The 1,153,433-nt window shown below is 43.4% G+C and overlaps 1 protein-coding gene, 1 non-coding gene and 1 pseudogene across 2 annotated transcripts; 1 reads left to right on the top strand and 2 right to left on the bottom strand.

Moving 5' to 3' along the window:
* Positions 1-278,995: 278,995 nt before the first annotated feature.
* On the bottom strand, positions 278,996-279,070 carry Trnas-cga. Its single transcript has one exon. It is a non-coding gene; the product is annotated as a tRNA-Ser (tRNA).
* A 246,215-nt stretch (positions 279,071-525,285) lies between these two features.
* Positions 525,286-1,065,495, bottom strand: LOC124788491. The gene is made up of 9 exons (XM_047255760.1): positions 1,065,396-1,065,495; positions 1,018,083-1,018,228; positions 971,701-971,825; positions 726,566-726,600; positions 641,576-641,784; positions 621,727-621,862; positions 581,549-581,685; positions 525,399-525,591; positions 525,286-525,305 (listed from the first exon to the last, which is right to left on the bottom strand). The coding sequence occupies exons 1-9, from the start codon at positions 1,065,493-1,065,495 to the stop codon at positions 525,286-525,288; spliced, it is 1,101 nt and encodes a 366-aa protein (XP_047111716.1).
* Positions 772,151-772,268, top strand: LOC124791018 (annotated as a pseudogene).
* Positions 1,065,496-1,153,433: the final 87,938 nt, after the last annotated feature.

Below are 1,153,433 nucleotides of genomic sequence, written 5' to 3'. Positions count from 1 at the left end.
TTGCTTTTGTTGATGTTCATCTTATATCCTCCTTTAAATACACTGTCCATTCTGACAGAATTACAATGTCGTCGGCGAACCTCAAAGTTTTTATTTCTTCTCCATGGATTTTAATACCTACTCCGAATTTTTCTTTTGTTTCCTTTACTGCTTGCTCAATACACAGATTGAATAATATCGGGGAGAGGCTACAACGCTATCTCACTCCCTTCCCAACCATTGCTTCCCTTTCATGCCCCTCGACTCTTATAACTGTCATCTGGCTTCTGTACAAATTGTAAATAGCCTTTCGCTCCCTGTGTTTTACCCCTGCCACCTTTAGAATTTGAAAGAGAGTATTCCAGTCAACATTGTCAAAAGCTTTTTCTAAGTCTACAAATGCTAGGTTTGCCTTTCCTAAATCTTTCTGCTAAGATAAGTCGTAAGGTTAGTATTGCCTCACGTGTTCCAACATTTCTACGGAATCGAACCTGATCTTCCCCGAGGTCGGCTTCTACTAGTTTTTCCATTCGTCTGTAAGGAATTCGCGTTAGTATTTTGGATCCGTGACTTATTAAACTGATTGTTCGGTAATTTTCACATCTGTGAGGACCTGCTTTCTTTGGGAGATATGTGTTGGTAGAAATTAGTGGGATGCGTCGAACTTAGAACCTGTTCCGCACTTGCAACTGGTGTTTTTGTTTAAGTAAAGGGAATGGAAGCACCATTCAGAAACTTAGTTTCCAGCTACTTTGTCGTCGGAGAGCTAGCTCAGAATATTGGAATTAACTGTATGAAAAATTGGGAGCATTTGTACTTTCAGGGAGGAGGGGGTGACGCCGTCACCCCAGAGACTCTCTCTCCTTTAGGTTCGCGCCTGGAAACGTAGGACTCGGGATGACGTGGCAACAGCACGGGACGGAGGGCGTCAAAACGGCGCTGTGGGGCCAACTGGAAGTCGTTCGAGTGAGCGTGAAGGTGGCGCGCCAGCCGCCGCCTCCGCCGCCGTCCCTGCCCCCGGCACTGCCCCTCATCAGGGCAGCCGGTGCAGCCGACGCCGCTAATAACCCCGGCCCGCCACGCCGCGCCGGCTCGTTGCGCCAAATTATCTGCTCTCAGAGGGCCGCTCTATTAGCCGCCTTCCGCCTTTTACGCCATTCCGATAAGCTGGGCCCCGCGCCCTCGGCCCGCCGGCTGCGTGTGGCCGCCGGCTCTTTTAATACACACGCCGCGCGGGCCGCTGCCGCCACCTCCTCCACCCACACTCCACGCATCCCGTTGTCCGCCCCCACTCCTCACCACTCCGTCTCTCTCTCTCTCTCTCTCTCTCTCTCTCTCTCTCTCCCTCCCAACCCTACCCTCCACAACCCCACCCCCTGACTCTCTCTATCTGACTCTAGCTGCCCCTTTTCCCTTTCAGAGCCCTTTTCTTTCACCCACTCGGAACAAAAAAACAGCTAAACAGAAGACAACAAAAAAAAATGCGAAATCTCAGAGGCAGGCTGGCGGTGGCGGCCCCCCGGCAGCGTCCAGGGCTCGCAGGGGGAAACAGCAGCATTTGCATAAAGCTGACGTCATTTCCCTTTTCCCGTTTATAGTTCCTTTCTGGTGCCGGATGCGACCGAACCTCTCCTCCCGTCTCTCTCTCACTCTCTCGTTTTCCCTCCTTCTCTATAATCTGGTGTGGTCCTCCCTCCCGAGGGCTTTCACCACCATCCCTCTGCCCTGTCCCATCTCACCCCCGCAAACACACACGCAAATGCGTTCGAGAGGCAGACGGAGAAGTAAGTAGAAAGATGAGAGGTCTTTCACACCACTCCCGCGTTCTGCTCGCACTTCGTTTGTTTTCTCGTTCGACCTGCTTCGGTGGGAATCGAACATCTCGCCACATGGGCTGAGTTGCAGTTCTCACCCTCTGTTCCTATCTGGAATCCAAAGGCAAAGAAATTACGAAGTTAAAACCCCTCTCAGATTAGTTCCTTTATTCTTAATTCTATTTATTTTCTTCGATTTGATATATTTTACACCAGATCACGTAACTCTTCATCTCCGACCAAGAAGAATACATTGGTAAAGGAAATTCTTCGATGATGTACATATGTGGACTCATTGTCTGCTGCCGGGATAACAGGTTCGCAATTTCTAATTCGCGACATCGTAAATATTAATTATTACAGGCGCGGCAAATTATATTCGTGCCTGCATATCGGACTTCGTTATGAGATAACAGGCTCTCAAAGTGTTTGCTACCGTCAGTAGCGATGTGCTAGAGATTGTCCGTCTGGAAGCCGTTATTCCAGGAAGCGTCACAAGCACTTACAGAAACTGGAAGCTTTGTTTGGTCAGCTGTGAAATGGTAATTATTCCTTTTAAACCAAACGAACGTACACCATTTCCAATGAATGAAATTATTTTTAGCTAAGAATTACAAATTCTTTCGTAGGCAATGTTCAAGACACAAGAGAGTAAAGTAACTGAAGCGGAAGAGAGAGAGAGAAAAAAAAGAATTTCTCAAGCGGTGAACAACGTTCAAATATTCAGAGACAATATTTTGTTGATTTTCATCGGTATTACTGACATAGATTAAATTTGCATTGCCTGCCCGTCCGTAGAAAAGGTAATTTAATTACAAAAATGGTGAAAATGGCTCTGAGCACTATGAGACTTAACTTCTGAGGTCATCAGTCGCCTAGAACGTAGAACTACTTAAACCTAACTAACCTAAGGACATCACACACATCCATGCCCGAGGCAGGATTCGAACCTGCGACCGTAGCGGTCGCACAGTTCCAGACTGAAGCGCCTACAACCGCTTGGCCAAACCGGCCGGCATTAAATTACTGATTCCTAATATAATTCATATTAAAAAATATACACAGCTTGATATATCGCTTCGGATAGCTTTTTCTCCTTCCCAGTAATTCAGAATTTTTTTAATAGTTACTACTAAATGCAAACATTGTCAGCTTTTACAGGAGGGAGTCCTACTTTGAAAATCTACTTTGTGAGGTTGTTTTTCTACAAAGTACCACGCATTCATTTTTTATGATTTATGACACGTTTTCTAGTATACAGTTGATTTTTTCCACCGTGAACAAATTCGAGGGACTGATCTATGAGAGGATATGGAACAAGAAAGGTCTAATGAATGTATGTCCGGCAATGCATGGTTTCCATGATAGAGACTATTTATTCAGTCATACTTTGTTACACAGGCTACGGTCTAATAAGCGCTGTACCATGCAGTCACAGTTACAGTATTTGTTGAAAGCAGTTTTCATGTCATGTAGCCCTCTGACTTTGCTCTCGGAAGTACAAAACTAGAGAAATTAGAGGGTGCTAAGACCTTCCCAGGTTCGAAAAATTAAGTTTGCGATCTCGATGCCTTATAAGCCCCATGACTATACAGATTATTTCAGCATTAGCCGTGGTATGTTCCGTCTCACACATTCACATCGGTCACGTTGCATCCGAACAGTGTCAAAGGCGGCATGAATACCCTGCTCCACTGTCTCCGCTGTAATGGGCTTTGCATACACGATACTTTTGAGATGGCCCAATAACCAGAAATCGCAGGGATTGAGATAACTTAAACGTGGAGTCCGTGCAACTGGACCCCCTCGTCCGATTCATCGACCAAGAATGAAGCGGTTGAGGTGCGGCAGGACGTTAACGGCGAAGTGGGCTGAGCACCGTCATATAGCAGCCACATAACCCTTCCGATCGTTAATGTCACCGATAGTTTCGGCCTTTTAGGCGACGTGGAAGGAAGACTGGTCCCAAAACACGGTTGTCAATTATTTCGGCACACACATTCCGGCTGCACAGCTGCTGATCATTCGCTATCACCATACGATGGGGGTTCTGCATACTGCCCCAAAGATAACTCCACGCCGGCAGCAGTGGCCGAGCAGTTCTAGGCCCTTCAGTCCGGAACCGCGCTGCTGCTGCTGTCGCAGGTTGAAAATCCTGCCTCGGGCTTGGATTAGTTAGGTTAGTTAGGTTTAAGTAGTTCTAAGTCTAGCGGACTGATGCCCTCAGATGTTAAATCCCATACTGCTTACAGCTATTTGAGCCATTTGATGACTCCGCGTAAAGGTGGGCCCGTCCGTGAATGGGATGGATGACACAAATCCCGGAATCGTGGATGTGGTGAAGAAACCGGAGACGAAAGTGCTCCCGGTGAGGAAAGTCTGTCATTAGTAAACCGTGCGCACGCTGTAAATGTTAAGAGTAGTATCAGTTGTCACGGGGACTGTTCCACACGGTCGTCTGCCTTACCCTGTACTGGCGGGCCAAACGCCTGGTACTGACATGCGGTCGACTTCCCCAGCGTTAATCACATTTCCGTCCAAGTCTGGTGTACGAACATGTCGGGTACCTCCTTCATGATTTTCTGCTTCCTGAAACGACACTGTCTCAGACAAACGGCGAAACACTGTTGCAGACATTGAATGCCGTATTTGTTGACGGCGGGGCTAGGTATACAGAGCCCATTCCAGATGTAGAGACACTGGAGTAGCGTATTCATGCTGCCTTTGACAGTGTTCGAATCCAGTCTGGCCGATGTGAACGTGTGAGACCTATCTGACCGCCGCCCAATGCAATTTGCCTTTCCATAAGTAAACACAATGTTGGCAAGCTCTCGATTCGAATACTGAACCACTGCGTATAAGGCTGTATCACATCCACTACAAGGCGAGTCAGGAAGAGAGTTGAATCGGACACAACATTACCAATTACTATGGCATGAGAAGTGCTAGGACAAGACATATGAGGAACAGTACCACCCTCTAGCAGCAGACCATGCATGCTGTAACTGTGGCTGGGTGGTACAGCGCGTATTAGACCGGAGTCTCTGTATCAAAGCATGATTGAGTAAATGGTCTCTAGCATGGAAACCATGCATTTCCTTACGTAAGTTCATTAGACCGTTTTTGTTCCGTATCCTCTCATCGATCAATCTCTAGAGTTTGTACACAGTGGAAAACATCATCCCGTATAAACAATGGTCAGTAAAACTTAGGACGAAAGTAATCCTCGCATGATGTGTCATTGCCAAGCAACATAGCTCGATGAAACGTGGACCATATACAGGGAGTATCTCCGAAGACTCGTCAGGAGCGTTTTCTCTGGCGTTTTAACAGATATTTGCAATTTAATTTTTGCACTGTGTAGCTGCAGCCAGCCCAAAGGAACAGCGCTCAAACGTCTTCCATGCGACACCCAGTGTCGGTGGAAGGCGTCATTCGTTTCCCGTTAGAACAAAATGACTTTTAAAGCGGACTTTCACGTGCCCATTTGAAAGAGCGGTCCCAGATTAGTCTATCGCGATATTTGTTTTATCGTTGTGCGTTAACGGGAACCGAAGAGAAAGCAGTACTTCCACAGAGAACAGCACTGCCCTGGACCGCAGTGACTGCTGACGCCAAGCATCCAGTGCTGCTGAGCCGCTGCTCGCGTACTGGTTACTCTTCGCGTTTTACTGTTCCTGTTTATACATACTGATAAAACAAATGTCGCACTAGACTAACCTGGGACCGCTCTATCACGCAGGAAAGCAAAACTCTGCTTTAAAAATCATTTTGTTTGTAACGGGAAACAAACCAACGCTGTCTGTCAATGCTGGGCACCACATGAAACTCGTCATGAGCACTATTTGTTTGGACAAACTCTAGCTACATGATGCGAAAACGTAATTGCACATCTATGCTGAAATGCCAGAGAAAATGCGCCTGACGACTTCTGGGAGAGATGTACTGTATAGAAAGAACTGTTACGGTACAAATGGCTCTGGCCCTGAGCGCTATGCGACTTAACTTCTGAGGTCATCAGTCGCCTATAACTTAGAACTAATTAAACCTAGCCAACCTAAGGACGTCACACACATCCACGCCCGAGGCAGGATTCGAACATGCGACCGTAGCGGTCGCTCGGTTCCATACTGTAGCGCCTAGAACCCCAAGGCCACTCCGGCCGGCTGTTACGTTACATGACAGAAGATAATTGAAAGAAATACACACTGAGACAGTTAGAAACAACGCTTTTATTCAGAGAATAATGACATTGGTCGCTGCGATTTGTGACGGTCCGTTGGACATTACAAAAGGTGGGACATTGCCCTTAATAACGTGTGTGATTACTAGGAATGGGAATACATTTTCTACAACATGTACTCATGCTTCCCACAAGGTTGATCAGTACGTCTCGTCGTAGGGCGTTCTGTTGCGCAACCAGCAAAGATGGCAACTGCTCGATGGTCGTTGATGCGTGGTGTAATGTAATTTAATAAAATTTTTAAATTTATTATATCTGCTTTGATACCTTTTAATAAAGTGATGTCAAAACAATACCATGAACAGTGTTATGTGTTTCTAATTTAGCCCGACGCGGATCAGGAATCACCAAACTAGCTCACTACTCAGGGTGCTTACGGGATTATAAATAATTAATTGTCTCTGTCCTGAATCATCCCAGATATTCCCCAATGTACCTGTATCCAAGTACAGTTAAAACTCATGTGCTCGTAGCACCCGATAATATTTGGTATGTCAGTTCACTGTGAAGTAATGCAACCCGTAACTGAAGTTCGTGGTTTCGTATCGAATACCAGTATAAGAGAACAAGCCTAAACTTTTGCAGATGTTATGCTAGAACTAGAATCGTGTGACCAGGCCTTTCTGCCTGCGATATTGTCTCGCCACCTTGAGAAAATCTGAAAGTAAAATATATTAAATTATTGATAGCGCCTGTACAGCTCGTGGAATCTGAAAGAAAGTTTAGTCTCCTAACCAGCGGTACGTCTCGAAGATGAGCTGAAAGAAAATTACTGATTATTTTCTAGTATGGCGCGTAAAAATAGTCAATATTCCGTTAAGGCCACGTCTACTCAGGACAAGCAAGGTCGAAGAATACACATTATTGAATCCTGTACAAAAAATGGCTCTGACCACTATGGGACTTAACATCTTAGGTCATCAGTCCCCTAGAACTTAGAACTACTTAAACCTAACTAACCGAAGGACATCACACACATCCACGCCCGAGGCAGGATTCGAACCTGCGACCGTAGTGGTCGCGCGGTTCCAGACTGAAGCGCCTAGAACCGCTCGGTTACAACGTCCGGCAATCTTGTACAAAAATCTTAAGTTATAAACAACTATTTTTTTTCTTGGTTTTAAACCTACATAGACAATTACAACAAGATGAACTTCAGACAATCGTTAATTTCTCTTCAAGTCCAACAACAGAAGAAGACGACCAAAGAATAGAGAGTTCAGACACAGAATCTCTAATGTCCATGGAATACATTGCAACAAAGTTCATTTGATTACTCTTTGGCGCACTGCGCCAGCAATTCATACAATAACTATCACCACATGGCACTTATAAACTTCAGATTCATGACCACCCCAGTAAATACAGTACAGTGTGAACGTGGTACAGTACGATTCTCCAACACATACCACAGGTTTTCAACGGGATCTAAATCGAAGGAACGGTGAAGCCAGTCCATTCACCGAATGTCCTCTCGTTACTAGAGCTCTTCCATCTGCGCTATCGATGCTGTCGCGCATCGTGCTCCATAAAAATCAAGTCAGGGCTCAATACACCCCTGAAAAGATGCACCTGAGGAATAAGTACAGTGTCACTATAACGTTAACCGGTGAATGAACCGTAGCTCCTCCTTTCAAATAGATGTATTAGATTTGTGACTTAAATAATTGTGTGCTTTATGGGGCTTCTTAATTACACTACCAAAAAAACTGAGGTCTACGCACTAATATCCGTCTGTGTTTAACCCATGCACAAAATATGTGCCTTAGCTACTCACAAAATTGTAATATGTCTCAGACTCCACAATACGTTGATTAGAAATGAAGCAGGAATATCATGAAGCAACAATTCAGTGTGAAGAACCTGAACGTCATTGTGCGGGACTGCAGGTACTTATGAGCTGAAAACTCACTGCCCTAGCTTTACACGACAATCTGACGTCACAAACTTATCCGCAGGGGGCTAGTAGCAGTCTGACGCACAGCCATTAATTAACCACCTAATGAACCACTTAATAACGGGATCTGTGTTATATCCTGCCTACTCGTCGAATATAGGCCACCTAGGAAACCTGCTTTCTCGGATCGCTAGACAATTCCAGCAAATCGTATTAATGAATTTTTATTACAGCAAAATAAATGACAATAGTTAACTTTGGGAGTTTACAATCGTGTGTCGCAAGCAACGGGCGACGGACAAAATAATAAAATCTCTTCAGTATACACAACTCCTAATACAAATGAAACAATTCAGTTCCTGGAGACGACACCTCAATGACCTCGATGCAATAAGCTGACAAGGGGAGGCCGCCAATTGTGAAATTCAGATTCGATTCATACTGCGCATAATAAAAGCTCATGGCCAGAGGTGTAATGTGGCAAAGCACCAAGATGCACTTCTCAGCCGTTGTCGAGAAAATCGACAGTTAAAAGAAACCGTTGCGGTGAAATACTCTCGACGATTAGTGATTTTCTACAGCGTCGTGGCGCAGCGGTAAGCGCTCTGGTTCGTAATACGAAGGTCACCGGATCGAATCTCACGCCATGCAATTTTTTTTATTATTTTTTGTAATTCAAATATATATATATATATATATATATATATATATATATATATATATATAAAGTGTTAATGAATTGCTTATGCATGTTGGTGAAGGCGGATCGATCTCCAATTGTACCGCCTCCATTTTTCGGTTTTTTTTAACAGGGTGTACCAAAGCTCTTCCGTCCGCACTGATTTTCGACAATGTTATAAGTAGCGCTAAGGACCGCATCTACCTTCTTTCGAAGTTAGCAGGCAACTACGCTGTTATGCGGCGGCTCGTTTCGGCCCATTCAACATCTGTCATTCAAGTGTAACGAGCGAGTAACGGAGTTTATATTTCATACCTGCCACAGCAAATTTGTATTCGTGGGGTCTCTATTCTAATTCGAACTTTTGACTTACGCTATACGTATTCGTTTCGGAATATTGTTTCTACGTCTTCCGTTAACTATGCGTGGTTAACATTATGAAGACAATCAATAACATTTGTGAAATACAACTTTGTTTGCGGAAAACATAATGATGTTCGAAGTCGCCAGTTTTTCCACGACAAACGACTTTCAACAACTTATTATATGCATAATTGTTGCAACTGATTGCCGTGAATTATATATATATATATATATATATATATATATATATATATATATATATAAAGTACTAAAAAAAAAAAAAAAAAAAAAAAGGCTGCCTAGCGTGAGATTCGATCCGGCGACCTTCGGATCACGAACCAGAGCGCTTACCGCTGCGCCACGACGCTGTGGAGAATTATTAATCGTAGAGAGTATTTCACTGCAACGGTTTCTTTTAACTGTCGATTTTCTCGACAACGGCTGAGAAGTGCATCTTGGTGCTTTGCCACATTACACCTCTGGCCATGAGCTTTTATTATGCGCAGTATGAATCGAATCTGAATTTCACAATTGGCGGCCTCCCCTTGTGAGTACATATCTCCGAAGCACTTTCGGTATCACCACACGCAGATGTCCTGACTGTGTGAAGCAAAATGTCACCATGAACAACAGGAACAATATGTCGCCGTGAAAAATATCGACGAACAGTGGATCTAGCGATGTGCTTGATAGAAGACGGCCAACCGCTACGAATGTATCGGAGAAAAATTTGTAATTCGGGATGGGAAGAAGTAGCTTGCGCTACTTTGCCGTAATGCAGTGGAAACTGCTCGACAATGTTAGTTTCTTGTGTATCAATTTGAAAACATGCTGCTTCGGAAGTGTCGAAGTCAGCATCAGGTCCCATAGGGAGATGTGAGAGAGCGTCTGCATTCGCACGCTTAGAAGTGGGTTGACAAATGATCTCGTACTGGGGAGAGAAGAAGTGCTCCACGTTGCAATTTCTGAGCACTCCGAATAGGAATCGATTGGACTGGATTGAAGAGCGACTGCAAAGGCTTGTGGTCCGTGACCAAATAGAATTTTCGACCATATAACTACTGGTGAACTTCAGTCACTCCTAAAATGATGGCAAGACCTTCCTTTTCTATTTAGCAACAGTTCTGCTGAGCTTTGTTCAGAAGCTAGGAAGTGAAGGCAAAAGGTCTTTCAGACGAACCAACCCGGTGTGACAAAGCAACAGCAATTCCATAGGACGATGCGTCTGTGGCCAAAATGACAGATTAGTTTGGATCGAAATGAACAAGCATCGATCACTGAGAGCAACGCCGCTTTCAAGTTCTGAACGGTTATGTCACAATCTTGGGGAAAAAAAAGGATTATTTTTTGCGGCGAAGGCGACGCAAGGGAGCCACTATATGAGCTGCGTTAGGGATGAAGCGAATGTAATAACAGAGCTTCCCTAAGACACATTGCAGTTCTTTGGCATTCTGAGGTGATTGGAGATCACGAGTTGCTTGCAAAATGTGCCTGTTCCGGACGAACACCTCGAGAGTTGATAACATGCCCTAAGTATTCTATTTCCCACAGGGAAAAAACACTTTTCTTTATTACACTTGAGTCTGGCCTCAGACGAAACTTGAAGTAAAGTGCACAAGTAGGCCGGCCGGAGTGGCCGAGCGGTTCTAGGAGCTACAGTCTGGAACCGTGCGACCGCTACGGTCGCAGGTTCGAATCCTGCCTCGGGCATGGATGTGTGTGATGTCCTTAGGTAAGTTAGGTTTAACTAGTTCTAAGTTCTAGGGGACAGATGATCTCAGATGTTAAGTCCCATAGTGCTCAGAGCCATTTGAACCATTTTTGTTCTTCGGCCGTGCGGCCAGCAACTACAATATTGTCCAGGTAATTTGTAGACGAAGGTACAGAAGTAATCAGCACCTCTATGTAGTGTTGGACTATGGCAGATGCTGACGCGCTACCGAAAGGTAAACAAAGGAACTCGAAAAGTCCTAAATGTGTATTGATGACAAACACATTTTGCGAAGATTCATCAAGAGGAATCTGAAGATAGGCATCGCGAAGGTCAATTTTTAAAAAATAGCGACCTGCGCGTAAGCCGTTCATGACTTCGTCAAGGCGAGACAATACATAAGTATCCACAACTGTCTGAGGACTGACAGTGGCTTTGAAATCAGCACAAATCCTAATTTTTCCTGATGGTTTGCGAGCATAAACGGATGGGGAAGACCTTTGACTTGCAGAGACTGGTGCGATTATATAATTTTCTTGCCAATTAGCCAGTTCTTTTGCAACCTGTTCACGAAGTGCACTAGGCACCGCAAGTGCTCTTAAAGAGCGCGGTTGCGCGTTATCTTTAAGCATAACGTGAGCTACAAAGTTATTAGGTTTACCTACGCCAGGAGCGAAAAATTGTTGAAATTCGTGACAGAGCTTAGCAAGACTGTTACTGGAATTGGAATGAGACACAGCTAGTACATTGGCCACAATATTTAGCCCGAACAAGTCGAGACAAAAAATATTGACTGATTGTTTACTTCGTGGCACTTGAAGGGAAACTGTATTCTGCAGATTGTGATACGTGGCCGCAATCTTCTATCACTGGAATGTTACTGCCATTGTACGCTGTAAGCGTATTTGTAGTTAGGCACAGTGTTGGTTTGCCTGACAGTTCGTAAGTCTCATAGTTCAACAAGGACACTGATGCACCTGTATCTAATTGAAGTGGGTCCCTTTTATCTTTTTGAGGCTTTCTTTGATCTTTCTTGTGGGATATAGTGTGTACTGAAAACCGACACACACGGGCCGATACCTGCACAAACTATCAAACCACCACCCGAGGCAGAAAAGAGGCAGAATTCATATGCTCGTAACTCGAGCAGGACGAATATGTGAGCCGCAGCACCTCAAACGCGAAATGCAACACCTGGAAAGTGTTCTGAGGAGAAATGAATACTCCACAAATTATATTAGAAGTGTAACAGAGCCAAACACTCGACGAAGTTAGATATCAGGAAAAGAAATTTCGGGTACGGCCTTTCTGCCATACATTCCCAGAGTGACGGACAGAATCGGCCGTATATTGCAAAAACACGGCGTAAAGACAATTTTCAAATCGACAAGGAAAATCAAAGAATGCGTTAGACCGGCAAAGGATAAAAGGGACCCACTTGCAATGTCGGGAACATACCGCTTACACTGCACATGCGGAAAAGGTTATGTTGGAATCACTGGACGATCAATCAACATAGTATAGTATAGTATAGTCTGCAGTCACTAACGGTATATACAATTTATTAGAGAGACGTTGCACAGGGGAACTTGTTTCCTGAATAACTGAACACGATTGTTCCGTGGGGGCAACCTGTTCTGAATTTACAACACGCACTTGCACAGCAGGACGCAATTGTTTCACATTGTGACCCGGGGACTTTGGTCTTTTTAGGCAAACACTTTGGACATGTCCAGTCCGATGGCAGGAGTAGAAAGTGGCTTGGCGTGACAGGTAAAGTTCATGTTTATGTGCTGTATAGCATGTACCACGCTGTTGGTGAGCGAAGCGCGATCATCGCGTAAGCGGTGGACGTGTTACGGCGCCCTGTCCGCGAGGCGGTTTGTGTGCCGTTAAGTGCGGCTGTTTACGGGACCGCGTAGCGCTAGAGCTATTTCCGCCCTTCTGTTCTACAGCACAAATGTTACCAGACTCCTGGAAACTGTGTGCAGCAAAATCACAAGAGTCTAGGTAATCGATGGCCTCCAATGCCTGGATCGGAATATTTCAAAATCTGTTCTCTGATCCTAGTGTCTGACACATTCTGTGTGATTGCGTCCCTGATCGTAAAGTCACTGTAATATTGTCCACATTCATAACGGAAATTCCATTTCCGCGAGAAGCCTTGTAATTCAGTCACCCACTGACGGTATATTTGTCGTGGCTGATTCTTTAAATGAAAAAAAAAAAAAAAACTCCAGGGTAGCCGAGAGCGCTAACGCGCTGCTTCCTGGACTCGGGTCGGCGCGCCGGCCCCGGCCGAATCCGCCCGGCGGATTAACGACGAGGGCCGATGTGCCGGCCAGCATGGATGTGGTTCTCAGGCGGTTTTCCACATCCCGCTAGGTGAATACCGGGCTGGTCCCCATGTTCCGCCTCCATTACACGGCTCGCAGACATCTGAACACTTTCGCACTCTTCCATGGATTACACTTGACACAGACAGTTGGGGTACACTAATGCTGTCCCGGGGTGTACGGGGTGGCGGCAGGAAGGACATCCGGCCACCCCTTAAACATTAACATGCCAAATCCGATTAACGATGGCTGACCCTGCGTAACTGCAGGACAAGGCTCAAGCGATAGCAATTCTTTAAATGAAAAAACTTAAACCCGGCAGCCGCAATATTGCTGAGGTCTTCGTAGTATTTATTTATTGCATTGACTAATGTCTCAAAGCGGACGTCTTCAGGCTGTCATGTAGGGAAGAGGTTTATAATAGTCCTATACACTAATACAACTACGACGGAAAGGAAGAAAGCCTGCGCTAAGTACCTGGTAGGGTGCGAGGCGGGCCCTGAATTGTGCAATATACCCCGTCCAGTCTTCTGTGTTTTCATCGAAAGCGTGATACGGCGGCAGGAATTGTGGCACGGAAGCTGCAGGCGTTGCTGACGACACGCTGCTTACTGTCTGAGCTGCCGCTTCATGTGCGACTGCATCTGAAATCGAAGGAACCTATTAAGATCATGCGGCGATTGTACATCCACATTAGGCAATGATTCGGTATGAACAGATACCATTGGCGGATTCTGTGGATTTGGAGCCGCTCAGGCATGGGTGACGGTTGCATCACGTGATAATGAATTAGAAATTGTGCTTGGGTAGTGGGTGGGGTTTGACATCGTAACTAGTTAGACATTAGTAATGACACAAAAGCGCCGCCCGGGGTGGCCGAGGGGTTGTAGGCGCTACAGTCTGGAACCGCGCGACCACAACGGTCGCAGGTTCGAAACCTGCCTAGGGCATGGATGTGTGTGATGTCCTTAGGTTGGTTAGGTTTAAGTAATTCTAAGTTCTAGGGGACTGATGACCTCAGAAGTTAAGACCCATAGTGCTCAGAGCCATTTGAACCATTTGACACAAAAGCAAAAGGTGTGACGTACACGACGTGCTCCTACAACTAGATCAAAAAATGTCACAAATGTGCAATGTTGAATTAGGAGCAGCAGGGCAAATAAGAGCACCTTTAACTCAAAGCGGAAGCCACGCCTGTCGTTGTCGCCACATCTGGCTTGGAAAGCCGCTACCTCGTCGCCAGTTTTTGTAAAGGCATCGTCGCTACTTCTGGGGAGGCCGAGTTGCCACTGTTGTAATGGTAGGCCGAGTTTGTTAGTTCGTGGAACAGCATCTGGTGCAGTACACCGCTAAGACAATGTCTCCCTGCCACTATTACACAGCTGTCCCCCTGGGTTAGGTAACAGGATAGGAGAACGAAGGTTCTGCAACACTGCAACAAATTAGTAACGAAGTCACACAAATGAGTTAAAAAAGGGCTTTGTGACGTGTGGAATAATGAGGTCTGCAACATTGCATGTAGTCTAACACAAAAAAGACACTCAATGGCTAAGTGCAAATAATCGTAGGTAAACTTCACAGTATGTAATTTACAACAACTGTGTTGACTTCTAAGAGTACACTAAACGACGTTCCCTGTCTACGTCAGCCCTGGGCGGCGATCTATAACCAAGTGAACGAGTGCTGCTCTTCTCTCTTCCGAGTAGGTTTCTGTCCGTTGTCGTTCCTGCTTAGCTGGGTGGCAACGTGCTCGCCTCCTATGCAATAACTTAGAATGAATTAATCTCACTTATGTACATTACAAAAATATGACTGAGGCATATAAAAAGGAAGTTATATATAAGATAAAGCAGCTCAACCGCAGATTTTAAACAAACTTTTAAATATTTTTTAATTCAATCATTTTAGCACTTCTTAACTGTCCGACCCTAATCTGAAATCTGACTATCCATGTTCTAAGCCAGTTCCGGGTAAGTTTTTTGCTAAATCCTTCTTGTACTTTACATACATTTATGGTGATTTTCTAATGATTTGTATTTTCTTAAATTGGTGTACACTTCCAAAACCGACAGAATAATCTATCGAACTGGTTAAGTGCAATAAAACATTTCAATAGTGCAGCTGCCAACTTCTCAAAATCGTTCAAATGGCTCTGAGCACTATGGGACTTAACTTCTGAGGTCATCAGTCCCCTAGAGCTTAGAACTACTTAAACCTAACTAACCTATGGACGTCACACACATCCATGCCCGAGGCAGGATTCGAACCTGCGACCGCAGCAGTCGCGTGGTTGCAGACTGCAGCGCCTATAACCCCTCGGCCATCCCGGCCGGCATCCTCTAGTCTGCTAGCACAGGAATGTAAGTAAGAATCTAAGATGTAATCTATAAAGTCCTTTCCAGTCATACGTTTACTATGGGATTCGTGGAGCAAAATGAAGCATTAGAAAGGAGTGGGTGTCAACTCCCCGCCCTATCGCTTTTATTTAGCCTTCTTGAGACTCTCTGAATCACTTCAGCCTTATGCTGGGAGAGATCTTTACAAAGGGCTACGATCTAGTTCCTCCACCATTTTTGTTTCGAGAAGCTTTGCCGTGATTATAACGACCACACCGTCGTTGAGACGAAAAGTCGTATCTGTCCCATCGCACACAGACAATGTATCATTCTTTTTTACTGTATCCTAAACGCATCCGCGATGAAGGTGCAGAGAAAGACGTTTGTTTGATCTACTGCCAGGTCAGGATATCAATATGGCCAACACGAGGCATATCTTTGGGCGGCAAGTCTGTCAGAGGCCACGCACAGCGCTAGAGACAGCTGCAGACGCCGATTGTGTGGAGCAAACCTTCTGACGTCTAGGGCCATGAAGTCCACTGTAATTAATGTCAGAGCAACAGCGGCCGACTTCGAGTCGTCGAGTGGTGCGGTCCCAGCTTCGATCGATGACCTCTGGGTTCGGTCCGTTGGTAAACGCAGTCGGCTGCTCCATCACGACGACTGTGACTACAGAAGAGCACAAAAAAAAAAAAATACTGTCCGAGCAGGTCTTCAAAGCCAATTGTACCGACGGGCCGCAGTGTCGTCCTCAGCCCTTGGATGTCACCAGGCGCGGATGCAGAAGGCCATGCTGTTGTGTTGGCAGAAGAGCCAACACCGTGTTACGAATGGAGGCCGAAATGCACGCGTTTTAGCTCACGCAGGTTGGCGTGAGGAGGGAAGAACTATACTGATGTGAGGTCTGGAACATGAAAAGGAATTAGAATTCAGAAAGCGGACGTAATTAGTTTGATAACTTTAATCCATTAATGATGAACGTCGCTCTTGACGGTACATGAGTCACAATATTATCTGTTCAGAAGACATAGTAACTGAATATGGCGCCTTGCTAGGTCGTAGCAAATGACGTAGGTGAAGGCTATACTAAACTCGTCTCTGCAAATGAGAGCGTCTTTAGTCAGTGAACCATCGCTAGCAAAGTCGGCTGTAAAACTGGGGCGAGTGCTAGGGAGTCTCTCTAGACCTGCCGTGTGGCGGCGCTCGGTCTGCGATCACTGATATTGGCGACACGCGAGTCCGACGTATACTAACGGACCGCGGCCGATTTAAAGGCTACCACCTAGCAAGTGTGGTGTCTGGCGGTGACACCACACATCTGGTCAGTACACCACTCTCCCGGCCGTTGCCAATTTGTGCCGCTACTTCTCAATCAAACAGCTCCTCAATTGGCCTCACAAAGGCTGAGTGGACCCCGCTTGCTAATACGAGGGATATCCACAAAGTACATTACGTTTTGGAATTAAAAATAAATAAAGTATTGGAATTTTTTTTATTATTTGCACATGAAAGCTACACTTAAATACTACTTTTCTACATAATTGCCATTTCAATTAAGGCACTTATCGTAGCGATGGACGAGCTTGGAAATTCCTTCGTCGTAAAATTCGGCCGCCTGCGCCTTCAACCACGTGGTTACCTCTTCTTGAAGCTGTGCGTCGTCATCAAAACGCTGCATAGCCAACCACTTCTTCATTGCTGGGAATAAGTGGAAGTCGCTCGGTGCCAGGTCGGGACTGTACGGCGGATGAGGAAACAACTCCCATTTAAAAGATTCGAGAAATTCACGAGTGGCATTTGCCGTGTGGCTCGGGCGTTGTCGTGTATCATCAAGATCTTTGAGCACAACTTTCCCCTGCGCTTGTTTTGTATTGCTCTTCTGAGGTTGTGCAGAGTTTGGTAATACCTCTGAGAGTTTATTGTAGTGCCTCTTTCCAGGAAATCCACAAAAATCACACCTTTTCGGTCCCAAAAGACAGCCACCATCACCTTCCTTGCCGACACTGTCTGCATGCATTACTTGGGTTTTGGGGGGGAATTTGTGTGCCCCCACTGCATTGACTGCAATTTTGTCTCGCAGTTCACATGCTTAACCCATGTTTCGTCACCAGTAACGATGCGATAGAGTAATGAGTCGTCATCTTTCTCGTAAGCGTCCAAAACCGTTAACGCTACAGCCATTCGCTAATTCTTGTGAATCTCTGTCAAGATTTTTGGCATCCATCTTGCACAAAACTTGTGGTAACCAAGCTTTTCGGTAATGATTTTGCGCAACAAACTTCGTGTAATTTGTGGAATTACAGTTTTCACGGACCGCGGCATCGACTTTTTCGACAAGTTCGGCAGTCACTATGCTGGGTCTTCCACCTCGCTCTTCGTCGTGAACGTTAGTTCGGCCATTTTTAAATTTTATGACCCATTGACGCACTTCACCTTCGGTGATTATGTTGTCCCCATACACTTCACAAAGCTGCCGATTGATTTCTATCGGTGTACAGTTTTTTGCAGTCAGAAACCTTATTACAGCACGCACCTCACACTTCGCGGCATTTTCAATTAACGCTGACATTTGAAACTGTCACAGTAACTCAACGGAGCACAGCACGAACCTCTCACTAGCGCGGCAGGATGCCGACTGAGCGGCGGAATACCATGACACCAGGATGGCCGCGCTATCCCCGCCCCTAACGGACACAAACGAACACGTAATGTACTTTGTGGATAGCCCTCGTAGCACTCGGCAGACCCGGACAGTGACTCATCCAAGTGCTAGCCAAGCACGATAGCGTACAGAAGATCACGTCCAGCGGAAAATGTACCAGGCGACAGACACAGTTAACGAAATGGGCTCTATATGGAATTTGCGTTGCAGAATTTCCTTTCAATTTAGTGATGGTAAACAAGGCCACAACCGAGACATTCAGCACTGTAGACATGGCCTCGCACAAGCAACCAACATCTAGCACTGACACCTAAGCCGACGGACTAGGCCTTCAGATACATAAACGCACCGTTAAGCCTCGTCGCCAGCAGGAAATACAGCCGCTGCAGACGTCCGATTTCTTCGCAGCTTCAACTGCAGAAGACGCCTCAGAGAATCGGACGGTGCTAACAGAAGGTTGATGGCGTCGATAACTCGGAAACACACTCCTTTGGTTCGACGGCAAGAACCTCGAGCTATTGCGCAAAGTCAAGAACGTCATCTAAAATCACAAATCGGGGTTAAAACGGCAGGAAAAGATATGTACCGACTAGATATAATTAAAGTACAGCTGCTCACAGAAGCCCAATATTGGCTGTAATTAGTGTAAGGGAGCGAAAATCTGTAGATATTCTAATGCGTTAATGCGGAACCTATTTACACTAGAAAAAGTTAGTTCGAATTGTGGCCACCAGGTGCAAATCTGACTCTGTAGAAAGACTTGTAGGAAGGTTTCCATATGTAATGGGTTAGGAAGGGACACGGTGAAAGAAGAGGAATAGTGTTGATTTTATTATTAACCTCCGCTTCGTTCTGTATGAGCACCGGATACGCCTGCGAGATGCTGCCACAGGATAATTGCAGCCTACATTAGACCTCCGTGAGTACCTGCACTTTAATTATTACCACCTAGTACCAGATCAATCTGCAAACAACAGACAATCAGCGCAGGTTTTCTGGCTAAGGATAATGAGAACAATATGTTCATGTCTCGCTCCATATCCTGTTGTTACGTGGGAAGAATGATTATTTGCTGTTTGAGTGCAAGATGCTGTTAGTCTAATTTTAGTCTCCATTGTCACCGAGACCGCGATGTAGAAAGTAAGTAAGAATATTCGTAGCTTCCACTCTGAAAACCGCTTCTTATATTTTCAAAGCAGATTTTTACTTGGTATGCAATGTCTTTTACATCGTCAAATATAAATGACCAGTCTTTGCTCTGAATTGTTAACTGTTTAACATAGTCATAAACGGGCCAGAGTTATATTTACAGAAGAACTAGCATCTTACCCATGTGCACCAGTTCCTGAGAAGACACTGTAGATACTCATTCGCTTGTTTCCACTCAAATTCTCTCCACGGGACGTCCAGAGCATAATGGTGGAATTCACTGCCAGGGCTGTTACCTGAATGGAGTCGCCGAAGACCAGCTCAGAAGCACCTTTGTTCCCTCTAGCGACCCCAGGCACGCCACAAGAAATCGACACACTGTCACCTCCATCGCCGTACGCAAGGTGACGGTGAAATACCTGTGCACCAAACTGGACTCCCCCAGTGCTTCAGGTGCCAGGGGATCGGCCATGACACCCGATACTGCCGAACGATAGCTTGTAAAATGCGCTGGCCAACATCTCGGTGCAGACTGCATTCCCTAGAAAGGAAGCGACACTCAAAAGTGCGTCAATTGCGGTGGCGCACACGTTGTCAGCTATAGAGAATGTGTAGCTTCCAATTACGTCATATCAGGACAGCAAGGCTTCACCACAACACCTCCAAATAACTCAGGTTCTCCCTGCAGTGTCATTCGCAGCAGTGGCGGCGAGCAAGAAGACGATTTTGTCGTAGAATCAGCTGATAACATCAACAGCCACGCCACCACTACAGCCCACTGTCTACTGCTGGCAATTACGCACCAGGACGCAGCTTAACAGCACACCTGTTCTTAATCAGCACATGGCTTGACGCGTTGACGAATATCTTAAACCGCTAACAATTCGGATCAAAGACTGTTCATTTAGATTTGGCGGCATAAAAGGCATTTCATACCGAGTGAAATTCTTTCACTTCATTTATTCAGTTCATGGGATCACATGCAATTGTGGCACTTGTATCGCTTTAGGATGACACTATGACCGATATGAAGTTTATTAAAGAGGGTTGAAAATGGCTGTGTGCTGAGTTCATTGGTAACTAACTGCAGGGAGTAATTATGGCTAGGCGCAAATTGAGACGCAGCGCAGCGCGTGTTTTTGTAACATCACAGGTTCACATGGGACCGCGCAAATTGCGACGCGACGCGACTGGGACGCGACACGCGCCTGCGCCAGGTCGCGCGGCGTTGTGGTTGAGGCACAGTTTCTCGCGCCGCGCGTCGCGCTTGCCTCGCTAGCATCGTGGGAAATTTGAGTAGGGGAGCGGAAAAGTAGCCCGGCCATATGCTCACATCGGAACGGCGCATGTCAATAGTGGTAGTATTGCCAATACGATAAATTTTGTCTTACTGTGTACTGAATTTTATTGCCTTTGTGTAGTGTTTCGTTTTTCGCCATTTAAACGCTCCAGCTTTCTTCGTTAGCACGTTATACTTTTCTGTTATTTATATCTGCATAGTTTTGTTTTGTTTTTCTTCTGTCAAGAAAAATGTATACTTCAGTAACTGATGAGCCATTGGCCGCTGGAATTGCACCATATGCCTCCGCGATGTTTTCAGATCGCAAGAAGGGACAGAGGGTAGTGAATAAGGAAGCAAGGAATATTATAAAATCATGTGATTAAGAATAAAGGCAGGAAAGTAAAGCAAGGTTATATTCTCGCTGCCTAGTAAGCTAGCGTATCTGTACGATCTGTTACAAAAATTTAGAAAGGGATAATCTCCACTGGTGTGATCCCTTTGTTCTTGTGGTAAAAAGCGTCCAAGATCTGAAGTATAGAAGTTTCACTGTGATTACTCTGATATGTATGTAATAATGTAATACGACACACTGTACTACATGCATGTGAACAACATATTTCCACTGCAAGCTAGAAACAGTCGAAAAGTAGTCACAAATAACAATGTTTTAATTCGTTCGCCGTGATGAGAAAAAGCATTTCAATTGTTGCATGGACATTATCAGCATTAATAAACTAATTATACAACAACAGGCTACACAAATGAAGAAAATGATCGTTATTATTACGATAGTAATAATATCCTAAAAGAGTGTTATGATTAGATATATTTAATTTGTTGAAATGTGCTGCTGACAAAGGCAGATCTACTTTCATGACAATGTTTTTCGAACTCCATCTCACAAGGCACACATGGCTAACTTGTGCATTCCTGTCGCGCGCATTATCCTTCGCTGCTGACAATCCACTCACCATTGTGTTGTGCGACAGATCAATTGTTTATTTTTCTCAATAACAACTATTTTATTCGCGATCACGCATTGTCAGTTTGGCAAGCCCTAGGTGAGTAAACAGTATCTGGCATGTGCCTATCATTCCGCCTGAAGGAACGGTCGTCATTATTTTAATACTGCTCAGATCAAGAGAAGGAATAAAATCCTTTGGTAAGTTTCCATTCCCGTCACTCAGTGTTAAAAATGCGATCGATTACGGGGATTCGACCAAATTGCCAATCTGTTTTTGTGTGAGTTGTTAACCTTTTCTCATTCGAAGAAGCATCACCATTTATGAGTAAAGGCCACATTTCTCTTGGTGACTGGTTTAATTGTACTTCCTTTGTCACAATGTAATTTGCCAAACTCATCTCACAGCAGCTATTGAGACAGAATTCCGAAACGTAGGGCCTCATTAAACAAGTAATTGGCAATTACTGAGCTCAAGAGCTTACGAGAAACCTCATAGTATCAATTTGCACTAACATAAAAGAAGAAATTTCATGTTTATTTTCATACTAGGAAGCTCTTGTTTCGCTAGCTGTCGATAACTCTTAAGAAATTACAGTCACTGAAGTAAATAAAAAAAGAAGTATAAGTATAGTGATATATCGCCATAGATAAGAAAGTTCCGTGTGTTTAATAATTGGCAAAACACTCTCCTCCTTGTATGCTATCATTCGCCAAACTTTCGTTTCGATGTCTTGAGTGGTTTAGGAGATACGAGAGATGTTGCGAGTATTTCATTCTCGCGGGCGTGAGATCGGAAGTGAGCGCGTTACATGGGATCCATTTTCTAGAGATCGGAGGCAGATAGAGACCTCCTCCCAAGTCTAAACAAAAATTCAGCATGTTAGCTAAATTTCATACGCAGCAACATATGGTGTAATACGCACCAAACGCAAAATCATAGCGACCCCTAATTTTCGATGCAAACTTTTTGAGTTTTGCGTAGTGTCTTACCAAAATGTGTACATCACAATAAGAATGGTCATTAGCGAGGTGATGGGCACGAAGCTGACATATAACGCTACAAGTAAGGCAAAAATCATTTATTTTCAGAGAATAGTTTCTGTAAAATCGTTTGAGAAAGATAAGAGGTTGCGCGCGCTTCGGTTCAGTCAGCGCAGAGCGTCGCCAGTCGGGGCGTGCGAAGTATGCTGTACGCGTCGCAATATGCGCTGGACCCGCGTGACCCGTGCAGCACGTGCGTGTCGCGCTGTAGTGTCGTGTTACGTCACACGTGCTATACGCTTCTCAATTTGCGCCTAGCCTAAGAGATGACGAGACTCATGTTTTGTTGGGAATCTACGGTTGCAAATGGGCAGTATGTATATCTCAAATGTCTCAGGCTTGTTTGGGAGGAGAGGCCTGACTGGTCTTCACGGTAACAATACACGACCAGCGGCGTCCGTTTAGGTGACTTATTTTTTGAAAGTACTGTTACATTATAATCTGGTCCATTTGCAGTGATTTATGACTTCGTATTACAATTTGCAGTACGACTTTTCAGTAGTCATATGCAAAACCGTAATGCATGCTGTCAGGAGGCTATTAAGATGTTGAAGTCGGTTATACAAATCATAAGTGATTATGATTAACAATAAGGTATTCATATAAGTTTCCATATGTTTTTGTGTTCTCGACATCAACGCTGTTGTCTGAAAAACATGGCAGAAACACCCGTTCCCACCAGAGCAAAATCCTTCGTCTCATTACATCGTCCAGTCACTTTCTCTTAAGTCCTTCTCAATAGCAGGAACCCGATTCTGGAATACCGCCTCACACCCCGCTCCCGGATGACAACCACTGTTCCTCTACGCACTCCTCACCCTTGTACATCCTTCTTTCCTGTCACATCTTTCTCATTTCCCAGCATTCTTAGCTGTTGCAGTCTCCTTAAATTTCATTACCCCAGAATTCGCTATATCAGAAAGCATGTATATTGTATACCTATAAATTCCTTTGATATCTGCCACTATCATTGTTGTTATTATTACAGTAGTTACTATTATTATTACTATTATCACTATTTGTGGCATCAGTAGTACAAGTACTGCTATTATTGACCTTATTAGACTTAGTCAGTATTATTTACTCACATTGTCATTATAGACACTCAGATCTTTTAATTGTCATAGGAAATTGTCATTTCTTAGGCAACTATGAGACAAGAAAGGTTAGATGTGAAAACCTCGTCCGGTGCAAGTAAGGGCCTGGTGGCCCCAATCAGTTAAGGTTAAACCATTACATATAAAATTCCGGTGTGCCTGTGTTCGTAATTCTTCTCCTCCTAAACGGCTTGACTGATTATTTATTTTTTGTACTTGTGAGGTCACCTGGATGGTTCTTAGCTACAGTTGGCCCTGGTAGGTCGTGCTGTTGTCGAAATCCAGAATATTTTTGTTATTTTCCGACCAATCTTTTAAATATTCTTTTGGATTCCTCACATAAAAAGACACATAATATCAAATTATTAGCTTCGCAACACCTCTCAAAACTGACATAAGCATCAATGTCGTCGTAACATCGATTTCGGGTTGATGAGCTCTGATAAATATTCGGTGCATTGTAAGGTTTTCTGTTAAAACCGACTGTGAGCAAGAAAATACTGTGCTGAGAAAATGTACGGTTTAGTTTTCTTTTTCGCAGTCAGTTTTAACAACTATATATCGTAGCTAACACTTGGTTTAAGAATCATGAAAAAAAGTTGTATCCGTGGAAGAGGAATGGAGACACTGGAAGATTTCAGATTGATTATATAATGGTAAAACAGAGATTTAGGAATCAGGTTTTAAATTGTAAGACATTTCCAGGGGCAGATGTGGACTCTGACCAGAATCTAATGGTTATGAGCTGTAGATCGAAACTGAAGAAACTGCAAAAAGGTAGGAATTTAAGAAGATGGAACTTGGATAAACTGAAAGAAGCATAAGTTGTAGAGAATTTCAGAGAGAGCATTAGGGAACGATTGAGAAGAATGAGGGAGAGAAATACAGTAGAAGAACAATGGGTAGCTTTGAGAGATGAAATAATGAAGGCAGCAGAGGATCAAGCAGGTAAAAAGATGAAGACTAGTTGAAATCTTTGGGTAACAGAAGAGATATTGAATTTAATTGATGAAAGGAGAAAATATAAAAATGCAGTAAATGAAGCAGGCAAAAAGGAATACAAACGTCTCAAAAATGAGATCGACAGGAAGTGCTAAATGACTAAGCAGGGATGGCTAGAGGACAAATGTAAGGATGTGGAGGCATATATCACTAGGGGTCGGATAGATACTGCCTACAGGAAAATTAGAGAGACCTTTGGAGAAAAGAGATCCATGTGTATGAATATCAAGAGTTCAGATGGAAAACCAGTCCTAAGCAAAGAAGGGAAAGTAGAAAGGTGGATGGAGTATATAGAGGTTCTATACAAGGGCGATGTACTTGAGGGCAATATTATGGAAATGGAAGAACACATAGGTGTAGATAAAATGGGAGATATGATACTGTGTGAAGAACTTGACAGAGCACAGGAAGATCTAAGTCGAAACAAGGTCCGTTAGAACTACTGATAGCCTTGGGAGAGGCAGCCCTGACAAAACTCTACCATGTGTTGAGACAGGCGAAATACCCACAGACTTCAAGAAGAATATGATAATTCCAATCCCAAAGAAAGCAGGATCTCACAGGTATGCAATGTTACCGAACTATCACCTTAATAAGTCACGGCTGCAAAATACTGACACGAATTCTTTCAGATAAATGGAAAAATTGGTAGAAGCCGACCTTAGGGAAGATCAGTTCGGACTCCGTAGAAACGTTGGAACACGTGAGGCAGTGCTGACCCTACGACTTATCTTAGACGATAGGTTAAGGATAGACAAAGCTGCGTTTCTAGCATTTGTAGACTTAGAGAAAGCTTTTGACAATGTTGACTGGAATACTCTCTTTCAAATTCTAAAGGTGTCAGATCTAAAATACAGGGGACGAAAGGCTATTTACAATTTGTACAGAAACCAGATGGCAGTTCTAAGAGTCGTGGGTCAAGAAAGGGAAGCAGTGATTGTAAAGGGAGTGAGACAAAGATGTAGCCTCTCCCCGATGCTAATCAATCTGTATATTGAGCAAGCAGTAAAGGAAACAAAAGAAAAATTTGGAGTAGGAATTAAGGTCCATGGTGAAGAAATAAAAACTTTGAGGTTTGTTGATGACATTGTAATTCTGTCAGAGACAGCAAATAACTTGGAAGAGCAGTTGAACGGAATGAACAGTGTCTTGAGGATATAAGATGAACATAAACAAAAGCAAAACGAGGAATGTAGTCTAATTAAATCAGGTGATACTGAGAGAATTACATTAGGAAATGAGACACTTAAAGTAGTAGATGAGTTTTGCTATTTGGGGAGTAAAATAACCGATGATGTTGGAAGTAAGGAGGATATAAAATGTAGACTGGCAATGGCAAGAAAGGCGTTTCTGAAAAAGAGAAATTTGTTAACATCGAGTATAGATTTAAGTGTCAGGAAGTCTTTTCTAAAAATACCTGTATGGAGTGTAGCCATGTATAGAAGTAAAACATGGATGTTAAATAGTTTATACAGACGAATGCTGAAGATTAGAATGGTAGATCACGTAACTAATGAGGATTTACTGGATATAATTGGGGGGAAGAGGAATATGTGGCTCAACTTCACTAGAAGAAAGGACATGTTGCGAGGCATCAATAGGTCACAAATTTTGGAGGGCAGCGTGGAGGGTAAAAATCGTAGAGGGAGACCAAGAGATGAATACACTAAGCACATAAGGATGTAGGGCGCAGTGGTTACTTAAGAGATGAGGAAGCTTTCACAGGATACAGTAGCATGGAGAGCTGCATCAGACCAGTCTCTGGACCACAACAACAACAACGTCAAGAATATAAACCGGTCATTAATTCTACTGACACCACAGATGCAGCAGCTAGAGAGAATAAACAAGCCTCCCAGTCAGAGAGATGGGAGGAGGAGGTAGACAGTGAGGAAGGGGCGAACACTTTCATACCCCGTACGCGAACATTACCAACAGATTTCTCTCATTTATTAAGGCTTCCTTTGAAACAGCAATAAACAAGCCTCAAAGTCAGAGAGAGGGGCAGTTGCGAAACATTGCTAGGTTTGCTAGTAAATAATTAAACAAAATAAAAATTCTCAATACAGTGAGGGAGCCATTCATTAACAGATACTGTCTTTAAAACTCTCTTATTCCCATAGTTTCAGGCTTGCAATCTCAAATGTTATGGTAATTACTTTAGACGAAGTATCTCAAGAACCTAAGACCTTCATAGGCAGAGATATCCCCAGCAATATTTTGGTATCTGAGCATGATTCATAAAGTCATCCTTATACAGATAAGTTTATGACAATGAACTGCAACGTACACACTGGATTTAATGTATTATATATCAAAGTGAACACACAGCTGCAGTAGAACAATACCAAAAGTTTACCTGCTTTTTGAGCAGAAAGGCATATAAAAGGCGACATATTCTTACGTCTTTCAAGCAGAGCAATATGTCGACACACGCCGAGAAACAGCAACCGATGGTCACCAGTAGGCGACTTGTAGCTACCTGTTCTCGCACTCAACAAAGATGTGGATGGCATCCTCTTCTTCATCATATTCGCACAATGTGGATGCGAAGACGCCAATGCGATATAGATGCTGGCTGTAACAGTCACGGTTTAATGTGAGGCGCGTTATAATGTTCGTGAGTCTTCTGGAGCATCGATGTTTCTCGTGCCACAGGTTACTAATCAGTACCGGCTTCACTTTGGCGTAATCTTTGCCTTTGTACTCGGAGATCTCTTGTCACTCTGTGCTCCACTGCTCTCTGATTAGTAATTTGATAACAATATCTGTAGCTGGTAATTCCAAATGTCCTGCCCCTCCGTCATAGACAGACGTATTGTCTAGCCTGTCTACTGTTTCATGGCCAGGAATTCCACAGTGTGCTTTGACACAGCTCGACGTAACTTCCTGATTCTTAGTTGTGATCTGTAAAATCAACAGTTGGATGGTTGGAATGTCCGCTGTACACATGTCCTAATACTCTGAGCGCTGATTTGGAATCAGAAAGGATAATGAATGTTTGGATAGGTACACCGTCAAACCGCAGTTATCTGAATAACTACGCCAAACTCCACATCAAATGAAACTTGTGGTTCCAACACACTGGTACGGTAATCTCCTTTAAAGCAGAGTAATCTTTCCACAGACACTCGCCTTTTGATAAACTGTGTAGTACCCATGTATGTGGCAATAAGAGGGGGGAAAACTTTTATTGAGCCATTATCTGGACGTCTTGCGACATCTGGATGTTTGAGAAAAAATTTTGCACTCAGGTATTCGCGACGTAGATATAGGAGAAACTCATTTGCTTCGACGATAGGACCGTTATTCGGTGTACACTGTATTGCCACAATGCACATTACCAGTGCTTTGTACTGGAACTTGTCTAGTGATCTTAGACACATGTACGGAGCTAACCCAAAAACAACGATAAGCATACTCCATGTGTGGATGTACCAATGCACAATATTTTCTTAGCCTAATGTTTGTATCCGCTCCACACCTCATACAAATAATAGTACGCAGTATGTTAGTGAACTTCTATCAGTTCGCCACTGCTTCTATATATGTGTCTTCCACAGAAGTGTAATCTAGACATAGCTTGATCCGAGGGCCAGCAGGAAGGGTGACATACGCTGAATACACACTCTAAGACAAAAGAAACGACGCACCATGAAGGAATTATCCCAATGGTACGGAAATTAGTGGACGTGACGTGCATGTACAGACAAACAAATGGTTACAATTTCAGTAAAAACTGTATGATTTATTCAAGATCGAAAGCTTCACAAATTGAGCAAGTCAGTAACGCATTGATCCACCTTGTACGAGCTGTTATTCAGCTTGGCATTGACTGACAGAGTTACTGGATGTCCTTATCAGGAACAACGTGCCAAATTTTGTCCGACTGGCGCGATAGATCGCCAAAATTGCCAGCTGGTTAGGGGGCCCTTCCCACAATGCTCCATACCTCCTCGACTGGGGAGGTATGCGACGACCTTGCTGGCGAAGGTAGGGCATGGCAAGCAACAAGACAAGCAGTAAGAACTCTCGTCGTGTGCGAGCAGGAATTATCTTAGTGAAATGGAAGCCCAGGAATACTTGCATGAAGGGCAACAAAACGGAACGTAGAATATCGTCGACGTACCGCTGTGCGATAAGGGTGCTGCGAATGACAACCAAAAGTGTCCTGCTTTGAAAGGAAATGGCACCCCCCAGACCATCATTGCTTCTTGTCAGGTCGTATGGAGGACAGCCGTCAGTATCCTACCCCACCATTGTCTGGGTCTGATCACTGAGGCTGAGTTCGAAACGGGACTCACCACTGAAGACAGTCCAACTCCAGTAGATTACAACAGAAATATACTTGTTCCATAGATCGTCAAAACGAAACTTCAGTGTAACAAGAGATTTCTTTACATGCCACAATTCAAGTTTTTTATTTTTTTTAGTTGTAAAATTACTAATTTCTATCCTAATTTTATCTGTGTGGTAGAAGGAGTGGTAATTCAGAAATTCTTTCAATATGTTTCGAAATATTGGTTGTTTGTTGGCTATCTATCAGACTTTTGATGCTGTTTGATATGTGGAACAACGAATTTTGTGGCAGCATAATTAATTCCTTTCTGTGCCAAAGCTTAATTTAACCGAAAGCAGTGAAGATCAGCCTTTATCCTCTTGTTGCAGTTATGCACTGATATGGGATATTCTCCGTTCAGCATTCACATTAACGGAAGCACCACATTTTCCAATATATGTGGGTGTAGTGCTTGCTGTCTAGAGTTCGTTCTATCCTGTGAATAATTCCTGCTCCTCTCTCAGAAATACATACGCAGCAGGAAATAGATAGCTGCCCACTCCTTGTCGCCATGATTATATATTCGCTTCGATGGTGATTCTCTTGCAGCCTGTAAACGACTCTTGGATCATCTTTACTGGTGGAAAACACCTTCCTATCAGTGAAAATGACTTTTCCCACGACCCATTCAGATGAAGCTCCCCAAATGTCAGCCAATATAAAACATTGTCTTCACTGAGCTCTTCTTTCACGGCGGATCGTTGTGCGTGCAGTCCAGCGTTCCTCAGGGTTCGGCAAAACGCCCCACTGAAGCTGGGGAAGTTGGTCTCCCGCCGCAACTGCTTCGTTTCCAGGAAGGGATTTTCTCTGCTCTTATGACACTAGATTCCTGTCCTCCGGCTATGAGCTCACTCTCTTCCAGCCCGAGCCAGGACCTCTGTTGGTAGTGCCTCTTTCAAGACAGTTCCTCCACCATCTCGTTCTAGTGGAATGTGGCTCACCATATTTCCTGCCAGTTTCTCTGATGGAACTTCCACCTCCTTCAGTAAGAGCGACGACTGTATCTCGAGTTGATCTCTCCCATTGAGCCACTGGAACAAACGGCCTGATGTGCATTTCTGCTTGATGCAGTCATACTGATGCCAGGAGAATAAGTAAACACTTTTATATCAAAAGGAGCGGCAGAGGTGGAGCTATGCACAGTGGCTGTGTTACCCCTTGCCGGGAGGGGAGGCTGCTGGCCCGCCATTGTCGGCTCGCTCGCCTCGGTAGAAGGCTGTAGCTGGCCAACGAGACCGCCAGCCGTCCATCCTGGCTGGCCCGTAGCTCGCGAGCCGTGGTTAGTACGGGCCGAGGCCATAAAACCAACCTCTCTTCGTAGGGTAAAACTTTTCTTGTCTGCAGTATAAACTAACACTGCTAGTGCCATTTTGCTATAGTACGTGCAGGCACATCTACTTTTGACGTTTTAATCAAGTATTTAAAGAAAAATAAGTTAAAGAATACACTCATGATACACGCAGCTACCACATAATATTCCAAGTAGGTAGCAGTGGCATGGCGCGGGAAACTGCCCTTTCTTCTAAGCGTTCTGCATTAGATCTCACCTTAAGAAAACATGTATTCTGCCAAGATAACTAAGCGGACTGTAACAGTAAACAGTTTTGGTGGCAGTCTTGCGAAATAATTGTGTATACAGAGTATATAAGTCACGTTTTCAACACTTATAAAGTGTGCTCTGTCTCTGAAACACTTAGTTCTGCGTGACGTAAATTATGTTCTGCTGAAGCACTTCATTTACATCGCAATGATACATAATTACTCTGTAATTCACAGTTAAGTGTTTTGTAAAGCGTTCACAGATCGCTTCAATTTACAAAATCAATGAGGGGAGGTAAGAGGGTCTCTAATTTTCGGCAGATATTACTACCACCACCTCTGCAATCTTTTAGGACGACGATTTCCCCCAGTACATGCGTTGCATTATAACTCGTTCATTACGAGTGCTGGTTCTTTTCACGACGATTTCGATGTGTAATTAGAACAGTGATGCATTTTCCGCCAGGTGTGGTAGTGTGTATTGGCCTCGATTACCTGGGCTGCAGGCTGATTGTCGAGCAGGCGTCTGCAGCGAACTCTGACGTCAAACAGCTATAGATACAGAACTCCCTGACCCACACCAGCATCTCGTCAGTTGAATATATTCCCGCCAAAAAAATATAGTACCTTACACCTCCGCCTTTTCCCCGCCAGCTTGTAGGTGATGGGTAGAGTTTGAGTGGTACTGTAAGGCTTTTCCCCAGCTGGGTAACACCAGTTGGAAGGCATCGTCAATTTTGAGCTGTATTGCGATTTTAGGCAGTCCTTGTGTAGTGCTATGTGTATAGTTGCGTAATTAGTGATTGTCGACTGTTCCACTCATGTACAAAGCTCGAGAAAACGACCACCAAAATCTTTATGTCCCAGTTCTAATTTCTCTTACGTTATTACAGTTGTAATATCCTTTGTACGATGCTGGCAACAAAGGCTGTTTGCATTCGGAGCAGAAAGAAATTGGTTGAAATGTCGGGAAATAATGTGCCACTGTGAAAAAGCGTTTGTTTTAGTACTGCGTCCCCAACTCGCCCCCTCATTCCTCCCTCCTCCAACCTGAAAGAAAGGAAAAAAGAAAAACATCTGTGACACTCTCTCCCCTAATTCGATGTGCTACATAAGCGGCTGCCTTCTTTGAATGTTTTCGATTTCCTTCGTCAGTCCTATAAGGTAATGATTGCTCAGTGCTCAGCAGTCAATTCTGTTATGCAATGACTGCACAATGCTCAACAATATTCCAGAAGAGGTCGTACAACCATAGTGCCGGCAGCCTCCTTAGTAGGCTTCTTCGGTCTTCTAAGAGTTCAGTCAATAACCCAATATTTGTTTCATATTCGTCTAAATATGTGATGTTTCCCAGTTATGTTGTTCATATCTGAAACCTCTAGAACTTTCGTTAGCTCTGTTACCCTGAAATTTGTTTTCCAATGGATTTATCGAAGCTTAACGAAACCTTCTCAGTAATCATGTGCAGAACCTCGCACATTTTATTGTTTAGGGTCCATTGTCACGTTTTGCAGCACGAAGATATTTCTTCAACATCAGTCTGTAGATCGTTTTGCTCTTCTGATGAGCATACTAGACGGCAGCATTACCTGCCGCAGATATATTAGAAATGTTCTCATAGTCTGCTAAACAGTTTTTATACATTCACGTTAAAAAATATAGGACGCCTTGGACGACTAGAGTTAGGACGTTCAAATTCAGAGGACATATATATTAGTATGTTCTACAGAAATGATTAGCCTTTCAACCATATCGGCCTGCGAGTTCAAGGTCAACATCGATATCGCAGAGCAACACCTCTACTGGTAAAATGTGCCAGCGGCTCTCGTTGTAGCTACAAACCGAAGGTAATGGATCAGTGTCGCTTGAGCAGATGTGTAGGATGCCTCGCAGATGTATGTGCGAAACATACCATCAAATCAGTGAGCTAGAAAGAAGGCACATTATTGGCATGAGAGAATGTGATGCATCCATCCGGGAAATTGTTGCTCGTGTGGGACGAAGCGTTTCGAGCAGTGGAGGAGGTATGTGCCGAATGGTTCACGGAAGACTGTAGAACATTACGAGATGGGCCAGACTGCACCATTCAGGCCACCCCCAAAGAAGTTCGACAGTTCATCCGAAAGGCATCGTAGAGCAGATCTGCAGCCTCCTCGGCTCTGGTGCAATAGTACGAGGGCAGTTCAATAAGTAATGCAACACATTTTTTTTCTGAAACAGGGGTTGTTTTATTCAGCATTGAAATACACCAGGTTATTCCCCAATCTTTTAGCTACACGACACTATTTTTCAACGTAATCTCCATTCAATGCTACGGCCTGACGCCACCTTGTAATGAGGGCCCGTATGCCTGCACGGTACCATTCCACTGGTCGATGTCGGAGCCAACGTCGTACTGCATCAATAACTTCTTCATCATCCGCGTAGTGCCTCCCACGGATTGCGTCCTTCATTGGGCCAAACATATGGAAATCCGACGGAGCGAGATCGGGGCTGTAGGGTGCATGAGGAAGAACAGTCCACTGAAGTTTTGTGAGCTCCTCTCGGGTGCGAAGACTTGTGTGAGGTCTTGCTTTGTCATGAAGAAGGAGAAGTTCGTTCAGATTTTTGTGCCTACGAACACGCTGAAGTCGTTTCTTCAATTTCTGAAGAGTAGCACAATACACTTCAGAGTTGATCGTTTGACCATGGGGAAGGACATCCAACAGAATAACCCCTTCAGCGTCCCAGAAGACTGTAACCATGACTTTACCGGCTGAGGGTATGGCTTTAAACTTTTTCTTGGTAGGGGAGTGGGTGTGGCGCCACTGCATTGATTGCCGTTTTGTTTCAGGTTCGAAGTGATGAACCCATGTTTCATCGCCTGTAACAATCTTTGACAAGAAATTGTCACCCTCAGCCACATGACGAGCAAGCAATTTCGCACAGATGGTTCTCCTTTGCTCTTTATGGCGTTCGGTTAGACAACGAGGGACCCAGCGGGAACAAACCTTTGAATATCCCAACTGGTGAACAATTGTGACAGCACTACCAACAGAGATGTCAAGTTGAGCACTGAGTTGTTTGATGGTGATCCGTCGATCATCTCGAACGAGTGTGTTCGCACGCTCCGCCATTGCAGGAGTCACAGCTGTGCACGGCCGGCCCGCACGCGGGAGATCAGACAGTCTTGCTTGACCTTGCGGCGATGATGACACACGCTTTGCCCAACGACTCACCGTGCTTTTGTCCACTGCCAGATCACCGTAGACATTCTGCAAGCGCCTATGAATATCTGAGATGCCCTGGTTTTCCGCCAAAAGAAACTCGATCACTGCCCGTTGTTTGCAACGCACATCCGTTACAGACGCCATTTTGACAGCTCCGTACAGCGCTGCCACCTGTCGGAAGTCAATGACGAAGCGGGAATGTTTGAAAATATTCCACAAGAAATTTCCGGTATTTTCAACCAAAATTGGCCGAGAAAAAAAATGTGTTGCATTACTTATTGAACTGCCCTCGTAGAACAGTGCATCACCTGGTACACTGCTAGTGGCGACAGTCCGTCGCCATTTATTCCGGCATGGGTTGCGTGCACGTCATCCACTTCTCCGCCTACCTTTGACGAATGTGCAGGAACATGCTAGAGGGCAGTTGTGTTTGGAACGACGTCATTGTGGGCAGGAATGGCACCAGATAGTGTTTTAGGACGAGTCCACATTCTGTTTGTTTGTAAACGATGGTCGAATTTTTGTTCGCCGCAGACAGGGGCAGCGGCAACACAGTGATAGCATTCACACAAGACATACAGCGCCAACTTATGGTATGGGGTGCTATTGGGTACAACCATAAATCACAGTTGGTGTGTGTCTAGAGTACTGTCATCAGTGCGACCTAAGTGAATGACATCGAGTGACCCGTAGCAGTACCCCTTCTCCATAACGCCACAGACGCTTCAGTAAGACAATGCTCGTCCACGTCTTACTGCTCGAACATGCGAACATGTACCTTGTTGGTGTCACAGGATTTTGTTTTGTCCTGACCCGCCAGATGAGCAGACTTGTCGCCAACTGAAAATGTGTCGATATGTGAAACGATGTAACCCGATGCCAACCACCACTGATGAACTTTGGAACAAGCTGAATCCAGCATGGACGGCTACACCGCACAATGCCATTCGCAACCTTATACGCGTCGATACCATCATGCATGGAACAAGTTATCAGGGCCCATGATGTACCCTGTGCTCACTAGGCAACAGGACACATACTAAACCGAGATGACTGAAACGCTAATCATTTCTGCAGAACTTTCTAACGTACATGTCTTGAAAATATGAACGTGCAATCTCTATTCGTTCAAGGTGTCCGGTTTTTTCCTGAACATGAGTGTATATTAGAAACAGCAAAACGTCTCCATCACTTTACTTGTGGAATCACACTGATCACGTCGTGATGTCCGTGATGTTCCGTCGCTTACGGCGCACTATAAACTTACAGACAGGATATCACGAATCCAAACGCACGACTGAGACGATAGTCCATAGGAAAGCAATGTGGTTGCAAGCTGCTTATGAGGAATGACATTAAAAGCCTTTTTGGAACTCTATAAACACGGGATCGAATTGAGAGCCCCTGTAGGCAGTACATCTTGCGAATAAAGCGCCAGCCGTTTCTCACAGGAGTGATTCTTTCGAAATCCATGCTGGTTTCATGTTAATATGTGATATATCACGGGGTATTTCATAATGTTGGAAAGAAGTATTTCTTCACACGTCCTGCTCCATGTCGATGTCAATGAAATGGATCTGTCACTCAGTGGATTACGTTCATTTTTTTTCGTATGTATTGTGGCAGTCTGTGCAACTTTCCAATCCTCGCTCTCAACATAAATACTAGAATACTCCCCATAACATTGTAGGAAGAGTAAATAAGCCGCTTCATCGTTGATGTACAAGATGAACGCCTAAATTGTTAGCCAACTCATGAAAGACACTGCCTGAAGAAAAATAATCGTCCTGCTACGACTATGACAGGGTGATGACAACATAGTGGAATATGACTGGTGACGCTGTGAAAGTTTATTGCTTCGTGGGATGACTGAGAATTATCTCGCAAGATTCACTTGATATGTTGGTGGTATACCAATCAAAGTTTATGAATGAATTCCACTCTGGCGTGTCGTCGACTAATCAAATATATGTGTACAAACAGGGGAGATTACTTTCACACAGCAACTACTACTAATCTCGTTGTCTACACTGCGAATTATCTGTATCGGACGTCACAAGGGCAACGAGGAGGCGATGAATGCTACAATTGGGCGCTTCCTCCATGGAAATGTCGACGCACTGTAAAAATTAAGTGGCAATACTTCTCAGTCCCAAACTGGCACGAGGTGAACATTTTACTTGCTCTGTGACAGAGCTACAAACATCCACATCGAACTCAGAACAAAACAAATGGTTCATATGGCTCTAAGCACTATGGGACTTAACATCTGAGGTCATCAGTCCCCTAGACTTAGAACTACTTAAACCTAACGACATCACACACATCCATGCCGAGGCAGGATTCGAACCTCCGACCGTAGCAGCAGCGCGGTTCCCGACTAAAGCGCCTAGAACCAAAAAATGGTTAAAATCGCTCTGAGCACTAAGGGACTTAACATCTGAGGTCATCAGTCCCCTAGCCGTAGAACTACTTAAACCTAACTAACCCAAGGACATCACACACATCCATGCCGAGGCAGGATTCGAACCTGCGACCGTAGCAGTCGCGCGGTTCCGGACTGAAGCGCCTAGAACCGCTCGACCACCGCGCGCCTAGAACCGCTCGCCCACAACGGCTGGCTCAGAACGAAACCTTTAGAAATTTTGTCATCATAAGATGTCTCTCTATGTTCAGTAACCAGTAGATCTAGAGCTAAGAGACATAAAAATACTGATTAGTTTCGGCTGTCAGTGGCACCGCATGCAGCAAATCTGTTAATGAAGTCGTATCACCGGATAATCTGTTAACTGCGTTTCATTCAGTAACTTCTCTCACTGCCGCATTGTCGTATTAACATTGTAGTCCGTCAAAGCTACTTGACTATGAAAAAAGACTTGATATTTATTTAAGGTAGCCATTAGTTGCATGACATTATGATGAGACACCAGTTGTATTATTGAAGTGCCTATTAATAGCTTTTCCCGTTCGTTATCGAACAAAACAGACACAAATATCAGAGAAACTGTCAACAATACATTCCACCTTGTCATCGAAGACCGTCTGATGATGCGCAGGCAATTTTTTAATCCCACGAATGCAGCGACTTGCTCATTCTGAGTTAAGCAACATTTAAAGCGTAGTTCCCAAAACAAAACAAAAACAAACAAATGAAAACAAAAACAAACTTGCTTGGTGCCTGATCGATAAGGGGCGCGAAAGGTAAACGCATGCCGATGCCAGATTAGAAGATATGCGGTAGGCGTGTTTGTCAACCAAGCTGTCTTCTGGCTCGCATTTGGCACTCTGCGACTGAAAGGCATCGTATTTGTTTGCAATAAATGTCAACTGCGAGGGACACATACCGGTGAAGCACTTCGTAACGCAAAACACCTTTTTGTGCCACCAGATCTATACATTTTGTGGAAGTATATCGGCCATCGTTTGAGATAATGTTTGTTATGGCTTACTCTGTCTCCTGATGAAATTACCAATCGGTACTTCAAATGGCCACATTGATTTAGGTTTTCGGCAACCCCATTAAATCTTTTACAGCAAATGCCAGCACCAATCCTTTGGAAGAGCACAGGCAGATTCCTTCCCTATCCTTCCCTGTTCGAGATTCTGCTTTGCACCTAATCTCGTTTTCGATTAAACGTGGCATTTTGACGTCCTGTATTTGGTTATTAATTTACCTCAAAACAATCGTATTTGAAACAATACAACTTGAACTTCTCGATTGCACTCACTCCATACAGGGCACAGGTGTTTCGAACTGCCTCTATTGCTGTCACCATTTTATTAAACCCAAACAGAATACAATGTCACAAATGTTACACTTTACTCCGTTGTAGACTTTGTTTTCTAACACATAAACGACGCTCCTCCTAATGCCAAAAATGAGAAATAACTAAGTTTTCATGGCACGAGCTACACTACAAATACTAACAAAATTAGACCATAGATAAATATGATTATAGCAATATGCCATACAAAACTGCCATGAAGCATAATGGTATTGCATCATAAGCAATGTTACATGATGTTATACTTGCTAAATCGAGCACAGAAAAGTCCACTGGAAATAATAGGTTCTGTACCAGACGCACTGCGATCACTGTGGCTGGCACTGGTCTGTATGAAGTGGCCGCTGGCTGATCGTGCTGAAATTTATCTTACAATGGCAGAAACCCACGCTCCTTTCACAAAAACGTTTCCCCAAGATTTTTCTACAACCGTCTGGTTGGAAAGTGAACTAAAGTATCTCTGACCTTCTGTCAGACTGTGCTACTAGCAGGCAGACGGAATATGGCCTATAAAAGAAAGAATAAGAATGAATTTGATACCGTGGCGCCGGCCGGTGTGGCCGTGCGGTTCTAGGCGCGTCAGTCTGGAACCGCGTGACCGCTACGGTTGCAGGTTCTAATCCTGCCTCGGGCATGGATGTGTGTGATGTCCTTAGGTTAGTTAGGTTTAAGTAGTTCTAAGTTCTAGGGGACTGATGACCACAGATGTTAAGTCCCATAGTGATCAGAGCCATTTGATACCGTGGCTTCGCATTCGCACTTCACAACGTCCACTACTAGACTACGAACAGGTTATGCACAACAATAGCTCAAGTGAGTGTCAACACTTCTTCTTCTGTGTGCTACATTCCCCACTAAGACAAAAACGTGATGCTAACTAACATGTGAAATTTGGTGGCTGTTTGTACTGAGGCTAGCTTGTAATAGCTAACGCGTGGGTTCTATTCTCCTGTTGGGGGTACCAGTTTTTAACAGCCACACACAGAATCTCTTCACCTGCACTTTCACAAAATAAAGTACGTATGACTGTGCCGTGATTCCAAATCAACAGTAAACATGTCATTCGCTAGTGATCGGAACAGAGCAGGATTAGTTTCGACAGTAAGTGGCACCACTTGCAACAAATCTGTCTCTAGTAACCTAACAGTACACTAGTAATGTTATTTTAGGTAGCAAACCAATCGATATGGGAGGTCATAGGACCTTCATTTCTTATTTTAAATGACCTTGAGGTTTTAAAAGTATTGGCACTGGACTGGTACTCGAGCTTCGATTCCAGTTTTTCTCAGGATTTAACCATTCATGATGATACTGACCCATCATTTCATTGTTTCCTCACGATGCCAAACTCGTCCAGGTCTCTACAAACAGCGGGATCGTAACTCCTAGTAAAAGATAATTTGATAGTTGACATCTCTTTGCGTGAGGTCAACAACGACGAAATGTGCTGTGTTGGAATCCCAGGCGGTACAGAATCATTCCCTGTGTTACCTGTAGCTGAACAAGGGAATATTTCGCTACTGGTTAAGAAACAATAAATATTTCATGTCTGTTCGTAGCTGTAAGGCAATAGCGAAATGTGTCGTGTTCGAATCCCTGCAAGGAAAAAAATCTTTTGTAACGCCTTTTCAGGTTGTAATATCACGCTGTTGGTGAACATATTTAATATCTGACATTTGATTGTGCTCCCCGTCCATCACCACAACTTTACTTCATGGCGTTCGACACCTGTGCATTGCAGTTTATAAGAGACCTTTCAAAATTACTTCTACGGAACAATATAAGCTTTATATGGTTCCTGGAGCAGTACTAAACTTGTTGTCATTTATTTCCAGGTTCGGACAATCGGCCTTCTATACTGATACTGGTGAACACTTAGATATTTTACGTCTCTTCATGCCTAGTCGATTCTCGACTAGACACACAACCTTTGTTTGGTTAGCAGTGGGCTTACATTCGGATCACGAACAACATCTTGTCACATCATTAAATGACCATGGTAACAATTCGGCAGTGTCACTTATTGTAATGAAATTTAATTTACAAGCGTTAGGGACTGTCTCATCTCTAATAATGTGGTTTTTAATGTTTGTTGTATGGCGGTATTAGTTTAAATCTGGACTGACTGCCATAAAGAGCAGTGTTCGCTGATAGTCTCTTGTGATACCCGTTGTGTGTTGTGAAAAGACTGTACTGATGAGTGTTTAGAGGACCTGCGACACAGCTATGCTATGTTGGTTGCATACATTCAGGTACGGCCTACACAGTGGAATTCAGGAGTGGACTCCTATGCTATGTTGGTTGCATACATTCAGGTACGGCCTACACAGTGTAATACAGGAGTGGTCTCCTTTTTTTGCTGTTGAGTGTACGTTGGCGACAGTAGAATCGTTCGAGTCAGCCTCAAATGCCAGTTCTCCAAATTTTCCCAGTAGTTCCTCACGAAAAGAACAGTGTCTTCCTATAGGGATTTGCATTTGATTGCAAGACGCATCTCCTTTAATACCTGCGTGCTGATGGACCATACTGGTAACAAAACTAGCATGCCGCCTCTGTATTGCTTCGATGTCTTCCTTCATTCTGATCTAGTTGTGATCATCCCAAACACTAGAGCAATATTCAATAAGGGGTCGTGCTAGTGTCCTACACGCAGTCTCCTTTGTAGATGAGCTATACTTTCCTAAAATTCTCCCAATAAACCAAAGTCGACCTTTACTCTTCCCTGCTATCATTCTCAGGTGGTCGTTCCATTGTATATCGCTTTTCAACGTTGCGCCGAGATATTTACAAGGGCACCACGGATTTTGATGAGTCTAACTTATATTGTATTGGGGCCTGTCGTGAGTACATGCAAGCGATTTTTCATGCGACGACCCTTACTTTCCGAGAAAATCGATGTTGAAATTTTATGCGTACCTTATATACCTGTAACGTAATCTCGTTTTGAGTGAACGAGTTAGAACATTCACGGTTGCTATGCTGGAGGTACTGGTACAATTCCTGAGCAAGTCTTTGTTTTCACTTTCATCCTACAGAACAAAATTAAATTGCATGTCATGGTAAATTATTCAGAGTAGTCATTTTCGCTGTAGTAATTTCATTACTAAATAAGTCATTCAAAGTTTTTCAAATGTATATTCTATTTGTTATAGAATACATTACAGAAATGTCATACTCGCTGTCTCTTGCATCGCTTTCTATGCTAGAACAGAGTTCTAGATGGTATTTGCCGTTCAAACAACCGAAACACAAATTCGCAGAGCGCTATGCACATTTAATGGAAGCTGTTGCCTTAGTGGTACCGGAAAACACTGTTCGTGCGAATTCGAAAAGATTGTTCTCTCTTGAGTCAGCTCCTATGCGAACCACTAGTATTTCACTATTCCTGTGGAAAAAGGCGCACTACATTGATGCAAAATGAAAGAATATAGTTTTATGGGATATTCCCTCGATACGATTTCTCTATTAGTCTTCAGCAAATCAAGAGCATGTTGAATTATTTTCGTGAATATTTTAAGATTCAGCTATATTTTTGCAAAGTACACCGGTGGGATTCGAAGCCGTTCTGATAGCGAGTTAGCCGTGAACCTTAGTCGCTGCACTACGCTCGCTTCGTCGAAGTAACAAAGTTATGCATGTGTGCTACGAACAAAATATTAACATCGATTTTCTCTGAAATAGGGGCCGTCGCATGGAAAGCAGCTATCCAGGTCCCCCTACAACATATGTAAGAGTCGTCCAAATGCGTGATTAAGAGATATGTTGGTCCTTCCCTCCCACCCCCACTCCACACCCGCACAACCCTCTCTCGCACGATCCAACGTCTCTGTCGGCTCGAATGGCTTTAGAAAGAGCAAACATAAATGGTTCATTTGCCAGCAAACATATTTCAGATATCGCTCATACTCAGTGGCGGCTAATGGTATACATTGTGCGTGTTCACAAATTCCGATAAATATGAGAGTGCGAAACTAATAACATCTGCTGTGTAACAGTTACGCTTATCAACGTATTTATAGAACTTCAGCCGTTGTCAGTAATAATAATAATAATATGCATAACTTCTCTGAAAATAGGAAGAACAGTTTTACGGAATTTTGTTGTTTTTTACATAATGAAGAACAGTTAGCGGCTAGAACGAAATAATGTATACGCTTTCACTACTCTCCTTTTCGCATTTTTTTGTGAGTGGGAGTTATAGTGTTTTTTTTGTATTTTTCGGACAAATGTACCAGATTCCTAACATATGTGTTAGTTAACGAATTAACTTCGGGGTTGAAAATCAGGGATTTTTACTTCGCACCCTCACAACAACTTATGCTTATTATATACTTCTTTCCCTATCGTTCATGCTTAGTTGATTTCGTCACTTTCTCAGGCAACGGATCTTGACGGAGATCCCACTGACTTGGCAGCTAACTTTTTCTTGTAATTTTTTTTCCTATTGGCGCTTAATGCATGTTCAAAACAGTTCTTCTTGATACTGCGCAGGATAGCCGATTCCTGCGGAGTGAAGAGCCAATTCCAAACACAAACTGCCGTTTAGATAAGTTATTAAATTCAAATAGTACTATCTACCAACAATATCACTTGACTAGAATACTAATGAGATTCCGAGAGCCACAAAGGCCTAAAGCGCACCCTCTTTGGCCTGCCATCTTTAAGTGAATATCAAAGAAACCAGTGGGACAGTTTTCATGAATGTTCAGATATATGTACAATGTGGACCTACACTACAGATAAACCTGACATACTATAAGATCAACAGATGAATGAATAAATGCTACAATCTCACTATTGACGATAACATGCTTTCTGGTTTCCAGCGCCTCAAGTGGATTACTGTACGATAAAATCCAAAACTTAATACACTGTATCTCATTCAGAATACCAAAAAATAGGTTTTTCTATAACTGTAGTTTATATTGTTGTCCGATCTAATTTTAATACATAGTGAATGAATTGGCATATCTGTGGAGTGTGCTACCCAGGGGCGCCGACTTATAAAAAATATTGGGGGGCCCATACTGAGGATCTTGCCCTGGGAGATTTTCTAAATTTTAGAAGAAACCTTTTTAAGTATGTTAGAGTCATGTGGTCAACATTACAACCCCGAAAACTGGACTCTCAATACTCGACACTCCGGGAAACTCGACAAGCCTGACACATTTTTTGGCTTTGAAAAAAGAAACAAAACATAAACACACATTGCACTTTTGTAAAATGCTAATTTAATTTACAGTAATAATCATCCTTATAGACTATTACAGAGCAGTGAATATATAGCTTTGAAAAGACTGCAATTATATTTAAATAGATTCTAAACTATCATTAAAAGAATAAAACATAAAATATTGCTGTCGCATAGTAATAGGACTTTGATTACTAAGTGAAATAGCTAATTTAAGCTTACTTAGAATAAGGCTCAGGGTTCATTAAATAAAAACAATATCTCAAAGTTAATGCTTTAATACAGTCAATAAAGTTAATACAGTATGCCTAATACTTTCAGTCAAACACAATCTAAATAGCGGGTTTTAATTGGGTCTTACACCCTAAAGATATTTAAGTATTTGAAAATAACTAATACAGTACTACAGTAATATTACTACAACTGCCAAGTCTAAACTGTGAGGAATGCTGTGCACATAACGTACTTTTGGTTGTGCATCCAAATCTAACTTTTTTAGTCCTTTGAACTTACCTCTCATATTCGAGGCACCATCATTGCACACTGCCTTCTTAGGTTATCCATTGACAAATCAAGACGAGCAAGCTCCTTTACCTCAGTCGGTAAAAACGGAACCCTTGCAGGATCAGTTTGTTGTCCGTCCGTCTGTCAGCCTGTTCGACAGCTAAAAACCATTTTCTCAGGAACAGGTTGATGTATCAAGTTGAAATTTATGTTATTTTTATGTTGCATAGTGAGGTTTTTAGTCCTTTCGTGGTGTAAAAATTTTAAGCTTTTAAGTCAATGTAATCAAAAGATACGACCGCTTATGTCAGGTGTTTTGATGATCACAAACTCACTTATCAAAACCTATAGAGCTAAGGATTCACAGTGTAAGTACAGAAAAAATACGAAAACTGTTAATTCGTAATTATCTCACACAAAAAATATTTATTTTCTAATTTTTTGTCAGACATCAAACTTGAAATTAAAACAGTCAGCTGTTTTACACTTAGCCTTACTGGGTCGAACTGAAAAACTCAAACGTGAGGCAAGACTTTGTTGCTCATATGACGCGTTTCTGAATTTAACGACAGTCGTATATCCGCGTGGATATGGGTTTTCAAGTTGTATGTGAAACAAACATTCGCAGACTGGTCTGTCCAATCTGCTGACACCAGACGATCTTTGATATACGACTATCTATAAATTACGAAAAGCGTCATATGAGCACTAAAGTCATTCCTTGCTTGAAGTTTGGCTCTACCATTGCGACCCAATCACCCTGAATGCAGAGCTGCTGATTATTATAACAATGCTCACCTGCTCCCTGCAAGACTTTGTGTCACATTTGTATTATTGAAAGTGAAACATTCTCGAAAATCTTGGACTCCATGGGGCCTATATCTTGCCAGCATCAGTTTCGATAAGAGGCTAAAATGGTCGCGGTTCTCGATTCCTGACTACATACATACTTAAGTTTCTACGTAACCCTCAATGCCCAAGTCCTACTCACACCTGCTAAATTTAATTTTTTTCATCTCCGCATCTGTAAGACGTTCTGGGAGTTTCTTATTCATCTAAGAGAAGTATGTTCTGTAATATTCGGTGTTCTCTGTATATAAGAGCGTGATCTCTCAGTAATAAGTTCTTTTCATTTTGTGATTTCATTCTGATTAAGAAACGAAAGATAAAATTGCTGCAAGTGAAACAACAAGCAATAACATTTATATTCCTTCTTGCCACAAATATTTGACCGCTTCTTCCCAATATATCGCGATTTCCGTGGAATTGTTTAGGCTGGAATCTAAGAGTACAGTTTAAATGTTTGCAAGTATAACAAGCAGTAGTGATAAATATTCTCGCCCATCATAAATATTGGGCTGTTTATTTTATGGTGTGTTTCGATTTCCAATGGTGTGTTTAGACGCAAGTCTAAGAATACAGCTTAAATTTCTGAGCGCAAAACAAAGAACAATCATGCTTATAGTCTTTCTTGTCACCAATACTTTGCTGTTTATTCGAAATATGTAGCATTTTACAAGTACATTCTTAGGTAAGAAACTAAGAGCACAGTATAAATTGCTGCGAATGAAACAGGCAGCAATCGTATATACAGTTTCGCTCGTCACAAATATTTAATCAAATTAAAAATATAGTTCCAGAGACCTTTTCAAGTTTCGAACTCCTACGACATATACATGCAGTCTGGAGCAACGAGTGAAAATGTGTACGAGGGCTGGAATTCGAATCCGGGTCTTCTGCTCTCTATGGATTTGCTGACCACTGTACCACTCTGTCTCAGCGACTTTACACAACTGCATTGACTACCCTACCACACCTCACTTCTCAACCCAAATTCCCGTTCACGCCTCAGCCCACTTTGCATTCCCCTCGAACAGCATTGTAGAGCCTCTCCAATTGTGTTGGAAACGCACCTCAGCATCGAACGAAACGGGGGAGCCTGCCGAAACCCAGGCGTTACGCCTTAATCAAATGAAACTATATGATATCAGAGACGTTTTGAAGTCTCAAATATCTGTGATGTTTAAATGCGGACTCAAGCAATGAACGAAAATATGTGCAAGTTCGGGATTCGAACGCAAGTCTCCTGCTCGCTAGGCCACGCTGGCACAGTGGCTTTGCACAATTGCAAGGTCTACACTAGCACGCCTCCCACCTCAGTCCTCCTCTGTCATATATGGGTAGTGAGCAGGAGACCTGGGTTCGAATCCTGCCTTTGGTACACATTTTCATTTGTTGCTTCAGTATATATATATACACAAATATTTAGCTGTGCTCGAAAGAAATGAAGTAAGGTGGTGTTTAATGATCCGCCGACATTGAGGTCATTAGAGACTGAGCACAAGCCTGGATTGTGTCAAGGATAGGGAAAGAAATCGACCGTGTCCTTACAAAGGAACCATCCCGACATTTGCTCGGAGCGATTTAGGGAAATCACGGAAATCCTAAATCAGGATGGCCGGACGCGGCTTTGAATTGTCGTCCTCCAGATATGAGTCCAGTGTGCTAACTAGGGCTGTTGACAGAATAAGTATATATCGATATATCATTTCCCATCCGAAAAATATCGATACATGTCGGCGGTATAATTTTCACCGATATATTTATAAATCGATATCAAAATGGCAAATCGAGGCTGATGTTTTTATTTTGTATTATATTTTTTTGCAGTGGTTCATGGTGTGGGTTCCTGTAGTCATGTCCTAGTTCATGAACCACGGGCAACGTATGAGTGGCCAAGTAAGTGGTCCCGACAGTCGGGATACCAGTTACTTTGGAATAAGGCTGGGCATCTCGGACATATTCTGAGTCGTGGTCACCTTTGTGCTCATACGGCAAAGACTACCAAATCCACCGGTTAGTCCCTCAGCCGTTAGGGGTAAAACCCAATGGGACTCGGGGCAAGTAAGGCTAGCAACCTGCTTCCCTGGTACTTTAAACATGATGCTGGCAACAATCAGAGCATTTTTTTGCAATTTTTGGTAAACATTTGAAGTTGTTCTTTCGAAATTGTAGTAGTTCATAATTTTGCTTTCAATGTGTGAAGCAGTCTTACTACTTTCCGAGCTTTGTGTGAAGCAAGGATAGGTGGCAGAAAATAAAAGCCCAATTGCAGTGGAAGTTGGCGGCGTGAACGAAATACCAAGAATTCCGATATGAAGAAATAGCAGACCAGCTGTGTTAAAAAAACAATTTATAACGCAACTAGTGTGCTATTTCTTCACATCGGAATTCTTCAAAAATTGTTGCTGAAAATGATGAACAAAAATCTAAATGACAAGATTGGTCTTTGCGGTGGACAGAGACGTGTGAGGCGAATTACTGACGTGATCAGCGCTCGGCGTTACCAACATCAACTGCAGCGTTTAGCTTCGCAGGCAGTTTTGACACTAGAACTGCTAGGTCGCTGGTGTTGGCAAAAATGAAAAAAAAAAAAGAAACAGGGAAGTCGACGTGAAGTGTTCCGAACAAATCAGATATGTGACGGAACCGAGCGACGGACCCATAGAACACCTTTTATTGTGCCAGTTACCGTTGTCAGCAAAGTGGTTATTGCCTAGCGTGAACGTGCATCGTTTTACTTTCAATTCTTGCTCTAAGGGGTATACGCAGGCTGCTAGTTTGTTGATGTATAGAATACCTAATAATAAAGCAACAGCCGCATCGAGTGGCCGCGCGGCTAGAAGCGCCATGTGACGGTTTGCGCCGCCGCTCCCGCCGGATGTTCGATTCCTCCCTCGGGCATGGGTGTGTATGTGCTGTTCTTAGCATAAGTCAGTTTAAGTCGTGTGTACGTCTAGGGACCTATGACCTCCGCAGTATGGTCCCTTAGGAATTCACACGCATTTGAACAATAAAGCAATAATTAAGTATACAACTCTAGAAACGGCAAAATATTTCGGATGTGCAGCTGATGTTTTTATAGGCCTGTACTTCGATATTTCCTCCGTCGACATGTCGATATATACACTACTGGCCTTTAAAATTGCTACACCAAGAAGAAATATAGGTGATAAACGGGTATTCATTGGACAAATATATTATACTAGAACTGACATGGCCGGCCGCGGTGGTCTCGCTGTTCTAGGCGCGCAGTCCGGAACCGTGCGACTGCTACGGTCGCAGGTTCGAATCCTGCCTCGGGCATGGATGTGTGTGATGTCCTTAAGTTAGTTAGGTTTAAGTAGTTCTAAGTTCTAGGGGACTGATAACCACAGCAGTTGAGTCCCATAGTGCTCAGAGCCATTTTTTAGAACTGACATGCGATTACATTTACACGCAATTTGGGTGCATAGATCCTGAGAAATCAACACCCAAAACAACCAGCTCTGGCCGTAATAACGGCCTTGATACGCCTGGGCATTGAGTCAAACAGAGCTTGGATGGCGTGTACAGGTACAGCTGCCCATGCAGCTTCAACACGATACCACAGTTCATAAAGAGTAGTGACTGGCATATTGTGACAAGCCAGTTGCTCGGCCACCATTGACCAGACGTTTTCAGTTGCTGAGGGATGTGGAGAATGTGCTGGCCAGGGCAGCAGTCGAACATTTTCTGTATCCAGAAAGGCCCGTACAGGAGCTGCAACATGCGGTCGTGCATTATCCTGCTGAAATGTAGGGTTTCGCAGGGATCGAATGAAGCGTAGAGCCACGGGTCGTAACACATCTGAAATGTAACGTCCACTGTTCAAAGTGCCCTCAATGCGAACAAGAGGTGACCGAGACGTGTAACGAATGGCACCCCATACCATCACGCCGGGTGATACGCTTCCAATGTGCGTTCACCGTGATGTCGCCAAACACGGATGCGACCATCATGATACTGTAAACAGAACCTGGATTCATCCGAAAAAATGACGTTTTGCCATTCGTGCACCCAGGTTCGTTGTTGAGTACACCATCGCAGGCGCTCCTGTCTGTGATGCAGTGTCAAGGGTAATCGCAGCCATGGTCTCCGAGATGATAGTCCATGCCTCTGCAAACGTCGTCGAACTGTTCGTACAGATGGTTGTTGTCTTGCAAACGTCCCCATCTGTCGACTCAGGAATCGAGACGTGGCTACACGATCCGTTACAGCCAAGCGGATAAGATGCCTATCATCTCGACTCCTAGTGATACGCGGCCGTTGGGATGCATCAAGGCGTTCCGTATTACCCTCCTGAACCTACCGATCCCATATTCTGCTAACAGCCATTGGATCTCGACCAACGCGAGCAGCAATGTCGCTATACGATGATCCGCAATCGCGATAGGCTACAATCAGAGCTTTATCAAAGTCGGAAACGTGATGGTACGCATTTCTCCTCCTTATACGAGGCACCACAACAACGGTTCAACAGGCCACCTCGGTCAACTGCTGTTTGTGTATGAGAAACCGGTTGGAAACTTCCCTCATGTCAGCGCGATGTAGGTGTCGCTACCGGCGCCAACCTTGTGTGAATGCCCTGAAAAGCTTATCATTTGCATATCGCAGCATCTTCTTCCTGTCGGTTAAATTTCTCGTCTGTAGCAGGTCATCTTCGTGGTGTAGCAATTTTAATGGCCAGTAGTGTATATCGAGTTACGATAATGATATATTTTTATATGTCGCTATATCGGATTCCCGATATTTTTAAAAATATCAAAAGTCCTAGCACTAACCAATGGGCCACCTCGCTCGGCGCTGCGATCCAATCCTGAACAACACTTTCGTAAATTTGTCGGTCAAGACAAAGATCACACCACACGAGCGAGGGACGTCACGTGACCTCTTTCCCATTTCGAGCGAGTGCCAGACGTATTTCCAATTTTTAGTCACTCATTCCGCCTGGGTGGGGCAGTGGTGGTTGGAAAGGCAAAAGCGGCTTCGGCGGCGGTGCTCGTCGACGCGCCCTCGGCTGCGGCCAGAGAAGCACCCAGGGCAGGCGGCCGCGCGGCGGGCGCACACCCCACGGATCCCCGCCGGCTGCGGCCCACTAACTTTATTAAACGGGGGAAGAAGGCGCGGGATTCCGGGGCCCGGCTGGGGATGAATTCCGGCAAATAAATCTCTTAGCGGCAGAACAGAACGGAACGGAAAGAAGAAAATAACTTGCCGCTTTAAAAAGGCGTGGGGACAGCGAAAGAAAGGAGAGGCAATCTGCCGGCCTCCGCGCCGCGCCGCGTTCCGTTTCGCTCTTTCCGAGTCGCGCGGCCAACCAGCCAGCCAGCGCCGCCGAATCTGGTTTGAGGCCCGTAACGCAATTATCTGTCATTTCAAAAATACATTACCGCGGAATATTTTGTTACGCGACTAAACAGATTAAACTGCCTAACTCCGCGGCCGGACCGGCGGAGGTGGGTTCAGCCGAATGCGTAATCCACTTTGTGCATCCCGTAACCGGCTACTCCACGCCGTCGCTCCCCCCACTCCCACCTACGCCAGCTCAGTGGGCGCGTCTTCTCACACGCGTCAACACGCCGCAGCGGTCGTCAGGTTTCTGTTGCACGTTTCTCGCTCCCTCGCATAGACACTTGTGCTTCGCGAGAGGTACTAGTAAAATTTTGTCACCTCGAAAAAAGTAACGTTTGCGTCCTTATGGAATATCGTCTCAGTTATGCGACTGGATTCGTGATTTCCTACCAGAGAGGTAGTAACTGGCGGAAAGTCGTGGAGTAAAACAGAAGTCATTTCTGACGTTCCCCAAGGTAGTGTTATAAGCCTTCCGCTGTTCCTTATCTATATAAACGATGTAGGAGACAATCTGAGCAGCCGTCTTATGTTGTTTGGAGACGATGCTTTCGTCTATCGTCTAGTAAAGTCACCTGAAGATTAAAACAAATTACAAAACGATTTATAAAAGATATCTGTATGGTGCGAAAATTGGAAATTGAGCCTAAATAATGAAAAGTGTGAGATCATTCGTTTGAGTGCTAAAAGGTATCCGTTAAACTTCGGTTACATGATAAGTCAGTCAAACCTAAAGGCCGTGGCTATAAGCACTATGCGAATTAACAAATGGCTCTGAGCACTATGGGACTTAACATATGAGTTCATAAGTCCCCTAGACATAGAACTACTTGAGCCTAACTAACCTAAGGACATCACACACATCCATGCCCGAGGCAGGATTCGAACTTGCGACCGTAGCAGCAGCGCGGTTCCAGACTCAAGCGCCTACAACAGCTCGGCCACCACGGCCGGCCTAAAGGCCGTAAATTCAACTAAATTCCTAGGAATTACAATTACGAGTAACTTAAATATTAAAAAAACAAACACACACACACACAGAAAATGTTGTGGGGAAGGCGAACCCAAGACTGCGTTTTATTGGCAGTACACTCAGAAAATGTAACATATCTACTAAAGAGACTGCCTACACTACGCTTGTCCGTCCTCTTTTGGAGTACTGCTGGGCCGTCTGGGATCCTTAGCAGATAGTATTTACGCAGTACGTTGAGAAAATTCAAAGGAGATCAGCAAATTTTGTATTATCGCGAATAAGGGAGGGAATGCCACTGACATGATACAGGTTTTGGCGTGGACATCATTAAAACCGAGGCGTTTTTCGCTGCGGCGGGATTTTGTCACGCAATTTCAATCATCCACTTTCTCCTAATAATGCGAAAATATTTTGTTGACGGCGATCTACATAAGGAGAAACGATCATGATAATAAAATAAGGGAAATCAGAGCTCGCACGGGAAGATGTAGGAGTTCGTTTTTTCGGCGCGCTGTTCCTGATTGGAATAATAGAGAAATGTGAAGGTGGTTCGAAGAAACCTCTGCATGGCAAGTGTGATTTGCAGAGTATACGTGTAGATGTAGAGTATGACAATTATTGAACTATATGTAATAAAATCATCATTACTTCTGAAGGTTGGCGTTAGGACGTTCAAACTGCACTCTTGGCCGGAGGGCATGGTAGGAATTAGTTTGCGCATACACGGTTTGGTTTAGCAACGAAGCCCATTTTCAATAGGATGCACAACTGGTGCATTTGCAGACTGAGAATCCGCATTTCGCGACCGAGAAGTCTTTTCATCTTCAACGGGTGGCTCTGTGGTGTGTTATCTCCAGCCACGGAATAGTCGGTGCGATATTCCTTGGTGGTACGGTGACTACCGAACGGTACGTGAAGGTTTTAGAAGATGATTTCATCCTCATTACCCAAATGACCCCAATTTCGATAACATATGGTTCATGCAAGACGGAGCTCGATCCCATTGAAGCAGGAGACGTCCTCCAGGAGGACTTTGGGGACTGCATTCTGTCTATCAGGTACCCAGAGGTCGCTGGAATGGGCTTCAATTGTTCTTTTTGGGCTATGTTGAAGACAAGGTGTACAGCAATAACACCAAAATCATTACTGAGCTGAAAACAGCCATTCAGGAGGTCATCCACAGCGTCGATGTTCCGATACTTCAGCGGGTCGTGAGGAATTTGAATTTCGGTATTCGTCTGCGCCACATCATCGCCAATGATGGCAAGCATATAGAACATGCCATAATCTAAGTCAGTATGTCTGTAGTGACGTTTACATGTTGAACAAAGTGTGTGCTCGCCGTAGTTTGTAACTAATTTACGTTTTTTTTTTCATATGGTTCAAGAATTGTCGCCTTGTAGATGTATATGTTTGCAGGCACTTATCTGTAAGCCTGGTACATACAGTAGTTTTCATTCTTCCTATTACAGGCATCGATGGGTTGTAGAGGGCGCTCAATTGATAGAGTTTTGGTAAGGAACCCACGCCCGCAATTGTGCGATTTATACAGGGCTATTACAAATGATTGAAGCGATTTCATAAATTCACTGTAGCTCCATTCATTGACATACGGTCACGACACACTACAGATACGTAGAAAAACTCAAAGTTCTTTTCGGCTGAAGCCGCACTTCAGGTTTCTGCCGTCAGAGCGATCGAGAGCGCAGTGAGACAAAATGGCGACAGGAGCCGAGAAAGCGTATGTCGTGCTTGAAATGCACTCACATCAGTCAGTCATAACAGTGCAATGACACTTCACGACGAAGTTCAACAAAGATCCACTAACTGCTAACTCCATTCGGCGATGGTATGCGCAGTTTAAAGCTTCTGGATGCCTCTGTAAGGGGAAATCAACGGGTCGGCCTGCAGTGAGCGAAGAAACGGTTGAACGCGTGCGGGCAAGTTTCACGCGTAGCCTGCGAAAAATTGGCTCATGCCACAACTGGAGACCGACGGCGCCGACTTCATCTTTCAACAGGATGGTGCTCCACCGCACTTCCATCATGATGTTCGGCATTTCTTAAATAGGAGATTTGAAAACCGACGGATCGGTCGTGGTGGAGATCATGATCAGCAATTCATGTCATGGCCTCCACGCTCTCCCGACTTAACCCCATGCGATTTCTTTCTGTGGGGTTATGTGAAAGATTCAGTGTTTATACCTCCTCTACCAAGAAATGTGCCAGAACTGCGAGCTCGCATCAACGATGCTTTCGAACTCATTGATGGGGACATGCTGCGCCGAGTGTGGGAGGAACTTGATTATCAGCTTGATGTCTGCCGAATCACTAAAGGGGCTCATATCGAACATTTGTTAATGCCTAAAAAAACTTTTTGAGTTTTTGTATGTGTGTGCAAAGCATTTTGAAAACATCTCAAATAATAAAGTTATTGTAGAGCTGTGAAATCGCTTCAATCATTTGTAATAACCCTGTACGTAAAATAGATTTAAAGATCGGATCACTTTCAAATCTCTTCCTTCACGGTATGGAAAGCCGTACAGCAGAGAGAATGAGCTCTGAGCTGTGTGCTCTGAGCTGTGTGATCCACATGTCAGCCCTGCTGTGCTTTCGTAGACACGTTCCACAAACTCTTGTGGGCGTCCGAGGAGCACCAGTCAACCGTCCCAGCTGCGACCGAGCGAGGTGGTGCAGTGGCAAGCAAACGGGAGCCACGTTCGGGAGGACGGCAGTTCAGATTCTCATTTGGCCACCCAGGCGAATGGTTCTTTTGAAAGTGCACGGCCGACTGTCTCCCCAATCCGTAATCTGAGTCTGTGCTTCGTCTGTAATGAGCGCGCTGTCGACGGGACGTTAAACTTTAAACTTCGTTCCTTCCTTCGTTGCTAGCCGTAAACGCAACAGTTTCTCGCAGCCGCTGTAGTAGTCGTCGGGAGCAGAGGTATTTAATGTACTAAGGCGAAAGGGAAAACAATATCTAGGCCCATGTTGTGCGTCTAGAATTACGTAGTGTATCATTAACCCTTTTTTTTTTTTGAAGCACGAATCCATCCGCGCTCTTGCAAGACAAGAGACATCTAGTGGTACACTGAGGTACTCCTACGAAACTAGTGCATCGTAACAGCCACTAAGTGGCTCAAATAACAGTCGGTGCGGTGATTCTGCTACTGAGGAGACCATTTCAATTTGTACTGTTGCTTTTACGAGAGTTTCGAAATGAAACCACTGGGGCAGGTTATATTTTCGATACAAAATGTATTAAATTTTAGGTCTATTTTTGCTTGTTATTTAGCACGATAATTTGCTCTAGACAACATGAATCCATGGAGGTTTCGAGATGTGGGATCGTATCCAGGAAAAATGTAAAACTGATGTTAAGTATATACCATGAATGGTGGGTGGTAAAGAACAGTATGTCCTAGTAGAACTGATTGTTTCTTTTTGCCGACTTCAATTTGTGAAAAAAAATTAAAATTATATTCCAAAGGAAACCACCTCCTTAAAGCAATTAATTTTTCACCTTTTGCTCAAATGGCTCTAAGCACTATGGGACTTAACATCTGAGGTTAGCAGTCCCCTAGACTTAGAACTACTTAAACCTAACTAACCTAAGGACATCACACACATCCATGCTCGAGACAGGATTAGAACCTGCGACCGTAGCACCAGCGCGGTTCCAGACTGAAGTGCCTAGAACCACTCGGCCACAGCGGCCGGCTTACTTTTTGCCCATTTCATCTTATGTTCGTTACTTACTATGATAATAAAGATTGATTACCAGAATAATTTTAAAATTATGTGTTTTTTCGTGTTGGTGGTAACTCACAGGAAAGAAATGTTTGATTGTGATCCGATTTTCAACCTTATGTCTGGACATGTGTTCGCTATCAAAACTTCGTCTACTAAATCTCCTCTAAAACCCCTAGAAGTGTTAAAAGCAATTGTGTAACCCCATTTATTGACATTCCCGTACCAGAGTACTGTAGCACTTTGAAATAAAATGCCACAGCTCACAAATAAAGCGGGTATCGTGCTGTAATTTGTTTTCTGCATTTGAGCAGGAATCACTCTGCAACGAAATTGCATCATATGAGACAGCAGCTAGGTAGCGCTGACATTTCAAGTGTGGTTAAACAATCTCGTATGGCGAACAACAAAGTGGCTGACCATCTCTCTGTGGAGAACCGGGAGTCAAATGAGATGTCCCTGGTGCTCAGAGACAGACGTATCACACTCGTGGCGATAGTACAATAATTGAGAACCAATTATGGGTCAGTTTTCAACAATTTGCACGATAGTTTTAACATGACAAAGATCGCCAAGCTCTGGGTTCCCGGCTCCCCACATTCATTGCACATCCTGACACAAAAAACCCGACGCACAGAGAAGGAATTGTTGTTGTCGTCTTCAGTCCTGAGATTGGTTTGATGCAGCTCTCCATGCTACTCTATCCTGTGCAAACGACTTCATCTCCCAGTACCTACTGCAAACCTACGTCCTTCTGAATCTGCTTAGTGTATTCATCTCTTGGTCTCCCTCTACGATTTTTACCCTCCGTGCTGCCCTCCAATACTAAATTAGTGATCCCTTGATGCCTTAGAACATGTGCTACCAACCGATCCCTTCTTCTAGTCCTCTTCTCCCCGATTCTATTCAATACCACCTCATTAGTTATGTGATCTATCCATCTAATCTTCAGCATTCTTCTGTAGCACCACATTTCGAAAACTTCTACTCTCTTCTTATCCAAACTATTTATCGTCCATGTTTCACTTCCATACATGGCTACACTCCATACAAATACTTTCAGAAACAACTTCCTAACACTTAAATCTATACTCGATGTTAACAAATTTCTCTTCTTCAGAAACGCTTTCCTTTCCATTGACAGTCTACATTATATATCATCTCTACTTCGACCATCATCAGTTATTTTGCTCCCTAAATAGTAAAACTCCTTTACTACTTTAAGTGTCTCATTTCCTAATATAATTCCCTCAGCATCACCCGAGTTAACTCGACTACATTCCTTTATCCTCGTTTTGCTTTTGTTCATGTTCATCTTATATCCTCCTTTCAAGACACTGTCCATTCCGTTCAACTGCTTTTCCGTCCTTCGCTGTCTCTGATACAATTGCAATGTCATCGGCGAACCTTTAAGTTCCTATTTCTTCTCCGTGGATTTTAATACCTGCTCCGAATTTTTCTTTTGTTTCATTTACTGCTTGCTCAATATACAGATTGAATAACATCAGGGAGAGGCTACAACACTGTCTCACTCCCTTCCCAACCACTGCTTCCCTTTCATGCCCCTCGACTCTTATAACTGCCATCTGGTTTCTGTACAAATTGTAAATAGCCTTTCGCTCCCTGTATTTTGCCTCTGCTACCTTCAGAATTTGAAAGAGAGTATTCTAGTCAACACTGTCAAAAGCTTTCTCTAAGTCTACAAATGCTAGAAACGTAGGTTTGCCTTTCGTTAATCTATTTCTTTAGATAAGTCGTAGGGTCAGTATTGCCTCACGTGTTCCAACATTTCGGAATCCGAACTGATCTTACCCGAGGTTGGCTTCTACCAGTATTTCCATTCGTCTGTAAAGAATTCGTGTTAGTATCTTGCAGCATCTGTCAACACCTGCTTTCTTTGTGATTGGAATTATTATATTTTTCTTGAAGCCTGAGGGTATTTCGCCTGTCTCATACATCTTGCTCACCAGATGATAGAGTTTTGTCAGGGCTGGCTCTCCCAAGGCTATCAGTAGTTCTAATGGAATGTTGTCTACTCCAAGGGCCTTGTTTCGGCTTAGGTCTTTCAGAGCTCTGTCAGACTCTTCACGCAGTATCATATATCCTATTTCATCTTCATTTACATCTTTTTCCATTTCCATAATATTGTCTACGTCCTTTTCCATTTCCATAATATTGTCTTGAAGTACATCACCCTTGTACAGACCCTCTATATACTCCTTCCACCTTTCTGCTTTCCCTTCTTTGCTTAGAACTGGGTTTCCATCAGAGATCTTGATATACATACAAGTGATTCTGTTTTCTCCAAAGGTCTCATCAATTTTCCCTTTAGGCAGTATCTATCTTACCCCTAGTGAGATAAGCCTCTACATCCTTTTATTTGTCCTCTAGCCATCCTTTGATCCTCTGCTGCCTTTACTACTAATTTCTCAAAGCTACCATTCTTCTTCTATTGATTTTTTTCCTTCATTTCTGTCAATTGTTCCCTTATGCTCTTCCTGAAACTCTATACAACCTCTGGTTTAGTCATTTTTTCCTGTTCCTATCACCTTAAATTCCCACTTTTTTGCAATTTTTTCAGATTTAATCCACAGTTCATGTCCAATAGATTGTGGTTAGAGTCCACATCTGCACCTGGAAATGTCTTACAATTTAAAACCTGGTTCCTAAATCTCTGTCTTACCATTATATAATCTATCTGATACCTTCTAGTATCTCCAGGTGTCTTCCATGAATACAACCTTCTTTCATGATTCTTGAACCAAATGTTAGCTATGATTAAGTTAAGCTCTGTGCAAAATTCTACCAGGCGGCTTCCTCTTTCATTTCTTACCCCCAATCCATATTCACCTACTACGTTTCCTTCTCTCCCTTTTCCTACTATCGAATTCCAGTCACCCGTGACTATTAAATTTTTGTCTCCCTTCACTATCTGAATAATTTCTTTTATCTCATCATACATTTCATCAATTTCTTCGTTATCTGCAGAGCTAGTTGGCATAAAAACTTGTAGTACTGTAGTAGACGTGGACTTCGTCTCTATCATGGCCACAATAATACGTTCCCTATGCTGTTTGTAGCAGCTTTCGCGCACTCTTAATTTTTAATCATTATTAAACCTACTCCTGCATTACCCTTATTTGATATTGTATTTATAACCCTGTATTCACCTGATCAAAAGCCTTGTTCCTCCTGCGACCGAACTTCAGAAATTCTCACTATATCTAACTTTGACCTATCTATTTCCATTTTTAAATTTTCTAACCTACCTGCACGATTAATGGATCTGACATTCCACACTCCGATCCGTAGAAGGCCAGTTTTGTTTCTCTTGACAACGACGTCCTCTTGAGTAGTCACCGCCCGGAGATGCGAATGGGGGACTATTTTACCTCCGGAATATTTTACCCAAGAGGATACCATCATCATTTAACCATACAGTTAAGCTGCCTGCCCTCGGGAAAAATTACGGCTGTAGTTTCCCCTTGCTTTCAGCCGTTCGCAGTACCAGCACAGCAAGGCCGTTGTGGTTAATGTTACAAGGCCAGATCAGTCAATCATCCAGACTGTTGCCCTGCAACTACTGAAAAGGCTGCTACCCCTCTTCGGCAATCACACGTTTGTCTTGGCCTCTCAACAGAAACCCCTCCATTGTGGTTGCACCTACGGTACGGCTATTTGTATCGCTGAGGCACGCAATTCTCCTCACCAACAGCAAGTTCCTTGGTTCATGGGTGGTGAGAAGGAATTACCCGAATGGAATATAAATCAGCGAACCTGACGTACATTTAAAGACAAGCAAACTGTTACAATTTCAGAAACACTGGTCGACTTATTCAAGAGAAAAAAATTCATAAATTGAGCAAGTCAATAATGCGTATGTCCACCTTTGGCCCTTACGCAAGTAGCTATTTCGCTTGGCATTGATTGATATAATAGTTGGAAGTACTTCTGAGAAATGTTGGCCGGCCGCGGTGGTCTAGCGGTTCTAGGCGCTCAGTCCGGAACCGCGCGACTGCTACGGTCGCAGGTTCGAATCCTGCCTTGGGCATGGATGTGTGTGATGTCCTTAGGTTAGTTAGGTTTAAGTAGTTCTAAGTTCTAGGGGACTGATGACCACAGATGTTAAGTCCCATAGTGCTCAGAGCCATTTGAACCAACCATTTTTCTGAGAAATGTTCTGCCGATCTATGTCCATCTGATGCGTTAGATCGTCTAAATCTGGAAATGCTTGTAGGGCCCTGCGCAGAATGCTCCAAACGTTCTCATTTCGGGAGAGATCCGGCGACCATGCTGGCCGACATAGATTTCCAAGTAAAAAGAAAAGCAGTAGAAACTCCCATAGTGCGCGGGTGGGCATTACCTTGCTGAAGTGTAAGCCCACGATGGCATCTCATTGAGGGGAACAAAACAGGGAGTAGAGATTCGTCTACGCACCGTAGTTCGGTAAGGGTGCAGCAGATAGCAACCAAAGGGGTTCTGCTAGGAAAAGAAAAGGCACCCCAGACCATCAATCCCTGTTGTCGGGGCGTACGTAGGACGACAGTCAGACTGATATCCCACCACTGACTAGAGCGACTCCAGATACGTCTTCCCTGATCATCAGAATCAACTGGAAGAGAGAATCATCACTGAAGATAATTCTACTCGAGTCAATGAAATTCCAGGCCGAAGTCGTGCCTGGAGACGCCCTGGACGGCAGTGGGATACCGTTCTGACAGGCACCACATGGCCTGACAACCAGAAATGATAGTCTGCCATTTCATTTCACAGCACCACCTTTTCGTTTGTCATTCGCTGCACCCTTACATCACAGCGGTACGTCTACGATATTCTACGCCCCGTTTTGCCGCCCTTCACAAGCCAAGCCATCCTGAACTTACATTTCAGCAAGATACTACCAGCTCCCACACGGCGAGAGTTTCTACTGCTTTCTTAATGCTTGTTAAACCCTGTCTTCACCAGAAAGATCGTCAGATCACTTCTGAATTGAGAACGTTTCGGCCATTACGGACAGAGTCATCTGCCACGATATCGCTCAGGAGCATAGCCAAAAACTCTGCCAATCAATGCCAAGCCGAATAGCTGCTTGCATAAGGACCAGAAGTAGGGCAACGCGTTATTAACTCGTTCAATTTGTGACGCTCTTTCTATTGAATAAATCGTCCGATTTTTCTGAAATTGTAATAATTTGTTTTTCTGTATATGTACATCACATCTTCCACTTTCCGCCCCATTTGGATCATTTCTTCGTGGTGCATCGTTATTTTTGTCTCAGAGCAATTGCTTGTCGAATCGAGCCAGTAGAGGAAACGTCGTAGCTGCGCCAGACCAGTTCAGGTTACTACTGTAGCCGCGTAATCACAATGGACTAGCACTGCATATACCACTGTGACACCCCAGACAGTGGAGTAAAGGATACAATGGAACCTTTAGTTTCACCACTGCCAAAGAAGGCGAAGGCGCAATCGTCGTCGGGCATGTTAAATATTTATTTATTATAATCATTATTTTTCTTTTGGAGTAGCATAAAGTCGCGATAACATATTATAGTCGTAAGGGGCAAACTAGCTGAGGAGCATACTACCGAAATCTACATCTATATCTACATGGATACACTGAAAATCACATTTAAGTGCCTGGCAGAGGGTTCATCGAACCACCTTTGTAATTTTCTATTATTCCAATCTCGTATAGCGCGGGGAAAAAAAAAAGCACCTATATCTTTCCGTGCGAGATCTGATTTGCGTTATTTCATTGTGGTGATTGTTCCTCTCTATGTCCGTAGCCATCAACAAAATATTTTCGCATTCGGAGGAGAAAGTTGGTGATTGAAAGTTCGTGAGAAGATTTCGACGCAACGGGAAAGGGCATTGTTTTAATGATTTCTATTGTTTTATATCAGAATAACACAATAACATCCAAAATACTTTTTTTTATTCACAACAATACAGGTTCACAATAGCACTTCACAATCCGTAACAATTACACAAACCAAGGAACTCCAGTTCACATCCAAGATAGTTAAGACAGTATCCTAAGTTCCACAGGCTTCCTAGTACATGCGGTCACTAGTAACAAGTACGAGCGAGGCCAGGCGTATGTCTGGCTCTACGATTTTTTTTAATTGGAGGAGGGGGGTGGCTGACAGCAGCGTAATATGCCGCTCTTCAGCCTACAGAACAGTAAAAATCATAATGAGGAGATAACAAAACAATAAAAACAGGCGATAAAACGGTGACTGTTTAAAACTGTAACGTGGCGAAAAGTTGCGAAGTGAAAGTGTAAGAAGAAAGGACTGGTAATGCTGATGAAAACACGTAGTAACTAGACAGGCACAATTAAAAAACACGGCGACAGTCCGGTTTCTGTTCGCAAGAGTTAAAAGAAAACCACCGGGCGACAGTATATTCGCAACATTTAGAAAGGGGGTGCACAACACTGATCAGAGAAAGGGCATCATCCAGGAGGGGGAGTTTACGGAAGCTACATTGGGAAAGGAGATGAAGGGCGTAAAGGGCGTAGAGGTGGAGAGTAAGGGGGACACAACGGTGAAGGCGTGGCAGCGGGCGAGGTTGGAGGGGAGAGGAGCCACCAGGGGATGGGGAGATCAACTAGGCGGGAGGTGGATATGTTCGAGGAAAGGGAGCACTTGGGGGAAAGGAATCAGGTCATAGAGGATCGTGGTCGACCAGAGGCGTATACAGAAGGCGAGGTGGAGTGCATGGCGCTTGAGGATCTTGAGCGACTTATAGAATTTGGGAGGGGGGGGGGGGAGGGTGAGACGGAGGTGGTTGTGGGCTTAGGATTGGATAGAGCAGAGATGAGGGATCCAGGTGAGGTGACAGTCAATGGTGAATCGAAGGTAGGTGAGGGAGGCGGATAGGCGGACAGGATGGGCGTAGATGGTAAGGGAAAAATCTAGGAACCGGAAGGAGTGAGTTGTACGACCTATAAGGTTTGCCTGGATCTTGGAAGGATTGATTTTGAGGAGCCAATGGTTACAACATGTGACAAAAAGTTCAAGGTGATTCTGGAGAAGGCCTTGGGACCATTGAAGGGTAGGAGCGATGGCAAGGAAGGTGGTGTCATCGGCATATTGCAAGGGGTGGACTGGTCGGAGGGGGGGGGGGGCATGCACAGGGGGTACAGGAGAGGGGAGAGGAAAGATCCCTGGGGCACACCTACGGAGGGTAGAAGGTGTGGGAATTGGCATTATCGGTGGTAAGAGGGGCGGCGGGAAAGAAAGGAACTATAGAGCGCTGTTGTAGCGGCCTACATTCCGCCCAGTACGGGAATACGGCGTGTGGTGGCGTCAAAGGCCGAGTTAAGACTCGCTTTCATCTCGCGACTTGGGCCCTCTAGCGGTCATCTCAAAATGGATTACGCGACCGGTCGGAGAATCCGCGCTTTGCGCGTGTTGACGCCCATTGCTGTCGGCCTGTTTCTGAGTGATGGCGGATACCACAAAGTTCACCCCAAATCCTGTATCATTTCAGTGACACTCTCTCCCCTATTTCGCGCATGCTGCCCTCTTATGAACTTTTTCGGTGTACTCCGTCAATCCTATCTGGTAAGGAACCCACACTGCCCAACAGTATCTCTCTAGTAAATCTTACGTTTTCTAAGTGTACTGCTAATACAGCCACTCCCACAACATTTTATGTGTGTTCTTTCCAATTTAAGTTGTTCGTAATTGTAATTCCTAGATATGCAGTTGAACTTAAGGCCTTTAGATTTGACTGATTTATCGTGTAACAGAAGTTCAACGGATTCCTTTCAGCACTCATGTCAATGAGTTCACACTTTTAGTTGTATGACTGTTGCCAATTTTCGCACCATGCAAATACCTTTTCTAAATCGTTTGGCAAATTGTTTTGATCTTCTGGTGACTTTACTAGTCGAGAAACAACACGGTCGTCGGCTAACAACCGAAGACGGCTGCTCAGATTGTCTCCCAAATCGTTTATATAGATAAGGAACAGCAAAGGGCCAATAACACTCCCTTGGAGAACGCCAGAAATCACTTCTGTTTTACCCGATGACTTTCTTTCAAGTACTACGAACTGTGACCTCCGACAGGAAATCACGAATCCAGTTACATAACCGAGACGATATTCCATAGGCACGCAATTTCACTACAAGTCACTCGTTTGGTACAGTGACAAAAATCGTCCGGAAATCTAGAAATACGGAATCAGTTTGAAATCCCTTGTCAACAGCACTCAATACTTCGTACGAGTAAAGAGCTAGTTGTGTTTAACATCAACGATGTTTTCCAAATCCATGTTGATTGTGTGTCGATAGTCCGTATCTTCGAGGTAATTCATAATGTTCGAACACAATATATGTTCCAAAATCATGCTGCATACCGACTTTAATGATATGGGGCTGTAATTCAGTAGATTACTGCTACTACCAGTTTGAATATTGGTGTGACTTCTGCAACTTTCCAGTGTTAACTACGAGTCTTTCGTCGAGCGAACGGTTATGCTTTGTTGTTAAGTATGGAGCTATTGTATCAGCATACTCTGAAAGAAACCTAACTGGTATACAATCTGGACGGGAAGACTTACCATTGTTAAGTGATTTAAGTTGCTTCACTACTCTACGTTACTTACGTTGGCAGCTATTCTTGATTGGAATTCTGGAATATTTATTTCGCCTTCATTTGTGAAGGAATTGCGGAAGGCTGTGCATTGACACTACTGTCTTCGATAGTGTCTCGATTGTTATAGCGCAGTTGAGGCACTGATTGTGTCTAGCCACTAGCATACTTCACGTACGACCAGAATCTCCTTGGATTTTCTGACAGGTTTCGAGAGAAAGTTTCGTCGTGAAAACTGTTATAAGCATCTCGCATTATAGTCCGCACTAAATTTCGAGCTTCTGTAAAAGATCGCTAATCTTGGAGATTTTGCTTCGGTTGAAATTTGGCATGTTTTTCACGTTGCTTCTGCAACAGTCTTCTGAACTGTTTTGTGTACCAGGGAGGATCAGCTCCGTCATTTGTTAATTTATTTTGCATAAACCTCTCAATTGCTGCTGATACTATTTCTTTAAATTCAAGCCATATCTAGTCTACACTTGCATTGTTAATTTGGAAAGAGTGGAGATGGTCTCTCAGAAAGGTGTCAATTGAATTTTTTTCTGCTATTTGAATAGGCACATTTTTCTTTTATTTTTGGAGGATTTGGAGGTTACAATGTTCAGCCCCGCTACGACAACCCTGCGTTCACCAGTCCCTGTAACCGTTTTGAACCTCATTATTACCTCAGTATTATTTGTCGTTAAGAGGTCAAGGGTGGTAACATTAAGAGTGCAACGGAAATTTCGTTGCCAAATGCAGAGGAGAGAGCGGATAGATGGAAAGGGTACATGAAAGGCCTCTATGAGGGGGAAGATTTGTGTGATGTGATAGAAGAAGAAGCAGAAGATCGATTTAGAAGAGATAGGGGATCCAGTATTAGAGTCAGTCTGTAAGAGAGCTTTGGAGGACTTAAGATCAAATGAGGTAGAAGGGATCGACAGCATTCCATCAGAATTCTAAAATCATTAGGGGAAGTGGCAACAAAACGGATATTCACATTGGTGTGTAGAACGTATGAGTCTGGCAATATACCGTCTGACTTTGGGGATATTATCATCCACACAATTCCGAAGACTGCAAGAGCTGACAACTGCGAGAATTATTAAAATGGTTCAAACGGCTCTAAGCACTATGGGACTTAACATCTGAGGTCATCAGTCCCCTAGACTTAGAACTACTTAAACCTAACGCACCTAAGGACCTCACACACACCCATGCCCGAGGCAGGATTCGAACCAGCCGCGTGGTTCCGGACTGAAGCGCCTAGAACCGCTTGACCACAGCGACCGGCCTGAGGATTATCGCACAATCAGCTTAACAGCTCATACATCCAACTTGGTGACAACAATAATTTACAGATTGATGGAAAAGAAAATTGAGGATGTGTTAGACGATGATCAGTTTGGCTTTAGGAAAGGCAAAGGCACCAGAGAGGCAATTCTGACGTAGCGCTTGATAATGGAAGCAAGAGTAAAAAGAAATTAAGACACGTTCATCGGATTTGGCAAACTGGAAGAAGCGTCCGATAATGTAAGATGTTCGAAATTCTGAGAAAAATAGGGGTAAGCTATAGGGAGAGATGGATAATATACAATATGTACAAGAATAAAGAGGGATTAATAAGAGTGGACGACCAACAACGAAACATTCAGATTAAAAAGGTTGTAAAATAGGGGAAAAGAATTATATGATCTATTGAATGGATGAAACGTCTAATGAGTTCAAAATATGGACTGAGAGTAAATCGACGAAAGGCGAAAGTAATGAGATGTAGCAGAAATAAGGATAACAAGAAACTTATTATGATTGATGGTCACAAAGTATATGAGGTTAACGAATTCTGCTAACTAGGTGTTTCAATGTTGAAAACATTTTACCAAGATGATGCTATGGGAAAAACTCAAGTGTACGAGTGGTTAGCTCGATCTTTTATTTATTTATTCACACATCAAGTTCCGTAGGACCAAATTGAAAAGCCAGTCTCCAAGGTCATGGAACGTGTCAGTACACGAAATTGCAATATAAAAGTAATAACAGATAAAACTAAACGTTTATGAACTAGAAAAATTTCAGTCCATAAGTAAACGCAATTAACAATACAACAAGGATCGGCTTAAATTTTCCAGGAACTCCTCAACAGAATAGAAAGAGTGACCCATGATGAAACTCTTCAGTTCAGATTTGAAAGCGTGTGGATTACTCCTAAGATTTTTGAATTCCAGAGGAAGCTTATTGAAAATGGATGCAGTAGTATACTGCACACCTTTCTGCACAAGAGCTAAGGAACTCCGATCCAAATGCAGGTTTGATTTTTGCTAAGAATTAACCGAGTGAAAGCTGCTTATTCTTGGGAATAAGCTAATATTGTTAACAAAAATGACAGCAAGGAATATATGTATTGAGAGGCCAATGTCAAAATACACAGACTCGTGGACAGCGGTCGACAAGAGGTTGGTGAACTTGCACAACTTATTGCCCGAACCGCCCGTTTCTGAGCCAAAAATATCCTTTTACAATGGGAAGAGTTTCCCCAAAATATAATACCTTACGACATAAGAGAATGAAAATAAGCAGATTAATTTTCGTGTCAGACTATCACTCGCTTCAGATACCCTTCAAATAGTAAAAATTGCAGCATTAAGTTTTTGAACAAGATCATGAATAAGGGCTCTCCACGACAGCTTACTATCTATCTGAACACCTAGAAATTTGATCTGTTAAGTTTCACTAATCAGATGCCCGTTCTGTGAAATTAAAACGTCGGGTTTTGTTGAATTGTGTACTGAAGCTGTAAAAACTTAGTCTTACTTTGATTTAGCGTTAGTTTATTTACTACAAGCCACGAACTTAGGTCATGAACTGCATTATATGAAACCGAGCTAATGTTTCCCACAACATCCTTTACTACCAAGCTAGTGTCATCAACAAACAGAAATACTTTAGGGTTACCCATAATACTAAAGGGCATATCATTTATATATATAAGGAACAGGAGTGGCCCCAACACTTATCCCTGGGGCACCGCCCCCCCCCCCCCCCCCACTTGACTGTACCCCACTCAGACCCCAGATCACAGCCATTCTCAATGTTGTGAATAATGACCTTTTGCTGTCTGTTGCTAAAGTAAGAGGTGAAACAATTGTGAACTACAGCCCGTATTCTGTAATAGTCCAACTTCTGGAGCAATATTTTGTGATCAACACAGTCAAATGCCTTAGTTAAATCAAAAAATATGCCAAGCGTACGAAACCTTTTGTTTAACTCATCCAGTGCCTCACAGAGAAAAGAGAATATAGCATCTTTAGTTTTAAACGACTTCTAAAACCGAACTGTACATTTAATAGCAATTCGTGTTACACGAAATGATACACAGCCTCTCCAATAACTTTTGCAACCACTGATGGCATAGGAATAGGTCTAAAATTATCTACATTATCCCTTTCTCCCTTTTTATAAAGCGGCTTTACTACTGAGTACTTTAATCGTTCAGGAAACTGACCATTCCTAAAGGAAAAATTAAAATGGCTCTGAACACTATGGGACTTAACTTCTGAGGTCATCAGTCCCCTAGAACTTAGAACTACTTAAACCTAACTAACCTAAGGACATCACACACGTACATGCCCGAGGCAGGATTCGAACCTGCGACCGGAGCGGTCGCGCGGTTACAGACTGCAGCGCCTAAAACCGCTCGGCCACACCGGCCGGCATATCACATACTCTTTGCCTTCCTAACGACATTTTTAAACACAATACCGTTTGTAATGGGTTACTGTAGCTTGATTGTGACTACTTCTAACATTTTAATATAATTCCCGCTTTGTTCCACATGATATCCTCATCCCAATAGTCAGCCACCTGGGCCGCCTATTACTGCTAGTAGCCGTTTAGAAGGTTCTAATGGAAAGCAACCCTCATAGAGCATGAGAAATGTGTTAAAGATGGTGACATGGCGATTGATGAAAAACCTCGTTCTCGACGTCCATCTGCTGCTCGAACCGGCGAATATATTGAAAAAGTTCGAGAGCTTGTGCTCATAGACCGTCGACAAAAGTTTTAAGAAGACTGCGCAACATTGGTCGTCGAAAAAGACCCGATTTGTGGCAGACAGGAGACTGGTTCTTTCACCACAAAAACGCACACAGCCATCTCTGTTAGTGTTCGCATAAAAATTTCTTGGTTCCGATGACCCACGCACCTTACCCGCCTGATCTGACTCCGTGCAACTTTTTCTTATTTCTACGCATGTAAAGGGGCGTGAAGGGACACCGATTTGACAACACTGAAGAGTCAAGAAAAAGACGAGGGAAGAGCTATCAGCCATTTCTAAAGATGACTACAAAAAATTTTTCGAATAGTGAATTTGAAAATACATAGCTTTTAAAAATAAGCACGCCCTCGCAATATGTCTTCTATTACTTCGTGCTTACTGTAAATAAATTTACTTGCGTTTTTTCCATTTAATAAATGTTTGGAGTTTCCCTCATTGACTACGCCATCTCTAACCACCTACGGAGACAACAGAAAGATGAATATATGGAGAAGGTCTATACGGTCAGTAATTTTAACGGTCATACATTGGTTTTTCCTTGAGGAGATTGTTAAAAATGGTACGCTAACATTGCCTAATGACTGCAGTCATAGTGAAATCATTACCATTATATTCCTCTGTCGATAAAAATACAAGGACGGGGAAGGAGGCATGTGTGTGTGTGTGTGTGTGTGTGTGTGTGTGTGTGTGTGTGTGAGTGTGTGTGTGTATGTGTCTGTGTGCCAGCTATGATTAATGAACATTGGTAGAGGTGTAGTGTAACGACGTAAGTTTTGTATGAATCATTTTCTTTTTGACATATGACCATGTGCAGACTTCATCACCTACGTCAGTTACAAAAAAATGGTTCAAATGGCTCTGAGCACTATGGGACTCAACTGCTGTGGTCATAAGTCCCCTAGAACTTAGAACTACTTAAACCTAACTAACCTAAGGACATCACACACATCCATGCCCGAGGCAGGATTCGAACCTGCGACCGTAGCGGTCGTGCGGTTCCAGACTGTAGCGCCTTTAACCGCTCGGCCACTCCGGCCGGCACGTCAGTTACAACACACTTCAAAATTATTTAAATTCTTTTTAAAATTTGTCTCTGAATGGTTCTTGAACGAAACTGTAAAACATCGTCATTTGAGTCGTATGCGCAGAATTACGTCACTCAGTCCAGTTGGTTTGCGCAAACTTTTTCAATTTAGATGTCATTTGTTTCTCCTGAGAAATTATATTAATGTAAGTTATCTGCTTTAATAGATATTAGAACCACATTGAATAAACCTTCGAGGCTCAAACTCGCGATGAACGTTGTCAAAATTAATAATCTTGTCAAATAAATTAGTTCATTAACATAATTCTTCATAAATAAATTCTCGAAACACGTATTTGAACTTCAGTAGTTTATTGTCTTCCTACATATAGACGTGAACCTGAGCCTTGACAAGATAGGACTGAACATTTACAACATGATTAAACTTTCTATGACGTCATTGTTGTACAAACATTACAAATTCTAATTTTTTCAGTTTTTAGAAGCACGACGCAACAACTCGGTTTCAGGATCTTCTGTTGCTCTCTGGCTGTCGACCCGCGACGTATAGTGGCCAGCAATTTTCTCTCTGGCCCCGGCAGTGAAGGTGCTGTCTCCGTTCGTTGCACCGCCCTCTCCGTACATGAAACATAAAAAATAAATACAAAACTTTAGATAATTCACAACAATTACAAAGATTACAAAAATACATAAACAAACACTAAATTAAATTTATATTCACCTGCAAACTGGGCTGACACTGGTGGATGGATGACGCTTCAATTTCGCGTCCCACTACAGAGGGTAAGCAACAAGTGACAGACGACCCATTAGATCGAGTTACCCTCGGTACGGAGTGACCAATAATTTTCTTACTACAATCAAACTTCTGAGATTCAAAAGCCTGACTAGTATTCGTGTAATATTATCAGAATACCTCGTCCTCTTTATCTAACAGAACAGATTATTGTGAGATTAGTTTACATGATATTGTTATTTCGTTTACGTACGCATTAAAGTGGCGCTTTACATTTCCTTCAGGACCCAGATGACGTAAATCACTGATGATTCTCCATATATTGAGACACTTTTCCTATTCACAGGGGAGAGAGTCGCTTTACATGTTGTCTGCTTTTTACCACTATTCAGATAAATTTGCTGGCGGTATGAATGTGAATTATTTACTTCAGGTTTCCAGTCACACAGTAGATGCTGATTTATTCAGAATGGTAAAACTGATAGTTTCTAAGCCAGATCTTCTGGATTACTGCTAAGCACGACAGCTCCATGCCATACTACAGTATCGTTGGAGGCATCCGTAACTTGTTCCTTAATCTTTAACTTTGTGTTGATGCTGTGACTGACAGTAATGTGACTTGTGGTTCAACACACGGATCGGTTCGGAGATTTCTTCAAAACAGTACAACGTTGTAACCTGATGTCGGAACTCCCCATTACCAGCGGATGAAGAATGTTAGAAACTGCCACCAAATGTAAATTTATTACATTATTACAATTTCTTAGCAAATAAAAAAGAAATGAATGGCTGTACTTGTTGTCCTTTCATTGGAAATAAATACGTAAAAGTTATTCACTGATGTAACAGAAGTTTCGGCAAAGTAGTTATAAGTTATAAGTGCTTTCAGACGTCTAGAATCATGTTCTAGGCCATTTCAGTGTTTTTGTTCTGACGACGTAAATTTTCTGCTCTTGGATGGTGTTCATGTTTATTGACATCTAGGAGTAGAAAATCATCAGTATTTCTTCAATAGCTACAGATACGGAAGGATTGTGTGATAAGTAGCATACAGGTGTAGCTATATGTGTTAACGATTAATGTTTTGTCTAATCCTTCTCTGAGAGGTGTGAAGTGGATTAGTTCAATTACCTTCCGCAACACTGTCTTCTGAAAATCGCCTATGAAAGTGCACTATAAGTAAATTATGTCCTTCATAGAAATTATTTTTTAATTGTTTTCTTGTGGGACTTACGCTGAAAAAGATGCATACCGTTCCAAATCTACTTCAAACTGCAACTCTCAATCTGCAACTGTCAATACTAGAATCATACTTCACTAGACATTTTCGAATATTTATATTGTTTCATCAGAGGATGTGACAGATGAAGCTAATATTGTCTCACGATACGCCCTTCTTTTTCGCAGTCCCAGCGTGAACAGTCCCCCAATAGCATTTCGTATCCTCACCACGTCCATGTGAATAGAAAAACCATGTTGTACAGACACATATCCCTCTTAAATTTTTGTGTTCACTACTTACAAGTTTTTTTGTTGGTTCCTGTGAAATCATCATTTCATATCACGCTTCTTAACTACTCGCCTAGAACTCAGAATTCAGCAATTACAGGTCACTACCCCGTTCCTAGAATTACATATTCTGTTTGATGCATCTGAACGATCCGTCTAGAGTTCTGTACGCAGTATTTCTCCTGGGCCCTATTTTATTCCGAGAATTCCCCGACGCAACAAGTGAATTATTGCCAGCGTATCCGACCATTCCTATGCTTTCTCTCAGTCAGCGCAGAACTGCTGTACTGCTTCAATAGTCACGTCCCAGAAGATAGGTCCGGAAACAGAGGCCGTTACGCTATTTGCCGTTGAATTTACGTAATGCGCGGTGTGGCCTGTCAGGCACGATTAAGTGTCTGCAAATACTAGTCACTTGTACAGAGCTTAAAAATCGTCACGTTGCTTTAATCCATCGAAGATAGAGGGCCAAGAAGGATTACCAAGTGAACAACCATTATCTTACTACCACTTATTTCAAAGTGTTGTAATTGGCATTAAACAGATGACGGTATTTATAGGAACCACTAACTATTGATCGATGACGACATGTGATTTTCTGTGCGTTTTAGTCTTCAAATGCGCTATGCAGTAACTTTTCTAATGAATGAGTAAGTAAATGCATTACACATATTGACTAATAAATACGAGCCGCATTTTTAAGTTTTTAGAAAAATTGATACTTGAATTTTGTTAGTGAAGGTATTCTGATCTTTGGAAGCAACCTCGAAAGACTTCAAAATCTTAAGAACTGCACTATCTAGGATTGGATATGGTTAATGATTTTTCCATGACTTTCTTGTCGGGGACTAACATTTCTGTCGGGGGCTACACGTAAAAACACTCTAACAGTTCAGTTCCGATATACAGGATGGTCCATTGATCGTGAGCGGGCCAAATATCTCGCGAAATAAGCTTCAAACGAAAAAACTACAAAGAACGAAACTTGTCTAGCTTGAAGGGGAAAACCAGATGGCGCTATGGTTGGCCCGCTAGATGGCGCTGCCATAGGTCAAATGGATATCAACTGCGTTTTTTTAAAAAGTAACCCCCATTTTTTATTACATATTCGTATAGTATGTAAAGAAATATGAACGTTTTAGTTGGACTACTTTTTTAGATTTATGATAGATGGCACTGTAATAGTCATAAACATATGGCTCACAATTTTAGACGAACAGTTGATAACAGGTAGGTTTTTTAAATTAAAATACAGAACGTAGGTACGTTTGAACATTTTATTTCCGTTGTTCCAATGCGATACATGTTCGTTTGTGAACTTATCATTTCTGAGAACGCATGCTGTTACAGCGTGATTACCTGTAAATACCACATTAATTCAATAAATGCGCAAAATGATGTCCGTCTACCTCAATGCATTTGGTAATTCTTGTAACGACATTCCTCTCAACAGCGAGTAATTCGCCTTCCGTAATGTTCGTACATCCATTGACAATGCGTTGACGCATGTTGTCAGGCGTTGTCGGTGGGTCACAATAGCAAATATCCTTCAACTCTCCCCCCAGAAAGAAATCTGGGGACGTCAGATATGATGAACGTGCGGGCCAAGGTATGGTGCTTCGACGACCAATCCACCTGTCATGAAATATGCTATCCAATACGGCTTCAACCACACGCGAGCAATGTGCCGGACATCCAGCATGTTGGAAGTACATCGCCATTTTGTCATGCAGTGAAACATCTTGTGGTAACACCGGTAGAACATTACGTAGGAAATCAGCGTACATTGCACCATTTAGATTGCCATGGATAAAATGGGGGCCAGTTATCCTTCCTCCCATAATGCCGCACCATACATTAACCCGCCAAGGTCGCTGATGTTGTACTTGTCGCAGCCGTCGTGGATTTTCCGTTGCCCAATAGTGCATATTATGCCGGTTTATGCTACCGCTGTTGGTGAATCACGCTTCGTCGCTAAATAGAACGCCTGCAAAAAATCTGTCATCGTCCAGTAATTTCTCTTGTGCCCAGTGGCAAAACTGTACACGACGTTCAAAGTCGTCGCCATGTAATTCCTGGTGCATAGAAATCCATATTCCTATTACGGGAGAAATCGATGTTGATGTAACATTCTCAACACCGACGTTTTTGAGATTCCCGATTCTCGCGCAATTTGTCTGCTAATGATGTGCGGATTAGCCGCGACAGTAGCTAAAACACCTACTTGGGCATCATCATTTGTTGCAGGTCGTGGTTGACGTTTCACATGTGGCTGAACATTTCCTGTTTCCTTAAATAACATAACTATCCGGGGAACGGTCCGGACACTTTGGATGATGTCGTCCAGGATACCAAGCAGCATACATCAACACGATTCGACCTTTTCTGCAATTGCTAAACGGTCCATTTTAGCACAGGTAATGTATTACGAAACAAATACCGTCCGCACTGGCGGAATGTTACGTGATACCACGTACTTCTACGTTTGTGAGTATTACAGCGGCATCTATCACAAAGTGAAAAAAGTGGTCCATCTAAAACATTCATATTTCTTTACGTACTACACGAATATGTAATAAAAAATGGGGGTCCCTATTTTAAAAAAACGCAGTTGATATCCGTTTGACCTATGGCAGCGCCATCTAGCGGGCCAACCTTAGCGTCATCTGGTTTCTCCCTTCGTTCTTTGTAGTTTTTTCGTTTGATGCTTATTTCGTGAGATATTTGGCCCGGTCACTATCAATGGACCAACCTGTATAACGTTGCACTGTCGTGCATGACCCTACAAGTCGGAAGCCCATGCTGTATAGGACCGGCCCTGTCGTTTATGACACTGATTAAACTTTAGCCTAGAGGCCAGACGGTGCATCTGCAGGCCGCAGTGTCCAGGTAAGAGAGCAAGGAAATCATTTAAGGATACATCACTGATTTTTTCGTGTGATGGCATTTTCTGTGCAACTTCGTACAAACGACTGCTAGAACTTAGGTGTAAAGCACTTTGCTGTCTATCGGAAATGCTGTAAGACAGCACAGATCAAAACGACAGGGGTATACCTGCAGCCTCTTTGAACCCTCGTCGAAGCAGGTGACACGTTGTGGGGGAGTAGTAGTTACCTGTGAATGGGGTTGTCGCTGCTGACGCAATAACTGCAACGTGGCAGCTGCTGAGGTCACAGTTCAAGAGACTTCGTATGCTTTCTACTGTCACTAAATGCACGATAGGATCAGTTCCTGTCACTACATTTATGCTCACTCCAAAATGATAAGTGCAGAGTAGAGAGTGTAGAGAGTAGCGAATTCTGGTGAAGTGTCACGGAAACTTGCAAAAATTACTACTGAAACATATCTTCTAGCAAAAGAAGTGACTGGCTAAGACTGTTTACCAAGTACGCAAGTTTTATATTGGTTGAAGCGTTTCCAAGATAGCCGAGAAAACACTGAAGATGATTCACTCCTGAGATGCCCTTCAACATCAGAAAAGGGATGAAAATACCGAAAAAGTAGGTAATCTGATTCGATCTGTCCGCCAGTTGAATATTCGATCGAATGCTGAAATTACAGGAATTGACGAAGAATGCATAAGAAAAATTTTATGTAACCGGTTTAACATGAGAAAAGAGTGAGCGAAACTGGCGCCGCCGGCCGGAGTGGCCGAGCGGTTCTAGGTGCTACAGTGTAGAACCGCGCGGCCGCTACGGTCGCAGGTTCGAATCCTGCCTCGGGCATGGATTGTGTGATATCCTTAGGTTTCTTAGGTGTAAGTAGTTCTATGTTCTAGGGGACTGATGACCTCAGCAGTTAAGTCCCATAGTACTCAGAGCCATTTGAAAATGGCGCCGAAAATTCTCACGATCGAACAAAAAGAAGCTCGTGGAAACGTTTGAGTGGCACTTTGAATACCAATGTAAATTATCAAAAATAGTTCAATTGGTTTTGAGCACTATGGGACTGAACTGCTGTGGTCATAAGTCCCCTAGAACGTAGAACTACTTAAACCTAACTAACCTAAGGACATCACACACATCCATGTCCGAGGCAGGATTCGAACCTGCGACCGTAGCGGTCGTGCGGTTCCAGACTGTAGCGCCTAGAACCGCTCGGCCACTCCGGCCGGCTGTAAATTATCCTCATTTCTTGGAAAGAATGATAATATGTGACAAATATTGGATTTTTCACGAGTGATCCAGAAGCTAAGCGTCTGTCCATGCGCTGGTAGGGCCCCAACTTCACAGAGAACGATAAAGATCGAATTAACAAATCAAGATTCAAAGCGATGACGACTGATTTCTTTTTCGATATTCATTCAGTTTTGTATCTTAACCTTGTTCCTGAAGGTCAAAGTATTAACCAGCACTATTACCTAGAGATCCTCGCTTAATTCCGTGAAAAGATAAGAGGAAATGATACGAATTTTGAAAGAATAAGTAATGGGTTCTGCATCAAGACAATGCACAGGCTGATACGTCATTGCCTTTTGAGATGTTTCTAGCGAAGTATATCATTCCAGTGTTAGACCACCCACTTATTCGCCTGTCATAGAACCAAGTAACTTTCATCTTTTCCTCAGGGTCAAATCTGCCTTTAAAGGATCAAGATCACAGTACGTTAAAGCAGTGAAAGTAATATCGGCATGCACCATCAAGGAGCGCACGGAGGATGACTTCCAGTACTGTTTCCGTCAATAGAAAACTCGCATGGAGCGTTGTATGGATAGAGCAGGGGCGTATATTGAGGTGACAGTAACTAAATAAGTATGTTTTTGAAATAAAATGTTTTACAGCAATAGCCTTGTGGTTTAATAGCTACAACGCGTAAGCCGTAAACGAGCAAGAATCACCTTTAGCTGCGCGTTGTACATGTACCAACAGCGAAAACCACACAGTCTAAAAACGAAAACTGAGTCATTGTAAGCGCAGCGATAATGCAGTACACTGAGCGCTTCATACGGAATGAACCAACTACCGGGGCTGTCCCTGTTAACGGCGTTGCCCAAGTGATTCGCCGTGCCCGCGTGTTCCAGCAAGGCGCGGCTCCTTCCCTGCAACCAGCTTGGAGCCTCTCTACGTCACCGTTATAATCGATACCTGCCATAGGCGGGCATATTAATCCGGGAGACCTGAAAAGAAAGAGAATCGTAATGCGTGGGATGTGCTGTTACAGAAGGATGTTGAAAATTATGTTGACTTACATGAGGAGGTCCATGAGTCGGCAAGGAAAGGAGTACTGACTATACGATGATAGGGCATGTCTTTAGACATCACAGAATAGCTTTCATGGCGTGCAAGGGACCTTAAAAAGCAAAAAATGTAATGGAAACTAGAGGTTGAGACACATCCGCCAATGAATCGAGGACGCTGGGTGTGGGTGCTACTTCGAGCTCAAGTAGTTAGTACAGGAGAGGAAATCGTGACGTACCTCATCAAACCACTCATACGACAGATGACACAAAAGAAAAAAATCTACTACAGGTATTTACCTTTGTGATCAGTGGCTTCTGGCTAGGAGCATGAACGTGGAAACCTGCAAGTCACCCGCCAACTGTTGGGAAACATTTTTTTTTTTTTTTTTTTTTTTTTGTGACATATGGATATGTGTGCTCGCAATATGGAACAGCGTCACGAATGTATTTAATAGTAATGACATATAAATGTGTCAGCTCATTTTAAGTTGACATGGCGTAAAGCCACAAAAATCTGCACTTGATAATGGCCTCAGGCCGAAATTGTAATCGTGAAGTAAAGAAAGTGCTACAGTCACTGGCGTAAATATGATGTCTTTTATAATGTTGGGAAACAGCTGTCAGCCATATATCACACAGCAAGTGTAACTGACTGTCGGCTTTCTCAGTTAGACTCTTAGGTGTAACACAGCAGTGAATGCATTTACGGTTTCTCTCGCGTTTCCATTTCACTCGTAACAGGTCTGAAATCCCTATGACCAATATCCAGATTTTTGGATCGACGTACCCCAATTTTCTTCTTTGCACTCACGTACTCTCAGTCTAACAGTCTGGCGCATTCAGTCGATTCTCGCAGATGTATAATTGCGAAGTGTACGTTTTGAGATCTCCACTCACGGCAGTATCACAGTATTCTTAGCTGTATGTCTGTCTTGTCGTTTCTTTTCCACGCATCTACTGATTCAAGTTCAGTGTTGTATAGCTAACACAGCGGCAAGTCTCTTTCCTGAGGTTGCTCGCAGCTTCCTATGTAGGGCATTGGTGACGCCGCCGTTTACGTTTGAAGTGGCAGAGGCTTCTAGCAGCATTTTTTAAGGGGAAAATTTACGGTGGTTGGTAATATTTCGGTAGCGTAACAGAAAAATTTCAAGTGGCACGCTACAGTAATACACCGAGGTGACAAAATGATGATGTTCGGTTTGTGGGGCGCTCAACTGTGCGGTATCAGCGCCCGTACAAGTTCCCAATCTTTGCTCAGTCCAATTTGGCCACTTTCCTGGATGATGATGAAATGATGTGGACAACACAAACACCCAGTCATCTCGAGGCAGGTGAAAATCGCTGACCCCGCCGGGAATCGAACGCGGGACCCCGTGCTAGGGAAGCGAGAACACAACCGCGACACCATGAAGTGACGAAAGTCATGGGATACCACCTACTATCGTGTCGGACCTTCTTTTGCCCGGCTTAGCGCAGCAACTCGACATGGCACGGGCGCAACAATTCGTTGGAATTTTCCTGCAGGAATATTGAGCCAAGTTGCCTCTATAGCCGTACGTAATTGCGAAAGGAATTTGTGTACGAACTCACTTCTCGATTATGTCCCATAAATGTTCGATAGGGTTCATGCCGGGCGACCTTGGGTGGCCGGCCAAATCATTCGCTCGAACTGTCCAGAATGTTCTGCAAACGAATCATGATCAGTTGTAGTTTGGTGACATGGTGCATTGTCCCCCATAAAAATTCCTTCGTTGTCTGGAAACATGAACTCCATGAACAGTTGAAAATCGTCTCCAAGTAGCCGAACGTAACCAGTCCATTCCATGTAAACACAGCCCTCACCATTATGGAGCCACCACCACCTTCCACAGTGCCTTGACCAGCTGGGTCCGCGACTTCGTGCGGTCTGCGTCACACTCGAATCATACCATCAGCTCTTACCAGCAGAAATCGCGACTCATATGTCCAGACCATTGTTTTCCAATCGTCTATTGTCCATCCGATATGGTCACGAGCCCAGGAGAGGCGCTGCCGGCGATGTTGTGCACTTAGCGAAGGCGTCGGCAATCTGCTGCCACAGCCAATTAACGCCAAATTTCGCAGCACTATCCTAACTGATACGTTCGCCTTAAATCTCATATCGATTCCTGAGGTCATTTCACGCAGTGTTGCTTGTCTGTTAGCACTAACAGCACTGCGCAAACAGCGCTGCTCTCCGTCGTTAAGTGAAGGCCGTTGACCACTGCGTTGTCTGTAGTGAGAGGTAATGCCCGTAATTTGGTATTCTAGGAGCACTCTTGACACTGTGGGTCTCGGAATACTGAATATCCTAACGATTTCCGAAATGGAATGTCCAATGCTTCTAGCTCGAACCACCAGTCGCGTTTAATGTCAGTTAATGCCCGTCGTGCGTTCATAATGACGCGTAATCACGTCGGAAACCTGTTCACGTGAACCCACTGAGTACAAATGACAGTTCCGCAAATGCTCTACCTTGTACGCGATACTACCGCCACCTGTGTAAGAGCGTATCGATATCCTATGGCTTTGGTCACCCCAGTGTAAGTAATAACTTACAGAGGCGACAGTCGTATAGCTTAACGCGCAGCACATATCTTGCGGGGCGGATTAACGAGCGGTGGCCTCGTAGATCGTCCAGCTAGAGAGTGGTTTACAGGTGATTTTCCACGGTATTTAGTCAAATACTTGGCTGGTTCCCAATCCCCACCTCCACTACTACGATACACAAATAGTTCAAATACAATAAAGCAGACAGCATTGCTTACACAATGCGCTGACAAATGACGCAGCACGCTATTTTCCTTCCTTAGGTTATCGTGACGTCTGCGGCGACTGCAAGGGAAAAACAAAAATAAAAATAAAGTTGTCAAATAATGAAAACTGTGGACCTTGTACAACGCAATAAACGCCAGGAAAAGAGGAGAATGACTTAGGAACGTTACGAAACACTTTGACGGCTGTGGATGGTAGAGAAGGGAGGTTGTGAAGGGGAGAGGGGTGTTGAACTTCGCCCCTGTCATACACTTGTTCGATGTATTACCACTACATCCTTTCTCAGTTTTTTTTTTATTTGTGGCTCAGTGCCTAAGACCCTGTTGTCATACAGGTGGAGGACTGAATCTTCTTGTTCGGAAATCTAATGTTCTGTTAACAGTGACTTATAAGTCATTTACAATAAACGTCCCAACTGATTCCATCCGCAATTCTCATGCCACTTAAATTCGACTCTATTATCCTTGACATCCACGAATCATAAACCTTTATCTCTGAAGTCTTCCTGAACAGGCCCATTTTCCACGTGTGTACCAACATAGTAGTCAGTAAACTCACGTTTTATACACAACACTGTTAAATATTTAAAAATATGGGGCGCAACGATACATAAAAGCATTGCACGTGCAACACAACCGCTAGTATAAGTTACGCTATTCATGCTTGTTTTGCAAACCAATGCAACTTTTCAGCAAGTTATTGTCAATATCTGACAGAATCTTCTCGTACCTGTTCCCGCTACGTTGTACGACTAGAGCATCTAGTAAAACAGACAGGGTGATGAATGACTTACGAAAAGTCTGCTTAGTGAGCCATTAACTGGCGTTTCACACTGCCCTTCACTCCAGGCGGACTATTTTTTTTAATATCGTGAGTGAAGGTCTGCAGAATTTTAGCCTCTATATGTAATCAAAAGTGGTAATTTTGCCCAACAAGCGAACTCTGTTAACTCATAGAGTTAAAATGTTAAGTGCAAACCGGCCAGTTACTGGTCCAGTTTTATTTTCTCATAAACGTTTGACGAACCAGCGTTTCCATCCAAGCGTCTCCGTCGAGTCTATTACGCTAAACGGTAATTAATTTATATTATTTATTAACTACTGTTTACTGCAAAGTGCGTCCTCTAGCATTCAGAAGGGGATCGTAATAATTCACAGTAGAATTACGCTTAAAGTCAATTTATTTATTTAAATCAATTATTAACGACTATTAATTACAAAATCCTATCCTGTAATATTCTCAAGTGGTTCATAATAACATTTAATTATTTTTTTACTGCATCTACAAAAATTTCTCTAACGTAATACTAAATTTACTACCAGTTTTACCTATAACTGTCCAACTATTCAGCGCTACTGCTATTTGAATTTCCTGTGTTTGACTGACACAGTACTTGAACACAACACAGGTGACAACAACATTCATTTGAAGCAAATCAGGCCATACAGATATACATAAGCTCTATTCGAATGGTCCACGAAATAACATAGTCTAAACGTTTTCCATCAATATGAAATGTTTTACTTGCTAATTATTATTCCCCACTTTTCAGCTGACAAATTTACAGCTCATCTTTACGACCAGGTCTTTGCTACTGCAAGGTTCCCGTACCAGTGTCCCCCGCGAACTCCGTCCAGGCGACTTCGTTAGTCTTCCTAACCTCACGTACGAAGTCTAGTGCTAGACAAGATATGAGAAGATTTCTTGTTTTGCTCAGGAGAACACTTTCAGATCCGGTCCTCGGTATGCTCTGCTATGAAAGCTGTGTTACAAGAATTATATTACACAATAATGTTATGTGGGGACACTGTCTTTCGTTAACATCTTCTTACTACTAACCTCAAGGAATGATTTCAGTTCTTTTAGAAGCCTTGATGCAAGGTGTTGTGGCGTAACAAGCTAGTTACGCCACACTGAGAAGGGAGCCGAAAGGCACGCGTACACACACGCCGACTGGCGTCAAGTCTGGAACAGGATACGTTATGACTGCTATCAAGAAAATACGTAGCTTTGGAATATACTTAACTTTATTCTTTGTTGGATTACAACGTTCTTCTTGAGACATTTATACGATAACTCTCAAACTAGGTAAGGCTAATGGCGCCTTGCTAGGTCGTAGCCATGGACTCAGCAGGAGGCTATTCTAACTGTCTCTCGGCAAATGAGAGGAAGGCTTCGTCCGTATTGTCGCTAGCAATGTCGTCCGTACAACTGGGGCGAGTGCTATATCGTATCTCGAGACCTGCCTTGTGGTGGCGCTAGGTCTGCGATCACACAGTGGCGACACGCGGGTCCGACATGTACTAAATGGACCGCGGCCGATTTAAGCTACCACCTAGCAAGTGTGGTGTCTGGCGGTGACACCACATTCCTCCCCCGAAAATCGGCGAACGGTCGTGAGATAAGGCTTCCGCCCGCCGTGGGGAGGACCCCATGTTGACGTATGCGATGAGGTGGGGAGCCTAACAACAGGCGAGGCTGTGCCACCCGCACCCGGCCATTCGGTCCGAGGGGAGCTAGGAAACGCCTGAAAACCTAGTCCAGGGTGCACGTCAACATGCGGTGTATGCGCCCGTAAAGAAACAGGAGGGGCCGAAGGGTCGACCTCCATTGCGTCGGGGTACCCGACGCGCGATGACGTCCTGTGGTCCGGAGCAAGAGTTCCATGGCGGAGGACGGCGGGTCACGGGAAGCGATCGGCGGCGCGTGACCCAGGGAGGCGCTTGGCGGCTGCAGCGAAGCGTCCACTGCGGGCGGCGCCGGCGGGAGAACAGGTGGTGGCGGCGGCGGCGGCGGCTGCGGCGGCGCGTCGCCATGGGGCAAAATGGAAGGCAGCGTCGGTAACACCTGGGGATGAGGCGAGCCAGTGCGGGCCGGTTAATGTTACACACGGCTGGCGAAGTTTCAAAAGATTCCTGAGCACAGTCAAGTGTGTCTTGTCTATCCAATATGTCTATCACTTGTTGAAGGGAGGGATTAACTAGTTTCAAAATTTGCTCCCGTATACGAACATCAGAAACGTTCTGTGCAATTGCATCACGTACCATTGTATCTGAATAAGAAAGGCCACAGTCACATTCAAAGGCACAGTCCCTAGTAAGTCCTTGCAATGTTGCTACCCACTCCCTATTAGTTTGACCGGCCGTACGTTTTGTACGAAAAAACGTATACCGTTTTGCAACGACATTGACCGTTTCCTTGAAATAGGCATCTAAAGCAGACAAAATTTCTTCGTAGGACAGAGTTGCTACGTCGCGTCGGGGAAACAATTTCACTATCACACGGTAGGTGGACACACCGACACAAGAAAGCAAAAACGGCGGCCGCTCATTACCTTGAATTCTGTAGGCGGCTAGATGAAATCCGAACTGTCGGGACCATTCAATCCAAGATTCTTGCGCTGGATCGTAGTGCCTAAAAGGCGGTGCAACTGCGAGTTATGGCTGCGGTAGCGGTGAAGCGGCGGCTGCCGCATCGGTTTGAATGGCACGTTGACCCTGGACGAGCTGTCCAAGGGCATCCAATAACGCCTGCGTCTGCTGATTCTGCAAGCGATAAAATTCGGACAGTACATCTGGCGAAGCCATGACACAAGTAAATGTAAGCAATCAGAAAGAACACTTCTCTCGTCGCCAATCTGTTGTGGCGTAACAAGCTAGTTACGCTACACTGAGAAGGGAGCCGAAAGGCACGCGTACACACACACCGACTGGCGTCAAGTCTGGAACAGGATACGTTATGACTGCTATCAAGAAAATACGTAGCTTTGGAATATACTTAACTTTATTCTTTGTTGGTTTACAACGTTCTTCTTGAGACATTTACACGATAACTCTCAAACTAGGTAAGGCTAATGGCGCCCTTGCTAGGTGGTAGCCATGGACTCAGCAGAAGGCTATTCTAACAGTCTCTCGGCAAATGAGAGAAAGGCTTCGTCAGTGTAGTCGCTAGCAAAGTCGTCGTACAACTGGGGCGAGTGCTCTTCCGTATCTCGAGACCTGCCTTGTGGTGGCGCTCGGTCTGCGATCACACAGTGGCGACACGCGGGTCCGACATGTTTTAAATGGACCGCGGCCGATTTAAGCTACCACCTAGCAAGTGTGACGTCTGGCGGTGACACCATACAAGGTAAGGTGCGTAGTGGCGTACTAGAATGCTCTGGCAATAGTTCTTTCCCTTGAGAAGGATATTTTCTAAGGAGACAGAAAGCAAATGAAACATTACATCTCCACATATTGAGGAAAGCTGCAGCTTCTTGTTCCTCAATTCTGTCCTGCTCTTTTAGCTTGCGGTGTTGTGGTTCCGATGTTGTGGTCCCTCAGGATGCAGGCCCGCTATCTTCTACATCTGCTCTGGAAACCACCGTGAGATGCATGGCAGAGGCTATGTCCCTTTGTACCAGTTATTAGGATTTCTTTCTGTTCCTTTCACGTATGGGGCGCCGGAGGAGTGATTGTCTGCATGCCTCTGTACGTGCCGTAATTACTGTAATCTTATCCTAACGATCCCTGTGTGGTTGTAATATATTTGTATAGCAATTATTTAAAGCTGGTTCTTGAAACTTTGTTAATAGACTTTCTAGAGAGCGTCTTTAATACTCTTCCAGTATATCTGTGACACTCTCCCATGGATCAAACAAACCTGTTCAGCCGTGGCGTTTTGTTGGCGCGCCAGCGTATTTGCAAGTACCTCGTCTTCGCGCTCTTATCTTTGCTTGCGGCGGGTACTGAGTTTTGGTTGCCTTATACTTGCCGGACGGGAACAGTTTGCGTTCGATGTTACCCGAGGCCGGAGTGTACTTAGAGTGGAGCGGGAGCCGACCACGTGTGTGGGGCAGCTTGGTGGAGAACTTCCCTGTCGTCTGTGAGGAGGCTTGCTGCTGCCTTGGATTGCGTGCTGTCAGTTCCGGACACGGCTGTCTACCGTAGTCCGCTGCCTTATTGCCGCCTGCTGTACCCGACGCAAGCCATATAGGACGTCCAGCGAAGAGCTGAGTGAGACTGTACTTACAAGGGAACCTCCCCATCGCACCCCCCTCAGATTTAGTTATAAGTTGGCACAGTGGATAGGCCCTGAAAAATTGAACACAGATCAATCGAGAAAACAGGAGGAAGTTGTGTGGAACTATGAAAAATCTAAGCAAAATACACAAACTGAGTAGTCCATGTGCAAGATAGGCAACATCTAGGAGCGTCCGCGTTCAGGAGCGCCGTGGTCCCGTGGTTAGCATGAGCAGCTGCGGAACGAGAGGTTCTTGGTTCAAATCTCCCCTAGAGTGAAAAGTTTACTTTCTTTATTTTTGCGAAGTTATGATCTGTCCGTTCGTTCATTGACGTCTCTGTTCAGTGTAATAAGTTTAGTGTCTGTCTTTTGCGACCGCACCGCAAAACCGTGCGATTAGTAGCCGAAAGGACGTGCCTGTCCAATGGAAACCGAAAACATTTGATTGCAAAGTCGTAGGTCAACCGATTCCTCCACAGGGAAACACGTCTGATATATTCTATACGACACTGGTGATGGCATGTGCGTCACATGACAGGAATATGTTGTCGACCCACCTAACTTGTACACTTGGTGAATGGGTAAAAAGATTCTTCTACCTTGCCCAAATTAGGTTTTCTTGTGGATGTGATAATCATCCCAAAAAAGTGTGAAAACATAAGAGTTTGTCACATAAACTGCAACAAATGAATGCAACAGTTTCACAGTCGCACAGTTTTGTCTGTGCTCTGTCAAAACAAATGTTTTCAACGTTTTCAAATTTTTCCGTGTGTAGACCGTCAAATCCTGCATATGTCCAAACAAATCTGAACATGTCCTGGAATTTTGGAGAGCGAAGTTGATTGTATGTGAGTGCCTGAACTTTGATAAATGTCTGAAAAAAATAAAATTAAAATTTTCTCCCGAGGGAAGACTTGAACCAAGGACCTACTGTTCCACAGCTGCACACGCTAACCACGGGACCACGGCGCTCATCGGTTTACACCCACCTGGATGTTGCCTGTCTGACACATGGACTACTCAGTTTGTATATTTTGCTTATTTTTTCATAGTTCCACACAACTCCTTCCTGTTTTCTCGATTGATCTGTGATCAGTTTTTCAAGGCCTATCCACTGTACCAACTTATAACTAATTCTGAGGGGGGTGCGATGGGGAGGTTCCCTTGTTAGAGCATGTGTGTGAAGGTGTTGAGAGCTGCTGCCTCACTTCTGGTAACTGTAAGCACACGGATGTTACCATGGAAGTAAAGCTGTGCCTGAGAAGAGTTCATGGTGTTTAAGACAGGTGTCAAATATTAATATAACGCACGAGCGTGCCTCTTCCAAGCTGGTGGGAAATTGTTGTTTGATGTAATACGTAATCAGCTGAAAGGCCGTAACCTGTTTATCAAATATACGGCATTCGCCTTAGCGCAGCCAGCCGCAGTAAGACTTATAATGAAATTTTCAGAATTGTGCTCGTTACGGTTTTCACTGAACAGTGGGGCATAACAGTACACATAATTTAATTGTGACTAAGAATGGAGTGCCCGCTGGCCTTGCTAGTAATTGTAAGTATTTTTTAATATCTTAATAGCAGGCAATTCTCCTTAAGGTTATTGATAAGATTTGCGCTGTTGGTTGTACCTTACTTGTGTAGTTCATTCGTAGTGGGGCAAAGGCAGTGTGCCGTTTTATTAAAAAATGGCTCTGAGCGGTACGAGACTTAACATCTGAGGTCATCAGTTCCCTAGAACCTAGACCTACTTTAACCTAACTAACCTAACACATACATGGCCGGCCGCGGTGGTCTAGCAGTTCTAGGCGCTCAGTCCGGAACCGCGCGACTGCTACGGTCGCAGGTTCGAATCCTGCCTCGGGCATGGATGTGTGTGATGTCCTTAGGTTAGTTAGGTTTAAGTAGTTCTAAGTTCTAGGGGACTGATGACCACAGATATTAAGTCCCATAGTGCTCAAAGACATTTGAACCATTTTTTTGAACAAATCCATGCCCGAGGCAGGATTCGACCCTGCGACCGTAGCGGTCGCGCGGTTCCAGACTGAAGCCCCTACAACCGCTCGGCCACTCCATCCGGTCGCCGTTTTGTTAGTGAATAATTTAACCTGTTTTTTAACAGCTTTTGGTGGTTGTTTGCGTTATCCCAGCGGACATGTTCTGTGCGCCTGTTAGATGTTACATCTGGCTGGCTGGCTACCTTTCCACCTGTGGATACCGGGACTGTGAAATCCTGGGTAGCGGGAGGTGACTCCGGGTCGAAGCTGGAGAAGTAGGTCTTCTACGAACTGCCGCCTTCCGCCTTTCGCCTTGGTTTCTCCAAGTTAAGTTTTCGTTCTGCCTTCAAACGACCTGGCGTCACTCCTCGCTATTTAATTCAGCTTCTAATCATATTTACTTGGGTATTTATTATTTTTATTTAAACTGGTCTCAAGAGCAACATGCAATTGTGAAAGGTTGTTGCTGTGCTACTCTTAGTAAGACATTGCCCTGACTAATTGTGTTATTGGGCCTTGGAACCGAAGTTCGAAATCATAGTAAGCGTTAGTGATTGACTGTTGAGTGTGAAACAAGTGCCTTTGTATTAAATTCATCCTGCTATTTATTGGGTGCATCTCTGGCAGGTTGTTATTTAGGTAAATGTTTTTGAGGACATCAGTTCTCAGTGCCCGAAGACTAGTCAGAAATATTGTGTGGCTTGATTTAAGCCGTCAGGTGCATAATTGTCAGTAGTTTTAAAATTTTCTTATATATGAGATAGATTTTGTTTCATAAAAAGATATTGGTAGCCGATTCACTAAATTCTTGTGACTTACTATACTTATTACCTAAATTAATCAGGATTAAGATATTGTTGTTTTAAAGGAATTTGTTGATATGATTGTTAAATAAAACGAGTCATAACAAAAGGGGTCCAGTTCTTCCTATTGTTTCCCTATTCTCTAGTAGAAGAGCGTTTCACCAGTGATCATTCGTGCTGCACTTCTATGTATACGTCCAATCTTCTCTGTTAGCCCTTTTGTTACGGGTCCCACACACTTGAGCAATATTTTATGTGCGGTCGCACGCATAATTTGTAAGCAATCTCCTTTATAGATTGATTACACTTCCCCAGAATTCTACCTACAAACCGAAGTTTACCATGTGCTTTACTTGAGGTCGCTACGGTCGCAGGTTCGAATCCTGCCTCGGGCATGGATGTGTGTGATGTCCTTAGGTTAGTTAGGTTTAAGTAGTTCTAAGTTCTAGGGGACTGATGACCACAGATGTTAAGTCCCATAGTGCTCAGAGCCATTTGAACCAATTTTTTACTTGAGCTCTATGTGAAGGGAATCCAGTCGATTTCACAATAGGTCGTTTACTATCGACTTTCAACGGCAACCTGCACTTTCCTTTTGCACGAGGGGACTTCAGAAACTAAGTTACACATTTTGTATAACAGGCCACGTATCTTTTATTGAATGCTGCACTACACTTCAGAGGGGCAGATATACATGACACACTGTTTTTCAACGTAGCCTGTCAACAACGATCGGAATGTTGTAACAGTCGCTTGGTTCCTTCAGGACAGAAATTTACTTCTTATACGTCTACGTACAGACTCCTGCAGCCACCATCGTGTGCTCGGCGGAGGGTACCTACACTACTTGTGGTGTCACCGCCAGACACCACACTTGCTAGGTGGTAGCCTTTAAATCGGCCGCGGTCCATTAGTATACGCCGGACCCGCGTGTCGCCACTGTCAGTGATAGCAGACCGAGCGCCACCACACGGCAGATCTAGAGAGACGTACTAGCACTCGCCCCAGTTGTACAGCCGACGTTCACTGACAAATACGCTCTCATTTGCCGAGACGATAGTTAGCATAGCCTTCAGCTACATTTGCTACGACCTAGCAAGGCGCCGTATTCAATTGATATTGAGATTCTATTAATGTATCATCAAGAGCGATGTTCTACAATTATCAATTAAAGTTAAGTATTCCATAAGCTACGTACTTTTCTTTATAGCATTCATTACGTATCCTGTTTCAGGCCTCACGCCAGCCTGCGTGAGTTTAAGCGCGTGCCTTTCGGCTTCCTCTCATTGTGTCTAGGCTGTCTTGTCTAGACACAACACTACTTCTTCCTTTCTTGTTCCACTCTTAAACAGAGCGAAGGAAAAACGACCGTCTGTATGCCTCCATATGAACCCTACTTTCTCGTATCTTATCTTCGTGGTCATTGTGTGAAATGTATGTTGGTGGCAGTACAATTTATCTGCAGTCAGCTTCAGATGCCGGTTCTATAAATCTACTCAATAGTGTTGTTCGAAGAGAATTTCGCCTTCCTTCCGGGATTTCCATTTGAGTTTCCAAAGCATCTCCATAACACTTGCATATTGTTCGAACCTAGCCGTAACAAATCTAGCAGCCCTCCTCTGAATTGGTTCTATGTTTCCCTTTAATCTGACCTGGTACAGATCCCAAACACTCGAGGAGTAATCAAGGCTAGTTCGCACCGGCGTCGTATATGCGGTCTCTTTTTAAAGATGAGTACTGTTTCCCAAAATTCTCCCAGTAACTCGTAGTTCCCTACCACAATCCTCTCATGCTGTTTCCATTTTATATCGCTTTGCAGCGCTATGCCTAGATATTTAAACGACGTGACTGTGTCAAGCAGGACAGTACTAATGCTTTATCTGAACATCACAGTTTGGTTTTCCTTACTCATCTGCATTATCTTACATTTTTCGACATTTAGAGCTAGTTGTTATTCATCGAACCAACTACAAAATTTGCCTATGTCAATATGCATTCTCTAACAGTCACTCAACTTGGACACCTTACCATGCCTCGTGTTTCACATCTTAAGATGAAGCAGCTGCGGTGTGAATCAAAGATTCTTGGCCTGCCTATAGAAGGTGGCTACCCAAAATTGGTAGCCTCGTTGCGCGCGGCGGTGGACAGTCCATTTTGCCTTTCTTTGGACATCATTGGGGAGACAGGTGCCTCTCTTCCTATTACGAGGGTTGTCTAGAAAGTAAGTTCCGAACGGTCACGAAATGGAAACCATAGTGAAAACCGGAAACGTTTTATTTGCAACAGTTAGGTACACCTTCCAACTACTTCTCTACATAGTCGCCGCTCCAACTTCGAGTTCTGTCGTAGAGTTGTATCAACTATCCAATATCCTCGTCATAGAAAGAAGCCACCTGTGCTTTAGGCCAGTTATCTGCACTGGTCTGCAGATCGTTGTCTGTGGAAAATTTTTGTCTTCATAGCCAGCGGTTCTTGTGAGCAGAGATGAGACTCAGGGGGAGCCAATTACGGACTGTATTGTGGGTGATCAAACACTTCTCATCGGAAACGATGCAGGAGCGTCTTCATTGCCCCTGCAGTGTGCGGCCGAGAATCGGCATGAAGAAGGAACTGTTCGACAGTTGTGTTATGTGGGCTGCATGACACAGGTCAAATCTCTCACCACGCCCTCATACTGGGCGGGAGACGCTATTCCCTACGCATCTTAACGTGGTCACTGTTTACTCAAAACTCAAACGAGCGACGCGACACGATCGACGGGCGCACTAGAGACACTGCCCAATACATCTGTGCAAAGCTTTACCGGATTTTCCCTGTGGTTTCCATTTCGTGACCGATCGGAACTTACTTTCGGGACAACCCTCGTATTTCAGCCGCGTTAGATGATGTGCAACGTGGTGTATCTTCCCTAGAGGGCAGCCAACCCACCTATAAGCAGTTTTGTGAGATCCAGGCGCACCTAGCTCATAGGGGGAATCGCTTTTCAGCCATACTGAAATTAAGGATCCCGAGAAGCAAAGGGTTAAACAGTTACTTAATCACGTAGGGGCCTTACAAGTTAGAGCAGCATCTCTGAGTGCAGAGAGCGAGAATGAGGGGCCAGAACAGGAAGTTTTAAGTCGTAATCAGCTCCTTGATGATAAGCGGACCGTTGCACGAGGTCTTGGTAACATCGTCAGCAAACAACCGCAGAATGCTGCCGCCATGTCCGCCAGTTCCTTTATGTATACAGAGAATAATATTGGCCGGCCGGTGTGGCCGAGAGGTTCTAGGCGCTTCAGTCTGGAACCGCGCGACCGCTACGGTCGCAGGTTCGAATCCTGCCTTGGGCATGGATGTGTGTGATGTCTTTAGGTTAGTTAGATTTAAGTAGTTCTAAGTTATAGGGGACTGATGACCTCAGCAGTTAAGTCCCATAGTGCTCAGAGCCATTTTTGAATAATATTGGTCCAATCACATTTCCCTGGGGTACTCCTGACTATTCTCTCGTCTCTGATGAACACTCATTGTCGACCTTAACATAGGCCTACTGAATAAGGCGTGGTGGTTTACTTGATGGCGGGCGCTCGTGATCCTATTAGCGCCACGTTCCATCGGCTCTGGCCCTCGTCGAATCATCTTTGTTCGGTTTTGTGTTCCCTCTGGTGTTGTGTGGTGGCGAGTGGTGAATCGGATCTGCCTGAGTATTCAGCGTCCTAGCGATTGGGGCGAGTTAACACCGCTGACCGTTGGGCTGCGTGGGCATGCGTGTTCCTGCATAGCTGACCATTGCTGTCGGCCACTTTCTTGGGCGAAGAGCGGCTCTCGCAGCGTGCGACCTGGCTGCGACGTGCATCAGTCAGTCAAGGTGTGCTAAATACGCCGACATGTACTCAACAACGTGTTAGCAGCAGGGCACTATTATCCGGTGCCTACCTGGAGTCCTGAAGCTACTGTCTTCCTTGGCATTTGTTTGAAGGTATCTATGAAGACTGTTAATACTGCCCGGTGTGATCTGGCCAGGAATTAGGACCGTTGATACTTTTAAAAGTATCAGGAATCCGATAAATCGGTATTTAGAGAAACCCCATTATCTGCCCTCGAAATACCGAAACGATATGACTACATATGAGTATATCGACATATGATTGAAGAAATATCGGCGTACTGCCTGTAAAAGTATTGGGTGCACATTGTAAACATACTGCCAGTTTTTGAGCTATATATTTAAGTACTGATTTATTACTAGATATCCTGTACACCAACAAGCTACGAGGATGCCTACCACCCTTAGAGAACGAATTGAAAGGAAAACGATGCACGTTCACGCTGGGCAACAACCACTTTGCCAACAATTGTAACTGTATGTAAGTGCCTCAGTAAGGGGTTCCGATGGGTCCGTCGTTGGTTTCGTCACATATTGGATTTCCCCGGAACATTCATGTCGCCTTCCTCATTTTTCATACCTGACAACGGCATTGACCTAGCAGGTGTACTGTCAAAATTGCATGGTGAAGGTAAACGTTCCAGTTTCTGCTGGTAGCACCGAGCGCCTATTACGTCACCATTTCCTCTCACCCTCTCCGCCCACCAGAAAGACCAGTAATGTCATTTAGATTTTTCTTGCTCATTTTCAGCAACTGTTTTTAAAGAATGCCGACGTGACGAAGTGTGACACTAGTTGCTCTAATAACCGTTTCCTTTAATGCAACAGTTGTGTTATTTCTTCACATTTGATATCTTGTTATCCATTCTCACTGCCAGCCCTCTCCCCCCCCCCCCCCCCTTCCTCCGCCATCACCCTCCCCAGTGCGTTCGGACTTGATCTTCTTTTGTGGCCACATACACATGCTTCACACAGTCAAAGTGAAAGATCGAACGTGATGAAAGCTCAAAACGTAGTAAGACTCCTACAAACAGTGAAAGTAAAATTACATTCTACCATTATTTCAAAGGATCATGATAAGTGATTCCTTAATCGTACCACACTATATCTTAATTACCATAAAAGAGGAAACGGGATGGAATCATGTTTGGTGGTCACAATTTGTAATTAAGACAGTTTATTGACAATACCCCTTTAAAAAAATAGACAATTACAAATTGTGGACTAGCCACTGGATAAAACTTTGCAAATACAGTTTGAACCCATCGTACTCAGTCGCTAACAAAGAATTCCAAATTAAGAGGATATGGTTTCTGACAAACTTGAGAACTTCAAACTCCCATATCGGACTTCCCTCAAAATAGATATAATGAGAACAATTACAGGTAAAGGGTGACTTAATAACACTTGAACACTAGTGCCAAGCTAAGATTCCATTACATGATAGAACCACTTAAATAAAAAAAAACTACAACAGAAACACTGATCTTTAAAAATATAAATGTTCACGTGCTCAGACGTGTTAATAAAAAAATTGCCAAAAAAAAAGGTGCACAAGGAATTCTGCAGGTGCTATGCAGTTTAAGGTTTAGCCGGATGCCGGTCCCTAATATTTAAGAAAACAAGATCATATACAAACAGCTTACATACAATATATACATCTACCAGCTTAACCTGCCTTGACGGAAGGAAGAAAAATACTAGACTTTGGAAGGCGATATGTGAACAACTCCGGTAGAGGTCAGGTTCTTAAACACTGTCAGGCCTAGACCTCGGATGACATTTCACTCCCCGCCAAGGCGCTGGCACAATCAAGAGTTTCTGCGCGAATCACAAACACATTCCAACAACTCTGAAACGTAGAAACACCCGGCAAAACCTTTGACTCACTTACATATGGACAACGGTATTAATAGAGTGCAGGCTTTAAAACCGGCAACAAAAATTCAATTGCTGAGACATAAAGCACTAGTATAACATCAGAGAAAATTTTCAAATAACTGACACCATTTAAATAGGCCAACTGGACTCTTCCACACCGTCTTAAGGTTCGACTGTGAAAGTCTCACCATAATAATAAAATTTAAAATCTCTGAGTACGTCGGTGAACAAACACAATCACGACGACTTACTCCATACCAGGTACACAATACGAGGAATCAGGTTCCACAGCTTCACCGCTTCCTTGCAAATTTTGTTCTCACCGAAGTCACAGACCTAGTATCTCCAAGCTGCCCATGTCGGCAAAACGCCCCACCGATTTCACACCACAACGGGCAACGGTCATCACGCTCGTTCGGCAGCCGTTGACACTCGCCTACCCGCGAATGTCACGAGATCTCCAGGGTTACCCATCGAAGACTGCACCTTCCAGTGTGATACCAATGTGGATTATCCTTCCTGACCTTAAACTGCACCCAAAAACGAAGTGCAGCCCCGTGGCCTGGCTACTGGGACACACTGCCTGCGCCATGTTTGAGTTACAACTCATTGACGCCGTGCAGTACATGGCCTACCTGTGGGAATGTCATCAACGATTGCAAAGTTCACCGTAGTACCGCGAACATTTTGCCAACACTTTATCGGTTGCGTTACTGTACGGATATCAGAGGAACGCTTCACTTACAGTGAATACTTTCGCTAGAAGTATCCCTTTTGTTTCTATTTTCTCATTAGAGTTTTCCATTTTCTCTTAGTTTCTTACCTGATACACTCATTTCAAATTTTATTTATATTTCAGAACTCATACTGATTATTTTTAGAATTGTTACTAAAAGCTCTCTGTGAATGACTTGTCATACATTTCAGTTGTATTTATTTCTGTTCTTAAAGGATTTCGACTATGTGAAATATTGACTAACTATTCACAATTACATTTTTCTGTTCATGTGTTGTTGTAACGATGTTATGTTCATAAATAAATTTTAAAAAAAATGCGCGTCCCTCCGGCGCATAATTTTTGGTAGTCGGGATTGTGTTTGCGCTGTCCTGACTAAATCTAGAATTTAAAAAAAAGAAAAAAAAGGCTAACAACTAACCCTGAAGATAAGACACGGGAAAGCGAAGATAGTTAGCTCAACTATAATCGATCTCTACCGTACATGAACAAAATAACACTGGCGCCAGCTCGCCACGACACAGAACAACTTCAAATATTTACCGAAAAATAGAAATAGAAATATAATATAAAATAAGAAATTTCGACACTCGGTATTATGAATTTGATATTGATGCATCGAGGAGATAGATAGCTGATACATATCGATATATTTTGGAAAAGATATCGATATATCCCATATCGTCATTTTATCAATAGCCTCACCAGGAATACAGTTTCTTCATGTCTTTCGGTTACCCCTTTGGGGCTGTGTGTCTCAATCTGGAGACTTCTGTATGCGCCGAATTAGTATTCTGTAATGTTAATGTTGTACCTGAAATCATGATTTGTTATTATTGGGTCTTTGATACTAACGATTGTAATTTCTGTTTGTTGCAGACCTCATAGCCGTTCCTGGGGCGAGTTATTGGATTTGGCCTGTAACTAAAGCCGTGTGCAGTCAGCCTAGCGGCACACATGTGTGGGTCATGTGAGTGTGCGTGCTTGTAAACATTTGCACACTCTCTTACTCCGTATTGAGGAGCCCTTCGGGGTATACTTGTAGAGTTTAACCAGTTGCAGAGTTTAAGCAGCCATTTACAGTGTCTATTAGCCCCTAAGAGGCCCCAGTAAAAGTATTCCTTAATTTTTTAATTCTTGTTGGGATTATTATGTAATAATTTTTTTAATGATCTTGTACATTGCTTCTTGTTACTGCTGCGAAGGTTAACTTGGAATGTTATGAGCGAGCCACTCCCGTACTGAAGTCTTAATAGTGGAATTTTCTGTTGGAAGTTTAAATATTACCGTGTATCTTGATTTTTATCAAAGTTGTTTCGCTGCCTGTTGTTTGGTATATGTTGACAGTCTTGCATCGGCAGTGACTGACGCGTTGCTGTTCTGGTGGTCGGGGACAGGGACGAGTTTTCCTTCTGCTTCTGCTGCCTTCCCGTCATCGCACTATGCCCACGTGTTGGCAGGTCACACGCGATTCTGCGGGTCTTCCGAGCCAGCCTGAAGTTGAATAGTTTGTTGTTATGCTTTTGGTATCGTGCTACGGCGGGGTGTCGCCGGCTTAGGAAGAAATTGACTCAGTATTTCTGCTATTGTTGTGAGGCTTTTGTGGGAGCGTGATGAAAGTCTCTTGGGAAACTGAGCACTGAGTTTCTTGATTTCTTTAAAAAATTAAGGGCTGAATTGTTATTATCACTTTAATTGTGTTTTGGGTCCCGGTAGCTTATTCAAGTACTTTACGAGATTTATGTGGAACAGACTTGCGACCAATCAGTGAAATACTGTACTACTGTTGCTTCGGTCTTACATGTGGGTGGCGTTTGAGCAGAATAACTAGTCCAGATATATGAATTTTAAGGTTTTTTATTTAATGTTTGTTGAACTTATATTCAAATCTAGTTGTGGGATGAGCCCATAGTTTATTTCATTAATTACCTGTCTGCAGTCGGGCCACAGTACGCATTACTTGAGTACTTTTTGTAATTTTATGCATATGCAAATGTCCTTACATATAGCGAATTTAATTTAAAAATCTTAACTACACTCCTGGAAATTGAAATAAGAACACCGTGAATTCATTGTCCCAGGAAGGGGAAACTTTATTGACACATTCCTGGGGTCAGATACATCACATGATCACACTGGCAGAACCACAGGCACATAGACACAGGCAACAGAGCATGCACAATGTCGGCACTAGTACAGTGTATATCCACCTTTCGCAGCAATGCAGGCTGCTATTCTACCATGGAGACGATCGTAGAGATGCTGGATGTAGTCCTGTGGAACGGCTTGCCATGCCATTTCCACCTGGCGCCTCAGTTGGACCAGCGTTCGTGCTGGACGTACAGACCGCGTGAGACGACGCTTCATCCAGTCCCAAACATGCTCAATGGGGGACAGATCCGGAGATCTTGCTGGCCAGGGTAGTTGGCTTACACCTTCTAGAGCACATTGGGTGGCACGGGATACATGCGGACGTGCATTGTCCTGTTGGAACAGCAAGTTCCCTTGCCGGTCTAGGAATGGTAGAACGATGGGTTCGATGACGGTTTGGATGTACCGTGCACTATTCAGTGTCCCCTCGACGATCACCAGTGGTGTACGGCCAGTGTAGGAGATCGCTCCACACACCATGATGCCGGGTGTTGGCCCTGTGTGCCTCGGTCGTATGCAGTCCTGATTGTGGCGCTCACCTGCACGGCGCCAAACACGCATACGACCATCATTGGCACCAAGGCAGAAGCGACTCTCATCGCTGAAGACGACACGTCTCCATTCGTCCCTCCATTCACGCCTGTCGCGACACCACTGGAGGCGGGCTGCACGATGTTGGGGCATGAGCAGAAGACGGCCTAACGGTGTGCGGGACCGTAGCCCAGCTTCATGGAGACGGTTGCGAATGGTCCTCGCCGATACCCCAGGAGCAGCAGTGTCCCTAATTTGCTGGGAAGTGGCGGTGCGGTCCCCTACGGCACTGCGTAGGATCCTACGGTCTTGGCGTGCATCCGTGCGTCGCTGCGGTCCGGTCCCAGGTCGACGGGCACGTGCACCTTCCGCCGACCACTGGCGACTACATCGACGTACTGTGGAGACCTCACGCCCCACGTGTTGAGCAATTCGGCGGTACGTCCACCCGGCCTCCCGCATGCCCACTATACGCCCTCGCTCAAAGTCCGTCAACTGCACATACGGTTCACGTCCACGCTGTCGCGGCATGCTGCCAGTGTTAAAGACTGCGATGGAGCTCCGTACGCCACGGCAAACTGGCTGACACTGACGGCGGCGGTGCACAAATGCTGCGCAGCTAGCGCCATTCGACGGCGAACACCGCGGTTCCTGGTGTGTCCGCTGTGCCGTGCGTGTGATCATTGCTTGTACAGCCCTCTCGCAGTGTCCGGAGCAAGTATGGTGGGTCTGACACACCGGTGTCAATGTGTTCTTTTTTCCATTTCCAGGAGTGTATTTGTATGTGTTTCGCAAGAATATTGATAACTGTCTGTTGACTCATGACTGCATTGTTATTAAATATAAATATTTGTTTGAGAATGATAAATGGCGCACCACGTTGAGCCACCCTTCGACGTATTCTCCTTATATTAATTCCGATCCTTATTCTTGGTCTCAACTAGTAGCCTCAGACGTGGCTACGTTCTGTTTGGCAGTGGGTGCTTGAGTTATCTACTCTTTGCGTCATTTGTCGTTTCTTTGAGTTATTGTGCTAATACTTTTGTCGTTTATGGACTTATTATATCAGCACTTTTGGTTGTTTTTCAGAAGGTCACCTGTCACGGATTCCAGGGGATTTCGCATCTTAAGAGGGTGCAGCTGCGGTGTGAAAGATTCTTGGCCGGCCTATAGAAGGTAACGTCCCAAAATTGGTAGCCACGTTGCGCGCGGCGGTGGACAGTTCATTCTGCCTTTCTTTGAACATCATTGGGAAGACAGCGCGCCTCTCTTCCTATTATTTCGAGGGCCACTGTGGCCGAGTGGTTCTAGGCGCTTCATTCCGGAACCGCGCAGCTGCTACGGTCGCAGGTTCGAATCCTGCCTCGGGCTTGGATGTGCGTGATGTCCATGGGTTGGTTAGGTTTAAGTATTTCTAAGTTCTAGGGGACTCATGACGTCAGATGTTAAGTCCCATAGTGCTTAGAACCATTTGAACCATTTGAACCTATTATTTCAGCCACGTTAGGTGCTGTGCAACGTAGTGAGTCTTTCCTAGAGGGCAGCCAACCCACCTATAAGCAGTTTTGTGAGATCCAGGCGCACCTAACTCATTGGGGGAATCGCTTAAAGTATTTTAGTCACGAATGAGATTTTCACTCTGCAGCGGAGTGTGCGCTGGTATGAAACTTCCTGGCAGATTAAAACTGTGTGCCGGACCGAGACTCGAACTCGGGACCTTTGCCTATCGCAAACTGCTCTAGCAACTGAGCTACCCAAGCATGACTCACAACCCGTCCTCACAGCTTTAATTCTGCCAGTACCTCGTCTCCTACCTTCCAAACTTCACAGAAGCTCTTCTGCTAAACTTGCAGAACGAGCACTCCTGGAAGAAAGGATATTGCGGAAACAAGGCTTAGCTACAGCCTTGGGGATGTTTCCAGAATGAGATTTTCACTGTGCAGCGGAGTGTGCGATGGTATTAAACTTCCTGGCACACTATTTTAGTCATACTGAAATTGAGTATTGTGAGAAGCAAGAGATAAAACAGTTACTTAATCGGGTAGGGGCCTTAAGAGCAGCATCCCTGAGTGCAGAGAGCGAGGATGAGGGGCCAGAACAGGAAGTTTTAAGTGGTAATCAGCTCCTTGATGATAAGCGCTGCGGTGCACGTGGTCTTGGTAGTTTTGCCTCTGATCACTTCGCCAAATTGCGCAATCCTATTATGTGCTTCGTTACCGGTATATTTCCGTTGCCTATTGATGGACTGCATCAGGTACCACAAGTGCTGTCGCCGATTCTCCGCTTTGAGTCTTCTGCTAATGCCTTGCACATACCGAACCATGTGATCCTTTTGTTGCTTTATCTATTAACTAAATGGACACTGAGTATCTTGGTCTCTGAAACCATAGGACAGCTCAGGGCTTCAATTATTCACACAAAGTTATTGACGCGTATACGCAATGGGTCTGAGCGGAAGTATTATTGGTTCAAAATGGGTCTGAGCACTATGGGACTTAACATCTTAGGTCATCAGTCCCCTTGAACTTAGAACTACTTAAACCTAACTAGCCTAAGGTCATCACACACATCCATGCTCGAGGCAGGATTCGAACCTGCCACCGTAGCAGCCCCGCGGTTCCGGACTGCAGCGCCTAGAACCGCACGGCCACCGCGGCCGGCAAGTACTATTGGCGGGTGCAAGCCTCTTCTGAGACACTGAGCCAATATGTTGAACGAGTGCGTATGGCTGTATCAGATCTCGATATGGGGGTAATCGAGTCTGACGGAATCTCCAATATTTTAGAAGGCATGCGCCCAGAGGATGGGTCTCGCTTGGTGTTTTAGCGGCGCCCGACTAATTTCGATGACTGCTAGAGTCAGTTGAAGCACTGACTTTTTCTGACGAGCATCGTGGCGAAGATGGAAGTGTACCTTCGATGCCTTTTATTCCGCGGGGCTACAAACCACGATTCGAATCTGACTAGTCCGGTCGCTAGCGTTTTATCGTTGCGGTGCCAGTGACCACCTTATGCACGAGCGCCTCGTTGTGAGAAGCCCCAGGCCTAGTAGCTGACGCCATTGAGGAAGTCTAACGTGTCACAAGAGGTGCCGGTTTCATTGTACGCGTATTTGTGCTATGGAAAGATCTTCCCTTCCTTACTTTTGTGCCTGGGTTGTGCAGGAACCAGTTTGCGCGTTATTGATCTCTGGTAGTTCGGTCTCCTTATTTGATTACTGACGGTATCAGGTGTCTGGCCACTTGTGTAAACAGTCCCCCGTGCGCTCGTCTTCTCAGAGATGACGCACGGCCAACGAACAAGAGTCGCCCCTGGTTGGCGAGGTACGCCGTGGTTTATCCGTTTGTAACTTCTCATGGCCGGTCAGACTTCTAGTAGTTAAAGTCTTGGGCCTCACCTTATTGTTCGACTGCTATTTTATTCGGTGGACTGGGCTGGTCCTTGACTTTGGGAATGGTAGCTTGTCCTTTAAATTTTCTTCTTAGGAGAGCGCAGCCCTCAGCTCTTCTTGTGGCCCGAACCTCATTAATTCTGAAAATTGCGAAACCGGGAAGTTTGCGGTCGGCCATCTTTTTCTGGAACAGTCGAGACCGTTTTAGGACCCATTTCGGGAGTTTCTGGATCTATTGTCTGACAAATATGATGTTATTAATTTTATGTAATATAATATTCGTCTTGCTGATGATGTTCCTAGTTGGTCAGGCTTCCTGTCGTCTTTTCCCACCTAAAACGAAAATTTTGAGGCAGAAGAACATTGCTGTGTAGCGAGATGGGGTAATCACGCCTTCCACTTCTCACTAAGCTTCAGCAGTAATCCTTGTCGCTTAAGTTCAGAGACAGGACTATAGGCCGGAAGTTGATTACAGGTTCCTAAACGATAAAGTCATTTTGGAATCAGTCCCCATGTCTGATCTTCACAACTGTTTTACGAGGTTTCCTGGTTCTAGTTGCTTGACTGTGCTCGATTTGAATCAAGCCTATTGCCCGATTCTCTTGACCGAAGTATCTGGACGTGTCACGGACTTTCGCACGAACTGGAATCTATAAGAGTTTAGTAGAGTGCCGTTCGGATTGCCAACTGGAGACACTGTTCTTTCTCGTTTACCGAATGATGGTTTGGCGGATATGAAATTTGTTTGTGTTTACAACTACCTTGATGATGCGGTTGTCTTTAGTCGTTTGTTCGAGAAACACCTTTCTCCCCTTGGTCGTCCAGACTTCATTTTGCTGGATTAACAGTGAAGCCATTCAAGATTACCCTGGCCAGGTACCAGATCTGGTTTTTGGGTCACCTCGTTTCAGGTGACGACATTACGATAGATAAACGGACCTGAAGAAATTTCTTCCATCTAGGAGGAAAACGGAGGTGGCTAGGTTCATAGAAAATGCACTAATCCTCCGCTACCGGCTGTGCCTAGTTTCGAAAAGAGATTTATTGTCCAGACTGACGCTTCGAACGCTGGCGTTGCCGCGGTTCTGGGATGTGGGTGGAAGACGTTCTTCAGCTTTTGCCTCAAGGAGACTGATGGGTCCGGAACTTATGTACTTGGTGTATGAGTGTGAAGCCCTAGCCGTTCTATGCGCCCTTGAAAAGTTCAAATTTTATTTTGAACACAGAGAATTTGATTTAGAAACCGACTATCAGGCGCTGAGTTGGGTTCTGGCTAGGACTAGGAAAACTGGCAGGATTGCGAGATGGAGTGTCCTCATATCGTTTTAAGGTACGCCATATTAAAGGCTCCGACAACCAGATAGCAGACGCGCTAAGTCGCATGTTTGAACAGGAGGATCCGGGAGCTGAAGAGGAGGCTAGGGAGCCTCATAATATTGAATGCGGTGTGTCAGCCCAAGTATCGCAATTGTTTGGCAGCCTTGAGGCCAAAAAGAATGAGGATCCATCGTGGGGACCTATTAGGAGGAAATTGTCTGGAGGCTGTGTCCCGAAGTATTTGTTAAAGGATGGGATTTTTTGTAAACAAACAGGTGAACTCGGCGAGCCAAGGATTTGTCTCTCTGTTCAGTTAGTTCTCCCCAACTTTCATTATTTCCATAACTCCCTGGTGGGTGGTTATTTAGGTCTTTACAAAATGTTGATGAAGGTACGCGCTCATCTCACGCGATCTTCGTTGTACAGTGGTATTCAAGGTTTGGTTAATGAGTGTAAGTCTTGTAAGAGGGATAAATCGAACATTAACTCACATATAGGACTGCTACAGTCTGAGCGAGAGCTGGATAAACTCTTTATCCATTTCGTAGGACACCTTTCCCATACTACGAGAGGCAACCTTTACATCTAGGTTGTTGTCGATGCGCTCTCTATGCTTGTTTGGCTGCTCCCTAGCCAAGGGGTTACAGCCGCCATTACCATTCATCACCTAAATAACATCGTTTTGTGGTTTGGCCCTTCCAAGGCCCTTGTGAGCGATAACGCTCTCGCCTTTGTCTCTAGGTAGTTTAGATAAAACTGTTTCCACAAAGCCCTTAAGCATTTACCACCACGCCATATGATCTTCAGGCGTCCTTTGCGGAGAGGATCAATCATAATCTCAAAGCGGCCTTAATCATAACTGTGGCTGGACGACCATTTGTGGAGTCGAATAAACATTTTAACACCGTTGGCCGTTGGGCTATACGGGTCAGCGTTTTCCTGCAGGGTTAACGGTTGCTATCGGCGTGTGTAATGGGCAAGTAGCGGCTGTCGTTGCGTGCGACCTGGTTACGACGTGCATCAGTCATTGTAGTGTGCTAATACGCCAAGATATATTGAACAGCCTGTTAGCAGCCACGAGCAGCGGGGCAATATTATCCGCTGCCTACTTGGAGTCTTCAAGCTACTGGCCTTCTTGGTATTTGTTTGAAATTATCTATCAAGGCTGTTTAGTAAGTACCGTACTTGAAGACTGTTAATTCTGCCCGGTTTGAGCTGCTCAGGAATCCAGCTTCTTTATGCTTTTCTCTGATTCTTTGGGGCTGTGTGTCTCATTCTGGAGGTTTCTGTATGCACCAAGTTAGTATTTTGTAATATTAATCTTGTACTTGAAACTTGGTTTGTTATTATTGAGCGTTTGATAGTACTGATTGTAATTTATGTTTATTGTGGACCTCATAGCCCTTCCTGGGAAGAGTTATTGGATTTGGCCTGTAACTAAAGTTGTTGCGCTCGGCTTAAGGGTATGCACGTGTGGGTCATGTGCGTGTGCATGCTTGTAAGTATTTGCACACTCTCTTAATCCGTATTGAGGAGCCCTTCGGGTTATGGTTGTACAGTTTAACCGGATATTTGCCATTTGGCGCATATACCAATTACAGTGTCTATTAGCCCCTAAGAGGCCGCGGTATAAGTATAGCGTGATTTTTAAAATATTGTTGGAATTATTATGTAATTATTCCTTTAAATGACCTTGTACATTGCTTCTTATTACTGCTGGGAAGATTAACTTGCAGTGAGCGGGCGGCTTCCACACTGAAATTTTAATAGTTGAACTTTCAGTTGCCCGTTTAAATATTAGTGGTACGTAAATTTTTATCAAACTTGTTTTGATATTTTGTGACCTGTGCTGCGGCTCGCGTTGGTGCTGTTTGTAGGTTTCCTTCCTCTGTTGGAGGCCAGACGGTATCGTTTAGTTGGCTTGGTTGTGGTTGTTTGTCTTCCTTTATGTACATTAGAAATGGATAACTCCAATATACATACACACATAATACATATGTACGTTTTATGAGAAAAGGACAAGTGGTCAGCTGTGGCCATACTGAAGTCTGAAATTATTTAGGAAAACCAAGGAAAACTTGAAGAAGGCTATCATGAATTTCAGTACCTGACCTGTGTGCATATCAAAATGGGTTCAGGATATAGGGTTATGCTCAACTCACCCAAAAGCCAAGTGGTACTGGTTGGCCATTCTAGGCTCATTAGCCCAAAATATCGGTAGTCCCTACCATCTTTAACCCTGAATGGGATAGAAATCAACTTCTCTCCCTCAACAAAGAGTCTAGGAGTAATAATAACAATTGAAAATCTAAATTGGACTCAGCACAAATCTGCAATGTGCTAGAAGGCATCAATATCTTTCCACGCTGTACAAAAATATAAAAAGCTGTACCCTCTTGATCTGAAAAAGAAACTTGTACAAACACTCATACTTCTAATACGCCGGCCGGAGTGGCCGAGCGGTTCTAGGCGCTACAGCCAGGAACCGCACGACCGCTCTGGTCGCAGGTTCGAATCCTGCCTCGGGCATGGATGTGTGTGATGTCCTTAGGTTAGTTATGTTTAAGTATTTCTAAGTTCTAGGGGACTGATGACCTCAGAAGTTAAGTCCCATAGTGCTCAGAGCCGTTTGAACTTCTAATTCGGCACCAGGAAGTGGTCTCAAATGCCTTTGTTCACTATATCTCTGATGTTCATATGTCACCATGATATGCACAGCTGTCCCAGCCATGTGCAGGCAAGGTGTGCAGAGATTTCCAGACCCTTTGCCTTCTATACTATATAAGCAACATACACTTGTCTGTCATATCTCTCCTTGACCTTAAAGCTCTTTTCTGAACAACATGGCAGAAACACCCATTCCCATCAGAGCAAAACCTTCTGTCCTCCTCCATCATTCAGTCACATTCTCGAATCTCTTCTCAGTAAGAGGGACCTTACTCTGTAATAACCTCCTGCATTATATTAGAGAACTATTTAATGTCTCTAGCTTCGGAAGACAGATATAACATATATTATCATCATCTTCATCATCATCATCATCAGCAGCAGTAGTAGTAGTAGTACTGTCAATGTTATCTTCAGTAGTTCTTGGCATTATTTACTTGCATTGTCACTACAGACACTCAAGTTAGTTTAATATTATTTGTCATGTTATAATTGTTATTTTTTAGGTAACTGCAATGTAAAAAAAGGTGCTGTATGTGTGAAACTCTGGTCCGATGCAAGAGAGGGCCTGATGGCCCTAATCAGATCGGGTTAAATAATATATAAATAAAAATGAACAATAATAAATACTAATAACAAAATAAATGAATAAATAAAAAATCAGGATACCAGACAGCTCAAACTCCATTCTCCTGAGTTGTCATCATAGTAACTGCATTGCCACATTTGGTTGGCCGTTAGTGGCAGCAGCGTCGGTTATCGGTATGGGGTAGTAACTGTTGCCCTATCTTTGGGGCGACGTCGTTGTTTTGCCGGATCGTGTGAGTGGCGAGTTCGGTTGGGGACTGAGGAAAAGCCAGGTAGTTGCAGTGAGCGAACACACCGGGACCACTGGCGGCACGCATGGACTGTCGCATAGAAGGGCTGTGGTCACGAGGGTGCACGACTTCGTTGTAAACCGGATCCAGCAAGCTTTAAGTTGAGTGCATTTCCATCCAAGTAGAGAAACGTTCACCATTGTGATATCCCACGATTCTCCAGTGACTTGGGATCGTGTTGCTGCTCGTAGTGTCGCCGAGGCGAAGAGCAGCGAGTGAAGTGCTTGGCGACGGCGGATCTAATTAGCTTTCCTCTACTTCTTACTATTTACTGCGTTGAACTTGTTACAATTTGTTAAGTTCAACCAGCAGTAATATTTCTTGCCTACTGCCCCAGTTACCTGCACTTGTGGTTAGTGTATGTAAGGGCAATGTACACTTCCTCACCTTGCCGCTGCTGTCCCGTAAGGGTTGTAGTTTTGACAGCTTTCTTGATTGTAGGTCAGTTGGTGATTACTCTGGTGGTAATGATTCCTTACTCGTTGCGGGGGTTCTGAACACAGTATTCTGAACGTAGTGCAGACTGCCGGTTCCGTCTTTGGCGTACTGTTCCATCGTTGGATTTTGTTTGTCGGATGTCAGGTAGCTTCAACAAGTTTATCATTAGTCATTCGTTAGACCGCCACTAGTCTGAGGTACCATCTTGAGAAATGAATGCAAATCTTGGGCCTATCTCATCGCTTGCGAAAGTGTTTGTTGCCAGACCTACTCAGATGTCGATTCCTGGAGCACCGTCTAGATCAGTTGCTTGTTTTCTTAATTAACTTTCCTATTGTATTTGTTGTTTTACAGCAGGTTTCAAAATATTTTATATTATTGTCGTTCCTGGCCTTCAGCCGTGATTGTGGTCATTTGCCTTAAAATTTTAATTTGGTATTTGTATTTTAGCAGTAAGCCTTAAAACCTTATTTACTGCCATTCCTGGCGTCTGATGCTGTCTGGTGTGCTTGTGACGACTTGCCTTTAATATTTAGATACCTGTAATTTGTAAGTTGCACTTTTAAACAATTCTTAATTTATTACCATTCCTGATGTGTAAGGCCTTCTGCCCAGATCACATTGGCTTGTTTTTAAAACATTATCTGTTGTATCTGTATTTAATGGTGATTTGCTAAATTGTAGCTCACTGAAAACACTATTATTTACACTGTTGTTTATTCCTTCATTAATAACGTGTGATATTTTTTTATTTATTGTTGATTCTGGAAGTACTGGTTTAAAATAAATTGTGTGTAATTGTAAAAGGCAACCAATATTAACTGATTAAAGCCCCGTGCACAATCGTAACCGAATCCAGCCTTCCCTTGACTACCACCAGGTTTCATTTTGTGTATGTTGACAGCCTTACATCGGCAGCAGTTGACGCGTTGCTTTGTGCTGGTCCGGGCAGGGACGCGTTTTCCTTCTACTTAGGCAGCCTTCATCGCACGAGGCCTAGATGTTGGTAGGCCACATGCGATTCTGCAGACCTCCAGTTCCAACCTCAAGCTGACTAGTTTGTTGTTATTCTTTTGGTTTCGTGCCACGGCAGGGGTGTCACCGTCTTCGGAAGTTATTGACTCAATATTTCTGTTGTTATTGTAAGGTCTTTGTTCGAAGTGATGAAAAGTCTTTGAAATAATTGTTGTCGAGCCACCATTGTGTTGCACGGTGGTAATTTCTTGTATAGTGCAAATTTTCTTATTCATTTAATTTATTTAAAGAATCTCAACTATTTGTATGTATTTCGCAAAAATCCTTGCAACTGTCAGTTGGCCCATGATTGAATTGTAATTAAATATGACTGAATTGATATTAAATAAAAATACTTGTTTGTGAATGATGAATGACGCCTCAAGTTGGGCCACTCTTCCACGTGTTCTCTTTAATCTCGATCCTTGTTCTTGGCCTCACTGGGTTATATTACTTAAGAAGTCTTCGAGCCCCTTCAATATCTGAGAACCTGCTTCATGTGGTCGTACGTTCGTTAGCGGTCTGCAGTGGGGCAACGTGTCAAATACTTTCCGTACATCTAGAAATACCGAATCTGCTTGTTGCCCTTCATCCATAGTTCGCAGTATACCATGCGATATAAGGGGCAAGCTGAGTTTCGCACGAGCGATGATTTCTAAAATAGTGCTGGATCGTGGTCGTACACTTCCTTAGTCACGGAACCATCCGAGGGCCGCTGTACAAACATCCTCATCATTTTAAAATCAGCGATAACTGGAAATGATTTCCTCGACTGTCTGCAGTTGACGTCGACAGTCTTTATTCTACACTCATGCTTATAAATTAAGGATAATGCTGATACATTGTGAAACAACGCTCTGGTGGGCGGTTTGCGGGTTTAAATCACCTCGGGGTATGACAATGCGGTGCATTTGACCTATTTGACTTGTGGTCGTCGCATGGTGGCGCTGGCAGCAGACCACATACGCAGAGGTGTGTTGGTGCATCTCAGAGTACGGTGCAGCGAGTAAGTGTGCAGACGTTTTGATACGTGTTAATGGTGACTGTGAGTTGAAAATGGCTCAAAGAACACATATTGATGACGCTATGGGGGGTAGAATACTAGGACGACTGGAGGCTGGTCAAACATAGCAGGCCGTAGCACGGGCCCTAAGTGTGCCACAAAGTGTGACCTCAAGATTATGGCAACGGTTCCCAGAGACAGGAAAAGTGTCCAGGCGCTACAGTACGGGACGTCCACAGTGTACAACACCACAAGAAGACCGATATCTCACCATCAGTGCCCGCAGACGGCCATGGAGTACTGCAGGTAGCCTTGCCACTGGAACAGTTGTCTCCAGACACACAGTCTGCAGAACACTGAACAGACATGGGTTATTTGCCCAAAGACCTACAAGGTCATTCCACTGACTCCTGGTCACAGGAGAGGCCGTAAAGCCTGGTGTCAAGAACACAGTACATGGTCATTGGAACAGTGGTCTCAGGTTATGTTCACGGACGAGTCCAGGTATAGTCTGAACAGTGATTCTCGCCGGGTTTTCATCTGGCGTGAACCAGGAACCAGATAACAACCCCTTGATGTCCTTGAAAGGGACCTGTATGGAGGTCATGGTTTGATGGTGTGGGGTGAGATTATGATTGGTGCACATACACCCCTGCATGTCTTGGACAGAGGAACGGTAACAGGTCAGGTGTATCGGGACGTCATTTTGCACCAGTACGTCCGCCTTTTCAGGGATGCAGTGGGTCCCACCTTCCTCCTGATGAATGATAACGCACGGCTCCACCGAGCTGCCATCGGGGAGGAGTACCTTGAAACAGAAGATATCAGGCGAATGGAATGGCCTGACTGTTCTCCAGACCTAAGCCCCATCGAGCACGTCTGGGATGCTCTCGGTCGACGTATCGCTACACGTCTTCAAGCCCCTACGACACTGCTGGAGTTCCGACAGGCACTGGTGCAAGAATTGGAGGCTATACCCCAGCAGCTGCTCGACCACCTGTTCCAGAGCATGCCAACCCGTTATGCGGCCTTTGTACAGGGCTATTACAAATGATTGAAGCGATTTCATAAATTCACTGTAGCTCCATTCATTGACGTATGGTCACGACACACTACAGATACGTAGAAAAACTCATAAAGTTTTGTTCGGCTGAAGCCGCACTTCAGGTTTCTGCCGCCAGACAAAATGGCGACAGGAGCCGAGAAAGCGTATGTCGTGCTTGAAATGCACTCACATCAGTCAGTCATAACAGTGCAACGACACTTCAGGACGAAGTTCTAAAAAGATCCACCAACTGCTAACTCCATTCGGCGATGGTATGCGCAGTTTAAAGCTTCTGGATGCCTCTGTAAGGGGAAATCAACGGGTCGGCCTGCAGTGAGCGAAGAAACGGTTGAACGCGTGCGGGCAAGTTTCACGCGTAGCCCGCGGAAGTCGACGAATAAAGCAAGCAGGGAGCTAAACGTACCACAGCCGACGGTTTGGAAAATCTTACGGAAAAGGCTAAAGCAGAAGCCTTACCGTTTACAATTGCTACAAGCCCTGACACCCGATGACAATGTCAAACGCTTTGAATTTTCGGCGCGGTTGCAACAGCTCATGGAAGAGGATACGTTCAGTGCGAAACTTGTTTTCAGTGATGAAGCAACATTTTTTCTTAATGGTGAAGTGAACAGACACAATGTGCGAATCTGGGCGGTAGAGAATCCTCACGCATTCGTGCAGCAAATTTGCAATTCACCAAAAGTTAACGTGTTTTGTGCAATCTCACGATTTAAAGTTTACGGCTCCTTTTTCTTCTGCGAAAAAACCGTTACAGGACACGTGTATCTGGACATGCTGGAAAATTGGCTCATGCCACAACTGGAGACCGACAGCGCCGACTTTATCTTTCAACAGGATGGTGCTCCACCGCACTTCCATCATGATGTTCGGCATTTCTTAAACAGGAGATTGGAAAACCGATGGATCGGTCGTGGTGGAGATCATGATCAGCAATTCATGTCGTGGCCTCCACGCTCTCCCGAATTAACCCCATGCGATTTCTTTCTGTGGGGTTATGTGAAAGATTCAGTGTTTAAACCTCCTCTACCAAGAAACGTGCCAGAACTGCGAGCTCGCATCAACAATGCTTTCGAACTCATTGATGGGGACATGCTGCGCCGAGTGTGGGAGGAACTTGATTATCGGCTTGATGTCTGTCGAATCACTAAAGGGGCACATATCGAACATTTGTGAATGCCTAAAAAACTTTTTGAGTTTTTGTATGTGTGTGCAAAGCATTGTGAAAATATCTCAAATAATAAAGTTATTGTAGAGATGTGAAATCGCTTCAATCATTTGTAATAACCCTGTACGTGTGCATGGTGATCATATCCCATATCAATGTCGGCTTTTTGTAGCACATGTTCTTCGGAACGGTTTTCTAAACTTTTACCAATACCGTGGTCTTACAGACCTGTTTCATGTCTGTTCCCTATGAACCTATGCTATTAGTGCCAGTTTTGTGTAGTGCCACGTTGTGTAGCACCACATTCTGCAATTATCCTTAATTTAAGAGCATGAGTGTAGATCAGCATCACATGCGGCTATGTGGCCTCTGTCATATAGCTGGCACCATTTCACTAGGTGTGGACGCGACATTGCATTTGGTCCGCATACCGCCAGAATTTCACTTTGAATATGTGTGGAATTTAGACGTTTTGCCCACAAGAATCGTACTGCTCCCCGCGTACTTGAACTTTGGATTAAGCTTCCAGTTGCTGCGGCGTTTCATTCGCAAACTGTCACGCATCTGTTAATCTTGCCACAGCAGAACTGTCTCTTCATTGAATCCAAGTTGCGCAATGGTCTTACCTCGCGGTGACAAATGTAACATACTTTTCGGAGTCTGCTCGTAGTCCCAGGTGGTTGCAATTATAGTGGAGCTACTCACGAAGATCCGCTGTCGCCAGTAATTATCGTACAGTAGGCAAATTTGGTGAACATGATGATGGATCAATGAGGAGCTGATTAATGCTGGAAAACAAATTAGAACTTTTTTGACCACCATGTATAAATCTGGTGCTGTAAGCTGTTTGCGCGACGCTATGGCATCCACGCTGTCATTTGACAAATCATAAGGTGGGTGATGACGATCAGTTTGGCTTTAGGAAAGGTAAAGGAACGACAGAGGCAATTCTGACGTTGCGGTTAATAATGGAAGCAAGACTAAAGAAAAATCAAGACACTTTCATATGATTTGTAGACCTGGAAAAAGCGTTCGACAATGTAAAATGGTGCAAGGTGTTCGAAATTCTGAGAAAATTTGGGGTAAGCTATAGGGAGAGACGGATCATATATACAATATGTACAACAGCCGAGAGGAAATAATAAAAGTGGACGACCAAGAACGAAGTGCTCGCATTAAGAAGGGCGTAAGACAAGGATGTAGCCTTTCGCCCCTACTATTCAATCTGTACATCGAGGAAGCAATGATGGAAATAAAAGAAGGGTTCTGGAGTTGAATTAAAATTCAACATGAAAGGATATCAGTGGTACGATTCGCTGATGACATTACTATCCTGAGTAAAAGTGAAGAAGAATCACATGATCAGATGAACGGAATAAGCAGTCTAATGAGTACACAATATGGGCTGAGAATTAATCGAAGAAAGACGAAGGTAATGAGAAGTAGTAGAAATGAGAACAGCGAGAAACTTAACATCAGAATTGATGGTCACGAAGTAGATGAAGTTCAGAAATTCTGCTACCTAGGCAGCAAAATAACCACTGACGAACGGATCAAGGACATCAAAAGCAGATTAATACTGGCAAAAAGATCATTCCTGGCCAAGAGAAGTCTACTAATATCAAATGTCGGCCTTAATTTGAAGAAGAAATATCTGAGAGCCGGCCAGTGTGGCCGAGCGGTTCTAGGCGCTTCAGTCTGGAACCGCGCGACCGCTACGGTCGCAGGTTCGAATCCTGCCTCGGGCATGGATGTGTGTTATGTCCTTAGGTTAGTTAGGTTTAAGTAGTTCTACGTTCTAGGGGACTAATGACCTCAGATGTTAAGTCCCATAGTGCTCAGAGCCATTTGAACCATTTGAAATTTCTGAGAATGTACGTGTGGAGTGTAACACCGTATGGTAGTGAAACATGGACTGTGGGAAAACAGAAACAGAAGAGAATCGAAGCATTTGTGATGTGGTGCTACAGACGAATGTTGAAAATTAGGTGGAGTGATGTGGTAAGGGATGAGAATGTTCTGCGCAGAAGCGGAGAGGAAAGGAATATGTGGAAAATACTGATAACGAGAAGGGACAGGATGATAGGACATCTGCTAAGACGTGAGGGAATGACATCCATGGTACTAGAGGGAGCTGTAGAGGGTAAAAACTGTAGAGGAAGACAGAGATTGGAATACATGCAGCAAATAATTGAAGACGTATGTTGCAAGTGCTACTCTCAGATGAAGAGGTTAGGAGAGGAATTCGTGGCGGGCCGCATCAAACCAGTCAGAAGACTGATGAGAAGAAAAATAAGAAGAAAAGCATGCGTAAATAGAATGGTAAGCGAGAAGAGAGAGCATGCGCTGTTAGTGAAAATGTCTTACGTGAACGGCAGCAATTACATTGACAAACTGGCGGTTGGCTACTGTGTCGGGTTTTTCGGCCGACGTTTGTCTGATGATTTTTCTGACGCTTCGCCAGCACGAGTGGCTGGAATTGTCAAAGGCTCACCCTCCACGGGTAGTCGTGGACTGGAGCCGAGCTCGCCGCCGCAGACTATATGTACCTGGCGCACAAACGTCCAAGGGCTTTTCCACAGTCGTTGGACGTTGCAGGTAGCAAGAGAAGAGCCGCACCAGAAATGACGGCGGAAAAGCCTTTGGACGTTGGCGCGTCCAGGTACATACAGTCCACCACCAGCAACCAAAGGTGATGTTTTGACAGTGCCAGCTACTCGTGCTGTTGAAACGTCAGAAAAATCATCAGACAAACGTCGCCCGAAGAACTGGGACAGAAACCAACAGGCAGTTTGTCAACAAGTGGTCTCGAAGGTCTTAACATTTAGCAACTACAGTGCTGCATTGACAGAGTACCGCAGACTGAGAGGTCCGAGGGGAAGGCCGATGTCATTAAATGGTGAAAAGAAGACGGTAATGAAATTCAGAAACACCTGTGAGCTTGGCGTGGCACCTGGAACAGTTTCAAATGGCTCTGAGCACTATGGGACTTAACATCTGAGGTCATCAGTCCCCTAGAACTTAGAACTATTTAAACCTAACTAACCTAAGGACATCACACACATCCATGCCCGAGGCAGGATTCGAACCTGCGACCGTAGCGGTCGCGCGGTTCCAGACTGAAGCGCCTAGAGCCGCTCGGCCACTTCGGCCGGCTCCAGGATGAGGAAGGTGTCCTATCCCGGTTGAAAATTACAGATGTAACTGACCAAGCAACACTTGTCCCGGGTAGTGCAAGTGCTAGTGCAGTTTCATGAGAGTAGTCCTTCCCGTGGTCAACAGTACATGAAGTTTTGCGGTCTATTTTACACTGGTAGCTGCACAAGATCCAGACAGTGCACCAACTGAAACCTCATGATCTGCAGCAAGGCTCTGAATATGCTCTCCGGTCTCTCGCACGTATCGTAGTTGACGACATGTGGGTAGGAAATATTCTAGGGAGTGACGAGGCAGGTTTTACACTACAGGCTGCAGTGAGTACACATGCACGTAGACCGTTTAGGTTTTTATGCTGGTAACGCCACGTAGCGCTCTGTATGAAAATCACTGTGCTGTGTGCAGTTTGTGGCTGGTTGGAGTCATTCTTGGAATATTCTTTATTGCAGTGTTGGGCAGTTGGATGTGAACAGCGCGTAGCGTTGGGCAGTTGGAGGTGAGACGCCAGCAGTGGTGGATGTGGAGAGAGAGATGTCAGAGTTTTGAGAGGTTACTACAAGCGGACGATCTGGACGTGTGTCCGCCAGAAAAAGGAAATTTGTAAAGATGGATGTCATGAATTGATAGCTATATATATACACGATGACTTTTGAACATTATTAAGGTAAATACATTGTTTGTTCTCTATCAAAGTCTTTCATTTTGCTAACTATGCCTATCAGTAGCTAGTGCCTTCAGTAGTTAGAACCTTTTCTTTAGCTGGCAGTATTGGCGCTCGCTGTATTGCAGTAGTTCGAATAACGAAGATTTTTGTGAGGTAAGTGATGCATGAAAGGTATAGGTTATTTTTTGTCAGGTCCATTCTTTTGTAGGGATTATTGAAAATCAGATAGCGTTGTGCTAAAAAATATTTTTTGCCAGTTTAGCGATGATCAGAATAAGTAAACAGAGAACTGTCTGAGTACGTTCAGTTTTACTCAGCTGTCTTTGTATCAAATAACGTAGAAGTTTACTAGGACAGTCATTCATAATGTTTCAAAGGGGTAGTTAGAACCTTTTCTTTAGCTGGCAGTATTGGCGCTCGCTGTATTGCAGTAGTTCGAATAACGAAGATTTTTGTGAGGTAAGTGATGCATGAAAGGTATAGGTTATTTTTTGTCAGGTCCATTCTTTTGTAGGGATTATTGAAAATCAGATAGCGTTGTGCTAAAAAATATTTTTTGCCAGTTTAGTGATGATCAGAATAAGTAAACAGAGAACTGTCTGAGTACGTTCAGTTTTACTCAGCTGTCTTTGTATCAAATAACGTAGAAGTTTACTAGGACAGTCATTCATAATGTTTCAAAGGGGACGTTTCACAAAGAATTACTGAATTTGTGGTACTGTTGTGCACGAAGAGCCTCTGAACTCGCCGTATGTGGCTGTGTGGCGCGGATTCATAATCACCTTTATTCTCGGCCGATTCTTCCATAAAGAACTACTCCCACAGGCCTGTCACGTGTACCGTAACGTCTGCACATTGCTTAAACCTCCTAGTACGACATGTGATTCCTGCTTCGGAAGAGCGTAGCTGTGTCAAAACCGCTGCTTTCACGCAAGATGACACGACATGCCGCTCGTTCAGTGAAAAATCTGCTTCATGACCTTCCCAGTATGTATTTTCTGCAGAGGTTTTCCAGATGCATAGCCTGAGAGGACACCTGATCTGAATCGATGGGACTTTTGGAAATTGGAAATCTGTGGCAAGGACTATGGGACCAAACTGCTGAGGTCATCGGTCCCTAGGCTTACGCACTACTTCATCAAACTTAAACTAATTTACGTTAAGGACAACACATACACCCATGCCCGAGGGAGGACTCGAACCTTCGATAGGAGCCGTCCGAACCGTGACAAGATGCCCCAGACCGCACGGCTACCCCGCGCGGCCGTGACTTTTGGCTCTGGTATATCGAAAAGAATGCATTAACCAAGGACATTATCTAAAGGCCACTACACGGGAAAATTTGCTCACATTCCACGGGAACTGCTGTGAGCAACTGTTGTCTTATGTATGCAGCGTCTCGTCGTTGTCTGCGGTGTTCACAATGAACAAATTGTGTAAGTGGCAGTCAACAATAAAATCAATCTTACATATTTCTCACTTTTATACCCACGTCCCATTTCCTAATGCATTACATATGGAAACATTTCTATACGTCTTCCTTGCATTCATAACGCCGCTTCTGCACCTGGTTGCCAAAACTGGAACTTTTCTTTCAGCATTAATCGGTTCCGCATTGACACATCAGAATATCTTCAAAGTTTCTCTACCATACGATAGTTACCGCTCACATTCTGACTGGACCTCAGTGAGCAGCGCCCTTAAAATACAGTGAAGCGCAAAAAAAAAAAAAAAAAAAAAAAAAAACTGATATAGGCATGTGTATTCAAATACAGAGATTTCTAAACAGCCAGAATACTGCGCTGCGGTCGGTAACGCCTTTATAAGATAACAAGTGTCTGGTATAGTTGGTAGATCGGCTACTGCTGCTACAATGGCAGGTTATCAAGATTTATGTGAGTTTGAACGTGGTGTTATAGTCGGACCACGAGCGATGGGACACAACATTACCGAGTTAGTGATCAGTCGGAGATTTTCCTGTATGATCATTTTAAGAGGGTACCGTGAATATCAGGAATCCGGTAAATCTCCGACATTTCTGCGGCCGGAAAAAGATACTGCAAGAAAGGGTCCAACGACGGTTGAAGAGAATCGTTCAACGTGAGAGAAGCGCAAAACTTCCGGAAATGCTGGGGCATCAACGTCAGCGTGCGAACCGTTCAAAGTAACATCATAGATATGGGCCTTCTGAGCAGAGAGAGCGCTCGTGTACCCTTGATGACTACACGATACAAAGCCTTACGTCTCACCTGGACCCGTCAACATCTACATTGGACTGTTGATGAATGGAAACATACTGCCTGGTCGGACGAGTCTCGTTTCAAATTGTATCGAGAGTATGGACATGTATGGGTAAGGAGAAGACCTCATGAATCCGTGGACCCTACATGTCATCAAGGGACTGTTCAACCTGCTGGAGGATCTGTAATGGTGTGGGGCTTGTGCAGTTGAAGTGATATGCGACCTCTGATAAGTCTAGATACGACTCTGACAGGTGACACGTCAGATCATCTGCATCCATTCATGTCCATTATGCGTTCCGATGGACTTGGGCAATTACAGTAGGACACTACGACATCGCAAACGCCCAGAATTGCTACAGAGTGGCTCCAGAAACACTGTTCTGAGTTTATACACTTCCGCTGGCCACCAAACTGGCAGACACGAATATTGTTGAGCATATCTGGGTTGCCTTGCAACGTGCTGTTCAGAAGAGATCTCCACCCCCTCGTATTCTTGTGTGATTTATGGACAGCCGCACAGGATTCATGGCGTCAATTTCCTTCAGCACTACTTCAAACATTAGTCGTGTCCAAGCCACGTCGTGTTGCTCGCGGTGACCCTACACCATATTAGGCATGTGTACCAGTTTCTTTGGCTATTCAGTGTATAATCACCTGGTACGAGAGTAGTAGACTTTACCTCATCTCCTCAAGAAAATGTGCCACTTCGTACTGGCTGGCTACTTCATCATCAGTCACTTGATCACTAAGGGCGAAGAGAGCTGAAATGTTTCCAATATGATGTTCCGTCTGTTTAGAAAACCTTTTAGGGCACTGAGCCGTGTTCGGCTCGCGTTCTTGCCGTTCGTAACTCGACTTCTTTTAATAGCGGTAGTGGCGTCTCGTTTCCTTCTTCTGTTATTGGCGCCATTGAGTTTGCTAGTATTGTTTGTCCGTGAGTGGCAGCAGCAGCGATTATCGATAGCCAGTAGTGTGGTACTATCTTTGGTGCTATGGCTATTATTCCGGGTCGTCGTGTGTGTCAGGCAGTTCGGCTTCGAACAGAGCAGCGAGAAATTCTGCAGTGTCGGGCAGGAGGTACCGCTGGCGGTGTGCAGACACTGTCGGACTGAGGGGCTGCAGCCGACAACCGAACCCAGGATGTTTGAAGTTGAGTGAACCTCATCCAGTAGTGAAACCTCCACTGCTTGGGATCTCGCTGTTGTTTGCGTGTTTCTGCTGCCAGGGTCGGCGAGACCAATCGCAACAAGTGGAGTCTGTCAGGTTGGCGGAAGCTATTAGCCGCCTTCGATTGCTTGATATTAGTTTGAATTTGGTGTCGTTTTTGGTGAAGTGCAACCAGCGGTATCTAACTGCCTAGTGGCTGCTAACGCCCCAGTTATCTGCCCTGTAGGTTAGCATAAAAATGGTTCAAATGGCTCTGAGCATTATGGGACTTAACATCTGTCATCAGTCCCCTAGAACTTAGAACTACTCAAACCTATCTAACCTAAGGACATCACACACATCCATGCCCGAGGCAGGATTCGAACCTGCGACCGTAGCGGTCGCGCGGTTCCGGACTGAAGCGCCTAGAACCGCACAGCCACATCGGCCGGCTTAGCGTAATTTGCGGCAGTATACTTTTCCTCGTTTTGCCGATGCTGTCTGGCATGGCGTGTAATTTGACAGCTTCCTTGATTGGGGCATGGATACTTGTTTTCCTTGTCTTTCTTGGTTACAGTGGTTCCTTCAGCCTTTTGGTGTTTTAAACACCGGATTCTGGAGACGCAGTGCTATCTATCACTTCCCCCTCGCCTGAATTATTCCATCGTTGTACCGGTTATCTGGCTGGCGTTAGGTGGATTTGGTAAGAGGGTTGATCGACGTTTAAACCTTCTCTAGTTTGAGTTGCCCTCTTTAGGTGAACATTACTCTTGGCCGCCAATCTCACCGCTTGCACAGATGTAGTGACCCTCCTCAGGTTCATCCAGGGAGCAGTGTCTGTGGATCACTCTGTCTTACTTGGTCAAGTTGTTATAATTGCTTAAAATTTACTTTAATGTTTTAACATGTAATTGCCTTCCTCACTTGTAATTCAGGCCTTCAGCCGTTAATTGTTTTTAACATTGCTTGTGGCCTTCACCCGACAAATAATTTTGAATTCTTTCTTAATCAGGCCTTCAGCCGTTAATTGTTTGTAACATTGCTTGTGGCTTTCAGATGACAGTTTTCAGTTCTGTCTTGATAAGGCCTTCTGCCGTCACTATAGCTTGTTACAGTTTGTTAAAATTGTTTACAAGGTTTTAGTATTTTTAACGTGTAATTGCCGTCCTCACTAATTCAGGCCTTCAGCCGTTGAGTATTCTGAAATTGCTTGTGGCCTTCAGACGACGAATAATTTTGAATATTTTCTTAATCTGGCCTTCAGCCGTTGATTGTGTGTAACATTGCCAAATAATTGGCAATTCTTTCTTAATAAGGCCTTCAGCCATTACTATATTTTGTTACACTTTTTTGATTGTTTAAGAAGAAAATATTTTAGCATTTGTTTACGTGTAACTGTTTTCCTCACTTGTAATTCAGGCCTTCAGCTGCTGAGTATTCTGAAGTTGCTTGTACCCTTCAGACGACAAATAATTTTCAATTCTTTCTTAGTAAGGCTTTCAGCCATCAGTGTAGTAAATTCCTTTAAAATGATTGTTGAAAATTATTTTCTCAAATAAAGTGTGTGTGTTTACCGTAGCCAACGGTAGCTGAATACGGCCCCATCCACAATCGTTGCCTTATCCTGCCTCTCCCTGACTACCAGGTCACAGCCACCACCGTACGATATTAGATTTGTCGGCAGGACCCAACCGGCAAATTAATGTCAGTCTGCCGCGTCAACGTAGCTGCCCCCACCTCTCACCGCACGTCAGAGGTAAGTCAGAGCGCGTATTTTGCAGCTAAACCAGTTGCAGCGTGGGGCAGTTTTTCTGCGTTGCATTACACGCTCCGTAAATTTTATTATGAGTTTAACTGCTCGTCCGTTTAATTCCTCTCACATTTTATTTTTTATTTTGGGGGCGCGTGTGGCCAGTCTTGTTTGCAGTGGGCGTCGACGCGTGTAATCTCCGGTGACTTCTGCAGAGCGAGCCACCTCTGCACGGAGCTTTCGCTCTCCCTTTTTTTTCCTTTTTTTTTTTTTTTTTTTTTTTTTGACGATGACACACGCCGTCATTTTAAAAGCGTGCCGCTGCCGCAGCCGATGGATCGAAGCGAAATGTTTGCCAGTGCGATGTTTAATAGTCGGCGTAACATTGTGTGGCCACGTGCATAATGCATAGTGCATTTTCGCTTGTAAAAGAGACAAGAGATAACAGCCCGAGACCGGAGATAATCTGTGTTCCTTTTTTTGTGTGTGTTTCGCCCCTTTTTTTGTTAACCGTCGTCAGTGTCGGAATGAATTATGAGGAGCGGGCGCTTCAAAAAGCCGGCGCTCTTTGCCGCAGCCGGCAATTATTACGCTTAATGGCGCTGCCCGCCGGCAGCTCTTCTCGCAATTTATGTGCTGGGGCGGCCGCACGCACGCAGCACGCACCCAGCACGCAGCCCCGCTCTGTGTAGCCACACGCACTGCGGCGCGCGCCAGAAGCGTGGACCGCGGGCTGGGGGTGCGAGAGCCACTGCAGGGGCGCACCGACTAATAAGGGTCTGCTTAGCTCTGTCGTTCAACGATAAAATGTTTTATCATGTCTACGGTTCTGTCTCAGCGTCGCCCCTAATAACACTCTTATACTACACTGAAGCTCCAAAGAAACTGGTATAGGCATTTTGTTGTTGTGGTCTTCAGTCCTGAGACTGGTTTGATGCAGCTTCCATGCTACTCTATCCTGTGCAAGCTTCTTCATCTCCCAGTACTTACTGCAACCTACGTCCTACTGAATCTGCTTAGTGTATTCACCTCTTGGTCTCCCTCTATGATTTTTACTCTCCGCACTGCCCTCCAATGCTAAATTTGTTATCCCTTGATGCCTCAGAAGATGTTCTACCAACCGGTCCCTTCTTCTTGTCAAGTTGTACCACAAACTTGTCTTCTCCCCAATTCTATTCAATACCTCCTCATTAGTTATGTGATCTACCCATCTAATCTTCAGCATTCTTCTGTAGCACCACATTTCGAAAGCTTCTATTCTATTCTTGTCCAAACTATTTATCGTCCATGTTTCACTTCCATACATGGCTACACTCCATACAAATTCTATCAGAAACGACTTCGTGACACTTAAATCTATACTCGATGCTAACAAATTTCTCTTCTTCAGAAATGCTTTCTTTGCCATTGCCAGTCTACATTTTATATCCTCGTTACTTCGACCATCATCAGTTATTTTGCTCACCATATAGCAAAAATCCTTTACCACTTTAAGTGTCTCATTTCCTAATCTAATTCCCTCAGCATCATCCGACTTAATTCGACTACATTCCATTATCCTCGTTTTGCTTTTGTTGATGTTCATCTTATATCCTCGTTTCAAGACACTGTCCATTCCATTCAACTGCTCTTCCAAGTTCTTTGCTGTCTCTGACAGAATTACAATGTCATCGGCGAACCTCAAAGTTATTATTTCTTCTCCATGGATTTTAATACCTGCTCCGAATTTTTCTTTTGTTTCCTTTACTGCTTGCTCAATATACAGACTGAATAACATCAGGGAGAGGCTACAACCCTGTCTCACTCCCTTCCCAACCGCTACTTCCCTTTCATGTCCCTCGACTCTTATAACTGCCATCTGGTAGGCGTGCGTAGTCAAATACAGAGATATGTAAACAGGCAGAATACTGCGCTGCGGTCGGCAACGCCTATATAAGACAACAAGTGTCTGGCCCAGTTGTTAGATCGCTTACTGTTGCTAAACTGGTAGGTTATCAAGATTTAAGTGAGTTTGAACGTGGTGTTATAGTCAGCGCACGAGCGATGGGACACAGCATTTTCGAGGTAGCGATGAAGTGGGGATTCTCCTGTACAATCATTGCACGAGTGTACCATGAATATCAGGCCAATTATTGAAAATGTCAGTCACAATCGCATTATTTATTTTGCCGCCAACCCGTTTCAACCTGCGATGGGGTCATCTTCAGGGCAATTTACAGCATTTGGTCGCTCGCTGGAGTCGTCACCCTGCCTATTCTCAATTGGTAACTGCACAGGCAGGGTGACGACTCCAGCGAGTGACGAAATGGTGTAAATTGCCCTGAAGATGACCGCATCGCGGGTTGAAACCGGCTGGCGCCAAAATAAATAATGCGATTGTGACTGTCATTTTGAATAATTGATTATAAGTAAATTAATCGCTGTTATCTCCTCACAACTATGTCGTCTAAAAATTTATGAATATCAGGATCCGGTAAAACATCACATCTCCAGCATCGCTGCGGCTGGAAAAAGATCCTGCAAGTACGGGACCAAGGACGACAGAGAGAATCGTTCAGCGTGACAAGAGTGCAAGTCTTCCGTAAATTGCAGTAGATTTCAATGCTGGGCCGTCAACAAGTGTCAGCGTGTGAACCGTTCAACGTAACATCATCGATATGGGCTTTCGGAGACGAGAGTCCACTAGCGTACCCTTGATGACTGCACGACACAGCTTTACGCCGCGCCTGGGTCCATCAACAACGACTTTCGACTATTGATGAATGGAAACTTGTTGTCTGATCAGACGAGTCTCGTTTCAAATGTTATCAAACGGGTGGTTGTGTACGGTATGGAGACAACCTCATGAATCGATTAACCCTGCATGTCAGCAGGGGACTTTAAATCTGGTGGAGGCTCTCTAATGGCTTGGGGCGTGTGGAGTTGGAGTTATTGGGACCCCTGATACGTCCAGATAAGACTCTGACAGGTGACACGTACGCAAGCATCCTGTCTGATGACCTGCATCCATTCATATCCATTGTGCATTCCAACGGACTTGCAACACCCCACACGTACAGAATTGCTACAGAGTGGCTCCAGGAACACTCTTCTGAGTTTAAATATTTCGGCTAGCCTACAGACTCCCTAGACATGAGCATCGTTGAGCATATATGAGGTGCCTTGCAACGTGCTGTTCAGAAGAGATCTCCACTTGCTCGTACTCTTACGGATTTATGGACAGCCCTGCAGGATTCATGGTATTAATTCCCTCCAACATTACTTCAGATATTAGTCGAGTCTGTGACACGTCGTGTTGCGACATTTCTACATGCTCGCGGGGACGCTACGTGATATTAAGCAGGTGTACCAGTTTCTTTGGCTTTTCTTTGTGTTGAGAGACAATGATATTTTAAGCTGCGCTTGATTTCATTTTGCATTGGTGAATTCGGCTGTGAGTTAAGTGAAATTACCGCTTACGCCAGGGGCGGAGTGATACGTAGTAACGTTATTACAAGCGAGAGGGGGAATATTTTCCCCTTTGTCTTCCAAAACTGACAGCTCATGAGCGTGTGCAACTAGCACCGATCAGGTCCATGGTATAAATGTCAAACGGAAGTATCGTGATTTCGTGAATGCCCGATATAGAGGTCGTCATCTCCATATGTGATTCATCTTTGTAGCATGTCATAGATAATCAAATTAAGTTTGTTGAAATACAACGCAATAAGTGAATGGAAAATGACGTTCAAAACATTTATTTAATATTTCTGATAGTGTCTCATATTGAAATTACTGTTATTAATTAATATACCTGAGACCTGATACCAAGGAAGGCAGGACTGGGTTATGATTGTGGTCAGGGACGCAGTCAATTGCTGTTGGTTTGTTTATTTTTCAATCACGTACACTTTATTTGGAAACAACAACAAATAAAAGGTGATAATAAATTAACAAGTTTTCCACGGCTGAAGACTTTAATGACTACAAATTCAACCATTTCTCGGCTGAAGGCCCCCGTAATAATAATTTAAAACTGTTTCACGGCTGAAAGCCTGAATAGCAATCCTTTAAGAACCAGTTAAACATCTTCAAACTTCAAATTATAGTTATTAAAATTAAAAAAAAAAACAATCATCAAATCTGACCAAACGAAGGAGATGGGGGGAAGCGGGAGGGGGAGGGCGCAGACGTTGCTCCGAGGATCGACGTGGGAAAGTCCCTCAAAACTTCGGAAGCGATGAATCAGGCAGCCAAGAGTTGCATTCACTTCAAGAGACGGTAACTCAGACTAGTGGCAGTTTCAACACATGACCAATAATCATTTGCCGAATCTACCTAACGTCCGATGACCAATGCAACAATCTGATAACACACCCAAGCTGGAACCGGCAGTCACCACTACGTCTTCAGACTCTGGTGTTTTGAGCATCTGGAAGCAGAAAGGAACCACTACAACCAGAGTAGGAAAAAAAGAAAAACCACACCACCCGTACCACAGATCAAGGAAGCTGTCGAACTACATGCATTACCAGACAGCAGCGGCAAGGCGAGGAAAAGCACACTGCCGTAACACACACTAAGCTCCAGCGCAGCTAACTGGGGCATTAGTGGCCACTAGGCAGGAAAAATACCACTGGTTGAACTTCACAAATAATAACATATAGACTGCAACAATTAATAATAAGAAATGGAGGAAGGCTAATTAGGTTCGCCTTCCCCAAACGCTCCACTCGTTGCTCTTCGTCTGGGGGACAATGTGAGCAGCCACACACAAGCAAATGGCGAGATCTCACAATGGTGGAGGTTTCACTACTTGAATTAAGGTCCACCCAACTTAAACTTCCTGGTTCCGGTTGACAACGAGGTAGTACCACTCGCGACTACAGCCCTTCCATCTGGCAGTGCATGTGTGCCGCCAGTTGTCCCGGCATGTTCCCGCGCTGCGCCGACCTGGCTGCTTGCCGTCCCCAACCGAACTGCCGACTCACAACGTCGCCCCAAAGATAGTACCAGCGTTACTAGAAATCGATAACCGCCACTGCTGCCGCTAGCGGACAGACAACGCTTGCAAACGGAGTGGCGCCAATGAGCACAGGAAGAAGACGATAACCGTAACTATACCAACTAAATGATGTCAACCTAGCAACGGCACCAACGCGAGCCGCAGCACGACTGAATACCATACTAATCTATGAAGGTTACCTGTTAATGGTAAGATTAGTAGAGGATAATGTGGTACAGTGACTGGGAAGGAAAAGTGGTCATTGCATAGTTCTTGCCCTGTACAGCGCTACTGCCTGCAAAGAAGTGGTCAGACTATAATAGTCCTAGTATACATCGTCATTGTTGTCAGAGACATAGTCATAAGAAGCTTGTTCCATTCTTTTCCAGCAACAACTTTTTTGTTTTTGAGTCGTCTGGTATAAGTAATTGATATTATTCTTGTAACTTCACATCTAGGGAAAGCTACAACTTATTTTAAAAATCTGAGTGTTCAAAAAAACGTCTTTTGTCATACTAATGTAGTTCGTTGTCATCTGTTTCAGTTTTGATAGGTTTTTCTGTGGATCGAAAAAAGTGGCAACCCTGCTCGTCTTGAAATGTGGCCAAGGTGTTTACGCCAATAAGAGTTACTTACTTCCAAAAAACACGCACAATACAACAGATAAAAGTGACTTACAAACCCTTTTGTATGCAAAGATATATTCCACAATTCTGCCGCTTTGTGACAATGCTGAATTAATTTATATCATTTAAAATCTTCTCTGTTCTGTTATATTTGCCCTAATACAAAAGTTCGATTGAAAATGATTTGCTGCAGCCACTTGGTGTTCTTTTTTTTATGTGTGTGAAATCTGTGAAATCTTATGGGACGAAACCGCTAAGGTCATCAGTCCCTAAGCTTTCACACTACTTCAGCTAAATTATCCTAAGGACAAACACACACGCCCATGTTCGAGGGAGGACTCGAACCTCCGCCGGGACCAGCCGCACAGTCCGTGACTGCAGCGCCTAAGACCGCTCGGCTAATCCCGCGCGGCTGGTTGGTGTTCTTTCAGATACTGGTGCCTGCAGATGCCTAGAAAATGTGCCTGGATACAACAAAAACAAACATGGGATGCTGTTGCGATGGTACTCTCACAGTACCCGCTTTGGTAAGGAGAGTTGGTCACTATGTAAATCTTCAGAAAAATGCATATGGTTCCTGTATATTAATCTCTTTTTCACTTCAAACTGAATGTGTGTTTCATTGGCCACTGTCCCCAGACTTGTCGCCCTACAATGCCAATATGTGCTCTTAAGCAAGAAACGTTTGACGACTACTAGTTTCTAAGCATCGACGGAACGGTGATTCGTGACGCCATCAGGCTACTGCTGAAGTTCGCGGAGTTGAGACAACGTGTGTATTGGAGTATGTAGAGGAGAACTGTTGGCACTGTTCGCTTTATTTAGCACTAAAGCCTACAAACTGTCTAATCTTAATCCTTGTGCTTTTCTGTTAAGGTTGCTTCAGTAATTTTTATTTCTATGACCTGTCTGTACATCCAGGCAATGTAATGATTGGATCTTGATAAAAGTGACAGTATCGGAGGAACCGAATTTTGTGGTTCCCTGGTTCCAGTGAACAAACTGCTACAGTCAATTTATTGATGTTTCCTAGGCAACAATTGCTCTTGTTCTCCTCAAGCTAGGTGTAAACACTTCTTTTTGGAGTTCATTGATCGTAAGTGCAACGTCAAGTGTCTCTCACGGGTGCACAGGGATAAGAGTGATCAAGTTTTAAGAGGTTAATTGTCAACGAAACTCATCTGCTTCGATGGTAAGGACGAAAGGCACAAGATACAGCGTCTCACTATGAACTGGTACAGAGACATTAGACAGCTGATATCGCCCGACTGTTTCTGGTTTACAGTAACGCCAATAGGAACTTTGTAAGAAAATATACCTGCAGGGAAGTAATTCAAGTCCTGAGAATGCTGTCCTGATTCAGTCCAACACAGGCACAAAACGTTAATCTTTAATACATTCAAAGTCCACAGCGGAAGCAAAGATGAAAGCTCAGAACAACGGCGTTGGTCCCTGCTATAGGCCTGAAGAGTGTCCTGAGATGATGAGGTGAGTAGGACCTCTTGAGACCGGAAGAACTGTCTGGTGTAGTCCATGCGCAGACCTTTATAGCTGCCAGTGGCGGAATATACGTGATACTACTCTCTTGTCACGTGTACTGCCACCTGATGTCCGGTCATGACTGTGAAATGAAGAGCTCACGATGCTGAAGCAGCAAGGACCATGTAGACTGCAAGAGTGATCCAGGTTTCCGAGCGGATGCCACTCCCTTATGTGTAGATCTCAGCTATGGCAAACCGCCCTCATCAGAAAGGGATGCAAGACTGCAGCCTATCTCGACGTCCTATCAAGCAGGTGGTGCAACATCCACATCCATGGGAATGAGTTCTGGTGGCACTGTTATGGAGGTTCGGATCTTGCCCTGGGTCTCGATTCCATGTCTTGTATAGTGGTCTCGCTGTCGGTCAGCTGGCCAAGTGACAGCAGTGTGTTTGGAACAGAAGCTACAGTCGGCCTATCAGGGCTGTGGCGTTTTTAGAACTGGTTTATGTGCCTCTAGCACGTTACACCTCCAGCCAAAGTAACCTCTGCCATAACCTGGCGAAGGAGTTGGGAGATTGTGGAAGGCAGACATTGTCGTGGGCCGCAAGAAAATGTGAGGACACACACAGGGTCTCAAATGGAAAAGTTATGGCGGTGAGGTCGCCGAGCATCTTTGGTGGTGGAGTGAGGATGATGTAACATAGAAGGCTGGGACTGGTGAGGACATTCATACAGCTTGTATGCAGCGGAGGAGTCCCTCAGGGGTGTGAATCTATATTGTTCCAGGAATAACAGTGGGTCTTCCAAAAAGCGTTCAGCACCCATCACATCAATATACTTCAACGGTCGCATCGATGTACGTGATTCAGAAAAGGCAGCGAGACCAAAAATAAGTTCCAGTGACGAACGTTTATACCAACGTGTTGTGCTGTTTTATTCAGGCCCTGTACCGGTGCGTGTAATGGAAATAATTCTTAATTCCTTGCCTCCTTCTTTCTATCGAGTTGTAATAAACGCTGTGGATGGCTCATACATAAATAGTTAATTAAGCTCATCAATTTTATATCTACCAATTACTACGTTATTGTATCGCCTGTAAAAACGTTTCTCAGTGATTTTACATCCAGGACTGCCAACAATAATGCAAGACTTACGAGCAATAAATTGTTTTATTGCAACATCGGACGAAATGAACTCTTTTCCACATTCCATTTCCTCTGTTTTACAGTAAGTGCTATGTTATTGCAGCACCTCGTGCGCATTGTAAAGACAGCGTTTACGGCGATCGATTACAGTCCTTTACGCATCTAGTACTTTATTCAGAGTGAATGTTTTAGTCACCGTGGTGTTATGGCTCAAACCAAACGGTCAGGAAATTATAGTCCTGAAAATGGCTAATAAAAAATAAAAAAGAATTGAATTAGAAGTTAACCCAAAAATCTGAAATGTGGTATCTTTCATCTTTATCCGAATGCGGAATGCATACGTTGAGGCACATTAATGTGATTAATTTTACTTATTCGGTTCAGCACGAAAAGATGGTTACACTGACATGGCAAAAGTAGTAGGCAAATATTTGCTAACAAATAAAGATAATATCTGTGTCCACGTAATGGCGGAGGATAGTTAGTACAGCTGTTTGTCACCCGCCTTTTCCTTTACAGTCGAGAATGGAGCGCGGGGGAAAGAAAACGGCTTCCTGTATTCTTGCGTGAGCAGTCTGATCTCTCTTATGGTCTTTACGCGAGATATACGACGGAGACAGTAGAAAATCGTTCTGAGGTCTGGCTCGGCTGTTCATTCTCCAAACTTTAACAATGGCTTTTCGCGTAAAGAAAGCCGTCTTTCCTCCAAAGATGTAGGTGTCTCACTCTTGCATTTCTTCTCATTTTCTCGAAACGAGAAAAACCGTAGAAAAAATATCGCTACAAAGAATAAAGGTCCAATGATTATTAAGCTAGAAATGTAGGTAAGCCGTAGAAATAATTCAACAAAAATCGAGAAGGACTGAAATTAGATAAATTATTGGCCTTAGTGCTGTGCAAAGGGTAAAGAGAAAACTCCACTTCATTGCATTGTTGTGGCGATAATGTTGAGCAAATGTGTTCTTTCACGACTGCTGTACGCTTCCCATGTATTTTCTATCTTTTCCAAGCGACAAAAAGTTACAAAAGTGTATTTTGCATAATATCACTACAGCAACTTATCATTCGATATTATTTTTTTAATGGCATTGCACCAAACACAGTAACATAACTCTCTCGATTTTCAGACTGTCGAAACTGTTCACTGGAATATAAGAGGAGCCTACAATTATTTTTTTCCCATAGAGAGTGGCTAAGAACAATCGTCTTGTAAAGGGGGATGTTACAATGATATTACCTCTTCATACTAACACTGAATTAAATTTTAGGCTTCATGGCAGCAGAAGTATCCACACACCCCAGTGTAATGCGGAATTAGCTATTAGAGGCTGACTGGCCAACATAAAAGGAGGTGTGTGGTATTGCGTTGTTGGTACAGAAAGAGCAGCAGCAGAATGAGTCCGTCAGCAGAGTTCAATGACTTCGACAGTGGTCTAGTCATTGGATGTCACCTGACATTACGGACATTTTAAGCCCTTTTGTACTGAAGAACAGGTAACGTTCAGAAATGCGTAGAGTGGTTATAACAACGGTATAAAATCAGTGGAAGGAATAACTCCTGAGTTCCCAAGTGCTACCAGCAATGAAACTTACGAAATGACTGAGCGCAGGGAATTAAAAGTAATGGCTCCAATGATCGAGAACGCTCATAAGTCACACGTTTTTGTAGTCAACTCTAAGGAACAATTGTGGCGGCGTTAATAGCGACGCCGTCGTACAGTGGATGGCTGGAAACAAGTGGCCTGGACCGAAGAATGAGGCTACATCCTGAGGCAACCCGATCGAAGAGTTTGGCCTTGAAGCATATCTAGAGAACGGTACCTGCCATGATAATGCCATCAGTACATCAAGTGCTGTTACGGAATGAGGGACTTTTTAAGTGGTTACCCTGTGGTCACCTTGTAGAGCTTATAAACACTTAATGCCGAAGGACATTAATACATTTTACAGCATTGTACACTCCTGGCCATTAGAACTGCTACATCAGGAAGAAATGCAGATGGTAAACGGGTATTAATTGGACAAATATATTGTACTAGACCTGACATGTGACTACATTTTCACGCAATTTGAGTGCATAGATCCTGAGAAATCAGTACCCAGAACAACCACCTTTGGCCGTAATAACGGCCTTGACACGCCTGGGCATTGAGTCAAACAGAGCTTGGATGGCATGTATAGGTACAGCTGCCCATGCAGCTTGAACACGATACCACAGTTCATCAAGAGTAGTGACTGGCGTATTGTGACGAGCCAGTCGCTCGGCCACCATTGACCAGACGTTTTCAATTGGTGAGAGATGTGGAGAATGTGCTGGCCGGGGCAGCAGTCGAACATTTTCTGTATCCAGAAAGGCCCGTACAGGACCTGCAACATGCGCTCGTACATTATCCTGCTGAATTGTAGGGTTTCGCACGGATCGAATGAAGGGTAGAGCCACGGGTCGTAACACATCTGAAATGTAACGTCCACTGTTCAAACTGCTGTCAATGCGAACAAGAGGTGACCGAGACGTGTAACCAATGGCACCCCATACCATCACGCCAGCTGATACGCCAGTATGGCGATGACGAATACACCCTTCCAATGTGCGTTCACCACAATGTCGCCAAACACGGATGCGAATATCATGATGCTGTAAACGGAACCTGTATTCATCCGAAAAAATGAGGTTTTGCCATTGGAGCACCCAGGTTCCTCGTTGAGTACACCATCGCAGGCGCTCCTGTCTGTGATGCAGCGTCAATGGTAACCTCAGCCACGGTCTCCGAGCTGATAGTCCATGCTGCTGCAAACGTCGTCGAACTGCTCGTGCAGATGGTTGTTGTCTTGCAAACGTCCCCATCTGTTGACTCAGGGATCGAGACGTGGCTGCACGATCCGTTACAGCCATGCGGATAAGATGCCTGTCATCTCGACTGCTAGTGATACGAGGCCGTTGGGATCCAGGACGGCGTTACGTATTACCCTCCTGAACCCACTGATTCCATATTCTGCTAACAGTCATTGGATCTCGACCAACACGATTAGCAATGTCGCGATACGGTAAACCGCAATCGTGTTGGGCTACAGTCCGACCTTCATCAATGTCGGAAACGTGACGGTACGCATTTCTCCTTCTTACACGAGGCATCAGAACAACGTTTCACCAGGCAACGGCGGTCAACTGCTGTTTTTGTATCAGAAATCGGTTGGAAACTTTCCTCATGTCAGCAGGTTGTAGGTGTCGCCACCGGCGCCAACATCGTGTGAATGCTCTGAAAAGCTAATCATTTACATATCACAGCATCTTCTTCCTGTCGGTTAAATTTCGCGTCTGTAGCACGTCATCTTCGTGGTGTAGCAATTTTAATGGCCAGTAGTGTACATTCACGATAGAGGAACAGTTTGGAGACTATAACTGGATGACAATGCGTATTGCCATACCGTAAGACAACACACTGAAGCACCGTTGAGATGAGTTAAAACGTCGACTTCATTCCAGACCACAGCGTCGAACATCACAACCTCTGGGTTCGGCTCTGACCTAGAATGGGCTTCCATTCCTCCAGACACATTCTGACATCTCATCGAAAGTGTCCTCAGCAGATTTCAAGCCATCGTAAGGGCAAAGGTTGCACACATCCCATATTAATGCCCATAATAGGCGTCCACGTACCTTTGATCAGATAGTATGAAATCCTTTCTGCCATATCAGAGATCTATGCAAAAGGGAGCAGCAACCGTTCGGGCACCTCGGCCACATTTGCAGTCTGCAAGGCCCCTGCAGGCCTCACCATAGGAAGCTCTCCACGTCGCTATCATGACTGGACACCAGGTGGTGGTACGAGCGCTGGCAGACGCCGCCACTTCCAATGGATCTACACGTGAGAACACGTGACAGCAACATGTGACACGTGGCAACAAAATAGTATCTCATTCAGTCCGGCGCGGGCAGCTACAATGGCCAGCGCATGGACTATACCTACCAATTCTTCCAGCTTCGAGAGCATCTCCTGACCACCGCGTAGATGCTCATCGTCTCAGGACGATCTCGAAGCTCAAGGAGGGACTGACGCCGCCGTTCTCAGCTTTCGGCTTTGCTCCCTCTGTGGTCTTAGCCAGTATTAAGGATACACTTTTTGGGCCTGTGTTGGACTTAATCGGGACGATATTCTTGGGACTTGTGTCCATTTCCCTGCAAATGTTGTGGCTGAGCACCTGAAGGATAATTTGGAAACTATTACGAGTAATTTCCCCACCATGTTATAGTTCTGATGGAGATTTGAATTTGCCGGATATAGACTGGGAGACTCAAACGTTCATAACGGGTGGCAGGGACAAAGAATCCAGTGAAATTGTTTTAAGTGCTTTATCTGAAAACTACCTTGAGCAGTTAAACAGAGAACCGACTCGTGTCGTGGCGATAACATATTAGGTCTTCTGGTGACAAACAGACCCGAACTATTTGAAACAGTTAACGCAGAACAGGGAATCAGCGATCATAAAGCGGTTACTGCATCAATGATTTCAGCCGTAAATAGAAATATTAAAAAAGGTAGGAAGATTTTTCTGTTTAGCAAAAGTGACAAAAAGCAGATTTCAGAGTACCTGACGGCTCAACATAAAAGATTGGTCTCAAGTACAGATAGTGTTGAGGATCAGTGGACAAAGTTCAAAACCATAGTACAATATGCATTAGATGAGTATATGCCTAGCAAGATCGTAAGAGATGGAAAAGAGCCACCTTGGTACAACAACCGAGTTAGAAAACTGCTGCGGAAGCAAAGGGAACTTCACAGCAAACATAGACATAGCTAAAGCCTTGCAGACAAACAAAAACAACGCGAAGCGAAATGTAGTGTGCGGAGGGCTATGCGAGAGGCGTTCAATGAATTCGAAAGTAAGGTTCTATGTACTGACTTGGCAGAAAATCCTAAGAAATTTTGGTCTTATGTCACTAGCGGTAGGTGGATAAAATGTCCAGACACTCTGTGACCAAAATGGTACTGAAACAGAGGATGACAGACTAATGGCCGAAATACTAAATCCCTTTTTCCAAAGCTGTTTCACAGAGGAAGACTGCACTGTAGTTCCTTCTCTAGATTGTCGCACAGATGACAGAATGGTAGATATCGAAATAGACGACAGAGGGATAGAGAAACAATTAAAATCGGTCAAAAGAGGAAAGGCCGCTGGACCTGATGGGATACCAGTTCGATTTTACACAGAGCACGCGAAGGAACTTGCCCCCCTTCTTGCAGCGGTGTACCATAGGTCTCTAGAAGAGCGTAGCATTCCAGAGGATTGGAAAAGGGCACAGGTCATTCCCGTTTTCAAGAAGGGACGTCGAACAGATGTGCAGAGCTATAGACCTATATCTCTAACGTCTATCAGTTGTTGAATTTTGGAACACGTATTATGTTCGAGTATAATGACTTTTCTGGAGACTAGAAATCTACTCTGTAGGAATCAGCATGGATTTCGAAAAAGACGATCGTGTGAAACCCAGATCGCCATATTCGTCCACGAGACTCAGAGGGCCATAGACAAGCGTTCCCAGTTATATTCCGTGTTTCTTGACTTCCGCAAGGCGTTTGATACAGTCCCCACAATCGTTTAATGAACAAAGTAAGAGCATATGCACTATCAGACCAATTGTGTGATTGGATTGAAGAGTTCCTAGATAACAGAACGAAGCATGTCATTCCCAATGGAGAGAAGTCTTCCGAAGTAAGAGTGATTTCAGGTGTGCCGCAGGGGAGTGTCGTAGGACCGCTGCTATTCACAATATACATAAATGACCTTGTGGATGACATCGGAATTTCACTGAGGCTTTTTGCGGATGATGCTGTGGTATATAGAGAGGTAGTAACAATGGAAAATTGTACTGAAATGCAGGAGGATCTGCAACGAATTGACGCATGGTGCAGGGAATGGCAATTGAATCTCAAAGTACACAAGCGTAATGTGCTGCGAATACACAGAAAGAAAGATCCCTTATCATTTAGCTACAATATAGCAGGTCAGCAACTGGAAGCAGTTAATTCCATAAATTATCTGGGAGTACGCATTAGGAGTGATTTAAAATGGAATGATCAGATAAAGTTGATCGTTGGTAAAGCAGATGCCAGACTGAGATTCATTGGAAGAATCCTAAGGAAATGCAATCCGAAAACAAAGGAAGTAGGTTACAGTACGCTTGTTCGCCCACTGCTTGAATACTGCTCAGCAGTGTGGGATCCGTACCAGATAGGGTTGATAGAAGAGAGAGAGAAGATCCAAAGGAGAGCAGCGCGCTTCGTTACAGGATCATTTAGTAATCGCGAAAGCGTTACGAAGATGATAGATAAACTCCAGTGGAAGACTCTGGAGGAAAGACGCTCAGTAGCTCAGTACGGGCTTTTGTTGAACTTTCGAGAACATACCTTCACCGAGGAGGCAAGCAGTATATTGCTCCCTCCTACGTATATCTCGCGAAGAGACCATGAGGATAAAATCGGAGAGATTAGAGCCGACACAGAGGCGTACCGACAATCCTTCTTTCCACGAACAATACGAGACTGGAATAGAGGGGAGAACCGATAGAGGTACTCAAAGTACCCTCCGCCACACACCGTCAGGTGGCTTGCGGAGTATGGGTGTAGATGTAGATGTAGAATGTATTTTCCTACGATGCTCCTAGTGGTGTTACTGAATACTAGTAACAGTCAGAAGACAGCAGTTCTCTAAAGCCTCTCTGCCAGTAGCTGGTGAGACGCTCTGTTTCGTGAATTTTGTCCTTACCGTCGAAGCAGGCTTATATCGTTGTCAATAAACGTGTAGAAACTTGATCGCTGTTTCCCCTGTATTTTCGTGAGGGACTCTTCAGCTGGCGACAAGGTGAAGTATGGGATATATAGTGACGCGTGTTTCTTCCAGTCCAGTGCTCACACGCTTCACTGGAGTTGCTATTGCACCTCCATTATGGCAGGACAGCTAGATCTCTCACATAATCAGCCAGTTGTCCTCCAAGAGATACAATGAAATGTGAAACTATTATATGAACGTCTAACTGTGGATACCCTCATACAGAAATATTTCTCCAATCACTTGGCAGCTGTTTTGTCCACAGCCTACTGCTTTACAGCCATCTGATAATAAGGTGGAACCATAGCCAAACTACATTGTCCAGCTGGAACCGTGTTTCATAGCCTACGAGATACTGGGGACGAACAACAGAGCGCTTATTTTCTCGCCTTTGTCAGACGAGACATTTTCCAGTACTTCGACGCGCAAATGGGAAGTTGCGGTCCATTTATCACAAGTTATTCGTAACTTCACAAAAGTTCAACAATACTTTATTACTCGGACAAATATTATAGTTCAACTGCCTGAAAAAACACATTCTCACTGAATCTTACCTCAATAAATTTAGAGCATGGTTCAAACATACATTAAAAGGGGAAATATTCAACTCAGTTTTAAAGGTAAACAGAAGAATAGATTTAATATAAATAAATAAAAACTTATTTGTAACAGTGGCCAAAGGTAACTCGCAATTAAGAAAACATTTGGTCTATCAGAGAAGGCTACACGGCAAAACACATTTCTTCTGAATGCTTTTACTCCATCTTACCACCACAAATATAGAGCATTTCTCGAACATACATTAAAAATGGAAACTAACACTCCGTCTACAGGCCTCAAGTGGCCCATCGGGACCATCCGAATATTGAGAACGTTCAATGAATCAAGGAAGGCTTCTTGGCATATTCAAGATACTGACGTGGAATAATAATAAAATATCATTTAACAGCTGAGCGTTACAGCAACATTAAAATTATTACGATCATGGAGGGTGAAATGCGGCAGTCCAGGTCTGAAAAAAAAAGAAAGGGAACAACTGGGTAAATTAATGGCCGATAGCTATAGAAACCAACTCATAAAAGATGACGTAGCAGACCAGGAGGCCGTAACGTGTCAGAGGCTACGGTGAGACGGGAAGCGGCGCGCCGCCCTCGCGTGCGTACACAGCCGATACGGACAGGCAACGCCCGGTGGACCGGCGTGTAACAAATAACACCCCAGAGCAGCGAATCCAAACGCTACGAAGAGATCGGAAGGCCGAGAGAAAACGAGCAAACACGTAAATCATATACAACACTCATGTGAAACGTCCCCTTTGAATAATTGTACATGACTGTGTTTAAACTGACACACAATATTTTCAGTGCAACGCAATCTGACTTTCAAAAATCCCCACAAAAGAATGGCCCTGACTAACATTAACCTATACCTTTCACAAATCACTTACCTCACCAAAAATCTTCGTTATTCGAACTACGGCAATACAGCGAGCGCCACTACTGCCAGCTAAATAAAAGATTCAAACTACTGAAGGCACTAACTACTAATAGGCACAGTTAGCAAATGAAAGATTTTGATAGAGAACAAACAATGTATTTACCTCAATAGTGTTCAAAAGTCATAATGTATATAGCAGTTCATGACATCCAGTCTTACAAATTTCAAAACTCCGCCATCTCTCTCCCCACATCCACCACTGCTGGCGGCTCACCTCCAACTGCCGAACGCTATGCGCTGTTAACATCCAGCTGCCCAACACTACAATGGCAGACAACAATGCAAACTAGCCACAGACTGCACACAGCACAGCCAGTGATTTTCATACAGAGCGCTACGTAACGTTGCCAATAAGAAAACATAAACAGCCTACTTACACATGGAACATATGAAAATGTTCAGACCAAGACCAAAGCTCAACATGAGCGTGGCCCCAAGCCCCGATCAAACTTTACATGTAACAACCAGAATTTTACAAAGAATTATTAATGATTGACCCGTTAATCTTACAATAATGAGGCGTGCACAGCTCGCGTTTATCCCCATTTATTGTTTGTCATCTTCTATTACGCTACTGTCGCCTCGTTTGCTTATTCCATTTACTGGCATCACTAACTTCCTGCCTTACTTACCTGTGAGCGGTAGCAGCAGTGTTTATCGATAAGCGCACTGTCGTACCATCTCTGGAGCGACCGATACTATTTCCGAGTCGTCGTGTGTCTGACAGTCAGTTGGAGACGGACCAGCAGTGCAGTCTGGACGCAGCAGCAGTGAAGTCGGGGACGGAGCGCCGGTGAGGCGCCGACAGCAAGTGCTCGCCGACCGCTGGCGACACACATGAACTGTCCGACGGAGGGAGATTTGACCGGGACGACCGGTGGTTGGTCGTCTCTTAGGCCGACGTATATTTGGTCCTTTCACCGTTTCTGGGCCTGGGCAGTCGGTCGGTTGGAGTGGTGCAGCAAGGAATCCTCCGCGGGACGTAGTTTGGCTAGGGCTGCTGGCGGTCTCTAAGCTGTGTCGGAGTGTGTGCGGCTGTTCCTATTGCTACGAGGTCCGTGGCTCACCGACCCTGGACACGAAAGTTGAGTTTTGATTTAATCTACCAGCAAGTCAAGACTGTTCACATTGTGTCGTTTGGAGTTCGTTGTCGGCTGTTGGGATATTCCTGCGAGAAACAACGTGGTTTTCAAGTTGGAAAATTCTAGCCACCATCCAATGGAGTTTCACTGTATTTGGTTATTTGAATTGAAGTGCACCAGCGGAATCTTCTGCCTTGTGGCCGTTAACGTTCCGGTTACCGGCCCTGGGCGTTGACGTAAATTCCAGGCAGTTTAGTTTCCTCATCGTGTTGTTGCTGTCCGGTACGGTGTGTAGTTTGACAGCTCAATGTATGATTGATTGTGGGCGCCAATATTTTCTACGTTGTTCCGTTGAATTCCCTGGTGCGCCCTGTTCGGGTGAAATGGAAGTTATCTTGTTGGTGGGTCCGTTGACTGTCGGTCGGTTGGGTTGCCATCGGATCGTGAATGGTTGGGCCGACTGCCTGTCTCACCTAAGCGAGTGTTAATGTTTGAACTCCAGGCCGACCCTCGAACATCTGAGCGCCCTTGGGTGTACTGCCCTTTGTTGTTGTTGTTTGTACTTGTATGGCTTCTAGCCGATTTTTTTAAAAACTAAGGTTGTTTTCCACTTAAGGCGTAAGATTCTTTAAGCCTTCAGCCTAATTTAAAGAACTGTTTCACGTAAGGCCTTTGGTATTTAAAAAAATTAATGTTATGTATTTTTAAGTGTTAGGCCTTCAGTCAATTTGAATTTAACTTGTTTGCTCTTGAAGTGTCTGATTCTTTGGGCCTTCAGCCTAACTAAAGAACTGTTGTAAGACAAGGCTTGCCTTTTAAATGTCTAATTATGCTTGCATTATAAGTTATTGGCCTTCAGCCATTTTTAAATTAAAGTGGCTTTCAGCCGGTAATTAAGTCCCAAAGATTAAAGCTGTGTGTTTAAAAAAAATTTTTTGGCCTCTTGTAATGTTTGATCAAATAATATAGTTGTATGTTCGATTGTAACTGACAGCCCCTTATTTTGGCCCCTTTCCACAATTTAAACTGCTCCACTCCAACCTGTCTTGTCCTGCAGGTTAAGCTGGGTGTATCAAATAAAATATAACAATTTAATGTAATAATTACACACATCACTCAGTAAAATTAACTGGCTAATCTTGAGTGCTAGCACTCAAACAACTACAATCGTAGTCATATTCGAAACAAATATTAATTTTTGTAAAGGTAAATCTCACCAGAGTAAAGGAACCCAATTACGCAAGGAGTGTTTGCTTACCACAGCTGTAGACAGTTCTATAGTCGCTACATCAGTCGGGGAAGTAACAACTTCCAACACAAATCAGACTCAATTTCGACCTACTAACACACGTGGCGGCCTAGAACATATGGCAGTTTCAGATGGAGCTGAAAAATAAGCAGACATTGAATAAATTGTAATTAAAGGAAATTTTAAAATGTAAATGTGGCACTCAAATAATGTCAGAAGAGGCACTGAGAGGTAAATTCAGTTGTCGAAACAGAGTGATGGAGCGACACAGGCAATCCAGAGTAACAGGAGGAACTTCAGCACAGGAGCACCTGCGGCAGTCAAGTAATAAATACCTAACCCGCAAGGACAGAACAGACGGCATTATAAAATTAACAGCTCTCCAACGCCCATATCAGCAACTACGCCTCCTTAATGCAGCGTAGATCGGCTGCGTCGACCTTATACCCAAGTATTGCCGACCAACACGACTTTAATGACGACCGACCGCTTAGACGATTGAGCGCCCGTAATCTCCGTGCACAACTGGCCGTAAGTCACATGTGCCACTACGCTCTCTCCCCTAACTACAACCAAATGACTGCCAATGTCCAAGGAACTACAACCAAAGACTCTACAAAGGGACCATCAAGGCGCCACCTGGCGACTAGCCAGTGGCGGACCGAGCCATCAGGCAAGGATGCAAGTCGTAGAACGAGCCAACATAGCTCAAGCAGCAATACAAGATTGTCTTCCAAAGGTCTGCGCCTCAACCGAGCCGGTGGAATAACGCCTCGCCACCAGCAGAAGGCTGGTGTAAGCTCGTCTCGTAGCATCGCCGGCACAGCGAAGCGTCATGCGGCGGCTGTTTCGTCACGGGGGGCTGTCGACCCTCGAACTCCGGCAGCCTGCAGCTCTACGAATCGTTCTCCAAAGTGCACTCGTTGACGTCGAAGATTTTCACTCAGGACTTAAGCCCCACGTCCACCTAAAGTACTCGCTGGCACGCAGGTGTCGCCTAAGCCCCCGTTTAGGTTAAAAAATGGTTCAAATGGCTCTGAGCACTATGGGACTCAACTGCTGAGGTCATTAGTCCCCTAGAACTTAGAACTAGTTAAACCTAAGTAACCTAAGGACATCACAAACATCCATGCCCGAGGCAGGATTCGAACCTGCGAGCGTAGCGGTCTTGCGGTTCCAGACTGCAGCGCCTTTAACCGCACGGCCACTTCGGCCGGCCCCGTTTAGGGAAGAGCAGCCAGCAGCATAGGTGTCTGCCTCAGGAACGGGATGAGCAACTGCGGCGCTCTACCACTCGAGACGAGATGACGGACAGCGTCCAGGTCACGCAGGTGAAGCCTCCAGCAGGCCTTCAGTGTGACTGCGGCCTCTGCGCCCTATCGGTGTCGCCTCGAAGTTGGCAGTGAAGCAGGCAGCAGTGGTGTCCATTCAGCCACACTCGTGGTTCCATAGACGATTGAAGACAGCTAGGAGTGCCGAGTTTCGACTTACTTAGCCTCCCCTCTCACTGGGACTACGCACCAGGCAGTTGGCAATCAGGAATCAGCAATGACATTTGTTAAAAAGGGTGGGGTATTTGTGTTGGCGGTGTGGATGGTTATGAGATCACGTCTCCTGGTTTTTCTTTCGCTGTCAGATATCCCTGTGTCTTCAGTCGTTCATAACTTCACCTTTTAGCGTTTTTTTTCTGCTGGATCAATTCCTAAATACTTAAAGCTGTAGTGTACTTAGCCTTTCTTACGAAACTCTTCTACTCTTTCACTCTTCCACCCACTTCAGTCAGTGGAAAGGCTAGGATGAAGTGGCTGTGACAGTCATTTAAGACAACATCCATTTATTACAATATTAAAAACCAACAAACATTTCGTTAAGATAATTTTAAAAATACCAGCTCTTAATTTCTGTGTTAGAATTCTAAACTCTCAACATTCCCAGCAGTTTATTTTAATGACCTTTCACGAAATAATAGTAATAATTACAATGAATTTAAAATTCTTAAGATAATTTCTCACACAACAATATCAATAATAAGGCAGATTTTCAGAATGCTTAAGTACAAATAATTTCTCACACAATTATAACGAGGCATAACCCTCCCCCCCCCCCCAAAAAAAAAAAAAGAAGCTGATAGAAATTTATGCCCTAGGTTTGCAAGCTAGCACACAACATCGATGATTTTGAGAATGCAACCCTTTTACAACATAAATTTTAACTGAACAGTACACAGCCATATACTCCATTTATGGACTACGTGCCTGGATAACGATTGTGTGAGGCACACACATAACAATACCTGTCTAATTTACCAAACGAGAAAACATTACATCTCATTACGGTTAGTAGTTACCAAAATATGTTTTTACGTGGTATCTTCTAGCATCTAGTACTCAGTCAACATTACCTGCTTCATGATAACATCAGCCTCTCTTTATGTTCCATAGCGAGTACAGTGGCCGCACATACACTTCACATGACATTTGGTATATTTATACTCAAGCACACTTGGTATAGTCTTATGTTCCCATCCTTAGTTATGTTGTACAATTATTGCAGGTATAAAAAGTAGAATAGTCAAACATACTTTAACTGAACTAAATACACAAATTAAGTAGTTCATAAAAGGATTAAACTTGCTTTATACAGATCAAGAAAAAGTACAAAACATTCTATCTCATATAATTTTTTTTTGTCATCAGTCTACTGACTGGTTTGATGCGGCCCTCTACAGTTTTTGCCCTCTACAGCTCCCTCTAGTACCATGGAAGTCATTCCCTCATGTCTTAGCAGATGTCCTATCATCCTGTCCCTTCTCCTTATCAGTGTTTTCCACATATACCTTTCCTCTCCGATTCTGCGTAGAACCTCCTCATTCCTTACCTTATCAGTCCACCTAATTTTCAACATTCGTCTATAGCACCACATCTCAAATGCTTCGATTCTCTTCTGTTCCGGTTTTCCCACAGTCCATGTTTCACTACCATACAATGCTGTACTCCAGACGTACATCCTCAGAAATTTCTTCCTCAAATTAAGGCCGGTATTTGATATTAGTAGACTTCTCTTGGCCAGAAATGCCTTTTTTGCGATAACGAGTCTGCTTTTGATGTCCTCCTTGCTCCGTCCGTCATTGGTTATTTTACTGCCTAGGTAACAGAATTCCTTAACTTCATTGACTTCGTGACTATCAATCCTGATGTTAAGTTTCTCGCTGTTCTCATTTCTACTGCTTCTCACTACCTGCGTCTTTCTCCGATTTACTCTCAAACCATACTGTGTACTCATTAGACTGTTCATTCTGTTCAGCAGATCATTTAATTCTTCTTCACTTTCACTCAGGATAGCAATGTCATCAGCGAATCGTATCATTGATATCCTTTCACCTTGTATTTTAATTCCACTCCTGAGCCTTTCTTTTATTTCCATCATTGTTTCCTCGATGTACAGATTAAAGAGTAGGGGCGAAAGGCTACAGCCTTGTCTTACACCCTTCTTTACACGAGTACTTTGTTCTTGATCGTCCACTCTTATTATTCCCTCTTGGTTGTTGTACATATTGTGTATGACCCGTCTCTCCCTATAGCTTACCCCTACTTTTTTCAGAATCTCGAACAGCTTGCACCATTTTATATTGTCGAAAGCTTTTTCCAGGTCGACAAATCCTATGAAAGTCTCTTGATTTTTCTTTAGCCTTGCTTCCATTATTAGCCGTAACGTCAGAATTGCCTCTCTCGTCCCTTTACTTTCCCTAAAGCCAAACTGATCGTCACCTAGCGCATTCTCAATTTTCTTTTCCATTCTTCTGTATATTATTATTGTAAGCAGCTTCGATGCATGAGCTGTTAAGCTGATTGTGCGATAATTCTCGCACTTGTCAGCTCTTACCGTCTTCGGAATTGTGTGGATGATGCTTTTCCGAAAGTCAGATGGTATGTCGCCAGATTCATATATTCTACACACCAACGTGGATAGTCGTTTTGTTGGCACTTCCCCCAATGATTTTAGAAATTCTGATGGAATGTTATCTATCCCTTCTGCCTTATTTGACCGTAAGTCCTCCAAAGCTCTTTTAAATTCCGATTCTAATACTGGATCCCCTATCTCTTCTAAATCGACTCCTGTTTCTTCTTCTATGACATCAGACAAATCTTCACCCTCATAGAGGCTTTCAATGTATTCTTTCCACCTATCTGCTCTCTCCTCTGCATTTAACAGTGGAATTCCCGTTGCACTCTTAATGTTACCATCGTTGCTTTTAATGTTACCAAAGGTTGTTTTGACTTTCCTGTATGCTGAGTCTGTCCTTCCGACAATCATATCTTTTTCGATGTCTTCACATTTTTCCTGCAGCCATTTCGTCTTAGCTTCCCTGCACTTCCTGTTTATTTTATTCCTCAGCGACTTGTATTTCTGTATTCCTGATTTTCCCGGAACATGTTTGTACTTCCTCTTTTCATCAATCAACTGAAGTATTTCTTCTATTACCCATCGTTTCTTCGCAGCTACTTTCTTTGTACCTACGTTTTCCTTCCAAACTTCTGTGATGGCCCTTTTTAGAGATGTCCATTCCTCTTCAACTGTACTGCCTACTGCGCTATTCCTTATTGCTGAATCTATAGCCTTACAGAACTTCAAACGTATCTCGTCATTCCTTAGTACTTTGCCCGCATCTCGTGGTCGTGCGGTAGCGTTCTCGCTTCCCACGCCCGGGTTCCCGGGTTCGATTCCCGGCGGGGTCAGGGATTTTCTCTGCCTCGTGATGGCTGGGTGTTGTGTGCTGTCCTTAGGTTAGTTAGGTTTAAGTAGTTCTAAGTTCTAGGTGACTTATGACCACAGCAGTTGAGTCCCATAGTGCTCAGAGCCATTTGAACCATTTTGAACCTTAGTACTTCCGTATCCCACTTCTTTGCGTATTGATTCTTCCTGACTAATGTCTTGAACTTCAGCCTACTCTTCATCATTACTGTATTGTGATCTGCGTCTATATCTGCTCCTGGGTACGCCTTACAATTCAGTATCTGATTTCGGAATCTTTGTCTGACCATGATGTAATCTAATTGAAATCTTCCCGTATCTCCCGGCCTTTTCCAAGTATACCTCCTCCTCTTGTGATTCTTGAACAGGGTATTCGCTATTACTAGCTGAAACTTGTTACAGAACTCAATTAGTCATTCTCCTCTTTCATTCCTTGTCCCAAGCCCATCTTCTCCTGTAACCTTTTCTTCTACTCCTTCCATTACAACTGCATTCCAGTCGCCCATGACTATTAGATTTTCGTCCCCCTTTACATACTGCATTACCCTTTCAATATCCTCATACACTTTCTCTACCTGTTCATCTTCAGCTTGCGACGTCGGCATGTATACCTGAACTATCGTTGTCGGTGTTGGTCTGCTGTCGATTCTGATTAGAACAACCCGGTCACTGAACTGTTCACAGTAACACACCCTCTGCCCTACTTTCCTATTCATAACGAATCCTACACCTGTTATACCATTTTCTGATGCTGTTGATGTTACCCGATACTCATCTGACCAGAAATCCTTGTCTTCCTTCCACTTCACTTCACTGACCCCTACTATATCTAGATTGAGCCTTTGCATTTCCTTTTTCAGATTTTCTAGTTTCCCTACCACGTTCAAGCTTCTGACATTCCACGCCCCGACTCGTAGAATGTTATACTTTCGTTGATTATTCAATCTTTTTCTCATGGTAACCTCCCCCTTGGCAGTCCCCTCCCTGAGATCCGAATGGGGGACTATTCCGGAATCTTTTGCCAATGGAGAGATCATCATGATACTTCTTCAATTACAGGCCACATGTCCTGTGGATACACGTTACGTGTCTGTAATGCAGTGGTTTCCATTGCCTTCTGCATCCTCATGTCGTTGATCATTGCTAATTCTTCCGCCTTTAGGGGCAATTTCCCACCCCTAGGACAAGAGAGTGCCCTGAACCTCTATCCGCTCCTCCGCCCTCTTTGACAAGGCCGTTGGCAGAATGAGGCTGATTTCTTATGCAGGAAGTCTTCGGCCGCCAAAGCTGATTATTTATCAAAATTTAGGTAGTGGCGGGGATCGAGCCCAGGACCAAAGACGTTTTGATTATGAATCAAAGACGCTACCCCTAGACCACGGGTACCCCTTTCTCATATAATATGAATGTTAAAGTCATGTATGTGCATAGAAGGGGAGGGACAGGGGAGGGGTGAGGGGAGGGAACGGCAAGTAAAGGGTAGTATTATAGGGAAACATCATAGAATATGGAATGTGTGGTCAGGCATAAATTATCCACAATAATGACAGCAGTATAGCCAGGGAGAAACATGGTGAAAATAATAATTTAATACCAGGAAGAATAAAATTACATAGTTCATGTAACAACATCATAAATGCTATAGTATGGAAGCTTATCTCAAACATGGAAATATATACCGGTTCATAAGTATTACAATTTACCATGTTATGAACAGCATAACTTATGCATTTAGTTCAAATACAGTAGTTTAACTGCTGCTTTACTTATTTTATGCCTTAAATAATTGGATGGGTCACTGTCTGGGCCACCTGAGTGCTGTTGGCAAGTGGGATGCATTCAGCACTAGTGCGGCCAATTGAGAAACTACTTGATTGAGAATAGCGGCACGGGTCACGAAAACCGTCAACTGATGGGAGACCGGTGTGCTGACCACTTGTCCTTCGTATCTGCAGTTGATGATGCCTAAGGGTGACACGGCGGTCGGTCAGTATCGTTGGGCCTTCAAGGCCTTTTCAGACAGTGTTTGTTTTCTTTAATTGTACAATATAACCGAATGGATTGAAGTATGCATAATGCCCTCTGTCACATGGCATTTAGTATATATTTGTTTATATATAAGCACAGTTGATATAGCCTTGTGTTCCCTCCTTAACTGTCCTACCCGCTTCCATAGGCCATTGCTAATTTTACATCCGGTGCTTATCCAATAGTTCCAACTCCTGTAATTACTGCTCCCCTTTTATAATCATGTCGTTGCATTTTTGCCCCTCCTTCATCTTCCCCTCCCCCCTCACCTCACCCAGTCGTTAGGTTTCCTTTCTTTGACATCTTTTCCACCACTTATCTGACATCATTCACACCCATATCATGTCTGATTCTGTTTCATTCCTCCCCCACCCCCCCTATCGAACTCGCAGTTTTCCATTTAATAGTTCTACTTTTATGTAATTTACAACTTTCCCACCGCCTCCCTAGTACCATTCCTACACGTTTTATTCCCGATTCCATTGCACCCCAGCCAGCACCTCCTCCCCTCTACCACCCTCCGTATTTATAAACACCCGATCACTATGTAAGTCTTGCACTTAATATTTTATATTTTATGCATTTTGTATACAACACATAATATATTGACCCCAAACTTTAGTAATTTTGTTTACCATGTTCATATATGGCACATAGACCCATTTTATAGTATGATTCGACAGATGGTTGTTTTATCATGGTTATACACTGCAGTTATGTATGGCTGTTTCTCATTTAAACTAGTATATGATGTAGGGTTTCCGGAATGATGTCATATTTTCGTGCTATGAGCGTATTGCTTTCGCCTTGTATTCAGCCCCGCGCGCTAGCCGCGCGTTCTGAGGCGCCTTGTCACGGTTCGCGCGGCTCCGCCTGTCGGACGTTCGAATCCTCCCTCGGGCACGGGTGAGTGTGTGTCGTCCTTAGCGTAAGTTACTTTAAGTTAGATTAAGTAGTGAGCTGACTTCAGCAGTTTGGTCCCATAGAAGCTTACCACAAAGTTTTACCTCATATTCACACGTAAATCTAGTCTCCAAATATCTATTCACAGATAATATTGTTCTTTCATAAATGTATCAATGAATTTAACTTTATGTACCTATGATCTTCGTGTAATCACATAATATGCAACACAGACTTACAACCTACGCTATTCATATTTGACCACATGTCAATCAGAGACTTCGATAGTACATATTCAGACCATACTCACATCAGATGTAACGACTGTATTGATGTTTATTTTGTGGCTCAGTTGTGCCATGGTTGGAAAACATCTTCGCTACCTGTTTGCCACATGTTTTTACGAGTTTGTGCTTATCTACCCCCAGGGACATTCAGGTCAATAGATCTTGTCGAAGACTTCACAAAGTCTAGTTCTACCCAATATGTAAACAGTATCACACTGATAATTTTGAACCTGACACTGGAATTGCATAATGATATTAAGTTTTCGTTCTTCTCACTTACTACTCATTTCCACAAATATATTTTCAGTGTTGTACTTTATAATAGTTTAAGGCCGAAATCGTGATAATAATATAAAATAGAGAAATTTGCACAATCAAATGGAAATGTCATTCAGACAATATGTTTTTTTATAATGACTCTCTCTTACCAGACACGATTTTCTTTTATTTGTGTTTTACACGACGCGTTTCGGGAAATGACACTCATTTTCGAGTGTGTATTTCTTTGTATTATACCATACGCACTTGAAAATGGGTATTATTTCCCGAAACGCGTCGTGTAAAACATAAGTAAAAGAAATTTGGCATATGAACTTGTACTAGTGTGGTAGGCTCGGGTCTCGTGTCTACTTTTGCTACAACAATGCGTTCGCTATGCTCTTCGCAGTAGCTTACCCGCGCTCCTATTTTTCTATTCATTATTAAACCTACACCTGCATTACCCCTATTTGATTTTGTGTTTATAACCCTGTATTCACCTGACCAGAAGTCTTGTTCCTCCTGTCACCGAACTTCAGTAATATCCACTATATCTAGCTTTAACCTGTCAATTTCCATTTTTAAATTTTCTAACCTACGTAACCGATTAAGGGATCTGACATTCTAAGCTCCGATCCGTAGAACGCCAGTTTTCTTTCTCCTCATAATAAGGAAACCATAAGCCATGTATGTAGAGAAATGAATATACAAGCCGTGTATACAGGGATGTGAATATACATACAAGTTTAAAGAGATCGCAACAGGTGACCGTCCATGGTTGTGCTAAAGGAACCACCTCGACACCTGCCTGAAGTGATTTAGGAAAACCACATCAAACCTAAATCAGGTCAGCCAGACAGAGCGTCAACCTCCACCCTCAAGAATATGAGGCCAGTCTATTTACAAATGTACTACCTCAGTTTGTTGTATGTAACGTACAATGCTCTTACGTTTGTACATAACTGCAACAAGTTATCTTGACAACGCAGAAAATAATTATGCATTGTGCATTTAACCTAATAACATTATAAATAATAATGCAGTCTTCATTTAGACTTTCCACCGTCCACAACGCCACACACATGTAACTCACTTTAGAACCGCGACCATCCTACTACGTCTCTTTTACCTGTCTCAACGTCTTCATTTCTACCAGCCTGGAAAACTGATTCAATATCATTTTTATGTCCAGCCAGTATTAAAGTAAAATTTGATCTATCTGATCGATGGTTTCCGAACATTGGACATTGGACATTATTACGGGATCTGAATGTCTGTGGAGGAATAGAAGCCCATTCTTTCTGAAGAGCCGAAAGAGGAGAAGGTGGTGATGTTAGACACTGGGTCTGGAACGAAGTCGACGTTCTAGCTCATCCCAAAGTTGTTCCATTGGGTTCAGGTCAGGACTCTGGGAAGGCCGGTTCGTTATTGTCCACAAACCGTTGCCTCAGCATGCTGCTACGTGCCAGGGTGCATCTCCTGTGACAATTTCATCTCATAGTATCACTTGAAACCTACGTCCTCAATTATTTGCTGTATGTATTCCAATCTCTGTCTTCCTTTACAGTTTTTGTCCTTTACAGCTCCCTTCAGTACCATGAAAGTCATTCCCCGATTTCTTAACAGATGTCCTATCATCCTATCCCTTCTCCTTGTCAGTGTTATATTCCTTTCCTCTCCGATTCCGTACAAGACCTCCTCATTCCTTACCATATCATTCTAACTGATTTTCAACATTCGTCTGTAGCACCACATCTCGAATGCTTCGAACCTATTCTTTTCCGGTTTTCCCACAGTCCATTTTCGCTACCATACAATGCTGTGCTCCAAACGCACATTCTCAGAAAATTCTTCCTTAAATTAAGTTCCATGTTTGTACTAGTAGACTTCTCTTGGACAGGAATGCTCTTTATGTCAGTGATAGTCTGCTTTCGATGTCCTCCTTGCACCATCCATCATTGGTTATTTTGCTCTCTCTCGCTGTTCTCATTTCTGCTACTTTTCTTTCTTCGATTTACTTTCAATCCTTATACTGTACTCATTAGACTGCTCGTTCCATTCTTCTTGACTTTCGCTCAGTATAGTAATGTCAACAGCGAATCGTATGACTCATGTCCTTTCACCTTCAATTTTAATTTGACCCCCGACCGTTTCTTTTATTTCCACCACTGTTTCTGCGTTGTACATATTGAACAGTAGGGACGAAAGACTACATCCCTGTCTTACATTCTTTTAACCTGAGCACTTTTATTTGGTCATCCACTATTATTATTCCGTGTTGGCTCTTGTACATATTGAACAAAAATCAAAAAAAAGTTTTGCATCACTTCGTTTCCGAGATTTCCGGAACCTGTACAGAAAATTGGAATAGAGATCAACATAAACATCATTTCCATCGTTTTTATTGCTCATGAAAACCACACATTGCATGTTGTACCACCATACACCGAGACCATCAGAGTTGGTGGTCCAGACTGCTGTACAGACCGGCACCTGTAATACCCAGTAGCAAGTCCTCTTGCATTGATGCATGCCTGTATTCGTCGTGGCATACTAGCCACAAGTTCATCAAGGCACTGTTGGTCCAGACTGTCCCACTCCTCAACGGCGGGGCGTAGGCCCCTCAGAGTGGTTGGTGGGTCACGTCGTCCGTAAAGAGCCCTTTTCAATCCATCCCACGCATGTTCGATAGGGTTCATGTATGGAGAACATGCTGGCCTCTCTAGTCGAGCGATGTCGCTATCATGAAGGAAATCATTCACAAGATGTGGATGATGGGGGCGCGAACTGCGTCCATGAAGACGAATGCCTCGCGAATATGCTGCCGATATGGTTGCACTATCGGTCGGAGTATGGCATTCACGTGTATTACAGCCGTTACGGCGCCTTCCATGACCACCAGCTGTGTACGTCGGCCCCACATAATGCCACCCTTAAACAGCTGGGAACGACCACCTTGCTGCCGATATGGTTGCACGAAAAGCATTATTCAACGTAGTGGCGTTGCTGTCAGGTTTCCTCGGAGCCATAATCCGTAGGCAGCGGTCATCAACCGCAGTAGTAGCCCTTCGACGGCCTGAGCGAGGTATATCATCGACAGTTCCTGTCCCTCTGTATCTCTTCTATGTCCGAACAACATCACTTTGGTTCACTCCGAGACGCCTGGACACTTCCCTTGTTGAGATCCCTTCCTGGCACAAAGTAACAATGTGGACGCGATCGAACCGCGGTATTGACCGTCTAGGCATGGTTGAACTACAGACAACACGAGTCGTGTACCTGGTGGAATGGCTGGAACTGATCGTCTAATAGGCGCTGCTCATGCATGATTGTTTACATCTTTGGCCTTGTTTAGTGGCATCTCTGAACAGTCAAAGTGACTGTGTCTGTGTCTGTGATAAAATATGCAAAGTCAACGTCTATCTTCAGGAGTTCTGGGAACCGGGGTGTTGCAAAATTTTTTTTGATGTGTGTATATTAGCCGTCGCTTCCTATAGCTTACAGCTATTTTTCTCAGAATTTCGAACATTTTGCACCATTTAACAATGTCGAACGCTTTTTACTGGTGTACAAATCCTATGAATGTCTCTTGATTTTTCTTAAGTCTTGCTTCTACTATCAACAGCAGGGTTATCTTAAGCGCAATAACAGGGCTCAAACCATAGAAACACCGCCTCGCTCTGTGGCCGAAACGGTTCTAGGCGCTTCAGTCCGCAACCGCGCTGCTGCTACGGTCGCAGGACCGAATCCTGCCTCGAGCATGGATGTGTGTGTGATGTCCGTAGGTTAGTTAGGTTTAAGTAGTTCTAAGTTCTAGGGGACTGATGACGTCAGATGTTATGTCCCATAGTGCTTAGAGCCATTTGAACAGAAACACCCCCATACTGTAACTCCACCTCATGTGCACTTCTCTGTTGACAATCATCATGATGGCTACAAGCCCCAGGGCTTATCTCTTTACACCACCTCAAGCGTCGCTCAGAACTACAGAAAGGTGTGTCTCATGAGGAGCTGCTCGACAGTTGTGCCCCATTCTTCTTAATTCCTACGTCCAGTCATTGTGCTAGCTGGACTACTGGTAGCACGTTGGAACAGAAGAGTGATTCCTTTCGTTGATTTAATGCGATTTTTTGCAACCAACCTCCGCAATGCTCGAGGGCCCCTGTCCGTCAGCACACGAGTTTTGCCGGGTCGTGGTTTAGTTCAAAAAATGGTTCAAATGGCTCTGAGTACTATGGGACTCAACTGCTAAGGTCATTAGTCCCCTAGAACTTAGAACTAGTTAAACCTAACTAACCTAAGGACATCACAAACATCCATGCCCGAGGCAGGATTCGAACCTGCGACCGTAGCGGTCTTGCGGTTACAGACTGCAGCGCCTTTAACCGCACGGCCACTTCGGCCGGCCGTGGTTTAGTTGTGAGAGTTCCTTTGCGTTACCATTTCGGGGTCAATTCACGAACAGTCGACTTGGGCAGTTTAGAAGGGTTTAAATACCCCTGATAAATTTATTACTCAGGTAACATCCAATGACTAGTCTAATTTCGAAGTCAGCGAGCTCTCCTCACCGAGACATTCTCCTGTGTATAGGAAAGCCACAGAAATCCTGGAAAACTGTAATGGAAATTAAACACGTCTGAAATTGGATAAGTAGTTGGTATTACTGCCATATAAAATATGCAGAGCCAAATTCTTTGCCGTACGAGCTTGCAAAATTTCCTCTTGGTTGTATTAATGTAGCGATTATATTGAACTAAGGTATGCTGTCACGACTACCATACTTATACCATGTCATTTCTAGATTCGACAAGTAATGAAATGCTACAAAACTTCTTTTTTCCATAATAACACTACAATAGTTTGTCAATCTGTCTCCCTTTAGCTATGGCATACCACCAAATACAATAACATAACCCTCTCTTGTTGCAGATTAAAAGGTTATTGAACAAATCAAGGCACGTTTTCTTCTATAATCTGCCAGTGAAGTTAAATTCCTTTACGCCAATGTCTGTCTATCTGGATTTCCTGAACTGCATTCCGAGGAACGCTAGTGGTTCGTGGGAAGTGAATAAGTGCGCCGCAGAAAGCTATTAATAATATGGCTTTCATTTTTCGAGTTTTTGACGATACTAAACATTATAATGACTTTTTTTATTATTAGTTGTGATTTAGAATTGATGTAATCAGTGATTAAAACATGGCCGGCCGGTGTGGCCAAGCGGTTCTAGGCGCTTCAGTCTGGCACCGCGCGATCGCAGCGATCGCTACGGTCGCAGGTTCGAATCCTGCCTCGGGCATGGACGTGTGTGATGTCCTTAGGTTTAAGTAGTTCTAAGTTCTAGGTGACTGATGACCTCAGATGTATTAAAACTAGCTTTCCTCATTTTTAAAAATTTTGTTAACCTTAAAAATAAACAAAGAGTCCCATGAAAGTTCCGTAAGAGGAAATGTTGGGAGCCCTGGCACCTGTCATATATCGGTAGCACACAGAAAATTGCCCCGTAATGGCGATAAGCACACAGAAAACGTCCCTGACTCCTTTTAAATGTTGTGAGATGAGTGATGGAAGGTCTTCAATGATAACCGCACAAACCCTTGCGGTTAACAGTGTAGAAGAAGAAAGGACTCGTCTAGGGAATATTGAAACACGTATTCCAGCGCACAAGAGGTATCAGACTGTCGGATTTAGTGGCCACCCCCAGGTAGCTGTTTATAAAGAGCTTCGTCGGGTCTTGGGATTTAAATTAACTTCTCCTCAGTGCCAACTCCTAAAGGCACCAGCTTTGTGCCTACTAGCAAGCGGACCCTGATTAATTAGGAGAATGAGGGAGGAAGGTAGGGGTTACAATTCTAATTTAAAGGCAGGTTAAAAATTAACAATGAGATGTATTTTAATAACAGAAAGTCGCAAACAGGAACCGCTAGCAGCCTCGTCTGACGTTTTCACAATACAGAGTCTAACGTTGTACAGTGCATCTCAATCAGATATCAAAAACATCTACATGAAAGACGCAAAGTCGTTTAAACCGAACCAACACTAGTATCTGCTGTGCTTGGAACAGAATGCGTGAGTGAATCCTGTGCTGCTAGAGAGAGACAGAGCGAGAGATAGTACAGAATAATGCGATATCGACCGAGGTGACAAAGGGGACGGTCGCTGTGATTTCTTGCCACATGGCTGGCGCTGTCGGTGCCCGGCAGAGGTGTGAGAAAGTAGCGCACACGGAATTTGTATGTGGGCAGCATTACGATATTCTGTTCAGTGCAATAAACAGGCAAAATGTGACTGGGTCGAGGCGGCGCGTGCCAAGAGCTAAGCGCTTCCACGTCGCAGCGACTCGCGGCCGTCTTCGAGCCGGATGCAACCAGAGTGAACTGTGTTTGTGGCCTTGGAGTCACTTCAGCTCGGAAGCTTCCGACCCCAAAAAATTGGACCGCTACCAACTACGCAGTGGAGCAGTGGTAAAGGAATACCTGCTGTCACACAGGGAACTGATCACGTCATTTGCGGACAGAAATTTCACATTCTGCGTGAGTTCCAGTTCCAACCGCCGAAAAACGGTCGTCGCTTTTTCCCTGTTTCTCCACGAGGAAAAAGAAGAAACCATTTGAAAGTATGCACATTTTTAACAGTTGCCATCACTTTGAAAAAGTTATCAACTTTTGCCAGAATGACTGCAACCGAAATGTAAATCCGGAATGCAGTTTCTAAGTACCTCTGGGATCAGTTTATTTTGCAGTTTGTATTGCGGGATTGATGTGTAATTGATATTTAAGGAAGCTCTAAATAAAAATATCATTTCAGAAACGGATTCACCTGTGGCTTGGTCACTAGGAAAAATACCGAAATCTGTAATTAGATGGATGGGTTATTAAGTGTCTCTCTCTTAATTTGAGACCTTCATGCTGGAGCACACAAGCATCCTGAAAAGTCTCGAGGTTTGGGAGTTTATTTTGGGCACCGACTTCGACACACTAGACAACAGCGCTGAAAGACAAATCTTAGCTTCTCAAGCAAAGTTTAGCTCTGTAAATATTAGCACAAGAAACATAAAGTTTTTTTTTGGATTGTTTGGGGGAAGAGACCAAACAGCGAGGTCATCGGTCTCACCGGATTAGGGAGGGACGGGGAAGGAAGTCGGCCGTGCCCTTTCAAATGAACCATGCCGGCATTTGACTGGAGCGATTTAGGGAAATCACGGAAAACCTAAATCAGGATGGCCGGACGCGGGATTGAACCGTCGTCCACCCGAATGCGAGGTCAGTGTCATAAAGTATTATTCGTTGTTCTACTCAAGAGTAAAACAGAAGAACATAATCGACTCAGCAGTAAGTTAGAAAGTTAATGTGATTGTTAGGATTTGCTCGAATTACTGACGCTATTAGTACCTATGTGCGAGGTCGGCTGGTGGCTGTTGTTATTTGATAAGCTGACAATAGGCAGTCGTATGCATTACTTACTTTCAGCCGTGGTAGCTTAGTTCATATGAGAGTGGCTTGAATGAATGGAGAACAGAAAATAAGCGAGCATCAGGACAACGGGTTCAACAGACTAACAAAATAAGAAACCGGACGTGTGGGAAACAAACAGGATGGTTTATTGTTTAATAAACGATGAAATAAACGGAGAGGATATCGTTAAAAAGCTGCTGCATCATAATGGTTCACGGTAATCATCAACAGACAGTGTAATGAATAGTTTGAAGTAGATTCTGTCACTAGCAAAATCAAGGTATCGCGCACAACAATCGTACATTTCGCCCCTAGCCCACTACCGACTTGAACACACACTTTAACACACTGTAAGACTAATACCAGAAGGCAAAGTATTGGTGGATGGTTGGAAAGAGCAAGAAGGCGCAGCAGGGATGAGAACTCTTTTGGAGAACTGAACTTCCAGTATAGTTTCATTATATGGATTGGCTGAAAATTTTAGAGAGGAAGCGGCAGATACGCAGGCGGTTAGTTGCTAATAACATCGCGATACGATTAGCGAAATTAATATTCTATAACACATGACTTAATGCACAGAGGAGTACTTGCCTTCCTCGGCTCGCCAATACTTGCTAATCATTTCTGCATTGGGAAACAGACCAAGATGGACGCACTAAGCTAACGGCTGTTGTCCTAACGGTCCATAATCTTTCCCTATACACGACGACTAGCTTCCACCAAGATGTGATAACGACGAAACGTAGGCACAGAGTAAAGCTGTGGCGCGGCGCACTCGCAGATTTATTAACTCGAATTCTAATAAACAAGAGACTGCCTAAATCCACATGTTACTGTTTAGCGAAGATGGTTCCTGCGCCCATACACATCCCCTGAACGCGCCCAATGACATTCAGTTCGCATTTTCGATTAGTAATAATAACGTTCGGGGTCCCGGGTTGCAATCCACCATCATTTTTTTAATTTTGAATTAAAATTTTCAGTCTCAGAAGACTTCGGGTGTAAAATGTACCCTCGTTCCGCCAACGACCTTGTCAAATAGACTGGAAGAATTAACGTTGCCGAAACTATGGGATGGCCGCTTCTCACTAGCCACAATATTGTGGATTTTATTCAAACAATCAGTTACTGAAGCTATCAAGCTGAAACTTTGGGTACAGTGACTCTTGCACGTGGGGTTTTTATTGACAGGTCTGTTTCCTCGGACAAACGTAATGAAACACATAAAATTCGACCATAGAATTTTAATAACTCTAAACTAGTGATAATACTAAAAAAATAAATTATATACAGTAACTTCCTTACTGAAATTATTACTGAGTTAAATGATATGATTATTTAAGGGAAGTTCTCAATATTTGAGATGCTACATTACTCTCCAAACACAGTAGATTAGTTCTCTCTCACACTTTTCTAGCTGCTGTTCTGTGATGATATTAAATGTTACTAACTTGACGATATCTTCCCAGTGCAGTGTTTGGCGAGTTGACCCCACAAGATGACGCCCTCAAGATGTTGAAGTCTTTGATTTACATGGGTAGTGTTAAATCTCTTCATGACGGTATAGCACTTGCAACCTACATCCTCACTTATTTGCTGGAGGTACTGAAATCTCTGTCTTCCTCTACAGTTTTTACCCTCTACAGCCCCCTCTAAAACCATGGAAGTTATTCTCTGATGTCTTAAAGCATGTCCTATCATCCCGTCTCTTATTCTTGTCAGTGTTTTTCATATATTCCTTTCCTTGCCGATTCTCTGAAGACTCTCCTCATTCCTTACCAGTACACCTAATTTTCTTTAGCACCACGTCTCAAATACTTCGATTATATTATCTTCCGGATTTCCCACAGTCCACGTTTCACTACCAAACAATGATGCGCTTCAAACATACATTCTCAGAAATTTCTTCTTCAAACTAAGACCTATGTTTAATTCTAGTATTGAAACACGTATGTTGTGTGGCGGCGATGGCGAGGCATTGCAGAGTCTCTGACCAGAGAGCCATTTATCGTGGCTAGTCTGCGCTTGACCGCGCGAGAGTTGCGAGCGGTACTCTGTCAGTAGTAGTCGTGCAGTACAGTTGCGAGCAGTAGTTAGTGGGCAGTCTGTCAGTAGCAGTAGGGCAGAGCAGTATGTCGGTAGTAGCAGTCGAGTGCAGTTGTGTGTGAGGAGTCAGCGGGCGTCGACATGGCACTCTGGTCAAGATTCAGGATGAGGTATATTATTTTTAAATGCGCTCAGCTAATAATGTAAATTAACTGTAACTAATTTGTGCAATAATCGCCCCAATAATAATTTTGATTTCAAAGCAATTTTCAACAAAAGAACCAGTTAATTGAACCAACGATTTCCTTCCATTTCCTTTCAAGAAAAGTTTCAGTTAAATTTCAAAAAAAAAAAAAAAAATATTACTTGCAATGCAGTACCTCCAAGCCGTGGCCAACAATAAGAGCAGAACTTTGACATGCAGTTTCAATGAGGTAAGAAATTAATTATGATTTTTTGCACAGGGCCAAAGACCGATATTTCAGTTTAATTGAGTTATCATTATCACTGAGATTTTCTTATCAATGAATTGACTTTCATTTTTGTGAGGAACTTATACTTGGGTCAGATTGCTAATTTTTGTCTAATTGTCATTGTCATTGAATTTATTTGCTGGGAGGTTACGTTAGGTTGTATTCTTGTTAACATTCAACTATTGTGTTTCAAAATTTCTCTGGGGAGCTTACACTTAGCACAATGTCCATTAGCATTCAAAATTTCGGTGGGGAGGTTACACTTGGCGACCCTGCCAGGATCGAATTGTGTTGAGAGTCTTTTGAAAAACAGTCAGATATCTGCTCTTATTTGCTTAGATATAATTAGGATTTGGCGCAACGCTTTTACTAATATTGTGACTTTCTTTCTACAGGTCAACGGCAATTCGTTGCTCTGTTGTATTTGTTTGTTATCCTTTTGCATTTGTGCTTATTTGTTTTGTGAATAATTGTGACTATTGCAAAAATGCCGTGAAAGACTGTGAATAGTGTATCGCGAGGTATTATGAATGAAATTACCGACTCAAACAACTTTACCGATAGGACTTGTGACACGCAGTGTCATGATGACAATCCTGCGTCCACTGACAATCAGTGCATTCCAACCAATAATGATGACTTTTACCTTGATAATGAACAAACGAACTCAATTGTCTCTTCTGTTAATTTGACGACAATTGATGACGCGGGACGCTCTATTGTAATGAGCGCTGCCCAGCTTAACACACCCGGTTCGGAAAATTCACGTGACGAACAGACAAATTTGTCTAATGAAAATGGACAGTGTTCTGAAAATACGACGGATCCATTTAATTCAGAAATAATGACCGACAGTGTACATTCGACTGACAAACCTTTTTGTAAATCTCAAAATAACCAAATGGTTATAGAAAGCGAAACAATTCCAGATCCACCATTAAACAGCACAGAGAATAGAAATGCTGACTTTGAGTCGAATCCAATTATGGCATTGTTGCTACAAATGACTAAACAACTTAATGAAAATAATGAAAAACAAGACAAACTTAGTGAACAGGTCAAACAATATAACGAAAAACTCAAACAACACTTAAATGAAAAAATTAGACGACAATTCCAGACACTTAAATGAAAAATTAGACGACAATTCCAGACAGTTAAATGAAAAATTAGACGACAATTCCAGACAGTTAAATGAAAAATTAGATGACAATTCCAGACAGCTTAGTGAACAAATTAGAGCCGTTGCCGCGCAGTGCCATGTCACTAAGGAACAGTTGCGCGAGGAAATTGAGGCTTATTCAAGAAAAAGTAGCGAAGAAATTAAGTGTGTTGCTCAGGAATTAAGGGAATTGCAAACAGCTGCAACAGAAACACTCAGAGACGAAATTAGCGGAGTCGCTAAACAATGCTCTGAAAAAGCTACACAATTACGGGACGAGTTTAAAGCAATGACGGTAGAACTTACGCGCAATGGACGCAAAGATAGACGCGAAATTCGACCAACAGAACACTCAGATTGACGAGCGATTTAGTCACCACATACAAAACAGTGATATGCGTTTCCGCAAATTTATTCAGGATCAAAATAAAGTAAAACGTCAAGTCATGGAAACAATCACTGCTCAGAGACAAGAAGACAAACGTAAAATGTTCGCGAAAGCGAAGACATATGTAGACAACAATATTGCTACAGTGTCCGACGAAATTAATTCCATCAAACGGTCGAACACAGAATTACGTGACGAAATTTCTGACCTTAAATCGATAACAGACACATACACAACCGATTATCAAACAGTGACCGACAGACTCGAACAATTAGAACTAACACAGGATTCCGATGTCGTCAAAGTTGACGTTAAAAAACTGAACGAAGCTACACGTAAATTGCAAAAACAGATTAATGCCTCTGATACTAAGTCTGATGAGCAGGTAAAAATACTGACTGAAAAATATGATAAATTGGCCAGTCGTATTGATGTTATCGAAAATACTAATGACAATAAGTCAGACGATACTTCACCGGTTTCATTTAATCGAACACCTGAATTTCAAAATTTACAACAGACAATTAAAGAGATCGATTCAGCTAATAACTCATTACGGAGAAATTTGTCAATTTTACAGCAAGAGGTAACAGAGATAAAAAATATTTCAGTTAATAACACATCACAGCAGACGCCACTTTACGAACATTTGTCAGATTTACACAGTGCGTATAATTTGAGCAATTTACAGCAACTACGCGACTTAAAATCTGAAAAGCTACGCAACTTGAAATCCGAAATGACACAGACGAACAGATTCACACACAAACCTGAACGTGTTATCAAATTCAGTGACGAGAACGTTGATTATAAGCAATTTGCATTTGTAAGAAAATGTAAGGAATTTAATAATGGCAGAACACAGATACACGATTTGCACTGTATACGACAATTTATTTTTGTACTTTCACCGCTATTACCTGTAATGGAGAAACTAGCTTTGAACCTGAGGCGACAATTTGCTATTGTATTTTCATCAGCATTACCTATTATGCAGAAACTGGAATTAGCAAGAATACAGCGATTTACTTTTGGAATTATACCGCTATTGCTTGCAACGCAAAAGCTAAAATTTATTTGCAGTGCGTAAAAGACCTCAGGGGATTCATTACGCTTTAATGAATATGTGCCGTAGCGTGCATAGGGCCCCGAGCTGTAGTAGTGCTGTTTCATCTTTAGTTTTCTGCACTGCTGCCTTCTCTTCTACTATCCTTTATATCTATCAAAACTGCTCTTTAACTATTGCTCTATCTAGAACTAAGAATATGTAATGAAAACCCGATATGACAAATCTTTTACCGAATGTGACAATTTTCATTAGGCACTCAAGAAATGACAACTACGAAAACTTTAATAACAGATAAAATCGTAATCATCAGTATGTACAAAATTTTCGGCAGTCGCAGCCACATTTTAGTAACAATAGATGTTTTTCACTACAATAGCATGAAAGTCAGCCGCTTAGCATACCTAACCAACAATGCAGTCTACAAGGTCAACCAAACTTTAATGTTTCGCCGCGTGCACGTATAGTCCCAGATCCAACAAATAGTAATGCACGGCAGCAAAGGAAACAACTACGTATAGAAAACACAGTATTTCAATTCCTATCGCAATGCACCGTATAGGAATGACTTTCACGACAGACGTAAAACCGATGAGCACAATTATCAGCGTACATATAATAACAGTCTATCTTATCAGCAACAAGAACATTAGCAACAACATACTCTGGTGAATGAACCAGGCAATAGGTGTCATCTATAGCGTAACACGTCAGTAACAAATAACAGAGCAGTTCAAATAGTCGAAATTCCACAGCATCCTCCCGTAAATAATAGCACGTACGACAGAATTTGACCAGACACAGTACAGGTTGCATATTCCAGTAACGTAAGCAATAATTTAGACACGCAGAATCTTGTTCACGAAAATGTTATTAATTTTGACGCCATCCGACACACGTTTGCATTAAAGACAGAATCACGACGTACGTAGACGATATTCTTATTGCAGAAGCTAACTGGTCTGAACACAATGTGATTTTAGAACGTCTGTTACAAACTTTCCATGCACAAGGACTCACAGTTAATCTTAGTAAATCGCACTTTGGCAAAACTTCTATAAAATTTCTTGGACACGTAATTTCAGCAGAAGGCATTGCGCCTGATCCGGAAAAACTTCAAGCTCTACGTGACATTACTATTCCTACAACGAAAAAACAATTACGCAGTTTTTTGGGCTTAATTAACTTTTTTCGTAAATTTATTCATCACTCTGCTTTAGACACACCCAGATTGTGCCAATTAACAGGTAAAAACAGTATTTGGTCTTGGGATAAGCAAGCACATTCTGAATTCATGAACCTGAAACATGCTTTGTTGAATGCTCCACTTTTGTCGCACCCAGATCTTACTAGAAATTTATCCATTGCCACTGACAGTTCCAACACCGTTTTAGGCGTACATATTTTCCAGGAAATTGAAGAAGATGGTTCAATAGTAATTAAAAACATCGCATTTGCAAGTCGCATTTTGTCACCTGCTGAACGAAATTATTCCGTTACAGAACTGGAAACATTATGTGTTGTATGGGCTTTCACGAGATTTAGGCACTTTCTTTATGGCAGACATACCACCATCTACACAGACCACAGAGCGATACAATTTTTACTTTCGGCTAAATTCACACACGATAGATTAAGTAGATGGAAACTTTATTTACAAGAATTTAATTTTACAATAGTTCACATTCCCGGCACACAAAATGTTACAGCAGACGCACTATCGCGTTCTCTGAGCAACAATCAGCAAGACGTAGCAACCAACTTCTGCAAAGCAAATTTCAGTGTCATGTACATTCAACAAGTAGCATTTGAAAATTTTATTTCGTCGTCATTACAGGAGGACATAGCACAAGAACAAAATAAAGACAACGTGTGGAAAGAAATTAAACATCTTTGGCAAGATAGGACTAATGTTACGATTAGAAACCATTACACTGTAAGCAATGACATTCTGTTTCGCCGCTCTCATCCTGACAGCAACAACTGGTTATTATGCATTCCTGACGAACTGGTTAACAAATTAATCTGGTACACTCATTTAAGTTACGCACATTACGGACCCAGAAAATGTTTTCTTATACTGAGACAGAACTGTTATTTTACCAACATGGAGAAACGTATACGACGAGTTTTAGCATCTTGTAAAATTTGCCAGAAAGCTAAGTCAGACACCACTTCACATATTCCTCCATTATATCCCATTGTACCTATTAAATTAAGACACATGGCCGCAGTAGACATTTTTGGTCCGATTCCGAGAACTAACAGAGGTTTTTGCTACATATTTGTCGCTGTTGAGCTCACTTCAAAATTTGTTACTTTCACTCCGTTACGCAAAACTACTGCTAAAACTGTTTCGAAAGCATTTGTAAAACATTTTCTATTTCATGTAGGGCATGTGATGAAAGTAATTTCTGACAATGGATCACAATTTCGTTCTGTTACATGGACACGTATGTTACGAGCTAGAAACATTTCTCCGATTTATATATCCAAGTACCATGCTTCTTCGAACCCCTGTGAAAGATTAATGAAAGAAATTGGTAAACTGTGTAGAATATACTGCCACAAAAGACATATTGATTGGGACACAAACATATTCTCATTCCAAGATGTAATTAATTCCATTCCAAATGAATCCACTATGCTATCTCCGTCTGTTATACTGAAAAACGTTGAACCACCAAACAAAATTAAAGAATTAGTAAACTTCCCTACCTGTCGTCGACTAAGACACCACGAAATAATTGACATTGCGCTGAACAACATCAAACGTGCCGCAGAGCGCCGGAGAAGGCAGCAAAAACAGGTTTGTACACGCCGCGACTTTCACGTTGGACAGAAAATATTAGTACGTACACACTATTTATCCAGCAGAGTAAAAGGTAAGTTCAGTAAATTTGAACTTCTATACGCAGGTCCATATCGGATTCGCAGCATCCCTCACCCCAATGTTGTACACGTCGAAACTTTGAGAACCAGAAAATCGAAAGGCAACCACCATTGGTCAAATATTAAACCCTTTATTGAATGAAGACACTGTATGATTCAACACACTATGATGCCATTTACTAGTGCAATTATATTCACATGACTAATTATTGATGATTATCGTATTTTTCTTAGCAAGTGCCCGGCAAGGTAAGGTTAGCAGGTCGCTTTTCTTGTCGTTACACATCAGACCGTGCATATTTTTTCCAGATGAACTTACGTATTTTATGAATAATTATGCAATTCTATGTAATGACGTATTAATTTTATCAAATTCTCTCTCCATTAAAGTCTTTAATTCTTGCTTCTATTAACTACAGTACATACAAGCTGAACACAACGAACGTCACATTTTGTCTTTTTATGTACGATTGTTTTCATGTTTTGTTTATATGCACTGTGAAATAGTTAAGGTATAACACACCAATTGATTTTGATATTCTTTTTGCCCTATGACATCTCAAGATCGTGACTGTTTTACGTTTTTTGCTGCTGCATTGTATTATTCTGTGTACATTTTTGCATCTGAACACTGTCAATGTCTTTGACATATTACGTTTTCTGTCATGTTATGCTGTATGGTTAATTATGTCACCATAAACCAGTCATTATTTAGTGGGTATATGATTTAAATGGGAGACATTAATCTTTGTTCATCAATTTCAGAAAGAAATGATGCGTGTAAGAAATAAATTCAACAGAAATGGGAATTTCACCTACGGAATAAACGAAAGAAGATGCAATAACTTTATGAGGAAGAGTAAATGGATCAGGATTAACAAGCATTAACAAGAATATACTATACTCATCGTAGAATAGCAGTCTTAACTAATTTTTTCTTTCAGAATACAAGCTGATTGATGCAGGCTGTCAGACAGAACTACACATCTTAGTTTTAGTGATGAAATATGCTAGAGATAAGGAATAGTTGTGTAATGAGTAATGAAGTGATTTTTTGCAGATGATAATGAATGCTGATGAATAATGATGAAGAATATGCTACTATGAATAATGAAGTTTTTCTTTACAGGTGATGATGATAATGGAGTTTTTGATGATATGGATAATGAAGCTTTCTTTGCAGATGAGGATAATGTTGAAGTTATATTTAGGCTATGTAGTTATTTAAGTATTTGTTGCAGTTCGTTTTGACAGCAAGTGTTATATTGCACAGTACAATGACTGAAGGTTTTGGAAAGGACAGCTATGGAACACATTTTTATACACATTTCACTACCTGTTAATTCGAAGTTCACTACTTTTCAGCATAAAATGCATTTCTCTTTTCAGCTTAATAATCCATTTTTATATATTTTTTGCAGGAGAAATTATTTATGAGATTAATGTGCTATAAGCAGTTGTTCATTAAATCTATGAATGTGGTTACATATACTCTACTTGTTTCATAATCTTGCCACAGCTGACTTATGACGAATGACGTTACACATTTTTCATTATATACCAATAACCCAGAAGCAAATTCTTCTCTCTTGCTTTCCCATATAATTACCCTAAGCAATGCATTGCTAACAAAAGAATGTATTACCAGTCCCAAATAATGTTACTAGTTTAAGAGAATTCTGAATAATACTGATCAGGTCTGAATAGTATGTCACTTCAGTAATGACTTCTTAATGATATAAAAAAAGTATATAAAATAATGCTTTGTAATGGACAAGTAACTGCCACTGTTTATTGTAATGAGACTACTTATAATGCCCATGATTATTAATGCTATGACTGTAATTAACTGATTTTTAATCATGACTTCTTAATGGTGTGTATCACCAGTTTCAAATAATGCTACTTCTTTAAGAAAGTTCTGAATAATACTGAATGATGAACAATGTTTTATACTATTCAATACTTACTGGCCACTGAGTGCCAATAATTAATCTAATTAAATGGATTATGACCATTCATGTTTTGGTAACTGGCCAATGAGTGCCAATAATTAATGTCACTAAATGAATTATGTTATTAATTATGCCATTAATTAGCTCTTGTTTTCAATGTTGACTTTTCATGTTTTGGTAAATGGCCAATGAGTGCCAATAATTTGTATAACTCAATGTATTATGTTAATGCTAGGCCAATAATTGACTCTCCTTTTCAATTAAGACTTCTGATGAACATTATTCTGTCATACTAAATATGCTTTGTAACTGGCCAAGGACTGCCACTGTTTATTGTAATACGATTACCCATGATGCCAATAATTTAATTTTATGAACATTATTCTGTAATACTACATACTTGGTACAGAAATGTCCAATAACTGGGCTATGAATGCCGCAAACTACTACTGTAATTCTCAATGAAGCCTATTATGTGACTTAATGTCCTTCACCTTATGAGCTAACTACCCTGAATTACTGCAATATCCATTTATCCTGTCCATCCTCATGATCATGGAGCACTATATTTGGTTTTTGCACTAATTCTACGTTGGTGTGCCTTGTAAGAGCGTGGTGTTGACACGACATGCTGTCCACCACCGTGAGCGATGAAGACGTTATTATGGTCCCACTGTTTGGTGTACCTGATGTACTGCTAAAATGTAAACATGGAATATTACTACGACAGTTCAGTGTCTTGGCTACGCTGATAGATTCTGATGGGAAAAGAACTTCAAATTGTGTAACTTGGTGTTGTACTTCTGTGGAAAGATATGGACTTTCAGAACAGCTGTATGCAATCTAAAGTGCTACAACCATGATGCAATCCTTCCCTTTCCTATCCTAACAGTGAAAATCATTTTTTTGCTAACATCATTTATGTTCATGGGCTATACATTTTTTTCGATTTGCTGAACTCCAGTGCGAGTACACTTATGTCACTTGTCGACATGATTTTTTTTTGCCATTATGTTTATTTGTTGTGAAAACGCTAAAGACATTTTTTCGATTTGTTCTGAAGTACAGTATATGTGCACTCTTGTCTTTTATATTGTATATACATTTTTATTTTGATGATATGTTCTGAACTACAGTGCATGTGCACTTATGTTATGCGTTAATATGTTTTCTACTCAACTTCAGTGCCTGTGCACTTTTCTCATTTTTCAATATGATTTGTACTCATTCTGTATGTTCAATACTTCAGTGCGTATGCACTTATGTCATTTGTTACTCACTGTATATACATTTCGTCATTTGCTGATATGTTCTCAACTGCAGTGCATGTGCACTCATGTCACTTGTCAACATGACTTTTTGCCATTCTGTTTATTTGTTCTGAAACTGCTACAGAATTTTTTCAGTGCGTGTGCACTTTGTTATCTGTCAAATAATTTGTATATACAGTTTTCTGATTTGCTACTATGTTTTGTACTCACATTTTGTCTTTGTTTGAAATGTTTTGTACTCGGTGCATGTGCACAACATTTAATTCATGTATCTAAATATTCTGTAAATTGTAGAAGTTGATTAATTAAAGAAAAAATTTTGCCGCGCTTGGCAAGTCCAAATGACTCACCATCGCTGCCAAATTTTTGCCCCCCCAGTGGAGGGTTATGAAACACGTATGTTGTGTGGCGGCGATGGCGAGGCATTGCAGAGTCTCTGACCAGAGAGCCATTTATCGTGGCTAGTCTGCGCTTGACCGCGCGAGATTACAGTATTCTTCTCTTGGATATGAATGCCTCTTATGCCAGTGCTAGTCTGCTTTTGATGTTCTTCTGCTGCGTCCGTGATCGGTTATTTTGGTGTCTAGGTAGCAGAATTCTTAACTCCATATACTTAGTGACCATCAATCCTGATGTTAAGTTTCTAGCAGTCCTCATTTCTGCTACTTCTCATTTCTTTCGTCTTTCTTCGAATTTCTCTCAGACCATATTCTGTTCTTAACTAGACTGTTCATTTCATTCAACTTAAACTGTAATTGTTTTTCACTTTCAAAAATGTCTCTGAGCACTATGGGACTCAACTTCTAAGGTCATCAGTCCCCTAGATTTTGAACTACTTAAACCTAACTAACCTAAGGACAGCACACACATCCATGCCCGAGGCAGGATTCGAACCTGCGACCATAGCGTTCACGCGATTCCAGACTGTAGCGCCTAGAACCGCTCGTTTTCACTTTCACTGAGGATAGAAATGCCATCAGCTAATCTTATCATTGACATCCTATCATCTTGAATTTTAATTCCACTATCAAAACTTTGTTTTATTGTTCTCTCTAGGTTCGTTTTCATACTGAATATTACCCGTATGTCCTTGTAGCTTACCCCTACTTCTCTCAGAACTTCGAACATCTTGGACCATTTGACACTGTCGAACGCTTTTTCCAGGTCGACAGACCCTACAGATCGCACGATTTTTCTTTAGTTTTGGTTCCATTTTTATCCGCAACTTCAGAACTGCCTGTGTGGCGCCTTTACCTTTCCTGACGCCAAAGTGAGCGTCATGTAACACATAGTGAATTTCCTTTGCATTCATTTGTATATTATTCTTGGCCGCAACTTGGATGCACGAGCTGTTAAGTTGATTGTGCGATAATTCTCGAGCATACCGGCTCTTCCAGTCTTTGGAATTGTTTAGACGATATTTTTCTGAAAATCACACTGTAGGTCGCCAGACTCGCACATTGTAAGCACCAACTTGGAAAACCGTTTTGTTGCCACCTCCCCCAAAGACTTTAGAAATTCTGATGGAATGTTATCTATCTTTTTTGCCTTATTTGCTTTCAAGTCTTCCAAAGATCTTTCGAAGTTTGATTCTAATAATGGATTCCCTATCTCTTCCCTATCGACTCCTGTTTCTTCTTATATCACGTCATCGGACAAGTCCCTCTCCGTCATAGAGGCCTTCAATGTACTCTTTCCACCTATTAGCTCTCTCCTCTACATTTAACAGTGGAATTTCCATTGCATTTTTAATGTTCCCACCCTTGCTTTTGGTTTCACCGAAGGCTTTATCATCTTTTCTATATGCTTAGTCAGTCCTTTCGAAAATCATTTCTTTTTCGACTTCTTCAAATTTTTCATGCCTTGGTTTCTCTACACTTCCTATTTATTTCATTCCTAAGTGACTTGTATTTCTGTATTCGTGAATTTTCGTAAACATTTTCGAACTTTCTTCTTTCATCGATCAGCTGTAGTATTTCTTCTGTTACCCATGGTTTCCTCGCCGTTACCTTTGTTGTACCTACGGTCCAGGTGATATAACCCATGAGCATTAGTGAATGCAGCTGGAGTCTTGGAAAGGATCACCTTGCGTGACTGACTGCTGTTGGCACTATCAGCGGATGATGCGAACTGCAGTACTGTCCCGCTACCTCGTGCTTCGTACCCCTCTCAATGAAGACATTCTGCCTTTTGATACATATAGTTTCTGCGGCGTTAGTACCACCACTGTCCCACTGAGAAGCGTTCTGATTGGTTACTTTTCGAACTGATCTTTTCCTGTAATGAATTAATGTACGTTGTAATCCATGTCCTTAAAGTCTTGTATGTTACTTCTTTCATAACTAAATCATTATATTATGGGATTTCAGGTACGTCTATTATGCAAACAGGTTTTCTGTTTAATCCCCAAACTGCTTCAACAACTTTGTGCTCGTCAGTGGGTACTTTTATTTAGCTGTTATATTCTAGATGTCAGGTTCACGAGGATCTTCCTTAAATTGTTGTATAGCTTTCGTCGGTAAAGTTATTTTATTAGTATCTGTTCTCATCTGCATGCTCACCTGTTGTGGAAATACACGCAGATACACGGTAATTGTTTTTGGAGAGTTACACTCGCAACTAACACTGTTGAGTTTCATATATAATAAAAAACACAATATTTATGTTCCAGGCACTGATTCTTATAGAATTCCTCATGAAATCTTTGAAACTGATGGAGCGTGTCGTTATGGGGAAAACTCTGTTCTCTATGCACATCATCATCATCATCATCATTTAAGACTGATTATGCCTTTCAGCGTTCAGTCTGGAGCATAGCCCCCCTTATAAAATTCCTCCATGATCCCCTATTCAGTGCTAACATTGGTGCCTCTTATGATGTTAAACCTATTACTTCAAAATCATTCTTAACCGAATCCAGGTACCTTCTCCTCGGTCTGCCCCGACTCCTCCTACCCTCTACTGCTGAATCCATGAGTCTCTTGGGTAACCTTGCTTCTCCCATGCGTGTAACATGACCCCACCATCTAAGCCTGTTCGCCCTGACTGCTACATCTATAGAGTTCATTCCCAGTTTTTCTTTGATTTCCTCATTGTGGACACCCTCCTGCTATTGTTCCCATCTACTAGTACCTGCAATCATCCTAGCTACTTTCATATCCGTAACCTCAACCTTGTTGATAAGGTAACCTCAATCCACCCAGCCATCGCTCCCGTACAACAAAGTTGGTCGAAAGATTGAACGGTGCACAGATAACTTAGTCTTGGTACTGACTTCCTTCTTGTAGAAGAGAGTAGATCGTAGCTGAGCGCTCACTGCATTAGCTTTGCTACACCTCGCTTCCAGTTCTTTCACTATGTTGCCATCCTGTGAGAATATGCATCCTAAGTACTTGAAACCGTCCACCTGTTCTAACTTTGTTCCTCCTATTTGGCACTCAATCCGTTTATATTTCTTTCCCACTGACATTACTTTCGTTTTGGAGATGCTAATCTTCATACCATAGTCCTTACATTTCTGATCTAGCTCTGAAATATTACTTTGCAAACTTTCAATCGAATCTTCCATCACAACTAAGTCATCCGCATATGCAAGACTGCTTATTTTGTGTTCACATATCTTAATCTCACCCAGCCAGTCTATTGTTTTCAACATATGATCCATAAATAATATGAACAACAGTGGAGACAGGTTGCAGCCTTGTCTTACCCCTGAAACTACTCTGAACCGTGAACTCAATTTACCATCAACTCTAACTGCTGCCTGACTATCCATGTAAAGACCTTTAATTGCTTGCAAAAGTTTGCCTCCTATTCCATAATCTTGTAGAACAGACAATAACTTCCTCCTAGGAACCCGGTCATATGCCTTTTCTAGATCTATAAAGCATAGATACAATTCCCTGTTCCACTCATAACACTTCTCCATTATTTTCCGTAAGCTAAAGATCTGGTCCTGAAAACCTCTAAGAGGCCTAAACCCACACTGATTTTCATCCAATTGGTCCTCAACTAATATTCGCACTTTCCTTTCAACAATTCCTGAGAAGATTTTACCCACAACGCTGATTAAAGAGATACCTCTATAGTTGTTACAATCTTTTCTGTTTCCATGTTTAAAGATTGGTGTGATTACTGCTTTTGTCCAGTCTGATGGAACCTGTCCCGACTCCCAGGCCATTTCAATTATCCTGTGTAGCCATTTAAGACCTGACATTCCACTGTATTTGATGAGTTCCGACTTAATTTCATCCACCCCAGCCGCTTTATTGCACTGCAATCTATTGACCATTTTTTCCACTTCCTCAAATGTGATCCTATTTCCATCATCATTCCTATCCCATTCTACCTCGAAATCTGAAAGATTACTGATCGCATTTTCACCTACATTGGGCAACTCTTCAAAATATTCCCTCCATCTGCCCAAGGCATCCACAGGATTCACCAGCAGTTTTCCTGACCTGTCCAAAATACTTGTCATTTCCTTCTTACCTCCCTTTCGAAGACTGCTAATTACACTCCAGAATGGTTTTCCAGCAGCTTGACCCATGCACAGGGCAAATAAAATTATTCTTGTTGTTTCTGGTTGTTTTCTCCCTTCACTCATCTTCACGAACAGTACCACACGACCTGAAATAGAAATTCTCAAGCAGCTCATAACATCCATATAATGTAATTTCGGATAGATGAGAAGTGTGAAATGAACAGGGACTCAAACAGACTCTAGCAATACTAAGAAAATTCTCTTCGAGGTACTCAGATTTTTCGTCATTGTACATTTTGTAAACACTGCGAAACGGTAGAGCCTTCAGACTGCTGCTCTAAGTTTGCCACCTTGTTGCCTCTGGGAAAGAATGCTCATGACATACCGCTGTCGAACACCTCATCTGTGGAACTGGAAGACGACCAACAGCAACTCCTAATTGAGCTTGCTTTGTAGAATTCTGCCTCGTATGTCGGAAGCAGTGACCATGCTAGATGGGGAAACAGAGAAACATGACATCAGTTTCGGCTGTGAGGCTGCTACGCCGTCTGCTGTGACAGAAGTCGCTGAATGCTCTGCAGAAGGACTCAGATACGTGGTCAGTTATACTGCACGTCGTTCTGCGAAGTATGGTGACACACTCGGGGCATCGTCGGCTGAATTTCTTCGCCCTCCTCCAACGACCCTCTCAGAATACGAATGGACAGAATTTCCATCACGAGAAGGTTTGTTAGTGCCGTCTAACAAATGGGTGCGAATCTGAGCTCCTGTTCAGCGAGGCTAAAGGAAAAGTATTTCTTAGAGATAACCTGGTGTGATTTCTCAGAACTATCATCACGTGGCGTCAGAGGCAATTAAAATATTCTTACCGACTGGATTTTTTATTAGAGCACGGTACCTCAATATGAAATTCAATAGAGAGAAATCAGCAGCACAACAGAGGTGGAAATCTCATCAATGGTACTCCTCAGCAGTCGGAGGGATCTAACGAAGTATAAGCAGCTGCCAATAAACAATGGATAAATAGTAAATCTTATGTGTCGAGTAGCCCTGTTTGTGACGGAGCAGTACAGCATCGCGCCCCTCGCTCGCAGTTTGCTTCGATGATGACGTCATTCCACCAGCCAATAGCTGGTCGTTTCGCTTCGGGCGCGACCGTTAAGAGAATAACCTTGGCTGCAGCGACCTCGCGGCACCAGTGGCCAAAGCTGCGATACCTTTGGTGTTGTTAGAATCGCATAGGAATCCCACTGTGGTTGAGACTTCCGATGCACAACATCTAACCAGTTTGTCCTTACTAGAGGGTGAGTGGCGGATAGTTGTGGGTCTGCGTATCTCAGAGCAGTAGGCGAATGTGTAATTCGCCGCGAGGCTGCCCCCTTACGCCTTAGCAACAGGTACGAGCACTGCCCAGTGTTGATAACACAGCTGAGCCAGCACGGTATGTCCTATGTATAGGACCAGTGCTTGATTTTCTTCTCAAGCACGGACAACTGCAAAGGGTGTGCATGCTTGTCCTGGCAGCTCCAAAGTTATCCGGGTAATGGTGCCCCGCAGATATAGCAGTCAGAAAAGATAGCCAGTGTTCACTCGGTATGCTTGCTTGGAGGTCACATTCGAGATGTGGAGGAGGTTCTGTTGTCTGTACTGGGTGCCATAGGCTGCAAATCCTAGCTCATTTCGACATGACTGGTGGGTTCCGCTTGGCGTTTGAGACCATCCACGTTTCCATTATGTGGTTGGCTAAAATAGTGAAGGTAACCATCACTGCACGCGGAATGCAAGCTCCGCTCACTGTTTCCAGCATCGTACCCAGAGTCCATTGCTTTTGCAGCGGGGTGGAAGGTCTAAACCAGATGCTTAGATGATTCTGCGACAATCTCGGATGCAAATTTTTCGAGATCCGCCGTCGGCTGGAAAACTGTAGGCCTGCGATACGCAAAGGAGAGGAGCAGAGTACATATAGTGGAAATACGTGTTTTTGTAGGTTAGAGGAACTTCTCCTTGGTATCACTGATGAACTATCTGCCGAACTCGAAGACAAGTCAGCCACATCAGCGTATGAACCTCCTTGCAGCCTGAAAAGAGAAAAGGTAAATGTAACATTAGAAACGCGCAGGAGCATCCGTTGTTAGGTCACAGAATTAACAATGTTTATTAAAGATAATAATGCCCAATAGTGTTAGGAACAGAACGTTAGAGAGAACCGGAAGTAAATAGGAACAAAACCTTAAATTCAGATTAGAATATATATTGCAATAATAGGTTAGACACCAATGGTGAGGGCATATTTATCGCCGTGAGGTATTCGGTAATGCCTAGTGATTTTAAAGACGGACACCTAATGTGAAATAATCTGGGTGAAGTTATCAAGGGCGGATCATACAAGGTAAAAGGAATGCTTTGTAGACCACATGCCTCAAGACTTGTTGTAGCATAGTGCTCCAGAGACAACTTGCAGAATATCGGAAGTTTCCTGTTCATGCTATTGTTATTGGAGAACAATTTGAAGGCTTTACAATGAGAGGGTCATGTGATTAAACCTGCTGTCAGAGACAGGAATTCTGCCAGAGACAGAATTTGAAGAAGATCGTTCAGATTGTCGGAAAACTGCTTAGAGCAAGTAGTAAGAGAATCAACTCGTGGGAGCAATGTCGTGGACATCCCAGTAACTAGTAGACACGAATTTTTCGAATCATTTAGTCTAGAGTAGGGCTGTGATAGGAACAATGACTACAGGTATTACAAGGAATGTTTGAAAAAAATACGACATCATTTTTGCTTAGCAAAGAGTGACAAATGACGGAATACAATCTGCGGAGTGTCTGAGTCGTCTACGTCAAATATTTAACTCTGAGAAAGAAGAATGGACCACAAATGGATAAAAATAAAAAGCGTAGTTCAATACACCTTATACCGTTTTGTACTGAGCAAGGTTTTAAGGGGTAGGTATGGCCCACCATGGTTCAATAGCTGTTTTAGTTAAATTACTATAAAAGCAAAGAGAGAATCATTACAGATTTAAACGAAGCCAAAGATTAACCGACAAACAAAAGGAGAACGAAGAGAAAATTAGCGTGAGGATGGAAATGGGAGAAACATTCAAAGTATATGAAAGTAAGATTATGTCAACGATTTGATTAAAAACCATGATATGTTTAAATTTCACGTAAAGTCAGTCGCTCAGTGACTATACAGGCGCCAAAACAGAATATGGCTGAAGCCGAAACTGTTCTACCATGAGAGAACGCAATATTGTTCCCCCTTCCATTCACTGTACGATTGACAAAACAGAAAATTAAATAAAACAGTCAACAGCAGAAAGGCAGATGGACCGGAAGACAAACTTGTAAGGATCCTGAGCCGTGGCGGCTAATATCGATAGTGCCACTCTGGTGGTTTATCTTTCCTGCCACGGTCAGGGCGGTAAGCAGCTTCCTCTGGGGCCTACGCGAGGAGGAACGAGGCGAGGTCCTGTGGGGGGCTGTGCTCCGGGACGTGGTGGAAGACGGTTGTCGGGTTGACGCAGCGAGTGTGGGACCGGACCTATCGCATGGAGATATAGAAGTTGGCTCTGAACGGAAGGCGCCGTAGCAAGCAGCGGGAAGCGGGCGTCCTGTAATTTGTGTGAAGGAGTAACGATTTTTGCATTGGATGTCCCAGTGGTTCCCGAGAGTTGCGGTGGCTGCTTTCGGAGAAGAGAATTGTTAAAAGCTTGTGTCTACGCTCTTTTCCGTACGATGTTGCTGCCTGCCGTTATAAACGGGTGAAAATCAGGCGCTTGTATTGACTATATGGGAACTGGTGACGTAAAATTACATTTGTGATTGAGTCTCACTTGTACTGTGACAATTTAGAGGCGAAAACTGTTGTGGATTCATTAGGTCTGGTTCTTTGCTGTGCAACTAAGGGCCGGCCGAAGTGGCCGTGCGGTTAAAGGCGCTGCAGTCTGGAACCGCAAGACCGCTACGGTCGCAGGTTCGAATCCTGACTCGGGCATGGATGATTGTGATGTCCTTAGGTTAGTTAGGTTTAACTAGTTCTAAGTTCTAGGGGACTAATGACCTCAGCAGTTGAGTCCCATAGTGCTCAGAGCCATTTTTTGCAACTAAGGGAGTCAGTTATTTGGGGTAACTGAGGGAGCACCATTATGTTGGTCTAAGTGATACGTTCTCCACGTTTTGTCTATGGCTTTGCGAATCGAAATCGTGGGGGAGTACACGTGTGAGTAATTTGCTATTGTATTTATGGTTATGTTGTAAAGACTGTTCTCTGGTGCGTTAAATCACGTGCTGATTTGTAGCCAATCTAAGCAGAAGTTACCATTGCTACTTGCTTACGTGCTACTTTCCTTATGATTGGCGTTGTTTATCTTTTGATTGTGGGTGTGCTCACGTTTAAAAAACAAATTACGGCTACTATTCATAAGGGTTGTCTAGTAAGGAAATTGCTTAACCTATTATCATATGATGGTCTGTTTGCCTATCACATTGGCTTTCAATACAGTAACTGAAGGAATGTGTATGGTGGTTCAAGATTGTAGGCTGACTAGTATTTGAACTGGTGTTGAGGTTAATGACGAGATCAGCATCCCGCAAACACGCACGCTGCGCGTGGTTAAATGTTCCGCTATTGGGGAGCCGGCTCTCTGTTCTTGGATTTTGTAACGATACGTGATGAGTGCATCGCTGTAGTTGTTCGCGTGCTAAATTGCTCGGTGTCGGTGCCGTCCTAGCGCTAGACTTGTGATGTATGTTATGTTGAAATGGAATTAACTGTACCAAACTTAAGAGAGCTTTTAGTTTGTTTTAGGTCTGTTCATGGAATGATGTTGATATTTTGTCCATTGCGACAATAACTTCCTGTGTGGGGAGATCCTCTGAGGGACTTGTATTGTACTGTTGCAGTGCAGTCCATCTGAAACGTGCTGCTTAAAATTTGGGACTGCAGCTCTCTGATGTTATATATTACTGTTTAATCTTAGAAGCCTTGTATGTAATATGGTTGTTGAGGATTATGTAATTGTATTTGATCGCTGGTTCCTCAAAGGAAGTATTTCGTTTTAAAATATGTGCTCGGTCAGAGCCTATTTAAATATAATTTTAACTTATCATTCAAAATTTCTAGTCTTGCTTTCTTAAAAGGCTTTCAGTTAAATGATTGCTATTTGCCTGTTTAAATGTTTGAATGACTTAAAGGAAAAGAATATTTTTTTTGTAATTTGTACTGATTGTTCCTTTTGGGTAATGCCTGACTTATGTGTTCAATAAATGAGTGTCTAGTCAATGGTGATGCACTGTTCTATTGCTAGCCTACCCCTTCTACTCCACAGTCTATTGAGCTGCTTTGTGTCGAAATTGTGTTCAGAACACCCCTCTGACCTGACACCTCAGATCCGTAGAAATTTTACGAGATAAACTGCTCCTCATATAGTAACTGTTTATCGTCGGTCACTGGAGCAACGAAGATTAGCAAGTGACTGGAAACAAGTGCAGGCCATTCCCGATTTCAAGAAGGGTCGTCGCACAGATGCACAAAACTGTAGGCCTGTATACCTAAATGTCGGAGATATGTGGACAACAGGGTTTGACGGAGATCTTCAGAAAGCACCTGTGCCAGGTAGTTTGGGCACCATCACGTGGCAGGGAAAGCCTTCCTCCAGCTGGACGTTTCTACAAATCTCCGGTTTCAAGTTCTCTTGTCTGCATAAGGGGCCTCCTCGCATTCAGTACTTAGTAAAAATGCTATATTGTCAGTCCTACAGTACATTGAAGCCGATATCACACGATCAATATTTTCATTTGGCAACGCCATTTCAAGATTTAAGTTGTAGATTCTTTGCTATTTTAGACGTTATAACGAAGACTGTCAAAAAACGATAACGAAAGAAAAAGTGGGTACACGAATGGTTGAGAATTAAGAACCAAATAGTCTATGTTAATTTGCTCGCTGAAATCCTATGCCTCATGCGGCTTATGAAAAATTATTAGTGATGTCACGGAACACAATACAGGTAGAAAACAAGGTACTTTGATAAGAAATTGCAGTTGAAGAAAGGTGATTGAAATTGCTGCCGACAGCAAGGTTATTTGACTGGTAGGTCAGTAAACATGAGGAGTACAGTCTGTCACAGAATTCGTAAGACTCCTCACCATATCTTTATGCTCAAATGCACAGCATTATTGTGTCTTAAACACTGTAACATGCAAGGAGCCGAAGTGCTACCGACATACTGTCAGTGTGAAACTACTCGATGATTATCAGACTGTTTTAAATAATGTGGGAGACGATATTGCTCCTGATTAGTTTATCTCTTACGTTTGTCTGTTGTGTTCAGTAAACAACAATGCACATAAGCAGAAAATGAAGGCATCAACAAGTGTGCAAAGTTTTCGCTTTTAGATATACAGGTTGCAGCATCAAGGTATGGGTCATGTTGCATTAGTGTTTGTCGATCTGCCTGCCAGCGGCTCCTTCGTAGAAGAGGTAAACATCTTGTCTCAGAGAGATTAGAGTCGGAAACTAACACAGTTTTTTCCTTGATGGGCGAACACTTTACCGCTAAGCTAGCATGCAACTTAGCAACCGCCGCTCCCTAGTTACCCCACTGACGGCTGCGACGGAGAATTCGCAACGTATGTGGCGAAGTTAGCTGTAGTTTCCGTTGGAAGGACCTTCCTGGACTGAAAATAAAATAAATAAATTTGCTACCTCGATGCCATTCCTTAAGTTACAATGATTCAGTATATTTGAAGACTTCTCTCAGTTGGGGATGACATGCTGTGTTCTGTTTGCTAGAAACTTTTCAACCCAATCACACAACTGGTCTGATACTCCGTACTCTCGTATTTTGTCTATCAGGCTGAGGGCGAACTGCATCTAACGCCATCTGAAAAGGGAATATGACATCTACCTGGGTCCCTGCTTTATGGCTCTCATGGACGAACATAGCGAGCTAAGTTTCACACGATCGTTCTTTCTGAACCCATGATTCGTGGATTGGAGATGTTTGGTCTCCACAAATTTTATAATACGCGAGCATAAAACATGTTCCAACAGAGCGACGTCAGAGATACAGGCCTATAGGTTTTTGCGTCTGCTCAGCGACCCTTTCTGAAAAGAGCAATGGCCTGTGCTTTTTTTACAATAATTAGGAACGCTTCGTCGCTCCAGAGACCTACGGTACGAGGTTTGTTCAAAAAATTCCGGAACTTTGCCCACAGAATTTTTCTACTCTAACTTCTTACTTATTGTGCATTGTCTCCTTCGAAATACCCTACTCGATATACCGCTCCCAACGCCATTTTTACTTCCGGAAGCAGTCTTGGTACACCACTTCCTGGGTCGCGCGAAGTGCCGTCTGCGAATTTTCTTTCATCCCGTCTGTCGTTGCAAATCTTCATCCTTTCAACGCGGTTTCCAACTTTGGAAATGCAAATAAATTTGCAAAGGCCAGGTCTGGAGAGCACGGATGATGAGGCAACACAGTGATTTCGTTTTTTGTGCAATAGTCACGCACCAACAGGGATGAATGTGCGGCTGCGCTATCGTGATGCAAGAGCCATGCATTGTCTCGCCACATTTCAGGCCGTTTCCTTCTCACATTTTCTCGCAGGGGTCGCAACACGCCCCGCTAGTACCATCTATTAACAGTTTGTCCCTGTGAAACGAATTCGTGATAAACTAATTGTTTGTGACCTTTTAGAACCTTTCCCGACCCACTGTGAAGACTGAATCTTGGTATGAAAAATGGTTCAAATGGCTCTAAGCACTATGGGGCTTAACATCTGAGGTCATCAGTCCCCTAGAACTACTTCAACCTAACTAACCTAAGGACATCACACACGTCCATGCCCGAGGCAGGATACGAACCTGCGACCGTAGCAGCAGCGCGGTTCTGGACTGATACACCTAGAACCGCTCTTCCACAGCGGCTGGCCCTTGGTCTGAACATCATAGCCATAGACACACATCTCGTCACCAGTTATGAATCTCTTAAGTAACATGTCGTTCTCATTTGCGCGATCTAAAAGCTCTCCGCAGGTTTCGTGCCGAAGTCTTTTTGGTCTTTACTCATGAGCCGTGTGAACTTGGTGGCAACACGATGCATTTCAAGATACTATGTCAGGATTTCAAGACATGATCCAACTGAAATGTTACATTCTTCTGCACTCTATCGGACAGTGCCTTCGATTGGAACGCACAATTTCTTGACGTTCCTGACATGAGCGTCGTTGGTAGACGTCGAAGGGCGTCCTGAACGAGGGTCATCTTTAACTTACGTCGGGCCATTTTTAAACCGTGTGAACCATTCATAACACTGAGTACGACTTAAGAACCCATCACAGTAGGCTTCCTCCGCCATTTTGTGTATCTCTGTAAAGGTTTTCTTGAATTTCACAAAAAATTTAATGCAGACGCGTTGCTTCTCTATCTTTGTCATTTCGAAATTCGTAGACTGTGTAACAAAAGGTTGTACTCACTACAGCACCCAACTATAGATAACAGACATACGAGAATGTAACTTCCGACAGCTACTCATTGAACACTGGCGTGTGCAGGGATGCCAACTGCATTTCGCTTCAGCACACCATTGACGCAAAATTACGAATGTTTTGGAATTTTTGAACACGCCTCGTATTTTGCTGCTAGAAGCGTTCTGCGTTCTGCGTAGAATCGAACTGATATCCCATCAGGTCGAGTGTCGATCCCTCTGTTGAGCGATTTAAGTAGTTTTCAACCGTCAGTCCCTCATTTCGACGCCAATCATTTTGTCGTTCGATCGTTCGTACGACGATTTGAAAGAGGAATTACGGTGCGATCTTCCTGTGTCAAAGAGTTCTGGAAAGAGTCGTGTGGTGTTTCGGACTTTTCTGGGTCATCCTCCGCTTCAAAGCCATTATGTTCGCAGAGTGTCTGGATGTATAGTTTCGACCTGTTTACTGATTTAACGTGAGACAAAAATACCCTAGGATTGTCTGTCAAGTCGGTAGAGAGAATTTTGCTTTCGCATTCGTTCAACGCTTCGCGCGTGAACTTCCATACGGTAACTTTAGTTTTAGATTGTCGGTGACGCTGCGGCTACGTTTAAAGTTGCAGTGAAGCTCTCTTTGGTTTCGTAGCAGCATTCCGACACGGACGTTTCGAGTCGTTTACGGCTTTGCTCTGCAGACGATCAACAGACTTCGACCGGTTACCACTTCTGAAGACGAGGATGTATGCGGGAGGTACTAAAATGACGAGGAAAATACGGAAAATTTCTCAAGAATTGCCCTTGCAAGATGGAGCAACGAACAAGCCTGATAAAATTTCTTTCAGTTTCTTCTCATTACTGTGCAACTGTACTTCTGTAAACGAAGTAATTTCTAGTACAAAAATTGATGAAACATTTTTTTGGGGTAGAGAATGACTGTGTAGGGACTGACGACTGTAAAAAAGCTATGTACAGTAATAAACCACAGAGCCTCAACAACTGCGCCTTGTTCCCTTTTATCAGCAAATATTCCTAAGTACTCTTGCAGGTTTTCGGATCCCTACAAAGCTGAATAGAATAGATATGTATTGCTGTTGTTAAGACTCATCAGTAAGGAAGTTTTCGACAGAAGCTAAAAAATGAGTAAATAAAACAAAAAATAAATAAATAAACAAATAATAAAAAAATTAAAAAATTAAAATTTTCAAATATCCGCAACCAGTCACTTGACTACGAGATGTTCCACAGAGGTGTAGCTTCACCATAAGGTGGATTTATTGAAAAAAATAGCACAACAGATGATATGAATCTGGAAGTCTGAGTTATTTGTGAGTTGTAAGTGGTCACCGGCTTCTGTTCTATGGTGTACCCTCACTAAATTTTTCACTTCCTGTGAACTAGCCTATGCACCTCTCTGTTTTCTGTAAAAGCCAGTTAATGAGAAGCGAAGCGCGTAATACGGACACGATCTGCAAACGCAGCCGGTGACCGCTGCTGACTCACAGCGCCGCTGGTTGCCCCGAAGACCTCATTGCTTTTTTAATCTCGTGGACGTTTTTCTGGACAACACTTCTAAGGGACATATTTTCGGTTTACAGTCATCGAAGTTTTATAAATCGATACTATTTTCCATCACTTTAGCGAAGATATTGTAAATCAGAACAAGCGAACATGTTAGTATCATCTAACACCAGAACATTTATTCAGTCATAACTATTAAGGTAAACCGTTGAAGAAAGCTAATGTAATGTTGTGCTCGGTCCACTTCAATAATTTAATATCTCTGTCTTAGTAGCCTGCAGTTTTGTCAACATGAAAATGTGAAGCAATGGATAAAATGCGGCATTTTTTGCGACCTGCAACAGAGTGCGTCTTAAAAATTATATAGCTATTTTTGTTTTGATCAAATTATCATTCATTAATTTCATTCTAACAAATGTTACCGCTTTTCTTTGCCTAAGATCATAATGGAAATTAGAAAAGCGGTTTTCTGCCAAGAGTGCTTGCACGATGAATCACGTAAGTATCTCTGCATGGATTCAGAATATCACGTAAATGAAAAGGAATGTCATATGCAATTTTTTTATTTAAATTTGTTTGTCGCGCGGGATTAGCCTAGCGGTCTAAGGCGCTGCAGCCATGGACTGTGCGGCTGGTCCTGGCGGAGGTTCGAGTCCTCCCTCGGGCATGGGTGTGTGTGTTTGTCCTTAGGATAATTTAGGTTAAGTAGTGTGTAAGCTTAGCTACTGATGACCTTAGTAGGTAAGTCCCATAAGATTTCACACACATTTGTTTTGACGGTTACCAAGTATATAACAATTAGACAGTTACAACATGCATTGGTATTCTCGAAGCCAACTACTCCTAAAAACACTACAGAAGGATTTTTTCCTTGCCGTATCATGTATGTAATGTTATACTGGAGCCAAGGTAGCCCTTGAGGGCCAGCAAACCATATTACACCACAGAGGACGATGTTGCCTATGCCCAAGTCGTACAAAAAGCGCCATGGTAAACACCGGCTATTTACATACAAGATAATGGAAAGAGAAATTCCGAGCACTACTTCCTGCAGGGGGAGCTCGAGCCACGGCCTGCAGGAATTATCACTACCCCAAAATCGGATTGGCTGGAGACAGCTATATAGGGGCTAGAACCAGCCCCGAAGTTCAGTTCAGGCCTGATGCCGACCTCGTGTACTGCGACCGTTGAGGATTACGTCTTCGTCTCGGAATGGGACTTTTAGTAGTGTGTGAATGTGTTACCACTAACCTTTGTGGAAAATTAGAAGTGAACTTTTGTTTGCCTCGATTAGGAGACCTTTACTGGCATCGTTATTGTTACCTTATGTTTGTATGTTCAATCATCAACCTTGTGAACTTAACATCAATAAAAGTAGTGTTTGCGAAAAATTGCGAATTGTCAGTCACAACATGAGTGATGACTTTTTTCAGTATGTCGGTACTACCATACTACTTGAACTCAAACAACTGCTACAGACTCGGCACACGGGCTGAATGCCCAAGCAAATTGCACTGTGTACAACGCACATGTAGTAACTACACATCTGTGATGTCAACCTGTTTCTCTGGTTTTACAAAAGTGACCCTACTCTTATCAAGCCCATTAATCCTTGACCCCATGATTGTCATTCCAAAGGAACAGAAGTCTCATTCACCCTACTTGATTATGCTGTAGGCTGTGGTTTGGAGTCACGCTGCGTGGATTGCACACACACTACTGTTCACTGTGATGACGTCAGCACATCTTATACCATTCTGAAGAGTCAGAGGGGTGAGTGGTGGGGTGGACGATGTAGTGGAAACACTGTTCACAGTGAAGAATGACTTTGGTTAACTCCAGTACATGAAGGGTGAAAAAGGAATAAATAATCTCATCATAGTCTTTGATAAGCATGTCAGCTGGGAAAAGCAAGCTGTCACAGTATACCGGGAAACCTCGCCTACATGTAACCTCTAGACGAGTCGAGAGAGCCGCAAATACTAACGTTCGAAAAGTGTGTAACAGAGGGTTGTCTGATTATGTCTGCCCTTCTTGTGCTCACTTGCGGTGGTTACGACCGATGGGCGACGTTATTTTTACGCGATGTTTTATTCATTGCTTCCTTAGTGATCGATGTCGACAGTATTGTATAAAAAATGCCAGTCATCATTCGAGAGCTGGAATACAGGAGCTGATACGTCCATTATCTTGCTCGCACTTATGCGTAGTAGTTAAATCTTGCTGTAGATCCTTCTCTATTTCAGTTATAAGACTCTGGAATAAACTGCCCAGTAACCTTCGTTTGATCCAAAACCGCGCTACATTCAAGAGGAGATTAAAATGTTCTATATTATTACCGGTGTAACTTTCATCTTGGTGCACCTCAGACATTTTTCTTACATCGAACAGTAATCACTAATCTTCTTTAATTTTTAACTCTGGCCGAGCTGTTCTCATCCCTATTGTATTCTGTTTGGTTGCTTCCATGTTATCTGCTAACTTCAGTTCTATCTCCTTCTTTTTGAAATAATCAGCTTCTCTAGATTTGATTCTTTACTAATGCTGCCATGCGTTTGTGTTAAAATTGCATTACACTACTTCTGTTTGACAGGAAAGTTGTAACATGAGTAAATTACTTAACACAGTTCTCATAAATCAGACATTACTATAATAACATGTATTCACTGTATACCTATTTTTATTGTATTACTGGTAGTTACTGGCACACCTTGCTGTGGCTCAGTCTGGCTAAATGGAATAGAAAGAAAAGAGGAAGTACACGAGTCTACCGTGTTCGACAATTGGATATACGTCCTAATCTCCTGTTCTCCAATGTCTCTGTCCATCTCCGCCTCCCCCTCTCTTTATCCATCTTCTCTTCCTACGTCTTCTCCCTGTCCTCCCCCTCCACCTTCTTTTTTCCGTCGCCTTCTACCCCTCTCGCTCCCCCTTTTTGTCCATCACCTCGTCCCCCTTTTCTTTGTCCATCTTCTTCTCCCTCCTGCTCCTGTTTCCCCCACTCTCACTCTGTCCATCTCTTCCGGTCTTTCTACGCCCATCTCTCCTCACCCTCTCTCTCCATCTTCTCCTGCTCCCTCTCTGTGTCCATCTCCTCCTTTCCGCTTCCTATCTCTATTTTCTCCCTCCACTCTATCTCCTCCCTGCCCCCCTCCCCCACTCTCTTTTGCCTTGAACCTTGTTTATTGCTAATGCATTGTCAGATTCTATTGTGATATTCTAATCAAAAGCCGACCTTCTGTTTGATAATCACATTTCTCTATTATAGTTATACTGAACAATTACTTCAGCGTTATCAGTCAGAAGGACAACAGTTTCTAAAACGGACTGTTGCACACTTGATGAAACTTTTGTATGAGATTTTAAGCCCGAATTGAAGTCTCGGTCGTCACAATGGATATATATATATATATATATATATATATACAGGGTGTTTCAAAAATAGCCAGTATATTTGAAACGGCAATAAAAACTAAACGAGCAGCGATAGAAATACACCGTTTGTTGCAATATGCTTGGGACAACAGTACATTTTCAAGCAGACAAACTTTCGAAATTACAGTAGTTACAATTTTCAACAACAGATGGCGCTGCGGTCTGGGAAACTCTATAGTACGATATTTTCCACATATCCACCATGCGTAGCAATAATATGGCGTAGTCTCTGAATGAAATTACCCGAAACCTTTGTCTGGCGGAATGGCTTCACATGCAGATGAGATGTACTGCTTCAGCTGTTCAATTGTTTCTGGATTCTGGCGGTACACCTGGTCTTTCAAGTGTCCCCACAGAATGAAGTCACAGGGGTTCATGTCTGGCGAATAGGGAGGTCAACCCACGCCGCCTCCTGTATGTTTCGGATAGCCCAAAGCAATCACACGATCATCGAAATATTCATTCAGGAAATTAAAGACGTCGGCCGTGCGATGTGGCCGGGCACCATCTTGCATAAACCACGAGGTGTTCGCAGTGTCGTCTAAGGCAGTTTGTACCGCCACAAATTCACGAAGAATGTCCAGATAGCGTGATGCAGTAATCGTTTCGGATCTGAAAAATGGGCCAATGATTCCTTTGGAAGAAATGGCGGCCCAGACCAGTACTTTTTGAGGATGCAGGGACGATGGGACTGCAACATGAGGCTTTTCGGTTCCCCATATGCGCCAGTTCTGTTTATTGACGAAGCCGTCCAGGTAAAAATAAGCTTCGTCAGTAAACCAAATGCTGCCCACATGCATATCGCCGTCATCAATCCTGTGCACTATATCGTTAGCGAATGTCTCTCGTGCAGCAATGGTAGCGGCGCTGAGGGGTTGCCGCGTTTGAATTTTGTATGGATAGAGGTGTAAACTCTGGCGCATGAGACGATACGTGGACGTTGGCGTCATTTGGACCGCAGCTGCAACACGGCGAACGGAAACCCGAGGCCGCTGTTGGATCACCTGCTGCACCAGCTGCGCGTTGCCCTCTGTGGTTGCCGTACGCCGTCGCCCTACCTTTCCAGCACGTTCATCCGAAACGTTCCCAGTCCGTTGAAATTTTTCAAACAGATCCTTTATTGTATCGCTTTTCGGTCCTTTGGTTACATTAAACCTCCGTTGAAAACTTCGTCTTGTTGCAACAACACGGTGTTCTAGGCGGTGGAATTCCAACACCAGAAAAATCCTCTGTTCTAAGGAATGAACCATGTTGTCTACAGCACACTTGCACATTGTGAACAGCACACGCTTACAGCAGAAAGACGACGTACAGAATGGCGCACCCACAGACTGCGTTGTCTTCTATATCGTTCACATCACTTGCAGCGCCATCTGTTGTTGAAAATTGTAACTACTGTAATTTCGAAAGTTTGTCCGCCTGAAAATGTACTGTTGTCCCAAGCATATTGCAACAAACGGTGTATTTCTATCGCTGCTCGTTTAGTTTTTATTGCCGTTTCAAATATACCGGTCATTTTTGAAACACCATATATATATATATATATATATATATATATATATATATATATATATATATATATATATATATATTAAAAATATGCGGCCTATATCTGTCCGAATGTTGATTAGAAAAATGGTTCAAATGGCTCTGAGCATTATGGGACTTAACATCTGAGGCCATCAGTCCCCTAGAACTTAGAACTACTTAAACCTAACTAACCTAAGGACATCACACACATCCATGCCCGAGGCAGCATTCGAACCTGCGACCGTAGCGGACGCGCGGTTCCAGACTGAAAATGTTCATTAGAGTATTATGTAAAAATCTGAAGTATATCGATCAAGAACGTTCCGAACGTTTTTGGCAAAAACGTTTCCCATTTATATATTGTAGATTTAGTTATATGTTATATAGATCAAAAATATATATACAAAAACACACGCGTATTCGGTTGCAACGTTTTGTTAAAATTTCAAAGCAATCGGTGGAGATCTTTTGGAGATTTAACATTTCCAGCGAACGAACATGAGGGTTTTGCTAACAACATTTATATACCATATGGCGCTCCAGTAGGTATATAAAAGTACGACATAATCGAATGCAAAGTTGTAACAAAAATTTTAAAGCAATCGGTGAAGAACTTCCGGTGGTGTATGATTCTGAACAAACGAGCATTTCAATTTATATTTACGTGTACAGAATCTGTACTGCTTGTACCAAGTATACGAATCAGTATTAGCACACTTGATATGTACCGATGGATGTGACAGAAGGCTTAGCAGAAGAAATTAATATATAAATATCGTATTATATGGCATTTTTAAATATTTGTTCTACATGAAGTTTATCGCTGGCATATTTACCACAGTATTCCATGCCGCATTAGTTTATAATTTTTCTCCTAGTATCGTCATTTTATAACAGGAATATACCTCTTTGAAACACTATATGAGGCTGCATCTCCTGCGGCGTTTCCTGTTGTAATACCGGTGATTTTCGGAATCGGAAGAATTCTGCGAATCAATTATCGCGCTGTTTCGGTAAACTTTTTGCGCTGTGGCTGCAAACGTTTTTTGGTTGCTAAAGCAAGGCTGCACAGATCAAATTTGACTCGTTATACACTTCGTTGATTACATTGCCGTGTGGCGAAAGAAAAAAAAAGTGTTTGTGCTGTGAAGCATCGCGCAAACTTGTCCGAGCGTTTTAACAAAGTAGACACAACAGAGTGATCATCTGGCCGTTACCGGGTCGCCCTAATGAACTCGCCGACACAGTGAGACTACGACGAAAGCAGACACACCGAAAGTTCGAGCAACAGTGTGCGCCCCACTTCATGTCATGCAACTAACGTTAGAAGTTCGACGCCATATCGGATAGGACGTTGCACGCATGACATCGCGACTGACTAGAGCATGTAGTACTGCAAATACGCTCCACAGTGCCTCACATATAAATTGCCACAAATTTTCGGAAACGAAAATTATTAGTATTAGCATTATTATGATGGAAGTGACGGACGTTACTGCAATATGATATACGAGCACCGTAATATCATCGTATCACAAGACAACGCGGTGATATAGTGTTTCTGATCAGCGGACTGTGCACAAACGTTATCAGTTACACAGCAAAGCTTCTTGCAAAGAGTTGTGGGGTTGGAGAGTAAATTATCAGAATGTCTGATGAGATGCAAGTTCTCGAGTGATAATACACTACTGGCCATTAAAATTGCTACACCAAGAAGAAATGCAGATGATAAACGGGTATTCATTGGACAAATATATTGTCCTAGAACTCACTTGTGATTACATTTTCACGCAATTTGGGGGCGTAGATCCTGAGAAATCAGTGCCCAGAACAACCATCTCCGGCCGTAAAAACGGGCTTGATACGCCTGGGCATTGAGTCAAACAGAGCTTGGATAGCGTGTACAGGTATAGATCCCCATGCAGCTTCAACACGATACCACACTTCATCATGAGTAGTGACTGGCGTACTCTGACGACCAGTTGCTCGGCCACCATTGACCAGACGTTTTCAATTGGTGAGAGATCTGGAGAATGTGCTCGCCAGGGCAGCAGTCGAACATTTTCTGTATCCAGAAAGGCCCGTACAGGACCTGCAACAAGCGGGCGTGCATTATCCTGCTGAAATGTAGGGTTTCGCAGGGATGAATGAAGGGTAGAGCCACGGGTCGTAACACATTTGAAATGTAACGTCCACTGTTCAAACTGCCGTCAATGCGAACAAGAAGTGACCGAGACGTGTAACCAATGGCACCCCATACCATCACGCCGGGTGATACGCCACTATGGCGATGACGAATACACGCTTCCAATCTGCGTTCACCGCGATGTCGCCAAACAGGGATGCGACCATCATGATGCAGTAAACAGAACCTGGATTCATCCGAAAAAATGACGTTTTCCCATTCGTGCACCCAGGTTCGTAGTTGAGTACACCATCGCAGGTGCTCCTGTCTGTGATGCAGCGTCAAGGGTAACCGCAGCCATGGTCTCCGAGCTGATAGTCCATGCTGCTGCAAACGACGTCGAACTGTTCGTGCAGATGGTTGTTGTCTTGCAAACGCCCCCATCTGTTGACTCAGGGATCGAGACGTGGGTGCACGATCCGTTACAGCCATGCGGATAAGATGCCTGTCATCTCGACTGCTAGTGATACGAGGCCGTTGGGATCCGGCACGGCATTCCTTATTACCCTCCTGAACCCACCGATTCCATATTCTGCTAATAGTCATTGGATCTCGGCCAAAGCGAGCAGCAATGTCGCGATACGATAAACCGCAATCGCGATAGCTACAATCCGACGTTTATCTAAGTCGAAAACGTAATGGTACGCATTTCTCCTCCTTACATGAGGCATCGCAACAACGTTTCACCAGGCAACGCCGGTTAACTGCTGTTTGTGTATGAGAAATCGGTTATAAACTTTCCTTATTTCAGCACGTTGTAGGTGTCGCCACCGGCCCCATCCTTGTGTGAATGCTCTGAAAAGCTAATCATTTGCATATCACAGCATCTTCTTCCTGTAGGTCAAATTTCGCGTCTGTAGCGTGTGATCTTCGTGGTGTAGCAATTTTAATGGCCAGTAGTGTAGTAACATTGTGTCACGTTCGGTCTAGAATTAAAGCTGCCTGTGACAGACTCATGTGGACATGTACTTCATCAGACAAATTAATAGATGCTGTTTACGAGGAATTTCTCTTTTCAACAACATCCGCTCCCTACCCGCCAACAAGAACCTCTTCCTGCACACCCTTGCCACCCACCGAGTGGATGCCTTCCTCCTTAATGAAACCTTCCTCCAACCCCACCACACCATCCACACATCGCCCTATCTCCTCCACCGCTCCGATAATCCCCTCCCAATTGCGCGTGGCGGAGTTGCCATTGGTCACCACCGCCAGATCCCCGTTCGGCTCCAACCTCTCCTTCCCGACCCCACCGAACACCCGATCCTTAGTCTCTTCTTCCCCGGGCTTACCGTTACCTGCGCCACCATCTATGTCCGCCCTAACGCCCCTATTCCCTTCGACTTCCTCTCCCACATTGACCGTACCTTCTCCTCCTACTTGATCGCCGCCGACCTCAACATCCATAGTCGTTCCGCCGCCCAGTTACGGCGGGGGCATCGGTTCCTCTCCTCCCGTCAAGGCCACCTCGTCCCCATCCCCCAGCACACCCGTCCCGAATCCAATTCCACTCCTGATGTTATCCTCTCCTCCCCCAACCTCCTTGGTCGCATAACGGTGGATGTCCTGGAGCCTATTGGTAGCGACCATCACCCTGTCCTCCTCACCGTTTCCGACGGTCGTCGCCCCCGCCCCGACCCTCGTCATGACCCTCCCCCCAAGTATGTCCATGACTATTCCCATGCCGACTGGAATGCGTACCCTTTCCACCCAGGTCGATAGCCACCCCTTCACCTACCAGTGGTGCAGGTGGTTCGCAGCTGACACCGTGTCTTCGATTATTACCATAGGTCCCACGCAAGCTCGGGAGACTGTGTCTCAAAGCATAATACTGTCCCACAAGCCAGCGTCCGTGGTGGGTTGCATGTATCGAATGGGTCAAATGACTCTGAGCACTGTGGGACTTAACATCTGAGGTCATGAGTCCCCTAGAACTTAGAACTACTTAAACCTAACTAAGCTAAGGACATCACACACATCCATGCCCGAGGCAGGATTCGAACCTGCGACCGTAGCGGTCGCGCGGTTCAGGACTGCGCGCCTAGAACCGCGAGAACACCGTGGCCGGCTCCTTTTCTGTGTTTGGTTTCCCGCGGTTATTGCGATTATGCTGTTGTTCGCTCCCTCCGTGAGAGGCAGCAGTAGCGTGTATCGATATTCCCACCTTGTACTAGCTTTGGTCTGGTGCTTATTCTGGCTGTGCTGTGTGCGAGCAGTCGGTCGGTTGGCGTGGAGCAGTTTGGCCGGGCCCACTGGCGGTCTCTATGCAGTGTTGGGGTGTGTGGGGCTGTTCCCATGGCTACGAGGTTCGTGGCTCACTCACCTTGGAGACTAAAGTTGAGTTTGGATTTAATTTACCAGCAAGTCAAGACTGTTCACATTGTGCCGTTTGGTTCTCGTTGTTGGTTGTTGGGACATTCCCGTGAGCAGCAATGTGTGTGTTCGAGTTGGTGAAGGTTTATCCACCGTCCACTGGAGTCTATCTGTATTTGGTTATTTACAATTGAAGTGCACAGCGGAATTTTCTGCCTTGTGGCCGTTAACGCTCCGGTTAACAGCCCTAGCCGTTGACGTAAATTTAGGCAGTGTCATTTCCTCACCGTGTTGTCTCTTTCCAGCACAGTGTGTAGTTTGACAGCTTAATGTATGCTTGGTTGTGGGCGTCAATGCCTTTTACGTTTGCATTGAACTTCCAGTTGCGTGCTAGTCGAGTGGAGCGCAGGTTACATTGTGGGTGGGTCCATTGACTGTCTATTGGTTGGGTTGTCGTCGGATCGAGAATGGTTGGGCCGACTGCCTGTCTCACTTAAGTGAACGTTAGTATTTCAAGTGATGGCCGGCCCCCCAAAACTTCTGAGCGCCGTTAGCTGCACTGACTTTTCTTATTTTCTGTTGTGTGTATTTGTTTGGCTCATAGCGATGGTTTTGAATTAAAGTTGAATGGTGTTTTAAATCATGGGCCTTCCGTCGCTTTAAAATTACAGTTCCTTGCTTTTCAAGTGTTAGATTGTTTGGGGCCTTCAGCCTAAATTAAGATAAGGCTTTGTTGTTTAAATTTATTTTACATTGAGTTTTAAGTCAAGAGGCCTTCAGTCGTTTTTAAATTAAGGACCTTTGTTTTTCGAGCATCAGACTGTTTGGGGCATTCAGCCTAATTGAAGATAAGGCCTTCTGCCTTGTGTTTTTTATTTAATTTTACCTTGAGTCTTAAATCATCGACCTTCAGTCGTCTTTAAATTAAGGTTGTTGACTTTCAAGTGTTAGATTTTTGCTTTCAGCCAAATTATAGAAATTACTTAACGTGATGCCGTCTGCCTTCTAAATATTCTTTTTGGCGTCTGAATTTTAAGTTAATGGCTTTAAGCCGTTTTTTTAAAATTAAAGTGGTTGTGTCCTTAAGGCATAAGACAGTGTGGCGTATTCAGCCGATAATTAAGTTCAACAGTTTGTAGTGTAATATTTGCTCAAATAAATGAAGTTGTGTGTGTTTGAGTGTAACTGACAGCAGCTCATTTTGGCCCTTTTCCACAATTCCAACTACCTGTCCTGTCCTGCAGGTTCAGCAGGGCGTTTCACACACAGTATAACTCAAGATAGTGTGAGTCGTCACACGCTGACAACGAAAAAGAAAATCAGTTATAATCAGAATAAAAGGGGGAGGAGCTGTGATAAAGTGTCTCATTCACAGTGGGAAAAAAATTTCAACGACGGTCAAACATATATTATCGACATTGTGAGCGCGCTCGAACTTGAACCTGTTACAACTTCTGCACAAAAGCGGACGGAAAACGTATCTCTCGAGCAGAGCAGCGGATGATAGAAGCTGCCAAAGAGGACCACCATGGCCACGAAGAAAATTTTAGGAGGGCGTTATTTTAGATCTGGTAGGATTTTAACTACAAAGGAACTACTGCAAGCTAAAACATCAAAAGTGTTTTGTAGAAACTGAATTTTTCAAATTTTGATCTGAACTGGATGCCACAACCTAAACTGGGGTCTGTATCAGCGTACGCAACCGTTTCACGATATTTTCAAAAGTCTGTTTTCGGTGCACGCTTTTGTCTCGATTTTCTGGTCGTAGAAAATGAAATTTGTTTCAACACGTCCCCATTGTGTTAGAATTTAATATTGTTTTCAATTATCCTCTCTCTGCTGATAGAAAAATATTGAAAATGACTTATACAAAGTTGTTTTGTCACAGGTGTAACATGACGGCTTCGGAAATTCCTGCCGATGAGCTATGTTCTGGCTGCAAGGATCCTTCCACCCGGTGCGGGGATTGTCTGATGTGGACCAAGACGAATAAAACTATATCATCAAATTTAGCATTACTTTTGATTTAACTCGAAGAAAAAAAATTCACTGAAATCAACTATTTTTCTTGCGTTTGAAGAGGGCTACCCCCTTAAGAGGAAAAAAAAATGCGAATCATACCTGGAGAAACAGCGGGGAACCTAATCTCTGGTGGATTTGCCACTGCTCCGCTGCATATGACAGCATCAGCCACATTATTCTGTCTTCAGTCTGTGTTTAAATTTAAAAGCTGTTACATGATAGTGGATGTCGGCTACCTTCGAGTTCCGAAATAAAATTCTCTTTCACTGTAGCCATTCTCATTCTACTACAATGAATTTTCTAAAAGCATCTTGTGGTGTGGGATTCCATCACTATTGTTAAAAGATGGTAAACTTAAAACTGGTTGTACCTCATACAGAGAGGCTACAGGGGTCAGTGGGCGCAAGTGGTCATATTCTCGATGAGTGTGGTCAAGACTAGCAAGGATACATGGGAAGTACAGTTATTCTTAGACGAGACGGAAAACGATGGATACACATGGGACATCCTGGAGCCACAGCATTTTCTTCAGTGAGCAAGGGTGCATTGGATTCACTCCAAGTACGATGTAGTAGTAGTAGTAGTAATAGTGAAATGCTGTGAGTGAGGGAGATTTGGCCGATGTGATTGGAACTGCACGGCAGCGGGTTGCTGATCAAAGGGACTACTTTTGACATAGTGAGACCAACATTCCACCTCCCAGACGTTATTGCAGGAATCAAAACTCAGCCATTGTCGTACTGGCCAGAAGACCGTTTGGAATACTCCCAGCACGAAACCTGACCTGTGCCAACAGCACTTTAGAAGTCGGCCACATCTTCTCCTTCAAAAAAATTCATAGCAACCAAGGAGAGGTATATTTCTGTGTATCGGAAACTTGGATAACCGACGTCGTAATACCGGTAGGCTACCGTCAAGTGCAGAGTACAAGTAAGTGAGAAACGAGATGTTGCGAGCATTTGTTCAGAGAGACAGGATTTTCCAGCGATAAATTCGTTTGAAACTTCCCCGCGAAAGGCAAAGGTCCCGAGTTCGAGTCTCGGTCGGGCACACAGTTTTAATCTGCCAGGAAGTTTCATATCAGCGCACACTCCGCTGCAGAGTGAAAATCTCATTCTGGAAACGTCCCCCAGGCTGTGGCTAAGCCATGTCTCCGCAATATCCTTTCTTTCAGGAGTGCTGGTTCTGCAAGGTTGCAGGAGAGCTTCTGTAAAGTTTGGAAGGTAGGAGACGAGGTACTGGCAGAAGTAAAGCTGTGAGTACCGGGCGTGAGTCGTGCTTCGGTAGCTCAGTTGGTAGAGCACTTGCCCGCGAAAGGCAAAGGTCCCGAGTTCGAGTCTCGGTCGGGCACACAGTTTTAATCTGCCAGGAAGTTTCATATCAGCGCACACTCCGCTGCAGAGTGAAAATCTCATTCTGGAAACGTCCCCCAGGCTGTGGCTAAGCCATGTCTCCGCAATATCCTTTCTTTCAGGAGTGCTGGTTCTGCAAGGTTTGCAGGAGAGCTTCTGTAAAGTTTGGAAGGTAGGAGACGAGGTACTGGCAGAAGTAAAGCTGTGAGTACCGGGCGTGAGTCGTGCTTCGGTAGCTCAGTTGGTAGAGCACTTGCCCGCGAAAGGCAAAGGTCCCGAGTTCGAGTTTCGGTCGGGCACACAGTTTTAATCTGCCAGGAAGTTTCATATCAGCGCACACTCCGCTGCAGAGTGAAAATCTCATTCTGATAAATTCGTTTGTTAGGTATTATCTGCGGTTGATAGCAGAAATACACTCCTGGAAATTGAAATAAGAACACCGTGAATTCAATATCCCAGGAAGGGGAAACTTTATTGACACATTCCTGGGGTCAGATACATCACATGATCACACTGACAGAACCACAGGCACATAGACACAGGCAACAGAGCATGCACAATGTCGGCACTAGTACAGTGTATATCCACCTTTCGCAGCAATGCAGGCTGCTATTCTCCCATGGAGACGATCGTAGAGATGCTGGATGTAGTCCTGTGGAACGGCTTGCCATGCCATTTCCACCTGGCGCCTCAGTTGGACCAGCGTTCGTGCTGGACGTGCAGACCGCGTGAGACGACGCTTCATCCAGTCCCAAACATGCTCAATGGGGGACAGATCCGGAGATCTGGCTGGCCAGGGTAGTTGACTTACACCTTCTAGAGCACGTTGGGTGGCACGGGATACATGCGGACGTGCATTGTCCTGTTGAAACAGCAAGTTCCCTTGCCGGTCTAGGAATGGTAGAACGATGGGTTCGATGACGGTTTGGATGTACCGTGCACTATTCAGTGTCCCCTCGACGATCACCAGTGGTGTACGGCCAGTGTAGGAGATCGCTCCCCACACCATGATGCCGGGTGTTGGCCCTGTGTGCCTCGGTCGTATGCAGTCCTGATTGTGGCGCTCACCTGCTCGGCGCCAAACACGCATACGACCATCATTGGCACCAAGGCAGAAGCGACTCTCATCGCTGAAGACGACACGTCTCCATTCGTCCCTCCATTCACGCCTGTCGCGACACCACTGGAGGCGGGCTGCACGATGTTGGGGCGTGATCGGAAGACGGCCTAACGGTGTGCGGGACCGTAGCCCAGCTTCATGGAGACGGTTGCGAATGGTCCTCGCCGATACCCCAGGAGCAACTGTGTCCCTAATTTGCTGGGAAGTGGCGGTGCGGTCCCCTACGGCACTGCGTAGGATCCTACGGTCTTGGCGTGCATCCGTGCGTCGCTGCGGTCCGGTCCCAGGTCGACGGGCACGTGCACCTTCCGCCGACCACTGGCGACAACATCGATGTACTGTGGAGACCTCACGCCCCACGTGTTGAGCAATTCGGCGGTACGTCCACCCGGCCTCCCGCATGCCTACTATACGCCCTCGCTCAAAGTCCATCAACTGCACATACGGTTCACGTCCACACTGTCGTGGCATGCTACCAGTGTTAAAGACTGCGATGGAGCTCCGTATGCCACGGCAAACTGGCTGACACTGACGGCGGCGGTGCACAAATGCTGCGCAGCTAGCGCCATACGACGGCCAACACCGCGGTTCCTGGTGTGTCCGCTGTGCCGTGCGTGTGATCATTGCTTGTACAGCCCTCTCGCAGTGTTCGGAGCAAGTATGGTGGGTCTGACACACCGGTGTCAATGTGTTCTTTTTTCCATTTCCAGGAGTGTATGTATATCTACGATTAAGGATAGTTTGCGGATGACTCTGCAGATTCTTTGGATATTTTCAGTGATTGGACATTGAGCTGTAATACATTGAGCAGTTTAATGGTTTAAGCGACTTTTTGTGCGATGCTTGGTAAGGGATGTATGCAATTCAAGGCACTTCGAGTAGTTGCCAGTGGTATTTGCATGAGTGGGTGTCAGTGTAGCAGTTGCAGCTCATTTTGTTTAATTTTTATAGGGAACGTTAAATGCCAGTTGCCAGTCTACTGTTAAGAAGATATTAAGGGATATTGAATTGGGAAGAAGAGTTTGATAACATTTCGCTGTTAGTCGACAAGGAGTCACTTAAGAAAACTGCTGGTCGTGTTAGAAGGTTTCTAATTTGTTTTCGTAAGCTGCGAGAGTGATGTGAATTTTCTTTTTATTCAACGAGTCATACTTCATACTTGTACACTGGACACTATTTCAGACAGAAGTCTTTAATAGTAGATGCGTTACGGCAGAGAGGTTCTGAGAAGCAATGTGATCTTTGGTTGTTAGTATTTTGTCGCTGCCTGTGTATTCAGTGAGAGAGCCGGTGTTGATCATGATCCTGGGAATAACTTCCACGACACAAAGGTGCAAACGAAGTGGATGTTGATTTCTGAAAGCACGAATTTTTAAATACTGATTTGAAGATTTTCAGATAATGTTGTCGCCGCATTGGTTGCTGTGAGTAATTTATGATCAGTTTGAGGAAGATAAATTTTCGAGTTGATTTATCTTTATTGATTCGGGTCAGTTAGTTCCATTCTCGAGACGACATTAAGCAAAATTATGTGCTTGCATGGCTTGAACTCAGAGTTATAGGTTCACCAATCTCTATCATTCCATTAACGAATTAGATAGCAAAGTAATATTTTTTATAAGAAGTGAATTTTGAAAAGATTGATAAATTTCTGTATCATAATACAGTTCTTAAGTGCCAGTCTTTTCTATTCATTCAGCAAGTTTTTTGCATCATCCCCTTACTAAAGTTTTATTTTGTAGTCCTGTGTCACCTCGTTGCACTTAGCGGTACACGGTTGATCAAGCTTAAAGTATTATGTGTTTAGCACATTTGCTTTTCCTTAGCATTACTTTTCTACAGTGAATAAAATTGCCAACGTCTGAAACAGAACAACTATTTTCAACGCTATCAAAACAATAACTTACTTGTCGATTCATGAAGCGTTTGAAGTTCTAATTTTTATTTTCTCTTTTATTTATTGAGTGTTTTATTAATGTGATTGCGTATTATTCTTAACTGATTTTTATTCATGGTTTGGTTTAGCAATTCCTTTTTACTGTTTGCTCCTTTTATTTAAGATGAGCCCTTTTAATTATGTTTGCGGTAGTTATGAAGCCTATATTGCTTACTGTTCTCCGTAAGTTAAGGAATACGGTAACACCATAAGCGTTTCGCAGCAGCAGGCCTCGTTGAGTCTCCTTACTGCAATTTCTCCACCTGAAATCGCTAATGATAATTTATCGCTCTACGGAAATCGATCGCTACAGCCAAGTGCTATGCTGTGTCATGTGTATAGAACGTGGCGTCCAATTTCATTTCGTGAAATTATTTAGGTGTTCGGAGAAACATTCTCGACGAATCCCAAAACCGTGTATAACTGCAGGTTCGGACCATCAAACCACTCAACACCTCCGAAAAACTTGCGTCTTTATATTCACTGAGTATTTCTTTTGAAATGATTAAGGGTTATGAACTCTACACACCTGATACTCCTTTTGTGCTTTTACATGTAATTATTTTCTTCAATACCATAAAACGTAGATTCCTGCCTTAATGGCGGATCCAACAATCTCCTCTCAATCCGACATAGAACATCTCTCTTCCAATGTCCAACACGGAATAATCATGTCTTTGCCGTATCTTCACACAGTGTGTATATCTTTGTTATCGAGTTCGCAAGGGGATGCTTAAATTCCACAGAGTATATTTTACATTTATCGTCGTATTAATAGTCAAATGGTTCAAATAGCTCCAAGTACTATAGGACTCACCGAGTTAAAACTACATAAACCCATGTGAGACCTGAGTTTCTCCTCGCGTATACAACTTTCAAATAACTTCCGGGAATTCAGCCAGGTAACACTTTCAGCGACCGCCGATATTTCGGCGGGAGAACACCCCGCCATTTTCAAGGCAAACTGCAACGGATAGGCGGCGTACATGCAAATTTAATACCTCGGTCCTCGGACCCAAGCAGGAAAGATAACACACACACACTGAACACTAGTGCCACCAAAGATGGCCAAAGTCAGAGCTATCGATAGTGAGACTATGAATTCGCCGGTGAGGTAGCATTGAGTCTGTCCCTCTGTTTCTTGACAAGGGAGAGAGCCGGATTCCAAACAGAGTTTAAACAGAAACCTCCATCCCTATTAACAAGGTTGCTCGCTAATTTAATCTCAACTGCCTCCCGAATCACACTGTCCCAATAGCTGGACGTGCATGCCAATATCTCGGTCTTATTATATAACATGGGGTGACCAGTATCCAAGCAATGTTCGGCAATAGCAGATCTATTAGGCTGCTGTAATCGTGTGTGCCGTTTATGCTCAGCACATCTGTCCTCCACGGTCCTGATAGTTTGACCAATATATGCCATGCCGCAGCTACAAGGGACACGATATACACCCGCCTTACGCAGTCCAAGATCATCCTTAACGGAACCCAAAAGTGCTCTAATTTTAGATGGAGGTCGGAAAATGCATTTCACATCGTATTTCCGTAAAATACGACCGATCGTATTGGACGTGTTTCCTACGTAAGGCAAGAAGGCAGTAGACTTAGGTGTTGACTCAGAATTATTATCAATCACCTGATGTACAGTTGGTCGATAGCGCAACGCACGTTCAATCTGTCTATCACTGTAACCATTTTGACGAAATGTAACTTCAAGATGGGACAGCTCAGCTGGCAAAGTCTCAGCGTCAGAAACGATATGTGCCCTGTGTACCAAGGTACGAAGTACCCCTTCACGCTGAGCCGAATGGTGACAACTATTAGCTTGTAAGTACAAGTCGGTGTGAGTACGTTTCCTGTAGACTGCATGTCCCAATGATCCATCATCCTTCCTCCTAACCAACACGTCGAGAAAGGGAAGGCAACCATCCTTTTCAACCTCCATCGTGAAACGAATGTTCGGGTGGATCGAGTTCAGATGTTCTAGAAAGACATTCAAATTCTCCCTACCGTGAGGCCAAACAACGAAGGTATCGTCAACGTATCTATAGAAACAGGCGGGTTTTAAAGGCGCCGACTCCAATGCACGTTCCTCGAAGTCTTCCATAAACAAATTTGCGATCACAGGAGACAACGGACTACCCATCGCAACTCCATCTGTCTGCTCGTAATACTGGTCATTAAATAAGAAATAAGTGGATGTCAACACATGCCTAAAGAGATTAGTTAAATCAGCACCAAACCTGGCTTCAATTAACCGCAACGAATCAGACAGAGGAACACGAGTGAAGAGAGAGACCACATCGAAACTCACTAAAATATCAGAGTCATTCAGCCTCAGTCCCTCCAAACGACGTAGAAAATCAGCTGAGTTCCTGATATGATGTTCACACCGTCCTACTTGTGGACTCAACAGAGAAGCAAGATGCTTGGATACACAATATGTCGGGGCGCCGATGTTACTCACTATAGGACGGAAAGGAACCCCTTCCTTATGAACCTTTGGAAGGCCATATAACCTAGGGGGAACCGCACTATAGGTGTTAAGCCTCTTGATTGTGTCCTGCGACAAACCATTCGGGAGGCTGTTGGTCTTTCTCTCAACACTTTTCGTGGGGTCAGCATCGATTCTGCGATACGTTGAATCAGATAGTAAACGTTGCATCTTTTGTACATAATCATGTTTATTTAAAACAACGGTGGCATTGCCCTTGTCAGCAGGTAAAATAACAATACTGGGATCAACTTTGAGTGAGCGTAAAGCAGCCCTCTCTGCTGCTGTCACATTACTCTTGGGTGGACGAGCCCTAGTCAAAACACGGCATGCCTCCCTCCTAACTTCCTCTGCAGCGTCAGGAGGTAGTTTGCAAACTGCCTGTTCAATTGAACTAATAAAATCAACTACCGGCAAATTCTTCGGAGTGGGTGCAAAATTTAATCCCTTCCCTAGCACGGATAAGGTTGCGTCGTCAAAAGATTTCTCTGTGAGATTTATCACAGAACGTCGAGATATAACATCCGACTCCGCGCGATGAAAACGTTCAAACTTTGCCAAATGCCGGGCAGTAACGGAGTTGTACTCCCAGTGAGCTTGGGTCCATGAGGCACCGTCCAACCAATCCCAAGTGAAATCAGACACTTCAGATGCAACCATTAAATGAAAACGATACAATTCTTTGGAAACAGAATCCAAACGTCGATGAGTAAAACGAATCCTTTCGCGAACAAGAGCCAAGCCAGCACGTTGCTTAATTCGATTGGCGGCAGGAGAATTAATATGGTGCACAATCTTAGCAAATGTTGGGACATGATTTTCATCACGACACCTCAATAAAAACGACAAAGCACATTGCAGTCTAACTCGACAGCTACGAAGTTTATCCAACTTACGTAAACACCGATACATTTCCTCCCCGTAGAGGTAAACAATGTGAGACCTGAGTTTCTCCTCGCGTATACAACTTTCAAATAACTTCCGGGAATTCAGCCAGGTAACACTTTCAGCGACCGCCGATATTTCGGCGGGAGAACACCCCGCCATTTTCAAGGCAAACTGCAACGGACAGGCGGCGTACATGCAAATTTAATACCTCGGTCCTCGGACCCAAGCAGGAAAGATAACACACACACACTGAACACTAGTGCCACCAAAGATGGCCAAAGTCAGAGCTATCGATAGTGAGACTATGAATTCGCCGGTGAGGTAGCATTGAGTCTGTCCCTCTGTTTCATGACAAGGGAGAGAGCCGGATTCCAAACAGAGTTTAAACAGAAACCTCCATCCCTATTAACAAGGTTGCTCGCTAATTTAATCTCAACTGCCTCCCGAATCACACTGTCCCAATAGCTGGACGTGCATGCCAATATCTCGGTCTTATTATATAACATGGGGTGACCAGTATCCAAGCAATGTTCGGCAATAGCAGATCTATTAGGCTGCTGTAATCGTGTGTGCCGTTTATGCTCAGCACATCTGTCCTCCACGGTCCTGATAGTTTGACCAATATATGCCGTGCCGCAGCTACAAGGGACACGATATACACCCGCCTTACGCAGTCCAAGATCATCCTTAACGGAACCCAAAAGTGCTCTAATTTTAGATGGAGGTCGGAAAATGCATTTCACATCGTATTTCCGTAAAATACGACCGATCTTATTGGACGTGTTTCCTACGTAAGGCAAGAAGGCAGTAGACTTAGGTGTTGACTCAGAATTATCATCAATCACCTGATGTACAGTTGGTCGATAGCGCAACGCACGTTCAATCTGTCTATCACTGTAACCATTTTGACGAAATGTAACTTCAAGATGGGACAGCTCAGCTGGCAAAGTCTCAGCGTCAGAAACGATATGTGCCCTGTGTACCAAGGTACGAAGTACCCCTTCACGCTGAGCCGAATGGTGACAACTATTAGCTTGTAAGTACAAGTCGGTGTGAGTACGTTTCCTGTAGACTGCATGTCCCAATGATCCATCATCCTTCCTCCTAACCAACACGTCGAGAAAGGGAAGGCAACCATCCTTTTCCACCTCCATCGTGAAACGAATGTTCGGGTGGATCGAGTTCAGATGTTCTAGAAAGACATTCAAATTCTCCCTACCGTGAGGCCAAACAACGAAGGTATCGTCAACGTATCTATAGAAACAGGCGGGTTTTAAATGCGCCGACTCCAATGCACGTTCCTCGAAGTCTTCCATAAACAAATTTGCGATCACAGGAGACAACGGACTACCCATCGCAACTCCATCTGTCTGCTCGTAATACTGGTCATTAAATAAGAAATAAGTGGATGTCAACACATGCCTAAAGAGATTAGTTAAATCAGCACCAAACCTGGCTTCAATTAACCGCAACGAATCAGACAGAGGAACACGAGTGAAGAGAGAGACCACATCGAAACTCACTAAAATATCAGAGTCATTCAGCCTCAGTCCCTCCAAACGACGTAAAAAATCAGCTGAGTTCCTGATATGATGTTCACACCGTCCTACTTGTGGACTCAACAGAGAAGCAAGATGCTTGGATACACAATATGTCGGGGCGCCGATGTTACTCACTATAGGACGGAAAGGAACCCCTTCCTTATGAACCTTTGGAAGGCCATATAACCTAGGGGGAACCGCACTATAGGTGTTAAGCCTCTTGATTGTGTCCTGCGACAAACCATTCGGGAGGCTGTTGGTCTTTCTCTCAACACTTTTCGTGGGGTCAGCATCGATTCTGCGATACGTTGAATCAGATAGTAAACGTTGCATCTTTTGTACATAATCATGTTTATTTAAAACAACGGTGGCATTGCCCTTGTCAGCAGGTAAAATAACAATACTGGGATCAACTTTGAGTGAGCGTAAAGCAGCCCTCTCTGCTGCTGTTACATTACTCTTGGGTGGACGAACCCTAGTCAAAACACGGCATGCCTCCCTCCTAACTTCCTCTGCAGCGTCAGGAGGTAGTTTGCAAACTGCCTGTTCAATTGAACTAATAAAATCAACTACCGGCAAATTCTTCGGAGTGGGTGCAAAATTTAATCCCTTCCCTAGCACGGATAAGGTTGCGTCGTCAAAAGATTTCTCTGTGAGATTTATCACAGAACGTCGAGATATAACATCCGACTCCGCGCGATGAAAACGTTCAAACTTTGCCAAATGCCGGGCAGTAACGGAGTTTTACTCCCAGTCAGCTTGGGTCCATGAGGCACCGTCCAACCAATCCCAAGTGAAATCAGACACTTCAGATGCAACCCAGTTCACTTAAGGACATCCATGCCCAAGGACAGCATTCGATCCTGCGACTGCAGCAGCATCGCGGATCCCGACTGAAGGGTCTAGAACGGCCGGCATTAATAATCCGTCGCACTTTATAAACGCTACAAGCGTTAGGGTCTAACTGAGATATTCAGAGACAGGGGTTTGATGTCAAAGGTTCAGCCTCTGTTGAATTCGTTTTGTTGTAAGAAGCGGAGCGATAAAATCGTGTGAACAATTGGTAGACTGTAAAGCAGAGCCTTTTTCTCCTTAAAAGCCACGACCCAGACTACTAGCATTTCGGAAAACGTGAATCGATATCGATAGTTCCAAAAAAGTAAACTCTAATTGTTTAACTCCCTATCGGAAATTTTCGACATGTGCCCTGACAATTTAAATTCTGCAATGCATTGCTGAAAAATATGCGCTCGAAGACAAGAAAAAGACGCATGGGACATAAATCGGTATATGTGATGTGCAACGTACAGACAAGGAAATGATTACAATTTAAGAAAAAGTGGATGTTATTGAAGAGAAAGTGCATCAAAAATTGAGCAAGACATTAACTCGTTGCTCCACTTCTGACAGTTACGCAAGCAGTTCATCGGCTTGCTATTGAGTGTTACAGTTGTTGGATGTGCTCATGAGGTATATCGTGCCAAATGGCGCGTTAGATCGGCAATATCCTCAGCAGGTTTGAGGGCCTTGTCCAAACATTTCCAATTGAGGAGAGAGCCGGCGTCCATGTTGGCAAATACAAGGTTTGGCAAGCATGAAGAAAAGCAGCAAAAAATCTCGACGTGAGTGTGAGAGCATTATCTTGCTGAAATGTAAGCGCGGGATGGTTTGCCGTGAACGGTCACAAAATAGGATGTAGAATATTGTCAACGTGCTGCTGTATTGGAAAAGTGCCGCGGATGACAACCAGAAAAGTCCTGCTATGAGAAGAGATGCCACACCAGACAACTGCTCCGGTTGTGGGGGTGTATGGTGGGCTACAGTCTGATTCGTGTCCCAATGCAGTGCAAAGCTTCTCCAGATACTTCTGAATGGGGGGCTCCATATGGTTCACAAGTTGTGCAGCGACTGTAAACCATAAAATTACCAAATGAGCAGCAGCCAGTCGTAAGATCATGTTTTCTTTATTTACTTTTGCAACTCTATTTCAACTGAGTAACAGCCATCATCGGTGCTTTCAACGTGTATGTTCCCTAAGTTATAACACTGTCTTAAACAGATGTCAAACATAAAGTCAGGGTATAACAGAGATATGCAGAGACAGGGATTTGATGTCAAAGGTTCAGCCTCTGTTGACGTCTGTTTGACGTCTGTTATAACTCAGGAAACGTACACGTCGAAAGCACCGATGATGGCTGTTAATCAGTTGAAATCTATTTGCAAAAGTAAATAAAGAAAATATGATCTTGCGACTGGTTGCTGCTCATTTGTTAATTCTCCAGATACGTCTTCGGCCTGGCATTTCATTCACTAGAATTATCTTTAGTGATGCGTCCCGTTTAATCTGAGCCCCGATGACCAGCGAAGACGTGTCTGTAGACGTCTCAGTTAGTGGTGTGACACCAATCTGACTATCGTCCGCCATGCCGTCCGATAGCTGGAAGTAATGGCCTGGGAGGCCATTACATTTCCCAGCAGGCGGCCTTTGGTTGTAGTCTGTGGCACTCTCAAAGCAAAGCGGTGTCGACGATATTCTGCGTCTCATTTTGTTGAGCATCATGGAAAGCAATTGTGAGCTTACATTGCAGCAAGGTAACGGCGGCCCACAAACGGTGATAGTTTCTGCTGCTTGTCTTCGTGGCTGCCAAAACCAAGCTAATCCAACAAGGTCGCCATACTTTTCCGAAGTGAGAACTTTCGGAGCATTATGGGCAGGGCCCTTAAACCATCTCGGGATCTTGATTTGACAGAATTTGGCACGATGGCCCTCAGGAGCGCGTCCAGCAACTCTATCAGTCAATTCCAACCCGAATAACTGCTTGCATTAGGGCCAAAGGTGGACCACGCTTTATTGGTTAGCTCAGTTTCTGAAGCTCTTTCTCTTGATTAAATCATCGATTTTTTCTGAAATTGCAATCAATTGCTTTTCTTCACATGAAGATCACATCTACCGATTTCCAATGCATTACCGTGCAAGCAGTAAAGGAAACAAAAAGAAATAATCGGAGTAGGTATTAAAAGTCATGGAGAAGGAATAAAAACTTTGAGGTTCGCCGATGACATTGCAATTCTGTCAGAGACAGCAAAGGACTTGGAAGAGCAGATGAACGGATTGGATAGTGTCTTGAAAGGAGGATGTAAGATGAACATCAACAAAAGCAAAACGACGATCATGGAATGTAGTCGAATTAAGTCGGGTGACGCTGAGGGAATCAGATTAGGAAATGAGACACTTAAAGTAGTAAAGGAGTTATGCTATTTGGGGAGTAAAATAACTGATGATGGTCGAAGTAGAGTGGATATAAAATGTAGACTGGCAATGGCAAGGGAAGCGTTTCTGAAGAAGAGAAATTTGTTAACATCAAGTCCAGATTTCAGTGTCAGGAAGTCGTTTCTGCAAATATTTGTGTGAAAGTGAAACATGGACGGTAAATAGTTTAGGCAAGAACAGAACAGAAGTTTCTGAAATGTGGTGCTACAGAAGATGGGTAGATCACATTAGTACTGAGGAGGTACTGAATAGAATTGGGGAGAAGAGAAATTTGTGGCACAACTTGACGAGAAGAAGGGATCGGTTAGTGGGACATGTACTAAGGCATCAAGGGATCACCAATATAGTATTGGAGGGCAGAGTGGAGGGTAAAAATCTTACAGAGAGACCAAGAGATGAATACACTAAGCAGATTCAGAAGGATGTAGGTTGCAGTAAGTACTGGGAGATGAAGAGGTTTGCACAGGATAGAGTAGCATGGAAGCTGCATCAAACCAGTCTCAGCACTGAGGACCACATCAACAACAACAACAACAACAGCAACAACAACACCGAGGGAGGTGGCGCAGTGGTTAGCACACTGCACTCGCATTCTGGAGGACGACGGTTCAATCCCGCGTCTGGCCATCCTGATTTAGGTTTTCCGTGATTTCCCTAAATCGCTCCAGGCAAATGTAGGGATGGTTCCTTTGAAAGGGCACGGCCGACTTCCTTCCCTAATCCGATGACACCGATGACCTCGCTATTTGGTCTGTTCCCCCAAACAACCCAACCAAACCCTCCAACGCATCCAGATGATTCCTTCGTGGTGCGTCGTGTTTTTGTCGTAGAGCGTACTTTAATGCGTTTTTTGGGCAGTTGCACCTCATCGCGTCTAACTGCAAGCCGCGACTCGCTACGTTACAGGTTTCCCTCACTGTCGACCCGGGCTCTCGCTGCTTTGTGTCATCTGCTGGCCAGTCCACGGCTCTTTCGAGCCCGCCCCCCTGCTTCTGCTGGGACGTACGGCGAGTGCTAACGGGCCGCGCCGCCCGCCTGGGACCGGCCGTCGGTCATAACTCAGCTGTTCACGGCCTGCCGCCAGGGCTGGGTAGCTTACGGCCCGAAAAGGAAGACACACCGCCGACTTCAGCCACTGGCTGCCATAGTGCTTCTTCCTGGCCCGCCGCAGCAGACGAGAAACAGGGCCATGCGCTCTCGAATCATCCAAATTTGTGTTTTCTGAAAACCACCTGTTAAATTAAATATGGGTGCTCATAATGTTTTCGTTATCATCCTGAAAAAGTAAAGTTACAGACACAATCTTTTGTTCCCAGAATGAAATTTTCAGTCTGCAGTGGAGTGTGCGCTAATATGAAACTTCCTGGCGGATTAAATCTGTGCGCCGGACCGAGACTCGAACTCGGGACCTTTGCCTTTCGCAGGAAAGTGCTCTACCAACTGAGCTACCCAATCACGGCCCACGACCCGTCCTCACAGCTTTAATTCCGCCAGTATCTCGTCTCCCGCCTTCCAAACTTCACAGAAGCACTCTTGCGAACCTTGCAGAACTAGCGCTCCTAGAAGAAAGTATATTTCGGAGACATGGCTTTGCCACAGCTTGGGGAAGGTAGGAGACGTGGTACTGGCGGAATTATAGCTATGAGGACGGGTCGTGAGTCGTGCTTGGGTAGCTCAGTTGGTAGAGCACTTGCCTGTGAAAGGTGAAGGTCCCGAGTTCGAGTTTCGGTACGACTCATACTATCAATCTGTCAAGAAGTTTCATATAAGCGCACACTCCCCTGCTGAGTGAAAATCGCTATCGCTTTCTGAGCCCCCCCCCCCCCCCCCCTAGCTGTGGCAAAGCCATGTCTCCGCAATATCCATTCTTTCAGGAGTGCTAGTTTTGCAAGGTTCGCAGAAGAGAGTATGTGAATTCTATAGTGTAGGAGGCGATCAGTGAATTTCTTCAGATGTTTCGATAAATAGTAAATAGTAAAACATAGAAATAAGCACATTGTAAAATCAATATAAGTAATCCATGAGCCAAATTGTTAAGATAAATAACCTCTGTTCAAAAGCATATCATAATCTGTGGAAGACCTATAATGTTATCTCTGTGGACTACCTGTAAGAAGATCTTTGTAACTGTTTCGTTTATATAAGATATTTTCGTTGTGTAAAGTGTACAACAAGATGTGTGTGATGTTAAGTGTGTGTGAGACTCTACACAAATGGACCATTAGAGAACTGTAAGTACAAATTCTTCTAAATTTTAGCCACTAACGTCACAAAAAGATTTGATACCCAACCAAAAATCGCGTGTTTCTTATGTTTTACAGTAAAAGTCAACAAAATGAAGCAGACTCACACACACTGACATCAAAAGAAATGGCTTAATACACACCAAAAAAAAACGCACTACAAAATGGGAATTATTTCTCGAAACACGTCGTGTGAATAGTAAAATTAAGAAAAAAATCGTGACTGGTAGCAGAAGATTTATTTATTTAAACAAACCTATTTTAAATCTTCTGTACGTTTACAGGTATATCTGTTCAGTCCTGGCACTCGCCGAAATCCCCACGCCACAATATCGGGGCGTACCAAAACTAAGGTTGGCGACACCAACCAAGAGTAAGTGACACTAAAGTAATAAGTTACTAAGATAGAAGTGAAACGATTAATTCCAATCGAGAGTATTGAACTAAAGGAGTATGTAACTACACCAGTAAATTTTTCATTTATTCTACAAGTAAATTTATTCACTTAGTAACTGTTGGAGACCACCGGCAAAGAGTAAGCTAGTACGTTAGTAACGCAATGAGGAAATTAGGCCAAAATTTACTCCTAAGCAGTAGCAGGAGTCAAGTTAGAGAGTAAGGTGTGTTCTTTTGTTTCTGCATGTTAGATATAGAATTCTGTAGATTACCTGGACCTCAAAGAATTTATGGAGCCGTTATTGCAAAAAAATTGTGACAGGAACCATGCTTTGTCTAATCGGCTGCAATTCCTTGCGGACCGCGAACATTTTGCATTGACGCTTTTCAAATCATAGCATCGGATCTCATTAAAATCCACCGTATTATTACTGGAAGAGCTCTTAAAAGTGTGATGAACGGTTTAACTGCCTTAAAGACACTGTATGTGTCTACGTCAGAGTAACAAGATAATATATCAAAGAAGAAAAGGAAATTCTATCGAACTGGTGCATTTCGGAGTGTCATAGGTACCATGGATTGTGTGCATATAGCCGTACTTGTCCTTCTGGATCACAAGTAGAACCATAAAAAAGTAACAGTAATTTCATTTCTGTGAAGCCACAACGTTTGCCGGGCTACATGCATCATGCAGGTGTTTGTGACAATAGAAGGGTTGCAGCAGAATTTGAATGTGGGCAGCATGATGGGTTGCTTGTTGAACATGGTGGATATGCTCCCTCCAAACTTATTATGACTCGAATATTTCGACCCCACACAGAAGCCGAAGGGTCTTACAATAGAGCTCATATTGCTATCAGATTTATAATAGAGCTTACATTTGGTGTTGGAAAGAACCGTTTCCAAATTCTCACTAAACAATGCGATATAAACCAAAAATTTGGAAGTGTTACTGTGGCTGCAGCAGATCTGCGCAACTTTTGAATAGGAGATGTGTTTCACCCTGATGCCGTGGAGGTGAATGACATCGACCAAAATGAATTTCAGTGAAACACAGATGCTGCAGGCCAAGCATTCAGAAGTGCTATTATACCTAACGATTTTAATTACAATTGAACCTAATTTACTACTAAAATAACAAGCTTGCGTAGTAATTTTCCTTCTTAAATGAATAAATAACGCACAGTGTCGTCACTAATGCAGTGAAATGTCATCCATTTTATTTGAGGGTAATTTTATAGGTAATGTTCCCCTCTCTCTCTCTCTCTCTCTCTCTTTCTCTTCTCTCTCTCTCTCTCTCTCTCTCTCTCTCTCTCTCTCTCTCTCCTCTCTATGGTTCAATTAGAATATTAACATTTTCATTTTATTTCTTATTTCAGTACACAAGTTATACAGTGAAGTTGTTTTGATGATTTCTAAGAAAAGCAGGATGTCTAATTTTATAATTTTTCTAGCAAAAACAATTTTACGATGTGATAATTAGAAAAATTAAATGTAGCGGTGCTGAAGCAACAAAGAAAATTTAAATGTGCCGTTGCTGAAATAACAAACACAAATATTGTGCCATGCAAAAAACAGGGATATGGAACCAGTGGAAAAAAAGTATCAAGAAAATAAAATATGTTTTATACGCACAAAACATATTATATTCCTTTACAAAAACTTAAATTTCGCGAGCAATTTGCATAAGAATCGGAGCCTGACATTTGCCTTATTTCGTTCTTGAACTTTTTCGTAACTCCCATTTTGAGGTTATGCTATTCTTCCACGATTTCCCTCTACCTTTCAATTAACAACATTTTTGCGTTATATTCCTCTCGTATTAAACTTATTTGTAATGGATGAAGCTCGTCTGTTTTCCAACAGCTCCTTGTTCTTCAGTACAGCCGCATGTTCTCTGCCTTCTTTCATGGGTGCGTCTTCTGATAAGCTCCCACTAGAGAATGCAAGCCAAAGTTCATGACTATGGGATAAAGTTTCACCTTCAGCACTGTAATTGCCATCTTCATAGAAGATATCATCATAGGTGTTGCTTGAAAGTACCATATTATCTTCATCTGTGTCATTCTCGCCAATTCCAGTTATCCCTTGGAAAACTTTCGGGATAATTGTTCCGGCGTATCGATAAGCACCAGCACGAAGACAAAGATCGCTAGGGCAAAGAAGGCGGTGAGACGGCGTCAGCCAATAGCCTGCTGACAAGGCTCGCACCACAACAGGAGCGCCCTCCAGCCGAAGAGAATATAAGGACTGCTCCTGCCAGCCTCGGCTGGACAGCATTAGCACAGTACTATGATAGCAGTGACGTGTGATCCATACCAATTGCTTACATGGACCTTGTATACAGCAACGGACTTTGATTGTTTGCTTGTCGCCCATCGCTTGCGACACCATTGTAAATTCAAAGTATTGTCTATTTTATTTATTGTAATAAACTATTTATCTTTACTATTAAAAACAGTCTTGATCACAACTTCAGACCTACAAGTCGTATACAAAGCTTTAATTAGAGGGCTACATACATTAAAGAAAATAAATAAAGTTATAAAGCTGTAAAACGATGAATTAGCGATGAGTAAGAACCTCCTTCTGCTGGAGAATCACTACTGGAGAAACCAGTGCACGTCTTACTATATATAATGGAGGCTCCGCCCACTTCTGACTACCAACCAACTACTAACCAATGAGTTATAAGTCGAATAACAATGTAAAATGTCGTAGTTAAAAGAAAATTGTCAAGAAATAAAAATAAACACACACTAAACTTAGCTTGTTTAACAGCTATTGTCAATTAAGAAGCGTTAAAAATATTTGAACATGTAGGATAAATGAACTTCGTTTTGACAGTACATGGGTTGCCCTCTCAAGGCCTGTTAGTGAACCATTTGGAACCACTGGTTGCCATGGTGAAATTGGACGCCGTTCCAAAGATGAGGCAGCAGGCTTCTTTCCACTGAAGTTGTTGTAAAGTCGATAGGCAAACTAGTGGTTGCCTTGGTGAGAATAAACGCCAGTGCAAAGATGTGGCAGCAGGTTTCTTTCTAACGAAGTTGTTGCGAAAGTGGAATGGCAAAGATTGTCACGTCAGACGATGTATTACTGAGCGGCAACATGTCTTTATTGAAACGATTTTCAATGAGTGGGCTCCAACATTCCTTAGCTGACATGTATAGTACATGCTGCACAGATACGATACGAAGTAGTTGCCGATATTTATGAAATATTGTCTATGAAGTTCGTATGTAAATTTCAATTTATTTTAAAGTACATATGACAATTTTTTAAAAAGGCATTGCTATTACTTAAGTTGCATGCCAGTCTTATAAACAAATAAAAATAATGAAAATGGTAGGAATTTAAAATTATAATACTATTGGCCGTAGTGTCAAAAAAAAAAATAATAGAAGGATGTGAATTAGCACGATTCAGTCTAAAAGCATATGAGCAAACATTCTAAAAGAGATATTCAGTCATAAAATAATGTTTGGTGAAATAAAATTAAAGATAAAATATCTCCTAAAAGTGTTAATAATTTTAAAACGAAGGACAGAAGAGCGAACATTCTAAAGCAGATCATCGAAAAGCTCAAAGAAATGTTTGTCTTTGAATTATAGTTGTTCGTTTAAAACAGTGGGGCTGTGGCCGATATTAAACATGAATCTCTCTCTCTAATCCACCTAATAAGACTAATTAACCATTATATGGGTTTCTTTACTTCAAAAAAGCAGAATAATCTGCGAAATGAAAGCTACCTTTCAACAGACAACGGATTACTTTTGTAAAGTGAAAAGATTTCATTTTTTTCTGAAGTATTTAGCAGTAGTCGTTTTGGCACAGTATGTAATATTTTCAAATTGTTAGAAATGCAACCCTGAGAATGACTGTATCAAAAAATGGCTCTGAGCAGTATGGGACTTAACTTCTGAGGTCATCAGTCCCCTAGAACTTAGAACTACTTAAACCTAACTAACCATGTCCATGCCCGAGACAGGATTCGAACCTGCGACCGTAGCGGTCGCGCGGTTCTAGACTGTAGCGCCTAGAAACACTCGGCCACCCCGGCCAGCAATTGTATCCATCAAAATATTGGCCAAATACTGATTGGTACGTGCAGTACCAGTAGTATGTTCTTTAAAACGTGTTAGAAAGTTACGGCCAGTTTGGCCAATATACTGTTTCTCACAGTCATTACATAGTATTTTGTTAACGCCTGACTTTTGGTATATATTTGATTCTCCAATTGTGTCGTAATCGAAAGTAATAATCTATTTATGTGATTTGCTTGAATTGTTGTACAGCATTCCGAGAACGCAGCATCCTTTAGACAGCCTATACGAGACAAGTGGACAGGACCCCACATTGCCGAGGAGTATCAGCCGAACCCAGTGCCTGGCGGCCACGGAATTTCTTTTATTTCTTTTTTTATGGTGCCTTAATTCTCTTTTGTCTTTACTTTGCAGGGTCTTATTTGCTTTAACAGTTTCTTGTCGTTTTTGCTAATCGGTGTTCTCAGGAGGGTAGGAAATTTCTTTGCTTGCTTGCCTTGTCTGTTTGTTGCGTCAGTGTCTTCCAAAATGCCAACCCTGCTTCTCCCGCCACCAGCTCAGGCGCCACTGCCGCAAGCATTAGATGCAACACCGCTAATGAAGGTGTTGCAGTTCCAGACTCAACGGATTTCCACGTCACTGAACACAGTGCAGCAGCTACTGGCCAACGCTGAGCGCCCGACGGAATAAGCACCACCTACTGCGATACCACCTTTTCGACAGTTTTGTGACAAGAAGAGGAATGGCTCGAGTTGTTGGCCCAGTTTGAAGCGCACCTCCTTGCTCACAGTGTATGAGGTACTGCGAAACGCCCATATCTATTATCCACGTTAGGAAGTGCAGTGTTCTGCCTCATCAACGAACTCTTCCCTAAGGCCACTCCGAGTGAACTTAGACCTACGAACGGGTGGTCCAGGCACTCACCAAAAAAAGGTCAGAACAAACATATCACGAGTGGGTAACAGATTTGCAGGGTACGACAAGGAAACGAAAATTCAAATATGTTTGTGGTGCTTGATATTCAGATTTTATGTTGCGTGATGTGATCGTGTACAAAGTACCTGATGTCAAAATCAGAGAACAGATTTCGAAACAGTCCGATTCGTCATTTCAGCAGGTAGTGCAAATACTATATCAGTATGATTCCAGTGCCTTGTCGTCTCATGCATTTGATCAGCCAACTATTTGTTGCTTTGAGGGCCTTGTTTCCGATCGGCTCATTCGGAGGCGGCAGAAGCTCTCCATGCCGAGTAAACAACCTTCCACGCCACGTAAGCAGTTCGCTAAACACGAGGTTACACAGGCGAACGGAATTAAGTGTTGCCCACGGTGTTATGCATGGCATAAATGCCAAGACTGCCCCTCCAGACAAGCTCAGTGTTACACTTGCGGTAGGAAGGACATGTACAATCCGTATGTTTGGAACCGAGCAAACATAAGAATTCGGTCCACTCACAAAACTCTAGTCACAAGGCCCATGTCATTAATGCAGTATATTCAAAGTCTGCAACAGGAAATCGTAAAACTGGTACGTGATCAGTTAATTCAGTGATACGTCACTCGAACAAACTTTTTTCAATTACTTCTTTGTGGGAAACGTGAAATTTCAGCTGGTCACGGATGCCTCTGTCACAATGCTCAATCGCCACACATATGAACTATTAGGCTCCCGTACGCCTGTCTAAAACTAGCGCGAACTGACAGCTTATAATGCACAAGACATTCTCATTCTGGGAACATGTACTTTGCCTGCTATGTGTCGCTCGCTTTTTTTTCATTATTGTTATTTTGAAACCTGTTTACAGGCAGGCCTGCAGCAGCATACTACGCCGCTCTTTGGCCTCAGAGAAACACAAAGATACAAATGAAGACAATTGGAGTAAAAAAGATGGTGGACATATAAACGGAGACAAACACTTTTTAAAATACATGGTGCCGTTCAGGGGCGTAGAGTCCAAGATAAAATTGTTCAGACACTTGGACACATACAGAGACGAAAATTGTCACACATGAACGTAGGGGCACAGAATGAATAACACTGATCCACTTAAGCACAAAACGACGGCACACACAGAAACACGAGGCGTTGATATCCGGCGCCAGAATGTTCACTAACCGTGTACGAGTCCGGGGACCTGCCAAGAGAGGAGGAGGGGGGGTGGGAGAGGGAGAGGGGAGAGCAGATGCCATGCGCAGGGGAGATAGGAGGAAGGGAGGAAGGGGGAGGGGAAAGCCCGGGGGAAGAGGGGGTGGAGGAAGGGGGCGGGAAAAAGGAAAGAGGAGGGAGGGAGGGTGCCTAAAGGAAAGGACACAGGAAGTGGGGGGGAGGATCAAAGTTGATAGGAGGGGTAGATGGAGGGGAGGAGGACATCATCAGGGAGGGGGAGCTGGCGGAAGCCACCTTGGGAGAGGGTAAGGAGGGTGGAGAGATGGAGACCGGGTGGGACGTGGGAATACAGGTGCGGCAGTGGGTGGGGGTGGGAGAGGATGGCGAGACAAGCGGGTGAGGAGGATTGAGTTTGTGGGATGTGCACAGGATCCGTATCCTTTCAAGGAAAAGGAGGAGGTGGGGGATCGGAATGAGATCATACAGGATCAGCGTGGTGGAGGGGAGACGGATGCGATAGGCGAGGCGGAGAGTATGGTGTTCAAGGATTTGAAGGGATTTATAAAAGGTAGTGGGGGCAGAGATCCAGGCCGGATGGGCGTAACAAAGGATAGGGCGGATGAGGGATTTATAGGTGTGGAGGATGGTGGAGGGGTCCAGACCCCACGTACGGCCGGAAAGGAGCTTGAGGAGACGGAGTCGGGAGCATTCCTTGGCTTGGATTGCCCAGAGATGGGGGGTCCAGGAGAGGCGACAGTCGAGGGTGACGCCAAGGTACTTGAGGGTGGGGGTGAGGGCGATAGGACGGCCATAGACAGTGAGATAGAAATCAAGGAGGCGGAAGGAAGGGGTGGTTTTGCCTACAATGATCGCCTGGGTTTTGAAGGGATTGACCTTGAGCAACCACTGGTTGCACCAAGCGGTGAACCGGTCAAGATGGGATTGGAGAAGATGTTGGGAGCGCTGCAGGGTGGGGGCAAGGGCAAGGAAGGCGGTGTCATCGGCAAACTGGAGAAGGTGGACAGGGGGTGACGGCGGCGGCATGTCCGCCGTATACAAAAGGTACAGAAGAGGGGAGAGGACGGAGCCTTGGGGCACACCGGTGGAGGGAAAAAAGGTGTAGGAATCCGTGTTATGGATGGTAACGTAGGAAGGACGGTGGGAGAGAAATGAGCCGATCAGACGGACGTAGTTAATGGGAAGGGCGAAGGTTTGCAATTTGAAGAGGAGACCGGAATGCCATACGCAGTCATAAGCAAGTTCGAGGTCCAGGGAGAGGAAGATTGTGGAGCGACGGGAATTAAGCTGGTCGGAAAGGAGATGAGTGAGGTGAAGGAGAAGGTCGTCAGAAGAGAAGGATGGACGAAAGCCACACTGGGTAACGGGAAGGAGGCAGTGCTGGCGGAGATGCTGGTGGATGCGGCGGGTGAGGATAGATTCCAGGACCTTGCTGAAGACCAAGGTAAGGCTGATGGGATGGTAGGAGGAGATGGCGGATGGCTGTTTGCCAGGTTTAAGGAACATCAGAATATGAGAGGTTTTCCACAGGTCGGGGTAGTAGCCGGTGGACAGGAGTACATTGTATAGCCTGGCCAGGGTGGAGAGGAAAGAGACAGGAGCTTCACAAAGGTGACGGTAGGTGACACGATCATGATCAGGAGTGGTGCTGCATTTTGTGGGGAGTGTAGCAATGAGATCCTGTGTAGTGATAGGGGCATTGAGTTCCGTGTGTGCAGTGTTGTCCAAGTACTGGAAACCAGGTGCGAGGGGAGGGACAGAGGTGACAGTTCGATCGTGGACATCAGGGAAGAGGGAGTAATCGAAGTGGGGATCATCGGGAATGGAAAACACATTGGAGAGGTAGGAGGCAAAGTGATTGGCCTTACTAAGGGTGTCAGGGAAGGGGTGATCATCATGGAGAAGAGGATAGTAGGAGGAGGGTTTAGTTCCGGTAAGGCGATGGAAGGCTGACCAGAACTTGGATGAGTTGATAGGTAGGGTAGCATTTAAACAGGTGCATGTCTGTCGCCAGTCCTGGCGTTTATTAGCCGCGAGCAAATTTCGAATGTGTCGCTCGAGTTGCCGGTCGCGTCGTAGTGTGTCCGGGTGACGTGTGCGGAGGAAGGCACGGTAGAGACGGTGGGATTCACGGAAGAGGAGGATGGCCTGTAGGGGTAAGGAAGGACGGTAGAGGTGGATGGCGACAGTAGGGACATGGCCCTCCATGGCCTCAGACAAGGTCTGCTGGAGATAGGAGGCAGCATGGGATACATCGTCAGGGTGGAGGTAGGTGAAGGGGTGGCTATCGACCTGGGTGGAGAGGGTATCCCGGTAGGCATTCCAGTTGGCAGAGGAATAGTCATGGACGTACTTAGGGGGAGGGTCATTACGAGGGTCGGGGTAGTGGCGACGACCGTCGGAAACGGTGAGGAGGACAGGGAGATGGTCGCTACCAATAGGCTCCAGGACATCCACTGTTATGTGGCCAAGGAGGTTGGGGGAGGAAAGGACAGCATCGGGAGTGGAGTTGTATTTGGGATGGGTGTGCTGGGGGATGGGGATGAGGTCACCTTGAAGGGAGGAGAGGAACCGATGCCACCGCCGTAACTGGGCGGCGGAACGACTATAGATGTTGAGGTCGGCGGCGATCACGTAGGAGGAGAAGGTACGGTCAATGTGGGAGAGGAAGTCGAAGGGAATAGGGGCGTTAGGGCGGACATAGATGGTGGCGCAGGTGATGGTAAGGCCGGGGAAGAAGAGACTAGGGATCAGGTGTTCGGTGGGGTCGGGAAGGAGAGGTTGGAGCCGAACAGGGATCTGGCGGTGGTGACCAATGGCAACTCCGCCACGCGCAATCGAGAGGGGATTATCAGAGCAGAGAAGGAGGTAGGGTGAAGTGCGGACAGTGTGGTGGGGTTGAAGGAAGGTTTTATTGAGGAGGAAGGCATCCACGTGGTGGGTGGCAAGGGTGTGCAGGAAGACGTTCTTGTTGGCGGGAAGGGAGCGGATGTTGCTGAAAAGGGTATGGTGCTGTCGCGCCATAACAGGGAGTTAGACGAGGGTGTCAAGATGGGAGAAGGTGAAATGGGTCTGGTTGTTGGAGTAGGTGGCGTACATTTTTAGTTGGAAAACGGAACAGGTGGCGAGGGATATCTGTTGGAGAGTGTTGGGGCAGGATGAACATTCTGAAGGACGATGGTGAGGAATCTGATGATGTCCTCGGCGGTAGGGGGTGGGCAAAGGGAATTGCTGGGAGGGGTGGGGGCGTCGAGAGTGCAGACAGGAACGGTGAGTTCAGGAGTGGCAGCAGGGGGTCGGGCCTTACATTTCTGGGAGCAAGTAGGATGAGCGAGGTTACAGGTATTACAGGAGGGGGTGAACTGGAGATTGGGGCACTGCTGTAAAAAGTGGGCTTGCCTACAGTGCGGGCAGGTGGGGGCCTCGCGGCCCTCAGATGTCGGGTGTGCATTATACCGCAAGCACCTTTGGCAGCAGAGGGACTGAGGAGGGGAACAGGAAGGGTCAACTTGGTAGCATTGGTGAAAGAGAAGGTCGATGGAGGGGGCGTGTTCAGAAAAGACCCGCATAATGCGGGTGGGGCGGGCTGAGTTATGGATGTGGCGAACCGCATGCACCTCCAGATGGGGAAGCACCTTGAGCTCCGCCAAAACCTCCTCCTCTGTGATCGCCGGACTAAGCTGAGTGATCACGGTGGTGAGGGTTGGCGAGCGACGCGGCGATTGGGGTTGGCGGGAGGGAGGTGGGGAAGGAGCAGGGGTGAGGGAGGCATTAGGGCCAAAGCAGGTGACAGGGATGCAGGAAAGGAGATCTGTGTGGAGGGTAGGGCTGGGGGAGGTGATGAGCACCGAATTACAGTGACGAATGAGATGGGGGCACCTGGAAAATTCTGGCGAAGGAAGCGGGTGAGATTCCAGGCCTCAAGAAGGGAGGGATCAGGACGGGAGAGGATGTAGCGGTAGGAGGAGGGGGAGGAGGAGGAGGAGGAGGAGGAGGAGGGGGGGGACAGGCGGGGAGACATCCATGGCATCATGGGCTGAGGAAGGGGGACGAGGCAGAGCCTTTTTGGGAGTAGAGGAGGCAGGGGTGCCACTGGGGCGCTTGACGGCGGCGGAGGAGGTGTGGGGATGGGAGCGACTGGAATGTGGCGGGGAGTGGCAGGTCCCGGTGCTGGAGTCGGCGCCAGAGACGGTGAGGGCGATGGCGAAGGCGACGGTGAAGACAATGATGATGATGGCAAAGGGGAGCGTTGAGCATGGGCCGCAGCCCGCCGGGTGACCACCCTAGCAGGGGCCGCAGAAACGGAAGGAGCAGAGGGAGAAAGTGGAGGGAAGGGATCAGAGGAGGCGCGGGAGGGAGGTGCCGGGGATGGGGCGACAAATAGTGAGGGAGATGGGAGAGTGAGGAGTGGGGGCACGGACTGAGGGGGAGTAATGTGGCACACTACGTGATAGTGGTGGCGGCGGCGGAGGGGGATGTGTATATGATGGCAGTGGTGGTGGCAGTAGTGGTGGTGGTGGGGGTCGACATTACGAGAAGGGGAAAAGCACGGGACAGGACAAAGAAGCAAATGAGGGATGGACAAGGGGACGAGAAACACAGAGTAGAAGGGACTGAGAAACTATGAAGGGGGCTGGCGGGGGAGGCGACCTGGCTGGTCGGCCGGTGGGGACGCTATTGCTGCTGCTGCTGGACACTGCTGGCTGCTGGACGCTGCTGGCTACTGGACGCTGCTGGCTGCTGGACGTTGCTGGCTGCTGGACGCTGGCAGGAACCGCTGCTGGCTGCTGGCTGGGACCAGTGCTGGACGCTGGCTGCTGGCAGGAACCGCTGCTGGATGCTGGCAGGAACCACTGCTGGCTGCTGGCTGCTGGCAGGAACCGCTGCTGGCGGCTGGCTGCTGGCAGGAACCGCTGCTGGCTGCTGGACGCTGGCTGGGACCGCTGCTGGACGCTGGCTGCAGGCTGCTGGCTGCTCACTGGGACCGCTGCTGGCTGCTGGCTGGACCGCTGCAGGGTGACTGGCACCTGCAATATACCTAACACTTCGATTAGAACCGAAAGGCCAATCGAAGGGCGCTATCCTTCCGGATTACCGCCGGAGATGTCGCTCGCAAAACGCGAACAGTGACTTTTACAGGCATATTTGGTTTTGATTCTTTTGATTTGCTTGCTTTCAAAATTCAGGTCATATGTTGTCAGTGTCTGCATTCAATGCAAAATAGAGTGTAACTAGATTGCTAAAAGAATTCCCAGAGCTCTTTTCTGAAGGTTTGGGTGAGGCTAACAATTTTGTTGCACATATTACGCTGAAAGACAATGCTCAGCTGAAATTTTGCCGCGCCAGAACTGTTCCCATTGCATTACGGGACGAAGTCGCTGTTGAACTTAAAGAATTATTGCGCTGATATCAGCTAGTCAGTGGTCAAGTCCACTGATTATGCTCCCTAAACCTTCAGATCCCATTCGCCTCTGTGTTGACCATAAGTCTACAATCAACCCACAAACTGTGATTGATACTTATCCATTGCCACGCTCAGAGGATCTCATGGACAGATTAGGCGCTGGACGCTACTTTTAAAAAATTGAGTTGCGTGACGCATATCTTCAAAAACCGCTCGATGAAGAATCTCAAACAGTGTTTGTAGTAATTACTCATTTATGCTTGTTTAAATATTTGCATTTGCCTTTCGGCAGTGCTTCCTCACCCGCCATTTTCCAACGGTATTTGGAACAGCTGACTGCGCAAGTACCAAATATTTCGATCTATTTGGACGATATTGTCGTAGCAGGTCGTACACCTGAAGATCATATTGCAAATTTGCGTTCTTCTTTCGTGTGTTAACTGATGCAGGACTAAGTGTAGAATGAACAAGTGTGATTTTTTTTACCTGAGTTGCAGGATCATCGTCATGTCATAAACAGTCAAGGTGGGCATCGTCTTCAGTCGCATTTATTAGCCATACGAGACTTGCCAGTTCCTCGCAGTATCACAGAATTGCAGTCAGTTTTAGAGAAAATGAACTATTATATTCGGTTCATACCGAATGCTGCTCAAATCGCAGCTCCATTGCATTGTTTGCATCGCAAGAATGTCCCCTTTGTCTGGACGGATGAGTGTCAAGTAGCTTTTAAAATACTTAAAGATGCATTGGTCAGATCGATGCTTAGTTCACTTTGATCCTGGCAAATCAGTTGTATTGGAAGTTGACGCTACCTCTTACGGAATCGATGCAGTGCTTTCGCACAGAATTGATGATAAAGACAGGACTATCGCATTCAGAGAAAAAAGTGTTGTCCAAACCTCAGTATAATTCACAAATTGAGAAAGAGGCATTGACTATTGTGTATTGTGTCACCATATTCCATCACTATTTGTATGGCCGGAAATTCTACTTAGTAACGGATCACAAGCCATTGCAGTCTTTGCGTCATCCGACGAAACCGGTTCCTGTACGAACTGCCCAAAATTGCAGATATGGGCTTCGCTGTTCTCTCAGTACCAGTACGAGATTGTCTATCGTCCGACAGATCAACATGGTAATGCTGACGCACTTTTACGTATTCCGATTAGCCATGATACAAACTTTGACGCTTCTGGTGCATCTTGTTGTCACATCGATCTTCAGGATTCTGAATCGCTTGAGTCTTTTCCGCTGAGCCATAAGAAAATTGCACAGGACACAAAAGCTGATTCAGGTATTTTGCTAAAATACATTCGCACATCTTGGCCTCGCTCACTGCGTAGCATAAAGAACTCTGTAGTGCGCCGATACCTCGTACGTTGGCATCGCCTCGCTGTACAGAAAGGTGTGACTCTTATTCAAATTGACAGTGGACAGTCATGTGTGTTGACCCCTAAAGCTTTGTAGAAGCAAGTGTTGCAGTTACTTCACTAAGGAGACTGGGGGATTGTTCGTGCGAAACAGTTAGAGCGGCGACACAGTACTTGGCAGTGTATGGACTCCCAAATGGAACAGATGACGTCACAGTGTCACGCATGTGCTGAAAATCGGTCCGCTCCACCACAAAAATTTTCTGCCTGGCCTAAGTCGCAATCTCCATGGCAACGTGTGCACATAGGCTTTGCGGGACCTTTTTGGAACACTCGTAGTTAATTGTGGTTGACTCATACGGCAAGTTTCCTTTCGCTGTGCCAATAATCTCGACAACATCACATGTTCTGGCGTATCGACAAGCGCTGGAATAAAGACGAAGATTGCAAGAGCAAAGATGGCGGTGAGACGACGTCAGCCAATAGCCCGCTGGCAAGGACCGCACCACAACTGGAGCGCCCTCCAGCCGAAGAGAATATAAGCGCAGCTCCTGCCAGCCTCGGCCGGACAGAGTTAGCACAGTACTAAGAGAGCACTACGATAGCAGTGACGTATGATCCATACCAATTGCTTACTTGGACCTTGTATACAGCAAAAGACTTTGATTGTTTGCATGTCGCCCATCGCTTGCGACACCACTGTAAATTCAAAGTTAAGTATTGTCTATCGTCTTTTTTGTAATAAACTATTAATGTGATTTGCTTGAATTGTTGTATAGCATTCCGAGAATGCTGCATGCTTTAGGAAACCTATACGAGACGAGTGGGCAGGACGCCACAAACATATCAACAACGATTTGGCTTATATCGGCTGGTATCGTTTCAGCTATCCCCACATCACTTTGGAATAATTCTCTACTGCGTTTAGCTTTCATTTTCTTTGCTTTCGCTTTCATGATCTTCCAGATTACTTTTAAAAGGATTACAAATGTATTGACTCATAGTTACATTTCACGAACTAGAAATCTGATTTGATGGTAGTATGTGCAAAATTAGAAATCTAAAGCTTTGAGGCTACTCAGTTGTACCACAGTATAGATCAGGGCTCGCCAGGGCATGCCAAATGGCTGACGAACCTGGTGTGTCGGCCATGTGCGGGCTGAGCAGGTCAGCAACTGGAAGCAGTTAATACCATAAATTATCTGGGAGTACGCATTAGGAGTGATTTAAAATGGAATGATCATATAATGTTGATCCTCGGTAAAGCAGATGCCAGACTGAGATTCATTGGAAGAATCCTAAGGAAATGCAATCCGAAAACAAAGGAAGTAGGTTACAGTACGCTTGTTCGCCCACTGCTTGAATACTGCTCAGCAGTGTGGGATCCGTACCAGTTGGGTTGGTGGAAGAGAGAGAGAAGATCCAACGGAGAGCAGCGCGCTTCGTTACAGGATCATTTAGTAATCGCGAAAGCGTTACGGAGATGATAGATAAACTCCAGTGGAAGACTCTGCAGGAGAGACGCTCAGTAGCTCGGTACGGGCTTTTGTCAAAGTTTCGAGAACATACCTTCACCGAAGAGTCAAGCAGTATATTGCTCCCTCGTACGTATATCTCGCGAAGAGACCATGAGCATAAAATCTGAGAGATTAGAGTCCACACAGAGGCATACCGACAATCCTTCTTTCCACGAACAATACGAGACTGGAATAGAAGGGAGAACCGATAGAGGTACTCAAGGTACCCTCCGCCACACACCGTCAGGTGGCTTGCGGAATATGGATGTAGATGTAGATGTAGATGTAGAGGTTCGGCCTGTCTCGGCTTTCTCGGTCCTCTTCGGAAGTATCTGGTACTGCACAATATTTCGTTTAGTATTGCAGTGCGGCACCGCGATAGGTAGCCGCCTGGCGTCTTGTCACGGTCCGCGCGGCTCTCCCCGTCGGAGGTTCGCGTCCTCTCTGGGGCATCGGTGTGTGTCTGTTGTCCTTAGCGTAAGTTAGATGAAGTGGTGCGTAAGCTTAGGGACCGATGACCTCAGCGTTTTAGTCCCATAAGACCTTACCACAAATTTGCAACTTCGCAGTGCGGCATTTTTCGGTCGGCACAATCTTCTTTAGTTCGACAGAATCGTGGTGTTAGCGCTGTTTACCCTTCGCTGATTGATTGTGGTATGAAGAACGTTCACACGTCAAGTGGCTGTTTGCACAAAATGAGAAAGTGTATCAATGTATCGTCAGAAGCGTTTAAAACTGAATGGCAATGACAGGAAAGGGATATAAGAATGTCTATTACGCAGTTGCGACTTTGCTATGAAATGACAGTACAGTATTGTGCAGAAAGAATTTAAAGATTTAGTTGACAAACAAAGAGCAAAAAATTGCAACAGGATTCTTTTCTCCGTACATCAAGAAACACTTCATGCTAAATTTGCAGGCATGGAGAATGTACTAACAGTATAATTTCTGAAATTGTACGCATTATTCCACCGTCAGTTGCAACAGTTTTCTATGGAGCTGAACGAAGAGTTTGCAGACTCGGAATATACATACTTGCGTACTGCTTTGTACTCGGTGGTAAGGAGAGGTGAGCTACAAAATGGTGTAGCAGCTGTCATAGTAGGGAAAGTGGACCGGAGTAGAAATGATCAGCAGACACGTAAATACAGTAAACAGAAGTTTTACTGTTTAAAACTGTGCTTTACTTTTGTAAAGAAACTTCAAGAAAAGAACAAAAGGCAATAAAGGCCAGGTATTAGAAGACTGTCATGCACTGTGAGGTTTCCACTAGTATTGCATAAAGAAACTGTTGAAGGCTGACTAACTGTGAAGACTGTCGGAAACTATGACTGGGTTACCTAGCTACTGTCGGCCATCCTCCATTGTGGCAGCAGAGGGTGCTCGTAGTGGGAGCCACTGAAGCGTGAATCAGCGGGTGTGCGTCATTGGATCTGTGAGGTCCCCACGCAACCACTGCTGACGTCTGTTGGAACCTTGCATTTCCATTGCCAACTGTGATACGCTGTCTGAGGCTGTCTCGATCTATGATACCACATCCGTCCCATGCATCCCCTCTCCAACTACCCACCAAACCTCTTCACCATCGCTACGTAATGTGGGGAGGGAAGCTGGATGCAGGTGAAAATGGGGAAACATGAGACAAAACGAAGGCTGACGCTGAGCTCTCGCCAACGCCTCTGCATAGGCCCTGAGTCTTCCCGGGAACACAGCCGAAAAACGGGGTATAGGGTGTGCGCATCCACATCTAGAGATGGAGCAGCAAATGAAGATGACTGCAGAGGGATCCGAGGCAGAATGTGGGAGAGCCACCAGGAAGAGGGACTCATCCCCCAGCGATGGTGGCTGTCGAGACGCCGACAACTGAGGTACAGTGTCGACTTCCATCGACCCCAGGTACAGCACCAATGGTCTGTGACGCATGCGAGCCAGATGCATTGAGGGTTACTGTGTCCAGTCAGGCACAGAATCTGAAAGCATAAAGCCTATGACAGGATTGTGCCATTTATATGAGCTAATTGGATTGTGGTGCCAATTCAGCAAATCCCTCGATCCCTGCAGTAAAAACATAGAAGATCCAAAATTTCGTGCAATGGTGCCTCACTTCCAGCGCCTCTATCCACAATACAATCTATAAAAGACCGGATTGGTATTGTGATACTTTGCTTGACTGGGTGGGGACACCATCAGCCATGGTGGGAGCAGCGGTGGGCCTGGAGTGGTAGGAAGACAAGAAGAACAACAGAACATGATCCCATGTGTGAGAGGCACAAAGTTTATCCATCTATTGCCCCAATGTTTGTACAATGTGCTCAGCTTGGCTGTTGTATTGTGGATGGAACAGTGCCCTCATGATGTCTTTGATGCTGGATGCAGTGCAAAACCATTCAAAGTCGGCGACAACAAACTGAGGTCTGCCGTCTGTCACATTCACTTCCGGCACTCCCATAAGGCAGAAGATCGACAATGACAAGGCGCGGATTGCATATCCCAGTAAAGATCGATGAAAGGAAGAGCAGATTTTGGCCAGGTGCTTGAGGTTTTGGCCATTCAAAATGAACATCACTAAGCAAAGCATCTTTCAACTTCTAGAAAGCATACTGACATTCTTGCGACCAAACAAGAGGAACATTCTAGGTTAAAGAAGCGTAGTAGGTGGCTGAATTGTAACACTTGACTAATGCAATATGAGGCATTGTTGATAAATTATATCTTTATGAAATCGTAGAAAAGTTATGCAAGAAAACTGTCGAGTGAAGTTTCCATTTTTTCACAACGCTGTTTCATTAAACGCGAACTGTAATCAAACTACTCGTCTGTTTGTGGACTATCATTACTTCGGCAATAGCAAGTGATGAATTTTAAAACCATAGTAATATCATATCTCAATATCGACATCCTGGGGTTCTCGTTACAGCGTCGCCACTGCGATGCCGTTGTAAGCTGCTTTTTTGTGTTGCCTGGAATTAATTTGGTTGCTGGATAATAACACCTTGCGGCGATAGCAATTTACGTATCCATCATCCTGCAATAACATTGGAAATAATTAGTAATTCGATACAGGAAATTGCTAGGCGATACTTAATTATACTAAACTACCTGTAACACATTATAGGCAACACTATGCAGAAACCTTCTACAGAGTTCTAATTAAGGGCACCAGGACTTTGAGGACTTGTTCATCTGAACACTCCATTTAAAATTTGCACCACGAAAGTATTTGGAGCGTGCGAGAAGCAAAGCCACCGTGTTTTCTGCAAGTCGAAACTGGCTAGCTTGATTCTCTTGAAACATTGAACAAGACTAGCTTTCTATTAATAAATTATCGCGCCAACTGTAGGTTGCATCTTGTAGTGTTGTAGTGGTAAGAAAGCTGAACCCTGTAGCTCTTGCTCAATATTGCCTTTCTTCCCAATACAAAGTTGCTACTAACTCGACCACACGAACACGCAGCCTTATGCGCAACAACACCTGACGTATTTATCTGAATACACTCCCCGTTAATCCTAGTAAAAGACTGCATTGGCGTTATCTCTAAAGTGTAATTTATGATAAAAATAGGTATATAGGCAGAACACCTAAGGCCTGTCTGAAGATGATAAATCGGTACCACCAATAAATAATACGCTACATCTACATGCATACTCCGCAACCTACCTCAAAAACCTCAAAATGCATGGCGGAGAGTACCCTGTACCACTTCTAGACATTTACTATCCTTATATGAAGATGGTATCTGTTCTTTCGAACATGTCCGAAACTTTCGAACATGTCCGAGAGAACAGATACCATTGGTGATCTTGCTGCTCTCGAAGAATGAAATGACAATGAATCCAAGCCATTAGCAGCTTACAGGCGTTGATGAGTATCAACGAGGACAGCTGAAAACATGTGCTCTGACCGGGACTCGAATCCGGGATCTCCTGCGTACAGGGCAGACGCTCTATCCGACTGAGCCATCGAGGACACACAGGATAGTGCGACTTCAGGGACTTACCTCTGGCACGCTCCCCTTGAGACACACATTTCCAGCTTGCCGTCCACAAACTACATTTGAAGTGCCCCTGCCCACCACACTCCTTACTTGCGGCAGTCAATCTACCGATTCCCGTAAGACTTCGAGCAATGTGAGTGCATCCACACTGAAGAAGATCATTGGCGGGTAAGCCTTATCTATATGTAGATGGTATCTGTTCTTTCGCGCTGGATGGTGTCGTAGTTGCAAAGATGGACCTCGCCATGGACGTCAGGGGTGCCGTTGCGCATCATGCAACCTATTGCGCACAGTTTTTAGTCGTAACACGACGTCCTGTGGCAGCACGAAAAGCATTATTCAACACGGTGGCGTTGCTGTCGCGGTTCCTCCGTGCCATAATTCGTAGATAGCCGTCATCTACTGCAATAGCAGCCCTTGGGCAGTCTGAGGGAGGCATGTCATCGGCAGTTCCTGTCTCTCTGTATCTCCCCCACGTCTGAACAACAGCGGTCTAGGGCGCTGCAGTCATGGACAGTGCAACTGATCCCGATGTAGGTTCGAGTCCTCCCTCGGGCATGGGTGTGTGTGTTTGTCCTTAGGATAATTTAGGTTAAGTAGTGTGTACGCTTAGGCACTGATGACCTTAGCAGTTAAGTCCCATAGGATTTCACACACGTATGAACATTTTTCCGAACACCATCGCTTTGGTTCACTGCGAGACGCCTGGACTCTTCCCTCGTTGATAGCACTTTATGGTGCAAAATAACAATGCGGACGCGATCGAACCGCGGTACTGACCGTCTAGGCTTGGTTCAACTAGAGGCAACACGAGCTGTGTTCCACCTTCCTGGTGGAATGACTGGAACTGATGAGCTGTCGGACCCTCTCGGTGTAACAGGCGCTGCTCATGCATGGTTGTTTACATCTTTGGGCGGGTTTAGTGACATCTCTGAACAGTCAAATTGACTGTGTCTGCGATACAATATCCACAGCTAACGTCTATCTTCAGGAGTTCTGGGAACCGGGATGATGCAAAACTTTTTTTGATGTGTGTAGATAAGGCTCACCGGCCAACGGTCTTCCTCAGTGCGGATGCACTCACATTGCTCAAAATCTTAGGGGAATCGGTAGAGTGGCTGCCGCGCGTAGTGTGTGTAGTGGGCAGGGGCACTACAAATGTAGCGCGTGGACAGCAAGTTTGAAGTGTGGGTCTCACGGGGAGCGTGCCAGAGGTAAGTCCCTGCAATCGCACTATCATCTGTGTCCTCGATGGCTCAGTTCCGATTCGAGCTCGAAGCGGGAGGGTTCTTGTTTATTTCACTTGCCGCAGCGTAGCTTGTGTGAAGTTTTCCTCGTTAGTGTTGTTCTGTCTGCCGAGTGAGTCGTAGCGCCTCCGCTCCGCCTTAATGTCTGTGTTCGTCTACTTGCAGAGGCGTCGGTCGCTCCGTTATGGCTACCGTGGTTTACCCGTGTATTCCACGAAACGGTACTGTGAGCTTCACTTTCGATAAAACAACGTGACATGTGCAGCCCGGGTCTCTGGAAATCCACGATTGGCTTCTCGATACAATTCATGTGAACTCTGATCGTGTGCACACCGTTTATTTTGCGCAGACGACGCCCGGGTTCCCGGGTTCGATTCCCGGCGGGGTCAGGGATTTTCTCTGCCTCGGGCATGGATGTGTGTGATGTCCTTAGGTTAGTTAGGTTTAAGTAGTTCTAAGTTCTAGGGGACTGATGACCATAGATGTTAAGTCCCATAGTGCTCAGAGCCATTTTTGACGCAGACGAGTACGCGTTTTATGTGAAATTTATGGATCCCCTTCACTTTGAAAGATTATTGTCACGACATGGTTCTCAAGTCCCTTTCAAGCATCCCGATAATTCCGTTAGTATGGTGTCACTCGCAGGTTCTAAAGGGTAACTTTCTAAAGGAACCTTATGGTAACGTGAAAAACGTCCTTCGTGAACGTTGGTCTACTCAAAACAGATTACAGTGTTATGGTGGAATTCGTTCCTTGGAAATGCGTATCAAACGCAACATTCCATCCAATTTACTGGTGTGTGGTTATCGCGTTGTTGTCATGTATACTGGTCAAGAGGGAACCTGCTTTCTACGTAATGAAAGTAGACACGTTCGGTCTAATTGTGCGCGGAGGGTTTTTGCATTAAAACCGTCATTAATGTAGCGCCGCAAATCGACGGTTGTTGGTCTTGTTTCTCACACTCCCGACGTCGGACCTGCTTCTGCTTCAGATCATAATGAATAAAAATTCAGTTCTGAAAATAGTTTAATTGAATTTCCGCCTTTACCTCAGCGACAGGTTCAGAATCCTATTTCCCCCAGGACAGAACCCGTAACAGTGACAAACAAGCGACGTCGCACTCAAGATGGTGAGGATGAGGAATGGCTTGGCTGTGCCTTCTGCCCCAACCTCCTCCACATAGATTGTGTCACCTGCTCCTCTCAATGCTACGATACCTCCCATCCGTGGTACGGTGAGTGGCGAAGAAGTTATCTCCAGCATCCGTACTGCTCGCGAAGTGGTTCCTCCTGAGCTGCCTGTGTGCTTAGAGGGAGCGAAATCCCCGCCCGCGCCTTGTTTCCTCCGTTACAGTCTGAGACAACGCAATGTCCTCCTGCTCCTTCGTTTTCAGACGCCGACGTTTTCCCGAATTTGCCGCCTACAACAACTCCTGAGGAAACTACAATTAGCGACAATGTATCACCTGTTGTATTGGTAGATCCACAGGATGCTTCCGTCTTAGTGAATGGCCCTGCAGTACATGACCCTTGTTCTGAGGGGCAGGAGGCTGTGCCTACAACCCCTCCCACACTTCCGTCTGCAGAGACCACCATGCCACGTAGCCGACAGAAACGGGGTATACAACCTGACCGTGCGGTGGCAAGCAAGAAATCTAAAAAAAGGTTGTGATGACGGGAGCTCTGGTCGCCAGATATCTGATTCATCTGTGGACTTCGCAATGGACCTTGACGCCCAGTTGTCTACCTAATTCTGCTCAGTACGTTCCGTACATCCTTGTAGAGCTGTGATCAATGACCCAAACCTACACGTTTCTTTTCTTAAATGTTAATCGTGAGCACTCTGAACTGCGACTGGTTTCGCTGCGTCAGTTCATTTATGATTCATGTGCGGACATAGTCTTCTTACAGGAGGTGTTATTTAGTAATTTCGCCTTACCTGGGTTTCACCTCATCTGTAATGTACACCCGAATATTCTACGAGGGCCACCTAATTCTTTCGCGAAGGCTTTCCTATTGCTGAGGTGGAAATGTTGGATTCTGGTAGGGGCAGAGTTTGTCCACCTTTTAATCTTACCTAGGTTCTTTTATATGCCCATTCTGGCAGTGGTCGCGCAATGGACTTTTCGCATTTTTATAAAGAAAATATTGTTTATCTGTTGCGTAAGAGTCCTCCGGGTATTCTGGTTAGGTGGTGATTTTAACTGTGAATTGCGCCCTGCAGATCAATCGCCAAATTTTAATTTCTCTCGTGAATTACGTGAATTGGCCCGCTCCTTACGCCTAAAAGACGTTTGGCTATGTAAATGCTCGACGTTAGTTAAATTTACCCACTTTACTTCGACTTTGTGATGTTACAAAATAGAAGTGATGTTGCTATTCAATGGAAAATTGGAAATTGAGATTTAACTAACTGTTTTATCAATCACAATTGGCGTAAGAATCATGGATTGACCATTGTCATAAAATATTGCATTATGAGATGTGAATAGTTTTTACTTGCGGTTTCGCGTGGCTTGAGGCAGTCACAACTAGCGTGCTATTGATTAAGAAGTTGCGTTATCGTCTTTCTAATTACTTCATGATCGTAGATACGATCATACCCGGTTGTGAAGTTATTGTTATGACAAAAAAATTTCCTAAGGGACCAGAAAGTTCTTAAGGGCGCAAAAACAACTGTAACATCACACAAAAGAGAAATTCAATATTAAAGCTGATGCAAGAAGACGATAAAACAGTTTTCTTTTTATCAATGTAACACGCACATTGGACTGCTGATCTTGGAGTCTGTAATATTAGCAAAATGCATAATTAAAATGAAAATAATACTGAGGAGATAATCGAAATGAGCACTGCTAAATGATTCAGTATTCCCAGAACAAATATTTATTATAACTAAAACATATATCGTACCTTAAGCTTAATACAACAATGACGGTAGATTTTTATGTCCATATCATGTCCATTGAGCGCTCTTTTATATAGCCATTGTCCTCTTGAGTCGCTCGTGCTTCGTCACGGTAAGTTACAACAGTTCTTCTTCCTACACTTCACTCAAAACTTAGACGGAACACGTTTTTATTTATTTAGTAAAAATAATTAGATCAGACCGCCACAAATCTGCGTCCGTCTTACTCGAGAAAAACAGTAAAAGTCTTTTTAGCGCTCAAGGCTTCATTTGTTCTCCAGCGAACAAAATAGTGAAGGATCGTATATTTTTCTGTCTTTATTGCCGCCCAAAGACGACAAATTACATCATTAGAAAATTCCACCGTCGCTATACGACGCCTCATTATACATTAATCATTATTTACAAACAAGTATTTGCCTTCTGGCTGAAAGTATTAACTACTCGTATTTGCTGTTTTAATGAAGTCAAAAATAGCGAATATCTCATTGCCTCCCATGAGGAGAGAGGGAATGCCGAAGGATTACCTCGATCCTCATGTCCTCATGAGATATTCGTGATTTTTGGTGTGACATTTACATAACGTTACTGGCGTACTATGTACTTAAATTGAAATTACATTTATAAACATATATCAGATATTTATCATTTTTCAAAATAAAGTTTTTCATTCTTTGTTCATCAGTCACTTCATTCCATAATACCAAGACTAACATTTATGTGCATATTTAAGTTTGGTCCATATTTGCTTATAACAATAAGTGAACGTTCATTTCGCACTTCAGGGGATAGAATTCAGGAATTACTTTCTCTTGAGCTTAACAACTAATACATGAGTACAGTGAGTGCTTATTTTCACTAAACTAGAGTGGACAATGTTCGAGCATCTGTTGACTCCTTGTGGTTCAATTACAGTTTAATAACGTAGCACTACACTTCGTGATGCTTTCACTTTCTGTGTTAGCTGTCTACGGCGTTCATCATGCAGTACATCTGTCCTTTCCACTGTGGTGCCAGGAATTCAAGTGGCTTCCCGGGTTTTTATTTACAATATGAAACAGAAGAAGTGGAAAATTATTAGTATGACTTACAAGCTACTGGATACATTTATTAAGGATCGGGACTGGTCTGGAGTTTAGGGTCTTCCTATAGTGCACATTCAATTTCTTTGTCCATCAAGAGACAGGATTATAATTCATTTTAGCAGTGTTCAGGAGTGCCGGTATTAATGGCTTTAAGGTCTGAGTAATCTAACAATCTACTTCTCACTCATCTTAACTTTAACTCAAGAAAATTGCATAATTTACATATGAAAATGTAGTCACACAAGTGTACAAATGTCTTTCCTCCAGTATGTACGATGGAAGTCATGGCGGTTAGCAGTTTAAAGTTTGGATTGTTTCGTCACCCACACGTCAGCCACTCACAGCGGCTGCACAGTGTTGCGTGAGCTCCAACACTCAGTATCCGTTCGCGCTCAGGCTGTAACAGAGCTGGTGGTCGTCGAGTGCTCCTTTTTTTTGTGAACTTCGTATCACACGAGTGCATCGATACAAACACCTCGCGCGCGTTTTCCATCGGAGGAGCCAGACACTGAAGCTGCCTCCATACTTCTCTGTCAACTGCCTCCCATGAGGCTCACAGGTAAGTGACGACGAATGTTTTAGCTGTCGCTGCACTTAGAACAACACTGAACTTTGCGTTGCACCTGTTGTCGTAGCCTTGACTTCTTTTTTACACTTGCAGTACAACACTACCACTAGTATACAGTGAACAGTTGTTTTTATTATGCACGTCGCACTTTAGTGTGCATCTTCACACAGCATTCGTGCTTAGTTCCTTCGCCGATGGAGTTCATTTACAAAACAATCAATTTTGCACGTTTCCTCCACTGGTATAGAAAGACTTATATTCTACTATTTACAAAATATCACTTACGAGCTAATATTTACAATTAATGGTCACTCCTTTTGTTAAGTCCAGTGAACAACTGCTTTATGAATGGACTCTTTATATCTCAAGATTTGCTTTCACTAGTGAACCTAAAAATATTCTTTCAAACTTTCTTTTAAGTGCTCATCTCCTCATTATGAAAACTACAGGTTTCGCAACACTCGTTGCATTTATTCTTTAGTGCACCCAAGATCAATTTCTACTGCCACGCAGCATATCTACTACTTAACGAGTACACATTTAACGCTGAATCTTTTTTTTTTTCTTTTTGTGCTTTCCTTTGTGCTTGCCAAATTTTTTTTATATTTGAGGGCAGACTGGATAACAATAGTTCTCCCTCTTCGCTTCATGTACTCAGCAATCGTTCTCTGTTAAAAAAAAATAGGGTAACGCGTGTCTACAATTTTTTTGCATGAATGGAATTACCGACAGTTCACTGGGTTTACGCAACCGGTCCATAACAAACATTACCAAAGCTAGCGAAGTTCATCACGCTACGTGTCTCATTTCTCATAAGCACTGCTTTGCTTCGAAGCACACGTGCCTTTTACAAGTCGACCCTTGGTCTGGGTTAATGAACCAGGATCAAAAGGAACGGGCACAAGGAAAATGGATTTCATAAGAGGAGTGTCTTAGGAGACATTTTTGCAATAAAATCTGCATGTAAATAAAATTATCTTAATAAACATAGGCACATATATAAACTTCAACCTCCTTCCTTACAGCATGCTTTGCTACTTCTACGTCTTACTCAGGTTATAGTCAATATTAAGTTTAAATATCACTGCATTGCTTGTTCTTTAGATTAGCCTTCAATTAAGGTATTGAATGGTCGCTAGATTACACTACAAATCTTCTGAAGATCTTTACTTGGACTTATTTATGATACAGGGGGCTTGCTGTGTGGTTATTTAGTAACTTGATTCTACTGAAATCAATTCGTCAGCTAACATTCCTCATATACTCTTTACATTGGGCTCAGATCACAGGGAAATAGTTTACTTTCATAGCAATTAATGGCCTCGTGGAGTACTTACGCTACATTATTGATGCTTCATGGTTTGCCTCCATTTGTACTGTATTTCACCTTACTTAGTTTACTACAGCTTTTTGTCTCCTTGCGTGAACACATGCGGGTTACCACTTGTTTTTTCCATTTAACAGCACGCTTTAACTGAACTTTAAGCTATTTCTTCTACTCCTGTCCACTGTCTGGACTGTTTGACCATGTACCTTTTTTTTTTTTTAAGCAGGTAATTTGGGCTTTTACTACAGAACTTCAAGTACTTACATTACTAAAAATAAATCTATAAATATTCTTGTACCTTGAGAGAAGTGCTTATTTACGCATCCTTCTCCATTTCTCACCTTTACATATTTATATAGCTCCGGGCAATCGCCTCGCAAGCATTTTTTTTTTTTTTTTTTTTTTTAATACTAACTTAAAATTAAATTGAAATTCTTGGTGCAACCCCAGTTTCCTGCTTCAGCTTGTTGAAGAAATATCGGTTCATGTCCATCACTATAAACAATTTTTTCATACATAGCATTTAATACTTAAAGTTTACATGTAATAGCCGTTACCATGTAGTCAGTGCGCTGTTCAACACAATACTTATCATTAACAGTTCACACAAGGGAATTTCCAGTACGTAGGAGGTAAGAAACCGAAACAGATTCTATCTGCAGTTGAGGCTGTGTCTGTAAACTAACTCTCTGTTTCAATGGACCAGTCGCTCCCGATATGGAGCAGCCCTGAATCGGCAATGATAAAACTTGTGAAACAGAAGACACCTGTCTGAAGAAACATGGTGACATGACATTGATGTTTGCTCCTGTATCAACAACGGCTGTGAAAGGAATGTTGGCAATAGAAATCTTAATCGAAGCCTGGACCTGTTCATCATAAATGTTGTTAATGTCTTGAGCTTCTTTGTCACGTGCAAGGTAATCTCGTAAGTCGGTCTCATGGTCGTTCCGTATCGCATTAACATACTCAGAATCAGAGTATTCGTTAGTACCCCCACTGGAACCAGCAGCGACCTCTAGGAGGCTGAAAGGTGCTGCCTCTAATTTTCCGCAGGATGTTTAACCTGTTTGTCATTCATGGCCTTAAGTGTTTGTTCCGTTTCATATTGATGCTGGTTATGTGGTACAAATGCCGGTGTAGAGGGGTAAAATCCACTGGGTGCATTCACTTGTGAATAAAATACTTGAGACGGCCGCTGTCGCCCGATCTTTTGGTTGCCGGCAAAACCATTTCCTTGTGAAGGAAAGTTCGCATTTGGTGCCATTTGAAAATTGTTCCGCGGTCCTCTATCCTGTGAATAGTTGTTCTTATGTTGTGCTGGGTGGCCTCCGCCTTGCCCATGCCACTTGCTATATTTCGACCTATAACTTTGACTGTACACTGGTCCATTTGAAAAATTACCACTAGTTTGTGGAGAATTTCCATGCTGCTCAGGCGCAGAATTAAAGGGTGGGTTTCCGTACTGATGTTGTACCTGGTGGTTGTAAATTGGGTGGTATCTCTGCTGATTACTGTAATTGGTTTTCTGCTTCCGTTTAAAGTTATTGCCGTTTGCGTTTTGATAACCGCTGGCAGGTTGGCAACAGCGGTCGCAGTAGCTCGCTCTCTCCTTGGGCGCATTGTTGTCCGCGTGCGATGCATTCTGCTGGCTGCCAGGGAAGAATTTGCCGCTGCCAACCTTGGAGCGCACATCCTCGCTAATTAAATCTAAGGAATCCAGCACAGAAAGGAATACATCCGTGTCTTCTTCGGACACATTTACTAATTTCTCTCTAATAGACACAGGGAGTTTGCTTTTGAGAATCATAATTACGTCCTTGGAAGAAATCGGAGAATCCCAGAATTTAATTTTTGCTAGATACTTCTCAAAGTATCGCCGGAGACTTCCATGCTTCTCATTGAAAATTTCCGCACCATACACCTCCTTCCTTAATCTTTGCTGTACCCCATTACTCCAAAATTTTGCCAAGAACATTTTCTCAAACTCTTCATAATTCCTACACGTGTCTACCATTTCCGTTCCCCATAATGCTGCATCACCAGAAATAAAGCCAGTGACGAACTGAATACGCTGTCTGTCTGTCCAGCTCCTGGGAAATATGCCCGAAAAATTCTTTAGGAACACGATGGGGTGTATTTCTCGCTTCTGCGGATGAAAAACAGGAAAAGTGCGATGCTTAATCACACTTTCCTCTTGCATTAAACTCACGATTGTGGGCGGATCATTTATTTTCCCTACTCGGGACTCAACAGGACTGTTGTTTTGCATGTAATCAGGCGGTGAACAATAAGGAGTTGACTGACATTCGTCACCGTCTAAAGAGTTGTTCCCTATAGTTTGCGTATGTGTGTGCGGATTTTCTACCCAGTTTCTCAGCATTCTGACTTCGTCCACTACTTGCTGCTTCCACTCGGGAAGATCCCGTGTAAGTGTCCTCCGAATCTGTCCCAATTCAGAAACTACTGTGTCTCCCGACTTACCAGGAGCAGCTAAGATTTCGTAAGTTACATCCTTGACAGTCTCCCTAAGCTCCTCCCTGACCTTCTTTTCGATAAAAATATCTTTACCCTTTATCCATTCACTGTAGTGTTCCGACAATGCCTCCGCGTGTGCTTTCACGGTGCTCTTAACCTGTTCTTCAATATTGATTGAGTCTATCTGCCTCGACAGATCCTCCACTACACCTTCAATGTCAGATACTGCATTTCTAACTGAGTTTATTTCTTTGGTAGCTGCCTGAATTTTTGTGTTTAATGTTCCAGATACTTCAGCTATTTCACTTTTCACCTGTTTCTGCATTTTCTGAATTTGATCACTGATCTTAGTTTGCACCTCACCCAAATGGGTATTTAATTCAGCCGTAATTTCTTTATGCAGATCTGTTTTGATTGTGCCTAGCTGTGTTTTTAATGATTCGCTTACAGCATCTAATCGGGCGTTAACAGTCTCATTTTGTGTTTTTATAGTCTCATTTTGTGTTTTTACTGATTCGCTTACAGCATCTAATCGGGCGTTAACAGTCTCATTTTGTGTTTTTACTGATTCGCTTACAGCATCTAATCGGGCGTTAACAGTCTCATTTTGTGTTTTTATAGTCTCATTTACTGCGTCAAACTGTTGTTTCAGCATTTCCATTAACGCACCGAGGTCATTTGTAGCTGCAGCGGGAAGAATTTGGACTTTAGGGTCACTTTCCCCTGTTACAGACATGGTTAGTTCGGTTTCCACACGGGAACCTACCGTTCGCGATCGTAAAGGGTATGGAATACTATTAACGTCTTCACTCCTGTCTCCTGTTGTCACCTGTCTCTGTTTACTATCTGCCATTTTCGTCAGTAAACCACGTGCTACGCAAGGCTTTCGTCGTTTGTCAGTGACGTGGTGAGTCCGCTAAGAGCACCACTCTCGCGTGAGCAACAAATGAAATTCTATCTGGCAAGAAGACAAGATGGAACCTAACCGTTTCAGACAAATGAATGAAGATGCTCTTCACTGCAAATTGCGCACACTATCCACCATGTTGAAAATGCAATACAGGTATACTAACAATGGGGAGAAATAATTTCTATTATCAGACTACGAAGAATTTTACTTTGAAAGATAAAATAAAGCAGATTTTCTATAGCGGGAAGGAGATAGAAAGGATGTGGATCGACTTGGAAAAGCAACGTTGCTACTGAAGCACTACACTGCGTATGCAAAATTCTGACTTACTTTTTGATGGCTTGAATACCGCTATGTTGTCTCAGCAAATTCACGTCTCTTTTCTTTTCTTTTCTCTCGGTAATTAAACTGCATTACTGACCGTTATTCTCACAGAGATACGATGTGTACATGAAACGACAGAACATTTATTAACACAAGCACATAGAAAATTTTCCAAGAATTTGAACTAATTTTTGGTCAAGTCCCTGTTCGGGCGCCAAGTGTGATGTTACAAAATAGAAGTGATGTTGCTATTCAATGGAAAATTGGAAATTGAGATTTAACTAACTGTTTTATCAATCACAATTGGCGTAAGAATCATGGATTGACCATTGTCATAAAATATTGCATTATGAGATGTGAATAGTTTTTACTTGCGGTTTCGCGTGGCTTGAGGCAGTCACAACTAGCGTGCTATTGATTAAGAAGTTGCGTTATCGTCTTTCTAATTACTTCATGATCGTAGATACGATCATACCCGGTTGTGAAGTTATTGTTATGACAAAAAAATTTCCTAAGGGACCAGAAAGTTCTTAAGGGCGCAAAAACAACTGTAACATCACACAAAAGAGAAATTCAATATTAAAGCTGATGCAAGAAGACGATAAAACAGTTTTCTTTTTATCAATGTAACACGCACATTGGACTGCTGATCTTGGAGTCTGTAATATTAGCAAAATGCATAATTAAAATGAAAATAATACTGAGGAGATAATCGAAATGAGCACTGCTAAATGATTCAGTATTCCCAGAACAAATATTTATTATAACTAAAACATATATCGTACCTTAAGCTTAATACAACAATGACGGTAGATTTTTATGTCCATATCATGTCCATTGAGCGCTCTTTTATATAGCCATTGTCCTCTTGAGTCGCTCGTGCTTCGTCACGGTAAGTTACAACAGTTCTTCTTCCTACACTTCACTCAAAACTTAGACGGAACACGTTTTTATTTATTTAGTAAAAATAATTAGATCAGACCGCCACAAATCTGCGTCCGTCTTACTCGAGAAAAACAGTAAAAGTCTTTTTAGCGCTCAAGGCTTCATTTGTTCTCCAGCGAACAAAATAGTGAAGGATCGTATATTTTTCTGTCTTTATTGCCGCCCAAAGACGACAAATTACATCATTAGAAAATTCCACCGTCGCTATACGACGCCTCATTATACATTAATCATTATTTACAAACAAGTATTTGCCTTCTGGCTGAAAGTATTAACTACTCGTATTTGCTGTTTTAATGAAGTCAAAAATAGCGAATATCTCAACTTCTAGTGGCAGGGTAGATAGGTTTTACTTATCAGATTGCCTGAGCGATAGTATTCTTAATGTTGAAGCCGTCCCAACTTCTTTCATGGATCACTGTGCTGTGGCCTTAACTCTCAATCTTGCACGGCAACCAGTCAAATTGTTTCGCCCTCCGTGGATATTAAACGTCGCTCACCTAGCTGACACCTCTCTCGATGACATGATGCGAGTCGTGTGGGAGTGTACTCTACGGTCCACTGGGAAATACGCTTCCACACATGCCTGGTGGACATAGCTAGCAAACCCGAGGCTCAGGCAAACTTTCATACTTTTCTGTGCTGCCAAATCGTCTGACTTTCGAAGAACTTATGAATATTACTATTCCATTTTGCGTGAACTTTATGCTGCTTCGGATCACGCCCCTCTGCGAATTTCGGATGTTAGGCGTGTAAAGGCAAAATTATTGACCTTGAGGAGAATACAAATGGAAGGTTTGAAAGTCCGATCGAAGCCGCGTTGATTGGTGACGGAAGAAGTGACTTCCTTATATTACACTCCTGGAAATTGAAATAAGAACACCGTGAATTCATTGTCCCAGGAAGGGGAAACTTTATTGACACATTCCTGGGGTCAGATACATCACATGATCACACTGACAGAACCACAGGCACACAGACACAGGCAACAGAGCATGCACACTGTCGGCACTAGTACAGTGTATATCCACCTTTCGCAGCAATGCAGGCTGCTATTCTCCCATGGAGACGATCGTAGAGATGCTGGATGTAGTCCTGTGGAACGGCTTGCCATGCCATTTCCACCTGGCGCCTCAGTTGGACCAGCGTTCGTGCTGGACGTGCAGACCGCGTGAGACGACGCTTCATCCAGTCCCAAACATGCTCAATGGGGGACAGATCCGGAGATCTTGCTGGCCAGGGTAGTTGACTTACACCTTCTAGAGCACGTTGGGTGGCACGGGATACATGCGGACGTGCATTGTCCTGTTGGAACAGCAAGTTCCCTTGCCGGTCTAGGAATGGTAGAACGATGGGTTCGATGACGGTTTGGATGTACCGTGCACTATTCAGTGTCCCCTCGATGATCGCCAGTGGTGTACGGCCAGTGTAGGAGATCGCTCCCCACACCATGATGCCGGGTGTTGGCCCTGTGTGCCTCGGTCGTATGCAGTCCTGATTGTGGCGCTCACCTGCACGGCGCCAAACACGCATACGACCATCATTGGCACCAAGGCAGAAGCGACTCTCATCGCTGAAGACGACACGTCTCCATTCGTCCCTCCATTCACGCCTGTCGCGACACCACTGGAGGCGGGCTGCACGATGTTGGGGCGTGAGCGGAAGACGGCCTAACGGTGTGCGGGACCGTAGCCCAGCTTCATGGAGACGGTTGCGAATGGTCCTCGCCGATACCCCAGAAGCAACGGTGTCCCTAATTTGCTGGGAAGTGGCGGTGCGGTCCCCTACGGCACTGCGTAGGATCCTACGGTCTTGGCGTGCATCCGTGCGTCGCTGCGGTCCGGTCCCAGGTCGACGGGCACGTGCACCTTCCGCCGACCACTGGCGACAACATCGATGTACTGTGGAGACCTCACGCCCCACGTGTTGAGCAATTCGGCGGTACGTCCACCCGGCCTCCCGCATGCCCACTATACGCCCTCGCTCAAAGTCCGTCAAGTGCACATATGGTTCACGTCCACGCTGTCGCGGCATGCTACCAATGTTAAAGACTGCGATGGAGCTCCGTATGCCACGGCAAACTGGCTGACACTGACGGCGGCGGTGCACAAATGCTGCGCAGCTAGCGCCATTCGACGGCCAACACCGCGGTTCCTGGTGTGTCCGCTGTGCCGCGTGTGATCATTGCTTGTACAGCCCTCTCGCAGTATCCGGAGCAAGTATGGTGGGTCTGACACACCGGTGTCAATGTGTTCTTTTTTCCATTTCCAGGAGTGTATTTGCTTCGGCACCAGACCGTCGCCATCGCGTTTGTATTCATTCTCCCACGACAAATGATGGACGTATCGTAATGACGCAAGCTGATACAGTGCGTATCTTACGCCAGTACTACGGCATCGATGAGTCCACTGAAACCTTTTATGACCCGCGTTTCAGCGTCTTGGATACGATGATTACATTTGAACATAGTGCAACGCTCTTAGCTGCCTTTCAGCCTGAGGAAGTTTACAAACTTATTATGGGATCGCCTTCTCAAAAGTCCCCGGGTCTGGATGGACTTCCCAAGGAATTTTACGTGCAATTTTGGCCGTTGTTGGGTGCTACCTTTATCTCCCTTTTGAATGAAGTGTTACAGGATAGAGTAGTGCCGATCTCGTTCAAAATGGGAAAAATTGTTTTAATCCCGAAACGCAATGGACCGGCTGTCCCTGATAGCTTTCGCCCATTGACTTTGTTAAACATTGATTATAAGACTGAGGCGAGGGCAGTTTATAGTAGGATGTCGGCTCTGATGGAGACGATTGTTGCAAAACATCAAAGCTGCGTACCTGGTCGTGCTATTCTACTTCTACAGTCGAGTGTCATGACCTGGTTTCGGTTGCTGCTTTAACGTCCCTTACTTTTCTAGACTTCGATAAGGCATTTGATCGTGTTAATCACGAATTTCTGCTTCGGATTCTGGAGGCAGTTGGTTTTACTTTTGACACACGGCGAGTGTTCTCAAATCTTTTTATGGGTATTTCGGCTTCGGTGGTCGTTAATAGTCAACTGACGCTACCAATAAATATCCGTAGGGGAGTGCCTCAAGGAAGCCCGCTGTCAATGACTTTGTTTGTATTGTCTCTGGAGCCCCTACTTCGGATGTTAGCATACCAGCTGGCAGATTGGACGCTTTCCGGTGGGACTGTAGCTGTTCGTGCATACGCGGTTGACGTGATGGTTCTACTTCGCAATTCTGCTGAGATACCTCGACAGAAGGCTGTAATCGATGATTTTTGTCTGAGTTCAGGTGTAAAAATTATTGAAGGTAAATGCAGTCTTCTTCCCGTGCGAGGTTTTGATGACGCGATTGTTCCATAGACTACTGCGGTGGATCAGCATACGTCTCTCGGTATCATCATTGATCGTTGTCCACTCAAAATGGCAGCGCTCAACTGGAAATCTGTTACGGGAAAAATTCAGGGAGCATGAAAGGCCATCTCTTACTCTGCTCCAGAAAGTCCGGATACTGAAGAGATATGTCTTATGCAAAGCTTATTACGTGGCCCAAGTTTATCCCCTTCCCTCGATGATGGCGAAGAAACTACAATTGTGTGGGGCTGGGCCTGACTCATATATGAAGTAGGACGCAGATGCTGTATGTGCGTCGTACTGTTTTGACGATGACTCAATCAACTCGCACATTCACGCTCATTTATTTTTCTGTGTCCGTCCTGCTAGTCTTAAACACCCTATTGATGCTGGTCTCATAAATTATAAGTTAAAACACATTAGTGACTTCTGTCTTGCGCTGAGCTATTCAGGGGCTGACATCTTATGGAGATCTGCCCTCTCCATGAAATTCCTAAAGACTCGTTGGCAGCCGTCTCCTGCCCGAACCTCCTTGAAAGAGAATCAAATGTTCAAACGTGTGTGAGTTCTTAAGGGACCAAACTGCCGAGGTCATTGGTCCCTAGAGTTACACACTACTTTAACTAACTTATGTTAAGAACAGCCGGCTGCGGTGGCCGTGCGGTTCTAGGCGCTCCAGTCCGGAGCCGCGCTGCTGCTACGGTCGCAGGTTCGAATCCTGCCTCGGGCATGGGTGTGTGTGATGTCCTTAGGTTAGTTAGGTTTAAGTAGTTCTAAGTTCTAGGGGACTGATGACCACAGCAGTTGAGTCCCATAGTGCTCAGAGCCATTTGAACCATTTTTTGCTAAGAACAACACACACACCCATGCCCGAGGCAGGATTCGAACCTCCGGCGGGAGGAGCCTCGTAGTCAGTGACATGGCGCCTCTAACCACGCGGCCACTCCATGTGGCGAAAGAGAATCCCCCCAAACAACCTGGATGACAGTTTGGTTCAATATCAGTCTTCCGATTTTGCCGATGCGCGAAGCGTCCTTGTGGTATAAGGCAGTAAATTCCAACGAACGAGCGACTTTTCCGTATTGCACTTAGGGACACGGATTTTTGTGGTCGTTATACGTCTCCAGGTACGATACAACTTCGCTTTACTTGTGAAGGTCATATGGCAAACTGGCGTTAGATCGGGACACAATTGACCTTCTTTACTTGATCTTCTGAGACTGCATACACTACGGACATCATATTGCGCTCAGATTTTCCTTCTTTCCACGGTCGAAAACCCATACCGTTACGTGGTTGCTGGGACACTTCGTTCATTGTGTTGTAGAAGGCGAGAGGGAAGATCACATGAACTTCATGCAGTACATGATCACTGCCTATTGGACATGCTTACGAATGCCTCGATATCGAGACCTCTTCGCCAACATGTTGAATCTTGTTTTCCGTCGGCAAGGTGTTGGTTAATTTAATTTTTCTGTGGTAAGTGTTTTTCTTTGTTATGTATGTTTCCATCTGTTTGCTTCGGCTTGTCCTCTCCTGGTTTTGACTCACCACCATTCCAGTTCTATTGTAAAATGTTTATAGGTGAAGTATAGCTATACATGAGCGTATACAATTCCTGCAATAAAATTGTTTTCCTTAGTTTGCTACTTCGAGTGTAATCTGGTTTCGTTTTCATTCTGCTTTTAGAATCTATTACAAACTGTAAAACATATAAAAATTAAAGTAATAAAGAAATTAAAAAATTACAAAAAAAGATATAAAAATAGTTGTTCATATATGTCGTGTGAGCTTGGCAGTGGTTTGTCGGATACGTTGATGATTTTTTTCCCTTCCTCTTCTTATTTATTATTCTGTTATCTTAATTTTTTCACCCATTTGCAGCCTGCATTACATGATGACTTGACTATTGTCTACTGAAGTGTCATGATAGTATCATGTCACTCTGGTAATAAAAAAAAGAAAAGAAGCAGGTAAGGCAACGAACTGCCGTGAGAATGGTCGTAGGTTCTCATATTAGTGGATATAAAAATGTTTTTTTCCTCTTCGTGTTTGTAACACATTCTGAGACTTCGTTAATCGTGAAAGTTCAGTATTTTTCTGAAATATTCGTTGTCATTTGCACCTAAGAGCGCGCTTTCCCAGTATTTAGTATCTTCGATTTCATGACTTCCATACGTCTAAGAAATGAAAGATGAAATTTAAAAAAAGGCTCAGCCGGATAGAGCGTCTGCCATGTGAGCAGGCAATCCCGTGTTCGAGTCCCGGTCGGGGCACACATTTTCTACCGTCCCCGTTGATATTTATCAACGTCTGTAAGCAGCTAATTGTCTGGAATCATTGTAATTTCGTTTCATATCCTGTTCCTCTCGCAAATAAAGCGAGGGGAAAACGACTATCTATGTGCCCCATATGAGCCCTAATTTTTTTGTATCTTATTTTCGTGGTCCTTACGCGATATGTATGTTGCCGGCAGAAAAGTGGTTCTTCAGTCAGCTTCAAATGCCGATTTACATCCGTGCAATCGTAACACACGTATATCAATTGATTACGTCTTCAGTCGAGTGCAGCAACTAACATTTTCTAAAAAAGAAATTGTTGTCCCATTCTGTAGACATTATTTATGGTTTTCAATAAAGAATTAATAATTGTATCTGTAAATCCATATAAACGTACCTCTTTCACTACTAGTATCTCTGACTCTATAAATCAATATTACTCATATTCTTCTCTGCAATAGAAGTACTCGAATTTACCTCATTTTATATGTACATTAGAAATATCAGACGATAGTGAAATATAGCAGTTTACTCACGTTAATTATTTACACTTTTACATAAAAATAAATGATTCAAAAGCCAAGATCGCTTAAATACAGCCTACTGGATGACCTTGTAAGGTGGTGTGGTCTACTAACCTTCATTTCTTACATATTCCGTCCTCACAATCGTACTCGGCACATCAATACGCTTCATTCAAATCCAAACTCGATAAGGTAGAGTGAGTTTTGTATGAATTCATGTAAGTGATATGCAAATCTAATATGTAAATCGCAAGTGCGCACCGAGGTTGAAAAAAGTCGAGGTATGATGGCCACAGGAATTTTCGTTCTAAAGAGGAAACTAGCCCACTGGGAAGACTATCCCTTCAGAGGGCTGGGTCAACAACATACCTACTTTGGCCGAAGCGAGCGCACATAGAGAAGACAACTTTTGCCAGAGCAAAGGGATAACGACCCCCATGTTCGACTTAAAAGCAAATTCCACTACATTGTGTGGGAGCGCCAAGAAAACGCATTTTTTCACCGACCAACTGCGTAGTTACGGAGTTCTCACAGGAGGACAGTATACACCTAACAGAGATGCTACAGATTTCCGCATTGGTCGACTCAAACGAAACGTCATTCTCCCGTTTAGAAGAGCAACGCTGATTGGTGGAATATTTCTGACGCAAAGAGTCAGAGGAGTGAGGGAAGACAGTGAATGATATACCCTTGCAACTTTTCCAGAAAAAAGGCCTGTTGTGTTGTCGCTCTTGGAGCGGGAACACATACCGAGAGCGAGTGCGGTCGTACGTGTACGCAAAGAGCGAAGAACAAAGTCTCTCCTCAGTACTTCACTGGGAGAGCACCTCTGTCATTAGCGAATCAGAATATTGAGTCACTCGCGATTAAGCGTTGTTTACTGTGTTGGCCGCCACACTTATTGTGCAGTGTGAATGGACAGAGTTATAGTTAAATGCCTGCGAGCGAATTTTTGAGTGGTATTGTGGTAGACTGGTTATCTGATCAGTGTACCACGCCAATAGTTAGACTAGGGGCAGATAGGAGTCCTTGAATTCATCAAGGCATAGGGAGAGTTTGATTGGCAAAGAGCAATCCAGATAGAAAGAGATAGTTGTGTTATTTGTCAGCAGCGAGTGACGTAGGCAGCAGTCGTCGCAGCTCACGGTACTGTGTGCTACAGCGTATGTGAGTCCCATCTTTCCTCCCTAACAGTACACTCCACTACATTTCTCACGTGACAGCCTTGACCATGCCTAGAAAAGTTATTCAAGTTGTGTAGGCACGGCTCGCTGCCACTCTGTCGAGTAAATAACATTCTTAAAGAAAAGGGAGAAAAGAACCTTTCCATACTTTGTAAAATACAACATTCCTGTCCATAAGAGGCAATCTGCTGTTCTGAAAAGAACCCGGAAATTTATTAATTTTTTTATATAAGAAAAAGTTTCACTTGATTTCTCAGAATTTTCCACTAGTTATGTAAGAATACATAGAATATTTTTGCGTCTTTTCCTTACAGAGGATGGCTCCAGAAGATATTTGTTGCTGAATGTTTTTCAAGCAGTTCTTGTTGGTACATTAGGAGGGTCTGTCTGACTTCTGTAGTAGTGTGAGTTGGAAATTGTTTCTTGCAGCAGCCAATGGGTACTTGTTGGATCAATACATTGTGCGACTTGACAAAATATAACCCACACACTCACAACCTGTTTCAACACACTAAACGTGCCATCATCAGATCTGTGAAGATATAACATGATAGGTTTGGGGGAGGCCTTACATGAGTTACACTATATACATTACTATTAGTACAGCAACACATACCTGAATGTAGCTTAACATGTACAAATCATTTGGATATAAAGATACATGAGACTGATAATTTGATATAAAATCATTGTCGTAGAAATAAAATTAAAAACTAAAAAAGTTGATTTTTAGTTTTTTTAATTTAATTTCTACAACAATGATTTTATGTATCAGCTGGTCTGTCTCATGTATCTTTATATCCAAATGATTTATACATGTTAAGCTACATTCAGGTATGTGGTGCTGTACTAATAGTAATGTACATAGGGTAACTCATGTAAGCCCTCCCTCAAACCTGTCATGTTATATCTTCACAGATCCGATGATGGCACCTTTAGTGTGTTGAAACAGGTCATCCAGTGAAAGCATTTAAGCGATCTTAGCTTTTGATTTATTTCTAAAACATAGTGATCGCCCCAGGACACACTATGTGTTCATTGCAAAACTTTTATGGAAGTTATGCTCATTTCCTATGACATAGCAAAGGTCTGATGATCCGCAAAGTCAGAGATGTGGTATACGTTCGTCTACAATTTTCTCATTTACGCTTGTTATCCTTGTTACCTTGTTATCAAAAATATTTGTTGTACTTTTTTGTGTCATGAAGAACAAGAGGGTAAGTAGTAAAAAATTTTCCTTGAATACTTTGAACCTTTCGGTAAATAAATCTTACTCTTTTGTGTGTCATCACTCTTTTGACTGGCTTTATGCAGCCCACCATGAAGTACTCTTCCGTGCCCACCTCTTCGTCTCATAGTAGCACGTGCAACGTATGTCCTCAATTATCTGATTATTGTATTCCAAACCTCTGCCCCCTACAGTTTTTACTCACTTCAGCTCCCTCTAGCATGGAAGATAGTCTATGATGTCTTAAAACATGTCATATCATCCTGTACCTTCTTCCATACCTTCTTTTCTTTACCGGTTCTTCGGAGAACTTTCTTGTGCTGTACCTATTCGTCCAACTAATTTTCAACATTCCTCACATCTCAAATGTTTCGATTCTCTTCTCACTACCATACAATACTGTGCTCCAAACGCACGTTCTCAGAAATTTCTAATTCAAATTATGTTTATGTTTAATACTAATAGACTTCTTTACATCAGGGACATCGTTTTTGCCTATGCCACTCTGATTTTTATGTCCTTGTTGCGTCCGCTACGGGTCATTTTGCTTCAGATGTAGCGGAATACCTTAACTTCGTCTACTTCGTAGTCACCAGTTTCGATGGTAAGCTTCTCACCATTCTCATTCCTGCTATTTCTTGTTAGTTTCGTCTTTCTTTGGTTTACTCCCAATCCACATTCTGCACTCCTTAGATTGTTCGTTCCACTCAGAAGATTCTGTCATTCTTCTTCATCTTCGCTGAGAATAGCAACGTCATCAGCGAAGCTTATCATTGATATCCCTTCACCCTGAATTTTAATCGTACTTCTTTCCTTGGTATTCCAATCTTACTGTTCCACTTTGTTTTTGTATGAGGGTTATACCAAAAGTAAGGTCTCCTATTTTTTTATAAGTACAGAACTCTGTTTGTGTGGCAGTTGGTCACACTGATATGAACTTCACGCGCTTTGTGTAAACATGCGTACGCCGTGCTGAGGAGCTCAGTCTTGGCTTGGCAGCCGTTGAGAATGGAGCTCCCGTTGGATGTTACCGCCAAGTGCGCACTGCGCGCAGTTTTTCGGTTTTTGAATGCAAAGCGCACTGCGCCGATTGAAATCCATCGCCAACTGACGGAAGTGTACGGTGAGTCGTGCATGGATGTCGAAAATGTTCGTAAGTGGTGTAGAGAGTTTGCAGCTGGTCGGAAGACCTTCAATTTCTAAGGAGACAGTGTTGAAGGTTGAGCCACTGGGACCACAATTAACGCTGACAGGTACGGTGAGACTCTGAAAAAACTCAAACGGTCAATTCAGAACCCGAGAAGAGGAATGTTGAGCAAGGGCGTGCACATTCTCCATGACAATGCCCGCCCACACATCGCTCGGCAAACCGTTGCTCTCCTGCAACAGTTTCAGTGGAACGTAATCACCGACCTACCCTATAGTCCTGACTTGGCGCCCAGTGACTATAACCTGTTCCCTAGGTTAAAACAACATTTGGCCGGATGCGACTCAGCTCTGACGACGAGGTGACAGAAGAGGTTCATAACTTTCGGAAGAGCATGGTGGCGACCTGATATGACATGGGCATACAGCGTCTACAAAACTGCATCGACAGAAACGGTGATTATGTCGAAAAATAGCTAAATGTTCAAGCTGTAAACTGATGTAAACCATTGTAGAAATAAACAGGTCTGTGTACTTATAAAAAAGTAGGAGATCTTACTTTTTGGATTACCCTCGTGTATACTGTATGTTACCCGTTGTTCCTCGTAACTTACTGCTATTTTTCTCAGAATTTCGAACGTCATGCACCATTTTCCACCGTAGTACGCTTTATCCAGTCGACAAATCCTGTGAACGTATCTTCATTTTCCTTCAATCTTGCTTCCATTACCAAATGCAACGTCACCAGTGCCTCTCTAGTGCTCTTAGCTTCCTTAAAGCCTAAAAGATTGTCCTCTACCACATGCTCAATTTTCTTTTCCGTTCTTCTGTATATTACTCTTGTCAGGAACTGGTTGGTTCAAATGGCTCTGAGCACTATAGGACTTAACATCTGAGGTCATCAGTCCCCTAGAACTTAGAACTACTTAAACCCAACTAACCTAAGGACATCACACACATCCATGCCCCAGGTAGGATTCGAACCTACGACCGTAGCGGTCACGCTGTTCCAGACTGAAGCGCCTAGAACCGCACGGCCACAGCGGCCGGCTCAGGAACTGGGATGCAACATCTGTTAAACTGATTCTCGCACTTGTCATCTCTTGCAATCTTCAGAAGCGTGTGGATGATATTTTTCTACAGTCAGATGGGATATCGCCAGATTTATAGGTCTTACACATCAACTCGAATGGCAGCTTCTTGCCAATTAGCGCAAAGATTTTCGAAATTATAATGGAATGTTATCCATCCCCTCTATCTTCTTCGATCTCAAATCTTTTCGTATCTCTTTCAAATTCTGACTTCATTGCTGGATCTCCTGTCTCTTCATAGCAACTGCAATTTCTTCTTGTATCACGTCATCAGACAATTCCTGTCCCTCATATAGGCCTTCAATGTACTATTTCCATCCATCCACTTTCCCCCTGCTTTTAACAGAGGGATTCCCATTGTATTCTTAACGTTGGGAATCGAACCCTCCCGGCGTCTATGCACAGATACATTAGCCACATAATACATGCGTAAAAGTTCTCTTGCGATTTTCTCGGAATTGCCAGAATCGTGCACCTTACGACTTGCACATTATGTTGTTTTATTGGTCTGCAAAAGGTGTACAAAGTTTGAAATAAACCTATTACCCCACCGTCATGGCCTCCCCTTGTTAGATTACATCATGGTCAGACAGATATTCTGAAATAAGATGGTGGATGGTAAGGCTTACCCAGTAGCGGATACAGACTCAGATCACAATTCAGTAGTGATGAAAAGTAGGCTGAAGTTCAAGAGATATGTGAGAAAGAATCAATGCTCAAGGAATGAAGAGATGCTCTTGAGTTCTCTGAGGTTTCGGATACAGCGATAAGCAATACTTCAGTAGGCAGTAAGAGGAATACACATCCTTAAAAAGGGCAATTACAGAAAATGGAAAGCAAGCCACAGGTACAAAGAAGGTAACTGCGAAGAAACCATGGCAAACAGGAAAAATACTTCATACGAGCGATGAAAGAGGGAAGTGCAGAACTGTTCAGGGGAATTCAGGTTTACAGATAAGTAAATAATAAGTGCAGGGAAGTTAAGGGAAAATGGCTGGAAGGAAAATGCGAAGAAATCGGGAAAGAAATGATTGCGGGAAAAACTGATTCAACATGTAGAAATATTCGGTGAAATCAAAGAGCAAGGGTGGTAACATTAATAGTGCAGTGGGTAACTGTTAGACGGTGAGGAGAGAGCGGATAGGTGGAAAGACTACGTTGAAGGCCTTCATGAAGTGGAAGATATATCTGAAGACGTGGTAGAAGAAGAAATAGGAATCGATATAGGAGATATAGGGGGACCCACTACTAGAATCAGAATGTGAAAAGTCTTTGGAGGACTTACGATCGAATACGAAAGAAGGGGTAGATAACATCCCATCATAAAGTCTAAAATCACTAAAAGCACTTGGGGTTGTGTGTCAACAAAACGACTGTTCATGTTGGTCTTAGAATGCATGAGTCAGGCCATAAATCCTCTGACTTTCGGGAAACATCATCCACACATTTCCGAGGATTGCAAGAGCCAACAAGTGCGAGAATTATCGCACAATCAGCTAACAGCTCATGCATCGCAATTGCTGACAAGAATACCATACAGAAGTATGAAAAGAAAATTGCGGATGTGCTAGATGACGGCTAGTTTTCCTTTTGGAAAGTACCAGAGAAGTAAACCTGACGTTGCGGTTGTTAATGGAAGTAAGACTGAAGAAAAATCATGACGCGTTCATAGGACTTGCCGACCTGGAAAAAGTGTTCGGCAATGTCAAACTGTGCAAGATGTTTGTAATTCTGGGTAAAATAAGTGTACGCTTTTGAGGAAAGACGGTTACTATACAATATGTACAAGAACCAAAGGGAACAACACGAGTGGAAGACTAAGAACCAAGTGCTCAGTTCAAATGGCTCTGAGCACTATGGGACTGCTGAGGTCAACAGTCCCCTAGAACTCAGAACTACTTAAACCTAACTAATCTAAGGACATCACACACATCCATGCCCGAGGCAGGATTCGAACCTGCGACCGTAGCGGTTGCGCGGTTCCTGACTGTAGCGCCGAGAACCGCTCGGCTCAGGTTTCTTTTTTTCTTTTTTTTTTAAAAAAAAGGTGTATGACAGGGGTGTGTGTACTGTGTGTGTGGTTATTGAACTGGTGACCAAGAGACGACGAAGAGGATTCATGAGGTTGTCTGCATACCCGTGTACGTTCAACCGTTCCATTCAATTTGAAGAAAGACTTATCTGACCAGGCAACATGTTTCCAGTCGTCAACAGTCCAACGTCGGTGTTGACGGGCCCAGGTGAGGCGTAAAGCTTTGTGTTGTTCAGTCAACAAGAGTACGCGAGTGGACCTTCGGCTCCGAAAGCCCGTATCGATGTTGCTTCTTTGAATGGTGTGCACGCTGACACTTGTTGAGGGCCCAGCATTGATATCTGCAGCTATTTGCGCAAGAGTTGCACTTCTTTCACGTTGAACGAGTCTCTTCAGTCGTTTTTGGTACCGTTCTTCCAGTATCTTTTCCTCCGACAGGGATGTCGGAGATCTGATGTTTTACCGGATTCCTGATAGTCATGGTATACTCGTCAAATAGTGGTACGGGAAAATTCCCATTTCATCGCTACTTCGGAGATGCTGTGTCCCATCGCTCCTGCGCTGACTGTAACACCACGTTCAAACTCACTTACATCTTGATAACCTGCCATTGAAGCAGTAGTATCCGATCTAACAACTGCGCCAGACACTTGTTGTCTTATATAGGTGTTGCCGACCGCAGCGCCGTATGTTGCCTGTTTCCATATCTGTGTATTGCCTATGCGAGTTTCTTTGGCGCTTCAGTGTATTACTCTCGTGTTCGTCCCTTCTCTGTGTAGAAACTATGTTTCATTAACTATATAATCGTGTTAACTGACTGGTACGGTGTTTTATCATTCTTTTCTTGTGCAGTGTGCGAGGGGTCTTTTGGTGGTTAAGTTCACTTCTCACCTATGCGGCATTCTGGCAGTCATGCCAACATAGAGTGCTGATTACCTGCTACAGTCTGTTTTCATTCATTCAGGTTCGTTCCCTAATTATTTGTCATTTTAAGGTTATTCTGAGCACTCTGTAAACTCATTCTTATGTATGATATTATATTTTGATTTAAGATTTGCAACAAGAGCGTATCCTTTTGAACAATTTTATTACTATAATGACTTACACATCTATTAAGACGGCTACATATTTTACCAACTGTTGTTCTTTTTATTCTATATCGCATAATTACATGACTGAAAAATTTGTGTACGTCTACAGTAGTGACATCTAACGAATTTACGGTACAAACATTTTCCGGCTACTGCAGAGCAGTTTGTTATGAACAGTAGCGTTGTTAACAAAAGGACCGTAGTAGGTACCGTATTTTAATATATATATATATATATATATATATATATATATATATATATATGCTGATTTTGTGTTTATCTTTTAACGGTGTCAGTATGGCTCTATCATATTAGGACATGTTTTTAAAACATGTAGCCTCCCCATATTTCGAGCACATAATTTTCACATGTATGTCAGTACTACTTTTTATTACGCCCTACTTTATTGTTTTAAACTGTAGGTAAACCACTAGTTGTATGTGTGTTATTCCTATGTTTGCTGCAGATGAGAAGATGGTCATTGCTGACCGAAACCGGTAGTATGGAGACCAAACAAATTTGCGATCATAGACGGTTATAAAGAAAGTCATGCTAGAAATGAGATCAGCCAGAAACGTAACATCAAAAGTGGTGATCACAAAGTAGATGAATGCAAGGAATTCTGCTACCTATGCAGAAGAATAACCCATGGCGCAAGGAGCAAGGACATTAAAAGCAGTCTAGCACAGGCAAAAAGGCACTCCTGGCTAAGAGAAGTCTACTAGCATCAAACATAGACATTAATTTGAGGAAGAAATTTCTGAGAATGTACGAGGGTCGTTCAATAAGTAATTCCCCATATTTTGAAAAAGCCATTAATATACATAGACAAACGTCCTTGTTGGTGCTTCACATTTGGTGTTTGTTCTGTGCGCCGGTGAAGTTTCGAACTGTTCTGTCAGATGGCAAAGCCGTAGTACACCGTCAAAATGTCGTGTACGTACGACTCACGTTACAAGCAGCGTGCTGCAACTGAATTATTGTGTGCAGAAAAAGAAACCGTTGTGAACATCCATAAAGGTTTGTGTGCAGTGTATGGCGATGGTGGAGTTGATAGGAGTACAGTTGGCCAATGGGTAAAGAAAGTTACAGCTTCAGGAAAGAAGAAATTCAAGACAGCCTCCTCTGACGGGAAAGTCATGGTGACAGTCTTCTGGGATTCTGATGGCGTCATTCTCGTGGATGTGATGCCAAGTGGGTTAACCATCAATTCAGAGGCATAGGTGAAGACCCTGAATAAACGCAAGAACCGTTTCCGACGTGTTCGACTGAACAAGAATCCAGCGAAAATCTTGCTCCAACATGATAATGCACGCCCACACACGAGTCTGAGAACCCAGGAACACATCGCAAAATTGGGTTGGACATCACCCACCCTACAGTCCAGACCTGTCATCTTCGGACATCATCTCTCTGAGCCGCTTGAAGATTCTCTGTGGGGAACACACTTTGAAGATGACGAAAATGTCAGTCATGCAGTGAAAACATGGCTACGCCTGCAGGACAAGAGCTTTTACCGGCCGGGAACACATGCTCTTCCAGTACGTTGGCGTCCGGCCATAGAACGTGATGGAAACTACGTTGAAAAATAGGTCTTGGACAAGACTTGTTGATGTATATTGTCACCAAATTCTGGCTCTTAACAATAAATATGTAGTGAGAAAAAAATGTGGGACATTACTTATTGAACGACCCTCGTACATTTGGAGTGCAGCATTGTATGGCAGTGATACGTGGACTGTGGGAAAATCGGAACAGAAGAGAATAGAAGCATTGGAGACGTCGTGCTACAAAATGCTCAAATGTGTGTGAATGTTTAAGGGACCAAACTGCTTAGTTCATCGTTCCCTAGACTTACACACTACTTAAACTGACTTAAACTAACTTATGGTAACAACAACACACACACACACCCATGCCCGAGGTAGGACTAGAACCTCCGGCGGGAGGGGCCTCGCAGTTAGTGACAGGGCGCCTCTAACCGCGCGACCACTCCATACGGTTCGTGCTTCAAAAGATTGTTGAAAATTAGTTGGACTGATAAAGGAATGAGCAGGTTCTCCAGGGAATTGGCGAGGTAACGAATATGTGGAAAATACTGGCAAGAAGAAGGGGCAGGATGGTCGGACAGCACGGAATAACCTCCACGGTACTAAAGTGAGCTGTAGAGTATATAAACTGTAGATGAAGACAGAGATTGAGATACATCCATCAAATAACTCAGTATAAAGGTTCCAAGTGCTACTCTGAGATTAAAAGGTTGGCACAGGAGAGTGTGGCTGATCTCATCAAACCAGTCACAACACTGATGAATGGAGGGAAAAAAAACCGTTTTATTGAATCAGTTCTTTCGAAGATCATTTCTTTTTCACTTTCTTAACCTCTTCCCTACAGTCATATGCCTTGGTTCCTCTGTACTACCTATTTATTTCGCCGGCCGCTGTATCCGAGTGGTTCTAGGCGTTTCAGTCCGGAACCGCGCTTCTGCTACGGTTGCAGGTTCGAATCCTGCCTCGGGCATGGATGTGTGTGATGTCCTTAGGTTGGTTAGGCTTAAGTAGTTCTAAGTCTAGGGGACTGGTGACCTTAGATGTTAAGTCCCATTGTGCTTAGAGCCTATTTATTTCATTCATAAGTGACATATATTTCTGTATTCCTGTCCTTCCCTGAGCATTTTTGTGCTTCCTTCTTTCGTCGAGCAATTAATTTTCCAAGGTTTGATAGGCGTTTTCGTCCCTGTGTTTATGTTTGTCGGTCCAAAATCTGTGGCTGGTCTTTTTAGGAATTTCCACGTCTCTTCAACCGAACTGCCTAGTGTGGTTTTCTGATCGCAGTCTGCACGTATGTAGCGAAGTTCAAACGCATCTCAGCATTCTTCACTACCCTAGTGCTTCCACACTGGTTCTTCTGGATGATTCTCTTAAGCTTCAATTTAGTTTCCAACATTACTAAATTCTGATATGAGGATGTATCGTCTCCTGGGTACGCTTTTCAGTCCAATATCTGATTCCGGTATCTTTGTCCGACTATGATGTAATACAGCTCGAATGTTGCAGTATTTTCGGGGCTTTTCCAAGTACACCTCTCCTCTTGTGATTCTTGAACAGATAATTCGTTATGACTAGCTGAAATCTATAGCACAACTCAGTGTTTCTCCTCACTCATTTCTGTTTACAAGCCCATATTCTCCTGTAACTGCTTCTTCTACTCCTTCCCCTACAACTGCATTCCAGATCATAATTAGATTATCATCTCCTTTCGCATACTAAATTACATGTTCAGTATCTTAATATACTTTCTCTATCTCTTCGTGTCCTACTCGCGATGTTAATTTGCATACCTGAACTATAGTGTCGGTTTGCTATCGCTTCTGATGACAACAATCCCATCACTGACGTGTTCACATGCTCTCAATGAGTTTCACTTTCTTATACCGTTTTGTGCTGCTGTAGATATTACCCTCTGTTCTTTCAGTTTCACTTCGCCGATCCCTACTATCTTTAGACTGAACATTTGCGTTTCCCTTTTCAGATTTGCTACCTTCCCTACCACGTTCAAACATCTGACAGTCCACGCTCCGACATGTAGCCGTTGGCTACTCCATCTCTTTTCCTCATTGTCATCTCCCCTTTGGCAGTCTCCTCCTGGAGATCCGAATAGGGGACTAATCCGGAATCTTCTGTCAATGGGGAGATCGTCGTAACACTTTTTCAATTACAGGCCATATGTCCTTTCGCTACAGCTTATGCCTCTTTAAGCAGTCATTTCCGTTGCCTCTGCATCCTCATGCCGTTGATCGTTGTTGATTCTCCCGCCTTTTAGGGGCAATTTTCTTCCCCAGGGGCAAGAGAGTGTCTGTCCACTCCACCGGCCTCTTTGACAAGGCCTTTGGAAAAACGAGGTTAACTTTCTATGTAGGAGGTCTTCGGCCGCCATTGCTGGCTAGGTTCGAACCCGTGACCCAGCAGGTTTCTCTTTGTAGTCAAAGAGGCTACCCATTTTATTGTGTGGTCAAATTATTATCTTTGAACCTACTCGTTATGGGAGTTACTAATATCTTCCTTTGCCTTAATGTTTTTTCGTTTAAATACTATTAGTAACAAAATTTTAAGATAAAATTAATCTTTGTGTATACTTCTCTTCCAGCTATGATTTGGACTTTGCTTATAGACCGCAATGAAGTGGATATACTTCAACAGGTAGGTGACGACAAGTCGGAATTTATTTTATATTTTTTTGTAAGATGTATGGATTTTATTCATCAGTAAAGTCGATTACACGTTGCCTGTAAATAGAGGTACTAAAGCCTTGCCTACAACAAAAAAAAGCGATTATCACCGCCACATATTTCCTGGCATTTAATTTTTCAAGTAAATCTTTTCCACTTCAGACGCTGGCACCTAATTTTCTACATCTATGGCAAATAATGAAAATCTAGAATTCTAGTTAGTCAGAGCAAACAGTAATTGCTGAAAATACTCTGGTTCCGGTAAAATTTGCAAAGTGCCTACTAACATAATACTGAGCCCCTGTGTCGTAGCCATGAACTCAGTGCAGTTCAAAGTAGCATACACAACACTCACTTTTCTTCAGGAGGGTTCTGGAACTTATGCTATTTCCAAATAATCTTCAAACGCATCCAGTTATCTAGTTAATGTCTCGTACGGAAACGTCAACATGTCATCCCATAAACATCTGTGGACTAACCTAGAACTCGAATCCAGTCATACACTAAGTAGTTAACTATATCTTCAATCGTATATAGGAACTCCTATTAATTCCTTTAGAAATCAACTAAAGCAACTCGTTAAACTACTGGTGGTGAAGCTTCCACGCTAACTTACCCGTCTTCATCGTAACGTTAACCAGATTGTGCCCAGATCAAACGAACACTCACTGTCTGACAACACTGCGATTCCGTGACCAAAACTGCCATTACGATAATATTATATTTGCAGGAATCATTATATTTGAACCAACGAGTAGCGCTACCACCATTTTTTAACATCAAATATTGTGTAGTACTGCCGTTTGTGAATTTCTCACTGCCGGTCACGTTGTTGCACGGCTGGAAACAAACGACACAGACATCTTGTAGTATCTTTCCACTTTCTTCTATTTATAACAATTTTTCACAACAGCTCGTTTAAAGACACTACAGATATACATAACCATAACTATCCTTTATCTTAGAGAACATTTGCTGCGTAAATATGCTGGGGCGACGCACTGTGACACAAACCAGTTTTGCTCGTCACTGCGTCTCATTATGCAGTGTACAGTGGTTAAGAAGACTAGCTTCTTTCAAATTTCTTGCTGAATGTAAACCTATTCAGGCTATTAGCTACGTCAAAAATTTTTGTGGAGCCACTCGTGAGAAACAGCATCGAAAAATGTATTTATCCGTTAAAACTGTTGAAGTTCGTAGAAAATGCATAGCAACGGAGTCAGATACAAAACTAGTAGAGAAATTGAAAGTACCATGAGGCTCACTGGAGATAAAAGAAAAGTCTTAAACACGGAAATGACTGAGCGCTTTTTGAAACTTCATCATAAGTATCATAAACCTGTATCATAAAGTATGATACAGAAAAATATTTTTCACTCCCTTAACAGCATAAACTAAGTCACCGGAAAAAATTATGTCTTATGCAGTTGACACAAGGGTTATGAGCTACCGTTATCGAATCACTGACAGTCGAAATAAAGGTACCATTGTTACTCTGAACCAAATGTGTCGTCTTTAAAAATGGGGAAAAACTTGCTGCAGCAGTAACAGTCGTACTTCTTCAACTGCGTTCACAGCACATTCGAGAAATCGCAAGATGTGTGGAAAAATAGAATCTGTGTCTATTTGCTGTAGCTGGGGTGAATGAAGAAGTTTACATATCAAACCTGAACAGAAGAGTAAAAGTCGTCTTCTTCTTCTTCGTCCTGCTCTTTCCTTCCTAGACTGAAGCCTGTTTCCTTCAGTACCCCTCAGACTACCCTGAGCTTACCGCACCATCTTTTTCTTAGACGGCCAATATTTCTTTTCCCAGCTGGTAATTTATTTCTTACGACTTTCGCGACCTTAAGTTCATGCATACTGTCTATGTGTTCTTTCCATTCACGCTTTCGGTTACGTACCCACTCAATAATAGACACCACTTTAAATCCTTTTGTAATGTTTTAACCTCCCTCTGTATCTCGCAGTGTCTTCCTGTAATCCTTCGCAGAATTTTCGTTTCCGTGCTTTCTAAATTCCTTTTGTTTTTGATGTTTCTGGTTTTGTCGCAGCTGTCTATGTGATAATTGGTTCACTATTGTTTTTCCTAATAGTATCATTTAAGCACCCTGCTACTTTATTTACTTTTGCTGTTAGTTCTCTAACTTCTAGTTCAATACCAAGATATTTAAATGTCATTACCTGTTGAATAATTTTTCCATTCAATTCCAGTGTGTATTTAATTGGTTCCACGAAAGTGGTCATACATTTGGTTTTTCTAGTGGATATGATCGTATTTAGGTTTTTGGCTGCCAAGTTAAACATAAGTAAAGGTTTCTGCAGGAAATCTGCACTGTATGCCGGCAGAACTGTATCTTCAACGTAACAAATGACTTTTATTCCTTCATCCCCCATTCTATAACCACTACCAGCCAATATCTTCTTTATCACCTCTCCATGAATATATTAAAAAGTAGCGGGCTCTGAGGGTCACCTTGTCTCATACTACTATTAACTGCTACGCAGCTAGTTAATCTGGAATCAGTTTTCGCCTAAGTTTAAAGGAATCCCCCGTTTCTATAGCAGGTTAACGGCATCTGTTAACTGAACGCTATCCAAAGCTCGTCTGTTGTATAGAATTAACTTATACACAACCTGTCTAAGAATGGATACTGCATCTTTGCATGACCTACCGGATGTAAAACTATACTGCTCGTCTGCAAGAATTGTAACGCTTTTTATTTTATTTCCTCTTATTTTTGTTATGAGTTTAAGAGCTGAACTCAGTAGATTTATCCCACTGTGGTTGGATGGGTGTATCTCCTTTTTGTAGATGAGTATTACAACATTAGTTCTCCATTCAAATGGAATTTTATTACCAATTATATCCTCCAACTTCAGTATTTCGTAGGAGATCTTATCTTCCCGTTGAAACTTCCTATTTTTTAACAAACTTACAGCTTCTTTTACCTCTGCATATGACACACTTAAATCGTCATTAACGTGTATGCTGATCTCTGATCTTTCTTCGTTTTCTGGTAATTTTTTACCTCTATACAAATCTCTTTAATACTTAATGCACGATCCTCATTTATGTTATAAACTTTCACAATATCCTCCACTGTTATATAATTTTTCAAATTTGGTTCTGCAACGCAGAGAAGCCATGTTTTAAATACATAGGGGAGAAGTAAATTAAAAATATAAGTAAATATAGAAGTGCAGAAAGTATAAATAATTGAGAAATTTGATTCGATTGGAAAAATTGCATATGGTCGAAACCTTCATTCTCTAACTGCCACAAACATAATTTGGAAACATGTATTCTCTGTAGATTACGATATAGAATGATGCTACATTAATAATCATAAATTGTAGCAAAACTTTTATGTAAATGAGATATCTAAACTGTTGTATCTGTAGACTGTACGAGATAGCTGGGCAACCCCATGAATAAAACGCCAATACACTTATTTATTTAGTAGGCGAGAATCAAAAATGGTTCAAATGGTTCTGAGTACTATGGGACTTAACATCTGAGTTCATCAGTCCCCTAGAACGTAGAACTACTTAAACCCAACTAACCTAAGGACATCACACACATTCATGCCCGAGGCAACCGTTGCGGTTGCGCGGTTCCAGACTGAAGCGCCTAGAACCGCTCGGCCACACCGGCCTGCCCAAAGGTGAGAATCCAGTGTTGCCTGGGGATGTATGTATTTCGACTCCGAAAGGCAATCTACTCCTTCCTCCTCTCTCTGGCTACTTCCTCTCCCCCCACCCTGTCCGTCTTCTTCTCTCCCTCCTCTCTTTCCATGCCCTTCACCAATCAATCACTGTCCATCTCCTCCTCTTTCGTTTCTATGTCCATATCCTCTTTCTACCCCCCCCCCCCTCCCCTCTGTCGCTGTCCATCTCCTAATCTTCTCTTTCTCTGTCCACGTCCTCCTCACCCTCTCTCTGTGCTGTACAATGACGAAATTGTGTAAGTACGTTCAGCGGTTTGCAGGTTCGAATCCTGCCTCGGGCATGGATGTGTGTGATGTCCTTAGGTTAGTTAGGTTTAAGTAGTTCTAAGTTCTAGGGGACTGATGACCACAGTAGTTAAGTCCCATAGTGCTCAGAGCCATTTGAACCATTTGAACGTTCAGCGGCATTTGTCTGCTAAATGCATTGCTAATAGGGTTTGTATCAGACGAGTAGTAAATTCAAACGCCATGGACGATGCGACAGTGTTCCAGGCATCTCAGTGTTTATGACGTGATGTACCGTGAACGATGTGTCGCACAATAATATAATTTTGCAAACTGGAGATTAACGTGTTTAACAGAAGAGAAATTTTTAGGAAAATTTTAAATCACGATTTTTTTTCGTGATCCGGTTTTGATGCACTAAAGTCTATACGGTACCTCAAGCTATGCTCCTGTTCGTTGCGAAAACCTCATGAAAATTAGTTTTTTTGCAGGTTAATTATTAGTATAGATAATATGTACACTATAGTAAAATTGTACATATCTTTTGATTCGCTGTGCCTCTGTACTCCACAATATATCAAAAATATTTCTGTGTGGTCGTTGAATGTTACTAACCTCGTACAATTTTTGTAGCTGTTTCTCCGGGGGTCTACCGAGACATCATTTTGACGCCACACGCCGTATCGAAGACGAAGAGAGACGCCTATCTGCTTCCATGATCGTACCGTTCACAACGCGTGAGGTGAACATGACGTTCAAAACAATAAAGTTCACCTTAGTCAGACAGAACTGTAAGTTACGCTTTTTCTTTGCTGCAGTTGATTATAAGTATGTAAAGCTCTGCATTTATGTGGACTGTGGGTAAGGGAGAGATTGAGGCACTTCCGAGAATTAATTCCGACAAAGTTGTACTACCTGTTTTTCCTAGTTAGCTTAAATCAACTCCCAATCTGAGACGGCTTGCTGATTTACAAGCAAAAAAGCCGAAACTAGCCACCACTGAATACATTTAACTTATATGTTCCACATTGTTCATTAAGGTACGTCTCAACAAGCTAAGTTTCTTTTTAGAATCTATGGAACCTACTTTCAGGAGTTGTTCTGTAATTAAAAAGGGTGGATAGCCAATCTAGCAGACGAATTTAAGCGGAAGCTCATTTAAATTACGTTCTATGAATAAATTCTGTTTCATAGCACCAGCACCTCGGAAACGCATCGGTACTGGTACAATTTGTTACAATAACCGACGGAAAACGTCATATTGGTGACTAAAGATGCACTTTATTTGAAGATATTCTTGTTTGGCAAACAAGTGTCCTAAAAGAACGATCTCATAAATTTTCTTTTATGCTCTACAGATGTCTCCGATTAAGCTAGCTTTCAACCCTTTTGCAATTGTCTCAGTCTTTTCTACATTTTTTATTCCGAGTTGTGGTTTTACCAGATAAGCGCGTGTTTTAAATATTTACTCTCATTTTTGTACTTGGTGTGGTGTCACCGCCAGACACCACACTTGCTAGGTGGTAGCTTTAAATCGGCCGCGGTCCATTAGTACATGTCGGACCCACGTGTCGCCACTGTGTGATCGCAGACCGAGCGCCACCACAAGGCAGGTCTCGAGAGACGAACTAGCACTCGCCCCAGTTGTACGGACGACGTAGCTAGCGATGCACACTGACGAAGCCTCGCTCATTTGCAGAGCAGATAGTTAGAATAGCCTTCAGCTAAGTCAATGGCTACGACCTAGCAAGGCGCCATTAGTAACATTGCATGTATCTAAAAAGTCTCACTTGTATCGCCACAATCTCCAGATGTACCACAAGGATGGATTAAAGTTAAGTATTCCGGAAGCTACGTACTTTTCTTTATGGCATTCATTACGTATCCTGTTTCAGACCTCACGCCATCCTGCTTTAACTTAGCGCGTGCCTTTCGGCTTCCTCTCATTGTGTCTAGGCTGTCTTGTCTAGACACAACACTTGGGGCTTAAGGCTTAATTTGTAAATTATTGACTATGACGATTCACGTCTAACAGAACACCCTGATGTGTATCTAACATCGAATATTGCATAACAGACTTCGATTAAATCGATAATGAAGGCACGGAATCATTTCGAAAGAGTTAAAAAAATGAAGATGGAAAGAGGCAAATCAGCATTCTCCTACTTCACAATTTCAAACGTTAACTATTACACCACGATGACGTCGCAGAATTCTGCAATCAGTATTGTAAAACTTTTGAAAGCTTTATCCGCCGATAGGTCATCATGTGACGTTTGATTATAATACACTGAAGAGCCAAAGAAACTGACACCTGCCTAATATCATGTAGTGCTCTCGCGAGCACGAAGAAGCGCCGCAAAAGGACGTGACATGGACACGACTAATGTCTGAAGTAGTGCTGGAGGGGACTGACACCATGAATTCTGCAGGGCTGTCAATAAATCACTAACAGCACAAGGGGAGGAGATCTCCTTTGAACAACGCGTTGCAAGGCTTCCCACATATGCTCAATAATGTTCATGTGTGAGCAGTTTGGTGACCAGCGGAAGTGTTTATACTGAGAAGAGTGTTCGTGCAGTCACTGTGTAGCAATTCGTGACGGGTGGGGTGCAGTATTGTCCTGCTGGAATTGCACAAGTCCGTCGGAATGCACGGTGGACATAAATGGATGCAGGTGATCAGACAGGGTGGTTAGTAGTGTCACCTGGCTTAGTCGTATCTGGAGGTATCAAGGGTCCCGTATCATTCCAACTGCACACAAGCCACACCATTAAAGAGGCTCCACCAGCTCGAACAGTCCCCTGCTGACATGCAGGTCCATGGTTTCATGAGGTTGTCTCCATACCCGTGCACGTCCATCCCCTCGATATAATTTGAAACGAGACTCATGCGATCAAGCAACATGTTTTCTATTATCAACAGTCCTCTGTCGGTGTTCACTGGCCCAGGCGAGCCGTAAGTTTTGTGTCGTGCAGTCATCAAAGGTGGGCCTTCGGCTCTGAAAGCCCATATCGATGATGTTTCGTTGAATAGTTCACACGCTGACACTTGTTGATGGCCCAGCGTTGAAATCTACAGCAATTTGCGAAAAAGTTGCGCTTCCGTTACGTTGAACGATTCGCTTCAGTCGTCGTTGGTCCCGTCCTTGTAGAATCTTTTTCCGGCCGCAACGATGTCAGAGACTTGATGTTTTACCGGATTCCTGATATCACGGTACACTCGTGAAATCATCATACGGGAAAATCCCCACTTCATCGCTACCTCAAAAATGGCGTGTCCTATCGCTTGCGACCCGACTGTAGCACCACGTTAAAACTCAGTTAAATCTTTATAACCTGCCATTGCAGCAGCAGTAACCGATCAAACAACTGCGACAGACACTTGCTGTCATATAAAGGCGTTGCCGAACGCATTGTCGTATTCTGCCTGTTTTCATATCTCTGTATTTGAATATGCATGGCTATACCAGTATCTTTGGCGCTTCAGTGTAATAATTATAATTAACAGTACGAAGGAAGAGATATTTTTGTAAATGTTTCAGACTGCGTGTGGCATCAAAATGACCTCATGTCCTGTGTGTTGTTACCCGTGCCAGGAACGCATCGAACGCAGACGAAAAACGTTAGCAGCTCCTGCGGATATCGATATAACGTGTGACGTCAAACTGGCGACACGTTTGCAGGAACGGGGTCCAAGAGAAATACGAGCCCTGCAACGAACATGTGACGTCACCCTAGTCGCCTTGTCCTCCACACTCCGCAATTGCTCGGGTCCGTGCACAGACCACTGAGAATCAGTCTTCTTCATCTTCATCTTGGACAGTTTCCAGCCACTGGCTGGGTCTGTCGGGAACACAAGTCTCTCCATCGTGTTCTGTCTTTCCACCATTCCCCCTCTTCCACCTTCGTCCAGTTCTCTCCTCTTCTCGTCACACATTCCTTCACTCCCTTCGCCCATCTATCTCTTGGTCTTCCTCTGGGCCTCTTCGCCTCCAGTTGCAGATCAAACATCCTCTTTGGAATTCTTCCCTCATCCATTCTCTTCATGTGTCCATACCACTGCAGTCTTGATTTTTCTATCCTGTCCTGTACTGGTTCCTCCTTTAGTCTTTCCCTCACATACACATTTCGCAATCTGTCTCGTCTTGCGACACTCAACCTGCTCCTCTGGAACTTCATTTCACTAGCCTGTATTCTACTTTTGTCGCTTTTGTGCATTACCCATGTCTCACTTCCGTATGCCAATATGGGGACAAAGTAGGTTCGGTATATAATTCCCTTGGATTTCTGTGGCACCTCCTTGCTCCAAATAAGCCCCCCTAATGCATTTGTAGAACTGCCCTGCTTTTCTGCACCTTTCATTTATTTCCATTGCGTTTCCCCCCTTACTTTCAATCATGCTTCCCAGGTACTTGAAGTTCTCTACCACTTGTAGTTTTTCCCCTCCACAAGTTATGTCCACATTTGGCCTATTCTTCTTCCTCTAACGAGGCTCTGGTGAAGCTGCGATAGGCCTAGCAAGCCAGTAGAGGATAAATCAACTGCTTTTAAAAAGGGAACATGCACTGAGAATCAATGTGTCAGTGAAAAGGTATACGTTAAAAGTCTTAACTTTCTGTGTGCTGTCGAGATCTTGCATGCTTTTAAACCTGTAGATGAGAATGATTAAACTCTTCTTAAATATTTAAACGCTCCCCGCCGGAGACGACTACTGCCACTCGGATGACATGCAGTGTCAGGTGCTGTGACGTACGCGCCGCTATCTGTCTTTTTCATGAACCCCGTGCAGGAAGTGTTGTGAAATGTTACCCGTGGTCTGACGGGTCCGTAGCGCTACCGGTAAGAATACGGCAAGCCCAGAGAACAGCACGCTCGCGTACCACCTGCTGGCGACCAGCTTCAATGACGCGCCCTCTGCGCAGATGCGGGCGGCTAGCGGCGCGCCGTGGGCTCCACACATACACATCGTCGACACAGCGTAAACAGTTTATTCAGTCCGTTAAGGGTAGTCGTACCAGCCAAAAGGACTGAACGTGACATTTTACTTTCATGTACATTCTGAAAATATGGATATTTATGCTTAATTTTGTGTTTGTTTTATTGAAGTCTTCGGATATTTACAATTTTAAATAAATAATTGGAAACAATCTTGCCCTGAAATTTCTGAGAATGTTGTTTTGCGTCTTTGGTGGAGACTAGATCTTACGGCAACTTGACAGCTGCAAAACTAGAGTGCATTAATCACGTGCAGGTGCGGATGGGCACTAGACTACGTACACTAAAGCACTAATTTGGAAACAGTAAGTTATCAGATAGTCTAAGTATAAGGCGTCGATCGACCGATAAACAAACTGATCAAATTAAACAATGTTATCGTATGGCTATTACACGAAAGCACCAAAGAAACTGGTATAGGCATGCGTATTCAAATACAGACATTTGCAAACAAGCACAATACGGCGCTGCGGTCGGCAACGCCTATTCTAGACATCAAGTGTCTGGAGCAGTTCTTAGATCGGTTACTGCTGCTGCAATGGCACGTTGTCAAGATCTATAGAGTTTGAACGTCTTGTTATAGTCGGCGGACGAGTGATGGGACACAGCATCTCCGGGGTAGCGATGAAGTGTATTTTCCCGTACGACCATTTCACCAACATACCCTGAATATCAGGAATCCGGTAAACCATCAAATCTCCGACATCACTGCAGCCGGAAAAAGATCCTGCAAGAACGGGACCGACGACGGCTGAAGTGAAACTGTTCATCGTGACAGGAGTGCAAGTCTTCCGTAAATTGTTGTAGATTTGAATGCTGGGCAGTCAAAAAGTGTCAGCGTGCGAACCGTTGGACGTAACAATCATAGATATGGGCTTCAGAAGCCGAAGGCCCACTCGTGTACCCTTGATGACTGCACGACATGAAGCTTTACGCCTCGCCTGGGCCCGTCAACACCGACATTGGACTGTTGATGACTGGACACATGTTCCCTGGTCGGACGAGTCTCGTTTCAAATTGTATCGAGCGGATGGACGTATACGATAGGGAGACAATCTCATGAATCCATGGACCCTGCTTGTCAGTAGGGGACTGGTCAAGCTGGTGGAGGCTCTGTAATGGTGTGGAACGTGTGCAGTGGGAGTGACATGGGGCCCGTGATACGTTTAGATGCGTCTCTGACATGTACACGTACGTAAGCATCCTGTCGGATCATCTGCATCCATTCATGTGCGTTCCAACGGAGTTGGGCAATTCTAGCATGACAATGCGACACCTCGCTTGACCAGAATTACTACAGAGTGGCCTCCAGGACCACTGTTCTGCGTTTAAACACTTTCGCTGGCCACCAAACTCTCCAGACATGAACATTATTGAGCATATCTGCAATGCCTTGCAACGTGATGTCGATAAGACATCTCCACCCCCTCGTACTCTTACGGATTTATGAACATCCCTGCAGGATTCATGGAGTCAATTCGCAACGGCACTATTCCGGACATTAATCGGGTCCATACCAAGTCGTGCTGCGGTACTTCTGCGTGCTTGCTGGGGCCCTACACGACTTGAGGAAGGTGAACCAGTTTCTTTGGCTCTTCATTGTACAAGAAATAGGAATAATTAAGATGTTACGAAGACAGCTGTTTGGGCAATTTATTTACGATAGCTGTCTACAGATGATGAACCAATCCACAATCTGTGTTCCACTGAGCTGTGTAAATACCTGATTTGAAATTAGGAATATAAATTAGACATTTTGTCACACAAATGCTGTTGTTCTTGCCACGAACCTGTGTTTCAGAGTCTTGCCCATCCACAGCTGTTGAAGAAATGTCTGATATGCAAAACACAAAATCCCAACGAATCTTTTAACAATGTTGTATTGTCAAGCATATCAAAAAATGTTTTGGTGGAAGATCGTCTTCAAATTTGGTGTATTTGGCGCTACTCTTACTTTTAATGATGGTTGCTCCGGGAGACTACAGATTTTGGAGCATCTTGGAATTCATAAACGGTAAAATACCACTAAAAGTGCGCTAGACGTGGACCAAATGCGAATCACGAAGGTAGAGATTGCAGCAAACAATATACGGAAAATAGCCAGATCCAAGGAAAGAAGGGTAGCAGTAAGTGCGGAAGAAGAAGAAGAACATGAAGAGTACCAGCCAGGAGGATTCCAACATATATTGTATTAATTAGCTGCGTATTATTTTTTTCTTTAAAAAACAATTTTTTCAAAATGAAATTTTTCAGGAAAGAGCCATTTTCTCAGAAACGTCTAAATCTATACCTATGAATTATTTAATACATAACATAGACATTAAACAGATGTTGTAGGTCTACTTCAGTAATACGTACTCTAATAGTTAAAAGTCAACAAATTAAAATTGTGAAAATTTACATAAAAATTATATGTTTAGAAAAATATTCACAACTTTTTTCCTAACGGTCATTTTAAAGTGATTGTAGGGTAGTGAGCTGGTGCGCCGATGGCGCCAGTTTCCATCGATTCTTATCATGACCGTCTGAGTCGATTTTCGATGCCTTCTTGGCTTTGTCTCTTTGGCTGATGACTATTTAACTGCGACGCGCGCGCTCTCTGGGTCTTCAGTTCGGGTATCAACTGTGTCAGTGACCGAGTCGGTTCCAAGAAGGAGCGTGGGCCGCTGCTTCTGCGTGTTTAGCCCTTGTAATGCAGATCCGCTGGCGACGGTGATTGGGGTTGCTTGGATAGCTGAAGGACAGATTTCCTTCGTGTCTCTTGCATGTGATTCAAAGTCAATGAACTGCAGTCGTCGAAGTGTTCATCGGTGGGTTCTGTTCATGATAATTGAATGCTCATGTGAACTGAAAACTACCTTGGCTGTTTCAGTTACCTTTGATCTTGCTGCCTGATATGTTGACAGCATTTAAGGGAGTGCTAGTGTCGCACAACTAACAGACATCAAGCCGTGTTTAATGCATATCAAGTAGTGTGTAAGTTGTGCCTGGTGTTCAGAAGCGGGCCGAAATATTTTCTCTTATTCCTTTTCTATTTTATTTGTTGTTTTAGAGGTTGTCTAATCAAATCTTAAGACCCACTGCCACGTATGTTAAATCTGCTTAAGGTTCATTTATGCCACGTAGAATTAAAATGTTTATTGATAACTGGTTGAAACAATATCCTTGTCTATCTGTTGCGTCAGAATGTTGCCTGCCGTGGATGTGTTTACGTTTCAGATAACTGGTGGTGGTCGGCGCGAGCAAGCTCCGATCTGGGTATCACGGTGGAAGAGTGAAAATTAAGGACCTGGATCGGTGTCCATGGTTACGCTGTTAACGTGCGGTAGTTCCATCGTGCCGGTGGAGCGCTGCAGTTTTCCGCAAGCTTACTTGTAGATCAGAGTTGAGTATATTTTTTTTTTCACCTTCTGGTCCGTACATCTCCTGTATCTGCTGGAACCTTTCGGTTTGCTTGCGTCCATCACCAATTTATCGTAAAGTTGAGGAGGTCCCATGTTAAGATCATTTCATATGTTATTATTATATTGAATGTATTACAATCCTGTTAATTTGTCAGAAATTTTATGACCAGTTGTGGAAAGATCTGAGCTTATCGGACTTAAGTAGACTAATGTTCTTAGCTGGGTCCTGAGTTAGATGAAAACCAGTTTCTATGTTAGTTGAAGCATGTTTTGGATTTAATTAATTGTGGCTTTATCAATTTTGTTTTAACTAACGAAAGTTGGATAAGCAAATTTTGAAAGATTTGCATTTTTTGGACTTAATGCACCCCCTTAGTTGTTGAAGTAGTTTTAGAGTTTTGATGTGAATTATATGAAAAACAGTTTCATCTAAGCCATGAAGTTTGTGTTATTTGGTTCACTCTGTCATATTTGATTAATGATGTTTTTATGAACATTGTTTTAATTAATGAAATTTGGGTGAGACAATTTTGAAAAATGTGTGGTTATATAAGGCAACCCCTTTCTATAATCGTTGCTACTGTTAATTCGATAACAGCAATATGTTTGTAATAAAGAAGTGTGTGGCAACTATAAACTGGTTATGTGTTTAATTTTGATGAGTCGAAAGAGTCCCACACGTCAGGTAGTACATTCACAAAATATGAGAGAACATCTGGTAAATATCTCATATTTATATACCCAACTGTTCCTGAGAAAATGCCGCGTATATAAAGCCAATTTAACATTATAGAGATAAGATGGAACGATTTCCCTTAAGAAGTCACTTCGAATACTCAGAGTAAACCAGAGAGAAGGCACAGTATCTGAGATAGCGACTCACAACTATCAGGGCTCGGCAGCAAGGATAAAGTCCCTCTCCTATTACTTTCAAATGGATGCACATAAAATAATAGAAAGTTTAGACACTTGAAAGTGTTCCGTTTTCACTTTTCAGTGCCATCTCGTTCCTGATCTTTCTATACGTCCCACCTTCCTCTTGGCTTGTACAGCATGGACTCATGCGGGATATCCTCCACGCTAATTCCTTGTAGGTGATGTTTCCGCGATGTTTTATTTTCTTCAGTTTTCCAGTAAGATTATAAATCTATAGCTGGGTCATGATATCTTCATTTATTATGTGGTCTTCCCTGGTAAAACCTCTAACTTTCCTGCGGATCTCATATCTGCTGCTTGTTATTTACTGTTATTATGTTTTTCAGCCATCCGTGACTTACATTGATATAACGATACAGGTGTACCCATGGTTTTATAAAATCTCAATTTTGTTCCCTTCCCTATTTTGTTCTGGAATGTTTTGTTTATCATTGAGTATATTGATTGATGTTTGTTAATCCTATTTTCTATGTCCTTCTCCTTATCACACGAGTAGCTTACGTCGCATCCTAAAGAATTTATGCTCTCGAGAACTCCTGCTCAAGTGATGTATTATCTGTTATTGTTTTTGAGGGGTTGGGGTATTTCCCGTGAGAAGACATAATGTTAATTTTCCTTTTTCTTTGTTGCTATTTGAAGGTTATATTCTCTTTTCACTAATTGATGTAATTTATACGCTGTTTTTTAGCTCGTCTTCATTTTGATCCAAAATTATATCATCAGCGTGCATAGGGATATAAACATATTTGTTTTTATTGATCTGTGTACCCACATATACTTCCTGACTCCAGTTATTAATCAAATCTCTATAGTGTATATAAAACACAATGTCTCGACTGACTGACTCACTGGCTCATCATCGCCCAACCCAGATCGTCGAGGACAGAAAGTTGAAATTTGAAGAGGGTATTGATCTTATACTGTAGGCGTTATTTAAGAAGAAACTTATCGAGATTCGGCCCCTAACAGGGTGAAATAGGGAATGAAATGTTTTTTTGAAAATACATCGCTATTAAGACAATTTTGAAGCTAGACCTACGAAAACTGATATTTGATTTTTCGGTCAGAATAAACAGAAATATGTCTTTCAATAGTTTTGGAAACGTATTCCCTACAGGGGTGAATAGTGGGTGCAAATTTTTTGAAAATAAATCATTACGAACCAACTACTCAGGTGTTTTTAAAGCTACATCTACGAAAATTGGAATTTGACTTTTCGGTACAAATTAAAAAGTACGTGCTTCAGTGCTCTTGGAGTTTCAACCCTACGGGGCTGAAATAGGAGAAAAAATGTTTTGTGAAATATTTCATTATGAAAACATTTTCAAAGCTAAATCAATGAAAAGTTGCATTTAACTTCCCAGGTAGAAATAAAAAAATACTTGTTGCTGTTTTTGTAAATTCAATCCGTAAGGGGAAGTTTTATTAAATATTTAACTGCATGAAAGCGTTTGTAAAGCTAAATAATGAATATTTGAATTTGTCTTCTTGGTCAGAAACAAAAAAATACGTTTCACTGATGCTGGAGGTTCAACCCCTATGTGGGTGAAATAGGGAATGCATGTCTTTTTGGAAATATCTGATTATGCATGCATTTTTGAAGATACATCTACGTCGATTTGGATTTGGCTTCTCTGTTAGAAATAAAAAAGTACGCATCACACTGTTCTTGGACACTCAATCCGTCAGGAAGTGAAATAGGGGGTGAAATATTTTATGAAAGTATTTCATTGTGAAAGCATTTTTAAAGCTATATCTATGACAGCTGGTATGTGGCTTAGAGATAGAAATGAAAATATGTTTCACCGTTTTTGGAAATTCAACCTCTAAGGGAGCGGAATATGCCCAGACTGACTCATCATCGCCCAGTCCAAGCCACTAAGGATAAAAACTTTAAATCTGGAGAGAGCGTATAGCTTATTCCGTAGACACCGTTACAGAAGTGATTCTTCGAAATTATATTCATAATGGTGTGATGTAAGGGATGAAAAGCTTTTCGAAAATATGTTGCTACTAAGGCAATTTTGAAACTGGAACTGCTAGAACTGATATTTGGTTTTCCAGTCAGAAATTAAAAAAATACGTGTTTCAGCGTTTCTGGAGGTTCCCACTAAGGGTATGAAATATGCATTGAAAATATTTAAGAAAATATTTCCTTATATTAAAATATTTTAAAAGTAAATTCATGAAAATATTATTTCACTACTCGGATAAATATAAAAAATACTTGTTACGGGAAGAAATTTCTGTGCAAACACCACCACAAGAATGCAGAAGGCATGATAAACAAAAACCTTGGACAGCAGCTACCAGAGTCGCTGTTTGGCTACAAGTACATTCGCCAAAAACCATGTTTCTATGGCCTTAATTAGCGTGAATAGTTTAGGTGTTGCAATCTGTGAACAGCAAAAAAATTCGATGAAAGTATAAAAAAGAAAAATTGTGTCCAGATCATACAGTCTACGCTGGTAAAGCAGTGGGCGCAGAGATAGTTTTTTTTTCTTTTTTTTTTTGACTCATCAGTATTCCCATTTGTTTGAAGCGTCTTCAGTTATTTGCTGGATGTATTCCAGTCTCTGTCTTCCTCTACTCTTTTTACCCCTTACAGCACCCTCTAGTACCAGGCAAGTTAATATTCTTCTAGTCAGTGTTTTCCATATATTACTTCCCTCGCCAATTCTGTGGAGAACCTCCTCATTCCTTACCTTAAGAGTCCACCTAGTTTTCAACATTAGTCTGTAGCACCACATCTCAGGTGGTTCGAATCTCTTCTTTTCCGGTTTTTCCACAGTCCATACTTCACTACTGTACAACGCTGTGATTGAAACGTACTTTCTCAGAAATTTATTCCTCAAATTAAGGTCTATGTCATACTAGTAGACTTCTCTAGGCCAAGAATGCCCTTTTGCCACATCCATCATGAGTTATTTTCCTGCGTGGGTAACAGAATTCCTTAACTTCATCTACTTCATTATCACCAGTTCTGATGTGTAGTCTCATTGTTGTCATTTCTGCTACTTCTTATTACTTTCATCTTTCTTCGATGTGCTCTCAATCCATACTTTGTACGCATCAGATTGTTCACTCTATTTAGCAGATCCTGTAATTATTCACATTCACTCAAGGTAGCAATGTGATCAGCGAATCTTATCATTGGTATCCTTTCACATTAAATTTTAGTTCCACTCTTCAACCTTCCTCTTATTTCCGTCATACCTTCTTCAATTGAACAGTAGGGGTGAAAGACTACAACCCTGCCTCACACCCTTTTTAATTCGAGCACTTCGTTCGTCGTCTCCTACTTATTGGTTTGTTTCCTCTTGGTTCTTGTACGTATTATGTATCACCCGTCTTTTCCTCCATTTTACCCCTATTTTTTCGGCTTTCGAATATCTAGCACCATTTTACGTTGTCGAACGCCTTTTCTACGTCGATAAATCCCATAAGCCTGTCTTGATTTTTCTGTAGTTTTGCTTCCATTATCAACAGCAACATTAGAATTGCACACCTTTACTTCTCTTTCCCATTATCTGTATGTTGTTGTTGTCAGCAGCCCGGATACATGAGCTGTTAACCTGATTGTGCGATAATTCTCACACTTGTAGCCGTGAACTTGCTACTGAAAAAACAGTGCTCATCATTCTCTAACATCCACTGAATGCCGAGTCGTCTCAAGTCACAAATACGTTAATTGAATTTGGTCCATTGTTCAATCACAAAGAAACAGCACAACGGAAAATTAACTGCCATACTTAAGATCGACAAATCATGGGATGAACTTTATTGAATGCCTCCTAGTATCACTCCGTTACATGGTAAATGAGGCTAATGACTACAGGAGATGTGATGGCGTGCTGTTATCCACAACAGGAAAAAGTTTAACGAACTAACTTGGTTCCCGATTGACAATTATTCACAAACTGGAGCGTCCTCATCAACTTCAGAAAATTTTTAAAAACGTACAAAGTCCAAAGACTATGGTTCCGTAAGGCGAACTGATCTTCATTATATTAATCATCAGTATTCAGAGAGAAACTGTTACAGGATCTTCATTGTGCATTTTATTATTTGCGTAAAATTTCCTTCTTCTTCTTCTAGTACTTCGGCTTCGTATGGTTCAGGAGTCTTCAGAGTGAGCCGAATGGCTGACGCTCCAGCACTCTCACCCACCTTTTAAACTTGCGTACCGAGCCTCGGTATGCGGTCACAGATACACAAGGCGCCAGAGACTTTGATCAGCGGCAAAGAGGCACGACAATGCACGAGTTAGATCTGTAGCTGCATGGTCGATTCACGGTGGAAGGTCGATGTATCACAGCGAGCTATACTGTGGCGACGTCTTTGTAAGTTTATTTCTATTGTGGGAAAATGTGCTCATCACATATTGTAAGTAGTGTGTTTAGGTTTTTATGTTGGTGACGCCACGTAGCGCTCTGTATTAAAATCGCTGACTGCGTTGTGTGCAGTCTGTGGCTGGTTGGACTCATTGTTGGATTATTCTCTAGTGTAGCGTGGGGCTGCTAGAGGTGAGCCGCCAGCAGCGGTGGATGTGGGGAGAGAGATGCCAGAGTTTTGAAATGTTAATTTGAGCGGCCGATCTGGGCGTGTGTCCGTTAGAAAAAGGAAATTTGTCAAAATAGATGTCAAGAATATATATAATGACTTTTGAACACTATTAAGGTAAATCCATTGTTTGTTCTCCATCAAAATCTTTCATTTGCTAACTATATGCCTGTCATTAGTTAGTACCTTCAGTAGCTAGAATCGTTTATTTAGCTGGCAGTATTGGTGCTAATTGTATTGCAGTAGTTCGAGTAACGAAGATTTTTGTGAGGTAAGTGATTCGTAAGGGTATAGGTTATTGTTAGTTAGGGCTATTTTTTTGTAGGGATTATTAAAAGATTGTGTTGCGCTAAAATATTGTGTGTCAGTTTACAAATGATCAGAATAAGTAAATAGGAAATTGTCAGAGTGCGTTCACTTTTACTCAGCTGTTTCTGTATCAAATAACGTAGAAGTTTACCAGAACAGTCTTTCTTTACATTCAAAGGGGAAGTTTCATATGGGGATCCTTAGCCGAGGATATCTCACTGAAATCTTCTGAATTTTTTTCTTGTAGTTTGAGTAATTAGTGTAGTTATCGTTCATTGCTAGCGCGTAACTGTAGAGAGAATTTCCTTTGTAGTTGTAGTTTTTCATTGTTGTACAGTAAAACAATTGTGACATACATGTAGATTTGCACCAGGTATTTCGCATCCACCCTTGGAATTAATTAGATATTATTTTCAGTGCTATTTTAATGTGTTTTCTTATCTTGTTCTTCAAATTGTGCTTTTCAGTGTTATCGTGTGAAATACGTGACAATTATGTTGTGTGAAAAAACGTAACACTATGCTATAGTGTAAATTGAGGAAATCATAGTGACGACGAGCGTAGTTTATCAGTACCACCGAGTAATGAATTAACAGATATTCAAAATAGTAATTTGGTAATTGTGCATAGGGAAGTGGACCAGGCAATAAGTAACGGCGTAGACAGTGAAACAGCTAGTGAACAGGGTAGTATTGTCGATAGATAGGTCGGCAATAGCTCGCCTCAGGAGTCCGAAATGACAGGACAAAATCTTACAAATACTGTAGATTCAGGTTTTGCGTCATTACCCTTTTCTTATTCAAGTCAAGACACATTTTCTGCTTTACAAAATGCGAATGTGGCCGGTGCAAATGCACTGCCGAAAAGCATAAAGGAACATGTTCCATACACTAATGCATTGTTATTGCAATTCATGCAGCGGCTGGAACAAAGTCAGCAACAATCACAGCAACAAATGGAACAAAAGTTTCTAAACTTAGACACAATGGAACGAAATCTTTAAAATCTACAGAAGTTACTCACAATAGAACAAAAGCTTGAACAAACATGTGAAGAGTTAACTACTGGGTTACATAACATCGAAGCTAAATGTCAAAAAGTTTGTAAAGACGTAAAAACACAAATTTGTGAGCATTTTCAACCTATTTTTTCGCGTCATGAAAATGCATTACAGAATAACGGAGCAGTCATATGCAAACTATTGTTCATGAAAACCACGACACCTTGCAGGCTAAAATTGACTCAGTTGCATCTACCGATTCGGTTACGCAACGTAAAAAAACTCAGAAAAGCTTAAAGAACACAGTAGATACGCTTTAGACACTAATGGACACGCCGAAACTTGGTTCAGAAAAACACACGGAGGATATCAGTTCATTATCGGAGAAAGTAGCCGAACTTTCGGATCAGTTCACTAACTTATCTACAAAGGTAGATGGTGATCTGAATGACACAAGACAGGTAGCCTTTACTGGCACAGAAGAGTATGAACAATTTAAGAAATTTAAACAAAATCAGAATCAAATCAGTACACAGTACAAAAGAGAAATCTGGGAATTACAAGATCAGTTGACACACGTAATGCAAGAATTACATATTTCAGAGGACACTCGCGCTGCGACACGGGAACAGGGATTCAGACATAAGGAAAAGTCACAAAGTAACAACACAGAGTATTTTGGAAGTTTTGAAAGAAATTGACAAGGTGCACCAAATTTTAAGATTGGAACCGCCGACACGACGTAACAATGACCGATATGCGACTCGCCGTCATGATGACTTTGACTATAAATTGTTCATTAGTACACGTAAATTCAAAACATTTAAGAATTTCGACAACGAAATTCGTCCACAAGCATGGCTTCATCAATTCTCTCATTGTTTTCCTCCCAACTGGTCATTAGAGCACAGATTAGAATTCATGTGTGGCTACTTAGAGAATGAACCAGCTGTAAGAATGCGATCGGTCTTTCGCGATTGTCACAGTGAAGGAGAATATATATATTCTTCACGGAGTGCTGCAGTGAGGAGACGTATCGATGTCAATCGTTAAAGTCTGGAACGAAGTCGGCGTTCCAAAACGTCCGAAAGGTGTTTTGTAGGACTCTGTGCAGGCCAGATCATTGCAGGGATGTTATTGTTGTGTAACCACTAAGCCACAGGCTGTGCATTATGAACAGGTGCTCCATCATGTTGAAGGATGCAATCGCCATTCCCGAATTGCTCTTCAACAGTGGGAAGCGTGAAGGTGCTTAAAACAGCAATGTAGGTCTGTGCTGTGATAGTGCCACGCAAAACAACAAGGGGTGCAAGCCCCCTCCATGAAAAACACGACCACATCATAGCACCACCACCTCCGAATTTTACTCTTAGCACTACACACGCTGGCAGATGACGCTCACCGGGCATTCGCCATACCCATACCTTGCCATCGGATCGCCACATTGTGTACCGTAATCCGTCACTCAACACAACGTTTTCCCACTGTTCAATCGTCCAATGTTTACGCTCCTTATACCAAGCGAGGCGTCGTTTGGCATTTACCGGCGGGATGTGTGGCTTATGAGCAGCCGTTCGACCATGAATTCCGTTTTCTCACCTCCCGCCTAACTGTCATAATACTTGCAGAGGATCCTAATGCAGTTTGGAATTCCTGTTTGATGGTCTGGGTAGATGTCTGCGTATTACACATTACGACCCTCTTCAACTGTCGGCAGTCTCTGTCAGTTTGTGCTGTACGTGTCCCTTCACGTTTCCACTTCGCTATCACATCGGAAACAGTGGACATAGGGATGTTTAGGAGTGTGGAAACCTCGCGAACAAACGGGTGACACAAGTGACATCGAATCACCTGACCACGTTCGAAGTCCGGAGTTCAACGTATTGCCCCATTCTGCTCTCTCACGATGTCTAATGTCTACTGAAGTCGCTGATATGGAGAACCTGGTAGTAGGTGGCCTCACAATGCACCTATTACGAACAACGTATGTCTCTGGGGGTGCCCGGATACTTTTGATCACGTAGTGCATGGCGTTGTAAGTGTCTTAACCTAAATGGGGTAGACTAAAGATGACAGATGAATCACAATACAAGTGCTATGGTTGCTATGGTCTGAGTTGCACATTTAGTGATCCACGCTGTTCGATGTGCATGACTGCACGAGTTCGGCAGTCAACAGCTGTGGCATCACTACGGCAATGTCGTACCACATCTAATGGGAAACATCTGTTGAGGGCAAAAAATACATAAAACATAAAATTACGTCAGTTTTTAATTCTTCTGAGCCCGAAAGCGGCATAAAAAGCACGATGACATGGGTTTGTAATTGTCTTCAAATTGGTGCAAGACATGTTCAATATACTCTCAACCGTTTTCTGCCACAAGTTGAAATCGAGAAACAGCATGTTCCACAGCAGATCGGAGTGTCTGGGGGGTCATGTTCAGAAAGCGTTGCGCACTGCGTGTCTCATTTCAGCTGCCTTCGTGATTGGACCACTGAACCCAACATCTTCCACATAACTGCACAGCCAGAAGTCACACGGTTTAAGACCAGGTGATGTGGACGATAAGACTGTAGGGAAATGACGGCTGATAATTCTCACACTTCCTAAATGCCTCTGTAGCAGCCGCTTCAATGGCTGTACAACGTGCGGAGGAGCGTAAAAGTTGTCCTACCGGCACATACACGCTGTTGAAGAGTTGGAATGACGTTGGTGCCCAAGAGACTCTAACGGAGTTTACAGTGACAGTACGGGTAACAGGACCCGCACGAATCATCTCGAAAAAATGCGGCCTTACGTTAAATGATAATGACAATTCGCAACGTACACTCACCTTTGCAGAACGATGTGGTACCGGTTGGTGAGCGTACGGATTTTCCGTTGCTCATACTCTGTGGATCTGCGTATTGACATGTCCTTGGAGACTGAAATGGGCTTCGTCTGTCCACAGAATGTTTCATGGTCATGCATGGTCCCGGTCCATGTGACCAGGAAATTCCAGAGTGAATGTTTCTCTTTCTGGCGGGGCAACAGAAAGCAACTCCTGAACATGATTGATTTTGAACGAATAGCAGTGCAGGATGTTCCGTAGGATTTTACGCACCTTGCTCGCAGTCATGTCCTACACTCGGGTAATTCCCCGTGCACTGCATATTTGCAAACTGCTGCTCTATTCCTCCCGCAATTCTGTGGCCACATCTTCTTTCCTCACTCTACTACATTGCACTTAAAAAGCACCTGTCGAATCGAATTTTGTTATCAATTTCTCCAGACCCGTAGCAGACTTCGGACCAATGCCTTTTTCCTACTCTTGCGTGTTCGAAGAGTCTGCTAGACTACTGACGCATAGTCATCGTTCTTGTAAAAGAGCTTGACCAGAAGGGCACGACCCTGCCTCGGACACAAACTGAAGAACAGCCGTGTGTCACGCGTCTGTTGTGATGCGTATTCTAACGCTTACAGCGCCATCTAGTGATCAAATTTTCGTTAATCTTTTTTGTTCCACGACCTTTCCATGCATGCCATAAATGCTATTCAAATTCGACGTCTAGTGGTCTTCTTTCTACAACATTTTGAAACTGGAACTTTAATTATAGGTACCTGTGTATAGAGAGAGAGACGGAGGTAGCCGACCAACCTGCAGGACTAATAATGACAAGCGGAGATGTACACAGTGTGTGTGTGACACTATACCCTCCTGAGGAATTATTAGCTTCCTCGCCATATTATACCACACTGAAAAGTTCAGTTTGGTTTTAACACAGACGTGCTTCAGAATCAGGGTAAGATACGAAGCGATCTCCATATGATTTGGAAGAGGATTGAGTACATGTCGAGCCCACTTCAGTGTAAATGGTAGCCCATACTTTAACCTGAGTATTCAGAAAAGCATCAGAAACTGTTGCTGACACTGACTTGACACTGACGTGGCCAAGTGTCAAGAAACGAACTTCAAACAAATTAGTCTACCAGCGTCACACAACAGCACCATATGGGACAAATATGGCGTCTGGACGAGAAAATAGTGACGATCAATTTTACTAAACACTACTAGAAGGAGAACATAATCACTTACTCACACAGCCAGACATACTGGAATATAATACTGGCTATTGCTATACCAAGAAGAAATGTAGATGATAAACGGGTATTCATTGGACAAATATATTACACTAGAACTGACATGTGATTACATTTTCACGCAATTTGGGTGCATAGATCCTGAGAAATCAGTACCCAGAACAACCACCTCTGGCCGTAATAACGGCCTTGATACGCCTGGGCATTGAGTCAAACAGAGCTTGGATGGCGAGTACAGCTACAGCTGCCCATGTAGCTTTAACACGATACCACAGTTCATCAAGAGTAGTGACTGGCGTATTGTGACGAGCCAGTTGCTCGGCTACCAATGACCAGACGTTTCCAATTGATGATAGATCTGGAGACTGTGCTGGCCAGGGCAGCAGTCGAACATTTTCTGAGTCCGGAAAGGCCCGTACAGGACCTTCAACATGTGGTCGTGCATAGTCCTGCTGAAATGTAGGGTTTTGCAGGGATCGAATGAAGGGTAGAGCCACGGTCGGCTGAAATGTAACGTCCACTGTTCAAAGTGCCGTCAATGCGAAGAAGAGGTGACCGACACGTGTAACCAATAGCACCCCATACCATCACGCCGGGTGATACGCCAGTATGGCAATGACGAATACACGCTTCCAATCTGCGTTCACCGCGTTGTCGCCAAACACGGATGCGACCATCATGATGCTCTACACAGAACCTGGATTCATCCGAAAAAATGACGTTTTGCCATTCGTGCACCCAGGTTCGTCGTTGAGTACACTATCGCAGGCGCTCCTGTCTGTGATGTAGCGGCCCGGGTTCCCGGGTTCGATTCCCGGCGGGGTCAGCGATTTTCTCTGCCTCGTGATGGCTGGGTGTTGTGTGCTGTCCTTAGGTTAGTTAGGTTTAAGTAGTTCTAAGTTCTAGGGGACTGATGACCATCGATGTTAAGTCCCATAGTGCTCAGAGCCATTTGAACCATTTTTTGTGATGTAGCGTCAAGGGTAACCGCAGCCATGGTCTCCGAGCTGAAAGTCCCTGCTGCTGCAAACGTCGTCGAACTGATCGTGCAGATGGTTGTTGTCTTGAAAACGTCCCCATCTGTTGACTCAGGGATCGAGACGTGGCTGCACGATCCGTTACAGCCATGCGGATAAGATGTCTGTCACCTCAACTGCTAGTGATACGAGGCCGTTTGGATCGAGCACAGCGTCCCTCTTGAACCCACCGATTCCATATTCTGCTAACAGTCATTGGATCTCGACCAACGCGAACAGCAGTGTCGCGATACGATAAACCGCAATCGCGAGAGGCTACAATCCGACCTTTATCAAAGTTGGAAACGCGTTGGTACGCATTTTCCTCCTTACACGAGGCATCACAACAACGTTTCACCAGGCAACGCCGGTCAACTGCTGTTTGTGTATGAGAAATCGGTTGGAAACTTTCCTCATGTCAGCACGTTGTAGGTGTCGCCACCGGCGCCAACCTTGCGTCAATGTTCTGAAAAGCTAATCATTTGCATATCACAGCATCTTCTTCCTGTCGGTTAAATTTCGCTTCCGTAGCACGTTATATTCGTGGTGTAGCAATTTTAATGGCCAGTAGTGTATATACGTGAACCGAGTAGTGGGAACTGTCAACCTAAACTGTTATTCCCAGCCACAGGCTATATACGTCACTATGAGAAGGACCATAACAACAGCTCAACTGAACGCTTACGCAAAATTCACATAATCCTACTGAATCGACGGGACGTGACCTCAACCGATACGTACCTAGCCTAGTTCCTTCACTATCAAGACCTGGAAACTGTTCTACGAAGACAGAAGTTCGCATCGAGCTGACATTGCCCTCACTAGCAGTATACTGCTTTGTTGGAGTATTTTCGCTGATACGACTTGTGGCGTTATTTATTTCCTGTTTTTTTTTTTTTTTTTTGAGTTGATCTATTCAGAGTTCAGGACAGCAAAAAAGTTTCCTCTAATAGCATTATTAGACTGTGGTGTTTCAGTCAGTGACATATGTATTGATAATATCCATTTAATTGTAAATAAATAATGTAAATGAAATTGGTTTTTCATCATAAACTCCAACTTCTCTTTGTCCTCTAATTGAATTCGGCAGAGTGTTCTAGTTACAGGTATCTTAACGATATACGTGGTACGTGGAATAAAATGACTTTTTCATCACGTTGTAAGATCTTCGGCACATTGGCATTTCAAAATTTACGTAGTGTCTTTTCTTCTTCTCCTTTTTTCTCTTCTGCCTTTGAAAACTTCTGAAGATCACGTTGTAATATTAATAATAATAATAATAATAATAATAATTATTATTATTATTATTATTATTATTATTATCATTCTGTTGTGGTTTCCTCCAGTATTCCTTCATGAGATAATTTTTTATTCTTTTTATTATTGTTTTTCACTTTGATTTTAGTTTTTCTGTCTTGCTGTCTTATTGTCTTTCCGTCTGCGACTCTGCTATTGTAAAACTATTCTTCTGATCTTACTTGGCTTGTAAATATTTTTCTAAGCGCCCAGTACCCAGATTGTTGTTATTTCTTTTGCCCTAAATCATTTGAAGTTCTGTTTGATTCATTTCTTGTCTTATATTCTATACAAATGACAAAAGAGCAAACCCTTCTGTTCATTATTGCTTCCGCCATACTTTTTATGATCGACGTACAAATCTACACTCCGACAGTTACTTTGTATATCATTGCCACTTCCCACCTTTACCGTTCTGATATGTTTCAAGATTATTTCTCCGGTTCCAGTCATTTTTACTTATATTATCCTTATAATTATTCTCTCCAGAATAACTCTTCACCTAACCTATAATTCAATAGTAAACGTTCTTGCACTTAAGCGTAATGATTTCACCACAATATTATTTACATAATTTTAAGGCTCTCAGAAAAGTACGATATTGCAGTGCCTGTGTTATTCCAAACTACGATGCAACGTCCAAAGGTAGAACACTGCGGTTACTACACCCATTATGAAGTAAACGAAGTGTATTCGTAGTTGCAAATATCGACAACCACCAACTGTAGAGTGGAATGACGACAATGAAAATTTGTGCCGGACCAGGACTCGAACCCGGATTTCCCGCTTATCGCCAGCGGTCCCCTTACCATTTTTTTTATCTCATTTTTTGTTCGTGATTGTTCATTCTATTTGTTTGGGGCGGACGTCCCATGACGCTTAAGTTCGTCGTTCCATTACCTCAGGTTTTTTTTTATTACAGAGGGTGGCTAACCCTCTGATCGAACACGCTGAGCTTCCGTGCCGGCAACCATTCGGCTACCCGAGCACGACTTGGTGTAAAGGTGGCCTCATCTGTGGATGACACAGATCCCGGAATCGTGGTTGCCTGGTGAAGACACCAGTGATAAATTGCTCCAGACGTGGAAAGCCTGACGCTAGTAGGCCCTGCATACGCTGTGAGTGATAAGGGTAGTAGCAGTTTTCATGGAGAATGTTCCACACTGTCAAACTTCTTGGCAGATTAAAACTGTTTGCCGGACCGAGACTCGAACTCGGGACCTTTGCCTTTCGCGGGCAAGTGCTCTACCAACTGAGCTACCCAAGCACGACTCACGCCCCGTCCTCAAGGCTTTACTTCTGCCAGCACCTCGTCTCCTACCTTCCAAACTTTACAGTAGCTGTCCTGCGAACCTTGCAGGTACTGGCAGAAGAAAAGCCGTGAGGACGGGGCGTGAGTCGTGCTTGGGTAGCTCAGATGGTGGAACACTTTCCCGCGAAATGCAAAGGTCCCGAGTTCGAGTCTCGGTCCGGCACACAGTTTTAATCTGCCAGGAAGTTTCATATCAGCGCACACTCCGCTGCAGAGTGAAAATCTCATTCCACACTGTCGTCTGGCTTACCCTGTACTGGCGGACCAGCTGCCTGGTTGTGACACGGGTACGTCCTTCATCATTTCCTGCTACCTGAAAAGACCCTGTCTCAGACAAACGGCGAAACAGTGTTGCAAACTTTGAATGCTGTGGTTGCTGTCGTCGGTGATAGGTCTCTTGATACAACCTTGCTGCCCGCTGCCCATTGCCATTTGCCTTTGCGTAAGTAAACACCATGTCGGCTAGCTTTTGATTCAAATACGAACCATTGTGTACAATGCAGTATTACATCCCCTACAATATGAATCAGCAAGGAAAGTGAATCGGACGCAATATTACCAATTACTATGGCCGAGAGTACACTAGGGCATGATGTATGAGGAACAGTACCACCCTCTAGAAGGAAACCATGCACACTGTAACTGCGGCTGCAATATTAGACCGCAGACTCTGTAACAAAGTATGAGTAAATAAATGGGCTCTAGCATGAAAACCATCCATTCCCTGACGTAAGTTCAGTAGACCTTCTTTTCCCGTATCCTTTTATTGATCGACCCCTGGAGTTTGTACAGGGTGGAAAAAAATCACCCTTTTGCGTGTGTGTGTGTGTGTGTGTGTGTGTGTGTGTGTGTGTGTGTGTGTGTGTGCGTGCCCGCGAGCGTCCATGATTGCCTTGATAACGTCCGTATAGATATACAGCAGGTTTGGAGCCTCTTGTCAGAATACAGAATTTGCTGCGTTAAGTACGTGAATGGACAGCGGATGATACTAGCATGTGACATATTAAGAATGTGCGTCAGATAAGAAGCACTTCTGCATTACTGAGGTGGATAGGGCAACCGTTCATGTGAGCAGTCTGTAGGAGATGGTCTGTTAGGAGGCTGCGATACTTGCGCACATTCAGTGTTCCGTCTATAGAACACTGGCCTATCATCTGAAGGTTCACTATCCAACACCACATGTTTATACTTCATGGACGCTGACATTCCATCTGGCGATCCAATGGGGATTGTCAAGAGACCAGTAGTGTAGTTTAGGCGATTTACCTGACCATATTTGGTAAATGTAACTTCACACTAAACAAGATACATGATAAATCTGGAGTATCCTGTCTTAATGATCATGTACAGAAGTTAAGATGATTCTCACAATCGTTTCCATGCTGCCCTTCATGAATAAGAGAAATGTGATAGAGATGGAACCTACGTCGATGAAGAATCTGTAGTACACTTAACTGAGTCATGTCACCTCCCAGTGCGACTGCACGACTCTTCTGCTTTCAATTATTCCCTTCTGTTACGTTGTCTCTGTTACACTACCACTTTCACGTAAGGTTGACGTTTGTTGGGATATCTCACTCCATACATCGTACAAAAACGAACTGCATTCTTCCTGCTCTCTCCATACTCCATGAGCATGTCGGCTTTTTCTGTATTGGTAAATCCCATTGTCCGCTCACGCCCTACTGCTTGGAAAAACTGGAAATTTGTGTTAAGTTCCTATGGGACGAAACTGCTGCGGTCGTCGGTCCCTAGGCTTGTACACTACCTCGTTCGGAAAACTCTACAATACGGAGTAATAACAGGCAACATCAGAGTTCCACCGCCCCAAGGTGTTCTGGTACTGATGTATTTTGCATCCCTCCTAGATAGGCGGCGCGTGGGTCTGCTCCTGTGAACTGCTTCTGTAATATAGGCCGAGAGTGAAGGAAGCGAGTAGGAGCAGGAGGCGTGAAGCACTTCGGTACTGCATGTAACTCTAACACTTTTAATAGAGTCAAGAACACAAGCAATTATCAAATACATGCATAACTTTGGTTAGGATGAGCACGTAGGAGTGAAGCCGCAGTCAATGTCTAATCCTGTGAAGTTAGGATGACTGTTCTGTATAATCTCAAAGCTAACAAATACTGTTTCTGTCCAACTTTAACTGAACGTAACTAATACAAAGTCTCAAGAGCAAGCTAGCCCACTCGGTAGTCGAAGCGATGTTTCCAGGCCGTCTACTCTTGATGAAATGGGCTGAAATCAAGACGTCACTCGGTGAACTCCACAGCGTCGGCCAGAGGGCGCTGTGATCGGCGTAGTTAAGTCTCCTCTCGTATTGCCAACTTACGAGAGCGTGCACCTACGTTGTGGCATCCTAACTATCGTCGCTAAAGATGATAAATGCAGAGCCAGGGAAAACCGTCCGTACTTGAGACACCACCATCTGGACAGTACTACTGACATCTCTGGTAGAACGATGGCAGATGGCCATCTAACCTGCTGCAGTTCCCTGATGTCCCCCCGCATCGAGAAAGCCTTTGCTTTAATGATGTCCACGCCAAATCCTGTATCACATCCATGAAACTTCTCACCTATTTCTCGGTAATACGGAATATGCTGCCCTCCTTTGAAATTTCTCGGCGTAGTCCGTTAATTCTATCTGTTGAATCCCACACCGCGCTGCAGTAGTGCAAAAGATTAGGAACAAGCGTAATGTAGGCAGTCTCTTTAGTAGATCTGTTCCAACTTGTAAGTGCTCTGCCAATTAAATGCAGTCTTCGGTTCGCCTTCCCCAAAACATTTTCTATGTGTTCCTTCCAAATTGAATTGTTCGTAATTGTAATTCTTAGGTATTTACTTGCATTTACGGCCTTGATATTTCATTGATTTATCGTGTAACGGAATTTTAACAGATTCGACTTACCACTCGTGTGGATGGCCTCACACGTTTCATTATTTAGTGTCACTTGCCAGTTTTCGCATCATGCACACATCTTTTTTAAATCGTTTTGCATTTTTTTTTGTCGTCTGATTACTTTACTGGACAATAAACGACAGCATCATCTGGAAACAACCTAAGACAGCTACTCAGATAGTCCCCTTTAGCGTTGATACAGGGTGGTTCGTTTATAGTGACTGAGCCAAATATCTCGCCAAATAAGCATCAAACGAAAAAACTACAAAGAAAGAAACTCGTCTAGCTTGAAGGGGGAAACCAGATGCCACTATGGTTGGCCCGCTAGATGGCGCTGCCATAGGTCAAACGGATATCAACTGCGTTTTTTCAAATAGGAACCCCCATTTTTATTACATATTCGTGTAGTACGCAAAGAAATATGAATGTTTTAGTTGGACCACTTTTTTCGCTATGTGATAGATGGCGCTGTAATAGTCACAAACGTATAAGTACGTGGTATCACGTAACATTCCGCCAGTCCAGACAGTATTTGCTTCGTGATACATAACCCGTGTTAAAATGGACCGTTTACCAATTGCGGAAAAGGTCGATATCGTGTTGATGTATGGCTACTGTTATCATAATGCCCAACGGGCGTGTGCTACGTATGCTGCTCGGTATCCTGGACGACATCATCCAAGTGTCTGGACCGTTCGCCGTATAGTCACGTTATTTAAGGAAACAGGAAGTGTTCAGCCACATGTGAAACGTCAAACACGACCTGCAACAAATGAAAATGCCCAAGTAGGTGTTTTAGTTGCTGTCGCGACTAATCCGCACATCAGTAGCAGACAAATTGCACAAGAACCGGGAATCTCAAAGACGCCGGTGTCGAGAATGCTACAGCAACATCGATTGCACCCGTACCATATTTCTATGCACCAGGAATTGCATGGCGACGACTTTGAACGTCGTGTACAGTTCTGCCACTGGGAACAAGAGAAATTACGGGACGATGACAGATTTTTTTCACGCGTTCTATTTAGCGACGAAGCGTCATTAACCAACAGCGGTAACGTAAACCGTCATAATATGCACTTGGGCAATGGAAAATCGACGATGGCTGCTACAAGTGGAACATGAGTGACCTTGGCGGGTTAATGTATGGTGCGGCATTATGGGTGGAAGAATAATTGGCCCCCATTTTATCAACGGAAATCTAAATGGTGCAATGTATGGTGATTTCCTACGTAATGTTCTACCGCTGCTGCTACAAGATGTTTCACTGCATGACAGAATGGCGATGTACTTCCAACATGATGGATGTCTGGCACATAGCTCGCATGCGGTTGAAGCTGTATTTAATATCATATTTCATGACAGGTGGATTGGTCGTCGAAACACCATACCATGGCCCGCACATTGACCAGATCTGACCTCCCCGGATTTCTTTCTGTGGGGAAAGTTGAAGGATATTTGCTATCGTGATCCACCGACAACGCGTCAGCGCATTGTCAATGCATGTGCGAACGTTACGGAAGGAGAACTACTCGCTGTTGAGAGGAATGTCGTTACACGTATTGCCAAATGCATTGAGGTTGACGGACATCATTTTGAGGTTTTATTGCATTAATGTGGTATTTCCAGGTAATCACGCTGTAACAGCATGCATTCTCAGAAATGATAAGTTCACAATGGTACATGTATCACATTGGAACAACCGAAATAAAATGTTGAAACGTACCTATGTTCTGTATTTTAATTTAAAAAACCTACCTGTTACCAACTGTTCGTCTAAAATTGTGAGCCATATGTTTGTGACTAGTACAGCGCCATCTATCACAAAGCGGAAAATGTGGTCGAACTAAAACATTCATATTTCTGTACGTACTACACGAATATGTAATAAAAAATGGGGGTTCCTATATAAAAAAACGCAGTTGATATCCGTTTGACCTATGGCAGTGCCATCTAGCGGGCCAACCATAGCGCAATCTGGTTTCCTCCTTCAAGCTAGACAAGTTTCGTTCCTTGCAGTTTCTTCGTTTGACGTTTAATTCGTGAGATATCTGACCCGGTCATGATCAATGGCACACCCTTTATAGATAAGGAACAGCAAGAGGACCTATGACACTATTTTTGGGAACGCCAGAAACCACTTTTGTTTTATTAGACGACTTTGTTTCAATTACTACAAACTGTGACTTCTCTAACAGGAATCATGAACTCAGTCGCAAAACTGAGAGGATATTCCATAAACAGACAATTTGATTGGAAGCCGCTTGTGAGGTACAGTGTCAAGGCCTTCTGGAAATCCATGAATACGAAATTAATTTAAAATCCCTTGTTAGTAACACTCAACACTTTGTGTGAGTAAAGGGATTATTTTGTTTCACAAGAACCATATTTTCTAAATACATGTTGACTGTGTGTCAATAGATCGTTCTCTTCCAAGTAATTCATAATGTTCGATCACAATACATGTTCCAAGATCCTGCTGCATATCGACGTTAATGATATCTCTCTTGAGTACTGGTGTGACTTGTACAATATTCCAGTCTTCGGGTATGGATCATCCGTCGAGCGGGCGGTTGCGTTTTATTCTTAAGTATAGAGCTATTACACCAACACTGTCTGAAAGGAACCTAACTGAACTGGAAGACTTGTTTTTGTTAAGTGATTTAAGTTGCTGTACTGCTCCGAGGATATCTACTTCTATCGACGTGCAAGTCTCCAAAGTAGCGTCATATCGAAAGACTTCCACCCAGCGAACGGTCTACCCGACGGGAGGCTCTAGTCACACGACATTCATCGATCTACTTCTTAATTATTCATGTTGGCAGCTGTTCTTGGTTCTAATTCTGAGGTATTTACTTCGTCTTCTTTGGGAAAGGAATTTCGGAAGGCTGTGTTTAGCAACTCTGCTTTAGCGGCACTGTCATCTATAGTCTTTCCATTGCTATCGCGTAGGGAAGGCATTCATTGTGTTTGGCGCTAGAAAGACGCTTCAACCATCAGACTGCAGCCCTCCAAGCTGCCGCTATTGGTGTGTCACAGCCGTGGCTGATAGAAGATGCAGACCTATGTGCTTTTTCTCTGCTGAAGGAGCTGTCACCTTCCACTTGCTGGGCTGTGCGTGCTCTGCACTTGTGACGGTAGCCGTGTGTACTGAGTGAGCGTGGGCTTCCGCCTTCACGACAGCCGTCATCCGGAGGATGCTGTGGGTTCAGGTCTGAGCACGTCTCCATCTTCGAGAGCACTGAGGCCATCGTGTCCACAGAGACGCGTCCTCAGATTCTCACTGCCGCAATACACACCGCCTCCCTTCAGGCAGCATGCCTGACCTGCCACAAAGCTGCATGGCCCGCTCGAGTGCCGTGTCTGCCATTCCTCGCCGACGACTGAACGGGCAGCTGAGTCCTTTTCCCGCGCGCCGGAGAGGACAATATTCACGTGGCACTCACATTAATAAAATGTTGTTACAGATAGCGCTGTTTCACTGGCGCCATCGAGCGTAAGACCAGAACACAGGAGAATCATGCAAACATACTGTCGTTGGACAAACGAACGAACTCCCTACAAAGTAACTAGCATCCCTGGCGTACAAAAACACCTTGTAAGTAGGCTATTTAGGTTTTAATGTTGGTAACGCCACGTAGCGCTCTGTATGAAAATCACTGACTGTGCTGTGTGTAGTCTGTGGCACGTTTGCATTGTTGGAATTTGCTATTGTAGTGTTGGGCAGCTGGATGTGAACAGCGCGTAGCGTTGCGCAGTTGGAGGCAGCGTTGCCAATTTAGCGACTTTGTCGCTAGAAATGGCGACTTTTGCCTTCGTCTTAGCGACAAAAAAAACTTTTTAGCGACAAAAATTATTTAGCGACTTATCTGGCGACTTTTGGAGTACTGACGACTTTTGAAGTACAAATCAAAACTATTTTGGGCGAGTATTTTCATTAACAAAACAAAGATTTTAACTATAGATTGGGTACTACACTTAGTTCTAGATTTACTAAGTTAAATTAAGTTCTTAGCAGATCACGTAGCATTGTTCAGCATTTAGTAAACCTGAATGTGGGAATTGCCTACAGAGTAAGAAAACCTTGACTATAGAACAATTCATTATTCATTACCCACTAGCCTGTTATCGTCGTTAGCGTATCGATCTATAATTCAACTTTTGAACTCCCTTTATTTTTCGAATTGACAAACAACACGTAATATTAAGTATAATAAAATACATTTCTGTCCAGCAACCTCTAATTTTTTGAAATGTTAACTCGCAGTCAAATTACTACCACATGCACAGTGGTAACGCAAGAACAATTCGGTGGGGGTCTCTCAGACATTATTACGCTTTAAACAATGAACAATAGGACTGATATCGAGTTACCGAGTGAGTAGATTGCTTCATGACCTCTAGTTCGCCTGAGTTTTAATGTATTTTCAGTGATTATAAATTGGTGAAACTTATGTTGTGGTGGCTTACATAATGGATTTACCGCAGAGGAAGAAGCATTATGCTCAAAAATATCGGGATGCGTGGGAAGCAGAACCTGAATTCAATGGGTGGCTGAAACCAGTCATTGAAGACTTATCCAAGGCAAGATGTCAAGTATGTGCAACAGACTTTTATGCTACATTGTGTGATATTAGAAAGCATTCGAAAACTATTACGCATAAACAAAAATTGATTTAAAAAAACACAAACCACCTTACCTGTGAAAATTGTTCCGAAAACTACAGTTAGAATAGCAAGCAGAGCGGAAGGCGCCCTTTCTTTATTTATTGCTGAACATTGTTCTATTTTAGCTGTAGATCATTTAGGAATACTGTGCAAGAAGGTGTTTTCCGGTGATGAGGGCGCTAAAAACATGCAATTACATAGTACAAAGTGCACTAACATTATAACTGAAGTTTTGGCTCCATATTTTACACAATCGTCGGTTGAAGATATAGGTAACCAAAAATACAGTGTACTTTGATGAATCCACAGACGTGTCAATATCTAAAATGCTAGGTATCGTTATACGGTACTATAGTGTAAACAACCAAACCATTAGATCAGCATTTCTCAAACTCGCTGTAGTAGAAACTGCAGATGCAAGAAATCTGGCTGCTGTTCTTGTGAATTCTTTGAAAAATCTCAAACTTCCAATCGCTAATATGGTAGGAATTGGCACAGATAATGCTTCTGCAATGGTTGGAATAAGCAATGGGCTTTTCGAACAACTCAAGAGAGTATGGTTTGAAGCATTTGGTATTGATCCGTTGCATTTGTCACTCTCTTCAGCTTGCAGTTTCGCACGCCTCAGTGAATACCATACCTAGAAACAGAGTTTCTTGTACGGGAAACCTACAATTCGTTCTCCATTTCATCCAAAAGACAAGAGGAATATAAAAAGGTTTATGAGACGGAAAACAGCCACTAAAAATTTTGAAGGTCTGTGCAACACGTTGGCTTTCAATTGAACCAGCAATATGAAGAATTCTGGAGCAGTGGGAAGAACTAATGCTACATTTTTCACTTGGTCAGGTTCAAGACAATTGTTACACTGCCGATCTTTTGTACAAGACGTATTGTGACGACTCAAATCATCATGTTTTACCTTAAACATGCTTTAAAAGACGTACAAATAGCAATAAAAGCTTTTGAAGGAGAAGACAATGACCCCACTAAATTACTAGATACACTTATATTTCTCATGCAGTCACTCGGACTAAACATAATTTTTCCAACTGTTGATTTGTTGACAACACCAGTTCCAAGCGAATGTATATACGCAAATCCAAACCTTGGCTTTATGTTTGACCAGAAATTGCATGAGTCAAGTTTGTCTGAAGAAAATAAAGTTTATTTGAAGAAGAGATGCATTCAGTTTAGTCTGAAACTCATAAAAGAAATCCAACAAAGACTGCCGAGTAACGTTATGATCCTGAAAAAAGTGTCAATGCTGAATGTTGAAGAAACACTACAAGTGAATAAAAATAATGCTGTAGCGGATGTAGCCAAAGAATTGGGTTTTAGTGGCGATTTCATAGACGGTATGCTGCAAGAATGGCATAATATCAACTTCATTAGGTGGAATAACACTACTACGATTTTGGAGTGAGGTTTTGCAGTATAAAAATGCCGCAGGGGAGAATCCTTTTTCTTTGATTTCACAGCTAGCAATGACTGTTCTATGTCTACCGCATTCAAATGCAGAAGTGGAAAGAATATTCAGTTCTATGAACATTATAAAAACTAAACAAAGTAACAGATATCGCTAAAGACAATTAATGCTTTGATCGTATTGAGAGACCAGCTGAAGAAACAAAATAAAGACTGCGCATCTTTTGTCATACCGTCAGACGTATTGGAGCTTATTGGAACGAACAAAAGTTGCTCTTTTGCGATAAAACCAGTCGAACTGCAACATCATCTTTTGGGCGACGTTCAACCCTCTACAACTACAGTTGTCAGAGCATGAAACAGAAGAGTTATTCGATCTTCTGAGTGACGACGATGAATAGCTCACATACCGGTATGTATATATTTTGTAACCTAATTTGAGTTCTTGCTTTCTTTTGTTACAAATATAGTTGTAAATTTGTAGTATATTTGACTACTGTGATTGAAACAACAATTTATGTCTTTGCGTCAATTATGATAACATGTTTAATTAAACGTTAGCGTATTTTATATGTATGTTGTTGCAAGCGATGCGTCATTTAATTAAGACAATATAGCAATTACGTATGAGACAATTTTTATTAATATTTTATTACGCCCCGCCCCCTCCACTGGCCTATTGCACCATTTCACAGCACGAAATTTTCAGTACACCCCTAGTAAAATCAGTTTTAGCGACTTTCTAGCGACTTTTGATATTGAATCTAGCGATTCGGGTTTTTTAGAGTTGGCAACACTGGTTGGAGGTGAGCCGCCAGCTGTGGTGGATGTGGGGAGAGAGATGACAGAATTTTAAGAGCGGACGATCTGGACGTGTGTCCTTTAAGTTTTCCTGAGTTTTTGCAAGTTGCGTAACCGAATCGGTAGATGCAACTGAGTCAGTTTTAGCTTGCAAGGTGTCGTGATTTTCATGAACAATAGTTTTCAGTTCCTTTATGGCTGCTTCGTGATTTTGTAATGCATTTTCATGACGCGAACAAATAGGTTGGAAATGCTCACAAATTTGTGTTTTATGTTTGTTCAAGTGTGGTGTCTAACTTTTTAAGCTGTTGCTCTGTTTGTCTCTGTTGTTGTTCCATTGTGTCTAACTTTCGAAGATTTTGTTCCATTGTGTCTACCTGTTGCTGTGTTTGTCTCTGATTTTGTTTCATTTGTTGCATTAATTGCAATAATTATGTATTAGTGTCTGGAATCTGTTCCTCTATGCTTTTCGGCAGTGCATTTGCACCGGCAACATTCACATTTTGACAAGCAGAAAATGTGTGTTGACTTATTTGAGAAAACGGTGAGGGCCTAAAACCCCAGATCACGTAAGAAACAGATTGACCGTCCTTACGGCGGAGGAGGCAACCGTAAAAATAGTTTTCCCGTCAGTCAACAGATGTCGCAGGCGACGCTACAATGCTAACTGACCTGTCCACGTCGCGGAATTGGCAACGCTGTATCTTCGGTGACGTGAATGACGCTGATTTGCTTTTGGCTAGTGCGCTGCGCGCGAAATGCATTCGTCACACTGCTGACTGTAGCTCATGATCGGCTGTGGTTTTTCCCGAGCTCTCAATCTAAGAATGTAGATTAGCTCCTGTAATTCTACAAACCAAGTTTATTTCTCACAATCATATGCGAAATCAAATAAATGAACAGTAACACACAAACATTTCTCGCGAGTTACTGGTTAAATGCCGACTGTATTGCAGTCGCACAGGTTTTACACTCGCCTTCCATGCCGTCTATTTCCTCTTTGCTATACAGCTCTTCTGATACGGATTATGGTAGTAAAAAAGATCTCCATATGCAGGTTAACAATATAAAGTTTTCAAAAGACACACTCGGTTATGATGCGAATTAAGGCTGGACATATTTCAGTGACAGTCATTTCAAATTTAAATTCTTTTACTTTGCATGTTTATCGTAAATCATATAAGAGTGGCACAAAACGATGAATTTTGGATTGTTGTTGAAAGGGGGCTGCAAACGCTATAATATGCAAGTGAAAGCGTGTTTTTCGAGCATATTTTGGCGGTGTCAACTTTGAAGAGCCACAGATGGCAAACCATAATTATGTTAAAAATTTACTTTGTACAGTTTAAAGATAACTCGCAAATATTCGCAACAGACGTACGCTTTTATCTGCAACACTGTTATTGCTGGGGATATCCGCACTCGCGCAGACCTGTTACTATAAGTAGTGTTGTTTTCGAGTGAAAGCTGTGTGAGGATTATTAGCGCACAGATAAAAAAAAAATTAAAATAGGCAGCGTCTATAGTTTGCATGTTATGCTCGTTCTCTTCTATTCTCCTCCCATCATTCCAGTATAAACGCTTGTTCACAAGTATAAACGAATGGCAGTGAACATCGGCGAATTATCTATGAATACTCGTTTGCAGCAGTGTAAACGAGGTTTTACACTCGTTCACTTCGTTCGCTCTAGTATGTGCCAGGATTTAGAGGGACCGATGACGTAGCAGTTAGATGATGGCTATTATTCATTTATTTCGCTGTTGCGATTTCAGCTCTAGAGCCATTTTCAAGTACCAAGGGAAAGGTCTTGTAAGGTAATGTTTCTTAAATTGTTTACCAAATGTTAGCACACTATGCTTTGCATTTTGTTATCCATATCTTATATTGGTTTCAGTTTCCACATTGCACACAAAAATGCCTCAACAGCCAAAATTACGATAGTGAAGTCAGTAAACAGTTTAAAAAAGTCCAAATCGCAGCAAAGATTTCTTTAAAAATTGTATGATATGATTCTTGTACAGGAAGGGCTGCCACGTTATATCGGAATATAACGTCGACAAAATTTAGATAGGATCGAATGCTTAGGGCTCTCTTTAATTCTTACTCGTAACTAATTTATTTATTTACCTGAATTTAAAATCCACTCCCGTAACCTTTCTTTAACTTTGACGGGAAATCTGAACATTTCCAGTTTAGGATTTGTCCGTCTACTCCTTCTACAGTTGATATACCCGCAGGCCCTCGGCATGACGACTCGATCCACTACCACCGGTATGTCAGAAACAGCTGTACTTCACAGACGTCAAATGGTGGAAAGCTGCACGCGTTCGGACGAGGTTGCCACATATTTGACAGAACGGAGTGCCATCTAATGGTTGGTGCCACAAGTAAGGGTGTGACGCTGTTGCCGCCTGGTGGCCGTTCCCTGACAAGGGTTGCCTGCTAGACCAAGCGTTACGTGATCTGGGCTAAAACCTGAACCTACAGTATTTGCGAGATTGTGTCCTGTCATTTCGGATTCCTGAGGCGAGCTGTTGCCGACCGATCGATCGATAATGCTTCCCTGTTCACTAACTGTTTCACTGTCTGTACCATTATTTGTGCCCGCTCCATTTCCCTATGCACAATTAACAAATTACAACGTTGAATGTCTGTTAATTCATTACACGGTGGTGCTGATAAGCTACAATCGTCGTCACTATCATTTCTCAGTTTACTTCGGAGCCTAGTGTTACGTTTTTCACACGCCATAATTATCACGTATTTCACACGATAGCAAGAAAAGCACAGTTTGAAGAGCAAACACAAGAAAACACAATAGCATAGCACTGAAAATAATATCTCATTAATTGCAAGCGCAGCTGCGAAATACTTGATGCAAATCTACATGCATGCCACAACTGTTTTACTGTACAAAAATGAAAAACTACAACTACAAAGGAAATTCTCTTTATAATTACGCACTAGCAACAAACAATATCTACACTTATTACACAAACTACAAGAAAAAATCAGAAGATTCCTGTGAGGTATCCTGGCAGTGTCGCCATATGTAACGTCCCCTCAGAAAAATTATAAATGACTGTGCTTAAACTGACACACAATATTTTTAGCGAAACGCAGTCTGACTTTCAAAAATCCCTACAAAAGAATGGCCCTGACTAACAATAACCTATACTTTTCATGAATCACTTACCTCACAAAAATCTTCGTTACTGCAATACAGCGACTGCCAATGCTGACAGCTACATAAAATATTCTAACTACTGAAGGCACTAACTACTGATAGGCATACTAAGCAAATGAAAGATTTTGATAGAGAACAAACAATGCATTTACCTTAATAGTGTTCAAAAGTCATAAAACATATATATCAGTTCATAATATCCAGTATTACAAATTTACTCTTTCTGGCGGACACGCGTCCAGATCGCCCGCTCTTAAAATTCTATCATCTCTCTCCCCACATCCACCACTGCTGCTGGCTCACCTCCAACTGCGCAACGCTACGTGCTGTTCACATCCAACTGCCCTACACTGCAATACCCAATTCCAACAATGCAATGCAGCCACAGACTGCATCGGGCATGGAAGAGTGTGATGTCCTTAGGTTAGTTAGGTTTAAGTAGTTCTAAGCCTAGAGAAATAATGACCTCAGATAGTAAGTCTCATAGTGCGCTACGTGGCGTTATCAACATAAAAACCTAAACAGCCTATTTACAACCTGAAACAACTGAAAACAAGTGGACAAGTCCGGATGGAATCCCAAATTCGGTTTTACAAAGAGTACTCTACGACATTGGTCCCTTGCTTTGCTTGCATTTATTGCGAATCTCTCGACCAACGTCCCAAACGAAAGGGAAAAGTGACAGATGACTCCTGTTTATAAGAAGAGTACAAGAACGGATCCGTAACATTACAGACCAATATTCTTAACGCCGGTTTGCTGCAGAACTCTAGAAATACATTCTTAGCTCGATTATAATTAATTCCGTAGATATCGAGAAGCTTACGGCCACGAATCAGCACGTTTTTAGAAGGCACTGCTCGTGAGAGATTCAGCTTGCCCTTTTTTCACATGTTATACCTCCAAAAATGGATGAAGGGAGGCAGGCAGATTCTATATTTCTAGGTTTCCGAAAAGCATTTGACACGGTACCCCACTGCAGACTATAACGAAGGTACGGGATACGCCCCCAGATACGTGAGTTGCTGAAGACTTCTTAGGTAATAGAACCCAGTGTGTTGTCCTCGATGGCGATTGTTCATCTGGTGACAATGGTATCCTCAGTACTGTCCCAGTGAAGTGTGATAGGAACGCTCTTATTTTCTATTTACGTAAATGACCTGGAGCGCAAGGGCGGGCAGCAATCTGCGGTTGTTCGCTGATGGTGCTGTGATGTACGGGAAAGTGTCGAAGACCAGTGACTGTGAGATGATGCAAGATGACGTATACAAAATTTCTAGTTAGTCTGATGAATGCGGCCGCGCTGCTGCTACGGTCGCAGGTTCGAATTCTGCCTCGGGCATGGAAGAGTGTGATGTCCTTAGGTTAGTTACGTTTAAGGAGTTCTAAGCCTAGGGGACTGACGACCTCAGATAGTAAGTCCCATAGTGCTTAAAGCCATTTTTCTGTGATGAATGCCAGCCCGCTCTAAATCTGGAAAAATGCAAGTTAATGCGGATGAGTAGGTAAACCAAACCCGCTGTTCGAATACAGCATTAGTTGTGTCATCCTTGACACAGTCACATCGCTTAAATATCTTGGCGTGACGTTCCTAAGCGATATGAGGTGGAACGAGCATGTGGATTGTGGTAGGGAAGGCAAATGGTCGATTCCCTTCTTTTTTATAGGGAAGTGTGGTTCATCTGTGAAGAAGACTGCATATGGGACGCCGGTGCGATCTGTTCTTGAATATTGCGGGGGATCCGTACCATGTTGGATTACGGGAAGACATCAAAGCGATTCAGAGACGGGGTGCTACACTGTTTACTAGTGGGTTCGAACAAAGTGCTAGTCTTACGGATATGCATCTAGAACTCAAATGGGGATCCCTGGCGGGAAGGCAACATTCTTTTCGAGAAACACTGTTGAAAAAATATTCTGAACTGGCAGCTGACGCTGACTGCAGAACGATCCTACTGCCACCAACATTCATTTCGCGTAAGGACCACGAAGATAAGATACGAAAAATGAAGGCTCATACAGAGACACATATAGATTTTTTCCCCTTGTTCTCTCTGCGAGTGGAACAGAAAAGGAAACGACCAGTAGTGTTATACGTTACCCTCCACCACCAACCGTTCGGTGGCTTGCTGAGTATATATCCAGATGTAGATGTACATGAACACTCAAAAGCTCAGAACCTGAAATCTGTAACGTCACCACCTCACCTATCTGACCTCGACGCCCACTGACTTCCTCACCCGAGGGGTGAGGTTACAGAATGACATGCTGTGTCTGCTTTGTAGAAACTTTTCAGTCGAATCACAAAACTGGTCACATATCCGCACCATCGTATTTTGTTCATCAGGTGACATTGCGGAACTGTACACAACCCCTTCGAAAGTCAAGAAACAGTATAAATGGCATCAACTTGAGAATCGCTATCTACTGGCTTCTGGGTCTCACAGACGAAAAGAGCAACTATCGTTGCTTGCAGAAACCAAATTCATATCTACAGACTAGATATTCGGTCTCCAAAAGTTTCGTAATACGCAAGGATAAAAGGTGATCTGAAACTAATGGAAACGACATAGAGAGGTTGTGTGCATCAGTTTGAGTACTCATCCCGAAAGCGTCAATGCCTTGCTCGTGTATCCCATCTCATGGAGGTTTCTTTCCTCCAGAACCCTCTGGTACACTGTCACTGGAAGACTAGTATTGTCCTCCGCGTTCCATATGTATGTTCGCAAAGATGTCACCTCAGGTCTAGTTGTTTTTCCTCTGTTGATCGATTCTGGTTGATTTTCTAACCCGCGGTAGCTTATTTCAATATCTGCAATTAAGGACTCATTTAAGAGACTCCTTTAAGATCAGATTATGCAACAATAAGTTTCACGTAGACATAGACCATTACCTCAGCTATCAGAGTTGTTCACTTTTCAACCAAGTCCTGACGCCATAAGTACATCACTCGCAGACATCGGCATAATCTCAAGTTGCTTATGAAATTCCCGCGGCGTCTGGATTATGTGACGATAACAGAGATGTGCCAATCATAGAGCCACTACTGGCTATAAATGGATGCTATATTACCGTCCTTGACAGTTTACCGCATGTTATGATGAGGATGGAGTTTCAAAGCGTAGAAAGTTTAGCTTGAGGCATTTTTCCAGAGTATGCCGAAAAACGAACTTGGTACCCTATCATCTCTCGTCCGTACCATCGCAGTACCTGTGATTAAATAATCATCTTGATGAATTCTGAAGATCTAGTTATAATTTTACACATTTTTGTTCTGTAACACACCAGCTTTTTTCATTTCCTTAAATATTGTACAAGTTTGACACGGGTCACAGATTACTGTTTTAGGTCTACGTTCCACGTAATGTCTGACATTAAGATGTAGAATCTAAGATAAGATTACATCGGCGTGTTGTTGAATATTTAATCTAAATATTTATCAATATAACAACAAGAGGAATTCCGCAGTTGTGGGTCACGACCACGGAGATAGCTAAGCACGGAAAGTCTGAGTCACCACGAGAAATGTTTGTAATGAAACATAACGAACGAGGTGGTATAATGATAAGACAATGGATTCGCATTCGGGAGGATAGCATTCAATGGCACGTCCAGTAAGCAAGAGTTTTCCGTGATTTCCCAAAATCTCTTGAAACAAATTCCAGGATGATTCATTTCGAGATTTTCCTCGCGTCTCCAATGACATCGCTATCGCTGTGACGTAAAATCCTAATGTTCCTTTTCTTTCTAGTAACAACAAAACGTATTTTTCTGAGATACATGAAGTGTATTCGCAGCTGCAAATATGAACAACTATCAGATACATAACGGAATGACTACAATGAAAATTTGTGCCGGACCGGGGCCCGAACGTGGATTTTCCACTTAATTAGATAGGTCACGGCCACACCCAAACTTCCATATATCGTCAACCTTGTTTCTTGCCGTGGGTCGTGCACGGATAGCCGAAGCGCTTAAGGCGACCACTCACGTAAAGCGGGAAATCCGGGTTCTAGTCCCGCTCCGGCACGTGTTTTCATTGCCGTCATTCCATTATAAGGCTGGAGGTGGTTCATATTCGCAACTGCGAATACATTTCGTATCTATTGGTTGTTAGCTGTAAGAGATTCTGAATGTGTCAACTCGAAGTGTGGCATGGTAGAGTGGGAAAGAGAACAAATATGATGTTGTAGCACTAGAGCGCTGGACAATCGTTATCGGTATCTAGAGAGTAGATCACGTCACGACAAAATAGTCTGCAATATCATTAGTAACCAACGAAAAAAAATGTCAGTTGTGGAGATTAATGTTTCCTGATTCATTCTGAGGCTGGTCGATGGTTTTCTGGAACTAAAGAAAATTCCCTGTCTCAAACTGATACATTTGTCCTTCCCCACCATTTAACGTGTGCACAGTGTAAGAACCGAGACAAGACACCCTGACTGCACCAGAAGCTGTCACAATTGCCCCCTGACCAGTGTGTACTTGCGGCGTCGTCACAGACAATTCATCTCCCTACGTAGCCTACGTTGTTAACACACGCCCGACCGAGCGGTGGCACTCGCTTCGAATCCAGATCGTATGTGAGATTTTCAGTGTCAGTATTTGGCCGGCAAAGGGATTAAATTCCCAACTCTCTGCACTCTCTCATGAAGTGATGGCATGTGGGGCTGTTGATGGTCATCCATCCGTCGGAAGGGGATATTAAGGTCTTCGCCCACTTTGTTGATATTCGTGATTAGCAGGCTGTGTGCCGACACCGGACTCTCTTACAACAACGCAAACCTAACAGAACACAATTCATCTACACTCCAGAAACGCATATGCAACACAGCTCTCAACTATCCGCAAGGAAAGGGCCAATGTGTGCGGAGAAAGAACACACTTCCCAACGGGCTGCTTAAACCACCCCCTGCGATATCCCAGCCGGCAAAGTCATACGACACATACATTTCACTTTCGCAATTTTAGTTTTGTGTGCTTTCTGCTCTCATAACGTCATGTCAGTCCTATTCGTTCAATATATTATAAACGTAAATCGTATATGTACAGAACCGGAATTCTGTGAGAGATTCCAATTGCTATTATGAGGCGCTGAATCGTGCAGGATCAAAAAATTGTTCAAATGGCTCTCAGTACTATGGGACTTAACATCTGAGGTCATCAGTCCCTTAGAACTTAGAAGTACTTAAACCTAACTAACATAAGGACACCACGCACATCCATGCCCTAGGCAGGATTCGAACCTGCGACCGTAGCGGCCGCGTGGTTCCGGACTGAAGCGCCTAGAACCGCTGGGCCACCGCGGCCGGCCGTGCAGGATCCAGTAAATTAATAACAAAGAATAATTATGCTATGATGCTACAGCCACTTCTTGTACGAAACACAAATATAGACCGAAACTATAGATTTGAAATAAACTGAGGGCAGTTCTTCAACTTCCAGAAATAATCAAGAGTGTACATTGACGCCGATATACATATTACTTAGGCCAGTGCATTAAATCAAGTTAGAGATGCGAGCTTAGAGCAGACGCAGTGCAATGGTGGCGCCAGCGAACGGATGCGACAGATCAATATTTAGCACTGACAACAGCTAGTGGCCAGCCGCCCGCATAACATGCAACGGCGGCCAACGTGACCCAAGACCAGTCAGGACATGTGAGACTACCAAGGAAATCTCCATGAAGCCAAATATGAGAGTCGTGACGCACGAGCCGCATGATATACCGCTCCCTGTACTTCTTCATCGAATTCTCCAGAAGGTACAGAGGGCAAAAGAGACACAATAAATACGACAAAAAGGCCAGCCCCCATGCTGTAGAGACGGTAGTACCAGCAGCGAACTACAGATGCCATCTCCATGTCACTTGACCATCGGGTACGGACTTAGGAATATCTGCACTAGCTGCAGCAGATGTAGGACTTAAGCCATCATAGAGAGGAGCCACCAGTATGTTCTTAATCGGGAACTTGTAGTCATTGCAGATAGGTTGGAAGTGTCACTGGTATATTCTTGAATTGTATTCAATGTTAGTACCGGGTTCAGCACTCTGCACCTCCTAAAGCTTGCCTTTTCAGCAGTAAACAGAGAAACAGCAAGTAACCCACAGTCACTTCATCCTCATGGAGTTCTTTGACGAACCAAGACCCCTCATCGCGCTTTTAGAAGTCCTTCTACTCCCCCTGAAGACACAACAACAACAATTTGTACGTAGAGCATGATGCAACAAATAAGTGAAACCAGCCAAATGGTTAATTTGCAACTAAGACGTAACTCTGGTATCCCGGTCCGGCAATTAGGATGGCCCGCCAGAAGGCATGCATATAGACGACAGCCGCTAGGCAGCGCCCCTATAACCTGCGACCACTGCTGTCACCACCACAGTGCTATGCACGGGCCACACCCGCCACGCCAGCCTATCGGCACTCACAGGGGCCCTATAAAGTCAGCGGCACAGGGGCTCAGAAGTAGCCTAGCCTTGTCCCCGTCCCCCCCCCCCCCCCCCCGTCTCCCAGGACCGCTTTTTCATCTCCCCTCCTTCTCCCAGAGTGAATTACCCTCCTTCCTCCAAGTCCCTACATCCTAAAATGTATGTGTGTGAATTCCTAAGGGACCAAACTGCATAGTTCATCAGTCCCTAGACTTTTTTTTTCTTGGTCATCAGTCTACTGACTGGTTTGATGCGGCCCGCCACGAATTCCTTTCCTGTGCTAACCTCTTCATCTCAGAGTAGCGCTTGCAACCTACGTCCTCAATTATTTGCTTGACGTATTCCAATCTCTGTCTTCCTCTACAGTTTTTGCCCTCTACAGCTCCCTCTAGTACCATGGAAGTCATTCCCTCATGTCTTAGCAGATGTCCTATCATCCTGTCCCTTCTCCTTATCAGTGTTTTCCACATATTCCTTTTCTCTCCGATTCTGCATAGAACCTCCTCATTCCTTACCTTATCAGTCTCACCACATCTCAAATGCTTCGATTCTCTTCTGTTCCGGTTTTCCCACAGTCCATGTTTCACTACCATACAATGCTGTACTCCAGACGTACATCCTCAGAAATTTCTTCCTCAAATTAAGGCCGGTATTTGATATTAGTAGACTTTTCGTGGCCAGAAATGCCTTTTTTGCCATAGCGAGTCTGCTTTTGATGTCCTCCTTGCTCCGTCCGTTACTGGTTATTTTACTGCCTAGGTAGCAGAATTCCTTAACTTCATTGACTTCGTGACCATCAATCCTGATGTTAAGTTTCTCGCTGTTCTCATTACTACTACTTCTCATTACCTAGACTTACAAAATACTTAAACTAACCCATGCCAGAGGGAGGACTCGAACCTCCGGCAGTCCATGACATGATGTAGCCTCAAACTGTGCAGTCACTCCATGTGGCCTCTGCACCCCATCCTCGGCTGTTTACCTCTCCCGTCCCTTAACTCCCCAGCCCCCCACTCGTCCCCCTTTCTCTCCCTCCTTCTCACCTTTTCCTTTCTCCCTGCCCCCCCCCCCCCTCCTGGTAAATCCTCCCAAGTTTTTATTCATTATCAAGTGTGCTGCATTAGTGTTGTGTTCACTGCCATTATACAGTGTCATCTAACGATGCGGTTTTAATTTATGTTCAACCTGTATATTGTCCATGATAGTTTATGTACTTTTTACACTGTGGCCGACATTTAACTTGTTTTTGTCTCCAGTGAATTTTAAGTGCGCTTCAAATTGCCAGCTGTGTTCTTTTAACTTTATGTCGACTTTTTAACTGTCCCCCCAGTACACGCCCCGTGTTAGTGTGCAGTTTAACTCCCATCATCTCCATTTACAGTTTTCTTTATGTCCTCCTTTTTTTTTGTGCCGGTCGGTGTGGCCGTGCGGTTAAAGGCGCTTCAGTCTGGAACCGCGTGACCACACGGTCGCAGGTTCGAATCCTGCCTCGGGCATGGATGTGTGTAATGTCCTTAGGTTAGTTAGGTTTAATTAGTTCTAAGTTCTAGGCGACTGATGACCTCAGAAGTTAAGTCGCATAGTGCTCAGAGCCATTTTTTTTCCTCCTTTTTATACCCCTATTATGTAAGAGTTCGCCTCTCTGTATTTTTTGTTGTAAAGCCCTTTGGCTGAAGATCGGTGGACTGTGCCACTGCCAGCCCTCCCCTACTCAAAGGGTCAGGGGAATGAACCTACAATAAAGGAAATAAAAGGCTCAGAAGTCAGTCATGTTCCATCTGTGCTATTATGTTGTTCATAGTATGCTTCATTGTCAGTTCCTGGTCTTGCTACGTCAAGGCTCACGATTTGGTTAACTCTTTAGACTTGCACACTGGTGTATCACTCAGTAGATGTTTTCATCGTCGTTGTTGTCCATAGCTGTTGTTGTCGTGTGGTTTTGGAAACTCACTGTCTACACCCTCAGTTCAAATAATTCAAAGCACTATGGGACTTAACATCTGACGTCATCAGTCCTCTAGACTTAGAACTACTTAAACCTAACTAACCTAAGGACATCACATACATCCATGCCTGAGGCAGGATTCGAAACTGTGACCGTAGCAGCCGCATGGTTCTGGATTGAAGCACCTAGAACCTCGCACACACAGGAGCCAGCCTACGCCCTCGGTCTGTCGGCCTGTGTCTCCCTGTTGTGTCGGATTCCAGTTACTAGAATTGGCGACAAGGTGAAAGGTTAACAGTGCATTATGGACGAAAACTTGTACAGTTTGTGGTACAGCAACAGCTGTCCTGTAGCAGCAATTACGACAGCAGTTCTACACGAAAAGAGCCTACAACGTGCTGACACGAGGAAAGTTTCCAACCGATTTCTCATACACAAACAGCAGTTGACTTGCGTTTGCCTGGTGAAACGTCGTTGTGATGCCTCGTGAAAAGAGGAGAAATGCGTAACATCACACTATCAAGGTCGGATTGTAGCCTATCGTGATTGCGCTTTATCGTATCGTACATTGCTGCTCGCGTTGGTCGAGACCCAATGACTGTTAGTAGAATATGGAATCGGTGGGTTCAGGAGGGTAATAACGGAACGCCATGCTAGATCCCAACGCCCTCGTATCACTAGCAATCGAGATGACAGGCATCTCAGTCTGGAACCGCGCGACCGCTACGGTCGCAGGTTCGAATCCTGCTTCGGGCATGGATGTGAGTGATGTCTTTAGGTTAGTTAGGTTTAAGTAGTTCTAAGTTCTAGGGAACTGATGACCTGAGATGTTAAGTTCCATAGTGCTCAGAGCCATTTGAACCATTTGACAGGCATCTTATCCGCATGGATGTAACGGATCGTGCAGCCACGTCACGATCCCTGAGTCAACAGGTGGGGACGTTTGCGAGACAACAACCATCTGCACGAACATTTCGACGACGTTTGCAGCAGCATGGACTATCAGCTCGGAGACCATGGCTGCCGTTACCCTGGACGCTGCATCACAGACAGGAGCGACTGCGATGGTGTACTCAAAGACGAACCTGGGTGCACGAATAGCAAAACGTCATTTTCTCGGATGAATCAAGCTTCTGTTTACATCATCATGATGGTCGTATCCGTGTTTGGCGACATCGCGGTGAACGCACATTGGAAGCGTGTATTCGTCATCGCCGGCGTTATAGTATGGGGTGCCATCGGTTACACGTCTCGGTCACCTCTTGTTTGCATTGACGGCACTTTGAACAGTGGACGTTACATTTCAGATGTGTTACGACCCGTGGCTCTACCCTTCATTCGATCCCTGCGAAACCCTACATTTCAGCAGGATAATGCACGACCGCATGTTGCAGGTCCTGTACGGGCCTTTCTGGATACAGAAAATGTTCGACTGCTGCCCTGGCCAGCACATTCTCCAGATCTCTCAGCAACTGAAAACGTCTGGTCAATGGTGGCCGCGCAACTGGTTCGCCACTACTCTTGATGAACTGTGGTATCGTGTTGAAGCTGCATGGGCAGGTGTACCTGTACGTGCCATGCAAGCTCTGTTTGACTCAATGCCCAGGCGTATCAAGGCCGTTATTATGGCCAGAGGTTCTGGGTACTGATTTATCAGGATATATTCACCCAAATTGCGTGAGTATGTAATCACATGTCAGCTCTAGTATAATATATTTGTTCAATGAATTCTCTTTTATCATCTACATTTCTTCTTGGTGTAGCAATTTTAATTGCCAGTAGTGTATTACGGGTACTACGCTGCAAGACCACCTGCTTAACCTACGTAGCCTCTTTACAGCGTTGCATGCTGCAGGCTCTCGATTTGGTTCACTCTTCAGACCTGCATACTGGCGTATCGGTGTGTAGCTGTCGTTGTTGTCCGTACCTGTTGCCTTTCTGTGGTTTTGGCGACTCACCGTCGACACCCTTGGCCAATCGGCCTGCGTCTCCTGATCTGTCAAATTCCATTTACTGGAGTAAGAGTGTTTATTTTTATATTCCAGACTCTCTATTGTGCTTGGAGAAGAAACTAGAACTGAAATAAGGTGCTTGGGAGACGAGAGGTGTAGTCTACACAAATTCAGAAGAAATAACCACACTCTACGCTAGCGTGACGCATATCAACACTGACGGCAGTTCGTTCAGGTCAAAATCGCTAATAAACAGAACATAATCAGCACGCATATCCTGCTGGCACTCTAACCCGGAAAATATATGCCTTTCTGCTTTGGTCTCTTCTAAACAGCAATGAACAAACGGCATCCTGATGAAGACGTACTAGAAATAAAGAGACAGTAATAGAATTCTAAAAGTAGTGGAAATGCAATTTCGGAAAAAAAGTTTTACAACTCCTCTACAGAAATAACAGTTTTTCCACTTGTTTTAGCATGTGTACTATAACTGCAGAAATAACAATTGTTACCACCCCCACCGTACTGTACTGTCTGTTAGTTTCTGTACGTGCTTTTATCTTGCGTCATTTGTTCTCTACATTCACTTTAACAAATTACATTAACAGAAGCATCATTCTCCCGTTTGCCAAAGAACAACTGTAAAAGCGAAGAAAACAGCTGGAATCCTACTTCTACTTTTTAGAATTCCAGTGAATTGCGTTGTGTTACTAGCATTGCGACTAGGATCACTTCGTCACACACTGTCAACAGACAAACTTCAACAGTCAACGTCTTTGTTGATTACCACTGCCATTAAGGTTTAGATTCTCGTTAACCAAATCAGCTGCCTTTGCGTGGTTTATGGAATATGTATGCAGATGCGAATGTGCGTGAGATAGAGAACAACGTAAGAGTCACGATTTTGGCTCGGCATCTGTGTCAAGCCAAACATCCGTAGAACACGAGTTTTCTAGGGCAGCCATTCAGTCTTTGTGACATCGGTTACTCTCGTAGTCTCCAACGAGGCTTTGTATATCTGCAGTGGAAGCACGTAGCTCTATCATGGCAGCACGCTCGCTCTCCCAGGTCTCATATTACACTCGACTGTGCAACACGTTGCCGTTGTTTCTGTCTTATACGTCTTCACGTATATCTATCAGCTTACAAGATTTCAAGTTGTATTACTATTGCAGAAAACAGTTACATCTCATCCAGATAGATCGATTCGGTCAAAACACAGTCGAACAGTAACTTCTTTTGTGGTTTGCATATTTTTTTACCAGTAACATAATAGAAATTTTGTCGTAGAATCAGTAAACAGCCAATCTGTTACAAATTGGAAGATTTACTGAAACTACTCTACCAAGTTTCCAACGTCTTCTTCAGGATTAAATATTGACAACATGGTGTGTCAGAAATACGTTAAAATACCGCCGAAAGGGGTCAATCAAATATGAAATGTCAGGTGCAACATGCACAACATGGTTGTTACCGTATGGCATTAACTCACCAGTGTGCACTAGCTGTTCATTGATGAGTTAGTACCATATGGCAACAACCACGTTGTGCATGTTTTAATTAAATATGGGGCTGAAATTAAATACTTGACTGATGGGATGTATTTTAACGTACTTCATCCACAATATGTAATCCAACTGTCTACATTTCCTTCTGAACAAGACGTTTTTATAAACACTGAAACCTTGGTTCAGCCGGCCAGAGTGGCCGAGCGGTTCCAGGCGCTACAGTCTGCCTCGGGCATGGATGTGTGTGATGTCCTTAGGTTAGTCAGGTTTAAGTAGTTCTAAGTTCTAGGGGACTGATGACCTCAGAAGTTAAGTACCATAGTGCTCAGAGCCATTTGAACCATTTTTTAATCTTGGTTCAAAAATGGCTTTGAGCACTATGGGACTTAACTTCTGAGTCATCAGTCCCCTAGAACGTAAAACTACTTAAACCTAACTAACCTAAGGACATCACACACATCTATGCCCGAGGCAGGATTCGAACCTGCGACCGTAGCGGTCGCGCGGTTCCAGACTGTAGCGCCTAGAACCGCTTGGCCACTCTGGCCGGCTGAAACTTTGGTAAGGGGTTTTTAATAAACATTCCAGCTTGTAACTGATTGGCTATTTACTATTTCAATAACATTTCATTCTGATGTTGCTGTTCCAGCCATGTACAAAATTTCAGATAATAGGAATTATAGCCTTCTTTAGATCTAAAAGTAAGGAACTTAAACAGGAAAATGAATACAATACATTCATAGAAACACCATGCCCACGTTTCTGAACGAATTTATACCAAACAGTATACATATCCTTCAAAGCGAATGATGCATTTAGTATTAATATATGTATTTACTAACGTAATCAGTACCATCCTTGGTACAGTTTGAAAGAATCAATTATGCTACGCTCAAATACTCTCTAGGAAATACAGGGCCGTCTTGAAAAGCGAGTGATCATCGGACAATGAAACTTTGGGGAAACATTTGCAAGGACATGCGCAAGAGAAGTTTCACAATTGTTCGCCGCACTTTTCGAATGGACCATGGAATATTCAGCTGTCGTGACACAGTTCGTGCTCTGCTTGAAGATCGGACATGCACATTGCGTCCAGCGTTGTCAGTCATAGCCACAGCAACTTAAACAATGAAAGGCGTAATTGCCCGTCAGCCTCTCCCAGAAGCAATTCCGAAACCGCTAGTTAGTTAGAACTTCCGAATCATGTTCTTCAACCCCGGTACGAAAAGGGGACCTCTCTGAGTTCCTTCTATGCATCGATACCGGCAGCAGCAGAACTACTGCTACTGTTTTGGTAAAACAGCTTTGCGTGTAAATCTATGCTTACCTTGTCCAGACCCATGTTGGCTGTTGACGACTGTAATGCACACTGATGTTACATTTCAGACCTAGTCGTCTTACCAGTACGGGCGCCAAACGGGAAGACAAACACTAACATTATTATCAATGCACATCTTGCATTGCACAGTTTGAATGTTATCCCTGTAAAATTGTGTATCCATCCGACGAATAGTTTCCCGCCTACACTGGCCCAAGTAGCGAAAGTTTTATTATAACAACTCTGTACACGCGACTCCAGAAACATCAACTTCGTTCCTTTCAGGGATCATTGCCACAGACCTATAAACTGAAATTGTCATCTGATGATGGAGCAAAACCGCCGAAACATGTTGCAATTGAGGAACTGAATTTGAGTGACTGGCTGTGCCGTATTTCTTTATTTATAGAGTAACTGTGGGTTCTTCAGATAATTCAAGTATCCTGCAAAGCAAGAATGTATTGTGACTGCAAGATTAGAGAGGAAACCACGAAAATATGTTACCCGACAGTTCTCTGTGGGAACTTAATAGATAAAGTTGTACATGGGAACCTATGTCCAGAAAAATCATCCAACGACGCCATAGAGCACCGAAGTAATAGGCGGTCACGCCTGTAAACGCATATACAGAGTGATTCCATGATGAGAAGTTACAAACTTTTAGAGATGATTGAGACGGTTACCTGTATCAATTTGATGTGAGTGTCTCTCGTTCGGAGACGGACGAGTCGAAAGTTACAAGTAAAAATCATTGATACCTCTGACAGTAGAATGCATGTACTGGTACTATTGTTGCTAAACTATTGCTAAGAATGTAGGGTACGCAACTTTCAGATGTGGTAGTGTGAGTCAAGACAAGAACGAGTCTAGTAAACAAGAGCTCTAAAATGTATACTTGAGGAGCTACGATTACTTGTTCATCTTTGTTAGCACGAAACACATATCTTCTATTGAACAACTGCTCATAGCTGTCAAGGTATAGAGACCATGCTTACTACACCTTTTTCCTTGTTTTGGTCCGTACTACAACCTCTGAAAGCTGCCTACCCTACAATCTTAGCGAAAATAGTACCAGTACATGTGTTTCACTGTCAGAGATTTCAGAACGGTTTTCGCTTATAAGTTTCGATTCGTTCGTTTCCGTTACAGGAAACTCAGATTGCTAAATTTAACATTCTCCATCATCCTCGAAAGTTTGTATCACCATCACATAATCACCCAGTACATATACAGGGTGTTACAGAAAGGTACTGCCAAACTTTCAGGAAACATTCCTCACACACAAAGAAAGAAAATATGTTATGTGGACATGGTCCGGAAGCGCTTACTTTCCATGTTAGAACGCATTTTATTACTTCTCTTCAAATCACATAAATCATGGAATGGAAACACACAGCAACAGAACGTACCAGCGTGACTTCAAACACTTTGTTACAGGAAATGTTCAAAATGTCCTCCGTTAGCGAGGATACATGCATCCACCCTCCGTCGCATGGAATCCCTGATGCGCTGATGCAGCCCTGGAGAATGGCGTACTGCATCACAGCCGTCCACAATACGAGCACGAAGAGCCTCTACATTTGGTACCGGGGTTGCGTAGACAAGAGCTTTCAAATGCCCCCATAAATGAAAGTCAAGAGGGTTGAGGTCAGGAGAGCGTGGAGGCCATGGAATTGGTCCGCCTCTACCAGTCCATCGGTCACCGAATCTGTTGTTGATAAGCGTACGAACACTTCGACTGAAATGTGCAGGTGCTCCATCGTGCATGAACCACATGTTGTGTCGTACTTGTAAAGGGACATGCTCTATCAGCACAGGTAGAGTGTCCCGTATGAAATCATGATAACGTGCTCCAATGGGCGTAGGTGGAAGAACATGGGGCCCAATCAAAACATCACCAACAATGCCTGCCCAAACGTTCACAGAAAATCTGTGTTGATGACGTGATTGCACAATTGCGTGCGGATTCTCGTCAGCCCACACATGTTGATTGTGAAAATTTACAATTTGATCACGTTGGAATGAAGCCTCATCCGAAAGAGAACATTTGCACTGAAATGAGGATTGATACATTGTTGGATGAACCATTCGCAGAAGTGTACCCGTGGAGGCCAATCAGCTGCTGATAGTGCCTGCACACGCTGTACATGGTACGGAAACAACTGGTTCTCCCGTAGCACTCTCCATACAGTGACGTGGTCAACGTTACCTTGTACAGCAGCAACTTCTCTGACGCTGACATTAGGGTTATCGCCAACTGCACAAATAATTGCCTCGTCCATTGTAGGTGTCCTCGTCGTTCTAGGTCTTCCCAAGTCGCGAGTCATAGGCTGGAATGTTCCGTGCTCCCTAAGACGCCGATCAATTGCTTCGAACGTCTTCCTGTCGGGACACCTTCGTTCTGGAAATCTGCTTCGATACAAACGTACCGCGCCGCGGCTATTGCCCCGTTCTAATCCGTACATCAAATGGGCATTGCCGACTCCGGATTTGTAAATATTGCACTGACTGCAAAACCACGTTCGTGATGAACACTAACCTGTTGATGCTACGTAATGATGTGCTTGATGCTAGTACTGTAGAGCAACGAGTCGCATGTCAACACAAGCACCGAAGCCAACATTACCTTCCATCAATTGGGCCAACTGGCAGTGAATCGAGGAAGTACAGTACATACTGACGAAACTAAAATGAGCTCTAACATGGAAAGTAAGCGTTTCCGGACACATGTCCACATAACATCTTTTCTTTATTTGTGTGTGAGGAATGTTTCCTGAAAGTTTGGCCGTACCTTTTTGTAACACCCTGTATACGATTAGAGACATTGGCGATCATGATTTTGACGCTCTGCAGCGTTGCTGGATGAGGTTGCCCGACATTGGTTCCTATGTAAAACTCAATCTACTAAGTCCCCTCTGTAACTTGGAGAACCGTATAACATGAATTGTGAAAAACTCTGTGTACTTAGATGTACAAAACCAAGTTAAAAAATTTCGAATGTAGAGCGTCACCACGTGAATATCACTTCTCATTCGCACATCCATTATATCGTATTGAAGAAAACGAGATGTTTACAGTTGGAACGATAGCGCATACGAAATACGTTTAATGAATCTTACAGAGGTATCATGAAACTAATGATGTATGTGTTGCGTTGTAGGTGTCAGTGATAAGAGTCTGTTCATAAAGAAAGGATCAAGTGAGTGTCAGCTACTTCCGAATGAAGTACATCCGAAATAAGCATCCACACAAACACAGTTAGGGTATAGAGGGTGAGTTTTTTCCAGCGTGTACAAACTTGAGGGACTGAAAGATGAGAGGATACGGAACAAGAGAGGTCTAATGAACTTATGTCCAAGTTCTATGCTAGACCATTTATTCAAAGATACATTGCCGTAAACACTGCGGTTTAATACACGCTGTACGATGCAGCCACAGATATAATAGGTATTGACAGTTGTTTCCATGCGTCTCGACGCATGCTTATAAACGCCGTAGCAGGTTCTGTCTCACACATTCACATCGGCCAGGCTGCATCCGAACAGCATGAATATACTGCCCCAGTGTCTCCATATCTGAAACGGGCTTTGCATGCACGATACGTTTGAGATAGCCTCATAACCATAAATCGCACAGGTCGACATTCAGTGAACGGGCAGTTCATACAACTAGATCCCATCGTGTGATCCATCGACCAGGGAAGACACGACTGAAATGCGTCCGGACATTATCGGTGAAGTGAGCTGGAGCACCATCCCTTAGCAGCCACATAACCCTTCTTCCAGCAGGAGAGGCATAGTTACCCACAAGAAACGTCGATAGTTCCAGACTGTTACGCGACGTGGAAGGAAGACTGGTCCCAAAATACGACAGCCAATTGCCCCGGCCCACACATCCCGGCTGCATCGGTGCTGATGATTCGCTCTCACCATACCGTGGGCGTCCTGGATACTATCCCACAGATGACTGTTACGAAAGGGGCTAGAACCCGAATTTCCCGCTTTACGCTAGTGGCCGCCTTAATCGCTTCGGCTATTCCTGCACGATCCACTGCCATAAACAAACTCCCATATGTCATCGTCCATGTGCCATACCTGTACTCGTCCATTCTATTAATGTTATTCCAGTACAGTAGAGACATTTTTATTTTCGAGTCGGTTGCCCGGTATGGCCGACAAATACGAAACTGCAGCGCCTGTGTTGTGAATAAGTACGGTGCATGCATGTTCGAAGTAAAATTGCATCGACTTTCTTTAGGACACAGGCACCAAAATTTCGTACAAACAAAGAGTACGTCACAAAAGATGTGGAACTTCATATAATTGACTGGATTTTAGAAAAGCTGAGTAGTTGCAAACAAACCAGTACTAGTTGCTTTCTGGTGCACTTGTTTCGGGCTCTGCCCGTCATCTTATTTCCTTGTGTAAACAATATGACAAATAATTAGTTACACATTTTTTTAAAACGCCAAATGTTAACAAGAAAGCGCAAAATCGAACTAAGTGTCAGAACCAACACATACCATTTCATAACAAAATAACTTTAACAGTTTGTTCCTTACTCACATATTCACGAACCAAAAGGTGTGACATATAATTTAAACTTGCAAAATGGGGCCGGCCGGTGTGGTCGAGCGGTTCTAGGCGCTTCAGTCTGGAACGGCGCGACCGCTACGGTCGCAGGTTCGAATCCTGCCTCGGGCATGGATGTGTGTGATGTCCTTAGATTAGTTAGGTTTAAGTAGTTCTAAATTCTAGGAGACTAATGACCTCAGATGTTAAGTCCCATAGCGCTCAGAGCCATTTGAACCATTTTTTTGCAAAATGGGAATGTTAGCCGTGAGAAGGACTACAAAACTGCTTCTTCAGTGCACTCGCACTTGCCAAGTAAAGCACGCGGTGCAGGAGGGCGCCACCTTACGGCATTGAGGCTGTGCAAACGTCGATATGTTTAATGAAAATAAAACACTAACCGCCGGCCGAAGTGGCCGTGCGGTTAAAGGCGCTGTTGTCTGGAACCGCAAGTCCGCTACGGTCACAGGTTCGAATCCTGCCTCGGGCATGGATGTTTGTGATATCCTTAGGTTAGTTAGGTTTAACTAGTTCTATGTTCTAGGGAACTAATGACCTCAGCAGTTGAGTCCCATAGTGCTCAGAGCCATTTGACCCACTTTTGAAAACACTAACCAATAACAACTAAAAGTACATGCTGTGCGCCTGCACACAGGCACACCAAAACACACGTCGCAGTATTACAAAGTACAAGAAAGTACATTACAGGATTGTAGAAAAAATATTTTGTCTTGGAATGACGTGACTTGTCGGAGGCTCCAAAAGCAAATTATTTCGATTTTCTATTACAATTCTTTACTATTCGTCACACATAAAATCTTAAGACATTTGTCCCATCCTGTGGTTTATTACTGCGGCTATCCATATGCCAAAATGTTTACTGCCCCTTAAGACAGAATACAACAAAAATACATGTAGTGCACCTGCCCATAAGCACAATAAAAGAAGCATCACTGTAGTACATGGGCAAGAGATTGTACCTTTCAACATATCAAAATATTTATTAATCTTGAACGGAAAGCGTATAAAAGTTACACAACAATTAGTCTCGATTCACTGATCAGAGCAGTACATAGGGGAGCGACTATACGTTTCAACGCTAAATTTTTTTGTATTAAGAAGATAAAACTTCATAATTACAGAAGGACTTGTTTTGATTTGCCAGTGCACTTCCTGATTAAACGTCAAACGTGCAAACCGAAGACGCTTTCCTCCTCAACCACTGATGAACGTAAGTAACGTAGGGCACACAAAATAGCAAAAAACAGCTCGTACCTGTTTCTTTACGACTACTCAGCTTTTCTAAAATCCAGCCAGTTATGTTAATAATGATGCTCGCATACCTCTACCGTCAGTTTCAGGCCGACATATGTGAGAGTTCACTTTTACCGTTTGGAACACATCAGAGTGAGCCCAAAAGTCACTGTATTACAAAGACAGCTCTGAACGTCTGGAGAACTCAGTTACCCTTGCCTGTGTACAATTTGACAAATATAGCTACAGTGAACTAATACTTTCCTTCCACTGTTCGGAAAGAATGTAAAACAAATTAAAAGTTACTATCCACCTGTAACACTCCCGCCCTATCGGACGTAGGTTAGCTATATAAAGCCTGTACTGTAATAAGTTCACGGGCTTCACCTTATAAACAAGGATTTTAGTACATTAGTTGACCGCGTGTACCTAATAGAAGCAAGATCGGACTTGTACTCAGTCAATAACTACAGTGATGCATCAAGCAAATGTACAGTATAATAATTCTTTCGCATGGACAAAAAGTACACACAGTAGATGCTACCTATAACTAACAATTCGGTCGCCAGCCTACTTAGGCAATTAGTGAGTCTTTTCCTTGTACAAGTGGGTACATGTACAAGCATAGTAACACGTAGTAATGATGCGTTATATGGCAAAGTTTGGAACCCGAAAAATCCACTGAACTAAAGTTTTCTCTTTTTTTTGGTACTAATTTGGACGAGCTACATTTACACAACACCACACAGTAATGATTACTACGAACTGCATTTTGTATGTTGAGCAGACTGAAATCGGGCATAGATTGCCCTAGCGTCGACAATCTTAAAAGCACACACACAATATCACTATGAATAATGGAAAAACTCTAATACATTTAGGATTAATATAGAATTTAGCTTTACTGGTCAAATTTGATCAGTACACATCAAGGTTTGAACGAATGAACAAGAGCAAAAGGGGGAGGCCCTGAAACTGTTATAGTCGTTATTCTGAAACTATCTAGTACTGAAGGCAAATTAACACACAAAATTATCAATCTCTGGATAACTACTCTTTTGTCTTACTTCTGAATAATTTAACTGTCATTATTTCTGTCTCAAATTAATTAAATAACATCGCTAACTCAATCCAACAAAAACTCTTTTGTTCTTTACCAATATTTGCAACAGCACACAGAACTATAGATTCCTTTACGGCATAGATTAATCTGCTGATAATTTTCATTAACACAAACATTAAACTTTCAGTTTAGGATACTCGGATTGCACAATACGAGGTAAGGATCCTGTCTAGGTCAGTGATTAGGATAAGTCATGGCTAAAGCAATTCTGGTGAAAGTCACGTTATTATTGAACCATTAGAAACAGTTTCGACACTGGTCCACACAGATACACTTCTAAAGATGAAATAAATGTTTGACCTGTGCAAGTCGGTGCGGCGGTTGGCGGGCAGCGAGATAGCGGGCAGCACGGCACACATACAAGCACGGCTAAGGCTCACACAACATCGGCACTTTCCATCTTCTTAGCGTCGTAATCTTTCCAATTTTGTGCCTCAGAATATAGCCATGCCAAGTAGTCGTCGGAATCGGTTCATCCGAGGCTCAATAGAATCCACTTTTCCTGGGTAGCCTCCTCGGTACAGTACGTGTACTTCCGACTGTTGCTCGCCTCCGACTGTTTTACTGAGCCCGTTGTGCCGAACCGCGCCCAGTGTGCCTTTTCCCGCCTCGCCTGCCTCCACCCTTTCCCGCTCCCCTACAGGTAGGGTATTCACCACAGGTTTTCTACTACACATATCCTAATACATTACCTACGTATGGACCAAGTGTATAAATTACAATTTTCACATCTTACAATAATTTTAACATTAAATACACTTTCCTTTGATTACCACATTATTTGAAATCTAACATAAATAATATTCGTTTCAAAAGTTACTCACAGTTTCTTTAACATGACGCGAAAAGAATCGAAAAAGAAATTCAACACATTGCTATTATTAATTTATCTAAATTCATAAAGAAAAAAAATTCTTATACGTATAATTCTCGTTACACATGCCCCTGTTTCCAGAAAATTTTCTTAAGTCCAAATTTTATGGGAACACTAAATCTTACAATTATACAGTGGTTCTGAATTTTTACTTAACTGTCCAAAAAGATTTACACTACATACTTCCTTTTGCTCAATGTATATAGGTTTACACTTTTTTAATACTTCAAGAATACTGACTTGTCATTTACTCAAGTGCCTTTCGCACAGTCCAACTTCCCATCACAATCTCACTAAAATAGCAATTTACTTATTTTTTCTAAATTTCTCAAAGAAATAATTTAAAATTCTGAAATACAAACATATAACTACAAAAACAATTTCATATTTTGTATACAATATAAGATAATTTGTCGCTGCTTGCTTTGAATAGCAGTCCATTTTCTTACTTACTAAACAAAACACACACACATATATTCAGAAAATTAACTACATATATTTGCTGCCTATTATGTGGATTTGGGCAGTCCTTTTTACTTCATATTGTCACATCTCCTGGATCACATTTACAATTTTCCATCGATTATTTATCTGCCCTCATTGGTATTTGGCAGTCCTTCATATTATAGTTCATACACTGCCCATTTTCATTTTGACAGTCCCATCATTTATCTGGCTGATAGCATTTATCCTTTCTTTTCAGTCCTTTTCTCCATACATTTTTACAGTTACAGTACAATTGGTAACCTGAAACTCACATAACTACATTAGCACACTTTCAAGGGTATACATACATTTACAAAGATTAGATACATTTAGGATAACTTGGGTTCAGCATAAGATACAGCACATTTACTCGTTCCTAGGTACATACAGTTTCAGGTTCACAATATTTCTTACGCCTAAAGGTCTTTTGGATTTTGGGTAGATCAGGTAGTAAGCATTGTCGTGTGGAATATTCTGTATTATATATGGTCCATTATAAATATATTTAAATTTTGAAATTTCATGGTTTAGTTCACTAGACTTTTCGTGGGTTTTTAAAAGAACATAATCTCCAATTTTAAATTTTAAAACTTTTAAATTTTTATTGTGTCTTTTAGATCTAGATTCAGCATTTGCTTTGCCCTTTTTATCACCAATTCTTTCTTTTGATCCAATCCCAAACTTGTACAAGGTGGAAACTCTAGTTTTTCTTCAAGTAAACTTTTACTACTTCTGCCTAACAAAATTTCTTCCGGTGGAAATCCTGTAGTTTCATGATGTAATGTGTTCATGACATTCTCAAAATCCGATATAAATCTGCCCCAGGCTCTATGATTGTGACTGCAGTATGTTCTACACAATCTCCCGATTTCTCGCATGTACCTTTCAACCGGGTTGCTAGCAGGATGATAAGATGAGATATATTTAACCTCCACACCATTTCTCTCCATTCCTTCTTTCCAAATTTTGGATATGAACTGGGGTCCATTGTCAGATAGTACTGCTTTGGGTTTCCCGATGGTCCTAAAGTATTCGACCATCCTATTAAATACAGCTTTTGCTGTTGCTTTTTTCAAGGGGTATAATTTCACAAATTTTGAAAATACTTCCAATATCACCAAAATATACGCACAATTTACCGAAGTCTTCGGGAGGGGACCATATAAATCTACCGATAATAAGTCTAGGGTGTCTTCAGGCAACGTACTTTGCATTGGTCCCTTACTAGTTTTGTTCGGCACTTTGGCTTTTTGACAGACATCACATGACTTAATTCTTTCCTTTACCTTCTTACTTATACTACCAGTAATCACTACTACATTATTCAATTTATCCAAACATTTCTTTGGCCCACTATGCCCCAATGCTAAATGGAAATAATCTATGACCTCGGTATCAAACTGGTGTGGCCAACACCCTCTCCATTCCTCAGTGGCTAAATCTTTCCTCCTATATAAAATGCCTTTAAATATTTTGTAATATTTCTTAATTTGAGGATGCTGTACACTGTCAAAATTTACCTTCACTGATTTCCAGGTTGAATCCTCATTCTGATGGTATCTCATATTTTTACATATCTGCTCCATTTTCCTCTTTCCTGAAACCTCTTTCATATACCTTATCTGAAAAGTACCCTCTTCACCATTTTCATTTGGCACTTCACTCATACCATTAGGCAATCGAGATAAAGCATCTGCCACATAATTCTCAGTACCTTTAACATAGTAAATATCGTAATCAAATTGTTGTAGGTACAAAGCCCAACGAGTCAGCCTACCATTAAGTAAACGGCAATCTTTAAGAAAAGTTAAAGCTTTGTGGTCAGTATGTATAATGAGCTTATGGCCCCACAGATAATTTCTAAATTTCTTTAGCCCCCATATAATGGCTAAAGCTTCCTTTTCCGAAATAGTGTAGTTCCTCTCGTATTTTGTTAGAGTTCTACTTGCAAATGCGATAGTCCTGTGTTCGATTTCTTTGTCATTACAGATTTCTTGGAAAACTTCTATACCAATTCCATAAGCACTGCTGTCAGTACTCATATGGAAAGGTTCTGATAGTATGGGGTGATGCAAAACATTGTCATTCAAAAGTTCGTTCTTCAATTTTTCAAAATCTCTCATGCACCCTTCAGTCCACACAAAAGCACTATTTTTCTTAAGTAAATTATTCAGATGAGGACTATTAAAAACTTGCCCCATGACGAACTTTCTATAGAACCCACATAAACCTAAAAAGGCTTTCAACTGTTTTCTATTTCTAGGAACCGGACATCCTGATATTGCACTTAACTTTTCCGGATCCTTGCCAATGCCGTTTGTAGTAATAATGTGCCCCAGAAACTTTATTTCCGATTTCACAAATTCACATTTCTTCCACTTAAGTGTCATGCCCCCTGCTTGTAGAGCAACAAAAACTTTCCGCAACAACTCGCAATGCTCTTGCCATGCTTCTGTAGCAATCAGTAAATCGTCTACATAAATGGTTAGCCGGGAACTCAGTTCTCTCCCTAACACAAAGTCCAGTGCCCTAATAAATACTGCCACAGAAGTGCTAAGCCCAAACGGCACTACTTTATACTGATAGCATTTCCCGGCGAATAGAAAAGCGGTATATTTACGGGATTCTTTACTTAATGGGATTTGCCAGTATCCGGCTGTCGTATCCAGACTGGTTAAATACTTCACGTTATAAAATTTTTGGAGCATTTCGTCCAGATTTTCAGGTCTGTCTATTTCCTTCTTTACAATTTTGTTCAAAGTTCTGGCGTCGATAACTACTCTCACTCCCCCATCCCTTTTGTTCACTATGATAAGGGGACTATTATACTCGCTGCTACTTCGTTCGATTACCCCCCACTCTATCATTTTATCTATTTCCACTTGAACAGCCTGCCTCTTTGATATGGGTATCGAAAACGGTGTTACGAAGAAAGGTTTATGCTCTATGATCTCAATCTGATATTCAAAATTCTTAACTAGGCCAGGTTTGTCCGAAAATACGGGGCGGTTACTATCTAAAATTTCAAGTAATTCTGCTTTCTGTACGGGAGATAGTCCCTCTAAATTTTCCACCATTCCCTTAAATTCCTGCCCCTGCTCGTCACTCTCATTTAATATTCTCTGGACATGGTACACCTCGTACTTGTTTGTCAACCCATCATTCCCTTGGTCGATCTCCAACAACAAAGAATCGATTTCTGAATCAAACACTTTCCCACTTTCCTCAAAATTTAATTCCAAATTCCTAAATGTACTATTTATTTTGATCACTCCCTGGCTACAGTCAATAATAACCTTTTCTTTATCCAACCAATCTATCCCCAAAATCATTTCAGTACTCAAGTCTGGCACAACCAAAAAATCGTGTTCAAAGTTTTGTCCTTTTATACTAAATTCAACCAAAATCTGGTTCTTTACCGGCTTGCTAGCCTTACCAGTTGCACCAACAATTTTTACACCTGTCACTGACATAATTACTAGCCCAGGCTTATCACAAATATGTTCGAAAAATGACTGAGAAATTGCACTTATCTGAGACCCAGTATCAAGAAGTACTTGCAGTTCCACGTTATAAATTTCAATTGGTATTATAGTTTGTTTAACCGTCGAATGTTTTTCATTACCGTGGTTTTCCTTGAGCAAATCCGGGTCGACAATAACATCGTCCCAAGATATGCTTTTAACATTCACTTCATATATATCTGGCGGTTTCTTGGGTTCCGGAAGTTCAAAGTCATTAATTACCTGAACTCTTCGCGAAATAAACCCTGAGTCGGCCGGTGGTTCTTTCTTTCTTTGTTCTGTTTCAACGTCTGGATTTTGTTTTGATACGTCGTCTTCGTTAGGTACAATATCGCAATTAACTGCATCCCCTTTATTTTCACTGATTTTCTCATATCCTCTTTCAGTAAAAGTATATTCATTTTCCTTTACCCCTGAAAATTCATCTTCACTAGAGTCATCACTACTCTCTTCCTCAACATCAGATTCACTTAAGTACGCTGCTTTTGCACAATAGGGAGCGTTAGTACATTCATTTTCGTCTGTATTTGCGTATCTTTCTTCATCTGAACTATCGTCGGAATCCGACCATTCCGGATCGCTTTCAGGTTCTAACATAAAAGCTTTTCTGAGACAGGCACTAAGTTCTTCCTCTGTATTGTCGTCAGGTTTAGATTTTAATTCAATCTCCTCTTTTGGCAAAACGGCCTCATCCTCAGCTTTATTCACATTCACTATGACTTCATATTCGGTGTAATCCTCGTGGACTTTAATTACTTTCAGGTAATCATCTACCCCTTCTACACGGTGCCTCTCGGTAGCGGCTTGTACTATTGGCGGACTGTTAGCAGAAGTTATTTCTTCGTCAATGCTGAGGATTTCATCCTCCAAATCCTTCCTATCATTAACCTTCATCCTATTGGCGGCACGCGTACTTTGCGCGGCGCTATTTATTCTCCCCTCTTCAATTTTGGGCCACGTCACTTTATGGACGTCCCTACTATCTCTCTTTCCACCAACTAATCTCTTCGCCTCATACTCCCTTTTAAAATCCTCCCACTCACATTGCTTTAGGCCCTTGTACAGATCGTCGACCTGCACACGCCAATCAGTAACTTCTGCTAATTCATCCTCGCCTTTTATCTCATTGCAAACACTGCTAACCGCACCTCTCTGTGTATTCACAGTTTCAATTATTGTTTCCTTTGCCACGGAATTATCACTCGTAAAATTTTCTTTAGCTCTGACGGCTATGTTCGTATCTACTGCTGCCGTATTGCTAGCGGCTTCTTTCCGAACAGATGTTCGGCTAGGCTGGGCCGTTGCCCTCTGATGCTCCACTCGCCTGTTAACATGTAGCGCTCTGTGCGGCAGCGATGATTCATTCTGGCTCGCACCTGACGCTTGTTTCGCCACAACACGTCGCGGCGTTCCATGCTCGTCCCTAGCCTGTCTCATTACCTTACGGTCGGTCCGGTATCTTTTCTTGAATCGGGGCCGGTATGTATTGTCCGCTTCCGTTTGGCCCGCAACGTTCGCGGAAATTAGTTTCCCGCGTCGTTATTGTTTTGCGCGGTATACCCTCTACCGCGACCTGGATTATTTCCTCTGCCTCTTCGTCTGCCTCTTCCTCTCTGTATTACATTGACGCGAAACCCATCGCCGTCGTTTCGTTCGTCATTGTGTCGGTTATTACGGTTACCAAAATTTTGATAATTGGCACGACTTTCGCGCCAATGGTCTTCATCTTCGACCCTTTCTAGAAATGCTTGGAAGCTACGATGATTGCTTCCTACGTACCTCTTGGAATCCTCTGGAAGCTTTTTATATAGCTCCCAGATAATTTCTGAATCTGATCTTCGACCTCTTAAATGCGTTAATTTCCGGTACCAATGCTCGCAGAAATCTTTCAAAGAATTCCTGCCCCGGTTATCATGCTGTTTGGCCATGATAAACTCGCGCCATAAATGGTCCTGCTTTTGTTCAGACCAATATTCTTCCGTAAATCTCTGCCTAAATTCCTCGAACGTCATTCGTTCGGTATTTAAATTTATTCCCCAGCGCTTAGCGTCACCCGCTAAGGCGCTAATTACAACGTTTATCTTTTCCTGATCAGATAAGTGCTCAGGAAATACTCTCTCGCAATTTTTGATAAAATCTAACGGATGCCACCCGTTATGTTTCTTGGCTGGATCGAAGCGTTCCTCGCCTTCTAGCAGCTTCGTAATTGGTGTGCCATTACAGACAACACCAGACCTATCTTTAATTTTGCTTTCCAGATCGAAAATTTTGCCCTGAATTTTCGCAGTATTTTGTTCACAATTTTGAACACATCCGGTTACTTTTTTACTTAAATCCCTTTCAGTGTCTGAAACTACCTTTTTCAATTGCGATATCCCGTGTTGACATTCGTTTACGACCTCAGTTTTAAGACCGAAAACTTTTTCGTCTACCTTAGTTTCAACCAGAGGTTCTACTTTCTCTTGGATGTTGAGAATTTCAACATCAAATCTACTATTAATGTTACCAATTTCCTCCTGCGTAGTATCCATATTTTTGTTAATGGTATCAATTTCAAATTTCAGAGTATTTACCACAGAACTTAAATTACCCACTTTTTGTTCTACCTGTTCTATCTGTTTACTAATTTTAATTCCCTGTCCTTCGACCTGTGCTTTAATTTGATCCACATGTGTTTTGAGCTGTTCATTTTGCGTTTTGAGCTGGTGTCCCTGTGTTTTGAGCTGCTGATCAACGTGTGTTTTGATCTGCTCACTCTGTCCTGAAATTTGTTTGGTTAATTGTTCAAATAAATCGTTTATGCTTAAAATTTTCACACTGTTTTGTTCTACGGAATCGGTGTGTTCCGATTCTACTTCAAAAGTTTCTTTCGGTTCTTTCTTTATCTGTGGTGAATCAAACATGTCAGAGGATTCATTCACATACCCACTATCATCTACAAAGTCACCTTCTACTTCCTGTTTTATTCCTTGCTGTGTCCGAGGCGATCTCAACCTTTCAATCTGTTCATTGACATGTTCGTGGTATTGTATGTACGCCAACTGTCTTTCGCTAACGCCATCTGTTATCTGGCCGCGTAAACTCCGGCTACCGCCAGCCGCATTCTCCATTTCGCTCGGCGCATCTACCCCCTCTACGTTTCTGTCCATACTAAATGCCAACTATACCACACTATTATGCTTGACTCACACTGCAGTTTCTTTTACTGAATTTTATTGCTATTCGTGCCACTGAACATCCACTGTTCAATCTTTCCGTTAATTTGTAACTGACAACAGCTGGATGTCCTGTCACCGGGAAGCCACCTGTAACACTCCCGCCCTATCGGACGTAGGTTAGCTATATAAAGCCTGTACTGTAATAAGTTCACGGGCTTCACCTTATAAACAAGGATTTTAGTACATTAGTTGACCGCGTGTACCTAATAGAAGCAAGATCGGACTTGTACTCAGTCAATAACTACAGTGATGCATCAAGCAAATGTACAGTATAATAATTCTTTCGCATGGACAAAAAGTACACACAGTAGATGCTACCTATAACTAACAATTCGGTCGCCAGCCTACTTAGGCAATTAGTGAGTCTTTTCCTTGTACAAGTGGGTACATGTACAAGCATAGTAACACGTAGTAATGATGCGTTATATGGCAAAGTTTGGAACCCGAAAAATCCACTGAACTAAAGTTTTCTCTTTTTTTTGGTACTAATTTGGACGAGCTACATTTACACAACACCACACAGTAATGATTACTACGAACTGCATTTTGTATGTTGAGCAGACTGAAATCGGGCATAGATTGCCCTAGCGTCGACAATCTTAAAAGCACACACACAATATCACTATGAATAATGGAAAAACTCTAATACATTTAGGATTAATATAGAATTTAGCTTTACTGGTCAAATTTGATCAGTACACATCAAGGTTTGAACGAATGAACAAGAGCAAAAGGGGGAGGCCCTGAAACTGTTATAGTCGTTATTCTGAAACTATCTAGTACTGAAGGCAAATTAACACACAAAATTATCAATCTCTGGATAACTACTCTTTTGTCTTACTTCTGAATAATTTAACTGTCATTATTTCTGTCTCAAATTAATTAAATAACATCGCTAACTCAATCCAACAAAAACTCTTTTGTTCTTTACCAATATTTGCAACAGCACACAGAACTATAGATTCCTTTACGGCATAGATTAATCTGCTGATAATTTTCATTAACACAAACATTAAACTTTCAGTTTAGGATACTCGGATTGCACAATACGAGGTAAGGATCCTGTCTAGGTCAGTGATTAGGATAAGTCATGGCTAAAGCAATTCTGGTGAAAGTCACGTTATTATTGAACCATTAGAAACAGTTTCGACACTGGTCCACACAGATACACTTCTAAAGATGAAATAAATGTTTGACCTGTGCAGTCGGTGCGGCGGTTGGCGGGCAGCGAGATAGCGGGCAGCACGGCACACATACAAGCACGGCTAAGGCTCACACAACATCGGCACTTTCCATCTTCTTAGCGTCGTAATCTTTCCAATTTTGTGCCTCAGAATATAGCCATGCCAAGTAGTCGTCGGAATCGGTTCATCCGAGGCTCAATGGAATCCACTTTTCCTGGGTAGCCTCCTCGGTACAGTACGTGTACTTCCGACTGTTGCTCGCCTCCGACTGTTTTACTGAGCCCGTTGTGCCGAACCGCGCCCAGTGTGCCTTTTCCCGCCTCGCCTGCCTCCACCCTTTCCCGCTCCCCTACAGGTAGGGTATTCACCACAGGTTTTCTACTACACATATCCTAATACATTACCTACGTATGGACCAAGTGTATAAATTACAATTTTCACATCTTACAATAATTTTAACATTAAATACACTTTCCTTTGATTACCACATTATTTGAAATCTAACATAAATAATATTCGTTTCAAAAGTTACTCACAGTTTCTTTAACATGACACGAAAAGAATCGAAAAAGAAATTCAACACATTGCTATTATTAATTTATCTAAATTCATAAAGAAAAAAAATTCTTATACGTATAATTCTCGTTACACACCCTCACCGGCTTCCATGCATATCATTAAGTATCTTTTATATTTAGATTAAAGTTCAGTCTTGATCACGTTATGTCTGTTTTAATGAGTAACCGGTTTCGGTTTTTTCTATAAAACCATCATCAGACCCATTGGTCCCTTGGGTTGGTAGGTGGAGCTCTCCTTGCTGCTGTGCAGTCCACCTACCAACCCAAGGGACCAATGGGTCTGATGATGGTTTTATAGAAAAAACCGAAACCGGTTACTCATTAAAACAGACATAACGTGATCAAGACTGAACTTTAATCTAAATATAACAATTTATTGATCACTGCATTCCAAAAATGTTTACCAAAATTAAGTATCTTTTGCCATACGGTTTCTATAGATTATATCATATTTAATTTCACAGCAGAGGTTTCACCATATCACTTAGATATAACTTAAATGGCTTAACCAGTGCACGTTAGCAAAGTTCTCCCGAGGCACGACTTCACAGACAAATATTCAAAAAAATTATGTGTAGAAACATTCTTGGTGAATCAGTCTATTTTTAATTGAAACCGTATCGTAATCCATGCGGCACTTCCTGATGTTAGCCTTCACGAGTGCATCGTAGATGTGTCAAGGAAGTTCTTTGCGAGAAAATGCGACAGCAATATTCATGAGTATGACTGAACTCCGTAATGAACGGGGAAGTTTGTGGATGTCACATGAGTGGTTACAATGAACTGATATCGTTAAACAGTCCATTTTTCTCAGTTATGGTTCAATGGCACTTTAAAAATGGAACCTTTGTTCATTAAAAATACCTGTAAAATATAGGGTTTACTTGCAAGAAATGTAAATAATCGCCTTCCTTACGTCTGGAATCTGTCTGTCTTAACATGTATCACTCGCAAACCATCGGATGGACGTATTAAGGGAGTACAAAAAGGTAAAAATCACTGCAGTTTAATGCCGCATTGGTGTTGTTTTTCCTCCCTTGTCTTACCCCTGCAGACAACAGACGGTGATGTCCATATTTTCAACATATTACCGAATTACACAGGTACGAAGTTTGTTCTAAATATGTATCTGTTCTCTACGCCGAAACGGACTTTCTTTAGTTTTTAAAGACAATTAAATGTGTTAACAGTAATTATTTTCAAAACGCTCGCTTACGTATCAGAATCCCAGATTTCTATTAACATGTGACTTATACAGAAATTTTGACAAATTTTTTTGTATAGATTTAGGTTTCAAGAGATCTGATTCGAAGTTTTGATATTTGTTGTTTAGAGGTTTTAGCGTTTAACGTAATTCGGAATTACTTGAATGGTAAATAGGAGCAGCCAAGTTTCATGGATAAATAATGATTTTACTTCAAAACTGCCGCTACTCGTCACGCATTTTAAAATTTAATCTAAAGACATCTTATACATTGTTCCGTTAAGAACTTATGATTCTTTCTTTCACAGTTGTATTTCTTTTTGAAGATATAATAATCAAGAGTTTTAATCGTACGAAAATGATGTAACATCGAGATTGCTTTAGTGTAATTACATCTGATGGAATGCCTGACTTCCCATCTCCTGTCTTCTTCTTCGTGTTTTCGTGTTCCGTCGGAAGTCTCGTTTATAAGAGAAAAGCAACTTTACGCAGTGCGTGAGGAACAACGGACTTTTCGTCCTATTGACGGGCTTCGATTCAGCCCCAATTTTAAATTAATTAGATCACGGATCGAGCAACAAAGTTTATGGAGTATCGTACACAATGAAAAGAGGATAGAGACCGAAGTTTGACTCAATAAACAAACATATTTTGTCACGAGTAATTTCTGTTCGCCGTATTCCTGTGTCGCTGAAAGGACGACAGACGTGTGCAGAAACGAAATGAATGCAGTGACTGCAATCGGAGCTAATAATGGGGAACATGAACACCGAAACTTCCTAAAAGTGTACCACATTGGCGGTCAGCGTGAGCTAGGTGTGGCTGGGGTTGTTAAACACCCCGCAACAACAGTCCGTAGAGTATAATAGATGGAAGAGGGCAACAAACTGGATTTTAAGATTTTACAACGAAAGAAATTATCAGTTATTCAAAATTTTACGTAACACGCAATACTCATTTCGTCTAATGTCAATGCATTTCACTTATTACTTCCTAACTAAAAAGTGTTGTCGTTATTTCATCATACGGTACAACTGCAGGAGGTATATATGAAAGTTTGATTTAACACCATTATCTTCACCAGTTTTGAACTCTTATATCAATTCATTTGTGGAAAAGCATACCTTCGGGTTTAATGAAAAAAATCGCGTTAGTAACATGGAAATGAAATTTATCATAATTCGAAACCTGGAATTGCAATTTGAAATAAAACGGTTTACCCCCTCAATCGTGGCTTGTTGCCGCTTTCCCTTAAAAGTATCTGCTTTACGCTACGATCAAGGTACTCACAAAATATCATTATTTGACATAACAGTATTAACGTTACTAACTGACTTACAGATGAAGATTCGAAAATTTTTGTTTTAGCGGCTTGAATTTGTTCGTCGATTGTAGGTAATATGCAAATAAGTTTTTAGAACGAGACATCAAGAGGGGTTGGTCCAGTCACATGAATGGTATTATGTTCTTTCTACACACGTATTGTCTGTTTCCTGCACTAAGCGTGTGTGTGGTTACTTCACGTTGCCTCCGCAAGGAAATTCTCACGCTTAGAAATGATTAAGACTACCTTGCCATTGACAGCATACACCTGCGGGCTTCCATAAAACGAAGCGGTGGCTAAGCACTATGACTCATTAGGATGTATGGTCCTCGTCTCTGTTGATGTTATTAATTGCAATTTTAAATTCAATGGATCCTTTAATGAATTTTTTCAACAGAATTAAAATTTCACTGGCTCTAACGACGTTATTCTAGAACACAGTTTCTACTTTATAGGATACCGCATTTGTATACTGCGCAACGTCTTTTCGGCATTCCGCTCCCACGCGATATTGTTTTAAACATCAGGCTTCCTGAATCTTACATCCTCTTTTCCGATCCTCAAAGGACATGTCACACTAGACTGACTTTCTGGAAGCAACGAAGTCTCTATGAAACAAACGTGGTGAATATTTCACACCCATACAATTTTATTATCTAATGCTAATCATACTATTCTCCATCAGTTGAAGAGGAAACCTCATTCTAACTTTCAGAGAGAAGAAAAGTCGAGAGGACATTGATGTTAAGGTTATCATGCATGTAATGCTACTTTAAGCAATATCAGATTATAGTCAGTTTGAAGAAGGGGTATGGTGTTTGCCAAATTTTGGAGAAAGTACCTTGTGAGGGAAACTGTTTCCAAATAAAAAGCGTACTCCTTTCGAAGTTGTATGGTGCAATAATAGGTGCCGCTTAATGCACGCTTGCTACCGCCTGTAACGTTTCTATCTCTGGCATACTAGCTGTCATCCATGTAGGTCGTTCACATTAGACTGTTTGGGGTGCGCGAAAGATAGGTTAAGTAGAGGACAATGTAAGTCTTTTTCCGGTATTGTAATCACGTATGCCACTGTTGTTTTTATACTGGTCCATGTTGTTGTGAATAAATTTCATTATCGAGTAAATGTTGAGTGAGGCTGTTGCAAGAATTCCTAATATTTTAAGCAGGTGCCTACAAGATGTGTGACTATGAGCCCCAAACGTTTTTCTAACCACTTTCTTTTGAGCAGTGAATACTTTTTCCTAATTGTTGAGTTACCCCAAAATATTATTCCGTACGACATCAGAGAGTGAAAGTATGCGAAGTATGTTGGCTTACTAATTTCTGTATCCTCAAAATTGTCAATTATTCTGATTGCAACAGTTGCTGAACCTAGTCGCTTCACGAGATCCAAAACATGAATTTTCCAATTAAGAGTCTCATCTACATGAACACCCCGAAACTCAGTACGCTCTACCATGGCTACTGCAGGAATTGCACTACATGCAGCAGAAAATTGGATGTACTGTGTTTTTTTCAAAGTTCAGAGGAGGCCCATTCGCAGAAAACCCATTAATAACTTCACCAAAGACATTATTTGAATAATTTTCTATTGGAGTTTCTTCTACTGGATTAATAATGATTCTTGTATCACAAGTGTCAGTTTAGCTTCACGTTTCAGATAAGAAGGGAGGTCATTCACATATATCAAGAATGAAAGGCGACGCTTAATCAAACCCTTTGGAACACCTAACGTAATTTCACCCCAATTAGATGAAGTGGAAAACTTCTTTAACTTCCTTAAATCATATAAAGAAACTTTTTGCTTCCTGTTATGTAGATATGACTAAAACGTTCATATGCTGTTCCATTTATACCACAGAATTGTAATTTCTCTAACATAATGTCATGGGTCACACAATAAAATGCTTCGGATAAGTCACAGAAAATTCCTATAGGCGACATTTTACTATTTAAAGACTCTATTATGTATATTGCTATCTCACTGGAAAAGCATATTTGAAATCCGAACTGTGAAATGCTAAGTATCTTATTACTGTTGAGATGGTTAACCACACTTAAGTACATTACTTCCCCGACGATTTTTGAAAATACTGTAAGCAAGGGTACTGACCGCTTATTATTGACGTCTGTGGTGTCTCCTTTCTTGCAGAGAGGCTTGACAATGGCATATTTTAACCTGTCTGTGTTACCTTGAGTTAGAGATGCGTTACATATGTGATTCAGAACATCACCTGTAAATGCTCCACATTGTTTTAATATCTTGCTAGAGATGTCACCTATTCCAACGAAATATTTATTTTTCAAAAATGTTATGATTTTCCTTATTTCACAAGAGACTCTTAGGTGAAAATTAATCTGACTAAGATTTCTCAAAACGGGATCAAAACGTTTGTGTTGCTCAAATGGTTCAAATGGCTCTGAGCACTATGCGACTTAACTTCTGAGGTCATCAGTCGCCTAGAACTTAGAACTAATTAAACCTAACTAACCTAAGGACATCACACCCATCCATGCCCGAGGCAGGATTCGAACCTGCGACCGTAGTGGTCGCTCGGCTCCAGACTGTAGCGCCTAGAACCGCACGGCCACTCCGGTCGGCGTCTGCGTTGTATTATGTGAATTGTATGTAGTATATTCCGTACAGATGAGACTCTCTTTACAGTGGGAAAAAGTCAAATAATTTCGTTTCATGTAATTACGTGCCAAAATAAAGAAATTTTACTATATAAGTACTTCTATAAGACAAATTATAACAAAAAACATTGAACTTAGAAGTCAATGAAGGTGCCCATTAATGTGGTAGAATCTGCTGAGTAAGAGAAAGATTTTGCTGAATGTTTACTGATGTCAGTCACGATTTGTATTTATTTATTTCAATTATGTACTGAACGGCGAACGTGGGGAACAACTTTAGTTACGATGTATTTTCTTAATGTATTATTGGATGTTAAATATTTTGTAGGCTGTCTATGAGCTGTGTGCCGCTGTAGAACTTCACTACCATTCAAACACAAATAGACTAATTGTTATTGATGTTTTTAATTCTGCAAGTACTACTGGGAACAGTGAACGTAATAGCTTATCCTTAAGATTAAGATGTAGTGTCGTAAAACTACATTCATCAATGTGTATTGTTTACCAAAACATGACATCCTTTAAAGATGCAGTATTTTGCAGGTGTATAGTAATGAATACAATAAATGTAAGTTTTGGGATTCATCCTCCAATTATCCTCTACATACAGAGCATTGAATGTGCTGTAGCAAGTTGTTGCCCATATTTATGTCTCTTTTATTTACTCATATTGAATCCCCGAAGTCTTTTCATTTAGTTCTAATATTACTCTACTGCTTTCTACTTCTTTTGAGAAAAAAGAAAATGACGTGAAACAGCTATATGTTCTGAAATACTGCTCGAAATATCGCTTGTTTAAAAAGGTTTGCTGCACATTACGGGATCAACAAGAGATATTATTTTTGTAATAAATCTCTGTGTTCAGAAAATGTGACCTCTACAGATCCTGCCTACCAATAAATGATTCTCTCACTCATTAATGATAGGAAACATGCAGAATAAACGAGTCTCCTCAGTTTTAGATTAACTATAGCTGATATTATATGTGACGCAACCCATCCGATGTGCTTAAGTTAATAGACTAGGTTTGCAAATTCAGATTGATATATATATATATATATATATATATATATATATATATATGTATATATGGTGAATTTGTATTGTGTGTGACATGCATTGTGTGTGGCATTCAAACTGAGTCGCGTCGTGTACGATAATAGGAGACCCGAAGGGAACTGGTAACCTCACGATATGTATGCATGTATTCCAATATGTGGCAACAAACTGTTCGTTTGTTATGAAGCTATGATAAACATGTATACAATTCTAGGACCTCCATTAATTTTCAAGCCATTAAGAACACTCTTTCTACATGCGTAAGGGATTTTTTTTACAGGAAGTGTTGATATTTGTATTTGCCTAACGTGCTAATGAATTAAACGAATACGTATTACACGATTGGCTACCGCAGATAAATGTACATCACAAAATAAACTTTAAATAACGCGTCTGTGCACAGAGTAACACAAACATGTCTAATGGCCGCGGCAGCGTCTAAAGCACACGCCATTTAGTTTAACAATGGCACAAGCAAAGTGGGAAAACAGATGATAACAATGACAGAAACAAAAGCAAAGAGACAGAAAGTTGGGGCGCTGTTAGTCAGATTGTTGATATTTATGTTATTACACTCCAAAGAACTTACCGAACGTTTCTTGCTGTGAATTTACCGTCTATCATCGTTATATATACAGGGCGAGTCAAAAAGAAAGAACGGATTTCAATTGTTTATTAGAGACAAAATATGAAAGATAGAAACACATTGCGCATGTCACTGGGCAGAGGAAAGCTCTACGCGATTTTAAAGTAATTTGCATATCAGAAGTGATCGGTAAGATATCAGTAACAAAACTCGCTTGATGACATTGCTATCCTCGGTGAAAGTGATGAAGTCTCATAAGACATACGGAAACGAATCAACTGTCAACTGAGCACAGAATTTGGATTGAGAGAAAAGAGAAGAAAAACGAATAGAAGAAATGTCATTAGTGAGAAACTCACAGTCAAAATTAGGGACCGCGAAGAAGACAAAGTGAAGAACTTCTGCTATCTTGGAAGCAAAAGAACACATGATGTACGAAGCGAGGACGAAAGCAGAGTAGCACAGTCAAAGAAGACAGTCCTGTCCAAAAGAAGTCTACTGACACAAACATCACCCTTTGTTTGAGGAAACAGTTTCTGAGGAAGTGCATTTAGAGTACAGCATTGCACGAAAGTAAATCATAGGTTATGATGAAAGCGTAAAAGGAGAGAATCGAAGCCTTTAAAATGTGGTACTATAAAAGAATATGCAAAATACTGCTAACACAAGAAATACGGAGGTTCTCGCAGAAATGTCGGGGATATAAATATGTGGTGAACATTGACAAAAAGAGACAGGATAAGAGGACATGTGTTAAAACATCAAGAAAGCATTGTCACGCACTAGGAGTTGTAGTGGCTATAAGCTGCGGGAAGACAGAAGTTGGAATATATCTAACAAATAAATGCGGAGGTTGCTACCAAACGCTACTCTCAGATGAAGAGGTTGGCACGGGAGAGGAATTCAAAAGCCGGATGATAAAAAAAAAGGTCATGGCAAAAATTTGAACATTTGTATCGCACATCGAAAGTTTTCAAATATTTGATCAGCTCGACTGAACTAGTAATATAGAACCAAGGTACTATTTATAGGCCGGCCTCTGTGGCCGAGCGGTTCTGGGTGCTTCAGTCCGGAACAGCGCGACTGCTAGGGTTTCAGGTTCGAATCCTGCCTCGGGCTTGGATGTGTGTGATGTCCTTAGGTTAGTAACGTTTAAGTAGTTCTAAGTTCTAGGGGACTGATAACCCTCGATGTTAAGTCGGAAAGAGTCTAGGAGATTTCAGATAAATTGACAAGTCTTAGTTTAAATGGGGACAGAGATTCAGATGATACAACTCCACTGCCATTTGCAGAAACCGAAGAGTACCGGAACATAAACAAACATGTTGAAAATCAGGGAAAATTTAATGAACGCGTTAAAAGGGAATGTCAGGCGTTACGAAAGCAAGTTAAATAAATTGAAAGCGAAATCGTAGGAAAAGACAGTAGAAGAAATTTGGAATCACCGATAGCAGCAGGTTTTGAAGAAAATAATTTATTTCATTTACGAGATGCAACAAGAGAGCGCCAGGCGCGCGAACTTGACAATAATCGACATTTGGACTGGGACTGACGCGGTAGGTCTTTGTCGCCACGAGGCGAAAACTTTGACTATAAACACGTTTTAACTGTTAGGAAATTTAAGATCTTTCAATTCTAAGAATTACATACATCCATGTTCATGGTACGCACTTCCACCAAATTGGCCACTAAGTCACAAACTGGAATTTATGTCTGGATATTTAGAAAACGGGCCGGCGACGCGCATGCGCGCACTTATTAGAGATTTTAATAATTTAAATGATTTTTATCATGCATTTCTATCGGCATATTGGTCCGAAAACACGCAAAACAGAGTAAAACATAGTCTTATTATGCAGCGTAATTTTAAACAGTCTGAGTTCCGCACGCCAGCAGAATACTTTGAAGACATGATTCGAAAGAATCAATTCCTTTCTAACCCTTATAGCCCGACTGAACTAATTCGCATTTGTTTAACTAAGCTGCCACAATCGATAAGACACATTGCTTTAGCCGGAAGATGTAAAGACGACATTGAAACTTTTAAGACTTTGCTACAAGAACTTGAGTATGACAACGACGATGGGACTTCTTGTAACTTTTTCAGTAACGGTATTCACAATAGATTTTCAGAGGAAAGGGATAATGATCGGAACGGACGTTATAGCGGTAATTTTGAGAATGACAGACGAAGCAGACAGGACAATAGATACCAGCCTTATGACAAAGGAAAGCGTAGCGATTAGACAGTATTATTTAGTTCGCAATGATATTCTTTTTAAACGAAAAACGGTTGACAACTCTGTTTGGTTAGTTTGCATTCCTGATGAGTGGGTTAATAAATTGATTTGGTGTACACATTTCAGTTATGCACACTTTGTTCTCAGAAAATGCTTTCATAAATGACGAGAAAATTGCTACTTCAGTAATATGGAAAAACGTATTCGATCTGTTCTTGCCAAATGCAAATTATGTCAAAAAGCTAAGCCGCCAACTATTTCTCACAGAGCACCGTTGTTTCCTATCATTCCATGGAAACAGCTGCAGTCGATTTGTTCGGTCCAGTGGTTCGTTCGACTAATGGTTTTGCTACATTTTGTTAGCAGTGGAATTGACATCGAAATATGTGTTTTTACACCTTTACGTAAAGCAACAGCTCGTTCAGTATCTAATGCTTTCATCAAACATTTTCTTAAAGAACTGGGTCATGTTGATATGGTTATATCAGATAATGGATCACAGTTTCGCTCTAAAATTTGGCTTCGTACTCTACGGCGTCGTAAGATTAAACCAATTTTCATTTCTCTTTTTCACCCTCAATCTAACGCCACAGAGAGATGGATGAAGGAAATCAATAAATTGTGTCGTCTTTATTGTCATCAGAATCACAGAACGTGGGATCAGTATCTTCATATTTTTCAAAACATTCTGAATGAACTCCCTAATGATTCAACTTCTTTACCGCCTATATTGATATTAAAAAATAAAGCACCGACAAATTGCATTTCTGACATCGTTCCTTTTCCACCTACACGGAAACTGCGGCATTCTGAAGTTGTCAACCTGGCTCTACAAAATATAGCACCTGCGGCTGCTAGAAGAGAGAATCAGCTAAACGTTCTGGTCGTTTAAAAACCTTATCAGTTGGTCAAAAGGTGGTAATTAAGTCTCGTCGTTTGTCTCACGAAGTAAAAGGCTTGTGTCGCAAATTTTTTTCTGCTTTATAACGGTCCATATAGAGTTCGCAAAATTATTAGTGATAACACTGTCGAAGTAGAAACTCTTAAATCACGGGGCTCTAAGGGAATACATCATATATCGAACATTGAAATTTTTGTGGAATGACATACTTTTGAGAAACTAACAGTTACATGTAAACACGCAGAGAATACAAGGATACCGCGCCGTGTTCTGGCGGCGGCACATAGTCAAAGCAACACTGAAGTCTGCGCGCCGCACAAGGCAGTCGTTGACCGCAAACAATTACTTCCTACGTCACGCGTACCTACAGCTGATGGAGCGCTCAGTGCGAATGCAGTGACAGCCGTAAACAAATACACAGTCTAATTTCTCCGATTAAATTCAGTATAAAGCTATAGTGACTTGATAAATTATGTTATTAACGTTCAGTTTTTTTCAGGATACAGTTGTATAAAATACTTAAGAACTTCAGGTAAATTCTGTGTGTGTCCGACGTTAAGAGGATTTGCTATCGAGAAAATTTCAGGAAGAATGTAATTTCGAAGAAGAAAGTAATAAACCAAAAAGGTAACCATTAATTGAGTTTATTTTTCAGGTAACATACTCGTATTTCCACTTAGGTACGTACTTTAGACGTAATTTGCTGCTCGCGATTACATGATTTATACTTTGTGTTGACTGATTTTGACAATGATTGATTAATGAACAGGGTTGTTACTTATGTATATTATGCATCGCTTGGCTGCTCTGCTTTTTCACTGATGTCATATTTTTTTATTATGTGCCTGCTGTGCTTATTCATTTAAATTATAATTGTCACCTGATTAGTCGTGCTGATATGGTTATGTATGTAAGTCATACTTTGTGATTTATCTGCTTGCGCCTTCATGTTTACTTATAAAGATTACATACAAACATTTTGTGGTGTCACCGCCAGACACCACACTTGCTAGGTGGTAGCCTTTAAATCGGCCGCGGTCCGTTAGTATACGTCGGACCCGCATGTTGCTACTATCAGTGATTACAGACCGAGCGCCGCCACACGGCAGGTCTAGAGAGACTTCCTAGCACTCGCCCCAGTTGTACAACCGACTTTGCTAGCGATGGTTCACTGACAAAATACGCTCTCATTTGCCGAGACGATAGTTAGCATAGCCTTCAGCTACGTCATTTGCTACGACCTAGCAAGGCGCCATTACCAGTTACTATTGATACTGAATCATGTACAGTCAAGAGCGTCGCTCATCATTAATGGATTAAAGTTAAGTATTCCACCAGCTACGTCCGTTTTTCTAAATTCTAATTTCCTTGTCCTGTTCCAGACCTCACGCCAGCCTGCGTGAGCTAAAACGCGTGCCTTTCGGCTTCCTCTAATAACACGGTTGGCTCTCCTGCCAACCCACAACACATATATTTGCTTATGCTGATATGGTGCTAATGACCTGTTTGTTATGTAAGATATATGTTTGCTGCTTTGCGTATGGATTGCATATTTACACATTTTTGTTTTGTTGTCATAACTGCTCTTTAATTTGGTATATAGAAATGTTGATATACGGTGTACGAACATGGAGTTTAGGTCACACTATGGAATTAATTATTGATTGTTCCACGCCGGGTTCCCGGGTTCGATTACCGGCACGGTCAGGGATTTTCCCTGCCTCGTGATGACTGGGTGTTGTGTGATGTCCTTAGGTTAGTTAGGTTTAAGTAGTTTTAAGTTCTAGGGGACTGATGACCATAGCTGTTAGGTCCCATAGTGCTCAGAGACATTTGAACCATTTTGAACCATTGATTGTTCGCTTGGAAGAGCCTCGTTGTAGGGATTGTGCCACATCCATTTGTTGACATTATGTTCTCTACTGGTATATTTACTCGCTATTGCATGTTTTGCTTACGCTCAGTGCTTTATATTTTAGGATAAGAAAATGAACTATAATTCTACGAACCATTTTAGTACAAAAAAAAACTTCATTCAAGTCACATGAGCTGCAGGTTTCATGGAAGCTGTATAAATTTATGCTAATAGAAAGGAAGCTAACGACATGAAATACCAACACTAGGTTTAGACCATTGACATTTATGACACTGCATTCTTCGTGAGCAATTGAAATAGCAAGTGACACTTGACACAAGAAATACTCCACAAGTTTGCTTCTGTTTTGCCATGGTTCTTGAAGTGGTATACACACTGTGAAATATTACGATCATTCACACTCCGTACTCGAACTTACTTACTGAAAGTTATTCAAACTAAAGGCTGTTAGAGGTCATGTATGCATTTCTTTTATTTAATGATGTACAAGGTAACCAAAATGTATTTTATAATGCATAATGAATAGAAGATTTGGGTCAGGTGGATTACACAGAGGTTGTGTGTGGACATTGTGTCCTTGGATTGTATGGGATGATAAACTAAAGTTTGCACTAGGATTTTATCTGTACTTGTTCGAGGAGACTGACTAGAGGAAAGATTTGTTATGGAAGTGAAATTGTATTGGTGATAAGGTTTATATGTATCGACGTATTGAAGAGGTATTATAGAGGTATTGAGATTGTGTGAAGTTGATGATTATTGGAGTTTTGGTGGACAAGAGGTAAGGTAAATGATATTGATGATAAGGTTTATATGTATCGACGTAAGAGGTATTATTGAAGTATTAAGATTATGTGATGCTGACGATTATTGGAGTTTTGGTGGATAAGAGTTGAAGTAAGTAAGGAGCATATTGTTGGTTTATATGGAACAAGGAGATTGAAGATGGCAAACTAGAACACTCAAGTTGAAGGAAGATTGTCTACACACATACTTTGTTAAATCAATAAGCAGTATGTACTTTTTTTGGAGAGAGGAAGTATTTGCATATCTTGGCACACTGACAGTTGTTCAGCAACTGTACATTTTGATTTGGCTTGGCAAACATTGGTCTTGACATGATGACTATGACGCTGACTAACTACTATTGGCTGTTATACACTGTTACCACTACTACTTGATGCACATGTTGAACATCAAATTTTGACAGAATTGCATTTACACAGTTAACACTATTCAATTACACAGTAGTACTTAAATGTGGATGAAAGATGAATCAGTGTGTTTTGTGTTTTCCTTTCCTAATCCCAAATAATTGGTACAGACCTATCTCCTAAATATTATTTTACTTGTTTGTTGTGGCTTGCACTGTGTAAGGGGTCCGTAGGCCCTTACTATAAGTTTTGCGACAGCACAGGTCGACAGGACAAACTATCGATTAGTGTGTCGGGTCGCGAGAGCGAGAGTTGAGTCAAGTCAGTGCGTGCTGTAGGTTCCCGCGAGGCGGGCAGAGCTGAGCAGAAGCCAGCAATTGATAGAAATTACCGACAAAGGGAGTGGCCATCGCCGCGGTTCAACCCCTTTGCGTTAGTATTATACGGGAAAGTGAGAAAGTTTAATTAACAGAGTGATTTCACTGATATTTATGTGCCGTTATTGAGATACCGCGTCTACCGCGCAGGCATTATTTGGATTACAGTGATTGTATGTTGCGTGTGACGATTATGAATAGCGAGGAAGCCTGTGCTGAGATTAGCCGTTATTAACAGTGTATTGACGAAGGCAGTGGCTGTCTCCTTATCTTTGTGGTTTTTGATAAGAATATAGGTTTGTTTAGTGAAGCTGTGTTTGTTGTTCTTCTTGCCACCAAACAGTACATTATTACAGTATTTGCGAAGGACAATATGGAATGTAACAACTCCGTAGCAGTCCAATCCGATTGCCAGCCCCATTAGGCACACGGTCACATTAATTATTATCTATTTGGGCTGCTATCAGATCCCGATCGAGCGGGATAAGTAAGTAGATTAAACCGGAGTGTTACACCCTTGGCGACTGTGACAGGTCTAGTGCAATTTTCGGACGAGTAATAAAGAACAATAGATAATTTTACCTTGCTTAACGCAAGAAAGTGTTTTTTCAATTTGGATCGAGACAGGGTAGGAACTTTAATATCGCAACGAGAAACAGTGCATTTTGAAAAGTACGAAGTAATAGCACCTTACGATTGTGACTAAACTTTTTTCTTGCCATATTAGATGAAAATAATAGTGTCAACAAACTGTGTTATAATGTGCAAACGCGTAAATCCGCGCAAAAAAATGTGAAAAGTGAACGCCAAAGAAAGACACGTGTGTACAGTAAAATAGCAAAACGAGCCAAGAATTCGTCACGAAAGTTTTTAAAGAAGTGTTTAGCGGTAGTATTTTGACTGAAATTGCTTTTCGAATAGTGAAAATCGGACAGCTTCGTGTGGACCCATAAACTGCTATGTGGACAACAATGTATTGTGGCGACGCAATTATTGAGTGTCGTCACGCAGACCCGTGTAGCAGTTGCACCAAAGAGCTTCGATCCGTGAGGTGATTTCACACGACATCCCACCACGGAGCGGCCAGCTGAGCGACGCGACTTCGAGACACCGAGCGCAGTCCCGGCACCTAGCGGCCAAACTACAAACTACGCCCGCCTGCAGCGCCACGGAGCGGCCGACGGAGAACTACGACGACTTGCAACAGCAGCGCAACCTCTCGCAGCTCCAGCGGCAGTACAGTGCCACGCCCACCTCAAACGTCAAAACATCGCGACTCGCGGTAACGTCAGTTGGTGAGTGAAGACGACTGGTTGACATAACATTAAATTGCGGTGTGCCGTCTTCGCGATAAATAAACAATTTTTAACTGATATTTACATTAGGACAAGTGCCCAATTGTAGTAATTTCCGAAAAATTTGCGAAGCATACTCTGAAATATAGCATACTTATTTATGCACACTGCACTGTCTAAATGGTAATTATACAGATATGCTCATTATTTTTGGGGATTTTACATTTATAGATTTTATGAGTGTTGTGATTATCTTGTTTAAAACATTTTTACATAAACTGTGTATGTGGAAGTTGTTATTGAAAATTATTAGGTTTTTGAGAGATGTAATGTTCAGTACTCATGGATGTTGTGTCATTTTGGGGATTAACTGAAAAGACTGCAGGTACTGTTTGATTAGTTTCATGGTAATTAGGAGTGTTTTGGGTTACTAGAGGTTATTCTATATTACTTACCTGTGCATTAAAAATAAACAAACATGTCTACTGAAGATAAGCAGGTTTGTGAGGCAGTAGTTGAAAGGAAAGGGATAGGACAGGAAGACAGAGATGATTCAGGAATCAGTGATTATGGATTGTCATCAGATAGCCCATTAGCACACTCAACTAGTTATCCCGAGACACCGGGACAAACAACGAGAGATAAGCCAGTTTCCAAGGGTGCAGATATATGGTCGATGTCGGCAGCCTTGCTAAAAGAAAACAACGCATCACTAAAGGAAGATTTACGAGAAAGGGAAGAAAAATTCCACAAATCAGTAGAGAAAGGTTTACAAGAAACAAGAGAATCACTAAAGTGTTTACAAGAAACTAGCGCATCGTTAGAGAAGAGTGTACAAGAAGCTAGAGAAAGGGAAGAAATATTTCGCAAATCATTAAGGGAAGATTTGCAAGAAACTATAGCACAAGAGATCAAAACATCGCAGATGAAGATGGAATGTAATGTGAAGAAGGAAATACAGGAGCTACAAGAACAGTTGAAAATGGATATCAACGAGAGAGAGAATAAGCTGCAGAAGAGTATAGACCAAGTCCAGGGAGACGTGGAGAAGGTGGAAGGAAAATTAACAAAAAAGATAGAAGACGATATTGAAGAAACGAAAGCCGAATTGGGAGAAAGAATCAACGAAGTGGAAACAAATTGCAATCATCGAATCGCCGAGGTGGCGCAGATGCAGAAACAATGCAATGATGCGGTTAAGGGGATAGGAGATAGGCAAAACCAACTAGCTGTCAATCTGAGAAATGCTATAGCCGTGCAACGAGAAGAGGATAACAAGAGGGTTGCAATGGAGGTCAGGCAATTACAACAGGGAGTGCAGCAATTGGAGAGCAAGACAGAAGAAATTGATAAACGAATTAGCAATGCCACTTTAACCGTTGGGGAAGGTAAAGTCGTTACCTTGATGAGCAGTGATAATCGGTACGTCCAAAATAATACAGGGCAGAAATTTAGACCGAAACGAGGGTTGCACCCAATGATATTTATGAAGTGGTTAAAAGGAGTTTTCCCAGCACATTTTAAAGACTCAGACAAGATTCAATTTGCAATAGATAGAATGGAAGGTGAGGCCTTCACTTGGGGAGTCAGGAAGAAGGAAGGGACTACCAGTTATGATCAGTTTGAAGAGGAATTCTTGAAGAAATACTGGTCCAAAAGCCATCAATGTGCAGCAATTGAGGACCTACTCCATCGCAAGTCACTTAGTACATGGAGAGGAACGTTGAGAGAGTTTGCCGAACATTTGTGGGAATTGAACGAGACCTTGGAACAACCCCTGAGTGATGACGTAATGATATCAGCAATAAAAAGGAGAATGAGCCGGAGGATGCAGGAAACTGTATCCGGGAGCCTAATTAAAGATAGGGAGGCCTTGATGGAAATACTGGAACAGTTGGAATCTGTTCGATCACAGGAACACAATCAAGCTAATGATCAGAACCAAGATGGACATAATTACCATCGAATTCGTTTTAATGGCCCACCAAATTACAGAGATAGAGGTGGGGGTAATGGACGTAGGAACCATGGCAATGGTCAACAGTTTCACCACAATCATGGGAGAGATGATGATGATGATAATGACAGGAATTATGAGAGAAGAGGTGATAGACAAAGGGATCAAGAGGTACGAATTGAAGAAAGAGAGGTGTAGGGAGCTAGCAACTCTTTTGCTGGTATACCAAGTGGCGACTGGTACACTCCCAGCTGGGTGAGACTTTATTTCTAATTTCAAGTGTCACTCCTCTACCATCTTTCTCTATCCTTAGGTTAAGAAAGTTAGTGAGTAGTAGTTAGGATTGGTAGTGGTCATCCAAGTAATTCAGTCAGGAACCATGTAGTAAATTTGTAGTTGACTTAAAATAAGGATAAGTAGTTACTGTTGATGTCGTGTGTAAGGTGTCAAAGAGTCAATAAGTTGAAAGCTCAGTTTAGTGTGAGTAAATAACCAAAATTAAAAATGCCAGAAGGAATGAAATGAGAACCATATCAGAAAGCGAATGTTTACATAATGTCGTGGTAAGCTAATTGGTTAAACAAGAATTGTGGTAATCTTATAGAGTTGTTTTATGAGGCATGAAAAGGTCAAACTGTGGTAAGAAAATTGAAGTAGTGTATCAGCTTGTAAGTAGATGAACATATAAGATACAAATACATGAGGAGATAGTTGTTCGAATAAATGATGTGAAATAATGATGAACAGAGAGGCTAAGAAGCCTGAAGTGGTATTTTTATGTGGTTATTGCAGCAAATATGGAGGGTTGAAGTAGGTTGAAGAGATATATATCAGTAGAAGTTGCTATTAAGTTGAGGAAGTTATGTGTAATGATGTATATTGAGTATGAGATGTTTGAAGTATTGAAGTATATGGAGGATTGATGTAGGTTGAAGATATATATTTATTTGCAGTTGAAGTTGGTGTTAAGTTATGTGTAATGAAGAGTATGGAGTATGAGATGTTTGAAATATTGAAGTATGTCATTTAGCACATGAGCAACATCTGTTTGCAAGTTATTTGTAGGTATACATGTTTATCTGAAGTATGCTGATAAAACAAAGTGTAACTAATGAATAATTAGTAATTCATGTATCCAATTAGCTATCAGAGACAATTATGGTTATACATAGGTCAAGCTTTAGAAGCAGAATTCTGGCACTGAGTAATGAATGACAAATATCCATATAGTGGATTTGAGTTAAAGTGAATATAACAGGAAATATTGTACCTCTCATCTAAGCTTTCTTGATAACAATTCACATATGGCAGTAATGTTTGGCAAAATGAAATGATCAGTAGTTTAAAATTTTTCGTTCGGTGACCACATTAGTTGTAGTGTTGCAAATAATTATGTAAGACATACTTAGCGGTACAATGTAGCATTTAAATTTATGGAATCTGTAATGAATAAGTTGTGAATTTCTTCCTTAACTTTTATGTGTGTTGGCCAAGTGAATTATAAATTAGAGTGATATTAGTATGGATGGCACGAACCCCACGGAAAGGACGGCATACCAAAGGGGTAGCTGGCATTCAACTAGTTTCTTTTCTTGTCTTTGCTATAGCAAGTTATAACAGATATGTAGTTAATGAATCGTACCAACCTTTGAAAGTGAAAAGTTTTTGGAAATTTTTGGTAAGATAAGTTATAAAAAATATTTACCATGCTATGTTAAGTAAGTAGGATTGATGTTGAGTGTTATTTGGACAATGCCATATTTTTGAGATGTATAACCTTTTGTAAAAATTATTATGGAGGCAGCCCACAACCGGAGTCGAGGGATTATTTGATGAATTGTAATTTCATTAATTATTTACACTGTGTGTTTGTTCAAATGTAGCAATGTTTCATTCCCCTTGCCGATTCTTTTTCGCCTGTGGCTCTAAAGAAGTTTTCGAGGGCGGGGATGTAAGGGGTCCGTAGGCCCTTACTATAAGTTTTGCGACAGCACAGGTCGACAGGACAAACTATCGATTAGTGTGTCGGTTCGCGAGAGCGAGAGTTGAGTCAAGTCAGTGCGTGCTGTAGGTTCCCGCGAGGCGGGCAGAGCTGAGCAGAAGCCAGCAATTGATAGAAATTACCGACAAAGGGAGTGGCCATCGCCGCGGTTCAACCCCTTTGCGTTAGTATTATACGGGAAAGTGAGAAAGTTTAATTAACAGAGTGATTTCAGTGATATTTATGTGCCGTTATTGAGATACCGCATCTACCGCGCCAGCATTATTTGGATTACAGTGTTGGATTACAGTGATTGTATGTTGCGTGTGACGATTATGAATAGCGAGGAAGCCTGTGCTGAGATTAGCCGTTATTAACAGTGTATTGACGAAGGCAGTGGCTGTCTCCTTATTTTTGTGGTTTTTGATAACAATATAGGTTTGTTTAGTGAAGCTGTGTTTGTTGTTCTTCTTGCCACCAAACAGTACATTATTACAGTATTTGCGAAGGACAATATGGAATGTAACAACTCCGTAGCAGTCCAATCCGATTGCCAGCCCCATAAGGCACACGGTCACATTAATTATTATCTATTTGGGCTGCTATCAGATCCCGATCGAGCGGGATAAGTAAGTAGATTAAACCGGAGTGTTACAACTGACACCCATAAATATTATAGGTTTACTGATATTTGTGTATTTGTAATAGTTAATATGACAATTATCTGATATCATTTGTGTGTTTATTATAATTTGTATGTTTAGTGTTAGAGAATTGATAATAATTTTGTAAAAGCAATTGTGTGTACATTCAAGCTGTTGTTCGTGCTTGCACCTATCATCATTGATGGGTGCCACTTGAAAATGTTTAATTTCTGCTAATGAACTCTGATGAACTGTCTAATTAGTGATAGTGAATATTATGGACTGTTACCTGCACTGTTCAACATTGCTGGGTGCCACTGTTGGAACTGCTTCTACTGAAATGATGTCACTTGTTGGTGCCTGCACCTGTTCAACATTGCTGGGTGCCACTGTTGGAACTGCTACTACTGATGATGTCACTTGTTGGTGCCTGCACCTGTTCAACATTGCTGGGTGACACTGTTGGAACTGCTTCTACTGAAATGATGTCACTTGTTGGTGTCTGCACCTGCTCAACATTGCTGAGTGCCACTGATGGAACTGCTACTGCTGATGATGTCACTTGTTGGTGCCTGCACCTGTTCAACATTGCTGGGTGCCACTGTTGGAACTGCTTCTACTGAAATGATGTCTCTTGTTGGTGTCTGCACCTGCTCAACATTGCTGAGTGCCACTGATGCAACTGCTACTGCTGATGATGTCACTTGTTGGTGCCTGCACCTGTTCAACATTGCTGGGTGCCACTGTTGGAACTGCTTCTACTGAAATGATGTCACTTGTTGGTGTCTGCACCTGCTCAACATTGCTGAGTGCCACTGATGGAACTGCTACTACTGATGATGTCACTTGTTGGTGCCTGCACCTGTTCAACATTGCTGGGTGCCACTGTTGGAACTGCTACAACTGATGATGTCACTTGTTGGTGCCTGCACCTGTTCAACATTGCTGGGTGCCACTGTTGGAACTGCTTCTACTGAAATGATGTCACTTGTTGGTGTCTGCACCTGCTCAACATTGCTGAGTGCCACTGATGGAACTGCTACTACTGATGATGTCACTTGTTGGTGCCTGCACCTGTTCAACATTGCTGGGTGCCACTGTTGGAACTGCTACTACTGATGATGTCACTTGTTGGTGCCTGCACCTGTTCAACATTGCTGGGTGCCACTGTTGGAACTGCTTCTACTGAAATGATGTCACTTGTTGGTGCCTGCACCTGTTCAACATTGCTGGGTGCCACTGTTGGAACTGCTACTACTGATGATGTCACTTGTTGGTGCCTGCACCTGTTCAACATTGCTGGGTGCCACTGTTGGAACTGCTTCTACTGAAATGATGTCACTTGTTGGTGTCTGCACCTGCTCAACATTGCTGAGTGCCACTGATGGAACTGCTACTACTGATGATGTCACTTGTTGGTGCCTGCACCTGTTCAACATTGCTGGGTGCCACTGTTGGAACTGCTACAACTGATGATGTCACTTGTTGGTGCCTGCACCTGTTCAACATTGCTGGGTGCCACTGTTGGAACTGCTTCTACTGAAATGATGTCACTTGTTGGTGTCTGCACCTGCTCAACATTGCTGAGTGCCACTGATGGAACTGCTACTGCTGATGATGTCACTTGTTGGTGCCTGCACCTGTTCAACATTGCTGGGTGCCACTGTTGGAACTGCTTCTACTGAAATGATGTCTCTTGTTGGTGTCTGCACCTGCTCAACATTGCTGAGTGCCACTGATGCAACTGCTACTACTGATGATGTCACTTGTTGGTGCCTGCACCTGTTCAACATTGCTGGGTGCCACTGTTGGAACTGCTACTACTGATGATGTCACTTGTTGGTGTCTGCACCTGTTCAACATTGCTGGGTGCCACTGTTGGAACTGCTACTACTGATGATGTCACTTGTTGGTGCCTGCACCTGTTCAACATTGCTGGGTGCCACTGTTGGAACTGCTACAACTGATGATGTCACTTGTTGGTGCCTGCACCTGTTCAACATTGCTGGGTGCCACTGTTGGAACTGCTACTACTGATGATGTCACTTGTTGGTGCCTGCACCAGTTCAACATTGCTGGGTGCCACTGTTGGAACTGCTTCTACTGAAATGATGTCTCTTGTTGGTGTCTGCACCTGCTCAACATTGCTGAGTGCCACTGATGCAACTGCTACTACTGATGATGTCACTTGTTGGTGCCTGCACCTGTTCAACATTGCTGGGTGCCATTGTTGGAACTGCTTCTACTGAAATGATGTCACTTGTTGGTGCCTGCACCTGTTCAACATTGCTGGGTGCCACTGTTGGAACTGCTACTACTGATGATGTCACTTGTTGGTGCCTGCACCTGTTCAACATTGCTGGGTGCCACTGTTGGAACTGCTACAACTGATGATGTCACTTGTTGGTGCCTGCACCTGTTCAACATTGCTGGGTGCCACTGTTGGAACTGCTTCTACTGAAATGATGTCTCTTGTTGGTGCCTGCACCTGTTCAACATTGCTGGGTGCCACTGTTGGAACTGCTACTACTGATGATGTCACTTGTTGGTGCCTGCACCTGTTCAACATTGCTGGGTGCCACTGTTGGAACTGCTTCTACTGAAATGATGTCACTTGTTGGTGTCTGCACCTGCTCAACATTGCTGAGTGCCACTGATGGAACTGCTACTACTGATGATGTCACTTGTTGGTGCCTGCACCTGTTCAACATTGCTGGGTGCCACTGTTGGAACTGCTACAACTGATGATGTCACTTGTTGGTGCCTGCACCTGTTCAACATTGCTGGGTGCCACTGTTGGAACTGCTTCTACTGAAATGATGTCACTTGTTGGTGTCTGCACCTGCTCAACATTGCTGAGTGCCACTGATGGAACTGCTACTGCTGATGATGTCACTTGTTGGTGCCTGCACCTGTTCAACATTGCTGGGTGCCACTGTTGGAACTGCTTCTACTGAAATGATGTCTCTTGTTGGTGTCTGCACCTGCTCAACATTGCTGAGTGCCACTGATGCAACTGCTACTACTGATGATGTCACTTGTTGGTGCCTGCACCTGTTCAACATTGCTGGGTGCCACTGTTGGAACTGCTACTACTGATGATGTCACTTGTTGGTGCCTGCACCTGTTCAACATTGCTGGGTGCCACTGTTGGAACTGCTACTACTGATGATGTCACTTGTTGGTGCCTGCACCTGTTCAACATTGCTGGGTGCCACTGTTGGAACTGCTTCTACTGAAATGATGTCACTTGTTGGTGTCTGCACCTGCTCAACATTGCTGAGTGTCACTGATGGAACTGCTACTGCTGATGATTGCACTTGTTGGTGCCTGCACCTGTTCAACATTGCTGGGTGCCACTGTTGGAACTGCTTCTACTGAAATGATGTCACTTGTTGGTGTCTGCACCTGCTCAACATTGCTGAGTGCCACTGATGGAACTGCTACTGCTGATGATGTCACTTGTTGGTGCCTGCACCTGTTCAACATTGCTGGGTGCCACTGTTGGAACTGCTTCTACTGAAATGATGTCTCTTGTTGGTGTCTGCACCTGCTCAACATTGCTGAGTGCCACTGATGCAACTGCTACTACTGATGATGTCACTTGTTGGTGCCTGCACCTGTTCAACATTGCTGGGTGCCACTGTTGGAACTGCTTCTACTGAAATGATGTCACTTGTTGGTGTCTGCACCTGCTCAACATTGCTGGGTGCCACTGTTGGAACTGCTTCTACTGAAATGATGTCACTTGTTGGTGCCTGCACCTGTTCAACATTGCTGGGTGCCACTGTTGGAACTGCTTCTACTGAAATGATGTCACTTGTTGGTGTCTGTGCCTTCTCGCCATTGCTGGGTGCCACTGTTGGATCTGTTTAAATATTGCTGATGAAATATTATGAGACTGCTATTTGCACCTGTTGACCATTGCTGGGTGTTATTGTTGGAACTGTCAATACTCTGAGGAGTGCTACTTGTTTATTGAAATATTGAGAAGATTTGTATAAACACATTTTTTGTGTATTTACTGTTTAAGAAATGTTATGAGACTCTTACCTGCACCTATTCGTCATTGCTGACGGTATTGATTGAATTGTTTAACCACATTGTTTAACAAATGATACTTGTGTTAATTATTATTTAAAACCACATGTATGCAAGCTTTTGTGTTCCTTACTGTATTTTATATATTAGGTTATTGAAGGGTCAGTTCAAAGCCAAAATTTATTTAGTTATGTGATATTTACTTATTAATATTATCTTTTATTTTTGTCTGTATTTTTTGGATGAGTTGGGTGGTAATTTCATCACCAATGCTGGCAAAAATACCATCAAATTCCAGCCCGTGGAGTAGGGGCATATGAAAGGTGGCTACACTGAGTCACAGCGCCAGAGATTGCGCCAAAGAGTACTATTCCGCCCCCTCCACTGGAGCAGTAGTGGTTCAGGGGTTGCCGTGGGAAGTGCTTGTTGAGAGGATGTCGAGAGTAGTACTAGTTGAGAGCATGTCGGTGCAGTTATTGTTCTGTTGGGCGAGAGAGTAGATGGTGTTCGGTTGGTGTAATGTATAGATGGAAGATGTTGCAATGATCACAGTGTATTTTTCGTCAACATATATGGAGGTAACAAAATTATTTTTAATTTCAAATTTCCTAAATAACAATGCCTCTTGGTCACAGGTTCAGTCAACAAAGCATCTGGCTCGTGTTCATGTATTAGACTTGTAATTCTGGTTTCTATATGCAATTATAGTATTTCTGGTTTTTTAATTACTTCATTGTAAATGGTGTTTAAAATATCTCGTCGTATTCAGGAAGAACCATGCCAGATACGTGTACGTTGAATCACACTTCCACACACAGAGCAGTTACACTTGTGCTTTGTTGTTTCGTAGCTTTTACAGTTGCTGGGGACTTAATTAATCAATTGTGTTAACGGAAATTTCCCTTCATTCTTTATTGTTATTTTATGCAGGCAGATTGCGTACTAATACTAGTCAGGGCCAACCGGTTACGAGACTTCGTAACCGGACATACAGCGACTAAAATTATTTGCATTTTAATAATTAAGCCCCCATGCAATATCACACACACGCCACCCGTTTCGTTCGATGTACCGACACTGCGCGCCACTTGTTCGTTATTGTAAAAAAGATAGCATGTAGGATCCTAGGAAGACCCATTCTTCCGTAGTGCTCCAGTGTCTGTGATCCCTGACCAGGTATTTTTTCTTGTTAGATTTATGTACTTATTTATTAACATTACATCATTACAACATAACATCTTTACAACAATACGTGAACAGAAATGTAATTATGAGTAGCAGGTGAATGTTATACAGAATCGAAATTCTTTAAAGAAAACAGATTGAAAACAAAAACAATTGAAATGTGTGACAAGTTATTCACAGAGTTCTTTTGGTAACAATCCTAAAAGAAATGTGTATTAGTTGCGAAATTTAACCAAATTGAAATAAATGTATCATGTAATAAAGTAAAAGAAAATTGAAAACTCTAATGAAAAAGGGAAACAAATGGTTATTTCTAGCAAGGGTATCACTGTAACTAAAACATCCTCTGATAACCATACAATAACGCTACTGATAAACTGTTTGCAAAATGTTCGCTGTAGTTCGGCGAACGGTTCAGTCGTTGATGACCTTCCCACAGGTAGGCCATGCACTGTACGGCATCACTCTGTTGTAACTCAAAAATAGCGCAGGCAGTGTGTCCCAGTAGCCAGGCCACGGCGCTGCTCTTCCTTCTTGGGCGCAGTTTAAAGTCAGGAAAGCGAATCCACGTTGGTGGCACACTGGAAGATGCAGGTCGGTTGATAAGCCCCACCATCAATCGGCGTAACTCCCATACTTTCCACACGTAACGGCACTCTATACGGTGGTCTCTGGTGTCGGCATCTCCACACTGGCTGCATTCGTTCATCTGACTAAGGTAAATGTGTGCTGTTTGTCGGAAAGGTGTCATGACTACTCTGTACCACAGCGAACTGATGTCCAATGGCAGGAATCCAGACGACCGTTGGCATCCGTATTTCCAGTTTGTGCGCTGTTGGAGAGCCTAGGAGAGCTTCATAGATACGTCGAGCCGACGTATTCCGATCTGTAGCCGCCTCCAAGACGTAACTGCGTGCGAGGTAAAATTCTCTAGCGTACGACATCTCAAAAGGGATGCCCACTATTGAAATTGGAGCGTATTGTGATTGAGGCCGGTATCGATCCAATATGGCTGCTGTTGTCCCGTTCGGATCGTCGGTTTGTAGCTTTACTGTTCAGTGGATGAGGAGTGCTGTGCACTTCCGTCGGAAGTCGATCAGTCCCAGTCCTCCAAGTGATCGATCGAGACCCAGGTGATGGTTCGCACTTCGAAGACGGAGTATCTCCACAGCATCCAGTACACTGCTTTCATAATCGAATTACCCGAAGTTTCGGGGCAGTCAGCAGCTGGGCGACCTACCACGCCTTGGCGAGTATTGTTGTGCTAATGACCGACACCGCCTGGTGAAGGTTCAATCGTCGGTTGGTACGACAACAGCACAATCCTCTTACGGTGTTGAGGAGTCGTCCCCACGTGAGTGTTTGCATTTTCTGACGGCAGGCACACACCTGCAGTCCCAGCGTTTTGTGCTCCTGGACGGTCTTGTACCATCGGCGTTCGTCATCAGTAAGTTGGAGACCGAGTGGAAGCAGGACAGATTTACGTTGGTTGATTGCAGCTCCAGATGCACGTTCATAGATGTTTAACACTTGACGTGTAGATTCTATGTCTCTCGTGTCGGCCAGAAAGACGCCGACGTCGTCCACGTAGGCGACACAGCGAAGAGTAATTTTGTGAAGAGGTACTCCAGTGACTGGATTTCCAAAGGCCCTCAGTAGCGGGCCAATAACCAGCACAAAGAAGAACATCGATAACGGGCATCCCTGACGTACAGAGCGACGTATCGGGATAGAAGGGGTACAGCATCCATTTATTGCCACCACGGAATTGGCACCTGTGAGTATATTCCTGACTACATTGATAAAATGCAAATCCCATTCTTTCCATGACACGAAACAGGTATTCGTTACTAATGCCGTCAATGGCACTAGCGAAGTCAACGGAGAGTATTCCAATCCGAAGTTTGTGCACTGCCGCGTAGGTAACGATGTCTCTGTACGCCGATGCTGGGTTGAAGATGGTTCTCCGCACGACTGGTATGGGCTGATCACTTTGTTCATAGTTGCTCTTAGTTAGATGAAGGGAAGACACCGAAGGAACTCAGAGGCGTACTGCTATATTTCTTACTGGAAAGTTCGATCGACAAGAAAGTATTACGGAGATTCGTCCTGAACTAAAATGGGAGTCCCTGCATGGAAGACGACTTTCTTTTAGCGAGTACTGAGAAAATTTAGAGCTGGCATTTTCAACTGAATGCAAAGACTACATGAGAGAAATTAGGCCTCGTTTGGAGCATGTAGATAGTCGTTTTTTCCCCGCACCGTGTTCGAAAGGAACAGCGAGTGAATGACTAGTGGTGGTACACAGTACCCTGCATCGTACACCGTATGGTGGCTTCCGAAGCAGGGATGTAAATGTAGATGCAGCATTCAGAGTATGCGTCGGCGCAGTGCTCTTCCTGTCGTTGTCAGCTTCCCAGACTCGTACCATCAATGTCTCTTTAGTAATATTCTTCTCGGGAATGCAGCCGGATCATAACGTCTTCATGACACAATATTTCCGCGGTCCAACTGGCCGGGACTGTGTTTTAAAAGAACCCATAGAGATTCGTTTATCTGACAATCTTATTAATAGAGACAAGGGCTATCTTTTAAGTAAGACTTGTGACCCGGTGTTATTTGACATCAAAAAACAACGGTCTGTGTTTCGATTGTCGGAATAAAAAATTTTTTAATTTTTGACAGCGATATCTCGATTTCGCCTATTTCCACCACTGGTGGCGCGGTATGTTTACTGCGCTAGAGGGCAGTTACGGCACCTTCTCGCGCACGCGTTGTGGGTCTTCTGCGGCCTATATAGGGGCCGCAGCTTGCGCTAGGAAGTCAGTTCCGGCGAGATCGTGCACCAGCACTCTCACCTGAAGATGGCGGCCAGTTGGACCGCGGAAATATTGTGTCATGAAGACGTTATGATCCGGCTGCATACCCGAGAAGAATATTATCAATTATTACGCCGGGAAAGCCTTTGTAGCCACAATGTCTCTTTAGTTGGTATCTAGAGACAGAGTGCGACTCGCTCCAGTGTTGTGTGTGGAATCTTATGGGACTTAACTGCTAAGGTCATTAGTCCCTAAGATTACACACTACTTAACCTAAATTATCCTTAGGACAAACACACACACACCCATGCCCGAGGGAGGACTCGAGCCTGCGCCGGGACCAGCCGCACAGTCCGTCACTACAGCGCCTTAGACCGCTCGACTAATCCCGTGCGGCTCATCTTTTTAATGGCAACAGCGCATGGCGGCTGGATGGTCACCCATCCAAGTGCCGGCCACCCCTGACAGCGCTTAACTTCGGTGATCTCACGGGAACCGGTGTATCCACTGCGGCAAGGCCGTTGCCGCTCCAGTGTTCCCGCTAGTCAAAAATCACTAGACATGCTGAGAAATTAACCCAGGCTCTCTGCATGGAAGTCAGAACAGTAATCAAGGCGAACAAACTGAACACAGTAGACCCTCACACACAACGGTATCCTGATTATATTTCAGACCCACCCTCTCGAACCTTATCCATTTTGTTAATTCGTTGGCTGGTAAGTTACATACATGTTCTCAGGTGTTCCGAGCTCAGAATGTTCCGAGTTCAGAATACTCCCACAAGGAAACATAAGAATAAAGTTCTGTAATGCTGTATCGCCATTTATTATCAAAATTATTTTCCTCAGCGTAACGCAAATGGTTGAAATGGCTCTGAGCACTATGGGACTTAACATCCGAGGTCATCAGTCCCCTAGACTTAGAACTACTTAAACCTAACTAACCTAAGGACATCACACACACCCATGCCCGAGGCAGGATTCCAACCTGCGACCGTAGTAGAAGCGCGGTTCCGGACTGAAGCGCCTAGAACCGCTCGACCACAACGGCCGGCTTAACGCAAATGGTCTCCTTTGACTCGTACTGAAGCTCAACACAGACAAAGTGTAAAAATGTCAGTCACTTGGTAGAAAGATCTTAGACTAAATGGATTTTCACTAAACGCTTGCTATCACAGTCCTTCTGTTACTGGAACGCCCAAAGATGTTCTCTACGATATGATACAGTCATGCCATTTGAATGAACACTAAGAGAACTCTAAGTCCACACTGCTGGGAGGCGTAAGTCTGAACAGAATGAAACTTAAGGTTCCAGCAAGCCGGTATAATTTCAAAGTCCCTTCAGTCTCGTCAGAAGAGTAACGGATGAGACTAGCACTTTCAGTCCCCGAACTTCACGCTATCCACTGGACGCGAAGGCGGCGTGCACTCGGAGACGAAGCTGGGTCCGTGGCAGAAGACATCAACTGAGTAACAACTGCCTAGATCGGGGCCGGCGTGGTGCTAAATACACGCCGCATGGCGGGGATATACTTGCATTCGATTGGCCGCGCTTGACGCGGCGGCTTCAGCAAAAGGCCCGCAGCAGGAGCGATCCCTGTCACGGCTGTGCACACCACCTGTTCTTCCTGTGTGGTGTACGCGAAGGTCGTCTGAGGGTCGGACTGTAAATTTCTTGGCTCTCTCGACCGTACAGACGTTGAGTCGCAGGGGCTGTGCTTCCTGCAGCCCGCCTCGCAGAGGTGTGCTGCAGGTGGCGACGGCGCCTGATGACTTCCGCGACGCGCCATGTTCCATAAATCATTTGAATGGTTCTGTTATCGAAATGATGTGGAACGACCTAGATGACATAGGAGCTTCTGGTTTCTAGAAGTTTTTAAATTCTATTAATTTCAGCGAAGGATGTTGGTGCTACTTCTAGTTTATTAAAGTTTTATATAATGACATTTTCAGTATACTCTCTTGATTCTACAACTAAACTATTTAATCTTGTTTTTGCTGCTATATTTAGGAAGCGCTTCTGCAATTTTGCTGCAGGCGAGTTGGAAAATTCCCCACTGAAATCAGATTGAAACAACGAAATAATATTTTCAGATAATTTTTCCTGTCAGAATCTTTCAAGAAATCTACATTTATAATCTCACAAACTACTCCTCAGGGTTGTCTGACAGGAAGTTCCGTAATGCATCTAGATTTCTTACAAATACCTGGAAGTTTCCTAAAGCGTGATAGACTGTTACAACTACAAGAGAAGCGTTCTGGGATAACAACTCTCAAGCACGTGCTCCCAGGTACTGATCAGCACAAAAATTGCTTGTTTCAATATTTTTAACGATGTGTTCAACTGTTACATATGTAACAACACGTCCTTTTACTATGTTAACTCTATATGAAAATGATGATACTCAATCTTTTATATTTAAGTTCTCTATCCCTGTATTTACATGATGTCAAGAGTGGCCACGAAGATCTACCACTCCATAAATTTTCACGATTTCTAGACGTACAACAACCTCATGTATCTCCCTTTTCTGTACAACGCTGTCGGCCGTTGTGGCCGAGAGGTTCTATGCGCTTCAGTCCGGAACCGCGCAGCTGCTACGGTCGCAGGTTCGAATCCTGCCTCGGGCATGGATGTGTGAGATGTCCTTAGGTTAATTAGGTTTAAGTAGTTCTAAGTTTAGGGGACTGATGACCTCAGATGTTAAGTCCGATAGGGCTTAGAGCCATTTGAACCATTCTGTACAATGCTACATATATTATCATCCTGTCCTGTTGTACCTCCTTTCAAGACTGTTCACAACCTGACTAACCTAAAAAAACCTGTCTCTCTGACTCCAGCCAGCACAGAGATTTTGCTTTGTATTCTTGTGTCTCCCCATACACTGTCTGCAAGATGCTCAGTTAACCTATTATTATCCCTCCTGGCCAATATCCCCATCTCCCAACTACAGCCGGGGGTACGGCACAGATGTAAGACTTTGTTTCAGGCAGAACCAATCCTCTCAGACCTTTGTTTACCTGGAAATCTACCATATTAAACAAGGGCTGGTCATTGCACTGCAAAACGTCCACAAACCGAATTACGAATATGCGCAGCTACTGCTCCGACTCGTATTTCTTCCACTTGACCTTCTAGCCAGTTTGTATCCTTCTTCACCTACAATAAGTATCTGACTTCGTCATCAAAATCTCTGCGCAAAGCCGCCATATTCTTTGGCATTTGTCACCTGGTTAAGATTGGCACTAGGTTTCATCAAGCCTATTACCTGGTATTCTGCACCTAGCTTTTCCTGTTGCATTTGACCCACATCGCTCTCATTACTTCAGTGTACATCAAGACTCTTTTCTTTCTACTTGACGTTTGTAAGGACTTATCCTTAAAGTTTTCTTACGATTCTACTGCACTCTATTTCGTCAAAAAACAGGTTGAGGCTCTTCTATTTCAGCTAACAAGTCGAACTGGTTGCTAGCCGGAATCTGAATAATGGTTTCTGAAGTTTTGTCCTTTTGCTTATCACTTGTTACTTTTTTTCAGTTCCCTCTGCCTCCTTTCCTCTTCGACGTAACTCAAAGTATGCCATTTATAAATCTGCCAGAAGGGCACAAACTTTTCTTCCCTGTTGCATGATTCTGCTGTCTCGACAGCATAACCTAATACTTCATAGGAAGGTCTCATTGGATAATTTACTTGGCTCTCCATTATAATCACCCAAATGAAACACCAGCCCACAATTATGATTTGTTTCTCCTACACTTAAAAACCTACAATGACATCCACATTTGTCATACATTACGATACATTTACAGTAAACTGAAAAAACACTATCACACACCTAAAATGAAGAAAAATGAGTTGCACAACAAAATTCCAGAGGGCGGGCAGACGTAAACACTTAGTTTAGATTGTTGCTTGGACGCAATAACTTCGTCCTCTGTAATAAATCTCGAGAAATGTGCTATGTATCGCACTTAGGCGTTGCCAAATTCTGTGTGGCGTTGCTCTGCCGTCTGTCTCGATAGAACGTGACGCCCTGGGCACATACTACTTTTTTGTGTCCAGTTTGTTGCGAGGAACATAACTTATTCATTGAATACAGGTTTCTCATACGCAATCCTTTTGAGATCTTCCCTTAACGAACTCTATCAGTTGCTTCTGTACGGTGATCTAAACATCCGTATGGAGCGACATTAAAGTTTGTGCATTCAGTGGTATCATCAAAACTGTTAAAAAAGAAAAGTCTTCTTGAATACCAATGGAGAACTGACATTAATTTAATCTCATTCGGATTTAATTCGGGCAGCTGTCGAACCATTCTTTTGAAGATACTTAATAACAGCACTTAACTCGTTTTTCTTCTGGCTGGACACAAAAGTTCACACAGAACCTTCAGGATATCTGGCAACTTACGCCTTGTTTGTTTATTTATTTTGTTGCTTAAAGACTGCACGCTATGTTGAAGTAAAAAAAACCGATAGGATATTGTTGAAAAATATGTACAGGATGTTCAAAAAGTGTCAAATGTTTTGAGAGATGGTATCGCTCATTGGGACAGGAAAAGCAAATGCAACTGACGTGGGTCCAGAAATGCATACTTTCTGAGGCATACTTTTCAAAACATTACTCATTGTAGGTTTTCCACGTGACGTCAGTCCATACCAGTACATCACTCTGACATTCGCTGTAATGAAGCACTCATCCTTCGAAGTCCTCCTGCTTGTTGTTGTGCGTGCTGTCATGATGTGTGCTGTCATGTTCCGAAGACAAGAGTTTGTAATATCTGCACGTAGTCGACTGCTGTGGCGTAGATGAATTCCTTCAAGTGTTCCCTTAATCAATAATCTAGTGGGTTGAGGCTGGAGAGACGAGGAGACCACGGAGTCGAGATTCTCTGACCAGTCCAGAGGTCCTGAAATCTCAGTGTCAGATGTTCAGCCACATTGCTGAGAAAATGTGCTGATGCGCCATCGAGCACGAATCACTTCTCTAGTCTTTCCCGTCATATCACATCCTCCAGCGAGGCAGGTAACACATTGACGAGACAGTGCCTATAGTAAGTCCCGTTTAATATCTAAGGCTGTACGTGTGACCTTATTAATGTATCCCCAAAATGGCTGCTCATAAGCAATGGCGTAGCGTGAGGGGAGGCTTTGATAGTGTCCCCTGTATTCGTGCTTAAAAAAGATGCAGTATTAATTCATAACAAAAATATAAACAACTTTCTAATAAGAGCACTGAATGTGCGAAGGCATCAGTTTCGTAGCCCTCGTCGCACCCTGAGTATTGGTGTATTTGCCTGCTTGAGACTCGACTGCTCTGCGTCTCCGCCTCCCTTCCCTTAGCTGGTTGGCTGTGTGCGCTTGTGTGTTAGTGGCGTTCTCGGCTCCCCCCTTCTTCCCCTCTTCCACGAAGGCCGGTGCGCTGCATTTGCTAGCAGGTATCGAAACTAGTCACTGCCGTTTCTATGCTCGCTTTTAACACGGAAGTGAACAGTCGCGCGGTTTGTGTTCATAGTCATTCATTGTGTGATTTTAGTTCATATTTTCGTTGTGTCACCAATATGAGTGAACAAGTAACTGAACACCTTATAGAATTTTTATTAAAAACGCCTTTTTCTACATAAACCTACGAAAAGGCGTGAATTGAAGGACAATCGACAAACTCCTATACTCAGTGTAGTTTTAAGTGAAGCCAAACTAAAACTCACTTTTCATACAGGCTGCTACGAAAAGTATACTTGGCTGACTGCGAATGCAGTTAGTAACAGATTGTTGTTGTTGTTGTGGTCTTCAGTCCTGAGATTGGTTTGATGCAGCTATCCATGCTACTCTATCCTGTGCAAGCTTCTTCATCTCCCAGTACCTACTGCAACCTACATCCTTCTTTATATTGTTATATATGTCTTCTGTTTAGTGGTGAAAAGGAATGGTGGAATGAGGGCATTTGTACAGCAAAGAACTTTGACAGGAAAGCACAAAAGCATCAGATATCAAAACGTCACCTGCAGAACAAAGAATGATTCAGTTATTGGGCAAAAGTAGAATTGAGCACGCCCTTTCTGCAGCCGCTCATCTGACAGCAATAAAACACAACGAACAAGTTGCATACAACAGGAGAGTATTGGTTCGTCTTATTCAGGCAATTGCATTTCTTTGCGAACAAGAACTACCCTTTCGCGGCCATCAAGAACTCGAATCCTCCAGCAACAAAGATAACTATCTGGAATTGTTGGATATACTAGCTCAGAGCAGTTAGCCGGAGACCATCTGTCATCATTTTCAACTTCTACAGATATACAGAATGATGAAATATAAATGATAACTCTGGCAGATATTGAGAATATAAAAGCTGAAATTCAGGACAGCAATTTCATTTCGATTCAGGCTGATGAAACATTAGACGTGCCATGCAAGAGCCATATGAGTATAATTTTCAGATACTGTATTACAGACAAAATTGAGGAAAGATTCGTTGGATTTTACGATGTTTCTGGAGATAAAACTGTTGAAGGTTTGTCTAACATTACTCATGTAGTATTGAAAGAATTGAATGTGGAAGGAAAAGTGGTTGGCCAAACATATGATGGCGCTTCAGTAATGGTGGGCATAGAAAGAGGCCTACAACAATTGGTGAAGCAGTTATGGCACTATGCGCTGTTTATTCATTGTTACGCACACCATCTCAATTTGGTACTGTTACATGCCTCGAAAATCAAACGACAAGTGCGAATGTTTGTAAGTACTACATTCCATTCGTTTTTCAGCAAATTATCATAACTAACCGTATTGCTAACTGAGAAAGGATTTAAACTGCCACATGCAAGTAATACTCGCTGGAACTTTCGTTCCAGAGCAGTTTCAACAATATCTAGTAATTTCTCAGCGCTATATAGTGTTTTTAATTATATAATTGATGATACAGTCTCTCAGTGGAACCCAGAATCTTTGAGCTGAGCTGTGAGAACGAAGCGACTGATGGATCATCCTACGTTTGTCTACTTGCTTTGCTTCTACCGGGCGTGCTTTGTTTATGTTGATTATCTCTTTAATGTTCTTCAGTCAAAAAAAAAAAAATGGTTCAAATGGCTCTGAGCGCTATGGGACTTAACATCTATGGTCATCAGTGTTATATCCTAGCCAGTAATGCCACCCGAGCCCGCTGCCAAAAGGTTGGCAGCATCAAAGTCCGGACGCCGTCCGCATAAGCAGCGCCTGCGAGACAGCAAATCGCCGCAAGTCTGCGCGCGCCACCGCTGTCTTCTGCCTTCTTAAGCGCTGGAGTCGCGAGCGCTAGGACAGTTCTGTATTCGCCGCTCAGTTGTATACTCGCCACCGAATTGTGTACTTGCTAGTCAGTTGTGTGTTCATCGCAGCAGAATTGTTGTTTGTCGTCAGCCGACGCTGACCTAGCCGCTCCGACTCGAACTAGACAGATTTCTGTAGACACGGAGCTCACTACTGTGTTTCTGTATCTTCGTTAATAAAGATAAGTACCGACTTTTACTTAATCAGAGTGTTTGGGTTTTCATCTTTCTGTTCACTGTTCCAGCGGACCGGTCGGCCCGCTATTAAAAGTGTGGCGGTGACTTCGTAAGCCGTTTCTACAGCGAAGTGTTTGTCGCTACGAACGCCGCCACAAAAATCAGTCCCCTAGAACTTAAAACTACTTAAACCTAACTAACCTAAGGACAGCACACAACACCCAGCCATCACGAGGCAGAGAAAATCCCTGACCCCGCCAGGAAACGAACCCGGGAACCCGGGCGTGAGAAGCGAGAACGCTACCGCACGACCACGAGATGCGGACTTCTTCAGTCAAAAGCTGCCAGTATAACTGCTTGCCTCGACGAAATTGTTTTGAGAAACTTACGACAGTTAAGAAGGGAAACATCCGTTGATGAATGCATTAAATACAGTTTGTGTTTGAATGGCAACTTATCATTCTATGACTGTCAAAAGATATCTATGAGGGCACTAACTTACGAGATACTGGATTTGCAAATTGTTCACATGGAAAGAAGATTTCAAGACTTTCGCCAAATTCAGTTGGTTGAATTTCTGAACGAAACGTGTTTCCCGAACTATCAAAAAGAATTCCTAAAGTTGAAAGTGCTTCAGTTATTAGAACAGTACCCTTTTTTCAAACAAGAACAACTTGAAAATGAGCTGTGTAACACACATTGTCATCAATGGTTGAGATTGTGATATGAAGAAACAACGAAGTTCCTGCGTTTGGTTTTGGCCCTACCCACAACTACAGCAAGCAGTGAACGAAGCATGAGTACTTTTAAACGTAAAGAATTATTTAAGGAATTCAATGTCCAACACCCGGCTGTTGTGTTTGAGCACGTTAGCAATAGAAAAGACACTGCTGGGTAGCTACCCAGTGATCTGATCTTTGTAGACCAAGTTATAGACTTACTCGTTGAAAGAAAAGACAGGCGCATTGCATTTGTGTACAAGAAAATGTAAGTGCTTCTTCTCTTGCTGCTGGAGTTCTCCAGATCTGTCATCATTTCTTGAACAAGTTAGTTATTATTATTATTATTATTATTATTATTAGCAGGAGTAGTAGTAGTGAAGGTAGTGGTAGTAGTAGTTGTTGTTGTTGCTGTTGTTGATGTTGTTGTTTTGTTTGATGCATTTTGTTTCGTTTGTTTAAATTACTGTTTATTGTATTATTTTGTTTTCCTATAATAACTGCACATTCTCCCCAACCTTTACAACTACGCTTCGCCACTGCTCATAAGTTGATTGAGAAACAATGCTGATGCTCTCTTTATACTACTGCGTGGTGGTTTCCACATGTCCACACACGCTCAGTAGGAAAGTTCATAACATGTCTTGTGAACCTCGCCTTCTTAGTAAATAAAACGTGAGATGTAAATGAAGATCTGCGCCATATTTTTGCGAGAGCCGTTGATAGAACTGCAATCCGGCACAGTGATCTTATGGCCTTAGGACCTGGACAAACTGAAGAGGATACAGATATATCAGCTGTTCATGAAATATGCTCCCGTATCTTAGGTGTGTCGACTGGTGTGGCATTCCAGTATTTAATTTGTGGTGTGCCAGAGAACTTGTGTCCCTAACAAGTTGAAAAAGCAAAAAGCAGCCAAACAGTTTACCAGATTGTACTCTGCGATGCTGTTTTTTTTTTCTATGTAGAGGGCATGGGCTTGCAGGCTAATTGCTTCCAAAGGAGCGGTGGAAAAGGGAAAATAAAATATACTGATACAGACGCATGTATTGAAACAGCACTACTTCCTTGTTTCACATAATGCACACCCATGGATCAAACGTTAGTCACTTGTGTCCTCATAGCACCTCGGTCCCTAGTGAATTAATCTGGTAGCGAGCTGTACCTTCGGATAGCACTACTTGGCGTATCTTTGTCGCTCGTAAAGCTTTGACCAGTGTCAGTCAATCAGGATGCTGGTCGCCAAAAATTCGGTTGCAGAACAGCATGTTGGGGAACAAAGCCACACATTCGTATGAACTCTTTCCTCCTTCGACCTCTGCTCTGTTCACTGTTTGCTGCTTATCCATCCAAGGGTTTCAAGGCAGAAGCTGTTCTTGAGTGTTTCGAGATGGGTGCATTCAACACCTAGCTTAACAGATTTGGTGACATAGCTGCTTGCGTCTTGCATTCGCGTTACATTTACGTTACTGGAATTTCAGCTATGTTAAATCGAACTAACTTCTCATATCGCGTGATTCTTGAGTTTCTCCCGGCGTATTTGATAGTCAAAATATCCACGGGTGTGCTGCCGGTCTATAGTGTCCAACGGGCACAATATTTCGGCGATCATACATGTCGCCATCATCAGGTGAACTGACGGACTGAGCTCCTGTGAACGTGCCGGCACGGAGATCCGTACGCTATGGCTGCTCAGAGGGAACTGGGTTCGGTCGCGGCGGCGGCCGATTTAAATACCCTCCGCCCGCGGCGCGCTCCCTCCGCCGTCCGCGCCCCGCGCCACGGTCTCGCGGTGGAACAGATTGCGACGGCGTCTGAGATGACGTCGGAGTGATGGCTCTGTCCGCCGTGGTCGTCACAACTATACGTTTGCTCGATTTACTCTTGATTAACCCGATCGCTGGTTCCCAAGCCTTGCTAAGATTATAGCCACAGTCACGGTTTATGAGGTCGTCATTGGTGCGAATTTCGATGGCCTCTCTAACAACGCTGTCCCAGTATCTCGACGTCTGTACCAGAATCCTCGTGCGGTCATATTCCATGGCGTGATTTTCCGACAAACAATGTTCAGCGACCGCCGACTTGCTCGGATACATCAGGCGAGTGTGCCTCTGGTGTTCACGGCATCGATCCTCGACGGTACGCTTCGTCTGACCAATATACGACTTGCCACATTGACACGGAATCTGGTACACGCCGGCCTTCCTCAAACCGAGGTCATCTTTGGCGCTCCCCACCAGTGCACGAGTTTTACTTGGAGGACAAAACACAGTTCCGACCCGGTGTTTCTTCAGAATGCGAGCGATTTTCCCCGAGAGTGCGCCTGTGTATGGAATAAATGCAGTGCCTACCTCCTCCCTCGTGACTTCATCCATCTCAAGAGGTTGTGCCGCAGTGGTTGGGCGGAGAGCACGTTGAATCTGCCACTCTGAGTACCCATTTTTCCGAAATACAGTTCTCAGATGTTCCAATTCCTGGGGTAGACTCTCTGCGTCAGAGATAGTGCGCGCCCTATGTACTAGAGTTTTAAGTACCCCATTCCTCTGTGAAGGGTGGTGGCAGCTGTCTGCGTGCAAATACAGATCAGTGTGCGTAGTTTTCCGATACACCCCATGACCTAGGGTGCCGTCAGCCCTTCTCTTGACCAAGACGTCGAGGAAAGGTAATTTACCCTCCGTTTCAGTCTCCATAGTGAATTTGATGTTGGGGTGTATGGAGTTTAGATGTGTGAGGAAGTCGAGGAGTTTATCCATACCATGTGGCCAGATGACGAACGTGTCGTCCACGTAACGGAAAAAGCAAGTAGGTTTCCATACGGATGACGACAGGGCTTCCTCCTCGAAGTTCTCCATGTACAAATTCGCTACCACCGGTGAGAGTGGGCTACCCATGGCGACTCCCTCCGTTTGTTCGTAGTATTCTCCATTAAAAAGAAAATACGTGGAAGTCAAGACATGCCTAAAAAGTTCAGTGGTCTTCTCGTCAAACTTCTGACTAATCAATTCTAGTGACTCTCGCAGGGGTACCCTCGTAAACAAGGAAACGACGTCAAAACTCACCGTGATATCTGACTCATCCAACCTGAAGCTGTCAAGGCGTTTAACAAAATCCACGGAATTACGGATGTGATGAGGGCATTTACCCACATAAGGACTTAATATTCCCGTCAGGTATTTGGCCAGCAAATATGTAGGTGCCCTGATGTTGCTGACAATGGGGCGTAATGGTATCCCCTCTTTGTGAACCTTCGGGAGTCCATATAGTCTAGGCGGTACCGGACCTTGGGGTAACAATTTCTTAGCGTCACCCTCCGGTAAATCTGCGTCCTTGAGAAGCGCCCTCGTCTTGTTCTCCACCTTCTTTGTAGGGTCAACGCTGATCTTCCGGTAGGAATCGTCATTTAGCAGGCTCTGCATCTTATCAGTGTAGTCCTTATGGGAGACAACAACTGTAGCATTGCCTTTGTCAGCCGGTGAGACAGTTGTTGTCTCCCATAAGGACTACACTGATAAGATGCAGAGCCTGCTAAATGACGATTCCTACCGGAAGATCAGCGTTGACCCTACAAAGAAGGTGGAGAACAAGACGAGGGCGCTTCTCAAGGACGCAGATTTACCGGAGGGTGACGCTAAGAAATTGTTACCCCAAGGTCCGGTACCGCCTAGACTATATGGACTCCCGAAGGTTCACAAAGAGGGGATACCATTACGCCCCATTGTCAGCAACATCAGGGCACCTACATATTTGCTGGCCAAATACCTGACGGGAATATTAAGTCCTTATGTGGGTAAATGCCCTCATCACATCCGTAATTCCGTGGATTTTGTTAAACGCCTTGACAGCTTCAGGTTGGATGAGTCAGATATCATGGTGAGTTTTGACGTCGTTTCCTTGTTTACGAGGGTACCCCTGCGAGAGTCACTAGAATTGATTAGTCAGAAGTTTGACGAGAAGACCACTGAACTTTTTAGGCATGTCTTGACTTCCACGTATTTTCTTTTTAATGGAGAATACTACGAACAAACGGAGGGAGTCGCCATGGGTAGCCCACTCTCACCGGTGGTAGCGAATTTGTACATGGAGAACTTCGAGGAGGAAGCCCTGTCGTCATCCGTATGGAAACCTACTTGCTTTTTCCGTTACGTGGACGACACGTTCGTCATCTGGCCACATGGTATGGATAAACTCCTTGACTTCCTCACACATCTAAACTCCATACACCCCAACATCAAATTCACTATGGAGACTGAAACGGAGGGTAAATTACCTTTCCTCGACGTCTTGGTCAAGAGAAGGGCTGACGGCACCCTAGGTCATGGGGTGTATCGGAAAACTACGCACACTGATCTGTATTTGCACGCAGACAGCTGCCACCACCCTTCACAGAGGAATGGGGTACTTAAAACTCTAGTACATAGGGCGCGCACTATCTCTGACGCAGAGAGTCTACCCCAGGAATTGGAACATCTGAGAACTGTATTTCGGAAAAATGGGTACTCAGAGTGGCAGATTCAACGTGCTCTCCGCCCAACCACTGCGGCACAACCTCTTGAGATGGATGAAGTCACGAGGGAGGAGGTAGGCACTGCATTTATTCCATACACAGGCGCACTCTCGGGGAAAATCGCTCGCATTCTGAAGAAACACCGGGTCGGAACTGTGTTTTGTCCTCCAAGTAAAACTCGTGCACTGGTGGGGAGCGCCAAAGATGACCTCGGTTTGAGGAAGGCCGGCGTGTACCAGATTCCGTGTCAATGTGGCAAGTCGTATATTGGTCAGACGATGCGTACCGTCGAGGATCGATGCCGTGAACACCAGAGGCACACTCGCCTGATGTATCCGAGCAAGTCGGCGGTCGCTGAACATTGTTTGTCGGAAAATCACGCCATGGAATATGACCGCACGAGGATTCTGGTACAGACGTCGAGATACTGGGACAGCGTTGTTAGAGAGGCCATCGAAATTCGCACCAATGACGACCTCATAAACCGTGACTGTGGCTATAATCTTAGCAAGGCTTGGGAACCAGCGATCGGGTTAATCAAGAGTAAATCGAGCAAACGTATAGTTGTGACGACCACGGCGGACAGAGCCATCACTCCGACGTCATCTCAGACGCCGTCGCAATCTGTTCCACCGCGAGACCGTGGCGCGGGGCGCGGACGGCGGAGGGAGCGCGCCGCGGGCGGAGGGTATTTAAATCGGCCGCCGCCGCGACCGAACCCAGTTCCCTCTGAGCAGCCATAGCGTACGGATCTCCGTGCCGGCACGTTCACAGGAGCTCAGTCCGTCAGTTCACCTGATGATGGCGACATGTATGATCGCCGAAATATTGTGCCCGTTGGACACTATAGACCGGCAGCACACCCGTGGATATTTTGATTTTCATATCGCGTTTTTCATCCGATTTTCTGAGGAACTTTTGTGTTCATTGTACTCCATTCGATTTCACCTGTGCACATGGAAGCCAGTATCAAGTTTTCGTACATCCATCCGTGGATACAAGTTATTTATTGGATCTCTCTGCTTCTCTGTCTCTCATAAAATCACGATAGCAAAATTTTGTAATGCTTTTCCAAAGATCTCTCGTGTTATGATAAAAACTTGCCGTTTTGAATACCATGTTCCATGCATATGATATTCGATTACGAGTAGTAGTTAATTCTGTGTAACCTCTTGGATCATAATAATGCTTATTAAGCACTTTTGGTGTATGTGATTTCATCCCTTTGCATGCTTTACTTTGTCTATGTGTCTGAGCACATGTCCCTCACTTGATCATATTTATATCGGAGTTTATTCACGAAAATCTGTCTCATTTTCCTACATTGTGCTATTTTCATGGGTAACATAATTTAATTATGTAGCACTTTTGCTATTGTGTTACTCAGAATTCTGATAGTATTACAGGTGATTACGTGATGCGGTTTTCCGAGGTATGTACGAGGGTAAGTCAATTATTATCCGCAAAGTAGTTATAAAATTTTATTGCGTAATAAAATAGGAAACTTACAAGAACATCATTTTTCTACCTAATCTCGATACATTTCAGCGCACATGGTCCAACGTTGTACGAGCTTCCTGATGCCTTCATACAAGAAGGTTCTCGGTTGAGCTGCGAACCAGCCCGCTTCTTTCACTGCTTCGTCCGAGGCAAATCGACGGCCCCTTAATGTCTGTTTGAGTGGACCAAACAAGTGATAGTCAGAAGGGGCAAGATCGGGATTATGCAGAGGATGATCCGGTACTACAATTTTGAATTTCTAGAGTGTTTGAGCAGTGTGGGCTGCAGTATGCGGTGGGCATTGTCGTGCAACAACACAACACCTTTTGACAGCAATCCTCGGCGTTTGGTTCGAATTGCAGGCTTTAGCCTGGTAGTAAGCATCTCACTGTAACGTACACTGTTTATTGTTGGGCCCCTTTCCCCATAATGTTCCAGTACTGGACCTTATGCGTCCCAAAAAACCGTAAGCATCAGTTTTTCTGCGGGCCTTGGGTCTTGAACTTTTTCTTGTGCGGCGAATTTGGATGTCTCCATTCCAAACTCTGCCGTTTACTCTCCGGCTCGTAATGATAGATCCATGCTTTGCCACCAGTAATGATCCTGTCTAAGAAGTTGTCCCCTTTGTTACCATAGCAATCCAAATGTTTTTTGCAGATGTCCAAGCGCGTTTATTTATGCAACTGTGTGAGTTGTTTTGGGACCCATTTTGCACAAACTTTATGAAACCCAAGTCTGTTGTGGCTGATTTCGTAGACAGAACCGTGACAAATTTGCAGACGATGTGCCACTACGTCAATAATTAATCGTCTATCTAAGAGAATCATTACACGTGAACGCTCAACGGTTTCTTCATTTGTGGCGGTAATCGGCCGTCCGGTTCCTTCATCGTGCGTAACACTCGTGCGACCATTTCGGAATTTTTCAATCCATTCGTAGACACTCTGTTGTGGCAAAACACTGTTCCCGTACTGTACCGAAAGTCTTCGATTAATTTCGGCCCCTGATACGCCTTCGGACCACATAAAAATAGATCACTGAACGTTGTTGTTCTTTGGTACAAACAGACAACGGAGCAGCCATGATCAACAACACAGCTGCGATAACGACACTAACCTAGCAGTTTGAAAATTGCAAAGATATAACAACAAATAAACAAAGCATGCGTCATCAACGTAAAACGATAGTACTACCAAACTAAACAAAAATATAGCTAAATTGCGGACAATAATTGACTTCACCCTCGTAGTTGTAGAAACTGTCACTAGAATTCAGCCTCTTCACCACGTCAGCTGACGCCATATTTTTCATGCACTGAGGTTACATTTGGTAAGCACATTTGCTTTGCGCTATGTGAGTCTACAGGGCAAGGCTTAATGCTCGAAAATAGTTTATTATGCAGTTTTGTACGCAATATTCAAACCCAAATCTTTCAGAACCATTTCAGAATAGCCTCTTGTTGAACTTGCGGGAGTTCTGCCACATAGAAAGTATTACTATTTAAGTTAGGTGACATTGCTACGGAACTATGTTCTATAACATTTTCAAGACCAGCCATGTTCAAAATTTTTCATGAAGATGCGGCTTAACATTTTCAAAATGTGATAGGCCTTCAATATCAACGACACACTAACAATAATGGCAGAAGTGAAATTATTAGTGCAAGTAAGTATATATCATGATATATATCGCACAGTTCCAAGTAATTTACTGTAAAGAAAAGAAATAAAAAACTCCAAGCGAGATGGCACAGTGGACTCGAATTGGGAGGACGACAGTTCAAAACTCAATGCCGCAATCCAGATTTATGTTTCCCATGATTTCCCTAAATCGCTTAACAAAATGCTTCAAAGTTTTCTTCCCCAAATCACCCTAATCTGAGATTTTGCTAAGTTTCTAATGAATTCGATGTCGATGAGATGTTAAAAATATTCTTACCTTCCTTCCGACCTTGATATAAAAGAAAAGGGAGACAAACACATACAGAAGAACAAGACTTAAAGTACACAGTTAACTGCAGACTACCTGACGCTCAAAGTAATGTGTACTTACAGTGCTGTGATACACAAAACCATCGGAGTACTCTGTTGACGCTATTGGCCGATCAATAATGGAACGACTGTTCTCATATCCGCAGTTAAATATCTTTCAGCCCTGCAATTAAAAAGAATTGAGTTCTGTGGAAAGTATGCTTTCCCTACTCATAAAAAAATAATAAAAGAAGGAAGTGTTTAACGTGACGTCGACTTGAGGTCATTAGGGATGGACTTCTGGACCTAGGTTTATTGGATTTGTTAATCTTGTTTCGGTGGGTAGTACCACCTCTCAAGGTATTCGACACTTTTGTTTTACGATGCTGTATATACACTCCTGGAAATGGAAAAAAGAACACATTGACACCGGTGTGTCAGACCCACCATACTTGCTCCGGACACTGCGAGAGGGCTGTACAAGCAATGATCACACGCACGGCACAGCGGACACACCAGGAACCGCGGTGTTGGCCGTCGAATGGCGCTAGCTGCGCAGCATTTGTGCACCGCCGCCGTCAGTGTCAGCCAGTTTGCCGTGGCATACGGAGCTCCATCGCAGTCTTTAACACTGGTAGCATGCCGCGACAGCGTGTACGTGAACCGTATGTGCAGTTGACTGACTTTGAGCGAGGGCGTATAGTGGGCATGCGGGAGGCCGGGTGGACGTACCGCCGAATTGCTCAACACGTGGGGCGTGAGGTCTCCACAGTACATCGATGTTGTCGCCAGTGGTCGGCGGAAGGTGCACGTGCCCGTCGACCTGGGACCGGACCGCAGCGACGCACGGATGCACGCCAAGACCGTAGGATCCTACGCAGTGCCGTAGGGGACCGCACCGCCACTTCCCAGCAAATTAGGGACACTGTTGCTCCTGGGGTATCGGCGAGGACCATTCGCAACCGTCTCCATGAAGCTGGGCTACGGTCCTGCACACCGTTAGGCCGTCTTCCGCACACGCCCCAACATCGTGCAGCCCGCCTCCAGTGGTGTCGCGACAGGCGTGAATGGAGGGACGAATGGAGACGTGTCGTCTTCAGCGATGAGAGTCGCATCTGCCTTGGTGCCAATGATGGTCGTATGCGTGTTTGGCGCCGTGCAGGTGAGCGCCACAATCAGGACTGCATACGACCGAGGCACACAGGGCCAACACCCGGCATCATGGTGTGGGGAGCGATCTCCTACACTGGCCGTACACCACTGGTGATCGTCGAGGGGACACTGAATAGTGCACGGTACATCCAAACCGCCATCGAACCCATCGTTCTACCATTCCTACACCGGCAAGGGAACTTGCTGTTCCAACAGGACAATGCACGTCCGCATGTATCCCGTGCCACCCAACGTGCTCTAGAAGGTGTAAGGCAACTACCCTGGCCAGCAAGATCTCCGGATCTGTCCCCCATTGAGCATGTTTGGGACTGGATGAAGCGTCGTCTCACGCGGTCTGCACGTCCAGCACGAACGCTGGTCCAACTGAGGCGCCACGTGGAAATGGCATGGCAAGCCGTTCCACAGGACTACATCCAGCATCTCTACGATCGTCTCCATGGGAGAATAGCAGCCTGCATTGCTGCGAAAGGTGGATATACACTGTACTAGTGCCGACATTGTGCATGCTCTGTTGCCTGTGTCTATGTGCCTGTGGTTCTGTCAGTGTGATCATGTGATGTATCTGACCCCAGGAATGTGTCAATAAAGTTTCCCCTTCCTGGGACAATGAATTCACAGTGTTCTTATTTCAATTTCCAGGAGTGTATAAACATATAATACATTTTCGTTGTATTTACGAGGGTCATTCGAAAAGTAAGGAATGTTTTTTTGGCTCAAAATGGCTCTGAGCACTTTGGGACTTAACTTCTAAGGCCATCAGTCCCCTAGAACTTAGAACTACTTAAACCTAACTAACCTAAGAACATCACACACATCCATGCCCGAAGCAGGATTCGAACCTGCGACCGTAGCGGTCGCGCGGCTCCAGACTGTAGCGCCTAGAACCGCTCGGCTACCCCGGCCGGCGAATGTTTTTTTCTACAGGATTTTTTATCTGATGATATTACACTAACTTAAGCTGTATTTTACATACAGTACACAGAGCTACTCTTCTACGTAGTCATCGTTCAAATTTAGGCACTTTTCTTACCATTTTAGCAGCTTTTCCACGCCTTCTGCACACTCAGTCGCTGCCAATCTGTTAAAATACAGATTAAGGGCTTCTTTAAGTTCATCGTAATTTCCGTATAGATGTGCTCGCAAAAAATATTTCAGTGTGGCGAATAAGTGATAATCAGTTGGGGCTAAGTCCGGACATTTTGGCGGATGTTGAAACACATTTACATGAATCCGGTAAAGCAAGTCATGTGTCACTCCCTCTGCATGCGGACGTTCATTATCGTGAACGAGGATGGCTCCACTGGTTTACATTCCGCGCCGCTTGTCTACAATGGCAGGGAAAATTGCTGAAGATTCTGACAGTAGGCCGCTGCACTTATGGTCTCCACTCTAGGCTAGTAATCAATGAACAGGACACTTCTGGTGCTCAAAACTTTTTCTGTTTCGTTGGGATTGCTCCTGGCGCTTTATTTATGGTGTGAAATGTAATATCCACGTCTTATCTTCAATGACAATGTGATTCGAAAATTCATCACTATCATTCTCATAGCGACAGAGAAATGTCAGTACAGCTGCCATTCGTTTGGCTTTGTGTTCGCCTGACAAAATTCGAGCGACGCACTGACAAAATTCGAGCGACGCACCTGACACACACTTTTTGTGTCCCAGATGTGCATTAACAATCTTCTACAACACAGTTGTTGAAATTTCTGGAAAGAATGAGTGCTATTCACTAATTGTGAAACGCCTACATTCTTGGATTTTTGTTTCAGTACTTGCTCTTAGTCCGTCAGTCACCACTGAAGGCCACTGAGGACCAAGCAATCTTCATCGTGAACATTCTTCTGTTAGTCGTTAAACATGATACACCTATTTCGGGGCATCTAAGGTGGAACCCGGGACTCCAGTAAGGCAGAGATGAAGCCGGGACCCACGGCGCCGTATTTCGTCAGGAGGCCGAGCAAGTTCAATAGCGACAAGGGACAGTGCAGAGTAATGCAGCGGTATAAGGAAGTATTCCTTTATTCATATAATTTACAGTACTATGACATGTGCAGCATAGGGTCAGCGTGCCGCCCGCAATGCTGTTCTGTGAGTCCAGCCGGCTCATCAACTTCTAGTATGCCGACGCCGCTGCTCCGTCATCAAGGCCGCTCAGCTGGGAGTCGGCCGTGCTCTGCCCGGTCGCCGCCCTTCGAGGCGTCGCGATTCCGGAGACTGTTACAGTCCCTGGTCCCCGCCACTCTCCACCCCGTTTGGCCTGCTCTGTCTAACCATGGGATGAAGGTGGACGTACTGGTCACCCGTGGCCCTCGGGCTGCCGCTACCCCCATTACAGGACTGGACTATAGCCCGCGCCCTCCTGGATGCTGTGATACAACTTAACACTAGTGGGGCTTGCCGGATGTCTCTGGCGCTGCTTCAGCCCTGCCGCACCTCCCGCAGCGTGCGCCTCGTCCGGCCCCGGCACGCCAGGTGGTAAGCGAATTTGGCCTGTCCTGGACCCACTGCAGAGTGCTGTCACTGCTCTCCTTGAGGCAGACTGTGCAGTCTCCAACTATCTGGATGCCGTTCCATTCTGTCCCGGTGTTGCTTCCCCGGAGGCGGAATGGAGCCCAAACAAGTACATGGAAACAAAGTTCAGGTTTACACAGAATATTGACAACATCGCTGCCAGACTGGCCCCTATAAGCGTAGACCAGCACAGGTCTGACCCGACTCTCGACTGACATGGCACACCTCAAGGTAAAAGTGCCTTACTATTTATACTGCTTTCCACCTCGCTTCTGACGCAGTGTCAGAGAGAGACAGAAACTATGGCAGGGGTAGATTCCCAAACGTCATCCACCTACATGTCGCCACTCCCGGCTCTGGCCTACTGCCTCACCTCATAGATCGCAATAACTGAAAGCAACGCTGCAGTTCCCTGTCTTGCTGTTGCTTCATTCCAAACGAATCATACGTGCAATACGCCGCTACAGCTCCAGCCCTTGTTTAGTCTGTCTGGTCTACAACCTGGCCACTATTACCACCCAATGCCAGCGGCCCCAGACTTCATCGCCCAAACACGCCGTTACTGAATTTTAACAAATTTCACCTTTCCTACGACTAAGACTAATATTAGCGCAGCACACCATTTCCGAATTGAAGCTTCTTTCATCACATTAGCATAAACCTTAGTTAATTGTCTATAAATTTCCCTCGGATGGGCTTCTTGTGAATTTAAAATGCAGATAACACTGTGCATCTCTCACTTGGCGGAATCGTCAATTTTGTCGCACATCTTGAAACCACACAGCTACGCAGTAAGCAACCGTATTGGATTGTAGCTACCACCAAACCGATGCGGATGAGCACCAAGGTCAATGACCCGTTGGCGGTGGTGGTGGAAGGACGAGGTCACTTGTCGAAACAAGACATGCCTTACTTACCGGACGATCGTCGTAAAATTTGATAATGTTTTCTAGCAAAATGGTTTGGAGTATAAAGGAAGGTAAAACTAAGAAAGTTTAGTAAGAAGACGAACAGAGAAAGAAATAGAGAGGAAGAGAAAGAAAGAAGTTGAGGATAGGAGAATTACTTGCGTAATAGTCAGCCATATACACTTTTTCTCGTCGTATCCGTTTTGCGAAGATTAAGAGCAGCATTATAAGGCTACGAACAGGTGGCGGCAGTTTAACACGGTGCCACACTCTGTTATAGAATTTTAACAGGTTTGTCAGTCAATCCTTAATTTTCAGATCGTATCCTGATGGTTTGCACACAAGATCTGGAATGAATGGCTTCACAAATTCTGAGAAGGGCAACTCACACAAAATATCAGAGAGATCACATAAAAGCATTGTTATTGATATATTTAAAAGAAAATTTATGTTTCAGTATGACGTGAAACAAAATCGTTTTGTCATCGCAAGTACTGCGAACGCATGTGGCGCAGTGGGCACTACGCGATTCGTCGTGTAGCCAGTCCGAATGCGCAGTGACCGTACATCTGCAACTTTTATTCCCGTCCTTTGAATTTTCGTAGGGAACTGCTAGCTCTCTTCTCTCGAAACCTGTTGGCTTTTACGTTTGGCCTACCATACTGTCATGTCAGACATTATTTGTATCTCTCTGCAAAATTTCTCGTTGCCGTGTCCCTTTAGTGCAACAGTATTGACATTTTTCACTGAGATTACGCTGTAAAATGGCATTTATTGACCGCTGAGGTGATAGCGCCGTTTTCCAACGTGCCCTATTTACCTACACCGCGTTATTCTGTCTAACATTTTATGGCTCAATTTCCGACTAAAAGTTATTTCGTTTAGCGTTGCTCGCTTACAGACTGCAGGAGTAGACGCACGTAGCTTAATTCTAGAGTTTGCTATACTTGCAGCATTGCCACTTGTCTAAAGGAAAAATATATAAATGTGTGACTCTAAAACTACTGAATTAATTACCCCATACTGGTACATTTTCTTGTCACTCTAAAATTTCCAGCATCTGTCAATGACTAAGAAGTACGGAATTTTATCGATAATGTGGTCGAAAATATTTTTAAAAAATTTAGATGAGAACATTAAAACACTGAGCGGAGGAATGAAAATCGTTTCACATATTGTGTAGAGCTTCCACTTGCGCTGCTGGGGTATCGATAATTCAAGTCCTTTAAGGGAGGGAAGGGGAGGGAGAGGTTCGTGTAGAGAAGCAAACAAGTCCTCAAAACCTCTCGGTTTCCTAAAGGAAGGTGGGAGGCACATTGTGGAACTAACTCTTATTCTACACAAAATTGGGTGTTGAAAGTTGCTTCCGCCATAAAGATTTAATCCAGTCACAAAAAAAAAGCTTGAACGACTTCGTATTATCGCGTGTTGTCTTCGTACGCTACCGGCCGAAATCTTGTCAATTTTGAAACGAGTGAACATGCAGAAACTTCGAAGCGCTATTGTGTGTAATTGAAAACATCATATAGCAGCATTAGGGAGCCCTATAGTGATTTTTGACCAGATGATGAGTATACTTATATGCAAAACAGGATATGTACCTGGAATATGTAGAGCTTATGACTGAAAATAAAAACAAAGGAAACATTTAGCTAAACACATTATTGTCCACTTATGTGCTTGGTGTGACGATGAAGTGACACCACTGAAACTACGATGGTAATGTCTCAAAGTGGAACACGAATACTGGTTGCTCCCTGACATCTTTCAATAGTGGTTACCGGAAATTATATGAAAAATGGGTACGAAGTAGAAACTTGCTTAAAAATGTCCTGAAAACTACGTTGCTGTAGTTCTACACGTATAAATGAGTTTCGATAATAACTTCATCTGAGGAGGAATTAGTTACCCCCGTCGTAATAACGCGTGACCTAGCAATAAAGCGAAGTGAAAGCCGCGATTCGTAGTGACAAAATGAATCGACTGTCGAACCTTGACTTTCCAACTATTCTTACCCCAATGACACACACTGGTCGACCAGACTGCGGGTGTTTGGGTACACACTAAAGTTTCTAAGTCTACATCTATAGCTATGTGAGTACTCCTCAAATCACGCTTAAGTGTCTGGCAGGGGGTTCATCGAACTACTTTCACACTACTTCTCTACCGTTCCATTCTCCAACAGCGCACGGGAAAAAGAATACTTAAATCTCTCTGTGCGAGCTCTGATTTCTCTTGCTTTATAATGATGATCACATCTCCCTTAGTGGGTGGGCGTGTGTGCATTTACATAGCTGAGGTTCATAGAAACATTAATGACTCATTTAGCCTCGTAAATGAATAAACATAGTATCTACATACATATACACTGACAACTTCTATAAACCACATAGAAAAGATAAGAAAATTATGTTTACTGAGAGAACTTTTACACTAACTTCTATCGAGTAAATGACTTTTTCAGAATAATTAAAATTTTTATCATAAAACCATTATTTTCATCTTATGGGATTTACACTTCATAAATACTACAGTGCAACTACTGACATGTAAGCTTACATTTCTCTTACCATCCTGACAGTGAATCATATTGACGTTCTCTCGCACAGACCTATTGCCATGATTCTTGGTCTCGGTCTCCTGGCGGAGGCCTGCAGGAATTTGGTATTTCTGTTTCGGCTCCGAGAAATCCTCCACTATTTTTACATTTTGTGATTCCACAGTCGGAGGTGGGCTACTCGGGTCCCATCATTGTTTATACTGGTTAGTCGCCATGGGCATAGCCAGTCCGTAATTTACTGGTTGACCTGGATTCATAAATTTTTGTTGCGGCTGCCAATGACTTGGCCCTGGTTGTTGCCAATATTCATTGTTACCACGAATGTTTTTTGGTTTAGCCTAGTACGGTCTGTACGATCTACTTTCATTTCGTCTTTTACGATTATAATTATTATTATTGTTGGCGTTTTCATTACTATGTTGCCATTGATTACCATTCGAATGCTGGTAGTCACTGGTTTCCTCGTAATGAGTACTATTTCTGAGGTGACCAGATTTTTGGTTGTAATGATTTTTACTATTATTATGCTTTCCATTGCCATAGGTTTTGTTTTTGTTTTTCTTGGGACTGCCTTCGCCCCTTTTTGATTGCTTCCGTTCCAGGAACCTTATCCGTTAGAGCAACTGGCACTATTTTCTGCGTCAGAATTCTTTCTGGCGTCTTCCTGGACTAAGTCTAACGAGTCCTCCACAAATAAAAATTCCTTAAGATCAGTATCTGTGACGTTGAACAGTTTCTCTCTAATATGTATTGGAAATCTAGCCTCCAATCTCATATAGGTCTCGTGTGGTTACTGTTCATCCCAGTAACTTGTCAGATTAACATATTTTTCAAAAAAAATTCTCAAAGAGCCTGTCTTCGGGTTATATATTTCTGCGCCATATACTATCTTCCGTAGTTGTTGTTGAGTCGACACTGACCAGAACTGGTCGAGTAACGCCTTCTCAAATTCGCTAAATGTTTTGCATGTTTCTTCTGCGTTCAACGCCCAGAGCGATGCGTCCCGGAAACGTGTGAAACCACAAAAGAGATTTTCTGTTCCTCCAGCCAAGACTTTGGAACAGTTCTAAAGTTTATAACAAAAACTACAGTATGAATATTCTTTTTACTCTTCTCGTTGAATACTTGGCGGCGTTTAATCGAGCTCTCTTCATGCATTAATTTACATAAGTGCATAGAGTTGTTGTCATTAGCAGGCGATGTACTGGCTGTATTGCAGGTATACTCTGCTTCATAATTCGGGTTTCTTGGTGAAATAAATTGCTCGGGCAATACAGATTGATTACCTAAACTTTGTCTATAATGCACTGCATTAGAGGTTGTCGGTAAATTTTCAATGTTCTCTTGCCTGTCAGTACCAGCTGATTAATTATCTGGACAAGTTCCTTATCTCCTTGGATTAAGATATTGTTTATTTCTTCCATGAATTTCCTACCACGCTCCTGCTCCTTGAGCTCATGTTGTTGTTATTTTATAGCCTTTCCTTGCTGTTTTCTGAACTCGCGCTGTTGGTCTTCTATAGCCTTTTCTTGCCTAATTTTTCCTTTTCGTGTTCCATGGTATTCAACTTTTCAAATAATAATGCTAGCAGTTTACCATCCTGTAATGCCATAACTCGAGAATTCATAATTTCTGCTCCTTGCCCAATAGAAATATTATCATTCACTTCTAAAGGCTTAACTGCAGGAACGTCCGTCTGTGTTGACAACTCCTCAGTTTCATATTCACTCGGAATACCAGTTAATGAATCGTTATCATCTATATTTACATTATCAGGGACTTGCACTGAAGTGCGCAAAGGCTGATCTATTTGAGGGTCTGATGCTATTTCTGCATAAGCATGCTCATTCGACTTTACTTGCTTCTTCGGTCTAACCATGTTTGACACTAATATTGCACAAAAGTATATCACTTACAATAACAATAAATCCCACAAAATATCTTATAACTAACACATATACAAATTGTTGTGGTTTGGCAAGACAGCCAATCCACTAGGAGGAAGCCGAAAGGCACGCGTTTAAGCTCACGCAGGCTGGCGTGAGGTATGTTTTACAGCATCAATAGTAACTGATAATGGCGCCTTGCTAGGTCGTAGCAAATGACGTAGCTGAAGGCTATGCTAACTATCGTCTCGGCAAATGAGAGCGTAATTTGTCAGTGAACCATCGCTAGCAAAGTCGGCTGTACAACTGGGGCGAGTGCTAGGAAGTCTCTCTAGACCTGCGGTGTGGCGGCGTTCGGTCTGCAATCACTGATAGTGGCGACACGCGGGTCCGACGTATACTAACGGACCGCGGCCGATTTAAAGGCTACCACCTAGCAAGTGTGGTGTCTGGCGGTGACACCATACAAATAAAAAAGGTTAAATGGGTGAAATGAGTACACGAAATATCTACCAGAAAAATCATATTTAAAGATATTACACTTGCAGGCGGAACTGAAGCACTGATATAGAGGGCTGCTGTCACTTTCACAGTACTGTGCTATTTATAACAGCATATGCGCAACTAATGAAACTGCGTGTGAGTGCGCATGTGTGTGAGTAAGGAATATGAACGTCTGTACGTACTCTTATTCCGGATGACAGAGGACAATACAGCTCAATCGACCTGGGTTACTGCTTGCAGCACTTCAGATGCCAATATTGCCGAAATTCTCCTCGTGTCAGATTCTCACATGAAAAGAGAATAGCATATTAATATTTTATTACGGTACACTACGCCCGTAAACAATTACAGTAAATACAATATTACAATAAATGTTGTGTATTGCGGCTCCGGGTTGCTTGGTGCCAACGTGACGTGTGTTTTTATTTAATCACTGATTTTTCCGGTTAATAATCATTATTTTGGTAACGAAATCTCCACCTGGGAACGTGAGCAGTGTTGTCTGACAAGCAGTGTAAATGTCACTAAGTTCATTTACAAAAGTAGTCATCTAGAAGGGTAATTTGGTGGTAAGCCCATTTGGGGGATTCCATGAGCCAAGCAACAACACACTAACAGTATAAGGGACTGGGAGCTGACTAGGGATAAGGAGACATATGCGGGGCACAGTGATGGTTACTCGCATCTCACCATCCTACACCAACCGATTCATGGGCCTTCTAACGGAATCCTTCCTAAGAACCCAGAGTCCTAAACCCTTCACCTGGTTCAGATTCATTGATAACATCCTTACAAACTGGATCAATGGTGAGAACACCCTATCCCCATTCCTCCAGATCCTCAACAACTTCTCTCCCTTTTGCTTCACGTGGTCCTAATTAAACCAACAAGCCAGCTTCCTAGATGTTGACCTCCACTTCAAAGATGGCTACATCAGTACCTCCATCCATATCAAACGTATTAACCACCAGCAAAACCCCTCTTCGACAGCTGCCACCCGTTCCATTCTCAGAAGTCCCTTTCATACGGTCAGTGCCACCCAGGACTGGAGCAACTGGGCTGCATTCTCCACCTGTGTTTCGACTGCCTTATCGTGCTGAAGTGAGAGGTGTCCTGCCCACTGTCAGTGGTATTCTGCCGTCCACTGAGCCTACAAAGTGTGCTCGTCCATCCTTATACAACCCCTGTTCCCAACCCCTTGCTTCGTGGCTCGTGCCTCTGTGATGGACCTGGATGCGGGACCTGTTCCGTACGTGCTCCCGCCGCCGCCTACTCCGGTCTGGTCATGAGCATCACCTGTCCCATCAAAGGCAGGGCTACCTGTGAAACCGGTCACGTAGTCTAAAACTAAGCTGCAACCACTGTGCTGCATTCTGTGTGGGTATGACGGCCGGGAGGCTATCTGCCCGCACGGGTGGCCGGGAAACGGATGGACCGCCTGTTGCCGAGCACGCTGCCGGGCATGACATCCTCCATTTCAGTGACTGCTTCGCGGCCTGTGCAGTATGGATCCTTCCCGCTAGCACCGGCTTTTCTGAGTTGCGCGGGTGGGGGCTCCCCTGCGATGCACCCTGCGTTCCCGTAGCCCTCCTGGCCTCAACCTGCGTTGGTCGCTGTCCTCACCCATCCAGCCTCTTCCCTGTTCCCATTCTAGCACTAGACAGTTTAAGAACCTGACTGTTAATTGTAATAATTGTTCATGGAGTAGAAATATTGCCCAAGCCTAGTGGTAGTTTTCAAGAAATATTACTCATCTGATTTTTGAGGATCTCCTTCAATCCACTGCTTGAATTTCTTCAGTCTGGAAGCCAGGTTCTCTTGTATGTCTGGAAACAATAGGTTGCATGTTTCTTGAAATAGCATAGATGATAAACTAATTCATAAGTAATTTTCAGTTTTGATAGTCCTAGATGCCTTGATGCTATGAATTATATGAATTATAATGTTCACTCAGTGATATACATTCCATTTATACGAAACTGCAGAAAACTTTAGGTCTCTCCTTCCTTCCTTTCTTCCCGCCAGACAACATACAACCAAACCACACCCAGCTAACATTGCTCCAGAGTACTTCAGTAAAGATATATTCATACCAAGATCGAAACATAGAACATTAAATCGAAAATAATTTACAGAAAATGAAATTCACTCAACAGCACAATAGACCAATTACGATAACAAATATTCACATAAACAAAAATTTATCTTTTGGCAGGGCAGATATTTTATGAAATTAGTTTTTTTAATCACAGGGGTTAGATGTGTTAGCTAACCAAAACGGCGTTGCTGTGCTGGTACTGCGAAAGGCTGAAAGCAAGGGGAAACTACAGCCGTAATTTTTCCCGAGGGCATACAGCTTTACTGTATGGTTAAATGATGATGGCGTCCTCTTGGGTAAAATATTCCGGAGGTAAAATAGTCCCCCATTCGGATCTCCGGGCGGGAACTACTCAAGAGGACGTCGTTATCAGGAGAAAGATAACTGGCGTTCTACGGTTCGGAGCGTGGAATGTCAGATCCCTTAATCGGGCGGATAGGTTAGAAAATTTAAAAAAGGAAATGGATAGGTTGAAGTTAGATATAGTGGGAATTAGATAAAAGAAATTATTCAGGTAGTGAAGGGAGATGAAAATTTAATAGTCTTGGGCGACTGGAATTCGAGAGTAGGAAAAGGGAGACAAGGAAACATAGTGGGTGAATACGGGATTGAGGGAGCGAAATGAAAGAGGAAGCCGTCTGGTAGAATTTTCTACAGAGCATAACTTAATCATAGCTAACACTTGGTTCAAGAATCATAAAAGAAGGCTCCATACATGGAAGAATCCTGGAGATACTAGAAGGTATCAGATAGATTATATAATGGTAAGACAGTGATTTAGGAATCAGGTTTTAAATTGTAAGACATTTTCAGGGGCAGATGTGGACTCTCACCACAATCTATTGGTTATGAACTGTAGAGTAAAACTGAGGAAACTGCCAAAAGTTGGGAATTGAAGGAGATGGGACCTGGATAAACTGACTAAACCAGAGGTTGTACAGAGTTTCAGGGAGAGCATAAGGGAAAAATTGACAGGAATGGGGGAAAGAAATACAGTAGAAGAAGAATGGGTAGCGCTGAGGGATGAAGTAGTGAAGGCAGCAGAGGATCAAGTACGTAAAAGACGAGGGCTAGTAGAAATCCTTGGGTAACAGAAGAAATATTGAATTTAATTGATGAAACGAGAAAATATAAAAACGCAGTAAATGAAGCAGGCATAAGTGAATACAAACGTCTCAAAAATGAGATCGACAGGAAGTGCAAAATGGCTAAGCAGGGATGGCTAGAGGACAAATGTAAGGCTGTAGAGGCTTATCTCACTAGGGGTAACATAGATACTGCCTACAGGAAAATTAAAGAGACCTTTGGAGAAAAAAGAGCCACTTGTATGAATATCAAGAGCTCAGATGCAAACCCAGTTCTAAGCAAAGAAGGGAAAGCAGAAAGGTGGAAGGAGTATATAGAGGGTCTATACAAGGGCGATGTACTTGAGGACAATATTATGGAAATGGAAGAGGATGTAGATGAAGATGAAATGGGAGATACGATACTGCGTGAAGAGTTTGACAGAGCACTGAAATACCTGAGTCGAAAAAAGGCCCCGGGAGTAGACTACATTCCATTGTAACTACTGACGGCGTTGGGAGAGCCAGTCCTGACAAAACTCTACCATCTGGTGAGCAAGATGTATGAGACAGGCGAAATACCCCCAGACTTCAAGAAGAATATAGTAATTCGAATCCCAAAGAGAGCAGGTGTTGACAGATGTGAAAATTACCGAACTATCAGATTAATGAGTCACAGCTGCAAAATACTAACACGAATTCTTTACAGACGAATGGAAAAACGTGTAGAAGCCAACCTCGGCGAAGATCAGTTTGGATTCTGCAGAAATGTTGGAACACGTGAGGCAATAGTGACCCTACGACTTATCTTAGAAAGTAGCTTAAGGAAAGGCAATCCTACATTTCTAGCATTTGTAGACTTAGAGAAAGCTTTTGACAATGTTGACTGGAATACTCTCTTTCAAATTCTGAAGGTGGCAGGGGTAAAATACAGGGAGCGAAAGGCTATTTACAATTTGTACAGAAACCAGATGCCAGTTATAAGAGTCGAGGGGCATGAAAGGGAATCAGCGGTTGGGAAGGGAGTGAGACAGGGTTTTTGCCTGTCCCCGATGTTATTCAATCTGTATATTGAGCAAGCAGTAAAGGAAAAAAAAGAAAAATTCGGAGTAGGTATTAAAGTCCATGGAGAAGAAATAAAAACGTTGAGGTTCGCCGATGACATTGTAATTCTGTCAGAGACAGCAAAAGACCTGAAAGAGCAGTTGAACAGAAAGGACAGTGTCTTGAAAGGAGGATTTAAGATGAACATCAACAAAAGCAAAACGAGGATAATGGAATGTAGTCGAATTAAGTCAGGTGATGCTGAGGGAATTAGATTAGGAAATGAGACGCTTAAAGTAGTAAAGGAGTTTTGGTATTTGGGGAGCAAAATAACTGATGATGGTCGAAGTAGAGAGGATATAAAATGTAGACTGGTAATAGCAAGGGAAGCGTTTCTGAAGAAGAGAAATTTGTTAACATCGAGTATAGATTTAAGTGTCAGGAAGTCGTTTCTGAAAGTATTTGTATGGAGTGTAGCCATGTATGGAAGTAAAACATGGACGATAAATAGTTTGGACAAGAAGGGTATAGAAGCTTTCGAAATGTGATGCTACAGAAGAATACTGTAGATTAGATGGGTAGATCACGTAACTAACGAGGAAGTATTGAATAGAATTGGGGAGAAGAGGAGTTTGTGAGTACAATAGCTCGAACAAGAAGAAGGATTTTTCTACAAAATCGTAGATGACAAAAGGTGAAGATCTTCATTATCTTTTTACATGGATATTGCCTGAGGTACACTTTTTTACAAAATATTAAATTATGTCGTTGACAATAATTGTTTGTTATTTTACTAACGATGAAGTCCGTTTTATTGGTATTACGGGAATAGAATCAAAGTTCAGTCACATTCCACATACAGTGTTGTCGTGGATATTATTTCGAATAAAATATACGCAGGCACATTACGTCGGGCCCATTGGACACCTTTTATTATGTCACTGACATACAGTTACCGTTGTTAGCAATGTGGTTATCACCAACCATGAAAGTGCATCGTTTTCCTTTCAGTTATCGCTCTAATGGGGATAGGCAGGCTGTTAGCTTGTTGACCTACAGAATATCTAATAATAATATTTAAAGTGCTCAAAAACCGGCAGCATATTTACAATGTGCAGCCGATATTTTATAGGGTGGTATATCGATGTCTTGTCTGTCGATATATTGCTGTATCGATACAATACCCGGGTACATGGAGGGCCAATAATGCTAGTTTTTTAAATATCGTTATATCGGATTCGCGATATTTTTAGAAACGTCAACATTCCGAGACACAACTCTTATCGGTGTTCACACTGGGACGATACGACGTGCGATAGAATACGAGATGCGTCTCACGTTACAAGCAACAAGACAACACGAATCACTATTCTGTTTCACTTTCAGCTGCGGTCATGTGCTCTTCTGAGAAGGACGTTATTGTGGCTTGTTATTTAAAGCTGAAAAAACTGAAAAAGAAAAGGAGGTTGTGGGTGGATCCTACAGCGCTATAAATATCGCACATACTCCGGAACTCTTCTGTCGTGACGTCTTTCAGCACAAAAAATTCTACGAATTCTACAGAGTGAATCCGGGTAGTTTCCATTTTTTAGAGCAACTATTATCGGCTAACCTAAGAAAGCAATATATATATATTACAAATTAATGAAGGTAGGACAGTGTTTCCACGTTTGCTCGGATTAATAAAATAGTTCATGAGTCACCTTCATGAGTATTAAAATAAAAAAAAACCATCGGTGGTGTAGCGGTGGGGGGTGAACTATGCAGAGGGGTAGACAATGTGTTTGAAGAAATGGAAGAAGTCCATGACGAGGAAAATCCCAACATGTCCTTCTCGGATTTGTCCAGCTGCTCTTTCTCAAGTAACAGGACTTTGTGCCAGATCTCTTTCAGGCTTGACACAAAATTTCATGAAATCAAGGAGCATAGACTGATAAAACATCCATTCTGCAGTATCATCTGATAACTCCCAGTGTCTATTCGATCCAGTAAGTTTCTAATTTTCAGCTTCGGCTTGTACCGGCAGCGTATGAAAAAGTTAGAAACCTGTGGCTGCTCCACCCCCTGCGAAGCAGACCAAAGCAGGCGCCAATAGTCATTTGTGTGGAGCGTAGTTGCCAACCTCACCACACGTATTTTCTTGAGATTGGAAAGAGGTATGGCTCTTCTTGCGCCGTTAAAAACAATTTGGATATGTTAGCTGTATTTCATATGCAGCAATGTATGACCTAAAACCTATTAAATGTAAAGTGACCACCGACTGAATTCTTCACTCCAAACTTTTCAAAATATGCCTTATGGTTTACATATTTGCAAAGTAGCATATTAACTTTGGACAATAATGCAAAGAAATCCATTACATTATCAACCAGTGATGTTAGACTATAGGATATGAAATTTTTTTTTACCAAAAATTTTCCTTAGAATCGCCGCGCGAGATTAGCCGAGCGGTCTTGGGCGCTGCAGTTATGGACTGTGCGGCTGGTCCAGGTGGAGGTTCGAGTCCTCAGTCGGGCATGGATGTGTGTGTTTGTCCTCAGGTTAATATAGGTTAAGTAGTGTGTAAGCTTAGGGACTGATGGCTTCAGCAGTTAAGTCCCGTAAAATTTCACACACACAGTTTCCTTAGAATCGAATGCAAAATCTTTCATCTTGGAGACAGCGTTTTTTTTTTACGCAAACTGTAGAAGCTTTATTGAGTAGCTAAGTGTAGAGACGAAAGCAGCTTTGCTTCATTTACGTACAACAATTTCTTTCGAGGCACGTCACTTCTGAAGAGTCGAAATTTTGATGCGTTTTCTTGAATACTTGCGTACTAGAATAAGGTAGTGAAATTTGTAAAAGTCAAAGTGTTAAACGGAATTTAGTTCTTTTCTCATTCAGCAATGGAACAACGGTCATTTTTGACAGCGGTGCACATTCTTCCTACTGCATCTAAAAAGAATGCAGTGATGAGAATAAAACTGGCTCCTTAAGCTATTACAAGGTACGAGCCGTAGTAATTTAACACTACCATCATTTCATGCTGCGCGGGATTAGCCGAGAGGTCTAGGGTGCTTTAGTCATGGACGGTGCAGCTGGTCCCGGCGGAGGTTCGAGTCCCTCGGGTATGGGTGTGTGTGTTTGTCCTTAGGATAATTTAGGCTAAGTAGTGTGTAAGCTTAGGGACTGATGACCTTAATGGTTAAGTCCCATAAGATGTCACACACATCTGAACATTTGATCACTTCATGGGGCCTATATCTGACAGCAGCGAGACTAGCAGACTCACAATTCGGAGACGATGGCCGGATCATACTTAATTTGTGCTTCCTCAAAATAATCGCAAGTCAGTTTTAAATTATCTCAGGGACCTGTTTTGTTTACAGCAGAATGAAATCAATGGCTGAACTCGAATTGCATTCGGCACATTGTGTTTCTTTGCCATGGTCTGCTGAGCTCCCAGTTCCAGCTAGCTTTTCTGAAACAAATACTTTAAAAAATTCCGTCCGAAAAGGCCTCGGAAGAACCGACAGTACCGACTGACGGTTGTGTCATCCTCAGCAGACAGGTGAGGTGTCACCGGATGTGGGTATTGAGGGCTATGTGGTCAGCACACTGCTCTCCAGGTAGTTGTCAGCTTTTGTAACCGGAGCTGCTGCTGCTCAGTCAAGCAGCTCCTCAATTAGCCTCACGAGGGCTGAATGCACCCTGCTTGTCAACGGCATTCGGCAGACCCGAACGGTCACCCATCCAAGTGCTAACCAAGTCCGATAGCACTTAACTTCGGTGATCTGTTACCACTGCGGCAAGGCCGTTGGCCTGAAACAACTTTTACAAAATCATAATTCATTTACAACTTAATCGCTCTGGGGAGAACCTTTAGTTGTAAATGATAACAATAATGTAAGGCATTTTAACGTACCAATAACAATTCAATATAAATAAATCAATATCAATATAAATCGACATATCAATATAAATCAAATCTATATCTGATGTAGAGAGTCCTACACACAATACATCCGCTCAGACGGGGACAAGAGAAGCGGGGAGATTCAGTTTGTTGAGAGGAGCTTCGCTCCTCGCTTTTCTCTAAAAACTTATGAAAATACGATTCCTCCGATTCGTTACAGCCACAGGCTGATTTCTGTGGTATCGTTGATCTGAATTTACAGTTCATACACTTTTATTACAATTTTCGGAGATAACTTGAAATATTTCTTTAATAAAAGAGCGCATGTGGGTGCAAGGAACGTACTTTGAAATATTTTACACAGAAAAAGAGATGATATTCTTCAAGCAACGCTTCAATTTGTATTGTACGATAAATTTGCGCGGGACTAGTCACTTCTCATTACGGCGAGTGGAGCGTTAGAGGTATACACCATGTGATTAAAAGTATCCGAACACCCCCAAAAACACACGTTTTTCATATTAGGTGCATCGTACTGCCACCTACTGCCAGGAACTCCATATCAGCGACCTCAGTAGTTATTAGACATTGTGAGAGAGCAGAATGGGGCACTCCGTGGAACTCACGGACTTCGAAGTCCGCGGCTCGTGATCTTGCTTCTCCCTTCCCACGCACGGGGTCCCGGGTTCGATTCCCGGCGGGGTCGAGATGACTGGGTGTTATGTGTCTTTCATCATCATTTCATCCTCATTCACTCGCAAGTCGCCGTAGTGGCGTTAAAGAACTTGTGGAGCGGCGGCCGAACCACCCCGCGAGGGGTCACCCGGCCACCAATGTCATACGCTCTTTATTATTATTACGGACTTCGAACGTGGTTAGGTGATTTCCACTCTCCTAAACATCTCTAGGTCCACGGTTTCCGATGTCATAGTGAAGTGGAAACGTGAAGGGACACGTACAGCACAAAAGCGTACAGGCCGACTTCAACTGTTGACTACCAGAGACAGTTGAAGAGGGTCGTAATGTGTAATAGGCAGACATCTATCCAGACCATCACACAGGAATTCAGGAATTCCAAACTGTATCAGTATCCACTGCAAGCACTGTGACAGTTAGGTGGATTTCATGGTTGAGCGGCTGCTCACAAGCCGGTAAATGCCAAAGGACGCTTCGCTTGGTATAAGGAGCATAAACATTGGGCGATTGAACAGAGAAAAAACGTTGTGTGGAGTGACGAATCACGGTACACAATGTGGCGATCCGATGGCCGGGTGTCGGTATGACGAATGCCCGGTGAACGTGATATGCCAGCGTGTTTAGTACCAACAGTAAAATTCGGAGGCGGTTGTGTTATGGTGTGGTCGTGCTTTTCATGGAGGGGACTTGAACCCCTTGTTGTTTTGCGTGGCACTATCGCAGCACAGGTCTACATTGACGTTTTAAGCACCTACTTGCTTCCCACTGTTGAAGAGCAATACGGGGATGGCGATTGCATCTTCTAACACGATCGAGGACCTGTTAATAATGCACGGCCTATGGCCGAGTGGTTACGCGACAATAACATCCCTGTAATGGTCTGGCTTGCACAGAGTCCTGACCTTAATCGTATGGAACACCTTTGGGACGTTTTAAAACGCCGACTTCGTGCAAGGCCTCACCGACTGACATCGATACCTCTCCTCAGTACAGCACTCCGTGAAGAATCGGCTGCCTTTCCCCAAAAAACCTCCCAGCACCTGACTGAACGTGTTCCTGCGAGAGTGGAAGCTGTAATCAAGGCTAAGCTGGGCCAACACCATACTGAATTCCAGCATTACCGATGTAGGGCGCCACGAACTTGTAAGTCATTTTCAGCCAAGTGTCCGGATACTTTTGATGACAAAGTGTATTTTGGTGTCGTACAACTGTCCTCTCACTGTGAGTCCATTCAGTTGGCTCAACTACTTTCCTATGCGCACCACCAATGTGGATTGCTTCTGCATCATACTATTGCAAGTCACACCCAGTATCTAACGTTTCACGTATCGTATAGCGAATCTTATTGTGTCAATGAGGACTGTGCGTAAGAGTGTCACACTTACATTTTTATACCTTTTGTCGAATGTGGACTCGATTAGCTGACAGTTTTTGCGTGGTGCACGTGGGTTCGAATTGTAGGCCGTGGGTGGATGATGCAATACTATGAAGGGTAGTTGAGGGAATCGTGTGTTGTCTGCCGATACGTTCAGACGTTTGCGAAGCTGTCATGTCATAGGTGAACACCGTGGATACAACGACTCTCCCACTTTCGGTCCGTAAACACACAGCGTGGTGTAGTATGAGAATGCATAACGGGGTGGGGGGAGGGGGCAAGATGTGTCAGAACATGGCGCATAATGGAGCGATGCGCACATTTTCCGTGCTTAAATTCTCTAAATGTGAGTTCGATTAACCGACAGTTGGGTAACAAGTATCAGATATAAGCTCCAGCGGACAAAACAATCCATGAGTGGTATAACACATTCCGTGAGACTAGTTCCTTATGTGATGCAGAGAAAACGAGCAGAAAATCTCTGTTGGTCCATCATGGACAGGGTCTGGTGCCGAGCGCCACGGGTTTCGAATCCGCGCCAGACGGCATGTACTTCGATTGCCACTAGAGGTCCCTGCAGCCGTCGCACCGTAAGCCGCGGCTGCACGCGCCCTCCTGGCCCGCGTGTAATGTGAGGGCGCCACGGTGGAGCACGTGGTCCCAGCGACCAATAGCGACGGACTCTTATCAGGTGTTTAAGTGCCTGCCTCTCGCTCAGCAGGCAGTCTGATACTCGCGTGAGTCTGTCGACATCTCACCTGCAGGCAGCGTGTTTACCTTACTGTGTTTCCGTGTACGAGTGGACGTTGTGAATTCGTGAGGTTTCGCTTGTGAGTCCGTTACTATTTGCGTGTTCTCGTTCGTTAGGTCTTTCTTCGTCGTCCGTCGTTGTTTTGGTCCATCCTTCCCCGTTCGTTTTGTTTGTTCTCGGGGCGCTCCCGTTTGGTCCCGCCACGCTTTCCTTCTCGGCAACGCCGCGACCGTTCCTGTCACGGTTACAACACAGGGAATACCAGCTGTTTAACTATTTGTCAATATCAATGAAATTCTCCAACAGCCGCGTATCTAAGACGTTATTTTATTTTAGTTTGACGACAACCAGTTTCAGCATTCAATTATGCCATCTTCAAGCTCCATACGTATCTCTTAAAATAAACGGTAATGCCATACAGTGCCATGTATCTCTGGCTTTCGTGAATTCAAACCGTTTCACAAGTGCTTAATTCTGAGCACGCAAGTCTTCGAATGAAGCACTTGTGAAACAGTTTGAATTCGTGAAATCCAGGGCTACATGGCACAGTATGGATTGCCGAAACTGGTGTCATCTAAATAAAATAAAATCACATCTTAGTTACAAGGCTATTGGAAAATTTCATTGATACTGACAAAGAGCAGAAAAGGTGGAGTGTGTGCAGGAATTATTCATCAAGAGCCCGAAGAAATCAATGACACATGCGAGCAGATAATTGTAGATCCCACAGTCAACTGTCTGGCGCATTACACGCAAACGTTCGCATGTAAAAACATACCGGCTGCAGTTGTTACGTGTGCGGACTGCTCGAGACCTTGAGGCTAATACTGACTTTTGGAATGACGGGTATAAAGTATGATTCTAGTTCACTTATTTATGTGGTTTATTCGTTTGTCTTCATATAGCGCATTATTTGCGGTGTAATTCGAGTTCCATTAGTTGAATCTTGTGATTTTGATTGAGCTTTGTATCTGTGCGCCTAACGGAACTGACAGTTGTTCTCAACACTCATGCACTGAGGGTCTGGATGTGGGATCTGCAATCTACTGTGAAGCTGTCATAAAATTTGGGTGTTCTAGAGGACTATTGTAAATGCCATATAAGCGTAAATGCCATATATGTGTAAATACCATAAAATTGACCATGATGCAATTTTTTTACTATCAGCTGCTACATACATTTAGTAGGAATCGTCAGGCATGGGTTGTGGTTTGGGAGATCGAGACTGAGTTTGGATGTTCTATTATTTTTGTTGTCAGTCGTCTGCGACGTATAGTATGCATCAATGGGGATTTGTGAAACAACTGTCAATTACTGCAGTTTTTGGAGAGGAGGTTAGGTAGTTCATTAATTATTGGAGCTATTAGGGGGACTGATGGTCATAGTGAAGGTAGACGGGTGGTGTTTTGGTAAGAGGAAGAGTGATAGGGAAAAAAATGGCTCTGAGCACTATGGGACTTAACATCTTAAGTCATCAGTCCCCTAAACTTAGAACTACTTAAACCTAACTAACCTAAGGACATCACACACATCCATGCCCAAGGCAGGATTCGAACCTGCGACCGTAGCAGTCTCACGGTTCCGGACTGCAGCGCCTAGAACCGCACGGCCAGAGTGATAGGAGGTATCAGGTAGTGGGTCAGTGGGGTTTCGGGATAGTTATTTCTGAGAGGGATTGTGATGATGTTTTATGGTTGATAGGAAATCGTACGAGTTGGATTTTGAGGTCTTTAGTAGATAAGTATGTAGCACAGGGAAATACTATTGACTATGACGGATTTGCCTCTTTCAAGTTCTCGCATAGTAGGAGGTGTAATCGTTTTGTTGTCAATCATAAATTGGGATTTAAAGATTATGAGACAGGGTACTGGAGGGTCGAAAAATCTGTAGTGGGGAGGGCCAAATGGCGGTATTCGTTTCTGCTGTCCCATCTTGTTCAGTACTATTGAAGAAGGTATTCTGCTGTGGTTTTGTGTGTGTTAGGCTTTCGTGAAGTTAACTGGGAAAATTTACAAGCTCGTTGATTAAGTGGGCGTGGGTTGTTTGTTTCTTTTATTATTATTTCCTTTTAGTTGGTGTGGATGGCTTGTTGTCGATTGGGTTGGTTTGGTTGGGTGGGAGACATTTGGTTGGGTTAAGTTGCATTGTGATTGTGATGAGGGGTTTTAGTGTTGGGTTGTGTTGCTGGGGTATGGAGGGGGGGGGGAGTGATTGTGTTCGTGGAGTGTTTCTTTTAGGTTTTGGAGGGGGGTTTGGGGCTTGGGAGGCAGGGGGTTGTTTCATATTTATGTTTTAATGGTAATTTTATTGTGTTTTAATTGTAAGATAGTGTTGGGTTGTGTTGCTGGGGTATGGAGGGGCGGGGAGTGATTGTGTTCGTGGAGTGTTTCTTTTAGGTTTTGGAGGGGGGTTTGGGGCTTGGGAGGCAGGGGGTTGTTTCATATTTGTGTTTTAATGGTAATTTTATTGTGTTTTAATTGTAAGATAATTTTTGAGATATGGTATTCTGATATCCATTATTTGCTTCTTAATTTTTGTGTCACTACACCTCAACAATAATAGTACAGGCCCTGTCTCATAATCCTTAAAAGCAAATGTGTGATCAACAACAAAATGATTACACCTCCAACTATGGGATGCCTTGTAAGAGGTAAATTTGTCATACACAATGGATCACCCTCTTCTACATACTCCTGTATTAAAGACGTCAAAATCCACTTCGTACGATCAGCTTCATGTCTGACCGATTCTGCCTCTACGACCTTTGAGCGGAAAGTTTTTAATCGCCCCTTATATTTGATTGCCACTGGCAATACTTTCATTTGCTGATCGCCACTTTGAAATCTTGTGTAGATTGCATCTTGGGGCGTAGTATCACGTCATGGGTCGACGCTAACAGTTGTATCATGCGGTTTGGTTTGTCTGACTTCTGCAGTGTTTTGCAGAGGCTACTGGAGGAAGACAATTTTTCACATAAGTTGGTTTTCAGTGACTGGGAAGATGAATCGTCATCGCCGACGTCTTCGGGGCACAGAATATTTATACGATGCTTTAGAACACATCTCTGATTTTCCTTAAGTTAAGTTATTTTGGACCACATCCTGTACAAAATTTTAATGACTCGTTTCGTATACCTGGATACGCTGCAGCATTGGCTTATGCTACAGTTAAGACAAGACAGTGAGGATTTCATTTTGGAACAATATAGTGCTCCGTCACACTGTCCCTCAGTGTCAAACTATCTCAGTTTTGGAGTGGACATACGCTACATTACGACTCTTCTGTCCTTCAGCGACCACCCCGTCCACGTGACTTCTATGTGACGTCGGTATGATTTCCTGTTATGATCGTGCCTCCATTGCTACGCCATTTGGAAGATTTTCAAGGAAGGATAAGTAAAGAGGTGGCTGATATAGACCAAGACGAGATGGGACGCGCACGGTAAGAATTTGACTATCGTTTCGACGTTCGCCACGACTTAAACTAAGCCCGTATTGAGCACCTGTAATATGAGAGATTGGACTGGTGCTCTATCCAGTGATATGTTTTCTGTATGCCTTGTAGTTTTCTCTCAGTCTGCTGACTCCCTACAGGTGCTTATGAATAACCCTGTATTAACAACATTATCTAAAATACTCTAATCACTTAGTAAAAGTAAATGAAAGAAAACAACATTAGGCATGTAGTGGCTTTACGGGGCATGTTTTGATATTAACTATCTGAAATAAATATTACCTATTCAGTGAAGACTTCCTCCCGAACCGTCAGATTGGCTAGAATATTATAGTTAAAGAGCTGGAATGATCAAGGTACCTGTCATCTCCACCGAAGAACCCATTTCTATGTACTGAAAGCATGAATTGAACATCGCAAGAATTTTTCAATCTAAAATCATTCCTCAGAGGAAAGTAAACCGGAAAAGTCGTTGGAAATAACTTCCCCTTTGATATTGGCAGGCAAGTCGCCCAATCCTTGAAAGAAGAGGATGTAGAAGAAAAAGAAAATGATGATAATTATGATGATGTGGATAAAATAGATTGATTTTAAAAGAGTATAATAGACTGTTGTGCCTGAAGCACTGTTTGATGATACAGTCCAAGATTTAGCTGACCACAGACTGTTCATTTGTCGCTCGACATCCACTGTGCCCCAGGAAAGTGTTCTAGGACCTCTCTTGTTTTCTGTACATAAATGATCTGACAGATAGGCTGAATAGCAGTCTGTGACTTTCATGTGATGAATGGCAGCTGGCTCTAAATGTAGATAAACGCAAAATAATGCGCATGAGAACGAAGAACAATCCTGTAATATTGAAATACACTCTTAGTGGTATGCTGCTTGAAACAGTCACGTCGATTAAATATCGAAACGTAACATTGCAAAGCTGTAAGCAATGTTAGGACCACACAAGGTCGGTGAGAGACACATATAATTTAAAAATACGGGAGAATAGTAAAGACACGAGGTACGAAGGAGTTATAACATAAAAAAAGTATGTCCGATTTCTTCACAGAGACGTGAAAATGTTATTCCATAACTCGGATCTGGTGGTACAGGTTAATAGCAGCTGATGAAATTTTCTCGTACTTGGTGTATGTGGATAGCAAATGGCCGTCGCCCTTTGGAGAAATAGTCTCTCATAAAGTCCGATAGAATACAGGAGAGAAATTACAGTTTACACGTCGGTGCAAGGCGCGTGAGGAAGAACGACAGCGCAAGCAATTAAAATTTATGAGACATCCCGTGACAGCCAAACAAATGAATTAGTAATTAACTCGGAACTCCGATCGGAACACCTGCTAAATAATTAAAGGAAAAACCGGCTTATGGCAAAAGAGAAAACATTTATTTTTAAATTGCCGCGCAGCTTTACGTATAGCAGGGGAAAAAAACTAAACAGAAAAATAAAGAATTATTTGCTCTGTTTACATTCTGATTTGCAAGCTTACTCATTTAAAATTGATTGAAAGCATTTGTAACCAACAAGCAAAGGTGTTGCACCTTAACAGAAACTGTGTTACGTTATTGCAACGTACCACGACTGGAATACTAGTCCTGAATAATTCACTGTCTGTGTCGAAAGCTTCCGAAACTGGCGAATGGAGTACATACTTTGTCGTACAAACGCTAATACAACTTCCTACATAATCACTACTGCGTCAGTATATGACTTAATTCGTCCTAGAAGTCATTTCAATTACATTGTCGTTTAGATAACTGACTTTGTATTTTGAATGCTAGAAATGGACCACCAACATATTTCTTTTGGAAAGAAGAACAAAAAAGGAATAAAAACTTTAGTTAAAAAAATGCCTCCGCCGTTCAAAAATCGGACGACTGCTGGGATAGGGGTAGGCTGACTCTTCGTTACTAAACCAAAAACTGGCCGACTATTGTCAAGGAAACATCCAGAACATTTCCACGCGGAATAAATTTGCTTCGGTAACGGTACGGTGGCATGTATCAAACTTTTTTTTAAAGGACCACGCATCAAATTTTTATTTCATTAGCAAATATCTGTGTCCTCCTGGCACAAAACATCTGTGGATGTCTTCATGCCACTAGTCGAACACAATGAGCATTACTGTAACACTGGAAAACACTGCTCTGATTTCGTCCAGTGACTGTTTTTAGAGTTTTATGCATATCGTCCCCAATGGTGATGGATATCCGAAAATGGGGATTAACGTTTTAAATCCTAACTGCCCTTCAAAGCATTAGAAGCAAATTTATTTACAATAATTTATTATAGATTAGTAAGCTGAGATTTGCAATAGTCACGCTTCTGGAGTTAAACCCTGCAGGCCTGAAATTCTCTAATTTCTTAGACAGTGATTATGCCTTGTGCTTAGTAAGAGCATAGGCGGTGGGAGACATGGATAGAGTTACGCAACAAAACAAAAATGATGCACACACAACACACACACATACACATACAGACAGAATTGACACGTCGAAAGTATATTATTTGCGGTGATACACCTTCCAAATTACAGTACCTACTGAATAACATTGCACCTGCGCAAAGGAACAGAGTGAATAAAGTTCTCAAAACCAAACACGACCTGGGATGATATTGCCAAACGAAGAACGTTTCTGGCAAATAAAATTGCAGCACCATGAAGGCGCAATACAACAGACGTCGAACTGGCACCTAATGAAAGCATTTTGGCCAATTGAGACTGCGGTACGAAATCGACTGGTTCACGCAACACCATGGAGGATTTCAATGACTTAGAAGAAACTAGCGCCCGAGAGGACAGACATGTCATTCGCTCGACCTTTCAGGACCGTCTCTGCACTTCACACATCTTGAGTCACCGAGCGAGGTGGAGCAGTGGCCAACACACTGGACTCGCATTCGGGAGGCCATCCTGATTTATGTTTCCTGTGATTTCCCTATATCGCTTCAGGCTAATTCCGGGATTATTACTTCCAAAGGGTACGGTCGACTTCTATCCCCATCCTTCCCTAATACAATGAGACCGATGCCCTCGCTATTTGGTCGCCTCCCCCAAATTAACCAACCAACCACCACCTTGAGTCAAAATATGTGTACTTCCTCATCGTGATCATTACGCGATATGTACGTGGGAGGAAGTAATATTTTCCCAAACACTTCTAGGAAAGTTCTTTCTCGAAATTTTAATAGTAAATCTCTCTGCAATTCAGAACACCTCTATAGTAACTTACGCCACTGGAGTTCATTGAACATCTCGGTGACGCTCTAGCGTCGACTAAACGACCCCGTCACAAAACGCAGCTCTCTTCTTTTGATCTTCTGTATCTCTTCTGTCAGTCCAGCAGAGAGAGTTGCATCGACAGGGTTGCACCGAATGACGACTCAAGGTACAGGATTGACACCACGTTCTATCTTTCAGACGGTTCTGCGTGCATCCTAATCTTTGGAAGTATCAGTGGGAGAAGGCTCCAACGAGAACGAATGTTGTCAGATTGCCATTGTCATTGCCATACATGTCCAGTACCTGGTGTAATGGCATGGGATGCTACTGGAAACCAAACATGATTATTTTCCTACAACAGGAATTGCATTGTGAGGTGGTAAGGCAGGCGACTTTGCCCTATTTTTCGTACTGTTCTTACCCATCTCGATACAGAAGGTGTCCGACTAGCGCCCTGGCCAGCACATTCTCTAGGTATCTCACCCACCTAGACATCTGGTAATGGGTTGGCGAGAGACTAGCAGCCACCACTCGTTAGTTACCAGCGTTCATGAACTCTGACAAAGAGTTGAAATAGCATGGAATGACGTACCTGTATCTGTTATTCACGCTCAGTTGGGATCGAAGCCCATCTGATTTTAAATCGTTGTTGCTTCATGAGGTGGGAGCCCTGTTTGCCAAGTTTCGCATCCTGCGTACCCCAAATCAACAATAAATTTTATCATATATTCTTTCTCTATTATATACACTACCGGTCAAAAGTTTTCGACCACCTACCACAACTATGGACTTGTGGTTACAACCGGTATTATGTATTGAATATATTGTCATAGCCATGTTCTGATAATAAAACAAGAGTAAACATACAAAGGCTAAGCGCCTTTGATGTGTATTTGATGAGTATCCACAACTATACGGATGTGTCTTTACCTAATACAGAGCTTCAAGAAAACTGGTGCCAATGCAAGTGTTTCGCGACATGGAATATCCCGGGAAGATCAGTTCATATGTGTTCAAAGTAAACGTCAGAGGACTCGTATTCCACCTGAAATTCGCTAAGAAGTATATAGTATGCGAGCAGCTCCAATCTCTGTCTTAACAGTGCAACGAAGTCTTCGTGAAGAAGGTTTAAAGGGGCCTATTGCGATGAAAAAGTCTATATTACGCAAGAAAAATACGATGAAAGAATTGGAATGGGTACAGCAACATAGAAACTGGAGCATGTAGCAATGGTCCAAGGTATTATTCATGGACGAATCTAAGTCTGATGTTTTTGTATGTCCATCCTTCGACAGGAGGACTTGAGGACCACGACCGTTTACTATTGTAACAGAATGAAACGCCTGCAGCCGTCCTTATGATTTCGTTTACTTTGCAGCCAGCAAAGCCCTATAAAGAGTCAGTATGAAAGGCCAACGGTGAAGCTTGGTGGTGGATCGGTCATCATGTGGGGGTGTGCTTTGGGTGTTAAGGTCAGTGATATAATGAGAATTAATAGAATTATAAAGGAGGAAGGAGTAAACAGGATGCTGATCAACAATGTAGTTCTATCTGGCAGGAGACTTATTGGTTTTGGGTTTGTTATGCAGCAGAACAGTGATCCCAACGTTTTAAAATTGTGTAGAGTGTATGTATGTAGAAAATGCCGGTTGGCCGTGCGGTCTAACACACGGCTTTCCGGGCGGGAAGGAGCGTCTGGTCCCCGGCAAGAATCCGCCCGGCGGATTTGTGTCGAGGTCCGGTGAACCGACCAGTCTGTGGATGGTTTTTAGGCGGTTTTCCATCTGCCTCGGCAAATGTGAGCTGGCTCCCCATTATTCCGCCTCAGTCACACTATGTCGGCGATTGCTGCGCAAACAAGTTCTCCACGTACGCGTACACCACCATTGTTCAAATGTGTGTGAAATCTTACGGGACTTAACTGCTAAAGTCATCAGTTCCTAAGCTTACACACTCCTTAACCTAAATTATCCTATGGGAAAACACACACGCCCATGCCCGATGGAGGACTCGAACCCCCTCCGGGACCAGCTGCACAGTCCATGACTGCAATGCCTTAAACCGCTCGGCGGCACACCACCATTACTCTACTACGCAAACATAGGGGTTGCACTCGTCTGGGTTGAGACGTTCCTAAGGAGGTCCACCGGGGGCCGAACTGCACAATAACCCTGGGTTCGGTGTGGGGCGGTGGAGGGGTGAAGTGGACTGCGGTAGTCGTCGTGGGGTTATGGACCACTGCGGCTGCGGCAGGGACGGAGCCTCTCCGTCGTTTATAGGTCCCCGATTAACATACGATACAATACAAGTAGAAAATAGACATGTGAGGAAGTGAAGAATATGATTTGGCAAAGTCAGTCAGTTGACTTATGGTTCAAATGGCTCTGAGCACTATGGGACTTAACAGCTGAGGTCATCAGTCCCCTGTAACTTAGAACTACTTAAACCTAATTAACCTAAGGACATCACACACATCCATGCCAGAGGCAGGATTCAAACCTGCGACCGTAGCGGTCGCGCTGTTCCAGACTGTAGCGCCTAGAACCGCTCGGCCAGTTGACTTAAATCACACAGAACTCTTAAGAGATGATCTTAACAGGGAGGCCAGAGAACTGAGGTCATCTAATGTTAAAGCTCTATGGAATAATTTACAGCCGTGTTAGACTGCAGTACCTGCAAAAACGAAACAAAATCTAATCCTCAGAATGCCAAGTTTTTGCGCAGCTGTTCTGAGTGCAATCAGTGAATTCTTTGAACGGGCTAAATTCTAAATCATATTTTATCGTATTTAATGATAGAGAGAGAAAATATTTGTTTTCTTGTTCTATTTAGTTTCTTAGATATGTTTGAACATTGAAATAAAGTACAAAGTTTTTATCATAGGTTACCAAAACATTTTCCCAGTTGTCTACATGCAAAGAACGCGAAGTTTTGCTATTTGTTTCCTTTCTTGTCAATGTAATTTCAACAATCAACAATGCTATAAAATTGAAACACGAGTGGAGTAACAAATTCTGGTGATAGGAGAACAAAGACAGTACCTAGGATAGAAACTGTTCCGGCGTAAAGTCGAGCGCCAGCATGCTGATCAGGTACGTTTGAGCAGAGAAGGCTGTGAAGATGATGTCATCCAATAATTGTAGATAGACCAACCTCTCTATAGGATGACAACGTGACGGCAGTTCCCTCTACATGAAGACAATATAAGCGCTGCACCCGACTGCAGCCCAGTTCTACGGGTTCTAAAGCAGCGAGTTCATGAATAGCATCAACATTCGTCTTTCCACTGCTACTATGTAGCACTGTCTATACTGAAGAGATTTCTTATTTTGTCTGTCACCCTTTGCTTGCGACACATCTGTTTAACACAAAGTTGAGCATTGTAATCGTTTCCTTTTGTAATAAAATTCATTAATACAATTTGATTGAATTGTTGTGTAGCGATCTAAGAAAGCAGGTTTCCTAGGCACCCAGTATTTGATGAGCCAGCAGGATACAACAGAAACAAGTCGACATTTGCTTACCTTGATTATGCAAATAATCATCGGTGTGCTGTAGATGATGGACACTTCTCACCCATAAGCATCCCAGATGTTGCTGTGCTTAGCTGTAACAATGACTTTCTAAATGTGTTTCGTCTTCCAATGAAGTGTGAAAGGTAAGCTCTACTGTTAACACCTCCCATCTCCCCAGCATCTCAGTAGTGGCTGAAGGTTGTTTCGCAACTCTCAAGGTCACCCCTCAAAGTTGGGCCAGTACACTCCCACCCAAGGTCACTCCCTCAAAGACACATCATCTTCCCTTCAAGGTTAGTCCTCAAGATCACTCGCTGTCCCTCCCATCACAATTCTTCTTTCCCTCTTCCATCCCCAACAACATATATTTCTTCCAAGTCTGACATTCTGCGTGGTATCTGTTTGTTCTACATCGTGTCTCCCTACCACATTCGAGCAACGACACTCTGAGCGTGTTTTTTAGGGAATTGACTAGTTTGAACCTGGGACCTTTTGCTGGTAAGGAGACGCCAGGCCACACATGACATGTAGAATTCAAAAGAGTTCAGTGAGACTAGCACTGATATAACCAAATACTTAATGATTTCAGCGTCAGCTCCACTGCACTCCCTGTAAAAGAATTTTAATACTAACTAAATTTAGTGGAAGGGGTTCAAGGCTTACCTATTTTTAGTTAGCTGGTAAAATAACGTCGAAAAAGCAGTTAAGTTTACCAGTGGAAATTTTATTCTACTCACAAAACATTGTTTATAAATTGCACTATTGATAAAAGGAAATGTTTTAATACAGGATGATAAAAACCAACTGCGTTCAACAAAAATGTGAACGAATATTCCCTGAATGGGTTTCCAAGTTCTACAATGTATCGAAGGATGACCTATGCCATATCACATCTATAATATAGGTTTAAATTAAGTTTCACAAAAGAGAAAACTATCAAAATGGTCTACAGTGACCCTCAATTATCTTTAATTATTTATCTAACTTGTCGTAAATTACAGTGGCTGATGTGGCTTCTCAATAACTATATAACAGAAAAATCATCGCGTTTCAGATTTTTACTTCAAGTGGCAAATGTGAACACCATGAACTTTAATTGACGATCGACACTAGTATTACGCAAAAAGGGGGTGTAACAGATGAGACTTCTGCAGTTCTGAGTGAAGCTTTATGCGCTTTTATGTGGCATCGCGTGTGTTCGTCAGGGGGCGGCGGACAGCACAGCTCCGCTCACCTTGCCGTCTCCGAAGCAACTCTCTCCTAACTTCTCCTTACTACAATTTAAAAAGTTGGTTTGAAAAAAACGATCTGGCTATGTTTTCATCTGACCAGTCAGGGTCTCAATGTTAACCTTAAGCTCTGCCTACAAAAATTCTGTCTATCCAATGAGAAACGTCATACTTTTCGTGGTGGGGCAATGTTTTTAAGGTTTGCAGCGTAACAGAGACGCGAAAAAGTCTCACGCTAAAACTTGCAGCTGGTGTGGTCCTTTAGTGTTATTGTAAGATCTATACTGTTCTTCTGGAGGGCTCTATCTTTTAACATGGGCTGGGGGTGGTCCTAATGTAACAGAGACGCAAAAATGTCTCACGCTAAAACTTGCAGATGGTGTAGCCCTTTTTGTGTTATTGTAAGATCTATACTGTTCTTCTGGAGGGCTCTAGCTTTTAACATTGGCTGGGGGTGGTCCTGACGTAACAGAAATGCGAAAAAGTCTCACGCTAAAACTTGCGGCTGGGAGGTGGCCCTAGTGGTAAGCTGGCGACGTGGGTGTCCAATCTGTCCCTTATCGTAGGGCCTTCTAACTTAACACGGTTCTGCTCTCGGCTTCTGTTCTCGTTTCTCTCCTTGGAACTGCGTCTGCCTCACGGTGGGAGGGTATGACATGCATTTAGGCATTCTTGTGTTAGTCTGTGGTATTCCATTTGCTCACTCATTACTCGTATTACTTTGGTTAATTTAACATCACAATTTATTCGGAGCTATGTGACATACTACTTGATTTGCTTATCATGTCAGAGTTTTCATGGAAGGTGTTGGATTTGCCTGACACCTAACATATCACCACCCTTCGAACTTATCTTTTGTACTGAAGTTAGGCAATGATTGAATCGTTGTCTAAGCCAGTCAAAAATTATTTCGTTATCTAAATTTTGTTGCCTACTGTTCAGCCACGTTATTATGGTTCTATGCTAGTTTGTATTACTAATTTATATTTTTATATTCTTCCACATTATTCTCAAATATGTCAAGAGAAGAATATTTTTATGCTATTATTAATTTTTAATTATTTTCTTTCTTTATTTAAGTGTGAAGTTTGTTTTTTAAGAAGGTTGTTATCGAAAGTGAGGAGTCTTTCACATCGAGTTTCTTAGAAATATATTTTTTTAATAAATGTAGTAATTAAGTAAAATCTATTCCTAACACATTTTCTATATATCATGTACAAGCAAAAATGTTTTTGTTTCTAGACTCTCATTTCAACATTGTTACACTAACAAATAAGAATTCTTTCCAAGAATTGCTTTGACAAAGAAATATACATACACAAGTATTGAGATATTATCCTAACAAATGGTACAAATGTTTAAAAAAAGGGAAAACATCCAACAAGATAATTCTTTATTTTTATGTGGAGAAAATAAGTAAAATATAGTTATTCTTTTATTTTTATGAGGAGAAAATAAGTGGCATATAGTTTTAGTGTTTATTATGCCTTACTTTTGTTGTTTATATACTGTCCATTTCAGAAATAATGACTTATTTTTATCGATAGTCTATTTTTTACTTAAGTCCATAGTCAATGACTGTTATTTTGTAGTTTATTAGCTGTCTGTTGCGCTTAACTTATTTAGTTTTTCACACGTTTCTTTTGGACAATTCCTACATCACATAATTTGATTTCACACATTCACACAACCCTATGAATGTTTCAGTATGAGGTTGGCGAATGTTTTTGCACGAATGTGATGGACTTGAGCGAGATGGATGTGGGCAAGTATTTAATGTACAGCTTCGTTCGTCATTCCTTGTTGGCTTTGCAAGTGTGTGTTGCTGTTGTGGAGATCCCATGATGGAATGGAGCTGTGAGTGCAGAATCTCGTGGTTTACTGGCTTTGTATGCGTGAAAGTCATGGTTATGTGTCGCTGAAAGCGGTCGTTTTTCGTTGTAATACTTCGCAGACGACTAGTTTACAATAGGATAGGGATTTGGGAAGGTATGTCGTCTATTCTTCACCCATCTTCTTTCTTGGTCTCAATCTTGCGAATCTTCAACTTCTGTTCTTCCTGCTTTTTCTCTGCTTCTTACTTGCTTCTTGGTTCTTCTCTGGGCAGAATATGGAAATATTTATTGGTAACTAGTCGCTTTGAAGTTCTCCTCTTAGTAACAGTTTGATAAATTGTTTGGGCATGTCATTTCTACTTTGCGGACGTTTTCTTGAGTTTTGTGCATCAGTGTGCTGTTTAATAGCGGTGGTGTGACTTTTACACATATGTTTTGCCAGTGGTGGCTTGCCCAAGCGGTCTTCTCGCCGGGCCGTTTTTTGCTCACTCCGTTGATTTGGGGCGCTTGGAGACCCTTCTGGCATTCGGCATCCCGTCGCGTCTCTGCAGGGCTCTGCCACTGTGCAGCTTCGTGTTCTGTCCCAGCAGGGTTCTGCCTAGTGGGCAGATTTATTGCCCACTCTACGAGGGCCCTCTGTTGGTCTCACTGTCCTTTCCCTTCTCTCGACGCTTCTGCCTTGTAGGAATCATGTCTTGCTAATTATGTCCTTTTCTTTCTTGATACTTCTCGCATTGCAACTTGTGGGTCGTTGCATCTCGTCCTTGCTGGAGTTTTTACAATGGTTCTTACAAAAAGTTTTACTTATAATCATTTAACATATGTCTAGTACCTACATTGTTTTACATCTTCTCAAAAGATTTACAAATTTCGGCGCCCTTTCCATGTTACAATTCTAAGATATTTTGAGTCTTAACTTATACAAGGAACCTCAAATTCGTTTTTTATTTTTGTTTAGTGTCATGGTGTATAGCATTTTAGTATTTCATGCTGTTAGACTATCTATGTTTTATTCCTTCACCTTAATCTATGGTACTATTGTTGTTATTTTTGTTTTTGTTTGTATTGAAACTACTTTCTTTTTCCCACCTTCCTCTCTCTTCATTCTTCTTTCTCCTGACGATCTTATCTGCAACATAATCTTGAAATATTGTGGTGATTATTTACCAGTAATAAAATTAATCTTCAAACTTGTACTGAAAGTGTTTAATACTGCCAGTCTTAGGTAAAGATACCTCTGCTTTATCTCATAAAATACCTTCTAATTCTCTTTTACTGTGTTCCGAAATACCTTGTACTTCTTGCAATTTTTCGTCGATTTCTTTATGGACTTCTAACATGAGTTGAAGCGATTCCCCCTTTTGTGCATACCATTCTAATTCTTCATCCTCATTATCTCACATCATTCTTAATTGTTTGTTTATAACTGGTATTTCTTCTAATTTTAACTTTTGCTCAAAGAGAAGTGTGACATTCCCGAATGTTACGCTACCTTTCCCCATATCTATTATCGCTCATCTCTCATTTAAACAATCTGCACCTATAATCAAATCTACAGTTAGTTTAGGTGTAATCACGAAGTTGGCTTCGATCTTTTGACCTTGGCACGAAAGAGTTAACCTTGTTTGTCTCGTAACTTCCGCAGCATTGTTTCTAATAGGACCTCTTACTTTAAAATCTTATGTGTTTTCAGAACTGGCAATTCCTCATTAGCATTACACTGCATGAATAAATTTTCTGAGATCACAGTCAGTTCACTTCCGCTATCAATTACAATATTGACTGGGATATGCTCTACCATGGCCTTCACAATTGGTTGAATTTGAAAGGGTTGGTTCTGTTCTTCTTCTTCTTGCATCAACGAATCCTCCACTGAATCATACATGAGTCCTTTTAGAAATTACCCTTGTGAATTCGAACTTTCTGTAGGATAAGCTTCGACTGCTACTTCTCTCTCTTTTATTTCCCCTTCTCTATCTCTTCCTTCATTTACGCTTTCTTCAACATCCTCTACTTTTTCCTCATCCTCGTCTATCTTCTCCTTCTCCGTCGCTACTTCCACATAATCACACCGAAATGCTCTAATTATCGCTTCATAACTTCCTTCATTATATACGTTGTGTTGTGTGCCCACTCGTAACTTATTTTCAACTTCTGTCGACTGCGCATTATCCTCATTGAAGTCGCTTTCCCTGGTTTCCATCTCAAATAGCTCTGCAATACTCATTACTTCGTCCTTTCCTCCTGCATTCGTTGTGCATGTCTCTGGTAATTCATCTTCCACGTCAGTATTCTCCCAATTAATTTCGTCCCAGCACGATATTGTTATTTTCTTGTCTTCGTTTTCATCTGGTCCCTGAGGATTTGTTTCTTCCTTCTTCTCTTCTCGTGATAAGATTTTTACTTCTCTGTTCAAGGTGCTGCAATTGTCCTGGGTCGGTGCGTCATTCTCTTTGGCATGGGCGCTTAGCTGTCAATTCGAACGTTTATCGGGGTTTGGTGGCCTTACCTCCACCTCTTCTACCTGTATTCTCTTTTCTTGTTCAGCTTGTTGATAGTGGTTTCTTTGTTGATAATTTGTCGGTCTATTGGTTCTCCAGTACCCATTCCGGTTGTCGTTATTCTCTCTGTAATAGTTGTTGCCGTTCCTGGGTGAATTATAGTTATTGCCATATTCTCTTCTAAATCCATAACCGGTTCTTTGTTGAAATCTATTGTCGTTTCTTGGTGCGAAGTTATCACATGGTTCGTAATTATTGTTTCTTCGTACTGTGTCTTGTGGGTTCCACTGCTTTTTGCTTTCGTTTTCACGTGCGCTTCGTCTTTTTCTTGCGTCATCTTCCGAAAATATGAACTCTAGTTCCCTTAGAATACCTTTAAATGCTTCGACGTCATTGCCTCCGCGACCTACTAATAATTGCTGGTATTTCAATGGTAGCTTCATCGCGCATAATTTAATCAACTCTCCGTCACTGTATGGTACATCTAAGCATTGATTTTTCTTTGCCATTAATTCGAAAAATTTCATGGGACTCTTCTCTCCTGAATTTTCTGTAATAATTCGTACTTCACTCTGTTCTGTGCTTCGCTGGACCAATATCGTGAGAGAAACTTCTCTCTGAAATCTTCGTACAATCGGCATGTCGCAGCAACATTCTGCATGGTTTCTGCGACTGTTCCTGACATGTGTGCACATATAAAGTCTATTTTGTGTGCTAGCGTCCAGTGTTCTGGTAAACCTACTCGGAATTGATCAGTAAAAGTTTGTGGATGTTATGAGTTTCCTTTTCTAAAGTGTTGAAATTTTCTGACTGTGAGGAAATGATCGTTTTCGTACTTCGTCATAGTTCCATATGAAATTCACGATTCTTCGCCACTTTTGTTTCTGATCATTTCTCCCGTCGTTCTTTCCGGTTGTGGTAGATCCATTGGATATTGTCCACTGTAACTTTCGCCTACCCTTGCGTAGTATCGTTGGAGTGGTACGCAATAATTTTCTTCCATCGATTGTGAACGTGTAGCTGAATGCATTGCACTGTACTCTTCGCGACCTGGCTTTCCATTGTCACGTATGTTACTTTCCGCCTGTGATTGGAATCGCAAATGCATGATATCTTCGTTAATTGCTTGTTTTTCCGGAGCTGTTACAGATACGGATGTGGTTGCAGACTCTGTGCTTGTTCGATCCTGTTCACTACGCTCTTCAATGGTTTGCAACAACTATGTTTGCAATTTCTGAAATTGTCGCTTCGTTTGCGCTTCTATTTTGACTATGCGGTTATCATATCTTTTCAGCGCTGCTTTTGTGATACGTTTGTGTAACACACTGTTTTCAACAATTTTACGCGCTGTACCTGCTGCTTGTCTAATAATTTCATTTATCTCTTTCTCTAGTATCTTGACTTCTCCCTGGGTGTTGTTACGTAATGTTTTGATCTCGTCCTGAATGTCATTGCGCAATGTTTGTACGTCCGCTTGTACCTTGTCAATGTCTGTTCTCAATTGATTGTGACCTGTTATTAAGTTTCGTATCACTTCTCGAGATTCTTTTGCCTCGTCTTCAATATGACTTAGGTGTAACTGAATTTTTTTGTTTTGTTCTTTAATCGCACGCATTTGTCTCGTGGTTTCTGCATTTTGTTTCGTCATTTCTGCATTCTGAATTTTAATTTGGTTCGCAATTTCTTTATTTTGTCTTCTCATGGTTTCCGTCATTAATTGTAATAATTCTGCCAGATTGGTGGGTCCTATTGCGTTTTCTTCCGACGTCCTACGCTCTGTGTTTTCGCCCAACTGTTGGTTTGCAACCGAATGCATTGAACTGTGCTGTGACACGTTTCTGCTCGCATTCCTTGTACTCTGTGGCGAGGCAGCTCTGATTACTTGTACTATGGGTTCTACGTATTCAAGACGCAGGTTAGAATCCTCATCGACTGTCTCTCTACTTTCCTGCGCCTCTGTCGTATGCTGACTTACGTTTTCTATGCCTTGACGTACATTATCCTCGTTATGGTGCGTTATATGCCCTATTTCTCGCGATACCGCATCGTCTGTTGTACTGTCCTCTATTCTCTGTCCTTTTTCATGCTGGTCTCTGCCTCAATTCGATCAAGGTCTCCATCTGCCGTTGCTAATCTTTCCGAATCCCTTATTTTCTGTTTTAAAAGCAATTCACGCGCCCTACGTCGCGTCAACATGCGCTCATACGATCTCACGCGTTTCGTAAACTTTTTGTTCACACGACTTGACACTACCAAGACTGACAATCCATTCACTTACTTGTTGGGTCAGAACCAACTTGTCAACGATGTATCCGCCACCTGTGCGCTTGCATTGGAAAGAAAAATTAATTCTAACAATATTAAAATTCATAACTTAATTATGCTATTGTCTCTGCTAGAATGACTCTATTGAATACTTTCTTACAATCTATCGCTGCAGCTACTGTTTTCGACTATTTATAACGTTCAAAAAAATTTTTTTTATTACGAAAATTTTTCTACAGGATATTTTTCTGATCTAGTTAGGCATGTGGTCGACCTTCAATCATGGTATTTTACCATCCTGGCAAGGTCGCCATTTTCTAAACATTCTGCGTGGTGTCTGTTTGTTCTATATCGTGCCTCCCTACCAATTTCGCGCAACGACGCTCTGAGCGTGTTTTTTAGGGAATTGACAAGTTTGAACCTGGGACCTGTTGCTAGTAAGGAGACGCCAGACCTCACATGACATGTAGAATTCAGAAGAGTTCAGTGAGACTAGCGCTGATATAACCAAATACTTAATGATTTCAGCGTCAGCTCCACTGCACTCCCTGTAAAAGAATCTTAATACTAACTAAATTTAGTGGAAGGGGTTCAAGGCTTACCTATTTTTAGTTAGCTGGTAAAATAATGTCGAAAAAGCAGCTAAGTTTACCATTGGAAATTTTATTCTACTCACAAAACATTGTTTATAAATTACACTATTGATAAAAGGAAATGTTTTAATACAGGATGATAAAAACCAACTGCGGTCAACAAAAATGTGAACGAATATTCCCTGAATGGGTTTCCAAGTTCTACAATGTATCGAAGGATGACCTATGCCATATCACATCTATAATATAGGTTTAAATTAAGTTTCACAAAAGAGAAAACTATCAAAATGGTCTACAGTGACTCTCAATTATCTTTAATTACTTATCTAACTTGTTGTAAATTACAGTGGCTGATGTGGCTTCTCAATAACTATATAACAGAAAAATTATCGCGTTTCAGATTTTTACTTCAAGTGGCAAATGTGAACGCCATGAGCTTTAATTGACGATCGACACTAGTATTATGCAAAAAGGGGGTGTAACAGATGAGACTTCTGCAGTTCTGAGTGAAGCTTTATGCACTGTTATGCGGCATCGCGTGTGTTCATTACCTTGTCGGTGTTCGTCAGGGGGCGGCGAGCAGCACAGCTCCGCTCACCTCGCCGTCTCCGAAGCAACTGTCTCCTAACTTGTCCTTACTACAATTTACCGAAGTTGGTTCGAAAAAAACGATCTGGCTGTGTTTTCATCTGACCAATCAGGTTCTCAATGTTAACCTTAAGCTCCGCCTACAAAAATTCTGTCTATCCAATGAGAAACGTTATACTTTTCGTGGTGGGGCAATGTTTTTAAAGTTTGCAGCGTAACAGAGACGCGAAAAAGTCTCACGCTAAAACTTGCAGCTGGTGTGGTCCTTTAGTGTTATCGTAAGATCTATACTGTTCTTCTGGAGGGCTCTATCTTTTAACATGGGCTGGGGGTGGTCCTAACGTAACAGAGACGCGAAATAGGTCAGTATTCCTACATTAAAATGGCTGAATCGAAGCTTATATACCTACTATTATATCTGAGATAGCCCATTTACACTATTTAAAAGTTATATATGATGTTATTAATTTTTTTAATAATTGTATTTGTCATAGAGCACATAAAATCTGTGTGGTCTTTGTAGAACTATGGGTAATGAAGTACGTTTCTTGAGCTGGAGAGCATCGGTGGTATAGATGTAAAAAATCAAATATAGTGCAAGTAATGCACATATGATAAGCTGAAATAGTTGAAAAATCTACACACATAAAAAAAAAAGTTTTACATCACTTCGGTTCCGAGAGTTCTGGAACCTGTACAGAAAATTGGAATAGAAATCAACATAAACATCATTTCCGCTCTTTTTATTGCTGATGAAAAACACTCATTGCATGTTGTACCACCATGCAGCGAGACCTTCACAGGTGGCGGTCCAGACTATTTTACACACCGGTACCTCTAATACCCAGTAGCACTTCCTCTTGCATTGATGCGTGTCTGTATTCGTCGTGGCATACTATCCACGTGTTAATGAAGGCACTGTTGATCCAGATTGTCTCACTCCTCATCAGCGGTTCGGCGTAGATCCCTGAGGGTGGTTGGCAGGTCACGTCGTCCATAAACAGCCCTTTTCAATCCATCCCATGCATGTCCGATAGGGTTCATGTCTGGAGAACATGCTGGCCATTCTAATCGAGCGATGTCGTTACCCTGAAATCATTCACAAGATGTTCACGATGGGAGCGCGAATTGTCGTCTATGAAGACGAATGCCTCACCAACATGCTGCCGATATGGTTTAACTATCGGTTGGAAGATGGCATTTAGGTATCGTACAGCCATTACGGCGCCTTCCATGACCATTACCAGCATACGTCGGCCCCACATAATGCCACTTCGAAACATTAGGAAACCTCTACCTTGCTACACTCTCTGGGCAATGTGTCTAAGGCGTTCAGCCTGACCGGGTTGCTTCCAAACACGTCTCCAATGATTATCTGGTTGAAGGCATAAGCGACACTCATCGGTGAAGAGAGTCCTGAGCGACAATTCAGCATGTTGTTGGGCCCACCTGTACGGCGCTGCATGGTGTCGTGGTTGCAAAGATGGACCTCACCATGGACGTCGGGAGTGAAGTTGTGCATCTTACAGCCTATTGCGTGCAGTTTGAGTCGTAACACTATGTCCTGTGGCTGCACGAAAAGCATTATTCAACATGGTGGTGTTGGTGTCAGGGTTCCTCCGAGCCATAATCCATAGTTAGTGGTCATCCATTGCAGTTGTAGCCCTTGGGCGGTCTAAGCGAGGCACGTCATAGACAGTTCCTGTCTCTCTGTGTCTGCTCCATGTTCGAAAAACATCGATCTGGTTCATTCCGAGACACCTGGACACTTCCCTTGTTGAGAGCCCTTCCTGGCACAAACTAATAATGCGGACTCTATCGAACCGCGATATTGACCGTTTTGGCATGGCTGATTTCAGACAACATGAGCCCTCTATCTCCTTCCTGTTGGAATGACTGAAACTGATTGGCTGTCAGACCCTCTCGGTCTAATAGTCGCTGCTCATGATTGGCTGTTTTCATCTTTGGTGGGTGTAGTGACATCTATGAACAGTCAAAGGTAGTGTGTCTGTGGTGCAATATCCACAGTCAACGTGTATCTTCAGGAGTTCTTGGAACTGGGATGATGCAGAACTTTTTTTATGTGTGTGTATTTGGGAGCTACTGAAGGTTGCTCACCTCGTGTAGAACAGTATTTCTAGCATCCAACAAATAGATCGAACAACACCCTGCAGTATGTCTCGCCATCCCATTGCCAAAAACTGACGGCATCTACATCTATATCGACATACATACTCCACAAACCATCGTACGGTGCACGGCGGAGGGTACCTTGTACCACGACTAGTCATTTCCTCTCCTGTTCCACTCACAGAGCGAGGAAAAAACGACTGTGTAAAGCCCTCCACATGAGCCCTAATTTCTCGTATCTGATCTCCATGGTCCTTATACAAAGTATACACTGGAAGCAGTGCAACTGTTTTGCAGTCGGCTTCAAACTCCAGTTCTCTAAATTTGTACCATGTACGCTGTGGAAGGAGCATCGTCTTGCATCCAATGATTCCCGTTTGAATTCACGAATACGAGTCATGGCAGTCGAACCTACTGGCAACAAATCTAGCAGCTTGTCTTTGAATTGCTTCAATGTCTGCCTTTAAACCTATCTGGTGGATGACCCAAACTCTCAAAGTACTGAAGAATGTGTTCTATACACTGTCTTCTTTGTGGATAAGCTGCATCTTCACAAAATGATCCTATTAAAGCGAGATCGAGCATTTGCCTTCCCTTCTACCAAACTGAAATGCTCATCCCATTTCATATCGCTTTGCAGCGTTGCGCCTAGATATTTAAAGGAGGTGGTTATGTCAAGCTGTGCCCTACTAATGCTGCATTCGAACGTTAAGGAACTATTTTACCTACTCATGCTCATTAACATACGTTTTTGTACATTTGGAGCAAGTGGCAATTCACCACATCAACTAGAAATTTTGCCTAAGTCATCGTGCATATTCCTACAGTTACTCAACGATGACTTCTTCCCGTGGACGATAGCTTCCCGCGGACCACAGCGTCATGAACAGCCTCAGACAGCGGTTTACCCTGTCGGCCAGATCATTTATACAAACAGGAGACAATAGCGATCTCAATAGCGATCGTCTCACGCTTCCCTGGGGCACTCCTAACGATAGCCTTGTCTCTGATGAACACTCGCCATCGAGGACAACATACTGGCTGTTTTTACTTAAGAAGTCTTTGAGCTAATTACGTACCTGGGAACCTATTCTGTGTACCTGTACCTTCATTAACAGTTGGCAATGTGGCACCATGTCAAATGCTTCACGGAATTCAATGAATATAGAATCTGCCTCTTGTCCTTCATCCATGGTTCGCTGGTTCTCATACGAGAAAAGGACAAGCTGAGTTTAGCATGAACGATGTCTTCTAAAACCGTGCTGATCTAAGGGCAGAAGTTTTTTCCCCTCAAGTTATTTTATCATATTACACTCTCTTAGTTTCTTATTTACTCCACGGATGGCAATTTCTATAGCCTCCACTTGGGAGTCTGTACGGCAGTAAACGATGGCATGTTTTCATGACCTATTGCGTGAGTGATTTCTTTGAAGCGAAATTTAAAACTTCAATTTGCTTCTGGTATCTTCTTTCGCCACCTCAGACAGGTCGACGAGTGTCTGGATGGAAGCCTTCGTATAACTAGAATTTTCTCGGGTTCTCCGCAAGATCATTCGCTAAGTTATGAAGGTAGAAACTGTTGTACACTTCGCACAGTGCTCGTTCTACAGATGCATAAGTTTCTACTAACTTTCGTCTTTCATCATTTGTGTGCTCTTTTTTAAGCAGATAGAGCTACCATCTGTTTCCTCAGCATTTTAGGAATTTGATTATTAAGCCACGGAGGGTACTTTCCATCCTTAACTGACTTATTTGGCACATGCATCTCCAGAGTGCAATTTACAATGTTTAAACTTTGCCCATAACCCCTCTACATCCATCATACGCGAGCTGAATACTGTCCATTCATTATCTAAGTGGGATGCTGACAACTGCTTACCTGCATTTTCCTGCGTAAACATTCTCCTGGCCTTCATGAAGGATTTATTAACTTTAGTATACACAGTCGCCTGATGATATCATGATAACTAAACCATGTTTTACTGTTGTATAAGGTCAGGGCTGTTTGTAGCTGTTGTTTCTGCCTTCAGTCTGAACACTGGTTTGATGCAGCTCTCCATACTACTCTATTCTGTGCTAGCTTCTTCATTTCCAAATAATTATTGCAACTTAAATCCTTCTAAATCTATTTACTGTGGTTATCTCTTAGTCTCCTTCTACAATTCCCCTCCCCCTCCCCCCCCCCCCCCCCACACACACTTCCCTCCAATATTACATATGTGAGCTGTTCGTGTAGCAGAACGTGTCCTATCCACCGATTCCTTCCTATCGTCAGATTGTACCAGAACTTCTTTTCTCTCCATTTCTATTCAGCACCTCCTTATTAATTACGTAAACTACCCACCTAAACTTCAGCATTCTTCTGTAGCACCCATGAGCTGGGAATTCTGGCGTTACCTTTCGAATTCCTGGTGCCAGTGGCTTCATCTATTGCATGATGTCCCTCTGGTTTGAGGCCACTAAGATCTTTGCTCGAGGTCGTTCATGGGGATGGAGCGTGTTGTGGGGAGTCGAGTTGGGGAGTGGTAACGGAACGAGGAGGAATGTGTGTGGCATCCGCCATGCGAATAAGGTGAGTACTTGCGCAAGCGTCTTGGGCATGGTGTCCAGCGAGTGGTTGCCGGGCATAATTATGGGACGATTTGAATCCGTAGCTGACTACTTCGAGTGCCATCTTCATGTGTTGCCTGGCCAGCGAGCTCTGGAACATGACATATCGATGAGAGAGTTGAAGTCAGTTTCGGTGTTCTGAATGGTGGCCCTCTTTGGAACCGGCAAGCTTCATCTTCGATTCGCGAACTTCAGTGATGTTTGAATTTTGAGGTCTTACCTGTTACTTTCTTATTGATATCTATAGGTCTTTTGCGATCATTGCGATTTCTTAGCTGATCCATTTCACCACCACCTGGTGCCTGGCCTTACTTGTTTGTTAACAGGATGACTCAAACTTCGTGACGCCCCCCCCCCCCCCGCGCCGCCCCCCCCCCTTCCTGTCGTCACGCGGTGCATAGAAGGTTGGGTTTCAGCCGACTTCATTATCAAACATCTTCGAAAACCAGATAAGTACCATTCTCTTGTAATATGGCCGGGCGCAGATTTCGAGATACCTTTGGGGACTGCGGACGTCATTGCTTTGTTAATTATGTTGGCTTAGGAGCTGCCTTGGTCTCAAAATTTGCAATTGCTGAGGCTGTGTAGTTGGGTTTGGCAGCCTACTTTTCTTTCAGACGTTTCACCGTCGTTGTAGAGGCGGTATGTTGCCGTCACGCGGGTATACCGTTTGGCTACTTATGGTTGCTTTCACGTTATTAATGTTGTGGTGTTAATATTTCTTTTGCCGCCCTGTACCCAATAAAAAAAACCTTTGAGGGCCGGTCCTCTTGTTGTAACCTTTCTTGGCGTTCCTATTTGGTGTAGCCTTGGGCTCTTTGCATACAACCCTTCTGGTGCACCCCTTGTAAGGAAGCAATTCAAACACTTGGTTATTTAACTGAAGCAGTTATACATAAAGGCTTCTGTTTGGTGGTCTCACTTAACTGAAGCTTCTATTAAATTGGCTATTGGCTGAAACAGATAACGTTAATTCGCTAACAATTTGAGCAGAAGGTTGAGGGCTTCTCTTGTCAACATCTTTAACCGGAGAAAACTGCTTCGATTCTGAAAGACAGACCCACTTTTAGCCATGTAGGCGCAGCCGAAGTTATATGGGAGAAACTTGTAATCGTTTAACTGGGATATTTAAAATAAATTTTTTAAACCAAGTCCCTAAATTTTCCTTGACTGTCTGCATCCTGTACACCTGCTCCAAGAGAATGTAGTTCCTGTTGCTAACCTTACCAGGGGTGACAGCGAGTGTGGCGATTGTCTTTGGAAGTTGACCACAGCCCAATTAGCTGCCAGCCTCAGTTGATGAAGCATCACGAGACTAGCGCGTCACATATTTGGCTTTTGCAGTTTGTTCTCATAGTTTCATTTTCAAGTTACTAGTGGTATGATAATTAGGTTGATGTTTGCTGTGCATAGACGCAACGAGATCTGGTCGCAGTTTGTAAACAGCTGAAAACAGTTATGGTTATGGTCTGCCATCTACAGGCTATGGTTATGGTCTGCCATCTGCAGGCTACTGCCTTGGGGTTCAATGGCAGGAGAGGAACTGGCGTTCACTTGAGACCATTCAAGTGTCGCTTGTTTCGTCCTTCGACTATGCTGTCAAGGCACCTCAATTTCGTTTCCTGGAAACCCTAATGGCACCAAGGCCGGTATCAACTGATAGAGTGTGGTTCTTCTGGCAACAAACTGAGGACAAGACCTTTCTTTCCTTGCTGACGACACTATTCACCGTTCATTACGTTGTATATGTATAACTATCTACTATACAATGGTGTTGATTGAGTTGTGTATTTCAGGAAGCTTTACAAAGCACGGAGGTCAGAATTTGCTGAGTATTTCATTCTGCAGGAGCGATCAGTGATAGTATGAACTGAGGATCCATCAGCAGTCAGCCTACGGGAGCCTAGCATCCCGTTTGCACGCCGTTTTGGAGAGACCGTTGAGCCTCATTCCTGACAGCATTGGTGAGGTTAGGTTCAGCACTTAATATTTGTTTGGCAACTCTTGTAGCGTTGTGTCAGAACGTTGAATTTCTTGATGTCAGCCAGCTGACTCGGAAGCAGGTATACGTGGTCCAGGCTGAGCTTATTCGTTTCGATAATCGTCTTGCTGACCTAAGGCAACTGCAAGCAAATGCGTAACGGGATAGTTTAATTGATCAGTAGCTTGGCCAAGACAGAAGGTTGCAGGCGGGCGTGAGTACTCTGGGCTTAAATGATACGGCTGGGGAATGGAAGGGGGGGGGGGAGGGAGTGAAGGAGAGGCTTTGGTTATCGGCCATTTAGTTCAGCTTAGTGGTTACGTGGTTACAAAGGGGAGGTAACAGGAAACAGACTCAGCATCGAATCTTTCGTCACTTTACGTAATCCTATTGTTCATTTGCTTCAGGGAGTTGCCGAACTGTATATTGAAAACGGTGTGCAAGTTGAGTTTATCTTGTGGTGGGCTGTTTGTTCTGGGTTAAATGCCAAAGTCTTGGGTGTTTCACATCCTGTTGTTCTGCAGCTGTTGTATCCATTAACCTGTTGGTTTTTGAGCAGGATATTTTTGGAGATTCAGCACGGCCAAGGATCATTGCATGATTTGAGAAAATCGATTACTGAGCTGAAATTATTGCTCCCCCGCATTAAGAGTGGACTTGCAGTGCAAACATTTCTGCTGCGTGTAGTCCCTTGGCGAAACTCTGGCTAGGTAAATTGAGGACATTTGCACAGCGGTCTCGGCCTTAGAACTAAAACATGGAGAGGGTGAAATTGTCAAGAACATACTGGAAGGTATGAAGCCTAAAGATCATCTACGTGTAACTTTTTCGCAGAAGCCTACTACATTTATGGAATTAGATGCCTTGGTAGCTGGCATCAAAGGTCTGAAGTTTGTTGACGAGCATTGGGGGGAGATTTAGTCTTACCTTTCTCAACAGATGAACCAGAGTGAACCAATGAACACCCGTCCGAGACAGTTTAAGCCGAAAGTCTGTTTCCGATGTGGCGATGTGTGCGAGTGTCTGATAAAGCGTGAGTTGTGGCCAAACAACTGATGCCATCAGAAACAGGCATGAGGGTGTGCCCCTGTCCTGCTGAAGCATTTTGCTCATATTAGGCCAGTACCAGGTCAGGTTCTCCCCTATATTTGTGCCCAACTTAATAATGAACTTGCGTCCGCGTTGCTCTACTCTGGCAGCATTATTTCACTCTTGCCTTATAATTGGTACCTCGAGTTTAGTACCATTCGCAAGCTTCATCCTTTGCGCATTTCATCTCAGAGATGTTGGACTGTGAATGGACTCACGTCGCTTCTGGAAGGTGAAGCTTAGTATTCTCGACTTTTCGTGGCTGATTGACTTAAGAATTTTTCTGTTAATCATACTCTGGGATGTAGCTTTATATAATAGTTTGGTTGTGCTGACACATTTTCCTTTTTTATATTTTTCCCTTGTTAAACAGAAGATTTATTTTCTTGCCAAGGTTTCCAAAGAGTGAACAGTGTTCAGCCTCTGCACTCAGATTTTGATGTTAGTCATCCAGGACCGTGCAAGCTAGTCAACTTCTGGAGGTTCCGAGCCAGTTCCCTTACGTCTTTATTAGTAAAATGGAGGCTGCTAACAAAGTCAAATATAAGATCCACCTAACGGATGAGATCCTGGTGCGGCAAGCTCTATGTAAGTACCCATCCCCCTCCCCGCCCCTCAAACGTGAAAATTTTGCGTGGATTAATGAACAGTATGCTCTGTGAGGGGATCATTAGACCTTCTACATCACTGTGTACCTACCCCATATTTTTTGTCCCTACTGGGCAAAGTGGGGGACTCGCGACCAATCATGGCAATGAACCAAAAAGTTGTTACGGAATCTATTCCCCTTCCCAAACCTCATAATTGTGCTACTGCTGTTGAGGCACCTGTGCTTAAGTTCAGTCAAGCATACTATCAGATTTCGTTAACTGAGGACTCTGAACACGTTACCGCCTTTTGCATAGACTGGAATCTGTATAAATTCCAATGGGCTCCTTCCGTTTGCCGAGTGGAGCAGCTGTTTTGTCACATCTCTTGGATAATGTGTCGGGAGAGCTCAAATTTAAGTCCATTTATAATTACTGTGAATGATGTTGTTGTTTATAGTGCCACATTTCGAGAGCAGAGTTTGCAAGACGTCTTGGTATGCCTTAGAGGGGTTGGGCTCACGGTTAAATCATCCCAAATCACGTTGGTCGGCCAAATGATTTCCTTCTTACGACACTTGGTCTGGGCAGATGGAGTTCGATCAGGAACTAACTTGAGAATGCAAATATTCCCTCCTCTGAATGATAAAAAGGGATGGCCAGGTTTTTTACCATGACGAATTTTTTTGCAAATTTGTGCCCAATTTTGCATAGTTGGCGTATTATCTTAATAACTTGCGCAAATAGGGTTCTGTTTTTAGCTGGGGTGAAAGTCATCAAGTCTCTTTTGAAGCCATTAATGTAAGTCTTAGCAATACCCCTCTTTAGTGATTCCAAATTTTTAACCACTGTTTGTTGTGCAAACACGTGCCTCCTATTCTCCGGTTACAACTGTTCTTTTGATAGAACGTCAGGGTGAATTCCGTCCAGTCGCTTACGTATCGAGACGACACACTCGAGCATGCTGTCGTCACGAACCTTCAGTTAGACCGGTAGGCTTATCACATGTCTCCTTAAATGCAAGATTTTATTCTCTTTGGCATTTATTTACTCTTGGTTTCTCAGGCTGAAATCGAAACGAATGAAGATTACTACTTTGGAATCAGATGTATTATAAGTCCTCGCACTCTCAAACCATGCTTTGTGACCACCGTATCCTGATCTATCACGTTTTGTTGGTGTGAGAGAAAGATAGCCTCTCAATAGCGATCAGAGCCTTGCTGCCTTCGCGGTATTGTAATATTTATGCGTATGATGTGCTGATGTTCTTAAGGTCATATGTGAGCGGCTTTTATTTAACCCTTAAAGCGCTCTGCTTGCGTAAGACACTGATGTATATTTCAGTATGTTTTACTGTTGTCTACGGAGCCTGGTTAAGTTTAAGGTGTGTTCTACGTCACCATACGGTTGTGCCAGTTGATGTCAGGGGTCAGCGACACTACTGGCCATTAAAATTGCTACACCACGAAGATGACGTGCTACAGACACGAAATTTAACTCACAGGAAGAAGATGCTGTGATATGCAGAGCATTCACACAAGGTTGGCGCCGGTGGCGACACCTACAAAGTGCCGACATGAGGGAAGTTTCCAACCGATTTCTCAAACACAAACAGCAGTTGACCGGCGTTGCCTGGTGAAACGTTATTGTGATGCCTCGTGTAAGGAGGAGAAATGCGTAGTATCACGTTTCCGACGTTGATAAAGGTCGGATTGTAACCTATCGTGATTGCAGTTTATCGTAGCGCAACATTACTGCTCGAGTTGGTTGAGATCCAATGACTGTTAGCAGAATTTGGAATCGGTGGGTTCAGGAGGGTAATACGGAACACCGTGCTGGATCCCAACGGCCTCGTATAACTAGCAGTCTAGATGACAGGCATCTTATCCCCATGGCTGTAATGGATCGTGCAGCCACGTCACGATCCCTGGGTCAACAGATGGGGACGTTTGCAAGACAACAACCATCTCCACGAACAGTTCGACGACGTTTTCAGCAGCGTGGACTATCAGCTCGGAGACCATGGCTGTAGTTACCCTTGACACTGCATCACAGACAGGAGCGACTGCGATGGTGGACTCAACAACGAACCTGGGTGCACGAATGGGAAAACGTCATTTTTTCGGATGAATCCAAGTTCTGTTTACAGCATCATGATGGTCGCATCCGTGTTTGGCGACATCGCGGTGAACGCACATTGGAAGCGTGTATTCGTCATCGCCATACTGGCGTATCACCCACCGTGATGGTATTGGGTGCCATTGCTTACACGTCTCGGTCACCTCTTGCTCGCAGTGACGGCGCTTTGAACAGTGGACGTTACATTTTACATGTGTTACGATCCGTGGCTCTACCCTTCATTCGATCCCTGCGAAACCCAACATTTGAGTAGGATAATGCACGACCGCATTTTGCAGGTCCTGTACGGGCCTTTCTGGATACAGAAAATGTTCGACTGCTGCCCTGGCCAGCACATTCTCCAGATCTCTCACCAACTGAAAACGTCTGGTCAACGGTGACCGAGCAACTGGCTCGTCACAATACGCCAGCCACTACTGTTGATGAGCTGTGGTATCGTGTTGAAGCTGCACGGGCAGCTGTACCTGTACACGCCATCCAAGCTCTGTTTGACTCAATGCCCAGGCGTATCAAGGTCGTTATTACGGTTAGAAGTGATTGTTTTGGGTGCTGATTTTTCAGGATCTATGCACTCAAATTGTCTGAAAATGTAATCACATGTCAGTTCTAGTACGATATATTTGTCCAGTGAATACCCGTTTATCATCTGCATTTCTTCTTGGTGTAGCAGTGTTAATGGCCAGTAGTGCTCAAATGGTTCAAGTGGCTCTGAGTACTATGGGACTTAACTTCTGAGGTCATCAGTCCCCTAGAACTCAGAACTACTTAAACCTAACTAACCTAAGGACATCACACACATCCATGTCCGAGGCAGGATTCGAATCTGCGACCGTAGCGGTCTCGCAGTTCCATACTGTAGCGCCTAAAACCGCTCGGCCACTCCGGCCGGCGCCAGTAGTGTATTTACCTGTCTGCTTGCTGGCGGGGGAGACACAGACAGTAAGCTAGCAGAGCTTTCCACTTCTCCCACTTTCTGAATTTTACTGGATGCTAAGAAATTGAGGACGCCGCTCGGGTCCCTGAGTTGCTTGTAGCATTCCATTTAACGCAGTTGATATTTTTATAGCAGTAGAATGCCCTTTTTATTTGTTCATACGTCTTAGGTCACCTAGCGCGAAGATAGTTTAAAGAGTTAGTTATCTTACATTTGTTAATTACCACTTGCTACTAAGGCAACAGAATTAGAGGCGCCCTTATATTTCGACCGATAACTGTTAGGCTTAGATTTAAATACTAAGCACAAAGACTTGCCTAAGAGTATCGTACCCAGGATGTATTCAGTATCTCGCTCCTTCGCTCTGTGAGGTTCATGTCAAGATCTGATATTTGTATCTTAACTAATAAAATTGTCTTTATGACAGATGCGCCTGTCAGATTTGTTATTTATGTTCGGCTGGGCCTTACCAGCCGCGGGAGCAAATTTGGGTAACTTCGGAGTTTTCATTGGGTTCCACTGGCTTCCTGGTTTCCTATAAGGCGGCATACACTTCTGAAATGCTAGCCGGTGTGTGTGACGTCTACAAGGGTTTCTCAGTCTGTACGTAGGGCCTGCCTCTCTCAATCTGCGGATCCCATAGACAAATTAAGTTTATTGTGAAAAATTATTGTGTACACTATTGGCTGTGTGGGCTTGAGATACGATCTGATGGTTGTATTTCCTCTCTTGTCAGATTATGAAGTGTCGCCTGTTATAAGGTATCAGTGAAATACTTTGTTCGAATTGTCAATTTCTTTAAAACTGAAATTTTAATATATAATCTTTCAAAAACATTTTATTGTCGGCAAGCTTGTGCCACTTAATTCTCTTAGTTTGTTTTCGGATTTTCGGATGAATTACTTGTTTGTTTTTTGGAGGGACACTTAATTCCTGAAGTAATACTGAATGCTTAAGAAATTGTGGAAGTAAATGCTTTTCATGTCAGTGCCCTGATAAAGGGAGTAATTTTATCAGTATTGTACTATTTATTCATTTTAACCTCTTTGGAGACATGTTATGCTATAACTAATAGATTATTTATCTAGTTTCTTGTTAGTTTTAAGGAAAAGTAGCACGTGGGCTTAAATTTTTTCCTTGTTATCAGATATGCGTCAGTTAACAATTTTGGTGGGCCCTTTCAGTTATCTTATTAATCAATTGCTACTTATTTATGTAATAAAGAAAGGTTTTTATTTTAATCAAAATGGTGAATATTGTTGAAGAGTAACCTCCTGGGATCCAGTTCTTCCATTTGGGCCATTACCCGGAAATCCTATGGACACCTAGGCCTGTGTCACAAAGTCTAAGATCAATATGGCGGGACACTCACATCATATAATATGAGTTGGAGTGACTTCAACCTACCGAGTATAGACTGGAACGTCTGTGGATTCACTACAATGGTACAGACAGACAGCCTTGTGAAGTACTTCTGAACACGTTTTCCAAAAACTGCCTTGAACAACTAGTTTGATAACGCAAATCCAATGTAAATATTTTAGATCTTGCAGCTACAAAACTGTTTCTACGGATCGAAGCGTGGAATTTTAGATCCCTTATTTGCGCAGGTAGGTTAGAAAGATTAAAAAGTGGGAATTAGTGAAGTTCGATGGCAGGAGGCAAAGGAATTCTATTCAGGTGAGTACAGGTTATAAATTCAAAATCAAATAGAGGTCATGCTGGAGTTGGTTTATTAATGATTAAGAAAACAGGAATGTGTATAAACTACTATGAACGGCATTCTGAATGCATTATTGTAGCCAAGATACCACAGTAGTACAACTTTATATGCCAACTTGCTCTTCAGATAATGAAGAGATTAATGAGAAGTTTGATGAGGCAAAAGAAATTATTCGGATACTTAAGGGAGACGAATATTTAATTGTGATGAGGGACTGGAATTTGATAGTAGTAAAAGGAAGAGAAGGAAAAATTGTAGGTGAATATGGACTGTAGGGAACAAGATGAAAGAGGAAGCTGCTTGGTAAAATTTTGCATGGACCATAATTTAATCATAGTTAACACGTCGTGTCAGTACCATGAAAGAAGGCTGTATACAAGGAAAAGGCGTGGAGATAACAGAAGGCTTCAAACTGATTGTACAATAGTAAGACAGAGATTTAGGACCCAGATTTTAAGTTGTAAGACATTTCCAGGGGCAGATGTGGACTCTGACCAGAGTTTATTAGTTACGAACTGCAAAAACATAAGAAGTTAAGGAGACAGGGCCTGGATAGGCTGCAAGAACTAGAGGTTGTTGAGAGTTTCAGAGAGAGTATGAGGCAACGATTGACTAGAACAGGGGAAAGGAATAAAGTAAAAGACGAGTGGGTAGCTTTCAGAGACGAAGGCAGCAGATTATCAAATAGTTAAAAAGACAAGGCCTAATATAAATCCTTGGATAACACAGGAGGTATTAAATTTAACTGAGGAAAGGAGAAAATACAAAAATGCAGCAAATGAAGCAAGCAAACAGGAATACACACGTCTAAGTAATGAGATTGAAAGGAAGTACAAAAGAGCTGAACGGGAAAGGCTAAAGAGCAAATGTAAGAATTTAGAAGCATATTTCATTAGGGGAAAAGACAAATACTGCCTAAAGGAAAATTAAAGAGGCCTTTGGAGAAAAGAGAAGCAGACCTACGAATATCAAGAGCTCTGATGGAAAACCATTCATAAGCAAAGAAGGAACAGATGAAAGGTAGAAGGAGTATACAGAGGTCTATACAACGGAGATGAACTTAAATACAATATTATAAAAATGGAAAAGGACGTAGATGAAGATGAGATGGGAGATATGATATTGGGAGAAGAATTTGACAGGGCACTGACAGGCCGAAGTCGAAACAGGTCACCTGTGCCGGATTCTGGACGGTTCTACAGTGCAGAACACAAATATTTCTGGCTCTGCGCCCCACAACTCTCCACCAGCTTAACATGAAGCGCCTCCCTTCCAATAATCCACTTTGCTTAGTTTGTTCGCCCCCCTAGACTGGCCTACATCTGGTAACTCTCTTCCTTGGATCCTGCCCATTGAAATATACGCTCTTTCTTTTACCTTCTCCAGGTCTATCATTTAACATCAGCCCTGTTCTCCGCTCTTAAGTCCTGGCCGTTCGACCTCCTGTACATCGTCGTCATGAGGGGCATACAACAACCGCCCTTCTTTCCCTGGTCTTGAACACAGCCACACCACTGTGCAGTGTCTGAGTCCATAAATACATGAACTGACACTCTCTCGACTTATTCCGATTCGGACTTATAAGGCATCTCGATCTGCTCCTGTAATAATTATTATTTGATTAAACACTCATTCTGTATATGGGACTGGACTGTATAGCTGTTGAGGCTTCTGCACGTCTGTTACACATCATAGAACAGCCTCAGGTTCACAACTCCATTTAGCTAGTTAACCTAGACCTGATGTGTAGAACAAACTTTCAGCAGTCTAAGGACAAATCTCACACAGTCAATCTTAGCTGTTATCCGCACTGAACTGCGTTATTTCTCACCCTGATCAGGCAACTAATTTGAGAAATTTACCGAGGTAAATGTGCAATGAGCTTGAAGGCACCGGGCCGCCGCAGTCTCTCAATCGCCGCCACTTTTCTACCCTTTGTGGAACGAATCATCGCGTCGTAAGGGCAGTGATGCCCTACTGCCAGCTAGAGGTTGCGAAACTTACAGCTACTGGAAATGATGGTCTGTGGCTGCTGCTAGTGCTGATGGGAGCAACTGTTACGCCTCACCGCATTGCTATGTAGTCAGCTGTCATTGGTTAGAGCAAGTACTGACGGCGAAGGCAACGAGAATTCTGTGATGGCGAAGATTCAGTGTTACAAAAGCTGAACTTGACGCGTCTTCTGAGGTAGGTGGAAACTGTCGATTTTACTCCCCAGTACAAGGGGCTACAAAAATGGAAGAGGAACGTAGGGATCAGACTCTGAGAGGTACCATAAAAGCTACAAGTCTTTGCTCCACGTGTCTTCGAAAAGTGCAGCCGCTTTCGTGTCGGACATGAGGTGTTGCGCTGAGTAGCAATGAAGAGGCTGGTTCAAATGGCTCTGAGCACTATGGGACTTAACATCTGTGGTCATCAGACCCCTAGAACTTAGAACTACTTAAACCTAACTAAGCTAAGGACATCACACACATCCATGCCCGAGGCAGGATTCGAACCTGCGACCGTAGCAGCCACGCGGTTCCGGAATGCGCGCCTAGAACCGCTAGACCACCGCGGCCGGCGCAAAGAAGAGGAAGCGACACGTCGTTTTGGTTCCTGTTGGTCTATGGCGGCTGTGGTGAGCGTGGATCCTGTCGCAGCATCTGCGGCGGTCACTGAAGTCGGTCCTCCGAATAAGGATCTGTTATAGCTGTGATAGCTGCACGCCCCCACCCTGTGCAGCCATCTCCATCCACATGTGTACTCTGCAAGCCACTCTGCAGTTACTCGTGTATTTCGTACCACTGTTAACGGATTTCTGTACCGACTGCCTGTATGGCTTTGTACCCAGCCTAATCTTTCTTTCTGCGCTGACCCTTATGCGGGATATATGATGGAGACAGGAGAACTGCTCCGAAGCTCTCCAGATCTGTGTTTGACAGAAAATGTCGACATTTCTCTAATGATACCGATTTAATCTCCACCGTAATTTCTGTTACACTTCTGTATTATTCGTTATAATTATCTGTAAACAACCTAGCATCAATTTGTTGCTTGCTGTCACACCTACTTAATCAGATTCCATCCGCCGAACTGTGTTCTAGAGTTGTGCGAACTAACGTAAACGAATTCCTTAACAGATGAAATGCGCTTTCTCAAATCTCTCCCAAAAATTCCAATTTTCGATTTATTTTCCCTACTCTCGATTTTGCATGTTGGTCATATTTCGAATATATTCTTAGTACTACTTCCAAATAGTATTACTTCCAAAGATTTAAACGCTGGACTGGAGAGAGTTGGCTTCTTTTATTGCAGATATTCTTCACATAAGTTTAGTCAGCATCCATCACATCTTAACACATATAATGGTAACATACATTTCTTGATGGAAAAACAGACGTGTGCTATCCTTTCTCTATTTCAAAGAGTCCAGGAAAACTGTCGGTACACTTCACAAGAGAATGTACAAGAACTTACCAGCACTAACAGATTCCTGCATGTCTTCTATCTCCATCATTCTAAACAGAGCAAATTCGCATACTGAAAGACACACTAGATCAGAGACGCAACTACCTTTTTTTTTTTTTTTTTTTTTTTTTTTGAGAATGAATACATGCTTCTAATAGTCTTGTACCATGTTTTCATTCTCAAAACACGTTGAGGGTATGGACCGCCACAAAAATAAAATTTTAAACTACATTCTATTTTCAGATTCTTTGAGAGCAATAAAAAAAACACGTAACCCTCTGATAACCAATAATAAAATGAAAATGGAGGAGGAGCGAAACAAAAACGCATTATTGTCTTGCTATAAGTGAAGGGAGCTAGTGAATGCGTGGGAAAAAGTTTAGTCGACTGGGTATATTCGAGTCACTGAAAGAGCTGCAAAATCAAAGATGTGGTCTGCTGCACGAAGGATGATATCGTTGAAGTGCAGAAGCCTGGAACCTCTGAAGTCGGTTGTGATATTCCTGGCTGTGGCCGCTAGTATTTTATTTTGCTAGAATCTCGCCTTGATGCAACTCGATGCGCCTGAAGTAGCAAATGGTACAAAAGTGGAGTTAAGTACAAGCGAGATATGGTACAGTATACGTACCAGTCCCGTGGCAGAATCCTCCAATTGCACTGAACTTACTTCTGACTGGTCGGAACATTCGGGTGTTAGGCGCCGTTTTTAGTACGACAATCTCTCATGGCTACCCTACGACTCTGTCATTTTTGTTTATTAAATTGCACTAGTTTTGAGAAACATAAAAGTAATGATATTGCAACCGAAGTGCTTTGGACACTTTCGGGTCACTTCGGCGGGCCTGGGAGACGAAGTACTTCGGTTGCCCTAGTCACTCTGTTTCGGCCGCTCTTCAGAGCCGGACATGTATCTCTGTTTCGAGCGGACATGTCGTACTCTAAGTCGGAAGTGGATAGAAAAGTTACAGTACAGTTAAGAAAGCTATGTCGAGTGTTGTAAAAGACAATGTAAAATGAGTCAATATTTAAATAATAACTAAACAGGAAACATTATGAGAAGTGTCGCCTATCATCGTTGTCAGTACTACATATCTTGCCCTCTGTAGATACAGAGATTAACCTGGGCAAGTGGCATCCCACAAAAAGCACACCCACAGGTTCAAATCAACAGCGTAGCAGCCTCCGCCGGAGAAGATCCCATGACCGACGAGCTGTCTTCTGTGCTGGGGACGCAACTTTGGAAGACAGGTTGGTGGAAAGAACGGTTAGGGTCTCTTATTCAATCTCTCCAGCTTCCAGATCTGATTTTCAAAGCACACATAATTTGTACGGTGCAGAATAATGCACACCAGGGAGACATTGTGAAAGTTTGGAAACTACCATCATTCGATCGAAAATCGACTCTTGTAACCTTCTTGACAAGCGATAGCTATGGCAGGGAGAAATATCAGTAAATAAAATCTGAAGTGGCACTGACGTAGCGGGAAATACACTACCTGATAAGAAAAGTGAAGCGCCCAGAATATATGGTCGGATATAAATGTAACTTCGACCACGTGCACTCCGCCTCCAGATACGCAGATGTTTAGGGTTGCAGTTACCTGCGACAGGTAAAATGGCCACCAGAGTGCATTAGTGTTGTTCGTCTGAACTCTTCTTACTAGGCCTGGTATGTTATCTGAGGGGCGTGAACGACGTGAGGTGTTGAGTAATCTCTGTGAAGGGCACTGAGATACTGTGTACTCGTATGAGATAGCAGTACCGCCACCTGGCAGAGTTTGAAATGGGTTTCATTGTGGCTGCCAATTTGGCTGACTGGCTCAACAGTGCAAATACCGATTAGTGGGGCACTCGGATGTGACACTGGTGTTGGACTCTATGGGAACTTGACATATCCTTCGTCTAGGTTCTGGTCGGCGAGACCAGATCACCACAAGGTAGGATCGCTGTATTGTGTTCCAAGCACATCTGTGCTTGCCATCCTGCAACCAGTAATGGACTCTCTGCATAATTCTGTGTCATCTCACACCACTCGGCGAAGACTAGGATCAGCTGCTATATTCTGTCATCTCACACCATTGGGCGAACATTACTAGAATCAGCCAGATTAACGAATTATCGCCTAGTGTGTAGCTGTTGTTAACACAACAACACAAACGGCTGCGTCTGGAGTGTTACTCGACCAGGAAGCATGGATTGCTGATGAATGGCTCCGCACTTTCAGCGATGAATATCGCTTCTGCACTACCCAGGACGACAATCATTGGCGAGTATTGTGGCTACCAGGAGAGAAGTCTCATTCTTCCGATGGTTTGGAGAGGCACAGCGATTTACTCCTGGCTTCACGGTGTGAAGAGCCATGGGGTACGACATCAGGTAACGGCTACAGGCGACTGTGGGAACTCTGACAACACGACGGTATACCACGGGCGGTTTGCGTCTTCATGTGTTACCTGTCATGTGATAGCAGCGTGGTGCCATTTTTCAAGAGGACGTGTCTTATGAACCGTCTATGTTGAGGCACTTCCGTGGGCAGCACAATCACCAGATCCGTCCTCACAGAACATATGTGGGTGCGTCCAGATTGTACGTCAACTCCATCCGTATGCCTGTATCCAGGAATTAAGAGTTGGGGGACAGCTTTCCTCAGGATGTAATACAACGGCCTTATGACACAATTCCCAATCGAATCAGTGCGTACATCAGGACCAGAGAGGGGTGCAAACTCATGTTCATACTTCCTGGCAGATTAAAACTATCTGCTGGACTGTGACTCGAATTCAGGGCCAACTGAGACTCCCAAGCGGGACTCACGACCCGTCCTCGAAGGCAGAGCACTTGCCCACGAAAGGACAAGGTCCCGACTTCGAGTCTCCGTTCGGCTCATAGTTTTAATCTGCGCTGCAAAGTGGAAACCTCATTCTGGATTCGGGAGGACGACGGTTCAATCCCGCGTCCGGCCATCCTGATTTCGGTTTTCCGTGATTTCCCTAAATCGCTCCAGGCAAATGCCGGGATGGTTCCTTTGAAAGGGCACGGCCGACTTCCTTCCCCATCCTTCCCTAATCCGATGAGACCGATGACCTCGCTGTCTGGTCTCCTTCCCCAAACAACCCAACCCCCCCCCCACCCCTCATTCTGGAATCATTCTGATAACTGCACTCGTCTGCAAACTTCTCTGTAAATTTTACATGATTTTTTGATTAGAGAAGTAACATCACATTCCTTCTCAACCCGTGAGGATTCATTGCGTTTCCACCTCCCCTTCTAGTTGTAGCACTATCTTAGTCACGTATTATACAAGGTGGTCCATTGATAGTCACCGGGCCAAATACCTCACGAAATAAGCGTAAAACGAAAAAACTACAAAGTACGAGACTTGTCTAGCTTGAAGGGGGAAACCAGATGGCGCTATGGTTGGCCCGCTAGATGGCGCTGCCATAGGTCAAACGGACGGATATCAACTGCGTTTTTTTACATAGGAACCCCCATTTTTATTACATATTCGTGTAGTAGGTAAAGAAATATGAATGTTTTAGTTAGACCACTTTTTTCGCTTTGTGATGGATGGCGCTGTAATAGTCACAAACATATGGCTCACAATTTTAAACGAACAGTTGGTAACAGGTAGGTTCTTTAAACTAAAACACAGAACGTTGGTACGTTTGAACATTTTATTTCGGTTGTTCCAATGTGATACATGTACCTTTGTGAACTTATTTCTGAGAACGCATGCTGTTACAATATGATTACCTATAAATACCACATAAATGCAATAAATGGTCAAAATGATGTCCGTCAACCTCAATGCATTTGGCAATACGTGTAACGACATTCCTCTCAACAGCGAGTAGTTCGCCTTCTGTATTGTTCGCACGTGCATTGACAATGCGCTGACACATGTTGTCAGGCGTTGTGAGTGGATGACGATAGCAAATATCCTTCAACTTTCCCCACAGAAAGAAATCCGGGGGCGTCAGATGCGGTGAACGTGCGGGCCATGGTATGATGCTTCGACGACCACTCCACCTGTAATGAAATACGCTATTCAATACCGCTTCAACCGCATGCGAGCTATGTGCCAGACATCCATCGTGTTGGAAGTACATCGCCATTCTGTCATGCAGTGAAACGTAGTAACATCGGTAGAACACTACGTAGAAAATTAGAATACAATGCACCATTTAGATCGCCATCGATAAAATGGGGGCCAATTATCCTTCCTACCATAATGCCGCATCGTACATTAACCCGCCAAGGTCGCTGATGTTCCACTTTTCGCAGCCATCGTGGATTTTCCATTGCCCAATAGTGCATATTATGCCGGTTTACGTTACCACTGTTGGTGAATGACGCTTCGTCGCTAATTAGAATGCGTGCAAAATATCTATTCGTCCCGTAATTTCTCTTGTGCCCAGTGGCAGAACTGTACACGACGTTCAAAGTCGTCGCCACGCAATTCCTGGTGCATAGAAATATGGTACGGGTGCAAACAGTTGTTGATGCTGCATTCTCAACACCGACGTTTTTGAGATTCCCGATTTTTGCACAATTTGTCTGCTACTGATGTGCGCATTAGTCGCGACAGCAGCTAAAACACCTACTTGTGCGTCATCATTTGTTGCAGGCTTGGTTGACGTTTCACACGTGGCTGAACACTTCCTGTTTCCTTAAATAACGTAACTATCCGGCAAACGGTCCGGACACTTGGATGATGTCAACTAGGATACCGAGCAGCATACATAGCACACGCCCTTTGGGCATTTTGATCACAATATCCATACATCAACAAGATATCGACCATTTCTGCAATTGGTAAACGGTCCATTTTAACATGGGTAATGTATCACGAAGCAAATACCGTCCGCACTGACGGAATGTTACGTGATACCACGTAGTTATACGTTTGTGACTATTACAGCGCCATCTATCACATAGCGAAAAAGTGGTCCAACTAAAACATTCATATTTCCTTACGTACTATACGAATATGTAATAAAATTGGGGGCTCGTATTTTAAAAAAATGCAGTGGATATCCTTTTGACCTATGGCAACGCCATCTAGCTGACCAACCATAGCACCATCTGGTTTCCCCCTTCAAGCTAGACAAGTTTCGTACTTTGTAGTTTTTTCATTTGACGCTTATTTCGTGAGTTATTTGGCCTGGTCACGATCAATGGACCACCCTGTATATCATAATGTTGAAGACCACTGCAAGGGGAGAATTCTTTCACTTTCATCACTTTTGATAGCAGGGTAGCGAAAATAATACCGGAATAACAAAACATACTCCATAACAATGTAAAACTCATGTTGAAGATCTCTGTTGCACATAGAAGAGTCCCTTCTTGGCCCTCGGAGAGTAGCTAATACTGCTGTAACCGCAGGTGCTGTGCTGAGCCCCAACTAATTAACTGTTTGCTGCGTGAGTCATGCCGCCATTAGTAACAGCTGCCACAGACTGCTCGGGGGAGCCCCCTGCCAAATGACAAAGTGTCCAGCTCCTGGCACTGCTGGGAAGAGGGGGTTGGGGGTGGAGGTGGGAGTGGCCTGGTGACGGAGCTCCCTGCGTAATGGACAAGGCATCGCCAGAAGCTACACATTCGTTAACCCCTCAATTCCTGAACAAAATTTCTTCACGGAAGGAAAACATAAGCAGATTACCTGGTTCTACAAGTACCCGAAACACTCAGGACTTGGCAGCACGCGTCAGAGGTGTTGGTAGCTTTGTGTAGAATTCGCACCTGTCGGTACCGGCGCCCTGCAACGGTTAACCTTACATTTACTTGAATGGCACTGGTATGACGCGAATTTCCGACGCCCGGTGTTAAGGGGTTAATCAATCACGTCCGATTTATACCTTATAGCCTGGTCAAGAGGACTAGAAAAAGTCGAATAGGGGAAAAAATGTATCGTCGTATTTTTTTGTAAAGTAGTAGGTTGGTGACTCATGAACAACATACCGAAAATGTTCTTCTAGTGAAAATGTTCGCCCAGCAAAAATCTTTTACTGCAAAGGTGTCTGGGACATCCGAGCACTCCAACGCAACCGGTTAATACTATAATATTTTTCAACGGAATAGGGGTCCTGTTACTTTCTGATAGTATCACAGAGGGTATTAATATCAACTAAAATACAAAACACAACTAAAATACCATTCACAGGATCTCTATCCATAACATGATTAAGGTAAACAGTCTGAAAGCACTTCTCGTGTCCGTCTGACTTTTCTCTTCGGTTGTTTTCTTTTAGTACGAGTTAAAACTTAAGTGCTTGAAAATGATAAACAAAAGTATTTATATGGATATAAAAGGTTCGAAAAGTAATCCCAGTCGTGCAAAAAAAGCTTCGGTTGGTAAGCGGAAGCCAGTTAATAGATATAATTTCGTCAAAACGAGAGTTGGCGTTGCCGATTAAGCTTCAATATTAAAAACCCCAAGTTGAAACATGAAACTCTTGTTTTCTCAAAACAACATTTTTCAGCGTGGCGGGAGCTACAACTGATGAAATACATATGAAATTCCATTACACCTCTTTGTAACTTGAAAAACGGCGTTTTCTCTATTGTAGTGCGTAGGATTTTTGCGAAATATTTAAATATCGATTTTTGGTTCATGTGTTTATAACGACTTTTTTCTCGAAAAGATTACCTTTTATTTCAGAGAACCGCCATTTTATTGAAAACATTTTTTAAAATATTCCTTAAAACTGCAATAGACAATATCATCAGTTTTAAAGCAATTTTTGTAATTGTGCTCTTGGGTGAAAATTGTGGTATTCAGAGTTACTACCAACCGCCCTCGCACTCTTCAAAGGCCTTACGTCGATTTTGTGTAGTGTCGTATGGATGCAAGTTTTTTACTTTAAAGAACATAATACAATGTTAAGGGTGTACAATAAAGGTCTAACGACAGCTTTGTAATTTGCTTGTCATTTTATTTTAAAAAATCGTGAACATCGGTCCAAAATTGAGTGTCATCCTGGCCAACCACCTTAAATTTCTTACAAGAAAGGTCCTATTCATTACTTCTTTAGAAGTAAAAGTTTCCGCGTTGCAGCGGATGGCTAAACAACAGTTTATTAAAACTAGTGCTTTAATGGTACAAAATTACGCTTAACTCTCAAATGAACTGGGTTAAGAACAAGTGTTAAATATGTTCACCATGGCTAAGTGGAGTAGAGCCACATTAAGCGATAAAATGTGTCCTCGGAGTGTAAAATAGCGGAGTGTGTGGGTATAGGGGGTGGAGGCGTGAGGAAAGGTAGGTCGACAGATGGTGCTCATGCACTTCCTTTCTTGATTGGTCTGTAGACTAGAGAGCGCGCAGATGATTCCCCAGCGTATCTACCCCAGTCAGTGACAAAAAGCAACTTCAGGCTGTTTAACAAAGTTGCATACACTCTTCATAGGGTACTTCATGAATCACTGGCAACACAGAGCACACCCATACCTGGGGCGAGGGAGGGGGGAGGTGTCTATTTAACACAACATTTCGTGGGAATTTTAATGTAGTTGAGTTTAGTAGTGGAAAATACTGCAAAGTTATTCAGTAAAAACATAAATAACTTACCTTTGATCGCTCAACACCGAACCCCGCTCACCACCACCTCCACTAACCCCATGTTCGCACCCCACCGGTGAGAATTTTGAATGTGTTGTTCTTGAGACTCCCGCCTACCACCGTACAATAATTTGTGACTACACAGTTTTTCGTCTAATTTTCCTTCGTTGACTGGACTATTACATTTAAACAGCACATTGTAACGTCAACGCTTTATGTAACACTCTTTTGTCGGATCTGCTATTCCAACCTGAAAGACTTTTGAGTTCCTTTTCTGCGTGTTGTTAACTACACAGTAATGATGTCAGTATATATGTACTGTGGTCAAACGATTATGATTTCAATTTCAATAAATAAGTAATCCAGTCACCTGTCTGCAGGCTGAAGTTTCAGAGCTCTTGCTTCAAAACAAATGATTTTTTCCCTGTTTCTACCTGTGAATTTGTTTGTATGAATCGGTTTCCGCGTTCGGGATGTTTCCCATAGTTGTACGGCAAACACGGGATGGGATACTCGCTCCAATATAATCCCAACCGAGACTCCTACATTACTGCCAACTCGCCTGGTATTTGGTTGAAAAGACCCTCACTGCTCAATGGATAAGAGTTTTAACAACCCGTTAGATCTTTAGTGGCAGTGAATGTAAAGCACATATAAAAGGAATAAATCAATTTACATTTCTGGCTGTCTTCGTGGTCTGCTGCATCATTCAATCTTAGACTCGTCTATTAGAACTACTCTCCACACTATTAGTTTTCTCTACACATAGGTTATTCATCTTCCAACCTTCAATTTTTGGCCCTACCGTATAGGAAATCTTATGTCTGAAGGTAACTATATACCAACAATTAGGAAAGTCCCTGATCTCAAATTATTTGCATTACAAAACTTTGTTTCACTGACTTAAGAAATTTACTCGGTGTGGTGCTATACATACTGCAGTCATGTCGTGGCATGGACATTCTCAAATGGAATCTTCATCCACTCTTCCGTTTGTAAGTCTGTGACGCATCGAAATATTAGCGGTGGTTACCGGAGGAAACTAAAGCCAGCTAACAACACACCAGATCTATTTGATGGGGAACATATCAGGCGAATTTGAAAGCCAGAGAAATAATAAATAAACGTCTTGGCGGACTAAAAGTATGACCTGGACTCACGACCCGACTATAGAAAAATTATGTTTGATGCAGTCTGATAGGCTGTGTCTTAGCCGTTTCTCTGACATATCCCTTCTTCGATGAGTGCTAAGTACGTAATGCACGCTGGAGAAATTCTATGATGTTTGCACGCAGCAAAGAAGGTAAAGAAACAATAGTGTGTGTGTGAATTCCTAAGGGACCCAACTGCTTAGGTCATCGTCCTTAGACCTATACACAAACTGACTTATGCTAAGTACAACACACACACCCGTGCCCGAGAGAGGACTCGAATTTCAGGCGGGAGGGGCCACACTCAGTGACATGACGCCCTAAACCACGCGGCCACTCCGCGTGGCGAAACAATAGTACCCGCCTTTTAACGTTATCTGTACCTGGATTATTATATTTCTCATGATTGTGAACGAAAATATTTAAAATCTGGAGTTGCCTGAAGGAGGGGCAATAACACAGGTACCAAAACAAACTTGATATAACGATTGCTTCATAGTTCCCTCATCACTTAGGTGTCAGTATCGCTTGTTGCATCCAACGACACAAATCATCGGGCTTGGAGTATGTCAGCTCTGTCACTCAACAGTCCCAGCAATGTAGATTGCTAGTTTTCGGTCACTGATATGTTTAGAAACTATGCGGCATTTACTAAAAGACAGGCCGAAGTGAATATTGTTTGGAAACACAATATTTTTCCGCTTAACGTTGAAGCATGTGCTCACTGTCCACCTTCGGAGACTGCAGACTTCGAAGGGCAGTGCTGAGCTTCAACAACTCCGTTTTCATATTTACTTTGTGTGGGGTGAAGACAGTAAAATCCGAGACACAAAGTAATTACTGACATGGGCTGCGAATGGACTTTGATTTAAATCGACGGGGAAAGTCGAAAATTTATGCCAGACTGGGATTCGAACCCGAGCCTCCTGCTTTTTAGGCAGATTCGCTGACCAGTGCGCCATCCGGAAACTGTGCTCATTGCAGCTGCACAGACTACCCTAGCACGCCTCCGTCCGACTCAAATTCTCAACTTATCCAAACATTACTAAAGTAGTGCCCCTTGCCCATTATCCTCGTTCGAGCCAGGTGTACATCTGCACTGAAGAGTTCATTGGTGGTCATCCCTTATATATATATATATAATTACACACACTGAAGAGCCAAAGAAACTAGGAGACCTGCCTAACATCGTGTAGGGCCCCCGTGAGCATGCAGAAGTGCAGCAACATGACGTAGGATGGCCTCGACTAATGTCTGAAGTAGTGCTGGAGGGAACTGACGCGATGAATCCTGATGGGCTGTCCATAAATCCGTAACAGTACGAAGGTGTGAAGATCTCTTCTGAACAGCACGTTGCAAGGCTTCCCAGATATCCTCTTTAATGTTCATGTCTGGGAAGTTTGGGGGCCAGCGGAAATATTTAAACTCAGAAGAGTGCTTCTGGAGCCACTCTGTAGCTGTTCTCGACGTGTGGAGCGTCGCATTGCCCTCCTAGAATTGCCCTCGTCCGTCGGAATGCACAATGGGCATGAATGGATGCAGGTGATCAGACAGGATGTTTATGTACGTGTCACCTCTCAGAGTCGTATCTAGACGTTTCAGGGTCCCATATCACTCCAACTGCACACGCACCACACCATTACAGAGCCTCCATCTACTTAAACAACACCCTTGCTGACAGAGCATGGATTGATGAGGTTCTCTCCATACACGTACACGTCCATCCGCCCCTTACAATTTGAAACGACACTCGTCCTACTAGGTAACATATTTCCAGTCACCAACAGTCCATTGTCGGTGTTGACGTGGCCGTTTCCTTGGCGCTTCAGTGTATGTGGTGCCTGTTCTTCTGTTCTTTCGGACATGTATATTATTTTGTTCACTCTGTAAATTATGTTTCTTACATAACTGTCGATATGCATAGCTCACACAAAACAAAACCATAAACATGCAGCTGAGTAATCTTTGACTACTGCTACAATATCTTTGTGTTGCTTCACCGGCTCTGGCTGACAGCGCCAGCTTAGTTACATACATTCTAAGTTGACTAGTGCTGAGTAGCAGATATATTTTGACGAATGGTCAGGAAATTTTCTTTCTGAGTGTGGCATGAGATTGATGGAATTGATCAATATTTTTGATGCAGAATGATATTTTCACTCTGCAGCGGAGTGTGCGCTGATATGAAACTTCCTGGAAGATTAAAACTGTGTGCCGGACCGAGACTCGCAGGAGAGCTTCTGTGAAGTTCGGAAGGTAGGAGACGAGGTACTGGCAGAAGTAAAGCTGTGAGGACGGGGCGTGAGTCGTGCTTGGGTGGCTCAGTTGGTAGAGCACTTGCCCGCGATAGGGCAAGGTCCTGAGTTCGAGTCTCGGTCCGGTACACAGTTTTAATCTACCAGGAAGTTTCATTTTTGATGCAGTTATGGAGAGAGAAGCTAGGGAGATTATTAGTGAGTTTTTCGGGATTGTTGATAGACTGCGGTAAGCAAGCAAGTGCGTAGCATTGTTTTTTGTTATTGAGACTGTAGTAACGAAGTTCAGATAGTGGGATTGATATGTGAATTGCTCTGACAGGAAGGTGAGATTCCCCTTGCTTAAGGTTATTTCTTAAAATCGTGTTATGTAACTATTGTTGTGAAGATCAGTTGATTTTTGAAGCATTACTTTTAAATATAGAGTTTAATTTGAATTTTGTCATTCAGTTTATTATGTATGCATGCATTGTGGTACGGAACTTTCAGTCGCACTTGCTTTGCTGCTGCGTGCAGTGTGCTGCTTTCCAGGTATCTGTGAAAATATTTCTCAAGAGACGAGATAAATGAAAATACAATTTAAGGCCAGGATTTCTGCGTAGTTCAGTGGCGCATTTATTTCAGAAGTTACGTAGCACTGCATGTTTTAGAAACAGTTAACTTCATTTCATAGACACTGTTGAGAAAATAATATCAAGTCTTTGTATAATTCAGTACAGTGAGATTTTTGCACAATACACAAATTTAAGTTAGGAACTAGTTTCATTAGTAATCATTTTTGAGAAGTTTTGGCAAATAGTTTTAGGAAGGTGCTGACGCACACTAGGCTCTAACTCTTACGGGGATCGGCGAAGTGCCGCGAGTAATGAGGATAATGCACAAGTGACACAAGGGCACGCACTAGTAGTATGTGGATCTTTGAGGACTTGGGTGTGATGAGACGCGTGCTAGGGTAGTCCATGCAATTGCGATGAGCACTGTGTCGAGATGGCGCAGTGATCAGTGTGCAGGTGTCTTCATTGTTTCCGATACTGGGAAAGTTGACATAAATTCCCTGTGCAGTGTGCCAAATAAAGATACAATTAAGGGTCACCTGTGTACCCTCGGCAGTTGCAGTAATGACCCAAAAGTAATATTGGGGAACTTAAGTGAATATTGTTTTTGTAACTGACAATTCGAACGTTTTTACAACACAACATTTATTTACGTGAGTCTACATGGAAATGACTGAAAAACAACGAAATGTCACAATCACAAAGCCAGTAAGAATTTTCTACGAGAGGCAACAATAGATAACTTTTTCCCCCACAAGAGTCCGTTGTAACACACATAAACATAATTCCAAGTCCTATTCCCATGGCGAAGAAGTAGTCTTCCGTGGAGACGCGCTAGAGGTCGGTGTTCGGCGTGAACTGACATCCGGTGCTGGTTCTAGCCTTTAAATAGTATTGGCCAGCCAGTCAGATATTGGTGTAGTAATACTTCCTGCAGGCCATCTCGAACTCCCTCTGCAGGAAGTAGTACACGGAATGTCTGTTTCCAAAACAGCCGATGTTTACCATTGCTTACGCCTTTGCGAATAGGCAACCTCGATCCTGTGTCGTGTTAGATGTGTTGCCGGCCCACAGGGGCTACCTAGGCGACGGCGCAACAATTATCCTGCATGGAACCTACGTCGAGAGGATAGGTTTGGGTGATTAATCGCTGGATTCATTGGCGAAAGTAACTGAGTGACAATCAAGACGGATATCAATTATAATCAGTATCCCAAACCAACGGGGCGATGCAACAGACCTGGGTTTTGCATCTACACCCATTGATTTAAGTTTTACACATCTGTTCGCGGAAGATTCACTACTCCCAGACCACTTACCTCTCATCCTCAGATATGTATCAAAAAGCCCAGATAGATCGATCGTATATGACAGCTACCGCTGCAACATACGCAAGGCAGACTGGGGCAAATATAAGACGTTAGTAGAATCAAGTGGCTCTGAGCACTATGGGACTTACCTTCTAAGGTCATCAGTCCCCTAGAGCTTAGAACTACTTAAACCTAACTAACCTAAGGACATCACACACATCCATACCCGAGGCAGGATTCGAACCTGCGACCATAGCGATCGCGCGGCTCCAGACTGTAGTGCCTAGAACCGCTCGGCCACCCCGGCCGACCGTTAAAAGAATCCCTAATGAACCGATTCTATGTTAAAGAGAACCCAGTGGCACCTTGTATCAGTTTCAGAAAAAATGTGGAAGACACAGCGGAGGTGACCATTCCACGGAATAACTCATTGTTCCAAGAGAAAAAAATTGATGGGGATGAAGAATGTAAAATCGCGGCAGAGGAACGCAGAAATGCATTGAAGCTACACAAACAACAAGCGACCATAAAAAATTACAACAATTTAAGTGGAATACAGGGAGAGGTGGCAATGCTCTTAAAGAAAAATGAAAGAAATAACTGGAAATTATTTTGCGGTTATTAAATGCAAGGCACCTGTCTAGGAAAAAGTTTAACGTTTAGAAAGGTCCAGATACGGACGTCCAGCCCAGTGACTATTCCTATTATTATGATGGAAACGTTTCTACGACGTCGTGCATTATACTCCTTGGACCTCGTTATTAATAAAATTGACGCAGGTGTACAACATTTCTTGTACGAATCCGGATCAGTAAGAACACTGAATCCAGCGCCGTCCGTTGACACAAGTACGGCAATGGATCCTGACAACATTTTTCACGTCATGATGAATAATTTGACAAGGAAAAACTCATCTCTACAGAATTTTAAGTAATTTTGATTAAGTGAGATTTACGGCCCTGAACAAACGACACCATGAGTTGTTACAGTTTTAAGGCCTGGTAAAATTTCGGATAATATGCCGCCATTCTGTAGTCAGGTTTTCTGAGGAGTTGTGAATAATAACACAATAAAAATATAAATAATAAATAATAAGATGAAGAATAAAACGTGGGCTAGAATGATGGCAGAACATAAGGGGCTGTTATACATTGGAGAAATGGAGTTTCGAAGGGAAAGCGGAATCTATGCTGCATGAGAATAAAAGATAACCAGTTCTGTCTCAGCAAGTGCGTAACACCCGTTTATACGGGTGTTGAGAACGCATACTATGATGAAGCTTACATCTGATTACCAGCCAAGGACATAGAGTGGTCCAATATACCTCTTACCTTTATAGTCAACAACATTTGTCTACCTGAGGATAGAGAAATTTGTATGGACGGTGGTAATAACAGCGTGAGACCAAAGAGGACGGCTAAGTAAATCCCGCAATGGTCAGTTCTCTGACCAATACAGTTTAATATCTACACAGCAGACATGGACACCACTTTCACCAGGAAAATGAACATACTACAATACGTAACGATTTGTGTATACTTGAGTGCTATTTTATTTCAAGGACCGGTCGGTCGCGAAATGGAACCCTCAGTGAAAATAAGAAACCTTTAGGCTCAGCTTTCAGATTCTTCTCTGCATAGTCGCCGCTCCGTCATTTGTACCAACTCTCGTAACAGAAGGCAGCCTTCGTTGCCTATGCCAAAATGCCCTCTTCATAGCCAGTGGTTCAGGTAAGGAAAGTCGTGATGACGGACAATGCCTGATAACATTCCTCTTCGCTTGTTCTGAATTCCCCATCGTATAGCGTTAGCCACTCGCAGGACAAGGTCATTGCCTGCCACTCATTTCCTTCCATGACCACCAACATGAATCTCTGTATATCCTGCTTCAAAGTTCCTGCACCATTGCCATATTTTGCTGCCACGCGTGGAAAGTTACTGCATGAAATCAGGCAGAATCCTCAGCATGAAGAAACCGGGTGACACCTCTCACTTCTCACTACACAACAAAGTGTGATATTGTAGGCATCTTCTCATACTCAGTGTGCACTCAGAACTTAAAGGTACGACCTGAGGAGATCGACGGGCCTACTACAGACACTGCGCAACATGTCTGTGCAGAGCTTCAGCGGCTTTTCACTGTGTCTTTAATTTCGCTCCCAATAGGAGACTGAAAAAAAGTAGCCATCATACATAACAAGTGACCGTGTAGAAAAAGACACAGCGGTGACAGCTCTCGGCTAGTGCCTGGAGGAAAACGGGCAAATAGTTTTACAAGACTTCTCTGGTGAGAGCGTGTATACAAGATAACGAATGTGAGAGATCCCTTGCATGACGCTCGGAACGTAAACTCTTCCAGAGAAGCGAACCTCAAACCACACACACACACACACACACACACACACACACACACACACAAACACACTTTTTTTTTTTTTTTTTTTTGAGTCATCAGTCTTCTGACTGGTTTGATGCGGCCTGCCACGAATTCCTCTCTGTGCCAACCTCTTTATCTCAGAGTAACACTTGTGACCTACGTCCTCAATTATTTGTATATGTATTACAATCTCCGTCTTCGTCTAGAGTTTTGGCCCTCTACAGCTTCCTCTAGTACCATGGAAGTAATACCCTCATGTCTTAACAGATGTCCTATCATCCTGCCCCTTCTCCTTATCAGTTTTTGCCACATGTTCCTTTCTTCTCCCAATCTGGGCAGAACCTCCTCATTCCTTATCTTATCAGTCCACCTAATTTTCAACATTCTTCTGTAGCACCACGTCTCAAATGCATCGCTTCTCTTCTGTTCCGGTTTTCCCACAGTCCATGTCTCACTACCATGCAATACTGTACTCCAGACGTACATTCTCAGAAATTTCTTCCTCAAATTAAGGCCTACGTTTGATACAAATAGACTTATTTTGGCCAGGAACGCCCTTTTTGCCGTTACTAGTCTGCCTTTGATGTTCTCCTTGCTCCGCCCGTCCGTGGTTTGTTTTACTACCTAAAGAAACAGAATTCCTTAACTTCATCTACTTCGTTACCATCGATCCTGATGTTAAGTTGCACTACTTATTACTTTCGCCTTTCTTCGATTGACTCTCAATCCATATTCTGTGCTCACTAGACTGTTCACTCCATTCAGCATATCACTTAATTCTTCTTCACTTTCATTCAGGGCAGCGATGTCATCAGCCAGTCGTATCATTGATATCCTTTCACTTCGAATTTTAATCCCACTCCTGAACCTATCTTTTATTTCTATCATTGCTTCTTCGATGTATAGAGTGAATAGTAGGGCTGGAAGACTACATCCCTGTCTTACATCCCTTTTCAGCCGAGCACTTCGTTCTTAGTCGTCCACTCTTATTAGTCCCTCTTGACAGTTTTACATATTGTATATTACCCATCTCTCCCTATAGTTAACAGCTATTTTTCTCAGAATTTTGAACCCTTTCTCCAGGTCGGCAAATCCTATGAATGTATCTTGATATTCTTTAGTCTTCCTTCCATTATCAACCGCAAAGTCAGTATTGCCTCTACCATGACTTTGCCTTTTCTAAAGCCAAACTGATTGTCATCTAGCACATCCTCGATTTTTTTCCGGCTCTTCTATATATTATTCTTGTCAGCAACTTCGGTGCATGAGCTGTTAAGCTGATTGCGCGATAATTCTCGCACTTGTCAGCTCTTGAAGGCTGAGGAATTGTGTGGATAGCATTTTTGCGACAGTCTTGTGGTATGTCGCCACTCATACATTCTACACATCAATGTGAATAGTAGTTTTGATGCCACTTCCCCCAATGATTTTAGAAATTCTGATGGAATTTTATCCATCCCTTCTGACTTATTTTAAGCCCTCCAAAGCTCTCTTAAATTCTGATTCTAATACTGGATCCCCTATCTCTTCTAAATCGACACCTGTTTCTTAATCACTCACATCGGACAAATATTCCCCCTCATAGAGTCTTTCAATGTATTATTCCCACCTATCCGCTCTCTTCTCTGCATTTAACAGTGGAATTCCCGTTGCACTCTTAATGTTACTGCCATTGCTTTTAATTTCACCGAAGATTGTTTTGACTTCCATTTATGCTGAGACTGTCCTTCCGACGATCATTTCTTCTCATTTCTCATGCAACCATTTCGTCTTAGCTTTCTGCACGTCCTATTTATTTCATTCCTTAGCGACTTGTATTTCTGTATTCCTGAGTCTCCCAAAACATTTTTTTACTTCCTCCTTTCATCGATCAACTGAAATAGGTTATATCTTCCGTTACCCACGGTTTCTTCGCAGTTAGCTTATTTGTACACACCTTTTTTTCCAACTTCTTTGATGGCCCTTTTTAGAGATGTCCGCTCCTCTTCAACTGTACTGCCTACTGAGGTATTTCGTATTGCTTTATCTATAGCCTTAGAGAACTTCAAGCGTATCTCCTCATTCCTTAGCACTTCCGTATACCACTTATTTTCGTATTGATTCTTCCTGACTAATGTCTTAAGCTTCAACCTGCTCTTCATCAGTACTACATTGTGATCTGAGTCTTTATCAGCTCCTGGGTACGCCATACAATCCAGTATCTGATTTCGGAATCTTTGTCTGATTTCTTCTTCTTCCGTATCCGGATGCACCAATTACACTCCTGGAAATGGAAAAAAGAACACATTGACACCGGTGTGTCAGACCCACCATACTTGCTCCGGATACTGCGAGAGGGCTGTACAAGCAATGATCACACGCACGGCACAGCGGACACACCAGGAACCGCGGTGTTGGCCGTCGAATGGCGCTAGCTGCGCAGCATTTGTGCACCGCCTCCGTCAGTGTCAGCCAGTTTGCCGTGGCATACGGAGCTCCATCGCAGTCTTTAACACTGGTAGCATGCCGCGACAGCGTGGACGTGAACCGTATGTGCAGTTGACGGACTTTGAGCGAGGGCCGGGTGGACGTACCGCCGAATTGCTCAACACGTGGGGCGTGAGGTCTCCACAGTACATCGATGTTGTCGCCAGTGGTCGGCGGAAGGTGCACGTGCCCGTCGACCTGGGACCGGACCGCAGCGACGCACGGATGCACGCCAAGACCGTAGGATCCTACGCAGTGCCGTAGGGGACCGCACCGCCACTTCCCAGCAAATTAGGGACACTGTTGCTCCTGGGGTATCGGCGAGGACCATTCTCAACCGTCTCCATGAAGCTGGGCTACGGTCCCGCACACCGTTAGGCCGTCTTCCGCTCACGCCCCAACATCGTGCAGCCCGCCTCCAGTGGTGTCGCGACAGGCGTGAATGGAGGGACGAATGGAGACGTGTCGTCTTCAGCGATGAGTCGCTTCTGCCTTGGTGCCAATGATGGTCGTATGCGTGTTTGGCGCCGTGCAGGTGAGCGCCACAATCAGGACTGCATACGACCGAGGCACACAGGGCCAACACCCGGCATCATGGTGTGGGGAGCGATCTCCTACACTGGCCGTACACCACTGGTGATCGTCGAGGGGACACTGAATAGTGCACGGTACATCCAAACCGTCATCGAACCCATCGTTCTACCATTCCTAGACCGGCAAGGGAACTTGCTGTTCCAACAGGACAATGCACGTCCGCATGTATCCCGTGACACCCAACGTGCTCTAGAAGGTGTAAGTCAACTACCCTGGCCAGCAAGATCTCCGGATCTGTCCCCCATTGAGCATGTTTGGGACTGGATGAAGCGTCGTCTCACGCGGTCTGCACGTCCAGCACGAACGCTGGTCCAACTGAGGCGCCAGGTGGAAATTGCATGGCAAGCCGTTCCACAGGACTACATCCATCATCTCTACGATCGTCTCCATGGGAGAATAGCAGCCTGCATTGCTGCGAAAGGTGGATATACACTGTACTAGTGCCGACATTGTGCATGCTCTGTTGCCTGTGTCTATGTGCCTGTGGTTCTGTCAGTGTGATCATGTGATGTATCTGACCCCAGGAATGTGTCAATAAAGTTTCCCCTTCCTGGGACAATGAATTCACGGTGTTCTTATTTCAATTTCCAGGAGTGTATATCTTCCCTTCCCAGTAATTAGTAACGAAGGTTGCTTTGTCATTGACTTTCAAAATATCGTCTTTAGTGCATGTTATAGACATATCTGGGCAAATCAATAGGTGGTCCAAGTCCTGTATTGCTCCGCATTCACACCTATCGCTATCACTGTAGCCCCATTTAAATGGGTTTGATTTGCACCCAGTTACTCCAGTGCGCAGCCGGTTTAATGACCTCCAAGTTGTAAAAGGTAGTTGAAATCCTGCAGATCCCTCCTCAAGTAGTTCCATTGTGGAGTGTGGCACCATTTCTTCCCGCAGAGATAGCCGCCTTACGACGGCCTTGGTGGCGAGCTCTTCAGTAGTTTCAGTGAAACTCGATTTCAACTGGACACGTTGTTTTCGGTGGAGGTGGATCATTCTTTTGTTTTGATCTTTCGATCTCGGCGGCTACTTGTCTGCGGATAGCGGGTGGTGCTATGATGGGATAAATTTTGTCTTTGAGAGTTGGTTTGAGGCATCCTGTGGCAATACGTACAGTTTCGTTTACGGCGACGTCAACTTGCTTAGTGTGAGCAGGGTTCCTCCAAACTGGCGCCGCGTATTCCGCTGCTGACATACTCAGCGCCAGACCCGTGGTGCGCCAAACGTGTGGTTGAGCTCCCCACGATGAACCTGTTAGCTTCCGCAGTGTGTTGTTCCTAGCACAGACATTTTTTTTAGTGTTGTGACAGTGCTGCTTAAAAGTAAGCGCTCTGTCCAATGTTACTCCCAGGTATTTTGGGCTGTTTGTATGCTTCAGATCTTCCCCTTGCCAGATGACTCGGAGGTTTGGCTTGTTTGTTCCTGAGATGGATGGCGGATACTTGAGATTTACTAGGGTTTGGTTTGGGATTATTGCCTTCTTAATAGGTAGCAAGTTCTGTTAAGGCTCCTGTGAGATTCTTCTCCACTTTTTCAAAGGTTTTATCCTGTGTGGCCACTGCTGTATCATCGGCATAAATGAACATTCGTGTCTGGTGGCTGATGGGAAGGTCATTCGTATAGATGTTAAATAATATTGGAGCCAAGACACTATCTTGTGCTAGTCCATTTTTCTGTGTCCTCCATCGGGTGTTTTTAGATTTCTAAGGTTACATAGTAGCGTCTGTTCTGTAGCACGAACATAGAAAGGGTGTAGTCCTTAGTGACATTATACACTTTTTGGGTAAGCAACTTATGGTTAACTGTGTCATATGCGGCATTGAGATCCAGGAATGCGACCCCAGTTACTTCTCCTCCCTGATAGCCGTCTTCGATGTACTGTGTGAGATCAAGGATTTGGCCACAGCATGATTTTCCTGGTCGAAATCCAGCTTGTTCGTTAATGAGGGCTTTGTCCACATAATCAACTATGCGTTTGAGGATCATTCGCTCCAACACTTTAAATAGATGACAAAGCACTGAGACACGCTCAGATCTCAGATCGTCGAGGCCAGCGGCCTTATTGTTTTTCAAATCGTTGATGGCGTCTTGTAGCTCCTGAATGAAGAACGGGCGAGCTAGGAAGCTAATCTCCTCGTTCAATTTTATTTCGATTTTGCCATTCCTGATTTTCCTTTTAGTTTTTCCGTTCATGAGCAGTTGGTGAGCTATCTGATCAGGTGTAACGTCACTGTAATTTGGTTATGGTTCTGTTGGGTCATTGCTGAGACTTTTGAGCAGTTTCCACGCCTTCCTACTGCTGTGCTTCATGTCCGTCTCTTGTAGGAGGTTCCACCACTTTTCCTTTCTCGCTTCGGAGATACCAGACATCAGTACCCCACCTGCCTGGATCGTTTCCTCTGAGAAGGGGTCCTTACTGTAAAGTTCTTCATACTTTTTCAGAGCTTCTTTGCTGCTACCATTGAGTCCAGCAATATACTGGGTGCGGCACCCTCTAGGTATGCGCCGTCGAGAGATTTTTTTGACGAGGTTTTTAAAAGTTTCGTATGATTGTACTTCTGGTTTAATTTCCAACATCTCCTTATCAAGGTCCTCTGTGAAGAGTTCCCGATGAGCTTTTTTGAAGTTGAAGCGTCTCTTGACGGGCATTACATCTGATTTGATTACTGCCGCAATGCAGCAGGTTATTGCTCTGTGTTGCGATCTTGGAATTGGGTCCTCGATTTGCTTTACAGTTTGCAGGGATACCTTCTCGGAGACAAAGATGTTATCTGGATTATATCCTCGTTTCCTTCTTCCGCTGTTAAATGATGCAGACAACTTTGGGTCATGTATCGATTTCAGTTTAACCTGGTCTGCCCAGATCTCCAGCATTTCGCCATCGTCATTTGTCTCTTTGTAGCCCCATGCGAGACCATGACAGTTAAAATCTCCTAGTACAACTTTAATGTTTTTTGAATGGAAATTTCCAGGCTCCGTAAATTTGAACCTCGCACTGGGTGGTTTGTACACGGATGCTACAGTACATAAATGTAGCTCAATAGTTAAAATTTCTATATTTTATTCGCAGGTCAAAGCACAGGAGCATACGTCTAACTCCGGTTTCACAAATATAGCACTTCCGTACCTTTCGTGTGGTCTCTCAAGAACTAATTTCATGCCCTGTATTTTTGGTCTATGGCTAGTTGGTGCTCTGTGTGTTTCTTGTAACACTAAAACATCAGAGCTGTTTCGTTTGTACATGTCAGATAGGCCTAATAAAATTTCTTGATTTACAGATAAGCCTTCAATATTGCAGGAAGTTGTCACTAGTGATGGTCTTGATAAAGGCCTTTTTTGGGGCTCTTCGGAGAGCTGTTTGGCATCTTTGGTTTCGGTACTCCGGTGTTTGCAGGATTGGCTGACTAGGTCGTTTCCAGGGGACGCCCGATTGCTTGTTGTTCGTGTGGCGAATGCAATCTTCGTGGATACTTCTGCAGTGTCCCCCTCTGTCTGATCTGACTGAAATCTTCTTATATCACCGGGCCTTTTCCAAGTATACCTCCTCCTCGTATGGTTCTAGAACAGAGTATTCGCTATTACTAGCTGAAATTTATTACAGAACTAGATTAGTCTTTTTCCTCTCTCGTTCCTTGTCCCAAGCCCATATTTCCAGTAACCTTTTCTTCCACTCCTTCCCCATTCCAGTCCCCCACGATTATTAGATTTTGATCTCCCTTTACGTAGTGTACTACCCTTTAAATATCCTCATATACTTTATCTCCTCATCTTCAGCTTGCGACGTCGCAATGTATACCTGAACTATCGTTGTCGGTGTTTCTGATAAAAACAACACTATTACTGAACTGTCCACAGTAACACACTCTCTGGCCTATCTTCCTATTCATAACGAATCCCACTCCCGTTATACCATTTCCGGCTGCTGTTGATATTACCCTATACTGATCTGACCAGAAATCCTTGTCTTCTTTCTATTTCAATTCACTGACCCCCTACTATGGATTAATGCTTTGCACTTCCCTTTTCAGATTTCCTAGTTTCCCTATCACGTTCAAGCTTCTGACATTCCACACCACAACTCGTAGAAAGTTATCCTTTCAATCAATCTCATGGTCACGCGCCCCTCAGCAGTTCCGTGCCGCAGATCCAAATGTGGGATATTCTGGAATCTTTTGCCAATGGAGAGATCACCGTAACACTTTTTCAATTACAGGCCGCATGTCCTGTGGATACACGTTACGTGTCTTTAATGCAGTGGTTTCCATTACCTTCTGCATCCCCATGCCGTTGACAATTGCAGGTTCTTCCGCCTATAGGTGTATTTTCCCACCCCTAGAACAAGAGTGTGCCCCAATCATCTGTCCGCTCTTCCTCCCTCTTTGACAAGGTCGTTGTCGGAATGAGGCTAGCTTCTTATGCTGATTATTAATCTAGCATATATATATCGACTATAATCTATAAGGGACAGCACATATAAATCAAGTAGTAGCAAAATGAAAGAGAAACGTTAATGTGTAAAGAGCAGTGACAGGCGTGACAATGGGTGTGGACTACAGCACTTACATGAACGTGTATCGTGCCTAGTATGAACACAACTAGACAGCGTAAGTACGTGGGGCGTTCAGCAAGTTATGCAACATTTTTTTTTTCCAAAACAGGTTGGTTTTATTCAGGATTCCAATACACCATATTATTCCTAATTCTTTTCGCTACAAAATCATGTATTTCAATTAATCTCCGTTCAATGCGACGGTCATACGCCACCTTACTGCCGGCACGGTACCACTCTATGGTTCGATGTCGGAGCCAACGTCTTGCTCCTTTAATAACCTCATCATCATTCACGTACTGGTTCCTGCGGAGTTCATCATTCATTAGCCCACACAGGTGGAAGTAGAAAGGTGTTAGATCCGGACTGGAGGGCGGATGAGGAAGAATAGTCCAGTCAAATTTTGTGAGCTCCTCTCGGATGCTCAGACTTGTGCGAGGTCTTGCGTTGTCATGAAGAAGGGGAAGTGCGTTTGCAATATTGTGGTGCCGAACGCGCTGAAGTCGTTTCTTCAATTTCCTGAGCGTAGCAAACCACACTTCACAACTGTTCGTTGCATCATGAGGGGGGACATCAGAGAGAATACTCTCTGTAGAGTCCCAGAAGGTCCTCACCATGACTTTACCGATTGAGGGGCGGCTTTCAACTTTTTCTTCGGAGGAGAGGTGGTGTGATGCCGCTCCAAGGATTACCATTTTGTTTCCTGTTCGAAGTGAGGAAGCCATGTTTTGTCACCTGTGACGATGTCCATAACGTGCAATCTTGCCACACAGACGGTAATTTGTTTCTCTTTGTAGCCATATTTGAACAAACTTACTTCCATATTGTTGTTGAACCTGACATGAGATTTCAGTTACATTAACTACATTCACTGACTTAAAAAAAAAAAGATAAAAAGCGAAGCGCCCAGGCGACGTAGCCGGATGTAGCTTCGTCCACGGACACGCCATCGGCTGGTATGTAAATGATTAGAGTTGCAATTCTCTGTGACGAGTAAGACGGCCACCAGGGTGCTTTAGTGTTGTTCATGTTTAGTGTTGTTATCATCCCTGACTCGGTATGCGAGAGATGTGAACAGGGTCAAATGATGAACGTCTATTGTGAAGGGCACGGATACGCCACATACTCGTCTGAGTTATCAGCGCCTGAGAGAATTAGAAGGTGTCCTCCTTTTTTAGGCGTCCATTTGATCGGCTGGTCGCATCGTGCAATATCGGATCTGAGGGGGATTAGGATATAATAGTGGTACGATGATGGAGTGCATGGGAATGTGGGGGCAGGCGGACTTGTCAAGGTGTGGTCGACGAAATCTGATCATCTCGAGGAAAAAGCGTCGCACCGTGCACCAAGCATATCGTAATCCCTTCACATGTGCGGCTGCCTTTCGAGACTATACCAGCAACAAGACTAGCCGTCACATTTGTAGGCTGCCTTTTAACATCAGTACACTAACGGCTGCGTTTGGAGTGGTGGCAGGCAGCATGGACACTTGATGAATGCCTTCACATTGTGTTCAACGATGAATTTCGGTGCTGTACTACCCAGAATAACGATCGTCGGCGAGTATAAGGGCGACTTGGGGTGACATTCAGTTCTTCCACTGTGTCAGGAGGCACAGGCACGGGAGTGTCACTTCTGACGTCATAGTGTGGGGAGCCATGAGATATGACTTCACGTCAAAGCTGGTACTGACCAGCGGAACTCTGATGACAGAACGGTAGGTCACGGAGATACTGCATCCTCGTGTGCTACTTTTCATGCGACAGTATCGTGGTCCCATTTTTCAACACTTCAGTGCTTGTCCACATATGACATCTGTCTGTGTGATGCTGAGGAACTCCCGTAACCAGCGAGATCCCCACATCTGTCCCCGATAGGACAAGTGTTGAGCCAACTCGAATGTCAACTCTGTCCCATTTGGAGCGCCTACGTTGTCAAAGACCAGGTTGAATACTTGTTGCCTCAGTAGAGGATACAGTTGCTGTATGACACTCTTTCCAATTGAATCAGTGTATTTGTCCATGCCAGAGGGGAGTGTAGCGTCATATTGATAAGTGGGCTCATACTACCAATAAAATTTTACTCCATTTTGTAATCACAGAGACAACATCACATAGCCTCTAAATCAGTGAAGATTCATTTCGTTTCCTCCTTCTCTTCTGGGTGCATCAGGCAGTGTACTTCAGATCATGCCTTGCGTGAGCTTCGAGGTCAAGAACCCAGGAGAGAACAGAATCGCCTTTTGGGACTGTCACAAGCACAATATGTGAAAGGTCGGCAGAGCTCATGGCGATATTGGAAGCCTGTAAAGCACCGTCGTGTGGTATCAGAGGAAAGTATTTTCATCTTCTCTGACTCTAAATCTGCACTCACTCCCCTTAAATACTTTCATCCAGGGCTTAAAATCTAGCCGTTAGTAGAAGAGACAACAGCTAACGTAAAACAACTCTACAGTAATGGCTGCAGTGTCTCAATGAATTGAATTAAAGCCAAAAATCACTCTTACTGGGAAGGGAAATCGCTGACTCTTTTGGTAACGAAGCGGGGACCTCAGGTGGAGGATGTATTACTGATTTTTCAGGACGATGATTCGAAAGTAATGAATGAATGACAAAGTTGTTAGACAAATGAAGGAAAATGTTACGCGAAAATAATACCATTGCTATGAAACAGACCTCGGTACTATGGACTCATGGTCACTGACCATAACGCGGTGTAAGGTCAACCAATGACTCTTGCACAGCATCTATACCGCAAAAGCATCTTCACTTTGTGACTGTTAGAAGATGCAATGAAGAGCTTAATCAGTGGGATGTGACATCAGACTTGCTAAAGAATGTTACGAATAAGACACACGAGTTTCCAACAGTTAGTAACCGTAGACTTTGCAGTGTATAAAAAACTATACGCTTTTATAACGGAAGTGTAAAGAGACATATGAACTAACCGACGGAACATCTTCAATTCGATCAGAATAAACAGCCGTGAAAAATACCTTATACAAATGAAAGAAAAGTTCGACATCCAGAAAGGTTGCTGAAAACAAACATGAATGAGCAAACACACATCGATACAGACTCCCTACTACATTTAATAAAAACGATAAGATGGAAATCATTCCACTTGCACATGCAACCACATTGAAACAAAAAAAGTCTACTCTCTCTCTTCTCGCCTTGTGCTTACACACACACACACACACACACACACACACACACACACACACACACACACGCACACTGTAACGTCTCCTGGCAAAACACATATGTGGTAAAAAAAAGAGAAAAGAATAATTGAACTGCATGATTGTAATTGCCTGGACAATGATTGTTTGAACTTTATGTAATAAAGATAAACCATTATGTGTCATGTTTTATACTTGTATAGAATTATGTACCGATTTTTGTAAAGATAATATCTGTGTCGGCGAGTACTGAAACTGCCACAGACGATACTTATTAAATATCAAACAAAGATGAGAATAAGTCACAATGAGTATAAATAGTTAGCATTAATTTCTCTGTCGTCTTTTTGGAGTTATGTGAGTAGGAAGAGCCTGTGACGCTATACTGTATGCTTACGTAGCATTCTTTTGTCAAGACTGAGAGAAGGACGCCATTAGGTATTGATTTGTAAAGGTGTGTAAGAATTAATCTGTCTAAATGTTTTGAATTGAGTTACTTAGTGAAAACTTGCATTATGATTCGTAATAAGCTTGCCTGGTATTTAATCCCATCCTTTTAAGACATTTTCAGCTATTTAAATATTATTCGTGGTGCAGAGCTGCGCTACGAACTAACGAGCCACAGCCGCGGCGCATTCAAACTGCATTAAATGAAACCAATAATACCGCAAAGAAGCGGACAGGTAATAGTGAACTAAAATTATTTCGGGATTGCAGGGCAGAGCAGTAGATTTTATGATGTGTTTTACAGGTGGACGCGGGCGGATGGAACCGCGTGACCACTACGGACGCAGGTTCGAATCCTGCCTCTGGCATGGATGTGTGTGATGTCCTTAGGTTAGTTAGTTTTAAGTAGTTGTAAGTTCTAGGGGACTGATGACCACAGATGTTAAGTCCCATAGTGCTCAGAGCCATTTGAACCGTAGTTCTGGTCTGGAAAACATTATAGTAAAAACATTTTTTCTCTGATGATAGTCTCATGTTCTCGCTTTAGTCGTGGTACTTATTGGTGTTTTAATGTTAACAAAATCCACTGCAAAATGTTGATGTCGAACAAACATTGCGTACTATAACATCAGTATTGATAACGAAATAATCTTCAGTAGCCTTCTCAATAACTGCAAGGTAAGAAAGATATGTTGAACTTTACAGCGAGTTACAGTAACGAAACAATGTTCCCTTAATAGAAAACCAGATCCTGAATAATAAGAACACAATGTATTTTGTTTTGTTGAAAATTAATGATCCAAAGAAAGTCACAGCACAGCATTCCTACATAGTATTTCAGGACTCTTTTCGTAGCAACGCATTTTATCTCATATATTAGTTTTTACGCGAGCAGTAACAAGCAAAGTAGAGAGCGAAGAGACACACACACACACACACACACACACACACACACACGCACACGCACGCACGCACAAACATACATACATGTGTACACACAAACACATTACAGATATCTCGAAAATTACACTCTAAAGTTGGCAATAATATTCGATCTTTGGCAGTAACGTTCGACAATCAGCAAAACAAACCAAAACATAGCATCAAAACAAGTGTACAGTTCCTAGTGCTATGAAGTCTGGGAAACAAAAACTCAAAGTAGAACAACAACATAACATGTGGAACAAAACCCACAGAACTTGTAAGTAGAACTTAAAATATTCATCAGATTACCTTCCATTAGGAAAGTGGGTGCACTCAGCGACTGTGATATGATTTATAAATTATAGAGCGCAGCAATCACTCCCCCTTCTTCTATTATTTTGGATTTGCCAAATAAAACCTGAAAAAAAAGACAACTGATTGCTGCGCTCTATAATCTATAAATTTATAAATTTAAAATATTACTACGTTATAGAAAAGCCAACCACAAAGACTGTTCGTAACCCATATAAACATTATCCCAAAATGTAAACTAAGTAGCGAAAATATTTACATATTCCATGCCACTGAAGATGCCTTGCAGTGAATAAAGGTGAAACGCGTATGGCATGAGTTACCATTTTGTGAAGTGAATGCAACTCTTGCTTGCCTGTCTCATAGCTAGCGAAAGTGTTTGTTGCCGGACCTCCTCAGAGGTCGATTCCTGGAGCACCGTCAATGATCGGTCTTTGTGTTTTATTATTGTATTATTTACTGTCATTCCCTGCAATGCCTACATTAAAGGTTACGTATGTCTAATTAATATTTCCGGTTACCTTCTGGAATAAATCTAGCAGTGTAAGCTTCGTGTTACAAGGTTACCACCATCTTATTTCACGTGTTTGGTGGTCAATTGCTTGTTTCTCTTAATTAACCTTTGCTTGTATTTTCCGTTTTACAGCAGGTTTCTAAATTTTTTTTTATATAATTGCCGTTCCTGGCGTGTAAGGGCTTCAACCGTGATTGAGGTCATTTGCTTTGAAAAAAATAATTCGATATTTGTATGTTAGCAGTAAGCCTTAAACCCTATTTACTGCCATTCCTGGTGTCTGATACCTTCTGCTGTGTTTGTGGCCACTTATTTTTTAATATTTCAATACCTGTCAGTTGTAACTGCAGCGAGTTCTTAAACATTCTTAATTTATTGCCGTTCTTGGCATGTGAGGCCATCAGCCGTGATCACAGTGACTTGTCTTTTGTTTTTTTGTTTTTTTTGTTTTTTTTTTTCAAACATTATCTGTATCTGTATTTTATGGTGATTTGCTAAATTGTGACGAACTGAAAACACTTTTATTTACACAGTTGTTTATTCCTTCAGTAATAATTTATTTATTTATTATTAAGCTTGCAATAACTTTTTTTAAAAATAAATGTGTGCAACTGTAAAAGGTAATCAATAGTAACTGATTACGGCATCGTCCACAATCGTAACCGAATCCTGTCTTCCCTTAACTACCACGGTTTCAGTTCTATGGGACCAAACTGCTGAGGTCATCGGTCCTTAGGCTTACACAATAATTAATGTAACTTAAACTAATTTACGCCAAGAACAACACACTCCCGAGGGAGGACTCGAACCTCCGAAGGGGGGAGCCGCGCGAACCGTGACAAGGCGCCCAAGACCGCGCGGCTGTTCCGTGCGGCTCCGGTTCGTAATAGTTTGCTTTGTCACTGTGGTGTCAACTGCTGCTGAGGTTGCTGCTGCAGATGCAGCACGATACAATGCGCCAGAGCCATACGCCGAACACGATTGTCTTCCCTCTCAGCAGTACCAAGTGGGCGTCGCGAGCCGGTCTTCTTGCTACCGCACATCCTCGAGAACACCGTTGCCTACAGTCATGTCCAGTGGCTGCATTCGTGCCAAGTCATTCTGCAGTAGCCCAGAAGGAATGTCCAGCTTCTTTTAGCCTCTTACACGACTCCGTTCAAACTCAGCGAGGTGCAAATAATGGCGCCTTTGTCGCCTTTAAAGGCATTCTTGACTATCATCAACTCACCAAGCCCGACCTCAAAAGTTTCTAACGCTCATGACCGTTACAGCGTGCATTTAAAAGCAAACCTGATTTGCATGCTCGTAGTAGCACTACTATTAATACTCTTGTTTGACTGGCCCGAAGTTTCAGTAGACGTCATCTTTGAGATGGACGGTAGAAACATGCCTACCAACTTGCACTTATGTCGCACAACTTTTTATGGGTGTTATGATTTTATTCGCTCAATGTATATTAAATCGTAAAAGGCTTTCAGTGAACTGGTACTTGCGACATATGGTGTATATTCATTAAAATTCATTCTCATGCGAGCTACTTTCAGTGCAGAAAAAAAGTCATTCCTACAAATGAAGATCATCACGGCTATTGGGTGTGTTCTCCGCTAGTTTCACTCTGAGGTGGACACCTCAGCCCACTATGTCCTGAGGACGTGCACATCCAGTTTATTGCCATATTCCGGAGTATGAAAAAGGTCGAATAATTGTCACTAGCAACATGTGTGCATCATTCCGACAGAGAACACAGACGCATGGCTGTAGTTCTACAACTGCAGAACGAGTGGCGAAGATATGGGTTTAGGTCGACAGTGTAGGCACGGGTCCTTACGGAAGGACTACAACAAGGGAAGTTCGTATGGTTGTTCTACTGGCTCTGGCGAATAGACGGGCAGAGCGTCACAACGAACCGTTAGTAACAGGTTACTTGAAGCTGGCTAATATCTCGAGTTGCTGGGTGTCGCTTGTCGCTAACACCGTACCGCCGAGGCTAGCATGACGTGGAACCAGAGTAATTGCCACACTGTGTGGCATTGTGTGCTCTGCAGCGATCAGTCTCGCTTTCGTTGATGGTGGTCGGATAGACGCCAACGTGTCTGTAAACGACATGCTGAAAGATCAGAGAGAGCAGTTACTCCCAAGATCTATACCACTCCGACTCCTCGAAACACAGTGTGGTGAGCTATTGGATACGATAACAGAACTAATTTGGTAATTGTTGAAGGAAGGTTGAATGTAATCAGTACTTTGCAAGAACTGTAAAATCGGCTGTCATACTATTCATGACCACTGTACCAATGGACCAATTCCAGCTGGATAAAATTAGCTCTACGCCACACTGCTGTTAATTCCACAAACGCCTTCAGGTGTGTATGGACACTGAACTGGTCTGTCCGGACCCTGATTCGTTAGCCATACAAAATGTCAGGGATTACATATTCCCGATATACAGTCGGTGGAATGGCGAAGCGAAACAAGCGCTGTATAATTGTAAGAGACACAAAGGTACCGAGCGAGGTGGCGCAGTGGTTAGACACTGGACTCGCATTCGGGAGGACGACGGTTCAATCCCGCGTCCGGCCATCTTGATTTAGGTTTTACGTGGTTTTCCTAAATCACTCCAGGCAAATGCCGGGATGGTTCCTCTGAAAGGGCACGGCCGACTTCCTTCCCTAAACCGATGAGACCGATGACCACGCTGTCTGGTCTCCTTCCTCAAACAACCAACCAACCAACCACAAAGGCGAGCGAGTGTGCCGAGGCTTACCCCAGTTCACTGCTACTAGCGCCACGTCATCATAACGCGACTGTGCTCCAAGTACTAAGGATTGCATCATAATCTGAGAGTGAAATCAAAAATTAACATAACTTTGCAAACTTCGTCAGTGTATGCTTCAATATATTAATGTTAACATTGTGAGGTCTCAGAGTGAACAAATGAATGTGTTAGGCGAGATATACGATTTTAAGAAAAAATAAGTGGCGCTGAATAATAATACTACAAAGCTAATAAACGCCCAGAATATGTAAAAGTATGTTTCAATTAAAAGTTACAAGTCTGAACTTCATCAGAGCAATATTTTTGTCGCAATCGGCGTTCATATGAACAATTGAAGGCTTTAAATATTAGAAATCTTAGGTATGTGACACCAATAAGCTACCTCTATTAGTTTTTAGCTTATTTACTAAAAACCAAATATGGGCAGAAAAGTTCCTTATTCATGATATATTAAGTATCATTTGTATTTGTACTAGGAAGTTCTAATTGCAGCACTAGATTACATTCGTGCAATAGTACAGCTGCGCCAAGTTTCAAGACGTAGTGTACATAACTACGGTTACAAGGAATCTTAAAGAGCAAGTTCAGCTGTCAGTTATGTCCTAAAAGTTCTAGCAGGCAAAGCTTAAATGCTGTGGAGCTAAGACTTTTTCAGTAACTAAAGCAAACTTTACTCTATTTACATAAAAATTAAAAGGATTATAAATTGTCGCACTACAGAGATATTAATTAATACGTGTCCGAGAAAGGAGTCAATTAGATGCTCCTACATGTGCCTAAGGCGGTTGGCAACAGATGTTCCGTTTCGAGGTCCACTCTGCCTATATGTAAATACAGCCAGGGAGGCAGGAGAAGAGACACTTCGCACCAACATATCAAACTGTCCGAGTCAGTCAAACGCCTCCATGCTCTGTACCTCGAATGACGTCAGAGCTGGGCACATAGCAAAAGCGTTTTCGTAAAAGTACGAGGGTGAGCCAAATCAAAATCTTAAATATTTTTTAAAATATTATTTACTGTGCAGAAGTGGTACAAAGCTGTATCACTTTTCAACATAATCTCCTCCACGCTCAATGCAAGTCCTCCAGCGCTTACAAAGTGCATAAATTCCTTTAGAAAAAAATTCTTTTGGTAGTCCGCGCAACCACTCATGCACCACGTGGCGTACCTCTTCATCAGAACGGTTCCTCCCATTGCGCCTATGAGTGGTCCAAACATATGGAAATCACTTGAGGCAAGGTCTGGTGAGTATGGTGGATGGGAAAGACACTCAAAATGCAGGTCTGTGATTGTTGCAACTTTGTTCGAGCAGTGTGGGGCTTTGCATTGTCATGTTGCAAAAGGACACGTGCTGATAGCAATTCACGTCGCTTTGATTTGATTGCAGGCCGCAGATGATTTTTTAGGAGATCTGTGTATGATGCACGGGTGACAGTGGTCCCTTTAGGCATGTAATGCTCCAAAATGACGCCTTTTTCGTCTCAAAAGAGAGTCAGCATAACCTTCCCTGCTGATGGTTCTGTTCGAAACTTCTTTGGTTTTGGTGATGATGAATGGCGCCATTCCTTGCTCGCTCTCTTCGTTTCCGGTTGGTGGAAGTGAACCCAGGTTTCGTCCCCGGTAACGATTCTTGCGAGGAAGCCATCACCTTCTCATTCACAGCGCCGAAGTAGTTCCTCACGTCGTTCTCTCATTTCAGTAGTCAGCTGCCGTGGCACCCACCTCGCAGACACTTTGCGAAACTGGAGCACATCATGCACAATGTGGTGTGCTGACCCACGACTAATTTGTAAACATGCTGCAATGTTATTCAGCGTCACTCGGCGGTTTTCCTTCACCATGGCTTCAACTGCTGCAATGTTCTGTGGAGTCACAACTCGTTGTGCCTGACCTGGACGAGGAGCATCTTCCACTGAAGTCACACCATATGCGAACTCCCTACTCCATTCGTAGACTTGCTGCTGTGACAAACATGCATCACCGTACTGAACCTTCATTCGTCGATGAATTTCAATAGGTTTCACACCTTCACTACGCAAAAATCGAAAAACAGAACGCTGTTCTACCACTGGTGCAAGTCGCAAGTGAGACGGCCATCTTTATACCGATACTGCGACGGTATGTGTGCATCTTCCCCATGTTGCCACCTACTGGCTATTCTGCACGCTGTTTGTAGCATGCTTACCAACTTACAGGATAACGGCGCGAAATTTCGATTTGTTATTACAAATTTAAGGTTTTCGTTTGATTCACCCTCGTAGGAAGTAAATTCGCGAGGACTGTACACCGTCCTGGATCGCTTAGATTTCATGGAAGTAACTGTTAGCGGGCCGCCCGTAATGTTGACAAAACACCATGGCAAGTGGCGAGATTGTTTTCCACTTATAGGGCGAGCAATAAACTTTTGGTGATTAGAAGTCAAAGCTATAGGTCATTTTACTGGGAACTTCCCGCAGACGTCGCCTCTGAACTGTTAAAGTGCTATTTCCAATAGGTGTACGAGTGTTAGATAGAATACTAAGAATTATATTTTGTGTGTGTGAAGTTTTACAGAATATATCAGTCGGTTAAAACTCAAAACTTGTTAATAATCATAGTTCCTGATCCCGCTAGTAGGAACACTTTCTTTCAGTGAGCAGAGAGAGTAGTGTGGACTAGAAGGCTGGAAATTAAGGTCAGTATGTTCTCCTTCGCTTTCTGGCTGACCGTAAAAATGGTTTTGAGGGTCTTGTAAACGGCGACGGTAGATGTAAAGCACGTACAGACAGTTTAAGTGTCTTTTCGTAACGAACTAACGATCATTTGGATGATTTAGCCGCCACCCCACAACTGCCTTGAGGTATGCATGGACGCTCGACTGGCCTATCCGGACCCTGATTCGTTACCCGTAAAACATGTCAGGGATTACATATTCCTGACATATTGTCGCTAGAATAGCGACCAACGCAATACTGAAAAATTATACGTTTTAGTCTATAGCTGCAGTTTATTTATTTTGCTGACTGCGTACCTATTTCGGGACACGGCACAATCTTGAGGTCATTCTTTGATCAAAAACTTCTGTTATATAGACTGAACTGTGGTGCAAGACCAATTTACAAAAATATTATACACTATGTCACCAACGCATGGTATATAGCGACACTCAAAGTGTTTAGGTAACTTCTTACCCTTGGCATGCTTCGTGAGTAAGTGTGTCATAACTAAAAGAAGATGGATTTCAAGATGGTAGGGGCCTTGAAATCATGATATTTTATGGCACTTATTGTTTTAACTTGCGGATGCATGACGTAACTACGTACTTAAAATCGTCTCGTCACTAATAGATGTTTGGAGTTTCCTAGCTGTGACCGCCAGTGTTTTATCTTGCTAGAAGCTCGCCTTGATGCAGCTTTATACACGTGAAGTATCATGTGGTATAATAGTCGATGAGGTACAAGCAGCAGATGGTACAGTATGTACTATTCCCGTAAGAGAGTCCGCCAATTGTACTGAACTTGCTTCTGATTGGTCGGCACATTCGGGTGTGAGACGCCAGAACCCCTAACTTCTCTTACTAATTATTTATTTGCTTTTCATTGTATTTAACCCACTATACAGTATGACAGTCTCTCATGGCTACCCTACGTGTCTGCCGTTTTTGTTTATCAAATTTTACTAGTTATATGAAACATAAGAGTAATGATATTGCAACCGAAGTGCTTCGGACACCATCGGGTAGCTTGGTGCGCCTGGCAGACGAAGTAACTTCGGCTGCGCTAGTCAGACTGTTTCGGGCGTTCTGAAGATCCGGTCACACAACTCTGTTTCGGGTGTTCTTCAGAGAATCGGAAGTTGTCAGAAAAGTTACCTTACTATTAAGTAAGTTATGTTGAGTATTGTAGAACAGTGAAAAAACTGATATTTTAAAGTATAAACAAACAGGATACATAAATGACAGGTGTCGCATACAGATCTTGACCTCTGTAGATACAGAGACTAACCTGGGCATCATACAAATAAACCACAAACACAAGTTCTAGATGACAGCATAGCAGCCTCCGGCGAAGAAGATCCCACGACCGATGGACTCTCTTCTGCGTTGGGGACACAACTTTACAAGACAAGTTGGTGGAAAGAAGGGTTAGTGACTCTTATTCAAGCTACAGATCTCACCAGCTTCCAGATCTGACTTCCAACACAACAACGTATAATTTATAATGTACACCACCGCCATGTTCAGAACATAATTATTGCATTACAGTGCCACAGTAGGACAATTTTCACAGTGAGACACGTTTGTTTATGGTTCTTTGGTATCAAAGCCCATGGATGCAGCTTTTCATAACTGCACGTTACCTATGTGGGTAACCTCCGCGGTCTATTGATGAGCTGCGTCATGGCTTCGAGAAGACACGATGCAGCGCCGCTTGGAGCTCCAGCGCACATGTGGTCAATGCTTGGACAAACATCAAACTGTAGACGAGGCCAAAGCCAGTCAACTGACAGTTGCAAAGCAGTATATTTTTCGCTCTGTACGTTTGGTTCCTTTGCAATAAAAATAATTTTATGTTTTCAGAATGTAATATTATTTTTGCGACGACGCTTTCTTAACTAAAGATTTATGCTGACATGGCAGTTGTATAGTGGTCTGAACTGTACAAGGTGGGGCAAATAAAAGTGGCCAGAGCGAGTGGATACTGTTGGACGTGAATGTATAGAAGTACTACGAACCGTGACGCCCACACACGTGTACGTCTGCCACGTGATCTCCGCCGGTTCAGAGCGTAGTTCGAGCTGTGTCAATGTCAGTGGAGCATTGCAAAGTGGAAGATGTTAGTGACAATAGAGCAGCGAGTGTTTGTTGTGGGAAGTTACGCGACAACGAAGTTGTGAAAACGGTGTGGTCAGTCGTTGCTGAGAAGTCTAGTGGTGTCAAAGCGGCAGCAAAGAGCACCGTGCAACACATAGGACCTAAAATGGTATCAGACAGGATCTGTTTTGAACAAGTCAAAAAACATTCCAAAACATGCCCGCACACCAGAAAATACGGCTGCAATCACCAGAAAATTCTTCAGAGTCCTACCAAATACCTGTCATAGGAGACCGGCGTATCACGTAGATCATGCAGACGAATGATCCACCTGGACCTGCAGTCTGCTCACGGCCCTACATCCCACCCAAGGCATCTCAACTGTCAACGCGTGATTACTCTCAGTGGGGAGCCCTTAAGTCTAAGGCGTATCGAAACAAGCCTCATAGTCTTCAAGAATTGGAGCACAGCATTTCGGATGAGATTGCAGCAATTCCAGCGGTGCATATTCGATCCGCCTTCAGCAACTTGCTGACTAGGGTCCAAAAGTGCCAAGAGATGAATGGTGTTCACTTTCAACATCCGCCATTGCCAAATTAGTACTGTATTTCCTTTCCTCTGCTGTGTTTCGCTGTACCCTAGTACTCTGATATCCGGACCACTTCTATTTACCCACATATTATATAACGGTAAATTGTAAACTGGACTAATCACATTGGGGATTTTGCTTTCTGTGTGTTATTGGTTCAAATGGCTCTAAGCACTATGGGACTTAACATCTGAGGTCATCAGTCCCCTAGAACTTAGAACTACTTAAACCTAACTAACCTAAGCACATCACACGCATCCATGCCCGAGGCAGGATTCGAACCTGCGGCCGTAGCGATCGCACGGTTCCAGACTGAAGCGCCTAGAACCGCTCGGCCACACCGGCAGGCATGTATGTTATTACAGTGGGGACTATTTTGTCATTTAATTTCTTACTTTCAAATGTTACGCTGTTTTAGATATCTTTTACATTGTGACTATTTTGAAAGGTAAACAAAATCCAAAACTACTGAAAACAATAAAATAAAATAAACTCTGTAAATAAGCAACAGTCTTATCAGTACTGGCCGCAATTTACCTCTTCTTAAAGTTTAAGATTGGCATATTCTTTTAGTATTTGACATAACTACTTTGGAAGCCAGTGTGACGGCTTTGTGCCAGGGGTAAGAGGCTACCTACACGTTTTAAGGTTGACTATATGTCATACGTGTTCTGTCATAGAGTATAACAGTCTTGTAAGTTGTTATTGCACTACTGTTCAGGCTATTTCATCGATTTTTTTGGTCATAGAATGCCCCGAAGGTGGTACTGTCTACCGAAGCTGGTGGCCAGTAGACAAAATAAATAAACTGCGACTATAGAATAAAACATCTACTTTTTCATATCTGGGATGTAATGAAGAAACATACACTTTCTTTCTAGCCAGCATCTTCATGATCCGAGACCCCATGCGTTTCAGGCATGGCACGATACTGCTGAAGATGACGTCCAGAAACTGTTAACTTTCATGCCACAGGGAATACAAGAATGTATTCGTGCTCATGGGGCTCACAACTCATATTTCTGTTGATGATAGACAGCAGATCCGAATATAATGAAAGTTTAATTAATAAATATCGGTATGATGAGACATTGTGTAACATTAATCATTTGTGTCAGTGTGGTTTACGATTGCTGGTACCGTGTATGCAACTACTGAAATGGGTATTCTCGTCACGACCCAAGTTTCACTTTATTTAGCTGAAGAGAGCATCGTCAGTGGTGAGAGAAGGAGTGTTCCCATTTGTTTCATGCTTAAAGTGTGAATGTGATCTTTGCATTTTAGTTGCAGCATGACTTCCCTGAGACAAAACTATTGTCATAGTTGAAGAAGGGAAACAATCCCTTGCAGGCAAGAAACAGAATACACAACACGACCACTGACAGTTTTAAACAATAAGAAGCAAGTTTTAGTGTTTTCTTTCAAAGTGAGAAACAGCGTGCATACGAAATGAATATTGGGCATTGATACTATTTAGATAACGGTCTGGGACTCGCAGTAAAAATACAGCTCAGGCGTGTAGTTGAATCCACCGTATATTTTACGTGATGGGTCTTTTGTGTACGCCGGTATCGCAGATACGTAAATTACACGGAAACACAATTAGGTGTGGAATCGATCGCCGGGCAGCAGTAATCAACTGTAGGATGACAGGCCATCGCTCACACATCACATTACGCAGATAGAGATGGACAGACCACAATTCGCACGGAGGATTGAGGGTCGTTTTCCGAACTGAGGACTAGATTAACCTCTGATATGAGGTAGATTATATGCCGATATGTTTAGCGGGAAGTTGCTCCTTGCGTTACCACAAGACCACCCGATTTCGGAGTGACGGATGCGAATGTGGTGGTCTGAGAAGTTATCGTCACTTGTCGGTATGAATTTTAGATTAATCACTAAGTGCTTACAGACATTCTTTTCTAGAATTAACGCTATCACTATGCAAAAAGTGCTTCATTTTAGCAGTCGCATAGGTGAAAGCTATGTTTTTGCAGCAAAAGGAGCTAGAAGCAACATTTCACATGAAACACTCGTCTGTAAGACGTACACGGCCTTAGCGTGGCACGGAAAGGAGTGAGGTATTTGGGCACGAAAATCCTCGAGCATCTACTCAATCATGCAAAGAAACTGAAATGATGTCTCCGTGACAGCTCCTTCTACTCCATAGAAGAGTTTCTGAGTGTAATAATACTGTATAGTGTGTGTACGTCTCCAAGAGAGAAAGAGACTGACTGTAAGTGAAGATAAATCACTATATGTCAGAAAAAAAATAGAAAAAGTGTGTGTGAGGGAGCGAGTACAATTTAAGAGAAGCATGTAAGTGGTCAGTATCTTGCCTTTTTTTTCACTGAGAAATGGTACTACGATTGTATAGCCTCCTGGTACCACAAAATCTACATCTATATCTACGAGGCTACTCTGCAAATCACACTTAAGTGCCTGGCGGGTGGTTCATCGAACCACCTTTATACTAGTTCTCTATTGGTCCACTCTCGAACAGCGCGGTAAAAACTAACACTAATATCTTCTGTGCGAGCTCTGATTTCCCTTATTTTATTATGGTGATCGTTTCTCCCTGTGTAGGTCGGCATCAACAAAATATTTTCGCATTCAGAGGAGAAATTTGGTAATTGAAAATTTGTGAGAAGTTCCTGCCGCAACGAAAAACGTCTTTACCTTAATGATTGCCACCCTGAATCTCGTATCAAGTACGTGACGCTTTGTCCCCTATTTCTCGATAATTCAAAACTTTCTGCTCTTCCGTGAACTTTGTTGATGTACTCCGTTAATACTATCTGATAAGGATCTCACACGCAGCTGCAGTATTCCAAAAGAGTAGTGACAAGCGTAGTGTAGACAGCCTCTCTTGTTGCATCTTCTGGGTCTTCTGGCAATGAAACGCACTCTTCTGTTTGCCCTCGGCACAGCATTTTCCATGTGTCCCTTCCATTTTAAGTTGTTCGTAACTGTAATTCCTAGGTAGTTAGTTGAATTTATAGCCTTTAGATTGGGATGATTTGCCGTGTAACCTAAGTTTATCGGATTCCTTGTAGCACTCACGTGGATGACCTCACACTTTTCATTATGTAGGGTCAGTTACCAATTTTCGTACCATACAGACATCTAAATCGTTTTGCAATTAATTTTGATCATCTGATGGCGTTACTAGGCAATAAACGACAACATCATCTGCAAAGAACCTAAGACGGCTGTATAAGGCATTCTAGGACTTCTTGCAGCATCAATTCAGGGTAATTGGTTGGTTGGTTGGTTTGGGGAAGGAGACCAGACACCGAGGTCATCGGTCTCATCGGTTGAGGGAAGGACGGGGAAGGAAGTCGGCCGTGCCCTTTGAAAGGAACCATCCCGGCATTTGCCTGGAGCGATTTAGGGAAATCACGGAAAACCTAAATCAGGATGGCCGGACGCGGGATTGAACCGTCGTCCTCCCGAATGCGAGTCCAGTGTCTAACCACTGCGCCACCTCGCTCGGTCAGGGTAATTGATTACGATGATCTCCACGATAGTCTTCGTCAGGAGAAATGGCTGTCAAAATTGCTGATGTGGTGGCTCCTGATTAGTTATGTTAGTACTCACCCTGCGATGGCTGCAAAAATTGTCTCCTAAACCGTTTATGGAGATAAGGAATAGCAAAGGTCCTATAACACTGCCTTGAGGAACATCAGAAATCATTTCTGTTTTACTCGATGACTTGTCATCAGTTACTACGAACTGTTAGCTCTGTGACAGGAAATTACGAATTCAGTCGCAAAACTGAAACGATATTACATAAGCATGCAATTTCATTACAAGCTTCTTGTGAGGTATGGTGTCAAAAGCCTTCGGAAAATCTAGAAATGTGGAATCAATTTGAAATCCCGATAGCGCTCAACATTTCATATGTAAAGAACTAGTTGTGTTCCCCAAGAACGATGTTTTCTAAATCCGTGTTGACTGTGTCAATAAACCATTCACTTAGAGGTATTTCATAATGTTCGAACACAGTGTATGTTTCAAAATCCTGGGGCATATTGACGTTAATGATACGGGCCTGTAATTTAGTGAATTATTCCTACTGTAAGTAGAGGTCACAATTAAGATGTGTTGAACACGGAAGTAACAAATAACTTCACAGCAAAAGTCAAATAACTATGTACTCCGTATACTGCTGGGAATGTCGTAGTTCACAATATACAATATCCAGTTCGTACCTAAACACAACCATTCATCAAACAGTTACGTTTTTATTTAAGTATGCCAAAATCAACCACTGTCTTATCCTGTCTTATAACTCCTGACCTCCCATGTAAAATAACGAACAAAACGAAGTCCTTTTTCTATATTGGCTATCAGATCTCTATACAGCCATCTAAATACTGGTACTACTTAATTCTTAAAATTTCTTACCGTATTTAGTTGGTCTGAGTTGGTCGGATACAACATTTATGCTTAACTACATGGAGAGAGGTAGATAGTTAGAACGTAGGTTCAGAATAAGGTTAGTTCAAAAAATTTAAGAGTAAAATAGCGACAGACAGAACCGTAATGCAAGTAACACACGAAATAGCAAGATAATTAATAGATTTACATCAGTGATAGACGTCCTTTCATGAAAATGCTGTGTATCTCCTAGGAGAATCAGTCACGGAACTGTATTAATTCGTTTAAATTAACAGGCAAATTCAAATTTACAACTAGCTTCTACCTTATTTTAGCACTGATTTCCATAATTTCTCTCTGACTGTATTCATCTATGTTACATATTTAACTTTTCTGTGCACAGCAAGAAGGGTTCTGCGTACAAATAATAGTTTGTTGGCGCCACGAGTGTCAGAAAATATTTTGGAAGTAACCACTTTAACGCCACTATACGACGAAACAACGTTGCGGATTGCTGGAATCCAAATAATAAGTGTTTCACATCCTCCCTGATTCCTCATTCACAGAACGGTGATTCGACAGAATGAATGTTGTGTGGATGCTGAATGAAGCATGCATGACTGAAGCTCATGCATACATACCGTGTACCAATATTTACTTGGTATTACCGGTACTATACCGACGTAAGGTCGACCTCTTATTTTCGCTGATTCTGCTCATTCTTTGTTCCATTCGTTTCTTTTGTAGAAGGTCGCTTTTCGATACCTTGAAGTGTTCGTCATCTTGTATTGCCTGTTTGGCCAGACTGTCTGAAGTTTCGTTTCCTCTCTCAATACGTCTTCTATGCCCTAGTGGGTGATTCATTTTGCCGCTGATGTTGTTCTTTAGAAAGGCAATGGCTTATTTAGAATTTGATAGAATATTGTTATTTCTTTCGGTGCTGTATTACAGAGAAAGAATCCTTTAGAGTAAGACTTTTTTCATACTACAGACATTGATAGTGGCAAGGTGTAGGTCCCAAGGATTCCAAGACTTTCCAGAATGTTTTAATTTCAAATGATGAATTATTTTATATATGTGATATGATTGCAAATTAACAAGTTCGCATTTTTCATTGTACTTCTACTGTAAAACCTTTCCTCTAGCCAAATTTCATCTTCTAGGCCAACGGGAAGTATCCAATAGATTTTGATCAATGAGCTATCGGATGTCAAAATATTTAACATAAACAGCCATATCTTTTAATTGTATTGACGTAAAAACCTAAAATTTTTACACAGTCAAGTAACCATCGACCTTAGTATGGGACACAAATTTGAACTTAATGCTCCAAATTGTTCCATAGGAGAAGCGTCTTAACAATGACGGACAGGCAAACATAGAGATAATTAAATTCTCCCTTTGTGTGGCCATATTGTCCGTAGTTCCTTCACAATTTCTAGTGTATTTTTGTTACGTCGTCACAAAGAAACAACAACAACACATTTTTTGGCAGTTGCAACGATGGAACAAAAATACCCCAGAAAACAGCCAAACGGATAACAAGTATTTTTTTCGTTTTATGTTATTACAAATTAAAAGATATCGCATTTATTCCTTTACTTGTGCTGTGAAATTTTGCTTCTTGCCAAATTTCATGATTATAGGTCAATGTAAAGCGCCCTATAAATTATGTTGAATGAGTTTTCGAGTATCAAAACATCTGACAACAGTTGATTGCACTGACTTAGAAGTTTAAAATTTTTACACGGCCAAGGAACGACCGGCCTTAATATGTGACATACATTTGAGCTTGATACGTGGGCTCCTTTCTGAGAAAAAGGATTCTTAACTGTCGGACAGAAAGACAGACGACAAAGCGATATTGTAAGGGTCCGTTTTTACAGACTAAGGCACCGGACCCTAGAAGTGCACGTTTCGTAAGGAGGTTTTGACTAAAATGTTTATGTCTCAATGTTAATCGTAGTTTGTCTCCCTTCAACGAGAAATGCTTTAGTTGGTGTAGACAAGATTCAATTCGTAGCAAAATCCAAACCTTCGACCTTTTAGTTACATTTTCCTCTTTACGTATGCAAAATACAACGGTAGTAACGTTATACTATCGCCGTAGTATCATTTGACAGAATCACTCTCTCGCTTTCCTTCATTTTTTCGTATATTTCAGCATATATCGTGTGCGATTTTCTCCTGCCGACCTCGCCTTAGCTGCCAGCCCAATAAACTGTACGAGTTGAACAGTGTAAACACGTTTTGCCACTCATATCACTGCTGCCTCGTCAGTCAAGTGAGCGTCTTGTATATGCATCTGCCTCCGCAGCTGAACGGACAGCGTGTGTGGTCGACCCGGATATGATTTCCAGTACTGCAGGTGAGTTTACTTTGGAGGGAAAACTCGAACGAAGGGCACTTGCTCTCGTGATGCCAAATGAGAACCTACATGAGAGAGACAGTGGTTCCAATATGTGGAAACTGGCAACAGTTGGGAGCGTGGCATGCCTTCTCCTCCACCCTTCCCCTCGCCAAACCCCTACCACACGTCTGTGGCCGAATAACATCATTGGCCGAGGATGACATGACGGCCAGCCGGCACTGTATTGCACGTCAGGGATAGTTCACGGATATGTTCATTTCTTGTGCCTGTTCATTCCCTCAAAACTTATTTCATATTTTTTGTGAATTGTAATACGTATTCATTTCCTCGCTGTATTTTACCTTTCTGTGAGTTATAATATTTATTTTAGTACTATCTCTGAAATTTTGCTGTAATCAGTTCCGTTATATTACTGTATCACGAGCTTTTTCGTAAGTTCTTTGCTATGTCACCTTCATCTCTAAAAGTTCTCTCGCAAGTCTGTTTGTTCTCTCAGCCAGTAGCATTCGTCGGTTGGTTGCAAGCCTTCCTTTCTCCTTGTTTGAAATCAGTTCGTCATTACTTTTGCATTCTAGGTGTAGTCTGGTTCCGGCTGTATGTTGGAGAGCTACCTTCGACGTCACAGGCGTTCCGAATGGAGTCACCATCGTTTGATGGTCAGCTATGAGTTGAACAATCATTACTACGCACAAGATGTCTGATAGGATCAGTCCACTTAATATTCATTGACGGACTATTCTGTAGTGACAGAAAAGTAATGGGAAAGCGATATGCACATATACAGATGGCAGTAGAAACGCGTACACAAGGTATAAAAGGTCCGTACATTAGCGCAGCTATCATTTGTACTTAAATGATTCATGTGAAATGGTTTCAAACGTGATTGTGGCCGCATGTCGGGAATTGACAGACTTTGAACGCAGAATGGTAGTTGTAGCTAGACACGTGGGACATTCCATTTCTGAAAGCGTTACGGAATGCAGTATCCCGTGATTCACAGTGTCAAGAGCGTGCCAAGAATATCAAATTACAAGCATTATCTCTCACCACGAACAACGCAGTGGCCGACACACTTCACTTAACGACACTTTGCGTAGATTTGACAGTGTTGACAGACAAGCAACACTGCGTGACATAGCCGCAGAAATCAGTGTGGATAGTACGACGGTCGCATCCCTTAGGATGATGCGGCAAATTTACGCGTTAATGGCTGTGGCAGAAGACGAACGACGTGAGTGGCTTTGCTAACAGCACGACATCCCCTTTGTCGCCTCCCCTTAGCTCGTGACCATGTTCATTGGACCCTAGACGACTGGGAAACCGTGACCTGGTCAGATGAGTCCCAGTTTCAGTTGGTAATACACTGCTGGCCACCGTAAATGCAACACCCTGAACCAAGCATCCGAATCAAGTGAAATTTACGCCATGGGTTTGCAGCGATGAGATATGCAACTGATTAGAATTTCAGCGCAGACGCACATCACGCGCGCCTGTGCCGCCACCTCATAGCGCCATTTAAGGCTTGGCGATTTCGACGAGTGTACGTTCGGCACGTGTGTTTACCTTGTGGTTGTTTCACAAGACGATCAGTTATGTCTCGTAGACAACAGCGAACATCTTCTGATCAAGTATCCGAGTTCGACAGAGGAAGGATAGCGGCTTACCGAGATTGTGGATTATCAAACAGAGAAATCGCTAGTCGTGTTGGACGAAACCAAACAACTGTAATTCGGATATGTGACCGTTGGATGCAGGAGGGTACGACGGACCAACGTGGTCGATCGCATTCACCTCGGTGCACCACTGCACGTGCTGATAGGCAAATTGTGCGCATGGCAGTGACGGATCGCTCAGTGACATCCCGATCCGTAGCACAGCACATTGCGTCTGTAACGCATCATCCAGTGTCTGCGCGTACCATTCGACGCCGTTTACAGCAGAGTGGTCTGTCCGCAAGACGTCCATTGCTTCGTCTACCATTGACGCAGAACCACAGACGTCTCCGTCGCCAATGGTGTGATGACAGATGGATGTGGACGGCAGAATGGAATGACGTTGTCATTACTGACGAGGCAAGCTTCTGTCTGCAGCGCCCCGATGGTCGGATTCGAGTGTGGAGACACCGTGAAGAGAGGATGCTGGACAGCTGCATTATGCACCGCCACACTGGTCTTGGAACGGGTATTATGGTATGGGGCGGTATTGGATATTACTCTCGCACGCCTCTAGTACGCATTGCCGGTACTTTAAATAGCCGGCGCTACATATCCGAGGTGCTGGAGCCAGTTGTCCTTCCTTACCTTCAGGGCTCGGCCACAGCCATATTTCAACAGGATAATGCGCGACCACACGTGGCACGCATTGTCCAAAGATTCTTCGTCAATAACCAGATCGAATTGCTTCCCTGGCCGGCTCGCTCTCCGGATCTTTCGCCGATAGAAAACATGTGGTCCATGGTTGCTCAACGAGTGACCCAGATTACATCCCCAGCTGCCACACCAGATGATCTTTGGCAACGTGTTGAAGCTGCTTGGGCTGCTGTACCCCAGGAACACATCCAACGTCTCTTTGACTCAATGCCAAGACGTGTGGCAGCGGTGATCTCCAACAATGGCGGCTACTCTGGCTACTGATTCTGGCAGGAACCACATGCCACAGACGTCTGTAAACGTAATCATTTGATACTTGGTCAACATGTTATCTACAAAATAAATCTTGTTGTGCTACCTCTTGTCTTTCTTGGTGTTGCGTTTACGGTGGCCAGCAGTGTAGCTGATAATAGGTGTTACGCCGTAGCCAAGGAAGCCCCTGTGGGCTGGCAACACGTCTAACAGGACCGAGATTGTCTATGCCCAAGGCGTAAGCAATGGTAAACATCGGCTGTTTTGGACTCAGACATTCCGCGTACTAATTCCTGCAGAAGGAGTTTGAGATGTCCTGCAGAAAGTATTACTAATCCAACATCTGACTGGCAGGCCAACGCTATTTAAAGGCTAGAACCAGCACTGGACGTCAGTTCACGCCGAATACCGACCTCAAGGACGTCTCCACGGAAGACTACGTCTTCACCATCGGAATAGGACTTGGAATTAAGTGTATGTGTGTTACCTCGGACTCTTGTGGGAAACTTAGATGTTAACTTTTGTTGCCTCTAGTAGGAAATTCTTACTGGCTTTGTGATTGTGACTTTTCGTTGTTATTCAGTCTTCTATGTAGACTTACGTAAATAAAAGTTGTGTTGTAAAAACTTTCAAATTGTCAGTTTCAACAATAGGGTTCGAGTGTGGCGCAGACCCAACTGTGCAAGCTGATGGTGGCTCCATAATGGTGTGGGCAGCGTGTACATGGAACGGACTGGGTACTTTGTTCGAAATGGATGTATCATTTACTGGAAATGACAATGTTCATCTACTTGGAGACCATTTGCAGCCATTCATGGACTTTATGTTAACGAACAACGACAGTTGCTCACGACTGATTTGAAGAACATTCTGGACAATTCGGGCGATCGATTTGACCACCAATATCGCCCGACATCGGTCGCATAGAACATTTGTGGGACATAGTCGAGAGGTAATTTTGTGCACAAAATTCTCCACCGGCAACACTTCCGCAATTACGGGCGGCTATAGAGGCAGAATGGCTCAATATTTCAGCAGGGGACATCCAGCGACCATGCCACGTGGACTTGGTGCACTAGACCAGGCAAAAGGGGGGTCCGAAACGATGTGAGGAGATATTCTATGACTTTTGCCACATCAGTGCAGCTCTCCGTGTGAAGTTAGATGGCTTTGTGTACTAGTGTGGCTCCACGCATTCGCAGCGTATTCGGTTACTTGTTTCAGAACAATGGGAAATGTACAAAGAGGTTGCAAATTCTTAATCACTTGAAAGCTGGTTACTGCATCACTTTAACTTCATTCATTCTGTAATGTCTTAAATTCTCCGATGTTAAATGTTCATGGAATGTAAGATAACCTTTTGTACTTATGATTCTGAATTACATATAGGATGAGGTTGTCTCGAAGGAGGAGTGTAGGTTGGATTATCCTTGCAAGGTTGTAAATTCTTTCAGTTGTTATGAAAGACAAATTCACTGAAGCTATAAAGAAACTAGTACAGGCGTGCGTATTCAAATACAGAGATGTGTAAACAGGCAGAATACGTCGCTGCTGTCGGCAACGTCTATGTAAGGCAACAAGTGTCTAGCGCAGGTGTTAGATTGATTAAGCTACTATAATGACAGCTTATCAAAATTTAAGTGAGTTTGAACCTGGTGCATGAGCATTGGGTCACAATATCTCCGAGTTAGCGATGTGGTGGGGGTTTTCCCCCTACGAACATTTCACGAGCGCATCGTGAATCTCAGCAATCTGGTAAAACATCACAGATCCGACATCGTTGCTACCGGAAAAAGATGCTGCAAGAACGGGACCAACGACGACTGAAGAGAATCTTTCAACGTCACGGAAGTGCAACCCTTCCGCGAACTGCTGCAGATTTCAGTGCTACACCATCAGCAAGAGTCAGTTACGAACAATCCAATGAAACATCATCGATACGGGCTTTCGGAGCCGAAGGCCCACTCGTGTACCCTTGATGACTGCATGACACAAAGCTTTACGCCTCACCTGGGTTCGTCAACACCGACAGTGGACTGTTGATGACTGGAAAGATGTTGCCCAGTCTGAAGAGTCTCGTTTGAAATTGTTTCGTTCGGATGGACGTGTACGTGTATGGAGACAAGCACATGAATCCATGGAAACTTCATGTCAGTAAGGGACTGTTCAAGTTGGTGGAGGCTCTGTAATAGTTTAGGGCGTGTGCAGCTGGAGTGATATGTGTTACCTGATACATCTACATACGACTCAGACAAGTGATGTAAGTAAGCATCCTGTGTGATCACCTGCATCCAATGCGACACCCCACACGTCCAGAATTGCTACATAGTGGCTCTAAGAACACTCTTCTGAGTTTAAACACTTCCGCTGGCCACCAAACTCTCCAGACATGAACATTGCCGAGAACATCTGGGATGTCTCGCAACTTGCCGTTCAGAAGAGATCTCCATATCCTCGTACTCTTACGTATTTATGAGCAGCCCTGCAGGATTCATGGTGTCAGTTCCCTCCAGCACTACTTCAGACATTAGTCGAGTCCATGCCACGTCGAGTTGCGGCACTTCTGCGTGCTCGCGGAGGTCCTACATGATATTAGGCAGGTGTACCAGTTTCTTTTTCTCTTCATTGTATATTAACCACTGAATTAATGTGTAAGTATTTACTTACCAGAAACATATTTTCCTGTATAATTACTTTATTTAAATATTCCACGGTAGTGAGCCGACATCTTGCCGTGTTATGGAACTTCAATATGCCATTCACAGTCACTTCAAAAAAATCACCACTCCACTGCAGCTTAGGCGTTGAAAATAACAAACAGTAATCAGTAGAAGTTTTATGTACGCAGGCTAGCTTTCAAGGACTGAGTAATATAAGGCTATGTATGCTGTGGTACTGGCCACTGATGTGAGAACTTTGCACCATAAAGAAGGTAGACCAACAGGATTCTTGTTGTTACTGCTCCTTTATCTTCACAACCCCCTACCTGAACACAAGTCGGTATGTAACTTGTGTATAAATCTTATCTATATTAGTTAAAATTTTGCCAATCAAACTAATAATTTGCGTGAAAAATCATAAAAATAATAAAAGAACCTCATTGATCTGTTTTTTTTTTCAGACTTAATTTTGTTCGAAAACAAGGGTGGTGAAGAATTAGACACGAGAGCCATACCCTCAGCCTGGCTGGCGCCCTTCCCCCACCACCACACCATGGTGTCTGAGCGTGAGGAGGAGGAAACTGCGGAATTATCACATTTAAATGGCAATGCAGTCGCGCTGTGTATATGATTTTGTTTTATATTTCACGTTTCTCAACTACATTACTGAACTATTTTGGGTCTCTGAAGGCATATAATTTTTATCTGCGTCTAACTGTCGGCATACAGATAGGCGCAGACAGTTTATAGATTTTCGCGCTAAGGTGACTTATTTAATCACATTATCGAAGAGGAGATTAGTATTTAACGTCCCGTCGACAAAGAGGTCATTACAGACGGAGCACAAACTGGGATTAGGATAGGGTGGGGAAGGAAACCATCCCAGCATTTGCCTTAAGCGGTTTAGGGAAATCAGGGGAAAACCTAAATCAGGGTGGCCAGACGCTGGTTTGGATCGTCGTCCTCCCGAATGCGTGCCGAACATGCTAACCACTGCATTATCTTGCTCGGTCTCATAACCGGAAAAAAAGCCTTCCACACACACATATGTTGGTCGAAATATTGTAACACCTTTGCAACCTCATTATGGAGACATGGAAACTACCTAAGGAAAGCAATTAGAACACCAGGCAATGTCTTACTGTGGGCAGTGTCTGGTCAATTCCACTTCAAATGTGAGGTCTGCAGTTCACTCTGGATGCTCTCATTTTCGTTCCTGCACTTCTTTTTCCTTCATACATTCAACGAGTTTTAAATCGAAAAATTGTTCAAGGCAAGCGCCTTGACTGAACCAACGTATTTTGCAGTAATATATACAGGGTGTTTCAAAAAAGAGCCGGCCGGAGTGGCCGTGCGGTTCTAGGCGCTACAGTCTGGAACCGGCCGACCGCTACGGTCGCAGGTCCGAATTCTGCCTCGGGCATGGATGTGTGTGATGTCCTTAGGTTAGTTACGTTTAATTAGTTCTAAGTTCTAGACGACTGATGACCTCAGAAGTTAAGTCACATAGTGCTCAGAGCCATTTGAACCATTTTTTTTCAAAAAAGACTTCACAACTTTAAAAATTCATATAAATGTATTGTAAGAAGATGTAGAGTTGGGGTTAGTGTTATTTTGTAGGGAAATACATTAAGTTTGTCTCCCTTAAAGATGTTTATGTGGCTTCCGTTGGTTATCCTGCACAGATACCATGGGAAGTCAATTTCTTCCCAAACTCGCTGTTGCACTGCAGGTGTATGTAACTTGCTCAATGACGGCGTAAATTACTGCTCTAAGTTCAAATAGAGAAGTCGGCACAGGTGGTACAAACACGATATCCTTGATGAATCCCCATAAAAAAAATCGATCGGTGGCAGGTCTGGGGAACACGGGGGCCATGCAATTGGCGCATCAAGGCCAATCCATTGACCTGGAAAACGGTCACTGAGAAAATACCAGACGTCTGCCAGTTAGTGCGGTGGTGCACCATCTTGCATGAAGTAAACATTTTGTTCTTGGTCACCCTCATCTATCTGTGGCATCAAAAACTGTTGTAACATATCCAGGTACACTATCTCGTTGATGGTTCTCTCACAAAAAAGGGGGCCATATACTTTGTTCTTGCTCAGTGCACTAAAAACGTTCAGTTTAGGGCTATCACGAACATGTTGCAACGTTTGATGTGGATTTTCACTGCACCAAATCTTACAGTTATGTGTGTTAACCTTGCCACTTACGCGAGGAAAGATGATTTTGTCCAAGAGATGTTCATCCTCATATAATCGATTTAATATATTCGCACAGAAGTTGTTGCGAGCAATTTTATCAGTGTCTTTAATTGCTTGTACGATCGTCAATCTATACGTTTTCAGATGCAGACGGTTTCTTAACACACGCCAAACAGTCGTATGTGGGATATGCATTTAGCGAGATGCACGCTGGGTCTGTTTCGTAGGGCTGTTGACAAAACGTTGTCTCACTCGCTCAACGGCGTCGTCAGATGTGCTTGGACTACCAGATTATTTCTCATCTTACACAGCACCCTTTTTCTACAAAACATTTATGCCACTCATAAATAGTACGCCTGCTAGGAAGATCCTTAGCGTACTTGGTACGGGCCGGCCGCGGTGGTCTAGCGGTTCTAGGCGCTCAGTCCAGAACCGCGGGACTGCTACGGTCGCAGGTTCGAATCCTGCCTCGGGCCTGGATGTGTGTGATGTCATTAGGTTAGTTAGGTTTAAGTAGTTCTAAGTTTTAGGGGACTGATGACCACAGATGTTAAGTCCCATAGTGCTCAGAGCCATTTGAACCATTTGAACTTGGTACGGAAATTACGCTGAGCTGTTGTCGCCGACTTCGATTCTTCAAACCAAAACACACTGCTGTGCTGGTTCGTGTCCATTGAATGCAAACATCTTTGACGCAACTGCCGCTGGCGCTCCTTCCGGTGCCATTCGGCACTAGCGAACTACGCGAGAAAAAACTTGATGTATTTCCCTACAAATTGACACTACAGTCACCTCTGTAGGTACTACGAATTAATCTCTATGAAATTTCAAAGTCCTTTTTGAAACAGTCTGTAAATTCTCCATGCTCTTCGTTAAGTTCCAGTGAAAACTACTGCAGCTTACATCCTGCGTGCGACTACAGCAACTTTACTATTCGCGCCATCAATTCCTTCACTTGCTCCATGCCTGCAAATTTAGCACAAACTGCTTTTGGTACACAGAACAATCAATCACACCTGCCGATTGTTGTAAGCCATTGCCAAGTAAATATTTACATTATTTCTGTATAGTGAAATGAAATGTCGTGTGGCTAGGGCCTCCCGTCGGGTAGACCGTTCGCCTGGTGCAAGACTTTCGATTTGACGCCACTTCGGCGACTTGCGCGTCGATGGGGATGAAGTGATGATGATTAGGACAACACAACACCCAGTCCCTGAGCGGAGAAAATCTCCGACCGAGCCGGGAATCGAACGCGTGCCCTTAGGATTGACAGTCTGTCGCGCTGACCACTCAGCTACCGGGGGCGGACATTTCTGTATGGTACTGTAATGTGTTTCATAGCAAATTTTAAGCACTCATCGCTTATGCGGGTGCATAATATATATCGAGAATTCTCATCCCTTCCTTCTGTCATTGCCACTCATTTCTAAAGGCTTATGACGATAGATCGCTAGACTGGGTCTTTTTGTGCAAACAGCCACTGGGCCTGGGCATGTCCTTCATATGTCTAACAAATAACGAATGGTAACACCGCTGACACCACGATCCTGCCGAAGTGAAGAGAGCTGTGCCGACCGAAAAATACTACACCGCAATACAAAATGAAATGTTGCACTGTAGAGGGTACTACCGGGAAGGAAGGATCAAAGGCGAGACAGACCGTGCCGTGCCTGTTCGCAGCTCACACACACTGCACTCGTGAGGTTCGGCACACCTTGGCCGGCTCTACAGTCTTATCATCCCTGTCTTGCTTCGGTCCTCCAACGGAGGAGTTTTCAAGTTTTCAAATGCCATTTCAAGTATGGTGCCGAATGATTCTTTTTAATCTACCGAATCATTTTGTTTTCCAGTAGACCATTTCCATGTACTTGTTCGTAGTGAAGTTGTTAATGTTATAATCCCTTCTCATACTAATTACGTAGTGGAGTAACTTCCAAGTAACCCGCCGGTTAGCCGTGCGGTCTAACACACGGCTTTCTGGAGTGGGAAGGAGCGCCTGGTTCCCGTCACGAATCCGACCGGCCAGTCTGTGGATGGTTTTTAGGCGGTTTTCCATCTGCCTCGGCGAATGCGGGCTTTTTCCCCTCATTCCGCCTCAGCTACATTATGTCGAGATTGCTGCGCACTTTCTCCACGTACGCATTCACAATAATTACTCTACCACGCCACATTTGGGTTACACTCGTCTGGTGTGAGACGTTCCACTGGGGGCCGAACAGCACAATAACCCTGGTTTCGGTGTGGGGCGACGGAGGGGTGAGTGGACTGCTGTAGCCTGTTGTGGGGTTGTGTACCACCGAGGCTGCCGTGGGGACGAAGCCTCTCCGTCGTTTCTAGGTCCCCAGTACAATACAATCCCGTTACTTTGCATTTTTGAAGCCAGAGAGAACTGTCAGACGTTGTATATTTTGTAGAAAACACAAATTTTTACGATCCTAAATGTTTCGGATAGGTTCAGGAAATGCCATTTATTTCCCACAATTGCCCCTTGTATTACCATACACGCCGTTGGATAAGCAGCTGAGCAGCAAGTCGTATACTCCTAGCTCACTCGTTTGTTACATAGTTTAATTCTTAATTTCTTTGCGTGTTTTTGGTACTTGCATTGTTTAATTCATAAATTTCGGACGTATTATAGTATTTGAGAGTGTAGCATCGCGTTTTAGTACCTGAATAGTGTAATTTCGCTTAGTCTCCTTTCGCCGCCGAGCAGTGTCAGCAGTGCGCAAGTAGCAGCATTACTGCATTTACTAGGCAATCTTGTATTTTAATAACCGTTTAAATTTTGTCGATTTGTTTGCGCTCTCTGTAGATTAGTTCAGACGTTCTTTGCAAAACAGTTTTTAGCATGGATAGGGACTGCAACTGCTGTGTTCGGATGCAGGCTGAGTTGGCATCCCTTCGCTCCCAGCTTCAGGCAGTGTTGGCTTCGGTCACACAGCTTGAGGCTGTTGCCAATGGGCATCACTGTGGGGGTCTGGATGGGGGTTTGTCGGGGACGGCCAGCTCGTCCCACGCATCCCCTGATCGGACTAAGACTGTGGTTGCCCGGGATACTGCCCGCATTGAGGCTGATCCCTCACCTGTGGTAGAGTGGGAGGTCGTTTCAAGGTGTGGCAGGGGGCGAAAGACATTCCGGAGGGCTGAACGGAAAGCCTCTCCAGTTTGTCTGACGAACCGGTTTCAGGCTCTGTCTCAGGCTGATACTGATCTTCGGCCTGACATGGCTGCTTGTCCTGCTCCAGAGGTTGCCCCTCAGTCTGCAAGATCCGGGCAGTTGCAGAGGGTGGGCTTACTGGTAGTTGGGAGCTCCAACGTCAGGCGCGTAATGGGGCCCCTTAGGGAAATGGCAGCAAGAGAGGGGAAGAAAACCAATGTGCACTCCGTGTGCATACCGGGGGGAGTCATTCCAGATGTGGAAAGGGTCCTTCCGGATGCCATGAAGGGTACAGGGTGCACCCATCTGCAGGTGGTCGCTCATGTCGGCACCAATGATGTGTGTCGCTATGGATCGGAGGAAATCCTCTCTGGCTTCCGGCGGCTATCTGATTTGGTGAAGACTGCCAGTCTCGCTAGCGGGATGAAAGCAGAGCTCACCATCTGCAGCATCGTCGACAGGACTGACTGCGGACCTTTGGTACAGAACCGAGTGGAGGGTCTGAATCAGAGCCTGAGACGGTTCTGCGACCGTGTGGGCTGCAGATTCCTCGACTTGCGCCATAGGGTGGTGGGGTTTCGGGTTCCGCTGGATAGGTCAGGAGTCCACTACGCGCAACAAGCGGCTACACGGGTAGCAGGGGTTGTGTGGCGTGGGCTGGGCGGTTTTTTAGGTTAGATGGCCTTGGGCAAGTACAGAAAGGGCAACAGCCTCAACGGGTGTGGGGCAAAGTCAGGACATGCGGGGACCAAGCAGCAATCGGTATTGTAATTGTCAACTGACGAAGCTGCGTTGGTAAAGTACCGGAACTTCAAGCGCTGATAGAAAGCACCGAAGCTGAAATCGTTATAGGTACAGAAAGCTGGCTTAAGCCAGAGATAAATTCTGCCGAAATTTTTACAAAGGTACAGACGGTGTTTAGAAAGGATAGATTGCATGCAACCGGTGGTGGAGTGTTCGTCGCTGTTAGTAGTAGTTTATCCTGTAGTGAAGTAGAAGTGGATAGTTCCTGTGAATTATTATGGGTGGAGGTTACACTAAACAACCGAACTAGGTTAATAATTGGCTCCTTTTACCGACCTCCCGACTCAGCAGCATTAGTGGCAGAACAACTGAGAGAAAATTTGGAATACATTTCACATAAATTTTCTCAGCATGTTATAGTCTTAGGTGGAGATTTCAATTTACCAGATATAGACTGGGACACTCAGATGTTTAGGACGGGTGGTAGGGACAGAGCATCGAGTGACATTATACTGAGTGCACTATCCGAAAATTACCTCGAGCAATTAAACAGAGAACCGACTCGTGGAGATAACATCTTGGACCTACTGATAACAAACAGACCCGAACTTTTCGACTCTGTATGTACAGAACAGGGAATCAGTGATCATAAGGCCGTTGCAGCATCCCTGAATATGGAAGTTAATAGGAATATAAAAAAAGGGAGGAAGGTTTATGTGTTTAGTAAGAGTAAGAGAAGACAGATTTCAGACTACCTAACAGATCAAAACGAAAATTTCTGTTCCGACACTGACAATGTTGAGTGTTTATGGAAAAAGTTCAAGGCAATCGTAAAATGCGTTTTAGACAGGTACGTGCCGAGTAAAACTGTGAGGGACGGGAAAAACCCACCGTGGTACAACAACAAAGTTACGAAACTACTGCGAAAGCAAAGAGAGCTCCACTCCAAGTTTAAACGCAGCCAAAACCTCTCAGACAAACAGAAGCTAAACGATGTCAACGTTAGCGTAAGGAGGGCTATGCGTGAAGCGTTCAGTGAATTCGAAAGTAAAATTCTATGTACCGACTTGACAGAAAATCCTAGGAAGTTCTGGTCTTACGTTAAATCAGTAAGTGGCTCGAAACAGCATTTTCAGACACTACGGGATGATGATGGCATTGAAACAGAGGATGACACGCGTAAAGCTGAAATACTAAACACCTTTTTCCAAAGCTGTTTCACAGAGGAAGACCGCACTGCAGTTCCTTCTCTAAATCCTCGCACAAACGAAAAAATGGCTGACATCGAAATAAGTGTCCAAGGAATAGAAAAGCAACCGGAATCACTCAATAGAGGAAAGTCCACTGGACCTGACGGGATACCAATTCGATTCTACACAGAGTACGCGAAAGAACTTGCCCCCCTTCTAACAGCCGTGTACCGCAAGTCTCTAGAGGAACGGAGGGTTCCAAATGATTGGTAAAGAGCACAGATAGTCCCAGTTTCAAGAAGGGTCGTCGAGCAGATGCGCAAAACTATAGACCTATTTCTCTGACGTCGATCTGTTGTAGAATTTTAGAACATGTTTTTTGCTCGAGTATCATGTCGTTTTTGGGAACCCAGAATCTACTATGTAGGAATCAACATGGATTCCGGAAACAGCGATCGTGTGAGACCCAACTCGCTTTATTTGTTCATGAGACCCAGAAAATATTAGATACAGGCTCCCAGGTAGATGCTATTTTTCTTGACTTCCGGAAGGCGTTGATACAGTTCCGCACTGTCGCCTGATAAACAAAGTAAGAGCCTACGGAATATCAGGCCAGCTGTGTGGCTGGATTGAAGAGTTTTTAGCAAACAGAACTCAGCATGTTGTTATCAATGGAGAGACGTCTACAGACGTTAAAGTAACCTCTGGCGTGCCACAGGGGAGTGTTATGGGACCATTGCTTTTCACAATATATATAAATGACCTAGTAGATAGTGTCGGAAGTTCCATGCGGCTTTTCGCGGATGATGCTGTAGTATACAGAGAAGTTGCAGCATTAGAAAATTGTAGCGAAATGCAGGAAGATCTACAGCGGATAGGCACTTGGTGCAGGGAGCGGCAACTGACCCTTAACATAAACAAATGTAATGTATTGCGAATACATAGAAAGAAGGATCCTTTATTGTATGATTATATGATAGCGGAACAAACACTGGTAGCAGTTACTTCTGTAAAATATCTGGGAGTATGCGTGCGGAACGATTTGAAGTGGAATGATCATATAAAATTAATTGTTGGTAAGGCGGGTACCAGGTTGAGATTCATTGGGAGAGTGCTTAGAAAATGTAGTCCATCAACAAAGGAGGTGGCTTACAAAGCACTCGTTCGACCTATACTTGAGTATTGCTCATCAGTGTGGGATCCGTACCAGATCGGTCTTACGGAGGAGATAGAGAAGATCCAAAGAAGAGCGGCGCGTTTCGTCACAGGGTTATTTGGTAACCGTGATAGCGTTACGGAGATGTTTAATAAACTCAAGTGGCAGACTCTGCAAGAGAGGCGCTCTGCATCGCGGTGTAGCTTGCTCGCCAGGTTTCGAGAGGGTGCGTTTCTGGATGAGGTATCGAATATATTGCTTTCCCCTACTTATACCTCCCGAGGAGATCACGAATGTAAAATTAGAGAGATTAGAGCGCGCACGGAGGCTTTCAGACAGTCGTTCTTCCCGCGAACCATACGCGACTGGAACAGGAAAGGGAGGTAATGACAGTGGCACGTAAAGTGCCCTCCGCAACACACCGTTGGGTGGCTTGCGGAGTATCAATGTAGATGTAGATGTAGATGTAGATAAGCTTTTGTTGCTGGGGCGTGAGAAGACCAGAAAGGCCGTATACAGATACTGCATCAAACAGTGTGTGACGACAAGGTGAGAGGTATTTCAATGGACAAGGAAACTGGAAATATAGTAACTAGTCGGCAAGAATTCGAAGAAAGGGTCGGCATTATCAGTAGACTACATATCAGCAGCTACAGCTGTAAAAAATAGTGACATCACTGGTGACGGTAGTTTGACGGATGCTGCCAGCGAAGCGTTGTGGGGACAATGGTTTCGTCTATTCTTATTTTAAATAGTTCTTCATTCAGTTGCCTGCATCGATGTGTCATTGTATGGTGACAGTCTCTATACAAAGTAGACTGTACATACCTTCGGAGTCAGTTGCACGGGAAATTATGTATAACATTTAGTCAGAATCGAACAATATAATTTTCAGTCAAAATTGGAAATAACACATATGCATACATATATAATTAATATTTCTCATTATAGTACAGGTAAAGGTCAATGTACCATACCGCATAAATTTCGAAATAAAATGAAACGTACTTACTTCGTTGTAAATCTGTCTTCATCTCTTTCTTCGCCGTCTGCACGCCGACATGCCCTGTATTCCATGCCTAATAGTAAAAATTAAAATGGATGGTAACCAAAGTATGAGTAGTTTGACTATTTCAGAAAAGAACCGATCTTTTTAACTCGCTCACCTTATTTTGTTCTCCACTGAATTGTGAGTGTAAATTATGTATTTTTGCTTTCCCGTGTCGTGTTGAGATATTTCGTATGTTTCGGCCAAGTTCTCCATAGCATGTCCCCTTTCGCTTCTATTTTTGTAGTCTTCGGATGTCACATTCCAAAGACGAGGATCTGAAAATCTTCACTTGTTTTCCATGTTACCTCCATGGCAGGCAAGTAGAAATTGACTCAGCAAACGTACATACAACAAAAAATTACGTAACATTGTTGCATGTCCCCCGTTTCGGAGGGGAAGACGATACTGGCGACTTTGCACCGCAACACTCTTAGAGCATGAGAAAAATGTCGTGGAATAACCCTGGAACGTGTCCCGCGACTTGTGTTCCGTGATTCTGGCGCTAGGTGTGTACGAGGCTAAAAAGGACACTGGTTCAAAAATGGTTCAAATGGCTCTGAGCACTATGGAACTCAACTGCTGTGGTCATCAGTCCCCTAGAACTTAGAACTACTTAAACCTAACTAACCTAAGGACATCACACACACCCATGCCCGAGGCAGGATTCGAACCTGCGATCGTAGCAGCAGCGCGGTTCCGGACTGGAGCGCATAGAACCGCACGGTCACGGCGGCCGGCAATAAGGACACTGGAGTGAGCATTGTTACTACCGCCCGTCTGTGTCTGACGGGCGTAAACGGGACGGTTCTGCCACGCGGTCAAGTGTTCAGTTCGCTTTGCCGGGGTAACAACGTGGCGTACGAATGCTCCACTTACGGATCGTTAAGTTCAGCAATTTGCACTTTACCTGTTACGTTGGTAATCACCTGAGAGAGACGACACCATAACCTAAGCGTAACTGACTGACCTCGTAAAACAGCGACGGTAGCTTTGCGTTTGTTCTAGAAACAGGCGGCGTTACGTACACGGCTATGCAGGTCAGCGGCGTGGGCCAGTGCGTTTGACACGAGGTCCGGAGCATCTAAACAACGGCGGTATGACAGCTGCCGCCTATCACAGCCAGGCCACGCCGCCACTCAGCGCTGACAAAACATTACGATCGTTCGCTTCTCCCAAACGTAATAGCGGAAAATGAATTTATGACGAGTCCAGGACAGAGTCATTAACTGACGTATTGCTTAACACGTCACAAGCGTTGCAATTTATTGATGCACTGTATTTCTAAGTCCTACAATTTTCAGGTCCTGTACGAGAGGTAGTCATAAAGTTTAAATTACCACCTCCAAAGAAATCTACATCTATATAAATAGCCCGGAAGCCACTAGTAGTCATTTCCTTTCCTGTTCCACCAGCAAAGAAAGCGAGGGAAATATATCTGTAAGCTTCCGTATGAGCCCTAATTACTCGTATCATTTCTTCGTGGTCTTTATGCGACAGATATGTTAGCAACAGTAGAATCGTTCTGCAATCAGCTTCAAATGCCTGTTCTCTAATTTTTCTCAATAGCATTCTTCGAAAAGAACGTCGCCTTCCCTCCAGGTATTCCCATTTGAGTTTTCGAAACACATCCGTAACATTTGTGTGTTCTTCAAACCCACCGGTAACAAATCTAGCAGCCCGCCTTTGAACTGCTTCGATATCTTTCTTTAATCCGATCTGGTACGTATCCCAGAAACTCGAACAGTAACCGAGAATAGGTCGCACTAGCAACCTACATGCGATTTCCTTTACAGATGAACCCCACCTGCCAAAAATTCTCTTGAAACATATACGTTTGAAATACGATTGAAATTACGTAAACTGACATTTGTCTGAAACCCAACTCTTACAATGGGAATGACATGTGAACGTATATTTTATCTCGCCGCTTGTGCGCTTTGCTATGTACTGAACTCTTCTGACGGCGAGAATATAACTTTAATTTAGTTGCGAGAATGTAAACTGTCAATAACTTTAAACCAAACCAAAACTGCATGAATTTACGTAACATAAATACTGACCCTCATGCAACACTAGTGATTTGAAATTGGACCTGGTTATAGGCCTAAAACAAATCTTGATGAATTCGAAAATAATGGTCTCTGGTGCTTAATGAACGCTATCCCTGAAATAATAAAATTTCTTACATTATCTGCACAATGGTAAAGATCTTCGCACTGCTCTCTGTTAGTAGTTTAAAATGTATAGTTAGCAAACAGTTATTGTGCAAGGCTGTTGCTTAGCATACATTTTAATTAAATCGAAAATGACTGAGACAATAACTTCTTGAGAAAAATAGTTAATCAAAAATGACATAGCTCTGGGGACTGGTGTTGACTTGGGGTAAGTAACGATACGGTACTAACTTAAAAACTTGTATTTTGACTCCTTGAAAATTAATAATGCTCAGAATTAACACACTCAATAAACTGATTATACATGAACAATAGCTTTACAAAATCATTGGATGTGAGAGCTATACATTGTCTCAATCAACACACATGAATTAGTAAGAAAAGAAGTTTCTTTACTTCAATTATTTCCAACTTCTGCTGAGAGTACAGTTAGCAAACTTAATACACTACTGGACATTAAAGGTGCTACACAAAGAAGAAATGCAGATGATAAACGGGTATTCATTGGACAAATATATTATACTACAACTGACGTGTGATTACATTTTCACGCAATTTGGGTGCATAGATCCTGAGAAATCAGTACCCAGAACAACCACCTCTGGCCGTAATATCGGCGTTGATAAGTCTGGGCATTGAGTCAAACAGAGCTTGGATGGCGTGCACATGTACAGCTGCCCACGCAGCTTCAACACGATACCACAGTTCATCAAGAGTAGTGACTGGCGTATTGTGACGAGCCAGTTGCTCGGTCACCATTGACCAGGCGTTTTCAGTTAGTGAGAGATCTGGAGAAGGTGCTGGCCAGGGCAGCAGTCGAACATTTTCTGTAACCAGAAAGGCCCGTACAGGGCCTGCAACATGCGGTCGTGCATTATCCTGCTGAAATGTAGGGTTTCGCAGGTATCGAATGAAGGGTAGAGACACGAGTCGTAAAACATCTGAAATCTAACGTCCTCTGTTCAAAGTGCCGTCAATGCGAACAAGAGGTGACCGAGACGTGTAACCAATGGCACCCTGTACCATCATGCCGGGTGATACGCCAGTATGGCGATGACGAATACACGCTTTGAATGTGCGTTCACCGCGATGTCGCCAAACACGGATGCGATCATCATGATGCTGTAAACAGAACCTGGATTCATCCGAAAAAATGACGTCTTTCCATTCGTGCACCCAGGTTCGTCGTTGAGTACACCATCGCAGGCGCTCCTGTCTGTGATGCTACGTCAAGGGTAACTACAGCTATGGTCTCCGAGCTGATACTCCACGCTGCTGAAAACGTCGTCGAACTGTTCGTGCAGATGGTTGTTGTCTTGCAAACGTCCCCATCTGTTGACTCAGGGATCGTGACGTGGCTGCCGATGCGTTACAGCCATGCGGATAAGATGCCTGTCAAATCGACTGTTAGTGATACGAGGCCGTTAGGATCCAGCACGGTGTCCCGTATTACCTTCCTGAACCCACCGATTCCATATTCTGCTAACAGTCATTGGATCTCGACCAATGCGAGCAGCAATGTCGTGATACGATAAACCGCAATCGCGATAGGCTACAATCCGACCTTTATGAAAGTCGGACATGTGATGGTACGCATCTCTACTCCTTACACGAGGCATCACAACAACGTTTCACCAGGCAACGCCGGGCAACTGCTGTTTGTGTACGAGAAATCGGTCGGAAACTTTCCTCATGTCAGCACGTTGTAGGTGTCGCCACCGGCGCCAACCTTGTGTGAATGCTCTGAAAAGCTAATCGTTTGCATATCACAGCATCTTCATCCTGTCGGTTAAATTTCACGTCTGTAGTACATCATCTTCGTGGTGTAGCAATTTTAATGGCCAGTAGTGTAGGTTCTCGTAAGTGCAAAAATCATTACTGCCCGTAGCGAGTAAGTATATATCCAGCACACATCAGATAAAACACGTCATTACACTTGAGGATCCTCCATACATCTCTCGATCTAAAGTTACTCTAACGCATTACCCATAACACCTTGGATCAGGGATCGCTGTTGAGCAGCGACGCTACTAGTCATTCGATGTTACGTTTATCATCTATGTTTCCATATAATATTTTCTTACAACACTTGAATTAATTTACCCAGTGCATATTCCTTTCAATCTCAATGAACCGAAGTCGACAATTCGGCTTTTTCTACCACAATCCTTCAGTGCTCGTCCAATTTCTTATCGCTTTGCAATGTTGTGCACAGACATTTAAATGATTGTGTCAAGCTGGACACTACTAACGCTGTATCTGAACACTAAGGTTTTGTTTCTCCTACTCATCAGCATTAACGTACCCTTTTTTTACGTCTAGAGCTACTTGCCATTCATCACACCAACTAGAATTTGTATCTAAGTCGTCTTATAGTGTCGTACAAACTTCAACGTTTTATTGTTCACCACAGCATCGTCAGAGAACGACCATTTCTTTTACGTTTATACAGAATAATATCAGTCCTATCACATTTCCCTAGGAGCACACCTTGTCTCTCATGAACACTTGGCGTCAAAAACAATATACTGCGTTCTATTTCTTAAGAAGTCTTCGAGCGACTTACATATATGGGAACCTATTCCATATAGTCGTATCTTTGTTAACAGTCTGATAAGAGTGATAATAAAGTGATAAATGTGAAAATAAAGTTACGTAAGTAATTTTTAGTTTTGTTGTAAGTATACGTTTCCACTTTTGAAGTACACTGAAATTCCTGCACCACAGTACAACAGTCCGTCGATAGAGGATGCAAAAAAATGTCGCGCTTCTTTGATTAAGTCCGATGATTCGGTTTCTGCAAAAGAAGGGGAACAAAGCAGCAACCATCCTTGTTAATATAGTAACCGTTTACGGCAACAATGTACCATCATGGTTCGGTGGCACAGGGACTTAGAGTGTGGTGAATCAAGTTGGAATGACAAAAAACATTGAAGCAGATCTGTGAAGAACAGTAAACTGCAAGAGTAGTCAAAGGCGGCCTGTCACAGTTGAAGTGATAGTGGAAAACGTGCACTCATGGATTACGCGTGTAATCACCGTAGATGAGTGCTGGATGTATGACAATGACCCCGAGAGAAAGGAGCAAATCGAGGAGGGGAATTATGTGGTTTCATCACTGCAGAAAAAGGTGAAGGTACGTCCTTCATCGGATACGGTGATGCTGAATGTTTTTGGGACTCACTTCGGTTATGCCGCCATAGGAGCAGTGGCGGCTCGTGAGTATACAGTCTGGATGTTCACAAATTTTTGAATTCAGATACATATGAGAGTGTGAAATTAGTAGCATCTGCCGTGTAACAGTTATGCTTATCAAAATATTTATACAGCTACAGCCACAGTCAATAATAATAATAGTAATAATATGCATAACTTGTCTGAAAGAAGAAAGAATTGTTTTTGTGGAATTTCGTTGTTTTGAACGTAAGTACGTACAGTTTACGACAATAGCGAAATAATGTTTAAGCTTTCGCTACTCTCTGTTTCGCATTTTGGTGTTAATTGGAAGTTTTCGTGCTCTTTTATTTTTCCGGGCAAATGTACAAGATCCCTAACACATGTATTAGTCAACTAATTAACCTCTGGGCTGAAAATTTTTATGTTGCATCCACACAACAACTTAAGGTTATTATACACTTCTTTGTTAAATAGTCAATCGTAGTCACGCTTATTTGACTTCGTCACTTTCTCAATCAACAGATCTGGTCTGGAAGGCAGCAGTGCCTTTGCGACTAACTTTTCCTGGCGATTTTCTTTCCTGTTAGGACTTAATACATGTTCAACAGAGTTCGTTTTCACGCTACACACGTAATCTGATTCCTGTACAGTAAAACATACACTGCTTTTTGTGGAAATGATTAAATTCAAGTAGTACTGCCTACCAACGTGGTCACTTCACCAGAATACAAATGAGGCGGTGTGAACTACAAGGGCCAAAAGCACACCGTCATCGACCCCACATTTAAGTGAATGTCAGAGAAACCAGTGAGACAGGTTTACGTGAATGTTCATATATGCCCGCATCTCGTGGTCGTGCGGTAGCGTTCTCGCTTCCCACGCCCGGGTTCCCGGGTTCGATTCCCGGCGGGGTCAGGGATTTTCTCTACCTCGTGATGGCTGGGTGTTGTGTGATGTCCTTAGGTTAGTTAGGTTTAAGTAGTTCTAAGTTCTAGGGGACTCATGACCTAAGATGTTAAGTCCCATAGTGCTCAGAGCCATTTGAACCATTTGAATGTTCATATATTCAATTTGGGCCTGCCTGACGCACCATAACATCAACGGATGTCAAAAGCATGAATATATACTGCAGGCTCACAACTTATAGTTCTCAGCGACTCAAATCCATTACTGTATGATACAATCCAAAACTTAATATGATATATCTAATTCAGTATCCAACAAAATAGGTTTTCATATCAGTATAACTGTAATACATATTGATGTCTGATCTAATTTTTCTATATAGTGACTGAATTGGAATATCTGGGGAACGTGCTGCCTTCTAGCGGAATTAACGCCAAGAGAACATGGAGAAAGGTCTGCTGTAGAGTGCTACCACCTGGCGGCATTGACGTAAGCTTGTAGTTGAGTGGTAGGGGCTAGCTGTGCGTGCCGTGAATTGTGCACATTGTTTAACAAATCCGTATGTATTTGATTCATAAGCCAATTACATCACGTCAGTTGCACATGCGCAAAATCTCCTTGAAACGTGCAGAACTGAAGACGTGCTCACGGCCCTGATGGCAAGTTTCACACACTCAAGAGGTGTAGCAATGTAGCATAGCATAGCGCGGCTTAACAACGTTCAGAGAAAATTAACCAATAAATCCGCAAGGTATCAAAAGTCAGGGTGTTCACGTGCTCTTTTGCTCTTACGCAACAGCAGCCACTGCATAGGAGCATCCTAAAGAAATTGGTCATGGGAGGCTCTCAAGATGAAGCTCTGTTGGAACCAGTCCGAGCGGTTTTTTTTTATTTTATATTTTTTGTTTTTCCTCCTCCACAGCGCCCCAGCTCATTTTGCACAGGACACAGCCAGACATGCTGTTGCTTTGGGCTGTCCTGTTTTTCCTGACTATCAAACTTTCATGACGTGACACCGTGCTACTTCTTGCACTTCCCTCAGTTGAAGAAACTATCGCAGTTCACGCATTTCCAGGTCCAACGTTTGCTGAACTGCCTCAATGCCATCCATGGCTGAGAAACAGTTGTCGCCTTGAAAATGAAATGGCTCTGAGCACTATGAGACTTAACTTCTGAGGTCATCAGTCCCCTTGAACTTAGAACTACGTAAGCCTAACTAACCTAAGGACATTACACACATCCATGCCCGAGGCAAGATTCGAACCTGTGACCGTAGCGGTCGCGCGGTTCCAGACTGTAATGCCTAGAACCGCTCGGCCACTCCGGCCGGCCTCGCCTTGAAAGGCCAATACGTAGAGGGGGACAAACAGCGTCGCGAAATTTTTCATGGTCGCAGCTGCAATATTTCAAGGTGATAATTTAAAATTCAAGAGTACCGCTCATTGTAACAACCCACTAAGGGAACACTGAAACGAAGAGGTTCTTTCTGTCCTTTTTATTTTTGTTAATACTCGGCTTCTAAAACACATAGTTGGCTTATTCATTTAGATGTAAACCAATAAACCCCTGGTTCTTCAAAGAATCTAAGAATATAACAACGTCAAGCGTCTGATTATTTTACACATGAGTTAACGTGTTTTTATATTTGACGATAAGTCTGTAAACGGGAAAATATTTAAAAAGAGTTCGAAATTACGCTTGAAGTTTGTTGGATGTTGCTTAGTGCTCTTTATGACACCCAAGTTGAATACAGTTTGGGTGAAACTTCCTGGCAGATTAAAAATGTGTGCCGGACCGAGACGCGAACTCGGGATCTTTGCCTTTCACGGGCAAGTGTTCTACCAACTTTTTTATCTCATCTTGTTGGGTACTGTTCATTCTGTTTGTTCGAGGTGGACGTCCGTTGACGATTGCTCAAATTCATAAGTGACCCATTAACTCAGTTTTCTTATTGCAGAGAGCAGCGAACCCTCAGACCGAACACGCTGACCTACCGTGCCGGCGTCAACTGAACTGCCCAAGCATGACTCACGGCCCGTCCTCACAGCTTGTCTCCTACCGTCCAAACTTCACAGAACCTCTGAACTTTGGGTAATTCTCACGCCATTTTAAGCAAAAGCAGGTTTGTTTCCAGAATGAGATTTTCACTCTGCAGCGGAGTGTGCGCTCATATGAAACATCCTGGAAGATTGGAGTCTCGGTCCGGCACACAGTTTTAATCTGCCAGGAAGTTTCAAAAGCAAGTTTCTGTGATGTCATTGCTTATGTTCTACAAGACGCGTTCAATAAAACATCTGAGGTCATCAGTCTCCTAGACTTAGAACTACTTAAACCTAGCTAACCTAAGAACATCACACACATCCATGCCCGAGGCAGGATTCGAACCTGTGACTGTGGAAGCAGCGTGGTTCCTGGCTGAAGCGCCTAGAACCGCTCGGCCACAGCGGCCGGCGTTCAATAAGTAATGCAATACTTTTTTCTTATAAACAGGTTGGTTTTGTTCAGGATACCAATACACCACGTTGTTCCCCATTCTTTTAGCTACAGAATCTCCATCTTATTGGGAAGGCTTCTGTGCCCGGATGGTACCACTCTACTGGTAGACGTAGGAATCAGCGTCTTGCTGCATCAGTAACCTCCACATCATTCTGTTTCCCGCGGAGTGCCTCCTTCCCTGGGCCGGAGAGATCACCTCGGAAGGTACGAAATCCGGGCTGTAGGGTGAATGGGAAAGCATAGCCCAATAAAATTTTGTGAGCTCCTCTTAGGTGCGCTGAGCCGTACGGCCGCCTCGTCATTTTAATTTCAATTACTGGTGTCACTGAATTGTTGTCTTGCCTCCCCTGAGACGCAGCAGCAGCGCGTATCGAAATTAGCCCTGCCGTATTATCTTTGCTGGACGGCTATTACTTCCCGATCGTCGTGTGTTGTGAAGGGAGATCGCACCTGTCAGTCGTTGAGTTGGAACGCGGCAGAACTCCAGTCGGGACGTAGCAGCAGCAGTCACGGTGGGAGCGCAAGAGAGGCGCTGACAGCCAACACTCGCCGACCGCTCGCGACACAGGATGAACTGTCCGACGGACGAAGATGGCCGCGGGATTGACCGTTGGTCGATCGTTCAGTTGGTCGCCTCTTTGGGCAACGTGTGTTTGGTCTAATGACCATTTCTGGACCTCGACACTAGACCATCTTGCTGGACGTGGCTCGGTTCCTTTTTGTGCGGAGACGTCGTGGCCAGTCAGAAAGAGTTACTCTGCATTATTGAGTCCGCGCCAGTGTTCCCGGACAGTCAAGACTCGCCCGACCGGTGCCGACACACATGTTTCGAGTGGGAACGACCTTGCTTGGTTGTTGGTCGGTCGTCTCGTCACACGACATGTGTTTTGTCACCGACCATTTTTCGGTTTTGTGTGTGTGTCCGCCTGTGAATTGTTCTAGTTGTTCATCAGCCATTCGTTCTACGAGTGTTCGAGTTTCGTGTGACAGTGTTTCGTGGAACAGTGTGTACCGTGTCAGTTCTAATGAGCAATGCTTTAAATTCGGTGTACCCTGTGTCAGTTCCACTTAGCAATGCTTTAAATGCTGTAATGCTGTCTACGTGCTGCAGTAGCCAGTTGGTCGGTTGCGACAGAGCAGAGAGTGAGTGTCCGTCACGGCGTGTAGTTCCACAACCGTGCCGATGTTCACGTTTCTCAGTACTTATTGTGCCTTGGCTTATAAACACACCAATATTTGAAGACCAGTGTTACTGGTCTCTTTGTCTCGCTGGCATTTTGGTTGTAGTGCCGTTGGTCTGATGACCGAAATCAGGTAGTTCGTTGGTTCGTCGGCTGTCTGTCGGTCGCGTTGCCTTCCTGTTAAGAGGTTGTTGATCAGCCTGCCTGCCTCGCCTAAACGGGCGTTAGTGTTACAATTCCAGGTCGACTCTTGGAAACTTCTGAGCGCCGTCCCATATGTGTTACATTGCAACTTCCCAGTTTGAGTTTTAGTTATTTGGTTGATGTGTGACCTCCAGCCGACATTTAATATATCCTGAATTAATGTTCCTGTCTTGCCCTTAAGGCACGATATTGTTATTTCTTGTTTTGTATGAAATGTATTATGGTACGACCTCCTGCCTTTAAAATTGAGACTTTTGTTTTAGTTCTTAAGCCGTTAAATTATTTGCTGATCTGCGGCCTTTAGCCGAGTGTTGATATCTCTTGAATTAACGTTCTGGTTTTGTCCTTAAGGCATACGATTGTGATGTTTTTGTACGGGGCCTTCAGCCGAATTTGCTTCGATTGTTTTAAGATAAGGCCTTCTGCCGTTTGATTCTTATTGCTTAATATGCGCCTCAGGCCGAGTTCCATTAAAATTAAAGTACTAAGGCCCTCAGCCTATTTAGATTGAAGATTTAGAAAATATTTTTGGGTCACACCTTCAGAAGAACCTTGGATATAAATTTCTTACTTAGGCCTTGCATCTCGGATTTTGAGTGTGGCCTTCAGCCGATCTAAAGTTAGTCAAAGGAGGTCGATTAAAGCTTTGAGTGTTTTGCATTCTTGTTGTAATATTATGTGTGTAGACAAATAAAGTTTGTATCTAGAGTGCAACTGACAGCAACCTTATTTTGGCCTCTTTCCATAACCTAATCCGCTCTGTCCTGCTAGCCCAGGCATTTCATGCGCATACTTGTGCGAAGCCTTGCGTTGCCATGGGGAATGGGAAGTTCGTTTGAATTTTTGTGGCGACGAATACGCTGAACTCGTTTCTTCAGTTTCCTGAGGGAAGTACTGTACAATACAGTTCACAGTTGATCGTTGCACCACGAGGGAGGACATCAAACAGAATAACCCACTGAAACTCCTAGAAGACCGTCGCCATGACTTTACCGGCTGAGAATGTGGCTTGGAGCTTTTTCTTCCGAGGAGAGGTTTTGTGGTGCCACTCCATGGACAGCCGTTTTGTTTCCGGTTAGAAGCGAGGTGAACCCATGTTTCGTCACCTGTGACGATGTTCGACAAGAAACTATCATTGTATGCCTCATAAGGCTCAGACAGTTCCACACATGATCTTTCGTTGCTCCTTATGTTCTTCTGTCCCATGGCAAGTAATCCAGAAGGCACACACCTGTGAGTACCCCAACTGGCGGACAACCGCGTCAGTACTGCTAAGATAGTCGTTCTGTTGAGCAGCGAAGTGTTTGATTGTGACCCGTGCATGTCATGGAATGAGAGTGTCCGCACGTTCCAACATTGCAGAAATCTCAGCTGTGTGCAACCGACATTCGAGACATCAGACAGGTTTGCTCGTGCAAATGACTAGCCCTACCACTCGCCGTCCTTTTGCGCACTGCGATGTCTCCGCACACACTCTGAAAGCGTGTATGAATCTCTGCGATCGCCAAAAAGAATTCAAAGATAGCTCTCTGATTGGAACGCACCTCTGTTACAGACGACATTTTGAAGGCTACATCCACCGCCTCCACCTCTCGGAAACTTCATGAAACTGTAGGCGCCGAAGCGGGAATATTCCACGATGTCCAACAAATTGTGCATTCTTTCAACCAAAATTGATGGAGAAAAAATGTTTTGAGTTACTTTTTGAACTACTCTCGTATGTCTCATACAAATATTTTGAAGTTACAATCAGTGATATATGTAGATACTGTCTGCAAAGTGTGTTGCGAATAGAGTTAATAATAAAGAATTAGTAAATGAACGCGTCATGGCTGATGTTTTGTACGACACGTCATTTTAAGGAGAAACTACTGTTTCACGCATCGAAATGTATATGCCTGAATTACGTATTGTAAAATGATACAATTTTTCAGGTACATTCAGTGGTATATATTGTTGGAAAACCGTGTTGCGAGTATAGTAGGTAGTAAAGAAGTAATATATCAAAATATCATGACCGATGCTAAAGTTTTGCTCCATGAACAGTGAAAATGGAATAAACAAGAAATGTTTTTCCTTTTATCATTTCATGGGATGTGCGCAAGAGAAAAGTTTCGTGTGGGTTTGAAATTTTATGTAAAGTTTGTTGGAAGCCGCACAGTACTTTCATTCACAAATACTGGATCAGTAAATTCCGTGTATATGAGCATCGTCAGTTACACCATCTCAAGACAAAGACAGTGTCTAACGGTAGTACTTGTCTTTTCGTGTTAAACTATGAACATAAGATTATACGTCTTAATAAGTGGATTATGATAGCATTTTAATTTTATAAATTCGCTCTATAATTACACGACATAACGACATATTGAAAATTAAAGCTTAGTTGCCCCTGAAAGTCGTTAGGTATGCAATCTGCAAACTGGTTCTTGGTTGCGGGTTCTGGGATAGTCGTTTAGTAATGTAGGCGCTCGTTGTATCTACTTGACACAACCATTATCAGTTACGATGATCGTTTAGTATCCTGCGTCAGCACACACCCATGCCCAGAGTGGGATCCGAGCTCGTGACCACATGGTATGCTATTTGAGTTAAATTCCTCCTCAAAATGATGCTTGCTTAGTCCCACATAAACTCAGGTTGTGTAACGGTAATCTGAAAACAATCATCACTTACAGCCAAATTACGATTTTAAACTTATCGCGGCATGGTGGATAATCCATTAAATTTCAGGCATGCAATCGCGCAAATACTACTTCTGCAACTATTATTTTAGCCACGTGCATACCGGCCATCCTAAGACTGAGTCGCAACAAGGTGACAAACGCGGTCCTATGTACTTTACTGCGGCGGTACTGAGCATGCGGGTCACACATGCTGATTGGGGGCAAAGAGGTACATTTATACACAGATCAAAAAAAGTTTTGCTTCCCGGAACTCCTGAAGATAGACGTTGACTGTGGATACTCTATCACAGACACTGTCCCTTTGACTGTTGAGAGATGTCACTAAACCCGCCCAAAGATGTAAGCAGCCATGCATGAACAGCGCCCATTAGACGGAGGGAGTCCGACAGCCAATCGTCCGCAGCTCGTGGTCGTGCGGTAGCGTTCTCGCTTCCCACGCCCGGGTTCCCGGGTTCGATTCCCGGCGGGGTCAGGGATTTTCTCTGCCTCGTGATGACTGGGTGTTGTGTGATGTCCTTAGGTTAGTTAGGTGTAAGTAGTTCTAAGTTATAGGGGACTGATGACCATAGATGTTAAGTCCCATAGTGCTCAGAGCCATTTGAACCATTTGAACAGACGGTCAGTTCCAGTCGTTCCACCAGGAAGGTGGTACGCGGCTCGTGTTGTCCGTAGTTCAACCATGCCTAGACGGTCAATACCGCGGTTCGATCGCAACCACATTGTTACTTTGTGCCAGCAAGGACGCTCAACAACGAAGTTTCCACGCATCTCGGAGTGAACCAAAGCGATGGTGTTCGGACATGGAGGAGATACAGAGAGACAGGACCTGTCGATGACATACTTCGCTCAGGCCGCCCAAGGGCGACTACTGCAGTGGATGACCGCTACCTACGGATTATGGCTCGGAGGAAGCTGACAGCAACGCCACCATGTTGAATAATGCCTTTCGTGTAGCCACAGGACGTCGTATTACGACCCAAACTGTGCTTCATAGGCTGCATGATGCACAACTTCACTCCCAACTTCCATGGTCTTTGCAACCACAACACCATGCAGCGCGATACAGATTGGCCCAACAACATGCCGAATGGACCGCTCAGGATTGGCATCACGTTCTCTTCACCGATGAGTGTCGCATATGCCTTCAACCAGACAATCGACGGAGACTTGTTTGGAGGCAATCCAGTCAGACTGAACGCCTTGGACACACTGTTCAGCGAGTGCAACAAGCTGGAGGTTCCCTGCTGTTTCAGGATGGCATTATGTAGGGCCGACGTACGCCGTTGGTGTTCGTGGAAGGCGCTGTAACGGCTGTACGATACGTGAATGCCATCCTCCAACCGATAGTGCAACCATATCGGCAGCATATTGGCGAGTCATTCGTCTTCATGGACGACAATTCGCGCCCCCATCGTCCACATCTTCTGAATGATTTCCTTCAGGACAACGACATCGCTCGACTAGAGTTTCCAGCATGTTCTACAGATATGAACCCTATAGAACATGCCTGCGATAGACTGAAAAGGGCTGTTTATGGACGAGAGATCTACCCCGAATCTCCATTGAGGAGTGGGACAGTCTAGACCAACAGTGCCTTGATGAACTTGTGGATAGTATGCCACAACTATTTCAGGCGCTGATCAATGCAAGAGGACTTGCTACTGGATATCAGAGGTACCGGTGTGTACAGCAATCTGGACCACCACCTCTGAATGTCTCGCTGTACGGTGGTATAATATGCAATTTGTGGTTTTCATGAGCAATAAAAAGAGTGGAAATGATGTTTATGTTGATCTCTATTCTAATTTTCTGTGCAGGTCCCGGAACTCTCGGAACTCAGGTGAGGCAAAACTTTTTTTTATGTGTGTATATGCGCCAATTGTGGCAAAAGCATTCAGAAATTGATTCGTTTACCGATTTATATTTGGCGGCGGTAACACAATGACGACTTCTCTGAAATTAAATTACAACATGCCTTTGTCAAATTAAAACCATTATCTCTATTTATTAAGCTATCAGTTAATATAATTTCTTTGACTTCCTTGAAAATAGACTTCCAAAAGGAAGAGGTGGATGTTAAAATCTTCACCTCACTGTAATTCATCCAATGACCTATATCTGTACAATGTCCTGCCACAACTGACTTGTCTGGCTGTAGCAAGCGAGTGTATCTTCGGTGTTCCACGCGCCTCTCATAAATGTTGAGTGTTGCCTGACCTATATATGACGTATCAGAATTTCTGCAAGGAATCTGTGCACACTCGCCTTTCGAAGCAATAAATCATCCTTCTTGGAAGGGAGTAAGTCTTCAATCTTCGTAGGAGGCAGGAAGATCACATTAACACGGTGTTTATCGATAATATGCCTTTATCTTCGAGGAACGAGCATCCGCGTAAGATAAAAACGCTCTTGATCTGATGGTGTTACATTCTTTTTCCAGATCACGTATTTGCATTCTAGGATTCACATTGAATGTGCTCCGGATTTGATGTTTGGAGTATACATTCACTTTAAAAATCCTCTTGAAGTGTGTGAGCTCTTCTTGTGAATCTTCATTTTCATATATACAGTGTGTCAGGTGATAGAAGCTACTGGTACGAAGCAACAGATTAATACGCGTTGGTTTACGATATACAGCATGCCCTACTGTGCCATCAACTTTATGATGAACGAAGACATCGAAAAAAGAGAGACAGCCATCTTTTTTCTGTTTTCACACTCAATTTAATACTAGCCTAAATAAAATTCAGACGCTCAAGACATCGATGTAATTCATCCTTCCCGTGAGGCAAACTACAAGTGTGTCGTCCTCGTATCTCAAGAAGACTGTCGGTTTAAAATTTGCACGAGTCAAACGACATGTCCTCGAAGTCTTCCACGTATTTTCTCAATTTGTCGTGCTGCACTGTTGGCTGTTTCATGAGCGAATATTTTGTGCCTTCTGTGTTTCTTCATCAGTTGCAATGTATACTTTCTTTTCTTGTTGATATTTCAGCTGCCTCGCCCCATATGGGTGCGGGTGGGCCGTACAATGTTCTGCTCTTCAGCCAAGAGCATTTTTAACGACATATCGAAATACGGAAAAGAAGGGGGTGGGAGTTTGATGAGATGGTAGTGAATCTAAGTATGGAAGATAAAAAGATGCAGAAAGGGAGGCAGCTATGGAGAATAGCGGAAGGGTGTAATCCCTGAATTCGACCTGTTAGTAGTTTCAGTCTGCCGTGGGCTTTTTGTTTGACTGTAATAGGGACCTTTGGGATCTCTGAAGTGCAAGTTATAGGGCAGGGAAAGTGGTATCATCAGTAAACTGAAGAAAGTAGACTGGTTGAAGGGTTTAGGCATATCAGTGGCGTAAAGCAGACAAAGGAGATAAGAGAGGTTGGAGACTTGGGGCACCTTGCAGTGGAATGGACGGTATGGGAGTTGGTATTCTGGAGTTTGGAAAGGAGGCTGGAATGCCATACATGGTCATAGGCTTTCCTTAGGTCAAGGGACACAAAAATAACGGATTTGAAATGTATGCAAAAACAAAGTGATATGTAGGATTACTGCTGCCATGTTCTATATGAGCACTCAAGCCACTGTATGACCTTCAAGACACATGCTGTGTATTATCACACCACTCACTTACAGATAAATTTTCTTATCCTGTCCTCTTGTACCTTACAACTACATCACCTCATAGAAAGTGGTATGCTGTTAACAGATGTAAAATGGTGTTATAAAACTTTTATCGCTGGAACATACTACACTACTGGAAATTGAAATAAGAACACCGTGAATTCATTGTTCCAGGAAGGGGAAACTTTATTGACACATTCCTGGGGTCAGATACATTACATGATCACACTGACAGAACCACAGGCACATAGACACAGGCAACAGAGCATGTACAATGTCGGCACTAGTACAGTGTATATCCACCTTTCGCACCCATGCAAGCTGCTATTCTCCCATGGAGACGATCGTAGAGATGCTGGATGTAGTCCTGTGGAACGGCTTGCCATGCCATTTCCACCTGGCGCCTCAGTTGGACCAGCGTTCGTGCTGGACGTGCAGACCGCGTGAGACGACGCTTCATCCAGTCCCAAACATGCTCAATGGGGGACAGATCCGGAGATCTTGCTGGCCAGGGTAGTTGACTTACACCTTCTAGAGCACGTTGGGTGGCACGGGATACATGCGGACGTGCATTGTCCTGTTGGAACAGCAAGTTCCCTTGCCGGTCTAGGAATGGTAGAACGATGGGTTCGATGACGGTTTGGATGTACCGTGCACTATTCAGTGTCCCCTCGACGATCACCAGTGGTGTATGGCCAGTGTAGGAGATCGCTCCCCACACCATGATGCCGGGTGTTGGCCCTGTGTGCCTCGGTCGTATGCAGTCCTGATTGTGGCGCTCACCTGCACGGCGCCAAACACGCATACGACCATCATTGGCACCAAGGCAGAAGCGACTCTCATCGCTGAAGACGACACGTCTCCATTCGTCCCTCCATTCACGCCTGTCGCGACACCACTGGAGGCGGGCTGCACAATGTTGGGGCGTGAGCGGAAGACGGCCTAACGGTGTGCGGGACCGTAGCCCAGCTTTATGGAGACGGTTGCGAATGGTCCTCGCCGATACCCCAGGAGCAACAGTGTCCCTAATTTGCTGGGAAGTGGCGGTGCGGTCCCCTACGGCACTGCGTAGGATCCTACGGTCTTGGCGTGCATCCGTGCGTCGCTGCGGTCCGGTCCCAGGTCGACGGGCACGTGCGCCTTCCGCCGACCACTGGCGACAACATCGATGTACTGTGGAGACCTCACGCCCCACGTGTTGAGCAATTCGGCGGTACGTCCACCCGGCCTCCCGCATGCCCACTATACGGCCTCGCTCAAAGTCCGTCAACTGCACATACGGTTCACGTCCACGCTGTCGCGGCATGCTACCAGTGTTAAAGACTGCGATGGAGCTCCGTATGCCACGGCAAACTGGCTGACACTGACGGCGGCGGTGCACAAATGCTGCGCAGCTAGCGCCATTCGACGGCCAACACCGCGGTTGCTGGTGTGTCCGCTGTGCCGTGCGTGTGATCATTGCTTGTACAGCCCTCTCGCAGTGTCCGGAGCAAGTATGGTGGGTCTGACACACCGGTGTCAATGTGTTCTTTTTTCCATTTCCAGGAGTGTATTTCTGATAAGTGGACAGGAAAATATTACTTGTGAATATATTTTCGCACCAATGGCTTCAGTCAACATGTAACCAGTGTGGTAGAACATTGATTTACAATGCTTCATGTTAAGATAAAAGGGTTCGAATGGCTCTGAGCGCTATGGGACTTAACATCTGAGATCATCAGTCCCCTAGAACTTAGAACTTCTTAAACCTAACCAACCTAAGGACATCACACATAACCATGCCTGAGGTAGGATTCGAACCAGCGACCATAGCGGTCGCGCGGTTCCAAACTGAAGCCCCTAGAACCGCTTGGCCACGGCGGCCGGCTCGCGTTAAGAATCACATCAAAATTTACACATCTCATACAGGCTTCAAAGTCTGACATCGGCTGAATCAAAGTATAAGGGACGTGTTGTTTTCACATTTCTTGTGTAATATGCTACTGTTTGAATGAAAAAGTTTCCTGGACCAAATACAGGGATTCAACTGGGTACAGCTGTTATATATACACCCTGTGCCTCAACTTTTGTATTTCTTAGCTTTTACAGTACCACTTGATAATCGCTCTAAGATTGAAATCTTTATAGTGAAATAAATATGATTTCCTTCTTAAATGCTGTTAATTGCTTTGGTTAAGTTTATGGCCCTGTGAGTCTGTCACAGTTCCAGCCCATGTGCGAATTGTGGTAGTTTACCGTGCAATCTCTTGTGAATCTCGCCTCATTTGTAAATAGAATACACAGTATGAATTGCAGATTTTCAGTGGGCCATATGTTGTTTCAAGATGTATGATCATGGGAAATTTCTTCCTACTTTTGACCAATACTAGCTCCTGTAGGAATATGTAACCCTTTCTTAAAAAGAAAACACACTATACATTGTGGCAGAATGAATATTTAAGAATGGAGGCATACCGAGTTTCTTGCATTTTCCCAATACAAATAATTCTAGCTGAATTGTTTCGCAGCATCAATCATTGCAAAACGTAATTAATGCTAAATATAAAAAAAGATTGTCTGTATTCTCATCTCTGCATTTAGTAGTGGAGTATAACCAAGAAAAAAATAATCCAAGAGCAAAATTTACCATCTGTCATCCCAGAATATAACAGTGCATCAGTTTTGTTAAGGCTAAGTTGTCATATTTATGCATGTAGTCTTTGAATACCACATGGAACAGATTGTGGGATTAACATGTATTATGAAAGATTTCCCTGGACCCGATCCAGAGCTTGGTCTAGATACAGCTGTTATATTCTGTCAGGTCACTCTGGACACACTTCTGCACACTGAAATTCTCATAGTATTATCAATATCTCTCTTATGGTATTTACTTACATATACTGCTAGTAGATACACAGAAGGACTGATCAATATGGGGTGTACATTTCTGTAAAACCAGAAGACAATATTAAATAATTCCAAACCCTCAGTCCACAGCTCGTGGTCTTGCAGTAGTGCTCTCGCTTCCTGAGCATGGGGTGCCGGGTAAGAATTCTGGCGAGTTCAAGGACTTTCACCTGCCCCAAGACGACCGAGTTTCTTTGTGTCGTCTTCATCATCATCATCATCATTCATCCCCATTACGATCGGAGGAAGGCAGCGGCAAACCACCTCCACTAGGACCTAGCCTAGAATTGCGGTGCAGTTCTCCTGCATCGTTTCCCTATGCTCTCTCCAGAAGCAGGGACTTCATTTCCATTTCGACGCCATCAGTTGCACACCAGTTTTATGGGGTGCTGATAAAAACAAGAGCTACATCATAATTTAGCGAAATAACACTTTATTAATCCGACATATCAATATATTAGAAGGTATATCATATATAATTAATTAATTTTGTCAACAATTTATCGATATTCGAAGTATTTCATCTAATCAGGAGCACACGTCAAACAAACTTGGCACAAAATTCTCACTCACAGAAGACATTTGAATCTTAAGACACATAGAGGAATGAGTATCTCTGGAAATGGACTATCAACAATATTTCGTAATGTGTACTGAAATGTTAGTGGTGGAGACTGTAGTGGTTAGTTTCACACTGTTGATAACGGCGAGGAAATACGAGGAAGATCACGATCGTCTTTGCACAGCGGGCGGCAGCAGGTGCCGCCCGCCACCGAACACGAGTTTATTGTCACTGGAACTACGGCGCAGGCCCCACGTTTCTGGAGCGCAGAGCGCCGTCATGCGCATGCGCCGGACACGCCGCGCACCAGCAGTGACGCCGCCAGCAGTGACGTCAGCAGTAAAGCGCGCAGCGGCGGCGGCCGAGCGCACCCCGCCGATCCCTGGGCTGCAACAACATAGCGAAAGAAGTTAAAAATACGCCTTGGCAGAGATCTGTCAGAAACAGCAGCGTAACTGGAAAATATTGCTTTCAGAATATAACAATCACGTTTATTTCAAAAGTTATCAAGTATTGAGCAATACTCTTCAAGGTTACAAAGATGGGTGATTATAAGTCTTCATACAGGGTGTTTCAAAAATGACCGGTATATTTGAAACGGCAATAAAAACTAAACGAGCAGCGATAGAAATACACCGTTTGTTGCAATATGCATGGGACAACAGTACGTTTTCAGGCAGACAATCTTTCGAAATTACAGTAGTTACAATTTTCAACAACAGATGGCGCTGCGGTCTGGGAAACTCTATAGTACGATATTTTCCACATATCCACCATGCGTAGCAATAATATGGCGTAGTCTCTGAACGAAATTACCCGAAACCTTTGACAATGTGTCTGGCGGAATGGCTTCACATGCAGATGAGATGTACTGCTTCAGCTGTTCAATTGTTTCTGGATTCTGGCGGTACACCTGGTCTTTCAAGTGTCCCCACAGAAAGAAGTCGCAGGGGTTCATGTCTGGCGAATAGGGAGGCCGATCCACGCCGCCTCCTGTATGTTTCGGATAGCCCAAAGCAATCACACAATCATCGAAATATTCATTCAGGAAATTAAAGACGTCGGCCGTGCGATGTGGCCGGGCACCATCTTGCATAAACCACGAGGTGTTCGCAGTGTCTTCTAAGGCAGTTTGTACCGCCACAAATTCACGAAGAATGTCCAGATAGCGTGATGCAGTAATCGTTTCGGATCTGAAAAATGGGCCAATGATTCCTTTGGAAGAAATGGCGGCCCAGACCAGTACTTTTTGAGGATGCAGGGACGATGGGACTGCAACATGGGGCTTTTCGGTTCCCCATATGCGACAGTTCTGTTTATTGACGAAGCCATCCAGGTAAAAATAAGCTTCGTCAGTAAACCAAATGCTGCCCACATGCATATCGCCGTCATCAATCCTGTGCACTATATCGTTAGCGAATGTCTCTCGTGCAGCAATGGTAGCGGCGCTGAGGGGTTGCCGCGTTTTAATTTTGTATGGATAGAGGTGTAAACTCTGGCGCATGAGACGATACGTGGACGTTGGCGTCATTTGGACCGCAGCTGCAACACGGCGAACGGAAACCCGAGGCCGCTGTTGGATCACCTACTGCACTAGCTGCGCGTTGCCCTCTGTGGTTGCCGTACGCGGTCGACCTACCTTTCCAGCACGTTCATCCGTTACGTTCCCAGTCCGTTGAAATTTTTCAAACAGATTCTTTATTGTATCGCTTTTCGGTCCTTTGGTTACATTAAACCTCCATTGAAAACTTCGACTTGTTGCAACAACACTGTGTTCTAGGTGGTGGAATTCCAACACCAGAAAAATCCTCTGTTTTAAGGAATAAACCATGTTGTCTACAGCACACTTGCACGTTGTGACCAGCACACGCTTACAGCAGAAAGACGACGTACAGAATGGCGCACCCACAGACTGCGTTGTCTTCTATATCTTTCACATCACTTGCAGCGCCATCTGTTGTTGAAAATTGTAACTACTGTAATTTCGAAAGTTTGTCCGCCTGGAAATCTACTGTTGTCCCAAGCATATTGCAACAAACGGTGTATTTCTATCGCTGCTCGTTTAGTTTTTATTGCCGTTTCAAATATACCGGTCATTTTTGAAACACCCTGTAGGACACAAAGAGAAAATGGGGCGAGTGTCACTTGAGGCAAGAAATTTATTTTTGGTGGTAAATTTGAGAGGCAAATTCAAGTTGGGAGTTTTTTTTTATATTATGTAAATAACGTGTCCAATTTGCGTGACCACGAGCGGTTCCAGCGAGATCGCTGGTAGGTAACTTGTGGACACTTGCCCCGTGGAGGAGGTTTTGCTGAGGCAGCGTGCCGCAGACAGAGCGGGGAAGTTGGCGAACAAGGCACAAGGTGGCGTGGAATACCATGATGCCAGTAGCCGTTCTGTGGCAATGCGGGGGAAGTGTGATATAGGTTCACTAATCGATCATTGCAGGCTAGATGAAACGCCTTGGTCTGGTGAGATGGAGTGTGCGAATATCCTTGTCAGGTGCGGGTCATTCTGTAGCAGCTTTGGACTACGATTAATATAGTGAGCTGAATTAACGAACTGTGGGGCACTGTGCTGCGGTTCCGGCTTATTAAAATTGTTATACAGTGTCTTCGCTCCAGCCGTTGAACTTCGAATGTGTGCTCCTTCTGGACATTTGAATGATCGAACTAATAGGTTTACTCTCGTCTTGAGGCAAGTTCAAGTGGTCAAGGGGACATTTCCTTACTAATTTCCGAAATTCAGAAGCTGTTTTGGCAGCGTGGACGTACACTGAAGAGCCAAAGAAACTGGTACACCTGCCTAATATCGTGTAGGGCCCACGAGAGCACGCAGAAGTGCCGCAGCACGACATGGTAAGGACTCGAATAATGTCTGAAGTAGTGCTGGAGGAAATTGCCACCATGAATCCTGCAGAGCTGTCCATAAATCCGTAAGAGTACGAGAGGGTGGAGATCTCTTCTCAACAGCACGTTGCAAGGCATCCCGGATGTGCTGAATAATGTTCATGTCTGGGGAGTTTGGTGGCCAGCGGAAGTGTTTAAACTCAGAATAGTGTTCATGGAGCCACTCTGTAGCAATTCTGCTGGTGGAAACTGACACCATGAATCCTTTAGGGCCGTCCATAAATCGGTAAGAGTACGAGAGGCTGGAGATTTCTTCTGAACAGCACGTTGCAAAGCATCCCAGATGTGCTGAATAATGTTTGTGTTTGGGGAGTTTGGTGGCCATTGGAAGTGTTCAAACTCGTAAGAATGTTCCTGGAGCCACTCTGTAGCAGTCCTGGGCGTGTGAGGTGTCGCATTGTTCTGCCGGAATTGCCCAAGTCCGTCGAATGCACAATCGACATGAATGGATGCAAATGATCAGACAGGATGATTACGTACGTCAACAGTCAGAGTCGTATCTAGACGTATCATGGGTCCCATATCTCTCCAGTTGTACACTATGTACGTCATTACAGAGCCTCCACCAACTTGAACAATCATCAAGGGTACACGAGTGGACCCTGGGCTCCGGAAGCCCGTATCTATGATGTTTCGTTAAATAATTCGCTCTCTGACACTTATTTATGGCTCAGCTTTGAAATCTACAGCAATTTGCGGAAGGGTTGCACTTCTGTCACGTTGAACGATTCTCTTCAGTAGTTCTTGCAGCATCTTTTTCCGGCCGCAGCGATGTCGGAGATTTGACTTTTCACCGGATTGCAGATATTCATAGTACACTCATGAAATGGTCATGCTGGCTAATACCCACTTCATCGCTACCTCGGAGATGCTGTGTCCTATCGCTTGTTCGCCGACTGTAATACCACGTTCAAACTCAATTAAATCTTGATAACCTGCCACTGTAGCAGCAGTAACTGATCTAACAACTGCGGCAGACACTTGTTGACTTATATAGGCGTTGCAGACTGCATCGCCGTATCCTGTCTGTTTACATATCTGTATTTGAATACGCGTACTTATACCAGTTTCTTTGGAGCTTCAGAGTATTTAAGGCCAAGTTTAAATTTATAAAAATAGGTATAATACTGTTTTGGTTCCCTGTATTGTTATCCAGTGGGCACATTGTAGTAGATAATAAGTGCATATATGGAAGTTTATGTCATTCCAGTTAGCTAATTTCACTTCTCTGTTTGTTGTAGAAGCCTCGTTATACTCTTTGCATTGGTTATTTTTGTTTCTAATTGCAGACAGCCTCTTGTCGAGGTAATGGAATGGTGCATTTTCTGGCTGCAGTTCTGTAATGGTAGTACACGAATTTTTCAGGATTAAAATTTCTGAGAAGGTTCTTTGAGGCTTTGTATTTCTTTAATATTACTGGAACTATTTATCAATGATTAGAAATTTTAACTAATACTAGTATACGATTCTTAGATTGTTACTTATGTTTATTTTAATTTTTTGTTTATTTATTTACAACAAGTTCCATTACAATATTTGTAATTCTACATGGATGTATTGCGTGTGTGTGTGTGTGTGTGTGAATGTGTGCGCATGCACGCAGAGTGTAGTGTAATGTTTGTGTTGTATGATGATGATGATGATGATGATGATGATGATGATGATGAAAGAAGGGAGACTGGCAGCGAAAATTTTCTTCACTGCATTGATGTTTTCCACCACCCGAGTTGAGGAGCGCCATACAAGTGTGCATTAGCAACATCGCCCATGGAGGTAGGTTATTGCTACTCCTGTGTTTTCAAAACTCTAATGTACAGTATTACTTAAAAGATGATTGATGCTTATCTCGCAAGGTGTCTCTGGATGTTTGTTAACAATAAAAATTTCCAGTCAATAGCTTGACTATCTTATAGTAATTTCACATTACAGACAGAGGTTCCAGAAAAATTGGTTACTGTTAAGAAGTCTTATGTGGTTTCATGTAGAAGCAGTTAAACGAAATGATCCTTGTTTATTAAGAAAAGAGGAAAAGGTACCTATAGGATATAGCTTCTTTGATTATTTTATTGCCTTTTACAGTATTGTTAATGTTACTGTGATTTGATCCATTGTGTTCACTTTAGATGTTTTTATTGAGCTGAAGTTTTACTAATGTCTTTCTTAAGTGCCAAGGAATGAAAGCTTTATTGCAATAAGCACTGTGTTAATAACTCTAATATCTCGAGAGAAGGTTCAGCTGCATTCAAAACAAAGGAAACTTATTTCCAGATCAAACTGCTCAAGTGGGCTAAAGGCTTTAATGGAGTTTCAGTTTCAGTACCCAACTCTTTCACTACCACAGTGTAATAGTTTAATTCGGATGAAGAGAATAACTACTACACTATTATAACTATTACCAACGAGAACATTCCTTGATGGGGGGAGTAAAGTGGTGGAAGAGAAGCAGGGAAATTTTATTTTCATCTTGCAGATAAATACAGTGGACTCGACTTTTCCCATGAATATGAAAATCCCATTCAGTACTGTAGACCAGAGCATTGTGTTCAGAGCTCTAGTTAATGGGGAATAGTGTAAGGAATAATTAAAAGAAATAGCTGATAGAAAATGGTATGATAGTGGTCCTTGACTCAACAGGTTGTGGAGTCTTACCATATTGAAGCCGATGTATGTTGTAATGGAAGAAATATCTCTGGTAGCCGAAAAATTGGGTCACCGGAATCAAAGGAGTACCGTTTTCTGCATTATAAGGCTGTGACTTAAATATTCCATGCATTTGCGAATGTTACAAACTGAAGATTGTAAAACACAGATTTTCGCTTTTCAGTTAATCGAGAGATGAATTATAAAAAGGCAAAGCTTTCATTAACCCCAATTTATATTTGAACAGCACGATGCTTTACTAGATGCTCTTCTATTGGAGATGGGATGTCTTTGCCGTACTCTGATCTTCGAATTGACTTACCCGGCCTTTTTAAAGGGACCAACACTTTAACATGGAATCTGATCCCTGGTACCACTCAGCATTATCCACATTACAAACAATTCCAGAGGTGAATCAACTGATATAAATGACAGATAACAATCCTAGGACAGGCCAGGGATCAAAATCCGAAACGTTGGGTCCATAGTCTGGCAGCGAACCACAATTATTCTGGAATATTCTGGAAATATCAGGTGAGTCATTATTCGTTACCAATGTGAAATAGAAAAAATGAAAGACGAATGTAGAGAGCATCAAGTTAAAATCAGGAGTGTGTTTTCTAATCACCCAAATTATGTATCTACCAGTTAACTAATTAATAATTGGGAATTTGTAACGTTTAATAATTTGAGCATAACAAATTACTTTTATCGACATCAAAATATCCATAAATTCACCTTGTATGCTAAAGGAAGCAGGTCAGTCATTGATTACATATACTCCAGTCTGTATTATTGGATGTTTTATCCTATTCCTACAACAAGGGACAACTCTATTATCAAACTGATATTCTTGTGATTTTCTGATTTGTATCCTGCCAAAGGTCTTAGAGGTCTCATTTCTATGGCTTCATTTCTCTGTAATTGTTTTTCTACAGAGCAATATAGGTGCAGCCTGGTATTATAATATTTATCTACTGCCACTTTCCATGTTTTATTCAGGGACGATATGTTAATCGTACCCAACATATGTAAGTCCCTTGGTAGACATTTTTTCAGGATAATTAACGCGACCATAGAAGACATCACAGCCCAGGTAGTTGAAACTATCGACTTGTTCCATAACATTACTTCTATTATGAGTTTAGCTGCAAGATTTGATTTTCTACAAAAGGCCATACATTTTATTTTCTGTGTAGATATGTGTAGATAAGGAAATTAGGAAACTACATTAGGAAATTAGAGGCTTAAAGTAGTAAATGAGTTTTGCTATTTGGGGAGCAAAGTAAGTGATGGTGGTCGAAGTAGAGAGGATATAAAATGTAGACTGGCTATGGCAAGGAAATCGTTTCTGAAGAAGAGAAATTTGTTAACATCGAGCATAGATTTAAGTGTCAGGAAGTCGTTTCTGAAAGTGTTTGTATGGAGTGTAGCCATGTATGGAAGTGAAACGTGGACGATAAATAGTTTAGACAAGAAGAGAATAGAAGCTTTCGAAATGTGGTGCTACAGAAGAATGCTGAAGATTAGATGGGTATATCATACAACTAATGAGGAGGTATTGAATAGAATTGGAGATAAGAGAAATTTGTGGCACACTTGACTAGGAGAAGGGATCGGTTGGTGGGGCATATTCAGAGGCATCGTATTGGAGGGCAGAGTGGAGGGTAAAAATCGTAAAGGGAGACCAAGAGATGAATACACTAAACAGATTCAGAAGGATGCAGGTTACAGTAGGTACTGGGAGATGAAGAAGCTTGCACGGAGAGCTGCATCAAACCAGTCTCAGGACTGAAGACCACAACAAAAATATGTGAAGACTATATGTCTTGCCATTATATGCAAGGACCATAGAATTTGTTGAAGGCTGTCTTCAGTGCCCTTGACTATAGCTTGCTCATCTGCAAAAAGGAGTGATTTAAAAAAGATCTTCCATTTTCTTTTTCCATGTATTGACAATGTCACTTTCGTGCATATTAAATAGTGTGGGCGACAAAGGACACACTTGTCTGACTTCTTGTGTGATTCTTCCCGCTCCTGTACTAGTGACTGAACCTTCGCATATCTTGATTAGCAGCGTACAAACCCTGATCTGACCTTAATAAATGCTGAGGAATGATATACTCTCCTAAAATTTCCGATAACTTCGATCTCACCACCCGGTCGAAGGCCTTTTCATAATCCTCAAAAGCAGTATTTGTTGGAAGATGAAATTTTCTGTGCTTTTCTAATATTTGGTTTATAGAGAAAGCACGGTCTATACTTGATCTTCCTTGACGAAAATCACTTACTTCTTCTGTCAGGAAAGCATCTGTTACAGCATTTAATATTTTTAGAAAGTATGTTGGCATATATCTTATTTCTATAGTTTGGTATAGCTGTTACAGTCATTATGGTCTCCTTTTTCAAATACAGGTAAGACTACTAGGCTCTGCAAACCTTCTAGAACGCGGCCATTCTTCCAGCTTGGATTAATAAAATTTAGAAGCATAATCTTTTTTCAATACGCATAATTAATAAGCTCCTAATTTATTTTATCTTCTCCTGGACACTTTTTGTTCCTCGTATTGCTCCAGTTCTTTCAAAGATATTGGATGTAGACTATGCGCTGTTACAAAGTTTTTCTTCATTCCCTGTCCATAGGTTCTGAAAGTAGTCTAGCCATGTTCCATCAGAGATATTACTTCACTGTAGAGTATCTTTCTCCTCTTTATGAAGAAAACCCTCATTATTTTATGATCTCTTATTTTTTCCGTGGACGTAGCATACTAAATTTCCAAGGAATACCTGCAAAACCTGGATTTTCACTCCTTTTAGCAAGTGATCGTTGTCTTTTATTTTCAGGGTGATCTTGTACGCTTCTGGTTTTGAGATATTTTAAATAAGCATCTATCTTTCTTCTAATTAGCTTTGATAGGTCTTCATTTTAGACAAGGAGCCTTCTTTTCTTCTTGTGAGGATATAATTAATGACTGATCTGCTTCCTCTTGCACACCAGGTGAATTTATTGACACCTTTACGCCGATAAAAGCCATTTATTTATTTTTTTCAGATGATTAAATGTTGAAAAGTTTGTATTACTAACTAAGCGAAAATGTGTGCTGGACCGGAACTCGAACTCAGATTTACCACTTACTGTGAGCTGTTGACTTAACCACATTGACTATCCGGGAATCCGAGTAATGTTTCAAAAGTCAGCCGATGAATTTAGTGGATTGCAATATTTAGATGTAGACAATGTGAGGCATTTCTCTTTCTGCACTCTTTGTTGACAACCACTAAATACACAGAATTTACGTAGGCTTGTAACTGCACTCCGAATAGTGGCAAGGTTAGAGGAATACTAACAGAACTATTCACTGTCCAAGTACACAGTGCTACCACTGGCAACTGAATGAACACCGATTCTGAGCAGGTCTGACTCGAAAGCGTTTGTGTATGGCAGGGAAGGTGCAAGCGGACGAGGCCTCGCTGGTACCTGCCCGAAGTGTTCGTATTTGCCAGCCAGGGCATTGACTACAGGTGACGGTGACACATTTGGTTCGCTCAGCCGCCGCTGGCTCTGGATACGGCCGTGGTGCATTGTGCGGGCACGCTGCTACACATGTGGAAATCTAGGTTGGTCCAGGGAGCATTCATGGGTAGTTGAAGTCGTTAAGGTGATGTCTCGCGATAAGCGGGGCATCTGGATTGGTGTCCCAGTCCAGCATAGCAATACGTTAGGTAGTAAGTGTGTTCCTAACAGCTGTTCATCTACATCTACATCTACATGTACATGGAAATCACAATTAAGTGCCTGGCAGAGGGTTCATCGATCCACCTACACAATTCTCTATTATTCCAATCTCGTACAGTGCGCGGGAAGAATGAACACCTATATCTTTCCGTACGAGCTCTGATTTCCCTTATTTTATCTTTTGATCGTTCTTCCCTATGTAAGTCGGTGTCAACAAAACATTTTCGCATTCGGAGGTTGGTGATTGGAATTTCGTGAGAAGATTCCGTCGCAACGAAAAATGCCATCCCAAATCCTGTATCATTTCTGTGACACTATCTCCCATATTTCGCGATAATACAAAACGTGCTGCCTTTCTTTGAACTTTTTCTATGTACTCAGTCAGTCCTATCTGGTAAGGATCCCACACCGCGCAACAGTATTCTAAAAGAGGAGGGACAGGCGTAGTGTATGCAGTCTCCTTAGTAGGTCTGTTACAATTTTTAAGTGTCCTGCCAATGAAACGCAGTCTTTGGTTAGCCTTCCCCGGCCGACTGGAGTGGCCGAGCGGTTCTAGGCGCTTCAGTCTGGAACCGCGCGACCGCTACGGTCGCAGGTTCGAATCCTGTCTCGGGCATGGATGTGTGTGATGTCCTTAGGTTAGTTAGGTTTAACTAGTTCTAAGTTCTAGGGGCCTAATGACCCCAGAAGTTGAGTCCCAGAGTGCTCAGAGCCATTTGAACCATTTGAACCAACCTCTGCTGTACTATGTTCCGATGGTCGACTAATACCCTGTTAAGCGCGTACCCATCAGTGTATAAGGCGTGGAAACGGAGTGACAAAAAGCAGTGCTGCCAATACTACAATCTAGAACCTATCCTCCCCAGCAACTCGCAGTTTAAGGTTTGGAGATGCGTTAAATTGCAGCTGAGATACATTATAATGACCGCAAGTTACTCAGTCATCTTCGCAGGTCAAGCGGCAGAGATCCCCAAATTTGTTCGCATGGCTTAATGTCAAAAGGTGATTTACGTCATCCATTCCTCTCGTGTAAGCGGTACCACGACAGCAAGGAACTAACAGTAACGATGTCTGTGACACAACTATTCTCGGATCATAAAACTCAACAACAAACAGAATACAGTATCGTCATGAACCTTTTAAGAGATTGTAACCTATACATATAACTGAGAATGTATTCCCATGTACCATCTCATGAACAGTCAGGCATTACTACTGTATCTACGTATTGTTTAATCTTTGAGACGTAGTATAACGAGAGTAGCAATTGCATTTCGTATCAATTATGTGTATTGCTGCTAGTCATCACGTTCTTTTCCTTCAGTAATCTAAAATACTTGGATTGTTTTCCATTATTTGTGTGTCAATGAATTGTTATCATTTATGTGCTCTGTTAGTCCTGACCCAACGTACCATATAAGTGAGAACACTGCATGAAGTCCACACGAAACGTAGGTAACAATACAAACTAAAACAGAAAGCAAACTTTCAAACCTAGCAATTTCATCCAAGGTTTTCTTTTTGTTATATGAGGTTTAACCCATAGTCTAAGGCATGTACTGGGACAAGGGGACCCCAAATTCGTTTCTCCGATAGCTACTACAGTTTTATCAAGATCCAATTATTACTACGATAGAATGTACAGAGACGCAGTCGAAAATGAAAATCACAATAACCCAAATAGCCTTCCGCTATTTGGGTACTTGGGATGTCTAACTTTCACAGTAAATTTTCCTACACAGCAAGTGAAATATGTACCAAGTTTCGTGAGAGGGATTATCAGAAAGTGACGCACAATAAATTTATTATCAAAAAGTTTAATAGATAACAAAATAAAATAAGTCAAATAAGCTTACACCTTTTACCTACTTTTCTACATAGTCACCAACATTCTCAGCCCATTTCTGTCATACTGGAACCAATGCCCTATTTGTACCAATCCGTTTGGTTGGAGTATAGCTTTCACTTCTGCACCTATTGTAAGGCGTTGGCCGGCCAGGAATTTCTTCTTGGGACCCAACTGGTGAAAGTCCGATGGTGCAATGCCCGGACAGTATGGTGGATGCTGCTATATCCTCCAATCAAAATTTCGCAATTTTCTCAGAATCAGGAGCAGCAACAGGGGGTGAGCATAGCCATGAAGAATTTTGACACCGTCAGGATTAATGTTTAACACGAACAGCACGACGCAACCTAACCAAAATTTTAAGGTAGGCTGCAGCATTCACAGTGGTCCCGTGTTCAGCAAAGTCCACAAATAACAAACCACGCATATCCCACAACCCTGTCATAAGCACTTTCCTAACAGGTTGAGTCAATTTAGAACCTTTTCGAACTGAGGAACCAGCGTGTTTTTACTCCATAAAAGCTTGCTTGATTTCGGGCGTGTAGTGGTACCCCCACGACTCATCACCAGTGACGATTCCTTTCAGATAGTCATGCCCCCCGCGGCGTAACGTTTTAAGCGATTCAAGATTCTCATCATGCGATGGCCATTGCGGTTGTCTTTCAGGTTCTTGGGCACCCAGCGAGTACTAACTTAAGGAAGTTTCAACGTGTCGTGAACAGTATCGTAAACTGCTCCATAGGAAATGTTAAAGTGCTGCGATAAGGTTCGCAGTTGCACATGCCGGTCGTTCAAAATTTCTACTCCAATGGCTCCGACATTGTGCCAGGTTGCAGCTGTTACTGGCCGCCCGGAGCGTGGCGAATGATTAAGGTTCACACAGCCCTCTTGGAAGAAATTACATCACTTGGAGACATTGCTACGGCACATACACTTCTCTCCATACATGCCACCCATGTCCGTGTGAATTTCACTAGATTTATGCCTTTTGGTCCATAAGTATCGAATAACACTTCGCTGATCTTCACAGGTTGTCGACAGTAACATGAGTGCCATGTTTGTTACGTAGTTCAGGCTTATATCGCTAGAGATGCATTAGAAAACAAGACACTTGCAGTAGCGCAAATTTAAAACTATAGCGTCATGAAACTTTAACATTCCAGCTGCAATACGAGGGAAGAAACAGATTATTGTGCTTCACTTTCCGGTCCTCCCTTGTAAAAATTACTTCAGTAGTTAGAGAGATATGCAGTCATGTTATACCACGGTATATCCACCCCCCCCCCCAATTCCCCCCACCCTTTCCTCCTAGTGGGCGAATGTCATCGGATCTGTCACCAATGGCCCTAACGTCCCAGAAAACTATGGATTCGATACTAATACCAGTAGCTTTCGAATATTTTTTGCATGTCATGGGTTCTCACCCCCACCCTGGAGAGGTAGTAGGGAGATGGTTGTACTACCTCAGGAAGCTGCGCGGCTGCCCACAGAGCAACTTAAGAAATTTTCATCGTAATCAGATGCATGATATAAGAACGCTATAAGAACGCACAGAAGACCAATAAACAGGGAAGCAAGCTATTATTCATCTAAAGGATGCCCGCCCCCCTCTTTCTCCTCAAAACAACAAAACACTGACATGGTATTATTTTCTTCTGAATATAAAATGTACACTACTATTGTCTGCCTTTTTTGTTATGTAATGTCATTATCATTATTAATTCGTTGCCTTACGAAAATAATTTGAAGGTTTTACAGGTAATGGTTAGGCTATGCATCATTTGTTAAACACTGAAATTCATTGTAATTTGTGTAAAAAAGTTTAGAAAATACTAATGTTATTTACTTTAATTAACAAATGAGAAAGTTAATGAACACATATATGAATTACAGTTTATTAATGAAAATATTTTCCTTTTTAATATCACTAACAGAATGAGTATATAAGTATTCAAGACATATTAAAAGTTAGTACAAAATGTGAAATATCAAACAGTAAGTGAATTAATTTCTTTATATCTAGAGATTGAGCGGTACTACTGATGTATATGATCTCTAGTCATTTAACATTAAGGCATTTCGCACACCTACGTCAAATTTAAATTTATTTTCATGTGATTAATGTTTAAAAACAAATGGTATTTTATGAAGTGATATTATTCAATATTCGTTAATTAACATTTCCATTTCATAATATAAATACTTTTTAAATAAAGACAAAAGATTTTATGATTGGATAGAACCAAGGACCTCACACATACAACATCTACACGCTATGCATTCATCTACCAGCGATTCTTTGCATTTGATTCTACATAGTAGCACTCTTACATCATATGATTTTCAAAGACGATTTCTTCGGTCACTTTCTGGAACTGCTTCATATTGATTTACGGAATTGAGAGGTACTGTCCTTTAAAATGTGCAAGTATGAGGAAACTTCTAGTGATTTCTATGACTATATGGTCGGTTGTAATATTGTGGCGTTCAGAATACCCGAGCAGTAAAATATTGGTTGTATTGCCCAGAAGTGCAATAAGCTAATTCAGCTGCTGCTATTGTAAGTAGGCTGTTTAGGTTTTTTCATTGGTAACGCCACCTCTGTACGAAAATCACTGGCTGTGCTGTGTGCAGTCTGTGGCTGCTTTGCATTGTTGTAATACTCGCCATTGCAGTGTTAGGCAGCTGGCTGTGAACAGCGCGTAGCATTGCGCAGTTGGAGGTGAGCCGCCAGCAGTGGTGGATGTGGGGAGAGAGATGGCGGAGTTTTGAAATTTGTCATGAACTGCTATATTTATATATGATGATATCAAGGTAAATACATTGTTTGTTCTCTATTAATATCTTTCATTTGCTAACTATCCCTATCAGTAGTTAGTGCCTTCCATAGTTTGAATCTTTTATTTAGCTGGCAGTAGTGGCGCTCGCTGTATTGCAGTAGCTTGAGCAGCGAAGATTTTTGTGAGGTAAGTGATTTGTGAAAGGTATAGTTTAATGTTAGTCAGGGCCATTCTTTTGTAGGGAATTTTGAAAGTCAGATTGCGTTGCGCTAACAAAATATTGTGTGTCAGTTTAAGCACAGTCATGTAGAATTGTTCAAAGGGGAAGTTTCATATGTCGACCCTTAGCCGAGGATACCTCACTGGAATCTTCTGATTTTTTTTCTTGTAGTTTGTGTAATTAGTGTAGATTTTGTTTATTGATAGCGCGTAATCATAGAGAGAATTTCCTTTATAGTTGTAGTTTTTCATTGTTGTACAGTAAAACAGTGGTGGCATGCATGTAGATTTGCACCAAGTATTTCGCAGCTGCGCTGGCAATTAAGTAGACATTATTTCCATTGCTATGTTATTTTATTTTGCTCTTCAAATTGTGCTTTTCTGTGTTATCGTGTGAAATATTGTGACAATTATGGCGTGTGAAAAACGTAATACTAGGCTCCAAAGTAAACTGAGAAATGACAGTGAAGACGAAAGCAGTGTGTTAGCGCCGCAGAGTAATGAATTAACTAATGTTCAAAGTAGTTTGGTTTGGTTTTTTGGGGGAAGAGACCAAACAGCGAGGTCATCGGTCTCATCGGATTAAGGAAGGACGGGGAAGGAAGTCGTCCGTGCCCTTTCAGAGGAACCATCTCAGCATTTGCCTGGAGCGATTTAGGGAAATCACGGAAAACCTAAATCAGGATGGCCGAACGCGGGATTGAACCGTCGTCCTCCCGAATGCGAGTCCAGTGTGCTAACCACTGCGCCACCTCGCTCGGTATATTCAAAGTAGTAATTTGGTAATTGCGCATAGGGAAATGGAGCGGGCGGCAAACAATGGTGTAGACAGTGAAACAGGTAGTGAACAGGGAAGCGTTATCGATCGATTGGTCGGAAACAGCTCGCCTCAGGAATCGGGAATGACAGAACACAATATTGCAAATACTGCAGACTCAGGTTTTGGGTTCTCACCGTTTTCTCAAATGAGTCAAGACACATTTTCCACTTGTCAAAATGTGAATGTTGCCGGTGCAACTTCACTGCCGAAAAGCACTGAGGAACATGTTTCAGACACCAGTGCATTGTTATTACAATTAATGCAACAAATGGGACAAAAGCTTGAAAAGTTAGACACAATGGAACAACACCAGAGACAAACACAGCAACAGTTAGACACAGTGGAACAAAATCTCAAAAAGTTAGACACAATGGAACAAAATCAGAGACAAACACAGCAACAGCTTCAAAGGTTAGACTCATTGGAACAAACTCTTGAACAAACGCGTGAAGATTTAACTACTGAGTTATATAACATTGAATCGAAATGTCAAAAAGTCTGTAATGACGTAAAAACTCAAATTTGTGAGCATTTTCAACCTATTTTTTCGCGGCATGAAAAGGCATTACAGAATCACGAAGCAGCCATAAAAGAACTGCAAATTATTGTTCATGAAAATCATGAGACCTTGCAGGCTAAATTTGACTCAGTTGCATCTACCGATTCGGTTACGCAACTTGCAAAAACTCAGGAAAACTTAAAGAACACAGTAGATTCGATTTCAACACAAATGGACACTCTGAAACTTGGTTCAGAAAAACACATTGAGGAAATGTGTTCACTATCGGAGAAAGTAGCCGAACTTTCGGATCAGTTCACTAACTTATCTACGAAGCTAGATGATAATCTGAACGACACAAAACCGGTAGTCTTTAATGACACAGAAGAGTGCGAACAAATTAGGAAATTCAAACAAAATCAGAATCAAATTAATACGCAACACCAAAGAGAAATCCGGGAAGTACAAGATCAGCTGACACAGGTAATACAAGAATTACGTATTTCAGAGGCCACTCGCGCTCCAATACGGGAAGAGGGACTTAGAAATACGGAACAACCACAAAATAATAACACAGGACACTTCGGAAGCTATGAAAGAAATTGGCAAGGTGCACCGAATTTTGAAATGGAACCGCCGAAACGACGTAACAATGACCGATATGCGACTTGCCGACATGATGACTTTGACTATAAGCTGTTCATTACTACACGTAAATTCAAAACATTTAAGAATTCTGGCAACGACATTCATCCACAAGCATGGCTCCAACAATTCTCTCATTGTTTTCCTCCCAACTGGTCATTAGAGCACAGATTAGAATTTATGTGTGGCTACTTAGAGAATGAACCAGCTGTAAGAATGCGGTCGGTCATTCACGATTGCCACAGTGAAGGAGAGTTTTACCATGCCTTCCTCTCAGCATATTGGTCTCAGGCCACACAAGACCGAGTAAAACAAAGCATCATAATGATGAAACGTTTCGAACAATCTGAATTTTCCAGTCTTATGAAATATTTTGAAAACATGTTGCACAAGATTCAGTACCTGTCAAACCCATACAGCCCCTCAGAACTTATCCGCATTTGCTTAATCAAATTGCCTGAACATTTACGACACATTATTTTGGCAGGACGTTGCAAAGACGACATTGAAGCTTTTCAGGGACTGTTACAAGAATTGGAAATTGACACTGACAATCGCGGAATGCGGAAACAGGAACACAACAATTACAGGTCACATCCGTCACAATTCCTCGATAATAACTGGACGCGGCAAGGCTATTCTCACAACACAAATCGTGACCAAAACAGACACCACCCGTATGACAACCGTTGGCAGAGTAGTAATAATTACAGGGAAAGATCACCTCTCCGCGGTAATGACTATCACAGAGACAATCAGAGAAACAGACAATATGGGAACCAAAACAATTATTATTACGGGAGACGGAATAACTTGAGACGCAACGGTCCAGCGCGCAGTTACGATTCAGGGAGAAATTCTCCACCACTTAACCGACAAGAAAGAAACTACAGGAACTACCGACATGACGACAGACGATGTGATCGTAACGACAGACCTGAATTGCATCAGAACTGGCGGGATTCAAACAGAGCAGGGCCCTCTCGTCACGGTGAATTTGTAGAAGTTAGGTCTCCAAACCCCAATAACGACGCGCGCCAACATAGGGACAATAGGCAATGACTCACACCGCTGGCAGCCACAAAACATACTTATGAAACTGACGACGCAGCTGCCGTAGCTAGTAATTACGTAAAAATGGAAGACATTAGGGACATCTTACTCCAGGAACACGACAGAAAACATAACAACATTGCATATCCTGTGTTTCACATTACAGTAAATGATGTAAAATTTACGGCAGTACTTGACTCTGGCAGTCCCATTTCAGTAATTAGTGAAACAGCCTTTAGCAAATGCAACAAATCGAACGATTGTCCCACACTTCCGTTACGTAAGATTAAATTACAAGGTGCAATCTTTGGAAAAACTGTAGATGTACGCCAACAAACCAACTTAGAATTCTTTTGTCAAAGCCACAGCTTCTCTATGAGCTTTCTTATTGTTCCATTATTGTCGACGGAAATTATACTGGGAGTAGACTTTTTGAATGAATACAAAGCAATCTTAAGCTTTCACGATGCTGAAATAAGTTTAGAAAAAGAAGGTAAGTCAGTAGCTTTGAAATTTGAAGATTGGCTCTCAAACCATGACGAAGAAATTAATCGGCTTTACCTCCTGTTAGACAACAGTTCGGAATTTTCAACGGAACTTGACACTAACAATCACTCTGCAAGTACTGACAGGGATGATGTCGACGGCATATTTGAAACTAATAAGTTAATTCAGAATAAAATTCAAACAATTGAGAATTGTAATGACACTGATAGGCAGGATCTCTTTGAGATTTTACAAGCACATTCCACAGTTTTTACTCACAAAACAGGAACAATCAAGGGATTTCAATACCAATTTCGTGTTCGTGAGCATACTAAATTTTGTGTTAGACCATACGTAATTCCGGCGCATTATAGGGACCGTGTTAGAACAGAAGTACAATCTATGCTTGATGAGGGCATTATTGAGCCTGCAGTAAGCTCATACAACAATCCATTACATGTTGTTGAGAAGAAAAATGGATCGATCAGACTTGTCTTAGATTCGAGACAAATCAATACTATCATTATTCCTGAAACAGACAGGCCGCAAACGTTGGAAGAACTTCTTCAAAATTTTAATGGTGTAAAAGTGTTGTCTTCCATTGATCTCAGATCCAGCTTTTATCAGATCGAACTTCATCCAGAATGTAGAAAATACACAGCTTTCATTTGTTTCGGCGTTTGTTATCAGTTTCGGAAACTTCCTTTTGGTTTGAACATTTCTTCGGCAGCATTCATTCGTGGGTTAAATTCCATATTACCTGAGTTCTTAAAACGTCACATCACCTTATATATGGACGATATTCTGATAGCAGAAGCTTCATGGGAACAACATAATCGCATCCTCAACAGTTTGTTACGTATTTTTGCAGAATCTGGAATTACAGTTAACTTGGAAAAGTCTGAATTCGGTAGGACAAAGGTGAAGTTTTTGGGACATATTATTTCTTCTGAAGGCATTCAGCCGGATCCTGAAAAGTTAGAAGCAATCAGAGCCATTCCAGTTCCATCCACAAAAAGACAAGTCCGCAGTTTTCTAGGTCTCGTAAATTTTTACCGTCGTTTTCTGAATATGCAAATTCTTGTTACACCAAAACTTTGTTCTCTCACTGGAAAAAATACTGTTTGGAACTGGGACGAACAAGCACAGTTGGAATTCGATTCTTTGAAAGAAGCGTTACTTCATGCGCCAATCTTAGCTCATCCAGATCTGTCACAAGATTTCTGCCTTAGCACGGATTCTTCTAAAGTCGGTCTTGGTGCCCATTTATTTCAAGAAGCCATAGAAAATGACATTACTGTTCAGAAAACCATTGCTTTTGCTAGCCGAGTGCTAACAAAATCTGAAAAAAATTATTCCGTTACTGAATTAGAAGCTTTAGCAATCGTTTGGGCATTTAACAAATTCCGTTTCTTTCTTTCTGGTAAGCACGTAAAAGTATACAGTGATCATCGTGCATTACAATTTCTTATGTCTTCAAAATTAAATCATGACAGGTTAAAACGTTGGGCATTGTTTCTGCAAGAATTCCGCTTCACAATAGTCTACATTCCCGGCAAGGAGAACATTGTTGCGGACGCACTGTCACGCGCACCGGCTGGGCTTGAGAAAAGTAACACAGAAGGCAACATTGAGAAAAATTTCAGTATTCTTTACATTCAGAAAGTCGCCTTTGAAAACTTCATCATCACATCTTTAAAGGACATTGCTCATGAACAAGATAAAGATCCGATTTGGAAAGACATCAAGAGCAAATGACATGAAAAGACACACACACAGATTCGGCATTATTACCTGGTTAGAAATAACATACTTTTCAAACGCTGCACTGTTGACGACAAGCTATGGGTACTTTGCATTCCAGACGATTTTGTTAATAAGCTCATTTGGTACATTCATTTCAGCTACGCACATTTTGGCCCACGAAAATGTTATCATATTCTTCGAACGACTTGTTATTTTAACAATATGGAAAAGCGAATTCGAAGAGTCTTGTCTATTTGTAAACTTTGTCAAAAGGCGAAACCATCTACTGTCTCACATCGTGCTCCGTTGTTTCCTATCATTCCTTCTAAATTAAAAGAATTTGCTGCTGTTGATCTCTTGGGACCGCTTGTCAGAACATCTAATGGATTTTCGTACGTTCTAGTCGCTGTTGAACTTACTTCAAAATTTGTTTCTTTCACTCCGTTACGTAAAGCCACTGGACGATCTGTATCCAACGCCTTTGTTAAAAATTTCTTACGTGAAGTTGGACACGTTAGTAAAGTCATTTCAGATAACGGACCGCAATTCAGATCTGCTGTTTGGTCACGCATGCTTCGCAACCATAAAATCAAACCCGTTTTTATTTCATTGTACTCACCACATTGCAACCCGTCTGAACGGATTATGAAAGAAATCAATAAGCTTTGCAGACTTTATTGTCACAGAAAGCATCAGCATTGGGACAGATATTTACACTTATTTCAAAACGTGCTGAATGAAATGCATCACGACTCCACTACTTTACCACCTACTCTTGTACTGAAGAATGAAGAACCACCGAACAGAATCAGAGAGCTTGTACCTTTCCCGAATACACGTAAACTTCGACACAAAGACATAATTGATTTGGCTCTTAAAAATATAAAATCTGCAGCAGACAAAAGGAGAAAACTACACGGTAAAGCAAATGCAAAGAAGTTGTATATTGGTCAGAAAGTTCTCATTAAAGCTCATTCATTGTCACATAAGAAGAAACACTTGAGTCACAAATTCTTTCTAGTTTACAATGGACCTTACAGAATCCAACGTATACCACATGATAATTGCGTTGAAGTTGAAACTCTGCGTACTAGGAAGAGTAAAGGTTTACACCACATTTCACATGTAAAACCATTTATTGAAAGATAATCTGCTTTTTAACTTCGTCTTTGCCATAAAATTTTTTGCTTCACATTACTAATATGCACTGTCAGACTTAGAATCTGCTAACATGCAACAATGTTTGAAGTTAAATATCCAGTCAAGAACCAAGAGAACTTATTTAAACAGAAATTACGAATGCATTGTTATTTTGAACAGACGACATAGTGTTATTGTGTGTGTGCATTCTTGCTTGTTTGTTGCACGATTACGTAATGACTATAAGGCTCACATACTTAGAACATTTACCAGTACTGCTAATGAGATTTATATGCAACATTTTGGTTTACTTGAAAATACATTTGGGATTTAAAGTACTTTCTGTGAGATTAAAGATGTCTTAGTATTTGGTTTCTTTGACAGCTACACGGTTATATTACGACACTACTAATGTGTGACATAATTTACATTGTTGCTTTTGCGGTGTATCTGTTTTATATCTGCACAGTTTTTCTGAATTCTTCTGGAAAGCAAAACATGTTTTATTAGTAACTTTTGTGGTATAGCTACAAAGAGACAGCCTTTTCCATAGCACAACAATACGTTACAGCACAGTACTTTCATCATCACAACAATAAGCGTAATAACTAAGATATCTCTATGCAAAGCATTTCACTTTTGTTTATCATGAGGTAAGTACATTGGCTTCTGCAGAACTTAGCTTTCGGAGGAAAATAACTACGACACTTCCACAGAGATTATGTTGCAACAAGACGCACATTTAGCGCTACAGGACACGTGTTTGAGTGATTAATTTTGTACTCAAAACATTTATTTTTAAAGATTTTTGAATTACTAAGAAAGTTTTCCGTGATACATTTCATTCCATTGCTGTAATCTGTAACACCTGAGGGTATAATTACATTAATCCTCAGGGGGGTATACGCCTACTTTGTGTACCATGTGTTTGGCAACCACAAGGAACCCTAGCTAATATGGTATTTGCTTATACAACTTTACACATCGGTACCATATTTCTCTAACACATTAATTACACAGCTATCTGATCATGTAACTGAGAGATAAACTTTTTTTATTACATCAGTGACAGATGTTTACGCAATTACACAGTTGGATAACTTCACACTTATGAAATTGTATTTTGTCTGTACTTTGTGAAATGCTCATATTTTTTCGGAACCATTGTGATACTATGAGAGCTTTGAATGATGTATTTGGTATGGATTCATGATTTTTAAAGTACGTTTGAGGCAGATGACACTTTTGACATGGGCAGAGAATTTTTTTAATTATTGGAGGAAGCTACGACGATTTTGAGATTTGACTGAGGTGTTATGATGTTATTTTTACGACGACGATGTGTATTATGCTGCTGATGTATGTTTACGATTAATAGGCTGAGGCTATATGAGTTATTTGATTATGCTTCATATTTATAATGACGAAATATTGACGAGTGTCGATGGATACGTATATGTGTAATAAGGTAAGGAGTAATGAATAGTGGGTAGGGACTCTTGACTTGTGAATAAGGATGTTGGAAACCAAGAATCGTACTTTAAGGGTTATGAAATGTGTGTAAATGCGTGAATGTATCACAATGCCGGCGAAAATTTTTTGGACAACGTTATATTCATAGGATTTTCTTTCTACAGATTTGCAACGCTAATTCTTGACCTGTGATATATTTTTATGTGAGACTGTCACTGTAGTGGAAACTGGTGTCGTAAATATTTCCGTAAGAAAGTTAAGTGACCACCTGCACGTAATGCGTCGTGGGCACGCTGCTGTGTCAAACACCTGGAGAACAAGCCATTAGGGTGTGCCTTTCCGGAAGCACAGGTAGAAAAAAAAAAGAAAAAAGGCAGGCCTTTATCCTCGCCATTGGCATTCCTTTAGAGAAAATATCGCAAATGCGACACCCTCATTACTTCCATTAACCTTGCTATTGACATTCCTTTGTAGAAAGCATCGCAAATATTACACGCTTATTACCTGAAAACATATGATTACTCGTACTTTGTGCTAATTACTGCAATGCTTATGAATTGATGGGAAATATTCGTACATCTACACACCTGATTATGTCAAGTGTCTTTCTATGAGAGTTGAGAGCTACTGACTTACGAAATGCCACATGACTGTTGAATGATATTTTTATGCTTTGCTTTTCGTAGTTGCTTATTTCACTTGATATCTGGTTTCCAGCTGTGTTGCAGCATTGCTTTTATAAAATAAAATGCATTTGCTAATGTGAACACTTTCTGTCAACAGATCTATTAAATAATTATTTTATGATCCACATTCTTTAAAAAAGGAGCACTTGGAAAGGAAAGAACAATAAGAAGGAACTAGTAACAGTAACACATAACTTTCTTTTCAAGTACATGGTAATATTTCTTTTTACAATCAGTTGTTGTGGTGCACCACTTTAATTACATAGATATTAAGATGTGAATATACATTTCCCTTATCTGCATTGTTGTTTTTACTGTAATATTTTTTCTGCTTGAGCTTTGTCATGTATAGATATAAGTTTTATATTTTTTATATTTTTTTATATTTGCTGCTGCTGTTTGCCAGGCATAGTGCTACTGAATTTTAAATTGTGTTACTCTGTTAAGCTAATTTTACTACTGACTTATTTTTCTTGCTACTGTACATTGGCTCATTTTAGTTGTAATGTTGCATTGCTTGGTAATTTATATTTACTGTAGCTTGCTTTGCAATTTTCCATTTTTTTTTTTTTTGCATTGCTGTTTGTGTTAATTTGTTATGTGCTGCTGCATTGCCTCGTCCCTTAGTTTAGTATCTGAGCTCAGTAGATTTAAGTTAGCTTAAGAGGAGACTATATAAGAAACTAACTATTATAAATTTATAAGAAATGCATTGAGAAGCTATCAGAAAATGGTCTGGCAAAATAAAAAGGATACTGTTCAGTGGAGAAAAACTATTATTGACAGAGGATGTGAACAGAATACAGAAAGCAGAGAGAAAAACTATTTTTGACAGAGGATGTGAACGAAATACAGAAGGCAGGCTTAGATAGGACTTTTGGGAATAATGATGAATGAAGGGAGATCTCCAAGAAGCAAAGAAAGTTTTGTTTGCAAAATTCTGCAATGAAACAAACCCTGTCCTTTCCTTTTGTGTTATCCCACTATGTGTTTGGGTACCCTTGTGTATATATGTTCTTCCTGTCTTTATATGTTTACCTCATCAGACTTTTGTTGTAGAATTTTTCTCATACTCAGCTACATGAACTATGATGAGGAATACTGTTATCCTCAAATATAATTTGCGTTAATAATATGTTATTTACTTTGTAAAGATGTTAGACATTATTAATTCTGTTTTGTTTTAATGCTCATGTGTAAAGTTGATGTTTCAAAAGTTATTCTGATCTTTTATGTATTTACTTATGTCATAATTCCTGTAACACTGATGTATATGTTTATTTCTATTCTTTTGTAAAGCCCCTATTACTACAAACTTTATCTGTATTATTATGTTTTTAATGATGTGTTTTGTACCTTTGTTATTGTATTCTTATGTTATAAAATTGTAATTGTCACCAGTTCATGATATTATTAACTTGTTAGTTACATTTCACTGCACACGTTTCTGTTGGTCATAGTATATGGACAATATGTGAGAAGTAGGGACTGATAGTGATTGCACGTGTGTTAATGATTCAGCAAGGGACTGGATAACAGCATTGCTGGTTCTAAGGACAATTTCAAAAAACTTTGTGAGTGCACAAGTGGTGGTTTATGGACTTGCTGTATTATCCGCAAGACTCTTCAACGGTGATTGTGCACCTGCACAGTCACAACAGATGGCTGCTGGCTATCTCTCCAAGGACTACAGTGGGTCTGCATCTTTGATGACCCACCAGTACCATTATCTCTACAAGGACTACAGTGGGTCTGCATCTATGATGACCCACCATGCCATTATTTCTACAAGGACTGCAGTGGGTCTGCACCTCTGGTGGCCCACCAATACCGTAATCTCTACCAGGACTACAGTGGGTCTGCTCTGTGATGACCTACCTACCAATACTCTTCAAAATTTCGACTGACTCTGCTGTGGGTTTGCTCTGTTGTGGCCCATTACCTGTCTGCATGTCGAGAGTCAGCACTGTCTTTCCATTGGAAGGACAACACTAGTTCTTCAAGACTGCATGGAAATCCACTACTTCCGTGTGCATTTTCTTTTACTGCTCAGACTTTGAGAAAAACACTGCTATTCTCCTGTTATGTACGATTAGGACTGTCTTTATGGACTGTGAGACAATTTTAGCTTTTGACCAACATTGTATCAATAAGTGTGTGCATTTGATTTCTTTGTTATTGTAATTATGAAAAAAATTTTTCAAATCTGTATTGGTCACTGCCCAATCCAATTTGTAAAATTTTTTGTGGGGAGCATGGGGGCTATGTAAGTAGGCTGTTTAGGTTTTTTTATTGGTAACGCCACCTCTGTATGAAAATCACTGGCTGTGCTGTGTGCAGTCTGTGGCTGCTTTGCATTGTTGTAATACTCGCCATTGTAGTGTTAGGCAGCTGGCTGTGAACAGCGCGTAGCATTGCGCAGTTGGAGGTGAGCCGCCAGCAGTGGTGGATGTGGGGAGAGAGATGGCGGAGTTTTGAAATTTGTCATGAACTGCTATATTTATATATGATGATATCAAGGTAAATACATTGTTTGTTCTCTATTAATATCTTTCATTTGCTAACTATCCCTATCAGTAGTTAGTGCCTTCCATAGTTTGAATCTTTCATTTAGCTGGCAGTAGTGGCGCTCGCTGTATTGCAGTAGCTTGAGCAGCGAAGATTTTTGTGAGGTAAGTGATTTGTGAAAGGTATAGTTTAATGTTAGTCAGGGCCATTCTTTTGTAGGGAATTTTGAAAGTCAGATTGCGTTGCGCTAACAAAATATTGTGTGTCAGTTTAAGCACAGTCCTGTATAACTGTTCAAAGGGGAAGTTTCACTATTTATGAAATAAACATGACCAGTGACGAAAATTACTTAATAGAATAGCGCACTGAGTCATGAACTCAACTAACAGCGTCGTTAGACAACCGATAGCTGATAAGCACTCCAAGTGTTGTTATTGCAGAGCTTATGCAAGATATTACAAGTAGAGAGTTGTATCTCCGCATAAGCAGAGTACGGGACACAGTTTCAAAACAGGGATAAGAGAAAGCAGGTGGAGCGATGGGAGACTGCTCAGACAGCGATCCTCACCAACGACGAGGGCCTCCCGTGTCTCGACCAGCGGCTCAGCGTCCGGGCCGCCGCCCGCGGTGACCGTCGCCTGGCATCGAACCCGCAGCCGGCCGTCAGCGGAGAAGTGGCGCTCGGACACGACGAGGCGCAGCCCGGACACGGTGGCCGTCAGCCCGTGCTGCTGCACAGACGCCTCCAGCGCCGGCGGAACCTGCCGACACGACTGCGTCACCAGGGGGCCCACTCTGCTGGCCAAACTGCACTCTTAACATGGTCACCTCCTACAGCGGCGACATGCACATCAGTATGAACACCACACTGCTGGTTTCGTTCCTGTATTGGTAAAAAACTGAAAGTCGGACAAAAAGAAAAGTTGATATGTTGAAAGTTTGACACAGTACCACATTGCTTATTCTGAACAAAGGTCCAAGCATACGGAATAGGGTCTCAGATGTGTGAACGGATCTAAGACTTCTTAAGTAGCAGATGGTGAACGGGAAGTAAGGACTAAAGAGCTATAGAACTTAAAAAAATTTGTGAAAATGTAATTTTTTTACAAATGCTTTAAGTAACTTCTCCCATTTATACAAGATGTACAACTTTGTTTCCGCCGTTTTCTCCCCAACGTTTGAGGCTTTGGAAGGGGTTTACTTCAATAAATGATGATGAGGGATCCTAGGCGAGTCCGCAAAATGTCGGGGGGTTTTAACAAGAATGCTTTTACTTGTTCTCTTTCCGTACTGGATCGGGTCGTTGGCTCTGGCTGAAGGCTTGTTATGAGACCCAACCTGTTAATTAAAACGGCCCCTTTACTAATTTTCATTAATATGTAGTAGCTAAATAGTGTTCAGGGAACTGATCACTACTAAACAGACAAGGATAGCATTGAACTCATTTATTGAACAATAATCTTCCTAACATCAAACTGAACAATGACACACATTTATAAGTGATAAAATCAAGCTAGTAATGGCAGTGGCCCTTAAATTCCAAAACTAACTCTTAATGTTGGTTAACGCATCTGTACTTGTTATTTTCTACTACCTCCCCTTGTTAGACGGCATAAAATACGTCAGACAAACCTACTTCAATTACCAAATTCTCAATAAGAGCGTGGCTCGAAAACTGTGCTCTGGTAGTCACAGGCGTACGTAATATAGGTTTAAATGCCGAAGCTGAGCATCACGTTACCAAATGCACCTTCGTGGACAGGTCAGCAAGCTGTCGATGGCGCCTGCGTCATCGAGGAGCCTCAATTGTAACAAAAATGAATTTATTTTCGCGAACATGCTTCCTGTTCATAAAATCCTATTCAAAAGCTAATTCTGCTTTCTTTCTAATCGTTCAAAAAATGGTTCAAATGGCTCTGAGCACTATGGGACTTAACATCTATGGTCAGCCGGCCGAAGTGGCCGTGCGGTTAAAGGCGCTGCAGTCTGGAACCGCAAGACCGCTACGGTCGCAGGTTCGAATCCTGCCTCGGGCATGGATGTTTGTGATGTCCTTAGGTTAGTTAGGTTTAACTAGTTCTAAGTTCTAGGGGACTAATGACCTCAGCAGTTGAGTCCCATAGTGCTCAGAGCCATTTTTTGAACATCTATGGTCATCAGTCCCCTAGAACTTAGAACTGCTTAAATCTAACTAACCTAAGGACATCACACAACACACAGCCATCACGAGGCAGATAAAATCCCTGACCCCGCCGGGAATCGAACCCGGGAACCCGGGCGTGGGAAGCAAGAACGCTACCGCACGACCACGAGATGCGGGCTTTCTAATCGTATCGCACTCGTTAAGACGGGACTCACACCCCAAAGGCGGAATCCAGTAATGTCTTTAATAGAGTGTGGCTCAAGGAAATTGCTCTGCTCCTGTCTGCTTTCTGTGAGACAGTATTCCCAACCGTAATTGGCGGAATCAGCCTGTCTCTAACAGTAAAACACGACAGTTCCCCTAACTGAATACTAGTTTCAGTTGCAGCTGGCAGACTTATTCAAAGTCCTGCACAGCACACTGAAAAGAATTTACTCTCCTACAGCTGAGCCGAAAGCACGACGTCCACTCGCTACAGGAGCTAAGACGCTTCTCCTCGATTACAGCTCCAAAAGCTTCCCTCTGCAGAAATCAGCACCCCCACGCTATTTTACGAGCTGGCCAATCACGTGCCTCTAAACCAACACAGTTCGCTCCCACTATTATTTCCTGGCTTCTTCCAGCCCATCAAAACATTCCGCGCCTTACTACGCCTAGAATGTTCTGGAACAAACTGAAACTCCGTTCAAAATTGAACCCAACAATCGTGTCTCTCTGTTCGCCCTCGAACGGGGAAAAGGTCATTGCACTAGCTTAACCGCGTTTCGTAGAAAGCCCCAGAAAACGTTAAGACTCGTGGGAAGGCTCCCTTAGGCGCTAACTCGTCTCGACATAGTGGCATCGGCGTAAAGCCCAGCGCCAACGAGGCGCCGTCCCTCGAAGGCCTGCCTCTGTTGTCCACGCAATGGGTGCCTACCTGCAACGGCGGCGCGTCTCCCCCAGTGAGACGCTTTCGCATGCCGACTCGCAATGGTCGGTTGTAAACTTCCGCACCCCTCTGCCCTGCCTCTGAGCAGTGCCGCTCGTCCGCTCCAGCCAAACTCCGTGAAAATATGCGAATTTCTTAACGTTGATACGCGTCTTATGCCGTCTGATACTCCCTATATTAATTTCAGTAGGCTGATTGCCTGATAAATAACACAACAACCGATTTCTAACTCGTCTTTGCACAATTATTATATTACAGTAAGGTGCCATTTACTGCTACCTTACAGCTTTAATGAAACAAACTGCATACACATGTATCATTCAAAGTATTTTCCATCGCTGGTCACTACTTTCTCCCATCTTTCGGGCATTCCGCATCGAAGAAATTGTTCATCTTTTGAAGCGATCCACGAATCGATCTAATATGTAACTTCTTCATGAGATCGGAAGTGTTAGTCAGCCAGGCCGTGAGCCATTGATCTAAACAGGTGATAGCCAGAGGGAGCAATGTCTGGAGAATACGACGAGTGGTATATACTTCCGTTTTTAACGTTTCCTAGTACGTTTTGACCTCTTTTGCAAGGTGGGGTCGAGCGTTGTCGTGCTGCAAAATTACATTATCGTGCCTCTCGCTGTACTGCGGCCGTTTGTCTTTTAATGCTCTGCTCAAACGCATTAATTGCGTTCGATAACGAGCACTTGTGATTGTTTCACTTCCTTTTAACACCTCATAATACACGACGTCGAGCTGGTCCCACCAAATGCAGAGCATGATCTTGGAGCCGTGAATATTCTGATTGGCCGTCGATTTAGAAACATGGCCGGGATATTCGAATGATTTTTTGCGTTTAGGGTTATCGTAGTGAACCCATTTTTCGTCCCCGGTCACAATGCGATGGAGAAATCCCTTCCGTTTTTGCCTGTGAAGCAGCTGTTCACAAACACACAAACACCGTTCAACGTCTCTCGATTTCAGCTCACACGGGACCCAAGTACCTTCTTTCTGAATAATGTCCATAGCCTTGAGACGTTTTGAAATGGCTTGCTGTGTCACTCCCGCTAATCGTGCCAATTCTTGTTGTGTTTGACGCGAGTCTTCACTCAGCAATGTCTCCAATTCTGCATCTTAGAAAACATTCTCTCTTCCACCATTATGCCTGTGTACGACGTTAAAATCACCGTTCTTGAAGCGTTGAAAGCACTCACGACACGTTCTTTCGCTAATAGCGTCCTTATCATACGTACTTGAGAGCATTCGTGAGAATCAGCCGCTGTTATCTTCATACTGAAACAAAACAGTGACACCTCCCGCAAATGACAAGAATTAGGCTCGTAAACTGATATTTTCAATCAGGAACAACTTTGTGATGCAGACACAAATCAACTAATGTTTGTATGAGGTTACGTTGACCGAGGTCCAAGCTAACTGGCTGACGTCTGCGATCTGTTTCTTTCGACCGCTACTTGCCGTTGTCACCACCTATCGCCAAACGGCGGAAGCAAAGTTGTATATCTTGTATACGAAAAATTATATCCTCCATATGACCACCAAAGTCGCGCAGCAACGAGCAACGCGTTCATAGAAGTTCTCGATGATGTGTTCACAAACATCTGATGGGATGCCGTTAATAACACTTTTAATTTCGTACGTCAACTGGTGTATTATTTCTGGCACGTACACTTCTGATTTCACAAACCCCCCCCCCCCCCCCCTCCCCCAATAAAGTCACAAGGTGTAAGATCGCATGATCTGGCAGGCCATTCCTGGTTGCCACGCAAAGAGACAATTTTTTGTCGAAACTTTTCATTCAGCAGAGCAATTGCTTCATGGGTTGTGTGACATGTTTGCACCATCTTGTTGAAACGAAAAATCGTCATTTGCATCAATGAAAGGGAAAAACCAACCAGAAAGTAAATTTCGATAACGATGGCCGTTCACATTGACGGCAGTTCCCTCATCATTTTCAGAAAAGTACGGGCCACACAGAACCCACATCACACATTCGTGCGTTGTGGATGCATGCCATCTTCCACAGTCTTCGCGGATTCTGTTGTTCTGCTTATTGGCGTACCCACTGAGGTGGAAGTGCGCCTCATCTGAGAAAATTATTCTTTTTGTGAAGTTCTCGTTCTCCGCTTGTCGAACCAAATTCCATTGAGCAAATCGATGTTTCTTTCCATGATTTGCAGGCTTCAACTCTTGTGTAAGTTGAATCTTGTACGCACGCATTTTCAGATCTTTTGAAAGGATGACATTGTCACGCACGGCAGCAATGTTTTCTTGTGTTCGAATAGATCGCGGTCGTCCTATTTTCTACACATTTTAAACGGACCTCATGGTTTCAAACTTCCGGATCAACTTCCGAAACGATCCGTTTCGAGAAGCATTACGTCCGAGTGTCACACGCAATTCACGATCGGTTGCCGTGGGACTTTAAATGTTTTTATAATATTTTTTTTATTATTTGGATATGTTGCTCACATGTCATTTTGCCCTTGATGAAAATAAACATTACCAACAATGCTTACCACACAAAAGCCATTAGGCTACTAATGGGATCACAGATAACAAACATGAAAAAAAACACGGCTGCCACCCGTCACATGACAAATGGTGCAAAAATTCAAATTCGTCCATACTAACCGGACACCCATTAGAACCCAGTATTTTCTCCTGGGCGATAAGAGTTCACCGGAGACAAAGCTAACGTTAGGAGCGTCCCAGGGAAGTGTGACAGAACAGTTCTCGTTCTGTCTATAGACCGTCCGTCCAAAAAGTTCCGAGACTGATTTCATTCATGGCGTATAAGAGAGGTCAGTATAGTAACTAAGGTGGCAGCTTTGAACCAATTGTTGTAAATAGCAGATGTGCATTCGACCAGTCAGTTACGAGCGTTGGTGTTCAGTAGTGGATGTGTGGCCGCAATATGTAAATTTTGTTGTGTCACAAATCGTAGTGAGGCAACATCTCTAAATCAAATGTTCAGCACATTCTACAGAATGTTTTAAAGAAGAGAGAAGAGGGTGCAAAGTATAACCTACACATCTCGTCTCTCAAATAAAATCAACGACGCATGGACGCCTGCCATAACTTGAATGAACTGCAAAACGTGGACAGTTCTTTCCTGCAAAAAATGTCATCGTTGGTGACGAGTCTTGGTGTTATGAGTACGAACTTTCCACATGACGTCAAAGTCCAGGAAGTCACATGAAGGCTGAATGCTTTGATGACATAACCAACGTTGAACCCAATATGACGCGACTTGAGCAACTTCTAAATAGGGACTTTTCTCAGTGTTTCACATAGTTGTAAAAAGATTCTGTTCGTTTTACTTCAATGCGGGAGACTTGTAGCATTAAAACAACCATCTTCACTTTTCCCTACTTTTACTAATCTAGTTGCGAGCGTTTTGGACTGACGGCGGTACGCAAATGATCGAGTGTTAGAGTGAACAGTAATCAGCGACTGTTCCCTGATGTGTCTGTAGTGTAAGGAAAAGTGTCGGCACTGAATGCCTGTAGGCGAATACATGACGATTCTGAAAGAATTTCTGTTTGGTAGGATAAATTATAGCTTGCTCTTAATGCAGAAAAATGTAATTTGATGCAAATGGTTGGGAAAAAGAATCAGCCGTTCTTCGAATATACAGGCTGTTTAAAAATGAATATACAGGTTTTGTGGCTTTGTAGCATTTATTACATTCAACTTACAAATAATACATCGAATTAAGGAGCACCTCAAACAGATTTGTTTGTATACCTGTGCGCAAAGGGAAGGGTAAGGAAGGACAAAGAATGACCGAAAAACTTGTTGACCGAGTAAGAGTCTTTCCCGCTTACCTCAAGAAATCAGTTCGGAATGCTAATCGTGAATTAGTAGTTCCAGTGACATCTGTGTGCTTACAATTACGTCCTTATCGTTTGCACTTGTTAAGATCAAAAATGGTTCAAATTGCTCTGAGCACTATGGGAATCAACTGTTGAGGTCATTAGTCCCCTAGAACTTAGAACTACTTAAACCTAACTAACCTAAGGACATCACAAACATCCATGCCCGAGGCAGGATTCGAACCTGCGACCGTAGCGGTCTTGCGGTTCCAGACTGCAGCGCCTAGAACCGCACGGCCACTTCGGCCGGCCACTTGTTAAGAGCTCCAAACACTACAGACTACGATTTACGTGCAAACTTAGCAAACGAAATGTTGCTACATGGCGATGAAGATTTTCTGCATCGTGTCTTCTTCAGCAGCGAATCGAGATTTCACGTAATTGAAAATGCGAACACACACAATGTGCGCATCTGCGAGTCAGCAAATCCCCACTAGGTGGTGTAATTGCAACGAGACTCCCCAAAATTTAACGTTTTTTGTGGCATATCCAGGCGTCGATGAAGCAACTGTAACTGGACTTTCTTGTCTTTAATACGCTAGAACTATGGCTGTTTCCTCAGTTGGAAGAAGCTTCAACAGAACTTTACTCGGCAGCAAGATGGTGCGTCGCTTCATTGACATAACTCAGTACGCGATTGGTTAAACGACGTTGTACGCGACCGCTTGATTGGCCGCAAGTGGCCACACGACAGAGCTTGTTTTGCATGACCTCCATTTTCACACACGATCTTACACCATCCGATTTTTCTCTTTGGGAGTTAATGGAGGATCATGTGTATGTCTCTCCGCTGCCAGCTGATCCACGCGACCTTAGAAACAGCATTGTTGTAACAATTTCTCCACACACACTGATCACGGTTTGGGAAGAACTCGCCTATCGACGCCATGAATGACAAATGGTGCTCACATTGCACACTTGCGATAAAAAACTGTCTGAGATGCTCTTTCATTTGAAGAATTATTTATACTTTTAAGCCAGCCGGAGTGGCCGTGCGGTTCTAGGCGCTACATTCTGGAACTGAGTGACCGCTACGGTTGCAGGTTCGAATCCTGCCTCGGGCATGGATGTGTGTCATGTCCTTAGGTTAGTTAGGTTTAATTAGTTCTACGTACTAGGAGACTGATGACATCAGAAGTTAAGTCGCATAGTGCTCAGAGCCATATACTTTTAAGTTGAATGTAGTAAATGCTACATAGCTTTAAAACCCTTATATTCATTTTGAAACATCCTGTGGTATAAGTGGTGAGCTGGCTGCTTTAGAAAGTAACATCGATTAAATATCTAGGCGTAACGTTGCAAAGCGACGTGAAATGGAACGAGCACCTTAGATTGATTGTAGGGAAAGCGAATGGTAGACCTCGGTTTATTAGCAGAATATTAGGATAATGTACGTAACCTAATATAAGGGAGACCGCTTACGGAACACTTCTGTGACCCATTCGAGTACCGATCGTGTCTTTGGTATACGCGCCAGCTTTATTTAAAGGGAGACAGAGAAGAAATACAGAGGTGCGCTATTAAATATATTTCATCAGCACGCGAATACTACGGGAATGCCCTGTGAACTCAGATGCGAATCCCCGAGAGGAAGAAGATGTTCTTTTCGCGGAACATTACTGAGAAAGTTTACGAACCGGCATTTCGACCGAATGCAGAACGATCCTACGACTATCAGAAAACATCACGAGTAAGGACCACGAAAACAAGTGAATTAGGAATTGATCAGGAAACGGAATGATCAGCCAAGCTCCACTACCGTAACATCTGTTGCAACTAATAACGCCTAGCCATATCCACTGTAAAGTACATACGTAAAACTGTAAAGAGATCCTAGCCAAGGCTCGACATACGTTACGTACCAAGAATAATGGAGATGTATCCCTTGTGCGCAATTTCTGGTTAAGCCGCCTCACAAGGACAATTATAAATTTAAAAATTACAGGGTCGCCACCAGCCCAAGCGCTTCGTAACAATTAAGAAAAGACCGAACTGGAAATTATCAGTTCAATTAAATTAATAATTTAATTATGAGAATGCAAATTTTTTTAAAGACACCAACAAGATGAACAGCATTGTATGTCGTATATCAATGAGCTTCTTGAATTAAATTGGTTTATTCTCCCCTTTTTGTTCATCACAAGCAAGCAGATTAACTTAAAAAGTTAAGGAATAGAAAATTAATTTGAAAACTGGCATCAATGAGAAAGATAAAGGACGCAGAGTTTATCTTTTACGTTTCACATTTATTTCATTACTGAATTTGACGCATATCCTATGACTACACATGACTGGTGCCTGAATGAAAAATTGAACTAAATAATTCGCCAAAAATAGTAGAACAGCCCAATTAAAAAAGGAAAAACACACAAAAGGGAAGTGGAGCACAATAATTCAATCATTCCATCTACAGACCCACGACAGAAATAGTTCAGAGAGATACCTATCACCATTATGCTCATGCACTAGCTTGGAAAAAGGTTTATCAGATTCGCAAGGTTTATATAGTAAATATACGACATGGAATCCGCGCCTGCCGCTTACGAACGGCCGAACTTCAGCACATGGTAAACTTGATTACGAGTTAACCGTTCAGAAACTAGACATTAAACCAGGCACAAATGTAAGAAATTTTAATGGTGCAATAGCAGAATGATTTTGCCGTCACGAAACAAAATTAACGCGGCAAGGCAGAAACCCTCTCTAGGAGCTACGAACTGAACTCACCCACCGCTAGCTGCAGAGTGTCCTTTCTCCATCGAGCTTCGCCCAACTACCGGTGCAACGTAAGCTATCAGAGGGGAAGGCTTCCGCCACCAACCTGACAGACAAACCAACCTCAGACTAAAAGGGATAAACCTTTCTTTGCAGGTTCTGGGATCCTAAGTTGGTCATCCTGTGCTGCCTTCCAAACGAGAAACAGACGACAACCAACTCAGCATCCCCCACAAAAGAAACCCGAAACCACTCGTAAATACACTCATTCAGTCACATTCACGCACACATAGAGTAATGTGAAGGGAAAAGCGTAATAAATACAGGTCACGATTCCCTATGGAACACAAAAAAATCGAACATAATATCATTTAATAAGCCTTAGTTTGATTGCTCAGTCTTTCTGAGAGAGTTAATAAATTAAACCGCAATCAGGCGGTGGACAGAATAGGATGCACATGATCCAGTGAGTCATGCGTCTATGAAACGACTCCACAGAGACGTTTCACCACCTGCTTGAACGGCTACTTGCCGCCTTATCACCACCTATCACTGCATACCTTGCTCATGTCCCATGCTCGTTAACATTCTGAAACTCTCGTCTGAATTCTATGTTGTTTGCAGTGGAATCATAAAATGAATTACATTTCCGGCAACACTGTGATTGGCTCACCTCGACATCTCAGCAGTGCCATCTGCCTTTTTTTTTTTTTGTAAAAGGTGTCGAAAAAATGGTTCAAATGGCTCTGAGCACTATGCGACTTAACTTCTGAGGTCATCAGTCGCCTAGAACTTAGAACTAATTAAACGTAACTAACCTAAGGACATCACACACATGCATGCCCGAGGCAGGATTCGAACCTGCGACCGTAGCGCCTAGAGCCGCACGGCCACTCCGGCCCGCGTAAAAGGTGTCGTCTTCCATCTCACATAGGTTGGCCCCTGTAGGTGACAACGGTCTACTTGGCTACTCATCGCCTCCCAGTAGGCCTGTTGCCAGTACTCTCGGTGAGACGGTACAGCGCGGCGCTCAAGAAGCACGTTTGCCGCTCCCAGCGGTGCTGGCCTGGAGGTGTCTGGGAAGATCCTCCTGGGAGCGTGTGAGGAGACGACGGGACGTGGCGCCAGCCGCAGTGCGGCTCCCCGAGGTGTTCTCCGTAGCCTTCAATTGACGAACACTGCCCACAGCACGCCATCCCTCTGGTTTCCGTTCAGCATCCGAGGATAACGCTGCTAGTAATTCCACGTACGAGCACCGAAGTACTAAGACGCTGTAGCGAAGTACGAGGGTGGGTCAAAAAGTAATGTATCCTGAGTCATAAAAAATTTAATAACGAAGATGTGAGACCAGACGTAGTACAGACCATCACCCGAACTGACCTCTACACAACACTACCCATCAACATAGTCATCACTCATTTGTGCACATTTGCGCCGTCATTGAACGCAGGCACGAAATGCAGCACGAAAAAATCCAGGGTTTGCTTTTAGAGCTATGATTTTAGAGCTGCTTTAAGCGCAGCCAATAAAAAGTGTCAACCAGCCTGAGACTATAAAAAACAAAAGTTATCTGTTACACCCATTTAACTCGCTTTATTTGTTCATGAGACCTAGAAAATATGGTAGATGCCATTTTCCTTGACTTTCGGAAGGCGTTCGATACAGTTCCGCACTGTCGCCTGATAAACAGAGTAACAGACTACGGAATATCAAACCAGCTGTGTGGCTGGTTTGAAGAGTTTTTAGCAGACAGAACACAGCATGTTGTTTTCAATGGAGAGACGTCTACAGACTTTAAAGTAACCTCTGGCGTGCCACAGGGGAGTGTTATGGGACCATTGCTTTTCACAATATATATAAATGACCTAGTAGATAGCGTCGGAAGTTCCAAGCGGCTTTTCGCGGATGATGCTGTAGTATACAGAGAAGTTGCAGCATTAGAAAATTGAAGTGAAATGCAGGAAGACCTGCAGCGGATAGGCACTTGGTGCAGGGAGTGGCAACTGACCCTTAAAATAGACAAATGTAATGTATTGCGAATACGTAGAAAGAAGGATCCTTTATTGTATGATTACGTGATTGCGGAACAAACACTGGTAGCAGTTACTTCCGTAAAATATCTGGGAGTATGCGTGCGGAACGATTTGAAGTGGAATGATCATATAAAATTAATTGTTGGTAAGACAGGTACCAGGTTGAGACTCATTGGGAGAGTCCTTAGAAAATGTAGTCCATCAACAAAGAAGGTGGCTTACAAAACACTCGTTCGGCCTATACTTGAGTATTGCTCATCAGTGTGGGATTCGTACCAGATCGGGATGACGGAGGAGATAGAGAAGATCCAAAGAAGAGTGGCGCGTTTCGTCACAGGGTTATTTGGTAGGCTTGATAGCGTTATGGAGATGTTTAGCAAACTCAAGTGGCAGACTCTGTAAGAGAGGCGCTTTGCATCGCGGTGTAGCTTGCTGTCCAGGTTTCGAGAGGGTGCGTTTCTGCATGAGGTATCGAATATATTGCTTCCCCCTACTTATACATCCCGAGGAGATCACGAATGTATAATTAGAGAGATTCGAGGGAGCATGGAGGCTTTCCGGCAGTCGTTCTTCCCGCAAACCATACGCGACTGGAACAGGAAAGGGAGGTAATGACAGTGGCACGTAAAGTGCCCTCCGCCACACACCATTGCGTGGCTTGCGGAGCATAAATGTGGATGTAGATGTAGATGTAAACTGAACTTAAGGGGAGAAGGTGGCAGAAATAATGAAATATTTACAAATTATTTTTATTTTTTATTTGATAGTAAATATAATTGAGATTATTATCCCAAATTTGTTCCTCGAGATTCGAACTACAAATGGCATAAAAAAATTAAAACCCTAAGCAGTGTAATGCGCCAAGCCCGCTTTTCAATGTACCAAATGGAAGTAAAATTTTATTGCAGAATTTGGCCTGTGAGCCTAGAAAATATAGCTTTAGAAGGCTGTGATTTTTTTGTATACATAACAGCAGTGTTGTAAAGACGACGGTGGAGCCATTTTCTGGTTCAATCAGTGTGATATAGAAGGCTGTGGAGTGTTGTAAACACGTTTTGTGCTATTCAGTGGATTTCGAGTGACGCTTGATTTATTGTGCCATTTTTTGTGCAAGGTTGAATCTGTTGATCGCTTCTTACAACGCTTAGGCCTGGTAAAGTATTTAAAAACAGTAAGGCCCATACTTCCAATATAAATCGAAAAACTGACATTGAGGTTAGGGTCGGGCCTGCAGATGCAAACATTACCTTGTCTCCAAGTGCATCTAAAATAAAACTTGGGACAGGGATTGTGTCAGAAGAAACAAACCACGACAGAAATACAGGTTTGAGAATTGTGGTTCTGGAAATGGTGGCAGAAGCACTTAGAAAATGATCTAAGTAAATAAGTATATTTACTATATTATAATGTGATAAATTATTTTTTCCTATACTCTTATTTGACCCATTGTTACAAAACTGTACAGAAGCCGATATACTTTTGTGTCTTCTGTTACTAAAAGCGTTTTAATTTTTGTTGGCAAAACATTCGCAGAGGTCATCAGAGGCTGTAGTAGTTTCTTAGTTTCTTGACGTCCTATGCAGCGTCCGAGGAAAATATGATTAATGTCTTCCTCACTGCCGCATTCACATGAAGAAGATGCGACCATGTTGAGGTGGTAGAGATGTTGACGGTATCTCCCATGACTGAGGCGAACTTTTGCCCTTTTCATTATAAAGCTTTTGCTGTATCTGCAAGTTTAGTACCAACGACATAATGGGAGATTAGGCATTGCGGCACGGTGTCTCCGCTTAATTTTGTAAGATTGTACGAGATTTCGGTTCCAACGGGCCCTGACACAGTCCTCGTGGTATGAAGGATATTGTCGGGTGGCACTTTATCTTATTTCACTGAACTGGTGTACACAGTTTCCTTGGCCATAGTATGTACTTTTTCATTTCCTTTTACTCCGCTGTGAGCTTTCACCTGTAACATGACGGTCGTCTTATTTAGTGGGAAAGCTATTGCGCTGCTTCTATGATCCGAAATACCACGTTTTGGTATTGCTGACGTCCTAGCATTATAACAACATCAATGCTGAGCCTGAGTCTGATGAAATAATGATTGTTTCTTCTAGCAGTTCTTTTGTGTATTGAAGTTCCTCTAAAATAGGAGTTCTGCAGTGAGTATGGAAGCAACTTCCGGGGAAGGGGAGGATGAGCTCTGACGGCACTTATAATCACATTCCAGATGTTTTCGATCGGGTTCAGAACTGTCGAGTTGGGAGGCGAGGGAAAGTGCATCAGTTGGAAATAGCCACTGTGTTCCTGGAACCACTCCATCACACTCCTAGCCTTGTGACATGGTGCGTTATCTTGCTGAAAAATGCCACTGCCGTCGAGAAATATGATCATCATACAGGGGCGCACGTAGTCTGGAACCAATGTACGATACATCTTGGCCGTCCTGGTGTCTCGTGCGAGCCCCACTGGACACATAGACGCCCATGTGAATTTTCCTTGGTGCATAATGGAGCTGCTGCCAGCTTGTCTCCGTCCCGCAGTACAGCTGTCAAGGAGCTGTTCCCCTGGAAGACAACGGATTCGCTACGTGAAACGCTCTGCCATTGCGAAGGTACCCATGTCGTGGTATTAACGCTGGCACATGCATGGCTCGTCGACTGCAGAGGCCCGTCGTTAGCAGTCTTGGGCGCACTGGGTGTTCACTCTTGTACTCTGCCCAGCATTAAAGTCTGATGGTAGTTCCGCCACAGTTCGCCGCCTGCCCTGTTTTACCAGTCTGCCCAGTCTACGACGACCGACGTCTGTAATGAAGGATGGCCACCCAATTCCACGTCTGGACGCAGTTTAACCTTGGTTTCGCCACGTGTTGAAGGCACTCGCCACAGCACTCCTCGGACATTCGACAAGTCGTGCAGTATCCGAAATGGTTGTGCCAAGCCACCGAGCCATGACAAAATGTCCTCGATCAAACTTAAATAGGTCGCGCACCTTCCCCTTTCCACACACGGACAGCACGCTCACTGCTACTGCTTGCACCGTTCGTGTGTATGACTAGCACTCATTCCTCGCCAGGTGACGCTGCTATCGCCTGGACGGTTCAAACATGGCTCTGAGCTCTATGGGATTCAACTTCTGAGGTCATTAGTCCCCTAGAACTTAGAACTAGTTAAACCTAACTAACCTAAGGACATCACAAACATCCATGCCCGAGGCAGGATTCGAACCTGCGACCGTAGCGGTCTTGCGATTCGAGACTGCAGCGCCTTTAACCGCACGGCCACTTCGGCCTCGCCTGGATGGGTTTCTATCGATAGTAGACCGCTGCAGCAGTCTGATGTTGTTCATTGCAAGGTATACGTACCCAACACTGGAACATCTGCAGGGTGGTCCATTGATAGCGACCGGGCCAAATATCTCACGAAATAAGCGTCAAACGAAAAAAACTACAAGAACGAAACTCGTCTAGCTTGAAGGAGGAAACCAGATGGCGCTATGGTTGGCCCGCTAGATGGCGCTGCCATAGGTCAAACGGATATCGTCTGCTTTTTTAAAATACGAACACCCATTTTTTACTACATATTCGTGTAGTACGTAAAGAAATGTGAATGTTTTAGTTGGGCCACTTTTTTCGTTTTGTGCTAGATGGCGCTGTAATAGTCACAAACTTATAAGTACATGGCATCACGTAACATTCCGCCAGTGCGGACGATATTTGCTTCGTGAGACATTACCCGTGTTAAAATTGACCTTTCACCAACTGCGGAAAAGGTCGATATCGTGCTGATTTATGGCTATTGTAATCAAAATGCCCAACGGGCGTGGGCTGTGTATGCTGCTATCCTGGACGACATCATCCAAGTGTCCCGACCGTTCGTCCCATAGTTACGTTATTTGAGGAAACAGGAAGTGTTCAGCCACGTGTGAAACGTCACCCACGACCTGCAACAAATGATGATGCCCAAGTAGGTGTTTTAGCTGCTGTCGCTGCTAATCCACACATCAGTAATAGACAAACTGCGCGAGAATCGGGAGTCTCATAAACGTCGGTGTCGAGAATGCTACATCAACATCGATTGCACCCGTACCATATTTCTATGCACCAGGAATTGCATGGCGACGACTCTGAACGTCGTGTACAGTTCTGCCACTCGGCACAAGAGAAAATACGGGACGATAACAGATTTTTAACGCGTTCTATTTAGCGACGAAGCGTCATACACCAACAGCGATAACGTAAACTGGCATAATATGCACTATTGGGCAACGGAAAATCCACGATGGCTGCGACATGTGGAACATCAGCGACCTTGGCGGGTTAATGTGTGGTGCGGCATTATGGGAGGAAGGATAATTGGCCCCCATTTTATAGATGGCAATCTAAATGGTGCAATGTATGCTGATTTCCTACGTAATGTTCTACCGATGTTACTACAAGATGTTTCACTGCATGACAGAATGGCGATGTACTTCCAAAATGATGGATGTCCGGCACATAGCTCGCGTGCGGTTGAAGCGGTATTGAATAGCATATTTCATGACAGGTGGATAGGTCGTCGAAGCACCATACCATGGTCCGCACGTTCATCGGATCTGACGTCCCCGGATTTATTTCTGTGGGGAAAGTCGAAGGATATTTGCTATCATGATCCACCGACAACGCCTGACAACATGCGTCAGCGCATTTTCAATGTATGTGCGAACATTATGGAAGGCGAACTCCTCGCTGCTGAGAGGAATGTCGTTACATGTATTGCCAAATACATTGAGGTTGACGGACATCATTTTGAGCATTTATTGCATTAATGTGGTATTTCCAGGTAATCACGCTGTAACAGCATACGTTCTCAGAAATGATAAGTTGACAAAGGTACTTGTATCACATTGTTCAAACTTACCTACGTTCTGTATTTTAATTTGTAAAACCTACCTGTTACCAACTGTTCATCTAAAATTGTGAGCCATATGGTTGTGACTATTACAGCGCCATCTATCACAAAGCGAAAAAAGTGGTCCAAATGACACATTCATATTTCTTTACGTACTACACGAATATGTAATAAAAAATGGGGATTCCTATTTTTAAAAAACGCAGTTGATATCCGTTTGACCTATGGCAGCGCCATCTAGCGGGCCAACCATATCGTCATCTGGTTCCCCCTTCAAGCTAGACATGTTTCGTTCTTTGTAGTTTTTTCGTTTGACGCTTATTTCGTGAGATATTTGGTCCGGTCACGATCAATGGACCACCCTATATAATTTTGGCTTTGAGCATGTGTGCTTGTAATTTTGACTATTGTCTGCTCGTAATGTAACTTTACAGTTGTTAAATTTCAATCCGATGAAGACATGCTCAGAGGCATCGTAACCTACATTAACATATTAAAAATTATTTTCGAACGACTGTCTGTGGTATTTCCCCGCTTAAACTTATACACGGCTGCTGAGAGACAGCCGTGTTCAAAACTGTTACAGAACGATGTTTATACGATTCATAGACAATTGGCAGAAACGACTTCCTTCCATAGGGTAATAGACGACTGTGGTGAAAAGAAGGGCATCTGGCGACAAAGTTAGAACAAAATAAAATAAAAGTGGAAAATCATGAAGAATGGAGTCCTCGGGCGATGAGACAAACGCTGTGGAAGCGAGATAATCAAAATATTTTCTAGATTCTTGTATACTGTTTCTTTCCAGTTACATTTCTACTGTTCTTATCCAAAATACTGTTGGGTTCTTTTTGCAGAAGAGTGGATTTTTAACTTTTGTCAGCTGTATGCTAAGATGCCTAACAGAGATTGCAATCTCCAGTTTGCTATTACCTTCAGAACTTGTTTAGTCGCAAAACGCATCAGTTATAGAAAATCCTAATGATAAATGAGGGGTAACCTAGGGAGACAAGGCCCAACTCTGATAGCTAACGCTGAAAATCGTCATATATGTGAAGCCTAGAAGAGGGTTTTACGTACCACTGGGGTAAACTGGCTGATATTAACGACGATGATGACAAAGTTTCACAAATTTCTTGTATTATGTGGTTCAGAATAATGACCTCTGGAAGGGTTCGAAGTCAGACAGCCACAGCTCAGTTCCAATGAAATCTGCAGGAGCAGTGAGGCGGAGAGGGGAGGGGTTTCATCACTAAAAACAAGCTTGACTTTTTTAATTCACTTCAGAAGGATCCAATTCTGGCGCACTATGGAATAATAGCACCAACGTCTGCCTGTTGGTTCAAATTGCTCTAAGCACTATGGGACTTACCTATTGAGCTCATCAGTCCCCTAGACTTAGAACAACTTAAACGTAACCAACCTAAGGACATCACACACATCCATGCCCGAGACAGGATTCCAACCTGCGACCGTAGCAGCCTGTTGGTCTAGCCTCTTCTAAAGGTGTAGTTAACTCGCTGAGTAATTAAAAGTCACGTATCACTGGAAGAGAGGACTACTTCTGTAAATGAATGAAATGCGGCACCTCTTCAATATGAGTAATTGGACACCAACAGAGATTGGCGTTGCTACAGAGCCTCGCAGATATTTGTATCTTTCGACAAAGGAATGGAAGGTAGTGTGTGCCGTGATCTCGATGAAAGACTCTTGCGGGGTGGCCAGGAGAATACGCAGTATGCCCTGTGGGTGGTGATCAGCTACAAGCTCAGTCAGATGCACCAGCACTCTCGCCGTCGGAAAGGCCTGAGCTGCGAGTACGCAGTACACGTATGTCGGACAACGCCCGGCCGCGTTTCGCAAGCTGGTCTTTCGTGTTTGTTCTCAGTTACGACTCATTTTTCTAAGAGGAAAATATACAAGGGACGCTGAATGTCGAATATGTTAGGTAAGAGTAAAATAGACAGAGCTTTCATCCTTTCAGGCAAATATTTGCCTTGTTAGTAGCAGACAGCAGTGGAGTATACACACACCTCTCGTAACAATAACAGTCATTATTTATATTCAGCGTGAGGCGATTCAATTTTTTACGATTGTGTTAATTTTTCCCTCCAGAAATTTATGAGAATCTGTAGAGGTCAACTTCGACAACAGAGACTGTTATGATGTCGCACTAGGCCCATCTGCAAAATAAAAATGTTTGCATTGCGTTGTGGCAGGGTGCTACAGCCAACTGTTTTGAATTATTTCGGGATAAAAGCCGTATTGGTTGCAAAGTATTTGATATCAATAATGAGTTTCACCTATTGGGAAGATTGACTGTAAAAACAAGTAACCAATGTACTAGACACAAATAGAGGAAGGGGCATGGTCCGGTTTTGTACAAACTACGCAGGTAAAATAAACTAAATATAAAATATAAAATGAAAAAGGGACGCAAAAGTAACTTTTGCGTCCATTTTCCATTTTAAATGGCTTGATGACTGATGGGTTACATATCCAGCTACGTTTACTTATGTTTCTATTACTTTTGGTTTATTTTACCTACGTAGTTGGCACAAGATGCGACCATTCCACGTTCTGTATTTGTTTCTCATAGGTTGGGTTCGTTTTTATATACAATCTGATGATGCCCCAAAAGGATTAAACGCGTTATTTACATTAAATATCTTAGTAACTAATACTGATTTTATTCCAAACTAACTACAAAGCCATTGTTAATGGGGTGGGTGTAATTCGTGCAAATTTAGTGAAAACAAAATAAATTATCCTTAAAACTCATTCTCTTCGTGTGAGGTACCGCAGCCGTATATTTGTTGAAAGACATCGAAAGGAGTCCACGTCACACAGATACATTATTTAAGTACGCACAATTGGTCAATTTCAGCCTTAGAGTACATACATGTAAACAAAGCCGAGGTTCTACATTTACGACTATATGTGAAAAGTCAAGAGGATATTGGAATTCAAACATTTGCAGGGATAACCTAATTTACAACCAATACAGGAACTTTATTCAGATCGTTGCTAATAGAATACAACAGACATTTTACATTATGCAAATCACGTGGAAATAGTTAGTAAAGTAACACTTGAAAAACTCCTACCGCAGGGCCTGGCATGTTCATCAGTACCGACAGATCGCCGTGTCACCCTCTGCTAATGGCGTCATTCGATGCGGTATGGTCGAGCGGCTCTAGGCGCTACAGTCTGGAACGGCGCGACCGCTACGGTCGCAAGTTCGAATCCTGCCTCGGGCATGGATGTGTGTGATGTCCTTAGGTTGGTTGGGTTTAAGTAGTTCTAAGTTCTCGGGGACTGATGACCTTAGAAGTTAAGTCCCATAGTGCTCAGAGCCATATGAACCATTTGATGCGGTATGGAGACACGTGTTTTGGCACACTACTCTCCCGGCTGTAAACAGTTTTTACGACTCGGTCAAGTATCTCATCAAGTGGCATCTTAAGGCTGATTGCAACCAATTCCAGTATCCCCATGAAGTAAAATTCGCAGGAATCGAACTTGGGCCCTCCCTATAGCAGCTGCGAAAGTTAGTAAAGTAAGAATTGAAAAAAAAGCTAAATGTCATGCGAACTGGCCAAACATACCTCCAATAGAAAGAATTTCTCTCGTTTAACATCAATATCAGACGCTATAACACGATAACCAAAGCTGCAGTTGAGAATTTATATTATATCTGAGACCAGGAGAAATACAAAAGCGTAAGAAAAATCTTGGCACCAGTAAGAACACAGAGAGTAAAGAAACACGTGCAGAAGAAATGATACGTCAATAATAAAAGTGAATTAAAAATATAACCATATAGAGGCCGCTTGTACACAACACCCGGGACGCTTGAGCTTCTAAATTATAGTTATTATGATGATGATGATGCTCGTGACAGTATATCACCACTGTCATCATTAACACCATTATCATTTAAAAGCCAAAGTTCCGGATGTGTGTACAAGCCTCCTCCACGTCGTCTATCCGGATAAATCCTATGGTTGATGACATCATACAATGTTCCTCTTCTCGGTTCAATGTCCGTCTTCAAGATTTCTACCCAGTGTATTACTGATCTTTTTATGCACCGAGTCCGTTCAACTGCTCTCTCCTAGATTACTACAATTGCGCTCGTACATTCTATCCGCGTATGGCCAAACCACTTGAGCCTTACTGTAGCAGTGCTGTCATAAACCTTGTACCCTCCTTCACCTGTTCAGTTCTTGTATTGTCCAGTTTTGTTTTCTGTACCTTGTACCTCAAGAACATCTTGGACGTCTGTAGTCGGACTGAGTCACCCTTTGTGAGGCTGCACGTGTCTATAGCGTACGTCAGGACTGCTTTGAGGTACTGTTGTATTTCGCTGAATTCGTTTTCGTTTGCATCTGGGGATCCCACAGAAGCGGTCTAACATATTGGTAGAAGCACGAGCTCTTGTGAATTCTGTTTGCAACATCTGTCATGGCTAGACTGTCTCAAAAAATTGTAGTTCTCAGGTAGGCAAAGTTTTCCACATTTCCCACGAAGTGACTACCTGTCTTCATGCTCGCTGGTCACCCTTCCCTCTTCACTGAAATTACTACGGTTTTTGTTACTGAAATTTCTACGGTTTTGCTTCATTTATTTTGAGATTATGTTTCTTGGAATTCTTCTGTACATATGTCGAGCCCTGATTGTACTTGTCATTCTATATAAGTTAACTCTTGCAGAGAATATTATAGCAGCCAGCCACTTTTTACAATGCTATTTATTTATTTAAACAGCGCCGCTACCGGTTTCGAACCGACAGGTTTATCTTCAGATGGCTAGTTCGCGTTTTACATTAGATTTCGCTTTTTGTTTCCCCACCTGACGAAATTTCCTTGGGGTGGTGGTGTCCTACAACCAAAACAAGATGTGAAACAATGTGTTTTTAATTGTAATTGTGTCTCACAAGGATTTTAAATGATGTAAACAAGTTATTATTATTAAAGGGAAGATGTTTCGGTTTCTTACGATGAATAATCCGCGCCATTATGTTCCAGTGCAGGCTGTTCATCATCTTGTAGCAGCGAAAATTGGATAATTCACTTTTTTGTCTTATTTATCCACATTATGTAAATTGCCACTCACACACCAAGAAGTTTCATCACATGGAGGAAAATATACAAAGATGGCGATGTTACAACCATAACAATGTCAAAGACTTCCAGTCTCAGAGATATTTCATTATGTACATGTATGTGAGGGGTTGGGTAGGGGGGGGGGGGCTTGGTTGTGGGAAGGGACCAAACAGCAAAGTCATCGATCTCATCGGATTAGAGAAGGACGTGCAAGGAAGTCGCCGTTCCCTTTCAAAGGAGCCATACCGGCATTTGCCTGGAGCAATTTAGGGAAATCATGGAAAACCTAAATCAGGATAGCCGGACGCGGGATTGAACCGTCATCCTCCCGAATGCGAGTACAGTGTGCTAACCACTGCGCCACCTCGCTCGGTCATGTATGTGACAGTATAAATTTACAAATTGATAATGTTACGTTACTTGTTATTTACATTGACAGAGAACTGATTACAATTAAGATCAACAAATAAAGCAATCAGTTATAAAGTGTTACTGCAGTGATAGTACGTAATTGTTATGGTACATATTGGAACAAAAGTAAATGATAAGAGCCAGATGGTCGCCACCCTGTAAATTGTTTACCGGTGCCGTCTACGGAAATTCAGAATCAACCAAAAAGTTGAGCTATAACGAATACGAGAGTTTCTACGAACAGAGATCTGTCCGACGTGACATATAAACCAAGCACGGTGACTCATGCTTTACTTATAGCTAAAGGGTCTGTGCCTGTCGATTATATTATCCGCCACTCTAATACCAACTCTTTTCTTTGTTATAGTGTCCTATAAATTGGTCGTCTTCTCCACGATGCTAGTATCTTCGTGTACAATTATATTCTAACAGGTGAAGCAGTGTTACGCGACAGCTGATCTAATTAGCTACTCAAGTCGGGTCGAACGCTTGTGTTTACTACATTCTCGTATTTGTTCAATACTACAGCAGACCTTTTTATTTCGCTAGAGGAATCGATGTGTATTTGAAGCCATAGTTTCAAGTATTATCTCTGAAGTGTTATCTACGATTTTGGCTCCTTATTCTTTCATTGGCATCGGTTTCCTCTACGTGCGGCCCCGATTTACGCTGTGCGGGAGGTTCGACCTGTGTTCTGACCACCGATTCTGTTAGAAACCATTCCTAAAGTGTCTGAGTACTTCGGCGAGGCTTCCTGCGTCAGACAGTGTACGTGCTCTTTGGATCAGTGTTCCAAGCATGGAATTTCTCTGTGATGGCTCGTTACAAGCAAGTAGAGGTCGCTACGGATTGAGTCTCTGTAGACACTGCGTCCCAGAGATCCATCCACCCTTCCCGTTACCAGAAAGACGAGAATAGGAAGCTGCCCCTCTCTTTCTATTTTCATCTCGAATCATATACATCGATAGATCGACTTTAGGTGCTGTAGGAATTCATGACGTTTGTCTTTCCCATGTCGATGAACTGCAAATATATCGTCAACATACCGAAAGCATAATGTTGGTTTATGATTGGCAGATTGTTATGTTCTGGCCTCTAAATGTTCCGTATGTAATTTGGCAACTACTGACTGCCTATGGTCACGCCGCCTGTGGTTTCACAATATTTCTTAGCAAAGACAAACTATGCTGACGAGAGAACACGTCGAAATCGTCCTGTAACTTGACTCCAGTTTATTCCAAAGGGTATTTAAGCGCGACTCGAGTGAAGAGAGAAATAACAAAAACTAATCATGATATATGCCTCCCAGAGCCGCGTTTCGTCGAGAGTGTGTAAGAAATTGGTAGAGTTACGAATGTGGAGTACACATTTGGTATTCAAATTTCTCCAAGTACCGAATGGATGAACTTACGTTGGTAATAAACTGTCCAAATGAAAGAATTTTATGACGCAGTGGTATTCATGAACTGAAGGCATAAAATCTACGAACTAGTCCTCGATCGTATTTGCCACTTTATTCATGGTTCTCCGCCCTGCTCGCACATCTACACATATAAATTAAACTGTCCAGTCACGAAGGAAAATTGAAGGAAAAATTGTGTAGTCGCAAATTTTTGTAGAGTTGTCGGAGGGAGTGCCATGAACAACGTATTAAAAATCCTCACCGATGGAGTGTTAGGTTAGGTTGGGGTGGGATAGGAACGCGTGGGGGCGAGGGAGGCGTTTAACTTTTTTTTCCGTTAAACAATTCGAAAACCACGACTTCTAGCGAAAATGTTTCCTGATGTACAATCAAACTAGATTTAATTTCCTACGAAAAGGTCCTATTTCTTTTCTCTAGGACTAATAGTTTCCGTGTTGCAAAGGATGGTAAAACCGCTGATTGTTAAAAAATGTTGTTTTATCGGTGTGAAATCAGTATTTGTTTTCAAATAAAGTCGGTTAGAAACAAATATCAAATGTATGTACCACGTCCGGAGTACCACACGGAAATGTGATAGGACCCTTGCTGTTTACAATATATATGAACTATCTGGCAGAAAGAGTCGGATGGTCTTTAAGGCTATCCGCTGATTATGCAGTTGTCTATACCAAAGTAGCAACGTTGTAAAATGGTAAGAATTTGCAGAACTGCCTGCAGAGAATTGATGAATGGTGCAGGCTATGGGTGTTGATCCCGAGCATACATAAGAAAAGAAATCCACTACTCTACAACTCCACTACTGATGACAAATAGCTGGAGACTGTGTCTGCCGTAAAATATCTAGCAGTAACTATCCAGAGTGATTTTAAGTGGAATGGCCACATAAAACAGATAGTGGGAATAGCAGATACCAGATTCAGATTCATCGGAAGAATCCTTTTGAGTGTTGTTCATCTACCTGGGATCCCTGTCAGGTAGGATTGATAGAGGAGATAGAGAAGATCCAATGAAAAGCGGCGCGTTTCGTCACGGGACCGTTTTTGGCGAGGGAGCGTTACGGAGATGCTAAACAAACTCCACTGGCAGACGTTATAAGAGAGGCGTTTTGCATCACGGAGAGATTTACTACTGGAATTTCGGGACAGCACTTTTCAGGAGAAGTCGGAAAACATATTACTTCCCCCAACATACATTTCGCGTACTGACCCCGAGGAGAAAATTAAAGAAATTAGAGCCAATACAGACGCTTGCCGGCAATCATTCTTCCCTCGCACTATTCGGGAGTGCGGGAGTGAAACAGAGGTGGAGGGGTCAGATAGTGGTACCAAAAGTACCCTCCGGTACACACCATTAGGTGGCTTGCGGAGTATGGTGTAGATGTAGACAGAAGTGCAGTACAGTCGTGTTAAGGGATAAATTGTGTTCTGGAGGTGCAACAAGGTGCAAGTAAAGAGGGGGGGAGGAGAAATCATTGACGATAGTATTACGTGGGTAGGTAGGTCACTTGGTCATTCTCTTTCCTCCTTCATATCTCTGAAAACTCAAGAATGAGCAGGTTATTTCACACTCTATCTACACCAGTACATCACAAAAAGCAACTATAGGGTGTTTCACAAAGTTATACCGAACCCACGTAAATCTCTCCACGCTGTCCTACACTGCTAGATGGGACACCTACTCTTATTGATGCCGTACGGCAGCTGTAGTGTTCTTCCGTAAAAGGCAACCCCCCTTACCCCCTCCACCACAATAGGTGCTCGCTTTTCACTTTGCAGAGAGACTATATTTCCTCAGCATTTTTACACTACTGGCCATTAAAAATGCTACACAAAGAAGAAATGCAGCTGATAAACGGGTATTCATTGGACAGATATATTATACTATAACTGATATGTGACTACATTTTCACGCAATTTGGGTGCATAGATCCCGAGAAATCAGTACCCAGAACAAATACCTCTGGCCGTAATAACGGCCTTGATACGCCCCGGCATTGAGTCAAACAGAGCTTGGATGGCGTGTACAGGTACAGCTGCCCATGCAGCTTCAGCACGATACTACCGTTCATCAATAACAGGGACTGGCGTATTGTGACGAGCCAGCTGCTCGGCCACCATTGACCAGACGGTTTCAATTGGTGAAAGATCTGGAGAATGTGCTGGCCAGGGCAGCAGTCGAACATTTTCTGTATCCAGAAAGGCCCGCACAGGACCTGCAACATGCGGTCGTGCATTATCCTGCTGAAATGTAGCGTTTCGCAGGGATCGAATGAAGGATAGAGCCACGGGTCGTAACACATCTGAAATGTAACGTCCACTGTTCAGAGTGCCGTCAATGCGAACAAGAGGTGACCGAGACGTGTACAGTATGGCGATGACGAATACACGCTTCCAAAGTGCGTTCACCGCGATGTCGCCAAACACGGATGCGACCATCATGATACTGTAAACAGAACCCGGATTCATCGAAAAAAATGACGTTTTGCCATTCGTGCACCCAGGTTCGTCGTTTAGTGTACCATAGCAGGCGCACCTGTCTGTGATGCAGCGTCAATGGTAACTGCAGCCATGGTATCCGAGCTGACAGTCCATGCTGCTGCAAACGTCGTCGAACTGTTTGTGCAGATGGTTGTTGTCTTGCAAATGTCCCCATCTGTTGACTCAGGGATCGAGACGTGGCTGCACGATTCGTTACAGCCATGCGGATAAAATGCCTGTCATCTCAACTGCTAGTGACACGATGCCGTTGGGATCCAGCACGGCGTTCCGTATTACCCTCCTGAACCCACCGATTCCATATTCTGCTAACAGTCATTGGATCTCGACCAATGCGAGCAGCAATGTCGCGATACGATAAACCGCAATCGCGATAGGCTACAATCCAACCTTTATCAAAGTCGGAAATGTGATGGTACGCATTTCTCCTCCTTACACGAGGCATCACAACAACGTTTCAACAGGCTACGCCGGTCAACTGCTGTTTGTGTATGAGAAATCGGTTGGAAACTTCCTTCATGTCAGCACGTTGCAAGTGTCGCCACTGCGACACTGCGACACTGGCTTTCAACAATCGGGAATTCTGTGGACTTGTCCTGCTCGACGTGTCGAAAGCCTTTGACAACGTTTGGCATCGTGGACTTCTCTACAAGCTGTTCCATTTTGGCATCCCATCGTGCTTCGTACGCCTTCTTGCCAACTACCTCGAGGGACGTACTTTCGTCGTCCAGGTCGGTACTACAATGTCCTCCATTCGCCCTGTCCTCGCTGTAGTACCTCAAGGGAGTGTTCTCGGCCCGATCCTATACAATGTCTACACCTCCGACCTGCCTGTTTCCCCGAGATGACATGGCACTCCTCTCACGACATCGTAATACTGATGCAGTCCTCCGACGCTTACAACCCGCTCTGCAAGATCTCGAGCATTGGGCCGCTGACCGGAGGGTCGGGTTCAACGCCACCCGACGTCGCCCACCCGATGCGCAACCACTTGTTCTTTTTAACCGGCCCATTGCGTGGACGACTACAGCCACCTACCTTGGAGTCCTCCACGACCGCCAGCTGACCTGGAAGGCTCGCATCGCCGCCATTCGCCAGAAGACTTCATAGACGGCCGGGGCGTTATACCCCATGCTCAACGCAACCTCCTCGCTCCCTGTAGACAGTGGTCTGCGCCTCTACCGCACTTGTATCAGCCCAGTCATGGGTTATGCGTGTGAAGTCTGGGGCAATGCTGCCCCCACGCACATACAGAAGTTGCAACAACTGCAAAACAAGATTCTGCGTCGAGTTTACCACGTTCCAAACGACTTTCCGCAACGCCTCCTTCCCGAAGCTGTGGAAGAACCCCTAGTTAAGGAGCGTTTCCAGCAGGCGGCGCGCCGGTTTTATGCCACCACCCGCACTTCTGACAATCCCCTCGTCCAGCAAACTGGGACGACCAAATGACATTCATGACCATTACAGGCGGCCCATTGCCCAGATCGACTTGTGACAGGACAACACCGCAGTTTGCCCACTACCACTTCCTCTCCGCGACTCATACCATCCACCAAGATACCCAACGCCACCCATAATCATCCGCAGTGGTTGGAAATGCTCGCCTAGGTAAGCCCTCACTGTCAAGATAGACTTTGACTACCCAACGGAATCTGGTATATGCCGGCCTTCTGCAAACCGAGATCGTCTTTGACACTTCCCAATAATGCTCGCGTTTTATTGCGTGGGCAAAAGACAGTTCCTATTCGGTGTTGGTGGGCAAAAAGTTTCTACTCGGTGTTTCCTCAATACTCGTCCTATTTTCCCCGATTGTGCGCCTATATACGGTATATAGGCAGAGGCTATCTCTTCCTCCGTGACTACTTCCGTCTCTACACGCTGTACTGTAGAGGTGGGGCAGAGAGCGCGTCTGATCTGCCATTCCGAGTACCCTTTTTCCGGAATACAGACGAAAGAAGTCACGGAGAAAAAGATAGCCACTGCCTATATACCTTATACTGGCGCATTATCAGTGAAAATACCACGAATATTGAGGAACCACCGAGTAGGAACTGTCATTTGCCCACTAAATAAAACGCGAGAATTATTGGGAAGTGTCAAAGACGATGTCGGTTTGCGGAAGGCTGGCATATACCAGATTCCGTGTCAATGAGGGACGACTTATACTGGACAGACAGTGCGCACCATCGAAGATCGTTGCCGAGAACATCAGAGGCACACTCGACTTGGGCACCCCAACAAGTCGGCGGTCGCAGAACACTGTTCGTCCGAAAATCACCAAATGGACTACCAACGTACCAGGGTCTTCGCACAACGTCGTTGGAGAGGCAATCGAAATTCGTACCAGGGACGGATACGTCAACCGAGATTGCGGCTACAACCTCAGCAGGGCATGGGAACCAGCATTTAGTCAAATTAAAAAAACACACAACAAAGGTAACGAACGGGCGACTAGGGCAGACGAGGCAGTTACACCGACGCCACCACAGACGCCGACGCCAGCGTCTCACCGACCGCTGACGCGCAGGCGCGGACTGCGGAGAGAACGCCTCGCGAGGGGAGGGGATTTAAGACGGCCGCCCGCCCTCAGGAGCTCAGTTCGTCAGCGCACCTGACGATGGCGACATGTCTGATCGCCGAAATATTGTGTCCGTTGGACACTATGGACCGGCAGTACATTCGTGGACTGTTCGAACATTTTAATCATCTGCTGTTTTTCCATTCCCAGTAACGCAGAAACTAGTAGAGTGGATATCTTTGGTACAGAATTTAATGTACAAGGTGATTATAATTAAACTTTCAAAGCGCTGTAGAAATAACACCACTGGTCAGAATGACGGTAAATTGCAACGGAATGTTATCGGAGAAGGGGGAAAACGTTGCCAGAAGAAAAAAAATGGTGTGAAAATTAATTAATAGATGGCGCTGCATGTGTCAGAATACGTAAATGAAAACACCTGTCATGCGCACGACTTATTGAAGATGGTATAAACATGTCTGGTGCACGGCTTTTCCTTACATTGTCCGCAGGCTTCATCCCCCCCACCCTCTCGTTTTCTCCTTCCTCTCCACCCCCCGCCAATTGCCGCGCCTCTATCGCTGTATCCCTCCCTCTCTCCACCTCCACACCCTCCATCTCCTTCATCAGGGCAATTTCCAACACCTCCCCCTCCCGGATGACGAACTTCGCCGTGATATCTACCCTTCCTTCCAACTATAACCTGGCCTTGTTCCCCCCCCCCCCTCCTCAGGGCCCCCATTTTTCCTCTTCCCTCCTTCTCCCAGAGCGGATTTTCCTCCTTCCCCCCCCCCCCCCTGAGACCCTGCACCCCATACTTGCCTCTTTCCTTCCCACATCCCTCCCTACCTGGCCCTCTTCAGCGCACCTCCCCGCTCATCTCCCCCATCTCTTCCCCTCCCTCCCTTCTTCCGGCCTCCCTCATCTCCTTGCGCCTGGCAGATCCTCTGTTTTGATCATCGTCAGTGTGCCACATCAGTGTTGTGTTTAGTGCTGTTTCTCCTGTGTGTCAAGAGGTGTGATTTTAATTGTATACTGCCTTGAGGTTCGCCGTCAGTGTTTGTTATGTGCTACGCCATCCGTCGATACCTTTTATGCTCCAGTCATACTGTGCCTTGTGTTCTTTTGTCGCAGTGTGTGGCTTTTTGTGTGGGCTTCCTTTAACCAGTTTTTTTATCTCCATTTTACAGTCACCCCGTTTTTTGTCTATTGCAGTCCATGATGTTCCCCCTTTTTTTATATCTATGTTCACCATATTCCCTCCTTTGTTATTTTTAAAATGTCTTCTATTGTTTGTTCTATGTCTTTCAGCTGAAGAGCAGCGCATATGCTGCTGCCAGCCCGCCCCGATGGGGAATTGAAATACAATAAAGAAAAAGAAAAAAAAACGGCTTTTCCTCCTTTCGCGTCTGCGACGTTCGCCATGACTGTCTCAATGCGGGATCGCGCTCTGCTTGTGAAGCTGTATTACGAGAATGATGACTGTGCACACATCGCTCTGCAGAAGTTCCTGACACAGAAGGGTTTGAAAAAAAGCGTTGGTCCGATGACTGCCGTGGGTCTGGAGAAAACAGTTCGGAAGTTCGAAAAGTCGGGTTCTTTTGGTGTGAAACGTGGTAGAAGGAGGAAACGAATTGATTCGACGTCAGTGGAAGCAGTGGCCACAGCAATGCAGGAGGAGACGAGTGGTGGTGTGCAAACATGTAGTGCATGGAGAATTGCCCGAACATTGGACATACCCCTGATGACGGTGCGTAAAATCCTACGAAACATCCTTCTTTGGTATCCATTCAAAATTGCCCATGTGCACTAGTTGCTTGCTGTTGACCTGCCAGCAAGAGAGACCTTTGCTTTAGAATTTCTTGCTCGCATGGAAGTGGACAATGATTGGCCGTGGAAGATTTTGTGGACAGACGAAGACTACTTCCATCTGACACGATATGTATGTCAATACACAGAATTGTCGGATATGGGCAACGGAAAATTCACACGCAAATCTACCAGTACCGCTTCATCCTGGAAAGGTCACTGTGTGGTGACGGTTTACGGCATCATTTATCATAGGGCCATAAGTTTTCGAAGAGACAGGTGCTTCCGTTCCTGTTACCTGTACCGTCACGGGTAAGCGCTATGACCGTCTTTTGCGGAACTACGTCATTACAGCTCACCAACACGATGCACGTGTGGTTGGGATCATTTTTATGCAAGATGGCGCACCTCCGCATATTGCAAATCCAGTTAAGCAGCTGCTGAAGAGCCATTTCGGAAATGCTAATTATCAGCTGCCATTTCCCTACAGCCTTGCCGTCCCGATCACGTGATCTCAATCCGTGTGACTTCCGGCTGTGGGGCTATCTGAAAGATGTTGTGTTCAGTGTTCCCATTGCAAATTTCACTGCATTGAAGGCACGCATTGTGCAACACATTCTGAACATAACCCCAGAAACACTTCCATCAGTTGTAAAACACGCTGTTTCTCGATTTCAATTTGTTGCAGAAAACGGTTGACAGCATATTGAACATGTTTTTCGCCAGTCACACGGAAATTAATAATCCGATTTGATTTTGATTGATGCTTTTTATGCGGTTTTTGCCCTCATGACAGTTAAAAAATGATGTGATTGATGATTTTTATGCGATTGTAGGCCTCAGGAAATTAAAAACCGATATGATTGATGCTTTTTATGCGGTTTTTGGCCTCAGGACAATTAAAAACCGATGTGAGTGATGCTTGTCATGCTGTTTTTGGCCTCAGGACAATCAAAAACCGGTTTTTCTCATCCGATGTGATATGGCCTTGCCGTGGTGGATGGGCTTACGTAACTAGCAGTATCACACCTGTACACCCATGCACACTGAGTAGTACAGTTTGTTTCACGTCAAAAGTACACCTTAGGCATTGTTGTATGATTCATTTGTCATTTGTAGTCGACCACTAATAAATTATGAATCTTCAGCGCCATCTATTGTTACACTTTTTAACTATTTATTTTTCTTCTTCCATACGGTTTACGCCTTCTGCGATAATATTTCGTTGGAATTTGACTTCATCCTGACCAGTAGCGTTATTTCTACAGCGGTTTGAAAGTTTAACTTTAATTATAATTCTGGGCAGCATTTTCGCTAGACGCTGCGGTTTGTGAGCTAGTCAAGAAAAACAGTAAAAGTGGTCTTTTAAACCCATGTCGCCCCCCCCCCTCTCCCATGTTGTTCATGGCGCTCCCTTCTACCATTGTACGGAAATTTGCAACTACACGAATTTTTTCCGCTAATCGACCTTTCTCGGTCCTCGTTGACTGGTCTAAAAGGCCCCACCGGTGTTCTTCTGTCTGCATGTGTAGGCTAATTTCAGGAACTACACTGGTCAATCTGATGAAATTTTCAGTAACAGATTCATTCATGAGGGAAGTTCAATTGACTGTAGGCCAAGTCTACAGAAAATATCAAAAACTACAGCCGTAACGTACCATTAAAAGTTTTCTGATACGTCAAATGCTTTGTGTACGCAGGTACATGAGCAAGTGCTAACGGTGTACTGAGCGCCTCCTGTACTAACACAAATACCAGCTATAACTGGTGCGCTAGTGGTGAATTAACGTAAGTGTCCACCGTTAAAGATTCAGTAGTTTAAATTGGGATATTCACAGGCACTGATTAAAATGTTTTCATGTGGCTAAATTGTGCTCAACAGTAAGACATATAATAGAATAAAATCCACAGAACGGACTAAAATATGAGAGATTGGTAGACTATACACTTATAAAAAATATTTCAGCACAACAAAGTAAATGAAACAAGGCGTTGTGTGGCATGTGATTAAACGGAACAGTAGCTATTTAAATTACAAATCTCGATGGTCGACATCGCTTTCAGCACCACTGTAATTAATCGTATATTCTATCTTAAATTACTGAATCTATCATGCTGCACACTCACGCTATCTTAACACTAACGCCCTCTACCGCCTACAGCTCGTGGTGCGTAGGTATAGGATGCCATCAGGCCATCGCTAGCACTTGTACCTGCGTGTCTAAAGAACTTGACGCTGAAACTCCTTTTACAATGTTCTCAATGGTATGTTGGGGCAGTCAGCCATGTTGTCCCTCATATGTACTCTAAGATTTTTTGTGTGATTTCGTTTTAGACAGTTGAAACGATAATTATTACATTAGTGTTTGTTCCCATTATGTTTTAAGAGATCTTATGACGCCAGCAAGCCGAAAACGCTCAAATTGTGAACTATACGGAGTGTTAAGAAAAAAATATTCTGTGGCCGAGCGGTTCTAGGCGCTTCAGTCCGGAACCGCGTTGCTGCTACGGTCGCAGATTTGAATCTTGTCTCGGTCATGGATGTGTGTGATGTCCTTAGGTTAGTTAGGTTTACGTAGTTCTAAGTCTATGGGAGAGATGACCTCAGATGTTAAGTCCCATAGTGCTTACAGCCATTTGAACAGACGGTAGTGTGCATCAAAACAAGATAAATATGAACTAAACATGGGCTCTAAAATGCATGCCTTGAAAGCTCTGAGCACTTGTTTATCTTTGATACTGTGAAACGCATGTCTTCTACGGCAGAAACATTGCTGTTGTGAAGGATCTACATAAAGTAGTAAAAAAAGTGACGTCACATTATTCTGTTAGTATGTAACAACAGAGCTTCTAAAGTAATCTGCTAGCTATTACATACTACCTGCATTTGTGAGCCATCGCCAAAGGAAGTGCCCAACACGGTGTCCATTCATAGCAAGCAGAGTATCACGCACTCTCTGAAAAACTCCACGTTGGTCACAAATACACTGGCAGTCTTTGATGACGTGTTCCCGTCGTGTTTGTAAACCATTACTGGTGCTTGCGTACACCAAAGATTTCAAGTGTCCGCACAACCAAAACTCCAAGGGCTTAACGTCGGGATAAGGACTTGGCTAATGTACTGAACCTCCTCGTACTGTCTGTCCTCTCGGACAGATCGGAGAAAATGGGACGATCCTGTGTTATGCATGAAGCACTTCTCCAGCTGTTATTATTATGGTACATCCCCTTGCAAGATGCGCGAGTCTTTTGATACGAACTGTCATTGCACAAGTCCAACTGTCTGGTAGTATGTAAGGCCCTTTTAGTCCATCGCCAAAAATTCCAGCTCTACATTAACTGAAAATCGAGACTGATGCGTTGCGTCTTCGACTGCGAGTGGATTCGCATCAGCCCACACAGGTTGGTTACGAAGATTGATAATCCCGTCTCGTGTGAAATCAGCCTCGTCCGTGAAGAATCCCGTTGCTATAAAAACTGGATCTTCACTGCATCTTTGCATCAGCATTGGCAGAACTGCATTCTGGCAGGCCGATGTCGTGCTCAAAGGTCTTGGAAATGCTTTGCATGACATTGACATAACAGCTGTTCATGCAGGATCGCTCGGACTAGAGGTTAACCAGCCCCAGTGGACGCTGAAATTCTACGTAGTTCTTAGTGTCGTTGCAACACTCGCTCCTCCACGACAGGAGTGCGAACGGGGTGAGGTCTACCACGATCCGCCGTTGTTAGTGTGGTGTCACCGCTAGACACTATCAGTGATTGCAGACCGAGCGCCGCCACACGGCAGGTCTAGAGAGTCTTCCGAGCACTCGCCCCAGTTGTACAGCCGACTTTGCTAGCGATGGTTCACTGACAAAATACGCTCTCATTTGCCGAGACGATAGTTAGCATAGCCTTCAGCTACGTCACTTGCTACGACCTAGCAAGGTGCCATTATCAGTTGCTATTGATATTGTAAATAATGTACAGACGAGAGCTACATTCAACATTAATGGATTAAAGGTAAGTATTCCACCATCTGCGTCCGTTTTTCTAAGTTCTAATTTCCTTGTCCTGTTCCAGACCTCACGCCAGCCTGCGTGAGCTAAAACGCGTGCCTTTCGGCTTCCTCTAAATTTAGTGGGTTGGTCTCCTGCCAATCCACAACAGTTAGAGCTGTGGAGCCAGAGACAGCTGAATAATTACGCAGATGGCACCCTGCGTTTGGGATTTTTTTATGCATACAGGACACAGCCTTAACGATCACCTCAATTTGCTGAACCATAACAGAATATTATGTCTGCCACTTCCCATGTGGAATAACAGGCTTATAAACAAGGATGTGTAGGGTTTGAAGTCCCATCGACATCAATGTCATTAACGATGAAGGTTTGAAGTCCCATCGACATCAAGGTCATTAACGATGGTGCAAAACATGGTCACTCCCTTTTAAAGGAAACATCCCGGCATTTGCCGGCCGAAGTGGCCGTGCGGTTAAAGGCGCTGCAGTCTGGCACCGCAAGACCGCTACGGTCGCAGGTTCGAATCCTGCCTCGGGCATGGATGTTTGTGATGTCCTTAGGTTAGTTAGGTTTAACTAGTTCTAAGTTCTAGGGGACTAATGACCTCAGCAGTTGAGTCCCATAGTGCTCAGAGCCATTTGAACCATCCCGGCATTTGCCTGGAGTGATTTAGGGAAATCACGAAAACCTAAATCAGGATGACCAGACGCAGGTTTGAAACGTTGTCCTCCCGACCGCCGGTCCAGTGTGCCAACCACTGCGCCACATCGCTCGGTAATAAGATTCCATTATGCTGCTAAGTGCAAAAATAAAGTCGCGGTGCCAAAGCATTTCACAAACTTGGCAAGCCACAAACCGGTTAAAAGTAATGTGTGCGAAGCATTTACCGTTAACTGTGAACACGGTATTTACTGCATGCTGTATCGGCAGACAATAACTCAGCAATGTGTCCTCACCTGTTTCCTGTATTCTGTAGATCATCTGCAATAGCAAAGAGCTTGTAGTTGAATTGATTTATTTCACAATACTGAACATTACCAAATGCTGAGAGCTCTTAAGGCATGCGCTTCAGAGCCTACGTTCACTGGATGTATTGCCTAATTTTGGTCCATACTACCACCTCTCAAAATATGGAGTACTTTTCTTTTAAGACTCTGTATAATAATGTGCAATCAATACGGACACATATCAATGAAGTACAATAAATCATACTGAACACGAAAAAGTTGCAGAAATAAAATTGTTGTGCAGATCAAACCTACACATGAATTTCACAACAATTTGTATTAGGATATAATAAAACTGGACAAATGAGAGCAGGTTAGCGCACTGGGGTTCCGTACATAATTATACAGGGTGGTCCATTGATAGTGACCGGGCCAAATATCTCACGAAATAAGCGCCAAACGAAAAAACTACAAAGAACGAAACTTGTCTAGCTTGAAGGGGGAAACCAGATGGCGCTCTCTTTGGCCCGCTAGATGGCGCTGCCAAAGGTCAAACGGATGTCAACTGCGTATTTTTTTATTTTTTTTGGCAGAAACCCCCATTTTGAATTACATATTCGTGTAGTACGTACAAATATATGAATGTTTTAGATGGACCACTTTTTTCGCTTTGTTATAGATGGCGCTGTAATAATCACAAACGTATATGTGCGTGGTATCACGTAACATTCCGCCAGTGCGGACGGTATTTGCTTCGTGATACATCAGCGTGTTAAAATGGACCGTTTACCAATTGCGGAAAAGGTCGATACCGTGTTTATGTATGGCTATTGTGATCAAAATGCCTAACGGGCATGTGCTATGTATTCTGCTCCGTATCCTGGACGACATCATCCAAGTGTCCGGACCTTTCGCCGGATAGTTACGTTATTTATGGAAACAGCAAGTGTTCAGCCACATGTGAGACGTCAGTCACGACCTGCAACAAATATTTATGACCAAGTAGGTGTTTAAGCTCCTGTGGCGGCTAATCCGAACATCAGTAGCAAACAAATTGCGCGTGAATCGGGAATCTCAAAAACGTCGGTGTTAAGAATGCTACATCAACATCGATTGCACCCGTACCATATTTCTATGCACCAGGAATTGCATGGCGATGACTTTGAACGTCGTGTACGGTTCTGCCACTCGGCACAAGAGAAACTACGGGACGATGACAGATTTTTTGCACGCGTTCTATTTATCGACGAAGCGTCATTCACCAACAGCGATAACGTAAAACGGCATAATATGCGCTATTGGGCAACGGAAAATCCACGATGGCTGCGACAAGTGGAACATCTGCGATCTTGGCGGGTTAATGTATGGTGCGGCATTATGAGAGGAAGGATAATTGGCCTCCATTTTATCGATGGCAATCTAAATGGTGCAATGTATGCTGATTTCCTACGTAATGTTCTACCGATGTTACTACAAGATGTTTCACTGCATGACAGAATGGCGATGTACATTTCAATATGATGGATTCTGGCACACAGCTCGCGTGCGGTTGAAGCGGTATTGAATAGCATATTTCATGACAGGGGGATTGGCCCGCACGTTCACTGGATCTGACTTCCCCGGATTTTCTTCTGTGGGGAAGGCTGAAAGGTATTTTCTATCGTGATCCACAGCATGCGTTCTCAGAAATGATAAGTTCACAAAGGTACATGTACCACATTGGAATAACCGAAATAAAATGTTCAAACGTACCTACGTTCTGTATTTTAATTTAAAAAACCTACCTGTTACCAACTGGTCGTCTAAAATTGTGAGCCATATGTTTGTGACGATTACAGCGCCATCTATCACAAAGCGAAAAAGTGGTCAAACTAAAACATTCATATTTCCTTACGTACTACACGAATATGTAATAAAGAAAGAGGATTCCTATTTTAAAAAAAAACGCAGTCGATATCCGTTTAACCTATGGCAGCGCCATCTAGCGGGCCAACCATGGCACCATCTGGTTTCCCCCTTCAAGCTAGACGAGTTTCGTTCTCTGTAGTTTTTTCGTTTGACGCTTATTTCGTGAGATATTTGGCCCGGTCACGATCAATGGACCACCCTGTATATACAGACAGACCATCCAATCCGAGAATCGAGAATGTCTACCATTTTTGGGTGTTACCGATATTGACACTGGAAATATATTGGTCCCAGCGATTCCCCAAGATTTTCGAGAATGTTTTAGTTTCAGTAATCTAAATGTGACATTAAGTCATGCAGGAGGCAGGCGACCGTTATCATAAGCGGTTCTCCGTTCAGGCTGAAAGGTTCTAAATGGTAAAATTTAAAAAAAAAAAATCAGGCAAGAAATGACTTTTCTGTTCATATGACGCGTTTCGGAATTTATCCATCATCAACCTAATCTGCGAATGTTTGTTTCACATACAATTTGAAACGCCATATCTACGTGCACTATCGCTATTGGATATTTGATGATGGATAAATTTCTGAAAATCATCATATGAACAGAAAAGTCACTCCTTGCCTGATGTTTGGCTTTTACCATTGCGACCAAGTCAGCTTGAAAATATACACATCAAAAAAAGTTTTGCATCACCTCGTTTCCCAGGATGCCTGAAGATACACGTTGACTGTGGATGCTGTATCATAGACACAATGCCACTAAACCCGCCCAAAGATGTGAACAACCATGGATGACCAGGGCCTATTAGACGAAGGGGGTCCGACAGCCGATCGGTTCCAGCCATTCCACCAGGAAGGAGGCACACAGCTCCTGTTGTCTGTAGTTCAACCATGCATAGACGGTCAATACCGCGGTTCGATTGCGTCCGCATTGTTATTTTGTGCCAGGATGGGCTCGTATCAAGGGAAGTGTCCAGGCGTCTCAGACTGAACCAAAGCAGTGTTGTTCGGACGTGGAGGAGATACATAGAGACAGGAACTATCAATGACATGCCTCGCTCAGGTCGCCCAAGGAATATTACTGCAGTGAATGACCGCTACCTACCGATTATGGCTCGGAGGAACCCTGACAGCAACGTCACCATGTTGAATAATGCTTTTCGTGCAACCACAGGACGTCGTGTTACGACTCAAACTGTGCACAATATGCTGCATGATGCGCAACTTCACTCCAACGTCCATGGCGAGGTCTGTCTTTGCAACCACGACACCATGCAGCGCGGTACAGATGGCCCCAACAATTTGCCGAATGGACCGCTCAGGATTGGCATCGAGTTCTCTTCACCGATGAGTGTCCCATATGCTTTCAACCAGACAGTCGTCAGAGACATGTTTGGAGGCAACCCGGACAGGCCGAACGCCTTAGACACACTGTCCAGCGAGTGCAGCAGGGTGGAGGCTCCCTGTTGTTTTGGGTTGGTATTAAGTGGGGCTGACGTACGCCGCTGGTGGGTATGGAAGGCGCTGTACTAATGTCATCCTGCGACCGACAGTGCAACCATATCGGCAGCATATTGGCGAGGCATTCGTCTTCATGGAAGACAATTCGCGTTCCCATCATGAACATCCTGTGAATGGCGTCCTTCACGATAACGACATCGCTCGACTAGAGTTGCCAGCATGTTCTCCAGACATGAACCCTATCGAATATGCCTGGGATGGATTGAAAAGGGCCGTTTATGGACAACGTGACACACCAACCACTCTCAGGGATCTACGCCGAATCGCCGTTGGGAGTGGGACAATCTGGGCTAACTGTGCCTTGATGAACTTGTGGACAATATGGCACGACGAATACAGGCATGCAATCAACGCAAAAGGACGTGCTACTGGATAATGGAGGTACCAGGGTGTACAGGAATCTGGACCACCATCTCTGAAGATCTCACTGTATAGTGGTACAACATGCAATGTGCGGTTTTCATGAGCAATGAAAAGGGCGGAAATGATCTTTATGTTGATGTCTATTCCAGTTTTCTGTACAGGTTCCGGAACTGTCGTAACCGAGGTGATGCGAAACTGTTTTTGATGTGTGTAGAACTACTGATCGTTTTAATTTCAAGTTTGATGGCGGATAACAAATGACGAAAAAAATATTTTTTCGTGTGATATCATTAAAAATTTACTTGTATTGTAAAACAGGTTTGGTAGACTTCAGTAACTGACGTAAGGTTTCCACTTGATGCGTCCTCCCGTTTCTGAGAAAAAGGGGTCTTAACAGACGGACGAACAGACAAGCAGATAAGAAGCGTCAAAAAAGGTTTTTATTCGTGTGATATAATTACAGTTTAAGAGTATGCGGATTTTTCCTTTGGTTGCACCGTAAGGCCTTCCTTTTATTACAAATTTCATGATTCTAGGCCATCGGGAAGTATCCTATAGGTTTTGACGACTGAGTTTGCGAGAGTCAAAATATGTGACACAAATGGCCGTATGTTTTGATTGTATTGAGTTAGAAGCTTACATCTATGACACCGCTAAGGAACTATTGACAAATGGCTCTGAGCACTATGGGACTTAACATCTGAGGTCATCAGTCCCCTAGAACTTAGAACTACTTAAACCTAACTAACCTAAGGACATCACACACATCCATGCCCGAGGCAGGATTCGAACCTGAGACCGTAGCAGTTGCGCGGCTCCGGACTGAGCGCCTAGAACCGCGAGACCACTGCGGCCGGCAGAACTATAGACCTCCTTTCAAACAACTTACGGTAATTCAGACAGGTAGCAATAACAGCGACCGCCGATATTTCGGCGGGAGAACACCCCACCATTTTCAAGACAAACTGCAGCGGACAGTCAATGTACAGGAAAATTTAAAACCGCGGTTCTCGGGCTAATGCACGGACGATAACACACACTGAGGCACGGAACCCTGAAAATCAACATTTCTTTTACACCTTAATCATCTGAGATTCCGCCATAGTAGCTGCTCCTCGTCCAAGCAACGGCATCTCTGGAGGCGCCCTGATTATAAGCTGCGAGCGACGCGGCAGGGGGGAAGCTAGTTTTGCCGCTACGCCAGCGCCACTGCGGCGACCGCGGCGCTGCCGAGGCGAGACGGCCACAGCGCCGTAACGCAGACAAGTTTGCCGGCATACCTCGTCGGGCGCCTCAGGAATTCAGCCGCGTCTCGCCGGCGCCTGAAAACCTCGCGGGTCATCTGATAACACCTGCCGAGATGCAGCGCAGCAACACTCTCTCCCCAGAAGCGGGGTGCTCGACACGGGGCTAGCGACGCCGTGCTGCGCGATTTGAAATTTGACACTCACTAATTTAATATACGCTACTGGCCATTAAAATTGCTACACCAAGAAGAAATGCAGATGATAAACGGGTATTCATTGGACAAATATATTATACCACAACTGACGTGTGACTACATTTTTACGCAATTTGGGTGCATAGATCCTGAGAATTCAGTAACCAGAACAACCACATCTGGCCGTAATAACGGCCTTCATACGCCTGGGCATTGAGCCAAACAGAGCTTGGATGGCGCGTACAGGTACAGCTGCCCATGCAGCTTCAACAAGATACCACAGTTCATCATGAGTAGTGACTGGCGAATTGTGACGAGCCAGTTGCTCGGCCACCATTGACCAGACGTTTTCAGTTGGTGACAGATCTGGAGAATGTGCTGGCCAGGGCAGCAATCGAACATTTTCTGTATCCAGAAAGGCCCGTACAGGACCTGCAACATGCGGTCGTCCATTAAGCTGCTGAAATGTAGGGTTTCGCAGGTATCGAATGAAGGGTAGAGCCACGGGTCGTAACACATCTGAAATATAACGTCCACTGTTCAAAGTGCCGCCAATGCGAACAAGAGGTGTCCGAGACGTGTAACCAATGGCACCCCATACCATCACGCCGTGTGATACACCAGTATGGCGATGACGCAAATACGTTTTCAATGTGCGTTCACCGCAATGTCGCCAAATACGGATGCGACCATAATGATGCTGGAAACAGAACCTGGATTCATCCGAAAAAATGACGTTTTGCCATTCGTGCACCCAGGTTCGTCGTTGAGTATACTGTCGCAGGCGCTGCTGTCTGTGATGCAGCATCAAGGGTAACCGCAGCCTTGGTCTCCGAGCTGATTGTCCATGCTGCTGGAAACGTCATCAAATTGTTCGTGCAGATGGTTGTTGTCTTGCAAACGTCCCCATCTGTTGACTCAGGGATCGAGACGTGGCTGCACGATCCGTTACAGCCATGCGGATAAGATGCCTGTCATCTCGACTGCTAGTGATACGGTGTCGTTGGGATCCAACACGGCGTTCCGTATTACCCTCCTGAACCCACCGATTCCATATTCTGCTAAGAGTCATTGGGTCTCGACCAACGCGAGCAGCAATGTCGCGATACGATAAACCGCTATCGCGATAGGCTACAATCCGACCTTTATCAAAGTCGGAAACGTGATGGTACGCATTTCTCCTCCTTACACGAAGCATCACAACAACGTTTCATCAGGTAACGCTGGTCAAGTGCTGTTTGTGTATGAGAAATCTGTTGGAAACTTTCCTCATGTCAGCACGTTGTAGGTGTCGCCACCGGCGCCAACCTTGTGTGAATGCTTTCAAAAGCTAATCATTTGCATATCACAGCATCTTCTTCCTGTCTGTTAAATTTCGTAACTGTACCTCATCATCTTCGTGGTGTAGTATTTTTAATGGCCAGTAGTGTTCAGTGTGTCCCATGGCATCTGACCCGTAAGTTCAGAAGTTCAATGTATCCATACAAAGTCCTCTACGACTATAAACATGTGCCGTGGGATGTATTGTCGGCGCTGTATGGGGTCATATCAAATGTCAAAGTACGAGGGGCGTTCTACAAGCAATGTAACAATCTCGTTTTCTGAAAGCAGGTTGGTTTAATTCGGGATCCCAATGTACCAAATTATTCCCCAGACTACAAAACCCTAATTTTTAAATAACATCTGTTCAATGCGACGGCCGTACGCCACCTTACTTGGAGAGACTGCATACCCTCATAAGCCACACTTTTGTGAAGCCAGTGTTAACCGACGCTTTCAGTGGTGTCAACAACGACGCCACAGGACAGGTGGATGTCTGGAAATGAGTGATTTGAGGGATGAATCGGCCTGCCGGAATGGCCGAGCGGTTCTAAGCGATACAGTTTGGAACCGCGAGACCGCTACGGTCGCAGGTTCGAATCCTGCCTCGGGCATGGATGTGTGTGATGTCCTTGGGTTGGTTGGGTTTGAGTAGTTCTAAGTTCTAGGGGACTGATGACCTCAGAAGTTAAGTCCCATAGTGCTCAGAGCCCTTTGAGGGATGAATCACGCTGTACATCTGCTGGATGAGATCGGGTTCGGCGAATGCCTGGAGAGCATTATCTGCCATCAGGTGTAGCCAAAAAAATGGCTCTGAGCACTATGGGACTTAACAGCTGAGGTCATCAGTCCCCTAGAACTTAGAAGTACTTAAACCTAGCTAACCTAAGGACATCACACACATCCATGCCCAAGGCAGGATTTGAACCCGCGACCGCGGCGATCGCGCAGTTCCAGACTGAAGCGCCTAGAACCGCTCGGCCACTCCGGCCGGCCATCATGTGTAGTGCCTACAGTAAAGTATTGAGGAGGAGGTGTTACGCTAGGGAGGTGTTTTTCGTGGTCAAGGTATGGTCCGTTATTACTTTTAAGAAACCGCTAATTCCGGTAAAATATGAAAATATCATATAGTATTGTGTACTGCGCGCAGTAGAGAAAAATTTGGGAGACGATGACTCTTTGCATCACCATGACAATTCACCCTGTCATAATGCAGCAATGGATTATAAAATTCCTGAAAGGAACTGGCCTGTCCAGAGTCCGGAATGGAGCCCTTTTAGGATGAGTTAGAACTTTGACTTCGCTCCAGAACCCAACGTTCAACATGACTACCTTCTCCAGTTTTGATTCTTGAGGAAGAATGAGCTTCCATTCCTCCACCCACATTCAGACACCTCATCGAAAGTGTCTCCAGCAGGATTCAAGTCGTCATAAATTCGAACGAGGGAGACACCCCATACCAATCATCATCATCATCATCATCATCATCATCATCATCGTCGTCACCATCATGTTTGACAGTTTCCAGTCTCTGGCCGGGTCTGTTTGCAACGTAAGCCTCTCCATCGTCTTCCGTCTTGCCACCATCTCTCCGTCTTCACCTTGGTCCAGTGTTCTCCTTTCTTCTGGACGAATTCCTCCACTCCTTTCAGCCATCTGTCTCTCGGTTTTCCTCTTGGCCTCTTCCCTTCCAGTTTCATCTCGTGTATCCTCCTCCAGTGTATCCTTTTTTTCCGCCATTCGCTTAACATGCGCATATGATCTCAGCCTTGATTTCTCTAATGGTTCCAACTTCAATAACTCCCTGATCCTCTCATTTCTTAACATCTTGTCGCTCCAATACTGCTCCTCAAGAATTTCATCTCACTAGCAAGTACTTTGCATTTCTCTCTTTCTTTCAATACCCAGGTTTCGGCTGCATATGTCAGGATCGGGACATAGTATGACCGATATATAACCTTTTTACTGATTTGGGGTACACCCTTGCCCCATACCAGGCTTCTGACACTCTTCCGAAATGCTTCTGCTTTTCGTCCCCGCTCGTTTATTTCCCTATCTATTTTTTTTTTCATCTTCCTGTATCAGGCTTCCTAGGTACTTGAAACTCTCCACGCTCCTCAATTTTTCCCCACTAATTGTTATTCCAGTTGTTCCTCTCTCCTTCGTTCTTGTAATAATCCGTAATAAATGTTCAGATACTTTTGATCAGACAGTATATAAGGAATTTTTCATACGTGTGGAAAATATGCATCATCATATCGCTTTATACAAAAATTATTTTTAGTACATATTATTCCATCTGTAAGAAAGAACTAAATTAGAATATTATTATAAGTATAGTTTTAATAAATTTAAATATTTCTAACAATTGGTTCCAACAGCTGCAAACTTAATCATCCTATTAATTACAGGTTATACACAGGCACGTGACAGAAGAGACAGTGAGGAAATACTATCAATACATAGGGCAGTTTTATTTTTTAGCGATTTGACGTATGAAGCACGTACCTAAATTACTTGTGATTTTTTTTCTTTTTTGTGGTTGGATGCTGTGTGAAGTTGGGGTTACACACTTTTATTTATAATCTTTTTTATGTTTAATTTTTCAACGTTTACCTTAGTCAAAATGAGCTCAGTACTTCCCTTATTACAATTCAGTAAGACTTGTAAAGGTAATTCTAGAGATACTGAAATTTTTCGCCTTGTCAGCAGTTCCAACACGTAAGAAAAAATCCGTAAAGTGGAGATCGTATTCCAAAGTGTAAATTTCATTTTCTGAAATTGTCCTTTTCTGACTGCAATAATCACTCATCTTCAACGTGAAGATTTGAAATTTGTCTCTGATGATAAAAATTAGGGCGCCATTATGTTGATAGTCATTTACCTCCGGTGTTGTAGATCCGTCACAAAATAGTCCAGAAGACCGTATACATGATCCGCCAAACGTTATTGTCATTCGAAGTACATTATTCATGACAGCAGTGCTGGTACTAAAATAGGATGAAACTGCTATCAATTTCGAAAGAATAAATTTTATTACAATTTTTCAGACTTGCAGCTCGACTGTCCGCACAAACATTTCGGAGACATATTCTTTTCTAACACTTACAATGTCAAAAATAAATCCGATACGCAATAAGGAAACCCTACTGATGTCTCGACGAAACCCTGTTCCGTTACGAGTCACTGGAATAAACTTCCACCATCTAAAGTCTTCTTTCCGCCGTGCCGTGACGTAAGATTCTACGACACCAGCTCTGAAATGGGAATGACAGAAGCCGATACCGAATTCTTCGAACGCCGTCGGCTCCCCAATTTCCTCCCAGGCAGCTTGCACCGTGTAAAAGATTCAGCGCTATTCTGTTCTGTTGATTCACTGTGCACGCTATTGCAGGACGCCAGTAAAAGCAAGTAATGGACTAGTAGTCAGAAAAGCGGTCAGGATATGCAAACATGCATTCTGAAACAGAATACGAAAGAGCAACAAGTATTTCGTAGTTCTTTGTGCACTTTTAGCCCGTGTAAGCTATGTTTAAAAATCGTTCGAAGGGCCCTCGATGATTTAATCAAACGAGGCTAAGTCAATTTTTTGATGTGTGTTCGTATTTTCCACGAAACAATGAAAACTGTTTAACAGCTATTCTGCCGTAAAACGCTGTTAAATGCCAAATGTTTATATCGCATGAACAGGATTCAGCGAGTGGAAAGTCACTGACGTAAAGTTTAAATGATGCGTATAATTGCTCTACAAATTTGAAATTGGCACTGTAATTAAAGTTTTAATGACGTGCTCTCATTTAGCGCGCCCATCGAATGATTGCTGAAAGCCCTCTGAATAGAATGTCACAGGTCAGGTCAGTGGGACTAAAATGTTGAGTTCGAGATAGAGGATAAGCGGTCAGCACTCCACTTCCAATGATACCGACGTCAATTGGAAGCTAAATCCAATCATTTAATTTTTATTGTAGCTGTTCTGTAGCTGACTCAGTACTATATTGAGTAGGCATGGAAATCTGACTGCAACATACAGTAGAAATAATGTACAGTTACATCGTATTAACTGACTTGAATATTCACAAGCAATAAGTTGGTAAGGATGAAGTAGCACACAGAAACCCGTTATTCAAAAATAACAGCACCAAACCACTGTCCGCCTGTCATGTAATAGATCAAACGTTGTATAACTTGGCTTCAGGGAGGTACACTGAATCACAATTTAGAAATATGGAGTTTGATTTATGTTCATGACGTGATTTATATCAGACTTGTATACAAGAAAAGACGGTCTGACACTAGCGGCGGGACAAATAAAACTGTCGAGTAGAAATAATGTTTTGAACAGGAAGATTTGTGCGGAGAAGAAAAACAATCACAGGTCGAAGGGGTTATCGTCCTATAGAATTTTGAGCGACGAATCACTAGTCGCTTCAAGTCAGATTTCCTTAGTGAAGCACTGTCTCACGATTAGAGCAAAAGTCTCGAAATTTCATGTGGAAACTTCGAGATTCCGTGGTATCACTGGCGTGATGAAACATTTTGCCCTGCCAATAAAAACTGAAGTCGTGTTAAACTCTTTGATGACATTTACAGTTCCCAGCTATCGATTATCGCTTAACATCTGCTTTCATCAATTTACGTTTTCGTCTGGTAGTGCATCAGATACGTGAAATAATGGGTGGTACACTTATGCGCATAATTTACTACGCTTTCACAAGTGACAGTGTCTCTCTTTTTCATTAATGTTTATTACGGAATTATTATAGTGCGATTGTGGTAATTTGTGTTAGATGACCATTTAGTTCTTTGTCACTATACTCGCAACCAATACAACAAAATAAACATCACGTATGATAACGAGCAGTCATCAAGACAACAAATTAATAGACTGTAAACAGAAACATGACAAGTCTTTCAACATTTGCTTTACTAACTTAATGAAGTTACAAATTTTCTCAAGCCTCTCTTTAGAACATAATATCAGCTTTATGCTCTGAATTTTTACGAGCTTCACCCAACTGATATGTGGGTAAGGCGTTTGTATATAAATCGCATTGGACATAAACGAGTGTAACTGATTTATTAATAACACAAGGTTGGTTGCAGTTACCCAGGTGTTCAGTTCCTGCTGAAATAGTGATCTTTTATTCATGTTCTAATAAAGGCAGCTTAATATGGCCCTAAATGCACTTAAAAATCTGGAAATGGGAGACACCAAGCTTCTTTATGTAGGCTAGAAGCATAATAATTTAGATGTTAAAAACTTATATAACTGGAATATGAAAATATAAACGTCAAAGCTATGTGTTACTGGATACTAAATGAAACAGTTAATTAGCGAGGTTAAGGCTCAAAATATGGTCAGGATAACGAACGGATCTATGCCTTTATCAGTGTACTTAATACAAACTTGAAATTACTGCATGTTGCTCACTTTGGGATCCGGTATATCTGGTTTCTCTTCCTCTTATTTAATCTTTGGTGCACCTATTCTGCTATAAACTGTACGGTGAGAGTCATACGCGTCAATGTGAGCTCATTTGACGCCAAATCGGAAACACGGCAACAGGAGTTTTAATTGTGGCGAGTGAAAATGGCAGCTCACGACCGTCATGCGTCATACTATGGAGTCACTTTAATTGCATCGCCTGCGTAAGTTTCGATGTTACGGGATCTGAGTACTGTGTAGACTGGTGGTCAGCAAGCATATCTGTCGGCCGTCTGTGCCGGTTTGTTTCAACTAATGTCATTACTTCTCTTGCAAGAAGCTTCTCTGTTGCCTTTACGGATCTAATCATTCTCGTGCCAATAAAATTCGGTGTGCTAGAACTAAATGACGTTGTTGTTGTTGCTGGTGGTGTCTTCAGCCTGAAGACTGTCTATCCTACGCAAGCTTCATCCCTGTATAACTGCTGCAATACACATCCATTTGAACCAGCTAAACTGTGCTGTCAGCCGATCGGTTCATTTAGCCAAGGTGTAACATAGATTTCTTTACCCCACAGTTCCAATCAGTACCTCCTCAACAGTTATTCTATTCACCCAGCATTCTTCTGTAGCACTGCCTTTCAAAAGCTTCTATTCTTGCCTGAATTGTTTATCGTTCACGTTTCATTTCCATCTAGTCGTTACATTCCAGAGCAATACCTTCGTCTATAGCTACTTCTACGGAGATATTCTGAAAGCCACCGTACGGTGCGCGGCCTAGAGTACCCTGTACCGTTACTAGTCATTTCCATTCCCTGTTATACTCGCAAACAGAGCAAGGGAAAAGCGACTGTATATATGCCTCCGTATGAGCCGTAATCTCTTGTATTTCATCTTCGTAGTCCTTACGCACAGTATACAGGGTGCATCATAATTAATGGCGTACACGCATACAGTTGAAAGTACACGATACTAGAAGCAAAAAAGTCTGAGTAAACATAGGGGCGAAAATGCATACCTTAAGAACTACGAGCAATTTTTCATCTTCGATACTGTGCAATAAATCTCTTCTACTGCAAGCTCTTTGCTTTCCATATTTTGGGAAGTGATAGTATGGACCAAAATAAGAAAAAGATGTCCGGCAAACGTGTGATCTAAAACGCATATCTTAAAAGTTACGAGAGCTCGATCATTAGATGAGCTGTGTTTCAAAGTAGCAAAAATAAACAAGTGCTCACAGGTCTTAAGGAATGCATTTTCGAGCACATGTTTACTAGACCTTTTTTTCTTGTTTTAGTCCGTACTACCACTTCCCAAAATATGGAAGACAAAGAACTTGCAGTAGAAGAGATTTGTTTCACAGTATCAAAGATGAAAAATTGCTCATAGCTAATAAGGTATGCATTTTCGACCCTATGTTTACTGAGACTTTTTTGGGTCTCGTATCGTGTATTTTCAACTGTATGCGTTTACGCCATTAATTATGACAGACCCTATATATCCTGCTGTTACTGCTTTTTTTAGCTTCTTTTATACAGGCGAGTCCGCCTCTAATGACATCTAGTGGTCAATTCCGCATTCTTCTGATCAGATCGTGTAGAGGACTCAGGACGAAACCCTCGGGATACGCCTGCGGATGGATGGGAAGTGTTGAATTGGGTTTGATTAAAAGTAGCATGTAACGACGAAGGAGAGATTACAGGAGCGTCGGGTGGACATATTTATTGAAAGTGAGTAAATTTTGTGTCAATTATAAGACCGCCCATTCACAATTTCACCTACCGCAAAGCAGGATTTCTGCAGATTATATACTGAGATGACAAAAGACATGGGATACCTCCCAATATCGTGTCGGACGTCGTTTCGCGCAGCGTAGTGCGGCAGTTCGACGTGGCGTAGACTCAACAGGTCGTTGGAAGTTCCCTGCGGAATTACTGCCTCTATAGCCGTCCACAATTTCAAAAGTGTTGCAGGTGCAGAATTTTGCGCACGAACTGGGCACTCGATTATGTCACATTAATTTTCGATGTGATTCGTGTCGGTCGATCTGGGTAGCAACTCATTCGCTCGAATTATCCAGAATGTTCAAATCAGCCTCGAACAAATGTAGCCTCCTGACATGACGCATTGCCATTCATAAAAATTCCATCGTTGTTTTGGTACAAGAGGTGTATGAACGGCTGCCAATGGGCTCCTAGTTGCCGGACATAACCACTTCCAGTCAATGATTGGTGTAAACACGGTCCACGCTATTATGGAGCAACTATCAGTTTGAACAGTGCCTTGTTGATAAGTTGTGTCCATGGCTTCGTGGAGTCTGCGCCACACCAGAACACTACCATCAGCTCTTACCAACTGATATCGGGACTCATCTGTCTAGGCCATGGTTTTCCAGTCGTTTAGAGTTCACCGCGTCGTGTCACGGTTCCCGCGGCTCCCCCTCCCCCCTTCCCCTCCCACGTCGGTGGTTCGAGGCCTCCCTCGGGCAAGGGTGTGTGTGTGTTGTCCTTAGGATAAGTTAGTTTCAGATTAAGTAATCTGTAAGCTTAGGGACCCGATGACTTCAGCAGTTTGGTCCCATAAGACCTTACCACAAATTTCCAATTTTCCGTTTAGAGTTCCACAATTATCGTCACGAGCCAAGAGAGGCGCTTCGGAAGATATGGTGTTAATAAAGTGAGTCGCGCCGGCTGTCTGCGGCCGTAGCCCATTAACGCCAGATGTCGCCTCGCTTTCGTAACGGATGCGTTCCACGTATGTCCCTCATCGATTTCTGCACTTGCTTCACGCACTGTTGATTGTCTCTTAGCACTGACAACTCTACGCAAACTTTGCTGCTCTCGGTCGCTAAGTGAAGGCCATCGGCTCTGTCCGTGGTGGGAGATAACGCCTGAAATATGGTGTTACTGGCATCTCTTGACACTGTAGGTCTCGGAATATTGAATTCCGCAATGATTTCCGAAATGGGATGACCCATGCGTCTAACTTTAAGCACCATTCCGCGTTCAAAGTCTGTTAATTCCGTCGTGCAGCTATAATCACGTCGGACACCTTTTCATACGAATCGCCTGAGTATACACTACTGGCCATTAAAATTGCTACACCAGGAAGAGATGCAGATGATAAACGTGCATTCATTGGACAAATATATTATACTACAACTGACATGTGATTACACTTTACGCAATTTGGTTGTATAGATCCTGAGAAATCAGTACCCAGAACAACCACCTCTGGCCGTAATAACGGCCTTCATACGCCTGGGCATTGAGTCAAACAGAATTTGGATGGCGTGTAGAGGTACAGCTACCCATGCAGCTTCAACACAATACCACAGTTCATCAAGAGTAGTGACTGGCATATTGCGACGAGCCAGTTGCACGGCCACCATTCACCAGACGTTTTCAATTGGTGAGAGATCTGGAGAATGTGCTGGCTAGGGCAGCAGTCGAACATTTTCTGTATCCAGAAAGGCCCATACAGTACCTGCAACATGCGGTCGTGCATTAAGCTGCTGAAATGTAGGGTTTCGCAGGGATCGAATGAAGGGTAGAGGCATGCGTCGTAACAGGTCTGAAATGTAGCGTCCACTGTTCAAAGTGCCGTCAATGTGAACAAGAGGTGACCGAGACGTGTAACCAATGGCACCCCATGTAAGTAGGCTGTTTAGGTTTTTATATTGGAAACGCCACATAGCGCTCTGTATGAAAATCACTGGCTGTGCTGTGTGCAGTCTGTGGCTAGTTTGCACTGTTGTTATTTCTTTGTAGAAAGCATCACAAATACGACACGCTCAAACTTGAAAACATATGATTACACTGTGGAGTTCTTAATTTATGATATTTACTAAATTGCCTAATGAAATGATGAAAAACATTTTTACATCTATTGTCTTTCTAGTTAAGAAATTTTTTACTGCCTTTGGAGACGCCATTTGCCTAGTGAATTACGTTTCACACATTGCTTTGTATATACTTGCTCATTTCGTTTAATATCTAGTTTCTATCTGCACTGCAGCATTGGTTAAAATAAAATTTAATAGATGTACTAATATCACTATTTTCTGTCTACAGACCAAGTAAAGAATAATTTTATGATGTACTTTCGTCGAAAAGAGAGCACAGATAGACATTTCCCTTCACAGGAATTGCAAAAATAATTTTTTAACGGTTTGATAACATGTCTGCTAGAGTCAGTTCTCGTGATGCATCACTCTAGTGTTAATATGTGACGTACGTATTAGGCATGGCCATTTTTACTGTAATATTTTTTCTGCTTGAGCTTTGTCATGTTTAGGTATAAGTTATTGCATTTTCTGCTACTGTTTGCCAGGCATAGTTCTACTGCATTTTACATTGTATTAAGCTAGTTTTACTACTGATTTATTTTCTTGTTGCTGCTCATTGCCTCATATTAGTTGTATTTGCTTTGCTAATTTCTACAATGCTGCTTGCTTTGCCAATTTGCAATTTTTGTCATTGCTGTTTGTGTTAATTTTTTTGTACTGCTGCATTGCCTCGTCCCTTAATATATGTATCTGAGCTCAGTAGATTTAAGTTAGCTTAAGAGGGGGTAGACTATATAAGAAACTGACTATGGAGAATAGGGAAAGAATGCATTAAGAAGTTATATGAAAAATATTTGGGCCGAAATGAGTATTGTACAATGAGAAATTATTATTTTGAAAGAAATATGAATAGAATACAGAAAGGAGGTATAGATAGGACTTTTTGGGAATAATGACGAATGAAGGGAGATCTCCAAGAAGTAAAGAAAGTTTTGTTTGGAAAATACTGCAGTAAAACAAACCCTGTCTTTTCCTTTTGTGTATCCAGCTATGTGTTTGTGTACCCTTGTGTATATGTGTTTTTCCTGTCTTTATGTGTTTATCTGATACGATTTATGTTGTAGAATTTTCCTAATACTCAGCTACATACACTATGATGAGGAATACTGTTATCCTCAAATATAATTTGTATGTATAATATGTTATTTACTTTGTAAAGATGTTTAGACATTATTTATTCTGTTTTGTTTTAATGCTCATGTGTGGAGTTGATGTTTCAAAAGTTATTCTGATCTTTTATATATTTACTTATGTCATAATTCCTGTAACACTGATGTATATGTTTATTTCTATTCTTTTGTAAAGCCTGTGTTACTACAAATGTTATCTGTGTTGTTATGTTCTTTAATGTATTTTGTAGCTTTGTTATTGTATTCTCATGTTATAAAATTGTAATTGACACCAGTTCATCAAATTAAGTAACTTGTAAACATTAATTTCATTGCACACATTTCTGTTGGTCATAGTATGTGCACAATATGTGAAATAAAGGGGACTGTTAGCGGATGGACGTGTGTTGATAATTCAGGAAGGGACTGGTTAAGAGCATTGCTGGTTCTAAGGACAATTCCAAAAACTTCGTGAGTGCACAAGTGGTGGTTATGGACTTGCTATATTCTCCACAAGACTCTTCGATGGTGATTGGGCACCTGCATAGTTGCAACAGATGGCTGCTGGCCATCTCTACAAGGGCTGCAGTGGGACTGCATCTTTGATGGCCCACCAATACCATTATTTCTACAAGGACTGCAGTGGGTCTGCACATCTGGTGGCCCACCAATACCATACTCTCTACCAAGACTATAGTGGGTGTGCTCTGTGATGACCTACGTACCAATATTCTTCAAAACTTCGAATGACTCTGGTGTGGGTTTGCTCTGTTGTGGCCCATTACCTGTCTGCATGTCAAGAGTCAGCACTGTCTTTCCGTTGGAAGACAACACTACTTCTTCAAGACTGCATGGAAATCCACTACTTCAGTGTGCATTTTCTTTCACTAATGAGACTTTGAGAAAAACACTGCAATTTTACTGTGATGAACGATCAGGACTGTGTTTATGGACTGTGAGAAAATCTTTGCTTTTGACCAACAGTTCACCAATAAGTGTGTGCATTTGATTTCTTTGATATTGTAATTATGAAAAAATTTTAACAAATATGTATTGGCCAGTGCCCAAAACAATTTGTAAAATTTTTTGTGGGGAGCATGGGGGCTATGTAAGTAGGCTGTTTAGGTTTTTATATTGGTAACGCCACGTAGCACTCTGTATGAAAATCACTGGCTGTGCTGTGTGCAGTCTGTGGCTAGTTTGCATTGTTGTTTGCCATTGTAGTGTTTGGCAGGTGGATGTGAACAGCGCGTAGCGTTGCGCAGTTGGAGGTGAACCGCCAGCAGTGGTGGATGTGGGGGGGAGAGATGGCGGAATTTTGAGAGCGGATGATCTGGACGTGTGTCCATCAAAAACAGTACATTTGTAAGAAGCGTAATACAGCAAAAGTATAGCGTTTGTGAGACACAAACAAGTGGTAGTAGTCGTTTGGCTACAGGGCACAGAAGACATTTTTCGCACTTTTCCCTTTGCTTCCTTCCCTCTTATGAGAAAACTGAACGTTTCAGCAACCGTATGTAGGACATTTTATGTGCTTTCACGTGGTGTAGAAGTTTTTGTTAATGACTCCACATTTTTTGAGTTTTAGTAGGTCGGAGTGGGCGTTCTTGAGTTTTCGAAGATTCTTGTTAGAAAACATGCTCCCTCTGCACCACTGTACTCCCTAGTGATACTTGCTCAGACCACATTCCGCAACACAATTTAAAGTTTATCAAAGTGATTTTTTTTTCGCTTACGCCTTTGTTCTGCAATTTTCACAGGGTCGGCGTGGTTACAACGTATTTGACAAGGTTAACTTGAAGGGGTGGCTCGATGCCCTTCCTGCCGCCACCCTATCACCCCAAGATGGAATCAGTGTACTTCAGCTGTCTACATCTAGTGTGAGCCGTGGTAAAATTTGCTGTTTTGAAGAGCGCGGCGCAGCACGTAGTGTAAAGCAGTCGCCTTCCGTTTCTGGCGGTATCACCGCTGTGGCAATTGCAGCTTTGGTGTCTCCCTCTGGTGCGAAAGGGAAAAAGTTGCCTGTTCACGTGCATTTAAGGGCCGCTATGAGCTCGGCAGTCGGTGAGTCAGTCAGTCTGAGTCGGCGAGTCTAGTTAGTTGGTCAGCCGGGTCAGTGTGGGGCAGTGATTGTCTGTCTGCCGTCCGGAGTGCTAGTATATGTCAGGCCGCCAGTTTGCTCGAATTTGTTCAGGCAATGGTCATTGGCGGTTGGATCGATCGGTTGTTCGGTCGCACACTGCGACACAAGATGACTTGCCCGTCTTGAGCGTCGGCGCATGTGAGGTCGCCACGTCAGTCCAGTGGGCCGCGCCGTATAGGGAGGGGGGAGTGGCTTCGCGGCCGACACGAGAGCAACAGGAGCCAACCAACGACATCGGTCTGACCGGGGCGAGCTGCGACACCGTGAGACGGGAGACCGGCGCGCCTTCCTGCGTCCGTTGAAGCGGCTTTCAGCGGACGGTTCGGGAGAGCGTTTTGGGGGTGCTGCGCCAGGTCTTCGCCAGACATCGTAGAGTACTAGAAGTGATTCGTGATATGTTGTTTCTGTGGTGTCACCGCCAGACACCACACTTGCTAGATGGTAGCCTTTAAATCGGCCGCGGTCCATTAGTATACGTCGGACCCGCGTGTCGCCACTATCAGCGATTGCAGACCGAGCGCCGCCACACGGCATGTCTAGAAAGACTTCCTAGCACTCGCCCCAGTTGTACAACCGACTTTGCTAGCGATGGTTCACTGACAAAATACGCTCTCATTTGCCGAGACGATAGTTAGCATAGCCTTCAGCTACGTCATTTGCTACGACCTAGCAAGGCGCCATTATCAGTTGCTATTGATAATGTAAAGAATGTACAGACATGAGCTACGTTCAACATTAATGGATTAAAGTTAAGTATTCCACCAGTTACCTCCGTTTTTTTAAGTCCTCATTTCCTTGTCCTGTTCCAGACCTCACGCCAGCCTGCGTGAGCTTAAACGCGTGCCTTTCGGCTTCCTCTACCATTAGTGGGTAGGCTCTCATGCCAATCCTCAAAAGTTTCATTTACTTGTTAAATTCTACTTTTTTTTTTTTTTGTCAGTCTCTCGTCCCCAGCTTGCTCGTCTGTCTGTCGTCCGCATTTGTTAGGCAGTTAGTGTTTGCCTGTCTGTCGGTCTGCCGTACGTTAATAGCTGCCTCTGTCATGTTTGTCGGATTCGGTGTTAACGAATTTATTGCTTAAGGTGTAAAGGCCGAATTCCTGAAATATGTTTTTATCTTGCCTATCATTTTGAGAGGCGGTATATGTGTAATATAGAGCATGTTTGTACATTTTATGTAAGACTGCATTTCATGGGTTTTTATTTAAATGGTCATTTTAGTATATAAAGTTGCCACCCTTCCACCGTAAGAGTTTTCTTTTAAAAACAAGTTGCACTTTCGGTGGCAACTAATTTTATTTTTGTGTGTGTAAGTGTTTTGTACCATTTCCACTCCTCACGCGGGGTGCATAGTTTATGTGTTTGAGTGAGTTGTTAAAATTTTTAGTTTAAAGTAATCTGGTGTGTTGCAGATTTGCACCAGTGTAGTCTTTCAGAGGTTGTTGTGAGCTGTAAACAGAACCTGGATTCATCCGAAAAAATGACGTTTTGCCATTCGTGCACCCTATTCGTCGTTGAGTACACCATCGCAGGCGCTCCTGTCTGTGATGCAGCGTCAAGGGTAACCGCATCCATGGTCTCCGATCTGATATTCCATGCTGCTGCAAACGTCGTCGAACTGTTCGTGCAGATACCTTGTTGTCTTGCAAACGTCCCCATCTGTTGACTCAGGGATCGTGACGTGGCTGCACGATGCGTTACAGCCATGCGGATAAGATGACTGTCATCTCGACTGTTAGTGATACGAGGCAGTTGGGATCCAGCACGGTGTTCCGTATTACCTTCCTGAACCCACCGATTCCCTATTCTGCTAACAGTCATTGGATCTCGACCAACGCGAGCAGCAATGTCGTGATACGATAAACTGCAATCGCGATAGGCTACAATCCGACCTTTATCAAAGTCGGAAACGTGATGGTACACATTTCTCATCCTTACCCGAGGCATCACAACAACGTTTCACCAGGCAACGCCGGTCAACTGCTGTTTGTGTATGAGAAATCGGTTGGAAACTTTCCTCATGCCAGCACGTTGCAGGTGTCGCCATCGGCGCCAACCTTGAGTGAATGCTCTGAAAAGCTAATCATTTGCATATCACAGCATCTTCTTCCTGTCGGTTAAATTTCGCGTCTGTAGCACGCCATATTCGTGATGTGGCAATTTTAATGGCCAGTAGTGTAAATGACAGCTCTGATAATGTACTGCCCTATCGTACCTTGCGTACGCGATGTGTATGAGCACGTCGCTGCTATGTGTTTTGCCACTTCAGCGTACTACAACCAGCTACCGGTACGAGGCAGTACTCTACAGACAGCTGCAGATGAGACCCACCTGGCGGTCGTTGACGAACCAGCGGATCCTGGCCGGCGGCGAGGAGCGCCCGGAGGTGCAGTTGAGGGCGAGCACGTCGCCCTGCCGGAACACACCGCCAACCTCTCCGGAGATCTCAGGGCCCTCGTGCGGCAGCGCTGCAACATGGGGCACAGTAAGCCGGGCAGCTGCCGACAGCCCAGTCTCTAGCGCAGATGGAACTTCGCACCAACCGGAACCAGGCCAGAGCACAAATGCCTTTTGTCACCCTCGTCATTGAGTCCTTACCACCCCAGTCTTATAATAATAGTTCAAATGGCTCTAAGCGCTATGGGGCTTCACACCTGATGTCATCAGTCCCCTAGACTTAGAACTAAATAAACCTAACTGACCTAAGGACATCACACACATCCATGCCCGAGGCAGGATTCGAACCTGCGACCGTTGCAGCAGCGCGGTTCAGGTCTGAAGCGCCTAGAACCACTCCGCCACAGAGGCCGGCAATAATAATAATAATAATAACAGTATTAAAATATTTGTTATTAATACGGTCTAAGGCGCTGCAGTGACGGGCTGTGCGGCTGGTCCCGGCGCAGGTTCGAGTCCTCCCTCGGGCATGGGTGTGTGTGTTTGTCCTTAGGGTAATTTAGTTTAAGTAGTGTGTAAGCTTAGGGACTGACGACCTTAGCTGTTAAGTCCCATAAGATTTCACACACATGTGAACATTTATTATTAATATTATTATAGCTATAGATGAAATAACCTCAGAATTCAGTGAAAAGTGTAAATTAGCAAATATAGTTCGGCAAACACTTACACACACAGTAGCTAAAGCTATGTGTATGGGAGAAGTATGTCAGACCTTCGAACTAAACACAGGTGTACTGCAAGGCGATGGACTATCCTCAATTGTTTTTATTTGTGTTCTAGAAACAAACACTGGGAATTTGAAGTAGTACAATTCTTGACATATGACTAGGAAGAGGAAGCAAATATATTGCAATAAATCGTCTCGCATTTGTAGATGTCTTTGCTACACATTCTGAAAATGTGCTGTAATACAAGAAGTAGTCATTATGACTGGCTTAAGAATTTCTGCAGAAAACACAAATTTTTTAACGTATAGTGAAATAAAGTACTGAGCAAACAGAGAAGGCTAAGGAATTTAAATATCTTGGAGAGGTACTCCAAGGAAACCGTTTAGAGGAAGCTGCTGTGGAGGAATGGATACATGAAATTGGAAGTTCATATGGTTTAACTAAAGATCTCTGGAGTAAAAAATGAGTGTCTCATAAGCAAGACTAAGGTATTACAATGCAACAATGAAGTTGGAATGTCTACATGTGAGCGAATGGTTAGCACTGAACTGCAATTTAGATAAATAAAAAATACTAAAAAGGCAAATCACCAGGAAAACATTAGGTCCAAGAAAACTATGAAAGTCTGAAAATTACGAAGCAACTATGCAATTTATCGATACATAGAAAACCCTTACAAAGTAATAATAAGAGGAGAGTACGACTTTTTGGACGTTTATATCAACTGTAAGGCAGTAGAATAAACAAAAAGATCTTCAAATATTTGTGGAATAAAACGTCAACGAGTATTTGTAACCACGACGTAAAATAGGACAAAGGAAAACAATACAGAGGCTGGAGAAGGAACTGATGGATAAATGTTCAGGAAAAAGGTGTTGAATACGAACTGATTCCAAGATAAGTGAGTGGTGAAATTTGATCTGAAGTGCTCGGAAAATACGAAGGAAAACATAGTGAACAGATGGAAGAATAACGGAAGAAAAGGAAAGAGCAACGAATAAGGAATTAGAGCTGGCACGTCGTCTTATTTGTCTCAACCGAGAAGAGAAAGAAGAATAGTAGGAACACAGTATGTACCTATCTTCGTAGCTTTTAGAAAGTTCTATGACTAAATCGATTGTGATGAGCTACTTATCATACTGCCTGAAACAGGAGTTCAAAAACTACTCGAGATTTAGGAGTACCCTTGACTGGCATAAGGTCTAGCATAAAATTTTAAATATAAAGGACAGTCAAATCAAAACGAGAAATATGGGAAAAAGTCAGTAAACTGTTTATTATTTCAAATGTAATCGCCATTACTGTTAATAAATTCATCAAAATGTCAGAAAACATGCACGAGGGTGTACTTGTTGCCAGAAGGACTACGCGGCAGAAGATGCGCTGAGAGGCCCTTATACATGATTTAGGAGCAAGGCAGGAAAGTAAAACAAGGTTATCTTCTTGCTGCCTGTTATCCTGACGTATCTCTACGATCTGTTGCAAAAAGGCATAATTTCCACAGATATGACCCCTTTGTGCTTGTGGTAAAAAGCGTCCAAGACATGACGTACGTAAGTTTCACTGTCGTTACTTGGATATGGATGAAAAAAGAGACATTATACTATGTACATGTGGACATTACATTTCCACTGCAAGCTAGAAACAGTCAAAAAGCAGTCACAAATAACAATATTTTAATTGGCTCTCCGTGATTAGAAAAAGCATTTCAATTGTTGCATGCACATTATCAGCATTAATAAACTAATTATACAACCGGCTACAAAAATGGAGAAAAATGGTCGGTATTATTGCGAATTTGGTAATATCCTGAATGAGTGTAGTGATTAGATACATTTAATTTGTTGAAATGTACTGCTGAAAAAGGCAGATCTACTTTCATGACAATGTTTTTCGAAGTCCAGCTCACAAGGCATTCCTGTGGCGCGAATTATTATCCGTTGCTGACAATGCATTGACCATTGTGTTGTGCGACAGATCAATTGTTTTATTTTTCTCAGTAACAACTATTTTATTCGCGAATCAGACATTGTCAGTTTGGCAAAACCGTAGGTGATAAACAGTATCTCGCATTATCATTCCGCTTGAAGGGAGCGCACGTCATTATTTTAATACTGCTCAGATCAAGAAATGGAATAAAATCCTTTGGTATGTTCCCATTCTAGTCGCTCAGTGTTAAAAATACGATGGGTTACGGCGATTCAACCAAAATTCCAACAGAATTGGCAGTATTTTTGTTAACCTTTTCTCATTCGAAGAAGCGTCACCATTTATGAGTAACGGCTACATTTCTCTTGTTGATAGGTTTAATTGTACTTCCTTTGTCAAAACACTGTGTAATTTGCACAAACTCATCTCACAGCAACTATTGCGACAGAATTCTAAAACAGATTGCCTCATTAAACTAGTAATTGGCAATCAGAGAGCTCAATAGCTTACGAAAAACCTCGTAGTGTCGGTTTGCAGGAAGATAATAGAAGAAATTTCATGTTTATTTTCATGCTAGGAGACTCTTGTTTCGCTAACTGACAACAACTCTTAAAAAATTAGTCACTGGAGTGAATAAAATAAAAAAGGAAGTATAACTACTGATATGTCGCCGTAGATAAGAACGTTCCGTTTGTTTACGAATTGGCAAAATACTCTCCTCCATATGTGCTATCGTTCGCCAAACGTTGGTTTCGATGCCTCGAGCAGTTTCGGAGATATGAGAGATGATGTGAGTATTTCATCCTTGTGGGCGTGAGGTCGGAAGTGAGCGCGCTATATAGAATCCATTTTCTCGAGATCGGAGGCAGATAAGCCTCCTCCCAAGTCGAAACAAAATTTCAACATTTTAGCTAAATTTCATGTGCTGTGATACGCACCAAACGCAAAATCATAGCGACCCGGATTTTTCTTTGCAAACTTTTCGATTTTTGCGTAGCGTCTTACTAAAATGTACATACCACAATAAGTATAACCATTAGAGAGATGTTGGGCACTTCACCACGAGGCTGACATATAGCGCTACAAGCAAGGTAAAAATGAAATATTTTTGCTGAATAGTTTCTGTAAAATCATTTGACAAAGATTACAGTGAGCGCGCGCTTCGTTTCTGAGAGAGTGCGGCAGAACTTCACGCGCCTTGAAATAAGTGCAGTGAGACTGCGGGTCGTCACTTTGAACAGTTACTATGAGCTACGTTGTTGGCCGGCCGGAGTGGCCGTGCGGCTCTAGGCGCTGCAGTCTGGAGCCGAGAGACCGCTACGGTCTCAGATTCGATTCCTGCCTCGGGCATGAATGTGTGTGATGTCCTTAGGTTAGTTAGGTTTAATTAGTTCTAAGTTCTAGGCGACTGATGACCTCAGAAGTTAAGTCGCATAGTGCTCAGAGCCAGAGAGCTACGTTGTTGTTATACGATGTACACTGTGTACGTCCATAACACAATAAATATGCATTTCCGAGAATTGGCTGCTTAAGTCAATATAATCGCTTGTGGAAACAATATCACCTCTTTCAATATGACCCAAAAGGTTTGAGTTGCGTTAAGGAAACGTGCTCCTTTTACTTACGTTGCATGTTCTTTGTCGGCCATATCAATTAATTACGCAATGCATTTGCTGTTCTTTTTCTTAATGTTTTAAGTCTACGTGATACAGTTCTATGAGCCACACACTTGTAGAAACTGCGTCAGCAGAGTGCAGTTTCTCCACACCATCAGTTTATAGATTAGTAACTCTTTTCAATCACACTTATGACGAAACGTTGTTGTACAATGTTTGTAGTCAGTGTTCGAATCTAAATCCTCACAGTTACTTCATAACAGCCGATAGCTGCGTTTGGCAGAGTTCTGCCACATTCTAAATGTTGTTGCTCCATTCAGATTGCGCTTCCAAAGGCCCGTATTTGATAACTTTGGCGTAACTTTCAGGGGAAGCCGTGTTCAGAGCTTTCATGAACACATGTTGGCACTGAGTAACAGAATTATTGGATGTCGTCCTGAGGAACAGTGCCCAATTATGTCCAACTGATGCGTTAGGTTGTCAAAATACCGAGCTGATTGGAGGATCCTGCCCACAATGCTCCAAACGTTTTCCATTGGGGAGGGATCCGGCGACCTTTTTGGTCAAGGCAGGATTTGGCAACCACGGAGACAAGCAGGAGAAACTCTCGCCCTGTGCGGGCGGGCATTATCTTGCTGCAATGTAAGCCTAAGATGGCTTGCCATGATGACCAGTTAAACAGGGTGTAGAATTTCGACGACCGCACCGCTGTGGCGTAAGATTGCCACGGATGTCAACCAAACGGGCCCTGTTATGAAAAGAAATGACATCCTAGACCATCACTGCTGGCGGTCGGGCCGTATGGAGGGTGACAGTCAATTTGATATCCCACCGCCGTCCGGGGCGTCTTCAGATATGTCTTTGGTCGGGAATCTCGTTGATTGGAGTAAAATTACTTCATTGATAAGTCCCATTTCTAACTGAGTCCCGATGATCAATCTTTGTTAATCTGGCCATTTATTTCCATCATTCCTTGAACTATTTTTTAAATTAATCTTTTAGTGATTTGGTTACTCATTCTGTAAGTACGCTATATATCATATAATAATAGTTATAGCTCGAATAATATTTTCTCGTGTAAGGTTTCGTGGTTTTCTGAGAATTTTCCGTTGTTGATTTACTTTTCTGGAAATTTAGTAACGCTTTCAACTGATTTGTTTTTTAATGCATTTAGAGTTTCCTGTAAAACGGTTACTTTCCCATGTAACAACTGTCTAGAGCGTATTATTACTTTTTAATAGTGGTCTTTCCACTATAGCTCAGTGGCTCTGTAAGTTAGGCTTCCAATCAACAGAACTGAGTTTGTAATTCTAGTGATTCCCAGGGCCGCGCGGGATTAGCTGAGCGGTCTAAGGCGCTGCAATTATGGACTGTGCGGCTGGTCCCGGCGGAGGTTCGAGTCCTCCCTCGGGCATGGGTGTGTGTGTTTGTCCTTAGGATAATTTAGGTGAAGTAGTGTGTAACCTTAGGGACTGATGACCTTAGCAGTTAAGTCCCATAAGATTTCACACACATTTGAACATTTATTGATTCCCAGGAGTCTTTCTTTCACCTCTGCCAATTACCTGTTATGCGAAAGTTGGCGGTTTGCCCCGTTAATAATAGTCCACGTTAAACTGTAATTCAGTTGCAACGTCGCAAGAATGTAGCGCCATACCGCCCCCAACGCTGTGGCCGAGCGGTTCTAGGCACTTCAGTCCGGAACCGCGCTGCTCCTACGGTCGCAGGTTCGAATCCTGCCTCGGGCATGGGTGTGTGCGATGTCCTTAGGTCAGTTAGGTTTAAGTAGTTCTAAGTCTATGGGTCTGATGATCTCAGATGTTAAGTCACATAGTACTGAAGACCATGTTAAGTTCCATAGTGCTCAGAGCCATTTTGTTAAGTCACATAGTGCTTAGAGCCATCCGAAACATTTTTGAACCGCCCCCAATACGACAATGTCAGATAGAGTATTGCAGTGTTCAAATCAACCTTCTGATTAGAGACAACTTTACTTTCGTTTTTTAAATGTAGTGACTCTCAATGCTGTGGCCCCTTTGTCCAGTCACGATGACAAACGCACATCTTTAAATTACGTGAAGGAATAAACCAGTAAACTCGTCCTATACAGTATGACTAAGCAGACCTTCTCTCATTACTTCTGTATATTTATCATGTAATGTGTTTTCACGTCTTCCATTATATTACGAGTGGAAATAACAGCTGATATGGGCTAAGTCGTCCCTAGGATTGCAAGTTCAACAAGGTACGTAAGAGAGAGGAGTATTGAGGAGTGCGGGAAGTAAGGCAAAAATGGTGTAGCACCGCCTAATGGAAAGGAGAGAAGGATATTATTGCCAGCGTCGGAAGATGAGGCACCAGAAACTATGCCGAATTTTGTGTCAAATTAAGGCTAAAATCGGAAAACAAGTTATTGAGATGCCAGAAGATAACTACTGGCTATGGTTTACAAGGAGCTTGTGTTCTTACGAACCAAACATTCTGGACTAAGATACAACACACATACATACGATCTTTAGTTGTGGTATTATCTTTGGAATTGTAAAACGGGTGTTTTGTCTTTTTGTTCTGTAAAACTGTTCTTTAACATAATAAATAACATTTTATGGTTTGTCAGTACCGTGTATGACAACAATTAGAATAATTTAGAATACACATTATTACAAATTCACAATTTTTTTGGTAATTGTTGTGAAGAGTTGCACTGAACATTAATTATTAGTTGTACAACAGCGATGTTTCCTTTGGCGGTTACATTTTGTTATTAGGAAATTGTGCAATAATATATACCAAATGTTACATTGTTAAAGTTGAATCACAGTTAGGAATGCAAACACATAAGGGATATTACATTATATTGGGGTGTGAATTTGTTCACTATTGGGACACTTTGTGGTTAGTAGCAGGTTTACTTTGCGTAAAGTTTAAGAGTGGAGATGTGCTCAGTTGCAATTGGTCACTTAGGACCAGCTGGGGATTTAGGGCCAAGTGTTTGTTAATTTCAAGTGCTTCTAGTTGCCTGAGTTTTCTGCCTTGTTGGCTATATGTAGCACTTCTGTATGTGTTTGATATTTGTGTCCTTCTTTGAGCAAGTGTTCAGCAAAGGTGGGATCTGATTTATTTGATCTCCAGCTGCGTTCATGTTCAGTCAGCCTTGTTGATATGGCCTGGCCCGTTTGACCAATATACAATTTACTGCAGTCAGTGCAGGTTATTTTGTAGACCCCACTGTTGCTTAAATTATCTGTTTTGTCCTTGCTGTTGAATAGGAGATTAGCTGTAGTACCTCTTACATAAAATGATGTTTTATAGTTTTGGGCTTTCAGTGTTGGCTAGTTTGTCTGATGGCTTACCCAGATATGGTATAGTACACCAGTTGTTTGTGGTGTGGTTGTTATTGCAGAGGGGCCATAAATGTAGGGAAAGATTTTCCTTCTTTGTTTCTTGTGCAGGGTTTTGTCAATTAACTCAGGATTATAGCCATTGCTATATGCAATATATTTATTGGTGTCTACTTCTGTTTGGAAATTCTGTTTTGACATTGGTATGGATGTGAGGCGATGTACCATGGAGTGGAAGGCTGCATGTTGTGTGTTATTGGGTGTTATGAACATGAGGGTATTGCTGTGTCTGTTGTTGTGGGTTTTCTGTAAATTTTGAAAGTATGTGTATTTGTGGTGATATCTATGTTCAGGTCTAAAAAGTTAATGGCTTTTTCACCTAGCTCCGTGGTGAATTGTAGGTTTTTGTGTTGGGAATTTAGATGTTCTAGGAATGTGTTCAGTTGTCTGTTGGTACCTGTCCACATACACAATACATCTTCTACATATCTGTACCAGTATTCAATATCATTACTGAGGTGTTCATTTTCTAGGAACTGTTTTTCGAAATTGTCCATGAATGTGGTTTCTCCTGATAACGACCTCCTGAGTAGTCCTCGCCCAGAGATCCGAATGGGGGACTATCTTACCCCCGGAATATTTTACCCAAGAGGACGTCATCATCATTTAATCATACCGTAAAGCTGCATGCCCTCAGGAAAATTACGGTTGTAGTTTCCCCATTCTTTCAGCTGCGTAATTAGGAGCACAAATAATATTTTTCTGATAGAGATTGCAAAAGTATCTTGGAACGTTGGAACTCTGTGTGTAGGAATTTTGATTATCAGTATTACAGTACCACAGGCAGTAAGAGACATACACAAGGACCCGAGAAAACTTAACAAAGGTTACACAGCAGAAACGATGTGGAGCAGTTTAAGTCCGGCGTTTGTCAGTAATTAGTGAGCCGTGGCGGCACATATCGATAGTGCCACGGTCAGGGCGGTAAGCAGCGCCCTCTGGGGCCTACGCGAGGAGTAACGAGGCGAAGTCCTGGGAGGGTGGGGGGGGGGGGGGGGGCTCCGGGACGTAGTGGAAGACGGTTGTCGGGTTGACGCAGCGAGTGCGGGACCGGACCTATCGCATGGAGATATACAAGTTGGCTCTGAACGGAAGGCGCCGTAGCAAGCAGCGTCCTGTAGTTTGTGTGTAGGAGTAACGATTTTGCATTGGATGTCCCAGTGGTTCCGAGAGTTACGGTGTCTGCTTTCGGAGAACAGAATTGGTAACAGCTTGTGTCTACGCTCTTTTCCGTACGATGTTGCTGCCTGCCGTTATAAACAGGTGAAAATCAGGCGCTTGTATTGACTATACGTGAACTGGTGATGGAAAATTACATATGTGATTGAGCCTCTCTTGTACTGTGACAATTTAGAGGCGAAAACTGTGGTGGTTGCATTAGGTCTTGTTCTTTGCTGTGCAACTAAGGGAGTCAGTTATTTGGGGTAACTGAGGGAGCACAATTATGTTGGTCTAAGTGATACGTTCTCCACGTTTTGTCTATGGCTTTGCGAATCGAAATCGTGGGGGAGTACACGTGTGGGTAAATTGCTATTGTATTGATGGTTATGTTGTAAACACTGTTCTCTGGTGTGTTAAATCACGTGCTGATCTGTAGCCAATCTAAGCAGAAGTTACCATTCCGACTTGCTTATGTGCTACTGTCCTTATGATTGGCTTTGTTTGTCTTTTGATTGTGAGTGTGCTCACGTTAAAAAAATTAAAAAAATTATGGCTACTATTCATAAGGGTTGTCTAGTAAGGAAACTGCTTAAGCTTTTATCATATGCTGGTCTGTTTGCCTATCACATTGGCTTTCTATGCAGTAACTGAAGGAATGTGTATGGTGGTTCAAGATTGTGGGCTGACTAGTATTTGAACTGGTGTTGAGGTTAAGGGCGAGATCAGCATCCCGCAAAACCCGCTCGCTGCGCGTGGTTAAATGTTCCGCTATTGGGGGGACGGCTCTCTGTTCTTGGATTTTGTAAGGATACGTGATGAGTGCATCGCTGTAGTTTTTCGCGTGCTAAATTGTGGGGTGTCGGTGCCGTCCTAGGGCTGGACTTGTGATGTATGTTATGTTGAAATGGAATTAGCTGTACCAAACTTAAGAGAGCATTTAGTTTGTTTTAGGTCTGTACATGGAATGATGTTCATATTTTGTCGATTGCGGCAATAACTTCCTGTGTGGGAAGATCCTCTGAGGGACTTGTATTGTACTGTTGCAGTGCAGTCCATCTGAAACGTGCTGCTTAAAACTTGGGATTGCAGCTCTCTGATGTTATATATTACTGTTTAATCTTAAATGTCTTGGATGTAATATGGTTGTTGAGGATTATGTAATTAATTTTGATCACTGGTTCCTTAAAGGAAGTATTTAGTTTTAAAATATGTGCTCGGTCAGAGCCTATTTAAATATGAATTTAACTCATCATTCAAATATTCTAGTCTTGCTTTCTTAAAAGGCTTTCAGTTAAATGATTGTTATTTGCCTGTTTAAATGTTTGAGTGACTTAAAGGAAAAGAATATTATTTTGTAATTTGTACTGATTGTTCCTTTTGGGTAATACCTGACTTATGTGGTCAATAAATGAGTGTCTAGTCAATGGTGATGCACTGTTCTATTGCTAGCCTACCCCTTCCACTGCACAGCCTATTGAGCTGCTTTGGGTCGAAATTGTGTTCAGAACACCCCTCTGACCTGACACCTCAATTATCAAGAGAAGTATTACAGAGTCCATTGGCTGGTAGCGGAGAAGGAGTCCAAGTCTTCTCCAAAGTACAGCCACGTTCTGGGATGTGAAGACAGACTGCTAGGGCAGCGTAGCGATGGCTCTGTGGTGAGTTCGTGATTGATGTTATGGCCTCCTTCAGATTTTCCCAAGATTGAGCTGTTATACTTTCTGCGATATCGTCTTTCTAAACATTCGATAACGCCCTGATACATTGGTTGGCTGAGTGAGGTCACATTAGGAGGCAGGAAGAGAGCTTTTATGTCCCCTTTCACTAAATCTTCGACAGACGGATAAGATGGTGCGTTATCCAACAGCAGTAGAGCACGAACAGGCAGATTTATTTTTGCTTCAGGTCTTTTTCGACCGATAGCACAAACTCGTCGAAAAACCAGGATTTAAAAAGTTTGCAGTCCATCCAAGCAGATTTTTGATTGCGGTAATAAATCGGCAAGGAAGATAAGTTTATATTTTTGAATGCCCTTGGCTTTTTAGATTTGCCAATGACGAACAAGGGGAGCTTGTGGGTACCATCTGCGTTGCTACAACGAATGACTGTTATTCTATCTTTTATAAGTTTCGTTCCTACCACTGACTCATTTGAAGCTGCGAGCGTTTTTGTTGGCAAAATTTTAAAGTTCAGCCCTGTCTCGTCGATGTTGTACACTTGGCAGGGTAACAGTTCATTTTCTTCTACAATTTCTTGAAACTTAACAGAAATCTCCTTAGCAGCTGCGGCATCGGCAGATAGCTTTCACCGAAAATAGAAACAAATTGGACACCATGACGAGTTTTCCAACGATCAATCCAGCCTTCACTGGAAGCAAATTTACTTTCGGCTTCCAGTTTTTGTGCAAAACTATCGCTCTTTCTTTGAGAATTGGTCCGGATATTGGATTTCCTTTCCTTCTTTCTTGACAAAACCACATCCACAATGCTTTATCAAGCAGTTCAAGTTCAGGCTTTTTTAATGTTTGGCGATTCTTCAGAGTGTTTTCACCATCAATCGGAACTGTATAGGATTCAATGTCTTTCCGATTCTTCCTCCAATCCTTAATTGTTGTAGCACCTACATTCAGTTCCTTTGCAATTTTTTGGAGTGATTCTCCTTCGTCCAGTCTTTGTAGCCCTGCTAAATTTTAAAGAGTTATGTGTGTACGCTTGAATCCAGACATGTTGAAAAACAGACAACTGTACACGCAATGAATCTACAGTAATAACTACTGTAGAGTAATTACTGTACAGTAATAATTACTGTAGAGAACGCGTAATAAAGCAAACGACGACGATTTTTAATCCCCACAAAGGATAAAACTGCACAATAACGTACAGTATAACAATATGCACAGCGATAGACACCGCAACAATGGCCCGACAGGCGTCCAGTCAGTGACAAGTCGGCACAGGCTCGCGAGCCTCAGCATGGTCGGACTAACCGGAGTGACGGACCATCCAAGGTCGGATTAGAGGGGTTCTACTGTATATTTGTTTGAGAGAGATATATAACCGGCAAGTTTCATTTGATGTGTGTTCTTAGGCTTTCCCGGCGAATTAACCGTTTGTACTGTTCTCGGGTCTCCAGCCGGGTGCAGTCGTTTTCAAACCACGATATTTCGACAGCGTTCCTTGCCGTCACCTTCAGCTCATACCTGCAGACCGAGTCTGCTGAATTCCCTCCCCTTTATACTCTGATCCCTCCCCACCACTTCCCCCGCGTCCTGCCGCACATAGAACAGAAAAACTTCAATAGTTTCTCCAACATCTGAATTCTCGGCATCCTAACATCAAATTCACCATGGAGGTGGAAGAGAGTGGTGAACTCCCGTTTCTGGACGTCGTAGTCAAGCGCAAAGCGGATGGAACCTTGGGACACAGTGTCGTCGTCATCGGCTGATGCTCGTATCCGAGTTGTCATTTCTCTCCTGAGACTTCCTTTGTCACGGTTCAGGCGCGGAAGTGTCGCTGATGGCTTAGCAATCCAAGCCTAGCGTGGAACAGGTGGCCGCAGACATTAGAGCTGATGGAAGGTGGAGGACGTGGCTGAGCCTGGAGGAGTTTATGTCTCCGGCGTTTTTCATTCTCCATTCTTCGACGTTCCAGCGCAAAGTTTTGAAGAGCATTTGAGGTAACTGAGCGCAAGCGACTTCGATCTTCTGCTATTGTGAACCAGTTACTCGGATCGATGTTCAAGTTTTTCAGATTTTTTTGTACTGATCCTTATAACGCTTGAGAGGGGCACCTCGTGGCCTTTTACCTGTGCTCACTTCGCTGTACAGTATTTGGCGTCGAAGTCTGTCATTTTTCATCCGCTGGACATGTCCGACCCATCTGAGTTGATGCCCAATGATAAGAGCTTCCATGCTATACATTTTTGCTTTCTCAAGAACAGCCTTGTTGGATATGAAGTCATCCCATTTCAGGTTCATGATATATCTTAGCTTCTGTTGGTTGAAGCGTTCTAGTTTCTTCAGATCACAGCAATATAACGTCCAGGTTTCGCAACCATATAGCAAGGTGCAAATGACTACAGCTTTGTACACCATCAGTTTGGTGTACAGTGTTAGGTCTTTATTCAGGAAGACACGCTTTGTAAGACGTCCAAATGCTAGATGGGCAGCACGTAATCTATTCTCCACATCTTTTCCAGATGAGCAGTTAGATGACAGTATGCTTCCTAAGCAGAGGAAATGGTCCACTTGTTCCAAGGGTGTATCATAAATGGATATGCTGAAATCAGGAACGGAGGAGCCAGGAGTTGGCTGCACCATCACCTTTGTCTTTGGAATATTGATGGAGAGACCAAATCGTTCGTACGCCCTGCTGAAGGAATCAACTGACAGCTGCAACTCTGCAGGTGAATGAGCTGGAGAAGCTTTGTCATCAGCATACTGCAGCTCTGTCACACGAGTGGTGCTGGTGAACCTTTTTCTGGACTGGTTGAATAATCCTCCATCGAACCTGTACTTTAGTTCTATTCCTGCGTTGTTTACGGATGTCTCGTAAGACATAGCTGCCAGATACAATGCAAATAATGTTGGAGCAAGAACGCTTCCTTGTTTAAGCCCACTTGTTATTGGGAATTCACCAGTTGCTTCATTCTGGCAGAGGACCTGTCCAGTCATATCATCGTGGAGAGCTTCAATCAAGTCAACAAAATGTTCAGGGCAGCCGAAGCGTTTTAAGACCATCCACATGGCTTCTCTGGGAACTGTATCAAAGGCCTTTTCTAGATCGTAGAAAACAAGTAGTAAAGGCTTTTGCTGTTCTCTGCACTTCTCCTGTAGTTGTCGTGCACAGAAAATCACAGGGACACAGTGTATACAGGAAAGAAACCCACACTGATCTGTATCTCCACGCTACCAGCTGTCATCATCTTTCACAGCGTGAGTGTGTACTGCGAACACTGGTACACAGGGCCCGCGCAATATCGGATGAGGAAAGCCTACAAGGAGAACTTAACCACCTTGAGGACATTTTCAAGAAGAACGGATATAAAGAGAGTCAAATTCGACGTGATTTCATGCAGAATGCACAAGCCCAGCAGAGAGAAAAAGAAAAGGACGAGAAGACAATGGCGTACCTGCCTTACGCCGGCAAAGTATCCAACAAAATCGGCGGAATTATGGCTCGGCGTAACATCAAATGTGTCTTGCGCCCACCTCCGAAAACGCGTGCCTTGCTAGGTACAGTAAAAAATGACCTGGGGTTCCGCAGACCGGGTGTTTACCGTATTCCGTGTAAATACGGTAAGGCATACATTGGGCAAACTGTACGGATAATCGAAGAAAGATGCCAGGAATACAGAAGGCACACTGAACTGATGCAGCCTACAAAATCTGCGGTTGCGGAGCATTACATGGATACTGGAGATACTATGGAGCACGCGAAAACGGAAGTTTTACGGCAGGTCTTTTTGGGACTGTGTTCTGAATAAGGTGACTGAAATACGTGTAGCTGATGGGCTGATCAACAGAGACGCCGGGCTCAATCTCAGCAAAGCCTGGGACCGAGCACTCAGCCAACTAAAGGCACAGCGCCGACCCAAAGCGACTTCCGAGCCCGACGAAGGCCACAGGACATATGATGATCCACAGTTCGCAGCCAGCAGCCAGTAGCCCGCCCCTCCCACGCCACTCCACGCTGCGCCACGTGCGGCAGGACGCGGGGCAAGGGGTGGAGAGCGATCAGAGTATAAAGAGGAGGAGATTCAGCGGACACGCTCAGACGCACCCACGCACGCACTCCGCTGCTCGACTCGCTGCGGCTCACTTCGTTACCGTCGCTCGCGCACACCAACGCCACTAGCCAACGCCATGCCGAGAAGTAGGAATGGAGGAAGAGGCAAGATTGCTGCTGCTGTTGAGCTACTGCTAAACGCAGTCGGGAGCAACGGTTGCGGCAACAAGAAGAAGAAGCGGAAGCCTGTAGCACAATCATAGTGCTATAAGTATCAAAAGCTGGGACACGTAGCCAGGGAATGCGACGGCGTGGTTGCGTGTGTTAAGTGCGGGAAACCGCACGACACACGCAATTGCACCAAACCAAGGGGTACTGCAGCGGCGTGCGTGAATTGCGGTGGCCCGCACGCCACAAACGCGCGCAGCTGCAGCTATCTGAAGACGTGGAAGCAGTGGAAGTTGGCCACTACACACGATGAGGTGGCCCAACAATAAGAAAAGGTGGACACCTCGCCCTCCTACCTTAGTAGGGGAAGCGGGCTTGCGCCACAAAGACGACGTGGACGCCTTCCTCCAAGCACTGCGGGAAGCCAACGAGGACGCAATCACCGAGCTCAAATCCGCCATGGCGGAGGAGAGTGCGCCCTGAGAGCGGAACTAGAAGAAACGCGTCGGGAGGTGACTCAACTGAGGGTCGCCATGTACCTCGCGTCTCGGACGACGCCGGACGTGGTACCGGCCCCCACCAGTACGGGGGTAGACGCGGCAACACAAACGACCGCCTCCCTGGCCGACGCAGCAACGCAGGTTGCTAGGGAGGTGGTCATACAGTCGAGGAAAACCGCCGACAACAAGGAGGCGGCCCCCTCGGAAGCAGTCGTCACTCCTGTCTCTGCGGAAACGCAGACGACACAGGAAGACGTGCCCTTAGCGCTAGGATTTCACCCGGAACAAGTCCCGCCCATTCATCCCCCTCCACGCCTATCCAAAGTAGAAGGCCCTCCCCTAAACAGCCGCCAGTTCAGCAAACTGGAAGTTACATCAAAGCTGTTATCGTCACAGTCCAACACATGTTACACTGTGATGAAATTTAGTAATGATAAGAAATTTAAGTCTTTCTGGATAGTAATATAATACGAATGTGTATTATTAAAGAAATAAAAATATTTATAGAGGATTGAAAGCATCGCCAGCAGTAGAAAACAAAAAATAACGTGATGTTATTGAAAGGCAATACGGACAAATTTTCATTAACTAATTCACTTATTATAGTACGTTTATTTGAGAGAAACAGCAGAGCAAACATACAATGCGAAAACAATGGTTTTGAATCTCTCATGTCGGTAGTTAAGCCGCGGATGCAGTCGACTAACTCTGTTGTCTAAAATCAACGTTATACAGAAATAAGTGAAAGTCGTTTTGTTTATGTAGACCCTCATAGTAGCTCACGAAAATTAAAGAATATAAGAATGCCATGAAGTAGAACTGCCTAATGAAAGCAGTAAGATATTTGCTTATATGACATATTTCGTTAGTATTTGCAGGGGTAATGGGTGATTTTTAACTTTTAAATTCTTCCAATGCCATACTTGCGCATTATAAACGAGGTTATAAAGAATTGTGGCGGTTCTGTGTAATTAGTGTCCTATATGCTGTTGTAAACGTCTCAGGACAATAATCTGTCGTTATTCTTTGTTCTGTCTATTTTTAACCAAAAGATAAATTAATTTCATGTCATTCAAACCATTTTTAAAAATAATAATGATGATGTGTATGTTTGTCACAGAGCAGTTAAGAAGGAAATAAATGCTGCAGTGTTTCACGGCTGTAAAACGTCCTTCATTCTGTGCCAGCGCTTCTTCCACCCCTAAAACTTTTCAGCAAAACTATTCAGTGAATAACACGCAAAAACAGCCTGGATTGATCTAGCAAGAACAAAGTAATCTTGATGCCCTCTGGAATTATAGTGAACACTGGTCCTTGTTTGGCATATACTGTCTGAGTTCTAAAAACCGTGGTTCCTCTTTCTCCAAGCAAATTATTCTTTGAGGGTAGGTTTTTCCTGTTTTAGCTTTGGGTGCTTTTTCTCACATAGAAGTATGTTTCTTCATAGGCTATTCATCTGAATACTGAGTTCTCGTATTTAAAGAATTCAGTGCTAAATTGTTTTCTCTTATGTTTGCTGTGGAAGTACCTGACTCAGCTCAGGCCAATTGTGCACGTTTTTTGTAACGTGTCTTTTAAGTATGTGTCAAAACTTAGGACCTAGCAAGATATTAATTTAACATTCACTCCAAGTGCAGCCAAACGCGGTAAACCACGTGGGTCAACTGAAACCAAGCCCAGGCGCCGAACAAAGACCGGGAAAACCGGGGGTGAGTGGGCGGGACTTGTTCCGGGTGAAATCCTGGCGCTAACGATTCCTCACAGGAAGTGCCGGTGGAAACCGAGGGAGAAGAAGAAGACGAGCCGTTCGAGTGCCTCCCCCTCCCCAACAAGGTGTGAGGGAGGTGCTCACCAAGATCGCAGATTCCCTGCGCGACGGTAGCTACCCCATCATCATCATCCTTACCCTTTCACGGTAGACAACATCCCTCCCCTACCTCATAAACCTTATCCATTCCACTGGGGGTGCGAACCCTTGAACCAGAAGCTGCACGGGAGGGAACTCGTCAGGCGTGGAGATCTGGAGCTCATAAACAAGCACCCGATCTTCACCGACGAGGACTGGCGGTACATGACTGACCAAGCAGTCCTGTACATCCAGCATCAGACGCCGCCAGTGTACTTCTCCTGCCTGAAGAAGGTCAGCCAGGAAGCGGCAAGAAAAAGAAGAACAAGAAACCGCCGGAATCACCCGGCAGATAAATTCCTTATTCCACAGAAACCAGCGGCCAGACCGAAACGCGAAGAAAAATATTCCCACCAGAGAGGATTCCAGGAGGAACAGATCAACCAGCCTAAACTCCTACACCTCGGGCAAAGGCAGGCCCGTCAATATAGTGTGTGAGTGAGTGAGTGGAGACGCTCAGTCTGCAGGTATCACCTGAAGATGACGGCTAGGAACGCTGTCGAAATATCGTTGTTTGAAAACGACTGCACCCGGATGGAGACCCGAGAACAGCGCAAAAAGTTTCATTTGATTCTAACTTCACAAAAAAGAGAAAAATAAAAGAAATTCTAAGATAGTAGAAGACCATGAAACTTTACGGACTGAAAGTAGAATCCAGCTCGAAATCAAGCGTTCATGAGCAGGGTGACAAGATTATATACAAAGGATGAAGGCCCCTGCCCCAGATATTTATAAAGCAGTGGTAACATTTTAAAGAAGAGGCTAGAATCTAAGTTTATTACAGTACTACTGTTAATGAAGCAGTGACGATACTATGGTTCGTTTCTAAAACTGAATAATATGGAAAAGGGAAAAGGCAACTTCACGTTCGAATGTCAAAACTATACAAACCCACACACATAGTACTATCAGTTTACGATTGCTCTGTCTCTCTCTCTCTCTCTCTCTCTCTCTCTCTCTCTCTCTCTCTCTCTTTCTCTTTGTCTTCACACATACACACACACACCCACCCACCCACCCACCCACACACACGAAGTGGGTGCCAAGTAAGTAGATATTTCAGATTGGGTTTCAAGTTAATTTTACTATCTATTACATTCTTTATAGTCCTGGGAAAATAATCAAAGAATGTTATCGCCGAATACCACTTACTTCTTCCAATGCTAAAGTTGGCTGCGTTATAGTGTAAACCGTTTATCCTTCTAGTATTGTATTTCTTAATGTTACAATCGTAGATCTACGACTGACCGTTGAAAACGCACTTCATACGGGTGTAAGTCTTCTCTAATGCCTTAGAAAACGCACATGTTGTGTAACATTAGTAACGAAGCTATGATTTCGGAGGAAATAAAAAAGATGCGTGTATGAAACTGTTAGCTAGAGAGATTTCTGATGGAGGTAATACGCCACATTTTACTTAAATAAATATGCAGGCACATACCTAGTTTAATTAAGTGAATCTCCACAAGGGCGAATCCATGCTGCAATCTGAACTTTGCTCTCCAACCCCCCTCACCCTTTCCCTAAATATTAGTCCTGAATAAACGGTACCAGAACTTGCTTTTTTTCTCAGTAGCAGGATGTAGTTGCTCCCCCACCCGTTAAAACAGTATGACCTTCGGTCTGCCCCTTTTACATGATTCGTGGAGTTGGTTCTACAACTACATTTACATCTACATCTATATACACTACTGGCCATTAAAATTGCTACACCACGAAGATGACGAGCTACAGACGCGAAATTTAACCGACAGGAAGAAGATGCTCTGCTATGCAAATGATTAGCTTTTCAGAGCATTAACACAAGGTTGGCGCCGGTGGCAACAACTACAACGTGCTGACATGAGGAAAGTTTCCAACCGATTTCTCATACACAAATAGCAGTTGACCCGCATTGCCTGGTGAAACGTTGTTGTGATGCCTCGTGTAAGGAGGAGAAATGCGTACCATCACGTTTCCGACTTTGATAAATGCCGGATTGTAGCCTATCACGATTGCGGTTTATCGTATCGCGACATTGCTGCTCGCGTTGGTCGATATCCAGTGACAGCAGAATATGGAATCGATGGGTTCAGGAGGGTAATACGGAACGCCGTGCTGGGTCCCAACGGCCTCGTATCACTAGCAGTCGAGATGACAGGCATCTTATCCACATGGCTGTAATTGATCGTGCAGCCACGTCTCGATCCGTGAGTCAACAGATGGGGACTTTAACAAGACAACAACAGTCTGCACGAACGGTTCGACGATGTTTGCAACAGCATGGACTATCAGCTCGGAGACCATGGCTGCGGTTACCCTTGACGCTGCATCACAGACAGGAGCGCCTGCTATCGTGTACTGAACGACGAACCTGGGTGCACGAATGGCAAAACGTCATTTTTTCGGATGAATCGAGGTTCTGTTTAGAGCATCACGAGGGTCGCATCCGTGTTTGGCGACATCGTGGTGAACGCACATTGGAAGCATGTATTTGTCGTCGCCATACTGGCGTGTCACGCGGTGGAATGGTATGGGGTGCCATTGGTTACACGTCTCGGTCACCTCTTGTTCGCACTGACGGCACTTTGAACAGTGGACGTTACATTTCAGATGTGTTACGACCCGTGGCTCTACCCTTCATTCTATCCCTTCGAAACCCTACGTTTCATCAGGATAATGCACGACCGCATTTTGCGTGTCCTGTACGGGCCTTTCTGGATACAGAAAATGTTAGACTGCTGCCCTGGCCAGCACATTCTCCAGATCTCTCACCAACTGAAAACGTCTGGTCAATGGTGACCGAGCAACTGGCTCGTCACAATACGCCAGTCACTACTCTTGATGAACTGTGGTATCGTGTTGAAGCTGCATGGGCAGCTGTACCTGTACACGCCACCCAAGCTCTGTTTGAGTCAATGCCCAGTCGTATCAAGGGCATTATTACGGCCAGAGATGGGTACTGAGTTCTCAGGATTTATGCACCGAAATTGTGTGAATATGTAATCACATGTCAGTTCTAGTATAATATATTTGTCCAATGAATACCCGTTTATCATCTGCATTTCTTCTTGGTGTAGCAATTTTAATGGCCGGTAGTGCAAGTACTCCGTACGCCACTGTACGGTGGGTTTCGGCCGGTACCCTGTACCACTACTAGTCATTTCCTTTCCTGTTCCACTCGCAAATAGAGCGAGGAAAAGCGACTATCCACATGCCCATGTACGAGCCCTAATTTGTCGTATGTTGGTGGTCCCTACGCGCAATGTATGTCAGCGGCAGTAGAAACGTTTGGCAGTCAGCTTCAAATGACAGTTCTCTAAATTTGCCTCCAGGGGTTCCCATTTGAGTTCCCGAAGCATCTCCGTAACACTTACATGTTGTTGGAACCTACCGGTAACAAATCTAGCAGCCCACCTATGAATTGCTTCAATGCCTTCCTTCAACCCGACCAGGTACGTATCCCAGGTACTCAAGAATGGGTCGTACTAGCGTCCTATATGCGATCTCCACTACAGGTGAATCACTCTTTCCTACGATTCTCCTAATAAACAGAAGTCGACCATTCACCTTCCCTACCACAGTTGTCACATGCTCGTTCCATTTCGTATCGCACTGTAAGATTACGCCCCGATATTTAAACGACTACACTAGGAATACTGTATCCGAACATTACTGGTTGTTCTTCCTACTCATCCGCATTAACTTACGTTTTTCCACATTTAGATCACGTTCTTATTTATCTCACCAACTGGAAATATTTTGTCCGCAGCTCGTGGTCGTGCGGTAGCGTTCTCGCTTCCCACGCCCGGGTTCCCGGGTTCGATTCCCGGCGGGGTCAGGGATTTTCTCTGCCTCGTGATGACTGGGTGTTGTGTGCTGTCCTTAGGTTAGTTAGGTTTAAGTAGTTCTAAGTTCTAGGGGACTGATGACCATAGATGTTAAGTCCCATAGTGCTCAGAGCCATTTTTTTGGAAATTTTTTCTAAGTTGTCTTGTATCTTCCTATACTCACTCAATTTGGACACCTTACTTCACAGCACGGCATCATCATCAAACAACCGCAGATTGCCGCTCATTCCGTGCGCCAAATCATTTAGATATATAGAGAACAACAGCAATGCTATCACACTTCCCAGTGGCACTCCTAATGATACCCTTTCTCCGATGAACAATCGCCGTCGAGGACAGTATACTGGGTTCTATTACGGAAGAAGTCTTTGAGCCACTCACATATCTGCAAACTTATTCCGTACGCTCCTATCTTCGTTAACAGCCTGTAATCGGGCACCGTGTGAAATGCTTTCCGGAAATCTATAAATATGGAATCCACCTGGTGCACTTTATCCCTTGTTCGCTGTACATCAGGTGAGAAAAGGGCAAGGTGAGCTTCGCACGAGCGATGCTTTTTAAAACCATGCTTATTCGTGGACAGAAGCTTCTCAGTTCGTGGTCATAATACTATGATAGCATCAGTAACTTGGGGCGTTAAGAAAAATAGGAAAATATTTTTTCGCAGTGCGAGTGACGGGATGCATATTGTAGGGTATATGAGTAGTGCACATCAAATATTCAGCTTTGACACCGGAGTAAAAGACGTTACTAATGCAATAGTCTCGCAAATGAAGCGACGTAGTTTCGCGACATTCTTACAGCATGATCTACGATACACCGCACGAAATCTGCCGAGCGAACTATTTGCACAGGAGTTGTATTTAGAAAAGAATTATTTGGCACTTCGTTAGGCAGTAGCTACCACAAACAGTTCCCTCTCCTTTACTGTTCGGCGTCAGCTCTGTTGGTTTTTGCAGCTTGCCTGCGTATGACAACAAATGGACAGGTATGATTGATATATATTGATTATGGAACATCGCATTTGTTCGGCGCCACACCCTGTACGAATATCCGTAAAAGTTCACACTCCTGCTGCAAAGTTAAATGAGTAATGCGTAATTTTCAAGTCACAATAAATTCAACAATATTCTAGATATGACACTGAAGTGTAACTTATTACCGGTAAATCTCTTAGCGTTGCTTACTGCGTTACATATTACTATCGACGAATGCCCAGCCGGTATGTAAACTTTAAAATAACAGGTCGTTCACTACCATTCCTGTTACCGAATCCGATGATCAAGTGACTGAAGTTGGAGATCAGTGTGGAATTGTTTTGAATGTCTTGTCTAAAAGTTACTTCGAGATAATAGAGAACCGACAAGTGAGGACTACCTAGTAACTAAGAGACCCAAACTTTTAGAAGAAGGAAGGACGAAAGGAAAGAGGATTGGGTTTAAAGTCCCGTCGACATCGAGATCATTAGGGACGGACACAAGCTCGAATTGTGTCAAAGATGGGGAAGGAACTTGGATGTGCCCTTTCAAAGGAACTATCCAGGAATTTGCCTGGGGCGAATTAGGGAAATCATGGAAAACTTAAATCTGGATAGCAAGACGCGGGTTTCAATTGTAGTGCTCCCGAATGCGAGTCCAGTATACTGACAACTGCGCCACCTCGCTCCGTCCAAACTTTTAGAATCAGTTTAGCTAGGGGAGTGGCCATTAGGCTAAGATAGCATCAGTGACTAGAAACGTCGCAAGCAATGCTAAGAAAGATAGGAAAATATTTTTTCGTAGCAAGATTGACAGGATGCATGTTGCAAGTATATGAGTACATGACATCAAATTTTCAATTCTGACAACGAAGATGTCGGGCACTAATCGGTAATACTCGAAACCATTACACAACATGTCTTACAAGGAGACGTCCTCAACGGTGAGATCGATTTCTTGAAATCATGAAGGTTAAGATCACAGGTATTACACCCTGCACCCACAGGGACAGTGCATCTTTTATTTTTAAATTTTTATCGAAATGACTTTGATCATTATTTTTGTTCAATTAATTGGTTTAAATGTAATTTTTATTTCTACTCTTTTGTCACATTATTTTAACCACGTTAGGAATTTTTTTTTATTTGTTCCATTTTTTATTTCTTTCTTTCTTTTAACAATCCGAATTTTTGTGAATATGAATTTTTATTAGATTTATCTGTCATGATATTGAGTTATTTGAAAATTCCGCGACATCGATTAAAAAACAAAAGACGAAATAATCTGTTTTTGTTAACTGTACAGTGCTGTGAAAAATATATTTTCCGTTGCCATTTTTTTACATGGTAAACGTCATAGAGACATTTAAAGCATAACCTAAATACCTATTACACTATGGACAAAATAACGCAGATGAAGATTTAAATGAAAGAAGAGTTTATAAGCGTAACGAAATTCAAACAAAATGAGAAATAGATATAAAGAACGCAATAATGTGGAAGAAAAAATAGGGTGATAGAAAAAAGAAATTAAGCCGAAATTAATACATAAAATTAATTAAAAATACATAAGCAAAGACTTCAAGTGGGAAAATAATAACAGGAAGAAAAGTGAGATCAAATGAAGGAGTTTATATGATTGAAATGAGGCGACAAAATAATGGAAATAAAAAATTACATTTAAATCAATTAATTGAATAAAAATAGTACTGAATGTCAATTCGGTAAAAATTTAAAAATAAATGAAAAAAATACCTGTACAAACTGTTCGTCAGAGAGCTGACTTTACGAACCACTTAATGATAATGAACCATTTGATGTTCGCTGCATCTGTGTCACAGATGAAGCACACTTACTCCTAAACGGAGTCGTGGTAAGCAAAACGGGAGTTTGGGGGGTTGCGAAAATCCCCATTTATGTGAAGTGAAAGCACTGTATTGCCTCAAAGTTAGTGTTCGAGCTGCGGTATGCAGCAGAGTCATTATTGTCCTTTTCCATGCGACAATCGATCACTATTGAACTTTACGTTGCAATTTTGGAAACAACCCTCGCCACGCAGCTACCATTGGAGGATGGACCAGGCACCGAGGGGTCCATGCAAGATGGGGCCAGACCACATCGCGCCGAAGAGCTGTTTCTTGATGAATACTTCTGGAACAGAGTAATTTTGTTGTATTGTTGCAAATTTACTGGAGCCGTGATAGACGGCTCCATATTCGCGGCCGATCTTGTGACTACTTTTTGTGAGGCAGAATGAAAGACACTGTCTACCGGAACCATCCGGGAGCATGCTGGTCGAACTTCAGTCGGTTGTCTGTGTGGCATCTGAATTTCCGTTGAGACGCTACAGGATGTCACTGAAAATTTCATTGTTCGTTTGCTCCAACTCCATACTACGAGTGGTGGACATTTCGAATAGACTGTGATATGACTGCAATTACTGCTTGCAGAGGACGAGTTTAATTATGCGCGCTGATTCTGTGCGAGCTGCACAGCGTGTAGAGCCCTCTGTTGACAGCTTCTCGAACTATTAAGAAACATCTGTATAACCTGTGTATGGAATTCTTATAGCTTTCATAATACGGTATATTACCTTTTCTTGCACTCACCGACCGATCTTAGTTTTCGAGATAATGAATTTTGAATTCAGGCGCACTCCCTCGCTGAACACCCTGTGCTTATACCTAGATCAGACATTTAATAATGTCCACTAAAATAGGTTTTCAGTGTGATCCATGAATACATTAACCACTGTGCCAGTTAAAGAGCATCCCACCTCTAATATTTCATTTTGTTTGCAGATTTTCTTATGGAATGAGATACATTTATGTGATGAGGCTAGAGTCCGGAGATCTACTATTTCAGTTTGTCCTACTTTTCCATTTCTAAAAAATTTTTTACAAGTGGGTGGGTGTAGCATACAAGGGCTGTTATATTAGCGCCAGGGCACGACCATGAAGCACCAAAATAGGAAAGAACCGCAGTGATGTAGAGGTGTTCTTTTTCATCTGCAGCCGTTTGTGCTTCACATTTGAAAGCTGTCAAAAAAAAAAAAAAAAAAAAAAAAAAAAAAAGTTCAAATGTGTGTGAAATCTTATGGGACTTAACTGCTAAGGTCATCACTCCCTAAGCTTACACACTACTTAACCTAAATTATCCTAAGGACAAACACACACACCCATCCCCGAGCGAGGACTCGAACCTCCGCTGGGACCAGCCGCACAGTCTATGACTGCAGCGCCTTAGGCCGCTCGGCTAATCGCGAGCGGCAAAACTGTCAAAGTGCTACCAAGTGGCAGGGGTATTCTTACGTTGTCTCAACTGCCTCAGCACCACAGAATAAATGTATTAAAACTTCATGCTTGATGAGGATTCTTTCACTCATCTCACTGTTTATGACGTCAATATCTCTTGAACTACGATAGTTAGGGGGTTGTTACCCCCACAAAGATTGTTGCCTGGCAGTAAGCGGTATGTGTACCTAGTTTGGTTGAAATCTTTCAAACAGCTTGTAAGGAAATGTGGAACACACGCACGCGCGCGCGCACACACACACGCACACACACACACACACACACACACACACACACACACACACACACACACACACATTTGTATAACATGTGTGGATATATTTGCTCTATCTTCATACCTTGAAAACACAGATAGTCTTTAAAATAAAAGCATCCAATGTCAAATGATAAAACCACATTTTAAAAGAGAATTGTTGCTTACTCATCAAATTAGCTTTCCAGCTGTTGTAATTATGCATGGTTGATAAATGAGAAACCCGTACCTTATGAACGAAAACATAGCGAAACAACATATCAAAATTATACACTTCTAAAACGTGATATAAAGAAAAAGCAGTCAGTTTATTAAATTAAAATATCTTGGAGGACCGCCCCATCTTGCAGAAGAATGGAAGACCGCCCCATCTTGCAGAAGAATGGAAGACCGCCCCATCTTGCAGAAGAATGGAAGACCGCCCCATCTTGCAGAAGAATGGAAGACCGCCCCATCTTGCAGAAGAATGGAAGACCGCCCCATCTTGCAGAAGAATGGAAGACCGCCCCATCTTGCAGAAGAATGGAAGACCGCCCCATCTTGCAGAAGAATGGAAGACCGCCCCATCTTGCAGAAGAATGGAAGACCGCCCCATCTTGCAGAAGAATGGAAGACCGCCCCATCTTGCAGAAGAATGGAAGACCGCCCCATCTTGCAGAAGAATGGAAGACCGCCCCATCTTGCAGAAGAATGGAAGACCGCCCCATCTTTCAGAAGAATGGAAGACCGCCCCATCTTGCAGAAGAATGGAAGACCGCCCCATCTTGCAGAAGAATGGAAGACCGCCCCATCTTGCAGAAGAATGGAAGACCGCCCCATCTTGCAGAAGAATGGAAGACCGCCCCATCTTGCAGAAGAATGGAAGACCGCCCCATCTTGCAGAAGAATGGAAGACCACCCCATCTTGCAGAAGAACCAGCAACGGATCATCAGCCAGCCTAGCAGACGCGAGGTGAGGTGGTCCCAGTTAAATATAAATCACATACAAAAAAATATTTTTATATACTTGTTATTTGACATTATCTGCTATCTGGTATTTTATTAAAATGTCAAAGATAATGTGTGCTTGTTAAGTGGTGCTTGCAATGTCAAAGATAATGTGCGCTTGTTAAGTGGCACTTGTTTCTAGTATTTGCATTCTGAAGCTCCGTGAAACTAGTCTACTGAGGCCCAACGTCCTGTTGCTAATTTCGTCATAAGTTACAACTCGAAAAGAAATTAGACTTCTCGTAATAGAACGTTCGAAAGTTGTCTAAGCACTGGCTCTACTCTACACTGGAACCTGGTAAGCGTTATCCGCTCAAGCAAAGCCTCAAAAAGGAGGAAAACACTTATACGGTCAATAAAACTTCTTCCAGAAAAGTTATGACAGTGAGCAGACTCAACAATTTGCTGCCAAACTCTATCTGTCCGAACGTCTATTCCAATGTACTACACATCGGGATTTATATACATTTGAAATAAAATCGCAGTTACGTTTTCAAATCAAACAATTACGCATTTTTCTATACCGTTCTTATACAGCAGGAGTGAGCATTCATATTTAACTTATTTCGACCGTATCAATTCATCAACTTCTAGAATTCGAAAATTCGTAAGATGACCGACTTTCAATAATACATGCAATTAGCTTCGTATGAAATTCCCCGTCGAGCAGTTAACACCAGAATGAGTTATTTCATTTCATTAATTGCTTATTTTTCAAGTCCAGAGATAAACGCTGGCCGCCACAGAGCGCATAGCTTCTCTTTCTCACTCACAAATCCAAATCAGGAATTATCCCTTACGTAGCATTTTTTGGTTAAGGTTTGCGCGATTCTCGCGTCATCATTTGCTCACACACTGTCATACCTTTCACACTGTGCCTCAGCCATTTCGTTCATTGTATTGTAAACCTAAGTACCTCACGGGTGGAACAAATATTAAGATGCGATGTTATACCACACAACTGTAGGAGACCACGCTATAGCCAGATCTCATGCCACAGACACACGTAATTATAACAACAGCTTCTGTTTTTGCTATCGCAATATCTTGTTAAAGCAAAGTTTAATTTTGACGTTCTTGCAGCTGTTATACAGGTATTATTGTGTACCAGATTCAGTGAATACTTGTTAGTTTAATGAACTCTACATGGGCTAACTGACATTAATTTGATAAGTAAGGAACTATACTCATTTAAATTGTGTTTTATAATTTGACTTTGAAGGTCACGCTGTAACAACTTTGTCTTTTTACGAGCATTAAGAGAGATAAAAAAATAATGAAATAAAATTTGAAGGCGATGTCCTCCACAGTAGTGTCACCTTGTGAACAGAACTTACATCTTTGCACAGATTTTTGAACCAACTGTTAGTTGACCACCAAATTAGGCACTGATTTCAGTACTGACACTGAACCTCCTCCTGCAAGTTCAAAGCTTTTTAGTGAGAGTAATTTTAAAATAATGTATAACTTTTTCAATTTTGTAATTTTTAATCTTTTGTAGTTTGTTATGGTATACAAAATGCCAGTCGTTCTTTAGGTTCCTCTAATCTTGATCGCAGAAATATCACGATGACAGTAGCCAAAGGGGCGTAGCGAATAAAGAAAAGAATTAATAGCAGTCTATACGGTTTTATTCACAAAAAAAGAAGACTACTAGGTCCGTGCCTGGGGTAGCAGTGCAGAACTTCTGCAAGGTTCGCAGGAGAGCTTCTGTAAAGTTTGGAAGATAGGAGACGAGGTACTGGCAGAAGTAAAGCTGTGAGTACCGGGCGTGAGTCGTGCTTCGGTAGCTCAGTTGGTAGAGCACTCGCCCGCGAAAGGCAAAGTCCCGAGTTCGAGTCTCGGTCGGGCACACAGTTTTAATCTACTAACACATACACTCTGCAGCACTGTAGCGCAATAAATGTCGTCCTTTAGGCTGGGCAGTGAAATCACTTCGTGTGCGTGCTACCATTTACCTGCATGCCAATAATGATCCAGATCCACCTTGTCCATTTGGGTGCAGCTGTATTTATGACGATCAGTTTGTTCCACTTAGGAGGAAAGAAATAAGTGTGTACAAAGGGGTTAATCCGAATCGTTGTGAATACTCGAAGAGGTCGACAGAGCCAAAAAAGTGAAGAAGACCAGAGATAACACACAAAATGAGGAAGTTATAAGATCTCAAAAAAGCTGTGTCTAATAATATTTCTTACAATAGGAAAACAAACTATTTTAATTTTATATGTTTGAAGCGAAACTGTTACTTAATAGTACGGAAGTACTAGAGGAAGTTCTGGAAGAAATAAGGCGTCGCAGTTATCAATGACACATGTAAGCCCACCCACATGTTGCCAACGTTGTTTCGACTCCAGTGCAGAAGTTTCGCTGGAAAGAGCATACACATCCTCCATACACTCCAGGTCTCTCCCCGTGCGATTTCCATATTTTTGGAGTCCTGAAGAAAGGCATTCGTGATAGTCGATTTGCTACGGATAAAGATGTGCACGCGTGGGTACAATCATGGTCACTAGGCAACTGCAAACAGTTTTCCATACAGGCACTGACCCTCTTGTCTCACAGTAAATGTTTTAAGAATTATCGCGATTACTTTTGAAATAATTAACAGTTTGCTTACTTTTCTTCCATCTGGTCATTTCTATTTGTGTTTATGTTCGAGGAGACTTCAAAAGTAAGTTATAAAGTACAGGGTGATTCAAAAAGAATACCAAAACTTTAAAAATTTGTATTTAATGCAAGAAACATAATATAACCTTCTGTTATACATCATTACAAAGAGTATTTAAAAAGGTTTTTTTTCACTCAAAAACAAGTTCAGAGATGTTCAATATGGCCCCCTCCAGACACACGAGCAATATCAACCCGATACTCCAACTCGTTCCACACTCTCTGTAGCATATCAGGCGTAACAGTTTGGATAGCTGCTGTTATTTCTCGTTTCAAATCATCAATGGTGGCTGGGAGAGGTGGCCGAAACACCATATCCTTAACATACCCCCATAAGAAAAAAATCGCAGGGGGTAAGATCAGGGCTTCTTGGAGGCCAGTGACGAAGTGCTCTGTCACGGGCTGCCTGGCGGCCGATCCATCGCCTCGGGTAGTTGACGTTCAGGTAGTTACGGACAGATAAGTGCCAATGTGGTGGCGCTCCATCCTGCTGAAATATGAATTATTGTGCTTCTTGTTCGAGCTGAGGGAACAGCCAATTCTCTAACATCTCCAGATACTGTAGTCCAGTTACAGTAGCACCTTCGAAGAAAAAGGGACCAAAAACTTTATTGGCTGAAATGGCGAACAAATGTACAACTAAATGAAACTTTATAGCTCCCTTAATTCGCCGACAGATAGTGCTAGCTCTGCCTTTTGTCGTTGCAGAGTTTTAAATTCCTAAAGTTGTGGTATTCTTTTTGAATCACCCTGTATTATGGCAGGCAGAGTAACTTTTACCGAATGGTACACTACGCTTCAAAGTGACAGAGATGAGAGACATTTTTTTAAATATAGTCACCAGGTCTGCGCAAATAATGGTCGGAACTTTCTATCAGTTCCTCGACGATAGATATCTGCTCAACCATTCTAGAACCACTGTGTGAATGTTCTCTCCCTCTCTCTCTCTCCCTCTCTCTCTCTCTCTCTCTCTCTCTCTCTCTCTCTCTCTCTCTCTCTCCCCCTCTCCTTGTTATTTCAAGCCGTCTGTGGTCGATGCCGCTGGCCTTTCTTCCCACACCACCCACGTCTGTGTGGAATTGGTGGAACTGATGACACAGTATGACTGTGACTGGACGCAGCACCCTTTTTAGTCGATACACCACCATAATTTAACGGTGAAAGAATTTCACAGTGAAACTCTGTAATTAACACATTGTGTCCACAAAGATCGTACTGTCCCGCGTACTTTAACTTTGGTGTATGTTTCCAGTGGCCACGCCAATTCATTCCCACTAGGTGATGCACCAGCTACGCACACAGCAGCAGAACTGCGTCTGCGGGAACCTGGAGCGTATTCTCTCTTCCGACCACGCAGCACTCTTGTCGCGCAATGGTGTTAGCGAGGGACGATGTGTATTACTTACTTTCAGTATTTCCTGCGTATCTCTATAGACACAAAAAGTACGAACAGGAAAGACAAGAAACAGATTTGATTGTACGGCTAAAGCGTCAACGTAGGCGCTCGCGACATATCACGAAAATCAAGTTTCCGAGCAGAACGAGAGGCAGAGGTGCCCGAGTACTGCAGTCGGCCGCGCACGTGCGCTGTCGTCAGCAGACGAGCGCGCAGGTCCGTGCGTGCGCGGCCCGCCGGCGGCCGACTACCTCGCCGTTAATTTCCTGTGTGTCGCCCCTCCTTACGCGCTCTTTTTAACAGATCTGGGTGAAATATGAACGCGCTCCTGGCGGCCAGCGCCGGTACTATTAAAACCGCCCGTAGAGGTCAGCAGCATTAATCATGGCGGGCGCGCTTTGCCCGCGGTCACATTACTCGCATATCCGCTGCCAGCCTTTTTCTACCCCGCCTGCAGCCGTATTCCATTTTTTCTTATTACCGAGGGGCGGCTTTCCCGTCCGGCTTCCGAAGCTTTTCTAAGAAATGTCGTTTAAGAGATCGCTGTTGACCTGTGACACATACGTATAGAGTCCGGAGTATGAAATTTCGATCCGAAGAGAGGGGGAGAGAGAGAGAGAGAGAGAGAGAGAGAGAGAGAGAGATAGCGAGCGAGCGAGAGAGAGAGAAATTCCAATAAAATGGTGACAACATATTGTAATTGAACTTTAATACTGACATGTCCTGATTCTAACATATCTGATATTATGATATTAGACCGTCCAAACCGTAGAAACCCTACATTTCAACAGGATAATGCACCACCGCATGTGGCAGGTCCTGCACGGGCCTTCTAGTTCTAAGTTCCAGGGGACTGATGACCACAGATGTTAAGTCCTATAGTGCTCGGAGCCATTTGAACAATTTTTAACTGACCAAATGTGTACAAAGCAGGCATTACGAGAGGAATGGAAGGTAGCTGTGATATGCCCCATACATAAAACCGAAGATAAATCAGTATGTGACAACTGTAAGAGCAAAGTACTGCTCGACATTCGCTGCAAGATCTTGTACAGCTGTCCACCAGAAAGGGTCAAATTTCTGATAACAGAAAAAACGTGGAGAATATCAACGAGGTTTCTAAAATGGACGCTCAACCAAGGACGAGATATTTCTCTTGAAACAGTTCATGAGAAAATGTACGAAAACTACCAAGAATTGCATCTCCTCTTCGCTGACTGCAGGAAGGCTTACGATAGTATACATAGACCGTATCCGATTAAAACCATGACAGGATTTAGCATATCAAAGAAATTGGTTGGACTTGTAGATATAGGCTTTAAATGGGACGAAAGCTATGACTGAAGGTTCAAATAGCTCCGAGTAGTATGGGACTTAACTGCTGAGGTCATCAGTCCCCTAGAGCTTAGACTACTTAAACCTAACTAACCTAAGGACATCACACACATCCATGGCCGAGGCAGGATTCGAACCTGCGACCGTAGCAGCCGCGTGGTTCCGGACTGCAGCGCCTTCAACCTCTCGGCCACCGCGACCGGCACAATGTTTTCATTCGGGAGAATAAGAACAAAAACAAAAATCGAGAAAAGTGATAACAATTCACACACAGAATCAGATTATGTTGTTATTCCAGTAGTGTCACACAGAAATATCAACTACAGAGCAGCGACTCAGAAATCCCATAACGTTTTGATATAACAGCAGAATTAGTATACAACGTAACCTGAACTATCCTCTATACCAACGTTACCGTTCAACATAATCATCATAAATTTGTTCACATTTGCCCCATCATTCAACTCAGGGATGAAAACCAGTTTGCTCCTTAACCCATGAAAAAAGTGCCTATCGGCGCTGTAACTGACATCGGTAATGAAGAGCGTTGGTGAAGGCGTTTGGTAACGGAGAAGCGGATACTGCAGATAAACAACGCAGCGGCCGGCCGACAATCGCCAATCGGAGAGGTGCTGATGAAATGATTCGAGGAGTTGAAGTTCCCACTTATCAAGGAAAACTGAGTTTTTAAAATCATGGGTCAAGAAGCAAGACCCTGAACATTTCCAAACTCGTTTTCATGCTTGAATTCAACGATGCCGCAAATGTGTTCAAAGGCATGAGGCAAGAAATTGCAAAAACACGTCGAAGTTGAAATATGAATTTTTTTATTGATGATAGTATCGAGCCCTTAGCGTATTATCAAATCATCCATGCAATATCATCCATTACGGCTGCAATGAGCTTGTTCGTTTTGCTCGTAGTTATAAGCATGTACAGCAGTGGAGGACTGAATCTCATTCACTTAAAAATGAGGTTCACCTTTCAGGAACGATGGCTCCAAATTATGCAATAAATTGCAGTAAACCGTCGAAGTTGCAATATTAATTTTCTGTCCTCATGACTTGTTTCTAACCCTTAGCTCATTACGAAATCATCCATTAAAATGTGCAATACTATTCATTACAGTAGCCATATGCTTGTTCGTTTTAGTTAGTCACATGTACAGTAGTGCAGGAGTGAACCTCATTGTTACGAGAATGAGGTTCAATCCTCCACTGCTATACATGTGTTTAATTAAAACGAGCAAGCATACGTCTGGCGTAATGGATGGTATTGCATGGCTTAATGCGGGATTGAGCAACGAGGTAAGTGAGCCGTGGTGGGACCGGCGCCAGTAGTGTCTCTGACACGAGTACGATCGATTTCCTAGAACAGAGGTTTGTCTTGGGGGCTTGGGCTGGCTCGAGATATAAGCGAGTGCCTACCGCGAGTAAGAAAACAACGCTCTGAGAACGGAAGGCGGCGGTGCGCGTGTCGGCGATTGGCTGGCAGGCAGAAGCGAAGACGGCGTGCCTGAGGCCGGGCTGCGGTTATCACGCGGTTGTACTGGAGGAGGCGGGAGTTGGCCAGGGCTGTGGATTCTCCGGCAACCTCGTGAGCTGTGGATGTTCCCGCTTCCTTGGAGGGACACGCGCTTAAGGTCTTGCGAAGTGATGGTCTGACATCTTCGCAAAATCGCCCCAGCATCAAGAAACCCAGTTAAGTACTCTAATTACTAAAGGCGCTTAGTTAAATGTGATTATGCTCGCTCTTGGTATAGTAAGATGTTGCCGGACGCGTGATGTTATGGGTGCTCCATTTCATTTGATGCATCTCACTAAGCGCGTGCTCTGCTTCCGCATAATATTGATGTATTTGCAGAATGTTAGTTCATTAACTGTTGTAAGCAAGTGTTTAATTTGCTTACGATATTGGTTAATCCGTGTCAGTATATCCTCTGCGGGCAATCTGAGTTTTTATTTCTAAAGGTTACCGTGTTGAGCTTTGCTGGCCAATATGCGAGTCGTTAAGTTCTAGTGAGTGTCGGTTCTCGTGGTTCAAAATGGTTCAAATGGCTCTGAGCACAATGGGACTCAACTGCTGTGGTCATAAGTCCCCTAGAACTTAGAACTACTTAAACCTAACTAACCTAAGGACAGCACACAACACCCAGCCATCACGAGGCAGAGAAAATCCCTGACCCCGCCGGGAATCGAACCCGGGAACCCGGGCGTGGGAAGCGAGAACGCTACCGCACGACCACGAGATGCGGGCATCGGTTCTCGTGACCCAGTTCATTTCCCACTCTTAGCGTTTGTCTATCAGGTACTGTTTCAGTTTAAGAAAGGACTTGCGAGTGAAATTAGTGTTGTTGAGCAGTGATTTTATAGTGTTAATTTACTGGCCAATCTTGAATGTTAAAGAGAAGTTCGTTGGCCTCCTGTTGTCGAGTGTGGTCTATGTTTCAGTGAGCTGAGGCAGCGAGCAACTGAAGCGCAGAGTTTCCGTTTGGATTACAAGTTCGGCTTACGGGCGGTGGGCTTCGCCTGAGCTCGTGTGTTCGTCTTCGGTAGCGTTTTCTGGGCTCAGATTTCGGTGGCATACTCGGCGTGGGGTTGTAGACGCAGCCACGTCTTGCTTCGGAGTCAAGTATTACTTCCCTAAGTCGTTTCCACCGTTCGTGGTTAAGCTTCGGCCTTACAAGCTTGGACCTTACTTCTGTTATTACTCATTCATGATTGTACAAAGTTGTAATTTTCTATGCCCTAAAAGCCCATCTTACAAGCCAATGGGCATTTGAATAATTTCGTGGTTCGCTCTGCAAGGTTCTCTAGTCTAGTAATTTTCAAGATCGCCCAAGTTACGTTTTAATAAATATGTTATAAGTATTTGTGTTAAAACTGAGGCTGTGTATCCGCTATTATTTTACATATAATGTTGAAGTATTGGAATTGAAGGAGTCTTAACTAGAGTTGTTTTGTTAAAGTTATGGTCAAATTCAGCCATAGTGGCTTCTGTCAATATTTATATGAGATCGTTGCTAATGGCTTATTAGTTTACTAATGATTATATGCAATAAGAGAGTTTCTTAAATATTTTGTCTGTGTGGCGTTTCTCACTGTTTATGGGAGATCGTTGGCTAATGATTTATTAACTTGCTTATGATGTTCTGTAATGAGTCTTTCGAAAATAATCTTGCCTGAGTGGCGTCTCTCAATTTTTATGTGAAATTGTTTTTGGTAGTTAATAAACACATTGGAACTGAAATGTTCATTTTACTGGGTCAACCCTTCCACCCCCTATAAATCTGAAGGTTAAACAAAGCAAGTGTTAAGTAAACACTGTTCCACTAAGGGCTCGAAACTAATCGTCAATAAGAAAATTCATATTTCAGCTTCTACGCGTTTATACAGTTTATTGCGTAATTTGGTAAACCACACAGTTGCCGACGTCATACCTTCCAAAACCCTGGAAATTAGTTGAACGGTAGTGTTGTGTAGGCGACAGTTTAGAATATGACTCGTTCTAGTGCGTTTATATATTTATTTTTTAATTTTTATGACACAGGAGACATTGCTTTTTGATCCACCGTCGCACCAGGTAGTTGTGGCAAGCGAAATTTTGCGAAATGCTGATACTCTTACATTTTGTGAAGCACATGAAACAAAACGCTACTATGCACCACAGCGTACTCGTTGTAAGTTGGAACATGCTGTACAGTAGCATTTACCGCGACTTAATGAACAAAAAATTTCATGGTGGAGTCAACAAACCGGGCATAACGAGATATTCGGAACTCGTTTACATTTGTCCAGATATTTTGTATCCACAGCAGATCCCCTGTCTAGAAATGATAAAGGTACGTACACTACATACTGTTCTAACAACAAGAAAAGTTATATCAGTCTCGCAGATTATTGATACTATCCGATCATAGAGTACACACATAGCTATACAATAAAATGCAGAAACGGCCTCGGGTATTTTTAAACTGCTCCTCAACACTGAATATCATACAAAATAATATTTTCTTTATTTTTCCTTTATTTTTATATCTCTGTTACGAGTCAGTATTAGTTTTTTATTGTTCACTCCTTACTAGATACGTAAAAAAGGAATAAAAACGAATGAAAAAATCTGTAACGAGAAAGTCTATAGAAGTTCAGGGTGGATGGTGGTGGGAGGGCGGGGGATGGAACTGGAAGATGGTGTAGTCGTAGCTGAACTAAAATGTGGTCGAAAGTTCCATTCTAACAACGGGCCATACTGTAGATGAAATGAAATGTCGTATGGCTAGGGTCTCCCGTCGGGTAGACCGTTCGCCTGGTGCAAGTCTTTCGATTTGACGCCACTTCGGCGACTTGCGCGTCGATGGGGATGAAATGATGATGATTAGGACAACACAACACCCAGTCCCTGAGCGGAGAAGATCTCCGACCCAGCCGGGAATCGAGCCCGGGCCCTTAGGATTGACAGTCCGTCGCGCTGACCACTTTTTTTTTTTGAAATATCATTTTGCTCGCTTTTGTTCGTTGCATCTGCTCGGGGCGGACGTCGTAAGACATCCGTTTAAGTTCGTTATTGATCGATTAACTCAGTTTTTTTTATTTCAGAGGGCAGCTAACCCTCTGACCGAACACGCTGAGCTACCGTGCCAGCTGCCACTCAGCTACCAGGTAGATGAAATTAAGACAGTTGTGTCCGTTGAAAGTAGAGCTCTTCATACCGCAATCTGAAATCAATGAGCCACTCTTCAGTTGATGGACATCAAATCCAGTAAAAATAGAAGAAAGAAATGGAGACACAACTACAACGACCTGGAATAATAACATTAAGTTCTGTCATCTGGCAAGATAAATGCGCTAGTTTGTATGAGTACCTTTGAAGTGTGACGTATGCTCGTACATGCTTTAAGTAGAAGCTTACAACAAGATAAATCTTGTGTTGATCAGTGGTTAAAAGTGGTCTGAAGGTCGCTAACGCCAGAGCCGGTACTCATAGGGTGGTGGTATGTTCCTACGGGACCCAACTGCTGAGGTCATCGGTCCCTAGGCTTACCCACTACTTAATCTAACTTAAACCAACTTACGCTAAGGGCAACACACACAAACATGCCCGAGGGAGGACTCGTAGCCGGCCGCGGTGGTCTAGCGGTTCTGGCGCTGCAGTCCGGAGCCGCGGGACTGCTACGGTCGCAGGTTCGAATCCTGCCTCGGGCATGGGTGTGTGTGATGTCCTTAGGTTAGTTAGGTTTAAGTAGTTCTAAGTTCTAGGGGACTTATGACCTAAGATGTTGAGTACCATAGTGCTCAGAGCCATTTTTGGAGGACTCGTACCTCCAACGAGGGGGAGCCGCGCGGACCGTGGCAAGATGCCCGAGACCGCGCGGCCCGGTACTCATAATGAAGTGCAAATGGGATTAGTGACTGCAAATAACCGTAGTAAAAATTTTAAGTCGCCTGTTTTCCTGCCCGCTTTATTTCCTTCCTTCATATGTGTGGCAAGGAATAGCTTTCCGATAACACGTACTGTTCGACGACCATTCTCTGTTCTTTAACTCCTGTCTTACATATTTTATACCACAGCATAGAAATCTGCATGATGAAATTTATATGTTTATTAATTTATTCATATTTTGAGCCTCCTAGATGTACAAAAAAAATGCATTTCAGAATTTACTTTTAACCTTTGTGTCCAAATTTAATTCACTCTCTCACAATAGGATTGTTTTCCTACACTCTTCTTTTTTGTGTGCTCAGCTATTGAGTCGTCAGTCTGATGTTATTGTTTTCTCTGCCTCGTACGAGGAGTGTTCAGTAAGTAATGCAACACATTTTTCTTCTGAAAGCAAGTTAGTTTCATTCAGGATTGAAATACACCGCATTATTCCCGACTTTTTTTGGCTTATTTTTTAACGTAATCTCCGTTCAGTGCGACAGTTTGACGCCACCTTACTGGGAGGGCCCTTGTGAGAGCACGGTGCCGTTCTACTGGTCGATGTCGGAGCCAACGTATTGCAGCATCAGTAACCTCCCCATCATAATCTCGGACTGCCTCTTTCATTGGACCAAACACATACCGGTCGGGAGAAAAGAGATCCGGGCTCTATGTCGGATGAGGGAGAACAGTCCAACGAAATTTTGTGAACTGTTCTCGGATGCGCAGACTTGTGTGAGGCCTTATACCATCATGAAGGAGACGATATTCGTTTAAATTTTTGTAGTGACATAGGAGCTGAAGTCGATTCTTCAATTTCCTGAGAGTAGCACAATAAATTTCAGAGTTAGTCGTGCACCATGACGGGAGACATGGTTCAGAATAACCACTTCAGAGTCCCACAAGACCGTCGCCATCACTTTACCAGCTCAGACTGCGGCTTTGAACTTTTTCATCGGTGGAGGGTTGGTGTGACGCCACTCCGTGGATTGCTGTTTTGTTTCTGGTTCGGAGTGATGAACCTATGTTTCATCGTCTGCGACGATGTTCGACAAAAAATAGTCACCCTCATAACGCGCAAGTAATTCCGCACAGATGATCCTTCGATGCTGTTTATGATCTCCGGCTAGGCGGCCAGACCTTTAAGTACGCCAACTGACAGACGAGTGTGTCAGCACTGCCAAAAGAGACGTTCAGTTGTGCACCGAAATGTATGATTCTCATCATCGATCATCTCGAATGAGAATACCTGCACTTCAAATATTGCACGAGTCACACAGAGGTAACTGCGCCCGGCTGTTACGTATTGGAACTTCATGAAGCTGTAAGGGCTGAACCGGGAATATTCCACGGTCTTCCCAACAAATTCCGCATTTTTTCAGCCGAAATTGGGCGAGAAAAAATGTATTGTTTTACTTATTGTAATGGATGCACCGGTTCCCGTCAGAGCACCGAAGTTAAGCGCTGTTGGGCCTGGCCGGCTCTTGGATGGGTGACCATACGGGCCGTCTGCGCTGTTGCCATTTTTCGGGCAGCACTCAGCCTCGTGATGCCAATTGAGGAGCTACTCGACCGAATAGTAGCGACTCCGGTGACAGAAAACCATCATGACGACTGGGAGAGCGGTGTGTTGACCACACTCCCCTCCTATCCGCATCCTCATTGAGGGTGACACGGCGGTCGGAAGGTCTCCATGGGCCACTTGTGGCCTGAAGACGGAGTGCATTACTTATTGAATGCCCCTCTTCGTTTAAATTCTGCTGTCCGTTCATCTTTCAGATCTTCATTGATTGCTGTGATTCATCTCGTTGTTTCAGTCTTCAGAGTATGGTATAACTTCTTTACCTGTCTAGTTAATCTAGCCGGTTTTATGGTCTAAACATTGGCCTAGAACTTAAAATTGCCAGTTTTTATAACCGAATAAATGTTGGTCTATTTTGAATTTTGTTATTTATGCTTCGTCCGTTGGTTATGGGAAATAATTCTTCCCGTGAGGGAAGCGATTTTCGGTCACTCGAGAGGTAGGGTGTAAGTTGTCCTCCGTTAGTGCATCGTTAGTATTAGGATTGGTTTGCAGCAGCCTGGTTGGCACTAGGTCTCCATCCTCACGCATTCTTGCTTTCTTAATTTCTTTGTAGAAGTTAAAATTGATATCTTTTATAATTTAATCATCAGTGTGTACGTTAGTCTTCTTATTCCTCTACTTCGTTTACCGTTGACATCTCTCTATTGTTGGGTATAGGAGCCCCTCATGGTTGAGTAGGTGACCGTTAATCTTAACCCGTCCTTTTACAATGAAAATGGAAATGGGCGTTTGGCGTCATTGGCTGGGAGGCCCCTTACGGGGCAGGTCCGGCCGCCTTGGTGTAGGTGTTATTACTTTCGACGCCACATTAGGCGACCTGCGCGAGATGAAATGATGACGGCAACACAACACCCAGTCCCTGAGCGGAGAAAATCCCCGATCCAACCGGGAATCGAATCCGGGCCCTTACGACGGCAGTCCGTCACGCTGACCATTCACTGTCCCATAAACCCCCCTTGTGCTCTTTTAAAGACTTCATCAGTTGCGATATTATCAGTCCATTTGATTTTCTAAATGACTCTGTAACACCAGATCACCAAAACAATTGGGACCGATGGCTGTAGTAGTCTGGTCCCTTCAATCCCACAAACCAACCAACCAACGAAAACAATTCAACACGTTCTTTAAGTAAATAAAAGTACAGAACTGAGGAGAGCGTTTCCGCTCTGCGTGGTAAGCGTGTGTGTGTGTCAGAGCGTGTGCTGGTACTCACAGACGACCTGCATGTGGCCCTCGCCATGCACCGAGGTGAAGGAGGGCGCCTCGGCCGACACCTCGCAGCGGTAGACGCCGGTGGCCCGCAGGCTGACGCTGCGCAGGATCACCTGCTGGCTGTCCGACAGCTCGTCCTGCAACACAGCACAGCACAGCGCACAGTGCGACCGCGCACGCTCCGCTTCAAGTGTACCACAACAGCAATATCCTGACTGACAGCTGCTTTTTTAACACTGAATCACTGAACAGAGGAAAGTCCACTGGACCTTACGGGATACCATTTCGATTCTACACAGAGTACGCGAAAGAACTTGTCCCCCTTCTAACAGCCGTGTACCGCAAGTCTCTACAGGAACGGAAGGTTCCAAATGATTGGAAAAGAGCACAGGTAGTCCCAGTCTTCAGGAAGGGTCATCGAGCAGATGTGCAAAACTATAGACCTATATCTCTGACATCGATCTCTTGTAGAATTTTAGAATATGTTTTTGCTCACGTATCATGTCATTTCTGGAAACCCAGAATCTACTCTGTAGGAATCATCATGGATTCCGGAAACAGCGATCGTGTGAGACCCAACTCGCTTTATTTGTTCCTGAGACCCAGAAAATATTAGATACGGGCTCCCAGGTAGATGCCATTTTCCTTGACTGGCAGAAAGCGTTCGACACAGTTCCGCACTGTCGCCTGATAAACAAAGTAAGAGCCCACGGAATATCAGACCAGCTGTGTGGCTGGATTGCAGAGTTTTTAGCAAACAGAACACAGCATGTTGTTCTCAATGGAGAGACGTCTACAGACGTTAAAGTAACCTCTGGCGTGCCACAGGGGAGTGTTATGGGACCATTGCTTTTCACAATATATATAAATGACCTAGTAGATAGTGTCGGAAGTTCCATGCGGCTTTTCGCGGATGATGCTGTAGTATACAGAGAGGTTGCAGCATTGGAGGATTGCAGCGAAGTGCAGGAGGATCTGCAGCGGATAGGCACCTTAACATAGACAAATGTAATGTATTGCGAATACATGGAAAGAAGGATCCTTTATTGTATGATTATATGATAGCGGAACAAACAATTGTAGCAGTTACTTCTGTAAAATATCTGGGAGTATGCGTGCAGAACGATTTGAAGTGGAGTGATCATATAAAATTAATTGTTGGTAAGGCTGGTGCCAGGTTGAGACTCATTGGGAGAGCCCTTAGAAAATGTAGCCCATCAACAAGGGAGGTGGCTTACAAAACACTCGTTCGACCTATACTTGAGTATTGCTCATCAGTTTCGGATCCGTATCAGGTCGGGTTCACGGAGGAGATTGAGAGGATCCAAAGAAGAGCGGCGCGTTTCGTCACAGGGTTATTTGGCAAGCGTGATAGCGTTACGGAGATGTTTAGCAAACTCAAGTGGCAGACTCTGCAGGAGAGGCGCTCTGCATCGCGGTGTAGTTTGCTGTCCAGGTTTCGAGAGGGTGCGTTTCTGGATGAGGTATCGAATATATTGCTTCCCCCTACTTATACCTCCCGAGGAGATCATGAATGTTAAATTAGAAAGATTCGAGCGCGCACGGAGTCTTTCCGGCAGTCGTTCTTCCCGCGAACCATACGCGACTGGAACAGGAAAGGGAGGTAATGACAGTGGCACGTAAAGTGCCCTCCGCCACACACCTTTGGGTGGCTTACGGAGTATAAATGTAGATGTACATGCAGTTACCGCAGCGACAACCAGCGTGGGAACGGATCCGATCAAACCTCCACCTGTTGGGGAAGGTTTACTATCCTTTGGTTCAAATAATTGATTTTTTTTAAATTGCATTTTTGGATCCATAAAAGTGTTTAGAACCCACCTCAGAAACGGTTTTTCGAATACGGAACGGAAATGTTTGTTATTCGCGGTTGAACAAAAAAATGCTCCTGCCTAAAATCGGCCTTTTTGAAGCACCAGTTTTTTTTTTCTTTCGCAGGACGAGTTATTGTACCGGTGCTTGGGAGGAAACACACAAAATTTAAATGAACGCATGTGTTTGGAAGTTAGCCCCCAAGCCTTTGCATTCTGGTGTGAAGACCGTAGAGATTGCGACTTTCTTGGCAGTGAGCAGCTTCAACGAAGGGTATTCAGCAATTCTGAAGACCATGACAACGGAGGACGTCACCCTGGGACTCTATTCGACGCAGTTAGAAAAGCATTCGGACGACCACCGGATTCAAAGGGCCGAAAACCGCTTTTCACCGGCCGTAAGAGCGGCTCTGGAGCAGCGCAGGATGGCCCAGATCGAGCAGAACGCCCTCTATGAGGAAGGGGAAGGACTAGTTTATGGACTCGGAATAGCAAAAAAATGGTTCAAATGGCCCTGAGCACTATGGGACTTAACTTCTAAGGTCATCAGTCCCCTAGAACTTAGAACTACTTAAACCTAGCTAACCTAAGGACATCACACACATCCATGCCCGAGGCAGGATTCGAACCTGCGACCGGAGCGGTCACGCGGTTCCAGACTGTAGCGCCTTTAACCGCTTGGCCACACTGGCCGGCTCGGAATAGCAGATTGAACATAAGTTGCATAATATTTCATTTATATCGGGTCAAAACTTCAAACGCGTTTTTGTCGATATGACTTATTTTTTATCGCACTGTATGGTAACTTCAAATCTACTGAACCGATTGGCATGATTCTTTGTTTCCGACGAAGCTAACTAAATTGTCTAGCAGTTGTACCAATTTTATTCCGATCCATCAACTATTATTATTTTTACTTGGCTGAAAAATCGATGAAGAAACCCCTACTTTTTTTTTCAAATGGCCGCCATTTTGTTTTCTATGGTCCAAACATCTTAAGCGAGGTACAACTCCTAAAGAATCTTATGTATTTCGCTAACGTCAGTCCAATTTTGATTTCAGACGAGTCGGCTGACCTGTGACATACCGCGCGTGGAGGTCTACATTGAAATTTTGTTTCGTTCCAACGGCACTTCCGCCTTTGTTCTTCGACATTTTCGGTCGAAAAAATTCCAATTTGTAGAGGAAGTATCAAACATTTTGGTAAAATTTGACATTGATATCTATATAACACATTCCGAGAAAAAATTCTCAAATAACATGCTTTTTCGGGCCAAAGATAGTAAACCACGCCTTAAACTCACCATTACCATATTGCTCTGCTACTCCAGGTAGAGATGTTAAAATGATACACATATCGATTTTTCGACAAAGCCATCTTTTACATCGATACAGGTGACAAAGCGGGCTTACCAATATCGATAGTTTCGCTGTATTGGTGATTTTTATACTTCAAAATGAGTGAAAGTGTGACGATTCTGAATGGCAATTGTTACTCCTTACATTTGTCCTATAAGAAAGCCATTATTAAAATTAACTCTAGCGATACCAAGGCACTTTCCAAAACGTTCGTTACCGACCGGGGGTACGTTATGTCCAGCCTAAGAAAAGTTTAGGAAAAAAAACAAAATTCGTTAATTGTTGTTGAATTATATTGATAATATACTTTTTGAAGAGGTACTGATGTTTGTAAGTAGGGTCCAGACCCTGAAAATATCTTAGCACGCTCGTCGCCGTATCAACGCTCTTTCAATGATACTTGACTTTCTGACCACGACAAAAAAAAATTGCAAATTTCGTTCATTGTTAGTCTCCTTAACTCACAAATACTTTCTAAAGATATAATGAAGTGTAATTCAGGCCCTGAACCAGCAAATATTGAATATGACATTCATTGGGGAACGTGATATTTATTACAGGGACTAAAATTATGGATTAAGTTTAACTGAAAAATTCACAAACATATAGCGAATCTGATAGAAGAATTCATTAACAACAAATACTTTTTTTCCAAATTTTAAAGTCTAAGGTAACTGATTAGATTACAATATTTTCGAAAAGTGGGCATAAAGTAACCCCCCCTCCTCCCCCCTCCCCATTAGTACTGCGTGGTGTAACACACAACTTATGTTAAGAAATTTGTTTAAGTTACATAAAAAGTCTTTTAACGACCTAGTTTCTACCTTGTAAATTACTCTTAACCCGTAATATCTGGTGGAAGGTATACATACACCCTTAAGTAATGCGAATTTGATAACTAGATGTAACAAAAGGTGAACCCGCCACTGTGAAAGGAGGCGGGGAGTATTTTTTTGTCAGAAAAAACGCAGTAAAGCAGAATGAGTGCCGTCAGCAGAGCTCAGTGATTTCGAACGTAGTCATTGGATGTCACTTAAGTAACAAAGCCACCTTTATAAAGCTGCACAAATCGTCTATTGGTGTGTGGTTGTGAAGTGAAAGGCGAAGGAACAACTACATCTAAACCAAGACCAGTCAGACATCATGTATCCAGGGAGAGGTCCGTCGAGAGCATTCTGAAGGGTAGTTGTAAAAAAATCACATGAAAACAGGGATGATGATGATATTTGGTTTGTGGGGCGCTCAACTGCGTCGTCATCATGGCCCGTACAAATTCCCAATTTTTGTCACTATCCAGTCTCGCCACGTCCCCGAATGATGATGAAATGAGCAGGACAACACAACCACTCAGTCCCCAGGTGGAGAAAATCCCCCACCCGGCCGGGAATCCAACCCGGGACCCCGATCTCTAGAAGCAGCAACGCTAGCCACTGAAATGGAAACAGCGGAAACTTAAAAACAGTCGGATACAATGGCTGAGCAGCTCTTCATAAGCCACAGGTTTCTGTGGTCGCTGCTAAGCGACGCTTGAGGTGGTGTAAACAGCGAAGCCACTGCACAGTGGAAGAATAGAGTCGGCTGATTGAAGTGATGAATCATGCTACCCTCTGTGGCAACCCTACAGTAGGGTTTGGGTTTGGCGAATGACTGCAGAATGTTACAATGCATTACGGAAGACACAGTGTACTTATGAGGGTTTTTTTTGTGGTTGGGGTGCGGTCTCCTATTGTGCTTAACATAACGGTAACTGCGAAGGAATAAGAACAAATCTTACAGCGCTGTATACTGCGTGCAGTAGATCAGCATTTGCAAGACGATGATTGTTAGTATCAGCATGACGCGGTACCCTGCCACCTATGGCGCAACGGTTTCAGGACAATGACCTTCCTGAAATAGACTGAACTACCAAGAGTCTCCACCTGAACACCAACGAACCCATTTGGGATGAGTTAAAAAGGCAACTTCGCTCCAGACCGCAGTGTCCGACATGACTACCCCCTCTGGCTTCCCCTCTTGAGGAACACTGGCTAGCAATTAATCCACAGTAATTCCTAACCTCATTCAAAGTGTGCCCAGCAGAATTAAGCCCGTAATAAGGGGAAGGGCTGGACACACCTCATGTTAATCTCCGCTGATAGATGCCCAGATATTTCAGATCTGGTAGTGTATATTAATACAGTTGTGGGAGAGAAAACAATTCTGACGATCTGAAAACGATTGCAGTTCACAACGCTAAGGTGCTGCTTTCCTAAAGTGTAGAGCGTTGGTTACATATGATTGAGATTGCTGCATATGTCTAATCCACTGCGTATTTGACAGCTACAGATAGTGACGAGTAAAGGGATATTTTTGCCAGCTCATGGCTCGCAGCAAGGGACAATGGCGCTCCCATACGTTTGATAATGCTCCGTGCGAACAATTTTTGATGTCATCATGTACGTGAAGGGTCTGTTCCCAAACGTTTTGGCATGAAAGTTAAGCTAACCGTTGAACCGTTTTATTTTCTAATCTGTCTCATCATATTCCTTTTTCTGAATCATGTCCTATAAAATGAAATTATGCAATTTAAAAATGAGCAGTCGTGATCGTAAAAATATTTCTTTATTAACAGGTTTCGGCTTATCTACAAGCCATCTTCAGAAGTTTTTGGCCTGCTATGGCTAGTGCTGGCGGCTCCTCAGATTTTTCGTGATACCTCGATCGTAGACTAGTGTATGGAGCCGCCAGCACCAGCTATAGGGAGCCAAAAAATTCTGAAGATGGTTTGTAGATAAGTCGAAACGGGATAATAAAGAAATATTATTGAGATATCGACTGTTCATTCCTAATTATAGACTCAGGTCGCTGCTCTCCGTGGACTATGTTGTCAAAATTTATTAAAATTATGGAAGCTCATTACATCGGACAAATCTGTCGATGTCGTCGATATATCGTCAGTACTATTCCGACGTATGACTATCGATATTATTTCTAGAAAATACCAACTAATCGTCTTTGTTTATATGTCGGCCGGCCGCTGTAGCCGAGCGGTTCTAGGCGCTTCAGTCTAGAACCGCGTGCTCGCTACGGTCGCAGGCTCGAATCCTGCCTCGGGCATGGATGTGAGTGATGTCCCTAGATTAGTTAGGTTTAAGTATTAAGTTCTAGGGGACTGATGACCTCAGATGTTAAGTCCCATAGTCCTCAGAGCCATTTGAACCATTGTTTTGTTTATCTGTCCTGCGTTTTGGATAATGCAAGAAATTTCTCAGACTAGCTGCGATGGTGTACAGAAATTTTATAAGGCTATTATGGTCTTCCAAATAAATTTGAAGAGTGTACGTTAGCACAGGATGGTGTGAATGAATTCAGTATGAAAGCTGACAGCATGTTTTGTTCGATGGTAACGGTGAACTGGCAATGTCGCACCGTTCCAAGCTCGACTGTTCTCAACTGTCAATCACTTTCTTGGTCTAAATCAGGATAGCTTCAGTTTAGTGCATGCAGTAAGCTGTTAGGAGTTTGTATGGCTGAACAAGGATTTATTGTGAGAATTGGGACCACTATGAGAGAAACGAATAAGCAGATGTTAAGACAAATGTCCTTTCTTTGCACTTTACTTTGGTGTCCAAACGTTATAGGTAAAGTAAATTGAAACAGAATCTTGAACGATTGGAAGTCACCACCTTTCGCTATTTAATGTTCAGTTTCTGCAACTGGATAGATGCTCTTCTCCTTTTATGCATACGTCCAATTTTATGGTTCACTGTTGATTTCCTCCCTCTGTCACTACCTTACATGAACGATTAACTAGTACTGAATGAGTTACCTTTTCTACGTTTGGTTCAAATATAACTTGAAATTTCTTAAGTACTACACGGTTTTGCCGAGAATGAATTTCCATAGAACACTATATAAGGCACAATTGTCCATTTACAGCTAGTAGTCATTTTTAAATGGGCGCAACACAAACGAAATTATGTTGCATATATACACTGCTGGCCACCGTAAATGCAACACCAAGAAAGACAAGGGGTAGCACAACAAGATTTATTTTGTAGATAACATGTTGACCAAGTATCAAATGATTACGTTTACAGACGTCTGTGACATGTGGTTCCTGCCAGAATCAGTAGCCAGAGTAGCCGCCATTGTTGGAGATCACCGCTGCCACACGTCTCGGCATTGAGTCAAAAAGACGTTGGATGTGTTCCTGTGGTACAGCAGCCCAGGCAGCTTCCACACGTTGCCAAAGATCATCTGGTGTGGCAGCTGGGGATGTAATCTGCGTCACTCGTTGCGCAACCATGGACCACATGTTTTCTATCGGCGAAAGATCCGGAGAGCGAGCCGGCCAGGGAAGCACTTCAATCTGGTTATTGACGAAGAACCTTTGGACAATGCGTGCCATGTGTGGTCGCGCATTATCCTGTTGAAATATGGCTGTGGCCGAGCCCTGAAGGTAAGGAAGGACAACTGGCTCCAGCACCTCGGATATGTAGCGCCGGCTATTTAAAGTACCGGCAATGCGTACTAGAGGCGTGCGAGAGTAATATCCAATACCGCCCCATACCATAATACCCGGTGCAAGACCAGTGTGGCGGTGCATAATGCAGCTGTCCAGCATACTCTCTCCACGGTGTCTCCACACTCGAATCCGACCATCGTGGTGCTGCAGACAGAAGCGTGCCTCGTCAGTAAAGACAACGTCATTCCATTCTGCCGTCTACATCCGTCTGTCATCACACTATTGGCGACGGAGACGTCTGTGGTTCTGCGTCAATGGTAGACGAAGCAATGGACGTCTTGCAGACAGACCACTCTGCTGTAAACGGCGTCGAATGGTACGCGCAGACACTGGATGATGCGTTACAGACGCAATGTGCTGTGCTATGGTTCGGGATGTCACTGAGCGATCCGTCACTGCCATGCGCACAATTTGCCTATCAGCACGTGCAGTGGTGCACTGAGGTGAATGCAATCGACCACGTCGGTCCGTCGTACCCTCCTGCATCCAACGGTCACATATCCGCATTACAGTTGTTTGATTTCGTCCAACACGACTAGCGATTTCTCTGTATGATAATCCACAATCTCGGTAAGCCACTATCCTTCCTCTGTCGAACTCAGATACTTGATCAAAAGATGTTCGCTGTTTTCTACGAGGCATAACTGATCGTCTTGTGAAACAACCACAAGGTAAACACACGTGCCGAACGTACACTCGTCGAAATCGCCAAGCCTTAAATGGCGCTATGAGGTGGCGCCACAGGCGCGCGTGATGTGCGTCTGCGCTGAAATTCTAATCAGTTGCATATCTCATCAGTGCAAACCGATGGTGTAAATTTCACTTGATTCGGATGCTTCCTTCAGGGTGTTGCATTTACGGTGGCCAGCAGTGTATTTAAAAAACTTGATGTACAGAGAGTCCCAAAAATAAATATTCACTGTCATGGAAACATTAATGTAATCAATTGTTCTTGAAGAGGCCTTTGAGATGCTCTACGCAGAAGGAAAAATAGCCATTGTTTCCTGGAAACTTGGTGGTAAAACATTCGCGGAGGTGTCAGCGTTGTCCCAACAAGGACCAATCGCTACCAGGCTTCTTGTCAACTAATTCAGTCGAAGAGGGCGTGTATTTAATGAGGAACATTCCGGACTAACAGAACCATCTGTCGAACTAGTCCGGACCGTTGAGGAGGGCACACGCTTCCTTTCGTCGACTCGCCGGCTGAGGCGTGAGTTGAACAGTCCACGCTCCATAGTACGAAGAAGACGATGTACGAGATGCAGGTAAAGTAGAAGGAGGAAGATTACTCCTACTGCATGGAAATATTTGCTGACTTTTTCAAAAATGGAAACCTGTTAGATAATCTCCTCTGCTTAGATGAGGCCACATGTCACACATGTGGTTATGCGAACAGTCACAACTATCGGATATGGGCCGACAATAGTTCTCATCAGGTGCAAAAATAGGAGATAAATATACTGAAACTGGGCATATAGCTAGCGATGACCTAGAGAAAGATTTATGGACCAGTCTTTTATGCAGAGCAAATCATAACACATACCATTTAGATAGAATGAAATTTTTACTCTGCAGCGAAACGTGCGCTGATATGAAACATCCTTGCAGATTAAAATTGTGTGCAGGAATTAGACTTGAAATCGGGACCTTTCACCAATTTCCTTGACATGCTTGAGCTTTTCCTGGAAGCGCAGTTGGAGTATGATGGAGTTCTGAATTCCATTATACACCAGAAGGACGGAACTCCTCATTTTGGTCTGACTGTTCGTTGTTACGTCAGTGGCCCGTTCTCTGGACGGTGAATCGGTAGAGGTCCACAGCGTATGTGGGCTTCAAAGTCAGCTGAACTTTCTCCTTTGCACTCTTGGGGGCGGGGGAGAGAGGTTACATAAAATCCTGCGACTACAGGGTTCAAATCAGTGCACTGCATCAGATGTATGATTAGATTCTGGAGGCAGTTAACAACATCACTCCTGATCAACTACGGAATGTGTTCTGAACCACAACTGAAGGATGGTGCAATGTGTTGACATTCAGGGTGGCCACCTGCATCTTAACGTCTGATATGTGCCTTTGTTAAAAGATCTATGAATTGAAATAAATGGTTGTAGCTTCGTCATAAGTTGCATTGAGAAGTATCCATTTTTTGTGTCCTGGTGGTGACTAGTTACGGAAACGTGTATCCATTTTCAAACAATTCTACAAAAAAGATTACAGCTGACATGACAGTTTTATGAAGGGCTTATTTCAATAATTGTACAAGTCCATTACCTCCACTTTTCTGTCTATAATACATCTGACATTAATGGTCCAAACAAATAGATAGAAAGGTTCATCTCTAATAAGAAGCCACATGCTTGAATATTTCTGGTATCTCAACTGCAGATTTTTCAGCGCTCATTTAACTTTAGGACTCCGTATGTCAGAATAAACAAAAATGGACTTGTACCACTATTGAAATAAGCCCTTCTTATAAAAACAAGACTCATATTCGTAATACAATTACAGAATACTAATACACGTACAAGGTATGCAAATTCGTCATGGTTCTATCTTACAAGTTGCCTTATTAGATATACCGTACTGTAAGTGTGACTTCTCTTCGACGCGCGCCGCTGTCATCTGCCTCAATCTTCCCTGGTAACCACTGGTATCTCTACGCATCCAGTTCCCTGATGCCCGTCTTATGTGGTGTAGTCAGCCTTATACCGCTTTGATTGCAGCCGGGGCAGTTTCTGTACTGGGCTATCGCCTGTAACTGTTACACTTACAGCATGGTATACAATTAGAAAGGCACGTTGTAAAATAGAACCATGACAAATTTGTATACCTTACACGTATATTAGTTTTCTATAATTGTGTTACGAATATGTGCCTCGTTTGTATCAAATTGCCAAGTCAACTGTAATCTCCTTTGTAAGACGGTTTGAAAATGGACACAGGTGTCCAGAGCTAGTCACCATCAAGAAAAAAAAAATAGATACTTCTCAATGCAACTTATGACGGAGCTACAACCATTTATTTCAATTACACTGAAGCGCCGAAGAAACTGGTACAGGCATGCGTATTCAAATACAGAGATATGTAAACAGGCAGAGGACGGCGGTGCGGTAGACAACGCCTATATAAGACAACAAGTGTCTGGTGCAGTTGTTAGATCGCTTACTACTACTACAATGGCAGGTTATCAAGATTTAAGTGAGTTTGCACGTGGTGTTATAATCGGCGCACGAGCGATGGGACACAGCATTCCGAGGTAGCGATGAAGTGGGGGTTTTCCCGTACGACAATTTCACGAGTGTATCGTGAATTGCCGGCCGGTGTGGTCGAGCGGTTGTAGGCGCTTCAGTCCGCAACCGCGTTGCTGCTATGGTCGCAGGTTCGAATTCTGCCTCGGGCACGGATGTGTGTGATGTCCTTAGGTTAGTTAGGTTTAAGTAGTTCTAAGTCTACGGGACTGATGACCTCAGATGTTAAGTCCCATAATGCTCAGAGCCATTTGAACCATTTTTGTATCGTGAATTTGAGCAATAAGGCAAAACATCAAATCTCCGACATCACTGCGACCGGAAAAAGATAATGCAAGAACGGCTCTGAGCACTATGGGACTTAAACATCTGTGGTCATCAGTCCCCTAGAACTTAGAACTACTTAAACCTAACTAACCTAAGGACATCACACACATCCATGCCCGAGGCAGGATTCGAAACTGCGACCGTAGCAGTCGCGCGGTTCCGGACTTGAGCGCCTAGAACCGCATGACCAAATGCAAGAATGGGACCAACGACGACTGAAGACAATCGTTCAATGTGACAGAAGTGCAATTCTTTCGCCAGTTGCTGCAGATTTCAATGCTGTGCCATCAACAAGCGTCAGCGTGCGAACCATTCAATGAAACATTCTCGATAAAGGCTTTCGGAGGCGAAGGCCCACTCGTGTACCCTTGATAACTGTAAGATACAAAGCTTTACGCCTCACCTGGGCCCGTCAGCACCTACATTGGACTGTTGATGACTGCAAACATGTTGCCTGGTCGGAAGGATACGAGTATGGTGACACTGTCATGAATCCATGGACTCTGCATGTCAGTAGGGGACTGTTCAAGCTGGTGGAGGCTCTGTAATGGTGTGGGGCGTGTGCAGTAGGAGTTATATGGGACCCATGATACTTCGACAATTCCAGCAGGACAATGCGACAGCTCACACGTCCAGAGTTGCTACAGAGTGGCTCCAGGAACATTATTCTGAGTTTAAACACCAAACTTCGCAGACATGAACATTATTGAGCATATCTGGGATGCCTTGCAACGTGCTGTTTAGAAGAGATTTCAACCCCCCTCGTGCTCTTACGGATTTACGGACAGCCGTGCAGGATTCTTGGTGTCAGTTCCCTCCAGCACTACTTCAGACGTTAGTCGAGTCCATGCCACGTTGGTTTGCTGTACTTCTGCGTGTTCGGGATGGCCCTACACGATATTTAGCAGGTGTACCAGCTTCTTTGGCTCTTCAGTGTATAAGACAAGTTCCCGACCTATTTTTAACCTGAAGCATGCTGCAAGATTGTGAAAGATATATGTTTTCTATATTGAAAATTAGTTTCATGAATATGACTCGTCGCTTTTGGGGCAGCCTAATACGTTGTGATTTATTAGACTTTTAATCGGCCACCAGCAAACACTGACCAATAGTAGTTTGAATAAACACTGTTTTATGAAAATATACACTCCCTTGGCGAAAAACACTTTCTTTTGAGGAAGTTTTACGTGTTTAGCACTGGTCCTGACAATCGGCCCCTTTTTCTCTTCCAAAGCCTCGCCTCCTCCCTGTTTTACGATCTCTTTACTCCAAGTTTTACCTAGACATTTAGTTTCTGACGTACTTCTGAATAGCAATAAGGTAAGAAATTTAGGATTTAGCGTACAGCCGACGTCGACGTCACTGCTAATGGAGCACAAGCTCGCGATGACAAGTTTCGTGAAGGAAACCGTCTGTGACTTATTCAAATGCACCATCACGCCTTCCTCCTTAAATAATTTCGCAAAACTACGGAAAACCTCTGTCAGTGCCTCCGACCATATACACAATTACAGCCTCTCCCCAATGTTAATCCAGTGTTTCAGTCATTCGGTCTCCTCGATCTCACCCAAATGCACAAATTTTACAAACACAGCCTTGTCTTTCTATTTAATACACACCACTTGGCTTTGTATTCCATAAAACAGAACAGTTTCTCATCTAATTCCCAACTACAGCCTGTACTCACCAGATGAGTATTGTTGGCAAAATTTTGATCCTGTGAGAATTCAACTTACATAAATTTTCTTTTATTCTGGTATTACCTCGCTATTGTAGATTCCACACTTTACATTATGTAGCTCATACTGGATGTTGTTTTTGTAGTCTTCATTCTGATGACTGGTCTTATGTAGTTCTCCACGGTAGTGTATCGTATGCAAGTCTCCCCATCTCTGCTTACTATATGCAAGTTTTCGTCTACCTCTGCAATTTTCCCATCTTACACACTTCTCTCTTACCAATCTGACCACTCCTTGGTGTCCCACAATGTGTCTTATCAACTGTTTCCTTCTTGTCCTGGTTCCTTTTTGTCAAGATGTACCGTAAATTTCTTTTCCCCCTAATTCGATGAATACCTTTTCCTTAGTTATTGAAACTACCCGTTTAATCTTGGGTAAGAAATTTATTTCCGTACCGAAAGTCTGTCCTGTTGGCATCGAGTCACGTAGCATAGTGGTTGTTAATTCACTCAACTCTCATAAGGGAGGACGCTGTTTCTAATCACCCTTCGGTTTTCCGTATTTTGACATCTCGTTGTTTCCCTGGATTACCTAAGCCACGTGACAGGAATGTTCCTTTGAAAACCGTACGTTGATTTTTCTCCCATAATGAAATGGACGTTGCGCACTAATCTTCCGTCCTTTCTTCTGCCTTGCTGACACTATATCTTATCAATTTAAGGGGAAAAATGTCACGAGGGTCGCTCCAAAAGAGATTCCAAATACATTTTTAAACATCCAGTTTCTTTTCAGTACCTTTCATACTCACATCGGCACAGGGAAAACGGTGATAAAAATTTACAAATGTTTACTGTCCAAGGAAAGAAACGTCTGCTTCGACGATAGTAACAAAATCTCAATTACAGTGGCTCACATGTTGAGGACTTGACATTATGGTGATTCCAGACTCCGACAAAGTAACACAATTATGATCTTCATAGCTAAATACCTTGTATCGAAATTATTCCAAGCCCGATGAAGCTATCCTGAATAGCACCAGCACAGGAACAGCAACGTCTGTCCTGGATAGTCTGACTGCACCAAGGGAAACAACGAGGAATTCTGAATACAGCGGTGTCGATCTCTACGATGGACTTCGAGAGTGTCCTAAGACGATGGGATGAGCAGCACCTGCCGGACGCTGGGAGAGCCTCTCGCAGCCGGAAGAACAGCCTTGTGCATCTCTGGCGACGACCTTTACAGCGACCGGCGGCGAAATAGTCGTGGCATTATTTTCTGATAACGTGTGTCGCGGACGCGAATAGGATCCTTGTAAGTGGCGACCTCTAATAGCGCTGGTACCGCCGCCTGGTGTCCCTTACTGCGACAGGGAGGGTTCGTGAGGCTGAGGCCTGCAGGGGGCGTGTAGGCTGCACGCGTGCCCGAAGTGGCAGAAGGGTTGCCGCTACCTCAGGCGCCATGCAGGTAACGCCTGTTACGACAGCGTAAGGACTAGGTCGCTTGGACAACTGTTTAGAAGCCTTCACAAGGGAGTCATCGTCTTCAAATCTCGTTCTGCAAATGAAATCCTTCAGTTTACCGCAGAGGTGGTAATCACACGGTACAAGATTAGGGCTGCAGGGTAGGTGTCTCAGTGTTTCGCACCCAAGCTTTGTGATCTCTAAGGCGGTTTTCTCACGGCATATAGCCGAGCGTTATTATGCAACAACAAAACATCATTTTTGTCGATGTTGTCCAATGCAACACATTCCAGGACGAAAGCCTTTAAGGCTTACCATACGCATGGTAGAATTGATACGCCCGTAAGCAACAGTCCTCAGAATAAAAAAATAAAAAAACAGTAGCCATCATTTGTCCTGCTGAAGACGCAATTTGAAATTTCTTCTTCTTTGACAAATTTGCATAATGTTATTCCACTGATTATCTTTTCATCTGCAGTTGAAAGTGATGCAACAATGTTTCGTCTTCCATCATAATTCTTGCGAAGAAATCGTCTCCAGAATTCCCGTATTGTTCCAACATTTTGCTTCACGCTGTCTTCCGAGTTTCTTTTTGTCAACATTCTCGGCACCCAACTGGCGCAAACTTTCTCAGTTTCAACTTTCAATATTTTGCACTCACTTGCTTGTCCCGCTTCCGCTCTGATCGACAATTCATTCACTGTTACGCGTTTGTCAGCCAACATGAGGCTGTGAATATGCTGCACATTGTCTGCAGTCCGTGCAGCGTTCGGTCTGCCGATGCACTGGAGGTTCCCAGCATTGTCGTGCCCACCTTCACCACATAATCTGCTTCCGCGACGACTAACTGTACTCCGATCTACAGCGTCATCCCCATACACTTTCTGACATCTCTTGTCAATTTTCGTCAGTGTCTCGTTATCGCAATGCAGGTGCTCTATAATAGTACGTTGCTTCAGATGAACATCAAGTGCAGTAACCATCTTTACAGAGTGCTACGACAGTAGCACTTGCGGAACCACTTTGAACTGAATTTTAATACAGGCAAGAAGAATATTTCTATCGTTAATATCGAAGCTGTAGAACAAAAGATGGATATTTGAAAGAATATTGTGCATTTCGTTTGGAGTGATGTTCATATGTACAGCATCTCTCTGTGATCTATATAAATTATTTCCTGTTGCTGTCTTGGGGGGACTTGAGAATAATGCCCGTCATTTTCCTAAACCTCCGTGGGGCACTTTCCTGCAAATTAAGTAAATCTATCGTCAGTTCAGCAACAGTCTTCATTCAAGGTGTGAGTGACACCCTCATCTCGCTAAATAGTGCTCTTGCGCTATTCTGCAAGAACAGGATGCTCTCATCTATTGCAAACATGACACGCAGTGTCGTATCCAGACAGTGAAGATCCTCATGAAGTACGCCTGGAATCTAGAGAAATTTTTGATATCCACATGACGCTCAGACGTTGGTAGGCATAGCGCCGATACTCCATAGATTTGCCTCATTATGCAGGATGAGTCACTAGCTATTGCCATCTAGAATAACTCCTAAAGTATGATAGTAGCTCAAAAGTTTGTGGGACAAATATTGCATGGGGCAACGGGAGCCATAATATGAGTTGGTATTTTGTTGCTACGTGGGGTCACGTCAGGGATATGAGGGTCAACCTTTTTTTTTAATGGGATGCTATAGTTTCCTGGCCTAGAGAAGTCTACTAATATCAAATATCGGGCTTAATTTGGGGAAGAAATTTCTGAGAATGTACGTCTGGAGTACAGCATTGTATGGTAGTGAAACATGGACTGTCGGAAAACCGGAACAGAAGAGAATCGAAGCATTTGAGATATGTTGCTACAGACGAGTGTTAAAATTAGCTGGCCTGATAAGGTAAGGAATGAGGAGGTTCTACTCAGAATCGGAGAGGAAAGGAATATGTGGAAAACACTAATAAGAAGAAGGGACAGGATGATAGGAAATATGTTAAGACATGAGGGAATGACTTACATGGTACTAGAGGGAGCTGTGGAGGGCAAAAACTGTAGAAGAAGACAGTGATTGGAATACATCAAGCAAATAATTGAGGACGTAAGTTGCAAGTGCAACACTGAGATGAAGAAGTTAGCACAGGAGAGGAATTCGTGGCGGGCTGCATCAAACCAGTCAGAAGACTGATGACAAAAAAAAAAAAAAATAAATAAATAAATAGTTTGGTGCTTATTTAGCTGCTATCGACACGAATCCAATGAAGTGTAACAGTAACGTCTTTGAAGGTCAACGAAGGTCACAAAGGTAGCATGAACGTCCATTTACAGAATGTGTTCGAAGTTTTGACCATTTGTATAAATGCAGTGCTGCAATCTTGTTATCATAGACTGAGTGGTACTGACAATTCTCTCTCACATATCGCGAAAGTAGTAAATGAAAATAGTTAACTTTCGCCGAATACGACGTATCCATCTAACATGCCATTGACATGTAAACACCATTCGACAGTTTCGCATCACAATACTAATGGGCTCAACTTCAGATTCAGTGGGATGACGCATTTATTAATTTGATTTTCTTTACTGACGAGGCTACATTGACGAACCATAGAAATGTTCATTTGGATAATATGCATTATTGGGCAACTGAAATTCCATTGTGGCTGCGGCAAGTTGCACGCCAAAACCCGTGGTCGGTGAATGTATGGTGGGGTATTCTGGAGGGCAGAATTATGGGTCCCTATTTCATCGAAGGAAATCTTAATGGTTGGAACTACACCACATTCCTGCAAGAAATGTTAGGTCTGTTATTGGAGGAAATACCTTTAGGAACAAGGAACAGTATGTGGTACCACCAAGATGGGTGTCCGGCACGCTTTTCACTGATGGTTAGAAAGGAGTTGCAGAGACAATTCCTAAATCGTTCGATCAGACGCGGAGGAGAGGTGTCGTGGCCGGCTCGTTCGCTAGACTTGACGCCTCTGAATTTTTTCTTGTGGGGTTTCGTAAAAAGCATTATTTATAAAGACATTCCAACTACACCTGAAGATATGCGAGAGAGAATTTCAGAGCGTGTGCTTCGATAAGTGCTGATGTGATAAGGTATACCACTCAATCCATGGTAAGAAGATTGCAGCACTGCATTGCTACCAATAGTCATAACTTCGAACAACTTCTGTAAATGGACTTTCACGCCACCTTTGTGACCTTAGTTGACATTACTGTTACACATCATTGGATTCGTCTCGATAGCCCCTATGAGAAAATAAGTACCAAACTATAGCATCCCTTTTTAAAAAAACCAAGCTGACCTTCATACCTCTGAAGCGACCCCACCTAGCAACACAAAAGGAACTTCATATTAAGGTCCTCGTTATCCCATACAACTTTGGTCCCACAAACGTTTCATCTCCTATCATACTTTCGGAGTTATCCTTGGTGGCAATAGTTAGTGACTTACCCTAAGAATATAATATAGCATGAAGTGTTGCTCCGAGCAAATCTCTCTCTCTCTCTCTCTCTCTCTCTCTCTCTCCCCCCCCCCCCCCCCCCCCCCCCCCCGTGTGTGTGTCTGTGTGTGTTTTTAGTGTCGCTAGTTTTGTCCTCTTGTGTACAGGGATGCCAGAAAGACTCTTTACACCTGCAGTTATTTCAGAGTAACTTCAATAACACTTACAGCTATTTATTAAAAACATCTGTATGTGTATCATGATTATCCCTCCACGGCTTGATATACTTGTAGCAGTATATGTCATCCTTATTTAGTTCATTGATTGCCGATTGCCATTGGTCGGAATGCTTTCAAGCCAAAGTGAGTTTTCATGTGGCATTGCTTTGTGCTTCCTTAAATTTCATGTTCTGTAGCACGATTTCTTGTCGACTTGCAGGATGAACGCATCACTGACACACTAACTTCGGCGCATATTTCCATTCGGGTTGATAGACGACCAGAGTGGGTTTGGGGGTGGCGTGGTGGTGATTGGGATCTAGAACACTTCTCAGGTGCAAGGCTTCCTTCTGCCATGTGGTCCAAAGTCTGATGTCTTGGTAGCTCCTTACCGAACCGTTCACGAATCAATTCCGTCACATATATCACATTTTCGTTATTGTTGCTGTTCCATTCATGGACTCATATACTCATCACTAGGCGCTCCTCCACAGTGAAGTCACTGGTATCTGCCTCTTTTGTTCTCCAATCACAGAAAGGCGAACATTGGAGGGGTCAACACATAATTTATTAATTATAAGTTAACAACAGACTCAGTTGCAATGTTTACCTAGATTTAACTATATTTCAGTTGGGGCAAATCGTAGTTCCTTTTATTTCTGAAGAAGGTTGGGTTATCCCAACTGAAACCTAGGTAAATCTAGGTAAACATTGCAACTGAGGCTGTTGTTAATTTAAAATTAACACTTATACAGCTGCTGACATGGCCGTGAAATGTTGAAAATACAGAATTTATTCTCCCTCACGGGCAGTAACGTGACAGTGACGTAGCAGTTTCGCGGCAGTCACGTTGCATATTACGTGAGGAGCAGTGCTGCCACATTGGCGATCAGGATGGAAGCTTCAAAAGTCTGATACCTCACCATCCTACACAGTAAAACGTTAAGTTCAACTGTAAAGCGATTTTGTAGTCGTCCTGTACTACGCCTGTAAAAGGTAATAAAATTTCCCCTGAGAGAGACCACAGAAACGTGTTATTGGTAGGATTTATTGCACAGGTATAGGTTACTTTTTTGAGCTACCGGGTGATCAAAAAGTCAGTATAAATTTGAAAACAAACCACGGAATAATGTAGATAGAGAGGTAAAAATTGACACACATGCTTGGGATGAGATGGGGTTTTATTAGAACCAAAAAAATTGCTAGACTCGTGAACGATCTCTTGCGCGCGTCTTTTGATGATGATCGTGTGCTCAGCCACCATTCGTCATGCTTGGCCTCCTAGGTCCCCAGACCTCAGTCCGTGTGATTATTGGCTTTGGGGTTACCTGAAGTCGCAAGTGTATCGTGATCGACAGACATCTCCAGAGATGCTGAAAGACAACATCCGACGCCAATGCCTCACCATAACTCCGGACATGTTTTACAGTGCTGTTCACAACATTATTCCTCTACTACAGCTATTGTTGAGGAATGATGGTGGACATATTGAGCATTTCCTGCAAAGAACATCATCTTTGCTTTGTCTTACTTTGTTATGCTAATTATTGCTATTCTGATCAGATGAAGCGCCATCTGTCGGACATTTTTTGAACTTTTGTATTTTTTTTTGTTCTAATAAAACCCCATGTCATTCCAAGCATGTGTGTCAATTTGTACCTCTCTATCTTCATTATTCCGTGATTTATTCAGTTTTCAAATTAATACTGACTTTTTGATCACCCGGTATATTAATTCTGAAGAAGGAAGAGCTAGTAGTGTTTAGCATTATAAGAGCTACTCACGACTACTCGGACGCCTTCGAGCCGGTAGCTGTGCTGCGGCGTGGGCGCGCGCGGCACGTATCGGTAGAACTCCTCGTGGTCCTTGTACCACGTGACCGAGTAGAGGCGGTCCCGCTGCAGCTCAAAGCGGCACTCGAGCCGCGCCGTCATGCCGCGAGCAACCAGCGGCGGGACGCGCACGCGTACCAGCCGCAGCGCCCGCGCGCCGCCTGTCGGCACACGCGAGAACTTAGTATGACGCAACGACACGTATCAGGTGAAGCTGAGGTGAATCATTTGTCGTGCAAAGCTGCGTGCTGTGGAGCAGACTCGCACGTACTGATGAGCGTCCTATTAATGAGAGATTGTTGTTGTTGTTGTGGTCTTCAGTCCTGAGACTGGTTTGGTGCAGCTCTCCACGCTACTCTATCCTGTGCAAGCTGCTTCATCTCCCAGTACCTACTGCAACCTACATCCTTCTGAATCTGCTTACTGTATTCATCTCTTGTTATCTCTCTACGACTTTTACCCTCCACGCTGCCCTCCAATACTAAATTGGTCCTACCAACCGATGCCTTCCTCTAGTCGAGTTGTGCCACAAACTTCTCCCCAATTCTATTCAATACCTTCTCATTAGTTATGTGATCTACCCATCTAATCTTCAGAATCCGTCTGTAGCACCACATTTCGAAAGCTTCTATTCTCTTCTTGTCCAAAGTATTTATCGTCCATGCTTCACTTCCATACATGGCTACACTCCATACAAATACTTTCAGAAACGACTTCCTGACACTTAAATCTATACTTGATGTTAACAAATTTCTCTTCTTCAGAGACGCTTTCCTTGCCATTGCCAGTCTACATTTTATATCCTCTCTATTTCGACCATCATCAGTTATTTTGCTCCCCAAATAGCAAAACTCATTTACTACTATAAGTGTCTCATTTCCTAATCTAATTCCCTCAGCATCACCCGACTACATTCCATTATCCTCGTTTTGCTTTTGTTGATGTTCATCTTATATCCTCCTTTCAAGACCATATCCATTCCGTTCAACTGCTCTTCCAAGTCCTTTGCTGTGTCTGACAGAATTACAATGTCATCGGCGAACCTCAACGTTTTTATTTCTTCTCCATGGGCTTTAATACCTACTCCGAATATTTCTTTTGTTTCCTTTACTGCTTGCTCAATATACAGATTGAACACGTTCGGGGAGAGACTACAACCCTGTCTCACTCCCTTCCCAACCACTGCTTCCCTTTCGTGCCCCTCGAATCTTGTAACTGCCATTTGGTTTCTGTACAAATTGTAAATAGCGTTCCGCTTCCTGCATTTTACCCCTGTCACCTTCAGAATTTGAAAGAGAGTATTCCAGTCAACATTGACAAAAGCTTTCTCTAGGTCTACAAATGCTAGAAACGTAGGTTTGCTTTTCCTTAATCTATCTTCTGAGATAAGATAAGTCGTAGGGTCAGTAATGAGAGATTAATGATGTAAAATATCTTGTTCGCAATTCTGAAGTATTTATTGTTACGGTTTTCAGCCTGAAGATTGGATTGACGCAAGTCACGATGTTGCACTATCCTCTGCAAATCTCTTGATCTCCGAGTAACTACTGCCACCCGCATCAGTCTGAATCAGGTTACTGTATTCATCACTTGGTCTCCTACCATTTTTACCCCATCCACTTCCGTCCACAACTAAATTGGCGATTCGTTGACGTCCCAGAATATGTCCTATCAACCTACGTCTTCTCTTCTAGTCAGCCTTCGCACAGATTTCGTTTCTCCCCAGTTCTATTCAGTACCTCGTCATTACTTACAAAATTTACCCACCCACTCTTCAGCTTTCTTCTGTGGCACCACATTTCAAAAGCTTATATTCTCTTTTTGTGTAAGCTCTTTACCGTCCATATTCCACTTCCATACATGGCTACACTCCATACAAATACTTTCAGAAAAGGCTTCCTGAAACTTAAATTTGCACTCTATGTTAATAAACTTCGCTTCCTTAGAAACGCTTTTTTTGTCATTGCCAATCGACATTTTATATTCTCTCTGCTACGATCTTCATCAGTTACTTGCTGCCCAAATAATAAAACTCATCTACTACTTCATTTCCTAATCTAATTCTCTCAACATCATCTGTTTTAATTCGACTACATTCCATTATCACCGTTTTGCGTTGTTGATGTTCATCTTATTTCGTCTTTTCAAGACATTCTGCATTCACTTCAACTGCTCTCCCACGTCCTTTACTGTCTCGGACAGAACTACAGCGCCATCAGCAAAACTCAAAGTATTATTTCTTCTCCCTGGACTTTAATTCCTGCTCCAAATTTTTCTTTTGTTTCCTTTACTGCTTGCTCAATACACGGATTGAATAACGTCGGGGATACGCTACAACCCTCTCACTCCCTTCTCAACCACTGCTTCCCTTTCATGTCATTCGACTCTTATAACAGCCATTTGGTTTCTGTACAAGCTGTAAGCACCTTTTCGCTCCATGTATATTACCTCTTTACCTTCACATTTTCAAAGAGAGTGTTCCAATCAACATTATCCGAAATTTTCTCTAAGTCTACAAAAGCTATAAATATATGTTTGCGTTTCCTTTACCTATCTTCTATGATACGTCATAGCGTCAGTTTTGCCTCACATGTTCCTACAGTTCTCAGGAATCCAAACAGATTTTTTCCAAGGTCACCTTATACCTGTTTTTCCTTGCTTCTGTAAAGAATTCGAACTAGTATTTTGCAACCATGACTTGTTAAACTGATAGTTAGGTACTATTCACGCTTGTCAGCACCTCATTTCTTTGGAAATGGAATTATTATATTCTTCTTGAAGTCCTAGGGTCTCATACCTCTTGCACACCAGGTGGAAGAGTTTGTTCATGGTTGGTTTTCCCAATGCTATGAGTACCTTGGGCCTTGTTTCGACTAAAGCTATCAGGGATAAAATGAGGGAACGAAAGTCATTTGTAACTTGTACAGAAACCAAACTGCAGAAAATTGAAAAAGGTCATTCTAAAAGAAATGCACATTTTAAAAAAGAATCCAAATTTTTTTTCTACACCTTAGCTATTCACGGAGGTCATAGCAACATTCTTCCTGCGTGCATTCAAATTAAAATCAACCTGTTCCCGCAAGTCACGCTATCTTTGCACTCCGTCCATGTGGCAGCTGCACTTGGTATTCGTCTGAAGCAGCGTACTGTTATAGAGCTTCTGAGTCTTGAGGGCGAGCCAGAGACAAACACTGACAAGAGACGGAAGAAGGTGTGTGGGGATGAAGCCGGTGATCGGAGCAAGCGACCTCCCACGCAACGGTAGACCGATTACTGCAATGACTCGTCACAATGTGCAGCGTATTCACAATCTGATTTTGGTCGACAAGCGTGTAACAGTGAACGAACTGTCAATCCGAGTGGGCGTATAAGAAGTGAATGTGTGCAGAATATTAAGAGAGTTGAAAGGTTTGTGTCAGAATGTTGACGGTTGCCCACTATGATACACCGAGGACAATGTGCAGTAAAATGTTGGAACAATATGATAATTCTGGAGCTGATTTCTTTGTAAGAATTGCGATCGAGATGAAACACGGTTGCAGTACTTTGAACCGGAGATCAAGAGGTGAGTGATGAAATAACATCACCAAAAACTGCCGAAGAAGAAGAAATTCAGAACTATCTTCCAGCAGGAAAAGTTATGACTACTGTGTTTTTTGATTCAGGAACACTGTTGCTTATGAACATGATGCCCAGCTCAACCCCAATCAGTTTCTGACACGTATGTAACAACCGTGAAAAATACTTCATTTTTGAGTGTGTCATATTCGACAGCAACGTAAAATGTGATTATTTGCTGTTGCATGGTAACGCCCAGCCACCACGATCGCAGAGCTTGGATGAACAGCATTGGACAACCACCCTACAGCCCTAATGTGGCACCTTGATACTGCCAACTCTTTCATAAACTCAAAGAATCGCTTCGCAGAACGAGATTCGAAGCGGCTAAACAGTGCTTCAAACGTCCCGTTCCAGGCTTTTCCATGCAGATATACAGCGCTCAGACGGATAGAGAGACAGAGACAGAGACAGACTATGTGGAGAAATGACAATTTGTCTCTCAAGAATGCAACAACATACTGTAAAAATATCAAAGATATGGGAAATAAATTGGATATTTAAAATACATTGTGGACTTGCTCTCGAGTAACCCTCACAATTGACAAGGAAATGAGACGGCACTGCAACCGATTATTAAATCTCTACACAAAGCAAGCGGTAAAAGTAACTCGGACAGATTTGCACTGAGAGTTAAAGTTTAAGGATAAAAAATAAAGAGTTTAAGGTTTGCCAATGCCGTAGCAACTCTTTCAGAGACAGCGAAAGACTCAAAGATTCATAAAAGGGAATGGCTAGTGTTATGTGAATCAGTTTGAATAGATGCAGCATCCTGAAACGTTTTATGTAGCTTTATTTAAGCAAAGAGCGATTTTGAACATTCACTTATCTCCATTTGACGTCATACATTTATTCTTCATTACCATGACCACAATGTTAACTTTGGTATAATGTTTTCGTCTACTGAGTTTTGTACGCTGCAGCTGCCTTTTAATCTGTAACCTGTAGCTCTTAGTTCCGCCTTTATATGCGTAGAACAAACAGGAACAGACTTTTATCTTCACCGATGCGCTGATGAAGCACAGCATTCAGAGTGTAGCCAGCTAATGATTTGTTTATATATTCTGAAAGGCAAGTTACAATTTTCTCACAGATTCCAAAACTACTCGGAGGTAGACATAATACTGCTGACCTTAAAACTTGTTATGCACAACTCTACGATTTAAAAAATGCTTAATATACAATGTATGCAATGTAATGAGATGCACTAAGTTACGTTATAGGTACTTTTCATTATTATTTATAATGATATGAAATGACTACATTTAGCGTTTTGAAAGTATGTTATAAGAAGAATACCAGTGAAATAAATAGATGGGTACGTATTGTGCTCAAATCAAATAAAATGATGTTGGGTGAACTTAAACGGGAAGTGAGACACTAAAAGTAAACATGACCGATGAAGGGCTAAAAAGAGTACAAATTTCACACTGGCGGTAGCAAGAAATGCTTTTCTGAGTAAGATAAATCTGTTCAAATATAATTTTAAATTTTAGGAAGTCTTTCTTTCTTAAGTATTTGATTGGAGTGTAGCATGTTATGGTGTTATGGAAGTGAAATATGGACGATAAGGAGTACAGGCGAGAACAGAATAGAAGCTTTTTAATTTCGGTGTTTGCTTATTAGTTGGGTACATTAAGTAATTAAGATATACTGACCCGAATTAGACAAGAAGCTTTATGGTATCACTTTCGTGAAAGAGGGTGTAGTTTCAATAGACACATACTGAGGATCAAAGAACATATAATTTGGTAATGGAGGAGAGAGGGCTATGTTAATCATATAGGGAGACCAAGAGTCAAGGAGACTAAGCAGATTCATATAAATGTATGATGCATTAGTTACTGAGAGCCAATGAGACTTGCACTGCATGGAGTAACATTAGTCTTCAGACTAATGACTATGGCAACAATAGTATCAGATCGTTGCTTCCAAAGCTAGAAAATAAAAGTAATAGAAACTGTCTACTTTGTTGATCTACTCCTGAAAATGTATGCATAATTCTGACACATAAATTAGTTTCAGACCTCTGCTATCTTAGGATAATATTTTTCCATCCCATTTTCTGCTGAAAGACACTGTGAACCTTGTTTGCTTTCACTTAGGCATCTGTAAGAGTAACAGTTGTTAATGCATTTGTACTCATGGCTGGAAGCCACAATTTCAGGTCTACTTGCGTATAAATAGTAACAGAGTTAGTGGATTAAAGTAGTTTATAATGAACTGAATCGGCTTTTGAAGTATTTCAGCAGCTGATTCCTTTTGACCTGTAATGATAGAGCTAGAATGAATTTAACAGAAATAAATACATAATTTGGTGACTTGCACAACACAGAGCACTTCACATTCACAAATGTAGATTATGAGGTAAAATTCACAGTGCGATACAACTAACGTGAATCTCCTGCTGTCAGTATTCTTGGAAGAATAGAGAACAGCAGGTTGAAATTGCGTAAACTTTTTCAGACAAAAATACTTTCGGTTCTTTAAACAAAATTTTCACGTGTTAAAAGTTGGTTCTGATGTGACACTCACTTCTGAACTCTGGTTACAACACAAACTTTCTGTTTCTGCAATACCTAACACAATAGATATAATTATTCAGACCGAGGTCAACAGAGAATTCAAAGTTTCACCTTCAGTTTCTTTTTTAAAAAGAATATTTAGATTTACTAATATTTATTGATAGAGACAATTTTAACTGCAGTAAAGTAAACTTGATAGGATATAAAAATACTTCAGTTCAGTCACTTAGTTTCTCAGTTATAACTGCATTTTAAGTAACATTAATCAATGAAAAATTAACATAGATATATAGATGTGATATAATTCTATCATTAACATGTATTATTTTTCCTACAAGTGGCCTTTTTTTGTGTTCTATAGCTACAATCATGTCAACCTGGTTCATTCACAATTTAATAAAAATGGTTTGCCTAAGTCAGGAATGGACACTGCAGTGGAGTGGACACCATTTAATTATGACTCACTGAAATACACAATAAATCAGCTTAGTGATACTTTTTGTAATAGTGCATATCACAGATGACTTTGCTGCATACAAATGTAACATATAGACTAATAAATTCAATTTTTTATATTACCATATTTTAATTTAATATTTCTTTTGTTGCAAGTACAACACGGAGATTTGGAGACCACCAATCACTACATGGCATGGTGCGAGATGACTGATACCCAGGTTTTTATGTAGTTACATGTTCTTTTCCTTCGCTGCTACACATAGGGGAGGTGTAAATGTTCATGAATTATGTAGCAAGTGTTGGATATATTTCATTTTGTCCTTATATATTTTACATACACTCACTGTAATCACACGTTTTCACATACCTTAGCTTTATGCTATATTATATTGTAGTTTTGCCCTTCTTCATATTTCCATACACTGTCAGTAGACCACTCAATAGAAAAATGTCTGCGTCTCACCTACCATGAGACTTGAAGACCTCAAGTTAATTATCTCTAAAAACCACATTCTTGTGCCATAAAACGTGGTTAATTGCACTTCAAGTTGGATTAAAAAAGTTGTGCCACTAATTAATTTCAAAATTGGTAATTGCATTTCCTAAAAGCAAAGTTGACATAATAATACTACTGTGTGTGCGTCATCTAAGTAGTCATTACTGTGATTAGTAGTGCGCTTCAAGTGATGTTGAGATTGGCAGTGGCAGAAACACAAGACTGGTGGCCCGAATTATTCCGACTACTACCGACACCCACAGATTCAATACTAAAGAGTGTGTGCGCCATAAAAGTTTGCCATACAGTACTTCTTGGGAATTCATGACCGTTTGTTTTCATGGTGCCTCATGTTGCATCAAAATTACTATATAAATGAAGGCCTTGGGTTACTATGCATGATGCTTTCACTGTTGAAGGAGAGAATTTTTAACAGTGTGAAATAATGAGATCCATCCTCCACGAAGTCATAACAACAGAAACATATCCATAGTGATGCACAAAAGTAGAAAGAAGTGCAATCGTCTAAGAAGCAAATGTTACTGATGCAGCTGCAAAAGACTCCAAACACCACAAAGACATTTTCCCATGATATGTACTCTGCTTGGATTGCAGCAAATCTTCCAAGCTTCAGGCGCCTGAACATCGTGCGTTTCTACAAAAGTAATGTGCCCAACACAGAAATTGAGAAAAATGCGATTTAGATTTTTGTTACCAGGAGACAACGGAATGTGACCATCACTGTGTAGCTTTCCACCACATATGGATAACCTTTGAGGAAACGAAGGAAGTATGTGGATCTTTCTTTGGCAGTCTAATTGTCGGTAAATGTCCCCAAAACCACTGTTGACATCCTGTAAAGTGTTTGAACGTGCAAAATATTCAACACCAGTTCGTTTTGTTAGTGACGGTTTTAAAGTGCTGTGACCACAGAGCATTTAAGAAGAAAAACTTCTTTTATGCATTCGGATGCTGCACTCTACATGGTGTAGGCTGAAACTGCCCTACAAGTATTCTACCCTCATTACTCAGCTTCATTTGTCAGGCCCACGCATTGCAACATATTGTTGAAGAAATGCACGACAGCTACCCAGAAGTAAATAAAACAAATTCATATACGAAAGAAAGTGTTTGTTAATGCCCTGCATCGTGTGCCACTCTATAAGGAAATCTATTCAAGCCTAGTCTCTGATAACATGGGTTTCTTTGACTGAAGATATCAGTTTTTATAATGAATGTTTTCAAGCTGCGAAATCTGTGATGGATTAATTTTTAAGAGAATCTTCAGTTCCAGTAGACGCACAAAATACACTCACCGAACCTGAATTAGCAAATTTTATTGTGTACATGCATAGGAACTACAGCTTCCTTGTCAGCAACATTAAAGGATTGCAGTTTATCGAGTTTCCGATGCAGAAATCTTTATAAAGTTTTGAGACTGACATGGGAAGTGTGGTTGAGGGTACATACGTTTTCGACTTAAAAAAGACATACAAAATCCATCAATTGCCTAAGACACAGAACAACTGTCTCCAGACTTCGTTCCAGTTGGTTTATAGGCAGCTCAAGCTGTGGATATACACTGACGATGCCTTCCAAGGATGCCGGAATAGTGTAGAAGGAAGTAGTTTTATCATTTTAAAATTTGTCACCATAGTGAATGGGGTAACAACCTGCGGATTGGTTGTATGTCTAATGTTGGACAAATATATCCTCCATTAGAGTATTTCATTCCGCATGACTAATACTTCAGAACCCGTATGGCCTTAGCAGTACAGCATTTCTGCCGGCCGGAGTGGCCGAGCAGTTCTAGGCGCTGCAGTCTGGAACCGCGCGACCGCTACGGTCGCAGGTTCGAATCCTGCCTCGGGCATGGATGTGTGTGATGTCCTTGGGTTAGTTAGGTTTAAGTAGTTCTACGTTCTAGGGGGCTGATGACCACAGATGTTAAGTCCCATAGTGCTCAGAGCCATTTGAACCATTTTTTGAACTGAAGGAACAATGTATTAAACTTCTTATGAAGGAGCAATACAGGAATCCTCTCGTGCGATTGATTGCCTGTTAGGTATGGTCGTCCTAGAGTACAGGTGACAAAACATTACACCGGTCTGTGGACGTGACTTCGATCATGAACCACCTGCTCCAGTGAACCAATACCTGTATATTTAATAGGATCGCCAGATATGGTTAATGCCAGAAAGCAGACTGTATTTGTTTCAGACATATCAGAACACAGGGACACAGTAATATCTTATCGAATTCCCTAACAGATGACGTTAGCAGAGTTTTTATAGTACTTAGACTTCCTCTGTTGGATGGTACACATTACCGAGGTGGGAGAGAATGTTTGGGTGATAGACATGAATGCACACTGAGAGATGCAAATCTCCTTTCGGACTGCAGTACCTGTATGTAGTTTGGAGATGTGTTGCAATGCAGTAGCAAAATGCTCATTCTTCCTCCATGCCCTGTGAGGTATGGAGGTTTCCTGATTTTCTGAACAAGAAACACCATCATAACTGCTCATAATATCTTTTCTACTGCCTCCTGTTGCAGTGAAAAGCTTCGTTTGGGACTGGCCTTACGTATTGGACACGGCTGGCATAGCTACGACAACATGTTTCCATTTCCACCAAATGGTCAAAACGCGCTCCTGTCGCACTAACTCAGCTCGCCCTGTTTCTCCATGAGATGCAGATGGTCTTAGATATAGCGCTCCCCAACTTACGTTCAGGTCCGACTTTAATGATCAGCTTCAAATGTCGGTTCTCAATATTGTCCTCCAAAAAGAACATTGTCTTCCCTCCACCGATTTCCATTTGATCTACCTGGTGAGTGTAATGCGACTACTGAAAAAAATATTACTCGCCATGCATACTGACTCTCATGATCGATTTAATTACACAATCTATCAAACTGATTTTGATATCAATGACGCACCGCCTGATGGTGGTGGAGATGGCCAGGGCACCACAGAATGATTCTTGACAGGTGTTTATTTATTTTCTTTTTCTAGTTGCGGCGATATGTTTTAACAAAATTTCAATCTCCCACCTACACAGGTCGAGAGAGGCTCTCACGATTTGGTTCGTAAATGATAGTATTATGTAGCATCGCACTAGTAAAACGGGACGTGCCACAGTATACAAAACAGGTACATCATCTTGAATTATAGCTTCTTGTTGCCGAACGTGAAATGAATGTGTTTTTCTTCCGACATGTGAGCCAATGGCTTGAAAGAGTGTATTCTCTAATGTTATTTCATGTGTATGAAATGTTTGTAATACACATGTGCGCGACAGTTTATTTATACAGTAGACCATGAGCACGGCAGGTGCTCTCAGGTCGTTTAATTTGTCAATCAAGCTGAGAGAAATCGCTTAATATAGAGGATTTTTTCTTTGGAGTTTAAATTCTCGCTTTTTCTTTACTCTGACGACGGCTTCGGGATAACATGGGCATTCTGCGGTGATCGGTAATTTTTCCAGCAAAGTAGTCGAAGTTTTTTTCCTGATTTTACGCAGGCTGGACATGACTCTCCTGATCAATTGTGATCGGAGGCGGTGCACTTTGTTCGGAATCACAAAATAATGAGATGCGAATTGTATCCTGCAATCGAACGTAAAAAACAATACCGATTTTGCTGGTAAACCTGACAGAAAATGGACTACGCCTATTTTCATGGAAAAGGACATTTTTCAACGTCGCGATTGTGTTCTCTTATTTTAATAGATGCTCGATTGTAAGAGACGCGTTGATGTTAAATGCAATTGTTCTCCATCGCAGAATCGCGGGTGCATGGGGAGAGAGTCTACTGTCAATGGTCGAAGGACACATCCGTGCTCTGAGTAGGGGCATGGCGGTGCTGCTAAATTTCTCTTTTGTGTTGGCAAAGGGCCATCGCCTCAATGCAAGCTGCATACTGTGAGCGACCGTGGAGAACAGCAGAAGGCCTGATGAAACCAGTGACTGCGGAGGGGTGACAGTGGGCCACAGAAAAAGTGCTCGGCAGAGCAGTTAGCGATTTGAAAAAGCGATCTGGATCTTTCTCCAGAATTTTGTTGTTGTTCCAAAGGGTTCCAGTCTTTCTCAGAAATACATTTAACAGATTGCAAGAAAGAGTTGTGTTGATGATAAATAAAATTGTTAAAACTGTGTTCCGGACCGAGACTCGAACTCAGGACCTTTGCCTTTCGCTGAGCTACCCAAGCTTGGGTAGCTCAGTTGATAGAGCACTTGCCCGCAAAAGACAAAGGTCCCGCGTTCGAGTCTCGGTCCGGCACACAGTTTTAATCTGCCAGGAAGTTTCATATCAGCGCACACTCCGCTGCAGAGTTAAATTCTCATTCTGAAATGCAATTGTTCTCCGTCGTAGAACGGTTGGCTGCTGGGGGGGGAAGGAGGCCATGTCTACTGTGGGTGGTCGCCAGACACAGCTGCGGAGTGTGGGGCTGTGTCGCTATACTTTAGATGAACAAGTTGCACTTGGGGCGGCCGTCGTTTTATCACCTATTGTTTAGTTGACTATACATGCTATTGTGTTGGTGAAGGAGCATCGCCGCAAGGCAGTTAGCGACCACACAAAGCACGGTGGAGCAGCTGGCCATTTGAAAAAGCCTGTGTCCTACCTATAGGTGTATGGATGGAGGGAGGGAGGGAGGGAGGGAGGGATGAGGGGTGGTAAGAGGGCCTGGATTTTCGGCAGTTTGTGGACCCCTCTCGAGGAGAAGGCATGTTTGACTACCACTCCCCACCCCCCTGCAGTCTTTTGGGATGACGATTTACCCCAGTACATGTGTTGCATAATGACGCGTTCATTATGAGTGCTGATTTTTTTCATTACTGTTTTGAAACTGAACTGTGATGCATTTTTTCCATCAGTTGTGGTAGCGTGTATTGGCTTTGGTTACCTGGGCTGCAGAGAGGCTTTTGAGCAGCCATCTGTAGCAAATTTTGACATCAAATAACGATAGATACTGCCCTCAACTGTATGCTTACGGGTAATACACTATTTAAACTCTTCTCTGTCCAACATCAGCATTTCGTCAGTTGAACATATTTCCAGCCAAACAGAATAAAAATAGTACCTTACACACCTGCATTTTTCGCGCCAGCTTGTAGGTGAACAGTAAAGTTTGAGTGTATCCGTCACTAGTTTCGAGTGGTACTGCGAAATTTTTTCCCAGCATGATAACGTCAGTTGTGTGGTATCGTCAGTTTTTGAGCTGTATTACTATTTTAGGCCGTCCTTGTGTAGCGCTATGCATATTGTGTGTAATTAGGCCTGATATTTAAAATTAATTACGTAATTAGGGCCGGCCGAAGTGGCCGTGCGGTTAAAGGCGCTGCAGTCTGGAACCGCAAGACCGCTACGGTCGCAGGTTCGAATCCTGCCTCGGGCATGGATGTTTGTGATGTCCTTAGGTTAGTTAGGTTTAACTAGTTCTAAGTTCTAGGGGATTAATGACCTCAGCAGTTGAGTCCCATAGTGCTCAGAGCCATTTGAACCATTTTTTGAACGTAATTAGGACCTATGTTTACACCATTTTTCTGACCAAAATACACTAACCTTACCTTCCTTTCCTGCATCTGAACAGTTTCCTGAGTTTGGGGTGCACTTGGGCTTTCCATCCTGTAAAACTAGGGTTCAAGCCCCAGAAAGAGCACTACCACTTTTAATTTCCCTCAATTCCAAGCGCCTCTGGTGATATAATTATGTTAGGGGGATGCACTTGGGCTTTACATTGAGAAGGGTTTGAGTCCCAGAAAGACCACCTCCAATTTTCCCACCAATAATTGCAATAACTGGAGGGAGGGGGGGGGGGGGGGAAGGTGGATGTCAGCACAGCCCTGGGACAAAGAAATTCCCGCCAAAATTTGAAATTTCCACCAAAACTCTAAATTTCCACCAATAGGGTAGGTTGGGAGAGGGGGAGGGTGGGGAAGGGGGAGGGGGCTATGGCCCATGTGCAGGATCAGAAAAATACATCATCTGGGGGTGGGGGTGGGTATGGTCGGGGCAGGGTTGGGTGTGGTCGGGGGCAGTGGGGGGATTAATTGATCACCCCCACTACCCTACTACTATTATGAAGCCACAACCATCTTGTACAGTGCCTTCTTGACAACTTGGGTCAATAGCTTCATGCGGTCTGTGCCGCACTCGAAATCTACCATTACTTCTTACCAACTCAAATGGAGACTCATCTGACAGAGCACGGTTTTCCACTCGTCTAGGCTCCAGTCGATATGGTCGCGAGCCCAGGACAGGCACTGTAGATGGTGTCGTCTGCTGCCATCATCCGTTAACTCCAAATTTCGCCGCACTGTCCTAATGAATACGTTCGTCGCTCATCCCACATTGATTTCTGCGGTTGTTTCATGTAGTGTTGCTTGTCTGTTAGCTCTGACAATGCAGCTGCTGTCGCTCGCTAAGCGAAGGCTGTCGGCCACTGCATTGTCCGTGGTGAGAGGTTACTCCAGAAATTTGGTATTCTTGGCATATTCTTGACACTATGGACCTCTCTAACGATTTCCGAAATGTAGTGCCCCATGCATCAAGTTCCAAGCACCATTCCGCATCAAAATCTGTTAATTCCCGTCGTACGACGACAATCACATTTTCACATGAATTACCTGAGTACAAATGTCAACTCCACCAGTGCACTGCCCTTTTATGCCTTGTGTACGCGGTGCTACCGCCATCTGTGTACATCTATATCGGTATCCCATGACTTTTGTTACCAGAGTATCCACGATTAAGTATTGGTAACTTATATAATCAGTATTATAGTCTTATGAATTTTTGAAAATAATTTAGTTTCGTGACCGATAACACGATCGAAACTTCTGATCCCCTTAGAAAATTTCATTTTACCCTTTAAGTGGTAATTACTCCCAGGCTGGGATCCATTGGTCTTCTGTATGATTTGTTTCATAGACGTTTAATTGCCGAACGTCCGGTACAGTATACAGTATAGCACACTATCATGTTTCCATTTGTGACTCGTTTCAGGTGTCATTCACGTGGAACACCTTCAATGGAAACACAGCTTGTTGGAGTTCCTGTGCCCGTTTATTAACAGTCGGAGCTGACTCCTTATAAACCTGCATCAGCTACAAAAGAATCCGCACTGAGAAACTATTTAAAACAAAGTTATTTCAAAACGTGACACTCTTCCTGGCCATCCATTTTAACGCAACAAACGGAACACGACGAGAAATGTCGTGTCAACAACACTATTTCGTATATGAAGTTGAAAACTGGATTACGCTATTGCATTATATGTACGAAGATAAGGAAACCCATGTCAATACCTTTCCTCGTTGCCACGACATTCCACTCGACTGTTATTACCAAATTCATTGGTGCCATTTTATACTGCCAAATAATATCAGTGATAATATCCTTACCAATTTTCATTGCTTCAGCAGCGTCGTCATTTTCGAGCGGCGTTCGGTGGTCTATTTTGTCTTCTGTTTGTCTAGTGTTTCATTTGACAATAATTACTGTGAAATCCAAGAGAGCTGCCACAGCGGTTAAGACAGACGTCTAGTATTCAGGGAGAGTTTAGTTCACATTCACTTCCGCCAATAATGTCTCTCTGACGTTTTCATATGCCGCTTCAAGCGGGTATCTGAACGTTCATTTCAATCAAGGTACAATTGCAATAGAATGATTAATCCCAAGGTTCTAATTATCACATCGAAAAAGCAAAGTTACGTAACTTGCTATTTGTTCATTTGCAGGTACATGTATGCAGTCATAGTACAGAACAAAATGTCAGAGCCCATCTCCTTTTCATCCGTCATCTTCATAAGAAACTAAAATGGTACTGTCTTGTTGACGTAACCACCTTTCACTGTCGCTCGCCGTTTGTGTCATTTGGTTATAGTTGCTGCTGTTAATTTCATTTAAGGCACTTTTTAATACAGATCTTCAATACCTGCCTCTTGAGATTTCTCTCCAGGATTTTTTCTTGAACAATGATTTTCATGAAACTGTTACGTCGAATTAAGGAGAGGTTTACTATGTTTTGGTTCAGAAACAAAATTTTTAATTGCATTTTTGGATCCATAAAAGTGTTTAGAATCCACCCCTGAAACGGTTTTTCCGAATACGAAACGGAAATGTTTGCTATTCGCGGTTGAACAAAAAAATGCACCTGCCTGAAATCGACCTTTTTCACGCACCAGTTTTTTCGTTCGGAGAACGAGTAATTGTACCGGTGCTTGGGAGGAAACACACAAAATTCAAATGAAAGTTTGAACGACTGTGTTAGGAAGTTAGCCCCCAAGCATTTACATTATTGTGTGAAGACGGTGGAGATTGCGACTTTCCTGCCAGTGAGCAGCTTCAACGAAGGGTATTCAGCAATTCTGAAGACCATGATAACGATGGACGTCACCCTGGGACTCTATTCGGCGCAGTTCGCCAAGAATTCGGACGACCACCGGATTCAAGCGGCTGAAAACCGCTTGTCACCGGCCGTACGAACGGCTCTGGGGTAACGCAGGATGGCCCACAGCAAGCAGAACGCCCTCTTTGAGGAAGAGAAAGGACTAGTTTATGGCCCTGGAATCGCAGATTGAACGTAAGTTGCATAATATTTCGTTTATATGTAGTCAAAACTTCAAACGCTTTTTTCTCGAAATGACTTTTTTTATAGCGCGGTGTGGTAACTTCAAATCTACTGAACCGATTGGCATGATTCTTTGTTTCCGACGAAGCTAACTAAATTGTCTAGGAGTTGTACCACTTTAATACGATCCATCAACTATAAATATTTTTACTTGGCCGACTAGGTCGAAAAATCGATAAAAAACCCTATTTTTCAAATGGCCGCCATTTTGTTTCCTATGGTCCAAATAACTTTAGCGAGGTACAGCTCCTAAAGAATCTTATAAACTTCGTTAACGTCAGCACAATTTTGGTTTCAGACGAGCCGGCTGACCTGTGATACACCGCGCCTGAAGGTCTACATCGAAATTTTGTTTCGTTACGACGGCACTTCCGCCTTTGCTCTTCGACATTTCCGGTCGAAAAAATTGCAGTTTGTAGCGGAAATACCAATAAACATTTTGACCAGATGTGACATTGATATCTATAACATATCCTGAGAAAAATATTCTCAAAGATCTTGCCTTTTTCGGGCCAAAGATAGTAAACTTCCCCCTAAACTCAGGGTCCAATTACTTTACTTTATCTTTCAGTATTCACTCTTTTTTTTCAGTTGAGGATGTTTTGTGGCTCTTCTCCGTACCTACATATCTGTTGGTTGTATTAATTTTTTTTTTTTTTTCTCTCCATGATCCACCCTTCACAGACGTAGCTTAAGATGTTCGAAATAAATGTTTTGATGGATTTCTTTTTACTTCTATATAAAGGTCGTCAATAAATTACTCTCTCACCGCCCAGCCGCATCAATGTGATCGCCTGTCAAAAGCGTGAAGTACAGGAAGAAACTGAATGAAGTACTAGGAGATAGCGGCAGGGATCTGGACCCATGGCGACTTAAGCGCTAGGTTTCTTGGCCGAGGCCTCCATAGCGCGAATAGCCCGATCGAGGTGTTCCCACAGATTCTCGATTGGTTTTAAATCCGGGGAGTTTGGTAGCCAGAGAAGTACTGTAAACTCATCGCCGGCCGTTGTAACCGAGCGGTTCTAGGCTCTTCAGTCTGGAACCTCGCGACCGCTACGGTCGCAGGTTCGAATCCTGCCTCGGGCATGGATGGGTGTGATGTCGTTAGATTAGTTCGGTGTAAGTAGTTTTAAGTCTAGGGGACTGATGACCTCAGTTGACCAATATATATATATATATATATATATATATATATATATATATATATATATATATATATATATATATATATATATATATATATATATATATATATATGTGTGTGTGTGTGTGTGTGTGTAGGACGCAATATGGTAAAACATTTTAAATTATGAACTGCTTGACCCAATTTGTTTTTTAAATTGCAGGTAGTTGCACAAAGTTTTCAACAGAAGTTGTGAGAGTTTAATTTTGGAAAAGTGATGGTATAACGTTAACTGAAACTGTATGGGTGTGTCAAATAACCTGCTTTTGTTAATGCTACAAGAGTTACTATGTTGTTTCACTTAAATACACTGTTATTATGTTCTTTCACTGAGCGGTACAGAAAAGTAACTTGTTTCAAGGTTAGGAAAGGACTGCAACAATTCACTAACGGTTGCCAATAACGACAGAAACGTTTCCAAATTGCTAATGAAAGTAAACAAATTGACTTTTATAAAAATCTTTGCTTCTCTGCATGTTCTGGAAAACTACTGCAGATACACGTCTGAGACTTTTTATTAGATTCACCAAACCAATAACAAAATAAATGAAAATCGTGCTTATTATAACCTCTTACAGTTCTGCGATGGTTTCAGATTAGGAAAGTTGCTAAATTTCAGCAAAACCTTTTATTAGTCGTAACTCCGTAACTAAACATTTACGGGCCTATGTTTACATGAACTTCTTTCTTTAGTTTCACTTATTTTATAAGTGAAGACCAAACAGAGAGCTATATCTGAAAACGGAGAAACTGATGTAATGAGGAAGAGGAGACTACAGTTTTTTGGACATATATTCAGAATGGACAACAACAGACTAACCAAGCGGATATTCACATTACTCGATAGCTACAAATCGAAGCCAGCATGATTCATAGAGACTGAAAAAGGACATTTAAAATGCTGGAGTTACAATAGACACAATAGAAAACAGAACACATTTCAGAAAGGCAGTTCAAAAGGCAGAATTTCAGGAGAGAAAGAAAATAACTAGACGAAAGTGGACTCAAGAAGAAAGGGAACAACACTCTAAAAGGATGAAGGAAATTTGGAAACTGAAGAAATGTAATACAATGAAGAGTAGCCAAAGTTGATTCATCGTACCCTCCAAATGGGTTATTCGAAAGAAAAAAAAAATAAATAACACTACTGGCCATTAAAATTTCTACACGACGAAGATGACGTGCGACAGACACGAAATTTAACCGACAGAAAGAAGATGCTGTGATATGCAAATGATTAGCTTTTCAGAGCATTCACATTAGGCTGGCGTCGGTGGCGACACCTACAACGTGCTGACATGAGGAAAGTTTCCAACCGATTTCTCATACACAAAATGGTTCAAATGGCTCTAAGCACTATGGGACTTAACTTCTGAGGTCAGCAGTCGCCTAGAACTTAGAACTACTCAAACCTAGCTAACCTAAGGGCATCACACACATCCATGCCCGAGGCAGGATTCGAACCTGCAACCGTAGCGGTCTTCTCACACACAAACAGCAGTTGACCGGCGTTGACTGGTAAAACGTTGTTGTGATGCCTCGTGTAAGGAGTGAAACGTCCCCTTAGAAGAATTTTAAATGACTGTGCTTAAACTGTCACACAATATTTTTTAGCGCACCGCAATCTGACCTTCAAAAATTTCTACAAAAGAATGGCCCTGACTAACAATAACCTATACCTTTCATGAATCACTTACCTCACAAAAATCTTCTTTACTCAAACTACTGCAATAAAGCGTGCGCTAATACTGCCAGCCGGCCGAAGTGGCCGTGCGGTTAAAGGCGCTGCAGTCTGGAACCGCAAGACCGCTACGGTCGCAGGTTCGAATCCTGCCTCGGGCATGGATGTTTGTGATGTCCTTAGGTTAGTTAGGTTTAACTAGTTCTAAGTTCTAGGGGACTAATGACCTCAGCAGTTGAGTCCCATAGTGCTCAGAGCCATTTGAACCATTTTTTAATACTGCCAGATGAATAATAGATTCTAACTACTGAAGGCACTAACTACTGACAGGCATAATTAGCAAATGAAAGATTTTGATAGAGAACAAACAATGTATTTACCTTAATAGTGTTCAAAAGTCATAATACACTCCTGGAAATGGAAAAAAGAACACATTGACACCGGTGTGTCAGACCCACCATACTTGCTCCGGACACTGCGAGAGGGCTGTACAAGCAATGATCACACGCACGGCACAGCGGACACACCAGGAACCGCGGTGTTGGCCGTCGAATGGCGCTAGCTGCGCAGCATTTGTGCACCGCCGCCGTCAGTGTCAGCCAGTTTGCCGTGGCATACGGAGCTCCATCGCAGTCTTTAACACTGGTAGCATGCCGCGACAGCGTGGACGTGAACCGTATGTGCAGTTGACGGACTTTGAGCGAGGGCGTATAGTGGGCATGCGGGAGGCCGGGTGGACGTACCGCCGAATTGCTCAACACGTGGGGCGTGAGGTCTCCACAGTACATCGATGTTGTCGCCAGTGGTCGGCGGAAGGTGCACGTGCCCGTCGACCTGGGACCGGACCGCAGCGACGCACGGATGCACGCCAAGACCGTAGGATCCTACGCAGTGCCGTAGGGGACCGCACCGCCACTTCCCAGCAAATTAGGGACACTGTTGCTCCTGGGGTATCGGCGAGGACCATTCGCAACCGTCTCCATGAAGCTGGGCTACGGTCCCGCACACTGTTAGGCCGTCTTCCACTCACGCCCCAACATCGTGCAGCCTGCCTCCAGTGGTGTCGCGACAGGCGTGAATGAAGGGACGAATGGAGACGTGTCGTCTTCAGCGATGAGAGTCGCTTCTGCCTTGGTGCCAATGATGGTCGTATGCGTGTTTGGCGCCGTGCAGGTGAGCGCCACAATCACTGGCCGTACACCACTGGTGATCGTCGAGGGGACACTGAATAGTGCACGGTACATCCAAACCGTTATTGAACCCATCGTTCTACCATTCCTAGACCGGCAAGGGAACTTGCTGTTCCAACAGGACAATGCACGTCCGCATGTATCCCGTGCCACCCAACGTGCTCTAGAAGGTGTAAGTCAACTACCCTGGCCAGCAAGATCTCCGGATCTGTCCCCCATTGAGCATGTTTGGGACTGGATGAAGCGTCGTCTCACGCGGTCTGCACGTCCAGCACGAACGCTGGTCCAACTGAGGCGCCAGGTGGAAATGGCATGGCAAGCCGTTCCACAGGACTACATCCAGCATCTCTACGATCGTCTCCATGGGAGAATAGCAGCCTGCATTGCTGCGAAAGGTGGATGTACACTGTACTAGTGCCGACATTGTGCATGCTCTGTTGCCTGTGTCTATGTGCCTGTGGTTCTGTCAGTGTGATCATGTGATGTATCTGACCCCAGGAATGTGTCAAAGTTTCCCCTTCCTGGGACAATGAATTCACGGTGTTCTTATTTCAATTTCCAGGAGTGTATATATAGCTGTTCATGACATCCAGTCTTACAAATTTACTGTCTCTGATGGACACACGTATAGATCATCCGCTCTCAAAACTCCGCCATCTCTCTCTCCATATCCACCACAGCTGGCGGCTCACCTCCAACTGCGCAGTCCTACGCGCTGTTAACAGCCAACTGCCCAACACTACAATAGCAAATTCCAGCAATGCCAACCAGCCACAGACTGCACCCAGCACAGCCAGTGATTTTCATATAGAGCGCTACGTGGTGTTACCAACATAAAAACCTGAACAGCCTACTTACAGGAGGAGAAATGCGTACCATCACGTTTCCGACTTTGATAAAGGTCGGATTGTAGCCTATCGCGATTGCGGTTTATCGTATCGCGACATTGTTGCTCACGTTGGTCGAGATCCAATGACTGTTAGCAGAATATGGAATCGGTGGGTTCAGGAGGTTAATACGGAACGCCGTGCTGGATCCCAACGGCCTCTTATCACTAGCAGTCGAGATGACAGGCATCTTGTCCGCATGGCTGTAACGGATCGGGCAGCCATGTCTCGATCCCTGAATCAACAGATGGGGACTTTTGCAAGACAACAACCATCTCCACGAACAGTTGGACGACGTTTGCAGCAGCATGAACTATCAGCTCGTAGACCATGGCTGCGGTTACCCTTGACGCTGCATCACAGACAGGAGCACTTGCGATGGTGTACTCAACGACGAACCTGGATGCACCAATGGCAAAACCTCATTTTTTCGGATGAATCCAAGTTCTGTTTACAGCAACAGAATGGTCGCATCCGTGTTTGGCGACATCGTGCGGTGAACGCACATTGGAAGCGTGTATTCGTCATCGCCATACTGGCGTATCACCGGGCGTGATGGTATGGGGTGCCATTGGTTACACGTCTCGGCCACCTCTTGTTCGCATTGACGGCACTTTGAACGGTGGACGTTACATTTCTGATGTGTTACGACCCGTGGCTCTACCCTTCCATTCGATCCCTGCAGCGCCATCTAGCGGGACAACCTTACCGCCATCTGGTTTCCTCCTTCAAGCTAGACGAGTTTCGTTCTTTGTAGTTTTTTCGTTTGCTGCTTATTTAGTGAGATATTTGGCCTGGTCACGATCAATGGATCACCTTGTATTCGTGAATCACCCTGTCAATCATTCTCAACAATTTAGTTATATTTTTGTTTAGTGTTGTTGTATTGTCGTCATACGTAGATGACGCATGCTGTGTTTATTTGTTGTTATATCTTTGCAATTTTCAAGCTGCTACGTTAGTTTCGTTATTGCTGTCGTGCTGTTAATCATGGCTGCTCCACTTTTTGCACCAAAGAAGAGAAACGTTCAGTGATCCGTTTTTTGTGGTCGGAAGGCGTATCATGAGCCGAAATTCATCGAAGACTTTCGGCACAGTACGGGAACAGTGTTTTGCCACAACGGAGTCTCTGTGAATGGACTGAAAAATTCAGAAGTGGTTGCACAGGTGTTACGCACGATGAAGGAGCCGGACGACCGTTTTCCGATACAAATGAAGAAACCATTGAGCGTTCACGTGAAATGATTCTCTTAGACTGACGATTAACTATTGACGAAGTGGCACATCGTCTGCAAATTAGTCACGGTTCTGCCTACGAAATCAGCCACAACAGACTTGGGTTTCATAAACTTTGTTCAAGATGAGTCTCAAAACAGCTCGCACAGTTGCATAAACAAACGCGCTTGGACATCTGCAAAAAACTTTTCGATCGCTATGGTAACGAAGGGGACAACCTCTTAGACAGGATCATTACTGGTGACGAAACATGCCATCATTAGGAGCCGGAGAGTAAACGGCAGAGTACGGAATGGAAACATCCAAATTCGCCGTTCAAGAAAAAGTTCAAGATCCAACCGTCCGCAGGAAAACTGATTTTTTTGAGACGCGCAAGGTCCAGTACTGGGGCATTATGTGGAAAGGGGCACAACAATAAACTGTGTACGGTTCAGTGAGAAACTTACTTCCAGGCTAAAGCCTGCAATTTGAAATAAACCCCCGGCCGCTGGTGGCCGAGCGGTTCTAGGCACTTCAGTCTGAAACCGCGCGACCGGTACGGTCGCAGGTTCGAATCCTGCCTGAGGCATGGATGTGTGTGATGACCTTAGGTTAGTTAGGTTTAAGTAGTTCTAAGTCTAGGGGACTGATGACCTGAGATGTTAAGTCTCATAGTGCTCAGAGCCATTTTTGACATAAACCCCGAGGATTGCTGTTAAAATGTGTTGTGTTGTTGCACGACAATGCCCGTCCGCATACTGCTGCCCACACTGCTGAAACGCTCCATAAATTCAAATCTGAAGTACTGGATCATCCTCCATAAAGTCCTGCTCTTGCCCCTTCTGACTATCCCTTGTTTGGTCCACTCAAACAGACATTAAGGGGTCGTCGATTTGCCTCGGCCGAAGCAGTGAAAGAGGCGGTGCATTCCTGGATCGCTCCCCAACTGGGAACCCTTTATGATGGCATCAGGAAGCTTGTACAGCGATGGATCAAGTGCGTTGAAACGCAAGGAGACTATGTTGAAAAACGGAAAAATGTTTGTTTCCTATTTGATTACAATAAAATTTTATAAATACTTTGCGGATAGTAATTGATTTACCCTCATTATATATATATATATATATATATATATATATATATATATATATATATATATATATATATGGTGGGGGGGAGGGGTAGACTCTTATTGTTAGAACACTGCGTATGATTGAAGTTCGGTGCAGAAATTTTATACTGCAGTATATGGTTTTGTCTTATAATTGAAACAAGTGTTAAGTGAAGTAATTGTGCACATGAAAATTATTAAGAAATGTTTTGCCGATTTGTCTAGTTGAGAGAACTTATATGAAAGAGTGTACTGTTTTTATGGTTTAATGAAGCCTATTTATACTTCGAATCTTTGTTGTCACTTATCCGTCGTAAAGTTTAGTCCCTCATTTTTCATTCTCTACCCTTATGAATGTGTTTTGTATACTATCATTGTGTGCTGCAGAAGCATTTTTGTGAAAATTTATGAGATACCGTCTTGCATTGCACATCGCAAGTACGGTAAACGAAATTTGGTTTTGGTTAGGCAGATCAATATTCCTCATAGCAACAGGTTGCGTGACAGGCGAGCGTTCCGTATGCACACGTAGTCCAGCAGCTTCAATTATCAAAATTCATGTTCCCTGTAAGGCCCAGTGACTGTCAGAACGTGTTTGTAAAAACATCATACCATTTCAGTGGTTCCAAATAGGTAAAATATTTCATAAAAGTGCTGTCTTTTAAGTTTTCAAGTAATTTTATCAGGAAGTCAGATGCATTAAATTTTTTGCTCCTTTGCCGTGTACTTAAATTAACACTTCTGGTAGTCATTGTAAGGCTAAAGATAAAATAATAATAATATTCAGGGCCAACATTTGTTTCGCAGCCAAATAGCATATGTATATTACATAGAAAACTGACTGCTCTCTCGCAGGCGAATTGTTTTATGTAAAGCTAGCATGGATCTCGCATCCTGTTCCGTGACCTCCGCATATTTCCGTTCAAAATTTAATTTTAACGCCGTTTTGTTGCCCTGCACCGCAATTTACAGATTTCGATATCAGAATAAAGTTTTAAACAGTTATCAGATACCAGACAGACGCAAACACAAGTTTAGAAGTTTTTTTACAATATCATTTAAATGTCATGGCACTGAATAAGGTATGGAGTGAGGGCATGAATGCAATCGTGACAGAATGGCAGAGAAGAGCTGTGACGTTTTTTATGTGCCCATTGTCACACCGTGTGTAAATATCATCAATTTTTTGGATTTTCAAAGTAGACTGGTCAACAAATCTACATGGAATGATTAGTTACTCGCGGCCATGAGCAATCGCTTAAAAAGAGTGGTCATAAAAGGATCCTAACCGACTGCAGCCGGAGACCAGTTTTACTGCTTGTCAATGACGACAACTGGTTTCAAACCCAACAGTAATTAGTGCTGCCTGTGAATGCAGATCCTTCTCAATCAGTTCCCATTGCGAAGCGAATTTCAGGAAGTGGGCATTTGGGCAGGTACCTTGAGGAAGGCCCCAGTGAGACAAATAACACAGAAACGGAACTTTGGCTGACATGAGTCATGTACACTCATGTTCAGAAAAAAACAGAACACCTCGAACCACTAGAGACAGGACGTTCATCGACATCGCAGCGCAATACCATCTACCGCTAGAATGTACCTGCGGACCTCGTTGTCGCTAGGTAATGGACCAGAGTGACTTGAGCAGACGTGCAGGACGACTCCCAGACGTATGCGTCAACCATGCCGTCGAATCAAAGAGTTTAAAAGAAGGCGCATTATTGGCGTGAGAGAATATGATGCACCGATCTGGGAAACTGCCGCTCGTGTGGGACGAAGTGTTTCGGCAGTTCAAAGGTTGTGTGCAGAATGGTTCACGGAAGGCCACAGAACACGACGAGATGGATCAGTTCGCGCCATCTAGCCCATCCTTCGAGAAAATCTATACCTCATCCGAATGGCGTTGGAGGACAGACCTGCGTTCTCCTCGGCTCTGGCGCAGCAGTGGAACAGTGTAATACAGGGCGTTCAGAAAGTCTCTCCGCAGTGCCGTATTGTTGGCCGCGCGTGCCGTATGCAGCAGTAAATACACCGAAACGAAACTCTGTGAAATACAGTTATTAATTTATCTATTATTCATTTTTACTTACAAATTTTTACAATAAATGTTGAAAGTGTCCCTCCTGTTGTTGAATACACAATTCAATTCGTCTAATCATGTTTCCAAACACAAGCTGTAACATTTCTTCTGTAAGAGAAGCAGTGAAAGTGGATATTGCAGTTTTCAATTCATCGATGGATTTTGAACGGTTTTTATAGACAGTTGCTTTCGCTGCATCCCAGAAGAAAAAGTCAGGTGGTGTTAGGTCAGGCGATCATGGAGGCCAGTCCCTGTGAAATTATGTGATCACCAAAACCATCAGCAGGCCGTGACATAGAAACGCGAGCTGTATGAGCTGTTGCACCATCTTGTTGAAAATAACAGTTCAGTATTTCACTTAACACAAGTCTTCCTATGAATGGGTACAGAATTTCACTGCAGTATCGTTGTGCGTTTACGTTGTGCGTTTATTGATTAGTTGAAAAATATGGGACCCACAATTCGACGCCTAGAACTTGCAATCCAAACTCCTATTTTCACAGAATGAAGTGGTTCCTCATGAATACACAATGGAGTTGCAGTAATCCACATACGGGAATTTAGCGAGTTCATGTACCCGGATAAAAAACCACGACTCATCAGTGAGAACGTTTCATTAAGAATATCCCTGCCATTTTGTTGAACGAAATTGTTGAACCATTGGCAATAATGCAGTCTCTTGCCATGATCAGTATTTTTCATTTCTTGCACGATTGTCACTTTGTATAGGAAAAGTTCTAATTTTTTTCCTTACAGCTGTGTGGGCCGTTCCGACACTAACATCGATTTCCTGGGCGAGTTTTCTTACTGACTTGGCCGGACGCACGTACATTTTATCGGAAATTTCGAGTAGTTTATCCTCCAACACAACGCTAGGACGACCACTTCTCGATGCATCTGTCACTGATCCCGTACTTCGAAATTTGTTAGTCAAATCTCGCACAATATCCCGTTGTAGGAGTGTTGTCTCCGGGAAAACTGAATTAAATGTTTGACGAACTGAACTGTATATCTACCGCCAGCTTTAAACACTTGTTCGACTAAAAACACACGTTCTTCAATGGTTAGCGTTTTAACAGTGACAAAAATGGAACAATCGGACAAAGGAACTAAACTTAAACGTACACGTCAACACGTAACGACACACACCAACGATACTACTGACGCTGGTTGAGATAAACGAAACAGTGGAATGTTGGGAGAGTCCACTTGAGGGGAAGTAACCGAGGCAGGCGAACAATCATACGGGACTGCGGAAAGACTTTTTGAACACCTCGTACATCGTTCACAATCCAGGAAGATAGTCCGTCGCCATTTATTACGCCATGGGTCATGAGTTACGCGTGTGTCGTCCACTTTTCCGCCTAGCTTTGATGAATGTGCATAAACATGCTAGACAGCAATTATGTATGAAACGACGTCACTGACAATAGGAAAGGCATGAAACATTGTTTTCGGACGAATCCAGGTTCTGTTTGTTTGAAAATTATAGCTGCATTTTGGTTCGCCGCAGGCAGGGGAGCGGTATCACGGTGACTGCATTCACACAATATATTATATACAGCGCCAACGCAAGACCTTATGTTGTGGAGTGTTACTTGGTAATACCACAAATCACAGAAGGTGCGTGTCCAAGGCATTTCCACCAGTTTGACCAACGGTAAATGAGATCCTGAAACCCTTAACCACACCGCTACTTCACAATACCCCAGACGCCATTTTTCAGCAAGACAATGCATGACCACATTTTGCTCACGAACACGTGCCTTCTTGGTGTCACGGGATGTCAGCCTTTTGCCTTGGTCCGCCAGGTTACCAGACTTGCCGCCAAACGAAAATGTGTGGGATATGGTGAAATGACAGTTGCGGCGTTGTGACCCAATGCGATCCACTAAAGATGAACTTTGGAACCAGGTGAATGCAGCAAGGATGGTTATACCACAGGGCGCCATTCGTGCCTTATATGCGTCGATGCCATCACATATAGAACAAATTGTTAGGGCCCCACTAGGTAACAGGACACATGCTGAACTGAGCTCACCGAGATGCTAATCTTCTCTGCAGAGCATACTAATGTACATGTCCTCTGAATATGAACGTCCTATCTCCCGTCGTTCAAGTTGTTCTGTTTTTTATCTGAACAAGAGTGTACTATGGTGCGTTTGAGTCATAATTTCGTTCGTTTTTTAAATGATGGTAGGAGTCGAGTTCAATGACAACCCAATGAAGCATTTTAACATAATCAACACTGCCATCTCTCCTCTTCGATTGTGTAGGTGAACTGACGATTTCCTAGGAAATTTGATAAATATTTACACAATAGTAAAGCAGCTTAGAGCAACACATCTAGCCTCATTCTCAACCCTATACATTGTAGATTGAGACAGATGCTTGTGTTCAAATCAGTACTGGTCTATTAACTCTACCAAGAATATGAAAACTCTTGCCTGTCTGCCTGCCTGCAAAAATTTTGCATTTTCTCGCAAATGAAAACAAAAACTAATTTCACAAGGTCAAAATGTATTTCATATTTATGGCAAAAGTAGATTACAAACAGTTTATGTATAATTTGCTTCCAAACAATACTCTTGAAAATATAATGGTACACGAAGTCCAAAAACTTCAATTTTTGTACCCCCATCTGCTTTATTTCGTCATCCACTTGCCAGTCACTATATTTACTTTGTTAGAGCAAACCTTGCAGTAGCACGTGCCATTTACATTCTTGGCAATAAGTGGTACCTTTTCTCGGAAACGGCAGCCAAAATTTCTATCTAGGCTCATGGTTTTTGTTGGTTACACTGATCGAACACCACCTCCTCCAAACCAGGTCCATGTTACCTTTTTTTTTTTATAACTTCCACTAGTGATATTTTTTTCCTAGGCTACACTCTTGTATAAAAAAACCATTCACAGCAGACATTAGAAAACGCCAAAGAATAGCATTTTTCCACCACTTCGTTCCACTTGCGACTGGGTATCAGCTGTAAATCTGACAGACGTGGTTTAAACCTGTCTTGTTCATGTTAGATTATGATAATCTTTGGCGTAACTGATCTTTAACAATAGGGCGTGTGGTCAGGCCGTCAGCCCCACCTGCAAATCTGGTGCAAATCTTTTTAGTTGACGTCACTTCAGCGACTTACGTGCCGATGAGAATGAAGTAATGATGAAGACAGCACACCAACCTGTCCCTGAGTGGAGAAAATGTCCCAACCTGGCAGGGAATCAAACCCGTGCCCTTCGCATGGCATTCCGTCGCACTGTCACACTGACACTCTGCTGCGGAGGCGGATATTTGTTCTTGTAAAACCTCGTACTGAACGCATAGAAACCTCTTTGATGGTTCCCTAACGTTTTGCGAAGAGACACTATACATCACTTTTTTATTTTTCCATTCGAGTGCTACAACAAGACCCTCAAAAAAAGGTTTTGAAATCCTTTGGCAGGCCCTTTCTGGTCTACATGACAGTTCCCACAGCTAGTATCTGATGTGCCTACTAAATGTTCAGTAAAGGTACGCTTGTAATTCGTTTTCTGCTGCATCTATCAGACAAGATATGAACTACTGTGGTTATCCTACAGCCGACTGCCATGCAACATGCGGTAAAACATTTCAGCGAATGGAAAATATGTATCCATATGCGATACGGACGACGTTCACACAGCCGATACATGCGTGCCTATGAGACGTACTGACGTAGTGCTTGAAGTGTTAACCGACAGTGCATGGATAGTATGATTCATACCGTAGGCGGTTCGTTGATGTTTATAGCGTGTTTTTCGTTACGTACCATGGGCCTACTCAATCAGTTTATTACTAACAAGAACCAGGACATGACTGAGTCTCTTTCTTCTACAGCTTCACGAAGAGTGCATATTCACCCATCTTCCAAGATGACAATAGCCATATTTTCACAGCACTGCACGTACATCTTCCTGTGTTGAAGTCTCAGGCACAATATCGTAGCGTCACTGGCCTACTACATCACCTAGTAGGCCAGTACGATATGATGCCATATTAATCCCATAGAAACTGTCTGCTACTATTTGGAACAGAGTGAAATACAGCATTCAAAATCCCAGCACTCAGGTAGCTCTGTGGAATCCACAGTCTGGTACCTCTGTGGAATCCAGTCTCAATAAGTCGCTTCATTTGGATTCGGCCAACATGAAAAAACTTGTGTCCCTCTTTCTAGTTAAACTGAGTCGGTTATCGAGGCGAAAGATGGTGTTACCCAGTATTAGCGTGATGTCCACTTTGGGTGACTAAATTTTTGTCCGGTGTGCTTACTTCTGTTGTCATCTTTTATTGTATGTTCCAAGCACCAAAATTCATTAACATTAACAATTTTCTTTCCCATATTTATGTTTGCCCTTATTGCCTGTCCAACTTATATATATATATTACTATTATTTTAGTCTTCTTTCGGTTTATTTTCATTTTGTCGCTACCCAAGACGTCAGAAAATAAATTTTAGTGTATAATTCAAGTACTTTTCAGAATCTGCCAATTTCACTGTATTATTAGCATATCGAATTTATTTACTTGCTCACTTGATAAATGAGCTCCACTATTTTATTTTGATTCCCCTAGTGGAGTGCTGCGGTACTGTGGCATGGGTATTTCATTATACAGGGTGTCCAGACTAGAAGTACACAAAAAATTTATTTATATTTCGCTACATATGAAGTTTCATAACTCTACTTGCCCATTATTGTACACAGGAGCTGAAACATTTTTATGCACCTTCGTACAGTTCAACTAGGGTCCGTTTATAGCTCGACATACACTGAAACAATGCTTCACTTCTCGCCACATGTCCATAAGCATGATGGGTGGTATGGCGTCTACTGTAGCGTAGATGCGTTGACTCAAATCTACCAGATCTCGAACCGTTGTTCTGTAAACATAAACCACCATGCACTGAAACTCAGTCACATCGGGAGACCGTGAGGACCAGACAATCAGGCAGTGGACACCCCCCCCCCCCCCCCCTCGGCCCACGCGCCACACCACCACCACCATGACGTCGGCAGCTGTGACTGAAATGGACACGTGACCATCGGCACTCAACGCTGGTGCAGTGGCAGAGCGTTGCAAGGTCTGATGATACCTCGCTACCTTTTTCCTCATGCCAATGGGAGGGCGCGAATCTGTCGTCTTTCAGGGATACAGCTTCTTACACCTGTACCGCGGGACGGAGTCAGCTGGCGGCGGCTCCATTATGCTCTGGAGCATTCACGTGGGTATCCATGGGTGCAGTGGAACTGAGTATCGTACACTGGTTGCAGGCCACGTACACCTCGTCACGACTATCATGTTCCCTGGTGGCAGCGGCAATTTTCAACACCATAATGCGCCGCGTCACAAGGTCAGTTGTGTTGTGAAGTGGTGTAATGGTGCAAGGAACCCAGTGGAGCTCCAGCTGACGTGCTGGCCCCCCCAACCCGCCAGATCTGAACCCGATCGAACACATCTGTGATGTGACTGAACGTGGCGTCAGAGCTCATCGCCCTCCTCCCCGGAATCGCCATGAATTAGGTGATGCCAACTCCTTTTAGCAACGCACCAAGGCCAATTCCTTTCAGGGCATGATGCGTCACCGCTGCTATCAGTGCCAAAGGTGGACACACCGGCTATTAGGTAGGTGGTCATAATGTAGTGGCTGAACACTGAAGGTGTGCCCTTTCACTGGCGAGCACACTCCATGCTCCTCAGCGCTGCTCATAAAATGGTATCACATTTTGATGACTGTCTCTATAGGTCTCGTATTTATCCAACAACATAAAATGTTGAGTTGCTTCGTTGTAAGGATTTGTTTGCGTGTAGCTCTAGCCCGTGTAAGTAGGCTGTTTAGGTTTTCTTATTGTTAACGCCACGTAGCGCTCTGTATGAAAATCACTGGCTGTGCTGTGTGCAGTCTGTGGCTAGTTTGCAGTGTTCTCTGCCATTGTAGTGTTGGGAGTTGGCTGTTAACAGCGCGTAGCGTTGCGCAGTTGGAGGTGAGCCGCCAGGAGTGGTGGATGTGGGGAGTGAGATGGCGGAGTTTTGAGAGCGGATGATCTGGACAGAGACTGTAAATTTGTAATATTGAATATCATGGACTGATATAGATATTAGGACTTTTGAACACTATTAAGGTAAATACATTGTTTGTTCTCTATCAAAGTCTTTCATTTGCTAACTATGCCTATCAGTAGTTAGTGCCTTCAGTAGTTTGAATCTTCTATATAGCTGGCCGTTGTGGCGCCGTATTGCAGTAGTTAGAGTAACGAAGATTTTTGTGAGGTAAGTGGTTTGTGAAAGGTATAGGTTAATGTTAGTCAGGGCCATTCTTTTGTAGGGATAATTGAAAGTCAGATCGCGTTGCGCTAAAAAAATATTGTGTGTCCGTTTAAGCACAGTCATGTATAATTTTTCTAAGGGGACGTTTCACATGTCGACCCTTAGCCGAGGATACCTCACTGGAATCATCTGATTTTTCTTGTAGTTTGTGTATTTAGTGTAGTTTTTGTTTATTGCTAGCGCGAATTTTTGAGAGAATCTCCTTTGTAGTTGCAGTCTTTCATTGTTGTACAGAAAAAGTTGTGGCATGCATGTAGATTTGCACCAAGTATTTCGCAGCTGCGCTTGCAATTAACTAGATATTATTTTCAGTGCTATGTTAATGTGTTCTCTTATTTTTGCTCTTCAAATTGTGCTTTTGTGTGTTATCGTGTGAAATATTGTAACAATGGCGTGTGAAAAACTTAACACTAGGCTCCAAAGTAAACTGAGATATAATAGTGACGACGAGTGTAGCTTATCAGCACCACTGTGTAATGAATTAACAGACATTCGAAGTAGTAATTTGGTAATTGTGCATAGGGAAATGGAGCGGGCGGCAGATGATGGCGTAGACAGTAAAACAATTAGTGAACAGGGAAGCATTATCGATCGATCGATCGGTCGGCAACAGCTCGCCTCAGGAATCCGAAATGACAGGGCACAATCTCGCAAATACTGTAGATTCCGGTTTTGGGTCCTCACCGTTTTCTCAAATAAGTCAAGACACATTTTCTGCTTGTCAAAATGTGAATGTTGCCGGTGCAAATTCGCTGCCGAAAACCACTGAGGAACATGTTTCAGACACCAGTGCATTGTTGTTACAATTAATACAACAAATGGGACAAAATCTTCAAAAGTTAGACGCAATGGAACAAAATCTTCGAAAGTTAGACACGATGGAACAAAATCAGAGACAAACAGCACAGCCAGTGATTTTCATACAGAGCGCTACGTGGCGTTACCAATAAGAAAACCTAAACAGCCTACTTACACCCGTACATCCTATATACTACAATCGCAGACGTCTACATGAAAACAAAATTAATTTCATATTTATTTTTTCGAGGAATTAATTGAAACTTTGTGGTTATATTAGAATATTCCGTACGGAGAGAGAATATCCTTGACAGCTTGCTGCGCATTTGCCAGCTTTCAGCTGACAAGTGCTAAAGGCTGCCGCAATACTGACAGGCAGCCATGGTTACCTACATTGCAACACAGACGCGTTGGCACAGTAACGTAAAAAAAAAAAGCCATTATATAATTGGTCGCTGCACACGCACGAAGCAGCGGCGACAAGACCGCTTTAATTGTCAGGAATATTCTCTCGCTTAACTTACAATATCATCCGCATTCTAATGACCCCAGTGTCACAGTTTTAATTAAGATTATCATATAACTATATTTCACAATAGTGGCATGGTGTAAGATTTATTCCATTATCGTTACTATCCGGTATCCATTGCAGGTGGTGAATTAAGGAAAATGAAATGGGAAATTTCGCACATTGGTGAACTGGAACTCATAACCACGGAAAAGTTCTTTTATTTAAAATCTTGATCTTATCATATACGATCACATATAAATCATATGTGATCTCAGCATTTTTACCTATAATTTTGTCATAATTTGACTTCGATCTAACCCATAAAATTAGCAAAATACATGCAGTTCGAATGAAATGTAATTTAATTCTTCAATGTGGCAAAGTTTGTGCGAGTGAAAAAATGCAGACACCTCTTTAGTACCTAGGAGCGACGTGTCAGTTGCATTATCTATTTATATACTCCCTTCTTAACCGCTTAAATAACCTTGCCTTCGACGAACTACCTGTTATACACCGCTTTGAAGTCACCAACAACGGTCTCCCAACATGTTGGAATTCCAGCGACCCTTACACAATCTTTCCATCTCTTTGATATCTTGACGAAAGCGCTTCTCTCGTTTCCAATTATGTAATCCAACTTTCCAGAGATAAAACATCAAGCTGGCTTTTTGAAAAGTGAATCTTGTGGTTTATCAAACAACATTAATTTGTGAACTTTCCAGCATTTTAGTTACAACAGAAATAAAATCGAGCCCTTTGTGTTGCCTGCGGACTTAAGAAGAAACTCCTTGACTTATAGTTAAAGCCTCTCTATCACTCATTTATTATTCAAAGCTGGGATCGTGTCGAAGGTCGTGTCCAGAAAACATGCCTTCTTTCAGTTTCACCCGTGCTTACACAGATATTTCAAAAGTTCTCCGTCTTTGATTGAGCCTTCCACAAACTGTTTCACTGGGACAGACTTAATAAGCAGATTGATTCTTTTCTCGGATACATGATGTTGTTGAGCAAAAATAAGAGACATTGAGCTTGTCGTAGTAGTTACAATACATGGATACCAGCCAAACACTATCACCAAGATTTCCGGTTTATACTATTACTGATTGAAATTATTGTCTGAGTTACATCACTAAAATTGCTAGAATACATTTTTCAAGTATTGAGCATTAATTGTAAAAACTGTTAAGCGATACGTACTTTGTTACGATATAAGGATTCAGCATACCACAAACCACACGGATAACTCAGTTTCGTTAGAAAAGTTGCTTCATCGTTCGTGTAAATTTTACAGCAGAACGTATGCAAGTAACTGCCGACATAACTCCATGAAGGTTGAAAGTTCACATTCTGAATGAGTAAATCTGCTGCTCCTGAAAGAACCCACATACTGCTTCTTTCGTTTTCATCGCCTGAAGGAAACAATTTGAAGTGGCAGCGGCAGTCCACCGAAGCATCTGAATTTATCTGCTACGGAGTTTATACTGTATGAGGATGTATGTGTCATACTCGATTGCTTGTCAGGATAGATTTTGCGCCTCAACACACTGTTGGTTTGTTAACAGTTGATTGCGTGGTTGATTTGGGGAGGGGACCAAACAGCGCGGTCATCGGTCCCATCGGATGAGGAAAGGATTGAGAAGGAATTCGGCCGTGCCCTTTAAAAAGAATCATCCCGGAATTTGCCTAAAGCGATTTAGTGGAACCACGGAAAACTTAAATCAGGATGGCCGGAAGCGGGTTTGAATCGTCATCCTCCCGAATGCGAGCCCAGTCTGTTAACCACTGCACCACCTCGCTCGGTGGTTTGTTAACCTTCTGTTCAATGACAACCAGTAGCGTTAAGTAACAATATATAGTGAACAGATATTTCATAGCCTTTCATGTTTCCATTACGCGTTAATGACTATTGTCTTTCAATTTATGAGCAAGAAATTGGTGTATCTACAACAACAGCTGACTTTTACAGCCAACACTATTACCTATAAGTTTTTATGGGGCTTAATTTTTCTTATATCTGATTAAATTCAAATTTTTTGATCGTATTACTGTTTAGTGCATTTCAAGTCCGTACAGAGCAACGGATAAAAGTTCTCGTTTTGTACTGAGGACGTTGCTTATCAAGCACTTAAATTGTTTTTCTAAGCTTCGCTGAAGGATCGGTGTATCTCTTTCCAAGATATATATTAGTTTTGTACCATGAATGGCACATTAAAAACATAAAAATGTCAGACTAGTTCAGCTACGATTTCTTTATTAAAAAATTCGCTCAAATGACATGGTATTATCTGGACTCTACTCTGTACACCTCGAAAGTTAATGTTCTGTCAGCTACATCCTTTCCTGTCTGAAAATAACTAATCAGCACTCAGGCATAGGAGTAGTTTTCATAACGCAAGTAAAGGGAGTTATTTTACCGTAACTTAACTGTCGAATAACTACACGAAAGAAAACTTCAGAATAGAAACGAAATATGAAACACAAAAGGTAACAGTGTTAAAATTCTCAAATGAGGTAGCCCAATTGACTGAAAGTAAGTGAAATTTTACGTTCCGTTAGGGATATTGACAGCCTTCTTAGTACATTATAATGGATAGGTGAAAGAAAGGGTAAATGTTAAGAAAAAAATTTGAGTGATGGAGGATGGAACTGAGAGTATTGGGAATGTGCAACTGAACTATATGGAAGATTAAACAGAAAAAGACACCAGGAAATGCAAAAGTATTCAGGGAATGAGTCAGAATCCGCGGGGAGTGGCCGCGTGGTTAGAGGCACCATGTCACGGATAGCGTGGCCCCGCCATCGGAGGTTGGAGTTCTCCCTCGGGCGTGTGTGTGTGTGTGTGTGTGTGTGTGTGTGTGCGCGCGCGCGCGTACACATTGTTTCGTTTGGAAGTCGCATATTCGGCTTGTATATTGGTGGAAGTTTCCTTTCCCAAAGCCAAGCTGATCGTCATGTAACAGATGGTCAATTTTCTTTTCCATTCTTTAGTATGTTATTCTTGTCGGCAACTTTGATGCATGAGCTGTTAAGCTGGTTGTACGATAATTGTAGCACTTGTCAACTCTTGCAGTCTTCGGAATTGTGTGGATATGCTTTCTTTTTTTTTTCGAAAATCTGATATGTCGCTAGTCTCATACATACTACACACCAATTAGAATAGTTGTTTTGTTGCCCATTCCTCCAATGATTTTAGAAACCCTAATGGAATGTTGTGTATGCCTTCTGCCTTATTCGATCTTAAGTCTTGCGAAGCTCTTTTAAATTCTGATACTAACACTGGAGCCCCTATCTCTTCTGTACCGACTCCTGTTTTCTATCATGACAGACAAGTCTTCCGTTTCATAGACGCCTTCAACGTAGTCTTTCAACCTAACTGCTCCCTCCCCTGCATTTGACAATGGAATTCCGCTTGCTCTTTTAATGTTACCATCTTTGCTTTTTATTTCATCAAAGTTCGTCTTGACTTTTCTGTCAGTGCTTCCGACAATCATTTCGTCCACATTACTGGCACAATACTACGGGTGAACTACGCCGTTGACCGGTAGGAGACAGCTGGCAGATGTGGGCGGCGGGCAGCTAGCTGGCTGGCTGGCTTGTGACGCGTGGCCCCGGTAACTCTGCCGGCCGTCGCAGCGGCTGTGGCGGGAGAGATGGTCGCCTGGAGAGGGCTTTACGGCCGGCGCAGCCCTATTGTACTGCCGCCGGCCGTTCGATCGACAGTCTGCAGCAAGAAATGTGTCATTAGGGGGCGATTCTGCGCCGCACTCTGTCACAGATGGCCGCCGACTCGACCCGCGAGCGGCCGCGCTGCTTTCATGCCCGACACCCCCGCGACAGCGCGCGGTCTGCAGCCGTTAGCACCGGCTGCGCCGCGGGAAACATTTCCACTTCCTCCGTCTCCGTTTTTTTTCATCCATCTACTGGAGCGACTTGTTGAGAGAGGGCGTGAAGTGGTCTGAGCTACTGCCGAGTGGCGGGAGGTAACCGAAAGCTCATGCAGGGGACTACTCATCTCGTGACCCAGGCCGCCGTGTTTCAGTATCACGCCAGTTCGTTTTCATAGATTTGGCTACTGATAAGTAACAGACGAAGAGAAGAACCGTTAATTTTAAATGTGTTTCCGATACCATCTGATTTACATTCTCTGAAAACGAAGTGTATCTACGATGAAAATCAACTTATTTGAGATGGAATTTATTATACCACCGAACTTATAACGATATGTCGCGAAAAAATTCAAAATTATGCCAAACCTGGGGTGGAATCAGTTTTCTTGCTTACCGCAACCAGGCACCTTAACCATTAAGCCATTTCTATTTTTCGTTTATGTTGATATCTCTGCAGGGTCTCCTTTCTCTCCTGACTGCCCTTCCTTCTCGCTATTTCAGGCTTCACCAGACCAAGATAATTTTATTTGTGTTGAGAGTTCAAGAAATTTCTCCCAGAAAAGCGCAGAAATGGTAGAAGCGGGTCTTCTATAACAGAATTCCGCCCTTGGACATGAATTTTGGGAAGTAATAAATTAAAAACCCTCCATAAGACTGTATCGAAGATTATAGGTAGGAAAGGAGATAACCGTTTTCAAAAAAGAAAATAAAAACTTTCATAGCCCTCTCCTTTGTTGCAAAAGAAAAGTAATTAAAAAAACAAACTCAAAATTTTAGAAGCAAAATAACTACAAATAAGGCGACGGCAAGATATAATACCACCTAAAACAATAAAACATTTTCTACATGCAACGTGAACTAAAAGGATGGTTTTTGAATGAACGAGAAACATCACACATTAATGGACATGCTATTGGATGTCCTATTACTTTCACGTTAGTATAAAACTATAGTAACACTGCATAAGATATAACGCTCGTGATCTCTCGGCTTCAACAAACTACTGACGCTAGTCCTACTGGCTTGCTAAATTAATGTTCCCGAGATTAATTGGTTCCTAAGGCTTATAGGTGTGTTATTTTAGATTAAGAAACATGAAGATATTTCTCAAATAGATGGTCCTTTTTGCCGCACTTTTCTTTTTTTTTTTAGGCTGGTATGCTATCTCACTAAATGTTACCAGAAATCATGTAGCTCCGGTGCAGTACTTGTCACAGCGTACTGTACACGGTGTGCTGATAACCTGTTATAAGTTCTATATTTAGCTGGTGGGAACAAATATCAATCTGGATACATCGCATCGTCGAGTTGTATTTCGCGTTCTGCTCTACGTTGACTGACTGCGCATACCTTGCTTACTTACTCCCATTCTTATTTTTATCGGCGCATGGTATATAGTGATCAACAGTTCTCTAGTAGGCAGATGGCGCGCAGTGGGTCGGAGGTTAAATTTTCTCGGAATAACGTTTCCCTTGTACGGTATCGAATTGGCACTTACGTCGTACTAAGTTGGTCTTACGCTTTCAGGAGGACAAAATAAATTGTTCGCATGGAATGTCAGAAGCCTGAACGTGGTAGGGAAGCTAGAAATGCAAATACCCAATCTATATATAGTAGGAGTAAGTAAAGTGAAATGGAAAGAAGACAACGATTAATGGTCAGATGAGTATAGAGGAATATCAACAGCAGCAGAAAATGGTATAACAGGAGGAGGATTCGTTATGAACGGGATGGTAGGGCAGATAATGTGTTACTGTGAACACATTAGTGATAGGGTTGTGCTTATCAGAATCGACAGCAAACCAACACAGACAACGATAGTTTAGGTATACATGCCGACGTCGCAAGCTGAAGATGAAGAAATAGAGAGAGTATATGAGGATATGGAAAGTGTAATACAGTACGTAAGGTTGATAAAAAAATCTAATAGTCATGGGAGACTGGAACACATTGTAGGGGAAGAAGTAGAAGAAACAGTTACAGGAGCATATGGGCTTGGGACAAGGAATGAGAGAGCAGAAAGACTAATTGAGTTATGTAATAAATTTCAGCTAGTAATAGCGAATACTCCGTTCAAGAATCACAAAAGGAGGAGGTGTCCTTGGACAGGCCGGGTGGTATAGGAAGATATCAGTTAGCTAGCATCATGGCCAGACAGATTTGAAATCAGATGCTGGACTGCAAGGCGTACCCCGGAGCAGCTAAGATTCAGAGTATAATATGGTAGTGATCAAGAGTAGGCTGAAGTTTAACAGATTAGTCAGGACGTATCTATACGCAGTAAAGTGGGGTACGGCAGTACTAAGGAATGGCGAGATAGCTTGAAGTTGTCTAAGGCTAGAGATAAAACTAAGGAATAGCTCCGTAGGCATTAAGGTTGAGGAGGAATAGACAGCTCTAAAAAACAAAAAGGGCAATTACATAAGTTGGAAAGAAAAGCATAGGCACAAAGATGGCTCTAAGCACTATGGGACTTAACACCTGAGATGATCATCCCCTAGAATTAAAACTACTTAAACCTAACTACCCTAAGGACATCACACACATCCATGCCCGAGATAGGATTCGAACCTGCGACCGTAGCAGCAGCGCGGTTCCGGACTGAAGCGCCTAGAACCGCTGGGCCACAGCGGCCGCCTTACAAAGAAGGTAACTGAAGAAACCATGGGTAATAGAAAAAAATACTTGAGCTGATTGTGAAAAGAAGGAAGTACGAAAGTGTTCAGGAAAATTTAGGAAAACAGAAATACATGTGAGGTATGAAATAAATAGGGTGTGCAGGGAAGCTAGGACGAAATGGCTGCATGAAAAATGTGAAGAAATCGAAAAAGAAATGAGTTTTGGAAGGCGGAAGGACTCACTCAGCATATAGGACAATCAAAACAATCTTCAGTGAAATTAAAAGCAAGGGTTGTAACATTAAGAATGTAATGGGATTCCACTGTTAACACAAACGAGTAGCGGATAAGCTCAAACACTTCACTGAAGGCCTCTCTAAGGGGGAAGATTTGTGATAGAAGAAGAAAGAGGACTCGATTTAGAAGAGATAGGAAACCCAGTATTAGAATCAGAATTTAAAAGAGCTTTGGAGGACTTAAGATCAAGTAAAGCAGAAGGGGTATGTAACATTCCATCAGAATTTCTAAAGTCATTGGGCGAAGTGGCAACAAAACGACTATTCACGTTGATGTGTAGAACATATGAGTCTGGCGACATACCATCCGACTTTCGGAAAAATATCTTTCACACAACTCCGGAGACTGCGTGAGCTGATCAGTTCGAGAATTAACGCACAATCAGCTTAACAGCTCAAATGTCCAAGTTGCTGACAAGAATAATATACAGAATAATGAAAAAGAAAGCTAACGATGTGTTAGATGACGATCAGTTAGGCTTTAGGTAAGGTATAGGCACCAGAGAGCAATTGTAACGTTGCGGTTGATAATAGAAGCAAGATTAAAGGAAAATCTAGACACGCTCCTAGGTTTCGTTGGCCTGGAAAATGCGTTCGACAATGTAAACTGCTGCAAATATTCGAAATTCTGATGAAAATATGGCTACGTTGTAGAGAAGAACGGGTAATATATGTACAAGAACCAAGAAGGAATAATAAGAGTCACAAAAATAAAAACATCTACAGCCTTCCTTATGATTTTATTTTGTCGCTACCAGTTTCAACACCTAAAGATGACGCGTTGAAACTGGTAGCGACAAAATAAAATAAAATCATAAGGACGGCTGTAGGTGTTTTTATTTTTTGTCACGTTAGAAAACGGCCGTCGTGCCATAGACAACCTGCTAAAAGGATGGACATACAAAAGAATAATAGGAGCGGAAGACCAAGAACGAAGTTCTTGGATTACAAAAGCTGTAGGACAGGGATATCGTCTTTCGCCCTTACTGTTCAATCTGTTCATCGAAGAAGCAATGACAAAATAAAAGAAAGTTTCAAGAGTCGAATTTAAACTCATGACGAAAGGATATCAAAGAAAAGATTCGGTAATGACATTGCTACCCTGATTGAAAGTGAAGAAGAATTACAGGATCTGCTGAAAGGAATGAAGAGTCTACAGAGTATGGACTGAGTGTGAATCGAAGAAAGAAGAAAGTAATGAGAAGTAGCAGTAATGAGAACAGAGAGAAACTTACCATCATGATTCGTGATAAGAAAGGAGATGAAGTTTAGGAATTCTGCTACCTAAGCGGTGAAACAACGCATGACGGACGGCGCAAGGACATAAAAAGCGGACTACCGCTGACAAAAAGGGCACTCGTGGTACGGAAAAGTCTACTAACATCAAACATAAGCTTTAATTTGAGGAAGAAATTTCTGAGAATATACTTTTCGATACATCTGTGTATTGTAGTGAAATACGGACTGTGGGAAAACTGGAGCAGAAGAGAAGTATTCGAGATGTGATGCTACAGAAAAATGTTTAACATTTGGTGGACTGATAAAGTAACGAATGAGGAGTTTCTCCGCACGATCGGCAGGGAAAGGAATATATGGGAACCCTAACAAGAAAAAGGGAGAGGATGGTGGGCATCTGATAAGACACCAGGGAATAACTTCCATGGTTATTGAGGAGCTCGCTACGGTCGCAGGTTCGAATCCTGCCTAGGGCATGGATGTGTGTGATGTCCCTAGGTTAGTTAGGTTTAAGTAGTTCTAAGTTCTAGGGGACTGATGACCACAGCAGTTAAGTCCCATAGTGCTCAGAGCCATTTTAACCAGAGGGAGCTGCAGAGGGTAAAAACTGTAGAGGAAGACAGACTTGAATACATCCCACAAATAATTGAGAATGTTGGTTGCAAGTGCTGCTCAGGGATGAAGAGGTTGGCACAGGTAAGGAATTCGTGGCGGATCCTATCAAACCAGTCACATGATTGAAGATAAAAAAAAAGATGGTCTCAGTTTTTACCGACGTGAGTGGAAAAATCGTACGTTGAACGTATGCTGCTGGCTCCGAAAAACCCTGTCGTTTGTCACTAGATGAAAGTTAACTGCCGATTTCTCGTTCTCGTATCTGCCTTGTTTGATTAAAGGCGCTTGTAATGGTTGAGTGTTACCATTTATTATTTCCTGTTAACCTTCAGTGTTTGTTGTCCCGAATGAAATTTTGCTACGATCATGTTTTTGTATACAACTAAATCACCTTGCGTAGGCCTGCAACACGTGTTTCTGCTACAAGTTTTCAGAACTGACAGCACTGGGACTGAACAAGAATGATGGAGTCGCATTATTGGCAGTAGCACATGATTGAAGTGCAGGACTTCCTTTGACCAGGGATATGGTACTGAAAACATCGCAGACATCGCCTGTAGGGGAACAATGACTGTAACATTCCTTTGCTGACATGTTTTCAAACAAAAAAAGTTTGAATGTGTGTGAAATCTTATGGGACTTAACTGCTAAGGTCATCAGTCCCTAAACGTACACACTACTTAACCTGAATTATCGTAAGGACGAACGCACACACACCCATGCCCGAGGGAGGACTCTAACCTCCGCCGGGACCAGCCGCACAGTCCATGACTGCAGCGCCTAAGACCGCTCGGCTAATCCCGCGCGGCACTGACATGCTTTACTCGACCAAAGCGAACGTCTTGAGAACTTACATAGTCAAGGAATACACGTTAACTATGTCTGGCTGTGTATGCATGACGTCGACGCTATACACGGCCAGATACACACTGACGAAAAGAAAACTCTCAGCACCAAAAAGCAGCTGCGCAAATGGACGAAACCTGACACGCAAGTTTAACATCTCAAGGCTGATGTCTATTTAAATTTCGCCCAAGTTGCATAAGAATGGCGCTAGAAGCGCCACTATGAGGATGCAAATCAGATTTGCTTTAAATACGCGCTGTAACTGTTGTGAGCGTTATTTACCTTTGAGATTGGACGAGGTGACAAAGACGCCATTATCAGCACCTCGTTGAGTTTGAATTGGGTCTTGTAATATGACTACAGGAAGCTGGATGATCCTTCTGCAATATTGTGAGAAAGACTTGGCAGGACTTAGCCAGTGTACGTAATTGCTAGCAACGTTGGCCACGAGAATGTACGTTCGCAAGAAGACCGGACTCCGTAGGGCCACGTGCCACTACCAAGGGGGAAGACAATCGTGTTCGGCGTTAAGGCTCCGGTGCAACGCACTGCATCTGCAGCAGCAATTCGAGCAACAGGTGGTACCACAGAAACACAACGAACTATTGTTTAACAGTTACTTCAAGGACAGCTACGAATCAGGCGTCCTGTAGCATGCATTCCACTGTCCCCAAACCGCCATCACCATTTGCCTTTTCTCTAGTGTCAAGCGACAGCTCATTGGAGGGCAGGGTGGGGTGCTGTTGAGTTTCCTCATGTTTCGGTGCCAGTGATGGCCATGTTTTGGTTAGAAGGAGGCCAAGTGAGGGGCTGCAAACAACTTGTCTGCGTGCTGGACATACTGGACATACACCTGGAGTTATTGTCTGCGATGCGATTTCTTATGAGAGCAGGAATGCTCTTGTGGTCGTCCCACGCACTCTGATTGCAAATTTGTACTCAGTCTGGCGATTCGACCTGCTGTGCTGTCATTCATCAGCAATTTCCAGGGGGTGCTTTCCAACAGGATAACGCTCGCCCAAATAATGTTGTTGTAACCTAATATGCTGTACAGAGTGTCGACATGAAACCTTAGCCTACTCGATGACCAGATCCGTCTCCAGTCGAGCAAATTTGGGACATCATCGGACAACAATTCCAGCGTGATCTACAAACAGCATTAACTGTCCCTGTATTGACCGACAAAGTGCAACAGGCATGGAACGCCATCCCACAAAGTGTCATCTGTCACCTGTAATACACAATGCATTCAACACATAGGAGGTTACACCGGTTATTAATGTACCAGCATTTCACATTTGCCGGCCGCGGTGGTCTCGCGGTTCTAGGCGCGCAGTTCCGAACCGTGCGACTGCTACGGTCGCAGGTTCGAATCCTGCTTCGGGCATGGATGTGTGTGATGTCCTTAGGTTCGTTAGGTTTAAGTAGTTCTAAGTTCTAGGGGACTGATGACCACAGCAGTTGAGTCCCATAGTGCTCAGAGCCATTTGAACCATTTCACATTTGCATGGCTTATCTTGCGCTTACAATAACGTGTGATCTTGTTAAGTTAATCACTAAAATATGTGACCCAGTCAAACGTATTCCCAAAATTTCGTTATTCTACATTGTTTTTGTGTTGCGATTTTTTTTCGTCATTGTATTTGACACGTAGCGACTGGCTACATAATTTATGAAGATCTTCGTATCTGTTGACAGAAACATGTCAGTAAAAGAACATTACATGCGACTTACGGCCGCTCTAAAATTCTAATTTTATTAATACATTACGTAAGTGTCCATGACTTGAAACAATTTTAATTTAAATAATAGATCACTTTAGTGCCCATAACAGAACAGTTTTACTTCGCGCCAGTGAAACGCATGGGACAATCAGGGGATAAACAAACGCATCGGTCCACATGTACAATAGGAGTTAAACACCATTCTTTACCACGGCTGACACCCAAGCATCTATAGTAAGCCAACCGTAGACGTACGTCTCCCACCCATGAACACTTAATATCGTGTACTACGTTCAAAAAAGAATTACTGAAAGATGTCCCTTTTACTTCATTGTGACGTTGACAAATAAACAGACTGTGTCGATAAGAACCATTTTATTTTTTAATTGGAAGATGTCGGGAAGATAAAACTTGGGGAAGGTGCGTAGCTGCAAACGCGTACGTTACTGGAGATGTGTTTATTGCGGAAACATTTCTGAATATACCATAGGTGATTCGATATTTATAAAGAAAATTGCTTCAGGTTTGGAGTGAACGTTGACACAAAAAACTTCATACCGGAATAATATAAGGCTGAACCTATCAAACAGCATTCACATGCCATCGCAATAGGGGAGACAAAATATGGAGCAAATGTTGTCACCGACGTAGCTTCGCTTTGAGCTACGTTACAGACCAGTCTGTTAGTACAACATTCGTGCCGTATTCACGTTGTTTGCCTTCGACAACTCATAACCGAATTTTCAGCTTCCAACCTAACGTACACCTCGAGCTACGCTCCACAAGTGTCACATCAAGATTTCTGGTTACGAAGAAAAAAAAATAGGGGTTGGAACAGTATCACCCTTGAAACGTTCGTAGGCGAACTATGATTAACGTTACACTTGTAGCACTGTAATAAAGATCTGCGTCGGTACACTGAAAAATTACGCGATCCCAAATTTCTACGCCACCAAAGATACACAGGTATGAACTCCCTTTTGGAAATAATGCTCACCGCGTGAGTGGCATTCGGTAAGCCCCAGGTCTTACCGGGTCGTGGCAAATGGCCAGCACCTCCGGGACCCGAGCCTCCATGGGCTAGGTACGAGTTTGACGAACCCGGGTTTCCAAGCTGGGAACTGGCGAGCGCTGCCAGTCCAGTGTGGCACGAGGCTCTGGGCATACTTCAGAGATCACCGTGCGGTGCGGTAGTGGAACGTTGCGTGACAAAGGGAATGGGAACCTTGATTCAACCACTTGTATCTCAAGAATGATAAAAACCTCTATAAAAAAATATTCAACTCAACGTCAACTTGTGCTGCGCGCCGATGAGTTGGATGGCTGTTGTTAAGGTGGAACAGTCGCTAGCGGGCAACCTACTGGTAACTTGCATGCTTCAGTTGTATAATATGATTTTGCTGTGCCTGTGTTATTTTAATTGCCGTGCCAAGTTTCTTTGGACAGGCGTGCATGTCCGAAGAAACTTTGCATCTGGGTTTCTGGGTCAACTCTTTGTTTCTCTAGCTGCTAGTGGAACGTCCATTAGGCCCCATCACTTTCAGATAGTCTCCATGGATCGGCTACTTTGTTGGGCGATATTAACACCAAATTCTCAGAAAGACCTTTCGTGGCTGGTCCACCTCACATGGCTGTCACTATCTGAAAAAACAGTAATAGTAACAGACTGCATAACTTTTTCACTGTAGTTAATAGCGTAGAATGTATACTTAAAAAAATTTTCTGTACAAATGAAACTTTAGAGGAAGTTGAAGGCAAAATCAAATTCTGTAAGAGGCTATGTTACAGTACATTACTGGTCGAGACGCTGATTGCCACTCAAGTAAACAAACTTTTAAATACGAAATCACTTGCAGAGTATGCTGTCGGCAATTGCTGCACACTGCGCTAATTTGCTCAAGGGAGTTCTAACCTGTCCGATTATCATGGATGTCGATATTAAATACTGCAAAATGAACGGGAAAGTGAAGGTATCATCTGATATGCCTGCGTACGTAGAAGAAACTAACGATCAAAGTCCGAAAACAATTTATTGGACTGTTCAATTATCCAAAACAAATTCTCCAAATATAACACCAACATAAAATAGTGGTCCGTCTTCGAATCACAACTACATACAAGAACAATATAGAAAACAACAGAAATAATTTCTTACTAGTCTCCAGCAGAGACTTGTCCGATATACCAAGCCTAATCCAGAGATCAGCGAGAAGATCCAAGCCTAACTGCCGTGGCGGCAGCTATCCAAGTCTGCTGGCGGTCGATGACTGCCGATGTGCGGCCGAGCGCCGGCCTTTATAGCGCTTCGGCGGATGAGTACCTCGGAACTATTTTCCATCACGTGGTCTGACGTGTGAAAATAGTTCCGGGATCTGCAGCGATCTTTTCCTTATATTTATGTGGGCCGGTAGTGGCCCCTGCGGCATTAGAGGGTTGGATCCCCTCATTCAAAGGCGCCTGATTGCAAAGCCTGGGCTACTCTCAGGTTGGAATCTCCGCTTTCGAAGATTGTGTCCGTCTGTCTGTCTGTCTGTCTGTCCGTCTGCCCGCCGCTTCCTGCTGTAGCTGTTCGTTCGTTCGTTCGTCCGTCCGCCTGCCTGCTCGCTGTCCGTCTGCGCCGCTACCGCTGCTACCTGCTGTCCGTCCGTCCGTCTGTTCGCCACCGCCGTCGCCGCCAGCCGATGCTCGCCGCCGCCGCCGCCGCCGCCGCCGCCGCCCGTTTCTCGCCTCCGCCGCCTGGTCGCCGCCGCCGCCGTCGCCGTCGCAGTCCGACCCCGGTCGTCCGACCCTGGTCTTCGTCCGTCTGCGTCTTCGTCTGTTCCCAGTTTGTGTCCTTTCCTTTTCGTGCTGTGCGTTTTTTCTCCCTGTCATCATGTCCGCCCCCACCACCACCGCCACCACTACCACCACCGCCATAGTTTACACTTCCCCTTCCGCCGCCTCCACCACTATAACGTGGTGTGCCCAGTCCCACCCCCCTCCTTCCATTCCACCTCTTCTCACTCTCCCTTCGCCCTCGCTCTTTGTCGCCCCCTCTCCAGCTTCTTCCTCCTGCTCCTCTCGATCTGATCCTTTCCCCCCACTCCCCCAGTCTGTCACTGCAGCTCCGGCTAGGGTGGTGGCCCGTCGGGCCACTGTCCATGCCCAGCTCTCCCCGTCGCCTTCGCCATCACCGCCGCCACCGCCACCGCCACCGCCACCGTCATCGTCGCCGTCGCCTTCGCCTTCGCCTTCACCATCACCGTCACCATCTCCGGCGCCGACTCCAGCCCCGGGACCTGCCACTCCCCGCCACATTCCAGTTGTTCCCATCCCCCACACCTCCTCCGCCGCCGTCAAGCGCCCCAGTGGCACCCCTGCCTCGTCTGCTCCAAAAAAGGCTCCGCCTCGTCCCCCTTGCCCCACCCCTGATGCCATGGATGTCTCCCCGCCCGTCCCTGCCCCCTCCTCCTCCTCCTCTACCCCCTCCTCCTACCGCTACCTCCTCTCCCATCTGGATCCCTCCCTCCTTGAAGCCTGGAACCTCGCCGATCCCTCCCTCCTTGAAGCCTGGAACCTCACCCTCTTCCTTCGCCAGAATTGTCCTGGTGCTCCCATCTCCCTCCTCACTCCTCGCCGTGATTCGGTACTCATCTCCTCCCCCAGCCCTACCCTCCACACAGACCTCCTTTCCCGCATCCCTATCACCCGCTTTGGCCCTCATGCCTCTCTCACCCCTGCTCCCTCGCCACCTCCCTCCCGCCAACCCCAACCTCCGCGTCGCCCGCCAACCCTCACCGCCATGATCACTCGGCTCAGTCCAGTAATCACGGAGGAGGAGGTGTTGGCGGAGCTTCAGGCTCATCCCCATCTGGAGGTGCGTGCGGTTCGCCGGATCCATAACGCTGCCGGCCCCACCCGCCTTATGCGCGTTTTTTCTGAGCACGCCCCCTCCATAGACCGTCTCCTGAAGGAGGGTGCCCTCCTTTTTAACCAGCGTTATAAAGTTGACCCCTCCCGTTCCCCTCCTCAATCCCTCCTCTGCCAAAGGTGCTTGCAATATAATGTGCACCCAACATCTGAGTGCCGCGAGGCCCCCACCTGCCCGCACTGTAGGCAAGCCCACTTTTTACGGCAGTGCCCCAATCTCCAGTCCCCCCCTTCCTGTAATACCTGTAACCTCCCTCATCCCACCTACTCCCAGAAGTGTAAGGCCCGACCCCCTCCTACCACTCCTGAACTCACCGTTCCTGTCCGCCCTCTGAACGCCCCCACCCCTCCCGGCAACTCCCTTCGCCCACCCCCTACCGCTGAGGACATCATCCGATTCCTCACCATTGCCCTGCAGAATGTTCATCCTTTTCAGTGCCCACACACCCTCCAACAGATCTCCCTCGCCGCCCAATCCGTTTTCCACCTCAAAAAGTACGCCACCTACTCCAACAACCAGGCCCATTTCACCTTCTCCCGTCTTGACACCCTCGTTTCAATCCCTGTCATGGCGCGACAGCAACGTATCCTTTTCAACAACATCCGCTCCCTTCCCGCCAACAAGAACCTCTTCCTCCATACCCTTGCCACCCACCGCGTGGACGCCTTCCTCCTTAATGAAACCTTCCTCCAACCCCACCACACCGTCCACACTTCGCCCTTCCTCCTCCACCGCTCCGATAATCCCCTCCCAACTGCGCTTGGCGGAGTTGCCATTGGGCACCATCGCCAGATCCCCGTTTGGCTCCAACCTCTCCTTCCTGACCCCACCGAACACCTGATCCTTAGTCTCTTCTTGCCCGGCCTTACCGTTACCTGCACCACCATCTATGTCCGCCCTAATGCCCCTATTCCCTCCGACTTCCTCTCCCACATTGACCGTACTTTCTCCTCCTAAGTAATCGCCGCCGACCTCAACATCCATAGTCGTTCCGCCGCCCAGTTACGGTGGTGGCATCGGTTCCTCTCCTCCCTTCAAGGCGACCTCATCCCCATCCCCCAGCACACCCGTCCCAAATCCAACTCCACTCCTGATGTTATCCTCTCCTCCCCCAACCTCCTTGGCCGCATAACGGTGGATGTCCTGGAGCCTATTGGTAGCGACCATCTCCCTGTCCTCCTCACCATTTCAGATGGTCGTCGCCCTCGCCCCGACCCCCGTACTGACCCTCCCCCTAAGTATGTCCACGACTATTCCCGTGCCGACTGGAATGCCTACCGGGATACCCTTTCCACCCAGGTCGATAGCCACCCCTTCACCTACCACCACCCTGACGATGTCACCCATGCCGCCTCGTTTCTGCAGCAGACCTTGTCTGAGGCCGTGGAGGCCCACGTCCCTACTGTCGCCATCCACCCCCACCGTCCTACCTTACCCCCACAGGCCGTTCTCCTCCTCCGTGAATCCCGTCGTCTCTACCGTGCCTTCCTCCGCACGCATGACACACTACGACGCCACCGGCAACTCCAGCGACACATTCGTAATTTGCTCACGGCTAAGAAACGCCGGGACTGGCGACAGACATGCACCCGTTTAAATGCTACCCTACCAATCAAATCGTCCAAGTTCTGGTCGGCCTTCCGTCGCCTTACCGGAACTTAACCCTCCCCCTATTATCCTCTTCTCCATGATGATCACCCTTTCCCTGACACCCTTAGTAAGGCCAATCACTTTGCCTCCTAACTCTCCGATGTATTTTCCATCCCCGATGATCCCCAGTTCGATTACTCCCTGTTCCCGGATGTCCGCGATCGAACTGACACCTCCGTCCCTCCCCTCGCTCCTGGTTTCCAGTACTTGGACAACATTGCACACACGGAACTCAATGCCCCTATCACTACACAGGATCTCCTTGCTACACTCAGCACAAAACGCAACACCGCTCCTGGTCACGATCGTGTCACCTACCGTCACCTTCGTGAAGCTCCTGTCTCTTTCCTCTCCACCCTGGCCAGGCTCTACAATGTAGTCCTGTCCACCGGTTACTACCCCGACCCGTGGAAAACCTCCCGTATCCTCATGTTCCTTAAACCTGGCAAACCGCCGTCCGCCGTCTCGTCCTACCGTCCCATCAGCCTTACCTCGGTCTTCAGAAAGGTCCTGGAATCTATCCTCACCCGACGCATCCACCAGCATCTCCGCCAGCACCGCCTCCTTCCCGTTACCCAGTGTGGCTTTCGGCCGTCCTTCTCTTCCGACGACCTTCTCCTTCACCTCACTCATCTCCTTTCCGAACAGCTTAATTCCCGTCGCTCCGCAATCTTCCTCTCCCTGGACCTCGAACGTGCATATGACCGCATATGGCATTCCGGTCTCCTCTTCAAGCTCCAAACCTTCGCCCTTCCCATTAACTACGTCCGTCTGATCGGCTCCTTTCTCTCCCGCCGTCCTTCCTATGTCACCATCCACAACACAGATTCCTACACCTTTTTCCCCTCTGCTGGTGTGCCCCAAGGCTCCGTCCTCTCCCCCCTTCTGTACCTTTTGTACACGGCGGACATGCCGCCGCCGTCAGCCCCCGTCCACCTTCTCCAGTTTGCCGATGACACCGCCTTCCTTGCCCTTGCCCCCACCCTACAGCGCACCCAACACCTTCTCCAATCCCATCTTGACCGATTCACCGCTTGGTGCAACCAGTGGTTGCTCAAGGTCAATCCCTCCAAAACCCAGGCGATCATTGTAGGCAAAACCACCCCTTCCTTCCGCCTCCTTGATTTCTATCTCACCATCTATGGCCGTCCTATCGCCCTCACTCCCACCCTTAAGTACCTTGGCGTCACCCTCGACCGTCGCCTCTACTGGACTCCCCACCTCCGGACAATCCAAGCCAAGGCACACTCCCGCCTCAGTCTCCACAAGCTCCTCTCTGGCCATACGTGGGGTCTGGACCCCTCCACCATCCTCCAAACCTATAAGTCCCTCATCCGCCCTATCCTTTGTTATGCCCATCCGGCTTGGATCTTTCCCCCCCCCCCTACCTTTTACAAATCCCTCCAAATCCTTGAACGTCATGCTCTCCGCCTCGCCTATCGCATCCGTCTTCCCTCCCCCACGCGGATTCTGTACAATCTCATCCCCTTCCCCCACCTCCTCCTTTTCCTTGAAAGGATACGGATCCTGTACACCTCCCGCAAACTTGATCCTCCTCACCTGCTCGTCTCCCTGATCCTCTCCCACCCCCGCCCGCTGCCGCGCCTGTATTCGCACGCCCCACCCGGTCTCCATCTCTCCACCCTCCTTACCCTCTCCTAAGGTGGCTTCCGCCAGCTCCCCCTCCCTGATGATGTCCTCCTCCCCTCCATCTACCCCTCCTACCAACTTTGACCCTGCCCCACCCCCCACTTCCGGTGTCCTTTCCTTTGGGCACCCTCCCTCCCTTCCCTTCCCTTCTCTTTCCTTTTCCCCCATCCCCTCCCTCCACCCCTCTTCCCCCAGGCTTCCCTTCCCCCTTCCTCCCTCCCCCCCTATCTCCCCTGCCCGTGGCATCTCTGCTCTCCCCTCTCGCTCTCCCACTCCCCTTCCTCCTCCTCCACCTCCTCTCTTGGCAGGTCCCCGGACTCGTACACGCTCAGTGAACATTTGCACGCCGGAGATCATCGCCATTTGTGTGTCGTGTGTGTGCCTCGATTTGTGTTTAGTGTTCTGTGACCGTCACGCATCAACTGTTCACGTGTGCCGTCGCCGTCATCCGTGTTCTGTGCGCCATGTCACCAAGTGTTTCCTGTTTTTTCGAGTCCAGCGTGAACGGCTTCATGTTTATTGTTTTTTAAATCTCCTTTTTTGCCCGCCGTTTTTACTGTAGTGTCTGTATCACCCATATGTCTTGTTATTGTTCAGCTTAAGGCTGAAGAGCAGCGTACTATGCTGCTGACAGCCCGCTTGTATCAGGTGATGAAAATTACAATAAAGGAAAAAAAAAAGTGGCCCCTGGTTGCCGCTGGTGTCTTTGCAGTGTTGTTGTTGTTGTTGTTGTTGCTGCTGTTGTGGCCGTTCATCAATATTGCCTGTCGGTTGTGTAGTGCTTCGGTGTGCCTGCGAGCGGGCAACCCGCGGCTGCAGGCTGTAAGTTTGGTTGCTGATACACCAGGCGCTGTGATGTCTGGGGGAGAAGGCCACAGCATCATCGAAGTAAGGAATTTCATAAAAAGAGCTTGCAAGTATGTAAGCGTTTATTCCGACTTTCGACTTACCGAAGTTACCAGATCACATTGCAGCTGAGTTTGTTGAGTTTGGTTTTAGGCCCTACGTGCGTAACTGTACGCACTGCTTTAACTGTCAATGCTTCTGTCGTACAACCGTGATTTGCTAAGGTCAGGTTACGTGCGGAAGATATGGTTCACCAGCAAACGAACTAGGTGATCAATGTACTGCTCCACCATGTGTGTCAATTTCGTCAAAAACCAAACAGTTTCGAGCACAGAATGTCCTGTATTCTGAGAAGAGAGAAAAAATCCAGGAGATAAAAATTACCACATGTGCGTCATACTCTCAAGTGAAGAAGGCGTTTAGGTCACATTGTCATCTGCGAAATCATTAAATCAGCCCATACGTATGCCTAGTGTTGGCATCCAGACGTTGACAGCTGCACAGAGCTTGACGGCCTGCAGTTGTAAATGTACCTGCAAATCTGCGACATTGATGAAACAATACCGAACGAATAGCCGAGCTTGCTGTCCGGAAGACTGGAAAGAAAAGAACCAAAAATAGTTTCTGTTAAGAACAGCCTAACCTCCGCCCCCAGAATCCAAGCTTGGGACGGAAAAGAACAGGCTACAACAATTCGATCCATAACCATCACACAATGTGACCCTGATACTGTCAGGTGATCAGACGTTGAGCACAGCAAGGACGGTATGGACGTCAATTTCTGTCTGAGGTAACCAGCAAGCTCCTCGAGTAACCCCTCTCCCCCCGTCCCTCCTTCTCTCTCTCTCTTTCTCTCTCTCTCTCTGTCTCTCTCTCTCTCTTTCTCTCTATCTCCCCCCTCCTCTCTCTCTCTCTCTCTCTCTCTCTCTCTCTCTCTCTCTCTCTCTCTCTCTCTCTCTCTCTCTTTGGAGCGGACTCCCCGCCATGGAGGAAAACAAGAGGAGCACTACACAGAAAAATTTCACCGTTAAGATGGCTGCATTCCTACAGTGGAACACCAATGAGTTCAGGACATGTGTAGAGGAACTGCGACTATTAGGTCAGGGAAGACAATTGTGTGTACATCTCCACTATAGACGTTCAGAGCGTTCTGACACCCGAAAGCTATACGGATACATCCCCCACAGGAAAACGACATGGATGGGAAAACAGCTGAATAAGGTGTGACCCCTTTCATAAACAGCGCCTACAATTCCTTGTCTCTTTCCCTCACAACCAGCTTACAGGCAGTCGCTGTATCAGCGCAAGTGATTATTAGGTTGACAATGTATTCCCTCTACCTGCCTCCATATCAAGTCTAAATGAAAAAGCTCTCACTTAACTCATAATGTAGCTCACCAAACCTTCCTGGTACGTCTAGATTTCAATGAACACAGTTTATTTTGGGGCTCCTCAAGCACCTACGCCAGAAGTAGGCTGTTGGGAGCATCCTAATGAAATCGTACACCAGTCTGGTGAACGTGGGACAGACCATGCACGCAGCACTTCTACAGGATCCTTCACTGCTGTCGTTGTCTCGATGTACCTTCGCACACACTGCTCATTCGGAAGTTGTCGATGACTTGCTTTCACGTGATCCCATTACGTATTAGAAAGAGGTGCTGGAAAGCAATACTTCCATGATGGGTGCTCAGTAGGGTAGGCTGCACATATTACACCCAGTTTGTTGTGTTTGAACTCTGTGTCAGTGTACAGAAATGGGTGAATCATATTACAAAAATGACCCACCCACGCGAAGTTCGCTGCATTTGGCCGACTCTTGAACCTACGCAGCCAACCGCCTGGCCTGGCCTGACTGCAGATCCGTCGCTCCACTAAGGAGCAGGCTGGCTTCCTTTTTAGCTGACTTGAGGACTAAGGATGGACGCTTCAGCAGCGTGACGGGTCATTTTTGTAATATAATCCACCCATTTCTGTACACTGTCACAGAGTTCAAACGCAGCAAATTGTTTTTAATAGGTATATTTTTTCACATCGAGAAGGCCCATGATACTACTTGGAGCCACAAATCCCTAGACAGCTCCCTGAGAAGGGCTTTTGAAGATATTTTCCCATCTTCATACTGTCTTTCTCCTAGCCACATTGTTTTAATTGTCGAGTCAGTGACGTTCTCTCTCACCACTTAGAACTAGAGAATGATATTCCTCAAGGTAGCGTTTTAAGTGTGACTGTCTCTGCCAAAGCTATCGACAGTTAAAAGTTGCTTTCCAAGTTCTTTGTTCTGGACTACTGCTCCCTCTTTTTTCCCGCCTTTAATCTTGTACCGACAACTCTTCAGTTTCGGCTGGCTATCAGAAGGTTTAAGGAATGGTCAGAGAGGAGAGGTTTAGTTTCTCAATCAAGAAGTCAGTGTATATTCGTTCACCTGTTTTAAAATTTCCTGAGGATGTGAGACATTGCTCTGAAGTTTAAAGAAACTATGTGGGTTCTGCACTCCACATTTGATTTTAAGCTTACGTGGTTACATCTTAGGGATCTGGAAGCCCAGTCCCTAGAAGCACAAAATATATTTGAATGTGTTAGCGATCGTTCATGTGGAGCTGCTCCTTTTTTACTGAGTCTTCACGCGATGTCGGCTTGACTATAGGTATGCGGTGTATGGCCCTTCATACCTTCCTGTTTAAAAATGTTGTGCGTGGTACACCACGCGTGAATAACGCTGCCCGCCAGTGCCTTTCGAACAGGCCTCATTGAGAGTTTTTTGCGTTGACGCTGGTGAGTCGGAACCTCACATAAAGCGGCGACTCCTCGTTGTGCAGCAGGCCTAAAAGACATCATCCACCCCACAGAAACTAGCATGTCAGATGGCTGATCGACGCCCCAGTGGAAAAACTTTTTTAATAATTGACAGGGAGCAACGAGGGCCTATGGGATCTGCACAATGGACTACTGTTTAGGAATTATTGTAGCCGATTTTAAAGTTTTAAAGTAAGATTACAGCAGATCTTCAACACGTTCCTAAAGATTTAACATATATTAAGGAAGACCACAGTCTATATTTTACCTTTCAGTCTGTGTTTTATGAGCACTATTTTAAAATAAGGTTGTCCCCATATCTGTTCAGTCGCGTTCCTCAGTATCTTCAGGATTTGCCTTCAGGCAGCGAACACACTGCATTTACCGTAGAGCTCCACGGGATCCAAATGGCACTGCACCGGATGATATGTCTTCAGAGCAGAAAATTTATCTCCTCTGAGACCCTTAATGGCCTATTAGCACTTCAAAAAAGGTACCCAACGTAGAAAATGATCCACTTAATACAACACAAACTGCTCTTTCTTCGACTGCGGGGGAAGGAGGAATCATTCTGCTGGGCACTATGCACTTACTAATCTGGAGAAACAAGGAAAGAAACAAACAAACCAGACAGACGGGGTGGTGTGCACGCTACATAACATGATACAATGTGCAATTCTCCTGCATGCTCTCCATTTACTGTAGAGACAGAGACTCACACAGCTTTGCATGGGAGAGTGACTGGTCGTCAGTGGCAATAAGCTGCAGTCAGTGAGACAGATTCCCGACAAGGCATTCGTCATAATGTTCACTTCGACAGGATAAAATAGCTCATACTCGTCTTTCTAACATGTTGCTGTCCCTTAACTCATGACTTCCTCTTCAGTGAGCGCATCCCCCCCCCCCTCCCTCCCCACTCCCACAATCTGTGATAACTGTAGTCTACAAGCCACTATACACACAATTTTAATTTACTCTACTCTATCCAGGGATGGGGGGCAGAAGCAAATTAGGTGGCATCTGATCTCTGTTATAGCCAGTGGTGAGATGGTTGTGGAACAGATTTCTAAATTTTGTGTAGTGTCCGAAATATGGCCTAAACTTTAGGTATGCATAATTTTTCTGTTTCATTGTGTGTGCGTGTGTGTGTGTGTGTGTGTGTGTGTGTGTGTGGGTGTGTGTTTAAAATATTTATGCATTTTAACTGTCGCTGAAATTTTATTGTTCTGCTATTTTTCTCCACACTCATTTCATAGAATTTTAGTACCGGAGTTACAGACGTTGCTGTCGTGCACCCACACCAACATATTATCATCATCCTCTTCCTCCTCCCTCTCATCATCATAATCATCATCATCATCATCATATACAACAGCTCTCCTTCTACGAATTTTATTTAGAATTCAAATATACACTCCTGGAAATGGAAAAAAGAACACATTGACACCGGTGTGTCAGACCCACCATACTTGCTCCGGACACTGCGAGAGGGCTGTACAAGCAATGATCACACGCACGGCACAGCGGACACACCAGGAACCGCGGTGTTGGCCGTCGAATGGCGCTAGCTGCGCAGCATTTGTGCACCGCCGCCGTCAGTGTCAGCCAGTTTGCCGTGGCATACGGAGCTCCATCGCAGTCTTTAACACTGGTAGCATGCCGCGACAGCGTGGACGTGAACCGTATGTGCAGTTGACGGACTTTGAGCGAGGGCGTATAGTGGGCATGCGGGAGGCCGGGTGGACGTACCGCCGAATGCTCAACACGTGGGGCGTGAGGTCTCCACAGTACATCGATGTTGTCGCCAGTGGTCGGCGGAAGGTGCACGTGCCCGTCGACCTGGGACCGGACCGCAGCGACGCACGGATGCACGCCAAGACCGTAGGATCCTACGCAGTGCCGTAGGGGACCGCACCGCCACTTCCCAGCAAATTAGGGACACTGTTGCTCCTGGGGTATCGGCGAGGACCATTCGCAACCGTCTCTATGAAGCTGGGCTACGGTCCCGCACACCGTTAGGCCGTCTTCCGCTCACGCCCCAACATCGTGCAGCCCGCCTCCAGTGGTGTCGCGACAGGCGTGAATAGATGGACGAATGGAGACGTGTCGTCTTCAGCGATGAGAGTCGCTTCTGCCTTGGTGCCAATGATGGTCGTATGCGTGTTTGGCGCCGTGCAGGTGAGCGCCACAATCAGGACTGCATACGACCGAGGCACACAGGGCCAACACCCGGCATCATGGTGTGGGGAGCGATCTCCTACACTGGCCGTACACCACTGGTGATCGTCGAGGGGACACTGAATAGTGCACGGTACATCCAAACCGTCATCGAACCCATCGGTCTACCATTCCTAGACCGGCAAGGGAACTTGCTGTTCCAACAGGACAATGCACGTCCGCATGTATCCCGTGCCACCCAACGTGCTCTAGAAGGTGTAAGTCAACTACCCTGGCCAGCAAGATCTCCGGATCTGTCCCCCATTGAGCATGTTTGGGACTGGATGAAGCGTCGTCTCACGCGGTCTGCACGTCCAGCACGAACGCTGGTCCAACTGAGGCGCCAGGTGGAAATTGCATGGCAAGCCGTTCCACAGGACTACATCCAGCATCTCTACGATCGTCTCCATGGGAGAATAGCAGCCTGCATTGCTGCGAAAGGTGTATATACACTGTACTAGTGCCGACATTGTGCATGCTCTGTTGCCGGTGTCTATGTGCCTGTGGTTCTGTCAGTGTGATCATGTGATGTATCTGACCCCAGGAATGTGTCAATAAAGTTTCCCCTTCCTGGGACAATGAATTCACGGTGTTCTTATTTCAATTTCCAGGAGTGTAGGTCTCATGCCCAGAGATGTGATGGACCCATCTTCTTATAGGAACTGAATGTTTCATTCTGATATGCCGTTTAAAGCTAGTTAGATGGAAACGCTTCCTGCTGCCAGCCTACTTATCCGCAACGATTTGTCGTCTACTCATCTTCGTACAGGATATCCACAGTCCAGAAACTCCCCAATCGATTCCATGCTGAGCTCTCACTCTACAGCAGTGTGTACGCTGATCTGAAACGTCCTGGCAGATTAAACTTGTGGGTCAGTCTGGTATTCAAAAAATGGTTCAAATGGCTCTAAGCACTATAGGACTTAACATCTGACGTCATCAGTCCCTTAGACTTAGAACTACTTAAACCTAACTAACCCAAGGACATCACACACATTCATGCCAGAGGCAGGATTCGAACCTGCGACCGTAGCAGCAGCGCGGTTCCGGACTGAAGCGCCTAGAACCGCTCGGTCACAGCGGCTGGCGGTCTGGTATTCGAAATTAGGGACTTTGCCCATTAAAGGTAGAAGTCCAAGGTTCGAATCCCTGTCAGACACGCGGCTTTAATGTGCCAGTAAGTTCCTCATTCATTACCTTTAGTTACCTTGTGTTTCATTGGGAAGCCATAACTCTCACTCCTACTTGAAGGTCTGTGGCGAACATTCCCGTGTTTTAGTTACGCGCTCTACTGGCTTCGTTATATGGCTGTCAGTTAACTGTCTCTCTGTTAATCTTCGTAGAAATTTTACTAGCTATCACTCCTTCAGTTTTTGTGTTTAGACAGTGACACAATTCCAGTTACCTGTTGAATTTCGCTTACAAAAGATCGACTGCAGTTCTGAGGACTGTAACTTACAGACTGCAACAGATTGAACTGCTTTTGGGTCACAACCTCCATTTGAATTTAGACCGAATTTAGATTGTACACAACATGCAGTTCTGACGAAACCAAAATTTTTCCCATATTTTGCTGACTTTTTTGAAATCACTAAACTCATTTATACTTGTGGAGGCCGGCCGGTATGGCCGAGCGTTTCTAGGCGCTTCAGTCTTGAACCGCGCGACCGCTATTGTCGCAGGTTCGAATCCTGCCTCGGGCATGGATATGTGTGCTGTCCTTAGGTTAGTTAGGTTTAAGTAGTTCTAAGTTCTAGGGGACTGATGACCTCAGATGTTAAGGCCCATAGTGCTCAGAGCCGTTTGGACCATTTATACTTGTCGATATTTTAAGTAAACCCAGTATACACTTTTCATTCTCTGTTTTGTGTTCGTATCCAATTATGCTGGTATTTGCGAAAAGATGGAGAGGGATACACGTTTTTCTTGACGACATAATAGTCTTTTTAGGAGACTACTTTATTAAGCTACAACATCATATCCCGTATTCGGTGATTTCCATACTTTTAATCGAATCACTTTCGTTGTACCATTTATCACAGAGGTTGGCTATTGCGATGGTTGCATGGAATCAAAGAACCTCGTTACGTGCATCCGGATGCAATTAAAAGATCTGTGTTTTAATTATTCCGAAACAAATTAATATAGCTATATTAAATTATTAATTCTATCATGAAAAATTATCACACGAAAATTTCCGCGTCACAAGCGGTATTTACCTGCATAAAACTCATTTCGGTTAAATAATTAGAAATAGTGAATCGAAAGAACTGCTATTTAGCAAGGAACTCCATTTAAATTTGTAACGTGTTTATGAATGTCTGAGTCTGGCCGTCACCCAACAAGGAAATAACTTGAAGTATCTATTCAGTTGTGTATTGTGATGTAGTTATTAGTTATTTTAAACAAAAAGGGTTTAGACACACTGAATTGAGGGTGAGATCCTTCCAAACAGACGTAAGTTAGTATAACTGAGAAATAAACGCTCATAGCAGACCGGTGATTATATTATAATGTAGCCCTGTCTTAGAACTGAGTAGGTCGCTTCAAAAAGTCGTACAACGGTTCAAAATGATTTTACTACTCAGATTACTCATTTTACACGTTTCAAATTTATTTCCATCATCAGATATCTGTTACGTCAGCGTAATGCTTGGATTTACATACCAACCGAATTTCACTTTTTACGCAGCTTATAAACGTTCACACTTGACCGTATCACTGTTTGCACTCGATGCTAAAGATTTAAGCTCATACTTGGCGTAATCAGAAACCACACGATTTACTAAACACCTCTTATTAAACATAATTCCAGTTTGACTTGCTAGCACTTTTCTTCGAAAGACATACAGTACTTTAGACTCCCTAATAGCCCAGCTTGACATAAAGCAATTTACACAGCCGGAAAAAAAATAGTACATCTGGAAAGACGACGTCGATTCGATCCGACGGTGGTAAATGCCACCTGGTTGGTAGGAGCACTCCGTCTGCAGGCCACAAGTAGCCCATCGGGACCATCCGACCGCCGTGTCATCCTCAAATGTTCAAATGTGTGTGAAATCTTATGGAACTTAACTGCTAAGGTCATCAGTCCCTAAGCGTACACACTACTTAACCTAAATTATCCTAAGGACAAACACACACACCCATGCCCGAGGGAGGACTCGAACCTCCGCTGGAACCAGCCTCACAGTCCAGAACTGCAGCGCCTCAGACCGCTCGGCTAATTCCGCGCGGCTGTCATCCCCAGTTGGGAGAATAGGAGGGGCGTGTGGTCAGCACACCGCTCTCCCGGTCGTTAAGATGGTTTTCTGTGACCAGAGCCGCTACTATTCGGTTGACTAGCTCCTCAATCACGAGACTGAGTGCACCCCGAAAACTGGCGGCCTGGATGGTCACCCATCCGAGTGCCGGGCACGCCCGATAACGCTTAACTTCGTTGATCTCACTGGAACCGGTGTATCCACTGCGTCAAGGCAGTTGCTGGATGGTAGTAGATATACTGATAATGGTTTCAGCATCGTCCGTCAACAGATAGCGTAGTGGTATAGCTACCAGAGCATCCTCTGTGTATACCCTTTAATAGGTCGTGTTCACAGTTTGAAGGCTTAGTCCGACGCAGCAGTGTGAAGCAAGCAGACAACCAAGCCACAGAGGAGCACTCAAGCTTCCTATGACTGAGCGAGTTTGAAATGGGTCAAATTATGGCTTTCCAAGTGGCTGGATAGTCATTTTGGAGAATTTCCACACAGATTGGACGTGAACGCCAGTTGTACAACCACGCTGGTTTCAGTGGTCACGTGAACATTGCCACACTCCTAGGCGAGGTTCTGGACGTTCTCACAGCCCAGACGCCCACCAGCATCGTCGTACTGCAAGGTGTGGCAGACTGTACAGCTACCACAGCACAGATGTGGGGGCTTGCGAGTCCAGACGTGTTAACACAGACTGTTGCCAAATGGTTATTAGCATCGGGTCTACAGGCACGTGCATCTCTAGCCCATCTTCTACTCATGCCACAGCATTGAAGTGCACGACTCGACTCGTGCCGTCAGAGGACCACTTGGAAGATGGAATGGCGGTCTGTGGACTTCAGCTATGTAAGCAGATTCTACCTGAACGCAAGTCATTGCCGTTTGAGCCCGCCCGGCTAGCCGTGCGGTCGAACGCACTGCTTTCCGGGCGGGAAGGCGTGCCGGTCCCCGATAGGAATCCGCCCAGAGGATTAGTGTCGAGGTCCGGTGTGCCGGCCAGTCTGTTGATGATTTCTAAGGCGGCTTCCCATCTGGCTCGGCGAATACAGGCTGGCTCCCCTTATTCCGCCTCAGTTACACTATGTCGGCGTTTGCTGCGCAAACACTTTCTCCACGTACGCGTACACCATGATTACTCTTCCATGCGAACATTTGGGGTTACACTCGTCTGGTGTGAGACGTTCCAGGGGGGTGGGGGGTTCCAATGGAGGCCGAACCGCACAATAACGCTGGGTTCTGTGTGGGGCGACGGTGGGGTGAGTTGACTGCTGTAGCCTGTTGTGGGGTTGTGAACCACTGAGGGCTACGGTAGGGACGAAGACCCTCCGTCGTTTCTAGGTCCCTAGTTACCTACAATACAATGGTCGATGTAAACGTAGAAGTCCGCGGCCTTGGTCGCAGTCAGTAAAATTCTTCTGGGTTTGAGGCCGCATTGTCATCTGTAAAATTCCGACGTTTCGGCGACTGTTGCAAGGCGCCTTCCTCAAGGGGTGTTGCTTACTGCTAATGAGCATTAGTTTGTATACTTATATACTATGGAGGAGTGCTATCATTGGATGTGAGGGTGAAGAGGAAGGGTATCAGGAGTTCATATTATTGGTCTTTGCAATCCGTGTTGCCATTGGCGGAAATGGGCGTTTTCCATTGGAGTTTCCTTTACTGCTTGCCATTGGTGGAAATCGGCGAATAGGAGACTGAGCGGCGACTACAGCATAGAGTTGTTTACTAACTGCCTGGTATCGACCAGGCCGCGTCAGCGCTCTGTGTACCCTCCACCGCTGTGGCCTACCGCGCGCCTGTTGCTCTGCGAGAGCTGTCCTTGCGTAAAGCTGTCACAGCCGGCAACCAAGACGCTGGAAGTTGGTACAAGTCTTCTCTATTCATATTGTCGGGTCGCTTGGCTATTTCTATGGCCTATCTAATCTTCCTCATCAAACTAAACGGCTGCTTCGCCAGTACACGAGAATCTCGAAATTCGATCTTCATCCTGCACTGTTTCTGGCGTTCTGCCACCGCTGATTTGTTGTATTGTTTGAGAGGATATATCTCTCGTGTTCAGTTAACCTTGTGCTTATTGGACGCCCAGTCACACATACATACACCAGTCCACATTCGCACCCGATTTCATAAACTCCGGTGGCACGAAACTTGTCAATTATATCCACCAATGGCAAGCAGTAAAGCAACGGAAAACGCCCATTTCCGCCAATGGCAACACGGATAGCAAAGACCAATAAAATGAACTCCTAATACCCTTCCTCTTCACCCTCACATCCAATGATAGCACTCCTCCAGGTATATAAGTATTCAAACTAGTGCTCACTCAGCAGTAAGCAATACACCTTGAGGAAGGTGCCTTACAACAGTCCCCGATACGTCGGAATTATACAGATGACAATGGTTCAAATGGCTCTGAGCACTATGGGACTTGACATCTGTGGTCATCAGTCCCCTAGAACTTAGAACTACTTAAACCTAACTAACCTAAGGACACCACACACATCCACGCCCGAGGCAGGATTCGAACCTGCGACCGTAGCAGTCGCGCGGTTCCGGACTGCGCGCCTAGAACCGCCAGACCACCGCGGCCGGCCCAGGTGACAATGCGGCCTCAAGCACAGAAGAATTTTATTGACAATACAATGGTCGTTTGCGCGTGCCATGTACAGCTGGTGAGCGCTCTCTCGTTGAGTGTATTTGACTACAACACAATGGCTTCACCTCAGGTCTTGTTGTGTGCGGAGCTGTAAGCTACAGTTCTCGCTCATGTTTGGTGTTCCGGCAGTGTTTACTTCTGTGTTTGTCATCAGAGCTCGGTCGTGTAGAATGTTGTTAGATCCATTCTTTTGCCGTTCTTGCTACAGAAGGTGATGTGTTGTTCCAACAGAATTGTGCTGGGCCACACACTGCCCACAAACTTCAGCGCACTCGGCAAGACGTGCAGCAATTTCCCTGGCCTGCACGATCTCCAGACTTGTCTCCAATGGAGCACATTTGGGATACGACGAAACGAAAAGTGACTCGTGCGACTCGTCAACCAACACTCTGTTGTCAGTGAACATTTTGTCTCCAACAAAAGTTCTTTCCCCTTGTGTAATCTATCACACGTACGCATTTGATGCAGAGATTTCAAACAACCTGTATAAACATAAATCTGATAAAGGACAAGTGTCCGAAATCACAACTGCATAATAGCAGAAAATACTTATATTTATTTGCGTAGTTGAGGCTTGCAAGAAATAGGAAGAAAAACTAATATTTTACTTCCCGTTGACTTCGAAGTCCTAGAGACAGCAGGGAAGAACTGACAAGTACATGGGCCATACCATGCCCAATGGAGCCATCTATTTCAGAGAAACCATCCTTGTATCGGACTACCTCTGAATGGCTGGAATGGGAGCTGAACCACCATCTTCCCAAAAACGAATCCCGATTTGGAGCTCCACAAGTTCATTATTAACAGAACTTGTCTTCAACGATTATGTATGTATTCCATTAACGACAAGATGTACGACTGTGGTGCTTACATTCCGGCTGAACCAACATAGCTGCTATGATGCCAGTTGCTAAATATTTTTTTCCCTCCAGTGGTGATGTCTAACTTACTTCTTACAACGTAGTAGTGTACCGGAGCTGAATAGGTCGATACAAAAAAGTCATACAGTACTTGAAAAAGTATTTTCTTACTCAAATTGCTCATTTGACGCGATTCGGATTTATTTCCATCATCAATTTGTTACTTTAGCTTCGACTGCAAACAGAGTTAAGGTTAAGTTTGTAGATTTATACTTGTAAGTGAGACTCGCTTGGCATATAATCCAAGCATTACGCTTAAGTAACAGATATCTGACTATAGAACTACACTACTGGCCATTAAAATTGCTACACCACGAAGATGACGTGCTACAGACGCCTCGTATCACTAGCAGTCGAGATGACAGGCATCTTATCCACATGGCTGTAACGGATCGTGCAGCCACGTCTCGATCCCTGAGTCAACAGATGGGGACGTTTGCAAGACGCCGTCCGGAGTGGCCGTGCGGTTCTGGGCGCTACAGTCTGGAACCGAACGACCGCTACGGTCGCAGGTTCGAATCCTGCCTCGGGCATTGATGTGTGTGATGTCCTTAGGTTGGTTAGGTTTAATTAGTTCTAAATTCTAGGCGACTGATGACTTCAGAAGTTAAGTCGCATAGTGCTCAGAGACATTATAACCATTTTTTTTGTTTGCAAGACAACAACCATCTGCACGAATAGTTCGACGACGTTTGCAGCAGCATGGACTATCAGCTCGGAGTCCGTGGCTGCGGTTACCCTTGACGCTGCATCACAGACAGGAGCGCCTGCGATGGTGTACTCAACGACGAATCTGGGTGGACGAATGGCAAAACGTCATTCTTTCGGGTGAATCCAGCTTCTGTTTACAGCCTCATGATGGTCGCATCCGTGTTTGGCGACATCGCCGTGAACGCACATTGGAAGCGTGTATTCGTCATCTCCATGCTGGCGTGTCACCCGGCGTGATGGTATGGTGTGCCATTGGTTACACGTCTCGATCACCTCTTGTTCGCATTGACGGCACTTTGAACAGTGGACGTTACATTTCGGATGTGTTACGACCCGTGGTTCTACCCTTCATTCGATCCCTGCGAAACCCTACATTTCAGCAGGATAATGCACGACCGCATGTTGCAGGTCGTGTACGGGCCTTTCTGGATACAGAAAATATTCGACTGCTGCCCTGGCCAGCACATTCTCCAGATCTCTCACCAACTGAAAACGTCTGGTCAATGGTGGCCGAGCAACTGGCTCATCACAATACTCCAGTCGGTACTCTTGATTAACTGTGGTATCGTGTTGAAGCTGCATGGGCAGCTGTACCTGTACACACCATCCAAGCTCTGTTTGACTCAATGCCCAGGCGTATCAAGGCCGTTACTACTGCCAGAGGTGGTGGTCCACGGTACTGATTTCTCGGGATCTATGCACCCAAATTGCGTGAAAAAGTAATCACATGTCAGTTCTAGTATAATATATTTGTCCAATGAATACCCGTTTATCATCTGCGTTTCTTCTTGGTGTAGCGATTTTAATGGCCAGTAGTATGAATCGGGAATGTGTCGAGTGAGCAATTTGAGTAATAAATACGTTTTTTACTGGATGTATGACTTTCCTGGAGCTACCTATTCAGCTCCTGTACATTACTATATTATAATGATCGCCTGCCTCTACGAGATTTCATGGCGCAACTACTGCACCGTAAAAAAATTAGTACACCTCTCACTCAGGATTTATTGTTGCAACAGTGCACATGGAGCTGATCAAATAATTACACTTACACATCAATAGCACATACGGTTCTGAGGTACCAAGTATACTGAAACACCCATAACAGTACGTGGTGTAGCCTCCACAGGCGGCAATGCAGGCGCTGACTCAACCGTACAGATGGCGAATACTGTCATTAAGAATGATATTTTCCTCCACCTCAAGTCTGATTTCCAACATCGAAACTACCTATCTTTACCCTGGGCAATGAACTGGAGTAATGTTTTCAGCTTCGTGCAGCACCCCTGAGGACTGGGGTGTCGCGCACTCTACAAGGCGGCAAAAGTGCGGAGAAGTGTTCTGACTAGGGATGTACTAAATTAAACTATTAATTACAAGTAATAGGTTCCAGTGTTCCAATTCCAACGAGGTGGCAGAAGCCTACAATGATTTAATAGGTTACGCATAGACTGTGAACCACTCTGAAAGCAGCGAAACACGAAAGCAAAAGACTATGACGTCCCACGGCCCGGATTAGGAGATCTATAAATTGTTAAATAGTTTCCACGATATTAAGCAACTATATCTGTCATATGTAAAAGAAATTCTACTGAAAGTCAAGGGTTAATGCGATTATAAAGTAAAACTATTATCTGTAACACAAGTATTATTATTATCTTTGTTCTTTTTGGTATCGGCGTGAAACAAAAAGCGCCAGACTCATTTGCTTGGTCTTGTTCGGATAGGACGCCATTGTGCGCAATCTACATAATAATGTATGTACATGTTTTATTATTTGAGCAGTGAGCTCCAATATAGGCCTAAAGTACTTCTGTTGTTAATTTTAACTGTAACCTGCACCACATATCCCGTTTGCTTGTCCCGTCATTTTTAAAAGAATTTCAGACGCCGAGCCGGAAACAAGCTGAACATCGCTGGACGGCGACAATTGGCCGCCATTAAGCGACAATTTCAAATTATCGTAATTATTATCCCGCGCTTTCCGCGATGCTGGATATTGGCGATTTTATTTCTTTCATTCATAATCTACAGGAAACTGACATTTTCAAAGTACTTAACGATTTATTCAGGTGATTTATGTTACGTGCAATGGGGCGCAGACTTCGCCTGCACTAGACGTAATTAAATCACACGCAGGTCCTTGCGTATTGAAAATGGTGAAATACTTTTTTGTGTGAGTATATAGCATATAATGATAAACCGTTTTTGAGCACGGATGGCCGGCCGAAGTGGCCGTGCGGTTAAAGGCGCTGCAGTCTGGAACCGCAAGACCGCTACGGTCGCAGGTTCGAATCCTGCCTCGGGCATGGATGTTTGTGATGTCCTTAGGTTAGTTAGGTTTAACTAGTTCTAAGTTCTAGGGGACTAATGACCTCAGCAGTTGAGTCCCATAGTGCTCAGAGCCATTTGAACCATTTTTGAGCACGGATTCGTATGAGTAACTACATGATCCGACGCTACATTTTTGTGTCAGCAAAATCTAAGAACGATCCGTACCTTCGCAAGTCTTTACAGTGAAACCAAAATCAAATTAAAAATAAAAATAAAATATAAATTAAACTACATTAAATAACTGAACCCCACATTCATAGTCCATTCAACAACACCCACATCAATAGGTATATGCACTACAAGACAAAAAGTACGTTGAAAGAAGACTCTTTATTGTAGCTGGAAATGTCTGCTTGATTGCATGTACATGGACGTCTAAAAAGAATGAATGCAAAGTAGCTGTGACAACATACTTCTTAGCTGGTTCTCACTGTTGTTTTGAAACGTAATGTTTGATCACAAATATCGCACTATATAATTTTTTTTTTCCTGCACTTCATTTTCCCATTCTATACGAACCAAAGAGTACAGGAGTGCAGTCAAGAACGTACAACATACTTCACGGCGTAAACGTGTCATGACTGACACGCTGAACTGTGGTACTGTTGCGGAAGTGACGATTGCACTGAGGTGACTAAAGTCGTGGGATAGCGATATGTGTATACACAGACGGTGGTAGCATCGCGTGCACAGCTATGAAAAGGTAGTACATTGGCGCGGCTGTCATTTGTACTCAGGTGATTAATATGGAAAGGTATACGAGGAGGTTATAGCCGCACGACGAAAATTAACGGACTTCGAACGCGGAATGGTAGTTGGACGCAGGGTCATTCCATTTCGGGAATCGTTAGGGATTTCAATACTCCGAGATGAATAGTATCAAGAGTGTCTCTAGAATACCAACTTTCAGGATGATGATGATTGGTTCGTTGAGCGCTTAACTACACAGTCATCAGCGCCTGTACAAAGTCCCAATTTTTTCACAGACAAATTTTTTCGCAGTCCAATCTAGCCACTGTCACGTATGACGAGGATGATGATGAAATGATGAGGACAACACAAACACCCAGTCCTCAGGCAGAGAAAATTTCCAACCCAGCCGGAAATCGAGCCCAGGATCCCGTGATCTAGAGGTACGAGTAGCAACGCTAGCTACTAGACCACGAGCTGCGGACCCAACTTTCAGACATCACCTGTCACCACGAACGACAAACTGGCCGACGGCCATCACTTAACGACTAAGAAAAAAATGTTCAAATGTGTGTGGATTCTTATGGGACTTAACTGCTAAGGTCATCAGTCCCTAAGCTTACACACTACTTAACCTAAATTATCCTAAGGACAAACACACACACCCATAGCCGAGGGAGGACTCGAACCTCCGCCGGGGCCAGCCGCACAGTCCATGACTGCAGCGCCTCAGACCGTTCGGCTAATCCCGCGCGGCAACGACTAAGAGCAGCAGCGTTTGCACGAGTACGGTGCAAAGTTCCGTTGGACAAGCATGCATGCCCAAAGAAACTTTGCATCGTAGTCAGAATATCACAGGCACTGCAACATCGAATTTATTTGCCGATACCGGGCAACCGACTTAAAAGTACGACGCCTGACTTGTGCGGGAATATACATAATGGATGTACGAGTACAGGTCGTAGACGCATGGTTGACGACATATCAAAGTTTGGGTTGGGCCGTAGGACGTGCACGGATAGCCAATTGGTAAGGCGACCGCACGAGATAAGCGGGAAATTCGGGTTCGAGTCCCGGTCGGGCACAAATTTACATTGTCGCCATTCCGTTCTACAGCTGATGGTAGTCCTTATTCCCAATTGCGAATTAGTTTGATGTAGATGCACAGAGTTGTCAGTGCTAACAGACAAGCAGCACTGCGTGAAATAACCGCAGAACTAGAAGTGGTACGTGCGACGAACGTATCCATTATGACAGCGTGATGGAATTTGGAGTTAATGGGATATGGCAGCAACAGAGCGACGCGAGAGTGCCTTCGCTATCAACACGACATCGCCTGAAGAGCCTCTTCTGGCGTCCTAACCGTATTGGCTAGACCCTAGGTGACTGGAAAACAGCAGCCTGGTCAAATAAGTTCCGATTTCAGTTGGTACCGGCTGATGGCAGGTTTCGAGTATGACACTCACGACACGAAGCCATGGATCCAAGTTGTCAACGACGCACTGTGCAATCTAGTGGTGACTCCGTAATGGGTTGGGCTGAGTTTATATGGAATGGACAGGTTCCTCTGGTCCAATTTCAACCTTGGTAAAATTTGCTGTTTTGGTTCAAAAAAATGGTTCAATTGGCTCTGAGCACTATGGGACTTAACAGCTGTGGTCATCAGTCCCCTAGAACTTAGAACTACTTAAACCTAACTAACCTAAGGACATCACACACATCCATGCCCGAGGCAGGATTCGAACCTGCGACCGTAGCAGTCGCGCGGTTCCGGACTGCGCGCCTAGAATCGCGAGACCACCGCGGCCGGCCTGCTGTTTTGAAGAGCGCGCAGCAGCGCGTTGTGTGAATCAGTGGCCCTCCGTTTCTGGCGGTGGCGCCGCTGTGGCAGTCGCAACTTTGGTGTCTCCCTCTAGTGGGAAAGGGGAAAGGTTGCCTTTTCACGTGCATTTAAGGGGCGCTATGAGCTCGCCAGTTATTCAGTCGGAGGCAGTCAGTCGGTCAGTCTGAGGCAGTCCGGGTCAGTCTGTGCTGTGTCAAAAGGCACGGCGTATGTTCGCCCTTACTGGTGCTGAGCGTCCTGCGTGATAAATCAATGATAACACCTGGTGGTCACGATAATATGCGTGTACGATGTGGTAAAACCAAAATCAAATTGTGTTCTAGATGACATGACAGCGTCTACGGAATAGCAGGTGGCGAGCATGCGCGACTGCAGCGATATACCATATCGCCCTCGCTGCGTCCAGAGATGCTGCTTGAGCGACACGCAGCAGCCGGCCGCTATTGCGAAGAATCGACAGCATCGATTATTATTACATTAATTGTTAAAAGTTGGCGTCGCGTGGCGTTGCGTGTTTGTTCGTTTTAAATGGTTCCTTTTGTACAACGAAAGGGTTTAGTTAGTTCCCGGATAGACCTCTCACCGACCAAGTGGCGGTAGTGGTGTATATCAGGTCTGATCTTACAGCGTTTCACTGCGTGGTGTAGTGAGGCTACTCAGTTGACACCTAAGTCTTGGGAGAGTGCACGGAATTTTGTTGATTATAGTTGTGGGAACAGTTTCGTTCGTAAAATTTGCTGGGGTGAGTCCCGCGTGAGCCTGATTTAATTGAGAGATTGCTTTGTTAGGTGCTGAGTTTTGTGGAATCGATGTAATTGATATCCCGTCTGCATTGTATGTTGAGTGGTCGCGACGCGCCCAGAGGTAATTGGGTTGCTTGTCGTTTTTATTCAGGGGGTTTGGGTATTGTGCGTGTGTGTATCTAGAAGGGAAAGCCGTGAACACGTGTTGGTAGTTGTATTTTCAAGACCACTAGCTTGCAACAGACAGCGAATTGGCTCATAGAACGACGAACTGTTTCACTATACGGTGATGGTGTGCACGTATCACTGAGTAGACAAGCGATAATAAATTGAAGGAACCATTTAACGAGCTACACGTAGCTAAACCAAAACTTGATTCATCAAGATGACGAGTGGCCGATTTAAATGTTAGGGAACTTAGCGGGTCGCGTGTGGTCAACGCCTGAAGAGGTCAAGATTTGCTTTTAAATTGTAACTTAAGGTTAGTTGAAAAGTGGCGGTGACATTTAGGATTTTTGTTTGTTTTTTTATTACTTTTTTCCGTATTGTGAGGACTGATAACATTTTTGCTGGCACTCGTTCACTGGTGATAACCAACGTGTATTGAGATACCTAGAAGGAAAATAATTGGGGTTAAAGGAAACTTCCCAGTCTATTCAATTGGTATCTAGTGTGAATAAATCTATATCATTTTCGGAAATATAAGAGAGTGTAATTTAGAGATATTGATACAATGGAGTCGATATCACGTATAATGTGGTGTTTTTAAATGTGTTTGGTAAAAGGTTCTTGAACGAATGAAATTATAAATAAACTACTGAAAGTAGATCTTCTCAATATTAAAGAAAAGATTTCAGTTAAGGGAAAAAGTTTTCTAAATGATGAATAAGTTTAATTGAAGTAATTGAATTATTTACGAAAAGGCCAAAGATTTTGCTACTAACAAAGATTCGTTATTCTGTGACGCATGCGAAGTCTCATCACTTACATATTATCGCTGCGTGAAGTTGGAAAAATATTTAAGAGAGAATTAAAAATGTTTTAATTCCTAACAGTAGTGATGGAAGTGTCCATCAACAGAATAATCATTTCAAGACGGTAGACAGAATGGTATTTTAGTACAAGTAATAAAGTAGTTCCGAGTTTATGTCAGAGGGTACGTACTTCGTTGTGAAAAGCCCCTTGCGAAAGATAACAATTGCTAGTTGGATGTCGCAGTTATCATCACGCAAGATAATCAGGTACTGAAATTAAAGCAACTTGTTGCTCTGACGAGATCAGTATCGTAGACAACAAGAGTGGTTCATTAAATAGGCCCATTTATTCACTACTGCTTAACTTCAGTAATCATTGGCGTGTGAATATTGTTAAGTGATTATTCGCAGTTCTGTCGTGGCTTGGTACGATTTCGGCGTCGTGTCTAGGCAGGGTGTTGTTCCCATTATTTGGCAGACAGGCTGTTTGCATGGTCAGCGGTTGAGGTGGCTTCAGTATTAATTGTACTAAGGCTGATTTCGTGTCCGACTGCGCGCCAGTGTGATTGCGGCGCGGGCTAGATTCTTGTCGTCATCAGAGGCTCCTCTCCAACTGGAATCTTCTGAAATTAGATAGCGTTCTGCAGTCTTAACATCTAGTTAAAAATAAGAAACTGTACCTAATTAAAGGTGTGGTGGTCGACTGGTGGCCTAAGTACTTTGCGCAACAGGATACTCTGCAGTAACGGCATAGAGACGTTGGTACAGTACGAACCCTTGTCGTTGTCAATCGATCTTGGGTACTGCCAGTCACGGACCAGTACAAGTCTCTCGTCCCCAGCTTGCTAGTCTGTCTCTCGTCCGCATTTGTGAGGCAGTTAGTGTCTGTCTGTCGTCCGGAGTGCTAGTATGTCTTTCGTTCGGATCAACCTTTAAAGCCGGCAGTTGGATCGATCGGTTGGTCGGTCGTGCACTGAGACATAAGATGACTTGTCCGTCTTGAGCGTCGGCGAATGTGAGGTCGTCACCTGAGAGCAGTGGCCCACGCCGTATAGCGAGGGGAGTGGCTTCGCGGTCGGCAGGAGAGCAACAGGAGTCAACCCACGACAAAAGTCTGGCCGGTGCGAGCTGCGACGCTATGGTGTAACATTCTCCGAGCGCTTCTGGGCCCCTTCTGTTACCATCTTGTGGAGGTTGGCTCGGTCCTTTCCTGGTGCAGGGATGTTGTTTTGCCATTGGGCGTATTTCCTCTGCATGGTTGGGTCCGAGCCAGTATTTCCGCCGTCGTGTGTCTGGAAGTGAGTGGGAGACGCACCAGCAGTGCAGTCGCGACGGAGCAGCAGTCGCGGACGGAGCAGCGGGCAGTCGCTCGATTGGTGCGCGCCAGGAAAGACGGGAGATCGGTACGCCTTCCTGCGTCTGTTGAAGCGGCTGGCAGCGGACGGTTCGGGAGAGCGATTTGGGGGTGCTGCGCCAGGTCATCTCGAGAAATCGCAGGTTATTAGAAGTTAAGTGATTGCTGATATGTTGTGTGATTTACTCTTGTTAAAGGCTACTTGTTTTCTTGGTCTGTCTCTCGTTGCCAGCTTGCTCGTCTGTCTCTCGTCCGAATTTTTTAGGCAGTTTCTGTCTGTCGTTCGGAGCTACTTCTGTCATGTTTGTCGGATTTGGTGTGTTAACGGATTTATTGCTTGGAGTGTAACGGCCTAAAACCTGAAATATGTTTTGATCTTGCCTATCATCTTGAGAGGCGGTATCTGTGTACTGTAGAGCATCTTAATTTGTTTGGCCAACCTTGTAGAATTTTATATATGATTGAATTTTAAAGGCTTTTATTTAAATGACCATTTTAGTATATAAAGTTGCCACCCTTTCACCGTAAGACTTTTCTTAGAAGTTAAGGTAAAGTTGCACCTTCAGTGGCAAGTTAATATTTTAATTTTAGTGTTTTTTACCATTTCCATCCCTCCTACGGGGTGCATAGTTTGTGTGCTTGTGTGAATTGTTAAAAATTTTACCTTAAGGTAATCTCGTGTGTTGCAGATTTGTACCAGTGTAGTCTTTCAGACGTTGTTGTGAGTGGTCGTGACTATGGCCGTGTCAAAAGGAGCGGCAAGGTTCTCAGCCCGGAAGGTCATACACTCAAAAATTTGTTTCTTTCTGCCTCTGAATAAATTGTAACTTGATATTTAGAGGGTGCTTTCTGCTTATAATTTTAAATCTGTTTCTTTAAAAAAAAAAAGGCTTTTAGGAATAAAATTCCGATTTGTTAAAAGCAATTTGATTTTGATTTCATCAGTTACTCCCTGGCAACTACTTCCACGCTCACCTAGTGTGATTAAATGTGTTAATGTTATTGACGAATCGCTAGTAAATGAGATAAATTTTAAGAATATTGTTTGAAATTAAATCCACGGTTCACAATTGAACCCCTTCATTGACTATAAATGGTTGCGTTCGGCTACTTCCAGACCACTTTCAGCGATTCGTGGACTTCATGTTCCCAAACAAGGATGGAATTTTTATAGATGACAATTCGCCATGACACCAGGCCACAATTGGTCGTGATTGGTTCGAAGAACATTCTGGACAGTTCCAGCGAATAATTTGGCCATCCAGATCGCCCGACATGAATCCCATGGACCATATATGTAACATAATCGAGAGAGCAGTTCGTGGACAAAATCCTGCACAGACAACACCATGGCAAATGTGGGCTGCTATCGTGGCGACAAAATGGCTCATTATTTATGCAGCGTACTTTCAACGAGCTGCTGAGTATGTGGCACGTCGAATTTGCTGCTCTACGCCGGGCAAAATGTTGTCCGACAACATATTAGGAGATAACCTGAGCGTGTTCCAGCGACGAGTGCAGCTTTGGCCGAGTAAAGCTGTTAACGAGACATAGCTGCCGCACATAAGGCCTACGAAAATTACGAGGTAGTGAAGCCGTTGCAGATGCACAAGTACACACAGCACAGGCGGACCTGTTATTGAAAGACGGCTGCCTCAATGATTGGTTGGAATGTAGCGTTTCCAGGCACACGAGCAACATCCTGACCACACGTTTCTATGTGTGCGTAATACGTTGTGAGACAATTCTGAGGCAGCTTTGGCGCGTATGCTACACTGCAAATATAGAACTGTATTCGCTGCTGCTCTAATGTTGCAAGCTGATGGAAGGCCCTTTACCCACTAATGAAAGTAAAGGCAGATGGTTATGACACCTGGCCCGGACTTTGGGAAAACTGTGACAGCACACTGAAAGACTCACGTTTCTGAATTGGAACTAAGAAGCATAATACCCTGCAATAATATTTAAAGTTTGACTTGCCAATGATGATGATGAAGTCCCATACTCTTTGACAGAGCGTAAGGGACGATGCGGGAGACCCGCACAACCGTACTAGGCAAGTTCCTAGCGGAGGTGATTTGCCATTGCCTTCCTCCGACCATAATGTGGATGCATGAGCGCCGGCCGGTGTGGCCGTGCGGTTAAAGGCGCTTCAGTCTGGAACCGCGTGACCGGTACGGTCGCAGGTTCGAATCCTGCCTCGGGCATGGATGTGTGTGATGTCCTTAGGTTAGTTAGGTTTAATTAGTTCTAAGTTCTAGGCGACTGATGACCTCAGAAGTTAAGTCGCATAGTGCTCAGAGCCATTTGAACCATTTGGATGCATGATGATGATGACGACACAACAACGTCTAGTCATCTCGAGGCAGATGAAAATCCCTGACCCCACCGGGAATCGAACCCAGGGCCCCGTGCTCGGGAAGCGAGAACGCTACCGCGAGACCACGAGCTGCGGACTGACTTGGCATTAAACCAATTAAATGATTCTGTAATCCTATATATGTAATATAAAAAGACAGTTTTGGTTGCAAAGTTATTTTTATTAAAAATAACGTGTTTCGAATGGTTAAGGATTCTTCAGGTTTTGAAAGGCTATCGCAGCATTATGTATCACCGGTTGGAAGGGCAGCTACTTGTAACGATGGTAACAAACAATCTAAAGAAAGAACGTTGAATAAAATTCTCTCAAAACAGCCGCGAGAATGGCTGAGCTCTCACGAAAGTGTGCCCTGCATGGGAAACGTTCTCATATGTTTTCTGCTGCGGTTGACTAGCTAGTTAGTTAGTTGTGGAGCGCTGGGGCAGTCTTACTTGAGGCTTAGTAGCGAGCAGTTGAATTTTTTCAGAGAATAATATCTGTCTTTTGTGAATCTGTGAGAAGTTATCTGGAATATTTTATTATGGATATGAAAACTAGTTTATAATGCTTTCTCGTTCTGTATTTTCATGCAGAAGATTTTGGAAAACTTTTAAAGGTAACAAAGACATACGCGAAAATGAAATGTTTGTTTGTCAGAACTATTAACTGAAGGAAACCTTTGTCCCTCATATAACTTCAAATGGCTCTGAGCACTATGGGACTTAAGTGCTGTGGTCATCAGTCCCCTAGAACTTAGAACTACTTAAACCTAACTAACCTAAGGACAGAACACACACCCATGCCCGAGGCAGGATTCGAACCTGCGACCGTAGCAGCAGCGCGGCCCTCATATAACTAATAACTTTCATGATTAGTGGTACTTAGATGTCTTTGTTTTTCTTTATATCACAAATAACGAAATTGAAATGTCTGTTATTTTCGAATGAGAAAATTTTGTAATTGTTAGAGATTTGCCATGTTGAGTAAAATTTTCGTCAGTAATCACAGTCTGATTTCCCATGACCGATTTTCTTTAAAGTAAAACTCCCGTCCATGATTGTTAGTTAATTTTTGAATAATTTTGTCGTGCGTGTATTGCACCTTACGCTACACAAGGTCACAGTTTGTTTCTGACAAGCAAAAAGAAAGATATTAGCAGCAAGTAGCATATTTTTCAGTAGCTGCTGCACCTGCTGACCTGTATTTGCTTTCGAGAACGTCTGTACTCTAGACACAAAAACATCATGCAGAGCAAGAGGTAAGTCACTTTTATTTCAGAGCAGATCTCACGTAGTCAGGTTTGTCACGTGTCGTGCTAGCATGTAGATTAATTTGCAGTGAACAGTATTGGTTATTTAAAACAGTTATTTTGTTCTGAGCAGAGCAGTAATTTATATTTGTTGATACTCCAAGTCAAACGTTGCACTTCATATTGTATTTTGATACTGAGTTCTGTTGTTTTCATCGAGCACACAATTACTGTCTTTTGCTTTTAATTAGATTCATTTTCTTTATTTCAAATTTTTAATATCATGAAGTTTAAAGTTTTATTTCAACACACTGTTCACATGCGCCACATAGGGCCAACCAGGAGTCAATTTTCCACAGCAATCGAATACGATACCTAAGGTACACGTTACAGGGGGAGAAAGTTTATGAACTCAATAGATTCAATTATCTCACATACATACAGTTTTTTTTATAGAAAGCTTACACAGTCAGAATCTAGTACTAGGCTTGGACGAGTCATCAGTCAGCCTCGGTGATGTGAACACGTATCAGTCGTCATCAAATAGGCTAGTTAGTTTCATGTAAGTGAAAGTGATAATCTTGCATCGGAAACTTTAATTTCATCTTAAAAGGAACGTCAGTGATGCCAAATCTTACTACACGCAATGCCTGATTTCAGTTATATAGCCAGGAAAGATCTACATGGCTTAACTACGTTTGAAAATGGAATTCAAGGTAAAATTCGTAAGCGTAGCGAAAAAGCAAAACATGAGTTTATTGCAAACTCGGACTAACAATCGTGGACCTAACCCTGCAACTGCTTTTAAGCTGACTATATTCGGGCCGTGGCCGACTCGCTTTGATGCCTTGTTCTTTGGCATTAGTCACAATCGAGTGTGTGTGTGTGTGTGGTTTGAGGTTTTCGGGCGCTAAACAGCATGGTCATCAGCGCCCAAACGCATAGAAACAGGAACACATGCGGTGAAGGGACGAAGACGGACGGCGAACAAGGAGAACGGCTAAAGGACACAGACCGGACGTAGTTCCAAATCCTCACATACAGAGGCAAAACAAGAGAAGAAACGCTCTAAAAAAGGAAAGGAAACACAAGACAAAGAGAACAGAAATAGAAGTGAAACAAGTAGGTAATCGTGACTGGCGGACCTCTTACCTAAAACCTGGATGAGCCAGTCACCCAGCAGCACATTAAAATCCTCTCCCTAAAATCCGAGGCAACAAATTGGACAGGACACAAAACCGTAAGACCTTAACCAAAGTCGTAGCGTCGTCTTGCAAAATAGAGGACAAATCCGGTGGCAAGGAAACGACCGCCCTCTGGTCAGAGAATAAAGGACAGTCAAGTAAAATGTGGCGGACAGTAATTTGGACGCCACAAGCACTGCAGATTGGGGTGTCCTCCCGCCGGAGTAAAAAACCATGCGTTAAGGGACTGTGCCCTATGCGGAGGCGAGTGAGGGGAACCTCATCCCGCCTGCATGACTGGTAGGACGTACGCCATGGCCGCGTGGTGGCCTTGACCAGACGCAGCTTATTTTCACCGACTGCCAGCCACTCCTCTTCCCATTGACGCATAACACGAAAACGCAAAAGGGAGGTAACAACATGGAGGGGGACGGCACATTCAACAACGTGAGGGAGGGAACATGCATCTTTGGCAGCCACATCCGCCAGTTCGTTTCCCCTAATACCCACGTGCCCCGGCACCCAGCAGAAAGAAACCTCCTTCCCCTGCCGTTGCAGGTGGAGTAGGGCATCGTGGATGTTCTGGACGACCGTATCCCCTGGGTACAAGTGTTGCATGGTCTGAAGGGCACTCAGGGAGTCAGAACAGATGAGAAACTTAAGACTGGGAACACATCTCATCTGCTCCAATGCCCGCAAGATCGCAAACAATTCGGCATCAAAGATGGTAAACGAAGCAGGAAGCCGTAACTTGACGACTCGATCAGGGAAAACAACAGCACAACCAACAGAATACCCCTGTTTAGAGCCATCCGTAAATACTGGTACATGATCGGGATGCTGGTTTAAAATATCGTAAAATAAAGAGGTAAAAACAAACGCAGGAGTGCAGCTCCTCCGGTACTCTGACAAGTCTGAAAGGACGCTGGGAGTCTTATTTCTCCCTGAGTTACTGCCATAACGAGTTGCTGACTTGCCTCCGTCTGTGGCAGCAGCAGCGCTTATAGATACTAGTACTGTTGTATCATCTTTATATTTCCGTGTGTGCTGTGTGAGGCAGTCGGTCAGCTGGGACAGAGCAGCGAGGAAGTCTCTGCGGCGCGGTTAAGGCCGGAACCGCTGGTGGCGTGCATGCGTGGTCGGATCTGTGAGGCGCCAGCTGCGAGAGCTACTAAGTTCGCCGCCCACCGAACCTGGACTCTGAAGCTGAGTGATCAGATAACCTGTTATGAAATCTGAGCCACATCTCTTCGCTTCGTTCATTGCCGTATGTTGCTTTCTGATCTGTTCTCGCAAGCAGCAACATATGGTGCGTTGGAGCCGTCGATATTTTGCAGCCGTCTTCCTGTATGGTGTTTAACTATTGAATTGGTTGATACTTATTAGTGAAGTGCACCAGTGGTATCTTCTGCCTTGTGGCCATTAACTTCCAGTTACCTGCCCTGGTTGTTAGCGTAGTTTTCTGGCAGTGTGTTTTTCCTCGCCGTGTCGATGCTGTCCGGCAAGGCGTGTAGTTAGACAGCCTTTGGTGTTGCTCATATTTTGGAGTCGTTATTGTCTCTTGACTGTATTTAGACGCCAATTTTCAAAACGTAGTGCCGCTCGTATCTTCGTCCTTGCTGATTTTTCCATTTTAGTGCTGTCGGAAAGGAATTGATTAGGTTGTTGATGGGTCCTTCAGCCGTCCCTTGGTCGGGTTCCCATCCGATTACTTAGTATTACGCTTGGCTGCCTGTCTCACCTAAACTTATGTTAGTTACCTCGTCAGGCCGATACTTGGAGCACTTCTGAGCACCACTGTTCAGTTGTTTTAGATTGTGATTTTCTTGTAGCCTCAGGTACTGTGCGAGACATTCAGCCGTCTATTAATTTAGTTTGTTTTAATGTTAAGATAAGGCATTCAGCCGTCTTAAATTAAAACTTTGAAGAGTCTTGCTTAAACTAATTTTTTTATAAAAAAGGGGAATTTTGCCCATTGGAAATCCTTATTATTATCCAGGCCTTAAGCCTTGAGTTGTTCTATCTCCAGTTTGCGGCCTTAAGCCGAGTTTTTATGTAAAATTTAGTAACTAAGGCTTTCAGCTGTGTGTATACCAGTATGTGGCCTGCAGCCGAACTTTTCGTGAAACATTTTAAAAAAGGCCTTCAGCCATCTTAAATTAAAATTTTAAACGTCACTTGTTTTAAAACCTTTTAAAATTTTCTTCTCTATCTGAAATTCTTGGCCTTAAGCCTTCAGTTCTTCTATCTCCAGTTTGTGGCCTTAAGCCGAGTTTTTATGTAAAATTTAGTAACTAAGGCTTTCAGCTGTGTGTATTCCTCAACGGCAATCTTAATAAGTTGTGTTCAGGCTTTCAGCCGTATTGTTCTTGAATGCTTTTAAGGCATGTGTGATTAAGTGTTTTACGAAAATAAAGTTTTTATGTTTTGTGCAACTGACAGTAACTGATTTTGGCCCCTTTCCACAACTATAACCTGATCCACTCTGTTCTGCAAAAGCAGATTTCAATATTGTTTTCAATGTAACGGAGAGTTCTGACACACCTCTCACAAGTGACAAGGCACAAAAGGTACTGAGTTGTTTAAAATTATTGAAATTTTAGAAACGAAAACACTGAACTGCCAAAGAAACAGGTACACCTGCCTAATATCGTGTAGGCCCCCCGCGAGCACGCAGAAGTACCGCAACACGGCATCGCATGGACTCGACTAATGTCTGAAGTAGTGTTGGAGGCAACCATGAATCCTGCAGGGCTACCCATAAATCCGTAAGAGTACGAGGGGGTGGAAATTTCTTCTGAACAGCACGTTGGAAGGCATCCCAGATACGCTCAATAACGTTCATGTCTGGGGAGTTTGTTGGCCATGGGAAGTGTTTAAACTAAAAAGAGTGTTCCTGGAGCCACTCTGTAGAAATTCTGGATGTATGGGGTGTTGCATTGTCCTGCTAGAATTTCTCAAGTCCGTCGGAATGCTTAATGGACATGACTGGATGCAAGTGATCAGACAAGATGTTTACGTATATGTCATCTATCAGCGTCGTATGTAGACATATCAGGGTTCCCGTATCACTCCAACTGCATACGCTCCAAATCATTACAGAGCCTACCAGCCCAAGTCTCCTGCTGACATGCAGTATCCACGGTTTCATGAGGTTGTCTCAGTACCCTACACGTCCATCCACTCGATACAATTCGAAACAAGACTTGTCCGACCAGGCAACATGTTTCCAGTCATCAACAGCCCAATTTCGGCCTTGACGGACCCAGGTGAGGTGTAAAGCTTTGTATCGTGCAGTCATCAAGCGTACACGAGCAGGCCTTCGGCTCCAAAAGCCCATATCGATGATGTTCCGTTGAATGGTTCGGACACTGACACTTGCTGATGGCCCGCATTGAAATCTGCAGCAATTTGCGGAAGGGTTGCACTTCTGTGTCGTTGAACGAATCTCTTCAGTCGTCGTTGGTCCCGTTCTTGCAGGATCTTTTTTTCCGGCCGCAGCGATGTCGGAGATTTGATGTTTTACTGAATTCCTGATATTCACGGTTCATTCGTGAAATGGTCGTACGGGAAAATCCCCACTTCATTGCTGCCAAAGATAAACTGTATCCCATCGCTCGTGCGCCGACTATAAGACCACTTTCAAACCCACTTAAATCTTGATAACCTCCAACTGTAGCAGATGCCGGTCTAACAACTGCGCGAGACACTTGTCTTACATAGGCGTTGCCAACCACAGCGCCATATTCTGCCTGTTGGCATATCTCTGTATTTGAATACGCATGCCTATATCAGTTTCTTTGGCGTTTCAGTGTATGTAGCACTGTAATGAAAACCGAATAGTTCTCACTGCTATCCAGAATTTCTGTAATAGTGATAACCCGCTTTCCTTTGCGCGATCTCGCGTGCAGTGTCGTATTTTCTTGTTAGGTGCATCTCAGTAACTTACTTTAATAGTTTTCAGAAATGTTGACCACCCCTAATTCTGTGCCATATCGGTACACTGTCGATCACAACTCATGGACGTTCATCTGAGTAGTGCCTATTTTACGAACATCTCGCTTTCTGAAGTCCTAAATGAGCTCAAAGGGAGTAATTTCAAGGGATCTAGAGAGAGGAAGGAAAAATACGAGCATCACCATCCCCGGGGAGTGATCTCTTAAACGATTCTGATGCAGTCAGTGTACCATAGAGAGATGAACTGTCTTGTTGAAGAGAAGGTCTCCTGCAGGATTCTATACACCAGCAAACGAATGCATATGATGTCTCGTTTAGCGGCGATTGTATCAGGGAACTCATTTTTTCCCGTCTGAATATCCCTCACACGATAACCTGGTTGAACGGCGGCCATTATGAAAGCGGGTTACCTCTGTTCATTTGGTTTTCTACTTATCTGTACCTCGTCACCGGCGTGAAATAACATATAACACTATATATCCATCAGGCACAATAGCAACCTGGTTTGAAACTTTGTTCATAGAGTTTACTATATGAAGGCGCGACTTATTCCGATATAACTGGCGGGAGATTCAATCCCTTGCTGCTTAGATACCGACGAACGAAACAGAGAGTCGGCTAATGCTACATAACCTTCAAAGTCTTCTTACTACGAAGACGCCACGAAGTTACAAGCAATTTGTTTATATTTCAAAGCCGGTCAGAGGTTAATACTTGACTATCAATCGCACAGGGATTGGATAAAAATATGGAAACACCAAAAACGCAAACGATTGCCGTTGTAGGAAAACCGTTGGTATTCAAAACACCTCGTAGTCATCTCTATGGTTCTCAAGGGAATCTTGTACCATTGTTCCTGCAAAACAGTGCCAAATTCAGGTTACTGTGGTGTAGGTGGATAGCGAACATGTACTCTTCCCTCCAAGGGCTTAATAATATTAAGATCTAGATACTGTGGTGGCCAGCAAAAATGTGAAAATTCATACTCGTGCTCTTAAAACTGGTGCTTGACAAAGGGGGCTGTGATCAGATGCCCTGCCGTCTCGGAACAGAACATCAGCATTACTGAACAAATATTGTACAATGGAATGGATCTGGTCAGTCACAATGGTCATATAGTCACTGGCAATAACGCGACGTTGCCGAGTAACCATGAAGCCCATGGAATAGCACGATATGGCTGCCCAGATCATCACCGAACCCCCGCCGTGTTTTACTTCTGGGACGTAAATTTGCCCATTTGGATGCCACGTTAAACAAGACACACCCGAGCAAATTTCTTCCATTGCTCCGCATTGCAGTTTTATTGCTTTGGCACTGCTCTTCCCTGGTACGGGACTTTGCTTCTCGGTGACTGGTTTTGGAATTCCAGCTCGTCCTGCATTTTCCTGCTTCTGGAGCTGACTTCGTGTTGTTTTGCTGCTCCAGGGAGGGAGAGTGCGACATTCAGTTCTGGAGCGACTTTTCTGTCTGTCGTTCCCTTATTTATCGTCATAATCGTCTTCAGTGACCGTCTGTCACTATCACCCACACACACATTCTTACGCGTTGTGACTTAGCGGATGATGTTTTTCTTCTTTCCCTGTAGGCGGCATAACTCTTCGTTTGGTTGTGTTTTAAAACATCAAATATCACGGCTATTTGTTTACGTAAGCACGCACCATACGAGATTCAACAATTCCCCCAGAGTCGAATTCACTTAGCTCCGACATGATGCACTCACAACCACACAGAACACTGTTCTCATCACGATTGACAGTCCGCCCCTATAGCTGACAAGGGAACCTCCCCATCGCACCCCCCTCAGATTTAGTTATAAGTTGGCACAGTGGATAGGCCTTGAAAAACTGAACACAGATCAATCGAGAAAACAGGAAGAAGTTGTGTGGAACTATGCAAAAAATAAGCAAAATATACCTACTGAACAGTCTATGCTTAGCATAGGCAACGTCAGGGAAACTGTGCGCTCAGTAGCGCCTTGGTCCCATGGTTAGCTGCGGAGTGAGAGGTCCTTGGTTCAAGTCTTCCCTGGAGTGAAATGTTTAATTTTTTATTTTCAGACAATTATTATCTGTCTGTCCGATGAGAGGTTTTCGGCAAATGAAATACTTTGTGAAAAAATTCTATGATTTTGCGAAGCTGCACAGGTACACAGAGCAGTATTGTTTACGTGATCGTGTGTCAATTATCAAATTTCAGGCACTCACACATAATCAATTTCGCTCTCCAAAATTCCAGGACATGTTCAGATTTGCTTGGACATATGCAGGATTTGACGGTCTACAGACGGAAAAATTTGAAAACGTTAAAAACATATGTTTTGACAGAGCACAGGGAAAACTGTGCGACTGTGAAACTGTTGCATTCATTTGTTGCAGTTTATGTGACAAACTCTTATGTTTTCATCACTTTTTTGGGAGTGGTTATGATATCCAGAAGAAAACCTAAATCGGGCAAGGTAGAACAATCTTTTTACCCATTGGCCAAGTGTACAATTTAGGTGGGTCGTCAACATATTCCTGTCATGTGACGCACATGCCGTCACCAGTGTCGTATAGAATATGTCAGACGTGTTTTCCCGTGGAGGAATCGGTTGATCTATGACCTTGCGACCAAATGTTTTCGGTTCCCATTGGAGAGGCACACGTCCTTTCGTCTACTAATCGCATGGTTTTGCGGTGCGGTCGCAAAACACAGACACTAAACCTGTTACAGTGGACAGAGACGTCAATGAACGAACGGACAGACCACAACTTTGCGAAAATAAGACAGGAAAATTTTCACTCGAGGGAAGACTTGAACCTAGGACCTCTGGGTCCGCAGCTGCTCACGCTAACCACGCGACCACGGCACACCTGAACTCGTAGTTTCCTTGATGTTGCCTATGCTGGGATGGACTGCTCAGTTTGTATATTTTGCTTATTTTTTTCATGGTTCCACACGACTTCTTCCTGTTTTCTCGATTGATCTGTGTTCAATTTTTCAAGGCGTATCCACTATGCCAACTTATAACTAAATCTGAGGGGGGTGCGATGGGAAGGTTCCCTTGTGAGTGGTCAGGGTGACAGATAGCCGACCTACGGGCCCGGGTTCGATTTCCGGCTGGGTCGGAGATTTTCTACGCTCAGTGACTGGGTGTTGTCTTCTTCATCATTTCATTCCCATTAGGCGCGCAGGTCGCCCAATGTGGCGTTGAATGTAATGAGACCTGCACCAAGGCGGGCTGACCTGCCCCGCAAGGGGCCTCCCGGCCAATGACGCCAAACGCTCATTTCCATTTACCACGACTGATGCTTGCAATGTATTGACGAAATTGTACACATGACATTCATGCTCAGATACAACAGGGCAACCTGCAGGCTTGGGTAACATCTGCATTTATGTTCAAGCGCGACATTTGGGCGGTGTTTCTATATTGTTGTCCAACCCTCTATAATGGCTTTATGCCCAAGCAATGCAGAGACGCCCATGGGGTCGAAATTGCCTAATTGATAAATAATGAGATCAAGTCTTTATTTTAGGATGAAAGAACAGGCTGGGCAGGTAAACGTGCAGGCTGGCACACACCTTTTGGGGTGGGCGCCCAGAGCGCGGCGAGCAGCAGCAGCTGCAGCAACAGCTGCGTCAGCAGGGGGCAACACCTCGTCCGGCAGCCCGCCGCGGCCATCGCGCCCCCCTCACCACCACCAGCCGGCGCCCGTCCCAGCCTCCTCCATCTGAAACACAAACGTGCGCAACTGCATGAAGTCACCTCAATACAGGCGTTATAATACGACAGTTCCACTTTCCTCTCCATTCCGACCTTGACATCAGGAAGCACTGAGTAACACTGGAAATCGTCAAATGGGGCAAACCTGACTTCTTAGCCTCTCTGTTTTTATGCAATCGCCCTTTAGCAACTTTTTCATCTTACTGTGGTATCGTCTAAAGATCGCGGTGTCACGTCAATGTTAGCCATGTGAATCGATACCACAGACATTAGCGAAGGCAAACTGCAGAACACAACGATGTACAGGAGGCGCTCCAGAAGACTACGCCTCCCTTTCAGCAACAGCAGCGTTCTCACCCTGATGTCAATGTAGTGTCGAGGACGCAAGAGCTCTGCCCAGTTCCAGACCTCAGCTTCAGCAGTCAGCATCTTCGTATACGACCAACGAGTAGCTAAGAACTTATCGTGTTTTTAATGTTGAATGTTGTACTCAACAGAACAGTTTGTTAATTGTGCATCAAGTGATGCATTGCTAGTTAATAATCGCAATTTATCCAGTACTCCTACGGCAAAGAAGTGTGTCAAAGTTACCTAAATACACTCCTGGAAATGGAAAAAAGAACACATTGACACCGGTGTGTCAGACCCACCATACTTGTTCCGGACACTGCGAGAGGGCTGTACAAGCAATGATCACACGCACGGCACAGCGGACACACCAGGAACCGCGGTGTTGGCCGTCGAATGGCGCTAGCTGCGCAGCATTTGTGCACCGCCGCCGTCAGTGTCAGCCAGTTTGCTGTGGCATACGGAGCTCCATCGCAGTCTTTAACACTGGTAGCATGCCGCGACAGCGTGGACGTGAACCGTAAGTGCAGTTGACGGACTTTGAGCGAGGGCGTATAGTGGGCATGCGGGAGGCCGGGTGGACGTACCGCCGAATTGCTCAACACGTGGGGCGTGAGGTCTCCACAGTACATCGATGTTGTCGCCAGTGGTCGGCGGAAGGTGCACGTGCCCGTCGACCTGGGACCGGACCGCAGCGACGCACGGATGTACGCCAAGACCGTAGTATCCTACGCAGTGCCGTAGGGGACCGCACCGCCACTTCCCAGCAAATTAGGGACACTGTTGCTCCTGGGGTATCGGCGAGGACCATTCGCAACCGTCTCCATGAAGCTGGGCTACGGTCCCGCACACCGTTAGGCCGTCTTCCGCTCACGCCCCAACATCGTGCAGCCCGCCTCCAGTGGTGTCGCGACAGGCGTGAATGGAGGGACGAATGGAGACGTGTCGTCTTCAGCGATGAGAGTCGCTTCTGCCTTGGTGCCAATGATGGTCGTATGCGTGTTTGGCGCCGTGCAGGTGAGCGCCACAATCAGGACTGCATACGACCGAGGCACACAGGGCCAACACCCGGCATCATGGTGTGGGGAGAGATCTCCTACACTGGCCGTACACCACTGGTGATCGTCGAGGGGACACTGAATAGTGCACGGTACATCCAAACCGTCATCGAACCCATCGTTAACCCATCGTTCTACCATTCCTAGACCGGCAAGGGAACTTGCTGTTCCAACAGGACAATGCACGTCCGCATGTATCCCGTGCCACCCAACGTGCTCTAGAAGGTGTAAGTCAACTACCCTGGCCAGCAAGATCTCCGGATCTGTCCCCCATTGAGCATGTTTGGGACTGGATGAAGCGTCGTCTCACGCGGTCTGCACGTCCAGCACGAACGCTGGTCCAACTGAGGCGCCAGGTGGAAATGGCATGGCAAGCCGTTCCACAGGACTACATCCAGCATCTCTACGACCGTCTCCATGGGAGAATAGCAGCCTGCATTGCTGCGAAAGGTGGATATACACTGTACTAGTGCCGACATTGTGCATGCTCTGTTGCCTGTGCCTATGTGCCTGTGGTTCTGTCAGTGTGATCATGTGATGTGTCTGACCCCAGGAATGTGTCAATAAAGTTTCCCCTTCCTGGGACAATGAATTCACGGTGTTCTTATTTCAATTTCCAGGAGTGTATTTTATTCATTTATGTAGTAAAGTGAACATATTTCACATGCTCTAGTTTGAAGAGCCTTCCCTGAGAACAATCAAAGAACTCACATTTGTGGAGGGATGAAAGTAAATTTATCTGGTCACAACGCTAAAACACTAAGTTAGCTTTGACTAACTTATCACTCTTCTAATTTTTCTGCAGTCACTTGTCAAATTCTGGTATCACACATTGTGTACTCATAGCTTAGGATATTCTGACAACAAGTTAATTTCTTATACTTATTTCGGCTAGTTTGTATTTACTTCATATCAACTGCATGCACGAATCTCTACTAATCTTCGCTTGTCGTCATTTGTGCTTTCTCTTTTGAACTGAGGGTGCAACAGGCTCTGCTTCCTCAGCATCTTTCGAATTTCGTTATTAAAACACGGTAGATCTTTTCCATCCTTTATACACTTACGACGTACAACCTGCTTAAATTTTGCTCATAATTCCTCTACAGCCATCTTTTCTGGTACAAAGAGATGTCAGTTCACTGTCTAAGTAACATACTAACAGCTGCTTATCTGCTCCGTCTAGCAGAAATACTTTCCTAGCCTTCTTGACTGATTTATTAACATTCGTAATAATAATTGCTATAATGACATCATAATCGCTATTCCCCGTTTCTGACATTGTCGATAACGTCCGGCCTATTTGTCGCTACAACGTCTGAGATATTTCCATTGTGTGTAAACTGCCGAGCTAGCTGCTCAAGACAGTTTTCAGAAAACGTGTTCAAAAGTATTTCGCATAATTGTTTGTATCTCTCGCAATGGATCCAGAGACATCCCACCAGTCTATACTCAATAGGTTGAAGTTGTCTCCAATTGTTGCATGATCTGAATACTTTTATTGAATGGCTCTAGAACTGCCACAGTGGAATCAGGTGGCCGGTAAACACATCCAACGGTTAACTTGGTTTCACCTGCATGTGTTATACGTCACCAGATAACTTCACTCTCGCACTCAACATCGACCTCAATAGAGACAATATTTTCGTCAACTGCACTGAACACTCTCCCTCATATGGACTCTAATCTGTCTTTACGATATTCGTTCCGTGATTCGCTAAATATCTTAGAGCTTTCCACCTTAGGTTTCAGCCAGCTCTTGATCCCAGGAATAATCTGAGCGCGAGAACTTCCCTGAAGGGCAATAAATTCAGGAGCTTTATTAAGACAGATTACTGATGAAATTTTGACAGTTGAAGTGTCTTTATTCCGAATGCTGTCTAACTTCCCTTACTGGCGATCGATTGGTGAGTGTTCATCAGAACCCTTCACACTACTGTCTAGCCTCAAAAACCCTCACGGGCTCACTACAAGACTCTGCTACCCGAGTAACTGCTTCCTTTGTGCAGTGCATCACTAGCCTATCAAGAGGAGTCCTACAAACCCTCACATGATAACGCAGATCTAGAAATCTGTAGCCAAGACTGTCATAGAGTCGACGAAGCTATTGGTTGAGACCCTCCACTCGGCTTCAAACCAAAGAAGGCCGATCAACTCTGGAAACAATGCTGCAAATTGCGATCTCTGCCTACAACCCACTCGCAAGGCTAGCAGTCTCCACCACCCCCGCCAGTGCCCATATGATTTGAGGATGGCCTCAGAAGCCATGCAACAGGAGTCGTCGGTGCCGACATCAGCGACATGAGCGACAACTTGGAGATGACTGTACCCTGCGCCCTGCTCGCTGTACAGCCGCAGGCAAGGCCATCTCGAATTTCCCCCTCCCCCCCCCCCCCCCCCCAGCGACCCCGCCCCCCAGCAGATATACCAAGTGCATATTGGCTTTCTTCCCAGCCATGAATGCTGCCTGTTTAAGGAGCTCCATAACATGCGTAACATTGGAGCTGCTCGTGACTTGTAAGCCCCTCCCCTTGTGTGCCTGCTCGGACCCTGCTGAAGGAGCGGCCACTTATCCACTCATAGGGTAAATGGGTGAGCTGAGGTGGCCAATCTCCACATTGGCCCTCAGCCTCAAGCAACATGTACGCATCACCACCAACCACTCACGCTGCAGTGAGGGCGGATCTACTGCGTTGGATATACTAGGAGGTGCCTCGGAAGCAGAGCCCATGGGCAAAACAAGCGACAACTGTGGTGCCCCATGCGATGCGCCAGATTCTCTGCCACCACTATACCCCGAGGCAGCAGCGTGAAGCTGACCGACCGTAACTGAAAGCGCATTCAGGTGTTTGCGAATTGCGGCCATCTCCTCCTGTGACCACACACAGCATGCACACATCCTAACCATCCGAGCAAGACTAACTGAAGAAGTAAACTATAAAGGCCGACAGAATCCTAGATATGTAACTTGCTACCCTCCTAATGTGTCATCAATGGACGCTGATGTGTTAATGAGCTATGTAGCTTGCTATTTTGTAAGGAACTGCGCTCTGAGCACTATGGGACTCAACTTATGAGGTCATTAGTCCCCTAGAACTTAGAACTAGTTAAACCTAACTAACTCAAGGACATCACACACATCCATGCCCGAGGTAGGATTCGAACCTGCGACCATAGCAGTCGCGCGGTTCCAGACTGAAGCGCCCAGAGCCGCTCGGCCACTTCAGCTGGCTGGAGTTCAGTTAACACAGGAATGAAATCACATGCCCTGAACTTGTGGGTTACGCCCTACATGCATGGCGCTTCCGGTAAAGACGTCATCTCATGGGACGTGAAAACGGGTGTGGATGAGGAGCTGGTGGCGTCACAGCGTGGAATTCTACATTCCACCACACTGAGGTGCCTGAAATAAAAAATCTGAATGTCACATGTTTGCCACCTTCAGAGAAACATGGAAAATTAAATGCGACATCGTCTTACGTCACAAGTTACATAGGACCCGCCATATTTTATGGCGTTAAACATCGTATTTGTTGGGTTTCGTTTCTCATAGAGAATGTGAAATAGATGTAAGCTGTTTCAAAGCATCAGCAAATTGAGGATCTCTCGAAAACGCGTCATTTTACCTACGATTTGTTATAATAGAATGACAGCCCAGACTACATATCAGTACGTAAAGGCTTCCTGTAGTTGATGTTTTTAGTTTTATAACTTCTGTGCTACGAACATATATTTTTCCAATGTTACGGAACACTGATGATCTATCAAATAGGCGTCTTTTTGGTACAGTTTGCTTACTGAATATCAAATAATGACATTTGTAGATACAGTACTTAGGAAGCGTGCGTCATATGCCGAGGCATTGTTCATCTTTTGAAGTAGTAGCGCCGTTGATGGCGTCGACAGTCGTGCAATAGTGATGAGATAGGTAACAGGTCCGCAGCTACATCTTAATATTTTCTTTACCTTTTGATTTCTGAAAGATTCTAGGTCTTCCTTATTGATTTAGTATTAGTATTACCTCAAAATTCGATGTTCTATATTATAAATAATATATTTGCTACAATTCTTGTTGCAAAGGCCAACAATTTGAATGTTTCCCCAGTGGCTAGAAATCTTAACGGGACTGCCAGTATATCTCTGAAAGGAAATACAAGTTACACAGTGAAAGGTTTCATTGTTATGAAACTTCCCATAAGATATGTATTTACCTGTCTCTGGGTTTATGGACTGACTGAAGTTTGTATCTGCCTGGTAAATAAATACCTTTCCAGTGATGGTGAATAGGTTCCAAAAGATCTCCTCTTTTATTCGAAGGAAATTACGAAACGAATTTCGATCTTGAAATTTATGTGATAATGTAGTTTATTTCAGAGTGTTGTTAGTCAAAGCAATATTGAGACATTGGGTAATATGCATGTGGAAACTGTCATTAGACCAGTGGCGGCCGCTGAGGCATTCCATTGGCGGTGCCAAAAAAACTTAATTTGGTAGCATCGAACGTATTACGGAATTTTGTCAATAATTCATATGTTCATAATTTCAAACAAAACGTATAGGGAAATAGAAATAAACTGCTATTACAATAGCGCCCTTCTTATGCCCAGTAAGAGTCTGATGTATTCCGGAGAACGTGAAATACGAGAGAGTAAGAGGGGAAGGGGAAGGGGGGGGGGGGCAGAGCTTTAGCTACCTTTTTCGCATGTCTGCACGAGATATAAAATGTAACACTAACTCCGAAAATCTCTCTCGCACACATACAAATGCACGATCGCGCACACATATCAACAGCACAATTCTTCACTGCTCACAGCGTATGTGCGGACACTTTTATGTGACAGTCGTAAGTAGGGAGTGTTTTGATATATGGTTGCGTAAAGATACCGGTGGAGATCGAGGCTGAACTACCACGTTAACGACACTGCCAACCTCAGCTAGCAATTGCGTTCTAGCAGTTACCGAATGATTTGTATGCTCCACTTTGTTCTGAGTTGCGCTTGCTGGTTGTTTCCTATTCTTATTTTGAAATGAGTGCAGAGAGCGATCTTGCTCTGTCACGGGGTACGAATACGACTCCCACAACACGAGATGGAATCAGCGATCCCTGTGTCTATTATTACGTCAGCTCTGCCTTCTCAGTAGCGCAGAATACTGACGTAGGCTGCCAGTCCTGTGACAGGGAGGAGGCGTGGCTTGTCCCCCACTCCGTTCTTCTACCCTCGACAGCGAAAACTCCTCGTTTGTTTTACGTTCGCTGCCGACTGGCAGAAAAGTGTCGGCTACAACATGAGTGCCAGTACGGCAAACAACAGAGCATGTATGAACTATTCGAACTTGTAATCTGGATTTTGCGGAGCAAATTTAATCAAATCACCAATATTTAAACTAAAAGCGTTGTACTCAGCAAAAGCAGCAACTCCTTGACTTTGGCAAGACAGCTTCAAAGTAAATAGTAGGAACGGTATTGGGAATACATTCGTAGCTCCTTCTTGTTGGCAAATAAATCTATCACTCTTGGATTGAACTCTTCAGTTTTACATACGAATGACTTTTCACAGCATAACATCCATGAGGCACTCTGTCGATCTTCTTTCATGGTGTTTTGTAGGAATACTATAATTCTCCAGAGCACTGAAAAGCACCGCTCAGCATCTGCTGTCGAGATTTCCATCGTAATTAGCAGTTTAAAAACTTTAGCCGTCTCTTCGAATGTGTCACAAAGCTCATCTTCTAGAATCAGCGAAAGAAACGGTACTGGGCCAGAAACTGCTCTCAACTCAGGCCTATCATAGAAGACTTGAAGCTCACCCTTCAACTTTCTTCTTTCCATAAATGTATATGTGTCTGTAACTTCAAGATATTTGTATGGAAAATTTGTGATATATATGGCATCGCACGCTTCCAAAGCGTCTCTCTTTTTATGTTCCTCAAGAATGTTTGTCTACGTTGTGAATCTAATTTCTGGTGAGTGTTGGTTTTTTATAGAAATTAAAGACAAAGCACATAATTCATATGTCGTTGTGACATTTCATGTACTTTCGTTTCAGACCATAGTACCATTTCTTTCGCTGATTCTAGAAGATGAGCTTTGTGGCACATTCGAAGAGACGATTAAAGCTTTTAAACTGCTAATTACGCTGCAAATCTCGACAGCAGAAGCTGAGCGGTGCTTTTCAGTGCTCTGGAGAATTATAGTATTCCTACGAAACACCATGAAAGAAGATCGACTGAGTGACTCATGGATGCTATGCTGTGAAAAGTCATTCGTATGAAAATTGAAGAGTTCAATTCAAGAGTGACAGATTTATTTGCCCACTAATTACTTTGAAGTTGCAGAATGAACATATCTGCAATCACGACGGCGACCGATATTTCATTGATGCTGGGCATCAATACAAACAAACTCCTATGGACAAATACTATTTAAGAGTGATACAGAGTGATACATAGGTTGAAGTCAATATACGATTTACATTTAAATAATTCTCCTTCAATAACACCTCATATGAAAATTCCGCTTTTTCGAGGTCAGAAATTTACGAAACTGATCCGTAACAAAGTGTGCTGATATAACAGCTATGCTGAGGACACTAGTTGTTATTACTTTGTTAATTTGTGGTAATATCAAAGCTATAAATGAACTAACGATATTTTTTTGAACACATTGGGGATAAATATTGAACAATTTTGCCATACTGATACTGTGAGCACACGTTATTACAGAGAGAGCTCTTGAAGTCGTAGAGATATTTCTAATCAGTTAACGACGACGTGAAACCGATACTGTTAACAACTGCATCATTTCAAGCTAGGTCATCACTCACTCCTTAGTGCTAACGTTAACTTCATTAGAATCAGGAATCATTTATTTGTTGGTTGGTTGCACTGTTTAGTAATTAAAATTTCTCACCAAGGACATTCTGAATACTAACATACCCTAAGTTGTTAACATTAATAAGCCAATACCCATCAAGTTTACTAGCTTGATGAAAGACGTTTTGGTGTAACAAAGTTGTACTGCTTTCCCACATTCATTGGCACCTTTATTAGCAAACGGTCACCTATAGTTATTTATTGTTATAGTAATACTTACGCAAATAATACTTGTGAATATTTTATCTGTTTCTGTGTCTCACTTATATGTATTTATTTTTTATGTGTCACAAGTGTGCTTGTGAGTCCTATCAGTGGTCTCAGTTTTCGTTAGAGATAGATGCTGTCTAGCAGAAAATATCTGTGACGTATTAGTCAAGGATACAAACAGTCTCCTTAGGACTGGATTAAATGGACATTTGCTGAACATTTTACCACTGAATCCTTATGTGTTATTTGCAGTTAGGAGCTATCACGTCTTACAAACTAAATCACGAGGGGGGAAGCATCATCAGCTTGTATATTTGTAGGATACTGTGGAAACAATTATAGAACACGTAGCTGAGTGACAGTTCAGCTATTCTTAAAACTGTCAGTGGTAAATCGGAATCAGTCAAAGTAAAGAACATGAAGTGAGGACCGCTAAGCTTCTCTAACCGTCAAAAGTGACCCAAAACCACTCCTGTACAGAGGCAACAATGTTAAGAAATTTCCATTCACTCTCAGCTTTGGCACGCAAAGAAAATCTGCAGGCAAGGTCTATTTATTTTAACTTATAATTTAACTCCCAATAAAATAAATGTAGTATCGGAACCTTTGCACATTCTGTTTTAGTTTGCATTACGCGTTACATTAAATTCAACTCTGAGATGACCGAGCGAGGTGGCGCAGTGGTTAGCACACTGGACTCGCATTCGGAGGGACGACGGTTCAATCCCGCGTCCGGCCATCCTGATTTAGGTTTTCCGTGATTTCCCTAAATCGCTCCAGGCAAATGCCGGGATGGTTCCTTTCAAAGGGCACGGCCGACTTCCTTCCCTAATCCGATGAGACCGATGACCTCGCTGTCTGGTCTCCTTCCCCCCAAAAACAACCAACCAACCAACAACCAACTCTGAGATGAAGCACATACGAGTAAGCAACGCCACAACGCCATCATACTGAACAATGCTACAGGCTAGTTAAACTAAAGGATGTCTTTAGGATTTCATGTGCGCAATAGAATTATCTACAAGGAGCTAAGAATGGTTCCTTGCGGTGGACGCTTCCCTAGATACACTTCCTGTTAACTACTTTCCATAAAGGAGTAATTATCTTTATACACGTAGGTTGTAATTCCGAATATCTAGATTTTGGCGCTATCATTTCGATCTCGACTAGAGTAGGAAGTCATCCCTGTCATAGTACTGTCCGCAGTTTATATCTACATCTACATCCACACTCTACAAACCACTGTTAAATGCATGGTAGAGGGTACTTCTTATTGCACGATGTATATGGATTCTCCTGTTCCAGTCGCATACGAAGCGTGGGAAGAATCTACACACACAGGTGTCCAAAAATTACTGCAACCAGTCGCTATTTTTATTCTTCCCTTTTTATTTGCCATTAGTGGTTTCGAATAGCCTGGCGATTCATCATCAGATGGTACATATTTATTGCATGTTTGCAGCGTTTCGAGGGTTGCATCTCAGTATCAAGATGCAAAACCGAAACTTGTAAGCACTGAATGTAGCACCAATTATTCACATTATGAGATCGATTTACTGGCATTATTTGTGTTATTAGCATCTTTTGGTTTGTTCCTGGTGCACATATTACTCTGGAAAACGTAACGTTTGTTTTCCAGTGACATTGATTTTGTAGCACTTCACAAACTTAGCCACAGGTAGAAACTTCCATGTGGTTTGCAAAACGAAACTGTGACTAAAGTTATGTTCAAAGAGTTTGTGTTGGTGCAGATAGTTTTTTTGTTTAACACTTACAGTGCAAAGTGTTTTTTAATTCTTATTATTAAAGTTGAGTGGCCGAGCTGGGAGGGGTGGGGGCAATTGTGTGTGCGCCAACATAACTTTAAAAAAAAACCTCCATCGGGAGCTCTAAGATAAGTAAGATAAGCAATCAACAAAGTCTATTAAACATAATATAAATAAAACGTAATTTCAGTACTAAATTGTAGATGGAATATGATCCAAACTCATTGTTTAACAGATTTTGTGAATAGTACATGTCAATTCTTCTATGTAAACACACATTAATTTCGCAACTTTGAATATAATATAAATAGATATATAGTTGCTGTCGCCAATGTGTAGTACAAGTTCTGAACAAAGAAGCTCTCTGCCCGAACATAAACTCTTTGAACATAACGTTAGTCAAGCTCCTTCGTTTATTTACATTTTGTAACGCTAGTGGCTAAATTTGTGAAGTATAATTAACACTACCGAAAACGGACGTTACGTTTTCCAGAATCAAGTGTGAACCAGGAACAACAGACACTAATAACTGTAAGTAATGCCACTAAATCGATGTCAAAATGTGAATAATTATTGCCATATTTAGTGCTTACACGTTTCGTTTTTACATCTTACCACAGCAACACGACGCCCACAAGGCTGCAAACAAGCAATAAATATCTACCATCCGATGATATCGCAATGTTCCACATCCAAAATGGATAAATATTTTATCTACATGTACATCTACATGCCTACTTAAACGCCGCTGTGTACGCTGATATTAGTCTAACTTTGTCTTCGTGGTCCCTACAGGAGTGATACGTAGGGACTTGTGTAATCCTACATTTGTCACTTACATCTGGTTCTTGAAACTTTGTAAGTAGGCTGTGAAATTTGCGTCTATCTGCAAGCGAGTGCCAGTTCATCAGTTTTTCAGAATCTCCATGACATGATTCAAATAAGACTGTGACCATTCTTTGTACGTTCAACATCCCCCACCACTCCTGTTTCTTAGGTGTGCCCCACATCTGATCAATATTGTAGGATGTGTCTCACGATTGTTTTGTTAACAATCTCCTTTGTAGGATGACTGCATTTTCCCAGTATCCTGTCAATGAGCCGAACTCTGACACCTGCATTAGCTACAACGAGCCTATGTGGTCGTTGTGTTTCATGGCTGTACAAATTGTTTCACTCCAGTACTTGCATGAGCTGACTGGTTCCAATTGCGATTCATTGACATTGTGGCAGTATGGTACAACGTTTTGATATTTATGAGGTATACAAATTTTACATTCCTGTACATCTAAGGCAAGGTACTAGATTCACATCTTAGCAATACGTCACTGGATATTAATGCGTATTTTCCAGATAGTGCTCCTTCATAGATACCTTCATCATCTACTGTTAATATAAATAAATACTGTTTACAATTATGTACAACACATTTCCTTGGTACGCACCTGAACTTCCTTCACCCAATATACATGGTACGTCCTTCCTAGTTATAAATCCTCAATCCAGTCACAAACTTCGTCTGCTGGACCGTATGGTCGTACTTTCGTCAACAACTGTTCTGGTAGTACTGAGTCAAATGCTTTTCGGAAGTCCAGAAATGCTGCCGACTTCAGTATGAGAATTTCGCATGACCGATTGTTTTCTGAGTCCACGTTGGTTGACATCGAGACGGTCATTCTGTTGGAGACACCTCATACAGCTCAGAACGTGGTGTAAGATTCTGCAAGAACATACAAAGGCTAGCTTAGTGCCAGGTGGCTTTGTTCCTGCAGACTGTACGGTCTGCACAGATTTTTTGTTTTCGTTTGATATAATTTTTACGTCTTCGAAAACTGCAACACTTTATAAATGTTTCACGCTAATTGATTTCATGATCTTTTCCGAATGTACTTTGACCAAAAAGCGATTCTGATAGCCGGAGGCCAAGGCTTTTTTTTTTAATCACGCATTTTGAGTTTTGTGGTGACATTTCCATACAATCTTTCATCCACTAACACATATTTCTTTATATCTAACCGGGTCATCAAATACCTTTTGTCACAAATTTACCTTTAAAGATTTTTTCATATAACAAAAATTTTATTAAGAAAACCTGCATAACGCGTACACGTTCACAGGAGCAAGTAATAGAATAAGATGGGGCTTAAGCAGATAGCATACTGTACCACAGCGTCGTGGTTTGATACGACGCTGTGGTGCATTATGCTAACTACTTAAGCCCCATCTTCTTCTATTATTTGCTCCTGTGTACGCGTTATGTAGGTCTTGGAGTTACGCCCATCTAGAAAGTATTTACTGAGGTTAATGAAGGCGATTTTGGCCTCATGTACTCGACGACGCCCTTTAGATACACTGTCTAAAGGATCGTCGTAAGAAATAGCAAATTAAGAACAGCCTGAAGATGCCTAAATAAGGCGAAACGCGTAGGTGATAAATAAAACAACTAAATTTGCAATCAAGACTGTTTTCACCTAATACTATGAAAGACAGGTTTGCTGATTCATGTCACAGATGGATTGGGAGAATTGATTTAGTAATTCTTTAATAATGATATATTTAAAGTAAAATTTCACGCACTATTTCACCCCCATAAGGTTAAATTTCCAAAAATGCTGAAACACGTATAATCATCTCACCCCTTATGTTTTTCTTAAGGCAATGCTTCGATCTGTTTCTAAAGGTTTTCTCACTGGTAATTCCAATAGCTTTATAAGTGCAGGCAAAAGTGCATTATTTGCCAAAGAGAGCACTGATATAGAAAGGCGGTGTTTTGTCCGTATCTCCTGTTTTCTCTGTTTTATTGTGCCTTTCACCAAACATTTTACACGTTTCTGTATTTTATAAGCGCCTTCCGGACACCCATATTGGAGAGTGCCAGACAGCGAGTGCAGCAGAAAGGAACGCAGATGGCCTCCCTGTGGGAGAGGGGTCTCTTCTGCTGTGGGTAAGCAGCAGAGCAGGAGAGCAGGGCTGCGGTGGCGCTGATGAGTCCCCAGGCAGCCACACATATCCACAACGTGACACCCCGCCTACCCCCTCGACACCGCCAGTTTTCTCGCCACAACCATGAAGTTCGCATTTTACCTGCGCCACGGCTCGGTTACATGTACGCCAGATCTTGCATATTCTGTGCCATATTTTCAGTCTATGTCGTGTACGCCAGGCAGCTACGCTGCGTAAAAAGTTTTAATCGCAATATTAAGTCTCCATTCATTTCTCATAATCATCCGCAATACTTTTTAGAACGAGATATCTATGACAGGTACCCTAGGTGATACGGCAGTTTTCTAGAAACAGCAGTTCCACAGCAGAACTTTATTATTTCTTATATTTACATTGCCTGACAGCAAAAGTGAAGCAGTACAAGATCAGATGTCAATTTAACTTCATACACATACACGTCTTCACCGGTTATGTAAATCTGTAGAGTCACATTTCTCCGTGACAGGTACAACCAGAGTGCATTAGCGTTGTTACCAGGCCTGGTAGGGCGTACATTGAGATGATAAAAGTCGTAGGACAGCGATATGCCCATATATAGATGGCAGTACTATTGCGTAAACAAGATATAAAAGGGTACTGCATTAGTGTAGCTGTAATTTGTACTCAGCTGATTTCTGTTAAAATTAAGCTATTAAACAACCGCAGCATTGGGCTAGGGTAGTCCCTGCAGTGATTATGGCCTCACAAATGTAATAAACAGACTTTGAACAGTAGTTGGAGCTAGACGCACGGGACATACCATTTCGAAAAACGTTAGGGAATTCAATATTCCGGAATCGACACTGTCAATAGTGTGTGTGTGGACAACGCAGTGATTGACGGCCTTCACTTAACGACCATCAGCAGCGGCGTTTGCGTAGAGTTGTCAGTCTTAACAGACAAGCAGAACTTCGTGAAATAACAGCAAAAATCGATGTGGGATGTGTGGTGTCACCGCCAGACACCTCACTTGCTAGGTGGTAGCCTTTAAATCGGCCGCGGTCCGTTAGCATACGTCGGATCCGCGTGTCGCCACTATCACTGATTGCAGACCGAGCGCCGCCACACGGCAGGTCTAGAGAGACTTCCTAGCACTCGCCCAATTGTACAACCGACTTTGCTAGCGATGGTTCACTGACCATATACGCTCTCATTTGCCGAGACGATAGTTAGCATAGCCTTCAGCTACGTCATTTGCTACGACCTTGCAAGGCGCCATTACCAGTTACTATTGATACTGTGAATAATGTACCGTCAAGAGCGACGTTCACCATTAATGGATTAAAGTTAAGTATTCCACCAGCTACGTCCGTTTTTTTTCTAAATTCTAATTTCCTTGTCCTGTTCCAGACCTTACACCAGCCTGCGTGAGCTAAAACGCGTGCCTTTGGGCTTCCTCTAGTAAGCCGATGTTGGCTCTCCTGGCAACCACAACAGGGTGTAACGTATTCGGTTGGAAAGTGCGGCGAAATTTGGCGGTAAATAGAAATGCCGTGTGGGTAGGGCCTCCCGTCGGGTAGACCGTTCGCCTGGTGCAAGTCTTACGATTTGACGCCACTTCGGCAACTTGCGTGTCGATGGTAATGAAATGATGATGATAAGATCAACACAACACCCAGTCCCTGAGCGGATAAAAATCTCCGACCCAGCCGGGAATCGAACTCGGGCCGTTAGGTATGACATTCCGTCGCGCTGACCACTTTTTTGTTTGTTTTGATTACCACTTTTTCCTTCTCCCTATCAAAAATTACCGGCACAAGTAGGTATCGAACCCAGACCGTGAGTATATGAATCTATCAGCAAATTTTTGTTTTTTCTTTTTTATTCTCTTTTCTTTTTTTGCAACAGGAAGGCAGAGTAAACAAACAATACAAATATTTCGTCGCATGTCCAGCGATCCAATTGACCGCATACGTCTTTTGTTTGGGAAAAAAGGTCTTGTCCGTTAGAAAAAGTACATCCGATGTGATTTCTGTGTAGTTAGTGCGCCGAAGGAAAGCCAGTATTCGACGCGTCAGCATCCAGACGTCCCTCGCCGCGCCACACGCTAAACCATGTTCTTCCGTTGCTAACAGTCCACATTTTGTGCAAAGAGGAGAATCGACCATATGAATTGTATGTAATCGACTCCTGGTCACAAGTTTACGGTTTATAAGAATATACCACATCGATCTCGCTGCTGTTGACAGTAATGGAGTATGCACTGCACACCAAATGTGGTTCCACGTTCTCGACGGGTATTTGAATTCCACTATGTTGCGGCCATGGTGATCCATCAAGCACCTATAGATCTCCCGAGTCGTGGGTATTCTCGTCGAAGGTACTTTCAGACGAACATAACTGTAATCAACAAGAAATGAGGCAATGAGTGCAAGAGAAGGCGAAATATTGCCTACCGCAATAGGGGGTTCGTACGAAGGCGGAACAAGTACTTCTATCAGAGCTGTCGTTATTGTATGCTTTCGTTGTTGCCAGTTTCGTATCATCGCTCGCGTGTAAAGCGCCAGAGCAGTGTTTCGCACGTTTGTGAGGTTGAGGCCACCGTTCCGGAACAGTAGCGTTAACGTGTCATATTTGATCTTAAATAACATCCCAGTACTAACGTAGTAACCAAAGGCAGCCATGAGGCGGTCTGCAATACCCTTCGGTATTGGTAGGATCTGCGCTAAATGGGGCAATCGTGACGCTACGTGAACGTTGGTGTATGCCACACGTTGGATCATGTCAAAGGATCTCAGTGAGTTGTTGCGTATCGTCAGACGAACATTCTGCAGAAGCCGCCGAGAACTCACCGCCACTGACCGCCGTAGAGAACGGGTAAAGCGATTCCACCGTCTGAAACGGTCCCGGTACGTCGTCCAGACCCCGTCCAATGTGCATAATTTTGGATTTCGTCATGTTAACGACACTGCCTGCCACCGTCCCGTAAGAGTCTATAGGTGCAACAGCTTGACGCACTTCATGTCCTGATCTGACAAGAAGGATCAGGTCGTCCGCATATGCGCGACAAACGAAAGAGTTCTCATTAAGCGCTATCCCAGTAAGTGAGCGCCTCACATCACACATCAGCGGCTCAAGCGCTATCGCAAACAGCATCATGGAGAAAGGACACCCTTGTCGGACTGAGCTGTTAATAGGAATCGAGACCGCTTCCCGACCGTTTACAATCACCTTCGATGTAGCACCTCGTATTAGCCTCATAACGATGGAGATGAAAACAGGTGGAATCGCCATTCGGCTCATGACTGACGCCAAGAAGTCATGGTTTATCATGTCGAACTCACGATCGAAGTCCACAGATATCATCGCTGCTCGCATTTTACACGTTTCCGCAAGGGCGATAACGTCACGGTATTCACTTAACGCCGAGGAGACGTTGCTTCGCACCCCTAGGCAAGCACCGGCCGAAGTGGCCGAGCGGTTAAAGGCGCTACAGTCTGGAACCGCACGACCGCTACGGTCGCAGGTTCGAATCCTGCCTCGGGCATGGATGTGTGTGATGTCCTTAGGTTAGTTAGGTTTAAGTAGTTCTAAGTTCTAGGGGACTTATGACCACAGCAGTTGAGTCCCATAGTGCTCAGAGCCATTTGAACCATTTGAACCCTAGGCAAGCCTGATCAGGGGATATTGTCCTGGATATCGCCAGCTTGAGATGAGACGCTAGTAGTCGTGCAGAGATTATATAGTCGGTGTTTAGCATAGTGAGAGGCCGATATTGATTAACACTGCGACTCCCCGCCATCTTCGGGATGGGAAGAAGAAAGCCCGTCACAAAATCCGACGGTAGGCGCATGTCCGGACGCATCGCCTCACTGTACATCGACACCAACTGTGGCATCATCATGTCCACGAATTCTCAATAAAACTCTAGCGTAATCCCATCTGGCCCTGGTGACTTATGGGCCGCTCCTTTTGTGAGTGCCACCTTTATATCGTCTTCTGTGAGTGGCTTCATAAGCGCTGCCTTATCCGTCTCTGTCAGTGCCGTTTGCAGAAGTTCCAGTATCTCTTCCCCCACCCGACGGTCCGTCGGTCTACAGGCATAGAGGTGGCGGAAATGCTCTAAAAATTCATTTGCAATGTCCTGTTGTGTTGTCAGTTGACGGCCATCTAAACCGTGGAGCACTGTTACCAATGCCTGGCGGTAACGTTTATATTCCCGCGACACATGGTGCATCGAGGTACGTTCCGCAGTGATGGAGTCGAGACATCTTGCCCGCATTGGGATGCCACCCAGTCGTCGTCGCGTGATCGATAGGATTTGTGCCTTGACACGACGATGTTCTGCAGACGGCACCTGGAATGACAGCTCACGAAGCATGGTGTAATAATAATCAAGAGTGTCTCTTTGCCATCTCGTCTTATCCCGACCATACTGTATTAGAGCTCTTCTTTTTGCCGGCTTAGTACACTCGATCCACCATCGAAGCACGGAGGTATATGTTGGTAGACGGCGTTGACATGTGGCCCATACCTCCTAGACTCTCTGACGACATTCGAGGTCCGCCAAAAGTGACGAATTGAGCTTCCATGTCCCGCGGATTCTCCACACACTTTGCCTAGGGAGTGATATGGTACAAATGTAAGCCAGATGATCAGTAAATGCCGCAGGCCATCGTTCCGCGTCGACCACCTTATCCTGTAGGCCAACCGAAACATATATTCGATCGAGTCTGCTCGCCGAGTGACTGGTAAAAAAAGTATATCCCTCACGGTTCCTATGCATCAAGTCCCAGGTGTCGCTTAACTCCAGATCCCGGCATAGCACATGCAATTCACGACAGGTATTGTAATGTGGAGTCTGGCATTTTTGGGCTAAAACACAATTGAAGTCACCACCTATAATGAAATGATCGAATCTGCCGGTAAATAAGGGCACAATCTCTTCCGAATAATATCGCGCACGCGCCCGTCTGTTGTCTGTGCCGGAAGGGGCGTAAACATTGAGAATGCGAATTCCATTAACAGTTATCGCCAGTCCTCGTGCCGAAGGCAGATAAGCCAGGTTGCGAACCGGAATCCCGTCCCGGACCAATATCGCCGTTCCACTGTCGTTGTTCGAGTACGGCGAAGTGTAGGAGATGTATCCATGTACTTCCTGGAACTCAGGAATGTAAATTTCCTGCACCATCAGTATATCCACATCCGATGCGTATATCATGTCCCTAAACAACTGCTGTTTCACGAGCGATCTAATGGTATTTACATTCACTGTCCCTATTCTGTAAGCCTGGGATCGAGTAGCTGTCATCTCCACATGATGTTAAAATGACAAAGTTTCACCGTATCGATAGTCCCTTTGCACATCCGCAGAGGGTCGCCCGACGGACGTGTCCCTGCGGCATTAGGTTTCTTGAGATGCGGACGGATGCGAGTCCCCACCAATATAATGGTCCGCATCGGTGATTTCGTCGACCTGCTCATACCAGCTGCTGCATTGGGGTGCTCTAAATTTTCCTGTGCTGCATTGATGTGTGACATCTGTTGTTCTTTCGCAGCTTTAGACTCCGCCGCAGAAGGGGTATCAGGCCCCTGAGCGGATGCGTCGTCTGAACGACATGACATCTTTTCACTGTCCGAATTCATATGGTCTGCAACATCCGAAGCTTGTGGTTCCAAGTCAGACAGGTCCATAGTATTAGACTCATCTAGACTCCCAAGAAGAGAAGGGAATGTCTCCGCAGAGTTTAGTCGGCGCTTCTTGCGGCGCTTTGGCGAGCGTTGTTTGCGGGACCTAACCTCGGCCTCTGGTGTTGGCGAATCTTGCATCTCCTGCGTTCTCGCCGCCGCCACAACGCCCTGGGGCCGTTTCACTTCAGCTTCCATGCCTATTGTGATGCTGTCATCCTCTTTCTGCACCACCTGTAGTGCCTGGGATTCGAGGTTGGTCGGAGCCATTCCTTCTTCAGTGGGGTCCGAAGGCGCCTCAATCAACTGCGGCGTCGGTTCGATAGGGCGTTCCGACCTCGGCGACACCTCCCCGCGAAGCGCCGTCAAGTAAGTCATCGGCAGTGACGTTGGTGTAGTCGGATTCTGGAAGTCTCCGCTGGGGAGTTGCACGAGCCTCCTCTGCATACACGCAGATCGAAGACGTCCTTCACCACCACACCTGGAGCATGTCCGGGGCTGTCCATCATAGATGACAATAGCTCTACAGCCGCAGATGTTTATGTACGATGGCACATGTTTCGGACACCATTGAGCACTGGATACTTGCTAAAACTTGCCCAACGTTCGGCCGTATGACTAATAATTCTGCCAATTGGCTGGAGTCATTCAGTGAACAATGATTCGGGTACCTCGAAAGGCAGCTCGAAGACTCGAATCGTACGCACGCACGCCCAGGCCCGAATGAGCGACTAAAACTTTGCCAATGTGACCGTCGGAGTGTCGGGAGTGTCGAAACTGGAATCCTCGTTTGGCGGCTTCAATGATCCTATCGCATGCTGCGTCGTCAATCATCTTTACGCAAAGAGTACTGCTCACGATTGATAAATGAATTCCAATAATCTCCGTGTAATTAAGATGCACTTCGTCCCTCAAGAAACGTTCGATTTCGAAAGCCTTCGGTCTTGCATACTCGTCACAGAACGTGAACTGTATCGTGGTTTTTCGGAAATTGTGTGCCATTGCGTTCGATTCAAACAGTAACACACGCGAGTGACGACGGTGTAAACACCGCTTTTTCCGCGAACGTTCGCAGCCAGGACGTAAACAAGTCCGAGCTGCTCCGCGGCTAAAGGCCGACTGCCACTCAGCTACCAGGGGCGGACAATCGGCGGCAACGGGCTATGGCAGCAGACGACCGAAGCAAATACCTTTGTTAACAACGCGACGTCGCCTGCAGCCACTCTCCTGGGTTCGTGACCATATCGGTTGGATCCTAGACGACTGGAGACCGTGGCGTGGTCAGATGAGCCAGTTTCAGTTGATAGGAGGTGATGGTAGGGTTCGAGAGCCACGCAACCCCACGAAGCCATGAGCCGAAGTTGTCAACAAGGGACTATGCAGGCTGGTGGTTTGGACTGTGTTTACTTGGAATGGACTAGGTCCTCTGGTCCAACTGAACCGATCATTGACTGGAAATGGTTATGTTCGGCTACTTGGAGACCATCTGCAGCCACTGACGGACTTCACGTTCCCAATTACATTACAGGGCCACGAATCCTCGCGATTGGTTTGAGGAACGTTCTGGACAGTTCGAGCGAATAATTTGGTTGCCGAGATCGTCCGACAAGTATCTCATCTAAAGTTTATGGGACATAATCGACAAGTCAGTTCCTGCTCAAAATCTTGCACCGACATCACTTTCGCAATTATGGAGGGCTATGGAGGCAGCATGGCTCAATATTTCTGTTGGAGCTTCCAACGAATTGTTAAGTCTATGCCATGGCGAGCTGCTGCACTACGGCTGGCAAAAGGAACACCGGTGCGATATTAGGAGGTCCCTGAACTTTTGTCACCTCAGGGTAAGGAGAGTGATCAGTGCCAGATGTTGTACGAAGGATACGGATATACCGCGTACACGTCTCAGACATCGTTGTCGGTACCTGGCAGAGTTTGAAAATGCCCTTATTGTGCGCCTCCATTCTGCTAATCTAATTGGGGAATATTCATATTTGTGGATCATTTGGATGTGACAGTGGCCAGATGTTGGAGTGGATGGGAACATGAGGGCAAGCATACGTATAGTGAAGGTTCCAGTTGACCACGTTTAAAGCTCCACAAGGGAGGACCAGCTTATTGTGCACCAATCACATCGTAACTCCTCGTCTGCGCCGTCTATACGAGAACAGGTAATGGATTCCCTGCATCATTCCGTCTCGTATCGCATAATTGGTGGAAGACCAGCTGCAGCCGACTATGGAATTACCGTCCCATACGTATGATGCTGGTGACAATACAAAAGAAACGGTTGAGTATAGAATGGGACTGGGAAGCCGGAACTGCTGAAGAACGTGCCAGTGATGAATCGCGACCCTGCACTATCCCAGATGACCACCATCAGCGCATATGGCGACGACTTGTGACGATGACCCACTTTCCCAATGTGCTAGAGAAATACAGTGGTGTTGGTCCTGGTTTCTTGGTATGGAAAACGGCTAGTGGCGATCAAGGAAACTCTGATGGAACAACGGTACACCACAGTCATCTTGTATCCCCAAGTGTTACTTCTCATGCGACAGTATCTTGTTGCTGTTTTCAACAGGATAACGCTCATCCACACACGACAGTGTCTCTATGAACTGTCTGTGTGATGCCGATGTTCTCTTACTGCCAGGAAGATCGCCATATCTATCCTCAATAGAGCATGTCTGGAACCATCTCGGAAGTCAACTTCATTCCAGCGCCAGTATGCAGGATATCAAAGACAAGTTACAACAGTTGTAGACCAGCTTGTCTGAGGAGATATAACTACTTTGTAACACCCTTTCTAGTAGAACTGGTTCATGCATTCGGGCCAGAGACGTTGCGTCATACTGAAAAGTGCGCTCATACTGCCAAGTTCTTTACAAATTTTACTCGATTTTGTCGTCACTGAAATAACATCAAATACCCTCTCAAACCACGAGGTTTCATTTTGATTCCTCCTACGCTTCTAGACGTTTCTCTTTTTCTTTTTTGTATCAAATACTATATTTCATGCTAGCACAACAACAATAGAAAATGCATCTAACATCGAAGTCAAGATTAAAATACGATAGTGTGAAAAACGTCGTGGTTAACACATTAGTTGTTACATCCTGGTGAACCTTTCACTAACAGTAAGCTGCCATTATCTTTATATGTTCATACCGAGACTCATTCTTAATGTATTATTTCAATGCCAAAGCACTTCAGAATGGGTGTGCTACCCCGAAACAAGTAGAAAAACAGAAATATCAATAAAAAATATATTTCAGCTATGCTACTGATATTTTCTGAAAAAAAGCTCTGCTTATGGTTATTTAGAGTGTGATTCACTTCTTAACAGCAATTCTAGTTATCTGACAGACCACGTTACATATACTTTTCTCCATTATCGTAGTCAAAATTTAACAGAATGTTCGAAAAGAAAAGCCTCAAACTCTTGATATGAAATATTTTAAAGTAAACGTAAATGGAATAGCCGTGCGCCAGTTACTGGATGGTTACTGCGAGAGTTTGAGATCGACAGCATCACCCACAGCAGCATGAAGGACGAACTCGTGCGCTGCACTGAGCGACAGAAGAAAAAGTCTGTAAGATGCCGGAAGCATACTGACGAGGTGATTCCCGACATGTCACGCACAGTGGTTAACCTCACTGAACGACAACTGACTGAAGAGGAAGCGTCCGTCCTTCAAAAAGAAGGGGATTTCGCTATCATGCCTATGGAGGACGTCATTGCTAATACCGAATTGGCCATCCGGACCCTTTCTTGTGAAAGAGCAGAGGAAATACGCACTGAAACTGCCAGGATACTGTGCCGAGCAAAACCACCAGCTTACAATCTGAAGACAGAAGAGGAACAAGCCATTAAGAACCTTAACGGCGACAAGAGTGTATTGGTACTGCCTGCTGATAAGGGAAATGTGACCGTCGTAATGAAGACTGAAGATTATGAGCAGAAGATTCGAGACCTATTAGATCCGACGACGTACCGAAAGCTAAGCGCAGATCGGTTAATCAAGACGTCTTCTCTGCCGACGGACATACAGAGGAACCTGTGCAACACAGAAGCCCTACCACCTCGTCTGTATGGATTACCTAAGATGCACAGGAATAACTTTTCACTAAGACCGATTGTTAGCGCTCCTGGCTCAAAGACATATAAACTGGCAAAACACTTGGCCTCTCTGCTCCAGCCGAACGTGGGGAAGACTGACACATATATTAAGAACTCAGGACATTTCAATGAAAGGTTGAAGAAACTAAAACTTGCACCAAACGACATCCTGGTCAGCTTTGATGTTGTTTCTTTTTTTACGAAAGTGCCACTCAGGGACTCTCTGGAGTACATCGGTTCCATCTTCCCGTAAGACACCACAAAGCTCTTCCATGCATGGCTCACCACGAGCTATTTGACGTGGAATGGAAACTTCTAGGAAGACGCGGAAGGAGTCGTCATGGGTAGTCCTCTTAGTCCAGTGGTGGCCAACTTCTTCATGGAACACTTCGAAGCACAGGCACTGGACTTATCACCTTGTAACCCTAAGTGTGGTACAGATACGCCGATGATACGTTCGCTGTGTGGAGCCATGCTGAAGAACAGCTCGGTGACTTCCTAAGACACATGAACAGTTACCATGACAACATAAAATTTACTATGGAAGTAGAGAAGGACAAAAAACTACCATTTCTAGATGGTGAAAACCTGGGACACAGCGTGTATCGAAAACTGATCCACACGGACCGATACCAGCACAAACTATAAAATCACCACCCGAGCCAGAAAAGGGGCATGATGAAGACGCTCGTAACGCGGGAAAGACGAATAAGTAGGACACAGCACCTCACACGCGAAATACAACACTTGGAGAGTGTTCTGAGGAGCAATGGGTACTCCACAAGTGATATTAGAAGCATATTACCAGCCTTCCGAAATTCCTTCACAAAGGAAGACGAAGTACATATTCCAGAATTCGAATCGAGCCGCCAATGTGTAACGTAGAAGTAAATATCCTCGGAGTAGTGAAGCAACTCAAATCACTTAATAAAAGCAAGTCTTCTGGTCCAGACTGTATACCAATTAGGTTTCTTTCGGAGTATGCTGATGCATTAGCTCCATACTTAATAATCATATACAACCGTTCGCTCGACGAAAGATCCGTACCCAAAGACTGAAAAGTTGCGCAGGTCACACCAATATTCAAGAAAGGTAGTAGGAGTAATCCACTAAATTAAAGGCCCATATCGCTAACGTCGAAATGCAGCAGAATTTTAGAACATATACTGTGTTCGAACATTATGAATTACCTCGAAGGAAACGGTCTATTGACACACAGTCAACATGGGTTTAGAAAACATCGTTCCTGTGAAACACAACTAGCTCTTTATTCACATGAAGTGCTGAGTGCTATTGGGAAGGGATTTCAGATCGATTCTGTATTCCTGGATTTCCGGAAGGGTTTTGACACTGTACCACATAAGCAGCTCGTAGTAAAATTGCGTGCTTATGGAATATCGTTTCAGTTATGTGACTGGATTTGCGATTTCCTGTCAGAGAGGTCACAGTTCGTAGTAACTGGTGGAAAGTCATCGAGTAAAACAGAAGTGATTTCAGGCGTTCCCCATGGTACTGTATATAGGCCCTTTGCTGTTCCTCATCTATATAAACGATTTGGGAGACAATCTGAGCAACCGTCTTAAGTTGTTTGCAGATGACGCTGTCGTTTATCGACTAATAAAGTCATCAGAAAATCAAAACAAACTGCAAAACGATTTAGAAAAAATATCTGAATGGTGCGAAAATTGGCAGTTGACCCTACATTGCGAAAAGTGTGAGGTCATCCACACGAGTGCTAAAAGGAACTCGTTAAAGTTCGGTTACACGATAAATCAGTCAAATCCAAAAGCCGTAAATTCAACTAAATACCTAGATATTACAATTACGAACAAATTAAATTGGAAAGAACACACAGGAAATGTTGTGGGGAAGACTAACCAAAGGCTACGTTTTATTGGAAGGATACTTAGAAAATGTAAAAGACCCACTAAGGAGACTGCCTACACTACGTTTGTCCTTCCTCTTTTAGGATACTGCTGCGCGGTGTGGGATCCTTACCAGGTACGGCTGACGGAGTACATCGAAAAAGTTCAAAGAAAGGCAGCACATTTTGTATTATCGCAAAATATGGGAGAGAGTGCCACAGAAATGATACAGGATTTGGGCTGGAAATCGTCAAAAGAAAGGCGTTTTTCGTTGCGACGGAGTCTTCTCACGAAAATCCAATCACCATCTTTCTCCTCCGAATGCGAAAATATTTTGTTGACACCGACCTAGATAGGGCGGAACGATCACCACGATAAAATAAGGGAAATGAGAGCCCGTACGGAAAGAAATAGATGTTCATTCTTTCCGCGTGCTATACGAGTTGGAATAATAGAGTATTGTGAAGGTGGTTCGATGAACCCTCTGCCAGACACTTAAATGTGATTTGCGGAGTATCTATGTAGATGTAGACATAAATAACAGAGCCGAACACTCCGCGAAGTGAGAAATCAGAGAAAGAAATGTCGGATACGGACTTTCTGCCGTACATTCCCAGAGTGTATATTGCGCTAACACGGCGTAAAGACTATTTACAATCTGACAAAGAAAATCAGTGTTTCAGATCGGCAAAGGAGAAAAGAGATACACTTGCAATGCCAGAAATATACCGCATACCATGCGCATACGGAAAAGTTTATGTCGGAATGATTGGACGATCAATCAGCACCAGGATCACAGAACATAAGCGACATTGCAGGTTGGGGCAGGTGGAGAAATCGGCCGTGGCAGAGCACGCGCTGTGTGAGACTCACCACGTAATAAAATTCTCCGACACTGAAGTTCTGGCTGTAGAGAAGAACTACCACACCCACTCGTTCTGAGTAGCTGTAGAAATACACAAACACGAGTATAGCTTCAAAAAGAAAGAGGAAAACCTCAAGGTAAACAGATCCTGGTTTCCCGTGCTGCAGCGAACGACTGTCGCAGGTAGCAGAAGGAGAACCGCACCGGAAATGACCGCGGAGAAGTCCTCGGACGTTGGCGCGCCAGGTACATCTAGTCTGTGGTCGCGAGCTCGACGCCTGTTCACCACCAGCAATGGAAGGTGAAACTTCGACAATGCCAGCCAGTCGTGGTGGTGAAACGTCAGAAAAATCATAAGACAAACGTCGGCCGAAGAACCCCAGACAGAAGCCAACAGGCAGTTTGTCAACAATTGGCCACGAAAACCTTAAAAATTTTGTATAATACGGTGACTTGGAGAGAGGGGGACGGAAGGGTGGGGTCCCTGTTGTAACAGCTTTGTAATTAATTTTAGTCGATCTATTTAACTAACGTAAAGTATTGTAATAAAGTGTTTTGGATATAAACTTTGTTGCCCTTGGGTTACGTCCCTAGCATTCACGAGTTTGAATAATTTCGTCCTTTCTCTTCTGTTCATGACTGCTCGTGGACCGTAGTTCACTTGGTTGAACTTCAGTGCTAAATTAATAGATATACACAGCTTAGTCTCAAGAAGTCTTACATTTAATTTGGTTGATGAAAGGAGGGGAACAGTTCATAGAGAAAGGAAGGAAGGAATATTGGGTTTTAACGTCCCATCGAAATCGAGGTCATTGGAGACAGAGCACAAATTCGGACAGTGTCAAGGATGGGGAAGGAAATCGGCCGTGCCCTTTCAAAGGAACCATCCCGGCATTAGCCTGGAGCGATTTATGGAAATCACGGAAAACCTAAATCTGGACGGCCGAACGCGTGTTTGAAACGTCATCCTCCCGAATGCGCGCGTCCAGTGTGCTAACCACTGCACCAGCTCGCTCGGTAACACATAGTGCTGCCATCTGTCATCTCTTGGTGGTTATTGCATACTGACGTCGAATGTACCCGTTTGTCACATTAATGTGATACGATGTAAATCAACGTACGGTACCGAATGATGATATCTTGCTTATTATTTACCAAGTTTAAAGACAGTTGTTTCTCATGTGCTTTTACCATTTCTGAAAGGGATCCAATGTTTTCCATTGAGGAAATCTTCTCGTGTTAAGGACCGAGTCGTTGCGTCGTGTAGTCGCGACTTTTCGACGAGCTACCTGCATTCCCATACAGGACACCTCTGCGGGGAGCGAATCCAACGCAGCTTCAAAATGCTGCAAAAGTTCGGAGTGAAGAAGGTGAATATATTCAGCAGAATGGCTTTCTTACAGCCGAGTCAGGATATGGAGGTGCTGCCGCTGTATTCTTATTTGCAATATCCTCTCAATATGACGAGGACAAAACGCATTCTACATCGTGCTAGTTCGGTCCTGGTGCAGGATCACATTCGTGTCACCAGGCTGAAACTTGAAAAATTTCACATACCTTGCTCACTGGACCCTTTCTCCTTGCAGTCTCTCATCCTACACTTCGTAGTGGGTGGAGTGAAACACTTTCGCAGCCAGTGAACACTGCAGCAAGTTCCACCGACTATCGGGGTCACGCCTACAGACCATACGCTCCAGTCGTGCAAGGAATATTGTTAGACAAGAAATAAGTTAGACGAGGCTGCAACATGTGTGATGGAGAAAGGTCTGAATTTTCCACCGGTTCCAAGGACATTACCCAAACGAGAGGTTATCTGCAGCATCCAGCATGCCATCCGTGCCGTCCCTCCGATATCGCCGAAAGAGTGAGCGAGGTGAAGTGCGGGCTCATTGAAAAAGCCAAAATGTCGAAGATTGTTTCTGCAGCAGAACGCAGGGCTATACGTGGCCTCCGTGAGTACGTCACATTCCACCTAACAGCTGATAAGGCAATGCAAGGGTCCTGATTGTTTGCTTTCATGAACATCCCGAGTACTAAATTCGTCGAAATTTTACGACAGCACGACGCCATTACTCGGCTGATGACTCGACAAGACTTCATCACCGAAATGTGACGAGAGAGCTTGAATTCCCGCACAATACTTTTCAGCTTTTCTTTTCGAATTTTGTATATTATTTTAGTAATCAGGCTAAAGGCGTGATATATCATGGTTCACACGCGGTAGTTTTGACTTTTGTGATGATAACGATTCTTTGAAATTTTGGCTATAAGTCTAAACGTGGGATACAGTTTCAACGCGGTATCTGCCAAGAACGGTGTACTATGGTTGAGAAGACTTAGTACAGTGCTTATACTGAAATAGGGATTCTCATTTACATTCTCCCTGCGTGGCATCGATAAATTACCTGCTGTCACTTCTCAGCACACATTTATAGTACTGTTTGTACTTCGGCGTTCGGAACGCACCACACGCTTCGAGGAGGATGGTAAATCGGCTGGCCAGGAATGACTGGTCTGTCCGTAAGACTACTAAACGAACTGCGCACTCTTAGTTGCATCTCCATCGCACCCGTCGTCATCCGAGGAAACCGTAATCAGAATGTGGGGTGTCATTTACGACTACCTAAATCCATTACTAATTTTTGATATTATGGTACGGCTACTGACAATCCTGCTGTCAGTCTCTGTCTCCAGTGTAAGCCCAAGAATATAACTGGGGCACCACAGGCGGCGGAATGGTGGCGGATCGGAGACACCACTCAGCACAAATGGGTAACTGTGAGTTCTCATGTAGCCCTCAACTTCGCGATCGCTCCTGAGAGGTAGAACGTCAGTTCATTGTAGGACTATGGACCATATGTCGTGTGGGACACAGACCAGTTCATTCAGACGAGGCGGAAGCGTGGAGATAGCGTAACCCATGCTGATGTAGTGTTTCTTGAGTTCCCGAACGTTTTTCGCGGCTTCTTATAAGCACGTGGATAAACGGAACCTACAGGTATATGCTGTTGGACTGAAGACATCGTGGTGAAAAAAAAAAAAAATATCACGTCTCTCTTGGTGCTGAAACATTACCTGAAGTGAAATTAGGATTCGGTGTAACTCAATGAAAATTGTAGGCTAATGCCCTGCATTAAAATAAATATAAACGCCCAATTGTACATCTCACTGTACGTTTTTCATTTGTGTTCCCACATTGTCTATAATCGATATATTTTAAAACCGTCTGTGGAACTACAAGAAAATGCGTTTTATTGTCACCAAACGCGTTCATTGTACGGAACGTGACAGATAAACGAGCTATTCGCAATTAAACTGAAACCACCAGGAAGGCCAGACGTTGTCGCTCACAGGAACGAATACAATAGATGCAAAAAGATGTAACCAACAGTTCAAAGCATTCTGTGAGACAAATTGTGGCAGTAGAGGGAATGTCAAGTCGCGGTGTGCGCCGAATTTTACCAAATGATTATAAGTTGCAACGGTACAAGTTACAGGTTTGTGCAACAGTTAAATGAAGGCGAATGACAGTTGACTAAAATAGGATCATGGAAGCATCTTAGGATTGCTATGGACTAATGACGAGGTACATTTTCATATCAGTGGTTATGTCAAAAAAACAAAACTGCCGTAATCCTCGAGAACTCCATCAACTCTCCTTACACAGCCTGAAAAAATGGCTCTGAGCACTATGGGACTTAACTTCTGAGGTCATCAGTCCCCTAGAACTTATAACTACTTAAACCTAACTAACCTAAGGACATCACACACATCCATGCCCGAGGCAGGATTCGAACCTGCGACCGTAGCGGTCACGCGGTTCCAGACTGAAGCGCCTAGGACTGCTCGGCCACACCGGCCGGCTACACAGCCGGAAAGTCACAGTGTGTCCTTCTCTTCAATGGGCGTGATAGGCCCTTCCTTTTTTGAGGATGAACATGGATGAGCAACCACAGTCACATCTCAGCAGTAGGTTTCCACGGTTGACACAGTCCTCACACCTGAACGTGATCAGTTTTCAGCAGTCTGAGTATTGGTCCCAGCAAGATTGTGCTACCCTGTACTTCTCATTGCGCTGAAATTTAGATGGCAGCAGTGCGTCGAGTGTTCGGTAACCACACCATTTCAACGATTGGGAACATTTTCTGGCCCTCCAGAACTCCTTACTTATCGGTCTGTGATTACAACCTTTGAGGATTCCTGAAACGCAGGAAGTATGCTACACGTCTACACACAACTGCGCAACCTGAAAGACACCATTCGTAATAAAATGGGAAACATTTCCAAAACCGACGCTTGCACGTGCCGTGAAAGATATACTTCGCACATTGTCTGATTCTCAACGTAACGATGGTGCCCATTGGCAAGACAACATTTTCAGAATTTTGTTACTAAAATCACTTTTCTTGTTGTGACGCTTAATTCTCTGTACTGCATTGACAGTTGGGTTCCTGCTCTTACAACACAAGCGCGGCAGGCACCTAGAAACCGCAGGGAGCTGCTCTGGAGCGGCAGTTGGCCGCACTGCTTTTCCCAATTCCGAGCAAGCCAGACGGATCGCAGGGCCCCGACCGGCGGCGCCCGCTTATCCTCGTGGATTACCCGACTGCGCCCGCCGCGTGTAGTCCGGATAATTCGCAGCAGACCGTGTTCTCCGCTTAAGCCGCGCCGTGATTAATTCGCCTTTTTCTCCCCATTCCCATTCCGTCTCTTTACGCAGATACGTCGGCCCCATTCTAGCGAATACACATAAATAATACAGACGCAAATCGGTCGTAAGGCTCCGCTATATGAGGAATGCGTTCGTGCTCTGTACGCACAATGTATGCGCTCGCCCAGCTGTGCACCGTAAGTCACTAGCTAGACTAGCCGTTTGTAGGAACTTAACATCGCTCGCAACACAGTACTGGCAATGCGATTCTAGTGTATTAGGTATCTCTACCGCCAGCACACGGTGTTCGAGATATGCGCGGCCACGAGAGGAATAAATCAATCGGAATAAACCCTGCAAGAGAACACAGCGTAGAGAAAGCGAAATGGGCGTTCATAAACGCTCCTTCTTCGAGTCAAGCAGTATTCTTTGTTGTACTTCCAGCAGTTTAGTAGCAAAAGCATCAGGCTTCGCGAATAACGGGTGAAGCGAAATTCGTGGGCTCGGCCTTCGCAGCGCGGCTTTCACATGCCAGTGCTAAAAAAAATGTCTATCACAAAATTTCGTCGGACGAGTACATCCTGCATAAAAATGAAGTTAAAGAGTGACAATCTGGAACACTGTAACCACATGTATGGTAACTACCTCTGTCATCACAAATTAGACGTATTGTACAGTTGATGCAGTGGATGGAGTTTTGGTTTAGCATGCAGGAAATCGAAAGTTCGATCCTCGGTTGCAGCGCATCTTTTTCATTTGATAATTCTGACATTTCATACTGTAATATACACCGTTTCTTAGGTCACATGTTTCCTAAATTTACAACATTTTGTAGCGCTGAACATAACAAATACGTAGTTAGGCAAATAAGAAACAGGCAGTTGAAACAAATGACCTATCTTAGGACAGAATAACTACAAAAACAATATCAATTTCGAGATGATAAAAATAATAGCACAGTACAGCAACACAACATCTACTTGTCATTTATACTACATGTAATATGAGCGCTCAGATGTTGCACATCAGGTGTAGAAGGTGCAGGAAATTTAAATAACAGTGTTACAGTTGCTGCTCCTAAGGTGAATCCTCAATATTCCCTTTGTGACATACCGTAGTGCCAATATCTTCTGGCAGAAGCCAGTGGAAAACTATACACCCACAAAAATGGTATGCCACCTGCTGTTTTAGATATCACGTAACCAATTTTTAGGTACCTAGCCAATCCTCAACTGCTGAAAAAATGTGTACATGGGAAAACACAGAATACAAATGAGAGCTACAATCACATTATATGGATGCGTTGTCCAGAAACAGTATTTCTGTCCCCAGTTATTGTGAAGATATCTGCATGTGATGCCTGTTTAGCGTTCAGCAGTGGAAATGTAGGTAGGATTAAGTGCCTGCAGAGACTAGGCTTCCATTCAGGTGCGTTGACACATTCTGAAAAGCATCTTTGAAGCGCGACAGGACAAAGCTCAGGCAGCAGAAGAAAAAATACAAAATTTGGCTAGGCAAAGGAGGCAGGGAAGAGATTACTCCAGGAAGGTGATGAACAGAATAAAGATTATGGATATGGACAGCATAGTCACTAGAGGTATAGCAATATTGTCAAAAATTGAAATAAAAATTGAAAATACGTCTTTCTCTAAACTGACTTTTTGCAGCTATAATGTACCTTTTCTCGGGAACTACAAAAGCTAACATCATGAAATTTGGCATAGTTATTAAGAATAACTCACTAGATAATCCTGCGAAGCACTTTTCCGTTCTCTCTTCTCTGAGAAAGGTTCTCCTTTAAAATTTGAGAAAAATAGAGCAGTCTCGGATGACACAAAACTGAAAAATTAATTTGAAAGCAACTGTGGCTTTAAACAAAAATCTGCTGCATACGTTTTATCAGCGTCTTATGCAGATGCAAACTGTGAAATTCCAGTTTTAGTGCTTGATTAATTTCCGAGAAAAGGTACATTATAGAAACAATGGTAATTAAAAATTTAAATCTCAATAAAATGTATGTCGATGCTCATTTTCAATCAAAAATTGCACAGAATATCAAGAATTATGTCGTACATAATAGTCTCAAATTTTACTATTGTAACTGTAATGTGTTTGGAAATATATATGCTTAAGTACAAGAATGCATTTTCCCCAACGTCTGTCCTTAAGGAACCCAAAATTAGTTGCCGTCTGAGCAACTGGGATATATGAGGGGTAGCAGATCATACACTAAGACTAGGAAACGGCTAAACTTGATTATTTAATGCTTTAGTTTGAAAGCCTATCACTACTTTGCACTTTAACCTGTAAGTTCATGACAGACTATGATCCCGGTTTTCAATGCCCTAGAACATTCCTTTTCATGTGAAATCTGATTCATAAGTGACAAAAGCAACCTGACTATCTTTATTTTAGATTTCAGAATGACAATGAAATTTCTCATATGGAAACGGAATAATTAAAGGGGTCTATAATTTTGTGGATCTGTCTTATGGCCTTTCTTAAAAACGGGAATGCTTTTTCCCAGTCGTTAGGTATCTTCGTTGCTCAAGCGATCTACGATAAATTACTGCTAGAAGGGGAGCAAGTTCTTTCACATAATCTTTATATAATCTTATAGGTATCTCATCTGGTCCTGACGCCTTTACATTACTAACCGATTGTAGCTGCTTTTCAATTCCGCGATCGGTTATCTCAATATCTGCTATTTCGACGTTCTCACGAAGATTGAAAGGAGGGACAGTGTTACGATCTTCTGTGGTGAAAAAACTTTGGAAGACCGAATTTCAGCCTTCTCTCTGTTATCTTCCGTTTCGGTGCCGGTGTGGTCGCTGAGAGAATGAATAGATGATTTTGACCCACCTACTGATTTTACATACGACGAAAGTCTCCAAGGGTTTTATTCAAGTCAGTTGACAACATCTTACTTTCAAAATCATTGAACGCTTCTCTCATTGCTTTTAGTTTCGTTCGAAAGAAATGATACTCTAGGAGGCGGATAAGTGACTAACGTTAAACAGACAAGTGTTTATCGATGCGCCCATGAGTACATGACATGCAAGGTGTGAAACAGCAGATAAGTTTCAACTTTTATGAAGATCCAGTCATGCACAGAGAGACCATACAAACTCAAAAACACAGAAATAACTTTACCAGAAAGAAGAAGTACTGGTGTTAGACCCGTTATGCACCTTAGCGCCAAATAAAGCAATAGCAATGCTAACTGTTCAGCTGTGAAATCTCTGTAAAACGTAGCCACTACCGCACCGTTCTATAACACAGGTCGAATGGCATCGCGAGCCGAACGGTGCGTCTATGTGGACTCCGAGGGAATCCCCAGAATTGGAGACGAAGTGTTAGGAACAGAACCATGAATTACCCCACGGCATGATGGTCATGAAACAGGAATCACCAAAGATGTAAATACGACTATTGTTTTTCGCTAGCAGGTGAACTGTGATAAATGAAGGAGGGAACTCTAGCAGAAAAGTCATCTCGACCGCCATAGTTCTTTATTACACTTTTTTCAAAAAATAAATAAGTAAATAAATAAATAAATAAATGGTGCCATCTACCTCCCATTCTGTCCTGTATTTCACTTACATTTTAGCTTCCTTCGGGTAGCTTCATCCCTATAACCATTGGTGAACATTTCTCACTGCAGAGAGTGTTTTCATATGCGTTGTATATCATTATAACAAATAAATTCTTCTCAATGAAACTGTGCCTTCCATGCAATGTATTTATATGCGTGGAAAATAAAGAAATAAGTGAATAAATAATGTGATTTAACGAAAATGTTCTTGCTTAAAGAAATGGAAGGGTATCTTTCACTTTGTGTTTATTCATGATTAGAAGTAAACTTAAATATGAAAAACTATGTTCTTTCTGGCCAAGTCTGTGCCATTACCGTCGTGTTAAACGTGTTTACTCAAAAAGATTACATTTTGATGAAATAAACTTCTCTTGCATTCAAAAAAAGATTCTTAATTTCCGGTAAACTGTCTTGGCGGATAACTTGTTGGAATACTTCTTGTACTATAAATTAACTGTATTAGCAAATGCGAATATGCATAGCTATCAACTGCAGAATGGAATTACGACAGTGAGAATTTATGCCGGAGCAGCATTCGACCCTGTATTTCCCGTTATCAAAAGCGGTCGTCCAAACATTTGGTTCTCCAAGCACGATGCACGGCCAGCCCCCAAACTTCTACATGTCGCCGACAATGCGTCTACAATCTGTACTCGTGCATCCATTATGTATATTCCCGTACAGGCGAGACATTTGAATCAAAATTATTTTGCTCGGTGTCGGCGTATAGATATGATACTACAGTACTTGTGTTATTCTGAATGACCATGCAAAGTTCCCTTTGACATGAGGGTATTTCCAAAGGTGACTGCAGACGTCATGAAATACGTGAAATATATTCACAGTTGCAAATACAGACGGCCATCAGCTGTATAATGAATCTACATATACATCTACATCATGATCCTCAAGCCACCTAAGGGTGTGTGGCAGAGGGTGCTTTTTGTATCACTAACTAAGCCCTAAGCCGCGAGTAGTGCCGACTAAACGATCCCATGGCGAAACCTACCGCTCTTCGTCGGATATTCTCTATCTCTTCTATCAGTCCTATCTGGTAGGTGTCCGTGATAGATGGACAATACTCAAGAATCGGTCGAACAGATGCCTCATAAGTCGCTTCCTTCGTGGATGAGTTACATTACCTTAAAATTCTTCCTATGAATCTGAGTCTGGTAAGTGCTTTTCCTACTAATTGTTGAATGTGGCCTTCTACTTAACTCTCTCTGGATAGTTAATTCCACATTACGGCATATACTGTTCCCAGACGTTTGTCATCAATAGTGTAGCTATACAGAAGTGAGTTTCTTATCCTATACATCCGCAATATGTTATATGCACTCATGCTCATAAATTAAGGATAATTGCAGAATGTGGTGCCACACAACGTGGCACTACACAAAACTGGCGCTAGTAGAATAGGCACCTAGGGAACACACACGACACAGATCTGTAAGTCCACGGTATTGGTGATAGTTGAGAAAACCGTCCCGAAACACATGTGAAACAAAACGCCACTGTTTCCTGTACATGTATGGTTCAAATGGCTCTTAGCACTATGGGACTTAACTACTGAGGTCATCAGTCCCCTAGAACTTAGAACTACTTAAACCTAACTAACCTAAGGACATCACACACATCCATGCCCGAGGCAGGATTCGAACCTGCGACCGTAGCGGTCACGCGGTTCCAAACTGACGCGCTTAGAACCGCACGGCCACACCGGCCGGCCCTGTACATGTACCCCGACATCAATATGTGATATGATCACCATGCAGACGTACACAGGCACCACAACGGTTTGGCGTACTCTGGACCAGGTGTTCGAGCAGCTGCTGGGATATAGCCTCCCATTCTTGCACCATTTCACAGTTGCAAATACAGACGGCCATCAGCTGTATAACGAATCTACATATACATCTACATCATACTCAGTGACCGCAGACTGCCACGGAGTACTTCAGGTAGCCTTGCTCGGGACCTTACCGCAGCCACTGACACAGTTGTCTCCAGACACACAGTCTACAGACGTGCAGCCATACGTCGACCGAGAGCATCCCAGACGTGCTCGATGGGGTTTAGGTCTGGAGAACAGGCAGGCCACTCCATTCGCCTGATAACTTCTGTTTCAATGTACTCCTCCATCTTGGTGGGGCCGTGGGTTATCGTCCATCAGGAGGAAGGTGGGACCCACTGCACCCCTGAAAAGGTGGACATATTGGTTCAAAATGATGTCCGAATACACTTGACCTGTTACACTTCCTCTGTTAAGGACATTCAGGGGTGTACGTGCACCAATTATAATCCCACCCCACACCATCAAACCCCGAACTCCATACAAGCCCCTTTCAAGGACAGTAAGGGGTTAATATCTGGTTCCTGGTTGACGCCAGATGAAAACCAGGCGAGAATCACAGTTCAGACTATACCTGGACTCGTCCGAAAACATAACCTGGGACCACTGCTCCAATGACCATGTACTTTGTTCTTGACACCAGGCCTTAGGGGCTCTCCTGTGATTAGGGGTCAGTGGAATGCACCCTGCAGGTCTCCGGGCGAATAAACCATGTCTGTTCAGTCGTCTGTAGACTATGTGTCTCGAGACAACTGTTTCAGTGTCTGCGGTAAGGTCCCGGGCAAGGCTACCTGAAGCACTCCGTGGCAGTCTGCGGTCACTGATGGTGGGATATCGTTCTTCTTGTGGTGTTGTACACTGTGGACATCCCGTACTGTAGCGCCTGGACACGTTTCCTGTCTGCTGGAATCGTTGCCGTGATCTTGAGATTGCACTTTGTGGCACACGGAGGGCCCGTGCTACGACCTGCTGTGTTTGACCAGCCTCCAGCCGCCCTAGTATTCTACCCCTCATGACGTCATCAATATGTGTTTTTTGAGCCATTTTCAAACACAGTCAGCATTAGCACTTCTGAAAACACTTACTCGCTGCACTGTACTCTGACATGCACCAATACACCTCTGTGTATGTGGACTGGTTCCACTGTGCGACGACCGCAGGTCAAATGCACCGCATGGTCGTACCCCGACGTGATTTAAACCCGCAAACCGCCCACCATGTACCAGCCCACCATGTGTCAGTATTATCCTTAGTTTATGAGCATGAGTGTATATTTCCATTCATTCATTCATAAGTCTCTGAAGATCATTCTCCAAATCGTTACTATCTTCTGGAATGACGCAATGAAAACTTGTGACGGACTGGGACTCGAAACCGTATTTCCCGCTTATCAAAGCGGCGGCCTTATTTGGCTACCATGCACGATTCACGGACAGAGCAAAACTTCCATATGCCGTCAGACATGAGTCTACAACCTGTAGTCATACATGCCTTGTGTATGTTCCCTCTCAGGCGAGACGTTTCACTTGAAAGTCGCTTGCCCGGAGTCGGCGGTTAAATACGATATGTCAGTGTCTGTGTTATTCTGAATTACGATACAAACTTCCTTTGCACATGAATGCAAAAAAAAAAAAAAAAAAAAAAAAGTATCAGAAAGACAGAGAGAGTTAAATGTTGGATTAAAAGGCAGATGATGGAGGAGAGGGTTATGGTAAATAATTTTACTTGGTTAGAATCCTACCAAAACCTAGGTTACCAGGCATGGGATAACTGATGCACGCAGATGGGAAGAGGAACCCACTGTGCATGAAAATCGCATTCGCTGTGTGTGGTCCAAGAAGAACGCTTGAGACTGAAAATGGCGGCGGCGCGCTGGCCAGGGCTCTTTTCGCATGCGAGCTCGCAGACTTAGCGACGGCCGTGCCTCGCTTTTCCGCATTCAGGAGTTTCGATCCATACAAACATGAGGCGGTGTGAGCGGTCAGCTCTGGCGAGACGCGGTAAAGAATTCAGAAAAGCGGCGCTGTTCTTGTCACTCAAGGCAGTCCGCAAGTCGACTCGGTGTCTCGCCGACTTTAACGCAGCCTGCTCCTGCTGGTCGCCAGACGGGTAGGCCGTTAGCTGGTGGCGATCCCTCCACGCTTTCTCCCGGTACGGTCCATCATTATTTAGGGAGGAAAGAGCATGTAGGTTCAGTATATACCAGAGTCGGCAACATACCCTTGCTGCTTCTATTATTTAGTGGAACTTCAGACTGGTGGTTGGGAGCATTAAGCGAATACGACCTTTGGGGAAAAAAAGATGGAAAACAGCCATGTACCGTAGCTACAAGTACCATCATTAACAGGTTGACTCCATTCAAAGGCTTTGGAAAGGCATAAAAAAAGAACCTCACTGCTGGCCCACGAATACTCTAACATTTATCTTGTTTATCGACTTTCATTACCTCTACTTGCAGTGTTAGTTCATTTTTATACCTGTAATGCCACCACATGAAAACGATATCGACGATAACAGCATAATAAATTAAAACATCTCGCAATGATTTTAGGACCACGGGTGTTTATTTTGTAGCGTATTGACCTTTTCCTAAGTATATACTTATATGGATATCCATATAAGTATATAGTTCTGGCAATACCGGCCATGACCTTCTTCTTCTGTGCCGATGCACACATATTCCCCGAAATCTTACGGGACTTGGTAACAATGTCTTCTACGAGTAATGAGTGTGTTGGGGTGGGACACTGCGAATGTAGTGTGTGGACATACAAGGAGAGAATGTGGGTCTCGCGGGAGGAGTGCGCGCGTGTTCGCTCAGAGAGCTGGTTGGCCTCTGTACTAAAAAAAACTGAATGGAAGTATCAACAAACGAACTTGAACGGATGTCATGTGACGTCCGCAACGACCAAACACAACGATCAACAACGAACAAAATGAAAAAAAAGTTGGGTAGAACGTCTGCCACGTAAGCAGGAGATCCCGGGTTCGAGTCCCGGTCGGGGCACACATTTTCACCTGTCCCCGCTGCTATATATAAATGCCCGTCAGCAGCTGAAGATATTAATATATGATTCTAATTTCTGCCTAAGTAGTCGCAACGTGGTATCGATAAAATCATTTTGTCATTTTCGTGACGAAGAGTTCAATTTAAAGTAATATTCGTGTAGCAACGCTTGTGCGTATGTGTCATTTACGTCCAAACCGACTATAAACGTAATCTTTCATTTATCTTTGGATTACAATATAAAATTATCATTCCAACAAACATTATTTCAGTGTTGTTTATATTCATCTGAATCCAGGTTATCGATATACAAAAATGTAAATTATAGGTCAATTTCTTAAAAGGAATAATGTTCTATACACTTGCTTCGAATATCTGAATTGTATAAACATATCTATATAGTACGCCATCTTTGGATTAGGTGTTTGCGCGAGTCAGTTGTGAGTCTTAGTATGCGAATAGAAAAAAATTTGTAAAAAATGCAAATAAATTACTGCGTCAGATTAACAAGGGAGAAATTAATTACAGGACAACAAAAGGTACCAGTTCCATTTACGAACTACATGAAGTTCAGTAAAAGAATGTCTCCGACCATCATGATGACTACAATAAACTTTCGTGCGGGCAACAATACGTCAAAATATTGTACCTCCATTTTGCTTAATAAACATTATAATACAAGCTGTACTTCGACTGCACATCTGGATGGTGCATAAAATCCATTAGCGTGCAACGAGGTAAGCTGTCAACCTCCATTCAATCCGACGGTGTGTTACATTTTAGCAGAGATCGGCATACAGCAGTGTCGGTAACACGTCCTCACTGCGTCTGTTCTTTAATGAAACTGTGGAGTGGTGGCCCCAAGCACAAAGTGAAGATAATTTTGGAAAATATCATGCGAGCCCATGATCTTACGTTTCCAGGTCTGGAGGGCCTGGAGGGCCTGCCGTGAAAGGGAAAAGCGTTTATCGCTTGTGTATTCAACCATAAAAAGTTGTAATTGATTAAAATATTTAAAGCGCTAACTCGTGTAAAGCAATCTGACTTTTGCAGATGTTTTATACACGGGAGTTTGATTCGGTAGCCGGCAGCTGTGACCGAGTGGTCCTAGGCGCTTCAGTCCGGAACCACGCTGCTGCCACGATCCCAGATTCGAATCCTGCCTCGGTCATGGATGTGTGTGATATCCTTAGGTTAGTTAGGTTTAAGTAGTTCTAATTCTAGGGGACTGATGACATCAGATGTTGAGTACCATAGTGCTTAGAGCCATTTGAACCATCGATTCGTTAAGGAGTCGGAAGTGGGCGGCTTACCAGTGAAATGCTTAGAGTCCTGTGCAGCGCGTGCGAGACTAGTTTCGATGGTACGTATGCTAGGTATGCCTCTGGTCTGTTGGTGGAAGACCAGAGGACGCTCCGCTATAAGAATGCTCGCATAAAGAGGAAACTAGTCCGTCCTTGGCTGGCTGATGATCATGTCTGGCTCTCAGCAGCGGCAGGTGGAAGTCCGTGTCGATTGACGATGGGTGACGATTGATGACATGTGAGCGCTCCGCATTGACCGAACATTGCTGGAAGGCGGCGGCTTCGCCTGTGGAGAGATACTGTCGCTGATGACCTTAGTGTCATCAGCCAGACCGTTGAATAAACGAACCTCTTTGGGGAACTGTTGCCTGCCCATACTGTAAACTGTGGTGGAAACGTTTGGTAACAGATGTTTGTTTCGTTCTTAACACTGCATCGTGGCTCCCTCGGCGCTACTTCATATTGATGTCACTACTCCGATCTGGCGTTGTACCTTCTGTATTGATACTAACTGTGGAAGACGTGAATTAAATTAAATATCTGTTACCTATTCGCCACGATAATGAGCAGGGTAACTGACTTGCGGTGTGTGCAACGGGGGCTTTCTGTTATATAATTTTTTTAGATTACCTGCCTTGTCTCACGTTTACCAGTGATTTTAATGCGTTTGATATTTTCTCAGGAACCAACTGTTTAGCTTGCCTATAACTTGCTTGCCTATAACTAGCTTGCCTCACACATTACTAGTTCAAATAGCTCTGAGCGCTAAGGGACTTAATATCTGAGGTCATCAGTCCCCTAGAACTTAGAACTACTTAAACCTAACTAACCTAAGGACATCACACACATCCATGCCCGAGGCAGGATTCGAACCTGCTACCGTAGCAGTCGCGCGGTTCCAGACTGAAGCGTCTAGAACCGCTCGACCATCACGGCCGGCCACATTACTAGTATCTTCCATTTTGTGAAAATAGTGTTTATTCAGTTTATTTTGCTATTGCGTTCAGTATTTGTTTTATTTTACACACTGGCGTTTAATTTAATAGTGTTTAATTCTGTCTATATGTGCACTTCATGTTTTATAATTAGAAACTTACTGTACAGTCACCGAATAGATTTTGTAACACATCCGTGAAAAAGAGATCTATGTTGCTGTTTTTTGAAGTAGTCTTCCGTCTGTTTACTATTTTTCAGTTTTTTCTGTTTCCATGATGATCGCTGGGACCTGCCAGCTCCGTCTGCGTATCCGAGCGACTGCTGCCGTTGTTTCACTGCATCTGAGATTAAGGGTTAGTTTCGCTAAAACTTCTCAAAGATTCAGTTTATATTTGGTTAGTTTTGAAAGGAGTTGTTAAACCTTTGAGTAAATCTTCGAAACATCTCCTAAAAGCGTACTTTAGTATAAGCTCCTAGTGCAGTTGTTCAGAATAACTTACGTATCCGCTTGTACTGTACCTACCAGTAACATTACAGGTTCTAACTTGCTGATGAAGCATGCACAATGGCCTTATGCCAATTTGGCAGTAGCTTAGTTCGTCAGTCCATTTTTTAAATTTGTTTCAATGGACCAAACCGCAAAAATTTAATTTTTTTTTATCTGTAATAATTAAAGAACTTGAGTTTGTTGTTTAGGACACTTGTACTTGGACCTCAAGCCGTTTTATTTGGTCGTTTTTATATAAATGCTTGTTTACTACTTGTGCTGCAGTTTTTAACTTAATTTTTTCGTGCTCATATTTCGGAACATTTTGTCAACACCTGAAGAGATGTATTACAGTGAACATTTGTGATAAAGCCGCAAAGTGGGCGCAATGGTTGAAATTTTTGCATTGTTTACATGTTGTAAGTTCTGTGTCATTCGGTGCACCATGTGGCACTCAAAATTGCAAAACTTGGGAAGATGGTTGATTAATTTGCATTGTAGACACCATGTAAATTCTACACCACTTGATTCACAATATTTGCTCCAAGCGGCACTCAAACCTGAAAAACTTGGCAAGATGGTTGAAAAGTTCTCATTGTACACATTCTGTAAACACTATGTCTTTTGGTTCACAACATTTTTTCCAAGCGGCGTTCAAAGTCCTCAAAAAATCTGATCGCAACAATATTTCCCCCAAGCTTAAGTAGCGTAATTTCTCCATGTAGTTCGTTCAGGAAGCTCTTCTTTTTCGGTCCGCAGCTCGTGGTCGTGCGGTAGTGTTCTCGCTTCCCACGGCCGGGTTCCCGGGTTCGATTCCAAGCGGGGTCAGGGATTTTCTCTGCCTCGTGATGACTGGGTGTTGTGTGCTGTCCTTAGGTTAGCCAGGTTTAAGTAGTTCTAAGTTCTAGGGGTCTGATGACCATAGATGTTACGTCCCATAGTGCTCAGAGCCATTTGAACCATCTCCTTTTTTGAACGTACGCGAGTGTAGTCTATTGAATGCGCATGACTGACATAGAGTACACACACGCACACACACACACACACACACACACACACACACACACACACACTCGCACACAAACCACACGCTCATTCACTTTTTAATTTTGCCTGCAACAGTGGCTAACGTTGTCTGCGAAACAAATGAAAAATACTTCCAATTCTCCCGTTCCGATCGATGTTTTCGGGATGTTTCCCTTGGCCATCGGGCGAGACAAAGCGGTCAGCCCTTTCGGGCTTTCACGCGTCTTCAATTGACGTAATACTTCCACACCTTCATCGCCACAACGTTTTCGTCGACCGCATTTTCAATGCTGCAGCTGCCTCGTGCAACATAAACTAGTCGCTTAGCTAGTGTGTTTCCAGGGTTTTATATTTACATTTAGTTAATAGTCAGGTGCTACAAAGTAATACTTGTAGCGCATGTTACTGATGGAATATTGGTCTCACGCCGTTTACGCCCAGGAAATTTTGCCGGTACCCTTTTGATAGTAGGCTGAGAGGATCTGCGGCCAGCCTGGAGGGATTGGGACGAGTAAAAGTCCCGAGCTCCATCTGGGATTGAACCCAGGACCTCGAAAGCCGCTCTATAAAGCTGTACCCGCCAGATGAGCCCGACCATCTTCACTATTCATTAAATATAAATATACAAGCGGTAAGGATGGTAGCTAAACGAATTGTTGTTTTGCGCAGAGGAGGTGCAGTGCTGCAATATTATACTAATGAGGACGCAAAGGTACGACGACAGTTGAAGATTCTTGAAAGCCAGAAACACATATGGGCATAAATAGAGCTGTATAGGAAGTGAACTATATCAACTGCAGATGACGGGTAATCTGGTAGATTATGTAGTATGATATGCCACTTGTGGAATTTGATACTGGTTACTATTTCATTACCTTTTTTTTCCGAATCACTGCAGTCTTACCATCTGATGATGAGCCTGCAGTACTTGGAAAAGCAGTCAGTTTTACCGGATGTCGTATCAAATTTAAAAGCGACTATTTCTACAAGGAGTGCAAAATTTACGCTCTTGGACGTCTTATCTACTTGCGGTACAAAGTGATGTTGCGTACCGTGGATGTTTTCCGTAGAACATAGACGTTAAAGGGATTCAATTTGGATACCCACTAGGTACCAATACGACAATTACATTCAATCAATATTGCTTAGGCGTGCTGCCCAGGTAGTTTAACGCTAGAATTTTCCTCCAGAATGCTCGAGTTAGAATTTTCGTTTCCGGGTTTAGGTCTAAACCTATTTTTTATTTTCTAATTTTTATCAGCGCAGTTGTGATGTAGTAGACTGTTTCTTAAACCATCCATATCAATCAAGTACGGATTTTTTTTTTTTTTTACATTTTGGGCAATGCAGTTTTTGGCCAACCACGTTAGACATCTTCATAATCAGTTACAATTGAATTACCTGTCTTAGTAAAGAAATAACTACAAAACTTATGAATGTTACATGGCATCATTAACACTCCACCTTCAACTGTTGAAAGTTGGTGACCCATCAACAAATTCGCTTAAAAGTCTGTCTCCAATTTTACTGGTCTTTCGCATCTCGGAGTAGCTCGCGCCATGTTTGGTATATCTTCTTCTTGATGTGGTCTGCGGTCCCCTTCAGTTATTGTCATCCATGTTTCAGCGCCGTAAAGGAAAGCAGAAACACCGGAGATTTCAGACTCTCGGTTTAATATTTCCGATTAGGGCTTGGTCATTCAAACCACTGTCAGCTTCCATGCGGCAGCACTACCCAGAACAAGTCATGTCGCATTTTCTGTGTAGAGCCGTCTTCTTTCTGAAACACTGATCCCAGCTAGACAATGTGATCACCTTTGATATTCTGATAGTAGATCAGTTGCTGATAGTGACTCACCTCTGTCAGTTGTCATGATATTGGTCTTTTTCTTATTAATTGACAATCCAAGTCTCTCTCTTTCTCTCTTAACGCTACCCAACAGTTTCCTCATTTCCACGTGATATTCTGCTCACAGGTGTGGCGTCATCGGGATATTTTAAATTACTGATTCTTCTCCCTCCAATTCGAACCCCACGAGTGCAGCCATGAACACTTTTTCTCATACCATATTCTCCACAGATGTTAAGTCGAACCTGTGATAGAATGCTTCCCTGTCTACATCCTTTACATGATTCAAAAGGACTTGAAATAGAACAAGAAACCAGTCCAAGTAGAAAATATTTTATTTTTCATTCTATGACTAGTTTTGGGTCGAGACCCATTTTCAAATCATCATAACAAAGCCGAAAATGACATTTCCGAATATGTCAAAAATGTGTAATGTACATTTACAGTGCAGATACTTGAAATAGTTTTATCCAGTCTGATTATTGTCTTAGCACCAGAGTTGAGATTTCTGACAAGGGTAATAAGATGGTCGAGGAACGCTCATTTGTGCTAGCACGCAACACAGTTCTCTCTATCGAACACAGTCGATAGCCTCCAGTTGTTTTGATCATTTCAGCAGTAACGAGATCAGGTCCGGTCGCTTTGTTATTTTTCAATGTACGTAGAGCTTTTCCGACTTGTTTAAGATTTTAGTTGCCTTCTCTACCGGAATGTTTGCACTATGAAGTTTTCCATATTTATTCATTTACGACTTGTTGCAGTATGTTCTCCACCGATCAGCAGCTAGTTCTATTATGGCCAAAGATGTGCCATCTTCGTCTTCTGCCTCTCATGTTTTTGGTGTGAAGGATCTTGTTAGTTTCTTTATTTTGTTCAACACGTACATGGTCTGATTGCAGTCTCGGAATTTCTCAGTTCTCTCACTTGTTTCATTGATGTAATTATTTTTTCTCTTCGGCAGCTTCTCTGCATTCATTCTGATAATTTGCAGTACTTCTGAGTTCTCGATAATCCTTTCATCATCAATACTTGTCTGTCATCAATGATTTGTGTGGTTTCGTTCGTAAGCCATTGAGCTGTATACATACTTTATTCACTAGGAGCGGCAATATTTTTTGCTTTGGTGGAAGGGCTCTGTGGCCAACGGCCTTGCCACGGTGGTAACACTGGTTCCCGTCAGATCACCAAAGTTAAGCGCTGTCGGGCTGGGCTAGCAGTTGGACGGGTGACCATCCGTTCTGCCGAGCGCTGTTGGTAAGCGGGGTGCCCTCAGCCCTTGTGAGACAAACTGAGGAGCTACTTGACTGAGAAGTAGCGGCTCCGGTCTCGTAAACTGCCATACGGCCGGGAGAGCGGTATGGTGACCGCTTTCCCCTCCATAACCGCATCCAGTGGCGCCCTTAGGCTGAGGATGACACGGCGGCCGGTCGTCAGTACCCTTGGGCCTTCATGGCCTGTTCGGGAGGAGGTTTCCTTTTCTTGTTTTTTGGAAGGGCTCTGTAACTGAAGAAAGAGGAAGCCATTCTGACAACGATCTAGAAAGCATTACTTGAGGGAACTAGTGCGTGAAAGAGAAGGGGCTAACTTCTAAAGGTCAAATACAAGTTTAAAAGTGGAATTATAGAAACGATAGAACTCTCATTTCTGTGTTTGTATTAAATAACTGAAATAATTGCTCGTATTTTGTATAACTGCCACATAACAACTATGAAGTCAGAAACCAGATCTTGCCATCTACAATCAGATAATGCAAACATACACACTACACCCGGAATCGAACTCTAGTATTCTGATGCAAAACTATACCCATTGCACTAAATTTTTTTTTAGTGTTAGTATTAAATGACTGCATATGTTCTGTATAAGACCTACTGTGACTGCTGTATTATAATTAAGAAGCCGGATATTACACCACGGAAGTTAATATTAGGAAAAAGTAAATAAAATATTACGCTAACAGCGAGAATCGAACTCGAGTAATATAACGAAACACCCTGCTAACTGCTGAACATAGCTGCAGAGTAGTAAATGAAGCTACTTGTCGTGCAGGTGATTTCAGTGTTGCCACATTGTATTTGTTGACTTTTGTGCTGTAGCGAAAGTATGCACACGGCGAGATTTTGTTAGTTATTTTTCTTATTATTAGTCTGCAAGAAGTCGCCTCGGCACCCGAGCGCGCGGATTTCGGCTCGCCGTGTATAAGCTACATAAACAAGCTATGTAGGAAAGAGGTCATTGTGTTTATTGACGTAAGACTGCAGGAGCAAATTCTAAATTTCGTTTCATTTTCAGTCGTCTGGTTCTCAAGTCAGACGTTTCTCCGAGCACTTATTCCCCAAAAAGGGAATTATACATGCATTTTTCTTTCCTGAAGGATAAAAGAAGAGTTTTTCACAAGATGAGAGAGACAGAAATGAGACGAAAAAGAAAAGGATCTTGTGTTGCTAATTCCAGCCGTAGCGAATTCCGAAATAAAGAGGCGAGGCGAGCAGCGAAGACGGGAAGAGTGCAGCTGACGCCCGCCGTCCTTTGGCGACAGAACCGTATCGGGTTTCCTCGCTTTCAGGTACGAGTCGGGAAGCGAGCCGGCGCGTATACACGAACGGCATATTGAAAACGCCGGCCCGCGCGGCTGCCGGAACCGCTGGCACTCGCGGACCTCTCCAATAAGCCGCTGTTCCGAAAAGGGGCCGGTGACGTCACACGGTGTGCACCGGCGGCAGGTAATCGGATTGGCGCCGCACGGAGCCGCTCGCCGGAGAGACGCGTCCCTCCTCATTGGCTGCTGACACGAAACGCCGGTGTCGCCGGCTCTGGACGCTGTGTTCCGCATTTCCCTACTCGCGGCACGGCCGACATCGCTCAATTGACGCCCGTTCACGTTGGACGTGAACGGAACGAAGGAGAGGCGATTTCACAGCCCAACGGTGGTGCGTTCACACTAGAGCAGCGGTTCCCAAACTTCCTGAGGCCATTACCCCTTACCCTGAGTGACAAAAGTCATAGGATACCAATCTGCTCACACACTGATGGCACTAATGTCGCCTGCACAAGGTGTAAAAGGACCGTGCGTTGGTAGACCTGTCTTATGTGCTCAGGTACGCCAATTAACAGACTTTGGACGCGAAATGGCAGTTGGAACTAGACGTATGGGACATTCCATTTCGTAAACCGTTATGGCAGCCCAACCTACATAGGTAGGAATGATCATCAAAATAAAATAAGAGAAATCAGAGCTCGAACAGAAAGGTTTAGGTGTTCGTTTTTCCCGCGCGCTGTTCGGGAGTGGAATGGTAGAGAGATAGTATGATTGTGGTTCGATGAACCCTCTGCCAAGCACTTACAGGGTGTTTCAAAAATGACCAGTATATTTGAAACGGCAATACAAACTAAACGAGCAGCGATAGAAATACACCGTTTGTTGCAATATGCTTGGGACAACAGTACATTTTCAGGCAGACAAACTTTCGAAATTACAGTAGTTACAATTGTCAACAACAGATGGCGCTGCGGTCTGGGAAACTCTATAGTACGATATTTTCCACATATCCACCATGCGTAGCAATAATATGGCGTAGTCTCTGAATGAAATTACCCGAAACCTTTGACAACGTGTCTGGCGGAATGGCTTCACATGCAGATGAGATGTACTGCTTAGGCTGTTCAATTGTTTCTGGATTATGGCGGTACACCTGGTCTTTCAAGAGTCCCCACAGAAAGAAGTCACAGGGGTTCATGTCTGGCGAATAGGGAGGCCAATCCACGCCGCCTCCTGTATGTTTCGGATAGCCCAAAGCAATCACACGATCATCGAAATATTCATTCAGGAAATTAAAGACGTCGGCCGTGCGATGTGGCCGGGCACCATCTTGCATAAACCACGAGGTGTTCGCAGTGTCGTCTAAGGCAGTTTGTACCGCCACAAATTCACGAAGAATGTCCAGATAGCGTGATGCAGTAATCGTTTCGAATCTGAAAAATGGGCCAATGATTCCTTTGGAAGAAATGGCGGCCCAGACCAGTACTTTTTGAGGATGCAGGGACGATGGGACTGCAACATGGGGCTTTTCGGTTCCCCATATGCGCCAGTTCTGTTTATTAACGAAGCTGTCCAGGTAAAAATAAGCTTCGTCAGTAAACCAAATGCTGCCCACATGCATATCGCCGTCATCAGTCCTGTGCACTATATCGTTAGCGAATGTCTCTCATGCAGCAATGGTAGCAGCGCTGAGGGGTTGCCGCGTTTGAATTTTGTATGGATAGAGGTGTAAACTCTGGCGCATGAGACGATACGTGGACGTTGACGTCATTTGGACCGCAGCTGCAACACGGGGAACGGAAACCCGAGGCCGCTGTTGGATCACCTGCTGCACTAGCTGCGCGTTGCCCTCTGTGGTTGCCGTACGCGGTCGCCCTACCTTTCCAGCACGTTCATCCGTCACGTTCCCAGTCCGTTGAAATTTTTCAAACAGATCCTTTATTGTATCGCTTTTCGGTCCTTTGGTTACATTAAACCTCCGTTGAAAACTTCGTCTTGTTGCAACAACACTGTGTTCTAGGCGGTGGAATTCCAACACCAGAAAAATCCTCTGTTCTAAGGAATAAACCATGTTGTCTACAGCACACTTGCACGTTGTGAACAGCACACGCTTACAGCAGAAAGACGACGTACAGAATAGCGCACACACAGACTGCGTTGTGTTCTATATCTTTCACATCACTTGCAGCGCCATCTGTTGTTGAAAATTGTAACTACTGTAATTTCGAAAGTTTGTCCGCCTGAAAATGTACTGTTATCCCAAGCATATTGCAACAAACGGTGTATTTCTATCACTGCTCGTTTAGTTTTTATTGCCGTTTCACATATACCGGTCATTTTTGAAACACGCTGTAAACGTGAATTGCAGAGTAGTCATGTAGATGTAGATGTATTGCGAAATCCACAGTGCCAAGAGTGTGCCGAGAATACCAAAAGTCACGCATTTCGTCTCACCATCGACAACGCAGTGGTCGACGGCCTTCACTTCGAGAGCAGCGGCGTTTCCATAGAGTTGTCACTGCCAACAGATAAGCAGCACTGCGTGAAATAACCGCATAAATCAATGTGGGACGTCGAAGAATGTGTCTGTTAGGACAGTGTGGCTGTATTTGGCGTTAATGGGCTGTGGCACCAGGCGACCGATGCGATAGCATTTGCTAAAAGCACGACGTCGCCTGCAGCAACTCTCCTGGCTCCAAACGACTGGAAAAGAGTAGCCTGGTCAGATGAGTCCCGATTTCAGTTTTTGAGAACGGATGGTAGAGTTCGAGTGTGGTGCAGACACCACGGAGCCATGGATCCAAGTTGTTAACAAGGCACTGTGCAATTTGGTGGTGGCTTCGTAATAGTGTGTACCGTGTTTACATGGAATGGACTGGATCCTTTGGTTCAACTGAGCCGATCACTGACTGGAAATGTTTATGTTCGGCTATTAGGACACCATTTTCACCCATTCATGGACTTCACGTTTCCAAACAACAATTGAATTTTTATCTATGGCCGTGCGGTTAAAGGCGCTGCAGTCTGGAACCGCAAGACCGCTACGGTCGCAGGTTCGAATCCTGCCTCGGGCATGGATGTTTGTGATGTCCTTAGGTTAGTTAGGTTTAACTAGTTCTAAGTTCTAGGGGACTAATGACCTCAGCAGTTGAGTCCCATAGTGCTCAGAGCCATTTGAACCATTTTTATCTATGACAAAACGACAACGCACCATGTCACCGGCCCACAATTTTTCGACTTTGGTTGGAAGAACATTCTGGACATTTTGAGCAAATGATTCGGCCGTCCACATTGCCCGACGTGAACCCATCGAACTTTTATGGGACACACTCGAAAAGAAACTTTCTGCACAAAATCCTGTACCGGCAACACCTTCGCAATTGTGCATGTTTACAGAGGCGGCATGGCTGAGTATTTCTTCAGGGCACTTCCAACGACTTGTTGAGTCTACGTCACATCGATTTGCTGCACGTTTCGGGCTAAAGGAGGTCCGACACGATGTTAGGATTTACCTTATGACTTTTGTCGCCTCATTGTATTGCAATGAAACATTATCTAGCCCCCGCTCCCTTCTTCCCACACTACCTTCAACATAGAGCGTAACCAAACATTACAATGACAAAGAATTTTCTTGGAACACTTTCATTTTTACAATTATGAAACGTAAATGATATTTGGCTGAGGCACACAGTAATCAATTGCAGTCCCATCAGTTTTTGTTACGCTTGGATATCTAGATTTTGGCTATGAATAGCCATCTTCAGTGTATTTGAGTTACAATGCAACTAATTCGCTACAATACATCTCACTAACATGACGTATGGTGACATGTACTGCTGAGAATTTGCCGGATTCTGAAGATGAGTACTTATAGCTGAAATCTAGAGACGCAAGAGTATTATATTGAAGGTACGTGGATGACACTTTCATAGTGTGGCCCCACGGAGAAGATAAGTTAATGGACTTTTTACGCCACCTTAACTCCACTCATGAGAACGTTCGATTTACTATGGAATTACAGAAGCCCACTCACACTGATTTGTACTTACACTCGTCTAGTTGCCATCACCTATCTCAAGGCATGAGTGTACACCGAGGTCATTCCATGTTGGACGCAAATAGTTGCTTAAAGAGCTTCTACAGTTAAAGGCAGTGTTGAGAGTCGATGGATACTCTACCTGGAAAATTAATAGGGCATTCTCAGCTAAAACCAAGAACCGGGAAGTGGATAAAGAGGAATACGCGCCAGCAAATTCCCTAGCTTTTTTCTCCCCTCGTAGGAAATACTCGTATTTCCTTAAAAATAGCAAGAAGCCTCAGTAATTTTCGGGTGAAAGTGATTTTCCCCCCATAATCTAAGATTTCGGACCTGCTCGGATCAGTGAAGGATAATTTTTTTGTTGGAAGGCGGGAATTTACAAATGACTTTGCAGTGTGGTACGGCCTATGTAAGGCCGCACAGTGGAGAACGCTGCACAGAACATAAACGCTGCATGCATCTTTTGCAACCCACCAAGTCAGCAGTTGCGGAACATTGTATCTCCAACGGACATTCAGTGGAATATGACAAAACATTTATTGTGGCCACAGAAACATCGGTTTGGGACTCCATTATAAAAGAATCCGTTGAAATACGTATCGTGGAGAATTTAAAGGACTGTGACAGCAGCTATGAGCTGCGTAATTTGTGGAATACCGTCATCTCCGAGATTTGCTCCAGACGAAGACGCCAGAATACTCTGATGGCTGCGGCGAGCGGCAACGCCGCAGACAACTGATCTTGGCAGTTTCACCAGCGAGGGCCCTGCCGCGGGCCGGTGTGGTCCACCTGTCACAGTGACTGAATCATGTGCAACAACACTCTCGACGCGCTATACAGTGCGGAGCGGAGAGCGTCTTCCTTTGGCTTCGTTCATTCACCGGAAGATCACTGGCAGGAGTCCAGTCGAAATATCATGGAGTGAAGTTTACGACGACCGGCTGCAATCCCGAAATCTCTTCGAACACGCATGCTTCTGTTACGGACCGGTCTAGACCTTTCTGTTTTGAAAAGCTGCAGAGAGCGATTAACAAATGTAAAACAGGAAAGGCTGCAGGGTTGAACCAGCCTATAAAGCTTTTTGGTCCTGCAACATTAAAATGGGTTTTAGAATTGTTTAATAACTGCTTGTGTTGTGGAAGGATTCCTTTAGTCTGGAGGAAAGCTCATGTCGTTACTGCCCTTAATCCCGGCAAAGAGAACAATGACGTTCAGGATTACGGTCCGGTAACTCTTTGTGCCACTTTCGTAAAATCCCGGAGAGAATCATTCTGAACCGCTTGACGGAAACAATTACTTCTGCGGTCATCCTTCAACAGTCATACTTCAACTGTCTGGTGTCAGACCTGGTAAAAGCTGCAGATCCTCAATCTTACCCGGTATCGAAGATGGTTTTTGAATCACTTATGATCACCGGCGTGACCTTTGTTGGCCTGTCTGCTGCGTACTACACTGTCAACCATAAATTACTGCTGAAAAAATTCTACATCACTACTGAATCTATTTTAACCATCTTAACTGACAACTTAATTGCCAAGATGGGGCCTACAGAAACGGACCCTGAGAGCACTGTCCTGCCCCCTACGGTCTTTAATATATTTTTAGTATGACCAACCACTATACTCCAAGAGATTTCTATATGCAGATGATGTCACGTTGGCCACCTACCGAAAGGATTTCCATGAAGTTGAAAATTACCTGTCTGAAGCACTGGAAGAACTGGGACAGTACTATAAAAATAATATCTTACGGCACAATCCTACCAAAATCGAAGTCTCTGCTTTCCACTTAAAAAGCAGACAGTCCAGCCAACAACTAAATAGTTCGTAGACTTTCATTCAACTCGAACATTCCTTTCCCCCAAAATACCTTGTGGTGACCTTAGAACACACGCTGACCTTTAAAACGCATTGCCATAACAGCAAAATGTAAATATCTGCAAGGAATAGTACCATACGGAAATTAAGGGGCTCTAATTGGGGCACACCACCAGTCACTATCAAGAATCCTACATTGGCGTTGTGCTATTCTGTAGGTGAATATGCAGCAACTGTCTGGTATCATTCCTGCAGGTGGAACCCGCTGTGAATGAGACGTGTCGCATAATTACTGGATACTTGAGATCACTCAAGTGGAGCAGCTGTATGTGCTAGCAGGCATAGCTCCGCCTGACATCAGGTGTGAAGCAGCTGACCAAGCAGAGGGACGTAGAGCTTTGACCTGTCATATTCACACGCTGTTTGGGTTCTCGCCTGCACCGTCACATTTGAGGTCCAGAAAAAAGTATTGTAAGAATCTATGGAAATAACAACAATACAGCCAAAAGGCTAGACATCTGGTAAAAGAAAATAGAGAATTCTCCTGTAGGCAGCAGATAACCTAATGAAGAACAACCTACTAGTAACAATGAGAATCGTTGTGCCCGGAAGTCCTTCAGCAGATTGCGAACGGGTGTTGGGCGGTGTAAAGTAAATCTTGAAAAACTGAGGGAACGCTAGTGGACCCTCAGCTTGTAAGTGTGGAGGAGTACAGACAATGTCTCACCTACGCAACTGCCATTTGTGCTCTTCATCATGCACCGCAGATGGTCTAATGTTGGTAAACTCTAATACGTTGGACGTAGCCCATTTTTGGGAGAAAACAATTTAACTTAATGTTTGTTAGTTGATCTAACTTTAAACGTATTTACGACTGTTTACTCAGGTGCAATACTTACATACGTATGCTAACTGTAATGCCTTGGGCGTCACCTACTTGTGGGTGAAAGCGAAACGTCCCCTTCGAAAAATTATGAATGACTGTGCTGGTAAACTTCTACGTTATTTGATTTTCAAACAGATGAGCAAAACTGAACGTACTCAAACAGTTTCACCTTTACTTATTCTGATCATCACTAAACTGAAACACAATATTTTTAGCGTAACGCAATCTGACTTTCAAAAATCTCTAAAAAAGAATGGCCTTGACTAAAAATAACCTATACCTTTCATGAATCACTTACCTCACAAAAATCTTAGTTACTCAAACTACTGCAATACAGCGAGCGCCAATACTTCCAGCTAAATAAAAGATTCTAACTACTGAAGGCACTAACTACTAATAGGCATAGTTAGCAAATGAAAGATTTTGGGCCGGCCGGAGTGGCCGTGCGGTTCTGGGCGCTACAGTCTGGAACCGAGCGACCGCTACGGTCGCAGGTTCGAATCCTGCCTCGGGCATGGATGTGTGTGATGTCCTTAGGTTAGTTAGGTTTAATTAGTTCTAAGTTCTAGGCGACTGATGACCTCAGAAGTTAAGTCGCATAGTGCTCAGAGCCATTTTTGAAAGATTTTGATAGAGAACAAACAATGTACTTATCTTAATAGAGTTCAAAAGTCATAATATACATATCTACCAATTCATGACATCCTTCTTTACAAATTTCCTTTTTCTGGCGGACACACGTCCAGATCGTCCGCTTATAGCAACCTCTCAAAACTCTGGCATCTCTCTCTCCACATCCACCACTGCTGGCGGCTCACCTCCAACTGCCCAACGCTACGCGCTGTTCACATCCAACTGCCCAACACTACACAAGCGAATATTCCAACAATGAGTCCAAGCAGCCACAGACTGCACATGGCGCAGTCAGTGATTTTCATACAGTGCACTACGTGGTGTTACCAACATATAAACCTAAACAGCTTACTTACAAAAGTGGTTTAATTTCTGTCATGTTTGTTTTCATGTTTAAATCTCTTAATGTCTGTGGTTCATGCACATATATTTTCCTCGTTGTTGATGCCTTTGACACAAATTAAAAAATATTACACACTGCATATCAGTGAGCAATTTTAATTAACTCCACCACTCATATTTGCTGTTTACTGACAGATAAAGGATACATTACACTACCTACAAAACCTCCTCATAAAAGAAAGCTAATTGTCCTCATTGGAGGAAGAAAAATGGTTCAAATGGGTCTAAGCGCTATGGGACTTCACATCTGAGGGCATCAGTCCCCTAGACTTAGAACTACTTAAACCTAACTAACCTAAGGACATCACACACATCTTTGCCCGAGGCAGGATTCGAACCTGCGACCGTAGCAGCAGCGCGGTTCCGGACTGAAGCGCCTAGAATCGCTCGGCCACAGCGGCCGGATTAGAGGAAGACACTTGTTACAAAACACCACTTATCTCGCTAGTGGCACTTGCTTCACCCACACCTGCAGCCCAGTTTAAAATCAAGCAAATTAAAATGCGTGCACTACACTTACTGATTACAAATCACTTGAATGCTGAACACGTTACTTTTGAACTGTCAGAAATTGGAAGACTTCAGGCTGTCACTGCTACCAATAGTTATGATAAGACTTTACAGGCTGTCAGCAGTGAATTAATCATTAGATACTTACTGTTGTGTTGTGCTTTCAATTAGTTCGTTTATCTCTTGCGAATTGAATAATTAAAGAAGTTCTGGTCCATTGCTGGAACTACCTACAACTCCGTACAGGCGTTATCATGAGATATTGACGCACATATGTCTCATTTTTACTGTCATATAAGCACGCCACAAAACACAAAGCATGTGTGTAGTGGGTGAATTATGTGAGAAAGAAGGAAGATGTTATTCAAATATTCATTTCTGACCTACACCACATCGTGTCAAACATGAATGCTGTAACTTGAGAAAAATATAATTATTGGTAACTTATGCAATGAGTCGTAGGAAATAGTGATAGTAGTAAAGCTCTTTTGAAAATAACTCAGTTTCGTGACCAGAACACAATCGAACTCTTTCGATTTCATCCGTTAGAAAATTTCATTTTATTCCTCTGTTTGGCAACCATTGTACTAGACGAAACGTCAACACGTCACTTAGCCCAACCCAATACCGATCGGTGAAACTAAGAATATGACTTATCATCCGAGATAGTAAAAGAAAATGGTTTCAGGATGAAGAACAATGAGAACTTTTACTAATTACCAAAGCAAACGTCATATTGGTAGTTCGTGACAAATTTTATGTGATAAACTGCTGCGAAATAATAAGGTAAGTGTGGTGTCACCGTCAGACACCACACTTGCTAGGTGGTAACCTTTAAATCGGCCGCGGTCCGTTAGTATACCTCGGACCCGCGTGTCGCCACTATCAGTGATTGCAGACCGAGCGCCGCCACACGGCAGGTCTAGTCTAGAGAGACTCCCTAGCACTCTCCCCAGTTGCACAGCCGACTTTGCTAGCGATGGTTCACTACCTACATACGCTCTCATTTGCAGAGACGACAGTTTAGCATAGCCTTCAGCTACGTCATTTGCTACGACCTAGCAAGGCGCCATATTCAGTTACTATAATTACTATCCTCAAGAATGTATTCTGAATAGATAATACTGTGAATCAGGTGCCGTCAAGAGCTACGTTCATCATTAATGGATCAAACTAATTACGTCCGCTTTCTGAATTCTCATTCCTTCTCATGTTCCAGACCTCATGTCAGTATAGTTCTTCCCTCCTCACGCCAGCCTGCGTGAGCGAAAACGCGTGCATTTCGGCCTCCACTCCTAACACGGTGTTGGCTCTTCTGCGTACACAAAAATAAGTGTCGTCCACGCATTTTAAAACATCGACATTCATTTGTTAGGAAAAATGTACACACACAAAGACATTAGACAATATTTATAAGCAATACATACAGCCATTTTACCATATCCATTGAAGTTTGCTTAAAAAGAAATAAAAAAATCTATTCGCTCATCGGTCAAACGTTCTTGTGTTACAAAATACCATCAGATTTGAATCGCTAACTACTATGAGGGTAATAATGCGTAAAAAATTTTTTAGCTGACCAAGTGTGCACTGATTATCTCCCACGGGCTGTTTCAGTTTAATATTTGGATGCTGAGGTCAGACAAAGTCAGTGCAGTCAGATACTTAGAGCTTCGAGCATCGGACCACAAGGGAGATTCTTTCACAAGTGAAAGATAAATATGTGTGCCTGAAATTGATAATCTTCACCCTTTCCAAACTAACGATGTAAGAGTGAACACGATATAGTTAAATTCAAAAAAATAGTATCGGCAGCAGCTACAGATTCATACCAAATAAATGGTACTAATCCCCAAGGTACACAAAAGGGGTTAGAACACCGTTACAGAACCGATTAAAAATACATGGCAAGTTGAAAGAACGCAAAACCGACAAGATCGGCGAGGTTTTAATGAAGCTCGAAACTTGGCAGAGACCCCAATGCGAGATGCTTTCAGTAGTTAATACAACGAAACTTTATCTCGAAATCTGGCGGAAAATCCAAAGAGATTTTCGTTATCTGTAAAGTACGAGCATACCAGTGCCAAAACACAGTCACTACCTTGACTGCACGATACCAATGGGAATGTTACCGATGACACTGCCACTGGAGTGGACTCATTAAACACAGTTTTTCGAAATTCTTTCACGAAACAAGAGGAAATAAAATTCTAGAATTCGACTCAAGAACAGCTACCAATATAATTAAATTCAAAGTTGACTTCCTCGGTGTTGTAAAGTAACTTAACTCACTCAGTAAAGACATGTCTTCATGTCCATATTGTATACCAGTTAGGTTCCTTTCAGCGTACACTGATACAATAGCTCTTTACTTAGGAGCTGTATACAGCCTCTCGTTCGACAAAATATCCATAGCTAAAGAGTGGAAAGTTGCTCAGATCACACCAATACTCAAAACAGAAAATAGGAGTAATCCAATGCGTTACACACCAGGTCACTGACATCGATCTGCAGTTCGAGCATTACGAATTACCTCGAAGAAAACGGTCTATAGACACAAAGTCAGCACGGATTCAGAAAACACCGTTTCTGTGAAACACAAAGATTTCCAGAAGGCGTTTGACACACTTCCTCACGAGAGACTTCTAATCATATTACGTGCCTGCATAGTATTGTCTCAACCGTGCGACTTCCCTTTCAGAAAGGTCACAGTCCGTAGTAATCGACGAAAATTCATGGATTGAAACAGAAGTGATATCTGGCGTTCCAAAAGGAAGTGTTACAGGTCCTCCGCTGATCCTATCTATATGAACGATTAAGGAAACAATCTGAGCAGCACTCTTAGATTTTTTTCAGACGATTCTGTCATTTACCGTCTTCTAAAGTCATTAGGTGATCACAAGAGTGGCAAAATGATTTAGACAAGCTATTTGCATGGTGTGAAAAGTGACAACTGACTCAAAATATGGAAAGGTGTGAAGTCATCCACATGAGTAGTAAAAGGAATCCATTAGTGCAATGTCTGTGTTGGATAGTATGTGTAATGTTCGATGCAATGTTCCTTCGAACATGCATGCATGTCCGAACTTTACTCACACTGCACTGATGTATTTTATATCAAAGTCAAGGCAGTCTCAGGAGGAAACAAAATAAGTCTCTCCTCTTGCGGGAATTACATAATTGTGCGTGCACTATGGGAATTAGACACTGGGACATATGGAAGTTCGGGTGCATAGTATCGCTCAGTGGCCGGCGACACCACAGTGGTGCCGTAAGCACAGTATCGCACAGTGGCCGGTGACAGCATTTTAGAGTCTTTTACATTCTGTTGGTGTTTCGTTTAGGTAACAATAAGCTACTCACGACAACAAGTTTTTTTTTGTTTGTTATAAGTACTTATGCCCTTTCATCATGGCGGACGAAAGAGACATTAGGATTATTTATGATGAATGCACGGACGTCTTGTGTGACGTTCCGGACGACATGGCCGATTGGGAAGATGAGAATGGATATCAAAAAAATGAAAGTGAAGCAGAATCTTAGGAAGATAGTGAAATACGACCAAGAAGAATTCGGCGAACGCTACGGTTGCCAACTGATTCGGCTGAATCAGACGAAGACGACAGTGCACAGTGGCCAGACTTTGATTTACCGAGGACCAATAATAAATTTGAAGGATCCCCGGGTACAAACATATTTCCCAAAGATACACAGAGCGTCGAGGATATCGTAGAATTATATATTGGGAACGATCTAACTGAATATATTAGCAACGAAACCAACAAGTACTACAGTCAAAATTGCAATAGAAGGAAATTGAATTTAAAAAATGCCAAATTTGTAGACGTTACGGGACAATAACTTAGAAAATGGTTTGGGCTTGCTATCGTTACTGGGACTGTAAAAAAAGCATGGATCGATGGTTTTGGTCAACGAATCCGTTGATAGACACACCGATATCTCGCAAAATGATGTTCTGCAATCGATCCAGACAAATATAATCATTTTTACATTTTTCCGACTGCAACACTAAACCGGATAACACCAACCGGCTTGTCAAAGTGCAATTGGTAATTGATTATTTTTTCAAAAAGTTTAAAGAAACGTTTAATCTAAGTCAAAACATCTCAACTGATCAAGGAATAATACCGTGGCGTGGACGGTTAAATTTTAAAGTTTACAATCCGTCGAAAATTACGAAATACGTCATACTCATTCCGATGCTATGTGATTCGAGTACGGGATACCTTTCTTCATTCAAGATATATTCCGGCGCTGGACAGCCTTTAGCAAAAACAGTGATGGAATTATTGACACCTCGTGATGGAAAGTGGCATCACCTCTGTATGGATGATTATTATAACTGTGTAGAACTTGCAGAGAAGTTACTTGAAAAGAAAATTCGAGTTCGTGGATCGATACGGCAAAATAGAGGATTTCAGGAAAATTAAAGCGCGCGAAAGTCAATGCATTTGAAGCTTGTCATCAACGTAAAGGTGACAAGCGGCCGGTGACAAGCCAAGTAATCCGAACTAGCGCTGCCGGCGCCAAGCGAATAAATTTGTACGAGACGTGCGGACGGCAAAGTGTTAATATGGCTGCTCGGGTAAAGCAGGAAATCCGGATCTGCGTTCCGGTCCGGCACAAATTTTCATTTGTTTCCTCTAAACTGTATATCTGTGGTGATACCGTATTCGCAATCTGCGAATACATTTCATGACGAAAGGAATCTGCTACATTCGGTTACACGATAAATCTAAGGGCTCTCAATTCGGTTAAATATTTAGGAATTACAATTAACGTTTGGAATAATGACGTAAATGATACTGCGGGAAAGGTAAACCGAAGATTGAGTTTTAGAGGATGCAACAGGTCTGGTATTCAGATTTCCTGCACTACGCTTGTCCCTTGTGTGCTAGAGTATTGCTTCAAGCAATGGGAAATGTACACGGCTTGCAGAATTATGAGGTCTTTGAAATAGTAGTCGCCATTCTTGTCTATGTTCTGTTTCGCGTTCTGTTGGATGCTAGCCGGTGAAGCCGTGTTTAGAGATCAGATTGCCTTTGTCTGGTGGAGATCCACTCTGTTGTGGAGATTCTGCAATGAATAAAGAATTGTGTGAGAGCGTTTCAATTAACTTGCTGTGATGAAGCTTAGTTAAAGTGGTGGGGCTATACTGGCATCGCTTGGCTGCGATTATTCCGCGAGCAGGAATGGGGCTGTATGCTTGCGCGTAGTAAAATGGAGGCTCATAGGATGCCCATAATGAAGTTCGATAGAAGCTGATTATTGCTCCGTGCATTACCATTTCACTTCTTCGTGCTGTAAATACAAAGTTGTTAACCTCTCGTGAATATAATAGATTTTGCTTTGTTCGAAACGTCGAGATGAGAACATGATGTTCCGATTGCCTTATGTGTATCTGAATCTTGTACTTTAGTTTGAGTAGCCATGCGGGCTTGTAAAATCATTTCCCTATGTTCGGTTACAGTAAACTGTGTTATCAATCAACTTCTTTCGGATTTACTTTTGATATATACCGTATTATTCTTCGTATTAAGCCAGTAGATTGTGCCACGTCGATCGGCCGCCATCTTGTTGAAGCTTGTGACCGCGCTTCCCGATTCACAAATGTTCAGGTCGTATAGGAAATCACTGAATTCCGATCGCGAATTATGCAGCTTTTCCTTCTGTGGTATTAGGTTCGAGATCTAGCGACGGTATGTCGACGGTTGCTGTTTCGCCGATTGTTGTTTGCCGCATATCGGCGTGACAGATTTTTTTTCTGTTATGTTAATACTGTATTTAGGATTTATTTTATTGGTTCCTTATATTAAGGATCAGTGCTTACAAAACTAAGGACACAAGCTCATAGCCCAGGTGGTTGCTATAAGCAGAAAGCTAATAGATATTCAACCTGGTTCACAGCCTTTACGAAACAGTACTCACGAAAGTATTAGCTATGTAAGCCCATTTCTTCTAACAAGGGAACCTCCCCATCGCACCCCCCCTCAGATTTAGTTATAAGTTGGCACAGTGGATAGGCCTTGAAAAACTGAACACAGATCGATCGAGAAAACAGGAAGAAGGTGTGTGGAACTATGAAAAAATAAGCAAAATATACAAACTGGGTCGTCCATGTGTAGTATATGCAATTTGAAGGGCAGTGTGAGACGAGGAGCGCCGTGGTCCCATGGTTAGTGTGAACAGCTGCGGAACGCAAGGTCTTTGGTTCAAATCTTCCCTCGGCCGAAAATTTGAACTTTTTATTTTCAGTTTATGTGACAAACTCTTATGTTTTCATAACTTTTTTTGGAGTGATTATTACATTCACAAACAAAGCTACATCGGGCAAGGTAGAAGAATATTTTTACCCATTAGCCAAGTGTACTAGTTAGGTGGGTCGACAACATATTCCTGTCATGTGACGCACATGCTGTCACCAGTGTCGTATAGAATATATCAGACGTGTTTTCCTGTGGAGGAATCGGTTGACCTATGATCTTGCGATCAAATGTTTTCGGTTCCCATTGGAGAGGCACGTCCTTTCGTCAACTAATCGCACGGTTTTGCGGTGCGGTCGCAAAACACAGACACTAAACTTATTACAGTGAACAGAGACGTCAATGAACGAACGGACAGATCATAACTTTGCGAAAATAAAGAAAGCAAAATTTTCAGTCGAGGGCAGATTTGAATTAAAGACCTCTCGGCCCACAGCTGTTCACGCTAACCACGGGACCACGGCGCTCCTCGCCTCATAGTGGCCTTAATATTGCCTATCTTACACATGGACGACCCAGTTTGTATATTTTGCTTATTTTTTCATAGTTCCACACAATTTCTTCCTGTTTTCTCGGTTGATCTGTGTTCAGTTTTTCAAGGCCTATCCACTGTGCCAACTTATGACTAAATCTGAGGGGGGTGCGATGGGGAGGTTCCCTTGTAAGTGCCACTGAATTACGGAAGTGTGTGTGTGTGCGTTTGTGTGTGTGTATTACCCTTCACGATTCACACAGCGTTTCCAAAATGTTTTTCTGGAGTATAAGAACTATACATTTTGCGTAACTTGAGTGTATCAGAGCTTGATTATTCCTGCTTGTGGGAGTAGTCTTTGATTTTCATTAAAAAAAACACGTCTTTCTAGGTCTAGCGTGATTTTCGTGCGGATGAATAATTTTTTCCTGTGTGATAACATAAACTGAGTGGCAAAAATTTACAAGGAGAGTGTCCCATTTGAAGAAGCACCTTATAAGACGCCCAAGGCGAATGCAGACAGCGTACCTGAGCTGTCCGTTGCAGGCAGGTGTGTGGTGCTTACAAATGCATTCCGAAAACAAAGGAAGTAGGTTACACTACACCTGTTCGCCCACTGCTTGAATACTGCTCACCGGTGTGGGATCCGTACCAGATAGGGTTGATAGAAGAGATAGAGAAGATCCAACAGAGAGTAGCGCGCTTCGTTACAGGATCATTTAGTAATCGTAAAAGCGTTACGGAGATGATAGGTGAACTCCAGTGGAAGACTCTGCAAGAGAGACGCTCAGTAGCTCGGTACGGGCATTTGTTGAAGTTTCGAGAACATACCTTCACCGAGGAGTCAAGCAATGTATTGCTCCCTCCTACGTATATCTCGCGAAGAGACCGTGGGGATAAAATCAGATGGATTAGAGCCCACACAGAGGCATGCCGACAATCTTTCTTTCCACGAATAATACGAGACTGGAATAGAAGGGAGAACCGATAGACGTATTCGACGTACCCTCCGCCACACACCGTCAGGTGGCTTGCTGAGTATGGATGTAGATGTAGATGCAGATGGTGAACACGGCAGCACTTCGCGAGATCCCCTAGTATGAGCGTGGGATGATGACGCGCCAGACACGTGGATCGTAGCATATCGGAGACTACACAAGGGTACGGGTTTCCTAGATCAAAATCTTCTAGGGTGGACATTCAGTATCGCACAGACAATGTTTTCACAAGCGGAAACCTCCGTACAGGACGACACAGCGGTTTAACGAACAGCCGGGACGTCGCGTACACGGAGGAGTGCTGGGCGATCGACGCACTTCTGAGTCACATCGCCGACAATTTTGATGTGTGCAGTCAGGAACCCGTTTCTACTGCACAGAGACAAAGGCATCGCAGACGATCGAATATCCAGAGCCTTCGCGTGAGTTTTTGCTACTCATTGTATGTACATTAATGTCTTTTGAAGTGATATACAGGTTTTTCATTATACTGATATAGGTTTTATTATTGGCTAATTCCGCAAACGCTGATAGTTCAGGTATTTTTGAAATTGACTCAGAAGCCAAGTCATATCCATAACGTTAAAAACTACAGTGTTATCAGCTTTCTCTCTATACTGTCAAAAATTTTCTCCAAAATCCTTTTCAATCGAACTAGCTCCAATTCTGTTTCGGCTCAGCGTTTCGAGCAAGTGGGTTTCCTGAGAGGTAATAGCGAAATAGTCTATATTTTTGTCGCGCGCGATATCGTTGGTCGTACCAGTGGATAACATATGCCTCACTAGAGAGCTGAAAAGGCATTCCATTCAATTAGACTGCGGTAATGCGAGCCTTGATTGACCCAGCCCAGCCTACACGCGAACACTGCGCATCGTCTACCTCGCAACCTCAATCTTCCTAAGGGTTGGAGAATGGAACTTTCCTATAGAGAGAATTTCAAATAAGGCGGTCCCACTTAAAAAAAAAGAATTGCTGTGCTCGAAATAGCGGTCTCGAAGACAAACTGTAGAGACTCGAAATACAGGATAAATGGGTGAGTGTTCAGCACGGACGACATTGTACTATTTTCTAACGACATTGACGAACCTTTGGCTCCCAATCTTGCTTCCAGGCGCCCATTAGTTGACCTCACCATAAACCTTCCCAAAACCAAAATTATGTTCAACAAATGAGTCACAGCAGAATCAGTTTGCAGAGACAACAAGCCTCTGGAAGACGTCCGTGAATATGTCTGACCTGGTCAACTCGTAAATATGAAGACCTAATAAGTTTCGTAGCTTCTGACATAGGTTTATGTGAAACATTGAGTGGTCTTCAGATAAAAGATGCAAGTACAACTGAGCTACCGGAGGAACGCTCCTGTCGGAGGACAAGAAAGGCGAATATGTTTCCCTTTAAAATATTCTGACGGAAAAGGGTGGGATCAGTTCGCCTCAATCCTTAAATCCTTAGTCAGACTTCCTCACCAATGCTTTGGCATGCTGGCAGATTCTAAATATTTTTATTCAGTATCTTTTTGTAGCTGAGCCTTCAAACTCAGCATAAAAATGTTCTCAGCGGCTTTAGACATTGCTTCTAGCCCACTAAACTGGTAAAATTAAGAAGAAACGCATGTTAATGAGACGAACTTGGTCCACCTTTGTTTTCCTGACTGAGCTTGTCCACTTTAGTGGCAAACGCGACTGTTTCAACAACTAACGGAAAACTTGTTACAATAAGAATAACAAAAGGCCTGAAAGTTTATTAAGATAAGACTAAAATACAGTGCAACAAACACTTCTAAAACAAAATTGCTGAAACTAGTAACGAATTTATAGCATTGAACCATAGGTTTCTGTATTTTGATAGCTCAACACATCGGCTGTACACTGATCAGTCAAAAGATTGTGCAAGGTACCCACCACAAGGTTGGATGCTCCCTGTTGGCGTTGCAGGCTGGTGACGCATGAGAAAAGTATATAAGCCGAGCAGAGACTGATGGGGGATTACCCTAGCGAAGATATGCGCCGCAAAAGGAGAAATCCACTGAGATAAGTGACTTTGCCATAGGGCACTGTTGAATCCTGCCTTGTCGTCGAATATGGGGTGTCTAGGAAACCTGTTTTCTCTGATCGCTAGACAAACAATGCAAGCAAGTCGCATTAATGAGTTTTACGAGGGTAATCCCAAAAGTAAGGTATCCTATTTTTTTAGTACATAGATCTGTTTATTTCTACAAGGGCTTACACCAGTTTACAGCTTAAACATTTAGCTATTTTTCGACATAATCATCATTTATGTCGATGCATTTTTGTAGACGCTGTGGCAGTTTTTGTATTCCCATGTCGTACCAGCTCGCCGCCATGCTGTTCAGAAAGTTATGCACCTCTTCTTTCACCTCGTCGTCGGAGCTGAATAGTTTTCCGGCCAAATGTTCTTTTAACTTAGGGAACAGGTGATAGTCACTTGGCGCCAAGTCAGGACTATAGGGTGGGTTGGTGATTATGTTCCACTGAAACTGTTGCAGGAGAGCAACGGTTTGCCGAGCGATGTGTGGGCGAGCGTTGACACGGAGAATGTGTACGCCCTTGCTCAAAATTCCTCTTCTCCGGTTCTGAATTGCCGGTTTGAGTTTTTTCAGAGTCTCACAGTACCTTTCAGAGTTAATTTTGGTCCCAGTGGGCATAAAGTCGACCAACAATACCCCTTTCCGATCCCAAAATACGGTTGTCCAGACTTTACCGGCAGACTGTGTTTGTTTGAATTTCCGCAGCTTTGGCGAAGAAGGATGCCGCCACTGGCGTGTTTGTTGCTTGGTCTCAGATGTAAAGTGGTATGTCCAGATTTCGTCACCCGTGACAATTGAGTCCAGAAAGTTGTCCTGTTCGGCTGCAACGCTGTGAAGAAATGCTCGGGAAGCATCAACTCGTTGCCGCATGTGGTCCTCAGTCAGCATGCGAGGCAGGCATCTTGCGCACACCTTCCTGAATTTCAATGTTTCCGTTAAAATTCTGTGAGTGGTACTTCGGGAAACCTCAAGAACCAACGTGCAGAGATCATCCAGGGTGATCCACCGATCTTCACGCATGCCTGGCTCAACCTTCAACACTATCTCCTCAGAAATTGGCGGTCTCCCGCTCCTTTATTCGTCGTGAATTTCGGTCCGACCTGCTGCAAACTCTCTACACCACTTACGAACGTTTTTGACATCCATGCACGACTCACCATACACTTTCGTCAATTGGCGATGAATTTCAAATGGCGCAGTGCCCTTTGCGTTCAAAAACCGAATAACTGCGCCCAATTCGCACTTGGCGGTACCATCCAACGGGAGCTCCATTCTCAACGGCTGCCAAGCCAAGACTGAGCGCCTCAGCGCGACGAGCGCATGTTTACACACAGCGCGTGAAGCACTCTTCGTAACAGTGTGACCAACTGCCACACAAATAGAGTTCTGCACTTATAAAATAATAGGAGACCTTACTTTTGGGATTACCCTCGTATTATGAAATGAACAATGACAATACTTAACATTGTATTTACACAGATGTGTCGCAAGCGATTCAGGTAGCTACTAGTCTCGAAGCGTCTGCAGAACTGGGGCGCGACCAGATTTTTTTTTTCCTTTATTGAGTTTCGATTCCCGCTAAAGGGGGCGGGCTGGCAGCAGCTTATTACGCCGCTCTTCAGCCCACAGAATTTGTTTTAAAAAGATGAAGATAATAAAAAATAATAACAGTTGGCGATAAAATCGGTGACTTAAAGGTAAAATGGCAGAAAATTCTGGAGCTTAAAACATAAAACACAGGGTTGATGATGCTAATAAAATACACAGGAAGCAGAAAAATAGTAGACAGACAATTAAAAAACACGGCGACAGTCTGGGTTCTGTTCGCAAGAGATATAAAATGGACACCCAGCAACAGCATGATTTCTGTTCGCAACACTGTGGAAAGACGCACAACACTGAACACTCACTTAAACACTGCACTAAAAAGTTGGCACAAATATGACATACCACACCTGAGAGCAGGTGGGGGGAAACTGGTCAGATGACGGGAAATAAAGGGGGGGAAGGAGAGGAAAAGTGAAGGGGGAGGGGGGAAAGGAGCCAATGGAAGATGAGGATTCATAAGAGGGGTGTGGGGTGCTGAACAGACGTGCCAGGGAGTGGGGAAGGCAGAGGAGGGGAGTACAAAAGGACTCGGGGGGGGGGGGGGAGAAAGGAGATAGGGAGAGGGTAGGTGGGGACCGCGGCCAGTCGGGCGCGGCGCTTATATCCTCTTCGCATAGGGGCCGCTGTCTCGCGTTGTCATCCTGGAGAGGGGTCTCTCAGCGTGCGATTGGCTGACGTCTTCTCACAGCCCTCTCTGCACTCTCGTTCCCGACTGGCGTGCCAGGGCTTGACTTAATTAATAACAGGCACATTATTATTACAAAGAGCCAATGAACGAGTATCTCGAAAAAGGCGAAGCTGGTCGAATGTCCATGAGCTACTGTCGTGAGCGTTTACAGAAAGAGTTAGGCCAGTGAAACTACCACTAGGCGCTTAGTGTTTGGACGTCCACGACTCTTCACAGAACGTTCGGCATGGAGGCTTTTCTGCTCTGTAAAGTAGGATAGATGGCGATCTGTGGCACCTATGGGGAATGAGCACAATGCCGGTGGTCGTACATGTATTTCGGAGCACATTATTCAGCGCACATTGTTGAATAAGGTGCTTCACAGCAGACAATCTCTGTGTGTTAACATATTGTCCCAACGACATCCACAATTATTATAATGGGCTCGGGATCCTCGAGGTTGGACCGCGTGTCACTGGAAACGTGTCGACTCGACGGATGAATCAGGGTTTTGCTACACTAGGTCAATGGTCGCTCCATAAACGCCGTCACCCGGGCTCGAAACGTACACCGCGCAACGGATGCAGGCTGGTGGGAGGAGTATTATGCTATAATAGACATTATCCTGGACTTGCATGGGACCTGTGGTAGTAATCGGAGACACCACGTCAGCGGCGTACCAACTGCATCCCTCGAAGCCTGATGTCTTCCCTGACGACGATATCATCTGTCAGCAGTATAATTGTCCACGTCTCGAAGCAAGAATTGTGCTACAGTGGTTCGACAAGCATGATAGTGAACTCACGTTGATGTCTTGGCCACCAAATTCGCCTTATGTGAATCCGATTGTTGCTATCTGGTTTGCTATCGAGCGCCATCAACGCGCACACAAATCACCAGCCAATTATTTACGAGAATTAGATAAATTGTGTGTTGAGGGCTTTCTAAAAAATAAATAAATGATGGTGGTGTGGTGGCCCTCAACTACATACTCTCCGACTCAGAGGTGGAATATTAAAAGTTTTGGCTGGTTTCGTTGTCTAGGGGCTGGGAAACGTAGTTGCCGCATTACAAGCCAAATACCTGCTGAGTCTACAGTATACAATATGAATACACACACGAATCGAATGGTCGAAGGTTCTTATCACTCGGCAGTTGCGAATTAACATAGAAATTTGTAAATGAAAGATTGCAATTAAATAAAATCTGCAGGTACTATTTTAACGACTATAAATGATGAGTACGATAGTAGAAGTACTTTTGAGAATGTGTTATATTTCTGCCAAACACTTATTGGTGTCGGTGGTCCAGCAATTAAATAAAATATAAGTTGAATAACAGGGAAAGCCGGCCGAAGTGGCCGTGCGGTTCTAGGCGCTGCAGTCTGGAACCGCGAGACCGCTACGGTCGCAGGTTCGAATCCTGCCTCGGGCATGGATGTGTGATGTCCTTAGGTTAGTTAGGTTTAACTAGTTCTAAGCTCTAGGGGACTAATGACCTCAGCAGTTGAGTCCCATAGTGCTCAGAACCATCTGAACCATTTTTTTTGAATGACAGGGAAACAATAGATTCCTACTTCACGTAATTAGTGATGAACAACGACATAGCTCACTAGATATTCACTTCCAAACGCGTACTACGTCTTCACTGCAGAAGCCACGGGAATCTCACAAGTACACAAGTCGGCACTCCGAAGTATTTGTATCTCTCATGATCACGCACAAACTGCTCCACTCCCAGTCTTTCTCGCGACTGCGCGTCCATCACGCCGTCACGTCCAGCCCTCCCCATGTCCTCTCCCATACTCCCAGAACTCCTCTCCCACTTCCATCTAGTCTCCCCATTCGCGAGCGCTGTGACTGGCTAGAGCGCTTGCACCATGTCTTCAAGCCAACACACCCACACAAACATAATGAAACATATTCGAAATACTGGATTTACATTTAAATAACTTGAAATTAAATAAATATTCCTATCGCTGGACTATAAACACGCTCTAACACACATTATTAGATACATAAACAAATTAAATAAACTTATATCAAAGGAATAGAACAAAAGGTACGCCAGTAGACTTATGTCACTGTGCTTTCTAAAACACAGTAAATAATTAACCAATTTCTTCATGAATAGCATATATCGGATATAAACAAAGACGTAGATGAATAAAGCATGCTGCTACCGTTTTTTTGTGTGACTGTGGAGCACTTATGGCCTGACGTGCTCGATAGTTCAAATGGTTCAAATGGCTCTGAGCACTACGGGACTTAACTTCTGAGGTTATCAGTCCCCTAGAACTTAGAACTACTTAAACCTAACTAACCTAAGGACATCACACACATCCATGCCCGAGGCAGGATTCGAGCCTGTGACCATAGCGGTCGCGCGGTTCCAGACTGAAGTGCCTAGAGCCACTCGGCCACTTCGGCCGGCGCGCTCGATAGTAATCGGCCACTCTGACCTCCAATAACTCATGTACTATTCAAATTACATTTCTGTGATTTATACACTAATAGCTTTATAAGGACATATCGATCGACAAAATCGGATGAAGCGTTTAAATTATGGAAATTCGTTGCTTGGTGTTACTTGTATAACTTACTGTCGGATACTAAACTTTAAAATAATAAAGATATTAAAAATATAATTAAACCATCAGAATCGTCATGCAAGTAATAGTAATGTACATGTTTCTTTTTGGGGTATCATAATTCATCTGGCCACTATTAATTTCTATACGAACTGTGAAATGTCTGTCATTAACGTTTCACAAAGTCTACCATCTTTGGCGCTCCGACCACGTCTCCTTCATCGACACAGCGCCTCCATGGAATTGTCAGCCACGTGGCTGGAGCTGGACCACGGCCGCCTGTATTAGAGGCCGGAGGACTGAAATGTGGCAACGTTACGTTAAGGCCTACGGCATGGCTGTGGCTATAAGGCAGCGAACGGAAGCAGTTGTTTACGTACTTTCGCGGTGTCTGTTTTATCCGAAATTACAGTGTAATTATGCTATACTGGACTCTGCAAAAATTATAGCAGGTAGTCGTGACTACAGTAAAAGATATAACACAATGTAAGTATACAATTCTGTGAAGTTTGTAGTGTTTTTACATGTATATGTGCAAGTGTGCTACGTGAACGACTTTCGTTTACACAATTGCAACAAAAGTTCTACTATATTCTAGATACAATTCGAAAATAAAGTTTTGAATTCATAAGGTTAGTATCAGAATCTTCTCCTAAGTGATTTGTGTTAATATTATTAATATTTCTACACATTTGATTCTATTGTAGACTTGTGTTTCGTGATGTCCAAGCAGTAGAAAAAACCAGTCCACTCAAATTCTCATTTGCTATTTTTACATAATAGTATTTTGATTTAAGATGTTAGCAATTAATGCATCATTCTATTTGCATATGCCAGAAAAATGTTGTGTTCCTGGTTGCAACAGCAACTACAAATCCAGCAATGAAGAGGGTTACATCTCAGTGTTCAGATTCCCTACTGAAGAGGAAAACAGAAAACGATGGACAAGAAATATCCCCAGAAAGGACTCGATTCCATCAAATGGAAGTGTTGTTTGCATTAAACATTTTGAAGAAAGTGACGTATCAAGAGTGGAGATTTACAAGGATTCTGATGGGAACTGTCACGAGTTTCCTCGTCAAAGGCCAGCTTTTACCAGAAGCTGTGCCAAAAATATTCCTTGGGTTACCATCGTATTTAAGTAAGGTGCAGCCTCCAAGAAGGTGTTTGTCATGTTTGTCATTTATATTGGAAGGAATATGATAATACATTCCAAATAACAGACTGAAATAATTGCAAGTCTGCAAATAATGTTAGTAGGCAACTCACAAAATTGTTTGCTGAACTTGTATATCCAAATCTCGGGTAAGAAACGTCATAATATGAAGAACATGTGAGTTATTGAAAAGTTCATCGTTGCAAGGAAACGAGAATAAAATGCGTAATTCCGACATAAAGTCGGCGTAATACTGCGAGAAATTAGCTTTTCTAGGTTACTGTCTTATTTATAGGGACCAAATCTACAAAAAAAAAAAAAAGTGATTGCGTATTTATATCTGACACGTCTTCTCCATTCGACGAAATCTAAGCTTTAGTCTCGGCCTAGCTGGTCACGCTAGCCGGCCTACTGACGTCACAGGATACGTCGTTGTCAGCTTGACGACTCCGGCCTCTAATACAGGCGGCCGTGGCTGGACCCCTCTAGAGTTCGGCTCCATGTGGCCGCCGACGAGCCACGGCCGGCCCGCCGAGAGCCCCCAGCGCGGCCACGCCAACTCCGAACTTAGAATATTTTCAGGGCGCCACAACTCGCTCGTTACCTCACAGTGTAGACACCTGGTACCTCGCAACTTCCACCAAAGAACTGTAGAATCGATGATACGCAGAATCGGCGATATACTGCGTTACAAAAACGACCCTATTAAGCAGGTGGTCATACAGTTTAGGCTCTTCAGTGAATCAACAACCAGAGAAACAAACAAATGAATAAATGTGACCTGGACGCTTTTGATGGTAGGTATTTTCAAAACTACGTTTATGATCTGTCTGAAACGCAAAGTTTACTATGAGTGTGTATGGTTCAAATGGCTCTGAGCACTATGGGACTCAACTGCTGAGGCCATAAGTCCCCTAGAACTTAGAACTACTTAAACCTAACTAACCTAAGGACAACACAAACATCCATGCCCGAGGCAGGATTCGAACCTGCGACCATAGCGGTCGCGCGGTTCCAGACTGTAGCGCCAGAACCGCTAGGCCACCAGCGGCCGCCTATGAGTGTCTATTACCAGCTTTGAACTGAAGCAGAAAGAGACAGGCTTTTAATGCGAAGGTTATCAAGAAACTGACAGTTGCCCACGCGTGAATAAAGAGATGCGTGATGGAAACTATCAGGAGAGACAAGAAAGGAGAGTCAGGGAACAGAGCGGAGCGTAAGATGTAATTATGGCCGTAATGAAAGTGAAATCAGGATGGGGGAACATGAAGTCTTGGTGAATGGATGGTTCAAGCAAATTCTCTGTCGTATTCAGCGAGATAGAATACCGAAACAATAAATGACGAGATAATGGGATGCGAGTGAATGACGCTAGGGAACTCAGGACAACAACGTAAATGCGCATAGCTGTAGACTGTAAATCATGTAGAAGTCAAAAGGAGGTAGTAGCTTTTAAATGGCTGCGTATGTACATTGTCACATAGTGTTCTTTAGTGTTGCGTAAAATATAATGAGTTTCGTTTTTGTAATGTGTGTATGATAACTGCTCTTTTCATAAGAATCCGAATGTCAAAGGAAAACACTGCAGGCCGGCCGAAGTGGCCGTGCGGTTCTAGGCGCTGCAGTCTGGAACCGCGAGACCGCTACGGTCGCAGGTTCGAATCCTGCTTCGGGCATGGATGTGTGTGATGTCCTTAGGTTAGTTAGGTTTAACTGGTTCTAAGTTCTAGGGGACTAATGACCTCAGAAATTGAGTCCCATAGTGCTCAGAGCCATTTTGAAAACGCTGCAGCTGAAGTCATAAAATGTTGTTTACTGCGAGCACTGCCCTCAATAAGATCGGAAACACCAACTGATTGAGGGCAATGGAAAGGAAATACACGGTAAAATTACATTTTATGCCTTTCTAAATGTTTGTTAAGCTCAGGCATTACCTAGGTAAATGCAACTAAAAATTTTAGGTTCCTCAAAATAGCCACACTTGCTTTAATCACTGCCTTGCATACTCTTGGTTTGCGACAGGTCTATTTTGACAGGATTTCAATTGGAATTAGTCTCCATTCTTACAGCAGGAGGCAACGGCCTTGCCGCAGTGGATACAGCGGTTCCCGTGAGATCACTGAAGTTAAGCGCTGTTGGGCGTGGCCGGCACTTGGATGGGTGACCATCCTGCCACCATGCGCTGCTGCCATTTTTCGGGGTGCACTCAGCCTCGTGATGCCAACTGAGGAGCTACTCGACCGAATAGTAGCGGCTTCGGTCAAGAATACCATCATAACGACTGGGAGAGCGGTGTGCTGACCCCACGCCCCTCCTATCCGCATCCTCCTCTGAGGATTACACGGCGGTCGGATGGTTCCGGTAGGCCACTCGTGGCCTGAAGACGGAGTGCTTGCAGCAGGACCTCCCACAAGTGCGTCCAACTCATGATTCCCCGTTTCCGGATCGTCTTGTCCAACTCACAGCATAGAAGCTCGATTGGGTTAAAATCAGGGGACAAGGCAGGTCACTCCATCAATTTCTAAATTTTCTGAACCTCTAGAGACTTCACATAGTCCTGACACAAGCGACAGTCGTTGTCCTGCTGCAAGACAAACCCTTTCCCGATCGGACGCAAACCAGATGTTTTGGCATGTCGCAGTATAATGGAGTTATATTACCGCCAAAAGATCTCCGTACCATCACAGAACACCCCACATGCTTCGCAATTACAATTACGCACCGAGGATTCAGCCACTCATGGGGTAAACGGCGTACGAATTCATGGCGTTTACTTAAAATTACACTAATGGCCATTAAAATTGCTACGCCATGAAGAAATGCAGATGATAAACGGGTATTCATTGGACGAATATATTATACTAGAACTGACATGTGATTATATTTTCACGAAATTTGGATACATACATCCTGAGAAATCAGTACCCAGAACAACCATCTCTGGCCGTAATAACAGCCTTGATACGCCTGGGCATTGAGTCAAACAGATCTTGGATGGCGTGTACAGGTACAGTTGCAGCTTCAGCACGATACCACAGTTCATCAAGAGTAGTGACTGACGTATTGCGACGAGCCAGTTGCTCGGCCACCACTGACCACACGTTTTCGGTTGGTGAGAGATATGAAGTATGTTCTGGCCAGGACAGCAGTCGAACGTTTTCTGTACCCATAAAGGCCCATACACGACCTGCAACATGCGGTCGTGCATTATCCTGTTGAAATGTAGGGTTTAGCAGGGATCGAATGAAGGGTAGAGCTACGGATCGTAACACATCTGAAATGTAACGTCCACTGTTCACAGTGCCGTCAATGCGAACAAGAGGTGACTGAGACGTGTAACCAATGGCACTCCATACCATGACGCCAGATGATACGCCAGTATGGCGATGAAGAATACACGCTTCCAATGTGCGTTCATCGCGATGTCACCAAACACGGATGCGATCTCATGATGCTGTAAACAGAACCTGGATTCATCCGAAAATATGATGTTTTGCCATTCGTGCACCCAGGTTCGTCATTGAGTACATCCACAATCGCAGGCGGTCCTGTCTGTGATGCAGCGTCAAGGGTAACCGCAGCCATGGTCTCCGAGCTGATAGTCCATGCTGCTGCAAACGTGGTCGAACTGTTCGTGCAGATAGTTGTTGTCTTGCAAACGTCCCCATCTGTTGACTCAGGGATCGAGACGTGGTTGCACGATCCGTTACAGCCACGCGGATAACATGCCTGTCATCTCGACTGCTAGTGATACGACGCCGTTGGGATGCAGCGCGGTGTTCCGTATTACCCTCCCGATACCCATCGATTCCATATTCTGCTAACAGTCATTCCATCTCGACCAACGCGAGCAGCAATGTCGCGATATGATAAACTGAAATCGCGATATGCTAAAATCCGACCTTTATCAAAGTCGGAAACGTGATGGTACGCATTTCTCCTCCTTACACGAGGCATCACAACAACGTTTCACCAGGCAACGCCGGTCAACTGCTGTTTGTATATGAGAAATCGGTTGGAAACTTTCCTCATGTCAGCACGTTGTAGGTGTCGTCACCGGCGCCAACCTTGTGTGAATGCTCTGCAAAGCTAATCATTTGCATATTACAGCACCTTCTTCCTGTCGGTTAAATTTCGCGTCTGTAGCACGTCATCTTCGTGGTGTAGCAATTTTAATGGCCAGTAGTGTATTTCGAACTTTGATTCATCAGTGAGTAAGACTCTTCCCTAATCTCCTACTGTACAGTGTAGGTATGTCGCAGCCCAATGAAGCCTCTTTTTCTCGTTAACAGGGCGCAATAGCGGTTTCCTTGCTGCTACATAACTCTAGAGGCTGTCTCCTGCCAGGCGCCGTCTCACTGTTGACTCACGCTTTGATGTACCCCTGGTTGTGTTCAGCAGTCAATTTAGTGACAGTGCTGAACTATTACGTTTACTGGTCAATACCAAATACTTTCCTTGGCGTTCTGATATTTTCCTGGGGGCTTCCGACCGAGAAAGATCATCATAGGAGCCGGTATCTCGAGGCCGGTATACGTTCTTGCCAACTTCGCTGTTGGAAACCTTCAATTTGTTTTATATTTGTCGGATAGCATCGCCTTCTTGGGGCAAAGTGATTATCTACGCTAATGAATCATAAGAAGTCGCTGCGTGTACTACCTTCTTTCGCCGCGTATCCTACCTTCATACAAACGGAACTAAAACTGAACAGAACTGTAAAGAACTGCAAAAAACGAAGTCGTGCCGTTTGCTGGTGCCATCTGGAGTGTTTCGTGAAATTGCTTGGACAAGTGAAGCCACTATATGTAAAACTGATCAAAACCTGTACGTATTGTAACCTCCCCGCAAAAATATAAGACAATGATAATGAGCCAAGTGTAACCTCCCAAACAGAATTAACGTTAAGGAATGAAGATTGATCATAAACCCACAATAACATTAATTAAATAATGAACCATAAACTGAATGTAACATCTCAACAGCAATAATTAAACCTGATAAATTTTATAAGGGCAGCGGCGCTGACCTTCGGCCGTGTGAAATAATTAAACCTGAACAAAAAAAACCAAAATTCTTACCTCAGTAAACTGCATGTATATCTGCTCTTATTTTATGGCACAGCTCCGTGCAATGCTGGCCCATATTTAATTTTAATTCTAGGAGGGAATGCATGGGAAATATTATTTAACTTGGAACGAATCTTTTTCTTTAAAACAGTTACTTTATAAAAAAAATATTATTGGGGGAATTCTTGAACAAATTAATTACAATAAACATACATTATAGATGTGCGCAATGCTGCTTCATTACCTTCTATAACAATATACCTCGTTTCGAACCGTGACCAGAGATGCAAGGAAAGCACGCCGCCGACGCATGCCGACGACCGCTCAGTACCACCGTCCACTCGCTACACCCAACTGCACCAGACTACTACTGCAGACAGAGTGCAACTCGCAACTGAACACTCGCGCGATCAAGCGCAGACTAGCAAAGATGAATAACTCTCTGGTCAGAGATTCTGTCATGCCTCGCCATCGCTGGTAATGAATACATATGAAACGTACGCGTTTCAGTATGTATGTGTAGAACAATTATCTGTACAAAACGGTAGGATATTGTCTATGAACCTCCATTAGACGTTGGTCCGGGAATCCAGTAGCAGGCTTACTGCGCTGCATGGCAAACGTGCCTTGCACCGTTTAGTCAAACCGCACCTGACAGTCCTTATTTGAGGATAATAATGAGTTGCCATACTACCGGGAGCGTAGGGAACGATGCGGGAGACCCGCACCGCTGTATTAGGCAAGGTCTTAGTGGAGGTGGTTTGCCTTTTCCTTCCTCCCACCGTAATGGGGATGAATGATGATGATAAAGAAGTCACAACAACACCCAGTCATCTCGAGGCAGAAAAAAATCCCTAACCCCGCCGGTAATCGAACCCGGGACCGCGTGCGCAGGAAGCGAGAACGCTACCGCAAGACCACTAGCTGCGGACCGTTCCGTATTCTAACCAATATCTCACATACATCAATACCATATTGCTCCGTTCCAAACTTGTGGAGGGTAATGTTGTTTTATGTGCCTATTCGATAGAGCGGCTTCAATTTAATGTGATGCACCATTATGATAAACAATAGTTATTAAATAGCAATGACAACCCACGGTAGGATATTAGCAATGAACCTCCATTAGACGTTGTTCCGGGAACCCAGTAGCAGACTTACTGCGCTGCAAGGCAAACATGCCCTGCACCGTTCAGTCAAAGGAAAGAGAGCAAACCGCACCTGGCAGACGATGGAACTGCGCCAGTTAATGAGTAAACGAGACTCTGCACATAGATGATTCAAGCGAAATTCACCACCTGAGCTCTATGAAGTACGCAGAAAACTACGGAACAAAGGAATCAAAGCGTGTGGGACGTCAAAATCGGACATGCCATTCAATTTTTTGTAATTCCATGTTATATATGTGAAAGAACGGGACTGCGGCTTTTCGATTTTGTAGAAAACAGTCAAACTGTCAAAATCATCAAGCTTACGACAAAATGCAAATCTGTCATGCGGCATCCATTGTCACTATTTAAAATAAATTTACAATACCTACGCACTAGCAAAAAGTATAAAAAGAGAGGCATAAAATACAAAGACTGTAAACTAAAATGCATGACATGCAAACACTGGTTACTGTGAACTCTCATGTACCTACCAACTGTATTAATACAAACCATTCAAAATACAGTATTAACATAAAATTACGAAATGCAGAAAAATTGCTATACTGTAACAATTAGAAGACTCTTCATTGAAAATTACGCTGAATCATGTCGTACAAATGTTAGTATCATATTCAGTGGTCTTGGTGTAATGAAACGTCATGAACGCAGAAAATCTAAAAGCGTAAGTATGATTAAGAAGAAGACGAACCAATTATACTGATGTAGTTTTATTGTGAAGGAATGCAAAAACCGCTAAAAAGAATATAAAACCAGAAATGATAACCGTGTATTTAGGTCAGAGCCTCAGCCTATGTTCGAAAACGTATTTTTTTCTTCGTTAAGCAATTCTCACATCTCCATGGTATACTAACAACCACGGTGAGTGTTAATTGATTTTTAGACTTCACTTCCCTCTTTGCTCGTACACCAACATACACAGTTTGAATGTTCACTTTGTTAAGAACTTCTAATTTTATAGTTTTCTATTCTGTCTTATATCTTTGGTTATATTATGGATATGGCGCACGGGCGATAGGACAAGTTAGTCACAGCTACATACTACATGCTTAAAGGCAGCGTTTTCTCTTCACTCTCTTGTGCTTCACTTGTTTTATCTCTTATTTGTATAACGACAAAAAAAAGACGTTTTCGAACATAGCATCTTGCTTTGACCTAAATGCATGGTTCTCATTTCTGGTTTTCTATTCATTTTAGCGGCTCTTGCAGTCCTGTACAACCCAAATACACCATTATAATTCGTTTTTTTTTTTTCTATTATCATACCTACGCTTTCTGTATTTCGTTTTCTTAACTTTCCACATTAATACCGAAAGCGGTGCCTTGTTTAAGTCCTTTTCTATGGGAATTGTGGAAAGGTTCCTGAACAAGTAAAATTATTGAACAGGTAATAGTTTTTTTAATTCAAACTCTCTGTCACCTATCCAGGATAAGGAATCAACTTTGACCACATCAAGTGGAATTTTGTTCATGACTCGCAGTGAGCCATGACTTTTCCCTTATTCGGAAGGGAAGAATGTGATTTAGTTATAAGCGGTTCCACATGCAATGGCCACAACGGGTCTGCGAGAAGAAATCGGTCCCAACAAAGAAAAGTGCGAGAACCGCACGATCTTACGGAGGCCGAATACGCAAAGCACTTATTGATTAGTTAATTTGCTGGTCATAATGGTTAATGGGGGTTGCTAGCTACTTTTATGTGGGATGGGAGTTTCATTGAATTGATGAATGCAGATAGACATTAGTATGACATCTCTATTAGAAAAAGAGCGTAACGAGAACTTGCATAAATACAAAGAAAAGAAGGCCATTATTTCCGCTCATTCGTTACTATTGAACATAATTTTGAGGGAGGAAGGAAAGGTTAATTCAGGTGTCTTCCCTCTCCACAATGGCGAAGAACAAGAGGAGTGGAGGCTTGAGTCATATGGGTTCTGATCGTTCTGGCTAAACGGATCCGCTACCATTTTTTACAAGAGAGTGGAATTACCATCATGTACTCACCACTGCTGTAGACTAAACAGAGTAAGGGATAAACGGCAGCCGGCTGCTGTGGTCGAGCGGTTCTAGGCGCTTCAGTCCGGAACCGCGCTGCTGTTACGGTGGCAGGTTCGAATCCTGCCTCGGGCATGGATGTGTGTGATGTCCTTAGTTAGGTTTAATTATTTTTAAGTCTAGGGGACTGATGACCTCAGATGTTAAGTCCCATAGTGCTTAGAGCCATTTGAACCATTTGATAAACGGCAGAATAGGAAAGTCCCAAAGTGGCCTCACCACCGAAAACCAAGTAACTCGAATATCCGTCATAGCAACAACGTTTTACGCGAAGAAAATAAAATCACAGCGAGGCTAAGAGGTTGCTGTGGAAATAGCAGGACAAAAGACCAACCGCTCGCCACGTGGTGGCGTGTTGTAGCACAGAGGACAGTGAATCCATTTCGCGAAGTTACAATCCAGAAACTTAACTCCACACGCGTGTCACAATAAAAAGACTGAAGATGTGTTGTTGAAGGCGATACTGCAATTTTGAAGACAATAATTACCCTGATATGGCCCATGGCTGACCTCGCGCTCGTAACGGACAAAGGCCAAATGCCAAGTCCCACATTACTAAAAAATTATCGATTTTACGAAACAAAATTTATAAGCAACGAAAAGAATATAGTGCTCTCTCACTAACGAATCTCTAGTGGCTGAGTGCAACTAGGTTGGCTGTCACTGAGTACACACATGCTTACCGATATCAGCAACGCGACCTCAAACCTCCACCGGCCAGCAGGAACAGGGCAGAACTGATCGAGGTTCCACGTCTCCAAAGGATAAATGGGGGAGCGATAATTGGCGCGCTCCTAACCCGGCCAATCAGAGGCGACGGGATTGCCGCGGAACGCCATGCCGCTATGGCTAGCCGTCCGAACACCGGAAAATGGCTCTTGATTCGTCAGGAGACTGTCCCAGTTAGGTTAGAGAGGCTACTTTGCAGCGTTAAAGGCGAGTGAGAATTTAAGCTTCATGATTGGTACTACAACTGAAACTTCTTTACTTAAATGTGTGTGTCTGTACTTAAATTGCAGAATGACTGCGAAGATGAAACTTCTACGTTATTTGATTCTGAAACAGCTGAGTAAAACTGAACGTACTGAGCCTACTTTCCCTTTACTTTTTCTTATCATGTCAACACTGACCTACAGCATTCTAGCGCAACACAATCTGACTGTTAAAAAAAATTACAACCTGACTTCAAATAATTAATTCAAAAGAATGGCCCTGACTAAAAAGAAATCTTAACAATAACCTATACATTTCGTTAAACACTTATCTCACAAAATCTTCATTACGCGAACTACTGCAATACAGCTAGCGTCAATACAGCCAGCTAAATAAAAGATTCTAACTACTAAAGCCACTAACTACTAATAGGCATGTGGTTAGGAAAGGAAAGATTTTGTTGCAAAGCAAATAATGTATTTTTTTACCTTAATAATGTGACGTCCAGTGCAAACACGAGTATAAATCGTCATTGACATCTAGTACAAAGGTATATAACCAAGAATAATATTCAATTTCCAAGTCGAACATGTACAGATCGTTAGCCTACGGTAACACTTCAGACCTCTACCCTACATCACTCCTAACTTCTCACATCTAACATCCATCACTGCTGGCCGTTCACCTCCAACTGCCCAACAGTTCTTCCACCACTGCTGGCGACTAACTTCCAACAACGAGTCCAACCAGCCACAGAGTCTCTTACAAAGAAAGCGCAGTCAGAGATCCAATGCAAAACGCTACACAGCGCTGCCAACAAAAAGAAACACACTTACACAACTCTTGGGGCTAGGAAGCGGGACAATTTTGTCCAATACGTACCATTCAAACTGGTCCCACATCCTCCCTACAGCAACGATCAACGAGGCGAAAGGGAAGCATTCATGGCCACTCCAGGGGGGTGCTAAACTGGGTTCACAAATAATGAAAAGTATCCTGTATGCTTCCTCTCTCACTGGCTAGCGTAATATTGCCATAGAAAATTGTCTAGGTAAATAGGCATCCCATTGCAATTGTAAAATGGTGATAGAATTGCAAAAAGAACACAATATGAAAGCCGTCCACAGTGAATGGGGATGAAATACATGGCTTTCAATATTTTGATTTTCTGTCTTCATAACGTTTGGTTTCAGTATGACCAATGTACATGTTTGTGTGACATGATTCACCGTAATTTTCAATGAAGGCTCTCCTAATTACTACAATATAGCAATCCTTACTGTATTTCCTTATTTTGTGTCAATATTGTGTTATCACGTATCGGAACCACCCCATAGGTGTCGTAGCAACAGAATCGCAAGTTCCCGTGTAACGCCGATCGTGTTCGCGCGGCACCTGGCGGACCCAATCGTGCGCGCCCACGAAGCCAAGCCTCCATCGGCTCCGTACCACGAGCGGCCTCTGCCGCCGCAGCACCGTAGGACTGCCTGCGGTAGCTGCTCACCCCACTCACCGCTGGAGCCACATCACACCGACAGTATAGTTCGTGGCTAGTACGGCGAGCTTCAGTTTCGTTGACATTGTAATAGGTGGACTTTACTTCTTGCTATATATTTATAACGAGTCTTCGAGTGCTTTGAGAAATACAAGTGAAGCCGGCAGCTGTGGCCGAGCAGTTCTAGGCGCTTCAGTCCAGAACCGCGCTGCTGGTATGGTCGCAAGTTCGAATCCTGTCTCGGGCATGGATGTGTGTGATGTCCTTAGTTAGGTTTAAGTAGTTCTAAGTTCTAGGGGACTGATGACCTCAGATGTTAAGTCCCATAGTGCTTAGAACCATTTCAACCATTTTTTTGAATGAAAATGACGTAAATCTTTTGTATTCTGTATTACTTGTTCACTTATCATTTCTGTTCCTGTCCAGCTTTCCTACGACGACAGTTGCTGCATGACTCTGCAGCCCACCTTTCCTTACCGTTCTGTACGAAGTCGTACATGACAAATATTGTATTTTAAAATCTTGAACATAGCTGCGATTCTACAACTGTATAAATTTCAAGTTGCTGAAGAAAGTAACCAACCTGTTGCGAACCAAAGGTTTATTTAACCCTTGATCAAGGTTTCGATATTTTTAAAAATGTCTTCTTCAGAAGGAGTGGGTCCTAAAATGTATATAAACGGCTACAAACTATTTGTACAAACATAACAAAATAATAATAGAAAAATATTCGTGATTAAGCGTATTCACTTGTTATGTCACATGGTGGTAAATTACGTTACCTGAAGCCGAACGGCTCTTGCCACAAATAAAATTGATATAAAAACCAGAAACATCACATGCCATGGTTTAAGACAACACCCAGATTACACTCAGCGTACGTCAAAATAAATACTTTGAACAACTGGCCTTTGTCTCTGGTATAGTGGATACTTACGTTATGCACATATTTTAATCTTTCGACTCGTGTTATAATTTCACATAGCCAAGAGCCTTTACCACTGGGCGAATACATTTATTCTGACGTACGATGAGTGTAATCTGGCTGTTGTCTTAAGCCACGGCATATGATGTTTCTGTTTTTATATCAATTTTATGTATGATATATATGACAAGAGCCGCTTGGCTTCAGATAATGTTATTTATCACCATGTGGTGTATCAATTAAGTACGCCTACATCAAAAATATTTTTCTGTTATTTATATTTAGTGATGTATGTAAAAATACACACATGAAAAAAAGTTTTGCATCACGTCAGTTCCAAGAGTTCCAGAACCCGTACAGAAAATTGTAATAGAGACCAACATAAACATCATTTCCGTCCTTTTTATTGCTCATGTTGTATCACCATACAGCCAGACCTTCGGAGGTGTTCGTTCAGGTTCCTGTACACATCGGTACCTCTAATACACAGTAGCGCGTCCTCTTGTACTGGTGCATGCCTGTATTCATCGTGGCATACTATCCACAAGTTCTTCAAGGCACTGTTGGTCCAGATTGTCCCACTCCTCACCGGCGATTCCGCGTAGATCTCTCAGAGTGGTTGGTGGGTCACGTCGTACGTAAGAAGCCCTTTTCAATCTATCCCAGGCATGTTCGATAGGGTTCATGTCAGAACATGCTGGCCACTATAGTCAAGCGATCGAACGATGGCGTTGTCCTGAAGGAAATCATTCACAAGATGTGCTCGATGCGGGCCCGAATTGTCGTCCATGAAGACGTATGCCTCGGCAATATGCTGTCGATAAGGTTGCACTATCGGTCGGAGGATGGCATTCACGTATCGTACAGCCGTTACGGCGCCTTCCTGACCGCCAACGGCGCACGTCGGCCCCACAAATGCCACCCCAAAACAGCAGGGAACCTCCACCTTCCTGCACTCACTGGACAGTGTGTCTAAGGCGATCAGCTTGACCGGGTTGCCTCCAAACACGTCTCCGGCGATTGTCTGGCTGAAGGCATATGCGACACTCATCGGTGAAGAGAACGTGATGACAATCCCGAGCGGTTCATTCGGCATGTTGTTGGACCCATCTGTACCGCGCTGCATGGTGTCGTGGTTCCGAAGATGGACCTCGCATCATGTAGCCTATTGCGCACAGTTAGAGTTGTAACACGACGGCCTCTGGATGCTCGAAAACCAACATAGTGTCGTTGCTGGCAGGGATCCTCCGAGCCATAATCTGTAGGTACGGTCATCCACTGCAGCAGTAGCCCTTGGGTGACCTGAGCGAGGCATGTCATCGACAGTTCCTGTCTCTCTGTATATTCTCCATGTCCGAACAACATCGCTTTGCTTCACTCTGAGACTCCTGGACACTTCCCTTGTTGAGAGCCCTCCCTGGCAAAGTGTGGTCACCGCCAGACACCACACTTGCTAGGCGGTAGCTTTTAAATCGGCCACGGTCCGCTAGTATGCGTCGGACCCGCGTGTCGCCACTATCAGTGATTGCAGACAGAGCGCCGCCACACGGCAGGTCTAGAGAGACTTACTAGCACTCGCCCCAGTTGTACAGCCGACTTTGCTAGGAAAGGTTCACTGAGAATTACGCTCTCATTTGCCGAGACGATAGTTAGCATAGCCTTCAGCTAAGTCAATTGCTACAACCTAGCAAGGCGCCATTTGTCCTTTGCTATGTATCTAATGAAGCATGTACAGTAACAAGACCAATGTTCACCAATTGTGGATTAAAGTTAAGTATTCCAGCAGCTACGTACTTTTCTTTATGCATTCATTACGTATCCTGTTTCAGACCTCACGCCAGCCTGCGTGAGTTTACGCGCGTGCCTTTCGGTTACCCGTCACTGTGGACTGGCTGTCTTGTCAGTCCACAACACAAAGTAACAATGCGTACGCGATCCAGCCGCGGTATTGACTGTCTAGGCATGGTTGAACTACATATGAGTCATGTACCTCCTTCCTGATGGAATGACTGGAATTGATCGGCTGTAGGACCCCCTCCGTCTAATAGGTGCTGCCCATCCATTGTTGTTTACATCTTTGGGGCGGGTTTAGTGGCATCAAAAAAATGGTTCAAATGGCTCTGAACACTATGCGACTTAACTTTTGAGGTCATCAGTCGTCTAGAACTTAGAACTAATTAAACCTAACCTAAGGACATCACACACATCCATGCTCAAGGCAGGATTCGAACCTACGACCATAGCGGTCGCTCGGCTGCAGACTGTAGCGCCTAGAACCGCACGGCCACTCCGGCCGGTTTAGTGGCACCTCTGAACAGTCAAAGGGACTGTGTAATACAATATCCACTGTCAACGTCTATCTTCAGGAGTTCTCGGCACCGGGATGATGCAAAACTTTTTTTTAATGTGTATATGTGACAAGAGCCGCTCGGCTTCAGCTATTGTAATTTATCACAATACGATGTAACAAGTAAGAACGCTTACCGCGAAAATATTTTTCTGTTATTTTTATTTTGTGATATATGTAAAAGGTGGTTCAGATGGCTCTAAGCACTATGGAACTTAACATCTGGGTTCATCAGTCCCCTAGACATAGAACTACTTAAACCTAACTAACCTAAGGACATCAAACACATCCATGCCCGAGACAGAAATCGAACCTGCTACCGTAGCAGCAGCGCGGTTCCGGACTGAAGCTCCTAGAACCGCTCGGTCACAGCGGCCGGCCGATGCATGTAAAAATAGTTTGTAGCTGTTTATATACCTTTCTAGGGTTCACTCCTTCTGAAACATGGAATCGTAGGTCAAGGGCTGAATAAATCTTTCGTTTGCAAGTAGTAGGCTGCTTTTTTCAACCTCTCCATACTGTATTTTGTTTACGCGGTTTGTTTGAATACAGTTAGTAGGTACATGACACTCCACAGTGACCAGCGTTTGTATGTCATGTATTTTACCTTACCGTCTTTGTGCTTCGCATCTCTCTTTTTATACCTTTTACTAATGCATATGAATTGTGAATTTATTTTAAATAATGGCAATCGATGTCCCTTAATAGATCTGTATTCAATCGAAAAGTTGATGACTGTTTGTGCAGGGGCCTGAAGATGGTGTCAATGAGGCACCGAAACCGGTATCATAATGAAGCTATTCCATACATTTACGCCTGTTGGATTTCTGTTTTCTGAATGCCATTTAATGGCCGGCAGTGTGCGCTGTAACAGCTTTTGTGACTGAGTTTCCCTGAGATGAGGGGCGCTGTGACGTTGTTTAGGCTGACACGTCCGCTTTTCAGGGGCACAAAAATTATGTCCTGAACAGAGCGACTGCTTAAATAACCCTCGACGGACTGCAAATTTTCCGCACCGCGCCGCCCTGCGCGGTGACGTCACCTGGCGGCGCCCTCTGACAGAGACGGGCCGGGGAGGGTGCGACACACGGCCGCCCCCGGTGTCGGCAGCTTTGCGCCGCAGCAGCCGACAGCCTGCAGCCGGCTTCCGCTAATAGACGCGCCGTCCCCAGGCGGCGCGCGGGGAGCGTGTCGCGCGTCCCAGGGTGACCATTACCACGACAGGCCCAGCCGCCGCGACAGATGCGCCGGGCACCCCTCGCGTCCGCACCCTCGCGAGGGCAGGTCAAAGCGGCAGCAGTCGCCGCCTGCCGCGCGCTGGGGTAGCGCTATTGTTGTGCGAGGGGGTGCTGTGCTCTGTTAATAACCGCCGACCGGCTACCCCAGGGAGCTGCCAAAACACTTCTCCGTCATAACACAGACGCTTCGCTTACAGCATCTAATCTCCATCGGAGCAATCGACATCAATATCAAGTATCCGGCCACTCTCGTAAAACTCTCGTAGCAGAAGTTTCTTCCTTTTTTTCACTTTCGGGAGTAGCCAGTGCCAGTTTGCCACATAGCAAAAGTTAGTTAACGCAATAGGTCACGCGCATTTGGAGGCTACGCACCTGCGTGAAAAAACATCTGTTAAGTTACACTACTGGCCATTAAAATTGCTACGCTAAGAAGAAATGAAGATGATAAACGGGTATTCACTGGACAAATATAGTATACTAGAACTGATATGTGATTACATTTTCACGGAATTTGGGTGCATACATCCTGAGAAATCAGTACCCAGAACAACCACCTCTGGCCGTAATAACGGCCTTCATACGCCTGGGCATTGAGTCAAACAGAGCTTGGTTGGCGTGTGCATGTACAGCTGCCCATGCAGCTTCAACACGACACCACAGTTCATCAAGAGTAATGACTGGCGCATTGTGACGAGCCAGTTGCTCGGCCACCATTGACCAGACGTTTTCCGTCGGTGAAAGATCTGGAGAATGTGCTGGCCAGGGCAGCAGTCGAACATTTTCTGTAACCAGAAAGGCCCGTACACCACCTCCAACGTCATTACCCTGCTGAAATGTAGGGTTTCGCGGGGATCGAATGAAGGGCAGAGCCACGGGTTGTAACACATCTGAAATGTAACGTCGACTGTTCAAAGTGCCGTCAATGCGAACAAGAGGTGACCGAGACGTGTAACCAATGGCACCCCATACCATCACGCCGGGTGATACGCCAGTATGGCGATGACGAATACACGCTTCCAATGTGCGTTCACCGCGATGTCGCCAAACACGGATGCGACCACCATGATGCTGTAAACAGAACCTGGATTCATCCGAAAAATGACGTTTTACCATTCGTGCACCTAGGTTCGTCGTTGAGTACACCATCGTAGGCGCTCCTGTCTGTGATGCAGCGTCAAGGGTAACCGCAGCTATGGTCTCCGAGCTGACAGTCCATGCTGCTGCAAACGTCATCGAACTGTTCGTGCAGATGGTTGTTGTCTTGCAAACGTCGCCATCTCTTGACTCAGGGATCGAGACGTGGCTGCATGATCCGTTACAGCCATGCAGATAAGAAGCCTGTCATCTCGACTGCTAGTGATACGAGGCCGTTGGGATCCAGCACGGCGTTCCGTATTACCTTGCTGAACCCATCGGTTCCATATTCTGCTAACAGTCATTGGATCTCGACCAACGCGAGCAGCAACGTCGCGATACGATAAACCGGAATAGCGATAGGCTACAATCCGACCTTTGTCAAAGTCGGAAACGTGATGGTTCGCATTTCTCCTCCTTACACGTGGCATCATAACAACGTTTCACCAGGCAACGCCGGTCAATTGCTGTTTGTGTATGAGAAATCGGTTGGAAACTTTCCTCATGTTAGCAAAAATGGTTCAAATGGGTCTAAGCACTATGGGACTTAACATCTGAAAAAATGGCTCTGAGCACTACGGATCTATGGTCATCAGTCCCCTACAACTTAGAACTACTTAAACCCAACTAACCTATGGACATCATACACATCCATGCCCGAGGCAGGATTCAAACCTGCGGCCGAAGCAGTCGCGCGGTTCCGGACTGAAACGCCTAGAACCACGCGGCCACCGCGGCCGCCTCATGTTAATACGTTGTAGATGTCGCCACCGGCGCCAGCCTTGTGTGAATGAAAAGCTAATCATTTGCATATCTCAGCATCTTCTTCCTTTCGGTTAAATTTCGCATCTGTAGCACGTCATCTTCGTTGTTTTGGAATTTTGATGGCCAGTAGTGTAGATATGAATGATACTCCACTTACAGTCCAATGGGAAGACGATGGTATCCAAATCCACAATGGGTAGTGACAATTTTAGGTCATTTCGAAAAGTGAGCGCTGGTCACACCTTACGCTATATACTGAGGTGACAAGTCATTGGACAGCGATATGCACTTATGAGTATGCAGATGGCGGTAGTATCGCATACAGAAGACATAAATGGACAGTGAATTGGCAGAGCTTTCATTTGTACTCATGTGATTCATTTGAAAAGGTTTCCGACGTGATTATTGCCGCACGACGACAATTAACAGAACTTGAAAGTGTAATGGTAGTTGGAGCAAGACGCATGGGACTATCCACTTAGGAAATGGTTAGAGAATTAAGTATCCAGATGTACAGAACGTCAACAGCGTGCCGAGAATACGAAATATCAGGCATCGCCTCGCACCACGGACAATGCAGTAGTTGACGGCCTTCGCTTAACGACTGAGGGCAACGGTGTTTCCGTAGAGTCGACAGTGCTAATAGATAAGCAATACTGCTTCCAATTAGCACAAAAATCTGAGTGGGACTACGGCTAACGTATCCGTGAATACAGCGCGATGAAATCTGGCGAGTGCCTTTTGCTAACAGACCAACATCACCTGTAGTACCTCTCCTGGCTAGTGACCATATGGGTTGGACCCTAGACGACTGGGAAACCGTGGTCTGGTCAAACGGGTCCCGGTTTCAGTTGGTAAGAGGTGGCGGTAGGGTTCGAGTGTAGTGTAGACTCCTCGAAGGCATGGACCCAAGTCCTCAACCAGGCACTGTGCAAGCTCGTGGTGAATCTGTAATGGTGTGGGCTGTGGTGACATGGATGCACTCCGTCCTCCGGTATAACTGAACCGATAGAAAATGGTTATGTTGGGTTATTTGGAGACCATTTGCAGCCATTCATGTACACTACTGGCAATTAAAATTGCTACACCACGAAGATCACGTGCTACAGACGCGAAATTCAACTGACGGGAAGAAGATGCTATGATATGCAGATGATTAGTTATTCAGAGCATTCACACAAGGTTGGCACCAGTGGCGACACCTAAAACGTGCTGACATGAGGAAAGTTTCCAACCGATTTCTCATACACAAACAGCAGTTGACCGGCGTTGCCTGGTGAAACATTGTTGTGATGCCTCGGGTAAGGAGCAGAAATGAGCACCACCACGTTTACGACTTCGATAAAGGTCGGATTGTAGCCTATCGCGATTGCGGTTTATCGCATTGCGACGTTGCTGCTCGCGTTGTTCGAGTTCCAATGACTGTTAGCAGAATATGGAATCGGTGGGTTCAAGAGGGTAATACGGAACGCCGTGCTGGATCCCAACGGCCTCGTATCACTAGCAAAAAAATGGTTCAGATGGCTCTGAGCACTATGGGACTCAACTGCTGTGGTCATTAGTCCCCTAGAACTTAGAACTACTTAAACCTAACTAACCTAAGGACATCACACACACCCATGCCCGAGGCAGGATTCGAACCTGCGACCGTAGCAGCAGCGCTGCTCCGGACTGGAGCGCCTAGAACCGCGCGGCCACCGCGGCCGGCTATCACTAGCAGTCGAGATGACAGTTATCTTATCCGCGTGGCTGTAACGGATCGTACAGCCACGTCTCGATCCATGAGTCAACAGATAGGGACGTTTGCAAGACAACAACCATCTGCACGAACAGTTCGACGACGTTTGCAGCAACATGCACTATCAGCTCGGAGACGATGGCTGCGGTTACCCTTGACGCTGCATCACAGACAGGAGCGCCTGCGATGCTGTACTCAATGACCAACCTGGGTGCACGAATGGCAAAACGTCATTTTTTCGAATGAATCCAGGTTCTGTTTACAGCACCATGATCGTCGCATCAGCGTTTGGTGACATCGCGGTGAATGCACATTAGAAGCGAGTATTCGACATCGCCATCCTGGCGTATCACCCGCCGTGATGGGGCGGGGTGCCCATTGGTTACACGTCTCGGTCACCTCTTGTTCCCATTGACGGCACTTTGAACAGCGGACGTTACATTTCAGATGTGTTACGACCCGTGCCTCTACCCTTCATTCGATCCCTGCGAAACTCTACATTTCAGCAGGATAATGCACGACCGCATGTTGAAGGTCCTGTAACGGGCCTTTCTGGATACAGAAAATGTTCGACTGCTGCCCTGGCCAGCACATTCTCCAGATCTCTCCCCAGTTGAAAACGTCTGGTCAATGGTGACCGAGCAACTGACCCGTCACAATACACCAGTCACTATTGATGAAATGTGGTATCGTGTTGAAGCTGCGTGGGCAGCTGTACCTGTACTCGCCATCCAAGCTGTGTTTCACTCGATGCCCAGGCGTATCAAGTCTGTTATTACGGCCAGAGGTGGTTGTTCTGGGTGCTGATTTCTCATGATCTATGCACCCAAATTGCGTGAAAATGTAATCACATGTCAGTTCTAGTATAATATATTTCTCCAATGAATACTCGTTTATCATCTGCATTTCTTCTTAGTGTAGCAATTTTAAGGGCCAATAGTGTACTTCATGTTCCCAAACAAGGATGGAATTTTTATAGATGACGGTGCGCCGTATCACCGGGCCACAATTGTTGACAATTGGTTTTAAGAACGTTCTGGACAATTAGAGCAAATGGTTTGGTCACTCAGGTAACCCGATATGAATTCAATCGAACATTTATTATGTGCACAAGTTCAACACCGGCTACAGTTTCGCAATTATGGACGGGTATAGAGGAAGCATGGCTAAATATACCTGGACGAGACTTCCAACAACTTGTTGAGTCCGTATAACACCGATTTGCTGCACTATGCCTGACTCGACATTAGGAGGTATCCTATGAATTTTGTCACTTCAGTGTTTAATTTCCATGGGGTTTAATCAACAATAATACCAGCAAGTACCTGGTCTTCAGGCAGGCAGAGTTTGGAGGTACCCGGAGTTACTGAGTTATAAGTACACAGTTCGGTCACATTTATGTGACCACCGCCTATTTTCGACATCAACGTTACAATAACTTCTCACAGACGGCAGATGCCAGCATTAACTGTGGAGGCTATATAAACCGTGTATAGGGGACACGGAAAACACTGCAGTCATTGTCCTGATGATGAAACAGAGAGTGATTTAGCTGACGTCCAAGACGCATGATCGTTGGCTTTCGTGCCAAAAGCATGGCAAAATGGCGTTATTCAAAACGGCAGCGAGACAATTGTGGTACATCACAGTCAATAGATGGTAGGAGAGATGTGCACCGACGAATAGACGTGCTACTGTTGAATAACTGGTCGCCCAGATGAACCAAGAGGACACCAACAGTGTCTCCTCATTGACCGTTCAGTGAACGTTATTGCGTTTGTTTCTCTACAGCAGGCATCTAGTTCATGCACCCATGCTGACTGCGGTTCATTGGCGACGAAGGCTGCAATCTGCACCCCAGAAACGAAACTCGACGTCCACTAAGTGGCGACCTTTTCTTCGGAGAGATGACCGTTGGCATGTACGACCTCAAACGTCTGAAAACAAAATTCCTGAGTGTCAAGGTCTTGAGGATTATTTTCTTGGTATTCCCTTGCTGATCACGTTATTCTGGAAGGGACAAAGGTGCAACAGATGTACGCTTGTGGAGCATGTCCACACCTACGTTCAGTTCATTTTTCCTTGGCGTAATTGCATCTACCAGTAGGGCAATTCAATGTGTCACACTGCTCGCAGTATACGTGCGTCTTTCGAAAAGCACCAGGATGAGTTTACTGTACTGTTCTCGGCACCAAACTCCCCAAATTTAAAACCAATCGAGTATCTGCGGGACTGCCTCGATTGGGCTGGGTCTCCAAGCAGCTGGCCACGACACTGGAGTCGCCATGGCTCCACATCCCCGTCGGTGCCTTCCAGAAACTCACTGACCCTCTTCCCGCACTCCTGCCGCGCGATATAGCTGCGCGGTTCGTGGCGCCTTGCCACAGTTCGCGCGACTCCACCCTCGTCGGAGATTCGAGCATAGGTGTGTGTGTTACCCTTAGCGTAAGTTAGTTTAAGTTATATTAAGTAGCATGTAAGCTATAGGGAGAGTCGGGTCATATACAGTATCTACAACAGCCAAGAGGGAATATTAAGGGTGGACGACCAAGAACGAAGCGCTCCTATTAAAAAGGGTGTAAGACAAGGATGTTGGCTTTCGCAACAACTGTTCAATCTGTACATCGAGAAAGCAATGATAGAAATAAAAGAAAAATTCAGGAGTGGAATTAAAACTCAAGGTGAAAGGATATCAGTGATACGATTCGCTGATGACATTGCTATGCTGAGTGAAAGTCAAGAAGAATTACATGATCTGCTGAATGGAATGAACAATCTAATGAGTACAGAGTATGGACTGAGAGTAAATCGAAGAAAGACGGAGGTAATGAAAAGTAGCAGAGATGAGAACAGCGAGAAACTTAACATCAGGATTGATGGTCGCGAAGTAGATGAAGTTAAGGAATTCTGCTGCCTAAGCATGTGGAGAGAGCAAGGAGGACATCAAAAGTAGACTAGCAATGGCCAGAAGGGCACTCCTGGCCAAGAGAAGTCTACTAATATCGGTCTTAATTTCAGGAAGAAATGTCTGAGAATGTACGTCTGGAGTAAAGCATTGTATAGTAGTGAAAGATTGACTGGGAAAACGGGAACAGAGGAGAATCTAAGCATTTGCACAATTTTGGCAAACATTTTTGGAAACAGTGATCAATAGACTTAGTAGCAGCTGAGGAGAGCTCCGCCTACCATCCTCCAAAGTAGCCATGGGTCTGAAGATGGTTATATAAATATAACCGAAACCGGTCACCTATGTTATTGAGACAAGTGTTGTGATCAAAACTGAACTTTAGGTAAAATATGAAGTATTTGCGATGTGGTGCTACAGACGAATGTTAAAAATTACGTGGACTGATAAGGTAAGGAATGAGGAGGTTCTGCGCAAAATGGGAGAGGAAAGGAACATGTGGAAAACAGCGATAAGGAGAAGGAACAGGATGATGGGACATCTGTTAAGACATCAAGAAATGACTTCCATGGTACTAGAGGGAGCTGTAGAGGGGAAAAAACTGTAGAGGAAGACAGAGATTGGAATACTTCCAGCAAATAATTGAGGATGCAAGTGCTACTCTGAGATGAAGAGGTTAGCACAGGAATTCTTGGCGGGCCGCATCAAACCAGTCAGAAGACTCAGCAGCTTGGTCCCATAGAAACTTACCACCCCTACCACCACCACCTGCTCGCCTCTCAGCAGTCTGCTTTATTTACACCTCTGACAGGAGGTCACGTTAATGTGATTGGACACTATATTACAACGTATACGCTGTGAAAATGGTACGCGAAGGCTCCAGAGAATTAAAAGTTTCTCAAGCGTACACAAAGACTTTACGTGAACAAATGAACTACCACACTCAACAGGACTTGAGATATAGATCGGTCACGAGACGCTTAAGAGGAAACTACACGAAGTAAACTACAGTCAAGTTCGAGAATCTTCGTCAAATCCTTCGCTGGTCGAAGTGAGTCATAAGTGGAAACGTCAAATTAGAGTCCAGTTAGCGTAGTCACCTTGCTACTTGGCACATTGGTAACGCACTAGACTCACCTCTGTGAGGACTAAGGTGCAAACTCCGTCCGAACATCCAGACTTAAGTCTCCTTCTTTTACCTAAATCGTTATATGCAAATGCCGGATTAGTTAATTTGAAAGGACAATGTATAAATCCTCCCTCATTCTTCTTTTGCTCCGTTTCTAATGCTCTCATCGGTGACGTGTTTCTTTAACTCCCTCCTTTTCGAGATACTCACAGATGGCTGTGCAGTTTCACTAAACTGCGCACTCACGTGTGATAAGTTTCATATACGGTCGCGAAAAGAGATGACAACACGAGAGGCCAACAACGCAGTTCAAACCGCGCTGTCAACTTATTCGAAACTTTATGTACAAGCGATATTAGAGTCGTTAGACTGGAATAGAGGTGTTAGTTCACTGATTTATGTTTATCATTAAAACATATTTGTCACTGCCTGAGAGACGAGGGAGGGGAAGGGAGGGCGTGAACATTTAACGTCCCAGTGACATCGAGAACATTGCCTTCGCAGTAGCAGCTAATTAGTTAGTTAGTAACATATTCCACGGACCATTTTGCGCGATGGATCTAAATGAAGTAAAAAGAGTCTTTATGCATTCACATCTCAAATTAATTCGGACATACGGTTACACGCTTAACATTTCTAATACTTTTATTAAAAAAAAAGAAAAAATGTATATATATATATATATATATATATATATATATATATATATATATATATATATATATATATACAGAGGTTAGTAATTTATACGCTCCGCTTTTACACATTACAATAATAGAAAATCTTCTACGGAATAAAATGAATTGTCAAGGAGAAACTTTCTCAGTTTGTTACCAAATTTTACTTTGCTGTTTGTGGTGGTGGTGGTGGTTAGTGTTTAACGTCCCGTCGACAACGAGGTCATTAGAGACGGAGCGCAAGCTCGGGTTAGGGAAGGATTGGGAAGGAAATCGGCCGTGCCCTTTCAAAGGAACCATCCCGGCATTTGCCTGAAACGATTTAGGGAAATCACGGAAAACCTAAATCAGGATGGCCGGAGACGGGATTGAACCGTCGTCCTCCCGAATGCGAGTCCAGCGTGCTAACCACTGCGCCACCTCGCTCGGTTTTTCTGTTTGTCAAACATTTTATATCACGGAGTAACGGTTCAAAATTTCTGTTACAGTATTGTGCCCTCATTTTTGTGCTAAAGGCAACCTTGTTGTAGAGTAATGAATTTCATTTTCCTTCTGATATTGTGATTATATACCTCACTCTTCCTCTTAAACTGTAGTGGATTATTTACAACAAACTTCATGAGGGAAAAATATACTGTGAAGCAGTAGTCAGAATGCCGAACTCCTTAAACAGATGTCTACAAGATGATCGTGGGTGAGCACCACATATTATTTTCACAGCACGTTTTTGCGCAATGAACACTATGTTTCTTAAAGATGAGTTACCTCAGAACATTATTCCATATGACATTACTGAACGAAAATATGTAAAATAAGTCAGCATACTGATTTGTCTCTCCTCAAGACTTGCAATGATTCTAAGTGCAAATATGACTGAAGTAAGTTGTTTTAGGAGTTACAAAATGTGTTTTTTTCCAATTTTAAATTCTCATTAGTATGGAACCCTGAAAATATTGAAGTTTCCACCATATATATTATTTCCTCACAATATGTTGCACTTATTATTGGTGTAGTACGTCTAGATAAGCAGAAGTAACTATTTTTGGCCTTCTTAAAATCCAGGGTGAGACCATTCGCAGAAAACCAGTCAATGATACTTTTTACAACTTTGTTTACCTTTTCTTCTGTTTCTATACATGTGCTTGGATTGATTACAATACTACTGTCATCTGCAAAAAGAACTAATTGTGCTTGTTGTATGCAAGACGGAAGATCGTTTACATATCTGAGGAACAGTAGTGGACCTAAGACTGAACCTTGGGGAAATCCATACGTGATTCCTCCCCAGTCAGAAATACGTCCCTGAACTATAATGCTTGAATTACTAAGTACAACTCTCTATATTCGTCTGGTTAGATATGACATTATTCATACGTAGTGTACACCATCAATCCTATAAAATGTTAATTTACCTAGAAGAATACTGTGATTCACAGTCCAGTGCCTTAGAGGGGTCGCAGAAAATACCAACTGGTGTTTTCTCATTATTTAATGTTCGTAACATCTGGTTAGTGAATGTGTAAATGGTATTCTTAGTAGCGATGATATTGAAGATAGGGTGAGATACTATTCTAGAATACATTAAAAAATTTTGGAGAACGGTGTAAGTAGTAAAACAGATCGGTAATTATTGATATCTCTCTTATCACCTTCCCCCAAGAGGGGTTAAACAACGGCCTATTTCAGGCTCTCTGGAAAAATGCTGTGAGTCGCATTACATATTTCAGATAAGACTGGGCTCATTACATGGGAACAGATTTTTAGTACTCTATTGGAAACACCATAAAAACTAGATGAGCTTTTATTTTTGAGAGAATGTATACTTTTCTTAATTTCAGAAGAAGTTGGTCATACATTCATGTGATTGAATTTTATGAAAGTTACGTTTTCAACATACTGTTGCGATTTCACTCTTGAACTGTTTGTCCGTATGTTTTCTCCTATAATCAACAAATGGTTATCAGATACTGTTGCTACCTGTGACTCATCATTTATAGCCTTTCCACTCAGTTCAACTGTGTTGTGTTGTTCTGTGGCTGGGTGTACTGTCTTTCGCTACACTACATTCCATATTGTCTTAAATCTGTTGTCGGAAGTACTAATTTCTGACATTATGTGCATATTCTCTAGTTTTTTTAATAAACTTTCTTAGTAATTTTGAGTATTTTTTGTAGTTTTAGTGTCCTTTCTGATTACTGATGCAGAAAGCTAGGATGGAGAGTAACATGGCAAAAACTATGCACCTTACATGAAGTCATTAAAGATCAACTAACTCACGTTGAGCGAACAGTAGGGCTGAACAAAAATGACTGACAAGGCCCAATGCATCTTGTAGAGGGTATAGTATGGATGTATTGGAATAATTAATGTAGGGTGATGGTTTTAAAGTAACTCACACGACATGAAAACTTCTTGGAAATGCGTCGATTTACTGGAGGCTAGTTTACCCTAGGGAAGTACTCAGAATTGACCGTGGCCGCTGGGGGAGCGGCTAAGGGAAGCGACAATAGGCAGCTTAGGGCTGCTCAAGCTCTGAGAAAGTGGTAACGGTGCGCGGCCTCTAGCCGCCTTAAGATGAATGACAGTGAGTTGGTGGTTGACCCTGACTCAACGCTGGTGTACCGGGAAACAGACAGAGTACTTGTACTAAAATGTAGACTTTCACGGCCGGAAATATGTCCATTATAATTATGCGGGCTGTTATGCCGTGGTCGGTTGACGAATTCTGTGTAAATTCCCAACGTTTCGTCTCCGACTGCGGGAGACATCTTCAAGGGGGTCCGTAGCTCAATGGAAGGTCCAACACACCCACTGGCTCGCTACTGACTGCCGCTGAATTCCGTGTCCGGGCGCTCCCACGCCGCGGCGTGACGTCACGTGCTTTGAAAACGTCAGTGCAATTGGCCGCTGTCCGTCGCCGTCGATCGCCGTTGCCATCACCCAGTAGTGGGCGGGTGGTACACATCTTCTTTAACACCGGCATCCATATGCCGTTTAATTTCACACCCTCCTCCTTACGGTTGAAATTATTGGGGTGTTTAGCGATTTCGATTGCCTCCCTGTAGAGCCTTTCGTAATATCCGCTTGTGGCCGCTAGTACTTGCGTCTCCTCGAAACGAATATTGTGGTTCCCTGGCGGGAAAGTATGCTCCGCAACAGCTGATCGTTCCGTTTCTCCTCTTCTGCAATTTCCCTTATGCTCTTCCAAACGTTTAGAAACAGTTCTTTTAGTGGTACCCACATAAACATCACCACAGCTGCATGGGATCCTATACACTCCAGCTTTTTCCAGTGGTTTGCGAGCGTCCTTGGCAGGCTTAAGGTATTCCTGTATCTTCCTCGTGGGCTTGTAAATTACGGTAATATTCCGCTTCGTCAAGATCCTCCCTATTCTTTCCGTTACATTTTTAACAAACGGCAGGAAAACCTTAGATTTTGCAGTAGCCTGTACGTCAGTATGATTTCTGCGTGGGTGCCTCAACGCACGTTTTATTTCGGCGGACGAATAACCGTTCTTCATTAGTGCATTGTGGAGATGTTCCATCTCAGCGTCGAGCAACTCAGGTTCACAAATATTTCTAGCTCTGTCCGCTAACGTCTTGATAACACCCCGCTTCTGTTGTGGGTGGTGGTTCGAATCCCGGTGCAAATAACGCAAACCCACGCACACGGACTCGTTGTAGAGGTTTTCTCCACTTGTTTTGATGGTTCGTTAAAAAGCGAGTGATGATTTCCATTTTTAAGTTCCTTCAACCCGGCTTCATTCTTTTTGTGATCCCATTTGGGGTAACCAGCTGTTCGTCTCAAGAATTTCATTTTACATGCTGTTAGTCGTTTCGGATTTTTCGCCTTTATTGTCGAGGCTTCGCTCCCAAATCACTGCACATGTCTTGCTGAGGTCTTATAAAGGCCAATTCTGCTGTGTTTCTGGACTGGGAATGGCGATGTTCCGTTATTAATGACTCCCATTGTTGTCGTATCCGTGGTGGTTCTTTCAGTAAGATCTGTTCACTCCAGAAAGGATAGTTTATTGACTAAATTTGTGATTGTGTTCACTCTTCCTCGAATTTTATTTTTCAGAAAGCTCTTACTTTGAATTTAGAATTTTCTACAGAAGACCATTGTTTTTGTTTCTCCGGTGCTAATTTCCATGCTGTATTAGTTGGTTATAATACAGAACGCTGCAAGTCATCCTTTGAAGGTGCTACAAGAGCAACTCAGCTACAAAAAGAAAGGAATCTAGCTTTGTGTTTCTGTTGACTTGAATAGGGCCGTGTGGTATTTGTTCACGCTCCTGGATCATTTTATTCACACAAATAATAAATGTAACAATAAACACGCCGAAAACGAATTCACAGAATCCAGATATTGAGGGTTCCAGTTATGCGAGAATAGATATACTGTATCTGTGTAAACATGGAGTGCATAGGGGTCTGAATATGTCATTAATGAGATGTCGAAACTGCTCGTCTGAATAAAATAGCCTCTGGAAACATGCAGCTGTTTGGCGATCTTGCTTTGATAAATATTTGGCCTGCCGCTGTCCCGTATCTACTATGGATCAACAGAGATTAACTGGTGAAACGCCGCATACTTGACATACTCAAGAATGGTTTCTGCGCCAGTCTGATCATTTATCCCCTTTCTGGACACAGATTCAATTTGTTCTGTAAATTTTGTTTATATTTTCGATAAGTTGCTGCGGAACATGATTACCTGCAAGAATCAGTAATAATTTGTTTCTGCTGACGTTATCAAAAGGTTTTTTCGAAGTCGACTATGTTTTGGGTTGTACCTTGGAGCAATTTGTTACATACGGAGTAACGTTACTTCTCTGGAATACTTTCATTTCAAAATGGAATAAGAAGATGCATTAAACTAGTGTTAGATGGCATGCTAGAGGCGAAAGTCTGAGAAGTGTTCCTAGGTACACTGCCCTATATGGCTGACAATGTTTTACATTTTATCCGTGGTAGTCCTTTTTATGGATCCATTTAGGGGGGTCCTGCACTTTTCCGTTTCTGTGTCTTTTGTCCTCGCGTCTCTCCATATTTGTTGCTGTTTTGGTGTCTCATCGGATGATTGACTCTTTCCCTTTTTTGTAGTCGTGGTCAGTCAACCAGTCTCCGGCCATCTTCTTTTCTTCTATTTCTTTCTGTCTGGTGTTCGTCTGTACTCTTCTTTTCTGTAGTGTTCGTTGCCTAATTTGTGTTCTTTAGCACCTGGGGGGGGGGGGGGGGGGGGCAGTCTCCTTCCCCTTGGGGTTTTATCTGCTCTGCGACTTTGTCTCGCTTGTTTTTGGAATGGGGGACTGATGACCTTAGCTGTTTAGTCCCCCTTAAACATCCCAACAACCACCACCACCACCATCTGTTTCGTGGATAACAAGAGTTATACTCGAGTACAATATCTTTCCGCTCAGATTTATCTCTGATCACTCAGCCAAGAAGAGCCGCTGTCTGAGATCATTACTCTCCTAATCAAATCAAATCTGTGTGAAATCTTATGGGACTTAACTGCTAAGGTCATCAGTCCCTAAGCTTACACATTGCTTAACCTAAATTATCCTAAGGACAAACACACACACCCGTGCCCGACGGAGGACTCGAACTTCCACCGGGACCAGCCGCACAGCCCTTGACTGCAGCGCCTCAGACCGCTCGGCTAATCCCGCGCGGCATTACTCTCCTAAACTAGTGACTAAGCTGCAGTATATTGTTGCAATAATACCTTGTACAATTATTGTTTTCATAACACCTAGATTATGCTAGACTCATGTACGTAGTTAAATACTTTATCGATTGGTATCCTCTTTTCCTATATACTTAGCATAATTAACTTTACCTGACTCGTGTTAATTTTATTACATGTCAGGTCAGCCACGCTCTGCTTTTAAAAATTGCGTGATGCAGACAAGTATGCTGACAGCAACCAATGTGCGGGAGTTTTTAGTGGGTAATACTCCTTAAGTTCCCTAATACTCCGTAAGTTCCATTTTTATTGTGTGGAGTAAATTTTGCTTTGTGCTTTGTTTTTCAATTGTGTTTAGACATGCCATGTATTGCAGACACTTCGGAAAGGCTACACGGCATAAATTACGTAACAGTGACCAATACAAAATAAGAGGATGTTTTAATCCTAACAATAACAGCAAGTGCAGAAAATTGATACCAGTCAAGAAATGGACCGTTTTCATTGCGACACATAATTATATGGAACACTTAACAGTGGCAGGGGAACCCCATCTCTAGATTTGTTAACGAACAGCCTGAGCCAAGCACTCGAACACTCAAAATTATGCGTAGTTCGAGAAATATAGTTTACTTGGAGCGACAATGCACATAGCAGAATGAACTATTACATGGGGCGATCAGCTTGGCCAAGTGGTCAAATAGCCGTTCGAAACAATATGGATTCTGTGCACGGAGCAGAACAAGACGCACGAACAATCCATTCCAGTAATATTATAAATATGTACTTTTCAATTTACATCTTCATTGAATAATAATGGCTACTCCGCTTTTCATTTGCATCTGTTAGGCAACTAGCTTTCTATCTCTCTCTCCATCTCTGTCTCTCTCTCTCGCCCTCTCTTCATTTAATAATGTTGGCTACTCCATTTTCCATTTACATCTGTTAGCTGATTAGTTCTCTCTCTCTCTCTCTCTCTTTCTCACACACACACACACACACACACACTCACACGAGTGCGCGCTTCGCGATGTAGCATAGCCAGAGTGCTCTATAGTACATTGGAAAGACGACCCCTGTGCATCATTGCCTGGTAAAACGTGACGGTCATTAACGGAACCCCCATATCGGGCGAGGGTGGAGGGCATTCTCAGTAGTAATTAGTATTTGTGACTTTCGAGGCACGCTTTCTCTTCTATTTCGTACTCAAATCTTCAGGAACTGTGTTGTTTACTGATCTAGTAATCGATGGCTGACTGGAAGAGGCATTTAATTCCAAATTAAGTTATGTATGATATATATAAATGACAGAAATGATGTTTGAGAAACAGAAATAATACTAGTGAGAAACGTAAACCCTTTTCAAGGACCTCATTCATGCCCAGGATTTGTATAAAATGTGTGCACAATGTACACATGGAGTGCAGGACATCATCGCAGTGTACCTACGGCAGGAACTAATGCACAGTTGCTGAAATACAACCATGTTCCGAGTTTAGTTTTCCAGACCTTTTGTAGTAGAAAATAAACAAGGGAAACAAATTACGTTTCCTAAATATTTATGCGTTGTAATAAAAAAAAAAAGTGAATACAATGTGCTACAGGATTTGATAGCCTCCTTCGTACTCGACAGTGTTTCTATGCAAACTGTTAACACAACTTTACCTGTTCTGTGATTACTAGTAATGTGAAAACGTATTTTCTCTCTTTGTAGTTAGTTTGATATAATATCTAGAGTGAGGAACAGCTTAAACAACCACTGAGCACTTTTACCTAATGATGGCTGCAGAACAGTGTTTATATTAAACGTAATTAGCAGAATCCAATGTTCAGGAAACCAACACGGAATGCACGACTACTTAGTATCCAATACAACCCCGAATCCGACTAAAACTACAAATTGGCCGTACCTCCAACTCGTGTATAAGGGATGATCAAAAAGTTTCATTTCGAAGTTTGTACAGTCTTGAACCGGTATGTCAATCAGGCAAAATCACCGTGGGAATTGAGACATTCATCCCGATGATGCACCAGAGAGAAGATACCCGTTTCATAAACTACTCCGTTCTGCTGCGTCCAGAAGTCCATAATTTCCTGCTGCACATCCTTGTCTACCCGTCAAGGACATTTCTAAGGGCCCGATAGCGTGACAGTCGTATGGGGAAAGATCAGAACTATAGCATGGGTGCTCGAATGCCTCCCACTTCAGTTGGTGTAACTTCTGCGTTGCGACATTTGCAATATGGGGCGTCTTGTGTTGAATCGCGACTTGGCGGACCATTCCTCAACGGTGATTTTCGACAGACATGCTGTCCCATACACACTCCGGTGTATGTCTACCGGTGTTTGTCCTTCGACAGCCAAGAAAAGAAATACAGCATGGTGATGCTGTTCAGAAAAATTTCATAAAAATGTCGCCATAATTCATGTTTCCGCATTTACTGCACGCATGTCGAAAAGACGCGAATACCATACTAATGCCTTTCCTACATTTTGGGGCCTATAGACATTTATCGTATCACGCTACGTTGCATATAAGCTGCAGCAATGCCCTAAAACGGAAACTTTTTGATTGTCCCTTATCCTCCCAACACTTTCTTTTCTTTTTGCAGCACGTTCGGACCCAATACATTAATTATAGCCGGCCGAAGTGGCCGTGCGGTTAAAGGCGCTGCAGTCTGGAACCGCAAGACCGCTACGGTCGCAGGTTCGAATCCTGCCTCGGGCATGGATGTTTGTGATGTCCTTAGGTTAGTTAGGTTTAACTAGATCTAAGTTCTAGGGGACTAATGACCTCAGCAGTTGAGTCCCATAGTGCTCAGAGCCATTTGAACCATTAATTATAGTTCCGGCATCCAATTCCTAATCAATGATCACGAATCCAGGTACCGCTTTGCGGCACTATACATCCGTATCCCAACTTCCAAACATCTTCACGTCTTATTCATTCTGTCACGCCGTGATGTAAATCAGGTAAATAAATAAATGTCGTGTGACTAGGGACTCCCGTCGGGTAGACCGTTCACTGGGTGCAAGTCTTTCGATTTGACGCCACTACGGCGACTTGCCCGGCGATGGAGATGAAATGATGGTGATTGGGACAATACAGCACCCAGCCTCTGAGCGGAGAAAATCTCCGACCCAGCCGGGAATCGAATCCGGGTCATTAGGATTCACATCCTGTCGCGCTGACCACTCTTTTTTTTTTTTTTTACATTTTGTTCGTTGGGGTTGGTCGTTGCGGACGTCACATGACATCCATTCAAGTTCGTTGTTGATCCTTCCACTCAGCTTTTTTTTATTACAGAGGCCAACCAGCTCTCTGACCGAACACGCTGAGCTACCGTGCCGGCTTCCACTCAGCTACCGGGGGCGGACACGTCAATCTGGTTCCAATACCTAACGATGAAATCCATCCCGAGGTATACCCTTCTTTCCAGCCCCGTCGCAGCGCCCCGCCTGATACCACCTTCCATTTCTCTCCCTTTCCCTTTGTCCCTATCAATGACTCTGATTATCTACCTGCGGTTGCACACGGCCCCATAGGCACATCCATCATTCCACCTCCATCATGAATGTTATCATTTTCACGCACACCATTCCCGGCGTCGTGAAATCTTGACATCAACGACGATTTTTAAATGTAATGTAAAGTCATTATATATATATATATATATATATATGTGTGTGTGTGTGTGTGTGTGTGTGTTACAAATATGTACAAAAGATTTTCTCCGTTCCCAACCCGCACTTTTGTTGGGAACTGAAATAGGGAGAAAGGGAAAAAATTGCGTTCAAGACAGTTCGCTGAAATATGTCATTTCGCACCATATTTCGTTTGCTGGATACGACCTCCTGTTATTTTGCACTTCGCACCCCATCTGTTTGGACTACTTTCGCTAGCTCACGACGACTTCGAACTTTCTGAACTTCCTTGACGTACGAGATTCGAATTTTTCTGTTTCTCCCACTTTCTTTGAGAGTATGAATGCAGAGCTTAGTGACAGTTCCGTCGCACTTAATGGCTCGTTCGCTTCGAGCAGTGTTTTTGCATGAGCTGAGATACTATAGAGCAATTGCCAATAATTAGCTTATTTTGTGTCTGTTTGTTGTCTTGTTCTTTTACACAGATATAGAACTTGAACGCTTATCACCCATGCACAGAGGTAAGACTTGCTAGGAGATTAATTTGGGAAGATGCTTCGAGGCGATACGAAAATACTTGTCATAATCATAGCAGAGCCATTGCAAATTTGATCTAACGGAGAAGGATTAGCAGATAGTAACCAAAATTGAAAGTGAATTGGAAGTGAGACACAGATAACATTGAGTGCTATCCGTAAACGGTAATAGCATTTTTCCTGACTATCAGAACAATTTTGCAGCTTACCGTGACCTGTTAGGGCCTGTGGCATCATGTGTCATAGCTTGGTCTCATGAAGCAGTCTCTCCGACTTGCCGGCCGGTGTGGCCGAGCGGTTCTAGGCGCTACAGTCTGGAACAGCGCGACTGCTGCGGTCGCAGGTTCGAATTCTGCCTCTGTCATGGATGTGTGTGTGATGTCCTTAGGTTAGTTGGGTTTAAGTAATTCTAAGTTCTAGGGGACTGATGACCTCAGCAGTTAAGTCCCATAGTGCTCTGAGCCATTTGAACCATCTCGCCGGCTTGGTTTTGCACTCACTGATCACGGAAGAGTACAGTCCAGATATCCGGCCACACACATCGCTCAGCTAATCTATAAGCTCTCCACGCGAGATTAAAAAGATCGCGCAGACGTTGCGTGACGAAGACAAAAGTTCTAGCATTCCAATGACAAAACGTTTGCAGTGCACGAAGTAGTGGTGTATGCCCTCCGTCTGTTGCTGGCGAAGTCTTGAAGTGCCGGCAGGCAGGAGGGATGGCAGGGAACGCTCCTCGTCTCCTTAATGGACGGGGAGGAAGCAAAGTGCGTCACCGTTTGCCAGGCCGGAAGAGAGTGTGTTTGCACGGCTCAGGGGGCGCCCCGTCTTCCAGCGACGTCGGCGTCACGGAGTTAGCCCACTCCTTGATCCTGTAACTTATAAATGGGCGACTACCGAAGTACGACGACGTTGGCCGAGGCGCGTCCAACACCCGATGAAGAAAGCTACAAACACTGCGCACTACTGGTCGCACATGACGCTCAGATCCAAGCGAATGATATTTATTATTCTACTCCGCAATATCAGCCTCTTATATCTGTGATTTCATACTGGTAATGTCGTCAAGCCGTTAAGATTTGTTGGATATACGAAATGAATAAACCACGTTAAAGTAAGTATGACATCTCGTACCACTTCTCTGAAGTATACGCGGCAGTATGGTCCGCAAACAGCCTCACTGTGTTGCTAATATCATGCGACGAGCTGTTTCTGTTCAGGGTGAGTCGCGAAGGGGTAACAGCCCTTTCACGTCATGAACGAGGTTGCCGGCAAATGTCAGTAAGGTTCGACTACTATTGATTTCATTCTGTGGGGAACATTCGAAGATGCAGTCCACCATGAAGACTGTGAACTTCTCACCCTTTTTAGACCAATAAAATTAATGTTAAAACTCTTGTTTCTTAATTGGGGAATTAGATTTAATTACATTTTCTACAGCTACATCTACATTTGTGCTCCGCAAGCCACCCAACTGTGTGTGGCGGAGGTCACTTTACGTGCCACTGTCATTACCTCCCTTTCCTGTTCCAGTCGCGTATGGTTCGCGGGAAGAACGACTGTCTGAAAGCTTCCGTGCGCGCTCGAATCTCTCTAATTTTACATTCGTGATCTCCTCGGGAGGTATAAGTAGGGGGAAGCAATATATTCGATACCTCATCCAGAAACGAACCCTCTCGAAACCTGGACAGCAAGCTACACCGCGATGCAGAGCGCCTCTCTTGCAGAGTCTGCCACTTGAGTTTGCTAAACATCTGCGTAACGCTATCACGCTTACTAAATAACCCTGTGACGAAACGCGCCGCTCTTCTTTGGATCTTCTCGATCTCCTCCATCGACCCGATCTGGTACGGATCCCACACTGATGAGCAATACTCAAGTATAGGTCGAACGAGTGTTTTGTAAGCCACCTCCTTTGTTGATGGACTACATTTTCTAAGGACTCTCCCAATGAATCTCAACCTGGTACCCGCCTTACCAACAATTAATTTTATATGATCATTCCACTTCAAATCGTTCCGCACGCATACTCCCAGATATGTTACAGAAGTAACTGCTACCAGTGTTTGTTCCGCTATCATATAATCATACAATAAAGGATCCTTCTTTCTATGTATTCGCAATACATTACATTTGTCTATGTTAAGAGTCAGTTGCCACTCCCTGCACCAAGTGCCTATCCGCTGCAGATCTTCCTGCATTTCGCTGCAATTTTCTAATGTTGCAACTTCTCTGTATACTACAGCATCATCCGCGAAAAGCCGCATGGAACTTCCGACACTATCTACTAGGTCATTTATATATATTGTGAAAAGCAATGGTCCCATAACACTCCCCAGTGGCACGCCAGACATTACTTTAACGTTTGTAGACGTCTCTCCATTGAGAACAACATGCTGTGTTCTGTTTGCTAAAAACTCTTCAATCCAGCCACACAGCTGGTCTGATATTCCGTAGGCTCCCACTTTGTTTATCAGGCGACAGTGTGGGACTGTATCGAACGCCTACCCGAAGTCGAGGAAAATAGCATCTAGCTGGGAGCCTGTATCTAATATTTTCTGGGTCTCATGAACAAATAAAAGGAGTTAGGTCTCACACGATCGCTGTTTCCGGAATCCATGTTGATTCCTATAGAGTAGATTCTGGGTTTCCAGAAATGACATGACACTCGAGCAAAAAAAAATGTTCTAAAATTCTACAACAGATCGACGTCAGAGATATAGGTCTATAGTTTTGCGCATCTACTCGACGACCCTTCTTGAAGACTGGGACTACCTGTGCTCTTTTCCAATCATTTGGAACCTTCCGTTTCTCTAGAGACTTGCGGTACACGGCTTTTAGAAGGGGGGCAAGTTCTTTCGCGTTCTGTGTAGAATGGAATTGGTATCCCGTCAGGTCTAGTGGACTTTCCTCGGTTGAGTGATTCCAGTTGCTTTTCTATTCCTTGGACACTTATTTCGATTTCAGCCTTTTTTTCGTTCGTGCGAGGATTTAGAGAAGGAACTGCAGTGCGGTCTTCCTCTGTGAAACAGCTTTGGAAAAAGGTGTTTAGTATTCCAGCTTTACGCGTGTCATCCTCTGTTTCAACGCCATTATCATTCCACAGTGTCTGGATATACTGTTTCGAGCCACTTACTGATTTGACGTAAGACCAGAACTTCCTAGGATTTTCTGTCAAGTCGGTACATAGAATTTTACTTTAGAATTTACTGATCGCTTCACGCATAGCCCTCCTTACGCTAACTTTGACATCGTTTAGCTTCTGTTTGTCTGAGAGGTTTCGGCTGCGTTTAAATTTGCAGTGAAGCTCTCTTTGCTTTCGCGGTAGTTTCCTAACTTTGTTGTTGAACCACGGTAGATTTTTCCCGTCCCTCACAGTTTTACTCGGCACGTACCTGTCTAAAACGGATTTTACGATTGCCTTGAACTTTTTCCATAAACACTCAACATTGTCAGTGTCGGCACAGAAATTTTCGTTTTGATCTGTTAGGTAGTCTGAAATCTGCGTCCTATTACTCTTGCTAAAGAGATAAACCTTCCTCCCTTTTTTTATATTCCTATTTACTTCCATATTAAGGGATGCGGCAACGGCCTTATGATCACTGATTCCCTGTTGTGCGCTTACAGAGTCGGAAAGTTCTGGTCTGTGTGTTATCAAGTAGGTTCAAGATGTTATCTCCACGAGTCGGTTCTCTGTTTAATTGCTCGAGGTAATTTTCGGATAGTGCACTCCTTTTTCCCGAGTACAAGGTCCTTTTTCATAGTGGAGAATGGATACTATCATTTAATAATCCAAGCATATATTGGAGCAGGCCTGTGTATTCGAGGTCTGTGTTGTGGCCGCTGATGAGATATTACAGGAGTGGCCACCAAAACAGTCGGAATCGATACCATGCGAGATATTGCTTTAGTCTGATTCAAATTACATGTCAGTTGACGCCTGTTGCTTACCGTTACAATGTTGCCACATCTGCTGTCGCTCAGTTAAACGCGACACCCGTACATGGCGGGTCACTTTGTCCTGAAGTGCTCTTCATGTATCGCAGAGAAACGTTGGAAGCGGCTGCCATCACATCTGGTGCGAAGGGATGGAACTCTGTCTGCAGCTGATTGTAATTGACCAATAACTGAACTGTGCAGACGACACGTTTTGTAGCCCTGAATTTACACTCATGTCCTAACCTAACCGCAACTTAGTGATGTGCGATGTATCTGAGAAAACAGCGGTCAACAACCTGTGGCAGAACTATTAATCACGCTCGCTTTGTTCATGGCAGTTGTTTAAAGCAGACCTCTATGAGCAAAAAAGAGACAGGAAAATAAAATTTTCAGTACTAAAAGTGAACTGTAACTTCCCGTTTTCATCGGTTACCTGAAACTGCCCTCGTACTGTAAGAGCTGATGCGATATCGACCGATGCGTAATGGCACTTGGTTACAGGTTATAGGCGACACAGGTAGATTCCAAATGAAAAAATAATGATAGGAAGAAAATAAGAGTAAATAAAAAAGTCTACCCGATGGTGAAAATGGTGCAACAAAAGATTAAAAATAAAGAAATTACATTTAAACCATCTGATTGAAAATAATAATAATCAGAGTCAATTGTATAAAAATCTACAAATAAAAAAAATTATATTAACTAACAAGAGTCGAACCCAATACCTTCTGCATCTCACGATTATAACTTAACCATTGCGCTACTGCATAACTTAAGTTGACAGTGTTACCGTAGTTCCCCTATAGAACCAGTCACAACAATGATTTGCTGCCTTCAAAAAGTTCGGCCTCACGCAATGTCGTATAAAGTTTATCTATTGTAGGCCAATCTGCGTGATGATAATAATTGATTAAGTGACGCCGAATCGCGTCTTCTGCGAAATTATTCAGCAGCATTCGACTAACTCTGTGTACGAAACGTGCGTATTTCGTTAGTGTTGTTTTTGGGGTGATAATCATGTCTGATGAAATATGAAATAAAGGGGGCAGACCCAGGACTCAGGATGCAAACACAAAGAAGAAAATCCAGACACGGAATTGGAAGTGAAGTGACCATTTGATGTGGCAGTTTGGCCACAGTGAACCTTTCGGGCTGGTCTTGAGCGCTCTGACAAGAGGAAGACAGCTTCAACACGTCAAGTGTCAACTATCAAGTAATTTTAATGGGACTATAGTTTGTTGAAAGTGCTTACAAGGGAAGCGCGATCTCGAACGTACAGACGCACACAAATATGTGCTTAGAATATAAAACACTCGCCCCAAAAGCACTCGTATGAGCCACTCCCATGTACGAGTAATACTGCGCGTCTCACCACGAGGGACATACCAATGATCAACTATTCGAGGTCTGAGAGGGGAACTTTGGTAAGAAGGAGAAACATTATGTCGATATAACAGGACTAAAAACACACCGAAGACAACAAATAATATTGATGGTGTTGAGACAGCAACCAGCCGCACATTTATTTTCAGTTCCTTTATTCAAAAGGTACCGTAAATAAATAAAGGAACTGAAAATAAATGAGTAGCTGGTTTCTGTCTCAACACCATCAACATTTGTCTTCAAATAACAGCCACAGTCTCCAACCATGTCATCATATGACAAAATTGCAATAAATAATAGCCAGTTTCTTCATGTGCACAACTTTGGGCTACATAATCTCTACATAAGAAGGATTGTTGATTTTGTAAGACTACAATGTGAAAAACCAAGTAAGGTTACAAGATCACCAGTTCATCATTTGAGTTCACTTTGTGCTATACAGAAATCTTTGTGCACGCATGTACAAGACTATGTTAACAATATGCTTGGCATAATGCAGGCTATGACACTGACGTATCAATATCAATATCAACTATCAATATCAACGTTTGAAAGCCTAACTAGTGTGTCGTTTGATACTGGACTGCTTGAATGCGGAAGTGATGTTGAATATGAAAAATTTGCCTTAGTCACAAGTACATTCTCTTGCGTAGCACTTTGCTTAGACCCCTGCTCTATTTCGTATTTCCACGTGAAATCCCCATACATGAAAGTCAATGTCCTGAATGATTACCGAGCGAGGTGGCGCAGTGGTTAGCACACTGGACTCGCATTCGGGAGGACGACGGTTCAATCCCGTCTCCGGCCATCCTGATTTAGGTTTTCCGTGATTTCCCTAAATCGCTTCAGGCAAATGCCGGGATGGTTCCTTTGAAAGGGCACGGCCGATTTCCTTCCCCATCCTTCCCTAACCCGAGCTTCCGCTCCGTCTCTAATGACCTCGTTGTCGACGGGACGTTAAACACTAACATCCTTCTCCTCCTCCTCCTCCTCTTCCTGACTGATTAACTGACTTAATGACTCATCATCACCTGCCCAAAACCGCTAAGTTAGAAACTTGAAATTATGAGAAGTGCCGATCTTACACTGTAGGAATAGTTTAAGAAGGAATTTTTCAAAATTCGAACACTAGTGGGTGAAAGGGGGACGGAGGTTTTCTTTTCTTTTTCTGAAAAATGTCGCTATTACGCCCGTTTTGAAGCAAGACGTAGAAAAAAAGGTATTTAGTTTCTTGGTCAGAAATAAAGAAATTCGTTTTTTTGAAATTTAACTCTATGGTGGTAAAAAAAGTGGGTGAAAGCTTTATTTGTAAATGTGTCATTATTAAAGAACTACTGAAGTATTTTAAAGCTACGTCTATGAACATTGATATTTCATTTCTCGGTTAAAAAAAAATTGTTCAGTGTTTTTAGAAACTGGGCCCCTAAGGGTGTGAAAAAGGGGATGAGATTTTTTATGAAAACATTTTATTGTGAAAGCATTTTTAAAGCTAAATCTATGAACATTTAAATTTGACTTCTTAGTCAGAAATAAAAAAAATACCTGTCTTGCTATTTTTGGAAATATAACCCCTATGGGAGTAACACGGAGATGAAGGTTTGTATGGAAATGTTTCATTGTGCAGGCATTTTTGAAGCTAAATCTATGATAACTTGTATTTGGCTTCTCTGTTAGAAATAAAACATACGCATGTCACTGTTTTGGACATTCAACCCCTAAGGGCGTGAAATAGGGTCAGACTGATTCACTGACTCATCATCGCCCAGGCCAAACCGCTAAGGATAGGAACTTTAAGTTTGAAGGGGGTGTGGAACGTACACTGCAGGCATCGTTTAAGAAGGAATTGTCCGAAATTCGACTCTGAAGGTGATGAAATGGTTTCTGAAAATGTGTCCCTATTAAGGCAATTTTGGAGCTAGAAGTACGAAAACTGATATTTGTTTTCCCATAAAAAGTACATATTTCAGCATTTCTGGAAATTCAACCACTACGGTGGTAAAACAGAGTGTGAAAGTTTCATTGAAAACAAATAATTACTAAAAAACTACTACAGGATTTTTAATGTTACATCCATAACAACTGGTATCTCACTTCACGTGTTTCAGTGTTTCTGGAAATTCAACCCCTAAGGGAGTAGAGTAGTGGATGAAAATTTTTGAGAAAATATTTCGTTACATTAAAAAATTTTAAAGCTATATTTATGAAAATTGTGCTTTCACTTCTCGATTAGACACAAAGAAATATTTGTTAGGGGATGAAAGTTGCTATGGAAAAATCTTCACAAGGACGGAAAAGTCATAATTAACAAAAACTTTGGACTTCAGCTACCACAATCGCTTTTCGGTCAGAAGTTCATTCGGAAAAGGCTGGTTCAAATGGCTCTGAGCACTATGGGACTCAACTGCTGTGGTCATAAGTCCCCTAGAACTTAGAACTAATTAAACCTAACTAACCTAAGGACATCACACACATCCATGCCCGAGGCAGGATTCGAACCTGCGACCGTAGCGGTCGTGCTGTTCCGGACTGTAGCGCCTTTAACCGCTCGGCCACGCCGGCCGGCTCATTCGGAAAAGACCATGCTTATGTGGCCTTGATTAGCGTGAGAAGCTGAGAAGGTGTTGCAATTTGTGAGCGTAAAATTCGATTAAATAAAAACAAAAAAAGGCTCTGCAGGCCATACAGCCTACACGTGCGAAGCAGCGGGCGCTAAGCTAGAACTAAATAACTGCGCAGCACTATGAGGTCAGTAGAAAAAGTGTTTTGTTCAGATATGTGGTGTGCTGAGATAGCAAACAAGAAGAGTTTTCGACCAGAAGACCCGTGGCGTCCGTCCGCAGCAGGGACTTAGCTGCGCGCAAACCAATCACGCTGTCCGCGAGTATCATTCCTCCTGGAGTGGCAGCGCCTCCAGGAAGAGAGACGCGCGCTTAAGCAACCGTGTACGAGCAGAAGTAGCCAGCTGCAAGTTGTAAGCCAGTCAGGGTCTTGCTAGGGAGCTTCTGCAAAATCTTCGTCGTGTATTCAAGTTGTCGAGCCAGACGGAAACAGTGGCCGGTAGGTAGACAGTGTTTAGACAGCAGAAACAGAACAGTGAATAGAACTACCCTGTATGGACAAAGACCGCCTGATCAAAAAAATTTAACTGAGTGCTGTGAGTGTGGAACTTTTCTTCGAATAGTACGGCAAGGCAAATTGCTTTTCTTCTAGCTTTAGTTCAGAGAACATTAGTTAGTCTGTGTTCATGGAACTCAGTCAGGACGCTTAGGCTAAACCTGCATTCTATAATTGCTGTAACCAGCGTGAGCAATGTTTAGTAATGTATTGTACTGTTCACTACTATGTGTTACTTCCGTTGGGTGTGTGCCGCCATAAAACCCACACATCCGTTCTAAAGGGACGTCTTTATTAGTCTTTTTTGTATCTTGTTTCTTAATCTTACCAAAGTTCCTCTTTTAGATCTTTAATAGATAATTATTCTAATTGTTCACATAGTAAGATGCATAGTTCTGCTTGGGATTGGCTCATAGCACTGTTTTTTGGGAGGAGCGATTTATGTTCTATGCACATTTCCGTGCTGTTTTTAGCGTCCAAGATCACGTGTTTCTATTGTTAGAAGTATGATTGCTGGGGTTATAACACGTCCCTCTCAAGAAGAGAACCGAAGGAGCTACATGAATGAAACAGGTGATTACTCATAAGAAAGATTAAGGGTAAGCCTCGAATAAGAGAATCTAAAATTAGAATCCAGGCGCTGAAAGAGAGTGCTAAGTTCGTGAATCAAATCTTCGGAGGGTTGTCAAGAAGGATGGCTATAACGAAAGAGCGAGAAGGGAAAAGACACACCTGAGCCAAGTGAGCCAAGGCACAAGGCTGTAGCTCGCAAGGGGTCACATTAACAAAGCGTCACAATGGTGGAATGATGTCATTCTTTCTGACGACAGCAAATCTCCATCGTGGTTTCAATAGATGCCAGAACGGCGGTGCAGTGAAAGCCAAATGACGATGTTCTGGTTAAGTAATTGCTACCCTCTCTAGAATGAGGTGAAAGATGGGTTTTGATATGGGTATGCAGTCAACTGGAGTGAGGAGATGACTTGCATTGACAGAACTTAAATAATAAATTGAAGAAAAATTTACACAGAAGTGCAGAAAATTTTGGGATTAGTGCTACGCTCGATTTTTTTCCTGAGATAATGCTTGAAGCACGATTTACACCTTGTACAAGAAGAGCTTCATTGCGGCTGTGCGAAAAGTTGTTGGAAATCACCTCAGCCGCTAGATCTTAGCTCCGGAGTGAATTTGTGGGAGGAATTCGATAGACAGCTCAGGCGAACTAGTATACCCTCAAAAGTATATCCATACAAAAGGCTGAAGAAGTAATGGTAACTAAGTGAGTTGCGCAGAACAGAGTTTGAGATCGGTTACGAAGTTGAAGGGATAGTTCATGAAGTGTAGCGTTGTAATATTTTCCTATATTTGATAACAATTATGCTGTGATCGAATATTGAAGACACAATGATGTTAAGCTGTGAAATACTGAAATTTCGATGTAACTGTGGTCGATGTTTCTGCACTATTCGCAAATAAATCAAATATAGAAACGATAAAATTATTAACAAAGGACTTTTTACAATAACTGAGTAAAAAGCCAGAGAGATTTGAACTTCTGGATACTGGAACTGTGTAGCGATAGCGGAAAATTGAATGCTTAACTAACTTTTCACTGCCGTGCGGACTGGCCGTTCAGTTTGCGGCGCTATGCACGGATTGCGAGGCCCCTACCGCCAGAGATTCGGGCATGGGTGTATCTGTTGTTCTTAGCATAAGTTTAAGTTAGTTTAAATGCTGTTAAGTCTAGGAACCAATGACCTCAGCAGTTTGGTCCTTCAGGAGTTCACGCACACTAACTTTTCACTAGAGCTGAATGATATCCGAGCCGTTTTTGAGCTGTAGTCAACAATCATGGCAATTACAGAGCGTTCAATGTTTTTTATGCAGAACTTCCTTCAGGATACCCTGTTTTGGTGCAGGTGGGAAAACACGAATCTTAATGTGGTGGCCTTGCTCTTCGATACCGTTAGTTTTATTCGGAATTTCGTCGGGAAGAAACCTCTGTCGGCACCCGAAATGTTTCGTATGTTGTAACCTATCTATAACAAATAAAGTCTATGTTCATCTGTGAAAATGGACTCCATAACCAACCTGAGCTATCAGTAATCGGAACCTAACCTGCATAAACTGTGTGCGTGTTGTATGAGTGTCAGTTTCACTGTCATTTAAGCCCTCAACAGATTGTTGCACGAAAAACTTAAAACTAACATTTGGATAAGCTATCAGACTGCGTATTTGAATAAGAATTTACAAGTGATATAGAACCTGGTTTTTGCAACGGAATTCACGGGGTTACAGTACATGACATGGTGTGGTGTGTTAATGTCTCACCTTCGGCCCTAAATTTTGCACTCACCTTACAGAAATTCGTAGTAGCATGCAGCATGACTTGGTCGAACTGTCGCTTGCATTTGACTCGCGCGGTGAGGGTGCAAGGGCTGCGCAAGGAACTACGAATGAGCCACAACAATGTGCTATGCTTTTCTTAAAATTTAAATTATCTGAAACAGTGGCGGCGGTTGTGTAAGAGCAGAAGAGCACGTAAACATCCTTAACTTCTGACACCTTGAAGGATTTATTGGTTTCCTTTGAATGCTGTTAAATGTAATGCACATGCGGTAATATGTAATAAACGACACTAAATCGATCGCGCTGTGCTACATTGCTCCTTTGGACCGGTGGAACTTGGCAACGTGATCGTGTGAGCGTCGAGCGTGCCGAGTTTCTGATGTCATTGCGTGGAACAGCACGTTCGGGAGTCTTCCCGAGCGTGCAGAGCAATGTCTAGCATGTCAGATATTCTGAGCGTGAGTTTGAGCGTTGACCAATCAGATGGCACAAAGCCGCCTACGTCACATGCACGCCATCTCCCTTCAGCATTGAGCTGTGAGACGCCATATTGGCATTCAGTTCAAACTTATACGTGTATATGTCTTTTCTGAGCACCAGCAAATTGAGAATCACTCTAAAACCCGTTGTTAACTGCGTGATTCGTTGCAATAAAATAATGAGACATCATATTCGTGGCAATAGAATTATTGTAACTTGTGTATTATGAGAGTATGACATTTGAAGGTAGCGACACATTGAGGATCCACCAAAAACGCATTGTTCTTGGTACAATTTGTTATAATTAAATTTCAGTTAGTAACATAGCATTTAGCAAGTGGCAACATATTAAAATTGGCAACAATTGAATTGTTGTCACTATAGCGTAGCAAGTAGCATTGATGACAGTTCACGTCTTGCAAAGTGTACATATTTTTTTCCTAACATTTGCGTATATAATAGGTTCTGATACTTGATTATTAGTTTAATGTAAGTATATACTACAATATTTGATGTTATGTAAGTATAAGTTCACTTTTTTTTGTTTTTTGTTTTTTTTTGTTTTTTTGTTTTTTGAGGAGTGAGTTTGTTCGATTGGTTTAATCTACAGGACAGCTTGCGCTAATTGTATAAAGATATTTTGTTCCTTTTTCTTTTGAGTTCGTAATTTACATGTTGTAAAGATTCTGCTAGTGGATAGGAGCAGTGATCAAGTAAGAATGACGTTAGGGTTTTAGTAAAACGTGGGAATGATAAAATTGTGTTTATCATATGTGGAGAACTATCGCAAATTTGTGTCGCAATGTTTATAATGGAACTTTTATAATCCTGTGTCCTTATTAATAGGACATGGAACTCTCCTTTTTGTCTTAAAACATGTACATCGATATTGATGTTTTTATTTGCGTATATTACATATGGAACAACGTTACTAGGATATGAACAATGGAGGATATGTTCGTTTTAATAGAGCTAACGGAATTTTACGCGCGCCTGTTAGGTAAACAGTGTGATTTGCGAGCTAGAAACATCTCACAACTGCCGCTGGAGTGCGCTGCGATCGTGTATACCACGTTGGGGTCGCATCGTTCCTGAGCGTTCAGCAGCACGTTGAACTTGGCCCGCTCAACGTTAACGTTCGACAGCACGGTTCGTGTGCCAACGGCTTAACCGATTTGTAACAGTTAGTTGCGTCACTGTGGTGCCAACTGCTGCTCAAATTGCTGCTGCAGATGCAGAACGATGCGACAGAGCCGTACGCTGAACACGATGGTCTTCCCATTCGGCAGCGCCACGTGGCCGTCCGGAGCCCGGTCTCCTTGCAGCTGTACATTCTGTGATCACCATAGCTGGCAATCAACTACACTGGCTTCATTCCCGCCAGGTCTTTCTGCAGTCTCGCAGAAGGAACATCCAGCTTCTCGTAGCCCTATTACACACCCTCGTTCAAACTCAGTGAGGTGTTAATAACGGCGTTTATGTGGCGTTAAAGGGTTCTTGACTAACATCAACTCACCACGCCCAATCTCAAAGGTAACTAACGCTCACGACCACCACAGCGTGTATTTGAAGCAAACATTTTTTGCATCCTCAAAGTTGCGCTACTAGCGCCACTCTTATGCGACTAGCACAGAATTTAAACAGACATCATCTCTGAAATAATCCATTAAATTTCGGACATGCTGCCGCGCAAATAAAATTTCCTCCACTGATCTTTCGGCCGTGTATCGTCCGGCCATCCTCAGAGTGAGTCACAAGACTGACGACAAGATGCCAACCGCGGCCTTATACGAGGTGCATTCAAGTTCTAAGGCCTCCGATTTTTTTCTCCGGACTGGAAAGAGATAGAAACATGCGCATTGTTTTAAAATGAGGCCGCGTTCATTGTCAATACGTCCCTGAGATGGCAGCACCGTACGGCAGATGGAATTTTACCGCCAGCGGCGAGAGTGAGAACTGTTTTAAATACTTAAAATGGCGACGTTTTCCTTACTTGAACAGCGTGCAATCATTCGTTTTCTGAATTTGCGTGGTGTGAAACCAATTGAAATTCATCGACAGTTGAAGGAGACATGTGTTGATGGAGTTGTGGATGTGTCGAAAGTCCGTTCGTGGGTGCGACAGTTTAATGAAGGCAGAACATCGTGTGACAACAAACAGAAACAACCTCACTCTCGCACAAGCCGGTCTGACGACATGATCGAGAAAGTGGAGACAATTGTTTTGGGGGATCGCCAAATGACTGTTGAACAGATCGCCTCCAGAGTAGGCATTTCTGTGGGTTCTGTGCACACAATCCTGCATGACGACCTGAAAATGCCAAAAGTGTCATCCAGGTGGGTGCCACGAATGCTGACGGACGACCACATGGGTGCCCGTGTGGCATGTTGCCAAGCAATGTTGACGCGCATCGACAGCATGAATGGCACTTTCTTTTCGTCGGTTGTGACAATGGATGAGACGTGGATGCCATTTTTCAATCCAGAAACAAAGCGCCAGTCAGCTCAATGAAAGCACACAGATTCACCGCCACCAAAAAAATTTCGGGTAACCGCCAGTGCTGAAAAAATGATGGTGTCCATGTTCTGGGACAGCGAGGGCGTAATCCTTACCCATTGCGTTCCAAAAGGCACTACGGAAACAGGTGCATCCTACGAAAATGTTTTGAAGAACAAATTCCTTCCTGCACTGCAACAAAAACGTCCGGGAAGGGCTGCGCGTGTGCTGTTTCACCATGACAACGCACCCGCACATCGAGCTAACGTTACGCAACAGTTTCTTCGTGATAACAACTTTGAAGTGGTTCCTCATGCTCCCTGCTCACCTGACGTGGCTCCTAGTGACTTTTGGCTTTTTCCAACAATGAAAGACACTCTCCGTGGCCGCACATTCACCAGCCGTGCTGCTATTGCCTCAGCGATTTTCCAGTGGTCAAAACAGACTCCTAAAGAAGCCTTCGCCACTGCCATGGAATCATTGCGTCAGCATTGTGAAAAATGTGTACGTCTGCAGGGCGATTACGTCGAGAAGTAACGCCAGTTTCATCGATTTCGGGTGAGTAGTTAATTAGAAAAAAAGTCGGAGGCCTTAGAACTTGAATGCACCTCGTATGCTCCACCACGGCAGTACTGCGCAGGCGGGTCGCAGATGCTGGTCGGCGGCAAAGAAATACGCTTACTCATGCGCCGCCCGTGGCGAAGGCGTACAGACATTCGATTCGTTTATCGATGTATGATCGGCGGCGGTGACACCATGACGACTCCTCTGCAGTTTAATTGCCCGAAGAGCCGAATTCCATGCTTTGTCCAAGTTAAAACCATGTGAAAGCAACACACACAAATCTATGTCTTCATGCCAGTAGCTGCTATCACCCTTCCTTAAGACCTTAGTGCATAGGGCGCACCATATATCCGATAAAGACAATTTGCAAGAAGAGCTCACATTCTTCAGGAGCATTTTTTAATCGAATGGATTTTGTCTGCAACAAATTCGTAGAGCATTCAATGCAAAACCTAGAATGCAGGTATGTGATGGGGAAGAAGATAGTAATTCCTTCAGATCTAATGCTTTTTTGCCCTATGTGGGTGCTCTTTCCCCGAAGATAGGCCGTATTCTTGAGAAGCACTGTGTTAAGGTGATCTTCTGGCCCCCCAGGAAGATTTCAGCTTTACTCGGCTCTGTGAAGGACGATTTACAGCTTCGTTAAACGAGTGTGTCTCAAATTCCTTGCGGAAATTGTGAGAAGTCGTACACAGGTCAAAGAACACGCACCGTTCATGAGCATCGAAGATACACAAGCTTATTACAGCCAGACAAGTCAGCTGTGGCCGAATTGTGTTGATACAGGGCATTCCACGAATTACAGTGATGTGAAGATTTTTACATCCACCTCTTCCTTTTGGTTATCTGTCTTCAAGGAAGCTATAGAGATTACATTAGCTAATAATTTAATAAATAGAGATAATGGTTTTAATTTGGACAAAGCATGGAATCCTGCTCTTCGGGTAATTAAACTGCATAAAAGTCGTCATGGTGTCACCGCCGCCGACGATACATCGATAAGCGAATCGAATGTCTGTACGCCTTCGCCACAGGTGGCTCATGCGTAAACGTATTTCTTTGCCGCCGACCAGCATCTGTGACCCGCATGCGCAGTACCGCCGCTCTGGAGCATATAAGGCCAAGTATAGCATCTTGTCGTCAGTGTTGTGACTCACTCTAAAGATGGCCGGACGATAGGAGGCCGAAATATCAACGCAGAAAATTTTGTTTGAGCGGATGCATGCACGAAATTTAATGGACTATTCATTACGCTGCGAGAAGTTGAAAATGCACATCATCTTTGAAATGTTGAAACGTGCCCCCAACTTTCATTAATGTCGCACATCTCCTTGGTGATGTTGCGACTTTCTCTCCGTCAATGTACATGCATATCGGATTCACGTTGGCTTGCATATACCAGCAGAAATGCCCTCAAACATAAATTTTTGATCGCCCTTTATATTTTCGGAAAATTATAGTGAATGTTCACACACTTCTATTTCTCAAGAGACCTTTTCATGCTGTTACTTTGAAAGAAGCGAAACTGACAGTTTCGTCAACTTCTACGTTTCGGTATCTAGCGTATTCCTTTATTTCTATTAAAGATTATCCGACAGTGATTGCCAACACATGAAGTATTTGCGGACGTTTTTGTTATTGAGAACTATATTTGGCGGGGATGACAAAATAATGTTCAAATGTGTGTGAAATCTTAAGGGTCTTAACTGCTACGGTCATCAGTCCCTAAGCTTACACACTACTTAACCTAAATTATCCTAAGGACACACACACACACACACACTCATGCCCGAGGGAGGACTCGAACCTCCGCCGGGACCAGCCATACAGTCCATGACTGCAGCGCCTTAGACTGCTCGGTTAACGGGGATGACAGTTTAATAAACAGACAACAGATCAAACTGAGCCGAAGGCTACCATTAACTTACGGCAGATTGTAAAACGTGACGACGACAGCAGGTAGGACAGCATTCGCAGAAGCCTGTTGTGTGTACTGGACAGGATGAAGGGGTGCCCGTCGCGAGTCGACACAATACAGACATCAGGTAACGCCGCGGCGGTACAGACGGCCGAAGAGGAGTTGTTGGAATCCAGCACGAGATGAAACCCGCTCCCAACTTTTTAAAGCGTTTTCCTGTGGTGATGGTGTTGTAAAGTGCTGTGAAGGTCCCGAAGGCGGGCAACAATGAACCGTGGCGGAGAACGCTGAAAAGACAGCGCCAGTCTGCCGATAGAGCAGCAAATATACCGGTGGGCACTATGCAGGCTCTGTGAAAGCTACAGGTGGTTATTGCTCGATGCTCTCGGCAGACCATGGCAGGCGAGACGTTAAGTATGAGATTGCAACTTACTCGTTCCAAATACACCTGCATCTGCTCCGTCATATATACTGAAGCGCCAAAGACACTGCTATGGCCGGCCGCGGTGGTCTAGCGGTTCCAGGCGCGCAGTCCGGAACCGCGCGACTGCTACGGTCGCAGGTTCGAATCCTGCCTCGGGCATGGATGTGTGTGATGTCCTTAGGTTAGTTAGGTTTAAGTAGTTCTAAGTTCTAGGGGACTGATGACCACAGATGTTAAGTCCCATAGTGCTCAGAGCCATTTGAACCATTTGACACTGCTATAGGCATGCCTGTTCAGATACAGAGATTGTAAATAGGCAAAATATGGTGCAGCAGTCGGCAACGCTTCTATAAGACAAGTTGTGTCTGCCGCAGTCGTTAGATCGATTACTGCTGCTACAATGACAGGTTATCATGATTTGAGTAAGTTTGAACGTGATGTTATAGTCGGCGCACGAGCGATGGGTAACAGCATCTCCGAGGTAGCGACGAAGTGTGGATTTTCCTGTACTACCATTTCACGAATGTGCCGTGAATATCTTCCCATGAACCATGGACCTTGCCGTTGGTGGGGAGGCTTGCGTGCCTCAGCGATACAGATAGCCGTACCGTTGGTGCAACCACAACGGAGGGGTATCTGTTGAGAAGCCAGACAACCGTGTGGTTCCTAAAGAAGGCCAGCAGCCTTTTCAGTAGTTGCAGGGGCAAAACTCTGGATGATTGAGTGATCTGGCCTTGTGACATTAACCAAAACGGCCTTGCTGTGCTGGTACGGTGAACGGCTGAAGGCAAGGGGAAACTAGACTCGTAATTTTTCCCGAGGGCATGCAGCTTTACTTTATGGGTAAAATATTCCGGAGGTAAAATAACCCCCCATTCGGATCACCTGGCGGGGACGTCGTTATTAGGATAAACAAAATTGATGTTCTACGGAACGGAGCGAGAAATGTCAGATCCCTTAATCGGGTAGGTAGGTTAGAAAATTTAAAAAGAGAAATGGATAGGCTAATGGCCGGCCGAAGTGGCCGTGCGGTTAGAGGCGCTGCAGTCTGGAGCCGCAAGACCGCTACGGTCGCAGGTTCGAATCCTGCCTCGGGCATGGATGTTTGTGATGTCCTTATGTTAGTTAGGTTTAACTAGTTCTAAGTTCTAGGGGACTAATGACCTCAGCAGTTGAGTCCCATAGTGCTCAGAGCCATTTGAACCATTTGAACTTTGATAGGCTAACGTCAGATATAGTGGGAATTCGTGAAGTTCGGTGGCAGGAGGAACAACACTTCTGGTCAGATGAATGCAGAGTTACATATACGAAATCAAGTAGGAGTAATGCAGGAGTAAGTTTAATAATGGATAAAAACAGGAACGTAGGTAAGCTACTACAAGCAGCATAGTAAACGCATTATTGTAGCCAAGATCGACAGGAAGCCCACACCTGCCACAGTAGTACAAATTTATATGCCAACTAGCTCCGCAGATGACGAAGGGATTGAAGAAATGTATGATGAGATATAAGAAATTATTGACATAGTGAAGGGAGACGAAAATTTAATTGTCATGGGGGACTGGAATCCGATAGTAGGAGAGGAAGAGAAGGAAAAGTAGTGGGCGAATTTAGATCGGGGGTAAGATATGAAAGAGAAAGCCGCCTGGTAGAATTTTTCACAGATAATAACTTAATGATAGCTAACACCTGGTTTAAGAATCATGAAAGAAAGTTGTATACGTGGAAGAAGCCTGGAGATGCTGGAAAGTTTCAGATAGATTATATAATGGTAAGACAAATGAACCAGGTTTTAAATTGTAAGACATTTCCAGGGGCAGATGTGGACTCTGACCACAATCTATTGGTTATGATCCGTAGATTAAAACTGGAGGAACTGCAAAAAGGTGGGAATTTATGGAGATGGAATCAGGATAAGCTGAAAGAACCAGAGGTTGTAGGGAGTTCCAGAGAGAGCATTAGGGAACGATTGACAAAAACGAGGGAAAGAAATACAGTGGAAGAAGAATGGGTAGCCTTGAGAGATCAAATAGAGAAGGCAGCAGAGGATCAAGTAGGTAAAAAGACGAGGGCTAGGAGAAATCCTTGGGTTACGGAAGAAATATTGAATTTAACTGATGAAAGGAAGAAATAAAAAAATGCATTAAATGAAGTAGGCGCAAAGGAATTCAATCGTCTCAAAAATGAGATCGACAAGAAGTGCATACTGGCTAAGCAGAAATGGCTAGAGGACAAATGTAAGGATGTAGATGCATATATCATTAGGGGTAAGATAGATACTGCCTACACGAAAATTATAGAGACCATTGGACAAAAGAGAACTACTTGTACGAATATAAAGAGCTCAGACGGAAAACTAGTTCTAAGCAAAGAAGGGAAGCAGAAAGGTGGAAGGAGTATATAGAGGGTCTATACAAGGGCGATGTACTTGAGGGCAATATTATGGAAATGGAAGAGGACGTAGATGAAGATGAAATGGGAGATATGGTACTGCGTGAAGAATTTGACGGAGCACTGACAGATCTAAGTCAAAACAAGGCCCCGGAAGTAGACAACATTCCATTAGAACTACTGATAGCCTTGGGAGAACTAGCCCTGACAAAACTCTACCATCTGGAGAGCAACATGTATGATATAGGTCAAATACCGTCAGACTTCAAGAAAATGTAATAATTCCAACCCTAATGAAAGCGGGTGTTGACAGATGTTAAAATTACCGAACTGTCAGTTTAATAAGTCACGAGTGCAAAATACTAACACGAATTCCATACAGACGAATGGAAAAACTAATAGAAGCCAACCTTGTGGAAGATCAGTTTGGATTCCGTAGAAATGTTGGAACACGTGAGGCAATACTGACCCTACGACTTATCTTAGAAGATAGGTTAAGGAAAGGCAAACCTATGTTGTAGACTTAGAAGTACCTTTTGACAATGTTGACTGAAATACTCTCTTTCAAATTCTGAAGTTGGCAGGGGTAAAATGCAGGTACCGAAATGCTATTTACAATTTGCACAGAAACTAGATGACAATTACAAGAGTTGAGGGGCAGGAAGGGAAAGCAGTGGTTGGGAAGGGAGTGAGACAGGGTTGTGGCCTATCGATGCTGAGGGAATTAGATTAGGAAATGAGACATTTAAAGTAGTAAATGAGTTTTGCTATTTGGGAAGCAAAATAACTGATGATGGTCGAAGTAGAGAGGATATAAAATGTAGACTGGCAGTGGCAAGGAAAGCGTTTCTGAAGAAGAGAAATTTGTTAACATTGAGTATAGAATTAATTGTCAGGAAGACTCTTCTACAAGTACTGGTATGCTGTGTAGCCATGTATGGAAGATGAACATGGACGATAAATAGTTTAGACAAGAAGAGAATAGAAGCTTTCAAAACGTGGTGTTCAGAAGAATGCTGAAGATTAGATGGGCAGATCACGTAACTAATGAGGTGGTACAGAATGGAATTGGAGAGAAAAGTAATTTGTGGCACAGCTTGAATGCAAGAGGGATCGGTTGGTAGGCCATGTTCTGAGGCATCAAGGGATCTCCAATTTAGTATTGGAGGACAGTGTGGACGGTAAAATTCGTAGTAGGGAGACCGAGAGATGAATACAGTAAGCAGATTCAGAAGGATGTAGGTTGCAGTAGTTACTTGGAGATAAACAAGCCTGCACAGGATAGGGTAGCATGGAGAGCTGCTTAAAACCAATCTATGGACTGAAGACCAAAACAACAACAACAACAACAACAACGGTGAATATCAGGAACCCGATAAAACGTCAAATCTCCGCCATCGCTGTGGGCAAAAGAATATCCTGCAAGAAGGGGACTGACGACGACTGAAGAGAAATTTCAATGCTGAGCAATCAAAAAGTGTCAGCTTGTGAACCATTCAACGAAACATAATCGACATGGGCTTTCGGAACCAAAGGCCCACTCGTATATCCTTGATGACTGCACGACACAAAGCTTTACGCAACGCCTGGGCCCGTCAACACCGGTATTGGACTGTTAATGACTGGAAACATGTTGTCTGGTCGGACGAGTCTCGTTTCAAATTGTGTCGAGCTGATGAACGTGTACGGGTATGGACACAACTTTATGAATCCATCAACTGTAGCAGAGGACTGTTCAAGCTGGTAGAGGCTCTGTAATTGTGTGGAGCGTGTACAGCTGGATTGATATGGGACTCCTGATACGTCTAGATTCGGCTCTGACAAGTGACACGTACGTAAGCATCCCGTCTGATCACCTGCATCCATTCATGTCCATTGTGTATTCCGACGGACTTGGGCAATTCCAACAGGACAATGCGCTCCTTCCCCCCAAACGTCCAGAATTTCTACATAGTGGCTCCAGGAACACTCTTCTGAGTTTAAATACTTCCACTGGCCACCAAACTTCCCAGACATGAACATTATTGAGCATATCTGGGACGTCTTGCGAAGTGCTATTGAGAAGAGATCTCCGCCCCCTCGTACTATAACGAATTTATGGGCGACCCTGCAGGATTCATGTTGTCATTCCCTTCAGATATTAGTCAAGTCTATACCACGTCGTACTGCAGCACTTCTGCGTGCGCCCGTGGGCCCTACACGATATTAGGCAGGTGTACCAGTTTCTTCGAATCTTCAGTGTATATAAAGCAGGTAGGAATCTCAGGAGGATTGTAGGATTTCTTAGAGTCCACAACAGTACAGAGCCAAAACACATCCCTTTCTTTAGCTCTGGGCACGAAAATTCGGGAATTTCGTTGGTCGGCCTGGCCTGACATAGTGGTTTTGGGAAATTATTAAAATGTGGGGGGACGCTCCAGGAGAATTGACACTTGTCGTTGGATGACTGCTTGTGGGTGGCTAGACCAGACTCTCGGAGAAGGGGTGAATATTACGAGAGAAGACTGGGGCAGCTAAGAGAACACTTCATTCACTGCTTGTAGAATTCGATGTAAGAAGTAGTCATCTCATTTTGCAGTTCCAACTGGAGCATGATGTAAAGTTTGCATTAGGTGGCTTTTCTGGATTAACAGGCATCGTCGACACAGTGACAGCCGACAGCCGCATTGGCGGACAACACAGTTACTCTGTTAAAGAAAAATGGTAAGATATGCGATCGGCTTCGGCATGTATAGGTCGGATCGTACTCAGTAAACGTTAGAGTGTTAATGAGTAGGAGGAAGACACCATTCTGGCATGAATAATTTTGACCGTCATCATCATCAGATCGTGAAAACGGATCAGTGTGCTAATAATGTAGTAACCTAACTATCGGTTCCTCGTCTTGAATCTATGCCATTCTTACTTATTTGTAACTGTTTTGTGTTCTTGTGATAATTTGTCAATGAATAAGATGTTATTAAACATGTTTGTGTTATACTTCATTGCAAATACCGCACTCGTTTTGAGTGACGACTAATAATAAGCCACTCCCGCTGGAGGTTCGAGTCCTCCCTCGTACATGGGTGTGTGTGCTGTTCATAGCATAAGTTAGTTTAAGTATAGTGTAAGCCTAGGGACCCATGACCTCAGCAGTTTGGTCCCTCAGGAATTCATACACATTTGAACATTTTGAACTTATAGTAAACAACAGAACTTATCGTAACTTTTACCTTCATTACATACGTATATCATGTGGTCGCAAAATTAAATTACAGTGTCACTATTCCGCCACACCTTTGAAGCCTGCAGGACCGTAATTTAGCGTTAATATAGGATCCTTGCGTGACATATGACAGCTTAAGTATTCATTGGGCATCTACTTACCGATACAGGTTAATTACCTAACGGCGTGGGTGGTGGGGTGCTACAAGTAGTATTTATTTAACATTCTCTTTACATCTGCGTTCGTCAACTATTCTCCTGTTCAAATTGCGTTCCATTTCGTAATTTTATTCCCTTAACACCATCTGATTTGAATCGACTTTGCTGCATTACAGCTGTTGAACTTTTATCATTATCTTTTAACCTCTTTTCAGGGCACTATCCATTACGTTTAACTGATCTGCCAAGTCCTTCCATGTGTTCGGCATAACTACTGTGTCATCAGCAGAGCTATTTATTCTCCCTGATCTTGAAAAATAGGAGTGCGTGTGAGCTACTACAAACAGCATAATGAACGCATTGTGGCCAAGATAGACGCGAAGCCCACGCCTACTACAGTAGTACAAGTTTATATGCCACCTAGCTCTGCCGATGACGAAGAAATTGAAGAAATGTATGATGAAATAAAAGAAATTACTCAGATAGTGAAGGGAGACGAAAATTTAATAGTCATGGCTGACTGGAATTCGGCAGTAGGAAAAGTGAGGATGGAAACGTAGTAGGTTACTATGGATTGGAAGTAAGAAAAGATAGAGGAAGCCGCCTGGTAGAATTTTGCACGGAGCACAACTTAATCATAGCTAACACTTGGTTCAAGAATCATAAAAGGAGGTTGTATACTTGGAAGAAGCCTGGAGATACTAACAGGTTTCAGATAGATTATATAATGGTAAGACAGAGATTTAGGAACCAGGCTTTAAATTGTAAGACATTTCCAGGGGCAGATGTGGACTCTGACCACAATCTATTAGTTACGAACTGTAGATTAAAACTGAAGAAACTGTAAAAAAGTGGGAATTTATGGAGATGGGACCTGGATAAACTGAAAGAACGAGAGGTTGTACAGAGTTTCAGAGAGAGCATAAGAGAACAATTGACAGGAATGGAGGAAAGAAATACAATAGAAGAAGAATGAGGGATGAAGTAGTGAAGGCAGCAGAGGATCAAGTACGTAAAAAGACGAGGGCTAGTAGAAATCCTTGGGTAACAGAAGATATATTAAATTTAATTGATGAAAGGAGAAAATACAAAAATGCAGTAAATGAAGCAGGCAAAAATGAATACAAACGTCTCAAAAATGAGATCGATAGGAAGTGCAAAATGGCTAAGCAGACATGGCTAGAGGACAAATGTAAGGATGTAGAGGCTGATCTCACTGGGGGTAAGATAGATAGTGCCTACAGGAAAATTAAAGAGACCTATGGAGAAAAGAGAACCACTTGTAAGAATATCAAGAGCTCAGATGGAAACCCAGTTCTAAGCAAGGAAGGGAAAGCAGAAAGGTGGAAGGAGTATATGGAGGGTCTATACAAGGGCGATGTACTTGAGGACAATATTGTGGAAATGGAAGAGGATGTAGATGAAGGTGAAATGGGAGATATAATTCTGCGTGAAGAGTTTGACAGAGCACTGAAACACCAGAGTCCAAACGAGGCCCCGGGAGTAGACAACATTCCCTTAGAACTACTAACAGCCTTGGGAGAGCCAGTCCTGACAAAACTCTACCATCTGGTGAGCAAGATGTATGAGACCGACTTCAAGAAGAATGTATTAATTCCAATCCCAAAGAAAGCAGGTGTTGACAGATGTGAAAATTACCGAACTACCAGTTTAATAAAAATGGTTCAAATGGCCCTGAGCACTATGGGACTTAACATCTATGGTCATCAGTCCCCTAGAACTTAGAACTACTTAAACCTAACTAACCTAAGGACATCACACAACACCCAGCCATCACGAGGCAGAGAAAATCCCTGACCCCGCCGGGAATCGAACCCGGGAACCCGGGCGTGGAAAGCGAGAACGCTACCGCACGACCACGAGATGCGGGCAATATCAGTTTAATAAGTCACTGCTGCAAAATAATAACGCGAATTCTTTACAGACGAATGGAAAAACTAGTAGAAGCCGACCTCGGGGAAGATCAGTTTGGATTCCGTAAAAATATTGGAACACGTGAGGCAATACTGACCCTACGACTTATCTTAGAAGATAGATTAAGGAAAGGCAAACCTACGTTTCTAGCATATGTAGAGTTACAGAAAGCTTTTGACAATGTTGACTAGAATACTCTCTTTCAAATTCTGAAGGTGGCAGGGGTAAAATACAGGGAGCGAAAGGCTATTTACAATTTGTACAGAAACCAGATGGCAAATATAAGAGTCGATGGACATGAAAGGGAAGCAGTGGTTGGAAAGGGAGTGAGACAGGATTGTAGCCTCTCCCCGATGTTATTCAATCTGTATATTGAGCAAGCAGTGAAGGAAACAAAAGGAAAATTCGGAGTAGGAATTAAAATCCATGGAGAAGAAATAAAAACTTTGAGGTTTGCTGATGACATTGTAACTCTGTCAGAGACAGCAAAGGACTTGGAAGAGCAGTTGAACGGAATGGATAGTGTCTTGAAAGGAGGATTTAAGATGAACATAACAAAAGAGAAAAACGAGGGTAATGGAATGTAGTCGAATTAAGTCGGGTGATGCTGAGGGAATTAGATTAGGAAATGAGACACTTAAAGTAGTAAAGGAGTTTTGCTATTTGGGGAGCACAATAACTGACGATGGTCGAAGTAGAGAGGATATAAAATGTAGACTGGAAATGGCAAGGAAAGCCTTTCAGAAGAAGGGAAATTTGTTAACATCGAGTATAGATTTAAGTGTCATGAAGTCGTTTCTGAAAGTATTTGTACGGAGTGTAGCCATGTATGGAAGTGAAACATGGACGATAAAAAGTTTAGACAAGAAGATATTAGAAGCTTTCGAAATGCGGTGCTACAGAAGAATGCTGAAGATTAGATGGGTAGATCTCATAACTAATGAGGAGGTATTACATTGGATTGGGGAGAAGTTTGTGGCACAACTTGACTAGAAGAAGGGATCGGTTGGTAGGACATGATCTGAGGCATCAAGAGAACACCAATTTAGTATTTGAGGGCAGCGTGGAGGGTAAAAATCGTAGAGGGAGACCAAGAGATGAATACACCAAACAGATTCAGAAGGATGTAGGTTGCAGTAGGTACTGGGAGATGAAGAAGCTTGCACAGGATAGAGTAGCATGGAGAGCTGCATCAAACCAGTCTCAGGACTGAAGACCACAACAACAACATGATCTTCAACTGCCTTCCCAAAATTTCCATTAGTTACCTCACGCACTGTGCAGATTGACTAACATGGGGAACAGGGAGACAGTCTAAAAAATTATCCTATTGTTCCCTTTGCATGTGATTCAACTACGAGTATTTTTTCTAGTAATTTCAAAATTTCATAAAATATGTCCAGCCCATGCTGTTAACAGCTCTTTCTGACTCTACAAGTGCTACAAATTTGGTGTCATTTTGCTTTCATCAAGCTACTAAGGTCAGTCATGGGCTGAATATTGCTTTGTGTGTTCCTGTATTTCTGTGGAACCCAACGTGGTATTCCCTGAGGTTTGCTTCTACCAGTCTTCCCATACTTCCGTAGAGAATTCGTTTCCAACCATGATTTATCAACCTGAAAAGTGTCGCATCCATACAATACCTATGATTATGCATAGATAGCGAATTAAAGTGGAACGACCTTATGGAAATATGTGTAGCCCAATTGTAAAGGAAGTAGCATACAGAACCATCCTTCGATCAGTACTTGATTACTGCTAGTCAGTCTCGGATCCGTGCTAGAGAAGTTTGGAAGAGGACATAGAAAAGATCATAAAAAGAGCATCGCGTTTCGTTGCAGGTTCATTTAGTAAGGACGGAAGCGTCTCTGCGATTCTCAGTCCAGTGGAAGACGTTGCAAGAGAGGCGTCCTGCACCACACTGTGTTTTGCTATAAACGTGCCTAGAGTGTACGTTCCTACGTATAAGACCATGAAGGCAAGATCAGAAAGAGTCGAGTTCACAAGGAGACAATGAATCTCTTTGGGCACCATTCGCGATTGGAACAACATAGGAAGGGGGACTGACAGTGGTATACAATGAACTCTAAGCAACCTCCTGAGTGACATTCCATTAGACAGCTTGCGGAGTACTGAAGTAGATGTATATATGAATTATGTATCCACTGGCTACCCTAATCGCTTAAGTACAGAGATGGTCCCTTTGAAAAGAGCATGGCCTATTTCCTTTCTGCATCCTTCGGGATGCTCCGTCTCTGATGACCCAGTCGTCGGCGGATCGCTAAACCTTATTCTTCCTGTCGTTTTCCCTCGAGGTGGCGAATGGTCATGGTTAAAATGAGCACATCTACATGTCCTTTGCAAACAATAATTGCACCAAGACGCAGTCTTCTTGACAATACATTTGCCAGTCATGTCACCAGTACAGGAAATATTGAAATTCCTGTTATGTCGAAGAGGCAGTGTGCCGCATGATATGTATCGAAGTCTCTTCTTCTTATGTTAACTCTAGGCCTACTCAGATTGGCCAGCTGTTGTCTACGAGGCAGTACGAGAAACGATCTGCGATCGTGGGACATGTGATCAGTGTGACGTCAATCATTTCAGCTGTTATTGCGAGTAGCTTAATCCTGGTTGACGCTACCACTTCTTTATTCAAGCAACTCCTCATTTGGCCTTATGAGGCCGTGTGGAACCACTTCCAAACCTCCCTACCTCAGAGTAAACTGAGGAGGTAGAGTACACACAGAATAAAATGGATGGTAGATACTCAGTTGGCAGGGCAAGCGTGATCAGAGCGGTAGTGGTGGGGGTTGCGAGCAAGCAATGGGGGGGGGGGGATACGTCGAGCGCTGGAGGGGAAGCGCCATTCTAAACTGAAACCTATGCTCATATTTTTTTGTAAATATTAAGTAGAGTACCTCCACACCCAAGACCTACTGTCACCTCTGACTTGGTTATTATCTACTAAAAAGAATTTCTCTGAAAATGCAGCAAAAGCATTAGCCTATTTTTGCCTGACTTGTTAACCATTTGTAACTTTCAGAGAAGTTTCATGAGTGGCGAATTTTGTGTAAAACCTCCATTTCTCTTGTTGTCATGTTAAAATTTGCTTCTTTTGACAAAACACAGTGGAATTTACACAATGCCACCTCACTAACATGTTGTGCACTCGCAGCTCCAAGAGAATTCTGCAACAGTGGATTACAAAGTGAGGAGCTCAGGACAAGTAATATCAATAGCCTATGAAAAATCACAGCCTCGGTACACAGATAAATATGTAACGTATTCACTTATGTTCCAAAACCCATAGCATTCCTCGTTCTACCAGGCATTGATGGCTCTTAAAAATTACATTCTTTCACCGAAAAAGTCTGCAGTTAATAACCACATGGAAAAATATTCTCCTCCTTGTGTGCTATCATGTGCCAAAATCTCATTTCGATATCTCAAACCATTTATGAGATATGAAGAATTTTATGGACATTTCATTCTAGCTTTATAGCAAATGAGTGAGCTACGTAAGTTTCATCGAGGTTAGTAACGGACGCCTCCAGCCATGTCTTAAGAACTATTCAATATGTCATCTAAATTTTATACGCAGCAACATACACTACTGGCAATTAAAATTGCTACACCAAGAAGAAATGTAGATAATAAATGGGTACTCATTGGACAGATATATCATACTAGAACTGACATGTGATTACATCTTAACGCAATTTGGGTGCATAGATCCTGAGAAATCAGTACCGAGAACAACCACTCTGGCTGTAATAACGGCCTTGATACGCCTGAGAATTGAGTCAAACAGAGCTTGGATGGCGTGTACAGGTACAGCTGCCCATGAAGCTTCAACACGATACCACAGTTGATCAAGAGTAGTGACTGGCGTATTGTGACGTGCCAGTTGCTCGGCCACCATTGACCAGACGTTTTCAATTGGTGAGAGATCTGGAGAATGTGCTGGCCAGGGCAACAGTCGAACATTTTCTGTATCCAGATAGGCCCGTACAGGACCTGCAACATGCGGTCGTGCATTATCCGGCTGAAATGTATGGTTGCAGAGAAATCTAATGAAGGGTAGAGACACGGGTCGTAACACATCTGAAATGTAACGTCCACTGTTCAAAGTGCCGTCAATGCGAACAAGGGGTGACAGAGACGTACACGGGTCCGGCCATCATGATGCTGTAAACAGAACCTGGATTCGTCCGAAAAAATGACGTTTTGCCATTCGTTGCTCCCAGGTTCGTCGTTGAGTACACCATCACAGGCGCTCCTGTCTGTGACGCAGCTTCAAGGGTAACCGCATCCATGGTCTCCGAGCTGATACTCCATGCTGCTACAAACGTCGTCTAACTGTTCGTGCAGATGGTTGTTGTCTTGCAAACGTCCCCATCTGTTGCCTCAGGGATCGAGACGTGGCTGCACGATCCGTTAGAGCCATGCGGATAAGATGCCTGTCATCTCGACTGGTAGTGATATGAGGCCGTTAGGATGCAGGACGGCGTTCCGCATTACCCTCCTGAACTCACCGATTCCATATTCTTCTAACAGTCATTGGATCTCGACCTACGCGAGCAGCAATGTCGCGATATGATAAATCGCAATCGCGATAGCTACAATCCGACCTATATCAATGTCGGAAACGTGATGGTACGTATTTTTCCTCCTTACACGAGGTATCACAACCCACGTTTCACCAGGCAACGCCGGTTAACTGCTGTTTGTGTCTAAGAAATCGGTTGGAAACTTTCCTCATCTCAGCACGTTGTAGGTGTCGCCACCGGCGCCAACCTTGTGTGAATGCTCTTTAACTAACTAATCATTTGCATATCAAAGCATCTTCTTCCTGTCGGTTAAATTTCGCGTCTGTAGCATGTCATCCTCATGGTGTAGCAATTTTAATGGGCAGTGCACCAAACACGAAATCATAGCGTCCCCTACTTGTCATTGCAAACTTTTTCGAATTTCGCGCAGTGCCTTACTTATATGCATGTATCACAATAGCTATGACCATTAACGAAATGATGGGCATTTCATCATGAAGCTGACATATATATATATATATATATATATATATATATATAAGTAACACAAAAATGTTTTTTTTTTTTTTTTTTTTTACCGAGTGCGTTCTGTAAAATCGTGTGAGAAAGAGTGCAGGGTATAATTCTTGGTTCTATAGTCGCAGCCGGCAGGAAGAGGACAAAAAAGTCGGTGTCCCATTCCGAAAAAAGAAATAAACTTGCCCAGCGCTTCGGACGAAAACTGGTCATTGCGCACCGCCTACCGTATCCTGTGTGGACTCAACCACGAAGCGAAGCTGCGTCTTTCCGCGCCGAAGGCAGCAACGCTGACAATTCGGCACAGATTCAAAAAACACCGTGCGATAATTTGATACTCTGCATGAAAACATCAGACGATCTACAATGATATGCGAAGGTGGTTATTATGATGATGATGATGATGATGATGATGATGTTTGGTTTGTGGGGCGCTCAACTGCGCGGTTATCAGCGCCCGTACAAATTCCCAACCCTTTGTTCAGTCCAAACTCGCCACATTCATGAATGATGATGGAATGATGAGGACAACAAAAAACCCAATCATCTCGAGGCAGGTGAAAGAAGGTGGTTATTAGTCAAATGGGAGAAGTTATATCATTTGTTCATGCGCTTCACTTTACAACAGGCTGATGAACCTAATGTCCACGCCGTATTTTATACTGATAAATGACTCCTAAACTGCTCACCAATCGAGTCCCATAAAAAATGTTGCGTTCTACATTTGTTCGTTGAGAGAATTATTTGCTTATATAACGAACTATTTTCTTACATTATAGTTCTGAAACTGCAAAAATATAGAAACTTGAGCCGGGTGCGGCCGTCTAAAGGCTGCATTATTCGAAGTTAATTAAAACAACTTTGCACCGTATAATGAGAAGCTATTAGCTACAATTTATGCAAACAAAATGAGCGACGGAACGATGCCGGGTAATTCTCTTAATGTTTTGTGCCAAACGTCGCTTAATGCGAGGGAACTTCGACAAAGGAAAGAGAAGATAAGCTGTCAACGACATTATCACGAACATTTTAAATAGAGGAGAAATTCACTTAGTTGGGTGGAACTTGAACGTAAAACAGTACTGGAATGTTCGTAATACTTGCAAAAGCCACCTCTAAGTATAATTTTGCTTTTCGTATAGTCTGCGTTATTAATAGCCGGTTCGTCACATTGTCAATATTACACACAGATATTGGCGACCGCTAGAAGCTCAATATTATAAATTGATCATATTGCGGTAACCGATGACAGGAAGCTCACGTCAAGATGCATAGTAGACAATTAACAGTCTGATACGTTAACTCCTTCTGTGTTCTATAAAAATGTGTTTGACTTGCACTGACCCTTTCTCGACTCAATGTTTTATGTAACAGTTTTTGTTTTGTTGCAAAATACATAATTCATAGAACAGTGGTACAAACTTTGGAGGATGATCTAAATACCAAGTGAAGAAGAAAAGTCCATGAACATATGGCTCAAAACCCGTTCACATAGAGATAACAATCCTTGATACGTTCATAGCTACCCATTCCATACTACTTTCGTTCTCACAACATTAACACATGATTGCAGTGCCTGTGGTATTCCCAGTTACCATATACAGTTCCTCCGGACAGGAATGCATGTCGTAATAACACGGGCACTGTAATACCGTATTTATCCGTCGACATCGGACAAGCGACTTTCATGTAAAATGTCTCCACTGTACGGGAATATACATAATGGATGTACAAGTACAGATTGTAGACATATAACTGACGACATGTAGAAATTTAGGTCTGGCTGTGAGTCATGGCCAGATGGTAAGACGGCCGCTCGCGATATGCGGGAAATAGGTTAGAGTCCTGCTCCGGCACAAATTTTCATGGTCGTCATTCCATTATAAAGCTGATGGTAGTCCATATTCGCAACTGCGAATACATTTCACTACATTGAAATGTGTTATTTGCTGATGAGTTTTCCGGGCTTTAAGGCCTTGACAAAGAAACTTTTCGCTTCCTGACGTTTCACCCAGAGCTGCACTGGACATCCTCGGAGGTGCTACTGGCGACGTTGAGTCTTGCCGTCTGACGAGTAGGATGTCGGAGAGCGACATAAGTAGTGTGTAAAGTGGGCGTGGTCGAGTTTACACGTGATCAGCAGACATAACCGCTGTCTGATTTTGCTGGTCACTTGTAAACTCCACCACGCCCACTTTACACAGTATTTATGTTGCTCTCCAACGTCCTACTCGTCAGTCGGCAAGACTCGATGTCGGCAGGAATACCTCCGGAGATGTCCAGCGGAGTTCTGAACAGAACTTCAGGAACCGAAAAGTTTCTTCGACCACGGCCATACAGGCCGGAAGACTCATCAGCAAATATGACACCCGGTCGTCAAAGCCTTCACTTTATGATTCAAGTGTCTGTTTGAAAGGTATTTCACTTATCTCGGTAAAAGATGCGCAACGATACTGAATGGGTTGCATTATTCTACCATCCTGCCGAACGCAGTACAAGAAGCCGCCAGCAAGTCCGTACCAGTCGCTACTCTCCTCGCCCTATGACAACGCACATCATCATCGTCATCATCATCATCATCATCATCATCACCATGATCATCACCATCATCATCATCATTGCCGTTATAGAAGGAAGGAAGATCAATGTTTAACGTCTCATTGAAGACAAGGTCGTTAGAGGGCAAGCGCTTGTAATGGCGATGGATCCAGTAGCCCTATAAAAGAATCATCCAGATATTTTCCTAACGAGATTAAAGAAAACCACGGAAATCTTGAATCTGGATGGCCTGATGGAGACATGAGCTGCCAGTCTTCTCAATGCGAGGTCAGTTTTCACCAGTGGGCCATATCTCTCGGTATAATCTCTGCACACTGAATTGACAGAAGTCGTGGGGTAATGATACATACTTATGCAGATGGCGGTAGTATCGTGTACACAAGGTGTAAAAGGGCAGTGAATTGGCGCATCTGTCATTTGTACGGTGGTTCATGCGAAAAGGTTTCTCACGTGACTATGGCAGAGCGAAGGAAATTAACATACGCGGAGTGGTGGTTGGAGCAAAATGCATTGTAAGAGGTCCGAGCAGATGTAATTTCGATGTATTGCTCATGCGCTGCCTGCGAAATGCAAGGTATAAGAGAATCGCTGACCAGAGAGCAGTGTTGACTCAGTACGAACTCTGTAGCTGTAGCAGTAAGTTGTTGCTAGTCTGCGCTAGTCTGGAGTCTGCTCTGGTCTGGTATGGTGTATCATGTTGGCTGGGCCGGTCGCGGTGCAGCGATACCGGAGCCTGAGTATTATTGTATAAGGTAAAAAGCAGCCTCGCGCATATCTAGTAATGTTATCTGAACTCCCATGCAAATGTTTTAAAAATGTCCTAATAATAATCTTTGTCATATAAAGTAATTTTCTTACAAGCATTCATTTCAATTTAAAGAATTTACTAATTTCTCCAATCCATGATCATTCCGATTGTTGCAAAAGAAAAACCAGTTGCTTCTTTTCATAAATGACAAATATCTCGGCCAGCGTTGCACAGAGCTGTGCAGGAAATATTTATTGTAAGAGCAGATATTTGGCGACTTTATTGAGGTAAGAATTTTTGCTTTTTTATTCAGAATGATCTTACAGGGCCATGACGCAGCGCTGCTGTCGTCCAAAATTTACCAGGTTACTGAATTTATTTTTTATTACGAGGTTTAGGAATTTTTATGTTTCGAGCTTACATCAAATGAGAAAAGAATTTTGTGGGTACATTAAATGGGAAACAAATTTTGTGTGGAGGTTAAATGTGAAAGAATGAATTTTGTGGGGAGGTTACGCTAAAATTAGAATCACTATCCATAATATTATTTATATTCAATTTTGTGGGGAGGTTACACTGTGAAAGAATGAATTTTGTGGGGAGCTTACACTAAAATTAGAATCATTAACCAAATAATATTTATTTTATTTTGTGGGGAGGTTACACTTGGCAACAACCGGCCGGGATCGTATTTGTATGTGAATTTCTGAGAAGTAGTCATATATCTGCTCTTATTTACTTAAATGTAGTTTGCATCTGGCGCAACGCATTTACTAATTTGTCACTCTTTCTTTCACAGATCATCGGCAAATTATTGCTCTTTGGTGTAATTGTTTGTTTCATTTCGCTTTGTCTTTGTTTCATTTGTGCTTAATTTTGATCTGTGAAAAAATGCCGCGAAAAACTCTTAACAGTACATCGCGATGTGCAATGAGTGAAATTGTCGACTGGATTAATTTGACCGGTAATACTTGCGACACTCAGTGTAATGGCGATAATCCTCCATTTACAGACAATCAGTGCATACCGATCACTAGTAATGATTTTAATGCTAATGATGAGCGAACAAATGCGATTATGTCCAGAGTAAATGTAACAATTGATGACGCGGCACGTTCCGATACAATGAATGCTGCTCAGTTAGACACACCCGGTTTGCAAAATTCGCATAGTGAACAGACAAATTTCTCTCACTAAGATGAACAATGTAGTCAAAATACGTCAGATTTATTTGATTACGAGGTAGTAACCCACAGTGCACATCCAATTGGTGAACCTTTTCAAGAATCAGAGAATGACCAAATGGTTACACAAAACGTGACAAATGCAGATACACCAACACACAGCATAGAAAATAGAGTCGCTACTTTTGGCATGGATCAAGTTATTGCTACAACTTAATGAAAATCTCAAACAGTCTAAGAAATAACAAGACGACAAAACGACTTACTGAATCGAACAAACAACTTAATGAAAAACAAGACAACCTTAATGAACAGAACAAACAACTTAGTGAACAGATTACAGCCGTTGCCGTGCAATGTCACGATACTAAAGAACAATTACGTGAGGAAATTAAGGCTTGTGCTAGGAACAGTAGTAAAGGAATTAGATCTGTTGCACAAGAATTAAGTAATGCACATGCAGCCACAGCTAAATTACTTAGAGATGAAATTAGTGCAGTCGCTAAACAATGCTCTGAAAACGCAACACAGTTACGCGACGAGTTTAAATTAATGTCAGCAGAACTTTCACGCACACTGGATGCGAAAGTAGACACGAAATTTGACCAACAGAACAGCCAAATTGACGAACGTTTTGATCACCACCTACAAAACAGTGAAACACGTTACCGTAAATTTATACAGGAACAGAATAAAGTAAAGCGACAAGCCATGGAAACAATTACTGCACAGAGACAGGAAGATAAACGTAAATTGTTTACGAAAGCAAAAACATACACAGACAACAATATTGCTACAGTATCAGACGAAATCAAACAGTTGAACACCGAATTGCATGATGAAATTGCCGATCTTAAATCAAAAACAGACACACATACATTAGACTTTCAGACAATGACCAACAGACTTGAAAAGTTGGAACTAATACAGGATCCCGATGCCATCAAAGCAGACGTTAAAAAGTTGAACAAAACCACACGTAAAATACAAGAACAAATTAATGCTTGCGATACTAAAAACGATGATCAAGTAAAAGCACTGACTAAAAAATATGATGAATTGGCCAGTCGTATTGACGTTATCGAGAGTAATAATGACACCAAATCAGACGATACGTCACCAGTTTCGTTTAATCAAACACCCGAATTCCAAAATTTACAGCAGACGATCAGTGAGATAGGTTCGTCCAATAATACATTACGTAGAAAATTGTCATCTTTACAGCACAAAGTGACGGAGATGAAAAATATTTCAGCCTTTAACACATCACAGCATACGTCACTTTCCGAACATTTGTCAGACTCACACAGCCAGTATAATTTAGGTAATTTACAGAGTACGTGACTTAGATTCCGAACAGTCACAGACAAACAGATTATCATACAATCCTGAAGCTGTTCAGACATACAGAAACGATAATTTTAATTACAAGCACTTTCTATCCGTGAGAAAATTTAAAGTATATAAAAATGACAGAACACAGATTCACCCCTTGGATTGGATACAACAATTTAGCTTTGGTTTTCCACCAACTTGGCCCATAACACACAAACTTGAATTTATTTGCAGTTTTTTGGAAGGCGAACCGGCAACTCGTATGAGACCGATCGCGAGACAATGCTATTCGGCAGAAGAATTTCAGAATGCTTTTTTGTCAGCGTATTGGTCGAAGACGACATAGCGCGGAATCAAGGATCAACTAATTAGTTTACCGAATTATGAGAACTCAAATTTTCCCACTGTCACGCAAATTTTTGAACACATGGTCCAACAAAACCAGTACTTAAGTGAGCCATACAGTGAACCTGCACTTATCCAATTGTGTATTTCTAAATTACCACAATCGTTAAGAGTATCACTTTTAACAGGACAGCAGAAAGAAAATATTTCGGCATTTAGAGATCTGCTACAGCTTTTGGAAGTTCAGCAATCAGATCATTCCTTCGTAAACAAAAATTTTTCACATCACAACCAAGGCCAACCAACATTCAGTAATTACGATCAGCCACGCTATTTCAATAGCAAAGGTAATAGACGCTCCAGGAACGACAGCCACCAGAACTTCAATAACAGACAAAATTTTAATTATCAGTATCGTCAAAATTATCGGCAACAGGAACCACATTTTGGTAACAATAGAGGTTTTTCCCAACAACAGCAACAAAACCAACCGGTTAGCATACCTAACCAACAATGTAATGTGCAAGGTCAACCATGCTTTTATGTTTCGCCGCCCACACGTATAACATCGGCTCCGCCAAATAGTAACGCACAGCAACAAAGAAATAACTACGTACAAAAAACACACCATTTCAACTCATATCGCAATGCACCGTATAGAAATGACTATCATGACAGACGTAAAAGTAATGAGCACAATTTTCAGCGTACATATGATAACAGTCGGTCTTTCCAGCAGCATAATCAACCACAACAACAGATTATCATGAATCAACCAGACAGTAGGTATCATCCCGAACCTAATACGTCAGGAAGAAATAACAGAACAGTACAAATATTTGAAATGCCACAGCATCCTCCCGCAAATAATAGCACGTCAGATAGAATTTGACTAGATACAGTACCGGTTGCATCTTCCAGCAACGCAAGCAATACTTTTGACACAGAGAATTTTGTTCACGAAAATGTTATTACTTTTGACGGCATCCGAGACACTCTTTTGCAGGAAAAACCAGTTATTCAAAAAACCATTTCCCACCCTGTCATTGAAGTATAGATTGAATCATCCAAATTTTCAGCAGTAATCAATTTTGGGTCACCTATGTCAGTTATAAATGAGGAAACTTTCAACGAATGTAACAAAGAGAATACCTATCCTACGTTACCATTAGGCAAAACTAAAGTAAAAGGAGCAGTATCTGGTAAAGGAGTAGATGTAAAATTACAGACACATTTATCATTTTGTATTGCAGGTCATACATTTCACTCTAATTTTTGGATTGTTCCCTTATTGACAACAGACGTTATTCTAGGTACGAATTTTCTGGTACAACATGACGCAATTATTGACTTTCAAAACTCCTATTTAATGTTAAAGGATGAAAATGTACAACTGGCATTAGAATTTCAGCACTCTTTATCTCTAGAAGAACGAACAATTAATCGTACAGAGGTCATTTATGCTTCACGTAACACAGACTGTCATTCCACATTGTTCACAGATACGTACGTACACAACTATAATACTCCAGGCGAAGCCGACTATGACGTTACACAGATGATTTCTGATAAAGTTAAACAGAGCAATGCAAATACAGACGACGAACGCACGCAACTACCCAAAATTCTTTTACAGCAAGCTCCAGTTTTTGACAACGTCCTTGGTACTATGTCCGGTTTTATGTATGAATTTCAAGTTAAACGGCACGAGACATTTAAAGCCAAACATTATCCCATTCCGTATATTCACAGAGAACAAGTTAAGAGAGAATTGCAAGCTATGCTTGACCAAGGAATTATTGAACCGGCAGTTAGTCCGTACATAAACCCACTCCATATTGTTAAGAAAAAGGATGGTTCACTTCGTCTCGTACCTGATTCGAGTCACATCAATGACATTATTATTAATGAAACAGATCGCCCTCAAACACTAGAAGAACTTCTACAGAAATTTCATGGTACTGCTATTTATTCCACATTAGATTTGAAATCGGGATTTTGGCAAATTCAGCTCCATCCGGACTGCAGAAAGTACACGGCTTTTCTCTGTTTTGGTGACTGTGATCAATTTTGTAAGTTACCGTTCGGTTTAACTATTTCTTCAGCAGCATTTATTCGCGGTTTGAATACTATACTTCCGACAGAATTAAAAGACAGAATCACAACGTATGTAGACGACATTCTTATTGCAGAAGCTAACTGGTCCGAACACAATCTGATTCTTGAACAACTATTACGAACTTTTCGCGCACAAGGGCTCACAGTTAATCTCAGTAAATCGCACTTTGGCAAAACTTCTATAAAATTTCTTGGACATGTAATTTCAGCAGAAGGCATTGCGCCTGACCCGGAAAAACTTCAAGCTTTACGTGACATTACTGTTCCTACGACGAAGAAACAACTACGCAGCTTTTTGGGTTTAATTAACTTATTTCGTAAGTTTATTCATTACTCTGCTTTAGACACCCCTAAATTATGTCAATTGACAGGTAAAAACACTATTTGGTCCTGGGATAGCCAAGCACATTCTGAATTTGTCAATCTGAAACAAGCTTTGTTGAATGCACCACTTTTATCACATCCAGATCTTACTAGAAGTTTTTCCATTGCCACCGACAGTTCTAACACCGCTTTAGGCGTACACATTTTTCAGGAAATTGAAGAAGATGGTTGTACAGTAATTAAAAACATCGCCTTTGCGAGTCGCATTCTGTCACCTGCTGAACGCAATTATTCTGTTACAGAACTTGAAACATTATGTGTTGTATGGGCATTTACGAGATTTAGGCATTTTCTTTATGGAAGACACACTACCGTTTACACAGATCATAGAGCTATACAGTTTTTACTTTCCGCAAAATTTACACACGACAGGTTAAGCAGATGGAAACTTTATTTACAGGAATTTAATTTTGCAATTGTTCACATTTCCGGTACACAAAATGTTGTAGCAGACGCCCTATCCCGTTCTTTCAGCAACAATCAGCAAGACATCGCAACCAACTTCTGCAAAGCAAATTTCAGCGTCATGTACATTCAACAAGTTGCATTTGAAAATTTCATTTCGTCGTCACTACAAGACATAGCACAAGAGCAGAGTAAAGACAACGTATGGAACGAAATTAAACACCTTTGGCAAGATAGGAATAATGTTACCATTAGAAACCATTACACTGTACGGAATAATATTCTGTTTCGCCGCTCTCACCCTGACAGCAACAATTGGTTATTACGAATTCCTGACGAGCTTGTAAACAAACTAATTTGGTATACTCATTTAAGTTACGCACACTACGGAGCCAGAAAATGTTTTCTTATACTGAGACAGAACTGTTATTTTGTCAGCATGGAGAAACATATTCGACGAGTTTTAGCGTCATGTAAAATCTGCTAGAAAGCTAAGTCAGATACGACTTCACATATTCCTTCATTACATCCCATTGTACCTGTTAAATTGAGACACATGGTCGCTGTAGATATTTTTGGTCTGATTCCCAGAACTAATAGAGGTTTTTGCTACATCTTTGTCACTATTGAACTCACTTCGAAATTTGTTACCTTCACTCCGTTACGCAAAGCTACTGCTAAATCTGTTTCGAAAGCATTTGTAAAACATTTTCTATTTCATGTAGGACATGTATTGAAAGTAATTTCCGACAATGGACCACAGTTTCGATCTGCTATATGGACACGTATGTTACGAGCTAGAAACATTTCTCCGATCTATATTTTCAGGTACCACGCTTCTTCGAACCCTTGTGAACGACTAATGAAAGAAATTGGTAAACTATGTAGAATATACTGCCATAAAAAACATATTGATTGGGATACACACATACTGTCATTCCAGGGTGTAATTAATTCCATACCAAATGAATCTACTATGCTATCTCCGACTGTTATATAGAAAAATGGTGAACCACCCAACAAAATTAAAGAATTAGTATCCTTTCCTACATCTCGTCGACTACGACACCATGAAATAATTGAAATTGCGCTGAACAACATCAAAAGTGCTGCAGAGCGCCGGAGAAGACAGCAAAAACAGGTTTGTACACGCCGTGACTTTCACCTTGGACAGAAGATATTAGTACGCACACATTATTTATCCAGCAGAGGAAATAGTATATGTAGTAAATTTGAGCTTCTATACGCAGGTCCATATAGAATTCGCAGCATTCCTCACCCCAATGTCGTACACGTCGAAACTCTGAGAACCAGAAAAGGTAAAGGCAATCACCATGTGTCCAATATTAAACCCTTTATTGAATGAACATACTTTATGATTTATCACACTGTAATGCCATTTTCTGATTTTTATATGACCAATGATGCAATTATATTTATGTGACTACTTACTGATGATTATCAAATTTTTTCTTGGCAAGTGCCCGGCAAGGTAAGGTTAGCAGGTCGCTTTTCTTGTCGTTATACATCAGACCATGCACATTTTTCCAGATAAACTTACATATTTTATGACCACTTAAGCAATTATATTTATGTGACTACTTACTGATGATTATCATATTTTTTCTTGGCAAGTGCCCGGCAAGGTAAGGTTAGCAGGTCGCTTTTCTTGTCGTTGTATATCAGACCGTGCACATTTTCCATTTTTCGTGTATGTATGATTGTTTTCCTGTATGCACTATGAAATGTTTAAGATATAACAAACACCAGTTGACTTTGACATTTTGCCTTATGATATCTCAACATCGTGACTATTTTGCATTTTTTTTTTTTTTTTTGTTACTACATTATGATACTCTGTGTACATTTTTGCACCTGAACACTGTCTATATTTTTGACATAATACGTTTTGTGTCATGCTATGCTGTATGCTTAATTATATCACTAGAAACCAGTTTTTATTTAATGGGTATATGATTTAAATGCAAGATATTAATCCTTATTCGTCATTTTCAGAAAGCAATAACGTGTAAAAGAAATAAATTAAACAAACCACAGTGGATTACTATGAAATTGGAATTTCACCTTCGGAATGAACGAAAGAAGATGCAATACCTCGTCATGAAGAGTAAATGGATCAGAATTAACAAGCATTAACAAGAATATACTATACACATCCTATGATAGCAGTCTTAACTAATTATTTTTCTTTCAGAACACGAGGCGATTGATGCAGGCTGTCAGACAGAACTACACATCTTAGTTTTAGTGATGAAATATGCTAGAAATAAGAAACTCTATACTATGAATAGTTGTGTGAAGTAAATGGTAATATGAATAATGAAGTGTCTATTTCTTGCAGATGATAATAAATGATGATGAATAGTTGTATGAAGAATATGCTAATATGAATAATGAAGTTTTTCTTTGCAGGTGATGATAGTGATGAATTTTATATGGCCACTTAACGCACCACTTTTAAGTTTTTCTTTGCGGATGAGAATAATGATGAAGTTTATATATTTACTGTTAGTTAAGAGATGCTATGTAGTTATTTAAGTATTTGTTACAGTTCGTTTTGACAGTATGCCTTATGTCACATGGTATAATGACTGAATGTTTTGGAAAGGACAGCTAGAGTACATATGTATTGAGTACACGTTTTATTACCTGTTAATTCGAAGTTCACTACTTTTCAGCATGATTTGCGTTTCTTCTTTCAGCTCAATAATCCATTTTGTATTTTTTCTAGGAGAAGCTATTCATGAAATTAATGTGCTATAAGCAGTTAGTCATTAAACCTGTTCTAGTACTTGCATTTTTTTTACCCATTTGTGTGTGTCATTCATGAATGTGATCACATATACTCCACTTGTTTCATAACCTTGCTACAGCTGACTCATGACGAATGACGTTACTAATCCTTATTTGCAGCAATAAGTCAAAAGCAAATATATCTATGCCTCAGCAATTAATTATCGATCCCAACGCAATGCATTGCTAGCACAAAAAAATTTATTACCAGTCCCAAATAATGCTACCAGTTTAAGAGAGTTCTGAGGAATACTGAATGATGTTTTCTAACCACAGACCTTGAGTAATAGTCACAGTGTGTTACATTTTAAATATGTCCTATGTCACTTGAATGTTGAGTTCTGAGTAATACTGAATGATGATTTGTAACTGGCCAATGAGTGCCAATGATTACTATAACTAGATGAATTATGTTAATGCTATGCCATTAATTAACTCTTGTTTTGAATGATGACTTCTGATGGTTAATAACTGGCCAATGAGTGCCAATGATTACTATAACTAGATGAATTATGTTAATGCTATGCCATTAATTAGCTCTTGTTTTGAATGATGACTTCTGATGGTTTGTAACTGGCCAATTAGTGCCAATGATTACTATAACTAGATGAATTATGTTAATGCTATGCCATTAATTAACTCTTGTTTTGAATGATGACTTCTGAACAATGCATAAAAATGTTTAGTAACTGGCCAATGAGCGCCATTGTTCACTGTAATCAGATGACTTATGAATAATATTCTGTAATACTTCATACATAGTACAGAAATGTTTAGTAACTAGGTAATGAGCGCCAACAATTACTCAAATCGGTTGATAGACTAGTGTAATTCTCAATGATGACTAGCATAAGACTTAATGTCCTTCACCTTCTGACCTAATTACCAGAAATTACTGCAATATCTGTTTGTCCTGTCCATCCTCATGATCATGGAGCTCTATACTTGGTTTTTTGCGCTAATTCTACGTTGGTGAAAGAGTATGGATTCTGCAAGAGTGTGGTGTTGACACAGCATGCTGTCCACCACCTTGAACAATGGAGATGTTATTATGGTCCCACTGTTTGGTGTACCTAATGTACTACCCAAATGATAACATTGAACATTAATACGACATTTCAGTGTCTTGGCTGCACTGATTAATACTTCAGGAAAGAGAACTTCCAATTGTCTCACTTGGTGTTGTGCTTCTGTAGAAAGATATGGACTTTCAGTGCAGCTGCACGCAACCTACTGTGCTACAACCATGATGCAGTCCTTCCCTTTCCTATCCTAGTTCTTGTAAATGGTAAAAATATATACAGTGCGTGTGCACTTTATGTCATTTGTTAATATGTTTCGTACTCATTGCGTATACTAGTTCTTGTAAAATGGTAAAAATATATACAGTGCGTGTGCACTTTATGTCATTTGTTAATATGTTTTGTACTCATTGCGTATACATTTTGTGATTTCTTGATATGTTCTGTACTCAGTGCATGTGCACTCTATTTCATTTTATGTTCTGCACTTATATATATGTATATACTCTGTGACTGTAAACTTAGTTAACTAAGAAAAATTTGTTGCTCATGGCAAGTCCAATTGACTCACCATCGCTGCCAAATTTCCCCCCCCCCCCCTACCCCCAGTAGAGGGTTATGTAAGAGGTCTGAGCAGATGTAATTTCGATGTATTGCTCATGCGCTGCCTGCGAAATGCAAGGTATAAGAGAATCGCTGACCAGAGAGCAGTGTTGACTCAGTATGAACTGTGTAGCTGTAGCAGTAAGTTGTTGCTAGTCTGCGCTAGTCTGGAGTCTGCTCTGGTCTGGTCTGGTGTATCGTGTTGGCTGGGCCGGTCGCGGTGCAGCGATACCGGAGCCTGAGTATTATTGCATAAGGTAAAAAGCAGCCTCGCGCATATCTAGTAATGTTATCTGAACTCCGATGTAAATGTTTTAAAAAAGTCCTAATAATAATCTTTGTCATATAAAGTAATTTTTTTACAAGCATTCATTTCAATTTAAAGAATTTACTAATTTCTCCAATCCATGATCATTCCGATTGTTGCAAAAGAACAATCAGTTGCTTCTTTTCATAAATGACAAATCTATCGGCCAGCATTGCACAGAGCTGTGCCGTAAAAATTTATTGTAAGAGCAGATATTTGGCGACTTTATTGAGGTAAGAATTTTTGCTTTTTTATTCAGAATGATCTTACAGGGCCATGACGCAGCACTGCTGTCGTCCAAAATTTACCAGGTTACTGAATTTATTTTTTATTACGAGGTTTAGGACTTTTTCTGTTTCGAGCTTACATTAAATGAGAAAAGAATTTTGTGGGTACATTAAATGGGAAACAAATTTTGTGTGGAAGTTAAATGTGAAAGAATGAATTTTGTGGGGAGGTTACGCTAAAATTAGAATCACTATCCATAATATTATTTATATTCAATTTTGTGAGGAGGTTACACTGTGAAAGAATGAATTTTGTGGGGAGCTTACACTAAAATTAGAATCATTAACCGAATAATATTTATTTTATTTTGTGGGGAGGTTACAGCATGAGACATTCCATTTCGGAAATCGTTAGAGAATTCAATATTCCAGGGTCCAAGGCTTCAAGACTGTGGCGAAAATATCATATTTCAGGCACTACCTCTCAGTACGAACAATGCAGTGGCTGACGGCCTTTAATCAACGACATAGAACAGACGCGTTTAGGTAGAGTTGACAGTACTAACAGACAAGAAACACTGCGTGAAATAACCGTAGAAATCAATGTGGGACGCAAGACGAACGTATTCGTTAGGTCAGTGCGGTGAAATTTGACGTTAATGGGCTGTGGCTGCAGGCGACCGACACGAGGGCCTTTGCTAACAGCACGACATCGCCTGAGTTCGTGACCCTAGACGGCTGGATAATTGTGGCCTGTTTAGGTGAGTCCCAATTTCAGTTGATAAGAGCTGATGGTAGGGGTCGAGTGTGGCGCAGATCCCACGAAGCCATGGACCCAAGTTGTCAACAAGGCACTGTGCAAGCTGATGGTGCCTCCATAATGGTGTGGGCTGTGTTTACATGGAATGGGCCGGGTCCTTTGGTCAAAATGAACCGATCATGGTTTACGTTCGACTACTTGGAGACCACTGCAGCTATTCATTGACTTTGTGTTCCCAAACAACGATGGAATTATTATGAGTGAGAACGTGCCATGTTACTGGGTCACAATTATTGATGGCAACTGGCTTAGGGAACAATTCGAGCAAATGATTTGGCCACCCAATCGCCCGACGTGAATCCCATCGAAAATTAATAGTACATAATCGACAGCGTCCACGAAATTCTGCGTCGGCAACACTTCCTCAACTATGGACGGCTATAGAGGCTACAGACTGCATGGTTCAGTACACAGGGGATTGCCAACGACTTTTGAGCGCATGCCACATCGATAAGGTATTATGAGATATCGTATTACTTTTGTCAGTTCAGCGTAGAGACCTCAAATACATTATAACAGAGTACAACTTCCCTGCTAGTTTATCCTCAGGGTTAAGTACTACGAACTTGAATAAGATTCCAGACAGTCTTAGTAATACAGTGCTTATAGTGATTATAGCCAAAACTGACACGCGAAGATGGGTACTTGACAGAAAAGTTCACATTTCAGTATGAGTTAACCATGGCATTCGAGTGAGTAGTGGCTCATGTCCTCACATTCGCAATCATTTCGCCAACGTCTCATTTTCGGACTCACGTTTATTGGAACGTTTTGCTTCCGTTAAACTATACTTTCACCTATACATACGTATGTAGTACGTGGATCTTATGAAGACTAGGCTCTTCTTCTTCTGCACTTCATGGATTAGGTATTCTAGCCCATTCCGTCCTAACAGTGGTCTTCAGTGGACCTTAGGTCGCTGTCGATCTCTTCTTGCCCTCGACATGTAATCCATTCTTTGTAAGTTATCAGTACAATTATGGTTATTATTTAATATTCTGTAATGAACTGGTTCTGTACTTAATTCTTTCCCAATGTCCTCATTTCGTATGCTATTCATTCTCGTACATCCTTTAATGCTCCTTAAAAATATCATTGTTCCCGGTTGTATTCTACTAAATTGATTTTCAGTCCGCACCCAGGCTGCGCTGCCATAAATTGATAAGGGTAAATCCATTACATTAATAAAAAATTCCATTTTGGTTGTTTTGTAGCTTTTTTTTTGGTCCCACATACAGTTTGAAATGTGGTAGCTTTTGCTCAATTATAAAACATTTTGACACAGCAGAGATACAATATTTAACATTCAATACGTGTTCTAAAATGTTTTCTAGCAGTCTTTGACTGTTGCCCCAAACATTCCGTATCATAGCTCTGTGTGTGTGTGTGTACGGGAATTCTCCCAGTCTTTCAGCAGCGTACTTCCGATCCCAGCCCTGTGTTTGCTAATCGTCTTTCGTGAAATAAATAACACCGCTTAAGAGGCACTGGTGGATCTTATAAATAACGTCCTTAACGTGCTAAGAGAGGCTTTAAAATCTTATCGGCTGAGTATATTTACTGGAATCGTACAAAATTTTGGTGGGAAAATAGAGAACAAATAAAATAATGAATATCGCCGTACTGCGGTGTGCCTACGGGTGTGCTTACATCTGTGTGTGTGTGTGTGGGGGGGGGGGGGGGAGGTTGGTGAGCGTGTGTGAGAGGAAGAGAGAGAGAGAGAGAGACGCAAAGAGGGTGGGTGATGTTAAGTTGTGGCGATATTCAAATCTCTTTCAGATAAAATTAGGAGAATTTCGTCTGTTAGATTTTGTGGCGTTCCTCAAGTAGTCTTGAAGAAAACTTGAACCTGGGCACCATTGTTTGTTTGTATTGTCTGTTGGTATCTAACTTTAGCATAAGTTGAGCCTTGCGGTATTTCACCCCTGTGAAAGGCGTCTCGATAGTGAAAGCTGATTCTGGAAAGAGAGGGTTTAATTCTTCCTGACAAGAGTCATGGCTTGATTACACAGGTGGGCATATTTATGTGAATTCCCTTCTGTGCTGACCTTTAAATTCTTACAATTCGTGTAGCATGCGATCTGAAGCAAGTTGTTCTGGTCTGCCGCGATTCGTTAGCGAGCGTTTGAGGCGTGTTAAGGAAACCAGCTACTGTAGGTCAGTGATCATCAGCTTTTTTCTACTCAGCGTCATCTTGTTGCCTGTAAATGGTGGCCAACTACCTCAGTACTACACTTCCTCAACCTCCATCGCCATCACTAGTCTTACTAGTTTAAATGCGGCCAAATTTTAATTTTTATACAAATCATCCTATGTACAAAGTACAGCCTTAATGATAGATAGAAAAACATGAAAGTTTTTATACATAATAACTCCATACAAACATAAACTAAATGTACTCTTATTGAAAAAAATATTTCTTACTAACAAACATGAGTTAAAAAAACGCAACTATTTAACACATAAAACTTCCTGGCAGATTAAAACTGTGTGCCGGACCGGGACTCGAACTCGGGACCTTTGCTTTTCGCGGGCAAGTGCTCTACCATCTGAGCTACCCAAGCACGACTCACGCCCCGTCTTCACAGCTTTACTTCTGCCAGTAGCTCGTCTCCTATTTAAGACATAATTGACACAATAAATCAGTATCAGTTAGGACGGAAACAACACAACAGACCGTATGACAAATGCGAGAATCACTAAAGCCATAAAACAATACAAACCAAGAGGCAAAAGATCAATAGAAAACCAATGAAGAGATGGCTTGACCAATTTTGAAGGAGACCGAACAAGCAAAAAGCTCCAGTCCTTGATATAGACGACGATGATGATGACGTTTTAAAGTTTACATTTTAAAACCAAATCACAGAACTGACACAGTTTTGTACAATTTAAGAACTAATACTTCAAACGTTAATTATTATCTAATGGAAACGTAGAATGTTTGCAGTATTAGTTACTATATAGTGATACTAACGACTCGATGTCATTGGTGGGCTCCCTTGAGCCTGATGATCGCCTATCTGGCTCCATCTTCGTATTCATAGATCCTTTTCAAGTTTTGTGGCCTCAGTTTTAAAGTGACTTGACGGGAGGTTACTTTTCATCAATGGTAGTGGATTCTGCTGTCATTTATTAAGGTGCCACGATTATTAAATCAAATCCATGCACATTTTGTGTTTTAATAACTAAACGAACCATCGCCGCAACAAACACGAACTCCGTGGCTGCCTCCAGCTCCCCCTTTTCGTCATAAGCCCCTTGTCGATCCGCCACTCCCTCGATAAGCGAAACCACGCACCAGAGAGCGATACGCTGGGAACAACCAGTGCAGGTGGTTGTGTCAGTAGAGCACAAAATGTTGAATTGTGTTCACGTGGTTGTTGACAACATTACAAGTGAAGACAGGCGGAAGACGCGATCTCGCCTTACGGCCTGCTCCTCCTGAACGGCGCAGAGGAGGCCGCCGAGTATTGTGCCTCCATCAGACGAACAGTCATCGTCAACGGTGCCACAGCGCACAGCACGAGCCATTGTGGGGGCTTTTGGCATGTAGCCCAGGACACTGGCGCGCCAGCTGGCGGTTCGGATGTTCATGCCGACACCTCCGCTATCCTGGCCAACCAAGTACTGTTTACGATAATTCTCCCGTTTTTTAAGTTTAGCTTCCAGACATGCGTCGCCACACTGAAACTTCTTTATTGAAATTCTTTTCTGCTTCTATTACTGTATGAAATGGGGAGTTGAACCTTCTACATTATTTAATTCTGAAACAGTAGAGTAAAACTGAACGTACTGAGCCTACTTTCTCTTCTGTACTGTGTATTGATTTGATTCTAATTTTGTTTGAATTTCCTAATTTGTTCGTACTCTTCTGTGTCAGTAAAGGCTACCGGTCTTGTATCATTCGGATCACAATTAGTGCATGAGTAGAAATTAGTTATTGTTACTGCTAGCGCGTAATTGTATAGAGAATTTCCTTTGTAGTTGTAGTTTTTCATTGTTGTACAGTATTGTAATGAGCAAAGCAGTTGTGGCATGCATGTGGATTTGCAGTAAGTATTATGCAGTCGCTATTGCAATTAATTAGATATTATTTTCAGTGCTATTTATAATGTGTTTTCTTATTTTTGCTCTTCTAATTGTGTTTTTCTGTGTTATCGTGTGAAATTCTGTGATAATCATGGCGTGTGAAAAGAGCAACACTGTTCATTGATCTGTCTCGTTTTCAGCTGTCATATAGACATTTTATCTTTCATAAGTAATTTATAGGTTGCCACAGGCAATGTATTACGCTATATTAATTGTTGACCGTAAATTCACCATAAAAAAGGATCGGACCTATACTCTTCATATATTTTTCTTTTAAAAATTTTACATGGGTAACTGCATTCATGTTTTAATATATCACAATTCGTTTCTGTGATAGTCATCAATTTTAATAAGTCTGCTACATGCATTTTATCTAATGTGCTTTTATCAGATTATGTTTTTGCGTAAATGATGACTACATATAAGCAAGCCCACAGTAGCGGCATCTAGGAGGGTGTAGGCAAACAAGTTTCTGGATGCTACTGTACCTCAGTAGCTAGTTGGCAATAATCACTATGTGGACGATGTGGCCTATTCTACACTGTATTTTAAATCTACGTGACGATGCTATGCTGGTTATATTTATATGTTTTGACGATGCCATTATGGCCGTATCACTTTAGAACATGGTGTAAAAAAGGTACGTTATACCATACTTTATCTGTACACTTCCCTGGTGTATGACAGTATATTGTGATACATATTGCTGACTTATGTTAAAAGACACACAGCTCACTAGATGTATATGTTTATATATTTTAGATCTGAAGATGGCCATTACAGACTGAAAGCGGTCATCGTCTAAAGAATTCATTTGTGATCAGAGACTGGAATAAAAAAGTTAAACAATAAGTGAACAGGAAATTATTGCCGATCGGTCGGCAATAGCTAGCCTCAAGAATGCGAAATGACAGAACAAAATCTTGCAAATACTGTAGATTTACGTTCTGCGTCCTCACCCTTTTCTCAATTAAGTCAAGGCTCACACTCTGCTTTTCAAAATGCGAATGTTGCCGGTGCAAATGCAGTGCCGAAAATCATAAAGGAACATGTTCCAGACACTAATATATTGTTATTACAATTAATGCAACGAATGGTACAAAAGCTTCAAAAGTTAGACATAATGGAACAAAATCAGGAACGAACACAGCAACAGCTACAAAAGTTAGACACAATGGAACAAAATATTCCAAAGTTAGACACAACGCTTGAACAAACACGTGAAGGTTTAACTGCTGAGTTACTTAAAATCGAATCTAAAGGTCAAAAAGTTTGTAAAGACGTAAAAACGCAAATTTATGAGTATTTTCAGCCTATTTTTTCGCGACATGAAAACACATTACAGTATCATGAAGCCGCCATCAAAGAACTGCAGACTATTGTTCACGAAAATCACGACACCTTTTGCAGGCTAAAATTGACTCAGGTGCGTCTACCGATACGGTCATGCAACTTGTTCAAACTCAGGAAAACTTAAAGAACGCAGTAGATAAGCTTTCGACACAAATGGGCACTTTAAAACTTGGTTCAGAAAAACACACGGAGGAAATCAGCACATTATCGGGAAAAGTAGTCGAACTTTCGGATCAGCTAACTAATTTATCTACAAAGGTAGACGATGAGCTGAATGATACAGACTGGTAGGCTTTACTGACATAGAAGAGTACGAACAAATTAGGAAATTCAAACAAAATCAGAATCAAATCAATACACAGTACAAAAGAGAAAGTAGGCTAAGTACGTTCAGTTTTACTCAGCTGTTTCAGAATTACATAACGTAGAAGCTTCAAATTCCTAGTTCATTCAGCAATAAAACCAGAAAAGAATGTTAATAAAGAAGTTTCAACACAAGCGAGTGATATTCAAGTCAGTTACGGTGCCGTTTGCAGTTAGGTCATCTCAAAGTTAGAATAAGCATAACACTTACTTAACTAGGGTTGCTGCTGCTTGTACTGAAAGGGAATAGATAAGAATAAAATAGTATTTGAATGAGGGATCGCCGAACAAAACAGTATTTGGATGAGGGATCGATAAGAATAAAATAGTATTTGGATGAGGCGGTCGCCGCCAGATGCAGACGACACAACCCCACCCACCACTGTCAGTGACCAAACAAAACACTATTTGGATGAGGGATCGATAAGAATAAAATAGTATTTGGATGAGGGGTCGCCCCAGACGCGGACGACACAACCCCACCCACCACCGCCAGTGACCAAACAAAACAGTATTTGGATGAGGTATCGATAAGAATAAAATAGTATTTGGATAAGGGGTCGCCCCCAGACGCGGACGACACAACCCCACCCACCACCACCAGTGACCAAACAAAACAGTATTTGGATGAGGAATCGATAAGAATAAAATAGTATTTGGATGAGGGGTCGCCCACAGATGCAGACGACACAACCCCACCCACCACCGCCAGTGACCAAACAAAACAGTATTTGGATGAGGGATCGATAAGAATAAAATAGTATTTGAATGAGAGGTTGCTCCCAGACACGGATGACACAACCCCACCCACCACCGCCAATGACCAAACAAAACAGTATTTGGATGAGGGATCGATAAGAATAAAATATAGTATTTGAATGAGAGGTCGCCCGCAGACGCGGACGACACAACCCCACCCACCACCGCCAGTGACCAAACAAAACAGTATTTGGATGAGGGATCGATAAGAATAAAATAGTATTTGGATGAGGGGTCGCCCCCAGATGCGGACGACACTACCCCACCCACCACCGCCAGTGACCAAACAAAACAGTATTTGGATGAGGGATCGATAAGAATAAAATAGTATTTGGATGAGGGGTCGCCCCCAGACGCGGACGACACAACCCCACCCACCACCACCAGTGACCAAACAAAACAGTATTTGGATGAGGGATCGATAAGAATAAAATAGTATTTGGATGAGGGGTTGCCCCCAGACGCAGAGGACACAACCCGACACATCACCGCCAGCGACCGCCAAACCGATTGCCCCGTCCCCGATCCCAACCAGTGGCAATGGCTCCCAAGACACCCCAAAACCACGATCGCCCCCAGCCACGGTATAGATACCAAGCATTTGGATGAGGCATTGGCAATCTACATCATCCTTAGATGCCGAAGACACAACTCCATCCACCATCTCCAGCAGCTATGCGACACTGTAAACTGACCGCCCCCACCCCCCTCCCCTCCTCCCTTGCGGCCATGCCATGCCATGTCAAACCAAATTGTGTGCTAAGCTACCATCGCCCCCGCCACTGAATAGAATCAATGCATTTGGATGAGGCACTGCTAAACTACGATCGCCTTAGATGTGGAGGACACAACTGCACCCACCAGCTCCAATGGCCATGCGACACGGCTAAACCAACTGCCCCCAGCCCCCCAAATCCGCCTCTCCAGCGGTCATGCCACGCCAAACCAATTTGGTGCTACAGGTACTACAAAACTACAATCGCCTCTAGCTATGAACACAACCGTTGCTAACCCTCATCAGTGGCTATGTTAAATTTAAACGTGACTTCAGAAATACTTTTTTGGATAGTAATTTTTGGGTGACGTACTGCAAAACTACGATCACCTTTAGCCATGGTTACAACTTTTCTTTATCCACATCAGTGGCTATGTTGAACTAAAGCCTTGATTAGTGGCTATGCTAAACCAAAATGTGGCTTGGAAATAATTTTTTATTGGATACAGCGTGAAGTTGGCCATGACGTTTTGGGCACAAGTATTCCTTACTTTCATCAGTGGCTATGTAAAACCAAAATGTGGCTTAAAAATAATTTTTTATGGTATAAAATGTAATGTTGTCAGTAACAACAACGTTACTAAGTGCACCTCCGAATTACGCTTACTAATAACACCTACGTCAGCAGGTTTGCAATGGAATGCATGGAAACGGGTAATCAGGGACGATAAAGTTAACTTTGGCTGGATTACTGCAAAACTACGGCCGTTTTTAGTTGTGGTCACAACTTTTCCTTACCTTCATCAGCGGTCGTGTTAAACAAAAATGTGGCTTAGAAAGAACTTTTTTTGTGGTACACAATGTAATGTTGGCCATAACAAGTTTACAAAGTGCACCTCAGAAATATGCTTTCTAAAAGACTGCAGATATCGAAAGAAACCATTTATCACCGAATTTTAATCCTCCGTTTTATTTCCATCAAGACTAGTAAAAAATTAACAAATAAATCAGATAGCAGTATCTACGTCACCAAACGATGTCAAGAATTACACTTTAAACTGCTCTGTGAGCATCCTTCCAGACGTTGAATAGATGTGATCGTGTAAGCAAACAACGGGCCTTTCTCCTTGCTTATGCGCATTACGTTACATTTACGAGTATTTATGCTAATTAGGTGGACTGATAAGGTAAGGAATGAGGGGGTTCTGCGCAGAATCGGAGAGTAAAGGAGTATGTGGAAAACACTGGTAAGGAGAACGGACAGGATGATAGGACATCTGTTAAGACATGAGGGAATGTCTTCCATGGTACTAGAGGGGACTGTAGAGGGCAAAAACTGTAGTGGAGGACAGAGATCGGAATACATCCACCAAGTAACTGAGGGCGTGGGTTACAAGTGCTACTCTGAGGTGAAGAGGTTGACACAGGAGAGTCCGCATCAAACCAGTCAGAAGACTAATGACCCCCCCACCGCCCCTCCAAAAAAAAGAAAAAAAAGTGCTCAACTTAACTGCCAATCCCTCGACCAAGCATCGACCCTCTATAGTTTCAAGCATTTCGCTACAGTTTTAAACCATTATGACTTCAGGATATACAACAGCTACATCCACGAAAAGCTTTATGGGGCTTCATTATCCACTAGGTCATTTACATATACCGTGAACCATTGCCACTCCGTTGGGTAGCCACAAGTTACTTTTAAGTCCGAAGATTTCTCTCCGTTAAGAATGACTTCCTGTGTTCTATTTCCAGTCACAAAGCTCGACTAATATTCGGCATGCTCCCATCTTGTTCATTAGGTGACAGCGCGGATCTATACTGAACGGGTTGCAGAAGTCACGGATCACAGTGTGAACGTGACCGCTAGCATCTACTAAATTTTGGTTTTAATGGACGAACAGAGTCATCTGAGTTTCACACGACCATTGTTCGCGGAATTCGTGTTAGTTCCTACAGCCGAGATTTCCTGAGACCGGAAATATCACAATACATGAGCATAGAAATGTTACAACTGACTGTCGTCACCATTCCAAGCATTTGCTGTTTGCACCTCTTCGTTGACACCTCTTGGAAATGGGAACGATCTGAGCTTTGTTTCCTAATGACCAGTAACGCTCTGCTCTAAATCAGCCTATGGTACACTGCTTATAGAAGATGTGCAAATTCTTTCGGGTATTCTATAAAGAGTCATATAGGTATCCCATAAGATGTTCGGCGTAATTTTCAGATCCTGCTGCTCTATTCTTGATGTGGATTAAGTTTCCACTTGATACGATTTTTCACAACTTCTCCCATAGCAAAACGTTAATTCTGTTCTGTACTTGAAGCTCGCTTTGCACCACAATGATTCGACTGTTTCGCGGTAACGGGAACTTCCACTTGGCTCATAACAAAGTATCAGCCGTCTAGATAAGTATTAGACTGTTGCATAAGTTCCTAGCGTCTTTCCATAAGTTTAATAACCACAGCCACAACATATACACATAACAGACACTCTAGTCATCAATAATATATTCTCCTCCGGTACCTACAATAGTCTGCCAACGCTGGGATAACTTTTCGATTCCACGACTGTAAAAATGACGTCGTTTTGAGGCGAAAACTCGTAGAGTCTCGTTCGGAGTGCATTTTCTTCGGAAAGGAAGTTCCTTGAAGCTTGTTCGATAGAAAACACGTTATAAATAGCACTGAAGATAATATCTAATTAATTGCAATAGCGACTGCATAATACTTACTGCAAATCCACATGCATGCCACAACTGCTTTGCTCATTACAATACTGTACAACAATGAAAAACTACAACTACAAAGGAAATTCTCTATACAATTACGCGCTAGCACTAACAATAACTAATTTCTACTCATGCACTAATTGTAATCCGAATGATACAAGACCGGTAGCCTTTACTGACACAGAAGAGTACGAACAAATTAGGAAATTCAAACAAAATCAGAATCAAATCAATACACAGTATAGAAGAGAAAGTGGTCTCAGTACGTTCAGTTTTACTCTACTGTTTCAGAATTAAATAACGTAGAAGCTTCAACTTCCCATTTCATTCAGAGAGTGGAAAAGGTGAATATCTGAGGGCACAAAAAAAAAAAAACACTCCGTCTTCAGGTCATATGAGGCCCATTGGGACCATCCGACCGCCATGTCACCTTCAGCTGAGGATGCAGATAGGAGGGGCGTGTGGCCAGCGCACGGCCAGCGCATCGCTCTCCCGGTCGTTATGATGGTTTTCTGTAACCGGAGCCGCTACTATTCGGTCGAGTAGCTCCTCAATTGGCATCACGAGGCTGAGTGCACCCCAAAGAACGGAAACAGCGCACGGCAGCCCGGATGGTCACCCATCCAAGTGCCGGCCAAGCCCGACAGCACTTTACTTCGGTGATCTGACGGGAACCGGTGTATCCACTGCGGCAATGTGACGTGAATAAGGTGGGCGCGGAATAACCTCTCAACCCAACGCCTGAGAAGTTTTCTTTGTAGTCTAGAAGGATGCGGGTGCCCGTTGTCATGGAGTAGCATCACTTCAAGCAACATTTCTGGCCGTTGTTCTTGGATTGCGTCTGGGAGACGTCTCACTTTTTGACAATAAATCTCTGCAGTGATGGGTACACCTCGGGGAAGCAATTCGTAGTACGCCACACCATTGTTGTTCCACCAAATGCATAATACTGGAATTAACTTTTGTGTACGGACGCAGGTCTTTGTACCGCGAGTTGCTGCTTTGTTTGGGCACAACCGTTCCATTCTGTTCGTTATGTTAGCACAAAGACACTATTTCTCGACATCAGTAACGATACAGGACAGAAACGGTAGGTGTTGTTCATGAGCCAATTGATGACGAGCAAGCAGAGATGTACATATGGGCATCTGCTGACTTGGTGTTTTATGTTTAGAGCACGTGGTACCTACACACCAGATTTTTTAACCATGTCCACTGTATGAAAACGTCGGACGATGGTGGAATGATCACAGATTGATCACATTTGCCAGTTCTTGAGTACACTGATGTCTATCATTGCGGATTAATGCGTTTTAACGATCTTCATCGACCCTCGAAGGTCTTCCTGAGCATGGAGGGTTACTAAAACTGCTTAAAACGAGAAAACTGTTTTCTTCCCCTCGGTTGCTGTCACACCTCTAATGAACTAAAACAGAAGAATGTGTTGGAAATTTTCCAATTTCTCCATTTGGCACTCCATTTTACCATCGTCCTCAGTTGTATTCCCTATCTCCAAATGACAAAATGACAGATGTAAACAGAAATACACTACTGACCATTAAAATTGCTACACCACGAAGATGACGTGCTACAGAGGCGAAATTTAACCGACAGGAGGAAGATGCTGTGATATGCAAATGATTAGCTTTTCAGAGCACTCACAAAAGGCTGGCGCCGGTGGCAACACCTACAACGTGCTGACATGAGGAAAGTTTCCTACCGACTTCTCATACGCAAACAGCAGTTGACCGGCGTTGCCTGGTGAAACGTTGTTGTGATGCCTCGTGTAAGGAGGAGAGATGCGTACCATCACGTTTCCGACTTTGATAAAGGTCGGATTGTAGCCTATCGCGATTGCAGTTTATCGTATCGCGATATTGCTGCTCGCGTTGGTCGAGATCCAATGACTGTTAGCAGAATATGGAAGCGTTGGATTAAGGAGGGTAATACGGAACGCCGTGCTGGATGCCATCGGCCTCGTATCACTAGCAGTCGAAATGACAGGCATCTTATCCACATGGCTGTAACGGATCGTGCAGCCACGTCTCGATCCCTGAGTCAATAGATGGGGACGTTTGCGAGACAATAACCATCTGCACGAACAGTTCGACGACGTTTGCAGCAGCATGGACTATCAGCTCGGAGACCATATCTGCGGCTACCCTTGACGGTGCATCACAGAAAGGAGCGCCTGCGATGCTGTACTCAACGACGAAACTGAGTGCATGAATGGAAAAACGTCATTTTTTCGGATGAATCCAGCTTCTGTTTACAGCATCATGATGGTCGCATCCGTGTTTGGCGACATCGCGGTGAACGCACATTGTAAGCGTGTATTCGTCATCGCCATACTGGCGTATCACCCAGCGTGATGGTGTGGGGTGCCATTGGTTACACGTCTCGGTCACCTCTTGTTCGCATTGACGGCACTTTGAACAGTGGACATTACATTTCAGATGTGTTACAACCCATGGCCCTACCCTTGATTCGATCCCTGCGAAACCCTACATTTCATCTGGATAATGCACGACCGCATGTTTCAGGTCCTGTACAGGCCTTTCTGGATACAGAAAATGTTCGACTGCTGCCCTGGCAAGCACATTCTCCAGATCTCTCACCAACTGAAAACGTGTGGTCAATGGTGGCCGAGCAACTGGCTCGTCACAATACGCCAGTCACTACTCTTGGTGAACTTTAGTATAGTGTTGAAGCTGCATGGGTAGCTTTACCTGTACACGCCATCCAAGCTCTGTTTGACTCAATGCCCAGGCGTATCAAGGCCGTTATTACGACCAGAGGTGGTTGTTCTGGGTACTGATTTCTCAGGATCTGTGCACCCAAACTGCGTGAAAATGTAATCACATATCAGTTCTAGTATAATATATTTGTCCAATGAATACCCGTTTATCATCTGCACTTCTCCTTGGTGTAGCAATTTTAATGGCCAGTAGTGTAGCAACAATGAACTGCAAATAAAAAAATGGAAATCGATAAAGAAACCTATAGCAGGCGTAATACCAACTTTCAAATAAAAAAACACTACGAACTTGTGCACCAAACCAATATTTTCGGTGTCTCTCAGCACAGAAATATTCCCACACGTTGAGGAGTGTCTTAATGCTGACTGTTCCCTTGTGAGTCGTGAGTCCGCCGCCGCCGCCGCCGCTTGCGCGCCTTGCGCACGCGTCCTCCGGCTTAGCACGTGGCATTAGGGAGTCGCTAAACCTCCCACAGGCTGCAGCCAGTCGCCCGCGATCGCCTTATCTCTGCCAATATCCGCCCGCGTAAACAAAATCTGAACAGAGGGCTCCAACAATACGCAATCAGCGCGCGTAACGACTTGCGCCCCACTGCGCCGACCTCCGGGGAAATCACCCGCCGCATTGTTGCCAACGTACGTCGAGCGAGCCAAAGAAATAAAAGGGCGGTGCGCTCACATGACTTCATTTCGCTCTTTCGGTTCTGTTAATCCTTCAGAGGCATTTTTACCACCCGTTTCCCTTCTCCTGGAACCGTACTCGTCGGATAAGTGTAAAGAAAATGAAGAATTAAAATACCTCCCATGTGTGGGAGAGTCCCGATGAACTTCCTAAAGGTAGACGTATGCTTGCGTAATGGAACACATCGGAGAATCTGTTCCCCCATACTCAAATTTTTTTCTCGGTGAACGGCGGGTTTATGGAGATGGCACAAATTGTGGTTGGACGGGGGTTGAAATTTATATAAACTCCAGATTCAAGTAAAAACTAATGAGGATTTTGACATAGGCTCCAACATATAGTATGTTAACTGGAAGTTGCATCTGTCCGAAGGATAATGTATAAGGGACATCGACAGTTACAAATATCTGAGAATAACTCTGGAAAGAATTACCACATCGAAATTATCATATAGACCACCTCTGCTTCTGAAAGAAACACAAGGCGATCACCAGTTATTTTCGTTGAACTGACAGGTAAAGACGAGATTGTGATGTAAACTGCTCAAGAAGTCCTGCTGTGATGTTGTGTGTAACAGAGAAGACTACTGTACATCTGTTTGCATGTCAGTGTTGATCCTAAAGATAACAAGGGCAGATATCTGCGAGAACTATCGCACGATGAGCTTAACAACTCATGGATCGAAGTTACTGACAAGAATTATATACAGAAGACTCAAAAACAAAATTCAGGATCTGTTTTTGACGATCAGTTTGGCTTTCGGAAACTTCAAGACACCAGAAAGACAATTCTGATGTTAGCGGTTGACAGTAGAAGCAAGACTTAAGAAAACTCAAGATGCGTTCATAAGAAAAAGCTTTCGCCAATGTTGCATGGTGCAAAATGTTCCACATTGTGACAAAAATGGGAGTAAGCTGTAGGGAAAATGGATAATACACAAAAATATTGTAGCGAAGAAGAATTTTGGGAAATCACTTGGACCTAAGGTAGTGTTACTGTACTCAAAGCAATCGTCGCATCTACGAGGACTGGGATTAAAGAATGATAAATAAGCTCACACCTTTCCCCTACCAACAGAGAGATAGTCACTTTTCTGCTGATCTACTGCCAGTTGTCTGCATATGCTATCTGATTCTTCGCCCACCGGCAGGGGATGTTGTTAATTCTTTATTTAAATGTGTCACAGTTGTGTGAATTTATACTCGTGATAAGGGCTCTTTATGAAACATCGACATATCACTTTTTTCCAAAAACGTATCGATATATATCGGCAATTGCTGTTAGCTCAGCCACATCAATATATCAATTCGGCAATTCGAGTACCGATATTTTTATATTATATTATTTGTTCACAATTTCCTGAAAATATTTGAAGTTGTTCTTTTGAAATTGTAGTAGAATATAATTTTACTTTCAGTGTGTGAAGGAGTCTTACCACTTTTTGAGCCTTCATCACATCCAATCGTTCTCTTTGGCTGTGTGAAGCAAGTATATGTTGCACAAAAGGAGAACTCCAATTGCACTGCCGGCTGGCGGTGTGAATGGATTAACAAGATTTCCGATGTGAAGATACAGCACAGCAATTCTATTAAAAAACAGTTTTAACGCAACTAGTGTGCTATTTCTTCACATAGACATTCTTCGTAAACAGTTGCCGAATATGATGAACAAAAATCTAAATGACGAGACCGGTCGTTGCGGTGCGCGTAGACATTTTGGGGCAAATGCTGACGTAATCGGTGATCAGCGCTACCAACAGAAACTGGAACGTTTAGCTTCACCACGCAATTTTGACAACACAACTGCTAGATCGCTGGTGTTAGCAGAAATGAAAAACAGGAAAGTCGACATGAAGCGTTTCGGACATTTCCTATATGTGACGAAACCGAACAACGGACCCATCAGAAACCTTGCATTGCACCACTTGTAACAACAACGACGCTGTACTATAGTACACATAAATAACATTTTTCCATCTGATTTTTCGATAAACTTCTGTAATTGATTTTTTTTTTTTTTTTTTTTTTTTTTTTTTTTTTTTTTTGCGATTGTGCTACGAAAACTGTAGACAAGTTTCAATGTGAATATTAATGTTTATGTCAAATGTCAAGCAATATTGTTGTAGAATTGAAAGGTAACAAATGTTGAAACTGTTGTAAGATGTTTAAAATTGTAACTGTGCGTCTGTTCCATACGTAGGCAATGTGTTAGGATATGTAGAAATGCGGGTGAATACCCGGTCTGTCAGGGAGCGGTAAAAGGTGGATGGCAGGCGAGCGCGGGAAAATGCACGCGGGCACTGCACGGCACAACGGGCTCAGTAGTAGTAGTAGTTGGAGTTTAGCAGTGGTTTGAGCAACACCTTCTGGAGCGAGGAGGCTCTCCTGGAAGACGTAGCTTCATTGAGCCTCGGGTATGCCGTTCCAACGCCCATACAGCATGGCAAAATTCCATAGGCACTAAATGGAGAAGTATTGCGACTCTAAGAAGAATTAAAGTGCCGATACGTCAAGAGCCGTAGCTGTGGTTGTATGTGTGCTCTGTGCCTCGTCATCTCGCTGCCCGCCAGCCGCCGCATCGATACTAGCAGGTTGAAACTTTTAGTACTGTATTCGTATGGACCAGAGAGTGAACTGTGCAATAATAACCTAAATTTTACTAGAACTTTCCCATCATTTAATTATCCTCACAACTAACCTAGGCAGGGTCCTTCCCAAATGTTGTGCAATCCGAGTGTCCCAAAATGAAAATTAAAATTTTTGTTAATAATAATTATTTGCAGAACTAGCTATGTTAGAATGGTGTTTAAAGAAATGTTTTGTTAATGAACCAGTAAATGAATAACGAAGGTCTAACGAAGTTGAAAGATAACTTTAATATTAATATAGAAATGAAGTTTATTATTTCGAGACAGATATAAAAATATTTAAATGAGCAGTAAATAAGATCAAAAGAGTAGTAACTTATATACTGGAAATCTTGAACGCATAATAAATTCAGTAATCATTTTTTTTTAATATATGAAACGTCCCCTTAGAAAAATTGTACATGACTGTGTTTAAACTGACACACAATATTTTTAGCGCAACACAATCTGACTTTCAAAAATCCCTACAAAAGAATGGCCCTGACTAACATTAACCTATACCTTTCACAAATCACTTACCTCACCAAAAATCTTCGTTACGCGAACTACTGCAATACAGCGAGCGCCACTACTGCCAGCTAAATAAAAGATTCGAACTACGGAAGGCACTAACTACTGATAGGCATAGTTAGCAAATGAATGATTTTAAGAGAGAACAAACAATGTATTTACCTTAATAGTGTTGAAAAATCATAATATACATAGCAGTTCATGACATCCAGTCTTACAAATTTCAAAACTCCGCCATTTCTCTCCCCACATCCACCACTGCTGGCGGCTCACCTCCAACTGTTCAACGCTACGCGCTGTTCACATCCAGCTGCCCAACACTACAATGGCAGACAACAATGCAAACTAGCCACAGACTGCACACAGCACAGCCAGTGATTTTCTTACAGGGCGCTACGTGGCGTTACCAATATAAGAACCTAAACAGCCTACTTACAAATACAGCGATCATAACAGTTTCAAGGTCCCCCCTCTCCCCCCCTTTTTATTCATTTGAATTCTGAAGTGTTCTATATTGGTTTGACCAGCGAAAGTTAAAGTCAATATAAAAGTCAAAATTTATCAGTGTTTTATCTTCATCAAAACTGACATTTTGTGTGTGACACGAAAGTACAATTTCTAGGGTAACCTATGCCCGATTTTAATCAGATTAATAGACAGCATAAAGTGTTGTAGTAAACATTATAGTGTAGTGTTATGTATTCATGGTTTTCCATATCAGTACAGAACGTGAAACTATCAGTTCAACAGATTTTCTGGTTCTAAAATTCTACTATATTATGCAGTGTTAATACTTGCTGTTTTGCATGAATATATACCAACTTGTACAGGGAAGAAACTCAGTTAATGCCTAATTAGGCTGGCGACCGTATTATTAACAAATTCGTAGCACCTTCAGAGTTGCTTTTGGTCCATCCTGACGTGTAATTGCATTTCGAACGTGCTTGACGGATCATTGTTATTACAGAGTGGGTGTAAGTCTGATTTGCCACCATTCAGGTACACGCGGTCGATATCTATACGAAAATCCTTTCTCATAAGGTGAACCCCGCTCACTTACCTTAGCACAGGCTTTAACGAGTACTGTGTCACGCGGAGGTTACACACTTACATGCAATTACCATTGTTAGGGAACTGGTTATCGCCGAGCGTGAACGTGCAGTGTTTTACTTTCAATTCTTTCTCTAAGGGGCATAGGCTGCTAGCTTGTTGGTTTACAGAATATCCAATAATAAATCAATACTTAAGTACACAACTCTAAAACTAGCAGTATATTTACAACGCGCAGCCGATATTTTTTGTAGGCAGGTTCTCGATATTTTTTCTCTCGCTACATCGATACATTTTTGATACATCGAGAGCAGATACTGAAACATTTTTAAGTATCGGTGTATCGGATTCCCGATATTTTTAAAATAAAAGTCCTCCTAATTACTAGTTTCGAACGTAGCCGATTATTTTCAAACTAGACCTGCACGAAATGTGCCTGTCAGGACAATATTCCACTAATACACTTGGGTAACGTCCACAACAGCACATTAGTCATACAAGAGATATGGAGTGATCTTATTACATGCGTGATACGTTCAACACATGACGCTGTACCAGCCTGTCTACCCCTACGTCCGCTGCAACCATTAAAGTAGTTCAATCTACTGCAACAGAGACTCAAGAGCACGTCTGTACTGAAGCTCAGTGGTTAAAGCCGATCGGCTAGGATTTGCGCAAGTCTGGTAAGCTTCACGGAACCCATTCAGTCTACCGCATCTGCCGACATCCGACGTGACTAGCCAGGTATATGTCTGCGTAGGTAGTTTCTCTATAGCTCACTTATTACGGCGATGGGAGTATCAAAATGAACGAACCAAATTGAAAGGTGATTGGGGAGAAATTAAGAACTGGCATATATACACAGGTCACGAGACAGGGCCCAAGTCCAGAAGGGTAAAAGTTTTCTTGCGTTTATGAGACAGCTTGAAATAAAGTGGTAAGTGTCTCACAATGCAAATTGTGTAAAAAGTTACTAAACACTCAATCGGGAATCTCGAGTATGCTACGACATGTTCGCAGATTTCACCAGCAGTTTGTCAGTCCATAAATATTTTGAAAGAAGGCAAAGACTTAGGGGCTGACAAGTGTGGGGAAATGAGTACTAAGAAGTTGAGGCCACTTAGCAGAATATAAACTTCCTAAATTTATTGCAAGCATTGACTGAAATAGAAAAAAATACATCTGAGTGCCTGTTAAAAATCACTTTCTGGTGGCACGCAACGTGTTGATAAGTAAACTTATATGAAAGAAAAGCTTCTTCTTTGAGATACGTATCTTTTAGATTATCATAATATGAAAAATGAACTTCGTGTTTGCTAATATGCATTTCGGGAATTTAGCATGAACTGTTTCGGCCACTTAGAATGAATTCTTCGTACATCCATAGTTGAAATGGAGGACAGTGGTATAAATTTATACTAAAATTAAGAAATTCCTCCAGCTTTATTTAAGGTGTCGATTTTATTTTGGCAGTTAGTTTCAACGTTGTAACAACGTCATCTTCAGGCCCATACACTTGTTGACGTCAGCAAGTGTATGGGGCTAAAGATGACGTTGTTGCAACGTTGAAACTAGTTGCAAAAATAAAATCGACACCTTCAATAGAGCTGGAGGAATTTCTTCATTTTTAATGTAGTATGAATTCAGCGAACCCGCAACAAAATTTTGTGTAAATGGAGTCAAACTGCCCGCAACACACTAAGATTAAAGAAACTAGACTTCTGAAACTTGACGTTAGTTGGTGTTACAGTATAATGGACGTCCACTTTCAGAGATGGTTGGGGTTGTCATAATGATGTTTCTAACTGAGAATAGCCAGTATTGTCGAGAGATGCTGAAGCTGCAGAGGAAACCATCCATATCGAAATAAATAAGCCCGAAATACGCCAAAAAGGACAAATAAAATCCACCATTTTCTGGCCTGCAGTGACCCAAAATGAATATTGTTTCATTGAACCTCGTCTTGTGATACTCTGGTAAAAAAAGACTTTTCATCAGATTCCGAAACATACTCCTAACACTAAGATGAAAGCATCCAGAATAAACTTCTAGTCCAGGTCTGGTTTGAAAATGAACGGCTACGTTCGAAACTAATCACCAGTATAAATTACACGCAAATGCGACTGAAATTTAAATAACGAATTATCAGATTTGCTGGTCCTTCTCCAGTTGGAAGTATATGAAGGGATGGAGTTGTCTAGATGTTGATGGATTAACAGAAAGCGGACACGGGAATGCTGCAGTAAGAGCGCTTTTGAGATGTTAATTTGAAATATATTGAAACCATACTGAGCACAAAACCGTGGTAGATCGCTACAGAAATATGACAGTACCATCACGAATATTGACGAAAAAGGCGAGCTTCCAACCTGCTATAGACCAAAGGATAAACACATGTTTTGTTAACCCGAGCATCTCTCTACAGTCAATTTCCAAGATACGTGAAAAGGTGCCAGATACCATCAAACGAGGGGCGTTCAGTAAGTAATGCAACACATTTTTTCTTGAAAGCAGATTGGTTTTATTCAGGATTCCAACGCATCATATTGCTCCCCATTCTTTTCTATACAAAACCCTATTTTCAACATAATTACCGTCCAGTGCGACGGCCTTATGCCATCTTAATGGGAAGCCCTGTATGCCTGCATGGTTCCACTGTACTGGTCTATGTGTGAGCCAACGTCTTGCTGCATCAATAAACTCCCTATCATCCACGTACTGCTTCCTGCAGCGTCCTTAGGCCAGACAGGAGGAAGTCGGAAGGTGTGTCACCCGGACTGTAGGGTGAATGAGGAAGAACAGTCAAATGGTTCAAATGGCTCTGAGCACTATGGAACTTAACATCTGAGGTCATCAATCCCCTAGAACTTAACTACTTAAACCAAACTAACCTAAGGACATCACGAACCTGCGACAGTAGCGGTAGTGCGGTTCCAGACGGAAGCGCCTAGAACCGCTCGGCGAAAGCGGCCGGCTGAAGAACAGTCCAATGAAGTTTTGTGAGCTCCTCTCGGGTGTCTAGACTTGCGTGAGCCTTGCGTTGTCTTGGAGAAGGAGAAGTTTGTTGGCAATTTTGCGGAGACTAACACGCTGAAGTCGTTTCTTCAGTTTCCTGAGGGCACACAATACACTTCAGAGATGATCGTTGCATCGTGAAGAAGGACATCAAACAGGATAACCTCTTCAGAGTCTCAGAGGACCGTCGCCAGACTTTACTGGCTGAGGGTGCGGTGCGGCTTAGAGGTGGTGTGTCGACATTTCACAAGGTTACCATTCCGTTTCAGGTTTGAAGTGATGAAACCGTGTTTCATCGGCGGCGACAATGTTCTACAAAATAACTGGCACAATCACCCTCGCATCGCGCAAGCAATTCCGCAGAGATGGTTCTTCGTTGCTCTTTACGGTCTTGCGTTAGGCTCCTAGGAACCCAGAGGGCAAAGACTAGGTACACTACAGCTACTGATGGACGAGTGTCTCAGCACTGCCAACAGAGACGTCCAGCGAGGTGTTTGATTGTGATCCGTCGATCACCTCGAATCAGAGTGTCCGTGCGTTCCAAGACTGCTGGAGTCACAGCTGTGTGCGGCCGGTAGGTGATCTTGTTGCGATGATGGCAGACGTCTCGCCCAACGACTCAGCGTGCTTTTGTTCACTGCTAGGTCTCCGTAGGTATTCTGCAAATGACTATGTATTTCTCGAGGCTCTGTTTTCCATAGACGGAAACTCAGTGACAGCCTTCTGATTGGTACGCACCTCCATTTCAGACGCCATGTTGAAGGCACGTATAGGATCGCCACCTATGGGGACTTCATGAAACTATAGCGATTACGGCGGGAATATTCCACGGTGTCCCAAAGAAATTCTGCGTTCTCTGAAGCGAAATTGTCTGAGAGGGAAAGGAGGAGCTAACGGTTCTTGTATCCCGGACTGGAGGAGAGACTCGGCGCTTGACGATTACATTGCTGGTCCTCTTTTGACGCCAGCTCCCCAAAGAGCGCGAAGAATTTATGTCCGTACGCGATACTCTCATCGTATTTAAACACACACCCTACTGGCTTTAAGACAATCCACTTCCACCAAATAGTCCGCTTTGAAGGCGTAACATCGGTATGGTTTGATCGTCACAGAAAAGTAGTTTTTTAATAATCAAAGCTAATGATTTAATTAAGGAACTTTTAATGAGTCAACTGATTGGTTCGTGATCAGTGCCAATCATATCGTTATCTCACCAGCAATGTGAGCCGGCGACAAGATGATCTAAAGCAGCTTCACATTACTCTCTCTCTCTCTTTTTGTTTCTGGTACTGCGAAGAGGACTCTTCGTGGTGACATCGAGTGCTGTGCCTGCCCACGAAAAGTATATTGATTATAGTATGTACAAGGATTAAGACACAACAGAAAGAACGGAACAACGAAGTCCCCAAATTAATAAGGCTATAAGACTGGAAGGCAATTTTCCAGTCAGTGCGCCGGCCGGTTTGGCCGAGCGGTTCTAGGCGCTACAATCTGGAACCACGTGACCGCTACTGTCGCAGGTTCGAATGTGTGTGTAATGTCCTTAGGTTAGTTAGGTTTAAGTAGTTCTAAGTTCTAGGGGACTGTTGACCTCAGAAGTTAAGTCCCATAGTGCTCAGAGCCATTTGAACCATTTTTGAGCCAGTCAGTGCCCTATATAGCAAAACAGAGAAATGTAGACGGGCACTATTGTTTGGACATCAGTTTACCACCATTTACTTACAGAACCCACGTTTCGTCTACGTAAACCACTGGTCAATTTAATTGTAATGTCTCAAATCTTTGTCAAAATTAAATACACTTGGCACTTGTTGAGGGTACGACATCTTGTTCGCGTATGTAATAACTCTTTTACTGAGACATAGCTTAAAAACAAATTTCGTAGGGAGGGTAGTTTATAATTTATAGTGCATTTGTCTGAGTAGATGGATCCCATAAAGGTTTTCGCAGACCGAACGATTTGCTGTAAAACAGTCCCCGGCTGCAGCCTTTCCGGCTCGTCTACTTGCGGTGGGTGATCGATGATGGCAGCGCCACCTGTTGCGTGCAGTGTCTCGCCCACTTGGCTGTGTCCACTGTGGCGTTCCTCCCCCCCCCCCCTCCCCCCCCCCCCCCCCGCTAAATGGGGTGAGGCGCGATGCAAACGCTTGCACAAGCTCACCCAGCCATATTAGTGGGTGAAATTGATGTGTTTCGCAGATAAATATGCGCACTGAGGTCACAAAAGTCATGGGATAGCAACATAGACAATGTAGAAGGAGCAGTGTGAAGCTGACATACGTATCAGCTGATTCATGTGAAAAGGTTTCCAACGTGATTATGGTCCACGACAGGGATTAGTAGACTCTGAACGTACAATGGTAGTTGGAGGTTGACACATGGGACATGGGACAATCAATTTCGTAAAGTTTTGGGGAATTCAACATTCCGAGATTCACAGTTAGTGTGCCGAGAATAAAACGCATCAGGCTTTCTCACCACGCACGGCCTTAGCTTAACGACCGAGAGCAGCAGCATTTGCGTAGAGCTGTCAGTGTTAACAGACAAGCAACACGCGAGAAATAACCGCAGAAATCAATGCGGGGCGTGCGACGAACAAAGGCGTTACGAGAGCGCGGCTAAATTTGGCGTTAATGCGCTATAGTAGGACCGAAGCAAGTGCCTTTTCCAGCAGCACGACATCGCCTGCAGCGCCTCTGCTGAGTTCCTGACACCCCATTTCTGTTGGTAAGAGCTAATGGTAGGGTTCGAGTGTGGCGCAGACCCCCCCTCTAAGAAGCCATAGACCCAAGTAGCTAACAAGACATGTGCAATTTGATGGTGACTCCGTAATGGTGTGGGCTGTGTTTACATGGAAAGGACTGGGGTCTCTCGTCATACTGAATCGATCATTGACAGGAAATGGTTATGCTTGCCTACTTAGAGACCATCTGCATCCATTCATGGACTTCATCTTCCCAAACAACGATGCACAATGTCACTGGGCCACAATCGTTCGCGATTGGTTTGAAGGATGTTTGTTATGTATTTTTCTGTCACCTTTTTCACTGTTATAAACTATGTTCTACAAGGAACGCACGCCACTGGAGGCGGCAATCTGTAATTTACTTTACCTTACTAACTACTTCAATGTTGTTCCACAATTTAAAGGTATATATGGGTGCAAACATGGAATACATGGGAATTATGCAGCTGCTCAGCGACAGGTGTGGGGGAGGCATTGAGGCCAGGCCTCGGATCTTCGACCCCTGCCCTCTTTGCCTCCGCCTACCTGGCGCTGAAAGTCTTCTCAAACTTTAAAAAAAAAATAGTAGTACAGTGCTGAGCATGTCTGTCTGGTAAGCAGGAGGTCTAGGCTCGAATCCCAGTCGGACACAAATGTTCATCTGCCGTCTTAGCTGTACTTCAACGCGCTGTGTGGACGTCGGTACTTCGATATTTAATATGCAATTGTTTTTTGATGCAATAGAGGTGATTTGCGAACGTTTGTCTTGCCATCAGTGTAACGGGACTTCAACGGCATTCAAACCTTAGTCATTGCTTTGTGCCGGCGCTAACCCATGTCATGTATATGTGAATCAGATTGTAGTACATATTTAGTCAAATAACGAATAGTCAGTGTACAAGTCTACTGGCCGGGGTGGCTGAGCGGCTCTAGGCGCTACAGTCTGGAAACGCGCGACCGCTACGATCGCAGGTTCGAATCTTGTCTCGGACATGGATGTGTCTCATGTCATTAACTTAGTTAGCTTTAAGTAGTTCTAAGTTCTAGTGGACTGACGAACTCAGAAGTTAAGTCCCATAGTGCTCAGAGCAATTTGAACCACTTATGAAGTATACAAGTATTTCCGAACAGTAGAAGCAGGATTGCAGCGAACTGATCCCTTAACCAAATGCAACATAGAGTACCTGTGTAATGAGTCATTCCAGCTACGTAGCTGAGGGTAATATTTGTTAAGCAATTCATTGCAGAATTAATGTAATACCCGCACGATGATCTCTGTAGTCATACTGTATCATTAGCAGCCCGCGAATGGAGTACTATGTTCGTTAAATCGGATTACTCAAGTTGAGGCCAAATAAAGAGAAGCGACGACGCCACAACACTATCTTAACTTAAGTAGGCAGTCAGCGCTAAATAATGTGTGCCACCATTAACGTTACTGTAAGCAGTTTGACAGCATAACACCACCACAACTACTGACAACCTGAGCCATATTATCACGCAGTTGTAACTGGCAGTGATTACAAGTTGGTGATGTTTGTCAAAAACAGCGGAAAGCGCCTCTGAAGTTCCATTTGCATTACGCATAGGACGGAGAGAATCCTACATAACAGTAATAGGTGACCCAGCGAAGAGAAGAGTCCACGTATTGTCTCAAGTTCTTGCAGTTTGATATTAATGCAGTTCCCGATAGTTTCACACTAACGGGTTCTTTTGGCTATCGGAATACTCATATGTGAATTATAAAAGTGTAATTGTTAGAACGCTCAGCTACCTTAATAACACCTCATTCTGGATTGAATACGACTCGGAAAGTGACGTTAATTTGACGCTTCCATCCATCTCCTGACGTCTTACTGAATGAAGTCTGAAGTACACGCACAGTTGTGTTGCCTGCCGCATGGATTCTGTGAAGTGTTTTGGCAGCTGGCAGTCATTGCTGAATACAGGCATTTGCAAATATCCCCACTGTTTTAGGGGAAATCGTATTTGTTGCATTTTTTCCATACCGTAATTAGCACAATAACATAAGGCTTGTTCTGCGGAAGAATTTGATGCCCACAAGTCTTAAATAAGAATCTCCTAGCGGGAGTAATGCATGAAAGGAGAATGACTGTTGGACAAAAGAATGGACAGCTCCCTGCTTTTTGCGTTTCCGATAGCGCCTACGATAAGAATCTGGTGTCATATTATGTTTCACAACCTCACACTGTTTATTTTTTTACTTCATACTAAAACAAAAGTTATTATAATAGAAGAGGAAATGACTGATATGCTTCTCAGGAACTTCAGTTTTTCGTGTTTATTTTCTCACTTCATACTAAAACAAGGGAGTTAATATGAGAAGAGGAAATGAAATATACGCTTCCAAGACATAATATTTCCTTGTGTGCTACTAATGCATACATGAAAGCCCTGCAGTTAATTTTTGTTTGTTGGATAAATTTTGATATCACCTCACATTCCTTTGTGAGACGATTCCTATTTTCTTGGGATTCAGATAGAATGGACATTTCATCACTGGTTAATATTCTGATGACTAATGACATGATACCCGTTGCAATTGTTCCATGGCACCTGTGAGTAGAGTCTCACGTCGGTTACTATAAGAACACGCAGGCAGTGATATGCGCTCACTGCAGTCAGAGCCAAGGTGATTTCTTTCTGTTTATGGCGAAGCGTTTGCTGCAGTGCCCACGCTCAGCCAACATAATCAAATCGCAGCGGCATTGGGCAGTGCAAATCCTGCACTTGTCGCGAGCCTCGACAACAAGAGCGCACTGTCTCTGCTAACGATACTATGGAGTTAATACATCTTACTTAACGTAATATGCAGGTCGTGGGTTGGGTAAAAATTCAGTTTGTAACTTCCCTTCGCATTAAAATACCTTACAGTCATATTTGATGCAATATTTATTGTTGGTTGTCTCTCTAATGTTAATAGTAGTGATTCAGATTATGCGTGAACACGAAAACACACACACACAAACAGCCATTGACTCCAGTGAGGGTGACAACTACTGTGTGTTGAACAACACATGCACCAGTCAGTTCCTCAGTTGGCGTCGAGTGCATGAGATTTTTCAATTACCTTGCATTGCAAGAATTGTAAGGAGGAGACTGATAGCAAATGGACTTGTATCTAAAGAGCTGCGACAAAGCAAAGCTTGACCGATTACCAGATAATTGTCCACATGGGTTTTGTGGACGAGTGTACTTTTAGTAACCAACCCACGCACGATCATTACGTAAGATTTCTCGAAGGCGTAGGGGCATTGATTACATTAAGTCGTCGACAGTGTAGCGTGATGGTTTACTTCCCACCATACGTTTTCTACATTCGTCGAAAGGTCGCTTGCATTTGTAGGTCCACATGGCAATGACCTTGTTACCTCTGCCCACATATTCTCTATCTGGTCGATGTTTGGTGATCGTGGAACAAACGGCAACTGCTTTATCCTCTCTTGGCCCTGAAACCAATCTCGCACTGCTCTGCTATGATGGATGGGGCTCTGCTCCTATAAATAAACTGTTTATCTCGTTCGTTCATATATTTATATTTAAATAACATATTAGTAATAAGCACATTGTATTATTATTTTCCGCTGTGTGTAAGATTCAGGCCTTGTCATAAATAAGTTATCTAGATTAAACCGCCCGATTAAGAATGTGGTTTACCCAGTCTAGCAAATGATGAGAGTCGTATTCGGATATCCACATTAAGCCTGACTGGCTGAATCCGATTAGAACAATCTGGTATCGAAATGAAGTTACAGAAATCGGATAATTTGAACGTCTGTATTCCAACAATGCTGCACACACAAATTCCTATGATGAAGTAACAGGTATCAACTGCCTAAAAAAAGTGAGAAATATGTCTACTAGCAGCAATGTAACACAATGAAACACAAGCAAACGTGAACTGTGCAAGCAAAGTCAACTTTACCCCAGGTGGTACACAACGCGGCTGTCGACAGACGGCAGTTGGAATTTCGGATTCTGGGGAGTCCAGCTTGGCACGGCAGAGAATATAGAAGATCTTTTGTAAATTTCCGTACAAGCAGAAAACATGCATTTGAAAACCACACGCCGGTCAGGATTAGCCAAGTGGTCTATGCGCTGCAGTCATGGACTGTTCGGCTGGTCCCGGCGGAGGTTCGAGTCCTCCCTCGGGCATAGTTGTGTGTGTTTATCCTTAGGATAATTTTGGTTAAGTACTGTGTAAGCTTAGGGTCTGATGACCTTAGCAGTCACATAAGATTTCACACACATAAGAACTTTTTTTTATAACTAAACATCGATACATTGATCCAAATACGAAAACTAAATAATCTCACATAATAAATCGACCGACAAAAAATTCTCATAAATCGCCGACAAAAAATTCTCATCATTGCTCTTCAAGACCCACGACTAACTGACAATGAAACCTTGCATTACGGAAACCATTGCATCATCAAGAGCAAAATGCAACAAAAGGTGCCCAAAGCGTACCAATTTTAGGCATGGCATTTCTCGAACACAGATCTATCATCAACTCTGTCAAAGATATCACACCCATCAACAATCGACTTATGACTATGCTCATTCAGAGCCGCAGTAAAAAATATACACTCATCAATGCACATGCCCCCACCAACATCGAAAATAGGAAAAACACCAAAAATGTTGAAAAATTCTGGAACAAACTCGAAAATACTATAAGCAAAATTCACCAAGACGACGTGAAAGTACTAATGAGAGACCAACTCTCTATTTGGGACAGGAAAAACCAGTAGAAAAATCATTGGTACAAATTCAACACACCGAAACGCTTAGACCAACGGCACACGTCTGACTGATATTTGCCAACAATTCAACCACAGAAGGATGTCTTCCCACTTTAGGAAAATACCATTTCTCAGGTAAAATGCTTGGCTACCAGGTGCAAGCTGCTGTCGTTCGCCTTTCTAGACTCGCTGAAAGCCAGATTTTTAATTCTTTTGTAGTAGAGCTACAAGCTGGCAGATACAAACTCAATAAGGGAATCGTAAGACAGCGCTCGAACAAAATTCGTCTTGGTACTTTCAGTAACCCTTAGTGTCAGAGCGAAAACCTTACGGTATTGCCAATTTCATAATGCCACTTTTGTTTTCTGCCGACATATTTGTTGTTGTTGTGAATACATAATTTTATCTATGAAATGCCACATTTTCGTAATACTTGCGAATGATACAGGAAATGAAGTAAATACAGATCACTTCGAAGTCAAAAGTCGGTAATATCCTACTAATTCGTGCTAAAAGAGGCTCAATCGCCTTACAGACACTTAATGCTTTATTAAGATAGACTGCCGTCGTGATGTTTCTGTAGTAAGCTGAATTTAATTTGTATTAATACAGTGAATATTTTAATTGCATTTTCCATTAGTTTACTAATCGCAACAGTAATCATCAAAGAGAAATTAATCAGCAGCTATATTTTCTTTCACAATATCTAAAACAATCTGACAATCCTAAAGTTGTTTGCAAATTCTACGCATGTAGAAACCCACTGGTTCTAACGATGTCATTAAACCAGTGTAGTTTTACGAGTATTTTCGTGTATAAATGAATTGCCTTGACGGTTGATCGATCAAGAGCAGGAAACGTAAAATTTTACGAATATATGTCGAGAGGGGCAAGTGCTTGAGAGAAGACTTCCCTATCAATACAAGTGCCTGAGAGACGACTTTCCTATCAATCTTCTGGATAGTTTTGTTGCTCGATTTTCTTACACTGCGACCGAAAGGTGTCTCAGTTGTTGATAACAAATTCCAGCTGTGTTGCACACACCCCTTGGAGCAGAATTCGTAGCCCAAAACTCACTTTTGGAGCTATCGGATGTAAGATATTATGTTCACACAACTTTTTGCTCTAGTCTACATCTTTGGGTGGGGCTCAGCCTTTCATTTCTTCTTAAGAAGTTAACGATAAAAGCATCATAACACGTCACCAGTAACAGTACTGCATAGGAATGCTCAATGAGCGACCTGATGACGTTCAATAATAATCACTCCATTGATTTTTGTTGTTTCGAATTAGAGCATGCAGTACTCCTACATCGGACTTCTGGACTTTGCCTGTTGAATGCAAATGTCGCATGATGGTAAAATGGTAATCTGTCACATATATCAGTAGTGGAGACTTCCTTAATGTGGAAAACCATTCATGACAGATCGATCTTTGTTGAAACAAGAATATCTTTTTCTGGCGTATTTGTTCCAAAAGCACTCGCTCCACACATAGTTCAAATCTTTCTAGCTGCCTCCTCTACATTCACCCCTCTGTTATACCAAAAGTAAACGTTGTGTTGCAGATGTTACACCTTTTTCCGCTTGCGACTCAATTTTACAATGTAGTCCACGATTTTCGAGTATGCAAAATCCAATGCTTAACTGCACGATAATAACTAGAACTTCAAATTCGAAAATGGCATTGATACATACACTGACAGCGTGGCGGCGCCTTTACATGGGCGGCGCTGGATTTCAGGCGGCGGGTGGCGTCTGGCCGGTGGCCGGTAGCCGCTGCAGCGCGAGGAAACGCCCGAGCGTAAGCTGTTATGATCGCGACGCAGCCACGAGCTGTCGTGCGGAATTGTATCTGGAATACTTGTTATTGCGGGTGGGTAGAATATTAAGCGAATTGTCTTCGATGTTCAATCAGACTCATAACTTAGACCGAAATGTGGTAAAAAAAAATATAAACAGTTGGACGCGAACATTCGACTCCAAGTTTAGAATGCACGACGATTACCGCAAGACCACGGGCTCACTCCTTCCGTATCACCTCGGAAGTAGACAACACTTCCTCCTAACACTTCCGCATCTTACAGTGTTGCCAGATTGTGCAGATGGCCGGACTTAGAGTTGTCAGGGGCGGTCAGTTTTATTGGCCACCTTAAGTGAACGACTCGGACTTAGTCTCTGTGGCGGCCGGCCGACGGTCAGTTTTTATGTCTAAGACTGTACATCGTAACTGTCCATGTTACTTAAATAGTTCTTCACTCACCATAGCATCGTAACCGAAGAAATAACAATATATTCCAAAGGGATTTAATTTATTATACAGCACTTAAAAGTATAGAACGCAAAATATTTACGAATGCAGCATAACACACAACCGCATGTCCAACAACAAAAACTGTAGAAAATTAAAGAAAATGTTTATGGCGGTCTCTAGTACGGATATCTTCGTGTTATCTAAAATTAGTCATTAGACTGAAGTATTGACCACAAAATATCGTGTATTACTGGGAGAGATAAGAATCACTGACTGGTTAAAACCGAAATCGGTATTTTAGTTCTGAGTAACCTTTCTTTTTCGCTATTGGTCCCGTTTATAACAGGCTTTATTTTATTTTTTACTAATCACGAGGTAGAAAACCACTACATCAGTTTGTCATAGCACTAGTGTGAAAATTTTAGGTTTTTATATAATTTTTTTTTAAAATATTGTTTTTAAATGTTGGATTATTAAAGAAACTGGAAAAATGACCAGTGCTATTTGTGTAACAACGCCGACTGTTAGGAACGAAAGCAACAACATGACATCGACACAGCATTGTTTTATTGTTTTGCCTCTCTATAACACTGATAGCAACATATGGCATAGAGGAAGTTAATAATGAAATTTTAACGAGCCTAAGAAGCTAAATAAAAGCATTCGCCTCAGTTGCTAGGTACAGTAGTGAATTTATGGAGAGGTTGAAGATGGAGTAAGAATGGGAGGGCACAGTAGATGAAAACGTAATGTCGTTTGTTGAGTCAGTACAAACAAAGCGGAATATCACTTACCTCTTACTGAAAAGCTTCGTAAAACGAACACCATTAATTGTTCAAATGTTAGCCAATCCGTTCATAAAAAATGCACCAAAGGATCATTTCTGGTGCAGACGTGAATTGTTGCCAGAAATATAGGATATTTTAATGGCTTCCGGTGAGGACACGAAGGAGATTCCTGGAACTAAGTACATTACAGAAAGTCTTGTTATTGCCCTAGTGACCATTCGGGAAAAAGCATTAAGAAAGCTGGATCCTGAATAAAGTGCAACCAAAGTTTATCTCAAAAGCTTGTGATCAGCCTTAAACATGGAATTGCAAAAGCATTAAATAACTCTCTATTGTACAGTTCTATGTTATCATGAACCCAGTTTAAAAAATGCACATGATCCCTCTCATTGTCAGTATTACAAAATTGACTTAAGGGGTGAATAACTACTTGGACGAAGTCGGTAAACTTACGCCTTTACTTCAAAGAAAAGAGGACAGAGCAACTGCAAACCCTCTTTGGTAATCACATGATCTGGAAGTAGTCTAGAGTCATCTAGACGAGCCTGAGGGTTTGTTTCCGAACGAAACAGAGCCTTACTTTCAGCACTCTTCACTACACAAAAGCAGTCATCCCTTCGGTTTTTGGGAGCAGTGTAAAAGGTGTATGGCAGACTTGTCATTAATAGCACAAAAATATTTGTCTTTGAAACGAAGTTTTGCCGTTCCTGAAAGATTCATATAATTGGAAGGAGAAACAGCATTGGTCGTATTTTTTTGTTTTATTATGCGCAAAATCGATTTTCGGTCACTTAGTGACCATCCTCAGTGCTGTAATATACAAATAAAATTGGTAGGCACTGGTATCAACAAGCTTAGAGCGATCACATTTATGTGAAGCGCATTCCTGGAAACCGAGAGATAGCGCTGTCGAATCTTGGTCACATCACTCATTTTTCACCCTTCGCATCAACCTAGCCTCCACCTGTCAACGATGTGAGGAATCGCCAGAAACAACACACGTGGTTCGAATTCCACCTCAAAATATATGTCCCCTTTCTCTGATCGGCTAACTGGGGCAGCTTAGCGAAATGCATGTCGCCCAACTGGCGTCGAATACAGAGGCTCACTAGGCCATAATCAACACGAAATTATTATTTACACACACAATTAAGTTTGTACTGAGCCTTCAGAGCCTGAGTCCTATTCTCACTTCCTTCAGTTTTTCTGCTACTTTTTTTTCACTTACGCTTACTGCTGGAAGCAAGAATACCTTAATGGAATACGGAAGCCATGAGAAAGCCATCGTCAACTTAAGAAAAAAATAACGAGTTTCAAAAAAAAAAAAAAAAAAACAGATGACGAATCTACAGTAGCTAAATATCAGCTTTTGCTCATTAACTGTGGAAAACTGCCTGTATTGGAAGGACGTAACGCAGTGTCGCAGATTACCGAACCTGTTGTTTACCGTACGCTTACGAGGCAAAACATTACGTCTAGTGCCCACCGTGAGATGAATGCCACCTGGCGGTATTACGGGCACATTACGTGGTGAGGAATGTATATAAGCGGGGCAGAGACAAATGGGGAATCATCTAACGACGATAAAGGCCGAAAATGGGGAAATCCATTGAGACAAACGACGTCGAAAAGGGCAGATCGTTGTGGCCCGGCGCCAGAGAACGAACATCTAGGTCACAGTGGTTCCCATCGTGGGGGTAATTACACCCTGAGGGGTAAAATGAAATTTTCTGACGGATAAAAACTAATCGATTCGATTCTGTTTCAGTCACGAAATTAAATTAGTTTCTAAATATCATTACTATTATCACAATTTTGAAAGACTCTAATACTGATTATATAAGTCATCAATAATTACTTTTCCTGAATTAGTAGAATTAATAGGTCACCCACTGCACACAATGTTGTGCTTTGGCTTGTACGTTACTGATGATAAAAGTGATACATATACGTAACAAATGCTAAATATACCAAGAAAATGTCTTCTACGTGTTGTAGATAGTCCAAAAATTTCTTCATGAATGAAGAATTTCTTCATGAATTAATCGACAGCACGACACTATAGTAAATACATAAGGGCAACTATAGTGCTGTACAATTTATTATTATTATTACTGGCGAATTCTCCCCAAAAGTGGAAGACGTTAAGCAAATAACTCGATCATTTTTTATTTATTTATTTATTTGTTTATTTATTTATTTACTTATTTAGTTCTTCTTGTTCTTTCAATAGGCTTTCATTCTTTCCGAAAAGGCTTGTTTAAGCTCATCTGACCACTTTGGAATGTACTGTTTTTCTTTTGGTTACTTTGATATAACTTTTCATTTGTCTACTTTGTGTCTGAAGGTGTCTCTTTCTAGAATGTCAGCTGGTCTTGCGATGGCATTATTTAGGTTCTTTCGAATTTCATCTAGCCAAGGTGTGGAATTCTAAAGTGAGGTTACATAATCTATTATTCTCTGTGTCAATCGATTTTCTGGTAGTCGGCTGAGATGGCCAAAGAATTTCATTCGCCTTTTCCTAACATCAATTTTGATGTTTGAAAACTTTTCCGTTGTTTTAATTGATTTTAGCCTATAACCGTCTTGGGTATGTCTTTCTCCCAGAGTTTTCCTGATGATCTTTCTCTCTTCTGTTTTGACGTCTTCAAGTTGTTGTTTTCTGTTAAGGGTTAGTGTTTCACTTGCGTAGAGGATTGGAGGTTTTAATACAGTATTGTAGTGTCGAATTTTTGCCCCTCTTGAGATTGATTTTTTTGTTGTAGCGGTTTTGCGTTAACCCTAATCCTTTTTTAGTGTTTTGGAGGCGATGTTGCTGTGAGAGTTTCTCAATACCTGTCGGTTCAATGCATTCTCCATTTAAAGTGTGGGGCTCCTCTTAATTTCACCATATTTTGTTTTCAAACTTGCAATTTCTGTTCTTGAACAAAAGAATTCAGTTTTCTCAAATGAAATTTGTAAACCTGTTTTTCTGCACATTCTTTGAACGGTTCCAGCTGTTTGGCTGCAGTCTGTTCATCCTCTGTTAGTATCGCCAGGTCGTCCACAAATGCAAGATATGGTATGTAGAGGTTGTTTTTGGCATCGCCCAGTCGGATTGGCCTCCAAACCACACATTTCTTGAGTTCTTTCTCCCATTTTTCCATAACTTTGTCTAAACAACGTTGAACAGGATAGTAGAGTCCATCTTGTCTCACACCTGTTTGAATGTCGAAGGGTTCTGAGATCTCCCCCACAAATGTTACTTTAGATTTCGTGCCAGTTAGTGTTTGTTTTATGATTTCTCGTGACCTAATCACCTCTCCTCTAAAATTTGGAATAGTGAGGGCCTGTCTACTGAATTGTGTGTTTTTTCAAATCTACGAATGTGCATACTATAGGTTTTTGTCTGAAAGCCCACATTTTGAGTATGGTTTTGAGATTGAAAATTTGCTCCGGACATGATCTGTTCGGTCTGAATCCTGCTTGATGCTCTGCTACTTTGAGTTCTAATTGCTGCTGTGTTCTATTGAAGAGACAAGCTGATAGAATTTTGTAGGTGACTGGTAATAGTGAGATCCCCCTATATTTGTTTACATCTGATTTATTACCTGTATGTAGTGGGTGAATCAGAGCAATCTTCCAGTCATCTAGGTTTTTTTTCTGTTTGTCAGATGTTTTGGATTATTTGAGTAATTTCCTTTAGTGAATTTGGGCCTAAATTCTTCAAGAGTTCTGCTACAATTCCGTCCTCCCCTGATGCTTTATTGCTTTTAAGTTTCTTGATGTGCGCATAAATTTCTTCTTGTGTTGGTGGTGACGAGTTCTGTAGTGAGATTTTCGGCTGCATTTTCGGGAATCTCTCTTTGGCTTCTAGACAATTTAAAAGCTGTGAAAAATATGTGGCTAGTACTTGGCAATTTTCTTCATTCTTCAGGACCAGTTTACTATCTTGTTTTCGAAAGCAAAGGTATTGTCGTGAGTACCCTTTGACCTGGTTTGCGAAGCTCTTAAAGAAATCTTGTGTATTGTAGTTTTGAAGTCTTCTTTGACTGACTGCAGTTGCTCACTGACATATTTTCATTTTATATGTCTTAAAATTTTGGCAGTCTGTTTGTGCATTTCGAAAAAATCCTTCTGTGTTTCTTCTGATTTGCTGCAAATGTAATTTTGAAATGCCTTTCTTCTTTCTGCTAGTGCGTTCTCGCATTCTTGATTCCACCAAGGGTGTTTTGGTTGTTTGTGAAGAGGGATCAAATCTTTTGATGTTCTGACGATTTTAGTTTGAAATTTCTCCCAATCTTCTGTGTGTTTTTCTTTCCATTTTTCAATGATTTTGGAGTCTTTGATTTTGTGTAGATCAAATTTTGGGATCAGCGGTGTTTTCCTTTTGAATTTCTTCTTGGGTGTGAATTTAATTTTTATTCTGGTTAAATAATGATCCGAATCGATATTTGCACGTGTGAGTATTTGCACATCGTGAATTTCTTCTTCTTCTTCTTCTTCTTCTTCTTATTATTATTATTATTATTATTAATATTATTATTATTATTACTGGTAGTGTTAATAGCTGTGTTATGACGCAAAGCATTAACAGCCTGAGGTCTTCCAATTTCTGCCAGTTCATAAGTAATGAATGCAGCTACCTTAAGTATAGTGCACAGATCTAAACTTGCTTGATTGTAAATGGGGTTGCAGTGCGAAGCTCACGCAAGCGCCGCAAAGGAGAGGAGTAACGCACGGGAAGTATGTTTTGTAACAAGTGTCTACACTCATTGTGGATAGTTAGCTTTCTTATCTGAGAAGCAGTTGTGGGCAGCACTTGCGATGCACCACGGATTGCACCGTCATTCATTCTAACAACAACAACAAAAAAAAAAAAAAAAAAAAAAACACACACACACACACGAACTAAATGTCATTCGTCTTTCATCATTTTAAAAATAAATGTGTTCCAAAAAAGTCTTTCATTCTACAGTTTATACAGGTGCTGAAGTTGATGATAATATGGGAGAGTACTAGTTAATTTCTAATTGCGCCCAGGGGTAATGGTCTAAGAAAGGTTCGGAATCACTGATCTAGGGAATAGCGAGTCTAGTTAGTTGTTCTCGTACTACTATCATGGGTATCTATGGAAAGTGGCTGAGGGACGGCGAAACCAGAAGTAGGTGACAAGTTTTTGGACGTGCACAGCTCGTCACCGAACGTGTATGTCGGAAGCTTGTCCCCTCTGTAAAGCAGGACACGCGGCGAACTATGGCTGATCTGGCGACAGGTGCAGGCACAAATGTTTCGGAGCACAGCGTTCGGAGCGCACTATTGAACAGAGGCTTCGTAGTAGACGACACTACGTGTTACTAAGGTGACACAATAACATCGTCATTTAGGGCTGCAGCAGATACATCATCATCGAGATTGGACCGAAGTGGAAACGTGTCACCAGTTCGAGCGAATCACTTTCTTGTTGCACGAGCCCGATGGTCTATCCAGGTACGTCATCATTCAGGGTATCAATAGGTCATAATGCTGCTGCAATGGTTTGAGTATCATCAGAGTGGACTCCAGGTGATGTCTTGGCCACCATATTCTCCTGTTCTGAAACAGATGATGCATTCAAACCACCTGTGCCACGTACCTCCGGAAACATACTAAGCACTTGCCGAATTCATTCCGGGCAGAATCGTTCGTGTATTGCTTTCCAAAGTTGGACCAACACGCTATTAAACAGCTGATTATAACGTTTTCGATCTCGAAGAGACAAAAAATGTTTATGGTACGAATAGATAAGCTGGCTGGAACATACGCTAATGTCAAAGTTCGGCTACAACACTGCCTTTCACATAGCAAGTAAAAAGAGAAAAAGTAGATTTATTATGCTGAAGATACTTTTTCACAATAATCGCGTCTTGGAAAAACGTACAATAATAGTAGCAGAAACGAGACTTGCAGCTTGGTAAATATCAGGGTCATTTCAAAAGCCCTACACACTGCGCATGAGTGACCAGTACGGTGGTGCGATGAAGTTGAAATTCATGACAGCTGTGAGCGAGTGACGGTCGTATTTGTGTTTGTAGATTCGTGTGGTTGTGTCGTGAGTAATTCAGTTTTAAAATGGAATCTGAAACGGAGTCATGTCGGATTGCACCTACTGACCAGCAATCCTATATCAAAATCGAATGCCTACGTGGAAAGAACCCAGCGGAAATTAAGAGTGCTCTGAGAGAGGTGTGTGGGAATAGCGTGATGGACCGTAACTCAGCGTCGCAGTGGTGTGGCTCGTTTCGTGAACGTCGGAAAAGCACTGAGGACAACCCAGGAAGTGGACGGCCCTCATCTGCAGCTGACTAAACCACACACGTTATTCTTAATGACATTCTGAGGGAGAGACCGACGAAAGACATGTGAGGGAACAGTATATGTTGCCAGAGTATCTTTCCCTTGAGATTACAGAATCATAACTCAGAAGTTAAAGTTGAGAAAAGTAGCTGCCAGATGGGTTCCACATGATCTGAGTGAAGACAGAAAGCAGGTAGCAAAAGAATCGCAGAAGAATTGCTTCAGCATCATCGAACAGAAGGAGAATAGTTTTTGGAAAGGAATGTTCCGCTGGCTGAAACATGCTTAAGAGATTTTGAGCGAGAACTGAAGTCTCAGTCGTCACAATGGAAAAGTTCCGACTCTCTACGCCCGAAAAAATTCCGCCGCCAACATTCAAAGGAGAACCTGATGATGAACGCCGCGCGGGATTAGCCGAGCGGTCTGGGGCGCTGCAGTCATGGACTGTGCGGCTGGTCCCGGCGGAGGTTCGAGTCCTTCCTCGGGCATGGGTGTATGTGTTTGTCCTTAGGATAATTTAGGTTAAGTAGTGTGTAAGCTTAGGGACTGACGACCTTAGCAGCTTTTCACACACATTTGAACATTTTTTTTGATGATGATCTTTGCGTATGCCACGAATGGAGTCATAAACGGACGTCTGTAACAGCCGCATGCTACAGATTGTTTCTGGATAATGTTTCGCCCCCGAAAATTCGTCAAAAAAGGCCTAACATGCTTGCAGCTGGTGTCTTCATTTTGCAACACTGTTGCATGTTGCGCTACCAGTGAGAGAAAAGCTCGACAAATATTTCTGGGAGATACTTCCCCACCCACCACAAAATCCTGATATCAGCCCACCAGACTTATTTGTTTCCCAAATTGAAGGGAAAACTCCTTGGAAAACGTTTTGATACAATTGATAAAGCTTCCAGTCAGGTGCCCTGAGCAATCAGACAGCTTAACAATAGAAGTGCCCTATACGGAATACAGAAATTGCCAAAACACTGCGAAGCTGTTACAAGCAAGTACGGAGATTATACTGAAGGCCTATAAAGGCGCTTCCTATAATAAATTATTTCCTTCCATTTTATCTCACAGTGTGCAGTACTTTTAAAATGACCCTCGTACATAAAAACATGCTAACTCAGAGTAAATGGACAATAAAGTCAGACTTTAGGGTCAGAGTAGCTCGTCTGACAAAGATGTCCATCACCAAAGAGGTTTACTGGCATCAAACATTTGTAAACAGTTAATAAGTTTATAAGTTTATGCATTTGAAACCTCAACGTTACATGAAAGTAAAAAATGCATTGCGAAGAAACCAAAAAAGAATGAGCTACAAGTAAACATAATACGGTTATACATATTACAGTGGCACAAGTTAACTCGTTTCTGGATAGAGGTGCTATGATACACGCAACTCATTTATGTAACAACGTTTTAACTGATTCTTCTCATAGGTGAATTTATAATATAAGCATAGTCAAAAGTGACGAAGTCTAAGAAGTGTTGCAGTGACAATAAAGTATTGCGCTTGAGAAAGTTTACGAGGTACGTCAACGAAACTCGTCTTTAACTTATAATGCAAAAGCGAATGAAGAAAAGAGAAATGTAAGATACACTACCAACGACAAATTTTAGGGGTACTGATAGGGGTCATTTGCATATTTATTCATAAAATATCATGGGAAAATTTATCAGAAAATGAGGATGCAAAATGATACTGTTGTCAAAAGTATCTAGAACACAGTTACAGGCAGTCCTTTTTACTTCCACCAGGATAGAAATGTACAGGAAATCCCATTAAATGCCGTTTTACGATCTGGAACACGACGAAAATGAGGAGAAATTCATCTACAGATAGTTGTTTGTATTCATTCTTGTTTCAGATCAGCACAAATTCAGCTACTTCATTTTCTGTTCCACTACAGTTCCGGTTACGGTATTGACAATACAGAAAACCAAGTCCCGTGAGCTTTCAGCACGGAACCTCTGAACTCGTTTGCTTTGGATAAACATTGAGTATTCCAGCAATGAATGTTTTTGTTCCATTTCGGCCTCTCTCTTTTGTATCATCTGGTACTTTGTTCGGTACAAATATTAGGATATGTTTGAAATATTCCTCTCTTCGCTTTCGTCACATTTTGCAAGGGTGCAAGAGATGACGTCTGTTACTAAGCGAACATTAAACTCATACAGTGTTTGTGCAGTTACTTTGTACCTACCCCTTTCTTGTTTTAAAAGCTCGTGTAGATTATTTTAGTTATTTCTGTATTTGCTTTTCGTCAGACTGTCAGTACGTCAGACACAATTTCCAAAAGTAAATTCGTACCGACTTGCACAGAACTTCGGTTCTTCGTGATCCAACTACTGTTTCCAGAGAATTCTATAGCGATAAATACAGCTTTACAAATTACAAAAATATAATTCTGTCTTCTTACCGGCTGTTTTGTCAGCTGTAGACTGTTACACACAGATACTTAGAAAGCAACAAATATTTGCAAATAAGGTGTGGTCACGCAGTAACGCAGCCAGTGATTTCTTTAGTCTCAAGTACAATATCACCTTGCGCTGCATTATTTCGTGTCTCTGACTAGCTGGCTGTCGTGTCTCAAAATAACATTCGCATCGTAAAAGAAGGGTCCAAGAAAAGTTTTCCGTCCCTTCCAGCGACTGGGTGTTGGAGGCAGCGACACAATGACTGAGCACCCGACATTCGCAACAGACGTAATGAAATGTAGCTGAAGGGTCGGAGGAAGGGCGAAGGAAGCGGATTCTGGTCTTACCCCCACCCCTTCTGCCCGGTGTTAATTACTTCATTAAGCCAACTTCGAGTCTACGGTTCTCGTCTCCTTTTTTTACCTCTGGTCGAATACATCGCTCATTCAGCTAAAATCTCCTTCATCCCCAATAGTTATTATTGCTTAACGAACTTCTCCTTGCGCTAAAGAGAGCCGCAAGACTGGATAGTTAATTTCTTGCCATGAATGAAATGGCACAAAACCTATCCTCCAGAGGATACCCGTCAAGCCGCTGGTAGCATTATCTGGGTTATACGAATTCTTCCCCAGAACTCGCAAATCTTACGTACCTTTCACTGACATTTCTTTATCTTTATTATGTTTTCAATATTTTTAGGGTTCCGTGCATCAATCTGTAAAAACAGAAACCTTATACGATCGCTTTGTTGTCCACGTGTCTTTGTGTCTGTCCGACTGTTACGAATCCATTTTCTCAAGAATGGGTAGACATATCAAGCTTCAAATTAAGTCAACGTGTAAAAATTTTAAGCTTCTAAGGTACTTCAGTCAAAAGATACGGCGATTTACGTCACATATTTTGATACTCGAAAACTCACTCATCAAAACGAATAGGGTGCTTCCCGTTGACATAGAATCACGGAATTTGGCAAGAAGCAAAATTTTGCAATACAAGAAAGGGGAAAAATCAGAAAATGATTTGTAATTATATAACACGAAAAAATTATTTTTTTTATAATTTTTTATTCGTCTGTCTCTTTGCTCTTCTGTTAAGCCTTTTTTTCTCTGGAACAGTTTGGCGTATCGAGTTCAAATTTATGTAACATACTATAGTTTATAGTCTCTTACCGATGTAAAAATTGTAAGCGTCTGAGTCAATGGAATGAAAATTTGCGGCCATTTATGTCAGGCATTTTGGAACTCGAAAACTAACTCATCAAAAGCTATAGGATGCTTCTTCTCACCTAGAACCACGAAATTTGGATAGAATCAAGTAAAGGCAAAATCCGAATATTTTTCATCTGTAATTACATCAGATGAAAAAATATTTGTCTTCTCATTTTTATCTGTCTGTACCTGTCCGTCTTTTAATACAATTTTTCTTTCTAACATGGCGGATCAAGTTCAAATGTATGTCATATACTAAAGTCTATTACCCCTTTTCAGAGTAAAGCATTCAACCTTCTAAGTCAATGCAATCAAATGGTTTGGTCATTTGCGTTACGTATTATGATTCTCGAAAACTCACTCGCCAAAAACTAAAATGTACTTCACGTTGACCTGCAATCCTGAAATTCAGCAAGAAGCAATGTTTTTCATAACAAGGACGTAAAAAATCTGATAGTTGTTACATTGTATTAATATTGCATGAAGACATATTTCACCCTTTGAGCATACATTGCGTTCACCATTCTTCAAAACTATAGCAGAAGAACATTGCTACATGCAAACGTAAAAGGAAAGTTGTAGTCATGCTTCAGTACGTAAATAAGAAATTTTTTATGAAATACTCTCTTTTCACATATATAAAATGTAATGTTCTGGTCTCTTTTTGTTGCATGTCTGGGCTAGTCTGAGAAAGTACTGTAAAGATATTGATACGATCTTGGAATTTCCAGGACCAATATGTTACCACTATCGATATCGATAACAGGCAAAAACCATTGAGGTTCTCGATTCCCAGGATGAACGATTAAGCCTGTAAGGAATCCTTAGTCAGAGATTCCTCCTTGCACTTGGCCAATTTAATTTTTTTTTTTTTTTACTTATCAAACACGATGGATGCTGTAATGTTGCAAATGAATTCCGGTACAATTAACAAATTCAGCCTCCTTAACGACAAGTTTTCTAACAAGGAATACTTCGTATAGTTAAGAGAAAATTGTGACAACCATATCCAGCTGGGATTAACGTCTTTGGGAGCTACGTGTTTCGTCTCCTACAAGTAATCATTGTTGTTGTTGTGGTGACGCTCAGTCTAAAGAGTAGTTTGATGCAGCTCTCCATGCTACTCTACCCTTGTGCAAGCCTCTACATCTCCTACATCCATTTGAACCTGCTTACTGTATTCATCCCTTGGCATCCCCCTACCAATTTTAAACTCACACTTCCCTCCATTGCCAAACTGACGATTCTGTGATGCCTCAAGGCGTTTGCCATCAAATGATCGCTTCTCTTAGTCAAGTTCTGCCATAAATTTCGTTTTTCCCAAGTTTTCTCAATACCTCCTCTTTGATGTATAGATTGAACAATAGGGTTGAAACGCTACATTCCTTTCCAATACGAAAACTTCGTTCTTGGTCTTCCACTCCTATTTTTCTCTCTTGACTCTTGTAAGTATTGTAAATTACCCGTCTTTCTCTATAGCTTACCCCTATTTTTCTCACAATTTCGAATATATTCCCAATTTTCCATTGTTGCTCTTTATTCAACCCATCTAATCTTCCCAACCTTATATAGCAACACATTTCAAAACCCTCTATTCTATTCTTGTCAACACTGTTGATCGTACACGTTTCACTTCTTTACATCGGTACACTACAGACAAATTTTTATTACTGGACGTATAAAAGGTCCCCCAGTCCCAGATGGTGGTGTCTGTCTTCCACTTGATTTGACGCAGCCCGCCATGAATTCCTCTACTGTGCCAACTTCCTCAGCTGAGAGAAGCACTTGCAACCTACTTCCTCAATTATTTGCTGGATGTATTCCATTCTCTGTCTTCCCCTACAGTTTTTATCCCCTACAGCTTCATTTGGTACCATGGAGGCTGTTCCCTCATCCTGGCCCTTATTCTTGTCTATGTTTATCATATGTTTCTTTCTTCACCGATCCTGCGAAGAACCCCTCATTCCTTATCAGTCCACCTGATTTTTATCATTCTTGCGTAGCACCATATCTCAAACGCTTTCAGACTCTTCCGTTCTGGTTTTCCCACTGTCCATGACTCACTACCATACAGTGGTATGCTCTAAACGTGCATCCTGACAAATTTCTTACTCTAATTTAGAACTATGTTTGATACTGGTAGACTTCTCTTGGCCAGGAATGCCAGCTTCCCTGTGCTAATCTGTTTTTCGTGTCGTCCTTGCTGCGTCCGTCATTCGTTCTTTTGCTTCCAAGATAGCAGACTTCCTTAACTTCGCCTACTTCTTGGTCACCAGTTTAGATGTTAACTTTATCCCTATTCTCATTTCTGCCTTTCTTATGACCTTTATCTTTTTACGTTTTATTCTCAATCCATATTTTGTGTTCATTAGGTCGGTGATTCCACTCAACATAACCAGTAGCTCTTCTTCACTTTCACTGAGAATAGCAGCGTCAGCAGAATATCCTTTAACCCTGAATTTTAATGCCATTATCGAACCGTTAATTTATTTCTGTCACGCTTATTCGATTTATAGCTTGAATACTAAGGGCGGAAGTTGCTCCCTGCCTTACACGCTTTGCAATCCGAACACTTCGTTCTTCGTCTTCCAGTGTTGTTGTTCCTTCTTGATTCTTGTACGTATTGTATATTACTCGTCTTTCCCTGCAGCTTACTCCTATTTTACTCAGAATTTCGAAAATATTCACAATTTTCCTTGTTCATATTTCCTAAAGCCAAACTGTTCGTCGTGTCACATATCCTCCGTTTTCTTTTCCGCTCCTCGGTATATTATTTTGTCAGAAGCTTGGATGCATGAGCTATTGAGGTGACTGTGCGTTGGTTTTGCACTTTTAAGCTCTTGCTTTCATTGGAGCCGTGAGGATGAAATTTTTCCACAATTAAAATGGTATATGCCCAGACACATGCATTATACAAATCAGCCTGATAGTCGTTTGGGTGTCACTTTCCCACTGATTTTAGAAATTCCTATGAAATGTTATTTATCTCTGCTATCTCGTTTGACTTCAAATCTTCCACAGGTTATTAAGATTCTGACTCTAAATCTGGGTTCCTTACCTCTTCCATATCGATTCCAGTATCTTCTTCTATCGCGTCTCCCTCATACAAGCCTTCAGTGGACTCTTTCCGCCTATTACCTCACTACTATGCGTTTAACACTGATATTCCCACTGAATCATTTAAGTCACCATTGCTTTTAATCTCACCAAAGGCTGTTTTGACTTTTCTATAAGCTGAGTCAGTGCTTCCTACTATCATTTCTTTCTGCATTTCTTCACGTTCTTCATGAAGCTATTCCGACATAGCTTCCCTGCAATTCCTATTTATTTCATTCCAAAGTGACTTGTATTTCTGTATTTCATAACTTCCACGAACATTTTTGTACCTCCTTTTTTCTTCGGTCAGCTAAATATTTCTTCTCCTACCTATGGTTTCTTCTCAATTACCTTCTTTGTACCTATGTTTCCAACTTATGTGATTGCCCTTTTTAGAGATGTCCATTCCTCTTCAGCTGAACTCCCTACTGAGCTATTTCTTATTGCAATAACTTTAGCATCAGAGAACTTCAAGCGTATCTCTTTATCCCATAGTGCTACCATATTCCATTTCTTCGCGCATTGTTTATTTCTGACTAGTCTCTTAAACTTCAGCCTGTTATTCATCACTATTAAATTGGGATTAATCTACATCTTCTCCTGGCTACGCCTTACAATTCGGTATATGGTTTCAGAATCGCTACCTGACCATGATATAATCTAACTGAAATCTTCCTGCATTTCCCGGCCTTTTCCAAGTATAGCTCCTCCTCTTGTGATAGCTGAACAGCGTATTCACAATTACCATCTGAAATTTATTGAAGAAATCAGTCTTTCTTTTTTGTCATTCCTACTACCAAGCCTGTATTCTGCTGTTCTCACAGCATTCTCCATTCCCTACAGCCGCATTCCAATCCCCAATAACTAGTAGATTTTCATCTCCCTTTACGTACTGAATTACGCGTTCAATATCCTCATATACTTTTCCTCTTTCTTCATCTTCGGCTTGCGATGCCGGCATGTATACTGAAATATTGTTGTCAGTGTTGGTTTGCTGTAGATTCTGATGAGAGCGCACCCATTACTGAACTGAAAACAGTAACTCAGTCTCTGCCCTACATTCCTATTCGTAACGAATCCTACTCCCGTTACACTATTTTCTGCTACTGTTGGTATTAGCCTGTACTCGTCTGACCATAAATCATTTTCTTCTTTCCGTTTCAGCCTTCTCGTAGAACGTTATCCTTTCGTAGATTATTTAATGCTTTTTTCATGTTCACGTTCCCCTCGGCAGTCTTCTCCCAGTAACCCGAATGGGGGGATTATTCTGGAATCTTTTGTCAGTGGGAAGATCATCTTGACACTTTTTCAATCAAAGGTCACAAGTCCTCTGAATACGTATTATGTGTTCTTGATGTATTGGTTTCCATTACCTTCTGCATCCTTACGCCGTTGATCATTCCGATTCTCCTTTCTTTAGGGGCAAGAGAGGGGACATTTTTGGACCACTAATCAAAGATGCTCTCTCTAGATCACGAAGATTCGAGTCCTCCCTCGGGCATGGGTGTGTGTATTGTCCTTTGCGTAAGTTAGTTTAAGTTAGATTAAGTAGTGTGTAAGCCTAGGGACCGATGACCTTAGCAGTTTTGTCCCATAGTCGTTACCACAAATTTCCAATTTCCTAGATCACGGAAAACTGAGCATCACTTTTCCGGCCTTCGAGGCTGACTGGACATCTATTGGTTGAGAGAACCCAGGATGCCGCCACTCCATGCTCGTCCTTTTGGAGGCTGGGCAGAAGTGCTGCCATCACGTTTCATCACATACCACAGTCTTAGAAATGAAATCCGTTCCTTTCTTGACGTAGCTCAACAGATCGGCCAGGGAAACACCCATTACTGCCACTGTGCACAAAATTTACCATAACGAAGCTTCCCGTGGGCTATATGAATACAGTTCCTTTGCATATCGACAAAGCAACAGCAATTGCACGTGTGGGATGGTCCCAATATTCATCTGTGCCGATACAAGCGGAATATTGTGCACCTTGCGAGAAGCTGCATTCCGTATGTCTCTTGCACCCTGCGAAAAATTTGTGAAGCATGCTCCCTTTCTGCGCGAAGAAATTGGATAACCGCTCTTTGAGCCGATAGGGAGGAACCCATCAAGCGACGAAGTGCGGGAACAACTCTCCAGAAATGAGGAAATTGCTGCGAAGTCGTTAACCCCGCTTGTGCAAGTGGGGATACCACCGCGCCATCTTCCGCAAATACATTCACCCAATGGGATTACACATAACGCCGCTACAGCGAAAAGCTCTCCTTTTTCAACTGGACATACGTCATACAAGGTTTTTAAAATGGAACTGTATTCGCAGGTTTTGTAGGCCCTTTGGGTAACTACTTGATAGTCTCAAGCAGACACCACCTTAAATTTTTGTAACGCTGCCTACTCACGGAAACGCTTTTGTGGGTTTAATGAGGTCACGTTCCATTTCATCCTGCACAACGAAGTTTGTGGGCAGTAATAGAGACCCAAATCTTGGCTGTTTACTTTATTAATCGTAATCCAAATCATTATTCTAGGTGGGAAACAAGCCCCTGAGCTGTCGCTAAGAAATTTCTCCGCAATGTCTTTTCTTCCAAGAGCGTTACTCCACCATAGTATTTTGGAGAACGTCTGTGAAGTTTGGGAAACAGGAACGTTGTTCTGGCAGGAATGAAGCTGTGATAACGGGTCGTGACTTAAGTCTGGATAGCTCAGTTGATAAGGGCTTTGGCTGTGAGAGACTAGGTTTCGCGTTTGAGTCCCAGCCTGGCACACAACTTTAATCTGGAAGGTACTTTCAACTACGGTTATCGATCCCGACGTCAACATCTTTAAACAACTTTACTATTCACGTAGTAGTTCCATAGATCTATAAGTAAACTCTGCCTATCATTTTACCTGCCTCAGGAGAAAACTGGATGGCACATACGTGTGTGCATGTGTAGGGGTGACGAGGTGTGGGTGGGAGGAGAGGTCGTAGATGGCAGGACATCTCGCTATTCTCATTGATGTCCTCCCTCATGGTGCAACGATCAACTCGGAATTGTATTGTGCTACTCTCAGGAAGTTAAGAAATGACTTCAGTGTGTTCGTCGCCACAAAAATGGTAACGAACTTCTCCTCCTTCATGTCAACGCAAGGCCTCACAAGAGTCTTGGCACACGAGAGGAGCTCACAAAACTTCATTGGCCTGCTCTTCCTCGTCAACCCTACAGCCCGGGTCGCGCAACTTCCGACGTCCATTTATTTGGCCCAATGAAGGATACACTCCTCGGGAAACAGTATGTGGAACATGGGGAGGTTATGATGCAGCTAAACGTCGGCTCCGATGTCGACCTGTAGAGTGGTACCATGCTAGCATACAGGTCGTCGCAGTAAGGTGGCCTGAAGCCGTCGCACAGAACGGGGATATGCTGAAAACCACGGTTTTGTAGCCAAGTGTGTGGAATAATATGGTGTTTTGGAATCTTCAATAAAACCAATCTGCTTAAAAAAAAAAAAAAAAAAAAAAAAAAAAAAAAAAAAAAACCAAATGTGTTGCATTACTTAATATAAAATAACTGAGTTTCTTAAAATTCGTGTAAACTAGTTTGCGGTTTCAAAACTTAGTGAGATGATTTCAGATACTGTTCTTTAAAAGAGATAAGACGACTTAAGTCGATTTTGTGATAACGGTAATGAGGCCTTGCGCCGTAAATGTAGACAGATTGTAATGGTAGAGTGATTTTATAGGTTTTGAATGTTTGTTTTTATGCCGCTGTTGGTTTGATGATTGGGAAAATATAACAGCTGTGACATGGGGGCCGGCCTTGTGTGGCCGAGTGGTTCTAGGCGCTACAGTCCGGAACCGCGCGACCGCTACGGTCGCAGGTTCGAATACTGCCTCGGGCATGGATGTGTGCGCTGTCCTTAGGTTAGTTAGGTTTAAGTAGTTCTAAGTTATAGGGAACTGATGACCTCAGAAGTTAAGTCCCATAGTGCTCAGAGCCATTTTTTCTGACGTGGGACGAATTACTTGGGAGCGGATGGAGATAGGGAAGTTTGAAAACATCCGTATTGAAACTGCTGAGAAATGATGGAGAAAAGTGGAAAGGTACTTCAAATGGAAGGGGAAGAACAGGGAACCATAAACTCTAAAAGGATGTAGATAACGCGACGGACTTAGGCCTAATCACGAGGGATAGAGATGCAGTTGAATTTTTTTTTTTTTTAATGTATTGGGTTTCGGAACGTGCCTATACACCCATGTCAACACTGGAAATGTTATACCGCGATTTGCTTTTGACAATTCATGGCATACATTAGCTGAAATTTTACCCCGGTACGAAGCTACACACGCTTCAAAAACGACAGAACAGAAACTGTCACATCCACAGTATACTGAAACGAGTTAACAAGACGAAAATGTGACACGAGATAAACAGAGATAGTGTGGTAACACAATAGGAAGTGATACACTTAAAACTTTAATGAGGAAGATAGTGAATAATATACCTGTGTTACACATGAGGGATGCAGTGGTACAGATGTGTCAGTGTCAGTATCAGAACGCAACATTTTTATTACTCGTCAAAGTAAATTGATTGGGCAGTTGTGCTGTGCTACGATCGAGAACTTTATCTGGAATAGTTCATGCTCGAAATGTTCGCCAATATATAGCTGAGTCGTCTTACTATCACGCGGCAATGTTTCAGTGAGTAGGTGTAATCCTTCCGCAACATGCAAGTGCCACTTAATAATCATCAAATAAAACTACTTCCGATGCTTTTACCTTTTGTCGCCAGCTGATGTTCCCCTGGTTCCCAATGGACTGCTTTCCAGTCAACTGAAGGAAGGCCCATTTATAAATTCCGCTGAATGCTCAAACGATGAACAAGCCGACTTTTGGCGTGTCAGTAACTTGGAAAAACATCCTTAAATGCCAAGATTGTCACAGATAAATGTCTGTATTACGAAATTGGCAGGTTACACAGTAACCTAACAGTTACCGTTATTCTTTACTCACAATTTTGATACACGCACTTTCCAAATAATGTAGTTGAAATACGCTGCCTGACAAGAAAAGTGAAGCATCTACAAGGAGAGGAGAGAAATTAAACTGCACAAGTGGAGAGGCATATCATGGTATTTCAGCGTTCACAAAGTCGAGTCAGATTTACAAATAACTTCGCATTATGATCCCACTTACCAGTATGACGTTGCATCCCCTCTACCTTGAATGCATGCTCTAATTCCACTAATTCAGCAAGAAGAGGAGGGGTGACAGAGCCACTTTATCCTCTCATGAGGGAAGCTGGCCCACAACTGTTGTAAGTGCTCCTTGGTATCGTGGATATTGATGCTGGGACAGATTTGACGTCCGAGATGATCCCATACGTGTTGTGTTGGGAACATATCTGTGGATCTTAGTCCTCTGCATTACGCAAGACAGTTCATAGAGGCACGTGCCGTGCGTTGACAAGGAATATCCTGTTGAAAAGTGTCACCAAAATGCTGTCGCCTGAGAAGTAAGGCATGAGGATCCACGATATCTGCGGCGTACAGCTGTGCCGTCAGATACCCCTCAGTCACTACCAGCCGTAACCTGAGGTCGTAGCCGATGGTTTACCACACCAAGACACCAGGAGTAACACCACTGTCTCTTTCCAAAACTTTCGAAGAATGAAACTTTTCTCCAAACAGCCTCTATACACGCCGATAGTCATCTGGGGTAGTGCATAAACGCAATTTATCGCTCAACACAGTGCGACGCATTTCATGATCAGTCCCTGCCTCTGAGGTCACCGCACCTCTGAAACGCAGCCGTTTTTGGTGTGGTATTAAGAACAGCCAACGCATAGGTCGGTAACCCCCTAGCCCGACTGCTGCTAGTCTCCGACAAATGGTTCGGGATGACACAGAACTTTGCGGGGAGTTCATTGCCTGTTCTCGGATGGCAGGTACAGGCGGAAAGAGGTCACTATGTGCTTGGCGCACAAAACGATTATCCTCCTTTATGTTGGTCGCACGTGGTCCACTGAAATGCTGTCAACGATTATGCCTGCCCTCACATTCCAATGCAGTCCGCTATGGAGCCACGGTCAGACGCAAATACCCTGCAAATCTCGCTATGCCACGACTGGACCAGCTGCTGACATGGAGAAACACAACGACGCACCTTTCAGACTGCCTCAAAAGAAAAGGTTGCATCTCCGTGTCCTTCACAGTGACTGCTCAAGATCCGACACCGTTTAAGCCCGTTATATACCGCACCAGGCGCGGTACCAACACTAAACATGAACAACGCTGACGCACTCTGTTGGCCGTTCTGCTTACTACAGAAAACTGTAATGCTAATCGTTTATATACCAGCCGATGATGTGTCAGCGTACGAAGTTAGATTGATATCCGACCATGTTTCTTGAGCGCTTCACTTTTTTTTTATCAAGCAGTGTATGACCTGTATTGTAATTGTAAATTGATATCTTCGAGGAGATAATGCTTCTATTGGGTTAAGTAGAGACTTGCAGCATTTACTGAGTGAGTAATATTCATTTTCCAACATCAGCAGGAGAGCCGAATAAACGAATAGCCAATATAGCGAGTATCAATCACAAACTTTACATCTGCCAAAAGACACTGTCCTCACTTCTTTATACACTACTGGCCATTAAAATTGCTACACCACGAAGATGACGTGCTACAGACGCGAAATTTAACCGACAGGAAGAAGATGCTATGATATGCAAATGACTAGCTTTTCAGAGCATTCTCACAAGGTTGGCGCCGGTGGCGACACCTACAACGTGCTGACATGAGGAAACTTTCCAACCGATTTCCCATACACAAACAGCAGTAACCTGCGTTGCCTGGTAAAACGTTGTTGTGATGCCTCGTGTAAGGAGGAAGAATGCGTACCGTCATGTTTCCAATTTTGATAAAAGTCGGATTGTAGCCAGTCGCGATTGCGGTTTATCGTATCGCGACATTGCTGTTCGCGTTGGTCGAGATCCAATGACTGTTAGCAAAATATGGAATCGTTGGGTTCAGGAGGGTAATACGGAACGCCGTGCTGGATCCCAACGGCGTCGTATCACTAGCAGTCGAGATGACAGGCACCTTATCGGCATGGCTGTAACGGATCGTGCAGCCACGTCTTGATCCCTGAGTCAACAGATGGGGACGTTTGCAAGACAACAACCATCTGCACGAACAGTTCGACGACGCTTGCAGCAGCATAGACTATCAGCTCGGAGACCATGGCTGCGGTTACCCTTGGCGCTGCATCACAGACAGGAGCGCCTGCGATGGTGTACTCAACGACGAACCTGGGTGGACGAATGGCAAAACGTCATTTTTTCGGATGAATCCAGGTTCTGTTTACAGCATCATGATGGTCGCATCCGTGTTTGGCGACATCGCGGTGACCGTACGTTGGAATCGTGTATTCGTCATCGCCATACTGGCGTATCACCTGGTGTGATGGTATAGGGTGTCATTTGTTACGCATCTCGATCACCTCTTGTTTGCATTGACGGCACTTTGAACGGTGGACGTTACATTTCAGATGTGTTACGACCCGTAGCTCTACCCTTCATTCGATCCCTGCGAAACACTATATTTCAGCAGGATAATGCACAACTGCATGTTGCAGGTCCTGTACGGGCCTTTCTCGATACAGAAAATGTTCGACTGCTGCCCTGGCCAGCACATTCTCCAGATCTCTCATCAATTGAAAACGTGTGGTCAATGGTGGCCGAGCAACTGGCTCGTCGCAATACGCCAGTCACTACTCTTGACGAACTGTGGTATCGTGTTGAAGCTGCATGGGCAGATGTACCTGTACACGCCATCCAAGCGCAGGCGTATCAAGGCCGTTATTATGGCCAGAGGTGGTTGTACTGGGTAGTGATTTCTCAGGATCTATGCACCCAAATTGCGTGAAAATGTAATCACATGTCAGTTTTAGTATAATATATTTGTCCAATGAATACTCGTTTATCATCTGCATTTCGTTTTGTTGTAGCAATTTTAATGGCCAGTAGTGTACATGGAAATTTTGTGAATCAACATTACAAATAAATATGATCTGAAATAACATGAAGTGGGTATATTATTTCGTCATAGGCATTATAGGATGTTGAGATTTGGCTGAAAAATATTTCAGACCTATGAGACTGATTGATATTTCGTAACAGAAAGTGGGTAAATTTTTTTAGGCAGTATAGGACGTTGAGAACTGGTTAAAAAATTCAGACCTGTGGGACCGATGATTGTCTATAAATTTCATTTTCATAAACATATATCTTTCTCAAAACATTGTTTCTCTGGTTTGTGCCATTGTGCCTCTATTGATTGTTTACTTTTGCCAATTTCTTCGTTGCGTCCTGTAATACTAGAGCTATTTAAATAACAGTCGTAGGTCGCATAATATTCTTTATTAACTTAAGGACAACGTGTTTCGCCCGGATAGAGCATCGTCACGTTATCTGAAAATACGAGGACGACATTACTATAAATACGGCATGGTCCTATCCTGGACTACTATAAAAGCAAAACATGCTTCAAAAACCGACCAAATAAATTTATATAGAGAAACGTAATATAACTCACGATAAGCGATCAGAAATTTTGCACCAAAAAGCATCCGTCAACATGGCACGATACCGAATAAAACGTACCAAAGAACAAGGATTTATTGTAATGTTGTCGTCATCTTATATTTTCAGAAACCTGATGATGCCCTATCAGGGCGAAACGCGTTGTTCTTGACTTAATAAAGAATACTGTGCAACATACGACTGTTTTTTAAATAGTGGCAATAGAAGGTTGCTGTTTCACCACACCAAGATGGAATGAAATAATTTTTACAATAATAAAACTTAATCTTCCAAAAATTTCAAAATTTTATCCCAAAGTTAAATCAAATCCTTGAAACAATTGATTGTTTACTTTTTGACAGTTTCATCTTGTATACATTGCATACGATGATAATAAAGTTTAATTTTCAGAACAGTTTTAAAATTATATTTTTTTAATAATTTTGTTGGGACACAAGGGTTAAGAGCGCCATAGTGGCTGCTCGCAGTTAACCGCGTGAAATGGGGAAATGCGTATTACTGCCGACGCGCTTCCTGCCTTGATGACATTTCCTATACTTTGATACTGACTGCAGACTCGGCTCCACTGTGCTGCTACCAGGCTTTAGCTTTCGCTATGGACTGACAGCTACATCGTAGGTCGCAAAATATTTAACGAACAGTTGGCCGCAGCTTCGACCGCAGTGCACTGTTGTCTCCCAAAAGAGGTGCCACCAGGAAACGTTGTATTATACATCCGCAGTGCGTCGGTGTCCACGCCTCCAGATGCTCAACAGTAAACAACGCCACTCGCGGGTCAGCTCACTTCCCCACGGATGCTGGAAGGACTACGCGTACAGACGAACTATCGACATTGACTTGGCTGGCACCTCTCTGTGCCTCCGACGAGGTGGATACTTGCGTTTGCGTTTCGTTTGGGAATCCGGGCTGTTGACTGGACTGTTATCGCAGGTCCAGTCAGTGTCGTTTAAATGACTATCAGAGACAGAGCTTCTGTAATAAAGTCCTAACTGTCAAAATTCAGATTTGGCGACGACGTGGCGAGCTCTGTTGTGCGGCGTACGCGTTTCACCGGTTTTGAACGCGTCACCATGAATCAGCAGCATTTACAATATTTTGAGAAGCAAGGGGATCGTTAGCAACGACATATGGCACTTATTTTTAAACATTAGCAGGAGTAGCTTCAGGCGCCATAGGCGTTCCTGCAACGGCATCAGCCGATGCAAGTCGTCCCATCCACGTCACTCATATCCTTTCTGGAGGATGAGAGGAAATGGTACGGTTATGAGAAACGGCTGTATCGGTACTTTCAAGGGTACCAGGTGCTAGACCCACAAGTTCAAATACATGAAAGGAATCTTTTAAATACGTACGATATCGTAGTGCCTGTGTTATTTTGAACGACGATCCATGCATGTCCGAAGGAACTTTACATCGTCATTCGGAATAACACAGGCACTGAGATACCATATTCATCTCTCAACATCAGGAAAGCGACTTTCAAGTAAAATGTCTCCCCTGTACGGAATATAAGAGGGCTGGAACTTAAATAGTGGCAACTATTTATTCACAACCGATACAAAAGAGTTACATGTTAGCACCTGTTACTATCCTTCAAAGTAGTCACCAGCGTTGTGCAAAACCAGTTGTCAGTGATGTGGAAGACGTAGTATACCGGTAGCAGAGCCTGTTCTGTTGATGGTGCGAATGGAGCGGTCTACTGCCAGTCGAATATCTGGAACAGTTCTGAAGCGAATGCCACGAAGTGGTTCCTTCATCTTCGAAAGATGTAGAACATTAAATCTTTGCTATTTTATTAAACTGAGTCAGAAAATAGCAATTGTTCACACTTTTCGAAAAACACTCGTTTTGTCTCTATAAACCGTATAGCATCTGAGAACTGACTACTTTTATGCAAAATGTTACAGAAGAGAAGCCGAACAGCATTAAATTGTGTTTTCAAAAAGAAAAAGAAAATGACAAAAAAACCTAGCTGGTAAGTAATTATCGCCAGTATTGAATTATATCTAAATCACATAGGTTTCAGCTGAAACGTTTATTCTATTGTCCACTCTGGTTCGTTCACTTTTCAGTACACTACTTCTCCGACTACATAAGTTTGTAGAAAACGCATCCAGCTGCGTTTTACAAGTCGTTTGATGCCTTTGAAGACCCAGTTGACTCCGAAAAGGCAGAGTTCGTTTTAGATGCATTTCTGTTGCGTAAAGTGATATGGGAGACAAAACCTTCGAAAACGGAGGGTTCGATGTAGATGGCTTTCTCTTCCATAAAGTGGCATGGGAGGCAAAAGAACTATTTTCTTTCATAACTTCAAAGTATGTATATTACTTCAAGCATTGGTATGACAGAACAGTCACGATTGTGTTTGATGGATACCACGATGTTACAACTGAGAAGAGCACGAAATCAGGTGAGTGACTGCGAAGAACTATCAAAAGAACTGCACCAACCGTAATGCTTAATGAAACGAAGTCAGTAACCGTGGCAAAAGATTTTTTTTCTGTCTAACGAACAAAATAAACAGCGCATCATTTCTTCGCTGCTTGCACACCTTGAGGGTGATCAATATTAAGCGGGCTACTGAGGACACCGATACATATAGGAACGGATATCGACGTTCCCCTGCACTTTGCGTTGTTGTTGTTGTTGTTGTTGCTGGTGGGGGGGGGGGCGACTTCTTGTGATCCTGGCCGCTTCAGCGCCATTTTTCGACTGAAGTCAGGATTTTGAAGAAGGAAGAATACATCGCACTGCCCACTGAGGATGTGAATGACGAAGAAATGGAATAATTAGAGTTAACGTTATTTGGGATCGTCCTCCAAGCTTGCAAAGAAGTAGTGATGTCAAATTAAGAAAAAAAACAGACTGTCCATAGCTAAACATTAATCATTTGTTCTCAGTTACTTTGTTTTATTGTATTACTTAACAGAATTTTATACAATATTATGTAACTCAATTTACGGTTAACTGAATTGAGTTTCTGGGATCCTAATAAGAAATAAGAAGCTTTGCGTAATTCTTTTCATTAGTTCTCTGGCAAAAACAAAATTTTTTGGTTTATATACAGTATATTAATATTGTTACGTTAGGGATTATGTACCAGTAACAAAATTAAAAAAATGCGAATATTTGAAAAATTCATTCAATGGGAAATAGAAAACTGATGTTGGTCATTACCCATGATATTTATCTGTAGTTGAATAATCGTGATATTTAGTGACCAGTTAAATTTTTGAGTTTCTCTCCTGAAATACTGAAGTTATTTCGACACACATTGACGACCACCTATTTTTTGTATGGTGGAAAATATTATGAAATGACTGACGGAATAGCCATGGGTTCGCCACTGTCACCAGCTATAGCTAACTTCTTCATGGAGGATTTCGAAGAACGAGCGTTGAACTGTGCTACCTTAAGTCCATCCTGCTTCTTCAGGTATGTTGACGATACATTTTTAATCTGGCCACATGGCAATGAGGCACTGCAGCAGTTTGTTGATCATTTGAATGGTATACATCAGAACATACGATTTACAGTGGAAGTGGAGACCGATGGCAAGTTACCCTTCTTAGATGTGCTAGTGGTGCGAAAATCACATGGACGTCTTGGACATTCTGTGTACAGAAAACCGACGCATACAGATTTATATCTAAATGCGCGTAGTGTTCACCACCCAGCTCAGAAGAGAGCTATGCTGAATACCTCGGTACACAGAGCAAGGACTATTTCGGACAAGGATCATCTCGGCTCCGAGTTTAACCATCTGGCGACGGTATTCAGAAAAAATGGATATTCCGATCGTGATATCAGATCTACTTTGGCGAAGAAACCTAGGAAGGTCGCTGTTCGAACAGATGAAGAGGACCAACACATCGCGCGGCTACCATTCTGCGGTGCAACGACCAGCAAGATCGGCAGAGTCCTGAGCCGGCAGGGAATCAGACCAGTCTTCTGGCCACCCAGGAAGATTAAGGAAATGCTGCGACCCGTGAAAGATAATCTTGGCCTGAGAGTACCTGGAATTTACAGCATTCCTTGCGAGTGTGGCAAAAATTATGTGGGCCAGTCTATAAGAACTGTTGCCGATCGCTGTGTGGAACATCACCGTCACCTGAAGAACAGGTATCTAGAAAAATCATCAGTGGCTGAGCACAGTTTGTTAAAAAAACATAAGATTTTATTCGATGAAACAAGGCTACTTGCTCACGCTTCAAACTATTGGGACTCTGTCATCAGGGAAGCAGTTGACATTAGACTCTGTGAAAATAATTTCAACAGAGACTCCGGTTATGCACTCAGCAATGCATGGAAGCGCGCAATTGATCAAGAAAGAGCGCAGAGGGAGACTTCTTACATTCCTCGCAGTTCTCCGCCTGTTGCGATAGATGGCCCTGCAAGCAACGCTGGATAAAGCGCGCAAAGAAAATCTATGGATATAGAGGCCGCCACCTCGGTACGCGCCGTTTTCACCGTGACGTCATCCAGCCAATGAGAAGCCGTCCACTGCTTATAAAAGTAGAAACCTCACCCATCCACGACAGTCAGTTTTACCCTGACAAGATGACGGAGGTAGTCATCGAAAGCTTGGGATTTTATCCAAATTTGACGCGGCAAGTAAACCGAGAACTTTTTTTACAAGGACTCCGTCGCGAAAGACTTCGTAATCAACTGCAAACATGTTTGGCTAGACATCTCTCCGCTCATTGATTTCTCTACCTATGACCCTGTCAGTTTGATGCCTGACACCATACTGTTTATGAATCTTCGATACTTCTGCCGAAAGTATGCATACTTTTTCGAATCTGGGTTACGTTGCGCCATTGACGTCGTAGCACACACCTCTGTCAAACCTGCAGTAGCTCCCCAAATATTATGCGCGCAGACAGTAAAGTTCGAGCTTAAACATGCTGTTACAGCCGAACTTAATCAATTACAGGAGCTTGGAGTACTTCAGCCCTATAAAAAAAACTAAGGGTAAGCTGTGCGTCTTCAGAGATAATGGCTGCATCGTTACTTCCCGTAGTGTTATGCGACCCCAGGGACCTACATTCTGAACTGGCATCTTGGCACCATTTTTATAAAACTGACTTGGCATACGCTTACCTACAACTAACATTGATTTTACGGTTTAAACATCTTTTCTGGGTACAGCTTTTGGATTTTGTCGCTATAAGCCCCAGCCATTTTCCACGTTATCTGCAAGAACTAAATGGCTGATATACATGAAATGTGTTCGCAGTTGTGAACATGGACAACCATCATCTGTGTAATAAAATGATGATCATGTCCGAAGGAACGTTGCCTCGTAATTCGGAATAACACAGGCACAGCAACATCGTACGAATTGCTGATATTCCATACTGTACAAATTTCTGGGCTGGTGCTACTGTTTTGAGCAAAACTCAGTAGTAACCTCTAAACAATCTTCACCTTGAAACTTATTGGCAGATTAAAAGTGTGTGCCGGACCGAGACTCGAACTCGGGATCTTTGCCTTTCGCGGGCAAATGCTCTACCAACTGAGCTACCCAAGCACGACCCAGGCCCCGTCATCGCAGGAGAGCTTCTGTAAAGTTTGGAAGGTAGGAGACGAGGTACTGGCAGAAGTACAGCTGTGAGATCGTGGCCTGAGTCGTGCTTGGGTAGCTCAGTTGGTAGAGCACTTGTCCGCGAAAGGCAAAGGTCCCGAGTTCGAGTCTCGGTCCGGCACACACTTTTAATCTGCCAGGAAGTTTCATATCAGCGCACACTCCGCTGTAGAGTGAAAATTTCATTCAATCATCAGCGTCTTTATTCTCCTCTGCAAGCTTCTGACTTGCGCTGTAAGGTATCCTTGGTGAAGATAGCCATATGTCGATAGAACATCATTTCGACGCCATGGATCACACATACTGACGTACCTACATTATCGAACAGCAATTCTTTTTGGGGGAGGATGATTATTGTGATAAATTTATTTCCATTGCTGTTAAAGCCTCTGAAGTAAAAACGAGTTCCTTTGAAGTGGGCTGCGGAGCGTATGAGCAAGCTTTCAAAGCGCTAAAACAAAAGCTGTGTTCTGCTCTGTCCTCAGTATCTTTCATGCTTTGTTCCGCCATTGTGGTGGCGGGAGCAGCTCCAGTACGTTCTTCATGATTCTCCGCCATCACTGCCAAAGCTACGAAGTCTGACCCCCCTTCTATCGACAGTTCTAATTGTGTCATGTGCTCACAGGGCACTAGGCGACATAATCTCGCAGCAGGCTGTAGTCATCATGTTTTTTTATTATCAGCGTATATACAGCGCGAGTAGCCTGTTCAAAACCTTCGTTGCCACCTTCGTATTCGTACTTCATCAATCAAACCCGTTTTTTTAATGCTTCAGGGTATTCTCCTTTGCACCATGCAAGCGGACGTCGCGCGTGTAATGGTTGATGTAGCGTTATGGCAAATATTCTGCAACTTTTACATCAAGATCTCCTGGTTAATGGTCACATCAGGTAATAACTTTCGTGTCTGCTGCACTACCTCGGACAAGGATATCAAAGCCAGTGCGGCGCACATCGGGCCATACGGCCTTAGTATTTCACCCACTGACCCACACCACATCACCCTGAGAACATATCTATCTTGCCTTTGATGAGCTTTCTTCAAACGCAAGAGGCTGGTCACTATCAGTGGTCTCTCATATATCCATATATTAGTCAAATGTCAATCTCCAACTACCAAAATTACGGTGAAGGCTCTGACCACAATACTATACGACAAAGATCTTCCAAAATATTTCATCGCAATGGGAATAGCAATAAGACTGAGGACAATAACAGTACGAACCCCATCAAAGATACTATAGATGTGCCCCCCAGTTATTTGACAGTGTTGTGATTTTAGTTACGCACACTGATGGCCTCGTATTTTTGGTATGATGTAGATGGACGCCCTCCCCTCTACTCCCCATGAACCAAGGACCTTACCGTTGGTGGGGAGGCTTGCATCCCTCAACGATACAGATAACGTAGACCACAATGGGGAGTTAACTCTAGCGAGGCCAGACAAACGTGTGTTTCCTGAAGAGGGGCTGCAGCCTTTTCAGTAGTTTCAGGAGCCTTGTAATATCAACCACAACGACCTTGCGAATAGCTGAAAGCAAGGGGAAACCGCAGCCTCAATTTTTGCCGAGGGAATGATTCTCTATTGTAAGGTTCAATGACGATATAATCATTTTGCGCAAAATATTCCTGAGATAAAATAGTCCCGCATTCGGATATCCGGGCGGAGATTAATCAGGAGGATGTCATTACCAGGAGAAACAAACCTGGCGATCTACGGATCTGAGCCTGGAATGTCAGATCCCTTATTCGAGCAGATAGGTTAGAAAATTAAAAAGGGAAACGGATAGGTTAAAGTTAGATATAGTGGGAGTTAGTGAAGTTACGCGGCAGGAGGAACAGGACTTCTGGTTAGATGAATGCAGGATTATAAATACAAATTAAACAGTAGGTTTAAGAATGAATAAAAAATAGGAAGACGGATAAGTTACTGTGACCGGCATAGTGAACACATTATCGTAGCAAAGAAAGACACGAAGCCCACACCCATCACAGTAGTACAAGATTATATTCCAACTAGCACCGCAGATGATGAAGAGATCGAAGAAGTGTATGAAGAAATAAAAGAAATCATTCAGATAGTTAAGGAAGATAAAACGTTAATAGTCTTGGGGGACTGGAATTCGACAGCAGGAAAAGATAGAGAAGGACAAATGTAAATGAATATCGACTGGGAGAAAGGACTGAAAGAGGAAACCGTTTGGCAGAATTTTGCTCAGGGCATAATTTAACAGTTGGTTTAAGAATCATGAAAGAAGTTCGTTTACCTGCAAGAGACCTGGAGAATACGGAAGGTTTCAGATTGATTATACAATGGTAAGACAGAGACTTCGGAACCATATTTTAAACTGTAAGACATTCCCAGGGACAGATTAGGACTCTGACCACAATTTATTATTTGTCAACTGTAGATTAAAACGGAAGAAACTGCCAAAAGGTAGGAATTTAAGGAGATGGGACCTGTACAGACTGAAAGAACCAAAGGTTGTAGAGAGTTTCAGAGGGAGTGTTGGGGAACAGTTGACAAAAACAGGGGACAGCAGTAAAGTAGAAGAAGAAATGGTAGCCTTCAGAAATGAAGTAGTGAAGCCAGTAGAGAATCAAGTAGCTGAAAAGACAAGGGCTAGTAGAAATCCTCGGGTACCACAAGAGATTGTTGTTGTTGTTGTGATCTTCAGTCCACAGACTGGTTTGATGCACCTCTGCACGCTATGCTACCCTTCATCTCCAAGTACCTACTGCTACCTTCATCCTTCTGGATCTACTTAGTGTATTCATCTCTTGGTCTCCCTCTACGATTTTTACCCTCCACGCAACCCTCTAACACTAAACTGATGATCCCTTGATGCCTCAGAACGTGTCCTATCAACGGATTCCTTCTTCTAATCAATTTGTACCACAAATTCCTCTTCTCCCCAATTCTATTCGTTACTTCCTCATTAGTTACGTTAGCTACCCATCAAATCATCAGCAGTCTTCTGTAGCACTACATTTCGAATGTTTCTATTCTCTACTTGTCTAAACTATTTATCGTCCATGTTTCACTTCCATACATGGCTACTCTCCATACAAATACTTCCACAAAAGACTTCCTGACATTTAAATGTATACTCGATGTTAACAAATTTCTCTTCTTCAGAAACGCTTTAATTGCCATTGCCAGTCTACATTTCATATCCTCTCTACTTCGACCACCATCAGTTATTTTTACTGTCCAAATAGCACAACTCATCTACTACTTTAAGTGTCTCATTTCCTAATTCCGTCAGGATCACCTGATTTAATTCGACTACATTCCATTTCCTCGTTTAGCTTTTGTTGACATTCATCCTATATCCTGCTTTCAAGACACTGTAAATTCCGTTCAACTGCTCTTCCAGGTCTTTTGCTGTCTCTGACAGAATTAGAGTGTCATTTTCAAACCTCAAAGTTTTTATTTCTTCTCCTATTTCATAGTTTTCTTTTATTTCCTTTACTGCTTGCTCGATATATAGATTAAGTAACATCGCGGATACACTACAACCCTGTCTGACTTCCTTCTCAACCATTGCTTTCCTTTCCTGCCCCTCGACTCTTATAACTGTCATCCGGTTTCTGTGAAAATTGTAAATAGCCTTTCGCTACCTGTATTTTACCCCTGCCACCTTCAGAATTTGGAAGAGAGTATTCCAGTCAACATTGTCAAAAGCTTTCTCTAAGTCTACAAATGCTAAAAACGTAGGTTTGCCTTTCCTTAATCTATCTTCTAAGTTAAGTCGTAGGGTCAGTATTGCCTCACGTGTTCCAACATTTCTACGGAATGCAAACAGATCTTCCCCGAGTTCGACTTCTGCCAGTTTTTCCATTCGTCTGTAAAAAATTCGTGTCAGTATTTTGCAGCCGTGACTTATTAAACTTATAGTTCGGTAATTTTCACGTCCGTCAGCACCTCCTTTCTTTGGGATTGGAATTATTATACTTTTCACCTGTCTCCTACGTCTTGCTCACCAGAAGGTGGAGTTTTGTCGTGGGTAGCTCTCCCAAGGCCATCAATAGTTCTCATGGAATGTTGTATATTCCCGGGGTCACGTTCCGATTTAGGTCTTCCAGTGCTCTGTCAAAATCTTAACGCAGTATCATTTCTCCCATTTCATCTTCATTACGTGCTCGTCCATCTCCAGAATATTGCCCTCAAGTACCTCGCCCTTGTATAGACCCCTCTATATACTCTTTCCATCTTTCTACCTTCCCTTCTTTGCTTAGAACTGGTTTCCCATCTTGCTCTTGATATTCATGCAAGTGGTTCTCTTTTCTCCAAAGGTGTCTTTAATTTTTCTTTAGGCAGTATCTATCTTCCCCTATTGACGCCTCTACACCCTTACATTTCTCTTCTAGTCATCCCTGTTCAACATTTTGCACGTTTGTATTTCTTTCTGCTTGCCTCATTTACTACATTTTTTATATTTTCTCCTTTCATCAATTACATTCAATATCTCTTCAGTTATCCAAGGATTTCTACTAGCCCTCGTCTTTATACCTACTTGACCCTCTGCTGCCTTCACTATTTCATCTTTCAAAGCTACCCATTCTTCTTGTATTGTATTTCTTTCCCTCGTTACTGTCAATCGTTCCTTAATGCTCTCTCTGAACCTCTCTACATCCTCTTGTTCTTTCAGTTTATCCATGTCCCATTTCCTAAAATTCCCGCATTTTTGCAGCTTCTTCAGTTTTAATCTACATTTCATAAACAATAGATTGTGGTCAAAGTCCACATCTGCTTCTGGAAACGTCTTACAACTTAAAACCGGTTGCTAAATCTCTGTCGTACCATTATATAATCTATCTGAAACCTTCCACTGTCTCCAGGACTCTTCCAAGTATACAACGTTCTTCCATGATTCGTAAACCAAGTGTTAGCTTTGATTAAATCAAGCTCTGTGCAAAATTCTACCAGACTGCTTCCTCAACATTCGTTACCCCCATTCCGTATTCAGCTATTACTTTTCCTTCTCTACCTTTTCCTACTATCAAATTCCAGTTTTTTTTCTTTATTGTTATTTTAAACACCTTGTACAAAGGTGGGCTGTCAGCAGCACAGTACGCTGCTCTTCAGCCGCGAGTGGTACAATATATGACATAAAGGAGGTACAGATAATACAATAAAAATGGCGTGCAAAAACTGTAGACACGAAAAACAATATACACGAAGCCGTTCACGCTGGACAAGAAAAAACACTAAAACCTGTTGACACGGCGCAGAAAACATGGACGACTGCGACGGCGCAGGTGAACGATGGTGGCGTGACGGCGAAAGAACACTAAACAACAAACACGAAGCCACACACACGAGATACTGATGGCGATGATCTCCGGCGCCCGAATGTCCACTGAGCGTGTACGAGTCCGGGGACCTGCCAAGAGAGGAGGAGGGCGGTGGGAGAGGGAGAGGGGAGAGCAGAGATGCCACATGCAGTGGAGATAGGGGGGGAGGGTGGAAGGGGGAGGGGAAGCCCGGGGGAAGAGGGGTGGAGGAAGGGGGGATAGGGGGAAAAGGAGAGAGAAGGGAGGGAGGGTGCCCAAAGGAAAAAACACAGGAAGTGGGAGGGGAGGATCAAAGTTAATAGGAGGGGTAGATGGAGGAGGGCATCATCAGGGATGGGGAGCTGGCGGAAGCCACCTTAGGAGAGGGTATGGAGGGTGGATGGAGACCGGGTGGGATGTGGGAATACAGGTGCGGCAGCGGGCAGGGATGTGAGAGGATGGGTGAGACAAGCGGGTGAGGAGGATCGAGTTTACAGGAGGTGCAGAGGACCGTATCCGTTTGAGGAAGAGGAGGTGGGGGAACAGAAGAGGGTTGTACAGGATCCGCATGGGGTAGGGGAGACGGATATGATAGGTGAGGTGGAGAGCATGGCGTTCAAGGATCTGAACGGATTTGTAAAAGGTAGGGGGGGCCGGAGATCCAGGCAGGATGGGCATAACAGAGGATAGGGCGGAGCTTGAGGAGCCGGAGTCAGGAGAGTGCGCCGGCCGCGGTGGTCTAGCGGTTCTAGGCGCGCAGTCCAGAACCGCGTGACTGCTACGGTCGCAGGTTCGAATCCTGCCTCGGGCATGGATGTGTGTGATGTCCTTAGGTTAGTTAGGTTTAAGTAGTTCTAAGTTGTAGGGGACTGATGACCACAGATGTTAAGTCCCATAGTGCTCAGAGCCATTTGAACCATTTTTTTTTTTCAGGAGTGTGCCTTGGCTTGCATTGTCCGGAGATGGGGGGTCCAGGAGAGGCGACGGTCGAGGGTGACGCCAAGGTACTCAAGGGTGGGGGTGAGGGCGATAGGACGGCCATAGATGGTTAGATAGAAATCAAGGAGGCGGAAGGAAGGCGTGGTTTTGCCTACAATGATCGCCTGGGTTTTGGAGGGATTGACCTTAAGCAACCACTGGTTGCACCAAGCGGTGAACCAGGCTGCAGGGTGGGGGCAAGGGCAAGGAAGGCGGTGTCATCGGCAAACTGGAGAAGATGGACGGGGGGGTGACGGTGGCGGCATATCCGCCATATACAAAAGGTACAGAAGGGGGGAGAGGACAGAGCCTTGAGGCACACTGGTGGAGGGAAAACAGACGTAGGAATCCGTGTTATGGATGGTGACGTAGGAAGGACGTCGGGAGAGAAAGGAGCCGATCAGACGGACGTAGTTAATAGGAAGGGCGAAGGTTTGAAGCTTGAAGAGGAGACCGGAATGCCATATGTGGTCATAGGCACATTCGAGGTCCAGGGAGAGGAAGATAGTGGAGCGACAGGAACTAAGCTGCTCGGAAAGGAGATGAGTGAGGTGAAGAAGGTCATCGGAAGAGAAGGATGGCCGAAAGCCACACTGGGTAACGGGAAGGAGGCGGTGCTGGTGGAGATGCTGGTGAATGCGGCGGGTGAGGATGGATTCCAGGACCTCGCTAAAGACCGAGGTAAGGCTGATGGGACGGTAGAAGATGGCGGACGGCGGTTTATCGGATTTAAGGAACATCAGGATATGGGAGGTTTTCCACAGGTAGGGGTAGTAGCCGGTGGACAGGACTACATTGTAGAGCCTGGCCAGGGTGGAGAGGAAAGAGACGAGAGCTTCACGAAGGTGGCGGTAGGTGACACGATCGTGACCAGGAGCGGCGTTGCGTTTCGTGTGGAGTGTAGCTATGAGATCCTGTGTAGTGATAGGGGCATTGAGTTCCGTGTGTGCAATGTTGTCAAAGTACTGGAAACCAGGTGCGAGGGGAGGGACAGAGGTGTTAATTCAACCGCGGAAATCCGGGAAGAAGGAGTAATCGAACTGGGGATCGTCGGGGATGGAAAAGACATCGGAGAGGTAGGAGGCAAAGTGATTGGCCTTACTAAGGGTGTCAGGGAAGGGGTGATCATCATGGAGAAGAGGAGGGTTTAGTACCGGTAAGGCGACGGAAGGCTGACCAGAACCTGGAAGAGTTTATTCGAAGCGTAGTATTTAAACGAGTGCGTATCTGTCGCCAGTCCCGGCGTTTCAAAGCCGCGAGCAAGTTTTGGATCTGTCGCTGGAGTTGCCGGTGGCGTCGTAGTGTGTCCGGGTCACGTGTGTGGAGGAAGGCACGGTAGAGATGGCGGGATTCACGGAGGAGGAGGACGGCCTGTGGGGGTAAGGTGGGACGGTGGGGATGGATGGCGACAGTAGGGACGTGGGCCTCCACGGCCTCAGAAAAGGTCTGCTGGAGAAAGGAGGCGGCATGGGTAATATCATCAGGTTGGTGGTAGGTGAAGGGGTGGCTATCAACCTGGGTGGAGAGCCGGTAGGCATTCCAGTCGGCACGGGAATAATCGAATTCCAGTCCCCATGACTATTAAATTTTCGTCTCCCTTCACTATCTGAATTTTATGTCATCATGCATTTCTTCAATCTCTTCGTCATCTGCGAAGCTAGTTGGCACATATACCGGGTGATCAAAAAGTCAGTATAAATTTGAAAACTTAATAAACCACGGAATAATGTAGATAGACAGGTAAAAATTGACACACATGCTTGGAATGACATGGGGTTTTATTAGAACAAAAAAAAGTTCACAAAATGTCCGACAGATGGCGCTGGACAGCAAAAGGTCAGTGCCTGTGCATGATAATCGTGTATAAAAGGAGCTGTAATGACAGAGAGCATTAGATGCGCCAGCAGTCGCAGCATGTTGACGTTACCTGAAAAGGCCCTTTTAGTGAAGTTGGATTATCAGAATGTGGAATGTGATAGTTCAGCGTTACGATCCTATCGCCACAGGAAGGGGATTCGAACGGGTATAGGTCCGTTGACAAATGCAGCTGTGGCGAGAATGATTTTGAAGTTCGAAGTCACGGGTTGTTTAGACGATAGACCCGGTAGTGGCCGACCGAGCACAAGGCGTAATGCTGCTGAGACAGTTCAGGAAGAAATGGAGACTGTAGCGGGTTCGTCTATGCACGGGGAAGTCATCGCTCGTGCAATCGCACGTCGCACCGGCATTCCATATACTACTGTTTGGTTGGCACTTACGCATACCCTCCGATGCTATCCGTTTCAAACTCCATCGGCATCATGAATTGTTACCTGGCGATTTAGTGAAGCGGAGGGCAATTGCGGTGTGCGCGTTTCAAAAGATGGCGGAAGATGACGATTGGTTGAGTAAAGTGTTGTGGACCGACGAAGCTCATTTCACGCTCCGAGGGTCTGTCAACGCCCACCACTGCAGAATTTGGTCTACCGAAAATCCTAGAACTGTCGTGGAAACTCCATTGCACGTCGAGAAAGCCACGGTATGGGTTGGATTTACCACATCTACCGTTATCGGGCCTTTTTTCTTCGAGGAAATGCGTGATTCTGGTTTTGTAACTGCTTCCGTGACGGGTGAGAGGTACTACGATATGTTGCAGAATCGCATCATCCCCAGCCTGGCTGATGAATACCTGCTGGAACGTACGATGTTTATGCAGGATGGCGCTCCACCCCATATTGCTAGACGCGTGAAAGATCTCTTGCGCGCGTCCTTTGCTGATGATCGTGTGCTCAGCCGCCACTTTCGTCATGCTTGGCCTCCCAGGTCCCCAGACCTCAGTCCGTGCGATTATTGGCTTTGGGGTTACCTGAAGTCGCAAGTGTATCGTGATCGACCGACATCTCTAGGGATGCTGAAAGACAACATCCGACACCAATGCCTCACCATAACTCCGGACATGCTTTACAGTGCTGTTCACGACATTATTCCTCGACTACAGCTATTGTTGAGGAATGATGGTGGACATATTGAGCATTTCCTGTAAAGAACATCATCTTTGATTTGTCTTACTTTGTTATGCTAATTATTGCTATTCTGATCAGATGAAGCGCCATCTGTCGGACATTTTATGAACTTTTGTATTTTTTTGGTTCTAATGAAACCCCATGTCATTCCAAGCATATGTGTCAATTTGTACCTATCTACATTATTCCGTGATTTATTTAGTTTTCAAATTTATACTGACTTTTTGATCACCCTGTACTTGTACTACTAGGGTAGGCGTAAGCGTCGTGTCTATCTTGGCTACAATAATGCGTTCGCTATGCTGTTCGTAGTAGCTTACCCGCATTCCTATTTTCCTATTCATTATTAAACCTACTCCTTTATTACCCCTATTTGATTTCGTATTTGTAACCCTGTACTCACCTGACCAAAAGTCTTGTTCCACCTGCCACTGAACTTCGCTATTTCCCCCTATACCTTACTCTAATCTATCCATTTCCATTTTTAAATTTTCTAAACTACCTGTCCGATTAAGGAATCGGACATTCCATCCTCCTGAGTAGTCACCGCCCGGAGGTCCGAATGGGGGACTATTTTACTTCCGGAATATTTTACCCAAGAGGACGCCATCATCATTTAACCATACAGTAAAGCTGCATGCCCTCGGGGAAAGTTACAGCTGTAGTTTCCCATTTCTTTCAGACGTTCGCAGTACCAGCACAGCAAGGTCGTTTTGGTTAATGTTACAAGGCCAGATCATTCAATAATTCAGATTGTTGCTCCTGCAACTACTGAAAAGGCTGCTGCCTCTCTTGAGGAACTACTCGTATGTCTGGCCTCTCAACAGATAACCGTCCGTTGTTGTTGCACCTACGGTACGGCTATGTGTGCTATGTGTATCGCTGAGGCACACAAGCCTCCCCATCAACGGCGAGGTCCATGGCTCAGGCGGGGGGTGGGGGGGGTGGGGGAGGGAAGAGATACCGAATTTAACTAATGAAAGGGGAAAATATAAAAATACAATAAATACAGTAAATAAAGCAGTCGAAAGGGAATACAAGCGTCTGGTAAACCAGACTGATAAGGAGTGCAAAAAGGCTAAGTAGCAATGCCTAGAGGACAAAGGAAGGATTTAGAAGCATAAATCATTAGGGGAAAGATAGATACCACCTACAGCAAAAGTAAAGAGACCTTTGGAGAAAAGAGAGCCATCTGTATGAATATCAAGAGCTCAGATGGCAAACAAATCCTAAACAAAGAAGGGAAAGCAGATAGGTGGAAAGAGTATACAGAATGTCTATACAGGGGAGATGTATTTGAGGGCAATATTATGGAAACGGAAGTGGACGTAGATGAAGATGAGATGGGAGATATGACTGTGTGCAGAATGTGACAGAGCACTGAAAGACCTAAGTCGAGACTAGGCCCCGGGAGCAGAAAACATTACGTTAGAACATCTGATAGCCTTGGGAGAGCCAGCCATGACAAAACTTTTCCATGTATTGTGCATGATGTATTAGACAGGCGAAATACCCTCAGACTTCAAAAAGAATACAGTGATGGACGTTAAAATTTCCGAACTATCAGTTTAATAAGTCAAGGTGGCAAGATACTAACACGAATTCTTTACAAACGAATGCAACAACCGGTAGAAGCTGACCTCGCAGAAGACCAGACTGGATTACGGAGAAATTTAGGAACACCTGAGGCAGTACTGACCCTACGACTTATCTTAAAAGATAGGTTAATGAAAGGTAGACCTACGTTTCTAGCATTTGTAGACTTAGAGAAAGCTTTCGACAATGTTGGCTGGAATACTCCGAAATTCTAAAGATGGAAGGGGTAAAACAAGGGGAGCGAAAGGCTATTAACAGTTTTTATAGAAACCGGATGGCAGTTATAAGAGTTGGGGGACCTGAAAGGGAAGCATTGGTTGACAAGGGAGTGAGACAGGTCGCTCTGTACACTGAACAAGCAGTAAAGGAAACCAAAGAATAGTAGTAGGAATTAAAACCCTGGTAGAAGAAATAAAAACTTTGAGGTTTGCCGACGACATTGCTATTCTGTCAGAGACAGCAAAGGACCTGGAAGAGCCATTGAACGAAAAGGACAGTGTCTTGAAAGGAGGATATAAGATGAATATTAACAAAACCTAAACGAGGACAACGGAATGTAGTCGAATCAAATCAGGTGATGCTGACGGAATTAGATTATTAAATGGGACACTTAGAGTAGTAGATGAGATTTGCCGTTTGGACAGCAAAGTAACTGATGACGGTCGAAGTACAGATGATGTAGAATGTAGACTGGCAATTCCAAGGAAAGCGTTTCTGAAGAAGAGAAATTTGTTAACGTCGAATACAGATTTAAGTGTCAGGAAGTCGTGAAAGTATTTGTATGGAGTGAAGCCACGTATGGAAGTTCAGACAAGAAGAGAATAGAAACTTTTGAAATGTGGTGCTACGGAAGAGTGCTGAAGATTAGATGGGTAGGTCACGTAACCAATGAAGAGGTACGAAATAGAATTGGGGAGAGAAGAAATTTGTGGCACAACTTGACTAGAAGAAGGGATCTGTTGGTAAACCACTTTCTGAGACATCAAGGGATCACCAATTTTGTACAGGAGGGAAGCGTGGGGGTTAAAAATCGTAGAGGGAGATCCATAGATGAATACAGTAAGCAGATTCAGTAGGATGTAGATTGCAGTAGTTACTTGGAGATGAAGAGTCTTTCACACAACAGAGTAGCATGGAGAACTGCATCAAACCAGTCTTCGGACTGAGGACCACAACAACAACAACAACAAAAGACGGACGGCGTCACGACAACAACAACAACAACAACAAAAGACGGACGGCGTCACGACAACAACAACAACAAAAGACGGACGGCGTCACGATGGGTAGCCCATTATCTCCATTTATATCCAAACTGTTGGTGGAATACTTTGACGACATCCCCCGGACACGGGGCCTGCAAAGCCCAGTTGCTTTATCGTTATGTCGGCGACACGCTCGTTGACTGGTCTTACAAACGTGAAAAGGTGGAAGAAATTTTGGACCCCATCAACAATGTAGCAAGAAAATCGCCACTGCTCTTACCTTGCCTCTTGTCTTGGCACCTTTTTTCCCTTCTGCCCTTGAAACTGCTACCCTTCGTTCTCTTTTTTTGTCTACTACCTACGTCCTTCGTATTAGTCAGTAATCCTACCCAGACGTACGGATAACACCACGGCCCCACATCCCAAGAAGTCCTCGATTAGTAAATAACAAAAACGGAGTTGACAGTAGAACTTTCTTCATAGTCACCACGTCGGTGTGGCTGTAGAGGGGTTCCACCCTTTTATACAGAGTGTTACAAAAAGGTACGGCCAAACTTTCAGGAAACATTTCTCACACACATAGAAAGAAAATGTGTTATTTGGACATTTGTCCGGAAACGCTTACTTTCCATATTGGAGCTCATTTTATTATTTCTCTTCAAATCACATTAATCATGGAATGGAAACACACAGCAACAGAAGTACCAGCGTGACTTCAAACACTTTGTTACAATAAATGTTCAAAATGTCCTCCGTCAGCGAGGATACATGCATCCACCCTCTGTCGCATGGAATCCCTGATGCGCTGATGCAGCCCTGGAGAATGGCGTATCACAGCCGTCCACAATACGAGCATGAAGAGTCTCTACATTTGGTACCGGGGTTGCGTAGACAAGAGCTTTCAAATGCCCCCATAAATCAAAGTCAAGAGGGTTGAGGTCAGGAGAGCGTGGAGGCCACGGAATTGGTCCGCCTCTACCAATCCATCGGTCACCGAATCTGTTGTTGAGATGCGTACGAGCACTTCGACTGAAATGTGCAGGAGCTCCATCGTGCATGAACCACATGTTGTGTCGTAGTTGTAAAGGCACATGTTCTAGCAGCACAGGTAGAGTATCCCGTATGAAATCATGATAACGTGCTCCATTGAGCGTAGGTGGAAGAAACTAAAAAGAGCTTTAACATGGAAATTAAGCGTTTCCGGACACATGTCCACATAACATCTTTATTTGTGTGTGAGGAATGTTTCCTGAAAGTTTGACAGTACCTTTTTGTAACACCCTGTATATCAGCTGCTAGCCTCGCTCAGATCGTATCGCTGCTCCTCTCTCGCTAACGGAAATGTCGGGACGGAGTAGGGAGGAAAGTTGGCTGTCGTGTTGGCGCGGCGCCAACATGAAGTCGAAGAAGAAAGCGCAGTAGTGCTACAAGTGCCAAAAGATGGGACATGTAGTCAGGACCTGCAGAGGCATAGTCGCGCGTTTGAAATGCGCGAAAGCCGGCTGAAGCAAAAGAAGGCCTCCGCATTTGAAGAGGCGATCCCAGGCCACTCGGCGGCCGCTCCGTCCCCCGCCCCCCCCCCCCCACCCCCTTCCCCAATCAAGAAAGGGAAGCGGGACGCGCTGACACGAAGGTGAGGTAAGTGACACGACACGCACTGTCAAAGTCGACGAAGCGATTGCGAAAGAGAGGGCCGCCGTGAAGAAGGAACTCATCGCTGTCCACCGACAGCTGCAAGAGCTGCGGGAAGAGTTAAAGGCGACCAAGAAGGTCAGGTTCGTTCCCACCACTCCCTCCCCATCGGGGTGGAAGGGAGGGGTGGATGCAGCGACGCAGACACACCTCCTCCCCCCCTCCCATCCCCCGACGCTCTCAAAAATGCGGGAGGCCGAGATAGCGCCCATGAAATGCGAAAAACCTGCTCCTCCTCGCAAATGGGAGGTCGATAGCAACAGAGGCAAGTCGACGCCTACCGTCGCAGCCCCACAAGAAGAGGCTGTGGCAACGGAGGACTCTTGCTTCCGACTCCAAGACGAGCACAGCGAGGATGCGGTGCTGAATAAGGTCGCCGAGTCGCTCAAAGACAGGACTTGCATTGAGAATCCCTAATCCTTTAACTCTCCCGACGTTCCCATAGCCATACTGTCTCGCCAGGCATCATGGAATCATGCGTGACGTCTTCTCCAGGAAGGAGCTCTGAGTTATCTACATCCTCTCTTCACCCCCGCTAACTAGGACCATATCATCGGAATACCGTATGGGAAGGAAGAGGCCTTCAGCTGACGACAACCTTGCTGTCCCTGAACAGTTTAAGAAACTTTTCCAACCTCTAGCTTCCTATCAGTTCTCGTTCTTGTGTTCCAGTTTCACTTTCAGGCCAGTCCATGAAGAGACGCACCTTACAGTCAACCAGCAAGGAATTTGGAGGAAAAGTAACCCTTCCTTAGCCTCTGCCTACAGTGGACCGAGGTCAAGTCCATCTGGTTCTTGTAGTCGTAGTCCAAAAGAGAGACACCACTTGACAATAGCCGAGGAGTACTCTGCCAAAAGCTCGTGTATTTTAAACCACTTGGCGCCGCTGGATGCTCAGTACATGTCGGCACGAAACCAACACAATGAAGTTGAACACATTACCTTCGTCCATTCTACCGTCAAGCTAATGACGAGACCAAACATGTGGTGCGCACATTTAATAGCCATGTGCTTAAAGTTCTTTCTGCCTCATCAACGGAAGGAATGCTCGTCATTATTCCTCAGCAACGCAACGGATGTAAATGCTCAGTGGCCACTAAGCCCGATCGGTCTGACACCTCCTTCGCACGGAACTGCACCACTTAAAAACCTCCAGCACGGCAGTTTTCGTCCTGGCCCAGAAGTTGCAACGCTCGGCTGCTTGGAAGCTGCCAATCTTCACGCAGAAGCAAGGAAATTTGTCGAGGCAATGCCCGGCAGCTATCGGACTCACCATTAGAATCAGCTTCGCCTACTGCTACCAGCCTACTGGGATCATCCTGCATTCAACAACACATGGACAAGGCCGACACCTCTCTGCAGTCTAGCCAAGCAACACCACACATGTCATATTCAATAGCTGTACCGACAATCTGGGGGACAGAGGTATGTTATGTTGCAGCTCCCAAAGTGTTTAACGATCAGTGGATCGCATCTTGATGGGCAGCGCACTGTTGTTTTGTCACGGGAGGCGCCACCTGGAAAAGTTGCGAGAGGCGCTGCCACGTTCCACAGGCCACCACGCCTCCCAAGGCTCGAGATTAAGTGCGCTTTTCTTACTATTTTTATTTGTTGGCCTTTGGAAGTAACCATTTAGCCAGAGCAGTGAGTAACTACACATATTGTATACAGAACAGCAATAGAAATCACGTTAATTCCAGGTAAACTTCGTAGCACACTTCGTTCATTCCCGCATTCAACACAGTCCATCTATCACAACTTCTATCGCTGGATACTTCGTGTCTGGCTTATAACTAGATGTCCGCTTATTGTAGAAACCGAGTAATATTGACATAATCCGTTGTAGTTAGCTGTCGGAACGGGCCGGTCACAGAATACCTGCTCTGGTCAAGGCCTTAGGAAGCTTGCGGTGTTATCTGTCATAGCGTGAACACTCTAGTATCACATGGTTGATGACTGCAATCTCAGTTCAGTGGGCATCGCAATAGGGAAATGGCTTAGCTTTCATCCTATGAAGATGTGAAGGACAGCAGCCAGGATCCTGCCGGATGCGCGCTGTAGTAATGATATGACGTCTAGTTAGCTTTATTTGGGAGAACCAGGTTTTTCGCGGAATTCATATTATGACGTAGTGCCTTCCTTCTGACAGTTGTGAGAGATCTTCCACTTCTGTGACCTCTTTTGACGGACCTATATCCTTAAGCCAGCAAAAAAGACTGTGTGTGGAAGGCTAGTGTAGTAAGGCTGGCAGTCAATCACACTTTTTCTTCCAGCTGGTCCGCCATCTCGTTACATTAGATACCAAAGTGTCCCCTGACCCATAATAACTGGTCACATTTGTGTTCAATTTCACACTGATATTTAGTTAACCCCATAGAGTCCATGACGGTTAGTGTTGGAGCCCCATCGCTGCTTTTCCATGTTTTTCAGCGCACATAAACAGCGCTCTCCTGCCATAGGCAGGCTGACGAATGTCAGCTCGATTACGCTTACGGACGGATTATTGACGACTACCAGGTTTGTATCTAGGACTCCGGCGACGTGTATACTTTAATTCGATGAGTATTTATGTTTTCGGATTTTCCATACAAGACGTGAAACATTGACTGGCATTGGAAGTCGAAAAAGAGTTCTTTTAAGCGACTATTCTAAAGAGAGAATTATGTATGAGCGAATTTAACCTATAGCATTGTAATTGTCGCAATACGAAATTATCTTCATCTCACGTATCAATCACGTGACATTTAAGACGTAAACGATATGAATTTACGGAAGACTCGCTTAACCATTGTGCAGGAAGCTTTGCAGAATCTGTAGGTCCGATCCAATAACAGAGCACAGAAATCAGTACAAATGGTTACATAACCTATGCATGGGCAGGAATCCAGTGCCAATGAGAAGCTTCTGTCAGTAAACAACAAACAGAAATTGGCTTTATTTCCAGCGTGGTGTAGATTTAACAACTAGCATATGTAATCGAGCGAACCAATGATTCAAGACCTGAGATGTAATAAAAGTTGTATGAATATAGGGAAACTGGTGGGTAGTTGACAACACGAGTGGTGGAGAAACGAGGAAGTCTTCCTGCTTTGCTTCGCCATCGCCGCTCCATCTTCGACGGTGCTGTTGTCTGCGTTACTAGAACATGTGAGTTCTTCACAGTATTTCGTAAAAGAAGACATTGTCAGCTGTAGGGTGTATGAAATGAAATGAGTGTATGGCATTGTTGGCCGGAATGCTCCAATCGGGAAGTACGGCCGCCAAGTGCAACTCTTATACCAGTCGACGCCACACTGGTCGACTTGCGTGCCGGTGTTGAGGATGAAATGTTGATGAGGACAACCAACACCCAGTCCACGAGGGAGAAAATCTCCGATCCGGCCGGGAATCTAACCCGAGCCCGCTGCACGGGAGGCAAGCACGGTACCACCCCACCTAAGCAGGCGGACTGTAGGCTATATATTTATATCGTTTATTTGCTATGCTATTGGCTAGTTTCGATGAACACCTCATTGTAAAGCACATATACATTAATATTATCGCACGAGATATGACATGGAAATCAGATTTCAATCTGCATGTGAAGCCACACATGAATAACAGCATGCTCTGTATCGAAGACGATCGAAAGGTCAGTAAATATGTAAAAGATCCACGAACAGTGAACTTAAGGACTAACATTCTGTTCGTTCGCTACAGAACCAGTTCACGTAATACGCGCGAACCGAACCTAATATTAATCGTATTAGTTGTAGTTCGCTGATACGATGTGGTTCTACAGCGCATGGACGGTATCTTCGTCCTCAAGTTTTACGTATTTACTGTCCTTTCGATCGTATTCGATATGAAGCACGCTGTTATTCATGTGTGGCTTTACATGTGGATCGATAATTTGATTTGCATGCCAGATCTCGTATGACATTGTGTAATGTTGCAGTACACATGCTTGATAGTGACATGTTAACAGAAAGTGACCAATAGCACAGCAGATAAACGATATGAATATAGAGCCAACACTGGGCATGTTTTCTTTTCCGAAATATTTGGATGCTGTGAACCCACATATAAATAAGATTCTTCTTAATGCTTCGGATCCTGCGGCTGTAACCTGTTGCTAACTTGTACATACTGCAGATAGTATTTGTTTTGCATATTTTTAATTTTTTCATATATGCTTTGTCGGCATGATGTGAGCTAAGTAATGACTCGTTCCAAAATCGAGGCCAAAACTCCACTGGAGCACGGGACGAGTTACTACTTAATACACAAGATATGTTTGTGAGAGAAACAGACCGGTGTAGACTTTTCTGGAAGAACTTAGCCATGCGTCGTGAAATATTCTCATCCCTTTCTCTGAGAATCATTTATCTTTCTATACATATACACAGGAAAACGAGTATTAATAAATAAACATATGAAATCACAGTTTTCTGTACAGTTTGTGCTCTGGATCATGATTACCAAGTTAGAAAAGTAATTTATTAGGAACTTTGGAGAGGGGTCTGAGAACACCAGATTTCTCTAGTGGACAATTTGATGTAAATTGCTACAGGGATTTTTAATCTTACTGCTAGAGGAAAAACTAAATTCTTTTTATTCTCAAGTTTTTAACTGAATTTTTGACATGATATAGTGAATCTCTGAAAGAAGTTACCTAATAATTTTTGATGCTATAAGAACATTGATTCTTGTACTTTTTATGTAGGGGCAATAAATTGTAAAAATCTAGGATCCAGTAACTGAGTAATAGTATTGGAATGGGAAATAGATATATAAAAATGGGTTATCGCAAGGTTATTGCAATGGAAGCGAAAAATGAAAACAAAAAGGAATGAACGAAAGTGCGTATGCCTTGCTACGAGAGAACATACCCGAAATGGAATTTGGATATAGGCTTTGTTGTAAACAATGAAAAAGTTTCTCAGATATTGAAGAAATATCAGACATTACAGAAATATTTGTTTTAAAAATACGATGTAAAAATCATTAATATGAATGTATAAACGTCCTCATACTGTTATAGGGAGGGTGGGAAACCTCTACTAAGAGTTAAAGGAGCTGGTAACGGCCAGCAAATCTTACTATAGGAGAATATTGGACCTTTAATGAGGATGTTCTTCGGAAACAGACAAATAAAATTGAGTCCAGAATGAAGACAGAATAGTATCATATGACCATAAAGAGGTGGTTGGAGGTTGGAAACAATACCTTGGAAAACTGTATTCAGGAGATAACGAAAATCTGGAACTTGAGGACGCTGGGAAATCTATCCGGAAGAAGAGGGAGTTTATAGCTTGTGCAATAAATCGAGTAGCTAAAACCTGGGGAAGCTACTGGAGTTGATGATATACCAGCATAGCCCATCAAGGCCGCTGCGGAACAGCTGCTTGAAGAACTGTTCCATCTTTGAGTCATATATGAAACCGGGGAGATCCCAGCGCACTTCAAAAACGTACGAAGTGTCAATACTAAAGAAAGCATTTGCAAAGAGATGTGAACAGTATAGGACACTCCGTCTGCTAACAGACACCTCGAAGATCTTTACCTCCGTTATTCTAAGGAGGATTAAAGTCAGGACAGATACAGTGATCACGGGCGAACAGTTTCACTTTAGACGAGGTGTATGCACACGAGAAGCAATACTCAGCTTACGACTAAAGAAGGATCGAGACATTTGAATTCGCATTTAATGATGCTGAGAGACTGAAATAAAGTATAACGACAGAAGAATAATGCAGAGACCGTATACAGGAGAGGCGGTTGTGGTAAAGTGTGGACATCATCAAGAAGAACGACTACCACGCAAGGTGAACGACAGGGCTGTTCACCTCCTCCTGTCTGTTTCGTGGACACATTCAAACGGGAATAGAGGAAGCTAGGGAGAAACTAGGAGCTATAGAAGCAATTAAATTTCGTGGTAAAACATAAACATGATGAGCTTTACTGATGATATCACAGTGTTAAGGGAAAACTCTGAACAATTAGAAGCGTTGCTGGCCCAAATGGAAACCACCCTCAGGTCTTCCTATAATCTGGAAATCTTAGTGGTGGACAGACAAAACACCATTGTCCAAAGTTCACTTAACGATAAGCGACTGGAGACCATCGATCCGTTGTCTACCTAGGGATTAAAATAACATTAGACAGAAGGTCAGGGAAGGATATTGCACGCCGAATCCATCAGGCAAGAACTACTTTTAACAAGAGAAGAAGTGTTTCCACATCCAGCACCACAGACAAAAGTCTCAGGCAAATCATATGCTGCTGCACGGGAGTGAAACATGGACAATCGGAGAAACGGAAAAACATAAAATAAGAGCCTTCTAGTGTGGTGCTACCGCGTAATGCTCAAGATTTCCTGGGTAGAAAAGATATCAAACGAAGAGGTGCTACACAGAGTAGAGGAAGAGAATCCTTGTCTCCTGAAGATAAACAAATGCAAAATGAACAAGTGGGTCAGCCATCATCTGAGACATGATGGTGTATTTAAAAGTATCATTGAAGGGACAGCAGAAGGGAGAAATACAAGAGGCAGACGAAGACTAGAATACATCAACCAGGTCATGGAGGATACCAGTTGCACCATCTATAGCGCACTCAAGAGGAAAGCCGTACTGATACTAACTAATCTGAGTTAGAGACCTAAGATGAAGAAGAATAAGATTAAGAAGAATGTGACTATAGGAGAAAGATTAAGGAAGAATTCTTCAGTGGGTAAAGAATGGTTCAAATGGCTCTAAGCACTATGGGACTTAACATCTGAGGTCATCAGTCCCCTAGAGTTCGAACTACGTAAACCTAACTAACCTAAGGACATTACACACATCCATGCCCGAGACAGGATCCGAACCTGCGATCGTAGCAGCAGCGCTGTTTCGGACCGAAGCGCCTAGAACCGCTCGGCCACAACGGCCGGCTTCAGTGGGTAATTTCGGATGTGACGGCAGAAATGACAGAGGCCATACATTACCAAAATTTCTTGGATGTGTTCCCTTTAGCACATCCCTAAAGAAAAACAAATATAAAATGGACTTGCAAAGGGCCAAATTTTATCAAGTAATAAAGAATTTGCTTAAAATATGCGGTCCTAAAACATTTTATAATTTATAGTGGGTTCTGAACGTGTTTTTTAGGGAATTGACTAGTTTGAACCTGGGACCTGTTGCTGGTAAGGAGACGCCAGACCACACATGACATGTAGAATTCAGAAGAGTTCAGTGAGACTAGAGATGATATAACCAAATACTTAAAGATTTCAGCGTCAGCTCCACTGCACTCCCTGTAAAAGAATCTTAATACTAACTAAATTTAGTGGAAGGGGTTCAAGGCTTTCATATTTTTAGTTAGCTGGTAAAATAACGTCGAAAAAGAAGTTAAGTTTACCATTGGAAATTTTATTCTACTCACAAAACATTGTTTATAAATTGCACTATTGATAAAAGGAAATGTTTTAATACAGGATGATAAAAACCAACTGCGTTCAACAAAAATGTGAACGAATATTCCCTGAATGGGTTTCCAAGTTCTACAATGGATCGAAGGATGACCTATGCCATATCACATCTATAATCTAGGTTTAAATTAAGTTTCACAAAAGAGAAAACTATCAAAATGGTCTACAGTGAACCTCAATTATCTTTAATAACTTATCTAACTAGTCGTAAATTACAGTGGCTGATGTAGCTTCTCAATAACTATATAACAGAAAAATCATTGCATTTCAGATTTTTACTTCAAGTGGCAAATGTGAACACCATGAGCTTTAATTGACGATCGACACTAGCATTACGCAAAAAGGGGGTGTAACAAATGAGACTTCTGCAGTTCTGAGTGAAGGTTTATGCGCTGTTATGCGGCATCGCGTGCGTTGATTACCTTGTCGGTGTTCGTCAGGGGGCGGCGGGCAGCACAGCTCCGCTCACCTCTCCGTCTCGGAAGCAACTCCCTCCTAACTTCTCCTTACTACAATTTACCGAAGTTGGTTTAAAAAAACTATCTGGCTGTGTTTTCATCTGACCAAACAGGGTCTCAATGTTAACCTTAAGCTCCGCCTACAAAAATTCTGTCTATCCTATGAGAAACGTTATACTTTTTGTGGTGGGACCTTGTTTTTTAAAGTTTCCAACGTAACGGAGTCGCGAAAAGGTCTCACGCTAAAACTTGCAGCTGGTGTGGTCCTTTTAGCGTTATCGTAAGATCTATACTGTTCTTCTGGAGGGCTCTATCTTTTAACATGGGCTGGGGGGTGATCCTGACGTAACAGAGACGCGAAAAAGTCTCACGCTAAAACTTGCGGGTGGCGTAGCCCTTTTTGTGTTATCGTAAGATCTATACTGTTCTTCTGGAGGGCTCTAGCTTTTAACATTGGCTGGGGGGGTGGTCCTGACGTAACAGAGACGCGAAAAAGTCTCACGCTAAAACTTGCGGGTGGTGTGGTCCTAGCGGCTAGCTGGCGACGTGGGTGTCCGTCCGTCCCTCATCGTAGGGCCTACCGGCTTAATACGGTTCTGCTCTCGGCTTCTGTTCTCGTTTCTCCCCTCAGAACTGCGTCTGTCTCACGGTGGGAAGGTATGACATGCATTTAGGCATTCTTGTGTTAGTCTGTGGTATTCCATTTGCTCATTCGTTACTCGTATTACTTTGGTTAATTTAATGTCACGATTTATTCAGAGCTAGGGAACATACTACTGGATTTGCTTATCATGTCAGGGTTTTCACGGAAGGTGTTGGATTTGCCTGACACCTCACATGGTTGCAGACCACTTACACCCCTCAATGACGGTCTTGTGTCCCGACAGCACTGGGATTTTTCAACAAGATACTGCGGCGTGTTATAAATCCAGGAGTGTGGTGGAGTAGTTTGAGGAACACAGTGGCGAGTTCGAACCGATGTTCTGATCTCCGAGTTCGCCAGATCTGAACCCGATCAGACACATCTGGGATATGACTGAGTATGGCCTCAGAACTCATCGCCCACTCCCCGGAATTTACAGAAAATAGGTGACGTGTGTGTGTGTGTGTGTGTGTGTGTGTGTGTGTGTGTGTGTGTATATGTGTGTGTGTGTGTGTGTCAGAGACCCACCAAGGCCTCACTGATTCCACGCCACGATGCGTCGCTGCTGCTATCTGTGCCAAAAGTGGACACAATGACTATTAGGTAGGTGTTCATAATGTTCTGGCTGATCAGTGTAAAGGGATGATGAAGTAGAAACAACTTGTGTATACATCATATCAGGTGACATACGTCGCTGTTACAACAAATCAGAAAGCTGTGCGGGCATTCCAAGATTGCTTTAGATACTTGCATAGTTCGAAAGATGAATCAGGGACAGATATACTTAATATTGAAAATAACGACATTCTGGAAGAAATGCCATTCGCTGAATGAGAAAAGGAGAAGCGCCTGAAGCTGATTCAATGGTTCAAATGGCTCTAAGCACTATGGGACTTAACTTCTCAGGTCATCAGTCCGCTACAACTTAGAACTACTTAAACCTAACTAACGTAAGGACACCACACACATACATACCAGAGGCAGGATTCGAACCTGCGACCGTAGCGGTCACGCGGTTCCAGACTGTAGCGCCTAGAACCGCTCGGCCAATCTCGGACGGGCGTCGCCTCAAAAGACTTGCCCCACGCGATCAGATCTACCCGCCGGCAGGCCCACGCCACACGACATTTCACGGCCTACGTTGAACTTCAACGTGCAATAACCAGTCAACACGCAGGTGCCAGCACTAGTAGTTATCGGTTATATGAAGCGTATCGGAGGGACGCCAAAAATAGTGCATTCGTTGTCGTAATGCGGAAATAGAGCGATTTATCTGCGCATTATGCTAACTGCTTAAGCCCCATCTTATTCTATTATTTTCTCCTGTGAACGTGAACGCGTTATGCAGGTCTTGGAGTCACTCGTGTCCATCTAGAAAGTATTTACTGAGATTAACGAAAGCGATGTTGGCCTGACGTACTCGACGATGCCCTTTAGCTACACTGTCTAAAGGTCGTACTAAGAAATACAAAATTAAGATCAGCCTGAAAATGCCTAGATAAGGTGAAATGCGCGACGCCCGGGTTCGATTACCGGCTGGGTTGGAGATTTTCTCGGCTCAGGGGCTGGGTGTTTGTGTCGTCGTCTTCATCATCGTCATTTCATCCTCGTCGACGCGAAAGTCACCAAAGTGTCGTGCCTCAAAAAAAAAAAAAAATGGTTCAAATGGCTCTGAGCACTATGGGACTTAACTTCAGAGGTCATCAGTCCCCTAGAACTTAGAACTACTTAAACCTAACTAACGTAAGGACATCACACACAGCCATGCCCGAGGCAGGATTCGAACCTGCGACCGTAGCGGTGGCGCGATTCCAGACTGTAGCACCTAGAACCGCTCGGCCACACCGGCCGCTGTTGATTTAATGAAATTTTTTATAGCTGGAGACAAAATAATACCACAGGAACTTACAAGCTAGAAGAAGAAAGTTCCATAAAATTCGAAACAATGATCATCATTAAATTTCAAACGGAAAGAAATGAGCAAGATCTTAAAAAACATAGACCCACCAGCCTACTCTCTGTAATACACTGTGCAGCCGCATTAATGACACCACTTGTCAGAAGCCTGAATAACCATCTTTTACAGCACGTTCCACTGCGAGACGTGCGGTATGAGCGTAAATAAGGTTGTGGAAGGTACCTATGAGAACGTGGAACTACACCGACTCCAGTGGCTTGGCGAGTTACCCTAGGTTTCGCGGATGAGGATCCACAGCGCAAATAACTTGATCGGGGTGGTCGTAAAAACTTTCGATTGTGTTTAAATCTGTGGCGTTTGGTGGCCAGGAGAATGCGGTAAACTGATCCTCTTGGAACCACGAACGTACATGCAAGCTGTGTGGGATGGTGTAGTTTGTGCTGTTGGTAAACGCCAACGTGTCGAAGAAAAACAAGCTGCGTATATGGGTGGAAATGGAAATGAGCGTTTGGTGTTATTGGGCGGGAGGCTACTTGCGTGCCAGGTCCGGCCACTTCTCCCTGAGCGGAGAGAATCACAGACCCAGCCGGGAATAGAACCCGGACCCGTAGGACGGCAATCGGTCACGCTTACCACTCAGCTATCTGGGCGGACTGGGTGGACATGATCCCCAAGGTTAGGTGCATACTTGTGTCGATTCACAATGACGAGGTTATCTATGGAATGCCCTAAAAACATTCACCAGAGCATAACGCTCCCTCCTCCGGCCTGGGTCCTGCCGACTACTGTTGCAGAGTGTTGGCTTTCAGACATTTCAAGCCCGACGGAGGATAAAACGTGGTTCATCCGAAATGGCCATCCGTTGCCACATAGTGGACCCCAGTTGCAGTACTGGCATGCCTTGCAGTACTGGCGGCCTTCGTCACCGACGGACAGCAGTCAGCGTGGGTGCATGAGCCAGGCGTCTGCTATTCAGGCTCATACTCAGCAACGTTGGCTCAACGGTCGTTGAGGAGTCATTGTTGGTAGTCCCTGTGTTCATCTGGCCTGACAGTTTCTGAACAGGTGCACGTCTGTCCGCCCGTAAAAATCTCCGCAGCCGTCTTTCACCCCCGACATCTATGGCCCCTGGTGTACCTCAGTTGCCTCGATGCCGAATTTAGATAGTGCCATTTTGCCACGCATGATATACTTTAACGACGGCGCCACGAGAACAGTTTACACACTTAACTGTTCCCGAAATGCTTCTAGGCCTGACCCTAAAGCCAATAATCATGCCCTTTTTGACTTCCGATAAATCGCTCCGTTTCCGCCACATTACCACAACGATTGCATTGTTTTTCAATCGCCCCCCCTCCCCCACCATCCGTCCGCCACCATCCCCGCCCCGGCCCCGCCAGGATGAATGTATTCTCCGTTGGTAGTGTTACCAGCTGCCGCCTGCAAGTGATTATCACATTTTGATGTCGAACATAGGAGGTTGTCACATGTTCCTCGACAGTTTGCGTGAAATACTGATTGCTAAGCGCTTAGAAGAAACATTGCATTTTATTAACGTGAGGAAACAAGGTGGCTTTACAAGTGGACGTAGCTCGATAGACTGTTTGTGTACATACCACCTTGGTCCTTTCTGTAACAAAATTACAGAAAAGACTGATCTTAACGAATTACCAATTGGACAATAATTCACAGACTTTAAGGTTCAAATGGCTCTGAGCACTATGAGACTTAACATCTGAGGTCATCAGCCCCCTAGAACTTAGAGCTACTTAAACCTAACTAACATCACACACATCCTTACCCGAGACAGGATTCGAACATGCGACCGTAGCGGTCGCTCGGTTGCAGACTGTAGGGCCTAGAACCGCTCGGCCACAGTGGTCGGCTAGACTTTAAGAAAGCTTGTCGTTGAAGACTAGGCATTGATTAAATGAGGTAGAAAGTACAGATACTACATCGTTACTAAAACTCCCACTGAACTTCATCAGTATAGTAAGAAGTTTCTAACTGAAAGAGGAGTCAGACTGAAAGATTCTTTATTAACAAAGTTATTCTCGACGTTCCTAGAAGAGGTTTTCGAGTCCCCAAACTGGCAAAACAAAGAAGGAATATGTTTTAATAGTGCATAATTGATCCTCCTTAGTTTTCTTAATGCCAGTCCACTGTTTACATTTAATCGAGCTAAACATCAACACTGACTGAGAAAACTTAATAGAACACGTTTGAAAATTGATTACTATGATCCTAAAATGGTATATAACAAACCTACCGAACAAAATTAGTAAAAGAGCCAAGGAATCAACGGATGAGTTTTGGTATTTACAGAAAGACTGGACTGAACACGAATAGAAATAAACGAAAATGTGAAAATCACACTAATAATTCTCATAATCTAAATAGCGTTTTGAAAGGTATGTTTGCCGGTGTGCCTGAAACTGAATATTCAATATCAGTATGTGCTACTAATCGCACACTTTAACTTGGGCCCTCTCTGACTGGCGAAAGTCGGTTGACTTGGTTGTGCTATTGAGTGTTTACGTTCGTTGCCAGCCTTAGCTACGTAACAGTACTATGCGCCGTAAAGGTAAGTAACCACTGTGAGTTGATCTGTGGTCGGTGTTGTGTGCAGTGGTTGTTAAAATTATTTACAAATATGATCAACGAAGCTCTAACTCGTGCTTCTAGAGACTCGCCATCAAATTTCGTGTCTGTTCTGCAATGTATGAATGTATCACATGTTCGTTCCACTTATAATCTATAATAAACTGGCAGCCGGCCGCTGTGGAAGAGCGGTTCTAGTCGCTTCTGTCCGCAACCGCGCTACTGCTACGGTCGCAGGTTCGAATCCTGGCTCTTGCATGGATGTGTGTGATGTCCTTAGGTTTGTTTGGTTTAAGTAGTTCTACGTTCTAGGGCACTGATGACCTCAGATCTTAAGACCCATAGTGCTTGGAACCATTTAAATAAGCTAGGTGCCCTGGTAGGAGGAGACAGGGAATGTCCTAGTGCCCATTACGCTCTGAGCTGATCGCAAGTTTCCGCTCCCAGGATTCTATGCAAAAGGGCCATGCTAAAGTGTGCGATTATTCCAGTTCTGACGTACGGCAGTGAGCCATGACCTGTCAAAGCGGAAACCATACAAAAACTGACGGTTGTTCAGTAATCTGGGGAGGGATGAATGTTCTGAATTACTAGAAAGACGGTATAAAGAAAATAGTTCAGGAGACACACTGGAGTGCAAGACGTTATTACGATTGTAATGAGAATGAAATGGTGCCGGGCAAGACGTATAACTAGGTGAATGTACAGCAGATGGACCGAGAAGGTTCTTTGTTGGTTTTCAACAGATAAGAAAACACCGAGAAAACATAATTGAAGGAGCTTGGAGAAAAAAAACACGCAAGAGCAGCATTGATCTGAACAGCTGAAGATAGTAATGCATGGAAACATCTAGAGAACGTATCAAATGACTGATGACACTGATCACAAAAAAGACAGCTGTCCACGAATCTTCACATTCACAATAATTCATAGACTTTAAGGAAGCTCGGTTTCCACGAAAAAATAAAACAAAAGAGTTCTTTGTCGTTACAGTATAAATGCAGTTGATTCAATTTATTGTGTAATTGGAATTCCAATACCTCTACATAAAACAGTTGCTTCGATATTTCAGAATAAATGGAGATGACTCAATTTATTATCTAATTGGTATTCCAATAAGTCTATGGAAATATGTAAATGAAACGCCATTAATCAGCTAATGAATGAACAGCTGAGCCCAAAGGACTAGATAGCACACAGCACTAGAGCACACAGGTCTTACTTACTGGCAGAGAAGCTGACAGTGACATTTTCAGCTTCGGATTGCGAGTGTGTAGATGAAAAGCTTTGCGTAACTGCAGGTACCGAAATGAAATTTATATTCATTCTGCATATATCACGTGAGGAAAATATGAAGATTTAATTCCTTTGTATTTTTTCCATTGAAATAATAGTCATGGAGCCAAGGTAACGAGTGTGATTATTTATTGTAGAAATTGCGTGTCTCGAGCAATGAAAATAATGAATGGACCTGATACAGACATCGCGCTAGAGACACCATACACTGCGTTTACGGTGTTTAGCACGCAGCTCGATATTTTGCGACTTTATTTGTCTTACGGTTTTAAAAGGGAAACACTAATTGTTTAGTAAAGTACGATGAAGGCTTATTGTGGTGTGTAAGATTATTGGAAACAAATATTAACCATAGCATAGCACGTATAAACTGTAACAACAGTATGTAGGAAAGGCGGAATATTCGGAGAGGTTAATATGAGCACGCACTTCATTACAACCCCCGCCTTCGTAGTTCACGCTGTTAATGTTCCCTAGAGCAGCACCGCTCGACCCAGGAGTGGAATTTTGGATTCCTGGTGGTTAATTGAAGTTTCATCACCAGTATTTGGCAAGAAAGATAAGAATGGATGTGCTGTTTATGATCACTAGACTGCGCATTTGTTTAAATATGAAGCCACTCAACAGCGCGTCTTTGCAAGGAGGGCATATGAAGCTGTTACTGATGACTAGTCCGTAGCATGGTGATGTTTATCACACAGCACCTAAAATACCAAATTGTGCTGTCCAAACAATTTTGTTTAATTCAGCAGATACTTTTGACAGCTTTGCATAGATCACGGATAAACTATTAATAAATTATATTGGAACAAATAAGCCCTCGGTCACAAATATTAAGTCAAAATTGACTTGGTTTCGACGCTACTTTGAGCGTCATCTTCAGAATTAGACTAACTGTTCTAAAACATTAGGTATATAGTACATTAACAAAATTAAGGTTTGTACTGACTGGAAAAGATGCAGTACTTACAAGTCACATATTAAAAAAGATCTGAGCCGGAAAGGGGACGTCATGAACAGTTGCGAGATGGCGAGCCGCTAAGGGCTGCTCGTACTGTGAACAAGGGTTGCAACGAGACTGAGGTGCCCACTTTATAAAGTGTGGGCAAGTATACATGGTGTTGCTACGAGCGCCATCTAGCTGCAGAAACAACTAGGCTACTGTATATTCAAAATTAGACACGTGAAATTGTGATGCAGCTGATTCAGGCATTACGTAAGCATTAATAACAGGATGAAGTTACATATTTATCTGCTTTAAATAGAGATACATTTTGTAACGTAAAAAACGTTAGTTATGGCATACAAGAAAACGGCAAAGATGTGACAGGAAAACAACATTTCGGTAAACTGCATGAGGAAATCTGAATCAAAGATCAAGCAATGGCTTTATACAGTCAAAACAGTTTTTATTTCGCAGCTGCAGCTGTTCGTTGAGAATGAGGCCATCATGACGAGTGAGATGTTTGAAAATCTCCAATTCCTCTAAGACATCTAACCTACGCCCCTTCTTTTCGGTATGCAGAATATTGTTATCGCCTATGGCTTTAGGCACGTGTCCAGTAATTAAGAGATGATCGGCAAAGGATGACTTTTAGGGGACTGGTCTTGTGGTGTGCGTACTGTAAGACCTTCGGCACACACACCATCAGATTATTTGACTTGTCGCTCTAACGAAGCAGGCGAGTGTCAGCAATATGTCTCGTGGTCTTATCGTGGCGTGTTTATCTTCTGCCGTTAGGGCAGACGATAGAAATGCCACTTGCACGCTTAGAGTAGCAGATTGACGGTGACCAACTTTAAACAGAACTTGATTAATTTTCACACACATTTATTAAAATAATAATAATCATAAACCTTAACTTGATTCTGGATGCTATTTACAATTGACAATCTGAAGTTCCTTTAGTGTTGGTACGTTAATCTTATTCTCACATATCTCTGATACTTGACAAAGTTTCTATACATTTCTCTTCATGGCTATGTACCGGAATGTGATAATCTTATTAAGCGCAGACTGAAACTTGACTATAGACTGGTACAGACTAATGTAGGCTGGTACAGGCAAATACAGACTAACGCAGACTTACTAATCGGAGGTCTGTACACTCGTTATAATACCTCGCGCGTTCAGGTATCACTGCGCAAGTGTGATCCGCGAGGAGAAAAGGTTCTACGTTAGCAGCAATCTCATTGGCTGCGTTACATATTAATACGCGGATCGGCGGAAGCAGAATTTGGTCCGTCTTTATGGCAGCGCGATCTCGTAGTGCGGAGACGGACGAGCGCTGCGCCTGCGCTGTTGTGCTTAGCGGGGCGCGCTCTATTGGGGAAAGCTGTGTACGCGCTGACTACTCGGAACTATGTACACAACAGGTCTTATCGATAGTCATCTGGGTTCAGGTTCAGACACTCAACTTACACGTCGGGCAATTATTACGATATCAGAGATGACAGTGCTGGCTCTGATATTGAAGGAAGTGGTATGCGAAATCGTGTGCCAAGGTAATTACAGATAATCAATCTTTCCCGCTTTCTTTCTGTACCATGTCTTGCCCCATTGATAGCAGCACGAATAGGTACGTAAATATTGCTCAGATTCAACAAGTAAATCAGTTATTCATTTTATGGAGATGCTGTGTTTGGAACTGAGTAGCTGGAATCCTGAATAAATATAGATCGTATGCTATTAGAACATTACTTTTTTTCTCAAGTCACCTGAACTGATGTCAGTTAGCATTTCATTTAGATTTTATACGTAAACACACTTGGGTAAATCGTTCTGAACACGTGCCTAAAGCCATAGGCGATAACAATATTCTCCATACGAAAAGAAGGGGCGTAGGTTAGATGTCTTAGAGGAATTGGAGATTTTCAAACATCTCACTCGTCATGATGGCCTCATTCTCAACGAACAGCTGCAGCTGCGAAATGAAAACTTTTTTGACTGTATAAAGCCATTGCTTGATCTTTGATTCAGATATCCTCATGCAGTTTACCGAAATGTTGTTTTCCTGTCACATCTTTGCTGTTTTCTTGTACGTCATAACTAACGTTTTCTCAAGTCACCTGAACTGATGTCAGTTAGCATTTCATTTAGATTTTATACGTAAACACACTTGGGTAAATCGTTCTAAAGAGAGTCTCGTTCTAATAAGATCATGGAATACGATGTGTAAGCACAGACTGATATTTCTTTTAAAGTTCGGAGAGCATATTCGCAAGCTAATTACTTTCTTTGATGAGTAAGCTAGCTACACACAGGTGAATGCATCCGATAACTCATTTAGCTCTCAGACAACTGAACATTGGAATTTTCATCTCCCCAGTGCAATCGAATTACATGAACAGGAAAGTTATTACAATAAATCTACGAAGACAGAAAATTTTGATTTCTGTTTCGTCCGAATTAGGCCAGATGAAACAGGAGAGTTTCTACCACGGCACCAGTTGGAGCGCGTAGTTATAATTCAAACGAAGCGAAATAGCTCCCGTCCCAGTTCTGTTTTTATATCTGAAAATGGTCTCATTCTGCTTAAACCAGTTATAAAAAACGTGGCCTAGGGTGTTTCATTCGTAACGTAGTACTAGTTATGCTAACCTACGGATCCAGAGATTCAGCTTTCTCCAGGCGGATAAGCCTCATTCAGAAATGTATTTTAAGATATACGAAATGGCCAACAATTTTCTTTGCCAGCATGATAACTTATAAAACACACGCAGAGTACATGGCAAATGGTGGGCATTACTTACCATTTGCTATCTCTCACAAATATAAGGTTCTATCAACATACGTTGATAAAAGATTTTTAAAAACGTCGTAGTTCCACCGCCAAGTGCTACTAATAATAGTTTATTCCACAGCCGGTTTCAATCCTCTGACCATTACCAGGTGTCTTAAAGTGAGCTACAACTTACATGGAAATACCTAATCTGTGGCGTCAAATAGCATAAAATGCATCCTACGTCGTTACTACCGAGTTATAAAATACGTCGCATTACCAGTAATGAAATGTACCTGACAGTGTCGTTTTTCGTTCTATACAGGGTGGTCAGAAACAGCCTGAAAAGCTTGTAAAGTGTTGCAGGGTAGATTGTGCTGAGAAATAATTATTACGAAATATTAGATACGTTGCGCCATTTCTGACTTAATTAGTATTGAAGTTAGCCAATTAGTCCTTCGCGAGAGCAAATTCAAGCGGCCCGCCATGTATAGCGTCAGTTGTTCTCATAGCGTAGATGGCAGTGCACGAGTCTGCTCAGCCTGTAGGTCGGGTTCGATCCTTATTACCGTACCTTGTCCAATTTTTGTATCGCTCTTTGGTTCTGTCTTAGGAAAACAATCGTAGGACACGTTTCGCGATACCGTCTTTGGAGGACCGATTGAATTTGCGAGCCCAACAGCCTGATTGGCTAACTTCGGTGCTAATTAACTCAGAAACGTCGCAACGAATCGAATATTTTTCGTAAGAGTTATTTCTCAGCACAATTTAACCTGCAATAACCATACAAGATTTTCAGACTGTTTCTGACTATCCCGTATAAAGACAGATTGGCTCCACTATTTTACGTGGAGACACACCACACAAGTGCCACTACACAATGGAGTTATGTTTACAAGATGATACATCTGCACTCATCAATATTTACACGAGGATTCCAGGTTCTAGCCTGCCACTGTAGCCGAGCCGTTCTAGGCGCTTCAGTCCTGAACCGTGCTGCTGCTATGGTCGCAGGCTCGAATCCTGCCTCGGGCATGGCTGTGTGTAATGTCCTTAGGTTAGTTAGGTTTAAGTAGTTCTAAGTCTAGAGGACTGATGACCTCAGATGATAAGTCCCATAGTGCTTAGAGCCATTTGAACTTTTTTTTTTTTATTCCAGGGGCTAATACCCTTACAACTACACATCTGTATCATAAACTTAATTATGAACATTTGTGACAGTAGCATGTAAAAAATTAACAATCTATACGGCGTGTACAATGGCATGTCTTATGTTTTACAACAACATTAGAAATGGCAGTAATGAAGTGCAGTCATTGGCGACATATACGAGTATTTATGAAGTTTCATCTAAATGAAGCAATCCACACCGTAAGTTTGTATCCACATTGTTTCTGTTTTACTGCGACCTCTGAGAGATACAATACACATCAATTTAGCATTGGTAGAGTATGAGAAAGTAAGTTTGTCTGTATGAGATAAGCAACTTCTATCCGTATTGACATTGCATTTCCTTAAGAGGAATGACATTCATGGTATATTTATAAAATGTCTGCTGACAATACGGAGGAATATATACATGCACAGTATGTTATTAATCGTAAGCGTGTGCATGTGCACCAGATAGTGTTATATTTCCAGTTAAATGTGAAATGCATTTCATGTGTTCTCTCCCCTGCTGTACACGATTCCTGATGGTCTGAGGACTAAAAAAATGGTTCAAATGGCTCTGAGCACTATGGGACATAACATCTGTGGTCATCAGTCTCCTAGAACTTAGAACTACTTAAACCTAACTAACCTAAGGACATCACACACATCCATGCCCGAGGCAGGATTCGAACCTGTGACCATAGCAGTCGCGCGGTTCCGGACTGAGCGCCTTAACCGCGAGACCACCGTGGCCGGCGGTCTGAGGACTGAAACCGGTTGTAATGAAGAAGTTTTTTACTAGCAGCTCTTGGCGGCAAACTATGACGTTTTCTAAACCCGAGGGAAATTGAGGAAATTACACATTTCGTTACATTCTAAGCCCACTGCGCACCAAGAGTGCCCCATTGTCAGAATAGAGTAAATATTCTATATTTCCTGAAGGCACAGTTCTGCTGCGGTACAGATAACAGGTCAATCACAGTATGAGAACGAAATGGTGCGACGACTGGAAACGTAGGTACGCCTATTCCAAAGCTGGAGTCCGCGAGACAGTGCCTTTCTTGTGGTCTAAACGCAAAAATTACACACCATTTCACTGCTACGTTCTGGTGATGTATCGACCGAAAGCAATGTGGGGTCCAGCAGTAGTGAAATGGTAGCAGTTTGACCAAAGCCATACTCATGTGGATGATGCTGATGAGGAAGGAAGGCCATCGACATCAACCACAGACGCCAGGGTCCAGACTTTCGAGGAACTGGTTCGAAGCAGTCGCAAATTTTGTGACGATGAAGATGTTCAAACAGTGGTTATCGAATTGTCAGTGACCAGGGAACAGATTTATATCGTCGAGGACTTGAACGACTGATAGAATATGTCTGATAAATGCCAGAGGCATAGGCAGCGTTTCCCCATTACTTCCAACGATGGGGTGCTATTCCGGTACTGAAGAGTCTCGGCAACAGTAACGCCCTAAGAAGAGGAAAATAGATTGAAGACGTGAAATGTGTTTTAGGGAGGGCATTCGAGTAGGGTGTTCCACTCAGCTATGTTAGCTACAATGCTGTCCTGATGTGATGATTACCATAACTGCCTAGTAAGCAAGGAGACTTGGGTTTGAATCGCGGCAATGGCACAAATTTTAATTCATTTTTTCTCTTCCATCTTTATCGTAGACTGGTAGACTGTTCGAGACTCGGTCCAACACACAGTTTTAATCTGCCAGGAGGTTTCATTCCGACCGTTGTTTACAGAGTCTTGGTGACGATGATAAAAAAAAAAAAATTGCGTCATGTATCAGTCACTCTGAAGTGCAGCGCACCATTCAACAAAATTTACTTGGACTGTCATAATAATATGTAACTTACTGTTTGAAGTTCTCTCGTACTTACGAACTGCGGGGCACCACCTACACGAAATGTATAGTTTGGTATTGTGGTGTCACCGCCAGACACCACACTTGCTAGGTGGTAGCCTTTAAATCGGCCGCGGTCCGTTAGTATACGTCGGACCCGCGTGTCGCCACTATAAGTGATTGCAGACCGAGCGCAGCCACACAGCAGGTCTAGAGAGACTTCCTAGCACTCCCCCCAGTTGTACAGCCGACTTTGCTAGCGATGGTTCACTGACAAAATACGCTCTCATTTGCAGAGACGACAGTTTAGCATAGCCTTCAGCTACGTCATTTGCTACGACCTAGCAAGGCGCCATTATCAGTTACTATTGATATTGTAAATCATGTACCGTCAAGACCGACGTTCTTCATTAACGGATTAAAGTTAAGTATTCCACCAGCTACGTCCGTTTTTCTAAATTCTAACTTCCTTGTCCTGTTCCAGACCTCACGCCAGCCTGCGTGAGCTAAAACGCGTGCCTTTCGGCCTCCTTCTAGTAACACGGTGTTGGCTCTCCTGCCAACCACAACAGGTATATGCTTAGTTATGAGACTAAGCAGCCATGATGTCAGATGAAGCAGACGTTCAACAAACTTATAATTTACTGCGTATTACGAATGGTCCGCAACAACAGACATAACGCGTTCCACCTGATGTGGGATTCAGTTCGCCACCGCAGTGACGTCCAAACACGATCTAGTACACCTTGCAGAAAGCGTACTGTGTCACCTGCTACCACAACTCATACAACAACAAATGCTTCATCATTTACAAGTGTTGTTTAAGCCTTTGACTTGACAACCATTAACGAAAGAGATAATTATATTCGGTTTACACCAGGCACGAATAAGGATTTGGCCACTCTCAACTATTCACTACACTTGGAATTTTTGGGGTAAGATGCGTTCCGGCACGCGTACTGAATGTGCAGCGAGGTATCGTGTACTGATTACATGTTCAACGAACTGTTACATGTAAGTCGTCCACGTAATCAGTCAACGTGTTCTGGAAGAATTGTTTTGTACTTTTCCCTATGAGCCTGATTAACAACATAAATCATGAACTGTGGACGCATGTTCATATCAAGTTCCAACGTGAGTAATCTAACCTCTAGTTACTGATCCAGTTTTGAATACCAGATGAATGTCTCAGTGGTCGAATGGCGCTGAAGATTATATATATATATATATATATATATATATATATATATATATATATATATAATTTATTTTATTTATTTATTTATTTCTTTTTTTTTTTGCGTGTCATTCACAGCTACTGAGGTAATCGTCAGTCAGATGGTGCGAGTTTTGGTCCAACGTGGCACATTAGTGTGCGGAGGTCTCCTGCGAATCCTGAGAACTCACGCAATCAGTTATTACAAAAATCTCCCTCTGTCTTTCCGGTCCTTTAGAACATTTCTCGACTTAAGCATTCCAATTTTTAAAATTACAGCTCCGAAATTTTAGGGCAAGATAGGGATCCATGGAAAATGATAAATGTAATATAATATAAATATAGTATACAATACAAAAATAAAATATCAAGCTCATTCAACGCCAAAAAAATCTGGCATTCTTGCACCCGTCCATGCGAACATAGCGAGATCAGTCTGATAACGCTTTTTGACAGTGGAAACATGAACTGCGTAGGTTCTTCAATATTTATATTTATATGAACATTGTGAATGAATATACTGATTTAAAAGCAATCGTCAAACAATAAATGATATAATAAGCCGAGAACCGGCTGCCGACGTAAAAACTGTAGAAAGTAAACGATTTTTGTTTCCATTGCTGACCGGAACTTGGATGAAAACACGGTGGCTGTGTTTTGTATTACTGTGGAAGCGATAGCAGCAAACCGTGACTTTTTTTATCGAATCTAATTTATGGTCTATTTCTTGTTTCGGGTGTTTCTTCACCAATCTACGGGATGTGGACAGTTTAGTCTATTATTTGCTCTTAATACTGGGATTCTTTTCGTCTTTTTGGAAAATGTGGGTACCGAAATCAAGTAGGCCCTACGGTGCTAGTGTTAATGAAAAATAATAAACCTTCTATTTGTATTACGTAATTGTCTAAATACAGCACCTTCTTCAGATGCGAATAAAAACCATCCAAACCTGATAAACGACAAAAAAATATATTTGATAACATAAACAGTCACTTGTTGCCGCTACCCTATCCAGAGGAACTACGACGAAAATGTTCTTACTTGAAGAAATATGGCAATTAGCCAATTTTTATACAGTTTTATTTAGGCGAAGACGTATTTTGGGTTTTAACCAATCTTCAACTGGCATCTGATGGTGAATAGTGAGCTGCATCAGTGCGACAGTGAAGTGTGTGTTCGTCTGGTATACATATAAATGCGAATAAAAGCGCTACTTATCACAGGACAAAGAGCGGCAACAGCAGTAAACAAAAATTTTGTACTGTTGAATATGTGTTACTCCAACTGAAGTTGGATCAAAACCCGGAAAATAACTTGACATAAATAAAGCTGTACTGTATGTGTGGCTGCTGTATTGCTTCAGAATAATTTCATTCACACTCACAGGAGCTGAACTACCGTTATCGCGGATAAATTAATAAAACGTCGAAATAGTTCACGGGTGAACTGGCGAATGTCATTATTCAACGGGCACAGTATTTCGACAAACGACCACAATCCCGTCATCAGGTGCGCTCATTGCCGAAATATTGTGCCCGTCGGACACTGACAACTGCCAGTTCGCCCGCGCACTACTTCGACGTGAAGTACGCCGGGAGAACCATAATTAATGAAACCGTTGTAGCAATCAGTAACGGGATAATCCATTAATATGTCATCTGCCGGTAAGATGGATGTGGAGCGGCGATGACAATCTTGTCTGACTTTAGGCGAAAAGTTGTGCGAACGCAGATATCATTTGACCATAGTTTCCATTTGGCGACCCATCGATGGCAGCTGCGCGGTCGTAGAGGGACGCCGCCGCGGTGCCTACCTCGTGTGCCGGCAGCTCCCTCGCCGCCCCCACTGTGCAGGATGCGTCGCGCCGCCTGGCGTCCGGAGGCGCACTGCACTGGCCGCGACGGCAGCGGACACGGAGCAACGTCGGCGCGGCGGCAGCTGCGCATGCGCGCCAGGCTGATGCACGCCGCTACTCTGTGGCTGCGTCCTCCAGCTTCGCGCGCAGCAAGTGTGTCCATCTCGTGCAGCGCCAACTCCTGACCATCTGCGGTGTCTTGGTGGGTAGCGTTTTATACAAAGAGACGCAGCCCCTCCACGCCCGCGCCGTCATGGTGATCACCACAAAAGTTCCACAGTCAGCTCTGCGTTTCTTACTACACTACTGGCCATTAAAATTGCTACACCACGAAGATGACGTGCTACAGACGCGAAATTTAACCGACAGGAAGAAGATGTTGTGATATGTAAATGATTAGCTTTTCAGAGCATTCACACAAGGGTGGCGCCGGTGGCGACACCTACAACGTGCTGACATGAGGAAAGTTTCCAACCGATTTCTCATACACAAACAGCAGTTGACCGGCGTTGCCTGGTGAAACGTTGTTGTGATACCTCGTGTAAGGAGGAAAAATGCGTATCATCATGTTTCCGACTTTGATAAAGGTCGGATTGTTGCCTATCGCGATTGCGGTTTATCGTATCGCGACATCGCTGCTCGCGTAATTCAAGATCCAATGATCGGTGGGTTCAGGAGGGTAATACGAATCCCAACGGCCTTGTATCACTAGCAGTCGAGATGGCAGGCATCTTATTCGCATGGCTGTAACGGATTGTGCAGCCACGTCTCGATCCCTGAGTCAACATATGGGGACGTTTGCAAGGCAACAATCATGTGCACGAACAGTTCGATGACGTTTGCAGCAGCATGGACTATCAGCTCGGAGACCGTGGCTGCGGTTACCTTTGACGCTGCATCACAGACAGGAGAGCCTGGGTGCACGAATGGAAAAACGTCATTTTTTTGGATGAATCCAGGTTCTGGGTACAGCATCATGGTGGTCGAATCCGTGTTTGGCGACATCGCGGTGAACGCACATTGGAAGCGTGTATTCGTCATCGCCATACTGGCGTGTATCACCCGGCGTGATGGTATGGGGTGCCATTGGTTACACGTCTCGGTCACCTCTAATTCGCACTGACGGGACTCTCGACAGCGGACGTTATATTTCAGATGTGTTACGACCCGTGGCTTTACCCTTCATTCGATCCCTACGAAACCCTACATTTCAGAAGGATAACGCACGACCGCATGTTGCAGGTCCTGTACGGGCCTTTCTGGATCCAGAAAATGTTCGACTGCTACCCTGGTCAGTAGATTCTCCAGATCTCTCGCTAATTGAAAACGTCTGGTCAATGGTGGCCGAGCAACTGGCTCCTCACAATACACCAGTCACTATTCTTGATGAACTGTGGTATCGTGTTGAAGCTTCATGGGCAGCTGTACCTGTACACGCCATCCAAGCTCTGTTTGACTCAATGCCCAGGCGTATCAAGGCCCTTATTACGGCCAGAGATGGTTGTTCTGGGTACTGATTTCTCAGGATCTGTGCACCCAAATTTCGTTCTAGTATAATATATTTTTTCAATGATTTCCCGTTTATCATGCGCATTTGGTCTAGGTGTAGCAATTTTAATGGCCAGTAGTGTATTGTATTTATCTAGGAGTTCACACTAGGCGGATTTGTGATGTTTTCCGTGCGTCCGGATATGATTAACCACTAACATGGACCCATTGAATAGGTACAAGGAGGACGAAAAGCGATTAAAGGGTAGCGGGTATACCGGCAGAGGGAAAAAAATTGTAAGGCAAGAGCCAAGGGGAAAAACCTCTGCGGCCGTCTAGACGGGTAGTAGAGGGTTTGTTTGGCTGCTGCGATCGATCATGCAGGCGTAAGATTAAGTTTAGTCATTTGGTATCGTGCAGTGCTCGGTTCCTGTGTCATAAAGAGTTTCAGACCGTTATCGACATGAGGTAAAGCCGATGCTGGGCATTACGAATGTCTGCTAGGCCAGTGGCAGCGTGTATATACCTGTAACATTCCATAGTCGTCATATGAGTGGTCGATTGGTCATAAAATCGATTGCATTTGGTAGTGTGCGGAGCGTCTGTGCAGCGAGGACTCGATCGCTAGTCGTAAATAGGCACCCAGTCCCTATTGACTTGTGGTAGGTGGACGTGCTGGGGGTATCGTGGATTGGGCAGAAATGAAGATTAGAGAGTCTAACGTCGTGTCAGCGACGACATCAGAGACGGACTGTGCACTGGAGAAAGCAAAGACGCTCCGATAGTGAGTTTCGTCATTGTTTTTAACACAAACTTTACTGACGAAACCAAATACAACCTGACATCGTGAACTATACTCCTGACACTATTTTTCGATATACTCGCCACGGACATTGGTCGTAGCGAGTAAATTTTGAAGAAACAACTCTAGTAAAACTCGGTACCTGCGATGCAAGGAGCTGTCACACAGCCTGCTCCAACTCAACATTGGTTTGGAAGTGATGTCACGAGATTGCGGCTTTCAATGCAGGTAAAGTGCGATAGGGCAAGGTCGGTCTGTAGACCGTGTGACCCAGTGTCTAATCCGAAGAGAGACATGACGTCTTCATCATATATGGTCTATAGGCGTTCATGGATGACGGGCACTCTTGTCCCACATGCCCGTTTATACTGGATAACAGCACGCGCTTCCATTGGCGACCACGTTGTCATCGTCATTTGTTTACGAATAACCTAGGGCACAGCCGTCTGCTGCTATTCTCTCTTCTTCGACTCATCGCGCATGAGTCATTCATCCTCTGCTAACGCACCTTTCGCCCCTGAACCAGAATAGGTTTAGATTCCTGCGGCGTTCGTGTACCATCTTTTCTTCCATAAACAACGGCGAAACTTATTTTCGGAACCTCCGTCGTACAAGAGAGGGTGTCATAAAATTTTAATTATCACCTTGGAAAAAAAAAAATCAACCTCCGAGCATCAGACTTGATGATGAAGTAGGTCCTTCTCTTCATATCACCCATCAGTCGGAAAGATTTTTCTCAGCGATTGTTACTTGGCGTATAGCTTGCTTGTACAAGTCTGCATCTTGGCTGGTTAGGAAATGTTCCAACCCCAACATCAAGTCATCGTCATTCTGGAAATGTCTGCGTCGCAAATGTCATGCGAGGAAAGAAGAAGTCAGTGTGTGCAGTGACAGGAGAATACAGCGGTAAATCAAAAGGTGACAGCCCCAAAAAGCTGCATGTCTGCAGAATAAGCTACAGCTCTCTCTTGGAATAAAAACACTAACTTGGACATCTTACCGCCACGCTTACCTACTGTAACCCCGTTAGGTGATTTTGGTAGTGTTCTTGAGACAATGTGCGCCTACGAGCGTAATCTGTTAGCACCACCCAGGACCGTCCCAAAAAGTACTCACGATCACCTTGTATTGTGTGTATTAAACCGGGGACCTAGAAACGACGGAGAGGCCTCGTCCCGCCGTAGCCCTCAGTGGTTCACAACCTCACAACAGACCACACCGTCGTCCCACACCCACACCGAGTCCAAGGACATCCCCCCACCCCCCCCCGGGGGACGTCTCATACCAGTCGAGTGTAACCCCAAATGTTTGCGTAGCAGATTAATTATGGAGTACATGTACGTGGAGGCAGTGTTTGCGCAGCAATCGCCAACATTGTGTAACTGTGAGAGAATAACGGGAACCAGCCAGCATTCGCCGAGGTAGGTGGAAAACCGCTTTAAAAACCATCCACAGACAGGCCGACACACCGGACCTCGACACTAATCCGCTGGGAGGATTCGTGCCAGTGACCGACAGGGCGTCCCGTTCGGGAAGCAGCGCGTTAGACCGCACGGCTGACTCACCATCACCTTGCTCGATAGTGGTTGCGTCTTAGTCATTTTCGGCGGTGATGAATCCACCATCCACCTGTTTCCACTGCTTGCTTTGCTGTTTTGCCTGCGAGTCGTAGTAGTACATCCGACATTCATCTATAATGATTAGGCGGCAAAAGAGTTCATCTGGGTGGACCTTACACACCTGCAGTGTTTGCGCTGCTGTCTGCCTCATGCGGTGGGCTTTTGGAAGGGTTGTATGTACACGCGAAACCCAGTGGTCGGCGACCTTTACCACGTTCAAAATATTGCGCAAAATATTGAAAACTACAAGACTGATTCTTAATTTTTCCACAGCCGACTCAATTGTGACACGCCGGCCTTCGAGCATCAGGATTCGTCTTCCCCTGCAACTCGCTGTTCTTATCCAGAGAGAAGGTCTGCCGCTTCGTTTTCCTCATTCACACTTGTTTGACGACGCAGGAAAAACGCCCGAACTCACCACTTTTTCATACAATTGCGTATTTTTGTCTTGCCGTTCCATCAGTTCAGCATAGGTTACTAAACGGTTTCCCTTCTAGTACAGAAAACGACCCAACAAAGAGTGGAAAATAAATAAGTTGCCAGGTCCGGAAGGAATCCCAATTCGATTTTACAGAAAGTGCACTGACCCCTTACTAAGCCTGCAGTTATCGCAAATCTCTCGCCCAGCGCAAAATAAGCAACTGGTAAAAAAATTTCACGTGACTCTTACATACAAGAAGCGTAAAAGAACTAATCCGCAAAATTACAGACCTATATCATTAACATTGGTTTCCTGCAGAATTCTTGAACTTACTCTCGGTTCGAATTTAGTAAAGTTCCTTGAGACGGAATAGCACCACTCCTGCGAATGTCTGTTTACCCTTTTTTCACGTGATATCTTGCGAACTATACATAAGGGCAGTGGTGGATTCCATATTCTTAAATTTCCGAAAAGTAATTGACTCGGCGTCCCACTACAGGCTGTTAAGGTAGATACAAGCATACGGAGTAGGTTAATAGGTTCCCAGATGTGTGTCTGGAAGACTTCTTAAATAGTAAGGACCAGCAACCGAACACCTTGTCCTCGACGGAGAGTGTTCATCAGACGCAAGTGTACCATCAGTAGTACCCGACAGCAGGTATCGCTTTTATTGTCTGTAAAAATAAATGGACTGACGAACAGGGTGATTAGAAATCTGCGGCTGTATACTGATGATGCTGTGGTGTACGGAAAGGCGTCGTCGTTGAACGACTGTAGCAAGACACAAAATTTCTAATTCGCGTGGTGAATTGCAACTAGCTGTAAACGTACAGAAATGTAAGTTAGTACATATGAGTAGGAAAAATGATCCCGTAATGTTCCAGTGCAGCATTAGTAGTTTGCTAGTTAACACGGTCAGGCCGATTTGAATATCTAGGTGTAACGATGCAGAGCGATATGAAACGGGACGAGCCAGTAAGGATTGTCGTCGGAAAAACGAATTCCCGACCTCGTTTAACTGGGATAGTTTTGGGAGAGTGTGGTTCATCTGTAAAGGAGACCGTGCGTAGAACAGCAGTGTGATCTATTCTTGAGCACTACTCGAGTGTTAAGGACAGTTAAAGGAAGACATCAAAGCATTTCAGAAGCTGACTCTTATGTTTGTTACTTGTAGGTTCGATCAACTTGCAAGTATGCTCCGTGAACTCAAATTGGAATTGCTAGAGGTCAAGCGACGTTCATTTGAAGCTTGCAGAAGACCAATTCTACAGCAGCGAATGTGCATTTCACATAAGTATCGCGAACATAAGATAACAGAAATTAGTTCTCGTACGGAGACACATAGACTGCCTTTCTTACCAGTGGAACAGGAAAGGAAATGACTAGTATTGGTACAACGCACACTCACACTCCCCCACGCACCCTACGGTGGCTTATATTGTATGTAAATGTAGATGTAGAAGAACGAAGAGAAGCACGTTTCGTCACGGACTCGGTTAGTAAGTGCTAGATCATTACGGAATACCCAACCAAGTCCAGCGCCAAACACTGTAAGAGAGGCGTTGTGTATCACTGAGTAGATTATTGTTGAAATTCCGAGTGCATACGTTCAAAGAGGAGTACAGAAGCCTATTTCTGCCTTGCAGATATGTCTCACCAAATGACCACGTTGCTAAAATCGGTGAAATTACAGCTCGTACGGAGACAGTCGTTCTTCCCGTGAAGCCGGCCGTTGTGGCCGAGCGGTTCTAGGCGCTTCAGTCCGGAACAGCGCTGCTGCTACGGTCGCAGGTTCGAATCCTGCCTCGGACATGGATGTGTGTGATGTCCTTAGGTTAGTTAGGTTTAAGTAGGGACTGATGACCTAAGATGTTGTCCCACAGTGCTTAGAACCATCTGAACTAGCCTTCCCGTGAACCATTCGTGGATGGAGCAGGGGTGTCGTGTCTGGGCAGTCCAGAGGGCTTAAGAACTAACCTAGATTGTTCTGCCACAACTGCAGTATTTCAACTGCTGCAGAAAACGAATTACCGCACGATTCTCCACTTTATCAATGTGCTGTGTGACTTCCTTTCTGCTGTTTTAGTCGATCGTTACGTACTGTGGCGCTGGTATTTAATTGTGTACCAAGACGCCAGTCATGTACCCGCAAACGAACAAAAAAATTAATTAAGTAACTTTAAGTATTCTAGGTGATAGTTAAAGCTTTATGACGGGTCTCATACGATCAACCGTGTCCTGTAAACTGTGCCTGATAGAACTGGCTCCCCGAAAAGGACAAGAAGGGTCCGCTAATCCCTCCACCCTAACCCCGAAAATTCGACGATAAATCGAAGAACCGAAGGCTCTTGCTTGGTGTTATAATAATTACCGTTGACGAGGATTGGACATGTTCGAACAAGAAATATAATGCCAAAATTTTTACAGTCGTACGAAACTATGATGGGAAACTTAAAAACAAACTTTCAAAATGGGAATTTGAGAGTCAGATCTATTTTACCTGACAAGGAGTACCATAAACTAAATACACTATAAAATAGAATATGGTCCGTACTCGTCAAAAAAAAAAAAAAAAAAAAAAAGAAGGTTCAAATGGCTCTGAGCACTGTGGGACTTAACTGCTGAGGTCACCAGTCCCCTAGAACTTAGAACTACTTAAACCTAACTAACCTAAGGACAACACACACATCCACGCCCGAGGCAGGATTCGAGCCTGCGACCGTAGCGGTCGCGCGGTTCCAGGCTGTAGCGCCTATAACCGCTCGGCCACTCCGGCCGGCTCCGTACTCGTCGAAAAGTATGTGATACATGCAACATACATACGATGTGCTTTCACACTTTCTAAGTGACGAGAGTTATGCACATATATAGGAGACACAAGTTGTACACAGTTTCTCCTCCCACCTGTAGCCCTACATACTCGCGTTTTCTACGTGTTACTTCAAAACATTTCTTTAGAATCACAGTTCTTCATCTCATTGTCATTATTGCCATATGGAAAATACGCTATCCAGTGCCATGAATGTGATCACCATAAATGAGTGGACAGCGCGAAGGCTTGTCAAGCCGGAGGGCCCGCGTTCGATTCCCGGCTGGGTTGGAGAATTTCTCGGCTCAGGGGCTGGCTGTTTGTGTCGTCGTCTTCCTCATCATAATTTCATCCTCGTCGACGCGCAAGTCGTCGAAGTGGCGTCACCTCAAATGACTTGCACAACGCGATCAGGTCTACCCGCCGGGAAGCCCTCGCCACGAGACATTTCACGGCCTACGTTCGACTCCAACGTGCAGTAACCAGTCAACACTGCACGTAGCAGCACAGCAATGATCGGCTATATGAAGCGTATTGGAGGGACGCCGAAAATAGCGCAGTCGTTGTCGTAATGCGGAAACGGAGCGATTTATTTTACATCCAAACGGGTATGATGCAAAGTGGCACTAACCATGACCGAGATCGAGGCAACTGTAGTACACCGTGGGCCATAGATGAGAGGGGTGAACAAAAGCTGCGCATATAGATACGAGGGAATAGATGTGCATCAATAGAGCAACTGAGCACCCAGATGAACCATGGTGCTACCAATGGTGTCTCCTGAAGGACCTATCAGTGTACTCAGAAGCGCCTGTTTCGTGCACTCACAATGACTAACGTTCATCGGCGACTAACGCCGGAATTTACACATTACTACCGCAACTGGACTCCACTGAGTACGGACAGCTGGTCTTTCCAGATGCATCATGTTGTATGCTCCATCGGGCAGATGGCCGTTGTCGTGTAGAGTGTGAACGTCTGAAAGCAAACACCACGCATGCGTTATTATCTGAGGAATGTTTTCGCATCATTCTCGAGGTTATCCCGTCATTCTGGAAAGCACAATGGATCTATCCAAGTATGTATCTATCCTTGGGGACCATGTCGACACCTACAAGTAGTTTGTTTTCCTCGGTGCAATGGCATCTACCAGCAGGACAACACAACATGTCATACAGCTCGCAATGTACATGCGTGGTCCGACGAGCACAATGACGAGTTTCCCCTATTCCTCTGGCCACGAAACTCCCCCGATTTAAATCTAATCGAGAATCTGTGGGACCATCTCGACAGGGCTGTTCGCTACATGGGTCTGCAACCGAGGATCGCAACGCAGATGGCCACGGCATTGACATCAGCATGGTTCCACATTCCTGTTGGTATCTCCCATTTTCTCGTTGATACTCTTCCTCCACGTTTAGAGCTACAAAAAATCGTGACTGAGGCTCTTAACAGGTCGTCACATTAATGTAACTAAGCTTTATAAAATTGGATTATAAGTAAGATATATTTTTAAAGGACAGAGAATACAGCCAAAGAGCATGCAGCACAAATGAAGGAAAAGTGGGCTTTACACGTTAAAAGAAATAGGACCAGTGCAATATGCCTATGTAAGAGGGCATATGGAAGAACGATATGTCGGTCGCTGGTGACGCTCTTCTTCTTGCAGCAGGACGTTTACTTTGTCAGCATGACTCGGCTTGTGCAGGGCGCCACAGCACCTCACTGCAGGCGTACGCAGCGTTTCCTGGGAATGAGGATTCTCGGGCTGCAAGTATTGACTTAGCGAGCAGGTAGTTTCCAAGAACACTGGCCGCAAATTTAACAGCTTTTCTTTATAGACCCAAACTGGGCGCAGTTTCCGTATATCCCGCGCAGTAATTGGGTATACCTTACGCAGCGCTGGCTGCAGACAACCTGCGGTGACCTGGTAGGGTCAGACACTACGTGGAAGCTGCTGGCCTTCATTTGCAGCTTAGAATCAAGCACTATTCTTAAACAAACAACCAGAACCTGCGCACTTAAGATGTACACAGAGTGCTGTTGTATTTTGAGAAGAGCATGAAAATATTAGAACACAGTGTCCAGTGACGACAAGGTCATTGGAGACGCAACTATTGGGGAAGCTTGACAAAATATTTACTGACACTGCCGACAGGAAGCTGACACGCAGAAGCTTGCATAGGTATGCAGAGGAAATATGAATACCAATCTGCACTAGCTGTATTCACTACTGAACACGACATCTTTAATTGAGCGAGGTGACACAGTGATTGCCGCATTGAGCTCACTTTCGGCACAAACGTGGTGCAAACACCGTCCAGTAATATTGAGCTAGGTCTTTCCGGCTCGCACGAGCTCCGCGGTTTTAACCTGCTCAACACCCGAACTCGTAACTTGCGCGAAATTGGCCTTTCTACCAGTATCTGAACTCCGCAACTGGCAACAGACCCAAGATTTTGCTTGTCAACTTTGTGTAATACGAGGGTTGTCCAGAAAGTAAGTTCTGATCGGCCGCGAAATGGAAACCACAGTGAAAACCAGAAACGTTCTACTTGCAACAAAAATGGTTCAAATGGATATGAGCACTATGGGACATAACTTCTGAGGTCATCAGTCCCCTAGAACTTAGAACTACTTAAACCTAACTAACCTAAGGACATCACACACATCCATGCCCGCGGCAGGATTCGAACCTGCGACCGTAGCGATCACGCTGTTCCAGACTGAAGCGCCTAGAACCGCACGGCCGCATCGGCCGGTAAGTGGCTCAGTTCCTTCGGCAGATCCTCAGGGTCTGAAACGGCTTCCGCTCGATGCACGAAGGTGCTCAGAATAGAACGTTTCAGCGAGACATGGTGATAGCGTGCAGAAAGTATTCAAGGAAAACGATTCCACAACCACCATATTTGGCAAGCCATCTCTCCTAAACATGTAAGCAAAAGGACCACGACGAGGACTAGAAGAAGCTTACGTGTTTGCTTTCTGTGGCTGAATAACAGGAGAGGTTAGCCACCTCCTAAAGTGGCATAAAATCGCTTTGGTCTTCAGATCTCCAGCAAACACTGGACAACTCACGAGGTTTGTGAAAGACGATGTGGACCTCAGAACGCTAGGAGTATTGGTGTGGACATTGTCAGACAGACTGTGCGTTCTATTGAACAGCGCTGTGTAGAACACGAGAGGTCGCCTGAGAACGAGCAATAGCAGAGCATGCTCTATAACCGGAACATCGTATTGCATTCGATGAGACGTCAGTTATCATACGGACTAATACTTTCTGGGGTACCGTAATAAAAGAAGGGATCGACATGAAATTTTGTGACAATACCCTCAATTAATACGGCGGCATGGAGCTAAACAGTCTTCAGAGCCGGCCTTCGGAAAGTTGAAGTACGCACGGCGGGCGCGCAACAGAAACATTAATGTATATGGCGCTGGAGGGTGTGCCAGTGACGTCACGGAAGGCAGGGACAGAAGCAGCAACCAAAAGACGGTCGGTCACCACTTGACAATGGCCGATGGAGTACACGGTCTAAAGCTTCTGGATTTTAAACCATTTGACATAGCTGGAAGCTGGACAGAATTTATCAACATGTGTTCAATTTGCTTATCACAGTCACGGCGCGTGCTGACCCAGTTTGTCTCACAATACACACTTTCGCACTCTCCATATCCCATAAATGTCAACAAGCAGATGTTCAGCTCTCACTGACCCGTCCAGGAAGTTGTTTGCAAGTGGCTACACTCAATTGCCATTCTCAAATAACACACAGCATTGTCTCAAACACAAGACCACCAGGATGACACCACTAACTGTAACAGTACTCAGGTATGCTCCCTATGATCTGCCGCAGCCGTTCCTTCGCCTCCACTCCGACAAGGAAGAACAACTGCTCCACAAGTTTGTTGTTCACACAGCAGCTTGCCCCTGGTGACTGTTGTCATATCCGGTAACAATCCTGCACATTAGCTCCTTGAGGCCCTTGGATTTGCCTATACCCAGAACTGTATTCTTCGTGTCACTCGAAGCACTGAGTAAAAGACACCGTCTCTTCGGCTCATATCCTGTAGAGGCTCAGACTTCCTTTGCTGCCCAAGTACAGACCAACCCACCAGCCACGGCTGCCGCCACAGCCCTCCACATCCTGTGCTAACGGCCAATGATCCACCACAGGCATCGACCACGGCCTCATATGACGTTGGCTTCTGAGAGATCTTGCTACTGGTTCCGGTCGCTACAGCCCACTGACTGCCCTCCGCTGTCCTTCTCCAGGCACACTGCGGCTACTACCACAGCCCGCCGTTCCTTGTGCTGACTGCCGACGACATGACGACGTCACGTCCAAGGAACACGGTGCTGGCTTCCGGAATATGTTGCTCGTTTCAATGACTCCAGCTGACTCCGGATTGCAGTCCACCTATGTCTCCAGCTTGGCCACAGCGGTGTTCACGTCCTTCACGTGACCAGCGCGTACCTCGTCTAAAATGAGTGCCACAGCTCTAAGTACGCAAGTTCAACTCGAGCACAGTTCGGAGAGAGAATACTGAACCATGAGAACTAGGCTTAGGCAGGGAAAAGTGTTGTAACCGCGACAGGAACAGTCGTGGGGTTGCCGCTAACGAAAACGCGGCGGGACCGAACGGGAGCGGCCCGCGAACAAACAAGACGCATGAACGGGAATGGTAGGACAAGCACAACGACAGACAACCGAGCAAGAGAAAAAGATCAACAACAGAGTATTAAGCAACGGGGTCACAAGAGGTAACCTCACGAAATCAAAACAACGTCCACTCGTAAACGGGAAGTAAGCACACGCAATGTAAACACGATGTCTGTAAGCGAGATACCAACCGACTCAACGCGAATACCAGATTGCCTCACTGAGTTTTTTTTTTTCTTTATTGTGATTTCATACCCCTGCCCCATATGGGCAAGGGAGGGCTGTCAGCAGCACAATCCGCCGCTCTTCAGCCGAGTGACATGACAACTAAAACATGAATAAAATGCTACATATATAAGGCGATAAAAAACGGGAACATAAAACAGAGTAAGGGGAGATAATGGAGGTAAAAATGCACTGACAGGGAGACGTTCATGGGAGGACAATTAAAAAAGTCACTATAAAGTTAAAAAAAACACAGTTGGCGATTCTTAAAACACAAAGAAGACGCTGAATGCACATGCACAGGTTAAAAGTCGGTCACATTATTAAAAACACTCCAGAACAACACACTTAAAACCCACTTGAAGCACACATGGTGAAGTATAAAACTGCTGGGTGGGACCTGCCGAGGATGGAAAAGGACGGGAGAGCAAGGGGCAGCAGGGGAGGTGGCGGGATGAAGAGAGTAGGGGCGTCAGCAGGTACACAAAGAGGCAGGAGACTGGTGGGGCAGGAGATGAAGAGGGAAGACAAGGCTGGAGGGAGTGCAGAGGCACTGAAAGGGAGCACAAGAGAGGGAGGGGGAGTAGGAGGGGGAAGCCGCTCAGGAGGAGGGAGGGGGAGGAGAGGGAGCCCTGAGGAGGAGGCAGGAAGATGGGGTTAGAGTTGGTAGGAAGGGTAGATGTCAGGCAAAGCTCATCATCCGGGAGGGGTAGATGGTGCAAGCTGCGTTGGGAAAGGAGGTGGAGGGTGTGGAGATGGAGAGCGGGTGGGACACAGCGGTAAAGGCGCGGCAACAGCTTGGGGGTGGAGAGGAAGGGAGACACCAGGGGGTGAGGGGGATCAAGAAGGCGTACAATATATAGCGTGTGGATGTGTTTGAGGAAAAGGAGAAGGTGGGGGAAGGGGATGAGGTCGTAGAGGATGTGCGTGGGGGACGGAATGCGGAAGGCAAGGCAGAACACATGCGTTCGAGGATTTGGAGGGCTTTGTAGAACCGGGGAGGGGCGGAAATCCAAGCTACGCTGCCATAACAGAAGATGGGGCGGCTCAAGGATATGTAGGTGTGAAGGATGGTGGAAGGATGCAGACCCCACGTCTGGCCAGACAGGAGTTTCAGGAGGCGGAGTCTGTTGTGAGCTTTGTTTTGGATGGTAAGGAGATGGGGAGTCCAGGTGAGGTGGCGGTCAAGGGTGAGGCCAAGGTATTTGAGGGTAGGAGTGAGGTGGATAGGACGGCCATAAATGGTGAGGTAGAAATCATGGAGATGGAAGGAGCAGGTGGTGCGGCCTATGGTGATCACCTGGGCCTTGGAGGGGTTGATGCGGAGGAACCACTGGTTGCACCAATTGGTGAATTGGTCAAGGTGGGTTTGGAGGGTACGTTTGGACCGTTGAAGGGCTAGGAAGGCGGTGTCATCAGCAAACTGGAGAAGATGAACAGGTTTGGGAAGTTTGGGCATATCAGCAGAGTACAGGAGATAGAGGAAAGGGGGAAGGACAGAGCCTTGAGGCACCGTCACTGAGTGAGAGGCAGCCGCCTAAATACACGACAGGGTATGCCGCTATTGACCGCTGGGACTATGCGCCCCACAGTGGCACCCTCATGTCAAACTCGGGGCCAAGAGAGCGCGCATCCACGGCGTACGGCGCGACTGCTGCAGAGGTCATCGAGTTCAATGCTGTCTGGCGCGGATACGAAACCCGGGACGCTCGGTACCAGAAAAAGGGGAAGGCAGACTCCGGCAAACCTTACTGCATGCCTTGTCCTGCTGTTCTCACGTAGTATCGCGAAATATTCGCGATCGATAAACGACCGAAACGGCAGTCGAATCTGAGCATCATGTGGAGATGCTCTCATAGTTTTATTTCCCTTTGCAAAGCCATAGCAGCGCCGTCAAATTACGAAAGTGCAATACTACTGTCTATGTTTTACTTAATGAAGCGGGAACAAGTTTTTTGTGCAAATAATTTTTACACAGGATGCGATTACGATGCGTTTTTATAAGAAACACCGAAAACGAACTTGTTTAGACTGAGAGTTAACCATTAACAGTACGAGAGTACGGTCTACCGCATCACTAAGTCGAAAGGCATCTTATCGATGAGTGCTGACTATGACGCACAGTCTGTTACTTAAGTGTGCAATCGATATAGTTCGCCGGCCGGTGTGGCCGAGCGGTATCAAATGGCTCTGAGCACTATGGGACTTAACTGCTGTGGTCATCAGTCCTCTAGAACTTAGAACTACTTAAACCTAACTAACCTAAGGACATCACACACATCCATGCCCGAGGCAGGATTCGAACCTGCGACCGCAGCGGTCGCGCGGTTCCAGACTGAAGCGCCTAGAACCACTCGGCCACAACGGCCGGCAGCGTTTTACATATTAGGTGCATTGTGCTGCCACCTACCACCAGGTACTCCATACCAGCGACCTCACTAGTCATTAGACATCGTGAGAGACCAGAATGGGGCGCTCCGCGGAACTCACAGACTTCGAACGTCGTCAGGTGATTGGGTGTCGCTTGTGTCATACGTCTGTACGCGAGATTTCCACACTCCTAAACATCCATACGTTCACTGCTTCCGATGTGATAGTGAAGTGGAAACGTGAAGGGACACTTACAGCACAAAATCGTACAGGCCAACTTCGTCTGTTGACTGATAGACATCGCCGACAGTTTAAGAGGGTCGTAATATGTAATAGGCAGACATCTATCCACACCATCACACAGGCATTCAGGAATTCTAAACAACATCAGGATCGACTGAAAGTACTATGACAGTTAGGCGAGAGGTGAGAAAACTTGGATTTTATGGTCGAGCGACTACTCATCAAGCACAAATTACGCCATTAAATGCCAAACGACGCCTCGCTTAGTGTAAGGAGCGTTAACATTAGACGATTGAACAGTGGAAAAACGTTGTGTACAGTGACGAATCACGGTACACAACGTGACGATCCGATGGCAGGGTGTGGATATGGCGAATGCCCGGTGAACTTCATCAGCCAGCGTGTGTAGTGCAAACACTAAAATTCGGAGGTGTTATGGTGTGGTCGTGTTTTTTATGGATGGGGCTTACACCCCATGTTGTTTTGCGTGGCACTGTCACAGCACAGGCCTACACTGATGTTTGAAACACCTTCTTGCTTCCCACTGTTGAAGAGCAATTCGGGGATGGCGATTGCCTCCTTCCACACGATCGAATACCTCTTCATAATGCACGGCCTGTGGAAGAGTGGTTACACGACAATAACATCCCTGTAATGGATTAGCCTGCACAAAGTCCTGACCTGAATCCTACAGAACGCCTTTGGGACTTTTTGGAACGCCGACTTCGTGCCAGGCCTCACCGATTGACATCGATACCTTTCCTCGGTGCAGTACTCCGTGAAGAATGGACTGCCATTCTCGAAGAAACCTTCCAGCACCTGATTGAACGTATGCCTGCGACAGTGGAAGCTGTCATCAAAGCTAAGGCGGCCAACACCATATTGGATTCCAGTATTACCGATGGAGGGCGCCACAAACTTGTAAGTCATTTTCAGTCAAGTGTCCAGATACTTTTGATCACATGGTGTAGCAGCATGACCCTGAATTGTTTCCATGTCTTCCTTTTATACGACCTGGCACCGATCCCAAGCACTCGAGCAATAGGTTGCACTAGCGTCCGGTACACTGTCTCTTTTACAGATGAAACACACTTTCCCAAAATTCTCCCAATAAACGGAAGTTGTTTTCACTTTAGAACGTTACGCCGAGATATTTACACCATGTGACGTGACGTATTCATTCCTTGCTAAATACGGATGTGCTCGCTAGAGTTTTCTTTACAGTCTCAAACAACACTTGTTGGGATGGACATCACTCGAATTTCCTTGTTTGCTTCCAAGGGTCAATTCAAGTTACTGCTAGTTGTGCAAAATTAGGAATAAATTTACGGATTAATTTATAAGCGCAATAAAACGAGCCACCTCCTTTACATAATTATACGTGGGATAAGAGTAAATAGCCTTCGTCTGGCTCTGATCACTTGTCAAGGAACAATAACGTGACCTAAGAATGAAATTTCACGCTGACAAATTTAGCTTGTTAAGGTTTACTGTCAAAGCCGTCGCCGCAGAGCAGCTGAAGCACCTCCCTAACCTGGCCTAAACGTTTCTGAAAGTTCTCACTGAAGATCACCAGATCATCAAGTTAATGACACACACTTTGTAATTTAAGGACAGAAAACACTTTCTAATATACCAGACAATGCGGCTGCCCCTTTAGACAACCCGAATGGAATTCTATTATATACACTACTGGCCATTAAAATTGCTACAACAACAAGAAATGCAGATGATAAACGGGTATTCATTGGACAAATATATTATACTAGAACTGACTTGTGATTACATTTTCAAGAAATTTGGGTGCATAGATCCTGATAAAACAGTACCCAGAACAACCACGTTGATACGTCTGGGCATTTAGTCAAACAGAGCATGGATGGCGCGTACAGGTACCGCTGCCCATGCAGCTTCAACACGATACCACAGTTCATCAAGAATAGTGACTGGCGTATTGTGACGAGCCAGTTGCTCGGCCACCATAGACCAGACGTTTTCAATTGGTGAGAGATCTGGAGAATGTGCTGGCCAGGGCAGCAGTCGAACATTTTCTGTATCCAGAAAGGCCCGTATAGTTCCTGCAACATGCGGTCGTGCATTATCCTGCTCAAATATAGGGTTTCGCAGGGATCGAATGAAGGGTAGAGCCACGGGACGCCACACATCTGAAATGTAACGTCCACTGTTCAAAGTGTTGTCAATTCGAAGAAGAGGTGACCGAGACGTGTAACCAATGGCACCCCATACCATCACGCCGGGTGATACGCCAGTATGGCGATGACGAACACACGCTTCAAGTGTGCTTTCACCGCAATGTCGCCAAAAACGGATGCGATCATCATGATGCTGTAAACAGAACCTGGATTCATCCGAATAAATGACGTTTTGCATTCGTACACCCTGGTTCGTCGTTGAGTACACCATCGCGGGTGCTCCTGTCTGTGATGCAGCGTCAAGGGTAGCCGCATCCATGGTCTCCGATCTGATATTCCATGCTGCTGCAAACGTCGTCGAACTGTTCGTGCAGATACCTTGTTGTCTTGCAAACGTCCCCATCTGTTGACTCAGGGATCGAGACGTGGCTGCATGATCCGTTACAGCCACGCAGATAAGATGCCTGTCATCTCGACTGCTAGTGATACGAGGCCGTTGGGATCCAGCACGGCGTTCCGTATTACCCTCCTGAACCCACCGATTCCATATTCTGCTAACAGTCATTGGATCTCGACCAACCCGAGCAGCAATGTCGCGATACGATAAACCGCAATCGCGAGAGACTACAATCCGTCCTTTATCAAAGTCGGAAACGTGATGGTACCCATTTCTCCTCCTTACGCGAGGCATCACAACAACGTTTCACCAGGCAACGCCGGTCAACTGCTGTTTGCGTATGAGAAATCGGTTGGAAACTTTCGTCATGTCAGTACGTTGTAGGTGTCGCCACCGGCACCAACCTTGTGTGAATACTCTGAAAAGCTAATAAATTGCATATCACAGCATCTTCTTCCTGTCGGTTAAATTTCACGTTGTAGCACGTCATCTTCGTGGTGTAGCAATTTTAATGGCCAGTAATGTATATACAACGACCAATCCCTCGCAAAGCCGTGACTTGCTTTGACTCCTCAGCTAGCTGTATTTGATAGCAGGCTTGATTTCGGTCAAAGGTAGCAAAGACCTTCGTTCCTTAGGATCGCGATAAGTACGAGTAAAATGAGGGAGGGATTTATATCGAAGAACTACCTTCTTACCCCGGGCCTGATAGTCAACAATCAGTCTCAACCTCCGCCTGCACCCACTGTCCCGACTGCCTGTGGTTTAGGCACTACAAACATTGGAGGGGAGCATGGGGTTTGGATGGTCCAATCATTCTCTCATGTGACATCTCTTCTATTGTCACCTTCAACTGATTCATCCCAGGTGGGGACAATCTGCGTGGGGAGGTGTCTCACGAGAATATTGTCTGTTAATTAAATTTTATACTCTTCTCCTTCAGCCTCACTTAGTGTTTCAGTAAACACACCCCTAAATTCCCCAAATAAATCCATAACCTTATTCCTCTGTCAAGCTGGTAAGTCAGATGTTCGGTATCGACTAAAATCTGATTTGACGTCATGTCCTTCCATTACCATATAGTTACAAAACTTACATACCATCCGGCCACAAAACTCAAAATAATATTATCTGTGTTTCCGCTACTGTGTGCGACCTTAACCAGAAATTCCCACGTAAAATCGCCAGTTCGGATCATAACTTTAATAGTCTCCAAAATCAGCATCGCTGCAGAATTGACCAGCATACAAGATTCAGCCTCATTGATAATCCCGCTCACTGCAAGTAAAAAGCCAATCATCACAGATCAATCAAACAGGAGTTCCAGTATCGAGATGGCCACAAACAGGTTACTCACTTATAATCAAACATATAAAGGACACGCGACCACTGCGACTAGCAAATAATGATACTGCAAGGGGCGGGGGGAGGGAGGGGCCTCGTTATTACCCCTTGATATAAAGCCAGCTATTGCTTAAGTTTCCCTGTTTTTATACAATCCCCAATTCCTTGCTATGAGACCATTCTTTTAACATAGTTTTTAATGTTAACAAGTCTTGTCGCCAATCTAGTTTACCAGCTTCACCTTTCTGCCATCTAGGACCACAATCGTCCTGTCTTTGATCAGCATGCTCCACAGCTTGCACGCGAATCAGCAGCACTTCTAGCTGACAGAATCTCTGTGGCTGATCGCAAAAAAAAAAAAAAAAAAAAAAACTGGAGTGGTAAATACGAAACATTCCTTCAAGGATATTTTCAAACATCTGTGCTTCTCTATAATCCAAACTTCAAGCACTAGCTGGTATTCTCTTAATAGACTTCCTTAACGGTTCATAATATCGTTGGACTCTAAAGTAGCCTTTGCTGATTAGATCATGTCGAACACCAGCTCTCTGGTAATTTCTCTGCTGCTTGGCCTCAGACTGCTTGCAGCAACTGTCCTCCAACCGTGGGGCTCAACAGATAGCAATGTTCAGTACTTAACCCAAATAATTCCCCTCGATCCTGTAATTAACAAAAATAAATAAAATAAGAAGGCCCTCTGCACTTAGTAGAGTCTAGCGACAATACATCTCCATCACACCGCAGTCCCGCCAACAGATTAAGTAACTTCGCAAACAGATTAGCCTTAGCTATAGAAGGGATTCTGCTAAACCTAGGCTAATTCTGAAGACGATATCACCCACCTCTGCTTCCCGCAGACCCATCAGGGCCAAGGGGTGAGGAACAACACCCCGTAGACCGTGAACTAAGTCGTCCGCACTGCCCTATCTGCCAGCACTGTGAATATTTAGCTCACGCACAAGCTTTTCTTTCCCCAGCTCTGCCCCAGGCATCTCCCTTGCTCCCATGCTGAGACAGAATATCCACTAAGTGAATCACAAGTCAAAATGTATGAATCAGCAAAAGAAGGGATGTTCCCTCACACCAAAATTTTTTATGTGACACACATTTCACCACACCCTAACCATACTCTGCTACTACAGCTGCTACTTAACAAGTGAGTAGAAGGGCTAGGCTGAGTTCGGTGTGATACTTTTCTTCAAAATACGTTACAAAAAAAATGGTTCAAATGGCTCTGAGCGCTATGGGACTTAACTGCTAAGGTCATCAGTCCCCTAAAACTTAGAACTACTTAAACCTAACTACCCTAAGGACATCACTTACATCCAAGGCCGAGGCAGGATTCGAACCTGCAACCAAAATACGTTACACCTTTAATTTATAAGGTCCACGTGGTAGGTCAAATGGATTGCAACAGTGGTGACTTTTAGAGCAGGCAAAAAAATGACTCAAATCGTCGTATATAAATCTTATTCACAGTCGAAGACTAATCGAAATGTGCACGTGGTCAAGGGACTGACTGGCAATAAACCTCCACACTACGCGAATTTATCCAGTGTCGTAAGTATGTGACCATACAGACATAAATTACTCATATGACATGAACTCTGTGTTACATTGTATCTTGATATTAATATGCACGTAATGTCACTCATCCTGTTATTGTAACTGGAATTACACCTTTATGGTACTTACTTACGAAAATTAACATTTTCTTTAACATATGTTTTTTGGTGGGGCCCGCCTTTAGCAAAACACGATTTTGTTTTTTGTCCCAGACATGTTTCACTGCAGTTGCAGCATGATCAGTGGGAATTTATTACTATGGCTGTCAAACAAAAGGAATAATCTTTACTGTTAAATAGTAATTACAGATTTATGAAGAGCACATAAAATTGTGCATCAGACATTCTTACCACATGGTGTGGTTTTTCTGCTGTATTACGTTTTTACAATGTCTGTTTTTATATACAGTTTGTCACTTGCAACTGTATACAACTTAATGTAGGAAAAATATTTACGCAAAAATTACGATTTCTAAACTGTTATGCCTGCGCCTGAGATTAATAATTTATGTGAAAGGTTGTGTGCATGTGTATGTGTGTGTGTGTGTGTGTGTGTGTGTGTGTGTGTCTGCATGTGCGTGAGGGGGGGAGGGGGAGGAGTTGAGGGGGAGGAGTTCTATAGGTTGGTATTATCTATTATTTGAGGACAGTAAACAGAGTTCCATTGCAGAGAGCTATGTATTTATTTATTACTTGCTTTCTTTCAACTATGGCTTTTTGTATTTGATAATTTTCTTCAGTTATTAATTTTTATGTGGGGTTGTTGCTGCTTTTGAGAATTTTCAAATCAGTGTTGATGTCTGTTGGGCTATGTTTATTGTCCATGTGGAATGACAGCTGTTACTTTGTAATGTTCTTCTGTGTTCTGTGTATCTGGTACTAAAGTATCTGCTTGTCTGTCCTGTATAAATTGATTTGCAGTTCTGACACGTTACCCAATGTGTTGTGTTTGTCTCTGTTTGTGTTGGTTGTCCTTAGTTACCTCTGTGGTGAGTTGTGTGTCTTGTAGGCTGTTTTTAGCCCTTGATTTTTGAGTATTTTGCCTATTCTGTGGGCTACTTTGTTGTTGTAGATGAGAGTGAACCACTTGTTTGTTGTTGTGGGTGTTTCTTGTTCATGTGTGCTCCTTTGTGTGCTCTGTGTGATTGTAAGTTGGTGAAAAGGCTCTTGTGTGTTGGGTGTCTTTTTTAATTTTGTGGTTCAGTTTATGTGTAGTGTTTGTCACATCCATTCTCTACAGCTATTTGTCTGATTGTCTGTAATTCATTGTTTTAGTTGCTTTCAGTGATATGAGTTTTGCTCAGTCTGTGTAGCATATAACCAGCTAGTTTGTGTGGAATTGGATGATTGGGATGTTTGTGTATGGCTGTGCTGGTGGTGGTTACTTTTCTGAATATGGAGAATTGGTATTGGTTGTTGTGTCTGTATATTGTGAGGTCAAGGAAATTTAACATTTTGTTGTTTTCTATTTATAAGGTGAATTTTATTTTTGGGTGGACTTTGTTCATATCACTATGGAGTTGTTGTATGCAACTGGGTGTTTCATCTAGAAGGTATATTATGCCATCTACATAACGATACCAATATATTATCCGGTATTCTTCGGGTCCTACTATTGTTTAAAATATTTTATTTTCAATATAATTAAGAAAATGTTGGCTGGAAGTCCACTGACTGGTGACCCCATTTGAAGTTCGTATTCTTGTGAATAGAACTGATTGTTAAATGTGAAATAGTTTTGCCCTGTGATTCGTTTTAGAATGCTAGCTAGTTCTTTTATGTGGGGTATGGGAATTTCTATATGTTCTTCTAATTGTTGTTTGATGATGATGATGATGATGATGATGATGATGATTTCTGTGGTAGTGATATTGGTGTGCATGGATGTGACGTCAAATGATGTGAGTGTGGCTGTTGTGGGTACACTGATGACTTTGATATTTTTATATCAGCTCTTCAGTGTTGTGTATACTTCTGTTATTTGTGTATATGTAACGTTTCTGTCGATATGTGTGCGTTTCTCGACCTAAGTGATATGTGGGTGCACTTCTGAAACTGACAATGGAGTGTATTGGAATGCCCTCCTTGAGGAACTTTAGTACGTTGTTCTTTGTGAATGCTTGGGGGCTCTTTTCTTTCAGCTATGTCGCTTTCTCTTTTGTAAATAGGTGTGAGACATTTTTAGAAGTGTTTGTTTTCCTGGTATCGTTGTGTTGGGTCTCAGGTTAGCTTTGTTATGCTGTTTTCTTCCACAAATTTTAAGGTTTTATAGTTGTATCCATCCCGTTTTATTATTATCATGGTGCTGCCCTTGTCTGATCTCGTAATAAGTGCCTCGTTGTTTTTAAGTTTGTTTTTTATTTTTCTTCTTCAGTTTTTGTTCCTGTCAGTATGTTGTTCTTGTTTTCCTTTATTATGTATCTTATTTCTTCTGTATCCAACTCTCTTGTCAGACCTCCATTGAAGTTTGGGTTACTGTTTCTTTCTGGTTGTTTTATGATGTATTCACTTTCTGTGATAACATTCTCCACCATCTTGTGTGTAATGTGTGTGGTGTCATTGTATATTGGGCCTTTTTCTAGAAAATTTATTGTTTGGCTGGTTAGATGTATGTCAGTAAGGTTGACCAGACGTTTGTGGAATGTGTGGTTTGTTTGCTTTCTATTTTTATGTGTAATGATTTCCTTTTGTTTTAAAAGGCCGTTTAGTTTTTGTTGTTGTTTATTCCATTTTGTTTTTATTTGTGTTTCTAAGCTTTGTTTGACTTTATTCATGATATCATTAAATATTTCAGATATTTTGATGTGATTTCCTAGTTCCAGGTGAAATTTGAATAGTTCAACATTAAGTTCCTGCTTTCTTGTACGTAGGTACCTAATTTCTTGCTTCATCCACTCAATTTCAGCTTTGTTCTTGGCACGTTGGGCTGCAGGTGACATGCTGCTTACATTTACATGTATATAGTTAGGTATTACATTATGTGAAAGACAGATCTTGTTAAATTTTATATTTAAAATAGTTTGATGTAACTTTGCTGTGGCGTTCTGGAATTTGTTGTAGAGCCTACTTGGAAATGCCTGGCAGGGTGTCGAGATATTCATCTTGAGGTTGAAGCTCTTTTGTCTGCGTTTGTTTTAACATTAACAAAGGTTTTGGGTGGGATCCCCCTGTACAGGATGGCGGGTATGGGCAGGCGGTGGGCGTTATGGAATAATAGTGTAAATTTTAGAGAAAGGCCATTTATTGGCTAAAGCATGATGAAAAGGGGCTACATAGGCCTAGGGAGGTGAGGGTGAGCCAGAGCTTACAATTTGGCGAACATTGTTCGCGAAGCTACCGAAAGTGGTTGTCTGCCAAAACTAAGTCCACAGTGCCGCAGCACCGGGAGAAGCGGGAGATGTTCAATGCTACAGGGCGCGCATCCGACTCGCGGGTGAGCAAGAATACAAGAGAGAGGGGCCCGGCGACGGGCGGCCGGGTATATTCGACGCACCACGCGGCTTCCTCCACCCTGATTGGTCAGGACCGAGCAAACCGTGCAGACGGCAAGGAACTTTCCAGAGCGTTGCCTGCCAAGCGACGCCTGGGACGGCGTTACCTCGTCAGCACACGAGAGAGGCGCGTGAACAAGGTGCCCTTTCTCGGTGCTGACTTCCTGTTACTAAACCGTGGGACGAAAGAATTTACAGGCAGCTAACGCTGCCGGCCGTGGCTTGGCCGCAATGGAAAAATGAAGTTACTGGTTGGAGGCTCATATAATAAAGTAAAATCTCTTATTGTCTGGCTCATCCTTTACATTCCTCCCCCTTCCGTGGGAGCGGAGAACGTACGTGAATTCGCTCAATGTAATTATTATTTGAATGTAAACAAATTTATCTTGCAAAAGAAAGTGAACTTCACTTGATTAAGAATGGCTCTCACGGAAGACGGCGGGGGTCTTAACCTATGGGAGGGTGTAGAGACTCTAAAGACCTCCTAAGGGTCGCAAGGGGAGTTACACATGTCAACAATATTGTGTGTATACAAGAATCATCATAAAACATCAAAACATCATAAACATCAAACATCATAAAACATCAAAACATCATAAAGTATCAAAACAAAATTAGACCAAAACAAACAGTGTGAGTTAGGTAAACATGCCAAGTGTTCTTGTTGTTAAGTTGAGGTAAAAATGTCTTTTTTTTGCTTTTGTTAGAATAAGTTGAAAATTTAAACACATCACCACTGATGAGTCACGGCGGGGGCGCCTGGCGCGAGGCGGTGTGGTGTGTTGTCCTCAGCGGGCAGCGCGCAGGCTGTCGGCGGGAAGGGGGCGTGGCCGTGGCCAGGTCCGCGCACTGGAACTCAGCGCAGGGGGAGTATGAGGGGAGATTCACACGTTTCAAAACACAGTTGAAAAGGGAGTTATCACTAAGGGAACACTTCACTACACTACGCTAGTTTTTCCACATTAACTGATATCTCACTTTCACTCTTAAAACTAAGGGAGGGCACATGCCTGATAGGTTCTTGTTTTCTCTTTTTTGTTTGGTTTAATTTGCGACTGTTTGCCATTCATTTAAGTGTGCCAACAGGCGAAGGTAAGAAATCTGTCCTTTTTTCATATTTTAGCAAGTCATCAATTGACGATAGGAGGTGAACATTTGATATGTTAGACAAAGCTGGCAAGTCAGCTGACAAGGGATCACGAATAAGCTTTCAGGTATAAAAAAAAAACATAATTAAAGAGGTGTGAATACTAAGTAAGCCGTAGTGGCATGAAAGATTATTAATGGTGTTCCAACAGGAACCGTTTGCTGAAGATCTGCGCGGAGGCTACGTCAGAGTGGCAGCTGACTGCAAGGCCAATCTCGCGCTACGTCAGAAAGGCGCGCGGCAGATAACTTCCAAGGGCAGTGCGGCAGCTGAGAAGCGAAGCCGACGCGGCTACGTGCGAACGCAGTGCGCACGTGCGCGTCGCAGGAAGCATGCGTCAGGTGTAAGAGCGAGAGAGAGCGATGAAGCTTACCGACGCTGTTCATTGCGCTGTCTGTATTTTACACTCTCTCCAAAAAGAAATAGATATGCGTAATCGGTATGGTTTATTCACCGATGACAAACAAAATAGAAGTGGGATTACGCGTGTCATCACGCTAGACGCGTTGTTACAGTAGGTTCTGTTTAAAACTACATAAACATACATAAATGTAGAAATGAGGCACACAAGTATCATATCAAATTGTTGCAAATGCCATATCAATAACAAACAAAAAAGTTAAATGCCTCCTTGGGCTAACCATCCAAGTGTAATAACATTCACATTTTGAGAAGAATTTTCACGTAACTCAATATATTTGCTGAACACCATAAAGTGAGACTGACAAAGAAAAGTGACACCAGTTTGGTGCAGGTGGGGCGTAGATTGTGTCGTAGGATGTCAATGCTGTTGCTAATCAAAGGAGGAAAATAAAACTCGACGAGAATATAGAGATTTCTATAGTGGATACAAAACGTAAGGAATTGGATTAGAAAAGACTAAGTTGAGCGTAATTTCTGAAGGATTTTCCCTTTATGAAGGTATAGTGCACGGCGCATCGTTGACACGACGTTATCGCCTACTTAACTGTGTACATGACAATTCTGCGATTCCAAAATAGCTGCTTCATACTTCTTCCTCAAACTCGACATCTCTCACATAAAAAAATACTTTACTGGCGACCAAATTCGCCTTCTTTATCCTTTCAACATTTTGCGACTAACTTTACTTTGCGACCAAATTCGCCGTCTTTGTAACTCCGTAGTGCTGGCCTCCTCGGGCCCAGCTGGTTGCTTAAAACTCCGTCTATCCTTGCTTGTATCGCAGTGTCCTGAGACACGTCATACAGTTAAATGCTACTGCTTCAATAATCGGTATTCCTACGGAAAATACAATGGGGAAACAAAGAAGGCTCAAGGTTTTGAACAGAGATTTCCGCTTACTGGCGTTTAGCTGCGGGCTAGACGCGGTTCGCGTCTGACGTTGCCTGATCAGCTGTCGTCAGAGAGCACGGAACACTGTTCTCGTGAACTCTTCTCCGAGATGGAAGATCAAAGTCTGGGCTGAATAGTTTTGTGTTAGGATACGCCCGGGTAATAGAATGCAAAAGGCGTTGTTCGGTTGAAAGTTGTCAGATGAAAGTGGATAGGACGGACTATGTCGCGAAATGGAAAAGTGAAGAAACGACACAGACAGCTAAGGGACAGCGCGGGTGCCAGCCGCGTCACGTAAGGTACGTGCCCTTGCGGGTGTGGTTCTCTTGTTCATCCAATAGACTAGATATATGGCCAAAGCTTGCTCGTTCTGTGGGCGTGATTCGCTCTGTTTATGTTACCTATCACGGCGGCAGGCATGTGGTATATCCCTCCAGATAAACATTCAAATACAAATCAAAATAAAGCATGGTTACATCCTAAACTACTCTTCTAAAACAATTTTTCACCTAAGACATCCTTATTATTAAACAAATAATTGGCAGTACTCGGGAACTTACTCTAGCATACTTGAAATCCTACAAAATGACTATCCTCATCAATATAGTAACACAGCGACACATGGAAACACTAGGTTGATACAAATACTAAATTACTGGTGCTGGCAAAACTTTAGCAAAATTCTCTAAATAGTTAGTAATAAAACAGTCAAAATGAACAACAATAATACATGGACTTCAGTAATTGGACACAAGTAATTAGACATAAGTAATTGGCAACTCGTCATAGTGATACTACAAGACATGGCAAAACCGCAACAAAGCAAAAGTTTAAAATATTATTTCCTTCAAACAAAACTTCCTTATCCTCCAGTTACATTTCGTAGCAAAATCAATGTAAGCATCCCCTGGTATTCCTTTAAGCTCTCGTTTGTATTTTCATTCCAACCGATCTTTGGTACTTCTACCCACAGGAAAACTGTCATTAAGCAATGGCAATGTTGTGTGTAATGCTGTGGAATAGTGTAGTGTCACGTTAATACTTCCTTTAGCAAGATTCTGATGAAAAGTGGTTTTGTGTCGCCTTCAATGAACAGACCAATAATTATTAAACATGTGATATGCTGTTTGCTGTGTTGGTTTGTTTTTGCAAATATTTGTGATTATCAGTCACCCAGTCAATCGTTCAGGGATATGATTGTTGTTCCTTTTGTTAATTCTCTCACTTACTTGCTTCCATATAATCAATATTGGCGGCTCGACGAAGCTGGTTGCATCTCGAAGATGTCGATATGACTTACCTGTCGGTGCTTTGGTTTTTAATAAAATTAGAGTTCATTTGTCATATAAAAAGTGTGTAGGGAGCAAAGTAAGTTCCTGACTATTGAAAATGTGCATAACGTTATTCATAGGGTTCGTTATATAATGGTTAAGAATTTCTGTGTTGAGATTCAGTGCAGCTTGAGGTGCTAAGGTGCGACACGCGTCGCGCTCGTGAGATTGTAAGTTGCTGACAGCACAGCTGACAGTACGGCTGCGTCCGGTTTCACTGGCTCGGCGGCAGAACTAGCGTTCACGCTCGGTCCGTCCTCTTACTACGCATGGAGTTTGTCTCTCGGTACAGTCACAAAATTTCCTTCCAGAGTTATCTCATGTTGTTCACGACAGTTATGCATGGAGGATGTTCTTTTCTAAGGGACTCTAATAACTTCAATCGTTAGAGGTCACAAAACTATCGGGTTACAACTATTTTACTTAAACACTCTGTTCTTCAAAATTTAGGTAAATGGCAGGTGTTAGGCTTCTATATAAACTATATTTTGCAATGGCATTCCAAACCCAACTCCTTGGCTAACGCGTTCCCCACACAGCGGTCGTTTACAGGACAGATATAGCGGCAAGTGCCGGCTTTCTTGACGCCATATAGATCCGTTTATTAACCGTGGTGCTGATACAACATAGCCGGAGATCGATCTGAAATTCCAACATTTACCAATCCTGATGGTTTAGGCAATGCGTACCAGGAAACGTTCTCTCTCACGATTTTTGTTCCATACTGAAAATTCAAATAGACAATACACATAGATTCCCGTCTTTAGATAAGACTAATAAAATCTGTAGGGCAATATTAAGCTGGTGATTTTATTTTTATAACCATCCCTTTAGGTTTGCTGTTTAAACTGCAACGTACGAATATACGAATGTGTAGCGTGGCTGAGGCACGTGGCCTGCAGGGCGGATGTTGGGTGGTGTGGAGGGGGAGGGGAGAGGTGCAGATGCTGCACGCACCAAAGACAGAGGCGGTGGGTGGGGAAGGGGGGACTGCAATGGCCGCTCTCTCGGCAGGCCGGTGGGTGGGGAGGGAAGGGGGCCGCGCCGCCAGCTGACAGGGAGGGGCGGGACTCGGCGCATGTGAACAGCTGTAGACCACAGTGGAGGTATTTACGCACTCCTTCCGTGGCATTTAATATACAGAAATACGTGGTACCAAAAAACTTACCTTGTTGTCTGTTCACATCGCATCATGAAAACAATAAAATAGCACTTGGGGAAGACGTACTTTAGAGTAACATATTGGTTGTTTAACTTGGACGTATTTCTTCATGTTTTTATCGTTGTGTGATCATTCAGCAAAACATACATGTAATAGGGCGTCTTTCAAAGTACAGGTAGACGGCTGCATGTAGTCACTGATCTACTGGCAGTTACGAAGGCGTATTAGTATCATGTTTTTATGGTAAAGCTTTAATAGCTGTGTTCGTGCACTATTCACTAAATTAACAAGTGAAATGTGAATCTCTTTGAAATATACAAGATTAACTGATTCTTTTTCTACGTGTTCTTTTGACAAGGACAACTTTCCCCTTAATTCCATGATTAAAGAATGTTTGTGGTTTTAATTCTCGACTGCTACGATAACATGACTGGAGACGTTAAATGACAAGACAAAATGATCGCATAACTTCAGTCACTTCCATTAACATGTGACGTCATAAATTCTATTACCAGTTACCAACAGTTGCCAATTCTTATGTCTACTTATAACTAACATGCACAATTTAATTAAATGTATAGTAACTACGGTGTTTTCCGTCAATTAATTCTCTTGCTGCATGCAGGACTTTGCCAACTGTTTACATACCATTCCAGACCTACTTTCAGGAATGCAAATCATAGTGGTTGACCTTAGAGCATATCTACCTTGCTGTCTAGGCGGTTGTATTACCTTCTTTCTTGCTTTTTTGGGTGGAACTACTGGCGTAATAGGCCGAGCTTCTCCGGTCGGAATTTCGTGCTGAGCCAAATCCGTAGCCGGTAGAAACTGCCTCTCTTCAAACAACCACGAAAATTCCTCTAATACCGGCTGCAACATCCTTTTCTCCTCACTGTTTAAATGACCTAACTTCTCTGCTAACTGACTCCTTATCGTCGACGCGACATATCGCACTTCTCTAACTGAACATTTCTTTCCTTTCCTGCCTTTCTTATCTTTATTTCGTTGCTTCTCAGCTCCTCTTATTTCCTCAAAAATTTCCTGACCACTGGCAACAATAGTACCCTTCGGTATCACAACATCTTCTACACCAAAATTATCTATACTTACTGGTATCGCAAAACCCTTCTGTCTCCTCTCCGGTCGGCAGATACTTCTCTTTATATGTACTGACTGACGATCTAAAACATCATTCTGGGTGAGCGGGTCAACCAGAATGTCTGTCTTGGGGCGTTCTTGATTTTTGACATCTATCCAGAGAATCTTTCCACTTCCGCCTTTTATCCTCACAGGGTCAGTGGTTTTTATCGCCCACATCTGCGGTTTTATGGGAGACTGTGAACGGCGCCTTTCGCAGCTCCCTCGCGTCTGACGGGGGTGCGCACTGCCAAATCGGTGAATTGCTTCGCCGAACTGCACAGTTCGCGTTCGATAATCCACTATCCCCTGATAACGGTGCAGGAAGTAATTCCCTAGTATGATGTCAAATTCACCCTTCTTTAGCCTCACTACCTCCATCCTCTGACTGTATTTACCACCGTCTATTTGCAGATTCACCACACACGAACCTGCAGGGACAATTACTTCCTCTCCAAGGCCACTGATATTGTACCGGGGTGGCTGTAACACCCTTCGATCATTTTTCTCCACAAACAATACACTAACTTGAGCACCAGTATCAACTAAAATTCTAACTGATTTGTTCCCGAGTACGCCAAATAGACTAACGTGTTCCACCTCTTTACATTTTTCGGTCCTAACCGGGTGTATTATTTTTGTCGGGGGCGCGGGTGGGTGGCGGACGGCGCTGGCTCGGCCGGTCGGCGATGGCGGCAGCCCCTGGCACGTCGGTGACAGCGGCGGGCGGCGGCGGCGTGGCGGATGACGGCGCCCCGGCCCCGTCGCGCAGCGCAGCGCAGCGCAGGCCCCTCCAACTCAAGCAGCGGTCAGCGCGGCGGCGTCCAGCTCACGTGGCTGACTAGCGTGGGCTCCCTCGCTGCAGCGCGCGCCCTGTGCGTGTTTAGTGGAGCACCCACGGCCCACGTGGAGCAAACGTGGCGGCCGGTTGGCGCATTCCATGCGCGAAGTGTACGGCGTCTTGCCGGGAGAAATTTAGTGTAGCGACAAAGTCACTACGGGAACGGATCCCACTTCTGACACCAATTGTACAGGATGGCGAGTATGGGCAGGCGGTGGGCGTTATGGAATAATAGTGTAAATTTTAGAGAAAGGCCATTTATTGGCTAAAGCATGATGAAAAGGGGCTACATAGGCCTAGGGAGGTGAGGGTGAGCCAGAGCTTACAATTTGGCGAACATTGTTCGCGAAGCTACCGAAAGTGGTTGTCTGCCAAAACTAAGTCCACAGTGCCGCAGCACCGGGAGAAGCGGGAGATGTTCAATGCTACAGGGCGCGCATCCGACTCGCGGGTGAGCAAGAATACAAGAGAGAGGGGCCCGGCGACGGGCGGCCGGGTATATTCGACGCACCACGCGGCTTCCTCCACCCTGATTGGTCAGGACCGAGCAAACCGTGCGGGCGGCATGGAACTTTCCAGAGCGTTGCCTGCCAAGCGACGCCTGGGACGACGTTACCTCGTCAGCACACGAGAGAGGCGCGTGAACAAGGTGCCCTTTCTCGGTGCTGACTTCCTGTTACTAAACCGTGGGACGAAAGAATTCACAGGCAGCTAACGCTGCCGGCCGTGGCTTGGCCGCAATGGAAAAATGAAGTTACTGGTTGGAGGCTCATATAATAAAGTAAAATCTCTTATTGTCTGGCTCATCCTTTACACCCCTTTAGCAAAACACAATTTTGTTTTTTGTCCCAGATATGTTTCACTGCAGTTGCAGCACCATCAGTGAGTTTTTTATTAGTGTGGCTGTTAAACATAAGGAATGATCTTTACTGTTTAAATATAGATAAATGTTAGATTTTTGAAGAGCACATAAAACTGTGTATTACGTTTTTTCAGTGTCTGTTTTTCTATACAGTTTTTCACCTGCAACTATACAGGGTGGTCCATTGATCGTGAACGGGCCAAATATCTCACGAAATAAGCGTCAAACGAAAAAACTACAAAGAACGAAACTTGTCTAGCTTGAAGGGGGAAACCAGGTGGCTCTATGGTTGGCCCGCTAGACGGCGCTGCCATAGGTCAAACGGATATCAACTGCGTTTTTCTAAATAAGAACCCCCATTTTTTATTACATATTCGTGTGGTACGTAAAGAAATATGAATGTTTTAGTTGGACCACTTTTTTCGCTTTGTGATAGATGGCGCTGTAATAGTCACAAACATATGGCTCACGATTTTAGACGGCCGGCCGCGGTGGTCTAGCGGTTCTGGCGCTGCAGTCCGGAACCGCGGGACTGCTACGGTCGCAGGTTCGAATCCTGCCTCGGGCATGGGTGTGTGTGATGTCCTTAGGTTAGTTAGGTTTAAGTAGTTCTAAGTTCTAGGGGACTTATGACCTAAGATGTTGAGTCCCATAGTGCTCAGAGCCATTTTGAGCCATTTTGAACGATTTTAGACGAACAGTTGGTAACAGATAGGTTTTTTATATTAAAATACAGAACGTAGGTACGTTTGAACATTTTATTTCGGTTGTTCCAGTGTGATACGTGTACCTTTGTGAACTTATCATTTCTGAGAACGCATGCTGCTACAGCGTGATTACCTGTAAATTCCACATTAATCCAATAAATGCTCAAAATGATGTCCGTCAACCTCAGTGCATTTGGTAATACCTGTAACGACATTCCTCTCAACAGCGAGTAGTTCGCCTTCCTTAATGTTCGCACTTGCATTGTCAATGCGCTGACGCATGTTGTCAGGCGTTGTCGGTGGATCACGATAGCAAATATCCTTCAACTTACACCACAGAAAGAAATCCGGGGACGTCGGTTCCGGTGAACGTGGAGGCCATGGTATGGTGTTGCGGCGACCAGTCCACCTGTCATGAAATATGCTATTCAATACCGCTTCAACAGCACGCGAGCTATGTTCCGGACATCCATAATGTTGAAAGTACATCGCCATTTTGTCATGCAGTAAAACATCTTGTAGTAACATCGGTAGATCATTACGTAGGAAATCAGCATACATTGCACCATTTAGATTTCCATCGATAAAATGGGGCCAATTATCCTTCCTCACATAATGCCGCATCATACATTAACCCACCAAGGTCTCTGATATTCCATTTCTCGCAGCCATCGTGGATTTTCCGTTGCCCAATAGTGCATATTATGCCGGTTTACGTTAGCGCTGCTGGTGAATGACGCTTCGTAGCTAAACACAACGCGTGCAGAAAATCTGTCATCGTCCCGTAATTGCTCTTGTGCCCAGTGGCAGAACTGTACACGGCGTTCAAAGTCGTCGCCATGCAATTCCTGGTGCATAGAAATATGGTAGGGTGCAGTCAATGTTGATGTAGCATTCTCAACACTGACGTTTTTGAGATTCCCGATTCTCGCGCAATTTGTCTGCTACTGATGTGCGGATTAGCCGCGACAGCAGCTAAAACACCTACTTGTGTATCATCATTTGTTGCAGGTCGTAGTTGACGTTTCACATGTGGCTGAACACTTCCTGTTCCCTTAAATAATGTAACTATCCCGCGAACGGTCCGGATACTTGGATGATGTCCAGGATACCGAGCAGCATACATAGCACACGCCAGTTGGGCATTTTGATCACAACAGCCATACATCAACACGATACCGACATTTCCTGCAATTGGTAAACGGTCCATTTTAACACGGGTAATGTATCACGAAGCAAATACCGTCCGCACTGGCGGAATGTTACGTGATACCACGTACTTATACGTTTGTGACTATCGCAAAGCAAAAAAAGTGGTCCAACTAAAACATTCATATTTCTTTATGTACTACACGAATATCTAATAAAAAATGGGGGTTCCTATATTAAAAAACGCAGTTGATATCCGTTTGACCTATGGCAATGCCATCTAGCGGGCCAACCATAGCGTCATCTGGTTTCCCCCTTCAAGCTAGACAAGTTTCGTTCTTTGTAGTTTATTCGTTTGACGCTTATTTCGTGAGATATTTGGCCCGGTCATTGTCAAGGGAGCATCCTGTATACAGCTTGATGTAGGCAAAATATGTACGTAAAAATTACGATTTCTAAACTGTTACGGCTATGTCTGAGATTAATAATTCATGTGAAAGGTTGTGTGTTATTCACCGAATTTGATTTGCGGCGATAGGAGCAATACTTATTCACCGCTGCTGTTGTTCTTAAATACATGGCGAATAAGTGCATTACTTAAGTCTGAGTCTTAGCCCGAGATGTATGCAAACAGTGTTACGCATAAGTGATGTGACTATTTGTATGTGATTTTGATCACATGCACTGTGTGCTACGCTCACTTCATACTTATTCCTGCTCTAAGACAGTAAGAGCAGCAAAAAGAGTTGCCAGATAACTCAACAATTCAAAACCCAGCGATATGGTGCTGTGCATAGCTCATTGGACTCTTATTCTAGCAGAGTGAGTTTATAAGCCTTGTCGCGTCATTACATATAGGGTGAGCCACCAACTAATGTCACCTGTAATAAATCCGAAAGTATGATAGTAGCTGAAAAGCTTGTGGGACAAATGTTGCGTGGGACAATGGGGGCCACAATAAGGCGTTGGTCTTCTGTTGCTGGGTGGGGTCGCGTCAGAGATATGAAGGTCAACTTTGTTTTTTTAAAGTGGGTGCTATAGTTTGGTACTTATTTCTGATAGAGGCTATTGAGACGAATCAAATGATTTGTAACTGTAAGGTCTTTGAAGGTCAACGAAGGTCACGAAGGTGACATGAACAGAAGATGTTCGAATTGATGACCATTGGTATCTTCTTATCATGGATTGAGTAGTATTCCTTATCACTTCGGCTCTTATCGAAGCAAAAGGTCTGACAATTCTCTCTGGTATATCGTGCAAATAGTAAATATTCGCCAAATACGGCGTATCCATCTAACGTGCCACTGACATCTACAGGGTGTTTCAAAAATGACCGGTATATTTGAAACGGCAATAACAACTAAACGAGCAGCGATAGGAATACACCGTTTGTTGCAATATGCTTGAGACAACAGTACATTTTCTGGCAGACAAACTTTCGAAATTACAGTAGTTACAATTTTCAACAACAGACGGTGCTGCGGTCTGGGAAACTCTATAGTACGATATTTTCCACATATCCACCATGCGTAGCAATAATATGGCGTAGTCTCTGAATGAAATTACCCGAAACCTTTGACAACGTGTCTGGCGGAATGGCTTCACATGCAGATGAGATGTACTGCTTCAGCTGTTCAATTGTTTCTGGATTCTGGCGGTACACCTGGTCTTTCAAGTGTCCCCACAGAAAGAAGTCACAGGGGTTCATGTCTGGCGAATAGGGAGGCCAATCCACGCCGCCTCCTGTATGTTTCGGATAGCCCAGAGCAATCACACGATCATCGAAATATTCATTCAGGAAATTAAAGACGTCGGCCGTGCGATGTGGCCGGGCACCATCTTGCATAAACCACGAGGTGTTCACAGTGTCGTCTAAGGCAGTTTGTACCGCCACAAATTCACGAAGAATGTCCAGATAGCGTGATGCAGTAATCGTTTCGGATCTGAACAATGGGCCAATGATTCCATTGGAAGAAATGGCGGCCCAGACCAGTACTTTTTGAGGATGCAGGGACGATGGGACTGCAACATGGGGCTTTTCGGTTCCCCATATGCGCCAATTCTGTTTATTTACGAAGCCGTCCAGGTAAAAATAAGCTTCGTCAGTAAACCAAATGCTGCCCGCATGCACATCGCCGTCATCAATCCTGTGCACTATATCGTTAGCGAATGTCTCTCGTGCAGCAATGGTAGTGGCGCTGAGGGGTTGCCACGTTTGAATTTTGTATGGATAGAGGTGTAAACTCTGGCGCATGAGACGATACGTGGACGTTGGCGTCATTTGGATCGCAGCTGCAACACGGCAACACAGCGAACGGAAACCCGAGGCCGCTGTTGGATCACCTGCTGCACTAGCTGCGCGTTGCCCTCTGTGGTTGCCGTACACGGTCGCCCTACCTTTCCAGCACGGTCATCCGTCACGTTCCCAGTCCGTTGAAATTTTTCAAACAGATTCTTTATTGTATTGCTTTTCGGTCCTTTGGTTACATTAAACCTCCGTTGAAAACTTCGTCTTGTTGCAACAACACTGTGTTCTAGGCGGTGGAATTCCAACACCAGAAAAATCCTCTGTTCTAAGGAATAAACCATGTTGTCTACAGCACACTTGCACGTTGTGAACAGCACACGCTTACAGCAGAAAGACGACGTACAGAATGGCGCACCCACAGACTGCGTTGTCTTCTATATCTTTCACATCACTTGGAGCGCCATCTGTTGTTGAAAAATGTAACTACTGTAATTTCGAAAGATTGTCCGCCTGAAAATGTACTGTTGTCCCAAGCATATTGCAACAAACGGTGTATTTCTATCGCTGCTCGTTTAGTTTTTATTGCCGTTTCAAATATACCGGTCATTTTAAACACCCTGTAAACACCATTCGACGGTTTCGCAGTAAATCACTAACAGGAACGGTAAGACTAGTATCGTAGAATCAAGCGAATGTGAATGATGTATTCCTTCGAAGAACATGTCGATATGCTTCTTGTTTACGGAGAATGCCAACGAAATTCAGTGAGAGCTAGAGACTTATACACTGAAAGATATCAGCAACGTACTCACCGTACAAGTCGTACATTTAAATACGTGTACGATAAATTGAGATCATCTGGATCTTTAACGCATCGGAAACATATCCGGCAAAGAAAAGTTACTACCGAGGAAACGGGAATTGGTACTCTTGCCACTGTGGTTCCACATGCTTGTGTTAGTTCGCGTCAAATCGCAAGGGAATCTGGCATGAGCCAGAGTAGTGTTGTTCGTGTTCTGCATCGCAATAAATACCATTCTTACCATACCAGTCCCCACCAAGAATTAACTGGTACGAACTGTATGTGTCACATTGAATTCTGCCGATGGGTTCAACTTCAGATTCATAGAGTTGACACATTTATTAATTTGATTTTATATACTGACGAGGCTACATTACGAACCATGGAAATGTTAATCTGCGTAACATGCATTATTGGGCAATTGAAAATCCATGTTGGCTGCGGAGAGCTGCACGCAAAAAACCATGGTCGGTGAATGTATGGTGTTGAGTTCTGGACAACAGTATATAAAGCTGCTATTTCATCGAAGGAAATTGTAGAAAGTACACCACATTCCTGCAAGAAACATTAGGTTTGTTATTGGAAGAAATACCTTTAGGAACAAGGAACAGAATGAAGCATCAACACGATTAGTGTCCGGCACATTTTTCGCTGATGGCTAGAAATGAGTTGCAGAGACAATTCCCAAGTCGTTGGACTGGACGCGGAAGAGATGTGTCGTGGTCGCCTCGTTCGCCAGATTCGTGGTCCCAGTTGGATTCGAGACGCGATACCTTGGCAATCATGACCCTAGGACTGACCGCCACCCAACTTCTTTTTCTTTGAGGCCATGTGTGGAAGCAATTGTTGGCACAAAGATTTCTTAGTTTTTGAGTCAGCTAACGTGACGTCCTGGGCACTTCCGCACTCTTGTGTAAGGAACAGAAAGAGGACACTCTCCCGTAGATCTTCCAACGAGCCGACACCGTCGAGAGTCGAGGCGGGACTCAGGCATTCGTTTTGAATTTTGGTAATCTGTTTCCGTCACCTGCAGCTATGGAGTTCGCTGAGCAAAAATGAAATCAGGGAATGATTTATTCAACTTTATTCTCACTTTTTGATTTTCAGATTGGTTTGTGGAACTGTGGTAATATTACGTGCGGCAGGGTTTGATGCTTTCCACTCGTCTGAATGACTCAACGGTAGTCTTTATCGTGTTTTAGGTAATAGTCGTTAATGATTAAAATGTTTAATACTTAAATTATGGCTTATATAAAACAAACTATTAAATGTTAGTGTCAAAAGTTGTGAGTCATTAAACGAAAGCAACGGCTGTGGTGAATTACCCTGTTACGTCAGATAGCGGATTCACCGTTGGACAAAGAAAGCTATGCTATACGCCTTCTCATTATTTGTTCTGCCCTACGTAAAAGTTCCTTATGTGAATATTTGAGTACAAATGGGTTAAGTCTCGGTAAACTGTGGAAAAATGCTACTTTTGGAAGCGACGTGTATACAGCAGCTGTGCATCGTTGTGCCAAGGCAAGTTGGCCCTGCTTCTACAAGTAATTAGAAACCACTATTGCAGCGACGACATGGACATCGTAATGTATCTTGTGGATGATGCCTGGCTATTGGTACAAAGGATCAGCAGCTTACGTGGATTGGAAGCCGTTGTATTGAACCAAATATGTGAAATTCTGTAGCATTTCCAACAGAGATAAATCAACTGCTCACTGAAGCAGCTACGGATTTGAGTATTTTTTATCATATGTATTGTGCAAGCAATAGACATGTCCTCAGGAAGCCATTACGCAAATTTAAGTTTCCGTTTCGTGAAGCCAGCCTCTCTCTAGCGTGGTGCTTTGTTCTGAACAATTAGTGTTTTGTTCAGTGGCAATGGCCTTATGTCTAGTTGTGACTGCTTGCCAAAACTATGTTCCATGTACCTAAAGTCTTTTGCATATTCAACAGTTAGGAAAGAAAGCAGTTACAATATCAAATGAATATGTTCTAAAATCAACAGAAGAGAGGTAATCACCAAGATGATAATACACCTTCATGTAGCAATTGTAGCATCTGTCTGTGGAACGAAAATCGGATCAGGCTTCGAAAGGTAATGTGCCATAGCAGTATCATCACTGCGGTGACTGAAACTTAGTGAAAACATTACTTTCATTGCTTGTGGCGCAGTTAACGTTTTATTCAGTAGCAGCAGCACAATTTTTGCATCACCTTCAGTTAAATATCGTCTTTCACTTACAATGACGGGAAAAAAGCCTACCACCAAAAAGAAATTAATTTAGAGTAATGAAATTTAGGGAATACATTTGTCTAGGTAAAATCGTAAGTGACTAACATAGCAAGATCACAGTTAATGTAAACATGAGATAATACATTCCAAATTTGAAACGCTGGTACATTAATAACCGGTGTAACCGCCAGAATTTGAACGAGAGCTTGAAAACGTGTGTGCATTGTGTTCTACAGGAGTCAGATATCAGTTTGTGGGATGGAGTTCCATGTCTGTTGCACCTGTCCGGTCAGTACAGGGTCGGTTAATGCTACGAGGGGCGTTCAGAAAGTAAGATCCGATCGGTCGCGAAATGGAAACGACTATGAAAATCCGATAAACCTTGCACAGATGTGTTGGGTAGTGTCTCTAGTATAACCCCAGTTAGCATCACGTCGCTCTTCTCATTTCTGAGCTCGCAGTGAGTGCATAAAGATGTCTAGCAAATAGTGTCTGCCGCCAAGTACGAGGGCCTGGTGAGAAATTTCGCCTGAAGCTATGCAGCTAACATTACATAACTGTCGTGCTGTTTCTTCTTCAAGACAATTCTCAGCCGCATTCTGCAGGGGCAATGAAGATGCTCCTGCATCGTTTTCAAATGCAAATGTGAGATTACCCACAATACAGTCCGCAATTGTCTCCCCCTGAGTTTCATCTCTGATCACATGAACCGCTGTCTTTGAAGACAACATTTTGACACAGACAACGAGGTGTAGGCCAGCGTGGAGAATTGGCGGAAAGCACTGGCGGCTGCCTTCTATGATGAGGCTATTGAAAAGTTGGTACAACGCTATGACAAAAGTCTAAATCAGAACGGCGACTACGTAGAGAAGTAGCTGAAAGGTGTAGCTAATTGTTACAAGTAAAACATTTCTGATGTTCACTGTGGTTTCAATTTGGCAATCAATCGGAGCTTACTTTCTGAACAGGCCTCGTATTTGTGGATGATTCTGGGTACTGGCTCCATACTAAGCGCCTGCAACTCTCGCTTCCCGCGAAGCAGACCGGCACAGCGGGCCCCGGACCGAATAGGGGTCATCCTGGCCGGTTGTTCCGGAAACACAGACGCTTCCCAGAGACCACCAGGAGGCGTCCACGGCGCCGCAAGAGGTCGCTACGGCCGCGGACCTCTTTCCTTCCACTGGACACGTGATTTCAAATAGAGCCAGCCATATCCATGCGCCAAGCAGCATTTGCGCAGGAGCCTGGAGAGGCAGCCCTTTCAGTGTCTCTGCACTCCCTCCTGCCCTGTCTTCCCTCTTCATCTCCCACCCCACGTGTCTCCTGCCTCTCCGTGTACCCGCTGATGCCCCTCCTCTCTTCATCCCGCCGCTTCCCCTGCTGGCCCTTGCTCTCCCCTCCTTTTCCATCATCTCTGACCTTCCCCTCGGCTGGTCCCACCTGGCAGTTTTATTCTTCGTCGTGTGTGCTACAAGTGGGTTTTAAGTGTGTTGTTCTGGAGTGTTTTTAATACTGTTGCCGACTTTTAACCTGTGCATGTCCATTCAGTGTCTTCTCTGTGTTTTAAGAATCGCCAACTGTGTTTTTTAACTTTCTGGTGACTTTTTTAACTGTCCCCATGAACGTCTCCATGTCAGTTTATTTTTACCTCCATTTTCTCCCTTTACTCTGTTTTATGTTCCCCTTTTTTTATCGCCCTATGTATGTAACATTTTATTCTTATTTTAGTTGCCATGGCACTCGGCTGAAGAGCGGCGGATTGTGCCGCTGACAGCCCTCCCCTGCCCATATGGCACACTAAAGAAACAAAAAAACCTGGAGAGGCAGTTCACCCCGAGCGAGTCCACTGGTGTCATCGTAGCCGCCGCGTCATCGTCCACCGCCGCCAGCGCACCGGAGCCATCCTTGTAGGGCCTCTACTCGTCCTCGGTGACGGCAACGTGGACTCCACGCCGCTCTTCACGAGACGCCCGGGGCTTTGTTTGGTGAAGTTGTATGGTTACTACAGACAGTCTGTGTTTGGATGAATCTCTGAAGTAGTTATTGGTAGACTTGGAGGATATGTCCTACCTCACGAATATTGTTTTGTAAAATTTGGGAAAGGCTTTAGTTTAACTAAAAACGCTATAACTCACACTCTGAGATTTTCCTATCCGCGGACGGCGGATATTTTACTGGGGTTATCGTCTGATGATGTCCTATATGTACTCGATTGAAGACAGATTTGACGATCGAGCAGTCAGTGTTCTTTAAATAACCAGGTCAGTCTTCCTGCTGTCATACGGAACGGCAGCCCAGACCATAATTCCAGCTATAGATCTAGTATGTCTAGCACACAGACAGGTGGGTTAAAAGCCTTCACTGGGACCGAGACAGCATCAGCTTCTTCCCCCAAACGAACTCTCGGTTAACACTACTGAAATCGAAAATGGCGGTGAGTTTGCGTCAGTGACGTCAGTGGAATGCACGCTATATGGCGGCTCACTCGGAGATGTCCTTGAATTAATCGATTTCTAACAGTTCTTTGTATCACTATGCTGCCAACTGCAGCTGATATCGGTACTACTGATGCAGTACGATGCGCCAGGGCCATACGCCGAAAACGATGGCCGTTCATCGCAGCAGTGCCACATAGCCATCTGGAGTCCAGTCTTCTTGCAACCATGTATTCTCGCGACAACCGCTGCCAGCAATCACGTACAGTGGCTACATTCCTGCCGAGTCTTTCTGCGATATCACAGAAGAAACATCCAGCTTCTCGTAGACCTATTACACGATCACGTTCAAACTCAATGACATGCTGATAATTGCGACTTTGTCGCCTAATCTCAAAGGCGACCAACGTTCACCAGCTTTCGTATATGTCGCACAATTCCTTCTTGCTACTTTTTTCGGTCATTCGGTGTATTTAGTATACAACGAAATTCTGTACGCTGTCATATATCAAAACTAGATGTTTCTTACACTTATAGTTAAGACACCATCCACTACAGTACTACAGTGCACATTGTGCCAAAAGTACAATTCAAGTCAGTCATGCAGTTAATTACTGAATATTAGTTACTTGCATACTGTTTAGTCTGATGGGTTTCATTTGTACTACCGTCTACGATCGCAAATGAAAATAGTTTCAAGTGTTTCTGCTGAGCCGGCCAGGGTGGCCGAGCGGTTCTAGGCGCTACAGTCTGGAACCGCACCGCCGCTACGGTCGCAGGTTCTAATCCTGCATCGGGCATGGATGTGTGTGATGTCCTTACGGTAGTTAGGTTTAAGTAGTTCTAAGTTCTAGGGGACTGATGACCTCAGTAGTTAAGTACCATAGTGCTCAGAGCCGTTTGAACCTTTTTTTTTTTCTGCTGATGTGTTCCATATGTTGTGTTACTGTTCCACAAAAACTCATTTCAAAGGTTGGAAGCAATTATCAGCTCGATTAGCAACTTCCCCTCTCTTGACCTCAAAATTATAATTAATCAGCTCACATGTAGTAGATTGCTTGCACTATTGTTTGGTGAACCGTATCGCGTATGAATAATTACTGAGCAGCTGTACCCACGATTGGTACCGTTTCATACTCCAACGCTTCACGGTCAAATAAAGGTTATTCTTTGTTCGGCAGGGATTAAGAAAATGAAACGAGACGGAAATATCGCAAGTCACATTAGCCACCCAACCTCCGCAAAGTCCACGGTTCACATAGGTGATTCTCTTCAGTTCTCAGCCAAATTTTTTTCACCCTCAGGCACCTTGAAACCTGGCAAAGCTGCTGGTTTTGCTGGCATATACCCTGAGTTCCTGAAACATGCTGGTCAAAGTGCAGACAAAGAGACTGCAAAATCTGTTTAAGAGAACGGAGATAATTGCCATTCTGAAACCGTGAAAATCTGGTAACAGTCCCGAAGATTACAGACCTATTGTACTCCTTCCTTTAAAACAGGCTGGTTTCAGACCAGACACAGATGCAGCGTTCAAGCGCTGGCATTCTCAGTTCACGCAGAGAAGGGCACAGAAGATCAGAAGAAAACATTGGCCGTGTTTATTGACTTAACATCAGCATAATACAATGTACGGAAAGGCATACTTCTGAAGTTATTAAGAACAATTCCAGGTAGAAGAACTGCCGCTCAACAGCAAGCTGTCCAACAGTAAATTCCAAGTTCACCTAAATGGTCAAGTAAGCAAGGTGTACATTTTAAATGGCGGACTGCCACAGGGATGCGTATTAGTCCCACAACTTTTCAATTTATAAGTTACAAACTTGCCAAAAACGAAAGAAAGAACATTTACCTATGGCTTGGCGATATAGTCTAATGATTTTGAACTTGAGAAACGACTATCACTCAGGATTTGAGAACCCTATATGATAACAAAACTGAATCTTGCACCTTACATCTGTGTTGTGTACATAGTTCCGCGTAGTCAGCGCTTACACAACTTTCCCACTAGAGCGCGCCCCGCTAAGCACCACAGCGCAGGCGCAGCGCTCGTCCATCTCCGCACTACGAGATGGCGCTGCCATAGAGACGGACCAAATTCTGCTTTCGCTGATCCGCGTATTAGTATGTAACGCAGCCAATGAGTTTGCTGCTAACGTAGAACCTTCTCGCGGATCACACTTGCGCAGTGATACATGAATGCGTGAGGTATTATAATGAGTGTACAGAACTCTGATTAGTTAGTCTGCATCAGTCTGTACTGGTCTGCATTTGTCTGCACCAGTCTGCATTTGTCTGCACCAGTCTATAGTCAAGTTTCAGTCTGCGTCTAATAAGATTACCATATTCCTGTAGATAGCCATGAAGACAAATGTATAGACACTTTGTCAAGTATCAGAGATATATGTGAGAATAAGATTAACGTACCAATACCAAAGGAACTTCAGATTGTCAATTGTAAATAGCATCCAGAACCAAGTTAAGTAATTTTTATGCTGGTTATTATTTTAATAAATGTGTGTGAAAATTAATCAAGTTCTGTTTACAGTTGGTCACCGTCAATCTGCTACTCTAAGTGTGCAAGTGGCATTTCTATCGTCTGACCTAACGGCAGAAGATAAACACGCCACGATAAGACCACGAGACATACTGCTGACACTCGCCTATTTCGTTAGAGCGACAAGTCAAATAATCTGATGGTGTGTGTACTGAAGGTCTTACAGTACGCACATCACAATCTGAGTAACAGGGATTCTGTCTACAATCCGTAGAATGCATTCAGAAATCAGTTGCTGTTACATAACTCATTCCAAAAATTTCTTAGCGTGACCCTGAATCGCTCCCTAACATATAGAAAACACCTAATCAAAACAGGTTGAAAAATGAGGAACAGAAACAACATATTACACAAATTCTCTAGAACATGTTGGGGAGGTATCAGTTCTGAATAAAATTGCCCTCTCACTTGTATATTCTGTAGGTGAATATTGCTGAACAGTATTGCTGAACAGTGCACGTACAGACATGGTAGATATATAACTAAATGTGGCCATATGAAGTGTGTCTGGCACAACAAAATCAACACCTACAGAATGCCTACCTGTTGTGTCTAATATCGAACTACAGAAGATACAACGTCAAACAGTGTTGAAAAGTGAATGGGAGAAATGTTCCAGAAATCCCGAGCTGCCACTACACAAGAATTGTGAGGACACTCAAAGGCAACGACTGAAGTCTAGGAAACCCTCCTGGAGACTTGGCAAAAGGCTCACTTCTGGAGGATTCCAGCCAGAAACAGCATGGCGGGACGATTTGCTCGCAGCCAGTTTTGATTCTCGGTGTCGATCCCACATAAGCCACTCCTGGATTACACCTACCTAGAAGGCTGTGGACTACCATAAATCGCGTGCGAACCATACACGGAAGAAGCCAGGACTTTGTAGTGGGACGCGAAATTGAAGCGTCACCCATCCACCAGTGTCAGCCCAGTTTGCAGGTGAAGATAAGTTTAATTTATGTATTTTGTAATATTTGTAATGTTTGTGAATTACCTAAAGTTTTGTATTTATTTTTATGTTTCATGTACGGAGAGGGCGGCGCAACGAACGGAAACAGCATCTTCACTGCCGGGACCAGAGAGAAAATTGCTGGCCACTATACGTCGCGGGTCGACAGCCAAAGAGCAACAGAAGATCCTGAAACCGAGTTGTTGCGTCGTGCTTCTAAAAACTGAAAAAATAAGAATTTGTAATTTTTCTACAACAATGACGTAATAGAAAGTTTAATCATGTTGTAAACGTTCAGTCCTATCTTGTCAAGGCTCATGTTCACGTCTATATGTAGTATATATGAAGATAATAAACTAATGTATACTACAAAAGTTTAAATACGTGTTCCGAGAATTTATTTATGAAGAATTATATTAAGGAAGAAGTATTACTGATTTATTTGACAAGATTATTAATTTTTGACAACGTTCATCGCGAATTTGGGTCTTAAAAGTTTATTCAATGTGGTTTTAATATTTATTAAATCAGATAACTAGCATTAATACGAGGGCTGTCCAGAAAGTAAGTTACGATTGATCGCGAAATGAAAATCACAGTGAAAATCAAAAATGTTTCATTTGTAACAGTTAGCTTCACCTTTCAGCTACTTCTCTACGTAGTCGCCGTTCTGACTCAGACATTCGTCGTAGCGTTGTACCAACTTTCCAACACCCTCATCATAGAAGGCAGCCGCCAGTGCTTTCCGCCAATTCTCTACGCTGGCCTAAAGCTCGTTGTCTGTGCCAAAATGTTGTCTTCATAGCCAGCGGTTCGTTTGAGCAGAGATGAAACTCAGTGGGAGACAATTACGGGCTGTATTGTGGGTAACCAAACATTTCCAATTGAAACGATGCAGGAACATCTTCATTGCCCGTGCAGAATGAGGCTGAGAATTGTCTTGAAGAAGAAACCGCACGACAGTTATGTAATGTTGGTTGCATAGCTTCAGGGGAAATTCTCACCAGGCCCTCGTACTTGGCGGGAGACATTATTTTCTATAACATCTTTACGCGCTCACTAAGAGTTCAGGAATGAAAAGAGCGACATAATTCCACCTAGAGTCATACTAGAGACACTGCCCAACACATCTTTGCAAAACTTTATCGGATTTTCATAGTGGTTTCCATTTCGCGACCGATCGTAACTTACTTTGTGGACAGCCCTCGTATAATTTCTGAGAAGAAACAAACGACATCTAAATTGAAAAAAGTTTGCGCAAACCAATTGGACTGAGTGACGTAATTCTGCTCATACGACTCAAATGATGATGTTTTAATTACAGTTTCGTTCAAGAACCATTCAGAGACAACTTTAAAAAGAATTTAAATAATTTTGAAGTGTTTTGTAACTGACGTAGGTGACGAAGTCTGCACATGTTCATATGTCAAAAGAAAATCATTTATACAAAACTTACGTCGTTACACTACAACTTGAACACAAGTGGGTGAATCGCTGAAAATGCCAAGTGTGACTGCGAGCACCAGCGACAAACAATTACACCATATAGTCACAGAATGTCCTGTGCAGAAACATGCTGTAACTATGGCCAGCATACATGAGGTCTGTGAGGATGCAGTACCTTGGATGGTAACTTCAGATATCCACGTATAGCCAACTGCTTGCAAATATTTAAAGAACTTTCCTATCTATTACGATCTTAAATTTAGTATACTTATTCTGTTCATAAAAATTATATTTTTTCCTTTATGTTTAATTCATCTTAGGTTTTTTTTATTAATTTACTCTACTCACATGGATAATGTTGTCTAGCACACTTTCTGAAATCACAAGTATCGTCTACACGTAAGATTGAGGCCACCCCCATCCCCCACCCACCGCTCCTGCTGCCCCCTCAGGCCACAAGCCGTCCAGCGCGGCGAGGTCGCGAGGTAAGCCAGGTGGATCGACGTCGCAGATTACCGCCATAACGATGACGTACGGGGCGCAGCGGCGGCCCGCCTTTTGATAGCGATTAATTAACACTGTATCACGCGCAGCAAGGACATCTTGATTACTGCTAATTTATACTAAAGCGGCCCGCCGCCGATCGGACATTAGTGCCACCAAATGAGGGAGTGGGGTGAGGTGGGGGAGGTGGGAGAGGGGTGGGGAGGGGAGTGGAGGGGAGGGGAGGGGGCCTATGGCATGGAGCGGACGCAGCGGACACGGGGCTCCGCCGCTGCCACATCTGCTGTGCTCGGCCACCCCACACACTTTGTATGCTGGTCGTTGCTCACCGCTGAGTCATGCTTGACGTCGGTGCAGAATGAAAGCAATACAGAGATACTCTGAGCATTTCAGACACGCGATATTTGTGCATAAAAATTAATAAATATGATTCGATTTGCGCCCACGCTGAGTTATATGGCTTCAGTGTGTCCATCATTCTGACTGATGCTCTGCAGGACTTCGGCTGTACATTTATCGTAGTAAAATGAAACACCTGCAGCCGTCGTTTTGATATTATTGTATTGCAACCAGTTTCAGTGATTCAGTACACCATTTTCACACCTAAACAGGCGCTGAGGTTGTGAACTCCAGTCGTATACACGATCCCATTAGCGGCCAACATCTATGAACTGGCTCCCGTAGAATACTGTAACAGTGTTGTTGTGTATGCAAACATCGTCACTGTTTTATAGTATTCCACGGAAGCCAATTCATAGGCGTTGGCCATTGACTGGATCGTGATTACAATTAGAGTTCACTCCCTCAGTGTCACTTACGGCTGAAGTAGGTGTACTGATTCACCGAAAGTGGTTGCCTTATAATAAATTAACATCAAAACGACGGCTGCAGGTGTTTAATTTTGCTATGTACCTGAATTACATGGTGGTTATAATAAGACTTCGGCTCGGGCCTTGCTGCAGTGGCTACACCGGTTCGCGTGAGATCCCCGAAGTTAAGCGCTGTCGGGCAATTGGATGGGTGACCATCCAGCCTTTCATGCGCTGTTGCCATTTTTCGGGGTGCACTCAGCCTCGTGATGCCAATTGAGGAGCTACTCGACCGAATAGTAGTGGCTTCGGTCAAGAATACCATCTCAACGACCGGGAGAGCGGTGTGCTGACCCCGTGCCCCTCCTATCTGCATCCTCCACGAGGATGACACGGCGGTCGGATGGTCCCGGTAGGCCACTCGTAGCCTGAAGACGGAATGCTTTTTTTTATAATAAGACTTCCGCTACTTCAGCCATTGTAGACTGAAAATTACGCTCTAAGACAAAAACAAACGACGCACCATGAGAGAATTATCCGAATGGGACAAAATTCGGTAGATGTAACGTACATGTACGAATGAACAAATGATTCCAATTTCAGAAAAACTAGACCATTTATTCAAGAGAAAGAGCTTCACAAACTGAACAAGTCAATAAAGCGTTGGTCCACCTCTGGCCCTTGTGCGAGCAACTATTCGGCTTGGCATTCATTGATAGAGTTCTTGGATGTCCTCTTGATGAGTATCATGCCAAATTCTGTCCAATTGGCACGTTACATCGTGAAAATCCCGGACTGTTTGGAGGGCCCTGCCCATGATGCCCCAAATGTTCTCAACTGGGGAGACACTGATGACCTTGTTGTCGAAAGCAGTGTTCGGCAAGCACGAAGACAAACAGTAGCAACTCTCACCATGTGAAACGTGAAACTTAAGCCCAGAATGGCTGGCCATGAAGGGCAGCAAAACATGGTTTAGAATATTGTCGACGTACTGCTGTGCTGTAAGGGTACCACCGGTGAGAGCCAAAGGGGTCCTGTTAGTAAATTTAATAGAATCCCAGACCATCGCTCCTGGTTGTCGGGCCTTACGGTGGCCGACAGTCAAGTTGGTATTCCACCGCTGTTCAGGGCGTCTCCACATACGTCTTCACCGACAATAGGGGCTTAGTTCGAGGTGGGACTGATCATTGACTGCAGTAAAATTGTCTTCAATGAGATTCCAGGCTGAATGTGTCCCACACCATTTCAAACAGGCTCGTTGGCATACAGAGGTCAACGGTAGTCGGCACAAGGGGAGCCGTGAGCTCAGCCCACTGTCTGTGAGCCACCAATTAATGATCTGTGTAGTGATTGAGGCACAGTTGATGATAATGATGAATCCGGATTTCTGAGTGCCTCTCTGACGATTGCTGGGTCCTCACGTTGTGTCGTGTCTCCAGGCGACCGCTTCTTTCTTGACGCTGTGTTAGGCCATGGTTCACCCATTCCCGCCGTTATCATCGAAGAGAAGCATCGATCCTATTCAAATGTCGAGCGATCCTCTATACTCCAAAAGTCCCATAGTGCTCAGAGCCATTTTTGAACACTTTGCCTTAGAACATTTTTGGACTGATGATGCAACTTTACGCTCACTGGGGCGGTGAAAACGACAATTATCGCAGTTGGAGATCTTTTATTTGTTATTATTTTATTTTTATTGACTTTAAGGCGTCCGCATTCATCCATCTCAATAGCGGAATGTCAGTTATGACGATACGAATCTAAGTACAACACAACACCCAGTACCCGAACGGAGAAGTTCTCCAACCCGGCCGGGAATCGAACCCATGGGCCTTCACTTGGCAATCCGCAGCGCAGCCACCGAGGCGGACATATGGGTATCGACACCGGCAACGAACGTTCAAGGCGTTGCCCAGCATAGTGAATGCGTCACTACGGTGTACCTTCACGGCACAGTTCATGATTACTCCATTTTTCTTTGACGAACTCAGACCACAAAGACCAAGGACATGCAGCATGAATGTCACACATTATTGTGATCTGATTCGCCGGCATGTGATCCCTGCTCAACGGGAGACAGGTGCTTTTGGCTAAACAGTCTTAATGCATGGTGGACGTCCACCTCACACTGCTCGTGACACCACTCGGTTACTCCGTAACACATTCACAGAAAACCGAGTCAGCTGATCGTTCCAAAACGTGTGTCCACCCGGCCCACCAAATTTGAACCCCTGTGGTTTATGGCTGCAGGGTTAGCTGAGGGATAGGGTTTATCAAAGGGACACAAACACACGCTGAAAGTTGAAGTTGAGAATAGCGAGGGAGGTATCCAACATCTCACCTAAGACGTTTCGGGCAGAGCTAGTGCAGTCTCTAGTGCCATTTCAGGATGTCGTGGATGTTGATGGTCGTCATGGTCGTCACATTGAACAACGTTTGTAACCTGGCACGTAAACTTGCTACGCAATTAATAAATGTTATCCTCTCATGTGGAACTTAAAATGTGTTTCTTTCAATGGCTTACTCGTTATTTCTCTTCCGCGTGTCCTTACAAACGTTTCCACAAAATTTCATTGTCCTACGATCACTGATTTTTCATGGGATCGTCTCGAGTAGCAAGGGTTTAATTATAACCACCCTGAAAGTTGAACAAAATACTTCACAGGGAACTATGTAAATGGTACTTTTCATTTCCAATATTTATTCGACGAAGTGGAACTCGGGAATCTATTAATTATTCTTTGTCGTTGTAATAGATTGAATTACTATGTATGTTGTTACTAGACAAACCTCGTCGTCCACCAGACAAGCATATCGAGCGTCGTGGATAAGAAACTCCGCAACTGCTCTGCAGATTCCGTGATCTACACTCCGTCGTCTGTTCTCTTGTGAAGATTCATAAGACTGCAGACTGTATTTACTGTTTGTGAGGTACAGTCGATCGGCTATAGTTACAAAGTAGAGTAGCTTGTTTCGGTGTTACGACGAGCAGTGGTAAGCTTTTAATTATCACCTAGAGGAAAATAAACTTTATTTACAGGTTGTATGAGCAATCTATATCGGTCCATGTACGACACAGCACCGTACCAATACGTTTCAAACAGCCAGGTGTGAAAATGCGATTTTTTTATATCGCCATACCTCGGGTTGTATTGATCACAGAGATAAGGGGTCAAGAGTTTTGAATATGCCTTGGCCTAGCAAACATTTGTATACCTGTCGGAAGACCGGGCATATTGCAGCCATCCCACAATACAGAGTCAAAATTTAAACATCACACACTGCAAAACATCACATCACAGGCAAATTGAGCAACTCGATTATTTCTTTTGCAGTAGATGTGGCTTAGGGTAGACCTTAGGCAGCTTATAAAAGCACCGTTTGTTCATGGGTGGTTCGTGACAAAAGATTTCTGGGTTCGAAAATGCCAGTTGTGGAGATCGCCAATTCTATATTTCTGTCCATGACAGATGGTGAAAATTTCTACCATATTTTAGTAAGATGATATTTTCTGGGAAATTCGACTCCTCTTTTCCTTATTTATCTATATCTCCGTAGGAACAGACAGCATTTTCATGATTGATCCCGCTGCTGGACATAGAGTATGTTCAGAAAGGAGAGGTTCCGATCTTTGCCGCATTCGGATAGTGAAAGAATTCACTGTTGGTAACTGAAAATTTATAGAAATACCGGGAGTCGAAACCGGATGTTCTGTTTATTAGGTAGATGCGTTAACCAACTACAACACATTGGCACGATGGTTAGCTGTACCTGTACGGACTACCCAAGCACACCACCATGTCCGAAAGAATAGACACCTCCCATATACATATTCACTGCGAAGGTTACTATGATCATTCAGTGCAGAGCACTGTCTAACAGTTGTGCCAAGGTGACACATATGTTTAACGCGGCTGCCTAGTAAGCAGGCGCCCCGTGTTCGACTCCTGGCCCTGATTAGAGTTTTCATTTGTCGCCAATGAATTCTTTCAGTGTCCTGGAGTCGAGATAGGAATTTCTTTCTGAAGATATTTTTTTTAATATAGATATTTTTCCATATAATTATCCGTTACCGACATCCAGCTGCTCAAAGCTACTGTACTTATGCAGAAAACAACAAAACCAGTTATGAATTCTTCTCGGGTTATCAGCCGAGTGGTGGCGTCGTTTCGTCGCAATGAGTTTCCTACCCATCATCAATGAAAACAATAATCCATCTATTGCCACAAGCAGACGTTGGAAATCGTCCGAGGAGGTCAATCCCAACACTCTGGAAAGGCGTTTCGGCTGGTGGAATTGGTATGAGACGGCCAGGTGCTTTCTGAGGAACTGCCATTGTCCTTTGGCACTCTCGACAGTGCCACACATAGTGAAAGACACTCCTAAATAAACCTGGCCCGAAAAATCTCTTGCCGATCCTATTGTATGCCTTAATAAATCCGAAATGTCGGGCCTCAGGTGTGTCATGGAATTTCTGTAGAATATCTAAGCGCACGTGCTTAGGAATCACCTCTTTCCAAACGGGTCAAAGTTTTTCTTTCAAAGTAATCCATTAACTACCTTAAATCGTGCTTTCACATCCTCTGCCCGATTTAAGTCAAGCGTAATTTGAGATATCTTGGCGTCCTTCTTCTGCTCAGCAGAGAGATCCTGGAGTGCAGCGAGACAGTCACTATCTTCATCAAAGTCTTAATGGTCTTACACAGGGTTTTTTGAGAGACTGTCGGCGTCCTGGTGTTTTCTTACACTTTTGTTCACTATTGTAATGTCATACTCTTGAAGACGTAGTGACCACCTGGCGAGTTGTCCTGTTGGATCCTTAAGACCTGTCAACCAACAAAGTGAATGATGGTGTGTAAAAACTGTGAATGGCCTTCCATTGAGATGCTGTCGAAATTTTCACATGGCCCAGATCACAGTAAGGCATTCTCTTTCTGTAGTTGAGTAGTTTCTCTCGGCTTTTGTAAGCGTCCTAGAAGCATAGGCTATACCTTCTCTTTTCCATCAGAAATTTGCACCAGAGCAGCTCCTATCCCATACCCACTGGCATCCGTGTGTAGTTCTGTAAGTGCTCCCTCATCATACAGACCGAGTCCAGGGTCAGTCGTCTGAGCTTTCCGCAGCACATCGAAAGAATCTTGTTGAGCACCACCCCAGATAAATTTAGCATCGGCTTTTAACAACTCTTGGAGTGGCCTGGCTTTGATAGAAAAGTCTTTGATTAAACGACAGTAATAAGAACATAATCCGAGGAAGCTTCTCATATCTCTAATACGTTTAGGAATAGGAAATTACATTTTAGATCTCACCTTTTCTGGGTCTGCCCGCACCCCTTCGTTTGGCACAAGGTGTCCAAGTATTTTGATTTCTTTTTCTCCAAAGAGACACTTTCTTGGATTAAGTTTCAGTCCGTCTTGTTGGAGACAAGAACGGCCCTCAGTCTTTTTCGTGTTCCTCTAATATTTCTGAGAACACTATAATGTTATCTAAATAATAAAGACACTTCATCAGCTTCAGGTGACTTAAAAGATTATCCGTCATCCGTTCAAAAGTTGCAGATGCATTACACAAACCAAGCGGCATTACCTTAAACCTCACCCTCAGGGGAGATGAATGGAGTTTCCTCACGATCAGCCTCATCTACTTCGATTTGCCAGTATCCCGAGCACATGTCCATGGTTGAGAAACGCTTAGCCCCCTTCAGACAATCTAGTGTATCGTCAATTCGTGGAAGGGGTTAAATGTCCTTTTTAGTTATCTTATTAAGCTTCCTGTAATCAACACAAAAGCTCCAACTGCCATCCTTCTTCCTGACGAGAACCACTGGCGATGACCATGGGCTCTGCGAAGGCTGAATGATGTCATTCTTCATCATTTTCTCTACCTCATCGCGAATTATTCGACGTTATATTGCTGACACCCTGTATGCTCTCTGACTTGTTGGTTGATGGTCTTCAGTGTCAATCCGGTGCTTCACCGTCGATTTGCCTAATTAGCCCATCACCTGTGGATTGAAGCATTCAGAAAACTCTTGAAGGATGGCAAGTAACTTCTTCTGTTGTTCCTTAGTGAGATCAGGTGATGGTCGTGCTCGAAGATCTTGTAGTGGTAGAGCTAATTTCGCCCACAGACTCGGCATGGGAGGTTTCTATGACGCTCAGCTGTTCGGCAATTAACGGCTCAGAGTTTACTACGCACATGCATCTTGGAAGGATCTGCGGTTATCGGAGACAGTTAACTATCCACAATTCACCGAATCCGTTCTTAAAGACGGCAGAGGCTGGGATGGCCAAGTTATTCTTCAATGGTATGCTTCTCTTACATACCACTACTGCAAGATCCATGGGTTGATGCATGACATGACACATGACAGTTACCTTTCTAGCGCTGAGTGCAGGAATGATCACTTCATCCAGCATACATAGTCTCCACACACTCGGATGCGCATAATGTTCGAGCGACCACAATCTATAATTGCCTGAGAAGCTTTCCAAAAGTCCCATCCGAGAATGACGTCATGGCTACACTGTTGTAAGACGATGAATTCTAAGGCCTGTGTATGGCCACTTATACCCACACGAATGACACATCTTCCTGTAGGTTTTACATATTTCCCATTAGCCACCTTCAGCAGAGATGTTTTGCTGTCGACGAATATGGTTTTCTACAACTGGTAACCGTACTTCTCCGAAATGACTGAATATGAAGAGATTGGGCTGGTCGGTCTTCCATGAGGATGTCAACACAGTTTCCTATCAGTTTTGTAGTGATCGACGGCGGAGGATTTCTCTCTTCGGCGGCCTCACCTCCAAGGAAGGTCGCACCCTTTAGTTTTCCAGGTTGCGGCGGCTAGGTGATCGGCTGGACCTTCTGAACGGCGATGGAGACCTTGATCGACGTGTTAGGGCGCGAAATACTTGCACAGTTCCGCCTGGAATACTTCCCAGCTTGTGAACTTCTCCTCGTTGTTCTCATACAATTGCTTGGCAGTGCCCTCCAAGTAGAAAAATACGTTAGCCAAACACATGGTGTCATTCCATTTGTTAAATTTGGCTATATACGTTCATATAACTTCACCTACTTGTTTGGATCTTGGCCATCGTCACCAGAGAACCCAGAAGGATGTCTCATGTGGTGGCACACAGATGCTGTCATCGTAACGTCCTCTTCTGCTTCTGTCTCCGATAGATTGCTGTCTGCTGAATATGGCTCGAACTCGGATTTCTCGCCACGTAAACGGCGGCTCGATCGTGGCGTAATGGAAGCCACTGTGTTGTTGATAATTTGCGCTATCACAAGCTCCAATACCCAGCGCCTCCACCAGAATAATGTCACGTAGAGGAAGGTGTAAGTAGATGAATGACGAACACTAACTTCACTTAACAAAGGTTTATTCAGCACTTGCACAAACAAGAGTGCGGGGTGAACTGCCCCTGGCCAGAAAACATATGGTATATATACAATTACAAAACATGACAGTACAATTATTCTTGACATTTGTGGATATTTCTAGAATGTACTCGAACCGAATACAGAAATTAAAATTTTGCAGTTCAGGTGAATTTTAAATTCACGACCCTCCATGCAACAGTCTAGTATCATAACCAAAACACCACGGTGACTATGCCGTTCAGCTTTTTCTGCGACAATATTTTTCGCCACTTGGAATTTTTCTTTTTGAAAATCACTCTCAGTTTACTTAGGTAGGCAGTGTGCACACAGCTGGTTAATACACGCTACTAGTTCACTGAAACCTCGTCGTAGGAGGGCTGGAGAATATTGAAGGACACACAGCGTCAGCAAACAGTATGTTTCCAACTTCAGGATATCACCCGAAGAGCTTGGTCATAAACAGCGATGGGAACTATTTTCACTTCAGTTTTGCGACGTTATACGAAAGACCTTCAATAAATAACGCAACATATTTCTTTCCGAAAACAGCTTGGCTTCATCCAAAATTTCAATACACCGTACTATTGGCACTCTTTTGGCTACAAAACCATTTTTCAACATAATCGCCGTTCAGTGCGACAGACTTGCACCTTACCGGGAGTGCCTGGGTGTCCACATGGTAGTACTCCACTGCTCGGCGACGAAACCAACTTCTTGCTGCATCAATAACATCCCCTTCCTCCCCGTACTGCTTGCCGCGGTGTGCGTCCTCCATTGGGCGAAACAGATGGAAGTCCGAAGCTGAGGGATCCGGTCTGTGGGGTGGATGGGGAAGAACTGTCCGATCAAGTTTTGTGAGCTCCACTCGTGTGCACAGACGTATATGAGGCCTGCAGGGAGAAGGAGAAGTTCGTTTGCATTTTTGTGGAGACGAACACGCTGAAGTCGATTCTTCAGTTTCCGCAGGTTAGTAGAATACATTTTCGGGTTGATCGTTGCACCATGAGGGAGCACCTGAAACAGGATAACCCCTTCAGAGTCCCCGAACACCATACACATGACTTTATTGGCGGAAGGTGTGGCTTTGAACTTCTCTTTGGAACAGAGGTGGTGTGGTGCTACCATTGCATGGGGGCTTTATTATAAATATTAATGAATAAATGCAATAATTTTAGTAGCCGTGTGACCGGTTACGAAGTCTCGTAACCAGTTGGCCCTGACTAGTATTAGCACGCAATATGACTGCATAAAAAAAAATAAAGAATGACAAGGAATTTCCACTAACACAATTGATTAATTAAGTCTCCTGCAACTATAAAAGCTACTAAACAACAAAGCACAAGTGTAACTGTTCTGTGTATGGTAGTGTGACTCAACGTACATGTATCTGGCTCGGTTCTTTCTCAATACGACAAATATTTTAAACACCATTTACAATGAAGTAATTGAAAAACCAGAAATACTATAACTGCACATAGAAACCAGAATTACAAGTCTAATAAATGACCACGAGCCAGATGCCTTGTTGACTGTACCTGTGAGCAAGAGGCATTGTCATTAAATAAAACTGTAATACCTTTTTACCCCATTATATATTGAGGAAAATTTTCCGTTACACCAGCATCATAAATCAAAAGCCCATCTCCTTTCACAAATACACTCTGACAATTGCAACTTCTTCCATCTATGCATTACACCACCCGAACAGCATCTACTCCCTCACCCAACAGAACAACAACTTCCCTCGACATCCTCTGAACTACTACTGCACCAGTGGAGGCGGCGGAATAATAATCTTTGGCGCAATCTCTGGCGCTGTGACTCAGTGTAGCCAACTTACACCATCGATTGTCGTTTAGTTTCCGGTTCGAGGTGATGAATCAATTTTTTATTACCTGTGATGATGCTCGACAAAACATTGTCACGATCAGTCTCGTAACGTGCAAACAATTCTGGTCAGATGGCCCTTCGTTGCTCTTATGGTCTTCTGTTAGGCTTCGAGGAACCCAATGGACCCAAACATTTGCATATCTCACCTGCTGGACGAGTGTGTCAGCGCTACCAACAGAGACGTCCAGTTGAGCAGCGAAGTGTTTGACTGATATCCGTCGATTACCTCGAATTAGAGTTCCGCACGTTAAAACATAGCAGTGGCAACTGAATCTCTATGTAGACAAGTGTAATGTGCTGCGAATACATAGAAAGAAAGATCCCATATCATTTATCTACAATATAGCAGGTCAGCAACTGGAAGCAGTTAATTCCAGAAATTATCTGGGAGTACACATTAGGAGTGGTTTAAAATGGAATGATCATATAAAGTTGATCGTCGGTAAAGCAGATGCCAGACTTAGATTCATTGGAAGAATCCTAAGGAAATGCAATCCGAAAACAAAGGAACTGGGTAACAGTACGCTTGTTCGCCCACTGCTTGAATACTGCTCAGCAGTGTGGGATCCGTACCAGATAGGGTTGATAGAAGAGATAGAGAAGATCCAGCGGAGAGCAGCGCGCTTCGTTACAGGATCATTTATTAATCTCGAAAGCGTTACCGAGATGGTGGATAAACTCCAGTGGAAGACTCTGCAGGAGAGACGGTCAGTAGCTCGGTACGGCTGTTGTTGAAGTTTCGAGGACATACCTTCACCGAGGAGTCAAGCAGTATATTGCTCCCTCCTACGGATATCTCGCGAAGAGACCATGAGGATAAAATCAGAGAGATTAGAGCCCACACAGAAGCATACCGACAATCCTTCTTACCACGAACAATACGAGACTGGAATAGAAGGGAGAACCGATAGAGGTACTCAAGGTACCCTCCGCCACACACCGTCACGTGGCTTGCGGAGTATGGATGTAGATGTAGATGTAGATCAGCTGTGTGCGGTCGGCCGGCGCGCGGGAGATAGGGTAGGTTTGCGCGACTTTGTTACGTTGTTGACAACGGCTCGATGTGCTTTCCTTAACTGCAAGGTCTTCGTAGGCTATCTGCAAGCTCCTATGAACATCTGTGATGCTCTGGTTTTCCGGCAAAAGAAAATAAATGACAGCTTCCTGTTTGAATCGCACCTCCGTCACAAATGCCATTTTGAAAGCTACGTACTGTAGTGGACTGGTCAGACAGCCAATCCACTATGACCGGTAGCCGAAAGGCACGCGTTAAGCTCACGCAGGCTGGCGTGAGGTCTGGAACATTACAAGGAAATGAGAACTTAGAAAAACGGACGCAGTTGCTGTAATACTTAACTTTAATCTATAATTGTAGAACATCGCTCTTGATGATACATAATTATGATCTCAATATAAACTGGTAATGGCGCCTTGCTAGGTCGTAGCAAATGAGGTAGCTGAAGGCTATGCTAACTATCGTCTCGGCAAATGAGAGCGTATTTGTCAGTGTAGCATCGCTAGCAAAGTCGGCTGTACAACTGGGACGAGTGCTAGGAAGTCTCTCTAGACCTGCCGTGTGGTGGCGCTCGGTCTGCAATCACTGACAGTGGCACACAGGCGGGTCCGACGTATACTAACGGAACGCGGCCGATTTAAAGGCTACCACCTAGCAAGTGTGGTGTCTGGCGGTGACACCACACGTACAGTGCCGCCACCTGTCAAAACTTTATCAGGCTATAGGTGCTTCAGCAGGAATGTTCCGTGATGTCCCACAACAAATCCCAAATTTTTTCAACCGAAAGTGGCCAAAAAATGTGTTGGATTATTTGGTGAGCGCCCGTCGCATCCTAGACAAAAAATATGAAATAAAAATAAAAATTAAGCATGACGTATGTGCTACATAAAGACCGATGAAGGTAACTTTAACGGATGCACCGGGCGAGATCAGCATACTGATGAATGCTTCATTATCTTGTTGTATAATCGGAAACCATTCAGGGTACTATCGCACAATTCCAGTCAGAGCCGCCTTCATACACTACTGGCCATTAAAATTGCTACACCAAGAGGAAATGCAGATGATAAACGGGTATTCATTGGACAAATATATTATGCTAGAACTGACATGGGATTATATTTTCACGCAATTTGGGTGCATAGATCCTGAGAAATCAGTACCCAGAACAACCTCCTCTGGCCGTAATAACGGCCTTGATACGCCTGGCCATTGAGTCAAACAGAGCTTGGATGGCGTCTACAGGTACAGCTGCCCATGCAGTTTCAACAAGATACCACAGTTCATCAAGAGTAGTGACTGGCGTATTGTGATGAGCCAGTTGCTCGGCCAACATTGACCGGACGTTTTCAATTGGTGAGAGGTCTGGAAAATGTGCTGGCCAGGGCAGCAGTCGAACATTTTCTGTATACAGAAAGGCCCGTACAGGACCTGCAACATACGGTCGTGCTTTATCCTGCTGAAATGTAGGGTTTCGCAGGGATCGAATGAAGGGTAGAGCTACGGGTCGTAACACATCTGAAATGTAACGTCCACTGTTCAAAGTGCCGTCAATGCGAACAAGAGGAGACCGAGACGTTACCAATGGCACCAGATACCATCACGCCGGATGATACGCCAGTATGGCGATGACGAATACACGCTTCCAATGAGCGTTCACCGCGATGTCGCTAAACACGGATGCGACCATCTTGATGCTGTCAACAGAACTGGATTCATCCGAAAAAATGACGTTGTGCCCTTCGTGCACCCAGGTTCGTCGTTAAGTACACCATCGCAGGCGCTCCTGTCTGTGATGCAGCGTCAAGGGTAACCGCAGCCATCGTATCCGAGCTGATGGTCCATACCGTTACAAACGTCGTCTAACTGTTAATGCATATGGTTGTTGCCTTGCAAACGTCTCCATCTGTTGACTCATGGATCGAGACGTGACTGCACGATCCGTTACAGCCATGCGCGTAAGATGCCTGTCATCTCGATTGCTAGTTATACGAGGCCGTTGGGATCCAGCACAGCGTTCCGTATTACCCTCCTGAGCCCAGGGATTCCATATTCTGCTAACAGTCATTGGATCTCGACCAACGCGAGCAGCAATGTCGCGATACGATAAACCGCAATCGCAATAGGCTACAATCCGACCTTTATCGAAGTCGGAAACGCGATGGTACCCATTTCTCCTCCGTACACGAGGCATCACAATAACGTTTGACCAGGCAACGCCGGTCATCTGCTGTTTGTGTATGAGAAATCGGTTGGAAACTTATGTCAGCACTTTGTAGGTGTTGCCACCGGCGCCAACCTTGGGTGAGTGCTCTGAAAAGCTAATCATTTGCATATCACAGCATCTTCTTCCCGTCGGTTCAATTTCGCGTCTGGAGTACGTCATCTTCGTGTTGTAGGAATTTTAATGGCCAGTAGTGTATATTGCATACAGAGGTCTTGGAATATACGATGTAAATCATGTTGTGTGAAGAATAGCCGAAAAAGTTGATGTCGTTGCTGCACAACCCCTTACAGATATTTCGCGACACACATTACACAAAGCACGACGAGTCGCTAGCATCTCAGTAAGGCGTTAAATCAATAGCAGCCTTGTTCCATACACACATCTCGTTTGTCACCAAATTTCAGTCACAGTTGTACTTCATTGCTCCATAGCAAATCGGTATTTAAATGATAAAACATTCAAATAATGAATTATATAACAGACTGGTGTATTCAAACGCGGATTCCAAAATTATTATAGTCAGCTCAGCTGTTAAATGTATAGAACCTGTTACAGAGTGTATCGAGTTGTTAGGTCGATTATTACTTCGCTATGTCGATGTTCGAACTGTGGCTTTCTCTTCGAAAGTAAATGTAGGGAGTGAAAGTCAGCACAGGTAGCTGAATACAACAGGACTCGTGTAGCTGTGTAATTTATCCATGTCCGCAGATCATACATAATTACAGAAATCAATACGCGACGGATAAATCAGATTGCATTAATGTACGGATCTGCGTATGATTGTTTGGGGGAAAGCGATCTTCCAACCATATACTATTACACAGGGTTTGATTCCATTTCTCTGGCGCACGTAGTGTTGGTCTTCTCATTACCGTATGCCCTTTAGTAGCGCTAAAAAATTACCCACAAGCCCTCTGGTTCCCCAGACGGCTGTGCGAGTGGTAGAATTTCTGAACGTATCTGCACTGTGCAAACACACGGCGTGATAACCCAGCGTTAATTAGGAAGTTTAATGAACGCCTCGTGTGCACGGGGAAACAGAAATTAGAAATGCTGCGAGCGGTTTCCGACTACAGCGTAGGATCACTTATTCAAAGAACGAATATTTGCTTTTTCACAGTCTTAACTTACCGGTACTGATTATTGTAGTCTCCGGCAGTAATTTCAAATGAAATTTCTATCAACAGCTAAAGAGCTTACAAACACTTCTTTCGCCGTGTAGTCATGGTTTTTTTTTTTCAGGAAATACTGTTGAGGTAAATAAGATGTCCTCGTTGTAGTCTCTTTCCACAGAATCTGCTTGCCAAGTCCCCCTTCCCAAGGCTTGTTTACTGACTTGCAGAGAATTCGGCTGGGAGAGGCGCTGGCGGACTTCCTGGTGCCTTCTTGTATGTCTGACAGCTTACTCATCCACGCTAGTGGGCCCACTTATTTCCCACAGACACCTTAACTGCGCAATTTGATCAAAAGTATCCGGACACATTAACTTAACAATGGTTCTAACTCGGTTTGGGATAGTGAGGTGTCTGAGTGCCTCTGCAGGAACAGCAGCCCATTCTTCCTCATGAGCTCAAACCAGAGAACTTATGGATGTTGAATGTTGTAACTAATCCAAAATCATTGTATTCAAATCAGCACTCTGGGCATGACAACCCACGTCAAGAATGTTATTGTACACAATCCATTGCTTCACGGATGCTGCTTTATGACAGGGTGCATCGTCATGCTGACATTACTAGGGGCGTTTGTAAAGTCCGCGAAAAGTCCGAGACATGGCACCACCGGCGTGTATAGAGGTATGTTTAGTTAGTAGCATCTCTGGAAAGAACTCACACCAAGTTTCAGCCATATTGGTCTATTTCCTTGTGTCTGGCATTTGTGTGAATCAAGGAAGTCAAGTGATTGTCAAAAAATGGACAACAAGAATTTCGTGTGGTGATTAAACATTACTTTATGAAAGGCAAAACGCCTCAGGAGACTAAAGAGAAGCTTGATAAACATTACGGTGACTCTGAACCTTCAATTACAACAGTTTATAAGTGTTTCAAATTTTTTGGAGTGGTCATATGGACACAAGTGATACTGAACGTTCTGGACGCCCTGTGGAGGTTACGATTCCAGAAATCACTGATAAAATCCATCGTACGGTGATGGATGACAGAAGAGTTAAAGTGCGTGAGATTTCTAGTGCTGTGGGCATTTCGAATGAATGGGTACATAATATTTTGCATAAACATTTGGACATGAGAAAGCTGTCCACAAGATTGCTCACGCTTAACCAAAAACGGAATAGTGTGAAGTGTTGCAAGAATAATTTGCAGCTGTTCAGGAAGAATCCACAGGACTTTAAGCATCATTTCGTCACTGTGGATGAAACATGGATACATTACTACTGAGACCAAACAACAATCTAAACAATGGGTTGCCAAGGGAGAATCTGCACGAAAAATGCGAAGACCATTCCTTCACCAGGATGTGTTATGGCGACTATCTTTTGGGATTTGCAAGGGACAATCCTCATCGACTACCTGGAAAAGGGTAAAAGTATTACAGGTGCATATTATTCATCGTTATTGGACCGTTTGAAAACCGAATTGTAAGAAAAACGCCGGCGATTGGACCGCAAAACAGTCCTTTTCTATCACGACAATGCACCAACACACACCTCAGCAGTTGTGGTCGCAAAATTAATGGAAACAGGATTCCAACTCGTTTCACATCCCCCATATTCTCCAGACTTGGCTCCCTTGGACTACTATTTGTTCCCCAATTTGAAGAAATGGCTGGCGTGACAAAGATTTTATTCAAACGAGGAGGTGATTGCAGCAGCTAATAGCTATCTTGCAGACTTGGACAATTCCTACTATCCGGACGGGATCAACAAATTATAAGAGCGTTGGACGAAGTTGAGACTATGTCGAAAACTAAAAAAGGTTTACCCCAAACACATAAGTAGTTTTTATTTTAGCGCGGAATTTTCAAACGCCCCTCGCATCATCATTCTCGAACTTTTCTCCTACTGCACACCGTGCAAAATGCTGTAAAATGTGGTCAAATCCTTCCGCATTCAGATTTTTCTTACGTGCAGTAAGGGGACAACACCATAAACGCGACAAACACAAGGATATAGTAACACTACCTGTTTCATATTTCACTGTTAGCACTACACGTGGTGGCAAGTAGCATTCCCAGGCATTCGTCAAACCAAAACCCTCCCATCGATTGTCACTGGACGAAGAGGGATTCATCGCTGTAAGACAATTGTAGCTATCCAATGTCCTGTGGCGTCACTCTTTATATGGCCTCAAATATCGCTTAGCACTGACTAAAGAAATGTGTATTTCATGAGGAGCTGCCCGACCGCTGTAGCCCATTCTTTTTAAAGTCCCTTACGGTCAATGGGTCAGTTGGACAGCTCTTAGCGCATTTGATCACACGAGTATTCTTCCTGCTGTTTCATGCGATATTTTGCAACCGCTCTCTACATTTGTCGACGAGACCTGCTTGTATGTACATGGTGTCTTGCTTGCACTCCATAAATGTCTCATTTTAGCCAGTGAGTACGTAGAGGATGGTATAAGAACCGTATAGGATGACTGGTCGTGCTCTTCCATCCAAGTTCTGCGGAGATTAAGACAGTCTGTCCTTGGAGAATCTTTGCGAATCGCCGTACAGGATTTTTTCTGGCTGTTTGTGAAAGCCTCTCGTAGTTTGTACCCTCGCAGAAGAAGTATCAGCGCCGTCGGGTGCTCTATAAAGTGCAGTTCTTCCTGTGTGTTGAAGCAGGAAGCTATTTGTTCGGAATAACATTTAGAAGGGATGTCATTAATATATTTTGATACGCCCGCTAAATCCGCTGGACAGAATAGGTGATTAAGACTGTGGAAAGGGCCAAATAAGGTGGCGGTCAGTTTCACTTCAAAACTGTAATTTATTGTAATTTAATAACATTTAAACCAGAACGGCACATAGCCGAATCTTTACAACTATGAGTCTCAAAATCCAATTCTTTCACGGCTGAAGGCCTCCAAACAAGAAATCTTAAAAATCAACAAGATAAATTTCAAGTGACTGAAGACACGCAGTTAAAATTGCAAACAAAATAATTAAAAATATATATATCACAGCTAGACTGAAAGCCTCAAGGCAAAAGTTGATAGAACAAACATATACAAAGTGCAATACAAATGGCTGAACGCCACAATTAAATTTCAAAATTCTAAAATATATTGGCATAATCTTTTAAGGCAGAAGGCCGTAATGTTTTCGCCTAAGGGGAAATTTACAGAACAAGGCTTTAAGCGGCTGAAGGCGCACAGTTGATTTTCCAAAAATTCAAAAATTACCTTAACCTTTAAGTTTTAAGAGGCCGAAAGCTCACTAAATGAAAAAGCAGCGCACGACTGTAACTAAATTTAAGAATAAGGTTTTAAGAGGCTGAAGGCCCACAATTGATTTTCCAAAAATTCAAAATCCCTTAAACCTTTAAGTTTTAAGTGGCTGACAGCGCACTAAATGAAAAGATAGCACAACAGTAACCTTCAGCAAAATATCCACTTGCCAGAATTCAAACTTACTTGTACGGGCTGAAGGCCCTTGATTTACATAAACCACAATAAAAAAATTCTGTTAAAGCATTGGCTATAATAGATTACCAACATACCATTAAACACCCATGAAAAGGATAGTAAAAACAACAGCACTCAGTCACCTCCTGGGGAGGAGGGGGGGGGGCGGGGGTCGAGGCTTCCCTTGAAACATTAATGTTCACTTAAATGAGACAGGTGGTGGGCCCAACTAACACTTGATCCGTCAGTAACCCAACCAAGAGACAGTCACGGACCGACCGACCAAACGACTTGCTAGCCACCAATCGGTACATGAACTCAAGGACCAAACTGTTAAGGACGTGATTATCCACAATGAAGTATGTATTAAGCTGTCAAAACTACACACCATGTTTGACAGCGATAACAGGTGAGGAAAGGACACTACCTGAAATTACGTTAGTGGCCAGGGCAGGAAACCAGAACACTAACAGACACAAGGCAGAAAAGTCCGCTGCTACACTTGAGTTTGAAATGAGGTAATATAGTTAACTCCACCAAAAAAAAAAAAAGGAACACTGCCTAAATTTACTTCAGTGGCCCGGGGCAGATAACCAGAACTCTAACGGCCACAAGGCAGAAAATTCCGCTGGTGCACTTGAATTGTAGTGAACCAATATAGTTAATTCCACCGCACAGCGACTCGATTTCATCACCAGAAACACTCGGTGTTGCCCACAGGAAAAGCTCCCCAACAGCAAACCACCGAAACCAACGACACAACATGAACGGAAGTAACCTGGGTACTTAAGACACCACTCAACTTTGACGTCCTGGGTCGGGGAGTCACGAAGCTCGTAGCGATCAGACAGCTCCACACACGTTCCGACACTGCGCAGGGACCGCCAGCGGACCCAGCCGACCGCGCCACAGGGAGATATCCTCCCTGGTCCGCACCAACCGACCGACTGCCCTCAGAATGCCGACTACATTTAAAATAGTCGTCAGCTGAAACAACGCCAACTACACACACAACCTGACAAACACTTACACGAAGACCTGAACGATACCTAACAGTAAGTAAGCACGCATGAAGACAAATCGGGAGTCGATGCACACGACCGCGCGCGCGCGCGCGCGCGCGCGCGTCCACACACACACACACACACACACACACACACACACACGCACGCACGCACGCAGCTGACTCATGAACGATTGGCGAGCCAAAATGCGTCGTCCGGTAGGACGACCGATCGACAATCCACCAAGACGGTGGCCCGACTCAAGTGATGCGTGACGGCAATGGTCGGGCGAGCCATGTCGACGCAGACCTCACAGCTCCAACCCGACTGCACCAGTGCCGCATTGCTACTCACCGACTGGCAGGTCCGGACTGCGCTCCAGAAGCGTTCCAGCTGACTGGCAGAACCGAACTCGGGACCCGAACTGGCTTACGCCAGACAACGACCGGGGAGTAATAGCAGTCCAGCAAAGATACAACAAGAGGGTGTATATTGATACGTGCAGCTAGGGCCGCTCATGTCAGGAAAAGCAGTAACTCAGTGAAACCAGCAATTTAAATTAACTTAGTGAGGTGGAACTACGTTAAAAATTAGGAGCAAAATACATAATGCCGGGTACATCATCCACGCACGGCTCATATTTAATAACTGAACACCATAAACTTATAATATTGACGCAGTTAATAATGATTTCACTGAAAACTAGCAATTTCTTGAGTGTGTGGTCTGACGACAGAACCAGATCGGGAAGTATACTATCTGCAACTGACGAATATGGCGCGCAGTCTGTGCCCTGTACTTACACTCATGATATTCCGCAGCCGTTCATACATTTTCGTTAGCTTTAACATTATCCATTTATTTGTTACGGTGATCGAATTCTGGCGTTGCAATTGAACCGTGGATTTCTTTTCAAATAATGTTCTTGAGAATTTTTTTTATTTACTAGCGATTCATCAAGAACATTTCTAACATTATGCGTCTTGTCTGTTTGTTCTACATCGTGTCTCCCTACCACTTGCGCGCAACGACGCTCTGAGCGTGTTTTTTAGGGAATTGACAAGTTTGAACCTGTGACCTGTTGTTGGTAAGGAGACGCCAGACCACACATGACATGTAGAATTCAGAAGAGTTCAGTGAGACTAGCGATGATATAACCAAATACTTAATGATTTCAGCGTCAGCTCCACTGCACTTTCTATAAAAGAGTCTTAATACTAACTAAATTTAGTGGAAGGGGTTCAAGGCTTTCCTATTTTTAGTTAGCTGGTAAAATAACGTCGAAAACGCAGTTAAGTTTACCATTGGAAATTTTATTCTACTCACAAAACATTGTTTATAAATTGCACTATTGATAAAAGGAAATGTTTTAATACAGGATGATAAAAACCAACTGCGTTCAACAAAAATGTGAAGGAATATTCCCTGAGTGGGTTTCCAAGTTCTACAATGGATCGAAGGATGACCTATGCCATATCACATCTATGATCTAGGTTTAAATTAAGTTTCACAAAAGATAAAAGTATCAAAATGGTCTACAGTGACCCGCAATTGTCTTATCCAACTTGTCGTAAATTACAGTGGCTGATGTGGCTTCTCAATAACTATATAACAGAAAAATCATCGCGTTTCAGATTTTTACTTCAAGTGGTAAATGTGAACACCATGAGCTTTAATTGACGATCGACACTAGTATTACGCAAAAAGGCGGTGTAACAGATGAGATTTCTGCAGTTCTGAGTGAAGCTTTATGCGCTGTTATGCAGCATCGCGTGCGTTCATTACCTTGTCGGTGTTCGTCAGGGGGCGGCGGACAGCACAGCTCTGCTCACCTCGCCGTCTCGGAAGCAGCTCTCTCCTAACTTCTCCTTACTACAATTTACCGAAGTTGGTTTAAAAAAAAACTATCTGGCTGTGTTTTCATCTGACCAATCAGGGTCTCAATGTTAACTTTAAGCTTCGCCTACAAATATTCTGTCTATCCAATGAGAAACGTTATACTTTTCGTGGTGGGGCAATGTGTTTAAAGTTTCCAACGTAACAGAGACGCGAAAAAGTCTCACGCTTAAACTTGCAGCTGGTGTGGTCCTTTTAGTGTTATCGTAAGATCTATACTGTTCTTCTGGAGGGCTCTATCTTTTAACATGGGCTAGGGGGTGGTCCTGACGTAACAGAGACGCGAAAAAGTCTCACGCAAAAACTTGCGGTTGGGGTGGCCCTTTTTGTGTTATTGTAAGGTCTATACTGTTCTTCTGGAGGGCTCTAGCTTTTAACATGGGCTGGGGGGTGGTCCTAGCGGTTAGCTGGTGACGTGGGTGTCCGTCCCTTATCGTAGGACCTTCCTGCTTAACACGGTTCTGCTCTTGGCTTCTGTTCTCGTTTCTCCCCTCGGAACTGCGTCTGTCTCACGGTGGGAAGATATGACATGCATTTAGGCATTCTTGTGATAGTCTGTGGTATTCCATTTGCTCACTCGTTACTCGTATTACTTTGGTTAATTTAATGTCACGATTTATTTGGAGCTATGTGACATACTACTGGATTTGCTTATCATGTCAGGGTTTTCATGGAAGGTGTTGGATTTGCCTGACACCTTTCGTATCACCACCCTTCGAACTTCATTTTTGCACTGAAGTCAAAAATTATTCCGTTATCTAAATTTTGTTGCCTACTGTTGAGCCACATTATTCTGTTCTATACTAGTTTGTATTACTAATTTATATTTTTATATTCTTCCACATTATTCTCAAAAATGACAAGAGAAGAATATTTTTATGCTATTATTAATTCTCAATTATTTTCTTTCTTTATTTAAGTGTGAAGTTTGTTTTTTAAGAAGTTAGTTATCGAAAGTGAGCAGTCTTTCACATCGATTTTCTTAGAAATATATTTTTTTTATAAATGTAGTAATTAAGTAAAATCTATTCCTAACACATTTTCTAAATATCATGTACAAGTAAAATGTTTTTGTTTCTAGACACTCATTTCAACATTGTTACACTAACAAATAAGAACTATTTCCAAGAATTACTATGACAAAGTAATATACATACACAAGTATTGATATATTATCCTAACAAATGGTACATATGTTAAAAAAGGAAAAACTTCCAACAAGATAAATTTTTATTCTTTGCTTTTATAAGGAGAAAATAAGTAAAATATAGTTATTCTTTTATTTTTATGAGGAGAAAATAAGTGGCATATAGTATTAGAGTTTTTTATGCCTTACTTTTCTTCTTTATATACTGTCCATTTCAGAACTAATGACTTATTTTTATCGATAGTCTATTTTTTACTTAAGTCCATAGTCAATGACTGTTATTTTGTAGTTTATTAGCTGTCTGGTGTGCTTAACTTATGTAGTTTTTACACATTTCTTTTGCAAAATTCCTACATCACATAATTTGATTTCACACATTCACACAATCCTATGAATGTTTAAGCATGAGGTTGGCGAATGTTTTTTGCACGAAGGTCATGGACTTGAGCGAGATGGATGTGGGCAAGTATTTGATGTACAACTTCGTTCATCGTTCCTTGTTGGCTTTGCAAGTGTGTGTTGCTGTTGTGCAGGTCTCATAATGGAATGGAGCTGTGAGTGCAGAATCTCGTGGTTTACTGGCTTTGTATGTGTGAAAGTCATCGTTATGTGTCGCTGAAAGCCGTCGTTTTTCGTTGTAATACTTCGCAGACGGCTAGTTTACAATACGATAGATATTTGGGAAGGTATGTCGTCTATTCTTCACCCAGCTTCTTTCTTGGTCTCAGTCTTGCGAATCTTCAACTTCTGTTCTTCCTGCTTTTTCTCTGCTTCTTACTTGCTTCTTGGTTCTTCTCTTGGCAGGATATGGAAATATTTATTGATAGCTAGTCGTTTTGAAGTTCTCCTCCTAGTAACAGTTTGAGAAATGGTTTGGTCATGTCATTTCTACTTTGTGGACGTTTTCTTCAGTTTCGTGCATCAGCGTGCTGTTTAATAGCGGTAGTGTGACTTTTACACATATTTTTTGCCAGTGGTGGCTTGCCCAAGCCATCTTCTTGTCGGGCCATTTTTTGCTCGCTCCGCTGAGTCGGGGCGTTCCGGGGCTTACGAGCGGTGAAGGTCTGGTGTCTGCTTGTCAGTCCCTGGACCAGTCCCTTCAACAGTAGATTTACAAGTGCCTTTTGTTGGTCCCACTGTCCTTTCCCTTCTCTCGACGCTTCTGCCTGGTAGGAATCGTGTCTTGCTAATTATGCCCTTTTCTTTCTTGATACTTCTCTCATTGCAACTTGTGCGTCATTGCATCTCGTCCTTGCTGGAGTTTTTACAATGGTTCTTACAAAAAGTTTTACTTATAGTCATCTAACACATGTCTAGTACCTACATTGTTTTACACCTTCTTAAAAAGCTTTACAAATTTCGGCGCCCTTTCCATGTTACAATTCTAAGATATTTTGAGTCTTAACTTCTACAAAAATCTTCAAATTCTTTTTTTTTATTTTTTGTGTAACGTCATGGTGTATAGCATTTTAGTATTTCATGCTGTTAGACCATCTACGATTTATCCCTTCACCTTAATCTATGGTACTATTCATGTTATTTTTGTTTTTGTTTTTATTGAAACTACTTTCTTTTTCCCACCGTCCTCTCTCTTCATTCTTCTTTCTCCTGACGATCTTATCTGCAACATAATCTTGAAATATTGTGCTGATTATTTACCAGTAATAAAATTAATCTTCAAACTTGTGCTGAAAGTGTTTAATACTGCCAGTCTTAGGTAAAAATACCTCTGCTTTATCTCGTAAAATACCCTCTAATTCTCTTTTACTGTGTTCCAAAATACCTTGAACTTCTTGCAATTTTTCGTCGATTTCTTTATGAACTTCTAACATGAGTTGAGGCGATTCCCCCTTTTGTGCATACCATTCTAATTCTTCATCCTCTTTATCTCGAGTCATTCTTAATTGTTTGTTTATAACTGGTATTTCTTCTAATTTTAGCTTTTGCTCAAAGAGAAGTGTGGCATTCCCGAATGTTGCACTATCTTTCTCCATATCTATTATCGCTCATCTCTCATTTAAAAAATCTGCACCTATTATCAAATCTACAGTTAGTTTAGGTATAATTACAAAGTTGGCTTCGATCTTTTGACCTTGACACGAAAGAGTTAACCTTGTTTGTCTCGTAACTTCTGCAGCATTGTTTCTAATAGGACCTCTTACTTTAATCTTACGTGTTTTCAGAACAGGCAATTCCTCATTGGCATTACACTGCATGAATAAATTTTCTGATATCGCAGTCGGTTCACTTCTGCTATCAATTACAATATTGATTGGGATATGCTTTACCACATCCTTCACAATTGGTTGAATTTGAAACGGTTGGTCCTGTCCTTCTTCTTCTTGCATCAACGAATCCTCTACTGAATCATACATGAGTCTTTTTAGGAATTTCCCTTGTGAATTCGAACTTTCTGTAGGATAAGCTTCGACTGCTACTTCTCTCTCTTTTATTTCCTCTTCTCTATTTCTTCCTTCATTTACGCTTTCTTCAACATCCTCTACTTTTTCCTCATCCTCGTCTATCTTCTCCTTCTTCGTCGCTACTTCCACATAATCGCATCTATATGCTCTAATTATCGCTTCATAACTTCCTTCATTATATACGTTTGGTTGTGTTTTCATCTGACCAATCAGGGTCTCAATGTTAACCTTAAGCTCCGCCTACAAAAATTCTGTCAATCCAATGAGAAACGTTATACTTTTCCTGGTGGGGCAATGTTTTTAAAGTTTCCAACGTAACAGAGACGCGAAAAAGTCTCTCGCTAAAACTTGCAGCTGCTGTGGTCCTTTTAGTGTTATCGTAAGATCTATACTGTTCTTCTGGAGGGCTCTATCTTTTAACATGGGCTGGGGGGTGGTCCTGACGTAACAGAGACGCGAAAAAGTCTCACGCTAAAACTTGCGTTTGGGGTGGCCCTTTTAGTGTTATCGTAAGATCTATACTGTTCTTCTGGAGGGCTCTAGCTTTTAACATGGGCTGGGGGGTGGACCTAACGGTTAGCTGGCGACGTGGGTGTCCGTCCCTTATCGTAGGGCCTTCAGCTTAACACGGTTCTGCTCTCGGCTTCTGTTCTCGTTTCTCCCCTCGGAACTGCGTCTGTCTCACGGTGGGAAGGTATGACATGCATTTAGGCATTCTTGTGTTAGTCTTTGGTATTCCATTTGCTCACTCGTTACCCGTATTACTTTGGTTAATTTAATGTTACGATTTATTCGGAGCTATGTGACACATTACTTGTACTCATTCGGTAACAAATCCGTCTGGGACATTACAACCCTTTTAAAGCTGCCCATGTCGACTGTCGGTAATGTGATTGTGAAGTACAAATACGGAGGAACAACGATAGCGAAACCGGGACCACGCAGACTGCAAGGTACCCTTTCTAATCAAGTCACAATTTTACTTCCTTATTTTCCACTTTTAAAATTTTATGTCGCGTCGACAGATGTCACGGAGCATTCAGTGAGTAAAGCTCTACTGCAGAACGCACGCAAGGAGCCGCTGGACCATGTGGCGTTGCCAGTGTAAGGTGGTGTGTGAGGCACTGCTGCTATACCTGAGAACGCCCACGACTGGTAAGCAACCGACACACAGTTACAATGGCGGTCATCAATATTTTGCTGGGAAGGGGAAGGAGAGACTGCCACGTACTGTTCCTTATCACCAGACTTTGCGCCAATGTCCTGGATTCAATTACAAACTTTTCCTGATTTTATTAACCATTTGTTTTTCTGTAATAAAGTCTAAGTTATAACTACAAATTTCTTAATTTTGTTACAATGAAATAGACGTCAAGTTACGAAGAACCAGAATTATAAGGACATTTGATCAGTAGTAGATTACGATACTAAGGATTTTTTACGTAATTCGCGACTCTAGCCTTCTTTCAATTATGTTTTACCTACAATTGCAAGTATTAAGTACAAAACGGGAGCCCATGGAGTTGTATTGTGTAGACACATTTGTTTAAAGTTCACAACTTTCCAGGTCTTTCTGTAATACTTTGGAATATTAATTTTATTTTTCATTTTAAAAGACAGTTCATTTTGTCTCGAAGCAGCTTGTATTTCGCACTCGACAAAAATTTGGTGTCGGAATTTCTCATAACGTTTTATTATCTATTAAATGAAGAACTGTTTTAAATTTTCGAAAACAAACTCAGTTTTTTAAAAAATGAGTCATATAGAAGAAAACATAAAACATTTATTATTTTGTTGGTGTGACATACACCGTAATTTTCACAAAGCCTCTATTTCAAAATTATGTGCAATAATATACAATTATTATAATTTTTATAAATTTTACAGACCTCAAGAGACGTGTTTTCATTGCAACTGCTCTCTCGTTTATACAGAAAACTATGTACGAAAGTTAATTTGACTAATTAGTTCCGAAACATCTACAACTTCATGCTATAATATATCGTTTACCATTCGCGCCAAAAGTTAGTCTTTGTTTCGAGGGGCAATCTTTATACAGATGCAGAGTCGTTTGTTTCTCCCTGTGGTGTAGACGGCATATACATCATGTACAACTTTTATGCTGAAAATTGTGATCAGTACAGAAAATGCATTCGAAATCTCTTACGAACTTGTTAAATGGAGACAGTGATTAGTATGAAACCTGTGTATGCTCGAAAGAAGACTCACTAGCGGTTTTCAGAAAGCTGATACGTAAATTTCAATGTTTTCCATGTCAATCATCTACATAAAAAAGGTATTTTATAGCACATTTTTGTATATACTTCCGCAGCGGAGCTACTGGTAAGTCAGAAATCCTTCACTTTTTGTTGTGCTCTGCAACTACGATGGGCGTGTCTCACTGTGCTACCCAACGCACACTTTATTGATGTTCCCTTGACAGGTATATGTGCCGCTTCATCTCATTGGACCGTTTAGCTTTTGGAAGGTACGGTTTGTAACAGCTCATATGTAGTGATTTATCTGCTGATGTAGTTAGCGAACACATCTACGCCCCAACAGGCCCTGAAATGACGTCAACTCTAAACCCCGACACAGTCATTCTATCTTCTGCGTTCATTTCGCATTGACTACAGCCGCGCCAAGAAAAGACTTAACCATCAACAGACAATGAAACTGAAATGTATGTACAGAGATAGAACTCACCAATGTCGAACGCCTCATATGGATGAGCGAGTTTCTTAAATGCCGAACGACTCTTTCCTTTCTTTGCGAAAAAAGCCATCATGGGATGCAAAAACTATTTAATGACACAGTTATGTCCGTTAGTTAAGGCTCCTTCGAGAGCTACGAAGGAACATCATAAGTAGAGTATGCTGTCCAAACAGTGGTGGGACAACACGAAATCACTTGACATCCAAGTCTCAGTTCAGGCTCCTCCACATAAGTCGGTCGGAATGTGCAGCTTCTATCGTGCCCATTGCGAATGATCCCTTGTTTGTCAGTCGCTGGAGTAACCTGAATAACCTCTTGCTCTGAGATCGAATGAGACACTTACAGTGTTGTTCTATGTGCGAGACAACCACACGTTGATTAATACCCTCGACTAAACTGTAGCAAAATACCGTGTCTGCCTTTTGCAGACTGAATTCCAATCTTTACGTCCCGCATGCTACACGGAATCACTACTTTTACTGATATCACTTCGGCCTCAGCACAGTATGTAGGCCTATGTATTAGCTGATGTTGGAGATAATACTAATCGTGGTGATTATCACGTCATTCATCACCGTCAGTGTGTGGAGCTATGAAATTCGACAGAAAACAGCCTGTGTCCCCAAAAACGACATTCTCGACTGAAGCAAAATGTCTCCTACCTCAACAGGGATATTTTTGTGGGCATACGATTTATAGTACTATATATTTACAATCTTTTCTTTTTTGCTTCGTGGATTCTTTTTCTTCTTTCTTCAGTCCACTCTCTCCCTGTCTGGCGGTGACTGCATTATCTGGTAGTACTTCCTTATGCTAATTTTTTCTGTATGAGTTTTTGTTGAAGACGTCTGTTGGACTTCCTTGAGCCTTTCCTGAATACTTTGTGACCTGTTGGATCCGGGGGACGGTTTTGAGTTTTTGCTGTGTCGCTGTGGGTGACACGAACTTATAAACTGATCCATTATCCGTCAACCAATCAGTCCACTGTTTGTGATTGTTATATCAAGCGAACCACGTATGTGCGACACCAATACCAATGGCTTATGGGGTCACAAAGCTAATATCGCTTGAAAACGCAAACCATATCAGGTACCTTATACAGGACGACTTAACCACATTAACATAATACCCATCATCGTTCACAAAGTTTTCGTGCGGAGTTTTTCTAGACGTCAGCGTGATTTCTAAGCGCTAGTAATATTGAATGTCAGTCGTCGATTAAACTAGGCAGCTAATTGACAATACATATCAAATAACTTTTCGTACCCTGTAGTAATGTGCACTTTGATCACTCTACACATCACACTAATAACGATAGAACGTAACTACAACATAATTATTAAATGTAATATGACCACGAAGATAGGACTAAGGTTCGGATAAAGTACTGAAGTTACCGATTATGTACTGGCGGGGGGAAAAGGGCTTATTACTATTGCTCGGTATTATTGTTTACGTTGTTACTACAGTCTTTTAAGGTACCTCAAACTGATCGACACTAGCAAGATGTACCGTACAGTCTACCGCTCCATTATTAATTAACCAAACATTGGCTTCCATAAGAACCTTTTTTCTAAGTTTGCCACAAGTTGTCTTATAGTTCATAAATTAGAACAACCTTCGTTAATCAAGCTAAAATATACCACTCCACTGGAGGAGAAAACACAGTTTCACGCTGGACATTTGATTTGTATATCGGTCACAGCAAAGTTCAAAGAGGCAAGACTTTATTTTACCTTACAACCGTGCTAACAAGCCCGATTCCACCAATATTCCATGAGTCAGGTGTTAATGGGCCTTACAAACCGTTCAATCAGTATTTCCTTTCTTCTTCTTTACAAATTTTACACCGCAAAAAGGGTACACAAGACCTATTCTTTTATCTCACTAATAAAGTTACGTTTAATCAAAGACCATTACTAACAACCGTCAGCAATATTACACCCGTTCTCAAGATAGAGTTAATTTTGTGTATGCCAATGTTTACAAAACAGAGAACTTCTCGTTAATAAAGTAATGTATATTTAAAGACATTTTACATTTCCAAACCTATCTCCGTAAACAATGTTCTTTGATAAGATTATTATTCACCGATAGCAGTAATACCATGTTTTACTTTACCACAAAGACGATAACTGTAAACTGTAGCGGCTCTCCCTCTTTTCTGAAACTTGCTACTCTACCGAAGTAACACCAAGTTCATGAATACTAATTTGTTACCGTTGCCTTTAATAGCCCCACTTTTCAAACTAGCTACAGTTTATTTATTTATACTCATATTACTTTCGTGTTCTCCTTATGCACCTTCTCTGGTAGCAACACTTTCGAAGTTATCTATTTCGTTCACTTACTACGCAGCTACCGAATGAACCTTTTAACAGGAATTCAGTTTTAACATATGCGCATTTCCAGCAGTTTATTGTTACAGTCAACAGTATGCATCCACCAGGGAATGACTCATTACCCCGCCCCACCCCCTACCCAGGAATCTAATGGCCGGCCGGGGTGGCCGAGCGGTTCTAGGCGCTACAGTCTGGAACCACGCGACCGCTACGGTAGCAGGTTCGAATCCTGCCTCGGGCATGGATGTGTCTGATGTCCTTAGGTTAGTTAGGTTTAAGTAGTTCTAAGTTCTAGGGGACTGATGACCCTAGAAGTTAAGTCCCATAGTGCTCAGAGTCATTTGAACCAATCTAATGAAACAGTTAAAAAAATAAAGGAAAGGCAGTCACAAAGTCACTACCGCCATTTTATGCCTTAACCTTAATCAATGATGTCACAAAGTTGGACCTCTTGAGGTGTTAGTTTACTTTAAGTAGTGGCTCTGTTCACCAGTCGTCACAATGGTTCCAAATAAAGTTATCTGTCTCTACGTTGGGAATGATCACTTCACAAAATGGATATCTTACAATTCGGGTAATTACGAATAAAGTTAGAAGTCTGGTATCATTCACCTTTATTGTTCTCAATAGTAAAGTCTGTGATTAACGTCGTACTCCTGCCAGTCTCTCACCACAGCTCCAATAGAAGAACATTAAAAATACGAATAATAAACAGTAACTCAGCAGCGACTCAATAGCCGCTGTATGCTTGGCCGTAGAAGTCAGCACGGGCCAGGACAGTGCTGTCGCTGGTGGAGTACTTTTTTAGAGTTTTACTGCCCTGTTAATACGTATCGATAAACAGATATCGCAGTATACTAATTTGGAACCGCTCTATCGAATGGGCTAGTGAAGTTCCTCTTCAGAAATCGTTTAGTTTGTAAAGGGAAACAAGCCGACGCTTTCCGTCGGCACGGGGCCTCGCGTGAAAGACGTGATGAGCAGCATTTGCTTGGGCTGTCTCCAGCTACAGAATGCAAACACGAAATTGCAAATATCTGTTAAAACACTACATAAAATGCACCTGACGACTTTTAGGACAGACATTATATGTAGTAAGGCAACTAAGACAGACCTTCCAGAATGAATAAATATATCGAAGTGCTTTCTTCGCTACGTCACAGCGGACAACATGGCGAATATCCTGATGTGTCTGTAAATAATTTTTATCGTAACAGCGTCGGAACTACGACTCCGACTGTTTTTTTTCTCGAATGTAACTATATGCTTTTCACTGTGCATTTGAAAGAAGGTTGTAAGAGAACTCCATAGACATAACATCAAATGAGACTTGATCTAATAGTATCAAACCACTGCCCCGCCGTGAGGAGAAAAGGTTCCACAAACATGTGCCCTTTTACACCAAATGTGGGCAAACACGTACCTCTAATATGATTCTTGTGTTTTCCTGTGCGCTAGAAGCCCACAAGTCTGTGTTCTGCCGGTGTACCAATGTGCTAATTTGCTCGTAAATCTGTTGAGATATTCAACAATGTATATGACAGTCGAAAAAGTGAATATCCTTTATAGCAAGTGTCGCCAAACTATTTAAGCACCGGTGAGGTTATACGCGGAAAAATTTCCAGATCAAATGTGTGTGAAATCTTATGGGACTTAACTGCTAAGGTCCAGTCCCTAAGCTTACACACTACTTAACCTAAATTATCTTAATCACTAACACACACACCCATGCCCGAGGGAGGACTCGAACCTCCGCCGGGACCAGCCGCAAAGTCCATGGCTGCAGCGCCATAGACCGCTCGGCTAATCACGCGCGGCATTTCCTGATCGTGCCAAACACTCACGAACTGTATTTGCAAACATTATTAAAATAAATTCTAGAAACTGGAAGTGTGGAGAGTAAAATAAGCCAAGGAAAACGAAGAGCAATTGGTGAGAAAAATGAAAGTAGTTTTTTAGAGGCAGCAAAATTCAATGCAAATGTCATTAAGAGTCATCTCGGAAGTAAGAGAGGGATCAACCAGACGAGTGCATCTCATCAACTTCACATTTCGCTGCATCTACAGCCTGATCGTCATGACTTCAAATGGTTCAAATGGCTCTGAGCACTATGGGACTTAACTTCTGAGGTCATCAGTCCCCTAGAACTAACTATCCTAAGGACATCACTCACATCTATGCCCGAGGCAGTATTCGAACACTAAGCCAAGGTATCTAGAGTTCTAAAACATGCTGCTGCCGCTGTTATTGGAAGACTCCCAATGAACATAAGGCAATCAGTGTGATACCAAAATTATGGGCCTCCCTCCCATTCTGCACATGTAACGACAGACTTTCTTAAGAGAACGTTTGGAGGACATTGAAACAGTCGTTCAGGAAACGCAAATGGTTTGCACATTTACCAGACTTAGCATTTCTATACTTTTATCAGTGTCGAAAATTAAAACAAGAGTTTTATTGAGAAACACCGACGATTCCCGAAGGCGTGAAATACCTTCTAACACGGGCCTGTGCTGCCGTTAACTCCAGATAAAATTCAACGTGCAGTATTGTTTCTCCAAGTCACTCGCTATAGCGAGTAGCAATGCTCAAGGTCAACATTTTCAGCGTATGGTATAACAACCCTGATGTGTCTGCTTACGTGTGGTGTACAATGACAGCCATTTATTGAGCCTCTTCTGCCGATGGCGGGACAGTGGTTTGATAATATTTTACGTGTTCCCATACGTGATTTTAGCCAACGTAGTTGGGAGTGCCAGTGATCTTACTTGTGATAGTTACTTATGAAGAAACAATCACGATCGTGACTGTTTCTTCATAAGTAATTCGCATACAAGTTATCTGGTTGAAGTTCTCGTAGAAGTTGCTTTCAAATGGTACAGAAAATAGTATCTAATTCCACTACAAAAAACGAAGACGGTTTCTTAATTAGGCGACTACACACCAGAAAAATTACATGCGAGCATCAGGAAATTTGAAACTTCATGGCAGATTAAAACTGTGTGCTGGGCCGAAACTCGAACTCGGGAAGAGCTTCTGTGAAGTTTGGAATGTAGGATACGAGGTACTACCAGAATTGAAGGTGTCAGGATGGGTCGTGAGTCGTGCTTGGGTAGCTCAGATGATGGAGCACTTGCCCACGAAAGGCAAAGGACCCGAGTTAGAGTCTCGGTCTGGCACACAGTTTTAATCTACCAGGAAGTTTCATATCACGCACATTCTGCTGCAGCGTGGAAATTTCATTGTGGATCAGGAAATTTGTCATATTGTCCTACATAACTTGGCGAAAACTGCAGCTTCTTTTCGTTTACGAACGCCGTATCGGTGGCGACTGACCATAACTCTGTGGCGCTACATTAGAAACTGCTTGCCTATTGACGCCCTCTATAGCTACTTTTGTGTAATGTGTAGACAGCGTGCACTGCAAGAAGACTGATGAAAATAAAATATAAAAAAAATCACTTCACCTGTGCAGCCTTAAGTTATTGACTGCACGCGGACCAGCGGAGCGCCACGAAGCGGCGTGAAGAAGGCGCTGACCTGCGCGTCAGTGGAAAGAGCGGACAGCGCCACACCTCCAGGAGGACAAGAGTTCAGCGCCACCTGTCGACGCTGTTTTCACCAGCGGCTCATCGCTGGCCGTCCCAGCCTGATCGCAGACTTCGAGAGCATCAGCACTGAGCAATGGGAAGACGTTGCTTAGTATGCATTCTGAGAGTAATAATAGTAAAATGCTTTTATATAGGAGGCACAGGAAGTAATGTTTCTTTCCTTAGTAGAAATAAAGTTTTCTACTAATTAGAAATTGTTATGCACAGATGATTCTGGATTCCTGCCACAGACAATCGCAACTTCTCTCCTTTCTTGTTTATTGTCGGTGCTGCTCCTCACAATAGCCGACACAACATCACCTATGACCCAAAAGATGATAAATTAATGCATCGGTATGGTGGCTTTCATTGAAGATGAAATATTTAATTAAACAAGCATTGAATACAGCATGATCCTTACTAATGTTTAAAAGACCCCGAAGCGACATAAATGACGTTGAGACAAGTAATTGAATATCGGACACATGGGGCTGCAAATGTCGGGAAATACGCCAAAGTGGATGACAAATGTTGAACGTGTCACGTCGCCAGATGACGTACGCCACAGCAAGTGCGGCGGTTGAGCCTGTCAGTCTGTTGCATTCGATCATCCCAAAGTATTTACGTCAGTGTGAGTCTGTGCCTACATGCGTGACTTTAGCGCGTGACGCACAGTGCTCGAGTCTTGCGTGTGACAGGCAGTATTTTCTTATTTATTTATTTTTGCATTGGCTTAGATATTTTTGTGTCTAAATTAAGTTTCATTACTTTAATTACTAGTCTCCCGACCTCCACTTGCTTATTGCAGAGTACAAGTCAATAAATAAATAAATAAAAAATAAAAACATAGCGCACTGCGTCACAAGCAAATGTGTATAAGCTCCCGATTGCATCATAATCAGTAAATGACCAACTTTTTCTTCAGCACATAAAGTCCGTAAACAAAAAAAGGAGAAACGGACATAAAACAAAACAAAAAACAGCTTTTGTTTTGTTACAGTGAAGACTGTAATTTTGTGACTTTTACGTCTACAAAGGATCAGAGCGGCCTAGCAGAGCGATGTGCAGCACCGCCCCCTAGCCGCGAGCGTAGGATCGACAAGCCCAACAGCTGCTAAGTACGTCGCCCGGTGACGTCACATGTTCAACATTTCTCATCCATGTTCCCCACATTTGCGGCCGCATGTGTCGTATATTATATTACTTGTCGCAGTGGCGTCTTCGTCGCTTCGGGGGCTCTTAAACCTTAATAAGGATGATGCTGTATACAATGCTCGTTTCATTAAATCTCTTCATCTTCGATGGTAGCTACCATACTGATTCATTAATTTAGCATTTGCTGAGTCATACGTGAAGTGATTTTTTCCCATCAGCCTCACTGAGTGCACGCCGTATCACACGTTTATACACAGAAATACGAGGGCTATCCACAAAGTACATTACGTTTTGGAATTAAAAATAAATAAAGAATTGGAAATTTTTTTATTATATACAGATGAAAGCCACACTTAACTACTACTTTTCTACATAGTTGCCATTTAAATTAAGGCACTTATCGTAGCGATGGACGAGCTTGGAAATTCCTTCGTCGTAAAATCGGCCGACTGCGCCTTCAACCACGTGGTTACCTCTTTTGGGCACAGAAAATGTGTGATTTTTGTAGATTTCCTGGAAAGAGGCACTACAATAAACTCTCAAAGGTATTGCCAAACTCTGCACAACCTCAGAAGAGCAATACAAAACAAGCGCAGGGGAAAGTTGGGCTCAAAGATCTTGCTGATTCACGACAACGCCCGGGCCCACACGGCAAATGCCACTCGTGAAGTTCTCGAATCTTTTAAGTGGGAGTTGTTTCCTCATCCGCCGTACAGTCCCGACCTGGCACCGAGCGACTTCCACTTATTCCCAGCAATGAAGAAATGGTTGGCTATGCAGCGTTTTGATGACGACGCACACCTTCAAGAAGAGGTAACCACGTAGTTGAAGGCGCAGGCGGCCGAATTTTACGACGAAGGAATTTCCAAGCTCGTCCATCGCTACGATAAGTGCCTTAATTTAAATGGCAACTATGCAGAAAAGTAGTATTTAAGTGTGTCTTTCATCTGTATATAATTAAAAAAATTCCAATACTTTATTTATTTTTTATTCCAAAACGTAGTGTACTTTGTGGATAGCCCTCATACTACAGACGGTGTCACCGGGCAGGCAGTGTCTAGAGTGGCGCCACAAAGTTCCGACCAGTCGCCACCGACATGACTCTCACATACGGAACGGAAAGATGTTTATATAAGCGGCATTCAGACGAAAACTAGAGAGATGGATAAAAGTAAATGAACCGTTTATTATTTCCAAACCAGTCTCTTTAACTGTTAATACATTTATCCCACTTTGAGACAAGATCGTCAGTGGCATCATACAAAAATGTTTGCGGTTGCCTATGAAATCATGATCGTACCCAGGAGTGAACTTCTTCGCCCGGAGCAAATCAACGGCCACGAATTACTTTCTTCGGGGCTCCAAAAATAATGAAACCGCTTGAGGAGAAATTGGGACTGTATAGAGGATGTGTAAGGGTAAACGTGTTGCCAAGATAGTTTCGATTACGCTTCAAGAGTTTCACTGAAAAGCACATCCTCCACACAGTTCCGGTCTCTCCCCATGCGATTTCCATATTTTTCAAGCCCCGAAGAAAGTAATTCGTGGCCAACGATTTGCTTCGGACGATTGGGTGCACGCCGGCGTAAATCATGATTCCGTAGGCAACGCAAAACACTTTTCCAAGAGGGCATTGACCATCTTGCCTCACGTTGGGATAAATGAATTTACAGTTACGGCGATTAGTTTTGAAATAATAAACAGTTCACTTACTTTTTACATTTATCTCCTTTTCATTTGACTACCCGTTACTATTACGGCAAGAAAAGAAGAATGAATTGATTGTTGGTGTTAATAACGATCATCCTCCTTTACCTCCTCTGCATTACTGCAGATGACGTGTCACTGAGCACATTTGTTCTCCGCATGCAGTACACGCGAGGCGCCTAGTTGTTTCCACTGCACTGTGTGGAATAGGAAGGTTCTGTTATAATTCACTAACCTGCTGTCTTCAAGTTGATGTTCCCAGCGCAGAAAACAGCACGCAGGTCGTAGGTTCTGTATCTTGAGGCAGAAACTGACTTTTAGCGAGGTTCTGTTCGGAAATAATGTATCACTTCTTTGGGATGCCACTCGCGTATTTTAATATAGCCACACGAGAAGACTACATGATCTTAATACACCACCTTCTGATACAGCAAAGTACATGATCAAACACTATGTTTACGAAAATGTATCTTTACACTATTTGTGGCACGTGTCTGTGCCTCATGACTACCGGAGTGAATCTTTTAATACTGAATACTGGCAAACACACCCTGCCACAGACAGCGTGACTGTACATCTCGACTGCCTAATTCAGAGTGACGAACAGGAACTGAAATAAAAACTGGAAACACATCCTACGACGGACAACATGTCTGTTCTTCTCGACTGCCTAATCCAGAGTGACGAACACCCCGAAACACTTCGCGCGCCATAACAGAAAAGGCGTGAATCGAACGCTTCCGAAGTGCTTCGTCTGCAATTTCGTCAGTCTTTTGATTTTGATTTAAATTGTTTTTAATAATTCTAAAATGACTGATTGATAGTCAGCTCTTGAGAGATATTTATATTAAAAAGTGAAGTCATTCCAATGAATAGTTTAACTAATAATAATAACTATACTTTAACGTTTTGCCGCCCTTGCTCCGAACACAGCAGCCAATCACAGAGCAGTAGCATTATGCAGGGGTCTTTCTCACGGGAATGGTACCGAATCTAACATCTGTCACAAGTACCTCACACCACAGTTTGTCATCTATATACTTCTTGCATCTCCACTGCTCTGGGAACAGCTTCGTGGAGCCTAATATGATGGCTGACTAAACCAGAAATATTGCACTATTCCGCCATAAGACCTACGAAGAATCTGTTCCTCCGTCAACAGTTGTGTCCGACGTCAAAGAGAGCACCGAAACCAGGAACTTCGGAAATCAGATCGTCGTCTGACATTCATCCACCATGAATGTGGACGGACAACCACACTCAGCTAGGTCACTGACATTTCCAGCTGTAGTATTAACACTCACCCACCATTTCCAGTAGCCGCCGTTATACCCCAGCCGCTATCAACGAGTGATGTTGGACAGGAAACTCCGAATGTCATCGCGTTATTCATCAGTTAAAGCATAAATGTAATGACATGTATTCGCAAATTGGGAATACGGTACCACCACAGCTAAACAATTCATAGAAGATAAATGAAAATGTGTGCCAGACCGGGATTTGAATCCTGATTTCCCGCTTTACGTGAGCGGTCGGCTTAACAACTTTGGTTGTTCAAGCACACTTCAAAGACAGATCCAAATTTCCATATGTCTCAATGTTTGCTACCCGTAGCGCTCCTGGAATTATCTCATTCCCATACTTGTTTTGTTTTCTCGTCGGGTTGCCTGGACTTTGACTTGAAATATGTTAGTGCAGCGCCTGCATTTGACAGTTGCTGTCAATTTCGATGCAATTTTCATTTCGACTTTCGGTACTACTAGTCCCGTTTTTAGTTGCCCTTTTTGCTTGTGTTATTCCATGTAGCAATATCAATGGCTCGTATGCCAATTTTCTGCATACAATCAGCGGGTAGTGCACGCCTACTGTTTTGGACAGAATGTTGTCCACACAGTAGGTATGAGCTAAACTGTGACTTTCCGACGTCAGTGATTTCTGTAAATATCACTTTTCGGCAACTGTGATTACTGCTTACGATTTGTCACAATTTAAAACTGCATTTTACGAATCGAGAATCCACACTTCTTCAACATTAAAAAATGATTTCTGCGATTTATCATGGTAAATGTTATACTGTGGCTGGTCATAAGGAAGAACTAACAGGCGTTGGTTAGTATATCTCGTAACTGGCATGTGTCAACTGTGTGTGTGTGTGTGTGTGTGTGTGTGTGTGTATGAGTGTGTGTGTGTGTGTGTGTGTGTGTGTGTGTGTGTCCTGACCACTACACTCCTTTCCTCGTTCGTCAGACATCAGCAAAAAACACCCTGTGAGTGTTACAGACGCCTAAAAGCTACATGCGTACATCATGAGTGTACCTTGCGCAGTTCACGTGATCGACTGCGTCAATGGTTTGTTCGCATCCATCTGGAAATTCCCCAATGCAGTTTTCTATAGATTCTTTCCATACCACTCCGTTGGCGTGCTACTTGTCCTCCTGGATGAGTTATCTGGCCTGTTCATTGTCCGTCGCCGCAGGTCACTTTAAAAGCTCTCCATTGTACTTGGCCCATGACGTCATCACTAGCATCTGCTCCCAAACGAAACGTTTCCTCCAGCAGCTTGCTTCACCTCTTGCTCACTGACATGCAGGATTTAGGTTCGGTGTGTTAATACTGTTGATTGATTGCCATCCCTTTGCATCGCATACTGTACATTTTAAAAGGCTAATCTGCTCAGTTTCACTGAAGTTTATTGGGTGACATATTCACCTTCCTGTTACAATGTATAAAAACTCTCATGTAAGGTGCGAAATAGACATTCATTTTGTGGTGTCACCGCCAGACACCACACTTGCTAGGTGGTAGCCTTTAAATCGGCCGCGGTCCATTAGTATACGCCGGACCCGCGTGTCGCCACTTTCAGTGATAGCAGACCGAGCGCCACCACACAGCAGGTCTAGAGAGACTTACTAGCACTCGCCCCAGTTGTACAGCAGACTTTGCTAGCGAAGCCACACTGACAAATACGCTCTCATTTGCCGAGACGATAGTTAGCATAGCCTTCAGCTAAGTCATTGGCTACGACCTAACAAGGCGCCATAGCTTTGATAATTAATATTGTGAAGCATGTATCATCAAGATCGATGTTCTACAAATGTGGATTAAAGTTAAGTATTACAGCAACTGCGTCCATTTACTAAGTTCTCATTTCCTTTTAACTGTTCCAGACCTCACGCCAATCTGCGTGAGCTTAACTCGTGCCTTTCGGCTTCCTCTCGTTGTGACTTGGCTGTCTTGCTAAGTCACAACACATTTAATCTGCCACCTTACAGTGTGTGTGTGTGTGTGTGTGTGTGTGTGTGTGTGTGTGTGTGTCTGTGTGTCTGTCGCTTAAACGGAAGTGGTATGTCCTCGACTGTAAAGTGTGCGGTATGAATATTCAGTTGTGTGTCACTGAAGCCATTATGCGATTTGAAAGGGATGATAAATAAATGTGAAGCATACTGTGAGTGAATAATGACAATTCCTTTCCCCACTTATTAAAGCCATTTCGTATCCATAATTTTCTGCTATGTAGTTACTGGTAAAAGCTTGATTATGTGTGTCAAGGTTGATGGTATGCAACTGAGAAAGTGGGAAGTACAGATGTTCCCATTAAAAGTGGACATCGGGAACAGTTTAAGTGCAATACATGAAGATAGATACCAGTGTTTACCTGCGTATCCATTCTGTGAATACACTAATATCAAAAGCTTGGTACAAGTTACGCAATGGACTCCCATTGTGATTTTTTTAGTTTATGTTCGTATCAAAATTAACATCGCAACCTCACTCATCCACTATCTAATACATGTTTCCGAGTTTATCATGCAGGTCTAGTTCTCGTGATGAAAGACCGTTAAGTGTATGTATATCTGGCGCAAACGTAAAAATGAGACTACTGGTCAATCTGTTAGTAAAATCTTTATTTGGCATTCATATCGGTTGACTGCCGAATTATCATCTTTCATCTACATCTATACTCCGCGAGCCACCTTACGGTGTGTGGCGGAGGGTACTTATTGTACCACTATCTGATCCCCCCTTCCCTGTTCCATTCACGAATTGTGCGTGGGAAGAACGACTGCTTGTAAGTCTCCGTATTTGCTCTAATTTCTCGGATCTTTTCGTTGTGATCATTACGCGAGATATATGTGGGCGGTAGTAATATGTTGCCCATCTCTTCCCGGAATGTGCTCTCTCGTAATTTCGATAATAAACCTCTCCGTATTGCGTAACGCCTTTCTTGAAGTGTCCGCCACTGGAGCTTGTTCAGCATCTCCGTAACGCTCTCGCGCTGACTAAATGTCCCCATGACGAATCGCGCTGCTTTTCGCTGGATCATGTCTATCTCTTCTATTAATACAACCTGGTAAGGGTCCCATACTGATGAGCAATACTCAAGAATCGGACGAACAAGCGTTTTGTAAGCTACTTCTTTCGTCGATGAGTCACATTTTCTTAGAATTCTTCCTATGAATCTCAACCTGGCGCCTGCTTTTCCCACTATTTGTTTCATGTGATCATTCCACTTCAGATTGCTCCGGATAGTAACTCCTAAGTATTTTACGGTCGTTGCCGCTTCCAATGATTTACCACCTATGGCATAGTCGTACTGGAATGGATTTCTGCCCCTATGTATGCGCATTATATTACATTTATCTACGTTTAGGGAAAGCTGCCAGCTGTCGCACCATGCATTAATCCTCTGCAGGTCCTCCTGGAGTACGTACGAGTCTTCAGCCTAACTTAAACCTATGCTCCAGAGCCAAGGTTTAAGGGGGAGAGGGGAGGCTGTTCCAGTATCACACCGAAGCCAAACGTTTAATTGCTACTGCCAGGTGAAACACTGAGTTTAAATTTTTTCCTAGAGCAAACTAGTTCCTTGACACATTTCTTCACCATAGTTAGGTTGTTGTGGTTGTTAGTTAGGTTGTTGTGGTTGTTGGGTGCCGTAGTCGATGCTGCGAATATTAATAAAGGTTAATTTGAAGAGGAATAACAAAATAATAAATTGTGCAGGCGATTTCTCGCTTTCCCTGCAGTTGGAGAGGCTTGTTATTCACCTACCCGTCGGTTACGGCCCCGACCGTGGTTGGCACCGACCTAACAGGGCTTCAGTTGATGGTTAGTTAATGCAATAGATAAGACAGTAGAGGGAAGGTACTGAAAAAAGTGTAGGAAAGTCAGGCCCTAATGCCTCTTCCTTCAGGGCAACTGTTTAAAACACAAAAATTCAGTCGTATGAAATGCATTAAATTAAAACAGTCCAGCCGTTGAACTACGAGAGAACGAGAGAGTGAGTGGAGAAAAAACATGGAGAAACTTGTTCACTAGTATCATCATATTAAAGAGCGCCCTGTCTATTGCGCACTGGAAGATTAGGAAAACAGCTACGAACGCTACTGAATATGAAGTCGGAGATGAGATGTCTGCAACCTCACTAGCGGAACGGTCCATGGCGGCAAACTGTGCACAAAGAATCCTCACCGACCCTACGATTGTGGCGGGTCCCGATCTCACGACCGTCGTAACTGCTCACCTCCGTTCAACTCGATCAGGTATTCACATCCGGACGATGATGGCGTCTCTCGACACCTTTGTGGCCGAGGAGCCCTCGACACATGAAGCTTCCACCGATAATAAGACAGACGTATAGCCACCCTAACGAGCGCCGCGGTTACCGTTAGCTCCACTGTGGAGCAGTCGCAAGGCAGGGCCCAGGGGTGAGCAATGCTGAGGAAGCAGCAACTTCCGCGAAAACGGCGGGCACTCTTTTGTCCTTCCGTGGTAAGTAGCAGTGTTCTGAATTTGAAACTAACGGCTGGTTGGCCTCTGCCAGTATTCGCCAACTCGCGATATTATACACTACTGGCCATTAAAATTGTTACGCAGATGATAAACTGGTATTCAAGGGACAAATATATTATACTAGAACTGACATGTGATTACATTTTCACTCAATTTGGATGCGTAGATCCTGAGAAATCAGTACCCAGAACAACCACTCTGGGCGTAATGACGTCCTTTATATGCCTGGGCATTGAGTCAAACAGCGCTTGGATGGAGTATACAGGTACAGCTGTCCATGCAGCTTCAACAAGATACCACAGTTCATCAAGAGTAGTGACTGGCGTATTGTGACGAGCCAGTTGCTCGGCCACCATTGACCGGACGTTTTGAATTGGTGAGAGATCTGGAGAATGTGCTGGCCAGGCCAGCAGTCGAACATTTTCTGTATCCAGAAAGGCCCGTACAGGACCTGCAACATGCGGTCGTGCATTATCCTGCTGAAATGTAGGGTTTCGCAGCGATCGAATGAAGGGTAGAGCCACGGGTCGTAACACATCTGAAATGTAACGTCCACTGTTCAAAGCGCCGTAAATGCGAACAAGAGCTGACCGAGACGTGCAACCAATGGCACCCCGTACCATCACGCTGGGTGATAAGCCAGTATGGCGATGACGAATACACGCTTCCAATGTGCGTTCACCGCGATGTCACCAAACACGAATGCGACCATCATTATGTTGTAAACACAACCTGGATTCATCCGAAAAAATGACGTTTTGCCATTCGTGCACCAAGGTTCGTCGTCGAGTACACCATCGCGGGCGCTCCTGTCTGTGTTGCAGCGTCAGGGGTAACCGCAGCCATGGTCTCCGAGCTGATTGTCCATGCTGCAGCAAACGACGTCGAACTGTTCGTGCAGATGGTTGTCGTCTTGCAAACGTCCCCATCTGTTGACTCAGGGATCGAGACGTGGCTGCACGATCTGCTACAGCCATGCGGATAAGATGCCTGTCATCTCGACTGATAGTGATAGGAGGCCGTTGGGATCCAGCACGGCGTTCTGTATTACCATCCTGAACCCACCTATTCCATATTCTGCTAACAGTCATTGGATTTCGATCAACGCGAGCAGCAATGTCGCGATACGATAAACCGCAATCGCGATAAGGTACAATCTATCAAAGTCGGAAACGTGATGGTACGCATTTCTCCTCCTTACACGAGGCGTCACAACAACATTTCACCAAGCATCGCCGGTCAACTGCTGTTTGTGTATGAGAAATCGGTTGGAAACTCTCCTCATGTCAGCACGTTGTAGGTGTCTCCACCGGCGCCAACCTTGTGTGAATGCTATGGAAAGCTAATCATTTGCATATGACAGAGTCTTCTTCCTGTCGGTTAAATTTCGCGTCTGTAGCACGTCAACTTCATGGTGTAGCAATTTTAATGGCCAGTAGTGTAGAAATAATCAAATTAGGACCCAGAAAATTCGTTCGCGCCTACAAGTCCGTAGTCCGCTGGTTAGACAAACCGATGGTCATCTCAAATTGTCGAAGAAAATTAGTGTGATAGCGAGTAATTAAAGAGTAATTGTGATGACTTTTGAAACAACAAATTTATCAGGGCTAGATGCATATCAATTGAAAGGTAATTTTCTGAATAACTCTATCTGCTGTCAAAGTCATTGATTTAATTTAGTTAGTGCACTCTCCTTTTGTCATTGAGCTGGACCATACAGCAGAGTGGTGGCAGGCTTTATGGGCAGTCCACGAAAAATCTATGCTCTACAACCTTATACATCAATAGCATCAGATTCTAGTTCTTGCAAGGGAAACTGCCCACAACACCCCCTCAGATTTAGTGATAAGATGGCCCAGTGGACAGCCCGTCAAAACCTGAACACAGATCCAGCATGAAAATAGGAAAGAGTACTGAACTGTGAAAAAAGCAAAATAGAAACAGTGAACTGTCCAAGAACAAGAAATGCAATAAAGAGCAACTTGAAAGAGGAACGGCGCCGTGGTTAAGTGGTGTTGGGCTGCTAAGCAGGCAAGCCATGATCAATCTTCCAATGCCCCAATTTTTTTTTCTATTTTCTTTTTTTCTCTTTTCGCTTTACTCAGTTTCGTGTCTGTGTCGTGGTGTAGCGTCCGTTTGTAACAGCGAGGTGTAAGGTATCGACCTATAATGAATGTTGATTCTACACCGGTGCTCTATTAGTAGCCGAAAGGAAGTGGTTTTCGAATGGGAACCCCAAACATTTGATGGCAAGGTGACAAATCAACCGAATCGTCCACTGGAAAACGCGTCTGTTGTGTCATACTCGGCATTAGTGACGGTACGTGAGTCATACGATAGGAATCTCTTATCGATGCATGTAATTTGTACACCTGATAAGTGAGTGAAGTCCAGGGTGACCCTCTGAGCGCCCTTGGGTGTACTGCCTTTTCATGTTTGTTGATTGTACTTTATGGCTTCCAGCCGATTTTGGTGCTCGTATTAATGTGAATGTCATCACTCCTAAGGAAATGATGAAAATGAGCTGTGCATGGCTCGCGTTTATCCAGTTTATTGTGTCATCTTCTCTTACGGTACTGCCACCTCGTTTTCTTATTCCATTTACTGGAGTCACTAGCTTCCTGCCTTACTTGCCTGTGAGTGGCAGCAGCAGCGCGTACCAATAAGCGCACTGTCGTAACATCTCTGGAGCGGCCGGTAGTATTCTGGGTCGTCGTGTGTCTGGCAGTCAGTTCGGGACGGACCAGCAGTGCAGTCGGGACGCAGCAGCAGTGAAGTCGGGGACGGAGCGCCGGTGAGGCGCTGATAGCCAGTGCTCGCCGACCGCTGGCGACACACCTGAACTGTCTGACGGAGGTAGATTGGAGCAGGACGACTGTTGGTTGGTCGTTCGCCTGGTCGTCTCATTGGCCGACGTTTACTTGGCCCTTTCACCGATTCTGTGCCTGGGCAGTTGGTCGGTCGACGTGGAGCAGCGAGGAAATCTCCACAGAGCGTAGTTAGGCCTGGCCCTCTGGCGGCCTCTATGCATTGTCGGAGTGTGTGCTGCTGTTCGCATTGCTACGATGTTCGTGGCTCACCGATCCTGAACATGAAAGTTGAGTTTTGAGTTAATCTACCAGCAAGTCACGACTGTTCAAATTGTATCGTTTGAAGTTTGTTGTTGGCTGTTTGGAGGTTATCCTGTCGATAGGTCCTTTGACTGTCTGTCGGTTGGGTTGTCGTCGGATTGACAATGGTTGGGTCGATTGCCTGTCTCACCTAAGCAAGCGTTAGTGTGTGAATTCCAGGATGACCCTCGTAATTTCTGAGCGCCTTTGGGTGTAGTGCCTTTTCTTGTTTTTTGTTTGTACTTTATGGCTTCTAGCCGATTTTTAGATTAAGGTTGTTTTGCCCTTAGGGCATCAGATGGTTTGGGTCTTCAGCCTAATTTAAGAACTGTTTTACGTAAAGACTTTGGCATTTTTAAAATTAATGTTATTGAGTATTAAGTGTTGAATTTAAGTTGTTTGCTCTTGGGCCTTTAGCCTAATTAAGGAACTGTTTTTAGATAAGGCTTTTCCCTTTTAAATTTCTGATTTTGGTTGAGCTTTATGTTATTGGCTTTCAGCCGTTTTTAAATTAAAGTGGTGTTGCCCTTAGGGCATGAGATTGTATGGCGCATTCAGTCGTTAGTTAAGTTTGAAGTATAAAGCTGTGTTTTTCTTTTAAGAAAAATTATTCTTGGCTCTTGTAATGTTTGATCAAATAAAAGATGTTCGAGTGTAACTGACAGCCGCTTATTTTGGCCCCTTTCCACAACTTAAACTACCTGTCCTGTCCTGCAGGTGTAGAAGGGTGTCTCAGAAAACATAACAATTTGTCCCATAAGCTACAACAAATAAACGCAACAATTTCACAATGACACAGTTTCTTTGTGTTCTGTCAAAACATATATTTTAAACGTTTTTGAAGTTGTGTTCCGTTTTGGTTTTTGACTCTTTAATTCCCTTGTTGTAAAATAGTTCACTCAGGTTTGTATGTTGTTTTCATTTCTGCAAGACATCTATGTGGAATCTCGCCTGCTCTCACTATTCATCATGTTTACTTGCAACGGTAATGTATTCGCACCACATGACTCATATTCTATATCCAATGTATAGAATGGCAACTGTCAAGACTGCAGAAGGAGAACAAACATTTCAGCATTTCAATGGCAGAGCGGACGGTTCATAATGTCGTAATGTAGGACTTCTTATTGGGGTAGCGGCCGATATTGAACATGAATAAAATATATTAATAATGCACTGATTACTGAATCAAAAGCGATATTGTAAATAAGTTGTATTTATTGTAAATTATCTCACGATAGAAATTAGATCATATTGAACAAATCATGAATGAAAACAATTTAAACCAACTGTACACTGTTCTTAGATATACTACACTGGTAAGATTGGGTCTCAGCTCTTAATGTTAAGCTGATGCGAAGTTAGATTTAATTATGCCCCTGGATAAGCAAATGGTAGATGCGATCTGACTGCGTTCCTATAATCTCAATGTTAAGTTGATGCGAAGTTAGATTTAATTATGCCCCTGGATAAGCATATGGTAAATGCAATCTGACTGCGTTCCTATAATCTCCTTTGTGTCCGAAATAATACGCACTTCGGACACCACCACCAAGAAACAAACCAAACAACATGCAAAAAGACAAATAACCAATAACGAATCGTAAGCAAAAGTGCACGGATGCTAAGTGGATGGCACGAACACGATCCAACAACTATTTCTGAACTCTACTGCCGCTGCTGCAAGTTTCACTATACCGTCTACCAGCATGCTGGTTCCGTCGATACTGCTGGGGCGACGACTGCAGGTGCATAGTCGCTGAATTAAGATCAGTCTCTCAAATAGCTTGAGCAGAATAAACTACTCAGAAACTACTAATACCACAAGCCCTATATTTTCTCTAAGTGGTATATGACGCTTTCAAGACTGGCTCAACAACCTTTAAGGTGCAGCCCAGTGTGTCTTGTACTAACGTGCAATACCAGTATGATATCTCTGTGCACTGGTTGACTACGTTCAATGGTGACTGCCAGCCTATCAGGCGGAATCAACTGCAGTTATACAAGTAGTCAGTGCAGTGCCTATCGTGGACGCTGATGTCCTACTGTAGCTGTAGACTCTAGATCATACACAGCATAGTATTCATAATCTAAGTCCCTATCTCAGAGCTACCGAACTTTGCGACTGTCCTCTTTCATGGCACAAGACGCTCCCCATCAGCTGTCTCGCTCTGCACGATGCTGTTGCGACAATCTTGCCGCCAAACTCTAATCAGCCAATCCCGACGCTGCAAAGGCCTCCCACCTCTCCCTCACGGAGTGATACAATTTCTCCACCTAACCAAAAATTTCTCTGTTCAAACAGCGGGTGTTGACCCTCAGCGTTTCCCGCACTTTCTTATGAACTGCCCAATCAGAGCTCAGCCCATTTGCCGCTAAAACAGCGCGCGACCGGGCGGCGCCAGCGCGTACGTTGGACGCTCTCTGTCTGCTCTACATTTCCCCTCTCTCTCTCTCTCACCTGGCACCCGGCGGCGTTCCTTTTGATGCTTACAGGTCAGCGGCCGCATCCCCTGGGACCCCGGCCCCTGCACAATGCTCTTCCGGCGCTCGCCGGCCATCGCCTCCCCGGCTGTGCCCGACCACTCCTCGCCTCCACTGGCAAATTTACTTTGCTTACACCTACAGCATGCAACTAAATATCATTATTACCAAAGCCCGTAATATTTCAGACATGTGTTTAATCATGTCCAGTATAATTATCCGGGCTGTTATGCCGTGGTCGGTTGATGAATTCTGAGGTGATTCCCAAAGTTTCGTCTCCGACTGCGGGAGACATCTTCAAGGGGGTCCGTAGCGAGCCAGTGTGTGTGTTGGACCTTCCATCAAGCTACGGACCCCCTTGAAGATGTCTCCCGCAGTCGGAGACGAAACGTTGGGAATCACCTCAGAATTCATCCACCGACCACGGCATAACAGCCCGGATAATTATACTGGACATGATATTTCCGGCCGTGAAAGTTTACATTTTAGTATGTGTTTAATCATCACGTATCTCTCTTTCTAATCCACCTAATAAGACTAATTAACCATTATATGGGTTTATTTACTCCAAATATGCAGAATAATCTGCAAAATGAATGCCACAAATGAAAGCCACCTTTCAGTAAAAGATAAAAAGCACGAGGGAGTTTTGAACACGGTTGGTCCGGTTTACAATCCAACACCGCTGCCACTTAACCATAACGTCAGAATTGTGTAGCTATTCTCAGTATCGCACTTGTTTTTGCTTTTTATTTTCACAGTTCTGTGCACCTTCTTCCTGTTTTCATTCTCCATCTGTGTTCAGTTTTTGACGGGCTGTCCGCTGGGTCATCTTACCACTAGATCTGAGGGAGGTGTGATGGGGAGTTTCCCTTGTTAGAACGAAGTACGAGCGCCGGTCAACAGAAGGCATATGACGTTGAATGTTACAGTGCTCAAATACTACTTTCAGTTGCTACTTCTAGTTGTGACTGAAATCGCAGCCAGACTTGATAGCGCGACGCAACGTTCTTAGAAAGATGGCAAGAAATGGCACACGGCGTTGAACGCTGACTACCAGTTTCACTTGCTACTTGTGACTTGTGACTGAAATCGCAGCCACATACTGTGAAGTTGTTATTGTGAAAATTGAGCCGGAACGCTGATCACTATCAGCGATCGGCTAGCTTATTTTTCCTATTTACAGCTACTGATCTGTGTGAGAGAGGTTAGTGAGCGCAGGGGGAGAGTTCAAAAATGGTTCAAATGGTTCTGAGCACTATGGGACTTAACATCTATGGTCATCAGTCCCCTTGAACTTAGAACTACTTAAACCTAACTAACCTAAGGACATCACACACATCCATGCCCGAGGCAGGATTCGAACCTGCGACCGTAGCAGTCGCGCGGTTCCGGACTGTAGCGCCTAGAACCGCTCGGCCACCGCGGCGGGCCAGGGGGAGAGTCTTTGGAGGTGCGTGCAGCAGAGAGACGCACCTTGGCTGGCAATGCGAAAGGTCATGCAGTGAGTTCTGGGTTGGCTTGGCACGTGATGGCATGTGGGTTGCACGGCGTGTGCTTTTAGCGGGAAGTAGTGGCCTTTATGAGGATGTAAACACGCCCTGCCTTGCTGGAGAGGAACGAGTAAGCCGTACGCCGCTGGTTGTGAAGGTTTCAGTACGGGCCGTTGGCACGGCGCAACGTGCTAGTTGCAACCCGTAAGGAATTATGGTATGACGGCCTCGGTGTTTTAGTGAGACACACAGGCAGGATTCGTTAGGGGCTATCCATTCTGTTTCTCTAGATCAGCATTGAAATCAGCAGCTTGCTGCTACGGTGAGCATAATTATTTGCTTCTGCAGACTACTACAAGTGTTTGCCACCTCGTCAATATTCTCCCGCTGTCGCCAGCCGTTCTAGTTAGTCGTTACGCAGTTTAAATGGAAATGAGCGTTTGGCGTCATTGGCCGGGAGGCCCCTTATGGTGCAGGTCTTATTATATTCTGCGTCACATTGGGTGACCTGCCCGCCAGGTGGGGATGAAATGATAATAAAGACAACACAACACCCAGTCCCTGAGCGGAGAAAATACCCGACCCAGCCGGGAACCGAACCCGGGCCCGTAGGGCGGCAATCCGTCACGCTGACCACTCTGTTTTTTTTTTTTTTTCGTTATTGATCGTTGTGTTTGGTCGTTGCGGACGTCGCAAGACATCCTGTTCAAGTTCGGTGGTTGACCCTTCCAAGAGGCCAACCGGCTCTCTGACCGAACACGCTGAGCTACCATGCCGGCGATGCCCCTCCCTATATTAAGATATTTTATGCTCTCTTTCTTTAACAAACTTTACGGAGAGAGTGTTTGCTGTGTACGATTTGCCTGGTGTGTTGGTATCTCACGTGTGTTTAATTGGCGGGGCTGGGGCCGCGAACTTGTATTTCAGTAACAAAATGTTTCCTTGTGGCGCCAGCTTATTAACATGGGGGCAGCATAGTTCAGTTTAGGTTCTAATTTCTGTTATTGTATTTCATGGTCAGTAACGGCTGGTAAATGAATATTTTAGTCTGTTGTAGACTTGTGAACACTCCAAAGCTAAACTCGTGGTCTCAGAGCCGGCTGTAGTGTACCGGCCAGGTCATGTTCAAATGGTTCAAATGGCTCTGAGCACTATGGGACTCAACTGCTGAGGTCATTAGTCCCCTAGAACTTAGAACTAGTTAAACCTAACTAACCTAAGGACATCACACACATCCATGCCCGAGGCAGGATTCGAACCTGCGACCATAGCGGTCTCGCGGTTCCAGACTGCAGCGCCAGAACCGCGCGGCCACTTCGGCCGGCCCAGGTCATGTATGAGCGAAGTGTGAGGCAGCTCACAGTACTTTAGAGTTGAGAACCAAAGCTTCAGTTATTTTACTGCCGATTGTAATTATTATTTGTGGGAATTTGAAAGTCTACCTATTACTATGATTCCTTTGTTAAACGTTTTGCCTCTGTTTAAAGTGCGTCGCGCGTGGGAGCCGTGCTGTCTAGGGCGCCTTGCCACGGTTCGCGTGGCTCCCTCCGTCGGAGGTTCGAGGCCTCCCTCGGGCATGAACGCGTGTGTGTTGTCCTTAGTTAATTTAAGTTAGATTAAGTAGTGCGTAACCTTAGGGACCGATGACCTTGGCAGTTTGGTCCCATAGGAACTTACCACAAATTTCCATTTTTAAAGTGTCTTGTTAGTTGTTCAGTCAAATACCTTGATGTCAAATAGCGTGTGTTTAAGATAGCGCTTCAGGCCTGTTTCAAAATTCATTTTTCAAGTACTAGTTAATTATTGAGTTTTTAATCGCATTTCTTTAAGTAGCCCTTCAGGCATCATTAGTTGTAGTTCGTATATCTTAAAATCAGCCCTTCAGGCGTCATCGGTTGTTATTTGCAATTTTTTTTTTCAATCGGCCCATCTGGCGTTATTGGTTGTAGTAGTGGCAATTTTTTTTAAATCAGCCGTTCGGGCGTTATTGGTGGTTGTTTGCTGTTGCTTAAAATCAGCGCTTCTGGCGTTTTGTTTTGGGAATTTATGTATGAAGTTGTAACTGTTCTCGAAAGAACAGATACCATTGATGACCGTGCAGCTTCTCTAGAATAAATGATAATTAATTGAAACCGTCAGCTGCCGACAGGTGTTGTTGATATTCCTCGATGAGTAGAGCTGAAAATGTGTGCCCTGACCGGGTTTTGAACCCAGGATCTCCTGCTTACATGGCAGACGCTCTATCCATCTGAGCCACCGAGGACACACATGAATTGTGCCACTGCACGGACTTATCCCTTGCACGCTTCCCGTGAGACCCACATTCCGAACTGTCCACAATCTACATACGTAATGTACGTGATAGGTATTTGCCCATCCACTCATTACTCGCGCACACTAAGGTGACGACTCCCGTAAGAGTTCGGGCAACCTGTGCGCATTCGTACAGACGATGGTCAATGGCTGGATAGCCTTTAACTATGTATATATGAAGATAGTAACCTCATGGGAAGCGTGCAAGGGATAAGTCCCTACAATCGGGCTATTCATCTGTGTCCTCAGTGGCCGGCACGGTAGCTCAGCGTGTTCGGTCAGGGGGCTATTCGCCCACTGTTATGTAAAAAAAAAATGAGTAAAGAAATCCACTGATTAACTTAAACGGATGTTTTGTGACGTCCGCCCAGAGCAAACGCAACGAACAATACCGAACAAAATGAGAAAAAAAAGATGGATAGAGCGTCTGCCATGTAAGCAGGAGATCCCGGGTTCGAATCCCGGTTGAGGCACTCATTTTCAGCTGTCCCCATCGAGGTATATCAACAATACCTGTGAGCAGCTGAGAGTTTCAATTAATTATCCTTTGGGAATTTGTTTTTTTTCCGCCTTTGTTTTTTATATTAACCCTTCAGGCTGTGTGTGAAAAATTTTATCTGGCTAGGTTTTTACCAGTGTTTCTAAAATAACTCGTAAATTGCTAAAGATCCTTAGTTTGTACTGTCGAGGCTTACTTAATGTTAAATAAAGTCTGTGTTACCTACCCATCAACTGTGTGCAAATGAACGAAAACCGGCCCAGTCCTTCCTTTGGTTATTTGGTCGCGTGGGACGGGGTTGGATAGCCGTCCGCATCTATCAAAAATCATTACGATTCTTGATAGATACGCGGTTTCCTGTTCGCTCCTGCCACACGGCACCTCCCAGCTGTCGGCCGCTGCAGAGCGGAGTGAGCGGCCGCGGTGCGTGGCCAGCCAGCCGTGGCCAGGAGACGCGGCTGGCTCGCTCTTCAAGTTGCGCGGCGTGGCTGCTTCGCGAGTACAGTTTACTTATCTCTCTTCCACTCCTGCGGTTCACGCGGGTCATTTCTCTGCAAATGTGCCGGCCGCCCGGCACTCCCGACGTCTGCGAAAGCATTCCTGCGAAAGCCCGCGAACATCCCCAGGAGAGCGCCGAACTGCTGCTACAGCCCGCTTTATTCATTTGTCTCTACTTAACAGCACCGTCTGCGTGTCAAATAACCGGCTGTCGTTGCACTATCCGGTGTGACGCATAGCATCACACTGCTTGTCCCTTTGCGAAGGAAAAGCTATTTTCTTTTAAGAATTTTTAGCATATTGCAGCCCCGTCAGCAACTGTGGTAGACTAATATATTGAGAGATCCGCCTCAGTTGCGAAAATTTTCTGGTCTTTACGCAGGCTTCGGCTGGAATAACTAGCATTCTTCAGAAGCATAAAATTACTATAACATGCCGGAGTAAGGCAAAGTTTTTTTAATGTTTACTGTGCCTTAATCTGGCATGTTATAGAAATTCTATGCTTCTGAAGAAGGCTACATTATTCTAGCCGAAACCTGGGTAAAGACCAGAAAATTTTCGCAACTGAGGCGGATTTCTCAACATATTGTACTACTTCCTTCTGTTTGTCCATACCACATGGAGGCAGACGAAGCTTCGTTGGTTTATGTTTTAAATAAAAATTGTCAGAAACTGCAAAGGAAAGGTCAAGGGGAAAAACAAGGTAAGCCAAATTTTTTCCGAAATCAAGTTATCGTTACAGCTCCATTCAGACTGATCATATACACCTATTGAGTGGCTAAAACTGTAATAAAACTGAATGAGTTCTCAAGGCTTTTCTGTAAGGAGAAACAACTAGGTAAGTGAATTTTTCAGGGAAAAGAAGCAGGCACATCAGTGGTGACACATCAGCCCACGAGAGGGAAGAGTAACCAGACTCCGATGCAATCTCTCCTCCAGTAAATTCGAACGAGGGAAAACAGAAAGAAGGTGGGTATCTGCATTGACTTAGCAAAAAACGTATCTCATCCAAATACAGCAACCAATGTCGTTTACTTTAGGCGGCAGCTTTCTACGTATTCGTTCAATATCTATTTACTAGCTACGGGTAAATTCTTTTTTATGTTTATCCTGAAGGCGCTGCAACAAAGGGCGCAAACGAACTCACGCCATTTCTTTTTCACTCCCACCTCTAATCACTGCGCTGTCGACGGAACGTTAAACTCTAACTTCCTTTCTTCCTTCCTTTTCTCGTCATCAGACACGTCTTTGATGAGGACATTGAAGATCTCTATACACGGTGTCCAGAAGCAATTGACAGAGATATGACAGAAACGATCACTAAAAACTTCTAGTAAACAAGGGTTTTAAAACCTATACCGGCACCTTAAGAACTATGAGCACTACTTCTTCTTCGATATTACAACAGATCTCTTCTGTGATAAAAACTGACTTGACTGGTTCTTTCTCCTGGCCCTTCAAATGTAGTCCACTCTTAGATCAACGCAGTGTCTTCATGTATCCACCCCTACTAAGTGATTTTCAAATGTTCAGGGTGGCGCAGACAAACTGTAGTTGATTCTGCCAGATGTAGATCTAATGGGCGTAGCGGTTGGTGGGGGAGGGACGCGGGAAGCGTCGATGGGCGGGAAGTAGTGGGAGGGGAGGGGGGGGGGACAGTCGTGAGGCTAGGACTCAAACCCCCGGAGGGAGGTGCCGCGCAATCCGTGACATGCTGCCTAAAACCGCGCAGACACCAGACACTCAGCGCAATGTGAGGCTAGAAAGACGCTTTAGTGGAAAAGATTATATTTTTCCACTTATTAATTTCCAAATTTCGCAACTAATCTTTGGAGAATAAAGCAGCATGAAAATAACGGGTTTCGAATTGGAAATGAGTTGTAGAAATTAAAATCTGCACTCGATATGTTTTAGTTGTCTGCTTGAGTGCGTGCCCACATGGATGTCATTCTTCGTGACCTGACGATACGAGCGATCACAACCAATGCGACACACTTCGTGCGTTCACAAGTAGAACTACACAGGAAACTGAGTAACAGAGTATGGAAAGGGAAAGGCTCTCCACTGAACAAAAGAAGAATAACGGACAGAAGAAAAGAGTGTGACTTCTCAAACGAACTGAGAGAAACAGCATTGCCCCCACTTACACACGCGGGTAGACAATCTTTCATCAAATCACAGTGATTCGTCAAATAATGATAACAGCAATCACGCACTCACATTTTATACGCTTCCTGGTCAGAAGTACACGAACGACCATCTGTAAAACGCAACTGACCACTACATGCCACGAGAGGCGGATCCGATACTACACTACTGGCTATTAAAATTGCTACACCAAGAAGATGTGCTACAGACTCTAAATTTAACCTTTGATAAAGGTCGGATTGTAGCCTATCGCGATTGCGGTTTATCGTATCACGGCGTTGCTGCTCGCGTTGGTCGAGATCCAATGACTGTTAGCAAAATATGGAATCGGTAGGTTCAGGAGGGTAGTACGGAACGCTGTGCTGGCTCCCAAAGTCCTCATATCACAAGCAGTCGAGATGACAGGCATCTTATCCGCACGGCTGAAACGGATCGTGCAGCCACGTCTCGATCCATGAGTAAACAGCTGGGGACGTTTGCAAGACAACAACCATCTGCACGAACAGTTCGACGACGTTCGCAGCAGCATGGACTATCAGCTCGGAGACCATGGCTGCGGTTACCGTTGACGCTGCATCACAGACAGGAGCTCCTGCGATGGCGTATTCAACGACGAACCTGGGTGCACGAATGGCAAAACGTCATTTTTTCGGATGAATCCAGGTTCTGTTTACAGCATCATGATGGTCGCAGCCGTGTTTGCCGACATCGCGGTGAACGCACATTGGAAGCGTGTATTCGTCATCGCCATACTGGAGTATCACCCAGCCTGATGGTATGGGATGCCATTGGTTACACGTCTAGTTCACCTCTTGTTCACATTGACGGCACTTTGAACAGTGGACGTTACATTTAAGATGCGTTACGACCTGTGGCTCTACCCTTCATTCGATCCCTGCGAAACCGTACATTTCAGCAGGATAATAAACGACCGCATGTTACACGTCCTGTACGGGCCTTTTTGGATGCAAAAAATGTTCGACTGCTGCCCTGGCGAGGGCACTCTCTAGATCTCGGGTGAATGGTGGCCGAGCAACTGGCTCGTCACAATACGCCAGTCACTATTCTTGGGCAGCTGTACCTGTACACGCCATCCAAGCTCTGTTTGACTTAATGCCCAGGCGTATCAAGGCCGTTATTATGGACAGAGGTGGTTGTTCTGGGTACTGATTTCTCAGGATCTATGCACCCAAATTGCGTGAAAATGTGAGTTCTAGTATAATACACTCCTGGAAATGGAAAAAAGAACACATTGACACCGGTGTGTCAGACCCACCATACTTGCTCCGGACACTGCGAGAGGGCTGTACAAGCAATGATCACACGCACGGCACAGCGGACACACCAGGAACCGCGGTGTTGGCCGTCGAATGGCGCTAGCTGCGCAGCATTTGTGCACCGCCGCCGTCAGTGTCAGCCAGTTTGCCGTGGCATACGGAGCTCCATCGCAGTCTTTAACACTGGTAGCATGCAGCGACAGCGTGGACGTGAACCGTATGTGCAGTTGACGGACTTTGAGCGAGGGCGTATAGTGGGCATGCGGGAGGCCGGGTGGACGTACCGCCGAATTGCTCAACACGTGGGGCGTGAGGTCTCCACAGTACATCGATGTTGTCGCCAGTGGTCGGCGGAAGGTGCACGTGCCCGTCGACCTGGGACCGGACCGCAGCGACGCACGGATGCACGCCAAGACCGTAGGATCCTACGCAGTGCCGTAGGGGACCGCACCGCCACTTCCCAGCAAATTAGGGACACTGTTGCTCCTGGGGTATCGGCGACGACCATTCGCAGCCGTCTCCATGAAGCTGGCTACGGTCCCGCACACCGTTACGCCGTCTTCCGCTCACGCCCCAACATCGTGCAGCCCGCCTCCATTGGTGTCGCGACAGGCGTGAATGGAGGGACGAATGGAGACGTGTCGTCTTCAGCGATGAGAGTCGCTTCTGCCTTGGTGCCAATGATGGTCGTATGCGTGTTTGGCGCCGTGCAGGTGAGCGCCACAATCAGGACTGCATACGACCGAGGCACACAGGGCCAACACCCGGCATCATGGTGTGGGGAGCGATCTCCTACACTGGCCGTACACCACTGGTGATCGTCGAGGGGACACTGAATAGTGCACGGTACATCCAAACCGTCATCGAACCCATCGTTCTACCATTCCTAGACCGGCAAGGGAACTTGCTGTTCCAATAGGACAATGCACGTCCGCATGTATCCCGTGCCACCCAACGTGCTCTAGAAGGTGTAAGTCAACTACCCTGGCCAGCAAGATCTCCGGATCTGTCCCCCATTGAGCATGTTTGGGACTAGATGAAGCGTCGTCTCACGCGGTCTGCACGTCCAGCACGAACGCTGGTCCAACTGAGGCGCCAGATGGAAATGGCATGGCAAGCCGTTCCACAGGACTACATCCAGCATCTCTACGAACGTCTCCATGGGAGAATAACAGCCTGCATTGCTGCGAAAGGTGGATATACACTGTACTAGTGCCGACATTGTGCATGCTCTGTTGCCTGTGTCTATGTGCCTGTGGTTCTGTCAGTGTGATCATGTGATGTATCTGACCCCAGGAATGTGTCAATAAAGTTTCCCCTTCCTGGGACAATGAATTCACAGTGTTCTTATTTCAATTTCCAAGAGTGTATATTTGTCCAATGAATACCCGTTTATCGTCTGCATTTCTTCTTGGTGTAGAAATTTTAGTGGCCAGTAGTGTATGAAAAGAGGCAGAGGGCATTGTGTTGTCAGCAGAGAAGCAGTAACAGCAGAATGGGTCGGCCAGTAGTGCTCAGAACCTTCGAACGTAGATCAGTCATTGGATGTCAGCTGAGCAGCAAACCCATGAAGGACATTTCAGCCTATCTATGCCCGCAGAGGTCGAGTGTTGTGATTACGATGTGCAAACGGGAAGGAACAACCGCAGCTAAACCAAGACCAGATAGACTTCATATACTGACTGCTCCGGAGACTGGTCCAAAAAAATCGCCGGAAATTAGTTGAAGGAATTACTCGTGAGTTCTAGAAAGCTACCAGCAGTCCAGCTGGCACAGTGACGGCGGGGAATCGGTTAAGAGAAATAGGACACACTGTTCGAGCAGCTCATCGTAAGCCACACAGTTCAGCAGTCGATCCTAAGCGATCCGTACTGTAAATGAGTAGCATGGAGCGATGAATTGCGCTATACTATGTGGCAGTCCGATGCAAGTGTTTGGGTTTGGCAGATGCATAGGGAACGTTACCTACCATTATGTGCAGTGCCAATAGTAAAGTACGGAAGAGGTGATGTTACGGTATAGTGGTGTTTTTAATTTGACTCTTCTGTGCTTTATAATAACATTCCTGAAATGGACTGACCAGTTCAGAGTCGCGACCTGAACCGAACTGAACACCTATAGGATGAGTTAGAACGTCGAACCCCAGTAGCCAACATCAATTCTAATAACTTTTCTTACGTCTTTACCACACTTTTATTTTTCTGCAACCTTATGCGTTTTGACTTTCCGTCAGTTTCAAAGGGAGTGTTATGTCAGTCATATAAAATTGTTCGTTAGATGCACTGTATCACGTCAAAATTCTCGATCACGAGACAAGTGCAAGCTGCACCCAAATGGCCGCGTCGTCCCCACAGCATTTTCATACAAATTGACTGATTCCGCCTCTTGAGGAAGAATAGGTTGTCAATCCTCCATAGGCATTTGGACACCTCCCTAGCAGATTTCAAGCCGTCAGAATAGTCAAAGGCGGATACATTCCATACTACTTTCCACTAACAGATGTCCACACCATACCAGCTTCTGACTTCTCCTGGCGTATGCAAATTTCAAATAACTTCCGGGAATTCAGCCAGTTAACACTTTCAGCGACCGCCGAACATCTGCACTCGATCCACCCGAACATTCTTTTTACGATGGAGATGGAAGAGGATGGCTGCCTTCCCTTTCTTGACGTGTTGGTTAGGAGGAAGGATGATGCATCATTGGGACCTGCAGTCTACAGGAAACGTACTCACACCGACGTGTACTTACAGGCTAATAGTTATCACCATCCAGCTCAGCGTGAAGGGATACTTCGTACCGTGGTACACAGGGCACATGTCGTTTCTGACGCTGAGACTTTGCCAGCTGAGCTGTCCCATCTTGAAGTCACATTTCGTCAAAACGGTTATAATGATAGACAAATTGAACATGCGTTGCGCTATCGACCAACTGAACATCGGGTGACTGATGATAACTGAGCCGACACCAAAGTCTACCGCCTTTTTGCCTTACGTAGGAAACAGCTCCAACAAGATCGGTCCTATTTTACGTAAATACGATGTTAAATGTGTTTTCCGACCTCCATCTAAAGTTAGAGAGCTTTTTGAGTTCTGTTAAGGATGATCTTGCTCTGCGTAAGGCGGATGTATATCGTATTCCTTGTAGCTGCGGCATGGCATATATTGGTCAAACTATCAGGACCGTGGAGGACCGAAGTACTGAGTATAAACGGCACGCACGATTACAGCAGCCAAGTAGATCTGCTATTACCGAACATTTCTTGGATACTGGTCACCCCATGTTATATAACAACACCGAGATACTGGCACGCACGTCCAGCTATTGGAATAGTGTTATTAAGGAGGCAGTTGAGATTAAATTAGCGAACAACCTCGTTAACAGGGATGGAGGTTTCTGTTTAAACTCTGTTTGAAATCCGGCTCTCTCCCTTGTCAAAAAACAGAGCCACAGAGTCGATGCTACCTCACCTGCGAGTTCGCAGTCTCACTATCGATAGCACTGACTTTGGTCATCCTTGGTGGCACTAGTGTCTAATATGTGTGTTATCTTTCCTGCATCAGTCCGAGAACCGAGGTTTTAAATTTGCATGTACGCCGCCTGTCCGTTGCAGTTTGCCTTGAAAATGGCGGGTGTTCTCCCGCCAAAATATCGGCTGAAAGTGTTACCTGGCTGAATTCCCGGAAGTTATTTGAAAACGTACCAATTTCCTCTAATAGGTGTCCAGATACATTTTATGAAGCAGTGCGTAGAGTAAATTATGATACTGTCAGAGTTGGAAGTTTGTTTTTCACTTAATTCCATAACTTACATACTTCTCAAATATTGGGACGCATAGTTTTCCAGTGCTACATTTCACTGCATTACAACTGTTCGGATGTTTACTAAAAGGATGTACTAAGCACTGGGGCAAACGAATTGTTGTTATTATAACATTTTGTACATTTTATTGTTATTATTAAGAGCATAGGTACTTGTGGTACGTTCAGACTGCGTGTGAAGCCAAGCTACTTTTCACAGAGAGTGAGGACACAGTAACATGCTCTGCGCCCAGTCCGTAGAACCGTACACTGAACCCACACCTAGAAGTTGATAGCCTTGCACCCATCGCCGAAGTGAGATAAAGGCCTCAAACTGTGTAGCAGTAACGGTTATTCCAGAATGAGATTTTCACTCTGCAGCGGAGTGTGCGCTGATATGAAACTTCCTGGCAGATTAAAACTGTGTGCCCGGCCGAGACTCGAACTCGGGACCATTGCCTTTCGCGGGCAAGTGCTCTACGATTTGAGCTACCGAAGCACGACTCACGCCCGGTACTCACAGCTTTACATCTGCCAGTATCTCGCCTCCTACCTTCCAAACTTTAGAGAAGCTCTCCTGCGAACCTTGCAGAACTAGCACTCCTGAAAGAAAGGATATAGCGGAGACATGGCTTAGCCACAGCCTGGGGGAGAGCTTCTGCAAAGTTTGGAAGGTAGGAGGCGAGATACTGGCAGATGTAAAGCTGTGAGTACCGGGCGTGAGTCGTGCTTCGGTAGCTCAGATGGTAGAGCACTTGCCCGCGAAAGGCAAAGGTCCCGAGTTCGAGTCTCGGTCGGGCACACAGTTTTAATCTGCCAGGAAGTTTCATAGTAACGGTTATTCATTTACTATCGGTCATTGGAGCGGTAAAGCGAGAGGGGTCATCCACACGGAGGCAGTATGACGGCTGCACGATGAGAATTTGGGCGCTGCTATCAGATCCCGACCCGTCGTTACACGCAGTAGCAACGTGGTTTCGAAATTTTGAAAAGGACGGAAGGTTGAAGTTTAAGTTTCTGAAGAGTCTTCTGGGCTGCATGGTCGTGGTAGAAGAAACTTTTCGTTTCCTGGCGTTTCGTCCAGGGCTGCGCTGGACATCTTCGGATGTGCTCCTGTCAACGATGAGTCTTGCCGACTGATGATTCGGACGTCTCAGAGCGACATAAAAATACTGTATAAATTTGGCGCGGTTGAATTTTCACGTGATCAGAACAGATAATCTTTGTGAGAGATAAATCTTAACTATCGATTGTCTTCAGTCAAGGATAAAACTTTTCTATCCAACAAAGGACCCCCACAATATATATTTTCGCTAATCAAATTAATCACAAATAAATCACTATTCGAGAACAGTGATATAAATATTACAACATTAGAGGAAAAAATTACGTTTATTACCCATTGTTAAAACTGTTAAGTGGCTCAGAGTGGAGTTCAAAATGTAGTAATATATATCTTTTTTTAATAATTTGCTCAGTAACCTAAAATATTTTACATGTAGCGAAGCAAGTTTTAAACCTAATTCAAAATTATTTCTTGTGGCCAATTCCTTCGATTCCATCGACGAATTTCTAGTTATAAACTGGTAACCAGTACCAAAAGGAGATTTTTTTAAAGTGTAGTTGCATGAGTAATGAGTAGGTACAAAATTTTAATGTGTTCATCAATGTTAACAAAAAAAATGGCTCTGAGCACTATGGGACTCAACTGCTGAGGTCATTAGTCCCCTAGAACTTAGAACTAGTTAAACCTAACTAACCTAAGGACATCACAAACATCCATGCCCGAGGCAGGATTCGAACCTGCGACCGTAGCGGTCTTGCGGTTCCAGACTGCAGCGCCTTTAACCGCACGGCCACTTCGGCCGGCTAATGTTAACACTAATCATGTATACATACCCTATAAACTGACTCGTTCCACATCATTTCGATGAAAGAATCGTACAATTTATCCATGGAGCATGTAATTGACTAACTAAAATTTGAGTTATGCCCCCCGAAGCTGAAGAAGCCATGAGACTATGATATAAGGTCATTGGGTCTGCGGAATAAATAGGTAAGTTTTTATTCTTGACAGGCGACATTCTTTAGTTAGATTTTACCTCTAACAAAGATGATCTCTAGAGGTTAAGTGTAATCTCGACCACGCCCACTTTAGACAGTATTTATGTCGCTCTCCGATGTCCGATTCGCCACTTAGAAAGACTCAGCGTCTCCAGGAGGGCCTCCGAAGATGTCCAGCGCAGTTCTGGACGGAACATCAGGAAGTGAAAAGTTTCTTTGACCACGACCATGGAGTCTGGAAGGCTCATCAGCAACCATGATATCTAGTCGTGTTAATGTTTAACATCCCGTCGACAATGAGGTCATTAGAAACGGGGAACACAAGCTCGCACTGTTTTAAGGATGGTTAAGGAATTCGGCTGTGTCCTTTCATAGGAACCATCCTGGCATTTGCCAGGAGTGATTTAGGAAATTCACGGAAAAACCTAAATCAGGATGGTCGTGTGTGGATCTGAACCGTCGTCTTACCGAAAGCAAGTCCAGTGCGCTGACCAGTGTACCACTGTGGGAGTTTGAAAAGGCCGGTTGAGTTCTGAAGTAAAAGCTTAATGGAACTGTACAGTCTGTAAATACCCCTGGATGACTGATGACATGCGAGCTGCTTCGAAAGGAGTTCTCGTAGTTCGATGCGAAAACGTACCATGTCTCTGCAGTATGGGTGTCGAAGTTTTCAGGAATAAGCCACCAGCGTCGTTTCTTCCGCAAAAACTTCAGATTGTGCAAAAACTGAATGTTAGTTATTGTGTCCTGCATTTGCAAACTTGCGACCAGTTGTTGTCTGAGTCAGTGATAATGCGAACTTCGTTCAAAATCTTTGGTTGTCAGTTGAAGCCCAGTTTCAGTTAAGTCTTTACGTCAAAAAGAAGAAATTCCATTATTTGGTCGAAAGAAAACCTTTGCAGTAGCGATACTTGCACAGTACGTACCAAAGTTATCGTACGACGTCCGGTGTCGTGTCGTGGGGTGACAGGTCTCTATTTTTTTCAGTATGAATGACGCGTTGCTGACACAGTGACGTGAGAACGTTATGTCAACGCGTTGGAGAAAGTTAGGGACATTCCGGTTCCGAGACTTCATACATTTCCGTATCTTGATATTTAGCACACTTGGTTTCAAATGGGTGAACCGCTCTCGCACTGTGCCAGTCTATGACAACACTACAAAGTTTGTTTGTGTATCGCTTAACTTCAAGGAATGTTAATACTTCTTTCCCGTCCACGTGTCCAGATCTTTCACTGTGTGACTCTTTTTTTGGGAAAGCTAAAAATCGTCCTACACCAGACTAGATCCATGAAAGCTATCTCAACTCAACACACAGATTATAGTCGGCATTACCGCAGGTGACATTTTGCCCCGCGCTACGCAGAACCACAGCAACAAGTTACTGAATGCATGCAACAAAACGGACACCATTTTCCTGACGGAATTTTTATAAAGTGAGAGGAGGAGAAGGAGGAGGTGGAAGAGAAGGAGTAGGAGCAGGAGCAGAGGACAAGAGAAGATCTGTGTTTAACGTCCCGTCGACAACGAGGTCATTAAAGACGGAGCCGTAGTTCGGATTGTGTTAAGGATGGAGAAGGAAATCGGCCGCGCCATTTCAACGGAAGCATACCGGCATTTGCGTGAAGCGATTTAGGGAAATCACGGTAACCCTAAATCAGGATGGCCAGACACGAGTTTGAACCGTCGTCCTCCCGAATGCGAGTCTAGTGTCCTAGCCGCTGGGCCACCTCGCTCGGTTATGTAAAGTGAGGCCTAATTTTTAAAAACAAATAAAATTTTGCAACGTTCCTTCATTTTTCTCAAGTATTTCAAATTTTACCGCTCCTCTATGGTGTCCTGTATGTGAAATTCCCAACTACGGCCATCATAGCCTCCGAACGGTTTTCCGCGCGTAAATCATTAGATTTCATACCAGTTGGAAGTCGAGGGACTACCAAGTCTAAAAAAGGTAATGTCGAATATTCTGACAATTACGACTGCCAATCCTTCAGTTTTCTCAATATTGTAGCACAGGAAGGTGCATTACCAAGATAAAAAATATTTTTCCCCTTCAGTACAATGATTTTGTCATGTATATTTCATTAAGCTTATCCGATATACTTGGGTGGTACTTACCAGTTATTAACTACCCGTTACAAGATTGTATGAAGAACATCTTTCCTATCTCTAAAACGATACGCCGTAAGATTTCCAGCAGAGGAAATTTTTGCCGCAGAGATGTCATACTGTTTGGTTCTGCCTTGAAGTGGCATGAGAACGAGCGATCAATTTCGTGTGTACCAAATGCTCGTAATTCCTCTTACTACCGAATACTCAAGTAATTGTGTTTGTTGAAGGTCTTATCTCCTTTTCAATGACATTCGAGAGCCTTTGAAAGGAAGAGTGTAGTGATATTACAAATGTTGTAAACTGAAATAAGATGCGAATGTGCAAAATATATAAAGGTTTCGCGGGCTTGCTAGTACACCTACGTTTCACTTGTTTGGCCACATAAAAATCTAATAACGGGACGGGACTGCTGACTGAAAATCATAAGAAGCATCATACCACAATACACCTACTTTAATGGTTTCGTATATACCATAGAGGTATCCTGTCACAGCAAAACGGAATCACAATTCCAAAAATAAATTTACATTCTGCAAAGGAGTGTATGGTGATTTGAAACTTACTGGGTTGCGATTCGAACCCAGAGCTTTTGCCTTTCGCAGGCAATCGCTACCGCCTGAGCTATGCAAGCGTGACCCTCGACCGGAGAGTAGGGGGAAAAGTGTTAGCGAAGCAGAGCTCTGAGGGCGGGTTTTCAGTCATTCCTGGGTAGCTCAGTCGGCGAAGCATTTCTCTCTAGAAATCAAAAGTGCTGGATTCGAACTGCAAGCTAACATCCCATAGATGTTCGGGCTCACATGCGATTCCTCTTCGTCAAAATGTCTTGGCTCAAACTCGTCTAGGGGTTGAACCGCAAGTGTCGCATTACACGCCCTAAATTAAATACTTGTGACCCTTTGGTTAAATTGTCTCGCTGATGGCAAGTTTTCGAAATTCTATGGAACATACAAAGTCGATATAACATATAATAACAGTAATAAATACACTCCTGGAAATTGAAATAAGAACACCGTGAATTCATTGTCCCAGGAAGGGGAAACTTTATTGACACATTCCTGGGGTCAGATACATCACATGATCACACTGACAGAACCACAGGCACATAGACACAGGCAACAGAGCATGCACAATGTCGGCACTAGTACAGTGTATATCCACCTTTCGCAGCAATCCAGGCTGCTATTCTCCCATGGAGACGATCGTAGAGATGCTGGATGTAGTCCTGTGGAACGGCTTGCCATGCCATTTCCACCTGGCGCCTCAGTTGGACCAGCGTTCGTGCTGGACGTGCAGACCGCGTGAGACGACGCTTCATCCAGTCCCAAACATGCTCAATGGGGGACAGATCCGGAGATCTTGCTGGCCAGGGTAGTTGACTTACACCTTCTATAGCACGTTGGGTGGCACGGGATACATGCGGACGTGCATTGTCCTGTTGGAACAGCAAGTTCCCTTGCCGGTCTAGGAATGGTAGAATGATGGGTTCGATGACGGTTTGGATGTACCGTGCACTATTCAGTGTCCCCTCGACGATCACCAGTGGTGTACGGCCAGTGTAGGAGATCGCTCCCCACATCATGATGCCGGGTGTTGGCCCTGTGTGCCTCGGTCGTATGCAGTCCTGATTGTAGGGCCCACCTGCACGGCGCCAAACACGCATACGACCATCATTGGCACCAAGGCAGAAGCGACTCTCATCGCTGAAGACGACACGTCTCCATTCGTCCCTCCATTCACGCCTGTCGCGACACCACTGGAGGCGGGCTGCACGATGTTGGGGCGTGAGCAGAAGACGGCCTAACGGTGTGCGGGACCGTAGCCCAGCTTCATGGAGACGGTTGCGAATGGTCCTCGCCGATACCCCAGGAGCAACAGTGTCCCTAATTTGCTGGGAAGTGGCGGTGCGGTCCCCTACGGCACTGCGTAGGATCCTACGGTCTTGGCGTGCATCCGTGCGTCGCTGCGGTCCGGTCCCAGGTCGACGGGCACGTGCACCTTCCGCCGACCACTGGCGACAACATCGATGTACTGTGGAGACCTCACGCTCCACGTGTTGAGCAATTCGGCGGTACGTCCACCCGGCCTCCCGCATGCCCACTATACGCCCTCGCTCAAAGACCGTCAACTGCACATACGGTTCACGTCCACGCTGTCGCTGCATGCTACCAGTGTTAAAGACTGCGATGGAGCTCCGTATGCCACGGCAAACTGGCTGACACTGACGGCGGCGGTGCACAAATGCTGCACAGTTAGCGCCATTCGACGGCCAACACCGCGGTTCCTGGTGTGTCCGCTGTGCCGTGCGTGTGATCATTGCTTGTACAGCCCTCTCGCAGTGTCCGGAGCAAGTATGGTGGGTCTGACACACCGGTGTCAATGTGTTCTTTTTTCCATTTCCAGGAGTGTATATCGGGAGCTAAATTAACGACCCATAATGATGTAGGACACACGCGATTTGGTTAGAATAGTGTTTATTCAGAATCCAAACTAAAAGCGAAAGTGGTCGTATTTAGAATTACTGTTACACTCGAGCGCATATCCATTTGACACAGTTCGATGATTCACAATCTCATCGCGAAATACAAGTCCGATACTCCACCTCACTAACTGTGCGAAAAGTTAGAGTTCACACCAGGCTCACGGCTGCTCACCGCTCAGAGACTAAGTCCCGCAATACCACACAAGGCGAAATTTTCTAAGTCGTTTCACTCCCTAGCTGTCTAAAGACCGACCGTCCGCTTTCCCGTCTCCACCAGCACTGTACCCTTTGGTGTCTAGCCCAGAACTGAACTGTCCGCTTTCGCGTCTCCATCCTAACTGTTCCCTTTCGTGTCTCCACCAGCACTGTCCCTCTGTCCGTCTCCGGCCGCGTTTCCCGTGCGCTGAACATCTTCGCTCAGCTGACTAGCGCAGTTCCCTTTCCTGAAGCAGTCCATCTGATTGGCTACAGCTTATTCTACATTATTTTACATTTTAACATATTTAGACAATCAACACTTTCACGTTCGAAATAAAGTAACAATAATGTTGTTGTTGTTGTTGTTGTGGTCTTCACTCCTGAGACTGGTTTGATGCAGCTCTCCATGCTACTCTATCCTGTGCAAACTTCTTCATCTCCCAGTACATACTGCAACCTACATCCTTCTGAATCTGCTTGGTACAGTCATCTCTTGGTCTCCCTCTACGATTTTTACCCTCCACGCTGCCCTCCATTACTAAATTGGTGATCCATTGATGCCTCAGAACATGTCCTACCAACCAATCCCTTCTTCTAGTCAAGTTGTGCCACAAACTTCTCTTCTCCCCAATCCTATTCAATACCTCCTCATTAGTTATGTGATCTACCCATCCAATCTTTAGCATTCTTCTGAAGCACCACATTTCGAAAGCCTATATTCTCTTCTTGTTCAAACTATTTATCATTCATGTTTCACTTCCATACATGGCTACACTCCATACTTTCAAAAATGACTTCCTGACACTTAAATCTAGACTCGATGTAAACAAATTTCTTTTCTTCAGAAACGCTTTCCTTGCCATTGCCAGTCTAAATTTTATATCCTCTCTACTTCTACCATCTTCAGTTATTTTGCTCCCCAAACAGCAAAACTCCTTTACGACTTTAAGTGTCTCATTTCCTAATCTAATTCCCTCAGCATCACCCGACTTAATTTGACTATATTCCATTATCCTCGTTTTGCTTTCGTTGATGTTCATCTTATATCCTCCTATCAAGACACTATCCATTCCATTCAACTGCTCTTCCAAGTCCTTTGCTCTCTCTGACAGAATTACAGTGTCATCGGCGAACCTTAAAGTTTTTATTTCTTCTCCATGGATTTTAATACCTACTCCGAATTTATCTTTTGTTTCCTTCACTGCTTGCTCAATATACAGATTGAATAACATCGGGGAGAGGCTACAACCCTGTCTCACTCCCTTCCCAACCACTGCTTCCCTTTCGTGTCCCTCGACTCTTATAACTGCCATTTGGTTTCTGTACAAATTGTAAATAGCCATTCGCTCCCTGTATTTTACCCCTGCAGCTTCAGAATTTGAAAGAGAGTATTCCAGACAACATTGTAAAAAGCTTTCTCCAAGTCTACAAATGCTAGAAACGTAGGTTTGCCTTTTCTTAATCTAGCTTCTAAGGTAAGTCGTAGGATCAGTATTGCCTCACGTGTTCCAATATTTCTACGGAATCCAAACTGATCTTCCCTTAGGTCAGCTTCTACTAGTTTTTCCATTCGTCTGTAAAGAATTCGCGTTAGTATTTTACTGCTGTGACTTATTAAACTGATAGTTCGGTAATTTTCACATCTGTCAACACCTGCTTTCTTTGGGATTGGAATTATTATATTCTTCTTGAAGTCTGAGGGTATTTCGCCTGTCTCATACATCTTGCTCACCAGACGGTAGAGTTTTGACAGGGCTGGCTCTCCCAAGGCTGTCAGTAGTTCTAATGGAATGTTATCTACTCCCAGAGCCTTGTTTCGACTCAGGTCTTTCAGTGCTCTGTCAAACTCTTCACGCAGTATCATATCTCCCATTTCATCTTCGTCTACATTCTCTTCCATTTCCATAATATTGCCCTCACGCCCTTGTATAGACCCTCTATATACTCCTTCCACCTTTCTGCTTTCCCTTCTTCGCTTACAACTGGGTTTCCATCTGAGCTCTTGATATTCATACAAGTGGTTCACTTTTCTCCAAAGGTCTCTTTAATTTTCCTGTAGGCAGTATCTATCTTACCCCTAGTGAGATAAGCCTCTACATCCTTACATTTATCCTCTAGCCATCCCTGCTTAGCCATTTTGCACGCCCTGTCGATCTTATTTTTGAGACGTTTGTATTCCTTTTTGCCTGCTTGATTTACTGCATTTTTATATTTTCTCCTTTCATCAGTTAAAATCAATATATCTTCTGTCACCCAAAGATTTCTACTAGCCCTCGCCTTTTTACCTACTTGATCCTCTGCTGTCTTCACTACTTCATCCCTCAAAGCTACCCATTATTCTTCTACTGTATTTCTTTCCACCATTCCTGTCAATTGTTCTCTTATGCTCTCCCTGAAACTCTGTACAACCTCTGGTTCTTTCAGTTTATCCAGGTCCCATGTCCTTAAATTCCCACCTTTTTGCAGTTTCTTCAGTTTTATTCTACAGTTCATAACCAATAGATTGTGGTCAGAGTCCAAGTAACAATAATATCCATTACATAATAAACGTTAAATTTTTTTACATAAAACTAGTACAATTTCCTTCTTAACTGTGAATGTCACGGCCAGTAGCCTTGCACCAGTGTGCTTTCTGCTAAATAAATAAGGAACAAAAAGTAACTATTATGCATTAAACTATACAACAAACATTCTATTACCTAATCATTCAATAAGGTGTCATGCTGCCATCGTTCAATGTGTTTTGTGTAGAGGAAATGATCATCTGATCCATAACTGAAAATACTGAAAACTTAAACTTACTATTTCTTTTAAACAAATAAAGTTACAGAGCTGATATTTAAAAGTTTGTCATTGTAATGATGAACTTCTATATGAAATGTCGGTCATTAAGATCGACCAAACGGTTCAGATTTTAGCATTTAGGTCTTTGTTACAAAACTTGTTAATTTCACTTTAACAGTAAATCCTAAACTGTTATAGATATGATCAATATTCAAGTTTTATTGGGATCACCATGAAAATTTACGGAGGATGACAGATTAAAATCAATTTGGCTAGATTCCCTGCATTACTACAGAATTAAATAGTGTTCATAAAGGTTTCCCTTCATGGCCGATCTTAAGTCCGCAATATTTAAAACTGCTACGTCTTCTTGGCCACAAAAGGCTTCTACTGGGTTTCCCTGTGACGTAGATTCTCGTCTGTCTCACTCGCACACTATAGCGCTTAGGTCTCAATAGACAATAGACGCCTGTGATTTTCCCCATCTCGTGATGAATCTGCGCCCTTTGTGGCACGCGGTCTTGGACAACAGGGTTCATTTCACAATTGTTGTAGGCTGACTCTTTCGGCCATACATTTAAATGAGAGTGCAATGTTCGTTAACTCACAGAATCCAGATGCGAAATGCAATTTAGATATCCCAGGAAGTTCCATAACAGCGTACACTCCACTGCAGAGTGAAAATTCTTTCTGCATTCAATCCACTATGCTAGGAGTCACCAAACAACGGCACATGGGGTAGATCCGGTCAACGACGTCAATTCATCCAGCCAGCCGACAATACTTGAATGTACTTGATGAAACACATGGAACACGAGACGTTATCATACGGTTTAAATTTAGAATTCTAGGATATTGTCACACGTGAGGGAACCTCGTGGCTGATATCTCCATTCAGTTTACTATGTTCAATGATCAGGTCTCAACTGGATGTATCAGCAAGCACTCTGTGGGATGGTCTTGCGTACTTCTTACGCACTGACACCAGACTTTTTTACTGTGAAATTCATTCGCCTTTGGTTCTGGGCTTTTCTTCAAGAAATATATTGTGAACTCTCTGACTTGCCTTATCACACAGTATTGAGGTGGCTTAGCTGCCGTTTCGTTTTCAATCGCTCCGAAGCGAAATACATGTTTTCTCAATAAAAAAGATATAGCTAACCCATAATTATCAGATCCTGCTTCGCTGTAAAGGTCAATTTTGATCGACATCACATAGCACATGAATGAACTGAACTTGAAACTTCAAGGAAAGGATAACCTCGTCTGTGGCCTAACCTCGTCTGTGGCCTGCACAGAATCATCAGAGTGTACTACAGAAAGCTGTTATTGTTTGAAGCACAACTGTAAGGAGAAAACTAATCTTTTTTGTTTTAAAGAAATTTTTGCTATATGCTGACAGAAGCGATGGGGTACCTCCTAATATCGTATCGGACGTCCTCTTTTCCGGCATATTGGAGCATCTCAACGTGGCATGTACTCAACAACTAGTTGAAAGTCCCCTGCAGAAATACAGCATGCAGCCTCTATAGCCGTCCATGGTTGCGAAAGAGTTGCTGGAGCAGGATTTTGTACACGTTCTCTAATTTTTGTCGATTATGTCCCATGTCGGGCGATCTGGATGGCCAAATCATAGGCTCCAACTGTCCAGAATGTTCTTCAAAACATTTGCGAACAACTGTGACCCGGTGACATGGCCCGTTGTCATCCATCAAAACCCCGTCGTTGACCGGGAGCATGAAGTCCTTGAAAGTCTACTAATGGTCTACAAGTAGCCGAACATAAGCGAGGAGCCAGTCGTTCCGTGCTAACAGAGACCGTGCCATTATGAAGCACGATGCATTGTTGACAACCTGTCCTCGTGTGGTGTATACCACACAAGAATCCTACCGTCAGCTGTTACCAACTGAAATGAAGACTCATCTGACCAGGCCACAGTTTTCGAGTCGCCAAGGGTCCAACCAATATGGTCGCGAGCCCAGGAGAGGCGCTGCAGGCCATGTAGTGGTGTGTTAGCAAAAGGCTCTCGAGACGGTCATCTGCTGCTATAGCCCATTAACGCAACATTTCGCCGCATTGTCTGTAAGGACATATTCGTCGTACGATCCAGAGCGATTTCTGCGGTTATTTCACGCGATGGTGCTTGTCTGTTAGCACTGACAAATCTGCGCAAACGCCGCTGTTCTCGCTTATTAAGTGAAGACCGTCGGCCACTGTGTTACCCGTGGTGAGAGTTAATCCCGGGTATTGGTTTCTCGGCACAGTCTTGATACTGTGGATCTCGGAATACTCAATTCCCTAACATTTACAGAAGTTTAATATACCATGCGTCTAGCTCCCGTTACCATTCCGTGTCCAAAGTCTGATAATTCCCATCGCCCATCGTGCGGCCATAATAACGTCGAAAATCTCACATGAATGAATGAATGTCGTCTGACTAGGACTTCTCGTCGGGTTCAAAATGGTTCAAATGGCTCTGAGCACTATGGGACTCAACTGCTGAGGTCATTAGTCCCCTAGAACTTAGAACTAGTTAAACCTAACTAACCTAAGGACATCACAAACATCCATGCCCGAGGCAGGATTCGAACCTGCGACCGTAGCGGTCTTGCGGTTCCAGACTGCAGCGCCTTTTAACCGCACGGCCACTTCGGCCGGCTGTCGTCGGGTATACCGTTCGCCGGCTGCAAGTCTTTCGATTTAACATCATTGTGGCGACTTGCGCGTGGATAGGGATGAAATGATGATGATTAGGACAAGACAACACCCAGTCCTGAGCTTAGAAAATCTCCGACCCAGCCGGGAATCGAACCCGGGCCCTTAGGATTGACATTCTGTCGCGCTGACCACTCAGCTACCGGGGGCGGACAAATCTCAGATGACACACCTGCATTGGGGGAGCTGTCATTTGTATTCAGGCGACTCATGTGAAAGAGTTTCCGACTTGATTATGGCATCAATCCCATCGAACATATTTTATGGAACGTAATAGATAGGTCAGTTCGTGCACAAAAATCCTGCACCGGCAACGCTCTCGCATTTACGGACGGCTATAAAGGGGTCGTGATCTGCGGCATGATAGCTAAGGCATTTTTCTATGCAAAGGTTCTGGCTTCGATTCCCTGTTCTGCACACAATTTTAATCTGCCAGAAAGTTTCAGTATTGCAGGTGCTTCAATAGCTCAGTGATTTAACCAGTTACGAACATATATCATACACATAAAACGTCACTGTACATAGTGGCAGCCAGCCAAGGAAAATTTAAGGGAATTGGTTTAAAAAATTTATTTCAAAGGCCCAGTGAAATCTTTACAAGTTTTCTCCCAGAGTGACTTAGCTATGCCTACGTGATAATAGTTGCCTGTCCAGTTAAAGCTGCTGACAAGAGACGCCCTGAGACCTCTGCTGAAACTGCTTTCGAATTCACGCCACTGGTTTTAGCTAGCTGCGTGCGTGGGATACAGGTCACGTGTGTGGACGCTGGAGGGTTCTGCAGTGCGGAACTCAGTTGCCTCGCTTTCTTGTAATTCAGACCTCGCGCTGAACGGACGTATTTTCGGGAGGCACAGCCTCTGGCTCACGACCGGCCACCAACGTAAGTTAACATGAACGGCTTCCCCTTCCGTTGCCCATTTCAGTTAGTTGTTCGACCTCCTAGACTGGCCTAAACCTGGTAACTTTCGACCCTAGGCGCGCCATTTGTACTCCGTATATTGAAATAAATCCTCTTTATTGTACCTAATTCCCTGTTTTGTCATTTAACGGCAGCCCTGGATTCCCACTCCCAAATCCTGCCCGCTCGACCTCCTGCACACTGTCGTCACGAGGCATATGTAATAACCTTCTCTCCCCTCCCCTGCCCGTATACCGGGTGATCAAAAAGTCAGTATAAATTTGAAAACCGAATAAATCACGGAATAATGTAGATAGAGAGGTACAAATTGACACACATGCTTGGAATGACATGGGGTTTTATTAGAACCAAAAAAATACAAAAGTTCAAAAATGTCCGGCAGATGGCGCTTCATCTGATCAGAACAGCAATAACTAGCAAACAAAGTAAGACAAAGCAAAGATGATGTTCTTTACAGGAAATGCTCAATATGTCCACCATCATTCCTCAACAATAGCTGTAGTTGAGGAATAATGTTGTGAACAGCAGTGTAAAGCGTGTCCGGAGTTATGGTGAGGCATTGGCGTCGGATGTTGTCTTTCAGCATCCCTAGAGATGTCGGTCGATCACGATACACTTGCGACTTCAGGTAACCCCAAAGCCAATAATGGCACAGACTGAGGTCTGGGGACCTGGGAGGCCAAGCATGACGAAAGTGGCGGCTGAGCACACGATCATCACCAAACGACGCGCGCAAGAGGTCTTTCACGCGTCTAGCAATATGGGGTGGTTATAGTAAAACCCCATTGTAACATCCACGAGATAAATTTTAGCTACAGTGCGACGAGAGGAAATTATGCCTGTAACAGTTATAAACATTATCTATTCGACATATGAAGAAAATAGTGAAAATGAAGATAAATATTAATTATTCATATAATATTCTATGATGTAATTGGGCATATCGATGTGTATCATACAAAGACAATGATAATTGTAAATTCCTTTTATGATCTGCGTTTGTCTTCCTTTGTTTTTACCTTTTGTTGATTGGCTTTTGTAGGTTCAGGACGCAAGAAGCATATCAAACTGAGGTCTGTTAAGAAAATGTAATTATTTGTTAATTATTACTTGAGAAAGAGTTCATTATTATTATAAATATGAGTGAATAATTATTTGTAACTTTAATTCCTCTCTCAGTAAGCATTATCTGTGTTAATTATTTCTTTCCGCTGCAACGAGCGCAGCCATTGATGACAGCGATTTCTATCGCGTTTTTGTCTGTGTTTTCCTTAGAAACAAATCAAATGTTTGCTTCATGCAGTCTAAATAGTGCACAATACGAAAGTAGAGTTTATAGAGTTTAATAAGCATTTCAAATACTTACTTATTTGTTCTAACAATGGAAAGTCTCTATCAATTGTCTGCCGCCATCTTAACAATTGTCTCAGTGGCAAATTCAAATTACGCAACTCTGCAGACGCAGATGCCGAACGTAATACAAATGTGTAAAAATAAATGTGCACCGGTGGTCCCGAACTCATTTTAATGAAAATAATTCGAATCAGATTGGTTCTTTAAAAACAGTGCTCATAGCACGATCGTTACAACAAACTTTTCTAGCTGATGTATGGAGCCGAAATTAATTACGCACGAGTTGCGAAGAATATTGTTTCAGGTAACATACGTCAGTGTTGTGCGCGGCTGATATTCGGTGGTTTTATTGATCATTTTGCTGAAGATAACTGCTTCCATCATACTCAATAGTTGTATAGAATCTGTTGTATGAACTGTAATTTAGTGACACTTACACAACTTACAGACAACATTTTAACACGACGTTAACTTGAGTTCTTTAGCAACTTGACCAAATCTTTAGCCGGGAGAAAAATTATTTAGTAATACTCAATGTAATATTTTAAGATTATCATTTTCATTTACAAATTAGTTAAATACTAAACCACTGAATAACACAGCGAACGCCACACCATGTCATTCCAAGTGTGTGTGTCAATTTTTACCTCTGTTTATACCGACTTTTTGATCACCCGGTACATTAAAACTGGTGACCAGAAGTGAGACCCTATATATTAAGTCACTTTTAGCGTTCTGTTAGTCGGCGAATGCCTAGCTTCGATATCTTGAACCATTAAAGTAATACTAGCGACCCGTCTCATCTGCGTACCTATAGCACAATGCATGTACAGGCGAAAGACTTGTCTGGCGCAGCGGTAAAATATTACAGATGGTACCCTAGGTGGACTGGTCACTGTTCAGAGATACGACAGGAACGGTCATTCGAAACAAAAAAACTTCATGTGAACATATGCTCTGTTCCGAATGGTATCCGAGGCAGAACACATTTAATGTACTTGACATTATAATTTATATTCTGTTTTATTCAAAACACAGTCTGGTTTACACATGTACAACGGTTAGTAAACGTTACAACATGCATTTTACAAAGTATCAGTAGAAGAATACGTATTTTTAATAAATTCATCTCTAAGCATTATCATGTCAGCTGTTGTAAAGTGTACAATATATGTTCGACTATCCCACAAGTACCTTCAGTGCATTTGGGCATTCTTGAGGTACAAGTTGTATTGCTTGTCTGAGTTCCTCTGCATGTTCCCTAATGACGGCAGCCGTGATGCGCCGCTAGCCCAAAAACGAATGTGCTTCAAATGGGTTCTAACACGGAAACACCTCGGAATAGTGCATGTGTCCACATGGAGTTCTTTGCTTCAAAGTAGTGTTCTTGTCATATCCTCAATACTGACTATCCCTCCTAGAACACAAATCCTTCTCGCGAATCAGTAAAAACATTATTAAATTCCCTGTAGTAGTTTCTGACATCAGCCTTCACATACAAACAGAAAAACGCAGCAGGTGACTTTAAAGTAAAGATATTCAGTTAATAGCTTGCTTCCCAGTGTAATATCTCTTACTCACCAGTGCTTTGATCGTCTACGACTGCGACAGTCAGCTGTCGAGACCTGAGCCTTGGAGAAATAAACTGTTCCTCTACACCAAGAAAGGATGTTCCTCGTGGCCTAAGCTGCTGAAGAAATATTCTGATACTGAAGTCATAGAGGTATTTGAAAACCTGAGACGGATGAGATTAAAGGGTAGCAATTAACGAGAAGTATGTCCAATATGTACAAAAGCAAAAGGGGACTTATAAAAGTGGAAGGTAAAGAAAGTTAAAATTGTGTTACAAAATATGTATGTTAGTGTAGGTGATGATCATCACTGTTTCTTGATCCGAATATTATAGAAACAACTAGGGAAATGGAAGCAAAATTGTGTAGTAGGAAATAGACTGCACCAGTGCTAGTGTCCAAAGACATTACACTTCTGGTCAAATGTAGTGAGCTCTTGGAAGACCAGTTGATTCAAACGGACAGTGTACTTTGCACAAAATTTTGCTGAAGGATGAACAAAGCTAAGACGAAAGTATGAATAGCAGCAGAAAGGAGTGATGATGATATTGATGTAATTGTGATTGTGACTGCTGATAGCTAGAACGCACTCCGAACAACTTCTGATGACTCATCCACAACAGCTACGTTCTACAGGACGTAAACCATACCTGTGTCCGGTGTACGACAGTGGTGTAGGGAAAGTCAAGACGAATAGCTTGATATCAGACACTTGTGGTCTATCAAGCGCTGAAACATCATCAGTTTGACCTACAAAAGCCACTTAAATTACAGCGCATGCTCGCCGAGTGATATCACCAGTATCCATTTGCTCTCTTATGCCACCGGCTTTTGTTAATATTACTAGGTTAACATCTCCTGTAAGGATAGATAAAGGAAAAGATTTTTGAGCAAGTTATGTAAAAACTACTCTTCTAATTCGATCTAAATTTTACACTCGTAAACACTGTTCTCTCTTAGTAATACGTTCAGAGAGACAGAGCGATGTAATTATTAAATTTTTGTTGTTCACATTCATAAAAATGCAAAGAAAAATTCAAAAGAACATTAGCTTTATAAGTGCAAGTATTTTGTAATATTCAAGGACGATTTTAGAGAAAATACTGTTGCAGGTTAATTCGCTTCTGTATAAAAGTTTTGGATGTTTCCCGGCCTGACAGACCACAAGTGCTCTATATCAAATTGTTCGTCTCCGTTTCCCCTATGCCACTTTGGCACGTTGTAAACAGTTATCGTTTACAACTTGTGTAATCTATTAGCATCTTCAAAGAAAATAAAATGTGTGTCTTTCAGGAACCAGGGATTAGTTCCCAGAAAAATAACAGTGAATGATAAGAAAGTAGAAAGAGTAAATTCTTCGAACTTCTTAGGAGTAACTCGTTGAACTTTTTAGGAAATACCATTTCGTTCATAAAAGAAACTGACATAACAAAAGAAACTAGAAAGATTTAATTGCATTAGCGGAACCACCTATAGAACCGTTCGGACAGAAGTAAGAAAGGAAACTCTACATAAATTCTACAAAACTGTATCAGTACCAACTACGACATATGTGGGCGGGTCGTGGACTGTACATCTACATCTACATCGCTACTCTACAAATCACACTTAAGTGCCTGGGTGCCTGGCAGAGGGTTCATCGAATCACCTTCCCAATAATTCTCTATCATTCCACTCTCGAACAGTGCGCGGAAAAAACGAACACCTATATATTTCCGTGATCATCGTTTCTCCCTTTGTAGGTCGGCGTCAACAAAATATTTTCGCATCCGGAGGAGCAAGTTTAAATTTCGTCAGAAGATCTAACCCCAACGAGAAACGCCTTTGTTTTAAACATGTCCACCCCAAGTCCTGTATCATGGCCGTGACACTGTCTCCCTAATTTCTCTATAATATAAAACGTGCTGCGCTCTCTTTGAGCTTCCTCGATGTTCTCCGTTAATCCTATCTGGCAAGGATCCCACTCCGCGCAGCAGCATTCTAAAAGAGGACGGACCAGCGTAGTACATCTGTTGTATCTTGTATGTGTTCTGGCAATAAATCGCGACTTTGATTGACGTCCCCCACATTTCCTCTGTGTTCTTTCCAATTTCAGTTGTTTGTAATTATATTTCCTAGTTATTTAGTTAAGTTGCGGTCTTTAGATTTGATTGATTTATCGTGTAACCAAAGTTTAACGGACTCTGTTTAGTATTCAAGTGTAGGACCCAAACTTTTCATTACTTAGAGGTTGCCAGTTTTCGCACCATACAGATGTCCTTTCTACATGGTTTTGCAAATAGTTTTGATCTTCTGATGACTTTACTGGACGATAAACGACAGCATCATCCGCAAACTATCAAAGACAGCTGCTCACGCTCTGCTAGATTGGAACTACGAGAGAGACAGACGACAGCGCCCTCTAGCCGGTGCTGTCGAGGTCTACGAGCTCCGCGACTGCTTCAGCCCATTTCATCAGGTGCAGACAGCCAGGACACTTCGCTTCAACTTCGCACCACCTTGCAAGTTATGTAATATGTTTGCATACGTTTATCAACTAGTAAAGGTGCTTAAACCGTCTCTGCAGTACCGAGAGATTAGTACCTTTTCCTGTTCCTGTTCCTTACCCACGCGCCGCCTCCCACGCGGTATACAAAAGTCCCCTAAATCGTTTATATGGAAAAGGAACAACAGAGCGCCAACAACACTATCTTGTGAAACGTCAGAAATCACCTGTGTTTTACTCGATGACTGTCCGTCAATTACTACGAACTGTGATCTCTCTGACAGGCAATCACGAGTCCAGTCGCATAACTCAGACGATATTCCACAAGCACGCAGTTTGATTACAAGCCGCTTACGAGGTACAGTGTCAAAAGTCTTCTGGAAATTTATAGATATTGAATACCGTATCAAAAAGAAATGAGCATCGGAGAAACAATTCCTAAGAAGATTAGCTGTGTACTACTATCTGGTGGGAGAGGAGAACGGATTAAGGAATACAGATATAACTGCAAGAACCATGTCACAAGAATGAAAGACGATAGTATGCCAAAATTAATGGCGAAATATTACCGAGAGGGCAGAAGATCCTTAACAATACTAAGCAAAAAGCGGAAAGATCGATAGTTTCTACCAAGAGGGCGTAACAGACAAGTACCTAATAAGTGTAGAAAGATGAAGAAGAAGAAGAAGAAGAAAAGAAGAAGAAGAAAGGAGAAAAGCGACTTGCATAGCGTCAGAATTTGGAACGGCTGAGCAGAAGAAGAGGTGAAAGGGCTCCCCTGGGTATAAAGGAAGATTGAAAAGCATAACAAAAGCATAGAAGCTATAGCAAACAGACTCGCATGTCAGAGGAAAGTTTAATTCAACATAAGAGCTCCAGTATCATTACATGTTAAGTTTATGAAAATGTGCTTCTGAGGGACAGAGGTGGGAAGAAGTGATAAGTAGAAGTAGAAAACGGATCCTGAGAAATCAGTACCCAGAACAACCTCTGGCCTTAATAACTGCCTTGATACGCGTGGGCATTTAGTCAAACAGAGCTTGGATGGCGTGTACACGTACAGCTGCCCATGCAGCTTCAACATGATACCACAGTTCATCAAGAGTAGTGACTGGCGTATTGTGACGAGACAGTTGCTCGGCCACCATTGACCAGACGTTTTCAGTTGGTGCGAGATCTGGAGAATGTGCTGACCAGGGCAGCAGTCGAACATTTTCTGTATCCAGAAAGGCCTGTACAGGACCTGCAACATACGATCGTGCATTATCCTGCTGAAATGTAGGGTTTCGCCGGGATCGAATGAAGGGTAGAGCCACAGGTCGTAATACATCTGAAAAGTAACGTCCACTGTTCAAAGTGCCGTCAATGCGAACAAGAGGTGACCGAGACGTGTAACCAATGGCACCCCATACCATCACGCCGGGTGATACGCCAGTATGGCGATGACGAATACACGCTTCCAATGTGCGTTCACCGCGATGTCGCCAAACACGGATGCGACCATCATGATGCTGTAAACAGAACCTGGATTCATCCGAAAAAATGACGTTTTGCCATTCGTGCACCCAGGTTCGTCGTTGAGTACACCATCGCAGGCCCTCCTCTCTGTGATGCAGCGTCAAGGGTAACCGCAGCCATGGTCTCCTAGCTGATGGTCCATGCTGCTGCAAACGTCGTCGAACTGTTCGTGCAGATGGTTGTTGTCTTGCAAACGTCCCCATCTGTTGACTCAGGGATCGAGACGAGGCTGCACGATCCATTACAGCCATGCGGATAAGATGCCTGTCATCTCGACTGCTGGTGATACGAGGCCGTTGGGATCTAGTACGGCTTCTGTATTACCCTCCTGAACCAACCGATTCTATATTCTACTAACAGTCATTGGATCTCGACCAACGCGAGCAGCAATGACGCGATACGATAAACCGCAATCCGACCTTTATCAAAGTCGGAAACGTGATGGTACGCATTTCTCCTCCTTACACGAGGCATCACAACAACGTTTCACCAGGCAACGCCGGTCAACTGCTGTTTGTGTATGAGAAATCAGTTGGAAACTTTCCTTATGTCAGCACGTTGTAGGTGTCGCCACCGGCGCCAACCCTGTGTGAATGCTCTGAAAAGCTAATCATTTGCATCTCATAGCATCTCATAGCATCTTCTTCCTGTCGATTAAATTTCGGTCTGTAGCACGTCACCTTCGTGGTATAGGAATTTTAGTGGCCAGTAGTGTATGATGCTGTCGAGGAATGTTAAAAAATGGATAATTAAGGTAAGAAATAAATAGGTATGGAAAGACGTCTAGGAAAATCGAGTAGAGTCTGGTTGCTGGAATATCTGCTAAGGCGTCAAACGCTGACACCAAAAAGGAGCAGTAGAGGAGAATATCTGAAAGAACCCACAAAGGCTAGAATTTACAAAACACCGAGGATGTGGTGACTTGTACGTGAAACTTTGAAAATAGATAGAAAGAACCAAGGTTGACATCAAAACAGAAATATCGAAGATGGTAAAAATGATCTGTTCTGATTGTTTCCACGCGGTGAAAAAAGATATAATTCGTATACGTAAATAAATTTTCTGTAAAAGCCAAGTCTCTGTTCCAAAATTCAGGCGGTAGATAAGACAGAGAAACAGCAGAGATTTTTTGGACTTTATTACTTTAATGCTTCATGTGAGCGGAAAAGCTGTGCATTTCACGTGGAACAGTTAGCTGGTTATTATGATTACGGTCAGGTCAGCTACAGGGAAACTGAATTGGAACCTGAACGAGCCGAACGCATTGTGCCTAACACATGGGCCGAGGGCTTGTTCGTCGTAATTAACCTTGCTGGTCAGCGTCGCTGCCCGCGTGTGTGTGGAGTGGTTTGCGAGCGGTCGCTCGTGTCCGGGACGAGGCGGCAGTGTTTGAGAGGCAGATAACGCACACGCGTCTGCCGGGCTCGGTCGCGTGTTATTCAGCGCTGTTGCGTGTAATATGCGGCGAAATTAATGTAAACAATATATTTAATTTGGTCGCGCGGCCTGATGCTGTGAAAATAGGATACGGGCGCTGTGTAACTTCGCTTTGTAAAGCCAGCCTCAGTGTCAAATTTAATCTGGCGTTTTCGCGGAAAACCGACAATGCAACCCGACACGTTTCGTCACAAATGCGGTACAGGACTGGACAGAGAAAAATCTGAAAAATCCTTTCAGAGGAGGGCAGTAAAGTGGAAGCATCAGCTGTCTTCAAAAATATTCGTAAATAATTTGTTTACTACACACTGAAAACAGTAATATTTCCTATACACACTGCTGCTATTAAACCGATCTTAAAATTACTCTTAGAGGATGAGCCAGCCATCGCTATAATACAATTACATTTACACAGTTTTAAACATGTCTACGAGTCAGCAACCGTACAATGATATGATTTGTATAATACAGCTAACCAGTTGCAACTACATTTCCTTCAACCTGGCTTCATAAATACCTTAGAAGAAACGTTCTCTAAAAACGTTTCTACTGCCACCCTAACTGTTCTTTCGTTCTCCAAATATGTAGATGACATTTGGATTATTTACAGATGGTCCAGTAAATACACTGATCGCCTCTTCAAAATCTTTAACGAACTACACGAAAAAATTGCTTTCACATGTGAGCTCCAAAACGAATTCCATCAGTTAATTTATTAGGTTCTAACATTAACAACAGCTGATAAACTTTATTTCAATATTTTTCGCTAAGAAACCTGCACTGATCAAATAGTACAGTCCTGTTCAACACACCCCCATTCTCACGAAAAATCCTTTTTTCATTCTTCCATCCGTAGAGCTGTTACCATTCCTTTGTTTCGTGAAAATCTAGACGCTGAGATTAATTTGATTACAACTGTGGCGGTCAGTTATGGATACGAACCAACCATAGCAGACAATATTTCCAAAAATAAAAACAATAATACAACCACCACACTTAGCACTTCTAATAACCAACGTAATGAAATGTCTGGGGCCTGTATGTTAGAGGATTCAGCGTCCCCTTGAAATCAGATATGGCTGTAAAGGGGCGTTTTCTACTATCAATACCGTTTTCTACTATTCTTCTCTTTTCTGCTAGTATTACTATTATAATTATTATTAGTTTGAAAAATAACTAGTGCATTCTCTTTAAAATTAGCTGTGGCACACGTTCAGCCTATTACACAGGACAAAAAGGACGAGCAATTGCTGTTAGATATATAGAACATTTCTTAGTAAAAAACGGTAAAAATATACAGCGTGATTTTTTCCACCGTATACAAACTCTAGGGACTGATCGATGAGAGGATACGAAACAAGAAAGGTCTAATGAACTTAAGTCCGCAAATGCATGGTTTCCATGCTAGAGACTATTTATTCAGTCACACTTGTTACAGAGACTGCGGTCTAATAGCTGCTGAACCATGCAACCGCAGTTACAGTATGAGTTTAAAATGGTTTCCATGTGCCTCAACGCATGCACGTTCTGTCTCACACGTTTACATTCCTCGTAACAAATGAATTCCTACTAGTTTTAGTTTCATTATTAATTTCGATTATTTTTCATAAATGAATCCAGAAATAAACGTAGTAAACAGTACAGGATTGCGTAAATAATAATAGTAATTTTAAGTGTGCAAAATAATTCTTAATTTCAAATGTTTCTAAAAAAAAATAATTTTAACTGTACTTCCAGAACTAGTAGTTATCGATTATAACATCGAAACTAAAATATTTTATAATGTAATTCCTTTTAAAATTTTTTAGCTAGAAATATAACATACTATGTATAAAACTATATGAAAGTTTTCAGAAAAGTAACGGAGATAATACTGACTTGTCCAAAATTCGAAAAATAGGACTGGTATCGACAACTACTGTTGAGGAAAAGTAATGCTACAGGCGGATGTCCCATTACAACCTGAAGTTGTCGGCGCTCATTTGATGCCGAAAGTAAGGAGAACAACTCTATCATTAAATTGTTAACAGTAACTCACTCTCTGCCCTACCTTCATACTGATAACGAATTGTGGTGTTGTTACACCATTTTCTACTGCTTTTGGTATTACCCTGCATTTGTCCATATATCCTTGTTTTCTTTCTCTTTCACCCCCACTATACGTAGATTCACCCTAAGCATTTCCCTTTTCAAATTTTATAGCTTCCCTGCCACGTTCAGACTTCTGACATTCCACACCCCGACTCGTAGAATGTCGCCTCTTCGTTGGTTATTTCATCTTTTTTCTCATGGTCACCTCCCCCTAGACACTCCCCTCCCGGAGATCCGAATGGGAGACTTATCCGGAATTGTTTGCCGACGGAGAGATTTTCATGACACTTTCAGCTACAGGCCATATGTCCTGTAAATTCAACTTCTGCAGCCTCATTCCCCTGTTCATTGTCCATTCTTCCGTTTTCAGGGGCAGTTTCCCTCTCGAAGGTCAAGAGAGTGCCCTGAACCTCTGTCCACTTCCCCGTCCTCTTTGGAAGGCCGTTGGCAGAGCGAGGGTGACTTCTTATGCAGCGCGTAATGTCTGATGAAATTTATTGAAAATATATACCGTGGCTAAGTTCGAACCAGGGGCTGAGGATGTTTTTATTACACCACATGAGGTGTAACTCCACAAAAACTGCGATTTTGTCCATCATTACTTGGGACAGTGGCGGGGGAAGTGGGTGTTGAGAGGTGAATGTCATGCTAGTCTTGAATTCATGCCACAGTGAACAGATATATAAACGTCGCCCGGGTAAAGGATCAGGCGTATTTCAATACACTGATATGCCGGCCGCGGTGGTCTAGCGGTTCTAGGCGCGCAGTCCGGAACCGCGCGACTGCTACGGTCGCAAATTCGAATCCTGCCTCGGGCATGGATGTGTGTGATGTCCTTAGGTTAGTTAGGTTTAAGTAGCTCTAAGTTCTAGGGGACTGATGACCACAGATGTTAAGTCCCATAGTGCTCCGAGCCATTTGAACCATTCAATACACTGATACGCCTTAGCGAAAAGAATGCATCATTTAAAAAAATAGTTCAAATTGCTCTGAGCACTATGGGACAACATCTGAGCTCATCAGTCCCCTAGAACTTAGAACTACTTAAACCTAACTAACCTAAGGACATCACACACATCCAGTCCCAAGGCAGGATTCGAACCTGCGACCGTAGCAATCACGCGGTTCCGGACTGAAGCGCCTAGAACCGCTCGGCCACTGCGGCCGGCATTGTATCATGTACTAGTGACTGCAGATTAATAATATTGTTTATCAAGTGCAGACTGACGTGAAAATCATTAGATAGAACGAAATCTGAAAATTTCACGAAGTTTTCCAATAACGGAACCCATATACATGGCACGACTGTAGTTGTGCCGTCGAGCCCTTTGGGATCCTCAGGTACGACGTTTGTACAGTTCTTTCACACTAACGACCCTAAATCTAACAATAATAAATTTCTCCGCCATAGAAAAAGAAAACATGTTTCAGATATCTTTTGACCTGGTCAGACGATTGTTTGCTAGATTTCCATGCTGTCACAAGGACATTTAGGGCTTCAAAAAGAGATACGCGAATATTCGGTCCAAACTCACCATTACTTTCTTTCAAATCTTCGGAAAGACCGATGGTCAGTGTGAAAATTCCGTTTCCATCGTCGTACCGAAGGACAAGAAACTTGTTCATCCGGTGATCCCAAAGGGGTCAGCGTCACCGGTACAGTCGTGAGACGTGGGAAGAACTTTGTGAGAAGATTTTCGGATCTAATTCTGTTGAATGATTTTGAGTCGGTCTCCACTTGAGAAACATTCTAATTAAGTTCCAGTCACTAGTAAATAATCAATTCTTTTCGCCAAGGCTTACCAATGTATCGAAATGTGTCTGATACAAAGAAGTGTATTTAGAAAATCACCTGCAACAATTTGAAATCCTTCTGAGTTTTTTTTATATTGTGTTCTCCATCATGTATATTATGTCGAAAAATTTCGTTGCTTTTATGTGCAAGGTGTAAGAAAGCGCCGTTACCGAGCGAGGTGGCGCAGTGGTTAGCCCACTGATTCGGGAGGACGACGGTTCAGTCCCATCCCATCCTGATTTAGGTTTTCCGTGATTTCCCTAAATCGCTTCAAGCAAATGCCGGGATGGTTCCTTTGAAAGAGCACTGCCGACTTCCTTCCCCGTCCTTCCCTAATCCAATGAGACCAATGACCTCGTTGTTTCGTCTCCTCACCAAAACAACGCAATCCCATCCCAAAGCGCCGTTTTAAGCACTTATTTAGAGATTGCCATTATTTTAATGATTTCATATCATAATAATGAATTACTTTCTACTTTCATTTAACAAAAACACGTAAGTAAAATGGTAAACTAAAATAAAAAAAACACGTAAGACGTAAAATAACAATTTAAAACCTAAAAAAATATAAGTAAAGTGAATAATTAGACTAATAAAGAACGTTTCGATATTTTAATTTGATATGTTGAAAATACTCTGCGAGCGCATTGTGTACAGCTTATTTTCAAAAAATAGCATTTCAGAAATCAGCTTTAATACACATGGATATACGTACCTTGAGAGCGTTTTTAATTTATGTTGTAATAAAGGCTTTCAGAATTAATTAATGATGGAGGGATGTTTTTCAAAATATGAAATTATTACAAATATCGATAACACAGTTTTAAAAAGGTTAATTACATATCAACAATTATATGAGAAACATTTTTTAAATATCATAGTTTCGAAGGTATTCCCTCCAAGCCTAATATGCCAAATTAACTTTCGGGTGTGTTTTACCCCTTAGAAGTGAATTTGGCACAAAGAAAAAAATAGGTGTTTCATTATTTCACCCCCTCTGCACATCTGCCTGGCTTCATCAAGATCGTTTATTGACACTTGGGAATGTCACCTTGCAATGGCATGCCTAATAGTAGTAGTAGTAATAGTGGTGGAGGGTTTTTATGTTGTCTAATTCATCTGAGGATCATGTTTACAAGGATATTGGACACGTCCTGGTATTACAGTTTAATAACGGAAATCACAATTCGTATATTATGGATTTTAAAAAAAAGAAAAATTAGTATTGACAGCAGATGAAAAGAAACACTTTATGTGACAAAAAGTCACAGGAATACCTTTTCCCTGCATGAGCCCACGAAGTTTTTGACGAGAATGGTGCTCAGAAACTGTGTTCATACTGTCGTATGCTCAATACTGTTTTAGTGACGTCGCTGGATATGTCGTTCATTTCAATTAATGCACGACTAGAACTGTGTGTCTAACACGCTCTGAACAATCAGGTGTTTCACGGATAACGATTGCAAATTCAGCTAAACGGGCAGTCTACGCTTCTGGAGTGTGTGTTGGTAGCTTGTCCATCAAATGCATCAATCAATCCCCATACCCTCGCAGAGAGAAATCCATAGCAGTCATGTTGGGAGAACAGCTTAACGCCGGTACGGGCCCACCCCTCCCAATTTAACAACTGAGAAAAATATTGTGTAAATGTTTTCTGACATCAATAGAAAAGTTAATTTCGCTTCATTTCTTGTGCAAGTCGAATTCCATAGGCCCAAAGGTACACAGTTTTTTTGAGAATTCGTTGCACACTGGTTTTGAGAACATTCGTTTATTGTGAACGTCGGCGAATAGATTTCACTGGGCTTAAAGTAACATTATCACTCACAAGGGGAGGCCGCCAATTGTGAAATTCAGATTCGATTCATACTGCGCATAATAAAAGCTCATGGCCAGAGGTGTAATGTGCCAAAGCACCAAGATGCACTTCTCAGCCGTTGTTGAGAAAAATCGACAGTTAAAAGAAACCGTTGCGGTGAAATACTCTCTGCGATTAACAATATATATATATATATATATATATATATATATATATATATATATATAATTCCCGGCAATCAGTAGCAACAATTATGCATATAATAAGTTGTTGAAAGTCGTTTGTCGTGGAAAAATAAAATTTGAAATAAAACACAATATCACAAATAGTATTCAAGTGGATACAATTTATTGAAAAGTTCGGTATACAATCGCACATAATTAACAATTAGTGACCAGTAGTAGCTGGAGTATCGCACGAACCAGAGTGACAGTTATCATAGAAACATGGAAAGCAGAAAACAGCACGACATCGAGCACATCTGATAAACGATGCGTTCTTAAAAGAACAATTGTTTTTTAAATTATCTGTTGGGAAACACACTTGATAGACATTCTGAAAAATTGTTCTATCGTTCGTCAGGTTTGATGCATACCACGCGTATCGCATCATATCGGCAAAAATCGGAGAAGACATTTGGTGGTGGACGATGGATATATATATATATATATATATATATATATATATATATATATGCACTTCCCAGCAGTTGTCGAGAAAATCGACGGTTAAAAGAAACCGTTGCGGTGAAATACTCTCTAGGATTAATAATTTTCTGCAGCGTCGTGGCGCAGTGGTAAGCGCTTGGGTTCGTAATCCGAAAGTCACCGGATCGAATCTCGCGCTATGTAACTTTTTTTTTATAAATAAATAAAATTTTATAAATAAATAAATAAAAAGTTGCAACTCTTTTTTATTACGAACCCGAGCGCTTACCGTTGCGCCACGACGCTGCAGAAAATTATTAATCCTTGAGAGTATTTCACCGCAACGGTTTCTTTTAACCGTCGATTTTCTCGACAACGGCTGGGAAGTGCATCTTGGTGCTTTGCCACATTACACCTCTGGCCATGGGCTTTTATTATGCACAGTATGAATCGAATCTGAATTTCACAATTGGCGGCCTCCCCTTGTCAGTATGGTGCTGTTTCCCGCAGAACGACTAAAATGAAGACCCATCGAGGATCTAATATCCACAACCGGTGTTCTCAAATTCAATAATCAATCTCATCACTGTGTTAAATCTATTATGTACATCTACATCTGAATAGATATCCGCAAGCCACAGTACGGTGCGTGGCGGAGGGTACCCTGTACCACTACTTATTGTAGTGTTGGCAGAAGAGCCAACACTGTTTTTCTAGAGGAGGCCGAAATGCACGCGTTTAATTACACGCTGACTGGCGTGAGGTCTGGAACAGGACAATATCTTGAGAATTGCAAATAAAGTAAGTAGTTGATATAATACTTAACTTTAATCCACAATTGTAGAACATCTCTCGTTACGGTACATGCTTCATAATATTATCAACTGAATACGGCGCCTTGCTGTTGTTGTTGTTGTGGTCTTCAGTCCTGAGACTGGTTTGATGCAGCTCTCCAGGCTACTCTATCCTGTGCAAGCTTCTTCATCTCCCAGTACCTACTGCAACCTACATCCTTCTGAATCTGCTTAGTGTATTGATCTCTTGGTCTCCCTCTGCGATTTTTACCCTCCACGCTGCCCTCCAATGCTAAATTTGTGATCCCTTGATGCCTCAAAACATGTCCTACCAACCGATCCCTTCTTCTAGGTCGTAGCAAATGTAGCTGAAGGCTATGCTAACTATCGTCTCGGCAAATGAGAGCGTAGTTGTCAGTGAACCTTTCCTTGCAAAGTCGGCTATACAACTGGGGCGAGTGCTAGTAAGTCCTAGACCTGCCGTGTGGTGGCGCTCGGTCTGCCCATCACTGACAGTGGCGACACGCGGGTCCGACGTATACTAATGGACCGCGGCCGATTTTAAGGCTACCACCTAGCAAGTGTGGTGTCTGGCGGTGACACCACACTTGTCATTTCCTTTCCTGCTCCAATCGCAAATAGAGCGAGGGAAAACTGTCTGTATGCCTTAGTACGAGCCATAATTTCTCGTATCTTACCTTCGGGGTCCTTACACGCGATGTATGTTGGCGGCAGTAGAATCATTCATCAGTCAGCTTCAAATGCCGGTTCTCTAAATTTCCTCTTTTGTATTTCTCGAAAAGAATGTCGCCTTCTCTCCACGGATCCCATTTGAGTTCCTGAAGCATCTCAATAACACTTACGTGTCGTTCAAACCTACCAGTAGCAAATCTAGCAGCCCGTCTCTGAATTGCTTCGATGTCTTCCTTCAATCCGACCTGGTACACTCGAGCAGTACTCAAGAATAGGTCGCACCGGTGTCCTATATGCGGTCTCCTTTACAGGTGAACCACTCGTTCCTGAAATTCTCCCAATAAACCGAAGCTGACCATTCGCCTTCCCTGCCACAGTTCTCATATGCTCGTCCCGTCTTATATTGCTTTGCAACGTCCCGCCCAGATATTTAAACGAATTGACTGTGTCCAGCAGGACACTAGTAATTAGGAATCCGAACATTACAGGTTTGTTCTTCCTCCTCACCCGCATTAACTTACACTATTCCACATTTAGGGCTAGCTGCCATTCATCACACCAACTGGAAATTTGGTCTAAGTCGTCTTGTGTCTTCCTACAGTCACTCGACTTCGACACCTTACCATGCACAATGGCATCATCAGAAAACAACTGCAGACTGCTGCCCACCATGTCTGCCAAATCATTTGTGTATACGAGGTGCGGCTGGAAAAAAACCGGACTGATGCTGGAAAAAACATTTATTTACAATTATTTACAATTTCATGTTATCTCCTTCAATGTACTCTCCTCCTCGGTCTCTACACCGCTCCATACGAATTTTCCACTGTTCATAGGAATGCTGCAGATCATTTTCGGTAAGTTCATACATTACTTCCGTCGCTTTTTCTTTTACTGCTTCAAAAGTCTCAAATCTAGTTCCTTTCAAAGCTGTCTTGACTTTAGGGAAAAGAAAAAAGTCACAGGGGGCCAAATCAGGTGAGTAGGGTGGATGATCTAAGATGGGAATGTTGTGTTTTGCCAAAACGTCTTCACTGACAACGCACTGTGAGCTGGGGCATTGTCTTCGTGAAGGATCCATGACATTTTTCTCCACAAATCGTTCCGTTTTCTCCGTACTCGCTCACGTAGGGTAGCCAGGACGCTAATGTAGTAATGCTGATTCACTGTTTGTCCCTCTGGTACCCAATCAATGTGCACAATCCCTTTGATGTCAAAAAAAACAATCATCATTGCCTTGAATTTCGATTTTGACATTCGTGCTTTTTTTTGTCGTGGAGAACCAGGAGTTTTCCAATGCATCGATTGGCGTTTAGTTTCGGGATCGTAAGTAAAAAACCACGGTTCATCGCAAGTAATAACATTTTGTAAGAAGGTGGGATCACTTTCAATGTTTTCCAGGATGTCAGAACAAATCATTCTTCGGCGTTCCTTCTGTTCAATTGTGAGACACTTTGGAACCATTTTTGAACAGACTTTGTTCATGTTGAAACTTTCATGAAGAATCTGCCTAACACTTTCCTTGTCAACTCCTGTTAACTCAGACACTGCTCTGATTGTTAAACGGCGATCTTGTCGAACAAGTTTACCGATTTTTTCAATGTTTGCATCAGTTTTTGCTGACAATGGTCTACCAGTGCGAGTGTCATCACTGGTGTCTTCGCGGCCATCTTTAAATCGTTTAAACCACTCAAACACTTGTGTTCGGGATAAACAATCATCGCCGTACACTTGTTGTAACATTACAAACGTTTCACTTGCAGATTTTCCTAGTTTGAAACAAATTTTGATGTTAACACGCTGTTCTTTCTGTACATTCAACATTTTCCGACGCACAGACAAAACGTCAACTACTTAAAACAGACGCCACGGGCAGACTGAGTGCAGGAGGCAGACGAAACTCGAGCAGTAAGCGGAGCGAGAGTCACGTGACAGGCCACGCGACTTTCAGCCTTATTGCATTCGTTTTATTGTTTCACCAGTACTAGTCCGGTCTTTTTCTAGCCACACCTCGTACAAAGAACAACAGTGCTCGTCTCGCACTTCCCTGGGGCACTCCTTACGATACCCTTGTCTGATGAATGCTCGCAGTCGAGGACAACATACTGGGTTCTATTTTTCAAAAAGTCTTCCAGCCACTCTCGTATCTGTGAACTTATTCGATATGCTCATACTTCGTCAACAGACTGTATGTTAAGCAACGAACGCACTTGCAACCTCGCGCCAGGAGACAGCTGCTGGGCCGGCCGAAGTGGCCGAGCGGTTCTAGGCGCTACAGTCTGGAACCGCGCGACCGCTACGGTCGCAGGTTCGAATCCTGCCTCGGGCATGGATGTGTGTGATGTCCTTAGGTTAGTCAGGTTTAAGTAGTTCTAAGTTCTAGGGGACATCACACACATCCATGCCCGAGGCAGGATTCGAACCAGCGACCGCAGACGATAGTAGGCATCCCTCGTTATGATACAATTCTTAATGCTGATAATGAATCTGGAACGACAGTCTTATTTAAGGTGTCAAAAAAGCGGTTCTGGGAAATAGAGGAATCACTGTGCAACTCAGTGACTTGCAGTTAGTCAATATATACACTCCGTCAGGTACCAACGGCAAAAGTGGTCGTTGGTACTTGTTTAGAGGTGGAATTGCAAACCTCTAAACAAACGTCGGATTGTGGCGATACGCCACATAATGTGATAAAAATGACGTTAAATAATTTCGCAAATATACCAAAATTGACGTCGTAACGAAATATGTTATTATACGAACTTTCAGAGCTATAAATATTTTCTCTTCTCACAAAAATAACAAAGACTCTGTAATCAACCAATATGATCTGCGAATGTAATTACAATCTGTTTTTTGTAAAAAAAAAAAAATCCCCCTCTGCCCCTTTTTCTTTTTATTTGTAGTGTAAGAAGCCGTTTTGTGACGAGGCACGAAAACATGTAATTTTCATGTTATATTTAGCCTAAATATAATCCAATATTACTTAAAAGTGTTGGCAATTTTTATATGCACCAGCTCCTATAATCATGAAGTGGTAAAATTAATTTCTTTGTTCAAATTTTATAGCGGAACACTGGTGCAGAGGTCAGCGTCATTGTTCTAAATGATAACGGCCCAGATTCGTAATAAATATTGTGGTGTCACCGCCAGACACCACACTTGCTAGGTGGTAGCCTTTAAATCGGCCGCGGTCCGTTAGTATACGTCGGACCCGCGTGTCGCCACTATCAGTGATTGCAGACCGAACGCCGCCACACGGCAGGTCTAATCTAGAGAGACTCCCTAGCACTCGCCCCAGTTGTACAGCCGACTTTGCTACCGATGGTTTACTGCCTACATACGCTCTCATTTGCCGAGACGACAGTTTAGCATAGCTTTCTGCTACGTCATTTGCTACCACCTAGCAAGGCGTCATATTCAGTTACTATTCTGAACAGATAATATTGTGAATCACGTACCGTCAAGAGCGACGTTCGTCATTAATGGATTAAAGTTAAGTATGAAACTAATTACGTCCGCTTTCTGAATTCTCATTCCTTGTCATGTTCCAGACCTCAAGTCAGTATAATTCTTCCCTCCTCACGCCAGCCTGCGTGAGCTAAAACGCGTGCATTTCGACCTCCTCTAGTCACACGGTGTTGGCTCTTCAGCCAACACAACAAATATCTTAATATTCTGTAATTTTGACAAGTAAAAATAAATGTAAATGTAGGAGATTTTTTTGATTAGCGGTTCTTCCTTTGCAACAATAAAAGCAATCAGTATTTTCAACATTTAATCATATTTGTGTAAACTGAGTTCAGTAACTTTTCCGATCCTCGCTTAACGAAATCGCGAGAATCTCCTTAGCCTTGCATTTTCACAAAAGTAGAAATAATTAACAATAACCAATTTTGACAACAAATACAGTCACATATCTGGAATTATGTTTGTATATTGAACTACAAGTTTACTGCCCTGAAATAGAAAAAAGTCGTACGCTTCAGCCGTATGCATTATAAAGGTTTTCATTCTGATACAGAGTTAGCGGTTCGTAAAAGTAAAGTAACAGTAAGCCGTGAGCCACCGGACTTTTTTTCATGGGTGATATGTTACAATACAGCATCACCTGTCTTTCACGGTCTGACTGTTTGTGAGGCAGTAAACTAATCCACATTACACTTTGGGAGTGTGGAGGTGGGACTTGGGAATCCCGTACCACCCTCCAAAGATGACAGTGCTCCAACAGTCAGACACAAGAGCTTAGCCCGATATGGGCGGGTAGGGTGGGAAAGTGGCGGTCGTACAATGGTGGTCTAAACCCGCCAAGCGTTACATCCGCGGTGGGCTTGCCAGGCCAATGGTGGCCTGGTCCCGCCAAAGGATGCATCACTAATGGACGTATCATGCCTATTGTTGGTCGTGGTCGAAATTAGATTCTTGTAGGATCGATGGAGAAGCAGAGCTCGTGGGTATCGTTGGTAGTAGTAGGAATGCAATTCTTCTAGGATCGTTAGTGGAACAGAACTACACTTACATACAGCTGGATTTTTTTTTTTTTTTTATACGTTACAATACAGCATCACCGGTGTATTGCGGCCTAACTATGTTGGTGAGGCAGTAAATTTCCACAGGGCAGTGACTGCGTCACTGCAATTCACTTTGGAGGTGTGGTGGTGGGACTTGTAGTCCCGTACCACCCTCTGTCGGTGACAGTACTACATGAGTCAGGCAGAAAAATTTAGCCTAACATGGGCAGGTACGATTGGAAAGTATTGGACGTAGAATGGGGGCTAGTCCCGACAAAGGATGCGTCCGTGGTGGGCGTACCAGACCTATCGTTAGCCATGGTCGGAATCCGTTTCCTCTAGAATGGTTGGGGGAACCGGATGTCGATGCCAGCGGTGTGGAAGTGTGGTCCCAACGTGGCGTAACCCATGGACAGTGTCCCGCAAGTCATCCACTTTCTCATAGAGCCGCCGCGCGTTGTTGCGTATGGTCGTCTTTAGGGGGACGATATCCGCTTCCTCGTGGAGAGTGTCAATTCTCGTGAGTGGCGGGGCGTGCAGGCTCCACCTGAGCACCTTGTTCTGCAGGCGCTGCAATGTCCGCATCCTGGTGACACTAATCGTGGCCCATGCAGTGGATACATACGTGAGGGCAGGCAGGATAACTGTTCGGTAAATGCGGAGCTTGGTACGCAGGTTAAGTTCCCTACTGCGAAAGAGCGGGTACAAAGCCCTGGTCAGCTTTCGCCCCTTGTTGGTGACATACTCCGCATGACAGTGGAAGAGCAACTTGTGGTCCATCTGGACCCCGAGATAGGTGGTTGTCGGGGACCAGGGCACCTACACACCTGCGATCGAGATATTGCGGCGGAGGACTGGGCGCCGTTTCGTGAAGTAAACTGCCGTAGTTTTGGCGGCATTGAGAGCTATTTTGTTTGTCCGGCACCAGGTGATGGTGGCGTCCACCTGTCGCTGGAGGCGGGCGACGACGGCGTCAGTAATGCGGCCAGTGGTGTATGGCGCTGTGTCGTCGGCGTATTGTGCAAGGTTGCACTCGGGGATGACCGGCATATCATTGACATAGATATTAAATAGGATGGGAGATAGCACCGATCCTTGCGGAGTGCCTGCCGACAACTGGCGAATGCCAGAACGCATTCCCCGTTGAGCCACTAGGAAAGTCCTACCACGGAGGAAGTCATCCACGATCTTGACATAAATATCCGGTATGGGGGTCTGTGTCAGCATCTTGTGTACGAGGTTGTCTTGCCAGATCTTGTCGTAGGCGTGTTGCATGTCCAGAAAAACAGCAGCTGTCGACTTGGCAGTGTTGAAGCCTTTGCTGATGTGATCCGTAGGACCTGAAGTTCAGCAGAGAGGTGCGAAGTGAATCCAAACTGTTCAGGATGGATCGTCCCAGCTGCTGCAAGAGGTTGAGAAAGTCGGTGAAGGATCACAGATTCAAGGACCTTCGCCATTGTGTTTGGGGGGCTGATGGGCCTGTTGTTGGTGGGGGCTGTGGGGTCTTATGAGCCCCTTAGGGAACGCAATCAGCTTGGCTTGTTTCCACTGAGGGGGGAATTGCAGTCTTTTAATATAAAAACATCGTATCGGGCAAATTAACTGCGAGAGGCACCACAACTGAGTTACTGACGTAAATAATTTTCCAGCTGTGAAGCAGTCGCAATACCATAACAAACTTTTCATAATATATAAAAACCACTACATAAAGACCATCACAGGATCCAACATAATTCTGTATGGAGATTTTATTTATGCGTTGCGAAAAGACCCGCGTCCAAATTTTAACTTTTGTGAAGAGTTGCAAGTTTTAACATATGATTTGTATTTGATAGATACTTTGGTTCAGCTACGCCCACATGCTTCCAGTTACACGCATGCGTGTAGTGTATAGGCTAATAGACTGGACAGATTACTTACTACCTGTAGTCGATTGCGACATTTTACTTTTTCCGACCACTGAGAATACTAATTAACGTCCGCGAAATACCTACTTACGACGCGGGGTATGCCATCTACTTGTATCATTGTTACACGATTTTGAATTGAAGCAAGAGCTCAGAAAAAGGATAGAAGACGTCAGCAGTTACCGATATAGTCAAAGTGTGTAATGTGGTCGACAAAGTATTCCAAACCCCAGATGTGGAGATATTCAGTAATCTCGCATCAAAGATATTGGCGACAGACCACGCTGGAACATAACTTTAAGTGGCTCCACGAATTGTGTAACGAACCGTCAGAGCGCAGCGACAACATCCTTAAGCCGTCAGCACACGGACCGTGCATCAGAACGTTGGGCGTTGAGCGTGCCGAGTTTCTGACGTCATACTGTTGAATAGCAACTTCGGGAGTTTTTCCGAACGTGCAGAGCAATATCTAGCATGTCAGATATTCTGAGCGTGCGTCTGAGCGTTGACCAATGAGATGGCACAACGCCAACTACGTCACACGCACGTCATCTCCCTTCAGCACAGAGTTGTGAGGCGCCATATTGGCATTCAATGCTATACGTATATATGCCGTTTCTGAGCACCAGCAAAGTGAGAATCACTGGAAAATTCGTTGTTAACTGTGTGATTCATTCCAATTAAATAATGAGAAACATCATATTCGTGGCAAAAGAATTATTTTAACTTGCGTATTATGAGAGCATGCTATTTGAAGGAAGCGACACAGTGAAGATCCACCCAATAACCCATTGTTCTTGGTACAATTTATTATAATTAAATTTAAATAAGTAACATATCTGCGATTAAAGCTTTTAGCAAGTGGTAAAATGCTATAATTTGTTCAAACAGTGTGTAGTTGGTTTAGCGTTGTGAGTAGCGTCCCTGATCCGTGTAAAGATTGTAATTTCGGGCGGTGGTCCCCATACCTGAAATCCCAATTTTTTTCCCTAACATTTCCGTTTTTATTAGGTTCTGATACTTTCTTATTAGTTTCATATAAGTACACACTGTAATACTTCGTGTTACTTAAATATAAGTTCACCTTTTTTCGAGGGGTGAGTTTGTTCGATTGCTTAATCTACAGGAGAGCTTGAGCTACTTGTATAAAGATATTTTGCTCCTTTTTCTTTTACGCCGGCCGCTGTGGTCGAGCGGTTCTAGGCGCTTGAATCTGGAACTGCGTGACCGCTACGGTCGCAGGTTCGAATCCTGCCTCGGGCATGGGTGTGTGTGATGTCCTTAGGTTAGTTAGGTTTAAGTAGTTCTAGGGGACTGATGACCTCAGATGTTAAGTCCCATAGTGCTCAGAGCCTTTTTATTTTACGCTCCGTAATTCTCATGTTGCAAAGATTTTGCCACTGGGTAGGAACAGTGATCGAGTAAGACTTATCTTGGGGTTTTACTAAAATGTGGGAATGGTGAAATAATGTTTATCTTACGTGCAAAAGTATTGCAAATTTGTATCGCACTGTTTGTAATGGAACTTTTATAAGCCTGTGTCCTTACTGATTGGTCATGGTACTTCCCTTTTCGTGGACGATGGAGGTAATGTGCGTTTTAATAGAGCTAACGTGAGAATTTTACGCGCGCACGTTAGGTAAACAGTGTGATTTACGAACGAGAAATCATCCCGCAACTGCCGCCGGAGTGAGTTGTGATCGCGTATACCACGTTGGGGCCCACGTACCGTTACCACAAGTCGCATCATTTCTGAGCGTTCAGCAGCACTTTGAACTTAACACGCTCAACGTTGATGTTCGGCAGCACGGTCCGTGTGTTCAACGGCTTTAGGGTCAAACGCATCAAAGCGAAGACAACTGCATTAATTCTGGACCTCTATACTGAAAGCGAGTGCGTGCACACAACATGAATGACACTGGACATGGACACGCTTATACACACCATACTCCTGTGGAAAGTATACTAAAGTATATTAATAGGTGAGATAACAAAAGATGACTTCCTGCACAACTTCCCGACTGCCGTCAGTCATGATTACAACGCAGGACTGTTAGTGATTACTGCAGATGATAAAATGAAAAGTACAAGCGGCGAGACCACACGCAAGAAATCTGCGGGGCCTATGCCTTGATGACTTTTACATACATGTTTGCAATATGATTGGTCACGAGCTTACTTACGTATACGAGTACAATGAAGTGCTGTTAAGAAGAGGGTGTTTAAAATTGAAGTTCCAGTTTTAAAAAGCTGTAGAAAGAGAACCATTGCTCAGAATGATATTATTGACCCAGTGGGAAAAGTCATGGAGGAAAAAAAATAACGAAAATACGACCAATAGATCGATAGATTGCGGTGTGCACACCACCAGAGGCGTGGCACGTGGCTGTCGCTTAGTTGGCGTCCGAGACGTCCAACATGGCTGAATCCGTGAAGGATCGCGCGTTGCTGGTAAACTCTTTAACAGAACGGCGCCGGTGCGCCAGTAGCCTTGCAGAGGTCCCGGACACTCAAAGGTTTGAAGAAAGGCATTTGTCCGATGACTGTCAAGGCGTGGAGAAAACGATGACAAAATTCGAAAACACAGGTTCTTTTGAAGTACAATGCGGAAGAGGAAGGAAAGCCGTTGATTCGACGTCTGTCGAAGATGTGGCCGCAGAATTGCAGGAGTCTAGCGGTGGTATGTAATCATGCAGTGCACGGGGAACTGTCAGGTGGTTAGTGGTTAGTGTTTTAACGTCCCGTCGACAACGAGGTCATTAGAGACGGAGCGCAAGCTCGGGTTAGGGAAGGATTGGGAAGGAAATCGGCCGTGCCCTTTCAAAGGAACCATCTCGGCATTCGCCTGAAACGATTTAGGGAAATCACGGAAAACCTAAATCAGGATGGCCGGAGACGGGATTGAACCGTCGTCCTCCCGAATGCGAGTCCAGTGTGCTAACCACTGCGCCACCTCGCTCGGTAGGGGGGGGGGGGGGGGGAACTGTCTGAACGTTGGACATGCCTACGAATACAGTGGATGCTGCAGTCCAGAACCGCGGGACTGCTACGGTCGCAGGTTCGAATCCTGCCTCGGGCATGGATGTGTGTGATGTCCTTAGGTTAGTTAGGTTTAATTCGTTCTAAGTTCTAGGGGACTGATGACCTAAGATGTTAAGTCCCATAGTGCTCAGAACCATTTGAACCATTTTTTTGAATACAGTGGGAAAATCTTACGAAACAATCTGCATTGCTAGCAATACAGAATCACCCATGCTCAGGAGTTGCCTCCTGCTGACTTCCCAGCAAGACAAACATTCGCTCTGGAACGTCTTGTTCGCGTGAAGTGGACCACGAATGGCCATGGGACACTCTGTGGACAGACGACACCCACTTACATCTCCATGTCGATACACAGAATTGCAGAATATAGGCAACGGAAAATCCACACGCGCACCAACCCGCACGACTTGATTTTGCAAAGCGGAGTGTATGGTGAGGGGTGGTGAGGATTGATGACATGGTTTATCGTAGGGTTGTAGTTTTTCTAGGACATGAAACCTGCAGGTCCTATTACATGTGCCGTCATTGGTAAACGCTATGAGAGTCTTGCGCACCAACGTCATTCCATCCCGTCAACACTGTCAATGTCTGTCTGGGCAGGATCATTTTCGTGCAAGATGGCGCTCCTCCTTATACAGGTATTGCACGGCCAGAGAAGCGGATGCTCCAGAGGCATTTCGGAAACCTCAATCTGTCTAACTTTTGGCTGTGGGGTTATCTCAAAGGTGTTGCGTTTAGTGCTCCAAGTACGTGCGTAGTTGAATTGATGGCACGCATTGCGCAACGCATTCTGAAAAGGACCCCCGATACACTCCGATATGTTGTGGAACATGCTGTTTCTCGATTTCAACTAGAGGCAGAAAACGGTGGACAGCGTGCTGAACTTGCGGCATTTGGTTCCAGGACAATTAAAAACCGATGTCATTTTGCCTTTGATACAGTTTATGGCGCCAATTAAATTAAAAACTGATGTCATTTTGCTTTTTACGTGGATTTCGGCCTCAGGACAGTTAAAAAACGGTTTTTCCCCTCCGATGTGGTACGGCCTCGCCGTGGTGGACGAGCTTACCTAACAGTGCCACAACTGTTGACTGCCGAACTTGTACAGTCATGCATATGGAACAGTACGGATGCTGTCAGGTGGAACTCAAACCACAGACGTCGTATTGCGGTTCATCTATCAGTCGTAGCCGACCTCCTTTACGTTAATTTAACGGAAAATTTTAGTATTTTTGTGACGTTTCCGCTTGGTTCAGTAACATGGTGTTCAAATCTGACGTCATGACGTCATCCTGAACAGTGATTCTCTTTCTATAGCCTTCCGAAACTAGAACTTGAATTACGGATACAGTGTACTTCTTTTCCAGTTTATTTTACTGAAGACGTGGTTGTCGAGATACCCAAAAAACTGCAAAGCAAAACGTTATAGCATTTTCTGGCCTATTACTCTTCTCAACGCAGACTTTAAACAGATAGTGTGTATAATAAACAGAATGAAGCCCACCCTTCCGAATGGAATTTGAGCGTTATCAGGCCTGTGCAGTAACAGAAAGATCAATGATGAGTATTTTGTGTGACATAGGAGACAATCTGAGTAGCGATCTTAGATTGTTTGCAGCTGATGCTGTCATTTACCGTCTTGTAAGTCATCAGATGATCAAAAAGACTTGCAAAATGGTTTAGATAAGATATCTGTATGGTGCGAAAAGTGGCAGTTGACCATGAATAAAGAAAAGTGTGAAGTTATTCACATGAGTACTAAAACAAATCCGCTAAATGTCGATTACGCGATAAGTCACACAAATCTGAAGGCTGTAAATTCAACTAAATACTTACACACAAACACACACACACACACACACACACACACACACACACACACTGGTCATACCGGAATCGAGAGTCCATTACCGCAGCAACGTATTTTCGCTATCTGTCCCTGTCTTGTGCTATTTCCTTCACCTTCAATACCTAGGCTCCTCAAATTGAAACGTCCCCTTTGAAGAATTATACAGGACTGTGCTTAAACTGACACACAATATTTTGTTAGCGCAACGCAATCTGACTTTCAAAATTCCCTACAAAAGAATGGCCCTGACTAACATTAAACTATACCTTTCACAAATCACTTACCTCACAAAAATCTTCGCTGCTCAAGCTACTGCAATACAGCGAGCGCCACTACTGCCAGCTAAATAAAAGATTCAAACTACTGAAGGCACTAACTACTGATAGGGATAGTTAGCAAATGAAAGATATTAATAGAGAACAAACAATGTATTTACCTTGATATCATCATATATAAATATAGCAGTTCATGACAAATTTCAAAACTCCGCCATCTCTCTCCCCACATCCACCACTGCTGGCGGCTCACCTCCAACTGCGCAACGCTACGCGCTGTTCACAGCCAGCTGCCTAACACTACAATGGCGAGTATTCCAACAATGCAAAGCAGCCACAGACTGCACACAGCATAGCCAGTGATTTTCATACAGAGGTGGCGTTACCAATAAAAAAACCTAAACAGCCTACTTACAAAATCAGCCGTCACATTGCCCTCCCATCTACGCCTCGGTCTCCCCACAGGACATTTTCCCTCTGAGTGCCCTACCAGTACTCTGCGCGCTGCCCTGCCCTCATCCATTCCAGCTACATGACCGCCCATCGCAGCCTACGTGATTTAATAATACTGATTATGTCAGGGCTTGAATAGAGTTCGTGAACCTCTTCGTTATGCAGTTTTCGCCACTCTCCGCTAATGCCATGCCTTTTTGCTCCGAAAATTTTCCTCAACATTTTCTTTTCAAACACTTAGGGATTACAATTACAAATAACCTAAACTGGAACGATGACATAGATAATATTGTGGGTAGAGCAAACCAAAGACTGCGATTCATTGGCAGAACACTTAGAAGATGCTACAGGTCTACTAAAGAGACTGCTTACACCACGCTTGTCCACCCTATTCCGGAGTATTGCTGTGTGGTGTGGGATCTGCATCAGATGGGACTGACGGATGACATCGAAAAAGTACAAAGAAGAGCAGCTCCTTTTGTATTATGCGAAATAGTGGAGACAGTGTCACAGACATGATACGTGAATTGGAGTGGCAATCATTAAAACAAAGGCGCGTTTCGTTGCGACGGGATCTTCTCATGAAATTTCAATCACCAGTTTTCTCCTCCGATTGCGAAAACATTCTGTTGGCACCCGCCTACATAGGGAGAAATGATCATCATGATACAATAAGAGAAATCACGGCTCACACAGAAAAATTTATGTGCTCATTTATCCCGCGTGCCGTTAGAGAGTGGAACGGTAGAGAGACAGCTTGAAGGTGGTTCATTGAACCCTCTGCCAGGGACTTTATTGTGAATGGCAGATTAATCACGTAGAAGTAGATGTAAATTATAGAGATATGGTGTATTTAATTTAGAACTGCAAAAGCCGACTTGCTATTATCTTTCTAGACTTTAATAGGATTTTTGACGAAGTAAATTACAAATTTTTACTAAGCACAATACGAATAATGGATTTCAGCGATAAATCCATGCAACTGATACAAAGCTGTATAGGCAGTCTCAGTCTAAGAGTAGAACAGTTAACGACTCCTGTATACACCAGCCGTTCAGAACCAGTAAGCGAAGCAAGGATGTCCACTGTCCATGACTTTGTACGTCATTCTATCGATCCGCTGCTTTTCAAATTACACACACTCCAAGGGTTGCAAATATTCAGTGCGAAAACAGTTTGTCACCCTTACGCTGTTGACAATATCACTGTCAACTACAAGACGGAGATAGGTGAAGCACGAGGAATCGTCGTGGATGATGCTGACGCCTGTCATGCTAGCCTTAGACAACATAAGTCCAAAGTAATATATGGAAACCTTCTGGTTCCAAAAAAAACTGGTGTGATTCACCCCCTACGTGTGATGTTTACACCAAATTCACGGGTAATGTGGCGATTAAAAGTGGAAACAGAAACTCAGTACTATAAGAGCTACGTTCAAAGTTCATAGTATAAGGTCACTAGACAGACTGCACAGGTACTATTCGTCAACTGTTTTGTAAGCAGCAAAATCTGTGACATCGCTGCGTGGTAGTAATCCCCACAGTCACCGAGCTGGCGCTCGCAAGCTGGTATGTTGGGAAAAGCGATGTTTTTCAAGTATCTTCTCAAACTGCCACATTACTTCGATGGAACAGAGGACTGGGTTTTAAAGATATCCGGTCTCAATGTAGGACGATGTCTCTTAATTGCACATAGAAATTATTTGACGGTAATCGGGTTAGCATATCACGAAACCTGTATATCGTTTTAGTCCTTAATGACCGATGTGCTCCAATACATGTCGGGTGAATAAACGCAGAACTGGACTATTTTAAAAAATAACGCGTTGAACTTTAGTTACATAGACTCTACATGAAAATATTCAAAATCTTAATACTTGTAAATTGCACTGTGTATTTAAGAACGGTCACCACAGAGCTACAGTTGAGATGAAATATAAAGATAAAAACTGGATATAGATTTGGCAAAATATTAATCACCCTATTTTACGAACTCTCTTTGGTAAGATGCTGTTAATGAGAAAGCCCCCACAGGAGACAAGCTACATAAAATGAACATACGGTTCACTCCTGTCACCTGCTGGAGACTCTAGAACATATACTCAAAGGAAAAATTGGGATCTGGACTGGTCGAGTAAAAAACTGGTCATCATCATAGAGCCTCCGAGAACAACATTCCAATAACAGATTACAATTTATATCCCAGTCCAAAACGTAAGTTATAATCGGTTCATTGGACAATATCTATTTATTGTGAGTACGAAGACAAAAAGTATGTAGAAGGCTACATACAACATTTCAATGAAGGGCATTTTTATTTAAAGAAGCGTCCTAAAAGTAAATAGAGTTTTCAGAGATATCTAATTGTTGTTTAAAATCAAGAATGATATTTCAGTTATGAATTTATAAATTACCTTCTATTTCGCCTTCATCAGTAAACTAAATTTTATATATTAAGTTACAAGAAGAGTATTCCATTTGATTTCACGAACTAGAACTAGTCCTGTTTCTCTTGAAGAAGAAAAAAGCAGAGCAGCAGTTAGATGTCCAGAGGAACAACGGCAGGAACATATGTGCCACTGAAGCCGTTACGAAGAATCCTACAATTTATTTAATGGTGAAGCGACAAACTATTTCTGTGTTGGTAGTAAATACAGGGTGAGTTGCCGATTATTTATAAGAATTTAATATAATGTATTTCACTATTCGGTTATCATTTATAAAGTAACAGTTACACAATTGTAAAGCAATAAACTTGTTCTTTTAAAAAAGGGTATGGAGGCAGCGTCATTGCCTAGTTATCAAACGTACTGGGTCCCGTGATCACTGCTTAAATTTTGAATAATTATCATTAGAAACAGCGGCCGAAGACTTTCGACAAAAGACGTCGACCTCGTTCTGCCAAAGGCCCCTGTCAAAGAGAGCAAAATAGTGGACAGAGATTCAGGGCACTCTTCTGTCCTTGGGGTGGAAAATAGTCCCTAAAAAGCTAATCAACCTACAATGATGAGCGGCATGAGGATGCAGAACGCAATAACAGAGGATCTGATCAGTAACCGAAAAGTGTGGCGTGATGATCTCTCTATTAGAAAGTATTTGCGGATTAGTCACCCATCGGATCTTCGGGAGGGACTGCCAAGTGGAAGGCGACCATGACCAACAGATGGCATAACCAACAAGAGGTTAACTTTCTACGAGTAGGAGAGTGGATGTCAGCAGTTTGAACGTGTTAGGGAAGTTATAAAATCTAAAAAGGGATATGCAGTGGTTCAGTGGGACTCAGTGGAAGTCAATGAAGTCAAATGGAAAAAAAGACAACGCTTTCTGGTGAGAAGAAAATAGGGTAGTGTAAACAGCGAAAGAAAATAGTAAAACGGGAGTAAGGTTCATTTTCCGGATAGGAAGGTATTGCAGAGAATGACTTACTGTGAATAATTCAGTAATACAGTTGTTCTTATCAGAATCGACAACAAACCGACACCGACAACAATAATTCAGGGATACATGCAGACGTCGCAAGGAGGATATGAAGCGGTAGAATACGTATACAAGGATATTGTAAGGGTAATTTAGTACGTAAAGAGAGACGAAAATACACTCCTGGAAATGGAAAAAAGAACACATTGACACCAGTGTGTCAGACCCACCAGCCAGCCGCGGTGGTCTAGCGGTTCAGGCGCTCAGTCCGGAACCGCGGGACTGCTACGGTCGCAGGTTCAAATCCTGCCTCGGGCATGGATGTGTGTGATGTCCTTAGGTTAGTTAGGTTTAAGTAGTTCTAAGTTCTAGGGGACTGATGACCACAGATGTTAAATCCCATAGTGCTCAGAGCCATTTTTTTGTCAGACCCACCATACTTGCTCCGGACACTGCGAGAGGGCTGTACAAGCAATGATCACACGCACGGCACAGCGGACACACCAGGAACCGCGGTGTTGGCCGTCGAATGGCGCTAGCTGCGCAGCATTTGTGCACTGCCGCCGTCAGTGTCAGCCAGTTTGCCGTGGCATACGGAGCTCCATCGCAGTCTTTAACACTGGTAGCATGCCGCGACAGCGTGGGCGTGAACCGTATGTGCAGTTGACGGACTTGAGCGAGGGCGTATAGTGGGCATGCGGGAGGCCGGGTGGACGTACCGCCGAATTGCTCAACACGTGGGGCGTGAGGTCTCCACAGTACATCGATGTTGTCGCCAGTGGTCGGCGGAAGGTGCACGTGCCCGTCGACCTGGGACCGGACCGCAGCGACGCACGGATGCACGCCAAGACCGTAGGATCCTACGCAGTGCCGTAGGGGACCGCACCGCCACTTCCCAGCAAATTAGGGACACTGTTGCTCCTGGGGTATCGGCGAGGACCATTCGCAACCGTCTCCATGAAGCTGGGCTACGGTCCCGCACACCGTTAGGCCGTCTTCCGCTCACGCCCCAACATCGTGCAGCCCGCCTCCAGTGGTGTCGCGACAGGCGTGAATGGAGGGACGAATGGAGACGTGTCGTCTTCAGCGATGAGAGTCGCTTCTGCCTTGGTGCCAATGATGGTCGTATGCGTGTTTGGCGTCGTGCAGGTGAGCGCCACAATCAGGACTCTATACGACCGAGGCACACAGGGCCAACACCCGGCATCATGGTGTGGGGAGCGATCTCCTACACTGGCTGTACACCACTGGTGATCGTCGAGGGGACACTGAATAGTGCACGGTACATCCAAACCGTCATCGAACCCATCGTTCTACCATTCCTAGACCGGCAAGGGAACTTGCTGTTCCAACAGGACAATGCACGTCCGCATGTAGCCCGTGCCACCCAACGTGCTCTAGAAGGTGTAAGTCAACTACCCTGGCCAGCAAGATCTCCGGATCTGTCCCCCATTGAGCATGTTTGGGACTGGATGAAGCGTCGTCTCACGCGGTCTGCACGTCCAGCACGAACGCTGGTCCAACTGAGGCGCCAGGTGGAAATGGCATGGCAAGCCGTTCCACAGGACTACATCCAGCATCTCTACGATCGTCTCCATGGGAGAATAGCAGCCTGCATTGCTGCGAAAGGTGGATATACACTGTACTAGTGCCGACATTGTGCATGCTCTGTTGCCTGTGTCTATGTGCCTGTGGTTCTGTCAGTGTGATCATGTGATGTATCTGACCCCAGGAATGTGTCAATAAAGTTTCCCCTTCCAGGGACAATGAATTCACGGTGTTCGTATTTCAACTTCCAGGAGTGTATAACAGTAATGGGGGATTTAAATGCCGTTGTAGGGGAAGGATTAGAAGAAAGATTTACGGAACAATATGGGCTTGTTAGTAGGAATGAGAGAGGAGAAGGACCTCCGATCGTTTCATCTTCCCCTCTCTCTCTTACTTTGAGCCTTGTTTATTGTTGATGAATTCTTCTCGGGTTATCAGCCGAGTGGTGGCGTCGTCTTGTCGCAACGTTTCAGTGAGTTTCGTACCCATCATCTTCTGTCGAAGTTATTATTGTTGTTGCAACTTCAGATTCTATAGCAGTATCCTGATCACAAACCGATAAGCGGTAAATACAACTTCTCTTTACTAACAACATTTAGCCGTTATATATTTATATATTAAAATATATAGAGCCTGTATATGTCCAAACATTTATTACAGTAACATGTAAAAATCTGAAGTAAATCAGTCAAGTGCTTTTTAGGACTTTAGGTAACAGTGTTTCCCCTTTATATACTACATATACTGTATATTACATATATTAAACAGTGTGCAGCCCAAGTCTGTCTGAATGTTCGTTCGAGTATCGTCTATAATTTTAAGTAAATCTCTTTAACAAATAAAAATAAAATAAAATACTAACATATAATAATAATTTGTAATAATAATAATTATTATTATTATTGTTGTTTGGATAAGTAATTGAGAGATCAAAGTTTGTTTCGCCTTTAAGATTGGAAATGAATTTCTTAATGTTTCATAAAATCTTACGTAGCATTGTGCATTGAGGTCACACAATAAAGTAAATGCAATTTACACCGTGACTTTATCGAGCTTCGCACGTCCGAAGATGTACGGAACGTAGTCAGGGCTCATTACATATTTTTTGTAGACAAAGTCTGATATGTGACCTCAGCTTCAATCATGACAATGGGGTGACTAAAACTATTAAAACAGAAAATCATACGATTAAATAAAACATGTATTCATTTCGACATATGCATTACGATATGAATGACACTTACGTGAAATCCTAGGTAAATAATTGCAGATAATTCACAAATGAGAGCGACTTATTCATTCTGCGCCTCTTTTCTGCAAATAAGTATCAATATGGCTAACTGTGGAGCCACATAAAATATTACGCCCTTCTAGAAAAACGAATGATGAGAGTGTGCTGATGCCTACTGGCTGTGACATGAGAGCGGTGTTAATTCCTTTATTTTGCTTTCTCTTGTCTTAAAAAATCGATACATATACTCTAAGTTCAGTAAATTAAATATCGTATGTGCTCGAGTGCAAATGGTTCCTTAAATCTCTCAAGACCGTATCGATATTTTTGGTTACAATGTTTCTCTTCTTTCATAACATATATATCTATGTATTACATATATAGAAATGATAGACTATGTCCATACGAATGTTCGTTAGAGTACCGTGTGAAAATTTGAAGTAAATCGGTCAAGATCTCTTAGAGATTTTTTGTAATCACGTTACTTTGGTAAGCAGTTATCCCTTTATATATTGCATATTTATTTCTATTTGACATCTATTAAAAGCGGATTATAGAAACACGCGCATGTTTGAATGAAACGTTGCGTCAAAATTTCAGGTCTATTTCTTTTCGATTTTTGTGAGTACAAACATACGCAGGCTGAATTTTATATATACAGATCATTATAATAATAATAATTATTATTACTATTGTTGTTGTTATTACTCAGAACTTGCTGCTCATTTGATACTTATGTGTCTAACTGCCTGACAGGTAAACTGCTAGGCGGTCCATCGAAAGGTCTCGTGGTCGTGGACTTAGTTCTTGGTCTTCCACTCATATATTGGTTCTTGCGCATATTGTACAATATCCTGCATATCCTACTGCTTACTCCCACTTTTTTCAGAAATTCTAACATTTTGCTCCATTTTACACTGTCGAATGCATTTTCCAGGTAACAAATCCTTAGAATCTGTCTTTATTTTTCTTCAGTGTTCCATCTTTAAGCGCAATCTCAGGACTGCTTTTACTTTTCTTGAAGTCAAACTGATCGTCGTATAACATATCAAGTTTCTTTTCCGTTCTTCTGTATATTTTTATGGTCACTAATTTGGATGCACGAACTGTTAAGCTGATTATGCGACACTTCGCGCACCTATCTGCTCTTTCTGTGGGAATTGTGTGGATAATATTTCTCCGAAAGTCAGATAGCAGGTCGCCTACCTGAACAGATCGTACAACATAGCAAGTTCAATAGTCGATTCGTTGCCAATTACCCCAGTTATTTCAGAAATTCTGACGGAATGTTATCTATCCCTTCTACCTTACATGATCCCAAGTGTTACACAGCCCTTAACTATAATATTCCCACTGCGGGGTTCCTTGTATTCTTTCTCGCAGAATCCACATCTTTACCGAACTTCGAACGCGTCTTATTATTAACATGCACAAGCGACGCAAGGTTTTATTTAAGGTGCAGTTGAGTTACACACAGGAAATTCTGGGTAGCATGCAACTTTCAGTCATATAGCTCCATTTGCACTATCTGGTGGTTCGAGTCATCAGCATGTTTATTTTGAGAATCACACACAATTGCATTACGTACCAGAGCACACAACCATCACCGTCATCACTGAAAACCTTAATGTATAATGCATGCTCTGCCTCGGCAGAGGTGTTGGATAAAACCAGTTGTTGTAAACAAGTTCAAGATGACGGATGTGTTACGGCTGTTTCCTTCTCTGTGCAGGCTTAAAGAAAATTAACATAGTGTGCGTTCAGGAGCGGCAAATTTAAAAAGTAATTTACTGTAGATGAACGTGTGTTATAAAACGGCGTCCATGAATCAAACGTTTATGAACCGATGAATTAGTAGTGAAAGAGCTGAATTAGTAAAAGGGTAGCTAGGATGCGATCGGACAACCACAGTACATCCACGGATAAAAAATCTTTCTCGAAGAATGTGAATAAACGTTGAGAAATATTCCATGAAGTGGATATTCCTTGATTAATAAAATCAATCAAAATATGCCTAGTCATTTCTTCAAAGAGACATCAAATACAGTTCTCGTGGCTTTTAATGTTTTCCAAGCCACTCTTCGCTAGTTAAGCATAGTCCTGTTTATGGAAATTACTTTCTTCTGCTTTTAAGGAATTACAGGAAGTGTGCTGTATGTTCTGCTTAAAGCAAGAAGACACCCGATCTCCCACAACAGATGTGTAATGAATTTTCATATTTCGACCGTCTCTTCCTCAAAACATATTACAAGATGCCAAATTTTGTTGCTTTCGTTACCACGTCATTCATTCTAATCATGTGCCAGCGGAAAGAGTTGCTCTGCTCCCTGTAAGAGAAAATTACTGTTGCTGCAGCTATAGTGCAACCTGGAACTACGGTATGTCAACATGCAGTACCGTGCCTCAGTAACCTACAAAAAGTCCTGCTAAACCTTGGGTCGAACCAGTGACGAATTAATGACATCCTGGGTGCGGCGGCTGTTGCCTGGAAAAGAAAGAAGATCCAAGGGTCCTCCCATTGAAAGACAATGAAAAGTTCAAAAACAGCTACTTTATTTTGATACTTAGGCATATCAAACTAGTGCAAAGACGTGCATTATTTTAGGTAAAATAGTTTAACTGTCATGAAATTTGTACCATTCACGACCTTTTTAAAGTTACCTTACAGTAGACCTTTTGTCTACACAGGGTATCTAAGCAAATTAAAAGCGAATAAACTGAAGTTAAATACAATATCTGTGAGATTACAGTTTTAATTTGTTGACAATTACGTGTTTGAAGTCTTGAATAGATACTCAAATATTTTTCTAATTTTTATTTTCAATACAATTTACAATGATACTCGTATTCACAAGAACATAGTAGGAATACAAATCCAATATCCACATTCACTATGTTCATAAGACTAATACCTCCAAAGCAGTGCAGTGTAAACAGTCAGAATGATATTAGACCGTTATAGTAACTCAAACCATACTTGAAAGTACATAAGACCGTAGGTTTGAATGTAATATTGTTTTTTTTAATACACTTGGTGGTTAAATTCTTGCGTACAAGACCTTTTCACAAAAAATAATCATATACATGTTGTCTTGTTCTTTTTTGTCTCTTTTTTTCCGCAGTTGCACATGTATAAGTCATTTAGGTCTACCGTCTTTAGTAACTGTAATAAATGTCTTATTAAGACCAGACGCGTTTCGCTTTATTTTAAAGCATCTTCAGTGTCCAGGTTTTTTTTTTATCTTTGTTGCGTCCTGGCTATGGCATGAGAACAGCAACATTTCCCAACACACAAGTGTAAATGTGCTTAAGTGCAGTGAAAGATCTGTGCAAATACTTAACACATACACGTGGAAGCCAAAGAAGCATGCAATAAGCAAGGAAAAACCTGACCACTGAAGATGCTTTAAAATAATGCGAAATTTCGGTGATTTTCATGAGACTTTCATTATAGTTGCTAAAGACAGCAATTAACCCACACAAATTGTAAAATATAATCATGTTTGTATTTTTCATTTTAGTTCTCTACACATACAGTCTATATTTGCTGTGCTTCTTTCATATTAGCATCTCATTTGCACTTTTTTCAGTTTTATATAAAATTGTAGAGGATAATCTACGTGTGTGAATACTAGTTCTTTCTTTCTACATCACAGAAGAACAATTTGCATTATACTACATAGTATTTGTAATTCAGAAAATACATTTTCTATGTTGCTCCTGCCTTACTCAGTAAACCTATCTACAATTTTATCTTTTTTAATAATTATGTCTCTCTGGACATACAACAAAGCAAGTGCTATTAGGCTCATTTCCTCATAATGGTTTCTCAACCAAGTCTTAATCAGTCTGAGTGTCGAGAAAGATTTTTCTGCTGCTGCAGTCGACACAGGAAGAGAAGAGAGGATCAACAATAAAGATCTAATTGAAAGAAAAATATCCAGTTTGCAAAACTGCAAACATTCAGGTTCATAGTCTGTGATCAACGGTTTGTTTGTATCTTCCCTTTTGTTTTTTGCCACCCACGGCTTGATCTTTGTCGTCAGATTTAAAATACTGTCACTTTAATCCTCTCTATTTACTCTGTAGCGCTTTGGAGCTAGAGTTTCTGCATCTCTAATCGCTGACTTCATGGACCTTGTTGAACGTGTGTCGATTTTTGGTAGAAGAGCGTTGAGATTGTAGAGACTGAGTGAATCTGTTTTCCAGATCAGTATTTATAAAGACATTTACCCTGAAATAACTTTCCGTACTCGATGGAGCAGCGTTAGACCTATTAACTTGTAGAGATGTCATCCATGGTGTTTGGATGGTGCTTCTTACAATACCTGACAGTTTTTGGCTTGATCGCACAGCAGGCAACAGGCTGTATTCTACAACTACATTTTCTCGCTTTGTTTTCACAACTGAGAAAGTATCCGTTTAGATATCAGTTGCTTTGCTAACCGGTACGCAGCTACTGCGTGGAGTTGTCTAGGAAGGGGAGGACTAGGCCCATGTAAAGGTTGAACATCATGCGCGGTTAAAATATTTATTGAACAACGTATGCTCAAAAGATCAATCAAACCTATTAAGATAAATTTGCTTGTAGGCTTTCAAAAATTAATTAAAAACACTTTAAGAATAACAACGATAAGTCCCAAAAATTATTAAATTTCATAAATGTGGACATCACCGAACATGTCCTGCAATATTTACTTTGCATTGAAGTAAGACTTTAATACACTGTCACACTGACCCATATTGTACTGTTAAAAACATAGGAAACTCAAAATGTTGTATATGCTTACGGAAATATCTATGTTCAAGGAAAACAAATAAGCTTTGCACTTAACTATCACACTTCTGGAAGCAAATACTTTCTACAACTCACATCACAGAGGTAAAAAAAAAAACTTGTCGCAGTTCCTAGATATTAATCAATTATCACTATGTTTCAATTCCTATAATGACATACAATGTAATTATTAGGACACAGGAAAATTTTTAGTACAAGCTTTTGTGACAGAGAAATGTTCAAAAACTTTAATGCACTATCTATGCTTCCAAATAACAGCTATAAAAAGTGTGGTGTCACCGCCAGACACCACACTTGCTAGGTGGTAGCCTTTAAATTGGCCGCGGTCCGTTAGTATACGTCGGACCCGCGTGTCGCCACTATCAGTGATTGCAGACCGAGCGCCACCACACGGCAGGTCTAGAGAGACGTACTGGCACTCGTCCCAGTTGTACAGCCGACGTTAATAGCAATGGTTCACTGACAATTACGCTCTCATTTGGCGAGACGATAGTTAGCATAGCCTTCAGCTACGTCATTTGCTACGACCTAGCAAGGCGCCATTTATCCTTTGCTATGTATCTAATGAAGCATGTACAGTAACGAGAGATGTTCACCAATTGTGGATTAAAGTTAAGTATTCTACCAGTTACCTCCTGTTTTGCTAGTCTTATTTCTCTGACCTGTTCCAGGCATCACGACAGTTTGCGTGAGCTTTAAAAGCGTGCATTTCGGCCTCCTCAAGTAACACTGTGTTAGCTCTTATGCCAACACCTCAAAAAGAATAATCTGTGTCACAAATTATTTAGCAATTCACCTAATCGTATTTTTCTGACAGCCAGTTTATTGATTCACGATTGTTTGGTGTCACAGAATGCTCCACAACACTACTGACCAAAGGAATGAAAACTTGCTAAAACAATGATCTTAAAATTTAAATTCAGTCCCCCGAAAAGACACACACACACACTCATTTAAAAAAAATGCATAATTTTAAAAAAGGGAAGACAGCTACAATGTTGCGTCAAACTTTTTTTCACACGCGACTACTGTTGATCAAGAAGCAGCGCAACCCGCGACCTCAGAATACAACCGACTGCGCCCAGGCAGTTACTCAGCGTAAGGAAGATACAGACACCTCCAGGAGAATCGAAACAACTCTGCGCAAGGCGTTAGTAACAGCTATTAGTACCTGGCAAGAAAAAGCATCTACAGAGGGGCCGAGCGGATGTCGCCTCTGCACGATGTCACGAATCGTCTGGAAGCACGCGTGGCACTAAGAAAACGTGATTATTTAGTGAATCGTTCATTGTGACAACTTTACGAAGGGTGGTGCACTGTTGGTGGTAGTTGTCTCTTTGGATGGTCAGGGAGTGCTCTCTGTGTCGGACGCTGTGCCAGTCCTTCCGTCTGCGTCCTAGCAAGTCGTCGTTTCTCTTGCGTCGACATGGATGCTTAGCCGAGCCTGGTGCAGCATGGATGGCTGCTACTGGCTGAGGGAGTGTACTCGATCCCACTCCGTGCCTCTTCTTCCCTAGACCACGCTGTGGTGGAGGCGGCAGGCGTTGAACCCGGTACTGCCGGCCTGGTCGTCGTCTTCCGTCCCACACTCGGAGAGTACAGCGCCTGGTACTGCACTGCTGCTGGTGGTTCTTCAGCCCTCCCATCAATAGTGGTTGGTGTGTCATAGCACGCTTCGTCAGTGGAGTTGAGCTCTGCGGCGCTCCACGGCTAGCTGGTACTGCGCTGGTTGATCTGAGACAAGACTTACTAAAACAACATGGTCATGGAACGGAATGTCCTCGACGTTCTCACTGACATGAACCGTTCTCTCTTACTTGGAGCTGGGGCTCCAGTATTTAAAGAGCTCTCCGTAGGTCTGTGGCGTGCAGTTTACTAATGAACCCCGCATGTGGCCTCGTTATTCTGCTTCCCTAACTTTAGTTCTCTCTTAGCATCTAGTTAAATTAATCTGTGAGTGTTTTCCCTAGCTGTGGCTAGTGCTTCTTGCGGCATTCCACCGCACGAACGAGCGTGCATGTTATTTTGCTTAGTCCTGTCCTCCTCTGTTTTCCCGCTTTGTGTACTCTCACTCACTCAGGTACCGCAGAGTTGCAGACTGTGCTGCCCGTCTGTCTTGCATCGTCATGCTTCCTGGTCCGCCGCTAATCGTGCCGTGGTGAGCCTATCTTACGTCAAGGTCGTTGAACTCCGTTAAATTTTTTTTAACTTGGCACCCACACTACTCTGTGCCGTAACAAATCTTTAAGTTCGTCAAATAATCAAATTGTAAATGGTCTTTAACTCCTCAATCATGCAACTGAACACAATATGGCTATGAGGGTAATAACACACCTTCATACCAATAAAGGGGCAGAAACCAAACCCTCCCGTATTTATAGCAAAGAAATAATGGAGGTCCTGTTACTGGACCCTCGCCGATATCTCAACATGGTGGTAAGAAGATTGACCCGTCGCAAGGGGACGGAAAATCAGCCAGATTTGCATGGATGCACAAAGGTGGCAAACGAACTCTAATTACATTAGCAGACAGTACCTTAAATACCAATCAGTTGGCACGAATCCTTTTCTCCTAGAATTAACAAGTTCACTAGCAAGCATCAAAGCCACTCACAGTCTTGTGACTAATATCCGTGGTCGCATCCATCTCAGTATTTTAGAATCCATTTTCTTGGATTCTGTGTTATATTTGGGCAATAATTTGTTCGCCATAGCAGTAAGCAAAATCGTTGTGCACAGTTTTACTAGGAAATGTACCTATTTTGCTGCCAGAGCTATACTGTGACGCTAATTCAGCATCTCCACATTCTTCGACATGAACTATCACCAGTTATTTAAAAGTTACTTTCATTTGTCAGTCTAGGGTCTTTTGAGAAAAATCCTCTAAAAGATGTTTTCTGCCTCCCAAGGAATATAACATTTTGAAAAGAAAATTAAAAAATCCTTCAGTTTCGTTTGGCGCTTTTTAACTTGTGTGTGTCCACTTGATTTTCAATAGATTTTGCGGAGTTTTCGTAAGAAATCAGAAAGTCGTTAGCACATTCTTGAACTCTCTGATAATAAAGTGATTTGCTGTGGTATTCCAAATCACCATTTTTTCCTAACTACTTAGATAATTTGGTTAGGATATGATCACTAGTGTGTCTAGCTTCATTCCTTCATGATGACTACCTTTAAGACAGGCGCAAGAAAAGGACATACTTTGTTTTTGACGGTGGCAAAACTAACCATGAATTGCACGAGTATTTATCTAAGAGCTATTTTTTCAAACATCGTTTTTCATCCTGAAATGTAACCTGTAGGGAATGAAGGTGGAGAGCAGCTGATCTGACGATCTTGGGTATGCGAAGTGTCGTTCACTTAAGGGTTTTAAACCTCAACACGCTCTCTGGTCTGGAACCTAAAAAGCATACGTAGCAATAAAATCATTAGTGCTGTGCGTTGACGCTTTCAACATACAGCCATACACGTACGAGTAGCGTTCAGTGAGTAATGTAACATTTCTTCCTAAAAGCCGATTAGTTTTATTCATGTTTCCAATACACCGTATTATTCCCCACTTTTTTGGCTACGAAACCCTATTTTTCGACGTAATCTCCCTCCAGTACTACGGTCTTATGTCACCTTACTTGGAGGACTTCTATGCCCACATGGTACCACTCTACTTGACGTCGGAGCCAACGTCTTGCTGCATCAGTAATCTCGCCGTCACCCACGTACTGTTCCACACTGACCTCATTCGCCATTGCGCCAGACAGATGAAATTCGGAAGGTCCGAGATCCGAGATGTAGAGTGGATGCGGTTGAACAGACCAATGCTGTGTGGGCGTTGCGTTGTCATGGAGAAGGAGCAATTCGTTTCCATTTTTACGGTGTTAAACAAGCTGAAGTCGTTTCTTCAATTTCCTCTGGGAGCGGGGGGGGGGGGAGGGGGGGGGGGGGAGCACAATACACTTCAGAATTGATCGTTGCACCCTGAGGAAGGACATTGAACAGACAAACCCCTTCAGAGTGCCCGAAGTCCGTCGCCTTGAGTTGTTTACCGACTCATGGTGCGGCTTTGAGCTTTTTCTTCGGAAGGGACGTGATGTGGCGCCAATCCATTGCTTGCTGTTTAGTTTCCGGTTCGAAGTGATGAACCCATGTTTAATAGCTTGCGACGATGCTCATAGTCAGCCTCGTAACGAGCATGCAATTCCGCACACATCGTTGCTCTTTATAATCTTATGTTAGGCAGTAAGGAACCCAGGGGGCACTCATCACTCAGTACCCTAGCTGGTGGACGAGTGTGTCAGCACTACGAGCAGAGACGTCAAGTTGACCAACGAGGTGTTTCATTGTGATCTGTCGATCAACTCGAATGAGAGTGTCCACACGTTCCAACAGTGCAGGAGTCACAGCAGAGATGATGACAGACGCCTCGCCCAACGGCTCACCATACTTTTGTTAACTGCTGGGTGCCCGCAGACGTTCTACAAGCGCCTAAGAATGTCTACGATGCTTTAGTTTTTCGTCAAGAGAAGCTCAATGTCAGTTCTCTACTCGGAAAGCACCTCCCTTATCGTTTTGAAGGCTACTTAGAGCTTCACCGCCTATCCGAACTTAGTGTTACTGTAGATGCTGAAACGAAAATATTTCGCGATGTCTCACAGTAAATTCCGCATTTTTTAATCCGAAGTTGGACGAGAGAACAAAAACATAGCATTACTTATTTAACGATCCTCGTACGTCACTGTTAGTACGCTTAAGCAGGTCCTGGTATAAATGAACGCTGAGATACTCGCCTTGATAGATTGGTAGTAGTTGGAGCTCCTGATGGCCAAGCATTCAGAGAAAATAGCATTTCTGGCGAGGCCGGGAGAGACGTGACCATTGGTATTAGCATACTTTCGAACCTGCATTTGGCGCAGCGGAAAGTGTACAGAATGGTAATCCGGCTGTTGTAGACTTATTTTCAGTCTCTACTTAACCGAAATAATGCTCAATATACTGTATTTAATAATACTTTCATATAAAGCATGAAAAGCAAAGCCTAAGAAAAATTTGGAGTTGCAAGTTAGTTTCAAGCAAGTACTGTAGAGGAAAGGTGCCTAATATGAGACACACTTTTGTAACTCCATTAGAAGACCTAAAAGTAAGTGCAATTGTATTTTTTATGATGGTAATAATATCTTGCTTTATTTAATTTTATCATACAATATCGTATTTGCAATAAGATACAAACTTTCAGAGTAGTCATTAAATCTTCACAAACAAGGCATTTCTTAGAAATGAGATCAACGTTTCCTAATACAAGACAGTAATAATATTTTGCTGTAATTTTATTACAGAATAATGACATATGAATATATAATTTTTACATGTTCATTCATTTCTGTTATCCTTCACTCATTTCACACTACTTAGGTTTATATTTACGACGTCCGCGACAAACAAAATTGTCTTCTGTGACACCGCAATCTTCACGAGCCCAGCGGTAACATTTCATGCACTGTGCCCATTTCTCCCCGTGTTTGTCTTCGGAAAAGCGCCCCGTACAGAACAGACACTCCGCGTCATCGTCATCACTGCTGTCTGAATCCTCAAGGTCCTCAAGATGGACATCGGATGCAGAATCACTAGACCATTCTTCTGCTTTAGGTCTACGATTTGAAGATTTTCCACTCTTCTCCCCAAATAACTTTCTGGCTGCTTTCTTCGCTTCAGCCTCTGATTTCTTCAGTTTAGATTCTTGCAATTGCTTCGCATAAGGAGTTGAAGTTAGTAACGCAGCAGAGCACGAACGCGATGTTTGACCTACTTGACTATCTCCAGGTGGTTTTGCAATGTGTGCCGGCCGAAGTGGCCGTGCGGTTAAAGGCGCTGCAGTCTGGAACCGCAAGACCGCTACGGTCGCAGGTTCGAATCCTGCCTCGGGCATGGATGTTTGTGATGTCCTTAGGTTAGTTAGGTTTAACTAGTTCTAAGTTCTATGGGACTGATGACCTCAGAAGTTGAGTCCCATAGTGCTCAGAGCCATTTGAACCATTTTGCAATGTGTGGGAGAGGTCTGATGTCTGCCGAACTGACAGCTTGACCATCACCATCAGTATTTTCATTTTCGTTTTTGGCATCTCTTTCTTGAAGGGCGTCAGCATGGCGATGAATTGAAAATTCATGTTCCCTAAAGATGTTTCTGTTGCATGGGATGAGACATGTTTTTCTGAAGACATTCACAGATGCTTCCATTGTTGCTGCTCGGTTGTAAGGTGTCCCAAATAACCTGGCTATTAATAATGCGGTTATAACACGACCTGGGTTACTTGCCAACCACGTTTCTATCTCTTGGGCATAGCAGGTTTTCAAAGGCCCCATAAATCCGACGTCAAGAATCAAAATGACAGGGTCATTTGAAGATGGCTTTACATGACTCACAAAATGATCGAACCACTGAGTAAAAATGTGAGTTTGTATCTAGCCACTTGGATGACAAGCTGATATTGATCCTGCAGGTGCACCGTCCATCAATTCCTGCTTCATATTCTTCCTTGAGAAGACGATTAGTGATGGAACATAAGTGCCAGCTGCGTTCATACACGTTACAACTGTGATGAGATTTGCCCCTTTCTGCTGAAGTCAAGGCAGCAACTTTCTCCCCTTTCATAGCAATAACCTTGTTGTGTTTGTGCTGCACAGACGTCACCTCAGTTTCGTCAACATTGAAGACTCGATGCGGGTTATGGTTCACTTTAGATAGTACAGATTCGTAAATATAAAAAAATCTCCCCACATTTTCTGGAGTGAAAGCTTTCACTCTTGCTGCTGCAAGACCCTGAGGAGTTCTCATTGATAAAATGGGATGTCTCTTAAGGAAATCTCGGAGCCATTTCTTTCCTGCAGAAGCCTTTTCTGAATTGAAGGGATTCTTGAGGCTATTCCTGACAGCTAAGCTGTAAGGCCATGCTTCGTATGTCCTTACATTTAAGAGCGTAAAATCGCTCTTCCATTGCAAGGCAGTATTTCACTAGTTCATCTTCCAGTTGAGATGAGAGAACTGGCCTTCTGCCAAGATTAACACCAACGAGCTTCTCGGGTGTACGACTTTTATCCTTCACATACCTTTCCGAACTACGTTTTCGTACAGAAAAAACTTTTGAGGCTTTTAAGTACTCCATCTCGCCATTTCTCACACATGTAATGGCACGAACCATGGCGCCTTTATCCCACGTTTTCCTTTTAGGTGCCAATGCCATCTACAAAGAATAAATAAAATAATCAGACATACTTCTTAAAGGACTTCAACTTCCATGATTTTATTTGTTAGATTATTTTTTCTAAGTACAGTGAAAGGAGTAATAGTGATTAACTTCTGAGCAAAATACTGCCTTGAAAGAAAGTTCCAGAAAACATTCAAATTTCTGATCATAAGATTAGTCAAAGCAATCCCTGTTTATGATAATTTAATCGTATTAAAATAAACGTAGTTGCCAAAATTTTACTACAATAAATGATAACATAGTGTTACCTCATGATACTATTGCGTAAATTACATATAGCAAATCGTGAGAGAATGAGTTCCCCCAATATTCGAAAGGTATCCTATTATGCTAAACTGTCGCGCATTTGGATCCCCACACTATCGCTTATTAGGAACGTCGCCATCTTACACAAAGAATCACGCACTTGCCAACAACGTTCGTTGGAAAATGAACTTAATTGTCAAAAATTATAGGCAATATCGACACAAATAACAACAATAAAAGAGTACAGTAATATCTGCTCACCTTTAAGCTGAAATATTGTCTTAACACCGGTGTCGCAAAAATTCCAAACAAGAAATTTTGTATCAACCACTACATACTGTGTCCGGCTCAACTATGGCGTCCTACTCGCTGTGTCGTCGTCTGGCACGCAATAGACGTGTTTAAGAAGCTCTCCGCTAGAGTGCAGCCCCTAACATGAGCGTAGTTAGGGAACTATCGCGTAATAGGCACCTTTCCTCTACTTACAACGACCTCGATGACCCTGAAAACAACTTTCCAAGAATGTACAGAAATCAGAGCGTTAAGAACTTCGAATTCCGTTAGTTTCAGTTTTATCTTCAAGCAGCCCTCGGCAACTGATGGAACACTGTGAAGTAAATTTTAATCATTAGCTAAGGAATTTGATCAAGAAGCTTCGAAACTGTTGGTATCTCGTCGAGAGAGGAAAAACAAATAGCATCCCGAGAAGACTGCATCGAAATACGTTCCACTGTACATTACCGGCTATCCTCGTCAGTATTTGGCAAATGATGCGTTACTTGTGGTTTGCTGCCAAAACTGTACGATGACACAGACCGTTTTATCAATGTAAACAAAGTTTGTCTTTTTGTAGAAACTTTAAACAACCATGTAATTGTCAAAATGCCGCTTTTATAACGTGTGCAAGACGCCGAGATAACTACTCCTTCCTCTACTTCTTTAAACTTCGGGTGTGCAGAAACATAAATTCAGCTTCTTCTTCTTCTAAAATTTCGGTTCATGTAGTTCAGCCGTCTTCAGAGTGAACCAAAAGGCTGACGATCCAGCACTCACTCTGATGTGTCGACAGAAGTGCCGACACAGTGTGATTTGAGGGGACCGCAATGCACGCTATAAACACGCGAAGGATGGCGTGAGGTCTGAAACAGGATACGTAATGAATGCTATAAAGAAAAATACGTAGCTTTTGGAATACTTAACTTTAATCCATCCTTGTTGTATACATCGTTCTTGATGAGACATGCTTTATACGATAAGTATCAATTGCTATGTAAGGCTAATGGCGCCTTGCTAGGTCGTAGCCATGGACTTAGCTGAAGGCTATTCTAACTATCTGCTCGGCAAAGGAGCGAGGCTTCGTCAGTGTAGTCGCTAGCAAAGTCGTCCGTACAACTGGGGCGAGTGCTAGTCCGTCTCTCGATACCTGCCGTGTAGTGGCGCTCGGTCTGCGATCACTAACAGTGGCGACACGCGGGTCCGACATGAACTAATGGACCGCGGCCGATTTAAAACTACCACACACTCCATCCATTTAAACTCGTAGACCTCACCACTGCGCCTGAAGCCATAGATACATAGGCACCAAAGACGTTGATCTGCGGCTTAGAAGAACGATTTGAACGAATTATGTCTGCGGCGGCGCAGTCTGTCCACGCTGGACTGTCGACATAACCCTCCGAGCTGCAGTGACGTGACGTGTTTTGCAAGTTTTCTACAGAAAGCGCCGGATTCCATGAGTTATCCAAACCGAACAATATGCAGCCAAAATGTTAGAAGAAGCTTCATTTTGCGTCCGCACGCCCGAAATTTAATGAAACAGTCGTTGCACCACGGGAATACACTGAAGCGCCAAAGAAACTGGTATAGCCATGCATATTAAAATACAGACATGTAAACAGGCAGGATACCACGCTGCGGTCGGTAACGCCTATACAGGGTGTTTGGAAAGGAAAGGTCAATATTTTACACAGTGATCGTATAAGTAATTCTGAACAAAAAATGTTATATGAACATAGGTCTGCAAATGCTTCGTTAGGGAGGAAAGGGTATTGAAAGGAACTTCAATTCCGCAAAACTGATGTGCACAACGTGGACGTATACGCAATAAAACTCAGTCTTCCTTTACAGTTTTTGCCCTCTGCAGTTCCCTCTAGTACCATGGAAGTCATTCCATCACGCCTTAAAAGATATCCTATCATCCTGTCCCTTCTCCTTATCAGTGTTTTCCCGTATTCCTTTCCTTCTGATTCTGCGCAAAACCTCCTCATTCCTTAGCTTATCAATCAATCTAGCATTCGTCTGTAGCACCACATCTCAAATGCTTCGATACTCCTCTGTTTCGGTTTTCCCACAGTCCATGTTTCACTACCATACTATACTGCACTCCAGACATACGTTCTCAGAAATATGTTCCTCAAATTAAGGCCTGTGTTTGATTCTAGTAGACTTCACTTGGCCAGGAATGCACTTTTTTCCATTGCTAGTCTGGTTTTGTTGTCCTCCTTGCTCTGTCCGTGATTGCTTATTTTACTGACCATCAACGCTGATGTTAAGTTTCTCGCTGTTTTCGTTACTGCAACTTCTCATTATCTTCGTCTTTCTTCGATTTACTCTCAATCAATATTCTGTCGTCATTAGACTGTTCATTTCGTTCAGCAGATCACGTAATTCTTCTTCACTTTCACTCAGGACAGCAATGTCATCAGCGAATCGTATCATTCATATCCTTTCACCCTGAATTTTAACTCCACTGCTGAACCTCTATTTTATTTCCATCATTGCTTCTTCGATGTACAGACTGAATAGTAGCGGGAAAGACCACATCCCTGTCTTACACCCTTTCTAATCTGAGCACATTGTTCGTGGTCGTCCACTGTTATTATTCCCTCCTGGTTCTTGTACATGTTGTATATTACCCGTCTCCCCCTCTTATTATTCCCTCTTGGCTCATGTACATATTTTATATTACTCGTCTCTCCCTGTACCTTATCCCTATTTTTCTCAGAATTTCGAACATCTTGCACCATTTTACACTGTCGAAGGATTTTTTCAGGTCGACAGATCCTATGGAAGTGTCTTGATTTTTCTTTAGTCTTGCTTCCATTATCAACCGCAACGTCAGAATTACCTCTCTCGTGCCTTTACCTTTTCTGAAGCCAAGCTGATCGTCACCTAGCACATCCTCAACTTTCTTCTCCATTCTTCTGTATATTATTCTTGTCAGCAACTTGGATGTATGAGCTGTTAAATTGATTGTGCGATAATTCTCGCACTTGTCAGCTCTTGCAGTCTTCAGAATCGTCTGGACGATATTTTTCCGAAAGTCAGATGGTATGTCTCCAGACTCATTCATTCTACACACCGACGTGAATAGTCGTTTTGTTGCCACTTCCTCAAAAGATTTTAGAAATTCTGAGGGAATGTTATCTATCCCTTCTACCTTATTTCATGTTAAGTCCTCCAAAGCTCTTTTAAATTCTGCTTATAGTACTGGATCTCCTAAATCGACTCCTATTTCCTCTTTTATCACATCATACAAATCTTCTCCCTCATAGACGCTTTCAATGTACTCTTTCCACATATATGTTCTCTCACCTGCATATAGCACTCTTAATTTTTACCACCTTTGCTTTTAATGTCGCCGGAGATTGTTTTGACTTTCATGTATGCTGAGTCTGTCCTTCTGCCAATCGTTTCTTTTTCGATTTCTTCACATTTTCATGCATCCATTTCGTCTTAGCTTCCTGCCCTTCCTATTTATTTCATTCTTCATTCCTCAGCGACTTGTATTTCTGTATTCCTGAGTTTCCATGAACATTTTTGTACTTCCTCCTTTCATCGATCAATTGAAGTATTTCTTCTGTTACCCATTGTTTCTTCGCAGTTACCTTCTTTGTAACTATGCTTTACCTTCCGACTTCTGAGATGGCCATTTTTTGAAATGCCCATTCCTCTTCGACTGTACTGGCTACTGAGCTATTCCTTTTTGCTGTATCTATAGCGTTAGAGAACTTCAAGCGTATCTCGTCATTCCTTATTACTTCTGTTTCCCACATCTTCGCGTATTGATTCTTCCTGACTAACGTCTTAAATTCCTACCTACAATTCATCAGTGCTATCTGAGTCTCTATATCTGCACCAGGGTACGCCTTACAATCCGGTATCTGGTTTCGGAATCTCTGTCTGACCATGATGTAATCTAACTGAAATCTTCCCATATCTCCCGGCCTTTTCCAAGTATACCTCGTTCTGTTGTGATTCTTGAACTGAGTATTCGCTATTACTAGCTTTCTCCTCTCACATTCCTTGTCCCAAGCCCATATTTCCTTGTAAGTTTTTCTTCTACTCCTTCCCCTATAATTGCATTCCGATCTCCTATGACTATTAGATTTTCGTCTCCCTTTTTGTAGTGTATTGCCTTTTCAATATTCTCATATACTTTGTCTCTTTATCTTCAGCTTGCGACGGCGGCATATATATCTGAACTATCGTTGTCAGTGTCGGTTTGCTGTCAATTCTGATAAGAACAACCCTATCACTGAATTGTTTTCAGTAACACACTCTCTGCCCTACATTACTATTCATAACGAGTCCTACTCCAGTTACACCATTTTCTGCTGCCGTTGATTTTACCCTATACTTATCTGACCAGAAATTCTTGTCTTCCTTCCACTTCTATTCACTGACCCCAAATATATCTAGATTGAGCCTTTGCATTTCCCATCTCAGATTTTCTAGTTTCCCTACCACGTTCACGCTTCTGACATTCCACGTCCCGATTCGTAGAACACTATCCTTTCCTTGATAATTGAATCCTTTCCCCTTGGTCACCTCCCCCTTGGCAGTCCCGTAAAGCAGATCCGAATGGAAGGCTATTCCGGAATCTTTTGCCAATGGAGAGGTCGTGACACTTTTCAATTAAAGGCCACATGTGCTGTGGATACATATTAAGTGTCTTTAATGCTGTGGTTTCCATTGCCTTCTGCATCCTCATGCCGTTGGATCACTGCTGATTCTTCCGCCTTGAGGGACAGTTTGCCACCCCAAGGACAAGAGAGGGTCCTGAGTCGCTCCTCCGCGATCTTTGACAAGGCCGTTGGCAGAACGAGGGTGACTTCTTATACCGGAAGTCTTCGGCCGCCAGTGCTTATTATTAATAAAAATTTAAGCACTGATGGGATTCGAACGCGGGACCGAGGACGTTTTGATTACTAATCAAAGGCACTGCCCCTACCACAATTGCTGGCTTAACAGAGTAGTACAAGTGTTCTAGGTAGATACTGTACACTGATGAGACAAAACATTATGACCACTGCCCACCGCGACGTCTGGTGCCGCCTGGTGGCGATCGATCACGCTGTGCGGTACCAAAAGTATGTAAGCGGAGCAAACACAGACGGGGGACCACCCTAACGAAGATATGTGCTGCGGAAATCCATTAAGATAAACGACTTTAATAAATGGCAGATTATTATTACGCAGAGCCTGTGAACGAGTATCTTGAAAACGAAGAAGCTGGTGAAACGTTCACGTGCTACTGTTGTGAGCATCTACGGAAACACGTAGGACAGTGTTAACTACCACTAGGCCCTAAATGGTTGGACGTCCTTGACTCTTCACAGAACTTGGGGTTCGGAGGCTTGTCTGCTCTGTAAAGCAGGATAGGTGGATATCTGTGGCGTCTCTGCCGAAAGAGTACATGTCCATTATAGTTATCTGGGCTGTTATGCCGTGATCGGTTGATGAATTCTGTGTAAATTCCCAACGTTTCGTCCCCGACTGCGGGAGAGATCTTCAAGGGGGTCCGTAGCTCGATGGAAGGTCCAACACACCCACAGGCTCGCTACTGACTGCCGCTATATTCCGTGTCCGCGCGCTCCCGCGCCGCGGCGTGACGTCACGTGTTTTGAAAACGTCAGTACCGTAATTTACAAGCCCACCAGGAAGATACAGGAATACCTTAAGCCTGCCAAGGACGCTCGCAAACCATTGGAAAAAGCTGGAGTGTATAGGATCCCATGCAGCTGTGGTGATGTTTATGTGGGTACCACTAAAAGAACTGTTTCTAAACGTTTGGAAGAGCACAAGGGAAATTGTAGAAGAGGAGAAACGGAACGATCAGCCGTTGCGGAGCATGCTTTCCATCCAGGGAACCACAATATTCGTTTTGAGGGACGCAAGTACTAGCTGCCACAAGCGGATATTACGACAGGTTCTACAGGGAGGCAATCGAAATCGCTAAACATCCCAATCATTTCAATCGAAAGGAGGGCGTGAAATGAAACGGTACACGGATGCCGGTGTTAAAGAAGATGTGTACCACCCGTCCACTACTGGGAGATGGCAACGGCGATCGACGGCGACGGACACCGGCCAGTTGGCACTGACGTTTTCAAAACACGTGACGTCACGCCGCGGCGCAGGAGCGCGCGGACACGGAATATAGCGGCAGTCAGTAGCGAGCAAGTGGGTGTGTTGGACCTTCCACCGAGCTACGGACCCCCTTGAAGCTGTCTCCCGCAGTCGGGGATGAAACGTTGGGAATTTACACAGAATTCATCAACCGACCACGGCATAACAGCCCGGATAACTATAATGGACATGATATTTCCGGCCGTGAAAGTCTACCTTTTAGCACGAAAGAGTACAGTTGTGCTCGGCTCTTCGGGTGAATCACATTTTCTATACTAGGTCGACGGTCGTCAGCGCAAACACCGCCATCGAGGTGAACAGTGGCCCGAAATGAGCAGCGCGCCACGAGGTCAGGCTGGTGGGAGCAGTATTATGATATGGGAGACATTCTCCTGTGCTTGCAAGGGACCTGTGGTAGTAATCGAAGACAGCTGCGAACCACCTGCGTTTCTGCATACTTGATACCTTCCTCGACGGCGATGTCGTCTTTCAACAGAATAATTGTCCGTGTCTCGGAGCCCGAGCCGTGCTACAGTGGTTTGAGGAGTGTTATAGTGAACTCCTATTGATGTCTCGGGGACCAAATTCGCCTCTTGTATGTCTTATGGAACCCATCTCGGTCGGTATCAGGCGCCGTCACCGCATACGCGAGTCAGCGGCCCATTAGTTACGCGAATTACATGACCTGTACGTAGACATCTAATGTCACATACCTTTACAAACATACCAACAAACTTTCATCCCTGATACTGAGAATCAGTGATGTATTTCGTTCCAGAGACGGCAAACAATCTATTAAGCAGGCGGTAATAACATTTTGACTCATAAGTGTACGGTTGTCTTGTGGCGGCATTACCGACGGTACGCATATACCCGGACTTTATTCGCACAGTTTCCTCAACGAATTCCAACAAACATTGCACTTAAATTCAAACTTTTATGAAACTTTTCCTCACCGATAGTCCCCACAAAATGATGAAAGTAAAGTTTATCGCTTAGTACGTTTCGCTCTTCATGCAGTAAGACTCCAGCACTAGAAATCACGTGTTAATGTATTCCTCCTTCAGTACCGACACCCTGCGCAACACAGTTTGTAGAAACTATCCACATATACCATTCAATGTAACTGAAAAATTGTACCATTGGGCAACATATAGTTCAGGAGAGATAACTTCATAGATATTTAGATGTGTTGCAAATCTGCTTCTGCTTAAAATAAGGCGCAAATTACTCACACTAATGTCACCCACTGTTTCATAATGAGAGCGCTTACCGACTTCCATCAAACTTCAAGCGCAGTTTCAAACATTTTCTAAGTTTTTTTTGCTCACATGCTTAATGTCAAATATTTAACAAATTAACTCATTTGTAAAGTAATCTAACGTCTGAAGCTGTTTTATACATGGGATTTTGATTCTGTAAAGATTCGAGGTCACGAAAGTGAATGTAAAAGCTGGCGTGCTTTGTTGTACCGTGACATGGCCATAACATTCCCAGATGTCACATGGAAATATGGGTAATTAGACGCAAGTGGCCCACAAAACTTCCAGATCTGACATGGAAGAAAAGGAAATTATCAGAAGAATGGAAACGTTCATGGAAGATAAATCTGTTTTGCCTAAGTATGTGCAGCTATACGTAACAAAAAAAGCATACACACGTCACACAAACGATTCTCTGTCATATAGAAGTTCGAACAAAATCAAAGAAAGAAAATTATGCTATTTTGGCTTATATTCTTAAGTAATGTTACTTTAATATGCTTTAATCCGAAATTAAGTAAGAAGGGAACAAAGAAACACTTGTGACAAAAAATAAAAACACCTACAGCCGTCCTTATGATTTGTTTTGATTTTATTTTGTCGCTACCAGTTTCGACCCTTCATTGCGTCGTCTTCAGGCCTGTATGCATAAAACATTAAAAGATAGCATTATCAACTTATCGGTCAAGTTACATAGGAACAGATTAAATAGAATGAGAACAAAGGCAAGACTCTGCAAATGAATTTACACCGAAGATTTGACAGAAAGAACAGATACATCCATTGTCACATATCTAAAATTTACCATCACGAATTTCCACTCAATACATTATACAATTATACTATCTATTAAAACTTCTTTAAATACTATTCCCGATTTTCATTTGACAGTCGGACATGCATTAACTGCACAACCTTGAAATAACTTACTTTAAGACAAAACAACTGTAAAAGGTGATGAATGGAAGGAAACAATACCTCACAAAGAAGTAAAAAGAAGGAACATGACCTGAACTGAAGATGACACAATGAAGCGTCGAAACTGGTAGTGACAAAATAAAATAAAATCATAAGGACGGCTGTAGGTGTTTTTATTTTTTGTCACGATAGTAAACGGCCGTCGTCCCAGAGACATCCTGCTAAAAGGATAGACATGCAGAAAACACTTGTCCCATAACACTCAAGGAGCCACTGACATTGTCTGCTGTGTTTTAGAGAACAAAGATCTTGTTTTTGAAACTCGTTTCATGTCGCACAAAACTGGCCGACAAACTATTTCGATAGGCTACTAAATTCTAGGCGAGCAGTCTAACAATTGTAGCAATGATAACAATGAGAGCAAAGCACATTGTGCGCTTCTGTGGCGGATCTGGAAGCCCCTTTAATATTTGGCGCGCACAGGTCGAACAGGATCAGGAGCGCAAGACACTGGTAGAGGTAGTATCTTCTCCCGGACACACAAAGTAAGATGATATGGGGAATGCGGGAGTAAACGACTAAATCTACGGATCAGGGCTCTCAAAATTTGCGTAGTTAACTTAGGCGAAGATTACAAAAAAGACCGTCTGATTTTAACTAATTTCACCTCTAGGGAGAAGGGGGGTGTTTATAACCCTCCGCCCCCCCCCCCTTTTAATTCTAACTGATGCGAGTGACATGTGGACTTCTGATTAGTCTATAGATCGGACACCTCTCCACACTTCCGCCTGAAAGACTTCTGAACACACTAATAATTCGTATTTGGCTCTGATCGTCAGTTTCACTGCAGTAAGGGTGGAGTAATTTTCATCAAACAGAATACCACGATTACCATCGTGACATAGAATAAGAAATGATTTTTCTAATTACATAGCTAAGTGTTACCGATAGTTGAACTATTTTTTTGGGCATGTGCACAGAACTGAAACATAATGAGGTATCTCGAACGGAATGGCCTCCTTCGTTCCAACCAGCTTGGACTCGACAGCGATCACCTTTAACCCAATTCACACTTCTTGTGACTGTCATACTTAATGCCTTGGATCAATGGAAACAGATGTAATAATTCTCAATCTAAGAAAAGCATTTGTCTCTGTATCACATCTATGTTTATTCAAAAATGGTTCACATGGCTCAGAGCACTATGGGACTTAACATCTGAGGTCACCAGTCCCCTAGAACTTAGAACTGCTTAAACCTAACTATCCTAAGGACATCACACACATCCATGGCCGAGACAGGATTCGAACCTGCGACCGTATTGGTCGCGCGGTTCCAGACTGAAGCGCCTACAACCGCTCTGCCACAGGTACGAATGTAAGGGGCTATTTAGCGAGATTTGCGACTGGATTGAGGTAGTTTTTTGTAAGAAGAAAGCAGCATGTTATCTTGGGGGAGAGTAATCGACAGATGTAGAAGTAACTTCGGGAGTTCGGGTGGACTATTGCTATTCATGTTTTATATTAAAGGTGTTCGCTTCACAAAACGAAAAAAACGTAGTATCCGACGGTTTTAATATCAGTGTGTCTCAGTTGGAATCGGCCAGCTCGTATAATACCTGGGTGTAACACTTTGTAGGAATACCCTTAACGCAAGTGGCAGGCTTCGGTTTATTCGTAGAATAGCGAGGAAATGCAGTAAGTCTATACAGGATATAGCTCACGCATCACTTGTATGACCTATCTTAGCACATTGCCAAGTGGGTGGGACCCGTACCAAATATGACTCACAGAGAATGTTGAACGAACACAGAGAAGGGCAGCACGAATGGACAGGTTTGTTTGATCCATGGGTGAGTGTTACAGTGATGATGAAGAAATTGAAATGGCAGAATATTGAAGACAGGCGTAATTTATCTCATGGAAGCCTACTAAGAAAGTTTCAAGAACCGACTTTTAATCATGGCTCCAGCAATATACAACAACCCCGTCCGTATCGCTCCCATGGTGATCGTGAGGACGAGGTTAGATTAATTACAGCACGCACGGAAGTACTTAAGCAATCCATTTTCACGTGCTCCATACGTAAATGAAACGTGGAAAGGGGGTCGGTGAACTGGTGCGGTGCAACGGGACGTATCCCATTCCATGTACTTCGCAGTGGTTTGCGGAGTATGGGGGTAAATGCAGATTTAATTTGTTTTTATGAGATACGTTTGCGCTTATTTCAATACAGGACACGCATATCGTCGTTTTACTCTAGAAAAGTATTACTTCTTACGGTGTTATGCACCATGCACCTTTTGTCACTGTTCATAGTGTTACCGCCCCAGGACCAGTCACTCACTGATAATGATCTTCACTGATCACAACGACTCCCTCACTGTTAATGATGTTCACTGATAATGATATGTAAGCTAAATGTCAACCAAGAATGTTTCGGCACAATTATTTGAAATCCATTAAATACTTTTTTCGCCTAAGAGAGTAAAAATTTGCTCCTCTTGTGGCGAAATACTAAATGATACTGGATATTTTCAGCAATAACTGCTTTAAAATACAAATTGTGAGAAATTTAGCCTGTGTGGCTTCACATGTTAAGTTCAGGGTCAGTTGTTTGTGTAATCAACCTAACTTCTACATCTGTAGTTGTCGACGCACCAAGAAAATGTGTCAGAAGAACGACATTACTCTAGAGACGTTTCGGTGTATAGCATTAATAAAACAAGAGAAAAACATCAATAAAAAGTTGCAATACTTCTCAGTTAAATGTATATATTGAATGCATTTGTCTACATCTGAGTTAAGTTGCTACCTAAAAAGAAGCAATCAATCTTTTCAAAATATGTCTCAAAAGCGTCCGGATTGACAACGAGCGAGAAGCTACTCGGTTTGAATGCAAACATTGTTCACTTACTTTAACAGTGATTCTGGCCTTAAATCAAGACGAGTTGGTATCATTGATCACTTACATTTATATCTACAACTACATAAACTGAATATCCACTGTAAAATAGCTAACAGAAGGTATTTAATATTCCTTGAAAGAACATTCTTCATTACAGTGAACACTTTCGTCAACTACAAGATTAAAATATAGTTGTAACATTATTTAGGAAACTGTTGAACACTGATCTACCTTTTAATCGTCATTTGTCGAAATCAGTATCTTGCACTCAGTTAGTGGCCTCATAGTACCAGCTTAACAAATGATGCCACGCCACAAGAAGAGCAAGTTTTTTCTCTCTCGCATGCGGAAAAGGTATTTGAAGACTTTTAAACAATCATGTTCGCGTTTTATACCATATGTTGTTATCAATGTCTTATTAAGAAGCAGGGAAAAGTTATATTAAATGCTTTACGTACGTCATGTTACATATTACGCTGCGCAGTAGAAGGAACCATAAATCGAGAAAGCGAGTTTACTATGCAATACAGTAACCTAAGAACCATAATGAGCTTATTCCGCAAATATTAACTAAGAACCGCTATTAGCATGTTCCCCACTGTCATCATCAGTTATCTGCTATATTAGCAGGGCCTTTGCCTCTTCATTTTCTGCGATCCATTGCTTCCTTCTTAATGCTGCTGTATGTTGTACCGTCCATCATGTCATCCAGTATCTGGAATCTCTTCCCTCCTCGCTTCCTTTTCCCTTCTACATAACCTTCTAAAACTGTTTTTATCAGTCCGTCATTCTTTCTTAATATATGCCCCATCCAATTTCTTTTTCTTCTCTTTATTACATCTAGTAACTGCCTTTTCTCTCCCACTCTTCTCAGTACCTCTTCATTTTTTACTCTGTCCATTCATCTTATTCTTTCCATCTTCCGCCATGTCCAGATCTCAAAAGCCTCCAGCCTTTCTCTGTCTTTTTTCCTCATAGTCCATGTTTCAGCGCCATATAGAAGAACACTCCATACAAGACATTTTATGAGTCTCTTTCTCTGAGTTCTCTGTCCATACCGCTGCAGAAGATTCTCCTTTTCTTATAAAACGCCTCTTTTGCCATTGCTATCCTTGTTTTAATTTCTGTGGTGCACTTCCAGTCGGTGTCTATCCTGCTTCCAAGATACTCAAAATTTTCCACCTGTTCTAGTGTTTCTCCATTCATCACAATTTTTATTTCCTTATTTCCTCCTATTGCCAATACTTTTGTTTTATTTGTGTTAATTTTCATTCCATACTTTTTTTCCGTTAGTTGCAATGGTGTCCACCAAATCCTGTAATTCTTTTTCCCCTGTGGCTAGAAGGACCATGTCATCAGCAAATCTCAAGCACCCTACTCTTCTTCCTCCAATTTCTACTCCTTTGTCATCTAATGAGCATTGGTCAATCATATTTTCCAAGTACAGGTTGAAAAGAGTAGGTGATAAACAGTATCCTTGTCTTACTCCTTTCCCTAGTCTGATACAGTTTGTACTTTCTCCTCTCACTTTAACTGAAACTTTTTGAGTAAGGTACAATGAGTTTATAAGTCTTCTGGTTTTCCAGTCCACTCTCTTTTCCCTCATAATAGTCGTCAGCTTGTCCCAAACCACATTGTCAAATGCCTTTTCTAAATCGATGAAGTACATATATAGGTCTCTTCCTTTTTCAATAAACCTTTCTCCCAAGATTCGTAGGAGCCCTATTGCATCTCTGGTGCCCGTATTCCGTCTAAAGCCAAACTGCCCCTCGCCGAGATTCTCCTCTATTACTTTTTCAAGTCTTTACACACCTACAGTTAACCTCGTATTTATAAACACATTCACCCTGAAATAACTTTCCGTACTCGATGGAGCAGCGTTACAGCTACTAACTCGTCGAGATGTCATCCTTGGTGTGTGGATGGCGCTTCTTACAATACCTGCCAGTTTTTGGCTTGATCTTATAGCAGGCTGTATTATGCATCATATTATCTCGCTTTGTTTTTATATCTGAGAAAGTATACGTTGAGATATCAGTTGCTTTGGTAGCCGGTATGCAGCTACTGCGTGGAGTTGTCTAGGAGGGGGAGGACTAGGCCCAAGTAAGTGTTAAACATCATGCGCGGTTAAAATATTTATTAAACAACGTATTCTCAAAAGATCAATCAAAGATATTAAGAAAAATCAGGTTGTAGAATTTCAAAAATTAATTAAAAACGCCTTAAGAATAACAACATGTCCCAAAAGTTATTAAATTTCATAAATGTGGGCAACCCCGAACATGTCCTGCAATATTTACTTTGCATTGAAGTAAGACTTTAATACGTCACACTCACCCACATTGTACTGTTAAAAACATGTTGTTGTTGTCTTCAGTCCTGAGACTGGTTTGATGCAGCTCTCCATGCTACTCTATCCTGCGCAAGCTCCATCTCCCAGTACCTACTGCAACCTGCATCCTTCTGAATCTGCTTAGTGTATTCATCTCTTGGTCTCCTTCTACGATTTTTACCCTCCAATGCTAAATTTGTGATGCCTTGATGCCTCAGGACATGTCCTACCAACCAATCCCTTCTTCTAGTCAAGTTGTGCCACAAACTACTCTTCTCCCCAATCCTATTCAATACCTCCTCATTACTTACGTGATCTACCCACCTAATCTTCAACATTCTTCTGTAGCACCACATTTCGAAAGCTTCTATTCTCTTCTTGTCCAAATTATTTATTGTCCATGTTTCACTTCCATACATCGCTACACTCCATACAAATATTTTCAGAAACGACTTCCTGACACTTAAATCTATACTCGATATTAACAAATTTCTCTTCTTCAGAAACACTTTCCTTGCCATTTCCAGTCTACATTTTATATCCTCTCTACGTCGACCTTCATCAGTTATTTTGATCCCCAAATACCAAACCCATTTACTACTTCAAGTGTCTCATTTCCTAATCTAATTCCCTCAGCATCACCCGACTTAATTCGACTACATTCCATTATCATCGTTTTGCTTTTGTTGATGTTCATCTTATATCCTCCTTTCAAGACACTGTCCATTCCGTTCAACTGCTCTTCCAAGTCCTTTCCTGTCTCTGACAGAATTACAATGTCATCGGCGAACCTTAAAGTTTTTATTTCTTCCCCCGTGGATTTTAATACCAACTCTAAATTTTTCTTTTGTTTCCTTCACTGATTGCTCAATATACAGATTGAATAACATCGGGGAGAGGCTACAACCCCGTCTCACTCCCTTCCCAACCACTGCTTCCCTTTCATGCCCCTCGACTCTTATAACTGCCATCTGGTTTCTGTACAAATTGTAAATAGCCTTTCGCTCCCGGTATTTTACCCCGGCCACCTTTAGAATCTGAAAGAGAGTATTCCAGTCAACATTGTCAAAAGCTTTCTCTAAGTCTACAAATGCTAGAAACGTAGGTTTGCATTTCCTTAATCTTTCTTCTAAAATAAGTCGTAAGGTCAGTATTGCCTGAAGTGTTCCAACATTTCTACGGAATCCAAACTGATCTTCCCCGAGGTCGGCTTCTACCAGTTTTTCCATTCGTCTGTAAATAATTCACGTTAGTATTTTGCAGCTGTGACTTATTAAACTGATGGTTCGGTAATTTTCATATCTGTCAACACCTGCTTTCTTTGCGATTGGAATTATTATATTCTTCTTGAAGTCTGAGGGTATTTCGCCTGTCTCGTACATCTTGCTCACAAGATGGTAGAGTTTTGTCAGGACTGGCTCTTCCAAGGCGGTCAGTAGTTCTAATGGAATGTTGTCTACTCCCGGGGCCTTGTTTCTACTCAGCACTTTCAGTGCTCTGTCAAACTCTTCACGCAGTATCGTATCTCCCATTTCATCTTCATCTACATCCTCTTTCATTTCCATAACATTGTCCTCAAGTACATCGCCCTCGTATAGACCCTCTATATAATTCTTCCACCTTTCTGCTTTACCCTCTTTGCTTAGAACTGAGTTTCCATCTGAGCTCTTGATATTCATACAAGTGGCTCTCTTTTCTCCAAAGGTCTCTCTAATTTTCCTGCAGGCTGTATCTATCTTACCCCTAGTGAGATAAGCCTCTACATCCTTACATCCGTCCTCTAGCCATGCCTGCTTAGCCATTTTGCACTTGCTGTCGATCTCATTTTTGAGACGTTTATATTCCTTTTTGCTGCTTCATTTACTGCATTTTTATATTTTCTCCTTTCATCAGTTAAATTCAATATTTCTTCTGTTACCCAAGGATTTCTACTAGCCCTCGTCTTTTTACCTACTTGATCCTCTGCTGCCATCACTACTTCATCCCTCAGAGCTACCCATTCGTCTTCTATTGTATTTCTTTCCCCCATTCCTGTCAATTTTTCCCGTATGCTCTCCCAGAAATTCTGTACAATGTCTGGTTTAGTCAGTTTATCCAGGTCCCATCTACTTAAATTCCCACCTTTTTGCAATTTTTTCAGTTTTAATCCAA

This window comes from Schistocerca piceifrons, chromosome 3, assembly GCF_021461385.2.
Source record: "Schistocerca piceifrons isolate TAMUIC-IGC-003096 chromosome 3, iqSchPice1.1, whole genome shotgun sequence".
Classification (NCBI taxonomy): domain Eukaryota; kingdom Metazoa; phylum Arthropoda; class Insecta; order Orthoptera; family Acrididae; genus Schistocerca; species Schistocerca piceifrons.
The sequence above is the reverse complement of the archived record's forward strand: the minus strand, read 5'-3'. Positions and strand labels throughout refer to the sequence as shown.

Excerpts from the sequence above, each read along its gene's own strand:
- LOC124788491 (XM_047255760.1), bottom strand. The coding sequence starts at position 1,065,495 with ATGGCCGGCGAGCGCCGGAAGAGCATTGTGCAGGGGCCGGGGTCCCAG. Across the intron at positions 641,785-726,565 it reads ACGGGCGCCGGCTGGTGGTG|GCGGCGCGCGGGCGCTGCGG; the intron begins GTGAGGGGGGCG and ends GTGTGCCGACAG. Across the intron at positions 525,592-581,548 it reads GGTTCGTCAACGACCGCCAG|GTTCCGCCGGCGCTGGAGGC; the intron begins GTGGGTCTCATC and ends TCGTGTCGGCAG.